A 1,153,433-nucleotide genomic window follows, 5' to 3' on the forward strand; every position below is an offset into this window, starting at 1 on the left:
GGCCGAAAAAAAAAAAGTAGAGATAGAAAAAAATGTTTATTGCTACATGAACAATATCATTATTTAAAACAAAAGACAGTCCTCTTGTTGGACCTGCTTTGATATATACTGAATCTACCCCTGCATAGCACAGCTACAGAGACAAGTTTTTAATGTGTCAAAGTGAATGTGCAGAACCAATACTATCTAAATTTAGTTGGTCTACACTTAAGTAGATAAACTTAACTTTCACAACCCAGTTTGGTATTTGAGCCATCTATAAGCCTAATAGTGTGCATTTTAACCCTTAACATAATTTTTTAGTTATTCATACAGATAATAAATGCCTTTTAACTGATGAAATTGAAAATAGCATTTTCAGGGCAGGAGAGATAGCATGGCAGTGAGGCGTTTGTCTTGCTAGCAGAAGGATGGTGGTTCGAAACCCGGCATCCCATATGGTCTCCCGAGCCTGTCAGGAGCGATTTCTGAGCGTAGTGTGACCCAAACAAACAAAAACAAACAAACAAAAAGAAAGAAAATAGCATTTTCATTCTACAAATTTACCTTATGATACAGGCATCTAAATTGACTTGTGGCTCTTATACTGGAATTAACAGATTGAAGACACTACTTCCATCAGTTTATTTCCTTTAAACTCTTCAGTTGCCCACCTCCATCTTTGCGCCTGATGCATGCTTAAGAAATGAATAAGAAACAAATGAAATAATGACATGTCTACAAATGCCAAATGCCAGTAACTGGCTAATTCTGAAGGAGCGCTGGCCAAACATACACACACACACACACACACACACACACACACACACACACAATATGTTAATCTGAAAAAGGCTGTTAACTTAGTATTTTCTTATCAGATTGAAGATTAAGTTATTTGTGTCAATTTTAGTATGTTTGTGTCAGTTTTAGTTATGATATCCAGTATTTTGGTCAATTACTAATCTAGATATTACTGTGAAAATATTTTGTAGAAAAGATCTGTAACTACTGGATTTTAAGTAGAACAGATTTGTTAGTCTCCACAACCTTAAAGCTTATAAACAAAGCCTATGAATTCCTATTAAATTTTTTTCTTTTTTATTTATTTATTTATTTGTTTTTAAACTTTATTTATTTATTGATTGATTCATTGATTGGTCTTTGAGCCACACCTGGCAGTGCTCAGGGGCCACTCCTGGCTCTGCACTCATTTATTGTCCCTGGTCGCTGGGGGAGGATATGGGATGCTGGGTATCAAACCAGTTCCCTCATGCAACGCAAATGCCCTACCACTGTGCTATTTCTCTGGCCCTAAATTAAAAAAAAAATTTTTGGCGGGGTTTGGGCCACACCCAGTGACAGTGATGCTCAGGGCTTAGTCCTGGCTATGCGTTCAAAAATTGCTCCAAGGGCCCGGAGAAATAGCACAGCGGTGTTTGCCTTGCAAGCAGCCGATCCAGGACCAAGGGTGGTTGGTTCGAATCCCCGTGTCCCATATGGTCCCCCGTGCCTGCCAGGAGCTATTTCTGAGCAGACAGCCAGGAGTAACCCCTGAGCACTGCCGGGTGTGACCCAAAACTATAAAAAAAAAAATTGCTCCTGACTTGGGGGACCATATGGGACACTGGGGGATTGAACCGAGGTCCATCTAAGGTTAGCAACTGCAACGCAAATGCCCTACTGCTTTTGGCATTGCTTTGGTCTTAAATTCTTAAAATTTTAATTTTAACATTATGATTTATAAAGTTGTTCATTACATAGTTAAGTATACAATGTTCCAGCCAATCCCATCACCAGTGTCACTTTTTATACCAATGTCTCCAGCTTCCCTTCCATCCTCCAGTATGCTTCCAAACCATATAGTGCCTCCTAAATTTGATTATTATGGTTTCATGCTTTCACTGTTGTTGGTTGTTAGTCATATAAAAAAAACATAGTTTACCTCTCTACCACCAATTTAACATAACCAGGGTCACCTCCCATACACATTTTCTCCCCTCAATTTCTCTCCTTTATCCTTATTTCTATAATCTCAGGGCAAGAGTAATCTAGGCATCTGCCCTTTGATACCTTGCTTTCCCTCATTCCATTGTTCTATGTCACAGATGAATGAGATCATCCTGTGTTTATCTTTGGAGTAACTAACCTCAGTAAGATAAACTCAAATTCCATCTGTGTTACAGTGAATTAAAATAGTTCCTCATTCATTGCAGGTGCATAGTATTCTATTGTGTGTGTGTTTATCCACACAAATATATATGTGTGGTGTATATATATATATATATATATATATATATATACCACATACATATACCATAGTTTCATTAGTTTCATTCATCTGTCCTGTGGTTCGAATCACAGGACTGGAATTATAAATTATATAATATATAAATTCTAATTCCATTCCACAGGAATGGAAACTAGATAAAAACAATGGCTATAGCTCTGCCTTCCATTTATATTATGTGTTACTTTCCTTACAATACAATTTAATTGCTAAGCTAGTGTTCCTTTCAGGTTTATGCTCTGTAATCATACTTTGATTGATGTTCAGAGATTTGAACTCAACTTTTCATATCTAGCATTTTAATACGTTTAATACTAAGAGTTTTATTCTTTGGTTGTCACACTTGCCAGTGCCCAAGGCTTACTCTTGTTTCGGCACTCAGGAATTCCTCCTGAAGGTGAGGTGCTCTGGGATGTCAGGAATCTAGCCCTGGTTGACTGTGTGTAAGCACCTCACTGCTGTACTGTTACTCTGACCTCTATTTTGTTTCTTAGATTTATATTCTTCAGCTTAAAAAAGAAGTACAAATGTCTAAATTGTTAGAATATGATCTTTATGCAATTATTATTTTAAAGATTGTGTTACTAATTAGTTGTTTTCATTGTATAAATGTATTTTTTAGCTGTGAAGTAGCTCAATCTTATATGTATTTCATTGAATTAATGTGCAGTTTATTTATAGGGTCCACTAACAGTGGTTGTGGGGTCAGGAACCATCTGCATTGCTGTACTGGCTGAAGTCCTGATACTTTCGTTCTGGGGTGCAGCAGTGTTTGTGAGTGAGTGGTGCCACCAGTAATGCTCCCTTGGGGTCACCCCAGTGATTTCTGGAGGCCATCAGGTACCTTAGGGAGCCAGGTGGTGCTTGGGATCAGATTTAGGCCCTTCCCATGTGCATATCGTGTGCTTTACTGCTTGAGTTATTTTCCCACACTTGTCATATTTTAAATTGGGGCAACATTGGTTTTTTAAGACTGTATATATTTAAGGGACACAATTTTACCTCTCTTTTAAAATAGTTTACCATAATCACAACCCACCAAAATATTTGATCTGCTAATTCCCTTGTTTTGCTACTCTACATTCCACAGGACTGATACTATTCAGTATGTTTTCTTCTGTCTTACTTTAAGGAGCTTGACTTTCTCTGTTCCATTCTATATTGGTACCAGAGGCAAAAAATGAATGTTTTCTCATAGTTGAGTTTTATTTTAGTGTGTGAATGGGGAGAGGGGGAAGAGAGAGATAAGGAAGAGAGAGATAGATAAGAGACAGAGACACAGAGAAAGAGAGGGAGCATATATTTTTCTTATTATCTGTCTATATTAGGTACTTGGATTGTTTCCATATCTTGACTATTGTTAACAACAGTACAGTTAAATAGATGTATCTCTTAAGATTTGTGTTTTATGTGCTCAGTTGATAGGTACCTAAAAGTGGAATTGTTGGATCATGTGTAGATGGATTTTTAAGAAATCCTAAGTTTTTCATAGAGGTTTACCTTCTGAACCATAGTTATGAGAGTACCTTTTCCTTACCCTTTTGCCAGCACTTGTTTCTGTTTTTACTTTTATAATTTTTATGAAGTAGGCTGTTCTTACAGGTATGAAATAATACTTCAATACTTTGACTTGATTTTGATTTTATTACCTTATTATTTTGATGTAAATTTTTCTGAGAGTAGATGATGATGAGCATTTTAGATGTTTTTATTTTCTATTGGTGTCTTTGAGTGTTTCTTGAAGTTTTTTCACCAAAGTGTCTTCCGCCATTGTTTTGATGAGGTTGTTTTCTTACTGTGTCTTATGAGTTTCTTGTACATCCTGGATTTTAGATTTTTTTCAAATGTGTGGTGTGTTAATATTTTCTCATTTGGTAGGATTTACTTGTGCATTTTAATGCATTTGTGGATAATGATAATTTCTTTTGCTATGGATCTATATTCCTCAAAGGCATGTTCTATAGTTTTCTTTTTTTGGTGATGTCTTGGTTTTAGAAATCTGGATAATTTTGTGAAATATAATGTGTGAAATAATTCTCCAGTAATTTGAAGGGATTTAGAAGAATAGATAATAATCATTTTTTGATGGCTTGGAAGAGTTCATTAGTGGCACCATTTGGTCCTGGGAAATGGTTCTGGAAAGATCATAGATTACTACTTTTGTTTCTTTTCCTATAATTGATGTACTATGCTTTTCTAGTATCAATACACAGTTAAAGAATTTTGCCAAGTCTCTGTTTCTTAAAGATTCTTTAACTAAATGTCATGAGGTTGTATTGTTGTCTTTTGATATCCTTTATAATTCTGTATTATTTTCTGAAGTGTCTTTCTTTTCATTTCTGATTCTATTTATAAGGGGTTTCTAACTTTTCCTGAATCTGTGTAAAGATTTCTACCTTTTTGTTTTAAAGATTTATCATATTTTATTTATGGTTTAAAAAAGTGAACTTAAGTTTTATTGATATTTTTTGGTGTGATTTGAATTCTACTTCAGTTATTTTTATATTGGCTTTTAATATTCCCCTCCCTCTGACTTTATTTACTTAATATTATTTTGCTTCTGGTTCTTGGTTCACATCTGGTAATGATCAGTGATTTCTCCTGGCTTTGTGCTCAGGGATCTCTCCTGGCAGTGTTCTGTGTACCATTTGGGATGCCAGGGATCAAACCCGAGTCAGCCACAGACAAGACAATTGCCCTACTTGCTATAATATTTCTCCAACCCCTCCTTCTGCTGAAATTAGCATTAATTTGTTCTTTTTCTACTTTCCTTAGATAGGAAGTTTACTTTCTTCATATCTAGTTTGTTTCCTGACACTGTATTGCTATGCAATACTCTTTTAAGTACTGCTTTCTAGTTTCTGTGGCTATGAGGATAGATTGTACGCATGTGTGTGCGCGTGTGCTACCAGGCAGTGCTTAGGGCTTACTACTAATTCTGCACTCAGGAATTACTCCTAATGGTGCTTCAGGGAAGCAGGGATCGAATTTGGATTAGGCATATGCAAGGCAAGTGCCCTATTTGCTGTACTGTCTCTCCAGTCTCTATGAGGTTTGATTGTTTATACACACAGACATACACACATGTATATATATATTAAGTTATATAATTATATGCTATCAGTATACTATAAGTATATATAATTATATGATATTAAATATATATTTATATCATGTTATATCGATATGTATTAAATATTATATGTATTATATAAATATATATATATATGAATTTCAGTTCCTTGATATAAACTTAACTTGTTTTGAAACACTTTTATTTACTCTTTTGCTGTGTTCCCAGGAGTTCTGATTGTTCTTGACTTCATCCTCATTTGTTTCTAGGATATTTTTTTTAGTTTCTCTTTCATTTTCATGTTAACATGATTTTCATGCTAACAGTTAACTCAATTGCATGTCTTTTTAGTTTCCAAATCTTTGAGTATTTCCAGCTTTCTTTTTCTGATTGCTTTCTAAGCTTATAGCTTTGTGATCAGAAAAGACAGAATTTTAGTTTTCATGAATTTATGGACACTTATCTTGGCTTTAGATCCATTCTGTAGAAATAGTGATCTATGGACACTTGAGAAGTGGGTATTTATGGTTTTGGGTGTAAAGAATTGTATAAATCGGTGTCTCTTAAGCCATATTTAGGTTGAAAGGTTACTAAGTATTGTCAGGACAGATTCCTTCTAGCTCCCTGGTTCTTGTGGACAGTGTATAAAACTAATGTGCCAACCACCTGAGATCTTGGGGCTTTGTCGTTTTATGTATTTCTGCAGTAGCTGAAGGAACCCCCAAATAGAGGCTTATTCTATTGATACGCATTAAATTTAGGAGCTAGTTTTTTTGTTGTTTGTTTTTTTGGATCACAATCGGCAGCGCTCCGGGGTTACTGTTGGCTCTGCGCTCAGAAATCGCTCCTGGAAGGCACAAGGGGACCTTTATGGGATGTCAGGCTTTAAACCACCATCTGTCCTGGATCGGCTGCGTGCAAGGCAAACGCCCTACCGCTGTGCTATCTCTCTGGCCCCTGGAGGAGCTAGTTTTTAGTTATAATTATGTACAGTGCAGTCTATTTTACTATCATTGTTGCATTTTTGATATGTAAATTGGTATATTGTGCCAAGATAATAGTGCTTAACAGTTATTTAGAATCAAGCATTGTGCCAAGCATTTTTACTCTTATCAGTCAGATTTGGTTGAAAAATTTGCTAATAAAGTTGGAGTATCTAATTTTTCTGAATACTTAAAACATGACCTTTGACAGAGTCAAAAAACTGCTTGTATGTTAGGTATTAGCTTGTAATACTTCTATTCAGTAATTTCTCATTTTACTAATTGTAAAATTTGTACTTGAACAGTTTATGTTGCATGTCAAAATTACACAATTTGAAAGGATTGGGATTATGGAACAGCAGGTAGGACATTTATTTGCCTTGCACCTGACCTACTTGAATTTGATTCCCAGCATTCCATATGGTTACAAGAGTCTTCCAGGAGTGATTTCTGAATACAGAGCCAGGAGTAACCCCTGAGAACTGCTGGGTATGGTCCCAAAACAACAAAACAAAAATAAATGCAACTAGAAGGGGAAAGTGAATTTCAATCCATGATGTTGTTACTTTTACATGCATTTGTTTTGCAATTTTACCTTCAAACAAACAAAAAGGTGTTCTAGCTTGGTGTTAAAGTTATAGACAGGAGACAGTTTTCACTTGTGAATTATGAAAAAAGAAAAATGAAAAAATGTGAGACTAGAAATTCATCTAGAGTTTAGGCATAGGGAAACCAATGATAGCAGGGAACATGGAACCTTACAAAGGGAGTTGGTGCTCTGAGTTTGCATCGTAATTATTGGGGAGAGATTAGAGAAAGAAGAGAGGTATTAGTGCCTAAGGATCAAAGAATTATGATTGCGTAGCTAAAATTTAGAGGGGACTGAGAGACCAGAGATTATACAGTGAACACTTAGGGTGCATGCCTGGTTTGATCCCCAGCACCAGCTGGTTCTGAGAGCATTGCTGGAAGCAACCTTCAAGTTCCCAAGCACCACTGGGGTGGCCCCAGGATCCCTGACTCCACAGGGCTGAGCAGCATGGACTCCTCCAGCCTTTCATTGGTTTGGTTGAAAGTCACTAGTAATGGGGTGGGAGTAGTAGCACAGTGGTAGGGTGTTTGCCTTGCACCTGGCTGACCCAGGAGGGATGTGAGTTCAGTCCCCTGGCATTCCATATGGTCTCCCAAATCAGGAATGCAGAGGCAGGAGAAACCCCTGAGCTCCACCGGGTGGGGCCCCAAAAGCCAAAAAGCCAAAAAAAAAGTCACTAGTAGGATCACCAAGCCTCTGGGAACTGTTTAGGAACTGCCTGCTTCCTTTGGAGGAACTATTATGCGAGTTAAGTGAGAATTTAATGATGAAGTTAGAAAATTGGCTACATTCTTTAGTACTTCAACAAAATCCCATTAGAGTTGATTAGTCACTGTATGGTTCTTGGTATAGTTTTAATCAAGGGCCAGTTAAAGACGGCACTGGAAACAGGATTAAGTGAATACATATAATGACCTATTTATGGTTGGAGAGAGTTATATTACACTTTCAGTTTTTGAAATCCGTAAAGAGGAAAAACCTTGAAGAATCACCAGGGTGATATAACTGGTAATGGTGTTTGATATTGAAGGCTACAGAACAAAATAAAAATAATCCCTAGTGTATAGAATATACAAATAGCTAGAGAGAAAATACAATTTAAGAAAATGTTCTGACTCACAAAGTAAAGTGAACATAAGAATAGTGTCACTTAGTGAGGGATTCTTGGCTTCCTCAGTCAAGTGTTTGATAGTCAGTTTGCTTCCTAGAATGTTTCTGATAGACACCATTTCCATCATATTTCTTTTCTGTTCTATTCTAGTCTATGCATTCTAGGAAATACATTTCTTAGAAACCAAAATGTCTAGACTCAGTTCAGCTGATTAAAGGATAAGCAAGTACAAATATAAATCATGGGAAAAAAAACTTAACTGCTCATGTAGATTTCTTTTTAAAAATGCACAATCTGTGATACTCTTCTCTTAATTGAATATAAAGATAGAAAGTGAACTACTCTATATAAATTTGTCAGTAAAAATTTTTTCGTACCCTGCTTATTATGTTGCTTTCTCATTGCTAAGCTTTGCCTTTTATTATTATAATTGTATTTTCACTTTTTTCTATTGTCACTCTTCTTTCATGTAGCAAAAGATGCTAATGTGTCAATTTATATATTAACTTCATCGTAGACATACCAGACATTTTTAATGGTTTATGAGTCATTTGCTATTAACACCATCCTAGAGTAGGTATTATTTTTTACCCCAGATGTTTCAAATGAGAAACAAATCTGAAAGTTATGTACTTGAGAGTGCTGATTCAGTTTCTCTATTTTGTTATAGTGAGTTTAATAAAGCACTCACTGTCAGTCACTAGGGAACTTAAACAGTGTGGACATGAAAGAACTCCTTTTGTAAAGCAGAGCTTTCTAGTAAGGGAGAAATGTATTGAACAGAAAGGATTCTACAATAGGGCCTATTCTCCTGCTTCAGAAAAAACAAACAAACCAACACAGCATAAGTGTTTTAAAAAGGTGAAATGTTTTTAGATGGGAAAGAATAAGTTGGGCGTGAGTTGCCGGTGTGGAAATCTAAGTCACATTCTCTTAGATTAAATTCTCTTTTTGACTTGCCTTGCAATGTGAGTCAGATTCTATCTCAACCTACACACAAGGCAGAGAGATAGTCCTTCCTTCACTGACATGTTTATCCCTTTTCCTCTTTCCAAATTGATATTTTGTATATTTCCTATGGTCTGGCTCATACTCCATTAATACTTAGTGATATAAAATATTCTAACATAATTCTTAAAGGCAAGTACTATAATTTCTGCATCTAACATAGCATTTTAAAACCATGAGTCAAAATTAATTGCAAATGTATGTATTTAGTCTTTATATAAATGCTAACATTGATAGACTATGCATATTGTAGTTGAAAAGAACTCCCGGGGCCGGGCGTTGGCGCTAAAGGTAAGGTGCCTGCCTTGCCTGCGCTAACCTTGGACGGACCGCGGTTCGATCCCCCGGTGTCCCATATGGTCCCCCAAGCCAGGAGCAACTTCTGAGCACATAGCCAGGAGTAACCCCTGAGCGTTACTGGGTGTGGCCCAAAAAACAAAAAAAAAAAAAAAAGAAAAAAGAAAAGAACTCCCAAGATGTTCTTTTTAGAGATGTGAAGATAATATATCAGGGTAGGTACTTGCCTTGCATGTGGCTGACCTGGGTTCAATCCCTGGCAGGAATGATCCCTGGGCTCAGAATAAACCCTTAGGAATAATCCCTGAAAATGTGTGTTATGTGTGATCCTAAAACAAACAAAATTATTTTATTTGACAGTGCCAGTACCCCAGACAGTATTCTAGTACCTTGGAAAAAAGTTTAAGACCTCAAAACCCTTTGTTAGGAATTACCTTAAATTGTGATAAAAGCCGAGTCTAATGAGTCATAAATAAATTAAATAACTTCAGAAGCATCAGAGTGCTGTGAAGATGGGGTTGGTACTTTTGATCTGTGATGAAAAGCATTTCCTTGTTTTGCTTCTTCCATGATATGTAAATCTAGCCTTACAAGACTCTTATGTATTGAGTTTGAAATAGTCAGTATTTGCATATAAAAGTGAGAAGAAAGTGGTGTGGACTAGAGTATTAAGAACAGAATTCTGTGACTATTTTAGATTACCAGAGAATCACATAACTGAATAATCTAATGCATTATATATTTAAGCCCAATAAGTAAGAAACCAAGAAAATGAGTTAATCAAACTGGAGATCATTATTGTTCTTGTGTTTGTTAGGATATATTACACTTTAATAAATTTTAAAATGAAGGGAGTATGTAATTATTAAAAAGTTGGAGGTTAGTTTAAAAATTATGTTTCTCAGCTACTTTACATCTATAATGCAAATATTAATGGTCTCATTATTAAGGCAGGTAAATGTGATAACGTATTTTTAATTACTAGATGCCCATGCATTCTTTCCCTGATTTTTTGGGGGAATCATATCAGCTATATTTGGGGAGTACCAGATCTGTTGCTGAAGCTTTCCCTTTGTTGTTCTAGGGGGTCTGCTCTGGGCTAGTTCCATCCAGCTCAGCTTTCAAGCATGCAATACATACACACCAGCCCTTTCGCTTTCTTTCCAGTCTGAAATATTTCTTTCTGTGGGGAGACACACCCAGTGACATTCAGGGGTTACTCCTGGCTATGCGCTCAGAAATTGTTCTGCCGTTAGGGGACCATATGGGGATGCCAGGGGATTGAACTGCAGTTCATCCTAGGTTAGTGTGTGCAAGGCAAATGCCCTACTCGCTTGAGCACCGCTCCGGCCCTCAGTCTGAAATATTCCTAATAATTATGTTTGGGTTGTAGAGAAAAAATGGATAACACATAGGATAGGACAATGTTATAATTAAGCCTTTTTCCATTTTAGCTCCTTAGACTCAATTTGCATTGTTATTCTCTTTGCTATAAGTAACTTCTATACTGATGCAAATATGGCAAATAAAACAGTTTTTAAACCTATGTTAAATTTATTTTTAATGGGGGCCAAAGAGATAGCATGGGAGGTAAGGCATTTGCCTTTCATGCAGGAGGTCAGCGGTTGGAATCTCCGGGCGTCCCATATGGTCCCCCGTGCCTGCCAGGAGCAATTTCTGAGCCTGGAGCCAGGATAACCCCCTGAGCACTGCTGGGTGTGACCCGAAAACCACACACACTCACACCACAAAAATATTTTTAATGTTTGTCTGAAGAACGTGTTCCTTGAGAGAATATGTGTGGAAAGAATTAAGACTTTAATTTTGAGTTTAAATCCATACTCTTTGCATTAGTGCAATTACTTTATATTGATACATGTTTCCTTTGTGACTGATTATTTCTAGCACTGTATTTGTCTTATTTATGTAAAAAAAGTGCAATATTTTCTATTATTCTATATATTAATATAGGATATATAATATATTAAAATATATATTAATTATATAATATATATTCTATATATCTATAGAATATATTCTCTATATAACAGCATAGGATTTAAGAGATAGTGTAAGGATTAAGGCATTTGCCTTGCACACAGCTGAACACATTCTGACGCACTTCCAGTAGAGACCCCTGAAGCCCAGATCGTGGAGTTAGCATAAAGCAGAGCCAGGTGTATGTAGTACCCTTCCCCTGAAAAAAAGATACTCTAATATAGGGGCCTGGAGAGACAGCACAGCGGCGTTTGCCTTGCAAGCAGCTGATCCAGGACCAAAGGTGGTTGGTTCGAATCCCGGTGTCCCAATATGGTCCCCCATGCCTGCCAGGAGCTATTTCTGAGCTGACAGCCAGGAGTAACCCCTGAGCACCGCCGGGTGTGGCCCCAAAAACAAAACAACAAAAAAAAAGATATTCTAATATAGAAAGAAAATTAAATAACTTTACTAGAGTTTCACCTTGATGACAAGGGAAGAAGGCTTAAATTGATATGACTTGTGGGCTAGGGAGTTTGTACAGGCCTTATGGCACTTGACATGCTTGTAATCCCCAGTAGCCTTTATAGCCCCCAATCCCTGCCAGGTGAGAAATTTCTGAGTACAAATCAGGAGTAAGTTCCTCAGCAGAGCTAGGGTGTGGCTGTGGAGATCTTGTGTATTGCTAGGGTGATCAGGATAGTCCATGTCTCTTCTGGAGCCTGCACATTGAAACAGCTTCTTCAAGGTGCCTGAGAATCATCGAAGATGGGCTCTGAACACTATGTTCCCGCGCTGAAACACTTTGTTCTCTTTTTTAGTCTTCATTCAATAAGCATTCTTTGCATTCAAAAGCCCCCCAGTGTCCGAGAAACAGTTAATAAGAACTCTCTTTGCATGGACCATATTATTTATTTTTGGTATACCTGTTTAGATTATAACTACGTTTATATTGTGGTGATTTGATATACAGATGTTATTACATGCTGAAGTAGATGGAAGCACTGGATAGTACTAGCTCAGAAACAGTTTTAAACCTGAAAGGGCTATTTTAACTTAGACCTATTGTTTTAGCTGAAAGGAAAAAATGCTGCATGTTGAGGTTTAATTGGGTTGAAACTTCTTGTGAAATGGGAGTCCTGGGGAAGTATATGGTCAAATTCAATTGTAGAAAGTTAGTAACTGCCAACAACCTGATGCCAGATGGTGGTACATGCCGATATACAGTATCCTGCTTCTCTGGAATTCCATTTGTGGTAGATTTTTACTCTACAGATAGTTTCCACAGGAATTCTTTATAGGCTCAGAATTTTTTACAGAATCATTTACAGTTAGAAAATTTTTTCAGCAAGGTCAGCTCAAAGTTAGGGCCAGAGAGATAGCACAGTGGTAAGGAGTTTGCCTTGCACGCAGCTGAGCCCAGGATAGACGGTGATTTGAATCCTGACATCCTGTATGGTCCCCCTTGCCTGCCAGGAGCGATTCTGAGCCACCAGGTGTAACCCCAAAACCACCACCACCACCCAAAAAGTTGGTGCTCAGGTTGGGTCTTTTGCTGGTAAATGAAGGGAACCGGATTCCTAGGGTGACATTAATGGCTGGCTTCTAGTTTTCCTAACCAGTTAGTTTATATACAGACCTGCTTTTTTTCATTGATGCTCGGGTGATAGATCTTGTTTTAAATATGATGTTCTGTGGTTTGAATGACTACTATGATGAAGAGTATGTATTGTTGCTGCAGGGTTCTGAGTAATGCATTTTTGATGCTACAGGGGTTCTTTAACTCAATGGAAAATATTAGGAACAATAAAGCCTTGCAAAATCAAAATAGTTTCCTCAACCTGGATGTTATTTATCTTGTGGCAAGACAAGATGTTATTTATCTTGTCTTCTTTCTATAGTATTTTCATTATTAAAAGTCAGTATTTAGCAACAGAATAAAGGAAAGCCAGTTAAAGCTGGAGATGTTGAGTTCCAAAACTTAAGAATAGAGACTAAGGGCCATGGTGATAATTGGAAGGTTGGCGTGCATGGCTAGAATGTGGGAGGCCTGATTTATGTTCCCTGGCAGGGGCAGACTCTGAATTTGACCCCCATAGCATGGTCTTACCTACTTTCTTATTACTTCAGGGTGTGGTCCTAATGGACCTTAGACATCACTGGAACTGGTTACTGGACTCCAGAGTCCTCAGAATGAGACCCTATATGAAAAGAATGCAGTGTTAAGATAAGAATTTATGATGTAAACTAAGATTTATGCAGATCTTAGTTTACACAGTAGAAAAATTAAATATATACATATGAGGAAAAATATGTTTGTGATACTAGAGTATAAAAATTTGCATATGTTTAGAACCTTTACTCAGTGGTCCTCAAACTATGGCCCACGGGCCACATATTGTAATTGTATCTGTTTTGTTTCTTCATTGCAAAATAAGATATATGCAGTGTACATAAGAATTCGTTCCTAAGTTTTGTTTTTTCTATAGTCAGACCCTCCAATGTTCTGAGAAACAGTGAACTGGCCCCCCTGTTTAAAAAGTTTGAGGACCCTTGCTAGTTTTAGAAAAAGCAACCCTAAGGAAAGATTTTCAAATTTGAACTTTTGAGTAATATAGTATTAGTGAACTGTGTATATTAAGTCTCATTAATTTAATCCAAGTAGATATGTTGCAATTTCAAGAATAGTTATCAAAATAATAATCAGTCTTCCTAAGTATAGTATAAACAGTTCTAAATTAAAAGTACCTCTTATGTTAGTATTATAACATACGCTACAACAATTACAAAACAAAGACAAAACAACACTTTCAGTTTTTCTTTATTATAAAGTAATTCTGTATCAGGTTTTAAAACTTATTTAAGGACTCGTACAACTTTAAATAATATAATTAGCTTATGTATTGTGTAATTTACCATTATTGAAGAATTTAGGTTGAAGATTTTTTGAATGGAGGCCATATAATATTTTAGGTAGTTTTTCTTATGGGTTTATAATTTTAGGTAGTGATAAATCTTGAAACATTTGTAGGAACATATGTTTAGTGAAACAATAATGTGCTCTAGTCTTTAGACATTACTTTCTATAACATTATCATATAATATATTTTATATAAAATATTTATTAGTATTTTATTATTTATGTTTATAATACAGGTCTTCAACCTGCATATGAAAACTGATATAATACAATTAACCATTATAATTTTATCTTTTTTCTATTTCTATATTAAAATATTTAAAAATCTCAAGAAATTGTAAATCTGGTAGGAATAAAGTAATTATCCAAGGTTGTTATTTAGAATATATAAGTAAATAGCTAAAAGTACTTTAAAATCACAGTCATCTGAAGTGTGAAAGTAAAATTGTGGAGAATTACTTCTGAATTCACTAAACTTAACATGACAACCTCCTCTTTCACACAAGTTGCACAATGAAACTAGTCAGAAAGTCAAAGTCAAATACTGGATAATCTCACTCTTATGTGGATTATAAGAGACAGATAAAAGAAATAAACTATCTTAATAGAAATAAACTAACTCCTAGACATGATCAATAGAACTCTGAATTGAGGAGGCTGATGGGTAAGAGGGTTACGTCAGGAGCCACTGGTGGAGGGACTAGGATAGTGTTCCACAAAGTAAAAATGATGACTTTAATGCTTTTCTTATTTTTTTTGGGGGGGGGGCACACCTGTGACGTTCAAGGTTACTCCTGGCTATGAGCTCAGAAATTGCTCCTGGCTTAGCTTAGGGGACTCTGGATTGAACCCAAGTCTGTCCTAGGTCAGCCATGTGCAAGGCAAACGAAAGTCCCACTACTGTGCTATCACTCCACCCCACTTTAATGCTTTTCTGAATGGTGACACATCATTTAACAATGTGAGAATTCAACTGCTAGTATGTACCATAGCACTTCTTCCTTGATTATGTTAGCACTTTCACGTGTGATTCTTTTCTGCTTAGCCACAGCTCCTTCCTCTGGGCCAGTTAGGAATTCCTAAGTGCGTTGGGCATTAGACTACGAGGTGGATCTAAGTTCTCAGACATCTTATTAATACTTGACATATATTTATCTTTGTTAAATAGAAATTGTGCCTATAGAACTGTGACAAAATCAAAATTTGTGATCAGAACATATTCATCATTCAAGTCTCAATATTGGTCTTTAATGTGTGAAACTTGTTACTCCTTCTGTCACGTTTTTTTGGGGGGGTGGAGGGGATATAACTGGTGATGTTCAGGGACCATACTGAAAACCAGAGAGAACTTGTGTACCTCTGTTGGTTAGATAGATGCAAGGGAAAGCCCTAATGCCTAGCCTTCTTAGAATATATTCTTAGGACATTGGTGATGGGAATGTTGCACTGGTGATGGGTGGTGTTCTTTACATGACTGAAACCCAAACACAATCATGTATGTAATCAAGGTGTTTAAATAAAAAAAAGAATATACAAATATTTCTCTCATCATTATTTAACTTCTTCATGTTAACCTCTGTATTTCTTTATTTATTCACTTTTGTGAGTTTATATTCCTAGATAACTGGGCTAATGTTTGTATTTGTTGATTTTCCTGTCATTTTATTTTTAGTTCTCAGCATAAGGTCTTTTATTTTAAATATCTATGCTGGTCTTCTCAATGGAAATTCATTTATTCTGGCTCTTTTTCCCATTTCCTCTATTCACTGTCCTTAGGTTTTTGTTGTTGTTGTTTTTGTTTGTTTGTTTGTTTGTTATTATGGTACCTTGCTTTACTAGGTCGTGTCAGGCATTAAGTTTTTCAAATTCCAATTTCATCACCATTATGGACCTTCCACCAATCTCCCACCACCATCATAGCCTGCTTCCATGCAGACACAAATTTACTTCATGTTGCTTGTTATAAACACAAAGGCGCATGGAATTGTCAAGATTTAGAGCAACACAGGTCAATTTGGAATGACTATTATATCTCTCCATAGTGTCAATAAAGTCATTGTTTAAGGATTTACTGGGTTGTGGTTGAGCCTCTGTGTTAGGCTCACTGAGTTTGGTAGGTTGACTGTGTAACTTTCTCAAAGAGATCTCTGACACTACTGAGCTGACACTATTATAAGATATTGAAGTGTCCTAGTGCTAGGGCCACAAGGACCAGGATTTGTAGATCTGAAACAAGTTTGGTGACTTGAACGTTTGATTAGGTTAAGTTGCTGAGCTGAGCTATTTCTGCTGGGGTGTGTGGCTTTGAGCTGTTGTAGTTCTTGCAGAAAGAGCAAATCTGGTTCCTCTCCCCCAGCCCTGTCTGAGAATGTCACAGAGATATCATACAGGACCAGATTGCCCTGGAATATCAGCAGACATTATTTTTTCATTTCCCCCTGTCCCTTAATTTTTGGTTTTGGCCATGTCTGTTAGTGCTCAGGGACAATATGGGGTTTCAAGTTGGAATCCAGGTCAGCAGTTTTCGAATAAGAACTTACATGCTGTAGTATGGCTCTGGCCCCAGAGTTGATCCTTTAACATTGTTTTTAAGGATTGACAGTTTTTATTTTGATTCGGATTATCCATGACTTCTAAACTCTCATATATTCCCTTTGAGAGTTTCTTTTGTTTGCTTGCCTTTCTTTTGGGGTTCACATCCTGTGTTGCTCAGGAGTTAGTCCAGGTTCTGTGATCAGGGATCCCATCTCTCAGTCAGGAGGCCATATTGAGTGTTGAGGGGTCAAATGTGGTGTAGTTACAAGCAAGGCAAAAGTCATTCACTGTATTATCTCTCTGCCCTGTCCCCTCCCATATATGTTTCCTTTAAAGGTTCTAGATTTTTTCATAGTCCCAGTCTTCTAGTTACTACACAATCATGTTTCACTTTACTGGAATGTGTTTATTTCCAGTTAAAAATGGCCAGACCTTCTCATTGCATATTTGGAATCTTGCAAAATGCCTTTTTTGTTTGTTTGTTTGTTTAACTAAGGGAATATATTTCTTTAGAAATTGTACTTGGGCATCCAAATATATTTACTGCTTGTATTATATTATGGATGCTTTAGTTTTTTTTTTTTTTTATTGATCGAGGTTCTGTGATTTGCAGTACTGCTTACGATGGTTTCTCGTTCATGTAATCTCAGCATATTATGGTTATGTTTTTATGTTTTTTGTTTTGTCTTTACAAATGGATTTATAGTTCTTTTTTTTTCTTTTGAGTTTCAGGTGGTGATAAGCGGGCGTATTTCTGGCTCTACTCTCAGGTATCACTCTTGGCAGTGGTCAAGGGATCATAGGGCATTGAAACTAAGCAAGATGAATGCAAAGCAAGTGTCCTACCTCCTATTTTATCACTGTGACCCCACAAATACATTTGCTATTAGTAGTTATGATTCTGTGCAAAGAATCCTGACCCGTCTATTATCCAACCTATTTATATTTGACTTAAAAAACCACTAACATTCTTTTAATATCTATATCATTTACCTATTTCTAAACTTAGGTTAGACATTAAAATATTGAAATATTTAGATTAAATAAACTTACTAGTTTTCACACAGTGTTTATTCTAACTGAAATTTCAAAAAATATTATTAAAAGTATACTCCTGCTGGTGCAGGGTGTGGCTCTATAGATAGAGCACATACTTGACATTTGTGAGATCCAGAGTTTGATTTCCAACACTGAGAAGCAAAACTAGAACATTCCTACTCCAAACTCACCCAATATTTTTTTATATCCACTCTGATCTCAGGAAAACAGCAAATATAGTGACCATTTCCCATTAATAAACTACATTTTTTTCTGACTATGTATCTTTTTTTCTCTCTTGTTTTGGTGTGGTTTTGGACCACACCCGGCAGTGCTCAGGGATTACTCCTGGCTCTAAACTCAGAAATCGCTCTTGGCAGGCTGAGGGTACTAAATGGGATGCCTGGGATTGAACCTGGGTCATTCCTAGGTCAGTCACCTGCAAAGTAAACACCCTATCCGCTGTGCTATCCCTATAACCCTATATCTTTTTTTTAGATACTCAAACCATATCCTTTTGAGTCTATTTTACATCTGGTAATCTGCCAGTGTTAATTTCTATTTTTTTTTATTTTCTTTATTCCTGAAGGTTTTTTCAGTTAGAAGCAGATTCAATTGCGTATGCCTATTGAAATCTTCATAATCTTTGTAGTCTATATGGATTAGTGCATTGTAAGAAGATTATCAGACTTCTCTCAGCAGCACAGTGAGAAAAAGGGACAATGACAATGTTGTAGATCAGTGTTGAAGTTGGACAATTATAGCATCTTGTATAAACCTGTTATAATCCAGCACCCACTATAAGATAAAAAAGCAATTTTTATTGAATACTTCTCTGTATACACTGTTTCCTAGAAGAAATAGCACAGAAAAAAATATGCAAAATGAATTTCCAATCCTTGAAATTCTTTAATCAGTTTGTAAAAGGGATATATTCCTTTTGATGTAGACAATAATGTATGATTTTCTAATCAATTGGATTATTTGAATAATTAAGAGAAACAGAACCAGGAAGTCAAGTAATTAGACATTATATATATTGGAAAGTTACTCAGTTGAAATTTATATTTGTGTAGGTGAAGAGGTCATCAGTATTTTCTTATGAAATCAACTGAATATAAGATAATTATATGTGAAATAACATTTATTTCTATGCAATGATTTAAAATGTGAATATAGCCTGCTTATATTAGTGCTAAAATAATTTATTGAAGATTAAAGAATTTTAGATAGTCTTCTTAGAGAAGTTGCAAATATAATTGTGTTTGAAGGGAACTAGGATAAAATGTGAAAGTCAAAATGTAAGAACAGAATTTGTTGCAAAGGTATATAAATAGAAGCTGACTGTCATTCTAATGTAGAAATCAGTAAACAGAATTTTTTATTGTTTTATGAATGTTTGTACAGAACATTGGCATATTAATATTTGATACTGTATTTTTGTAAATGTCATAGATAATATATGCTCACAAACAGCCAGCATTCTACTATAAAACAAGTAATTTACATAGAGAATTATAGTGTCTAATTTCTGCTCCCCTTTCAATAGAACTGTTAAATATTTTACTCAGTTAATTAATTTTCTGGTTTTTGGGCCATACCTATCGTTGCTCAGGGATTACTCTTGGCTTTGTCCTCAGGAATCGCTCAAAGGGATCATATGGGATCCTTGGAGACTGAACCTGAGTTGGCTGTGTTTAAGGCAATCACCCTACCCCTGGACTATCGCTTGGCCCACTGTTATATATTTTAATAATACATACAGTAAAGGCTATTGTTAGCATATCTTCAAAACTCATAACTGCAGTCGAAACAGCTTGTACTTTAATGTTCTCTATAGATGCTGGGCTTATACATATATTTATGATAGACTGCAGTTTGCTTCCAGAATTTCCATCAGCATTAGTGATGTTATTATTGAATCACTTTGCTAGTGGAGGACAAATAACATGTGCAGTAACATAGATGTTAATGCCAGTTTCAATAAGTTAGTTCACATCATGTATTTAAAAAATATTTAAGAATTAAAATTTGGGGGCCTTCGAGGTGGTGCTAGAGGTAAGGTGTCTGTCTGCCTTGCAAGCACTAGCCAAGGAAGGATCGCGGTTCGATCTCCCAGTTTCCCATATGGCCCCCCCAAGCCAGGGGCAATTTCTGAGTGCTTAACCAGGAGATAACCCCTGAGCATCAAACAGGTTTGGCCCGAAAAAACCAAAAAAAACGAAACAAAACAAACAAACAAAAAAAAAAGAATTAAAATTTGACCAAAAAAGGATGTGTATTTCATATAATATTATAGTTACAAATGATTACTTTGCATGAATTGTGAGGAATTTATTTTTGTTTTGTTTAAAAAATATTGACCTGCAATTAAGGCTTAAATAATTGATTCATTTAGACAGTTTGAGATAGTCCATCTCTATACTGTAATGACAAGTCAATATTTAGGTCACTCAGACAGACTGAGGTAAATCTTATGATTTACAAAGATATTCACAGTTGAGTTTTAGACTTATATTTTTCTAGGCACCAATCCCACCACTAGTGTTAACTTTCCCATTATCACTGGCATGAAAATGATGTCTCAGTGTTGTTTTGATTTGCATTTCTCTGATACCAAATAATGAGCACATCTCATATGCTTATTGGCTAATCATATCTCAGGGAGATATATATTCATCTCCTTTCCCATTTCATTTTTTTATTATACATATTTAATTGAATCACCATAAGATACACAGTTACAAAGTAGTTCATAATTATCATAGTGTCCAATAATCATCCCTTCAACCAGTACACATTTCCCACCACCAATGTTCCTAGTTTTCCTTCTGCCCCTCTCCCGCCCTCTCCCTTCCTCTTATGACATTTTCTTCTCTCTCTCTCTTTCTCTCTCTCTCTCATTCTCTCTCTCCTTTCTATCTCTCTGTCTCTCTCTCTCTGTGTCTCTCTCTCCTCTATCTCTCTGTCTCTGTCTCTCTCTGTCTCTCTGTCTCTCTCTTTCCTTTCAGACACTGGTTTTCAAGTTTGTTACTGAAGGGTATCACTGTATACAGGAACTTTAGACATTGCACAAGTCTATCACTTACTTGGACCAAGAGAAACAAAGAGTTTGGCATAAGAAGTGTTGTTTCTGACTTGGATGGAAAGAAGAAAAAATACTGATACCAAAACTTGGGCACATCTTACTGGAACAATTTCTCTTCCCAAGACTTTATGCCACTGTAGCATTAGCTACATGATTAGCAGTAACAGTAACAGTAGTTACAGTAGCAGGCATATGTATTAGAGTCCTTGAGAAATATGCTCTGTAGAGAGACTGATACAGCCCCAAATATCCCAAAATTTTAAAGTTACTTAGAGATTAAAAACTTGCTTATCATCAGAGAGATGCACATCAAAACAACTATGAGGTACCATCTCATGCCACAGAGATTGGCGCACGTCACAAAGAATGAGAACAAGCAGTGCTGGTGGGGATATGAAGAGAAAGGAACTCTTATTCACTGCTGGTGGGAATGCTGTCTGGTCCTACCTTTGTGGAAAGCAATATGGAGATTTCTCCAAAAGCTGGAAGTTGAGCTCCCATACGATCCAGCTATATACTACACCTAGGGATATATCCTAGGAACACAAAAAATACAAAACAAAAATCCCTTTCTCACACCTATATTCATTACAGCGTTGTTTACAATAGCCAGACTCTGGAAACATCCTAGATGTCCCTCATTAGATGAATGATTAAAGAAACTATGGTACATATACACAATGGAATATTATGTAGCCATCAGAAGAGATGAAGTCATGAAATTTTCCTATACATGGATGTATATGGAATCTATTATGCTGAGTGAAATAAGTCAGAGGGAGAAAGATAAACACAGAATGGTCTCACTCATCTATGGGTTTTGAGGAAAATGAAAAACATTTGTGTTATGATTCTCAGAGACAAATAGAGGAGAAAAAAAAACTTTCCTAAGTAGGTCTGGAGTGATAGATGTTAATTACAAAGACTATATTAAATATTGATGAGACATGTAGAGTAACTGGAACCCACTGCTTGTGGGCATGTTTACTGGTACAATACTTTTGGAACATTTAATTAGCTTCTTCATATGGCAGACACATGCCACATATGACTGTGACATTCTTATATCAGTGTTTAAACCCCTATCTTCGTATGAATTTATATTTAGATGAATGAAAGCATATATTCATAAAGACAGGTTTTTAATAAATACTGAATTTTGAGATCTAGATATTGGGAGCAATATATCTGAATATATCTTAACAAGTGAAAGTTTAGAAAAGGTGATTGATCTATGGAATTACTAAGCAATACACAAAAAATCTTGATATATACTACAACTCAGAGGGCCGAGTGATAGTTAGCACTTAGACACCTTTGCATGTTACTGACTCTAGTTTAATCCTTGGTACACCATAAAGTTTTCTGATCTGATCAGAAGTGATCCCTGAGTGCAGAATCAGGTGTACACCCTAACTACAGCCTGTGTAGCCCCCAAACTATAGTGCAATTTTAGGTCATACCTGCATATTTTAGGTAAGTGCTAAAATGTCAAAATAATGATGCTGAAGAACCAGACTGAAAAGTTCATTCTTATGATTCAGTTTAACATCCTAAAAACAAAACTAATGTAGTTATTAGCCAGAGGATAGAGTTCTACCCAGGATGGCTAGAAGGAGGGATTACATGAAGAGGGAGAAAACTCACAAGAGACAGCATATTCTTTCTCTCAACTCTATAGTAACACATAAAGGCCAGCATATCCAAGGGTGTTAAATATTACCAGACTAAAATTAACCCTCTGAGGAAAGGAGCTTGTTGTCAGAGCAACAAAGGGCACCAGATCCAAGCTTTTATTAGCGTTTGGGTTTACTGAATTCAGAAAGATTATAACAATTTTATTTTGGCCTTTGGGGGGGGGGCGGTCACACACTGTTGTGCTCAGGGCTTACTTCAAGCTCTGCATTCAGGACTGTATGTGGTGCTGGGGTTGTTGGAACAAGTGTCAACTGCATGCAAGGCAACTGCCTTAACCCCTCCTGTACAATGACTCTGTGACCTATAATTTGTAAATAAAGAAAGTGGATTTCTAGAAGTATTGAGGAGGCCATTTGGTTTAAAAAAAACTTCAAGAAACAAGGGCATGTCATAAATCTGTAGCTTTCTAGATTGGCTCTGTCACTTAATAACAGATTGACTTTCATAAAAGTATATGTATACTTAGCCCTTAGATAAAACATGCAACTAGTAATCTTACTCTGAAAGCAAATTGTGTTCAGATCTGACATAGGAATAAAATAATAAGTTCTAAGAACTAGTTTAATATGAGAAACATTGATTTTATTGATTTTTATTTAAACAGAGTTAATTAAATTTTGTTTATTTTAAAGTATTGCTAAAAATTCTTTATGCCTGCATTCATTGGTAATTAAACTGAGAATATTGTTATTTTAATATTGATCTGCCCATTCTCTATGTTTGGTATCAACTGGTATACTAGCTTAAAGAAAATTTCATCATATAAGGACACATCAGGAATAAAATGACCTTTTTGTAAGCATTATGATGAAATAGAAAACTTTGAAACACTTGTAGATTTCGATGAAAGGTTCAAAATTAATACATGCCATGTGATCCTGAATCAAATGTTACATATAAGCACATTTTAGAAAGCTGATTTTTACCTTATTTTTTTTTTTTTTTTGGTTTTTGGGCCACACCCGTTTGACGCTCAGGGGTTACTCCTGGCTATGTGCTCAGAAATCGCCCCTGGCTTGGGGAGACCATATGGGACGCCGGGGGGATCGAACCGCGGTCCGTTCCTTGGCTAGCGCTTGTAAGGCAGACACCTTACCTTTAGCGCCACCTTCCCGGCCCCTAATTTTTATTTTTAAATGTATTTATTCTTGGATATTCTCATGACTTCCAAACAATTTGGTTTTCTCTTTTTGTATACTATATTAAGTACATTCTAGAAATAATAACTGATCTCTTACTATGGGTATGAACTTATGATGGTTTAGGTGCTGTCAAAGAAACAACAGAACTTGGATCAGTTACAAACATAGCATACGCAAGTAGGAATTTACAGCCAATCAGCAGAGTGGGAGTTAGTGGGTGGAAAATTACTTAGAGAAACATCAGAGATCATTGTGTTTGGCTTACACCAGACCAACAGGATTCTTTTTATAAGCCAGACCTGTATGATTAGATAACTTTGGGTGAGTGTGTGGTGGATGGTGTAGGCTGAGGAACCTAATTTTGAGGTGATCAGATATGGGGAGCAAGTTTTCAGGTTTAAATTTACTTATCAAAATGTTCTTGCTGAAACTGGATTTTTAAAGGAAGTACATGAGAGATATTAAGAGCTTCTGGAATTTGTCTTAAGTTTGATCATGTGCAGACTGCCAGTCCAAAGTCTGTGATGATTTAATTTACATTCATAAAAGGAAAGGGGTGGGGAGGCTGGGAAAGAGATTGGAATGATAATGACATCTTGAAAATACCTTTAGGTGGAGACCTTTCAGAATTACTCATCTTCCCTACCAAGGAATTCTAGTGCAGCTGTTCAGACTAACACCTCTTTTTCTTTTTTTCTGTCTGTCTTTGTCTCTCTGTCTCTGTTCTTCTCTGTCTCTCTCCCTTTCTTTCTTTTCTTCCCTCTCTTCATATCGCCTTCTCTCCTCTCCCTTACCACACAAAGAGGCAGGTGAGAGTGTAGTGAATAATGCATTTTTTGCTTTACTACATCTGAAAAGGTACTCACCCATCTATATACATCTGGTTCAGATGAGTTTTTTCAATTTTTATTTCCATATTATATTTCTCAGAAGTACTCAGTCACATTTTAATTGTCTCCATGAAAGTAATTATGATGAATCCTGTTGTTTACTCACAGTGGGACAATATCAAAGGTCGTAATTTTGACATTATTAAAAAATAGTGCATTTGAAGGATGGTTTCAGAAACATTTGTTGGGCTCCTGGCAGACCTCCGTATGCGCCAGGGGCCTCTTGGCCCAGCCTAGGGTAGGGGGGCCCGGACCTGGGTCACCCGACCCCCCTCTCCCCCTTTTCTCTGGATCTCCAGGTGGGTTCCTGGGAGAACCTGATGGGACACCCTGGGTTTTCCCCACTCCCAGGCCAGCTCCAGAGATTGGCCTAGGGTGGGGCTTGAGCTCTTGTCCTTCCTCCCTTCCTGGAGCAGGATTTTCAGCTGACACGGGCTGGCTCCTGGAAGACCTCTGTATGTGCCAGGGGCCTCTTGGTCCGGCCTAGGGTAGGGGGGCCCGAACCTGGGTCACCCGACCCTCCTCTCCCCCTTTCCTCCAGATCTCCAGGTGGGTTCCTGGGAGGACCTGATGGGGCACCCTGGGTTTTCCCCACTCCCAGGCCGGCTCCGGAGATTGGCTTAGGGGATGGAGTTTGATCTGGGGGGTGGCAGATAGCTGCTCAGTTATACTCAGGCTGTCACTGGCAATTTCATACCAGTCTATATGTTGCAAACATATACTCCTCCCAACCATCAGTACCCCAGATTTACCCTTCTTAACTTCAGTAACACAGAGTTCTAATCTCAGACCAAAGACATACCATGGATCTAACAATCCCAGAACTATTTAGAAGGACATAAATTGAACACATATTGAACACATATATCTTTTGAATATTTTATGTGTATTTTCTTGAACAGCTGTAACTCTCTATATATTCTTCTACCATGATGTTTCTATCCACTTTTTCATCCTTTCTTTTCTTTGTAAGCTGTTTCAGTAAGGATTGTTGGTGGAACTGTCCCTCAGTTTAATGCCTATGATTGAACTATGTCATGGAAATTGCTGGTCTTGTTCCTATTGCCTCCAGATGGGGCCGATAACGCTTTCATGGCATTGATCCTTGGTTTGCATAGACACATTAAAATGGGAAAACACTATACCTACAGATAAGTTCTTATCTAATAAATCTCAGTACAATGTATCTTACACCCTGAACATTGATATAATGACCTGGCACAGGCCTCAGAAGAATGGGCATCCTCCATTCATGCCGGAACCAGGCAAGCTATCTACGAAACATCCAAGGTCTTTTATAGCAACAGCTGGAAGCAGTCCTCTACCAGTAAAGACACTACCAAGGGTCTGACATCGACCTCCTAAAAAGAGACTTCCATTTACACTGAGAAGACTTGACAACAACAGTGACCTGCTCGACAGGACATGGTTCTCTCTAGGGCCCGTTATGTGTGAGGTGAAATGAGAGGATGCTCTGCACCATCCTGACTGGCAATATGGGATATGCAGACCTCAGGATCTTTAACACAGAAGCATGATACCAACAACAGAGACTATGTGAGGAATGGAGGTGTATTGCCCTACAGACGATGACTTGGATTGACAAACTAGTTTGCCTGGAGCCTAGAGTCAGTCCTGTGCCAGGAAACTTCAGGGGTAGGGTTTCCTTGTATTTAGACCATAATTTTTCTTTCCGTGTCCCTTATATTTTGGTGGGCCTATGCAAACAAATGCCACTCTACCACCATTTTTTACTATGTTCCCTTGACTCCAATCCTTAAGAAAAACAACCCACTAAAACTTTTGAGGTTAACTTAAACTAGTAAGCATGTGCATGGAACTAGAGAAATGTACTTTGTCCTCAATGTTTAAGGAGTTACATAAGTCTAATGTCTTTAGATTATATTGTGTGCTGCTAAGAAATAGTATGTACTACAACTGGGGATTTGAGAGACAAACTAATTGTATTGTACATGGGTTCAGTTTTGTTTTTCTAATGTTCTTTGGCTGAAAGTTCAAGGCTGGGATATCATCGATGGGACTACCGAGAATTCTGTTTATGGGTGATTGTGCTTCCACTGTAACTTTACCCTGTCCTCTTTCTTTGCATCTTTGTTGTCATAATTAAAATAAAAAAAGAAACATTTGTCTAAGTCCTCCCTTCTTAGGGTAATTATTTATATGAAAAACTTATTTTAGATTTACCAGGGTAATTGCTATTAATATGAGATGATTCTTTAGACTTATCTAAAAGAGATAAAGTATCAAATAAGTAGAGGAGATCAATAATACTGTAAGATTATAAGAATGTGTTATTTGTACCTACTTTAAAACAGAGAATAGTACTTTGAGGAGCATCAGAAAACATCTGAATGGAAATATCTACCTAATGCTGTGTCTGTTAAGTAACCCCCACTAATATTGAAATAAGATTAGAGGAGACCTTAAGTAGACTGAAACCTTTTGTGAGGGAAGTAAGACATTTAGTCATGATTATTAAGTTTATATATGACTACAATATTTGGTTAAGAGGTCATTTATTGTATTAAAAAGTAGACAGCAGAACATAGTAAGGCCTTCAGTGGAAGTCACCATTGTACTTGCCAGCCCAATACTTTACTGACATTTTTCAGAATCCATGGAGTTACATGACAGAATATTTTGAAGTGATTCTGGTATCAACTAGAGAGATGCCTCCACATCTACACTTTCTTAATTTTTTCTTAAGATAATTTGCGCTTTCTTGTGCCTAGATACCTATATATTTTTTTTTTTTTGGTTTTTGGGCCACACCCAGTAACGCTCAGGGGTTACTCCTGGCTACGGCGCTCAGAAGTTGCTCCTGGTCTTGGGGGACCATATGGGGACACCGGGGGATCGAACCGCGGTCCGTCCAAGGCTAGCGCAGGCAAGGCAGGCACCTTACCTTTAGCGCCACCGCCCGGGCCCCGATACCTATATTTTTAAAGTATCCTTGAAGCCTTGGAAGTAGAGTATTGTTGGAATCTTCTGATAAATACTATTATTTATTATTATTATTATTTATTAGCCATATCTGGTGGTGCTGGTTTATTTACTTGGCATCCTATATGATCTCCCGAGTACCAGCAGAAATGATTCCTGTGTGCAGTCATAGTGCAAGGAAGGAAAATGAGCAGGAGACCAGGTGGAAAAACAATGTGGATGCCTTGAAGAATGATGTGCTATAATTGACTGATTGAAATGATGCACCCAGGGCCGGAGAGGTAGCATAAAGGTAGCGCATTTGCCTTGCAAAATCCTTGCAGAAGGATGATGGTTCGAATCCCGGCATCACATACGGGTCCCCCATAGCCTGCCAGGAGTAATTCCTGAGCGCGTGCCGGGTGGAAACCAAAAACCAAAAACCAAAAACAAAGAAAGAAATGATGCACCCAATCAGTTTTGGAACAGAACATTGTTGCGATTCCTGTGTTTATCAGAGGGTGTTTTTCTCTCAAGGGTAACATGGGAACATGAATTTACTTGCCTTTGGTGGGATGAGCAGAATCACCATCCACCTGGGTGGCTGCTCACAGAAAATTTCCTCACCATCTCCAGCACCTTCTTAGCTTCTGGCAAGGTTTGTGAATCAGCATGTCAAGGGAGAAACTGAATTGGAGAGCAGAAGCAGCATCTTTCAGCTTCCATAATTTACTTATGTTAGGTGTCCCCAGTGTTTGGTCAAGAGAAACATATTTTTCCCCCAAAGTCTTGCTTTTTCAGCAACACTTTCATTTAACAAATATATTGGGGGGGGGGCCCATATGTATTTTGATCGTATTTTAATTGTGTAACATTATGTTGTAAATCTCAGGCTGGTTATGACTTTAGTTTGCTAACACCTCTTCTGCCACATAGTTATTGAGTGGTGAGGAAGATTAAAAATTCTCCTCACCACTTTGAAGTTGTTATATTCTCAGTATGAAGTTGATTATATTCACCGTGCTATTCAGTATAGCTTTTGAACTTATTAATATGTCTCATTAGTTCCCTCATCCCTCGTCTCTTGGTAACTTCATTGATACTGTTTTTATGAGTTTCCTTTTTACAGATTTATGAATGTGTTTATAAATAAAGACAAAGACTGTCTTCTCTGACTTTCTATGTAAGCACAATGCTCTAAAGATCTACATGTATTATTGTAAATGGCAGGGTTTCATTCTCATGTCTCATAAGTTGGTGTGTGTGTGTTGTGTGTGGCAATTGATTGTTGTCATTAAATTTAAAGTACTTACATATGTCTTAAACAGTGTTTTTTAGGAAAGTAAGGTAAAGAAGAAATTCTGCTTTCATAAATCCTAGTTTTCTTCTAGGAGACAATTCTAATGTAGATGACATATTGCTTTTTGATGGGAGATGCTCATTATGTTTGCTGAGTTGAGTTGCAGCTGGCATTGCAACTTTTTTTGTTTGTTTGGTTGGTTGGTTGGTGGTGCCCAGGGGTTACTCCCGGCAGCCTTAGAATCAGAGCAAATGCTGTGAAACAGTTTAGTGTAAATTATATTTTTCTGGAGGCTCTGAGTGAAAGGTTGGCATAAATCATAAAACGAAAGTAGACGCCCAAAGTGGTTACACTGCTTCCTAAAAAGTTGGAGTTAAAGATGCTAAAAGTACACCTAGACTAATTACTACCTTTTGGAAACCCAAGTGCTGGTCATTGAACATTTATTTTGTTCTGTTGACCTGCTTCCATTGGCAGTACTTTTAGCTCCTGCTGGAACTGGGGAGGTGAGGGATTCCTCAAGGTACTGCTGAATGTGATGCAGGGGATCAAACTTGGGTCTCCTGTATGTGGACAAAATAGTGTTCTGTGGAATGAGCCATCTTTCTCTAGCCCTTTCTATTTTTGAAGACATGTAGAATTCTATTATTTTTGGTCTTCCCTATTGTAAGAGTCTGTAACTTGTGTTGATATTTACATATGGTCAGTACTTCAAATTTTACCTTTTTCATCGTCTGTTCTCATTCTGTGGATTTTTTTTTAATTATCTGTGTTTTGTTTATTTGAACAGCAGCTTTAAGCATGGGGGTTGCCTCACTTTTCCTCTTCTAGTACACTAGAAGCTTCCTGTATGTGGCAACCTAGATAGAACCTTTAAGAGAGCATCTACTCCTTCGTTTGCTTCATTTTATTTCCATTTTCCCTCTTTTTGCTCTGGTAATCTGATAAATTAATGCTTCTTACAGTTCTAATGACTGCTAATAGATTAATGCATCTTGATGACTGTTAATGGCTTAACCTGCTATACCTCTTGGGTGAAATATTTGCATTTTAAAAGTATATTTTAGAATCAGATCTTTATTTAATAAGATCTGTTGACAAATCACTATGGGAAATAAGATGTTAAGTCTTTTTATTTCTTTTCACATGTGAATGATTCTGAGAACAAGGATAAAATCTTAACATCTTAATATCTTAAAATTGATGTAAAACCATGTGTCCTTTTTTTGATTGGAAGTATTCATTTTTCTTTTTTTATTAGTGAGACCTAAAGTAATTATGACTCTTCTAGTTATGGCATCTTAATTCTGATGAAATAGTAAATTAGTTATATTTTACCTCCCTTCAAACTGTCTTCTTATCACATGTCCCTCACACATCAAAATTGACTTTATACAAACTAAGTTCATGTAAACAAACACTTATTGAGCAACAATACTACATAGTTGGCTGCTCTATTTGAAGGATATTTTTTGGTGTCTGTTTTAATAGCTTTCGACTTTAAGGATGTTAGAAATATGCACTGGAAATGATGTTTTATTTAAAACATCTATTTTCCATTGGAAAAAAAACATATTATTTATTAAACTTGTATTATTTTCCTTCAGCTCCTTTTGCTTTGGAGAAAAATGATAAATGAATATATGTATGTATGTATGTAGTGTTGCTGATGAATGTAGATGTCCTTTTAAAGATGAAAAGGCTTTTGTATTTTTAATTACTGATAATGGGATATATAAATTTAAACAAAGTATTTGGGAGTCATATTTCTTTTGGGGAGACATTAGCAACAATTTTGGAATAAAGAGCGAGTTATCTACAGCGGAAAAGAAAATACCCAGAAAATTGGCAAAAATTCAGCTTTTTGTATCTCAGTGGGAAGCTGTAGCTGAAAGAAAGCTCTCCAATTTTCTTACCATGCAAATTTAATGCCCTTTTAGATTGACTTACAGTTTTGAAGCAGTTAAGTAGTAGAATTTCTTGGCGAGAAGAATTTCCAACCATTCCTTGGATGTTCCTTTTACTCATTCTTTCTTTTTTTTTTTTTTTTTTTTTTTTTTGGTTTTTGGGCCACACCCGGTAACGCTCAGGGGTTACTCCTGCTATGCGCTCAGAAGTCGCTCCTGGCTTGGGGGACCCATATGGGACGCCGGGGGATCGAACCGCGGTCCGTCTCCTAGGCTAGCGCAGGTAAGGCAGGCACCTTACCTCCAGCGCCACCCGCCCGGCCCCTACTCATTCTTTCATTCTATTCTATTGATTATACTGCATCATTGTCTGCTTTTTATTTGAGTCAGTTATGAGGTATAGTTGCTATTGGATATGCCTTGGATATTTTTTTTCACTTTATTTATAAGTGTTATAGTGGAGTGAAAGACTTTCAAAAATAAAGAGAGGTCAGAGAGATAGCACAGCGGTAGGGCATTTGTCTTGCATGCTGAAGGAAGGACGGTGGTACAAATATCAGCATCCCATAGGGGTCCCTCGAGCCTGCAGGGGGCAATTTCTGAGCATAGAGCCAGGAGTAGCCCCTTAGCGCTGCCGGGTGTGGAACCCCCCCCACCCAAAAAAATACAGAGCTCATTTTATTGACAATGGGCAAGTTGTTTTTCAGTACTTCTTAAGAATGAGGCCGAGTTTTACCGGTAATTTAGCTGTTATCACCAATTTTGTATTTAGAAGCTTTTTCAAGGATAAAAAGGATTGCTCTTTTACAGAAGCTCTGCTAAGCATAAACTTGATAGGCTGCAGATAGTTAAAATTTGAAAACAAGTATTAAGATCTACTTGATATTGTAGTATGTATGGTATATAGTAAAATACACAAATGTGTGAATTTCTATGTTTTCTTTTTTTTTTATTAAAAGAAAATTGAACCATACTTAGCTGTGCTCAGGCTCTGTGCTCAGGGATGACTTGTGGCTTGCAAAATATACAATTATATATTATCTCTTAGTTCCTTTTTAGTATCTCAGCTGGGATCAGTCTTTTTCATATTAACAATCATTAAGGTGAAGTGTCCTGAGTAAAAAAATAGGACAAAAAGTGTTTTTGCACGGAGTGCAGAAACACCCTACCCCCCAAAAAACCAAACAAAATAAAAGGATGGACTTGATGCATTATTGACAACTAATGTCAAGAGAAGATTGCTGTAAACAAATTCAGTTTGAGAAGGAAAGGATTCCGAAGACAAATTGACTTTCTTTGTATTTTTGCCTAAGGCAAGCCTGAGGACGTTGGAATTGAATGGCTGGTTGGCAGCGACTGTTCAAAAATAAATTTTTTTTGGACCTTTAGACGTTTCGAATTCTCTTGCTGTGTTTTTATGTGAAACTAAATCCTCCACTGCTGACACAATAGGGGAAGGTATATACTAAGAAAGACCGAAAGTCGGTATTTTTGTGGAGAAAAGGCACAGTTGAGTGTATCGCACATATAGTGTTGTGAGGGCTATAATGAATCTTCATCCTAGACAGCTCTAAAAATTAGAATACGACAGCCAAGTCTTTAAATGGCTTGAAGCATTTGACTGCCTGAAACAAAGATCTCAGTGACCTCTGAATGCACCATTCATTTATAATTCCAAGTCTGAGATTATAAAATTCATAGGACACACCCAATAAACATGTGTGCACAAAAATACATAAGTATGGATGCGGGTCCTGAAGCCCCCCAGGGGGGGCCCGGCCAGCAGGAATTAGCTGGGAAGACTTCTCAGACAACCGCACTCCTATTTTGCTGGTAGAAGCACAACCACGACTGTAAGAAAATCTGAGAGAGGTTAATAATAAAAGACCCAAGGCAATGTCTCACTGCTCAAGGGCAACTTTATTTGGCTACAGCTCCTTCTTTATATAGTGAAGGAGAAGGGGGCAGTACAAAAGGTGATGTCAGTCATTCTTTTGGTGCGAAGGTCCATACAAGGCAAGAATACATATCAGGTTACAAGGAACAAAGAAAGTAAATCATTCTTCAAATAAGGAAATGGGCAGTGGGCTAGGGAGGCAGGATGATCTGCAAGTCATGATGAACGTGCTGTTTCCATGGAAATTTTCTAGTGACCTTCCAGCTGCATTCCTAATTGCTTGACTATCAGGAGGTGGTGCAAGATGTGCTTGCCTCAGTGATCTTGAACAGACAATGTAGCATATACACAATAATGAATGTCTTGCTAAACTCAGGGATATGGTTAAGGGAGTAAGGCCTCTTTTCTGGGAATGGTACTAGGGCTGTGTTTGCTCTCCTCCGGGCTAAAAGATTAATTATACTTTGCAGCTGCATTTTCCTTTCTCTTTGGCCCAAGAACTTACAGCAAGACTGCATGTAGCCTTTAGGTGAAAGGCTGGATTATGGCAGAAAGAATAGCAAAATGGCCTCAAACAAGTCAGTCCCCAACATCAGTACATACATGTATATGTAACAATGCATCCATAGACATTAATGCTTTATGCTCCATTTACTTGCTCTGTTACCCGATGCTAAATTTTGTTCTTTTGGTCATACTTTGTCCCTCCAGTTTGTCTTTCTGTACATTGGCATTATATTCAAAAATGTCCTTTTTTTATTTTATATACTGTTGGCAGGAGTTGAAAGGCCTATTTTTGAGCTAGCGTGAGTTTAAGAGAAAGAAATGCAAAGCATTCATTTTAGTCGGATCACCATTGATGTTCTTAGTTATCAGTAGAGGAGGAGGCTATTGATGTAGAATGAACGTTGTGGACTAATGAATGGTTTACTGAAAGAGTTTTTCTGACAGAAGTGTGGGATTACAGAGGATTAAACACTTAAACACTTCTTTATGTGTTATAATTGGTAAGAAGGTGTAGTGCGGGAGTTGTAGTAACAGGCACAATGTCTAGCATACATTGGTTGAACCTGGTTCGATCCCTGGCATCCCAACTGGATAGTAAAAATACATGTTACTCTACCAGGTTTGGTGCTCTATCATTGTAGAAATAGGAACAGGTTTTTAAGAAAGATTTATATTCTTTTAATGTTTTCTAACCCCTTGCTGTTATAGAATGAAAATTTATGCTGGTTCTAAACTGAAATTTCAGAAAATTTAAATCTTTCTGAATTTCAGCTCCAAGAGTTCAGCTTTTGTAGAAGACTTCAATACAGCATTCACAATTAACACTGGGAGAGATGCCTATTAACCATTAACTTTCAAAAGAATGGTTTCAAATCAGCCATGCAAGAAACTTTGGGATAAGATAATGATCAACCAACCAGTCCAAAAAGATCCCTTTCTTTGGAAAAAATGTTAGAAAATCAATGAAGATTCCTTTCAAGGGCTGTGCTTGGACAGGGCCAGATTTGGTAGTGCAGAGGCCTTGAACTGTGTGATTATTTTATTCTTCTCATCTAATATGGCTATATGTAGGTGACGACCAGATTATCGTTCACTTATGAGAACAAATTAGCAATCATTTGAACTAATTCCTTTTATCTAAATGTAAGTTTTCTGAGAGTATCTGACATACATTGAGAGATCATTCTGAGCCTTGGTAAGGAGCTCAGTGCTCTGTCTTCTGCAGTCAGTAAAGTGAAGCTTTACAAATACTGATTTTTAAATAGGCTTGTGATTTTCATCTCTTCATTTTCTTTCTTGAAGTATTTAAAGAGAATTGCAAGAAAGTTTCATAAAATATCATTTCCAAACCCATAACTGTTTGAATATTTTTTAAAATGTTAAAGAGATGAAATGACCTATATACTAGATTGAATTTCTACATAAGTTTCTTTTAAATTTTCTGAAAGTCCTACTTAATCATTTAATGACTCCTTCTTTTCTTCAAGTTATTAACCTTTATCTAAGAAGTCACAATATGCACAATGTTTTGTATCATAAGATACAAATTGTATGGGGGCCGGAGAAATAGCATAGATATAGGGCAGTTCGCCTTGCAGAAGGACGGTGGTTCGAATCCTGGCATCCCATATGGTCCCTCGAGACTAGCAGGAGCGATTTCTGAGCGTAGAGCCAAGAGTGAACCCTGAACACTGCTGGGTGTGACCCACCCAAAACAAAACAAAACAAAAACAAAACAAAAACAAAAAAAAACCCAACAAGATACAAATTGTTATCACAATTTTTTGTATCATAAGATACACTTTTTCACTATATTAATTGAGACTATATAGGCAAGCTTTAGGTTTCAAGAAACCTAGTGACTAGTGTTTATTGTTTTGTTTTTTTTTTTCTTGCTTTTTGGGCCACAGCTAGTGACGCTCAGGGTTTACTCCTGGCTATGTGCTTGGAAATCACTCCTGGCTTGGGGGACCATATGGGACGATGGGAATCAAATCAAGGTCTGTCCCTAGATTAGCTTGTGCAAAACAAATGCCCTACAGCTTGTGCCACCTCTCCGGACTCTACTGTTTTATTTTCTGTCAAAAATTTGACACTGCGTTCTGTCTAACTTAGAGTATTTATTCCCTGACCTGTAATATCTAAAATTTTCCTTCGCATTTTTCTGTACCCATCTATATTGAGGTGTTTTTATGTTTGTATTTGAGTCATACCCAGAGCTCAGGCTTACTCCTGATCCTGAGCTCAGAGTTCACCCTTTGTGGAGTGTGGGGGACCATATGAGATGCTAGGAATTGAGCCTGGGTTGGTCATGTGCAAGGCAAGTGTCCTGTCTGCTGTACTATTGCTCTGGCCTCCCTTGGTTGTTTGGTTTTCACACTTGCTTGAATGAATTATTTTTTGTTTTTAAAGACTATGACCGTTTGTTAGTATTTTACTTAGTATAGTAGTATACATTTTATAGTATACAAGACAAAATACACATTCAAATATTATTATAATTTCACCTTACACATTGTAATTATTTTGATATTCAATTTTTAGGAAATAAAGAACAACAATAGTATATCATTTTCTTCAGAATCATATAGGGATCATCAAGTTTTGGCACTTGTAAATTTGAGAACATAGTTTGCAATGATTTTTTACACGGCTCATGATAATAATTTGTTACATAAGTTGAAAATCTTGATTTTACCTGTACTTGCATATATTTATAATGTATCATGCCCTCATTATTGGTTAACAGTGAAGAAAAGCTCACTAAAATTAATTTTCCTGTATTAGTAGAAGAGTTAACTTCTACTTAATTCTACCCAATTAGTAGAAGAGGTTTTACTCAAAATCATTGTGCTTGACACTAGTGTGTCCTCGTTCACAACTGTGCTCATACACTCACATGCAAACCAAACAACACACACACAGACTCACAAAACACACACAAACTTCGTTTTTAATGGCTGCTCATCTAAACTGCTGTACTCAGCCCCTCAAAACTGAAGCTATTATGGTATTTGATGCATCTAATTTTTAATAGTCCAATGATTCTAATATCGTCTATGTCTAAAAGAGTTTCTGAAAGAGAACCTCACACCCTAGATTTAATTCCTTGTGATCATACTCCCTCTCTTATACTGAGGTCCTCTATAATCACAAAATATTGTGATTATATTATTATTCCTGGATTAAATATTACTGATTACAAAGGGGTTTTAAAATATTAATATCTTTATTTAAGCACCATAGTTAAAATCATGTTTGTTGTTGGGTTTCAGTCATAAAGAGAATGTGCAACATTCCCACCACCAGTGCCCCGCCATCCACCCCCCACCTTGTGCCTGTATTTGAGACAGGCATTCTACATCTCTCACTCATTATCATTGTCATGATAGTTGTTAGTGTCATTATATCTCTAACTAAACTTATTGCTCTTTGTGGTGAGCTTCCTATCATGGGCTAGTCCTTCCAGCCCTCATCTCTATTGCTTCTGGGTATTATTACAATAATGTTTTTTTTTTTTTTATTTTTCTTAAATCCCATAGATGAGTGAGACTATTCTGTGTCTATCTCTCTCCCTCTGACTTATTTCACTCAGTGTAATAGTTTCCATGTCCATCCACACCTAGGAAAATTTCATGACTTTATCTCTCCTGATAGCTGCATAGTATTCTATGGTGTATATGTGTATATGTACCACAGTTTCTTTAGCCATTCATCTGTTGAAGGGCATCTGGGTTTGTTTCCCAGATTCTTGGCTATTGTAAATAGCACTGCAATTAATGTAGATGTGCAGAAGGCATATTTTATTGTGTGTATGTGTGTGTTTGTGTGTTCCTAGGGTATATCTCTTGGATTAGTATAAGCTTGATCATATAGGAGCTTAAGTTTTCAGTTTTTTGAGGAATTCTCTATATTGTTTTCCAGAAAGGCTGGACTAGATGGCATTCCCCACCAGCGGTGAATGAGAGTTCCCTTTTCCTCATATTAGCCTAGGCAGTGCTTCTCTATAGTGGGGCAACGATCCCCAGGTGGGTGGTGAGGCTCTGTAAAAGGGGGCGTGTTTGACCTCGGCAAACACTGTCATAACGAGCTAAGCTCCGTGTTTATGTCTCTGTATGTCTCTGGAGCTGAGAGTTTGCTGCCGTCCTGCTTCAAACCGCACTTCGAAAAGCCTATGCATTTCAAAACATGCTCATTGTAGCCATTAATCCAGACATCACCTATATTTAAATAAATCAGCTCAAATTATTTTATATATTTTTGTTTTGCAGGTTAACAGTTTGTTTTAATAAAGATAACTATTTACAGTTGCTCGGGGGTGATGCGAAAAAATGTTTCTCTTCTTCCTAGGGGGACATGACAGAAATAATTGAAGCACCGGCCTAGAGGAATATTTGAGTATAGAAATATCTGAATGACTACTTGACATTTATAACACATTTACAAAGTAGTTCATTAACTAGAAAGTCATGTCTAGCTAGAAGTGAAGCTTACTTTGTTTGTAATCAAAAGATATTTTGGAGTCTTCAACACTTACAGCTACAAAGTTATGCTAGCTCCTTAGGAAACCTATTTACTTACTGTGTCTTGTAAGTATATTTATAAAACGTTAACTGATATGTTTTTTTTTTTTTTCCTAATTTTGGGGTCAGAGTCAGCAGTGCTCAGGATCAAAGCTTACTCCTGATTTTGCAATCAGAGATCACATCCTGGTTTTGTTGGGGGACCACTTGGGGTGGTGTGTATTGAACCCAGGTTGGGTGTGTGAAAGGTGGGCAACCTACCCACTGTACTATATCTCTTGTTCTTGATTTATAATGGTTTTTATAAACATTTAATGTAGTAGTCTCACTGTATTCAAGAGATTTGTGAACCAAGCCACAAAAAATGATGGGTACACTGGAAATGCTGTTGAAAGCTACTAACTCTGGAGGAGAGTGTGAGAGTTCCTGCCCTGTTGATAGCCATGTCCTGTTGCACCTATCACTCACAATTGCTAATTTGCTAATGGTCTTGCTTCACACACTCATCTATAGCTCTTTGCAGAGACACCAATCTGACCAAAATTCCAGTTTTGGGGCTCACATCATTAGATATTTTTTGGAGTGAGTGTGCACTCTCTCCCTCCCCCCACCCCCATCCCACCTTTTTGTGCTTCAGGAAAACCTGGCAGCTGAAAACATGCTCACTGAAAAACAAAGTATCTGGCCACAGTGTTTGGAATTCCTTGACTCCTAAATGGACTGCCCACCATATGGATGTGCTTTGAATAATTCAGGGAAGAAAGTATAGCCTGGAGTGCCCTGGAGTGGAGGTTATTTTAATATTTTGCCTTTGGGGCTTACTCAGGGCTTATTCCTAGCAGAAATCAGCTGCCAGGTATCAAATCTGGGTCAGCCCTAGTGTAACCCCACCACATATGGACGGTGAATTTCCAGGAGGCACTAAAGGTTTTTAATTTTTCTCTGTAAAAGGTATTTCAGGACAGAGTTCTCCACAACAGCTCCAGGAACCAAATCCCCTCCAAATGCTTCTCTGACACCAACCTTGTGCCAGTTCTAAATTGATAACCTGAAAACTAGGAAATGGGAACAACTTGATCTAAGAGCAAGTTGTCCTTTCCTCACCAGCCAACGATAAGACAAAATCAGAAGACATGTCCCCCTTTGATCTGTGCAAAAGATCGCTATCTACAGATGATAGATGACTGGTTGTTACAAGCAGGACTGGACAGTGCGTATCAAACAACAACAAAAGCCTCTAGCCTAGCTTTTGGTCTACGATCTGTTCACACCAAACAAGATACTCAACTTCCGGAGGTCTGACTGAGACAATAACCAACTGAATCGGTCCTCTGGAATATAACGAAAGTCTATCCCCAGGCACCATCCTAGGAGCAATATAATGACCAGACCACCAACTACAGAAGATAGATTAAAACAACACTGAAGAAGCAGAACTGCTAGAACCACAAAGACTTTATCAAAAGCTTCATTCCTTATGCAGAGAAAAGTTTGGAGTTTTCCCTTTAAGAAGTTCTCTTTGTTTAAAAGTTTTCCCCTTTTGAGTGCAACCTTATGCTTAAAATCCTTCATAAACTCTCAGTGACTTTGACTCTGGCTGTTACAAGCCAGAGTCACCTGCATAATAAAGGATGTAACCACCTCCCTTAGGTTTTATTGACATATAACTTCCCTTAGGTTTTTTTATGGTTGTCTCTCTGTTGTGATAAATGTTCTCCTAACTGAGTTAGGATGCCTGAGCTAAAATGTATTTCTAAGATAAAGACCACAGCTGTAAAATAAGGAATGATGATGCTGTACCTTTGCTGTATAAAAACTTGTGGAAATTGTGTTTCAGTGTCTTTGCTCTAAGGTTCATCCCTGGGCACTGGCCCTGAATACAGTCGGGCATCAGTAATAAATCATTTTTACAAATTTGCATGGCTCTATATCTCCTTGAAACGCTCGACGCCGCTCCAGAGAGGGGGACTGATCCCCGACTTCAACACTTGAGCTGTACAGACACCAAGGTCTCTAGATACAGAGGTCTGATTTTACCATACATGATGAAGCAGAAGTCTTCCATACACCAGAAAAGCACCAAGGGGAGAGTAAATGATCATGCAAGAAGTCTATAGTTAATCCCATGACACTATACTTCAGGGGTGGAGAAACCCTATATCTCCTAGGCCAAGGGAATTCCCTCTATAATATCCCCAATAGAGTTCCTGCTGCCCCTATGCAGGGGAAAAAAGAAAAGAAAAGAAAAAAAAAGAGCACAAAAAATCATTTTATCCCCATATACATATATATATATATATGTATATATATATACATATATATATTGATTGATTGATTTTTTGACTTCTTTATTTTGGTGTAGATATTGAAGTTGATGACTCTAATTTTATCTTATTTTTTTTACTTTATTTTATTTTATTTTATTTCATCTTTCTTTTTGCACTCCGGCATGGTTTCAGGACCAAGACTGTTGTGTGGTGCTTGTCTTTATTGCTGCAGTGCTCACTGGATATTTAATCTGATATTTCTTTCTGTATTGTTGTGGTGTTTCAATTCCCTTTTTCATGTCCTCTCCTCTCTCAAACTGAGATGGAAAGCCTCTAAGGACTCCACCCATTTTCAGCTTATTTGATTTTTTTTTTACCCTATTTTATTGCTTTTCTTTCCTTCAAACAAAACCACATAACTCGAACTATCTAGCTCCACCTCTCAAATAGAGTTGGGGAACCTGGGAGGGTACCAGGACCAAACAAACAGATATATGATCACTAATAGTAAGCTAGACAAAGAGGGGACCACCTACTCTAGCAGCCCTGGGGGGGGGTGATGGTGGGGGAAATGGGTTGCAAGAAGGGAACAGGGATGGGGGGAGGACAAATTTGGTGGTGGGTATTCCCCTGATTCAATGTTAATATGTACCTAAAATACTACTGTGAAAGATATGTAAGCCAATATAATAAAAATAAAAAAAATTAATTAACAACAACAACAACAAAAAAAGGTGTTTCAAAGTTTCTAACAGTGTTTAATATAGTGATTGCATAGCCTTCAGTTTTCAAGGGTTTGTGAAATGAAGTACATATCTAAGAAGAGTTTTATCACTACTTTAACAATTGAGGAATGCTTTAATTATATCTTTGTAATTGTGTAGTCAGTCTGTGACATGTTTGACCCTCATTAACTATTCAGCAGTTAAAAGCCCCAGGAATATTTACAATCTGTGGGAGTGTAGGCACTGATTTTTGTCCTATTGTGTTTTGGAAGCCACACCTACCTATGCTTTGGGGCTAAAGTCTTTTGTTTGTTTGCTTTGGGGCCACACCCTGCTCTGGGATCACTCCTGGCTAGGTAGGCTCTGGAAGGCTTCAGGGACATGAACTTTATGGGTGATCTAACTGATCTAGCACCTTACCTGCTATACTATTGCTCCTGCTCTGTGGCTATTGACTCTGCTGAATGAATTCTTGCTCTCTGCACAGCTCTATGAGCTGGAATCAAATGTTGTTTTTGTGCTGACCCTGTTTACCAACAAGGATCAACTTCCTTCTCCCACTGCATTTGGGACCAAGGGTGATTTCCCCAACTCATGGCCAAAGAAGAATGGGTCCCAGTCCAATGACCAGAGACTATTTAATTCCTTATAACAATACTTATATAGGATCAAATATCTGAATAGTAACAGGATATAGCCTAGGGGGTTGATGTAGTGCTGAGGGAAAAGCTCAGCAGGAACTATGAGGTTTAGGAGTGCCCAGGATCAAGGCAGTATTGATAGTGTAGTGTTAAATAATTAACGATGGAGCTTGATTGAGGTGGATGGATGGAGGGATTTTTCTCTGCCATCCCAGGCCATGTGGCTCCGCAATCCCCATTCAGCTGGCGGGTCCCAGGTTTAGGTAAACGGCGGAATCAGACTCATCCAGAGTCAGGCATCAGGAAGCATCAGCTTTATTCATGCCCTATCCACCACATGTGTGGCCTATATCATAACCTTTTAAGCATTTGCTATTCTTAGCTAGTCCTGCATCTTAACTCCTTTCAGCCATCTTCCGTTTGACCTCCATGCTGGCCAAAGACCAAAAGAGAAGAGACCTAATCCCCTGGGTCAAAGGCCTTATCTACCTTTTCCAAGACCCCTCCCAGGAATGGGCGGGGTCTTGAAGGTAAGGTCAAGTCACCTAGGAAGAAAGGAGGGATGAGGCTTCAGATAGGTAACACAGTTATCTGAGAGGGAGGAGGAATGAATGGCCAATTAGGAATCCTAATCATCGGGTGGGGGGATATCATTCTCAGTGCTCTGGGTCCCCATCTCAGGTGCCCTGGTGTCTCCAAAACTTTCAGCCTCAAGGAGAATCCCTGCAACAATCTCCCTGCTGGGCTCTCTGGAACAAATAGCTCTACAGGGGTTGTGTCTGCGCCAAAGGTTCAGGAACATTCACAGAGGGCATCCAACATTTTTGATTGAACCTAAATCTCCAGATTGCAAAGTTTGTGCTTAGCACTTTGAGGTGTTTCTGATCCATCAACGGATTTTAGATTAATTTTCCTGTTAATTCTCTCTCTCTCTGTTAATTCTCTCTCTCTCTGTTAATTCTCTCTCTCTCTCTCTCTCTCTCTCTCTCTCTCTCTCTCTCTCTCTCTCTCTCTCTCTCTCTCCACCCATAAGAAAGTTCTAATTTAATTAGAAAAGTATGGGGCGGGAGAGATAGCTTGGAGGTAGGGTGTTTGCCTTGCATGCAGAAGGAAGGTGGTTTGAATCCCGGCATCCCATATGGTCCCCCGAGCCTGCCAGGAGCGATTTCTGAGTGTAGAGCCAGGAGTAACCCCTGAGCACTGCCGAGTGTGACCCAAAAACCAAAAAACAGAAAAAAGAAAAAAGAAAAAGAAAAAAGAAAAAAGAAAAAGAAAGAAAGAAAAGTAATGTAATGTATAGTGTGATTTCAGTTTTTCTTCATTTTTGCCTTTATACTAAATTTCTCTGTAATTAGCTCCAAAGTGCTACTTAGCTGGGTGGAGAAGTTTCACTTAGAACTCTGGTCTGAATGGTAACTTCCACCCAACTTGCAGAATGACTCTGGGGCTCAAGTCTGAATTTTAGGGAGAATAAAAGTTGCTTTCTGGTGCCAGAGAGATAACACAGCTGTAAGGCGTTTGCCTTGTACACAGCTGACCCAGGACAAATTGTGGTTCGAATCTTGGCATTTCATATGGTCACCAGAGCCGGCCAGAAGTGATTTCTGAGTGCAGAGCCAGGAGTAATCCTTGTGCGCCGGATGTGACGCAAAAACTAAAACCAAAAACCAAAAAAAAAAAAAAAAAAGTGCTTGCTTACCTTCTTAGTTGCAGAAATGTAGAACAAGGGAATCACCACTCTGAATTGGCATTGAAAGGCCACCCAGATGCCTGCTGCCCTGCTCTTTTCTAGGTACAAACTTGATCTGCACTTCTCCCATTTGCCTCTTGACTCGATTTAAATGACAAGTGACAAAAACCCAATTCATGAAAATGAAGCCTGGACACAGTCAGATTTTATTTTTCTTCTTGCCTTTGAAATGTCTTATTCTGTTTTTTTTTCATTGATAACTTATTTACTTTCAATTGCCCCCACCTTTTAGGTTATTTATATTTATCTATTGTTGTTAAAGGTCATCTTACTCAGTTCCCTCTGAATAAAATCAATCAGCCATCCTCCTCCCTCCCTCCCTCCTTCCTTCCTTCCTCCCTCCCTCCCTCCAGCTCCCTCCTCCCTCCTTCCTTCCTTCCTTCCTTCTTCCTTCCTTCCTCTTCCTTCCTTCCTTCCTTCCTTCCTTCCTTCCTTCCTTCCCTCCCTCCTCCCTCCCTCCCTCCCTCCCTCCTTCCCTCCCTCCCTCCCTCCCTCCCTCCTCCCTCCCTCCCTCCTCCCTCCCTCCCCTCCCTCCCTCCCTCCTTCCTTCCTTCCTTCCTTCCTTCCTTCCTTCCTTCCTTCCTTCCTTCCTTCCCTTCCTTCCTTCCTTCCTTCCTTCCTTCCTTTTTTTTTTGCTCTTTGGGCCACACCCAGTTGATGCTCAGGGGTTTCTCCTGGCTATGTGCTCAGAAATCTCTCCTGGCTTGGGGGATCGAACCTCGAAACGGGGTTTGTCCTAGTTCAGCTCTTGCAAGGCAATTGCCTTACCAGTTAGACACCACTCCAGCCCCTTCCCTCCCTCCCTCCCTCCCTCCCCTCCCTCCCTCCCCCTCCCTCCTCCCTCCCTCCCTCCCTCCACCTTTTTCTCTCTTTCTGTTTCTGTTCTTTTCTTTTCTTTTCTTTTCTTTCCTTCTCCACTCCTCCTATCTCTCCTTCACTCTTTCCCTTTCCTTTCTCCTCCCTTCTCCTCCCCTGTCCTCCCTGTTTGTCCCTTCCCCTTTTCTCAACTACCCTCTCCTTTCCTTCTCTTTCCTCCTCTCCTCTCCACCTTTCCCTCTCTCCTCTTCCTCTCTTCTTTCTTCCTGCCTTTCCTTTTCTTCCTCTGTCTCCTCCCATTCCCTCCTCTCTTCTACTTCATCTTACTCCTCTCTTTTCTTAAGGTGTTTATGTATTACTTTACTCTGTTCTAATTATTGTTTTATATTGCTTTTAAATAGGTGCAGCGTTTCTCTATAATATCTTGCTGTTTTTCTGCCTTCTGTGTAATTCCTATAAAAAAATAGACTCCCTGACCTGCTAAGAAGGGTATCAATTCTTTGTTCTGGGCACTGTTTGCACTCAACTTTTGATAATCTAAGAAAGAGAAGTGTAGGTGAAAGGTCTTTTGTTAAAAAGGAAGAAATGGCACGCCGTTTCCCCTTCCTCCTTTAACCTGTCACCTACAAGCAAGTGGCATGTACTTCAGTCTCCTCTGTTTACATTATCTTAAAGGAAACTTGTTGCTTCAGAAAGCTTGTCTTTGGAGAAAGTCTGCACACAGTGAATGAAAAAATGTTCTTAAGAGTATACCTATAATCTAGGGTTTTAATAGTTGTCTTAATCAGCTTTGCTGATTGCTTATTTCTTGTGGAATTTAAGGTATGTTCCTATCAATTCTAATGAAGGTAAGTCAGATTTATGGCAAAACTCAGTTACTATTTGGCTTTGTTAGGCAGTTTTTTGGAAAGTATAGGATACTAAAAATATTAGTGAAAATGTTTCAGCTGTATTTCTTCTGTGCTGCAGCCATGACATCTATATGCTGGTATGGTGTAGTGTTACTATGATGAAAAAATCATGTTCAAGGATATTTAATACTGAAGGATGTAATGTTAATAGAATGCTTTTTGTGGCTGCCTTATACAGGTTAAATTTAGCAGAGAGGTAGTATTCAGATCTCATTGAAATTGTGGGGATCTTTAGGATGTGTGCTGAGAAGACTTCCTCTGGAAGTTGACATTCTCTGATATACTTGGAACTCATCACTAGTGTGAATGATCCGCATGATCTGATTCTTCATGAGATTCTTTCATGACATTCAGGGTCTGGGTCAGTTTTCTGCTTAGGTGGGTCTGGGTGGTAACAAATGGTTCAAGATGATGTCCATGCAAGTGTTGTAAATGTCTGGCAGCATATGTAGTGGATAGGGCAGGTGGCCCTGGGTAGGTAAGAGACTCCTAGAGTTTGATAATTACTATAGTACAGAATTTTAGTTGGCTTGGGTTGTGACCAAATGCTTATAAATGAAATTAGAGAGAATTTAGTTAGTCACTTAGTTTGAGTTTGACATAGGTAAGGAGGTACATCCAGGATTCTTAAGTGCCAAATGCCTGTGTACCAAGTTTAGAGGGTCTGGGGGTTTGTGAGTGCTTAGGTAAATCTAAAGGACCTAGGGAGAAATCCACAGTTTAGGATAGTGAGTGCCTGCAGGCACCTGAGTAGTGAGAGCTGTGTTGTTTCAAGTCAACAAGTAATCAGTGGCTGCCAGTCTGATGTGTGCTGCTGAACATATCTGATAATGACTGGGGAGCTTATGCTATTAGGGAGTTGTTTCCTGGCTTTAAAGGATTCACTCATTGATAATTGATAGTTGATAAGGACAGCATAGACATGGCCAATTCTTTTATGTTAGGTCTTTAAAAATCACAGTGATCATAAGAGAAGGAAGGTTAGTTCTGGAGAAATCAGTTGATTTTTTTTTTTATGAACTTTTTAGACCAGATATACTTTGAATGCTATTCATCCTTATCATTCCAATTAGAATCTATATAGGTGCCTTTGAATCTACATGGTTTCAGTTACTTACCTGATCTCTAGCTTCAGATATATAGTGCTCACTTCAGCAGAACATACACTAAAATTGGAACGATACAGAGAAGATTAGCATGGCCCCTGCGCAAGGATGACAGGCAAATTCGTGAAGCGTTTCATATTTAAAAAAAAAATAGTGAGTTTACGTTTATTTCCACTAGAAATTGTGCTTTGCTAGTCAGTGGACACACAAGTGTGGATTGTTTTTTAGGTTCTATTAATGACTTAGAAAAAATGTAATACAATTTAATTGTAGATATTGAAAACCATTGTTTTCTGAGCAAGAATTGTGATAGAACTTGTTTTAGTGTCATTTTTAGATGTATAACAATACATCATAAATACTCTTACTCAAGTGAATAGTTACTTGAGGAAACACTAAAATGTGACTGTACAAATTGCCTCAACAAATTAGCAATGAGAAACAGATTAGGAGGAATTATAATAATAATGGTTTGTTAAATGAAATAGTTCTAAATATTTTTCCTTGTCATTTTTTCTCTTGTGGTTTGGATAGCATGGAAACCAGATAATTAAAACTATTCGATTATAGCTCTTAAGTAAAAAAAAATAAAATTGGAATAAAACTGCTTTCGTTCTTAATATATTTTCCTTTGCCCTTTTTTATTGTATGCCATTTTGACATCACATACAAATATATCTTATATATTTGTATTTACTCTTGATTTAGTAAGAAAATATAAATGATTAGCAAGGTGTGGTTGAAAATATACATAACTCAAAATTTAATATGCTATGCCTTTTCTCTATTGTTCTTAGAAAGATATTCATTAAAAGGCTTTCGACAACACAACAAAACATTAATAGGCTTCATAGATTTCAGCATATATTAACATTATATCTAGATGAGAAGAAAAATCTGACATCCAATACAGCCAGCACCTTTTTTCAACCTTGTATCTTATCTGTTAACCAATCTAGAATATTTGTGGCAAAAAGAACATTGATGAATCACTTTAATTTACAAGACAACTATTTGATAAGACTATAAAAACTAACTAGTTTTGAATCTGATCATTAATGACATGTATAATTTCAAAAACTGAAACAGACTAAAATAAATTTACATGTATTTTTAGATGAAAATATAAATAAATACATGTTTTAGCAGTCACTGGGGTTCTTTCTTCTATTTCTTTTTAATGAAAAAAATGAGTACCTATATAAGTATATCTCAATTTAGTCACTTGTTAAAAGTGATTGCTATATAATTTACTTTTTCAATTATTAAGGATACTTTTAAAATTGATTGTGTATAATCATCAATTTATTTTTCGAGTGCATGTGTTACATTTTTTATTTGATATGTTAAAATTAAGAATCAGGGCCCAGAGAGATAGCACAGCGGCGTTTGCCTTGCAAAACCCATATGGTCTCCCGTACCTGACAGGAGCTATTTCTGAGCAGACAGCCAGGAGTAACCCCTGAGCACCGCCGGGTGTGCCCCAAAAACCAAAAAAAAAAAAAAAATTAAGAATCAATGTTTTAAAAATATGCATTAGGTGATAAAACAAGTACACAAAATCTCAAAGAATGCAATTTTAGTGAAAATATATATGTATGTAGACATATAGTTAATTTGGCATAAGGATAGGTTATGTGGAAAGAAATTAATTGTAAGATGTAGAAGTCATGTTTCCTTGATGTTAGATCACACTTTGTTTTACCCAAAACAAAGATCATAGTTAGATCTTTTGTATCTGTTTGCTTATAACTTGTTTTTTTTTTTTTGTTTTGTTTTTTGGTTTTTCTTTTCTTTATAACTTGTTTTTTTACCCCAAAACAGAGATTGTCTGACAGGTAAACCTGAGCTGGACTGGCTCAGGATAAAGCTATAGTTATCTTGTCTTTACTCAGTTCTTTATTCCCAAGTTGTGGTGGTCTCTGTACTCAATAATACAAGAGTTGAGGCAGGTAGCCAACTATTGATACAAGGTAGAAGATTTCCAGACTGCACAAAAACTTCATCCTGAGCCTGGTTTGGATTATATAGTGTAGTGACTCTGCTTCAGACCCGCTTATCTGGGTTGGAAATATGGCCTGTGGGTGATTTTACACTTTATGCTTTGAATGCATAAAGTTATATCTTTATTAAAATGTATTCAAGACTAACATTATATATAGGTACACTAGCTATTTTGTCCATAGCTACATGGTATTATGAAATAAAGAATAAAAATAATTATTCCAAGATATATCTACTTCCTTTTAGTGCGACAGTGTGTTAGACAGAACTGCGTAATTAACTCTTTGCATCTGGTAGCCCCCAAATGCGTCTGTTTTCACATTTTGATCTCTTGATTCTGATGATCAAGTCTTAAAACTTAGGACATTTGTTTCTTAAATAGTAGCAATAAGTGCCCTATATATTCTAACCTTTTCTGTATCTAAACATTGACAGAGAATGTGGGAATGATTTATAACCCTTGGCTATTTCAGTTTAGTTGTTAGAAAACAAAACGAGCACTTTCTTTCACTTTAGTTGATGGTAAAGCCAAATGAGTTTATTTGCGCTTGTTAGATATCCAGTTGGGCTGATCCTGGCTGCTTTTACTATGGATAATTTCTTAATTGAACAAAACATGGTTTTAATAAATTAAAGCCAGGTCAAAACAAAAAAAAATCTTCTATTACATTCTTTGCTTTTCTGTGTGCTAGTCTAAGAGTGATTCATATATTTTTAGAGTAGTAAAGCAAGCATGTCCAAATATCAGACAGTGAAATTCCCAGTGTAAGAAGGGCCAGTAGGTTTATGGAAATGATATCTGAGGTGAGAAACACACACACACACACACACACACACACACACACACACACGTATATATGAAGTAATCTTAGCAGAGGAAGTTGAAAGTGACTTCTTAAAGCTACCCAAATCAGAGATGCCCAGTACTTTGCATGTACTTTTTTAGCATATGCGTCACACTTCCTACCATGACCTTTGGCACTATGTCTGTCTTTTGTTTATATTATGGAAACAAAGGAAGCACACCTGAGTTTTCCTTTTTGCTGTTTATTCTCAACATGCTTCAGGTAATTGAAAATATTTACAAAGCACAGGACTATGACAACTCAAACTTGTTTGTTGCTCTTAACATGGACAATCTTTCCTAAGATGTCCTTAGATGTGGGTGCACATGTATAATTTAAACCACATCCATGGTAGATTGGTTCAAAATAATGTTTATGTATGAAACATTGTCCAAACACTTACACTTTGAGAATGAAAAAGATTAGTAATAATACTGGAAAGACATGTGTAAACTAGGAGTGTTTTACTGTTAATTGGACATGTAATAACCCTGTGTTATGAGAAGATTACATGATGAAGGCTCTATTTATTTGAGTATTAGTGGTCAAATGAATGAAAAGAGAGGACACATGTTTAAAGATATCAAGTCCAGCACAATGGCCCTTATTTGGGCAATATTAAATCAAATGTTTTTCCTTAAGATTGTCTTTTCAAACTAAGATGGGATTAGCATATTATAACTAAAAGGAAATCAGGCTTCTTATTAGCATATTCCATTAAAAGATTTAGAACTTAAAATATACTTTGATCCATTGTAATTTTTTGTGAACATGTAATTAATTTTCTTTCCGTTGTGCTTCATAGTTGTGTCACCATGTTTGAGCACTTCTCACTGTTGGTAGTAGGACTGATGTGTATAATTCAGAGGATGAATCATCTTAGGAGCATTGCTTCTATTCTTAAAGGCAAGTTTGAACTTGGGTGGACTTAGGAGTTGCTTGGAAAACTTGGCTTTGGTGCATTTTCTGCTGCTTATATGACACTCTGTTGTGCATTTTCTCTCTGACTTCCCTTATATTTTTCCTAAAGCAAACCTTTTTACTTAATTAGCAAATAAGCCAGGCTGGGAATCTGTCTTTTCACTTTGGGAATTGGTTGGCCGGTGGACTTGGTGGGGAGAAGTTCCCATTTCTGAGGAGTTAAGAAATGATGGTAAAAAGGGTGAAAGAGGAAGAAATAACAGATTGGAGATGAGAGAGTGAAGGGCTAGAAAAAGATTTGTAAAGTGGTAAGTAGGTGGGAGAGGGTTATATATAAAAGGGGAATCTGTTATTGACCTAATTGTAGGTTCATATGCATTTTGTCACATACATGCAATATCTTCAACTTTTTTTCCCCATTTTCCCCTAATGCTGACCTCTTATAATATTATAGCACGTTATTTAATACAAGATACTTTGGTTGATAAAATCTACTATGTTACTCAAATATATAACCTCTTTTATATTTTGGACACATTTGTGTATATATATGAATGTTGTATTTAATTCTGTATTCAGTGTATTCATATGTATCCATATATGTAGCCTTATGTGTTAAGGATCATATTAGTTTCTTTCTGCTTGCATTTGTTTGTTCTGAGGCCATACTTGGGCCTCAGGATTAACTTCTGGCTCTGCATTCAGCAATGACTTCTGTTGTTGCTCAAGGTCCATCTGGGGATTGAAACCTGCCCAGCCCTGTACAAGGCATGTATCCTATCTACTGTACTCTTGGTCAGTTTCATTCCAACAGGTCTTTCTTCATTTATGTTAGTCATAACTGCTCTCTTCTTTTACCCATTCCATTTCAATCCTATTTGTTTTTTACTACTGATTTCAGTACAGGGAAATACCAGATTCGTTAAAATAGCTTTGCAGTAATACTTATCAGTAGGGATAATACTCAACAGAGATAAAATACAAAATATAGCAATGAGACACATCACTTTCATTGAGTTGTTAACATTTATTTTAAATTAAATAAATTTTTTTTTAAACAGTGATTTACAAAGTTGTTCATAGTTGATTTTCAGGCATTCAGTGTTCCAGCAGCAATCCCACCACTAGTGTCCCAAGGTGGAATGCTTTCTAATCCCATTTAGATACATATACATTTCTAAAATTTTGTCCCTTAAAATCAGCCATACTAGCAGCCTGGGGGTTAAAAGAGGAGGATATGGGATGCATGCTGGGAACAGGGATGGAGGGAGGACAACATTGGTAGTGGGAATGCCCCTGATTCAATATCACTATGTACCTAAAATATTACTGTGAAAGATTTGTAATTCACTTTGATTTAAAAAATAAAGCCATATTACTGAAATAATATGGGAATTTTTTGGACCATACCCAGTGGCACTCAGAGGTTACTCCTGGCTCTGTGCTCAGAACTTGCCACTGGCAGGCTCAGGGGACCATATGGGATGTTGTTAATCGAACGTGGGTTGATCCTGGGTTGGCCATGTGCAAGGCAAACGTGTGTGCTATTGCTTTGGCCCTTGATTTGGGAATTTTTTTGTTTTGTTTTGTTTTGGGGCCACACCCGGCAATGCTCAGGGGTTACTCCTGGGTATGCACTCAGAAATTGCTCCTGGCTCGGGGGAACATATGGGATGCCGGGGATCAAACCACAGTCCATGCTAGGCTAGCTCTTGTGCCACTGCTCTGGCCCATGATACGGGAATTTTTAATAGGATTTCTCCTTGTGATTTAGACAGTCTTTCTTAATGTATGTTTTATATGATTTATACATTCTTTCTTAATGTATAATTTTACCATAATACTAAGAATGGGATAAGAGAATATGTTTGCTTTACTATTAGAGATTCAGGATACAGTGTGAATCTTTTATACTTAGACTATGGTAATAATTACATCCTCATTCTTAAAATATTGGGAAACTATACTAAATTGAAAGCCAATTTAGTGATGCTACAAATTACACACAATTTTGGGTCTCCAGCCTACTGATTGCTCTAATTCTGAATGTTAGTGGTTCGTGTAGTACTCATTAGAGTTTCATATGGACTGGTTATTTGAAGACAACTAGAGAGAAAAGAGTGAATTTAGAGACACTCTTATGTCTATATGTAAGAACATCTACTTACATGATTTTAGGTTAGTTTGCCACCTCAAACGGCACATGCTGTAGTGTGGAGAAAGGTTGAGTCCCTTGTACTGCTGGTGAGGTTGTAAACTGACACAGGCATTAGGGACAGTGTTAGCAAATTACAAATTTAACAGTAGTATTATAAAATGTTGCACCAGTCTCTTCTGAGTATTTGTATGAAGGAAATGAAATTACTATCTCAGAGATAATTGCAGAATTATTTACAGTCAACTTTCATCCTTACAGAGGATAGAAAAGGTATGTGCACCTATTTGTATATCTGAACATACATACTCTATGTGTATATGCACATTGGAGTTTTTATGTATACATGCATGCTTCCAGAAAAATAAGGATATATCCCTTTTTATGATAGCATGGATGGACCATGAGTGAATCAGACTAAATGAAATAAAGTACAGAAATAAACCCTGTCTGGTCTCCTTATATACAATTTAAAAGATTGAGCTCATAGAAAATACAATGAGTAGAATGGCGGTTGCTAGGCGCTGAAGCCTGGATATAATGGGGAGTTTGGTCAAAGGGTCTGAATTTTATTAAAAGGTTAAAAAATATAACAAAAAATCAAAATAAAAAAACTCTTGGGATATACTATATACAATACTACATGATTTTTGCACTTGCCTGCAAAATTTAGTATCATCCCAGCACTCCCAAAAATCTCCCTATTCTTTCCTTTCTCCTTCCTCCTTTCTTTTAGTGATCAGTGTACTTTCCATTGAATCTAGGCATTATTATTATCTTTGCAAAGTCAGTTATATTTCAAAAATGGGTGAAACCATCTTCTAATTGTCCTTTACTTTCTTACTTCTCTGATTGTAATCTCAAGTTCCATACATTTTGATTCAAGAGACATAATTTTATCTTTTGAATGCAGAGTAATAATGAGTATATACACCACAACTCATTTTTTTTAGGCCATATCTGGATATACTCAGGGTTTACTCTTAGGAGTGCTTGGATCTAACCTAAGGCAGGGTACATGCAAGGCAAGCACTGTGTCTTCTAAACTACCTTTTTGGTCCCCAGATACACAGCTTTTCTATGTAGTCATTTCAGTGGACATTTTGGTTCTTCCATATTTTGATTTTTGTTATGTAAGATATGTGATTATCATCTCCCAATTTCTTGATTGCTTTTTGATTCTTTGGTGACAGATTCATTGCTATGCAAAATTTTTAAATTTGATGTGGTGCCCATTCTTGATTCTCTCTTTTATTTAAGTTAAATCTCCCAATATGGAGGGAGAATATGAGTGGGAGAACATTCTTCATTGCTGAAGGATCAATGCGCTAAAAGACTTAATGGTATCATTTTACTGCACTATCTTCTTTGTCAAGGAATTATGGTGTTTAATTTTCCTGGAAGAAAATTGTGAGGAGTACTGACAGGGTCAGTTGTAAAATATTTAGAATTTTTTGCAACTTTTGAATGAACACCATCTCCTTTTGGCTGACTCTTAGCTGAGAGATGATTATTATAGAGTTATGAGCACCCAGAAGTTTCTTCCAGTGTGGGGCACTTCTGAGATGTGGCTGCCAGCTCCTTCTAGATTTTCCGTAGATTGTCCAGAACTTCATGATATTTCCACTGAAGTGTCTGCACTGTTTCTCCTGACCGGTTATTTAACCTTTAGTATATAATTTAACTCTACGGGTCTCTCCACATAAACCCATGTCTTTCTTCTTTACCATTAAACATTTGTATTTAGAAGTTTCAATCAACAGCTATATCTCCTGTGACCAGAGCAAAATGCACTTGCTACAACTCAGTAATGAATTGGGTCAGTTTAGAAGATTTATAGATACTCTTAGCTCTAAAATCTAATATTTTTATGCTTTGAAGTCTCATTGCTCTTCAGTAAAGCTTAATAAATCAATTATTTCACAATTCAAGGAAGGACTACTGTAGCATGAGATCTGTTTGGAAGTAGAAGAAAAGCTGTCTAAATCACAAAATTTGGAAAATAATTACTCATTTCCGTTTTATATTATGGTATCTCTTAATTAATTTAAAAAGTAACTCTTAGATCTTATATAATTAGAAAATAACAAATAGAAATAGCAATAATACAAAAAGTGCCTCTTAGGTCTTATATAATTAGAAAACAACAAATAGAAGATACACCATTTGCCTGTAAGTGGGCAACACAGGTTTGGTCCTTAATATCCTATATGGTAAAAAAAATTCTATATGGTTGTTGCATTAAATAATTAGCGATGGTGGTAGATGGTGAAGGATGGATGGAGGGATTTTTCTCTGCCATCCCAGGCCACGTGGCTCCGCAATCCCCATTCAGCTGGCGGGTCCCAGGTTTAGGTGAACGGCGGAATCAGACTCATCCAGAGACAGGCATCAGGAAGCATCAACTTTATTCTTGCCCTTTCCACCACATGTGTGGCCTATATAATAACCTTTCAGGCATTCAGCCATTCTTAGCTAGCCCTGCATCTTAACTCTTGTCAGCCATCTTCCCTTTGACCTCCATGCTGGCAAAAGCCCAAAAGTGCCCTAATCCCCACTGGTCCAGACCTTATCTACCTTTTCCAAGACACTTCCCAGGAAATGGGTGGGGTCTTGCAGGTAAGGTCAAGTTACCTAGGAAGAAAGGGGGGATGAGGTTTCATATGGTAATGTAAACACCACCAGAAGTAAGTTCTGAGTGCAGAGCTAGTAGAAAGCCTTGTGCACTGACAGGTGTGATCTAAAAACATACAAAAAAGCAATAAGTAGTAATAATAAGTTTTGAAATCTGGACATCATTAAATTATGCCTCTGAGACATACTCTAGAAGAAATTAATATGTACTGAAGTTACCATATTAATCTTACATTAAAAACGTTTTTTCTTAATTTATTGAAACTATTGTAATTTACAAAATACTTCATAGTTAGGTTAAAACTATCACACCACCAGTGTCAGCCTCCCTCAACCAATGTTTCCAGTGCATCCCATGTCAACATTCCTTGCTCTCCAGCCTGCCTGTTTAACAGGCTCATTCTAGATTTTGATTGTTAAAGTTTGGGTCTTATGATTTTAGTGTTGTTGACCTTGACATGGATATGTAGTTCTATCCTTTCTTAATACCATTAATGAACCTTTGGCCCCTTTCCCTCATCCTTTTATATTTATTTTTTCTCCTCCTCCACTCAATTTCTTTTCTTATCCTTACCTTCACTTCTGGAGTCAAGTGTGTTCTCTATAAGTCCCATTTAAACCGTTGCATTTCTTCATGCAATTTTTCTAAATACCACATATAAGTGATATCACTCTGTAATTTAATCCTCTTTTATTAGCTTACTTGATTTAACATAATATCCCAGTTCTATCCATGTTGCAGCAAATTGCATGATTGCTTCATTCCTTACAGCTATGTAGTCTTGAATTAAGTTCTTTAAGTTTTTCAATGTCCACTTATATAATGGGAAGATAAATGCATAGGCTGTAGATTTGAAATGAATAAAATTATAAAATATGGTCATTACACCAACTTATGATTTATAGTATTTAAATACTGAGTGAAAAGACAAAAATAGTATAAAATTCAACTTTTCTGTGGAAATGCATATTTCAACTTCTCTTATTTTCTTTGAGGTTGTTTTTTGTTTCTTTTTTCCTTTTTTTGATCATACCTGGTTGTGTGCAGGGCTTATTCCTGTCTCTGTGTTTAATGATCATTCTTGGTTGTGCTTGAGAACCATATGTTATGTCAGGGATCGAACACAGATGTACCACATGAAAGGAAAGTACCCTACATGCTGTCCTTTCTCTCTGAGGTTCCTTTTGAAACCCTTCAGTATATTATGTGAGAGCTAGTAAGAATACGTAGCTCCTAGGCTCATTTTTTTAAATTTTTCTTTTATTTAAGCACCTTTTTTTGAGCCCTTGTGAATGTCCAGATTTTTTGTTTAATTATTTATTAATTTCCTCACTGTTTGCCATGGCAGTAATACTAGATTTGCACACCAGATATGGGACACTTACTGAGGTTAAAGAATTTTATCCGTGTCAGCTTCCCTAGAACTAAGCAGTGTCTCGGGTTTTGCCTGGCTTTCACCTCAACTCTGCATGTCTGCGGTCTGTCATCCAAATTATCAAAGCCAGTGAGCTTGGACCCCTCTGTTCTGACCTTTGTTCTGCTCTGTCATGAAAAGGCAGATATCCCACCCAACAGAAAACTCAGCAGTGCTCAGGGGTTACTCCTAGCTCTACGCTCAGGGACACCATATGGATGCTGGGACTCGAATCATGGTCCTTCTGCATGCAAGGCAAACACACTACCTCCATGCTATCTCTCCGGCCCTTCAGCAGCTTATTTTGTTCTTCATTCCTGCTACCACCAAGACTGGTCTTGATCTAGGACTGTGGTTGCTCAAGGGCAGAAAGTGGTGTTCAGGGCTCATGGGACTTTTTTCACTTTTTTAAATTTATTTTATTTTTTTTTAAATATAAACACCATAGTTACAGGGTTGTTCATATTATAGTTGTTTTCCACAGATAAAGTTCATGATTGAGTTATAACTAACCTTCACCAGTGCACATTTCTTGCCACCAAAAAAATCAATAGTGAAACATTCAACAGTTCCCCCTCACCCTCTCTAATGCACTATTCCTTCTCACCCACTCTCCCCCAGCTTGCTTCTGGGGCAGGCATTTTACTTCTCCTTGTTGATTAAATATAAAATATAATATCTTAGGGTTGGTGGGTGAGGCCTTTCTCGGCTCAGCCAGGCTCCTGTAGCCCCTTTGGCCTGCGGGTCTGTTAGGTTGCAGAGTAATGGTGGAGAAATGATTTTACAGGCAGTCAGTTGAAGTTTCAGGAGTTATTCAGTTTTATTCCACGACTCTAGCCGCCATGTGCATTTTCCTCACGTGGCCTCTATGCTAAGCCCTTTTCCAGCAGCTTTTTCTCTGCTCCGTCCATGATTCCTTGTTGTGTCTCTCTCTCTCTTGCTATCTCTCTCCGCTTCCCCCAGCCAGCCTCTATTATTCTCTATCCCAAACCACAGCCCCTCCCAGGTGTGGGTGGGTCAGACCAACTATGTGATTAAACAGGAAGTTGGAGGGAGGTCTCTCTCTCTCTCTCTCTCTCTCTCTCTCTCTCTCTCTCTCTCTCTCTCTCTCTCTCTCTCTCTCTCTCTCCTTTTTTGACATTGTGGCTCTCTCTCTCTCTCTCTCTCTCTCCTTTTTTGACATTGTGGCTCTCTCTCTCTCTCTCCCTCTCCTTTTTTGACATTGTGGCGCTCTCTCTCTCTCTCTCTCTCTCTCTCTCTCTCTCTCTCTCTCTCTCTCTCTCTCCTTTTTTGACATTGTGGCTCTCTCTCTCTCTCTCTCTCTCTCTCTCTCTCTCTCTCTCTCTCTCTCTCTCCCTCTCCTTTTTTGACATTGTGGTTTGCATTAATGCATAAAGGGTGCCATGGATGTCCCTTTCATGATAGACCCTTTTCTATTCTAACTGCTCTTTGTGCCAAGCTTCTTACCATGGATTGGTCCTTCTAATCTTCATCTCTCTTGTCTCTGGATATCATCTTCAAACTGTCTTTTACTTTCCTTCTATCCCACAGTTGAGTGAGGTTATTCTATGTTTATTCCTCAACTTTGACTCATTTTCGCTTAGCATAATACTTTCCATCTCTATCCATTTACAAGCATATTTCATGACTTCATTTTTTCTAACAGCTGCATAGTATTCCATTGTGTAGATATACTACAGTTTCTTTAGCCACTCATCTGTTGTCGGGCAAGTGAATTGCTTCCATTTCTATTGTAAACAGGTTGTAAAGACTGCTTTTATGAACACAGGAGTGCAGAGGGCAAATTTGTGTTGTTTTGTGTTCCTAGGGCATATCCCTAGGAGTTGTGTGTATCATAAGGAAGCTCAGAATGGATCAAATACCTTGATATCAGATCTGAAACCATAAGGTACATAGTGGAAAACATAGGTAAAACATTCCACAGCATTGAGGCTAAAGGCATCTTCAAGGAGGAAACACCACTGTCCAAACAAGTGAAGCAGAGATAAACAAAAGGGACTATATTAAACTCAGAAGTCTCTTCACATCAAAGAAAACTGAAACTAGGATACAAAGGCTACTCACAGAAAGGGAGAAACTATTCCCCTAATAATACCCATTGGATAAAGGGCTGATATCTAAGATTTAGAAGGCACTGTTAGAACTTAACAAGAAACAAACATCTAACTATCAAAAAATGGGGAGAAGAAATGATCAGACATTTCCTCAAAGAAGAAATACAGGTGGCCAAGAGGCACATGAAAAAATGCTCCATATCACTAATCGTCAGAGAGATGCTAATCAAAACAACAAAGAGGTATCTTCTCACACCATAGAGAATGGCACACAAGAACAACTAGTACTTGAATGTGGAAAGAAAATGACTCTCATTCATTGCTGGTGGGAATGTTGTCTAGTGCAGAAAAAAATATGGATTAAAAAACTGGAAATTGAGCTTCCTTAAGGGACTTTTGCTGCTGCTTATAGTGCTGTTATCATTGACTGCATTGCTGCTGTCATTAATGCTGCTGCTAGTACTTCCAGCTTTGCTGTAGCACTGTCAATGCTATGGATGCCTTGGGCTTATAGTGTCCCCAGGCGATTTTGCAGGAAACAGCTTTAAGATTTACCTGGCTCATTACCTGTAGATTCTTTACCTCTTGGATTTAGGCTTAAATCTATGGAGTCTGGAATTAGGTGTTAGGAGTTATCTATTCTCTCCCCTAACATCTGGGTCAACTGACCTTGGATTAACATACACTTGGATTCTCTTAAATTTTTCTTCCCTAGAGATTTTTTTGGCCTCCGGGGCTCTTTCTTTGCTCTTGCAATGCCCAACTTCTCCTGGAAACAGGAACATAAACACTGCAACCGTAGGGTGAAAACAGTTTGATCTTGTGTAAATTCCACAACAGCTATAAATTGTAGTTTAAAAAAATATAAAAAGACCTTAGGTGTTATAACCCTGAATACATGATTCTCTATGCAAGAATGACTGTTATCAGTTATTAAATAAGTATGATGCAAGAATAAACATTTTTGCTATCTACAAAAGTGTGACTTCATGGTGATTTAAAATTGTTGAAGAAAATAAACTCTAGATCTCAAAAAGTTGAACTGTTCTTTAAAGGTATATCAACCTAGAATTTATATTATAATTCTTATAAGGGAAAGGGTGATTTTGATGGTGAGGTGGGTTTTTTTTTTTTTTTTTTTTTTTTGCTTTTGTTTCTAACCTTTAATTCACAAGCAAGAATATATGGTGACAAAAAGGAAAATAAAGAAATGCACGAGAACTTACTAAGACCTCATTAAGTACTTATGGGATTTTGTTTTTAAACGGAAGGAAAAGAATGTCACTTTCTGAATTCTTTATTAGAGCCTGAAAGGAAATTTTTGTTGGAAAAATTCTAATTGAAAAATCACATGTGGCAAAAGATCTGAGTTTTATGCCAAGTGCTTTGAAAATGTTGCCTAAAGTAGGCAGGAAAATATTGTATCAAGGTCCTGATCAAGATCTCTTTCATCAGACATTTTTATTTTTCCTTTAAGGATATTAAAGTAGTCAGTTTATTAGATTTTTTTTATTTTAGCCTAATGAACGTTTCATTTTTGCCATAAAATCTAATCCTAATTGAATTTTGGTTTGTGTGTTACTTAAATTAAAGAAATGGGGTAAATATTTACATATACATATTTCAGACAAGGTGGATGTCACTGTCAAATGTATATATACAGCATGTATATATACACCTGCTTGTAAAATTAAGTGAGATATAACTTTAGTTCACAATTCATATGAATTTGAAATCCATATGCACAAGGTTGTCTAACACATGTTAAGAGCCATTTGGAGTATGTATGTTATCATCTTTTATTTCTTGTACTTTTGCTTCTGTGACCACACCCAGTAATAGCCAGAACTGCTCAGTATTCTCTCTGCAGTGCTCCAGAATCCAGTCCTGCTGAGATCCAGCCTTGAGCTGCCTCCTACAGAACGTGTGCTTTTTAAGCCCTCCTTCTCTTTCCCAATTATTCCCCCTTAAATTTTTTTTTTCTTGGCATCTTCTGAAGTACTGCTGTCCCTGTGCATGCACGGCCTTTTTTCCCTGACCACTGCATCTCTTCAGCATTTTGGCTATTCTTCATTTTTAAATTCCACTTAAAAGAATTATGTTGCTATATATTTTCTGAATTATATGCCATTTTACAAACTGCCTATTGATGGAATAAATTCAGAAAGCAGAGCCAAGAGAAATAAAATGTAGTTGCCTAATATTTCCGGTTCTCTCTCTCTCTCTCTCTCTCTCTCTCTCTCTCTCTCTCTCTCTCTCTCTCTCTCTCTCTCCCTTTTTTTTTTTTTTTTTTTTGCAAAGATTTAGTGAAGATGCTGATATCAATGTTGTGGAGAAAGAAGTCTTAAGTGTGTAAGATAGTAAATGGCCTTTTTTTTTTTTTTTTTTTTTTGGTTTTTGGGTCACACCCAGCAGCACTCATGGGTTACTACTCCTGGTTCAACACTCAGAAATTGCTCTTGGCAGGCTTGGGGGACCATATGGGATACTGGGATTTGAACCACCGTCCTTCTGCATGTAAGACAAGTGCCTTACCTCCAGGCTATCTCTCCAGCCCCTAAATGGTTTTTTTTAATCTTTAGTGTTTATATGTCTTTGGTGTCCTCTAGAGGGTGCAAATAGTGCTTCATTTTTCTCAAAGAGCATTAGTAAGAAGTGTGTGTCAATAGAGATACTTTTCTCTGTTTTCCTTATACTTCAAACTTATTTAGACAGTTGTTTTCATAAATTTCATAAATTGATTTAATAAATTATGAAATTTTATTTGATAAATGAGCATAATGCTAGGAATCTTCAATTATCACCTAAAGAAAGTGTTAAGTAATGTAGTAAACAAAATAATTTTTATCTTTACTAAACAACATGAAAATTTATTTCACTGTTCCTATAAAATTAGAACAAAGAAAAATTACAATTTAGAAATGAATAACTTCTATCCGTGAACTCTTTAAGGAGTCTGGAGGTGCTGCTGAATGGTGTTTTAAGTGATTTTTCAAAAATAATCTGAATTTATTAACCTCTGAAAGGAGAACTTTTAGAATGGAAATAATGATAACACTTTAATTATGGTGATATTTTTGAAATCCTGCTGCTGTAATAAGAGGCATATAGGTTTCGAGAGCAGTGGCAGCTGTCAGACCCCAACATTTTTTCTAAGAATAAGTTCAATACAGTGTTTTTCAAGGAGAAGTTGTTCAGGTGTTATAACACTGAGAACATATTCAACAATTTTTCTTAATCAAAGTTGTGTGTCCGACCCTCTAGGCTTAGGGCAGTGGTCTGCAACCTGCAGCTCGCGAGCCACATTTGGCTCTTTACACTTTTAATTTGGCTTTTCTGTGTGTCTGGTGGCCCCTCCTCTGGTGGCCCCTCCAGGAGTCAGGATTCTGCTTGTAGCCACTGTCATGAAAGGCAAACGCCTTACCTCCATGCTATCTCTCCGTCCCCTAAACTAAAATTTTTTTTCATTGCAAAAGATGTAACAAAGGGAAAAAAACCACATCATATATTTGACAGTATATGTAAAATAAACCTCACAACTTAACAAGCTTGAAAAAATGGGGAGAGGAGATGAATCTACAGAGTTAGAGAAAATTAAATAGATTGAAAACATTGAAAAATCATAGTAATTTTTGCATATAATTGTACTACTTTCAAATGTGAAATTATTTAAAATGCATTGGTCTAATATTGTTTCCCTAAACAGAGCCACATTCATCATCATATAGATGTTAAGAATTTCCTTTATGGCTGAAATGATAGTACTGCAGGAGTACACTTGCCTTGACTTGCAGTAGACCCTGGTTGTATCCCACCACGAAATATGGTTCCCAGAGCTCACCAGGAATGATCCCTGAGCACAGAGCTAAGAGTAACCTCTGATCACCAGCAGATATGAACTCCAAACCAAACCAAAACAACAACATTTTTCTTCTGCTTAGACTATGTATATGTGTCATGTATGTTTATATTACTGTTACTTACATAGCTTCCCTCCTCTCCTTTCCATCTCCAGCCCAGGTTATGCTCTTTATTAATCTCTCAATGAGAAAATGAAAAACAATTTTAAAGGAAAGTAAAGCAATTCATAGGAATAAATCACTGATTACCCCAAGTCTTCTTTTATCTGTTATCTTTATCATTATGGATCTGAAGACAATGCATAGTAACCAGCTAGTTCAGAAGATATGTGTAGATAGATAAGTAGATATGATTTATAATTACTTTACAATCCTGAATTTAATTTAATCTTAGTGAAGCAAGATAGTTTTAATTGAGCAAGACTTACTTAGAAAGATGTAAGGGGAGAAAAAGAGAGGAATATTTTAGATAATAGACTTCTCCAGACTCTGTGTGTGTGTGTGTGTGTGTGTGTGTGTGTGTGTGTGTGTGTGTGTGTGTGTGTGTGTACATAAGCATATACATAGGTAGTGGAAATCTCATGCCCCAGTCCCCAGGGGATTGGGGAACTGGAGGCAACTCCATCCACATAAGGTTAAGGAGATAAAACAAGCTCAAGGACTTTTACCACTACCTATCTGCTAGCAGGTAAAGATACCAGCAGGCCAGCTGGCTAGCTGTGGGACTGAAACCGAAAGTAGTCTCTCTTACCCTAGGACTTGTTGGGAAGAGTAGGGCCAACTCACTAGGTGAAGAGGTTGGGGAGGGACAATCCAGAGGTACTTCCCACCAACAGGGGATAAGCACAAACAAACAAGAATTATTCTGAATAAAGCAAAACTGGTTACTCTAACATACACATACACATGTATATATGTACATATATATATATATATATGCTTTATGTATATATGTTTAAGGAGAACACAGGCATGAAAGAAAAAATGACAGTACTCACTTTTAATTTGAACAAAAGCAGGATTATGTAATGGAGACAACATTAGTTTATTCATTGAAAGATGTACAATTTGAGTCACTATGAGGTACCCCTAATTTACTTGCCTATTTGGCTGCATTTCACTCATTTTGATGAGATAAAAACTGATATTTTCAAAATGAAATTTAGAAAGGCACTAGGGATGACTGAGCAAAACATTCTGTACATACGGTGCTGTGCTCATATACTTGTGATTGAAGTCCACTCTTATGCTTCCAGCTTTGGAGGACTAAAAACCCTATGGTATTTTGGTTTTTTACTTCCTGAATCAGTATGATTGCATCTGTATACACATTAGTCTTGCATACATTTTTGATTGATATATTTTGTTAAGATATGTTAACTCCAGTTACACAAAAAGTATAATTTACCTGATTTATAAATTGTACCTAATGATAATTTTTATTTATGTATAACATAAACCATGCTATAAGCCATTTAATTTTTTCTTTTTTAAATGAATGATCATTAATGTTAACATGATATAAAGTGTAGTTCCTCTCTGAACTAGGTAAAGTAAGATGTGTGCGAATGTATTCGTATATTTATACATATATGTACATACATATCAACATATACATTTGTGAATAATTAGTTGTATTGTTCCTCATTATTGTTACTAATAATTTCTGTAATGTGGTTAGAATATGAATGAATTTTGGGGTTCACCCAAAGTTGTGCCTAGGGATTCCATGTATAGATATACTCAATTCTTCTCTGTATGCCTGACATTGCAGTGTTTGAGTTGGTGGTGGCTGCTGTGCTGCTTAGACTCATGTGCTGTGCTAAACACTGGGCCTGTGTATGCCAGGCATGCACTATCTTTCAGCTCAAAATTGCACACTGATTTATCTCTTTGGCTGCTGGAACATATTTTAAAGACTTAAATGGATATTACTACTAATATCGAATCAAACTTGAAATTTTTTCTAAAGTCACTGATTTTTAATCTACTCAATTCTCATTTCCTCATCTCCTGTATTAGAAGAGCCCTTATAGAACTTTTAAATACTATCAGTTAACAAACTTTGTGCTGTGTTTTGATGAAGTGTAGTTGAGCTTGAACTCTGACTTTTTAGTGATGACGCTTTAGTGGACCTGCATATTTCATAGAGGACTGTATGGTTCGTTACTCTACTTCAGAAGAAATGTTTTCAGATAAAAAAATTATTCTGTTTAATACAGTATACTCTTGATATTTTTTATTGGTTTTTGGGTCACACCTGGCAGCGCTCAGGGGTTATTCCTGGCACTACACTCAGAAATTGCCCCTGGCAAGGTCAGGGGACATACGGGGGATGCTGGGATTGAACTACCATCCTTCTGCATGCACAGGAAACACCTTACCGCTGTGTTGTCTCTTCAGCCCCCACTCCTGATTTCTTGATGTTGATATTAGTTTGCATTCTAGAATAAAGGTAAGAGGAAAATATTAACTGATCAAAATTGTATTAAAGCATTTCGTTTAAATAGATAAAGCGATTGTGTTGTAGCATTTATTCTTGTATGTAGAGCTATAGTCCCTTCCTTCCTTCCTTCCTTCCTTCCTTCCTTCCTTCCTTCCTTCCTTCCTTCCTTCCTTCCTTCCTTCCTTCCTTCCTTCCTTCCTCCCCCTCCCTCCCTCCTTTTCTCCCTCTTTCTCCCTCCCTCCTTCCCCAGTGCTTGCAGAGCTACCAACCTACCTCTTAATTTACTTTTGCTGTGTCCAAAAGGTTCTGGTACCTTATATTCTTTATCAGTTTCGTTTGTTTCCAGAAATATATTGAGTTCCTCTTTGATTTCTTCTCTAACCCACTGATAATTCAATAGTAAACTGATTAATTTTCAGGTGTTAAAATTATTTTCTGCAATTAGTTTTTATTTTCAATAATCATGGTTGATAAGATAGTTGATAGTTTCTTTTTGTTAGTTTTTAATTGAGTCACTATGATTCAATAAATTCTCTAGAAATCAGTAAAATCAGAAATACAAACTTGCTCATGATAGAATTTAATCATACTGTTCACTCATTCAATTCATTCAATCCAATACTCATCCTATCACCAGTATGCGTTTCTCGACCTAATGTCCCCAGTCTCTCTCTTCCTCTGCCCCAGCCAACTGCCTTGTCCTTCCTTCAACCTGCCTCTTTTGAAGACATCCCCCTCCTTTTTCTTTTCTTTTTAGACACTGTAGTCCAGAAATAAAAGAGGACACAAGGAAATGGAGACACATACTCTGCTAATGGATCAGGAGGTTTAACATCATAAAAATGTTAATACTCCCCAAAGCATTATAAAGATTTAATACAATCCCTCTAAGACTCCCATAACATTCTTCAAAGAAGTGGATCAAATACTCCTAAAATTCGTTTGGAATAATAAATACCCATGAACAGCTAGAACAACCATTCAGAAAAGGAATATGGGGCATCACTTTTCCCAAATTTAAATTGTATTACAAAGCTATAGTCATTAAAACATCATGGTATTAGAATAAAGAAAGACCCCAGATCAGTGGAATAGACTTGAATATGTAGAGAATATTCCCCAGACATACAATCAATTAATCTCTGATAAAGGGATGATTAATGCAAAATGGAGCAAGGAAGCCTCTTCAACAAGTGGTGTTGGGACAACTGGTCAGCCAATTGCAAAAAAGCGAACTCAGACCTCCATCTAACACCATGCACAGAGATCAAATCCAAATGGCTTAAAGACCTTGATAGCAGACCCCAAACCATAAGATATAAGAAGAACACATAGATAAAATACTCCCCAACATTGAGACTAACCTAATCTTCAAAGAGTAAACAGCTCTCTCCAAATAAGTGGATACAGAGATAAATGGATGGAACTATAATAAGCTGAGAAGCTTCTCACCTCAAAGGAAATAGTGCCTAAGATACAAAAGCCACTCACAGAATGAGAGAAACTATTCACCCAATACCCATCAGACAAAGGGCTAATATCTCAGATTATAAGGTACTGACAGAACTTAACAAGAAAAAAAGCATCTAACTATTAAAAAATGGGGAGAAGAAATGAACAATTTCTCAAAGAAGAAATACAAATGACCAAAAGGCACATGAAAAAATGCTCCACATCACTAATCATCAGGGAGATGCAAATCAAAACAACAATGAAGTACCATCTTATGCCACAGAGACTGGCACACATCACAAAGAATAAGAACAATCAGTGATGGTGGGGATGTGGGGGGAAAGGAACTCTCATTTACTGCTGGTAAGAATGACATGTAGTCCAATCTTTATGTTAAAACAATATGGAGATTCCTCAAAAACTGGAAATTGAGCTCCCATATGTTCCAGTTATACCACTCCTAGGGATATACTCTAGGAACACAAAAATGCAATACAAAAATACCTTCCTCACACCTATATTCATTGTAGCACTATTTACAATAGCCAGTCTCTGGAAACAACCAAGATGCCCTTCAACAGATGAATGGCTAAAGAAACTGTGGTATATATCCACAATGAAATATTATGCTCTGTCAGGAAAGATGAAGTCGTGAATTTTTCCTATACATGGATGGATATGGAAACTGTTATGCTGAGTGAAATAAGCCAGAGGGAGAGACACACGGAATAATTTCACTCTTCTATGGGTTTTAACAACAACAAAAAGACTTTATTATAATAATGCCCATAGATGAGGGTTGGAAGTACCTGTTCACGGTATGAATCACCACAAAGAGTGCTGAGTACAGTTAGAGAAATAACTACACTAAAAACTACCATGACAGTGTTAATGAGTGAGAGAAATAGAATGCCTGTCTTGAATCCATGCAGGGGATGGGGAGGAGGGAGATGGGAGGCACTGATGTTGGAAATGTTGCAGTGGTGATGTGGTGTATTATTTTTTAATTAGTGAAACCCAACTACATTTATGTTTGTGATCACGGCGTTTAAATATTATTAAAAATGAAAGAAATGACACTTTTTTTGGGTCTCTCATTGTTGAATAAAAGCCTTTTGGATTGGCTTGGATGATGGAGGATGGTGATGGCAGAATGAGAGGCCTTTCTCCTCCAGTCCAGGCCACGTGTGTCTGCAATCCTCTCCAGCCAGCAGGTCAGCAGCTTTCAGGATAGCGGCGTGTAGAAAATTCACAGGGAATCAGGGTTCTGGAGATATCTAATCTTTATTCAGCCCTGGCCAACATGTGTGGCCTATCATCTTGTACCTATTTAAGTATGCTATCCTCAGCTTGCCCTGTGAATTAGCTTCTTTCAGCCATCTCTCCTCCTCATCCTCTGATCCTCCATAATCCTCATCAATCCCTTCCTGGCCTTCCAGCCAAACCTTTTGTAACCCCTCAAAGACCTCACCCAGAAACGGGCAGATCTTTCTTGCAGGTAAGGTTACAGGAAGAATGAGGGTTGGGCAACATCTCATAACCTTTTTAAGGCTGAATTTATGTTTTTTGATACTAAAATGCCCACCTTGGTCTTTTTGAGAGGGTGGTTAGAAGAATTGTCTTTCCACCTTTTACTTTGAGCCCATGTATAATTCTAAATATTTTTCTCAAGTGTGTTTTTTGCTGGCAGCATTTTGTTGGGTTCAATTTCCTAATCCATCCTGCTACTTTGTGTCTCTCAACTGGTGCAGTTAGCCCATTGACTTTGAGAGAGATGAGTGTCAATGGAGTTTTGCGCTCTTCCGTAGGAGTTTGGTGTGGCTGTCCAATTAATCTTGTCTTAAAGTCTTGTAAAGATGGTTTTGAGTCTCTGAAGCTTCTGATCTGTTGATTTATCCATGAAGTTGGTTATCATTCCTTCAAATCCGAATGAGAGTCTGGCTGGGTGAAGAATTCTTTGTGCTTTGTTCATTTCATTGTATTTTGTTTTTATCTATCTCCCACCATTGTCTTCAGGCTCTGGGGGGTCCTTGGTAAATCTGATGTATATTTAAGGGCATGCTTTTGTATATGTTTTCCTTCTTTGACCCTGCTGTATCCAATATTTTATCTCCACGATTTTCATAATTTTGATCAGGATATATATTTTATTTTACCCCCCTCTCTTTTCCAGGATGTATATTTTAGAGTATTTTTATTTGTATCTCTTCTAGCTGTTATCTTTCAGGCCTCCAGGATGTGTGATGTATGCAATCTCCAACTCTGGGAATGTCTTAGCAGTGATATATTAGACCATTGCTGCGTCATTGTGTTGCCTTCCCAGTTCTTTGGAAACCCAATAATTCATATATTGCTTAAAGTTGTTGTTCCTAAAGCTTTTTCGTCATTGTTCATTTATTTTGAGGCATTATAACATATTCTGCTGTTTCCTGGAAATTTTTTGAACCTCGTCTTTGAGCTCACTGATTCTGTCTTCAACAGCTGATATTTTACTGGTGAGGTTTTTTAGTGAATTTTCCATTTCACCTACCAGATTTTTAGTTCTGCCATTTGTTTGTAGTTTTTTTTTTATTTCTACTCTCATACCTTCTTGTGTTTTATTAGATGTCCTTTCCATTCCTTCTTTGAGCTTGCTAAACATTCTAAACATTTCACTCTGAGATTATATGGGGCTTATAACTGATTGCATCTTCAGAATTATAGTCAACCCAGGGTGACTTTCAGTGCTGCTTTACCATGATACCTTTCTGTATTCTGGAACTATTATCTTTCCACTTCACTTCTCTTTCAGTGTGTTTCTCCCCCACCTCCTGAACACACCCTCCCCCTCTAGGAAGGGCTATATTCAAGGAATGAGATTACCTTGCAACAACATGAGCAGCCTTTGCTTTAAGTTCAGGGTCAAACTTCTGATCTGTGTTTAGCACCAGAACCTTAGTCAGCTCTGACAGATGGTGGGCTCTTTCCTCCTTCTCTGGTCTCTGGGGCTCTGTTACTGTTTTTGTTTATTGCACTTACGTAGCTTCTAGATTACTCTTCCACCTGATTTGTTTTACTCCAACTGGACTGTCAGCTTTGAGGAATTTGGACTTGTGTGACCTCATGCTCCAGGAACTCCAGGATCTATAGAACTGAGCCTATGAACTTACATGACAGTGGCTGTAGGATGTGGGTGTGGCTGCTGGGACTTCTGTTAGTCTGAGAGGGAGATATTCTACTCCATTCTCAGAAAATCCCAGTTTTGTTTTGCTGCTAATTATTGAGTAATTAAACACCCCAACCTCCTTGGCTAGTGACACTTAACATTAGCAGACACAAATGCATTATATTTATCTGGGATTCTTGGCAGATCATAGATTGCTGGTCAGAACACCCAAAATTTCTGGGGGTGTAGTCAAGGTTTCTAAATCCAGCCAAAATTTGAGAGACACTGTCTTTGCTGATCAGCAGGCTCTTACATCTCAAGGTCCAATGACAAGATCAGAACTCAGATGAGAGGAGAGACTGCTCTCAGAGTTGTTTAGAAAAACAGGAAATTCCAGTGTCTGTTTGCTGAATAAATAAATGCCTCAATTCCCAAACAACAAATATATCATGTTTTTATCTCAGATCTTAATGCCTTTAGATTTATGTCAAATCTTGAACAAAGGGAATGTTGGTCTTGTTAATAAGAGTTGCATTTTCCAACCTGCATATTTTCTCTTATTCTCAGAGCTGTAATTAGATATATAATCTTTGAGATGGTATGTCAATTTGCTTATTCAATTTCAATTTGCTTATTATGTATAATTCTTATGGGCTAGGGAACAAGCCTATAGTTTTCATCTTTTGTACCTACTACAGATCTTCCACTTTCTCAGATATTTGTTTACTGGATCATTTTCTTATAAATAAGCACATTACATTCTTTGAAGTGTCTTTTCCCATGTCACTGCCCTTGGGAATTCTTCACCCTATTGCCTCCTTTGAAACGGAGTAGGACTTACTTTTTGGCCTCAATTAAAGTCGTAGAAGGGAAGAGAGACATCTTGCGGACAAATGTGTGTAATGCAGTTAGGCTCCTTTGCCTGCAGTGGCTACCAGTAATAGGGTTGCTGTGATAATTGGTTGGTGTTCTAATCAGGATTAAGGAGTTTGGCAGACTTTAGAAAAGCTTCATTTATTACTACAGCGATAACTAGCTGTAGGATTTTAGTACAGCTCCATTGGTAATGGAAAAAATACAGATATGATGCTGAATTGCAAAATACCATTTAATGTTTCGCTTTTAAAAAGAAGTCCATAAACCAAGCCAGCCCCAAAGAGTTACATTTAATGTTACCAAATAGTGAGTTAGGAATAAAGTTCATTAGGTATCTTCATAATGATATAGTAAAGGATTGTTATTTTGGTGGCCAGAGGGGTAGTATAGTGTGTAGGGCGCCTCCCTTAAATACTGTTGATCAGCGTGCATCACCTCTGCATCGTCATGAGCACTGCCAGGAGTAATCCTTAAGATTCTATTTTTCACAAATTATTGAAACTATATGTATTACTTTAAGTGATTTATTTATTTATTTATTTATTTGTTTATTTATCTTTTTGGGGGACACACCAGGTGATGCTCAGGGGTTACTCCTGGCTATGCGCTCGGAAATTGCTCCTGGCTCGGGGGGACCATATGGGAAGCCGGGGATATCAAGCCAAGGTCCATTCTGAGTCAGCTGCGTGCAAGGCAAACACCTTACCTCTGTGCTATTGCTCCAGCCCTTTAAGCGATTTATTGTTACTAATTTTAAGACTAGAACTTGTGGCTAAAGAAATAATACAGCATATAGGATGTTTTCCTTGCAAGTGGCTGACACAGGTTTGATCTCATATGGTGCCCCAAACCTGCCATGAGTGATCCCTGGGCACAGAGCCAGGATTAAGTCCTGAACACTTCCAGGTATGGCCCCAAAACAAAAGAAATAGAACCCAACTGTTAAGACTTTATTGACCTTTGCATTACACGATAAATTGCTTGTAATAATGGTAATAATTTAACAATATATGCGTTTTATCTTGGTGATGTAAAAGCCTTTTAACAGAACTCTCCAATGCTTCCCATTTTTTATTGCCTGAAAGTATTCAAGGTTTAAATATCACCTTGTCACATAAAGCAGTTGTATTTCTCTGTACACCTGTTTTAGTTAACATAGTGAATGATGATGTGGTTCTATGCATTGGGAAATATGCTGGCAGATTCCTTTGATATAACTGAATGATTACTTTTTTATAAAAATTTTAGTTTTCCAATTTTTCTGACTTTTTAATAAGAAGTCAACTTACAGTTGATGCAGGACTTTTTTTTTTTTTTAAGTATACTAAAAGATCTTGCGTGTTTTGTGCCAAAGTTGAATTGTGATTAATGATTTTGGGAGTTTGTTTCTTGGTACTGATTTTTACCACCGTGAGAGTCATTTTAAAGAGCACTTTTAGTTAGAATAAGCAATGAATGAGTAAACCAACATCAATATTAAAAAACAAAATAACATACAAGATATTTTTTTTTCATTCCCTCACATCAACCCTCACTAATTTTTGTGAATGTTTCTGAACCCGCTTGCCTATTCCATGACTATCCAGGCCAGATTTTCATCATGAATTCTTGCTATAATTTCCTAACTAGCTGGCTGCTGCTGTAATAAAACCCCTATAAGAAAGTAATTGTTTTGCAAGCAAAGCCAAAGGGACCTAGTTCATTTCCCACTGTTAACTTGATCAAGCCAGCCAGTGTGCCAGGGTTTGAGACTCTGACATGATGATTCTCGGGCCAGGTGGTACTGATGGGTTATTTACCATGGGTGGTACTATGGAGAACCTGTCAGCACGGGGATCAAACCTCACACATGCTCAAATCTATCCATCATTCCCAAGGAGGTTGTTTATGACTTTGCTCATGAATAACTTGTTTGGCTGTAGGAATAAAGTCCAGCATATTTCCATGTTCTGAGTGACTGTCCATTATCTGGCTCCTCTCCCCATTTTATACAGCTATTATTCTGTCAAACAGGCCTTTCACAGATAGGTCCTACTTATTGTTGCCTCTTCCAGAAATAATATTCTTGTTTCTTGTTTTGTTTTGTCAGTATTCCAGGTGCTGTTCTTAGAGATCATTCTCCTGGTGGGAATAAGAGGACCTTATGGGGATTGGCGATACAGCCCATGTCAGCTGTATGTAAAGCAAACACCCTACTTGCTCTACAGTCTCTCCAACCCTTCCAGAAATATTCTTGCCATTGATATGTCATTCACCTCAAATATCTGACTTCCATGGCTATTCATCTTCATTTTTGGATCTCATTGTAATTATATTATGTGACATTGAGACTTGTATTGTTAATTTGACTCCGTTTGTATTATGTCCCACTTTCTAGATACTTCAGCTGAAAAAGGGATTTAGTGTTTCTTAATCCTTTTTATTATCTGTGCTAAAAGAGGTCAAATTTTGGAATTATTTTTTAATCCGCAATTTCTAGTTGAGATTTTTTTCATGCAAACTGCTAATGTGGAAATGTCTGAAATTTGTGAGTTCATTTTGCTCTCTCTGCCTTTCACAGTCTTCAATTATACAAGAAGTTAAGCCCCTCAATTATGTGCCACAAATTCTAGTACTTTTTCAGTTTTATCCATTGTGAAACTCACTTTATGATTTATAGTTCATGTGACCTGTAATGATTGGAAAGTCAATTAAAACTCCATTGGATATAATGGGGATACTAACTTGAGATGTCAGATTACTTTCTTATAAGAATATTTTTATTTAATATCCTGTGATATATTACTACCATATGTGTAATAGCAGGATCCCTGTGTATTCAGAAAGTGATATAAATTCAAAATTTATCCTTAGCATTTAAAGACCTGGATTCAAATACCAGGTCATTCTGTTTGACCTCAAACTATTTATATAGTTATAAGAATAATTTTAGTTATCTAGAAATGTTCTTAGTAAGACGAAGATGAGAATAAGCTAATTAAAAGTGAAATTTTGGGCTCAAAGAGAGTACAGTGTATGCGTTGCTTGCCTTGGACCTAGCTGACCTGCATTTGATTCCTTACACCCCATATGATCCTTTGAGCACTACTACTAGGTGTGGCCATTCTCCAGAGCTCCTAAAAGTTTTTTCTTCCTTCCACTGGCATGTGACTAAACTTCTTAAAACTCATAAAAGGAAAACAAGAAGAAACAGATCTGTTTTGCTAATGAATTCACATGAAAATGAATTTAGTATCAAATTCATACAAAAATTATATAATAGAAAAGATGTTCATACAGTAAGGGATTGGTTTGTTTCTTTGAAATAAAGGCTGTTTCTACATTGATTTGATTCAAGTTAATGTCAAGTTCTCTTATTAGGTAGATGATGTTCAGGAAAGGTTCATATGGTGATCTAGCCTTTGAACTTACTGAATTTCTAATTCAAACTTACTGAATTTCTAATGCATCTACAAAAGCAAGTTATTCTTCCAAATAAAAAAATTTATTCAATAGTGTTTTACTATGTCATAACTCCTTAAATGTTTCAAGATGAAAATATCTATTTAAGTGGTAACTCGAGTTAGATACATTATTCTAACTGAAGTCCTCTGAATACCAAATGTCAGTCAACGAAAGTCTTGGTAATAAAATACACATCGGTATACTTAGTAAGCCTATTTTTAATTGTATATTGTGCTTCTAGAATTATTATGTTAATTTTTGATTAAACACTGGGTGTTTTTGATTGAAAGCTCATGTTAATATCTACAATAATTTCAATTTGATTCTATATCATCAGAGTGTTTTAGTAGCAGAATACATTAACTAGAAGTTCTGTCTTTTCAAATTCTAAAAAATATGTCCCTGTTTCAATGCATAAATTACAAACCCGAGGGGCCGGGTAGGTGGCGCTGGAGGTAAGGTGTCTGCCTTGCAAGCCCTAGCCAAGGAAGGACCGCGGTTCGATCCCCCGGCGTCCCATATGGTCCCCCCAAGCCAGGGGCGATTTCTGAGCGCATAGCCAGGAGTAACCCCTGAGCGTCAAATGGGTGTGGCCCAAAAACCAAAAAAAAAAAAAAAAAAAAAAAAATTACAAACCCGAGTTTTAAAGATTAAAATTAATGTAAGAAAAATATTTGGTAAAGTCAAACAGTATAAGAATGAAATTTGCTATGATATTAAAAATTGTTTTAGACACTGATTTACTATTAGGGTGATAAGGCTTTGTGCATACATGTAATGCTTCAATGCCTCACATTCTATCGGTCTCCTTTCCTTCAGTTTCTCAGGGTATTTACTTCTCCCCCTCCCTTTGTTCCTTAAACTTGGGCTTTGTTGTTTTTGGCCATTTGTTTTTCTCTTCCTAAGCTTTTATGTCTCACAGTCCAGTGAGACACTCCAGTCTCTTTTCTGACTGACTTTACTCAGATCTCTAGATCTGACTATTTCGCAGCAAATTGCCTGAGTAGTTTGTTTCTAGCTGAAACTATTTTAATATATATATATATATATATATATATATATATATATATATATATATATATATATATATATGATTTTTTGGGGGGCCACATCAGGTGATGATCAGGGGTTACTCCTGGCTATGCGCTCAGAAATCGCTCCTGGCTTGGGGGACCATATGGGACACCGGGGGATCAAACCACGGTCAGTCCTAAGTTAGCGTGTGCAAGGCAAATGCCCTACCGCTTGCACCATCACTCCAGCCCCATATATATATGGGGCTGGAGTGATGGTGCAAGCGGTAGGGCATATATATATATATATATATATATATATATATATATTATATATATATATATATTTAATACAGTCATCTGCTCTTTACCATTTGGTTTGTTTCCAGATTTTGTTTATTGTAGACAGTGACTATAGTAGTGCAAATATCTTTTCTGGATAATTTTTGGGTCTCAGATAGATGGTAAGAAGTGGAATTACTGGGGCCGGTGAGGTAGCACTAGAGGTAAGGTGTCTGCCTTGCAAGCGCTAGCCAAGGAAGGACCGCGGTTCGATCCCCTTGGCGTCCCATATGGTGTCCCCAAGCCAGGGGCAATTTTTGAGAGCTTAGCCAGGAGTAACCTCTGAGCATCAAATGGGTGTGGCAAAAAAAAGTTTTTCATATACCATTTCACAATCAAATTTGGGGCCAGTGTGGTGGCGCTAGAGGTAAGGTGTCTGCCTTGCAAGCTCTAGCCAAGGAAGGACCGCGGTTTGATCCTCTGGAGTCCCATATTGTCCCCCCAAGCCAGGGGCAATTTCTGAGCGCTTAGCCAGGAGTAACCTCTGAGCATCAAACGAGTGTGGCCCCCCCAAAAAAAGAAGTGGAATTACTGGAGTAAATGAAAGCTTATATTTTTTTCATAATTTTTTCAGAAGTGTCTATATGTTTTCCCAGAAAATTAGAGGCAGCAGTGAATGAAGGTTTTGTTTCCCCCACATCCAGACCAATACTAATTTTTGTCGTTATTGTTATTTTTGATACGTGCCAGTCTCACTTATGAGATAGTCTTTTATTGTTATTTTCCTGATGGCGAGTCACCATTTTTACCCCCATATAGTATATGGGGGTAAATATATAAATACGCCAAATTTATGCATATCTTCTTTGAGGAAGTTTTTGTTCATCTCCTTTCTGCAGCATATTTTTGTGTGAGATGGTCTTACACTGATTTTGAGGGTGATAAGGTTTTATTAAGGAAGATCTCCTATACCCTCTGCTGGTAAATAAAAGGTACTTCATGTTGTTTATTCTAAACTTGGTCTCTTTCCATAAAGATTTTCAAATAGGAGGTAAGTCAGTCATTGTAATATTTAGTAAAGAAATAAACTTTCCTTCTTTGATTTTAGTGCCACAGTCAGCGGTGCTCAGGGGGAACTCCTGGGTCTGGGCTTGAGGAAGGCTGTTTTCCATATAATGCCCCTCTAATGCTTGGTTTCCTTTTGTGGGGGGGGGGGGGAGGATTGTGTCTGGGTCATACGTGGCTTTGCCCAGGGCTTCTCCTGATTCTGTGCTCAGGGATTACTCCTAGTGGTACCCAGGGCTAATATGGAATGATACTAGGAATAGATCCAGGGTCTGCCACATGTGGCAAGTTAAGTGCCTCACTCTTGTACTATCTCTCCCGTCCCATAAAGCTTGACTTCTTTTTTTTTTTTTCTTTTTGGTTTTTTGGGCCACACCCGTTTGACGCTCAGGGGTTACTCCTGGCTATGTGCTCAGAAATCACCCCTGGCTTGGGGGACCATATGGGACACCGGGGGATCGAACCACGGTCCATCCGCTTGCAAGGCAGACACCTAACCTGTAGCGCCACCTTCCCGGCCCCAAAGCTTGACTTCTTATTGGTTATTATTAACTGTGTTAAATTGTTAGAAAGGGAAAAGAGACAGAGATACATAGAGAGAGGAGAGAGACAAAAGCGGGAGAGAAGGAGAGAGAAAAGAGGAGAGAGAGCCGAGATAGAGAGAACATGTCTGCTCCAGAGGCAGGCAGGGGCGTTGGGAGGGAAAATGGGAATGTTCATGGTAAGAAATGTGTACTGGTGAAGGGTAATGCGTATTGTATGACTGAAACTAAATCATGAACATATTTTGTAACCACGATGCTTAAATAAAGAAATTCATAGAAACACTATCTACTTTTACAGTTAAAAGCATTAAAATGGAGATTCCAGTATTGAAGATAGTTCAGAGGATGAGTGCAGACTTTGCATGCAGTAGGCTTGGGTTTAATCTCTGCTAACATATAGTCCCCTAAGTACCACTGAGAACATCTCCTGATCATTGTTGACCCTAGATGTATTGCTGGATGTAACTTCAAAAACAAAACAAAACAAAAAACAAATAGCATGGAGGTGTGGAGTTTGCCTTGCATGCAGAAGGATGGTGGTTCGAATCCCGGCATCCCATATGGTCCCCGAGCCTGCTAGGAGAGATTTCTGAGCATAGAGTCAGGAGTAACCCCTGAGCACCACTGGGTGTGACCCAAAAACAAACAAACAAACAAAAAAAAACAAAAAAAAAGGAAGACATTCTTTGTTAAATTATTTTCATGTACTACTTGATAATAAACCATACTTTTTTTTTTCTGCTTCAGTTTTTGTTCTCTATGCCAGACATAATATAGTTCATAAATATCACATTCTTTCACTTCTCAGGATATCCTACCAAATTCAACACTGCCAGTTGATTTAGCTTTAATCTAAATATTTTCCTCAGCTCATTTCTGTAGTTTCTCTAAGTTACAGTTTGTTTAAAAATCTAAGTATTCTTTATCATTTAGTTTCCTCAGCTGCTGGTCTGATTATATTCAAAATTCCCAAATCAGTTTCTAACGGGAGAATCTGTTCCAGTTCTTATTATTTTAAGTAGATATTTTAGCCTGGTCTGTGATTCTACTAAGCCCAGGTCAGTGACATGGTGATATACTTAATGCTAGATAACAGAAGCATTGGGAGCATTTCATACAGAGACCAGTTATTCTGTGTATTTCATGTGCACTGCATGTAAATAAATAAGCAAACGGTTAAGTTGGATGAATTTACCAAATTATAGAATCAAAGTTAATAATGGTGAGTCTTCGATGCTGATTCTGTGTGTTTTTTAAATATACTTTAATATTGGAAATCTTGAAATTTTTTGCACCATAACCAAATTTTTATAAAAATTACAGGGTAGTATTTTTGCTTTTAATTTGATAATAAAAATCAGAATTTCAGTTCTTACATTGAATGACGATATTTGATTTTAAAATGTCTTATTTATAATTGACTCTTGACTTATCTTTTTTTTTTTTCCTCTCCCCTAACTCTTCTTAGGCTGCTAAGTTGGCTGCTACAGTGCATCTTTTGGCGTCCCAATGGGGGACTCAGGATCAAGACGATCTACCTTGGTCTCCAGGTTGCCAATATTCAGAAGAAGTATTAGTAGAAGACATGATTCCCTTCCTTCCTCACCCTCTTCTAGCAATACAGTTGGTGTACACAGCTCCTCTCCCTCTAGTACCAACTCAAGCTCGGGAAGTACTGGTAAACGTAGGAGCATATTCCGTACTCCATCCATTAGCTTCCATAAGAAGGGGAGCGAAATTAAGCAAGAACCTATCAACCAGAACCTTAGTATTTCCAATGGTGCTCAACCTGGTCATAGCTGTACACAAAAACTAAGTTCGGAAGAACATATAAAAACCAGGGGTAGACATTCTGTTGGTTTTAGTAGTTCACGGAATAAGAAGATCACAAGATCTTTGACAGAGGATTTTAAGAGGGAAAAGGAGCACTCTACGACTAAGAATGTCTTCATAAATTGCCTAAGTTCTGGCAAAAGTGAAGGTGATGATTCTGGATTCATAGAAGAGCAAGGTCACCGTTCTGTTAAACAGTCAACCAAGAAGTTGCTTACTAAATCTTTTTCATCTCACTCTAAATTTTCAAAGCCAGTCCCACAGAGTCAGCCTATTTCTTTGTCTCCACAATCTGGACTTTCCCTGGAAATTAACCAGAACCAAGAGAGAGAAACTGCACTAATAAGAGAGTCGCCATCTTGCTCAATGGATGTAACAGAACAGGTGGAAAGCTCTTTGCACTCTCCGTTGCTTTCTGCTGATTTCACTGTGGCTCAGACCCCTTCCGAGTTTTTAACTTTAACGGAAGATTCTATGTCTGAGGCATATGCACTTCCGAAGAGTGGAAGCCAGGCCTCCCACAGTGGCAGCCTCAATCACAACGATTCTACCTCTCATGGAACTTCCAGCCCTGCTGCTGCTTCAAAGACAACAGCCCTTGTAGGAGGTGTGCCCTCTGCAATGGTATCTCCTGTGAAATATAGATTAGAAGGTCGCTGTAGCCCTGAATTGCATTCCTTACCAGGAACCTCTGCTGCTAATCAGAAGGAAGTGTTATTGCAAATCACCGAACTACCTGATACAAATAGGAAGAACTCAGAGCATCACTTGTCAGGAGAAGTGCAAAGAGAAGAACATAGGGTGTTACAAAATAGTGAAGCCATGCTGGGTACTAGTACAAGCACCCCAAAAAAGCTTGGATTGTCTGACCAGCAAAAAGCAATATCTGACCGCATTAAAGGAATCTATCCTATTTCAGATTCCAGGATAATACCCTCTGTTGGTGATCATTATGCTTTTAACAGAACATCATATGGGTATGATCCAAATCCCGTCAAAGGTATGCTGACTTTTGTGTCATAAGTTATAAAAGTATGATTCTCAGTGTTTGTTTAATTTTTTACCCAATATATTGAATGAAGTTTAGAAAACACATAATAATTTTCATTTGCCTTAATATTTTTTTGCATTTAGTCACCATTTATATATCATTTAAAGAAATTTTTCTTGCTATTCTTTTTAAACTTCAATTATGCCAACTTAACTATATAGTTAGTATTTCTTAAATAGAATAATACTGATTTTATTTTACATTTCATACACTCAGTGTGTCCCTTGAATGTGCTGAATAGTTTGCATGCATTTTTCACAATATTAAGTTTTGTTTATATAAATTCTATAATTAAGGTTTAGGGGCCAGTGAACCATGAAGGAGACACTGTGCTTGCTCTGCAGTCCACTGACTCTGGTTTAAATCTCCATAAAAGCATAAGGAGCATTATCAAGAGTCACTCCTGAGCATAGAGCCAGGGAATGTTCCCTGAGCACTGACAGATGTAGCTTTCAAATCCAAAGTATACAAATCAAAATGTTTAAGATTAGGTTAAAGAACACTATAAACATATTAGCAAATATTAACCGGAGAATATTCAAATATTAAAATGTATGCAGTTTCAAAAAGAATAGAACCAAAAGGGTAGCGTTGTCATTAGGTTACTATAATCAAGTCTTGCTTGATTGATGACCTGCTCCACTATCTGTGGAGTGGCCAGCAATTGTCACTCACTAGAAAATGATTAACTACAGCCTTTACTGTGGCCATTATACACAGAAAAGTTATTTTACCATATTTGATTATGTGTCTTGTTTTGGGCTAATAATTATTTAGTTTATTACAATTATTTACAGCTTGACAAAAAGTGAATCAAACAAGTTGATAATCTAAATGTGAAAGCTTGGTTGATACCATTTGTTACTAATCTTTACTGGGTTATTCTACCTGGTGTTCTGTTTCCCAGGTTTGACCTTGTAGTGCAAGAGGGTTTTCCTTTTTAAAAATACTGATTGATAAAACTGCCCATATACATAGATACACATTTTATCCATTCTTTTGTTGACTCTTTCGTTGAGTTCTTCTTACACTAGCATTATTTGCATGTGACTTAAATGAACATGGGAGTGCAGATACTTTCCTGAGATAATGATTTGTTTCCTATGAGTATATTCTCAGAAATGGGATTAGGGGACTTTCTCTGTCAAGTTTGGTTGACCTAATTTATAGTGGCCGATTTTATAGTGTTTGTACTGGTTTACTTTCTTAAAGGTATACAAAGGTTTTCTTTCCTCCACACCTCACCAACACTCTTGTCTTTTATATTTTGTATAAAGGTTATCTTATTTTTTCATTTCCCTGATGATTAGTGACATGCTGTATGAAGAGGCATATATTTCTTGACATGTTTTATTTGTTTCTGCTTGTGGCTGGAGGCAGTGCTTGAAGAGCATTCTAGTACCAGGGACTGACCCTGGGTAGCCTTTGTGTAAGACATTCGCTCCAGTCTTTGTGTTCTCTCTTCACCTTGCTGAGTGCTTTTCTATCTTCTTGGGAAAAATGTCCACTTGGTCCTCCTTGCTGAGTGCTTTTCTATCTTCTTGGGAAAAATGTCCACTTGGTCCTTTGCCAATTAATATTTTGTTTCTTTTGCTATTTAAATTTTTTTAAGTTCCTTATATGTCTTGGCCATTAATATCAGTCCCTCATGTAATTTGCAAGTGTTTTCTTCAATTTTATAGGTTATTTTTTAATTACGTTGAGTTTTTAATTTATTGTCCAGGAACCATTTTTTTTTTGTTTTTGGGTAACACCCAGCAGTGCTCAGGGGTTACTCTTGGCTCTACTCTCAGAAATTGCTTCTGGCAGGCTCAGGGGACCATATGGGAAGTCAGGATTCAAACTATCGTCCTTCTGCATGCAAGGCAAACACCCTACCTTCATGCTATCTTTACGGCCCCATGTCCAGGAACCTTTTAATTTGACGTTTCAACACTTGTTTCTGTTGCCTTTCTGTTTGAGATCAGATCTCAAAAATTATCTTGGTACCTGTATTTCCCCTGAGCTTTGAAAGTTTCCAGTTTTATGTTTAAATTTTTATTCTGTTTATAGTCCATTTTAGTGCATGACCTATTGAGTAATACTATTAAGTCTTAATCTTTTGTGTGGTACTTTCCAGTTTTCACACTCTTTCAATTGATAGGCTGTCTTTTCTTCAGGGCATTGTTTCCTTTATGAAAATATATCATGGCTAATTATTTATGATTTTTCTATTCTGTTATTAATGTGTGCTAGGTTTTGATGCCCATTGCATATTGTTTTGGTTACTGTAGCTTTGTTATGTACTATGGTTTTTTTGTTTTGTTTTGTTTTGTTTTTGAGGGCCATATCTAGCGGTGATCAGAGCTTACACCTGGCTCTGTGCTGAGAAATAGTCCTGGCAGGCTCAGGCTCATATGGAATGCTGAGGATCAAACCTGGGTCTGTCCTGGGTTAGCCTTATGCAAGGCAAACACCCTGCTGTTGTGCTATTGCTCCAGCCTCCTACTATGTTTTTATTCTTTCTAGTTTTCCTTTTTTTTATTCTTTTTACTTATTTTTATTAAAACCACTGTGATTTACAAAGTCCTTCATAGTTGGGTTTCACACATGCAATGAACCATGATTTTTTTTATTTTTTTGGTTTTTGGATTTTGGGTCACACCCGGCAGTGCTCAGGGGTTACTCCTTGCTCTATGGCCAGAAATCGCACCTGGCAGGCACGGGGGACCATATGGGATACCAGGATTTGAACCACCGACCTTTTGCATGAAAGGCAAACGCCTTACCTTCATGCTATCTCTCCGACCCCAAACTATGATTTCTTAAGATTGCTTTGTTATTTGCTGACTTTGTGATTCTAGCCAAAGATTTTTGAATTTTCTTTTTTATTAAGGCCACAGTAGTTTCCCTAGAAATTGCTTTGAATTTTTCTAAAACTTTGAGTAGTACAGACATTTGACAACAAATTATTTCAGTTCAGTTCATGATATTGTAATACAATGTGTGTATTATTTAATTTATTTCATTGGCATCCTATTATCTTCAGTGTAGACATATTTTACTTCTTTGTTAATTTTGTTGCTAAGTGTCTTGATGAATGGCATTATGAATAGTATGATATTATGAATGTATGTGATTGTTTTTTGCAATTTTTGTTTTTTGCTTATTTGCTATTTATAGTTTTCATTTTCTTTCATCGGGGGATCCAGAGGGGATTCTCAGGGAATCTGGGTAGCTCCTCTTTTTGATGATACTTGGCCAATTAGTGCTGCAGGGACTGTCGAGGCCACCAGTACAACGGCATCAGGTGGTGCTCAGGAGATCTCGTGTGCTGGGGATTGAAGCTGGGTCAGGGGCATGCAATGCACAGGGGCATGTCTCTCTGGCCCATTGTGATCTGCATTTTTCAGGGCTTTGAACTGAGTCTAACTGGAAATAACATTAGAAAAGATTTTCAGATTATTAGAGTTTCAGCCATGCAATTTGGTGGAATCCATGTGAAGACTCTGGGGTACAGGATGTAAGGCAGGATTATGCCTCTGGTCTTCTAGGAGGAACAAGAATTCTAGAGCACCAAGGAAGAACAAAAAAGAGTGCAAAGTTGAGAATGAGATTAAGCAACTGCATAATATGTAGTTACACTGAGGTGATGCCAGGAAAAACTGAAATTAATTATCTATCAGTGGAGACAAGGTGGTGTAGAGCCACTGAGGCAAGAATCCCAGAAAGTCTTGCAGCAATGAAATTGATGAGGTTGTGCCGTGCGTTGTGCCAGATGTTAGAGGTAGGACAAATGAAGTGAGAGGTTTTTGTATCAGCTTCAGAAGAATCCAACATTAGGTAAACTCAGCAACCAGCATTGATCTAGGAAGTTTCTTGTGATAGATCATTTTGGAATGCCAGATGAATTGCCCATATGCTGTCGTCCACTGGAGCATTGATCAAAACTTCATTCCGTCATTTGTATTATTTTTTTCTCAATTTATGTTTTTACTAGTTCTTGCCAGTAGCTTCAGTCCATTTCGAGAAGGAAGATTCATAGAGAGGCGATTGCGATCTTCCTCAGAAGGAACTGCAGGGAGTAGCAGAATGGTTTTCAGACCCAAAGATGGAGGAAACATAGAAGAAATTAATAGTCTAAGAAAGCAGCGAGCAGGCTCTTCATCTTCCAAAATGAACAGCATGGTAAGTTTATACACACACGTATATGCATTATCTATGAAATAATTTATATTTCTTTTTGAAAATATTTTCACCATTTTATTTTTTATTTTTATTTTTATTTATTTCTTTGGTTTTTTGGGTCACACCTGGCAGTGCTCAGGGGCCACTCTTGGCTCTATGCTCAGAAATTGCCCCTGGCAGGCACAGGGGACCATATGGGATGCCAGGATTTGAATCACCGTCCTTCTGCATGAAAAGCAAACACCTTACCTCCATGCTATCTCTCCGGCTCCTTATTTTTAATTTTTTTATTGATATATTTATTTAAGAACCATAGCTACAAACATGTTTGTAGTTGGATTTCAGTCATTAAAAAGTATGCCCCACTTCACCAGTACAACCTTCCCACCACCAATGTCCCCCATTATCCTCTTCCCCCACCTCCTGCCTGTCTTCTAGACATATATTCTATTTTGCTTATTCACTACCATTATCTTGATAGTTGTTGGTGTAGTTATTTCTCTAACTGTACTCACCAGTCTTAATGGTAAGCTTCATATCATGGGCTGGTCCTTTCAAATTTCGTCTCTATTGTCTTTACCTCTTTAGTTGACTCATGGTATTTGAGCTTATGTGGCAATATTGTGAATGGGATTGTTTTTTAAGGTTCATTTCTTTTCTATCATTTGAGCATAAGAACGCCATTGATTTTTGTTGATATGTATTATGTTGATTGATTTACTTATGTTAAATCATCCTTGCATCCCTGGAATGAAACTTATTTGGTCATGGTGTATGACCTTCTTGATGAAGCATCAGATTCTATTTGCTAGGATTTTGTTGAGGATCTTTGCATCTGTGCTCATCTGGGATATTGATCTGTAGTTTTATTTCTTTGCAGCATCTCTGTCTGGTTTTGGTATCTGGTGATGTTAACTTCATAAAAACTATTTGTATTTTTAATTGTTTATTTAATTTAACCTGTTAAATTAAATTATTAAATCTAATTTAATAATTCATATTACTATTTAATTAATTTAATTATTTAATATTATAAATTATTATTAAATTTAAAATATTTAATTTAAAGTGTTTATTTAATTGTTTCTTCAATTTTGTGAAAGAGCCTGAATGGACTATTAGTTGGTATTCTTGAAAGGTTTGAAAGAATTTGTAGTGAATCCATCTGGGCCTTGGGCTTTTGTTTTTGGAAAGACTTTTGATTACCAATTTAATTTTCTCAATAGTGATAGGCTTGTTTAGATATGCTAGATCATCCTGGTTCACCCATGGAAGATTATAAGAGTCCAAGAATTCATCCATTTCTTTCAGATTCTCATTGTTTATGGCAGAGTTTCTCAGAGTAGTCACTGATTAATTACCCTTTGAATCTCTGCAGTATCTACAGAGTCTCATGCTTTTCATGTCTAACCTGGTTTATTAAGTTTTTATCTCAGTTTCTTTGTGAATTTTGCTAGTAATTTATCAATTTTGTTTACTTTTTCAAATAACTAACTTTTGCATTTATTGATCTTTCAGATTGTTTTTGATTTCCACCTTATTAATTTTTGCTCTAAGCTTTATTATTTCCTTCTGCCTATCTATTTGTGTTTTGTTGTTTATCACTTTCTAATTTATTTTAGAAAATATGGAACGCTTCACAAATTTGCGTGTCATCCTTGTGCAGGGGCCATGCTAATCTTCTCTGTATTGTTCCAATTTTAGTATATGTGCTGCCAAAACAAGCACATCACTTTCTAATTTTATAAGATGTGTCATTGAGTTGTTTATGTAGGCCTCTTCTTCCTTCCTGATGTATGCTTGTAAAGCTATAAATTTTCCTCTCATTACCGCTTTTGCTGTGCCTCACAAATTCCGATAGTTTGTATCTTCATTGTTTTATTTCCAGGAATCTTTTGATTTCCTCTTTGATTTCCTCTCTGACCCACTAGTTGTTCAGTAGTGAGCTGTTTAATTTCCTGGTGTTAAAGGTTTTCTTCTGTGTTCATTTGTACTTCACTTCTAATTTCAGTGCATTGTGATTTGAGATGGTAGTCTGTACAATTTCATTCTCGTGATTTTATGGAGGTTTGTTTTAGGACCAGCATGTAGTCTATACTGGAGAATGATTCATGTGCATTGGAGAAGAATGTGTATCCAATTTTCTAGGGGTGGAGAGCCCTATCAATATATACTAGGCCACCTTCTTCCATTTGGCCTTTTAGAGCTAGTATATTCTTGTTGGGTTTCAGCCTGGTTGACCTATCACATGTTGACAGGGCAATATTGAGGTTTCCCACTATTATTGTTTTGCTACTGATGTCTTCTTTCAGATTAGTCAACAATTTATTAAATATTTTGCTGGTCCCTCATTGGGCACATATGTGTGTAAGAATGTGATTTCTTCCTGTTGTACATATTCCTTTATTATGAAATATCCATCTTTGTCCCTTATAACTTTTTTAAGTCTAAAATTTGTGCCATCTTATATTGATATGGCCACTTTAGCTTTTTTTAAAGGCTCAGTTTGCCTGAATAATTGTCATCCAATCTTTGATTTTGGTCTTTTGATTTTGATGTTTGTTCTACTGTTTAGATGTGTTTCTTGTAGGCAACAAAATTTTGGGTTTAGCTTTTTGACCCATTATGCTGCTCTGTATCTCTTAAGTGGTTCATTTAGTCCATTGACATTGAGAGAGATAATTGTCATGGAATTTAGTGTAATCTTTATGTAGAATTTTGCTATCTTTGTTGGTCTGTCTTGTCTTAAAATAGACTTTTCAGATTTTTTTTAAGTCTGGTTTTGTGTTTTGTAGTTTCTGAGCTCTTGTTTTTCCATGAAGCTATGTACACTTTCTTCAAATTGAATGTGAATCTGCTGGGTGCAGTATTCTAGGCGAAGCATTTATTTCATTGTCACTATATCCCACCACTACCTTCTGGCTTTGAGGGATTCTTGTGACAGGACTTCTAAGGAGTTGACTTTGCCTTTTCAAGTTCACTGTCAAACGCGGTCTTTCTAGCCAGCCTTTGATTCCTAGCACTCTGGTATTTTTTTCTTAAATGACTGTGTTTCCTACTCACTTAATAATAAATAATATGTAAAGTACTCAAAACAAAAACCACTTACTGTAGTTTAGATATTGTAATTTTAAATGATAATTAGATCATTTACTTTTTGTGTGAAAAAAGCAATTGAGGACAGTTGTAAGGCAGCCTTAAGTGACACTTAAGACAGCACTGAAAGCTATCCAAACCATGGCAGTTCTAGGCCAGTGATGGCTAACCTTTTTGAGCCCGAGTGCCCAAACTGCAGTACAATGCCTGGTCCTCCCAATGACCAGTCTGGCCCCGTTGCCAGGTGAGCTGCAAAGCAGACACCAGCACATGCCTCCCGCCACACTGCATATCTTATATTGAGGACCTTCCTGTGTGCCAGCTGCAAAGCCTTCATGGGCCACACATGCCATAGGTTTGCATCTAGATTCTCCAGGGGTCCTCCAACTTTTTAAACAGGGGGCCAGTTCACTGTCCCTCAGATCATTGGAGGGTCTGACTCTAGTCAAAACAAAACTTATGAACGAATTCTTATGCACACTGCATATATCTTATTTTGCAATGAAGAAACAAAACAGATATAAATACAATATGTGGCCCGCGGGCCATAGTTGGAGGACCACTGTAGGCCATAGATAAAGCTTTATCTATTTTAAACTTGTATGAATCAGTAAGTACGTACACAACAGATGATAAGGAACTCACAATATACTAAAATATTGTCTTTCGATTTATATATACTTATATATAAATAAGAGGTTATTATTTTTTCTCTGAGTTAAAAATGGTCACTATTAGAAAAAGAAAAAAAAAAAGGCGAGGGGTGAAGGGTTTAGAAAAAGAAAAAAAAATGGGCACTATTACTCCCGACCAAAGTTAGTGTTATTGCCAATAATTTGTATATCTGAATTTTTATTTGAAGTGAAATGATTATTCTAACATCACAAACATCACTAATTATAGTTTCTTTTTTAGGATTAATTTTTATTTTATTTTATTTTTTTTTGGTTTTTGGTTTTTGGGCCACACCCGGCTATGCTCAGGGGTTACTCCTGGCTGTCTGCTCAGAAATAGCTCCTGGCAGGCATGGGGACCATGTGGGACACCGGGATTCGAACCAACCACCTTAGGTCCTGGGTTGGCTGCTCGCAAGGCAAACACCACTGTGTTATCTCTCCGGCCCCAGGATTTAAATTTTTTAATATTAACACAAAGTTAATTTTATTTCTGACTTTTAAAAATTTATCTGCTGACCAGTGGTTGGTCATATGCATATGGTCATTCCAGGTTCAATCCTTGGCATCCCATATATGTCCCAGAGAACCTTTTAGGAGTGACCCTAGAGCAGAGTTAAGAGTCATCCCAAATACCATTGGGGTGTGATCCTCATACCAAAAAACTTGTAAAAACAAAGGAAAAAGTGCCTGCAGAAATGTATGTCATTCAGCCACTGGATGGCACCAGTGGCCCATTTGGTGGAAAACTAATACATTGAAAAAGAAACTTGGATCTGGAGGGTATAGTGCTGCGTGAAGTTAGTCAGAGGAGAAATACAGAATGATTTCTCATATGCTGGATATAATTAAATATAGAAGGGGAACAACATTCCCAAGCACATAAACTGAGAGCTGATGTACAGAACTGAATTTACCATCATAAAAAATGTGGTGTGAGGGAGAACTGTGTGAATGGTGGGAGGACATGGACACTGTGGGGAAGGATAGTGTAGTGCTGGAGTGTTGCTGTGTGGAACTTTATCAATAACAGTTTTCTAAACCGTGGTGACTAAAATAAAATAAAAATAAAAAATATTTTGATCATTAGGTATTGTATTTTTCTTATGTAATAACAGTTATTTGAAAGAAATCAAAACAAAACAAAAATGTTTTTCCAAAGGGGGAAATGCTTAACTTTTTATATTAGTTATAAATATAAAACTATAATATTTATTTATATAATATTAATATAGTAGATATTATAGAATTATAAAATATACCTAATTTATATTATATAAATATATATTACTATCTAAATATTATATTTATAACTAATATACATTTACTTTTTGTACTGTCATAAATGTAAGATTTTAGCTTATATTAAAGGAAGGCAGAAGAGAACTTAATAGTAATAACTCTAATTGATATCCTCAGGAGAGATGAAGTCATGAAATTTTCCTATACATGGATGTACATGGAATCTATTATGCTGAGTAAAATAAGTCAGAGAGACAGAGAGAAAAATTCAGGAATGGTCTCACTCATCTATGGGTTTTAAGAAAAATAAAAGACATTTTTGCAATAATAACTTTCAGACACAAAAGTCAAAAGAGCTGGAAGTTACAGCTCACCTCATGAAGCTCACCACAAAGAGTGATGAGTTTAGTTAGAAAATTAACTACATTTTGAACTATCCTAATAATTAGAATGCATGAGGGAAATAGAAAGTCTGTCTAGAGTACCGGCGGGCGTTGGGTGGGGAGGAGGGAGATTTGGGACATTGGTGATGGGAATGTTGCACTGGTGACGGGTGGTGTTCTTTATATGACTGAAACCCAAACACAATCATGTATGCAATCAGGTGTTTAAATTATATATATATATATATATAGTACTAATTTCAATATACAAAATTACTATAATGTATAGAAATAGCAGCATAAAAGTGAGAAATTGATTCAACAAATGTTTATTTTTCCAAGAATCAAATCCAGGAGCTTGCTAATATGAGGTAAATGTTCTATCACTGAGTCATATTCCTTAACTCCACAAAATATTTGTAAATTTTTTTTAGATTATGTGGTTTACAGTATGCATGTTTATGGGTTATATACACATAATTCCCCCAAAATAATTTTAAATCTATTTTTTTCCAAAATATGTAAGATTTAATGATATAGGAATCTGAGATCAAAATATAAATTCTACTGCCATTACTTTTTGGCTTTTTTTTTTTTGACAGGTAGTTTCTCTTTCCAGTCCTTAGTTTTGAGAATGTGTTGATAATAATATTACCTAGTTTCCTGTGATCTTAATGCCAAATGTTTCCTGTGATCTTAATGCCAAATGTGATCATACTTTGTGAAGTAATAGGAGCAGCCCTTTGATCATTCAGCAAAAATATTAATATTAATTTCTCTTTAAAAGAATGACTGAACCATTTAGGAATTTATAAAAAATATAGGAGTAACTGAATTGCTTTGGAAGTAAAATGAAATGGCATATTTCACAGTTTTATGATTATATGTCTCTTGTTTCACATAGAACTAAACACATACCAAAAAATTCCCAGGATATCTTTTTCAGATAATTATTACTTAAATAAAACATTTTATGCATTTTAAATTAACTAATAATCTCTAACTTAACTGGAGTATGACATTAGGTTGTAAAATACAAAACAATTTCATAAAGCAATTTGAATGATTTCTTACAAATTCTAAAGTAACTACTGTAATAAACTTGACTAATTCAAATCTGACTGCACAAAATTCTTTTTCTGATTACAAACTTTTTCTTTCCATTTAGTTCTGTGGTTGGTGAGTGTTAGTTGTATAACTATTCTGCATGGTAGGAATATTGCCTCTAATATTGAGCACCAGAAAAGCAATTTAAAGGGTTTTCAGAAGTAATTCTTGACTCAAATTTTATTTATTTCTAGCTGCATATTTTATATATAAAATCAAAATACATCTTATAAAGCAATAAAAGATCCAATTTTATTTGTTTCATTTTTGCACCTTGTAGTGGCATATAAATAATGGTTTACTGACATTAATGGAGTATTAAATTTAATGAAATATGAATATGCTAGACTTCACATATATATTAAAAGTTTGGATAGAAGACTTTTGTATTTATGCACTTACTTATGCTCATAGAGACGTGATGTATGTGTTTCATTCCGAGGGAACTTAAGAGCTTGTATCTTTGATGAGTGTAGTTTCACAGCAATGCCTTAAATGAGTCTTTTGATGCTTCCCTCTTTATGTGTGGTAATTAATAGCCTCTTAATCTCAAATCCTATGTTTATTCAGCTCCTCTGTTTTCAGTGACATTATTTTGGAACTCTTCTTAGCCATAAAATGAACCTTAAAAATCATGCTTATGCTCTTTTCTTGAACAAGATGTAAATTGAACCATGAAAATCATGGTTACACTGGCCCACACAGCAGAAAGCTGGTCATCTCAGGAGGGGAGAGCAGGCCACGCTAAAGCCATGACTGCTGCTACCTCAAACACCCATGTACATTAGAGTAAAATGTGTATCCAGGTGTCTGGGGGTGGACTGTCCTATATATATCTACTAGGCTTCTTTCTTCCATTTCTCTTCTCAGGTCTAGTATATTCTTGTTAGGTTTCGGTCTGGTTGACCTATCCAGTGTTGACAATCCCCACAATTTTTGTGTTGTTAGTGATATTATTTTTCAGATTTGTCAACCATGGTATTAAATATTTTGATGGCCACTCATTCAGTGCATATATGTTTAGGAGATTGATTTATTCCTGTTGTACATACCCCTTGATTAATACAAAATGTCCATATTTGTCCCTTACAACTTTCCTGAGTATAAAGTTTGCATCATCTGATATTAGTATGGCCACTCCACCTTTTTTATCGGAGTTGTTTGCTTGGATAATTTTCCTCCAGCCTTTTATTTTTTTTTATTTATTTTTTATTTTTTTTATTTTTTTACATTTTTTTATTTATTTTTGATCATAGTGGCTTACATATTGTTGACAATGATATTTTAGGTACATATTTACATAAAATCAGGGGGAATTCCCATCACCAAATTGTCCTCCCTACACCTCCGTTTTTGTCCTACCACCCATATCCTCTTCCCTCACCCCCAGGGTAGCTAGGATGTGTGGTCTCCTCTGTATCTAGCCTACTGCATAGTAGTCTTGCACCTCTTTGGTCCTGGTGTCTCCCTTGTTTCCCCCTCTAATTGGGGGGGCAGGACTAGCTAGTTCAAGTTACGTGGTTTTGTTTAAAGGAGAGAAAAGTAATAAACTGGGGTAAAAGTCTAATACGCCGAAAATAAGTGGAATTCTTCCAGAGGTTTTCAACATCGGTTTGAGAGATGAAGGAGAGAAAAAAGGTGAAACATTCCACCAGTACAAAAAGAAGTGTCAAATATCCCGTGAGGGCTCCAACAATAAGCACAAGCACCAAAAACAAAACAAAACAAAACAAAACAAACAAAAAAAAACAAAAAAAATAAAAACCCACAAAAATAAACACAAAACAAGCAAACAAACAAACAAAAAAATGTCATGGTCTTGATATAGGAAACATGGCATAGCATACAAAGGAAGAATAGAAAGGAAGAGAAAGAATAAGTATAACTGGGGACAACTTCAATTATCACACCCAAACAGAGAAATTGACCAAAAATAGATGGGTAAATAAAAATAATAATAATAAATGAAAATAAAATAATATATATATATATAAAAAAATAATGATTTGTGCTTTTTTTTTTCCCTCCTGCCCAGGCACAGTAAATATTGGGGTCATTCGAAAAGGAATTCACTTGGCCTAAGAGATATGGGGTTTCTCCGCCCTTGGAGTGTATTGTCATGGGATCAACTATAGACTCTGTTCAGGATCACTTACTCTCCTGGTGGTGCTTTTGTGGTGTTTGTAAGACCTCTGCTCTGTCCTGGGTGATACTATCAGGCCTCTGTGACTAGGGATCTCAGTATCTGCACAGATCCTGCGGTGGGAGTTATGGCAGCCTTTTATTTTGAGTCTATGTTTGTTCTGTCTATTCAGGTGCGTTATTTATAGGCAGCAGAAGGTTGGATTGAGTTTTTTTGATCCATTTAGCTACTCTGTATCTCTTAAATGGATCATTTAGTCCATTGACATTGAGAGAAAGAATTGTCCTGGAAGTTAGTGCCATCTTTATATTAAAGTTTGGTGTGTCTGTTGGTCAGTCTTGTCTTAAAGTAGGCCGTTCAGTTTTTCGTTTAAGAATGGTTTTGAGTCTGTAAAGTCTCTGAGCTATTGTTTGTCTGTGAAACCATGAATTGTTCCTTCAAACCTGAAAGTGAGTTTTGCTGGGTGCAGTATTCTAGGCGAAGCATTTATTTCATTGAGTTTTGTCACTATGTCCCACCACTGCCTTCTGGCCTTGAGTGTTTCCATTGACAGGTCTGCAGTAAATCTCAAGGATGTTCCCTTGAATGTAATTTCTCTTTTCGATCTTGCTGCTTTCAGAATTCTGTCTCTATCTGTGGGATTTGTTATTGTGACTAGGATGTGTCTTGGGGTGTTTTTTCTGGGGTCTCTTTTAGTTGGTACTCTTCGGGCATGCAGGATTTGATCGCATATATTCTTTAGCTCTGGAAGTTTCTCTTTAATGATGTTCTTGACCATTGATTCTTCCTGAAAATTTTCTTCTTGGGTCTCTGGGACTCCAATGATTGTTAAGTTGTTTCTGTTGAGCTTATCATAGACTTCTATTTTCATCTATTCACATTCTTTGACCAATTTTTCCATTGTCTGTTCATTTGCTTTAAGTTTTTTTTTCCAATCTCTCCTGCTGTATGGATTTGTTATTTATCTCATATTCCACAGAACCAATTCTACTCTCAGCTTCTGTTACCCTGTTGGAGAGCTTATCCATTTTGTCATTCACTTCGTTTACTGAGTTTTTCAGGCCTGTTATTTGACCTGTTATTTTAGTTTGGAGTTTTGTGATTTCTGTCTTCATAATTTCTTGGTTCTTATTAGTATTCTGTTCAACTCAATCCATGGTTTATTTGAGTTCTTTGAGCATCTTCCATATTTCTAGTCTAAACTCCTTATCTGAGAGATTGATTAGTTGTTTGGTTGTTTTCTGGTCATCAGAATTGTTATCTTCATTCTTTATGTCTGATGCTAGCCTGCATTGTTTAGCTATTGTCACACTTGTATTGTGGGGTTTTCTACATGTTGTGGTGGTATTCATTGGCTAAATGATGTGTGCATCCATGCTCCTCTGGCTCTGCCCTTCCTGGGTGGGTTGACTTGCCTCCAAGTAAGGCGAGTCCTCCGTGGATGAAGCCTCACACTGAATCAAATCTTAGGACCGAGCACGCAGCAGAGAAAACAGTCCGGGAAGAAATGCTGGGTTTCAGTGATCCAGCACAGTTCTTAGTGTGATTTTTTTTTCTTGTTGCAGTGGCGTTCCTTTTTTAGAAGGTGTGCTCAGCCGCATAGCAAAGCAGAGTGGCCATGCTCTTTGTCAGCCTCTGGCAGAGTGAATTTTCTGGGCCCTTTTTGGCCCACTCCCAAGTGGTGCAGGAGACACACACAGGCAGCACTCACAGTTTCTCACAGTGGGGCCCCACTGGGCAGGCATAAATTCATAGATTTTCCCAGCCTGAGGTCAAAAACAGGGAACCTGCCTTCTGCAAAGTACTGCTTATAGCCGCTTTTTCACGATTGGAAGCACTTCCTTGGCATTCTGGCCCTTGAATGAGCCTCTGGGAGAGCGAATTTTCTGGGCCCTTTTCTGCCCACTCCAAGAGGTTCAGGGGACAGGATAGGAGACAACTGAAATTAGTAATTTTAAGACAACTATAATACTCTATAAGAAATCCAATGATGAAACACAATTTAGTACTTGTTTTGACCTACCCATTGTGCTATCACTTTGGTCCCAGGTCCAGACAGTTTTACTAGTAAATTCTATGTATATTACTCAAACACTTACAAAAAGAGAACTGGAGTTTCTCCTAACGGTTTCTGTAAAGCCACTATTACCCTAATACAAAAAAGTAGATAATAAGAAATAAATAAGAAAATTAACCAAAAAAAGGGGGGGGGTGTGGAGAAGGTGGCGCTAGAGGTAAGATGTCTGCCTTGTAAGCGCTAGCCAAGGAAGGTCCTCGGTTCGATCCCCAGCGTCCCATATGATTCCCCCAAGCCAGGGGCAATTTCTCATGTTTAGCCAGGAGTAGCCCCTGAGCATCAAATGGGTGTGACCCCCCAAAAAAAAACAAAAAGAAAATTATACTGATTTAACATAGATGTTCATTGATTCAGAGGTCCTCAACAAAATTCTAATCAATTAAATCAGACAATAGCATGATGCAGTTTGATCAAGTAGGATTCAACCTAGGGATGTAAGAATAGTGCAGCCTGCAAAGATTAGTAAATGTTATAACATCATTTCAACAAAAGGAAAGATAAGAAACATAGCATTATATTAATTGATGCAGAAAGTCTTGCCAAGATTCAGCATCCTTCAATTATAAGCCCTTAATAAATAGGAATAGAAGGACTATATTTCATGACTGTAGCAGCTGTTGATGATAAATGGCTAACATCATACTCTTCGTCCATTGTGTTGTGTAATATTAATGGACCCTGATATTAACCTGACAGTGCTCTGGTCATTTTTGTTAAAAATAGTGAAAAAGCTCTAAAAATTATCTATAACAACAAATTTTGTTCTTTGGATGGGTGCACTTCATTTACATCAAGGCCTTGAGAAATATGTCTATACTATATTGGCTTTCTGGAAACCTATCATACTTTGGAATATTTATATTTTATTACACTAAAAGATGGACTGCAAAGTGTTATTTTATATTGATATGTACATAATTCTATAATGTTATTCTGAATAGTTTATTTTAGGTGATTCTGACAGCATTTACGGCATAGTCCAATCTCTTATGTTAGCATTTTGACATTTTGCTTGCTTTAGAGAGAAACTATGAGTGACATAGTAAAAACATAAGCTAGCGGATTTCTTCAGTAGAAAAGAACCTTCATTAGAAGAAGCAGAATGTTTATTCTGCAGATATATATTTGAGGAAAAAAAGTTATTTGTTGATCTTTATCATGTTACATCACATTGTATTCTGTGGCAATTTATATTCTTTTTTCATTAATAATTTTAATTTTGACCAAAGTGTATTACAAATCTTTCACAGTAGTATTTTAGGTACATAGTGACATTGAATCAGGGGCATTTCCACCACTAATGTTGTCCTCCCTCCACCCCTGATTCCAGCATGCATCTCATATCACCCCTCCTTTGCCCCCCGGGCTGCTAGTATAAGTGGTCTCTTATGTATATATTCTTTTTTTAATTAATTGTGACACTGTGGTTTAGTTATTCATAATAAAGTTTTAGGCAAACAGTGTTTCAACACAAATCCCTTAACCATTATGCATTTACTTCTATCAATGATTCTAGTTTCCCTCCTATCCCTGCTATCTACCTCTATGGCTGGCACTTTATTTTTTTGACATGTGTTTTACAATACTGTTATGGATATGGTTTCATTTACCATCTTCCAGCACTTTCTCCTAAGCCCTCTATTCCTACCCCAGTACCAAGTTTCCTACTTAGGACCAATGATCTTCTTTATCTTGTCTGCTGCCTTTGGGCAATTTGTTATTCCCTTAACATGTTTCTTTGTTTCTTGCATATGAGATAGATCATTCTTGGTCTGTTCTTCTCTCTGACTACTTCATTTAGCATGATATAGTCCAGATTCATCTATGTAATAGCAAATTGCATGATTGATATTATTTTTAATTCTTAAAATCTTGACTATACAATAAAAGACTATATAAATCATTTTAATTAAACAAATGCTATATTAATTAAATATTTGCCTATATTCTGGATGTTATTTTTTCTTTATTAGCTTATCTTTTATATATAAACTATTAGTTGGGCCATTCACAGTTTCAGTAAATATTTATTGAAAAAATATTTATTGAGAATTTTTCTGGTGATATAAAGATGGAAAAGACAGAACTGGAGGATCTTAAGAGTTCATGGGGCCGGAGAGATAGCATGGAGGTAAGGCATTTGCCTTTCATGCAGAAGGTCATTGGTTCAAATCCCGGCATCCCATGTGGTCCCCCGTGCCTGCCAGGAGTGATTTCTGAGTGTGGAGCCAGGAGTAAACCCTGAGCACTGGCGTGTGTGACCCAAAATCCAAAACAAACAAACAAACAAACAAACAAAAACAACAAAAAAACAAAGCAAAGAGTTCATGTTAATGTATTTAAGGGCTATTGATTTAACCATTTTGTATGATCTTAAATTCAGAATGAATGGATAAGGTTTGATTTGAATTGTGACCCTTGATAATAAAATTGAAGTACTTAATAATGAGGAAATGAACTTTTTGCCCTTTAGAGTACCTTCTTGGTCATATGCACAGTCGATAGCATGAACATGTTTGAACATGGGCATGGCTTATTGTTTTCTATTACTAATTTCGACTTTAGAGGCCAGAACTGTTGCTATGAGTCAGGACTGATGGCAGTTGGATAATAAGGAAGAAATAGATTCAATTTCAAAACACTCCACTTCTGCCATCCACCACCAAGCATAGGTTATGAAGGTGCACTGCTGAGTGTGTTCCAGACACAAGCAAAAATAAAATTTGTGAAATTTATTGTATACCGTATTTACAATGTAAGTTCTTGGGCAAATATATCTGAGCTGGCACTTTTAAGAGCCTTTTCATGTTTTATCTAGTGCATAAGCTTTAATGCAGAGTTGTCTACTACCCTGCTTTAAGAAAAAAAAAAAGTCACGGAGCACTTTTCTAGGAATTTATTCCCTTTAAGGAAACATAAATGTTGATTTTCTGGGAAATTTTCAGATGCTCCAATTGCCCTTGAGGAAATAGTTTTATTCTTAGATGGGGTGTTATGATTATACCCAGTAGTGCTCAGTGCTTACCTTTGTCCTCTGTAAGCACTAGTTTTGTACTCAGGGATCACTCTTGGGTTTTGGGACCTTTCTTAGTCCCTTGGTCAGTATTGCCCATTTTGAAAAACTCCTTCATTCCTTTTAAATTTTCATATTTAGGGGGCCGGAGTGGTGGCACAATAATAGGTAGGACGTTTGCCTTGCACATGCTAACCTACAACTGTTCTCAGTTTTATTCCCTGGCATCCCATATGTTCCCCCCAGCCAGGAGCAATTTCTGAGTGCAAAGCCAGGAGTACTCCTGAGTGTCACCAGATGTGGCCCAAAAACCAAAAAAAAAAAAATCATATTCAGAATTGCCTTTTAAAAAGTAGAATTTGGAACCTGGAAGGAGAGTGCAGTGGGCAAGTTGCTTGCCTAGCATGGGGCCAATCGGGATTTGATCTTCAGCACCACACAGTCAGGAGTGATATCTGAGCACAGAGCCTGAGCATTGCCAGATGTGACCACTATGCCAAATGATGATGGTGATGATGATGATGTCAGTAATAAAGCAAACAAAAGAATAAGCCACAGAATTTGGAGGTTTGAAGAATAAGCTCAGTGAAGTCCTGTGTTTGATCCCCAACACCATATATTTAACAGGTACCACTGAACATCTAAGCACAGAGATGGACATAGCCTCTGACCATCTGTGCAGCCCCTATCAGACAAATGAAAGCAGAATTGGGAGTCACAGAGATCAAAGAGGGGTTAAGGCACCTACCTTCCTAGCCTCTTCTGAAAGAGGATTATTGCAATTCAAAGTTTCAGTGTATTGTTAGACAATAAAAAATACCTGTGTTCTTCTTAGAATGATTTTATTATTTTAATGCTTAAATAGAGCCTATTAAATCAGCACTAATAAATTAAAAGAACAGAACACTTTTTGATTTCAAAGATAAATACGTTGTGTAGTAGAATTATATGGGGCACCAAGCAATACATTCAGAAAATACGTAATTTCAAACAATTTAAATCAAAATAATTTAAATTTCAAATAACTCAAAATTGAGAAAAAACATTTATAAATATCTCACAAACCATCAAGTTTGCAATGGCAGGATCAAAAGGTGTGATTTACAAATGAATCATATATATATATATATATATATATATATATTTCACACTTTTGCTATGTGATGTTGTTTTGTTTAAATTAGTCTTTCCTAAATTAGAGGTGCTGTCACTTTTATCACTTTTATAATTTAATTCAGTGATCATTTCACTGTAATGATAATGGTAAGCTCTGAAATTTTTTGGTTTGTAAATCCTGTTCTTTGTTACATCTAACCTGAAACAAAAGTCAAAGTACTTCTGCAGGCCTTTTAGTTCTCTGTCTTAATTCCTTATTATATTACATTTTTGGCTATTTTACAAAGTTGTGATTTCAGTATTCTAATACTCAGATAGTTGTTGCTAATACTAACTGAATAATTATTGCACATGTTGCAAGAGAAAATAATGAATTTCCAGGACTCATGTGAACCCGGACCTTTATCTAGTGTCCAGGCACAATGGAATCCGGAAAAGGTCTGTGGTAACTTACTCCTCATGTTCTTTTATATATCTGCTGACTCCTGACACAGATTTTAGGATTAGGGAGAATGTTGGAATTTTACAATGAGCTCAGGTCCATGGAAAGAACCAGGCCAGCTAAAAACATTTCCATTTTTATTTCTCTAAGTATAGAGTCAGTCTGTAAGTATAGTACATTATATGCTCATAACTTCCTTGGAACTAGGAGTTTTCACCTTTTATCTCCAGGAAACTTCTTGACATTAGAAGATTACTGGTTGGCAATAAAGGAACTTTTTCCAGGGAGCCACTTCCTATATAACAACTGCATTCCCAATTCATTTTTTTTCTGTTCCTAAATTTTTATTATAACACTGTGATTTACCAAGTTGTTCATAATCCAGTTTTAGGCATTAACTATGCAAACATGGGCTCTACCCAGTGTGACCTCCCTTCACCAGAAGTCCCAATCAACCACCCACTGCCATAGCTTGCTTCCATGAAGGCACGGATACATTTACTAATATGCTTGTCAGAACACAGAGGAAATGAAATTATTAAAATTTATATCAATATTGGTCAGCTTAAAATGACTTATGTTCATGGTGCTACTAAAGTCAGTGTCTAAGGATTTACTGGAACGTGATAGTTGAGCCTTCTGTGAAACTCTAGGTTTCCTGAGGGTGGTAGATTACTATGTAAGTTGCTTGTCAGATTTTCTGTGATAATGCTGGGCTGACACTACTACACAATATAAAACTGAAGTTTTACAGTCCAGGATCAGGATTTATAGATCTAACACAAATTTGGTGCCTGGGAAGTTTGATAAGGTTAACTTGCTGAGCTAAGCCATTTCTGCTGAAGGGTGTTGGTGTGGCATTTGGGATGTGGTAGTGTATACAGAAAGTGGAATCTACCATCTTCAATCCCCCTTCCACATAGGTATCGTCAGCCAGTACTGGAGTACTGGACTACCTGGGAATATATATTGGTGGCCATTATTTTTTTGGACCACATTATTTCTTTTATGAACAGCTCTAAATAACTTAGCACTTTATGTCCAACTCTTTTCTTATGAAAATAAGTTGGTTTGCTGGTTTTCTAGCATTCAGTGCATTTCTCCTTCAAGCAAGGATAATGGAAATGCTCTCTGTCCTGTTCTTCCTTCTGCTGCTTTATGATAGGGAATTTAGTGAGAAATAGATGTCTTTATGTTTTTTTAAAAAATTCGAAGTTTTTAAATGGATCCATACAATTCATTCTCCTTAATCCTTATCCTTAACAAATTTTAAGAAGGGAAGTTACAGGTAGCCCTCCTTAAAGATGAAATTATATGAGCTGATTATTTGCATTGATTTTAGATTAGTAGTCCAATCTATTTTTCTTTTATGAATTCTTTTTGGTTATTAGCGATGCTTTCACAATCAAATGAACTTCTTTTGGTGCATACATGTCACATACGATTTCACAACTTTAGGAATTTTGGCATTTTGCCCTGAATAGTTATTTGATTGAGGCGTGCTGTAGATGAACCCTTAATTCCCATTAAAAATGTCATAGAAAAAAAAAAATGTCATAGAAAGTTTAGGTTTTAACAACTGAAAAAAAAAAAAAAACCCCTCCAGATATTACCAAACGTCCTCGACCAAATGTCACAGCTGAGAGACTGCTCTGGAAAATAGGCCAAGGGCCATTTGAATAGTAACAATGTTAACTGGCCATACAGCACAAGTTTAATGACCCCTGGGCAGGCAGTGAGAGACATGTCCTATTTTCTACAGGGCTGAACCTTGTGGTCTATGGACCTTATTCAACACATTGCCCAACCCTGATTACTCTACAGGCATTAGTCACTTCCACTAATTTTGATAGAGGAGATTCTCTTTGGAAATACCTGGCAGCACTCAGTACTTTCTCCTAGCTTTGTGCTCAGGGATCACTCCTGGCAGTACTCAGGGGACAGTATAGCTGCTGGGATCAAATCTGGATCTGCCCCATGCAAAGCGTGCACCTTATCCACTGTACTATCCATTCGGTTCCCATCACTTCAATTTATATATTATTTTCTCTTAGTCTTAATCTTAATTTCTCTTCATATCATACGATGGAGGGTTCAGTTTGTTTCTATTCCATCACATCTTTCTTTGCAAGCTTTTTCACACTCCTACTTGAAATTGGTATTTGGTCCTTTTACCTCTTGCCTATTTTTCCCCTTTTGTATTGACCATAGGTAAGTGAAATCATCTATGGATTTTAGATAAAGACTGAAAAAATGTCAGAAATCTAACAAACTCAATAGGCACCGAATGGCTGGATAGAAATAATGTAATGAATCAACTCCTTCTGTATTCATTAATGACTTCCCTGACATTCTCTCCCATTGATATTCTCTCTTACTCTGTGAGTGTGTGTCTGCACATCCACATGTGTGCACATGTTTGCTTTAGCATCCACATTAGATATTTCTGTGATTGTCAATCATATAAGGTCACATTGGAGAAACAACAGTATGTCACTGAAAATAGACCCTTCCTAAAGAATCTATGTTATCATTCAATAATAAATCCAGCCCAAACTGACATTCCTCAGCATTATGCCTCTTATCACCTTTCAGAATTGATAATTAAGTGGAGCAAAAGACAGACAGTGCCACAAGTTTTGCATATTTTCAATGCAGGCTATGTTTGACCTTTGAGGAAATTGCAATTACCAGAGAACCATATAGTGATCACTCCTGACCTTCTCAGTGACCTCTAAACTTGTGATTCCACTATCTGCTTCCAAGCTTAGAGGAGAAAGGTATCTGCAGTTTGTGCCGCAGGCACTTTTTCTTCTCCTACTCAAAACTCTGTGTGTGTGTGTGTGTGTGTGTGTGTGTGTGCGCGCGCGCGTGCGCGCCCAGCAAGGGCAGGGGAGAGAGTTTTGATCATACCTTTAAAAAAAGAAATCTATAAAATGTTTTCCTAAGAATATAAAATGTGAAAATTAAATTTTATAATGACTAATAAATGCCTAAGAAACTTAGTACTACTTCTTCTCAAATGTTATTAGTCCCTTCTAGTCTTTACAATCTTGGAGGGACATGTGCTTTTCTGTTCTAATTTTATGAAACTATCTGGAATAATAGCACATTACCTAAAAGTCAAACCAAACTTTCTACTAACACAAAAGCATGATTAAAATAAATAAACTTACAGAATAAGAATGTCATTATGGGCGTTATACATTAATTCTAACTTTTCACTGTTAGTCAAGTGTGGTATGATGAAAGGAATATGCTGTTTGGAAGGGAATATTTAATTAGTCTCATTTCTTTTATCTAATAGAACTACCCATTTGTAGAATCATAATGATAAACTTGAATAGTTTATTGGAAAAGTTTGGATTATGTGTTATAGAACAACATTTATTTATATTGATAACAAGTATCAAAACCAGAAATTGAAATAAATTAATATCGATTTTAAAACAATAGTTTAGAGGATCTAGGGATTTGCTGAAAGGGATGGAGTACATGCTCAATATTTAGCATTTCACAGGGTCACTCTACTTGTCCCTACCACTGATGGGCTTTAGGAACACTAGGGAGATATCCTCAGGGGTGTCCTGGGGCCTCCTGCTTGGGTGAGCATTCTCTTAAATATTCATTTAGAAGGAAAAACATTTAAAAAGTATTAACTGGTTGAAACATAAGGGTTAAAGTGACTGACCAGGGTTCGGTCTTTGGCACCACACAGGATCCCTCTTAGAATGAGTAGGGGTCCTCCTGAATGATAGCCAAGAATTTTCCATGAGTACAGCTCTTTGTAACCTTCACTGTTTCCACCCCAAGTTGATGCTTCATGAGAGTAATCAACCTGAGTTAACTTGGTTACTTTTCATAAACACATTCATTTTTCAAAAGCAACTTACATCAGTTAGAAAACATACAGACAGAGCAATAGCACAGTAGGGTGTTTGCCTTGCACTTGGCTGAACTTGGTTTAATCTCCAACATCCCATATGGTCCCTTAAACACCACCAGGAATAAATCCTGAGTGCAGAGCCAGGAGTAATCTCTGATTATTTCTGGGTGTGCCCTTCCCAAAGAAAACATTAATTGAGACCATCTCACTATCTATCCTGCCAACGACCTCTTGGGGTTCCTGGATGCAGACAGGTAGGCATGCAGCACCTTCAAGTGAATGTAGGGATATGATTCTGCAAATGGAGTGAGTTGGTGTTTGGCACATAGAAGTGACCTGGTAGGTTTGTATTTTTGCAGATGAGACTGCCTATGTGCTTTCAGCATCATCTCCCTGAGAGAAAAGAATTCAGGAAACCCAAGTGAAATGTTTTCTCCAAAAAAGAAAAGAGGAAATGAGGACACTCTAAGAGATGCTCAGTACATTCTGGTCCAGGAAGCATAGGCAGCACCAGATGTGCTATGTGGGTTTCTGTCCAGTTCCCCTTATTACCAGTGTCTGGTTTTATACAAGTCTTTCCTCTGTTAATGGAGTTCTGAGCAGAGAGCTCATGCTCCAGATGGTCAGCAGCATCCTTAACAGAACATGAAGCTTGTTTCTGAGCATTCTGCAAAAAAGCTTGGGCATTTGGGGGCTTGAGATGCTACACACAAGGCACTTTGGTTCTGCTCCATTTCCTTACTAGTGTCAGCATTCTGGACCCTGGGCAGTTCCCTTCTTCTCTGCCAACCTGCCACAGTACCTTCTATCAGCCTTGTGTGTTTGTGTCATAGAACTTCTTGTGGAAGTTCAGAGTTACTTTTCACTCTTTAAAAATTTCAAAGTTTACATATATCTGTGGAATGTATGTATATATATATATACATCTCTATATGTATATATGTATAAATGTATATACATATCTGTATATATGTATATATTCCATTGCCAGTATCAGCTGAGTTTTTTCTTTTTCTTCATCTTCTTACTCTTTATGTCAATCTTTCCACTCTGCAGCGATAAACTCAATTTGATATGCAGAGATCATTTTCATGCCTAACATAGCAATAAATGACTTAATTATATATATAATATGCCTTGAGATATAACATACACTTGCAAGTTTTGTTTAACTTGACTGGTTTAAACTTTAATCAGTTTATTCAACATAGCTATTTCTTGGTTATACAATTAGGGAAAATATCCCATTTGTTGTTCACAAAATTTGCATTCTTTGTTATCTAAAAATAAGTGAGGGTTTTCAGTGTATACATTTTTGCAGACGTACACATTGCTACATAATAGCTTGAGAAATTATGTAAAGGTATCACCTATTAAATATTAAGATTGTGCTAATCAGAACAATAGTATGCAGTGCTGAGAAATAAATGGTGACCATGACAGTGAGTTATAGAGTAACTTCCTAATTTTTCTCAAAAAAAATTATAGCTGCAGTGTATTTATTGGTAGTACTATCTTTCCTAGGGGGTAATTTAATATCGCAAAACTTTCGTTAGAGAAATTTTTATAATATACTCATGTGTATTATAAAAAAGAGCAAAAGTTCTTTATTTCTATTAGAAGAATGCATTAACTAGTATGCAATTGAGGTCTAATATGTAAAGAAAATGGACTTTATTGAGAGTGGGAGCAGGGTAACCAGCTGTCAGAGAATTCATATTCGCATGAGATGTTGATTGGGATGAGGAAGCATATCTCAGCATGCTTTTGCATTTAGTCTGTTTATATCCCAAAGAAATGCAGATACATTTACACAGACGATGATTTTAAATGAAAAGAAAGACCAGCCACCTATTTATGATCTGTGAATTCCAGTGATTCTTTTATTTTCTTTTTTAAATAGTGATAATAGTGAGTCAAAACTATTACTGAACCACATGGGTGCTAGAGAACACAGGCCTAAATATTTTACTTGATCCACTTGAAGTTCTTGAATTTGGGAAAAGAGAGCCAAGCAGAGATGCTGGATTTATATTTAGAGAAAGAGAAAGGAACTATCGATGCATGCTTCTCTAAGAACATTTGTTCATTTCCTGCCTGACAAAGAGGTGTTAGACTTTATGAAGTGATATTCTGATTTCTTGCAGGGAACTTACTGTTTAACAGCTGGAAGTCTATAACTAAAGAAGTTCAAAGATAACCGCTGTTCTAGTGCTTGTTTTGTATGTTTTGATTTAGTGCAGTGGAGCTGAAAATAAAAGATGAAATCTTCAACTTTCCATGATTCTTTCCTTGTTATTCTAAGGACACCATTAGACAATGGCAAGGAAGTCAAAGCAATGGACTCATTCAAACGATTTTTACAGTAATTGTTTTTTGCTCTTGTAAAACAACAACATTGAGTTAGGTGATTTCCTAATTTTGTGACTCAGCTAAAAATTCCTGTATTCATTTTAAAATAAAATCCATCTCACCATGAAATGGCAAATTATTCTGGTTCAGTAGACAAGACTATTTTCACTCAATCTATAGAAAGCTCCGTTAAAATATTAAATATTAAAAAACAATTACATACAACCAGCCCAAAGTGAAGAAAAACGGAGCATAATACTAGTAATAGATACAAGAACAGAAAAAAATAATAATCTTCTGTTGAACCCAATCTATCTCTGTGCCAGGAAGTGTCAGTGACTGTTTTCAGGGGATAAGTTGTGGTCGACAGAAAAAGAGGAGAGTGTTAAGCACTCCTGTGCTACTACTGAGTAATTATGGTCTTAATAAAAAGAGAATTTTTTGCTTTAAAACGGTAAATTTTCTGTGTGCGGTTCTTTTCTTACAAGGTCAGCTAAAGTAAAGATATGCCTGTTCTGGAATCTGACAAATTCCCTTATGAACTTTAAGTAATACATCAAACAAGTAAGAAGCCCCATACCAACATTGAAAAACAGAAGTGAGGTGATAGATTTAATTTAATTGTTAGTGCAGTAGCATTAATTAAGCATTAAGTATACCAACATTGAAAAACAGAAGTGAGGTGATATAATTAATCTTTAATTGCCAGTACAGTAGCATTAAGGATACATTATTATATAAGCACCAATTAAGAACAAAATATTTCATTTGCAAAGTACTTTGTGGTCTCTACTTAAATATCTATCAAGTAAAGGCGTTCAAAAATATGAAATGTTTTTTGAAATTTTATAGTATTTTTTGAAATTGTATAGTATTATATATCATTTATTATAATAATCTTTGTAGTCATCATTGATCTTTTCCTTTTATAGGCAGGCAACCACTTCCTATCGTGGTCCTAAAGACCAAATGTGCCATTGCTAGGCTAAAATTGCTTAATAGTTTTATTGTCAGACCTGACACTGTGAGACTAGAGTGTGAAGGGAAATCAGGAAAGAAGTTAAATGTCTATATCACACGCAGTGAATCCATTGCTGTCAGGACTTTATTATGTGATGCTTTATTGCTGTGATTTCCTCTGTCTGCATTACTAGTTCATCTTTGAACCAGTCACAGTGCAGGAACATACCTGCTTACATATCTTCCTCTGCTCGTTGGCAATTTCTGTAGCCCCTCTGCTAAGCTTCTGGGTCAGAATGCAAAGGCTGTTTGTCATTGGTGTCCTCTCTCATGTGTCAGAACCGAATATCTCATTGCGTAGCTTACCAAGAGCTTGGCCACAGTTGCAGAGGGGCCTGTGTAGGGTACCTCCCCCAGTACTCTCACAAGTTGACATAACTACCAACGCATTCATTGGAACTAGAATTCAAGAGAGAGAATCAAGTGTCTCCTTTTTTCCTTGCCCTCTTTCACTTTTTCTCTACCTCTCTTTGACTTCACCTCTCTTCTTTTTTTGTTTTTGGCCACACCCAGCAGCACTCAGATTAGTCCTGTCTCTGTGCTCAGAAATGGCTACTGAAAGGCTGGGGGACCATATACGATGCCTCGGATCTAACCTGGCTCAGCTACATGCAAAGCAAATACCCTACCCACTTGTGCTATCGCACCGGCCCCTTGACCTCCCTTCTTAATAAGAAATATAGCTCAAAATCTCACAATTGAGTTGGATAGTAATTATATCAGATATAAGAAAGCAGGTCCATTACTTATATTCCCAATGTGAATTTGGATCTTCAAATAAACAAAACCAACAAAATTCACTAGTCACTTTTTGGTTAGGATATCTTACTGTTATTGTACTAAGTAAATATATATCTTTTATTACAATTTCATATTTACAAAAAAGCTAAACTTGATTAAATATATCCCAAATAACTTTACATAGGTTCATTAATCGCTAATCTTCACCATGACCTAAATTCCTAAATTCTGCAATACATATTTTCTACAGGCAGAATATTTTGTCATATCCCATTATGAATATTGAAATATAAAACTTGACATAACTTTATATTACTTAACATCAAAGTAGGTTAAAATTATCCTTTTTTACAGTTTTATAACATCAATTCCTTGCAAGTTTTCCTAATTGCTTCAGGGTTTTCCGATTCATATTCATTTGTTCTTTTTTTTTAATTTTGGTGATGTGTGTGGTAATTCATCTGTTTGGGGGAAAGAAATGTGGTTGATGCTTTAATATTAGGTGCTCTTATATCTTCATCACTGTATATGGCTTGAGACCATTAGTCTTCAGGCATCAGTGGAGGGAAGGAACAGAACTGAACTCAGAGGTAAGCAAGAAAGCGGCAAAGTAGCATAGTGTGTCAGACATATAAGACATATCCATGCAAAATCAGAAGAGAGAGAATAAAAAGTAAAAAAGGTTATTGTTACTTAGAAGTTGTTTTAGGATCCAAGGATATGTCTGGATCTTTGATAGTGCGCTGACACCTCTGGGAATGTAGTTCAGTTGCATCTGCTCATGAGTCCATGAGCCTTCCCAGTTTGCTACACAATGTCTAGGCATATTTTTTCACAAGTTTAATAAACATGAATTTATACAACTGTATACAAATACATATTGGAAAATAATTGAATATTTAGTTAATTAAAGAAAGATTTGAAGAACTGAGTATTTATGATAAATTACAAGCAAGTTGTCTACAAAACCTATTAATGTTCTATAGGGTAATCATCCATTATTAAGCAAAAAACATTTGTATCTCTGCTAGATACAGATTTGAAGACTATCATATAATTTAACTAAATTAGAGCCTTTGATTAATACTATATATATAGCAAAATTAAGCAATAAAACAGTTTCTATAAATTCAATATGTCTTGGAAGAGCCTAGACAGTGCTTAAGTGTGAAGATGTTTTCTTGGTCTGTTTCTGAATTTTGGTTAATTGCTTTAACACCATCATTAACTCCTGGTGAAGGTAGGTGACCAACACCTTATATCAAGAGCAATTAATGAGTGTTAAATTCACACAATTCCTGTAAAGTAGAGGTGGTGGAATAGAGGGTAGAATGTTTTAATAACTAGGTATGGAGAGGTAGAGGAAGGAAGTAATCAAGGGAGTTTAATTTGATAAGATCTTATAGGAAGACAGGATATATTAATAATTTAAACATTTTTTTATTTAAACACCTTGATTACATACATGATTGTGTTTGGGTTTCAGTCATGTAAAGAACACCACCCATCACCAGTGCAACATTCCCATCACCAATGTCCCAAGTCTCCCTCCTCCCCACCCGACCCCCGCCTGTACTCTAAACAGGCTCTCCATCCTTAGTACAAGTATCTTAACCGCAATTTGTGAGCCTGAATAAAATGGGCGAGGAGAACAGTGGAGCATAATTAGAAACTCCAAACAAATTCCTTAAGTCTTAGTTTAGGAGAGGGATCCCCGGGTGACAATTTGACCTTAAAACCCTTCACTCGCAGTTTGGTGAAGAGTCAAAGTATACTCCAAAAGCAAATGGGAATTTTTATTGTCAGCAATCCTCCCATAGTCTCCATCAGGAACTTCATCAGTAGGACCATCAGGACAATCTACATTCTGCCCTGGTTCTGGGAGCTGAGTCAGTTGATCTTCAGGGGGTCCTTCTCAGGGTCCTCTTTTGAATGGTTGATTCCCCACCTCCAGAAACAAGGTGATAATTGAGTCTTCTTCAATCTTGCAACTTAAACAGCTGTTGGAGAGGAGAGGAGAAAAAGATAGAGTCCTAGAATCCTGAGAGACAGGCTGTTAGGGTTGTTGTCCTCCCTGCTCTGAGTCTGACAGAAATGCTTCCCATGCCTGGTGCTAATCCTTTTATCCTTACGATTCCCAGGGGAAGCCACAATCTTTTTTTATTTTTTTGGTTTTGGGGCCACACCCAGCGTTGCTCAGGGGTTACTCCTGGCTGTTTGCTCAGAAATAGCTCCTGGCAGGCACGGGGACCATATGGGACACCGGGATTTGAACCAACCACCTTTGGTCCTGGATCGGCTGCTTGCAAGGCAAACGCCGCTGTGCTATCTCTCCGGGCCCAAGCCACAATCTTTGATCCTTCTTTTCTTCCACCACCCAGCCTCTTTAAATGTTAGTTAGTGTTTTGTTCATTCTTTCCACTTGCCCCAGCTTCTGATATAGACAGATAAGTGTAATTTCCAATTGATATCAATAGCTTTATCTAGTTATCAGTGGCCCCTTTGCCTTTATTCCCCTGGCAGTTTTCCTGCTGACCTTCCTGTTTCACATTTTCCCTAGAGATTTCATCACCGTAGGAGTTATTAAGGCGAGTAACTTCTTGAGGCTAAAGCTAGAAGCAGGAAGTCTTGACATTTCTGGCTAGATATCTAGGGTATATATTGTGTTTATAAGGCCTTGGGATCTGTGTAATTATTGTTGGACTAGAAACTTATCCCTTACATGGAATTTAGCCTTGTTAGCCTTGAATGAAAACTTAACTTTAGATTGGCAAATGGAGTCCCTTCTGCTCCAGGTTTCACAGCTTATACAAATTCAGTAACTAACTTCATAGAGCTAAATACTAAAAAGACATTGTATTTTTATTATGTGATTGCAAAACAGTATATTACTTTGTGGCTGACATTTTAGGTGACTTCTATATTTGAATCTGATATCCTTGGTGTCTACATTAAAACTATTCTTTCAGCACTTAGTAATAGTTCCATTTTTATTTATTTATTTATTTATTTTCCCTTGTTTCTAATCATTGTAAAATTGTGAAGTTCAAAAGCTTTTCAAAAGCTTTTTTTAGAACTAATTATAGAATAATTTCTAGCTTATCAATGGAACCTACTAAGGAAATCATCAATAAAAACATTCCTCGTGGAAGGAAAATATTGACTTTTATCTATATATTTGCTTGGTTATGAATTATCACAGTTTATTAAATATTGAAATCAAACTGTCTAATGTGAACAATCCATTTTCTAACCAAGACACTTCTTTCATTACTCTTCTGACATTTCCTTCTTTCAGTATTCTTCTTTCCAATTCTTGTAGCATTCAGAACCTTTTCTGTTGTCTCCATCTCATACGTTTTTCTTTCATGGGTAGAGTGTTTAAAATCATGTCATTTCCACTGGCAAATATCATAAATCACATTCATTTGTGAAAATAGCACTTTTACTTTTGAAGATGCTCTTATAACTTAAAATTTAAAACTTATTTATTTAATTTTTTTTGGTTTTTGAGCCATACTCAGTGACACTCAGGTATTACTCCTGGCTATGCACTCAGAGATTGCTCCTGTCCTGGGGGACCATTTGGGATGCCAGGGAATCGAACTGTAGTCTGTAATAGGCTAGCGGCCAGCAAGACAGACACACCCCTTTGCTCTGTTCCAGCCCCTATTTTGTGTTTTTCTGAAAGAATTTTGACTGTCTGATTTTCAGATATAGCTTATTTCAAATCCACTTATTAATGAACATTTAGAAATTGACAGAGAATGATTATTTTGGCAATTGTCTAGAAAAAGTTAACTTCCAATTAGAGTTAAAGAACCAAAGAGACAATATTAGAATTATTGTTTAGTTTGGCTGTTTTGGTTAAACATTTCTCCTTATGATAATTGATATATGAATTTTGATTTCAGCCCTGTGGTCTTGCTTGTGTGATGTAAAACTGTAAAACAACTAACAATATGGTATTAGAAGAAAAATAGGGAAAATATCATTGGAATTGAAATGAAGCCACACATATACATGCATTTCCTCTATGGAAAAGGAAACACTTGACATTGAATGCCATTACTTTTAAATACCATATACATAGTGAACACAAACTGATTTAATGACAGGTATTCAAGCCAGTCTATACAGTTCATAAGTAAAGTCATAGTTAATAAAAACACGTTGTGACCTCAAAATATTGAAGATATTTGGAGACTCAGTTTCCATCATTATATTGAAAACAAAAGCAAGAGTGAACAGGTGGAAGTTATCATATTAAAAAGATTTTAAATGGGCTGGAAAGATACGATAGAAATTAAAGTGTAGACAGCTTAGTAAGTGGCTAAATATATTTGCATCTTATATATCACTATTAGACCAAAACAAATAAAAACCCCACAACTATAAGTAGACAAAGAAAACAGATATTCTTCGGACATGTGAAAACATATACTCGGTGTCACTTCTTATTTGGGAAATGCAAGTCAGAACCTCAGTGACATGTCATCTCACTACAATGAAACTGATCAACGTATAAGAAATGACAAGCATTGTTGATGATATGAGAAGAAGAGACCCCTGTACGCTGATCGTGGAAATGGTTTACAGCTTGAGGTTTTCTGTAGTTTGTCTTCTCTTTCATCTGGTTAGCTAGTGTTTAGTATTCCATCTCATTAGTTAACGTTTATTACTTTTTAGGCATTTAAATGCTAAAACTGTTTAAGGTTTGCTTCAAATAGGATTCCTGTCTTATGGTATTTCATTATAAGGAATCTGTTAGGTTTAAGCAACCAGCTATTTCATCTTTCTAAAATTGTGCTATAGAACTATATCTTTGCATTAGTAAATGCAATTCTAAGATATGATTGCAAATTATAGTGTTATTATTTATTGTTTAATTTATATTATTTTCCCTCTATCACTAGAGTAGATGTTACTAGTCTGTAATGGTGTAATTTTATCAACTTTGTAACCTCAACAAGACTATTGCTGAGCAATTATTGTATAATCAATAAATGTTTATTGATTGAATATTTCCTTAATGAAACTCCTTTTCTTATAAAATTAAATTAGAATATATTGCCTCAAAATATATGTAAGTTTTCAAAATGCTTTTTGCTTTAAACACTTTGTAGTTTATTTTTAGAAGTTTTTAGCCTTGACTCTTATTTATGACTCATTCAAATTTACTTGGATTCTCATTCATAATAATGTGCAAAAATTGAATGAATATTTTGAGACTCCACTGTGCTTATTTTCTTCATTGCTTATTAGTTATCAAGAATATAAACAAATAGATTTAATATGGTTTTAAAATATTTTTATTAAAAATCAACAATTTACCAAGTTGTTCATAATACAGTTGTTTCAGGCATTAAATAATGTTTAAACACCACGAATCCCAGCACGAATAGGATCTTCACTCTACCAGTGTCCCCAGTTTTTTGCTTGTTTGTTGTTGTTGTTGTTTTGGGCCACACCCCACAGTGCTCAAAGGTTACTTCTGGTTCTGGGCTCACAAATCCCTCCTGATGGGCATGGAGCATGGAAGACCAGATGGGATGCTGAAGATCGAACTTGGGACAGCCGCAAGCAAAGCAAATGCTCATCCTGCTGCACTATTGCTCTTGCCCCCAATAGGGGAAGTGACTTTTAAAATAGTAAAATGTACAATTTTTAGTAAATTATGCATCTTAATACGTAATTATGAGTTTTCAACTGAATCGATTCATTTTTAAAACCAAGTAAGGGGATTTTAAGGATGGTGATGCGATTTACTTTCTCAAAGTAAGGGGAGTTTAAATTGTTTCTTTTTTAAAATAGTAACTGGCTTATGTTAAAATAAAAAACTAGCGGTAGCTGTATATTGAATTGAGTTGTTTCTGTCAAATGGATTTCATCTGTAAATTGATGGTAATTTAAACACTTAGAAATCTGACATTTGTTCATAGGTTTATGGGTTTAGACTGCAGGGTCTCAAACTTGTGGCCCGCCGTACATTTTGTGGCCCTGCCCTAGAGGAATCTTTTTTGTTTTGTTTTGTTTTAGTTGTTTGGGTCACACCCCCCAATGTTCAAGGCTTACTACTGACTTTGCATTCAAGGATCACCCCAACTTTGCCTCCTGCGGCCTGCAGGTAAATTGAGTTTGAGACCCCTGGAGGAAATTATAGCAATTATAATGCTATGAGAAATACTGTTGAGTCATCCATGGTACATTGCATAATATGCAATTTTAAATTCACAAGTAATTCTGTGAATTTAATACAGAAATAAATGTATTTGGCACTTGGCAATTGCATGAACCTTAATGAGTTTTTTTTTTAAGAATGTGCTACCATTTCCCTAAGATTCATAGAAGCTTCGCATTATTATACATTCAGAATTTACTTTTTGTTAATTTGAAATTCTGTTGTTAGATTTAGTTTTCAATCGTTTCAGAGAGTTATTAAAAATACAGCATGGTGACATTTGTCAGAATGTGTGTTCAATTAATTCATCTTAGGACTAGATGCCAAACTGGAACACATAATTGAACCAGATGATCAGATTTGTTAGTAATAGTAAATATTTGAACGTTTTTACACTATTTGATACACATTTTGACTTTAAAAGTTGAATGGTCCTCAAGCCATAGGACTATCAGTAATTTTTTTTTAAAGTTTAAATGTTTTCATTTCTTTTCTTGAAGTTGCTCTTAGTCAACATGGATTAAATCCTCAGCACTACGTATGTTCATTCCCCTGATCTCCCACGAAAAGTGATCTCTAAGCACAGAGCCAGGAGTACAGCTAGGTGTGGCTCAAGAACCAAAAAACACCAAGAAAAATATATTTTATTCTTGACCCATATCCAATGTGCTTAGGGTTAACTCCTGGTAGATGTGGTGTTGTATTCAAACCCAGTCTTTAAGGTTGTCTTATCCACTCTACTTAATCAGTGACCTGGTAATGTGTATCCACTAGGGATAAATTATTTATATTTTAAATAAAATATGGACTCAAATGCCATTATTTTCATACAGAACTAATGGTTTCATATTTATTTTTATATTTATTTTTAAAATGACTACATTTAAAATATGAAATGGCTATAACTTTTTATATTAATTTTATTTATTTATTTATTTACTTATTTATTTATGGCCACACCCAGCTGCTCTTAGGGCTTTTCTGGATCTGTAGTTAGTAATTACTCCTAGTAGGCTTAGGGGAACATATGAGTTGCTGAGGATCAAAACCAGGTTGACCACATGCAAGGAAAATATCTTACCTGCTGTACTATTGCTTCAACACCTATTTTTTAATTTTATAATTAAATAATTTCTTTAATGAATAACCATGAGACAGAATTACAAAGTTGTTCATGATTGAGTTTCAGACAATGTCCAACAACCACCCCTACCTATAACTTAAATTTTTTAAAATGAAATCATTGTGATTTACAAAGTTATTCATAGTTGAATTTTAGACATGTTTCAGTACCAATACCATCATCTCAACCTCCTTCCCCAATGTTACCAAAGTCCATCCATGCCACCACCCTAACTCCAGTCTGCCATCATAATAGGTACCTTTTTAAGTTTAGTTGTTAAAGTTTGGATCTCACAATTTCATTGTGTTGACTCATTGTTTTGCCTTTTTAATTGTTTTTCCTTAACAATGCACCTGAATCTCTTTGGCCCCTGTCCCCAATTATTTTATATCTTTTTTCTCTCCTCCACTCAATTTCTTTCCTTCTCCTTCATACTCTGGGACCAGAACTCTTCTAGACAACCCTCATTTATAACCATTGCATTTCTTCATGAACTTATTCAAATAAGTGATATATATAAGTAATATCATCCTATATTTATACCTTATTATTTCATTTAACATAATATATAATAATATACAAATATATAAAATATATAAATATATAAAATATAATATAATAAAACTTCATCCAGTTTCATTCATGTTGCAGCAAATTACATGATTTCAAAATTTCTTATAGCTATGTATCATTAATTTTTTATATGTATTAAATATATTTGTATATATTGTATGTTTATATATATTATATATAAATTATTTATTGTATATGTGTACTTCATTATCCACTTGTCTGTTGTTGGGCATGTAGGTTGATTCTAATTCTTATCTATTCTACTGAGTGCTGCAATGATGTATTTGGTTGTATTTTTCTGTCCTACACAAAAATGGAATTGTGGGGTCATATGGCAGTTTAATTCTGAGTTTATTGAGAACTCTCCATGCTGTTTTGCATAGGGCTTGAACCAAACAGCATTCCCACCAGCAGTAGATGAGAGTTTCTTTTCACTACATCCCCACCAATATTAATTGTTCCCAGTATTTTTGATATGTGCCATCCTCACTGGTGATATCTTATAGTCAACTTGATTTGGATTTCCTACCTTAACTTTTTTAATGCAATTGGAAGGGAGGCTGGAGAAGGAGTACTGTGGGTTGGATAGTTGTATTTAGCTGAGCCTGTACCATCTCAGTACCCCTTAGTCCTGTCAGGAGTGATTTCTGACTATAGAGCTGAAGTAAGCCCTAAGCACTTCTGAGTGTGGCCCCAAAAACAAATGGAAAAAAAAATCCCACAAAAAATTACACAACAATATCTTTGGTCTGGTTTTTTAAATAAAAATTATGAATGCTATTTTGTAAAGTACTTCACTTTGCCATGAGATTTTAAAACTTTTTCTCAATAAAAAGTATATTTTATTATTTTGATTTATTTATTTTATCATTAAAATTGATAAAGTTTATATTAAACCCAGAATATTTCTACTATAATACATTAATAAATTTATTATTAGAAGGATAAATTATTAAACCTGTGACTCCATATATACAATGGAGATCTTTTTCTGCTAGCCTCTTTCTTTGATCTGTTTTGATACAATTATATTAAAAAATTTAGCATAAGCGGGGACGGGGGGAGGACAAATTTTATGATGGATATTCCCCTGATTCAATGCTAATATGTACCTAAAATACTACTGTGAAAGATGTTAGCCAATATGATCAAAATAAAAATTTAAAATAAAAAAGAGAATTAAATTAAAATTTATTGTCCAAAATTTTTTTAGCATAAGCTTTAAATAATTCTCAGGATCTTTTAATATTGTACTTTTATATTGTTCTTATAAGTTTGTTTATTAATGGAAATATTCAGACTTTGATAATACTTTATACCAATCCATTAATATCTATACTGTATTAATTTTATAATTAGTAGTTTAAAAAAGCTTTAACTTAGTAATGTGGTTGTTTATTAGACTGTGATGAGAATTTAGTTAATTTGAATTTTTATATAGAATTACACCGTTTGGGAAGTTTGGATATTTAGGTTTAGATCTGTTCATAAGTGTCACTATACGCACTTCCATCACCGAAGATCCAAAGTTCCATCACCTAAAGACCCCACTGTTCATTTCACCTCAAGATGTCTTTCCTTTCAGTGATAGCTATTTTATTGTATTATCTGGAAAACAATATTCTTTAACTGGGCATAATATGTTTGTCTGAGTCTGCTTAAATCATGAAATTTTAATAAGACTGATAAATCATAGATATAAATAATGACTATCTTTCATTTAAAATATGGAATGCTTAATTGATGCCCATAAGTAATGTGGTAAAATATATTTCTTAATGAGTAGATATAACGTGAAAACCTAAGGACTTGGTAAAATAGTAATTCCCTGGAATTGATCTACTTACCTGGTCACTTCTGAGAAAACCAGTTAAGTTTCAGTTCCAGTTCTAGAAATAATTATTGGAGGACTAAACAAAGTAAAACAGCAATTTAATTTTTCTCAGAGGATAGATGTTTAAATTTGAAGTTGCTGTGGGAGATGAAATAGGATCAATATAGTCATGTGTCTGTAGTCTCTTCCATTGAGTTGGGAATGGGTGATGAACTTGATTCAGAACCCTGATACCTTTGTGAAAATGCTACCAGAGCTTCAGCACCCAAGTTTTACTTTTATCCTTTTCTTTTCTCCCTGGAAGGCACTAGGCACTCAAGATACTGCAGTATGTAAAGGTCAGGCTTACAGCTGTCTTGTTGACTGAATAATTTACTCCTTAGAGGAAGGACAGGCTATTATTCAGCAAATGTGATCAGCCAGGAGCTTTAAGTAGTCTTATTTATTCTTTTAATTTTTCTCAATTTCTCAGTGGTTGTTATACCTCTCCCTCCTGTCATCTTTATGCATAATGACAGGTCTTGGGAACTACAAGGAAAGCCTTCTTGGATATCATTACCATAGTGCTACATACACAAAAGCTCAGATAGGTGGATCAAACCTGTAAAATAGAGGAATGATTATGGGAATGAGGCCAGCGTTGCCATGAGTGCTGATGTGCTCCTCTGGCTCAGTGCTCCTCCTCTCGATCAGTGCTCCTCTTGGTCAGGGGAAGTCCCTCAACCAAGGTCATCTTGGACTCTGTCCCCATTGTAGTCATTGCATTACAACACAATTTCCACTACAACAGGATTTAAACAAGGAAAGGTCTTCCTTCTGGTGGCTTTCCTCTGCTTCCCTAAGCCTATAGCTCCCCCGATCCGTTCCTTCAAAACTCTTATCTAGTTTTTTAGCACAGAAATGGGGTAAATTGACACTCATGGCATAAATAAGACCCCTTTTTCCTTCAACTTATCTCTCCTTATTGCCTGACTGATAATTTTTTACTTCTCATTTTCCTGGTATAGATCTACTTGCAAACATTGTCTGTTCCTTAAGTTCCCATCCTTTGTTCTCCAAATTAATCCTACCATTCTTTCTTTACACTGAGGGAATTGAAGAGTCTGGTAGCTGAGACCTCCATCTACCATACTGCCTTCTTCCTACAGAGACATCTATCTATGGAATGTTGAGCATTGCTTTCTTTCCTGTATTGCCAAAAGCGTTAGTCCAGAATCTTGTTTACAATGGAAAGAAGTACAGCTGTTATTGCTTCCCAGTTCTTCATTAGTGATTCCCTGAAATCTTTCACTTTCTCTCCACCTAGTCACTGTCAAAAGGTTTCAGCAGTCTGTAAAATCTTATCTTGTTGAAGATACTTACAGTTTCCTTGTTATCATCCCTCCATGGAATCAATTACTTCCTATTCTAAAAGTTCATTTTTTGATCTCCAAACTAACTCTTGCAATTAATTTTTTTTTATTGCCTTGATAATACTTTTTTTTGCTCTTCATTATTTTTTTCTCAGTGAATTGATTTTTGCCAGATATTTGTCTTGGATTTAATCTTTCTTTTCTATTTTCTTGAATTATATAATAACTTAACTTTTAGTTGCTGACAGTAAAACTTCAGCCTTCAGGCGAACTTCCTTAACTGGATGACCTAAAGGTGTGACTCCTTAATAAGTTCAAAAAAGAACATCTTCCTTATCTTGTAAACATTCTCTTTTAATTCTAGGGACACTTACAGTTCACTGATCACATCATTTATTATATTCCTTAATAGTCCTTTTAGTATATATTCTATTACTATAGCTTCTAAGTACTTCAACTTGCCTGTGTACATTTTTTATTATGGGATTTAAGCAACATAATAATTAATGTCTATTAACTATAATCATCTCCAAACTAGACCCTATACTTTAATTTTAATGTATTATATTCTCACAGTGTTATGAATATTTTTCTTTAAAATAAGTCTTATCACTTACCTGTTATTAAAAGGCACCCAAAATAATGTTTCAGTATTCTGTTGGAACTCTTATGGTTTTCAGTATCTCTGTCTCTATCTCTAATTTCCCCTTTACAACCAATATAAAAGTCATATCAAGCCAAAGTGTTTAAAGCCAACTTAATTTTGTCTTATATTTATTATGTAGTGTAGAATATTGTTGGGGGCATAGTTTGCGTTTAGGGCTTAAACACTATGTGTTTAGAGCGTACTTGTAGCTCTGTGCTCAGTGATATTCTGCTCATTTTTAGGGCATCCTGTGTCATTGCCAAAAATTCAAATGAATGTTTGCTCTATCCAAGCCAAGGACACAAGACAGTAATACAGGGGTTAGAAAACATAAGGTGGCCTCCATATATTTTTGAATTATTATATAATATTTTCATGTTTATGATTCATTTTAAATTTATTTTGGATTTATTTATTTTGCTTTTGGGACCACACTTGATAGTCTTCAGGATTACTCCTGACTGCAGGCAGGAATCACTCTGAACATGGCGTGAGTGATCTGACTGTATGGAGTGCCAGGGATTGAGTCCAGGCTGCATGCAAGAAAAGTGGCTAACCACTGCACTAATGCTCTGGTCCCTCAGATTTAATTCTTTGGCTTTTCTCCATGTACTATGAACCTCTATATTCTTGTCTACATCTTATGAAACTGATATGATTTAAAATGTAAAAGTCTATAAAAATCTGTAAAAATTTAATTTCCCCCCCATATAACCCGTATGCCCAGGACTTACTCCTGAACCCAGGTAGGCTGTGTGCAAGACAAGTGCCTTGACTTCTGTACTATATCTTCAGTCCTAATGTACTTTTGGATATACTCCTTAGTAGATTACAATGTAAATCATTAATGGTGGTTCTTAGAGAGCTTTGGTGCTAGAGAGGGAACCTATATTGGCTTTCTATAAGGCAAGTGTACTAGTTCTCCATCTCCTTCATTCAAAATCTTTGAGAATATCACATAGTTCATATGAGAAGCCATTAATATTTTATCAAAAATCATTATATTATGAGTTTAATGATCATTTTAAGGTTGTCTTTAAGTGCAAACTAACCTTTTCAGATATATAGAAAAGTGATGCTAAAGAGCCATTGAGACTGAAGCTTTTCGTTACTATATTACTGACAATTTTTTTTTGACCACATCCTGCAATGCTGAGGGGTTACTTTCAGGTCTGTGTTCAGGACTTAGTCCTGACTGGTGTTTGGGGGACCTAATGAAATGCTCAGGATTAATTCCACACTGGTCACATACAATGCAAGTACCCTAGCACTCTGCTATCGCTTCCACCTCCTGCTAAATTTTTGAATTGAAGAAACATAGGATATATTATACATATTTTTGTATACATGCATAATATGGTGAAAGTCTAAAAATGTATGAAAATATATTTGTGATATCAAATACTGAGAATTCATTGGAATTTTTGGTTGATGTATGACATTGTGTGTGAAAATGTTTAGTATGAAATTATTAAACAGTTCCTAGTAAGAATATTTGATTGACCTTGCTTATGAAAGTAACTTTCACTCACGTTGCCAAGTTTTTGCTACAGGCACTGGAAATTTCATCATGAAGAAGACTAATGCCCCTTGTCCTTTAGAATTGGACAGCAGGTTTAAATTCTGGCATTAGGCGAATAGTTTCCTGTAAGGCTACTGCCTATTTCTCTCATTCCTTTTTAACCACTCTTTCACAAAGAATTATCAATATACCTTCCCGGTTTTATCAGATCACCTGCTTAGTTAAACTATGTTAGTTGAAATCTTTGTTTTAGCAGTAAAGTATAACATTGCTTTGCTTTGTAAAAAGGAATTATGAATCATTATTGGAATGATGTGGAATTAAGTAAGTAGATATATCAAAGAATAGGATACATGCATGGTGGGATAACTAGAAGCAGTGCCTGCAGGGAGAAAGTGCTGACTGGAGAAAATCTATAGATAGGTCAGAATCAACTGGTATGGTGATATGTAGGTAGATAGCAGAGGAGAATGAACCGGTGAATTTTCTGGGAGTATGGGGAGAATTGTAGGCCAATTCTTGGACTCCTAGCAATGCTCTCAGAAATACTGAAAAGTGCCTTTTTATTTTCTTAAAGTTTTCTACATTACTTCATTTTATTTTTTTCTGCCTATTAACTTTGCTAAACAATTGAGGGGCCGGAGAGATAGCATGGAGGTAAGGCGTTTGCCTTTCATGCAGAAGGTCATTAGTTCGAATCCCAGAATCCCATATAGTCCCCTGAGCCTGCCAGGAGCGATATCTGAGTGTGGAGCCAGGAGTAGGAGTAACCCCTAAGCGCTGCTGGGTGTGACCCCAAAACCAAAAGCCAAAAAACAAAAAACAATTGAAAAGAAAATAATTTCAATATCTTGTTATTTTTAGACTATGTTATTGGAAAAAAATTATCTCTTTGCTAGATTGCAAAGATTACTTTTGTGGTAGAAATAGTCAAATGTGGAGCCAGAGTGGTAACACAGCGGTAGGGCATTTTCATTGCACGTGGTTGACCTAGGATCTCGGCATCCCATATGGTCCCCTAATCCAGGAGAGATTTCTGAGCACATGGCTAGGAGTAGAGCATCACTGGTTGTGCCCCTCCCAAAGAAAACAAACAAAAATGTTAACAAAAAAGATATTGTCAAGTATTAATTGTGTCATTTGGCAGAGTTGGTAACTACTTCATTATTTAACTCACCAATTATAAGTCATTTCAAATTTGATGTCATGCTTTATATGCTAAGCCTAAGAATTCTTTGATATTATATCATTTATTTTCATTTCTTTCAATAAAATGGAGGATGTGTAACACTTTAAAATATATTAAAGGTGGGGCTGGCGAGGTGGTGCTAGAAGTAAGGTGTCTGCCTTGCAAGCTCTAGCCAAGGAAGGACCATGGTTCGATCCCCTGGCGTCCCATATGGTCCCCCCAAGCTAGGGGCAATTTCTGAGCGCTTAGCCAGCATCAAATGGGTGTGGCCCTAAAAACAAAAAATATATATGTATTAAAGATACAATATGCATATAGTTATTCTGTTTTTTGACATTTGACTGTATAACTGAACTATTTTATAACTTCTAATATTAAATATTGAAAATTTTTCCATCTTAACATGTAGGTAGAATTTTTTTAAAAAAACTGATTATTCATTCAAATGAATTTTAAATATTAAAGTTTTCTTAATTGCAGTTGTGAAATTTTATAGTATGTTTAACTGCCTAATACAGAAGTTGTATCAGTTCAGTAGGTGATGTGTACCATCTACTATTTGTGTATCACATTGGCTTACCTTTATTTATTTATTTATTATGGGAAATTATTTACAGAAATGCTGTGAAAAGCTTGTAGCACTTCTGTAATAAATCTACAGATCAAGGATAGCAATGCCAATCTTATAGATATAATATAGAATTAAATGAGGTAATCACTAAAATGTGCAGGGAAAACCACACATCTTAACTAGCTACTATCTTTGCTTTTGTTAAATTTGAATATTATCAACTCACCTATTTATCCAACACAAACCATATAAACCCTTGTTCATTTTTTGGTGATGTTTGCACTGTAAATTTCAGAGATTTTTTAAAAATGAGGATTATGTGTAAGGAGATCATTAATTGTTTGTAAATCACAGAATCTCAATAAACATTTAAAATATTTCGAAAAATGAGACAATATCAGGCAGAAGTATAATGAACTTGCCTGACTAGATAAATGATTTGAAACAATCCTGCAACACACCATTCTGATCAATCAGATCTCATGGAAGATTCAAATTTGGTATAAAAATTTACTTTGTAATGGTCTAGTATACACAATGAGTCTTAGCCTTTTTTTTGTTTTCGTTTTGTTATGTTTTGTTTTGGGGGGGTGCTACACCCTGTGATAGTCAGGGGTTACTCTTGGCTATGGGCTCAGAAATCGCTCCTGGCGTGGCACAACATATGGGACTGAGGATTAAACAAAGGTTGGTCTTGGATTCGCTGTGTGCAAGGCAAATACCCTATTGCTGTACTATGTTCAAGCCTGTAGTCTTAGTCTTTTAATACCAAATGAATGGCAGGGGGATATTTTGCCTTTTAGTCGTCTAGAACACACTGCAACATTTTGATATTAAAACATTCAAAATGGTATTTTAATAATTATTATCTAGGGGCCGGAGAGATAGCATGGAGGTAGGGCGTTTGCCTTGAATGCAGAATCCCGGCATTTCATATGGTCCCCCGAGCCTGCCAGGAACAATATCTGAGCATAGAGCCAGGAGTAACCCCTGAATGCTGCTGGATGTGACCACCCCCAAAAAACAAACAAAAAATAATACCTTAAAAAGTTTAAAATTATTTGATGTATTTTAATTACAATTTTTTATATAGGTGTAGACCACCTTAAAGGATATGGCTTCATCTTACTATTGTTATCCACTTATTATTGCTATCCACTTGATGGCAGTATTGCATTTGGCAAAGTGGCAGTGTTGTCTGATAGTCCTAGTTTTCTGTGTAATAGTGTAAAAGTAAGTTTTTAAGTTAAAAAAACGTGTTTTCTGCTAATACAAAGTGTTGTTATAATTCAGAAATGTTTATGATAGAGTCAACTTACTAAGTACAAAGTGTTGTTATAATTCAGAAATGTTTATGATAGTCAACTTACTAGTGAAGAACTTAAGAAGGAATTTTTTTCTTGTATTTAAAGTCAAAGATTTTTTTAGCTTTTATCATTTTAAATAGTTATTTTCATTCATACAAATTTAATCTTTATTTATATAAAATGATAATTAGGGATGTCTTTAAAAAGGAGGAAAATAAGAAATGTAAAATATTTGAAATCATTGTATATTTCATAGAAATGAGCAGAACATACAGATTTGCTCTAGTTTTTTTTTTTTTGGGGGGGGGCACCCATTTGACTCTCAGGGGTTACTCCTGGCTATGCATTCAGATGTTGCCCCTGGCTTAGGGGGACCATATAGGATGCCGGGGTATCGAACCGTGGTCCGTACGAGGCTAGCACTTGCAAGGCAGATGCCTTACCTCTAGCGCCATCTCTTCGGCCCTAGATTTGCTCTAGTTTATGAATATTATTTAGAAAGTTAATCTGACATGGATCTGAAATACTTTAGAAACAGTACCTAATACAAAATAAGCTTTATGGGAATGTTGCACTGGTGAAGGGTGGTGTTCTTTGCATGACTGAAACCTAACTACAATCATATTTGTAATCAAGCTGTTTAAATAAAGATGTATATATATATATATATATATATAAACATAATAAAATTGTTTTCTGGGTGATTTACATTTGCAAAATTTAACATGCAGTTGGGGCTGGAGCAATATTCCAACAGGTAGGATACTTGCCTTGCATGCAGTTGGACTAGGTTTGATTCCTGGAACCCTATATGGTCCCCCAAAAACTGCTGAGAGTGATCCTTCAGCATGCAGCCAGAGATAAGCCCTGAGTATTGTTGGATGTCGTCCAAAAACCAAATAAAATAAAATAAAAATTAATACCCTGCAGTTCTATTTGTGACAACAAAACAAAACAAAATGACTTAATTATTTTACTTTCTTTAATGTTACATTTAACAATACATATCAAATTATTAATTATTAAGCTGCTAAATTTATGAATATAAAGTAAATTTTAGTAGGAAAATACTTGTTTTCTTTTTAGTAATGTATTTTACAATGAAGGCATGGAATCAGTTTGGAGGGAAAACTAATAAAAATGTTTTATTGCAGAAAAATGTAATAGTGCACTGTCATTGAAAGTAGGTGACTCTATTATTCTTATACTTGACTATATTAGTTGAGGGCTGTCCCTAACTAAAGTATGTTAGCAAAACCAGCAATGGAGTGCTTATTGATCTTGCTGCTTTCAGAATTCTGTCTCTATCTGTGGGATTCATCATTGTGACTAAGATGTGTCTTGGGGTGTCTTTTCTGGGGTCTCTTTTGGTTGGTACTCTTTGGGTATGCAGGATTTGATCGCATGTATTCTTTAGCTCTGGTAGTTTCTCTTTAATGGTGTTCTTGACCGTTGATTCTTCCTGGAGATTTTCTTCCTGGGTCTCTGGGATTCTTAAGTTGTTTCTGTTGAGTTTATCGTAGACTTCTATTTTTCATCTGTTCACATTCATTGAGTAATTTTTCCATTGTTTGATCATTTGCTTTGAGGCTTTTTTCCAATCTCTTCTGCTGTATGGAGTTGTTACTCATCTCATCTTCTCGTGTACCAATTCTATCTTCAGCTGCTGTTAATCTGTGGAAAAGCTCATCCAATTTTTTCTTCAATTAATCTACTGAGTTTTTCAGACCTGTTATATGACCTGAAATTTCAGTTTGAAGTTTTCTGATTTCTGTCTTCATATTCTCTTGATTCTTATTACTGTTCTTTTCTATTCTTTTTTTGAGTTCTGTGAATATCGTCCATATTGCAACTCTAAACTCCTTATCTGAGAGACTGACTAAGTTGGTTGGTCATGTTCAAGTCATCAGAATTGCCATTTTCATTCTTTATGTCTGGCGCTGTCCTGCGTTGTTTCCCCATTGTCACACTTGTATTGTGGGTTTTTCTACGTGTTGTGGTTGTATTCATTGGCTAAATGATGTGCGCGACTGCTCCGCTTCATGGCCGCAATCCTCTGGCTCCTTCCTTTCTGGGCGGAGAAACTCACCTCCAGGGAAGGCTAGCCATAGGCAGAAAAAAGCCACACACACAGGAAATCAGGCCCACAGATGCCGCACAGAAGACAGGCAGTCCAATCTTGCCAGGCTTCAGAGTTCAACCACCTCCTCAGATGTTCTTTTTTTTTCAAGGATAAAAACTTCTCAGTTTTTTCTTTCTCTATTGTATGAAAAGCATTCAAAAGCTTTACCTTAAATACACATAACATTTTAATCCTGGTTGCAATAATTCTGAAGATTTAAAAATCCCGCTGTTCTTAAATATAATTGTCATTTTATTACATATTTTATTTCTCTTTAGAACATTTAAAATCTCAGGAAATGGGATATTGAATTTAACCACAGACTATTTAAATCTGTTTATTAAAGTTAATATTAATTTAGATGGCTTAATATTTTTTTTATTTATTCCTTGGCTTTCTAGATCAGCTCCTAAGGTTGAACTTCTTAGTTTATACAAAACTTAATGAATTAATAGCTAAAAGCCACGGCACTGGACAAACCCAGACATTTTATAAATATTTTTATTCTGATTTTAAAACATCAAATAAGTATACAGCTGTGTATATTTTCTTAGGGTATGTGTTTGTCCTGTCTATTTTGGGATAAGATGATCAATGGTCTCAATAATCTCCTTGAATATCTTTGATCTAAGAAATTCGTAATTATAGAAAATTATCTCCATATTATTTTAACAATAAAATTTTAAAGTATACTTACATGCCTTCCAGTAGTTTTGTAAATCTTTATTTAGGTTATATTTAATTTAATTGTTAATAATGTAATAGCTAGTAATTAACTACATAAATATATTGTATAAATATTTGTGTCCTAACATAGCACATAATAGTTTTTCACATTTTACATAAACATTAAAGGAGATGATTGATCAGAATTTGAATGGGAATTCAACAGTATCAAAAACAATAACAATTCCCAGAAATCTACTTGTTAGATAAAGAAGAAACTAGTTATTTAAAATGTAAAAGAACATTGAAAAAATCATACTATTGCTTTATTATGGTGTTATGAGCAGTGGTCATTTGGAGTTAATGTGAGGCTTTAGAGAATATCTAGTTAAAATTGTTTTTATTATGAATGAACAGAATAGTTTTTAATAGCTTCATCAGATGAAATCAATGTTAATATTAGGTTTATATGGCAGGCCAAATGTTACCAAAATTTCCTTTTGCTAATTATTTAATGAGAACCATGTGAAAAATTAACCTTTGTTTATTATATGTATGTGATATAACTAATATGATTGTATAAAAATTAATTTAGAATAGTAATAGATAAAGCCTGTATCTCAAAAATAAAACACAAAAGTTACAATAATCAATATAATAATTTTTCTTCTGAAATTGGAATGTGGTAAACATGCTGCATCATTTGGAGGTTGGCTTCACCCATTTCCCAATTGGCTATCATCGATTACGTTTCTAAGAATGAAGGGGCTAGATTGTTTAACTTTTAGCGGGTACAAAGTTGAGTTTGTAAGATTCAGGATTATGGAGATCTATACTGGTGATGACTACACAGCTTGATACCATTCAACTACACATTTCAAATGGTTAAGGATGTTAATTTTATTTTCAGTATGTTACTTTCATTTAAAATATTAAAAATAAAGTATTAAAAATAAATAATAAATGAAGAAGAAATTATCACACTGATAATATGATTAAGAATCCACCCTTTGTTAATCATTACTAGTCATGAATCTAACCATCAATCTGCCTGTTTGGAAACCGCATGTATAGAGAATGAAGATGGCTGCTCTGATGACCCGAAAAATACCAAACAGCTGCCATATTTTCCAGCAGATGAGATGACTTTTTAACTCATGAAAAACAGGGTCATTAAAGTCTAGGTCATCTTATATGCTGGTATACAGCATGCTGAAACTTACTCTGCCTTCAGTGATGAGTGATTCGAACCCTCTTACTGCGATATCCCATCCAGCTGCCAGGTGTCATCACTCAGTTCTCTGCTTATCCTGATTCATCTTTCAGGGCACACAGAGGAACGGAGTTACTGAGCACTGCATCCCATCCAGCCTCTGGATGTCATTGCTGGTATGCAGCTTTCCTGTGCTCAGTCCTCTGTTTAGCTTTTATGGGACACAGAGGAGGCACTCTATCTTCCTTTAGCTGTCCTATTAATCACTGCACCCCAGCCAGCTGCTCTTGGAGGAGCCCCTTCTCCCTGCTCTCAATATAGATCACAATTAAAAATATCACAGTAACTCACTACAAATGACAAATGTAAAATGATTGTTGGCACCCAAAGTCTAGCTTTATTAAAAATATACTGTTAACCTTTGAGGATTCTACTTTTTTTCTCTTATATTTTTTATTTCCATTTGGAATGTGTTTAGAAAGAGGTAATCTTATATGGTGAATATAGCCCAAATTCTATATTTTAAGAGAAAAAGTAAGGGGTCGTCTTATATGCCAGAAAATAGGGTAGGTATCCTCTCAGATAAGGTGTTTAGAGAAGAAATATGGAGATGTTCATGGAGCTCATAAAAAGCATACATAGACTTGACTGAAACACAAATAAGAATCAAGAGGATTTGAAGATAGAAATCAAAAAACTTCATACTGAAATAATAGGTCTAAGAAACTCGGTAAATGAAATGAAAACCTCAATGGAAAGCCTCTCCAGTGGAGTAACAGCAGCTGTAGACAGAGTTAGTGAGCCAGAGGATGAGATACAGAACAATTTCATAAAGCAGAAGAGATTGATTGGAAAAGAACGTTAAAGCAAACGACCAGACAATGGATGAACAACTCAAAGAATGTAAACAGGTGAAAATAGAAGTCTTTGATGAACTCAACAGAAAAAACATAGGAATCATTGGAGTCCCAGAGACCCAGGAAGAGAATAATAGTAAGAAGAGTTGGAGAGGGGCCGGGCGGTGGCGCTGGAGGTAAGGTGCCTGCCTTACCTGCGCTAGCCTAGGAGACGGACCGCGGTTCGATCCCCCGGCGTCCCATATGGTCCCCCAAGCCAGGAGCGACTTCTGAGCGCATAGCCAGGAGTAACCCCTGAGCGTTACCGGGTGTGGCCCAAAAACCAAAAAAAAAAAAAAAAAAAAAAAGAGTTGGAGGAAGTGTGAGAAAAGGAAGAGGAGGAAGAAGAAAAGGAAGAAGGGGAAGAAGACAAAATGGATGAAGAGAAGGAAGAAGGAGAAGAGGAACAAGAAGAGGAAAAAGAAGACAAGAGAAGAGGATGAGGAGACTAGGTCTGAGGTTCAATTTTTAGAGCAGATGATTTATATGTGTCTATGCCTACATTTGATCCCATATGATCTAATATTCATGGTCTAATAAAGAAAAAAAACCCATAACTCACTGTCTTAGGGAAGATTTTCTATGAAGGGCTTAAAGGATGAGAAAATTATTTGGTAACAAATATTTGTAGCAAAAGGATTATAATTTATAAAACTTAATAATTTGGAAGTATCACACATTTGTAGAACTAAAATATTATGCAGTTTGGTTTGTATGTGAAATGTTTTCAGTGAAATAGTGGATGTATTGTTAAAGTGATAACTAATCTGTAAATCCATATCATTATATTATAATAAAACTCCATTATCTTATTTATTGAGTTATTTATTATGTGTTAAGGCTTCATGTACTTTTTAAATTTATAATATATTCATACAAAGTAAAACATTACATTGATAATCTCCTTTTTGCTGAGAGATAATTTTATGCAAGGTTAGAATTTTCCATGATTTGGGAGAAAACACATTATCTGCTTCAAACTGTCTTTTTTTGGTATATTCACATAGGGAATGGCCTTTGAAAAAATAATTCCTTTCTTTAAAACTAAAGTAGGTATGTTTATTAACCATTGTAGAGGATTTGAGCTTAAAACATATGTTCCTTTTTTGTAATGAAACCCACTGTGTGTAGAAATGACATCTGATTCAGTTTATACTTCACTGTGCAAATTCAGATTCATAGCTGTCATAAAAATTGTAGACATTGTGATAACTGTAATAAAGTCTTGTTTCCAATATAAGAGTATTGCGACAGTTCACAAAGTTGTGTCAGGATAAGTTGTTTGTTATTTAGATGCAATCTTTATCCTTCATTTATTGTGAGAGTTTATTAAGTTAGGATGAGATGATGACAGAGATTTAATTTCTGGAAGAGGCTGGATGAGTGTTGATGAACAGAATTTGGCGAAAGTCTAAAGAAATTTGTAGCAAATACCTTAACTAGCTTTTTTATGGATGACTAACACCAATAGTCTTCTAATTCATTGCTTTTTGATCAGAAGCAATTGGAAAGATGGATTCAGAGAGTCCCTTAAGTAGGTATGAAGAGATCTGAAACAGTGCTGGGATTATTGTAGACTCTTTTCTCTCTAGGATGGGAAGAGGATTTTTCTGAAGTCATCGCTCTTAGGACAATTAGAACTGTGAACCAAGAGAGATAGCTCAAAGTGATGTATCCATTGTTTGCATGCGTGGGAGACCTGGGCTAGATCTCAGGAACAGCATGGTCCTCTCAGCAGTGGCAGGAACAGCTCTCAAACTAGAGTTGAGGATATCCTTAGAAAAATTTGGATGCGGGGCCGGGAAGGTGGCGCTAGAGGTAAGGTGTCTGCCTTGCAAGCGCTAGTGTAGGACGGACCGAGGTTTGATCCCCGGGCGTCCCATATGGTCCCCCCAAGCCAGAGGCGATTTCTGAGCGCATAGTCAGGAGAAACCCCTGAGCATCAAATGGGTGTGGCCCAAAAACCAAAAACCAAAAAAAAAAAAAAAAAAGAAAAAAGAAAAAAGAAAAAAAAATTGGATGCATTTCCCCTAAATAAAACAAACTAAACCCAATTATAATATTTTTTTTTCTACGAGTGGTCAGAAGGAACAAAGGTTGCAACTCTTCCACTTAGAAAAAATAAAGGTATAGGAATTCATGAATTCTAGGTAGAAACCAAATGAATCATAACTTTAACTGACTTACTAGGGACATGAGCATCTTTGTAAATAATGCTTATGGAAAAAGAATGGTGGCATTTGGTTATTTTGTGGTCAATCCCTTTTGCCTCTGACAACCTTAGTTGTGTTCAGACATTGTAATAAAAGTTCTTCGAGAATTTTAGTGAGTTCTATATTCTATATATGTTTCTTTTAAATATTTTGGGACTCAGTTTTCTTCAGGGTTTAATCCTGGTTGTGTGCTCAGGTATCACTACTGGCTGCTGTGTACAAAGCAGATACCTCACACAGTTTACTATCTCTGTGCCCACTTGATATGTTTCTGTTATCATGGTATATCAGAGATGAAACATTGACTAGTACTCTAGTACTCATGTTCCTGTTTCTGTAGATAGGTTTATAATGGACTGAACATAGACCTTGCAGAATAAGCCAACCACCCTGCTATACCCATGATAAATGTGTCAATCTCTCTTCAATAGAAATTGAATCCTCACAGACAACTCAATATACATTGGACTTACTACTTAGAAATTAGATGCCCCCCCCCCAGTTTTGGTGCCACATCTGACAGTACTGGTGCAGGGGTAATTTCTAGCTTGGTGACCTGGGGATAAAGCAATATTAGGAATTGAAGTAGGCCATACCAGGCAAATATTCTATACTTGTCCCTGGCTTGAACATTGGTACTTAACAAATCACTGCTGAAATGTCATCATAAGATTTTGTTATTGATGTGAGTAATAAATTTTACTGTCTAAATCTTCAGCATTTCCCAGACAATTCTTCATAGATGCAGTCTTAATTGAGGGTTAAAAATGCTGTTGTTATTGAATGTTACTAAAGCTAATCTTCAGAAGGATGCATATCACATCAAATTTATCACTAATAAATTTTTTCAAAAAGTTATATTTGTTGTAAGGAATCTGAAATTCTACTATTCAACAATGCAAAAGTAGTAATATAGTTAGGTAAAAGTACTAGGTAAGATGTTTGCAATCCGGGTAGTGGAATCCTAATTTATTCTAATGGAAAATGACTATTCAGCAAGATAAACACACAAAAGAGCTGAGGGTTTGTTTTTGTTTTTGTTTTTTTGGCCACACCCGATGATGCTCAGGGATCACTCCTAGCTATGAGCTCAGAAATTGCTCCTGGCTTGGGGGCCATATAGGACTCAAGGGGATCAAACTGTGGTCCATCCTAGACTAGCACTTGCAAGGCAGATGCCTTAACACTTGCGCCACCTCTCTGGCCACCTTGCGCTGTGATTTTTTTCAAGGAAATTATTAGCCACACATTGAAAGTAAAAACATTATATTTGTTGAAGGAATATCACTTGAGATATAGAATCAAATTAAATCATTAGAAATTAATAAGGACTAAATATTGTTAAATTTTAATAATAAAACCAACTTGGTAATATGTTTTGTTAAGGTTTATGAAAATCAATTTGACTCAATATATGTATGACAATCAAGATGAATAATACATTTTTGGGCTGGAGAGAAAGTTCAGTGGTGTTTGCCTGTCATGAGGCAAACTGGTTTGACAACTGGCATTATATAAGTTTCCCTGAACCTATTAGAAGTTATCCCTGCATGCAGAATAGGAATAAGCCCTGCACACAGTTGGGTGTGGCCCCAAAAACCAAACAAATAAAAGCCTAGATGATTGTTTTTACCAAAATTTACAAAACTTCATTGAAATTAAATAAGAACATTAAAATAACTACGGATGGACAATTTCTACAGCAAATATTTGAAATTAAAATTTATATTTGTTAAACTTGTATAATTACTATGAATAGTACTATTTTCTTATTTAAAATCTTTTATTTCTGTTTGGTATTTTTTTTAAATTTTCCCTGTCAATAGTTTATATTATGCATGTCTATATTCATTTGGCAACTGTTTATAAATCATCAGTATTTATGGGGCTAGAGCAATAACACAGTGACTAGGGTATTTGCATTGGACCTGGCCAACCAAGGTTTGATCCTGGCATCCCATATGGCTATCCAAGGCTGCCAGGAAGAACTGCTGAGCACAGATTCAGGAATAAATCCTGAGCACAGCTAGTTGTGGCCCCATAACCAACCAAACAAACAAACAATACATCAATATTTTCATTGAATAATGCTTTAGATATTTGTAACATTGAATTCAAATTTGTAGAGACTTTTGGTATTAATGTAACTGACTTACATATAAAATAAACAATATAAATAATAAATAAACAGTTTATTTTTATCTGTGAAAAAATTAAAATGCATCTGTTTGGTAATGCATCTTAGTAATTATTGGAATTAATCAAAAGTAATATTTATAAAACTTTACTTGATTTTTTCTTAGTAAATGAGATCTTAATAAGTAGAAGTGATTATTATTTTTCATTTTCACAAAAGAGAATGTATGAAATAAATAATAAGACTGTGATATAATCAAGAAAACATTTGCTTTAAGATTGGAATGTTTATTAGGGATGTTTCCAAGTGACTGGACATAGGGAAATTGCAAAGGGACTGAACACAGGAAAATAGCAAATAGTTCTTAGCCAGGGAAATGGTCTGAGTTTAAATCATTTGTTATGGAAATTTTTGTACTAGTTCATAAATTCAGCTGTTTTTGTTTTGTGGGACAGTTTTCTAGACCAAATTTATCAGTGGTGGGGGATATATGTTGTCCAATCAGCATTGTTTTTTTGGTCATAAATTCACTGAGTCAGGCTGTCTGATCTTCATTTAGAAGTCTCTAGTAGCAATTAAGAGACAATGGAGTGATGCAAAGCTAGGTTGCTTGTCATATTAGAATTTCACTGAAGGTTGGAAAAAGAAGAATTTCAGAGAACGTTGGTGCCCTCTTCATAGATATACTCTGCATAAACTTAATAGGTAATAGTGTTCATAATACTCAATCTTTATTCAACTTAGCAATATCTGGGAATTACAGTTTAAGCATAATTATGACTGAAGTTTCACTAAAAACAGCCATATATCGGTATATATAAAGTATATAATAACATATTTGTTATATGACTTAGATCATGTAATTTGATTTTGATATATACTTATTTTTTAAATAATATTTTATTTAAACCCTGTCTACAAACGTGATTGTACTTGGGTTTCAGTCATAAAAAGAACACCCCGCTTCGCCATTGCAACCTTCTCACCACCAATTCGCCCATCTTCTCCCTCCCTCATCCCCCACCAATATTTGAGACAGGCCTTCTATATCCCTCACTCAATTACATTGTCATGATAGCTCTCAGCATAGTTCTTTTTTTTTTTTTTTTTTTTTTTTTTGGTTTTTAGGCCACACCCTGTGATGCTCAGGGGTTACTCCTGGCTATGCGCTCAGAAGTTGCTCCTGGCTTCTTGGGGGACCATATGGGACGCCGGGGGATCGAACCGTGGTCCGTCCTAGGCTAGCGCAGGCACCTTACCTCCAGCGCCACCGCCTGGCCCCTCAGCATAGTTCTTTCTCCAGTTGTACTCACCACTCCTTGTGGTGAGCTTCACATCCAGATGGTCCTTCTGGCCCTAAACTCTAGGAATTATTTCAGTGTCTTTAATTTCTCTTAAAAGCCATAGATGAGTGAGACTATATCCCTCTGACTTATTTCACTCAGCATAATGGATTCCTGCTAGGAGTGATTTCTGAGCACAGAGCCAGGAGTAACCACTGAGCGCTGCTGGGTGTGACCCCCAAAAACTAAAAACTAAAATAAAATAATTTCATGACTTCATCTCTCCTGACTGCTGAATAATATTCCATTGTGTATATGTACCAAAGTTTCTTTAACCATTCATATGTAGCAGGGCATCTTGATTGTTTCCAGAGTCTGGCTATTGTAAATAGTGCTGCAATGAATATAACTGTGAGGAAGATATTTTTGTATTGCATTTTTGTGTTCCTAGAGTATATCCCTAAGAGTGGTATAGCTGGGTCAAGTGGGAGCTCAATTTTCAGTTTTTTTGAGGAATCTTCATATTGTTTTCCATAAGGTCTGGGCTAGATGGCATTCCCACCAGCAGTGAATGAGTTTCTTTCCATATTCCCACCTTCACTGAATGTTCTTGTTTTTTTGTGATGTGTGCCAGTCTCTGTGGTATGAGATGGTATCATATTGTTGTTTTGATTTGCATTTCCCTATTCATTAGTGATGTGGAGCATTTTTTATGTGCCTTTTGGCCATTTGTATTTCTTCTTTGAGAAATTGTCTGTTCATTTCTTTTCCCCATGTGTTGATGGGGTTAGCTTTTTTTTTCTTCTTCAGTTCTGTCAGTACCTTGTATATCTTAGAATATTTGCCCCTTATCTGATGGGTATTATGTGAATATTTTCTCCCATTCTGTGGGTGGCTTTTGTATCCTTGACATTATTTCCTTTGAGGTGCAGAAGCTTCTCAACTTAATATAGTCCCATTTATGTATCTCTGCTTCGACTTGTTTGGAGAGTGTTGTTTCCTTCTTGAAGATGCCTTTAGTTTCATGGAATGTTTTTACCTATGTGTTGTTCTATATACCTTATGGTTTGGGGTCTGATATCAAGGTGTTTAAGCCATTTGGATTTGACCTTTGTGCATGGTGTTAGATGTATGTCTGAGTTCGCTTTTTCACACTTGTCTAACCAGTTGTGCCAACACCACTTGTTGAAGAGGCTTTCCTTGCTTCATTTTGTAGTTATTGCCCCTTTATCAAAAAATAGTTGATTGTATATCTGGGGAACAATCTCTGAATACTCTAGTCTATACCACTGATATGAAGGTCTGTCTTTATTCCAATACCATGCTGTTTTAATGACTATAGCATTGTAAAACAGTTTAAAGTTGGGAAAAGTGATGCCTCCAATATTCCTTTTCCCAAGGATTACTCTTAATTATTTGAGGGTGTTTATTGTTCCAGATGAACTTCAGGAATGTTTGGTCCACTTCTTTGAAGAATGTCATGTGTATCATTAGAGGGATTGCATTAAATCTGTATAATATCTTGGGTAGTATTGCCATTTTAATGATGTTAATCCTGCCAATCCATGAGCAGAGTATGTGTCTCCATTTCCTTGCTTCATCTTTTATTTCTTGAAGCAGGGTTTTGTAGTTTTCTATGTAAGTCTTTCACATCTTTAGTTAAGTTGACTCCAAGGTATTTGGGTTTGTGGGGCACTAATGTGAATGGGATTGTTTTTTAGATGTCCATTTCTTCTCTATTATTATTGGTGTACAAGAAGGCCATTGTTTTTTGCATGTTAATTTTGTAGCCTGCCACTTTGCTATGTGAATGTATTGTTTCTAGAAGCTTTTTGGCAGAGTCTTTAGGGCTTTTTAAATTTAGTATCATTTCATCTGCAAACAGTGAGAGCTTGACCCCTTCCTTTCCTAAATGCCGTTGATATCTTTTTCTTGCCTAATTGCTGTGGCAAGAACTTCTAGCACTATATTGACTAGGAGAAAGGATAGGCTTGTCTTGTACTATATTTTCCTCATAGTACTGCTTTTGTAGTGTCTCATAAATTCTGACAATTTGTGTCTTCATTGTCATTTGTTTCTGGAATATTTTGATTTCCTTTTTTATTTTATCTCTTGACCCACTGACTTTTCAGTAGCGAGCTGTTTAGTTTCCAGTTGTTAACATTTTTCTTCTGTGTTTCTTTGTAGTTCACTTTTAATTTCAGTGCATTGTGATCAGTGAACTTAGATTGTACCATTTCTATTCTTTTGACTTTATGGGGATATATTTTATGGGCCAGCATGTGATCAGTCCTGAAAAATGACCCATGTGCATTGGAGAAGAATGTGTATTCAGTTTTCTGGGGATGGAGTGCCCAGTATATATCTATTAATCTACTTTCTTTCATTTTTCATTTTCAGAACTAGTATATTCTTGTTGGGTTTTAACCTTATTGACCTATCAAGGGGTGTCAGGGCAGTGTTAAGATCTTTCACTATTATTGTGTTGTTATTGATGTCTTTTTTCAGGTTTGTCAACAGTTGTATTAAATATTTTTCTGGTTCATCATTGGGTGCATATATGTTTAGAAGTGTGATTTCTTCTTGTACATATCCTTTAATTATTATGAAATGACCATCTTTGACCTTATAAATTTTCTGAGTCTAAAGTTTGTTTTATCTTATATTAATATGGCCATTCCAGCTATTTTAAGGATATTGTTTGCTTGGATGATTTTCCTCCAGCCTTTGATTTTGAGTCTGTGCTTGTTCTGATTATTCAGGTGTGTTTTTGTAGTCAGCAAAACTTTGATTCTGCCTTTTTATCCATTTTGCTACTCTGTGTCTCTTAATAGGTGCGTTTAGTCCAGTGGTTGGCAACCTTTTTTTTTCAGCTGAGCCAAATCTCACCAAAACCATGCTTGATATTTATTTTGAGAGCCACACAGGGCGTGCACTGACAGAGGCTAGGAGCAGAGTCCTGACTTCTGGAGTGGCCGCCTGGCACACAGAAGAGCCAAATTAAAAGTGTAAAGAGCCACAGGTTGCCGACCACTGGTTTAGTCCATTGACGTTAAAAGACATAATTGTCATGGGATTTAGTGTCATCTTTGTGTAGAAGTTTCTTTTGTCTGTTGGTATTTCTTTCCTCAAAGTAGACTTTCAACTTTTTTAAGGGCTGGTTTTGAGTCAGTAAAGCGTTTCTGAGCTTTTTCTTATCTGTGAAGCCATGTTTACTTCCTTCATACCTGAAAGTGAGTCTGGCTGGGTGTTGTATTCTAGGCGAAGCATTCATTTTGTTGAGTTTTGTCACTATATCCCACTACATTCTTCTGGCCTTGAGGGTTTCTTGTGACAGGTCTGCTGTAAATTAAGATTTAAGAGGATGCACCTTTGAATGTAATTTTCTTTTTTGATCTTGCTGCTTTCAGTATTCTATCCCTATCTGTGGGATTATTCATTGTGACAAGGATGTGTTTTGGGGTGCTTTTCTTCGTGTTTCTTTTAGCTGCTACTCTTGGGGCATGTATGATTTGGTTGCAAGTAGTCTTTATCCTACTTGGGAATTTCTACCGGGAATTTCTCTGTAATGATTTTCTTGAGTGTTGATTCTTCTTGGGGGTTTTCTTCCTGAGTTTCTGGGACTCCAATGATTCTTATATTCTTTCTGTTGAATGTTAAGGACTTCTACTTTCATCTGTTCACAATCTTTGAGTAGTCTTTCCATTGTATGATCATTTGCTTTGAGGTGTTTTTTTTTTCCCAATCTCTTCTTCTGTATGGAGTTGTTATGCATCTCATCTTCCAGCTCACCAATTCTGTCCTCAGCTGCTGTTACTCTGTTGGAGAGGCTTTCAAGAGAGTTTTTGTTTTCATCTACCGAGATTTTTAGTCCCATTATATCAGATTGAAGTTTCCTGATTTCTATCTTTGTGTTCTGTTCAGCTCAATCTATGCTTCCTTTGATTTCTATGAGCATCCTCCATATTTCTTCTCTAAACTCCTTATCTGAGAGGCTAATTAGGTGATTGATATTTTTGGGTTATCAGAGCTGCCATCTTCATTCTCTATGCATGCTGTAGTCCTGCATTGTTTCCCTATTGCTACACTTGTAATGTGGTTTCTTACTATGTGTTGAGGTGAGGTTTATGTATAGAGCATTTCACTGCCATGTTCCACGCTCTCTGTCTCCACCCTTTGTGGACAGAGGCAAGCCTAAGTCTGCTGGGCAATTCAGAGTCCCATTGCTGGGACCTTTGGCTGTTGTTGGAGTTACTGGAATCCTGATTTTTATATTTAGAATGCAAAGTAAATCAAGAGATATTTTAGTGTAGCAGTGTAGCCAATTTGAATTTGTTTTCAGACCTGTTTTAGTTATTTTATGGGTACATAATAAATCTGAAGACATACTTGTTGCAATATAACAGAGAAATGTATTATCATGCCAATAAACCGTGAAACATTGAAAATCTTGTAATTTTTCTACTAGGAAAAGTAATCCTCTCATTTAATTGTTTAGTAGTTCTGGTCTTGTCACATATCTCAATGTTTAATTCATATAAAGTGAAAAATTAAATTTATAAGATTTGAATAATCTTATGAAAATCCTTTTACTGTTTTGTACAGTTATTATTGCCAGTATGAATCAATGGTGATGATAATTAAAAGAAAGTGATAGAGGTTTACCCTGAGATAAGAACAACAGATTATTTCACATCTATTATAGGACGAATAGTAATTATGAAATTATAAAACTTGAAGAGGAATTGGAAGAATATGAAATATTAAAGTTAGAATAATAACAATCTAGAGGGACCAGAGAGATAGTCCAGGGAAAAGACTCTTGCTTTGCATGTAACTCAATCCAGTTCAATTTCCTCACCAGATATGCCTCCCAAGAATGGGCCAAGAGTGATTCCTGAGCACAAAACAACAAAAAATAAGCAAAACCAACAAATAGCAAAGCATTTAGCAAAGACTGGACTTCATATTGCTATGAAAGATTGTTTGGTGATAAGTCTTAAAAGCTTAATAAGCTAAAAAGCTTATTACTAGTCCACACAAATCCAACCTATATAGCAGCTATCGAGGGGAGTTTTCTTCATGTAATGACATTTAAGCAATCTTTACCTTGTCTGTACTTCCATCCTCATAATGCACGCTTTGATGGGACATCTGGACATGGACTAGTTTTAAGACTAAATATGGTCCTATTATTCTGACTTAACTCTAAGGGTGTATTTCTTCTATCTGTAGGTTATCTGTAGAAAAAAGTTGAAATATCTGTAGTTTAATGTCCATATGTAAAGGTAAGTTGGGTGATTAAACAACTTGTTAGACATCTGAGTAAATCACATTCAGGAATTTGTCAAAACTTTTGTATTGGTGATTGAATTTGTCTTTCATATATATATATATATATATATATATATATATATATATATAGCAGGAATTTAGAAGATGAAATACATATGATAAAATAATATAACAAAATAGATAGGTAGATAGAGGATAGATAGATAGATAGATAGATAGATAGATAGATAGATAGATAGATAGATAGATTGGGAAGGGGAAAAAGATAGGAGCCATTTTCCTGATGTAGTAGACAGGGTGGGTAATAACAGAGCTAAAAATGGTCTGAGAAAAACCTTGGAAATAAAGACACAGCAACTAAGTTTTATAGAGAAAAGGGACATTTGTATATTCATATAAATGGCATGGCCTAAGAATAGGCAATATTCTTAGAATTGTAAAAAAGTGGTCAAGGAAAGTGTCAATAAAAAAGAAAGTAATTATTTTTCTAGAAGGCAGATGTCCATGCAGCACACAGGAGAAAATGATAAAAACAAAAAATTTATTCCTCTCCTTTTTTAAAAAGAAATAATATGTAAGGGCTATTGCATTTTCCAAAAATTACTGCTAATGACCTTTATGTTCAAGGCGCTTTATATGTAGTTACTGTTGTGATTTCTGTAACTTTGTTTTTTTTTATTAATCTTTGCCTATATATGTGGAAAATTGTAACAGCCTCAATTAAAGTTCTTTGTTACCAGATATATTAAAATATATCTATATAGCTTGTAACATTCATATAGTTTTATTTAAAAAGAACTTTAAAGAAAACTTGAAAACTTTCAAAGAGCTTGAAAACTTTCAAAGAACTTTAAAAGAAAAGTGTACTTTTGCTTTCTAAAATATTTCAACTCATTTCAGGATTTGTTATTCGATTTCAGCAAGTAAAGTAAAAATGTTTTTCTCCAGCCCTTTAACAATTGCAATTCAGAATCAGTCCCAATTTTCCTCATTTTCTAGGTGGAACTTCGAGTTCTGTGTTTGAAAGAGTGACCCTATGAATGATAGTCACCAGTAAGCAGGGACTTCATTTATGAACTCTAAAAATGTTTGTTCTTTCTAGGTGCTCTCAGATTCTGTCTGTAGGTGAGGTAAAAGGTGTTGTGGCGGTTGAAGAATTGTTCTAGCAAACACTTCTGAGAATAGGACTCAGCACCTGTGACAATAGGCAAAATATTTATTGATCAAATGAATATGGTAACTAAATTTGCATCATCTTACAACCAAATAATCTGTTATCAAAGTGTCTACGTAAGTCTTATATACCAATATAACTAGAACAATTATTAAATTTACAACAGTTATCTTTATGCATTGGAGTACGTTTTCTATAATCAAGTTCTTATTAATGTTTTTTATTTGAAGTGTCACACAACTGACCTTGTTTAGGGATTATTCCTGGCTCTGCACTCAGGAATCACTCCTGGCAGTGCTCAGGAGACCACTTGGGATGCTGGGGATGGAACTAGGGGTGTTCACATCCAAGGCATGTACAGTACTTTCACTCTGGTCCCCCAGTGTATTATTAAAATACTGAATTTAATTTAATGTTGTAGCCACTTGTATTTATTACATTAAATTAAATCAAATTTATTTGGGTTTTAGATAACATCTAATGATACCCAGTCTTACTCCTGGCTTTATGCTCAGAGATTATACCTTGCTGTGTTTGAGGAAACCAATGGGTGCCAGGGATCAACATCAGTTGGTTGCATGCAAAGCGTGTACTTTTGCTGTGGTCTGAGTAGCCACTTTTTAAAGGAAACAAACAAAACATTTGTTTTATTTTTGGTTTTTCGGGCCACACCCATTTGATGCTCAGGGGTTACTCCTGGCTAAGCGCTCAGAAATTGCCTCTGGCTTGGGGGGACCATATGGGATGCCGGGGGATCAAACTGCGGTCCTTCCTTGGCTAGCGCTTGCAAGGCAGACATCTTACTTCTAGCGCCACCTCACAGGCCCCCAAACAAAATATTTTTTAATGCTCCCCAAGGAAATCAATTTTCTGAATCTAAAATGTATTTGTAAGTTTGTTAAATGAGGGAATTACAGTAACCATTGTTTTATATTTTTGCTGATATGGAAATGTTCGTATTTCTTTTAATTTCAGATATATCTGAGAATATAATAACTATAGTAGTTTTAATATTTCTTATATTTCTACAATTTTGTAGTTGACTAAAATAGTGGTTTGTCTACCAGGGGTCCTCAAACTTTTTAAACAGGGGGCCAGTTCACTGTCCCTCAGACCATTGGAGGGTCTGACTATAGTAAAAACAAAACTTATGAATGAATTCTTATGCACACTGCATTTATATTATTTTGCAATGAAGAAATAAAACAGATACAAATACAATATGTGGCCCGCGGGCCATAGTTTGAGGACCACTGGTAGGCATTTACATTTATAAATGTAAAATCAACACTCAAAATTCTGACTATCAATTAAAAATTCTTTTTGTTCTTTTGTTTTTTGTTTTCTTTTTTGCTTTTGGGCCACACCCAAAAGTATAGCTCAGGGGTTACTCCTTGCTATCTGCTCAGAAATCACTCCTGGCTTGGGGGACCATATGGAATGCGGGGGGATCTAACTGTGATCCGTTCTAGGTTAGTGCCTACAAGGCAAATGCCCTACCTCTTGCGCCACCACTCCGGCCCTTATAATTTCTTTTTACAATTAAATACTACGTGGGCCATTAGTCCTTATTTTCAATTTAAGCTTGTCTTAGTTTCTTCATAAAATTATTTGCTTTAAAGAACTATTCCTTTGTATTATATACATTTTTCTATTATATTGTCTGTTATAATGTCTGACTTATTAAAATTTCATGAGTTATCATTATGAGCTTTACTATAGGGTTGTATATATTTTTATCTCCCAGGCAATGGAATATATTTCTGCTTAGCTACACTTCTACATGTCCTGTTAATTTATTAAATGTCTGAAACAAACACAAGTGTTTCCTTCGATGTGGGTTATGATCATTAGAGCTAATTAAATGCTGGGCTCCTTTCTGCTTCATAATTCTATCTGACCATCAGTGCTGATCATCAGTCTTTTCTATTCTGAGTACCGATGTGATTCCATACCTCCTCTTTATTTATACTTCTCTTTTTATTTTATTTATTTTTTTGTTTTTTGGGCCACACCCAGCGGTGCTCAGGGGTTACTCCTGGCTGTCAGTTCAGAAATAGCTCCTGGCAGGCACAGGGGACCATATGGGACACCGGGATTCAAACCAACCACCTTTGGTCCTGGATCGGCTGCTTGCAAGGCAAACGCCGCTGTGCTATCTCTCCGGGCCCGATACTTCTCTTTTTATGTAGCTAGAATTTGTGTATCTATAAACATTCAGAGTTACTAGAAAAGAGAATATATTAATCACTTATTAAATTAAAAGATAATCTATCCACATTTTTCTGTGTATCTATCATTATTCCCCCTCAATTGTCTTCATACTAACATTTGAACATTAGGAACTCTTACCCTCCAACAAATATAGGTGTTTTATTTTGCCACAATGTTATTGCTTTTGTTTTCTTGATGTTCATAATGTCAGAGATTAGGAAGCAAGAAGCTATTTAGAAGTTTGTTTTACTTAGTCTTTTATAACTGCCTTGTATAACTTTTATGTAAGACAATCTTTATATTTTGGTAACAAAGGGATCAGATTATTTTTAGTTTTGTTTCTTCGTTTGTTTCTTTTTTTTCCCCCTCATATCTAGAAACCTGGTTTTCTTTTTGGTTTTGCTTTGTTTCTGGGCCACATTGTCAGTACTTAAGTCTTACTCCTGAGGGATCAGTAGTAGGTTGATCACATGAAAGTCAAGTACTCAGAATACTAGACACTGTACAGAATTTCCTTTTAGTTCGTGGATATTAAACTGGTAGACAGGGAGACCACACACAGTTTCCTTTTAGTTGGTAGGTATTAGACTGGTAGACAGGGAGACCGCAATTGCCCCTTAATGTTGACTGAGAGTAAACATCCTGTTGCAGATACTGGTCCTGTTATGGGAGAGATCTGGTTTTATGAGTTCTCAGTGAGCATATGATGCTCCTGAGTCTGCTTCCCTTCTGTTTTGAGATCTCACTATTTTCCAAAGACTATACTTACAAAAAAGTTGCTCTGTAAGCACTATATAAAGCAAAACACTTTGGAAGGAGCTTTAAAAGAGTTCATTTGGACCAGTGGTAAATTAATCCCCGAATGCCCAAATATCAACTGTGACCTACAACATGAGAGTACAATGTAGTGTTTTCAAATTTAATTCTTTTTCTTTGTTCGTACTAGATCTTTAAATTATACATTAGTATATCAGTGGCAGTATTTTAAGTCATTTCCCTGTTATGACATTAAAATTATTTAAAACTATTGTTCATAGTGTGAATGAATATATTCAGTATCAAAATTCAAAGCAGAGTTGAACAATCCAGTTTAAAAGGATGATTAAGACATCATTCAATTGCTTTCTTGAGCTAGAGGCTAGCTCTAGCCAGCATGGGGTTTGGGGAGAACCCATGTGGAAGGCCTTCTCCCTAACTTGGGTGCACTGGGAGCCTTGATAGGCCCCCAGCCGTCCCCTCTTCTGTCCCCCGGTCTCCAGGCCTTTCTGGGGTGGCAGCCCAGGCGGCCAGAAATGGTGGGTCCTAACTTGGGGTGTGCTGAGATTTACTCGGTTGCACTGTTTGTCACTGGCAATTTCTGACCAGTATACATGTTGAAAACCCCCCCACGTGCACTGCATGTATTAAGGGTATTCCCTATCCTTATGTTATGTTTTGCGTATCCAGAATGTCCATTTTGTATTCTGCCCTTACCCACACCCCTACAAAGCTCATTTTTACTCCTTAACTCTCTCACCCCCCCCCCAAACATCACCAACCCACATTACTCTTTTTAACTTCAGTACTGCACAATCCTAATCACAGACCAAAGCCGTGCATTGTGTGTAACAACCTCCAACTATTTCAAATGACATAAAATGGACATGGATTTCTTTTGACTATTTTATGTGTTTTTTCTCTGACAGCTATAAGTCTTATTAAAGATTCTCTTATACAGTGACGATTCTAACCATTTTTTATCTTCTCTTTATGAGCATTCAATAAGGAATTTTGGTGAAAGAGTCCCCTAGTTTAATGCTTTTGAATGAACCATGTCATGGGGATTGTTGGACTTGTTCTTATGGCCCCCATATGCGCCAATAACGCTATGTGTCATTGTTCCTTTTTTGCATAGGCACATTAAAATGAGAAAATACTATACATACAAAGCAGATCTTATCTAATAGAGATTGGAACACACAAATCTTGTAGTGCAAAGGGACCTTACACCCTGAACATTGACATAACGACCTGGCACAGGCCTCAGAAGAATAGGCATCCTCCATTCACCCCTGAACCAGGGAAGCCATCCACGAAACATCCAAGTTTGTCTAAAACATCATCTGGAAGCAATCCTCTACCATGGAAGACCCTACCACTGCTCAGACATCAACCTGCTGAAAAGAGACATCTCTTAACACTGAGAAGACTTAACAAGTTCAACGACATGCTTGCAGGACAGGGCTCTCTGCATAGCCCTTTAATTGTGAGGTGAAACGAGAGGACGCTCTGCACCATTCTGACTGCAATGTAGGCTATGCAGATTCCAGGATCTTTAATAAAGAAACATGATACCAACAACAGAGACTGTGTGAAAAACAAGTGTGTTGGCACTACAGAGAATGTCTTGGATTGGACGATCAAGCTTGCTTGGAGCCTAGAGTTGGTCTTATGCCAGGAAACTTCAGGGGTAGGGTCTCTTTGTATTTAGGCCAAAGTTATTCCTTTCCATGCCCCTCATATTTTGGTGGGCCTATGCAAACAACAATTGCCACTCTAACACTGTTTTACTGTGCTCCTTTGACTCTAATCCTTAAAAAAAACCCACTTAAACTTTTGAGGTTAACTTAAACTAATATGCATGTACATGGAAATGTAAAAAAAAATACTGTGCCTCTAATGTTTAAGGAGTTACATAAGTTTTATGGCTTTAGATTGCCTTGTGTGCTGCTAAGAAATATTATAATGTGTTACAATCTGGGGACTTGAGGGACAAAGTAATTGTACGTGGATTCTGTTTTATTTATCTTAATGTTCTTTGGCTGAAAGTTGAAAGTTAAGATATCAGCAAGGGGACTTCTTCTGAGAATTATGTTATGGATGATTGTCCTTCCACTGTAACTTTACCTTGTCCTCTTTCTCTGCATCTCTGTTCTCATAATTAAAAATAAAAAAATTTTAAAAAGGTAAAAAAAGACATCATTCAATTAAAATAAACACATTTTATTCTAATATCTTTATGTCAACATATGTAATTCTATTTCATTGTTACATGAGCATTAGAAAGCTAACATGAACATTTTTTGGAGAAGCTAAGTGTATAATAATTTTTGGAACTTTTTTTGGATTGATATCAAAAGTCAGAAGATAGTCTGATTTCAATTAAAATCTTCAATTAAATTTTCAATTAAATTTCCAATTTAGTGTTCTGGCTTTATGACATACATGCTATTTCATTTGCCAGTATTTGCTCTTTTATCTATTGATTTTGCTTTTTCTTCAGGATGTTTTGAATAATATGGGATCTTGTGAACTGGACGAAGATGATCTAATGCTTGATCTTGAGTTTTTAGAGGATCAGAATTTATATCCTCCAGGTAAGTGTCTAATAAATGCCAATATCATTGTAACATTGAGCTTGATCAAGTAGATTTACTTATGTGATTTTAAAGTTTACATGAATTCTTTTTTAATTCTTTATAAAAATGAAATTCTAGTGATGTTGAAATATATTATGGATATAGATAATTTTTTAGATAATACCCTACTAGTGTTAGTGCATTACTATTAAATAGAAAAAAAAGAAAGTTAATTTCAAAAGAGGAAATACTAAATAAACACTTATAAAGAGTTGGAAAGAGAATGCCTGGAATAAGGAACTGGTCTTGAACTTGATTATTGAACCTGTTGATTGCCCCTATTGCACTGGGTCAATCCCTGCCATCATACATGGTCCCGCAAGCACTACCTGGAGTGATTCTTAAGGACATACCCAGGAATAAGCCCTAAGCACAGGTGGGTGAGACTTACCTCTCTCTCCCAAGTAGTTGAAAATAGTACTATCTTGTTTTTTATTTAGTCTATATATGAAATTATGTGAATATTGATTTATCTTTTTTAATACCAGTAAATTACCATTATAAACAAATTAGCATTATAGATTACCATTATAAAAATTAGCATTATAAATTACCATTCAGTAATTTTTATAGGGGTCAATATTGGTGTAATAATTTGAAATCAAAATGAATAATTAATAATACCAGTTATAGCATATAATAAAATTATTGAATGAATTAAAGAGCCTAAGATACCTGTAATGGTTTAATCTATATTAAAGTTTAAAAGCTATGTCTTTGCATGCTAAATTTACTCTTTGAAATAGATTTGAGAAGTTAATACTTTTATTAATCCGTAAATTTGATTATTACCAATTGTTACCAAGAACTGGATGATATTTTCCAAGTTGTCTTCTTAAATTATAGTTAGTTGATATCAAGAACAGTTTCCTAAGTGAAGTCTTATAAGTACAAACCTCTGTCTGACAAACTGTGCTGCTGGTTCAATGGGAATAATTGTGGACAGTGACATTCATGAAAATTTTACTAAGTCTCCAAATAAAATGTTCCCTGTCATATAATTTTCATGTTGAACAAAATTAATGTTGTCAAGCGTTTTTCTTAGACATAGGTAACTATCAGAAGTCGAACATAATGTGTACTGTTAATCACTAATGTTTCCTGTTGAGGGAATTTCATTTCTAATGTGAACTAAATACAAAATAAAACCTTATATTGCTGACTATGATAACTGCGTTTGGATATTATGAAAATACCACTTAAATATCAAATACTGCATATTGTTTGGTAATGAGATAGTTACGTGAATTGAAGTTTTATATCATCTACAGTTTATTTTTATTTTTGTCTCTTTTTTTTTTTTAGTTGTTGGGATATATCTGGTCATGCTTAGGGCTTACCTCTGGCTCTCTATTTAGTGATCTTTCCTGTCATGCTCAAGGTATTATACGGGTGCCAGGGATCAAAACTAACTGGGTCAGCTGTTTACAAGGCATGTATCCTCCCTCACTGTCCTTTAGTTTTAAACCCACCTTTAGCTTTTCTTGTACACAATAATCTAGAACAAGGCCACATCATTTCTCTTATCAGCTGTATAATTAGAACACTGATTGTTTCCAGTTATAGTGAAGAGTATTATTTTCACAGTGCGAAAACTAATGGGAAACAAAGTAGAATATTTAGTGTGTGAAGCAGAATTAAAATAAAAGAAAGCTCAAACACATTTTGGCTTTGTGGATCCTGAACATATTCATTAAAATTTAATTTCTCTAGGGAGCCAGAGTGATTGCACAGTGGTAGGGTGTTTGCTTTGCACACTGCCAACCCAAGATGGACCTAGGAGGACCTGGGTTCAATCCCTAGCATTCCATATGGTCCCCCATGCCTGTTAGGAGCTATTTCTGAATACAGAGCCAGAAGTAACTCCTAAGCACTGTTGGGTGTGGGACAACCCCCAGAATTTAATTTTTCCAATTTCTTTGATTCCAATGTTATTTTTAATTTTAATATATTTTATTAAATAAATTTAATAGATTTTATTTTTAATTTTAATAATTTTATTTAAAGAAAATGTATCACATAGTTGACATAACTGATCATAATACATTTGTTTCTAGAGGAGCAAAAGCAAAGTTAATTAAAAAAAAGAAAATAGAAAAACTAAAAAAATGGAAGTTAAAGGAAAGAAAAAAAGTCCAGTAGCAAGTATATTTGTGAAAATTATTGTAACACCAATGAACTTACTAAAGCAATAGCAGAAGGTTTAGTATGCTTCGTACATACTCTTTTACTCTCCCCTAGGTCCTTTTGTGGTGTCTGGAAGTTTTTCACTCCATCGTGAATGCTAAAATCAGGTCCCTGTAGTTAGTGATCTTAGTATTTGCATGCTGGAATGGATGGAAGGAGGGCAACATTGGTGGTGGGAACGCCCCTGATTCAATGTCACTATGTACCTAAAATTTACTGTGAATGATTTGTAATCCACTTTGGTCAAAATAAAAACAATTAATATTAAAAAAGAAGCATTTAAAAGAAAAAAATTTAAATTGTTTTCATACACTATTTGGAAACAACATTCTGAGTGTGCAGTTGTGACATTTGTTGTCATATGGTGGATTTTATCAACTTGAGTAATTAATCTTTTCTCATTTAGGCAGTTGGAATACCTGCTATTTTCTTGGTCTCCTTCAGATGGCAATCTTGTTCTGATAAATGATGATAGCGAACTTATTATTTGTAGTCAAGCCTTATCGTTTGCAAGGGATTTCAAATAAGTTATCTCATCAAATTATCACAGTAACACTCTGAAATAGGTGTTAATTCAACCTAAATATAGACAAGAAATCAAAAATACGCTATGTTTAGAGAATTTATGAAAGTTCACGAAACTGGGTTTTAACCTACTTCTTAACATTAGATGTCAGGTTCTTTTTACTATCTTTTTAGGGTTTCTTTGCTTTTAATTTTATGTAAAATTGTAATATATTTGGCTTTGTCTTTCTTGAGGCCTTCATAAACGTGATACCAGCTCAGAAGAGAATTAATTTCTTTCATTCAGTATATTTAATATGGTAAAAATTGTTTATAATGAGCCAAAAAGCATGAAAATAGGATTGTCATAAAATGGAGACTAGTATGAGGGTCATTGAATGTAGGAACAAACATTTGATCCATATCACTGGAAGATTTTTTTGCAGTAGAGTAATCTACAATAATTAACGATTTGTTTGAAAGACCTGCCTGAATTATCAAGGGAATATTTATACTGAATAACTTGTCAAAGAGAAAGCTATGTCGTTTTATTGCTTGTTGATTTGTTTATTTTGGGGGGGGGCATATCTGGCAGTGCTCAGGGATCATTACTAGCAATATTAAGGGGATCTGCTGGGATACTAGGGATCAAATCCAGGTCAGAGGTGTGCAAAGCCAGCACCCTACCCACAGAACTATTGCTCTGACATGGAAGCTATGTAATTAGCTTTAGAATATATCTATATGTCAGTGATGGCTAACCTTTTTGAGCCCGAGTGCCCAAACTGCCTCAAAATGCCCTGTCCTCCCAATGGCCAGTCCGGCCCTGTTACCAGGTGAGCTGCAAAGCAGACACCGGCACACTCGCCTACCGTCACATGCCGAGTATCTTAATATCAGACCCCTTCTCACATGCCAGCTGCAAGGCCTTAGTGTGCCATAGGTTTGCCATCAAGGCTATCTGTGCTATAATTCTTTTCACTGTTTTAAAATGTTGAGGGAAATAGTTAATTATTACATCTTTTATCCAGAAAGTATCATAAAAATTCTGTATTTTAAAATTGGAATATATGAAAAATAGATATTTATATTTCTCTCATGTTCTTTCCCTAAGTTCTTTCAATTGACTGACCAAATCTAAGGAGACATATGGAAAAGTTTACATATCTTACTTAACTATTTTACTTATGGTTTCCAAGTAGAATATCGGAATTATGATATCACTTCTAAGATATCAAAATCAATCTCACTATAAATATTTCAAAATTATAATAGTTTAAATTATTTCTTTTGAACAGTTCACTAATTGACCAATTGAATGATTTATTGATTTGATTGTGCTTTTTATTCCCATTTAAAAATTGGGATAAATGATTTTTTTCAAAATATGATATTCTTAACAGTTAAATTTTACTAGTTTGTTTAACAATGCTAATAATGTACAGAAAGTGACATAAAAGCTCTTTTTTTTTTTTTTTTTTGGTTTTTGGGTCACACCTAGCAGTGCTCAGGGGTTACTCCTGGTTCTATGCTCAGAGATCGCTCCTGACAGGCTCGGGGGACCATATGGGATGCCGGGATTTGAACCACAGTACTTCTGCATGCAAGGCAAACGCCTTACCGCCATGCTATCTCTCTAGCTCCACAATAAAAGTTCTTGATGTCAAGTGTCTTGTGCCTCTTTGCCCATGAATATTCAAAGGTTTTTTTAGAAACATCATGCAGTTAGTTTGTAGTAGAAATAAGCCTATTAATAAAAAAACAACTGTTTTGTAAACACATTTGCATTTATTTTCTTTTTTGTTAGAGTTGCCAAAAGTAAGTCATTTGTAATTGTGATTTAAAATGGCCTCTGGCAATTGTGCCTGTCAGATTTGACTATATTTCAAGAGTATTACTTATCTACAACAAAGGCTTTTAGAATGAGAAGTTCTCAAAAACTATTTTAATCAACTATAGCTGACAAATGTTTATACATTCTGACCTAGTAGAATATTAAATGACAACAATTTTAATGAAGTCATAGAATTTACTTCGAACCTGCCATTGAAGCTTTTTCTGTCATTATAAACTCTTCTGATGTGCAAAAGGGCAGTTAGTGGCTCAAGTTCACTAGAGGATAGAGTCAAAGGAAGATTTCATTCAGTAAGTATTGCTTCGCTAGAGCAATTAGAAAGAAAATGTATCTCAATATGAAATTTTATGGCCTCTTACAATTATATCCTGACATCTCCATAGAATTGCTTGAATAATACCAGCAACATCAGCTGTCACTATCAAAATGAACAAGTAATTAAGAAAGCAAATGTGGGCATTTCTTCTACGTGGAATACTTAGGAATTTAAAATTGTTCACCAATATGAAAAATAACTACTGACATGAAGCATAATTTCCCACACTTCCTGAGGCAGAATAAGAGATAAATAATAATGCATAGTCACACAACAAAACTAGTTGTAATTGTACACAGTAAGGACATTTGCATATATTATATACCTTTAATTTTAACATTTATTGGTTTCTTGTATATCAGATATAACTGAAATTGCTGCTTTTCTTTATTTTTTTGGTTATACACCTTAGTAAGCGACATTTCTAAAATTTTAGAGTGGAATTAGGAATTCAGTGGAGTTGATAATCATAAGAATACTATTAAAATAATGCTGGTCTGTGTTTACACATTATTTAAACTAGGATATTTAGATCAAAACCAAAAATGATCTGACAAATTGAAAATTTTATTGATGTTCTATATCTGCATCAAATACTGGATCCTCTTATTTCTTGATAATAACTCGGTTTATTATTGACATGGGTAGGGGGATATTTTTCCTCAGTTGAACTCTTGATAACTATGGTTAGCTGCTTTTTCATTTCCAAATTTGACTTCCTCTAATAATTATTCTGTATTGCTCTCAGCTATGTTCAGAAAGCAACTTGATCTTTGTTACTGACATTTTAATAATCACAAGTATTCTGATGATCAAATCTAGTTTTCATGAGACAGTCTTGTAAATTTCCCAAGCCTCAAATATCTTTTTTTTTCCTATAGATGAAGTTTGACTTGCCACATATTACAGAAAAGAAACTGTCAGTTCTAGAGTTATTAGCAAACAGGGCCTGTAGAGGCTTGGAGGCCCAGGGCTGCAGGCCTGCAGGCTACAGGTCCCCAAAGCTGTCAGGCCCAGGTGCTACAAAACTCTCAGGGTCCTGTGAGAACCAGCTGTCCGTTGGATCTTCATGTCCACCCAGGGACACCAACTTGTACCAATCGCCCTCCCTGGACCAGAGAAAAGAGGAGAGAAAGAGAAAAGAAGTACACTTTTTATTCCTCCTGGAATCTGAGGCCTGGGGAAGTGGGAGGGTCGGGTTCAAAAAAGAATGGACAAAAAATACATACAAAGTAGGTCCATTTCTCTGAAGCTTTATCTCTGGCCCCACTGTGAGCCGGCAGGCTGTCTCTGGGCACTATTCTGGGTCGCCCCCCCCCCCAAACAGTCCAACTTTCTCTTTTTATATTGTCATGACAAGGGGACATGTCCAGGGGCCAGTCCAGGTTCAACAGTCAGTTTGGAGGAGATATGCAAGGGGCGTGTCTAACTGCTACTGCCTTGTGGTGGTATTCAAAGAGCGTGTCCAAGTGCCTTAATGGCCCATGATACTGATTATTAAAGGGAAAGATCTAATTGATGAGGAAGAACAATGTACAATGGAAGGGTGTAACAATTTCTGCTGATAAACCCTTCCTAAAGGGTGACATGGTGTCTCAAGTGAAAGATGAATGGATGTGAATTAGGTGGTAGGGGTACATGTGTTAGCAAATTTGGGGCCACACCCCTTTGATGCTCAGGGGTTACTCCTGGCTAAGTGCTCAGAAATTGCCCCTGGCTTGGGGGGATCATATGGGACGCTGGGGATCTAACCTCGTCCCTTCCTTGGCTAGCACTTGCAAGGCAGACACCTTACCTCTAGCGCTACCTCTCCGGCCACTGCTTCATACAAGACTTTTTTTTTTTTTTTTTTTTTGGTTTTTGGGCCACACCCGGTGACGCTCAGGGGTTACTCCTGGCTATGCGCTCAGAAGTCGCTCCTGGCTTGGGGGACCATATGGGACGCCGGGGGATCGAACCGCGGTCCGTCTCCTAGGCTAGCGCAGGTAAGGCAGGCACCTTACCTCGAGCGCCACCGCCCGGCCCCCATACAAGACTTTAACCCCTGTATTGTCTGTCTTTCCAGCTGAACAAGGATATTTCTTTATCTACTCTCTAATCTTGAATGCATATACACATAATTAAATGTAGATCAGAAATTGCTGGGACCAGCGAGGTGGCGCTAGAGGTTGCAAGCGCTAGCCAAGGAAGGACCGCGGTTCGATCCCCCCCAAGCCAGGGGCAATTTCTGAGCGCTTAGCCAGGAGTAACCCCTGAGCATCAAATGTGTGTGGCCTGAAAAACCAAAAAAAAAAAAAAAAGAAAAAGAAAAGAAAATGTAGATCAGAAATTGCAAGTATATTTTAAATATGTTTAATTATATTCATTAATATATATTCATATGTGTTAATTTTGAGCATTCAGGCATGATAATTTATTATTCTATATAAAGCAAGCTATACTCTTTAATGATTAGAATGTTAACTAACCCTACTTTCCAGGTAGCTTTCATTATAGCCACCAAGAACAGAAGCTCATTTCTATAAGATGCATGCCCTTGGTGGTAGTCTATTTCACAGCATATCTGATGCCCTTAAGTTCTAAGTCAAGTATTTGAAAGTGCTCCATTACTTTTTTATTTTCTTTTTTTTTCTTTTTTTTTTTGTGGTTTTTGGGTCACACCCGGCAGTGCTCAGGGGTTTTTCCTGGCTCCGTGCTCAGAAATTGCTCCTGGCATGCACGGGGGACCATATGGGATGCCGGGATTCGAACCGATGACCTTCTGCATGAAAGGTAAATGCCTTACCTCCATGCTATCTCTCCGGCCCCACTTTTTTATTTTCTAACTTTGTATTTGCAGTACTCTTCTAAAGATAATTATATTTGCTAAGAATACAGAAGCTTTAGCTTATTACACAAACTGAAGAGCTGTTTTGTTAGGTAGAATTACACAGTGGCATTTGTTTTTATTTTGTTCTTTTTTGGTTATCATATTTTTCTGACCCATATCTTTCTCTTTGCAACAATAACAAAAAGGAAATGCTTCACTGGTAACATAGAATTACATAAAATACATGTTTGTTTTAATGTAATAGGACATAAGAAAATAAGATGAAAATTAGAATGACAAAATGATTTCTTAAAGTTCATATGATAATGAACTAAACTTACAGTCAAATAATATACCATTCTCAGTGTACTATTTTATATTTGTTTTTCGTTTTTGTTTTTTGGGCCACACATGAATGACCCTCGGGTTACTCCATGGCTATATATTCAGAAATCGCTCCTGGCTTGGGAGACCTTATGGGACTCTGGGCATTGAACCAAGGTTCATCCTGGGTCAGCCATGTGCAAGACAAATGCCCTACCACTCTGCTATCACACAGTGTACTCTTTTATGATGCATATCTCACTTTTATTTATTATGGGTGGCTTCTTTTTTTTTCTATATTTGATTTTGGGGACCTTCTTTGCTAATTCCTTGCATGTAAGCTTTCCTTATGATATTCCTAATTATTTTTATTTAATTTTTGATCAAAGTGGATTACATATCTTTCATAGTAATATTTTAGGTACATATTAGCATTGAATCAGGGGAATTCCCACCACCGAAGTTCACCCCCCCCCAATTCCCAGTATTCATCTGATACCCCCCTCCCTTATCCCCCAGGCTGCTAATATAAAGTGATCCCCTCTGTATCTAGCTTGTTATAGGTTGGGTATCGATCGATTCTGTTGTTGTTGGCTTTGGATTTGGTGATTAAGTCTGATCATTTTTATTACTATTAATGATCATACAGTTATTTGGACTTGGTACCCTCTGTTATTTTTCTCTTAATTTGAGGGCAGAGCAAGATGGTTCCAGTTATGTGATTCTGTTTTCCAAAAAAAAAAAAAAAAAAGAAGGAAAGAAAAAGAAATAGAATGGGGTAAAGATGCCACAGGCCAAAAGTGGGCAGAGTCCTTCTTGAGGATCTAAACATCAATTTTGAAAGAAGAAAGGGAAAGAGGCTGAGGATCACCACAACAGTACAAAAAGAAAAATCAAACAAGAAATCCAATGAGCACTACAGCACTAGCCCCATGCACCACACATTAATCACTCTTCTGGAAAAAAAAAAGTCAAAATGGAGCACAAAAGAAGAAAGGAAACAGCAACAACAATAATGAAACCAAAAAAGCAAAAGCAAAAAAACAAAACAAAAACAAAGACAAAACTAAAATTTGTGCTGGTTCCTTTTTTTTTTTTTTTTGCCTTTCCTTCTGCATAGGCATAGTAAATATTGGGCAAATAGAAAGGGAATTCCCTTGGCCTAAATGATACAGGGTTTCTCTGCCCTTGAAGCATGTTGTCATGGGATTAACTATAGACACCATGTATGTTCATTTACTCTCCCCTGGATCCTTCTGTGGTGTATGGGAGACATCTGCTCCGTTATGAATGATAAAATCAGACCTCAGTACCTGGAGATCTTGGTATCTGTACAGGCCAAGGAATGGAGTTTATGAAGAAGTCTTTTCTTTTTTTTTTATGGCTCTAGAAGTTCATCTCCTTCATTGTTGTTTTAATCTTATTTAATCTTATTTTTTTGTTTATTAGTACAGATAGTTAAATATTTGAAGTTAGCATTTAAACACTTAAGGAAATTGCATAGCCTTGGATGCTTATAAGAAATGACAATTATCCAGTTGTACATCCTTTATAAGCAGCCCCATATTTGTGAAATTTGATAGATGCTAAATATGATTTAAACGTTTCTCCCCTCATCAAAACTGTTAGGTAAGTACCTATCTTTACAGAAATTTGAAATGAATAACAAGAAGTCTACATTAGACATTAAATGGGTGGAGTACATGACTTTTCTGAATATTTTTAAAGAAACATTTACAGAAACTGAATTGTCCGTATGTGTGAAATAAATAATTTAATTTCTGTCACAAGTCTGCTTCATTCTATAGTTTCATTACTCTGATTGTGTGCATGTCTCTGTGTGTGTGTGTGTAGAAAAAAACAGAAATGGGAGAAAGAAAGGAAGAGTAAAGAGGATGAAGGAAGGAGAGGGAGAGAAGGATAGTACAACAGGTAAGGCACTTGGTTTGCACAGGGGTGGGATAGGTTCTATACTCTGTAACCCATATGGTCTCTGAAGCACACCAGGAGGGATTGATTCTTCAGAGCAGAACAAAAAGTATCCCTGGAGCATTGCTGGTGTGGCCCATAGCCCCTCTTTTACTCCTCTTTAAAAAGGACAGGATGTTTGGGTTAAATGAACAACTGTTTTAGTGACAAAAATATATTGAGAATTCATTAGAAAAGATTATTCTTATATTACATTGTATTTATTCTTAAATTAAGATATATAAATTAAATTATACACACGTATAAAGTTTTTTCATGTGATTTTATATTTATACAAGATATATGTTTTAAAGGTATGTACCCCATATCAGAAAAGTGATACAATTATAGTTATTTATTTTACTGCAAAGGGTTTTGAAACAATATATGTGAAGAGATTTGATATAGTATTAGTGACTTGGAAAATGTCAGAAAATTATATATAAATTTTGTCAAACTGTTCTTGGTAACTTGATGTGATGTTAAGGAAATTATTTCAGACTTTCTATTAAATAACACAAGCAAACAAAGCATGATAGCTTAAAAATGTAAAACAAAAATAATTTTGACAACAGAAACTAAGTCTTATCAAAAGTGATTATTTGTGTTGTCAGATTTTTTAGGCCTTCATGTTATTCATTTTTGTTATTATTTTTAGAAAATGTGTGATTTGAATGATTTTTGTCCCAGGTTTTGATGTTTCTTTATTTGAAACAAGTTTCACATCATTTCAATATGTATAATGTGTTTATTCAATTTTTCTTTAGTAAAACTTTTGTAAAATTCTGAAAATAACCACTGAGTAAGATAGGAGAATGAATCATCGAATGAAAACACAGCATTACCTGTGAATGCATAATAATTCTGATGGCCACTATATCTTAAACATCAAATAGGGTATTGCTGAGGAAAAAAAAAGTGAATGCAGTAAACTGTACGTGTATTGGCCTCAATACAGTTTATGAAAAATTAAAATACTGATGATAGTTAACATATAAGTGTTTTTTCTACATGATAAACTCCCAAAGAGTTTAGGGACTTTCTTCATTGTTTAAAGTAATGAGATTTGCTCTTTTTTTAATACACTAGTTCAACTTTATTTAAATGGTGAAGTTGAAATTTACATATTTGTATATAACATATGACTTTCTGTGTCAAATGCATTTTAACTAGAGGAAAACTAGTGCCAACTATACCAAAAACATAAAAATTAAAAGAGGTTAACTCTCTTACCTCTCATTTCCTTTACTATCTTTCCTGATCAGGCCTTACTTCTGGCTTTGTGCTGAGGGATTACTCCTCATTGTGCTGTATATGTATGGGGTGAAGGAGGTGCCAAAATTGAACAAACTATATTATAGCTATAGTATCTCTTTAGCCCTAAAATTTATTTTCAAGAAAATTTTTACTTTTAAAAGTTAGGAATCAGTATGTACTTTAACCTCCATTACAAACTCTTTTTTGAAATTCACCAGAAAGGAAATCAATCCACATTATCTTAGCTTTCTTAAAAGCATATGTAAATTAAAAAAAATCACATAGTTCATTCCAATTTTATTGACAGCTCTTACTGCTTCTCTGGGATTTGAATGATTAAATATTTTAGCAGCCACATTGGTTGATGTTTCAGTAATGTCACTACCTCAGAAGGATATAAAAATTCAACAACTGTGAAAACAAGACCATAGAATTGTTTTCACTATTTTTTCTTACAAGGAAGTATGTGATTCCTCTGCTTATGAATTCACACCCTACCTATTTCCTTTGAAGGATTTAATTAACTAAAAATGTAAAAATGTTTCTGTGATTAGTGAATCTGAATACACAGATAATCTAAATTTGACATCTTGACTTATAGAGGACTTTATTAGGAAAACACTTTCAGACGTGCATGACTAGTAACAGATTTAAAAATATTTTTACTACTACTGTGATCGTTTAAACAAATTTTACTGAGAGCAAAAATACAAGTGATCATTTTGAAACATTAGAAGTGGAAATAATATTTTTCATGCTTTATTAGATGTGTGAATTTAAATTCATGTTTTTTTGTTTGTTTGTTTTTGGTTTTGGGGTCACACCCAGCAGCACTCAGGGGTTACTTCTGGGCATAGGCTAAGAAATTGCTCCTGGCAGGCTCATGGAACCATATGGAATGCTGGGATTCAAACCATCGTCCTTCTTTATGTAAGGCAAACCACCCTATCTATCCATACTACCTCTCTGGCCCCTAAATTCATGTTTTAGAATACTCAAGTGTGGGGGCCAGAGAGATAGCATGGAGGTAAGGTGTTTGCCTTTCATGCTGAAGGTCAGTGGTTCAAATCCCGGCATCCCATATGGTCCCCTGAGCCTGTCAGGAGTGATTTCTGAGCATAGAGCCAGGAGTAAACCCCTGAGCGCTACCGGGTGTGACCCAACCCCCCCCCCCCAAATAAAAGAATATTCAAGTGTGTTACATTGATCTTCAGGTCTGTCTTTTATTCCAGTATTATGCTGTTTTATAGTACACTTTAAATTTGGAGAAAGTGGTGTTTCCCATCTTTTCCCCAAGGATTGTGTTACCTTTTCATGGACATTTATTGTTCAAATGAATTTCAAGAATATTTGATCCACTTCTTTGAAAACATCTCATGGGTATCCTTTTAGGGAGTGCTACTACAGTAATTTGAGAAGTTTTATTAGTCATTAGTCCTCCCACCATGAGCAGGCTATCTATCTACATTCTAGTGTATCCTCTATTTCAGTGGTCGGCACCTGTGGCTCGCGAGCCACATGTGGCTCTTTACACTTTTAATTTGGCTCTTCTGTGGGCTGGGCAGCCGATCCAGGAGTCAGGACTCTGTTCTAGCCTCTGTCAGTGCCCGCCCTGTGTACTGCCTCCACACAGCTCCAGTCGGGTCATATGGTGAGGGGGGGGGGTGCGTGACTTTCTGTGTGACAAAGCTCCAGTCAGGTCATATGGTATGAGGGTTCATGACTTTCTGTCTGGAGCCGTGGGGTTGAGGCAGCATCCTCTCTCTGCACTACAGACTGAAGGGCAACAGAGGAGAGAGCCGTGTGTGGGTCAGTGGCTGCATGTGGTGCCTGATGAGTCACTGTCCAGGCTGTGCCCCGCCCCATCCCCTCCCCTGTGGGACAATATTTGTATTGGGGCCCTGTGAAGTCAGAGCTTAACACATTTTTTTTTTAATCTAGGAGCCAGCAAAATAAGTTAGTAGCCAGGTTCTGAGGTCAATATATAACAGTACCAGTGAGGACTATTTGAGTGAATCCTGCTTAAAATATCCATGATGAGCCTCACTAATTTTATATAACTATTTACACACACATAAGATTCCATATATGCGTCATCCACAAATCCCTCCATAACAGTGCGTCATCCACCGATAAATACCAGTGCATCTCCCACAGATAAATAACATGCGTCATCCACCACATAACAGTGTGTCATCCATAACAGTGTGTTATTCAATATTACTTCTTTTATGTGATTAAGGATGCCGTTTTTGTGTTGGTGGCTTTATTTTAAAATGAAACTTTTTATAGGTGCCCTGTTTGACATAGCTACAAAGAAAAAACAATGAAAAATGGAAGACGAAAGTTGTGAATTTAAAGTGGAATGGACCGAGTCTTTCGCATTTCAGAACATAAATGGCTTTCCAACCTGTCTTATTGCTAAAGAAAAATTGGTGCATAACAAAAAAATATAATTTGGAGAGACAGTTTACAACAAAACACTTGTCCTTTAGTAATAAATATCCTGTTGGTGACGCAAAGAAGAAAGCAGTTGAGGAACTTCTAAGAGTCAAGAAAAATCAAGTTCTGTGTTTAATCACTGGGTGCAATCTTCTAACTATGCCAATTTTGCAAGTTTTGCGGTTAGTCAAGAGATTGCTAAGAGAGGCAAACCATATACAGATGGCGAATACATAAAACAATGTTTTATAAGTGCATCAGAAGAGTTATTCAGGGATTTTAAGAACAAAGAAGAAATTCTAAAAAAAAAAAGTTAAAGATTTGCCATTGTCTGCTAAAAGAGTGAAGGATAGAATAGCCAAAATGTCTTCCAATATAACCAGCCAACAAGTTGATGATCTTAAAATGGTTTCAGCTATATCAATAGCAGTTGATGAGTCTTGTGACTTAAATGATACGGCTCAAGGGGCCGGAGGGATAGCACAGCAAATCCTGGCATCCCAAATCGTCCCTGAGCCTGCTGGGGGCAATTTCTGAGTGTAGAGCCAGGAATAACCCCTGAGCATTGCCGGGTGTGACCCAAAAACCAAAAAAAAAAAAAGTGACTCTCAAAACAAATTTTAATTGTGGTTTTGGTGAGATTTGGCTCAGTTGAAAAAAAAAAGGTTGTCGACCACTGCTCTATTTCTTTAAGTGATGTCTTCTAGTTTTCTTTCTATAGGTCTTTCGCCTTTAGTTAAGTTGACTCTGAGGTACTGGATTTTCTGAGATTTGATTGTGAATGGCATTGTTTGTATGTCTCTTTTATTATTTGTAAATGGAATAATCATGGATTTTTACAGCGTATAAGACAACTGGGCGTATAAGACAACCCCCTAATTTTGCAGTTAAAACATAGGTTTAGGCCTATATTTGCTATATAAGACAGAACATTCCTGTGCTGCAACTGTATCTTCCACATTAAGCCAATCACAACAAGCAAAGGTCCAAAGGTTCTACTGTAATAGACTTCCTCTCTGACTCTGGCCAATCTGAGCAGGCTTTTTACAGTGTAGATTCGGGTCCAGAACACTGTATAATTTGCATGCATAAAAAGCCTGCTTGGATTGGCTGAGTTAGAGAGGTGGTCCGAGCAGCCTTGCAGTGATTGGTGCAGTTGGAGAATTTGTTTTGTAGAAATATTCAGACAAATTTTGTTTATTGGCATATTGAAACATTTTTTGGGATATACTTGGCATATAAGACGACCCCCGATTTTTGGTTGACTATTTTTGTTTCAAAAGTCATCTTATACGTCGGGAAATACGGTATTAATTTTGTAGCCTGTCACTGTACTGTAAAATTGGATTGTTTCTAGCAGCTTTGTAGAATTTAGGATTTTCTAAGTATACTATCATATTATCTCCCAAGTACTAACCAGGCCCGAACCTCCTTAGCTTTTGAAATCAAATGAAATCCGGCACTTTCAGGGTGGTATAGCCATAGACTAGTATTATATTATCTACAAACAGTGAGAGCTTGATTTCTTCCTTTCCTATCTGGATGCCTTTGACATCTTATTCTTGTCTGATTGTTATGACAATTACTTAAGTATTTTATGGAATAGAAGACACAAGAGGGAAAAACCTTTTCTAGTGTCAGATCTTAAAAGAAAAGCTTTTAGTTTTATCTCATTTGGTATAATGTTTACCAGTGGCTTGTGGTAAATGGCCTTGACTCTTTGAGAACAGTTTCTTACATTCTCATCTTGTTGAGAGTTTTTATCATGAATGGTGTTGGACCTTGTAAAATGCTTTCTCTGTGTCTATTGATGCATATCTATTGATATGATAATATGATTTTTAATCCGTCTTTTATTGATAAACCATACATCTTTCAGAATTCTAGTTTTGACAGTATACAAATTTAACCACTTAATCACATGTAAGTTTTTTTTAAGTGAAGTCAATTTAAGCTTTCTTATGATTTTCATTAATAGTAAAATGAGCATAATGTATGTACTACTAATATGATCATGCTAAGAGTAAAATTAGGTATAAATAATTCAAATGTTCAGTAAATATAATTTATTTATTTATTTATTTATTTATTTGGTTTTTGGGCCACACCCGGTAACGCTCAGGGGTTACTCCTGGCTATGTGCTCAGAAGTTGCTCCTGGCTTGGGGGACCATATGGGACACCGGGGGATTGAACCGCGGTCCGTCCAAGGCTAGTGTAGGCAAGGCAGGCACCTTACCTTTAGCGCCACCACCCGGCCCCAATTTTTTTTTTTTATTTTTAATGGTTGCAAGAAAGTATTTGTTTTTAAGTCTGCCTCAAAGTTTACTTTAATGTATACTTTTCTTTATATTATTTATATATTTGGGATGATCTTAGGAAACAAAATAAAAAATCTTCTGGACATGATACCTTCAATTATTTCTTGTAGTCTTGTAACTTTAACCTTTTTTTAATGTACATAACCCAGTTTTCTTCTAAAGCACCGTATTTATCGAGTATAACACGCATCCATGTATAATGCGCACCCCTGATTTTCGATTAAAAATCGGTACGAAATTCTGTTTCACACCAAGCATTGTAATTGACCAAAAAAAAAAAAGTTTAACACATGCGGCCATGATAAAAATCACTTATTGACAATGTAAGCTGGTATAAACACAATACTGAAATAAAATTACTGGTAACAATATTTATTTAAAATGCTTCAAAGCCAGATTCATCATCAGATACACTAAAGAGTTGTTTCCAATTCTTCTCGAGTTAATTTTTTATCAGTGTCCCAGTTGGCAGGAACATCTGCGTCTCCAGTTTCTTCGCTTTCTTCTGAGTCTGAATTCCACAGTTGGTGGTCTTCTGTGCCGTCCGTTTGATTGCTGATGCCTGTCGTCCAAAAACTCTTGATAATCATTTCATTTGATATGTTTTCCCATGATGTTTAAACCAAACCACGATGTCAGGAGAGATAGGCCAGGTTTCTTGAGCCCGGAAAAAGCACAGTGCGAACTCATAATTCGCCTGCAACCGCATTGGACCTGCCGCCACTGCCACCCCATCCCAGCCCTCATTTATAATGCACAACCAAACTTTTATTTCTTTTTTCGGTAGAAAATTTTGCGTATTACACTTGAATAAATAAGGCACATAAATCTCTCCTGCAGTAGTCCAGATGCACATATCTGACTTAAGAATTTCACTGAGGGGCCGGAGTGGTAGCACAAGCAATAAATAGGGTGTTTGCCTTGCCTAGGATGGACCAAGGTTCGATCACCCAGTGTCCCATATGGTCCCCAAGAAGTGGTTTCTGTGCGCATAGCCCTGAGCATCACTGGGTGTGGCCAAAAAAACAAAACAAAACAAAAAAAGAATTTCACTGATCCTTGTATAAGTGAGGGGAACCAAGTTTGCTAAAATAACTGTATTAAGTGAGAGAAGTTAAGTGAATTAACTTCGGACTGAAATGAGCGAAATGAGTGAGATTGCCTATTCTATCCTACTACAGGGTAAAAAAGAATTTCACTGATTCATCTATTAGATCCCTGAAAACAGTCTTTAGTCCTTAACCCCTGAAAACTTTCTTTCACTCGATCTTAGAAACTGATGAGTAATTTGGTAATTTGACCTTTTGTTTTATATGAAAACAGTACCACAAGTGCTTACCGAAAACAAAGCAGGCTGATTTACATTTCTGTACTTGACATAATTCTGGTAGTTAAAATGAAGTACAAATACACTGTCATATTTTCCTTTGCAAACTGAATTTTGAACCCTTGCCTGTTTCCCAGTATCATTAAACTTGCAAATGGGCAAGAATATATATTTACCATGGTCTTACTGTGATAAAAACAATTCTAAGTTGTGAAAATGAGCGGTGACTGTGTAAGAAGTAAAAGTAATAATGTTATCTGTTAATGAAATTATCATAGTGCTAAAGCACACATTTCAAATTTTATTCCTAAATTAATCATTGCCATTAACAAAAAGTTAAAAAAATTACACTTTAATGCAATTAGTATTTTTTATTTATAATGTATTTGCAAATGACTCTTCTCCAGTATATTTCTTCCTGATACTAGAGCAGATTGGACATCGGTTGATATGGCATCTCATTTCTTTTACTATAAAGCTCCCTAAAATCACCCCCATAGACTTCTATGTCTCTTACCTCTGGCTTTAGACGTCTCACTAAAAGAAAAGTGAAGTAGGTAGAGTGAATTATATCAAGATATACTTTATCCTTAAAGTCTTTATAGATTCATCTTAACTTGGATGGACTGAAGTTGAGTGTAATCTGTGATTAGAACAGTGCTTGTGAGGATAATCCTCAAAATACCATGTTCCATAGTAAATTAAAAACAAAACTATTTATTTTATTTTTCTGTGTAATTTCTTTTCTTTTTTCTTTCTGCAATACCAGGTTGATGCGTGGAAAGGACAGAGCAAGTTCCTATTCCAGTTCCTGGTGCCAAAAATCCATTTAATATTTTGTCGTCAGATAGACGACGTATCAGATATTAAACTGCTAAGAACAGATACTACACTTGATCTTAGCCAAAAGGCCGAGAAGCGATTTCTGTGTAATTTCAACTATTTCTGTTGTCCTAAAAAATGTTTGTGTTTGGGGGATCGAGTGATAGCATAGTGGTAGGGTGTTTCCTTGCACACTGCCAATTAGGGACAGACCCAAGTTCGATCTCTGCCACCCCATATGGTACCTGGAGCCTGCCAGCAGTGATTTCTGAGTGCAGAGCCAGGAGTAACCCTGAGCACTGCCAGGTTTCGCCCCAAAACAACAAAACTACCACAACAAAATGTTTGTTTTTGCTATTTCTATCTTTTTATAGTGAGATATTAACTCATAGTCCAAAGTATTTTTACCCAAAAGCACTGCTCTATTGTTAACTATTTTAAATTTATCAGTAAATATTTTTGTTCCATTTTATTTCAGTATTAAAGAGACTGAAAACATTCATTGTATCCTCATACTGAGAAAGATTTAATAATATATAAGTCTCTTAAAATAGTAGACATCTATCTTCTGATGCTTTAGTTTATTTCAGTAAGCTTTAACTTTACGAGACAATTTAGAATTAAGAGTTATCTTCCAACTAGAAAACCAGGATAATAGGCCGGAGATGATATAAACAAAAAGGACCTAGACATATAAAAAGTAGTAGAAATAATCTGTTCTGGTGGGGATATGGTGAAAAGGAAGTTTTGTTCACTGTTATAGGAATGTTGTCTGGTTCCACCTCTGTGGAAAACGGTGTAGTCTTCAGTAAACTTAGAATTGAGCTGCATGTGCCCCATTAATTTCACTTTTGGATTTCTACCACAGGACTTAAAGAAATCATTCAAAAGGAAAAAATGCACACCTCAACCCAGGTGTTTAATCATAGATGAGTGGATTATGAAAAGCTGCAGGTTGGCACAGTTGTGTGGAAATTGAGACATTCTCTTGTGGGTTGGGCCTTTGGGCATAAAGGGACAACATATATGCCGTTTTGCTTGTCCAGGTTTTTGGGAAAGGGAAGTTTGCTTGACATACTCAACTGCTCAGAGAAGTTTGCCATTTAAAATTTTGATAACTGAAACACAACCACAAACGTGTTTGTAATCACAGTGCTTAAATAAAGATCTTTAAAAAATTTAAAAAACTTAATGCCAACACAATTCTTTTTGAAAAGGTTTCATGTTCACTAGAGTATGTTCAAAGCTTAAAGTATGCCTGGCCCAGGTATGGAGTTAGTTTTAATTAAAAGAATTTATTGATATCCTATAGTGCTTTTGATAATAGTTTTCTCGTGCATAATTTCAACACCACATCTATTACCAGTGTGTACTCTTCATTCCTAAGGATCACAACACTTCACCCTCTAAATGCCTCCTTCTGTCATGTGGATCAACTCGTTCTTTATATTGTCTTTGGACTTTTGCTGTTACTTTGCTGTGTATTTTTAAATCCCAGATTAGAGATCTGTAGAGCATATTCTGTATCTATTCCTTTCCTTCTAACTGACTTCACTCAGCCTATTATCCGTGAATTCTATCCATATTGTTTTCAAGTTGAATGATTTTGTTCTTTCTTAGGTCTGCAATATTCTTAGGCCTGATTTATTCATCTATTTTGGCCATTTGGGTTGTGTCATATCTTGGCTATTAGACTGAGTGTGGCAATGAATATATGTATGCATATATCCTCTGAAACCAATATTTTTGTGTTTGGGGGATGGATGCCAAGAAGTGGTATCACTAGACGTATATGCTAGTATTATTCTTTTGTTTTGAATGCAGCTCAGGTGTAGTATTTATGGAAAGTAATATAGTTGTCTCAATAAAATTAATTGAAAATGGAGCTGTGAATTTCAAATACAGAACTAGGTTAGCAGAAGGTAGGAGAGGAGAGGTGATAAAAGGTAAGAGGAAGTCCAGTGAGTTGGTAATATGTCCTTTGAAACTATGAGCAATTGTATGAAATTATAATCCTAATCCTGGAGCTTTAATATTGCTGGTAGGATGTTTGCATGCTGCTGATCCAGCATGTATTGATTGATCCCTCACACCCAATGTAGTCCCCTAAGCATTATCAGAAATGATACCTGAGCGTAGAGCTGAGAGTAAACCCTGATATTGCAGCTATGGCCCTAAGAGAATCAAAAATATCATGATTCTATAACATCTACAATCATGTTGTAAAATTTTCTTAGCTTAATTAAAATAATATATGATAATTGAATATAAATGAGCTTGATTTAGATACTGCATGTCTAGAAAATGCATTAATATTATCAAAGCAATAATAAAAGATCTATAGTTATATTAGATTCATTGTATAAGATTATATATTACCTTTTTTTAAAATTTATTACTTTTTATATATATTATGAGTATAAATTCAAATTGATTAAAATGCTAGAGTGTGGACCCATGTCATTTTCTGTTTTTGTTTTTCTGGTTTTGGAATCACACTTGTGGTGCTAAGTGGTTATTTCTGGCTTTGTGCTCAGAACTTACTCTTGCAGGCTTGAGGGAACACATGGGTTCCGACCTGCTGTACTATCACTCTGGCCCCCGGACCCAAGTAATTTTTAATCAGTTGAATTTCATAGAATACATATATAATCACTACTGTTTCAACTTATGCCAGAGTGTAAATTTCTTGAAAAATTAATTTTAATTAAATTGTTTTGTTTATATAATTACCATTTTTTTCAATGTACTTATTTACATGTAAATAGAACCTTATTTTCTATAACTTTTTAAATACCATATTTTTCGGCGTATGAGACAACTTTTTAACCCATAAAAAAACTTCTTAAAAGTTGGGAGTCGTCTTATACGCAGGTATACAGCATCCTGAAACTTACTCCAGCTTCCGGGGACGAGTGTTCCAACTCCTCTTACCACTGCATCCCTTCCAGCTGCCAGACCTCATCACTCAGTCCTCTACTTATCCTGATTAATCTTTCAGGGCACACAGAGTAGCTGAGTGACCGAGTGCTGCATCCCATTGAGCCTCCGAGTGTTATCGGTGGTATGGGGTTTTCCTGTGCTCAAATCTTATATTTTAACGAAAAGTAGGGGGTTGGCTTATACACCTAATCATCTTATATGCCAGAAAATATGATAGTTTTTTTTTTAAATTTAATGAATGGGAAGAAAAGGAAAAAAAAAGAGCTAAATACCCAGGCCAAAGTCAATGACAGTAGAATCAAGAGAGCAAACTTTTAACAAGCTAAATACAAAATGGACCTGTTTCACGGGTAGACAAGGCAGGTAAGTATGGAAGTACGGGATGCATGCTGGGAACTCTGGTGAAAGGAAGTCAACAGTGGTGGTGGGACTGTCTCTAATTTACTGCCACTGTACATGCCTGAACAACAATTATGAAGGACTTGTAATTCACAATGGTCTCGATAAATAATTTTAAGGATCATAATGCTAATTTATTGGTGGTTTTATTTTTGATTTATGGTTGATATAAGTAGATAAATATTTCTTAACAACATTTCATTCTGAAACTTAATGAGAAAAAATGAATGTAAATTCCATGTTTGTATAACCCTCCCTCTTTTGAAGACTTTTTCTACTATATTCTACTACTGTATTCTATATACTTTATGTGTTTTCTTGTATTCTGGACTGTAGCATATCAGGCTGCTGAATTTCTAGATTGAATGCTAGTTAAGTGTTTCAGACCAGATATGTGCATAATTTCCCAGAATGTATTTAAACTATCGTTATATCTAATGTTTGGAAAATTCATGAATATAAATATCACTTGAGCAGATTCTTACTTGTCTGTACTTGCTATTTTTAAATTGCTCCAAGGATAGCTCTAGGGGTCTTTCTAAGTTTGAAATGAGAAGTATATATATAATTTTTTGTTGTTGTTGTTGGATTTTGGGCCACATCCAGTGATGCTCAGGGGTTACTCCTGGCTCTGCGTTCAGAAATCGCTCCTGGCTGGGGGGAAACACTGGGAGATCGAACTGAGGTCTGTCCTAGTTTAGCATGTGCAAGGCAAATTCCCTATCGCTTGTGCCACTACTCTGGCCCCTAGAAGTGTATTTTTATTTTTATTTTTATTTATTTTTATTTTTTTTGGTTTTTGGGCCACACCCGTTTGACGCTCAGAGGTTACTCCTGGCTATGCGCTCAGAAATTGCCCCTGGCTTGGGGGGACCATATGGGACACCGGGGGATCGAACCGCAGTCCATCCTACGCTAGCACTTGCAAGAGAGACACCTTACCTCTAGCGCCACCTTCCCGGCCCCTAGAAGTGTATTTTTAAATACTTATTTTTACCAGACTTTTCCCCATGTGTACTTATTTAGTTTCTGTTTTTCTGTCCTTCTGTTTCTATATCTATCTCCATGCCTCTCCTTATCTTCTGCTTACATTTTTCCCAGATAATTAAGATTTAGATATCCATTCAAGAGTTTTAACTACAGTTTCTTGTAATTGTCATTGATATCTTCATACATATAAAATGTGAACCAATTATTGAAGCACAGATGTAAAAATTTTTCTTTTTTTTTTTTTTTTTTTTTTTTTTGGTTTTTGGGCCACACCCGGCATTGCTCAGGGGTTATTCCTGGCTGTCTGCTCAGAAATAGCTCCTGGCAGGCACGGGGGACCATATGGGACACCGGGATTTGAACCAACCACCTTAGGTTCTGGATCGGCTGCTTGCAAGGCAAACACCGCTGTGCTATCTCTCCGGGCCCAGATGTAAAAATTTTTCACTGAATCATTTATGAAACACTTCTTTTACTTATAATGAAAATTTGTTTAGCAACAATGGAATTTTAAAATAAATTACTGGTCTTCTGTGTTTATACAGTATGTATCTATGATTGCTTAAGAAATTTTCTGAAAATAGAGTGACTAAAAATAGTGAACATTCTATATTTTCATAATTCTTGTGGGTTCTGAATATCAAGAAGCACAGCAGGGAGACTTTTCTGTGTATGGTATATAAGCCCTTTATTGAATTTTAAAACCTTTCACTCACTTTCAGTTTTTGTTGACTATTCCCACTTTAGGATCTTTATGACTAGCAGACCAGGAATTCCTCGTAAACTTGATTTCTTTATAACCTGTTGTGGATCACAGGTGCTAGTTTCCTAAGAGAAACCCAGATGAAAGGCAAAGGGATTTTTGTGACCTCGTCCTGAGAGTTTTACCACATTTCTTCCACCACATGTTTCTCCATTCACAAATGTTCACAAAGATTCAAAGGAAGAGAACTAAAACCCATCTACACAATTGGAATCTCAAACCATGCGGAAAGGGGATATATGTTGGGGTGGATATATTTTTAAAAGTAGCCTTGCAGTTTTTATTAGTTTTGCAACTGGAAATATGTGGGATATCTCAAGTAATGCATCTTCTTCAACATTATTACCAGGTTCTCAAGCATAGCCAGCATCGCCTTGATATTCTTTTTTTTTTTTTTTTTTTTTTTGCATTGATGTTCTGATCAGCTAATTTTACTGGTACTGGCCCTGAGCCTTGAGTTCTGCCAGGCATTCTATCAAGGTATTTAAAATGGGAATCCTGTAAATGTTAAGATAGAAAACATGCACCTTCTGATTGAGTGACTCAGACATGGGTTATGATGAGGCCATGCAAGCATTATATGTGGGACAATGCCTGTAGATGTATGTCACAAGGCTACATCTGGTATTCTAGTTTCCTCTAGTATAGTATTGATGCAAATGTGGAGGACACCTGATCTGTGACATTGTGATCAGTATCTATATTTTATAGATTAAGAAAATTTGGTCAAGTGTTTAATATCAGATATTAGAAATAGCTTTGTGTGGGACTGGAGAGATAACATGGAGGTATGGCATTTGCCTTTCATGCAGAAGGTTGGTGGTTCCAATCCAGCATCCCATATGGTCCCCTGAGCTTGCCAGGAGTGATTTCTGAGCGTATAGCCAGAAGTAACCCCTGAGCGCCACCAGGTGTGACTCAAAAACAAAACAAAACAAAACAAAACAAAAAAGAGCTTAGTGTGACTATTATTTTCTAAGGCTCTCATTATTTCTATGTGTATATTTGATGTATGTAGCTTGATCATTATGAATTTTTGCTGGAGTCTTTAGTAAGGTTTTCAGTGTATGCTTGTGCATTCCATGTCATAAGTGATGATTTATTTGTTTTCAATGTAAATCCCTTAAATAATGTTTTCTTTTATGGTTGCTATGGTGGGGACTTCCAAAACTTGTGAGTGGTGATAGTGGGCATACTTGATTTTTGCTTGATTTCAGGAGGAAAGCTCTCAGTTTTTCACTGCTAAATATAATATTGACTGTGGGTTTATTGTAGAAGGTTATTACTGTCTTGAAGTATGTTTTTCTATCCTTATTTTATTATATTTTATTATGAATAGATGTGGGATTTTTTCAAAAGACTTCTGTGTAATTGATATAACCTTATGATTTTTATCTTCTTTTTCATTGGTAGAGTATATACTCATTGATAGAGTATATATATATATATATATTCATTGTGTATATTGAACTTTTTGCATCCTTGGTTGCAAAATTGATCCTGTTGTATTTCATCCTTTTGATTTATGCTGAAGTGGGTTTGGTAGGATTTTGAGGATTTCTGCTTCCATGTTCATAGGGATATTAATCTATCATTCTCTTGTTTAAGTATCATCTCCTTTTTTTATTAAGGTAGAGTAGGCTACATAGAACCTATTATGGAGGATTTCTGTTTTCTCAATATTTTGGAAGAACTAGAATATAGGTATTAAGCATTTGAAGTATTGGTCAAACTCATAAATGCATTAATCTGGACTTGAGCTTTTATTGGGGGGAGGGCGAGACTAAGTCTCCATTACTTTACTTGGCATATCAAAATTTAGATTTTTGTTCAATTTTAGGAATGTGTATGATTCTGAGAATCTTTTGCTATTATTATTTCTTTCAGTTTTTGGGCCACACCGGGCAGCACTCAGGGATTATTCCTGCTCTGTGCTCAGAAATCGCTCCTGGGAGGCTCAGGGGACCATATGAGATGTCAGGAATAGAACCCGGGTCTGTCCGGAGTTGGCCACATGAAAAGCAAACGCCCTGTCACTGTGCTATCATGCCAGCTCCAATTTTACGTTTCTTTTTGATTTTTTAGTTTTGTGCATATCCTTTTATGATATATTTTATTTATGAGTTATCTTTATTTCCCCCTATCATTTAGGGGCATTTTCCAGCAAGGGAAAGGAGATATGAATTCTTTTACTGCAAGGAATTATACTCTAACAAACTAAGAAGTTTAGAATTGTATTCTTCCCATTGAGACTAGATAGGAACACAACTTTATCAATACACTGATGTTTGTGTTAAATAATACTGACAGAGAACTCGGGCCCACTTGGAATTCTAGCTACATATGAAATAATCATTTGGTATTGCTTTAAGCTGTTGAATTTGTGTTAACTTGTTATGGAGTGAGATTAACTAATTGACTGCCAATAATTAAAAAAGAGGAAGCGATAGCTGTTGAGATTGCTTGAAAGCCAGAGAGCATGTTTTGTCTGTTGTAGCCCTGGGCTTAGTTGTTGTCATTGTGTCATAAGACCTGGAAAAGGCCGTGAGCACTGTTCTAGGAGTGTCCCAATCATCACTAGTTGTGATCTAATTATATTAATAAATATGGTAATAAAAATAAAATGAATCAAGGTTATAAATAAAATAAAAATAACTAGGAAAGGGGCCAGGATGATAGCACAGTAGGTAGAGCATTTACTTTGCATGCAGCTGACAAGCATTTGGTTTCAGACATCCTATATGGCCCCCTGTGCAGGAGAAATTTCTGAATATAGTTAGGAGTAACCTCTGAGCACTGCTGACTGTGGCTCAAAACAAAACAAAACAAACAAAACAAACAAGCAAAAATTAAAGAAAAATGTTTGGATACAAGTAAGAAATAACAAGCTGCTACTGTGTTTGAAAGAATGAAAATTAGTACAATCAATTGAGTAAACTGAAAATATCCACTAAAAATGAACATGATATAGATGCACACTTATGGTGGCTTGAAATTTTTATACTATAAATCTATTTGTGTATTAAAAACAAAAAATGCTCAAGAAGTGTTGTAGACATTATTACAAATCTACCAGAAGCAAGTGCAGTCCCCATTATAAATAAACTATATAGTCAATGTTTGTGGTATAATTATGTAATGGAAATCTAAGAAGGAAAGATACCATGATGGTATATGCATGAACCTTTCAAATGTATGTTGAATGAGATGTTTCCCATAAGAAAATATAATCTAATTTATTTGTATGGTCTTAGATACAGGTAAAATAACATGGTTTTATAAACAACAAAAATACTTAAGTTTTAAAAAAGTATATTATGATTGCTCTTTTTAAAATCATGATACTGGGGCTGGAGAGATAGCACAGTGGTAGACCTTTGCTGTGCACACAGCTGACCCAGAATGGACAGTGGTTTGAACCCCGGCATCTCACATTGTACTCTGTGCCTGCCTGGAGCGATTTCTGAGCACAGAGTCAGGAGTAACTCCTGCACACCACTGGGTGCAAAACACCCCCCAAAAACAACATGATGCCAATTTAGTAGGTGTATTAATTTTGCAAAGATTAAATCTGCTGTTATAATTTTTATATTTCTAATCTATTAGTGAAAATATTTTGTTTGTTTGTTTTGCTTTTTGGTCTTTGGGTCAGACCCGGCAGCGCTCAGGGATTACTCCGGGCTCTGTGCACAGAATTAGCACCTGGCAGACTCGGGTGACCATATGGGATGCTGGGATTCAAACCACCGTCCTTATGCATGCAAGGCAAATGCCTTACCTCCATGCTATCTCTCTGAAAATGTTATTTTTAGTTAAGGAATATAAAGTGTTGATAACACATTTTACACTTTTAGTGTTAAAAAAATGGAAGAATCCATAAGTTCATAGAGCTAGTGTGTAGAATTGCTTGGGATAAAAATAATAAGGTCAAGTTAATGATAATTTACATCTTCGTAAAAGTATCTGATATATTTAAAAGAAAATAGAAAGGAAAAGTGAAAATATTTGAAAATTATTTTGACTTTTACAAATAATACTTTGTGTATTTTTAAATAACAGTTTGCCGTGAAGATTCATACCACTCTGTAGTCTCATGTGCTGCTGTAGTTCTCACTCCTATAGAACCAACAACAGAAATGAAGAACAGAGAAGAACTTCAATTTCCTGAACCTTCCAAACAGTAAGTTTTTGTGTGATTTAAATGCTTTTGTAAAACTGATCACATAATGGATCAAAGTAGACTTCTCATAAATTGTCATTTGTAATGAGTGTGTTAATACCAGAATGTCAAGAGAATAGAGGCTAACTTTGTACATTTAAAAATAGTACTCAGAGGTTAAATTACAATGGACTTGCCTTGCAGACAAATAATCTGGTTTTGATCGCAAGAACCCCATGTAGTCTATGCCTAAGCCCCATCAAGACTCATCTCAAATACAGAGCCCAAGTAACAATCGTTTGTCCACAGGCTAAAATAAAAAAAATAAGTGTGTGCAAGGCTAAAATCATAATAATAATAATAATAATAATAATAATAATAATAAGTAGAAGTAGTAGTAGTAGTAGTAGTAGTAATTAAAAATGTGGCCATAGCAATGGCAAAAGTGGTAGGGTATGTGCTAACCTAGGACAGACCGTAGTTCATCCCCTGGCCTCCCATATAGTTTCCCAGTGATTTCTGAGTGCATAGCTGGAAGTAACCCCTGAGGGTCACTGGGTGTGGCCCAAAAACCAAAAAAAAAAAAAATCAGGGGCCTCAACAATAGCACAGCAATAGGGTGTTTGTCTTGCTCACAGGTGACCCAGGACGGACCTGGGTTCTATTCCCGGCATTCCAGGAGCCAGGAGTGATTTTTTGAGTGCATAGCCAGGAGTAAACCCTGAGGATCCTTATATGGTAGAGTCCAAAAACCAAACTAAATAAATAAACAAAAGAATGATTATTATTATACTACCTCAGTGAATAACTTCTGTTTTCTGGTTTTATGTACTTGAAACTACATACTGTTTCATTTTTATATTTTTTGGTGGAGATTTAAGTTCTAGTTTTATGCTTAATCTAAAAAATTACTTTAAATAGTAAAAATAATTTATAACAGTGTGATTGTGGACACATCTTTTGATTGTTTATACTTCAATGACTTAAAATGTGAGGCTTTCAAAACAGACTTATTGATTTAATGTTGGTTTGCCTTTTACTAAACAATAAAATTTATTATTTAAAATACCTTCTTTTCAATTATCACAGCTTAATACTTTATATATTTGTGTTGACATATTTTGCCATTTAAATAGTTAAATTTGTTGAAACTCTATTGTATTTTGAATAAATCATAGATTTTTGAGACCAAGGATAATTGATTTTTAATAATGTAGGTTTTTCATCTCAAAATATTAGATTAGCAGGTGTTTTTTTCTACTTTTATGTTAAATGGAAAGGGAGATCCCACATGATGTTGCAGTGGAAAGTGTCATATGTTATTAAAGGTTTCACTTTGGAAACTAGGTGACATAGGATGTTGTAAAACATTTTTTGCCCTAACTTATGAAACCAGATAGGAGTTTTTTTTAATGTACCTAATATTTTCAACTGGCTTTCAGCGTATCATTTAATAGTCATTTTTTCTCTTGAGGTTTCTTCTCAGATCAACACAAGACAAACTTTCCTGGAACATAAAAGTGTCTAAAATTCTTTGTGAAGTTATTAAGATGATCCTTAAATGTCACATTCAATAATATGGAAATCAAATATAGAATTATGTGTATTTGGTTGTAAAAAGATATTCAGTGTTAATATTCTTATAATAGAAAAAAGAAAACTAAGCAATTTTTGTCATTTACTTTTATTATATATATAGAGTCTACAAGTGAATGCAGTTGACTTTTAGATTCTAAGTGGATTTTGTTGGGAACAGTCAAATGTATTGTACTGCAATGTGTCATGAGTTTATATAAATTGCATATTTAAAAATTTGATAGTAAATGCTTTCAGCTAACTCTCTGTGACAGAACTAATTGGATAGACATTGGATAGAGCACTTTCCTTGCATGCAGATGATTAATATGATCCCCAGTACCCCATATTATGATTTTTTGATCTCAACCAGTAGTGATTCTTGAGTGCAGAGCCAGGAGTAACACTTGAACTAGGCTGAGTGTGGACCAAATACAAGCAAACACATAGAAAGTTAAGATATAGCAGCCTCATTAATTTATTAAAATTTTACTTTTGCCAGTCATTAGTTATTGCACGATTATGTCTTCTTTATTAAGAGAAACGCTTTTAACTGACTATGTTTATTAACATGCTGTATATCTCATACTGTTACTCTTTATCCACTTTGGTTCTCTCTGTCTATTTTCTTAAGCAAACATGCTCCTTTAACTTCCTATGCATCCACATACATTTTGGTATTCATTGCTTTTCTAAGTTAGAGACCTCAGTTAACTGCCATTTAGATGAAAGTTGAGGACATTTTATGTAAATTCAATGCACTTTTCCATCCTCATATTTACCTGTATTAGGTGATTTATTGTCCTCGTAGGCTCATAAGGATGTTGTATATATTTATATTAGACCGGAAATAAGTGTTTATAAAATATTAGTTATATCACCCTTATATGGATTTAGTTATCATTGCTATTGATATTTAGGTAAAAGTTCATTTGAAGATTCTTTTGAAGGAATTATAATATTTATATGTGTTGATCAGCTTTTCTAAGTCTCATGTAAAAATTAATTTTTTTTTTTTGGTCTTTGGGCCACACACCTGGCAGTGCTCAGGGGTTACTCCTGGCTATCTGCTCAGAAATAGCCCCTGGCAGGCATGGGGGACCATAGGGAATGCTGGGATTCAAACCAACCACCTTAGGTCTTGGGTTGGCTGCTTTCAAGGCAAACACCACTGTGGTATCTCTCTGGCCCTTAAAAATTAATTTATAAATTCATCAAAAACTGGTAACTTGAGTAATTAATTTATTACTGGCACCGTGCTTAGGCTAAAATCTGGGTGTTTTCATGAAACTGTGTGTTTGTGTATATGACAGAATGATTGATTAGGGTTTTGGTGATGCATGATTTTACAGGTATGATGGTGACACTAATGCATGCACAGATGTGTCCTTTTACAGGGGCTGTACCATAGTCAAAAATTCTAGGAGAAATATTCTTGAGGAGAGGACTGAGAGGAGATTTGAGTAATTTTAAACAAGTGATAAAGCAAAATAAAAACTTATCAGCTGATGGATTAGCTTCTTTGTTTACTATTTTTTATGGTTGGGAGCAGAGAAAAAGAAAAGGAAGACTAGTGGGAATAATAGGAAGTCAAAAACATATCAAGGGGGTTGAGGAAGTGTTCTCAGGTCATGCCCAGGACAATTTATGCTTCCTGGGCCTGATGCTTTATTGATGCAACTAGGATTTCATAGATATCCAGAACTATAGATGTGGAATCAAATTAGAAGTTTTGCACATACACAACTTCCTTTGGAGCTATCTTCTTTTTCTCCAGAGCATGTTTTGAACAAGGAGAAAGGTGATATGATCATACTTTCCCTTTGCAACCTTATTTGTGGTTTCTTCCAGGGAACAGGTTGGAAGGGAGGGAGGCAGATTGGTATAATTAATTCATTAATGCTATTTTTTTCTAGCTCCATGTTCAGTTACCTCATATTGGATGTTTAAAATCAGCTAAAACTGTAAAAATGGGAAAATTATGGGGCTGGAGAGATAGTATAGCAGGTAGGTTACTAGGCTACTACCCTGGTATGTGGCCAACTTGAGTTAGATTCCCAGTATCATATATGGTCCTACAAGCCTGCTCTGAGTGATCGCTGAACTCAGAGAGAGCCAGGAGTAAGCCCTGAGTACTACGAGATATGACAGCAAAAGGAAAAACAAAAAACAATGAGCAAATTCGTACCTTCTTGCTGCCACACTGAAAAAAAATACTCATTGGGGCCTGAGCTCTAGCATAGCAGGTAGGGCATTTGCTTTGCACAATGCTGGCCAGAGTTCAGTCCTGGCATCCCATATGGTTTCCTAAGCATGCCAGGAGTGATTTCTGAGATCAGAGCCAGGAGTAACAAGGAACAGCACCGAGTGCACCCAAACAAATAAATAAAAACCCTGGTTATTCAGGACCAGGAAGATCTTAAAGGGTTTGGACACATTCCTGGCATTCATAAACAACCCCAGATGATCATCAGCACTGAGAGGTTTCCCAAGGATTATTAGGTATAACCCTGGAGGGCTTACGTTTTTCTGGCTTTTCTTGAGTGGCTCATGCACTATAGGTTTCCAACACCACCAATCTTTAGGTCCTTTCCTGGTACCAGAAGGGAATTTGTGCCCTTCTTTCCACCCAAAGCATCTATCATAGTGCTGGAAGGCTTATCATTTGTTGTATGTTGAATCCTTTCCTCCCCCCCAACCCCCAGGAATGCTTATTATGACACTATGGTTTAAAGAGCTATTCATGATAGTTGTTTTAGTGATACTGTGTTCCATCTTCCCTTTACCAGTATTCTCAGGTTCCCTTCCACCCCTTGCTTTCTCCTTGACAAGCATCTATCAAATTTAGTTCATAATACTTTGTCAAATATAACTTAAATAAATGGTAAATAGTGTCACCAGAAAATATATCAATTAAAGTCAATTTATGATGATTAATTGCAATATGTTTTTAACTTTTCTTAATCTGGTAGAGCACAACCAGATGCACTTTTCGTGAGTGTTACGTACATTGGCACATGCTGAGAACTTTCTCTTGTCCTTTAAAGGAGCTTTTTAATGCTTCTTGTAAAAACTGGTTTCAGAGCTTTGAATTCCCTAAACTATTGCCTATCAATGAAGTTCTGTATAATTTCTGAAAATAAGAGTAATAATTGGACAGAATTTTCTTGCTTAAGTGTTCAGTAGGTTTTTATTATTATTTAATTATATATTCTTATGAGTGGAGGGTTTCAATTGATGAATTTTCTGTGTACATTGCGGACTTTGCTTTGTATGTAAGTTTATTTTCTTACGTTCTTTTCAATATTTTGGCTCAATCTTTGGATTTTGCCATTTTAAATTCACTGAGTTCATCATGTTCCTTGAGTTTTCTATTTGGATGTTTTCACTGGGACCCTTATGCTTCTTGGTTCTTAGTGCTTTTGTTGATTTTTTTTATTATTATTACCAACCATGTTCTTCATTGCAGTAATTTCTGATTGTAGCATTTTGATTCTTATACTTCCTTGAGCTTTTTTGTGCACCTGCTCAATTGTTTTTTTGAACATCCTTATTATAACATAACTAAACGACAGCGAATCTGAGAATTTACTGGTGTTTATGTGTTCAGTGAGATTGTTTTCACTCATCGAGTTTTCCCCATTGATTTTTCTAGTATTCTTGCCATAGTAGTAGTAGTGAATCTTTGTAACTCGAATCCCCCAACTCAGATGATGCTGAGGGGTTAAATTGGCAGTTGCTCTCTCTCTCTCTCTCTCTCTCTCTCTCTCTCTCTCTCTCTCTCTTTCTCTCTCTCTCTCTCTCTCTCTCTCTCTCTCTTCTCTACCATGGTGGAGCAGCAACATAAAACCAAGATTTGACTTTTTAAGACAAAGGTAAGAAATAACACAGAAGAGAGGGCTAAATTTACCAGTGGCTGCTGCATTTTCCACTTTGTCTTATACACGATTTATTAAATTCTCCCAGTTTTTAGGGTAAAATTAAGGTGGGTTGGCTTATATTCGAGTGGGCTAGTACTCAAGTATAAATGTGCTTGTTTTTAGAATGAGCAAATTTATACTTCTCGTACATAGTTTCATCATCAAAATATTAGAACAAATTGTATTTTAGTGAGTCACTATATATGGTTACTATCATATAAAATAGTATTGCTTCAGCCCCTGCTCTGATTTTATAAATAAACAGAAACCTCTCAGTAAAAGATCAGATCCTTCAAATAACCTTAACTTGTTTTAAAATGACTGCAGAGAAACGAGATAGTGTCTACTTTTAGACTTGGTTGAGTAAACTTAATATAGTAATACTTATTCCTGTGGTGATAGAGATTCTGAAGGACAGTTTTGAAAAAAAAAAGATAGTTTACTTTGCAGAAAATATATATGATTGATTTATAAAAACGGAGAAAGGAAAATTTATTCTGAAAATTATTCTTTCAAAAATAGTAGCATTGGGGCATTGGAAGTTAGGTACATGCATTCTATATTTAGTTTTAACCAGATGATTCTAATGAAATTGAAAGCAATGACTTGGTTCATAAATTTCTTTCACCTCAATGTTTGCAAAAAGGTAGTAAACTCTAGATCTTAGAATTGATTTATACTTGTAATCTGCAATGCAATTGATTTCTGTATATTAAACGAATTCATGATCCTGTTCAATCTGACTTAAATGAATGATTTTCTAAGTTAAATAACACAATTTAATCAACTGTTACTAATTCAACTGATAAATTCCTTGTTACACGTTGAAATTAATATATAAGCCTTAAGAAAGTCAGACTTCCGTTAACATCACTATGAGTCATTATTCATTATCCAATCTAATTATCCATTATAATTATTTATTGGTCATCATGATAATTTTTCATGATTCATTATATGATCATTCATTCTATCTGGATTTCTTTCTTTTCTTTTTTTTTTGGGGGGGGCCACACCCGGCAGTGCTCAGGGGTTACTCCTGGCTGTCTGCTCAGAGATAGCTCCTGGCAGGCACGGGGGACCATATGGGACACCGGGATTCGAACCAACCACCTTTGGTCCGGGATCGGCTGCTTGCAAGGCAAACACCGCTGTGCTATCTCTCCGGGCCCCTTTCTGGATTTCTTAAAGATGTTGAAGGATCTGGGCGACAGTCTCAGTGACACTCAACTTGGAGTCCCCACCTGATGGCTTTGGTTTTTTGGCCAAGGATAGCCTACAATGTTGCTTCGCAGTGCTGGAAGTCACCATGGTTATACCTGAGAGTATGGAAGACTTTGTTGTTTTGGGAGATTGAATTTGAAGTATATGCCAGTTTTTTTTTTTAATTTTGACTTTTGGAGACCTTTTGTAATACTACAAATCACATGCTGTTTGTAAAATAAAAGCAGAACTGTTAACAAAATCAGCACCTCAGCCTTTACACTTCTCTTCCACCCTCCGGTCTCTATTTCTCTGTCATCAGTGATGCTCAGTGGTTACTCCTGGCTATGCATTCAGAAATTGCTCCTGGCTTGGGGGGACTATATGGGGTTCCAGGAATCGAACCGAGGTCAGTCCTGGGTCAGTTGCATGCAAGGCAAATGCCCTATCACTGCGCTATCGCTCCAGCCCCAGATTGTCAGTATTTTTAATCTTATTTTGAGAATCTGCTTATTAAACATTGTGTATACCACTGGTTTGAAATAAAAGTCGTAGGCATTACAGCCTTTTCATATCGATAAGTTAGTGTAATTATTCCATCAACAATTATCCCATTTAATAGCATTTTATTGAAGAAAGGCTCAATACACTTTAGATAATAGTGAGTCTAAATAACAACTATTTTGTAACAAAGGATTAATGATTCCTATTAAATGAAATATTTTTTATGCTCACATAAAAAGTAAAACTGATAAAAATTTTGTTTCACACATTTACCATTCTAATTTTGTTTTACAAATAGCATGTAATAGTGTTGCATATTTAGAGGTTAAAATCAAAGAGTAAAATTAGGCATACTTTTCTCCTAAATGTTCACTTTTAAGAAGTATTCTAAATTTTGTTTAATTCCTACGACTTTTAAGTCTTCTTGTAAGTGAAGAGCCAATGATTATATAGTATCTAAAAAACCCTAATTATTTCAAATAGTTTTATTAGTGTGTGATGAAATCTTAGCAATTAACTCAGCTTAATGATGAAATATGCCTCTTAGTTTTGCCCTTTGAGAACTTAAAAAGCTATATTATGGTTACTCATTATTATTTTGATATGCTGTGCCTAGTATGTGCCAGGTACACATCTCAAACCCAGGAATTTTATCCTATGTCCCTAAACTATTATCTCCTATTATTTAAAACTTTTACATTTAATAGCTAGTTTATATTATTATGAGTTAGAGAAATTGTACATAAGTGATGAAATACCAAACATGACTCTTAGGGATTGCATTGAATGTTTCACTATTCATCACTGTCTTATTTTTGACCAAGGCTATGGATTTATGTTAATATATACACATTATCAATATTTTGCCTTACTTTTTTTCTTCTGATCTATTTATTTAGACATTTCTGATGTTTTACTAATGTGTGCTGGGGACTAGAGGGATAGTACAACAGATCCTTACCTGCTTGCCCTGTCATGAGGCCCACCAGGGTTCGACTTCTAGCTTCCCATTACTGGTTCCCATTACTGGTCCTACCCTAATAAATATTCATACAGCACCCTAGAGTGTAAACTGGTGATGGAGTTATTGGATTATTCCCTACTTGTTATTTCTCTCCCACTCTAGGGTGTGGCCTGGTTCTTGTCAATAAAAGCATGGGTCTGAGGAAGGCAGAGGCTATACTTCAGTTTTACTTCACCAAGCTACATTCCTATTAGCAGCAGAAACCTTGTGTGGTTTGATTCCTTGCTTGAGGCTGGCTTTCCCAAATCAGTTATTGTACCTCTACACTGTGTGGATTATTTCCCGTGTCAACATTTACTTCCAGACCTGCGTCTCATCAGATCTCTGTTTTAGAACCTTGGGTTCCACTTGCGCCATTTGATCCCCTGAGTCACCAGGAGTAATTCCTGAGTGCAGAACCAGGACTAAGCTCAGATGTCTCAAAAGAAAAATAAAAAAAATGCTATTTCAATTTTTTTTGGTAAAATCTAAAATAGTTTAAATTTTTCAGCAGTACCTGTATCCCTTCCAAGCTGTTCAAATAAAAATTGGCCAAATATGACATCTGTCTATTTTTCTGAACCCAACACCCTGTCTGCACAAATACATAAATACCCCTTATATTTTGCATTTAGGTGGGATATGGCATTCCTGTTTTTCAGATCATATACGGTCTTAAAGCTCAGTTAATTCAATGGAGTAACTAGTTGACAATATTTTTTTCAGCAGACCCAAATAACTCATGTGGTAAGGGAAATATGCAGATGGATTATTAGTCAAACTTTGGTAATAACAATACAACAGCTCCCTTCTCAAGTAAATGGTAATCTAAGACTCCACCGTTAATATCCACGAAATGTAAAGAACAGTGAGGAAACTAAGAAGCTCAACTGCAGATACAAATAGAGAGAGAATCCTAGGCAAATATACAAGCTCATCAAAATGCTTAAGCCTGGATTATGAGAATCTAAAATTAACACTTAATACATCGGCAACAGAAATTAAGAACCATCGAACAAAATTAGGCAATTAACAGGTGAAAAATTCAACCAACTCAAAGAATTTTTTAGCAGAAAAAGAAATCCATACAAATGGAATTGAAGAAGCAAAAGAACACACTAACAAGTCATAGTATAAGAATCTCTTAGAAGAATCTGAAGACAAAGTCCAAGCCAGCACTGAAAAGAAACTTGAAAAATCAAAGATAAACTCAAGTATGAAAGACAACGTAAGGTTCTAATGAACAAAGTTAAGAGGGATAATCTTCAAATTATAGGAATACCAAAAAAATGGATGGAACATGTCCAGACACTCACATGACCATTTGGTGGAAATAAAAAATGATCAGGCTTGAACATCAAACCCAAAGTCAACAACAACAGAATCTATACCAATCTACAGCAAACTGTACAAGTGGGGACCAGTTACACTAGTACTATGAGGGGTAAAGGAGGGAGATATGCGATGCGTGATGGAGTGGAGGGAGGACAACACTGGTGGTGGGAATGCCCCTGATTCATTGCCACTATGTAACTTACTGTGAAAGTTTTGTAATTCACTTTGCCCACAATAAAAATTAATTGAAAAATTATAGGAATACTAGAAGGTCAGGAAAAAGAGAAAGGGGAAGAACAAGTGATGGGAGCGATAATAGTAGAGAACTTTCCCCACTTTCTAGAAGATGTGACAGCTGTAGAAATTCAACAGGCCAAAAGAGTGCAAAACAAAATAAACTAGAAAAGAAAATGTGACAGCTGTAGAAATTCAACAGGCCAAAAGAGTGCAAAACAAAATAAACTAGAAAAGAAAAACACCAAAACATATAGTAATAAAATGTGGTAATAAAACAGCGTAAGAGAGGGACATCTCAAATCAATAAAGGAGAAGAAAAACTTTAAACATAAAAGAAAGAACACAAGTACCCAGATGCAATGATTTTCTAAATGCATTGATCCAAGCAAGAAGAGTGTAATGACATGTTCAAATTACCAAATGAAAGCTTTCAACCTAGAGTCCATCTCATTTAGATGGGAGAGAAGGCTAAAAACATTCTCAAACAACAAATGGAAAGGTCACTTATATAAACCAAATAAACAATTGTAGAAGCAATAACCCGACACAGTAAAATAACACAATAGCCATTATGTCAATAATTTCCTTGCATGTCAGTAGACTAAACTCTTTCATGAAAAGGCACAGAGTGGCTGGCTGCATCAGGAACCAAAAACCAACCATTTACTGCTTCCAGGAAACACATATAAAATCTCAGGATAGAGAGTCAGATGGATGGGAAAAAATCATGCAAGCCACTGGAAATAGACAACAACAAAAAATTGGGACAGCATACTTCTAATCAGACTAAACTTCAGTAAATCAGTAAAAACAGAGACAAAGATGATTTCATTATAAGGAGTTAAGAATTAAGGCAAAAAGGAACAAGAAATACTAACTCTAATTATTATATATACACCAAGTCTTGAATCAACAAAATTTGTAAGCCATTGATAACAAGGCTTTTGAAACCTAGAGAAACAAAACCATCAGAATATGATAATAGTTGGGAGAGTTCAACACACAACTCTTATTAGTGGAGAGACCCAATAGAACTATGTCAGTCAGGTCACAAGAGCCCTAAATGAGAAATGATAATTTGGACTAATAGAAATATAGAGGGCCTTCCATCCTCAAAAAGCTGAATACATGTTATTTTTCCTCTGGTACACATGGAATACATATTGAATTTTTTTCTATACTTCAGCATATTTGAGAGACATTTATTATGATAGGAGGAGCAGTATTATATTACTGTTAAGCTTTTCTTGATTTATACTTAATAAATTAGTTTTACATATCAGATGTAATGGAAACAAATTTTCACTTTATGTATATATCCATGTATTTGAATTATGTGCCTAAATTTTTTGACTGTGAAATACTTTATTTTCGAGCATGTGTTTTCCATTCAATACTATAACTTATTTTTAAAACTATATTATTAATAATCTATTTATCCATTATTATTACATATTGATTTAAGATAATATGGAGAAAAGTTCCTTCCATTTCTATCTTGATCTTTCTAATCCCATCTTGATATTTTTTATCAAAAAACGATGTTGGAATTATCAAATGTTTTCTCTGCATCTATTAATATGATCATTTTTTTTGTTTTTGTTTTTGTTTTTGGGCCACACCCGGTGTAGCTCACAGGTTACTCCTGGCTGTCTGCTCAGAAATAGCTCCTGGCAGGCACGTGGGACCATATGGGACACCGGGATTCGAACCAACCACCTTTGATCCTGGATCGGCTGCTTGCAAGGCAAACGCCACTGTGCTATCTCTCCGGGCCCAATATGATCATATTTTAATTATTTTTGTTTCTATGGTGTAGTATGTTGATTGATATACCCATTTTAAACCATCCTTGCTTTCCTGGAATGAAACCTACTTGGTGGAAGTGTATGACCTTCTTGATGAGGTGTTTTATCCTATTTGCTAGAATTTTTTTGAGGATCTTTGAATCTATGTTTGTCAGAGATATTGGTCAGTAGTTTATTTTTTAATTTATTTATTTATTTATTTATTTATTTATTTATTTATTTATTTATTTATTTATTTATTTTGCAGCATCTCTGTCTAATTTTGGTATCAAGATGCTGTAATCTTCATAACAACTATTTGGAAATATTCCTGATTTTTCAGTTACATGAAAGAGCCTGTAAAGGATTGATAGTAGTTCCTTTAGATAGGTTTGAAAGAATTTATTAGTGAATTACCTTTATTATTATTATTAGTGATTTTTTTTAGTGATTTCTTCAGTTATGATGGGTCTGTTTATATATGTTAGATCATCTTGGTTTAACTGTGGAGGACTGTAAGAGTCCAAGAATTTATCCATTTCTTCCATGTTCTCATGTTTTGTGGCATAGAATTTCTCAAAGTAATCTCTGTATACCTGTAGTGATCTTACCCTTTTTTAATTCAGTTTATTAAATTTCTCTTTTTCGTGTGTTTTACTAGTGGTTTATCAATCTTGTTTGTTTTTTTTTCAAAGAAACAACTTTCCAGATTGTTTTATTGATTTTCACTTCATTAATTTCTACACTAAGATTTGTTATTTTCTTCTGCCTACTTATTTTTGGTTCCTTTTGTTGATCATTTTCTAATTTTATAAGCTGTTGACAAGCTTTTTATATAGCCCCTTCTTCCTTTCTAATATTGCTTATAAAGCAATAAATTTTCCTCTTAGTACTGCTTTGGCAGTGGTCCATAAATTCTGGTAATTTGTGTCTTCATTGACATTTATTTCCAGAAATGTTTTGATTTTCTCTTTGATTTCACCTTGATCCACTGGTTATACAGTAGTAAGCAGTTTAATTTCCAGGTGTTGACTTTTTCTTCTGTGTCCCTTTGTAGTTCACTTCTAATTTCAGTGCACTGTGACCTGAGAAGTTTGTCTTTATGGTTTCTATTCTCTTGATTTTATGGAGATATGAATTCATGAAAAAATTTCATTAAAGTGAAAATTGTGAAAATTTCAATATCTTTCAATGGGGACATTATATCATTTTTGGGAAGTTTACTAAGCTGTTTGTTGCTAGTTTAGCAATCTAATAGTTTTGTTATGTTAACCACAAAATTGACATACCTAGAGGTTTTGATGGTTAGGTATCTCTGCAGAGATTAATGGAAAAGTGTTGATGCTTTCAGAATGAATATAGGTATTTAATATAAATGTGTGTATGACAAGAGATATGTTAATGATACACTACTGTCACACATAAAAGAGTTAATTATTTCATCTAATAGCTAAACCAAAAAAGGTCAGCCTTTATATTACCTTAATTTAATATTTAGACAGATAAAGAACAATTATTCTATTATTTATAATATTCTTGGAGAAATTTAAGTATTGTTTCTGGTTTGAAAAAATAAAATGTCTTAATATAATGAGAATAATGATATATATTCTTTGTAAATAATTGTCTACAAATTTCCAACAAGAAAATAATACACAAGAGATAAAATGCATAAACAAAACATTACATAATTATTCTTCCACATACAACTTGTAAGCTTTGTTTCTCATTACTTTAACCATGTGCAAGACAGTTTCCCTCAAGCCAAGAACCACCTTTAATTTGAAATTTTAGCAACTGACTTTTTATAGAGGATTGACCTTTTCTTTTCTTTTTTAGGCTATTGATTTATTGATTGTACTGAACATTTTTACTATTCTTATTACTTCCAGTTCTATCTTAAAACATAGTCAGATTTTGGCAAGATACAAAAAAAGGGAAAGTTTTGGTAATTTATTACTGTAGAGAGGTGGGTTATCCTAATATTGATAGCATAATTATTTAAATTTTATGCTTTCTAGAAATATATTTTGTTGAGTCTATATCAACATTGAGGAAAAAAACAAATTTTTCTTGGAAATTGGCTTTCTTTCATCCCCCCAAAATTAAGTGAATTATTTTTGGCCCTCCTAGCTGTGCTCAGAGCTTATTCCTGACTCTGTGCTCAGTGATCACTCCTGATGATTTAAGGGACCATATCAGGTACCAAGAAATAAATCCAGATTGACATATGAAAGCCAAGGGCTCAACCCACTGTATTTTTTCTCTGCTCCAACAATCATGACTAAACTATAACGGAACATAGAGATAAATATTTTTAAAAATAAGGCAATTAGTACCCTTCTATTTGTAGTAATTTCAGATGTTTATGATTGATTATTTTATTCTCATTGTGTGATAGATTTTAAACATTTCTTCTTAAGACATGCTCTTTCATATGGAACCATACCAAGTGATATTTAAGTTTTTAATGGATAAATGTAGGCCAATACATATAAAATAAAATATATTTCAGGATATGCAGCAGAATACTTTTATAAATATTGTCCTATATTTTAAGTTTTATGTTTTATTCTTATAAATATTTAAGTTTAAACAATTATTAAATTATCTTTAGCATTTAGTAATTTAAAAATTATTTCCTAAAATGGAAATCATGATCAATGAAAGTATTAATAATCTAATAGAAGCGTGGAAAAAACATTTTTTCTAGGATGAAATATGTTTATAGGCCTATATGTTTGTTTGGGACAACATTTGTCAGTGCTTCAAGATTACTCCTGGCTCCCTGTCCAGGATTACTCTTGATGGTACTCATGGAAACATAGTGTTTGGAACCAAAATCAGTTCAGCTGTGTGAAAGAAAAGTACACTGTATTTCTCAGTTGGAACTATCACTGTGGCCCCTAGAATAAAAAACGGTTTTAATAAATTTTGTTATTTGGAAATTGACATTACTCACCAAGTTTCACTCTTTAATTTAAGATAATCAAACATTTTTGCTGTTTATCTTCCTTTATTTTTCTGGCCTTTGAAAATACATTTTATCTGGTAATCACCACATATGCAGGACTAATGAGAAGCTTTAAAACTGATTGTAGAATTTAAGAGTGGTTTCTCCATCTATCCCATATCTCACTTATTGTGAATTTTTCTTCTGCCTTAATTCTTTCATTGGAAGACTTGAATCCTATTATCAGTACAAAAATTTTTGGGATAAAAATTAGTGTGGGAGGGCAGAAAGGAAATTGGTGGTAGGAAATGTGTGTCTTGAACAACTTTGTAATTTTGTTTCTCTTGGTGACTCAAATTAAAAATTCATTAAAGCAAATAAAACAGAGAAAAAACAAAACAAATTGTATAGGAATGAAATGGTCAAGTTATATTGCTGCTGTTAACTACCTTAAAGTAGTGTTTATAACAGCATCCTACCACCAGAGTAAGAGTGGACTTGTGGCAATTCTCTGTAGAACTCAGAGAACTAAATTAAATATCAAGTCCATTGAAGAAGGAAATGGAGCAAGCCTGATGGTTATGAGGGAGGATGATGGGAGAGATCAGCATTCATCAGAGGAGAAAAGGAATTTGTATATAGTGTTGAAGCTGGAAACAAGGGCCCTAATCCTTGAACCAGAATCTAGAGGATTTTGAAATGAAGAGACCAGAGAGAGAAAAATGAACAAGTGATCAACAGGAGACAATAAGTGAGAAGAAAAGGCCTAACATGACTATGAGAAATGAAGTAGAAATACGTTTTTTAGCATATAGAGTAATGAAAGTGAATAATGAACTATGTTAAATTGTGCTGAAACATAACATGAAGTCATAGTCATTATTTTACTTAACTATTACAGTTTCAATGATGATGTAATTGCAGTATTCTTAGAGTGAGACAATGGACCAAGAATTGACATTAATGAGAATAGGTTTTTAGGAGTTTTAAGTGGGATTTAAATATATGTACATATAGATACACACATATAGACATTATATAAGTATATATGTTTATATACACTATATATAGTGCAATACCTTGAGAGAGAATTGGTATAATAATCTATTACGCAGAGTGGGCCATACTTTTGAGTTTTCAGGAGTATTCATACTTCTCTGTTCAAAAGTGACCCTGGTTGTACATGAGATATTCTTAAGTGGTGCTTTGTATTGAACCCGGACAACTGCATACCAAGGAGTGTCCTTTTTTCCTTTTATATTTCTCCTATCTAATGACAAACATCTTAAATATTAGTTTGTTATTTAAAGTAATGAGAATTACCTTTGAGGTGCAGAAGCTTCACAGCTTAATACAGTCCCATCTGTTTATCTCTGATTTCACTTGTTTGGAGAGTGAGGTTTCCTCCTTCAAGATGCCTTTAGTCTCAATGTCATGGAGAGTTTTACCTACATGTTGTTATATATAACTTATGGATTCAATTCTGATATCAAGATCTTGAATACATTTAGATTTGACCTTTATATATGGTGTGAGATGGGGGTCTGAGTTCGCTTTTTTGCAATTGGCTAACATGTTGTGTCAACACCACTTATTGAAGAGGCTTTCCTTGCTTCATTTTGGATTTCTTGCCCCTTTATCAAAGATTAGTTGATTGTATGTCTGGGGAACATTCTCTGAATACTCAAATCTACTCCACTGTTCTAAGTATCTGTCTTTATTCCAATACCATGCTGTTTTGATAACTATTGCTTTGTAGTACAGTTTAAAATTGGGGAAAGTAATTCCTCCTATATTCTTTTTCCCAAGTATTGCTTTAGCTATTATTCTTGGGTGTTTATTGTTCCAAATGAATTTTAGGAGTGTTTGATGCACTTCTTTGAAAAATGTGATTGGTATCTTTAGAGGGTTTGCATTAAGTCTGTACAATGCTTTGGGAAGTATTGCCATTTTAATGATATTAATCCTGCCAATCCATGAGCAGAGTATGTGTCTACATTTCCTCTCTTATTTTTAGTTTTCTTTGTATAGGTCCTTCACCTCTTTAGTTAAGTTGACTCCAAGATATTTAAGTTTGTGAGAAACTAATGTGAAAGGGATATTTTTTAAATGTCCATTTCTTCTCTATTGTTATTGTTGTATAAGAAGGCCATTGATTTTTGTGTGTTAATTTTGTAGATTGCCACTTTCCTATATGAATCTATTGTTTCTGGAAGCTTTTTGGCAGAGTCTTTAGGGTTTTCTAAATATAGTATGTCATCTGTAAACAGTGAAATCTTGACTTCTTCCTTTCTTATCTGGATGGCCTCAATATCTTTTTCTTGCCTAATCACTAGGGCAAGTACTTCCAATACTATTTTGAATAGGTGTTGTGAGAGAGGGCAGCCTTATCTTGTACCAGATTTTAGAGGAAACCTCAAAGGAAATAGTGCCTAAGATACAAAAGCCACCCACAGAATGAATGGGAAAAAATATTTACCCAATAACATCAGATAAGGGGCTAATATTGAAGATATACAAGGTACTATCAGAATTTAACAAGGAAAAAACATCTAACTCCATCAAACAATGGTGAGAGAAATGAACAGATACTTTGTCAAAAAAGAAATACAAATGGCCAAAAGACACATGAAGAAATGCTCCACATCACTAACCATCAGGGAGATTCAAATCAAAACAATAATGAGGTACCATCTTATGCCACAGAGACTGGCACACATCACAAAGAACAAGAGCAGTCTGTGCCTTAGGGGATGTGGAGAGAAAGGAACTCTTATTCACTGCTGGTGGGAATGCTGTCTAGTCCAGCCCTTATGGCATGCAATATAGAGAATTCTCAAATAACTAGAAATTGATCTCCATATGATCCAGCTATACCACTCTTAGGAATATACCCTAGGAACACAAAAATACAATACAAAAATTCCTTCCTCATACCTATATTTATTGCAGTGCTATTTACAATAGTCAGACTCTGAAAACAACCAAGATATCCTTCAACAGATTAATAGCTAAAGAAACTGTTGTTCATATACACAATGGGATATTCTGCAGCTGTCAGGAGAGATGAAGTCATGAAATTTTCCTATTCATGGATGCCCATCGAATCTATTATGCTGAGTGAAATATGTCAGAGGGAGAGCGATCGGTACAGAATAGTCTCACTGATCTATGGGTTTAAAAAAATTAAGGATATTATTGTAATATTGCCCAGAGACAATAGAGGTGAGGTCTAGAAGGACTGGGTCACAATAAGAAGCTCACCACAAAGAATGCTGAGTGCAGTTAGAGAAGTAACTACACTAACGACTACCATGACAATTTTGATGAGTGAGAGAATTAAAATGCCTATCTCGAGTATAGGCAGGGATTGAGAAAGAGGGAGGGAGGGAGGAGGTATTGGTGGTGGGAATGTTGAACTGGTGAAGGGGGTGTTCTCTTTATGACTTGAAACCAAATTAAAATCATGTTTGTAATCGTGGTTATTAAATAAAGATTTTATTAAAAAGAATAATGTAATGACAAGAAAAGAGATAAAGGATTGATTCCAAAAAAGAGTAAGATAGTGGAGCCAGAGCAATAGCACAGATGAGGGGTGTTTGCATCGAATGTGGTCAACACAGGCCAGACCCTGGTTCTATTTCTGCCATCCAATATGTCCCCTGAATCTGCCAGGAGTGACCTCTGAGCGCAGAGCCAGGAGGAAACCCTGAGTGCCACCCCACAGAGTAAGATAGTAATTGCTTAGACAATTTTTTGATTACATAGGGAGAAGATCTTATTCATGATTAAGTACATGTGGAAAGAGCCCAACAATTTATAGCAGATAAAGAGAAGAGCAACTATGTGCATATTAATGTTTATAAGCATAAATGCATTGCAGAAATTGTGAAACGGATTTTTGCTATTGCTGTTCACTCTGAATAAGAACATAAACTGAGGATGAGTTGAGCAAGAAAGTATTAAAGTTTAAGAAGAAATGAATGCAATACTAGCATATAGATTCTGAAAACTGTGGAATGAAAATTTTTCCTGGAAAATCTTTCCATGAAATTTGATCTTTGAATGGCCCCTACCACAAAATTCCCACACCTTCTGACTACTATTGCAAATTAAACTAAAGAATAAAAATATCCTCAGTGTCCTAGGTTGAGGATAAACTTGAAGGCTGTTCTTGCTATATTTTATGACAGGAGATGTAAGACTGATAGTGGAGGAGAGCAGAAGAATGATACTCAAGATCAAACAGTATCTAAAAGGCATTTTTGTATTTTGGGACAATAAGAGTAAAAGAAAATAACTTATCTGATCAGAGGTGTAGAGATTTAGAAATTAAAAACTAGGGGCTATGAGGTGGTACTAGAGGTAAGGTGTCTGCCTTGCAAGCGCTAGCCAAGGAAGGACCGCGGTTCGATCCCCTGGAGTCCCATATGGTCCCTCCAAGCCAGGAACGATTTCTGAGCGCTTAGCCAGGAGTAACCCCTGAGCATCAAACAGGTGTGGCCCCAAAACACAACAACAACAACAAAAAGAAATTAAAAACTAATAAAAAGTTAGATGGATAGAAATATTTACACATTGAAAGATTTTAGATAATCAACTCATATAGAATTTCAATTATAAAGAAAGGAGTTGGGTAACATATTGTGACCTTTTAAGTAATGAATTATTATGGGGTAGTACAGCAGGTAGGGTATTTATTTTGTGTGCGACCACCTTGATTTTGATCCTCGGAGACCTATATGGTAAATCATCTGAGCTTGCCAGGAGCAATTCCTTAGTGCAGAAATTAGGAGTAACCCCAGAGCATTGCTGGCAAACAAAAATAATAAAATAAAAGTAAAAAAAAATAATGGCTTTGTTTGCTTGTTTGTTTGTTTTGGTCTTTTGGTTTTTGGGTCACACCTGGCTGCCCTCAGGGGTTATTCCTGGCTCTATGCTCTGAAATCACTCCTGGCATATGGAGACCATAGGGGATGCTGGGATTCGAACCACTGACCAAATGCCAAATGCCTTACCTTCATGCCATCTCTCCGGCCCTAATAATGGGTGTTTATAATAGTTATTTTGAATTTGATTAAATCTGTAAAAGAATTGAGGTGCATTATCTTGTGCAATTTTTTTTTCAGTGATTAAGAACATTTTCATGTTTATCATTTTCTTTAGTTTTACTTTTTTTTTTTTTTCTAATGGTGGTGATGGGAAGCGGGAGACTCCCAGCATTCCTCAGGGCATATTCCTAGCTCTGTATTCAGAGATCACTCCTGGCATAGCTCTGGAGACGGTAGATGAAGGAGATCTGGAGATTTCTGTTCTGTGGTACCAGAGATCAAACCCAGTCTCCCAGTCAGGCTGAATGTAAGGGAAGCATCTTGCCCATCATACTATCTCCTTCCCCAGTTAAGAACATTGTCTAAAGATAAAGCATATTTTTTAGTTTTGTTTTCTTTTTTTTGTTCGGGGGCCACACCAGATGATGTTCAGGGCTTATTCCTGGCTATGAGCTCAGAAATTGCTCCTGCCTTGGGAGACCATATGGGACACTGAAGGATTGAACTGCAGTCCATCCTAGATTAGCACAGGCAAGGCAGAAGCCTTACTGCTTGCACCACTGCTCTGGCCCAGGACAAAACATATTTAAATTGTTTTAGGTGAAAGGCAGGAATGTAGTTCAGTGCTTTGTATGTATTAGTGCCTGGTTTCTATGTTGAGCATCACAGGAAAATGGAAGAAAGTAAAACTTTAGGTGGAATTAATCACATATTAAACAAGAATAACAATGAACTGCATATATAGGATTAGAATATAGATTCCCTTTTTCTTCATTGTTTCAAAATATCTTTTTTTCCACAAATAGTTGAATATTGTCAAAGCTTCCTTGCATATATTGATATGTTCATAAGATTTATGTATTTTCTTTTGTTGATTTATTTCCATATGTTGAATCACCATTATATCTCTGCAGTAATTCCCTGTTGGACACGATTAAGATTCCTGTTGTATTGTTGATTTTGTTAGCTAAGGTAAATTTGAGGGTTCTGTTTGATCATCACAGTATTGGCCTACACATTCATTTTTTGTGTCTGTCAGACCTTAGGGCTGCAATGTTTTTGGTGTTTGACAGGGCAATGATAATGAATGGATTTGGGGCTCAGTCATTGGTATTCAAATGCTACGTTTTAGCAGGGCTGGGTGATGACCTGTCAAAAGTGCCCAATCAGGTATGTGCTGAACTTCAATAGCGTACAAGGCAATGTAGAGTACAGGATTTGTGAGTGCCCAACATTATTGTACACCATGCCCTTAGACCTTGAAGGTAGAATCCAGACTTTGGACTTGTGCATGCTTTTTATTTTCCCTAAGAACATTTTTTTTGAGGCACTGAGGAAGGGGAAGGAGAGGGTGAGAGAGAAAATGAGAGAGATAATTAGTGATGGAGGATGCGTAACCTGCTCAAGAGAGAATGTTGGCTTCTCCAAAGGTGGAGAAAAGCCCTGGTACACAGCCCAGCATGAGAGCATGAAAGTCCACATCTCACTAGGAGAGATGATAGTGACATGCTCAGGCACCATGTACCTGGGCAGCACATGTACCTTATTTCAGTACCTTTAATATATTATGGTATGAAGTCAGTTTTAAACTCTTTATTTCTGAAAGTAAATCTAATTTTTACCAAATGCTTTTGAAGAACAATAATTTAAACCAATACACAGTAACGATGGTGGTTAGTGTTATTACTTTTTGATTTTATTAGAAATAAAACTTAAAAATTTATTTATTTATTTTTTGCTCTGAGATGCTGTCATGCACTTTATCAAACTGAAACAGATGTTGAGGAGTTTTCACTCTTGGACTGATGCTTTGGGACCAAAATATCATTTACATTTCATTAATATTTAATTTTCTCAGAGCCTCTCAGTTCTCAGTGCCAGATGGGTCCTCGAAAAATTAAAGTCAACTTAACTTACTCTGTTTAAGAAGTAAATTTTCTTTGAAGTTAAAGCTATCTATTGATTTGCTTAATGTTGGCAAAGTGATTATACTATTGTATTTGATATCTTACCCTTTACATATGAAAAGTTTGTGCCAACACTTATTATTTATGCAATTCAAAGTTCCACTTTTCTCTTAAAGAGACTAATATCATAAGTTAAGATGATATACGTGAGTATTGATTGATGATAATGGTTCTGGTCACAAAAAATCCTGTAATGAGCACTCTTGTAGTTTTATTTTACAGTATAATAAAAATGCACTTGTATGTATATGCAGATATTCTTGTGATAATATACCTATATTTATAGACATTCTACTATTTCTAGTAGAATTATTATAGTCATAATTACTTAAACATACCCTAAGTGGTCAGAATCTTTTTCCAAATGTAATATTCATTAATTAATCTTCACCAATTCTTATGGATTTCACATGGAATCATCAGGCTTTATATCAGAAAATTTTTATGGCATAGAAATTTTTGCCAACCAGAACTTATGGATAGTAATCTTATCAGGATGCTACTCATTTGATTCTCTTTTAAGCATTCTAGTTCAAGCATTTCCTATGCATATTAAGGAATAAAAACTTCATCAAATTTATCTCAATGTCATAGAACGAAAAGCCTTTCTTAAGAGTAGATCAAGCTTGTGATCCTCTATAAAATGTATTGTCTTTCTTCTTTAAAAAATGTTGGGGGATGAAGAATCAGAGATAGAATACAGAGTTTACAAGTTGTTTACCATGCATAAAGACCACTCAAGTTCAGAACCCATTAACACATCTGTTTCTCGAGCACTTGTTGGAATAATCCCTAAGCATTATCAGGTGTGGACCCCTCTCTCTGCAAAACGAAAACAAACTTAAAACAACCAAACAAATAACTCCCCCAAAATAAAAGCAGTCTGGACATAAAGACAAGAAACACATCTTGGCTATTAGTCTTTATTGTATGTATTTGTTGCAAATATCCTCTCCATTCAGTAAGTTTTTTATATTATAGCTTGAATTTGAAACTTGCTGCGTGAGAATTAAAATAGATATTGCTTTTTAAATAGGACAGATGCCATCTGAAGTCACCCCCTTTTTTTGGGGGGGGTTTAAGCCACACCCGATGATGCTCAAGGGTTACTCATAGCTATGCACACAGAAATCACTCCTGGCTTGGGGGACCGTATGGGACTCCGGGGGATTGAACCCAGGTCCACCGTGGGTCAGCACATGCATGGCAAACGCCCTACCCCTGCACCATTGCTCAGGCTCTATCTGATATTTCTTATCTGTGGTATACAGATGGTCAGAGTATAGATAGTACTGATCAATGACAAACCCGTGGCTTTAGAATTCAGGACCAATAATCAATCAATGAAGGGTAGAAAACAAGACCAGAATGATAGTGACTTGGGGACAGTAAGGGAGGATCCTGGACATTTGGTCGTGTTGGGGTTTAGTGAACTTGTATATCAGTATAATCAATATTTAACACTGGAGTTAAACCCAACTAAAATAAATAATATTAGGAACTTAAAAAATTAAAATCAATGGCCATTGCCATAAGCAGTAACAGAAGCATATAATCTAAAAGCAATCATGACAAACATGCTTAAGTTTCTCAAAATCCATTATCTCATCTTTGCATTGCAATGGGAATCATGTAAGACATTAAACCTGGTTTTAGTGTATCACTCACTGATGTCTAGTAAACATCAGAAAATTTGATAGTGAGCAAGGGATAGTATGCTTAGGTGTGGGCACTGCATATCTAATCTGATTTCTGTTTCAGTGTTTAAAAATTATATCTTAGGGACCAGAGCGATGGTGCAGTAGTAGGGCATTTGCCTTGCATGCGACTGATGCAGAACTGACCATGTTTTGATCCCCAGGTGTTGCATATGGTTCCCCAAGCCAGGAGCAATTTCTGAGCGCATAGCCAGGAGTAGCCCCTGAGTATCATTGGGTGTGGCCCAAAAATAAAAAAAAATTAAAAACTTAAAAAACATTACAAATACAAATAAAAATTTTGAGCCAAGCCTAGTGCTTTATATATTGAGCCCAGGATACTCCCCTACAACAATGGGGTTAATAACCCCATGAATATTCTCTGGAAAGCTCTCTAGGAATTTATTCTATTTACTGAATAGACTCAATGCAGGTGAAAAAGAAGTTGTTTCTTTTCTTATTCCTTCTTTGTGAAGAGCTTTTGTTCTTTTTTTTTTTAATAAGATCTTTATTTAAGCATAGTATTTTGCTTAAAGCTCCAAATCTATGACTTTCAATATCTATATATGCCAAATGTATACTTACATTTAATGATAGACAACCATCCTTAAGCAAAAAAGTTTTGTTAGTAATAGAAAATAACTAATAATAAAAATGAAAAGATTGTTCAAAGTATTAGTTGTGGATAGTATGTTTATGTAAACGGTAACATTTGTTAAAAGGCACAGTGTGAAACTGAACAATTAAACTTGCAAAACACACAATGTAAGAAAGGAACTTGATGTGTGGTTTGTAGATTCCTGTAGTTTTACCCTTTCTTTAACCAATATACAAGCCATCTGAACTCAATATTGAGAGGACACTTCTGAAAATGTATATCTCCACTGGTTATCACTTTTTTATGAATGCTTTATTTTAGCATGGAGAATGGCATGGCCACTGTAAAACCAACTTGTTGTGAAAAGTGGCAGATGAAAACTCACTTTGGTTTGCATTTAACTATAGAAGTTGTGCAGAATGTTTTTGTATGAAGTCTTTTATTTTGATTGGACTGAAAAGAAGCATTTACCTGCTTAAGCCCGGGGAAGTATTAGCAAAAATAGCAATTAAATTGCAATCACACCCTAGTCTAAAAGTTTTCTCCTGTACAGCTACTAAGCCTAACACATTCAATATTCCCTGTGGTTTTCTTTGTTTGACATGTTTTCTCATTTTACTTTTTCAGAAGTGTTGATGTCTGAAGTGAGATTCTGTTTGCTTTTTTTTGTTTGTTTGTTTGTTTTGTTTTTTGGTTTTTGGGTCACACCTGGCAGCGCTCAAGGACTACTCTTGGCTTTATGCTCAGAAATTGCCATGGGCAGACTCGGGGGACCATGTGAGATGCTGGGATTCAAACCACACTCCTTCTGCATGCAAGGCAAATGCCTTACCTGTATACTATCTCTCCAGTACCTTTCTAAACACTCTTAAAACAAAAAGCTAATTTGGTTTATATATTATCTAATGAAAGCTATAGATTTGGCTCCTATTTTCATATTTCTGACCTACTGAATCATATTTTAGCCATACTACTTGTAGAAAAATGAATTATGGTTACTCCTACTCCTATATTTTGAGCTATGATGACTGAATTTATCCCCTCAGTCTTCAAATTTCAAAAAAAAAATGTAGGAGTAATTCCAGTCTTTTTATTATCCTGGAGAGAATCTCAATATCAGACTCTTTTAATTAGAGGTTCTATACACTGAAATTATGGTCATACATTCATCACTTTGTCCCCAGGTCATTGAGAAATTTTGTTATGGTGCTTCTTGCCACTCTGTACAATCACAATGAGTATGTCATCTGTGCTGTTATTAGATTTGGCTCTCATCTGCTAAATGTAGTCTCATATTTAAAGCATAGGTATGTCTGTGTCTAGGCCTGAAGTTTCTCGTGCATAACCCATCATTCCCTCCAAAAGAGACATCCTATTCTCTAAAGGTATTTCTCATCTTCTGAATTGACCCATTCAGTGTTTTCCTGTCTATGAATACTTTTCCCTTTTATATATTTAGTAAGCTCATAAGCATTCCCCAATATTCAGCGTAAGTATCACCTCTCCTGTGGAGATTTTTCTTACAATCTTCTTGTCTTTTATGCTCTGTTGCGAGTATAGCTTTTAATTTGTGTTATAATTTTTTTTCTTTACCATTTTTTTCTGATTATGGGATTTTTGTTTTATACTTCCTGTATATAATAATATATGTTTCAAAATAAGCACCACTTAAATATCAATCAATGATTGAATTCTGTAGCTACCTAATTATTTCTTAATTGGATAGGTTGACTGCCTTTTGAACATATATTGACTTTTAATCCTCTACTGGTTTAGATTTACTTTTCATTCTGCTTCAAACTCTAGTACCAACTTATTTTAAGAAGTTTTTTAGACTTTGCACTACATTGGGACTATGATTTAATATGGTAAAATCTAATTATTACTGCTATTAAAAACCAGATACATTTCTGTCACTAACACAATTACTTATAATATTACAATGACAATTTTCACTGAATTTATTTATTAAGAAAATGAGAAATTTAGATAGAAGTCCTAAGTGGCAGAACCAAGATAGTGAATTTAAAAAATGCAAATATTGTTATCTATTTCACATCAATTTAAATATTTCCTAGTCTTTTCTGGACATAACTCTTCCAGAAAAATACTTGATGTGTTAGTTTTAATAGATTATTAATGTCAATAACATTGTGTTCAAAAGTATTCAGAGGGAAAAATTATGAAGAAACTATTTAGCTTAAATCAGAAAAATTATTATTAGTTCCTAAATAATGTAGTATGTTTGATATTATTTTCCGTAAATCAGACATTCTAACTTTCTAAAACCCTGTGATCAGCATCTTTGTAAATTCTGTTGAGTGAAAAATAGAAAAAGAAAAGCCTGAAAACTGAAAGCCCAATTTGTATGAATCACCTTTGTTAGGTTGAAAATTAGCTCCCTTTTCAGTAAATGAAGCGATTATGGCAAGGTTATAGCTGTTGCATGCAAGCAAACCTACCATATTTTCCGGCGTACAAGACTTTTGAAACAAAAAAAAGTCAACCGAAAATTGGGGGTCGTCTTACATGCCGAGTATATCCCGAAAAATGTTTCAATATGACGCTAAACGAAAATTGTCTGAATATGCCACAAAACGAATTTTCCAACTCGATCCTGCACCAATCACTGCAAGGCTGCTCGGACCGCCTCTCGAACTCAGCCAATTCAAGCAGGCTTTTGATGCATGCAAATTAGACAATGTTCTGTTCCAAATCTACACTGTTAAAAGCCTGCTCAGATTGGCCAGAGTCAGAGAGGATATCTATTACAGTATAACCTTTGAACCTTTGCTTGCTGTGATTGGCTCACTGTGGTACATACAGTTGTAGCACAGGAACGTTCTGTCTGATACAGCGAACAGAGGCCTAAACCTATGTTTTAAATGTAAAATTAGGGTGTCGTCTCATATGCCTGGTCATTTTATAAGCTGGAAAATACTGTCAGCACCACATAAGATCCCCTGAGACACTCTGGTGGTAAATCCTGAGCTCAGAGTCAGGAGTAAACCCTGAACTGGGTATAACCCAAAAAACAATGAGAAAACTAGTTAAAGCTTTTTCCCACTTCTTTTCTCATTTATTATTAACTATGTAGTACCTGTGAATTTGTTTTGTGTGATTTGAAATATTTTCCAAAAATAGATTTTCTTTTCTTTTAAATTTTTTATTTATTTCTTAGCTTTCTTAAGACCTAGTATATAAAATAAAAGGATAGAAATCTAGAAATATATTTATATCTTTATATATACACATATGTATGATTTTTGGTTAACACGGTGTTTCCTGGGTTTGAGCTTTTGGGATTAGTTTGGAAGGGCTCACAGATCATATGACGTATCACGTTGAATCAGTCAACAGCATGCAAAGCCAGTATGTCTGTGCTCTGTCTATTGGGTTCTGAAGGACATATTTTTCTACATACTTTTTTTCCTCTGGGCATAAACTGTCATTGTTTGTTAAATACCTTGTCTAGAAAACTTTAAAGATTTTTTTCAAGGTACATTTCTTCTGAGATTACAGTAAAATTCTCAATGGGTTTCAAACAGTACAACTTTCAGGATTTTCTTGAAGAAGTCTACTTTTGACATTGCTTAGCATGTTTCTTTTTTATTAAATTTGTGGCTTTGACCCTAATTATATGTTTTACAAGTCTATTCTACAAGCTATTAAGCATTTTAAATCTGTTTGAAAGAGGAGAAAGAAAAAGGAAATAGACCTTTCCTATGCATTTGAGTATCAATTACTTAAAGAATAATCATATGCTGAAGTAATATTTTATTAAAATAGGGCGTACTGGCTGATTTGCAGCTAATAATTTGTTGCCTCAAAATGTAGTTATTATGTATGATACTTGCCAAATGTATGCTTTTATCGTATAACATCACTGAAAATTCTAAGAAAAGGCAACCTGCACTCTCCTCAGAAAAGGACACACATAAAAGAACATGACTTTTTTTTTCATTTTAAACTTTTTCATCCCTGTATCTAGTTCAATTAAATTTTACTAGAAATTGGCTAAAGATTTTGCTCACATGTTTTCAATAGTTTGTATCTGATCAATCAGAATCACAGTATTTTGTATTCTATGAATACTGAAGTCAGAAATCGAAGGGCCTAAAAAGGCAAAATGTATTTTATTTTTTATTTTTTTTAAAACCCATAGATGAGCAAAACTATTCTTTATCTCTCTCTCTCCCTCTGATCCTCCCTCTGATTTATTTCACTTAACATAATAGTTTCTTTTTGTTTGTTTGTTTTTGGGGCTATGCCAGTTGACGCTCAGGGGTTACTCCTGGCTTTGTGCTCAGAAATCTCTCCTGGTTTGTGGGGACCATATGGTATGCCCAGTGATTGAACCTCAGGATGTCCTAGGTTAGTGCTTGCAAGGCAGACACCTTACCTCTAACGCCACTGCTCTGGCCCTGAAAAGGCAAAATGAAACTAACATTTAGAATATGATTCTGCAAGATTATGTACATATATTTATAATGTGAAAGAGACCAGGGAAGCCTAAGGCCTGGGAGATATCAGGGTCTGGGAAGAGCCCACCGCTTCAATAAAGACTCCATACCTTCAGAGATGCAAAAGCAATGCAGAGTTTATATCCTCTAGAGCTCTGGGGTTCCCCAACAGCAATCTGGCACAGCAAGTACTGGTTCAAAGGAGGAACTCTGAACTCAACAATCCCCAGATTCTTATAAAAATTCATATGGTAATGAGATTACATACGGTTTTATTCTTCAAACATTTCATAGGCCCACATAAGTATTTCAGTTCAAATTATTCAATAATGTTAACAGAAAAAGGCGTGATTCCCCCAGGTCCCCATTGGCATCATTCGCTTCAGTCCCCCTTTCTAGTGGTCTTTTGGAACTATGTCTGGTATAAGATAAGGCCTGTTTCTCCAGATGTTTCCCTGGAATGCCTTGGCCTAACAGGATGAAAGTCATGGGAGAGACCTGGTGTTCTATTTTATAGCTCTAAGCCAACAACAACAAAGTTAGAAACCATATTAATTTTTATTTAACTATTCTTTATACATCCCAAGTATGCACACTGCCATCTTTTATACCTCTTTGGACCATCTTGCAGTTTTCAGGCATCTGTGAGCTGTTTACTGCCCACCAGTCAGGCTTTTGTGAATTTAGAAATCAATTTAACAGAAGTAAAATCAACTTAGCGGAAGTTAACAGCATGGTTTTAACTAGTTATTGCAATAATTATTTAAACAGGAATAAAAAAAAGGCTTAAACAGAAAATAACAAGGAAGTATAGAAATTGTCTCTCAACAATAACAAATAAAACATTACTATAAGACCACTTGTCATTGTCCAGTCTCTCTAAATACTGAAGTTTAATGTCTTGAGATATTCACAAATTTCATATATTTACCTTTATGTTAATTTTTTAAATTATTATTTTCTTTGCCTTTTAGGATTTTACATTCTCTCTCCCTCTCTCTGTTCCTCACCATCCCATTCTCTCCCCCAGACTCAGGAGTATTTCATTCAACTTCTCAAATTTGCATTGCTTTACTTCTCTTTTTTCCAAAAATAATCATATGTCTACATAATTCTTTTCTACTCTTCATAGTTAAAGGAAATCAATTTTACATAGAGAGGTCAGTCTTTCTATCTTAATAACTCCAGAACTTCAATTTTTTTTCACAAAAGATCCGGGAGATAGATATAAAGTGTTGAATTAATATAAAATATAAAGTCCAAGCATTGGAGTGAGGTCTTTCTCCGCATGGCACAGCGCATGTAAGCCCCTTCAGCTGGCTGGTCTAAAGGTTCAGTATAATGGCATAGAAATAATCGCAAGCAGTCAGTTTCAGGCATCAGCCAGCTTTATTTTATGGCCATAAGTCATGTGCATTTCCTCACATGGCTTCTATTGCTAAAGTTTCCATGCAGCCTCTTTCAGCTGCTCTCCAAGCATCCTTGCTGCCTCTCCTCTTTCTCCTCCCCACAGCCAGCCCTATTATTCTTTATCCCAAACTGCAGCCCTTCTCTGGTGTGGGTGGGTCTGACAACAGGTGATATTAACATTTCAATAGAAACTTTAGGGCTTTGCTGTTGTTCTATGCAAGTCAATTTATGCTTTAGGAATTCCTTTGCTGTGTGCTACTTTGTTCTGGAAAAAGGCCTTATATTTTTGGTGTTGAGATTTCCTATGATCCAGAGAAAGCTGCCTTTCTGGCTTGACCATGACCCGTTACTTTGACCTTTATATTTGAATTTACAATATTTCCTCCCAAATTTAATTCATTTTCTCTCATTGGCTTACTGCTGTGTTTCCTAGAGTTAGCTCTCTACTAATGAGATGAGCTGTCAAAGACAGGAAAAGACCCAGTGTCACACCAATACTTTTCCTGCTACCTTCTAGATTTTGTTGCTGTCAGTGGTTTTTAGTAATTGGTCCTTTAAGTTTCAAAATTTATAATTGGGATTTCTAGTAAATATCCAGGGACGTTTTATTTTTCTACCCTGTTACTTGGGAAAGATTTGGAAATGCTAAAATGTTTCATTCCTGCCATCTGATAATTCTTTCAGAATAATTTATACCTTTTTTTGAGTAGAGAGATAGTCTAAGGTTAGTGATTCTACTGTTTTATTTATATTGTTTGTCAATATATTGCTTTTTAATGGCTGTTATTTACTTGTATTGTAGGAGCTTGTGATCAAGAAGACTAGAATAACCTGCTATTATATAAGATGCTTTAATAAAGAATATATCACTTATCTTTTAAAACACTCCACTTTCTACTTACTAAATCAAAGTCTGAGAAGAATTATGAGTGAAATGTTGCCGATTTAGTGTTGGGTTTTTGGAAATACTATACAGTTGATTTAGATATATGATTTAAATTATTATTTACCTTTTATAGTTGTCACTCATACTTTGAGGATAAAATTCCATAAAGGCTTTTTTTTCAAGATTTTTATTTTCCTCTTTGATTTAAGTTTTCACTATTAAAACAACCCACTAGTGGAAGGTTCACTTAGTATTTGTAGATTAAAAATAACAATGTTTTAACACATTCTCCAAAACGAATGTATGAATAATGCTTTTTAATAATAGTTTTTACTTATAAGCCAGTCAGGATAAAAATTCAAACCAGATTTTACTGCAAAGAAGAAACATTCACCTTTCTGTATTCTGTTACTTCCCTTTCTTTCTAGTTTGAGTTAATTCACCTCAGTACCATCAGACTTCTTTAAGGCATGTCTACATAGGTTAGCCTAAATTTGATCAGTTTTTAAATGTCATTTATGAAAAATATAATTTATGAAAATATCTCTTCTATAGAGTATTTTATCAAGTTTAATGTGTACTTCAGTTAATCTTTATTTGAAACATGCAATTATCTTACCTGCATTGAATGTTTTCACAATGCTTGCTACTTTAAATATTGTCTAAGCATGAGATACACCTACTTAGCTTGAGAGCTAGACATGAGAATGAGGATTTGAATTTTAAAAAAATACATCAGAATCATTCCAGCGAAGAATACATTTTAATAAGTACTAATTTAATGTTTTTAAGCTCATTGATTATATGAAGAAATGTCTTTTTAAACTTAAAATTAATATAGAATGGATAATTTTAAACATGTATTATTTCGTACTTAACAAATTAAGTATTCAATTTTTGGTTTTGCTCCCTCACTATTACTGAAGGGACTAAGACCTTCCATCGTTGTACTTACGCGGTTCAAGTTTTGTCTGCTCCCTGCCCCCCCATTGGTAATCTAAATTTTATGTTAATTACTAATTTATATACGTTAGTGGTAGCAAAGTTTATTTGTTGATAATCTTATGAACCGTTAATTCATAGTTACATTGAAGATGAATGATGTGCTATAGTACTCTGTCAAGAGATCATTTGTGAAGCCTGCCCTCCCTATCTCTGTATAGAATTGCTAAGAGATTGAGAACACAGGACAGACTTTTTTCTTTTTCATTTTAAATTTTTATTTTGATCATAGTGGCTTACATATCTTTCACATTAGTATTTTAGGTACATATTAACATTGAATCAGGGGAATACCCACCATCAAATTTGTCCTCCCCCTTCCCTGTTCCCTTTCTGCAACCCATATCCCCCACCATCAGTCCCACCCTGGGCTGCTAGAGTAGGTGGTCCCCTCTTTTGTCTAGCTTACTATCAGTGATCCTGGTGCCCTCCCTTCATTTTCCCTCTATTTGGGAGGCTAACCTAGATAAATCAAATTATGTGGTTTTGTTTGAGGGAAAGAAAGGCAATAGAATGGGGTAAAGATTAAGCCAAAAAAATTAAAAAATAATAAATAAATTAAACAAAATATGCTGAAAATGGGCGCAATGGTGTATGAAAAAGTTCCAGAGAAGTAAGAGTCCCATGATAAATACTGAAAGCTGATGTCCACTGCAGGAGTAGAATATTGTGATAATCATTGTAGAATGGTATGAGAAGACAGCTCACTATTTTCAATTTCAACCAATGGGAAAGATATTTTCAACCAATTGTATAGGATTGTTATACATGTTGCATTTGGTTGAAATTTGATGTTATTTTTATAAGAATTCTTGTAAACAAAGGTAATCACTTTTTCATAAATGTGAAAATGAAATCTCTCTTAAATAGCCTTGTATAGTATAGTTCATTATAACATAAGAAATAATAAATGGGGGCCAGAGCGGTAGCTGCAGGGCGTAATGTGTCTGCCTTGTGCGTGCTTAGCCTAGCACAGACCTCCATTCGATCCCCCATGTCCCGTATGGTCCCCCAAGCCAGGGGCGATTTCTGAGCATATAGTCATGAGTAACCCCTGAGCATTAACGTGTGTGCCCCAAAAAACAAAAAAGGAAATAATAAATGTGTAAAGTATATGTTTATTCTAATAATCTATTTTTATGCATTACTTCAAGTTGTCCCCTTATACTATCTGCAACATACCTTGTAGGATTACATTCTAACGTACTCCTGGATTATTCTTGTGGCACAACTTTGCATTCATTAACATTCTCATCCTCCTTCTGAAACCAACAGGTACTGGACTGTGTGACAACCCTTGACTTACATGTGTGTCTAGAAATTGTAGTTTTACTATGATTAGTCTAGAAGTGTGAACAAAGCTCTGAAGTAGAGATGACCTGATAATTGAAGATACGGATTTAATTGAAGACATGGCTTGATTCCCAGTCCTATTGTTGGTGCAGCTTTGAAATTTATTACCATTTAATGTTTTGCACAATAGTTTTGTTTTTATACAATGGGAAAAGAATTCTAGTAATATTATATAACTATTTGTGTCAAATGTGTGCCAGCTTCATTTTATTTACCTGTGTGTGTGTGAGTGGCAGGAGATCTTCGATGGTGTTCAGGGTCCCAGTGACAACTCCTAATATAATGGCAGCGAATGTAGAATTAGGCAGACCAGGAACTGCCCAGGGGCAACCCAGGTTGCACCTGGTAGCCTGTTACTCAGAGCTTTGTGTGGTTCAGAGTCCAACCAGGCACAGAGCTAAATGTCCAGTCCAGTGTATGAGTTCCTGGTTCTGTGTTATATTTAAAGAGGAGTGATGATAACAAAAATTGTGTGCTTAAAACCTTTTCCTCTACCCTTGGTATTCTTTAAAAGGATACAGTCAGATGGTGAACTCAGAGGCAATGAATGCCAGGGCATGTCACAGCATGATCCAGCTTCACTGTTCTCTGTGACATTAATCCTGTTTGTTTTTATATATATAAAATTTTTGGAATGACAAATCTTTGAACACTTTTTCCCAGATGACCCTTTCTCTGTGTAGAAATCCAGGTATTTTACTTTCTCTGGGACATTTGGTTAGTTTATAATTTTAATTAATAGCTTAATTTATTACATACTATATACATCATTTTGAATTACTATAGAATTATTAAATATAGTCATTTAAATGTAAACATTTAAGCAATATTGATAAATTTTATTGATTGATTTTTAATATCATTTTATTGCGATTCCTACTGCCTTCTGACATTTACTTTTATCAAATTAATTAAGTACTGTGTTAAATGATTGTTCATGATTGAATTTCAGTCATACAACGTACACCACCATATTTCCTACCATCAGTTTCCCAGTCCCTCCCATACTGATTTCTGCCTCTGGGGAAGACATTTTACTTATTTCTCTCCCTCCTTTCTCACTCTCTCTCTTCCTTTTTTGACACTGTGGTTTGCATCATTGTTAACGAAGGGGTACCATACATATCACTTTATCCCCGTTTAGCACACAGTTCTTGAACAGAGTACTCATATCCAACTGTCATTGTTGTAGTGAACCTTTTGCTACCCTAACTACACTCACCACTCTGTGGAAAGCTTCCTACCATGGGCTGAATCTCCTGGTGCTCATTTCTATTTTCTCTGGATATTATTGCCATACTATCTTTGGTTTGGACCACATCCAGCAGTATTCAGGGTTTACTCCTTACTCTGCACTATGGATCACTATTGGCAGGACTTGGGGGATCATTTGCCATGCTGGGTATCTAACTTTGGTTGGCCTTGTGCAAGGAAAGAGACTTGACCACTGTATTATCTTTCTGACATACCGTATTTTCCGGCATATAAGACGACTTTCGAAACAAAAAAATGTCAACCGAAAATTGGGGTCGTCTTATACGCCGAGTATATCTCGAAAAATGTTTCAATATGTCGCTAAACGAAAATTATCTGAATATTGCCACAAAACAAATTTTCTAACTGGATCCTGCATCACTGCAAGGTTGCTTGGACCGCCTCTCTAACTCAGCCAATCCAAGCAGGCTTTTATGCATGCAAATTAGACAATGTTCTGGACCCGAATCTACACTGTCAAAAGCCTGCTTAGATTGGCCAGTGTCGGAGAGGAAGTCTATTACAGTAGAACCTTTGAACCTTTGCTTGTTGTGATTGGCTCACTATGGTACATACAGTTGCAGCACAGGAACGTTCTGTCTGACAGCGAATATAGACCTAAACCTATATTTTAACTGCAAAATTAGGGGGTTGTCTTATACGCCCAGTTGTCTTATACGCCGGCAAATACAGTAAGTTTTAGTTTAAAGTCTTTTTATTTATTTTGCTTAGTTTTCTGCCCATCTTCAGTGAATCTTTGTAAATTTTTATTTGTGATTTTTCTGTCTTTACCTCTTGTAATGTATGTCTATTTTAGTTAGGTTTTTTTTTCTGATTCATTGTAAATTAATTTTTTCCTATATATCCATTTTTTCTATTTTATTTATTATTTTTTAATATAAATCTTTATAACTACAAGCACCATAACTACAAGCATGTTCATAGTTGGGTTTCAGTCAAACACAGAATACCCTACTTCACCAGTGCAACTGGTGAATTCCCACCACAATTGCCCCCCTTCCCCCACCCCTGCCTGTATTGCAACAGGCATTCTACTTCTCTCATTCTTTAAGATTCTCATGCTAGTTGTTATGTAGTTATTTCCCTAACACTATTTGTTCACCACTCTTTGTGGTGAGCTTCAAATTGAAAGCCAGTCCTTCAGGCCCTTCCAGCCCTGAACTCTATTGTCTCTGGAACTTATTACAGTAATGTCTTTAATTTTTCTTAACCCATCCATGAGTGATACTATTCTGTGTCTATCTCTCTCCCTCTGACTTATTTCACTCAGTACAATAGATTCCATGTACAGCTATGTATAGGAAAATTTCTTGACTTTATCTGTCCTGATGGCTGCATAATATCCATTGTATATATGTACCACAATTTTTTTTAGCCATTCATCTGTTGAACAGAATCTTGGTTGTTTCCAGAGTCTGGCTATTGTAAATATCACTGCAATGAATATAGGTGTGAGGAAGGGATTTTTGTATTGTGTTTTTGTGTTCCTAGAGTATATCTCTAGGAGTGAAATAGCTGGGTCAAAAGGGAGTACAATTTCCAGTTTTTTGAGGAATCTGCATATTGTTTTCCATAAAGGCTGGACTAGATGGCATTCCCTCTAGTAGTGAATAAGAGTTCCTTTCTCTCTACATCCCTGCCAGCACTGATTGTTCTTGTTCTTTGTGATGTGTACCAGTACCTGTGGTGTGAAATGGTACCTCATTATAGTTTTAATTTGCATCTCCTTGATGATTAGTGATGTGGAGCATTTTTTCATGTGTCTTTTGGCCATATGTATATCTTCTTTGAGAAATTGTTCATTTCTTCTCCCCACTTTTTGATGGGGTTATATGTTTTTTTCTTATTAAGTTCTGTCAGCACCTTGTATATTTTTTATATTAATCCCTAGTCTAATGGATATTGGGTGAATAGTTTCTCCTATTCTATGGGTGATTTTGTATCTTAGGTACTATTTCCTTTGAGGTGCAGAAGCTTCTCAGCTTAATATAGTCTCATCTGTTTATCTCTGCTTCCATTTGTTTGGAGAGTGCTGTTTCATTATTGTATTGTATTCCTTTAGTCTCTATCTCATATAATATTTTACCTTCATGTTGTTCTATATACCTTATGATTCCAGGCCTTATATCAAGGTCTTTATTTGGATTTTATCTTTGTGTGTGGTGTTAGATTGGGGTCTGAGTTTGCTTTTTTTGCAAGTGGCGAACCAGTTGTGGCACACCACTTGTTGAAGAGGCTTTCCTTGATCCATTTTAATTTCTTGCCCATTTATCAAAGATTAGTTGGATTGCATGTCTGGGGATCATTCTCTGAATACCTAAGTCTATTCCACTGTTCTGAGGATCTGTCTTTATTCAAATACTATGATGTTTTGATATTTATTGTTTTGTAGTACAGTTTAAAATTGGGGAAAGTAATCCTTCCCATATTCTTTCCCCCAAGTATTGCTTTAGCTATTCATGGGTGTTTATTGTTCCAAATGAATTTTAAGAAAAGATTGAAAACTGGTAGGCACCAGAATTATTAAAAAAATATTCCTGGACCAGAGAGATTGCACAGTGGTGGGGCTTTTGCCTTGCGTTCATCCGACCTGGGATGGACTTGAGTTCGATTCCCAGCATCCCATATGGTCCCTGGAGCCTGCTTAAGGAAGCAAATGAGAAAAAGGGAGATTTAAAAGAAATTCATCTGAATTTTTTAAATGACTTTAATAATGTTGATTAGTAACACAGGAAGCCAGAGAAAATATGTATAAAAGAGAGACATTGAAGAAAATCAAAATGAACATCAAGTCTCCTCTCTGCTACATACTATAATTATAACTTTGGGAGAGTCAGAGAGATAGCAGAGCAAATGTCTCTTGACTTGTACACAGCTGACCTGGCTTCAATCCCTGGCACCCCATATGGTCAACTCCTGCCAGGAATAAGCCTTGATCAATGATGGGTATACCCTCACCTGCAAAATAAAGTAAAATATATATAAAACTTTTTTTAATGTCCTTAATATTGTCTGTTCCTAGCTTCTTCTAGAAGTATACGTAAGAATCTGTAAAAACCTTAAGATTAAGATTCATATTGCTTTGCTTCGAAGTCTTCCTCAACTCCCTTAAATTGTCTGCTTTAAAGCAAGTTACTTACAAACTAGGAACAGAAGATTTGTGAAAGAAGGGGAATGAGGACACACCCAGTGAAGTTTAGGCATTGTTTGGAACTCTGTGTTTAGACATGACCTTTGCTTTGATTTTCCTCTTAGGGAACCATATGTTGTGCAGGGAATTATGAAAATAAACATTCACCTGTGAAATTGTGATGGCATTTGGATAATAATTCCTACATTATATAAATATATATATTTTTAAAATTGGCCCTTTACATTAGAGGTTCTAAGTCAATATTTTTGTTACCCTGTATAGTAAATTATTTTTCATAGCTGATCCATTATACCCTTTATTCCTGATCAGTATACCTGTTCATTTACCCCTTCATCCCATAGTACTAATTATAGAAAATTTGGGAGCTCAATATTTCTGTCTTGTTTTGCTATGCTTTGTGAAATTATAAAAGTTCCAAATAAAAGTATAGAAATCAGCTTTATTAGTAATATTCTCTAGTGTTTAGATTTTTATAAAATTACATTTTACAATCAAAATTCTCAAAACATTTATTTGTCATGAAAGAAAATAATAAGAAAAATTCAAGTCCTAAAACAGTGCAGCATTTTGGTTGTTTTTTTTTTTTTTTTTGGTTTGGTTTTCAGTTCAAACTGAAAGAAAAAGGAACAGTCATCAAAATGAACATGGTTTTATAGCTTCGGATTACTTTCCTTACCCAATGACTCCATTTAAGATGGCCTGTCAGATCCCATTAGTTTCACTGATATAATCTGTAGTTTAGATGAAAATGGAGCTTTCTCTCAGCAGTAGAAAAGTGAGATGTATACTTACTCTGGTGAGGCTTAAAGATGTCATTCATTTTCTCCTTGTTTTTCAGACAACAATTGGCATCAATAATAAGAAAGTTATCAAGCTAACCTACACATACCATAATAAAGTTGTTTTCATGCAAATAAGTCTTAGTCATTTAATGTTCTCAGTTGTCACAAACTGAATAACACAGATTAAATTCAGAATTGAACTTCAAGTTTACAATCTAGGTACAAGTGTTGACTCATTGCCTATTTTAGATAAATATATTGAGAAGATAATATCTGTAAAATTATGCATGGCATTGGTAATATTTGATAAAAACAGATAAATAACTTTTTATTAAAATTTTCTTACTACCTAAAATATGTTTTGATTATTAGAGTATAAAATGACACATGAAAATTGAGTTTATTATGCTGAAGTTAATTTGAATCGGCTTGCATCCAAGCCAACAGATGAAAGAGAACACACACACACACACACACACACACACACACACACACACACGCGCGCGCGCATTTCCAAAAAAAAAAAAAAAGCCCACATGAAAACAACAAGTACCTTTTTAAGCTGAACTTGGAAGTTATACTAAGCAAAATGCACATTGGTTGTTGCAAATGACTTTCTTTCAGGCTATAGTGGGATCTTTCAGGATGATTGTCATCTAAATGGGTGATTCATGATTAGTTTAACATTCCGTACAGGGAAGAGAAAAATTAAATTTTGTGACATGGGTTTGTCATTCTGTTTTCAGAATTAATTATTAATTAATTATTAAAACATTGATTCATGGTAACATTGGCATTTGAAGTCTTTATGTTTCTTTCATTAGTATGTTCTGATAATATGTGTATGTGTCAGCCTAAAGAATTACAATTATACAAGAAGTTCAAATCAAATTACTCTGTTGTATATTATTGTCATTTTTTCTTACTTAAGAAATTGCTGAATAGAAATTATAACCACAATCAAGAAGACTTCCATATAGCTGGAAGATAGATACTGCGTTAAAAACATACTGTGTTAGTGTGAAAATCTTAACTATGATTCTAAGTTTATAAAACTGTTTTCTTCTAAGTACAATTTGAAAATAACTTTGTAATAAGAGAATGAACTTCCTGATGGGGCTACAAAGCTTGAATTTGCAGAGTAGTCATAGTATGTTAAATGATAGCAATAAGTATCTTTAAATGAGGATTACACTTGAAAAAATTAGCAACCAACAAAAATAAGCATTTTAAAATCTTATGTATATGCAAATGGTAAAATATTTCTGTGACTTACAAGAATACTACTGTATTTGTCTATAACTGTACCTGGGCTACTCTTCACTATGTTTTAAGTGCAGCATCTCATATAATAGAAGCATTTACACTGGATACTAGCTTACTCTTACAGTGAGTCTATTTAGTTGATTATCTTTCTGTGGGTGGCTGAGGAATTGGTCACACATGTTTAGGAATAATGTTGATTCAGCAAGTCAGAGATCATGGAAGTGTCTGAGTTTTTTCCCCTAAACTAAAGCTGATGAGATGGTTTGTCACAGTTTCTTAGAAATTGGGAAACATCTGGGTCAGGAGACCAAAAAAAGAAAGTTTATTATTTCCAGCAAAGTTAGCATCCAGAATAACAATGCAGCATTACTTCCTGATCTCACATCCCAGAGAGCATTGTGATAAGCACCAGACAGAGCTTGTCCATGTTGCATAGTTGAGGCAATTTAAGTTTTGTATTTTTTACAAGCTTTTTGGCAAGCCTTCTTTATCACCCTGGGCAGTTAAATAAATCTCAAAATTATCTTCTAACATTAAAGTGTGGGAATTGCCAACACCACTTTAATTTCATGCATTCTTTATGTGTATTCATAGCCCCAGTGGAAGCTGACAGTCTTGAGGTTAGGTTTTAGTACAATGAAGTAATCTAGATGAATAACTGTTGGAAAAAGAGCATTCATCTGGATTTGGGCAAAGGTCCAGCTTATAGTTTACAATGGTTCTTTTTAGTACAGCCATGCTATGTACTGTCCGTCAGCAACTCTGTAAGTCAATATAGACAGAGGATTGCCAAAACTATTAAGGCTAAAGCTCTGTATGCAAAGATTTTAATGAAATTCAGATACCAAAATGCCACTGTCTATTCACTTGCCCAGTGTTTGTAGACAGTCAAACCAGATAGGCTTCACAGAAGCTCCCACATGATATTTTCCAATGCTAATACTATCAGTGGTCCTCAAACTATGGCCCACGGGCCACATATTGTATTTGTATCTGTTTTGTTTCTTCATTGCAAAATAAGATATATGCAGTGTGCATAAGAATTCGTTTATAAGTTTTGTTTTTACTATAATCATACCCTCCAATGATCTGAGAGACAGTGAACTGGCCCCCTGTTTAAAAAGTTTGAGGACCCCTGCAGTGTAGATGATCTTCTGTATAGCCAGTTTTAGGTCTAATTTGTTATTGTCATCACACCAGCTGTGTTCACAGCTTACTCCTTGCTCTGTGTTCAGGGATCACTCCTGGCAAAATTTGAGAGCCTGTGTGTGGAACCAGGGATTAAACTGGAGCTGCCCAGGTGCAAGGCAGACACTTTCTTTACCAACTACGCTGGGCTCTCTCTGTCCCCTCTAATTCTCAAGTGATCCTATGAGCCCTCATGTATGCAAGGACACTTCTCTCAAGCATGATATTTCAAGGGCTACAGGTGTAATTTTTTACTACATATCAGCAAAACTAAGTATATTTCACCAGGAAAGGTAGACCTCTATCATCCATTGTCCCTTGATACATTATTTCTGACTAACTTGATCTGGAAGAACTGAACTCTTCATGTCTTGGTGTATATGACATGACATGATATTGCATTGCGTATATGTGATATAAATTATACTTTTAGCTTCAAGACCTCTTTTTCTAATTTTGCTTTTCTAGTAGACTAAAGTCCTTTCTTCCATGTTTTCTTCATTAAATCTGCAGGAAATGATCTGGTAACTTCTCTATAACTTCTTCCATATGTAGCACAGGAGACCATCCTACCTTGGGACATCCTCTCAAAGCTTTAGCAAACTTGGACAAACTTCCAGAGGAAAGGAAAAGTTATAGAATGCCTATATGTGATATCAGTAGGTACTCTCATGACAGGATATTTTTTGTTTGTTTTTGGGCCACATCCGGTGGCACTAAGGGGTTACTTCTGGCTCTGCACTCAGAAATTGCCCCTGTGTCGACCATATGGAATGCGTGGAATCGAACTTGGGTCTATCCCAGGTCGCTGAATACAAAGCAAATGCCCTACTGATATGCTATCAATCACACTGGCCCCTTTAGTTGGCTTCTATATTTCTCCTAAAGTGTTCCTTGATGAATAGAGTTCTTCAAACAGACCTATGGTTTAGGATTTAATAAACTAATTTCTTCCATTCCTTACGATGCTGTAGTGAGTATCTCTGGTTTCACCACTGAGTAGATGGAAAGGAGGCGATAGATTCTCCACTTTGCTTTCAGAGTTCCCTACCTGCACTTTCGCATTAATATATTATTCACCATGAATCTTGCTATACAAGCTTCCTTTTCTCCTTTAGGCTATACCACTGGTCTAAATAGGAAAAAATCATAACTTACTTTTGTTTATGCAACTCAAATCTGATATCCCACAGTTAATGTTGCAATGTTTAAAATATTTCTCTACCAACTTCCTCAATAGAATAATTTTATTGTCAAGTGTATTTGAAAAGTGCTGTAAGCAAAACTTTTTTCCTATGGGGAATTCAAAAATACACATTATGCATAAAAGGCTGTGAACAAAATCCTGCAGCAAAGTCTAGACAGTAAATAACAGTAAGTAAGTGGAGAATAGCATACAACTAACATACCGGTACTTTTTTATGTTATGTGATTTGTTCCCCCTAGCATTGGCTCTGAGTTTCAAAAACTGTCTCTCATGTGAAACTCTATCCTAGGCTTCATTCCCAGGAGAATTGGCTGAACTAATTTGCCTCCTTAAAATCTTCACCTAAGAATGTAAAGCTCCCAAAAAGTCGAGCTCTTCTGTTACTTAATATTGCTTTCCTCCTAAGTTCTTATTCTTTTTTTATAGCCAGTGCTATGATTGAGTTATTAGAACATTTAGTCCTTACTCAAACTATGACTTCGCTATTAACTCTAGCAACATTCTAAATTCGAAGTGCTATATTGTCCCACACTTTTAAGTAAAAAACATTTTTATTAAATGCTTTTAGTTGAAAAAAAGAGCAAGGATAACCTTTAAGAAACCACTAGTAAAAATATCTGGAACTGCAAAAAAAAAAAAAAAGGTTTACGTTAGTGTTAACATATATGCTTTTAGATGCACTAGCATTCTGGGGGATAAAGGAGGGAGATAAGGGATATATGCTTGGGAACAGGGATGAAGTGAGGATAACACTGCTGGCGGAAAGGCCCTCATTTATTGTCACCGTGTACCTTAAATATCACTGTGTAAGATTTGCCATTGTGTACCTTAAATATCACTGTGTAAGATTTGCAGTTCTATATTCTAATAAATGTCTGTCATTTAAATATTAAAAAAATAAAAAAGAAAAAGAAAAGGACAAAAGAGCAAGGATGAAGCAGGGAAGGTATTAATATTCATTTCATTATATATAATTGATATCTCTTGGATATGGTTTTCATGGAACTCAGGTATCAGGGAATCTCGGATTATTATTGGCTAAATCACTTGTTTCATTTTTTTAGTGGGCTAAACCCAATGGAAGTCTATAAGATGCTGGGACTCAAATCCAGGCTTCCTTCCACATGAAGTATTGTGCTTCCATTAATTGTTCCATCTTCCTGACCATGTCTGATAATTTGTAGTATCCACTAGTTATGTCGTAAAAACTATGTTAATGTTATTTTTTTAAAACAAATGTCAAAGCAAGATAATATAATGGAAAAGAACTTTGATTCCTTATTTTCTTTAAAACTTCATCTTTAGATGAAGACTACTTTAGACTCCTAGAAGTAGTGGAGTGGGAAGAGGGCTGGAGAATACTTTGAGTAGTGCTATATGGTCAACTACACTGGAAGGTTCCAGGCTCAATCTAAGCAGTGCTTTGAGCCCACCAGTGTGATACTGCCTGGTTATCTTTATCACAATTGGTAATTCTCCAGCCTCCAGTAGAGACAGCCATGCTTTGCTGGAGATACAACTCTGACTTTTGTATGCATAAGGCAAATATAGTTAGGTAAATCAGATTTTTCTCCCAAGTACTCTATCATTTCTTAAGTATTCTTAATTAAAAAAGCATAACTAAAGCATATATTACTCATGTTTTAAAGGCCATAGGTTAATAAAATTGACTTAATACATTTATTAAAATGTATGTAATTAATTAAAACATGCATACATATTTCAGTCATAAATCTTCTAATTAAATATTTCTTAGGAATAGTGCTGTTCAATACTTTCATTAATTTTTCTTTTCTTTCTCCAACTAAAAATCATCTACTTGAGGAACTTAGAATTTCTGAAAAGATGTTGAGCTTATATTTATACATCTACATAGAAAACAAATATACATCTATACTATATACGAAACTTCATATTTTGGTATTTATTTATATACAATACATTTTACTTTTGCTGGAGCACATTGGAATATAACTTTCAAAAGACCTTGTGAAGTCTACTTTATGTATCTAGTGTTTCATATGTATATTGCCTTCTTAAAGCTGTCAGAATTTGAGACTGAGTAGAAGAGGATTTATAGAGAATTATTAACACATTTGATAAACATTTTATACTTGAAAGGTCAGAAAGATAAAACATATGTTTACAGATAAATTCATTAGATTAGTTTTAGAGAAATTAATTTTATGGTATTTATGGCTTATTAGGGTGCTTTTTTATCTAAACTTATTGTTAAGAAATGCCAATAGGAAACTTCATGCTGCACATGTTTTTTAGGAAAAGGGCAATTTAGCTATGTATCTGATAAATTTTGTATCAAGTGATGTGCTTTTGACGACATTTTTACTAGTAATTTATAATTGCAAATTTAGAAAAAATAGTTCCTTGTGATTTGTCTCCAGGATAGCAATATTTCAGAACTGTTGCGAAGATAAATGTATTTTGTGAACACTCTCTTACCTTTGCACCTGCCAGTACTTTAATAAAATAACATACATATGATTTGTATGAAAAATTTTTAAATGAAAATTTTCTTGTTTTATATTCTTGAGAAACTCTTAGGAACTTCCATTTTGTATTAGGGAAGAAATTTAGAAAGTAAGGACAGTTCAAAGAAAATACTCCAATTCTTTCTCCAAGATATATACCAGCTAAATATTATTAGTAACATCTTATAATATCTTTAAGCACCATGACTGCAAACATGGTTGTAGTTGGGTTTCAGTTATACTAAAGAACACCATCCTTTCACCAGTGCAACATTCCTACCACTAATGACCCATTCTCGCTCCTCCTTCACCCTGCCTGTATTCGAGATAGGTAATCTATTTTTTTTTCACTTACTATCATTGTCATGATAGTTGTTGTTATAGTTATTTTTCTAAATAGTGGGCCTTGGAAACTCAAATACCTTCGAGTCAACTTAACTAAAGAGATGAAGGACCTACACACACACACACACACACACACACACACACACACACACACACACACACACACACACACACACAACCTACAAAACACTACTTGAAGAAATAAAAAAGGAAACAAGGAAATGGAGATACACACCCTGTTCATGGATTGGGAGAATTAACATCATTAAAGTGGCAACACTTTCCAAAACATTGTGCGGATTTAATGCAGTTCCTCTAAGGCAGTGGTCCTTAAACTATGGCCTGCGGGCCACATATTGTATTTGTATCTGTTTTGTTTCTTCATTGCAAAATAAGATATATGCAGTATGCATAAGAATTCATTCATAAGTTTTGTTTTTACTACAGTCAGACCCTCCAATGATCTGAGGGACAGTGAACTGGCCCCCTGTTTAAAAAGTTGAGGACCCCTGCTCTGAGGATACCCATGGCATTTTTCAAACACTCCTGAAATTCAGTTGAAACAATAAACACCCACAAATACCTACAGCAACCCTTAGTATAAAGGAGATAGGAGACATCATTTTCCTAACTTTAAATTGTACTATAAAGCAATAATCATCAAAAAAGCATTGTCTTGAAATAAAGACTCTCAGATCAGTGAAATAGACCTGAGTATTCAGAGAATGTTCCCCAAACATACAATCAGTTAATCTATGAAAAAGGACCAATAAATGCAAAATGGAGCAAGGAAAGCCTCTTTAACAAGTGGTGTTGGGGCAACTGGTCAGCCACATGCAAAAAAGCAAACTCAGACTTCCATCAAATACCATGCACAAAGGTCAAGTCCAAATGGATTAAAGACCTTGATATCAGACTTGGAACCATTAGATATGTACAAGAACACATAGGTGTAATACTTCATGACATTGAGACTAAAGGCATCTTGAAGGAAGAAACAGCACTGTCCAAACAAGTGGAAGCCGAGATAGTCACATGGGACTGTATTAAGCTGAGAAGCTTCTGTACCTCAAAGAAAATAGTGCCTAGGATACAAAAGCCACCCACAGAATGGGAGAAACTATTAACCCAATACCCAGCAGATAAGGGGCTAATATCTAAGATATACACGGTACTGACAAAACTTATCAAGGAAAAAACCTCTAACCCCATCAAAAAATAGGGAGAAGATTTGAACAGACACTTTTTCAAAGAAGAAATACAAATGGTCAAAAGGCACATGAAAAAATAACCACATTACTAATCTTCATGGAGATGCAAATCAAAACGCAATGAGGTACTATCTCACGCTACATGACTGAAAAAACATCACAAATAACAAGAACAATCAGTGCTGACTGGGATGTGGGAAAAAAGGAACTCTCATTCACAGCTGGTGGAAATGCCATCTAGGTCAGCCTTTATGGAAAACAATATAGAGATTTCTCAAAAAACTGGTAATTGAATTCCCATAAAATCCAGCTACCACTCCTAGGGATATGCCCTAGGAAAACAAAAACACAATACAAAATTGCCTTCTGTACAGCTCTATTCATTGCCACGCTATTTACAATTGCCAGCATCTGGAAACAACCCAGGTGCATGATAAGAGATGAATGGCTAAAGAGACTGTGGTATATATACACAATTCAATACTATACAGCCATCAGGAAAAATGAAGTCATAAAATCTTCCTATATATGGAAACTATTATGCTGAGTGAAATGTCAGAGAGACAAAGATAAACACAGTCTCACTCATCTCTGGGAATTAAGAAAAATGAAAGAAATAATTGTAGTAATACCCAAAGACAATATAGATGAGGGCGGGAATGACTGACCTGCAATATCAGGAATATTTTTACTGAATTAATTTATAGAAACATTCCAAATTAAAGATGTCTCTAGAATGACAAACTAATAAATAAAGTTTTGATTTTCCTGTGACTTTACAAATTGACATTATTCAGAGGGAAGTTAATGGTTTGTGAAAGTTTCACCATATTCCATTTGATTTGCAATGTAGTGCCAAAAATAACTCAGCAAAAATATTATTAAAAAGATACCGTAGTTTTTTTCACATTGTTCTATAATAAATGAATATTCAAATAAATAAGCCTGTCTTTAGGAAAATATAACAATTTCAGGTAAATTATCTAAGAAGTAAATGCAAGGACACTCTGGGTTTCAGTTTGCATTACAGATTGTAAAGTGTGTCATGTAAGGAAACAATTTTACTGAGCAAAATTAGTAATTCTTGTCTTGAATTTTACTTATTTATGCATATATGTATTTTATCATTATCTTATAAATAGAATAATTGTATTCAGGGAAGATTTTTGTAATCATTAGGAAGATTTGAAGTATGGAGAGGCTGGGCATTTTAAGATTCCAAATAAAATGTTTCATTTTAGCAGGCGATTATGGCTCTACTATCAGTCATATTGCTAGTAGAACAAATTGGTCTCATATTACTCTGGTTTTTTGTTTATTACAATCTAGCTGTAGGTGCAATTTCATTCTAAGTAATACTCATTAAACAAAATGTTTTCGAACAATCTACTTAAATTTTTTTTATTTTAACAAATATTATTGAGGGGCCGGAGTGGTGGAGTGGAGCGGTAAGGCAGACTATGGTTCAATCTGCTAGTGTCCCATTTGGTCCCCCAAGCCAGGAGTGATTTCTGAGCTCATAGTCAGGAGTAACCCGAGTGTCACTGGGTGTGGCCCAAAAACCTAAAAACAAACAAAGAAAACTAATGTTATTAAATGTAGATTAAGAAAATACTCTTTAAGAGACAGTAGTATTGATATTTTTAAGATATTTTCACATTTAAATCTCAACAATTAGTTAATTTAAAATGTGTATACTAAAATTTATTTTCAGTAACACATAAAAAGCAAGTGCTACAAATTCTGTAGTGTTTTTTGTTATTTTACATCAAGTATACATTGACCTGCTCACAGTGAACTCTGGTTATTTCTTTCATTCCGGCATAGTTTGATGTTTTCTTCCAAATTATAAATATATAGTCTATGGCTATATGAATCAAAATTATCTGCCTTGTATTTAAAAACAGAGTAGGTGGGTGGGACCAATTTGCTTAGTAATGATATCAAGTTTATTAGGGACAAAATATGGATACAATGTAGGGAAATCACAAATTATGTAGCCATATTTTCACTGGTACCTTAATGAGTTCTGAAAAGTGAAGTGGAAGAATTTCCTTTCTTAGTTAATGTGAAAGAAAATTCAAATTTTTATTTTGTCGATTTAGGTGTAAGTAATCAGACAAGATATTGGAAGGAGCTTATGAAATGTATATTGCTGTCTCCTTCTTCTTGAAGAGCCCTTTGCTTACCTCTAAATGCAATGGGCAAAGAGGCCTGATAATGTGCCTCCATAAGTTAATTCACTGTGGGAAAGAAAAGTTAAGGAGTTTAGAAATGGAGCTGCTAGGAAGCGTGGCACAGGAGTTATGATCACCTATGTTTCATCATGCCTTTCTCTGAGATACTCCTTGACTGTTTGATATTGAGGATTCCAAATTTACTTGGGGCTAAACCCTCCCTCATACCCATCCTGTTGAGCAAAGAAATGACTCAGATCCTCCTAGAAAATTAGATTTCTACCTTCTGTTTATAAACCAGTAAAAAATGTGCCCGCCAATTGTAACTGGGGTGGATATTTCTACACTGCTGTAACTGAGAAGGTACTTTTCATGTTATAGAGCCAAAATTCCATTGGTGGAGTCCCCATGGGGGGATGCTCAGTGCCATGTTTAGTTTTGTGTGTCCAATGTTATGTGTAGTGTTCCATTCTTGAGTCATAAAAAAGGGCCCTCCAGGGGGAAATAGCGGTAGCACAGCGGGGAGGACTTTTACCTTGCAGGCAACCAACTGGAGTTTAATCCCGACATCCAGTATGGTAGCCCAAGCTTTTCAGAAACATTTTCTGAGTGCAGAGTAGCCAGGAGTAACCCCTGAATGCCACCAGATGTGCCTCCCCCCAAAAAAATAAGGGCAGAGCTATACTTCCCTAGAGAAAATGGTCTCTGAGGCCCAATTTAATATTAGGAATTATCCACAATTACTAGTAACAATTTTCAGAACCTGGGTTAAGGTACTTGCCTTGCACTCAACCATCCTCAGTTCTATTTCCAGAATCATGTATGTTGCCCTGAGTACCACCACAAGTGATCCCTATGCACAAAATCAAGAGAAATTTCCTGTTCCGCTCTCCCCCCAAAATTTGCTAGATAAGCAAAATAAAGTGGTTTCTGTTCATAACTCTTTATTTTTTGTTGTTGGTTTTTTTGTTTTGTTTTGTTTTGGGGCCACACCCAGTGACGCTCAGGGTTACTCCTGGCTCTATGCTCAGAAATCGCTCCTGGCTTGGGGGGCCATATGGGACGCTGGGGGGATCAAACCGGGGTCTGTCCTAGGTCAGCAGAGTGCAAGGCAACTGCCCTACCACTGTGCCACCAGTCTGGCCCCCATAACTCTTTTTGTTGCTATTTTTATTTTGTTTGTTTTGGGGCCACACCTGGTGGTGCCCAAGGATTATTTTGGGATGTGTGTTCCTGACAGTTCTTGTGGGACTATATAGGATGATGACAATTGAATCCAGGATGGCCTTGTGCAAGGCAAATGTCCTACCCTCTGTGCTATTGCTCCTGACCCCAGATCATAACACTTAATAGAGATATTAGTCATGAAACTAGTGTTCTAATAAAAGAACATTGTCAACAGAAATAACTAGTTTATTGACTGGTATCTGTTTTTTGAGCACTGGATATTTTCTATTTATATGATAATACTATTTTTTACATTTTAAAAATACAATAAATTGTACAAAATAATTTGACTGTAAGTTCTAGTCTCAGCTTTCCCACTATAGGTTCTGTAACCATAAGAAAGTTAATTTTTAAATCAGAGCAACTTATACAGTGTATTAGGAACTTACTTTACACATAGGCAACCTAGGTTCCAGAGATGGTCCCTTGAGTCCTGCCAGGAGTAATCCTGAGTGCAGAGCCAGAAATTAACCCTGAGCCTTACCAGGTGTTCACCACCAAATAAAACAAAATAAAGAAATTTAGTTCTTGTACCAAGTTTTAGTGTTACTATTTAGGTACTGTGATTACATAATACTGTAAATAAACTATACTGTATACTTAATGACATATATGTAATATATAAAATATAATTATATATTTCTTATAGGTTTTATTTTTACTATACCCAATTTTAATATTTTACACAGAAAATGAATAGAATACATTCAATATATTTGCATTTGTTTGTGGGCCACACGCAGCAGGATTCAAGGGTTACTCCTTGCTCTGTGCTCAGAAATTACTACTTGCAGGCTCAGGGAACCATATGAGATGCCAAGGATCAAACTAATGTCTGCCACATATAAGGCAAATGTCCTAAGTTCTGTGCTAATTGTAACAGCCCTGTTAATAAAATTGTTGTGAAGATTGTTCTTCCTATAATTCAAGTACTTTAGGACTTGTACTACCTAAATTAGGATCCCTGGCAGTCACTGATGACTAAATACAGATACATCACAATACTTTATAAAAAATATAGCATTTCTTTTAATACGTTTATTACATATATAAGTATAATTTTGAAAGAAAAATGGGTGTTTGTTTTCTTCAGTGGCTGACTGCCTCAGCATTATAAGTCATATCCAGAATCAAACAGGAGGAAGGAATGTAAAAGAGTTCTTCAAAGTACATTTAAATCTGCTCTGTTAGGGTTACAGTAACCTTCTAAGAACCCCTTCAAACAGAAATCCATTTTTGTTTTATTTGGCAAAAATGGAACCAGATAACCATCCTATTTACAACAAGTCTAGAAAATCAGGGCAAAGACTCATCATTTTTATTTTGGAACATTGTGATTCATTAGAGTGTCTGGACACTAAGAATAATTTTTGATAAAACATATATTGTGGGGTCAGAGTGATAGCACAGTGGTAAGATGTTTGACTTATACACTGCCACCTGAGATGAACCTGGATTGATCCTTGGCATATCATATTGACCCGCAAGCCTTCCAGGAGCTATTTCTGAGTGCAGAGCAAGAAATAACTCCTGAACACCACTGGGTGTGGCCCAATCCTTCATATATATATATATATATATATATATATATATATATATATATATATATATATATATATATATATATTAAAAGAAATTTATATATATACGCATTACTTGTCATATTTTCAGTGCTGCAAATTTTAAAAACATTTAGCACTTCACCCTTATGATTAGGATGTGGGGAAAGTATGAGCTTGTTCAATTTTTTCCAGAAGTAATTACTTTTGAAATTTTGTTCTGTTTTGTTTTGGGTCCACACTTGATGATGCACAGGGGTTACTCCTGACTCTGTGCTCAGAAATCACTCCTGGCTCGGGGGACCATATGGGACGCTGGGAATTGAGCACAGGTCCATCCTAGGTTGTCTGAGTGCAAGGCAAAGGCCCTACTGCTGTGCTCTAGCTCCAGCCCCTAGTTTTTTTATTTTAATTGTGAGTTATTTTTTTGTCTTTGTAAATGTCACTTTCCAAGTATAATTCCAATTGTTCTAGTTAAAAGAATAATAATTGAAACAAGGGTTTATTTTCTATTATGTAACAAACAATTACCATATTTTCCGGCGTATAAGACCACTTTTGAAGCGAAAAAAAAATCGGGGGTCGTCTTATACACCGAATATATCCTGAAAAATGTTTCAATATGCCTCTATACGAAATTGTCTGAATATTGCCACGAAACGAATTTTCCAACTCGATCCTGCACCAATCACTGCAAGGCTGCTCGGCGGCCTCTCTAACTCAGCCAATCCAAGCAGGCTTTTGACGTATGCAAATTATACAGTGTTCTGGACCCAAATCTACACTGTAAAAAGCCTGTTCAGATTGGCCAGAGTCAGAGAGGAAGTCTATGACAGTAGAACATTTGAACCTTTGCTTGTTGTGGTTGGCTCACTGTGGTACATACAGTTGCAGCAAAGGAACGTTCTGTCTGATACAGCAAATATAGGCCTAAACCTATGTTTTAACTGCAAAATTAGGGTTTGTCTTATACACCCAGTTGTCTTATACGCTGGCAAATTCGGTACTTCTATTTTATTGTGTTGTTGAGATGGTTTGAATTAACAAAGACCATTTTCTAGAGCTTATTATGCCAAGAAAAAATTTTGCCAGCTCTTTTGAGTAGAGTTGTACAATGAGTTCTTTTTTTTTTTCCTTTCTTTCTCTTTCTTTGTGGATATTATTTGGTGATATTTTTTTGATTTTTAGTAGTTCATACCAAATTTTTCTTCTCTTTTCCTTAACCTTTTTATCTCCAACAGAATAGTATAACTTAAATCATTCAGCCTCATAAATTGAGGGGGAAAAATGATGATACCATATGAACATGTAGTGAAAATAAAAAATGACCAGACTGGAACACCAAACCCAAAGTCAACAACAACAGAATAGATACCCAGTCTACAACAAGCTGTAAAATGGAGTTCAGTTACACTAATATTCTGGGGGAAGGGGGGTAAAGGAGAGAGATATGGGAGACATGCTAGGAACAGGAGTGGAGGGAGAACAACATTGGTGGTGTGAATACCCTTCATTCATTGTCACTATGTTCCGTAAATAATTCTGTGTTACACACTTCAGTCACAATAAAAATAAAAAAAAACTGAAAAAAAACTTAATAAAAATTGATTATGGATGAGAGAGATAATACAATGGATAATGTGCTTTTCTTACTTGTGGTGTTTGATCCTTAAAATCTATCCTTGGCACTAAATATGGTCCCTAGAGTGATCTCTGAAGCAGAACTAGAAATAAACTCTGGGGACCGAGAGTTGTGGCCTCTCAAACAAAACAAACAATATTAGTTATGCTTAATCTTAAATTTATATTGGACATATTTAATTAGATAAAGTAACATGATTTATAGAAAATATTATAAGATATTTGTTCTCTTTTCAATATTACTTTCACTATTTATTTGATACCTCATGAATCCCTACTTTAGAAACTTACTTTTTCCAATCTAACTTACTAAATCTCATTATATACCTATTCTCAATCTGATGTTTACAACTTTACCAAGTGGTACCAAGTTATAGGTGTTCAAAGATTAACTCTAGTGTCTAATTATAACATTTTATTGACTTTTTTGTTTTGCTTAGCAGGAGTTAGGCATTTTATATGGCCTATTAATGATAGCTTAGTTGCTATATATTAGTCATCTACATAACCCCAAGTAGCAATTTGTTGAATTTTTAACTTGTTTTTTTTTTTTGGGGGGGGTGGGGGACACCTGTTAACACTCAGGGTTTGATGTTGGCTATGTGCTCAGAAATCGCTCCTAGGGCCCGGAGAGATAGCACAGCAGCGTTTGCCTTGCAAGCAGCTGATCCAGGACCAAAGGTGGTTGGTTCGAATCCTGGTGTCCTATATAGTCCCCCGGGCCTGCCAGTAGCTATTTCTGAGCAGACAGCCGGGAGTAACCCCTGAGCAACGCCGAGTGTGGCCCAAAAACAAAAACAAAAAAACAAAAAAAAACAAAAAAAAACAAAACAAAAAAGAAATTGCTCCTAGATTGGAGGACCATATGGGATGCCAGGGGGATCGAATCATGGTCCATCCTAGTTAGCGTGTGCAAGGCAAATGCCCTACAGCTTGTGCCACCTCTCTGGACCCCTAATTTTTTAATTGAAAGTCTGTTTACTTGGAGATTATTTGTGTTATTCATCCTTCTCTCTATCTTCAGGGCATTTTCATATAGTTTTTAACTTTATAAAGCCTTTTATTGAGCAATAATTTTTGGTAATAGTCTAAATATGTAACTACTTTGTAAGAATATTTTTGTAGCATTATTTTTATTATATACCTTTATAAGATGGAAAATCTTAATCTATGTCTCTAAATGTTTCAAATTACTACCGGTTGTATGAATGGCTTAAGATACCTATATACAATGGAATACTATGCAGCAGTTAAGAAAAATATCGTCATGAAACTTGCCTATATATGGATGGACATGGAGTAAATGCTGAGTAAAATGACATGCTGAATAAAATGAGCTAGAAGGAATGGGATAGACATAGGCTCACCAATCTGCAAGATATAGGCAAAATAAAAGAAAGTATGGTATGGTATGTTATCCAGAGACAATAGAGATGTGCACCAGGTGGACCAGCTCAGGATATGTAGTTTGCCACAAAGAGCAGTGAGTGTAGTTAGAGCTCTAACCACAATGATAACTACTATGAAAATGATAGTGGGGGGGGGGGCAGAATGCCTATTGGGTTGGGGAGGAAAACTGGGGACATTGGTGGTGGGATCATTGCTTTGGTGAAGGGGGGTGTACATTTTATGACTGAAACTCAGTTATGACATTTCTGTAACCATGGTGTTCAAATAAAGACATTATTTATAAAAAAAAGTTATTTAGAAAATAGAGGGCTACTACAGTATATAAAGTGGTTGGCTTTCGAGGCCCACTCTGATTTGACCTTTGACACTGCATATGATCTTTTGAGCACCTCAGAGCCAGAAGTTAACCCTGAGTACAGCCAACTGTTTTCCAGTATCCTACCTCAAATTTTCTAAGAAAACTTAAATGTGACTTGCTTCAAACCACCTACAATGTGACTTTATGCATAACCAAAGATTGGCTAGTTTCCCAGTGTTACTGTTAATGTGTTCTCACTGGGCATTTGTTCCCATTTAAATTTTTATAATATTGATATAAAAAATAACAAAGTCTATTGAGAAACACAGCAATAGACTCTCACAAAGTAATCTCTTGGCGTATGTTAAGATTTAGCTTGGAAAAATCTAAAGCCCCATCTTATTACCTTCTAGTCTATTCTCTCTTCCCTCACTTCGCCCAATTAATTTTCATTCCACACAACTCATAGTGGCCGTATGACACTATGAATTCAAAACACTTTTCAAGCATCATCGAGGAAGAAGATAGCTTATTATAGATCCATTCATTGGTTTATAAGAGCCATGGTTCTGTAGGGTACCACAAATCTTTCTGATGTCCCACATGTTTTCTTTAATAGCTGTATCTTTAACTTAGGTTGAAAGATGTATAAAACTTCATATAGTTTAAATAGCTCCCTCTTGGTTGAACATATAAGATTGCGATTAAAGCTTGGTAGTCCAGTTGATACCAGTCATAACTTCTCCATGTAATTTATTTTTAATCTATATATTTAGAGATTACATAGTGTGAAAGAGCATTTGATTTCCCCCTGTGACTTATATGACCAAGTCTATCTTTTACAGAGGTGGTATCTTAGTAAAAATCTCTAGTTCTATGAATTTCCTTTCTGTTCTTATGCAGTTGTGTAATTGTTATAGTAAATTTTTTCCCATCCCAATTGGTAGGAGAGTGATTATAAGTAAGAACATTTCTGTTTTATAAAAAATACTTTCTTTATATCTGACTCAGTAGAGGACTTGATTTTTACTATTTTGCTTTACTATTTTAATACTGGAAGTTTATATTAAGTATGACATATAAAATCCTAGCTAGGAATTATAAATATACTTTTTTAATTTAGTAGAGGGCAACGATTATTCCTAGGAATGAATTTCATAATCAGAATTATGTTCTGGGAAGTCTGCCCTGCCTTTAAAGAAGCTCCTTTAACACTTCTTGCAAAACTTCTTTTAAGAGCTTTGCATTTCCTAAATGGCTGCCTCCCTGAAGTTCTGTTTCATTTCCACAGATTCTAATGATAGTCTTGCTTGATAGAGCATTTTTGGTGGGTTGTTTATTTTATTAATTGTCTGTACTATGTCTCTCCATTCTCTTCTGGCTTGTAGGGTTTCACTTGACATCGGCTGTGTATATCTTACAAAACTTTCAAGTTCTTTTTATTCTTGTTACTTTTAATATTCTGTTCCTCTCCTTGTTTGTTTGTTTTTTTGGTTATTCTGAGCACAGTATGTCTTGGAGTTTTTCTTAGTTGATTCTAGTTTTGCTGAGCCCATTAAAGGCTTATTGTATTTGCTTGCCTCTATTTCACAAGTCTGGAAAATCCTTACGTATAATTCATTTTTAACTAGTTTTAAATTTAAATTTTTAATTAATTGTTCTTCATCAAATTTGCTTTTTTTCCCTCAGGTACTTCAATTATTTTTTATTGTTCCCGTTGATCTCATCATGTAGACTTTTATTCATCTTCCCGCCATCTAATCTTGGAGTTTCTCTATATTTTTCTCATTTACACTCTTTCTGTTGCTTAGAGCTTCTAATGACATTTTTAGATAACCTACTATTTATTGTTGCTCATAGTTAACTCATTTCAGATACCATAAATTTTTTGTACTTTGCTGACTACCTTTGCCGTTTCTTTAACTCATTTAACATCATGTCATGTTTCTTTAACTCATTTAATATCATCATGTCAGCACTAAAAGAATTATTCTGAGAATAAATAAAAATGGTTGGTCTTGTCTGTAGGTTCTGGGTTACTGTTTACACTAATAGTACTTGGTGCATATTCGGTGTTCTCAATATTAGTTTTCTAAAGTTTGTTCTTTGATGGTAGTGAGTCTTTGTTACACAAATCCTGTAATACTTTAAAGATTATCTGGGGGTTGTTTTTTTTCTCTGCCTACACCACACAAAAAGAAGTACAAATGTGAATAGGGTGTAACTGGCTAAATACATACATTGCACCATAGTCTGTATAGCTTCAGGAACTGTGGTGTGGACCTGTGAGTATGGCAGAAGTGTGGGCGCTGTTGTAAATAGAGGGGAGGGTCTCTGCTTTCTATGCCAACGAGTGATCTCACTTATAAGAGTGGGTAGCAGGCTGAGGTTTCTATTGAGATATTTTTTATATCAAGAATTTTGGTCTTGACTGTTTCATTTACTTTCAAACTGTCGTTTGCCTCCTGCTTTTGGGTATTACTTTATTCACCACTATAGATTATACATTTTTGTTTACTTATTTCACTTCTGTTAATTCTGGCCAAAAAATAAAACAATGGTACAGGAAGAGTCCATAACCAAATGTTTTTCTCAGAATCAAGTGCTGAGATTCAACTCAGTACTAGGAATAGGCAGAGAACTTAGGGATAGAGGTCGACAGATCTAGATGGTCAGGTATAGCATCACTGCGATATGAAAGAAGAATATCCTGTCAACCATGAAACTGCAATAAAATTTGATTTGGAGGGAAAATAAAGGGGAAAAAAAGGAACCTTTCTGTCATCAAACACCATTGTCTCTTTCAGTCTAAATATCTTACAGCAGAGTGTAACATGTATTACAACTGAACCTGTGCACTATCACCACCGGTGCAGAGGTCAGTTCATTCTTGGCCTCACTTTTTCTGTTATGCGTTATATCAATTCTGACAAATTTATAATTGGCATGTGTCCATTATAATATACAGCATTTATTTTCCCTAATAATTTTGATTTTGGATATTCATCCTCATTCCCCATCTCTAGCAAACACTATCTTTTTACTTGTTGCCATGGTCCTTTTTCTATTTCTATTTACCAGAAATTTAAATATTATCATTTCTATTTATTAATATAAATTTATTGTTGACATGAACCAATTTTATTACATTTAATATTAATTTAAATATTTAAGTGTCCTTGTGTGAACTATTTCATGATTTATGCATTATTTAAAAGTTTGTTTAATCTCTAATCGTTTGGGTTTTTTTTTAGAGCTTTTTTGTCATTGATTTCTTGGATAATTCCCTTGTGTTCAGAGATTTTTGAATTATTTTAAACCTGTTTAATGTATTTTAAGGCACAGCATAGCATGTTGTCTCTTGGTGAGCCTGAGAAAATGTGTATTCTGCTGTTGTTAAATGAAGTAATCTATAGATGTCAACTATATTCATTTGATTGATAGTACTATTGAATTCTACCCCCTACTTTTTTATTTTACTTACTGTTGGATGACCTCAGTTTATAGAGGTTCTGAAATCTATTGCAGCTAGATATATATTTTTACTGCTAGTTCTTTCTAAAATGGTTTGTTTACATCATTTTTAGGAAGCCTGTTATTTATGTACATGTTAAAAGCACATTATGTCTTATTGAATAATAGACCCTTTTATTATAATGTACTGTTATCCTTTATCTTCTAAATCCTTTCTTTGGTCTGAAGTCCACTGTTTCAAATTGAGTAACTGTTGTCACTTTCTTTTCTTTTCTTTTTTCCTTACCTTTTCTTCTCTTTCCTTTTTTCTTTTCCTTTATTTTTCTTTTCTTTCTTTTCATTTTCTTTTTAATTGACACTATTAGCATTTTATATATTTCTCTTCTCCTTTACTTTTAATCAATATTTGTCTTTTATTTAAGCTGGTAATCCTAATAGGTTGTGTTATTTTTCTTTTTTGCATAAAAATTTTGTCTTTATTTCTGCAAATATTTCTTCTGTTCCTTTCTCCTTCATCTTGAACTGCTGTTATACATATACCTTGCCCTCTAGATATATAGCACAACTTCAGTTCTTTCCTTCCATTTCTTGAACATTTGTTTCATGTGTTTTGTCTCTTTCCACCAATTTTGTTTCCATGTTGGAATTTTCTATTATTAGCTCCGCAGTTTTAGAGTCCCTTTCAATATCTATACTGATCACAGCTTTATTGCTCTCTAACACAATGTTTGATTCTCAGTTGGTCATTTCTCTTCTCAGGTTGCTCATCTTCTCTCATATTATCTGCTTTATCATATTTTTGACATTACTGACATCTGAATCTGGTCCTGAAGTTTCTGTTGTTTCCTCAACTGAATGTTTTTTGTTTTCCAATTTGTTTTATTTTGGAGAGAGCTCATAACTGGAGGTGTGGAAAGCCAGGGTCTCCTCTCAGTAATTCTCAGACTGGCCAGAGGTTCAATACTAAGACCTAAGGCTAGAGTACTAGCCACACCCTACAAAGAAAAGAGATGATCTGGATCACCCAAGTAAAGCTGCAGTTGAGGATGATCAATGAATTGAACGAGGGTTGCTGCATGCAAGCCTATACCTCAACCGCTAGTAATACATTTCATTTTTATTATTTATTTGGGGAGGGTGGTTGTGGGATACCTTTTATTATTTTGTATGAAAGTCATGCATATAAAATGCACTTAGTAAAAAGAGTTGGGTTAACAGGCCTTTAGTAGCATGCTGGTAAAGTGTGGGCAGATAGGTTGAGAACTATCTATAGTTTGGGTCAAATCCTGGTCTTTTGTGTGAGACTGTGTCTCTCAGTTTTGTGTTCTTCACAAGTGCTTCTTAATGAATAGCATCTGCCATCACTCCCCCAAACTGGTCACACATATGCATGCACACATGCATGAATAGACACATGCATCTATCTTCTGCAAGTAGGATGATTGAATAGGGATGGTGAAGTTGAGTATTTGCTTTCCCATAGGTTCAGCCAAAACTACAATGATCTAGACCCCGAGAAAGCCATTTTCCAAGAACACGTTTGTCTTACTTAAAAAAATAAGTTTCTATGCCCCCCCCCACTGCCAAGAATAGGATGACCTTTTTTTCAGATGTCACAGTGAGTCTCTACAGAAGAAAGTCCCCAAAGAGGAAGCCCAGAACAGCTATAACTACATATCCAGAGTTTTCAGTCCCCCTTTCCCATAGGAAACAACCTTTTGCTGTTTGAGTTTCGGAATAATCTTTGCCTCCAAGCCCTGGTCGTTGCAGTAGCAGAGATGTATGTTTATGGCTCCTAAATTGTGCACCTCAGTTTTCCCAGTCTAGGTACGGAATTATATATTATGGCAACAACTTGTGCTGTGAGCTAATGGGACTATAAGTTGATTCATTTTAAACATTTCTTCAACTTTTTACTTGTATGAGCATGAAGTAATAACTTCCAGTTGACAGAAATGCCAAGAAAGCAAAGATCTACTTTGAATATTTTGTTTATTATATTTTCTTTTGATAAAAAATTCTTTCATGGGGCCATACCCTGCAGTTCCTAGGTAGGCATTACACTTAATTTTTCTTGGCTAGGCATTGTAGGCAGGATAGTCTAGTAGTGCTTTGTACCACGAATGCTGGATGATATCAGGACTCAACTCATGGTTCTTGGATCATATGTGGTGCAAGGAGCTTTATACATGCTGAAAGCATTCGAACTCTCTTCATGGCCTCTGTTTATTATCTTTTAATTATTAAATTGAAATGTTGTATATTTCTTGCAATTAAATATAATCTTTAAGTTTTTCTGGATGAAAAATAATCTAGGAGAAGAATATTTGGGATTTATTGTTTCTCGTAAGATTCCTTATAGAGTGTCCTGCTTTCCTAGAACTGGACAAGGTGGCCTGCTTTTTTCTGAAAATCCTCCTGCTCAGAAAGATCTATGAGCCACCACTAGTTCTCTGTGCTATCACTTCCTCTTTGGCATTTGCTTTATATTTTACACTGTTTAATCTCATAGTCTCCCATTATCTTTTTTTTTTAATGTTTTCAGGAAAGCACCTTTTCTGTCTATTGTTGTTGTCATTTTAGTGAAACTTAAGAAGTACCAGGAGAGCAGTGTGTTTAGTAAGCTCACCGTCTATAGCAAAAAGAGCCTGGGTTTCGATAAACTGGCATTTTAATCTTTTACTCCTTTGTGTGTTACCCAATTATTTTAAGATATATTTATTTAAATTATTGTGAACATCAATGATAATGTATATTAACTTATATCCTACTCTTTACATCTTTTTCTTTGCACCATTTTTAAAGGTGCATTATTATAATTTAAAAGATGATAAAAATAAAATTCTGCAGGCTGGAGAGCTAGTACAAGAGTTACGGTATTTGCCTTGCATGGAGCTGTTCTATTAGGCCTTAGCACCACCTATGGTTTCCTAAAAGCCCACCAGAGTGATTCTTAAGTTCAGGGCCATTAGTAAGTCTTTAACCCCTGGGTGAGTTATTACTAAATTTTGAGCTGAATATTATTTCATTATTTATTGCATTTTTATATAGGATCTTTACTAATATTCCTTACAAACTTGTCTGAAGAATTTTGCTAGATTAGTGACATTTGAGTTGGTAAAATACTGATAGAAATAGAACTACTACTTGTTTAGCCTAAAGTAAAATTAGATGATAATGGAAAAAAACACTTTAGAAGGTGTCAAACATTAAATGATGTTCAATAATTCGTCATATCAATTGGTGAACAGCAATATAAAATGAATAAAACAGATTGTAAAGGTATCCTATTGATTTGTCAGGCACACACATTCCAGGCGAAGATTTTCTCATTAATTCTTTTACTTGTTGACTACATGATCATATAATTTAAAGTTAGATTTGGCAATCATTTATTAGAAATAAGCATATTTAAAGAAAATGTTTTAGGCATTATGTTGATTGTAATGTTGAAATTTTAAGACATAAAGATTGAAGTAGAAAATCATTCATTTATCTGGTTAATTGTGAGAAAATTTACAAGTTTTTGCATCTTTGGTCAAATGACATAAAATCCCATGACTTAATTCTTGAAAAGTTCTTTTATATGTTAATAAGTATATTGTAAAGAATCTTTGTTAATAGCTTTTTCAGTTCTCAAATACACTGTTTATTTTACATGAACTGGATTTTCTTTTTAATTGTAGATAAATAGAAAATGTACATATTTTACTTTGCTTGATTCTATTTCACATGAATCCTTCTTACTATACCCTCTGTCATTCAGTGTTTTTTTTACTCAGGACTGAAGAAATACCATAGAAGTTCAGGTACACCAGCAGTCAACCCTGACACTCAGCCAGGAATAATTCTGAGCATCAACAGCTATGGCTGATTACCCTTCCCCCCAAGTAATCTTTAATATCTTTAGATAAAGATTGATAAATAATAACCATAAGTGTTTGTTTTATTTTTTTCAAGTATACTTTTCAGACAGTTGAAAACTTGAATTTTATATAATATAAAATGAACAAAGTCCATTGGGATACTTTTTCTTTATTTCACTGTGTATTCTTGAACTACATCTAGCAATACTCCTGATTTTGTGCTCAGGGATCACTCCAGACTGTTTGGGAGACCCGGTTTTATGTTGTGGATCCATCAAATCCAGGTCAACCATTTGATAGGCAAACACCTTTCAACAATACTATCTCTTCCATCCTTATACCGCTATTTTTTTTATTGATATAGCAGTTTATCATGGGGACAATGTCATGATTCTTCAAAGTGTAGGTTGCACTCCACATCTCCAATATCTAGCTATCTCTTAGCCACAGCTACTGGACGCTTTCCTGCTTCATTCATCCCTAATAACCACATTTTCAAGGTCTAAATCTACGTTCACGGCCTTGTTTTTATTTCTTTAATTGGTTTTACTCTCATATATGATGAATATAATTTGATACTTTTATTTCTCTTTATGATTTACTGAACTTTATATAAGCCCTTTGAGTATTCATGTTGTTGCAAAAAAAATCAAGATTCATTTTACTCCTTGAATCTCACTAGTTTTTCATTGTGAGATTGTTTGTGTGTATGAGTATATATATACTTTATTCATTCTTTTGTCACTGGGTTGGATTGTTCTATATTTGGCTATTGTAAACAGTACTACATTGAGTGTATTTTTCATATATGTTGTCTGATTAAGTTTTTTGGTCTTTGGATTGATTCCTTTGGGTTTCATATCTTCTTATACCTGGAAACACTTTATTTCTGACCTTTGGGTATAGGCCAAAAATATTCTCAAAAGAAACACTATTCTCAAAAGTGTGAGGTGATAGCTCATTGTTGTCTTTAATTTTTTTAATTTATATTTGCTAACATCTAGAATTGTGCTTTGTTGATGATGAGTAGATTTGTTCTTTCTGGCATCTTTGATGACATGCATATTCTTCTCTTTACCTCCTTTGGTTTCTTGTTTTATCATGTGAATTCCTTATACACCTTCGAGATTCGTATCTTCCCATGTTATCCAACTAATCATGAATCAGGAGATGAAAAACTGTTTTAAAGGCAAATATTAAGAACTGAGGTTAATAGAGTCAGCAAGTATTAAAAGAGATTTCCCTGAAAACACCAAATCACTTAATATTCTTCAAAGCCAACTAAAATGTCCAGGACTAGATAATAATACAGTTTCAGGAATATGGTTATCCAAACGATATATGACTTCACCAAAGTTCCAAGGCCTCCCACCCATAGACACCCCCCTTTGGCTAACTGTTCTGTAGTCAGTATTACATAGAATCACTATTATATTGACTTCTGCCTATGTTTTCTTTGATGTAGTTTATGGATTCTGTTTTAATACTAAGGTCTTTGATTCACTTTGGATTTATTTTTGTGTGTATGGGATGATTTAGGGAATCTGAATTCATCTTCTTGAATTTGGCTAGCCAGTGTTCCCATCATTTATTGAAGATTCTTTCTTGCCTTTTTTTTTTATAGATCTTTCTCAAAGATTCTCTGTTCACTTAATGAATGAACATTAGATAAATCAATGTGTTCTCAATTCTATTTTATGAGAGAGTTCGCCTGTATTTTAGTACCATTCAGTCTTGATTACTATAGCTCTGATATGTAATATAAACTTGGTTTAGAGGGCTCTAATCTACTGCAGCTTCAGGATTGCTTTGGAGATTCTGTGTTTTATTACTCCATATAAATTTTAACAGCATTTATCTACATCCTTGACAATGCATTGAGAATGAGAGACTGAAAAACTATATGCAATATAATTGGAGAGTCTAGAAGATAAGGATAAAATTTTGGAATCCTATAACTTTTTATATATTCAGGAAATTCACAACTAACATCTTGTTACATAAGGAAAATGGAAACTACTTTCTCTAAAATGAGATAAAAGATAAACCATTACTAACTACTGTCACTTAACATAATATTGGAAATCCTTGACACAGGGAGGATCCAATTTAAAAACAAATAAGTAAAACTATTATTATCTGCAGTTGTCATATTATATATAGAAAATGCCAGTAACTTTAACAAAAGACTCCTAGAAACACTGAAGGGGAAAGCTAGAAAATCATTGCACAGAAATCTGTCATATTTTGACATGCAACCAAGAGAATCTTTTTAAATCATATTCACCGCTGTACCCTCCATGTACCAAGGACTCAATATGAAGATGAAAAACTGTTTTAGTTTTTGTTTGTTTATTTTTACGTATTTGGAGCATACCTAGCAATGTTCAGGAGTTAAGCCTACTCCTGGCTCTACTGAGGAATTCCTTCTGGTTGTGCCATTTGGAAAACCAGGGATTGAACCCTTGTCAGTTGTGTGCAAGGCAAATGCCCTACACACAGCCCCTGGAGATGAAACTTATATAAAAAAATCTTAAATCATTATATAAAGAAGTAGAAGACTCAAGAAAATGGAAATATAACTCCAACTCATAAAAGGATTAAGATGGCTAAATTGGCATCTTACTCACATTAATTTTATTATATTTATTCCTATGCTCACTTTCCAGGCATTATTTATTTATTCATTTTTTGCATACAAATGATCTAGTAGGTGGTCTTATAACTAGTGACTAGGCTAGGCTTTAAATATCTATTCATTTTTGTGTATTTAAATTAGTCCTTTTAGATCACATCTCATTGATATTGCTTCCTTAAGCACAAAAAAGTCCAATAGCTCCTTAAACAGTTGAGTATTATCATTGAATTGTGTCAGAATTGTTTTTGGAATTTGTTTTTTTTTTTCTATCGCCAATAACTAGTTTTTTTTTTTAAATAAAATGCTATGTTCCGATTTAATTCTCTTTTGTTAATCATGGACAAAAACAAATGAGAGTGACCTTTCTTACAAACCTGAAAGTACTTTACTTAAATTACTGTAGTTATTCTTAGTCCATCAGCCACTGCCATAATTTAGCTCAATTCATGTGGTTGCAATACTAAAAGAACACAGACTACAATATTTATATATATATATCCACACTACTTAAATAGTACTGTATATGTTATAGGTACTCAGGATAAAACAAGCATTTAGTTTGACATGAATTTATATGCTTTCAGGATTCCTTCAATTAGCTGAGTTTCATTACATGGTTAAGTTAAAAGAATATAATTGCTTCTGTCTTAAAGCAGTATATACTTGTGTTGTGGTTTTATAGATTTTATTTTTAATCCATTTGTAAATATTCCATGGACTGAAGTCATATTAATGATAGTTTATATCTTATTCCATTGCAAATGCCTTATTTCATTTTAATAATTTAGCAAAAAACTATGATAAAAGACCTTTACTTATTTATTTGGGTTTTGAGTTTTTGGGCCACACCCGGTGACGCTCAGGGATTACTCCTGGCTCTGCTCAGAAATCATTCCTGGCTCAGGGAACCATATGGAACACTGAGGGTTAAACTGAGGTCCATCCTGGGTCAACCTCATACAAGGCTACCACTGTGCTATCATAAAAAAAATAGTTACAATAAATATAGGATAAAATTAGCATATTACTTAAAGTCCTCATATATTCAACATGTAGTATTTCTTTGAGATTAAAACTTTATTCTACATCAAGGTGTTGCTGCTTTGAGTTGTCATTTATTTATTTATTTATTTTATTTTTTTGGTTTTGGGGGCCACACCCGTTTGATGCTCAGGGGAAGATGTTGCTGCTTTATGCATTGCTGTATATACTCAAGGATAAGCTGACCCAAGTTTAAAGGGGAGACCCCTAATTTTACCCTAAAACTGGGAACACTTAGTAGCTCAAGTATAAGCTGAGGTGGAAAATGCAGCAGCCACTGTTAAATTTCAAAAATAAAAATATTTACCCCAAACAATTACAATAGTTGAGGAATCAGTAGGTTAAAAATTTTTCAATATTTATTGTTAAAGAAAAACTACTGCCTACCTCTACAGCTCAGTCTGACTTGTGGACTGAGCTGAGCACCACCCCTCGAGCAGATGGCAGAAGATGACTGTAGACTATGTATGCTTGATTCGGTGCATACACACTAACCTGTATGACCCGAGTATAAGACGAGTTGAGGGGTTTGGGCAAAAATTTTGTGCAGGAAAATCATCTTTTACTCAAGTATATAGGTAAATACTTTTTAAAATGTTATTTGCTTAATAAATTTATAATAAATCAACAAATATAATAAATTTCACTTATTTATTAAATGCAAATCTATTGTATATATAAATCATTTAGATATTGCATAATTTGTGATTTTTGGCAACCCAGGGTTTTATCCATGCAAGACAAATTTTGTGCTATGTAGGTACATCATCTCCACATCCAAAATGCTGTATCATATTTAAACTAGAAAAATCTTATCTGCATTGATTACTATTATAGTTCTGCTATCAATTGAACAGATAGTATTGCATTTCCTGTTGAAATTTAGTATTATATAATCCCTGACTTCATAAATATTTAATGAATTTGAACTCACATATTATTTCCATCTAATGGAAGACTTAAAATTTCTATTATAATGGGGATGTCAGACTTGAATCTTATTTATTTTTTTAATTCACTTTCGTATATTAATGGCTTCATTTAGAAGATTCAAAACTGTCTTTAAGACTAAAGGGTAAGGACATGGTCAGAACAAGTGAGTATGTGAAATACCCCACAGCAATTATGTATAAATTCATGACCTATCCTTTCTTGTTATGAATAAAATGTTGATCTGAGGATCTACAAATATATTTAATACTCTAGCTTTAATATTCAAAAATCTGGCATAGTTTAGCTATCCTGTCTTGTACTGATACCACTTATTTTTCTGTAACTGATAGCTTGTTATGATAAATCATTTGATAGTCTTTACTATGCTTCCCATTAATATTTTAATCAATTTTAAGGTTGTTGTATATTTTAATACTATTTTATTTAAACAGCTTGGTTACAGACATGATTGTGGTTGGGTTTCAGTCATATAAGAGGACACTCCCATCACCAGTGCAAAAAAATATTGAACGCTTCACGAATTCGCGTGTCATCCTGCGCCGGAGCCATGCTAATCTTCTCTGTATCATTCCAATTTTAGTATATGTGCTGCCGAAGTGAGCATGGTTGTTGTATATTTTTATTTTATTCATCATGTTTTATTTTATACATCGTGATGTACATTCATCATGATTTACAGTTTTATAGTACTGTAAATGATAGGATTTCCAGCCTACAACATTCCAACACTACACCCTGCACCATCCCAGTCTCCTTTCCTCCTTTCACCTTACTTTTCCTTTCTTACCTCCCTCCACATTTCATTGCCCTTTAAGCTCTATTCTGGAGACCAGGTTTTAGATTCAGTTGCTTAGTTACTTTATGTCATTTGTTGTTCCCTTTTAAGGTTTTTTATATCACATATATGAGTAAATTATGTATGTGAATTGCTCCTTCTGGCTGACTTCACTCAGCCTGATAACTTCCAGTTCCATTTAATTAGCTGTATATTGTTTGATTCCATCTTTTCTTATAGCCAGATAGCATCCCATTGTGCATATATTCTAGAGGTTCTTTTAAGATATCTATTATATTGTTATGAAAACTTAAAGCCTGAAGATGATATATATGGTTTGTCCTCTATAATTCCTAATACAGCTATTAATACATACTCAGATGTATGAAATACGTGGAAAAGTTCAGTTTGAAATTCAAAGGGCCTGGATTTAAATTTAAATCCCATGTGTCAACTTCAGTTACCTTTTTGAGAATAGCAGCCCAATAGTCAACTCTTAGGATTAAATGAGAATATTCACATGAAATGAATTTATAAATTTTATGCAGCTTTAATATGTGTTGTATAATTAAGTAAATGCATATTAATCAACATATAATAAAATACTAAAATTAGGTGACTGACTTAAATACCAGAAATGATTATAAGAAATGCCTGCTTTAAAAAATTCACTCAAATTAATTTTATTATATAAAAATGCCCAACAAAATTGATTCTGACATGATTAAATGTTGCAGCTAAAAGAACAAATATAAAAATAAAACCTATAATTATAATGTTATAGGGGCCGGGAAGGTGGCGCTAGAGGTAAGGTGTCTGCCTTGCAAGCGCTAGCATAGGACGGACTTCGGTTCGATCCCCCGGTGTCCCATATGGTCCCCCAAGCCAGGGGCGATTTCTGAGTGCATAGCCAGGAGTAACCCCTGAGTGTCAAATGGGTGTGGCCCAAAAACAAAACAAAACAAAACAAAAAAAATTATAATGTTATAAATTAAATCTATAAAATATTATATGAATTGGGCCAGAGTGGTGGTACAAGCAATAGGGCATTTACCTTGCACGCGATAACCTAGGACAGACTGTGATTCAATCACTCGGTGCCCCATATAGTCCCCCAAGCCAGGAGCGATTTCTGAGCTCATGGCCAGGAGTAAACCCTGAGCATCACTGGATGTGGCACAAAAAGCACAAAACAAAACAAAAAATAAAAGTAATTATGTGAATTATATAACATAATTTAATTCTGCTAAAGTTTTGTATTTTCGCATATTTTACTTAGTTGTATCCTTTTTCTTTGTTCTTATTTTTCTATTCTATGGTAAAATGTTAATTCATATTTTGAGTTATTTAGTAAAGTACAGAGAATGAAATGGAAAATAAAACTAATTTCCTATTTTAGTATTAAATCATAATAGTTAAAGTTAAATATAAACATTAAACAATAGATTCATAAAAGTTAAATGTATTACATTGTGCTAATTTCATGTAATATTAAATTATAAAATATGTAATATGAAATTATTTGTCATTTGAGAACATTAGTAGATAATTTCAAAGCTTATGTCATTGCATTGATTTAAACACAAAGGATAACAAGATATAGAGTGTATTTGAGGATTTAAATAAGAAGAATCGAGAATGAATGTATTGATAAGTGCAAGAATATACCCTGATAAAAATATTTTTGAAACCATATGCATTTCTTTACTCGTATCAAGCATCTTGACATTGGTAAACAATATATTAAGTTTTGTATATTAAATGACAGGAAAAAGATATGCATTCATCACTATGTAGTGATTATATGTTCTAGAATTGATGTAAGGAAAACATTACAGTTTTTAAATTTTACTGAGTAATTATGATATTCATCTATGCTATGTATTGGTAGTTTATTCCTTTTAATTGTTGAGTACTATTCCATTGTACAAATAAAAGTGATGACTAGAATTATATGGTTGAAACGTTTAATATTTAAGGAAGTATCAAGATACTTTTAAAGCGTGCCATTTTCATTCATTACCATTAGTATAACATTCCTTGGTCAACGTTTATCATTTCTTATTTTAATTTTTAAGTTTTGGGGGACTTAGGGACTATAATTGACGGGATTCAAGGGGTTACTTTCTGGTTCTTGTGCTCAGAAATCACTCCTAACACATTCGAGAAACCATATGGGATACCAGGGATTGAACCCAGGTTGGCTGCATGCAAGGCAAATGCCCTACCTGCTGTGTTATTGCTTAGTCCTCCATTTTTATTTATTAGCCTCTCTTTTTAATATTGCTTTATGTATTTAATTTGTATTACCATATTGTTAAACATTTTATTCTGAAGTAATTTATCATCCTTAAATCTTTTGTGTAGTGTCTGTCCAAATATTTTGCAAGTTATGTTGTACTTTTATTGAGATGCTATTTTCATAGTTTCCAACACTTTCCAAATCAGTTTCTGGGTACACTTGATTTATCAGGTATGTGCCTTACAAAGAGATCATGAGAATAATACAGCTTTCACCCAACCACTCTTAATCTATTGCATCCATGATCCAATTAGTTCTGTGATCCCTGCCAAGATCTTTGAGCAAAGAACTAGAAGTAAGCACCACCTGGCATGACCTCAAACCAAAGGAGAGTAATTAAAATAAAATTTGGGGCTATATTCTCATAATCTAAGTCGTATTTCTGGAGGAAATAAACTTTAAATTTGTGTAAAGTCCAGTTGGTGAGATGGATTGATATTGAGATTTGTTACCAACAAATATTTACCTGGTTCAGACCACAAATACTTTATTATGCATTTTTCAAAAGTTATTTTAGCTTTGTGGAATGTTTTATAGTTGAAGGATAAACCAATTGCATCTCTAGTTTTTAGAAGTATTTTAGATATAATTTGTGTATATAATTTGAATTTCTTTTTGCGTTTCTGGAAATAGGTTTTTTATTACTTGAATTTCTTTAAATCATTAAAATTTGTTTTCTTGTTGTAAATACAATATCTGAATAAAGGTTCTTTGTAAACTTAGATCAAAAGGTATTTTGTGATGTTTTTGATACAGTGCTCCATTAATTACAAGTGGATCAAACGAATTTTGTTCACTGAATTTGTTTGCCTGTTCTAGAGAATGATAAAACTTCTGACTATAGTTATAGACTTTTATTCGGCCTGTATTGTCTTATGTATTTTAAAATTCTGCTGTTAGCTCAAATTATCTAGACATTTTTCTCTCATCTTGTCCCATTTTTTCAATGTTAAATGAACTTAATTATAAGTATGTTTTTAGCCCTGAAATTTATTTTGACTTGTGTTAATGTTTTGCTTGGACTTTATAGGGCATTTGTCTTTTATTTTTATTTTTTTTATTTGAAGTTTATTTGGTTGTACAGACTATAGAAAGGTCCAAGAGCTTGACCCAACTGGATAATATTTGTCTCATAATTGAGGTGCCTCAGCTGCCTTATATTTCTATTCACATATCTGTATTATTAAGTTTACTTTTGGCATGTCTTCACCCCCACTTTCCCAGCCACAACTGCTTCTGTGGCAACACAGAAAGATTCTTTGCACTTGGTGTTCTCTGCCCCAGACTAACTTCGTCAACTCAAGCTTTGCCCCACAGAGACAGACCGGTTTTATGAGTCTGCCTGTTTTCCTATAGCATTCTCTCTCTCCAGGATAATGGTTCACTACACAAATCTATTTCCTGACCTGGAGCTGGAAGAGCCTTGTAGACATTGAACAAAGCTGCCCAGGATCTGTGATTTGATTAATTCAGCAAAGGCAGCAGCCTAGAAAATGAGCCCCAGATTATAAAAGCAGTAAGAGTTATGTCGAAAAATAGAGGCTGGCCTACTTATTCTGTGTGAGAAAAGGTTTGAATTTAAGAATGTGAAGTTGTTCAATCATTGGGGGGTATTGGTGTAGACATTGGTAAGGATCAAATTCACTGCACTGCTGTCTGAAAGCCCAGGAAGAGTAGCTGAGCTCATGTCTATTTCCACTGCTTGTTGTCTAAAAGGGCTTATTCTCCAGAGGATATTTGGGGGCCTTTGGCAAAGCTCTACAGTGTGTTGCCTGCCAATGCCCATGTACTTATCTTCAGCAGTGCCAGGGAATACCTGCTTATCTTAACATTTCACAACCCCAATTTCATTCAAGTGATTTTCATTGGCACCACTTCTGGTCATCCGGGAATTTGGGAATCATTGGCCTGCTATTACAGGAGAGAAGGAAGGTGATGTTGACTTAACAGCAAATAATTCATCCAAGTCTTTATTAATGTAAATGTTCATGAACTTTTTCCTCTTATAAACAGTGCTTCGGTGAACAGTTTTATGATTATTCCTTTTGGCACAAAGGAAAGGGTTTGTTTTCACTGGATTGGTTTTTGGAAATGAATGCCTTGAAGAATGTGCCTGCCTTATATTTTGATCAGTCGGGCAAATCACTGTCCAAAAGCAGTGGCTTTCCAGGGATTTATCCCAGGAGAGTATTGGGGGGGGGTAGCGGACGGGACTGCTTGAAGATGATTTTAGAAACAGAAAGTGAGGCCCAGTTCTCGTCTTAGATGCTGACTGGTGCCTTTGGATTCTGGCTCTGAGTGAAAAAGAATTTGGTTCATTGATTTTTTTTTAACACTAAATAAAACCAGCCATCTAACATCAACCGCTAAGCTCTTGAGGATTAAAGAAAGAACAACTGGCTGTCTACTTTATAGGTAGATAGATCCTACCCGCTTGTATATGAACATTGCAATTTGTTAGAGAAATCTTAAGAGCAATCATTTTATTCTCACCACCCTCCCTTATAGTTCATTGGCTGCTAACTGTTGAAGAGTATATCTTTAATAAGTGGCAGGAATGAGATGCAAGCCTTACTATTAACTGTTACAAAATCTCTTGTTCCTGTGCCTGAAAGATATTTCTGAGCAGTGTATGATTATTTTGAAAGTTTTATTTTCTTCAACTATTTTTGTATATGCTTTTAGACCTTAGAAGTTGAAAACACTTCAAGTAAACTGTAAATTTCTTCTGCATCTTTACTTCCCATGTGATTTTGGGGTAATTCAATTAAGGTCTATGAATTTTAGTTCTAACATCTATAAACTCAGCAGGCTGGTTGTCACCATTAGAGATATATAGGCAATAAACTTAGTACATTATTACAGCATTAATTATGTGTACCTCTGACCGTGTCAGAGGAAGGTCACGGATATAGAGCTCAAGATTCTGAGATGTGGAAGTATGCAATGCACAATTAATCATAATGGTGTTAATACATATCACTCAGCTTGTTATTTATAACTCTTCACATTCATTTATTAAACATAGAGCTATAGTTCTTCTCACCCAAATTGAAAAAGAAACAGAAAAATTTCTGATTGTGAGAACCACAGACCTATATGTATGTATACCCTGTAGTCTAAAATGAATTGACTTACTTCACTTTTTTTCTTTATAATTAGGAAACTCTCTGCTTCATATCTTTTTATTTCTTGCTTTACATAAATAAGAAATTAGGGACAACTTGAAAATCTTGACTAAAATATAGTACAATACAATAGTACAATACAAGTGCTGCCTTGCATTCTCCAAACCCCAGTTCAGTTCCAAGCACGACATATGGTTCCCTGAGTACAGCTAGGTGTGACAATAAAGTAAGAAAGAAATAAATACATTGGTGATGTGCTAGTGACCTTCATAATAGAAAAAAAATTATATTCTTTTCTGAACATGTAAATACACTTTTTTTCTGAATGTATTAGAGTCAATGTGTTTAAATATTAAACATGATGCAAATATTGGGTTATTTTCAAAAATTTGAGAGTGAAAATAACTGTGTAGGACAGGGGTCTCAAACTCGCGGCCCATGGGCCATTTGCAGCCCTCCGTACAATATTTTGTGGCTCGTGGCCGGCCTTCAAATATCGCAGTATTCACAATTATTTGCTTACCAAATAATCGCAATAAAAATCGCATTAGTAAGAAAAAAATCACATTAAACATTCGCATACCCCGAGCAGTTCCGTTCGGGGTATGCAAATGTTTAATGCGATTTTTTTGCGATTTTTTTCTTACTAATGCGATTTTTTATTGCGAATATTTGGTAAGTGAAATCCCTTATACGGCCCTGACTCACCCCGACTTTGCCTCCTGCGTCCCCCAGGTAAATTGAGTTTGAGACTCCTGGTGTATGACCAGGCATCTCAGTAGTATATATTTAGTTGTGTAACATGTAAGTTTATGTGAATGCAAATTTAATAGATCAGTTATATTGACACCTTTTTTCTTTTGATGCCTTTTCAATTTAGCACATGTAGACATATTTTTGTTTATAATTTGTCATTGCTAGATGTTTGTTTCTGAAAAGGAATTTAAATATAGAATGTGTTTTAGAATTTAATATAGATAGATAGTATATATATTTGGATCTCTGCAATAAGGTATGCCTCATATTCTCTTTATCAGAAATAATATGTGCCAGTTATTATTATTATTATTATTCTGCTTGCATCGAGTAAAGATATTATGTAATTTTTCACAGTGGCTATAAACAAGTTATTCTAACATGTTCTTGAACAACATTGTATTACTTTTATCTTTAAATTACTAGGCATTATTTTAGAGAAAATCAATATCATGGATATGCAGGAAAAACTGGATAAAATTCTAATTTAATGGTTCATTTCCTAAAATTATTATGTCTTTGAGAGGTAATAATGTTCAATGATCTATGAACTGTTCTGCTCTGAAATAACATAGGGGCATCTCAAACTATAGGGTTAATGTGACTCTTAGGAAAACTGGGTCATAATGTTTAAATATTAGTGCTGGCTGGCATTCAGGCCCACATAAAGCTTTTCCATTTACTTGCCAAATAGGTATCTTTCAAACAATTTGCTGTTGCAAATACATTTGAGACTGAAGATTATTTTAAAAATTCTTTATTTTGGAGAAATAAAGAATTTCAAATAATCATCATAGTCAATGCTAATACAGGTAAACAGGCCAGACTGAACTGTCTTGGAGGAAGAAAATTAGTTATTAGGCATTCTTTGGTTTTTGTTTGTTTGGTTTTTGTTTTGGGTACCACACCCGGTGACTCTCAGGGGTTACTCCTGGTTATGCTCTCAGAAATTGCTCCTGGCTTTAAGGGACCATATGGGATGCTTGGGATCAAACCAACGTCTGTCCTGGGCAGCTACGTGCAAGGCAAACACCCTACCTCTGTGTTATCGCTCTGGCCCCAATTATTAGGCATTCTTGAATATGATAAATACGTCAAGCTGTAAAGTAGGTTAGGACTTTTATGATGTTTATTTTGGTTTTTGGCCAAACCTAGGACGCTCTGGTTCCGCAGTGAGGAATCACTCCTGGTAGGCTTGGGAACCATATATGTTCCAGGGATTGAACCTGAGTTTGTGCAGGGCAAGCACCCTACTTGCTGTGCTTTCTTTTTAGGATGGTTTATTAGTTCTTGACAGTTCCGTCACATAGTTGCTCAAAGTGAATTGCCTTGAATCAAAACAAATGAATGTGACTTCACAATGAAGTCTGAGATCAAGGTGACAGCCAAAAGAGTTCATTCTATAAGCTCTAAGGAAGACACAATCATTGATCTTCCCTGACTTGTAGAAACTTGATGTCTGCCTTCATCTTTCATTCTTACTGTGACCTGTTTAGTGTCTGGTGTGTACTCAATACATGATTTATGTAAGTTGATAGTTGAGCTACCAAATACTAAACTTTTTGAGTTGTGTTGACCCAAGTAGCCTGTTTTGCATTCCAGGCATCATAAATTTGCATCATACTGGAAAATGGAATGGGTTCATTGTACTCATACAAGTCTCAAGTCTAGTTTATTTTTCATTAGTGAGCAAAAGCCGACATTTTTTTTAGAGCCATCGTACTGAAGTAAAGCATTTTCTTGAATCCCAAAGATTGCTTCAATCCTGGATATCACAGATGGTCCTCTAAGCCCTACCAAGAGTCACACATGAGCATAAAGTCAGAAATAAATAATCCCTAACATACCGGGTTGGCCCCAACCCTTTTCCTCAAAACATTTTTTTCTTTTTGTTTAATAACAATATTTTATTATTTTCAATGAATGAACTATGGAAGTACCTAATTTTTAATAAGGCAATACATGGTACAATGTTTTTTTTTCCAATGGGACAAAATTGTGCATACTGACTGAGAGGTAAGGCCCTCCCTGCTTTCATCTAGAGTTCCCAGCTCCCACTCCAGGGGAAGTATTGACAGGTATTGAATGTTTTTACTCTCCAGGTACATACATGATATTTTCATTTTTCTTTATTTTTGAGTCACAACTGGTGGTGCTCAGAGCTGACTTGGGGATCATAAGTCTTAGGACTTATAGGGGTACCTAGTAATGAACACAGGCCAGCCCTATGCAAAGTAAGCATCCTCCCTGGTGTTTTATAACGCCGGCCCCACTACTATCTTATTTTTCTATCACACTATCCCAAATGAGAAATTTTAGGAAAACTAAAGTGTGTTACTGAGAAAAATATGGCAAGGGTGGCTATCACAGATATACCTTTATTGTTGTACTCAACATCTTAAACCTCAAGAGGGCTTCCCCTAGTGGTGGTGCTCATCATCTCAAAGGGCATAGTAGGGCTGGATTATGCCACCCCCAAATCACTGCATAAAAAGCTACCTATGTATGGCAATATTTTTAAAGTTGCTCACTTAAATTATTTTAATGAAGTAATATTGGTTTACAAGAGTGTGCTTATAGATTTTAGGGGTGCAAAATTACCACATTAAATCCACCACATAACTGCCAATCTCTCTAGCACCTCTCCATCTGTAATCCACTGGGTGCTTGTCCATTCCACACTACCTCTCTGGTCACCTCAGTTCTGTGGACAAAGTGTAAAATAAGCCATTTTTTAAAATTCATGCTATACTGACATTACTGAGTGGTGTGTTGGTAACTATAGCAGCTTAGTGAAGGTTAATTTTTGTTTTGGAGCATATATTTGGGAAAAGAAGAAAAGAGTAAATGCTAATCATAGTAAATTCAATTTTAACTTACATAAAATGAAACTAATGATTGGATCTGGCTTATATTTCTTGTAAGGATTATATATGATACTATATGTATTATATATATAGTATTTACTATGTATAGTATATACTATACTATATGTAAAGAACTTGATAATACATGCTACATAGAAGGCAGTCTGTTAACATTAGAAATCATAAGGATGGGTACTGTAGTGATAGAACAACAGCAGGCAGGGCATATGCCTTGCACACAAACGATCTGGGTGAAGTCAGTAGTACCCCATATGGTTCCTCAGGCATCACAGGAGTAAACCCTGAGCACATATGGGGTGTCCACACAAAAGATGAAAATGACAATAATTTATTGCTGAGTATAATCTATTGCTCATATATTACCATTATCTATTACAAATATATCTCTTTGGGTGCTAAATAATTTGAAGGATTCCTATTTAAATAGCAAGAGCATCACTCATAAGATATCACCTGTAACAGATAATAATCTCTAGAAAAATTAAGATGTGATAGACATTCAGAAGAGTAGAGCATTTTTACTTACTACATTCTTAACAGCCAAGCTAAATATTTTTGTCTCATTAAAAAACATTTATTGGTATAAACAAATAAATACCTACTTAAAAGCAACACGCTTATATAGGCAACATAGCCAATTATTTAATATTTATCCTAGTTTGAAAAATTATTTAATACTCATTGAAAAATGCTTAATTTTCTAGTTTATATTATTTTATTTTATTGTCTAAAAATGACTTTAACTAAATATTTATTTAGTTAAATATATTGATTTAACTAAAGTGCTTTTATTTTAACTCCTTTCAACAACCAACTAATCCACCCTGCAAAGCTGAAGATTATAGCTATGAATGAAGTAAGCAATTTGTAATTGCTTAGGAAAAAAATTCTTGCCTTTTCTTACATCTCTTTCATAGGTCAGAAGCATGCATGAAACATATTCAAATGTCTCTCTCATTTTCTTTGTAGCCTTTTGAAATTCAGTTGAATCTGATTCACTTTAGCATGCACATGTCAACATATTAAATACAGAATATGTGTTAATATTTTACTTGTAGATATTTATTTGAACTCTAATTTAAAATTTATAAACCATCAAATTTGATTGTACTTTGTTTCAAAACACTTCATTTTCAAATAGTTCTGCTTAACTTTATAAATGTTAATACTGAAATGACAGTTTTCCACTTATCTAAAACTTAGAATCCTTGTTATTCATAATGTTTCTTTTTAGACTTTTATTCCAATTAAATCATTTTTAGTATGAGACTTTAAGATTTCTCATGTTATCTTTTAAAAAATATATAAACTCATGAACACAGTGCTGTTACTGGTATGGATTTATGGGTACGAGATTCCAGCATCACACTATCCTTCATAGTGCCCACTTCCCAACACTGTTGTCCCATTTCTCTCCACACCCTCACCTCTTACTCTCAGGCTCAGTTCTTTAAAGTAGTTCTCAGTTTCTGTTAACCTTTGGCATTTTCTATACCATTTCTATTTCCCTACTATGCTTTTTTATATTCATATATGAGAAAGCTCATTCTGTGTCTGTCCCTTTCTAGACTAACTTCAATCATTTTATAAAGCAAAAGTAAAGTTTGTCTCAATTTCTTTTAATTATCTTTTATTTCATAAGTCTCAGACACCTTTTGATTCCAAAGAGAAAGCAAATGTTCAGCTGTTTTATGGTCATTTCAAAACTAAAGATACAAAAAAAAATCAAAGTTTTTTTTTTTTTACTATCTGTTTAGCACTTGTGCCATTAAACAAATGAATAAAAAATTTTGCAAAGCCTTATTGTTTATTTTAAAAGAGCAAATAAATTTTAGTGAGACAGAGTAGCATATTTATCTAGACATGGTTAGCATATTTATCTAGATTGTTCTGAATTGTGGTTCTAATGTTTTGGGTATTGAGATCATTGTTACCATACTGCTCCAGGAAATTCAATTTTTTCATTAATTTTTCTATGAAATAACTATTTTTCTAAGTATTCCAGGTCTATTAAGATTTTTATATCATACAATCATGCAGAGATTACTAAAGGATTACTTTAAAAGGGGTTAAACAGTAGAAATGGCATAATGTTCAATTTTTAAAAGTACCATTTTATTTAGAAAAATTTTGCAGACATTTAAAGTGATAGTTTCTTTTTTTATTAAGGGAAGTTCTTGACTTTTTCTTTTTAAAGGGGTTTTATTGGAAGGCACTTATAAATAGGGGGCAAGAATAATAAAGAGAATAATGTGCAGAATATGGGGCTTTTCTAACAGCCCAAGAGTACACAGGTCAGCATGAAAATATAAAAGCATAAAAGCCCAGATCTCAAGAGGGGAGATGCCAATGACACATAATTAGGCATCAGTCATGTACATGGGTCAGCAACACACATGTGTGTACTGACACATGGGTCGAGGCAGCAAGCACATATACATGTGCCTGATACTTAACTTTTGGGTGTTTTTTGGGGGACACACCCAAGAGGCATTACTGAGAGATTACTCCTGGCTCTATGGTCAGAAATCACTTCTGGCAGGCTCGGGGAACCATATGAGATGCTTGAGATCAAACCCTGATCCATCCCGGGTAGGCAGCATGGCAAGGCTGTGCTATCTTCTGCTGTGCCATGACTCCAGTCCCGGTTCTTGACATTTTAATGAGTCTTAGAGTCCATTGTAAAATTACATGACCTCCATGCTATCTCTCCAGCCCCATAATTTAATATCTGAAAGATTTCTTCACATAAGTGAAGCTCTTTCCCTGTAGGTGGTGGACCCAGATTTGATCCTAGCACCCTGTATAATTCCTCAGGCAACACCAGTAGTGATTTCTGAGCACAGAGCAAGGAGTTAGCCTTGATCACTGATGGGTGTGGTCCTAGAAACTACCATATTTTTTATACCATAAGATGCACGTTTTTTCCCCCAAAAAAGATAGGGGAAAATGTTCGTGTGTCTTATGGAGTGAATGCTGTCTGGAGCTGAAGTCTAAGTGCAGGGGAGGAGAGCATATACTAACCACTTGACATCCGCAGTGTTAAGCCCCCTTTATAGCACAGACATATAACATATTACAATCAGGTTATTCTGTTAGAGTTTTTAAATATTTAGTACACCGTTTGCTTTAGAATTTTTTTCTTTTTTTTCCTCGTCTAAAAACTATGTGCATCTTATGTGGTCAGGTGCATCTTATAGAGTGAAAAAATAGTAGGAAAAACCTCATTATTTGTTATTAGTCATTTGAATACACATATTTATATGACAGTTTTATTTTGAATAATTAGATAAAATACCCTGTAATTGGAAGATTTATCACTCATAACATCCTTCAGTAGAATGTTCACAGTTAGACATTCTAACTGCTGTTGACAATTTCTACTACATAGTTCTGGAAAATGTTAAAGAAAATAGGTCAGAATTCTGCAGAAAGGCTCAGGGCCAGAGCGATATCACAGTAGGTAATGGGTAGGGCATTGGCCTTGCAAACAGCCCACCCGAGTTCTATCCCTGGCTTCCCATATGATCCCCCAACCTGACAGGAGTAACTCCTGAGCGCCACCAAGTATGGACCAATCTCCTCCTGAAAAAAATAAGTGGGGGGGGGGGGGGAGGCTGAAATGAAGCACTGCTTGATGTATTTAAACACACACAAAATAAAAATTGAGAGGATACAGCCAGTTCCAGAAACAAATTCATAAGAGACTAAACTGAGAAAGAATTTCATAAATAGAAAATAAATACTTCCTATTTTCTTCCATGGTGAATATATTGCGTATTATATACTGAAACTCATAAAAGTGACTCAAGGATGATTTCCCATGTGTCCTACATGATCCATAATGTATTGCAGAGACATATAATCAGTCACTTTTTCTTATAAAGATCTTTTCAGTAATGCTTGTAAATAAGCTTTGGGAGAAAGTGTTATTTTATGGTTTGAAACCTTAAGAATCTTCAGCTATAATATTTTTTTCATTGCAGCAAACCATGAACATACCTACTGCTGATGAAAAGAAATATAATAAATTGCCATGCTATCTTTTTTCTCTTTATATCTCACAGATGAATAAGATTATTCTATATCTATCTTTCTGCCTCATTTCACTCAGCTTATACTCTTATTCATCTATTATCATAATTCATGACTTCATTTTTTCTAACAGCTACATAGTATTCCATTATGTATATGTACTACAGTTTCTTTATCCACTCATCTGTTCTCGGGCACTTGGGTTGTTTCCAGATTCTGACTTGTAATTAGTTTTGTAATAAACAAAGACAACAGAATTGGGGGTCAGGAGAACCCATTTTTATAAACTGTCACAGAATAACCTGATTGTATTATGTTCTATGTCTGTGCTATAAAGGGGCGTAACACTGCAGATGTCAAGTGGTTAGTAAGCTGGCCACAAGTGCAGTTAGAATAGAGAAAGGGACCACTGAGACGATGAAAATGGGAACTGATCATGCTGCACAAGAACTGGGTACTCAACAGAGATAAAGTGATAGGCGCAGTGCCCCTTCATTAATAATAATGCAAACCACAGTGTCTAAAAGGAAAAAAAGGGGGTAGAGGAGAGAGATAGGGAAAAAGAGGGAGAGATGAGTAAAATGCAGCCAGGGGGGAGGAGGGGTGGGAAACTGGGGACATTGGTGGCAGGGAATGTTCTCAGGTGAAGGGTGGTATACAATAAAGACTGAAACTTAATCATGAACAATTTTGTAACTATGGTGTGTAAGAAAAAGGAGAAAAAAAATACTATATAGCATCGAGGAATGATAAAAACATGCAATTTGCTGGAACCTGAGTGGAATTGGAAAATAATTTGTTTAATAAAGTAAGCCAGAAGAAAAACAAAGGATAGTCTCTCTCATCTGTGGCATATAGAAAAATTGGAAGAGAAAACATATCGTAGTAAAGGGGTACCTAGATAACCCTTTACCTCAGAGCTTAGAGAGACGAACAGATGGAAATATATTTAGCTGAGAAGGTTTTGCACCTCAAAGGAAATCATGCCCAGAATATAAGAGCTACCCACTGAGTGGGAGAAAATATTCACCCAATACCCATCAGATAAGGGGCTAATATCCAAAATATACAAGGCACTGATGGAACTTTACAAGAAAAACAATCTAATCCCATCAAAAAAGGGGAGAAGAAATGAACAGACACTTTGATAAAGAAGAAATACAAATGGACAAACAGCACATAAAAAAATGTTTCACATCACTAATCATTGGGGAGATGCAAATAAAAACAACTATGAGGCACCATCTCACGCCACACCGATTGGTGCACATCACAGAGAATGAGAACAAGCAGTGCTGGTGGGGATCTGGAGAGAAAGGAACTCTTAATCACTGCTGGTGGGAATGCCATCTAGTCCAACCTTTTTGGAAAGTGATATGAAGATTCCTCCCCAAACTGGAAATTGAGCTCTTATACAATCCAGGTATACCACTCCTAGAGATATACCCTAGCAACACAAAAATACAATACAAAACTCCCTTTCTCACACCTATATTTATTGCCGCACTATTTACAATAGCCAGACTCTGGAAACATCCAAGATGTCCTTCAATAGAGGAATGGCTAAAGAGACAGTGGTACTTATACACAATGGAATATTATGCAGCCATTGGGAGAGATGAAGTCATTATTATTATTACTATTATTAGTAATAGAACTTGTTTTGTTATGCTTTGTAAGTGGATAGTTATCTTAAGAGGAAAGGAAACTTGGGAATCTTTCTGTTATCAGACAATTGAAGCTTGATACCAATGTATTCTTTTGATGCTTGCATAAATGAGAAACCAGCAGCAACAATTGTTGTTACTATTATCTGTTTTTTACTGTCAAGGATGTCTCCACATAGAAAAGCATTATGATTATATAAAGAGAGAAATTTATTGGAGCCAGAGATATGGTACAAGCCATCCAAGTTTCTGTCTTCATGTGTTAGCAGATTAGTCATCTGAAAAACAAAACATTTTTAGCTTTTTATCTAACCTTGTGATTTATATCCACATATCATATATGAATGTCTGAGTAGCCTTTCTTTGTGACAGGGCGATACTGATGAATACTAGAAAAAGGAACTAAACACAATTCAGCAACTGAGTTAAAGCAGGCGTTTCAGTTTAGCTGCGACACTGTCTTGATGTCATGTTTTTCAGAATCTAGCATTAGATTCTCCTACTAGCCTCAAGGATTATTTTTCAGTCTCTTGCAACAGATATTTAATCTCTTGTCAGTTCTATTATGTATAATTATGCTTTCGTGCTATCTGCACAAAGCCCAGTGGTTTATTTCAAAGAGGGAAAAAATGTAGATACTCCAATATGTTTCTTACCTGCCCATGGCAAGTTTTAACTGTTAACAGAATACCTCCTCTTTTAGAATTCACATTATTTTATCTTTCTTCATGTTGACAGAACTCTGTCAGTTTTGAGATGCTTATTGTAATATGGAACACAGTGAGATAAATAGACCCAGAATCTTTATTTAAGACAGATTTGTTTGTTTGTGGGCCACACCCACTGGCATTCAGGAGTTACTCCTGGCTCTGCACTCAGAAATCGCTCCTGGTAGGTTCGGAGGAGCCATCGGGATGCCAGGAATAGAACCCAGGTATGTCCTTCGTTGGCCAAGTGCAAAGCAAGTGCCCTGCCGCTGTGCTATTGCTCAGGCCCGGAGACTGTTTTTCTAATAACATTTTTGGGAAATGACTCCACTATGCTGTTTCACAAATCTAGTTTCTTAGGACATTCATGGCTTTATGAACCCAAATTTTTGAAATAAAAACTGCTTCATAGTAAATTACGTGTAAAAAAACGTACTTATAATTTATAAAGTTTAAACCCTAAGATGCTGACTCTCTCTGCACTCAGGGATTATTCCTGGTAAGGCTTGAAGGCGTCTTTGATGCTGGGAATCAGTCAAGGTTAGATACATGTAAGGCAAATGTCCTATCTCTATGACCAGGATTAATTTCTTGCTGTTTAAAAATACTTTTTCCTGAGTTGTGGTCTCTTTTTGTTCGTTTGGTTTTTGGGGCCACTCCCGGGGATGCTCAGGGATTACTCCTGGCTATGTGCCCAGAAATCGCTCCTGGCTTGGGGGACCTTATGGGACGCCAGGGGATTGAACCGCGGGTCCATCCTAGGCTAGCGCCAGCTAGGCAGACACCTTAGTGCTTCCACACCACTGCTCCGGCCCTGAGTTGTGTTTTTTGAACTAATACGTATCACATTTTATTCCCAAAGTTTGAAACATTTTAATTAGTGAAGAATACATACAGCAATGTTCTGAGCTAGAGAGGTAGTGCAATGGTTAAGGTCTTGCAAATAAGTAGCCTGTATTTCCATACCTGTTAAGACATTCTGTCCCCCAAATCCTTTCAGGAATGATCTCTGAGTATCATCACCAAATAAGCAAAAACAAAATTATAATGTTAAATAGTTGCTGGTGCCATAGAGAATCCTATCTGATTAGCAGGGAAGTTGATTTGTTATTTTGAAAGTTTTGAAAAGTTGGAACTCATGTTGCCATAACTTTGACACTTGTCTGTAATCAATTATCTTCGATATTTGCTTGGGCGTAAAAACAGAAACTCCAATTTTTATAGACTTTACCTCAGTTAGTGATCTTAACCATAGTATCAACTGCTATTATTATCATGTGCATTTTACTCTTTAAACACCTGAAAAATTTGTCCGTTGGGGCCTGAGAGATAGCACAACAGTAGGGTGTTTGCCTGCATGTCGCTGACCCAGGACAGACCTGGTTTCGATTTCCACATCCTATATGGTCCCCTGAGCCTGCCAAATCGATTTCTGAGCAAAGAGCCAGGAGTAACCCCATAGTGTCTCCGTGTGTGCCCCTCCAAAAAATTGTCCCTTATGCACCAGACTGTGCTCAGAAATATAATTATTTGTTTAGTATTTTCTCTGGTTTTTGGAACAAGAGAGAAATGTAAGTCATATTATTCCTGTGTGTTCTAGAAATTCCCATAAATTAATTTTTTAAACTTCTGGAATAGTGCTACAAAATGATTATAAAGCAAAACGTATTAGCTTGAAATTGCAATAGCAGTTGTTAAGGAGAGTTTTCTAGATAAAGGTTGCATTTAAGGGGAGATCTGAAAGGAATAAGCAAAATTTTTTCAGAAGACAGTGTGACATATATGAATATCCTTAGGAAAGATTCATTTTAGGACATGAGTGAAAGCATTATGATTGAATCTATATTAACAAGATCATTCTTAGATGAACTTGGTAATGTACTTAGTTGCTAGATTATGATTATGTTAAGATATTTGGCTTTTACCTTCCCTTTCTATATATAAAAATCAATAGAAAAATATCAGATGAAAACTATCTAACATAAAATGTTATTAAGAAATTCTTGGAGCCAGAGAGATAGCATGGAGGTGGGGCATTTGCCTTGCATGCAGGACGGTTCGGATCCCAGCATCCCATAAGGCCCCCTGAGCCTTCCAGGAGCGGTTTCTGAGCGGAGAGCCAGTAGTAACCCCTGAGTGCTACTGGATGTGATCCAAAACCAAAAGAAATTCTTTATTACTATGGGAATGTACTTATAACCGTTTCAGAAATACAGTTAAAAATCTTATGATAGGGGCCTGAGAAATAGCACAGTGGTGGGGCATATGCCTTGCATGTGCCTGACCTGGGAGGGACCAGGTTCAATTTCCAGCATCCCATATGGTCCCCCAGCCTGCCAGGGGCAATATCTGAATGCAGAGCCAGGAGTAACGTATGAACGCCACTGGGTGTGGCCCAAAAACCAATCAATCAACAAACAGTTTAAAAAATAAAAATCTTATGATAAAGGAATTCAGGATGCACATTTCCAATAAATGAGTATTTTTAGATAGACAGTATTTTTAGAGAATATATGAACACAGCCTATTCAACAATAGTCTCTTGTGGCTGGAGCAGTGGCTCGGCGGTAGGGCATTTGCCTTGCACGCAGCTGACCTGGGGGGATTACCATTCTGTCACCCAGTATTCCATATGTACCTCCCAAGCCAGGAGAGATTTCTAAGTGCATAGCCAGGAGTAACCCCTGAGCGTCACTGGTGTGGCCCAAAACAAAACAACAAAAACAATAGTCTTTTCTTTGTTTTTAATTTTTAGGTTCTAGCATGCCAGTTTCTTAATGTCAAATCAGACCTTTGTGCTAGTTTTGGAATTATGCAAACTAAGATGTATTTTAACATAACTTGCCTGATCCTTTGTGAACTGATATTCAAATAATAATAAGATTTCCATTGGGGCCGGAGCAAGGACGCAGCAGTAGAACTTATGCCTTGAAAGCTGCTGACCAGGGTTGAATCCCTGGGTGTCCATATGATCCCCCAAGTCAGGGGCCATTTCTGAGTGCATAGCCAGGAGTAACCCCTGAGCGTCAATGTGTGTGGCCCAAAAACCAAAAAAAAAAAAATTCCAAAGTTAAGTTTCTGATTTTGCTCTTTAGAAAAATATCACTTTTCTTCAAATATACTTATTAAACTTTGACAGATCTTTGTATGTAGGCTTTTTGTTACTCTGTACAGGTAGAGCTAACCTTTCCATTTTCTCTCATTGAAAATAATTGGGGGAAAGTGCTTGGGATAGAACATCCAAAACTTACTCAGCTCCTCAAATTTTCAGTGGGAATAGTGGGTACATTTGTTCTCTTAGAGAAAATGCACTACAAGGACAAAAAAAGTGATTTATAGAGGTCTTTTTATTTGTTTAAGTGAAGCATGGAGTCAGAAAAAGGGAAATAATCCAACTTCCCTAAGGTGGTGTTATTTAAATTTTTTAAATCATCTGATTATATGTAAAATTTCAGGAAGGGTGGTAGTCATGAGTTTTAGTAAGAGTAAAGGGGCTGGAGTTTCAAAGATTAGGCTCCTATCTGCTTTATCTCCCTTATAGTCTCTTCTCTCAAAGATGACATCATAGGTTTTGCTTGTGTGTGTGTGTGTGTGTGTGTGTGTGTGTTTCTTTTTCTTATTTTATTTTTCTGTGCTACACTCGGTGACTGTCAGGGGTTACTCTTGGCTATGCTCTCAGAAACCATTCCTGGCTAGGGGGACCATATGGGACACCTGGGGTAGAACCGTGGTCTGTTGGGTCAGCAAGCATGCAAGGCAAACACCCTACCACTGAGCCATCCCTCTCTGTTTCTTTTGTAGTCTGGTAACAATGATCACAATAATGTCCTACAGTTAATGTTGGGAATCTGTCTGCTTTCGTAATTCCTCAGGCCACAAAGTCAAGAAAGCTCAAAGTTCATTGTAAAAGTACACATTTGAATACATAGGATGGGATCCAAAACAGAAGGCCATTGATCTTTGTATTTTTCCCCTGATTTTATTGGGTCATGTCTATGATCATTCATTCTTGTAAATTTTTTCTTTCAAAAAGGTGGATGTTTCTTCAAACTCACTCAGTTACGTATGCATGAGCTTATGCAGTAATCAGATTCTGATTGCAGAGCAAGAGAGATATTCACAAAACCACATCATCACTGGGATAATATTCAATGCAATTCAATAGTCATTGAATGAATTTACACTCCCCTTTGGCTCATGATGGACAGGATTGTTGAACTGCTAAGGAGAGGAGACCAGTTTTCCCAGATCTGTGGGGAGAGCCTGAACTTTCATTGGCTTGTATTGCATAACCATGCTTTTGGGTAACTGATATCTGTCATCCCTGCTCATTCCTAATCTGCCTATCATAATGAATGATGGTTTTCCTGTGCAAAGTCACTGACTCCTCCCTCTACTATTCCTCTGTCCCTTCTGCTGCTCTTGACAGCTATAAAACCCACATGATGAGATCTTCCTCAAGATGGAAGTAAATTGTAAAGAATTGGTTCTCTTTCTCAAATGTATCCAAAGACAATTTTGTCTGCATATGGCGTGCAGTGAAAATATTGTCTATTTTAAGTGTTAGACACTTAAAATCACATCACAAATAAGAGGTCAGAAGCATTGTACAAGATAGCTGTGGATGCCTTTGCATCTGAGTCATATTTCTGTTGGGAAATTCAAATCACTAATTGGCTAATTTTAATTAGAAATCGTTCTTATCAGATCTATTTTCCCTGTCAAAAGTGAAATATTTTCAGATATGATCATTTTTCATTTGTGAAATAAAGTTTTGTATTAATGACTAATATGTTAATTGTATCTTAATAAGCCTCATAAAGTTAGCTACTGAATTCTGTGAATCTTTGTAGCTTTGGCCTCTTTGCTTCCAGGAAAGAGTGTGGCTACTTTAAGTAGTTGCAGGGAATGCCATGATTTCCTCTTGTGGGAATGGAGATAAAAATTTTTGCAGTATTAAAAAGAATAGTTCATGCCATTTTCTAGGTGTGTTGCTGAATAGTTTAACTACCTTAAAATTTCAGCTTTGTTCTCATTGTTATCTCCTCAATCTTTACAATCCTTTACCCCTGAGCACTGCTGGATGCGTCCAAATACCCCAATTTTTAAAAAAGATTATAAACTAGAACATAATATGATGCATTTTTCATGTATTCTTATGATAATAAGATTGATTACTTGTTAAACATGCTAATTGCATAGTTATGCATATTTCATTTCTTTTGCTAAATAATCTACTACGCAATTCACTGAAATAATTCACAGAATGATATTTTTACCAAATTTCTATTCAGAGTCTTTCAAAATCACTAACATGATCATTGATTGCTTTAGTAATTTTTTTGATTTTTTTGGATTTTGTTCTACACCCGGCGATGCTCAGGGGTTACTCCTGGCTATGTGCTCAGAAATCGCTCCTGGCTGGGGGGAACCATATGGAATGCCAGAAGATCGAACCATAGTCCTTCCTAGGCTAGTGCCTGCGATGCAGGCGCCTTACCGCGTGCATCACTGCTCCAGCCCCTTCTTTAGTAATTTAATTAATAATTAACAGTTATTTTGATTTTATCACTTTCTTACTCATTTTAAATTTTTGTTACTTTTCTGCATGTCTCAAAGAATTATTCCAAGGAAATTCTCTTTCTGTAATTTTTATTGACTTTCATTTTTAGAAGAGAAAGCCTTGTGCAAAGCTTTGTTGTTATGTGTAAATGAAATATTTGTTGGGGAAAAGAATCACATTCTAAAACAATGATTGCCAGTGGATATTTATCACTCAGCATGCAGTTCACTGATTTTAAAATAATGCTCAAAAGTTTCAGAAATTTCAAAACCTAAATGATGAAAAATTACAATGCAAACATTTTTTGCTTACTATTGACATTGATAGGCATCTTAGAAAGGACTTCTAGGGATTCTAATGGTTGTCTGTTTTTGTTTCCCTTTGCTAGGAGCCTGTTCCTGAAACTAACAAAAGACGCTGACCAAGAAGTCAGGGGATCCCTTGCCAGCCGAATGCCCAGCAGTCCTTCTACAGATGGCACATTGCCAGGGGTAGAGGAGAATGGAGGCATAGATTCTCTACCATTCAGGCTTATGCTACAGGACTGCACGGCTGTCAAGACTTTGTTATTGAAGATGAAGAGAGTTCTTCAAGAGGTAATATTTTAAAGAGGCATTGTTTTCAGTGCAAGCAGGAATGAACATGCTAGACCTGTGGTCAAGTGGTAGGTATTCTCCGGGATCTTAGCTTTTCCAATCCAAGTTAAAAATTGGGAATGTGACTTTTTAATGTGGTATCTTTACCTTTAAAATTAAAACATAGGCTGCCTACAAAGAAACAGAGAGATATAGTTGACTTTTCCTTTGTATGTATCTATGTTGATGCTATTTTTCTTTCAGTGCCCACTTACTGTTTACATTATTCATCTCTAAAGTCTAGTGTATTTTTTCCTTTGACAAGCTATTTCTAGGAGAGTTAAATAAAGTCTTATACAATTTTTATTTTTTTTTACTTCTTACATTAAATAAAAATCAATTGTTTCCTCACCATTGATTTTTTTGCACACTCTACAACAAGAAAACATTTCTCTTCCTCTAATATTTTGACTGTGTCTCTTAAATTCCAATAAGTAAAAGAGATGTAGAAAATTCAGCTGTGATGTATTCTAAACATGATCTTTGTAAGTAAATTTATTGTACACAAAATTCTCCTAGTGATTCAGACTGTTATATGTTTTGTTTGTTTTTATTTTGGGGAAATACCTGGCAGCACTGAGGGATTACTTCTGGCTCTGAGCTTAGAAATAGCTCCTGGAGCACTGGTTTTTTTTTTTTGAGCACTTTTTAATGTGCCTTTTGACCATTTGTATTTCTTCTTTGAGAAAGTGTCTTCATTTCTTTCCCAATTTTTTGATGGATTTAGATGTTTTTTTTTTCCTTGTTAAGTTCTGTCAGTATGTTGTACATCTTAGATATTAGCCCCTTAAATGATGAATATTTGGTAAATAGTTTCTCCAATTCCGTGCTTTTGTATTTTAGTCAGTTTCCTTTGAGGTGCAGAAGCTTCTCAGCTTAATAGAGTCCCATCTGTTTATCTCTGCTTCCATTTGTTTGGAAACTGATGTTTTCTTCTTGAAGATGTCTTTAGACTCAGTGTCATGGAGTGTTTTACGTATGTGTTGTTATATATACCTTATGGTTTCAGGTCTGATATCAAGGTCTTTAATCCATTTGGATTTGATCTTTGTGCATGGTGTAGGACTTAGTTCGCTTTTTTGCATGTGGCTGTCAAGTTATCCTAATACCACTTGTTGAAGAGGTTTTCCTTGTCCATTTTGCATTTTTTGCCTCTTTTTTTTTTTTTTTTTTTGGTTTTTGGGCCACAGCCGGTGATGCTCAGGGGTTACCCTGGCTATGCGCTCATAAATCGCCCCTGACTTGGAGGACCAATGGGATGCCTGGTGATCGACCCCCGGTCCATCCAAATCTAGCGCTGGCAAGGCAGACACCTTACCTCTTGTGCCAGCACTCTGGCCCCTCTTGCCCCTTTTTCAAAGATTAATTGATTGTATGTCTGTGGAACATTCTCTGAAAAATCAAGTCTATTTCATTGATCTGAAGGTTTGTCTTTATTCCAGTACTATGCTGTTTTAATGACTAATGCTTTGTAAAACAGGTTAAAGTAGTTGGTGAAAGTGATGCCCCCTCATATTCCTTTTCCCAAGAGTTGCTCTAGCTACTCGTGGGTGTTTATTGTTCCAAAAGAATTTCAGGAGTGTTTGATCAACTTCTTTGAAGAATGTCATAGATATCCATAGAGAAATTTCATTAAATCTCTTCAATGTAGTATTTCCAGTTTAATGATGCTATTCCTCCCAAACCATGAGCAGGGTATGTGTCTCCATTTCCTGTGTCCTCTTTAATTTCTTGAAGCAGTGTTTTGTTGGTTTTTGTTTTTGTTTTTGTTTTTTGTAGAGGTTCTTTACCTCTTTAGTTAAGTTGACTCCAAGGTATTTGAGTTTATGTGGCACTAATGTAAATGGGGTTGCTTTTTTAATGTCCATTATCTCTCTAACATTATTGGTGTATAAGAAGCCCATTGATTTTTTTCCTTTTGTTTTTGTTGTTGTTTTTAAGACCTCTCACCAGTGCAACATTCCCATTACCAATGTACCAAGTGTCCCTCCTCCCCCCCCCCCACATCGGCCTGTACTGTACACAGGCTTTCTACTTCCCTCATACAGTCACATTTTGTTATGATGGTTCTCAGTGTGATTATTTCTATGACTGCACCCATCACTCTCTGTGGTAAGCTTCATGTTGTGAGCTGGACCTTCCAGTCCTCTTTTATTTTGTCTCTGAGAATCATTACACAAATGTCTTTTATTGTTCTCAAAACTCATAGATGAATGAAACCATTGTCTCTGACTTATTTCACTCAGCATAATAGATTCCATATACATCCATGTATAGGAAAATTGCAAGACTTCATTTTTTCTGACGGCTGTATAATATTGCATTGTATATATCTACCACAGTTTCTTTAGCCATTCATCTCTTGAGGGGCAACTAGGCTGTTTCCAGAGTCTGGCTATTGTAAACAGCCTTGCAATGAATATAGGTGTGAGGAAGGGATTTTTGTATTGAATTTTTGTGTTCCTAGAGTATATCCCTAGGAGTCAAATCTCCATATCGAGAAACCCACTGATTTTTGCGTGTTAATTTTGTGGCCTGATAATTTACTCTATGAATTTATTGTTTCTAGAAGCCTTTTGGTAGTCTTTAGAGTTTTCTTTCTTTCTTTCTTTCTTTCTTTCTTTCTTTCTTTTCTTCTTTCTTTCTTTCTTTCTTTCTTCTTTCTTTCTTTCTTTTCTTTCTTTTCTTCTTTCTTTCTTTCTTTCTTCTTCTTTCTTTCTTTCTTTCTTTCTTTCTTTCTTTCTTTCTTTCTTTCTTTCTTTCTTTCTTCTTTCTTTCTTTCTTTTTCTTTCTTTCTTTTCTTCTTTCTTTCTTTCTTTCTTTCTTTCTTTCTTCTTTTCTTTCTTTCTTTTCTTCTTTTTCTTTCTTCTTTCTTCTTTCTTCTTCTTCTTTCTTTCTTTCTTTCTTTCTTTCTTTCTTTCTTCTCTCTCTCTCTCTCTTTCTTCTTTCTTTTCTTTCTTTCTTTCTTTCTTTCTTTCTTCTTCTTTCTTTCTTTCTCTTTCTTTCTTTCTTTCTTCTCTCTCTCTCTCTCTTCTCTTTCTTTCTTTCTTCCTTTTCTATCTTTCTTTCTCTCTTTCTTTCTATTTGTCTTTCTTTCTTTTTCTTTCTTTCATTTTTTTCTTTCTTTCTTTCTTTCTTTTTCTCTCTTTCGTTCTTTCTTTTTCTTTCTTTCTTTCTTTCTTTCTTTCTTTCTTCTTTCTTTTTTTTTTGGTTTTTGGGTCACACCCAGCAGCACTCAGGGTTACTCCTGGCTCCATGCTCAGAAGTCGCTCCTGGCAGGCTCAGGGGACCATATGGGATGTTGGGGTTTAACCCACCGACCCTCTGCATGCAAGGCAAATGCCTTACCTCCATGCTATCTCTCCGACCTTATCTTTAGAGTTTTCTAAATATACTATCATGTCTTCTGCAAACCATGAGAGCTTTAATTCTTCCTTTCCTATATGGATGCCCTTGATATCTTTTTTTGCCTAATGACTATGGCAAGAACTTCCAGCAGTATGTTAGATAGGAGTGATGAAAGAGGGCAGCCTTGTCTTGTACCAGAGTTTAGAGGAAAGCTTTATAGTTTATCTCCATTGAGAATATTATTTGCCATTGGCTTGTGGTAGATGGCCTTGACTATATTGAGAAAAGTTTCTTCCCTTCCCATCTTTTGCTGTTGGGGATTTGGAGAGAAAGGAACTCTCTTTCTCTACTGGTGGGAATGAGTCTTGTCCAGCCTTTATGGAAAACAATATGGAGATTCTTTAAAAAAAAAAAAAAAGGAAACTGGAGCTGAAGAGATAGCACAGCAAAAAGGCTTTTTCCTTGCAAGCAGCTGACCCAGGACCAATGGTGGTTTGAATCCTAGCATTCCATATGGTCCCCTGTGCCCGCCAGGAGAGATTTCTGAGCAAAGAGCCAGGAGTAACCCCTGGTGACACCAGGTTGGCACACACACACACAAAAAAAAAACACCCTGCAAATTCTTCAAATTGAGCTCCCATATGATCAAGCTATCCCACTCCTAGGGTTGTACCCTAGGAATACAAAAACCCAATACAAGAATACCTTCTGCATGCCTATATTCATTGCAGCACTATTTTCTTGATTGGAAACAAGATGAATGGCTAAAGAAATTGTGGTACATAGAAAAAAATAAAGTCATGATATTTTCTTATATATGCATGAATATGTATTCATTATTATTATTATTATTACTATTATTCTGAGTGAAATAAGTCAAAGGAAGAGAGATAGGCACAGAACAGTCTCACTCATCTATGGGTTTAAAGAAAAATTAAAGACACTATTGTAATAAATTTCCAAGAGACAACAGAGATGAGGGATGGAAGGACCTGCTCGGATATGGAAGCTCACCACAAAGAGTACACTAGAGTAATAACTATACCAACAACTATCATGACAATATTAATAAGAGTAGAATACCTTTCTTTTATACAGGCAGGCTGTAGGGAAGGAGGGTGATGGGGTCTTGGTGGTGGGAAATGTTGCACTGGTAAAGGGAGTGTTCTTTTTGTGACTGAAACCCATCTACAGTCATGTTTGTAATTATGGTGTTTAAATAAAGATATTATTTTAAAAAAATGAAATTACTCCTGGCAGGCTCAGGATTATATGGGATGCTGGGAAGAGAACCCTGATCCATCCTGGGAGGGCCAATCAAGGCAAATGCTCTACTGCGGTGGCTATAGCTCTGACCCCAGACTGTTTTATTTTATAGCTTTCAATGTTGCTTGATTGCCAAATATTAAGATCTTAAAGCTTTGAGAATTATCAGAATACAGATAAGTAAATATATATGTGTCCATTTACTAACATAAAGAGATAAGCCCTAAACATTGTTAATTTACACTTCTGACAGCTTTTTTTAATTGATACTCTAATTTGATGAAAACCAAAGTGTAACAATCTTCAAAATACTTTTGTATTCCAACAATAATCTTTTTTTATGTAGTTATGTTTTACTTTTTTTTTTTTTTACTAACAATATGACTACTAAGTGTAAAGAAGTTTTTTTTTAACATTTTTCTTTCTTGGTGACTTTTCACATTCTTTTGATCACATTTTTACTTCATCTCTATAAAAAAGAAACTATATAAAATTAACTGATGTTTTGTTTTAAAGTATTTTCAAGTGTTTTAAAAATAATGGATTAACAAAATAAATATAAGAACTTACTATAATTTCCCCCAATAATAGTACTTTATGTGTTCATTATTTTTCATTTGATGTTCTGTCTTTTTGTTGTTGTTGTTGTTGTTGTTGTTGTTTTGGGCCCACATCTGGCGACGCTCAAGGGTTACTCCTGGCTCTGTGCTCAGAAATTGCTCCTTGGTCAGGGTACCATATGAAATTCAAGGGATCAAACCCAGGTCTGTCCTGGGTCAAGCCACATGCAAGGTAATGCCCCACCCCCCGCTGTGCTATTGCCCTGGCCCCTAGATGTCCTATCTTATTAGAAAAGTGTATTTAACCATAAAGTATGAAAGTGAAATTTTAAATCTTCTTTGCAGTCATTTAAAAGACATTTTGAAACTATTTTATTGGATGTAAGATTGACCCATTTTTAAGCATTATAGTATTTCAACTCTTTTAAATATTTTTTGTTGTTGATAATACTGTGTTGCAGTGCTAGTTTAGATTGGTTAGAGTTTAGCAGTTATGTTATTTTTATTCTCCAACTTGTAACATTTCCACATTACCTTTTAAATGTGTTCAAGTAAATAAAATATAATTTGCTTTTTCCCTTAAATTACAGATTTATTAATTCTAATAACAGTTCAATATTATATATTTTGTTTTTTTACTGTAATTATTAAAGTATTTTAATTAAAATAGATGAGGACTAATATATATTTTCTATTTGTACTACCTGTCCTATACTACTAATTTAAACTCCTTTGGATTAAATGTTTAATCATTCCAATTATATATTTTATTAGATAATTAGTTATTCAAAGTTTAAAAACTTGTTTAGTAAATTTGTTTATCTGTTTTTTGCTCCAAGAATCCCAACTTTAAATGATTATGTATGACTTTCTTTTTTTTTTTTTTTTTTTTTTTTTTTTTTTTTTTTTTTTTTTTTTTTTTGGTTTTTGGGCCACCACCACCGTTTGACGCTTCAGGGGTTACTCCTGGCTATGTGCTCAGAAAATCGCCCCTGGCTTGGGGGGACCATATGGGACGCCGGGGGATCGAACCGCGGTTCTTCCTTGGCTAGCGCTTGCAAGGCAGACACCTTACCTCCAGCGCCACCTACCCGGCCCCTATGTATGACTTTCTACATAATATTTGGAACTTATAAACACTCTAATTTATTTAACAGTCATATTTTGACCATCTATTTTAAATCTATTGCTTTATTGTTCCTTCAGTAATATTGATTTATCCTGATAGTCATAATCTTTAACTTGACCCAATTCTAAAATTATGCTTCCAGATAAAAAAATAAAAACGAAATTTTGGGGGGCCAGCGCAATAGTGCATTTGCCTTGCACGCAGCTAAACCCGCCTCCAATCCTGGGTTACTCCTGGCTCTGTGCTCAGAAATCGCTCCTGGCTCAGGGTACCATATGGGATACTGGGGATCAAAGCCATGTCTGTCCTGCTCAGCCGCATGCAAGTCATATGCTCTACCGCTGTGCTTTTCTGCTCCCAAAATTTCTTTTTTATTTTTTTAAATATTTTTTTATTGAAACCAATGCGAATTACAAGTCTTTCACAGTTGTATTTCAGGCACATAGTGACAGAGAATTGAGGCCATTCCCACCACCAGTATTGACCTCCCTCCACCATAATTCCCAGCATATATTTCATACCTCCACCCTTAGCCCCCTGGACTCCCAGTGTAACAGGAGTATATCTTGTCGAGTATCTTGTAATAGTTTATAACTATATATAAATTTATATATATATATAACTATAATTATATAGTTTAGAACTATAGTTATAGTTGGGGTCTCTTGATTCTATTTTTATTAACTTTGGTTTGGGTATTTTGTTCTGACCATTTTTTATTCCCAATCAATGCTCCTGAGACTGCTTGGCCCCTGGATCCCACCTACATTTTTTTTCTCAGTTTGTAGGAGGACATAAATATTTGAGATAGAACAAAATGATTCATGTTCTTTGGTTCTGTAAAAAAAGGCGAGAACCCCTGTCTAGAAGCTATAAATAAATTATTAGGGGGTTGGAGAGATAGCATGGAGGTAGAACATTTGCCTTGAATGCACAAGGATGGTGGTTCGAATCCCAGCATTCTATATGGTCCCCTGAGTCTGCCAGGAGCGATTTCTGAGCATAGAGCCAGGAGGAACCTCTGAGCGTAGCCGGGTGTGATCCAAAAACCAAAAATAAAAAAAATTATTAAAAGAAGAAAAGGTGGGGTCGATGTGACTTGTTGTTGTTGTTGTTTTCCTTGCATAGGTGCAGTAAATATTGGGAAAATTAGAAAGGAAATTCCCTTGGCCTAAGAGATATAGGGTATTTCTTCCCTTGAAGCATACCAAATATAAGACCAAATACAGGCTCAAGGCATGTTAGATATCAAACCTCCATGTCTTTCTTTATGGTGCCAGGAAATGTTCTGCTCAGTCATGGTTATCAAAGTCAGTCTTCTGTAATTAGAGATCTTGGTTTTTGCATAGATCCTAGAGTGATGTCTTTCTTTATGATTCAAGGAAAAGTTCTGATCAGTGGAAGTTTTTATAGTCAGTCTTCTGTAATTAGCAATCTTGGTTTTTGTACATTTTTTAAATGTCCGTGATCCATTGGAATGCTAAAATTTTTCCATGATCTCTACTTCAAATATCAAGGTTATCCTTAAAAAGAAAAATTCTTTTTTTTTATTTTAAATATTAAATATTTAAGAATATTAGTTCACTAAAGAGCAATAATTTACAGATATTGATAGTTGGGTTTGGGGCTATTTTGACACCAATCCCACCTCCCATGTCAGCTTTTCTCCATTAGTGTTTCCGTGCTCAATCTTTACCATTTTGACAGGCACATTACAAAGTACAGTGGTCTCTGGTCACTGCTTAGACCTAATGTTTTCAGTAATTTGAGTCTGTGCTTTGGCTCTATAGCTATTTCACTCTCCCAGTGTAACTTCACACACACACACACACACACACACACACACACACACACAATTTCTTTTCTTCTCTTTCTCCTCTATACATTCAGGATTCTGGGGGTGATTTTGATATCAACTCTTTGCTGCACTACATTTTCTCATCCAGTTTTTCTATATGCCAAAAATAAGTGTGATCATCTTTTGTTTTTATTCCTTCATTTATTTTAATCCATTTCTAAGCAGTTCACTGCAATAAAAATCTTTCCACTTATTGAAATAGCCAGAAATGTTTAATTGTATTTGGCTCTGGCTGTTCCTTTGTTAATAAGAAAAACTTGAATCTTTGTGATAAAGTTAGTGTGGCTTGCAAAGTCTAGTGTTTGTGTTATATGGTAACTTCAAGAAAAAAAAATCCAGTTTCTTTTGTAATCCACCAGACCCAAGGCAGATAAATAATTTGTGGTTTGTTTTTCTTAGCTCTTTGTTAAGAAAAGTCTTTTATCCTTCAACATTTTATACTTCAAAACTTAATCATTTTATGTGTAACTCCCCAAAAAATCTAAATGTAGCTTCTGTTTTCATACATTTTTCTATGCAATATTCCATATGTAATTTTCTCTTCGAAAGAAAAAAACCCATTTTGGATTCTTTTGTAAGTAATTTCAAAATAGAAGATCTGGGTCTGGGTATGAGCATTTGTAAAGTCCTGAGTTATCATGCAGCCGGATAGTTTAGTTTTGGTTAATCCAGAGAAGAACAGGTGGAATTCTGCACTGTAAGAAATATTGAGTAGTCCTAGATTTGTCCAGGCTACTGGATTGTCTAATATTTGCTACCAGATACAAACTTCAATTGCAAATATGCAGAAGTTTATTAAGAGTAAAAACAGAATTAAGGGTGCTTTACAGGGCAGGGGTGAAATGATGCCTGCAACCGCACCTTAGATTTTAGAGGGTCTTTCCACAGTAAGCGATGCAGTGTGATTAATAATTAATAGTAAATGATGCTGTTTTTCTCTTCATTGTTAGTCTGGATAACAGTACCCTGAAATCCCTATAGGGAATGTTGAGAGACAAGCTTGATACTTGATAGGCATCCTTTTGGCTTGATTTTTTTTTTTTAGCTGGGCCCTTTAGAACTCAGACTCTACTGCTGGCTTCGATGCCTCGGGCTTGCTGATACTTTCTTTGCCATAAGGATTGCTTCTGTTCCCAGCTTTGAGATGTTGTAGATTCTCTCTCTGCCTTGGCCTACTGAGATTTGTAAACAATTGTAAACTGTCTCTACGGAGTATATTTCACAGTATACTATATTTTAGGACAGCAGAGTGATGGAGTTTTAAGGTGGTTTGAAGTGGAGTTTCTCCTGACAGCTGAGAGGGAAAAGATACCCTCTATTGTTATCCCTGAGTATGACTGGCACTACCATTGATGGTGTGATCTTAGATATTCTGAGCACTGTTGAGGGTGGCCTCCTAATAAATAAATATATTAACAGGCATGTAAAACTGGAAACTCCAGAAAAACACTTGAACAATATAGAAAAATGTTGAGACAAAAGGATCATCAAACATCAGACATGTACTTTTTGTTGTTGTTGTTGTATATTGTGTGTTTTTCAGGCACATCTGGCAATGCTCATGGCTTACCCTTGGCTCTGCCCTCAGGGATCACTCCTTATGGGGTTCAGAGCCATTTGAGGTGCCAATGATCAAACACATGCAAGGTAAGCACACTGCTTGATGCTGTTAGCTGCAAGCAAATCTGCTCTGCAAATCTCTCTGCCTCTATATTGCTTATTTTTATGATCCAGGCAGTTACTGAACTTTCACTACCTCTTCATTGAGAGTAGTTTCTCAGCTTACCATTACCTTAATTTGGGTAAACTCTCAGTTCACTAGTGCATTGATGATTGCCAAGTCATTAGTGTTCCTTTCCTGTGAAATTCAGTCATATTCTTAAATTAGCATCTATTTATTCATATTGTCACCAATATTCATGTAAATACTTCGTTGTACTTCTTCTCTAGTAATAACTGAAAAAAGAAATGGCAAGTCCAATTAAAACTCTGCATTTGTTTAAAGATGCAATGAACATTTAAATATACTGGCAGTGAATATATTCTTTATGAAGCAGGCCATTTAGTTTGAGTCTCCTGAGGTTGATCTCCCATAGCTCTTTACAAATGAGAAATATTAGAATGGTGGGGCCGGAGAGATAGCATGGAGGTAGGGCATCTGCCTTGCATGCAGAAGGATGGTGGTTCGAATCCCGGCATTGCACGTGGTCCCCCGAGCTTGATAGGAGCGATTTCTGAGCGTAGAGCCATGAGTAACCCCTGAGCACTGCCGGGTGTGACCCAAAAAACAAAAACAAAAAAGAAATATTAGAATGGTAATATTAGAATTAAAATTAAAATTAGAATGGTAATAGGAATGTGGTACCATTTCTAACTTTAGTCTTTAGTCTTTTTTGTCTTTTTTTTTCCCTTTTTTTTTTCCTGCTGCACCTTCTAATGCACCTGGCTCTGCACTCAGGAATCCCCTGGTAATAGTTAGGGACCCAGAGATCTAACCCAAGACAGCCATGTGCTGACAAATACCCTACCCACTGTATTATCAGTCCAGCTTTTGCTTCATAGTCTTAAGTGATTTGAAGTGAAGAGGCTATATTAAAGAGTTCTTGATATATTAGTGATCCAAGATGATGCTATTTGCCTCATGTTCTGTTTCTGTATACTTCAGCAGAGTAAATGTTATGTACAATCTTTTAATCATGAGTTTGACTCTAACAATAATGAAAGATTTAGTAAGTTTCATTTCACCCATTTAGGTAATATTGAAATCTTACTAGGTCAGAGAGATAGCTCAGCAAACTAGAGGATTTGTATGCATGGGTTTGTATGCATGGGTCAAAGGCTGATTTATATCCCAGCACCATATGGTCCCCACAGTACTCCAGAGGATCCTAAACTCTGAGCCTGAAATAGCCACTGAACATTTCCAGCAATTGCCCCAAATCCAAAATTAAATGAATTATATATCTACTCCCAAATTAATACTAAATAGAATTACAATATGATTTTTCTAAAACTTTCCCATCTTGTGATGATTCTTTCATCCCTAGCATGAACCCCACTTTATCAAGACTATGTTTGGATGTTAAAGCGATATTGGTTGAGTGTTCCCCTTCTCCTTACATTGGTTGAAAAGTTTAGTCATGGTGATAGTTCTTTTTCGACAGTTTAGAAATCTGGTGTAATCATATTGGTTTTGCGGCCAGAGCAGGTAAGGTACTTGATCTGCCTGCAGACAAAACTGGGTTTGATTCCTGCCAGGAGTAATACCTGAGTGCAGAGCCGGGAATAACTCCTGAACATTGATGGTTGCCAACAAAATGAAAATTAACAGACAAAAAAAAAAAATTATCTTACTCTTGAGCTTCTGTTTGTAGGAAAACTTCTGCTAACTTTTCTAGTTTCTGTACCTGTGATTGCTTCTTCCCAGTATTATTTTAGGTTTATAATATTCAAAAAACATGCATATCTTTAGCATTGTCTACTTTCTTTCATATCGATGATTATAGTTAATTTTGGGGGTGGTGTTTAGGGCGGGGCCACACCTGGTAATGCTCAGGGTTACTCCTGGCTATGCAGTCAGAAATTGTTCCTGTCTTGGGTGACCATATGGGACACCAGGGGATCGAACCGCGTTCCATCCTTGGCTAGTACTGGTGAGGCAAACACCTTACCGCTCTGTGCCATCACTCCGGCCCCATATAGTTTATTCTTAATGATGCTTTTTCTTAGATATTATATGCTGCTTTCTAAATAGAATTCCTAATTCTTCTAATCAGATTTTCTTCTTTACTTATGGTAAGTCTGCTAATGAAAAAAGTGTAAGTTTATTGATATTTATTTTAAAATCATCTTTGATATTGTCTTTATTTTTTAATTTTCTTTTGATTTTTTTGTTTGTTTGATTTGTCTTTTCTAGTTTATTTAGGCATAAAATTTGATAACATTTTAAACAATTTTATTTTAGGGTCTCAGAATAATAGTAGTAACTAGTAATAATTCCCTGTTAATCTGAATTTGGCTATGTTGTTCATTCTTTTTCAGTAATGTAGCATATTATTTACTTTTAGTTCCTTCTTTTCTAGTATCATTTTTTTCTCCTTAGATTTGCTTTATTGACCAATGGGTTTATCAGATTCATGCTCTTAATTTCTGCATTTTTAAGGCATTCTTATTTTCTCTTGGAGTTCTTCATATTTATTTCAAAATCATGCTGTTTCATTCAGAAAAGATACTTGACATCACTTCAACCTTCACATACTTATTAAGAATTATTCTAAATGATAATTAGGAACTTTCTGTAGAATCTGTTTATTAATTCTATTGGCAATCAATATCTTAAATCATGGATTGAAATGATCTGAAGGTCAGTGATCCATCGGAAATCTAGAATTTTAATAATTAATATTAGTCATTCTTAATAATATGCAATATTATAACAAAATATAATTCTTTTTTTTTGTTTTCAATTTTTAGTATTTGGGCTACACCCAGTGATGCTCAGGTTACAACTGGCTATGCAATCAAAAATTGTTCCTGTCTTGGGGACCATATGGGACACCAGGGAATCAAACCGTGGTTTGCTCGAGGTTAGCACATGCAAGGCAAATGCCCTGCCGCTTGCACCACTGTTTCTGCCTCAACATAATATAATTCTTAATAATAATTCTTAATGTGTAAGGAGACCAGAGCAATAACAGAGCAGTTGGGCATTTACTCTGCATGTGGCAAACCCAGATTTGTTCCCAGGCACACAATATTGTCCTTCACAATTGCCAGGAGTAATTTCTGAGTGCAGAGCCAGGAGTAATCCCTGAGCGGTCACAAGGTGTGGCTCAGATGCAATAACAGGATCAACAAAAAAGTATTTTTCTATCCTTGTGAATTTTTCATGTGCATTTAAAAAGACTGTATAGCCTATTAAAGAGGAATATTAGTTTATATATATATAAAGTATCTGGTATTAAGTGTATGCATTTTGTCTACTTTGTATATTTAAATAATCTCTTTTATGCATTACTGCCATATTCCTTATTATGTTTGCCTGATCTGGCTTTTGGTAATGTAATTAGTGTACTGAGATTCTTCTTATCGTCCTATCTAGTGGTTACCTTAACCCTTGGAGTTTGTCATAATTTTTTTTAACCTTTTTGGGATTTGGATATTTAGTTTCACACAGTGAAATCCGGGGTCACTCCTATCTCTGCACTCAGGAATTACTTCTGGTGACACTTGGACAACCATATGGGATACTTGGGATAGACCCTGACTCTAGGTGGCCAACTAGTAGTAAAAGGCCGGACAAGGAGTTGCATGCAGAAGAAAAAATTAAAGTCAGATAAAGAGCCTGTCTCCAAATGAGTAAAAGCAGAGATACACAGAGAGGATTATATTAAGCTGAGAAGCTTTTGCACCTCAAAGAAAATAGTGCCTAGGATACAAATGTCACCCACAGAATGGAAGAAAATATTCACCCAATAACCATCAGAGAAGGGTTTTAATACCTAAGATATACAAGGTACTGAGAGAACTTAACAAGAAAAAAAAGCATCCAATTCCATCAAAAAATGGAGAAAAGAAATAAAGAGACAATTCCTCTAAGAAGAAATACAAATGGTCTAAAGCATATAAAAAAGTGCTCCAGGTCACTAATCATCAGGGAGTTGCAAATCAAAAAACAATGAGGGACCATCTCACACAACAGAGACTGGCACATAATACAAAGAACAAGAACAGTCAGTGCTGGTGAGGATGTGGCAAAAAAGGAACTCTCATTCATTGCTGATGGGAATGCTGTCTAGTCCCGCCTTTATGGAAAACAATATGGAGATTCCCCAAAAGACTGTAAATTGAGCTTTTATATGATCCAGCTATGCCACTGCTAGGGATATACCCTAGGAACACAAAAAACAATACATGAATCCCTTCTTCACACCCATATTCATTGCATTGCTATTTACAATAGCAAGAATCTGGAGACAACTCAGATGCCCTTCAACAGATGAATGGCTAAAGAAACTGTGGTACATATACATGGAATATTATGCAGCCATCAGGAGAGATGAAGTCATTAAATTTTCCTATACATGGATGCACATGGAAACTGTTATGCTGAGTGAAATAAGCCAGAGGGGGGGGGGAGAGACACAGAATAATATCACTGATCTATGGGTTTTAAGAAAAATAGGGCCCGGAGAGATAGCACAGCAGCATTTGCCTTGCAAGCAGCCGATCCAGGACCAAAGGTGGTTGGTTCAAATCCCAGTGTCCCATATGGTCCCCCGTGCCTGCCAGGAGCTATTTCTGAGCAGACAGCCAGGAGTAACCCCTGAGTACCGCCGGATGTGGCCCCAAAAACCAAAAAAAAAAAAAAAAAAGAAAGAAAAATAGAAGACATTGTTGCTATAATGCCCAGAGATGAGGGCTGAAAGGGATGGCTCACAATATGAAGTTAGCCACAAAGAGTATGTATGACTAAAATCAAACTACAATCATGTTTGTAATCACAGTGCTTAAATAAAGATATTACAAAATAAAAGAAAGAGAACCTGGCATAGAGCAGTAAGACGTTTGCCTTGCCAGCACTAGCCTAGGACAGCCTGCATTTCTATCCCCTGGAGTCACATATGGTCCCCCAAGCTAAGAGCGATTTCTGGATGCATAGCCAGAAGTAACACCCCTAAGTGTCACCAAGTGTACCCCCCCCCCGCTAAAAAAAAAAAGAAGAGACTGGTCAGGAAAAGGCTAGAAAACAATCTTTTAGCTGGGGTTGGTAAAATTGTATGCATTGTTTCATTTCAAATCAGTTTCTAAGCAAACCCATCTAGGTAGTTAAATGAACACTTAATTGTACCTATGACTGAGAGAACTTAAAGGAATTCAATAATTTGCGTGAGAACAGACTTCAAGTAGATTAGATGTTGAACTTATCTGCACACAGAATTTACAATGTTGATCTCATTTAAAAAGGAAAAGGTATCTATAAGTAAAGTAGAAACTGTGTTTAGGAAAGGATAGAACTAGTGAGAGACAGCGTGAGAAAGTGAGGAGTTATGATGGAGAATTAGAGAGATAAACAGAAAGCAGATATGAAAGGAAGGTGTGTTGCGTTTGCAATATTTGAGAAGTCAGGAGTGGATACATTACTCTCCATACTTAAGTAATCTGCAAAGAAAGTCCGAAACTTAGAATTGCTTGAGAATCAGTGACAGAACTGGTCTTAGCAAATCTTAGATCTTTGAATTCTATAGCACATATGTTTCAACTCAACCTTTTATGTTCCTCATTACTTGCTGTGTCTCATAAGAGTCAGAAACAGTACTGTAGATGAAAACAAGTTGTGGCAGTATGTAGTACAGGAATTTCAGACTTGGACTTTTAATCATGAACACTTTCTTAACCTGCCTCATATTCTGCACCTACAGGAAGGATAGGATGACCACAATAAGCATTTTATTACATAGCTGTGAGAATTTCACAAATACATGAACCACTAGAAGCCTGAGTAGTTTTGACTTTTATAGATGACTACAATTTCTTCTTACTTACAAATATTTAACTTAGATAGAACAAGCAAAAGATAAAAACATGTTTTTCAGTCTGAGGACTGCAAAAATAAAAACAACAACAACAACAACACAATATTAACTTCTTAGAGGTCCATATTTCTGACTGTAAAATAGTGTCAAAAGAATGAATGGAAACAGTTTAGAACCTAAAGTGATTTTCTTGGATCTGAAGATGCCATTCAGTAAAGTAAGTGCACTTGCCTGATGGATTACTTAATTTTTTTAATAAAAAGTCACAATCTTTTCGAAGTAAGAAATAGATTTCTTGAGAAATAGATTTGCCATTAAAAACAAAGAGGGTCAAATGATTTCCTTGGCATAGTAGTCACAATAAATATCTTCTCATCTATAGCGAGACAGAAAAATTTATACAGTTCTGTCTGTTATTGGAAATCTGTCCCTGTTTTAGCTCTTTCCACAATCACCCTTCCATGGGGAATTTCCCAGGTACAACTCAATTTACTGCAAGATTATACAGTTTTTCCATAAGAAAATAAACTTTTCAAATGCTCCCTGTTGCCATTTAGAATTCAAACTACAAAATTGAAATTTTGAGATCTTTTGAATGCTCATTTTTTGCTATGTGAATTGATGTCATAGAATTAATTTCTATTATTTTACTAAGTAAGTTTCCAAAGTTATCAGTATTAAGCTGGCTCTCTTCTTTCTGTTGCTTGTTTGTTTGTTTAGAGGGCCACACCTGGTAAAGCTCGGGGTTACTCCTGACTCTGTGCTCAGAAATCGCTCCTGATGAGGAGGACTACATAGGACTTCAGGATCGAACCCAGGTCTTTCCTGAGTCAGTCATGCAAGGCAAATGCCCTACTGCTGTGCCATCGCTCCAGCTCTGAGGCTAACTCTCTTAAATTAGTTAAAAGGATGATGTGAGACAGTGTTTTACAATAAAATGATTAATATTTAAATAGATTAAATTGTTCCCAGATAATTATATTTCAGATATCAAATAAATTGCTCATTGTGATTTTGCTCAGTTTTTTTAATTTGAGACCAACTTTTCCTAAATATATCTATGAAATTCATGTCATTATTTCTAAGTTTTATTCATGTATTGGTTATTTAAAACATTGAGCACTGATACGCACATCGTGCTTTGCTTGTCATTTTATGGGATCTAATCGTATTCAGTGTAATTCCTGCCTTAAGACAATAATAGAACAGAGGAAATAAAAATATTATTATTATGCAAGTCATAGTGTAATAAGGGAAATACATCTGGGAAATACAAAACAGATTAACTGAAAAGAAGAATAAGATTGCCAGAAGTTTAGTGGTCAAAAAAAAATTTTTTTTGCAGATACATAACAAAAAAATTAAATTAAAATATAGGGCAACATGATGCTCTGTGACTCATTTTTATAGATAAACTCACATAGAAAATGTTGACACATAATGCGGTACTTTTAGTTGATAATTATGTTTCATTATCTCTAATAATTTTCTGGTTTTCTTATAAAAAATAAGTATGCTAGAAAAGGGAAAGGAGATGCTGGAGCAGTGGCATGTAAGTGATAAGGCCTTGCTTGTGGCTGAGCTAGTAGGCCCATGGTTTAATCCCCCCAGCATCCCATATGGTCCCCCAAGCCAGGAGCAATTTCTGAGTGTATATCCAGGAGTAACCCCTGAGCATCACAGCGTGTGGCCCAAACCCCACCCTTCAAAAGGAACAGAAAAAAAAGAAAAGAAAAGGGAGATAAAACAAGAAGTTTCTAGGCAAGATTGTGGTATACACTGGTGCTTAGTTTATACCAGAATTCACATGTCATTGATTCAAAGGTAGGTTATTGATAATGTTATAGGTGATACTCTTTCCTTGTAGACAAATGTAATTTCTCCAAAGGAGAAAGTAACATGAAACTATATACATGAGACTAGTTTTCAACACTCATAGTAACCAAATCTCATGAAAAAGATAGAGAGAATGCAATGAAAAGGTTGGTTTTTTTTTTTTCTAGGGCTTTTCAAATGTTGAATTAGAACCCAATAAAATTCTAGAAGAAATGAACACAATTGATTACATATGTCTGAAATATCTACTGATACTCCAGAATGTGAATTCTAAAATATATTAAGAAAATGAGGCATTTATATCTTAAGCTAAGTAATATGGTAGAAGCCTGGCATCAAGCAGCAAGCCTGGTCTCATAGAAGAATGAGGAAGATGAGATAAGTGTGTATCACGTGCTCTGGAGGGAACTGATTGACCTGCAGTAACTCCTTTCCTGACAGAATATTTATTTCCAGTAAAATTCCTAATTCTGAATATTTCCCCCAATTATATCCTGATAAAGTAGTGGTGAAAGTTTTTTGGGAGTCTGCAGGATCTCAGTTAACTATATATATAACTCAGAAAAATCCATATCTTGATGTGAAATATTTTGGGAAGATCACTTAAATATCTCTGGGCATCTTATCCTTAAGAATTAATATGTTGGGGCTGGAGCAGTGGTACAGCAGTAGGCCATTTGCCTTGCACATGGCTGACCTATGATGGACTTCAGTTTGATCCTAGAGTCCCACAGGGTCCCCCAACCCAGGAGAGATTTCTGCATAGCCAGGGGTAACCCCCAAGCATCACTGGCTGTGGCCCTAAAACCAAAAATTAAAAAAAAAGAAAGAAAAGAATGAATATGTTATTTAGATGTTCAGAGCAAGGGCATTTTTATTTTTTTAATTTATTTTTTTTAATAATTATTTAAGCAGTAGGAAGCCTGTCTCAATTACAGGCAGGGGAGAATGGAGATGGGGGTCATTGGTGATGGGAATGATGGGAATGTTGCACTAGTGAAGGGGGTGTTCTTTATATGACTGAAGCTCAACTGCATTCATATCTGTAATCCTGATGCTTAAATACATTTTAAAAATAATTAATTTATCAATGTGGTTACAAAATTGCTCACGATTGAGTTTCTGTCCCAGAATGTACACCACCCTTCACCTCTGCACATTCCCTGCCACCAAAGCCCCCAGTTTTTCTCCCACCCCACCCACTCACCCAAGCCACTGGGGCTGGTATGGTATTTTACTTCTCTCTCTCTCTCTCTCTCTCTCTCTCTCTCTCTCTCTCTCTCTCTCTCTCTCAGGTTTGCACTATTGTTTAAAAAGGGATACCATGCATATCACTTCAACACTGAGATGCTTTTTTTTGTTTTGTTTTTGCTTTGTTTTGTTTGGGGCCACACCTGGTGGGGCTCAGGGTTACTCAAAGCTCTGTACTAAGAAATCAGTTTAGGCAGGTTTGGAGTAAAATATGGATGCCACGGATTGAACCAGATTAGCAACATGCGAGGCAATCGCCTTCCCCTTGTGCCTTCACTCCAGCCCCATGCACCCTGTTCTCGTCCATAGTGATCAGTTACAACTATCACTGTCATACTGGACATTTCTCTACCCTAAGGTCACTCACTTCTCTTCTCGTTGTGGCAACTTCCTACCATGAACTGGTCATCCTATTCATTGTCTCTATTCTCTCTGGACATTATACCATATTATCTTTTATTTTTTTATATTTTACAAATGAGTGATATTATTCTATGTCTATCATTTCACTCAGCATAATTATCTCCACATTTATCCATGTGTAAGCAATTTTAATTTTTCCAAACAGCTGCATAATATTCCATTGCATACCACAGTTTCTTTAGCCACTCATCTGTTCTGGGGAACAAATGGGAACATCTATGTTGTTTCCAAATTCTGACTATTCATGATTAATAAATGCTTCAAGGAATATATAAATGAAGACTTCTTTGTGTGTGTGATGTCCATGAGATATAAGCTAAATTATCTTCAAGGATGAAATACTGGACTGGAGTGTTAGCATAGTGGTAGGGCATTTCCCTTGCATGTAGATGATTTGTACAGACCAAGGTTCAATCCCAGGCATCCCCAACAGTCTCCCGAGCATACCAGGTGCAATTTCTAAGTACAGTGCCAGGAGTAACCCCTGAACACTGCCAGGTGTGGGCCAAAAATAAAATAATGATAAACAAAAAGGATGAAAAACTGACCAAGCAATTGGAAGCAAAGATAAACAAAAGTGACTACATTAAATTGAGAATCTTGTTTACTTCATGAAAACAGTGACTAGGATACAAAGACTAACTATTGAATAGGAGAAAGTATTCACCCAACAATCATTAGAAACTGTGATTATTATCTAAGATATACTAGGACTGATAGGACTTAGCAAGAAAATACATGTAACCCAACCCAAGAATTGGAAGAAGAAATGAACAAACATCTTCTCAAAGAAGAAATACAGATTACCAAAAGGCACGTGAAAAATGTTCCAGATCTCTAATCACCAGGGAAATGCAAATCAAAACAACAATGAGATATCATCTCATTCCATAGGGAATGGCAAAGAACAAGAATAAACAGTGCTGGCATGAATGCTGGGAGAAAGGACTCTGATTCACTGCTGGTGGGAATGTCCAATGGTCCAGTTTTTTTGAAAAAAATATGGATTTCTCAGTAACCTAGGAACCCAAAACACAAGGACATATTTAACTGGACACTAACAGACATCTCAAATATTTAGGATAGAAATGTTGCAAGATTCAAACACTGACCCCGAAAAGGAAACTTCCTGTGGGATAAAAGTACCCTTCAGTAGGAAGGAAAGGGGCTAAGTATGTTGATGCTTTTAAGAAGATGACCATTGAGAATGATCTTCATACATCTAAAAACTAACAAAAGACCCATTTGCCTTGTAAAATATTTACATAAATGTGTACAGATAGATATATATATGTACACTTAAATATGAATGATACATGTTTACATATTTAATATATCTCTACATCTCTTTAGACGCATGTAAAAGAAAGAAAAGAGTACTTGTCAGGACACATGATGACCACAACCTGAATAAGGGGCAACTGTCATCCTTAGAATAAAAATGTTAAAATGCAGATTGAGACAGGCCTGAATATGAGGATGCCTAAAGGACAATAAAAAGTCTGGATCCTTTTTATTTTTTAGGTCACTCTTAGGAATCCATGAGGGCATCAACTTATTCTCTAAACAAAAATTATAATTGACATTTAAGAAGATAAAATTTTGTTAATTACAAATGATTTAATGCATCAAATCTATAACCTGGAGGTTGCCTTGAGATCAAGTTCCTGATGCGACCGTGTCATCTTGGGGTGTCTCATCTTTCACACAGATTATATGCATAGTATCCATCTTGTATTGTGATCTTGACACTGCTCTACAAAGCTCATTTCTAGTCCTTTACTGCCTCCGTCCCAACCATTATTTCCCCCCATTTACCTATTTTGCCTTCAATACTGTACAGGTCATTCAGAGACCAAAATCTTTGACTGAACTTAACACTCAGCCAACTATTTCAAAATGTCCCCTCTATATATTTGTTTGCTCTGTCCTTCTCTTTGTTATTTATTAAATAAGGAAGTCTGTAAAAGTGTCCCTCTATTTTAAGTTTATGTTAGAACCAAGTCAAGGGGATTGTTGGACTTGGACTAGCGTCCCCATAGGCACCAACCACGCCATGTGGCATTGTTCTCCAAGGGAGAACATTCTTCTGCAAGGGAGAGTGCATCTTTCTTGGTTTACACATATTGGACTATGAACAGATGCCTATGGATGTGAGTTATGGTTCCCCAGAAAACTTTCCCCTGACCCAGGTTGATTGAAAAGCAAAGCTTAATACTTTATGGAAAAGTGACATTGTTTAACATTATTAGAAATGTTTTTCAGTGGGTTGTTTCATAAGAGTAGCATATACTTAATAACTATAGATGTGTAAGGTCTCAGAAAGCACACTGCTAGGTTCACTATCTGTGTGATCCTGAATAAGTTATTTCCACTAATCCAATCACAGTTTCCTCATATTAAAACATTGATATGAACAGTGTTTCCGTTATGTGATTGATGAACATTGAATGTATTGTCTGAGAGAAGAGGGAGGCTTTCAAAATAGATTAACAAATATAAACATTACTTATACTCCATAGTAAATTTCTTTTTTCTCACTACTCAAACATAACTACCTTAGAAATCTGTAATACTAAGGATTTATTTTACTTCTAACTAAAACTTATATAAATAAATTTCTATTATAAAAAATACCCCAATTAGGGGCTAGAGTGATGGCACAGGTGGTAAGGTGCTAGCCTTGCACGCCCTAACCTAGGATGGACAAGATTATATCCCCAGGCATCCCATATGGTCCCCCAAGCCAGAGGTGATTTCTGAGCACATAGCCAGGAGTAACCCCTGAGCGTCACTGGGTGTGGCCCAAAACAAAACAAAAATACCCCAATTACTTATAGTAGGAAGATTATAGTTCAGAAATAATCTGTACTTTAGTTAATAAGAAGAAATAGAAGAATAGCATTTTATAGAATAATTTTATGAAATGAATGTTATTTTTCACTTGTTTATTGTCATATTACTAATAATACAAGAAAATACTGTATATTATCAACTGTGCAGTATATATTAATTATACAGGTAATCATAGCTGTGGTAATTTTATTTATTGACAAAATACTAGTTTGAAACCATATCAGGACTTTTTTTCTTAAATTACTATCTTTATTTAAACACCTTGATTACAAATATGATTGTAGTTGGGTTTCAGTCATGTAAAGAACACCCCCCTTCACCAGTGCAACATTCCCATCACCAATGTCCTAAATCTCCCTCTCCCAACCCCACTCCCACCTCTACTCTAGACAGGCTTTCAACTTCCCTCATTCATTCATTTTGTTATGAAAGTTCTCAATGTAGTTATTTCTCTAACTTCACTCATAACTCTTTGTGGTGAGCTTCATGTCGTGAGCTAGACCTTCAGACCTTCTTTATTTATTTTTATTCTGTATACCTCACTCTTGTTATTTTAGATTTTAGTGTATATCTTATAATTAAGAACAACTTTTTGCTGTTACTGATATATATTTTTATAACAAGGATGTATATAAAGACATGCTAATTAATATAATGACTTATTTCAGTATGTATATTTCTATTCTGCCCCATACAAATCTTCTCTTTTTGTAGGCTAAGTTGAGAAATAATAATGCATGTGTTTTACAGAAAAAGAAACAATAGTAATCTAGAAATATTATAAATAGCTTAGAAATTTTCTTTTTATATTGCAATCTTAAAAATTAAATAAAAGTTAAGCAATATTACATATTTAGTTTTTAAGTATTGCCTTCAGAAAGCAAAATATTCCTATATTTTTTATTTTCATGTTTCTAATAAAAGGCTTACATGTTCTGATTAAATACATAATAAAACATATACATTGCTTAGAACATTTTGTGATGCATGAGATACTTGGTTCTACCTGTTATTGCTCATTACCATAGAAATGCATTTTTGTTCTGTTGTCTTCCTCCATGAAATGTCATGTACCAACCACATAAACTCATATACATCCATAACAAATATTCTTTTTATTTTTTGGTTTTTGGGTCACACCAGGCAGCGCTCAGGGGTTACTCCTGGCTCTATGCTCAGAAAAATATTCCTATATTTGCCTACGATTATGAAACAAGATGAATTAAATCAAATTCTTTATTTCTCATGTTTATATGTTTACTGAAGTACCAGTGCTAAAATTATGAAATAAGACTGAAACAAACTTTCTTTTCTCCAATCTCTTTGATGTCGTAGTGCAGCTGTCAATTGACATGCAAGATAGTGCTCTGGTTTGATTTGGTAAATTTGGGGTAGACAAATAATTTTGGAAATTTTATATATTTATATGTGCACTCAAATTATTATATATAATGTAATGATGCATACTATAACATTATTTTCTTATATTTTTAGTAATACAAACTATTACTTAAATATGCATTATAATTCAGATTTTATATTACCTTATTTCATGTACAGAATATGATGCTTTTCAGAATGGATTTATAAAAAAATCCTTGCACTATAGGTTCTACTAATCTTAGTCCGACTGACTTTATATAAATTATGTTTATGCTAAAAATAACAGTAATAACTTACATCTTATCGTGAACTTATTTATATCCAATGAGTTAAAGAACATTTTTGTATGGATAGAATATAGCAGTTTGATTTTAACAAGATATGTAAATTGTGGGATGCCTTTTTAAATTACTTAACATTAAAAAAAAATTGTTTCTCCAGTCAGCATACAAAACTGAGCTTTCCACTTGGATGGTAAAATTGGAGTGGGAGGGGACCCTGAGATAACGATGAAGGGACCATCTTGGGTGGGTATAGTAATTGTACTGTAGACACTCTTGGGTTGGAACATTGCATGTCTGGAACTATTTTGCTGCATTATAAATCACAATGTCTACACAAATGAATAATTTTTTTCTCCAGTAAATCTGTATTCATCATGGTCATCTAAATCATTTGTCAGTTGGCAGATTATTATGAGATCTCATTGTTCTTATAAAACTAAGATTCATTTTTCACTTTGCTCCATATCATTCAACTAGAACTATGTTTCTTAAAATCAGACACTTTTATGTCTGGCTGCTATATGTCAGCCATCACAGAAACTCAGGTTTATCCTCAAAAGCCCATTATGGGCTACTTATTTTCTATTCACAGTCCTTCTAGACTAGATAAAGTCCCTCTAGATCTAGACCTGAAACCCCACCTAATCAAGAGGAATGGTTAGAAATTTCCTAAAAAATTTGTTAGCCAGAATTTGTTCTCTCATTGACAACCATGGTTCATTTTACCTTGAAGATATTTTATTGTTTATGTAAATTTTGGGAATTCAGTTAATACCCATTTGTTTCTCTACACTAAACCTTCTCTCGAATTAATCTTATTGATTGCATTTGAAAGTATTCTCAATTATTTTTAATATTTGGCTGCAGGGTTTTTTTAAATTTCCAGTTCTAGTAAATAATTACTGCCTAATGGCTAGTATATTTCTCCCAATTACTTCATAGTCCCTAAGTTTCCTTATTCCTTGGTTTTTAATATTATATAAAAAGCATATATTGACTTTTACTAATCATAGTCATTTTTATATTGCCATTTTAGGAGTCTTACTAGTTACAGAATAGTCTTATGGAACAGTTTGTGAAATAAATAAATCCTTTGTGCAATGAAATTAATTTTCAAATATATAAGCTTTAAATTACTTTGGAATCAGTATTTTGTTTGCCTAGAATTTGTAGTTTTCAATAATTTTTCTCTAATCAAAAATTTTTAGTTTTTTTTTTTTGGGGGGGGTCACACCCGGCAGCGCTCAGGGGTTACTCCTGGCTCCAGGCTCAGAAATTGCTCCTGGCAGGCATCGGGGACCATATGGGACGCCGGGACTCAAACCAGTGACCTTCTGCATGAAAAGCAAATGCCTTACCTCCATACTATCTCTCCGGCCCCATTTTTCTTAGTTTTTTTCAGTATCGAAATGAAACACCCTTGGGGCCAGAGCAGTGGTGCAAGTGCTAATACCTCTGCCTTGAGCACGCTAGCCTAGGATGGACTGTGCTTCAATCCCAGGTGTCCCATATGGTCCCCCAAGCCAGGAGCGATTTCTGAGTGCATGGCCAGGAATAACCCCTGAGCATTCCCTGGTGTGGCCTAAAAATAAATAAATAAATAAATAAATAAATAAACAAACAAACAAAATGAAACACTCATTTGAATTCAGAGGATACATAATATTGTAAAATAGAGTTTTGGTATTCCTAAAATTTAGTAAAAATATAATGTCACCAAAAAATAGTAACGTTTTTTCTTGATAGTCTTATGAGGCATTGCTTCTGACTCACAGCAAATGGCACACAGTGCTATCTTCTTTTAATCTGCTAATCTTCCATTTTTCTCATTTATCAGCAGTTTATAGCAATTATACACACTGTTTTCACATAGCCTCGATTCTGATATTTTTGTTTAGTTTGCAGCTAAGAAAGTGGTCCTGGTGCTCGCTTCAGCAGCACATCCACTAAAATTGGAACAATTGGGTGCAGTCATAGAAATAATTATACTGAGAACTGTCATAACAAAATGTGACTGAATGAGGGAAGTAGAAAGCCTGTCTAGAGTACAGGCCGGTGTGGGGTGGGGAGGAGGAACACTTGGGGTATTGGTGATGGGAATGTTGCACTGGCAAAGGGGTTTTATATATATAAAAAAATAAAGAAAAAAATACATTTAAGAAAAAAAATAAAATAAATTTGGAACGATATAGAGAAGATTATCATGGCCTCTGCACAAGGATGGCATGCAAATTCATGAAGCATTCCATATTTAAAAAAAAAGAAGAAACAAAGTAGCTCTGGGCTGCACTGAGTCAGTGATTATGTTCTGAATTAACAGCTTTATATCAATCTTTTAAAAGTACAATAAATCCATATTACTTTCAGTTTGTGTATAGCCAAGGATATATACCTGTGCTCTCGCACCTTTATTTTTTTCAAGTTGTCATCATATTCGTCAATAAAATATGTTGTATCTGGAGAAAAAATGCTTCAGATATGTTTGCTTAACTCTACTGATCTTTTGTTTCCAAAGCAAGATTATAAACTTCTATTTCTTTTGAGAAGCAAATGTTTAAGCTAGCATAGTATCTGACAGAGTGTAGTGACTTAAAAATATCCGACTCAATAATTTTGTTCCAACTGTTTAGCAGTCTTGTGTGTTTAAGTATTTTTTAGCTATTTGTTCCCTCTACTTTTCTTACACTTACTTTCTCTGTAGTTAATTATTTTGGGGAGTGGGAGTCACAACCAGTAGCACTCAGGGCTTACTCCTTGCCCTGCCTTCAGAGATCACTCCTGGTAAGACTCAAGAGACCATTGGGGCTCCAGGGATCAAAGCTGGAGGAGATTGAGCACAATGCAAGAGTCCTGCAATCATGTTGTTACTGTGGCTCTGCAGTTCTTTTCACCTTAAAAGCATTTGAATATTTTATTTTTATATATATTTTATTTAAACACCTTGATTACATACATGATTGTGTTTGGGTTTCAGTCATGTAAGGAACACCACCCATCACCAATGCAACATTCCCATCACCAATCCCAAATCTCCCTTCTCCCCACCCAACCCCCGCCAGTACTCTAGACAGGCTTTCTATTTCCCTCATACATTCTCATTAGGATAGTTCAAAATGTAGTTATTTCTCTAACTAAACTCATCCCTTTTTTGTGGTGAGCTTCATGAGGTGAGCTGTAACTTCAGCCCTTCTCTCTTTTGTGTCTGAAAATTATTATTGCAAGAATATCTTTCATTTTTCTTAAAACCCATAGATGAGTGAGACCATTCTGCGTCTCTCTCTCTCTGTCTCTGACTTATTTCACTCAGCATAATAGATTCCATGTACATCCATGTATAGGAAATTTCTCCTGACAGCTGCATTATATTCCATTGTGTATATGTATCACAGTTTATTTGGCCATTCTTCTGTTGAAGGGCATCTTGGTTGTTTCCAGAGTCCTGCTATGGTAAATAGTGCTGCAATGAATATAGGTGTAAGGAAGGGGTTTTTGTATTGTATTTTTGTGTTCCTAGGGTATATTCCTAGGAGTGGTATAGCTGGATCATATGGGAGCTCGATTTCCAGTTTTTTGAGGAATCTCCATATCGCTTTTCATAAAGATTGAACTAGACGGCATTCCCACCAGCAGTGGATAAGAGTTCCTTTCTCTCCACATCTCTGCCAACACTGCTTGTTCTCATTCTTTGTGATGTGTGCCAATCTCTGTTGCACATAGTTATTTTGATTTGCATCTCCCTGTTGATTAGTGATGTGGAGCATTTTTTCATGTGTCTTTTGGCCATTTGTATTTCTTCTTTGTCAAAGTGTCTGTCCATTTCTTCTCCCCATTTTTGATGGGATTAGATGTTATTTTCTTGTAAATTTCTGTCAGTGACTTGTATATTTTGGAGATTAGCCCCTTATCTGATGAGTATTGGGAGAATAGTTTCACTCAGTGGGTTGCTCTTGTATCCTGGCTCTTGTATCCTGCTCCAAGGAATAAGAGAGGGCACACGGAAATGGAAATACATACCCTGCTCATTGATTGGCAGGATTAACATCATTAAAATGGCAACACTCCCCAAAGCATTGTACAGATTTAATGCGACCCCTCTAAATATATCCATGACATTCTTCAAAGAAGTGGATCAGGCATTTTTGAAATTCATTTGAACAATAAACACCCTAGAATAGCTAAAGCAATCATTGGGAAAAAAGAATATGGGAGGAATTATTTTCCCCAACTTTAAACTTTACTACAAAGCAATAGTTATCAAAACAGCATGGTATTGGAATAAATCAGATCAGTGGAATAGGCTTGAATACTCAGAGAATGTTCCCCAGACATGCAATCACCTAATTTTTGATAAAGGAGCAAGAAATCCTAAATGGAGCAAAGAAAGCCTCTTCAACAAGTGGTGCTGGCACAACTGGCTAGCCACTTGCAAAAAATTGAACTTAGACCCCCAGTTAACCTCATGTACGAAGGTAAAATCCAAATGGATTAAAGACCTGGATATTAGACCCAAAACCATAAGATATATAGAACAACACATAGGCAAAACACTCCAGGACATTGAAACTACAGGCATCTTCAAGGAGGAAACTGCACTCTCCAAGCAAGTGAAAGCAGAGATTAACAGATGGGAATATATTAAGCTGAAAAGCTTCTGCTTCTAAAGAAAATTTGAATATTTTACTAAATTTTCTAGATATATGATAATATGATATTTGGGTTTTTGTGTACATATACATATTCATGGTGTGGGGGATTTTTCCTGGGGAGCTTTAGCCTACCTGGCTGGTGTCCTAAGTATGAGATATTGTTGAGCTAGTGACTCCAGAGATTTCCCAAAACACCCCATAGCCTCTAGAGCTACACCTAGTGATGTGTGAAGAATCCTGTGGTGTCTGAGATCTAACCAAGGTTAGCAGCATGCAAAGCCTGCAAAGTAGCCCTGCCACTCTTTTTGGCCTCAAGTTCTTAGTTTTAAGAAACAAGTTTCCTGTGCTTCTTAAATAAATAATATTTTTCTGTATATATTATTTCTTCTTTCCTTGTAACAGTGATAGTCTTTTTCTAATTTATTTAATAGAACATTGTTATTTACTAATAAGTTATTTGATGCCATGTTTTAATATGTTTTAATAAGGATCCATTATTGCCTCTGTTTCATGTTTATCATTTGTACATAATGTGCACATTTATTTAAAACACTTAATCCCTGTGACATACTTTTCACCAATTTCAAAACCGTGTCTTATTTTTCCAATTTTCAGACATACTTGACATATATCAATTAAGTTTAAAGTGTGAAAGCGATCATTGATTTGTCAGTATTTTCATGATTTTATATATCTATGTGTATTGGAAAATGATAGCCTCACTATTATTTAGTTTAGTTAATGCCACCATTTTTTCTAACCATAAAATCCTGATTCCATGGTTTCTTGAAAGACAGTCTCCAGAGATGCTAAGAACTTTATTGGCAACAACCTGGACTGGAAGATGATGGAATCATGTCATAAATGCAACCTTCTTATTTGCAGCTCACAAAAAATAGCTTTTATTGACAAATGTGAACTGGGAAGCCCTTTTTAGAAAGGGTGTGTTGAGGATAAGTGAGTGCCAGAATGACTAATAATCTTCCTCCTATAATTCTCATTATGTATACTCTATTTTATCTGCCAATGAAATCAAAGTCTTTGAGTAGATTAAAGGATTCAATCTATTCTTGGCTTACTCTAGAAAAAAGGTCATTAAAAAGACAGTCATACCTGCTAAGAAAAGCTCCTGCTCATTCAGTTCTTGAAGTCTTTGAGGCTGGTTTCAGTTGCTTAATTACACTTTTATGTAGGTATAACTCCCACTGAGAACTTTTATTTTTGTTTTAAAGTAATATCATAATAATGTGAGATTCATTTATACATGATTGAAAATCTTCATGTTCTTATGATCCTTAACAACACCACCATGGTCCTATTTTATATGACTTATCAACCCCTTGTCCCTTCCTTTCTGATTTGGTCTTACAAACTAAATTTTCATTGTTTAGTTCAGTTTGTTTTCTTTGCATATTATATATAAATGAAATCATAGTATATTTATCTATCTGGTACATTATATTGTAGTTAGAAATAATCTTTAGTTCCGTGATGTAATGTTTTTCACACTGAACTCTGAAATAATCATTCAAGTACTGTAATTTCTATACAGTTTATATTTTAATTTATGTTCCTTTATTACTTTTGCCAAATACATGTTTCTCAGTTTAGAATTTTAGAATAAATAAAAAGAAAATAAAAATAATGAGCTGAGCAGATTTATTTATTTTATTAATTATAGAAAGGAATAAAGGAAATCTTCTAGTTCCAGATTTACTGCAGTACCTTTAATTAAGGATTACTTACAGTTTATGAAAGTTTTGTGGCCAGGCTGATTCTGTCATTTAGAAACCAAAAGCACCTAAAAGCAATGATGATGAGTATTCTGGAGTTTGTTTAAGATTTTTTGTGTGTGTGGCAAATAGCTTTCTCCAGCACTGGACACAAGAGTTGCACTATCTGCAACAAGGTCTTGGCAATGTCTAGAAGACAAAGGGACATTTACATTTACAACTAGCTACCTTAGATGTAAATTTTTTTTACAGAAGTATGTAATACTATTCTTTTACTATACAATGTGAAATTCTTGAGAAGAAATTCTTCGTAACTGACAGGCAGATACCCAGGAGAATTATTATTTCATTCAGCAAGGACATTTCTTTTTGAGTTTCTGGAAAACTGAAAACAAAATAATTTTTAGTACTCTGATCTAGTTACTCAGATCATCCCCACGCAGCCTTGTTCACCTTGGTGACCATGACCTTGGCGATGTTGAGTTTTGTTTGGAAACCAAGAAAGCTTAATGGTCATTAACATTGTTTAATTGGAAGAGCATAAATTGTTAGTGCTTGTATTTCTGAAATGACAAAACAAACCCAAATATCAAAGGGGCAGAGAAATGCCAGACCTTTATTTAAATTTTCTCTGTAGCTAAGGGAGAAGCTGCAGGCCACATGTTAAGGACATCTGTGCACATCATTAGGGAACTAGGAGCTGGGGACAATCACACACTGCATCTGTTTCTACTCTTGGCTGTCTTTTTATAACCCTATATTTTCTGTGTGTACTTTGCTAAATAATTGGTGATTATGTGTATTATGGATTTTTCTTGCAAACCAACAAACCACATACCAACAAAACATTGTAATTTCATGAAAAAATGAATAATACACATAACCCAATGAGAGAAATATCCTCATAATTGGTTTTATTCTATACTTTTTCTCAGTGGTCACCTCAGTATTATACACTTTTGATCTCACAAAGTAAGTGTCATTATATATTAAGTATAATAAACCTACACTGGAATTCAAATTTGAAATAAAATTTAACTTGTCAGAAGACTAAAGCTTTCCTCAAAATTTCATTTATATAATATCAGTCATCTCTGCTGGATAATGCTTGATGACAGTTCTTTGTCTCCTGTGAGTTTGTTCTCGTGGCAGCCAAAATTTTTTTACTCACACTCTGAAATGTAGAATTTTTTTTGTTTTGTTTTGTTTTTGGGCCACACCCGGCGGTACTCAGGGGTTACTCCTGGCTGTTTGCTCAGAAATAGCTCCTGGCAGGCACGGGGGACCATATGGGACACCGGGATTCAAACCAACCACCTTTGGTCCTGGATCGGCTGCTTGCAAGGCAAACTCCGCTGTGCTATCTCTCCCGGCCTGAAATGTAGAACTTTTATGAGACTCATTTAACTTATTTTTTTGTGAAACTTTTAAGCACAATAAATTAAATGCATTTTTTATTTCCTTTTGTTTTGGGGTCACACCCAGAAGCACTCAGGAGTTGCTCCTGGCTCTATGATCAGAAATCGCTCCTGGCAGACTCGGGAGTCCATATGGGATGTCAGGATTCGAACCACCATCCTTCTGCATGCAAGGCAAACTCCTACCTCCTGCTATCTCTCTGGCCCCTACAGCTCTTTTTTAGTTATTTTTTTTTAAAGTTGTTTCCTGACTCTGCACGCAGGATTTACTACTAGCAAAGTTTGGGGGCCATTTAGGGTGCTGGGGATCAAATCTGGCAAATGCCCCACCCACTGTATCATCTCTCTGGTCCCAAGTCCAATGACAAAACATCATCAAAGAGAGTAAGCACAGTGTTTTTCTTTTTTTTTTTAAAAAAAAAATGGCTTGAAAGAAAAAAAATCCAAACTGAAATACATGCCTTACTAAATAGAGGAAGCAAAAATTACTGAGCACCTATTTTAATTAGGTACTTCTAAAGATGTGTTGATAATCTTAATTCTAATGTGCCTGCATGGAACTTTGACATTTTAGTGATTATATATTATCCTAGAATAAAAATTCTACTTGTATCATTAGCTTTTTCCTCATAGTCAGGAAATTATAAAACTTGCAAAATCAGTCAACGATTACATTAATGGAGAGGAGGTAATTGACTTAGCCTACAGTGTGATGGAAAATTTTCCTGCTTAATTTTTAAGAGCTCAGGAGAAAATAGGAACATTTCAGCTATATCTCTTTTGTATTCTTACTAGTTCTCACTACCATGGAATGTTTTGTACCATACGCTGTGAACAAAAAGATTAAGAGTTATTATAGACATATTAACTCTTAAGATACTAAAACATTCTTATAATGGGCACTGTAGTGGGAGTCCATGGCTTCCAAATGCATTCTGCACTTGCTTCTGTGGATAAAAGAATTAACATTATTATAGACATCAATAAAGAGCAGTTGACAGCTTGCTGCAGGTCTCTTTGAAGTATAAAAGAGAATATAAGCTTTGTGTTTCACCTCTTACACTCAGTTTCTTTCCTTCTCCTCTCTATACTCTGTAGCCAACGGTGTTGGATTAAAATATCATTTAGACCATTGGGCTTCTTTGTGCAGTTACTTTAAATACCACATATTAGTGATAGCATTCTGTTCTCAAAATAAAATCTGTTTTGATTGATTTTTTTCTACAGTTATTTAAAAATGAAATTTCTAAAAATTCCCACTCAAGATATTTAATTCTTGTGTGTGTGTGTGTGTGTGTGTGTGTGTGTGTGTGTGTGTGTGTGTGTGTGTGTGTGTGGTTTTTGGGTCACACCCGGCAGTGCTCAGGGGTTACTCCTGGCTCTACGCTCAGAAATTGCTCCTGGCAGGCACGGGAGACCATATGGAACGCCGGGTTTTGAACGGATGACCTTCTGCATGAAAGGCAAATGCTTTACTTCCATGCTATCTCTCCAGCCCCGATATTTAACTCTTAATATGAGTTCAAACCAAGAACCATTTATTCTAATGTACCACTGGAGGAAAAAGTAGGAAAGCCTATCGTACATGGGTTTCAACTTCACCAAAGTTTCAAAGTGACCACACAAAAAGTTCATCTAAAAGAAATGGAAACTGTTTCCACTATATTTCCCTTTGCAATTCTATAGATAAAATTTTCATGTTTCTGCATTTTTGTGATTTTTAAATAGATGCCTGAAGTTTAATATAATTTTTTCAGTAGTAAGTATATTTGTGAAAATTACTGTATCTCAAATACAGTCATTAATATAATAACTGAAGGTTTAACAAGCTCTTTTTTAAAAGATAAGAGTTAAAATATATTATAAAAGGTATGTGTGTGGCAGTTTATGTTGTTTGCATAGATACAAAAAAATATGGGAGAAATAGGGAGAAAAAACATTTGGCCTAAAAAACAGGGAGACCTTATCCATGAATTATCCTAGCATAAGACCAACTACAGGCTCCAGGCATACTAAGTTGTCCAACCCCAAATTATTTCTCTGGGTCCCAATAAAAGCTCTTCACAATCACAGTTTTTGCTGTTAGGTTTCTGTAGTTAGAAATTCTGGTTTCTGTACAGGTCCTATGCCAATGTCACGGTGACATAGAGCATCTTCTGATTTCATCTTACCATTAGGTGGCAATGCAGAGAGCCCTGCCCTGAAGGCAGGCTGTTGCAGTTACCAAGTCATCATAAAGTCTCATGAACCCACTCTAGAGTAACTCAATGCCAGGGTAGCAGTAAGGCCGTCCCTGATAGAAGTCAGATTCCTGTTGTTGATGGGGAAACCATGGGTATTTTCATGTATTGTATCCAAGCCTGTTGATGGGAAAACAACACAAACAACACCATGCACAGAAAATAAAGATGGCAGCTCTGATGACCCGAAAAGTACAAACTCCCAAGGTAGCTTCTCAGATAAGGAATTTAGATCAGAAATATAGAGACTATTTGAAGAACTCAAAGAAAGCATAAAGCAAAACAGATCACAAAGATATGTATTAAGAAACAACACACTGGAAAAAAAAAAGAAACAAACTAAAATAACAGGACTGAATAACTCGATAGATAAAATGAAAATCTCAATAGAAAGCACCTCCAAAGAAGAAAAGCAGGTGATAAAAGAATCTGCGAGCTGGAAGATGAGATGCAAAACAACTCCATACAGCAGGAGAGATTGGAAAAGAGCCATAAAAGAAAAAATGACAATGGAAAAATTACTCAAAGAATCTGAACAGATGAAAATAGAAGTCTTTGATAAATGCGACAGGAAAAAAAAAAACATAAGAATCGGTGGAGTCCCAGAGACCCAGGAAGATAATCCCCAAGAAGAATCAACAGTCAAAGACATAATTACAGAGAAAGAACCAGAGCTAAAGATGACACGCAAACAAATTCCGCATACCCAAGGAGTACCAGCTAAAAGAGACCCGAAGAAAAGCACCCCAGGAAACATCCTAGTCACAGTGACGAATTCCACAGACAAGGATAGAATACTGAAAGCAGCAAGATCTAAAATGGAAATTACATTCAAAGTACACACTTAAGATTTGTAGTAGACCTGTCTCACAAGAAACCCTCAAGTCCAAAGGCAGTGGTAAGATACAGTGATAAAACTCAATGAAATGAATGTTTCACCTAGAATACTGCACCCAGCCAGACTCACTTTCAGGTTTGAAGGAAGCATACATAGCTTCATAGATAAACAACAGCTCAGAAACTTTGCAGACTCAAAACCAGCCTTAAAAGAAAAACTGAAAGGTCTACTTTAAGAAAAGACAGACCAACAGATACACAAAACTTCTTCACCAATATAACACTATATCCCATGACAATTATATCTCTCAAGTCACTGGACTAAGTGCACCTGTTAATATTGCACACAGAGTGGCAAAATAAATCAAAAATTTGAATACAACATTTTACTATGAGAAACACATTGGAATATTCAGAACAAACATAGACTCAAAATCAAAGACTGGAAGAAAATCATCCAAGCAAGCAACTCCCTTATAAAAGCTGGATTGGCCATATTAATATCAGATGACACAAACTTTGGACTCAAAAAAAGTTATAAAGAACAAAGATGGCCATTTCATACTAATTAACGGATATGTACAACAAGAAGAAATCACACTTCTAAACATATATGCAACAATGAGGGACCAGCAAAGTATTTAATACAGTTGTTGACAAATCTGAAAAAAAGATATCAATAGCAACACAGTAACAGTGGGAGACCTCAGCACTGCCCTGTCATTCATTGATCGGTCAACCAGGCTGAAACCCATCAAAAATATAAAACCTCTGAAAAGGGAAATGGAAGAAAGTAGAATAATGTTACCCTTCCTCCAACCTCCTGTCTATCTTACATGGATGGGAGGGGTCTATGGTTGGTAACAAACGGATTGCCTCAGAAGGGGCAGAGAAGATGCAGCAGGGGGGGGGTGTTAAGACCTTTTAATAAAGCTTCATGTCTCCTGAAATTTGTTGGGATCATTTCTTTATCATCATCCTAATACCTCAAACCCACTTGCCTAACTTGCCTAAAGTGGCTGCAGGCACAATCCATCCATCCAATTCATTCACTTCATTTAGGACAATATAATTAATATTCAATACAATACACTAATAATATATATATATATATGAATGTATATCCAGTTTTCTGGGGATAGAGAGCCCTCCCCCGCTCTCTCCTCTCTCTCTCTACATATATATATATATATATATATATATATATATATATATATATATATATATATATATATACTTCCTTCAAACCTGAAAGTGAGTCTGGCTGGGTGCTGTATTCTAGGTGAAACATTCATTTCATTGAGTTTTATCACTGTATCTTAACACTGCCTTTGGACTTGAGGGTTTCTTTTGACAGGTCTACTACAAATATATATATATATATGTATATATATATGTATATATATACATATATATATATATATATAAAGAGGAGTATCACTATAGATACTGCAGAGATTCAAAGGGTAATCAGAAACTCCTTTGAAAAACTCTATGCCATGAAACCTGAGAACCTGGAAATAATGGATAAATTATTGTATTCTTATAAATGTCTATGGTTAAACCAGGATGATCTAGTCTATCTTAAACAGACCAAACACTACTGAAGAAATTAAAATGGTAATCAAAAGTCTTCCCCAAAACAAAATCACAGGCCCTGATGAATTTACTAATGAATTCTTTCAAACTTCAAGAGAAACTACTACCAGTCCTTTTTAGGCTCTTTCACTAAATTGAAGACTCTGGAACACTTCCTAGTAGTTTTTATGAAGCAAAGATCATCTTGATACTAAAACTCGACAAATATGCTACAAAAAAGAAAACTACAGACCAATATCCCTGATGAACACAGATTCAAAGATCCTCAACCAAATTCTAATAAATAGCATCCAATGCCTCATCCAGAAGGTCATACACCATGACCAAGTATTGTTTCATTCCAGGAATTGAAGCATGTTTTAACATATGTAAATCAACATAATATACCATAAAATCATGAGAAAAATAAAAGCCATATAATCATATGCTGAGGAAGCATTTGATAAGGTCCAAACCAATCTTGATAAAAACTCTCATTAAGATGGGAATGGAAGGAAGTTTTCTCAATATAGTCAAGACCATTTACCACAAGCAATGGCAAATGTCATTTTCCATAGATAAACTAAAAGCCCTTCCTCTAATATCTGGTACAAGCAACGACTGTATTCTCACCATAGTGCTGAAAATTCTTGCCATAGCGATTAGACAAGAAAAGATATTAATGAAATCCAGATAGGAAAGGAAGAAGTCCAGCTCTCACTGTTTGCAGATGACATGATACTACATTTAGAAAACCCTATAGACTCTACTAAAAAGTTTCTAAAAGCAATAGATTCATATAGCAAAGTGGCAGGCTACACAATTAAAAGACAACAATCAATGGCCTTCTTCTACACCGTTAATTATAGAGAATTGTTCATTAAAAAAAACAATACCATGGTCCAGAGTGATGGCACAGTGGTAGGGCAATTGCTTTGCACGTGATAACCTAGGATTGACTGTGGTTCGATACCCTGACACCCTATATATTCCCCAAGCGAGAATTGATTTCTGAGTGCATAGCCAGGAGTAACCCCTGAGTGTCACTAGGGGAGGCAAAATTAATTAATTAATTAAAATTAAAAATTCCCATTCACATTCCTGTCACACAAACTCAAATATCTTGGAGTCAACTTAACTAAAGGGTTGAAGGATCTATACAAAGAAAACTATAAAACTATGCTTCAATAAATAGAAGTGGGCACATGGGAATGAGATACACACCAACTCATGGACTGGGAGGATTAACGTTAAAATGGTTATACATCCAAAAGCATTGTACAGACTTAATGTAATCCCTCTAAAGAGAACCATGACATTCTTCAAATATGTGGATCAAACAATTCTGAAATTTATTTGGAACAATAAACACCTGCAAATAACTAGAACAAGCCTTGGGAGAAGAAATATGGAAGTCATTACTTTCCCCAACTTTGAATTGCATTACAAAACTATAGTACTTTAAACAGCATGGTATTGGAATGAAGACAGACCCTCAGGTTAGCGGAATAGACTTGAGTATTTAGAAAATGTTTCCCAGACATACAATCCATTAATTTTTTATAAAGTGGCAATAAATGCAAAATGGAGTAAGGAAATCCTCTTCAAGTAGTAGTGTTGGGATAACTGGTCAACTACTTGCAAAAAAAGTGAATTGACCTCCTTCTAATACCATGCACAAAGGTCAAATCCAAATGGATTAAAGACCTGGATATCAGCCAGACACCATAGGTATATAGAAGAACACATAGGTAAAACACTCCCTGACATTGAGACTAAAGGTATCTTACAAGAGAAAACAGCAGAGAAGCAGAGAAGCTTCTGTACTTCAAAGAAAATAATGTGTAGGATACAAAAACCACCAACACAATGTGAGAAACTATTCACCCAAACCCATCAGACAAGGGTCTAATATCTAAGATATATAAGGTACTGACAGAATTTAACAAGAAAAATATCAAACGCAATAAAAAACGAGTGAGAAGAAATTAACAGAAATTCCTCAAGGAATAAATACAAATGGCCAAAAGGCACATGAAAAAGTGCTTCAGATCACTAGCCGTCAGGGAAATGCAAATCAAAATGACAATGAGGTACCATTTCACGTCACACAGACTGGCACACATCACAAAGAACAAGAACCAGTGTTGGCGGGCATATGGGGAGAAAGGAACTCTCATTCACTGCTGGTGGGAATGCCTTCTAGTCCAGCCTTAATGGAAAAAAATAGGGAGATTTCTCAAAAAACTGGAAACTGAGCTCCCATATGATCTAGCTATATAACACTTCTAGGGATATACTCTATGAACACCAAAATACAATTCAAATATGCCTTATTCACAGCTATATTCTTTACCTCACTATCTACAATAGCCAGACTTTGGAAACAAGCAAGATGCCCTTTAACAGGTGGCTAAAGAAATTAGTACGTATACAAAATGGAATATTATGCAGCCATCAGTAGAGATAAGTCTTGAAATTTTCCTATACATGGATGTAAAGGGAATCTGTTATGCTGAGTGAAATAAGTCAGAGAGAGAGAGAGAGAGAAACACACAATAGTGTTTTTCTCTATGGGTTTTAAGTAAAATAAAAGACATTATTTTAATAATACCCAGAGACATTAGAGATGAGGGCTGGAAGGTCTGGCTCACGAAATAAAGCTCACCACAAAGAGTGGTGATTGCAGATAGAGAAATAATTACATTGACAACTATGGTGATAGTGTCAATGAGTGAGAGAAATAGAATGCCTGTCTCAAATACAGGCGGGGGGAAGAGGAATACTGGGGACATTGGTGATGGGAACGTTGCACTGATGAAGGGACTTGTTCTTTTTATGACTGAAATTCAACTACAGAAGAAGAAAACAATGAATAAAGAGCTACCTCAACTTTCTCTAAGAGAAATTCTAATCCTGACAAATCTATTTTTGCTATTGTGTAAATTTATTTTTTTTCTTTCATGTTTGAAAGAATGTTTTATAGGATATGCTGTTTTATGACTTTTGTTTGTTTGTTTGTTTTGAGGACACACTGGGGAATGTTGTAGGGTTTTTCTCATCTCTGGGACCTGGAATCACTCTTGGCAGGCTCAGGAACCATATGGGATGTCCGGGATCAAACCGGATTGACCTCGTGGTAGGCAAATGTTGTAACCATTGGACTGTTGCTCCTCCCACACTTTGACTTTTTTTTTTTTTTTTTTTTTACCATTGAGCATTTTTTCTCAAAGTATTCCATTTTTTTCTTTCCTTTTTTTGTTTGCTGAGTTTTTTTGACAAGCTAGTTCAGAATGCCTCTATACTATCTGCTTTGGTTTTCGGATTTAATTGTATTCTCTAGTTCTTTATGAACTCTTAAGATTTAATTTTGTGTCCTTGCTGTATATCTCTTTGCATTTAAAAGCCAGTGTTCTATCCATGTATTTCCTGCACAATTTCTTTTCATTTTTGGAAAGTTTTCTACTATTCTTTTATGAAGCTTTTTGTTTCCTTTTTTTTTTTTTCTCTTCTTCTGGAATACCCAATCTTAATAATTTTTATTACTTTCATATGTCTGGTTGACCATAAATGTGACAAACTCATCTATTGTCCCTTTATTTCACTCTTTTGCTGTAATATTTGCTCCATAATTTTTTGTTTGTATACATGCACATTGAAAACATTTTTATTTCAAATGAAAAGTATGTACTTAAAACTTAAGTTTTTTTTCTTAAATAGAAAATACCTCAGAGACTGTATTTAAATATGGTAAAAATAAGTTATGATTCTTTTTTGTTTTCGGTATAATTAGCTTGATTTTGGAGAAGATGATTATATGAATAATTTGAATAGTCATTTAAATAATTATATTAGTGTAAATAAATTGCTCTTATATTTTGTTTCACAAAATAAGAAATATTCTAAAATGTCAGGTACTGCAAATGTACGGATTTTAAAAATCAATATTTTCATTTAATTGTACATTGATTGCAGACACATACAGTTTTCATAAAGAATTAATAAGGTGGGCTGGAGAGATAGCACAGCAGTAAGGCCGTTTACTTGCAAGGAGAAGAACGCTGGTTCAAATCCCGGCATCCCATATTGTCCCCCAAGATTGCTGCGGGTGATTTCTGAGCATAGAGCCAGAAGAAATCCCTGAGAACTGCAGGGTATTACCCAAAATCAAACAAACAAAAATAATTAAAAAGGTACTTAATGATCTAATTCTCCAAAAATCAAGAAGAAAAAGAATAATACATATTAGAAAATTGGCCTGTAAGTCATCTAAAATTCAGTGGTCCTCAAACTATGGCCCGCGGGCCACATATTGTATTTGTATTTGTTTTGTTTTGCAAAATAAGATATATGCAGTGTGCATAAGAATTCATTCATAAGTTTTGTTTTTACTATAGTCAGACCCTCCAATGGTCTAAGGGACAGTGAACTGGCCCCCTGTTTAAAAAGTTTGAGGACCCCTGATCTAAATGATACAGTGAATCATTATTAACAGATTTTAATTTGAAAGAATTGAAAAGTAAATGCAGTATTTAAATTTAGCACATAGACCACTAAATTTTCTCATAATATTTAATTATAAACACTTAAATATGCATTGAAAGATAATAATGTGGTTACTTTCTGAAATAATTGTTTCTAAATAGGAATGTTTCATTATATAGTGATTTGAATATCACCCTCATATTTATTTTAACAATAAATATTGTCTCTTAGAAGTATAATATAACCACAAAAATTACTTTCTTGGTGATTATGTTGATGGTCCAAAAAGCTGGAGCACATGATTTGCCTATAAGTGACAGTCAGAGTTCTAGGAGCAAATTTAGCCATCCTGGTTGGCCCATATTTACACGATGCCCTAACAACAACTTCTTTAATTCAATTTTGTTTTCTTGTAGAGTGCAGATATGAGCCCAGCAAGTAGCACCACTTCACTTCCGGTGAGTCCTCTTACTGAGGAAGCCTTGCCTTTCAAGGTAAATATTGCTTTTTATGTTTAATGGTAGCTCATAATAATATTACTAGGGTAATAAATATGTTGAGCTAGTGAGGTGAACTACTTTATTTTAATCCATGTAACTCATATTTTAAATGCTGAAATGAATTTCTTCTATCATCTTTCAGTTAAATAAAAATAAAAGCTTAGTATTGATGTTGAAGTTTTGTCAAATTTGTTTTTGTTTGTGGTGCCAAAGACACACTGCAATAAAAGAGAATGAATCAGTCCTATATATTGAGGTTAGATTTTTATTAGCTGGCTAAGATTTCATTAATGAATCTTAATCGTAATAACTAAATCCTTACAAAATAATTTTTTTAATTATGAATTGAAATATTGAACCATCTTTTCAAACAGTGTCCTTAGATATTTTTATAAATATTCAAATAAATAGAATAATCAAAATTTTCACTTTGGATAACTAAAGAAACTACAAATAGGAAAGCCTTTTTGTTGTATTATTTAAAATTGGACCAATCATTTCATATTTGCCTTAGGGATGTCTATTTTAAATGAAGATTATTTAGTTACATATTGTTTATATCTTGTACCATAATCTGTATGGTTTCCATACTTTTAATATTTGACATATTATTAAAATTATAGAAGACTTTGCATGCCATTGTGACTGTTTAGTTTTCTAAGTATGAGAATTTTTGCTTAATGACAGAAAATAATATTTGTTAAAATCTCCTTAATATATCAATTCATTGTTAAAAGCTAAATAATATTGACTGCATTATCCAACAATCAGGAAAAAATAACTGCTTTTAAGTCTGTTATTATTCAATAGTTTTGTTTTACTATTGTATGACTCAGAAATTACAGAAATTATATTTAATTGAGGTATAGAAATCATGTTTTTTAACACCAATAATACTTTCACTTTTCACTGTGAGTATATGGTGGACTCCCCTATGCTTGTCTAATCTATATTGTACATAATTCTTCCCTGTATTGTACATAATCTCTGTTATATATTATCCCTCTTTCCCCCACCTGTGCACCACCTCACAAAACCCTTTCTTTCCTCTTATCCCCTCAACCCTGATCCATTATCTCTCCCTATTTAACCCCCCTTTATCCTCAGTTCTTAACTCCTGAGGAACTGGAAACTTCTCCCTGCTCTAGCAATCCGTTACTCAACTCCCAAAGCAAAAGGACACTCTCTCAGGCCCCCATCTCTCACCGGGGTAAGAAGATGCAGCAACAGCATCTGCTGACTCATTCTATATGGCCCTTTTTCTCTCACCTTCGCTACTGTGGACTGTTGCTTGCTACTGTTTTGGGCTCCAGAAGAACTCCCAGCACTGGGACACTACCTTATCCCTGACTGCTACAAATCATTTGTCTCCACAGACCACAGAGCAGGATGAAAATGTGGCCTGGATTTTATCCTCCCTCAGACTCTCTCAAAAGACTTAAATGGGATATCTATCTATATATTTTTTTTATTTTTCTGTAGACATAATTATAGCTCTTAGCTTTTATCTCTATTATGTAGAGGTAGCCTCTCCCATCCCCCCCCCCTTTTTTATCTGCTTAGTAGGAAATTCTAGTAGAAAAGTCTTACTTGGGATTTGAGCTCAGATCAAAACCACGGCTTACAGACTTAATAGCTTGTTGGGTTTGTTTGTTTGTTTGTTTGTTTGTTTTTGTATTTTTGGGTTTTTTTTTTGGTTTTGGGGCCACACCCGTTTGACGCTCAGGGGTTACTCCTGGCTATGCACTCAGAAATCGCCCCTGGCTTGGGGGGGGGACATCCTACGCTAGCGCTTGCAAGGCAGACCCCTTACCTTTAGCGCCATCTTCCCAGCCCCTATAGCTTGTTATTTTTAACCCCAGATGCACCAGTAAAATAATATGGCCTTGTTACTTTTTGAATAGGCACACTAAAATGGTGAAATTTTTTGTATAGAAAGAAGTTCTTACCTAATAGGAATAAGAACTTATAAATTAGTGCAGAGGCACCTCCCCTCCTGAACATTAGTCATCCGGACTTGACTTAGGCCTCAATCAATCTGATATTGACTGTCCACCCTAAACCCCAGATCCCAACATTAGAACTGGAACAGTTTCCTGCACTAGCAGGAATCAAACTGTCCCTGGGGGAGTCCTAATACCACTTTGTCACAAACTTGCTCATGTTTCATATGACACCAACAACTCGATCGAGATGGTGAGATGATATCAGAAGAAGCTCCATCCTAGAATCTGTACAAAAAACTCGATCTCTAATTACAGAAGACTGACCACAACAACCACGACTGAGCAGAACTTTTCCTGGGACCATAAAGAAAGACTTTACCCTAGGATTTGTGCTAAAACCAAGACTTCTAATTGTAGAAGACTGACCCACTATCACTTATAGTCTGCAATATCTTTTATATAGACATACTCACAGGAGTAAGATGATAGCTCCTATGGTTTGAGTTTTTAGTTTTCAGTTGCTGAGCATTAGTATATATATTTCATGTGTTAGCCAATCATCTTTTGGTATACATTTTTTAAATTAGGTTGATGGTTTTAGTTTTTAGTTTATTCCCTTTTTTGTGGTAGTGAGTTCTATATATTTTGAATATTGATTAAATAAATGGAGTCCTACAATTTCCGATACCATGTTAAAGAGATATTTTTCATAATTTCTTATAACTATGACAGAAGAGATAATGCAAAGAGGCTGTATTTTTGTTACCAATAACTCTTTTCTTTGATTTATTATTTGTTTTTTTCTTATCTTAGGTGCCTTTGTAATTTGCTGATACTAACTGTACAATAATTATCCCTCATTATGTTACCTTCTTTAATCTTATGACTCAGAACCATTAAAAAACAATTATTTGGCCAGGAGCTAGTTTCAACTGGATTACTTCATGCTTCAGATAATTTAGACTTTCTTATAAAAAACAACAAAATTTAAGACACTATAAGTGATGTAATATCTCTTTCTTAAGACTGAGTAGTGGAAAGTCCAAGCCTTGAAATATTTCACAAATATAATGTTTAGCTAAGATGTCCAGTCACTTTCTAAACAATTTTATTTTTCTCTCCTTGAAACATTTTCCAGTATACAGGTTGGCTTTATCTCTTTTTTTTTCTTACTATTCCTAGCACAGTTCATCCAAACTAGGTATGTCTTATTAATCTTGAGATTCCCTCAGCTCAAGTGAAATCAATGTTTATTCTTTACTAAGCATCAGGATCTCATCTTGTTTTCTGATAATTTGGTTCTTGTTAGAGACAACATATTCCTGTCAACTGCAAGAATTTTTAGATACAAAGTCACTTCAAGTTTTGGAAATCCTGAAGTTGTCTATCAACAATCTTAAAAACCATTACTTATCTTAATGCACATGGATATTGCCTTAATTTACAGAAAAGAAAATTGAATCTTAGAGCAGTTAAAAAATTTGGCCAGAGGTCACATCTATAGTAAATGGCTTAGATAAAATGCCAATTCCTACTTAAAAATTATCCATACTTTTAACTACTATGCTGAAAAGAAAATCTCTGTTGTTTTTTCTTTCAACTGGCTTTATATAATTGAATATGGACAAAGATTGGAGAAGGGAAGAAAAATAAAATATAAAAGCAGTTAAAAGAGATAAAGATTACAGGTTGGAAAAAAGAAAAGGCTATAATAAAGCATGAAATATCCATTTTTCAGATTTAGCATTTATTGAGATCATAATCCTAAAATCATGCTTATCTTTTATTAACATACCTAATCATTTTGAGCTGTCTTTGTAATCCTGGAGTGAATATCATTTCAAATATTTACTGGTTGATTTTATATGTTACAAGAATTTCTTGTACTTTCAAAAATAAAAAAAAACACAAAAAATCCTGCTTGAAATAATAAGGACAAAATGCCATTGGAGATCTGTGCATAGAAGAGTAGGTCATGGTCACTGGCAATAAGAAAGGGGAAAAATTATCGGTATATATGGAGTTGAGTGTACAAAATAATTTAACTTAACCTACTTATTTTCAGTGAAGTAATTCCTTCCCTTCTTTTTTCCTGATATTTCTTTTTTGTTTGTTTGTTTGTTTTGTTTGTTTGTTTGTTTGTTTGTTTGTTTGTTTTTTGGGGCCACACCCATTTGATGCTCAGGGGTTACTCCTGGCTAAGCGCTCAGAAACTGCCCCTGGCTTGGGGGGACCATATGGGACGCCGGGGGATCGAACCACTGTCCTTCCTTGGCTAGCGCTTGCAAGGCAGACACCTTACCCCTAGTGCCACCTCACCGGCCCCCTGATATTGCTTTTATTCATCTAGCTATTGTTTCCTTTTTTCCTACAAAGAATCAACTTCTAGCTTCACCGTGGATTTGGCTAGCTTTGTACAAGTCGGCTAGCTTTGTGATATATTTTCAAACAATTTCTACCTGTCAGCTTGTTTTTCCCACTTTCATAGAAACACTTTTATCCCAGAGCAAAGTATTAGTGGCTATGGCCTCCTGGTTCTGTATTCAGACTTTGTTTTCTTTGGGGGGGGGGGGAGTGGTCATAAGCATTGGTTGCTCATGGGGCTGTTTCTGTTTGTACTGTATGCAGAGACAACTGTCAAACCCAGGCTTTCTTATCTCTCCAACTACAGAATTCAGATTTCTTATGTCTCTTAGTTTTTTTCAATTTTCAAACTTCTGTAAACTCTTAAAGTTTTTGTTTATATCAAAGTGTATTATTTTTTTTCCATTTAAAAAAGCAAAATATGTGATGATATATATTCACTTTAAGACATTGACTTATTTTAATGATTAATTATATGGTACAGTCATGAATTCTATAGGAATATTGCTAATCTAAGTGTCAAGATTTATTTATAAAGACTAATGAATAATGAATTTAATTGAAACTTTCTTACCACAAAACCTATATTCACATTATGTTTACAGAAAGATAAGTAATTGAAAATTATCTCTTTTTTGAAAAATGTCTTAAGGCATTGTTTATTAAGAAAGCATAAGAACTTTCTGAACTTTATATATTGTGGTAAATATACTGTAACTAACTTTCTTTGCCTCTCTTTCATTTCATAAAGATTTGGTGAAAACCTTCAGTAGAATACTGCATAATTTGGTGCTTAAACTCAGGTGTATGTTCAATAATTATTTCTAGGAGATAATTATCAAATATCTATGTAAAGAAATTAGATAAATTTCTATAACATATTATTTAATAAGTAAAATTTAAAGTTTTAGTTTTTAAAACAGAATAAGACTATTAAGATACCTGAAATTGATTCTTCTGTGAATTTGTATTATATAATAAGGTTATCAGCTACATAACTTAGCATATTTTTATAAAGGAAAGCAGCTTAGTGTTTAGCAACTGACTCTAAAATAGCTTTTTACTTACTCATATTTAAATTACCTGATAACTTGAGTTAGCCATTATAATTTTGTCCTAAAATTATGTAACATGTTATGTTTACATCCTTCTCAAAGGCTCTTTGAGGAAAAAGAATGCAGAAGCATCAATATATCTACAAAGATTAATTGTATTCATTACAATTAAATGGTTGTTAAAGTTTTGAATTTTTCTTATTGATTATTAAATTGTGAGGTGATATTTTTATTTTTTTAAGCTGGATGTTGACATTTTTATGAATAGCCAATATTTAAAATGAACTCGTTTCTAAGTTATGATCTTTGGGGTTCTTTTATTAGTATACAGTTAATCTTAAGACATAGGTTTTTCCACATATCAAAACAGTTATTCATATCTATTCTTACATTTTAGACTTCAACATGTTCAAAGATGATATTTTAAAGTAAAAACTATAAAGCATGTGTTTGAAGTGATTGGAGAAGTAGTACAGGGGTGCATGGCTTGCATTCAACTGATCCTTGTTTAATTTTTGTCATGGCCTGTCTCATTGAGTGATGTTACCATGGAGACATTAAATGAGTGCTTCAGGATGATACTGAAGCTTCTTGGAACCACAGGGCCTGGGCCCCACAGTATTGTCAGGGTTAAGCACTTTACCACTGATTTAGCCAAATATCCACAGAAGTGGCCTCCTCGTGTCCGGGGCAGAATTCGGAGCCCCCCACCGACCTCACCAACCCAATGTGTTTTAAGACAAGAAAAGTTATTAACTGATTCAAGAATTGTAGCATATTAAGCAACAACTTTTAAGGTGGGGATATACCATTTGCTTGCTCAGAAGTTATCTCTATGGAATCCTAAATCTATCTCCATGGTCTTTAACCTTATTATATATCTAAACTGTAGCCATCATAGCAACCTATTTATTCAGCATTTCCAATAAGATTGATAGGCTTTATTATGTTTATGTATATATTTCATAAGAAACGTTCTGTGAGTGGCTTAAGCTTTTTAACCCTCTTGTTTACATGATAAAATTGAAATTAAAGTTTTTAAATAGTTCAAAAATATATCTACTTAAATGGAAGCTTTATTTCAGACTGATTTCAAAACCTATACCTTTAGCAAATATGCTAGCATAATAAAGCTTTAATTATACAGTTGCCTGACTAATTCTATATCATCTGAATTAACTCAATGCAGACAGGACCTACATAAAATAAGATACTTACAATTAAGGGTGTTTTACTGCAATTTTCATGCTCTCTTAATATAAACAATAATGACACTTTATAATAGTATTTAGTTTTTGTTAAAATTAATTTTTATATATGTCGAATCATATTAAATCCTATATGAAATTTAAGGAGTCCATTTTCCTGTGTCTTTACAGGAAAGGAGTCTTTCTAACCAGTCTAGAGTGTGGCTTAGTAAATTGTGGATTTAAAAAGTATTTTGTACTTCATATATGAGGTACATCTGAATTTATGTAGTGTTACCATTTTTCAGTATAAACTTTATTTGAAGTGAATTATTTTTTTTCTTCTAATTTTTTTGTCGGGGGGTCAGTTATTCACAACAGTGCCCAGAGGTTACTCATGGCTCTTGCCTCAGGAATCACTCTCAGCTGTGCTCTAGGACTATATGGAATACCAGGGATTAAACCCAGGTCAGCCACATGTAAGGTAAGAGCCTTACCCACTGTGCTGTCTCTCAAAACCCAAAGTGAATAATTATTCAGATTTGAGGAGCCATTTCTGGGAAGATAAAATTGTGCAAATTTAATCTCAAAAATCATATTAAACACAATGTAAATATATAAATAATGTTGTCCTATGTCTCAGTCTTTCATTCTTTTCTCATAAACTCATCCCTAATTATTTTTATGTCATACATGGATTGATACCTTCCCATAATGCCTTCCCATTTTCTCTTTATCCCAAAACTTTCATCCTATATCTTTTCCTTTTCTGAGTCTCCAGTTCTCCTTTACAATTATAGGCAATGGCTTGTTAACTCTTATTTCCCAGGTCAAAGAGAAGAAAACTTTAAATAGATTCTTATCTTTGTCTTTTCTCACTCCTCCTGTAACTGTTTTGTCACTCAGCAAGTGCATGTTATCTTGGAAAAGCATAAATTTTATTTATTATTTTTTATTTACATATACTACCACCAGGATCAGTGCTTACCGAGGACTTCACTTTTTGATCTGTGGGTACAGTATAATTTCATAACTGAATATAGGGATTGCAAAAGAAGTGGGCAACATTAAAATGTTTCTGAACATGCAATAAGAAAAAATAACTTCAGAATCATCCATATAATGAATTTGAATTGTTTTCAGTAGTATTCAACATGCTTGTAAGGGGTGGTGAATGGGAAAGTTTTTAAAAGTATGAAACCAACTCGATGGATCTTTGTCCTGTTGGCACACTTTTCTTTCCTATTTTTGATTGCTCACATTTCCAACATGGACGTCAATTTTCCTTAAAAAAGTTGAATTGTAAGGTACAACAGTTAAGGCACTTGCTTTACATATGACTGACTGACTAGTTAATTTGCCGGCACCATAAAAGGTCCCCCAGACACAGCAACTAGTGATCACTGATTATTCAAGAATAATCCCCGATCACAGCTGGGTATGGCCCATTTTCCCAAAAATGAAAAAGATGCTGCTATTTAATGTTTAGCTTTATTTTAAATATACTTACATCTACATGGCACAGTTATGTACTTAATTATATGCTTACATACCTATATGTCTCAAATATCTGTGACATTTTATGGGACTTGTGAGTAAATATTATAATTATTTATATTAATAGACAACATGATTTATTATTTTGAATTATCTGAAACAACTTTTGAGTGGCAATAAATTTTCTGATTTGGTATCATGCATAAAACAAATGACATCAAGTTGTCCAGAAAATAAATATATACATATAAATCAAATTACTGTCCAGAATAAAATGAGTATTTTAATTTGATGTCATATTTATTTCATGCTTACTTAAAACCTCTGTCATTTATTTTTCTTTTAACATATATATATACATTTTTTTTATTTTATTGTGATCAAAGTGAATTATAAACCTTTCACAGTAACATTTAAGGTATATAGGTAAAATGAATCAGGGCCATTTCAACCATCAGTGTTGTCCTCCCTTTACCCCTGGTCTTACTGCATCCCTTACTTTTCTCCTTTGCCCCCTAGACTACTAGTGTAATAGGTCCCCTTTGTGTATAGCTTGTTGGAGATTGGGTACTAATTTTGTTGTTGTTGTTGTTTTTGGGTTTGGTGTTTAAGTCTAATCAATGTCTTTTACCACTCAGTGTTTATATGACTGTTGCTCTTGCTACCATCCATTTTTTCTCCTCAATTTATGAGGCAAGAACAAGATGATTCAAGTTCTGTGGTTCTGTTGGAAAAAGAAAAAAGAAAGAAAAAAAGAAAGCTGGGAGGAGTTTGTCTAGATGCTATCAATATCAATTTAAAAGAAGAAAGGGAAAAAAAAAAGAAAAGCATAACAAAAAACAAACAAAATATACAGTTTTCTAACTTGAAAACTGTGGAAACATTTTGGTACCTCATTTTAGTTACAAAATAACATTTAGTTATAAAAAGAAATTATAAAAAAAAAGGCCGTTCACCTGAAACCTGTTGAAGTATTCTTGCACATAAAATATAGCTAACGGAGTAACCCAAAGAATCTGGGGTCACAGAGTTACTAGAATTTTTCTGGGACTCTGTTATTGTGCTGTTCTCTATTATTTTGCCGTTCTATTTCCTTTGTCTCCAGTTCTATGTTAAAAACCACCTCATTATAGTTTAGTGGGTTTTTTTTTTCACTGCCTTCCCAGCATAGTTTCATATGTAAGAAGGAAAAAGATGCACTTTTTGAGTTTTATATATTAGGATACACTCTAAACATTACTCAAGACTTCTGATCATATTCCATTGGTCAAACTTCACTGCACAGAAGATTGGAAAAAATAATTCTTTGACTAATTAATAAATTTTGCCTTAAATCACATCAAGGTTATCACTAATAAGGTTTGTTTGCTAATGTTAGACAAAAAAAAGTCTATTTCAAACATATTTTTCATTATTTACAGAATGGAGTCTACTGTGATTATGGTTATTGTCAGATTTATTCCTTTTTTTACACCACTAAACACATTACATTATTCTGTTCTCTACATAATCACCATGTACAGGTTTTTTGCACATTACTCCACAAATACTTCTTAAATTTAGATTTAAATGAGTTAAGTTTATTTGCTTGATTTTATTAGCACCTTATTTTGGCAGATGCTAAAATTTGGATAAGTGTCTGGTGTCTTGTGTTGTCAACACTCATGCTTATATTTTTAAAACAAGAAAATGAACATACTCCATTTAGTACATTTAGCCAAGTTGCCTGCCTAAATGTAAATAAAATTGAGATATCAACAGACATTGAAATAAAGCAATGCAAACACTCTCAGCTGTGATTTATATTTAAAAAAAAACTAAAACTATTGTGAAAGGACCATTTTTTATCTGAACAAAGTTTTTCTTTAATTTTAATAATACTGAAACCATCGTGATTTACAAAGTCTTTTATAGTTGTGTTTCAGACAAACAATAAATCATGGCCAATCTCATTATTAGTGTTGACCTCTGTCCACCAATGTTCCCCAGGTCCTCTTTCACTCAGTTTATTTCCTTCACCTCTCTATACTCTAGTGCAAAAGGTATTCAAGACAACTACCATTAGACAATTGTGTTTCTTTGTACAGTTATTCTAAATTTCACATATAAGTGATATTCTATATTTATCCTACTACTTCTGGCTTACTTTATTTAATATAATATCTTCCAGTTCCAAATCACATCCTCATGATGCTTTTGACTGTTACTGGACATCTAGCATTGATTCCAAGGGCCAGAGAGATAGCACAGCGGTAAGGTGTTTGCCTTGCAAGCAAGCTGATCCAGGATGGATGGTGGTCCTAATCCCGGCATCCCATATGGTCCCCTGTGCCTGTCAGGAGCTATTTTTGAGCAGAGCCAAGAGTAACCCCTGAGCGCCGCCAGGTGTGACCCCCCCCCAAAAATAGATTGATTCCAAGTCTTAGCTATTGTACTCGGTGCTGCTATGAATAGCAGTGTGCATCCATCCTTTTGGATGAATGTTTTTCTGTCCTGGGGATAGATAGTGTAAAGAGGGTTTGCTGGGTTATATATCAGCTCAATTTTGCATTTTCTGAGAACCCTTTATGCTGGTTTCCATAGGGTTTGTTTGGACCAAGCAGCATTCCCACCATCAATGAAGAAGAGTTCCTTTCTTTCTTTTTTGTGTGTTTGTTTGTTTTGGGGCCATATTCAGTGATACTCAGGAGTTACTCCTGGCTCTATGCTCAGAAATAGGTCCTGGTTTGGGGGACGCTGGGGATTGAACCGAGGTCAGTCCTGGATCAGCCACATGCAAGGCAAATGTCCTACCATTGTGCTATCTCTCTGGCCCTAGGAGTTCATTTCTCTTATTTGTTTTTCTTATCTTCTCCTTATAACATGGATTTGTTTTACTTATTATTTCAGTCATTTCATCTGGTATCAGAAAAGAATGTCTTCTCTTGTTCATTACTTGACTTAAAGCTTTCAGTTAAAACATGTTTCTTATTTGGTTTTAGAAAAGTAATAGCTGACCCTCAGGTTTCTTAGTTTGGTACTGTTCAGGTTGCCTAGATTGTAATCTCCAGCAATTTTAGTTTTGACAGGAAGACACAGGTGAAAATCACTTCCCTTACGGGCCTGGAGAGATAGCACCGTGGCGTTTGCCTTGCAAGCAGCCGATCCAGGACCTTTCTGAGCAGACAGCCAGGAGTAACCCCTGAGCACTGCCGGGTGTGGCCCAAAAACAAAACAAAAAAAAAATTACTTTCCTTAAAATTCATTTTTTCTAACAGTGAGTTTCCTGGATGCATTGCTACTTTCCTCAGGTTCCTCCTTGGGTACCTTCACTAAAGGCAGCCTTATGTAAAAGTGCTGCCTTGAGATACTAAAATACACCACTTAGATTAGCTCCTGGAGACTCAAGGGCACAGTTTTTTGTCTTTCATGCCGCAACATGATTTACATGGCCAGTGAGACCAACAAGTGTGTTTCAGAATATTATTAACATTTTGCATGATCCTTGAATTGAATTTTATTTCATATATTCAATCGAAGTAAATGACATAAGTTATTTATAGATTCCCTATGCTTAGAGTTTGGCAGATGTTCTAAAATTTTACACATTTCTCTGAAATTCTAGGAGAAAAGAGACATTTCACTCTTTTACTATTCTACCAGGTTGGATTTTCCTGGCATGTGCTTCCACCTTATTCTTCGTTGTCAAAGAATCACCTTTCTCCAAGGACAAAGTGTGTCCTTCTAAGTAAGTTAGAATAGTCAACGAGAATAGGTTTAGATTCTATTCCTATTTATATAATAAAATAATGAGAAGAATCTAAAAGAAACTGTCTTCAGAGCTGTAGAGATAATACAGTGGGTAGAGAACTTGCCTTGCATGTGTGTGACCAAACTGGGTTGGATCCCTGGCACTGCATATGGTTCCCTAGCCCCACAAAAAGTGACCCCTAAGCATAGATTCTGAGCACAGTCAGATGGAGCAACAAAACAAACAAGAAACAAGAAAAGAGAAATTGTAGTCACACTGGGAATGCCATTATGTTTACTTGTAACTGTACTATTGTCTATAAATATAATTATAACCAATTATGTTGTTTATATGACTAGCAGAAGAACCAAAACGTGTTTTTGCCATATAAAAATGACAATTATTAATAATGCTGTGTTTATGGAACATGCTAACACTATGGCTCCATTGCTTAGCTCTCTTACATCAGTCACTGAGCATCAGCTTATCATAGTACTGCTGAAGTGAGAGCTGCTCGACAGATAGTATTAGACCTTATTTTACAAGAAATAAAATCTAGAAAACAAGCAAAAAAAAAAAACCCAATCATAATTTTCTTGTATAGCTTGTTTTGTTTTGGGTTGTTTGTTTGTTTGTTGCGAGGCTGCAGCCAGCAGTGCTCAGAAATTACTCTTGTCTCTGCTTTGGAATTACTCTTGTTGAATTCAGGGTCCTATATCGGACTGGGGATCAACCCTAGATCAGATACATGAAAAGCAAATACCCTAACTGATGTACTGTAATTCTAGACCCCTATCAGACCTGAATAATGTATTCAAAGTGTCCTTTTTGTTGGGTTTTGGTTTTGATTTTTGGGCCACACCCGGTGACGCTCATGGGTTACTCCTGGCTCTGCGCTCAGAAATCGCTCCTGGCTTGGTGACCATATGGAACATGGGATCCTAGGATCTGTCGTCCTAGGTCTGCCGCTTGCCAGGCAAACGCCCTACCACTGCACCTCCGCTCCAGCTCCCAAAGTGTTCTTTTTTTAAGTATTCATTCTAACTCTGCAACTTAGTGATGATTGAGCCCTTTAATAATGGATAAAGCAAACTTCATTTAATGCATGACAAATTTTTGAAGCTTTATTTTTCTTAATTAGAAAATTAGTCAACAATTCCTAGTCTGACTTTCTAAAAAGTCACTTATACATAGAACTTGAATTCATGATTTTCTGTCTGTGCATTTCATGCTGCCACTGAACTGTTTCCCTCTGATTATTCTGATCATCTTAATCATCTGACATGTATTTTATGTTTTTGTATTTGAGCCACACCCAGAGGTATTCAGGACTCATTCCTACTTCTGTGCTGAGGGTTTGTTTACTTTTGGTTATGACAAATTATTTCATAAAGACAATATCAATTTTCTTAATTTTATGAGGTATGTTACTATTCTTAGTTATTCTTTGGTGACTTTATTGTTCTCTTATTTTATCAAATGAAAGTGATATCAATATAACATTCTAGCATGTCTGCACAATTTTTTGTGAACTGCCTATCAAAGTTTCCTCTCAGTAAGGAATATAATTTTTAGTAATCTTTAACATTTTACTTTAACATTCTCCTATGTTTTTGGTGGCCCTTGACTCAGTATTTAAAAACAATTAAAAAGCCTGTGGGGGAGCCAGAGAGATAGCATGGAATAAGGCATTTGCCTTTCATGCAGAAGGATGGTGGTTCAAATCCGGGTATCCCATATGGTCCCCTGTGCCTGCCAGGGGCGATTTTTGAGCATAGAGCCAGGAGTAACCTCTGAGTACTGCCAGGTATGACCCAAAAAAACAAAAAAACAAAACAAAACAAAACAAAACAAAAGGCCTTTGGGAAACCTGTTTTTAACAAATTGCCTCCTGCTATAATCTTAGGTCTCCTTAAAAGATTCTAAGTCACTGCTAAAATCTACTATATTTATTAACAATAAATTTATCTGCATAATTTAAGTGGAGCTAAAGAAATTTTTTACCTAAAGCGCATCCTAATATTGCTCTAAATATTTCTCATCAACTTGTGATATGAGTATATTTTCCCCAAGGGTCATGCCAGAACTTTGGCAACTAAGAGAGACAACTAAAGACCTATTTAGGTCTAATTTGTTAGAATAGAGCACCCTGAATTTGAAGGAGCACATCCCCTTTTCTCATTACTCCTATTCATATATGCCCTCCTTAAACCCTACTTTTAATTTTTGATATTTACACTTAGCCAGTCACTCTGCTTTAGCCAGGATTGCAAAATCAACTAAAGCTGTTTCACTCTATTCTAAAATGGCTGCCTAGTGGAAGTAAAGGGAAAAAAACCTATCATAATAAGGTATATCTTAAACTCATTTTTGTATAAAAGCTGAATTACAGCATATAATTTTTTTTGAAAATAAACAATTTTACTTTATATTTAAAACTGTACAAACATCATTTGGAACAATCACCCTTTAAACTTTTAAAACTTCTCTGTTATTCACAGTTCATTTGAAAAATTATTTCTTTAAGGACCTGAAAGATAATGAGTTCAGTACATGCTTTGCCATGCTGGAGCACCAGGTTTGATTCTCAGCATTTCATGATACCCTGAACACTGCTATTCAAACACATATATAACACTACTATTCAAACACACATATAAATAAAAAGAAAAACCTTTCTTCAAACCCTCTTTGAAATTCTGATTGTATGTATTTCTGCTTCTTCATTCAAATAAATAGGACCTTATATGGAAATATTTTAACCAATATTACAGCATATAATTTAGATCTAGATATTTGAGATTACCCTAAGAAAATATTAGAGGTGATCTCTTTAAAGTTGAGTCTGATTTTGCTAAAATAAGGAAAGGTCATTCAAATCAGAAAAACATAATATAGCAAAATATTGAGATAATTATGACCCATCTGAAGCTATTTAATCAGTGCTCATTTGCTATATGTGAATTGCCATAAGAAGTGATAAGTCAGTTAATGAGTGAGGCGAAGTAATTGAAAGAATTTGAGCATAAAAAGGACTGCATTTATTGGGGCTGGAGAGATAGCATGGAGGTAAGGCGTTTGCCTTTCATGCAGAAGGTCATCAGTTCAAATCCCCGCGTCCCATATGGTCCCCCGAGACTGCCAGGAGCAATTTCTGAGCATGGAGCCAGGAGTATCCCCTGAGCACTGTCGGGTGTGACCCAAAAACCACACACCAAAAAACTAAAAAAAAGCAAAAAGTAATGCATTTATTAAATTTTAATAAATTAACTATTTATAATATAAATTGTTGTACTTTGGGTTATAGTATGCCAGATATATAAACAAATGTCTCAGTCTCATTTTCAAATACTGCCTATATTGAACATACTTAATGACTAACTCAAGTGGATAATTTACTTGAACTTTGCTGAATGTTTCGTGAACATAAAGTGTTTTATGTAAAAATATTTACAACCAAAATAAATCCAGATTGTCAGTATTTAGTATTAAGTAATACTAAGTGGATAAAAGTAAAATATCTGCATATTCAAATAGTAATTGATCTAGCTTACTTGAATATTACCTTTATATAGCAAATTATAAATAAAACTATGAAACAAACATAATGAATAATCTTGCTATTAAGGGAAAATGCCAAATGTTGTTGGAATTTATATTTATATGCACTGCTTTTAATGAGTTTATATTTTCTGAATCTCTATGCTCATACAGAAAGTAACAAAAACTCACAAAACTCCTTATAGATGAGGAAGTATAAAAAAGAATTAGGTCCAAGAACACTTATGTTTTGTTTACTACCTGAGATGAGATAAGAGTTTGAAGGGAGCCTTAGCAATTCATCACTAACTTAACACTCACTTCAATTTAAGATGAATTACCTATCAAATGTGATTATTCTACAGGACAAGGGAAATTCCTTCTAGCTGACAAGGTAATTGCAAATAGTTCCCTCACAGATGCTGTGTATCATTCAAATTTAAGAAAATGTATATGATAATCATTATATCATGTTGTTAATATCATAGTATTTGCTCACCTGTCTTCTGGACTGATTTTGTACAAGGACAGTTCTATCTAGATTCCTTTTGATTTTGTGTGTAATTAAAATTTAATTGTACTCGAGGTAACATGTCATTGTTCTTGTGGGTACTAAGTACTTGACGTATCTATCAATTATCTCTCTCTCTCTTTTTATTTTTATACTAGTTTGTAATAGTTTATGTGAGTATTTCATTTGTTTTTGGTGTACTCAGCTACCTCACCTCAACTACCAGATTGCCCAAGACCCTTACCTATATTACTTCCAGTCCACCTACTCCCACCTAATTTTATGTTCCAGTGCCCAGAGTTTGTTAACAGTTGATATCGTCTATATCTTATATTTTCAACTATATAGTATAGATGAAGAAGGTCTTCCAGTGCTTGTCCTTCTCCCTCTGGTTTATTTAGCTTAGCATGATTTCCTTCAGTGCAATTTAGGTTTCAGTAAGCTTCATGATTTTATCTTTCAGTTCCGCTATATAGAAACAAAACTGTTTCTCATTTTCGTTTATATACCGCACATTTGTGATGCATTTGTCTGTCACTGCATAATTGGGCTGTTTTCATATCCTGACTCTCTTACTAAATGCTGCAACAAATACATGTATCCATGTATCTCTTTGCTCTTTGTGTGTGTATTACAGGTTAGAAACCAAGAAGTGGAATTGCTAGGTCTTAAAAAAAGATCTCTTTTTAGGTTTTTGAGAAATTTCCATACTGTTTTCCAGAGAGGTTGAACCAGACAACTTTCCCAACAATAGGGAATGACAGTTCCTTTTATATCTACATCTTCACTAACATGGCTTATTTCTAAGATTTTTGATGTATGTTATTCTTACTGGTATGAAATGATACTTTATTGTTTTGATATGCATTTGCTTGATAATAAGGGACAATAAACACTTTTCTGTATGCACATTCACCATCTTCATGTCCTCTTTTTGAAACTTAATTTCCTTTCCCCATTCATGGATGAAGTCTTTGGTTTCCTGTTGATGAATTGTGTGAATACTTTACATACTTCAGATAGTAATTCTTTATTGGGTATATTGCGTACACATATTTTTCCTGTTAGTTTAATTGTATTTTAGCCCCGATTTCTCCTGCCACATAGAAACTTGAATGTAGTCTCATTTTTAACATTTTAATTTTTATTAACAGCCTGAGAATAAATATATATTTGAGGATCAGATACTAGATTATTCTATGTTTTCTTTATTAATTATATACATTCTGGTCCAATCTTGAATCTTAAATGCACTTCAAATTAATTTGCAATCTGCATTCTTCTCTTGGCATAAAGTTACCCAGTTTTTCCACAACATTTGTTGAAGAGGCTTTCTTTGCACCTAGCTCCTTTATTAAAACTTAAATATTCATAGTTCTGAGAATTGAATTATAAATTCCCAATTCTAATCCATTGGTCTGATCATCTCTCTTCTTCCCAAAACATTTTTATTTTGTTATTAGAGCTTTATATTATAATTTGATTTCCTGAAATGTGATAGAATCTTGAAGGCATCACATTTCTTGAATTTAAATTATATTACAAAGTTATAGTAAAACAAATTGCTAATGGAACATTACCAATAAGGCTTTGGATTTGGGGGGAATTTTGTGATTTTGTACAAATTGTACTAATGGATGTTCTCTGTCCTTGAAAAAGTCATTGTTAAATTATGTGAATAATACTGGATATGTATTAAAGTCTGGGTAGGATGTTAAGTTTGATATTAATTATTCTAGTCCATTTTTTTTTTTTACTTTATGGCTTCCTCTTCTACTTCTTTCAGAACTTTGTATAATTTCTTAAATTAACTTCTAGGTATTTGGTGGTTTTGAACACCCTTATATGAGGTAGTTTTTAAATTGTTCATGATTGACTTTCTTTCATAGATTGTACAACACCCTCATCAGTGCACTTTTCTAGCCACTAATGTCCCCAGTTTCCCTTGCACCCCACTCTTGCCTGCCTCTGGGTTTGACATTTGACTTCTCCCCCTATTTTTCTCATTATTTGCACTATTGCTAATGGAGTGCCATGAATGTCACTTTATCCCCTCTTAGCATCCAGTTCTTGTTCGGAGTGATCAGTTTCTACTATGAATGTCATAGTGGACCCTCAGCCCTCGTTGCACTCACCGCTCTTTGTGACAAGGTTCCTGCCATAGACTGGTCTTCTGACCCTCATCTCTATTGTCTCAGAATATTCCACAAGTGCGTGAGATTATTCTAGTCTATCCCTTCTCCTCCGATTCATTTCACTCAGCATAATAATTTCCGTATACATCTGTTTACATACATATGTAAGCAAATTCATGACTTCATTTTTCTAAAAGCTTCATAGAATTCCATTTTGTAAATATATCACAATTTTTCAGCCACTCATCTGCTCTTGAGATTTGAGTTGTTTCCAAATTCTGGCTATTGTAAATAGTGCTCCGACAAACATAGAAATGCAGAGGGCTTTTCTACATGGTGTTTTTTGGTTCCTAGGGTATATCCCTAGGAGCGGTATTGCTAGATCAATTGGAAGCTCTGTTTCTAGTTTTTTGAGAACTATTCTATTGTCTTTTAAAAGGTCGAACTAGACTTCATTCCCCAAGCAGTAAACTGAGAGTCCCATTCTCCTCACATCTGCACCAGCACTGCTTGTTCTTGTTCTTTGTGATGTAATCCAGTCTCCGTGATACCAAGAATTGCTTTGAAAATTCTTAGACTCAAAAGAAATCCAATAAAGAAAAGCCCCAAGCAAATAGCAAAGTCAAAATTGCAAAAGATGAAGCTGAGTATATGATTTCAAGACCTTTTATGAATCTCCCAAAAGATAAAGCAAAACACTCAAAATCATTTAAGACATTAAGACAATACCCCATATATCATCTCCAACATTATTGCCTCTAGGAAGCTTAAGTACATTAGTGGTAGCCACAGTTGAGAGTCCTGGGTAGAGAAGGAAGATTTGTAGATGTGGATTTTGTTAATGATATCATTTGAAGTTATGGATTTTGTCACATGACATAATCATCAACAATATAAGAGACTCACAAAGTTCTTGAAAGAGCTATCTGTGCAGATAAACTGCCACTTTGAACAGGGGAACAGAGAGTTCAGAAGAAAACTGTGACCCTTAGGAGTCAAGTGGCAGTAAATGGGCTGGGAGAAATGACTGAAACAGCACTACATAATAGTTTTATCCTTTAAAAATAAAGTCTGGGGGCCGGGAAGGTGGCGCTAGAGATAAGGTGTCTGCCTTGCAAGCACTAGCGTAGGACGGACCACGGTTCGATCCCCCAGTGTCCCATATGGTCCCCCCAAGCCAGGAGCGATTTCTGAGCGCATAGTCAGGAGTAACCCCTGAGCGTCAAACGGGTGTGGCCCAAAAACAAAACAAACAAATAAAAAAAGGCTGTTTGGGGCTTGATAGCTAGTTCAGGAGTAAGTCATGTTTTAGACATGGCTACAGGAGCTGTGACACTGGGACAAATTCCTAGGACTACATATGGTCCCCTGCACACTGTCATGTGTGACTTCAAAATCAAAAGTTAAAAAATCAAGTTAAAAATATGAGAGAATTGGGGCTGGAGTGATAACACAGTGGTAGGAGGTTTGCCTTGCCAGTACCTGCCCAGGACAGACCTGGATTTGATCCCGGGCATCTCATACGGTCCCCCAAACCAGAAACGATTTCTGAGAGCACAGCCAAGAGTAATCCGTGAGTGTCACCAGGTGTGGCCCAACCCTGCCCTCAAAAAGAGAGAGATTTTCATTTTAATGCTGTTTTACTAATTTTAAAGTATTATTTTTATCACACAAATGTGTATATATTTTCCACACAATTTTATTAGTTTTACTGTAATTTGATAATCTTTCTAAGTAGTATTGAAGTATTAAAATATCTGTTTTTTTCTGAAATAATACTCAATTTTATCAACTCATTTATAACCCCTTACAACTTAACACTTGAATTATTAAAAACCAAAATTATTTATGAATCCTACTCCTTTTCTTCCCAACTAGATATATGGTGCTAAGAACCTTTTCAACAAAGATTTATAGAGCCATTGTATTTAGAAAATTTCAGGTAACAGGAAACATAAACAGTAATAAATGAACTTTCTCATAAAAAGTATGGAATTGTTAATGAAAACAACTTCTACTTATTTTTCAAGTCATTATGCATAATACAGTTGGGTTAATTTCACTTTTTCATTTTTTATAGTTTCTTAGTTCTGTTGTTAGCATGGAAATCTGATTTCATAGAGATTTCTAGAACATAATAAATATTTTTTGTTTTAACACAGATATGTGTGATTTTCTGCTACTATTTTATATTTTTATAACTTAAATTGTTATTAAATGTTCTTAGGGCCATTTTCATTGGCGATTTATCAGAGATCAACATGGTAATCTTAAGTTTTGACTACTTACAAACCAAGGATTTTGATCTCTATCTTAATCCAAGATGCTCTACGACTAAGATAAAAAAATTATATACTCATACCCATAAATTTTAGTTGTACATCGACTTCATACTGTGAGCATTTTATTAAAGTGGAAAGTTGCTACTGTCTTGGTCATTTTAAATAAGGAAACTATTTTTACAGAGTACATAAAAAATAGTAAACGGTAAAGACAAACCGGGTCAGTCTTAGTGAGTCTCCTACTGTTGTCATTATCGGATTTTGATTTATGGTACAGTGCTATTGGTGTTTCTCATAAACCTATTATTTAAAAAGAGTATTAGTGCTTTCATAAGAGTATATGAAAATATATTTTTATTTATTCCTTATTATCAAACTCAAGACCAGATTTTGGTAAGCGATGGTGAAAGATATACCAAATGTATTTTTATTTATTGAAGTCTGCTTTAAATATAAGCACTTTTTTCTCATAGAAAATGCATATACAACATGTAATACTTAGAGAAATGCATATATTTTAAACATTTGATAAACTACAGGGAGTTATAACCTTACGTTATGTACTCAATCAATTGCTGCATTGCTTTCATCCTTGAAAATGTTTCTATGCCTGGGCATAAGATATAGTAGTATTCAAACATTTGAGTTGTGTTATAGTCGATAAAATGAAACTTCAAATCATTCTCTAATCTTAGAACATCCTGGCAGAATTACTGTTACTTGTCTGTTGAAATTGATTTCCTCTTATAGAAAAATAGAGTTCTTATTGTGTTAAAAATGATTTTATCTATTAAATGTCTTTTCTTGTGGAGACATTTTTCTTTTATTACCCAAAGGAAAATGATTTATTTTTTTCTCTCAAGTTTTTTTTTTATTGGAGGCGGACATACCTGGTGACGCTCAAGGGTTACTCCTGGCTATGCTCTCAGAAATCTCTCTTGGCTGGGGACCATATGGAACGCAGGGGGATCGAACCGAGGTTCGTCCTGGGTTAGTCACGTGCAAGGCAAATGCACTACCACTGCGCCATCGCTCTGGCCCCTCAAGTTTTTATCTCCTCTGATAATCACTAATCAAAAGTATATATTGACTAAGAATAAAATGTATCTAAAGAGAATAATTATTTTTTCAAATGAACATAAATTGGTCAAACAGTAACAGTACTGCTTGCCCTTGTCTTAATGTATAGTATATGCTTTCCTTGAATTTCATGATGTGTTTTGCTTTTGGTGAAAGCAAGAGCATCCAAACTTGGATGCTTAAATCTATATTTTATAAGATAAGCAATCAGAATATTTAATATGTGACTTTATGAAAGTACCCCAAATACTTTGGGCATTTGGGGAATGGGAATATTTTTTTCTACTGTTACTGTGATAGTTAGGTTAGTTGATTATTTATCCTAAGATTTCTCAAGAACAGAAATATTCAGTTAAATTCCTTTTCACTCCATTTCCAGTTTTGTTTTGGTTTGGAACCACATCTATGTAGTGGCTGGGGCCACTCCCAACTCTATGCTTTGGTTTGCTCTTGCAGTGGTTGGAAGAATATCTGGTGCTTGAACTTTCACTGGAACTCAGGTCTTTTCCCTGCAAGACAAGCATTCCATTCTTTGAGCTAACACTCTTCACCCTTTCTGTACCTGTGAAAACAACTTTGAACTCTCTTCAATCAGTATTTTTTAAATATATATTATCTAACCTAAATAGATCCTGTATATATTAAATGGGAAAAATATTAGAATGTTTTGCACTTTGGTTTAGCATTGCTTATAATTAACTAACATTTTATAGTTAGACTAAATTAACTATAATACTTTGTGGTAAGACTACTTCCAGTAAAATCAAAATACATCACAGTGTAACTGTGCTAGAAATTTCAATCTCACACATGAAATTACAATAGTAGTATTATTGTGGTAGCAAAGAAAAAATAAGAATGATTTGCATTTATAGTTCATGATTTGAAGTAATTCTAACTGTTCCAATATTATGCTCAAACAAGTAAGGTTTAAATTGGGTAATTAGACTAAAAGGCAATGGCGTTCATTTCTTTGTCACTGAAGTAAGGCTTAACAAGATAAGGTAAAATGAAATTCAGTGAATTATGAATTTTCTACATGTTATAGGATTGAGTAGTACTAAGTTTCCTTTAGTTGTCTATTTAGTCAATAAAGACTCATTAATTCTTAGCTTCCACTCTCTCCTCTTTCTTTCTGCTAACCATCATAGAATTTACCAAATCGAGTTAGTTTTACTAACTAAACTAATTGTTTAGTTAACATAAACTAATTGTTTATGACAATTTTCAATAATTATTCATATTCCACATATTAAAATATTTCTTTGTAAATATGACTTGAGCCTTTTTTTTTTGTTTGTTTTCTAAGTTATAGACAAACTATCACTTTCTAGAGATGGTGATAAAAAAACAGCTGAGGGGCCCAGAGAGATAGCACAGTGGCGTTTGCCTTGCAAGCAGCCGATCCAGGACCAAAGGTGGTTGGTTCGAATCCCGGTGTCCCATATCACCACCCCCCCACCCCCACCCCCACCCCCACCCCCGTACCTGCCAGGAGCTATTTCTGAGCAGACAGCTGGGAGTAACCCCTGAGCACCGCTGGGTGTGGCCCAAAAACAACAACAACAACAAAAAAAAAAAAACAGCTGAAGAATTATTTTGTTGGACAAATGATTAACTAAACCTCTCATTATTCTGAGTCATAAAAATTTGCACTAATATTTTTTCTTTTTTTAATAATTTTTATTTTGACCGAAGTGGATTACAAATCTTTCACAGTTCTATTTTAGGTACATATTGACATTGAATCAGGGGAATTTCCACCACCAAAGTTGTCCTCCCTCCACCCCCTGTTCCCAGCATGCATTTCCTATCCCTCTCCCTTCCCCCTGGGGCTGCTAGTATAAGTGGTCCCCTCCATGTCTAGCTTGTTGTAGATTAGGTATGGATTCTGTTGTCGTTGGCTTAGGGTTTGGTGTTTAAGTCCGATCATTTTTATTACTACTTAGTGATTCTGAGTCATAAAAAGTTTGCACTGATATTTTTCAAATAAACCTGGGATCCTTTTTTTTTAATGTTTATCAGAGTTTTCTTTATTTTTATTAGTATCCTTTTTTAAACACCTTGGTTTCAAATATGATTGTTGTTGTGTTTCAGTCATGTAAAGAATACTCCCCTTCACCAGTGCAACATTCCCATCACCAATGTCTAACGTGGGATTCTTAAATCATTTGCCATAATATTAGTCTAACACTCTATATACTATTGTATCACTTTATTTTGAATTGCTATATTTTGCAGTTTGCTATGTCTATCTCTTTAATATGTTCCTTGTTGATTATAAGTGCCTTCAGTTATATTGCCTAATGAAAGGTGCCTTATATTAAGCCTGATTACTACCCAATGTTTTCCAGGCATGCTTAGTGATGGCCTTGTCATATAAAATGATTTTCTACTGAAATATCATGAATTAAAGTAGATTGTCATCCATGTACCATTTTCTAAAAATTATAGTTAGCTAATTAATCTCACCCATTCTTAATCCCAAAAGATCATTGATAAAGCTTTATGTAAAAACTATTTCTCAAATTTTAAAATCGGCAACTTTCAAGCCTCAAAATTTTTGTTTGTTTGTTTGGTTGGTTGGTTGGTTGGTTTTGGGGTCACACACAGCAGTGCTCAGGATTTACTCCTGTCTCTATGCTAAGAAATTGCTCCTGGCAGGCTCGGGAGAACATATGGGATGCCAGGATTCGAAACACTGTCCTTCTGCATGCAAGGTAAACATTTTACCTCCATGCTATCTCTCCGGCCCCTAGCCTCAAAGATTTTATGAATGTGCTTTTTAATCACAAATAGCTCATTAGTGATTTTAATGAATTTATAGCTTCGAAGCTCTGTCAGAACTAATTCTTGACTTTTTTTTTCTATTTGAGTTTTCCCATAATTGAGTCTAAAGAGGAAAAAATCATTTGTGATCTTTTACTATAATCCCTTGAACTAAGATGAAACAAACCCATTCCACATTTGCCTCTTGAGATTGCTTGAGCATGATGATTGAGTACATTGAGATAAATTGGTAATAAGCAAAGCCTGTTTCCCCTTTAAAGAGGCTCAAGCACTGCTCAAAATATCAAATCATAATACTTTTCTTTCATTAGCTTTTTCATATATGTGATGTACTTGATGCTACAACATTGAAGTGATTATTTCATAAAATCATCTTTAATCTGGAGATGATTGTACAAGAAACAATAAGACTGCATTGTGTAGCACATGAACAAATAATTTCTAACTACAAACATTAATAGTGAGATAATATATTTGGGAAAGGAAGAGAGAATTTATTTTATTTTCAGTATAATTTGATGTTTCAGAATGTAAGTTTCCCAACAACTGTTGTTGGGTGTTCAGTGAGAAAGGAATCCTCATTCACTGCTGCAGGAAATGTTACTTCTATCTCACTCTTTACAATGCATATGGAGATTTCTCAAAATATTTCAAAATGTGGGGCCAGGGATATAGCTCGGGGTTAAGGCACATGCATTGCATGCAGCCAACTTTATTTCATTTCCCAATATCATGCATGGATTGACCTTGAGCACTATGAGGAGTAATGCAAATGGACACTTTTTCATATCCCTGAATATCTTGTTCGAGGAAGTGTCTATTCAGTTCCTTCCCCTTTTTTGATGAGGTTCTCTTTTTTGCATTTGAACTTTATCAGTACTTTATTTACATATATATTAGTCCCCTTGCAGATGCATGGTATGCAAATAGATATCTTCTTCTGTTATATGTCTTGATTTTAAACACAACCTTAAATGGCAGAAGCTTTTTGCTTTGATGTTGTTCCATGTTATTTCTGTTTATTTGGGGAGGGGGTCATTAGAGCATTTTTAGGTTATCCTTTGTTATGGAGGCTTATTAATCCATCATATATTTTTCAAATAATTTTGAATGCCTATACTGTACCAGTCACTGGGAAAATAATGTTGAAGGAAACAAGCTTCTGGCACACTATTTATGTACTTACATAATTAAGCAACTATCATTGAGGCTAGTGTAGTGGCACAGAGGGTAGGGCATTTGCTTTGCATGTGGCTGACTTGGGTTTGATCCCTGGTTTAAATAAGAACTGTATTACCTATTGCCATCCACCTGTAAGCATGATGATGTTAGATGTATCTAAATCCCTGAGTATCTTTGTGTGTATAAAATACATACAATAAAACTGTGTTTACATAGTAGGACTTTTGAGCAAATTAAATTTGCAATGCTTTAAAACATCTAAGAATGTTAGACATATTTTCTGTGTCTTCCAAAGGGGGCATTGTATTTAAATATCTAGATCTTGGACCTAAGAGATCTAATACTGTTAATTCTAAGAGACTGAATACCTTATTTTAACATTAAATGCAGTATTTTCTCATTGTCTCATCACAAAATGCAAGTTCCAAACTCAGGGTTATTATAATGGGCTGGAGCTGTGGCACAAGCAGTAAGCCATCTGCCTTGTGTGTGCTAGCCTAGAACAGACCTCGGTTTGATCCCCTGGCATCCCTTATGATCCCCCAAGCCAGGAGCAATTTCTGAGTGCATAGTCAGGAGTAACCCATGAGCATCACTGAGTGTGGCCAAAAAACAAAAACAAAAACAAAAAAAGGGCTATGGGAGATAATTTGTCCAACACGTCTGACATACAATTAAAACCTAATAAAAGTCAGCTGCTTTCTTGAGTAAAGTTTATTAATTTTTCTTTATTTCATATTTTAGGGGATGGGAGGGAAAAGTCACTGTCTCAGGATGAATACATTAAAAGACTACATTCATGCAATTCTCTCTAAAATATAGCACTATTTTGCCGGATAACAGTATAATTCAAATTATATTAAATTGAACATTATACTGCTTAAAATTACTACCATAAGAAATAGAAAATTCAGGTCTAACAAAAGTTAATTTGTTGGATCCATATTTTATATACCACTGGCAATTGGGAGACTATAGTGAGAGAATTTATTCTCTGTACTTGTGTTCATCTGTCTCTAATATAAAGAAACATAATTTCAGCATTTGAAAGGTCCACTGAAGAAGAATAATTTGATGAAGAATGTGCATGAATGCCTCGATAGATGTAGCTTTTGTCTTATAGCTGCAAGTAAACCTGTAATTTAAGATGCAAAATTTATTTTAATCAAGTCCTCTATTAAATGCCTATATAAGAATGAAAACACTTTATTTTTTTTAATGTACCTATGCAAAAAGGAGCAATGCCACATGATACTATTGGTGTATATGGAGGTAAAAATAACAAGCCAAACTATCCCTATAACCTAGTTCTAACATGAACTCAGAACCTAAGAGAAACTTACTTACTAGACTTTACTATTAATCAGATCTCAAAAGAGGAATGAGGAAAAACTACCTCTACATAAGGAAATAGACAAAAATATTTATGCTTATTAAGGAAAAATATCTAAAGAAATATACAAAAGGGATATACATATCCCCTTTAAGTCTTTTCAATAGTCGTGGGGGGGATAAAATCTGGAGCACAGCTTCACCCTACCACATAGTCTTGTGGAGTCTGAAAAATGGCTGTCAGCAGTCACATTTCAGGAAATATCCTCAAGCTGGGGGTTTCTCAAAAACCGAAACTGGTAGCAAGCAACAGTCCACAACAAAAGGAAGTTGGAGAAAAGGGTCCACCAAGAACAAATCAGCAGCAATGGAGGAGGCAGCTTCTCAAAATATTAATACACCTCAAATAATTGTTTGAGGCAGTACTTTAGTATTTTTCTAGAATACTTTAGATGTTTCAGGCCAGTTCTAAAACAGCTCTAAAACAGAACAATTAAGCCAATATTCAAACGTGAATTTTGAAAGAATTCATTCAATCCTTTTTTGTTTTTGGTTTTGGTTTTGGTTTTGGTTTATGGTTTATGGGCCACACCCGGTGTTGCTCAGGGGTTACCCCAGGCTGTGCGCTCAAATATCGCACCTGGCTCAGGAGACCCTATGGGATGCCAGGGTCAGCTGCCTGCAGGGCAAACCCCCTACCACTGTGCTATCGCTCTGGCCCCTAGGATTCATTCAATCTTTTTTGGGGGTAGGGGATGTTGGGTCACACCCAGCAGCGTCCAGGGGTTAATCCTGGCTCTAGGCTCAGAAATCGTTCCTGGCAGGCTGAGGGAACCATATGTGATGCTGGGATTCAACCACCATCCTTCTGCATGTAAGGCAAACACTCTACCTCCATGCTATCTCTCCAGCCCCAGGACTCATTCAGTTCTTCAGAGTTAAACAGTTTATGTGTTGTAAAGGCAGAATTCCTTATCACTGAAACTCCAAGAACAAAATATTATCATATCTCTTTCTTTATGGATACTTTTCTGCCTAATGAAAGCTAGTGTCTTTTTCTGTTTACTGAATAATTTCTGTGCACTGGAATAAGAGATACTACATCTGGGTATACACTTCACAATGATAGAATAAGAATACTTGAAACAGGCAGTTGCAGGGAAAAAAAAAGAAAGCTTGAAACATTTTTTTATTTCAGTTCTTTTGGAATAAACCAAGTACATGATTGGTAAAGAAAATCTAGCAAGCTCTAGAAATAACCACATACAGAATAAGCAAATAACATATTATGAAAACTATATACAAAAGAGTTCTTGCTTTTCTAGGGAAAAAAATCCTCGGTGGACTGGATCATTTATTCTGTGTACTGGAGACCTAGATTTCATCTCCAGCACTGCATAGTCTGTGTAAAACTACTAGGTTAAGCCACCAAGCACTGAAAGCACTGAGTGAAATCAGCCTATAAGGAACATTTCAACTTAGCAAAAAAAAAAAGAAAAAATTTTTTTTGATTTTTTTTTGTTTTTGTTTTGGAGTCAAACAGCAGCGCTCAGGGGTTACTCCTGGCTCTACGCTCAGATATTGTTTCTGGCAGGCTCGGGGGACCATGTGAGATGCCAGTATTCGAACCACCGCCCTCCTGCATGCAAGGCATACTCCGTGCTATCTATTAGGCCCCGAATATTTTTTTAAGATAGATGATAACATTGCAAAATTAAGAAATAATGACATTAATACCCATTTACAAATTTATTTTCCTGCAAATAAAGAAAGTTAGAGAGACAGAGAAAAAAATATATAAAGACTGGCAAAAAGAAAAATAATCAGAAGAGAAAGATTAGGAAGTTTTGCATCATTGCCTATAACCTCTGCACTCTGCAATCACTTCTTATGGGAGTCAGAGATAATAGCGATTCCAGGAATCAAACCCAGGTTGGCTGCTTAGAAGAAAAGTAACCTTCCCCCCCCCCCCCCCACCATACTGTTTTCTGGCCCGTGTTAGTGATGAAATGAGTGAGTCTAAGAAACATTAAGCATATAATTAACATTTTGATATCAAAATTGGTCCCAAGTGAATAACAACTAAGAGATTAGGATGGCTTCCTGGTTATTATTTAAGGAAACAGGTAATATGAGAAATTAAAAATGAATGCTTGGGATGAAGAGGATGTTAAAATGAGAGTTGAATCAGAAAGAGTCTAAGATAGTACCAGCACTTGTAAAAGTTGAAGCTTAGAGAGTATAGTTTTGGATGAATTGTTTAATATGAAAAATATAATTATAGAATGATAGCAGTTATAAATATTGGATAGTTGAAACTAACTATAACCAACTATAACTAAGTGTATGAACAGACGGAAAATAAATACCACTAATTAAGCTTTCTTAAAGAAATATTACATGATTAGAGTGAAAGAATTTAGAAGTTGTTATGCAAGGGGGAAATGGTAGGCTATGTGTTTCTTTTAAAGTATAATTACTTTTATTCCATTAATTATTTACTTACTGGAATGTAAACATGGAATTTAAGACAAATTGATTTTTTTTTTAGGAAACAAATGTTGATATTTATTGGTGGAGAAAAGTGTGTTATGTGTGTGAATGCATATTTAATACAATAACCTCTTTGGAAATATGAGTTTTTTTATTTACAAATTTAGAACATATTATGAAAAATATATTTCACAGTAAAAGACATTTCAGTATCATTAGTCATATGCAATTATCTCCACTCTATGATGCTGTCTTTCCTTATCAAGAGCAGAGTGAAAATGCTAAGCCATTATTGCCATTTCTTTGATGTTTTTATAGGATATAATGAAAGATGAATGTTCGGTGCTAAAGCTGCAACTAAAAGAGAGGGATGAACTAATTTTCCAACTTCAGAAAGAGCTGGTAAGTGATTACAGTATTTGTCCCACAGATATATTTTTCCTTCAAGGTTATTTGCTGTAAACCTTGAAACAACTGTCTAACATTAATATTATTAATAATGCCTGTTTGAATTATTTAATGTGATCAATGATCAGAGTTTTAACTCTATAGTAATAAATCTTTCAATACAGTTTTTCAGACAGTATTGATATTTGATATATAAACAATAGAATGTCTTATATTGTGCATGGAATTTTATATAATTGCTATTAAAGGATCATTGAACCACAATTAGATATTTTAGTTGTATTTATCAAAAATCAGTAAGATTATGGCCACATTTTATTTTGTGAAGTACATTATTTAATCTCATTCTACTCTGATTTAAAATCTGATTATATAATGAAGGAAAAGCGTATTTGTCTTATTAACAAAAGCATGTTTTACTTTGATAAGCTAGAATAATAAAATGTATTAGCTAATGGAATTTTAGAGGAAGCCTTGAGCTTGTGACTCTGTGCTCAGGAGTGACCCACAGCAGAACTCAAGGCACAATTTCTGGGGCCAGGAATCAAACTAGGGTCAGCAAGAGCAGCTTCCTGAGTAACAATTGCTTCACTTCTCACACTTTTTTTTTAGACCCCTGAGATATTTTTGTCCGTTTTTTTTTTTTTTTTTTTTGGCCACATCCATTTGATGCTCAAGGATTACTCCTGGCTAAGTGCTCAGAAGTTGCCCCTGGCTTGGGGGGACTATATGGTATACGGGGGGATCGAACTGCAGTCGCGGTCTTTCCTTGGCTAGCGCTTGCAAGGCAGACACCTTACCTCTAGCACCACCTCACTGGCCCCAACCCCGTGCGATATTTATGTTAATATGGTATTATATTATTCCAAAAATGTGTAAAAATTATAGACATATAAATTGACCGTGGCTTTTCAATATTTTAAATGTGACATCAAAGCAAATATTATATTTTGTAATATTTAATTGGTAGCATGATTGACAATGGACACTATTTTTTTAAACCTGAAGGTATATAAAAAGTTTTTAATTGATCACATTTACTGTAGCTAGCTATAGTATTAAAATGATAGTTCTCTAAAGCAATGAAATAGAAAGGAAATGTAATCAAGAAATTTTTTAAAATAATAGTAAAAATAAAATTTGACATACTATCCAATAAAAATATTAACTCATTACCAAGATAATAGATAGATAATATTTTTAGCTCAGTGTTTTTTATTTTTTAGCAAATAACAAGTGATATAGTTTAAGTGATGATCCTATAGCAGTGGTCCTCAAACTATGGCCCGCGGGCCACATATTGTATTTGTATCTGTTTTGTTTCTTCATTGCAAAATAATATATATGCAGTGTGCATAGGAATTCGTTCATAAGTTTTGTTTTTACTATAGTCAGACCCCCCGATGGTCTGAGGGACAGTGAACTGGCCCCCTGTTTAAAAAGTTTGAGGGCCCCTGCTAGAGCTAGAGAGGTAGTATTGGATATAAGACACTATGTGCAAACAATTGACTCTAGTTTAACCCCCTTATCTCCAGGGTTACTCATGAGCACTGCTTCTGGTTTTGACCCAAAATTCAAAATGTAAAAAAAATAAAATGAAAATAAATTTAGGTATGTAGGTGCTTCACGTAACTTTTTCTATTAGCTTACCTAGGGGAGTGATATTTTTCTTTTTTTTCCTTAATTCTAACTGGTGTTTATTAATACCATTTAGTCCGTTCAAGAGTTCCTTAACATTTTAGAATTTTTTCTATCTAAAATCCCTGTAATATTCATATTTGAGAGTAACCCTTTATGATTTTCTATTTATTATTGAACTATTGTGTCATTAGCTGAGAATTCTAACACGTTAAGCAATTCCTTGATTCTCGACTAATGCATTTTCTATGGTCTAAAAATGATTCATTTTCAAATAATATTGAAATCTAGAACATAATGCAAATGTGCTGATTCTGTACATTATCATTCCCTTCCCTTGTATCATTTCCTCCTTTTTCATTTGTGTCCTACAACATTTTGTTGCACTTGAAGTGACCTTACCTTGATGCTTTGCTTCTCTTCCTTCCTAGAGTTTTCATTTATCTTAAATGTGCTATTTCTTTTTTGTTTGTTTGTTTGTTTGTTTGTTTCATATACATATTTATATTCATGCCCAGTACTTGGGTTAAAAGTTTGAACAACTAATCAAACTCAGTGGATCTTTTATTGGCAATTAACGACAAATTGGACATATAATTGTGGTTTTCTTTGGGGGAGGCACATCCAGTGACGCTCACGAGTTACTCCTGGCTATGTACTCAGAAAGCACTCCTGGCTCGGGGAACCATATAGGACACTGGGGGATCGAACCGAGGTCTGTCCTTGGTCAGCCGCATGCAAGACAACAGCCCTACCGCTGTGTCATCACTCTGACCCCAGTTTTGTGTGTGTGTGTGTGTGTTTGTGTGTGTATGTGTGTGTGTGTGTGTTTTATTTTCCCAAGTCTCTTCAGTTCCAGGTGTTAGAACACAGGCCTATCTAGGTACCTTCAATGCAGTTTCCCTAGCCAGAACTATTCTGGCTATGATTCTCCTAGAAGAACAGTACCACAGTTCCTTCAAGGGTTAATAAATTTTCTCAATACTGCTTTCTTCAGAACAGTTGATTTCCCACTAGTGATATTGTCATTTCCCTAGTGATATTGTAAGTCCATTGGTTTCAGATAAGCCCACAGGACAGTTTTGATCCTGCTCTTCTCTCAATGTCCATGAGAGCCAAAGCCTTCCTGTGTTTCCTCCAACACTTGCCTCCTGAACCAGGCCTGATTCATTTGCCCACTGTACACTCTGGTGAGCAAACCCAAAACGGTCATCAGTTTCTGCCTCCATATTCTACCATTTACATCATATCAAACTGATAACTTGTACTAGATTTGATCAACTACATTGAGTTTGAAGACTAAATAAGTAATAGAACTTGAATATTAAATGAGCAATAAAAAATAGAAGAAATAGAAAAGAAGATATTTCTTTTTTTTTTCCTATGGATTTGCCTTTCTTTAATTGGAGGAGAATGAGTCATTACAGTAGTATAAAAGAAAAGTTTTAATGGATTTCCTCATGTGATCTGTGTGAGTTTGGGATGTTTTAGTCTATTTAGGCTACTATCTACTATACAGCATAAACTGGGTAGCAATAGGCATGTATAGAGTAAGACTACAAGTCAAAGATGACATTCAAAGATTCAGTGTCTGGTGATAAACAGTTGTTTTTCAAGTCTTCACATTGGTGTTTTTTGAAGTTTTTGTACTTGGAGTTCAGGGCAAATGTCATGAAGAGCCAGAGCAAGAATTCATTAGCACCAGTTTTACTTGCTGTGACTTGTTCCCTGTTCCTATTATGAAACGCTAACTTTCCTGAGCTAATCTAAATCTAATTATTCACCAAGGTCCTCAGAGCCAGTCACCACCACACTGAGGATTCATTTAATATATGAATTTGAGGGAATGCAAATGTTTGGTTTATAACATAGAAATAAGAGTGTCAGTGAAATCTTAGGTATTCCAGCCTTCACCATGACCACTATGGATAACAGTTATATTACTGTTTTTTTTCTATATCACAATTCTTTGAGTCTAGTTAATCAAAATATATATATATATCTTAGAATAGACTCAATCTAACAAACATAAAATCTGGAAAGATGATTGCTAAGAACTACGATGACTAAACTAGAAAACTTTGTTAGGAGCTGTGATATGTGCTTCTCTGATGTTAGCCAGAGCCCATGTTAAATAAGAGAGTGTTCATTAACTGTAAGCCTCACCTTTGACAAGTAGAAATTTTAGAACAATGTTTGATAAAGAAATTCTAGAACAATGTTTGATAATTTCATCACATTAGGTCATATTAGACCTTGTACATATTAACTTCCTTGTGTCTAAAATAAATCCAGAAGGTTTGTTCTTTGGTGGTAAAGTGATAGCTTTGTGTTTTGGGTGGAGCAGATATTTTCATATAATGATTATTCATCTTATACATGGTTTTAGAAACTTGATCAATTTTTTAAACTACATGTTAAATGTATGCCAAACTGATATCATAAATTTTAAAATTATATTAAAATGTGTTTAAAGCATTTTAATTGGTTCAGAGCATTTTAATAAGTTGAAAGTGATGTGCAAGTGAAAAAAATATATAATGATTTTAGTTCTATGACTAAACTGAAATTTTATTGACCTCAATGGGATAAATTCATGGTATGAACATGTTTTGATCAGTAACTAACTGTTCACCTACAAAATATAATCTGTCAATAATATTTAATTTTGTATGGATAGTCACAGAAAAATTATCACTAATTTATAATTCTATATCTTTTATGACTTACCATAGCGAACTATTCCAATTGAATCTAGCTGATTTAAATTAAGAACATTAGGTACATATTTGTACAAAAATATATTATAGTGTGTATATAAACATAAGCTAATAATAGATAATAAATAACAATAAAGTATAGTATACATTTTATGTAATGTACATATATACATTTATATATTTTAATTATCAGTCAGACTCGGTGACCAAAATAAATAATATTTCTAGGCAAAATGTTCATCAGCACTGAGTCAACATACACTTGAACACATCACTCTTAGAAAAGTGCAGTAAAATAAATCAGGGTAATTATAACTAATTTCCATGTTTCTTTTTATGAACTTCCACTTTTCAGCATAACATTCAGATTTGCTAAAGGGCAGTGGAAACTCCGACTTTAACATCACATATATATGGGTAAGCAGGAAGCTGGTGCAGAAACTATGAGACATTTAAAACAATAAAAGAACTTTCAGACATTTAAATATATTAGTATCAAAAGCCAGTAATGGTTAAACTATTAATGATAGTTCCTCCTTGAAAGAAATTGGAATCTGAGGGCAGAGAAATAGTATAGTGGCTAGAAGATGTTTGCCTGCAGTCTGCCAACTCAGGTTTGATCCTTAATACATAGTATATGCACCCAAGCTCCAAGGAGTGTAATTCCTGAGCAGAGAACCAGTAGAAAAGCCTGAGCACAACTGCCTTCCCCAACTTTTTTTTTAAATGGGGACTAAATTCTGACATAATCATTCCAGGATATGATTGAATTATAAATTTTACACACCTTCAATTTCTAAAGTTTGAAGTTTATTTTATTATTGATTGTGTAAAAAAAAACCCAGAGCAATTTATTTTTTTCCTCTAATTTAAACACCATAGTTACAAAGTTGTCCATGTTTGAGTTTTAGTCATACAATGAACACCACCTTTCACCCATGAACATTTCATGTTACCAGTGTCCCCAATTTTCCTCTGCCTGTGTCTGGGTCAGACATTTTCTCTCTCTCTCTCTCTCTCTCTCTCTCTCTCTCTCTCTCTCTCTCTCTGTCTCTTTCTGTCTCTCTCTCTTTTCCTGACCCTTTTTTTCCTTTTAGACATTAAACAGTGCTGTTTAAATGAAAGGTTATTAGAAGAATTTTCAGTTTGATATCTTAAATACACATATATTAAAGTAGAATGTATGCTTATACAGTTCTTCTATGGTATCTCCACTTACATGTTATAATATTAATCTATTCAACTATAAACTTAAAATACTCTCTGAAAATTTAGTTACTGTTTAGATAAGAGAATGAAACTTGTCTTTAATTTTATCATTTAATGTAAACATCTGAAGTGTTTATTCTTGTTAGAGTGGGTAAAAGCCCTCAGGTTCTTGTTAAAATTAAGAGCAAGGCATTGGGGCCCAGAGAGATAGCACAGCGGTGTTTGCCTTGCAAGCAGCCGATACAGGACCTAAGGTGGTTGGTTCGAATCCCGGTGTCCCATATGGTTCCCCGTGCCTGCCAGGAGCTATTTCTGAGCAGACAGCCAGCAGTAACCCCTGAGCACCGCCGGGTGTGGCCCCAAAAAACCAAAACAATAAAAAGAGCAAGGCATTGAAGGGAAACTTCTCTGTGTCTGTCAGCCTGTGTTTCTCAGTCCCTGAAGGTCTCAGAGGCCTAGGGAGTGCACCCCCAAAGAACTGCATTTTGAAGCTGCCCAGTGAGTAAATACTGGCTGTGGTGGTCACCTTCCCATAAGCTGAGCTCTCTGGCCTGCAGAGGCTCCGCCCTGCTGTGCCTTTGTTCACTCTGAGGACTTCAAGGGAAACTTCTCCTGCACCTGTCTGCCTGTGCTTCTGAATCCCTGAAGGTCTACTCAGAGGCCTAGGGAGCACACCCCCAAAAAACTGTCAACTAGAGGCAGCAGAAGAGGCCCCGTACTCTTTCTAACCAATGAACCCCACCACAACACACAGGAAAAAACAACACTACAAGCGTGACAATGGGGAAACCTCGCAGGCAAACACCATGCACAGAGAATGAAGACGAAAGCTCAGATGACCTAATAAAATCCTACCACCTGATTAACCTTTCAGATAAGGAGTTTAGAATAGAAATATGGAAGATGTTCATAGAACTCAAAAAAAAGCATAGATTGATCTGAAGAGAACACAAAGACAGAAATCAGAAAACTCCAAACTGAAATAACAGATCTGAAAAACACGGTTGCTCAACTGAAAACCTCAATGGATAGCCTCGCCAACAGGGTATCAGCAGCTGAGGAGAGAATCAGAGTACTGGAAGATGTGATGCAGAAAAACTCAACACAGAAGGAATTGGAAAAGAACCTTAAGACATATGAACAGGCAATGGAAAAAGTACTTAAAGAATGTGAACAGATGAAAAATAGAAGTCTTTGATAAACTCAACAGAAACAACATAAGAATCATTGGAGTCCCAGAGACCCAGGTAGGAGATCTCCAGGAAGAATCTACTGTCGAAGACATCATCAAAGAGATACTCTCAGAGTTAAAGACTACATGCAATCAAATCTTGCATACCTGAAGAGTACCAGCTAAAAGAGACCAAAAGAAAAACACCCCAAGACATATCCTCGTTACAATGACAAATCCCACAGATAGAGATAGAATACTGAAAGCAGCAAGATCAAAAAGGGAAATTACATTCAAATGAGCATCCCTAAGACTTACTGCAGACATGTCACAAGAAAGTCTCAAGGCCAGAAGACAGTGGTGGAATATTGTGACAAGACTGAATGAAATGGGTGCCTCACTGAGAATACTGCACCCAGCCCAACTCACGTTCAGGTTTGAAGGAAAGATACATAGTTTCATGGATAAACAACAGCTCAGAAAATTCACAGATGAAAAACCAGCTTTAAAGGAAAAGGTATATAGAATAACAATAACACGTCAGTAAAACACTCCATGACATTGAGACTAAAGGCATCTTCAAGGAGAAAACTGCACTTTCCAAACAAGTGGAAGCAGAGATCAATAGATGGGAATACATTAAACAGAGAAGCTTCTGCACCTCAAAGAAATAGTGCCCAGGATACAAGAGTCACCCACCGAGTGGGAGAAACTATTCACCTAACACCCGTCAGATAAGGGGCTAATATGCAAAATATACAGGGCATTGACAGAACTTTACAAGAAAAAAAAATCTAATCCCATCAAAAAATGGGGAGAAGAAATGAACAGAGACGCTTTGATAAAAAAGAAATACAAATGGCCAAAAGGCACATGAAAAAATGCTCCTCATCACTAATCATCAGGGAGATGCAAATCAAAACAACTATGAGATACCACCTCACACCACAGAGATTGGCACACATCATAAAGAATGAAAACAATCGGTGCTGGCGGGGATGTGGAGAGAAAGGAATTCTTATCCACTGTTGGTGGGAATGCCGTCTAATCCAACCGCTATGGAAAGCTATATGGAGATTCCTCCAAAATCTGGAAATTGAGCTCCCATTCGACCCAGCTATTCCACTCCTAGGGATATACCCTAAGAACACAAGATCACAATACAAAAACCCCTTCCTCACTCCTATATTTATTGCAGCACTAATCACAATAGCTAGGCTCTGGAAACTATATGGGATGCTAGGATTCGAACCACCATCCTTCTGCATGCAAGGCAAATGCCTTACCATGCTATCGCTATCCATGCTATCCATGCTATTACTCTGGCCCCAATCTTGTATGTTCTTATTGAGTTTTAGCCTGGTTGATCAATGAAGAGTTAACAGACCAGTGTTGATGTCTCCAATTTCTCTTGTTATTGATTGTTAAGTCATCTATTTTTACATTTCTTAAAAATATGTTGGTTTTGACATATTTAGAAAGTTTAATATGAAAGGATTTAGCTAGATGAATTTTTTCTGACCAGTAGTAATAATTTTTGTTGTTACTATTTTAATAATAGTAAGTTTGCTTATAAATTAGTAAACTCTTTTAGTGATTTGTTTCTATATATTTTATATACTAGACATATCACTAAACAATGCAATGTAAGAACTAAGCTGAAAAAGCTAAATCACATAAACTAAATTATATATATATATATATATGTATTTTATGTCCTTATGTCTTCTTTGTGCATATGCAAAGGAATTTTGAAATTTGTTCTTTGAATATAAGTAAATATAAACAGTCACTCTTCTTCATTCTTTAAAATCCCATTTGCTTTATTTAACTAAAAGCTAAGCTCTCAGCTCACTCATTATCATTTGAATAGCAAAGCATGGGGTTGTATAAAGGTACTTGTAGCACTGAAGAGTTTTGAAAAACTGAAAGCAATTGAAGAGCTTTATATGTAATTGAACAGCATTATATGTAATCAGGTTACTCTGCATAATAATAAACAGAATAAAAATGTCTAAGAAATATATATTGCTTAAGAGCATTTTATTAAGAATATGGTGAGAAAAGTAATTTTGATGTGGTTTCAAAATATATTCAGAATTCAAGTTGAATAAAGTGGTATGCCCTTGAAACCTTAATAACAGAATAAGTTCTAGTTGATAAGAGGAACATTCTTTTTGCGTGAAAATCCTGAATTCATCTTAAAAGCAATTCCCTACTTGCTCTAAATTCTATTTAATTTATGCTATTATTTCAAGATAGAATTTCCAGGACCATGTGATTTATATAAATAAGAACAGACAGTTGGAACTACTTTCAAATGCTCTTTTTTTCTCATATTTAGGAAACATAAAAACAGACAAGAAACATATTAGGTATGCTTAAACATTATCAAGTGCAGTCTGAGTTCCCCCTCCTTATTTTAAGGAGAATTAATTGCATATATTTCATAAAAGGCTTATTTCAGCAGTAATTACTCTCCTCAGGTCTGTGAGACATATGTAAAGTGTAAATTTGACAATACTCTATGATACATAATAGGGATTAGCCTTCATTTTTTTCACAGTCTAGTACTCTGATGAAGAGCTGCCAAAAAGATACAATCTTTAATATTCTGCAGAACTTGTCTTGGCCGTCTTACACATTTAGGCCTTTATCACAAAGTGTTGTCATACTGAAGGACAGCATAGTTATAAGAAAATTGTAGTATGACTTAAATTCCAGCATGAAGTATTTTATCTTTAAGGTCTAGGTTGTAAAAGGTTTGTGAGCCATATTATGATTAGTCTGCATGTTGAAGTTAATTTATGCATAAAGCTTAATGTTTTTATTATTTTATAAAATAAGAATATAATTTTGTGGTTTTGCCATCAACCTTTTATATTTTTACTTATAAACCCAATCAAGACTCCAGTGCTAAAAAAAAATTACTAAATGAAGATATTCAGCAAATCAGTGGAATATGATAAAAATTTAGCATTAAAAATATATGATATGTAATTGAATTAGTAGTAATATGTAAGAAAAGAGCACATACAGTCATATAGGAGCCAACTTAAAGAAATTAAGATCTGAATTTATGATTAAAAATCATAAAACTTGTCTGGGTAGGAATGCTTGAAAATGTTGGAAATGTCCTGTTTATTTTGTCCTAATGCCCTAAAGGCTTAGAAGGCAGAAACCTTTATCATAAATTTTATTTTTTTGTAGTATCTCTAGTTCCCTGAAGTTTACAACTCACCTCTTGAGAAAACAATGCTTACCTGTTCTTTCTTTCTATGAAAACTTCTTGAGATGGAGGAGACAGCCCTCAGAGATAGAGCTACAGGCATAATTTGCATGAAAGAGGCCATTTGGTTTCCTGTCACTGCATGGTCCCCTGAGTACTTCAGTCAACAGTCTTTGAGCAACAAGCTAGTAGTAGGCCCTAAATATCATGGAAAGTAAACCTGAACAAAAATTAGTAAATAAATTTCATGAGTCATTAAACAAAGGTTTATGGGTGCTAAGAGATAGTACAATGAAGAAGGTGCTTGCCTATGACATCACTGATCCAAGTTCAATACCTGGCATCCCATATGATCCCCTGAATATGACCAGGTGTAATTCCTGAGTTCAGGGCCTTCTTTAACACCTTAAACTGTGGTAAAACTAAATATTTGCAGTTACTATACTTTCATATCTGTCTGTGTGTATAGTTAAAAAGAGAATATGTAGGTGCTATGCAATGTGCCTGCACACATCTATGTAATATAAATGTATATTATATATACATTATTATAATATTATATAATAATTATATATTATATTAAATAAATGTAATATATTACTGTAATATATAATATACAAACACATATATAATGAATGTGAATCTAGAACAGCATTTCTCAATCAGGAACCATATAGGGCCCCGGTTGATTTTAGGTGCAATGGCTGATGAAGGCAATGCACAAGGTCTGTGTGTGGAGAGTGAAGTGGGCAGCCCAATCAGTGGAACAGGAGTGGAGGGCATGGGCAGAAAACAATAGTGAAAGAACACCCAGGATGGAGAAAAACTGAGCAACATTGATTTACATGATAATCAATTGACTTTTAAGTTTGATGTTGGTGGGAGAAGTGGGTGTGAGCGAGGTAATAGCTTATCAGTACAGCGTGCCTACCAGCCTGCCTACTTACTAGCTCATCCCACAACTGACTCCCTCAGTAGGCCTGACCTGGTCTACTCAACCAGAGCTACCTGATCAGCCTTTACACTCATGTGCAGCCAGCCCCACAGGGCAGCTAAGACCTACTTAATCATTTGAGCCACAGTTGGGGTTGATCCCTACCACCAGGGTCTGGTGGAGCCATGACCTCAGCTGAGGGGAGGAGTTGCTTTTGGAGGAAAGGAAAAGCCATTCTGACATCTGCCTGGGTTTCCTAGGTTTGTAGTCTTTCTTGAAGAAGGTACCTATTGTGAAGTAAAATCGTTTTATTTCTAAATGCTAAGTGGAGAGAGACAGAAGTTGTTTGCTTGAGAATCATCCCAAATTGAGATGCCAGGATCAGGTACCTTTGCAAAGGTGGTTTAGATCGGGCTTCCCAAAACAGCCCCGCCCCTTTCTTGGGATAATCTCTGAGACACTGTTGCTAGGATGTCAGAAGGAAGAGATTTGAACTTTGGGTAGTCTTTCAGATTTTTATCACTACTGTTGGTTCTTGCCAAAGCTTCTCTGAAAGAGGTGTAATGTTCTCCAGGAAGTGCTGGCACCAGTTACTCTTCTGAGCCTCAGTCCCTGGATCTGCAAAGCTACTCCAACTTTTGTGTTCATGGAAGTTCCTTTAGGATTAAGGACAGAGTGTCTCTCTTTAGTTCAAATCTTGCTTTGCTACTTCATTACTTCTCAAGGACTCTCTGCCAGGTGACCTCTATTTGCTAACCTGCTTTGGTTTGAAATCGGTTTGACAGAGAAATTGACGGCAGCAGGTACTCCAATAAAAATACATAGATATGGGGCCAGAGAGATAGAATGACAGTAGGGCGTTTGCCTTGCATGCAGCCAACCCAGGACTGACCATGGTTCAAATCTTGGCACTCTATACGGTCCCCGAAGCCTACCAGGAGTGATTTCTGAATGCAGAACCAGGAGTAACCCCTAAGCACTGCAGGGTGTGACCCTCCACCCCCAAAAAATTACATAGATTTATCCTCTTAATAAAATAATCCTTATTTACTCTTAAAAGGGTGCTCTGATAAATGTTTTACTTTTTATTATTGGTTTTTAGTTCACTGGGGGATCAAACTGTGATCCGTCCTAGGTTAGCACTTGCAAGACAATACCGCCTACTGCTTGCAACACCTCTCTGGCCCCTCGAATTTTCTTTCTAATTTCCCCAACTTTTTCTGTGCCTATGCAAACACACACACACACACACACACACACACACACACACACACACAAACACACACAAATACATCTCTCCCTCTCCCTTTTTTTTCTTTTTTACTTTTACTTATATTCTAGATAGGGTCTCCCGCCTTTTTCATAGAACCATAGAACTTGAGTCATTTCGATTGTCTCATATTTCTATGTCTTCCTACAAATTGAGAAAAGGAAAAAAAAAGTTGAATGGGCCCCGGGGGCCAAGTGGTCTCAGGAGCATTGAGTGTGGTGGTGGAGTGGGGGGTCAAATCTAAATACCTATCCCAAAGTCAACAACAATAGAATCAAGAGACCCAAACTACAACAAGCTAAATGCAAAATGGACCTGTTACACTGGAAGTCCTGGAAGCTAGGGGTGGAGGTATAGATATGCTTGCGGGGAACTAGGATAGAGATGGCCCTAATTCACTGTCACTAAATGTCTGAAATACAACTGTGAAAGCCTTGTATTTCGCAATGGTCTCAATAAAAAAATTTTAAGGTATTTTATGTTAAATAGAGTGACAGATATGTATCCACCAGCAATATTTTTGTCAGTTATATGTTAAAATAAGTACTTATCAAAAGGATTATTTTCATAAAAGAAAATTTCATTTGTCTGGTATTTAAACTTTATATATGAAGTGTTTATGAATAAATAGGAAAAAACCTAACTTTAATTGTATGTATTCAGCTAGAGGTAACATTTGATAACATGACCAAAACCTCTTCTGAGCCACAAAAAAATGGACAGGCTACGTGAAAATGAAAGCTTTATTGTTTTCTTTGTTTGTTTTGGGGCTACACCTGGTGACACTCAGGGGTTACTCCTAGCTATGCACTCAGAAATTGCTCCTGGCTTGGGGGACCATATGGGACACCCTGGGATGAAAACAAGGTCTGTTCTACATTAGCCACGTGCAAGGCAAAGGCCCTCCTGCTGCAGCACCGCTCTAGCCTCGCTTTATTGTTTTCTAATATATAAAATATGTCTGGCTCTTAGAAAACTCTGGGACTTAAGCATATAAACTGCTCTGAGAGGATTTTTATTGTTCTTTCTTTTGGGGAGTATTCTAGATATTAAAGAATAATGAATTATAACACTTTTGAAATAATAGAGAGTATTGCTATCTGGAAGCATGTTATATGGATCATTAGGAAAATAATATCATTTCTCTTACTCCGTCCAAATATCGATAAAAATTGTCTACATTATCATTTTTCCCAGATGCATTTCTTAGCTATCACGTGTTACACTGATATGTAAGAAATCTATGGATTCTGACAAGATTAGCCTTTTCCAAAACATTACGTATTTCTCCTGTGAGAACAATATGGTGTCTACTCCTTGAACAAAATATTATGTAATAACTAAATGACACATTATAGTATACTTCCTTAGACAAAATGCTAATTTTTGTTAAAAAAATAACCTTTTGTGTATGCATGGGAAGATCAAAACTTCTAATAAAATCTGTATCTTGTCTTATATTATAAAAATATATACTTATACTATTCTAAGGAATAGTATAAGTATAATAGTATAAGGAAGCTGGAAGATAAACGTTATTGCAAATTTAGTAAAGGCAACAAATATTTGATTATTCAGTATTTTTTCAAATCATAGAATGATTTTCCTATGGTACTGTGCTCTTTGGACACATGTAAGCTTCCAATAGCCCTTAGAATTATCTCTTGGCATGGTTTTCCTACAAATTAAAATTTTTATGATAAGGTATTTATACATTGATTCATGACTTATATAAATTTAAATATGTAATGAATAAATGAGTATAGCATTTTTAGTAGCAAAATTAATCCCACCATTCCTCTAACACTATCCATTAATGTGTAGCATAGTGAAATCTAGAAGTGGTTATATATATATTTTTTTTTTTGAAAAGTGTTTCAAAAAGATTTCTCTCAATAGGACATAAAAAGAACTCAATAAACTATTTCTCTTCCAGATATATTCTAGGTGGGCTTTAATGATTAACAAACTAAATTAAGTAATTTTTTTCCTGACAGTCAACTGTTTAAAGCCATTAAAATATCTTGCATGATTCTCAGAGGCTAAGATAAATATTTGTATTTTAGTAACGGCATTTTAGAAAGAAATAATTGACAGTAAATATCCTATTAGTACTAGATATTATTGAAATTAAACATTTCAAGATAATCTCTTTTACCTAAAAGATTTCCTGGCTAATTACAATACAAAAAAAAAGTAAATTCTGTTTTGGAAATATTAGTTGATAGTCAGATAATTATGCAAAATATTATAAAACAAGAACTATTTCTTCAATATGATCAATCATATTTTAGCTGATTCTGTTATGCAGTCTATGTTAAAGCATCTTTTTCATTTGCATCCACAATCAATTTAGGAATTTTACCTTTTTCAAGACAAACATAACTGATTATTGCTCTTCCTATTTGAATTTCTAAATCGAGTGATTTTTTAACACACTTGCTTCTTCATGCTAAGACTTTTTTATGGTGAGAAGTATTTATTCCTGGGCATCTGAAGAGGAACTGCAAAACTGTAATCCCACTTATGTGTTACACTAGAATGACTGTGTTGTTACTAAGGATTTGCCCAAGAGCATATTTTATGTAAATCTGGTTACAAGGCATTTTCTCTTCTTTCTCCCTGCATCATTGATAACATCTATTGCTTTGTCAGTGGTGCCTGGAATTCACATCAAGGATGACAGTTTAGGAATACCAGGCTTCCCCAAAGAGACATATCCAACTAGAATGTATTTTCAATTTTTCCAAGTTTAAATGTTCATACCAGATTGTTCTAATTGCATGTCAGGCATCTGGGACAATTTTGCTGCAGTCTAGAGAATCATATGCCATTGTGAAATGTTTGCCTTATTACAGGAACACAAGGTCTGGGACATAATGGCACATGTTTTCTAATTTCCAAGTGATTCTACTTTACTAAATTAAGCCTAGAATGCAATATTACAGATTGTTTGAAAAGTGTTCTCCTATGAAGCTTAAGCATATGTGAAGATTTATTGGAAACATTCTCATTTGCTCACCTTTCACACATTTCGAGAAAGTTAACACTCTATTCCAACTGAGCATAATGTTTATCTTCTTCTCTATGTAAATTGAGAGCTCTTGTTGCTAGAATGATGGTTGGGTTAATGCAAAGCTGACCAGTAGAATTGTATAACTCTCTGCCATCCTCTGTATACCTCCTATTATTTTAGTATTTATGTACAGATATATGGTCAGAAAACAGGAGAGTAGAAAATTATATGAGGCTTATCTTTGCGTCTTTCATCTTGAGAAAGGAATGTTATTCAGAGGTCAGAAATTGCTTTAAAATGAGTAACTATCTACCTATTTTTCCAAACCTAAAATACCTATGTGTGACCTCATTTTTTATTTGGCCCTCTCTAACACATTCTTAGGGATTCCTCCCCCTCAAAAAAATATTAGTTCTTTTGGTCAATTAAAATTTAAATGAGGGCCTGGAGAGATAGCACAGGGGTGTTTGCCTTGCAAGCAATCTGATCCAGGACCAAAGGTGGTTGGTTCGAATCCCGGTGTCCCATATGGTCCCCCGTGCCTGCCAGGAGCTATTTCTGAGCAGACAGCCAGGAGTAACCCCTGAGCACTGCCAGGTGTGGCCCAAAAACAAAACAAAAAAAATTTTTAATGAAAAATTTTTACATTTCAACAATATCTTATATCTTATCAGATCTATATATATTTTAATAGGGATAAAATTATTGTCTCTAAAATATGTATATTTTGCATGTTAGCCCTACCTGTAGATTTTTGACAAACTGGACCAGTGTTTCAATGCTGGGTCCTGAGGATGTGGTGTTTTTCTATTTCTAGTCCTGAGTGCTTAGATTATCCAGGTCTTGCTGGCCATGATCAGGGGCTCCCTGGCCATGTCCAACAGTACTCAGCTGTAGTTCTTGGGACTATGTCGTTCTGGTAATGAATCCAAGTCCAGCAGCATAAAGCACATGCACCTCAATACCTGTGCAATCTTTCTGGCCTCTATTAAGATATTTGTAAAAACTTTTCTGAAGGCAATGTGATATTCAAGCTGTGAAATACATATGTAAAAGAAAAATGTTATTTGTTAGAGTTTTATCTTTAAAAAATATTTGTAAAACTTAAAAATGTGTGCTGTGGATAGTATGAGACATTTTTTATGATTAAAACAAAGGTCACATTATAAATTTTACATGTAACTCTTTTTAAAACTAGCTGTATGATTTAATTTAATAATAGTAAAATTTGTGAATAAAGAGCTATTTTCTACTATGAAATACTTTTTCAATTTGAATTAACTGAACTGTAAATTTTTCACCTTGACCCACCAGTGTTCTTCTATATTACTATTGTGAGAAACTTTATTATGAATAATATTTGTTTGAGAATCTAACATCTAAGTGAGAATATAGTGCATATTAGGGACTGAAAAGTTGCTTTGTATGAGTGTACTCCAGGTTCACTCCCATTACTGTATTGTCCCAAAGCCCTACTAGGTACGACCATCAACCTCGGAGAAATCCTAGATATGACCCACCCCACCTCCCAAAAAAAGGCATATTTCAGTAAGTAAGATTGTTGGAATAATGAATAACTGTCTTTGATTCTATTCAGGATAACTTCCTTGTCCTACCTTTTCTCCACCCCATGGTCTTTCACTTCTCAAAAAGACCCTGGGTCTCAGGGAGAAACAGCTTACAGTTTCAGTTTTCCACACCTAAAGTTATCTGCCTGCTGGCCATAGTGTTAGGAGTGGAAAGCTTATGGTGAAATTTTCCTAGATCACCCCCCTTTGTATTGGCGTTTGTTCCAAGATCCAGGTCACCCCAATCCTCTGGGATTAGGCCTAAAATGACACCCAGCTATTAATCCAAACCTAAGGCATTCTCCAAACTTCCTGTTTCCTTTAAACTTATCCCTTAGATATGTAAAAGCCCACCTGGATCTTACCCTGCCCTCTCCCATTCAGGTGAATTGGACTGGTTTAATAAAAAGAGTCTGGCTTATCATGTTCCAAGAGACCAAGAAGGAGAAGCAATTGACTCCATGACTCTCTCCTGACTGTCTTGGTTTATTTATTCTTAGCAGCTACCCTAGCTTCTTTAGATCCTTCCATCTGGAAGTGGAAATAGAGCATGTGGAGTGATTTTACAAAACGTGGGGATTTATTTTACATAATATCACGACACTAAATTTCTGTTAAGTATATGACACAATTTCAAGCATAAAAACATAACACACGGCAGAAAATAAAAAGAAAAAACAAAACATAACACACTTTCAAATACCAAATCACTAAATATATAGTCATCAAATATTTATAATATGCAAAGTTTTATAAACATGAGTCTAGTTTTCATACAGCTTTTTAACTATGATTTTTGAAAACAGCTGTAATCTAAATGTGAACTAATGTATAGTTCAACATGTCTTAGCTATCTACAAATGCTACCCCCAAAATACCATAGTCTGGATAGTGTATAATCTCAAGCACTTTGCTCATGACAGAGGCACAGCTTGCTTTTGGGAAATACTATCTTCCAGGCTGCTGATCCTGTTTCTCTATTATCTCTTACATAGAAACAAGATCAATAAAATGCTATTTGGCAAAAGAAGCTACAGGCTATATTTAAAGTTAGCTATTAAGATCTAGTCATTAATGAGCATTTCATAAATATTTGTCTGAATTAAGCAAATTAATTGAAACTAAAGCATTTAAAATGTGAACATAAACAGCAACCTCCCCCACTGGGTGGGTTCAGGCAGCTCAAGTTGACTAAGCTGGGCCTAGGCTTTTGCTCCCAGTGTCTCTGCTGGGCTAAGGACATCTCTGTCCATAGACTCAGGCAGATGTGGGCAGGATGGAAACAGGAGACAATGGTGGAGGGAAATTATGCAAACACCCTGTTTTAGCATCAAAAAGCACACATCCTGTGTTAATCCCCTCTCACATCACACTCGAATTGCTAACAGAGTCCACACCTTACTCTCCCCTCACATAATTATCCATTTCCCACCCATAAGAAACTGAGTTACACTCCTGAAGTGGCTGGTGGACGCTTCTTTTTTGAGTGCTCTACTCGAATGAGATTCGAGTGAATTCTACATCCAGCCAATATGACCTTTACTAGCCTCATTTACAGGTATTGGACGTTGTACGACTGAAACTTAATCATGAACAACTTTGTAACTATCTTTTGGCGATTCAATTAAAACTATTAAAGCAAGTTATATTGAAAGAAATTTAGAATGATGTGAGGGAGAGAATGAGAGGGATATTTGTTCAGAAGCGCATATGAATTTAGACAAACGCTGAAATGTTTCTGTCCAAAGGAAAGATGGATCTGCATGTATAGCAGTGGGAAGTAAAAAGTTTACATTTATCATTTATGGTCTTTTTATTTCTGTTTTTCCAGTCAAGTTTTCTTTATGAAAATGTGTTTTTAACACTGATACTAGGACTTTTATCACAGAACTTAACTTTTGCTTTTAGATTATATTACAGGACACACTGACACATAATTACTTTGAAAAGAACATCTAGGCTCATAGACCAATATTTTTATATTTTAGAATTGTATTATATTATTATATTTTTTATATTTTAGAATCTTAAAACTTACTTGGTTTTTAGTTTTTGATATCATAATGTATAATATACAAAGTGAAATAATCCATTGTTTTAGAAACTACAATAAAAATATTTCTCACAGTAGACAAAAGAGAATTAATTATCTTTCTTAGACAAGTATGAAAGGGGGGGACTATCTTTTATTAATATTAGTGGGACCAGAAAGACCACACAGTGGGTATAATACTGGCCTTGCACACAGAAATGCAGATTCAATTTCTAGTAACACAAATGGTCTCGAAAGTGCACAGGTAAGTCCTTAGCACAAGCAGTGGTGCCATATATATATATATATGCTTGTGGAAAAATAAAAGAATCCAAAGAGAAGCTGTCAAAAGAGAAACCACAATAATTTGAACAGGACAAGTTATGTAAAGAATTCTTAACTGCAGAAGTAATTTCAGATCATGCCATCTTGGCTAATAGGGGAGAAAAATCTATGGCATGTAGAAATAGCAGGTATAAAGCACATCTACTTTTCTTTTTTGTTGTTGTTGTTTTGGGACCATGCCCAGCGGTCTTTAGGACTTTCTCCTAGATCTGTGCTCAAGGATCACTCCTGGGTGTGCTGGAGGATCATAGAGAGTTTTAGTGATCAAACCTGGGTCAGACTCATACAAATCAAGCGCCCTACCTGCTAGTACAGCGACTCTTCTTAAGACGGAGGTAAAGGAACCACAGAGAGTCTTTTTATGCCCAAACTGGGAGCCAGAATTTGCTGTGGAGTGTACAGCCATTACGATCCGAACTAATATTGTTTATTATAAGTCCTCTGGAAGCCAATCCTGTGGAGTGCTAGGGAAAGCTGTTCTTCGGGACTGTCTTTATAGTAATATTCTTGAACAAGAATACTAAGCCAGTTGCTGGAAAACTATGACACTTGGTTGCTGATTGTCATGCCCTGTGAGAATTGGGCAATGAGGGAGTTATGGTTCAGTAAAAGTTGAAAGCTTGGGAAGCTGCATAGATACCAGGAACTAATCTTTGAGAAGCTGCTCACATAACGGGAAGAAACCAATGTGTTTTTTGCACATTAGCTGGCAATACAAAAATGACTTCTCAACCCCATTTTTGCAGAACAGAATTTTAAGGATACATTTGTAGCTGAGAATTGGCAATAGGCATCAAATTCTTGTCATGAACAAATGTCTTTCTCTTGACTATATGGAATTTGCAGAATAATTTATAAAAAAATATTGTGTCGAAAACAGAAGTTAATAGTGTTGCCCTTTTCTGTTCTTAGTTCATCTATAAATAATAGAGTTTACTGTCTCTGAGTTCTAGCAAATAGATTTTATTGCCTCAAGGCTAGTGATATGAGAGGGACCCTAAGCTGCTTTGAAGATTAAACATCCCTGTATTGTGATTAAAGATGGTCTAAGTCAGGATCTAGAGATAATATAAATAGTATAATATTAATTTAAAGTTCAGTGCTTTATCATTCACAGAATCAAAACATTATTATCTAGAGATAATATAAATAGTATAATATTAATTTAAAGTTCAGTGCTTTATCATACACAGAATCAAAACATTAGCAATAACAGAAAAAAGGCAAACTGACCTCCTCTCTGTTTACATCCCTACTCTAGTCATTTCTTTTTTCAAGATAATTTTAATAAATACAGATTAAAAAACTCTTAGAACGAGTGATTTTTCTATGACATGGTATCTTTCAACACTTTCAGTTTTTCTTATATATATTCTCAAAAATTAAAATTAATATCAAAAATGGTGGGAAAAGAAAGAAACTCAATCAAGCAATTTTTAAACTTTTTTTAAGTTTGTATTTAGTTAAGTAACCATGATTTACAACATTATGGGTAGTTGAGTTTAGTCATATAATTTTGTGTTTGTTGTTTGTTTTGAGGCTATCATGGGCAACGTTCTAGCATTACTCCTGGCTCTGCACTCAGGATCATTGCTGACAGGCTCAGAGTACTGAAGATGTGTCAAAAGTCTGCATTGTTCTATTGCTCCAGCCCCAGGCAAATAGTATTTTAACACCAGTCCCACTACCAGTGTCAACACCCATCACCAGTGCTGCCTGCCATACTCCTTCATCCCCCATCCCCACCCTACACCCAGCTCCCTTCCTGCCACCTTGACAAGCACATTACAACGTTTGGTGGTTAGCTTCATATCAATTTTTTGAGATCTCAGTTTTGTTGAGTTTGTAATTTATTATATCTATACCACTCTCCCATATCACCAATATAACTGAAGCCAGGACTTATTTCCCCCAATGGCTTCCCTTTTTCATCTTTTTTCTTCCTGTCTTGATTTCTTTCCTTCTCTAGCCTTTCCCTCCTTAAGCTTTGGAATCAATGGTAATTGAAGCATCACCCTCCCCCTTTGTTACATTTCGTCATCCAGTTTTTTTTATATACCACACATGAATGATACCATCCTCTGTTTGTTTTCCTGTTTTATCTTTTACTTCGCTTAACATATTTTGCAGTTCCAACAAGATGGCAGCAAATTGCATGATTTCATCATTTCTTACAACTGCATAGTATTTCATTGTACCATATCTTCATAATTCATTTATCTGTCGTAGACACCTAGGTTGATTACATATCTTAGCTGTTGTATTATTTTGTTATTCATTGCATCCATGCATAATGCATGCATGTGTTTTTGAATGAATTTTTTTAAGTTGAGGAAATAGATGGCACAAAATGAAATTGCTTGGTCATATGGCAGCTTAATTCTTAGTTTACTTATAATTTTCCATACCTTTTCCTACAGGAGTTGAATCACACAACATTCCCACCAGCAGTGGGTGTCCTTCTCCAAATATTTGAGTGATGTGTTTGTGTTGTGTGTTTTCTTTTTCTTTTTTTTTTTTTTTTTTTTTGGTTTTTGGGTCTCACCCGCAGTTGCTCAGGAGTTACTCCTGGCTCCAGGCTCAGAAGTTGCTCTTAGCAAGCACGGGGGACCATATGGGATGCCGGGATTCAAACCGATGACCTTCTGCATGAGAGGCAAATGCCTTATCTCCATGCTATCTCTCCGGCCCCGTGTTGTGTGTTTTCTAATGTGGGTCTGCATTTCTATGAATTTCTACTCTAATATAGTTCTCGTTATTACTCCTAGGTTCTCATAGCTTGTGATTTCATTGTCATTAGTTCCAAGGTATATTTTTATTTCTCTGATTTCCTCTTTGATTCATTACCATTTAGTAGTGTTTTGTTCAGCTTCTACAAATTGTAATTATTCTCCATTCTCTTTCTGTGATTACTTTCTATCTTCCATGACTTTATGGTCTGAGAAAGTATGTTGTACTTCTATATTTGTAAATTTATATATGTTTGAGTTATGCCCTGATATGTAAATGTCCTAGAAAGCGTTTTATGTGCACTAGTAAAGAATGAGCAGTTTTTGTTTTTGAGGGTGTGAAGAGCCCTGTATGTACCTAATACTCTTTTAGCTCCTTATTAGGGATCTTGTCTCTATATTGAAATCTGTCTAATGGTAAAAGTAGAGTGTTGAAATCTCCCACTACTGTTGTATATGTGTTAATGTGTTTTTGTACTTTTGCTAGCAGCAGCCTTAGGAACTTTGCTGGCCTCCTTTTGGTGTGTAAATGATGGTAATAAGTATTTCTTGATATTTTGTTCCTTCACCAATAAGTAGTGTCCATTATTGTCTCTAATTACCTTCTTTATTTTGATGCCATTTGGTCTGGTATGTATATGACCATCACAGCTCTTCTTTTCTCCTTTATCTTGTATGACTGTTTTTCATCCTTTCACTTTGAGTCTGTACTCATATTTCCTCCATCTTTCCTGTTACATCCACTATTTTATTGGGGAGTTTAGTCTATTAATATTCAAAGAGATTAATGAATGATAGAGGAGCCAGATTGGTGGCACAGGTGGTAGGGCATTTGCCTTGCAAGCACTAACCTAGGATGGACTGTGGTTCTTTCCCCAGCATCCCATATGGTCCCCCAAGCCAGGGTGATTTCTTATGCATAGCCAGGAGTAACCCCTGGGTGTTACCAGGTATGGTCCCAAATTAAAACAAAAACAAACACAAAAAATGATAGATAGCATTGTGTTGCTATTTTTGTGAATGTGTAAAATCTAGTTGATTTTTACATGTCTGTTTCCTTGCAGAATTAGTTTAGTTGCCACAAATGCTGCCAGATATTATTTGTCTGAAAAGGTTTCTCCTTAAATATAAATGATAGCTTTAAAGGACAGTGGATTCATTTAGTTTTTGTTTTGTTTGGGGCCACACCCATTGACTCTCAGGGGTTACTCATGGCTACACGCTCAGATATTGCTCCTGGCTTGGGGAACCAGATGAAACGCTGGGGGATTGAACAGCGGTCCGTCCTAGGCTAGAGCTTGCAAGGCAGACGCCTTACCTCTAGTGCCACTGCTCTGGGTTCTCACTTAGTTTTTTGATTGTGGATTTCACTTTTTCCTGATTTATAAGATATTTATTATATGTTACAATTCTCAATGTTGTTTCCCTCATATTTTTGTCTTTACCTCCTTTACTACTTTATGTAGCCTTTGTTCATTGATTTTACAAATGTGATTAATATGTGTCTTAGAGTTGCATTGTTTGAGTCTAGTTTATTTGGTGTCTTTGGACCTCTTGAATATGTACAGGTACATACATCCAGAGATCAGGAAAATTCTTTGTAACTATTTCTTCCAGTCATTCTCCTCCTTTCCCTTTTTCTTCTCCTTCTGGTATTCCTAGGATTAAAAGATGATTATGCTTGATATTATCTACCACAAATCTTACGTTCTTTACCATTCACATATTCTTTCCTTTTGTCACATCATTCTTGGTGTTGTCAAGTATTTTGTCCAGCATCACTGATACAGTCCTCCATATGTTGGATTATGTTGCTGTGATTTGATATTGTATTTGTTTAACTACTTCACTTCCATTTCATGAGCTTTTGGAGCTCTGCATTAGTTAAATTGTTATTTCAAGGGTTGCTTTATTTCCATGACCACTGCATGGAACATTGATTTTAGTTCCTCATCAGTGAGACTTAAAGCTTTATTTGAGCTCAGTGATTTGTTTGGACTATTACATCTGTCTGCCAGAGCATGTGAAAAAGCCTTTGTTTCTTCCTTATTCTTAAAGATTTGTGGGCTCTGTGATTTGAACTTTAAATTCTCAGTTGTCTGAGATCTGAACTGTTTCTTTATGTTTTAATAAACAGTTATTTCTTATAATCTATTAAATCACATCTGTAACCCTAAAATGATATTTCAGTGTTAATGCAGATGAGTTACCTACTAAGCCCTTTGCAAAGATGATAATTATGAAGGTATTTAAGAAAAGGTATCAAAACCAGCAACTCTTAGAGATAGTTGGACTAATGGGGTGAATATTTCCATGTCCACATAGTTTTAGGTTCAAGATAGTGGTGGGAGACAGTACAGGGATGGTCCAGGGAACCCAGGAAACAGTCATTATGACACAGGACTAACAGAACTGTAGGAGGGTCACAGGCTTTGATGCACTTAGAGAAAAGGAGTGTCAGATTTATGGATCTGTCAGGGCATGTTCTGGGTTTGAAAGATAGGCTATGATAGAGGGTGGTTCAAGAGATACAGGGAGCAAGTTACCCATGGCTCAGAAGCAACCTATATTTTATTTATTAATTAATACAATCAAGAAAATAATACAGAATATATGTGTTCATCAAATCATGATTTAAAATTCTATGTAATATTTAAACTAAGAATATGTTATTTCTTTTTGGGGGGTGGGACACACCCAGTGATGCTCAGCAGTTATTCCTGGCTATGCACACAGAAATCACTCCTGGCTCGTAGGACTATATGGGACACCAGTAATCAAACCTGTGTCCATCCTGGATCAGCCACGTGCAAGGCAAAGGCCTACCGCTGTGCTATCACTTGGGCCCTGTAAGTTATTTCTGATAAATGTTATTGACCCTTTTCACAGTTCCACTTAAAAATATAATACTTTTCACATATGAAAAATACCTTTGTATTAATATAAGTCAACTCCTATAAAGATCACATTTCCAGAAAGACTTTTGTAGTAAAATGAAAAAAATATGAGTAATGAACTTAAACTGAAAAACAATATTGTAAAGAAATAAGCTACATACTGTAAAAGTAAGAATAATAAATTCTCTCTAGTTTCTTTTGCTTTACTTTACATTTCACTAACAGCAATATTTATATGAAAGTGATTATTATGGTTGTTGAGGAAATAAAACTATTCAAATTGAATTAGGTAAATTTATTTAAGAAAATTTATTTGCTCATAGAATCGAAGGAAAAATATAGATATGACAATGAACCATAAAGAAAAATGGAATGCACTCCACTTATACTTCAATAGATCGTATACTGATCCATTTCTTTAATCCACAACTTACTCTCTGCTAAGAGAGTACAGAAGCTATTTGGTATATCTTCTGACCTTATTGAATCTTAAATATTCTGCAGTTGAACAAATATCTAGTGATCTGACATATATTCCAGTCAGTCTTCAGTAAGCTGAAGGTACCAAAAATATAAGTCAGATAGGATCCAAATTCTAACATAGTAGTCAGCTTACAGATAGGACATTTCTACAATACTTCATATATATTGGGTTTAGTTTTGAACTTAGGAAAAAAGAGTTTGTAATCACATGGCGAAAAGGAGCTGTAGATAGGGTACTTGCCTTGCACACTGCTGACCCAGATTCAATCCTCATCATCTGTATGATCCCTAACACCTCTAGGAGAGATTCTTGAGTGCAAACCCAATAGTTAGCCTTGAACATCATTGGGTGTAGCCCAAACACCCCCAGCCCCCCAAAATGAAGAAAAACTCCTATTGGGTTAATAGTTTAAATGGGTGTACAAGTTTGAATGGGATATTCTAGGGCTTGTTACAGGTAATATACACATTCAATGCTGGGTAAAGCTATTGCTTCACAAAATTCTTTGTTGGTTTATTTGTTTGCTTATTTGGGGCACACATCCTTTAGGGCCTGTGGACTTCTGACTCTGTGAGCCCTGTGCTCAAGTATTGGGTTAGGGAATCTAACCACGATCTCCTGATGCAGTGGACCATTTGAACAACCTGCCGGAAGAACCACTGAGCATAGAGGGATAGCATCTAAGCACCACTGGGTTTGGCCTAACCATCCCTCCCCCAAATCAAATCAAATAATGATGTAAATTAAGTCCTTATGCATAGAATACACAATTGCCTACAGAGCAATTGAGTGAGAACAGAAAAACAATTGCTTGAAATGTTCCCTTTTAAAATTTCAGTGATTCTCCCAGCAGTGCTCACTAGTATATAGTACAAGGAATTGAACCAGGACCTGCCATTAAGCAAGGCAAGTAGCTTACCCTTGTACTATCTGTCTGGCTCCTCATTACTTTTTAAGTATTAAATACCTACTTCCAATGGAATACAATTTTTAAGAATATTAAAATAATCCAGTTTAGGATTTTTTCTTAAATCTGGGTAATTATGGCAAGCTCTCTCTCTCACAAGGCCATTTCTTTTAATTTTCAGAACTTGGCAGAGGATTCAAACCTAGGGCTCAAGGATGTGGTTCTATCCCAACCAAGCAATACTAGGGAACCTCCTAAGCCACACTTAGTAGTGTCTAGGTGCTTTTAGACTATTCCTAGTGCTCAAGGACAATGTGATACCAGTGATTAACATAAGGGTAGTGTTCTTCTACAGGTACATCCTTAACCCCTATGTCATCTTCTCAGACCTCTTATGCTTTCCTTTCTGGCCAATATGAAGCATTTGTGATTTTGCATTTTTTTCTTTTCTGTTTGGAGGACCATACCAGGCAGTGTTCACAGCTACTACTGGCTCAAATTGCTCCTTGAAATTACTCAGCAAAATCATCAATATTAAGGAATGAATGGAGATCATCTGTGGGCAAAGCAGATGCTCATGAGTTCTCTTACTTGTTCTCGCTCTTTCTTATTCTCTCTCTCACTCTGGTATTGTATGTAATTTTTTAATTACTGATACTTCTTATTGGGCTATACTGTTGTCATTCCTACTATAATGAATGTTACTCTGTTTGCATTTCTTCATCCCAGATTCCAAACCACAGCTTTTCTTTGAGATGAAGGACAAAGCAGAGTTTGGATATCCCACTACTGTCTGCTCAATAAATAAATGTTTTTATGTTTACTTTGGGAGAGGAAGTCTAGTCTCTGGAACTGATATAAAATGCATTTGTTTCTTTTTTGTTTTTTGATTGTTTTAGTTTTTTTATTTTATTATTATAATAATAATTTTTGTTTTGACCTAAGTGGATTACAAATCTTTCACAGTAATATTTTAGGTACATATTGACATTGAATCGGGGAAATTCCCACCACTAAAGCTGTCCTCCCCCCAGCCCCATTCCCAGCATGAATCCCATATCCCCCAACCATACCCCCTGGGCTGCTAGTATAAGTCGTCCCCTCTGTGTCTAGCTTATTGTAGAATGGGTATCAATTCTGTTGTCATTGACTTTGCAATTGGTGTTTAAGTCCGATCATTTTTATTACTACTTAGTGATCATACAACTGTTTGGTCTTGGAACCCTCCATTATTTCCCTTTCAATTTGAGAGGCAGAACAAGATGGTTTAAAGTTATGTGGTTCTGTTTGAAGAAAATAAAATAAAATGGGGTAAAAAATCAAACAAGCAAAAGATGGGCGGAGTCCTTCTAGAGGCTATAAATATTAACTTGAGAGAAGAAAGGGGAAAAGGAAGAGAAACACAACAACATTAGAAAAAGAAAAATTAAACAAAAAATCCAAAAAGCACCACAGCAATAAAGACAGCCACCACACAATAACCATGGTCCTGAAATAAAAACAAAACAAAGAACAAAAAAATGAAAAAAAAAAAAAACCAACAACAATAACAAAAAAATTAAAATTAGTTTGTGCTGCTTTTTTTTCTTGCATAGGCACATTAAATATTGGAGAAATTAGTACAGGAATTTCCTAAGAGATACAGGGTTTCTCCTTCCTTGAAGTATACTGTCATGGAAATAACTACCGCCTTCGTACAAGTTAATTTACTATTCCAGGTAGATTTCTTGTACTGGGGATCTTTTGGAGCCATGTTCAGTATCAAACAACAGTCCATGCTTGGGAGAGTACCCTGCTGTTTTGATCACTATGGCTTTATAGTATAGTTTCAGGTTAAGTAAAGATATGCCTCCTAACTTCTTGTTTTCAGGATGCATTTGTTTATCCTGGATCTTTTGTGGTTCCAGATGAATTTTATAATTGATTGTTCTAAGTCTTTGAAAAATAATGTCTAAATATGGATAAAGGTTGCATTAAATCTATATAGAAGTTTAGGTAAGATAGTAATTTTGTCTATGTTGATCCTACCTATCCATGAGCATGGGATGTTCTTCCATTTCCTTAGATCCTCTTCAGTTTCTTTCTGGACTGTTTTGAAGTTTTCATGGTATAGGTCCTTCACTTCCCTTGTAGGGTTGATTCCTAGATACATGATTTTTTTCATACTATTTTAAGTGGGATTGTCTCCTTAAACTCTTTCTCCACTACTGCGTTGTTTGCATAGAACACTGCTGTCTTTTATGTATTGATCTGTATCTTTTGTGTATTGATTTGTAGTCGGCCACTTTGCTGTATTGGCTAATTGTTTCTAGGAATTTTACTGTGGACTCTTTAGGGTTTTCTATGTATATCATCATATCATCTGCAAAAAAGAGATAGTTTGAGTTCCTCTTTCTTAATTTGGATTCCTTTGATTCCCCTCTCATCTGATTTCTATTGCTAGAACTTCTAAGATTATATTGAATAAGAGTTGAGAGGACACCCTTGCTTAGTTCCTAACCTTAGTAGAAATGCTTTCAGTTTTTCGCAATTAAGGATAATGTTGGCTGTGGGCTTTTCATAGACAGCTGTATCTATCTTGAGGAAGGTTCCTTCCAGTCCTATTTTTCTGAGTGCTTTCAACCTGAATGGAAGTTGGATTTTGTCAAATGCCTTCTCTGCATTGATTCATATAATCATGTGGTTTTTGTCTTTCTTATTGTGGATGTGGTGTATGATGACTGATTTGCATATTTTGAACCATCCTTACATCCCTGGGATGAAACCCACTTGGCCATGGTGTATAATCTTTTTGATGTAGTGCTGGATTAGGTTTGCTAAGATTTTGTTGAGTATTTTTACATCTATGTTCATCAGTGAGATTGGTATGTAGTTTTCATATTTGCGGTGTCTTTGCCATCCATGGAAATGAGTGTGATATTAGCTTCATAAAAGGAATTAGAGAGGATTCCTGTCTTTTCAATGGTTTGGAAGAGCCTGTGGATCAATGGTAACAATTCTTCTCAGAATGTTTGATAGAGGTCTCCTGTAAAATCATCAGGAACTGGACTTTTGTTCTTGGGGAGTTTCTTAATTACTGCTTCAATTTCCTCCTAAGTGATTGGCCTGTTTAGGCATTCTAAATCCTCCTATTCCAGTGCTGGAAGATTGTTTATTTCCCCAAGAATATGTCGATTTCTTCTCGATTTAGCCTACCTGAGTATAGTTGTTCACAATAAATCCTCATGATGTGATGTATTTCTTGGGATTCTGTTGCAATCTCTCCCCTTTCATTTGTGATCCTACTTATTTGGGTGTTTTCCCTCTCTCTCTTTTTTTTTTTTGATGAGTCTTTCTAGTGATTTGTCTATCTTATTTATTCTTTCAAAAAACCAACTCCTGGTCTCATTGATTTTGTTTATTGTTTTCTCGGTTTCTGTGTTGTTTATTTCTGCTCTGGTTTTTATTATTTCTTGTCTTCTGGTTGTGTTTGGGTTTCTTTGCAGCTGTTGTTCCAGCTCTTTAAGGTGACCCTTTAAACTGCTAGTTTCGTCATTTTCCTTTTTCCTACATAAGCCTGTATTGCTATGAGTTTCCCCCTAATTGCTGCTTTTTCTGTGTCCCACAGATTTTGACAAGTTGTTTCTTCATTGTCGTTTGTCTCCAGGAATCTTTTTATTTCTTCCTTGATTTCCTCTTTGATCCAGTTGTTGTTGATCAGCATGTTGTTTAATCTCCAGGTGTTGGATTTTCTCCATTGTTTCTTCTTACCATCAATTTTGACTTCTGTTGCATAGTGATTTGATGGGGTGCTTCTAATGATCCTTATGTTTGTGATTTTATACAAGTTAGATTTATATTCTAAGGCACGGTCTATCTATTCTGGAGAAGGTTTCATGAGCATTTGAGAAGAATGTGTATTCTGCTTTCTGGGAGTAGAGGAACCTATATAAGTCTATTATCCCTAGTTCTTCTAGTTTCTCATTTAGGGCTCTTATTTCTTTGCCAAGCAGTTTTCTGTCTGGTGGATCTGTTCAGTGGTGTTAATGGAATATTGAGTTCTCCTGCTACCATCATATTGCATTTCATATGTTTCTCCTGGTTTGCGAGCAATTGCCTTACATATTTTGCTGGCTCTGCATTTGGTGCATAATATTAGTCAGTGTTAGTACTTCTTGATTTATTGTTCCCCTGATCAATAAGTAGTGACCCTCTTTGTCTCATCACCTTCTTGAGGTTGAATGCAATTTGGTCTGAAATAAGAACGGTTGTCCCTGCTTTTTATTTTCCATTGGCTTGAATGATTGATTTCAATCCTTTTATTCTAAGCCTGTGCCTATACCATACTTGTACGTGTGTTTCTTGCAGGCAGCAGAAATCCATTTTATGTTTTCTAATCTAGCTCTCTATTATGTGTCTTATAAGCGGAGTGTTTAGTCCATTGACATTTAATGAGATTATTGACACAGAGGGTTGTTGTGCAGTTTTATTGTGTATGGTGGTGGTTGTTACAATTGGGGATTTGGATTGTGTAATTCATCTCTGAGAAGGTCATTTAGCATCGGCCTTTCTTTTTTTTTTTTTTTTTTTGCACAAATAATGCAAGTTCATTTTTGTTTGAGAATGTTTTTAGTGTTCCCTCCCATACGAATGAGAGTTTTGCTGGGTAGTGGACTCTAGATTGGAAGTTTCTTTCATTCAGTCCTTTAACTATGGCATTCCACTGTCTTCTTACTTGAATTGTTTCAAATGGGAGATCTGGTTTGATTCCTGTGTTCCTTCCTTTTTACTTGAGGGTTTTTTCCTCCCTTATTGTTTTAAGGAATTCATCTTCCTCTTTGTTTTTTTTTGTTTTTTGTTTGTTTGTTTGTTTTTGCCATTTGAATCACTATATGTCTTGGTGTTGGTTTATTTGGCTCTATTTTATTAGGGACTCTTTTCACCTCCTGCATTTGCACTAAAGCCTCTTTCCAGAGAGTGGGAAAATTTACCGCTATTATTTCCCTGACCTCTTGTTCTTCCCTTTCCGTATTTCCTCTCCTTCTGGTATACCTCCGATCCGTAGATAGTTTCTTTTGTCTTTGTTCATTATATACAGGACTTTTTCTTCCAATGCTTTTACCTTTTATTTTCTTGTTGGCTTCTTTGTCGTTTTGGTTTCTAGTTTTTCTTCAACTTCTTCTATGCGATTTTCCAACTGCATGATTCTGCTATTATGACTTTCTAAGACATTTTTTATTTTCTTTAATTCTATTTGTACGGAATCTCTCATGTTCTGTAACAGTTCATCTTTATGTTAGTTGATTTGTTCATCTATGGATTTCTTGTATCCACTGGCTAGTGATTCTTTCATCTCTTATACCATGGCTTGCATTTCTTTTGCCATGGCTGCTTTTAGGTCCTCATCTGTTTGGTCTGTGCATTTTGGTGGACTTGGAAACTTGTTAAGATTACTCTCCAAATTCCTAGTTGTTAGTGTCTTCCTTAGTTTACCCATATTTCTTTGCACTTATTGTTTTGGCTTGGAGTGCAGTGCCTTCAGATTTCAGCCCTCTTTTGCCACCTGTGGCTTGCGTTCCTTCTCTGGGGTGCAGCTCTAGGTGGGTATGTTGTCTGAGGTTGCTAAGGTTTGTTCCCTCTGTCAACCTCCAGTCGAGCCTGGGCCAATCGGCCATCCGCTCTTCCTGCCAGACAGTGTAGTTTAGGTCCTAGCCTCAATGGTGGAGGGCTCAGTTGTGCCTAGATCACTTGCTCCTTTTTCTCCACCTGGGACCCAGCAGCATTCCAGTCCAGGTCCCCTTGGCTAACTCTCTCAGCCTACCCCTCTTCCTCCACCTGGGACCCAGCAGCAGTCCAGTCCGGATCCCTTCGGCTCACTCACTAGCCCTCCCCTCTTCCTCTGCCTGAGACCTGGCAGCCTACTAGTTCAGGCCCACTGGGCTCACCCTCTTGGCCCAGTCCTCTTCCTCCGCCTGGGACCCCAAAATGCATTTGTTTATTTGTTATTTATTCTAGAATAAACGATGAAATTAAATTAAAACAATAAAATTAAAAACAATGAAAAAGTCATAATGATGAGTTTGTACATTAAAATCTCACTTTAATCAACTATTTTCTGTTATAACCTACTTGTTTTTTCTGTCTTAGATAGTTCAGTCATTGTTTAAATTTTTCAAAGTAGTTTTTACTTAAAATTCTCTTTTTGTCAGTCTCTTTATCTAAAATTAATTTTAACTAATGTTTCGGGGCATGTGTGACATTTATTAGCATCTTGCTTTACACTGTGATTTCAATATCAGTTAGCTGTCTATTTACTAACTTTATTTAGATCCTGATTTGCTATTCAGTAATATATGGAGGATTAATATAAAGGAAAAGGCTGTTTTCTTTAGTGTTTATCTAAGTTTGTCAGTTTTGCTCACTGTTTTTATCTATTGATGTGAATGATAGCATTTTCCCTCTGAAAATAGAAGTTATCCATGTTATTTAATGTGAGTAAGGCTCAAAGAGATTTACTTCTGTGTGCTGTCAATGAGCATTGAGTGCAGAGTAAATCCTAAATTCCACTGAGCAGGATTCAAAAATTATACTTGACTCTTAGGTTTTCCATATAACTTATTTGGTCAGAACTGTCATTTGCCCAGTGAAAAAGACAAAGTAACTTTGCCTTTGAGTATTATCCTATACTAAATAGAATGATCTCACTCATTTATGGAATATAAGAAAAATAAAAGATACATGGTATTATATCTAGAGGCAATAAAGATAAGGGCCAGGAAGACCGGTCATGGTATGAAACTTGCCACAAAGAATGGTGAGTGCAGTTAGGTAAGTGAATGGTCTACTGTGACAATAATAGTTGGACTGATTACACTGTACAAGAAATGGGTGCTGAAAGGAGATAAAGTGATATACATTGTATTCCTGCATTAACAATATTGCAAACCACACTATTAAAAAGGGGAGAAAAAAAGGAAGAGAGTGAGATAAGTAAAATGTTTGCCCAAGAGGTAGACATGGGATGGGGAGGAAATTGGGGACATTGGTGGTGGGAAATGTGCACTGGTAAAGGGTGATGTACATTGTATGATTGAAACTAAGCCATGAACAATTTTTTAACCACAGGGCTTAGATAAAATGATTATCAAAATAAAGAAAAGAAACTAGGAATCAACTATACAAAATGACATCTGCAGAAATGCTAAAATATGTACTTTGATTGTTGATTTATCTAATTGATATATTTGCATACAACCTGATGAAACTCTTCTATCTCTAAGACAGGCAGATAGTAGACATATGGCCTATCAATAGAGTGATTCGTATTATCTCTCTTTATCATTCTATTGCACATTTTCCAGCTTTTTACACAGCTCTTATAATCATTTTGCATGAAAATACTTTAAGTCATATTAAGTCATTTTAATTAATCTTCAAGGGAGCAATTTACAAGCAACAAAATAACTTATCTTCTCATCTTCCTTCATTTCATTATCTCCCCTTCAAAAGTACACTTCTCAACTTTCTCATTCTTCCTCTCTTATCCTTCCAGTTAGCAATCAATGGCTAGTGATTTCCCACCTGAAAAAAATACCAATAAACAGAAAGTAGTTACTAATGTGAATAATTTGCTTTGAAAAGAAAATTCACTTGGGTATATATTATAAATGAGGTTTTGAAGTAATGAAACAAATTAAAAAGACAAATAATCATCAGTCTTATTTTACAAAGTCTTTATAATTACTTTCTAGAACAGGTGCCTGCATAGGAAAGAAAATTAATATAAAAAGCAACAAGATAGTAAGAGAATTAACCAGAATCTTCTTTTTATTACCCAGAATCTTCTAATATAATTTATAATACAAGTATTTGTAACCACCTACCTGTAAAATTTTTTTTTTCCTACTGAGACAGTTCACCAAGTAGACCTAAATTTTAGGCTGCCACTGAATCTTCAATATAAGAAATGTCCTAATGCATAGAAAACTACGACCCTAAGACGTACATAACTAATCAACTCATTTCACACAGGATGAATACCACTTCTCACCTAGAATATTTAATTACCTAATTCTCTACACCTATATACAAGTCCCTTTGCACTGTAATGATTCAGTACACTATACCCTATCCAGAAGTTTTTTGATGACTTTTCCAATATGTGAGTCTTAGAGGCAATTTAATGCAAAAATGCCTTAGTTTGTCTCTTGCCACACAACTCCCCACCCTGTGTGCACTGTTCTTACAAAGCATTCAAATAAGTTAAAATTAAGTATATGCTACTTTATCTGTAAAATCTTAACTTATTTTAATGTACCAAACTTCTTGACTGAATCTTCTTCCGGTAACAATAGGAATGAAAAAAAGATGCATTACAAATAGCCAGTCAAATTTATTTTCTTATTTTGAAAACTGAAGAAGTTTCTTTTGTATTGTATTGAACATTTTAATCATACATCATAGTTTTAATGCCTTAAAATCTTATTTATGTATTACATATGTAATATTAAGCAATATAATGTTCACGCTTTTTTAAATTATTTTTTGTCCTTATTTTAGACTAGTTGTTCTCAGAGATGGCTCCTGAGAGATCAGGGGACCATATATGATTGTCTTCATGGCCTTATGTGATCTTATTGATTTGTATATTGTTTCTCTTAAATTCATCTTAAAGTTGTCATGTCAGTTGTCCATTTTTTGAAACATTTTCATCTTCCGTTGTCTTGAGGTGTTCCTCACCTTTGAGCTCACCAATTCTGTGTTCAGCAGCCTTTATTCTGCTTGTGAGGCTGTGGAGTAAGTTTTCCTTTTTGCCTACCAAGTTTTTCAGCTCTGTCATTTTTGTTTGAAGTTTTTTTCATTTCTACTATCATATCTTCTTTAATTTTATCAGTTGTCCACTTTTGGTTTCCTTGATTTCTTTGAATATCCTCAGAACTTCCTCTGATAAGAGAGTTTAATACTTGTTGCATCTTCACGGCTACCATCTCATTAAAGTTTGGTTTTGTGTTGCTTTCCTATAGCATCTTTTGGAGGTGTTTCTTGTGTGTTGATGTGTGCTTGAGTGTCTACAGGTTAGATGCTCACAGTGTATTCTCACAGTGAGGTATAAAGAGTTTTTTTTTTTTAAAGGCACATGGGACAGAGAGATAGCATGGAGTTAAGGCATTTGCCTTGCATGCAGAAGGTTGGTGGTTCAAATCCCAGCATCCTATATAGTCCCCTGATCCTGCCAGGAGCGATTTCTGAACATAGAGCCAGGAGTAATCCCTGAGCGCTGCCGGGTGTGACCCAAAAACCAAAAAAAAGAAAAAAGGGCACAGCTGTGAAGCATAATTCTCAGATTTTCTAATCTGAAGGTCACAAATATGCAGAACCCCAGTGTCATTCTGCCTCACTTTCTTGAGACCATTACTCTCAGTGTGCCAAAAATGCATACAATGTAAGAATCTTACCTGCTATACTGTCATGTTTAAATTATTTAGCAAGAAAATTTTCTAGCTTCTCTTTTCTAGTAAAATTTGGGAGTGTTTTGAAACAAAGACCATAAGTAGGAAAGAGTTTATCTTCCAAATACAACTGTACAAATATGAGTTTCTGTCATGGGTCTGTCATTAAAGAGCAAATTAAAGTTTCTTGAATTGCACATGAAATGAATGATAATAATATCCACCACTTAGTGTGTTGCCTAGGTTAATTTGATCCATGTTGTTAGTTCTTAGTATCAGTTATTATCATTGATAAAAATTTTGATTAAGTGAACTTATTAAAATATATACCACTGAGATGTAAATCATTCTATACAGATTCTCCTCACTTAAAGACGACCTACCTGTTTAGTGACCGCTTGCACTTACAACCATCTCTTCACTGTTATTTTTTTTATTTTAAAAATGCTTTTTCCATCTTGTACACTCTACAGCACAGTACTGTGTTTTTTGGTGCTTTAATGTATCTACTTTACTAACTTTATGTTCTGTAATACATTTCAGTACTGTGAGTAAATTACACAACCTATGCAAATTAAAACAAGTGGAAGTTTTCAGTACGATCTTTCTCCTTATTTTACTTATCAGAATACTGTATTGTCAAGTACTATGCATATACTTTACTACTGTATACAGTACATGCAATTTCGCACTTAACGACCAATTCACTTAACGACCAAGTCTTTGAAGTGGAACTTGTTCGGTAAGCCAGGAGTATTTGTATCTCTGTAGGTTTTTTTTAAAGATGGAAAAAGAAGCAAACACTTGAATGAGAAGCAAACATGTAAAAATAAAAATTTTATCTTTATGTGTCTTGTATACATGGAAGAGATGGAGAAAGGCTAAATAATCTATCCATATGACTCAAATGTCATCTTAATTAAACACATAGCTTAAAGAGAGAGAAATGAGAAGACAATTCCAGGATAATATCAAGTAAGGACACTGTAAATAATGATATTTGTATTTACTTCTTCCTTCTCCATTAAAAAGAAATAGTTCCCCCCATGGACCCTTTAAAGGTTCACTTGTAAATTTGTTCCATAAAAGGCATCGTCAGAGGCAAAGTGTAAGATAGTGTAAGACTTGAGGTCATTGCTTTGCATGTAGCCAACCCTGGTGTGACCCCTTTTACCATGTATCTGGTTCTTTCACTCACACTGCCAGAAATGACTTCAGGAATAGCCCTAAAGCCCCTCCAAGCATGGTGCACTCCTAAAAAAAGGAATCTTCACCAACTTGTTATACCCTTCCTGTGAAACCTTTTGCCACAGACACATTTTGGAGTAATGCATGTATAATTTTGTTTACCTACTTTATAAATGTGCATTTTTGTGAATATCAATGAAGCTACATAACATCTATACATACATATAGTTGTAGATAAATTTGTTCGACTGGGCGAAGAACAAGAACATGATAATAATACAAAAATGGCTACAATACTATTGGAATACATTGATGAAATTAGAGAAACACACTTATTTTCTATTTAAAGCATACACTTATGTGATGCCTGACAAATAGTTGACTTTTTTATTGTTATTTGGGTTCATTTTTTCAGTAAAATATGCCTTAAATATTCATTTAAGAAATGAAATATGGGACTGAAGAGAGAGTACAGAGTTAATGTGCTTATATTGCATCTCAATGATCCTAGTTTGAGTCACCAGAAACTTACATGTTTCCCTAAGCACTGCCCAAGGCCATTCCTGATCACAGAGCCAGGAATAGCCACTAGAAATTATTGCTTTTCACCAAAAGAAAAAAAAAAGGCAAAATGTGAAATATGTGGCGAAGATAATATTAGGTGATGTATGAAGATTTTAGGTGTATAAAGTTTATAATAATACCATTTTAATTGGTCTTATTTTAAGAATATAGATTGAGGCCATTTATATGGTGTCAAGTTGTATATATTATATATGCCTTTATCTGTTGAATTATTTTAAAGATAAATTTTCAAAAAGAGTTCTCAGGTAGCTGCATAAAAATAATACTCTACATTTTGCAATATACTTTGCAAAAAAGAATATCCCTACTTATATTCTCTGTTTAATACCTACAATGTCTTTGAGCAATGACAGTCATGGTATCACATTTAGAGTCGCTAATACTTACTGAGCAGTTAAGAACCAATCATAATCCTAAAATTCATTTATGGAAAATGTAAATCTAGAACCATTCTATGAAGTAGAAACTATTAATATCACCATTTTGTAGAAGAGGAAATCAAGTCTAATCTACTTTAAAGTGGTTTAAGCATTATAACCGTATAATTTTGGAGTGGAATAACACCAATCTACCTAACAGAAAGAAAGTACTTATTTATTTTTTGTTAGAGAGTATAATATTTGTTTTAAAGTTTATAAGCAAATGAAAACATAAAATGAATTTAGTGAGGTAATAGAAAATAATAGAACAATAGACTGTATCTTTCTCATTCGAGAAATGTTTGTTGGACATGCTTAATGGAACTTGTCAATTCATTTGAAAAGGCTGAAATTTTATATTTAAAATGTAGTACATGTGTAAGTTAGAGAAATGCCTTTATTAAGAAAAATAAGATTACCATTTTAGATAGAGAATTCTTTGCTTTATGTTTTATTAATGGATGAGAAGTTTGATCAATATATGCCTATCTCTTTAGAAACTAAAGCAATTGTTATGGTCTTCACTGATCTTTCTTTCTTTCTTTTCTTTCTTTTTTTTTTTTTTTGGTCTTTGAGTCTTTTAATTTTTCCTACAAAACACAAGACTTTTTTTGGATAGGAAACTTGTCTCTATCTAAAAGCCAAGGTAAGTATGATATAGTTGAGCAAAAACCACACATAGCAGAGTCTTCAAGAGTTCCTGTGTTTCAAGAGTTCCTGTGTCACAGAACATTACAATTAAAATTTCACTGTAGTTTTATTATCTTTAGCATTATTATGCTCATGAAATAAAGTTTTCTGGATACTCTACTAATTTGATATCGCCACAACTTTCAGGCAAGAGTTCTTCATCAGTTTCTAATTCTGGGTGATATAAATATTTTTAACACCTTTAACTTGTAAGGAAGGGACGGAAAGACTGAGGTTCCTCCAAAGAAATATTGAATAGGATAGGATTGCCATTCCACGTACCCCGAAAGATAATACTGTTACTTTTTTCCCAGGTTCCTCTTTATAACTCTGCCTAGTTAAAAACCATTTTAGTTTTCATTTCGTTCCATTTTAGTGAAAAACTGAAGGTATTACTTAAAGGGAATAGTCAAGTATTTGCCTCACTTAATTGATTATTTCCAGGGACATGTAAATGTTTCAACTATTATTACATGCCATTTTCTTTTTTTTTAATTTCACAACTAATTTTATGGTTGCATAGTTATGTGAATTCTTATTAGCATATTCTTTTGAGGAGGAGTTAGGGCCACACCCTGTGACACTCGGGGGTTACTCCTGGCTATGTGCTCAGAAATCGCTCCTGGCTTGGGGAACCGTATGGGCCGCAGGGTGGATCGAAGAGCAGATCGTACTAGGTCATCACATTCAAAGCAAACGCCCTACCGCTTGCACAACCATTCTAGCCCCTAACATATTCTTTTGTTTGGTGGGGAGTCACACCCTGCAACACGTAGGCGTTACTCCTGGCTCTATGCTCAGAAATTGCTCTTGGCAGGCACAGGGGACCATATGGGATGCCAGGATTCGAACCATCATCCTTCAACATGGAAGGCAAATGCCCTACCTCCATGCTATCTCTCTGGGCCCACCCTATCATATTCTTTGTTCACTACTTTGTGTACCTTTTATTTACTTAAACTTATATTTCACATATAACTGGTCTAATATTATAGTAGTTTTAGATACCAGGGAAAATAAATTCCATAGTGATTTATTAGGGACTGAGAGGTAGTACATTGGGTAAGGCAAGTACATAGCCAGCCTCTATTCAATTTCGGACCATACAGAAGAACCCCTGAGCCCTGCCAAGACTGACTCTTGAGCACAAAGCCAGAAATAAGCCCCATTAGCTTTCAAGTTTTGGTACAACCATCCTCAAAAAATAAAAGTGTAGAGATTCATTATTTACATATATAGTGAAATGACCATCGTAATTTCCAGTAAATTTCTATGGCTTTCTTATAGTACATAAATCAATCGTCTGTTGAAAGATGTTAAATAATTTAAATAAATGATTTTAAATACATTTCATATAAAGTTATATAGAAAATAGTTTGTGGGCTGTAGTGATAGTACAGTGAATTCCATGTGTCAGACCCTGGTTCAACCTCCAAAATCCCAGAAGGTCCCCCCTAAGTCCACTAGGAATGAGCCCTGAGTGCAGAGCCAGAAACCCTGAGCACCATCGATCGCCTCAAAACAAAATAATTTATAAAATTAATTCCAGATTATAAACTCTTTGTGGCTAGATTTTCATGTAGATCTACATAAAATATAATAAATGTCTAAGATGTTAACAACTATGAATGAACATATACATTGTGAAATGTTTGCTGTGATTGTAATTTTCAATTTGTCTCAGTATTTTTGCACATTTCTTTAAGCTTACATCAAATCTGTCTCTGATTTTCACTTTTGATTTTTAATTCTCTATGTTAAACCAGAATCTTTAAAATGATGCTTGCTATGAACATACGTATCTTTGAGTATAAATGATTAACATTCTTGTGGTAGTACAATATTTCAAGTGATTTCATAGTTTTTGCATTACTTTGAGCTTTGACCAACATGTTGAATAAGCAACAATGTTAAGTGCTGATAATATCTAAGTTAACGGAAATTTATTTGCTAAAATGTAAACTTCAAAATGCAATTTTGAGAAGAGGCAAAGAAATTATTACAGTAAACATTTAAGAACAGTTAATATTTAATGAAAAATTTAGCAATGGGATGTTCTTACACTGATTCCATTTCTTCTCTAGTACGAGTAGTAGTAATAAATGACACTCAATTTTATTCATATTACCCTATTTCATATTTACCAAAAAGTCATATTTTATCACTGTTTTAATTTTGTTTATTAAACTGTAAAAAATTATATATAGTGCTAGTCCTGAATTTATACTTATAACTTAGTTTTAACTTTTCCATCTTTTATCTGTGCTCAAGGTAAAAGAGAATGCTGGTGTAGAGCAAACTGAATGATTCCTTCACATTTGGCTTCTCTTCCATCTTCTGCTTAAAAGTTAACTATGTACATAGTCAGAGGTATTGAATAATGTTTCCATCTATGTAAAAGTGCTGTTGGAGCATTTTTCATCCTACATTCACAGTTATCTCTAGGCACAGCTTTTGGCAATACTTTAAAAATTGCAAAAATGTTTTCTTAAGGTTTAATTGCATAATTCCTTTATCTCCAACCACAAATCATCCAAGGGTTTGTATCTAAAGTTTTGAAATAAGCATATAGAGCAAGTAGCTGAGTAGTTAAGTTTTAACTATTTAAAATGTACCTTTACTTCCTTATTCTTGTAAAATAATTTTATTTTTTCAGTGATAGAAATTGTTTTCCTTTCTATGAAGAACTCTCACTCTGGATTTTTTCCTTTGTAAAATTCTATAGTCTTTTGTCTTATAGAACAAGTCTTAGTCTATTAATCCATATGTATATGGCAAATAAGGCATTTGACTAGTTGCCTAATGAAAAGGACAGTTTTCCCATCCCCACCCAGATTTGAGAAAATCAGCTAACTTTACTGAGGATTTCTATCTTTATCTGAAAAAGTCATAAGAATCAAATGGTTTAGATTACTTCAGTGTTACTTGGTTGATGTTTTCGTTTTTAAATGAAATAATATTCCATTTTTAAAAATATCTCATTTTTAGTCTTTTTAGTCTTTTAGAAAAGCCAGTGAATAACAGAAAAGAAATTGTGTGCGAGAGAGACAGAGGAAAATTGAATTCCCTGACGACGTTCTTTTGTGTAGAGCAGTTTGTATGACCTAGGCCATTTAAACAGTTATGTTGTCTATCATGTTAACAAAGAAAGGGAACATGATAAAATAGTATCCTATTTATAGTTATTAAAAACCATTGTTTAGAAACTGGAGCAGTGGCACAAGCTATAGGCCATTTGCCTTGCACACGCTAACCTAGGATGGACCACAGTTCGATCCCCGGCATCCCATATGGTCCCCCAAACGAGGAGTGATTTCTGAGGGCAAAGCCAGGAGTAACCCCTGTGCATCACCAGGTGTGGCCTCAAAACAAAACAAACACACACACACACACACACAAAAAGCCTTTGTTTAGCTGTATGAAAGCCTTCATTTCATTCAGTGAGAAATTTGGTAAACAGATCTGTGCTTCTCTGTTAATGACATTCAGAAACCCTAGAATGAAGGAACTACATATAAGCAATGGAAAGCAAAACAAAGAAACTCTCTGACATTTGAGAACAACTTACTCCACATCTCATCTATATTTAGAAAATGATGCTAATGTCTATTTATCCTTGATATGCATTTTTGGATAAATGACAGTGGTCTTTTTAAACCTGATGTCCAAATGGCATAATACAATAAAATATGTAAGACTTCATAGGCATTTTGTAATACATTTGCATGTGACCATGGTGCAGTTACATGCAATATTAATTATTCTCTAAGGTGCTACATAGTTATAGATCATAAACTTTTAGCTTGAAATAAACTTCACAGTTGGTTGCTTTAATCTGATACATTATACCACAAATATTTCAGCAGCTTGAGTAAAGAAGAGGAAGGTCAATGAATATAAAGACTCGTCATTTGCAGATTCTCTTTGGCAATATTAAAAAAGTGTTTTAAAGGACATAGATGAGTGGAATGTAATCAAACAAAATTAAAGAACTGAGTTGACTACTTCTTTATATTACTTGATATTACTTCATTGTTATAATCCCTCCTGCTTCTTTTCCAATGTAAAATATTGTATCTACAAAAGAATGAAGAGAATATTAAAGAAAGAACAAAATGATTGACCTCATTATTACTGTCTACCCAGAAAGCTTTATATATATAAAAATATATATATTTTATTTAAACACCTTAATTACATACATGATTGTGTTTGGGTTTCAGTCATGTAAAGAACACCACCCATCACCAGTGCAACATTCCCATCCCCAATGTCCCAAATCTCCCTCCTCCCCACACAACCCCTGCCTGTACTCTAGACAGGCTTTCCATTTCCCTCATACATTCTCATTATTAGGACAGTTCAAAATGTAGTTATTTCTCTAATTAAACTCATCACTCTTTGTGGTGAGCTTCCTGAGGTGAGCTGTAACTTCCAGCTCTTTTCTCTTTTGTGTCTGAAAATTATTATTGCAAGAATGTCTTTCATTTTTCTTAAGACCCATAGATGAGTGAGACCATTCTGTGTTTCTCTCTCTCTCTCTCTCTCTCTCTCTCTCTCTCTCTCTCTCTCTGACTTATTTTACTCAGCATAACAGAAAGCTTTTTTTTTAACTCCTCTGTTATAAGACCAGAAAACCTGAAGTGGTATCTTCACTTTAAGTTTGCATCTGAGAGTCTTATGTTAAAAGATTGATCATAGTACATTAGGCTTAGAGTTAATTACAACATAAACTCAATTTTAAATTTGTTTTAGCTTTTATCCCATATCAATAGCACTAAATATTGTTAAAGCAAATTGTAAATTTGAATAATGTCATACTAAAGATCAGAAAATAGACTCCTAAATTATGTACCACTTGCACAAAAGGAATGAAAGCAATTAGTGGAATCAGTTAATGCTATATTTTAAGCTTTATAAAAATATGATTCATTTGCTTCCTTACTTGTTATGAAAAGGATATAATTTTAAAGACAAAATGAGAAGCATTTTTTAAAAAGTACTGAGAGTAAAAGGGAGCTGGAGTGATAATACAGTCGAGTGCTTTGCATGTGGCAACCTGGGTTTGATCCAGGATCCCCTGAGCATGACCAGGAGTAATTCTTCAGTGCAGAGCCTGGAGTAAACCCTGAACATCACTGGGTATGAGCCAAAACCTAAAAAACAAAAACAAAAACAAAAAAAACACCGAAAAGTATTGAGTAAAAGTGTTCTCAGTGACTTCTATATAATATTTAAAGCCCCAAAATTTGTTATAAAAATTCAAGTTTTTGGACTCTACAGGTTATAAATTTATATAAGGCATAATTATTCTTCTTACACAGTTTATTGGGGGGAAGTGGCTAAGGGAAGGATGAAAATCAAAGGCATCCATCCAATCTGGTAACTTCCTTCTCTGTTGCAAGGAGATATGACCTTCAACTCTAGGAACCATTCACATTTCTTTTCTGTGGTTCAATTTGCTGCACAGAGTGCTCAAGATTGACAGATTATGCTGTAGGCTTCAAGGGTGGAGTAAAAACCAAGGACACGTGGACCCACTTAGTAGAGCTGTTTGTAAATTTGTGTCCTGCAGCATTTGTAGTCTCGAAGTTTCCCTGTGTCAGGGAAGTTGAAATTAACTGGCTTTACTAGCTTTGTGAAATTTATAAATTGGGCTTCTAAATTGGCATAATGGGATAAATCCTGCCCGTATCCTATTCTTCAGATATTACTGAAAAGTCTGCTGTTTATTATACTCTGATCTAACCGTTGTATATTCCTTCTTTTTTTTTTTTCCATAGTCAATATTTTGAGCACTCCTTTCCTTTCAGGATAACTCAAGTATCATTTCCTCTTCAAGTTATCCTAAATCCTTTTGATCAAACCAATGCTTTCTTTATTTGTGTTAGACATAAAGCCTAAGTTTTACATAATTCCCTTTGTTTTCTCTTTAATAGCCTTAGTATAAACTCCTTTGATTCATGTATCATATTTTTTAATCATTTTTCTTCTCTTTTTTTTTGTGAGAGGGAGTTTGGGGGGTATTTGAGGTTTATTTTGTCTTTGTTTTGCTTTGTTTTGTTTTTGTTTTTGCGGGGGGAACTACACCAGGAGGCTTTCAGGGTTATTTATGCTCTCAGATATCACTCCTGGCAGGCTTGGGTAACCATATGGGATATGGGTGATTGAACCGGGTAGGTCGGTCAGCCGTGTGTAAGGCAAACGCCCTGCCCACTGTGCTATTGCTCTGGTGTAAGGCATAGGTTAGAGAGAGCGTGGTTTGTAAACTCAAAGACACGAGAATGCAAAATGCAGAGGCGGTTTCTTTGCTTAGCTAGCTAAGGGTCCAAGATTTCCACCTGCGAGCAGGCTTCCAGTCGAGGACCCAGTGACACTAATTCCACTCAGGTGGAATATATAGTGAATATATAATTCACTCAGGTGAATATATAGATATTCAGCACCAGTCTAGACCCACCCAGTTACTTCCCTATTGACACCTGCTACATTTCAAATACATCAGGGGTCTTCAAACTTTTTAAAGTGGGGACCGGATTATGGTTCCTTAGAGAGCTGGAGGGCCAGACTATAGGAGCTACAAATTACTACTCACACTGCACATATCTTATATAAATAAAATGAAAACCATTTATAAATAAACAGATCACGCACCAGTATTTCAAATGGAACTGTGAGCCTGCTTTTGGCTAAAGAGATGGTCAATGTCCGGTTCCATATTTGTCACTGCCAGCCATAACAAGTGATGCAAGTGGGCATCAGTTAATCTTGATCTGGTTGGAGATTTCAGATGTTTCATTCTTGAAAAAGTCTGTTCACAGACATAAGTGCTACCAAAGATGGTGACCATTTTGAGTGCATGGTTCCTGATATTTGGATATACACTGAGTGTATATGCTGACAGGTATCTTGGCAACCAAACAGCGCTCACTGCTGGCGGCCGGATCAGACTCCTCTGCGGGCTGCATGTGGCCCGCGGGCTGTAGTTTGAAGACCCCTGGAATACATCTTCCGTTTCGTTGGGTCCCACTTAATGTTAAAATTCAGACAGCCTTATTCTATGGTAGTAACCTTTTATCTAAACCTTTTATCTAAACCTTCCAGTCTACACCATCAAGCGACATCCAGGCCATCTGGTCCCTACCAATGGTCTCCCTTCGTCTCCAACTCTTATCTGAAGGTCACATTCCTACAGGCCTACAAGCTTACAAAGGGAATATATAGAAGCTAATAAGCAGTTTAGCAAAAAGCAGAAACTTTCATGGGGAAAGTAGAAATCTCAGAGTCCCACACTGAACTCCATGGTTAATGTACTATTAATTTCTTCTTCAAGTTTCCATTTCTTTCTGTTTATAACTTATATGTACTGAGGCAAATTATTTTGTCACTGTAATGATCTATTGATTGAGGCAACAACCAGTGATATTTAAGTTTTCTTCTATACTCAGAGACACCGGGGACCATATTGCATGCAGGAGATCAAACCCAGGTTAACTGCATGTAAGGCAAAACACCTTTTTTTTTTTTGGTGTTTTGGGTTACACCCATTTGATGCTCAGAGGTTACTCCTGGCTAAGTGCTCAGAAATTGCCCCTGGCTTGTGGGGACCATATGGGATGCCGGGGAATCGAATCATGGTCCTTCCTTGGCTAGCAAGGCAGACACCTTACCTCTAGTGCCACCTCACTGGCCCTGCAAAACACCTTTCTCACTGCATTTGAGACCTTCATCATTTTTAATCTGACTTTTTTTTTATTATGGAGGAAGCTGGTTTTTTTTTTATTTCTAAGCCAAATAGTGTTACTTTGAATGTCAAAAGCTCATTAGACATAGATTTCTCATGCCTTAAATGCGAAAAACTTGTTCTCTTTCAACTTATTAACATATTCAATTTGGAAAGAGTTGGTATCCTATTGTTCAGCCTTCATTATCGTTAAAGCAAATTGTAAACTCAAATAATGTCATACTAAAGATCAGAAAATAAATTTAAAAGGGCAGTAAGAAAGTCATTGACCTCTTCATATCATCTTTTTTATTGATTTTAAATTTGTTTATTTGTTTTGAGCCGCACCCAGTGATATTATGGATCACTCCTAGCCCTAAGCTCAGGAATTACTCCTGGCAGTGTTTGGGGACTACGTGGGATGCCAAAGATGGAACTCAGATCAACCTCATTCAAAGTGTTCTATCTGCTGTACTGTCTCCATCCACCTTATATCAGATCATCTTTTTTTTTTTTCAATTGCTCTACTTTGTATTTCTTGCCTTTTTTTTAACATAATTTTTATTTTGATCATAGTGGCTTACATATTGTTGACAATAATATTTAAGTACATATTTACATAAAATCAGGGGGGATTCCCATCACCGGTTTGTCTTCCCTACTCCTCCGTTTTTGTCCTACCTTCCATATCCTCTTCCCTCACCCCCAGGGCTGCTAGAATATGTGGTCCCCTCTGTACCTATCCTATTACTTCGTAGTCTTACACCTGTTTGGTCCTGATGCCTCCTTTATTTCCCCCTCTAATTGGGGGGCAGGACTAGCTAGTGCAAGTTATGTGGTTTTGTTTGAAGAGGAGAAAAATAATAAACTGGGGTAAAAGTCTAATACACCAGGAATAAGCAGAATTCTTCTAGAGGCTCTCGCCATCGGTTTGAGAGACGAAGGAGAAAAAGAAGGTGAAACAGTCCACCCCTACGAGATGAAGTGTCAAATATCTATTAAGAGTTCCAACAATAACGCTAAGCACCCCAAAAACAGAACAAAACAAACAAACAAACAAAAAATGTCGTGGTCTTGAGAAAGGCATCATGGCCGAGCCCATGCAGAGGGAAAAGAAGGGGCCTGAGAAGATCACATGGAGGCAAGGCGTCTGCCTTTCATGTAGGAGGTCATCGGCTCGAATCTCTGCGCCCCACATGGTCCTTCATGCCCGCCAGGGGCAATCTCTGAGCCCGGATCCAGGCATAATCCCTGAGCACTGCCGGGTGCCACCCAGAAATCTGAAAAGAAGAAAAAAAAAAAAGGAAAAAAAAGGAGAAAAAAAGATAAGTGGGGGGCAATAACTTCCATAACCACACTAAAACAAAGAAATCGACCAAAAATAGATAGATAGGTAAATAAAAATAATAATAGTAGTACATGAAGATAAAATGTAATATATGAAAAATAAACAATGTGTTTTTTTTTCCCTCCTGCCCAGGCACAGTAAATATTGGGGTCATTCAAAAAGGGATTCTCATGGCCTAAGAGATATGGGATTTCTCCGCCCTTGGAGTATATTGTCATGGGATCAACTATAGACTCTGTTCATGCTCCTTTATTCTCCCGGTGGTGCATTTGTGGAGTTTGGGAGGCTTTTGCTCCATCCTGGGTGTTATAGTGAGACCTCTGTATCTAGAGATCTCAGTATCTGCACAGTTACAGGCGTGGGACTTATGATGAAGTCAGTCTTTGTGGTTGTAGAAGTTCTGTTACCTCCATGTCACTTCATTCCATCTTCTGTGGTTGGTGGTCTTGGTCTTGGCACTAGCCCATCTTTTAAGAGAAGAGATGTTGAGGGTCAAACCAGAAGTGATCAAGGATTATTCCTAGATCTGTGCTCAAGAAACCCTACCTGACAGTAATTAGGATTGTGCAGTTCAGAGATAGAATCAGATTTGGCCACATGCCAAGCAAGTGTCTTACTCCTGTGCTATTCCCTACCCCTTCTATAAGACAGAATTACTTAACTAATCTATGGACTAATAGTTATGGAGTTTATTTTAGCAACCATAAATAACCTTGCTGAAGCCTCAGCCCCCACCCATTCTCCTAGGTAACTTGACCTTACCTACAAGACCCCGCCCATTTCCTGGAAGGGGTCTTGGAAAGGGTAGATAAGGTTTTGACCAGAGGGGATGGGGCGCTTTTTGGGCTTTTTGGGCTTTTGCCAGCATGGAGGTCAAAGGGAAGATGGCTGAAAGAAGTTAAGATAAAGGGCTAGCTAAGAATGGCTGAATGCTTAAAAGGTTATGATATAGGCCACACATGTGGTGTATAGGGCATGAATAAAGTTGATGCTTCCTGATGCCTGTCTCTGGATGAGTCTGATTCCGCCGTTCACCTAAACCTGGGACCCCGCCAGCTGAATGGGGATTGCGAAGCCACGTGGCCTGGGATGGCAGAGAAAAATCCCTCCATCCATCCACCTCTATCCAGCAACCATCGTTAATTATTTAACACTACACCTTGCCTTTGCTTAGTTTACTTGTTATCTGAAGGCATCACAGCTGAAGAAACTGGAGGATGTAACGTTAGTTATGTCTCTTGATGATGCACTGATATTTGTGTTTATTTTAGTTGTCTTTTCCCCCTTTGAGCTACATGCTTTATGCAAATGTTCAGGACTCACTCAAACTCTAATGTGTCCTCAGTGGAAAAGCTCTGGATGTATGGATCTAAATTTCAGCTAATGCCACTTACTAATCTCCAATTTTGAAAAATATATTAAGTCATTTGCAGTTCAGATTTTTATTTTTTTTTATTTTTTTATTTTATTTATTTTTTTTATTTTTTATTTAAACACCTTGATTACATACATGATTGTGTTTGGGTTTCAGTCATAAAAGGAACACCACCCATCACCAGTGCAACATTCCCATCACCCATGTCCCAAATCTCCCTCCTCCCCACCCGACCCCTGCCTGTACTCTAAACAGGCTCTGCATTTCCCTCATACATTCTCAATATTAGGACAGTTCAAAATGTAGTTATTTCTCAAACTAAACTCATCACTCTTTGTGGTGAGCTTCCTGAGATGAGCTGGAACTTCCAGCTCTTTTCTCTTTTGTGTCTGAAATTTATTATTGCAAGAATGTCTTTCATTTTTTTCTTAAAACCCATAGATGAGTGAGACCATTCTGCGTTTTTCTCTCTCTCTGACTTATTTCACTCAGCATAATAGATTCTGTGTACATCCATGTATAGGAAAATTTCATGACTTCATCTCTCCTGACAGCTGCATAATATTCCATTGTGTATATGTACCACAGTTTCTTTAGCCATTCGTCTGTTGAAGGGCATCTTGGTTGTTTCCAGAGTCTTGCTATGGTAAATAGTGCTGCAATGAATATAGGTGTAAGGAAGGGATTTTTGTATTGTATTTTTGTGTTCTTAGGGTATATTCCTAGGAGTGGTATAGCTGGATCGTATGGGAGATCGATTTCCAGTTTTTGGAGGAATCTCCATATTGTTTTCCATAAAGGTTGAACTAGACGGCATTCCCACCAGCAGTGGATAAGGGTTCCTTTCTCTCCACATCCCCGCCAGCACTGTTTGTTCTCATTCTTTGTGATGTGTGCCATTCTCTGTGGTGTGAGGTGCAGTTCAGATTTTTAATATGAGTTTTAGAATATTGCATCATTATTATGATTAATAAGTAAATAATAACCAGGAAGAATTTAGAATACTCCATAGGTTTCAGTTAGTACTGATTTTTGTAGAATAGCTATGAGGTTTTTGTTGTTTTGTTGCTTTTGGCTTAGGGGGTGGGGGGTTCATCCTACTGTGTCAGGTTTTACTTCTGGCTCTGCATTCAGGCATTACTCCTGGTAGGGTCAAGAAACCATATGGGACACCAGGAATTGACCTTAGGTTGTCTGCATGGAAAGCAATTGCTCTACTCACTGTTCTATACCTCTATCCTTGTGAATATATCTTACTTTCTCCTAGGCATAATGAAAATGGTCGTTTTAAATCTGTGTGTGTGTGTGTGTGTGTGTGTGAGTGAGTGTGTGTGTGTTCAAGACACCTCTAAAGAATTTGCTTTTGAAGCTGGTGGAGGTCTGCAGTGCCTGATCTGAAGTGGAGAGGAGAGACAGGTAACCCCAGAAGGAAAACTTAAATGTTCTCCCTCTTTCCCTCCTTTCCTCTGCCACACTGGGATAGCTGAATAAATCTAGAACTGATAAGGTCTGTGATCTGCCCCTTCATGGCAAGGACACCAAGTCTTGCCAGCCCCACTAGGTAGCCATCAAGCCATATATGATGTCCATTAATTCTACCCGGCACAGGACTTAAACCCCAGAGAGAGAGAATTTCTCAGAAAGCCTTGGGGTCAGATTAGCATCAGGAATTCCTCATTGCAGGAAAAGGAAAATTAGTCCCAGGCCTTACCCAGACCCTTTTAGGTTAGAAGTCACATTCTCTCACAGAAAAGAATTTCAGGAGATGAGCAGTAAAGTAAAAACAGGTTGTATTTGGAGGTGCTTAAGACAGGAAGAGAGAGGATTCCAAAGAGAGAGAAACAGGATCCAAAGAGAGCAAGTCATCTCCAAAGCCAGAGACTGCGCAGGACACATCCCACCCAGATTTAGAGTCAGAAAGTACACATCTCAGGCCCAGGGGTGAGGGAGGAGGATATGGGAGGTAGGACTGGAACGGAGGTGGAGGGAGGACAATTAGGTGATGGGAATTCCCCTGATTTTATGTTAATATGTACCTAAAATATTGTCAATGATATGTAGGCCACTATGATTAAAATAAAAATTATATTTAAATTAAAAAAAAGAGAGATGGTGTGTGTTTGGTGGCGGGGAGGGGTGCTTACAGACATCACAGGTGCCTGCTCCTTTGTTCCAATTTAACTTTTAGAGGGGCGGCCTACTCCCAACCTACTTGCTCCTTAGGGGGATTTCTACCTAGGTGTGCTGTTGTTAGGTGTTTGATTAGTATAGGGTAGCTGATGGTCTTTGATATTCCTTTGTTCCTACTCGAGCTTCTCTCCATAGGGGTTTCAGACCTCTCATGGTCTACCTTGGAGACTTACCAATGATAAAGAGACTCATCAATGCAAAGACTTGTCAATACAGACTCATGAATGACAAAGTAACACCACTGTATCCTGCCTCTTGATTTCATTATATCTCAAGAATTTATTGCCATCGGATTCCTTCTCTACCTGTCCACCTACTTCACTAACATCTACCTTCACTCAGAACCTGATTTTGCCATATGCAAAGATGTATCCCTAACCTCTTTCCTTCCAGCTTTTCTAGGCATAGCATTGCACATTTCTAAGATTGTGAGTAATCCATTTTTGTAAGTGGTAAATTATTATCATGTTTTTGTAATAAACTCTTCACTGTATAAATAATGACTAGTATGAAAATTCAGATCTTAAAATAGTAACTGTGTAGATGTTTATTCTGTGTTATATTTGGGGGACTCTATGTAATATTTCCAGGAGGCATATTGCAGTTATGTAGGAGCTCACTTTCTAGGTTTTGAGGAAAGTCCATATTGTTAGTGCTTACTCCTGGCTCAATGCTTGGAAGTCAGTCCTAGAAGACTTCGGGAGACAATATATGTTGCAAGGGATCATACCTGGATAACTATCAAGGCAAGAAAGAATGTGTCCCTGGGGCCTGAGAGATAGCATGGAGGTAAGGCATTTGTCTCGCATGCAGAATGTCGATGGTTTGAATCCCAGCATCCCATATGGTCCTCTGAGCCTGCCAGGAGCGATTTCTGAGTGTAGAGCCAGGAGTAACCTCTGAGTTCTGCAGGGTGTGACCCAAAAACCAAAAAAGAAAAAAAAGAAAAAAAGAAAAGAAAAGAAAAAAGGAATGTGATGTAAATAATAAATATCAGCTCTCATTTGTTTATACTATTTTTGACATTTCTAATTTCATCATTATGTTTCCTTATATCCCACATATGAGAGAGATCATTTTGTATGAGGTCTCTCTGATTATCCTCATTCAGCATAACACTCTTCAATCCTTCTATGTAGGAACAAATTGCATGATTCTGTCTTTTCTTATGGCCAAGTAAAAATTCCATTGGGTGGGTCTGGAGAGATAGCATGGAGGTAAGGCGTTTGCCTTTCATGCAGAAGGTCATCGGTTCGAATTCCAGTGTCCCATATGGTCCCCCGTGCCTTCCAGGAGCAATTTCTGAGCATGGAGCCAGGAGTAACCCCTGAGCACTGCCGGGTGTGACCAATATATATATATATCATTGTGTATATGTACCATAGTATTTTTTCTATCTAGTTATCTATTGGACACTTGAATTGTTTCTAGATTTGGCTATTGTGGATAGTGCTGCAAGAAACAAATACCTTTTCTCCATATTTTGGAACCCTTGGGTACTTTTCAGAAAGTGCAATTTCTGGATCAAATAGAAACTCAATTCCTAGGGGTTTATTTTGTTGTTGTTGTTGTTGTTGTTGTTGTCATTGCCATCATTGTTGTCTTAAGTAATGTTCATACTGTTCTCTACAAAAATTGGGTCAGTGGACATACCTACCCTCAGTGAGAGTCCAATTTTATCCCACACTCCAACATTGGTGGCTTTTGCTCTTTTTGATGTGTGCCACTCTCTGTAGTATGAAATGATACCTCAGTGTTGTTCCAATTTTCATATACCTGATGATCAATGATGTTGAGCATTTTTTTCATGTATTTTATGTTCAACTCAATTCTATTTGTTGAAAGATAACTTCTTTAAATGCTGGAAAGTAACCCTTTATCAGGTGAATTATGAACAAATAATTGCTCCCAGACTGTGGGGTGCCTTTGTATTTTGGTCACCATTTCCTTTGAGGTACAAAAGAGTCTTTGAGGTGCAAAAGAGTTAATGAAGTCCCTTTTCTTTATCTGTGTTTCTGTTTCCTTGGCCAATAAAATTAAATCTTTAAATATCTAGCATCAATGGTGTAAAGACTGCTACCTTTACTTTCTTCAGTGTAACTAATACCATTTTGATTTGATTTTGTGCTTGCTCTTAGAAAAGGGTTTGAGTTCTCTCTCTCTCTCTCTCTCTCTCTCTCTCTCTCTCTTTCTCTTTGCTTGTAAAGACTAAAACAACTTTTAAAGAGTTGTTTGACTTTACAATGATAAGAAATGCAAAAGTGTAGTTTGGGCAATGGAGAACAAATTGTTAAAAAGCCCAAATGAGAAGACAAATTAAGTCTAAATTGAGGTCATATAGCTGCAACCCTAGAGGGAACATAATTATACTAATGGTAAATAGCACCCTTATTTACAATTTTTTATTGCTGTCTGGAAAATATTTGGGTGCAAATCTATATTTTAGAAGCACCTGCATTGTATGAGTTTAGATTTAATTGTAATGTAATAAAAGTTTAAAATATATATTGTGAATATTTTGAAAGCACAGATTGGAAAAGATGTTTACAATCTTCCATTCCTTTGTTCTATTACTGAATTGTAGTACCTTTTATAGTTTTATATTAAATGTCCTATCTTGATGTACATATACTTTGAAAGGACAATAAGGAAAAGAATACTAAATAAGCAGGCAACATAAAGAAATTAAGAGCAATAATACTATTTTTTCTGATTTTTGAAAATATAATATTTGTTGTACCTTATTTTTGTTTATGGTTTACCACATGATTTCTTTTTGTTACAGTTAGAATCAGTTTTAGCTAATTAATTTGGTGAGTCAATTTCTTTATAACACTCTTCCATAAATTTCCACTTAAATTCAAATCAAGCTTTTAAAAGTGAACCTGAGAATGAATCCCAAGTGAAAAAAATGTGGTTTTGAGATGAAAGTGTCTTAGAGAGAGGGAAAACAGATGTTCTTAATTTTCTGCTCTGAACAGTATCCCTTGATATTATTAGGCAGCAAGTAACAATTTAAAACACAATACCAAATAATTTTTCAGGGTTAGGAAAATATTCTAAAATTCTTATTTTTGCCTGGTTGGAAATTTTATCTTAAGATATTAGAAACATTTTCAAAAACAAATTGTAATTGGTGACATATGTTTTGCTAAGATATGTAATTCTATGTTTGTGTATACAATTTTCATTTGTTTTGGGCCATGTCTGACTGCACTATTCCTGGCTCTGTGCTCAGGGATCATTCTGGAAATGTTCAGTGACCACATGCAGTAACAGTAGATCAGATCCAGCTCAGCTGTGTGCAAGACAAATGCCTTGCCTACTTTACTATCTCTCTGGTCCCTGAGAATAAAGTTTTTAAGTTTAAAAAAAACTTAATGGGGTTAGAGCGATAATAGGGCACTTGCCTTGCACTCAGCAGATTTGGATTCAATGCCCAGCATCCCATATTGTCTCCCAATTTCCACCAGAGTGCAGAGCCACAAGTAATCCCTGGACATTGCCAAGTGTGGTCAAAAAAAAAAAAAAAAAAAAAAAGAACCACTTTTCCCCACAGAATTAGCTCTTCTTTATTTGAACTTAATAGTTCAGTGCTTAGATAACATAAATAAAATGTATGGCTGCATTAGCTCAAAATAGGACTTTTCTATACAATTAATACAATTAAGTATTACTCATGAGACAGCACTGGAATTTTTTAAAAATCACTCATTTGGGGTCAAAGCAGTGGCACAGCAGTAGGGTGTTTGCCTTGCATGCAGTTGACCCAGGACTGACCTTGGTTCCATCCCCAGGCATCCCAATATGGTCCCCCAAGTCAGGAGCAATTTCTGAATATACTCAATTTTTCTTTGGTCACTAGCAAACCTAGAATTCTGAGTGTCAAGATTTCCTTAAGTACTCTTTATAGAGAACTGCTGCTCAATAGCAAAGCCACAAAAATGGTGCTTCTATTTAAAAACAAGATTAGGTTTTTTTTCCCTCTACAATATCCCCAATAGTTTCTGTACCTATGCAGGAGGATAAAGAAAAGAAAAAAAAAAGCACAAAACAATCATTTTTCCACATGTTTATTTATCGATTGATCGATTTTCTTGACGTCTTTATTTTGGTGTGGAGATAATGGTTGATGTCTCCAATATTATTTTATTTTATTTTGTCTTGTCTTTTTCTTTTTGCACTCGAGCATGATTTGATTTCAGAACCGAGACTATTGTGTGGTGCCTGTCTTTATTGCTGTAGTGCTCACCGGTTATTTAATTCGATATTTTTTTTTCTGTGGTATTGTGGTATTTCAAATACCTTTTTCACATCCTCTCTCAAACTGAGGTTGGAAGCCTCTAGAGGGACTCAGCCCATTTTCAGCGTATTTAACTTTTGACTTCTTTTTTATTTCCTCTTATTTTGTACTCCATTCTATTGCTTTTCTTGCCTTCAAACAAAACCACATACCTCGATTTTTCTAGCTCTGCCTCTTAAATAGAGGGGGAAACAAGGGAGGGTTCCAGGACCAAACAGATATGTGATCACTAATAGTAAGCCAGACAAAGAGGGGTCCACCTACTCTAGCAGCCCAGGGGGTGCTGATGGGGTATATGGGTTGTAGAAAGGGAACTGGAATGGGGGGAGGACATAGTTGGTGATGGGTATTCCCCTGACTCAATGTTAATATGTACCTAAAATACAACTGTGAAAGATATGTAAGCCATTATGGAAAAAAATGTGTTTTTAATCAGAAACTTTCTTTGACTTACATGTATCATTATATCAATTATATTATATGTTATGTTATGTCACTATATTATGTTATGTTAGTTTACCTCATTATGTTAATCAATTTTGTCTCTTGAATAAATTCTTACAATAAAAAAGATAAAAAAAGATTAGGTTTTTTATGGGAAGCATTATCAAGGTTATTCCTGTGAACCATTATCATTGGCAGAGGCATATATAGCATGAATGGGGAGCAGAAAATGGGAGTGTGGTCTCTTATTGAACTATAACTGCCAGATCTTTGTTCATATATGTATAATTCCTTTCCCATTACTTTAATATATGCATGCAAGTTCTATGTAAATATTCACTCCCAACAGTAAGCAGCCAACTGTCCTTGTTAGCTAGCTTCAAACTTGTTGCTACCTAAATCTCAAATCTCCATGAATCTGTGCCAAGGAGATTCATACCCACTCCCTTCCCTTGGAAAGGGGTGGTTTTGAGATGAGACTTTAGCTTTCTCCAGAGCTATCCTGGTGGATGAAGTCAGATGCTCTGAAGTACCAAAGTTTCACATTTGGACACATTTTATCCTTCTTTTAAGAAGTCCTCATTCTTCAATTCATTTTTTCCTGGGAACATTTCCTAGTAAGGTAGTTTCACAAGAATTCTGAGTACATTATGAATATTCCAAGAATAATGCCCTAAATTATTTTGTTTTGATGTCAAATTATGAGTTCTCTTACATCTAGCATCAGATCATGCACATTATCTCAGTAAAATATTGTAAGAACTAAATTGTCAAAAACAACGGAACCTGAGAAAGGGTTTACAGAACTGAATTTGCCAAGGGATGGGAACGACAGTGGGAGGGGACCTTGAGACAAAGGTTGGGGGAAGCTAACACATTGGTGGAGTTTTTGGTGTTGGAACATTGTTTGTCATCAGAATATTTAAGTGATGTAAATTCTTTTTCACATTAAAATTTTTCTGAAAAAAAGAACCTTTGGTATATATTAGTACATATAACTTACTCAATTTGCTTCCACCTTACAAGTATAATAAGAAAAAAAATAGCATAATGAGCTGATTTATTTTCTGTAATTAGCCTAGTTTTCCTTGAACCACCTTATAAGAAAACTTTTATGTTTATTGGAAAATATATTTTAACATTAACAATGTGCCTATTTGTTTACTCATATTTTGATGGATACTTTCAAATACTGCTCTAAAGTTTCACTTTTTTTTTTGGTTCTGTCCTTTGACAGGTAGTTGAAGAACTTAAAACTTTCATAGTAATGTGATATTAGAAAGTTCTGCACTGTGCTATTACACAGACTTTTTTTTGGAGTGACCTCACCTCTGACTCCTCTACCTTCTTCATTTCTCTCACATAACCTGTTTTATTAATAAGAATTGCGTAGCAAACTGAAATGAAATTTTTTTCATTATTATTAAATACACTGTCACTTTATATGATTATATTTGAATTTTTTTTCTATTAACCTCCTGTTCAGAATATGAGAATCAGTAACCAGGGAGGATATTGTGAGGCATAGACAAAAGAAAATTGAAACTGCCTTTTACTGTTGCCTGTAGCTTTTCTGCCCTCAAGTGTGACCACCCACTCTTAGTAATGCCACTGTTGCTGAAGATTGTAGATTCTTTCCCTTAGTTGATAAATATTGATCCATGCAATATGGATTGAATACTAATCATGTGAATATGCTTTTGTGGGGAGGGGTGTATATTTGTATCTGTTTTTCTTGTGTGTTATAAAGCAACTGTTTTCTGTTCAGTGGTTTACAAAGTTTCTATAACTTAGTCCTTTTTTTTAATACTGTTCACATTGAATGTGTTGTATTTTATGATCCTACATCTTTTCACTACATAAAGAGCTAAGCTCATTGTGGAACTGAGTCTTATATTTAAATCTCTATTTACAGTAAATAAAAGGATATGCTCTGAAATGTGACCTTAGAGAAATTCCTTTAGAAAGAACACTCAAGTAAAGTGTGTAACTGCCAAACAGCAAATGAGTCTGTAAAATTTTTGATTATATGCTTTTTAAAATCATTGAAAGCATACAAATATAAAGCAAAATAAATGCCATGTCATGAGACTCTTGAACTCTCACCTCAAATTTTACCTACGAATACAGCTTAATACTACTAAATGACATCTAAATAATCACCACATTATTATTTTAATGGATTAAATAACTGTATCCTATTTTGAAAACAATGCTGTATACTAAAGAGGCAAAGTGATATACATTCTCTATACTTATACTCGCCTTCAGTGAAAGCATCAGTATAGTTATGGACTTGTATTAGAAGTGGTAAGGCAAAAAAATGCTTAGGACAATTAATAGTTGTTTAAATTTTAGTTCATTCTCTTGACCCACCCCTTTGTCCTCTTTCCTCCTTATCTGCACCCCACAAAATGAGGCAATTTGCATTTTTCCAATACTAACCGACTCCATTTTTCTTATTCATTTTATTATATGTTTGTTCGAGGGGGTTGTGGAGTGGGGCAAAACAAATGGTGTTGAAGGCTTACTTTTGGTTCTGCACTCAGCAATCACTTCTGGGGACAATATGTGGTGCCAGGGATCAATCCTAGGTTGGCCTTGCATAAGGCAAGGGCCTTACTCTTGTGCTATGATCCCAATCCTTTCTCGTTTCTGTCTCTACCTCATATTTGTTTTATTTCTTCTTAACCTAATTCTCCAGCTCTTTTTGTTCCTTTGCTATGTTATCTATCTTACCTTTCCTTACCTTTCTTATGAGAAATGATAGAGGGATGTGGTCACTCTGGACCAGGACTTCAGTAACCACCGTACCTAAAAGGCAGGAAAAAAAAAAACACAATGAAGATAAAAGTTCCTACTGTAGAGGCACATCTGCAGGTGAGAGGGCAACTGGGACATCGTTGGAAGGAAATGGATATTGGTGAAAAGACTGGTGTTAGAACATTGTAAGTCTGAAACTACAACATGATAACTTTGCAATATACAATAATTGTGATAGTGTTCCCTTTTCTAACCTATCCCCCATCTGCACCCCAATGGCAAGCATTCTACTAAGGACCAATTCTCCTCTTCTTTGTTTCTATTTCCTCTGGGTATTACTTTTTTCTCCACTACATTTCTTTATGTCCCTCATATGAATGAGATCATTTTGGATAAATCATATAACTTCTCTATTTTTGTTCTTCCTGTGATTTAGATGTTTTACGAAAAATGGAGAACAACTGCAATATGGCAAGTGCGGTATAAAATTAAAGAGTTCAAAATAAATTAGCACTCAAATAAAATTAAAAGCCATAATCTATCATTTAAATTCATATTTATTAATTTACTTGATTTACAAATTATTAATAGTTGATTTAGGCATCCCAGCACCAATTCCACCGCCAGTGCCAACCTCCCCCCACCAATATTTCCAGGGTCCCTCCCATGCCCACTCTCTCAGCCTGTCATCTTGACAGGCACCTTTATAAATTTGGTTGTTATTCTTTTGGTCTCCTAATCACAGTGCTGTTGACTCTGGTTGGCTCTGTTCTTCCTTAACACCACTGATAGACCTGAATCCCATAACCCTTGCTCCCCATTATTTCTCATTTGTCTTTTTCTCCCACTCCTCCAATTTGTTTCTTTCCTTTTCCTTATACTCTGGGCCAAGGGTGATCAAGGCATATTCCCTTTAAGTAATTTTTTGAAATAAGTTGTTGCTCACTAAATATACTGCCTCTATTATTTCCTTTCCCTTAGAATACCAACCAAAAAGTGCATGCTATTTCATAGTAAACTTAATATATACAAGTTACTATAATATCCACATAGGGGTACAGATGTAGTTCCTGAAAATTGTCTTTTTAAGTTCTAAAGTTTTTCCTCAAATTATTTTATATGCTTTAGTAATATCAGACTGAACCCAAACGAGGTTGATCACTCTATAAATGAATGATAGTCCCATAGTTTGCCTTGCTCAGCTCTTTTAAAGAGAGCATAAATATGTAAAGCCATTTGCTTTGTAATTGTAGGAATCAAATTAGTTTGGCACGATAGTTGCAGAAAGCAGTAAAATGTTGAAAGTGTTTTATTTAAACAAAATTCTAGTACTTTTAAAGAAAATGGAATAAATGTAATAAACATACCTTGGGCTGTGAGTGAAGTAAAATAAAAAACAAAAACACACTTTACAAAACTGACCAGAATTCTTGAACAGAAATTAAGCTCCCTGTCTCACCCCTTTCCAGGAGTTTTTTGGGTGAGGTTAGTGAAAGGGTTTTATTGAATGAAATTAACTTAGAAAGACACAAGAGGAGAGAGAAAGAATCACTATTTGATTATCCCCCCATTCTTCTCCTCACTAAAATAAAATAAAATGAATGGTGTCAATGAGCATTAGAACGAGCAAAGGGGAGGAGGTCAAGAGAATTACTCTGATGCTCAGGGGACCATATGTAATTCCAGGGATTGAACCCTGGTCAGTCACATGTAAAGCAAATACCCTACCCACTGTATTGTTGCTGCAGCCTGCTCCCTAGGAATTTATATTATTGTGGGTCGTGGTAGAGCAAACAGCCAAAGAGCTGAAAGATCATGAAGAACCAGGTGATTAATACAAAAATGTTTTAAACTCACCTTGAATTTATAAAAAACAAATAGAGCATGATCAAACTTATTTTAGAATGATCCATCTGAGTGGTAATATGGCATTCTATTAGTAAGTGAAATAAAGCTAAGGGGGGAAATTACTGTTAAAATCTTAGTGTAGGGGCCAGAGCAGTGGCACAAGTGGTAAGGCATCTGCCTTGCCCGCGCTAGCTTAGGATGGACCACTGTTCAATCTCCCGGCTTCCCATATGGTTCCCCAAGCCAGGAGCGATTTCTCAGTGCATAGCCAGGGGTAAACCCTGAGGCACTTGTTCTAAAGAACAAGTATGAGAGCTTTGAGAAAAGAGGGCAGTTAATAGAGAGACAAGGACACATGCAAAGATTATTTAGCAATAGAATTTCTTGGATTCTGATGGATGGTCATGGGAATTAAAACATCTAGAAACCTCTTAAAGTCTCTGTGGAGAGATTCTCTGAAATAAAACCATTTTCTGGTCAAAGAAATTCATAGAGAAAAAAGAATGGTGTAGGATTACAAGTTCTCTTTATTGAATATATTGAAGTGGTGAAATGTCAAACAACATAAAATTGGACTTGCCTAGTCTGTGCTTGACTTTCTGGAGGGGGTAGAGATGGTTAAGTGCAAGATTTGACTGTGACAGCAAAAAAGAACTTATTCCTATATGTTTCCTTAAGTAGAGTTTCAAAGATTTTCACACAAAACTCCAGATTACAAGTGAAGAGTTCTAGTTACTTATTTAACAGCATAGAATGAGTAATTTTGGTCCTCCATGCTAGCTAACTCACTTTTGTTCTGAACTGTTCTTTTTGTGTGCACACTCCTTTTCGTGTATGCCATTCCCCCAAGGCCATATTTTTTTGGTTGCTGTTTCTGTCCCTCAAGGTCCACACTGCTTTTTTATTGATGTTCTGTGATGTCTCTGGGGTTGTGACCAGAGTTCCTGTCCTCTTAGTATTCCTTAGTTCTACGACCACAGCTATGCAACATATGTGAGGAAGCTGCTACCTTGCAGTCAACTGGGGCATAGAAGGGTCAAGATGAGTGAGGGCCCATCAGTTCATGGGGGCAAGAGAGGGGCCCAGTAGGACTTTCCTTTCATCTCATATGATTTCCCACCAAGACACCTCTCTGACCTCTTATATTTCTAATATTAATCATTTAATTCAAGTTAACATTGGCTATTAAGCCTGTATTAGTAGGCAATATTACACAATATTAGGCAATATTACACAAATTCTAGGGCCTGGCACAATAGTAAATGCTCAGGGAATGTTCCTTGCATTCAGTTATTCTGGAGCCTATGATCACCAACACCCATATGTTCCCAGAGACTGCTGGTAATAATTTCTGAACACAGAACCAGGAATAAGCCCTGAGCACTGCCATGTGTGACCTGATTTAATATATATATTAAATATATATGCTAATATATATTAATATATAAGCTATATATAATAGCCAAAGTTTAGCAATATTATAACCTGATATTCATACTATATGATTAATTCTTTCTTAATTTATCCTAAGAAGTATTTCGGGGCCGGGCGGTGGCGCTAAAGGTAAGGTGCCTGCCTTGCCTGCGCTAGCCTCGGACGGACCGCGGTTCAATCCCCCGGCGTCCCATATGGTCCCCCAAGCCAGGAGCGACTTCTGAGCGCATAGCCAGGAGTAACCCCTGAGCATCACCGGGTGTGGCCCAAAAACCAAAAAAAAAAAAAAAAAAAAGAAGTATTTCAAAATTTATTTTAAAAGGTAAGTTCAATGGAGTTTTACAAGTAACCTTAAAATAATGCAATATGTTTAGCAAAGTGCATCATATATAACAATTACAAATTGATATGTATTCAACACTGAATAAAAGTTAGACTTTGAACAATTGATTTTCTTTTTACTCAGAAAATTATCAACTGGATTTTATTCACTTTTTTTTATGGCACCAGTTATGCTACTTATTTTAAATTCTTTTTTTTGTTGTTGTTTTGTTTTTGTTTTTGGGCCACAACAGGTGACACTCGGAGGCTACTCCTGGCTTTGCCCTCATAAATCCCTCCTGGCTTGGGTGACCATTTGGGACTCTGGGGAATCGAAGTATTGTTCCTCCTAGTTCAGTACGTGCGAGGCAAACTTCCTACTGCTTGCACCACCGCTCCGGCCCCTACTTATTTTAAATTCTAAATGGACTTACTTATATAATTTATAATTGATTATTCTTTATAATAAACTTATAGAAAGATTGAAGGCAGGCCCAATGAGAGAATTTATAGGGTTAAGCATATGCTTTGCAGGTAGGAGGTCTGTATTTGGTCCCTGCAATGAATATCTTCTGAGCATCACCAGGAGCAACCTCAGAGCACTAGATCTGGGAGTATACTCAAGCACAAATCTCAGTCATAGACCGAGGAACATCACTTTTTTTCTTTATTTGAGAGGGGGGTAGAAGACTCCCCCCAAAATAAAGAAAAACAGATAATAGCATAGTTTATATAAATATGCTTTTTTTTCTAACAATGAAATAATAATAAAAATTGAAAATGATATTAGGAGGCGAAGCAAAAGAAATATAAGCTACTAAGGTCAAGTACTAAATAGATCTAAATTTGAGTTGTATTATTAGACGACCTCAGAGTAAGACCTCAAAATAACAACATGAGCAATTAGCCAAATATTATACATTTATATATATAAATGTAAAATATATAAAGTAGAAAAACATACATAGAACAAAAGTACATTCTATTTCTAATTACACAGAATTAACTTTAGCATAAGTAACTGCTATTTAATTGTTGATCCAAAATAATATTTAAGAGCTATAGTTATACTAATAGTTACTCACTAAATGTTTTTAATTCTGACTTTAAATATCTTTGCCTACTCTATTTAACTGATGATTTCACACCTCCAAAACAACTAAGGCATGACTGTAGTTACTTTAATCCCTTCATATTTTGTCTGTCATTTTTTCTCTACTATTCTTTAATACATACAGAGAAATATAGAGAAATATTTAGTTCTTTAGATATAACTTTAGTTTTGTCTTTTGCCTACGAGAGTGCTATACAAAACTTGATATATATTTGAACTTTTTCTATCGCTCTATTATGGATGCACTGTAATTTACAGCATTGGTAATTTTCTTTCCATGCATTCAGAATTCCTTGAGTTTGCCAATGAAGCTTTATCTTTGTGTTCAGTTTTTCTAGTGAATTTTATTCATGTTGTCTGTTGTTTTCTAGCAAGTTATCAACCTTAAAGCTGAGTTGACTCTGCAAGTCTTTGTTGATCTTCTTTTCCCTCCCTTACACTGTGCTGTTGTCATTAGCACATTGCAATTAATGAATCTCACCCTCCAAGACAAGTGTCACTTCATTTAATTAGAAGAATATATTTTGGAGATGACAGTTTTTTTTTATTAATATCTAAAGCCAGGGTGATAGTACAGCATGTAGGTCACTTGCCTTACATGTGGTCAACCCAGGTTTGATCTGCAGCACCCAACAAGGTACCCCAAGCCCGCTAGGAGAAATTCCTAAGCACAGTCATGGATAAGCCCTGAGCAAAGTTGGGTCAGGCCAAATATAAAAACAAAGCAAAAAATACAAAAGGGAAAGGACTCTCAATTATATAGTTTAATAACTTTCATAGCTGAAAACTTCAACATTCTCCTATCAGAAATAGGCAGATCTCACAGGCAGATATCAGTTAGGTCTCAACATCTCAGGGTTTGGTCCCAAAGTTGTTTCTGTTCCTCCACTTTCTTCTCGTCTTCCTCTGATGCTTCCTCTTTATTTTTCTGGGAAAATTTTGAGCTATTATTCCCTGAGAGCATTTATTTTCTACTGCACTACTATCAGTTCTGCTGGATCAGCTTCAGAAAACAAACATTAACTCACTCCTGAACATCAATTTTTTTCTGCTACTTGAGTCATGATCATGATCCGGGATGTCCTTAGTTTTTGGGTGCAGTCCTTGTTTTTACACTCTTTTGGCAGGGAATCAAGATGAGAAGCAAATATATAGATATATACAAAAGATAGATCCTGGAATGTAGGAGGTATCGGCCACATCACTTTAACCCTCTGTCCAGGTCACCTCAAAGATATCATAGCAATTGTACTGCTAGTGTGTGTTCTGGTCACAGGACTAATTTTCTGGGAGTATTGCAGGGTCAATGTTCCTATGAAGTCTCCTTCATTTCTTGCAGTTTGGTAAGGAACTGCACCCCAAACCAGACGCTGACCAAAACCACTTTCCTCTCCTTAGTTCCTGATTGGACAACAAAATTGAGTGATCTTTTTCAAATGATCTTTGTAATTCTTCTCATGCTCATTTGGACTTTCTCCATGTTATGATTCTGAGTTTTCTTCTTTCTTTTGCTTACAAGGAATCTATCAAATTTCTTTTCAAAAGGTGCAGGATCTGGCTGCCCTGATGCAGATCTTTTTACCTCAGGTATTATTATACCTTCCTGAACAGTTGACAGTTCTAGAAAATGTGATCTGCTCTCCATCAGCATATAATCATCATCAGAAGGCTCTTTGTTTGGTTCTTGGTCTAACTAGTATTTTCTATAGACTGGTGGTCTCTAAGTGCTTCTGGCAGGACATCAGTTGTACATTCTTGACTATCTTCACAAATTCTTCACTGTTAAGACTTGATTTTAGGGGGTGGTGAGGTGGCGCTAGAGGTAAGGTGTCTGCCTTGCAAGCGCTAGCCAAGGAAGGACCGCAGTTCGATCCCCCAGTGTCCCATATGATCCCCTCAAGCCAGGGGAGATTTCTGAGTGCTTAGCCAGAAGTAACCCCTGAGCATCAAATGGGTGTGGCCCGAAAAATCAAAAAAAAAAAAAAAAAAGACTTGATTTTACTTTTTTTTTCCCTGCTTATTTCTCAGCTGGGTATTCCTGTCAACATTTTCATTTTTCTTTGCTGGCTTGATGGTTTGCACACTTTCTTCTTTCTCCTGGGCCCTGCCTGGATCATACTTGGTAGTTTTAGTTTTCTTCTTCTATAATTTGACCATTAACAGATTTGGCTTGGCCTCTGTGAGTGTTAGAGCTATCAAATGGAGCTATTGAATATCAAACTAAACAATTTCTTTGTACGTGGAACAAAGATCTTCTTGGGTCCCTTCTTATCTACTTTATACTTTAATGTTGGAAACATTTAACTCAGAAAGTTATACTTCCTTTGTGCCTTCTGGAGTGAAGTAGGTTTAGAGGTGACTCACCAAGCCACTATCACCTCAACACAGCTTTCCTGCCACCCAGTAATTTGTGAGGCTGAGCACTTAGAAGAACTTTTATGTATTATGTTACACCAATATTATTTTACAATGTTCACTATTCTTTAAAATGATCACTTTTCTTAAAAACCTAGGAATCTCATTTCAGACCATCATGATGAAGTAGTCAAGATAACTTCTCTGGGTTAAATTATCAATTAAAACAAACAAAAATATCTACAGGAATAACTGTATATATTTGAGAATAAGCTGACCTCCCTAATTTTACCCTAAAAGCTGGGAAAACTTAGTGATTCAGTTATAAGCCAAGGTAGAAAATGCAGCAGCCATTGGTAAATTTTAAAAATAAAATTATATGGGCCCGAAGAGATAGCACAGTGGCGTTTGCCTTGCAAGCAGCTGATCCAGGACCAAAGGTGGTTGGTTTGAATCCTGGTGTCCCATATGGTCCCCTGTGGCTGCCAGGAGCTATTTCTGAGCAGACAGCCAGGAGTAACCCCTGAGCACTGCTGGGTATGGCCCAAAAAACAAAAATAAATAAATAAATAAATAAATAAATAAATAAATAAATAAAATTGTACCCAAAACAATTATAATAATTGAGGAATCAGTAGGTCAAATGTTTTTCAATATTTATTGCTAAATACAAACTGTAAGCTAGCAACAATAACTTTAAATAAAGTGCAGAAGACTGTAGCTTAACAGGTAATCAAGCTAAATCACAAAGGTTAAAATGCTTCATCATCATCATCATCTGTATGCCCAAACAGAGCTTCAGCTGTATCTAATGTAAGGGTATCAGCATAGACACTCTCATCATCACAGAGTTCTCAGATATCATCACTTCTGTTCGTCTCATACAAAGCACAGAATATTGTGGGTTAAATAGTTAGTGGTATCCAGTTCAGTTCAGCCGTCTACCCCTTCAGCTCAGCCAGGACTTGAGGACTGAGCTGAAGCACCGGCACCTCCAGCAGACGGCAGAAGACGACTGGAGACTAAATGCATATGATTCAATGCCTGAGCACCGAATCAAATAACCTGCATGACCTGAGTATAAGCCAAGTCCAGGTTTTTCGGCACAAATTTTGTGCCGGAAAAGTTCGGCTTATACTCAAATAAATAGGTGATATATATATATATATATATATATATATATATATATATATATATATATATACACATATATATTATATATATATATATATATATATATATATAATACTTAAGGTTGAATTAAGATTCTATGATTGTTGCTTTGGTCAACGCTACTAAAATTCCCCTAGAATGTCTCCATAACTATACTGAAGTACCAATTTAACAAATGTATTCAGAGTATTCTGTGTTGAGATTTAATTGAGGCAATAAATAACATCCTTCTTTGCCCTTCCAGATTCTTCTAATTGTGAAAATAGAGGTTTCATAGAGGTTAAATTCTGCAATCCAAACCTGGACTGGAATGTAGCCATATAGGCTTCTAATACATTCTTCTCTGAACTTAAGTAACCCCCTGGAGTTGCTGACACAAATGTACGTTGCAGTCCTCTCCACAGCCCAATAGTCTGTGTAGGCTTTGTCTAGCCAAACTGAGTTTTCATCCAACGACAGGCTATTCCAGTAAAACATAAAGCATGTTTACTTGTTCTAAGGTCACCTATGAGTTTATAAAGGAAGAGGAGTGAGAGTTAGGGGATAAAAAACAAAAGTGAACTGAGTTGAAATCCTTTGAGGCAAATATGGGCTCATAAAATGGAAATATGCCTCACAAATAGAATGTGTGTTATAGATCTGATTGTTGTTAATGAGAAAATGATTAAAATATAATACATAAAAAATTCTTCTGGGATCTGTGTTCTGTAGAAGATACTTTTACATGCATTCATCGTAGGAATTGCCTTCATTGTAGGAATCATTTCATTAATTTCTCACAATATAAGATTCAGAGAAGCATGAGAAAAAAACTACTTAAACTTTTCTTGGAAAAATCATAATGAATTTATTTAAAATATTTTTCACATTTGAGATTCTCTTTATTGTTTATGAAATCATCAAGCATGTTCTATCTTATTTGTTCTTCAATTGCCTTACTTCTCTCTGATATTTCATTTTTAATCCCCCCCCCCACACATATGCACACTTTCTCTTTTGTTTTTGTTGTTTTGCTTTGGGGCCACACGTGGAGACGCTCAGGGATTACTCCTGGCTATGCACTCAGAAATTGCTCCTGGCTTGGGGGATGCCAGGGGATCAAACTGCAGTCCGTCCTAAGCTAGCACACGCAAGGCAGAAGCCTTACACCCTATGCCACTGCTCCTGCCCACACACACTTTCTCTTAAGGCACTTAAATAGCTAGAAACTACTACTAGGACATTCTCTTGGGTCATGTATTAGTTTAAATTAGTTTCAATCTACCCCTATTAAATTTATATATTCTGCATATCAGAAATTTTGCTGGAATTGGCATGTCACCAGTATTAATTTACCTATACAAATGTTCAGTGTTGTTGTTCTTCATGCTGCTGCATGAAACCACTATACCTCTCATTCCCCAATTTTGCTACTTTATACTAAGAATATCTACAAGCCACAAACTATTTTAGCCTGTGAAAATTCAACTTGGCTCTAGTTGGGCTTGGGCCTGGCTGAAGGGAACTTAGTTACTAATATAAAGATAATCAAATATGGCCAACAACTTAATAAAAAAAAAAACCTGCCTCATTGAAATTAGTGTTATTTAGTAAAAGAGGTGAGAAGACTAAAAGAACTTAAAACTACTGAAGAGAATTGTACAACAATAACACTTAGCATAAAAAGCTTCACAGAGATTGGAAGTCACATATTAAGAGTTCCTCAAAAATGGAAAAATTATCATCAGTAATAAAGGATATGTGGATGGATTGCTTCGTGTAAGTGTGAGTGGTATGAGATGAAATCAGCACCGTAGATAAAGGCCAGGAGGAATAGGGACTGTGTTATGACAAAATGTTACTTTGGGAACTCAGGAGATAATATAGGGATTTTCACTCTGACCTCAGTAAACCACATCACAATCTGCCCCTGGAGAAGTGCAGGCTGAGACCTGAAAGCCTCCAAGCACCACCAGGATTGCCCGGTGGTCCTGGCAATGCTGAGCCGCAGCAGCAAAGTATTTTCTAGTAACCTAGAATTGAACCACTGACTCAGTGAACTAAGAATGGATGGGAATGACGCTACCCATATCAGTACTAGTTGTGTTGGTACCCCCAACAACAACATTAAAGTTTTATTATGTAGACCAGAAGTGTTTGAAATTAAAAACTAGCAACATTGATAAGTATTTATCTATTTATCTCAAAAACATCTTAACAAATTCAAAATACTATTATTTAGATATATTTTAGAAAGTATTTGTTTTTTCTTTTCTTTTCTTTTTTTTTTTTTTTGGTTTTTGGGCCACACCCGGTGATTGTCAATTAGTGCATTTAGTCCATTGACATTGAGGGAGATGATTGTCATGGGATTTAATGTCATTTTGTATATAAATTTAGTGTGTCTGTTGGTTTGTTTTTCTTAAAGTAGACCTTTCAGTTTCTCTTTTAAGGCTGGCTTTGCATCTATAACGTTTCTGAGCTGTTGCTTATCCATGAAGCTATGTATCCTTCCTTCAGACCTGAACATGAGTCAGGCTGGGTTCAGTAATCTAAGTGAAACATCCATTTCATTCAGTCTTGTCACAATATCCCACCACTGTCTTCCGGCCTTGAGAGTTTTTTGTGACATGTCTGCTGTAAATCTTAAGGATGCTCCTTTGAATGTAATTTCCCTTTTGGATCTTGCTGCTTTCAGTATTCTATCCCTATCTGTTGGGTTCATCATTGTGACTAGGATGTGTCTTGGGATGTTTTCCTTTGGGTCTCTTCTAATTGGTACTCTTTGGGCATGCAGGATAAGGTTGCATGCAGTCTTTATCTCTGGTAGTTTCTCTGTAATGATGTTCTTGACTATTCTTCCTGGGTATTTTATTCCTGGGTTTCTGGGAGTCCAATGATTCTTATGTTGTTTTTATTGAATTTATCAAACACTTCTATATTCATCTGTTCAAAATCTTTGAGTATTTTTTCCCATTGTCTGATCATTTGCTTTTATCATTTCCAATCTCTTCTGCTGTATGGAGTTATTATGCATCTCATCTTCCAGCTCACTATTTCTGTCTTCAGCTGTTGTTACTCTATTGAAGAGGTTTTCCATAGAGTTTTTCTTTTCCTCTACTGAATATTTCAGTCCCTTTATTTCAGTTTGGAGTTTTCTGATTTCTACATTTGTGGTCTGTTCAGATCTATCTATGCTTTCTTTGAGTTCTACGAACATCCTCCATATTTCTTCTCTAAACTCTTATCTGAGAGGTTAATTAGGTGGTTGGCTTTTTTTGCGGCATCAGAGTTGCCAACTTCATTCTCTGTGCATGCTGTTGTACTGCGTTGTTTCGGCATTGCCATACCTTGTGATTCTTACTCCGTGTTGTAATGGGGTTCATGTTCTATAAGGAGTGCGCGGCCACGGAGTGAATCTTTTATTTTCTACGTTTTATGGTAGAGTTCATTTACTAGAAATGTGCTCCTCTGGAGCCCTCAGTAGTGGCATCAGTGGTGGCGACCCGCACTCACCCCTCTTTAGGCATATCCAGGGCCCTTCAGTCTCAGCTTCTTCAGGGATCCTGGGCGGGGATTGGTCTCAAATCCGAGGTGCTCAGGCACCCTCAGAGAAGATATATAACTGAATCACTTGAATTTCCTTTGGACAGACACACTAGCTATACACATACTTTTGGGAAGAGAGGACAGAGGGATGTTAGGATGAGTGACTTTCATGCCTACAGCTTTGAAAGAGGAGCAGTGGCATGGGTAGTCTGGTGCAGGAGACTCAGATCAGCTCTTTGTATTTTTTATCATTTGGCAAGAATCTTACAAAGAATGCATGGACCCAACAGAGTTCTCTAACTAGTTTGCATCTGACCATATGCCTTGGGCATTATCCATTATCTCAGTCATTTGGTGAGCCTGAATTCAGTGCAGAATTTTAAGATCCTGATGAATTACAGGAATATTTAAAATATAGCATTAGGCCAGTAAAAAAAAAATGGGATTGTTCACAGTAACTGGCAAGGAGAAACTCAGGCTTTCTTTCTCAACTGGGATCAAAGTAGGATCAGCATCTTGCCTTCTATCTCTTATTTCCTACAAATCCACCTATTATTTGTTGGTGTTTTTTTGTTGGTGGTATTCATTTTTGGATCACATCTGGCAGTGCTCAGTTAGCAGCCTGTAATGCAAATGTCCTACTCTGTGCTATCATTCTGGCCCCTACCAATTCATTTTTCTCTGAAAAGCAACCCTAAAAGTTTATGATAAAGAAATTGCAAGCCATAAGTGAGAAGATCTTCCTTTTCCCCTGGCAGATTTCTAAAATAACTTGCCAAAGTGAGGAAATTTTGAGGCAGGTTACGGGGAAGGAAATGCAAGGGGTGGAATAAATGGAGAAAGCGATTTTTGTATAATTTGAATAATTGATAATGAAGTTTGTGGATACCTATTATCTCTTACTTAGAACATTTATTTGCAGACTATATTATTAAAATGTGCTATTTTATTAAATATACATTAGAAAAAGAGGGAAAAATTCTTTAAAACAAAGATGATCTTTTAGGCAAAAATAATAGCTTTGGAAACTGATTCATATTATTTACATTGAAAAGAGGTGGTGGGCCCGAAGAGATAGCACAGTGGCGTTTGCCTTGCAAGCAGCCGATTCAGGACCAAAGGTGGTTGGTTCGAAACCCGGTGTCCCATATGCCCTCCCCTCCCGTGCCTGCCAGGAGCTATTTCTGAGCAGACAGCCAGCAGTAACCCCTGAGCACCACTCGGTGTGGCTCAAAAACCAAAAAAAAAAAAAAAGAAAAAAGAAAAGAGGTGGTAATGCAGCACAGTTTACTGGATGGGTGTGACCCAGTGAGCTTAAAGTCATAGCGTAGCCTGGCACATAGCGGACACACCACATAATAAATTAGTTCAAGTTCTCCTTATTTTATGTGACCCACTTAGGAAGAATATGAAAATGCCTAACTAGATGATCAAATTGGTAAACCAGAATTAGTACATTTGCATTTGAGACATGAGATCTTAAATGTCTTTCAAGCATCATTTCCCTTTCATAGTCATAATGTTGAGTCCATATAAAAACTGGAAACTACCAATCCCTAAATGTAGAATTCGAGGAGAAAATTAAGAAGAAAACGAAAATAACACAATGTAGAGGGAATTGGTGTGATGTTCGAAAAATATTTAGATTTTAAATTAAAATTATCTGAACCTAGATCAGTAAATCCTATCAGTTGCAATTAGACTAATGGATATAAAGAATAAGCATTTGTTCTTGGACATAAGCAGATTATATTCTTTTAGCATTTATCTGAAATGGTGAATTAGTTATTCCTGTACTAAAAGAAAATATGCAAAGGTGGGGTAGTTATGATCTGAAAACTAGACTTATGTATTAAACTTGAGATGTGTAAAACACACCGAGAGAATCATGAATCAAATGTAGTAAGAGTATTAGTCTAGAAGCAGATGACTCACCAACAATGTGGGTTTATTTTTTGTTTGTTTTTCTCTTTTGCAGGAGAAACTTCATCATTTACAGAAGGCTTCTGCTTCAGGAATAGATAAATCCACTCAGACTGAACTAGGCTATGATGTAAGTAGCTATATAAACCATTTTTATCTTCTTTATGAAGATAACCAGATTTCCAAAACTTGTTTACTTCTGCTGATGCTGTGTCCATGCATTGATCTGATAGGATTTAGTGGTGCACCATTCATCTTTTGCTCTTAAATAATTCTCAAATACCTTCTGGAACTGAAAAAAGATAATTACAAGCACCTACTAGCATACCAATGTCTTATTAGTTTTTTTTAACCAATCTCTCTAATACAGTCTTTTGAATTAGTCAAATTGCAAACATGTGGAAGATCCAAATTAGAATACTAGGATAATTTATTTTTGAGACAGTACTAATTTATTTATTAACAGTTAATAAACTTATTACGTTTGCAGTCACCCAGAGTTCAAGCATATTATTTTCACATTTTGGAACACAAAAGGAAAGACCACTTTGCAGAGAAATTTACAATAGCATTTCAGTTCTTTGTCTTAAGTGCAGGCTTCAGAAAGTAATTTAACTGAAAGTTAGCAATTTTTAAATGTGAACTGTCCACATGATTATAAAACCTGTTTTCATACAAAATTGCTTCTAACGTTGTGATTTAGGATAACTTTGATTCAGAGCGTTAGAAGCAATTTTGTATTAGGATAACTTTGATTCAAGTTATCCTAAATGCAGCTGAAATTTTTTTTACTTTTCTTGCTTGATGACTTAAACTATCTTTTATAAAGAAAAATTAAGGAATTGGGGCTGGAGAGATAGCACAGTGGTGGGGCATTTGCCTTGCATGCAACTGACCTGGGAGGAACCCGGTTCAGTTCCCTGCATCCTATGTGGTCCTCCAACCTGCCAAGGACGATTTCTGAGTATGGAGCCAGGAGTAATCCCTGACCATCACTGGGTGTGACCCAGAAATCAATCAATGAATCAATCAATAAATAAAGTTTTAAAAAAATTAAGGAATTTGGACAAGATAGCACAGTATGTATTTACTTGACCAGTATATTGCTAACCTAAGTGCGCTTGTTCCTGGCACCCCAAATAGTTCGTGAACACAGCAACAGGAGTAATCCCTGAGAACTGCCAGGTGTGGCCCCAAAAATATTGTCAATAAATATTGTTTATTTTGTATGTAGTGACATATTTAAATTGTAAATGAGCAGTTTAACAATGAAAGTATTAAATCATAATTCTAACTAAATCTCAACCCAAAAGGAAAGAAATCATACAAGTTAATGCATTTAACTATAAGTTAATGCAAAATCCACTTATTTCAGAGCCCTCCATTTTTACATAGACTAGCTGAACTGAACAAAGTGTAAATTTTTTTATTTTAGTAGACACTTACACCTTTTTTAAAATTTACACATGACTTGCTCTTCAAGCCCATGAACAGGTATCTTTCTTGCTTACTTGTTTCTTTTCTTCTTGCCTGTTTCCACTTTGGAGAAGCTATGTTCACTCTTGAAGACACACTTCTCCCCTTCTTGCCTCTTCCCTCCTCTTACGTCTTTCTATATAAGTTTAAATAAGAGTAAGAACTGGGCCACGGCGTCTGAATGATACCACAGCAGGTAGGGTGTTTGCCTAGATGCAATGGATCTCGGTTCAATCCCAGCATTCAATATGGCATCCCCCAAGTATGCCAGGAGTGATTTCTGAACATAGAACCAAGACTAACTGCTGAGCGACACCAGATATGTACCCAACCTCCCACCCAAATAAATATATAAATAAAGGAACTTGGTCAGAGCAATTGTACAGCAGGTATGATGTTTGCCTTGCTTAGAACTGACCTGGGTTCAATTCCCAGCACCCCATATGGTTCCCTGAGCCCCCTAGAAGTGATCCTGGGGTACAGAACCATGAGTAAACTCTGAACAAAGCCAGGTGTAATCCAAAATCAAGAAAAAGAGTTCAATAAAAAAATATATTGCTTCGGGCCTGGAGAGATAGCACAGCGGCGTTTGCCTTGCAAGTAGCTGATCCAGGATCAAAGGTGGTTGGTTCGAATCCCGGTGTCTCATATGGTCCCCCGTGCCTGCCAGGAGCTATTTCTGAGCAGACAGCCAGGAGTCACCCCTGAGCACCGCCGGGTGTGGCCCAAAAACCAAAAAAAAAAAAAAAAAAAAAAAAAAGAATCTTGCTTCACAAAAATATGTAGCTATTATTAAGGCATTAAGGCATTACTTAGAGGTCAGAGAGATAGTTCAGTGGGTAAGGTGCTTGCTTAGCATACCACTAACTAGGGCTCAAATCCTGGTACCACTTATGGCCCCCAAATATCTGTAGTCATGAACCCTGAGCAGAGTTAGTATAGTCCCAAACTAAAAAATAAATTTTTTATTAAGGAATTATTTAAAGGAAAATACATTTTCACTAAAGCATTCCATTTGCTAAATTAAAAAGAAAATATTTGGATGCTAAACTACAAATATGTAGATAATTGGAAATGAATGTAAAATGTAGGAGATTTATATTCTTCTGGTGGCTTTAAGAAGGTACTCATCAAGAAATGAATGGTCCTGTGGGGACAAAATAAACTATGGCTATAACTATTGGCAACCTACAATTTGCCTACCTACGCCTTATCATTTTCTTTTATTTATAGCATTTCTTTTATCACTGCCATTTGGTTGGTTAAACATCTGTATAAAATTAAAATGAATCTATAAACATAGTTAATTGTCACTATATCATCATTATTCCTCAGTTCTTTTCATAGATCATGTGACAGCTTAAATGTTGATACAGGATTAAATGAAAGTTAGGGAATAATAGTTTTTGCTACTGAGTCTTTAAAGGCTTCCTGTATAGTTCCTATTTTATTTAGATAAACTAATCTGTTTTGAAGATTGACTATTTTGCATTTACAATATATTAATACTTCTGTATGTTGTTATTTTTGTATTTTTTACATTCATGTGTATGTGTACATATATGGGGGCATATATGTTGATATGATATCATAAAAATCAGTAAACTAATTACTAGTATAAACATGCAGAAACTTATGCCAGTAAGGAGGCATAAATATATGAGTAAGCATTAATGCATCTTGTGTAGAAAATATTCCCGAGGAGGAAAGTACTTTTAAATAAAGAAATTTTAAATTATTATTTGAAATATGATGAATTTTATAACTTAGAATAAATTACACGCTAATAGTACATTACTGTAGTTCCACACTTTGGTTGTATTTCTTTCTTTTTATTATTTTTGTTTTTATTTTGCCATACCCAGTGATGCTCAGAGGTTACTTCTGTCTCTGCACTCTGGAATGACTGCTAGAGATGCTCAGAGGATCATATGAGATGCTAGGGATCTAATCAAGTTGGCTTCATGCTAAGCAAACACCTTACCTACTGTACTGTCTTTGGCATCCTGGAATGTATTTCTTACACTTCCAGTATGTTTAGAAACAGACTCAAATTTTCCTATTTAATAGACATAATTTATTCTCTTATTTATAATATTTTGCTTACACTATTTCTGGAAATAGCATGAAACATTTAGTTTTTTATGAAACTATAACTTACTACACATATTTTCAATGTACAGTATTATCAGGAAAGGTAATAAAGTAATTTTAATAAAAAATTCAATACATTATTGGGTGATTGGGGAGGAGGGCATGCCTGACAATGTTTAGATTCTTCCCAGTGATTTTTGGATGACCATAAATGCTGAGGATGGAGCCTGGAGTGTCTGCATGTAAAATATGCACTCTACCTTGTGAAGTCATCTCCTGGCCCCATTTGTGAATGATTCTATGCTTTATTGCTAACTAAAGCTATCAGCATTAGCCAAAAAATTGTAATTCATCACAAATTATGTATGATATTTCAAAGATATGGATGTCAGAATATGAACTGCAAGCATCTATTTTTATAATTTCCTTGGAAAGAGCAATTGCTATAACATTTTGCTTGATAGGAAATGGAGTTCCCCAGAAGACATTTGTTCTAATGAAAACTATTAACAGAAATTTGCAAAATTCCCCTGCAGGGAGTAAGTTCAAAGGTTTGTTCAATGCACTTCTTCTATCTTGCAGATTTATCAGGAGACTTAAAACTATTGTTAGCCTAAAATATGCTGTGACTTTTAATGCACATGGCAAAATTATTTAAAAATAATTTTAGTGTCTCAGCAAGAGCCTATAAACAACACACTAGTTCTTGTGATAAGCTATTTTGTTAAATAAATGATGAAGGTGTAAATAACCAGTGCCAAGTTAACCTCTCTCACCAACCTCTGTCTGCACAAGCTTAGTTTATTGAAAGATCAAAGAATAATGTCTTGGGTGTCACTTGTATTAAATAGATGTGTGTTGCTGATGACAAAAGTTAATTAGGAGTAAGGAAGGTTCTTTGTATTATATCAACTATACAGATGCTTTAATATAGCATACATGCTATCCTTGAGTATTTTGTAACTTAAATGACTAGAAAGAGCATTTTGGTTATAATTGAGGGTGGCTTCCAAAATAGTACATGCTATGCACATTCTTTTCTTCAAACCCTATCTTTTGATCTTCTACAGAAGATTATTTTTTTTAAGTAGGGTTGACTGATCAGACACATAAATTTTTCTTTCAATTTGTGCCTGAACTTGACTCAGCACAAGTGACCAAATGGGTTGCATTTAGATGTAGATTAAAATTTTGAGTTTTGTTTTATGCACCGGGATAGGTTCAATATTTATATTTCATGAAAAGTGTTTATCAAACCTAGACTGGGTAAATGCAAAGAAAGCGCTTTACCTATATCCTCTGACCCTATTTTTGGGTTAAATACATATTATTTTAAAAAAACTTACATAATTATATAGTTAGATTTTCTTCTGTCTTCTCAACTTTTCTTAGACTTCAGAGATTCTCCTAGCATACTAAGTAGTATACTATCAGTCTGACAATATAAAAACAGCTCATTCCCAATAATATAAATAATTAATTGGGGTGTTTTTAGAGGGCAGCAACCTAAGATGCTTAGGGGTTACTTTTGAACTCAGAAATTATTCCTAGTAGTGCTTGGTACCAGGGATCAAACCTAGGTTGACCTAACAAACAAGAAAAGTAACCTACCTGCTGTGATACCACTCCAGCCTTGACAACAAATTAGCTTTAACAAAAATTGCTTTATTATCTATTAGAGTAGGACATTTTTTGTTAGACAAATATGTTGATCTATAGATTAAGCCAAAAATAGTTTGTTGAAAGCTTTCCTATCTAGAATCAATTAGAACTCTCATTTACTTTAGATTCTGATCATGCATGAGATACACCAAAATTAACAGGTACATAGATACTTATTTAAGTTATTTATGTTTTTATGAATCAGAAATATCAGTTTTAAGGCTGAATGACATATATCAGGTTTTCTTTTGAAAAAAAATTATATTACAATAAGAATAGCTTTTAGCACACATGTATTACCTGTCCTCAGAATCAAAGACCAAATTCAGTAGAAATGTTATTTGAGAGAAGGGGATGGTAGGTAAGCTGGGGTGTGGGCTTTCTTTAGATGGTAGCTCTGTGAGAGGATGTAAAACTAAGAAAGTATATAAATATCTAAAATCTTTTAAGTCTCTTTTAGTTTGGGTAGGCTTAAGGTTTGCAAGTGGTCAGACAGGGCAGGGAAGGGCAGAGGAACAATTCCTACAATTTTTGAGTGCGTATTCAGGTACACCCTCCTGACATTCCATTTGGGGAATTTCTTCCTTTGGGGCCATTGTTTTTATTTGAAATCTTACCCTACTAACCCAGGGCTCAGGAGACTAGGGGAGAGATATTGGCAGTGGTGATGGGATTGGTGCTGGAACATTGTGCTGAAATTCAACTATGAATAACTTTGTAAATCACAGTGACTTAATAAAAACATTTTAATCTAGAGCAATAAATTAAAAAGAACCTCCACCCTGCTATTTTTCCTGCTTTCCTCAGGCCAATGTCCAAGCTACAAGAGCAGTCGCTTACTAATACTTTCTTTTTTTTTTTTTTTCTCTTTTTGTTTTTTGGGGCCACACCCAGTGACACTCTGGTTACTCCTGGATCTGCACTCAGAAATCGCTCCTGGCTTGGGGGACCATTTGGGACGCCCAGGGATCGAACCGCAGTCTGTTCTAAGCTAGCGCAGGCAAGGCAGACACCATACTGCTCCACCCCACTGCTCCGGCCCCCCAAAACTACTTTCTATTCTATGACTTCCTACTACATGTTTCTACTAATGCTCATTTTAATCTGTTACACCGTGCATAAAATGGCAATAAACAAGAACAAGAAAACACACACAGCTTAACCATATTTGATTTATATTTTAGTCTCTCTCACACACACAGACCAAATTTACCAAAGTCCTCAAGTCTGCATTCATATTGAATAATCATCTACTTAATACTTGTGGCTTTAGTTTTTACTGTTGAATTCCATGAACACATTGTTATTTATTAATGTTCTTAACTCTTTCTTGTCTCCATTGTTTAATTTTTGTATGTGTTGAGTCCCACACCTAGCAGAACTCGGGACTTACTCCTCCTTTTGCACTCAGGGATCACTTCTGGCCATGCTTAGGGTGTTTGTTGGTAATAGAATCATCTTCAGCTGCACGCAAGGCAAGCACTTTAATTCCTTTATATCAGTTGCCCATTCTGTCTCTGATTTGTCCATGCAAACTGGGAGTAAACTATTGTCCCTCAATTTTTGTTCAACCCAAATAACCCATCACCTCTCAAAATTACCAGTTCTGTATTGTCATCAGTTCTACTACTGACACAACAAACATAGCCATTATAACATGGATTTTTTGTTGTTGTTGTTGTTTTGGGCCACACCCGGCGGTACTCAGGGGTTACTCCTGGCTGTCTGCTCAGAAATAGCTCCTGGCAGGCACGGGGGACCATATGGGATACCAGGATTCGAACCAACCACCTTTGGTCCTGGATCGGCTGCTTGCAAGGCAAATGCCGCTGTGCTATCTCTCCGGGCCCTATAACATGGATCTTATGTTGTCTTATGGCATGATTTCTTTTCTCAGTAAATTCTGCGCTTGATCTTATAGCTTATTTTTTGTACAATGGTGCTTCTTTTTTTTTTTCAAGGATAAAGATATTGAAGTCTTTAACATTTTAAATTGTGACAAATTAAAAGATTTTAAAACAGTATTGCAAATTGAAAAAATATTCAAGTAAGACAAAATACTTAGGGCCTTGGATGGTGAGTATAGTTTATAAAAGTCTTAGGAAAGTTATGTGAGACTTATATTTTAATTGCATACACAAAAGACTTGAATAAAGCATATTTTACTTTTTTGATATTACCAAAAAAAGTAATAAAATGTTGCCAGTTATCTTCCCTCTTTACCTTACATATGGTAACTAAGTGCATATAATTGAATATGATAGATACCAGACATAACTGATGTCAAATTTTAAAATAAATTTTGATAGTAATGTTGATGTAGAAATGTATAAATGAAAGATTTTATAGCGCTGTGCATTTTTATTTAATTGGTTAAACATTTTATTCATATTAAATATGGTTTCATTTTATTAATTTGATGTCATTCATTTATTTTTGTCTCTTTTCTTTTCAAGGCCCTGTGGAATTCTACATAAAATGAAGGTTTATTTAAATTTCTAGATAATATTTCAACCTAGGTTAAATTATGAGAAATATATCTCAAAATCTGTGGCATGTTTAATGCCAAAAGAAAACAATTTTACATAATTACCAGTGCTAGCTGTTCTAAGTTATTTAGAAATGTTTTCATTCTAAATATTTCACACTCTGTATTTGTAAACAATTCCATAATATATGATGGGTGAAGGTTCAACAAATATATCCTCATCTTATTTATGTGTTTTTAAAATACAAAAAGTATATTTAGATTTTATTACTTTATACAACTATTTGAAAATGTAATATTCCACTTGGCAGAACATTACTCTTTGTTCAGCATTCCCATTTCTAATTATTTGTCTCTCTGTTTAAAGTTTTCATTTATTTATTTATCTTTTTTGGTTTTTGGGCCACACCCGGTGATGCTCAGGGGTTACTCCTGACTCTGTGCTCAGAAGTCACTCCTGGCTTTGGGGACCATATGGGACATCAGGGGATTGAACCACGGTCCGTCCTAGGCTAGCGTTGGCAAGGCAGACACCTTACCTCTAGCGCCACCGCGCCGGCCCCTCTTTTAATTTTATTACATATCCTATGCACATTATATTAGCTGAAACCAATATTTTCTGCTTCCTCCCATCATATGAAAGACAATTCCTATTAAATAATTTAATTAGTTTTAAATATTTTTATTCTTTTATTATTTTTTTTTGAGGGGAGGCATATCTGGTTGTGTTCAGGACTTACTCCTGGCTCTGTGTTAAGGCGTTATTCTTGATGGCCTTGGGTGACCATGTGTTGTGCCAGAGATTTGACTCAGGGTCAACCATGTGGAAGGCAAACACTTTACCCTCTACTATCTCTCTGGCCTACGTTTACATCTTTTTTAAACATGAAGCCACAGTGTATTCAAACAAAATAAAGAATAAATAGTCTGCAGCAATGTAATTAAAAAATATTTTTTATTCATTCTAAAGAAGTAAAGTTTAACAAATATTGAGCATATATTGATGAAAGTTTCTGGACTGTGTCATACAAAAGCCTATATCCTGGACTTGATATTTCTAAGTAGTTTCTCTGTATTCCTGATTATTGTTCTCTGTGATAGCTCACTTGAATGATAACATGGTAACAACAAACTCTTAAATGTTGTCATTTATTTCAAGGATAAGTGATGGAACCCAAGAGACTAGTTGAGTGTTGAGAGCAGAATGTGACTCCATAGTAAAACATTATTACTAAGGAAAACAAAGAATGTTTTTAATCAAATTATATATATAGATATGTTTTACAATCAGTGAAATAATTATGGTTAATGGTGTCAAAATTTAAAAAAAACATTTATCATCTTTACTTGAAGTATTGTATAATAGAATATGAATAATCAAATGTTGGGTTTAAATTCTTGTATTAAAATAAAAATACCATATAAATATTTATTTACATTAAAATATTATGTGTCTTTTTATTTATTTACTCTTTGTTTTGGTATTTCATTTGGAGGCCACATCTGGTAGTGCTGAAAGCTGTTCCTAGCTCCATTCTCAAGAGACTATACAGTGCCAGGGACCAAATCAGCCTTCTCACACAAAGCGTGCGCTCAGCCCAACTTTGAGTGTGTCCTGGACTAAGTTCCTTAAATCACTTTTTCTTGGTCCAGACAGAAAAATTGTTTCTCTACCAGTTTTCTAGAATGTAATCTTTTATCTTACTTTTATTTTATTCTTCATTTGTCTTATGTATGTTTGAAACCTTTATAATTACATAATGTGAACTCCATTATTTAAAATTGAACACTACTGGAAAGATTTATATAATCTTAAATAGTCGATATTATTTTAAAGAACAAGAAAGAATTCAATTAGTGATATTTGGATGAGGATGCACCCTATATTAGCAACTAGATTAAGTCAATAAATAATGGTACTTTTCCCTCAAAAGCTGTGTAGCAGAAACTGTCAATACAGGTTTTTTTTTAAGCCAGCTACATAAAAGATATAATTTTATCATGACTTACTCTAACACCACACTGGCATTTAGAGCTATAAAATTTGGAAAACATATCTTTTGTTATATTTTTTCTTTAATGAAACTAATGTTGAATATACAGCAATGAACTTGGCAGGTTAATAATCTTAGCATATAGAGAAATGCATTGAGATTTTGTCACAATGTTTATTATATAATATTCCATTCAGTTATTAAAAGAACTCTATTTTATTACCTAAAATTGGGATTTGAAATATAAATTCATTAAAAATTAAAACTAGAGATTACTGTTCTCAATATTTCAATTATTACTTGGGGGGGCATAACCTGCCATGTTCAGGGATTACTTCTGGTTCTGAGCTTGGGGATAACTTCTGGCTCAAGGATCACTTTTGGCTCAGGGGATTGTATGGGCTACCTGGATTGATAACAGGTTAGTTACCCTACACACTGTACTATCTCTCCAGCCCTATATTATTAGGTTTGGGAGGTGGGCGGTTTTAAGAAATGTATTAAGAACCATTATGAGGGGCCAGAGAGATAATGCAGGGATTTGGACAACTAAATTTTAGTTAACTCAATTCTGGTCTGGACAACTAAATTCTAGTTAACTCAATTCTGGTCTGGACAACTAAATTCTAGTTAACTCGATTCTGGTCTGGACAACTAAATTCTAGTTAACTCAATTCTGGTCTGGACAACTAAATTCTAGTTAACTCAATTCTGGTCTGGACAACTAAATTCTAGTTAGCTTCCTGGCACCACATGGTTCATTATCCTACACTGAAATCTCTAGAATGTGGTATTCAGGCTTCTCCCAACTCCCCAGCCTGGCATCTCTGGTAGCTGTTCTATTCCCTCTTACCTCCATAGCAATCTCCCCCATGAGACCTACAAATCCCGAGCTCCTCCCAGACTAACAACCTGCTAGGCTGAGAATCACCAGGAGTGACCTCATATCACTGTATGCTATTACACCTATAACAAAATTAAATTCATTCTTCTATAGAAAAGAGGAGAGACATCAGAATGTATCTAGCATTTGGAAATAGTGCATCATAAATATTTGTTGATGAAAACTTCTTATAGTCACAATTCAAAATACGATATGAACAATTTTGATCAATGTCATTAAAAATATCACTCATCTAAGGGTTTTAAGAAAAATGAAAGACATTATTGCAATAATTTTCAGAAACACAGAAACTTCTTGTTTTCAGAAGTTACAGCTCACTTCATGAAGCTCACCACAAAGAATGATGAGTTTAGTTAGAGAAATAATTACATTGAGAACTATCCTTACAATGAGAATGTATGAGGGATATTTCCCTGTCTAGAGTACAGGCAGGGGTGGGGAGGGAAGGGGGGAGATTTGGGACATTGGTGATGTGAATGTTGCACTGGTGATCGAGGGTGTTCTTTACATGACTGAAACCCAACCACAGTCATGTTTGTAATCAAGGTGTTTAAATAATATATTATGTGTTTAAATAATATATTATTAAAAAAACAGATTAAAGATGGCCCTGAAAAATCTGAGAAGGCATTTGACATTTGTAAAAAACATAAAATGCAAAAATAAAGATTTCAATTATAAAAAATATGAATCAAAAAAGATGGACTCACTTTATCCAGTTTATAACTTTTGCTAAGTATCCAAACCATATGTTATATTCACATATTCCAGATTAGAAGGCAGGATTTAGTTCTGTTGTCTTGTTTTCAGAATGTTAATTTCTTACATGATTACAAAACTCAGTACAAAACATAGAGATTTTTTTTTGTTGTTTTTTTTGTTTTTGGGCCACACCCAGTAATGCTCAGGGGTTACTCCTGGCTATGTGCTCAGAAGTTGCTCCTGGCTTGGGGGACCATATGGGACACCGGGGGATCGAACCGCGGTCCATCCAAGGCTAGCGCAGGCAAGGCAGGCACCTTACCTTTAGCGCCACCGCCCGGCCCCCAACATAGAGATTTTTAACATATATTTTATCTATATGTTAATTCATTCTGAACTTGATTTTGTCATGCCCTGAAATGCACGCATATTTAAGGTTGTTTATAATTTTTAATTCAGACAATTTATTTTGTTTATGTTTATCACATAAGGGGTTATGAAATGTTAATTTTGGGGGGCCAGAGCAATGGCACAGTGTTAAGATATCGCCTTGTCAGTGCTGCTTAGGACGGACCGTGGTTCAATCCTCTGGCATCCCATATGATCCCCCATGCTAGGAGCTATTTCTGAGCGGATAGCCAGGAGTAAGCCCTAAGTATCACTGGGTGTGGCCCCCCCAAAAAACAAAAATAAAGAAAATGTTATTTTTCATTAACTAATGAAACATTATTTAGGTTAGTTTTAACAAAAATGAAAAGTAAACATTATGTAAAGATGATTGTAAAAATTTCCTCACTGATATTTGAAAAATCATAATTTTTTACAATTTTCTCCCCAAAAAGCCAAAAATAAAAAAACTAACCAATAAACCATGTCTTGGTTTTTCCTGGCAAGAGAAGTACCATAAATAATATTCTGGCACCTTGAAAATGTCATTTGTTTGCAAACATGACATTTTCATTTGATTTAAGTAACAATACATATAACAATGAACAGAATGACATATTGTCCATTGAAAATAACTTATATAATTTATATAAACATGCATTAATAACTTATAATATTCTAACCCTTCCCAGTGATGTTCGTTGAATTTACATGTATTTACCATTAATCAAGGTTGGATAATAACAGGATAGACTGAAAAGGTGAAAGAATAGAAAAGAGCAGATTATTTTTTGGTTTTTGGGCCACACCCAGTGACACTCAAGGGTTACTCCTGGTTCTGTGCTCAGACATCACTCCTGGTCTTGGGGGACCATATGTGACTCTGGGAATTGAACCCAAGAACATCCTGGGTCAGGCACATGCAATGCAAATGCCCTACCACTGCTCTATTGCTCTGGCCCCAATAAGCAGATTTTTAATGTTATTTTTTATCCCTACCTAAGCATCCTGAATATATCTATTTCATGCTCTATTTTGTGAAAGATAGTTTTTCTTTTCAGCTCTACTATTTTGCATTTTTAATACATATTCAAGAGGTGTGCTGATGCACATAAAGTAAGTCAGTGAATAAATGTGAAGTTAAAATGATTAAATTTTTTCTGGTGGGGCCGGCAAGGTGGCGCTAGAGGTAAGGTGTCTGCTTTGCAAGCAGTAGCCAAGGAAGAATGGTGGTTCAATCCCCGGGCATTCCATATGGTCCCCCCAAGCCAGGGGCAATTTCTGAGCGCTTAGCTAGGAATAACCCCTGAGCATCAAATGGGTGTGGCCCGAAAAAACAAAAAAAAAAATCTTGTGATTACTTTGAAGCATTCATTAAATTTTTAGTTCCTCAACATCATGGTCATATTAAAATCACATATTTAGCATTTATCCTTAACATTAAAAGGTTTGATTCAGTATTTTTATCTATTGTCATAGTATATATTATATTTAATTGTCTGTTTAAAATGAAAATTGTACTGTTTGACCTTCTTCATCCATTAAATACAAATCCAAATATCCACTTCTTGTAACTACTAACCTGTTCATCTAGAAGTGAGATTATATGATGTTCGTTTTTCCTGTTTGACAAAATGCTTGTTCTCAAAAATCTATGTTGCTTGAAATTGGCAAAGTTTCATTCTGTTATGCTGAATGATATTCTTTTATTAATTCAGTCATCAATGGTGAGAAAATATATCATTTCCATATCCTGACTACATATCTTGCAACAAATCCAGAATTCATTTCTGACTTCATGTTTTTGTTTTCCAGTATCTATATTTTTTATAAATGTTTATTTAAGCACAATGATTACAATCATGTTTGTAGTTGGGTTTCAGTTATAAATAGAACACCCCACCCATCACCAGTGCAACATTTTCACCACCAATGCCCCCTCCCTCCCCACCTCTGCCTGTATTCGTGACAAGCATTATACTTCCCTCATTTTTTTAACTTCGTCATGTTAGTTGTTATTGTAGTTATTTCCCTAACAGAGTTCACCATTCCTTGTGGTAAGCTTCAAATTGTGAGACAGTCCTTCCATCCCATCCAGCCCTTAACCCTACTGTCTCTGGACTTTATTACAGTAATGTCTTGAATTTTTCTTAAAACCCATAGATGAGTGATGTCTATTTCTGTGTCTATTTCTCTCCTTCTGACTTATTTCACTTAACATAATAAATTCCATGTACATCTATATATAGGAAAATTTCATGACTTCATCTCTCCTGAGAACAGCATAATATTCCATTGTGTATATGTACCACAGTTTCTTTAGCCATTCCTCTGTTGCAAGGCATCTTGGTTGTTTCCAGAGTCTGGCTATTATAAATAGCACTGCAAAGAATATAGGAGTAAGGAAGGGATTTTTGAGTTGTATTTTTGTGTTACTAGGGTATACCCCTAGAAGTGGAATAGCTGGATCATATGGAAGTTCAATTTCCAGTTTTTTAAGGAATATCTATATTATTTTTCATAAAGACTGGACTAGATGGCATTCCCGCCGGCAATGAATAAGCATTCCTTTCTCTCCACATCCCCACCAGCACTGATTGTTCTTGTTCTTTGTGATGTGTGCCAGTCACTGTGCTGTGAGATGATACCTCATTGTAGTTTTGATTTGCATCTTCCTGACGATTAGTGATGTAGAGCATTTTTATGTGTCTTTTGGCCATTTGTATTTCTTCATTGAGGAAGTGTCTGTTCATTTCTCCCCATTTTTTGATGTGTTACATATTTTTTCTTATTAAGTTCTGTCAGTACCTTGTATGTCTTAGATATTAGCCCCTTTTCTGATGAATAGTTTCTGGTGAATAGTTTCTCCCATTCTGTAGGTTGCTTTTGGAGCTTAGGCACTATTTACTTAGAGGTGCAGAAGCTTCTCAGCTTAATATAGTCCCATCTGATTATATCTGTTTCCACTTGTTCAGAGAGTGCTGTTTTCTCCGTGAAGATGCCTGTAGTCTAAATGTCATATAGTGTTTTAACTATGTGTTGTTCTATATACCTCATGGTTTCAGGCCTGGTATCAAGGTATCTAATCCACTTGGATTTGATCTTTGTGCATGGTGTTAGATGAGGGTCTGAGTTCGCCTTTTTGCAAGTGGCTAATCAGTTGTGCCAACACCACTTGTTGAAGAGGTTTTCCTTGCTCCATTTTGGATTTTTTGCCCCTTTATCAAAGATTAGTTGATTCAATGTCTGGAGAATATTCTCTGAATATTCAAGCCTATACCACTGATCTGAGGGCCTGTGTTTGTTCCAATACCATGCTGTTTTGATAACTATTGCTTTGTAATACAGTTTAAAATTGGGAAAGGTAATGCCTCCCATATTTCTTTACCCAAGGATTGCTTTAGCTATTCATGGGTGTTTATTGTTCTAAATGAATTTCAGGAGTGTTTGATCCACTTCTTTGAAAAATGCCACAGGTATTTTGAGAGGGATTGCATTACATCTTTACAATGACTTGCGTAGAATTGTAATGATATTAATTCTGCCAATCCATGAACAGTCTTGTGTCCTCTCTTATTTCTTGAAGTAGGGTTTGGTATTTTCTTTGTATAAGCCCTTCACCTCTTTAGTTAAGTTGACTCCAAGATATTTGAGTTTGTGGGGCACTAATGTGAATGGAATTGTTTTCTTAATGTCCCTTTCTTCTCTATCATTATTAGTGTACAAGAAGGCCATTGACTTTTGCATGTTAATTTTGTAGCCTGCCACTTTGCTATATTATTTCTAGAAGCTTTTTGGCAGAGTCTTTAGGGTTCTCTCTATATATTATCATGTCATCTGCAAACAGTAAGAGCTTGACTTCTTCCTTACCTATCTGGATGCCCTGGATATATTATTCTTGCCTAATCGCTATGGCCAGTACTTCCAGAAATATGTTGAATAGGCGTGGTGAGAGAAGGCAGCCTTGTCTTATACCAGATTTTAGGGGAAAGGTTTTTAGTTTATCTCCATTAATAATAATATTTGCTATTGGCTTATGGTAGATGGCCTTGGCTCTATTGAGAAGAGTTTCATACCCATCTTGATGAGGGTTTTTTTTTAATCAAGAATGGGTGTTAGATCTTATTGAATGCTTTAACTTCATCTATTACTATATGATTTTTGTTTTTCTTTTTGTTGATATGGTGTACTATGTTGATTGATTTATGGATGTTTAACCATCCTTGCTTTCTTGGGATGAAACCTACTTGATCGTAGTGAATGACCTTCTTGATGAGGCATTGGATCCTATTTGCCAGAATTTTGTTGAAGATCTCTGCATCTGTGTTCATCAGGAATATGGATATTGGTCTGTAATTTTTTTGGCAGCATCTCTGTCTGGTTTTGATATCAAAGTGATGTTAGCTTCATAGAAACTATTTGGAAATGTTCCTGTTTCTTGAATTTTATAAAAGAGCCTGAAAATGATTGGTAGAAGTTCCGTTTGAAAGGTTTGAAATAATTCATTAGTGAATCCATATGGACCTGGGCTTTTGTTTTTGAGAAGAATTTTGATCACCATTTTAATTTCCTCAATAGTGATGGGGCTGTTCAGATATGCTGCCTCATCCTTATATAACTGTGGGAGGTTATAAGAATCCAAGAATTTGTCCATTTCTGCCAGGTTCTCATGTTTTGTGGCATAGAATTTCTCAAAATAGTCTCTGTTACCCTTTGAATCTCTGCAGTATCTGTAGTGATTTCCCCTCTTTTCATTTCTAATCCAGTTTTATCAAGTTTCTCTCTCTCTTTCAATTTCTTTGAATTTTGCCAGAGTTTATCAATCTTGTTTTTTTTTTTCTTCAAAGAACCAACTTTTGCTTTTGTTGATCTTTTGGATAGTTTTCTGGATTTCCACTTCATTGATTTCTGCTCTAAGCTTTGTTGTTTTCTTCTGTCTCCCTCTATTTGGTTCCATTTGTTGATCATTTTCTAATGTTATAATCCATGTCATTAAGCTATTCAGGTATGCCCCTTCTTCCTTCTTGATGTATGCTTGCAATCCTTTTTGTACTGCTTTTTCTGTGTCCTATAAATTCTGATAATTTGTATCTTTATTGTCATTTGTTTCTACAAATGTTTTGATTTTCTCTTTGATTTCATCTCTGACCAACTGGTTGTTCAGTAGTAAACTGTTTAATTTCCATGTGTTAAAGTTTTTCTTATGTGTTCCCTTATAGTTTATGTCAAATTTCAGGGCTTTGTGATCAGCAAAGGTAGTCTGCACTATTTCTATCCTCTTGATTTTATGGAGATATGTTTTATTGGCTAGCATGTAGCCTATCCTGGAAAACAGACTCCAGCATTGGAGAAGAATGTGATCTAGGTTTCTGAGGATAAAGTGCCATATATATACATGTATTAGTCAGCTTTCTTCCATTTCTCTTTTCAGAGCTAGTATATTTTGTTGGGTTTCAGTCTACTTGATGTATCAAGGGCAGTGTTGACGTCTCTCACAATTATTGAGTTATTATTGATATCTTTAAGATTTGTCAACAGTTGTATTAAATACATTGCTGGTTCCTCAATGGGTACATATATGTTTATGAATGTGATTTTTTTTCTGTTGTATATATTTCTTGATTAGTACAAAATGTCCATCTTTGTCCCTTATAACTTTTCTGAGTCTAAAGTCTGTGTCATCTGATATTAGTATGGCCACTCCAGCTTTTTAAGGGTGTTTTTTGCTTGGATGATTTTCCTCCAGCCTTTGATTTTGAGTCTGTTAGTTCTAATTATTCAGGTGTGTTTCTTGTAAGTAGCAGAAATTTGGATTCATTTTTTTGATCCATTTAGGCACTCTGTGTCTCTTAACTGGTGCATTTAGTTCATTGACATTGAGAGAGATAATTTCTTTATTTCCTTTCAGCACCAAGTTCATGTCCAAAGTTTTTCTTTCCACCTATCATGATCATAATGGTCTACTCTCTGCCTTAGCCATAAGACCCCTCCATTCTTTATGGCAAGCTTCTCATGATGGGCCAGTTGTCCTAGACCTCAGCTCTATTGTGTTTAAAAATTATTGCCATACTGTTATTCTCTTTACTTTTTCAAAATTAATTCCTTTACTTAGCATTGTGTTCACAAAATTGTTCATTGTTGGGTTTCAGTCATAGAATCTGCAACACCCTTCAACACTGCACCCTTCTCAATACCATTGTCTCCTGTTTCCCTCCCACTCAGCCATACCCCAAACTGTCTCTAGGGCATGCAATTTGCTTCTCTTTCCTCTCTCTCTCTCTCTCTCTCTCTCTCTCTCTCTCTCTCTTTCTCTCTCTCTCTTTCTCTCTCTCTGTCTCTCTCTCTTCTCTCCTCTCTATCACTCTCTCTCTTCCTCTATTTTTGCCTCTCTCTTTGTCTCTTTCATTTTATTTCTGATACTGGTTTGCACTATTGTTAATGGGGGGTACATTGCATGTCACTTCTCCCCTTTTAGCATGAGTTTCTGTCCAGCGTGTTTAGTTCCATCTCTGTCATAGTAGACCCTTCTTTACTCTAACTGCACTCTGCCCTTTGTGGCAAGCTTTCTACCAAGAAATCAATCGCCTGATCCTTACCTTTATTGTCTGGATATTATTGCCACACTGTCTCTTGTTTTTCCTATATTGCACAGATGAGTGAGATTATTCTATTCTATCCATTTCCCTCTAACTCATTTCACTTAGAATAGTTATGGCTAAATAAATAGTAACATGAGACTCCCATAATTTTAATACTATTTCCTATAAGGAATACACTGAATTAGTTTTGAAATTTTTATAGAAGCCATATAAGTTCAACAAACAAAACCACCAACAAAATTCTGGAGCATTAACACAGTGGGTAGTGTGTTTGCCTTACACAGAGCCAATCTAGATTTGATTCCTGGCATCTCGTTTGGTCCCTGAAGCCTGCTAGGAGTAATATCTGAATGCAGAGCCAGGAATAACCCCTGAACACTGTAAAGGGTATGGCCCAAACACACACACACACACACACACACACACACACACACACACACACACAAAAGGAAACAAAGGAAAAGAAAAACAACATCAGAAAGCTTAGTAAATCTTCAGACAATGAAATAAGATTTCATTGTGAGATATTTTTTTCACAAATTATCTTTTAATGAATTTTTTTGATAATTCCATTATAATTTAGTTGTATCAAGCAATATTAAGTAAGTTATTTGTACCTGCCAAAGGGCAGGTTTGGGGGAGGTTGGTAAACTGATGACAAGTGTGGAAGGAATATTATATTGTTTAATGGGTTTGGTGTTGAAATATTGAATGCCAAATATAACTGTATCATAAACAGCTCCATAAATCACAGTTTCTAAAATAAAGAAATTGAATATAAAAATCAGAGAGTATAAAGTACAACTCAACTACATGGAGAATACCAGGAATTATGGATAAAATCACTATTTTTTAAAAAAAATTAGAATTATTATTAGCAAAAACTATATGAAAACATCATATGAAAAACTTAGTGTTTTTCAGCATTTAGAATTATTTGATTTATTCCAATTTATGAGGAATTGGAGACATGCTAGCTTATCAGTAGCATGATGAGTACCAGAAACAATTATACTTTTCTTTATTTTTAATATAGCTTATTAATTTTTAACTGAATTGACACATCTAGGTTCATTTATGAGCAACCTTACTGCAGAAATCTTGTTTGATGTTTTCAGTTCCATCTCATATTAAAAACTGACTTCAAAAATAAATCAATCATGAAATGTGATTGGATGGATGACAAAAAGACACCAATAAGTGAGAGAGAAAAGAAAATATTTAGGCTGAAAATATATTTCCTGATTGGTAAAGTAAATGCTGAAAATTCAGACTGCGGTTGCAGCTCTTGTTACTATAATTCAGTGCCATTACTCCAAATTATCAATGGTAATTCAAAGTCTTAAATCATATGTTTTGTTCTTATGCGATCTAGTAGATAAAATAAATCTTAACAATAAGTAAAATAAACACCACGCCATTCATTTATATTCATATATTTGAAAATAAATGTATTTAATATCTGTATAATGCTAGGTCCCCACTTATTTAGTGAAATACACATCAAGCAACTAAAATTCTCATTGTGACTTTGCATCTAGTTCAGTAACCTTCCTAACAACTATAAGAAGCAGGTCTTATCTTTATCCAGATGAAAATATAGAAACTGGGGCTGGAGCGATAGAACAGTGGGTAGGGCACTTGCCTTGCATGTGCTCGACCTGAGTTCGGTCACCACCAGCATTCCACATGGCCCCCCGAGCATGCCAGGAAGGCTTACTGAGCAAAGCTAGGAATAGCCTCTGAGCATCTTCGGGTATGGTTAAAAAAAGACACACACAAAAAAAGAAAACATAGAAACTTTGAAAAAATTAAATAGCTAGACTCAGGTCACAGTATTAACTGTTCCTCATATTAGTTTGGTCAGAGGCTAAGATCATTATCATCACTCTATACCCACCCACCAGGTACATTGTTAAGAGAAAAGTCTGTCTTAAAGGAGCAAAAAGACAATAAAGCTTTCATTTTCTTGTCAGGCAACGGATACAGAAATGACCATGAGTGGAAAGGAGCATGGTTAGTTTTAATGCTAGATCTTGTTTATAATTGCACTTTAACAAAAAAGTGAAAGGAAAATGGCAATTTGACGTTTTGATCATCGTATTACAGGTTAATGCTGTAGAAAATAAATGAGTGTGAATTCAATTTATATTTGCTTCACATTTCTAGCTATCGTTCTAAGTTCTTATAAACTTAATTTTATTTCTTATCTGAGACTAAACTTAATAGATTGATTTTTTTTATTATCACTACCTTTGCTGGGAAGGTAGTTTTGTTTACCCAAGTAAACAAAAAACCAAAACCGAGTTATTGTGAAACATCTAATACCAATACTAAGGATCAAATATAGAAACTTTAAATAAGCAAAAGCCACGTCGAATTAGTACACTAGCAATATAATTCAGAAAAGTAAGGTGGAAGTCACCTCTATTTTCTGCACAGGCTTTTATAAAAGTGTATTAAAAAAATGCCAGAAGGCATATTTATAGCTCTTTAACAGGCTTGCATGGTAATTAAAAACAGCAAGAGTTCTGCCTGCATGGCATGGTTATCTTGGGTAGGGAGATAACCGCTATGAGTTGACTCCAGGGTATTCTTGAAAGCAATATGATTGTATTGCAGATTCTGTGTTTGTTTATCCTACATGTAATTGAAACAGAGCTAGCATGCTACTCTGGCACTTTCCTCTGCTCCACACAATATTAGGGAGCCATATGTTACATTATCCAGTTTTACAGAAATGCTTAACACAATCTCAGAATCATAAACAAGTGTGATCTCTGTCATTCTGATTCTCTGTCATGAAATAATTGTTTCTTAGATAACTCCTTATGTATCCAGGAAAGGTACTTTTATAAGCAGACTTAAAGAAATATTTTAATTTAGATTGGTACAGAAGCAGGAGAAATAGTAACTTTCATCTGATAAATAAGTCTTGAGGATGATTTCTGGATGACTTTGACATCATGAATCCAAATGGCTCACCCTCTCAGGAAAAATGTTAATGTATCAATTTAGTAAAGCATAAAAGAAAATTAGTGTGTGCTCTAAAAATCACTAATTTAGTTTCCTGGGTTTGTTATTTGGGGGGGGGGGAGTGAAGAGGGATCTACATTACACCCTGTGGAGCTCAGGAGATTATCAAATTAGTGTTTGGGGGTCACAACCTGTGATCCTTACTAGGCCATGGGGTGTCAGAAGGTCAAGACCCAGCTTTCTGCATTACAAAGAATGTAATCCAGACCTTTGAGCCATCTCCCCAGCCCCTAAATATTAAGCTTTGGCTCAAGAATCCTTGTCCATAAGAGCGAATAAGCCTCAGAACTGTTACTACTTTTTGTTTTATAATAATTGAGTATTTTTCATCAAAGAAGTTCATCAATGAACTCCATTAAAAAAAGAAGTCAGGCAAAGAAATATAAAGAAAATATTGTAGAGGCCATGCCCATTTGTTCAATGTTTTATAACAAATATTTTTTTATTTCTTTTGAGAAATGTTTTAGTGTATAGCATATTATTACCACTATGTCCACCTTTCTCTTCCAAGGACCCATAAATTCTCTTTTTCAAAGGTGACCACCCCCAATTCAACCTGTCTCATTTTTCATTTAGAAATGGGCCGGAACAATAGCGCAGCAGTAGGGCATTTGCCTTGTATGTGGCTGACCAGGAAGGACCTCAGTTCAATCCCTGGCATTCCATATGGTCCTCCAAGCCATGAGCGATTTCTGAACACATAGCCAGCCGATTGGGCTAACGATTGGGCTAACCCAGGCCAATCTTCAGGGCTTATATCCATATGTGCTTGTTCCTTACTTTAAAATTATACTGTCTCAAGATTTCTCTGATGAGAAATACATTTGGAATATTCAACACCCTTGTAAAGGTTCCATAATGCACAATGTGCTTTCAAATAGAACAAGGGAACATTATTGTTATATTTATTTTATAGGGAAGATTTCTTGGGGTTGAAAGGTGAAGTAACTCAAGTTTATCTCAAAGACCATGCACTTGGCCATCACAGAACCTGCTTTTCAAATATCTTTTATTGTCAGATATAGATCTCCACCTTTGTCATTCATACCGGTGCTCTTTTAAAAAATAGAACTGATATCAATCTCTATACTATCAGCTCTATTTATCACATTAAAATATCTCTGTTTCCCAATGAGAGGAGGGCTGGAACTTGCAGCTCACTTCATGAAGCTCACCACAAAGAATGGTGAGTGCAGTTATAGAAATAACTACACTGAGAACTACCATAACCATGTGAATGAATGAGGGAACTGGAAAGCCTGTCTAGAATTCAGGTGGGGGTGGGGTGGGATGGAGGGAGATTTGAGACATTGGTGGTGGGAATGTGGCATTGGTGAAGGGGGTGTTCTTTACATGACTGAAACCTAATCACAATCATATTTGTAATCAAGATGTTTAAATATATAAAAATACTAAAAAAATAATTTCAATTTATATCATCATAAAAGAAAAAAATATCTCTGTTTCCAGTAGCTTTTACCCCAGGGTCTACATTTTCAATTGTTTTGTTGTTTGTTTTTTTGGGCCACACCCAATGGCACTCAGGGATTACTGCTGGCTCTTCACTCAGAAACCACCCCTGGCAGACTTGGGAGATGAGATGGGATGCCAGGATCAAACCTTAAGACAGCCAGGTGCAAGGCAAATGCCTACCCACTGTGCATTGCTCCAGACCCCCAATTGTTTTTTATTATATTCCAGGATTTTTCCAGATTCATATTGCTTCCTGCCACTACTAGCCCCCTTTCTAAGAGTTCACTTTTCTATAGCTACCACTTCCTTACCATTCTCTCCCTCTTTGTGCAAAGCCAACACAAAGAGACTACCCCATCTCCCCAGTACCTTATTACTTAAAATTTTCCAAATCCTCATATTCCAATGGGGAAATAAAGGCATTGTCTGAAGGAGAGCTGGAGAAAAGACTTGTTTAGAATAAATAAGGGATTTGTTAGCGTTTTACCAAGACCTCTGTGGAAATTCATCTACAACCCAAAGAAGGAAATTTCACACCTTCTCATTACCATGATTGATACCTTTCTTCTTAATTGGCAAATCTTAGAGGTCTGCTGTGGGCTATAAGAAAGTTTTCTTTTTAATTCCTTGAGAAGTTTGTGGCTTTTATGTAATTTCAAACAACATTCTTAGTTACTTATATTTTAAAAATTATCCTCTACCAATTCAAGTACCCGTCAAATGTTTCTTCCAAATTCTATATTGTTTCTTCTAGTTTGCCCCTCCTTATTACCTATCTTTAAACATATACATTTTAAAATACAAATGAACCAATAATGTCAAGGTTATTTGCTTTCTTATTCAGGTTTCTGTTATTTAGCTTATGAATTAGAATCTTGGTGGTACATACCTGTATTCAAATTCTGAAAATAAAGTGTAACAATATATAAAAACATAAAATAAAAGATCTAATGGGAAAAGGTATTCAACAAACTTTGGTTGAGGGTGGTAGTTGTGGTTTGATATATTTTGTGGAGATATAAAATTCTACCTTGAAAACTTAGAGTTTAATGCCGATAGTATCAATAAAATGTCTCAAATGAATTTTAAATATTAACATAACATTTTGTATCCTAGGAACTGTTAAGAATAGTGTCCACTAACATATTATACATGTTTAACTTTTAAAACTAATTCATCCATTTAAATTATAAGTTAAATGTTTACATGAGTATTAAATGTGTAGATTCATTACATTCTGCATAGCAATTGAAATCATTGAAAATATTAGAATGTGTATAATAGACTCCAGTATTATAAATAACAAGTTAATATAACTATTTAATATAGTTAAATAATTCGAGTACTATGAAAATTGATTATTCTAGATTAGTTGATTTTTTAAATTTATCTTTTATTTTTAATAATATCTTTATTTAAACACCATGATTACAAACATGACTGTAGATGGGTTTCAGTCATAAAAAGAACACCCCCCCTTCATCAGTGCAACATTCCCACCACCAATACTGTCCCCCATCTCCCTCTATTTAAATATAAAAGTGACTGAATATTCACAAAGATTAGAAAATGTAATTTCAGGAAAATACATTGAGTTCATCTTTCACTTAGTACCTTTTCTATGCTAATGAGAATTCCCATTTAGTTCTTATAATTCTTTGAGAATGTCTTTGTTCCCATTTGGGAAGTTGGGATTTACAGTAACCAGAAATTTGTCTAAAAACACAGACAGGAATTGGTGAAACCAAGAGTAAGACTCATCTTATTATATTACTTTACATTCTATACTGTTTTTTATTGCTTATCTATAATTCCACCTTTTTTTTTTTAACTTTTTCTGTTAGAAAAGTTTTAAAACCTGAAAGAGAAAATGAGCATAAGAAATAAAGGGAGAAATTATTGATATCTCCTTTGTTATAATGGTGAATGATTGCTCTTGCAGATTCATAACTCACAATTTATTTTTTAAATAGAAACTTATGACTTCTGGAGTCAGAGTGGTGGCGTAGTGGCCTATAGGATGTTTGCCTTGCACACAGCTGACCTAGAACTGCAGTTCAATCCCCTGGCATTCCATATGGTCCCCTGAGCCAGGAAGGATTTCTGACACCAGAGCCAGAAATCACCCCTGAGCATCACTGGGTGTGGCCCAAAAAACCAACCATCAAAAAAAAGCCGACCCAAATTTATGACTTCTGTGTTTATACAGAAACAAAAAATAGTATAAAGTAATTTTTGTGTAAGCACTTTGTTTTAATTTAAAACTTGTATATATGGCGTGTGTGAGCACACGTTTGTAGTTCTCAGGATTGAACTCACATGGAAGTTGTCTCTACTTTCCAGGACCTAGAAAGAAGATCATTGATCTAAATTCAGTTTGGTAGAGAGTAGATGAATATGTAAATATTTATTCTTCAGAAAATACCTACACATAGCTAACATTTTTAGCAAATATAATCACAATATGCCTGTGATAAATATGCAGCTTGATAATAGGCATTTACAATATTTAATGTTTAAGCAATTAGTATTACAAAAAATAGAAAAATATACATTGCAGCTGACTGAAAATTTAATGGTGCCAAAAGACAATATATCATGTCTTACTTTCATTTCATGAGTTAGTAGAGGTATAAGAACTAGATTTTGTTGCAGTCACTTTCTGCAGAGTATATGAAATTTTTAATATAGGACTATTTTAAAATTCATTTATTCACTTTTGGATAATGAAAAATTCTACTAGTCACTTAAGGCAGTTTATTAGCATTAATGTTAATACAGCCAGAGTGGCAATAAGAAAAAATTACAATATAAATTTAGGTAATTATATGCTGTTTTGTTTTAGAGAAAGGAAATTTGCCTTTTAAATCTGAAAACTATCTTCCTTTTGAAATAATAAATCATATTGAATTTTAACATATTGCTGTAAGTTGTTACTTAATATTTAGAGTACTACATTTTTTTGAAATTTGTAACCATATATATATATATAGTCTGATTGAAGGAAGTAATCTGTAGAACTTATATGACTTTAAAATTATGAATAAATTTTGTTTGCATACCTACTGATTAGCATATGATATAATATAATACAGGATTTAGAAATGGATACATTTCTTTGTGAAGTTTAATGCTATCCAAACAACCCGAGTGCCTAGAACAGAAGATTGAATAAACTGTGGTATGATAAGCAAAATAGAATATACTAGGATACAAGAAAAGATGAAATACAACAGATTGCTGCTATGCAGATGAAACTTAGATGTATCAGAGGGAGAGATATAACAACAGAATGATCTTTCTTGAATGTACAACAGAAAGAAACAAAGAGAATAACAAATGGTTGATGGTAACAAGAGCTTGAAATTGATCTAAAATACTGAGTCTGTCAAGGGAGGGGACCTGAGACTTCAGTGGGAACATAGAATACTTGAACTAATATTAACAGTATTCCAAAGCATGAAGTCAAAATTAAAATTGCAGAAATGAAAGGAAACATACTAAGGAAATTAAAAAAAAAAAAAAGCCAATGATACAGACACTAAGGAACAGCCTGGAGAACCAAATGAACTAAATGGAGGGAAATTTGAAGGATGTGTGACTTAGAGTGAGTAAAGGGGGGACTCTCATGCTCTGGTACTAGGAATGTTTATATACCTGAAATATACCATTAAAGAATTATGTACCTAAATTTTAAAAAGTGAATGAAAAATAAAGCTTCTCGAGAGTTCCTTTCCAAAATGTCTTTTCATTTAATTAAATTCACAATTAATATTATATCTGTCTACAGTCATTTAATTTCAGGATATGTAGGTGCAAATTTTTTAGCATAATGTGATTTCTTAAATAATACTTTAGTTTAAGTAAAAATCTCTCAAAGGTTTGAATTATTTGTGACCTCTAATTTAGACTTATACTGAGAAATCTAGAGGATGAGCTAGCCTCCAGCTCAAGAGAGGATCGAGAGGGAGCTGGAAGCCAGGATCTGCCCGCCCTACACACTGTGTCCTTCCCTCCCTAGAGATGAAGGAAGGGCGGGAAAGCTTGGGATCCCATTCAGGAGGGACCCCCGACACCCACCGTCATATTCGCTGCTCCTGCACACTGTCCCATGCATTATCGGAGACCTAAGGGACAGAAGTGTATTACAGAATTAGATTTTGTCATACATTCATCATGACTATCAAAGCCTGCAGTGAAGAGAAAGATTGATGACGAGCACAGACAATTTCAAGAAAAGTGGGAGATGCAGTATTTTATTTTGAGCACAGGGGCATCCCCACATTTCTTATTTGCTCAGAGAAAGTTGCAGTGCACAAGGAATACAACTTGAAATGTCATTATTCAACTAAACATGCTGAGAAATGTGCAAAATATCAAGGAAATTAGAGAGCCAAGAGGGTTGCCAGTCTTAAAGCATGTCTAATGAAGCAACAAGATTTCTTCAAGAAAGCAAACCAAAGAGAATGTTGCATCAGTCAAAGTTAGTTACATGGTTAGTGAGATGATTGCTAAGGCAGGAAAACCATTCACAGAAGGAGAGTTTGTTAGAAAATGCATGTTACAGGCTGCAAGTATTATCTGCCTGGAAAAGAAAGGTCAGTTTAGCAAAATCAGCCTGCCAACACTGTGGCAGAGCGCATTTCTAACATGTCAAGTGACATTTATCATCAACTGTGTGAGAAAGCCAAATGTTTTGATGCATGCTCAGTTGCTCTTGACGAGGGCACAGATATAACAGACACTGTGCAGCTCACAATTTATGTCTGTAGTGAAAGGAAGATGGGAGGCATTACTTTTCCCAACTTTAAACTGATTGCAAAGCAAATAGTTACAGAGCAGTGAAGTAGCCTTCAGTACTCAGAGAATGTTCCCCAGATAAACAATCATCTAATTTTTGGTAAAGGTGCAAGAAATTCTAACTGGAGCAAGGAAAGCCTCTTCAAAATGTGATGTTGGCACAACTGGTTAGCCACTTGCAAAAAAAAAAAAAGTGAACTCAGACCCCAGATAACACCATGTATGAATGTAAAATCCAAATGAGTTGAAGACCTTGATATCAGACCTGAAATCATAAGGTAGATAGAACAACATGTAGGTTAAACACTCCGTGTCATTGAGGCATCTTTAAGGAGGAAACAGCAATTTCCAAAGAAATGGAAGCAGAGATAAACAGGTGGTACTATATTAAGCTGAGAAGCTATGCACTCAAAGGAAACAATGCTCAGAATACAAGAGCCCCCCACTGAGTGGGAGAAACTATTCACCCATTACCTATCAGATAAGGGACTAATATTCAAAATATACAAGGCATTGACAGAACTTAACCAAAAAAAACTAAACCCATCAAAAATGGGGAAAAGAAATGAACAGACACTTCATCAAAGAAGAAATACAAATGGCCAAAAGACACATGAAAAAATGCTCCACATCACTAATCATCAGGGAGATGGAAATAAAAACAACTATGAGGTACCATCTCACACCACAGAGATTGGTGCACATCTCAAAAGAATGAGAATAAGCAGTGCTGGCAGGGATGTGGAAAGGACCTCTTATCCACTGCTGGTGAGAATGCCGTCTAGTCCAACCTTTATGGAAGGCGATATAGAGATCCCTCCAAAAACTGGAAATTGAGCTCCCATATGATCCAGCTATAGCACTCCTAAGGATATACCCTAGGAACACAAAAATACAATACAAAAATTCCTTCCTCACACCTATATTCATTGCAGTGCTATTTACCATAGCAAGACTCTGAAAACAACCAAGATGACCTTTAACAGGTGAATGGCTAAAGAAACTGTGGTACATATACACAATGGAATATTTTGCAGGCATCAGAAAGATGAAATTATAAAATTTTCCTACACATTGATGTACATGGAATCTATTGTGCTGAGTGAAATAAGTCAGAGGGAGAGAGATAGACACAGAATAATCTCACTCATCTATGGATTTTAGAAAAATAAAAAATACTTTTGCAATAATTCTAAGAGACAAAAGAGAGGAGGGCTGTAAAGTCTAGCTTCGACATGAAGCTCACCACAAAGAGTGATGAGTGCAGTTAGAGAAATAATTACATTGAGAACTATCATGAATGAGGGAAGTAGAAAGCCTGTCTAGAGTACTGGTGGCAGTGGGGTTAGGAGGAGGGAGATTTGGGACATTGGTGATGGGAATGTTTCACTGGTGAAGGGGGGGTGTTCTTTACACGATTGAAACACCACTACAATCATATTTGTAATTAAGGTGTTTAAGATATTAATAAAAATAAACAAAAATGACAGTGTCAAAAAGGGGATAAAAGGAAGAGAAATAAAAAAATTAGAGTGAAAATTAGAGAGAGATAGAGAGAGAAGTAAAATGTCCTCCAAGAGGCAGGCCAGAAGGAAGGTGGGATGAAAACTTGGGACATTCAGTGGCAGGAAACATACACTGGTGAAGGGTGAAATATATTGTATTATTTGAACTCAATCATGAAAACTTTTTAATCATAGTTCTTTAATAAAATAATAACTATTAAAAAAGGTGTGGGTTTGGCTAATTTTTGTTTTGTTTTGTTTTGCTTTACTTTATTTTTTATAGGCACAGCAAAATATAGGAAAAATAGAAAGAAAAAATCTTTGCCCTAAAAAAAGACCATCCCATGAAGCATCCTTCTATAATACCAACTACAGGCTCCAGGCATACTAAGTTGTTTAGCCCCAAAGTCTTTCTCTGTGGTCCCAGTAAAAGTTATTCTCAATTATGGTTGTCTTGGTCAGGTTTTTTATAGAGATTCTGATTTTTGTACAGATCCTATGTCAAAGTCCGGGTGACAGGAAGTGTCTTTTGGTTTCATATCACCATTAGGTGGAATGCAAAGAAACCTGCCCAGAAATCAGGTTCTTGATGTTACCAAATCACCATGGTGTCATATGAACCTACTCTAGAGCAAGTCTCTCACCTCTCTTGTTAAGTTGAAAACTAGATACTTGATAGTTTTGGATCCTATTTTAAATGAAACAAAATCTTTGATCACATACTCCTTGTTATATGTATAAAGGAATGCAACTGTCTTTTTTTTTTAGGGGGTCTACACCCAGTAACGCTCAAGGGTTACTCATGGCTATGTGCTCAGAAATCACTCTTCGTTTTGAGGGACCATATGGGACACTGATGATTAAACCCAGGCCCTGGGTCAGCCACATGCAAGGCAAATACTTTAATGCTGCACTATTTCTTCAGCCCCTGCAACTATCTTCTGTGTATTTACTTTGTAGCTGGCCACTTTACTGTATGGATTTATTGTTTTAGGAACTTTTCTGTGTACTCTTAAGAGTCTTCAATATATATCATCATGTTGCCTGCAAAGAGAGATAGTTTGACTTCCTCTTATATGATTTGTATTTCTTTGATTTTCTTCTTTTTTCTCATTGGTATTACTAGGACTTCAAATACTATGTTGAATAAAAGTAAAGATAGTGGGCATCTTACCTCGTAGAAGACCTTAGGAGAAATGGTTTCAGTTTTTCACCATTAAGATTAATGTTGGCTGTGCCTGTCTGCCTGTGTTTCTGAATCCCTGAAGGTCTCCTCAGAGGCCTAGGGAGTGCACCCCCAAAAAACTGCATTGTGAAGTGAGTAAATTTTTGCTGTGGGGGTCGTTGTCCAATAAGCTGAGCTCTCTGGCCTGTGGAGGGTCCGCCCTCCTGTGCCTTTGTTCACTCTGAGGACTTCACAGGAAACTTCTGTGCCTGTCTGCCTGTGTTTCTGAATACCTGGAGGTCTCATCAGAGGCCTAGGGAGCGAACCCCCAAAAAACTGAATTTTGAAGCTGCCCAGTGAGTACATTCTGGCTGTGGGGGTCGCCGTCCAATAAGCACCCCCAAAAGCTGTCAACTGGAGGCAGCAGAAGAGTTGGCCACTTTGAGGCCGTGCACTCTTTCTAATCAATGAACCCTAACACAACACGCAGGAAAAACCACATTACAAGCGTGACAATGGGGAAACCTTGCAGGCAAACACCATGCACACAGAATGAAGACAAAAGCTCGGATGACCTAATAAATTCCAACCACCTGATTAACCTCTCATATAAGGAACTTAAAATAACAATATGGAAGGTGGTTGAAGAACTCAAAGAAAGCATAGATCAATCTGAACAGAACACAAAGACAGAAATAAGAAAACTCCAAACTGAAATAACAGATCTGAAAAACATGGTAGCTCAACTGTAAACCTCATTGGATGGCCTCACCAGCAGGGTAATAGCATTTGAGGAGAGAATCAGAGTACTGGAAGATGTAATGCAGAAAAACTCAACACAACAGAAGAAATTGGAAAAGAACCTTAAGACAAACTATCAGGAAATGGAAAATTTCTCAAGGAATGTGAACAGATGAAAATAGAAGTCTTTGATCAATTCAACAGAAACAACATAAGAATCATTGGAGTCCCAGTGACCCAGGTAGGAGATCTCCAGGAAGAATCAACTGTCAAAGACATCATCAAGGAGATACTCCCAGAGTTAAAGACTACATGCAATCAAATCCTGCATGCCCGAAGATTACCAACTAAAAGAGACCCAAAGAAAAACAACCCAAGACACATCCTCGTTACAATGACAAATCCCACAGATACAGATAGAATACTGAAAGCAGCAAGGACAAAAAGGGAAATTACATTCAAAGGAGCTTCCCTAAGACTTACAGCAGATATGTCACAAGAAACTCTCAAGGCCAGAAGACAGTGGTGGGATATTGTGACAAGACTGAATGAAACGAATGCCTCACCGAGAATAATGCACCCAGCCCGACACACGTTCAGGTTTGAAGGAAGGATACATAGCTTCATGGATAAACAACAGCTCAGAAACTTCACAGATGAAAAACCAGCCTTAAAGGAAAAACTGACAGGTCTACTCTAAGACAAGAGAGACCAAAAGACACAACAAATATATCTGTAAAGATGACATTAAATCCTGTGACAATCATCTCCCTCAATGTCAATGGACTAAATTCACCAATTAAAAGACACAGAGCAGCAAAATTGGTCAAAAAGAGGAATTTAACCTTACGCTGCCTACAAGAAACACATCTGAATAGTCAGAACAAACATAGACTCAATATCAAAGGTTGGAGGAAAATCATCCAAGCCAACAACACCCTCAAAAAAGCTGGGGTGGCCATATTAATATCTGATGACACCAAATTTATACTCAGAAAAGTGGTAAGGGACAAAGATGGACACTATGTACTAATCAAAGGATTTGTGCAACAGGAAGAAATCAGACTATTAAATATATATATACCCAATGAGAGACCAGCAAATTATCTAATACAATTACTGACAAATCTGAAAGAACACATCAATAATAACACAATAATTGTGGGAGACCTCAACACGGCCCTATCAACACTTGATAGGTCAACCAGACTGAAACTCAAAAACAAAAAACAAACAAACAACATACTAGCCCTGAAAAGAGTAATGGAAGAAAGAGGACAAGTAGATATATATAGGACACTCCATCACTAAAAACCTGGATACACATTCTTCTCCTATGTACATGGGTCATTCTCCATGATAGACTACATGCTGACATATAAAACATACCTCCATAAAATCAAGAGGATAGAAATCTTGCAGGCTACATTTGCTGACCACAAGACTCTGAAATTATATGTGAACTACAAACCCACACAGAAGAAAAACTTTAACAATTGGAAATTAAACATCCTGCTATTGAACAACCAGTGGGTCCGAGATGAAATCAAAAAGGATTCAAAACTTTCCTGGAAACAAATGATAATGAAGACACAAGCTGCTAGAATCTATGGGACACAGCAAAAGTGGTCCTGAGAGGAAAATTTATAGCTCTACAAGCACACATCAGGAAGGGAGAAGGGGCATACCTGAATAACTTAATGACGCAGCTCAAAAAATTAGAAAATGACCAACAAAAGGAACCAAAAATAGGAAGACAGAAGGAAATAACAAAGCTGAAAGCAGAACTCAATGAGGTGGAAAACCAAAAAACAATTCGAAAGATCAATGAAAGCAGAAGTTTGTTTTTTAAAAAAATAAACAAGATTGATAAAAAAAAATTTGGCAAAATTTACAAAGAAAGAGAGAGAGAAACCTGATAACCCATATTAGAAATGAAAAGAGGGAGATCACAACAGATATTACAGAGATCCAAAGGGTAATCAGAGACTACTTTGAGAAACTTTATGCTACTAAACATGAGAACCTAGAAGAAATGGAAAATTTCTTAGAAATTTATAACCTTCCACATTTAAGTAAGGAGGATGTAGCATATCTAAACACCCCCATAACTACTTAGGCAATTGAAACTGTAATCAAACATCTGCCCAAAAAGAAAAGCCCAGGCCCAGTTGTATTTCCTAATAAATTTTTTCAAATCTTTCAAGAGGATCTACACCAATCCTAGCCAGGCTCTTCCATGAAATTGAAAAAATGGGAACACTCCCAAACAGCTTTTATAAAGCCAACATCACCTTGATACCAAAACCAGACAGAGATTCTGCCAAAAAAAATTACACACCAATATCTCTGATGAATGCAGATGCAAAGATCTTCAACATAATCCTGGCAAATAGGATCCAATCCATCGTCAAGAAGATCATACACTACAACCAAGTAGGTTTCATCCCAGGAATGCAAGGATCATTTAACATCCGTAAATCTATCAACATCATACACAACATCAACAAGAAGAAAAATAAAAATCACATGATCATATCAATAGACGCAGAGAAAGCATTTGATAAGGTCCAACACCCATTCTTGATCAAAACTATCAAAAAGATGGGAATGGAAGGAACCTTTCTCAATTTAGTTGAAGGCATCTACCACAAGCCAATGGCAAATATTATCCTCAATGGAGAAAAACTAAAAGCCTTTCCTCTAAATTCTTGTACAAGACAAGGCTGCCCGCTCTCACCACTTCTCTTCAACATAGTACTGGAAGTTCTTGCTATAGCTATCAGGCAAGAAAATGATTTCAAGGGAATCCAGATAGGAAAAGAAGAAGTCAAGCTCTCATTGTTTGATGATGACATGATACTCTACTTTGAAAACCCTAAAGACTCTACCAAAAAGCTTCTAGAAATAATAGACTTATATAGCAAGGTGGCAGGCTACAAAATAACTCACAGATATTAATGACCTTTTTATACACCAATAATGAAAGGGAAGAGATAGACGTCAAGAAGGCAATCCCATTCACATTAGTGCCTCACAAACTCAAATATCTTGGAGTCAACTTAACCAAAGACGTGAAGGACCTATACAAACAAAACTATAAAGCCCTGCTCCAAGAAATAAGACAGGACACATGGAAATGGAAACACATACCCTGCTCATGGATTGGCAGGATTAACATCATTAATAGGGCAATACTCCCCAAAGCACTGTACAGATTTAATGTGATCCCCTTAAAAATACCCATGACATTCTTCAAAGAAGTGGATCAAACACTTATGATGTTCATGTGGAACAATAATCACCCTCGAATAGCTAAAGCACTCCTAGGGAAAAGAAAAATGGGAGGAATAACTTTCCCCAACTTTAAACTTTACTACAAAGCAATAGTTATCAAAACAGCATGGTATTGGAATAAAGACAGACCCTCATATCAATGGAATAGGCTTGAGTTCTCAGACATTGTCCCCCAGACATACAATTACCTAATTTTTGACAAAGGAGCAAGAAATCCTAAGTGGAGCAGGGAAAACCTCTTCAATAAGTGTTGCTGGCAGAACTAATTAGCCACTTGCAAAAAAGTGAACAAAGACCCCTAGTTAACATCATGTACGAAGGTAAAATCCAAATGGATTAAAGACCTTGAAATCAGACCTGGTAACATAAGGTATATTGAACAACACATCGATAAAACACTCCATGACATTGAGACTAAAGGCGTCTTCAAAGAGGAAACTGCACTTTCTAAAGAAGTGGAAGCAGAGATCAACAGATGGTAATACATTAAACTGAAAAGCTTCTTCACCTCAAAAGAAATATTGCCCAGGATACAAGAATCACCCACCGTTGGAAGAAACTATGCAGCGAACATCCATCAGACAAGGGGCTAATATCCAAAATATACAGGGCACTGACAGAACTTTACAAGAAAAAAAACATTTAATCCCATCAAAAAATTGGGAGAAGAAATGAACAAACGCTTTGATAAAAAAAAGTAATACAAAAGGCACATGAGAAAATGCTCCTCGTCACTAATCATCAAGGAGATGCAAATCAAAACAAAGATGACATACCACCTCACACCACAGAGATTGGCGCACTTCACAAAGAATGAGAACAATCGGTGCTGGCGGGGATGTGGAGAGAAAGGAACTCTTATCCACTGCTGGTGGGAATGCTGTCTAGTCCAACTACTATGGAAAGCGATATGGAGATTCCTCCAAAATCTGGAAAGTGAGCTCCCATTCGACCTAGCTATTCCATTGCAAGGAATATACCCCAAGAACACAAGAATACAAAAACTCCTTCCTCACACCTATATTTATTGCAACACTATTCACAATAGCCAGGCTCTGGAAACAATCAAGATGCCCTTCAACAGACGAATCGCTTAAGAAACTGCGGTACATAAACACAATGGAATATTATGCAGCCGTCAGGAGAAATGAAGTCAGAAAATTTTCCTATACATGGATGTACATGGAATCTATCATGCTGAGTGAAATATATCAGAGGGAGAGGGAGAGACACAGAATAGTCTCACTAATCTATTGGTTTTAAGAAAAATAAAAGTCATTTTTGCAACAATCCTCAGAGACAATAAAAGGAGGGCTGGAACTTCCAGCTCACTTCATGAAGCTCACCACAAAGAGTGGTGTGTGAAGTTATAGAAATAACTACACAGAGAACTACCACAATCATGTGAATGAATGAGGGAACTGGAAAGCCTGTCTGGATTACAGGTGGGGGTGGGGTGGGATGGAGGGAGATTTGGGAGATTGGTGGTGTGAATGATGCACTGGTGAAGGGGGTGTTCTTTTTTTTTTTTTTTTTTTTGCTGAAGCAATTTTTTTATTTTGAATTATGAGAACAAAAGTTGCAAAGAAAGAGGACAAGGTAAAGTTACAGTGGAAGGACAATCAGCCATAACATAATTCTCAGAAGAAGTCCCCTTGCTGATATCTTAACTTTGAACTTTCAGCCAAAGAACTTTAAGATAAATAAAACAGAATCCATGTACAATTACTTTGTCCCTCAAGTCCCAAGATTGTAGCACATTATATTTCTTAACAGCACACAAGGCAATCTAAAGCCATAAAACTTACATAATGAAGGGGGTGTTCTTTACATGACTGAAACCTAATCACAATTATATATGTAATCAAGATGTTTAAATAAAGGAAAAAATAAGGGGAAAGAATAGAGGGTATCAAAACCAAACAGTTCTATGATCACTAAGTAGTAAGCTAGACACAGAGAGGACCACTTATACTAGCAGCTTTGGGAGTGAAGTTCGGGGATATGGAATGAAGATGGGAACGTGGTTTAAGGGAGGACAACTTTGGTGATGGGAATTCCCCTGACATATTTTTAATATATACATAAAATATTACTGTGAAAGATATGTAAGCCACTTTGGTCAAAAATAAAATAAAATAAAAATTACATTTTAAAAAGATTAACGTTGGCTGTAGGATTTTTATAGATAGCTGTTATTATCCTGAGGAAGGGTTCATTCACCCCTATTTTGCTGAGGGTTTTATCATGAATGGTGTTCTATTTTTTCCAAAAGCTTTTGTTGCATCAGTTGATATGATCATGTGTTTTTTATCCTTTTTTATAGATTTATATAGGTTGAATCAACCTTGCATCCTTGTGATGAAACCCACTTGGTCTTGCTATATAATATTTTTGATATGTTGTTGAATGTGGATTGCTAAAATTGTGTTAAATAATTTTACATCCATGTGCATTAGTGAAATTGGTTTATAGTTTTCTTTCTTTTTGTTTTGTTTTGTTTTGGGGTCACACCCGGCAGCACTCAGGAGTTACTCCTGGCTCCATGCACAGAAATTGCTCCTGGCAGGCTCGGGGGACCATATGGGATGCCGGGATTCAAACAAATGACCTTCTGCATGAAAGGAAAGTGCCTTACCTCCATGCTAACTCTCTGGCCCCTATAGTTTTCTGTCTTGTTGGTATCTTTGTTAACTTTGGGAATGAGCATGATATTGGCATTATAGAAGGTATAGAGATATTTTCCCATCTTTTCAATATTTTGAAAGAGTCTAAGTATCAATAGTAGTAACTCTTTACTGAATTATTGAAAAATATTACCTGTAAACTTGTCTGTCTGGATTTTTTGTGTTGTTTATTTGTTTTTTGTTTTTGTTTTTGGGACACACCTCATGGTGCTCAGTTGCTATTCCTGACTATGAGCTCAGAAATTGCTCCTGACCTGGGGGAACCAAAGGATCGAACCGCGGTCTGTTTTAGGTTAGCGTGTGCAAGGCAAACAACCTACCGCTTGCGCCACCTCTCTGGCCCCTGGACTTTTGTTCTTGGGGAGTCTCTTAATTGCTGTTTCAATTAACTTACTTGTGTTTGGCCTGTGTAAGCTTTCTACTTCCTCCTCATTAAGTATCAGGAGATGATATTTTTTTTTACTAACCTGTTCATTTTTGTAGGTTCTATAGCTACACTAAGTACAGTTATACATAATAAGCTTACATGATGTCTTGGATTTTTTTTGATTCTGTTGTAATCTCTCCCCTTTCATTTCTGATCTTATATTGCCAATAGTTTGTCTATCTTGGTTATTCTTTTTTTTTTTTTCATAGTTTTTGGGCCACACCTGGTGTCGCTCAGGGGTTACTTCTGGCTATGCACTCAGAAGTCGCTCTTGGCTTGGGGGACCATATGGGATGCTGGGGGATTGAACCATGGTCCATCCTAGGCTAGCGCTGGCAGGCAGACACCTTACCTCTAGAGCCACCATGCCAGCCCCTATTTTGTTTATTCTTTAAAAAAAAAAAAAACAGCTCCTGTTCTCATTAATTCTTTGTATTGTTTACTTTATTTCTATATTATAGATTTCTGTTCTAGTTTTTATTATTTCCTTTCTTCTGCTTGTGCTTGATTTCCTTTGTTGGTTTTCCAGATGTTTAAGGTTTCTCTTAATCTAAGTTTAATTACTGCTTTTGCTGTGTCCCGTAGAATTTGGAAATTTGTTTCTTCATCATCATTAGCCTAAAGAAATCTCTTTATTTGTTTTTTATTTTCTCTTTGATCCAGCTGTTGTTGAGCAGCATGTTGTTTAGTCTCCTGGTATTAGATTTTCTTCCCATCTTTTTACAGTCAGTCTTGATATCTGTTGCATTGGGGTCTGATAGGGTGGTTGTTATAATTCTTACATGTGTGACTTTATGTAGGTTAGACTTGTGTTCTAGAATGTGATACTGGAGAAAGTTTCATGTGCACTTGACAAGAATGTGTCTTCCACTTTTTGAGGATGGTATGGCCTGTATATATCCAGTAGTTTTAATTATTCTAGCTTCTCTAAATTTAGGGTTCATATGTCTTTACTACTGTTCTGCCTAGTGGATCTGTTTAGTGGTAATAGTACGGTGTTGCAATCTCCCACTACTATCACATTTATGACCATATGTTTCTCTGAGATTGTGAGTGAAAGTATTACATATTTTTCTGGGTCTATATTTGGTGCATAGATGTTGACCAGATCTAGTACTTTTTGGTCTATTTTACCCCTGATATATTAGTAGTTACTATCTTTGTCTCTAAGTACTTTGTTGAGGTTGAATGCAGTTTGGTATGATGTGAATATGACTGTCCCACCTATTTCATTTCCATATTGTAGGGTTTCAAAATATAAGCACATTTTGATTATCAAGAGGAAACGTTTTGAAACGTTTTGCTTCCTTATTATCAGAAATCAAAGCATTTTTCCTCAAGAAGGGAGTTCACTATCCAGAATTAACAAACGATCAGTGGATTCAAAAACTGCATTTCATGATGGATGTTACTTCACATCTAACTCAGCTTAATCATAAACTACAGGGAAAAGGAAACAATTTTTTCAATGTTAGAAGAAGTTATTCCGTTTGAAACAAATTATCTGTTTTTGCTCAAGATTTTAAAAGAGAAATTGATTCACCTTCCAAGTCTGTTGAAACATCACCAAGAAAATAATTCTGATATTGCATTACCTATTTTAAAACAGCACTTTTAAATATGAGGGAAGCTTTTCTCAAGAGGTTTCAGGATTTCAGAAACAGTAAAGCAGCGTTGGCCTTTGTTAAAAAAAAAAAAACACCTTTAGATGCCACTGTAAAGGAATTAAATTTTTTCTCTTTAATATTGACATCGGCAACTTTGAAATGCAATTTTAGAATTTATAGAAAAAAGAACTGTGGAGCTCAAAATTTGAATGTCTTTGTGCTAATTTAGAAAGATTGGAGAAACACAAAAGGGAACTTAGTTCACAGCACAAGTGGTCTGCTTTGAAAGACCTGGAGAAGGAAGATATGTTGATATTCCTGACTCATATAATCAACTGAAAAAGCTAGCGTTTGCTGTTCTTTTCTTGTTTGGGCCTAAATATCTATGCGAACAATCATTTTCAAGCATGGATCTTATCAAGAGTAAATTAAGAAATCATCTCATTGATGAGAACCTCTCAATGATAAGAATCGTGCCTAAAATTAAAAACAGCAACATACAAACCTGACTTACTCAAACTATTCAAGGAAATGCAAGGCCAATGTTCACATTAGTGTTTGTGACTTTGTCATGATATAATTTTCTCTACATTGTAAAGCAAATTTTATGGAATTTAATGTTATCAATAAATATCTTTCTAAAGTTTTTATTTTATTAGTTATGTTATTTGTATCCTCCTGACCTATGTGGATACTTGCAATCAGAATAGTCTCAATAAAAACTTATTGAAACTAAAAACAGTGTACCATCCTATGTATTTTCAGTTTTAAAAATGTGACTCTCGGGGCTGGAGAGATAGCATGGAGGTAAGGTGTTTGTCTCTCATGCAGAAGATTGGTGGTTCAAATCCTGGCATCTCATATGTTTCCCTGAGCCTGCCAGGAGCGATTTCTGAGCATAGAGCCAGGAGTAACCTCTGAACACTGCCAAAACAAAACAAAACAAAAACCCCAAAAAACCTTCAAAATATGTGGCTCTCAAAATAAATTTCAATCGTGGTTTTGTTGAGATTTGGCTTGGTTAAAAAATAAAGGTTGCCGACCACTGATCTATGTGATTCTCCTCCTGTGTAATTCTACTATGATGGTTTGCTAACATGTTTTATAGTTCCTTCAGTTCCATATATATGAATTCTCTCATCTTTTAAAAGAGTTCTTTAAATTGGTTGAACTGTTAATCTGTATATTTCTTAATTTTGCAGGCAAGTGACTCCTTGATTTCTATTGATATACCATTAAATGTTGATTTAAGGTTCTTATCTATAAGGTTCAGGCATTTGTTTGAACTTGGAGTTTTGCCAGGATTTCTCTCCATATCCTCTATTGTAGATTTCTTCCCTTAGCTTCCCCATTGAGCTTTGCATTTTGTGGTTTGGAATACTGGAGTATCAGGGTATTTAAGAAAGTGATCTATTAAATTGTTTGTATGAAAGCTGTCTTGAGGTATATTTTCTTTAGAGGTTATTTTTTCTAAACTAGTAAATTTGGCTAAGTATGATTAAAAATACTGCACACTAGTTCATTGGTTTGTTTAGCTTGGTTTTGAGCTGATCTGCCAGGAACTCTATGATATAATTGAAGTGACATGGGAAAAGAAGAGCTGATGGGAAAGAGGGGGTTTCACTTATGGCACTGGAACCTACACGGAGGCTGAGGGAAAGCTGGAAGGAAGATTTCATTCACACTTGATGTGGGGATTAATATGGGAGTTTCTCTGTTCCCATCCAGACAGATTTGTCTGTCCCTAGGGGGCAAATGTTATTTTTAAAATCTTTGTTATTGTTAAAATCTCTTTGACATTCTCCTTTTGTCTAAAAATATTTTCATAATTCAAATTATCAGAGCTGAATTGTATTTCTTTTCAGAACCTAAAAAGGTTTTTAATAATTTTATCTATTGCCTTATGAAATTCACTGTAAAAATTGGAATTAATATGTAACCCCTGAAGTTTCCTCTGCAACTGATATTTTGTGCTGTTAGGCATAGTTCGTCTATGCCTAACTTTTTCTTGAATTCTTTCCAAATGTGCTCTTTATAAAAAGAACACACACACAGAATTTTGTTATGGCAAGGTTTAATAATACAGAACTCCTAGTCAATTATGATTTTGATATATTCAAAAAAAAAAAAACTAACAACCTAAACAATTTAGGGAAAAAAAAGCCTACAAATTACAGAATTCCCTTTTCAACAAAAAAGAATTCTAAAGGAACAAAAATAGAGCATGGGCACTGGAGCTATTATTAGACAGTCTTTTCTCACATAATTAATCTTTAATATGTTAGGTAATAAAAATTAATAGCCAAGCATTTTCTCTAGAATATTTCCACCTTACTCTCCACTATTCTTTTTCTTTAGTGAGTTATCCATGATACCTATAGCAAAAAACATAATCAAATCATACACAGTTTATATGCTGCTTTAAATGCTTCTCTCCTTGGGAAATTAGAAGTAATTCAATTTTCTAATGTATCCACTTCTCTCTTTTTATTTTTTATCTGTAAGAATACTGAAGTAATCATAATTATAGTTCATAGTACATCTTACCTACTGGATGCAATACTTTGTTTATTATAAATCATCTAACTTTGGGTGAACTAATGAATAAATGAGTAAGTACTTGCTGACTTGACTTTAAGTTAAATGCGTGCTGGAGAAGATTACTATGGCTAGGCATCTTTAGAACTATTTTTGGTGTCTAAGCAAAAGTGCCTTTTAGTTTCAGCTCCATAACTTGAGAATAAGTTAAGTGCCAAATGCAGTGAATTACTTTACTTACATCATTCCATTTAATTCTTATCATCATCTAAATGAATCATTTAAAGCTATTGGGACATGTAAATTGAATTAATGATTTGTTTTGATTTTGATATTACACACTGAATGGTTCTCAGGCTCACTTTTGACTGTTTGCTCAGTTTGCTCTGTTTGCTCTGATAGTACTTGGGGACCAAATGCAGTGCCACAAATCAAACTGTGCTCTGAAGCTTTCACGTGCCTTAACCCATATACTATCTCTCTAGCCCCCATAAACCCAATCTGTTTAAATAAAGGAATTATAGAATTAGTAGATTCTTGATTATCTTGGACAATAATTTGATGCCTGGCTCTATATTTTTAAAGCAGATTCTTAGGAGTTAACTATAGGTAGCGTTAGGTTATGGAGAAAATGACTCATACTTTCACATATTCAAAATACAGGAATGTTTCATTCAGTGAAATTTCAGCAAGCATCTCTCTGGAAGAGTATTGTATTAATCTGAAACAATCACAGCAAATAGTGGAGTGGAATACAGTTAAGCCATTCGGGATTTTCCAGAATAGGATATCAAATAACTTGGAAGCACATAGATTAGACACACACACACATACACACACACACATACACACACACACACACACAAAGAATCAACAGTAGTATCAAATACTCTCCTTTCTTTCTTTCTTTCTTCTGTTTTCTTTTTCTTTCTTTCTTTCTTCTTTCTTTCTTTCTTTCTTTCTTTCTTTCTTTCTTTCTTTCTTTCTTTCTTTCTTTCTTTCTTTCTTTCTTTCTTTCTTTCTTTCTTTCTTTCTTTCTTTCTTTCTTTCTTTCTTTCTTTCTTTCTTTCTTTCTTTCTTCTTTCTTTCTTTCTTTCTTTCTTTCTTTCTTTCTTTCTTTCTTTCTTTCTTTCTTTCTTTCTTTCTTTCTTTCTTTCTTTCTTTCTTTCTTTCTTTCTTTCTTTCTTTCTTTCTTTCTTTCTTTCTTTCTTTCTTTCTTTCTTTCTTTCTTTCTTTCTTTCCTTTCTCTCATTTTATCTCTCACTTACCTGTTTTCTTTTCTTTTTTTAAATTTTCTTCTGCACAATCCTGTCCTGGAATTGAACCATGGACCTTTATTGCTGAGTTACATCCTTGAAGTGTCACTGATTATTCTTTTTTATTACAAGAACATGTAAGATTTACTTTCAATTTTAAGTTCATTAGTATAATTTTGTTCAATATCGTACATCATGCTGTATAGTAGATTTAGTTACAATTATTTAGCCAAAGTGGATGAGCAACATCACCTTCCATTGTTTCTATACCTTAGGTCCTACTAACCACCATTCTACTTTCTTTAAATTTTTTAAGTCTTTTCTATGAATATACAAGTTATATCCGACAGTATTTATCTTTTGCTGTAAAAATTATATAACCAAGCATAATATCTCAAAATCTACTCAAAATGTGACAAATGGCAGTGTTTCTTTCTCATGGTTAAATTATGTCTTTCTATATATATATTACATAAGTTCTTTATCCTTTCAGCTATCACTGTACATTTAAAGTGTTTCCTGATATTAAACATTGTAAATAATGCTTCCATAAATAAGATGTATGTTTAAGCTAGTGTTTTCTTAATAGTCTGAAAAGTAATATTAGTTGATTTATGCTTACACTATTTTAATTTTATGAATGTTACAACTATTTTGTCTTCTGAACCATACCTGGCAATATTCTGAGGATACTCCCTTTCCTATACAAGTGAATCATTCATGGAAGGGGATCATATTATGCTGAGAATATAACATGGGCCTTTTGCATGCATAATATGCCCTCATCCCACTGCTTGGATTTTGTCATGTATTCATTCATTCATCAACTTAAGAATCATGTTTAGAGCTGGGGTTATAGTACAACAGGAATGCTTTTGCCTTACATGTGGCTGACCATATTTGATCCCCAGAATCCCATATGGACCCATCATGCCTGTTAGGAATGATCTTTGAATGCAAAGCTAGGAAGAAGCTTTGAGCATAGCTGGGTTTAACCTCAAAATAAATAAAAATAAAAATTTGTTTTTACAGAACTCATATATTTTTATATTGTTTTTAGTAACTTTTCTTCTCCAATGATGTGAATATTTTCCCCCATATTCTTGACAATACTAGGTATTGGTTGTCCTTTTAATAGTTATGTGGTGCTACTCATTGTAGTTTTTCTTTGAATTTTTCTAATTAAAGATGTTAAGCATATTTTTTTATGAAATTACTGACTGTGGTATCCTTCAAATTTTCTAAAAACAACTATATTCTGAATCACATTAGCCTAGAAAATATTTATTCTTCTTTCAGAACTTTTTCATTGATCATAATTTTGCTATTTTTTCTGGTTAAAAATAAACAATAAGAGGCCAAGGAGAGGGCCCGGAGAGATAGCACAGCGGTGTTTGCCTTGCAAGCAGCCAATCCAGGACCAAAGGCGGTTGGTTTGAATCCCGGTGTTCCATATGGTCCCCCGTGCCTGCCAGGAGCTATTTCTGAGCAGACAGCCAGGAGTAACCCTTGAGCACTGCCGGGTGTGACCCAAAAAACAAACAAACAAAAAAAGAGGCCAAGAAGATATTATTACAAGGATAAGACACTAATCTTACATGGGACTGACCCAGATTGGATTCCCAGTGCTACATATGGAACCAGGGAGCATTGCAAGGAGAAATCCATGAGCACAGAAACTAGCGTAAACCCTGAGCACTACCTGGTATGACCAAACCCTCATTGCAATAGAAGAAACAATAGAATAATTTTAAAATAAATTCTTCTGCAATGTAGCAATTCCCTTGTTTCTCCAAGAGTTCAAATTTTGGCCAATATCTTAATTGGCCTATTATACTATGTATAATTATATAATTATACATATAATAAGTATACTTATTATACTATTATAATGTTTTTCATACTAAGATATGTGAAGTAATCAAGACTATTAAAATTTCTAAACAATTATGGAGCTGGAGAGATAGCACAGCAGTAAGGCGTTTGCCTTGTATGCAGAAGGACAGTGGTTCGAATTCAGCATCCCATATGGTTTCCCGTGCCTGCCAGGGGCGATTTCTGAGCATAGAGCCAGGAGTAACCCCTGAGCGCTGCCGGGTGTGGCCCAAAAACCAAAAAAAATAAATTATTAGCAATTAGGAAATATATTTAATTTTTATTGTTTCCATTAATTTATATACATTTGTGTATTTATTAAACATACAATAATAATTTCTAAAGTCAATTTTAATTATTTTAATTTTTTTTGGTTCACATCTGGCAGCTCTCAGGGGTTATTCCTGGTTCAATGCCCAGAAATCGCCCCTGGCAGGCACAGGGGACCATATGGGATGCCGGGATTTGAACCGCCATCCTTCTGCATGAAAGGCAAACGCCTTACCTCCATGCTATCTCTCCGGCCCCTAATTATTTTAATTTTTAAAATACTTAAATACCATGGATTACAAGAAAGTTCACAATACAATGGGTTTTTTTTTCATGAACAGAGCTATTCATAATTGAATTTCAATAAGCTAGTGTATAACACACTTCATCAGTGGACATTTTATGTCACCAGTACCTTCAGTTTCCCTCCCATTCTACCCCCTGCCTTCTCTGTTTCCGGCAGAGATTTTTCTTCTGTGGCAAACATTCTTCTCTCTCTCCCTCCTCTCTCTTTCTCTCTCACCTTTTTTTTCTTTTAGATATTGTGGTTTGCAATATTGTTATATTGAAGGGTTATTATGCATATTGCTTTATCATCTTTTAGGTCTTTCTCTGACCGAACCGTCCTCTTTTGTTGGTGGCAAGTTTCCTATCATAGACTGGTCCTCCTGGCTTTGTCTCTATTGTATCTCGATATTATTACCATACTGTTTTTCATATTCCACAAATAAGTCCAATAATTCTGTCTATCTCTGTTCTTCTGATTCATTTTGCTCAACAAAATTTTTTACTTTTTCACTGTATTTGGAAATATTTTTATATTTCATGAAATATTTCATATTCATGTTTCATCTCAAAGATCTCATCAGGGAGAGGCAAACATATTTTTTATTATCATGAAAATTTGTGTCAAGTTTTTTGTAAAAATTTGGTTTGTTTGTCTTGTCTTAAAGTACCCCCCTTCAGCTCCTCTTTTAAAATTGGTTTTGAGTCTGTAAAGATACTGAGATATTATTTATCCATGCAGATGTGCATCCTTTCAAATCTAAATGAGAATCTAGTTGGGTGAAGCATTCTTGTTGAAGTATTCGTGGTGAAGAATATCACTGAGTTTTTTTTTCACTATATCCCACCTTTTGGGGTCTCAAACGTTGTGTTAAATTTTTTGTAAATCTTAAAGATGCTCCTGTTACTGTGTAAATGTTACTGTATACATATTACTGTATCTTTAAGTTTTAATGATGCTCTAAAATGTCCCCCTGTAACTGTCAACTTACTGACAGGATATGAATAAGGAATCCTGATGGTTAGAAAGGGGGACCCAGGAAGAGACTGAGAGAGCCAGCCTATTAGGCATCAGTCAGATGCATCTTGCTCTGCACTGTCTCCTCTCTCATTATCTCTAATTTTCTCTTTTGTGTATCCTTCCTTCAAACCCGAATGAGACTCTAGCTAGGTGAAGCATTCTTGGTGAATCATTTTATTGAGATTTTTCACTTTATCCCACCTTTGGGGTCTAAAGGGTTGCTTATGATAAATCTTTTGTAAATCTTTTTTAAATCTTTTTTTTTTTTTTGTGGTTTTTGGGTCACACCCGGCAGTGCTCAGGGGTTATTCCTGGCTCCAGGCTCAGAAATTGCTCCTGGCAGGCACAGGGGACCATATGGGGGGCCGGGATTCGAACCGATGACCTCCTGCATGAAAGGCAAACGCCTTACCTCCATGCTATCTCTCCGGCCCCCATAAATCTTAAAGATGGCCCTTTGTATGTAGTTCCTTTTTGATTTTGCTGTTTCAGTATTCTATCTCTATGTTTTTTTTTTTTTTATCATTATGACTAGGATTTACATTAGGGTGCTTTTATTTCTTTTTTTTTTTTTTGGTTTTTGGGCCACACCGTTTGACGCTCAGGGGTTACTCCTGGCTATGCGCTCAGAAATCGCCCCTGGCTTGGGGGGACCATATGGGACGCCGGGGGATCGAACCATGGTCCGTCCTACGCTAGCGCTTGCAAGGCAGACACCTTACCTCTAGCGCCACCTTCCCGGCCCCCGGGTGCTTTTATTTCTATCTCTTTTAGTTGATACTCGTTAGCCATCGAGGACATAGGTGCATGCAAACTTGAGCTCCGGAAACTTCTCACCTAAGATTGTTTTGACTCTTACTTCTTCACATGGTTTTCTTCCTGGCTCTTTAGGACCCCAGTGATTCTTAAGTTGTTTCTGTTGAATTTATCCCAATGGACTATTTTTGACTGATCACTTATTTTGAGGATTTTTTCCCTATCTTCTCTTCATTTATTTTCAGGCTCATTCCAAATTCTTGGAGGTGTTATGCAGTTTATCTTTGAGCTCACTGATTCTATTCTAAGCAGCTGTTACTCTGCTGGTCTGTTTGTCTGTCTTAGTTTCTTGGGAATGTGTGCTAGAGCCAACTCTGGTGGCTGAAAGACTCCTTTTGTTCTGGTGCTTCTTTTTCCTTCAGTCACGGATAAAAATGACTCATCTGAGTCAAAAAGGACCCTACTGCCTGTCTGTCTGCCTCAGTTTCCTAGGACTGCCAACACATTCTTTTAGTTGTTAATTATACTGCTGAGAAAAAATTTGATAAGTTCAATCACAACAAAATCATTATTATTAGACTACAATTTATTTTCATATATTTCATATGGTTTTATATATCTATAATTTGAAATATTTATAACACCATATTTTTCACATATCTAGCTAATATTTTATTTAAATTTATGTGTCATAAAATTGATACATAATACCTTGGTCTTGATATTTTTATCATGTAATATAACATGTATTTTTTTTCTCATTTTCTGCCAGTTTAACTTGCTCTGTTGTTTTCCTGTGATACTGATAAGGCAATTGGATTATACTCAGATGAGCTAATTTTTATTGTACTATGCATCATATTTTAGCTTATAAATGTCAAGTAATAATTTAAAATTATATTACAATGTTATCAAAATTTTACTAGTTATATGTATATGTATATTTGTTTTAAGAAATGAAATGTATAAATAAAATATTCACATAATAGATTTGTTAGTCAATTTGTTTAGTTTCTTTCGGTGCAGTTATCATTTATATCCATTGCATGTTGGCATGTTCACTACAAATTTCAAGCTTTGATGGAAAGTAGAAAATTAGGAGTCATTGCAACAAATAAATATTGTAATGAGTTTTTCCTGCTAGATTTGGCACAAGTTAATATATTATTTGTTTTTGCCTTTTTCTTGAAAGGAACCTAATCAACTGCTATAGAAAGCTATAGATTCTCTAGCAGAGAAAATGAAATATAGGGTGTTAAGGTAAGCTAAGTGGAATATGTATTTTATATATTTGCAAAGGTTTCCATTTAGCAATTCATAATATTAAGACTCAACCATTTTGCCAAGGTTTGCCTAAAATACCCAAGTTTGCCACGTTTTAAACTTTTTTTAGGATGGAATATTTTGATTTCCTGAAATTCTGAGACTACAAAGTAATAACTATAACCCAAAGACATTTCCTTTCCTATTGTTTATTTTTGTATTTGGTTTGGGACCACTTCTGGCAGTGCTCAGGATATAGGATATAGGTTCTTCACTTCCCCTGTAAGGTTGAGTCTTTGGTATTTGATATTTTTTATACTATTTTAAATGAGACTGTCCCCTTAATCTCTTTCTCCTCTACTTCATTGTTTGTATAGAGGCACACTACTGTTTTTTTTTATATATTCACATTGTACCCTTCCACTTTTCTGTATTGGTTAATTATTTCTAGGAGTTTTACTGTGGATTCTTTAGGGTTTTCTATGTATTATCATCATATCATCTGCAAAAAGAGATTGGTTGAGTTCCTCTTTCCCTATTTGGATTCCTTTGATTCTCTTCTTTTGTCTGATTTTTATTGCTAGAACTTCTAAGATTATACTGAATAAGAGTGGAGAGAGAGAGGACAACCTTACCTAGTTCCTGACCTTAATGGAAATGTTTTCAGTTTTTCGCCATTAAGGATAATGTTGGCTGTGGGTTTTTCATAGAGAGCTGTAACTATCTTGAAGGAGTTTCCTTGCAGTCCTATTTTGCTGAGTGTTTTCAACATGAATAATTGTTAGATTTTGTCAAACACCTTCTCTGCATTGATTGATATAATCTTGTGGTTTTTGTCTTTCTTATTGTTGATGTGGTGTATGATGTTGATAGATTTGCATATGTTGAACCATCCTTGCAACCCTGAGATGATACCTACTTGGTCCTGGTGTATAATCTTTTTGATGTAGTGCTGGATTAGGTTTGCTAAGTTTTTGTTGTGTATTTTTGCATCTATGTTCATTAGTAAGATTGGTCTGTAGTTTTCTTTCTTGGCTCTGTCTTTGCCATCCATGGGAATGAGTGAGATATTAGCCTCATAAAAGGAATTGGGGAGGATTCCTGTCTTTTCAATGGTTTGGAAAAGCCTGTAAATCAATGGTAGTAATTCTTCTCAGAATGTTTGATAGAATGCACCTGTAAAACCATCTGGACCTAGACTTCTGTTTCTGGGGAGTTTCTTAATTACTGTTTCAATTTCCTCTGAAGTAATTGGCCTGTTTAGGCTTTCTAAGTCCTCTTTTTCCAGTCTTGGAAGATGGTATTTTTTTCAAGAATCTGTGGATTTCTTCTGGATTCTCTAGCCTAACTGAGAATAGTTGTTCATAATAAGTCCTCATGATGTGTTGCATTTCTTGGGATTCTGTTGCAATCTCTCCCTTTTTATTTGTGATCCTACTTATTTGGGCAATTTTACTCTTTTTTTTTTTTTTTTTTTTGGTGAGTCTTGCTAGTGGTTTGGCTATCTTGTTTATTCTTTCGAAAAACCAACCCCTGGTCTCATTGATTTTCTGTATTGTTTTCTTAGTTTCTATGTTGTTTATTTCTGCTCTGGTTTTCTTTTTATCATTTCTTGTCTTCTGGTTGTGTTTGAATTCCTTTTTTTTTTTTTTTTTTTGGTTTTTGGGCCACACCAGGTGACGCTCAGAGGTTACTCCTGGCTATGCGCTCAGAAGTCGCTCCTGGCTTGGGGGACCATATGGGATGCCGGGGGATAGAACCGTGGTCCGTCCAAGGCTAGTGCAGGTAAGGCAGGCACCTTACCTCCAGCGCCACCGCCCGGCCCCGTGTTTGAATTTCTTTACTGTTGTTGTTCCAGCTCCTTAAGGTTTCCCTTTAAATTGCTGATTTTGTCATTTTCCTCTTTTCTGACATAGGCCTGTATTGCTATAAATTTTCCCCTAATTACTGCTTTTGCTGTGTTCCACAGATTTTGACAAGATATCTCTTCATTATAGTTTGTCTCAAGGCATCTTTTTATTTCTTCCTTGAGTTTCTTTTTGATCCAGCTGCTGTTGAGCAGCATGTTGTTTAATCTCCAGGTGTTGTATTTTCTCCATTGCTTCTTCTTACAGTCAATTTTGACCTCTGTTGCATAGTGTTCTGATAGGGTGCTTCTAATGATCCTTGTGTTTGTGATTTTGTACAACTTAGAATTATATCCTAAGATATTGTATATTCTGGAGAAGGTTCCATGTGGACTTGAGAAGAATATGTATTCTCCTTTTGAGTGTAGAGGGTCATATATAAGTCTATTAGCCCTAGTTATTCTAATTTCTCATTTACGGTTCATAATGGGGTATTGAGATCTCCTACTACTATCACATTGCCTTTTATATTTTTTCCAGGTTTGTGAGCAACTGTCTTACATATTTTACTGGCACTGTATTTGGTGCATAAGTATTAATCAGGGTAGTACTTCTTGATCTAGTGTTTTCCTGATCAATAAGTAGTGATCCTCTTTGTATGTGATCACTTTTTGATATTGAATATAATTATGTCTGATATCAGAATGGCCATTCCTGTTTTTTTCTTCATTGGCATGAGTAATTGATTTCCATCCTTTTATTCTAAGCCTGTGCCTATCCTGTACTTGTAGGTGTGTTTCTTGAAGGCAGCAGAAATCTGATTTATATTTTCTAATCCAGCTCTCTATTATGTGTTTTTAATGGGAGTGTATATTTCACTGACATTTAAGTAGATTATTGACAGAGATAGCTGTTGTGCTGTTGTATTGTGTAGGGTGGTTGTTGTTATAATTGGGGGTTTGGATTGTGTAATTCAACTTGAGAAGGTCATTTAACATCGTTTTTTCCTTGCACAAATAATGCAAGTTCGTTTTTGTTTGAGAATGTTTTTAGTCTTCCCTCCCATATGAATGAGAGTTTTTCTGGGTAGTGGACTCTAGGTTAGAAATTTCTTTCATTCAGTCGTTTAAATATTCTTGCTTGAATTGTTTCAAATGGGAGATCTGGTTTGATTCTTATGTTCCTTCCTTTGTACTTGAGGTTTTTTTCTCCCTTATTGCTTTAAAGAGTTCATCTTTATCTTTGTTGTTTATTTTGTTTGTTTTGTTTTGTTTTGGTTTTTCTTCTTTATTTCTGCCATTTGAATTACTATATGTCTTGGTGTTGGTTTATTAGGGTCTATTTTATTTGGGACTCTTTTCACCTCCTGGATTTGTACTGGAACCTCTTTTCAGAGGATGGAAAAGTTTTTTGCTATTATTTCCCTAACCACTTGTTCTCCCTCTTTCCTTATTTCCTCCCCTTCTGATATACCTATGATCCATAGATTATTTATTTTGTCTTTGTTATTAAATACTGGACTTTTTCTTCCAATGCTTTACCTTTCATTTTCTTGTTGGCTTCTTTGTCATGTTTTGTTTGCAGTTTTTCTTCAAGTTCTTCTATCCAATACTCCAACTGTGTGATTCGGCTATTATTGCTTTCTAAAACATTTTTTATTTCCTTTAATTCTATTTGTATGGAATCTCTCATGTTCTGTAACAATTCCTCTTTAAGTTGATTGATTTGTTCATCTATGGATTCCTTGTATTCATTGGCTAGTTATTCTTTCATTTCTTTTACCATGGGTTGCATTTATTTTGCCACAGCTACTTTTAGATCCTCATCTGTTGGACCTGTGCATTTTGATGGACTCAGAACCTTGTTAATATTTCTCTCCATAGCCCTAGATATTATTGTCTTAATTTGTTTACCCATATTTCTTTGCATCTCTTGGTTTGGCTTAGAGTGCAGTGCATTCAGATTTCAGCCCTCTTTTGCCATCTGTGGCATGGGTTCCTTTTCTGGGGTGCAGCTCTAGGTGGGTATGTTGGCTGAGGTCGCTAAGATTTGACCCCTCCCATGTCCTCCAATTGAGCCTGGGTCAATCACCCTCCCCATTTTCCTGCCAGTTGGTGCAATTCAGCTTCTAGCCAAAATAGTGGAGGGCCTAATTGTGCCTAGATCGCTCACCTTTCTTCCACCACCTGAAAGCTAGTGCCTTCTTGGCCCTAGTCCCCTCAACTCACTTACTCGCCCTACCCCTCTCCCACCCCCTGGGAGCCAGCTTACTCACTTGCCCTGCATGTCTTCCTCCACCTGGGATCCAGTGATGTTCTGGTTTGGGTCCTTTTGGCTTACTTGGCCTGCTTATCTTCCTCCACCTGAGAGCCAGTGACTTTCTGGTCTGGGTCCCCTCGGCTAAATTACTCGCCCCACCTGTATTCCTCCACCCTGGAGCCAGCAACTTTCTGGTCCCAGTCTCCTCGGCTCACTCCTAGAAATTTACTTTGATTTTTATTATATTTTTTAATTAGGTAATTGTGAAAAAAAAATTACCAGGTGCTGAGATGAAGCCAGTTCTTTTTAACTCCAAAGCTCATCATTTTAACAAATATGCTATAAATATTTTTAAAGCTTTATATAATTTTTACACAAATTGTAAAACTACTGAATATGTTTTTCTTAAAACATTTTTGGACTAACTTATTAGTGCACTATATTATTACTAGAAATCAGGCAATCTTTCTTCATAAGATTATATTTGTTTCTCACTTTGAAGCTATCTTATATATTCTATTTTCTGGTTCCAACATTTATTCTAAATGCAGTTATTCCCAAGTAATGCATACTATTTACTAACAGTTTGTAGGCAGAGTAAGCAAAGGACACATTACTACATGCTTACCATCTTGTATTTTTTTTAATAATATAATTTTATTTTGATCATAGTGGCTTACATATTGTTGACAATAATATTTTAGGTACATATTTACATAAAATCAGGAGGGACTCCCATCCATCACCGAATTGTTCTCCCTACCTGTCCATTTTTGTCTTCCCTCCCATTTCTTCTTCCCTCACCCCCAGGGCGGCTAGAATATGTGGTTCCCTCTGTATCTAACCTACTACTTAGTAGTTTTGCACATGTTTGGTCTTGAGGCCTCACTTATTTCCCCCTCTAACTGGAGGCAAGACCAGCTATTTCAAGTTACGCGGTTTTGCCTGAAAAAGAAAAAAGTAATAAATTGGGGTAAGAGTCCAATACCCCGAAAGTGGGCGGAATCTTTCTAGTGGCTCTAATCATCGATTTGGGAGGTGAAGGAGAAAGAGAAGGTGAAACACTCCACCAGTACCAAAAGAAGTGTCAAATATCCAGTGAGGACTCCAGCTTTATCGATAAGCGCCACAAAAAAACAAACAAAAAACAAAACAAAACAAACAAAAAACCAACAAAAACAAGCACACAAACAAAAAACACATCATGGTCTTGAAATAAGAAACATGGCATAGCACATAACGAAAGAAAAGAGAGGAAGAGAAAAAATAAGTATAACTGGGGACAACAATTTCAATAATCAGACCCAAAGAGAGAAATCGACCAAAATAGATAGGTAAATAAAAAAATAATAATAATAAATGAAGGTAAAAAAAATATATATATATATATATAAATAACCAAGGTTTTGTGCTTTTTGTATTTTTGTTTTTACCCTCCTGCCCTGGCACAGTAAATATTGGGGTCATTCGACAAGGAATTCACTTGGCCTAAAAAATATGGGGTTTCTCCGTCCTTGGAGTATACTGTCATGGGATCAACTCTAGACTTTGCTCAGGATCATTTACTCTCCCGGTGGCGTATTTGTGGTTGGTAGACTTCTGCTCTGTCCAGAGTGATACAATCAGAGCTCTGTGTTTAGAGGTCTCAGTATCTGCACAGATCCTGAGATGGGATTTATGATGAAGTCAGTCTTTGTGATTCTAGAGGTTCTGTTACCTCAGTGTCATTTTAATCCATCTTCTGTGGTTGGTGATCTTGGGCTTTGCACTGAGCCTAGGATGGCACCTAGGTTAGCATCTTTCTTTGTGCTTCCAGAAGCCCCATTCCATTACAATTGTCTCTGCAGGACCTTTGGGACTGGGGATCATGCTTATTGTGCAGGTCATAGTTCAAACCCTAAACTAGGGCTTTTTTATTGGTCCCAATATGTGTACAGTCTGGTCGTGGTTCTATCAGCCAGTCATCTGTAAATCGCGATCTTGGCTTTTGGACCTACCAAAGGGTGCCAAGTCTTCTGGTTTTGTCTTGTCGTTAGCTGGTAAGGTAGGCTAATCTGCTCTAAGGTCAAGTTGTTCACATTTTCCTCGTTGTCAGGATATCATGTTAGAGCTGGCCCTTGTTGTTGACCCCGCAGTATTAAGGCTGTCCCGGATGGGATTTTTTTCCTGCAGTTGTTGTGAAGAGCTGTGCCGTTTCTATGTCTGGGATCCAGGGTTCAAGGGTGGATGAATGGTATCTAATCACCTGAGGTCTAAGTTGATTCCACATGACATATTTTCCAGGTAGGAAATATCCCTGTATTATTAACAACTGTGAGTTCCTATCTCTATTAGATAAGAGCTCTTTTTTATATGTAAGATTTCCCCTTTATTTAGTGTGCCTTTACAGGGAGAAATGGTGCTACATTATATTGTCGGTATATTTGGGGGTGGACAGAGGGGGTAACAGAAACCCAAAAACGATAAAAAATAAAAAATAAAAAAATAAAAAATGAAGTAAAATAAAATAAAATAAAATAAAAATAAAAAAATAAAAAAGAAAGGGAATGAAAATGTATATGCTCACAAATATATATGTAGGACAGGCATTTGAAAAAATAAATTAAAAAATAAATAAATAAAAGAAAAAGAAATAAACTGAGTTAGTGAAGCTTTTAAAGGACCAAAGTGGTGCAAAAAATACCTTACATTTGGGGGAAAGCCGGTAAAGATGTGGTGTATTACAGGTCTTATACCTATGTTGGAAGTACAGTTTTTCCCATTGCCTTTTGGGTTTTTCTTGTGGTGTGTGGGTTCGCAGGCATCTTTCTATCACACCCCCTGGCCTTCTTCAGTTTGGTAAAAATTTGTGGTAGGGAGGTCTTGGAAGAGTTCTTGTATTGGGGATACTTTTAGACCTAGGCCCGGTTTCAAGAAACAGTCCACGTTAGGGGGAGTTGGTAGGGAGGGCCGCGCAGCATGAGTCCGCAGGGGAGTTGGCTGTCTTTTCTTGCAGGAGACTAGGTGTGGGTTTGACTGGGTGTCCCCTCGCCTGGGTGCTGGGTACTGGTTCGTTGGGTAGGAGGTCGATCTTGATGCCTAATAGATTAAGGACTGAGGGTGAAGAGATTTAATATGGTGGGAGATCTGGATGGGATTGAGGGGTGAAGGGATAGTTAGATATCCGGAGGGGAGAAAGGGGAAGGTATATGAGAGGGGTATGAAGGGAGAGAAAAGAAAAAATACCTTAGAAAGAAAGGGAGACGAGAAAGGGAAAAAAAGTAAAGAGAAGAATAGAAAAGAGAAAAATGAAGAAAAGAAAAAGAAAGTAGTGAGAAGAGAGGAGAGAATAGCAAGGGAATGCTGAATTGGTTGATTGTGTTCGATGAATAGAGCCTGTAGTTTAAGTTTGTACGTCGCAGTTACTGCTTCAGTGGTCTGACTGGTCACGTGCTTCAATTCCTAAAAGAAGGTATAACCTAGAGATAAAGTGTATGTTAAAGATTTTTCTCGTGGCCATCTCGTAGTGCAAGCAAGGTATGGTATCTCGTGTAGTATCCCGAGTTCCATCTTAGTTTGTCCGCCCTTTGTATCCAAGGGTGCCTGTGGACAAAAAAGCTGAGAGGTTATTTAAAATATAGTAAGATAAAGGCATTAAAACATAGTGTTATGGTATGTTTCCATTGCAGTCAGTGATTTCCCGTGGTGTTCTATACTTGTGTTCCTGTATACGATCTCTAGGGGATTATTGTGGGCCTTTGTTGTAGAAGTCTGATTACATACCTGTTCTCTCTATGCTGTTGTCTCTGTTGTTGCTGTTTTCTTTGTGGTATGCTGTGTAGTCAAGAGTTTGCGTTGTTCCTTTTTCATGTATTTTGGACACTGCTCCCAAGTATATGTTGACTATTACAGTGCTCGGAGTTTCTACCCTGTTAAACCCTGTTATTTGATTGTTAGGTATTATTTGTGTATAAAATATATGTTCTAGGTGCTTCAGAATAGTGCCTCCATTCTGTGTTTATCTTTTGTCTTCTGACTTACTTCGTTTAACATAACATGATCTAGGTCCATCCACGTTGCTGCAAAGTCTGTGATTGTATCATTTCTGACTGCCATGTAATATTCCATTGTGTATATGTACCACATCTTAATGATCCATTCATCTGTTGTTGGACATCGAGGTTGGTTCCAAGATATGGCTATTATACTGAGTGTTGCGATAAATAGTGGGGTGCATATGTATTTTGGGATGAATATCCTTCCAACTTGGGGGTATATGCCTAGAAGGGCAATTACTGGGTCAAATGGCAGCTCAATTCTGAGTTCTTTGAGCACTCTCCAGACTTTTCTCCATAGGTGTTGGACTAGGGAGCATTCCCACCAGCAGTGGATGAGAGTTCCTTTCATACCGCATCCCCGCCAACAAAGGTTGTTTCCATTATTTTTGATGTGAGCCATCCTCACTGGTGTAAGGTGGTATCTCATTGTTGTCTTGATTTGGATCTCCCTGATGATGAGTGAAGGTGAGCATGTTTTCATGTGTTTGTTGGCCATCCTTCTGTCTTCCTCAGAGAAGTGTCTATTCATTTCATCTTCCCATTTTTTATGGCTTTATTTGGTTTTGGGGGGCTCAGCTTTCTGAGTGCTTTGTATGTTCTAGATATCAGCCCTTTATCTGATATGTCGAGTGAAAAGATTTTTTCCCATTCTGTTAACTGTCTTCTTGCATTAAGTAGGGTTTCTTTCGCCATGCAGAAGCTTTTTAGTTTGATGTAGTCCCATTAGTTTATATTTGCTGCTAACGTTCTTGCCATTGGTGCTCCATTCTCAAAGACCTTTTTGATATATAGGTCTTCGAGTGTTCTGCCTATTTTATTCTCGATAAACTTAATAGATTCGGGTCTGATTTCAAGGTCTTTGATCCATTTTGAGTTGACTTTTGTATAATGGGTGAGGTATGGGTCAATCTTTATTTTCGTACATGTGGTTTTCCAATTGTACCAACACCATTTGTTGAATAGACTTCCTTTGTTCCATTTCAGGTTCTTGCCTCTTTTATCAAATATTAGTTGGCTGTATATCTTGGGGTTTATGTCTGGGAATTCTGTTCTGACCCACTGGTCTGAGGTCTTGTCTCTGTTCCAGTACCATGCTATTTGATTACTATAGCTCTATAGTATAGTTTCAAGTTAGGTAAGGAGATGCCTCCCAGCTTTTTGTTTTTCAGTATGTGTTTGGCTATCCTGGGTCTTTTGTGGTTCCAGATAAATTTTGTGATTGATTGTCCTATTACATTAAAGAATGGTGTCTGGATTTGGATAGGGATTGCATTAAATCTATATAGAAGTTTGGGTAGGATAGCCATTTTGACTATGTTAATTCTACCTATCCATGAGCATGGGATGTTCTTCCATTTCTTTAAATCGTCTTCAATTTCTTTCTGAAGCGTTTTGAAGTTTCCCTGGTATAGGTCTTTCACTTCCCTTGTAAGGTTGATTCCTAGGTATCTGATATTTTTTGATACTATTTTAAATGGTATTGTATTTTTAATCTCTCTCTCCTCGACTTCGTTGTTTGTATATAGAAACGCTACTGTCTTTTGTGTATTGACTTTGTATCCAGCCACTTTGCTGTATTGGTTAATTGTTTCTAGGATTTTTACTGTGGACTCTTTAGGGTTTTTGATGTATATCATCATATCATCTGCAAATAGATATAGTTTGTGTTTCTCTTTCCCAATTTGGATTCCGTTGATTCCCTTCTCTTGTCGGATTGCTATTGCTAGGATTTCTAAGGTTATATTGAATAATAGTGGAGAGAGTGGACAGCCTTGCCTAGTTCCTGATCTTAGTGGGAATGCTTCTAGTTTCTTGCCATTAAGTATAATGTTGGCTGTAGGCTTTTCATAGATAGCTGTAACTATCTTGAGGAAGGTTCCTTCTAACCCTATTTTGCTGAGTGTCTTTAACATGAAAGGGTGTTGGATTTTGACAAACGCCTTCTCTGCATCGATTGATATGATCATGTGGTTTTTGTTTTTCTTGTTGTTGATGTGATGTATAATGTTGATTGATTTGCGTATGTTGAACCAACCTTGCATTCCTGGTATAAAACCCACTTGGTCATGATGTATGATCTTTTTGATGAAGTGCTGGATTCGGTTTGCTAAGATTTTGTTGAGTATCTTTGCATCTATGTTCATTAGTGAGATTGGTCTGTAGTTTTCTTTCTTGGTGGTGTCTTTGCCTTCTTTGGGAATGAGTGTGATATTTGCCTCATAGAAGGAGTTAGGGAGGATTCCTGTTTTTTCTATGGTTTGGAATAGCCTATGGAAAAGTGGTAGTAAGTCTTCTCGGAATGTTTGGTAGAATTCACCTATAAATCCATCTGGTCCTGGGCTTTTGTTCTTAGGGAGTTTTTTAATTACATCTTCAATTTCCTCTGAGGTGATTGATCTGTTTAGGCTTTCTAGGTCTTCCTTGTCCAGTCTCGGAAGAGGGTTTTTCTCCAAGAATCTGTCGATTTCTCCTGGGTTCTCTATCCTAGCTGAGTATAGTTGTTCATAATATGATATTATGATATGTTGTATTTCTTGTGGTTCTGTTGTAATATCTCCCCTTTCATTTGTGATCCTACTGATTTGGGTGTTTTCCCTCTTTTTTTTGGTGAGTTTTGCCAGTGGTTTGTCTATCTTGTTTATTTTTTCGAAAAACCAAATCCTGGTCTCACTGATTTTTTGTATTCTTTTCTTGGTTTCTATGTTGTTTATTTCTGCTCTGGTTTTTATTATTTCTTGCCTTCTGGTTGTGGTTGGTTTCTCTGTTGCTGTTGTTCCAATTCTTTGAGGTGATCTTTTAAACTGTTGGTTTTGTTATTTTCCTGTTTCTTGATATAGGCCTGTATTGCTATGAGTTTCCCCCTAATTACTGCTTTTGCTGTGTCCCACAAATTTTGACATGTTGTCTCTTCATTGTCATTTGTCTCAAGGAATCTTTTTATTTCTTCCTTGAGTTGTTCTTTGACCCAGCTGTTGTTGAGCAGCATGTTGTTTAATCTCCAGGTATTAGTTTTTCTACATTGCTTCTTCTTGATATCAATTTTGACCTCTGTTGCATAGTGATCTGAAAGGGTACTTCTAATGATCTTACCTTTGTGGTCTTATATAGATTGGCTTTGTATCCTAAGACATGGTCTATTCTGGAGAAGGTTCCATGTGGGCTTGAGAAAAATGTGTATTCTGCTTTTTGGGGATGGAGGGCTCTATATAAGTCTATTATCCCCAAATCTTCTAATTTTTCATTTAGAGCTCTTATTTCTTTGCTATTTTTCTGTTTGGTGGATCTGTCCAGTGGTGAAAGTGGAGTATTGAGGTCCCCTACTATTATCACATTTCCCTTCATGTGTTTCTCCAGGTTTACGAGCAGTTGCCTCACATATTTTGCTGACTCTAGATTAGTTGCATAGATATTGACCAGGGTTAGTGTTTCTTGATCTAATGTTCCCCTGATCAGTAAGTAGTGACCCTCTTTGTCTCTGATCACTTTCTTGAGGTTGAATACAATTTGGTCTGATATAAGAATGGCTGTCCCTGCTCTTTTTTGTTTTCCATTGGCCTGAATAATTACTTTCCATCCTTTTATTCTAAGCCTATGCTTATCCTGTAGCTGTAGGTGTGTTTCTTGCAGACAGCAGAAGTCCGGTTTATTTTTCCTAATCCAGTTCTCTACTATGCGTCTTTTAATTGGAGAGTTTAGGCCATTAACTTTTAGGGAGATTATTGAGAGAGAAGACTGTTGTGCAGTTGTGTTGTGTAGGGTGCCTTTTGTTTCAATCGGGGGTTTGGATTGTGTAATTCATCTCTGAGTAGGTCGTTTAGAATCGGTTTTGTTTGCACAAATAGCTCTAGTTCGGTCTTGTTTGAAAATGTTTTTAGTCTGTCCTCCCATATGAATGATAGTTTTGCTGGATATTGGACTCTAGGTTGGAAGTTTCTTTCATTCAGTCGTTTAAATATGTCATTCCACTGCCTTCTAGCTTGAATTATTTCGACTGGGAGATCTGGTTTGATTCTTATGTCCCTACCTTTGTACTTGAGGTTTTTTTTCTCTCTTATTGCCTTAAGAAGTTCCTCTTTCTCTTTGTTTTTTGCCATTTGGATTACTATATGTCTTGGTGTTGGTTTATTGGGGTCTATTTTATTAGGGACCCTCTTGATTTCCTGGATTTGCCCTAAAGTTTCATTCCAGAGGGTGGGGAAGTTCTCTGCTATTATCTCTCTGACTACTTGTTCTTCCCCTTTCCCTATTTCCTCCCCTTCTGATATACCCACGATTCTTAGATTGTTTCTTTTGTCCTTGTTCATTAGGTACTGGACTTTTCCTTCCAATGCTTTGCCTTTTATTTCTTTGTTGGTTTCTTGGTCGTTTTTTGTTTGCATTTTTCCTTCGAGTTCTTCAATGTGCTTCTCCAACTCTGTGTTTCTGCTAGTAAGGCTTGTTACTTTGTCTGTTAATTCCTTCACTTCTTTTTGTATGGACTCTATCATGCTCTTTAACATTTCTTCTTTAATTTGGCTGATTCGTTCCTCCATAGATATCTTATACTCGGTAGCTAAGGTCTCTCTCATTTCTTTTATTGATTCTTGCATTTCCTTCCTCATTGCTGCTTTTAGGTCGCCTTCCCACGAATCTGTGCATTTTGGCGGACTTGGAAATTTGTTAGGGTTTGTCTCTGTATCTTCAGAACTTAGGGTTATCTTTGATTTACCCATATTTCTTTGTGTTTATTGGTGCACTTTGGAGTACTGTTCCTTCCAATTTCAGCCTGTTTTGATCCCCTGTGGTGTGGGAATGGGTCCTCTCCCTGAGGGTGGATCTAGAGATACTGTTGGGTGGGTTTGCTGAGGTTTGGCTCCTCCTGTGCTCTTTCTGTGGCCTAACCCGACGGGGGATGGGGTGCGGCGGGTGTTCGCACAGTCAGCGTGTGTGGGCGGAGCTTCCCTACCTTCCCTGGGGCAAGGGAAACACAGCAGGAACGGGCGGCCGTTCGCGGTCCTTCCCGGGGCAAGAGAAACCCTGCAGGAGCGGGCGGCCTTTCATTTGCTCAGCGTGGGTGGGCGGAGCTTCCCTACCTTCCCTGGGGCAAGTGAAACCCAGCCGGACGGGAGGCTTTTCGCGCGGGGTCCTTCCCAGAGCAAGAGAAACCCAGCTGGGGCGGGCAGCCGTTCGCGCGCTCAGCGTGGGTGGGCCATCTTGTATTTTTATTCATAATTTTAATATACAAATCTCTTTGCATTTTGGGGTTTTTGGGGTCACAGACAGCTATACTCAGAGGTTATTCCTGGATCTGTGCTCAGAAATTACTTCTGGTAGGCACAGGGAACCATATGGGATGCTTGGATTTGAATGACTATCTAGCCTGGATTGGCTGCATGCAAGGCAAACACCCTACCAATGTGCTTTCTCTCTGACACATCTCTGCATTTTATAATCAAATGAATTTCCCAAACATCTCATGAATTAGATGAATATTTGTTATCTATATTTTATAGATGCATAAAATTAGAATAATTAAAGAAGTTCTTTAAGGGAAGACATTAAGTTGAAGTTAGCATTGGTCATTCCAGATTTCTACTTCTAAAAAGAAAAGAATGGTATCGTAACTTGGTTTTACTCTATGTGGTTAAATATGTTGTTTAAAATATTCAGAATATAATCTCATTCAGCACTACACATTGCCCAGAAGAATTTATACTAAATTTATTTTCAGCTCTTAGATATCTATGCAGTTCATGTCTACTGGCTTCTGTAGTAAATGCAAAACTAAAACTGAAGAAAGAACTTAGCCCACAATAATCATATCTTCCTGTAAAGAATCTGGTAATTATGTTTGAAAATTTTTATTATATAATTTAAATATTTTTATTTTGTAATATAGCTCTAATTTAGCATAAAGAAGTAAGTAGCTAATTAAACTGAGATTATTTTCTACTCAGCCATATCTAGAACATAACCAAAGTTATTACAAAATTGCTGTTATAATACTATTTATAAATATTAAGCCAATTCAAAATGTATGACAAAATTAAGAAAGATATATTATGTCAATATATTTTCATTCAAAGCTTATAATTAAAAGCCTATATTTTCTAATGCATCAGTGGTGATTTGGAGTTTCTATCACTACAGGGTATTTTGGGGGAGGGGCTACACCTGGTGACACTCAAGAGTTATTCCTGGCTATGCACTCAGAAATCACTCCTGGCTTGAGGGACCATATGGGATGCTGGGGTCGAACCACAGTCTGTCCTAGGCTACCTACCTTACTGCTTCACGCCTCTGCTCTGGCCCTCACTACAGGGTATTTTGACAATATTTTTGAGAGATACAATGTAAAAAGTAGTTTCCTATGATGGTTGCTCCTTTGATAGTATTTGCATAGATTGTAGTTGTTTATTTATTTTTTAATGCTTCTCATTCATTTGTATCTACTAACATCTTATTTTTAAAAAGAAGTAAAATAAGTGAATCAAAATAACTAGCAGTGTGATTACTACTTGAATGTAAAGGGGGAAAGTATATGTCTTACATCAACTAAACTAATTCATTTTTAATTAAAAATTATAATATCTTTATTTAAGCACCATAATTTCAAACATGTTTGTAGTTGAGTTTCAGTCATGAAAGGAACTTCCCCCTTTATCAATGTAAACTAATTTGTTCTGCCAGTAGAACTTCTCTTATTGATTTGCTGAAGTTTTCATCATGAAATTTCACATCAATCTTCCTTCTAGCTCTCATCCCAAGCAATTGGCAAAGAGTAATATTCTCTCCAGTTTGAAATTTTGACATTTTAAAATGAAATTGCACATTATATGGCATTGGCTTTTCCACTCATAATAGTACTATGAAGAGCAATACAAATAGGATTCATCATAGTTTTTATTCCTTTTTATTATAGAGTAGTATTCTTTGGTAATTATGAACCACTGTTGGTTTAACCATTCCTCCACTGAAAGCCTATTGGACAGTCTCTACTCATTAAATATTTTGCATTAATTTTTTGTAAACTTCACCTACAAGTTTTTGTTTGAATTTACTTTATTTCTCCGATATTTCCAAGGTTGCTTGCAGTCTCATAGTTATACTGAACCTCAAGTTCCTTTGAATATTGTCGCAAATTGCTATAGGTTTAGTCTTTTAAATATGGTACTATAAACTTGCTATCTTATAGTTGCTAAAGATATAAAGAGATGTCAAGACTGTTTCTATTAGTGATCTAGTGAGGAATTAAAACGTGTAGACACCAATACTTGCCTTGAGCATGTCCTTTTCTCTGTTTCAAAATCAGTCTTGAAAAAACTTCCTTTCCTCTTTCTCCCTCAACCCCTCCTACTTCTGCATCTTATGTTGGCTTTTTTGCTTCTCTCTTCAGTTTATAGGAATTTTGTGAATATTATTCACTTACTAAAATAGTTCTACTTAATCATTACACTTTGATATTACACAGGGTCCACACTCTGTGTTGTTCATGGGACCATATGTGGTACAGTGTGTAGGACTCTGGTCAGATGTATGCAAGGCAAGTGCATATATCTTAGGCTCCTTGGGTTAAGTAAAGTAAAAACAGGGCCTGGAAATTATGATGTAAGTATCCACTCTAGCCCAATTTCCTACCCAGAAGTAGATATTTCTCTGTCACATATTTCAGTTCTTGTGTTTTATCAGAAATTGCCAAACATTTCCAGAGTGACATTTTTACATTCTCTACACTAATGTAAGAGCGTTTATATTTTTCTGTATCATAAACATACTGGTATTTTTGTTTTCTGTTTCTTTTATTTATTTGGAAATGTTTTTAATGATATCAATTTGTGGTTTTCATTTAGTTTGTTTTATTTTTCTTTAAAAATTTTAGGTGCTGTGATTTACAATCCTATTAAAGATAGGGTCACATGCATAAAGTCTCTCCACCAGAGTAGCCACATCCCTTCACTAGTGCCTCTTAACACCTTATCTACCTCAGCAAAATCCCTCTCCCATGCTATGCTTCCTATGAAAAGAACAAGTTCTCAATTTCTGTTGGATTCTGTTGTCTTAATATAAACTAATGAGTCCTATTGTTGGTAGGGGAAATGGTGAGGCCTTTCTGTGCTCGACCCAGCTCCTGCAGCTTCTTTGATCTGGCGGGTCTGAAGGTTGCAGGATGAGGGTGTAGAGATTCACAAAGCAGTCAGATGAATTTTTAAGAGTCAGCCAGCTTTATTTCATTGTTCCTACTGCTATGTACACCTCCTCACCTGGCCTCTATACTAAGCCTTTTCCTAGCAGCTACTTCTCTACTTCTTCTGGCTCTTTCAGCCTCTGTCTCTCTTTCAGCTGCTTTTTCCAGGTTTCCTCACTGGCTTCCAGGCTGACTAACTGCCTTTGGTGATGTTCCTGCTGCTGCTTCTTTGATGATGCTCAATTGCTACTGCTGAATATGATGCTGAATCTCTGATGATGGTGCCTTTCATACACTTCTCTCTCTAACTCTCTTTCTTATCCCCTCTCTCTTCCCCATGCAAGACTCCTCTACCCGCCCATTCCAGGTGTGGGCAGTTCTGATCATTCATGTGGGGTAAATAAGAAGTTGGGGGAAGGAGATTCCTTCCCACAGGATTCCTTACTATTTTTTCTTTATATATTACACATGAGAGAAATCATTCTATATCTGAACCCTCCTTCTAGTTGACTTAACTTGATACTACCAATATTCATCCGTGTAGCAGCAAATCATATGATTACATATTTTCTTATAGCTGAGTAGCATTGTGATTATGTAGCATAGTAGTACTTCATTCATCTCTTCTGGTACACATTATTTTTAGATTTTGGCTATTGTGAACAGTGCTGCAATGAACACATGACAACATGTCTTAACAGAGTTTTTCGGCCTTTGAGACATATGCAAAATAATAAGATTTCTGGGTCACCCGGACCATCATATTTTCTTTAACATAGTAGCTTGTTAAGCCATCAAGATAAATAGCCATTCTGGAACTGCAAGTCTACATCCCATTTGTGGAGAAGTTGCAGAATTAAACACTGACCTGAACTAATTAGCCGATTCACTTATGTTTATCCATGACTGTGTCAAATAGAGAACCTTATGGTTATATCCTGTTTATTGTTACCTGTGGTGTAAGACGGTATATGCTTATCCATTCTTTATGGGATACCTTCATTATTATTGATATTGGATATTTTTTCAACATAAAAGCTTCTATTTTGTTTTTTAGTTTTTCTCATGGCAATCTGAACCATTACTAAAGAAGTACTGATTACTAATATTTCTCTGAGATATTTTTAAATTTTAATCTCTTTCTATGGACTTTAGCTCTGTAGCAATAGTGATTGGGGACCTCCAAGAGAGCAGCTAGCAATGGATCAGGGTTCATGTGGCGCCAGAGATCAAACCAGCTTTGACCACCTGCAAGAAATATGCATTGACTCCTATTCTTTCTTTCTAATACAATAAAATTTTTATATTTTCCAGTTGCCATTGCATATGTTGATACTATTAGACTCTACTTTGTCTCACTGAGGATTTGCTTTCAGACATATTTATAGCACAAACTTTAGAAAGTAGTCCCCAGGACAAAGGAAAATAATGTAAATAATGAAACCTGAATAGTATAAACTTTGAACCTATTGCTTTAGTCCTTATGTTTGCCTTAATAATTAAATACACTTTTCTTTTCCCTTTTTTTCTGTTGGGACTTGCTCAGTAATGCTCAGCAGTTACTCCTCACTTTGTTCTCAAGAATTACTCCTGTCAGGGGTTGGAGAGATAGCATAGTGGTAGGGCATTTGCCTTTCACAAAACTGATCCAGTACAGACCTCAGTTCAGCATCCCATGTGATCTTCCAAGCCAGGAATGCACAGCCAGCAATAACCCCTGAACGTCACTGGGTGTGGCCCAAAAGTAAAAAAAAAAAAAAAAAAAAAAAGAATAACTCCTGTTAGTGTTCAAATAGTCATATAGGATGCCAAAGGTCAAACCGGGGTAGGCAGCATGCAAGGCAAGCTAACTACTCTACTCACTGTACTATCTCTCTGCCCCTCCCCCCCGTTAGCTTTTTTTTTTTTTTTTTGTGGTTTTTGGGTCACACCCGGCAGTGCTCAGGGGTTTTTCCTGGCTCTGTGCTCAGAAATCGCTCCTGGCAGGCACGGGGGACCATATGGGACACCGGGATTTGAACTGATGACCTTCTGCATGAAAGGTAAATGCCTTACCTCCATGCTATCTCTCCGGCCCCGGTTAGCTTTTTTTTTATTGGATGTCATGAATTATAATAGTTTTAATATTGTTTGAGATTCATTATAAAATTTCATCATGTCTTTCACCAAAATGATTTCGTTTTGGTTTTGGCGTAATACCTGGTGATGTTCAGGTGTTGTTCTTGGTTCTGCACTGAGGAATCACTTCTGATAGGCTCAGGAGATGACATGGGACACTGGAAATTGAGCCCAGTCAGCTGCGTGCAAGGCAAGAGCCCTATCTACTGTACTATCATTCTGGCCTTCAGAATGTTTCTTTTTTTTTTTTCTTGTTTTTGGGTTACACCCGGCAGAGCTCAGGGGTTACTCCCAGCTCTATGCTCAGAAATCACTCTTGGGATGCCGCGATTCGAACCACTGTGCTTCTGCATGAAAGGCAAATGCCTTACCTCCATGCTATCTCTCTGGCCCCATAGAATGTTTCTTAATCTACACTTTTTATTTTATATTTTCTGTCAAACAAATTTTTCTTTTTTTTTTCTCTTTCTGGCAGTTCCAGGGGTTAAATGATGTAAGGTCTCAAATGAAGGATTTATAAATTTAAGGATGTATTTTATCACCAGGCCCCATCTCCAGTCCTTAACATAAAAACATTTTTGTTTTTGTTGTTGTTGTTTGGGTTTTTTTTTTTTTTTTTTTTTTGGCCACACCGGTGATGCTCAGGGATCACTCCTGGCTCTGCACTCAGAAATTGCTCCTGGCTTGGGGAACCATATGGGACCTGGGGATCGAACCCAAGTTCGCCCTGGGTCAGCATGCAAGGCAAACACCCTACTGCTGTGGTATCGCTCTGGCCCCAACACAAATTATTTTTGAGGAAAATTCGAATTTAGATTATGCTATCATCTAATAACCAATATTTATGGTTGCTAAGAAGACAGAAATAGAAATAAATCATTGGATATGTTTGAAAACTGCTAGCATATATATTAATATCCTGGTTTGATCATATTTTAAAGCAATTTGAAATTCTATAGAACTATACTCAGCCTCAGTAAATATCTCAAAAGTAGCACCAGTTATGATACTGGAAATAATTTACTTAATTAATCAACTAATTAGTTAATTAATTTAAATTGATTAAAAGTTAAGTTAAAATATAAAATGATATTTTGGCACTGAAATTTCATAGTTTCAATAATACATTGTTTCTCATGATAAATATGAAAACCTTCAATATATAGCTGAGTTAGCTCTTTTTATCTATTTCCAAAATTGATGCCAATTATATATTTTCAGATTTCTAAACTTCCTGGTGAAAAGAGTTTTAAATTCTGACTTTTTAACAATATTTTATTTCTTTCATAAAAATGGTAGACCAAGATGCTGTGAGAATTTTCACACAGATGATTCTCAAGGCAGTCATATATGCCAGGAATCGTTCATGATGGTAGAGAAATAGCAATTTGTGAAGATGATGATTTAAAAATATTCGCTTAACTATGTAACTTAGTACCTCCTAAAATGCTTATTTTCACTAATCTCTGGTTTTATAAAGAGTACATAATTTCATGGATGCATTTCTGTCAATTTTGCAGAATTCAATGCCTGTACAACTTTATGATGACATTGCAATTTTGACATACTGCAACCTAATAATAGCTATTTTAGCAAGATGGAAAACCTATAAACAATATTTAAATAATTTCACACTTTCATGAAATTTATGTGAATGTATAAATTAGTTTGATCAGTATAATCATTTTCCAAGTTTCTCTGTGTTTGAGAAATTAATGTTCTTTTAGACTGTAATCTTAAAAGATATCTGACTATTCTTTTAACTTAAAATATTTTCCTTACAGAATTACTATGATTTATAATACTATTACTAATAAAGTTTCAAAATATAGTGTTCTAACACCACACCCTCCACCAAAATTAGTGTCCATCCACTTACATCTTAGGGTCCCCTCCTAAACCCACCGTACTTCCTTTACCTATCAGCTTGGCTGAATCGGTTGTGTGGAACTCTCCCAAATGTTTCCATTGGTCAATTGTTGGAATATATTATTATGTTGAATATTGTTAACTGTTAGGCTTACAGGTGTTACAAGATGGTAAACTTCACATTTTAAAACTCAGTAGGACTTTCATATACTAAGAGCACGCTTAGGAAAGTGTCTCAAATGTTCCTAGGACTTAAAATTCAGGCACTTCACTTTTTCATGAATAAAACTGATATAACTTGTACTAACAATGCATGCATTTCTGTCAAGGATAATATTTCTAACTTTGTCACATGTTTACTTGGGTGGAAGGTGCAGTCATAAAAAGAGAATTTCAGATGTTGTTTAAGACATTTGTCATTTATTTGCACAGTTGTACATGAACCATCGCACTTTTATATTGTCTTTCAGTTTCTCCATTAGGAAGAGGTCTTGTAGAGATCAGCAAAAGCCACGAGTGGCTTTTAAGGTGGCTGTTCCTGGGATGTTCCTTTTCTGATCAGTTTGAATATTGTAATGAGTGTTAATGTATTTAGAGTTTGGAATTACTCAGAAAATATTTTCTTCATCCAGCTTTCAAGGACTAGGCAGTGGCAAAAGAGGTAAGATTTCCAGACACCAGACAACACTTTGCTCTAAGGAGTTGTACTCGTCACTATCAGATACAGAATTCTTGCCTTTTCATTCCTTCATCAAAGCCAAATTTGAATTCTTATAGAATAAACATAAATATAAATGGAAACATAAATAAGCATGAGTATTTATTTACACAGACCTTCAACTATTTGACTTGATATGTAAACTAACAAATATTACAAAGACATGCAATAAAATTTACTCCTGTGTTTCCAAATTTATGAAGTCCTATATAAACAGAAATATGAAGTAATACAGTCGACATGGAGACATCAAGTTTGAAGAGAATTAAAACCATAGTGGATCTCAGTAATTGTTCTTCGAAGACAAATTGTGAAGTTTTGAATTATTAGTTGGGGAGTTTGGGCCATATTTGGTGTGGCTGGCACTTTGCTCGTCCTCCAACTTTTTAAACAGGGGGCCAGTTCACTGTTCCTCAGACCATTGGAGGGTCTGACTATAGTAAAAACAAAACTTAGGAACGAATTCTTATGCACACTGCATATATCTTATTTTGCAATGAAGAAACAAACAGATACAGATACAATATGTGGACCGCGGGCCATAGTTTGAGGACAACTGATTCTAGGATAACTCCTAGAGGTGCTCAGCGACCCTCTGCAATGCCAGGGATTAAACCAGGGTCATCTGCACACAACTGACTTGGGTTTGATCCCTGACACCACATGTGGTCCCCAGAGCACTAGGAGTGATCCCTGAGCCTCTGCGGCAGGAGTAATCTCTGAGCACTAACTGCTGCAATGTGTACCCCTCAAGAAAAATTAGGGAATGTTGTAGTTGAAAGGAGATGAGTATCTACATTTTACCTCCAAAACTTGGTTCTAGCTCTCAATTCTTTCAAAATTTACTTTCATTTTTTTTCCTGACAAGGTTTTTATGTATGTCACTATAAATAAATCTTGGCAACTTAATTTTAATGCATGTAATTTTTACTGAATCACTCATTCTGCTCCACTGGCTGTTTCTAAATTTTTGACATAATATGCAGGAATTTCATGCAAAGCTATTCAGAATTCAAATACTTTATATTTATTATGTATGTTTTGTGGGGGGGCAATTTTCCTTTACAAAAACCTTAGTCATCTTATTGATTCTACAATGAAAGGACTTAAATTGGGTTGAGAGATAGCATGGACGTAAGGTGTTTGCCTTGCATGAAGAAGGATGGTGGTTTGAATCCCGGCATCCCATATGGTCCCCCGAGCCTGCCAGGAGCGATTTCTGAGCACAGAGACAGTGCTGCTGGGTGTGATCCAAAAACCAAAAAAAAAAAAAAAAAAAAAAAAAAAAAAAACACACCCAAAAAAACTAAAAGACTTAAACTAATTTTGTAAAAGATATTATTTTTTGTATTTGTCAGTTTTTCTTTGTTTTGGGGCCACACCTAAAGGTTTTAAGAAGTTACTCCTAGCACCTCACTCAGGAATCACTACTAACAGATTTAGGGGACCATATGGAATACAAGGAATTAAAGCCAGATCAGTTATGTGCAAGGCAAACTTTCTATCTGCTGTACTAACTCTCTGGCCCCAATGTGAGAGAATTTATTTAGTTTTATTTAATGACAATAAAAGTTGATGTCAAGTGTAGAAACAGACAAGATTATCTTTTTTGTGTTGGCCTTTATGGTCTCTTTGATGGTTCACTGGGCAAATAGGCAAATTGGTCCCTCCAGTTATATTTAGTCATGCTAATGGTCCCTCCTTTTCTTCTTTTGCATAAGCAGATTGCATCTGTTACTTACAAGTAGGCAATATAATCAATAATGATGAAACAATGATTTTATGTAACTCATTTAGATATCCTTTCTTAACCTTTCTTTCTATCACAGTCACTTCAAAGTCACTATTATAAGAAGGGTTATAGCATACTCTGTGAAAAGTCAGGGAAACTGTTCCTTGAAAAAAAAAACACAGTAAAAAACCAATTCTACAGACCTCCTCCTCCTTTTCTCATCGTCTTCTTCTTCTTCCTCCTCCTCCTCTTCCCTTTCTCCTCCACTTCCTCTTCCTCCTCCTCCTCTTCTTCCTTCTCCTCCTCATCTCCTCTTCCTCTTCTTCATCTTTATCACAATATTCTTTTTCCTTCTCTTCCTCTTCCTCTTCTTCCTCCTCCTCTTCCTCTTCCTCCTCCTCTTCTTCCTTCTCCTCATCTCCTCCTCCTTTTCTTCATCTTCATCACAATCTTCTTTTTCCTTCTCTTCCTTGTCCTTCTCCTCTTCCACTTCCTCCTCTCCCTCCTCCTCCTCTTCCTAATCCTCCTCCTCCTTTTTCTCTTTTTTTTTGGGGCCCATACCCAGCACTGCTCAGAAATTATTTTTGGCTCAGTTATTTCTCAGGGGTCACTCCTGGCAGGTTTCAGACAAACATAAGGCATGTTAGGAACAAAACCTGATTCAACTGTGTGCAGGTACAATGCCTTAACACTTGTTTTATCTCTCTAGAAGACCCTAGATCCCATACTGATTGTTTTAATACAGATGATATAAAAAATGACAGACTTTGAGAAATTGTTTTTTACCAATCTTAGGCTAATAGTGTAAATCACAAATGTTTAAAAGTGACCTTTTAGCTTTTTGCATATTGTAGAAGTTTGTGCCCTCTCTTGAAAATGTATTTCTTTCTCTCCACACATATCTCTACATTTTATTCAAATAAAAACCACTTTGTTGGTAGTACTAAAAGTGCATTAAAAGAATAAAATAAAATAACTGATCTTTAGATAATAGCTCTAGTAAAAACACTCAATTAATTTACACTTATAAAGTATGTATTTGAAGTGTAAATGTTCAAGGCATAGTTTGGGAGGGAGAAATAACACTCAAGAGTAAAAAAAATCCTACTTTCACTCACTTTTATCTAGAACCCATTTTGTTTTTCTTTCTTGTAAAAAATTTTTACTTTTTCTTTTAGCTTGATGAAACCTAGGTTGAATGAGACAGTTGATACTTACTGCCATCTATTTTCTTCTAGAACTGTTAAAGACTCGGGTGCCAGAGAGATAGCACAGAGGTAGGGCAAGCAGTCGATCCAGGATGGATGGTGGCTCAAATCCCAGCATCCAATATGGTCCCCCGTGCCTCCCAGGAACGATTTCTGAGTGCAGAGCCAGGAGCAATCATGAGCTCTGCTGGTGTGACACAAAAACAAAAACAAAAAGACACAGGAAAAACTGATGATCAGAATTGTTTTTCTGAACCACTAGTCACAAGCTCAACGTAATGAGTCATCTCAAGTGTTATAAGGCAGTATTCTCCAAGGTAAACTTCAAAGTTCACTGAGCTTTTAAAAATAAGTGACTAAATGTCTATGATTCACTGGTCTCAGTTTACATACACATAAAGAGAGAAATATCCAGATAAGGCATAGCTTCAAAAGTTAATTTAGAGATCTGAAAAATGTATTTTTAAAATACACATATATTGGGAAATTTAACATGCTTCTTGGATTATAAGAAAATATTTATTGATTATGAAAAAGTTAAAGTGAACATAGAAATGGAAAATAAGGAGTATTTATAAACTTTTGCAAAAAGTTGATAAATTAATTTTTATTGAATTCAATAATAGCTTTTATTTAATATAAAACGAATTTGCATATTTTATAAAACTACTACGGTGGATTGACATCTTTTAAAAATAATTTAAAATCACTTTATAATGTTATTTACTTAACATGCTGATTTACTAATGGTCAATGACAGAATTTTAGCATGCAATGTCAAAACTCCAGATCACAGTCAATCCTCAGCTGTTCTCCACCAATGCCCTCTGTTCTCTCATCAACATCCCCAGCCTACATACTTAGCAGGCACATTTCTCCCCTTTAGTTTTATATTTAGAAAGCAGAATTTTGAGATTAAATGCCATACGGAATAAGCCTTCCAAATAATTCTTTGTATCTTCTGAGAAGCAATGATATTTAATTTGTAAATGAAAAATCAAATGAGGAATTAAAGGAAGCTTTGTTATGTATTGACCCGATTATAAATATAGTCTGTGAATATTAAAATCCTTCATTGTTAACTCTTTTCCAAATTTGCACAAAGGAATTTTATTATTTTTCAATGCTTAATGGGTTAAGAGAATTAACCCTAGAAAGAAAAATGAGGCATCTGACTTTTTTCAATTATTATTATCCAAAATAACGTTAGTATATACGAATTAGGTAATTTTTTTTGTATGTTTTTGGGCCACAACCAGTGATACTCAGGGGTTACTCCTGGCTATGTGCTCAGAAATCACTCCTGGTTTGGGGGACCCTCAGGGATGTTGGGGGATCAAACTGAGGTCCATCCTAAATTAGCCACATACAAGGCAAAAGCCCTACTGCTTGCACCAGTGCTCCTGCCCCCAAATTAGGTGAATTCTAATTAGGTGAATTTCTTCTGACATTGGAGATACTTTGAAATTGTAGACAATTGAAAATATAATCATTAGTATTATTTTTCCTAAATCACCAATCATGTAAGAATGCTCATGTTAAGAAAACATGATTTAACATTTATTCATCTGTAATATTTTACAAAGTATTTGCTCATAGTTAACATATAATTAAAACTGAACAAAAATTGTGAAGCAAAAGTTCTATAAAATGTCTTTGTAGTGGGGCCAGAGTGGTGGCGCTAGAGGTAAGGTGTCTGCCTTGCAAGTGCTAGAGAAGGATGGACCAAGGTTCAATCCTCAACGTCCTATGTGGTCCCCCCAAGCCAGGCGCAATTTCTGAGTGCATAGCCATGAGTAACCCCTGAGCGTCAATGGGTGTGGCCAAAAGAAACAACCAAAAACAAAAACGAAAAATAAAACAAACAAACAAAAATGTCTTTGTAGTAATGATCTTATAACCAAGATTTACTGGACACAGTTGTTTTTTTAGCCCGTATTTGATTCATGACATCTATATTTTCTGTTGTGGCTAGCCTGGATATTTAAAATATAGAAAAAATAATTTGTAAACTTCATTTTTTTTGTCCTTAATTCATATACTTGGAATCCAACTCTTTGAAATACTACTTCCTTATTTCTGAAATTCTTGAGAGAAAATTCATTAATGATTAGAATAAAGAGTGACATCTTCCTTTTTCGTGTTATTGTTTCATTCATCAGCTTCTTCTTTGATACTTAAAGATGATATTGGGTGCTGAGGTTTCAAAGTCCCTGGTCCTCTGAAGGTGCTCTTTCTACTGCCACTGTCTTTTGGAGCCACTGTGATTGACAATAAAAGTGATAGATCTTTGTCACAGATTATTCTGTAGTAAACTGAATCTCTTTGAAATGTCTTTCCTCCTACAATAATTAGCACACCACACTAGAGAGCAGGCAGATTTGGAGACAGGATTACTACAATGAAAGCACCCTTTAAATGTGCTGAATAGAAGTCGTTCTCTCTGGTCTCTTGCTATCATGCTATTGGCTGCACTGGAACCCAAATCTCCTTCGAAGGCTTTCTGTTCCTAGAAGTTGATTGTTTGCATTAAATCTCTCTCTCTCTCTCTCTCTCTCTCTCTCTCTCTCTCCTCTCTCTCTCTCTCTCTCTCTTCTTCTCTCCTTCTCCCTCTCTCCCCCTCTCTCTTTCTCTGTGGGTTTTGATTTTAATGGTTTCACTACATAATCAATAAAAAATATTTTTATTGGAGTCACACATCATAGTGTTTGGGAATGAAAAGGGCAAGGAATTCAGTGGCAGGAACCCACACAAGCTATGCACAGACTGTAGTGTTTTAGTTATCTCCCTGTCCAGCCACATTTTCTTGTGAATTTATACATGTTTTTGTTTGTTTGTTTGTTTGGGCCACACCCAATGACACTCAGGTTATTTCTGGCTATACTCAGAAATCGCTCCTGGCTTGGTGGACCATATGGGACCCCAGGGGATTGAACCGCAGTCCGACTTAGGCTAACACCAGTAAGGCTTTACCACTTTGCACCACTGCTCCGGCCCCAGAATTTATACATTTTTATCTTTTTAGCGACCTTGAATAGGCTTCTTTGGAGTAGTGTTTTCTTTCTTCATCCCTCCCTCTCTTCCTCCTTCCCTCCACCCAACCTGTCCTTCCTTCCTCCCTTTCTCCCTCCCTTCTATCCTCCTTCCTTCTTTCCTTCCTCCCTCCTTTCTATCCTTTCTGTTTTTCTTTCTTTGTTTCTTCTTTCTTTTCATTCTTCTTTCTTTCCTTCCTTTCTTCTGTTTCCTTTTTCTTTTTTTCCTTTCTTTTCTTTTCTTTTCTTTTCTTTTCTTTTCCTTCCTTCCTTCCTTCCTTCCTTCCTTCCTTCCTTCCTTCCTTCCTTCCTCCTTCCTTCCTTCCTTCCTTCCTTTCTTCCTTTCTTCTTTCTTCTTTCTTTCTTCTTTCTTTCTTTCTTTCTTTCTTTCTTTCTTTCTTTCTTTCTTTCTTTCTTTTTCTTTCTTTCTTTCTTTCTTCTTCTTTCTTTCTTTCTTTCTTTCTTCTTTCTTTCTTTCTTTCTTTCTTTCCTTTCTTTCCTTCCTTCCTTCTTCCTTCCTTCCTTCTTCTTCCTTCCTTCCTTCCTTCCTCTTCTTTCTTTTTTCTTTCTTTCTTCTTTCTTTTTCTTCTTTTCTTTCTTTCTTTCTTTCTTTCTTCTTTCTTTCTTTCTTTCTTTCTTTCTTTTTTCTTTTTCTTTCTTTCTTTCTTCTTTCTTTCTTTCTTTCTTTCTTTCTTTCTTTCTTTTTTCTTTCTTTCTTTCTTTCTTTCTTTTTCTTTCTTCTTTCTTTCTTCTTCTTTCTTTCTTTCTTTCTTTCTTTCCTTTATCTCTTTTTCAATTTGTTTCTTTCTTTTTCTCTTTATCATTCTCTCTCCCTTCTCTTTTTTGTTTATATCTTTATTTGGCTTTCAATCAGAAGACACAGATGCATACCACACTGTACTGTGACATCACCAAAATATAATTGCTTAAGGCATTATATAAATTGGATTAACTAAGCAGTAACCTTCACATTTAAATGAGTCTGTGACTCTACCACACAAATTACAGGTTTCTGCTAGTTAGGTTTACCTTTCCCCTGGGATCTTTTAATTTTATTGGAGTCAATATCTAATTTCTTCCATATTCTTTAAATTAAATTTTTATTATAATAAGTTAATAGATTTACAGTACATTGAAATTTATGTCCTTGCTGTACATAGTTACCACTTTATCTCCTCACTGAAGTACCAGGGCGATTCACCATGCTCTTTTGTTACCTCCAGTACACTTACTCCACTGGAGACCCAATCTGGTGTTATCAATTTTCACTCTAGTTCTCAGAGTTTAGCAACAAATATCATTTATCTTTCGTTTTGCTTTCTTATGCACCACATATGTAATAACCTCCAGTTCCATCGAGGTTTGCTGGGATAGTTTTAATGTATCAAGTCTGTGGTAGGACATTCAGTGACCTGCTTGGCTTATAACTCTCATGTATATTTCTTTTGGAAGATCAAAAGCATTTTACAATTTAAGGTACTCACAATTTAGACAGAAAATGGAATTGTTATAAAAGCAAATATAGGGGCGGGGAGAACAAAATCAAATATATTCTTAGAGCATCATTTGCTACGTAGTATATCCGTGGCACTTTAACTTGTTTTCTTGACAGTACAATATAGTCATCTTAACTTTTGTAATTGGTCTGATTTTCTTTAATTTTTTAGGGTCTCACACACACACACACACACACACACACACACACACACACACACACACACATATATATATATATATACATATATATATACTATATTATTTGATCAGGTATCCTATAATGGGTTCTTCTTACTGAAAATGGAATGTGTGGAATGTTTTATCATAATGAATAAAAGTTTGAAAGGGGTTGAAAACAAAGGTAATGTTTAAAATATTTTTCAATTACCTGTACAGTTTTTGTTTTAATTGAACTGCCAACATTTGTGAATTCTTTTTCTCGCTCTCTTGGTAATAATTACTGTCTCTTTGCTTATCATTAGACTAAGCTGACTTGAAAATAAGTGATTAAAATGCATTTCCTGTCATTTCTTTTTCTTAAGAACATAATAATTTTTGTGCTTAAACATCTTTGATATTATTTGTATAGAATAGCAATTTGATTATTCTTCAATTAAACTCACCGTTACTATTTTAGCACTTTTTCTAGAAATACTTTGTGAGTCAATAGTTTAGTGTAAAGTTTAAAAAGCTATTAGCACATTTGTGAAATCTTGCTTCAAGAGGAGAGCCATGATTTTGCACACCATTAGCTGAGTGTTATTAATATAATGTTTGACTGATTAGGCAATAAGGAGGATAACTGGAGGCGTTCACTTTGCCTCCAAGTTGGACTGGAGCCTGTGAGCAAATTATAGATTTGAATTCAATTTAAAAATTTGTATTACTCTGTCATTTTTGAGGACAGTTATTATTGAGGTTTTATTTTACTTTAGTGCTAAGAAAAAAAGTGTTTTTTAAAATTTTTCAGTAGTAATCAAGCTTGCAGACTGCTAGTTAGAAGAGAAAATGCACAATTATTTAAATTTTAGATAAACAAAAAATATATTTTAGTAAAATAAGTCTCTTATCACTCTTAACACAAGGACACAATTTTATTAAAATGTCTGATATTTCTATTTAATTATTTGTACTCCAATTTTTTCCATTTCAAGGTTTTTTTTTTTTTTTTTTTTTTTTTTTTGGCCATACCGGGTGAGACTCAAGGCTTACTCCTGGCTATGCACTCAGAAATCACTCCTGGTTTGGCAGGGGAGTGGGGAACCACATGGGATGCCAGGGTATTGAACCACAGTCCGCCCTAGGCTAGTGCTGGCAAGTCAGATGCCTTACCACTCCAAGTCAGCACTCCGGGCCCCAGTTTTTTTTCTATTTAATAATATTTTTATTTAAGCACCTTGATTACAGGCATAATTGTAATTGGGTATCAGTTATACAAAGAACACCCCTTCACCAATGCTACAATCCCATCACCAATGCTCCCCATTTCCCATCTCCCCCACCCAGCCTGTATTTGAGAAAGGCCTGGTACTTCTCTCTCTCAATGACATTGTTATTGTACTCCGATTTTTGACTAACATAGACCCTAAACCAGAAGCCAAAGAAGATCATGTCAAAAGTAATGACAATGAGCCTCGTTGATGACTTAGTTAAGTTTTTCAATAAGAAAATAGTAATTATTTATATGCTATAGTAATAGGTCATGCACATATAAGTATCTTTTTGCACTAGATATTAAATAGTGTGTTAAATGTAGCTTATTTTTGGAGAATGCTCTTTAGTATTCAATCCTGTATGTGAAATATACTTTACTGCATCATTTATATTTTCTTAATATCTACATGTTCATATGTAGAGACTTATTTATCTACACACATACACACAAACAATATTATGTATATATATATATATTACATAGAGAGATAAAGAGTTAAAGATGCTTATCTTGCTCATAATCCACTTGTTAAATTAGAAGGTGGGTTACCTCGTCACTGGTCACTCCTCTTTTCTCTTCACTCCACTCATACCACATTTATTTAGCCATGGCTGGTGAATTGCTGGTGAATGCTACACTTATTTAGCTATTGTTGATGGATCAGGGTACATATAGCGTTTCAATAGAGGCATTTACCCCTTCACTCTCAGGTCAGGACAATTTAAAGCAGAGAAAATTTTCACAGAGGAGTACGGTTTAGATTATATAGAATCCTGGCAGGAGTTAATTATATATCTGTGAAAACCACATATTCAACAAGTTTGAAAAGGAGGAGAAACAATTGCATTGTCAGACATAACTTGATTGTAGTCCATGTAATTTTGTCAAATATATTTTGATCGCTACAATTTTACTCATTGTATTTCAGCATAAAGAGAAGTTAAAAGTGAGTAAAATGAATTAATATATGGGCAAATTTAGGTGTATAAACTTATTTTACTAACCACTATACTTATCATAGGCTATTATATTGGAATAAAACTGAAAACATTCTATTTCTATGTGGGTACATGTTCAATTTAATAATGATATTTTAGTTAAATAAGCATTATATATTTATTACTATAATTTTATTCTCCATGAATCAGACAAAAGAATATTGCCCTTATTCTTAGGACTGTTAAGTTCACTATATGGACACAGTGTGAAGTTTATAATACATAGTGGAAAGTAAGCTACATATACAAGTTCTATTGAAAATTATTGAATTTAATGGAGGAAAATATTACTAGATTAACATGCCTTTATACTGGTACAACAATGATATATCTTAATACCATTATACCAAGCTTTGCTACCAATACCCAAAAAAGCGTTTTATAAAAATAATCTGCACAGTTATAAGTAATGCTTGTGTACCCACATCTCAATAAACACAAATTAGAACAAAAGGTAGCATGAATATTAGCAGAACAATCTTATTGGGTCACATAATCCTCTTCAAAATTAATCTTCTGGTTTCTTTGGTGCTTGTTAACAGCTTCCTGATTATTCATGTGTCCATAAAAAAATTAATGCTTGAAGCCCTAAACCTGGTAAAGATAATGAGCATGGCTCCCCGTGGATCTGAAAAAATTAGATTGTTCATTTGAGACAGATGCAGCTATAACCAGAGGGAATGCTTTTGCAGTCATACCACAGTGTAGCAGAAACATTAGAAGCTTTAATACACAATAATACCACGTTCAAAACAATTATAAACTCCAACAAACAAAATATAAAGATCCAGTAGAATGACGTTATTCTTTACTAGAAGATGCAATTACGCAATCATTTGGTATTTCTGTAATTAATTTTAGTAGGTGAGCTGGGAGAACTCTTATGTCAATGCTTTAGAAATACATTCAAAACAATGTCAAAAAAAGCAATTTGCAGTGAGTTTTTAAAGTGCAAAACAAACGAATACATCTGAAGCTTTAAGAGATAGTTTTCCTATTTCTTCTAATTAATCATATTTGAGCTCTTGAAGATTCATTATTTTTTGCTTGTTATTATATTTAATTCACCTCACTAATTTAGAGACTTTTAAATAAAAGCCTATGTAAAAGTTCAGAAAACAATTCTTATGAAACTTTTTTACATCAAAATGCTGCTCCAAGAGACTTAATAATAATCACAAAAACAATACAATACCTTCTAGATCACAATAATGTGAAAAGGTCTGGATTTAATAAAAATTTTAGCAACTTGCATGTATTTGTTAAGCATAGATAGCACATCTATTTTGTTTGGTTTGGTTTTGTTTTTGTTTTTTTGGCCCACACCTGGCTGTGCTCAGAGGTTACTTCTGGCTTTTTGTTAAGAAATTGCTCCTGGCAGGCTCCAGGGACCATATGGGATGCCAGGAATCAAATCCAGGTAGGTCCCTGGCTCTGCTGCTTGCCACTGTACTATCGCTCTGGCCTGATAGCGCATCTTTTTTATCTAATCATCTGCTGATAGACATAGGTTGTTTTTTATTTTGGTTATGGCGAATAAAATTGCCATTCAAATGGGTGCACATTTAACATTGGATTACTGCTTTGTTCTTAGAGTAAATACCTAGAAATGGGACTACTGGATCATATAGGGTATATATTCCTTATTTTGAGGACACTCTACTGTTTTTCATAATGACTGTTCAGGTTATGGATATTCTCACAGGTGTAAGATAGCTCATTTTTTATTTAATTTACATTTTCCTACTAATAGAGAGATAACAGATATCACTTGCTATGTCTGGGGCCATCTATAAATTTACTTTCAGAAATATCTATTAATTCATCTGCCCATTTCAATTAGGTTATTTGCTATGGTTGATTTTTTATGAGTTCTTTATATATTCTATAGATTTACCTCCTGCCAGATGTATAATGGACACATCTATTCTGGAGGATGTGTTTTTATTTTGGTGGTATTTGCATAAATTTTCTCAGCTTTACGTAGGCTCATTTTTAAATTTTTATTATTTCCCCTTTGCTACTAAAGTTAATTATCCAAAGATATATATCTCTTTGTATAAGACTGGTATCATGAAATATCACTTGGTATGTTTTCTGCTAGATGGGGAGAGTTCCCCCAGATGGTGTTTAGGAAGTAGGTGATTCTGGTTAATTGTACTTAAGTTTAGTGCACAGGCAAGAGGTCTCATGGACATTGCCAGAATACCACATCTGTTTTACAAAGGCTTTCTGAGCTATTGCCATGGTCCTTAGTCTCAATCTCCTTCATGCCTTTAGGGACTGGTTAAGGTTTCAGACCTTAAGGGCCCTCCATTTCTCTACCTACAAAAATCACATTTAAATATTTACCTTAACAAAAATGTCTATTCAAAGGAAAATATCTTAAATGTCATCTTTTTCATGTTTTCTTCTAAAATATAAAATCAATTTAAAAATTTATTTTGGGGTTCTGAGAAATAATTTAGGGTTTAAGTGTTCATCTGCATGTGGTTGAACCTGATTCAATTCCCTATTGTGGTATAGTCTCCTTAGCTTCATCAGAAGTGAGTCCTGAGCACAAAGCCAGGAGTACTCCCTGCCTGACTCTCCTAGCAAAAATTTGTCTATGTCCCCCAAAACTTGTTTCAATGAAAAAATATTATAGTGTTGTCTAATTACTTGCAATGAGCTTTTGATATCATTTTATAGATCATACATTTTAGATTATCTTTTAAAAATTAAACATGTTAAGCAATTTTATGAGATAGATATTTGAGAATAACATTATTCTTAACTATTTTGCAATTTATGTATTGTATTATTAAAATAAATATCTAGAAATATTAATCTTCCATAATTTATTAATATATGTAATTGATATATATGACAGAATATATACATTTCCATAGATCATCATTTTTTGCATTTTTTATACATAATCAAGAATATTTTTAACAACTTATTTATGGTGGAACATGCGGTTTAATAAAGATTTTTGTTTCTTTGTTAATATACCAATAAAAGTATTTTGAATATTACTACTCTCATTTTGAGTACTGACTCTGTTAGAATGATGATTTATTAACTCAGTAATTTGAATAAAAAGGTTAAAATATCCTTACTAAAATACGAATATGTTATTTGTCTTGAAAATGAATGCAGAGTAACAAAATTATATTAGCAAGTTTGAAATAATCTCAAAATTCAATATTTCAAAAAATATATAAAATTTCTCCAGTTTCATCAGTCATCGTTTGATGTGACTACTTTTCAGCTTTTATAAAAATTGCTTATAACTAGCTTAAGTATGTATTTGGCAACTTTTCTTTTAAGACATTTATAAAAGATATCACCGGTAAAGCATCAAAATGCTTTTACATGCTTTAGGACCATCATGATTTTCAGAAAAGCCTGTTGAGATACCTAAAAACTTCCTCATTAGTCTGAGTAGTGACAGATTTACACAGAATATATAAAGCTGCTGAAATGCCAACAAAAATAGCAATTGCCTTTTTCTCTAGGATCAATTTCCTTGTCATAGTTCATGTAGTTGAACAATAATTCACTCAATACTTCTGCTGTGGTCCCTTAGTAAATTTTCTTTGCCAAACCTTTGTTAGCATGGTCAGTGTCCATTTAATGAGGCCTTCCTAGTACTTTGATGGCTTTGAAACTTCTTCCCCTTTTAAACATCTTTAAAAATGATGGTATATTAATAGAAAATATTCAGCTAACATGTTATTAAAACCTGCTTCGTTCCTGAAATGTAATTGAAGGGTATTTGTTGGAAATTATCAAGTATAAATAAGTAAAAGGTGGAAAATATTCACAAGACAATAAATATTGAGGTATTTCTATATATTTCTTTGGTGTTGGGGCACACCCCCAAATCAAAGAGGAGTCTGTGGTGCCAGGTTCACCAATATTGAGAATTTCAAAATTTATAATAAAATCAATTAGCTAGTCTGCTTTTCAGACTTAGTTCTGACATTTTTCTTTTGATCAACTTAGTATAACTTAAAGCATAAGCTAAATAGAATAAAATCCTAATTTGGGGGGGGGGAGTTTGGGTCACACATAGTGGTGCTCAGGGGTTACTTCTGGCTCTGGGCTTAGAAATCGCTCCTGACAGGCTTGGGGGACCATATGGGATACCAGAATTTGAAACACCATCAGTCCTGGGTCATCTGTATGCAAGGCAAATGCCCTACCGCTGTACTATCTCTCTGGCCCTCAATAGAATTCTTCTTAAAAGAAAAATAACTTGGGCCTGGAGAGATAGCACAGCGGTGTTTGCCTTGCAAGCAGCAGATCCAGGACCTTAGGTGGTTGGTTCAAATCCCGGTGTCCCATATGGTCCCCCGTGCCTGCCAGGAGCTATTTCTGAGCAGATAGCCAGGAGTAACCCCTGAGCACCGCCTGGTGTGGCCCAAAAAACAAAACAAAAATAATAATAATAATTTGACTTGTCCCTAAGTCTCTCGCTTGCCAGTCATTGGGCCTCCAACCTTGGAACAAGGAGACAGTAAACTATGGTTTTCCTTCTTTGCCCTCCGCCTGGTTTTCTCTGCTCCCTGACTGTTTTTTCATTTTAATGTGTGATGCAGCCAAGAAGGCCCCAGCAAACATAATCTCTTTAGGGCCCAGCACAAGCCAAGAAAGGCCCAGCAGCATAATCTATTCAGGACTCTGCACAAAGTAGGCTGACTCTGCAGATTTTCAACAAAATTCTGGCAATGAGGATTCAATGCCTCATCAAGAAGGCCAGACTCCACCAAGTAGGATTCAATCTAGGAATGCAAGGATGGTTTAACATACATAAATTTATCAACATAATACACTTTATCAACAAAAAGAAGAAGGAAAACCATATGATCAGGAGCTGGAGCAGTGGCACAGTTGGTAGGATGTTTGCCTTGCACTTGGCTGACCTAGAATGAACTGAGGTTAGATCCTCAGCATCCCATATGGTTCCCCAAATAAGAAGCGATTTCTGAGTGCATATCCAGGAGTAACCCTTGAGTATAAGCAGCTGTGGCCCCCAAACAAAAATACAAACAATAAAACAACAAAAAAAGAAAAACCTCATATGCTCATATCAATAGATACTAAGAAAACATTTGATAAGGTCCAATACCCATTCTTGTTATAAATCTCATCAATATGGGAATGGAAGGAACTTTTCTCAATATAGTCAAGGCCATCTACCACAAGCCAATGGCAAATATTATTCTAAATGGAGATACACGAAAAACCTTCCCTCTAAAATCTGGTACAAGACAAGGCTGCCCTCTTTCACCACTCCTATTCAACATAGTGCTAGAAGTTCTTGCTATAGCAGTTGGGCAAGAAAAAGTTATCAAGGACATCCAGATAGGAAAGGAAGAAATCCAGCTTTCACTGTTTTCACAGTGTTTTCACAGATGACATGGTGCTATATTTAGAATACCCAATAGACTCTACCAAAAAGCTTCTAGATTCACAGAGTAAAGTGGCAGGCTACAAAACTAACATGCAAAAATCAATGCCTTCTACAACAATAATGATAGAGAAGAAATGGACATTAAATAAACAGTCCTATTCACATTTAGTGCCACACAAACACAAATATCTTGGATTCAACTTAATTAGAGAGGTTTAAGGACTTATACAAAAAACCCCCACAAAACCCTGCTTTAAGAAATAACAGAGGATACATGGAAATGGAGACATATACCCTACTCATGAATTGGTAGGATTAACATTATTAAAATGGAAATAATACCCAAGCATTGAACAGATTTAATGTGATCTCTCTAAAGATACCCATGAAATTCAACAAAGTGGATCAGACACTCTTGGAATTCATTTGGAACAATAACCACCTGTGAATAGCAAGAAACCATTGTAAAAGGAAAATGGGAGGCATCACTTTCTCCAACTTTAAATTGTATAACAAAGCAATAGTCATTAAGGCAGCATGGAATTGGAATAAATACAGACACTCAGATCAGTGGAATAGGCTTGAGTATTCAGAGAATGTTCCTAGGCATACAATAAATTAATTTTTATAACGTGGGAAGAAATTTAAAATGGAGTAAGGCTCTTCAACAAGTGGTGTTGGCACAACTGGTCAGCTACTTGCAAAAAAGCAAACTCAGATCTCCATCTAACATCCTGCACAAAGGTCAAATCCGAATGGACTAAAGACTTGTATATCAGACTCAGAACTATAAGGTATATGGGACAACACATAGGTAAAACACTCTATGACACTGAGATTAAGGCATCTTTAAGGAGGAAACAGCATTCTTCAAACAAGTGGTAGCAGAGATGGGATTATATTAAAGCCATAAACAAATGGGATTATATTAAGTTCAAAAGCTTCTGCCCCACAAAGGAAATAGTACCTAGGATACAAAAGTCACCCACAGAACAGGAAAAACTATTCACCCAATACCCATCAGTTAAGGGGCTAACATTGAAAATATACAAGTTACTGATAGAACCTAACAAGATAAAAAAAATCTAACCCCATCAAAAATGGGGGAAAATGAGTGACAATTTCTCAAAGAAGAAATACAAATGGCCAAAAGGCAAATGATAAAAGCTCCACATCACTAATCATGAGGGAAAAGTAAATCAAAACAACAATGAGGTACCATATCATGCCACAGAGACTGGCACACATCACAAAGAACAAGAACAATCAGTGTTGGCGGGGATGTGGAGAGAAAGGAACTCTCATTCACATTATGGAGATTCCTCAAAAAAGTGTAAATTAAACTCCTATATGATCCAGCTACACCACTCCTGGGGATATAACCTAGGAACACAAAGATACAATACAAAAAATGTCTTCCTCATACCTCTATTAATTACAGCTCTAGTTACAATAGCCAGTCTCTGGAAACAACCAAGTTGTCCTTCAACAGATGATTGGCTAAAGAAACTGTGGTACATATGTGGTACATATACTGAATGCAGCTGTCAGAAGAGATGAAGTAATGACATTTTCCTATACTTGGATGGACATGGAATCTATTATACTGAATGAAATAACTCAGAGGGAAATTGATAGCCACAGAATAGTCCCAGTCATCTATGGGGTTTAAGAGAAATAAAAGATATTATTATAATAATAACCCAGAGACAGTAGAAATGAGGGCTGAAAGGACCAGCTCACAGTGAGTGTTGAGTGCAGTTATAGAAATAACTACACTGACAGCTATCATTACAATGTCAATGAGTGAGAGAAATAGAATGCCAGTCTCTAATACAGGTGGAGTGAGAGGAAAAAAGGAAGATTGAAAACATTGGTGATGGGAATGTTGCACTGGTGAAGGGGGTGTTCTTTTTATGACTGAAACCCAACTACAATCATGTTTGTAATGAAGGTGCTTAAATAAAGATAATATTAAAAATATAGAATAATTTTAGGGTTACAAAAATAAAATAAAAACCTGACATTAAAATGTATATGTCCATGGGGAAATACTCTGAAGCAATTTCTCTCAAATGTCATTGAATAAATTTCTAACAACTTGTTTTTTATACACTACCAAATTGTTCAATGTTATTTATTTTCTTGCATAAGACTCCAGTCTTGTACTCCAGCCTCATGATTAGCATGTCACTCTCCTATCTCAAGCTTCTTGGTATTAGTCTCAATACCACACACACACTATGTATTTTGGGTATTGGGTGGGGTCAATACAGCAATGATTAGGGGCTACTCCTGATTCAGTGCTCAGTAAATACTCCTGTTTCTACTCAGGGACCATATATATTATGACTGGATGAAACTGGAATTGACTGCATGCAAAGCAAGCATCTTAATCCCTGTAACATATCTTTAACTCATTAAACTCTTTTTTTTGGCGGGTGATCACACTTGGCAAGAGAATACCCAGTTTTCAGAAATTGCTCCTGGATGGAGAGACCATATGGGATGCCGGGGACCAGACCATCCTGGGTCAGCTGCATGCAAGGCAAACTCCTTACCACTGTACTACCACTCCTGACTCATTAAACTCTATCTCAATGTATTTCTTGGTTAATACATTAAATAAGATTGGTGATGCGTAAACATTTATAGGTTCCAACAACTTATGTATTTTAGTAGGAAAATATTTACCATTATTTATTGGCTGTATATTTTTTAATATATTCTCTCATAGATTACTTTCTTCTTGCAAAAAAATGTAAAATTGTTCTTTACAAAACCTAAATTTTCACATGCTGTTCATTATATTATTAGTAGTTGCTATAAAATGTTTCTCTTTCAATATTTGCATATGGAAAACATACTCAGCCATATTTATTTTATTTTTTAAAAATATCTTTAAGCACTATGAATAAAAATATGTTTATAGTTGGGTTTTAGTCATAAAAAGAACACCTCCCTTCACTAGTGCAACATTCCCACCCTCAATGCCCCCCATTTCCTTCGTTCCCTTCTCCTGCCGGCTTTTAAGACAGACAGGCATTCAACCTCTCTCACTTATTAACATTGTAATGGTAGTTTTTAGAGTAGTTATTTCAACACTCTTTGTATTGAACTTCATATTGTGAGCTGGTCCTTCCAGACCTCATCTTTTTTGTCTCTGGGGTTACTCCTGGCTATGTGCTCAGAAGTCGCTCCTGGCTTGGGGGACCATATTGGACACCGGGGGATCGAACCGCGGTCTGTCCAAGGCTAGCGCAGGCAAGGCAGGCACGTTACCTCTAGTGCCACTGCCTGGCCCCGTGGTACATTTTTTCATGTGGCTTTTGACAGCCATATTTTTTATTGTTTAATTTCCATGAGCATAGTTCTTAGGGTGAATAAACTTAAATCTGAGTAGTGTTTCTTGCTCATATGGCTAAATGATGACTTTGAGATATATTTTAGTTTATAGATGGCAGTGAATAATGGCACACACTTCATTAGATACTCATATATAAAGGTCTTTAATAAACTTAGTGTGTATGATATAAACAAGAAGGAATATGATGACTTCTGTTACCAGTTCAGAAACTTTCATATTTTCATTTGAAAATAACAAAAACCCACTCACAGTCATAGTTCAAACAGTTTATAGGAGAGGAAAATTTTGCTTCAAGACAAATTTAGCTCAATAACTTCAATTTGTATTTTGTTTGTTGCTGTTGTTGTTGTTCTTGTTGTTTTGATACAACCAGCAAAGCTCTTTGGTTACTCCTGGCTCTCTGTGATCACAGAATGAGAGAAGTATTTACCTATAACCCATCTGATAAGGGGATAGTATCTAAGATATGCAAGTACTAACAAAATGTATCAAGAAAAAAATTATATAACCCCATCCCCCTCAAAAAAAAAAAACAGGGGGGAGAAGAAATAAGGTTCCTCAAAGAAGAAATGCATATGGCCAAAAGGTACATAAAAAATGTTCCACATCACTATTCATCAGGGAGATGCAAATCAAAACAACAATGAGGTATCATCTCACGCCACAGAGATTAGCACACATCACAATAAACAAGAACCAGTGCTGGTGTGAATGAAGGGATAAAGGAACTCTCATTCATTATTGGTGGGAATGTCAACTAGTCCAGCCTTTTAGAAAACAATATGAATATTTTTCAAAAACCTGGCAATTTAGCTCCCATGTGATCCAGAAATACCACTTTTAGGGATATATCCTAGGAATGCAAAAACGCAATATAAAAATGCCTTCTGCACCCCTGTTCATCACAAAATTATTTCCAATAGCTAGAATTTGGAAACAATCCAGGTAACTGACAACAGGTGATTGGCTATAGAAACTGTGGTTTCAAACTATATCTACACAACAGAATACTATGCAGCTGTTAGAAAAAATGAAGTTATGAAATTTTTCTATACTTAATCGCAATTATATTCTCATTTTGTGCCTAATTTTTGAGCTTTATGTATTTCAATCAATTCATTTTGTTTTCTTTAGTTGAAAAAGATGTAAATGGGACAGACAGTATCTGAAATAATTCACAAGTAAGAAGGAGATGACTTTACTCAGGTCACTACTCATATAAAACATTTTAAGTTAACAGGGAATCACTAAAATGGGTCACACTACAAATGATAGATTTATTTGGGTTTTCAAACAATTATTGCATATGTCGCCACTTAAAAAAATGCTTGCCATTCTGCACAAGAACTAATTATTTGAAGGCTCTGAGTCACCTATGCCAAATGGTCTCACAGTTAGCACAGAAGAGAAGTGAAGCACAGAGCATCAAACCTTGGGGATTCACCTGGCTGCCTTTGCAACCAAGATTGTTCCAGTGGTTTATCAGACAACAATTAAAGAACCTGGAATTGAAGGTGATTTGGAACAGGGCAAACAGAGAAGTATGACTATCTTAATGAGGTCATTCACATCACAATAAGTAACAATCCAGAGCAGTGAGAAAGAACAGGAGAAAAAGGAACACTGTAAAAAACAACCCAGAGGTGACTGAATAACTATCCTTAAGATTTTACTGAGAAGTAGGACAAATGTTTGCACTGCATATATTATGATTGTTGTCCTGAGAAGTTCTGTTTCTTATCTCCAATTCCAGTTTCATTACAAATACACTAAGGATTACAGGTCAAATGATTTGTTGATTGCAATGCGACTGGTTTGTAAATTGTTATATAAGCTAACATATTTGTAAAAACATTTTCATTTTGAACATATCCCTTGCCTGTACAGTGCTAGGTATGCAATGAACACATAGAACAGAACTTATAGAGTGAATGAACTAGTCAGAAAATAAAACGAGGACTTGAAAGGCTGATCTAGCAGTGTGGGTGTACCCATTTGAGACCCTAGACCCTCCCATTTCTGGGAGGGGTCTTGGGAACCGGATAGTAGGTGTAACTTTACCTGCAAGCCCCTCCCATTCCTGGGAGGGGTTTGGAAAAAGGTAGATAAGGCTGGGACCAAGGGAATTCGGAGCTTTTGGCTCTTTGCCCTTTTGCCGTTTCTCTCTTGGCCCGGCTTGGTTTCCTGGCTTTTGGATCTTTGGGCCGCATGGAGCCCAAAGGGAAGATGGCTAACAGGAGATAAGATGCAGGGCTAGCAAAATATTGCTGAATGCTTGAAAGGTTGACATAGGCCACACACCTGTGGTGGCTAGGGCATGAATAAAGATGATTCTTCCTGATGGCTGCGTGTGAGTGAGTAATTTCACCTGGGCCTGGAACTCGCTGGCTGCATGGAGGTTGCAGAGCCATGTGGGCTGGATGGCATCCTCCACCATCCAGCCTCATCGTTAATTATTTAATGCAACATAGCAGCAAAGGGAATGAATTTCTATAAACATCACTAAATTAATGATGTTTTATAATCTTTAAGATAAATCATATTCTTGGTAACGCATGATGTGTTTCTCCACAGAATATCACAATTTTCCAGGTTTGTTTATGTACTCAAGATTGGACATGCGCTAAGTGCATCTATGTTTACATTATTAAAGAGGAAATTCTGATCATTTTATTTTTTTGCCATTAAAACTTTCCTACTCTTTCAAGTTAGTAAGATTACTATTTCATGAGGAACAGTCACAAATGTTTCCCTGCCTACATTTTTAAGTTTAATCAACTTGAGGGAGAAAATCACTAGGGTGAATACAGAATATTTGATTTTGAAAAGTCTCTTCCCAACTGGTAATTCACACCAAATATAATTATAGACTTCATCAATTAGCTTTTTCAGCAATAAATGGAAATCTGATTATTGAAAATTTTATATGTAAAGCTCTGACTTCTGAGAGATGCTATTGTAAGAGATGATAAAAATACACAGTGAATAGTTCTATTCTGTTCTTAATGTTTGTATATTTCTTTTTTTTTTTTTTTTTTTTTTTTTGGTCACACCTGGCAGTGCTCAGGGGTTATTCCTGGCTCCAGGCTCAGGAATTGCTCCTGGCAGGCACAGGGGACCATATGGGGCGCTGGGATTCGAACCGATGACCTCCTGCATGAAAGGCAAACGCCTTACCTCCATGCTATCTCTCCGGCCCCGTTTGTATATTTCTAAGAGACCCAATTCCTATTTTTTCATGATGTGAAATAAAAGTGGTCATTTTATTTTCAGGTAGGTCTTTGAGTTTGAGAAAATTGCATTATAATTACGAAAATTGTCCTGTCAGAGAAAATTGAAGCTACCGTGGCACTTTTTTCTTAAAATATCTTTATTCAAGCACCATGATTACACACTGGTTTGTAGTTTGGTTTTAGTTATAAAAAAGAACACACCGCCCTTCACCACTGTTACTTTGAGTGTTGTCTGAGACTACATGGTTTTCTATATATCCATGACGTACAAACAACACACACATTGAAGGGCCAGATACATCGTATAGGAATCATGGTTCTTGTCTTGAACTCATCCAAACCTCGTTAGTTCCCTGTACCACATGGTCTTTCAACATCCCTGGGAGCTGCCCTCTCAGGCCTCAAGCACACTAGGGTGTTCAGGTAACCTCTGGCATGAGCAGTGCTGAGCCGCACTACTGCCAGGCTCTCACATTGAACAGCTGGACCAAGAGGAAGATATGGGACTCCTGAGCACTGCTTAGGAGAACTGGAGAACCAATCCAAACTAAAAACTACATCAATAAGATTTCTAGCGGTAGATTTTGACATATTATAATTTATTTAATGTCTCATTGTCAATATAATTAAAATTATACAATCAAGAGTTGTACATTTTAGGGGCTGGAGTGGTTGTGCATGTGGTAGGGCATCTGCCTTGTGTGTGCTAATCTAGGACGGACCACTATTCGACACCCCGGCATTCCATATGGTCCTCCCAAGCCAGTAGCGATTTCTGAGTGCATAGTGAGGAGTAACCCGTGAGCGTCACCAGGTGTGCCCCCCCCAAAGAGTTGTACATTTTAATAATACATGTAAAACAGGGGAAAATTCAACAAATGGATTTTATGAAAGCTATGACACTTTCAAGGTAATAATTATTTAAATTTACATTAAAACTTAAATTAATGTACTCCTGCTGCTGGTTATTTGTTTAATAGTTTGGAGCAAGGGAGATAACATGATCACAAAGGTGATTTTCCCAGGACAAGGCTCATCCATTGTATTCTGAATGTGCTGACTGCTGCAATTTCCTCAAATGTGTGAAAATCAACTATAGAATTTGTGGTAGGAGGGATAGCATTCATGTTATCTCCTGAAAGAAAAAAGTTTGGAGAGTACTTAGAATAGCTGAGGGAGAGTTTTAAAGGAAAGCACTAAAAAAACCGAGTCATGTCTCTAATGAAGACATAAACCATAACTGATAATACAATTCTAGTGCTGAACTTGATTAGGTATCAAAACTTCAATATTAAAATCAATACATTTAAAATCAATTTTTTTTTTTTGGTTTTTGGGCCAGACTCGTTGATGGTCGGGGGTTACTTCTGGTTCTGTGTTCAGAAATTGCCCCTGGCTTGGGGAACCAAATGGAACAGCAGGGATCGAACTGTGGCCTGCTGCATGCAAGGCAAACGCTTTACTGCTGCGCCACTACCTCGGCCCTAAAATCAATTTTTCAAAAGAAATATAGCTCAGTATTTTAGAGCAAAATTGAATAGTCAATACTCAATTTTGTAATTTTCTTGAAAAGAAATGTGATCTCCAATGGCCGAAGCGATAGCACAGCAGTGGAGCATTTCCTTGCACACGGCCACCCAGTTTGAATCCGAGCATCTCAGATGGTCCCACAAGCCTGCCAAGAATGACTTCTGAGCAAAAAGCCAGAAGTAAATCCTGAGAGCCTCCAGGTGTGACCCTCCACCCCCAAAGAAATGTGTTCTCCAAGTTTTAGGTCTTTTGCTCTAGATTAGTAAGAAAGAGAATCAAATCTATTCTTTTTGAAAATATGAATTAATTTTGAATTGTAAATAATAAAATTTAGATGTAACTGACATGTTTTTTAAAAGAATAAATATAGAAGTTTGTTTCCAGAACACTATTTTGCTTTTGGTTTTCTTAAAAACAAAACTAGACATATCCCTTAATGCTATTAACCAAGGACAGTACAGGGATTTTCTTAAACCTATACCTCCAAAAATAATTTTTATTATTGCGACTAAAGATAGGGCTTTTCCAAAAGCTGCCTTGTGATTATAATCACATTTCCTACTACTGTGACCTGTTTATCTGCCTGTGCACATCTGCTCTAGGAATTATGCTTCGTTCTGTAAAGGCTTTGAAAATCTACCATCAAAGCTGCATGATTTGGGTCTGGGACCCATGTAGTCACCAGTTAATAAGATATCTTAAAATTCTTAAACTTTTCCAGGGCTCTGAGTCTATTTGTGTGCCCAGATAACACAAATAGTATTTAATTTGTAAGTGCTTTTAATAGATTTATTAAGTTCTATAAATAAATATTTGGTTTGTTTAATACTTGAGTGTTCTAAACACTGGACATAATTTTTTCCCCTGGAAAATAGGTTACATACCTGGTAGTGCTCAGGGATTAATCCTGGTCCTTCAGCCCTGTTGGTCAGCTGTGTGCAAATGCCCTATCCACTGAACGATTGTTCTGGCCCTGGACATAACATTTATTATTTTATTTTTTTTACTAAAGAACCATGGTTTAGAAAGTTATTGATAATTGAGTTTTAGAGATATAAATTGAGTTTTAGAGATTAGTTACACTGATCATGCAACTAATGAAAATAACATTTAATATAATAAACATTTAATAAGATTTAATAAAATAAAATAACATTTAATAAAGAGACATGTTGCTTATCATCATGAGCTTTGCTTTCTGAACAGAGATAATAGCTAGCTAGGAAGTAACATAATAATAAATAATATGTTAGTGAAAAAGAAATATTTAGGACCCAGAGCAATAATATAGTGGGTGACCAATATATGTATTTATATATATAGATATAAGTATACATTTTATTAAATGTTATTTCCCCAAAGTTTCTTTTTTTAACAAAATATCTTTATTTAAACTCATTGATTAAAAACATGATTATGGTTGGGTTTTAGTCATGTAAAGAACACCCCCCTTCACCAGTGCAACATTCCCATCCCCAAGGTCCCAAATCTCCCTCCCCCCCACATACTGTAGACAGGCTTTCTACTTCCCTCATTCATTCTCATTGTTAGGATAGTTTTCAATGTAGTTAGTTCTCTAACTACACTCATCACTCTTTGTGGTGAGCTTCATAAAGTGAGCTGCAACTTCCAGCCCTTCTCTTTTGTCTCTGAAAATTATTGCAAGAATGTCTTTCATTTTCTTAAAACCCATCGATGATTGAGACTATTCTGTTTCTATCTCTCTCCCTCTGACTTATTTCACTCAGCACAATAGATTCCATGTACATCCATGTCTAAGAAAATTTCATGATTTCATCTCTCCTGGCTGCTGCATAATATTCCATTGTATATATGCACTACAGTTGCTTTAGCCATTCATCTGTTGAAGGGCACCTTGGTTGTTTCAAGAGTATTGCTATGGTAAATAGTGCTGCAATGAATATACGTGTTAGGAAGGAATTTTTGTTTTGTATTTTTGTGTTCCTAGAATATATCCCTAGGAGTGGTATACCCAGATCTTATGGAATCTCAATTTCCAGTTTCATCCTTTTACTGATATGGTGGCACTCTACAAAATTAACAAGTAAAAATCAATGACCTCCTTATACACCAATAATGATAGAGGAGAAATGGACATTAAAAAACAATCCCATTTGTTGCAAGTCAGTCCCTGAAGAGGTTGACTGATGGAGAAATGGAGGATGAGGTCTTTCCCCTTCAGCTCGGATCACGCGTCTGCCAATGGTTCTGAGGTGAAATGGCAGGTAAACAGCTCGCAGACAGTCAGGCTTGTGGAAATATTAGCTTTATTCGGTGGACAAGACTGAAGTCCAAAGACTCAGCCTCAGTTCCAGCAAAAAAGCCCCAGCCTTCCACAGACCCTTGTTTTTATCCCCCAAAATCAGGTACCACCCAATGGTGGGATCAGATACCAACCAATGGTGGAAGCAGAATCAGGTACTACCCTAGGGTGTGGGCAGAATGCCAGGTCACACCCTAGGGTAGGGCACAATCACCAATCAGGTTAGGGTGAGTAACATAGTAATCCCCTAAAATATTTACATACACAACACCCATTCACATTAGTGCATTACAAACTCAAGTATCTTGGAGTTAACTAAAGAGGTGAAGAACCTATACAAAAAAACCTACAATGGCCTGCTTTAACAAATAAAAGAAAACACAAGGAATTGGAGGCATATATTATATTCATGGATTGGCAAGATTAATTTCATTAAAATGGCAATACTCGGGGCTGGCGAGGTGGCCCTAGAGGTAAGGTGTATGCCTTGCAAGCGCTAGCCAAGGAAGGACCGTGATTCCATCTCCCGGCATCTTATATGGTTCCCCCAATCCAGGGGCGATTTCTGAGCACTTAGCCAGGAGTAACCCCTGAGCAACAAATGGGTATGTCACCCCCAATGGCAATACTTCCCAAAGCATTGTACAGATTTAATGCACGATTAAATGTAATCTTCAAGTCATTATATCCATGCACATTCATTAAGAACATTGGGTAGATAATGAGTCTTCTCTGAAATAGTGCCTGTTTTTTGCTTTGGAAACTTTTGTGGGATGCTGGCTGGCTTTTAAAATAGTAAAACTGTATTTAAAGAATTTTAATAACCCCTAAGATGCCATATCATTCTTTAAAGAGGTGGATCAAAGTTTCCTGAAATTCATTTGGAACAATAAACACCCACTAATAGCTAAAACAATTCTTGGGAAAAGGAATATGGGAGGCATTACTTTTCCTAATTTTCATTTTTGGGGGTACACACATGGTGATGCTCATAGGTTACTCTTCGCTATGAGCTCAGAAATAACTCTTGGCTTGGGGACCATATAGAATACCAGGGATTGAACTGAGGTTCATCCTGTGTCAGCCGCATGCAAGGCAAATGCTCTACCACTGTGCTATTGCTCCATCCCTTTCCAATTTTAAATTGTATACCAAAGTAATAGTTATTAAACCAGCATAGTATTGGAATAAAGACAGATCCTCAAATCAGTTAAATAGACTTGAGTATTCAGAGATTGTTCCCCAGACAATCAACTAATGTTTGATTAAGGAGCAAGAAATCCAAAATGGAGCAAGGAAAGCCTTTTTTACATGTGTGTTGGCACGACTGATTAGCCAGTTGAAAAAAAGCCAACTCAGACCCCAGTCTAACACCATGCACAAAGGTCAAATCCAAATGGATTAAAGACCTTGAAATATACCATAAGGTATATAAAACAACACGTAGGTAAAATACTCCATGCCACTGCAATATGATGCAATCTTCAAGTCATTATATCCATGCACATTCATTGAGAACATTGGATAGATAATGAGTTTTCTCTGAAATAGTGCCTGTTTTTTTTTTTTTTTTTGCTTTAGACACTTTTGTGGGATGCTGGCTGGCTTTTAAAATAGTAAAGCTGTATTTAAAATTTTTTAATGCAGATTGTTTTAACTCTTTGGATTAATGGGTTTTCATTATTGAATAATAAGACTTTAAATTCACCAAGCCTTTATGAACTTCTTAAGCCTAGTAGGAAAATGTTATTGTGAACAAATACGTTAGAATTCATCAGCTCTTCAAGGGATCATATGTATATCTTCTATAATATGATTACTAAAAATGATAGAAAAATACTAGTAAAAGGAAGAGAATGAGAAATGCCATCTATTAAATTATAGCATATAGACATCATTGTACACAAAGCCTCCTAAAATACTGATTTGGAGAAAACTACTTTTTATAAAATATCAATGGTGTATAAATATATTTAGTATATTTTCTAGGTAATAAAATGGACAGCTCAATTTTTGGTTTCAAATTATTTTAGGGCTATATTTTTTATCATGATCAAGCATGTACGATACATGCCTATGTACCTCTAAACATTAGGAGTTAGGAGAGTTGAGAGTGTTTCCTTAGTCAGTTGATTTTAGCTAAAAATGAATGTTAAAAGACATGACCTATTTTCCATAAAATATATGCAAGCCACAATACTCAAAATAATATAAACATTTGAAAAGAAAATGAGGGAAGAATGGAACTCTCTCACATGTTTTGTGCTTTTGATATCCAAATTAAAGAAATGTGTGTGGACATGTATTGCTAATTAACTTCTAAACTTTCACCAGACCTTTAAATTTAGTACCTAATATCATATCCATGCAAAATTTTGGTGATATAAATATCTAAATAAATAGTATAAGAATATTCTTACTCAGATCTTTCTTTCATTGTAATCACTTGAAATTTGTCATTGTCTCTGTACTCAACATCTGTTAATGGAAGATACATGATCTTGATGAACTTTACAAGAAGCAAAATGTTAGCATGTATATTTAGGAATATATTTGGTCCAAAAGAATAGAAATACAATTATTTAATATTAAAATGATTAAAATATTAAATAAAATCACAAATTTTTATTGATTTAACTTTAATGGAAATAAATAAATTTATATTACTTTATCAGCACCAGTAATATAATTTACAAATCTAATTTTGTAAAGCATAAATTAGATAGAACTCAGATATATGGATGAATGGAAATGTCAACATTTCCTACATTTAAAAAATACTAGTATATATTTAGCCGTGCCTCAGGATTTATCTGGGAAATTGAGATAGTTAGAAAATATACCAACAAGAAGAGATAAACATCATATCATCATCATCTTCTTTTATAGCATAAAAGTATCTCTACAGTGGGTAATTCAGTGGACTATAATATTAAGCATAGTGATAAAATTAGACCATAAAGAGGTAAGATGTAAATATATTGCACAATTGACCTGAATTGGTTATGCAGTTATCTACCTGAAGAGAGTCCTCATTTTGATAAATACCTAGAAAAAGCCTTTGGTAGAAGAATACCTGATGTTTCCAAGGACCACTAAGAGAGACAGATTCTTTAATATAATGAAGAGTTTGGGATATGGACAGGGATGAGAGTATAGATGATAGACAGGCTAACAGATTATCATATTCCAGCTCCAAATTAATGGCTTTGAACTGATTTAGTGTTAGATGTTTATCATAAAAATGAAAGCATTTGTTTGGCAGACAAATGATTTAATTAGCTTTGTATGTCCAGAATATACCTTATTTTTGGTTCATTGCTGTACCATTGTTTTACAATACTATACGTTTAAGAATAAGTTCATGTTTCTTCACATATATTAATGCTGATACCACCAACTTTTAACATTCTACCCACCACATGCTTTCTCTCCTCTCTGTTCCTACAGACATAATTTTTCAAATATTTCACAATTCCACATCCTGCTTATTTGATGCTTATTCTGTCTATATATGTTCAAATAAATCTACTTAAATTAAATTGTATTGGTGTCACTAAGAGATCAATATTTAGTATTCCTTGTTTTATGAAATTGAGTTTCCTACTTAAGAATTAAATTAATAGATTTTGACAGAAATAATATTATGTATAGTTTCAGTTGATGATTGGTGTAGTTGATTAGTCTGATCTGTAAAGAAAAGATACTTTTATAAAAATAAATGCCCACAGCTAAAATCAAAAACCCTGGAAATATTCCATTTTTAGGACAAACTTAATTGTATCTATGCTCATAAAATGAGGATCCCAAGTCCCTAGAGCAAAAATAATTTAACATATGTTTTATGTTAAAATAAAACTTCTAGAAAACTGGAGGCATATATGTCCTGTACTTGTTTAATATTTTAGTTAGCCTACAGCAATGATAATTACAGACATACTCTATTTGTGCCCACACAGTAACATTAATTTTCTTTTAATCTTTATCTGCCCCAGGAAATATTTCAATTGAATTTCACATTTCTTTCCAAGAAATAAGAAACTCTAGAATCCAACCCCATTTACTTTTTCCACAGTTATTTCAAAGCCTAAATGTATTTAAAACTCAGAATTTATTATCTGGCATTAGGTTCTTCAATATGTAAAACTGATGTGATTTGGGTGAACTTTCATTAAATTTTGGATTAGACTTACTCATCATATGAATTATTTAATCATGTACCTGATGGTTTCATGTGTGATATCAAAGACTTATTCATTTTTATTTTACCTCTGTGCATCATGTTAAGGAGAAGTCTCAGTTAATTTTTTTTGCAGGTAGTTGACCAGCTTTCCAAGTACCCTTTGTTGAAGGGGGTACTTTCCTTGTTCCAATTTGTATTTATTGCTCATTTATCAAAAATTAATTGTTCCTAAACTTGTGGGTATATCTCTGGATATTCAAGTCTATTCCATTGATCTTAGGGTCCATATTTATTCCAATATCATGCTGTTTTAATGACTATTACTTTATAATACAATTTCAAGTTGGGGAAGGTGATTCCTCTCATTTTTAAATATAATTGTTTTATTTAAGCACCATGGTTATAAACAGGTTCATAATTGGGTTTTAGCCATAAAATGCACACCCCCTTCACCAGTGCAACTTTCCTGTCACCACTGTCCCTCATTTACCTTTCCTTCATCCTTTGCCTGTCTTTGAGACAGTCATTGTATTTCTCTCTCTATCATAGTCATGGTAGTTGTTAGCATAGTTATTTCTCTGACTGTACTTATGACTCTCTGTGACAAGCTTCATATCATGAAATGGTCCTTCTGGCCCTCACCTCATCTCTATTGTCTCTGAGTATTATTTTTTTGTCTTTTATTTTCCTTAAATCCCACCTGTGAGTGAAACTATGCTGTTTCTCTATCCCTCTGACTTATTTCACTCAACATAATAGTCTCAATTTCTACCCATATATAGGCAAGTTTTGTGACTTCATTTTTCTAACAACTGCATAGTATTACATTGGGCTTCCTTCCATTATTTTGCTGTTGTTTATTTGTTTGTTTGTTTTGCCAAGGATTGCTTTAGCTATTTATGGATATTTATTTCTCTGTATGAATTTCAGGAGTGTCAGATCCACTTCTTTGAAAAAATGTCATGGAAATCTTTACAGAAATTTCACTAAATCTATACAATGTTTTGGAAATATATATATATATATATATATATATATATAATTTTTGGGTCACACCAGGCAGCACTCAGGGGTTACTCCTGGCTCTACACTCAGAAATCGCTTCTGGTAGGCTCAGGGAACCATATGGGATGCCGGGATTCAAACCACGGTCCTTCTAGATGCAAGGCATCCTACCTGTGCTATCTCTCTGGCCTGAAATATTGATATTTTAATAATGTTAATTGTCCCAATTCATGAGCAGAGTATATATTTCCACTTATTCATGTGCTTCCTTTTATTGCTTGAAGCAGTTTTGTAATTTTTTTATAAAGCTTTTCAACCTCTTTAGATAAATTGATTCCAAGATACTTGATTTCCTGAGGCACAATTGTGAATGGGAATTTTGAAAAAATAACTTTTTGTTCTCTTTCATTATTTGTATATAGAAAAATCCACGAATTTTTGTGTATTAACTTTATAGCCTGCACATAACTATATAAGTCTATTGTTTCTAGAAGCCTTTTTGTTGAGTCTTTAGGATTTTCTAGATACAGTATGTCATTTGCAAACATCTCTTCAGCTTTCCTATTTGGATGCCCTTGATTTTTTTTTTTCCTAATTGCTATGGCAAGTAATTACAATACTATGTTGAATAGAAGTGGTAAGAGGGGGTTAACTTGCATTGTGTCAGATCTTAGTGGGATGACTTTTATTTTTCCTCATTGAGTATAATGATCATAATGGATCTGTGATATATGGCTTTGACAATATTGAGGAAAGTTCCTTCAACTCCTATATTGTTCAGAGTTTTTATCGCAAATGGAGGCTGGACCTTGTCAAATGCTTTCTCAGTGTATATTGATATAATAATATGGTTTTGTCTTTTATTTTATTTATATGGTATCTTACCTTGATTGACTTTCATATGTTAAATCGTCCTTGCTGCCGTGGAATGGATCCTACATTGTCATGGTTTATAAACTTAGAGATGAGTTATTGGATTCTATTTACAAGTATTTTGTTGAGGATATTGCACCTGTGTTCAACAAGGTTATGGGTCTTTCTTTTTCTTTCTTTCTTTCTTTCTTTCTTTCTTTCTTTCTTTCTTTCTTTCTTTCTTTCTTTCTTTCTTTCTTTCTTTCTTTCTTTCTTTCTTTCTTCCTTCTTCCTTCTTCCTTTCTTCCTTCCTTCCTTCCTTCTTTCCTTCCTTCCTTCCTTTCTTCCTTCCTTCCTTCCTTCCTTCCTTCCTTCCTTCCTTCCTTCCGTCCGTCCTTCCTTCCTTCCTTCCTTCCTTCCTTCCTTCCTTCCTTCCTTCCTTCTTTCTTTCTTTCTTTCTTTCTTTCTTTCTTTCTTTCTTTCCTTGGAGTCTTTGTCTGCTTTTCATATCAGTTTAATATTAACTTCATAGAAGTTATTTGAGAGTGTTTTTATTTCTTTAATTTCCTAGAAGATCTTGAGAGGATTGCAGTACTTTCTCTATAAAGGGTTGAAAGAATTTACTCATGAAATCATCTGGGCCTGGTCTTTTGTTTTGAGGAAGCCTTTTAATTACTTTTTCAATTTCTTCAATAGTGATAGGTCTGTTCAGACCTATTCTAGATCACCTTGGTTCAACCTTTGAAACCTTTAGGAGTGCAATATATAATCCATTTCTTCCAAATTCTCTTGTTTTGTGACAGAGATTTAAAAGTTATCTTTAATTATTCTTTGGATTTCTGTAGTATCTGTAGTGATAACCTCCTTTTCATTTCTATTTTTCAATCAATTAATTAATTAATTGATTTTCTGGTTTTTGGGCCACACTTGGTGATGCTCAGGGGTTACTCCTGGCTATGTGCACAGAAATCGCTCCTGGATCGCTGACCATATGGGATGCTGAGAAATCGAACTGTGATCTGTCTTAAGTCAGCGCATGCAAGGCAAACATCCTACCACTTGCACAACTGCTCTGGCACCTCTCCTTTTCATTTCTGATTCTTTTTTATTTTTGGGAGGTTGGGTCACAACTGGTGGTGCTCAGGGGTTACTCCTGACTTTGCACTCAGAAATCACTCATGGCAGGTTTGGGGGACCATAGAAGATGCAGGGGATGGAATCTGGGTCAGTCCTATGTCACTGCACTCAAAGCAAACAGCCTACTGTTGTGCTATCACTTTGGCCCTCATTTTTGATTCTTTATTAAAGTTTCTCTCTATCTCTTTCTTTGTGAGCCTTGCTAATGGTTTATCATTCCTGTTTATTATTATTTTTAAATAACCAACTTTGTTTTCATTGATCTTTTGAAGTTTTTTTGTTTGTTTGTTGATGGCTAGTTCATGAATTTCTGCTCTAGGCTTTATTATTTTCTTTGGCCTATATACCCTCATCTCATTTTGTTGCTCTTTTACTAATTTCTTAAGTTATGCCATTAAGTTATCTATGTAGGCTTTTCATCCTTTCTGATGAATGCTTGGAAATCCATAAATTTTCCTTTCATACTGCTTTTGCTGTGTTTCACAGATTCTGATGATTTGTGGCATTATTGTCATTTGTTTCTAGGAATCTTTTTCTTTCCTCTTGCTTTTGTCTCTGAGCCACTGGTTGTTCAGTAGTAAGCTGTTTAATTTCCACGCTTTAAAGTTATGTTTCCATGTACCGTATTTTCCGGTGTATAAGACAACCCCCTAATTTTGCAGTTAAAACATAGGGTTAAGCCTATATTCGCTGTATCAGACTGACCGTTCCTGTGCTGCAACTGTATGTACCACAATGAGCCAATCACAACAAGCAAAGGTTCAAAGGTAATAGACTTCCTCTCTGACTCTGGCCAATCTGAGCAGGCTTTTTACAGTGTAGATTCGGGTCCAAAACATTGTCTAATTTGCATGCATAAAAAGCCTGCTTGGATTGGCCGAGTTAGAGAGGCGGTCCGAGCAGCCTTGCAGTGATTGTTGCAGGATCGAGTTGGAAAATTCTTTTTGTGGTATTATTCAGACAATTTTCGTTTAGCAGCATATTGAAACATTTTTCAGGATATATTCGGTGTATAAGACGACACCTGATTTTTGGTTGATATTTTTTTGTTTCAAAAGTCGTCTTATACACCGGAAAATACGGTAAGTTAATTAAATAAACTTTGTATGAACAAAATTTATATATAGGCTCTTAAACTACTAGACCTAAGTTTTATGCTTGCATTTACTACCTCTTGTTTTAAAATTACATATTTTGAATTTTATAAATGTTAATTTATTAGAACAATAGATTAAATAACTTATTTTAATTTTTGTTTCTGTTCTGGAGGAAGTCATAACTATAAGACTTGCTCTAATGTTGTTGGGATATTCTCTGGGGACATGGTGCAGAAAGGGCGATACTGATGATGGGATTGGCCTGGATTTATTTATGTCTGAACCTATATATGTTGGACTCTGTAAATCACAATGATTTTAATAAAATTAAATAACATAAAATAAAAAACCTTATCCTAATGTTAAAAATCGGAAAGCCTAATAAACCTAATCTATAGGCTTTGAAAACATGAATGGAATATTGAATTTTTGTTGTGAAAGAGTTTTAGATTTCACTGTCTAGAGAGATAGTTCAATAGGAATAGCAGGGTTTATTATTGAGAATAAATATTCAATATTTGTCAAAAAGAAGTTAGTAGCTAAAAAAACCTGCAGAGAAAATGAACAAAAAGGAATGAGCTACATATAAAAGAAGTTTTCTAAAATGCATAGGTTTTACCATTAAGATTTTGTTTCAATTTTCATATACAATGGTAAAATTTTACAAGACCAGATGAAGAATATCACTGTAAAAGAACATAAATTCTAACAGAAGTCTTTTGCTTTCATACATATTTTAAACTTGCATCTGTCAGAGCAATGAATCCTCATTAAAATGGGATATTTAGTGAAGTACAAAAGTACTAATCTTAATAACAAGAAAAAGTAACCCTAAATAGTATTTCATTTTCACATTTAATTATTAAAACTTCCAGGAGAATCAGGTCTAATCATGAGTAAAAATCTACTAGAACCAGTTCCTCTAGAAATAGAACAAAATCATAAGGAAAAAATATTTTACACTCATTATTTGTGATAACCAACCAAATATTGTGGGACATTAGAAGAAATATAAAAATGTGGCTCATAAACAGAAAAATATTCTAGTTTAATTAAAAACAGACTTGGAAGGGCCTGAGTAGCAGCTGTAGGGCATTTGCCATGTATGTGGCTGACCCAGGAGGACACAGATTTGATCCCTAGCATCCCATATGGTCTCATGAACCAGGAGTTATTTCTGAGCACAGAGCCAGGATTAACTCCTGAGCACTGCTGGGTGTTGCCCCCAAACAAAAATAATAAATAAAAACAGACTTGGAAATGACATGTTACAATTTCTTGTCTAAGAAGTTAGAAATAAATATTGATGTTAAGAATTTAAGTAAAATAACAGGGGCCGGGAAGGTGGCGCTAGAAGTAAGGTGTCTGGCTTGCAAGTGCTAGCGTAGGATGGACCACGGTTCCATCCCCTGGCATCCCATATGGTCCCCCCAAGCCAGGGGTGATTTCTGAGCGCATAGCCAGGAGTAACCCCTGAGCGTTAAATGGGTGTGGCCCCAAAAACCCAAACCAAAACAAAAACAAACAAAAAAAAAGAAGTTAAGTAAAATAACAATATGATGTAAGGCATAAAATATAATAAAATCAAACTGAATCTTGGAGGTTAAAAAGTAAGATATCAAAAATCAAAATTTAAGGAAAGGCAAAAGAAATTACCCTTAAGTGGAAGATGTTCCCATGGTAAATATTTTAAAAGTATAATTAAATGACAAATGACACAATAGAAGCCAATTATTATTTATTTGGCGTCTCAGAATTAAACTGAGATAGATGTGGGAAACAGAAAAATTGGTATTTTGTTTGAAATTTTGACCCACTCCCAGAAATGTTCAGGGATTACTCCTGCCTCTGTACATCAGTGCACTCTTCACTGATATGCTGGAAGGACCAGATAGGACAGGGGTCTCAAACTTGTGGCCCACGGGCCATTTGCAGCCCTCCATACAACATTTTGTGACTCTCTGTACAACATTTTGTGGCCCAAGGCCGGCTTTCAAATATTGCAGTATTCGCAATTATTCGCTTACCGAATAATCGCAATAAAAATCACATTAGTAAGAAAAAAATCGCATTAAACATTTACATATCCCGAGCAGTTCCATTCGGGGTATGCAAATGTTTAATGCAATTTTTGCGATATTTTTCTTACTAATGCAATTTTTTTATTGTGAATATTTGGTAAGTGAGTAATCGTGAATACTTTGTGCCTAGCGCAGACATCATTTCCACTGCTCCTGCCCGCTGTCCCTTGCATTATCAGAGGCCTAAGGGAGAGAAGTATATTACAGAATTAGAATTTGTCATACCTTAATCATGATTTCATCAAAGCCTGCAATGAAGAGAAAGATTGGTGATGAGCACAGACAATTTCAGGAAAAGTGGGAGACGCAGTATTTCTTCGTTGGTCACAGGGGCATTCCCACATGTCTTATTTGCTCAGAGAAAGTTGTAGTGCACAAGGAATACAACTTGAAACGCCATTATTCAACTAAACATGCTGATGAATGTGCAAAATATTAAGGAAATGAGAGAGCCAACCGGGTTGCCAGTCTTAAAGCATGTCTAATGAGGCAACAAGATTTCTTCAAGAAAGCAAAGAGAATGTTGCATCAGTCAAAGCTAGTTACATGGTTAGTGAGATGATTGCTAAGGCAGGGAAACCATTCACAAAAGGAGAGTTTGTTAGAAAATGCATGTTACAGGCTGCAAGTATTATCTGTCCAGAAAAGAAAGGTCAGTTTAGCAAAATCAGCCTTTCTGCCAACACTGTGATTGATGGCACACAAGGCAAGCACCCTTTCCTCTATACTATCTCTCCAGCCTAAGAACAATTTTGTTTGATATTTTAGGGCCGCACCAAGTGGTGCTCAGGGTTTACTACTCCTGGCTCTGAAATCAGAGATCACTCCTGGGAGGCTCCAAGACCATATGAGATGATGGGAATCAAAACCAGGTCAATCATATGCAAGATAAGCATCCTCCCAGCTGTGCTATTGTTCCAGCCCAGAACAAATAAAAAAAGGCCTTTCCCCCTCAATATTCTATGAGAGACACCTATCTCAAATCAGTGCCATAAGGATCAAAAAGAAACATTCTTTATGTGTGTATAATGAACATTAATTTTTTTCATTATCTATTGTTTTAAAACATTTTCTAGATAGATTTTTTTAATTAAAAGTCACAAGTGAGATCTGGGACATTACTCAAAGGGTGTAGACACATGTCTATTGGACCCTGTTCTCCACTGGTTCGGCCCTCTTGGCTCAAGCATAGCCAGTCCCCTTCATACTACAGCCAAACATGTATCACTATGACAAATGTTATCTTCAGGACCCTATGTTTGAGCTGTGCCAAAAAGGTTCTCCCAAAATTAAGACACAAATGGCATTTTTTCAGTTTTGTCTTATATTTAGCATTAAAACATGTTTAATAATAGTAATCCAAATTATAGGTGAGAAATATAAAAAAAGCAGATATTGACTATTTAGAAAGTATGCAGTTTCTAGCTCTTTTCTAAATGGCAAATGTTATCTTATTTAGTCTTCCAGTAAGCACATGAGATAGCTACTATACTACTTTATTTAAAGTTATAAAAATTGTGGTTGTTATATGTAAATTCACAGAACAAAATAAGATGGTAAATGTGATATATTCTGATTAGTGAATTCTAAAACACTCCATTATAAACAGTTTCCTATATCTTAACAATTAATACTGTTAATTAAAATTTATTTTTCAATCTATATAGTTGAGATTTTTGCTTCATATATTTCATGTGAAATTTGGTCTCTTCAAGATACATTAATATAGATAAGTTTCTAAAACAGAAATCAAGATAGTGTTCATTTTTTTTAAGAATAATATGTTTTCCAGGTTGATTCTACGGCTTTTTCTAGAGCAAATTGAGAAAAGGTCTATTTAGAAAAGGACATTTGTTAACACGCTTTAATTCATACTTGTCTATATTATACAAGAATGAGGCAGGAATATCTATGCCTACCCAGTGGTTCCCTACTGTGAGAAAATGGAAGCATTGTCTGTGCATGTTTTTCTACTGTCCGGTCTCCTGAACCTCTTGGGAGTGGGTTGAAAAGGGCGCAGAAAAATAGCTCTCCCAGAGGCTCAATCATGGGCCAGAACGCCAAGGAACTGTGTCCAACCATGAAAACCGGCTATCTGCAGTATTCTGCAGAAAGACAAGTTCCCTGTTTGTGACGTCAGGCTGAGAACATCTGCGCCGGTCCAGTGATTCCCAACTGTGAGAAACTAAGTGTTGCCTGTGCATGTTTTTCCACTGTCCTGTCTCCTGAACCCCTTGGGAGTGGGCTGAAAAGGGCCCAGAAAAATAGCTCTCCCAGAGGCTCCAGAAGAGCACGGCTGCTCTGCTTTGCTTCGTGGCTGCACACTCTTTCTAACCAATGAACCCCACCACAACATGCAGAAAAAATATCACACTACAAACGTGACAATGGGGGAAACCTCGCAGGCAAACAGCATGCAAAGAGAATGAAGACGATAGCGTGGATGACTAAAAAATTTCAACCGTCTGATTAAACTCTTGGATAAGGAGTTTAGAATAGAAATATGGAAGATGTTTGTAGAACTCAAAGAAAGCACAGATCAATCTGAACAGAACACAAAGACAGAAATCAGAAAACTCCAAACTGAAATAACAGACCTAAAAAACATGGTAGCTCAACTGAAAACCTCAGTAGGTGGCCTCACCAGCAGGGTAACAGTAGCTGAGGACAGAATCCGCTTGCTGGAAGATTAGATACAGAAAACCTCAACACAGCAGAAGAAATTAGAAAAGAACCTTAAGACAAACAATCAGGAAATGGAAAATTACTCAAGGAATGTGAACAGATGAAGTCTTTGATAAACTCAACAGAAACAACATAAGAATCATTGGAGTCCCAGAGGCCCAGGTAGAAGATCTTCAGAAAGAATCAATTGTCAAAAACATCATCAAAGAGATACTCTCAGAGTTAAAGACTACATACAATCAAATCCTGCATGCCCGAAGAGTACCAGCTAAAAGAGGCCCAAAGAAAAACAACCCAAGACACATCCTCGTTTTGATGACAAATCCACAGATAGAGATAAGATACTGAAAGCAGCACGGTCAAAAAAGGAAATTACATTAAAAGGAGCAACCTTATGACTTACAGCAGATATGTCACAAGAAACTCTCAAGGCCAGAAGACAGTGGTGGAATATTGTGACAAGAATGAATGAAATAGGTGCCTTGCTGAGAATACTGCTACCAAGCACATTCAGGTTTGAAGGAAAGATACATAGTTTCATGGATAAGAAAAAAAGCTCAGAAATTTCACAGATGAAAAACCAGCCTTAAAGGAAAAACTGAAAGTCTACTTTAAGTGAAGAGAGACCAACAAACACAGCAAACTTATCTCCAAAGATGACATTATATCCTATGACAATCATCTCCCTCAATGTCAATGGACTAAATTCACCAATTAAAAGACACAGAGTGTCAAAATGGGTCAAAAAGAGGAATCCAACCTTATGCTGCCTACAAGAAACACATCTGAATAATCAGAACAAATATAGATTCAAAATCAAAGGCTGGAGGAAAATCATCCAAGCAAACAACACCCTTAAAAAAGCTGGGGTGGCCATATTAATATCTGATGACTCCAACTTTATACTCAGAAATGTTGTAAGGGACAAAAATGGACACTATGTACTAATTAAGGAATATGTGCAACAGGAAAAAATCAGACTATTAAACATATATGCACCCAATGAGAGACCAGCAAATTATCTAATACAATTACTGACAAATCTGAAAGAACACATCAATAATAACACAATAATTGTGGGAGACCTCAACACAGCCCTGTCAGCACTTGATAGGTCACCAGACTGAAACCCAACAAAAACATACTAGCCCTGAAAAAAGTAATGGAAGAAAGAGGACTAGTAGGTATATATAAGACACTCCACCCAAAAATCCTGAATACACATTCCTCTCCAATGTACATGGGTCATTCTCCAGAATAGACTACATGCTGACACATAAAATATAGCTTCATAAAATCAAGAGGATAGAAATATTGCAGGCTACCTTTGCTGACCACAAATCTCTGAAATTTGATATGAACTACAAAGCCACACAGAAAAAAACTTTAACAATTAGAAATTAAACACCCTGCTACTGAACAACCCGTGGCTGGAAGATGAAATCAAAGAGGAAATCAAAACTATCCTGGAAACAAATGATAATGAAGACACAAACTGCCAGAAACTATGGGACACAGCAAAAGCAGTTCTGAGAGGAAAATTTGTAGTTTTGCAAGCACACATCAGGAAGGAAGAAAGGGCCCACCTGAATAGCTTAATGACGCAGCTCATAGAATTAGGAAGTGCTCAAAAAAAGGACCCAAAAGTAGGGAGACAAGGAAATAACAAAGCTGAGAACAGAAATCAATGAAGTGGAAACCCAAAAACAATCCGAAAGATCAAGGAAAGCAGAAGTTGCTTCTTTGAAAAAATAAACAAGATAGATAGACCATTGGCAAAACTCACAAAGAAAGAGAGAGAGAAAACTGATAACCCGTATTAGAAAAGAAAAGGGGGAGATTACGACAGATATTGCAGAGATCCAAAGGGTAATCAGAGACTACTTTGAGAAACTTTATGCTACTAAACATGAGAACCTAAAAGAAATGGATAAATACTTGGACACTTAGAACCTTCCACAGTAAAGTAAGGAAGATGTAGCATATCTAAACACTACCATCACTACTGAGGAAATTGAAACTGTAATCAAACATCTGCCCAAAAAGAGCAGCCTAGGCCCAGATAGATTTACTAATGAATTCTCTCAAACCTTTTAAGAGGAGCTACTACCAATCCTAACCAGGTTCTTCCATGAAATTGAAAAAATGGGAACACTCCCAAACAGCATTTTTTTTTTTAGTCCTTTGGGTCACACTTGGCAGCACTCAGGGATTACTCCTGGCTCTATGCTCAGAAATCGCCCCTGGCAGGCACAGGGGACCATATGGGATGCCGGGATTTGAACCACCTTCCTTCTGCATGAAAGGCAAATGCCTTACCTCCATGCTATCTCTCCAGCCCAAACAGCTTTTATGGAGCCATCATTGCCTTGATACCAAAAGCAGACAAAGGTGCTGCCAAAAAAGAAAATTACAGACCAATATCCCTGATGAATGCAGATGCAAAGATCTTCAACAAAATTCTGCCAAACAGGATCCAATATAGCACAGTGGTGTTTGCTTGCAAGCAGCCGATCCAGGACCTAAGGTGGTTGGTTCAAATCCCGGTGTCCCATACGGTCCCCTGTGCCTGCCAGAAGCTATTTCTGAGCAGACAGCCAGGAGTAACCCCTGAGCACTGCCGGGTGTGGCCCAAAAACAAAAACAAAAACAAAAACAAAAGAAAAGAAAAGAAATTCAACACACAGAAATCAATAGCCTTTTTATACACCAATAATGATAGGGAAGAGATAGATGTCAAAAAGGCAATCCCATTCACATCACTGCCACACAAACTCAAATATCTTGGAGTCAACTTGACCAAAGATGTGAAGGGCCTATACAAAGAAAACTATAAAGCCCTGTTCCAAGAAATAAGAGAGGACACACAGAAATGGAACACATACCATGCTCATGGATTGGCAGGATTAACATCATTAAAATGGCAATACTCCCCAAAGCATTTTACAGATTTAGTGAGATCCCTCTTAAGATACCCATGACATTCTTCAAAGAAGTGGATCAAACACTTATGAAGTTCATCTGGAACAAGAAACAATCTCGAATAGCTAAAGCACTCCTAGGAAAAAGAAAAATGGGAGGCATTACTTTCCCCAACTTTAAACTGTACTACAAAGCAATAGTTATCAAAACAGCATGGTATTGGAATAAAGACAAACCCTCAGATCAGCGAAATAAGCTTGAGTTCTCAGACAATGTTCCCCAGATATACAATCTCCTAACCTTTGACAAAGGAACAAGAAATTATAAGTAGAGCAGGGAAAACCTCTTCAACAAGTGGTGCTGGCAGAACTGTTTAGCCACTTGCAAAAAAGTGAATATACACCCACAGCTAACATCATGTACAAAGGTAAAATTCGAGTGGATTAAAGACTTTGATATCAGACCTGATACCATAAGGTATATAGAATAACACATAGGTAAAACACTCCATGACATTGAGACTAAAGGCATCTTCAAGGAGGAAACTGTACTTCCCAAACAAGTGGAAGCAGAGATAAACACATGGGAATACATTAAGCTGAGAAGCTTCTGCACCTCAAAATAAATAGTGCCCAGGATACAAGAGCCACCCATCATGTGGGAGAACCTATTCACCCAATATCCATCAGATAAGGGGCTAATATCCAAAATATAGAAGGTACTGACAACTTTACAAGAAAAAAAATCTAATCCCATCAAAAAATGGGGAGAAGAAATGAACAAATGCTTTGATAACAAAGAAATACAAATGGCCAAAAGGCACATGAAAAAATGCTCCTCATCTCTGATCATCAGGGAGATGCAAATCAAAACAATGATGAGATACCATCTCAAACCACAGAGATTGGCACACTTCACAAAGAAAGAAAACAATCAGTGCTGATGTGGAGAGAAAGGAACTCTTATCCACTGCTGGTGGGAATGCTGTATAGTCCAACCTCTATGGAAAGCAATATGGAGATTCCTCCAAAAGCTGGAAATTGAGCTCCCATTCAACCCAGCTATTCTACTCGTAGGGATAGGAACACAAGAATACAATACAAAAACCCCTTCCTCACACCTATATTTATTGCAACACTATTCACAATAGCCAGGCTCTGGAAACAACCAAGATGCCCTTCAACAGATGAATGGCTAAAGAAACTGTGGTACATAAACACAATGGAATATTATGCAGTCGTCAGGAGAGATGAAGTCATAACATTTTCCTATACATAGATGTACATGGAATCTATCATGCTGACTGAAATAAGTCAGAGGAAGAGAAAGAGACGCAGAATAGTCTCACTCATCTATGGTTTTTAAGAAAAATAAAAGTCAGTTTTGCAACAATCCTTCGAGACTATGAGAGGAGGGCTGGAACTTCCAGCTCACTTCATGAATCTCACCACAAAGAGTGGCGAGTGCAGTTATAGATATAACTACACTGAGAACTACCATAATCATGTGAATGAATGAGGGAAATGGAAAGCCTGTCGAGAGTACAGGTGGGGGTGGGGTGGGATGAAGAGAGATTTGGGACATTGGCGGTGGGATTCTAGCACTGGTGAAGCGGGGTGTTCTTTACATGACAGAAACCTAATCACAATCATATTTGTAATCAAGATATTTAAATAAAGAACAAAAAAGAAAAAAAATGAGGCTTCATATAAAGTGAAAAATATAAACCTTGAAAACATTTTATGCATAAATTTTGTCACTAAATGTAAACATTTCACCCTCTATTTAATTTTTATTTTATCTTTATATTTAATTTTTATCTTGACTACATATTTAATAGGTATCTAATTATGCTGTGAATATACCATTTACTATTAACAGCAAATATAATATTTTTCTCTTAAATGTCAAACTATGAAGGAATAAATAACAAGTAACATGTATTCTATTTTTTTTTTATTTTTGGGCCATGCCCGGTGGTGCTCAGGGTTATTCCTAGCTTTGAGCTCAGAAATCATTTCTGGCTGGGGCACCATATGGGATTCAGGGATTGAACCCGGGTTTGTCCTGGGTCAGCCACGTGCAAGGCAAAGGCCCTACTGCTGTGCTCCCATTCTGGACCCAAGTAATATATATTCTTAAAGGTCAGTTTTGTGCCAGATGTTCTAGTGATAAAGCTATATAAATATAAATATATATAATATAAAGTTAAGATTATATGCTTTTCAGATTTTTGTCAGAAACGGAGAACTACCTTAGCTAAAATTAAAATTATTGTTGTAGTATGAATATTATTGAATTTGTTTTTTAAACTATGTAAAATGAGTCTTATGATAAGAATTACGATAAAGAGAAATCTCAACATTTGTTCTTGTTTTTTTCCATTTTTTAAAAAGGTGAAAGCAGATTGCATGTAGAGATTCAGCTATGACATTATCAAGATACTAATTTATGTTTGTCTTTGGTATATAACACTTTACTGCTATTTTTATAAAATGCTTTCAGGGCCTGGAGTAATAGTACAGAGGATAGGTGTTTGCTTTGGAAGTGTCTTAACCAGGTTTCATTCCCAGCTCCCAATATGTCCTCAGAGCCTCTCAGGAGCAATCCCTGAGCATAGATCCAAGCCTAAACTCTCTGTACTGCCTAGTAAACACCATCACAAAAAATTTGCTTTCAAAGTAGCTCAGATCTTAAAAAACAAATTTGATTTATTTTTCTTGAAAGACTTTACAATTTGTTCAGTTTTTTTCTGCTCCATTCTCTTGCTTCTCTTCTGGCCCACTCACAGTATCTGCAAACTAAATCATCTACAATCTATTAGTTTGTTTTCCTTTCATATATAAGCATACATATGGATTTGAGTTTGTTTGTGTTAAAATACAATTCTTGTTCAGCAAGGTCTTGGATAAATCACTGTTTAATACTTACTTTGGTCTCCCCAATATCTAATACCTGGTATTTGGTATCTGGTACCTGTTCTATTGTAAATGGATAATAAATGTGTAAAATGAAGGAAATGACTAAGAAAAGAGAAGTGTACTGGAAAGTACAAAAAGCAGATGCTATAATTGTTTTTAACCTTAATTTTCTTACTGCCTCTCAATATACCAAGTATCTGCAGGGAAGAAGATAAAGGGAATTGAACTTTTATTGACTTTAGACTCGAGACTCCTTTCTTCCCACCCAACTTTAATTATTTTGCCTTTATATACAAGTATCTCCTATGAAAGAAGATCGAGATAGATGATCTTTGGTTCTTTCTTGCACCATAAATACATATTGCAGAAGATTTTTCAAGAAAAAGATGACTTTGCTTTTCATTTAATCAAGCATAATATTTAGGGTAAGAGGGCTAAGATAAATTCTTCCCCTATTAGTATTGTCTTAGAAGATAATGTTTTTCAGGTGCTCATCAATCATATTTATGTTCAGTCTGCAAAATGCAGAGGTATGATAGTGTAGGTGTTTATTATAATAGTATGTACTGATAGACCAATTGCATCAACTCAATTTATTCTTGAACAAAATATAAACCAAACCATAAAAAATGGTGGGTCCACCCAGCCACAGCCAAGTTCCCACCCTGTTGAAACCACACCATCTGCAGCTACCACCATAAAAAAACTTTACCAATGGCCTTGTTTCACCATTCATCTAAGATTCTTTGCAGAGATACCAATCTGACTAAAAATTCAGCTATGCTGGTTTTTGGGTTGACTGCAGAAAACACAACTCACAACAGTCACAGTATCAGGACTAGTTTTTGGAATTCTTGGACCATGTGTGGCAGCATTTGTATCTGTGCTAAACTCTAAATTTTAAAATATTGTCATTTCATAGTAATACATCAATTCAGATGGCAATATGTATTTGAAGTCATCTAATGTTCAGAAACAAAAGAAGTAACAGAATCATCAACTAGTAACTGACAATGACTTAATGATCTCATTGTGAGATACAATAATTTTTAAAATGTTTTTATTGCAGTACTCTCTTTACTTTTTTCTTTCTCTTTTTTTTACTTCTTTTTAATTTTCTTTCTTTAAAAATAATTTTACTTCCACTTGAAAACACATATATTATGATCAACTAATGATTCATGGTCTGGAAACAAGTCATATGTTCAATGATATATAAGTGGATGGAGAAATTGTGGCATATATATACATTTAGATGTATATATAATGGAATTCTACTCAGTAACTACTGTAAAGTATGTTATGCTAATCATAATAAAAGTAAACAAAAAGGAAAGAATAAGTGATTTTACTTATATTCTTAACAGTTGCTTAAAGTGCAATGTTAACATCTTGAAAGATTTATTTAGATATTGATATTGGCATATATGTGTGATCTTTATATTCAGAATTTAGAAAGTAAATTATTTTAGGCCACAGTGATAGCACAGGAGGTAGGGTGCATGCATTGCAAGTGGCTGACCCAGGTTCAACCCTTGATATCCCATATGGGAATATTCCTGAGTACAGAGCGAGGAGTAACCACTAAACACTGCTGGGTGTGGCCCAAAAATAGCAAACAAATACAAAACAGTAACAAAAAATAATTCTTACTTCAAATATTTTGCAGTAATGCTAATTACTAATTGTATTTTTGTCTAGACTTATATATTATTTTATTGGTTTCAGTGTTTGAACCTGAAACGACTGGATGCAGTGCAAGGAGGGAGAGAGGTAAGATGACTAAGAGGGGAAGAGGGACATGGGACATGGGGTTACAGCAATTGTACAGTTGATTGTGATTGTGGTAGTGGTTGTCAATCTGTGTTGAGAATTTTGCATTTGTATGTTTACTCATTCTAAACCAAATCATTTAAATGTCCATGTGGACATATTTGTGCATGTTCTCCTGACCAATTTTTTTTTCTGATTAGGCCAATTTTTTTATTAAAATGAATTTGTACAGCAACCAGACCCTCTAGCCAGGCTGAAGGGCCTTTTAAGTAACATTATAATGCAATATTTAAGAGATTTACTGAGAAATTAGGTTCTAACAATGCAGTTTGTGACATCTGGGATACTCCACTTTAACCACCAGGGCCATGATATATGCTGCTAGTTTTGTTTGCATTATTTAATAGTGCTAAGAATTATAAAATAAGAATACTGAATTATAAAACTTTCTTCAGTTATTGTATATACCAAATGTTTTATAAAGCTGTGAAAATTTTGGGGCCGGAGCGGTGGTTGCAAGTAGTAAGGCATCTGACTTGCCCTTGATAGACTAGGAAGGACCGTGGTTTGATCCCCTGGAGTCCCATATGGTCCCACAAGCCAGGAACGATTTCTGAGCGCGTAGCCAGGACTAACACCTGAGCGTCACTGGGTGTGGCCCAAAAACAAAAAAAAACTAAAATAAAATAAAATAAAAGTTGTGAAAAATTTAACAATAGCAAACACAATAACATATCAATATATTACATATGCTATTTTTCTACTATAACCAAATGTAAATAGTGTCAATAAAAGTTATTTTCATGCTATATGTGTAAAAACTCTAGCTTTACTCTAATTAAAGTCTCTGGAATAGTGGTCGGTAGCACATAATACTTAATTCAGTAAAGCGATGTTTTCTTACCCAAAGGTGACTACTTAATTTTGGTCATCTTTACATAAAATTTGGGCAAATTTGATTTGTAGAAATAAATTTTATTCCCTTCATTGTTGTGACTTCATTTTATATGAAAATTAAGGTGGTTTTTTTTTCTATTTTGGCTAAGTGCTGTTAACTCCTCTTCTTGATTTTTAAATTTTCAACTTTGGGCTTTTAAAATCTAAATTTCTAGAAAACTCATTAAGCCTGTGTCCATTTATTTTTTATAGATAAGGTTTTTATTCTGTGGATAACTATAATAGCAGTTTAATGTTGGTAGAAGGTAAAATATAGATAAATTTTTAGATTTTTTTTATGCTGTAGGAAGGCTATCAAGACATGATTGTTGGTAATGATAAAGAGAGAGGAAATTTTCCATGTAAGAAAGACCTCAGATACATTGTGGTTTTACAAAAGCAACAACTTTTACTCAGACATGAATCAAAATTATTATACTTAGTGATAGACCTTAATTCATGACCTCTTAAGTGAAGGTTTATGACCAAGAGTATTGACACATTTTATTTTTTGTAAATTCAGTGACTTTAAGGAAAATAATTTGTAGTTACCTGATGTATTACTGTTGAAACCTAGTCCAATAATAAGTATGTATCTAAAAAGGATACTTAAATTTAAATACTCCTGTAATACCATAGTTAAAGATTAGCATAATTCTTGAATGGCTTTGTTAAAATTTTGTAAGTTTTTATAACTTGCACATTTCTAATGGTTCTTTAAATCATTTAAATTTTAATAGTTAGATTTTTCATTTGCTCTGTATTGTTTTATTATGATTGTACAAACGGGTAGGGAAAGTAAACCATTTGCTTTATTTAATTTTGTATAAAGTTGGGGCTTATTATGGTTTTGTAAAGGTCAACTTTTTAATGACTTACAACTTAATATATACATCTGCATTCATTTGGGCCCTCCTTAAAATTCTTTGAATAATTGTAAAAATGGTCAAATCATCAAAGTATAATTTTCTAATAATTTACTCATCAGAAAATCATTACTCTAATGATGTACTCATTTTCTAATTTGGGAATGGAAAGTAAACTTCACTTTTAAAATTAGACAAAAATATTTCACTTCTTTTGTGTAACTACTCAGGCATACTAGAACTCTCCATACCTGTACTCACAATATGAAGCCATAATAAATCCCATGGTAACTTTAGAGATATGTTATGAACATTTTTTGGTCCAGTCTCATTTGTTAGGTAATCTGTAAGCCACCAGTGGAGCTGCAATGTGAGTTTTCTTAGTGATTTGCTTCAGAAATGAAAGATTGAATTTTAACGTGTAGATTTAGAAACTCTTCGCTAAACATTCCTGAATTTTTTTTATTCTAATGCTATTGTGATTGATGAAGATTTAATAATAGCGATTACTTCTTAGGATGAATTAATTTGTGTTAGTTCAAATAACATGTCTTCCCAATAAATATTGATAGATGTTATATTAGGTCCCATTAACAAATATTTATAAGAAGGCTCAGGAAGTGTCACTTAAAAATGTCTACTTACTTACTTGAGGTAATGACAACAGAGTATGCATGGAAATCTGAATTAGGCAGTGATAGCCTATTCAGCTAAGCAATAAACACTATTAAAAATCTTATTTTTCAACAGCAAGGCCAGAATGTAACATTCATTACATGCTATATTTAGTTATAAATTAAGAACTTATTAAAATATCAATTTTCTAAAGAAAATAGAGATGGGTAACACAAAATCATTTGCTTTGTTGTAAATAATTGACATAGGTATGCTTTACATTTAGAAAAAGATATATTTGTATTACTGTGTATCCATACATGCATTTGTATGTAAAAATTTCTGGGATGATGATAATAATAGACACAATTATTAAATATTGGAATTAGTTGCTGGAGATATAGATATAATACAGCAGGTAAACCACTTGCCTTGCATGTGGCAGACCCGAATCAATTCATAGCACTCCATTTGGTCCCTCTAGTACTGCCAGGGCTAATTCTGAGTGTATTGCAAGGAGTTATCCCTGACTATCACTGCATGTGGCCAAAACCAAACAAAAATAGTGGAATTAGGGCTGGGTATGTGGACCAGTGCTTGCTCTATGTGAGTAACCTTATGTGTGTAAGCTCCTGAAATTCATTTTCAATACTGCCATTCATTCTAGTCCAAAGTGACGTTAGTGTAATGCTCTCAAAATACAAGAAGATTTGCTGAGTATTTCTATATGATTGTAAAGGGAATTCTTTCTTCTGGTAGGATCTTGGAACTTACAGCAAACATTTACCGGGTATGAGATACAGATATTTATAATTAAAATAATTATTTTTTGTAAGAAATTTATGTTAATTTATAAAAATATCTTGTTGTTTAGTAGATATGGTGCTCTATTTTCTTTTAGTATGATATTTTCAAAGCATGGCTTTGTTAACTTATTAGTCATATGTGTGTATTTTATTTAACATAAAGTATCCAAATACTAATTAGACAATCTTGTCATAACTCTAAGTCACATCTGTGTGTTTATGTAATACACTGAGACTTAAATATTATGTATAAACAATTGTTTGATTACAATGTATTTTGGTTTTCTCTGCTTTGTGCTTTTTGGGTCTCTTCATCAGGTTTGAGGAGACTCCCATCTTCAACCTGAAAAATTACATTCTATTACATAGAATATAATTTGAACAGAGTCAATTTTTTATGTAGCATGAAACTTATGTAAGCATAATATTTTGTGAACCTTATTTTACATATATATAATTAATTAAATAATAGTTAAGGTACTTAATTTATTCTCATAGTGAACTTATGTTTTTGATTATGTAGTTCATTTTTTGCTTATTCCTAGACAAATTGCACGTATATATGACTGTGATGGGAGTAGTTACAATCAGCATTGTATAAGCGTTATCACAGCAGAAATTGGCATCTGGACACTGTGGTTCAGTGACTCATACCAAAATGCATTGATTCCTTGGCTCTTCAGTTCTAAGGACCACCAGGGACTTCACTGTAGGGTTGAAGTGGTTTAAAAGACCACACCTACTGTACCCCCTCTTTCTTTATAGTCTGTAAAGAACACAGCCTGTGGTAAGAATTGGGAGGCCGGGCCCGGAGAGATAGCACAGCAGTGTTTGCCTTGCAAACAGCCCATCCAGGACCAAAGGTGGTTGGTTCGAATCCCGGTGTCCCATATGGTCCCCCGTGCCTGCCAGGAGCTATTTCTGAGCAGACAGCCAGGAGTAACCCCTGAGCACCGCCGGGTCTGACCCAAAAACCAAAAAAAAAAAAAAAAATTGGGAGGCCAATTCAAGGCATACTGACTGTATAAAAAGAGGAGGTACAGTAAATGCACCCCATATATACCTCAACACAGGCCCTTTGCCTGGTTTGTATTGTGAATTGGGGGGGACAAAAAAATAAAAGACCACACCTGACACTTTGGTGGAAACCATAGTACCAGTGACTGAACTAGGGTTCCAAGCATGCAAAGAATATACCTCTGCCCCATGTGCTCTCTCCCTATCCTAAATTACTTTTGTTTTGTTTTGTTTTGTTTTGTTTTGTTTTTGGTCACACCCGGGTACACTTAGGGGTTATTTCAGGCTCTACGCTCAGAAATCGCTCCTGGCAGGCTCGGGGGATCATATGGGATGCTGGGAATCGAACCCAGATCAGTCCTGGGTCGACAGCATGCAAGGCATACACCTTACTGCTGTGCTATCTCTTTGGCCCCTAAATTACTTGTTTTTATTCAGCATTAAAAGACATTTAAATTATTTAATTAAAATCATTGTGATTTACAAAGTTCTTCATCTTTGGGTTTCAGACATACAATGAATTAAGGCCAATCCCACCACTAATATTGACCTCTCTCCACTATGGTCCCAGAGACCTTTTGTCCCCCAGCCTCCAAGTATAACTGGCCTATTTATAGTTTAGATTGTTAAAATTTGGGTCTTTAATTTTCTTGTTGTTGGAAAGTCATTTTTTAATTTCAGCCTCAAAAGGGAAAAATTCAAAGAATAGCATATATGACATTCTACATTATGTATAGTAATTTAGTATACCTGGAATATTATCACAGGTATTAACGTGAAGTCATTGATTTCCCTATCCATTGATGGTAATTAGGATTATGAAGTAGATCATTTTAGGCCTAGGTTATTGCTTAAAGTAAGGAAACTCATTATTACTTTTATATTGTTCGGTGGAGCCTGCAGAGAATTATTTTTGCTTAAGGAATAAAGAAGATAATATATGTGATTTCTAAGAATAAGAATAAAATTGGAGAAAGCATATTGTTCCTGGAAATGACAGTTAGAAAAATGAATGGAAATGGAATTGTTTCTCTTAACATCACAAAATTTCTATAATTCTAAAATTATAGCAGACAACTCTACTTTTATAGCTTTGTGTTTCACATAATAAGTATTCACCAAGAAATATATCATTATCACTATCTTTTATATCTATATCTGGCAAAACTTTCTTCTAATTTGTTTACTTTATTGCCCAATATTCAAAATTACTGAATGTTTCTACTTCTCTTCAGATTCTGTCTTCTTATTTAGGCTGCTATAGAATTTTGCACAATAATTTATTTGTGAAATGAGTGCAGTTTTTGAAAAATATCAATATTACATCTTTTTTAAGATATAAAAGTTGCTAAAAGTAACTTTCTTTTAGAGATGTATATATTTCCGTGACAATAGCTTTTCTTCAAGATGTATTTGATATTTGGTTGTCCTTTTTATTTGATTGGGACCACCTACACATGCTTAATTTCCACTGATTAAAAATACTCTTTAAGTGACAACAACTGGAACTATATATCATGTCATATAATTTTTCTCTTCATTTTTGTTTTCTCTTTTGCGAGGGGTATGTTCTGTCTTGCTCTGCTCCTGATTTTGGGTGCAGAATTTACTCTTGGAGTTGTTTGGGCTCCCATATATGGTGACTGGGTTTAAACCTGGATGGTTACACAAAAGACAAATATTTTGTCTCCTCTACTATATCCCAAAAATGCAATTTTTACTTTTTGGGGGGAATGCTTAGCAGTACTCAGGTGCCACTGCTAGTTTTGTATTGAGCACCCATGATTGGTGGTGCTTGGAGAGCATGTGTGGTAACAGGCATTCAAAAAGGCTTGTTGTCACAGCCACATGCAAGGATAAACAAATATCATAATATTTGTATTATCTTTGATCATTTTTCTTTGGTTTTTTTTTGAGTGTCACACATAGCTATGCTCAGGATTTAATCCTTACTCTGTGTTCAAGAGATCAATCCTAGTGATCTTTGGGAAACCATACAGGGTTCCAGAGAATAAATTTGATTAGACAAGTCCAAGGCAAGCACCTTGCCTGCTGTACTACCTGTCTGGCCCTCTCTGACATGTTTGAATTTTTTTTAGGGTCAATACTTAAAAGTGCATGAGAAGGTAGTGTCACTCTCAGCTGAGCTTGACCTGTGTTTCTTCTCCTGATGTTTTTACTGGTGGGTACCATGTACTACTAGAAATAAATCTTAGCATAAATATATGTTGGACATATTAGGTATGTGCTCTGCCACTTAACATATCTGCCCAGCATTTCAAAAAGTTTTTGGTATCTTGCTGTGGGATTTTATTTTGTGCTTGTACTGATGAGCTTACACCAGAGAAGTTAATGATACCCCTGTCTGATTATTCCATTAGCTCTGAGATGAACATTGTCCCTGCCAGACTATCCTGTATTAGTTCTAAGATGAAAATTTCAAAAAAGGGCAACGGAATTAGTTTGGAATTTATCATAAATCATCAACTATATTTTATTTCTTATTCATATCATGCATAAGCAAAAACTATAGGTTAGAGACTACCCTTTGAGTGTAATGACAGTGCTTAAGAGAACACTAGCGAGGACCTATTGTTAAATAAAGTATTTATATTTTTGAATTTGGGGGGGGGATATCTTCAGACTGAGTTTTGAAGATCTCTTTTAAACTGCAGCCTCTGAACAATCAAGAGACTCCTGAAAGAAATCTATTGTTTTCAGTAGATTTATAACAAGCAACCCTTTAGGCCCAAAGGCAGTGTCAAGATATAGAGAAAAAGTATAACAAAATGAATGCTTTACCAAGAATACTTCATTTATGCAGCCAGAATCTCATTGAGGTTTGAAGGAAGAATATACTGCTTCACTGATAAACAATAGCTCAGGAAATTTACAGACTAAACACCAATTTTAAAAGAAGATATGAAGGGGGTAATTTAAGGCAATATAAATTCCACAAATAAGCCAAACTTCTACACAAAGATGGCACAAAATTCTTTGACAATAATCTATCTCAAAGCCAATGAACTAAATGTACCAATTAAGAGACAGAGAGTGGAAAATGGACCAGAAAATTAAATTCAACATTCTGCTGCATGCAAGAAACTCATTTGAATAGTCATAACAAAAACAGACTCAAAGACAAAGGTTAGAAGACATTCCCAAAAGAAAATATCTCCCTTCCAAAGGCTGAGATGGCCACACACACTAATACCAGACAACATAGACTTCAGGTTTAAAATGGTTATAAAAGACAGAAAGGGACAATTCTTAAAAATCAAGGTACATGTACATCAGGAAGAGATCACATTTCTAAGCATATATGTACCCAATGAAGGGCCAGAAAAATACTCAAAATAACTTCTAATAGACTTGAAGAAAGACATCAATATTAAAACAATAGAAGTTAGAGACTTCAACACCTCTCTTCTTACCTATTGATAGATCAAGCAGGCTAAAACTCAAGGAAGAGATACTGGTTTTGAAGGAAGAAATGTAAGAGAATAGCATAGTGTGTATATAGATGTATGCATATATACATACACATATATGGCTTTTCATTCCCCAAAATGTCAATACACATTTTTTCCAGTGTACATGAGACATTGACAAGATAGACCACATACTGGACCACAAAACATACCTTCATAAAAGTGAGAACAGAGCAATTGTATCAACTAAATTCTCAAACCACAAAACATGGAAAATATAAGTGAATTACAAGCAGAAATGAGAAATAACTTTAACACTTGCAAATTAAATAGCTCACTACTGAACAATGAGTGGGTCAGAGAGGAAATAAAAGAGAATATAAAAATATTAATAAAAACAAATGAGAATGAGGATATGAACCATCAGAATTTGTGGATAATAGCTAATGCAGTATTATGAGAAAACACAACCATATAAATACTTTACTTTGGGTTAATAATTTGTTGTGCTCAGTGATTAGCACGAGTTAACCTAGAATTGACCATAGTTTGATCCCCCCCATCCTATTTGTTCCCTCAAGCCAGGAGCTATCTTTGAGTGCATAGCCAAAAGTAACCTCTTCGCACCCCGGACGTGGCCCAGTAAAACAAAAAACAAACAAAACCAAAAACCAAAAATAAAATAAAATGAAATATAAGCAGTTTGTACAATTTTCTCTTGATTAAGTCTCAGTTTTCTTACTTAGATCCTAATCATTATTGCAAAGTTAGCTTCTCAATTCTTCCTCTCCTCTATATTTAATACTATTGAGTAGGAGATTTTTATTTCATTGATCAAAACTAACATACTCTAGACAAGGAGAGAAATGTTGGCAATAGAATAAATTAAATCATTTATACAATAACAAAAATGACCAATAGATTGATATAGTTATTCCTAGAAAATTGAAACATTCTCTATGCAGTTATTGCTCATTGGATATATAACTGAATTTCTAGCTGTGAGATTTCTTCCTGTTGCATATATCCCTTGATTATTACAAAGTGTCCATCTGTGTCCCTTACAAATTTTCTGAGTCTAAAGTTTGTGTCGTTTGATATTAATATGGCCACCCCAGCTTTTTTAAGGGTGTTGTTTGCTTGAATGATTTTCCTCCAGCATTTGATTTTGAGTCTATGTTTGTTCTGACTATTCTGGTGTGTTTCTTGTAGGCAGAACAACATTGGATTCATCTTTTTGATCCATTTAGCCACTCAATGTTTCTTAATTGGTGCATTTATTATATTGACATTGAGGGAAATGATTGTCATGGGATTTAATGTCATCTTTGTTTATAAATTTGGCATGCCTGTCGTCTCTCTTGTCTTAAAGTAGACCTTTTAGTTTTTCCTTTAAGGCTTGTTTTGCATCTGTAAAGTGTCTGAACTGTTGCTTATCCATGAAGCTATGTATCCTTCCTTGAAACCTGAATGTGCGTCTGGCTGGGTGCAGTATTCTAGGTGAAGCTTCCATTTCATTCAGTCTTGTCACAATATCCTACCACTGTTTTCTGGCCTTGAGAGTTTCTTGGACATGTCTGCTGTAAATCTTACGAATGCTCCTTTGAATGTAACTTCCCTTTTTGATCTTGCTGCTTTCAGTATTCTATCTCTATCTGTGGGATTCATTGTTGTGACTAGGATGTGACTTGGGGTGTTTTTTTTTCCGGGTCTCTTTTAGCTGGTACTCATGCAGGATTTGACTGCATACAGTCTTTAGCTCTGGGAGTTTCTCTGTGATGATGTCTTGGACTGCTGATTCTTCCTGGGGATCCCCTTCCTGGGCCTCTGGGACGCCAATGATTTATTCTTATGTTGTTTTTGTTGAGTTTATCAAAGACTTCTATTTTCATCTGTTCACATTCTTTAAGTACTTTTTCCATGATCTGATATTTTGCCTTAAGGTTCATTTCCAGTCTCTTCTGCTGTGTGGAGTTGTTCTGCATTTGATCTTCAGTTCACTGATTTTGACCTCAGCTGCTGTTACCCTGCTGGAGAGGCTTTCCATTGAGTTTTTCAGTTGAGCTACTGTGTTTTTCAGATCTGTTATTTCAGTTTGGAGTTTTCTAATTTCTGTCTTTGTGTTTTGTTCAGCTAGAGCTATGTTTTCTTTAATTTCCATGAGGATCTTCCATTTTTCTATTCTAAACTCTATCTGAGAGATGAATCAGATGGTTGGTATTTCTGGGACATCAGAGCTATCATCTTCATTCTCTGTGCATGGTGTTTGCCTGTGGGGTTTCCCCATTGTCACACCTGTAGTGTGTTTTTTTTCTCTGTGTGTTATGGTGGGGTTCATTATTTAGAAAGAGTGCTCGACCACGAGGTTAAGCGGACAGACCATGCTCTTCTGAAGCCTCTAAAAGAGTGATTTTGCTGGGCCCTTCTCGGTCCACTCAGGAGATGTTCAGGATACAGAAGAGTAGAAAAACACTCACAGACGACATCCCCCTCAGTCTCTCCCAATTGGTAATCTCACAATAGGGGCAGACTCCTCCCACCTGACTTCACAGACAACGGTTCTGCCTTTCTGCCAGGGTGCCGCTGATAGCCGGTTTTTACTCACTGACTCAGTCTTTCTTGGCTTTTCAGCCTGGGCACCTCTAGGAGAGCGATTTTGCTGGGCCCTTCTCAGCCCACTCAGGAGAGGTTCAGGATACAGAAGAGCAGAGAAACATGCACAGGTGACACCCCCTCAGTTTCTTCCCTATTACTGAATTTCTTAAAATAAATAGAAGCAGTTATATTTCTTGAACATTGATATGACCTTTATTCATACTTATAAGTTAAAAGAAGAGGTATAGTTGGTATTCTACCTCAGAATACTCAAATGGGCCAGGAAGCTAGGACAGGGAATGGTACAAACCTTCCATACAGATGACTCTGATTCAATTCTTGGCACTACATATGGGCTCATGGAACTACCAGAAGGGACCTCTCAGCACAGATTTAGGGAAATCTCTCAGCACTTCTGGATATTATTTTTCCCTCACAACAACTCCCCCACCCACCCACCTAACAAGAAACCTCATAATATATTTTATTTTCTATTTCTGCATGGCTTCAAAGATAATCTTATATGGAACTTGGAAACTTAACCTATAAAAATTTGCATTTGTGGGGGCCAGATTACAATGGTAGGTGCTTATCTTGCTCACAGCAGACCTGCGTTCAATCTCCAGAATCCGATATGGCCCCCGTGCACTGTCAGAAGTGATTCCTGAGAGCAGAGCCAAGAGCAATCCTTGTACTGCCAGGTGTGGCCCCAAAATAGAAATGGAAAAAAAAGTTTTTGTAGTTTACATACTTAAAATGTTATCTCTAAACAAGTATAACTGAATATTTAAAATACTCAAATTTTAGATTTGGAATAGGTAGATTAATTATATTAAGCCTGTTGGTTGTTTATTTGCTTGTTTGTTTTTTGGGGCCTCCCCTGGCACTGTTCAGGATTTGCTACTGACTGTGCCCAGGGATCATTTCTGGCAGTGCTCTGGAGATCATACGGGGTGCCAGAGATTGAATCCAACTACAAATCCAGATACAAACAAGGAAGTACTCTAACTGTTGCTTTATCGCTCCAGCTCAGCCCTGAACAGTTTAAATTTATCTACTTATTCTCAACAGATGTTTAATTGTCAAAATATTATTCTGAGCTTCGTTATAAAAAGTAATTTGCTATATATGCTAATAGTTTCTAATTCAAAAAATTAAAGTAATTTTATAAAATACATCGAATCCACTTTAAAATAATGGTGCATAATGTCTACAATCTATTAATTAACATAAGCTTAAGCAAAACAGCTTGCAACACCATTTTTTTAACGAGTTAAATTTGATATTGTGTTAGGTATAGTTTATTTTCTGAATATAAAGGTCACATAGAATATTGAAAGTAAGCATCGCCTAGTTTAAAAATTGTTAAGATTATAGAAAGGTCAGAAACATTAGAAAAAGAAAATGATAATTTATTTTGCCTGGAAAAATACATTACTAATCTAGTGACTTTTAGTAAAACAAAAAAAAATGATGCTAGTCAAATTGAAAATAATTCAAGACTGGCAACACAGAAATTAACATAAAAATAATATTTAAGAATTTGGCAGTGGAAGGAATTTAAAAGAAGAAGATACTCCCTGGAGAACTTAAATACTTCCATATCTATTTCTTTTTTTTTTTTTTTTTTTTTTTTTTTTTTGGTTTTTAGGTCTCACCCGGCTGTGCTCAGGGGTTACTCCTGGCTCCATGCTCAGAAATTGCTCCTGGCAAGCACGGGGGACCATATGGGACGCCAGGATTCGAACCGATGACCTTCTGCATGAAAGGCAAATGCCTTACCTCCATGCTATCTCTCCGGCCCCCCATATCTATTTCTTGAGAATGGACTGATTTATAGAGGTTTTGGTGTAGAACTCAGACACCAGAAGTCAAAGAAACCTACAAGTGATTTGGATGTTGACAACATAGCTTCAACCAGATCATAAAAATTTGTATGATAGTGTAAAATAATTTTATATGCCTTACATATAACTACATTTGTGGCAAAATTTTTATTTAATATTTTTCCAAATGAGAGATGACTATGTAATAAAAGGTAGTATAAAAATGGTTCTTTTAAAAATTAAGAACACATTTTGAAGGTCTAACACTTATTCTGCCCTTTCGTTCAACAGTTTGACGTTGAACAAGTAGGAAATCTATATATACCTAAATTTACTCATATTAAAATTAGTAACTGAATAGAGAAAATGAGATTGTATATAAAAATAATTATGTGTTTGGTGCCAATAGCAAGACTCAATAAAGGAGTTTTTTTATTTTATTTCTAAAAATATCTTTATTTAAGTTCCATGATTATAACCATGTCTGTAGTTGGGTTTCACTCATAAAAAAGAACACCTCCCTTCACCAGTGCAACCTTCTCACCACCAATCCTACACCCCCTGCCTTCCCCCAATCCTGGCCTGTATTTGAAACAAGCATTCTATTTCTCTCAGTATCATTATCATGATAGTTGTTAGCATAGTAATTTCTCTAATTGCACTCACCACTTTTTGTGGTAAGCTTCATATTGTGGGTTGTTCCTTCCAGCCCTCAGCTCTTCAATAGAGAAGTTTAAATGACTGTCATTGTTACTGGAATTTTGTTTGTGAATTAATAAAATGAAATAGGTATATTATTTAAAAATGCAAAGTCATTAACCCAGAAACATCTTAGAATGAAAGCTGTTGCCAAAGAAAATTTCCTGGGTGTTCTATATATGAACATACTATTTATGTGTAGTTACATTATGATGTTTAATCAAAAAAGTAAATATTTTGTTTCTTTCTCAAGAGTTTCCAAAATAGGTTAAGTTTATAGAGAATGCAAAGACTTCTCCAGTTTTTTTTAAATAAACTGTGTATAGTTTCTGATATATGTAAACATCCTATAAACATTTTTTATGAATAAGATAATAATGAGTTCTATTAGAACAGTATTCTTATCCTATCCCAAGGAGTCATCCATTCAATCCTTTTGTTTTTAAAGTACTTAACTGGTTTACTTTGTAACTAACCACTAGTAAAATTAATAGTTCTATTTACGTTTGTTTCTTTTAACTATGTCCTATTTAAAAATATAGATACTGACACTTGCTGACCATCTGACAAAATAAGTTATAAATTAATCATAGTGATAAATATTTCTAGAGCTTCTTTTAGAGGAAAAAATAAATATAGTTGAATTGGTTTTAATTGTTAAGTTTGGGAGTAATTCAGCAGTATAAATTACCCATTACCTTCTTTCAGGATTAAATTGTGTAAAGTTTTCAGGCACTCATCATGGTTATTTAACATGACCACCTTAATGGAAATTTCCTTTTGCATAAATGAGACTGGTTTAGGTGTAGAGTGGATGAGTTGATTATTCAAAGATAAACAATGCAGGAAGTTCAGTACATGGTGTTTGAAACAATAAGTATCATTAAAAAGTAAATATAAATTGACATACAAATATGAAGGCCCAGCACCATAGACTGAACATTGGCAGATAGAAAGTATTAATTATGGTGCAATAACACTCATGGCAAAATAGAGTTAATATAAGATGAGAAATAAGAAAAGGCTATAAAAATGGAGACTATATTTGTATCTTTTTAGCAAGGTCATACATTTGTAGTTGTTTTCTGAAAAAGTAGTATGAATAACTTCTTTTTCAATGAGACATTACCACAAGTTTAGAGTTAATACCCTAAATTCTCCCAGAAAATCAGTGGAGTAAAAAATGCATGTTATCTAAAGAGAAGAAAAGAAAGGAGGGAAAGAGAGGGAGAGAGAGAAAATAAAGACTAAAACCCTAAGATGAAAAGATATTTTGATGGCCAAAGTTAAAAAAGATAATAGAAAAACTACATTTTATATGACAGCAAATAAAATGTCCTTCTGACTTAGGAAAGACTATATTCATAGCATAAAGCAGAGTTTTAGGTTATAAATAAAGGCTCATAGAAAAATTATTTTGTAAGTATTTAGTGAAAGCACTTTATGACTTTGTTTTTAAATCTTATGTTCAGCTTAAATGTACTTAAAATCTTAGACTATTTATTCATCTACCTACCTACCTACCCACACCTGGCAGCTCTCAGGGTTTATTCCTGGCTCTGTTCTCAGAAGTTACTCCTGGCAGGTTTGGGGGACTATATGGGATGCAGGGGATCAAACCAAGGTGGGCCACATGTAAGGCAAAAGCCCTACTTATGTGTTATCTCTCTGACCCCAAAACTTTACACTGTGTATTAAGAACAGAGAAATTACTATCAACAACATGTTTACAAACCATTTTATGATACAAACATGTGCCAATTAATTGCCAAGGGAATCAAGTTTTACTGAGAACTTTTCATTAAATGATTGTCTTTAGGACACTAAATTCTAGTCACTGGACACTTTCTCTTTCCCTCCCTCCCAACCCTACTTATCTAAGAAATCTTACCCCTGGGGGGCTGTAATTAATGTTGGATAGATGTTAAAGTTTGTAAGTGTCCATCTCCTACCTAAGTTAGTTTATTCACTCATTAGACTTTCCACCTAAATATTTTTTAAGTTTTAAGTATATGTGCATAGAAATGAATTAATTTTGCTTTTACCTCTACAAACCAGATCATATTACTATTTTATATTTCTGTTAATGGCATTACTTAACTCATTTTAATAAACAGGACCAACCACCTTTTCCCTTTCTCCTTATCCTCAACACTCACTAGAAATCTTCAGTATATTCCAGACAAAACTCCCAGTTACGCTTTGTTCTGTTTATCCCATTTCAATGAAATGAGTTTGGATCTTCATCGTGAATTTGAATCTTTGCCTCTAAGACAATTTTTATAATAACAACTTGTACCTGGTTATTTGGCTACATTGGTGTCTAAATATAATTATAAGACATTCTAATCAGATATGATGCGCTTCCTATCAGGCAAGCAAAGATTAAACTACATGTCCATAGTACATCATTTTAAGAATAGTAAAACCCTTTATTAAAGTGTAACGTACTCTTTTAGAAAAGTAAAGTGTTATTTAAAAAATATTCCTTAAAACCAAATACAAATGGCATCTCACATAGGATAGAAGGTTTCCCATTCTCTAACTCATTAACATTTCTCTTACTGCTTTTATATAAATAACTGTTCAATAGTAATCATATAACCTTGCTCTATAAAGTGACGTATCTCTTGAATAGATGTGTACTTTGTTTATTTGAAATCTAGAATGTGATGGAAGAGCTTAAAACACAGGAGATATTTATTCCATCAACATAAACTGGTAGAATGGAATATGTCTCTGCCAGGTTTACACGGGGGCCCATCTTGAAGTTAGTAAGAACTAACCACTAGATGTCACTAGCACACTTCTAATAACAATGTTGGAGGCAAAGAATATATACGTTTACTGCACACCTACTGTGTGCAAACTTTTTAACATATTGTATAGAATAGGTATGATTATTAAAATTATACACTGGATGCTTAGAGAGTTATCAAGTGGCCCTACAATGAGAGTGCTTTAAAGGTAAGATGAAAGCCCCAGGTTACTGCTACCAAAATTCATGATTTCCCCAATTTGGCCTTCATTTTCTTGATTTCTTTTCAGATGGTTGAAACTCTGGTATCTGAAAGATAATAATACAATTTCTTCTAAAATCTGAAGTCATTATTAAAAAATAAGGTATTGTTGGGGAAGGCACTCTTCCTTTGCATGAAATGTCAAGGGCCAGTTAGGAGGTTGTTTGCTTTTTATTCAGCTGAACCAGGTTCAATCATTCTGTGCCTCAACAGGTGTAGTCATTGAGTGAAGGTCTAGTAGCAAGTCCTGAGATGAGCTGGGTGTGTTCTCCAAATACAAATGTCAGTGCCTTGCCCATTAAACCATCTCTCTAGCTTTAGATAAGTGTTATTTAATATGAAATATAGGCATTAAAAAGGAGTTTAGGTACAATTGAAAAGGTATATCATAAAGTGACATTTAGTAAGAAGAGATGGACCCACAAATATTATATAATCCCTATTTTCAAGAAGTTAAATTCTGATGATGTATCAGAAGCATGATGCTGTTCTTATGAGGTGTTTTGAATTTGAAACTGAGATGTTCATAGCATCTAGAGATGCTATAATTTTACTAGTATGACTTCATATATTCTTGGATCTTAACTTCTTTGAAGCATCCACCAGACTATGCTCATATTTAACCAAATCATATCTCTCCAGTTTTGTTGACTTCTATATTTAGCTGTATTGTGTGTGAAGAGTCCCAGCCCGGAACTGAAAGAAAAGGAAGAATATCTATTTGTAAGAGACATTTATAAGAATATCTAATGTAAGACTAGAAAAGAGGCTCATATCATAGTTTAAAGATCTGTTAATGTCAAGAATTATCCCCTATCATGTGCGGAATAGAAAGAAATATAGTATGGGAATAAAAAGTGATCAAAAACAACAGAAACTGACAACTAATTCATAGAACTGAGCTTCCCGAGGCCAGTGTGTGGGTTAAGAGTGAATCCTGAGACAATGGCAGAGAAAAGAAAACACTGGTAGATGGTGGGGTGTTTGAACATTGAATGCACGAAGCTCTTATGAGCAATAAAATCGTAAATAAAGGTGTTTCTAATTAAAAAAGATATATTAGTGTCTCGCTGAATATCTTATGAAGACTTATAAATTCAAATTCTAAAAGTAGGGGCTGTAGGAGTTTAACAATGAGCTACCTGGTGTTTTTTAACAGATAACTTAAAATCTTTTCCTTAAGAGAGACAGAATGAAGAGAGTTTTTGATATTAAAACTGGCAGTTTTCTTATTCATATATAAAAAGGGCAGATGTTTTCTTTGTTATATCACTCCCATGACACATTTATACTATTGTCAGAGACAAATATAATTACAGAAAGCTTTCTTAATAATCATGAAAACACTGATTAGGCTTCATTGGTCAAAAAATAAAAGAAAATGATTAGTGATTTAAGATTTAAGGTGTTTTTTTCTATCTTTTTTAGCTCTTTTGAAAAAATTTATTAATTATAACTCTACTGCTAATGTACATTATCACTTTTAATACCATTTCCATCAACATGTTTTGTGTGTAGATATGTATGGAATAAATATTAAGCATCAAACACCAAATCCCTAAAGACTCTCCTAAGTCACCTTTTAAACATTTGTATTCATTAATATTTACATAATTTATTGACCACTAAATATGTTATTTAGATGTAAAACTGAATAAACTAGGACCAGAGTGATAGTATAGTGGGGAGTAAATTTACCTTGCATGTGGTCCACCCAATTTGATACTGAACATCTATATCAGCCTTTAAGCACTGTCAAGAGTAATTTCTGAGACCAAGAGTGACCTCTAAGCATTATCTGGTGTAGGCCCCAAACAAAATAAAAACAAAAATAAAACAAACAAACTAACAGAAACCTAAAATCCATATTAAGTGGTGATTAATAGGTACAAAATAAATTTTCTATAATAAAAGCAAATTTTTGATTAAGTCAAATTTTAAGATGGAGATAAACACAGATACAGGCTAATAAGTCATTTGAACTATTTGTGTATAAGTAGAGAAATCATTAAATTCGACTTCACTATTATATAGTAGATCATTAATCCTAATTTTAATGTTTATAGGGATATATTTATGAAAATAATTTTCCTTAACTTCACCTGTTTTGGTTCTGCTTGGTACAAAAACCTGCAAGAAAAAGTCTTGCCTGGGATAAAAGCTCAGGTCAATCCAGGGAAAAAGGATTGTGCAGACTTTCATTCTTACCCCCAAATGCAAAAGCAATATAATATGGCATCTTTCCTTTTTGCAAAGGCACATTAAAAAAGGGGAAATTTTATGTATAGAAACAAGCTCTATCTACTAGGGATAAGAACTTATATATATATTATAATACAGGGGTGCCTCCTATCCTGAACATGTGCCATGTGGACTCAAATTAGACTCCATGTATCAGACAGTGACTGTTAATCCCGAATCCTAGATCCCAGACATAGAACTGACATAGTTCTCTGCAACAGCACCAGGAGCCAAACTCTCTCTGGAAATTTTTCTAATACTGCTCTGGTATCAACATGCGCCAGTTTTGATATGACTTCCTGACGATGAGGAAACAGCAACAACTTGATCTAAAAGCAGGTTGTCTTATTTCATCACCCAAAGCTAAGATGAAATCAGAAGACACGTTGTCCTTTGATCTGTACAAAAAACAAGATCGCTAACTACAGAAGACTGACTTTGACAACCATTACTGAGCAGAACTTATCCTGGGACCAATAAGAAAGACCCTAGCCTAGGCTTCAGCCTAGGATTTGTACAATAACCAAGATCTCTAATTCCAGAAATCTGACTTTGACAACTGTGACTGAGCAGAACTTCTGGAACCACAATGAAAGACTCTAGCATAGGCTTCGTCTTAGAATCTGTGCAAAAACCAAAACCACTAATTAGAGAAGACTGATTACAGCAACAGTGATGGAACAGAACATCAAGAACTGTAAAGAAAAAAAAAGGCTTTTTGCTTGTGCAAATACCATGATCTCTAGTTAGAGTCCTGATTTTATCATCCACAACTGAGTGGAGAGTTTCCTGGCACCATAAAAAGACCTTGGGTGTGAAAATGAATGTGTACAGAGCCTGTAGTTGTTCCCATAACTATCTGCTTCAAAAGCAACGAAACCCTATATCTCTTAGGCCAAAGAAATTCCCTTTCTAATTTTCCCAATACTTACTGTGCCCATGCAAGGGAAAAAAAAAATAGAAGCACAAAACCTAAAATATTGCCACACCATGCCTCCATTCCCTATTTTAGTCTTTGTTCTCATAGTTATTATTTAGTTGTTATTTTTGCTGCTATTGTGTTTTTTGTAGTAGATGTTTTTTTGGTTTATTTCATGTTTTTGCTTTGTTTTGTATGTTTTTTCTTATTTTTTTCCTTTCTTCTTTTGAATTGATAATTATAGCCTCTAAAGGGAGTCCTCCCAGTTTTTTCCTTTTTCTTTTCTTTTCTTTTCTTTTCTTTTCTTTTTTTTTTTCAAACAGAACCACATAACTTGAATCATCTTGTTCTGCCTCATAAATTAAGGGGGAAAAATGGATAGTACCAGAACCAAACAGTAGTATGAACACTGAGGAGATACCAAAAAAATGATCAAACTTAAACAACAAACCCAAGACAATGACAACAGAATTGATACTCAATCTACAACAAGCTATACACAGAGGGCGCCAATTACACTTTGTCTGGGGGACAAAGGAAGTAGAGCTAGGATGCATGCTGGGAACAGAGGTAGAGCGAGGACAACACTTGTGGTGGAAATGCCCCTGATTCATTGTCACTATGTACCTTAAATATTAATGTGAAAGACTATTAACTCACTTTGTTCACAATAAAAATTAAAACAAACAAATGATATCTGATATATAGGTAATTAATCCATCAATATTTACAAAAGTCACATCCTACTAGTTAAATTATAAATTATGTACTAGTTAAATTATAAAATATGTACTAAATTATAAAATATATTATAAATTAATATAGTTAAATTATAAATTATCATTATAAATTATAAAATATTAAAAATAAATTTATTGAACATGATTTTATTTCATTTTTATTTTATATTAAAATAATATCTTTAAGCACAATGAGTACAAGCATGTCAGTAATTGGGTTTCATTCATAAAATGTATATCCTCCTTCTGGCCATCTGTATTTATTTTTGAAAAAGTGTTTGTTCATTTCCTCTCCCCATTTTTTTTTTGGTGGGAGAGGGTCACATCTGGTGGTGCTCAGGGGAAATTCCTGGCTCTGTGCTCAGAAATTGCTCCTGATAGGCTCAGGAGACCATATGGGATGCTGGGAATCAAACAAGGGTGTGTCCTGTGTTGACCTCATGCAAGGCAAATGCTCTATTGCTGTGCTATGGCTTTCTCCTCATACTTTGATGGGATTAGAATTTTTGGACCACATCCAGTGACACTCAGGGATTACTCCTAGCTATCTATGCGCTCAGAAATTGCTCCTGGCTTGGGGAACCATATGGGATGCCAGGGATTGAACCAGGATCTGTCCTGGACTAGCTGCATGCAAGGCAAATGCCTTACCACTGCTCTATCACTCCAGCCTGGAGTTTGAATTTTTTTGTTAAGTCCTATCAATACCTTGTATATCTTAGATGTTAGCCCCTTATCTGATGGGTATTGGGTAAATAGTTTCTCCCATTCCATGGATAGCCTTTTTATCCTAGTCACTGTTTTCTTTGAAGTACAGAAGCATCTAAGTTTACTGTAGTCCCACTTGTTTATCTCTGCTTCCACTTGTCTGGACAGTGATGCTTCCTCCTTGAAGATACCTTTAGTCTCAATGTCATGGACTGTTTTACCTACATTTTTTTCTCTATACCTTATGGTTATGGGTATGATATTAAGGTTTTAATCCATTTGAATTTGATCTTTGTACATGGTATTAGATGGAAGTCTGACCAGTTGTTCCAACACCACTTGTTGAAGAAGCATTCCTTGCCCCATTTAGAATTTCTTGCCTCTTTATCAAATATTAATTGCTTGTATGTCTGGGGAACATTCTCTGAATACTCAGATCTATTTCACCGATCTGAGGGTCTTCATTTCCCATGCTGTTTTAATGATTATTGCTTTGTAGTAAAATTTAGGTTAGGGAAAGTCATGCCTCCTATCTTCTTTTTACTAAGGGTTGCTCTAAGTATTCGTGGGTGTTTATTGTTTCAAATAAATTTAGGGAGTGTTTGATCCACGTCTTTGAAGAATGTCATGGGTATCATTAGAGGAATTGCATTAACTCTATACAGCACTCTAGGGAAAATTGTCATTTTAATAATGTTAATCCTTCCAATCCATGAACAGGGTATGTGTCTTCATTTCCTTGTGCCCCCTTTTATTTCTTGATGCAGTATTTTGTAGTTTTCTTTGTATAGGTCCTTCACCTCTTGATTTAAGTTGACTCCAAGGTGTTTGAGTTTGTGTGTCACTAATATGAATAAATTGTTATGTTAATGTTCAGTTATTCTCTAACATTTTTGGTGTATAAGAAGGTCATTGATTTTGTTAGTTCATACAGATTTAACCGTGGAAGGTTATGAATCCAGGAATTTATTCATACCTTCCAGGTTCTCATGTTTTGTGGCATAGAATTTCTCAAAGTAATCTCTGATTACTCTTTGAATCTCTACAGTATCTGCTTTGATCTCGCCCTTTCCCCCTTTTTATTTTTAATCTGATTTATTATGTTTTTCTTTCTCCATTTCTTTGTGAGTTTTGTTAGTAAAAATCTTGTTTATTTTTTTTCAAAGAACCAGCTTTTGTTTTCATTGATCTTTTGGATTGTTTTATTGATTTCCACTTCATTGACTTCTGCTCTAAGCTTTGTTATTTTCTTCTGCTTATCTATTTATGGTTCCTTTGGTTGATAATTTTATAATTTATAAGCTGTTTCATTAAGCTTTTTATATAGGCTCTTTCTTCCTTTCTGCTATGTGCATGCAAGGCTATATTTTTCCTCTTAGTACTGCCTTTTCTGTGTCCGACAAATTCTGATAATTTGGGTCTTCATTGTCATTTGTTTCCAGGAATGTTTTGATTTTCTCTTTGATTTCATCCCTCAACCACTGTTTAAGTAGTGATTAAGTAGTGAGTTGTTTAATTTCCAGATGTTAAAGTTTTTCTTCTGTGTCCCCTTTGTGGTTCACTTCTAATTTCAGTGCTTTGTGATCTGAGAAGGCAGTTTGTAAAATTTCTATCCTCTTAAATTTATGAGTCAGCATGTGGACTATCCTGAAAAATGACCCATGTGTATTGGAGAAGAATGTGTATTCAGCTTTCTTGGCATGGAGTGCCCATATATATCTACTAGTCCACTTTCTTCCATTTCTCTTTTCAGAGTTTTTATATTCTTGTTGGGTTTTATCCTGGTTGACCTATCAAGGCGTGACAAAGCAGTGTTGAGGCCTCCCATTATTATTGTGTTGCTGTTAATATCTTCTTTGAGACTTGTCAAAAATTGTATTTAATATGTTGCTGGTCCCTCATTGAGTGCATATGTGTTTAGAAGTGTGATTTATACCTGTTAAACATATCCTTTAATTAGAAAAAAAATAGTCATCTTTGTTCCTTAACACTTTTCTGAGTCTGAAGTTTGTGTCATCTGATATTAAGGTTGTCACTCCAGCTTTTTCCAGGGATATGTTTGCTTGGATAACTTTCCTTCAGCCTTTGATTTTGAGTCATCTGCATAGATGTGATTTTTGTAGGCAGCAAAATTTTGAATTCAGCTTTTTTGATTCATTTTGCCACTTTGTGCCTATTAACAGATGCATTTCTACCATTGACATTGAGAGTGATAATTGTTATGAGATTTAATGTCATTTTGGTGTAGAAATTGAGTTCTATGAACAGCCTCGAAATATCTCCTCTATGCTCCTTATTTGAGAGGCAAATTATGTGGTTGGCATTTTTCTGGTCAACAGAGCTGTTATCTTTATTTAATATTTTTGATGTTGGCTTGCATTGTTTCATCACTGTCAAGCTTGCTGTGTTTTTTTTCCCTACATTTTAAGGTGTAGTTCATTTGCTAGAGTTATGTGTAGCCATGATATGAAGTGGAGTAGCCACTCTCCTCTGGCCTCAGCCTGCTCAGGTGTTGTTTCAAACCCGCAGCACTCAGGCACCCTTACTAATGGTTGTCGGTGGTGGCGACTCTAATTCATCCTGTTCAGGCGTGTCTAGGGCACCTCAGTCTCTCAGCTTCCTTCAGAGATTCTCCACTTTATCCCTTTTAGCATCCCAGTTTTATCCAGAGTGATAAGTTCCAACTTTCATTCTCATGACGGTCCCTTTTCAACCCAACAGGTAGAAACTACCTAACAGATAATTAACTGTTCCTACCATGGACTGGTCCTCTGACCTTCATCTTTATTGTTTTTGAATATTATTACCATACTATCTTTTATCTTCCTACTTTACCCACAAGTAACTGGGATTATTCTATCTCTATTTCTCTCCCCCTGATGCATTTCATTTGTCATAATCATTTCCACATCCATACATGTATAAGCAAATTTCATGACTTCATTTTCTAACAGCTGTGTAGAATTCCATTGTGTAGACTTAGAAAATTTCTTTAGCCACTGATCTGTTCTCATGCACTTGAGTTGTTTCTAGATTCTGGCTATTGTAAATACTGCTGTGCCAAACATAGGAGACTGGCAAACATTACAAAGAACAAGAACAATAAGTGCTGGCACAGATGAAGGGAGAAAGGGACTCTCATTAACCTCTGGTAGAAATGTAAACTGGTCTAACAATTTTGGAAAACAATATGGATATTTTTCAAAAAATAGAAATTGTGCTTTCATATGATTCAGCAATACATCATAGGACTAAAAAAATTCCATGCCAGGAGTGATTTTTGAGTGCTGAGTCAGCGGCAAGAACTGAGCACCTTCACATGTGGCCTGAAAAAACTCAAACCAAATTAACATAAATAAATAAAAAGAATCACTATAGGAAATAGTATAAGTTATGCAATATTAAAAATATACCCACAATCTGGAATCAAATACTTAAAACTCATGATTGTGAAATAGATACATAATTGACCATGGAGCCAGAGAGATAGCACAGTGGTAGGATGTTTGCCTTACATATGGCTGACCTTGGAGGGACCCAGTTCAATTTTTGGCATCCCATATGGTCATCCAACCTTCCAGGGAGTTCAGAGCCAGGAGTAACCCCTGTGTGCCCCTGGATGTGGCCCAGAAACAAATCATCCAATCAATCAATAAAGTTTAAAATTTTTTTCACCAAAAATATTTTTTGATATTCCATATATTGTTCGCTTATGTAAGTTCCCTTGTGATTTAAAACACCTAGTTTAAACAAAAATTTCTTACACAGGGATTTTAGCAATTCATATTTATGTGCCATGTAGATGTGTTCAATGTATGGTTCCAAGAGATATAACCAGAAGATGAATATGAATTAGAAAATGTATAATACATTTCATTTAATTGAGAATTATAAGATTATGGATGTAATACATTATGGATGTAATGGTAACATTTGCAATAGTATGTGGCTTTAGGAAAACTTTATTTATTTATTTATTTATTTACTTATTTATTGGATTTTTAGGGGGCACACCCAATGATGCTCAGGGGTTACTCCTGGCTATGTGTTCAGAAGTTGCTCCTGGCTTGGGGGACCATATGGGACGCCGGACGATGGAACTGCGGTCTGTCCTAGGCTAGCGCACACAAGCAAATGCCTTACACCCTGCACTACTGCTCTGGCCCCTATATGCCATCATTTTTAAAAATTATGTACTAATATGCGGTTAACAAAATCCTTAACACGAAGATGCATGATAATAATTTGCGATCAAAGATGCAGCAAAGACTTGAATTAGACAAGGTAAATCTTAAGAATGCATTTTTATTGCCACTCAAGACACAGATAGAGACACTAAAGCAAGAATGGCTGGAAAAATGCCTGGCAACAAAGGCCATTTTACCTCAATTTGGAAAGAGATTTTTGTAATTCACTCAAGCACTGCTTCTGCCGTCATCCCTGGATAACAGCAACCTGTACCATGTGTCATGTTTTACTAAGTACAATAGGAGGATTTGATTGGGCCCAAACCTACTTCACTTTCAAAAATGAATCTGCAAATAGCCTACAAAGCCCTATGATTTATCCGAAATTATTGAGGGCATCATATGGATACAATAAGCTCCTGTAATGTATGATAGAATTGCTAAATGCTGAAAATACGAGTTTAATAAATTTGTATGTATGAGATTGTGCTCCTATATCAAAGCAGATTCCTGTAACTGTACTGACCAAATGCCAACTAACCAGCATCTTCTCATTTGTCATGCTGCTGAAGGTGTGTTTCCTAGGAAATGCCATAAGCTTAAGTATTATCTTTCACACAGAGATCAATTTCTTTTGACAGCAAAGTATTGCAGGCACAAATTTGCATTTGCAGTGTGGTAATTTAAAAGATTCTCTAAATTGAAGCTTTTGAATGCCCTTGATACTTATTTTACTATCTCTGCTACTTTTCGTATTTTCTGTTCCTGATAAAAGGGAAAACTTTCCACATTTTCTTTTATTAAGCATTGTAATGCATAATATAAATAAAATATATGCATTATATAAAATTGCTTTAAAATCAATAAAAATATATCCTATGTTGGTGTTTGACAAAGTATGTGTATTTCCTGGTCATGTTTAATAAAAGAAATAAACACATTTATCATGTCTGTTAAGCAAACATTTTTGGATTTACTAGATGTAGTTTTATAAATGCAATGGAATATAGATATGCTCCAGATGTCAAAAATCACATTGCTCTTGGACAAATATAAGGTCACATTTACATAAAAGCTCAAATTTTCACTGCATTTGCACTTTTTGCAGACTCTTCGTCATTTAGAAAAATGCATGATAAAATATTTCTGGCAGAACTGAGAAGAGTCTGAAGTTTTGACAATGAGTCCAGTGTTGGGAGTTTTGTTGCTGCTATTCAGAATGATGCCTCATGCTTTTCCATGTCAGTAATTTGGCATCTGCTAAGGGAATGTGGCTGGACCTCATTTTGTTTTGAAGTCTGCCCATTCCCAAAGGTTTCTTTAGAATTCAGTTCCTCTATTTCTGCTTCTTTAACCTCCCTCCATTCAAAATTAATAAAATAAAAAAAAAACAAAGCAAGCCAAAGCCATTAAATTTCCTCAAAATCTTTAGTGGTTTCTTGATTTCACTAGAACATTATTTCTATTTTATTTATTTTTTTAAAAACTTTATTCATTTATTTTTTGTAATTGCTGATTTTTTTGTTTTGTTTTCTTAGTTTTTTTAGCAGAAACTTCTATAATAGCTACTCAATATAGATATTTCACTGTCCTATAATACAGCATGTATCTTCTACAAATTCTGGCATTATAGCAATTTATATTATTTTCAACATGATTATATATATGAATAATTTTTGTCAATGTAGTTTATCGAAGATTAAATAAATAAAAAGCTACCAAATTGTGGCATATTGAAAGGTATTCTATAAAATGATAAAGTTGAATTTCAAAAAAATTAACATCATAAAAGAATAGTATCACTCATCTATTTTTTAATATAATTTTTATTTTGATCATAGTGGCTTACATATTGTTGACAATAATATTTTAGTACATATTTACATAAAATCAGGGGGGATTCCCATCCCTAAATTGTCCTCCCTACACCTCCGTTTTTGTCCTACCTCCCATTTCCTCTTCCCTCACCCCCAGGGTGTCTAGAATATGTGGTCCCCTCTGTATCTAACCTACTACTTAGTAGTCTTGCATCAGTTTGGTCTTGATGCCTCCCTTATTTCCCCCTCTAAGTGGGGGCAGGGCTAGCTAGTTCAAGTTGCGTGGTTTTGCCCGAAAAAGAGAAAATAAATAAACTGGGGTAAGGGTCTAATACCCCGAAAATGGGCAGAATCCTTCTAGAGGTTCCCATCATTGATTTGGGAAATGAATGAGAAAAAGATGGTGAAACACTCCACCAGTACCAACAGAAGTGTCAAATATCCAGTGAGGACTCCAGCTATATCGATAAGCACCACAAAAAACAGATAAAAACAAACAAACAAAACAAAACAAACAAAAAACAAAAACAAACAAAAAAACACGCCGTGGTCTTGAAATAAGAAACATGGCATAGGGGCCGGGCGGTGGCGCTGGAGGTAAGGTGCCTGCCTTACCTGCGCTAGCCTAGGAGACGGACCACGGTTCGATCCCCCGGCGTCCCATATGGTCCCCCAAGCCAGGAGCGACTTCTGAGCGCATAGCCAGGAGTAACCCCTGAGCGTTACCGGGTGTGGCCCAAAAACCAAAAAAAAAAAAAAAAAAAAAGAAACATGGCATAGCACATAACGAAAGAAAAGAAAGGAAGAGAAAAAAAAAATAAGGATAATTGGGGACAACAATTTCAATAATCACATCCAAACAGAGAAATCGACCAAAATAGCTAGGTAATAAAAATAATAATAACAATAATAAATGAAGGTAATATGTATATATATAAAAATGTCCAAGGTTTTGTGTTTTTTGTATTTTTGTTTTTTTCCCTCCTGCCCTGGCACAGTAAATATTGGTGTCATTCGAAAAGGAATTCCCTTGCCCTGTGCGATATGGGGTTTCTCCGTCCTTGGAGTATACTGTCATGGGATCAGCTCTAGTCTTTGCTCAGGATCATTACTCTCCCGGTGGTGTTTTTTTTTTTTTTTTTTTTTTTTTTTTTTGGTGTGTGGTAGACTTCTGCTCTGTCCAGGGTGATACAATCAGAGCTCTGTGTTTAGAGGTCTCAGTCAGTATCTGTATAGATCCTGAGGTGGGACTTATGGTGAAGTCAGTCTTTGTGAATCTAGAGGTTCTGTTACCTCAGTGCCATTTTAATCCATCTTCTGTGGTTGGTGATCTTGGTCTTTGCACTGATCCTAGGATGGCATCTAGGATAGCGTCTTTCTTTGTGCTTCCAGAAGCCCCTTTCCGTTACAATTGTCTCTGTCGGACCTTTGGAACTGGGGATCATGCTTATTGTGAAGGTCTTAGTTCAAACCCTAGACTAGGGCTTTTTTATTGGTCCCAAGATGTATACAGTCTGGTCGTGGTTCTCGTATCCAGTCATCTGTAAAACACGATCTTGGCTTTTGGACCTACCAAAGGGTGCCAAGTCTTCTGCTTTTGTCTTGTCGTTAGCTGGTGAGGTAGGCTAAACTGCTCTAAGGTCAAGTTGTTCACATTTTCCTCGTTGTCAGGATATCATGTTAGAGCTGGCCCTTGTTGTTGACCCTGCAGTAATAAGGCTGTCCCAGATGGAGTTTGTTTCTTGCAGCTGTTGTGAAGAGCTGTGCCGTTTCTATGTCTGGGATCCAGGGTTCAAGGCTGGTTGAATGGTATCTAATCACCTGAGGTCTAAGTTGATTCCACATGACATATTTTCAAGGTAGGAGATAACCCTGTATTGTAAACAACTATGAGTTCCTATCTCTAGTAGATAAGAGCTCTTTTTTTTTTATATGTAAGATTTCCCCTTTATTTAGTGTGCCTTTGCAGAGGGAAGTGGTGCTCCATTATATTGTCGGTGTATTTGGGTTGGACAGAGTGGGTAACAGAAATAGGTCGCATACCCAAAAACGATTAAAATAAAAAAAAGGAAATAAAAATGTATGTGCCCACAAATGTATATGTAGGGCAAACATTTAAAAAAGTAAATAAATTAAAAAAAAAAGAAAAATAAAAAAATAAAATGAGTTAGCGAAGTTTTTAAAGGACCAAAGTGGTGCAAAAGACTACTTTACATTTGGGGGAGAACAGGTAAAGAGGTGGTGTATTACAGGTCTTATGCCTATGTTGAAAGTACGGTTTTTCTCGTTGTCTTTTGGATTTTTCTTGTGGTGTGTGGGTTCCCAGGCATCTTCCAATCACACCCCCTGACCTTCTTCAGATTGGTAAAAATTTGCGGCAGGGAAGTCTTGGAATAGTTCTTGCATTGGGGATACTATTGGGCCTAAGTCCGGTTTCAAGAAACAGTCCACGTTAGGGGGAGATGGTAGGGAGGGTCTCGCAGCATGAGTCCACAGGGGAGTTTGCTGTCTTTTCTTGCAGGAGACGAGGTGTGGGTTTGGCTGGGTGTCCCCTCGCCTAGGTGTTGGGTACTGGTTCGTTGGGTAGGAGGCTGATCTTGATGCCACACTCATCTATTTTTAAGAAAAATAAAGACATTATTGTAATAATGCCCAGAGACAATAGAGATGAGGTCTGGAAGGAACGGATCGCAATATGAAGCTCACCACTAAGAATGGTGAGTGCAGTAGGGAAATATCTACCAAGGGTCCTCAAACTTTTTAAACAGGGAGTCAGTTCGCTGTCCTTCAGACTGTTGGAGGGCCAGATTATAGTAAAAACAAAAATTATGAACAAATTTTTATGCACACTGCATATATCTTATTTAGAAGTGAAGAAACAAAATGGGAATAAATACAATATGTGGCCCGAGGGCCGTAGTTTGAAGACCCCTGATTCTACACCAACAACTATCATGACAAGCTTAATTAGAGAGAATTGAATGCCTGTCTCGAATACAGGCAGTGGTTGGGAAGAAGGGGTGGGGCATTGGTTGTGGGAATGTTGCACTTGTGAAGGGAGGCGTTCTGTTTATGACTGAAACTCAACTATAATCATGCTTCTAATCATGGTACTTAAATAAAAATTTTATAAAGAGAAATAAATAAAAAATAAAATAAAATACAAATGAAAAGGGAATCTACATACAATTATTAACCTTTATAAATTAGTAAAACAAGTTTTAGTTGGTTTCTCTATTGATAAAAATTATAAATGACATTTGAGTACAATCAAGAAAATTTGAAGGAATGATATATTTACATTATTTACTTCATTGTTGTTCAGAACCAAATTAAAATATGCCTTTAGAACAGTTTTCTCTAATATAAATGTATACATGTTTATATGCTAAAGTATTGTCTTTTCTGGTTTCCTCTAATATGCATGCATTTATACATATTTACATAATTCTTTCTTTTTGTAAAAAAACAACACAGTACATGCATGTTTAAAACTTTTCATGCTATATTAAATAATTAGATCTTTGGAAGTAAAATTAGATTCATAAAAATGTTTTTTTAATTTCAGTTTTGCTTTTTTGTTTGGTTTTGGCCACACTCAAAATTGCTCAGTACTTACTCCTGAATCTTTGTTCAGGGATTACTCTGGTTTGTGTTCAGGGAACCAAATAGGTTGCCAGAATTGAACTATTGTCAGTTGCTTGCAAGGTAACCACTGTATCCTTTGTACTAACTCTTCAACATCATTCTATAAAGTTGATATATAAATGCATATATTTATATTATTTATATTTATATATGTTAAATATGTATATACATATTTAAGCACCAAGATTATAAACGTGTTTGTAGTTGGATTTTAGTTATCAAAAAAAGCTGGGCCAGAGCAGTGGTTAAAGCATTAGGGCATCTGCTTTACCCATGCTAACCTAGGCTGGATCATGGTTTGATCCCCCAGCATCCCAAGCCAGGAGCAATTTTTGAGCGCATAGCTAGGAGTAACCCTAGAGCGTCAAAGGGTGTGGCCCAAAAACCAAAAAAAGAAAAAAAAAAGAAAAAATACTTCCCTTCACCAGTGCAACCTTCCCACCACCAATGCACTCCATCTTCCTCCTCCCCATCACCTTGCCTTTACTCAAGACAGGCATTCTATTTCTCTCACTCACTACCACTCACTCACTATTCACTACTGTCATAAATCATATATCAAATAATAAAGTGAAAGATTAATTTCTCAAACTTTTTCCATGTCGATAATCTAAGTAATTTTCACTAATATTAGCATATGTACCATATGTAACATAACTGATTATGTGACATAACATAACATAGCATATATAACATAACATTAGCATATGTAGCATAACTGATTATTCCTTTTCCTATAAGTCATTATTTTCTCTAAGTCATTTTTCTATAGGTCATTATTTCCAGTTCAATATAGAAGACTTTAATATCAACTAGTTATATACCAATTAAAGTTGTTTTGTTGCTGTTGTTTCTTGGCTACACCCGCTGGTGCTCAGGGATTAAGTGGTTATTCCTGGCTCTATGGTCAGAAATTACTCTGGACAGGCTTGGAGTCCATATGGAATTTCAGGAATCTAAACCAGGTCAGCTTGTGCAAGGCAAATGTCCTATCTGCTGTACTTTCCCTCCATCCTCCAGCCATGCAAAATGTCTAATGGGCCCTTGAAAGATAAATGGAAGAAAGAGGTCTATATTGGACCACTACACACACACACACACACACACACACACACACACACACACACACACACACATAACACTCCATTCCAAGAAACCTGGATATACATTCTTCTCCAGTCATGGGTCATTCTCCAGGATAGACCACATGCTGGCACATAAAACATACCTCCGTAAAATTAAGAGGAGAGAGAGAGAGAGAAATTTTGCAGGCTACCTTTGCTGACCACAAGGCTCTGAAATTAGATGTGAACTACAAAGGGACACAGAAGAAAAACTTTAATAATTGAAAATTAAACACCCTATTACTGAACAACCAGTGTGTCCAAGATGAAACTAAAGCAGAAATCAAAACTTTCCTGGAAACAAATGACAATGAAGACACAAACTATCAGAATCTATGAGACACAGCAAAAGCAGTACTCAGAGGAAAACATAGCTTTGCTAGTTCACATCAAGAAGGAAAAAGAGGCATACATGAATAGCTTAATGACACAGCTTATAAAATTAGAACATGATCAACAAAAGGAAAAAAAATAGGGAGAGAGAAGTAAATAACAAAGGTTAGAACAGAAATCAATGAAGTGGAAATCATAAAACAATCCAAAAGGTCTACAAAAGCAGAAGTTGGTTCTTTGAAAAAACAAAGAAGATTGATAGACCACTGGCAAAACTCACAGAGAGAAAACTTGATAACCCGTATTAAAAACAAAAAGGGGGAGATCACTACAAATATTTTAGATATTCAAAGGGTAATCAGAGTCTACTTTGAGAAACTCTATGCCACCAAACATGAGAACCTGGAAAAAATGGTATGAAATCTTGGACTCTTATAAGCTTTCATGGTTTGATAAGGAAAATGCAGCCTAAATAAACACCACCATCACTATTGAGGAAATTAATATGTAATCAAATGTCTTCCCCAAAACAATAGCCCAGACTCAGGTGAATTCTTTCAAACCATCCAAGAGGAAATTACTACCAATCCTGGCCAGGCTCTTTCATGAAATTAAAAAAACAACAGGAACACTTCCAAATAGCTTTTATGAAGCCAACATTACCTTGATACCAAAATAAGACAGAGATGCTGCCAAAAAAGAAAATTACATACCAATATCCCTGATGAATGCAGATGCAAATATCCTCAACAAAATCCTGGCAAATAAGATCCAGTGCCTTATCAAGAAGATTATTCACTATGATCAAGTAGGTTTCATCCCAGGAATGCAAGGATAGTTTAACATCCATAAATGATCAACATAATACACAACATTAATAAGAAATATAAAAATCACATCATATCATTAGATGCAGAGAAAGCAGTTGGTAAGGTCCAACACCCATTCTGAATCAAAACTCTCAGCAAGATGGGAATAGAAAGATATTAAGGGAATCCAGATAGGAAAAGAAGTCAAGCTCTCACTGTTTCCAGATGACTTGATCCTATACTTAGACAACCCTAAATACTCTACCAAAAAGGTTCTAGAAACAATAGTTTCATATAGCAAGGTGGCAGCATACAAGATTAACAACAAAAATGAATAGCCTTTTTATACACCAATAATGATAAGGAAGAAATGGATATTAAGAAAACAATCCCTTTCACATTAGTGCCACACAAACTAAAATATCTTGGAGTCAACTTGATTAAGAAGTGAAGGACTTATACAAAGAAAAGTATAAAACTTTGCTCCAAGAAATAAGAGAGGACACGTATAAATGGAAAAAAATCCCTGCTCATGGATTGGCTGGATTAACATCCTTAAAATGCAATACTTCCCAAAGCATTACAAAGATTTAATGCAATCCCTCTAAAGATACCCATGACATTCTTCAAAGAAGTGGATCAAACACTTCTGAAATTCATTTGGAACAATAAACAGCTATAAACAATAAATAGCTAAAGTACTTCTTGGGAAAAGGAATATGGGAGGCATTACTCTCCCCAACTTTAAACTATATTACAAACCAGTATTTATCAAAACAACACGGTATTGAAGTAAAGACAGAACCTCGTATAAGTGAAATAGGCTTGAGTACTCAGAAACTATTCCTCAGACATACAATCACCTAATTTTTGATAAAGGAGCAAGTAATTCTAAATGAAGCACCTCTTTAACAATGGTGTTGGCACAACTGTTTAGCCATTTGCAAAAAAGCATATTCAGACTCCCAGCTAACACCATCTATGAAGGAAAATCCAAATGGATTAAATACCTTGATATTAGATCTGAAACCATATGTTATGTAGAACAACAAGTTATGTAGATAAAACACTTCTTCACGTTGAAATTAAAGGCACCTTTAAGAAGGAAACAGCACTCTCCAAACAAGTGGAAGCAGAGATAAACAGATGGAACTATATTAAGCTGAGAAGCTTCTGCACCTTGAAGGAAATAGTGCCCAGGATACAAGAGCCACCCATCGATTGAAAGAAACTATTCATCCAGTCCCATCAGATAAGGGGCTAATATCCAAAATATACAGGGCACTGACAGAACTCTACAAGAAATAAACATCTAATCCCATCAAAAATATGGGGAGAAGAAATGAACAGATACTTTGACAAAGAAGAAATACAAATGCCACAGAGACTGGCACACATCACAAGAATGAGAACAAGCAGTGCTGGCGGGGATGTGGAGAGAATGGAACGCTTATTCACTGCTGGTGGGAATGCTGTCTAGTCCAACCTTTATGGAAAGAGACATGGAGATTCTCCAAAAACTGGAAATTGAGCTCCCATGTGATCCGGCTATAGCACTCCTAGGAATATACCCTAGGAACACAAAAATACAATACAATACAATACAAAAAAAAAAAAAAAACCCTTCACACCTATATTCATTGCAGTACTATTTACAATAGTCAGCCTCTGGAAGCAACCAAAAATACCCTTCAACAGATAAATGGCTTAAGAAACTGTGGTACATATACACAAAGGAAAAATTGCAGCTGTCAGGATAGATGAAGTCATAAAATTTTCCTATACATGGCTGTACATGGAATATATTATGCTGAGTGAAATAAGCCAGAGGGAGAAGATAGATGCAGAATAGCCTCACTCATCTATGGGTTATAAGAAAAATAAAAGACATTTTTGTAATAATTCTCAGAGACTTCATGAAAGGAGGGCTGGAAACACCAGCTCACCTCATAAAGCTCACTACAAAGAGTGATGAGTGTAGTTAGAGAAATAACTACTGAGCACTATCATAACAATGTGAATGAATGAGAGAAATAAGAAGACTGTCTAGAGTACTGTTGCAAGTCAGCCCCTGAAGAGGTTGACTGATAGAGCGATGGAGGATGAGGTCTTTCCCCTCCAGCTCGGAGCACGCGTCTGCCACCCTGTTCAGCCCAAGGTTCTGAGGTGAAATGGCGGGTAAACAGTTAGCAGACAGTCAGGCTTGTGGAAATATTAGCTTTATTCAGTAGACCATACTGAAGTCCAAAGACTCAGCATAAGTTCCAGCCAAAAAGCCTCTCGCCTTCCACAGACCCTTGTTTTTATCCCCCAGAATCAGGTACCACCCACTGGTGGGATCAGATACCACCCAATGGTGGAAGCAGAATCAGGTGGGGGCAGAATGCCAGGTCACACCCTAGGGTAGGGCACAATCACCGATCAGGTTAGGGTCAGTAACATAATAATCCCCTAAAATATTTACATACACAACACAGTACAGGCTTAGGTGGGGTGGGTATGAGAGAGATTTGGGACATTGGTGATGGGAATGTAAAGTGTTCTTTACATTACTAAAACTCAACTACAATCATATTTGTAATCAATGTGTTTAAATAAAGATATTAATAAAAAGAAAAGAATGATATTTTCTGTGGGCTTGTGGTAAGTGGCTTCAACTAGGTTGAGTATAGTTTTTTCAATGAATTTTATGGTTCTTAAATATAGTGAATATGTGCTGAATCTTATCAAATATTTTCTCTTCATTGATATATCTATATTTTTTCTTGTATTTATATAGTGTATTATGTGAACTGACTTGAGTATATCAAACCATCTTGGCATTTCCAAGATAAATCCTACTCAGTGTATAATCTTTTTGATGCATTGTTTGATTCGGCTTGCTAATATTTTCCTTAGAATCTTTGCCTCTATCTTCATCAGGGAAATAAAGAGGTTTATTTCTTTTTTTTAAAGACATAAAGAGTCACTTGGACTCTTTTCCGAAGGAAAAAAATACCCTGAAGCCACAATACCATTGCCTTTAAAACAAATATAGTACTTCATACATACAGGATCTTGCAGTTAGCTGTTGATCTGAAAAAAAAAAGAAATTTTTCACTTAATAATGTAAAATAAATTTGTGCAAATTAATAGCTAATGCAAATATTTAATTTAGCTGTTTAATGAGATTTTTGCTCCTGACCCTCAGTGCATAATGTCTGCACATCAGGGCTGTAAAACATTGACTTCATTTTCACGCAGGCCTGTAAGGTATCATCCGTGAGGTGATAGTCCAGTCCTCTTTGTCCTCTCTGTCTTCTGTTTTCTTCAATTTTTTTTCTCTTATTTGCTTTCTTAAATTATTTTTTAGTGTCCCCACTGTCAGGATTTCTCTTTTCCCTCACAGCAGTCTCCTCCCCAGTGCAGATGTGTACGCTTAGCATGTTTTCAGTGACATCACATGCTGTGATATGAGGGAGGAGGCTGGGCCAGGCCAGGGTCTCTGTGATTGCGTAGTGATGCCAAGTCTATGGCAACCTGCCACGAACCTTTGGGAGTGGGGGAGGTAAGGGATATTACTCCCTGAACTCTTCTATCTGCCCTGCTGTCAGAGCCATGACAAAGCTTCAGAAGAACCACATGTGGCTCTGGAACTGCATATTGCTGACACCTGGCCTACATAATACAGCTTTTCTCCGCCCAAGAAGCATACTATCATGGGAACAACTATAGGCTCCATACACACTTGTTTTCACACACCAAGGTTTTTTTTTTTTTTTTTTTGTGGTGCCAGGAAAATTTTTGCTCAGTTGTGGATGATAAAATCGGCCTCTTTAACTAGAGAGCTTGGTATTTGCATAGATTATAAGACAAAATCTAGGATAGATTCTTTTTTTAAAGTTCTATATGTTCTGTTCCATCAATTTTGTAATCTATCTTCTGTAATTAGTGGTCTTGGTTTTTGTACAGATTCTAGTACAAAGCCTAGGATAGAGTTTTTCATTGTGGTTCCAAAAGTTCTGCTCAGTCGCAGTTGTCAAAGTCAGATGTCTGGAATTAGAGATCTTTGGTATTGTACAAATCCTAAGCCAAAGACTAGGCTAGGGTCTTTTTTTATTGGTCTCAGGATAAATTCTGACCAGTCATGGTTGTCAAAGTCAGTCTTCTGTAGTTAGTGATATTGGTTTTTGTACATATGAAAGGATGTTGAATAAGACTAGAGATAGTGGACAGCCTTGCCTAGTTCCTGAACCTTTGTTGAAATGCTTTCAATTTTTTTCCATCAAGGATAATATTGGCTGTGGGCTTTATATAGACAACTATAACTATCTAGAGGAAGGCTCCTTCCAGTCCTATTTTGCTGAGTGTTTTCATCATGAACGGGTTTTGGGTTTTGTTTAACGCCTTCTCTGCACTGATTGATATAACCATGTGATTTTTGTCTTCCTTGTCATAGAAGTGGTGTATGATGTTGATGGATTTCCATATGTTAAAGTATCTTGTATCCCTGGGATGAAATTCACTTGGTGATGCTGTATAATCTTTTTGATGTTTTATTGGATTTGGTTTGCTAAGATATTGTTGAGGAGTTTTACATTCATTTCATTAGTGAGATTGGTCTGTAGATTTCTTTCTTTGTGGTGTCTTTACCATCTTTGGGAATGAGTGTGATATTAGCCTCATAAAAGAAGTTAGGAAGGATTCCTGTCTTTTCAAAGTTTTGGAAGAGTGTCAGGATAAGTGGTAGTAATTCTCATCAAACTGTTTGATAGAATTCACCTGTAAAACCATCTGGTCCTGGACTTTTGTTCTTGGGGAGTTTGTTAATTACTGTTTCAATTTCTTCAGATTTGAATGGCCTGTTTAGACTTTCTACATCCTTATTAAGTCTTGGAAGATGATATTTTTCCCAAAATCTGTCTGTTTCTTCTGGGTTCTTTAACTTAACTGAGTACAGTTGTTCATAATAAACCCTCATTGTCTTGGATTTCTTGGTGTTCTGTCGTAAACTCTCCCCTCTTACTTGTGATCTTATTTATTTGGGTGTTTTTCTTTGGGGGGGGGTCTTGCCAGTGGTTTGTCTATGTTGCTTATTCTTTAAAAAACAAACACCTGGTCTCATTGATCCTTTGTATTGTTTTCTTTGTTTCTATGTTGTTTATTTCTGCTCTGGTTTTTAGTATTGTCTTCTGGCTGTGTTTTGGTTCTTTGCTGCTGTTTTCCAGGTCTTTAAGGTGTCCCTTTAATCTGTTAGTATTGTCATTTTCCTCTTTCCTGATGTAGGTTTGTATTGCTATGAGTTCTTTTGCTAAATTTTGACAATTTTTTTCTTCATTATCATTTGTTTCAAGAAATATTTTTGTTTCTTTTTGCGCCACACCCAGTGACGTTCAGGGGTTCTTTCTGGCTATGCACTCAGAAATCGTTTCTGGGTTGGGGACCATATGGGTCGCTGGGGGGATTGAAGCGGAGTCCGTCCTAGGCTAGCACAGGTAAGGCAGATGTCTTACCACTTGCACCACCACTCTGTCTTTCCAGGAATCTTTTTATTTCTTCCTTGATTTCCTCTTTGATCCAGTTGTGGTTGAGCAGCATATTGTTTAATCTCCAGTTGTTGGCTTTTCTCCAGAGCTTTTCTTTACACTCAATCTTAATCTATTGTATAGTGGCCTGAGAGGGTGCTTCTAACAATCCTTCTATTTGTGACTTTGTGCAAGTTTTATTTCTATTCTAAGGCATGGTTTATTCTAGAGAAGGTTCTATGCGCACTTGAGTAGAATGTGTATTCTGCTTCCTTGTAGTGAATGGCCCTGTATAAGTTCATTAGTCCTAGTTCTTGTAGTTTCTCATTTGGGGTTCTTATGTCTTTGCTAGTTTTCTGCCTAGTGGATCTGTCTAATGGTGATAATGGTGGTTTGAAGTCTCCTACAGCTATCACATTTCCTTCCATATGTTTCTCCAGGTTTATGAGCAATGCCTTACATATATTGCTGGCCCTGTATTTGGCACATAAGTGTTGCCCAGAGTTAGTACTTCTTTATCAATTGTTCCCCTAATCAGCAAATAGTGACCCTCTTTTTCTCTGTTCATTTTCTTGAGTTTGAATGTAATTTGTTCTGATATAAGAATGGCTGACCCAGCTTTATTTTATTTTCCATTGGCTTGAATAATTGATTTACATCCTTTTATTCTAAGCCTGTGTCTATCTGGTTCTTTTAGATGTGTCTCTTGGAGGCAGTAGATACCTGGTTTTTGTTTTTGATTCAACCCTCTACTATGTGTCTTTTAATGAGGTAATTTAGTCTATTGACATTTAAAGAGTTTATTGACAGAGAATTGTTGTGAAATTGTATTTTGTATCATGGTTATTGTTACAATTGGGTGTTTGGATAGAGTAATTTATCTCTGTTTAGTTCATTTAGAGTTTGTTTGATTAGCACTAATAGTGTGAATTCTTTTTTGTCTGAAAATGTTTTTGTCCTCCTTCCCATATGAATGAGAGTTTTGCCAGATAGAAAACTCTAGGTTGGAAGTTTCATTTAATAGTTTTAATGTCATTTCACTGTTCTTGCTTGAATTGTTTCAAATGGGAGATCTGGTTTGATTCTTATGTTTCTTCCTTTGTACTTGAGGTTTTTATTCTCCCTTATTGCTTTAAGAAATTCATCTTTCTCTTTTATTTTGACATTTGATTAATATATGTCTTGGTGTTGGTTTATTAGGGTCTATTTTATTAGGGACTCATTTTGCATCTTGGATTTGTACCTGTGCCTCTTTATAGAGGGTGGAAATTTTTCTGCTATTATTTTCCTCACTACTTGTTCTTCTCCTTTCCCCACAACCTCCCCTTCTGGTATTCCTACAATTCGTAGATTATACTTTTTGTCTTTGTTCGTTAAATATCTAACATTTTCTCCAATGCTTTACTTCTTATTTTATTATTGGCTTCTTTGTAATTTTTGGTTTGTAAGTTTCTTTTATGTTCTTCTATGCAATTCTCCAACTGTGTAGTTCTGCTATTATGGGTTGCTCATATTTTTTTTGTTTTCCTTAATTCTATTTGTATGGATTCTCTCATATTCTGTAAAAGTTCTGTGAGTTTGTTGAATTGTTTATCTATGGATTTTTTAATCTAGTTGGCTAGTGATTTCTTGACTTCTATTGCTATGGCATTCATTGACACTTTTAGGTCCTTATCTATTGGGCTCCTCCATTTTGGTGGACTTGGAAACTTGCTAGGTTTTCTCTGTAGTGACTTCTCTAGTGTCTTCCTGAGTTTATCCATATTATTTTTTTGCGTTTGGTGGCTTAAAGTATTGCAAATTCAGGTTGTTTAATAAAGTGGTCTGCTGAACTTATTGTGTTCCAAGTGATTAGAGGTATATTTAATTTTTAGTTTATTTTTGCTAGATGAGTGAGCTTGTAAAAGTATGGCAGAGGCATCACAAGCTATTTTCTTATTTTGCTGCTGTGTTTTATGGGCTGTGGATTATCTGATGGAAGTAAGTGCCAGGTCTGGGCTGCCAAGATCTGTACAGTACACAGATTCAGTGGTCTGGAGAGTCTGTTGTGTGGGAGTGGGGAGAAATGACAGTGACCGCATGAGGGTTTGTTCCTGCCCTTGGGTCTCAGCACTCCTTTGAAACCTGTGGCGTGGGGCTGGGTTCCTTCTCTGGAGTGTGACCCTAGCCCCGATGATGGCAGCGGCACTGCTGAGGTCCGACCCTGCCCTCAGGTCTCCTCCCTCCCCTGTTCTGTGGGTAGGAGCAGGGTTCCCTCTCTATGCTGCCGCCCCCAAGTATGGATAATGGTAGTGACCTGTGTGATTTTATATTAATCATTAAATATCTCTGAACTCATATGTTCAGCTTCAAATAAAAATGTTCATTTTATATGATTTTTTAAAGATGAAACTTGGTAACATGTCAGAGCTTATTAACAGTACAGCTAGAGAATAAAAAAAAAAACCACAACTCAGTTCTTAGAGAGAAAGCCCAGTGTATTATGATTGCAAAGTGGCTAGATAATTATATCAATCAGTTTTCAAGTTAAAAAAGGATTAAATTGGCAGATTGTTCTATTAAAGAAATGAATTTTGAAAATGCAAATGACTTTGGTGACTATAAATAAAATGAAGTTCAAGGATGATCAGTGCAGTTAATTGATTTAGAAAAAATCAACAAAAACTACACAAAAATAAATAATAATCAGTTTACAAAAATTATAGAGGGCATTTACATTATTAATAAGTCAGTACTGAAAATAAGTTAGAAAACTGATTATCAGGATATGGAAATACATATTTCAGATGTTTGTAATTATCAGTCCTAATATAGCACTAGAAAAGTCTCTCTAACTTGAGATTGATTTTATAGTTACTTTGAAACTAGATTGGGATTTAATATATTGATTGATATATCTGCTGGCTAGTTACATATTGAGCTCCATTTTCCTTCTAATTTTCTATGGTGTTGAAATATAAAACTGAATCTGATGTGGGTCTGAGAGAGAGTACAGAAAGTAGAGTTCTTGCCTTTTATGAGGCCCACCTAGCTTTAACCTCTGGTACCACATAAGATTTCCTGAACCCCACTAGGAATGATCTCTGGGCACACAGCCAGTAATATCACATGAGCATAGCTGAATATAATTCAAAACAGAAACAAACAAATAAAGGAATCTGATGAACTCTCCTGCCCAAGGTTTCTTAAAACCTGTTTTTGTTTGTATGTTTTTGGGCTTCACCCAGCTGTGCTCAGGGGCTATTCATGGATCTGAACTATGAAATCACTTGAGCAAGATTAGGGCATTAGGGTATTGAACCCAGGTCAGCTGCATTCAAGGCAAACCCATTGTGCTATCACTCCTGGGCCCAGTTTCTTAATACCTGTTATATTCCTAACTCTATGTAATGTTAAAATATATATATAAATATTTCAGTTTTACTGACTATTATTAAGCTTACATTGAGATACTTTGAATTTACTTTGAATTTATAATTAAAGATAGTAAATAAGGTAACCCCTAAATTCTATTTTAATAGGATTAATTAAAAACCTCACTTAAAGTTGTGTTAATGCTAATGCTGATAAAATTGTGTGTACATCACTTTACTTTTTGTTTGTAAAGAAATAGAGAGGAGAATGAATGCAATTATACTAGGAAGGGTCCACTATGACAATCATAGTCAGAACTCTATGTGAATTCTCTTGTGTCATACTACCTGTTAAATAAAATACACCAAAAACTCCTTCTTGTCAAAACAGTTCTTGTATACCCTCAATTTTATGTGCTGCCATATTTTCTGAGATGCCTTTTGATTCATCACTCCATTTTTATGCATTTCAATTTATTTATTACAATCATATATTCTCATCGGTATATAAATTACAGATGCTGAAAAAATGAAGACTCTAGCTTGCTCTTCTAGTCTGTGTTGTCCTTTGCACATGTATCTCACTTGCATGCCTCTGTTTCTTTGCTGGCTTAATTCCATTTTGGAGACACCTGTGTTCTCCTTTCAACACATTTCCTTTTTTCTCTCCTATTACATTTTTAAAGCATTGTTCAATAAATACAACTTAGCTTCAAAAAAGAAAGGAGGAAAGAAAGAAGGAAAGAAAAAAGAAGGAAAAGAAGAATTAAGAAATGAAGACTACTCATCTCTAAATTTTCTTTTATATATTATGACTTAATTTACATTTTAACACACAGCAATCTACTCCTAGGAGCTCCCACTTGGATGTGGCGGAATTAACACAAGTTTCATGGCTGAAGTCAAGTATTTGCCTTTAATCTCAGTCTAATTTTAGTGAGCTCTTTTAAGGAAGAGTTTAATAACCTCCATTTCTTGCCTGCCATCCTTCCTATTTCTGCCAGGCAACAGTAAATTTGCCTGCCAACAACTAACAAATATTAGTTTGTTTTTGGACTAAACCTCTGCTCTGAAACACAAGTCTTTATGTCTGAACTAACTCAGTTGAACTTTACCCTCGAGCCTGGCTATTTTACAGTGTTTCTTTGCTTGGGAAGTTAATACCATCAGCTTCATAAACAACACAGCGTCGTACTGACACATGCATCATGTGCATCCTCAATATGTTGGACACCCTGCTTCTTTGTCTCTCAATAAACAAGACTTTACAAGAGGTCAGAACTCATTTCCACAGTCTATAGAGGGAAGGGGCTTATGTAAGAATAGCACAGGGAGGTAGCATAGGACTTTTTTGTCATGCTTGATTTATCAAAGAAGCTTTGAAAGGGGCTTAAAATTCTAGTACACAGGTCTTCATAGCATCCACCCACTGTAGCACCTACCTTATCAGTTCCCAATAAATTCCCCATTTGAATCTAGAAACTGTGTATTAATCCCTGGTCTGCATACACCTCATTAAGGTCTTCTGTGGCACCTAGACTTACAGGTTGTGCTAAGAGTCTAGGGATTGCTGTTTAGTATTCTCCCTAACAAACTTCCATTACTTAACACTAGGGAAATAAGTTCTCTCTTATCTTGCTAGAGTGGGAACTAGCAATCAAATAGATAATTACCTAAAGAGTATATAAGTTGGGCAGTATATTTGCCCCAGATTAAATTCCATGAGAAATTTAGTTGTTGGGTTTCTTCTATTTTTGAATGGGGAGGAGATTGGGCCTCATCCTCTGGTGCTCACTGATATAGTTAAGGAACCATGTTTCTTGGTGTCTGGGATTCAAGGGAAGTGACAAAGTGACATAACTTTTGAACAATGTCTCCTGTTCCATGCAGGGCTCCTTGATGGCCCATAGAACTAAATTTAATCCTCATTCTAATTCAGTTATATCTAACTTATAATTACTTGTCATTTTCCACTATTATTTTATTATTTAAACCACTATTATCTTTGGATAGTATTTGTAGTCTTTTCGACTGCCATGATTAGAAGAATAAAGAATATATTTTTAAAATGCAAAAATAAAATATTTTATCACTTAAAACCATACACTCACTTGATTTGGAAAAAAATCAAAATTTACAAGAAGTTAATTGCCATTATCTTTTTTATTTATTGCTTTAATATTCTTTTAAATTAAAGCTAGGAGAATATGATTATATAATTGTCATTCACTACTTACAGTAAACAAATAAAATATGTTATTAACAAAATATGCTTTGCTCCTAAATTCATCAGTATTTTTATTTAATATAAAAGAATATTTTTGAATTAGAAATATACATCTTTTGAGACAGCCAAACCATATTGAAAACTCAAGAATAAACACAGAAAATAATGAAATTTTCAAGTCAAATAGCCTTTCTCTAAAATATATTTACTTGAGTTTAATAATAAATATCTCTAATTTTTAATTTAAAGGTAGATTCAAGTTCTCACCAAGTCATTATCAATAAACATTATTATGGTATAAATACTCTCACATATTAGCTAGTATCTAATATTTTATGCTCGGTATGCTTTCTTATCAATTTATTTAATGATTATACAATACTAAAGTAGTTATAATTTTGAATAAAAAATTCAGATATGTATTTTACATGACCTGTGCAGAGCAATGGTAAAGGAATAAAAACTAAAAACATAAGATCATAGTCTAAATTTTGTGCTGCAGTTAAGTAAACTTATATCAGTTGATGACAGTGATGATGGCTGTTGCTAATTTTATCATCTTTGAATTTAATAGACTTCAGGTAATTTCTTTCGTTTAGCACTTTTTAATATGCCCTTTCTCTTTGTTGAAAATACCGTCCTTTATTCTCTAGATTTAGTCCTATGTTTAATTTAGAGACCTTATTATTTTTAATCCAAATCCAGTTATTTCATGTTGCTTATGTGAACCATACTGGGGCCATGAGATCCAATTTGCATGCTTTTCTCTTTAATAATTCAGTACAATTTTTTGTTTTAATTTTTCATTTTAATTGTTCATTTTCTTTAAATTGGTTTGTAATTTTGTGAATTTTAAGGGGCTTAGCCTAGTTCTGTTTTATGTGTGTAATTGCTATCACTCCTTCCAAGAGTGTCAGCTCAGCAAAAGAACACAACAATTCTCCCATCCCTTTCTTTCCCTCTAGTTTTCACTAATAGGTCTTTGTGCCTGTTTGTAATGTCTGAATATTATGGCTAGAGTTTCCAAAACTATGTTTAAAAGTAGTGGTGAGACTGAACATCCTTGTCTGGAATTAGATATTAAGTGTAAAAGTTTTCAGTTTTTTCCCACCTGAGTGTGTTTGTGGCTTATAATAAATGACATTTAACACACTGAAAAACATTTCTTTTATGCCTAATTTATTGAATTTTATTTTAATTATAAAAGATGTAAAAGTTTTGTGGGAATCTAATGATATCACTTGATTTTTAGCTCTCTTTTCGTTGATTTTAACTTATTTGAGTATGTTAATCTATCCTCATTACTCTGGAATGAAACCCTTAGTAATGATTCTTGATATCTTGTTGGATTTGAATATGTTTGTTGAAACTTTTTATATGAATTATTAGAGATATTGGTCTGACATTTTCTTTGTTCAACTGTCCTTTTCTGGTATGGAAATTTCGCATCATGGAATGCATTTGATAGCTCTCCACAACCTCATTTATTATGTATTATTCATCCATCCATCCATCCATCCATCCATCCATCCATCCATCCATTCATCTATCCATCCATCCATTTATTTATTTGGTTGTTTTTGGCCAACACCTGGCAGCACGCGGGCAACACCAAGCAAGCGTTTGAGGTTACTTCTGGCTCTCTGTTCAGTAATCACTCCTTTCAGACTCGGGGGGTCACATGGGATGCAGGGATCAAACTTAGGTTGGCTGTATGCAAGGCAAACACCCTACTTGCTTGTGCTATTGCTCCAATCCCCATCTTTTTTAATTTTTAAAAAGTTTGAGCAGCAGGGGCCTGAGTGATAGCATAGCAGTAGGGCATTTGCCTTGTACTCAGCTGATCCAGAACGGAAGGCGGTTCAAATTCCGACGTCCTATATGGTCCACTAAGTCAGGAGCGATTTCTGACTGAATAGCCAGAGGAAATCCTGTTCTACTTTAAAAGTGTTCATAGAACTAATTAATGAAACTATTATTTCTGGTTTTCTGTTTAGGGGGACATTTGATTACTTTTTAAATATCTAAATGTGTGATTGAAATAGTCGCACTCATTCTCCTGATTTAATCTTAGATGGTTGTATCAATTATTTTTATATCAATTATATCAATTATTTTTTCATTTCTAGATTGAGTTTTGCATACAATTTTTAAAGTATTATCTTATGATATTTTATAATTCTGCTTTATCAGTTGTAACTACATCATTGGAATTTCTATTTCGTTAAACATGGCTTTCCTTTTTTTCCATTAGTGAGTTTAGAGTTTTCTATATTTTTAAGTGTTTTAAAAGTACCTCTTAGATTTATTGTTCATTTGAGACCTCGTTTAGTTTCCATTTTCACTCTAAATTTTCTTCCTCTAAGTTTTCTTCCTCTGCTTACTTTTGGTTCTGTTAGTTTCTCTTCTAGTTAGTTCAGGTTAAGGTTAGGTGTTTATTTGAGACTTTTCTTATTTAGTTTATTGGTATCGACATATGTAACAATAATATTTTCTCTTACTACATTCACACTCCATCCCTTAGCAGCTGATACTCATCTTTTCATTGTTTGCCAGGTAATTAACTTTTTATTTTTGATTTTATCATAAACCTAATAATTACTCAGAAATATATTGTTTAATCTTCATCATTTAGTTTTTTTTGTTTGTTTGTTTTTGGGCCACACCCGGTAACGCTTAGGGGTTACTCCTGGCTATGTGCTCAGAAGTTGCTCCTGGCTTGGGGGACCATATAGGACACCGGGGGATCGAACTGTGGTCCGTCCAAGGCTAGCTCAGGCAAGGCAGGCACCTTACCTCTTGCGCCACCGCCCGGCCCATCATCATTTAGTTTTTATACTGTTGCTGATATTATTGTGAATTGAAAAGGTTCATTGTATGGTCTCAATATTTATTTTCTAGTCAGTTTTTTGGGTGTGGATCTAGACATGGCAGAGCTCAGGGTTTACTTTTGTTCTGGACTCAGAAATCACTCCTGGCTGCACTCAGGGACTATTTGTGGTGCCTAGTCAGCCACATTCAAGACAAATACCATACCCATTGTACTATTGCTCCAATAATTTGTATTATAAAATATGATATATTTTTGAGAATGTTTCATGCACACATAAGAACAAACTGTGGTACTATTTTATATGGCCGAAGGCCATTTATCATGTATAAGAATAGTAGTTCATAGGCTTTCTTTTGCATTGTTGCCTCTTTTTTTTTGTTTGTTTTTGGGCCACACGTAGTGAGGCTCAGGTTACTTCTATATATGTGCTCAGAAATTGCTCCTGGCTTGGGGGACCATATGGGACACTGGGACGCCAGGGGAATCTAACCACAGTCTGTCCTAGGCCAGCGCGAGCAAGGCAGATGATGCCTTACCGCTAGCGCCACTGCTCTGGCCCCCAAGCCAGCCTTTTACTCTTAGCTATGTTTGACTATCTAGGGTAAGACTCCTGTTATGAATTATGTAATAGATCAATCCAATCAATACCTACTGATTGTAGATTTCAAAAATTTACATTTTGAGTGAGTGATGATAGAGAAATTGTGACAGCTTTAAGTTTTTGCTTCTTTTATATTTTTGTTTTTATTCCTTTATATTTCCCTCTTCACATGTAAATGGTTTACTATGACGAATAGTTTACTATGTCATTTCTCTGCTAAAGTTTTTTGGGGGGTTACCATGTAGACTGTATCACAATTTTTATATCTAAAATATTTTAAATTTTCTCATAAAGACAAGGTGTAAAATGTGATCAAAATTATATAAATTCTAATGTTCATAGGTATATTTTATCACTACACATATTTTTTTGTTTATAAGTTGCTTACAGCTATTTTTGCATTATTGTGACTAGATCCTTAGAACCATCATTTTGTCTCACAAAAGCTAAGATACTAGCCTAAAACACTAAGAAAATATGCTTAATAACATTAAGTTCAATTAAGAAGAAAAAACACTTCATATTTTTCTCATGTTTTCATTAACCTTATATTATAAAATAATTATCTAATCATGTGATAACTTGTATTGGAATTTTTTAATAGTGATTTTTTTATTTGGTTTTTGGGTTACACCTGGTGGAGCTCAGGAGTTATTCCCAACATTGGCCTCAGAAGTTATTCCTGGCAGGCTCCATGGACCATATGGGATATCTGTGATCAAACCAGTATATGTGTGCAAGACAAATGCTCTACCTGCTATACTATCACTCTGACCCCTCAATAGTTATTTTTCAATAGTGAATTTCTTTCGATTCTTTCTTAGGATTGAATGTGCTATCTGTCCTTAATGATACTAGATTCTTTCTGTAGTTTGAAATTTGGTGTGAAGAAAATTTCAACTCTCTGAACATCAAATCTAAGTTGATTTAACTGGTGATCACATGCTTCATTTATATTTATATCCCTATCTATATGGTAATGTCAGAAACACCACTTAAAGAACTACTCCCACTTGGCTAGGTCTTGTCCAGCATTTGTAACTTTTATTACAAATGAAATGTCAGAACTGATGGCCTAACTACAGCACCCAATCTAGGAATTCTATCTACCTGTAATATGCACGTTCTTCTTTATAGTTAGTATAGTAAGAAGCAGGCAAGCAAGTGTTTTATTATGCAGCCTTCATTTCCAACTTTTTTCTTAAATTTAGCAGAGAAAAAAAAAAGCAAACGTAATCTCTAAAAATTATTAGATTGCAGCTTGTCTTCCCTTCTGGAAATTGAAAGATCTTATTTTACTTATTTCTGATTGTGTGCCAAGTTACAGAACAGTTCAGATAAATGTACTATATTCCACTTCTCAGAAAACTAAGTTTGGTATGTTTACAGGTGTTGAGGCCACTAGCTGTGAAATAAATGGAAGATTTGTATTAGAACAGGTGAAATTTAAATTATAGATAAGCACCCATACTGAAGGTTTCTTAATCCAAGCTTTAACCAAAAGAATAATTTTTACATTTCCAAAATACTTGACTAGTCAGCTGTTTATATTAGTGATGCTTTTTAAAATTGGAAATACGCTTCATTCCATAATATGCTTTTCTTTTCCAAAACATTTGTTCATCTGTTAAGGGTTTCCCCTACTCATTGAGTAACTTAAAAGTCAGGATTCCTTTGTTGTTCAGGGCTCAGAGCGATATATCAATCATTTTTGCTTTAAAACTATTTAAACAAGTTTAAGTAATTAAACAAAATGTAGTTATTTAATCAAATGTGATTTTGATTTTTAAAAATAAAACAAATGAATAAAATTTTATACCTAAAATATTTTCAAATAAAAAAATTCTAACTGAAATAATTTAAGTTTATTCATTTTTTCTTTCCCTAACTAGTAGATTCATTCCCATTATATTATTTGAGGAAGCTTTTCTTTATGATTCTAATTTTATATTTTACATCCATTTCACAATTTGTCATATGTTCAAATTTTTGGTTCAGTTTTACTAATATTTTACTTTGTTATATGGTGAGAAAATATAAAAAACTAAGCACTGAGCACTATCTGTTTTCCTCTCCTCATTTCCCTCCTACTCTTAATTTGCTTTCACTAATTTTACTAATATTCACTCTTCACACACAAACATTCAATTCTAACTTTGCCAAAGTCTCACTAAGTTCAGATCGTAACTTGAAGTTCAATAGTCAATCATTTATTTCTGACTCAGTGTTTTTTATATTCTGAAAATTATTAAATCTCACTCAAAGAATGAATAGGAGAGTCACAAGATAATTAGCAACTGAACATTTTGGGCAACAAAAGCACAATGATTTACTGTTAAACCATTTAAAATCTTATTCCAAGTAAAGCTTTGGGTTTTCTTCCTTCCTTCCTTCCTTCCTTCCTTCCTTCCTTCCTTCCTTCCTTCCTTCCTTCTTTCTTTTTCTTTCTTTCTTCCTTTCTTTCTTTCTTTCTTTCTTTCTCTTTCTTTCTTTCTTTCTTTTTCTTTCTTTCTTTATTTCTTTTCTTCTTTCTTTCTTTTCTTTCTTTCTCTTTCTTTCTTTCTTTCTTTCTTTCTTTCTTTCTTTCTTCTTTCTTCTTTCTTTTTCTTCCTTCCTTCCTTCCTTCCTCCCTCTCTCTCTCTCTTTCTTTCTTTCTTTCTTTCTTTCTTTCTTTCTTTCTTTCTTTCTTTCTTTCTTTCTTTCTTTCTTTCTTTCTTTCTTTCTTTCTTTCTTCTTTCTTCTCTTTTCTTTCTTTCTTTCTTTCTTTCTTTCGTTCTTTCTTTCTTTCTTTCTTTCTTCTTTCTTTCTTTCTTCTTTCTTTTTCTTCCTTCCTTCCTTCCTCCCTCCCTCCCTCCCTCCCTCTCTTTCTTTCTTTCTTTTCTTCTTTTCTTCCTTCCTTCCTTCCTTCCTTCCTTCTTTCTTTCTTTTCTTCTTTTCTTCCTTCCTTCCTTCCTTCCTTCCTCCCTACTTTCTTTCTTTCTTTCTTTCTTTCTTTCTTTCTTTCATTTTCTTTCTTTCTTTTTCTCTTTCTTTCTTTCTTTCTTTCTTTCTTTCTTTTTCTCTTTCTTTCTCTTTCTTTCTTTCTTTCTTTCTTTCTTCTTTCCTTCCTTCCTTCCTTCTTTCTTTCTTTCCTTCCTTCCTTCCTTCCTTCCTTCCTTCCTTCCTTCCTTCCTTCCTTCCTTCCTTCCTTCCTTCCTTCTTTCTTACTTTCTTTCTTTCTTACTTTCTTTCTTTCTTTCTCTTCTTCTTTTCTTTTTTCTTCTTTCTTTCTTTCTTTCTTCTTTCTTTCTTTTTTTTCTCTTTCTTTCTTTTCTTCTTTCTTTTCTTTCTTTCTTTCTTTCTTTCTTTTTTCTTTCTTTCCTTTCTTTCTTTCTTTCCTTCTCATCTTTTCTTTCTTCTTCTCTTCTTTTTTCTTCTTTCTTTCTTCTTTCTTCTTCTTCTTTCTTTCTTTCTCTTTTCTTCTTCTTCTTTCTTTCTTTTTCTTTTTCTTCCTTCCTTTCCTTCCTCCCTCCCTTCTCTTCTTTCCTTTTCTTTCTTTCTTTTCTTTCTTTTCTTTCTCTTTTTTCTTTCTTTCTTTCTTTCTTTCTTTCTTTCTTTCTTTCTTTCTTTCTTTCTTTCTCTTTCTTTCTTTCTTCTTTCTTTTTCTTCCTTCCGTCCTTCCTCCCTCCCTCCCTTTCTTTCTTTCTTTCTCTTTCTTTCTTTCTTTCTTTCTCTCTCTTTCTTTCTTTTCTTTCTTCTTTCTTTCTTTCTCTTTCTTCTTCTTTCTTTCTTTCTTTCTTTCTCTTCTTTCTTTCTTTTCTTTCTTTCTTTCTTTCTTTTCCTTTCTTTCTTTCTTTCTTTTCTTCTTCCTTCCTTCCTTCCTCCTTCCTCCCTTCCTTCCTTCTTTCTTTCTTTCTTTCTTTCTTTCTCTTTTCTTTTCTCTTTCTTTCTTCTCTTTCTTTCCTTCTACTCTCTTCTTTCTTTCCTTTCTTTCTTTCTTTCTTTCTTTCTTTCTTTCTTTCTTTCTTTCTTTTCTCTTCTTTCTTTCTTTCTTTCTTTCTTTCTTTCTTTCTTTCTTTCTTTCTTTCTTTCTTTCTTCTTTCCTTCCTTCCTTCCTTCCTTCCTTCTTTCCTTCCTTCCTTCCTTCCTTCCTTCCTTCCTTCCTTCCTTCCTTCTTTCCTTCCTTCCTTCCTTCCTTCCTTCCTTCCTCCTTCCTTCCTTCCTTCCTTCCTTCCTTCCTTCCTTCTTTCCTTCCTTCCTCCTTCCTTTCTTTCTTCTTTTTTCCTTTCTTCCTGCCTCCTTTCTTTCTTCTTTCTTTCCTTGTCTTTCTTTTTTTTCTTTTCTTTCTTTCTTTCTATCTTTCTTTTTCTTTCTTTCTTTCTCTTTCTTCTTTTGGATTTTTATCATCACCTCCTTCTCTGACTCTAGGCATTTATGCCACATAAGCTCCTATGGTATAGTTTAGATTTTTTTTACTATACTATGAAAAATATCCCTTCTTTATAATTTCCTGCTTAAAGGGCTTATTTTGAACTGGAAACATTTATGATGATACTGACATGATGAACTAGTTTTGAATTCATTATTTTTCCTATGCTTTCAGGGTTTCATCAATGTACACTTCTGCACTTTGTATTCTCTGCTACTTTCCTCTGATTAGAATGTGACTTCTTATGGCAGTCTGTAAAATCACAATCATTCTGTAGTACCTATATATCAGTGACATGCTAAGAACTATTGCTCCCAATTAAATAGAAAATTATCTCTATTCATTCTCTGTTCCACACTTACAGTTATGTAGCACTTCTGTATTCTTGTTATATATAAATATATATCTATGTGTTTAAGAAATATTTTTTAAATTTAAAAGAATAATGATATTTAAAATATAAATGGTGTTAGGCCATGAGTTGTATGTATATATATTTTTAACTTTTTATTTAAAGCATCATGATTTTAAAGATTCTTCATAGTTGAATTTTAGATATAAAATGTTTCAGCACCAGTCTCACACCAGTGTCAGCCTCCTTCCATCAATGTCCCAGAGACCATCTCATTGGTCTCATGATTTTAGTGCTGTTGATTAGTAGTTGAATATTTAGTTTTGCTCTTCATTAAACGTCACCACTCTACATCAGTCCCCTTGAACTCTGACTCCTCCCCTTGAACCCTGATTCTGTTATCTCATATCTGTTTTGCTCATTCTCCACTTTATTTTTTTCCTTTTATTCAACTATATACTGCGGGTAAATTGTTCTAAGGCAACCCAAATTTAATCCATTATACTCTCATGCAATTATTCTAAATATCACACACTTAAATGATTTCACAACCTGAATTTTATTCTTCCTCTTCTGACTTCATTTAAAATATAATTTCCAGTTTCATCTATGTTTGTAGCAAATTGCATGGTTGTATCTTTTCTTACAACCATGCAGTATTCCATTGTAGTATTCCTACTATGTAGATGTACCATATCTTCATGGTACACTCCTTTGTTATTTGATATCTAGGTTGATCAAAAGTCTTAGTTATTGTATTGAAAGCTGCGATGAATAGTGGTGTTTATATATCCTCTTGAATGAATGTTTTTCTGTTCTGCGAATAGATACCCCAAAGTGGAATTTTTGGTTATATGACAGCTACATTCTGAGTTTATTGAGAATCCCCATACTATTTTCCATAGGGATTGAACCAAACAATATTTTCACCACCATTGAATGTGTGTTCCTTTTTAACCACATCCCAGCCAACACAGGTTTTCCCAGTATCTTGAAATGTTCCATTTTCACTGGTGTAAGATGATATCTCATTGTTGCCTTGATTTGGATTTTCCTAATGATTAGTGATGACAAGCATTTCTTCATGTGCCTGTTGGCCATCTGTCGGTATTTTCAGATAGGTGTCTGCTCATTTCCTTTTTCCCACTTTTAATAAAGTTTTAGATTTTGGGGGCTTAATAGTTATATCTGTTGTTATTTAACCTATATTTTTCAAAATCTATTAGAGACTTTAACTAATAGTAATGAGTTAATAGTTTATGCTACCAAGAGTACAAACCTTTCCATTAGTTTAATTTGCATATTAGGAGCACATTACTTCCTTAATTCTTTTTTTTATTCCTCTGGTTTTACCTGGCTTTGTGCTTAGGAGTGTCACCTGGATAGGCTTGGAGGATAATAGGTGGTGCCAGGATTTGAAGCAATGTTGGTACATGCAAGACAGTGTCTTACAATAGTACTATTTTCCAACCCATCTTCTTAATCCTTAGAAGCTTACCAGAAAGTCAGTACTGAAAATAAATATTTTAAAAATTAAAATGATAATATATTTCAAGATTTAGTTTTTATATAAATATTTATTTATTTGTTTTATTTTTATTTGTTTTTTGGGCCACACCATTTTGATGCTCAGGGGTTACTCCAGGCTAAGTGCTCAGAAATTGCCCTTGGCTTGGGGGGACCATATGGGATGCCGGGGGATCAAATCGCGGTCTTTCCTTGGTCTAGTGCTTGCAAGGCAGATACCTTACCTCTAGCGCCACCCTCACCGGCCCCAAATATTTATTTTATTTTAATAAATTTTTATTTAAAGACCATATATTACACAGTTAAAAATACAAACTGTGCTATACTGGTGATTGAAAAAAATTCTAAGAGCATATGTGCTCTTTTTACAATTAACCAAATGTTCATTTCTAACTGATGTCAGAAAAATAATATCAGAAAGTCTAATTAGCTTCCTATAAGTAATTAGAAAATAATTAATTGTGACATCTTATAAACACCTAATTAAAATCAGATGTGAATGTAAAGCTTATTAAAATAATGTATCACTCATATTTCATCTTAGTACAATTTTACGACAACTTTGCAACCTAAACATGACACCTTGAGTTAATCTTAGCTCTTTTTCCATCTTAATATGATAGAAAAATCTTTAGAAATATAAAGAATGAAAAATAATTTTATGAAAAGACATGTATTTTGTTTCACATTTTTTTCTTCATAAAACAGCTTCACATAAAAAGAACTTTTTTTCTGAAAATTTAATTGGAAGTACTATGTAATATATTTTTTCCTTTTGGAAATAATGTTTATGGGCTATTCATGACTGTGATCTTGGGCTATTTGTAGTGCTAGGGAGACCAAACCCAGGTTTCTTGAGTTATTTATACAGTCCTGTGTTTAAATTATTATTATTATTTATTATTATTATTTGTTTGTTTTAAACATCGTGATGTACAGAGTTGCTTATAATACAGGTATATATTGCATTCAATGTCCCACTACCAATACCACAACCAGTGTAATATTCCTCTCATCATTGTCCTCAACCTCACCAAGCCTGCCCTTGGTAGGTCTGAATAATTTACTTATATTGTTTGTTACAGCTAAAACATAATGGGGTTATCTAAAAAGTTTGATTAAAAGAACTTTTGTATAAATTGTCAGAGCTCAAAATGGGGTCATTATGAAGGTTATCTGACGATTTACAACACTGTTTATTGATAGTTGACCTTCTTGTTGGTTTTGTTTGTTGAGATTTGTTTGTGTGACTTCGATGATAAATTCACATCTAACTTGGTGCATTCCTACTGAATGTCAGTCCTAAAACTGTGGAGGTATGATCTGCCACACAGTTCAAGACTTAGAGATCTGTGGAACAGGCCAAGGAGCTCATATAGAAGCAGCACGTGGATAGTAGGGATGGTTGCTGGGACTTTTGAAAGTACAGAGGTGCAATTGTGGAGGCTGTGGGGATAGGTGACCCACCCTGTCTCCAAAGCATTCTTGCATTGTCAGTCACAGAAATGATATATCAGGAGCTTTTGGCATTAAGTATCTGTAGAGATTAGTGGAGAAGTGTTGAAGCTGGCCTCAACGGCTGCTGAGGCTTTGGCAAGACAAAACAAGGCGAGGCTCTTGACCGTGTCGCACTCCAAGGAGCCCCCAACGTGGCCCGCTTTATGACCGCCTCTATATCTGTAAGTTTTCTTGGCTTGTGTTGACTCTCTGCACTAGCCAATAGGCAGATACAGTGGCAGCTCTCTGGATTTGAATGATTAGTATCATTTTGTATCCCTTTTACAGTCTACTGGACCATATAGCATTCACTGTATTTTGGGAGGTGTTCATAAGTGGATACAATTAGGGGTTTCTCCTGACTCTGCATTTAGGTATTACTCCTGGTAGTGCTTGAGAGACCATATGGAATGCCAGGGATTGAACCTGGGTTGGTTGTACTATAGCTCTAACCAAAACCTCTATTATATTCTTGCTTGACATTATCAAATCATGAGTGATATTTATTTTCCCAATTAAAAATGCCATATATCAACATCTATTTCAGTGAAGGAGGAAGTAATCATATTGCGTGCTAGCTAAAAGTGGGACTTTCTTTTAAAATATGAGTATAGTCAACTGGCCTCTACTCATTTTTTACTTGTCACTGTAAGGTGAACTTAGGTAAAAGCCTTAAACGTAGGTGCTCCCCCAACTTTTGGGAGTTAGCTTGAATAAACAAAGGACTCTGGCTTTGGGGGGAAGAAAGAGAGAAGAGAGAGAGAAGAGGGAGAGAGACAGAGAAACGGATTGAGAGAGAGACAGAGAGAGACAGAGAAAGATTGAGAGAGAGAGAAAAAGAGAGAGAGAGAGAGAGAAGAGAGTGAGAGAGAGAGAGAGAGAGAGAGAGAGAGAGAGAGAGAGAGAGAGAGAGAGAGAGTCTCCACCCCCTGCTTCATTAAACCCATCTGCCTGAGGGGCTAGAAACCAGTGCTTGGGGTGGTCTCACCAACTTGTGGATATTTTTATTTAACAGTTGCATGTATGTCTACTTTCAAAATAAAAAGTAGACGTTGTGTTTGAAGTTCTAAGACCTATCTTCATTTTTGAAAAGCCAAGGTTATATAAAGAACTTGAACCAAAAAGCCCACTTTCTGGTTTACGCTTGACTTTAAACTTTTCTTTTTTTTTTTTTTTTTTTTGTTTTTGGGTCACACCAGGCAGTGCTCAGGGGTTATTCCTGGCTCCAGGCTCAGAAATTGCTCCTGGCAGGCACAGGGACCATATGGGCGCCGGGATTCGAACCGATGACCTCCTGCATGAAAGGCAAACGCCTTACCTCCATGCTATCTCTCCGGCCCCGACTTTAAACTTTTCTACTTTAAGTTTATAACAAAGGAAAGTACATACCCCTATTATTATTAATCTTATTTTTGGATATTTTGTTTTAGCCTTTTTTAGTCTTTATTTTAGGGCCACACCCAGCAGTGATTTATTGCTTTCTCTTGTCTCTGTGCTCAGGGGTTAAAACAGACTGGGCTCTGGGGGTGTTGGGGATCTATCCCAGTTCAGTCTCATTCAAGTCACGTGCCTTATCTTCTCCGTAGTATTGCGTCTGTCCCTGGATATTTATTTTTATCAAGACAAATATAGCCAGTCGTTAAGTGTAGTACATATTTACAAGTACGTATTGAATCAGACAGTGTATACAAATCTAGTAAAAAAAATAGCAAATAAGATAAATACCAGTTAGTCAAAGAGTACTCAGAAAGAAAATAAAAACAGGTAGAAAAGCTTTTAGCTTGGGAAAAAGAAAACTTAGATTGCCAGATAAGCTCCTGTAAAGAGGAAGATTGTGAATGAACCTCATTCTTTGGGTTTTCAATTTTTCTGGGCATAATAGATCTGACTCAGAAGATCAATTTGAGACACATTTAACAAGTTTGTTGTTTGTTTTCCTTATATTTAGAAGAAGCTCACTATATTTTTTCTTAATACAATCTATAGATAATTATTGTAAAACTTATATATCTAGGGTCTGGGGAGTATTACAGTGGGTAGACTCTTGGTTTGTGCTGGTCTGACCTGGCTTTACTCCCCAACGTCTCATACTCATCCTGAGTCCCAACATGAGTGATCTCTGAAGGATAAGCATAATTGGTTGTGGCCTCACACAAATAAAATTATAAAAATATATTATTTTCACCCAAAATGATGTGATTTTTGAGTCATGAGAAGTCATAATATTGAGCAAGTTCCTAGGGCTTTTTGAGCAGTAATATTTATTTATTTTAAAATTTATGTTACATAACATTATAATGTAAGTTTTAATCATGCACATAGAAAATCAATATGCTTATAATGTATTAATCTACCATTAAAAATATAATTCTGGGGCCAGAGAGATAGCACAGTGATAGGGCATTTGCCTTGAACACGGACAACCCTGGATAGACCCTGGTTCCATCCCCGGCATCTCATATGGTCCCACGAGCTTGCCAGGAGAGTGATTCCTTCCTTCCTTCCTTCCTTCCTTCCTTCCTTCCTTCCTTCCTTCCTTCCTTCCTTCCTTCCTTCCTTCCTTCCTTCCTTCCTTCCTTCCTTCCTTCCTTCCTTCCTTCCTTCCTTCCTTCCTTCCTTCCTTCCTTTTCTTTTCTTTCTTTTCTTTTTTTCCCTTTTTTTGGTTTTTGGATCACCCGGCAGCACTCTGGGCTTACACCTGGCTCTACGCTCAGAAATCTCTCCTGGCAGGTTCGGGGGACCATATGCAATGCCGAAATTCAAACCACCATCCTTCTGCATGCGAGCAAATGGCCTACCTCCATGTTTTCTCTTCGGCCCCAACCAGGAGTGATTTCTCAGTGTAAGCTCATATAATACATATTTCTTTAGTTGATAGGGTACTTACGTTTCTAATTTTTGACTGTAAAATTTTTGGGCCACATCTGACAGCTCTCAGGGATTACTCCTGGCTAAACACTCAAAAATTGCTCCTGGCTCGGGGGACCATATGGATGCTAGGATGAAACCCGCATCAGTTCTGGGTCAGCTGCATGCAAGGCAAACACTCTACTGCTGTGCTACCAATTAAACCCCTCTTGACTGTACATTTTGCATATATATAATATATATATTGATACATATATTATATGGCAATACACATAGGAGCGCAGTACAATAGCTTATTTATATATCCAAGACAGAACTTAAAAATGAAACAGAAAATTTAAATATAAATACATATTAATCCATAGATATTGGAACTTATGTCAAGTGGGAAAATATACCTGAATGTTTAAGCTATTCATTTTGCTAAATGATCTCAAAGTCTAAATTATTGTTTATACAAATTGAATTAATTATTTGATATCGATAATTATTTAGCAGACAATATCACCAAACATCTGTTTGCTTAATTTTAAAAGGTTTTTCATGAGTAGTAGAGCTTCGTAAATTAATGCTGAAATTTAGCTGAATCACAGTGTAGGCAAAATAAACATGTCTATTGAATTAAACATCACAAAAATGTTTCTGAAATGAGATTTTAACCAATTGTCAGTTGAACATTTTTACTTACTCAAATTACAAACATATAAAGTACCCTGGAATTTCTATTTTTAGAGTGTTATTCTAATTATTTTAATACCCTAACCGTTAACATAATTTGATCTCATTGAAGGCACTTTTTTAAACTAGGGAATATAACATTCTCTATACTGTTTTTGTTTCTAAATTATGTGCCTTATATGAAAGTGTAGACTAGCGAGAAAAAATTAGAGTCAGCTATTCATATGACAATTGGATGTAAAAATATAACATTAATACTTACTTTATATTGTCACCATATAAGTAATTATTTTGGATAGGACAAGTTTAAAGCATTTTAATATTATTTTTATTATTTAAATTATTAAGCTGTTCTTTTTTGAAAGTAATTTTTATTGAGACCAATGTGAATTACAAGTCTTTCACAGTTATATTTATGATATAGTGCTAGTTAATTCGGGCAATTCCCACCACCAATGTTGACCTCCCTGTGTCTCTGTTCCCAGCATATATCCCATATTTCCACACTTATAAACTGTTCTTATGGAGAAATTTAGGGTTAATATTCACTGCTTGATTAATGCCCATTTCCTTAAAGAGATTCTCATTTTATTTATATCCAATAAAATAAAACGTTCTAGGAGGATCTAACACATTTTATAAGAAAAAGTGACTTATATTTTTCTCCTTTTATAACATCCAGTTACTATAAATGGCACTTTAGACATTTTTAAAACATTTTTAAAATGTCATATAAGGCTTTTTTTTTTCTTACTAATGTCAAGAGCCTTATTATTAGGAGATTTGGATTTAGATATATTGAATTTAGAAATTTAGGTTTTACTCTCTGACTTCACTAATGACTTAGATTCAAAATAATCTGGACCTACTTCTTTGAACAGTGTCATAGGTATCCTTAGAAGAATTACATTAAATCCGTACAATGCTTTGGGGAGTATTGACATTTTAATGATGTTGGTCCTCCAATTCATGAGCAGGGTATGTGTATCCATTTCCTTGTGTCCTCTTTTATTTATTGAATCAGTGTTTAGTCATTTTATTTGTATAGGATCTTCATCTGTTTAGTTAAGCAAAATGAAGTTATTTGAGTTTGTCTGACACTAATGTGAATGGGATTGTATTTTTTAATATAATTTTTATTTTAATCATAGTGGTTTACATACCGTTCACAGTCATATTTTAGGTACATATTAACATTAAATCTGGGGAATTTCCATTACCAAATTTGTCCTCCCTCCACACCCCCGTTACATCTTGTTTCCCATAACCCCCCCCTCACCCCCTGGGCTGCTAGAATGAGTGGTCCCCTCTGTGTCTAGCTTACTACTTAGTGATCATACAACTACCTGGTCTTGGTACCCTCCATCATTCCCCCCCTCTATCTGAGAGGCAGGATTGTTTTTGTTTTGTTTTGTTTTGTTTTTTAAATCGCATTAAATATTTGCTACCCTGAACAGAACTGCTCGGTGTATGCGAATGTTTAATGCGATTTTTTTCTTACTAATGCGATTTTTTTTTGTTTGTTTTTTGTTTTTGGGCCACACCCAGCGATGCTCAGGGGTTACTCCTGGCTGTCTGCTCAGAAATAGCTCCTGGCAGGCACGGGGGACCATATGGGACACCGGGATTCGAACCAACCATCTTAGGTCCTGGATTGGCTGCTTGCAAGGCAAACGCCGCTGTGCTATCTCTCCGGGCCCAGGATTGTTTTTTTTTTTTTATGTCCATTTCTCCTCTATCATTATTGGTGTATAAAAATGCCATCATTTTTTGCCTGTTAATTTTGTAGCCTGCCAAATTGCTATATGAATCTAATGTTTTTAGAAGCTTTTTGGTAGTCTTTAGAGCTTTCTAAATATAATATCCTTTCATCTGCAAAAAGTGAGAGCTTAACTTCTTCCCTTCCTATCTGGATGCACTTGATATCATTTTTGGCCTAATTGCTATGGAGGCAATCACTTTCCTCAACTTTAAATTGTATTACAAAGCAATAGTTATTAAACCAGCATGATACTGAAATAAAGACAGACCCTCAGATCAATGGAAAAGACTTGAGTATACAGAAATGTTTCCCACACATAAAACCAATCAATCTTTAATAAAGGGGCAAGAAATAAAAAATGAATCAAGGAAAGTCTCTTAAACAAGTGGTGTTGGGACAACTGATAAGCTACTTGTAAAAAAAAGCAAACTCATTTTATGACATTGAGACTAAAGGCATAATAATCAAGGAGAAAGCAGCACTCACCAAACAAGTAGCAGTAGAGATAAACAAATGGGACTATATTAAACTGAGAAATGTCTGCAGCTCAAAGGAAAGAGTGACTAGGATATAAAAGCCACACAAAGAATGGGAGAAAATATTCATCCAATACCTATCAGATAAGGGGCTAATATTGAAAATATACAAGGTACTGACAGCTTTTTGGGAGAGTCTTTAGGCTTTTCTAAGTAGAGTATCATGTCATCTGCAAACAGTGAGAGTTTGATTTCTTCCTTTCCTATCTGAATTCCCTTTATATTAACAACAAGAAAAAACATCTAACCCCAGGAAAGAATGGGGAAAAGAAATGAACAGACACTTTCTCAAAGAAAAAATACAAATAACTGAAAGGCACATGAAAAAAAGCTCCACATCACTAATCATCAGAGAGATGCAAATCAACCCAACAATGCGGTACAATCTAATGCCACAGAGACTGGCACACATCATAAAGAACAAGAACTATCAGTGCTGGCAGAGATATGGGGAGAAAGTAATTCTTATTCACTTCTGATGGTAATGCCATGTAATCAAACCTTTATAGAAAACAACATGGAGATTCTTCAAAAAAAAAAAAACCTCCTGGAAATTGAGCTCCCATATGACCCCATTTATCTCACTCCTAGGGATATAACTTAGGAAACAAAAACAAAATACAAAAATGCCTTCCTCACACCTATATTCATTGCAGTGCTATTTACAATAGCCAGAATCTGGAAACAAACAAGATCCCTTCAACTGATGAATGGCTAAAGAAACTGTGGTACATATACACAGTGAAATATTACGCAGCCACCAGGAGTGTTGAAGTCATGAACTTTTCCTATACATGGATAATATGGAAACTATTATGCTGAGTGAAATAAGTCAGATGTAGAGAGATAGACAAGTGTCGTCTCACTCATCTATGGGTTTTAAGAAAAAGAAAATATATTACTGTAATGATACCCAGAAACAAAAGAGATGAGGACTTACCACAACAAGTAGGGAGTACAATTAGAAAAATAACTATACTAACAACTATCATGATAGTGTTAATGAGTGAGAGAAGTACTGCTTGTTCTCATTCTTTGTGATGTATGCCGATCTCTCTGGTCTGAGATGGTACCCCATATTTGTTTTGAGTTGCATCTCCCTTATAATTGGTGATGTGGAGCATTTTTACCCTGTGTCTTTAGGCCATTTACATTTCTTCTTTTACAAAGTGTCTGTTCATTTCTTCTCCCCATTTTTTTTTTTTGATGGGGTTAGATGTTTTTTTTTTTCTTGTAAAGTTCTGTCAGTACCTTGTATATTTTGGATATTAGTCCTTTATCTGATGGGTATTGGGTGAATAATTTCTCCCACACAGTGGGTGGCTTTTGTATTCTGGGCAATATCTCCTTTGAGGTGCAGAAGCTTCTCAGCTTAATGTAGTCCCATCTGTTGATCTCTGCTTCCACTTGTTTGGAGAGTACTGTTTCCTCCTTAAAGATGCCTTTAGACTCAATGTCAAGGAGTGTTTTACCTACAGATTGTTCTATGTACCTTATGGTTTCATGCCTGATATCAAGGTCTTTAATCCATTTGGATTTTACCTTCTTACATGGTATTATCTGGGGGTCTAAGTTTGCTATTTTGCAAGTGGCTAACCAGTTATGCCAGCACGACTTGTTGAAGAGGCTTTCATTGCTCCATTTCGGATTTCTTGCTCCTTTATAATAAGTTAGGTGATTGTATATCTGGGGCACATTCTCTGAGAACTCAAGCCATTTCCACTGATCTGAGGGCCTGTCTTTATTCCAATACCATGCTGTTTTGTTAACTATTGCTTTGAAATACTGTTTAAAGTTAGGGAAAGTAATGCTTCACATATTCCTTTTCCTAAAAATCGCTATAGCAATTCATGGGTGTTTATTGTTTTAAATAAATCTCAGAATGGTTTTACCCACTGCTTTGAAGAATGTCATTGATATCTTTAGAGGTATTGCATTATATCTGTACAATGCTTTGGGGAGTATTGCCATTTTAATGATGTTAATCCTGCCAATCCATGATCAGGGTATGTGTTTCCATTTCCTGGTGTCCACTCTTATTTCTTGAAGCAGGGTTTTATAGTTTTCTTTGTATAGGTCCTTCATGACTTTAGTCAGGTTGACTCCAAGATATTTGAGTTTGTGTGGCACTAATGTGAATGGGGTTGTTTTCTTAAAGTCCATTTCTTCCCTATCATTATTGGTGTATAAAAAGGCCACAGATTTTTGCGTGTTAATTTTGTTGCCTGCCACCTTGCTATATGAATCTATTGTTTCTAGAAGCTTTTTGATAGAGCCTTTAGGCTTTTCTAAATAGAGTATCATGTCATCTGCGAACAGTGAGAGTTTGACTTCTTCCTTTACTATCTGGATTCCCTTTATATCTTTTTCCTGCCTAATCACTATACCATGTACTTCCAGTACTTTTTTGCATAGCAGTGGTGAGAGAAGACAGCCCTGTCTTGTACCAGAATTTAGAGAAAATGCTTTAAGTTTTTCTTCATTGAGAATGTTATTTGCCATTGGCTTGTGGTAGATGGTCTTTACTATATTGTGAAATGTTCCTTTCATGCCCAACTTGCTGACAGTTTTTTTTTTTATCAAGAATGGATGTTGGACCTTATCAAATTCTTTCTCTGCATCTATTGTTATTATCAAGTGATTTTTCTTTTTCTTTTTGTTGATGTTGTGTATTATGTTGATAGAGATATTGGTGTTAAACCATCCTTGCATTCCTGGGATGAAACCTACTTAATCATAGTGAATGATCTTCTTGATGAGGCATTGGATTGTATTTGCCAGGATTTTGTTGAGGATTTTTGCATCTGTATTCATCAGGGATATTGGTTTATAATATTCTCTTTTTGGCAGCATCTCTGTCTGTTTTTGGTATCAAGGTGATGTTGACTTCATTAAAATCTATTTGGAAGTGTTCCTGTTTTATCAATTTCATGAAAGAGCCTGGCCAGGATTGATAATAGTTTCTCTTGAAAGGTTTGAAAGAATTCATTAGTGAATTCATCTGGGCCTGGTCTGTTGTTTTTGGGCAGACATTTGATTACTGTTTTAATTTCCTCTACAGTGATTGAGGTGTTTAGATATGCTACATCTCCTTATTCAGCTGTGGAAGGTATAAGAGTCCAAGAATTTATCCATTTTTTCCAGGTTCTCATGTTTAGTGGCATAGAGTTTCTTAAGTAATTTCTGATTACCCTTTTAATCTCTGCAACATCTGTAATTTCTTCCCCTTTTTATTTCTGATACAGTTATCAAGTTTCTCTCTTTCTTTGGAGTATTCATCCAATGGTCTATCAATCTATATCTGAGAGACTAATCAGATGGTTGGTATTTTGGGGGTCATCACAAATATCATCTTCACTTCTCTGTGCATGGAGTTTGCCTGCGAGGTTTCCCCATTTTCACACCTGTATTGTGATTATTTTCAGCTTGTTATGGTGGATTTTATTAGTTAGAAAAAGTGCTCGGTCACAAAGCAAAATGGATCTACTATTCTTGAGCCTCTAGGAGACAGTTTGTGCAGGGCCACTTCATGGCCCTCTGAGGAGAGCTTCAGGAGAAGAAGAGAAAAGAAATATACAAAGCCTGCAGGACCTCCTCAGTCTCTCACAGTTGCCAATCTCACTAACAGGGCAGAACCCCTTCCATATTCCCAGACAAAGTAGCCATCTCTCTGCCTTGTTCCTCTGGTAGCCTGTTTTCACTGGCTTTCTTGGCCTTTGGGCCTGAGCACCTCCCAGGATGAGAGTTTTTGCTGGGCCCCTTCCTGGCCCTCTCAGGCAGAGCTTCAGGAGCAAAAGAATGTTTTCTTTTTCCTGACTATTCCGATATGTGCCCTTGCAAGCAGCAATATTTTTGGTTCAGATATTTTATTTTGGGCCACACCCCGTTTGATGCTCAGGGGTTACTTCTGGCTAAGCGCCTTAGAAATTGCCCCTGGCTTGGGGGCACCATATGGGATGCAGGGGATCGAAACCGTGGTCTTCCTTGGCTAGCTCTTGCAAGGCAGGCACCTTACCTCTAGCGCCACCTCTCTGGCCCCGTGATTCAGATTTTTAATCCATTTTGCACTCTATGACTCTTAACAGGTACATTTAGTCCATTGAAGTTGATCAACGGTAATTGTCATGGATTTAGTGTCAACTTTGTGTAGAAGTTTGGTGTGTCTGTTGGTCTGTCCTTTTCTTTACGTAGACCTTTCAGTTTTTATTTTTTTAAGGCTTGTTTTGTGTTTGTAAGCTTATGAACTGTTGTTCTATACATGAAGCTGTGTATACCTTTTTCATTACCTGAAAGTTAGTCTGCCTAAGTGGAGTCTTCTAGGCAAATTATTCATTTTGTTAAGTCTTGTCCCCTATATCCCCCACTACTGTTTTCTGGCCTTGAGGTTTTTCTTTGACAGGTTTGCCTCTAATTCTAAGGATGCTCTTTTGGATGTAATTTCCCTTTCTGATCTTGCTGCTTTCAGTATTCTTATTCCTATCTGTGTGATTCATCATTGTTACTAGGAAGTGTCCTGGGGTGCTTTTTTTCAGGTCTATTTTTTTCTTTGTATTTGGGCTACACCTGGTGACACTCAGGGTTATTCAGGCTATGAGCTCAGAAATTGCTCCTGGACTTAGGAAACCATATGGGACACTGGGGAATGAACAAGGTCTGCCCTGGTTCAGCTGTGTGCAAGGCAAATATCTTTCCACTGACTATTGCTCTAGCCTCTCTTCAGATCTCTTTAAGCTTGAACTCTTCAGGCATGCAGGGATTTGGTGATTGCATGTAGTTTTTAGTACAAGAGCTTTCTCTGTAATGATGTTCTTGATGTTGACTGTTGATTGTTCCTGGGAATTTCCTTCATAGGTCTTTGAGGCTCCAATTAATTTTATGTTGTTTCTGTTGAATTTATCAAACATTTCTATTTTCATCTGCATTCCTTGAGCATTTTTTTGATTGTGTGATCATTTGTTTTAGGTTTCTTTTCCAACTCTCTCCTGCTGTATTAAGTTGTTCTGCATCTTATCTTCCATCCCACTGATTCCTGTCCTTCAGCTGCTCTTACAATGTTGAGATGCTTTCCATTGAGGTTTTCATTTCATCTAGAGTTTTTCATCCTGTTATTTTCGTTTGAAGTTTTCTAATTTCTATCTTTGTGGACTGTTCAGGTCAATCTATGCTTTCTTTGAGTTCTATGAACATCCCCATATTTTTTTTTCTAAACTCCTTATCTGAGAGGCTCACATGTTTTTAGAGGACTTTTGGGTTATCAGAGCAGCCAATCTTTCTTCTCTGTGCATGGTGTTGGCCTGCACTTTTTATTCATTGTCATGTTTGTAGTGTGGTTTTTTAAACTGTTATGGTGGGACTCATTGGGCTAGAAGATGAATGTGTGTGGTCACGAAGTGAAGAGGAGAAGTTTCGATCCTCTGACTCCACCCTTTGTGTGGAAAGAAAGCTTACCTTGATGAAAAACCCTCAGGGAACGATGGGCAGAGAGAATCAAGTTCAGGCCACGGGAGAGGAGAGAATAATATCCAAATTGTCTGCAGTGTTTCAGGTCACACAGGAAAAATCTGCCTCCACCTTTTGTGGGTTAGGACAGTTCACCTCTGAATAAGAGCCCTAAGGGAATAATGGGAAGAATGAATCAAAGTCCAGGCTACGATAAAGAAGGTCCAGAATTCTCTGATTAAAATTTTTAATAATTTTTGCTTGTAGGTTTTAGCTAAACAATGTTAAGGCATTATGTATCTCTTAATAAATAATTAATTGTTATGAAATCATCAGTATGTTTATATTTCTTTTATTTAATAGAAACAAAATTACATGGGACAGAATTAGTCAGACTAATGTGACATGTGCTAAGAATATGTGGAGTGTATTATCCAGTAGATGTAGCACTTTACATTCGCGTATTAATTTCACGACCTTAGAAAAACATGTATTGATATACCACTCTTTGCTTTGGTAATATAAACATAAAGAGAAAAAATTCTAAAAAAGTAAAAAAACTAAAGAAAAGCACATCTGATCTACTTATCAGTTAATATTTTTGGGTTGGTTTTTCAAATTATTGTTTCACCAATTGTTTCCTGACTATTTTAAATAACCTATGCTAAGTAAAACATGAGATTAAAATGAATATTTGTTTAGTGGAGCTTTTTCTTGTATATTTATTTTCTGACGAACCTAGGGATTCCCAGAGCTTTGTTCTGAGGAATCACCTTAAAAAGTGCTATGTTGTAGGGTGGTCAATGGAGGTGGCAGGTATTAAACTTGAATCAACTTGCAAGTTGCCAGTGTCCAGCCCTAAAATAAAGATTTTATTGCATTTTTTGTTAGATTCTTAAGGAATTGAGTAAATGTCCATATTTCTGATAAAAACAGTAAGAAATGATATCAAAGAAAAGTCTTAAATACAAAAAGTAAGAAAACACTTTCATTGCTTTCAGTGTCCTAGTCCCAAAGGAAAAGGTACTGGTTGCAATTACCCCTGTCTTCAGAGCTGGGATTTAGCTACTGTGACTCTTTTTTCTCAGGCCCAGAAATTCTTACTACTGTGATTTTCGTTCCTTTTCCTTTCTTCTTTCTTTTCTTTCTTTTCTTTTCTTTTCTTTTCTTTTCTTTTCTTTTCTTTTCTTTTTCTTTTCTTTTCTTTTCTTTTCTTTTCTTTTCTTTTCTTTTCTTTTCTTCTCTTCTTTTTCTTTTCTTTTCTTTTATCTTATCTTACTCTTGTTTTTTACTTTTTTTTCTTCTTTTGAAGAGGTTGGAGAAGGACTGGAGGCATCACAAAGTTATTCTCAGTAGACCAAGGGTACCCTTGTGGAGGTTCTCAGGCTGTTTGAATGAGTGATCCTCTGGTGCAGAGGTTGTCTGGGCAATTAATTATTGCCTCAGGCTACCTTAGTTTACACCCTTAACATGTGGGGATCAATACTGGGTTTGCACATAGCGTATATGCCTTACATGTGAACTATCTTTCTATTTCCCTATTTTGTTTCCTTAATTTATGAACAAATAAGAAGGGACAAAGAAGAAAAATAGTTACTTAATAAATATTTTCCTTTAGAATTTTGGGCTGTTCTAGTGAGTGGTCAGGTATTGCTGGCTCAGTGCTCAGGGGTGACCCGATGCTGCTGGGGCACCATATGCCATGCTAAGAATTAAACAGAAGTTGGCAGGATGCAAGGGCAAGTGCCTTCCCCCAGTACTCTCTTTTCTGATCTCAATAACCCTTTTGCATTTTCATTTATTCAGAAAATCTAAATGAATCAAAGTAACTTCAGGGAAAAAGTAAAACCAATCATGTATTTTATGTGTTTAATATTTTAGAGGTCATGTAAATTGCAGAAATTAGAGGGGTTCATGAGTTGATTCAGGGTTTAGGATGCTTGTCTGACTTTTCTACTTGATTTTAGTCCCTGGCACCTTCTTTCCCCCAGTCTTCTAGTGTGATGCTGTAGCCCCCCCCCCACCCCCCCCCCCACCCCCCCCCCCCCGTTGCACAGGCCAGGAGCAGCCTTTCCTCACAAAAAAAACAGGTTTGCTATGGTGGCTTCAGGATGCCACTGCAGTGCTTGGGAGGTTTTTAAACAGTAACAATTGCAGAATTTTGAATATTTGAATGATTTATGTTTCTATATATATATACAAATTTGTTGTAAGATAAATTAGAACAGACAAATATGCAGGAAGAAATCACATCTAGTACCAAATAAACACTCAGTTATCTAAAAAGTTTTTGGTGTTCAAAAAATAAAAATGGTATGAGAATTCTGTCTTTAAATCCAGATCAGTACTGAACATTAATTAAATAGAATTAGTTGCTGACTTTTTAAATAGCATTCTGGTTTATAATTTAAAAATAAATTTAAATTATATTATTTATAATTTAGGACATTTATATTATTTAATCATCTTCCTCCCTTATTATAAATTTTAGTGCCCAGTTTTATTCTTGATTTATTAACTGTTTTTCCCACCTATTAACTGTTTTTAATATAAAAGAGAAACAATAATTTAATTCCTAATAAATAAGAGGGAGTTTTGATAAACCCTCAAAATACAGCAAGTTATTACTATTTTACATATCAATAGTTTGAATAGTTACCTAAATATATTTAACATCCTTCCAGTGCATAAAATATTATAATGTCATTGATAACTTCTATCAATTCAGTTGGATTTTTAATAATTTTAAAAGTTCCTCTTATTTTAGATATATTTTAAGGTCCTCCTCTGAGGGAAGCAATATGTTAATTTTTGTAGCTAACATATCCATCAGAAATGAATATTTCTGTGGTATTTTAATTATAGACTTTCAAATATAAATAAATCTTCAAATTTATAGTTCAAGTTACACACCACACACACACACACACACACACAACCATATTTGGCTTTCGGAGCCACAGCCAGTGACACTCAGGGATTACATTTGGCTATGTGCTCAAACATCACTCCTGGTTTGGGGGTCCTGCATGGGATGCCAGGGGATAGAACCATGATCTGTGCAAGGTAAATTCCCCACTGCTATACCATAGCTCCGCCCTCTACATTTATATTTTTGAATGGTAAAAGATGACAAATTAATTAAGAATTTGCAGAAAACAAACCAATTTCCCCGGAGAAGTATTGCAGAGAATCTTTTCAACAAATATTTTATGAGCTTATATATTAAGAAATTTGTTTGCTTCTCTAATATCAAGCAAAATATTCTCTAAGGTAGTATTGAAAGGAAAATGAAAGGGAGATTGTTTATAATCACAAAAATCATTTTATCCTAATTTAAGGTTTCTCTAATGTTTATCCTTATAATTTCCCAATAGATTTATCCAGTTTTAACAATAGCAGAGTCAAAGATTTAAATAATTTTTAGCCAAGCTTACAAAGGACAGTGATCATTGTTTATATAAAAATTGCATAAATACATCAGAAAAAACCTATGTAAGCAATAAGATTGTTTTGTTTTTTTTTTTTGTTTTAACATTTCAATTACACTGCTTAGCAAAACTTACTTTATTCTTAGTTTCCAAAAGCATTTTATCTAACAATGACATAGCAAGATTTTTAGCAATAACTATTATTGTTGTTATTAAAGTGTTCTGATTTTCTGATACAGCAATGTCCTAAATGGATTTTAAACTAAGGTATAAAAAGCACCCTATAATTTTGATTATTTTATTTTGCCAAATATTCTGAAAGCTAAAGGAAGATCTTGTTTAGAGAATAACGATACAACTGGCCAGGTCTAAGGATTGTATAATTTTGTTTGTTTGTTTGTTCTTGGGTCACACCCGGCAGCCACTCAGGGGTTACTCCTGGCTCTATGCTCAGAAATCGCTCCTGGCAAGCTTGGGGGACCCTATGGGATGCTGGGATTCAAACCACAGTCCTTCTGCATGCAAGGCAAATGCCTTACCTCCATGCCATCTCTCCGGCTCCTAAGGATTGTATATTTAAGGAAAAGCCTATGTTTGTGAAGTTGTTATTTTACATCTTTAATACTTATCAATCAATATTTTCTTTTTGTATACTGATATTCATTAAGTCCTCATCCATCTCATCTGGTGTTTGAGATGAATCAAAGACTTCACACATTCAAAGAATATATTCTACCCACTTGAGCTATACCTCCTCCTTGGTTATTAAGTTTGAATGTCTGTGTACTCAGACTCATAATAGAAAGTCCCATATGTAACTTAATATACTGCCTTGTACTGAGGTAGGTAGTATGCAAATATTCATTAAGCACAACATGAATTAATGTTATCAAATCTCGTATACTTAGTATGTCAAACATCACAATGCAAAATAGTAACTGAAACTGTGTGTTATCCAAGTAGTCACAGTATATTTATAACTTTCATAACAGTGAATGAAGCTTGAATGCATGACTTTTATGTGGTAAATTGAGAAAGGAGGTCTCTCATTTTTACTGTGTAAGAAATTACAGAAAATTGGCCAATGCAACAAAAATTTTAGGTAAAAATTCTGGGAATATCATCAGTTAGATTTTACTACTTCTAGGTCTACAAATTCCAAAACTATGTACATGATGATCAATTTGTGAGATCATTAGAGTAATCTAGATTACAATAAATTTAAAACAATCAATATAATTTAGAATATGGCTGATAAAAACTTTCTAAATAACGACATAATTTTAGCTGAATAGTCAAGTTAATTACAAAAATTATGAATAGAATTGACATATAACTGGTTATTTACTCTATGTGACATAGATAGAATTCCAAAGATGTGCCTCAGGACTTTGAAAATCAGGTTGAGAGCACAGAGATATATTTATTTTGATGCCACTGTGTTCATTATTAATTCGGACAGAAGACACTAATAAAAATACTTAGTAATAAGGTTATTAATTCTCCCTCCCTGTAGCATCTGGTCTCCAGTGGCCTGAAGTCATGTTTAACCTGAATTTAAGATTAGTTGAGAAAGTTACTTTAAATGACCTCATTTGAATTAATCATTGCTATAGAAATTCTTTTCAAATTCATCTAAAAATTGTTGAAATATCTTGGTATGCTTGGCCAATATTTCTGTGACTTTATACAAATATCACAAATGAATGCTTATTTTTGGTTAATTATATTTTTACATTTTATAGTATAATATTTTCATACCACGGCATTATTATTTAGACAAATATCACAGAAATGCAATTTTAGTTAATTATATTTTTATATTTCACTGTGTAATTTTTCATACCAAGGCATGTGTATTGTGTTCATGATATGATTTTATATGATATCATGTTATAATATAATATCCTATACATATCTGAATTTTTATGATATAAATATAGAATAGTTATCATTTGAATTTACATTTTATTAACCATTTACTACTATTTGAATTTAAAAATTATTTACATTTTAATTACTCTATAAGAAGCGTAAATATTTAGGCACGTCAGTTCTTGTGAGAATGACTTGCTTTCATATACTTTTTTTATATATTTGTGATAAAATTACCTATACATATAGGTATATATTTGTTATATATCTAACATATTTGTGATAAATTACCCTAAAATAAAAAATTCAGTTCAATATGGAATAGTCAAAATTACTATGTTCCAACTTATTTCTGAGCAGGTATCACTTAGAGAAAACTTATTTAACTATTTATCAATGTTACTGAGATCATATTAGTTATAAAGATTCAATTTATTTAAAACATAAGTTATGGGACAGTTCTCTGAAATGTAAAAACTTTTCAGGATCCTAAAATCCACTGAAATCAAAATCACTGAATAAAATATTAAATCTTTCATAGGAGTATTAAACACATTTCAGTGTCATCTCAGCAAAAGAAAATGAGTACTTGTGCCAAATTTTCTGTTTTTCACCTTATATCTCTTCTTATTATTACTACTCACTTACCTAATCTTATTTTCATAAAAAGTACACCTACTTTTTGTGCCTTTTTTTTTACCTTTTTTAATGTATATTTTATTTTTTCAGTTTTGGGGCCACACCCTAACAGTGGTCAAATCTTAATCTTGCCTCTGTCCCAAGGGTCACTCCCTATCATGTGTGGCTGGCCTTATGAGATGCTTAGAATTGAATGGGAGTTGGCCATGTGCAAGGAAAAGTACCATTACCCTGAATTATCTCTGCCTTTCTGTGTACCAAAGTTTTATAAAAATATTGAGTGATAGCACATTCTTAAATTATTCATTTAAAATAACTTTGTCTTCCTTATATTATAGGGGATAGGACTCATTCCTTAACACTTACAAAAGATTTAAAACAAGATTTTTTTTCTTATCTGTATATAAATATCATAAATACTTTATTTGCTTATTTGGGCTATACCTGGAGGCACTCAGGATTTAATCCTGTATCTGACTAAATTCAATGATCACTACTGGTGTGTTTAGGGAAACATATGGGATACATATGAGATCAAATCTGGGTCAGGTATGCAACTGACTTGGATTTTCTTTACCTGGATTGAAAGGACATCTATCCTGGCTTCTGGGGAGATTTAGAACTTAGAACTCTAATTTCTAAACTCAGCTTTTCAGGAAGACAATTCTTAGACTTGATACTATCAATTCTAAGGATCTCAATATTAAAATCTATTAGTTATTCCTAATCACTGTTGCTAATCAGCCTGAAAATTGAAATTGTTACTTTAAAAACTGAAAATATTAGACTATTTTTCTATTAACCCCTTGATTCATTATTTCTGAAAGATACTAGAGGGTGAAGATATTCCTCAGAAGATAAATATTATATTTTATTATATATTATAGTTTATAATTATAGTTTAGTTAAAATTGTGACATTAACATTATAGATTTATCTTATATTTATATTGGACAGAACTAATAATCACTATTACCAGGATATTCTGCCTTTTTCCTAATATTACAAGACACATTATTCTACAATCTTTAAGTGATGCATCAAGTTTTCTAGTTCATAAAAAATTATTAATAATAATCTCTTTTATGTCATCATTGTCACCTGAAAAACACAACACACATTGAAATTAGAACAAATGAGTGAGGAAGTACTCTGAAATGATATTCAGAATGAAGAAGCCTTATTTTATTTGTAAATCAAATACATCACTCTTAACTAAATACTTTATCTTATTTTTTAATATCTTTTTTTTCTTTATTTAAGCATCTTGATTACAATATGATTGTGATTAGGTTTCAGTCATGTAAAGAACACCCCCCCTTCCCCAGTGCAACATTCCCACCACCAATGTCCCAAATCTCCCTTGTTGGTCTGTTAGGATTTATTTTATTAGGGACTCTTTTGCCTCCTGGATTTGAAACAGATGTCTCTTTCTAGAGGGTGGGAAAATTCTCTGCTATTAATTCCCTCACTACTTGTTCTGCTTTCCCTCCCCTTCTGGTTTCCTACAATTTGTAGGTTATTTCTTTTATCTTTGTTCATTAGGTATCTAACATTTTCTTCCAATGTTTTGTCTCTTGCTTTCTTATTGATTTCTTTGTCATTGTTGTTCTGCAGTTTTTCTTCAAGTTCTATGTGTTCTTCTAACTGTGTGATTCTGCTATTATGGCTTGCTAGCATGTTTTTATTTCCCTTAGTTTCAATTGTATGGATTCTTTCATCTTCTGTAAAAGTTCTTCTTTGAGTTGGTTGAATCGTTTATCTTTAGTTCTTAATCTGGTAGGCTAGTGATTCCTTGATTTCCATTGCTAGAACATTCATGGGTGCTTTTTGGTTCTCTTTTATTGAGCTCAAGCATTCTGTTGGATTTGGAAACTTGAAAGGATTTCTCTCCATTTCCCCAGCTGCTAGTATCTTCCTTAATTTACTCATATTTATTTGCACTTGGTGGTTTTGAATGTTGAGTTTTCGGGCTGTTTAATAAAGTAACCTGTTGTACTGATTGTATTAGAGGTGCGTGAGGTAATTAATATTAGACTTAGATTTTATTTTTTTCAATCCAGGTGGCTTGTCTAAGTATGATTGGGATATTACAAACTGCTTCAGTGTTTTGCTATCCTGTTTTACGGGTTGTGGATTATCTGAGGAAATTGAGTGTTAGTTTTGAGCTGATTAAAACCTATATGGTATAAGTTAGACTATCTTAGACTGTCATGGTTCAACGGAGTGTCGCAAGGCATTCCAAATATGGCCAGAAGTTCGGTGGCCCGGGGTAGGTACGCATGGTTCACAACCTGGCAGATTGTGGCTGCATTCTCAAACCTGGCCAGAAGACCCGCAGCCCAGGAAAGGTGTGCTCCGCGGTTCGCTCTCTGGTGGAGTGGGGTTACTCTCTCTTATATTTTATTCCATTACTATTGAAATTTTTTTCTCATCTGTATTCTTTTTTTTTAAATATAATTTTTATTTTGATCATAGTGGCTTACATATTGTTGACAATAATATTTTAGGTACATATTTACATAAAATCAGGGGGGATTCCCATCACCAAGTTGTCCTCCCCTACATCTCCGTTTTTGTTCCTACCTCCCCATTCTCCTCTTCCCTCACCCCCAGGGTTGCTAGAATATGTGGTCCCCCTCTGTATCTAGCCTACTACTTAGTCGTCTTGCGCCTGTTTGGTCCTGGGGCCTCCCTTATTTCCCCCTCTAACTGGGGGGCAGGATTAGCTAGTTCAAGTTACGTGGTTTTGTTTGAAGAAAAGAAAAGTAATAAACTGGGGTAAAAGTCTAATACGCTGAAAATAAGCGGAATTCTTCTAAAGGCTCTCATCATCGGTTTGAGAGAAGAAGGAGAAAAAGAAGGTGAAACACTCCACCAGTACAAAAAGAAGTGTCAAATATCCAGTGAGGACTCCAACAATAACGATAAGCACCACAAAACAAAACAAAACAAAACAACAACAACAAAAAATACGCCATGGTCTTGATATAAGAAACATGGCATAGCACATAAAGAAAGACAGAAGGAAGAGGAAAAAATAAGTATAACTGGGGACAACAACTTCAATAATCACTATTGAAATTTTTTGTCAAAGTTTTTTTAATTTTCAAAAAATTGTAAATATATATGTGTGTATATATATTGCCAAAGACAATTAAATAGGAAAAATAAATAGAAACATATCAACAACCTTATCAGATGCAGATAGGAGTGCTAAGTTTTCTTTTCCCTTCTTTTTTTGTGTTCCTTTCCCCTAAGCAGTGCCCCGAATGCTCAGGTCTGTCCTGGAAATCCTTGTAACTGTGGTTGAATGCCAGAACGTGGTCTTGAACAAATCTTCAAGTGCCAGTGATTTCCTGGGTCACCTGACAGTGCTGAGATCTTCCAGAGCAACACTCAATGCTGCTCAGGATTCTCCAAGGCTTTACTTAACAATGCCTGGGGGACCATGTGATTGAACCCTGGTGCAATGTGCAAGCAGCACATTGACATTTACCTCTATCCTACATCTGCCAAACCTCTTGGGAGTCAAGTGTATGGAAATGCAGCTGCCATTATTATTGAGAGAGTTGATTATGATCACAACTCAGAGGTCAATTTAGAGACTTTGCAGATCTTCACGACAGGGGCAGATCTTGAAGTATCAATATATGTATATAATTGCTTATTTTTGTCACTAAAATATTTCTATTAAAAATTGAAATTGAAAATAATTTCTATTAAAAACTGAAATTGAAATTTCAGGAAGGTGGTATTTATTGGCTGTAAATTTTCAGTGATATATATATACATATATGGAATATATGTGACTGTGTTTGTGTGTGTGTTTATATATTTATAATGGGAGAATATTCATGAATGTGTTAAGATTCCTGGTAAACTGATCAGAATATTTTCTTTCTGAATAACCTTAAATAGTTGAAAATTGTTTCTTGGAACAATGGAAGTTGGTCGATGATTATATACCATGATTTTTATACTATAAAATTACAAATGTTAGGTTTTATATGATTATTAACAACAGGTTATTAACTATGTCAGCAAATTCACATTTTTTTTGTTTTATTTTTTGGGGGGGGGACACCCAGTGACGCTCGGGGTTTACTTCTGGCTATGCACTCAGAAATGGCTCCTGGGGGAACATATGTGATGTCAGGGGATTGAACCACAGTCCGAGTAGGTCAGCCGTATGCAAAGCAAACACCTTAGAGCTGCACCACTGCTCCAGTCCCAATTTCACAATTCTTGTTGACATGAAATGCCCTAATAAAGTTATTTTTCACAATTATGTGTTTGAATGTATACTTTTATTTCTTTTCATTTGTCAGTTTAGAGTTGCCCTTGTATATTACTCTAATCTTATTTTTGGTACACTATTTGTCTTATACTGCCAATCAATAGATATATGCCTGAAATAGATACTGACTTATATGGGTGTACTGCTTCTTAGGTGAACATTAGTTTGTGTCTTGTTACAAAGATTCAAAGTAAGTTGAAAAATAGTGACCAGGCAGACAGACAGACCAAGCTTACAGGAAGAACCTACTTAATATAGTCATTGGGCTAAATTTCTTTTAAAAAATGTATTTTATGTGTTTATATATGTTTATTTTATTATAGTTTAGATAATAGGACTACAAAAATGGTCAAGTTTCTGGTATTGATGTGCAAAAATACTGCACATCCCTGGCATAAAAGTTTTATTTTTAATCCTTTTTGGTCTGTCTAGCTTAACTGTGGTTAAAAATGACACTATCACTTAAAATAAGAATTGAATGCATTACTTCTACACCAATTTTATCCTTAGAGTTAGTGGCAGCATTTAAAGCTAGGAAATATACTCCCTACTCTTAGGGTGATAAGTCTGTGAAAGAATATTAATTTGGGGTTTGAAGAGTCCAGTCAATAGGGCACTTGTCATGCACATAGCTGACATGGGTTTAATCCCTGGCACCCAATGTAGACCCCAAATCCTGCCACCCTGAGTGCAGAGCTAATATTAAGCCCTGAACATAGTTGGATGTAACTCTAAAGCAAAGAAAAATGTAGGACCCATAACTGAGAGAATTAAGAGGTAGCACACTAGTAATCTTTGCCAAGACGTCAAGACCATCTCACTAAATATATTTAAATTTGATGAAAATATTTAAATGCATGTGATTATAAATCTAAAGTATACTAGATATGAGAGTTTAATAGCAATCACTGATAGACACTGATTAGTGTAAATAGATTTAATTGTACATAATTTTTGTAACCATGATAAAAAATACAATTGTTGGCTGGATTATTATTGCTTCCATTTGTAACATGATGCAATTTAAATATTTGTTACTTATAAAGCTTAGGAATAATCTCTCATATCAAGGGAAGGCTTAGAAAATGTATAGTTATGAAAGCCACAATTATAATAGAAGCCATTATGTAAGGCAGTGTGAAACAAAACGTGGAGAGTTAATTCTATCTAGCAAATAAAGATGTTTGAACTGACTTTGAACTCCACAAAAGCCTGCATAAATAAACAGATATGACAGATCTAATCAGAAAAGATATTTATTTTAATTATCATTATGAAAAGTCCTCAAGTCTCATGTAGATGTACTGTTGTGGCAATGTACTTTCTATATTTATACACCTATGGAAACATACATACACCTTATGAGATATGTGGCTTACATATAGCTATATTTATTTTGTAATTGTATATGTAAAATCTATTAGAAATATATCAATAACTATATGTAAAATATCGATTCTAGTCAACCTGAACTTTATTTCAATTATACCCTCCAACTTATTTCAAAGTAATATTTTGCTTTGCATACTAATATACAAATATATTAATAAAAATCAAGACATTATCCAGTTTATAGAATTAACACTTTCCACATTTTGAATGTAATTAACAATTCCCATTCTCTGAAATTGTCTCATTTTCTAAAACTATTTTATAGCTTATAAACAGCATTAATAAGGACTTTAATTTTGACAAATTAAAATTAAGAAAGACAGTAATGCCATTGCTATTCATATTTTATCTGAAAAGAACACTCTCAAATAAAATGTCATTTATGAATAATTTGTATAAAATAAAAGGCAAAATATTTATACATAAATAATGTTTCTTAATCTAAATTTAATTTGTTATATTTGACAACACAATAATCACTATTTAATGTTTAAAATTTTAATTCTCTGAGTTTAAGGTCACGTATTTTAATTGTGTGTCAAATATTTAATAAAAATAAATTTTATTTTTTTTTTTTTGGTTTTTGGGCCACACCCTGTGAGGCTCAGGGGTTACTCCTGGCTATGCGCTCAGAAGTTGCTCCTGGCTTCTTGGGGGACCATATGGGACGCCGGGGGGATCGAACCGCGGTCCGTCCTAGGTTAGCGCAGGCAAGGCAGGCACCTTACCTCCAGCGCCACCGCCCGGCCCCTAAAATAAATTTTAAAGGCAATCTCTTTGAATAGATTTGGGAAAACTTGGTATTAACTTTTACTTTAAAGTTACAATTAAAATCTTCTAATTCATTAAATTCAGAAACCTTCTGATTCATTAAAAAGCATATAGGCTGTTTTCATTTTTGAATAATTGCACTTGTTTCTGTATGATATATGTGGCCTTTTTTATGATTTATTTAAGGATTTTTAGAATTTCTTATAAATATTATTCTGAATTTCAAACATTTTGTACTTAATTTAGGATTACTAAAAGCAAGTTACATTTAATAAAAAGTAAATTATATTTTAGGTTAGTGATTTTAAAAACAACCAGTGGTAGGAGAGTTCATGATTTTTATAAAAATAGAGGGCATCATGCTCAGGGCTGGTGCACATGCCTAATTTTTGTAGAGCTTTATCACTCAATATGGAATAAAGAAAGCTTTATTGAGTGGTAAAAAAAACCAGAGGGCATCTATATTTGCTTGTAAATGTCACTGAAATGATTATTACTCAATAATAATAATTACTTTTTAAAAAACTTTTAGTAATAATCTTTTTGTTTGTGCTGATGGTTGAGCATAGGTCCTAATAGATGCAAGTACTGAGCTTTGCCAACTGACATTTAATTTTATTACAATCAATACTTAAATTTCCTTTCTTCTTTTCATCCTTCCTCCTGTCCTACCTTTCCTATCTCTCTTTCTTTCCTTCATTTTTTTCCTATCATTATTTTAATGTTTCTTTCATATTATTTATAGGTTCTGGAAAATACAGCAACATTTCTTAAAAGAGAATTGTAATGCATTTCACTCACAAATTTGACAAATATTTATTGAATGAAAACAGTTCTGTACTATCCCTGTGAAAATACTGGGAAGACAGCAGAGATCAAATTATACTTAAGCCCTAAGAATAAAGTCTTTGAGTAAAGAAGAGAAGCAACATATTAAAAGATGCGTGCTACAGAGTTAAGAAGAAAATAGAATAAAGAAGCTCAACGTATTGCGGTATTCAAATAAAGCATGTGTCAGCAGTTACATTTAAACTACAATAGAAAGAAATTGATAGTGAATCAGGATTATTTTGGGCAATAGAACAACATGTAAAAAACACATAAGAAAGAGCTATTGCTATACAGAAAAAGCTGAGTGATGTTTCAATAATTTTGTAAATTAATGATATTTCGAGGTCAATTTGTTGACAGAAAGCTATTTGTCTTTCTGTGTTTATTCTATAACTATAATCATCCAAAGAAGTCAATCATAATTTGTTTGTACTATTCATTATTTGTCAAATAAACCTTTATTTTTCTAAGAGATTTGAGGATCAGATCTCACAGCTATCTGGCACATGTTCTGTCATCTTCCACCTTTATGACACTTTAAGACAAATTGGCCTAATAACCAATGTTCACTGTTCTAGAGCCAGTGGATAATGGAGAATTCCAAAACTTAGAAAAAGGAAACAATAGGTTTATTTTGACATTATTCTTTTTTTAATTAATATTTTTATTTAAACACCTTGATTACACATTACTTCTGATAGCGGAATAACTCTTTGTATTTGAAAGATACAATTAATTGGCCACCTATGTCTGAAAAGGAGCAGAAAGAAGAAAATGTTCTGCAATGATATTTTGTAGAGTAAAACAAAACTAGTTTGAGACCAAAATTCACTCAGACTATTTTTCATTTTATGTTGGTGAGTGTAAAGAAAAACATTATATAGTTAATATATTTAGTATTGGTTTACTCACACTATATTTCTGATAAATTTGCTACATTAAGTAAGTTATTTACTAGTAATGTTAATTATAACCAAAAGTATGTCCTCATTCTCAAAAATTGGTCTTTATTATAAATTATTATCACTTTGTTGTTAAAATAATTACCAAATAAAATAATTATAATTTATTATCAATTGAACTTTATTTATAATATAGTCATATTTTATTATAAAATTTAATTTATTTTTTTGGGGGGGACACAGTGGCAGTGTTTGGAAATTAATCCAGTTTCTGTGCTAAGGAATTACTCCTAGTGATGCTCACGGTATCATAGATGGTGCAGGAATTAACGAGTTAACTGCAAGACAAGAGCCCTTATGCCCTGAATCTCTCTCCCACTCCCATATACCCATATTTGAAAAGATAATACCTACAATTATGAAAACTGAAAGTCTAAGAATATGAATATTGGTATCGGGATGTGGGCCAACCAAAATTCTATACTTTTCTCAATTTGAAAGAATTATTTCCTTTCTTGTAAATTAACTTTCCACTACCTGACGATTAACTTCTTAAATCCCAATTCTATTCATTCCACATCTCTAAAATTCTGAGCTTATTTCAGTACTAAATTATTTTGATAACAATATCTTCACAGTATATGTAATGGGGGGGGAGTGCAATACCTCAGTTTTTTCTAGATTCTTTTTTTAAACTATGTGGTTTATTGCCTACCTTTGAAAAATGTCATTGGATTTTGAGAAAGCTGGATAGAATCTGCATAATTCTTTGGGAAGTTCAATACTTTTTAATAATATTGATCTCTAATTCCTAAACATGAAATATATTTTCATTTCTTTGGTGACTTTATGTTTAAATAAAACTTGAAGTTTTGATATATAAGTGTTTTACTCCTATGTTGATTAGTTGATACTTTGAGACATAATTTAACGGAGGCTTAATTGTTTGGTTTCTTTCTTTTCTAATTTGTTGATTGTAAATAGAAATCAAAACATTTTTGTACGCTTCTGCTTCTTTGTAGCTTTTAATTTAGTCTCATGAGGTTTCCCTAATTATCTAATCGGAGTCTTTTGTTTTTCTATGTGTGTTATGTCATCTGCTAATAATAATGGTTCCAATTTGAATTTAATTAAGTTTTCTCTCTCTGTCTCTCTCTCTCATTCTCTCTCTCTCTTTTTGTCTTTCTTTTTTTTTTTTTTGGCCTAATTGTTGTGACTAGATCTCCATGATGGTGCTGAGTAAAAGTTTATTCATCCCTATCCTAATTTTATAAGTGGACAGGAGCCAATTTTATGACATACAAAGAAAATTTCACATGTTCTCTCTTTTAGTTGAAAATGGTGCTTTCTACTTTAATTGACCTTTCATGCATTCTTGTCTTAAAATGCTGAATTGTCGCTACTCACCTTTAAGTATCTATTATCTTTTATTTTATTCTTAAAAAATATTATTCTGAAACAAAGGATTCCATACTCTTCAAAGCAAAATTAGCAGACTCGAACAAAATGCCTCACAAAGAAATTATCTACCTTTAATTTTTTTGTGCAGCAGGAGTTACCTAAGACTAAATTAATTTTATATTCATAATATATCAACTAACTTGCACTTACTTTATGAATAACTATAGTGAAGAAATATCACTTAAAACAATATGTTTTATAAATGATTATTATTGGCAAATTCTCAATTATGAATCTCTGAATGTAATATATAAAGAAGCAATATTAGGAGGTCAGATTAGCACCTTTATTAATTAGCAGGAATGTTCTTCTTAACACTGACTCCTATAATTAGCCACATTTATCCACCTAGAAAGAAGCTAGCAAAGTCAAGTCAATGAAAATGTTCTCTTCTGTCAAGGACAGAATGAACTGATTCCCAAAAAGGAGTAAATTGCTGACTCAAACACAAATGAATTACTTTACCTAAATTGACCACTCATGTATTCAACCATTGTTTCTTGGAAAGAGGAAAGGTTGAAAGGCAATATTTCCATACATGATGTTCCTGTACTAAATGAGACTTCTGAAGTGGGGCTTCTTAACTCACCATAGTTCCAAACAAGTTTTAATAAATTATAATTTTGCTGAATTTATATTTGTTTGAGCATTAATTTGTGCTCTAAGTTGTTACTGAAGAATATGAGGTGATACAAAAATCCATGAAGATTATAACATCTTTGATATAGTTTATTTTTATGTTTCTAGAAAAGATTCCAATAAATAAATGAGAAAATGGAAAATTTCTATAGGCATTTAAGTAGATGAACAGAATATTATTGAAAAGTTAATTAAAGAATGAAAACTTTTTGCCAAAATTCATCTGACTCATTAACTCCCATTAGAAGGAAAAGAGGTGATGAGGCTATCTAAGTATAAATCAAGTTTCCAGAATCTGTGGGATGTGTTTACTAAATTCTGCAAATACAATATGATAATGACAGTCAGGTGTCTTTATATTAGAAATATTTTTTTCTGATTAAAAATATGTTCATAACTGAATTTGAGCCAAAAAGCTCACAATCCCCTTCACCAGTGCAACTTTCTTGCTTCCAATGTCCCCCATATCTCTTCTCCCCATCCCCTGCCTGTCTTTGAGACAGGAACTGTATTTCTCTCTCTATCATTGTAGTTGTTAGTGTAGTTGTTTCTCTTACTGCACTTACCACTCTTTATAATAAGCTTGATATCATGGGCTGGTCCTTCAGTCATCATCTTTATTTTCTGTGGGTGTTATTATTATTATTATTATTATTATTATTATTATTATTATTATTATATGGTCTTTTATTTTTCTTAAATCCCAAAGATGAGCAAGACTATTCTGTGATTAACTCTCTACCTCTGATTTATTTCACTCAACATAATAATCTCCATATCAATCCATGTATAGGCAAAATTCATGATTTTATTTTTCCTAACAGCTGCATAGTATTCCATTATGTAAATATACCACTGTTTCTTTAGACACTCATCTGTTTTCCGCAAATTGTTTCCAGATGTGGCTGTAATAATTATTATTATATTAAAATTAATAATATTATATAATTATTATTCACAGTGCTGCTATGAACATAAGAGTGCAGAGGACATTATTGTATTGCATATTTTTGGTCCGAGGGTATTACCCTAGAAGTAGTATTACTGGATCATATGGGAGCTCAATGTCCAATTTTATAAGGAATATCCATATTGTTTTCCAGAAAGGCTGAACAAGACAGCATTCCCATCAGCACTATATAAGAGCTCCCTTCTTCCCATATCCATGTCAGCAGTGGTTGTTCTTGTTTTTTGTAATGAGTGCCGGTTTCTGTGATGTGAAAATTCTCATTGTTGTTTTGATTTGCATCTCCCTGATGATTAGTGACGTAAAACATTTTTATATGCATTTTGACCATCTGCATTTCTTCTTTGAGAAAATATCTGCTCATTTCTTCTCCCCATATTTGAGGGACTTATATGTTTTTTTCTTGGTAAGTTCTTTGAGTACCTTGTATATCTTAGATATACTTTTATTGGATGGGTATTTGTAAATTGTTTCTTTCATACCTTGGATAATATTTTTACCCTAGTCATTTTCCTTTGAAGAGCTGAAGCTTTTCAGTTTGATGTAATCCCATTTGTTTATCTCTTCTTCCACTTGTTTGGAAAGTGGTGTTTCCCCATTGAAGATGCCTTTAGCATCAATGTCATGGAGGGTTTTGCCTATGTTTTCTTCTATATATATTATAGCTTCAAGTTTGATATCAAGGTCTTTAATTTATTTGGATTTGACCTTTGTTCATAGTGTTAGTTAGAGGTCTGTGTTAGGTTTTTCTTTCATATGGTTGACCTGTTATCCCAGCACCTCTTGTTGCAGAGGCTTTCCTTGCTCCATTTTGTGTTTTTTGCTCATTTGTCAAAGATTAATTGATCATATGTCTGGGAGTCATTCTCTGAATATTGAAGTCAATTCCAGTGATTGGAGGGTCTTTCTTTATTCCAGTACCATGCTGTTTAATGATTATTGCTTTGTAGTACAGTTTAAAGTTGAGGAAAGTGATGACTCCCATCTTCCTTTTCCTTCAAGGATCTTTAAATATTTGTGGACAGTTAATGTTCCAAATGAATTTCAGGAGTGTTTGATCCACTTCCTTGAAGACTATAATGGGTATCCTTAGAAGGACTGCACTAACTCTCTACAATGCATTGGGGACCATTGCCATTTTAATAATGTTAATTATCCCAATTCATAAACAATGTCTATTTCTCCATTTCCTGTGTCCTCTTTTATTTCTTGAACCACTGTTTTATAATCTTCCTTGTAACGTCCTTTACTTCTATAGGTAAATTGATTCTAAGATATTTGAATTTTTGTGGTGCTATTGTGAATGAGATTTGGATTTTTTAATTTTTATTTCTTCTCTATCACTATTTGTGTATAAAAAGGCCTTTGATATCTGTGCATTAGCTTTGTAGCCTGCCAATGCTATATGAATATATTATTCCTAGGAGCTTTGGTTGAGTTTTTAAGATTTTCTAAGTATAATATCATGTCATCTGCAAATAGTGAGAGTTTGACTTCTTTTCTATATAATGTCCTCCTTATATTTTTCTTGCCTAATTTTTATTAAATTTAAATAGAATATTTAGGTTTCAATAATGCTTTTAAATAAATTAGATATATTATATATAGATACATATTTTCAAAGTTTATATATATTATGTTTCTCTAAATAAAATGCAATACAAACACATTTTAATATATACTTCATAGTTATGTCCACTTTATTATATGTGTATATCTGTGTATCTATGTGAAATGATCAATATCAATAATATCATTGTATTTTTCTTTTTCCATTAACCCAGAATATTTGTGAGTAGCGATACATAGTTGACATTACCACCCAGTCCTAACTTCTGAATAACTTTCTCCATTAAAAAATCTTAGACTCCTTGGAAAAGTTGGCTGCAGAAATGGGCAAGGGAGTACAAAGTAATTCTTAATAATTTATTGTGGCAAAAGTAAGGAAATGTTCAGCGAAATATGGACAAATCAAATGAAACAAAAACTTACCTTTTAAATTACTTTATCAAATGTGGAGCATATTAAGTAAAAATAGTGCTTATACATAATGATTTTATTAAAAAAACACTGAATAAATATGCATACTATAGTGTATAATATAGTTTTGTAGAGGGTATTTGAGCAGAGATATAGTTCCACATATCTGTGTCAAATATTTAATAAATTTTTTATTGTTTTTTGGCCACATCAGGTGGCATTCAGGGGTTATTTCTGGCTCTGCTCTCAGAAATCATTCCTGGTAGGCACAGGGGACCATATGGAATACCTGGAATCAAACCCAGGTCTGTCTCAAGTAGGCTGTGTACAAGGCAAACACCCAACTGCTATGCTAGCACTCTGGCCCCAATAGTACTAATGAGAATAAAGAGTAGCATTTCCTTGAAGAAGATAATTTACATGAGGATAAAGGTGAAAGGGCTTTAGAACCTTTCCAGCAGTGAAAATATAGTGACTTTGTACAACAAATCTCATTAAACCTGTTATAACTACATTACTAAACTACGATGAAACTGAAAATGGCAAAATTGATCATGAACAAATAAAATATAATAGATAAATGCAATATAGTATGCTATGTAATGATAATATTCCTTCAAAGAATCACTATCTGGATATATGAAAAAATTAATATCAAGTAATTGAGAATATACAATATAACGCCAAGTATAAAAGAACTGAGCCATAAAAGTCACAAAAAAGAATGAGAAATTATGGTAACTTCCAGAATAAAGACATAAAACAATGTAATACAATTATGCTGCACAAATTTTTTTTATATGAAGTAAATTTGGACAGTGCCATTTGAATACATTTGAGGATTAGATTTCCATAGTGTGTGTCAATTAAATTATTACATTGATAATTGCACTAAGATTATGCTGAAGAAAGCCCATTTTTATTGACACGGACAACACAAATTATTCAGATGTGATGAGAAATTGTTTTGACCTTTTCTAAAAAGCATTTTATCACTGAGGTTCAGTATCTATATCCTTGTATCAATTGTTTAAAATAAATTTGAGAAATTAAACAAAACAGCAGATTGTAATGAGAAGTCATCGGTGATTTTATTCAGCGATTAATGGTCCTGTACGTTTTTGAAAAGCAAGAGCTGATATGTATACAAGTATTTGGTTTGACTATGGGGAAGAAGCCTGTGTTAAAGAAAGACCATTTGAGATATAATTGCTATAATACAGAACAATTGTAGCACCTGGAAATAGAACTATAATTAAGCAATGTTAATCATTTGCAGGTTTTTGAACTTTTTGAAATTGTAACTTCTATAACTTGCAGAAGTGTGCATATGGGTAACTTGAAGTAAGGATTTCAGATTGAGAGGTATGGGTTACCATGTTTGTCTTTAAAGAAATAGTTCCCATAAAACTGCAAAATTCTTCATGATTAAGTTTCAGGCACACAATGTGTCAATGCTGATCCATCACTTCACTTGTGCCCACAGACTTCCAACAATGCCCTCAGTCCAGCATTGTCTCCTACTCATAGGTCTGCTTCTTTTCTTTTATTTATTTTTTTTGGGGGGGGCACGCCCAGTGATGCTCAGGGCTATGCTTTCAGAAATCGCTCCTGTCTTGGAGGATCATATGGGAGCTGGGGGATCGCACCATGGCCGTCCTAAGTCAGCACATGCAATGCAAACGCCCTACTGCTTGTGCCACTGATACAGTCCCAAAAGTCTACTTCTGTGGGAGACACTTAAAAACTTTTTGCACAGTTGTTTCCAATGATGTTGCCTATAGTTTCATTCATAACATTTTAAGCATAACTTCTTCTTACCAATGTAATTCTTCCCTCCACCAAAGACATTGCTCCCTCCCTGTCCTATGCCCCTGATCTTTCAAATGGCTTGTTTATTTTGAACACTAGTCATAATGTTCTTTATTTCCATTTTCTCTTGGGTATTTGTTATTCCACCATTCTGTTTTTTTCTTTCTTTTTTGTTTGCTTGTTTTGGGGGCCACAGCCGGTGATGCTCAGGGGTTACGCTTGGCAATGCGCTCAGAAATTGCTCCTGGCTTGGGGGACTATATGGGATGCTAGGGATTGTACCATTGTTCGCCCAAGGCTAGCACAGGCAAGAAAGACACCTTACCTTTTGCGCCACCGCTCTGGCCCCAGTTTCTTTATATACTTCATATAAGAAAAATCATTCTATATTGGTCTCTCTCTCTCACTCAGCTTATACTCCCTAGGTCCCTTCATGTAGCATCACATGTTATTAATTTTCTCATTTTATTACTTTTAGTAAGTAATATATTGTGTATTTGTAGACAATGTTTCTTTATAAAGTCATCTACACTTGGATACTGTGTTGTTTCTGGATTTTAGCTATTGTTATTACTACTGATAAGAAAATAGAAGTGAAAATGTCACTTCTCAATTTTGTCTTGTGGGAATTGGGGATATACTCCAGAAGTGGATTTGCTGAATAAAAAGGAAGATCAGTATGCCCCTATTTTTCCCCAGACTGTGGATCAATCAATATTCCCTCCAGAAATAAATGAAAGTAACTTTCACTTCACAATTACATCAGCAATGATTGTTCTTTTTGATGTGTATCAGTTTCTGATCTCCCTGATAATTAGTAACGTTTTTAACATTTGCATTCTTCTTTGAGGCATTTTTTGTTTATCTCTGCTTTCTATTTTTTTTGGAATTGGATCTTTTTTTCTTGTAAAGTTCTCCCAGTGCCTAATATGGCATTGATATTAAATACTTACCTGATGCAAAAGCAAAATATTCTTCTATTCTGTGTGATGTCTTTATGTTTTGGTCATTTTCTTTGAAGTGTGAGAACATCTTAATTTAATGTAGTCCCATTTGTTTATCTGCTTCCATTTGCTTAGTCCAGAGGCCTGCAAACTTTAAGACATAAAGATCGACTTGAACTCGTTTCCAAAGGGAAAAAAACCTGGGATCCACAAAACCATTGCGACATTTAAAACAAATATAGTACTGCATACATTATTTCTTATCTAAATGCTATATACAAGTATCGTGCAGTAAGCTGTCGATCTGAAGAAATAAAGAACTTTTTCACTTAACAATGGAAAATATATTTGTGCAATATATTTGGGTCGCCACTGCTAATGCCATACTAATGGTGCCTGAGCACTGCAGCCACACACATCTCTAGGTAATGAAATCCACCATAAAACATAGAAAGAAACACACAGCAAGCTTGACAATCGGGAAACAATGCAAGCCAACATCAGAAATATTAAATGAAGGTGGCAGCTCTGATGACCTAAAAAATGCCAACCACCTCAATTAGCCTCTCAGATAAGGAACTTAGAGTAGAAATATGGAGGATGTTCATAGAACTCAAAAAAGCATAGATTGAGCTGAACAGACCACAAAGACAGAAATCCAAAAACTTCAGACTTAAATAACAGGACTGAAAAACTCAATAGATAAAATAAAGACCTCAATAGAAAGCCTGTCCAACAGAGTAACAGAAGCTGAGGACAAAATCAGTGAGCTAGAAGATGAGATACAAAACAACTCCATACAGCAGAAGAGATTGGGAAAAACCTTCAAAGCAAATGATAAGACAATGGAAAAATACTCAAGGAACGTGAGCAGATAAAAATTGAAGTCCTTGATAAATTCAACTGAAACAACATAAGAATTATTGGAGTTCCAGAGACTCAGGAAAAAAAATCCCCAGGAAGAATCAATAGTCAAGGATATCATTACTGAGCAAATTCCAGAGCTATAGACAGTATGCAACCAAATATTGCATGCCCTAAGAGTACCAGCTAAAATAGACCCAAAGAAAAGCACCCCAAGACGCATCCTAGTCATAATAACAAATCCCACAGATAGGGATAGAATACAGAAAGCAGCAAGATCAAAAATTACATTCAAAGGAGCATTATTAAAATTTACAGAAGACCTGTCACAGGAAATCCTCAAGGCCAGAAGGCATTGGTGGGATACAGTGACAAAACTCAATGAAATGAATGCTTCACCTAGAATACTACACCCAGCCAGACTCACTTTATGTTTGAAGGAAATATACATGGCTTCACGGATAAACAACAGCTTAGAAACTTTACATATTCAAAATCAGTCCTAAAAGGAAAGAGGAAAAGTCTACTCTAAGGAAAGAAACACCAGAGATACACCAAGCTTCTACACCAAGATGACACTAAATCCCATGACAATTATCTCTCTCAATATCGGTGGACTAAATGCACCTGTTAAGAGACACAGAGTGGCAAAATGGATCAAGAGCTGAATCCAACCTTCTGCTTCCCACAAGAAACACATCTGAACAATAAAAACAAGCATAGACTCAAAATCAAAGGCTGGAAGAAAATCATCCAAGCAAACAACAAACAAAAAACAACAAACAGAAAGCCGGAGTGGCCGTATTAGTATCAAGTGAAACAAACTTTAGACTCAGAAAAATCATAAGAGGCAAGATAGAAATAACACTCCTAAACATATATGCAACCAATGATGGACCTACACAATATTTAATACAATTCTCATCCAACCTGAAAGAAAATATCAATACCAGCACAATAATAATGGGAGATCTCAAGACTGCCCTTATACCTATTGAAAGATCAACCAGGTTGAACACAACAAGAATGTATTTGCTCTGAAAAGAGAAATGGAAGAAAGTGGACTAGTATATATATATATATATATATATATATATATATATATATACAGATATATGTATAGTAGATATATATATATATATATATATATATATATATATATGGCACTCCATTCCCAGAAAACTAGACACACATTTATCTCCAATGCACATGGGTCATTCTCCAGGATAGACCAAATGCTGCCCATAAAAAATACCTCCATAAAGTCAAGAGGATAGAAATTATATAAGCTACCTTCACTGACCATAAGGCACTGAAATTAGATATGAACTACAAAGAAACATAGAAAAAAAACTTTAACTGCTGGAAATTAAACAGCCTACTACTAAACAACCAGTGGATCCGAAATTAAATAAAAAAATTCAAAATATTTTTGAATACAAATGACAATGAAGACACAAATTGTCAGAATTTATGGGAAACATCACAAGCAGTAGTAAGAGGAAAATTTGTAGCCTTGCAAGCACACATTGGAAAGGAAGAAGAAACCTATATAAAAAGCTTAATGACACAGCTTTCAGAACTAGGAAATTACCAACAAAAGAAACCAAAAATAGGTAGGCAGAAGGAAATAACATAGGTTAGGGCAGAAATCTATGAAATGGAAATCCAAAATCAATTCGAAATATCAATAAAAGCAAAAATTGGTTCTGTAAAAAAAATAAACAAGATCAATAAACCTCTAGCAAAACTCACAAAGAAACAGAGAAAGATAAATCCAATACAATGGATTAGGAATCATTAGGGCAAGATCACTACAAATATTGCAGAGATTCAAAGTATAATCAAAGACTACTTTGAGAAACTCTATGTCATGAAACATGAAAACCAGGAGGAAATAGATAAATTCTTGGACTCTTATGATTTTCCAAGATTAAACCAGGATGATCTTGCATATCTAAAAAGACACATCACTACTGAGGAAATTAAAATGATCATCAAGAGTCTTCCTAAAAAACTAAGCTTAGGCCCAGATACAGCAACAATGAGAGAAGAAATGGATATCAAAAAACAAAACCCATTTACATTATTGCCACACAAACTCAAATATCTTGGAGACAACTTAACTAAAGAGTTGAAGGACTCATACAAAGAAAAATACAAAACCCTGCTTCAAGAAATAAAAGACAATACAGGGAAATGGAGGCATATACCCTCCTCTTGGATTGGGAGGATTAACATCATTAAAATGGCAATACCCCCCAAGGCAATGTACTGATTTAATGCAATCCCTCTAAGGATTCCCATAACATTCTTTAAAGAATTGCATTAAACACTCCTGAAATTCATCTGGAACAATAAACACCTAAGAATAGCTAAAGCAACCCTTGGAAAAAGTTATATAGGAGGCATAATTTTTCCCAACTTTAAACTGTGTTACAAAGCAATAGTCATTAAATAGCATGGTATTAGAATTAAGACAGACCCTCAGATAAGTGGAGTAGACTAGAGTATTCAGAGAATGCTCCCCAGACATAGAATCAATTAATTTTTGATAAAGGAACAAGAAGTGCAAAATGAACCAAGGAAAGCATCTTTCAGCAAATGTTATTGTCAAAACTGGTCATCCATTAGCAAAATAGTGGTCTCAGACCTCTAGCTAACACCATTCACCAAGGTCAAATGCAAATGGATTAAAGACCTTGATATCAGACCTGAAGCTATAAGATATATAGAACAACACATAGGTAAAAGACTCCAGGACATTTAAACTAAAGGCATTTTCAAAAAAGAAACAGCACTCTTTAAACAAGTTGAAGCAGAGATGCACAAATGGGACTATGTTAAGCTGAAAAGTTTCTTCACCTCAAAGGAAATAATGTCTAGGATACAAAAGCCACTCAAAAAATCAGAGAAGCTATTCATCCAATACCCACCAGATAATGGGCTATTATCTAAGATATACAAGGTTCTGACAGAACTTAAGGTAAAAACATCTAACCCATCAGAAAATGGGGAGAAGAAATGAACAGATACTTTGTCAAAGAAGAAATATAAATAGCCAAAAGGCACATTAAAAACTGCTCCATATCACTAATCATCAGGGAGATGCAAATCAAAACAATAATGAGATACCATCTCACACCACAGAGACTGGCACACATCACAAAGAACAAGAACAATCAGTGCTGGCAGGGATGTGGAGAAAAAGGAACTCTCATTAACTGCTGGTGGGAATGTCATCTAGTCCAGCCCTTATGGAAAACAGTATGGAGATTCCTCAAAAAATTGGAAATTGAGCTCCCACTTGATCCAGTAACACTACTTACTACTAGGGATATATCCTTAGAACACAAAAATCCAATACAGGGCCCGGAGAGATAGCACAGCGGTGTTTGCCTTGCAAGCAGCCGATCCAGGACCAAAGGTGGTTGGTTCAAATCCTGGTGTCCCATATGGTCCCCCGTGCCTGCCAGGAGCTATTTCTGAGCAGACAGCCAGGAGTTACCCCTGAGCAATGCCGGGTGTGGCCCAAAAACCAAAAAAAAAAAAAATCCTAATACAAATATTCCTTTATCACACCTATATTCATCGCAGCATTTTTTTTTACAATAGCCAGACTCTGGAAACAACCAAGATGCCCTTCAATAGATGAATGGCTAAAGAAACTGTGTTATATTTACACAATGAAATATTAAGTAGCTGTCAGGAGAGATGGAGTCATGAAATTTTCTTATACATAGATTTACATGGAATTATGCTGAGTGAAATTAGTGAGAGGGTGAGAGAGAGAGAGAGAGAGAGAGAGAGAGAGAGAGACAGAGAGAGAGAGAGAGAGAGAGAGACAGAATAGTCTCACTCATCTATGAGTTTTAAGAAATTTTAAAGACATTAAAATAATTCCCAGAGTTGAGGCCGGAATGACTGGCTCAATATATGAAGCTCACCACAAAGAGTAGTGAGTGCAGTTAGAGAAATAACTATGTTGAAGATCATCATAACAATGTCAGTGAGTGAGGGATGTAGAAATCCTGTCTAGAATATAGGCTGGGGTTGGGGATGAAATAGATGCAGGCATTGGTGATTGAATGCTTGCACAGGTAAAATGCGGTGGTCTCGTTAGGACTGAACCCCAACCACAATTATGTTTGTAATTCTGGTGTTTGAATAAAGAAAGTATTCAATTAAAATAGATTTTGATATACAATATTTTATAATATATAGTATACTTTAATCACATCACATCACACCATTTGTTAGACACATGTCTGTAAAATCTCAAACATTTAGAACTAGGCTTTTGTTCCATTTTCTTTATTTTACTAGTAACAATTGTCTCTGAAAATATACCTATGCCTTTCATGCTGATCTGATTATTAAAATATGAAGAATACAACAAATATAAAAATAATTTTTTGCCTAAATGATTATGTAAGTAATGAAACATTAAAACATCAAATTTTATGATCAGGTAACTAATAAAGGTAATTCTTTGGAAAATACTGTTTGTGAAGAGTAAAATCATTGGATATTTATAAGTTTTTGATATGTCAAAATGATAAATTAGAAATATATTAAATATATAAGGTGGCTTAAAAAGAATTGGCATTTGTAATTTTCTTTGCCAAGACACATACCGTTCAGCAGATAATTCAGCAGTTCACACTTGCACTAGCATCACTCTCATAACTTGTGTCTTTTTTCTATCACACTACAAGTAGTTTCTCTAAAGAATGTGCTGAAGAAAAACACACAGTGAATTAATGGCTGTGTAGGTGAGACTGTTCGCCTCCCATCAGGCTGAATATCTAGGAGTGGCCTTGATCAGAGACAAGATGAGAAGCTAATATGCCAAGAAGCTTCATTAATTCAAATCTGATTTACTCTAGGTTTTCACACACTTACCTATACTTAATAAACAGCCACATAAAAAGTATTTTAAATGCTAACTAGACAAGCTGTCATTCTTCATTATAAACTAAAATTTTATATTCTCTTAGGTATCATTTTGGACATTCTTCTGTTTCATTGATCCCTATGTCTAGCCATCCAGTAATTCTATAAAGTTTGAGTTATTATACATATTAATTTGTATGTTTTAGAAATATTGTACAATGGTTTATACAGCAGAGTATCATTGAGGTTTATCAAATAACTACTTAACATTTTTATAAATGCATTCATATATAATTGAAACGCTAGTTGTCAAAATAAAATCCATGAAAACCTAGGGTCTTGGGATTTTTTTTTTTGCTTGATTTTCTTTTTTTTTTTTTTTTTATTTTGACCACATATAGAGGTGTTCAGAAATCGCTCTGAGCTTTGTACTTAGAATCACCCCTGGAAGGGCTCAGGGGCTCTAATAGATTGCCAGGAATAGAACTCTGGTCAGAAACATGCAAGACAAGCATCCTACCCACTGTACTATTGCAGAGGTTCCTGTAATTTGTTAATCTTAATATACAATATGATTGATATTAAAAGTATGGCCAATATAAACTAGAACTTCCTGGCTCTTGAATACATTTAAGTGACGGTAAAGGTCCTAAGAGCAAAAGTTTGCATTAGTCGGGGCCTGAGAGATAGCATGGAGATAGGGCGTTTGCCTTGCATGCAGAATGGTTCAAATCCCGCCATCCCATATGGTCCCCTGAGTCTGCCAGGAGCGATTTCTGAGCGTAGAGCCAGGAATAACCCCTGAGCAATGCCAGGTGTGACACCTAAAAACAAGAACAAAAACAAAATTGAAAAAAAAGTTTGCATAAGTCTTAGTCTTAGTTAGAAATTAAAATATACATCAGAAGGGATATATAAAATTTTGGGGAATCACTATTTTTTCTAGTGAGACGGGAAATTGTCAGTCTTGAAAATGATAAGAAAAGGTAAATTAAGCTTTGTTAATTATGTTTCGTTTATATAAATATTAAAAAAATAATGACAGCATGCAAACACAGTTTTTTATTTTTCATCACTCACCAAGAGTTTTGAGGTCATCTGGGTAATATTAGAGGTTTTTAGTGGCTAAAGCCCTGGGTCCTTATGTATGCCAGTCTGCCATGTTATGTCCACCACACCTTATGGTTTTATTTTACTCAACTATTTCATAGATAATCTACATAGCCCTAAAAATAGGAGATAGGTTTCAGGTGGCAATCGTTCTACAATTAAAGGCAAGCAATAATAAAAATGTGCTCAAAGAATCAACACTGATTCTCTTTTTTTTTTTTTCATATTACTAAAACTTTTCTTTCTTAAGTAATCTGTTTTATTTTAAATTAATTATTTTTTTTGTTTTGAGTCACACTTGATGGTGCTCAGACCTTACTTCTGATTCTGAGTATAAAAACCACTTCTGGAAAAAAAAAAAAAGAACCATTTCTGGTAGACTTTGGGGACCATGTGATTTCTAGGGATCAAACCCTTTACAGGTCAGCTACGTGCAAGGCAAAACATTCTACCTGCTTTACTTTCTGGCCTACCACTCTGAAAGTGTTTTGGTTGTTTAGAAATGGGCACACTCTGTTGAGTTACATTGTCATTCAATTTTCAAACAGTAAAGTGGTATTAGGAGTCAAAATGCATGTAACTTGGGGCTGGAGAGATAGCACAGCGCAGGGCCAGGAGTAAGTAACCCCTGAATGACTCAGGGTGTGATCCAGAAACAAACAAATAAAAATGCATGCAACTTATTTTACTAGTTTATTTTTAGATTTATTGTGACATATCAAATGGCACTTTGCAATTCTGAGGCACTCCAGTGCTAGATCTCTGAAATTAAAGTCTCCTTCCTCCCCGTTTCTGTTTATGAACACTTGATGGTGTACAGGAGTTATTCCTGTCTCTGCTCTCAGGGATTACTTCTGGTAGAGTTCAGGGCACTCTAGGGGATGATAAGAGTCCAGAAATGGTTCTGCTGCATACCTTAGTCCCATATGGTCCCCCAAGCCAGAAACGACTTTTGAGTGCATAGCCAGGAGTAACCCTTGAGCATCAATGGGTGTGGCTCAAAAACAAACAAACAAACAAAAAGAAATAGACAAAGCACCCAACTACAATCATGTTTGTAATCATGGTGTTTATATAAAGGTATTATTAAAAAAATTCTTCATTTGGCTGAAGAGTTTAGTACATTGAATTTTTCTCGTTAATTTTCTAAGCACATAAGAACTATTGATAAAATCTCACGTGTTTTAAAGCAGGTACATAATAATATCAAATTACAACCTTTCTTAAAGGTTATGAACAATTTATAAATATAAATTGTCATTATCAATTAAGTGAAAAATTATTAAGGAAAGAGGTGCTAATAAATTATAGAAAGTTAATTTCACCCTCATTATTCTAAAGTTCTTTTTAAGTGAAATTCAAATATTTTGCACAGTCTCTGAAATAAGTATTGACTTTAATCAGGTATTTTAGCAAAAAATGTAAATATATGGTTAAAGATATTCAAGTTAATGCCAAACATTGTAAAAAAAAAAGAGATTACCAAGCCATGCATGATTTTATGCATCATATATGCTGTATGGCTATAAATTAACTATAAAAATAGAAAAATATGTAGCAGTTTTGTGCTTAGAAATAGAATGTACTAAAAGATCATTTATAAATTTAAATCTAGAATAATACATTTAAAAAATGGGGAAATCATCAAAATCTTATTGAATTAATATATTATGCTTTTAGTTATTGTAGGCAAATATTCTGAATCCAGTATGTTTTTTCAATGGGATAAATTTATACATTTCAGCACTTACACTTGTGTAAAGAAAGAAATAAAACCATGTGTTTGGGAGGTTATCTGCTTTTCAAGTATAGTTGTAATACCTCATAGTGAACAGACACAAAATCCTACTCTCAAATTTACCAGGAGAAAAAAGTGTATGTCTAAAGAATTGAAGAATACTAGCTACAGATGGAAAGAAAATCCAAATAAATAATAGCATCATTCAAATGCTTGGTTCCAAAACTTCATGAATAAACCAAAATTAACACCCTTTTCCTAAATTCTATATATGTTTTATCTGTCATTGAAATGCTCCAATTTTACTTAAACAAGGAAGTTTATTATATAACTTTAGAGTCTATTTTTTTGAAGGGGGCATACCCAGTGATGCTCAAGTCTTACTCCTAGCTCTGTGCTTATGATCACTCTTGGTGATCTCAGAGACCATATAGAGTACCCAGGACCAATCAGGGTCAGTCACATGCAACACAACTCCTTTGTTCACTGTATTGTCTTGTTGACTTCCATCTGCTGTTAATTACAGTCCAAAGGTCATAAGGAAACACGTTTTTTTAAATAAATAAATAAGTACCAGTATATACTAGACTTTACTAGTATATTCAGGGTTGTTTTTTAATAACTGAAGACACGACTAATGGCTCTAAGAATCTTAGATTTTTATTGTTGTCAATCAAACTATCTCATTACTTTATATTATGTTTATTTATTATGTATTTATATTATAAAATAAAATATTTTATTTTAATTTTTTTAAATCATTGTGATTTACAAAGTTCTTCATAGTTTGGTTTCATACATACAATGAATCAGGGCCAATCCCACCATCCATGTCCACCTCCATCCACCAATGTTCATCGAATGCATTCTATAGCACCATTTCCTCTCCCCCAGCCATTTAAAAAGTTAGAGTTGATGCTGTCAAAAGTAAAATGTCAAGTATAACACGATAAAGTACTTTTTAATAACTAAAAATTTTTTGATAACCGGTTCTATCCTGGGAGGAAAACATGAATCACAGCCACTTGAGAAATCGGTGTAAGTTTTGTGTGGGAATGTCTGTTTATCCATTTCTGTGTGTGTTATTAAATAGAGAACTTTGAGTTGTTTCCAAAGGTCATGCATACAATATGAAAACAAAGGCCGGAGCAACAGCACAGCAGCCAGGCGTTTGCCTTGCTCACTGCTGACCCTAGGACGGACCAGGGTTTGATCCCCGGCATCCCAGGAGCGACTCTGAGCACAGAGCCAGGAGTAACCCCTGAGCGCTGCCTGTTGTGGCCCCCAAACCAAAAAAAAACAAACAAAACCAAAACCAAAACCAAAAAACCCACAAAAAATGAAAAAAAAAGAAAAAGGAAAAAAAAAGAAAAAACTAAGACAAATTCAAATAAAAATCTTAACATTTTAAGAAAATAAATTAGCTAAAACAGCAATGTTTCATTTTTTTCATATTTATAACACTAGTCTGTTTATCCACCATGATATTGACAGACATTAAATGAAATGTTGGATATTTTTTGCAGATAAAAATATCATGCAACATTTTAACAAAAGAAACAATATTAAAATTTAAGTACACTTAATGTAGTAAAGAGATATAGCCCATGTTTAAACATTACTTGTATTTTTGTTTATTTTTATTTTGGGGCCACACCCAGCTCAGAGCTTCCTGTAACTGGCACTGTTCTCAGGGATCACTTCTATGCTATGCCTAAGACTGGCCCTAAGACTAATTGTTAATTCTATACCACTGAGTAAATAGAAGAAAGAAAACTTAAAATACACCAAAACTTCAAAAGGTTGCAACAAATAAAATTCACTCCAAAGTTTTCCATATTCTTAGACAAGAAATAAATGAAATCTTTTGTATCTGCAGTGTTCATCAGTGGTGAATACATGTGACTACTAAAAATTTTTTTTTTAATTTTTATTTTGATCATAATGGTTTACATAGTGTTGACAATAATATTTTAGGTACATATTTACATAAAATCAGGGGGGATTCCCATCACCAAATTGTCCTCCCTACACCTCCATTTCTGTCCTACCTCCCATTTCCTCTTCCCTCATCCCAGGTCGGCTTGAATATGTGGTCCCCTCTTTATCTAACCCACAACTTAGTAGTCTTGCACCTGTTTGGTCTTGATGCCTCCCTTAGTTCCCCCTCTAACTGGAGGCAGGACTAGCTAGTTCAAGTTGCGTGGTTTTGTTTGAAAAAGAGAAAAGTAATAAACTGGGGTAAGGATCTAATACCCCGAAACTGGGCGGAATCCTTCTAGAGGCTCTCATCATCGATTTGAGAGATGGAGAAAAAGAAGGTGAAACACTCCACCAGTACCAAAAGAAGTGTCAAATATCTAGTGAGGGCTTGAGCTGTATCGATAAGCACCACAAAAAAAAAAAAAAACAGGCAAACAAACAAACAACAAAAAGCAAAACAAGCAAAAACAAACAAACAAAAAAAACACACCATGGTCTAGAAATGAGAAACATGGCATAGCACATAACGAAAGAAAAGAAAGGAAGAGAAAATATAAGTATGGTTGGGGACAGTTTCAATAATCACTCCCAAACAGAGAAATCGACCAAAATAGATAGGTGAATAAAAATAATAACAACAATAATAAATGGAGGTAAAAAATATATAGATAATAACCAAGGTTTTGTGCTTTTTGTATTTTTATTTTTTCCCTCCTGCCCTGGCACAGTAAATATTGGGGTCATTCGAAAAGGAATTCACTTGGCCTAAGAGATATGGGGTTTCTCCGTCCTTGGAGCATACTGTCATGGGATCAACACTAGACTTTGCTCAGGAGCCTTTACTCTCCCGGTGGTGGTTTTTTTTTTTTTTTTTTTTTTTGGTGTGTGGAAGACTTCTGTTCTGTGTTTAGAGGTCTCAGTATCTGCACAGCTCCTGAGGTGGGACTTATGATGAAGTCAGTCTTTGTGGTTCTAGAGGTTCTGTTACCTCCGTATCATTTTAAACCATCTTCTGTGGTTGGTGATCTTGGTCTTTGCCCTGATCCTAGGGTGGCACCTAGGATAGCATCTTTCTTTGTGCTTCCAAAAGCCCTGTTCCGTTACAATTTTCTCTGCCGGACCTTTGGGACTGGGGATCCTGGTTATTGTGCAGGTCATAGTTCAAACCCTAAACTAGGGCTTTTTTTTTTTTTTTTTTGGTCCCAAGATGTATACCGTCTGGTCGTAGTTCTAGCAGCCAGTCAACTATAAATCACGATCTTGGCTTTTGGACCTACCAAAGGGTGCCGAGACTTCTGGTTGTGTCTTGTCGTTAGCTGGTAAGGTAGGTTAATCTGCTCTGAGGTCAGGATGTTCAGATTTTCCTCATTGTCAGGAAATCATGTTAGAGTTGGCCCTTGTTGTTGACCCCGCAGTATTAAGGCAGTCCTGGCTGGGATTTGTTTCTTGCCACTGTTGTGAGGAACTGTGCCGTTTCTATGTCTGGGATCCAGGGTTCAAGGCTGGATGAATGGTATCTGATCACCTGAGGTCTAAGTTGATTCCACATGACATATTTTCAAGGTAGGAGATATCCCTGTTTTGTAAACAACTATGAGTTCCCATCTCTAGTAGACAAGAGCTCTTTTTTTTTATATGTAAGATTTCCCCTTTATTTGGTGTGCCTTTGCAGGGGGAAGTGGTGCTACATTATAATGTCTGTGTATTTGTGGGTGGACAGAGGGGATAACAGAAACAGGTCACATACCCAAAAGCGAAGAAAAGAAAAAAAAAAGGAAATAAAAATGTATGCGCTCACAAATGTATATGTAGGACAAACATTTAAAAAATAAATTAATTAATTAAAAAAAATAAAAAAATTAAAAAAAAAAATTTTAAGGTGAGTTAGTGAGGTTTTTTAAGGGACCAAAGTGGTGCAAAAGACTACCTTACATTTGGGGGAGAGTAGGTAAAGAGGTGGTGTATTACCAGTCTTATGCCTATGTTGGAGGTACAGTTTTTCCCATTGTCTTTTGGGTGTTTCCTGTGGTGTGTGGGTTCCCAGGCATCTTCCTATCCCACCCCCTGACCTTCTTCAGATTGGTAAAAATTTGTGGCAGGGAGGTCTTGGAAGAGTTCTTGCGTTGGGGATACTTTTGGACCTAGATCCGGTTTCAAGAAACAGTCCACGTTAGGGGGAGTTGGTAGGGAAGGCCGCACAGCATGAGTCCGCAGGGAGTTGGCTGTCTTTTCTTGCAGGAGACGAGGTGTGGGTTTGACTGGGTGTCTCCTCGCCTGGGTGCTGGGTACTGTTTCGTTGGGTAGGAGGTCGGCCTTGATGCCTAATAGATTAAGGATTGAGGGTGAAGAGTTTTAATATGGTGGGAGATCTGGATGGAATTGAGGGGTGAAGGGATAGTTGGATTTCCAGAGGGGAGACAGGGGAAGGTATATGGGAGGGGTATGCAGTGAGAGGAAAGAGAAAATACCTTAGAAAGAAAAGGAGAAGAGAAAGGGGAAAAAGTAAAGAGAGGAATAGAATTAAAAAAAAAAAAGTAGTGAGAAGAGAGGGGAGAATAGCAAGGGAATGCTGGTTAGGTTGAATGTGTTCGAAGAATAGAGCCTGTAGTTTAAGTCTGTACATCACAGGCACTGCTTCGGTGGTCTGACTGGTCACTTGCTTCAATTCCTAAAAGAAGGAATAACCTAGAGATAAAGTATATGTTAGAGAGTTTTCTCGTGGCCCTCTCGTAGTGCATGCTATGTATGGTATCTCGTGTGGTATCCCGAGTTGCCATCTTAGTTTGTCCGCCCTTTGTATCCAAGGGCGCATGTGGACAGAAAAGCTGAGAGGTTATTTAAAATATAGTAAGATAAAGGCATTAAAACATAGTGCTATGGTATGCTGCCATTGCAGTCGTGATTTCCCTTGGTGTTCTATACTTGTGTTCCTGTATACGAACTCTAAGGGATTATTGTGGGCCTTTGTTTTGGAAGTCTGATTACTTACCTGTTCTCTTAATGCTGTTGTTTCTGTTGTTGCTGCTTTCTTTGTGGTATAATGTGTTGTCAAGTGTTTGTGTTGCTCCTTTTTCATGAATTTTGGACACTGCTCCCACGTATATGTTGAGTATTACAGTGTTCGAAGTTTCTACCCTGTTAAACCCTGTTATTTGATTGTTAGGTATTAGTTGTGTTTAAACTATATGTTCTAGGTGTTTCAGAATAGTGCCACCATTCTGTGTTTATCTTTTGTCTTCTGACTTACTTCGTTTAACATAACATGATCTAAGTCCATCCATGTTGCTGCAAAGTCTGAGATTGTATCGTTTCTGACTGCCATGTAATATTCCATTGTGTATATGTACCACATCTTAATGATCCATTCATCTGTTGTTGGACATCGAGGTTGGTTCCACGATTTGGCTATTATACTGAGTGCTGCAATAAATAGTGGGGTGCATACGTATTTTGGAATGAATGCCCTTCCATCTTGGGGGTATATGCCTAGGAGAGCAATTGCTGGGTCAAATGGCAGCTCAATTCTGAGTTCTTTGAGCACTCTCCAGACTTTTCTCCATAGATGTTGGACTAGGGGGCATTCCCACCAGCAGTGAATGAGAGTTCCTTTCATACCGCATCCCTGCCAACAAAGGTTGTTTCCATTATTTTTGATGTGAGCCATCCTCACTGGTGTAAGGTGGTATCTCATTGTTGTCTTGATTTGGATCTCCCTGATGATGAGTGAAGGTGAGCATGTTTTCATGTGTTTGTTGGCCATCCTTCTGTCTTCCTCAGAGAAGTGTCTATTCATTTCATCTCCCCATTTTTTTATGGCTTTATTTGGTTTTGAGGGTCTCAGCTTTCTGAGTGCTTTGTATGTTCTAGATATCAGGCCTTTATCTGATATGTCGAGTGAAAAGATTTTTTCCCATTCTGTTAGCTGTCTTCTTGCGTTAAGTAGGGTTTGTTTTGCCATGCAGAAGCTTTTTAGTTTGATGTAGTCCCATTTGTTTATATTACATGCTAAAGTTCTTGCCATTGGTGCTCCATTCTCAAAGACCTTTTTGATATATAGGTCTTCGAGTGTTCTGCCTATTTTATTCTCGATAAACTTTATAGATTCGGGTCTGATTTCAAGGTCTTTGATCCATTTTGAGTTGACTTTTGTATAAGGGGTGAGATATGGGTCGATTTTCACTTTCTTACATGTGGTTTTCCAGTTGTACCAACACCATTTGTTGAATAGGCTTTCTTTGTTCCATTTCAGATTCTTGCCTCTTTTATCAAATATTAGTTGGCTGTATATCTGGGGGTTTATGTCAGGGAATTCTGTTCTGACCCACTGGTCTGAGGTCCTGTCTCTGTTCCAGTACCATGCTGTTTTAATTACTATGGCTTTATAGTATAGTTTCAAGTTAGGTAAGGAGATGCCTCCCAGCTTCTTGTTTTTCAATATGTGTTTGGCTATCCTGGGTCTTTTGTGGTTCCAGATGAATTTTGTGATTGATTGTTCTATTTCTTTAAAGAATTGTGTCTGGATTTGGATAGGGATTGCATTAAATCTATATAAAAGTTTGGGTAAGATAGTCATTTTGACTATGTTAATTCTACCTATCCATGAGCATGGGATGTTCTTCCATTTCTTTAGATCGTCTTCAATTTCTTTCTGAAGTGTTTTGAAGTTTTCCTGGTATAGGTCTTTCACTTCTCTTGTAAGGTTGATTCCTAGATACTTGATATTTTTTGATACTATCTTGAATGGAATTGTATTTTTAATCTCTCTCTCCTCAACTTCATTGTTTGTATATAGAAACGCTACTGTCTTTTGTGTATTTACTTTGTATCCAGCCACTTTGCTGTATTGGTTGATTGTTTCTAGGAGTTTTACTGTGGACTCTTTAGGGTTTTTGATGTAGATCATCATATTGTCGGCAAATAGAGATAGCTTGTGTTCCTCTTTCCCTACTTGAATTCCTTTGATTCCCTTCTCTTGTCGGATTGCTATTGCTAGGACTTCTAAAGTTATATTGAATAAGAGTGGAGAGAGTGGACAGCCTTGTCTAGTTCCTGACCTTAGTGGGAATGCTTCTAGTTTCTCGCCGTTAAGTATAATGTTGGCTATAGGCTTTTCATATATAGCTGTAACTATCTTGAGGAAGGTTCCTTCTAATCCTATTTTGCTGAGTGTCTTTAGCATGAAAGGATGTTGGATTTTGTCAAACGCCTTCTCTGCGTCAATTGATATGATCATGTGGTTTTGGTCTTTCATGTTGTTGATGTGATGTATCATATTGATTGATTTGCGTATGTTGAACCAACCTTGCATTCCTGGTATGAATCCCACTTGGTCGTGATGAATGATCTTTTTGATGAAGTGTTGGATTCGGTTTGCTAAGATTTTGTTGAGAATTTTTGCATCTATGTTCATTAGTGAGATTGGTCTGTAGTTTTCTTTCTTAGTGGTGTCTTTGCCTTCTTTGGGAATGAGTGTGATATTAGCCTCATAAAAGGAGTTGGGGAGGATTCCTGTTTTTTCTATGGTTTGGAAAAGCCTATGGAAAGGTGGTAGTAAGTCTTCTTGAAATGTTTGATAGAATTCACCTGTAAATCCATCTGGGCATGGGCTTTTGTTCTTAGGGAGTTTTTTAATTACATCTTCAATTTCCTCTGAGGTGATTGGACTGTTTAGACTTTCTAGATCTTCCTTTTCCAGCTTTGGAAGAGGGTGTTTGTCCAAGAATCTGTCGATTTCTACTGGGTTCTCTAGCCTAGTTGAGTATAGTTGTTCATAATATGATCTCATGATATGTTGTATTTCATGGGGTTCTGTTGTAATCTCACCCCTTTCATTTGTGATCCTACTGATTTGGGTGTTTTCCCTCTTTTTTTTGGTGAGTTTTGCCAATGGTTTGTCTATCTTGTTTATTTTTTCGAAAAACCAACTCCTGGTCTCATTGATTTTTTGTATTGTTTTCTTAGTTTCGATGTTGTTTATTTCTGCTCTGGTTTTTATTATTTCTTGCCTTCTGGTTGTGGTTGGATTTCTCTGTTGCTGTTGCTCCAATTCTTTGAGGTGATCTTTTAAACTGTTGGTTTTGTTATTTTCCTGTTTCTTGACATAGGCCTGTATTGCTATGAGTTTCCCCCTAATTACTGCTTTTGCTGTGTCCCATAAATTTTGACATGTTGTCTCTTCATTGTCATTTGTCTCAAGGAATCTTTTTATTTCTTCCTTGAGTTGTTCTTTGATCCAGGTGTTGTTGAGCAGCATGTTATTTAATCTCCAGGTATTAGTTTTTCTCCATTGCTTCTTCTTGATATCAATTTTAACCTCTGTTGCATAGTGATCTGAAAGGGTACTTCTAATGATCCTTACCTTTGTGGTCTTATATAGGTTGGCTTTGTATCCCAAGACATGGTCTATTCTGGAGAAGGTTCCATGTGGGCTTGAGAAGAATGTGTATTCTGCTTTCTGGGGATGGAGGGCTCTATATAAGTCTATCAGCCCTAAATCTTCTAATTTTTCATTTAGAGCTCTTATTTCTTTGCTATTTTTCTGTTTGGTGGATCTGTCCAGTGGTGATAGTGGAGTATTCAGGTCCCCTACTATTATCACATTTCCCTTCATGTGTTTCTCCAGGTTTGCCAGTAGTTGCCTCACATATTTTGCTGACTCTAGATTAGGTGCGTATATATTGACCAGGGTTAGTGTTTCTTGATCTAATGTTCCCCTGATCAGTAAGTAGTGACCCTCTTTGTCTCTGATCACTTTCTTGAGGTTGAATACAATTTGATCTGATATAAGAATTGCTGTCCCTGCTCTTTTTTGTTTTCCATTGGCCTGGATGATTACTTTCCATCCTTTTATTTTAAGCCTGTGCTTATCCTGTAACTGTAGGTGTGTTTCTTGTAGACAGCAGAAGTCCGGTTTATTTTTCCTAACCCAGTTCTCTACTATGTGTCTTTTGATTGGAGAGTTTAGTCCGTTTACATTTAGGGAAATTATTGATAGAGAGGACTGTTGTGCAGTTGTATTGTGTGGGGTGGTTGTTGTTACAATCGGGGGTTTGGATTGTGTAATTCGTCTCTGAGTAAATCGCTTAGTATCGGCTTAGTTTGCACAAATAGTTCAAGTTCGTTCATATTTGAGAATGTTTTTAGTCTGCCCTCCCATATGAATGATAGTTTTGCTGGGTATTGGACCCTGGGTTGGAAATTTCTTTCATTCAGTCGTTTAAATATGTCATTCCACTGTCTTCTTGCTTGAATTATTTCAAATGGGAGATCTGGTTTGATTCTTATGTCCTTTCCTTTGTACTTGAGGTTTTTTTCTCCCTTATTGCTTTCAGGAGTTCCTCTTTCTCTTTGTTTTTTGCCATTTGGATTATTATGTGTCTTGGTGTGGGTTTATTAGGGTCTATTTTATTAGGGACTCTCTTGACTTCCTGGATTTGTCCTGAATTGTCTTTCCAGAGGGTGGGAAAGTTCTCTGTTATTATCTCCCTGACTACCTGTTCTTCCCCCTTCCCTATTTCCTCCCCTTCTGGTATACCTACAATTCTTAGATTGTTTCTTTTGTCTTTATTCATTAGATATTGGACTTTTCCTTCCAGTGCTTTGCCTTTTATTTCTTTGTTGGTTTCTTGATCATTTTTTGATTGCAGTTTTCCTTCGAGTTCTTCGATGTGCTTCTCCAACTCTGTGTTTCTGCTTGTAAGGCTTGTTACTTTGTCTTTTAAATCCTTCACTTCTTTTTGTATGGAATCTCTCATGTTCTTTGACATTTCTTCTTTAATTTGGCTGATTCTTTCATCCATGGCTTTCTTATACTCGGTTGCTAGGGTTTCTTTCATCTGTTTTAGTAATTCTTGCATTTCCTTCCTCATGACCGCTTTTAGGTCTTCTTCCCATGGATCTGTGCGTTTTGGTGGACTTGGAAATTTAATAGGGTTTGTCATGTTGTCTCCAGATATTAGGGATTTCCTTGATTTACGCATAATTCTTTGTATTTAATGGTGTGTTTTGGAGTGCTGTGGCTTCTAATTTCGGCCTGCTTTGGTCCCCTTCCTGAAGGTGATTCTAGAGGATGCTGTTGGGTGGGCTTGTTGAACCTGGCTCTTTCTCCTCCCCTTTGCTACCTAGAGTTCGGCCCTCCTGCAGTGGGTATTATTGCTTTTCTACTCCTTATTTCTGTCGGCGGTGCAGTTCCACTCCTGGCCACACTGGTTGCTGGCGCTATTGAGCCTAGCTCCCAATCCCCCCTCCTTTCTCTGGGAGTCAATGGAGCTCTGCCCCCTCCAAGTTTCCCTTGAAGGAGTTCCCTCAGTCCGACCCTTCAGGCTCTGCCCTCGCCCTTGGGGAGTCCCTGGTCCACTCCAGGGTCCAGGGGGGTGGACTGCTCTAGGTCACCTGCGAGTCCAGAAGGCTGGCCCTATCTCCCCCCGTCTATTTGGGTTGCTCAAGTTGCCGTTCCAGGTGCCCACCTGGGGGAAGGGACTTGCCCAAATCACTCTCGCAGGCGCTCGTGGTCCCTGGGATGTGCTGGGCTAGGCTCCCGCGTGAGGCAGCAGGGACTCACCCAGGCCTCCCAGGCTGGCGTCTGGGGTCTCCGGGGGATGTGGTGGGCTAGGCGCCCGCGTGAAGGAGCAGGGACCCGCACAGGCCTCCCGGGCCGGCGTCTGGGGTCTCCGGGGGATGTGGCGGGCTAGGCGCCCGTGTGAAAGGGCAAGGACCCGCGCAGGCCTCCCGGGCCGGCGTCTGGAGTCTCCGCGGGATGTGGCGGGCTAGTAGCCCTTGTAAAGGAGCAGGGACCCGCGCAGGCCTCCCGGGCCGGCGTCTGGGGTCTCCGGGGGATGTGGCGGGCTAGGCGCCCGTGTGAAAGGGCAAGGACCCGCGCAGGCCTCTCGGGTCGGCGTCTGGGGTCTCCGCGGGATGTGGCGGGCTAGGCTCCCGCGTGAGGCAGGAGGGACTCACCCAGGCCTCCCGGGCCGGCGTCTGGGGTCTCCGGGGGATGTGGCGGGCTAGGCGCCCGTGTAAAGGAGCAGGGACCCGGGCCGGCGTCTTTAAAAATTTTTTAAAATGACCAGTGCACTACTCTACTTGGACTTTAAGTTCAAAGACAGTATGTAATTCATATAATTTTCTCTTTAGACAACCAATTCACATTACAAAGAAAATCTGAAGCATCAAGTCTAAGTTGTGAAATTGCAATGCACAAAATAATATCTGCAAAATAATATCATAAGTTTGTAGCCTCTTTCTATCCTGGGAAAATTTGGGCCTTGGAGACTTTACTTTTTTAGGTTTTCTTATGGAGAAAATAATTTTTAAGTGCTTGTAGCTGCAACATCATATTCATCATGAGGACACAACACCTATCACTACCATTATTCAAGGTCACTTTCCACTGTACTTTGCATCTTATTGGTATTATTCTTTTAATAATAATTATAATGCACTAAAAAATAATGCTCTCAGAGAAATTGATCTTGGAGGCTCGACCAAGAGCCATATAGGATGTCAGGAATCAAACCCTGTCCGTCCTGGTTGGTTATGTGTAAGGCCTTACCACTGTGCTATTGCTCCTGCCCTTCTATTAATATCTGTATAATATTCAGGTACTAAGTATATCTGAAACATTTTATTTTATATTCATATTTTTCTGTATTTTTTTTTATTTTGGCCTACACCTGGCAGCACTCAGGAGTTACATCTAGATCTTCATTCAGAAATCATTCCTGACAGGATCAGAGGACCATATGGGATGAAAGGGACCAAACCCTGGTCAGTCATGTGCAAGGCAAACACCCTATACAACTGTGCTATAGATCCATCCCCACTCTGAAATATTTTAAAATGCAAGCCTAAGAAAGCCCCCAATACAAAACTGTAAATGTATTTTTAAGCAGTGAGTTTCTCTGATAGGAAGGACGATAAGTAAAATGCATAATTTTTCTTTTGAATTTTGGGCCACAACCAGAAGTCCTCCTAGCTCTTCACATGGATCACTCATGGTTGGTTTGGGACCATGTGAGTATCCAACCTGCTTGCATGCAAAGCAAACACCCTTTCCACTGAATTATTTTTCCAATCCTCTAAGTAGAAAAAAATTAGCAATACAATGAATAGCTATTAATTCATTAAATTAAGAATGGAAATGTGTGTAATAGTGATAAATGTTAAAAGGAATAACAGTTACATGTGATATCATCTACTAAATTTTGTCAAAGGGTTCTATACTTAAAACTATTTTTCTCAAATATGAATATGTTAAAATACACATGACATTTCCTTCTATGTTTGAAATTAATATAACCAAAGATGAAACTCAGATAAAATAGAACTGTGACAGAATTTAATTTTGAACAAATAAACACACAGAAGCATATATTGCATAACACATATTATTGAAAAATTATTCTAAGGCAGGTGAAAGATATCATGGAGAGGGAAAAGAAGCATGAGCAGATTTGAGTTTGGTAAAAAAAGAGTAAAAACAATTTGTAAATTTAAATACAAAAAAAGGCATAGAATTGGGTCCTTAAAATTAAGGTATATAAAGAAAAATGAACAAATTAGTTAAAACCATGAGAAATGTATCAAATCAGATAGGGAAAATGATCCCATTTAGGAAATGATAAATGATGGAAAAATAAAAAAGGATGAAAGGTTGTTGATTATTTGATAAGGAGTACAAAGTTATGACATAACTATTTAGATGCCAGGGCTATAGTAAACTCTTATTTAGAAAAAAAAGTTTGAAAATTGCTTATATATAGAAAAAAAGAGTTTTGAAAATCTGGAATTAAACAAGATATTTTTATCTTAGCGATTTAAATGAATTATTATACTCTGAAATGCAAACAAGAAGAATTTGACATGGTTTACTTATTTTCTGTAATTAAAGTAGATCTCTTACTAGGAGATTATTAATGTAAATGAGATTTATTAGCTCTTATCTGAGCTATGAAATTATCCTCTTGAGGGAATCATCAATAGTGGAAGATTATGAAGTATGGTGATAAAACATGGATGTGGTACAAATACTACTTCAAGCTCTGTGATTTAGACCAGTTTCATTTTTTTTTCTTTGATTTTTGGTGTAAGGTTTCTAGGATGAATTAAAGTAGATTTTAACCATACTTTGAACTTTTACTATACTTAAATATAGTAAAGCATATGGTCCAATAGTTTAGAACATTTGGTACTTTAGATTGGCCATCTCAGTTTGACTCACTTCAACAATTAACAATTCCTAGCTATTATGTGATCCTAAACAAATGAATTTCAGCTGTGAATATATATATATGTATATATGTATACGATTTATAAAATAGTTATACAATTATAATGTAGTTATTCCATGATTTTGAAGATTAGCTGACATAATCCATATAAATTTTGCACTTGTTTGTTCATTTGTTTGGTTTTAGTTCAGGCACCACACTTAAAGTGGTATGGGCCTACTCCTGCCTGCACTCAGAATTGCTACTGACTGAACTGGGAGACCATATGAGGTTAATCCCATGTCAAATGCATGCAAAGCAAGTGTCTTACTTACTATATTTTCTGTACAATCGTCACAAAGTTTTAAGAATGTTACCTTATGCAGTTGTATAAGCAACTTATTCTTTATAAATTTATGAAGCTTAACATCTAAATTATACTGATACCTATTAGTTTATCTTTGCATGACGCCTTCTATTTACTTCTGAACTATTTGTCTACAATTTATTTCTGTTACCTAAATCATATACTATCTAGATGCTTGGTGTGTTCAATGTTCCATAAATAATTTAATGCCATAAGCATTTGAAAATAGCTACAATGTTGAGCAACAGACAATTTACAATATTAAATGGGAAAAAACAGCAAGTAAAGGTATCAATAAGTAGAAAACAGACCTAAGGAAAAAAAGTATTTTTCTAAACTAGAATCTGTTTCATAACTCCTTGAGAAAATTTATTTTAAGAATGTCATGATTTGAATAACATCTTGTTTGTGTTGAAGTTAAAATGTCTGTTTTACAGTAACAACTGCAAACAAAAGAGATTTCATATCATAAACTATAACTTGTCAAAACTGTGATTTTTTTTTTAGTCTTTCTAACAGACAGTTTATTAGGAGGATAAAAATTTTATTTTGATTTCAACTCTTAACTCAGATACATAAGACTTTGTATTTTATAAAGGGATTAAGTAAAGATTAAAAAAATAAGCATATTTAGGTTTTATATTTACTTGAGTACTATATTTAGGATATAATTTCAGAAAACAATATCATTTTTGGGCAGAAGTTTTGTGGATATGTTTACTCTACCTTTATCAACACAGTTTCGCTGACCTTTAGGAAACTCCCTTGCTCCTTCACACTTCACTACAGAAACTCTCAGTTCAAGAAGGTCATAATCAGAAAAAAATTTTGAGATAATTATAAAAATCATAATTTAAATAAATCAATATTGATAAATTTTTACTTAGTTTTTAAAAGTGAGGCACAATATTTTGGTATTTTTTGGCGGGGAGAGGTCATACCCAGTGACACTCAGGGTTTACTCCTGTTATGTGCTCAGCAATTGCTTCTGGCTTGGGGGACCATATGGGACACCGGGGATTGCTCATGGGTCAGCCCTGGATCAGCTGCAGGCAAGGCAAACACCCTACTACTGTGCTAGGCCCTGAGGCATAATTTTAAAAGAATTGTTATGTGATACTCTTGAAAGTCTTGCAAGAACATTTTCCCTTAAGAAAAAATGTCTTTATCTTATAATTCAGATACCTGTTTTATTAATTAATAAAATCACATTTTCTAGTTGTCTTATGAAAGAAACCATATAGACACACTGCATATATTGTTCATACATAAGTTATTTTATTTAAAGGCCATGCAGTACATAGTTAATAATAATATATTTGTTTCTAGGTAAGCAGGAGTGAAATTATTAAAATATAAAAAAGGAAAAGTTAAGAAAGAGAAAGAAAGAAAAAGAATATTAAGAGTGTAGCAACAAGAAAATTTGTGGAAAATTATTGCATTTCACAGTGAGACTATTATGTCATTGTCAGAAGCACTTATTGCTAGTTTTCTGCTACTTCTTTTGTTATTGATGTTTGGTCCACCTCCAGCAGTGCTCAGCGGTTGCTCTTGGCACTGTGTTCAGAATCACTCCTGAGAGGCTCAGGAGACCATATGGGATTCTGGGTATCTAACCCAGGTCGGCCGCATGCAAAGCAAATGCCCTATCTGCTATGTTATTGGTGGCTTCACATACACATTAGCATTTAAATTGGTATGTTCCTACTGTGATGTATAGTTAGTAAAAATTTAAGCATTTAACTTCTACATAATGCGCTCAAAGCTTTTTGTTTGTTTTGTTTTGCTTTGGGTCACACCTGGCACCTGGCAGTGCTCAGGGGCCACTCCTGGCTCTATGCACTACTGACAGATTCGGGGGACCATATGGTATGCAGGGATTTGAACCACTGTCCTGCATGCTAGGCAAATGTCCTACCTCCATGCTATCTCTCCGGCCCCAAGTTTCTGCACTCAAAGTTTTTTACATAAATAATACAGACTGACTATCTGAACATTACAATCCTGGCTCTGTGCTCAGGATTAAGTATCTTACTCAACCTAAATAATTTTTTTTTTTTTGCTCAATAGATTTTCTATAAAATAATTTAATTTCAGTGTCAGTTCTTTTAAATACCATGTTATATTGTCTCTCAGGTAAGGATAATTTTTTCATTTTATATGTTTATGAAAATTATATAAGCTTAAGTATAATATTGTCTCATGACTAAAATAATATAAATTTGATAGGATAATGTGCATATAGGATTTTAAATATTATATACAGATTTTAATTAGGCCAATAGTTACTGTCTCAATTTCTTCAGACAATGTGGGCAAAAACAAAATTATTTTAGGGAAATATGCTCTTTTAAAAATATATTTCATGGGAACTATATTCTTAATGATCATATCCAGCCAAAAATTCATTGACTGTAGTTAAGCACCTGAATTCAAAATTTATAAAGCTAATAAGTTTAGAAGATAATCTTTAGCAGACAAAGCACTGAAATAAATAATTATACTGAATAAATTACAGAAAAAAGGAAGAAAGAAAGGAAGAAAAGAAGCAAGGAAAGGAGGAAGGAAAGAAGGAAGGAGAAAAGGGAGGAAAAGAAGGAAGGAAGAAATGTAGGAAGGAAGGAAGAAATGTAGGAAGGAAGGAAGGGAGGAAGGAGAGACAATTGCTTGAGACAATTGTTAGGTGGCCTTGTCACTGCACAGAACAGAGGACACAAAGTGAAAGTGACAGAGATAGGTTTATTAAGAGTCAGTGCTGAGAGCCTGTAAGTCAAAGGGACTTGGAACTGTGAGCATGGGATAGGCACACAATTTACACACTTTCAGCATGTGTAGTCAATACACATCTTCATATTCCTAACCCTTATAGAAGCAAAGCAAGTTTTTAGACTAAGTCATGCTTGTTTTGGGGGGAACTCTTGTTACTTGTTGTTAGGAAGGTCCCTATCACACTGTGTAATGGCACTGCTCTGATTCACAACAATGAGTTTTTCTATTTCAAATAATAAAAATGTATGCTCCTTCTTGAGCCCAAAATAATTTTTTATTGTAAGAATTTATTCAAGAGACAAAATTGATTAACATAATGCGGTAAACTAGCATAACATAATATAGTGACATAACATAACATATAATATAATTGATATAATAATAATACATGTAAGTCAAAGAAAGTTTCTGATTAAAAACATAATTTTTTCCATAATGGCTTACCTATCTTTCACAGTAGTATTTTAGGTACATATTAACATTGAGTCAGGGGAACACCCATCACCAACAATGTCCTCCCCTCATTCCAGTTCCCTTTCTACAACCCATATACCCCACCATCACCCCCCGGAGCCCAAAATAATTAAATTTATTCAGATTAAACAACTTTTTTTCTAGGAAGATAAAAGTAGGATTAGGTACATTTAACACATTGATGCCAGTTTGTATCACTGATGCCTGTGGAGGTTTTTCGGTAATAAATGTGACCTTTTCCCTCACAGAAAAGAATATCGGGGAAAACAAGCAGAGAAGTGAAAGCACGCTTTATTGGAAGGTTATAGTCTTGCGGGATTGTCAACTCTCTGTTTATCATAACGAGTTCAAGAATTTTCAGGAAGATTAAAAAATGTATGATGGGGAAGGGCTAGAGCAATGAGCACTGTGTGTAGGGCATTTGCCTTGCATATGGTCAACTATTTAAATTCCATTTTTTAAAATTGTATTGTGTTCCACAAACTTTTATTACATCCCAAGAATTCATTGCCCTTTCTCACTGTCTCTCTCTCTGTCTCTCTTTGTCTCTCTCTCTGTCTCTCTCTGTATAGTGGTGTGAGCTTTTCCTATCTCCCTGGCTGCTTCACCACCTTAAAACATCCATTCCAGCATGTGCCAGCAGTCTCACATTTGTGTGTTCCATCATCAACATTGTGTACCATTGATGGTGCACACTTAATTGTCATGAGAGATGGTATCAACAAAAATGGGTATTGTTAAAATTTTATAGTGGTGCCACCTTAATGGGTGTTATTGATGGAACAACTCAATAGTGAGAGACACAGATTGCAACACTGGTATCAGTACGCTAAGAATTAAAAAGAAGAAAAGAGAACTTACTTTTACTTAAATTTTCTTGTATTTTCTGAACATATAATTTTATTACATAGATATTATAATTGTGTGAGGCCAAGCAATGATCATGCAAGTGGAAAATTCAGTTATTGAAATTATTCAAAATTCACAAGTGTGTTTTAAGCCTGAAGGCAGTTTAAAAATAATTTGATGTAGTTTAGCGTGGCTTAGTAAAAGGTTAATTCCAATAAATGGTAGTCTTGTCATTGCTCATAGTCTTTCTATCTTTAAATGACCTTGCCTTCTTGTTTTATCATCAAAGTATCTTTGAAATTTATGATGTGAAGAAACATGATAAAAAAGCAACGCAAATCTCTAATGGATGAACTGAATTGTTATTTGCCTTTCTTCTCAAATTTCTAGAAATTCTAAATCAGTTCAATGCTCAATTTTTCTACTCTTCTTCCTTCCCTTTTTCTTTCTTTTTCTCTATCTTTCTTTCTTCTTTCTTTCTTCCTTCCTTTCTTCTTCTTTCTTTCTTTCTCTCTATTCTTTCTTTCTTTCTTTCTTTCTTTCTTTCTTTCTTTCTTTCTTTCTTTCTTTCTTTCTTTCTTTCTTTCTTTCTTTCTTTCTTTCTTTCTTTCTTTCTTTCTTTCTTTCTTTCTTTCTTTCTTTCTTTCTTTCTTTCTTTCTTTCTTCCTTCCTTCCTTCCTTCCTTCCTTCCTTCCTTCCTTCCTTCCTTCCTTCCTTCCTCCCTCCCTCCCTCCCTCCCTCCCTCCCTCCCTCCCTCCCTCCCTCCCTCCTCCCTTCCTTCCTTCCTTCCTTCCTTCCTTCCTTCCTTCCTTCCTTCCTTCCTTCCTTCCTTCCTTCCTTCCTTCCTTCCTTCCTTCCTTCCTTTCTTTCTTTCTTTCTTTCTTTCTTTCTTTCTTTCTTTCTTTCTTTCTTTCTTTCTTCTTTCTTTCTTTCTTTCTTTCTTTCTTTCTTTCTTTCTTTCTTTCTTTCTTTCTTTCTTTCTTTCTTTCTTTCTTTCTTTCTTTCCTTCCTTTACTTTCTCTTTTCTTTTTTGTTTCTGTATGTGTGAAGCAAGGTAGGTTTTTATATATTTTATTTAAACACCTTGATTACATACATGATTGTGTTTAGATTTCAGTCATGTAAAGAACAGCACCCATCAACAGTGCAACATTCCCATCACCAATGTCCCAAATCTCCCTCCTCCACATCCAACCCCCGCCTGTACTCTAGACAGGCTTCTATTTCCCTCATACATTCTCATTATTAGGATAGTTCAACATATAGTTATTTCTCTAACTAAACTCATCCCTGTTTGTGGAGAGCTTCTGTAACTTCTAGCTTTTTTCTCTTTTGTGTCTTAAAATTATTGCAAGAATGTCTTTCATTTTTCTTAAAACCCATTCATTTATAGGAAAATTTCATGACTTCATCTCTCCTGATAGCTGCATAATATTCCATTGTGTATATGTACCACAGTTTCTTTACCCATTTGTCTGTTGATGGGCATCTTAGTTATTTCCAGGGTCTTGCTATGGTAAATAGTACTGCAATGAATATAGGTGTAAGGAAGGGATTTTTGTATTGTATTTTTGTGTTCCTAGGGTATATCCCTAGAAGTGATACAGCTGGATCATATGGGAGCTCGATTTCCAGTTTTTGGAGGCATCACCATATCGCTTTCCATAAAGGCTGAACTAGGAGGCATTCCCACCAGCAGTGGATAAGAGTTCCTTTCTCTCCACATTCCTGCCAACACTGTTCTCATTCTTTGTGATGTGTGCCAATATCTGTGGCGTGAGGTGGTACCTCATAGTTGTTTTGATTTGCATCTCCCTGATGATTAGTGATGTGGAGCATTTAATCATGTGTTTTTTGGCAATTTCTATTTCCTCTTTATCAAACTATCTGTCCATTTCTTCTCCCCAATTTTTGATGAGATTAGATGTTTTTTTCTTGTAAAGTTCTGTCAGTGCCTTATATATTTTGGAGATTAGCCCCTTATCAGATGGGTATTGGGTGAATAGTTTCTCCCACTCAGTGGGGGGTTCTTGTATCCTGGGCACTATTTCTTTTAAGGTGCAGAAGCTTCTCAGTTTAATAATTCTCATTTGTTAATCTCTGGTTTCACTTGCGTGGAGAGTGCATTTTCCTCCTTGAAGATGCCTGTAGTCTCAATGTCCTGGAGTGTTTTGCCTATGTGTTGTTCTATATATCTTATGGTTTTGGGTCTGATATCGAGGTCTTTAATCCATTTGAATTTTACCTATATACCATATTTGTATATGATGTTAGCTGGGGGTCTAAGTTCAATTTTTGCAAGTGGCTAGCCTGTTGTGCCAACACCACTTGTTCAAGAGGCAATCTTTGCTCCATTTAGGAACTTTCTCCTTTATCAAAAATTAGGTGATTGTATGTCTGGGGAACATTCTTTGAGTATTTAAGCCTATTCCACTGATCTAAGGGCCTGTCTTTATTCCAATACCATGTGTTTTGATAACTTTTGCTTTGTAGTAAAGATTAAAGTTGCGGAAAGTAATTCCTCCCATATTCTTTTTCCCAATAATTGCTTTAGCTATTCTAGGGTGTTTATTTTTCCAAATGAATTTCAAAAGTGCCTGATCCACTTCTTTGAAGAATGTCATGGGTACCTTTAGAGGGATCAAATTAAATCTGCACAATGCTTTGGGAAGTATTGCCATTTTAATGATATTAATCCTGCCAATCTATGAGCAGGGTATGTTTCCATTTTTGCGTGTCTTCCTTATTTCTTGGAGTAGAGTTTTATAGTTTTCTTTGTATAGGTCCTTCACATTTTTAGTCAAGTTGATTTCAAGATATTTGAGTTTGTGTGACACTATTGTGAATGGGGTTTTCCTAATGTCCATTTCTTCCTTATATGTATTGGTGTATAGAAAGAGCATTAATTTTTGTGTGTTAATTTTGTAGCCTGCCACCTTGCTATATGAGTCTATTGTTTCTAGAAGCTTTTTGGTAGAGTCTTTAGAGTTTTCTAAGTAGAGTATCATGTCATCTGCAAACAGTGCGAGCTTGACTTCTTTCTTTCCTATCTGGATTCCCTTGATATTTTTTTCTTGCCTAATCACTATAGTGAGTATTTCCAGTGCTATATTGAATAGAATTAGTGAGAGAGGACAGCCCTGTCTTGTGCCAGAATTTAGAGGGAAGGCTTTTAGTTTTTCTCCACTGAGGATAATATTTGCCACTGGCTTGTGGTAGATGGCCTTAACTATATTGAGAAAGGTTCCTTTCATTCCCATCTTGTTGAGAGTTTTGATGAAGAATGGGTGTTTAACCTTATCAAATGCTTTCTCTGCAACTATTGATATGATCATGTGAGTTTTCTTTTTCTTCTTGTTGATGTTGTGTATGATGTTAATAGATTTATGGATGTTAAACCATCCTTGCATTCCTGGGATGAAACCTATTTGATCATAGTGGATGATCTTCTTAATGAGGCATTGAATCCTATTTGCCAGGATTTTGTTGAGGATCTTTGCATCTGCATTCATCAGCGATATTGGTCTGTAATTTCCTTTTTTGGCAGCATCTCTGTCTGGTTTATGTATCAAGGTGATGTTAGCTTCACAAAGCTATTTGGAAGTGTTTCCATTTTTTCAATTTAATGAAAGAATCTTGCCATGATTGGAAGTAGTTCCTCTTGGAAAGTTTGAAAGAATTCATTAGTGAATCCATCCTGGCCTGAGCTTTTCTTTTTAGGCAGGTGTTTGATTACAGTTTCAATTTCCTCCATAGTGATGGGGATGTTTATATATGCTACATCCTCTTCCTTCAATCGTGGAAGATTATAAGAGTCCAAGAATTTAAACATTTCTTTAGTGGCGTAGAGTTTCTCAAAGTAGTTTCTGATTACCCTTTGAATCTCTGCCATATCAGTAGTGATCTCTTCTTTTTTATTCCTAATACGAGTTATCAAATTTCTCTCTCTCTTTCTTTGTTAGTTTTGTCAGTGGTCTATCAATCTTGTTCATTTTTTCTAAGAACCAAGTTCTGCTTTCGTTGATCTTTTGGATTGTTTTTTGGGTTTCCACTTCGTTGATTTCTGCTCTCAGCTTTGTTATTTTCTTCTGTCTCCCTATTTTTGGTTCCTTTCGTTGAGCAATTTCTAACTCTATGATCTATGTCATTAAACTATTCAGGTAGGCCCCTTATTCCTTTCTGATGTGTGCTTGCAAAGCTATAAATTTTCCTTTCAGCACTGCTTTTGCTGTGTCCCATAAGTTCTGATAGTTTGTATCTTTATTATCATTTGTTTCCAGGAAAGTTTTGATTTCCTCTTTGATTTAATCTCGGACCCACAGGTTATTCAGTATGAGGCTGTTTAACTTCCAGGTGTTAAAGTTTTTCTTCTGTATCCCTTTGATATTCACACATAATTTCAGAGCCTTGTGGTCAGGAAAGGTAGCTTGCAAAATTTCTATCCTCTTGATATTATGGACGTCTGTTTTATGTGCCAGCAAGTAGTCTATCCTGGAGAATGTCCCATGTACATTGGAGTTTCAAGTCAAACAGCAGGAACCTTGTTCAGAAATTTAAAGCACTATTACTGATACTGTAATTTTAGGGGCATGTTCTCTGCTTCCAGGCCTCTGGGGAAAAAGGAAGATGTGGGGGAAAGGGTGCCCAGAGTTATTTCAAAAATTTCTGGTGATATTAACCTCAAAACCAGTGTACCTGAAACGTGGTCAGGTTGGTTTCTCAGGGAGTGATGAGACAGGACCCATAACCTAAAATGATTATAGGGGATGGAGACGGCAGGCATGGTGTCAGCAGGGTGGAGGCTTATCCTGCCCTATACTTCTGACATGGCCAGCTTTCTTCAGCATGGGGAGGTTTACTCATGATCTTTCACAGTTTGGTTTATGTCTCATTTGACAAAAGAATGAGTTTAAAGAGCTGCCTGGTTTGAACATAGAACTGCATTTGTGGGCGTGGTTCACATCTAAAGTAATTTTGGGGGCAGGAGTGGTGTCCCAGAAGTAGGGCTTTTGCCTTGTATGCAGCTGACCTAGAATGGACTGTGGTTCTATCCTCTGGCATCCCATTTGGTCCCCCAAGCCAGGAGCAATTTCTGAGCACATAGCTAGGAGTAACCCCTGAGCATCACTGGTTGTGGCCCAACCTCCTCTCACAAAGTAATTCTAAAGAATTTACACCAATAAAATAATTTTTAGATTACTAAAAAAAACCCTACAGTGTTCATAACTAAGTTCTTTTTTTTTTTTTTTTCACAAATCCTAGGACTAAATCTCAGATATAGTCTTTCTTTATGGTCCCAGGAAAAGTTCTGCTCAGTTATGGCTGTTGTAGTCAGTCTTCTATAATTAGTGATCTTGGTTTTTGCACAGATCCTAGGTGAATGGTACTCTGATTTTATCTCACCAAGAGGTAGGGCAATCTGACCTTAGATCAAGATTGTTGCTGTTTCCTCATCATCACACTGTTGTATGAACCTACTCTGGGTCAAGTTGGTGCCAGAGCAGCATTATGGCCTACCCGGGGGGAGGGGACTTTGATCCCTGGTACTGGTTCAGGGAACTGTACCAGTTCTAAGTTGGGGTTTGGGGTTTGGATGTTCCATGTCTGGTTACTTGAGGTCTAAGTCAAGTTCTCATGACAAAAGTTCAGAGTAGGTGTCTCTTTATTAAAAAATGTATGGGTTCTTATCCCTATTAGATTAGAACTTGTTTCATATATAAGATATCTCTATTTTAGTGTGCCTATGCAAAAATGAATGATGCCATATTATATTATTGGTGTTTTGGGGGTAAAAATGACAAGCTATACAATTATTGTGCCCTGGTTTTGACCTGAGCTCCTATCTCAAGAAAGACTTTTCTATTAGAATTTCTTACTAGGAACCAAAACCAAACCAAATCAAAACAAAACAACAACAAAATGTTGATTGGGGAGGCTACCTCTACTTATGGAAATAAATACCAAGAACTATAGCTATTAAGGAAGTGTGTCTACAGAAACATACAAAGGAAATATAGATATCCCAATTAAGGCTTTTGAGATAGTCTGACAGGCTGATAAGATCCAGTACACATTTTCATCCCAAATTGGGTCATTGTGAAGTCTGAGAAGTAGTTTGCAGCAGTCAGGAATCAGGTAGTGTTCTCTAGCTAGGAGCCCTTCTGGAGTGTACTCAGGAAGCAAGCCATAGTCCACATTGAGGGGAGGTAGGAGAAAATAGGCCACAGAGAATGAATCAGAATGAGCGATGGCTAGAGCTTAAGAAAATATCTTTAAGGTGTTTATTAAGATTGCAAAATATTAGGAATCTGCCAATTCATTACCCTGTTTTTGAGGTTTTCCACTGACGTTTTCAGTTCAGCTCCCATGTTTTTTCAGATCTGTTCTATCAGTTTGGAATTTTTTGATTTCTTTCTTTGTGTTCTGTTCAGATAGAGCTATGTTTTCTTTGATTTTCTTGAGGATCCTTCATATTTCTATTCTAAATTCCTTATCTGAGAGATTATTCAAATGATTTTTATTTTTTGGGTCATCTTCATTTTCTGTACATGGTGTTTGCCTGTGACGTGTCCCCATTGTCACTTTTTAGTGTAATTTTTCTACTTTCCAAGTAGTCTGGTATAGCTTATAATTTTGTGGCATTCTCAGAAAGGATGTGGGGTATATTTCACTTCCTGTATGAGCTACAGTTTTCTAATGCCATCCTTTACACCCTCTGACAGAAACATGGCAAATTCTCCGCTTTACTTTATCAAATTTCCAATTCATCAAATCTGTTTTAGATCTGCTAGTCCTGAACAGTGTGGTTGCCCACAACCACATGACACATTAATATCTTAACATATTTTAGTAGTATCATCCCAGTAGTATCACAGAAAATCTGATGGGAAAGTTACATAGAAATCAGAGACATCTTCAGCAGTACTCAGAAGCTATGAGGGTATTCATCATATGCTTGTAAATATTTTGACTAGTTCTAGTGGTTTTTAACCATAATTATAAAATAAATTGTATTAATAGTTTTTGACACAATAAATTAAAATTAAAATATGGGACCAGAGTGATAGCAAAGCCCATAGGGATTTTTCTCGCATGTGTCTGACCAGGATTTGATCCCCTGCATCTCCTATGGTCTCCTGAACCTACCAGGGGTAAATTTCTGAGTACAAAGCTCAAAGTGACCCTTAAGTGTCACCAAGTGTAGCTTCAAAACAAAAAAATAAACAACAAAAAAACCCAACAAAATAAAAAATATTGGGTTGAAAAATAGTATAGTAGGTAAGGGATTGCCTTGATGTGCCTGGCCAGGGCTCAATCTTCAGTAATAAGTGTTCCCTTGTTCTCATAAGGAGCAATTTCTTAACACTGAGCCCTAAACACAGCTGGGTATGGCCCCCAAATAAAGAACAAAAATTAAAAAATGCTAAATGCTGATAATCTCTGTTAACATCTTTTGTGCTGTAACCTCAGATTGCACTTACTTTTGAGTTATTTTGTCTATTTTGGGGTCACATCCAGAAGTTCTCAGGAATTAACTTCTGGTTCTTTGTTTATAGAATCACTCTTGCTTGTGCCTGGTGGGGATCAAACCCAGCTCATATATATGCAAGAAACTCTCTCCACTGGCTCTTTCTTTTGTGCACTGTGAAAAACACATTCAATTTGCTCAAGATGGAGTAGTTTGCTTTAGTATTAATTGCCCACGGAAGAACATGCAAGTTATCTGCCAAGATACCACTAGCTACAATATTTATTACTCACTTTTTAAAGAGAGAAATGTCTTACTTATTGAGCTATATTTCTGGGAAGAATGAATGCATTTTAATATTTCCACATTTAAATGAAATATTTCCTGGTTAATGATTTTGTTTTTGAAATCATTCACAGTACAAAGAGAAAGAAACAAGAGAAAGATCATTAGGGGATTCAGGTAAAATAGATTACTTTAAATTACATAAATTAAATTAATGTGCTTAAATTTTGTGCTTGCAAACTTTTAATTTGTATGGTTTAATTTCACTCCACAATTTTTGTGAATGTTATGAGTAACCAAAGCTGCTTTCTCAAGACATTAGGCAAAGGCAAATTATACCAAAACTGTAATAGAATAAATACCATTAAGGATTACACTTTTTTTGGCCACACCTAAAGTGTTTGGGAATCACTCTTGGTCATTTTTGGAACAATATGGGATGCTGGGATTGAACCATGGTTGGCTGTTTGCAATGCAAATACCCCACCGGCTGTGTTATTACTCTGACCCTTAAGATAACACTTTTTTTTTTAATGTGACTTACTATATCTGGAAAATCAACTTTCAATTAACTAATGAATATTCTTTTTTATTTAACTTTTATTGTGATCTAAGAGAATTACTAATCTTTCATAGTAATATTTAAGGTACATAGTGACAGTGTTGTCCTCTCTCCACCCTTGTTCCCAGCATGCATCCCATATTTCCTCTTTTGCCCTGCAGACTGCTAGTCTGTCAAACTACTGGACCCTTCTGTGTATAGCTTGTTGTATATTGGGTATCAATTCTGTTGTCTTTAACTTTGGGTTTGGTGTTTAGTCTGATCATTTTTTATTTCTATTCAATGTTCACACGACTATTTGGTCTTGGTCCTGGTACTATCCACCCCACCCCCACCCCCAATTTATGAGGCAGATCAAGATGGTTCAAGTTGTGTAGTTCTGTTTCACAAAAAAATAAAACAATGAAAAAGAAACCAGGATGAGTACATCTAGAAGTCATAAAATCAACTTAAAAGAAGAAAGGGAAAAAAGAAGAAAAACAACAAAAAACTCTCAAAAAACAAACAAAACAAAACAAAACAAACAAATCAAACAAAATCAAACATAAAAAACCCAGAGACTACAAAAAAGCATCACAGCAGCAAAGAAAGCAACCAAACAATAACCACGAGAATGAAAAAAAAAGGGGGGAGGAGGGCTGGTGTGACAAGGTTTTGTGTGCTTTTCTTTTTCTTTTGGCATAGGCACAGTAAGTATCAGGGAAATTAGAAAGGGAGTAATACTTTTTAAAGTGTAAAATAGCTATGGGACCAGAGCAAAAGTACAGTGAATAGGACATTTTTGTTGCTGTGTAGACATGGATTAAAACCCTGGTATTCCATATGGTCCCCTGAGCACCAGGAGGGATCCCTAAGTACAAATTCAAGAGTAAGCCTTGAGCACTGCCTTATGTGGGCCAAAACACAAACAATAAATTAATAAAATGAAAGATAGTATATGTAATTTTTGTATTTTATATGCAATTATTGTAGTTTTATTTTATTTTTGTCAATAGCATTTTCAGATCATACTATAAAACACATAAAACAAAATAATAATAATTCACATTTGTGAAGTACTTAATTTTATTTGATTCATCTCTCTTATTACATTATTAATAAAAATGTCAATCTTTTGACATGAAGTAAGTTAAGAATCTTTTACTTAAGGTGAGATTACTAAAATTCAGAGAGAACATGATTTTCTAAGGTTATACAAAAATTTCATTTTAGCTATATTTGAGTGAGCTTGATTTTTTAAAATAATTTATGTATTTGAACACCATGTTTAAAAAAATGTTCAGAGTTGCATTTTGGTCAGCATGTACACTCCTCTTTACCGTGCAACTTTCCTGCCACCAATGTCCCCCATTTTCCTCCTTTGTCAAACCCTGCTTGTCTTTTGGATAGGCATTCTATTTCTCTCTCTCTTACCATCATTGTCACGGTAGTTGCATATGCAGTTATTTCACTAACTGAACTCACCTCTCTTTGTAGTTAGCTTCATATCACTGGCTGGTCCTTCTGTCTTTCATCTCTATCGTCTCTGGGAATCATTAGCATATTATCTTATTTTTCTTATATCTCACAGTTGAGTCAGACTATTCTGTATCTACCGCTTTCCCTCTGACTCATTTCACTCAGCATAATAGTCTCCATGTCAAGTCAAGTATATGCAAATTTCATTTTTCCTAAGAACTTCATAGTATTCCATTATCTAGATATACCACAGTTTCTTTAGCCACTCCTCTGTTGTCAGGCACCTGGGTTGTTACTGTAAATAGCAGAGCAATGAACATAGGAATGCAGAGGGCATTTTTGTAATATGTTTTTGTGTTCCTAACATATATCCCTAGAAGTGTTATTGCTGGATAATATGGGAATTCAATTTCCAATTTTTTGAAGAATATCCATATTGTTTTCCAGAATGGCTGGACTAGATGGCATTCCCACCAGCAGTGAATGGTAGTTCTTTTCTCCCCATATCCACACCAGCCTTGGTTGTTCTTATTCTTTGTAATGTGTGTCAGTCTCTGTGGCATAACATACCTCACTGTTGATTTGACTTTTATATCCCTGATGATTAATACTGTGTAGCATTTTTTCATGTGTCTGTTGGCCATCTGTATTTCTCCTTTTATGAAATCTTTGAGGAAATTTCTGTTTATTTCTCCTTCCATTTTTGATGGGATTAGACTTATTCTTAAGTTCTCTGACCTTAATTTTAATTTGCTACTATATTTTAGAACCTTTGAATTATATGAAAAATAATTCCATTATGCTTTTTTATATAAATTACTTATTAAAAACCATTCAGATTTTAACTGCTAAACAAAAATAATTCATCTAAACTTACTTCTTGAGAATTTGAAGCCAGAAGATCCCAGTTCTACTTTTTTTCCCTAGAAAATACATTTTAACTTTTTATTTAAAGAAAATGCTTACTGATTAGTGGTCTGTGTACACATGATTTTTTATGACTTGGTTTATATTTCATTAGAGAAAAGAATGAGGGTAGGGGGTTGGCCCAATTTGAACATCCAGATATCCTTATTTATAATATTTTGATTCTTCCAAGAATAATAACTAACATTACAAAGTAGACTAACATTTGAAAATAAAATGAAAATGAATATTATATTTTCCACAAAAATGATTGAGCATTATAAAGTATGATAAATAAACAATATTTTCTTAAATATATTTAAATAACATTTATATAATTAAAGTATTTTAGATTGAAACACTTTTCAAAGGTATGATAGAAATTGATGTTATCTTAAAGATACATATTCAAGAGATTTGGTTAGCTTATTGGCATTGTTTGTTGAAAACAAATATACTAATTTCATGACTTTTAAACAAATATTTTTATATTTGTTTAAATATAAAGAGAAAAGTTAAAAGACATGGGAAAGGTTAATTACTTATTTTCAAAATAGTCACATGAGGTAGTTTTGTGACATTCATGTTCTACAGTTGGTAGATTCTGAATCCATATAAAGAAATAAAGACCTTAGTTTCTCTACGAAAGAAACTGTTCAACATTAAAAGTATTTGAGAAAGAAAAATATTAAAACTAGGAGAAATTATATTTGAGTGCATAAATATGTGGATTCTTTCTTGTACCTAATTGGTCAAAAATCACAATGGCACTAACTTCAAAATTAATTTCAGAGCAGTATTAATTTCTAGAGCTGTTGTGACTATATAGATGAGGACTATTACTTTAAATCCAATTCACTCTTCTTTTAATCAGCTTGGTTAAATTATACTCTCATTATTTTATAAAGCAATAGAGTTATGCATAAATCTAAAATATATATAGAGGTTCCAGGCATATTAATTTACAGAACGATAGAACATGAAGCATCTTGTTCTACCTCATATTTCTATGTTCTCCTACAAATGGAGGAAAAAAAGGGGATGGAACCCAGGAGTTAAGTGGTCTCAGGAACAATGAGTGGAAGTAAAATATGGTCAGACCTAAATACCTAAACCAAAGTCAATGACAATAGAATCAAGAGACCCAAAGTATAACAAGCTATACACAAAAGAGACCTGTTACACTAATAGTCCAGGGGGCTAAGGGTCGAGATATGGGATATATGCTGGAAACTATGGTGGAGGGAGGTCAACAGTCGTGGTGGAAATGACCCTAACTCACTGTCACTATTACCTGAAATACAACTGTGAATGACTTGTAATTCACATTGGTTTCAATAAAAAAGATTAATTGAAAATCTGTCACTCTTCCTTCCATATTTTGATGAAAATTCTCTTTAATTGGTGTAACTTGTTACTCATGTTTTTATTATATGGCAACATACTGGAACTCAGCTTAGTTTGCAAATTTCTTTTTGGAATTTTTTTCTTTATTTTAATAAATTTATTTAAAGAAAATGCATCACATAGTTGACATAACTGATCATAATGCATTTGTTTCAAGATGACCAAAAGGCAACATTTAAAAAAATAGAAAGAAAAACTAAAAAATTGGAAGAGAATGGAAAGAAGAAAAAGTTCAATAGCAAGTATATTTGTGAAAATTATTGTATCACCAATGATTCATTAAAGCAACAGCAGAAGGTTTCATAACTTCTTTTTTATTTTTTAAGTATAAGAGTTAAAGGAAAACAGTAAAAAAATGTGTGAGAGTGGCAATTTCTGTTGTTTGCATAGGCCAGCAAAATATGGGGAAAATAGAAAGGAAAAGCCCTGGCCTAAATACAAGGAGACCTTAACCCTGAAGTATTCTGGCATCAGACCAACTCTGAACTCCATGCATACTAGGTTGTTTTACATCTGAGTCATTCTCTCTGGTCCCAAGAAAAATTTTTCTCACAAATTGCTGTTGTTGGTGTCAGGTTTCTGTAGTTAGAGATCCTGGTTTCTGTGCATCATACTACAGGCTGATGTGGAGCGTAATCTAGTTTCACATCACCATTAGAGGACTATGTGGAGAGCCCAGCCCTGAAAACAGGTTTTTGCAGTTGCTAAGTCATCTGGGTGTTAAAAGGACCCTCTTTGGAGTAAGTCAATGCCAGGACAGCAGTAGGAGTTTTTCTGATAGAGGGTTACTTTCTGGTAATGTTATAGACAACCATGATTTTTTCTGTAGATGGAATCCATGGTTCAAGGGGTGAATAGGCAATGCCCATTCTTCTGAGGCCAAAGTCAAGTCATTACGACAATGTTTAGGGTACCCACTCCATTACAAAATTTGTATATTCCTTGTTTTAATATGTAATATTTTCTCATTTTAATGTGCTTATGAAACAAAGGAACAATGCCAAAAGGTATTATTTGTGCATATGTGGGCTGAGGGAACAAATCCAACAATCCCTGTCACTTGGTTCTAACATGAACTCTAAACAGAGAGACTTCTACTAGAATTCCTATTGAACAGATCACAAAAAATAAACAATGGGGGAAATACTCAGTATATAAGAGGATATTCATAAGGGTTATACCTACTAATGGAATACATCTAACATATTCAAAGGAGATATACATGGCTCTTTTAAGTCTTTAGAAATAGTTGGGAGGTGAGTATGTAAAATTTGGAACACCACTTTGATCTGTGATTTGGCCTTATGGAGTCTGAAAAACTGCTCCCAGCAGTCCCATATCAGGAAATGCCTTTGAGAGGGGACTTCTCAGAAACCAAGTCTGGTAGCAAGCAAAGATCCACAGTGAAGGGATGTGAAGGAAAGGAGGTCGTTGAGAGTAAATCAATAGCAACAGAGTATTGATTTCTTCTCGGCTGAGAGTCTATCTTTTCACTTTGGGTGCTGTCTGGCAGCTGGCTGAAGTAGGGATAATAATCTGCTTTGTGAGGAGCCAAGAACGGAGGGTAAAAAGGGTTAGATGTGGGATAATAGCAGGAGGGATGAGGAAGTGAAGGACTAGTAATGAGCTTGTAAGGTGGTAAGCAAACGTGGGAATGAAAGTATACAACATGGGTATTCTGTATATTCCAAATGTACATTAAGCAGATATAGGTATGACATACCTGTATGCTCATGTACATATATCAGACACTAAGAATCGACCAAGGGTTACAGTCGAAAAGCTGACACAAATAAAAAAGGACAAAATGCTTAAAAATAAAATAATACAAAGTCTGCAAGTTTGATATAAAGGTTTTCCATTTTCGAGGCCAGTCATGCTTGGTGAGGGTAGACTCTACTGAAGAAAGGCTTTATGGATTAGATTGTATATAGGGCCTTTCTAGAAAAAAAACATAGTATTTGAGTTTAGAAAGCTAAGTGAAATGGTAATGAGCACTTATGTGGAGTCAATACCATGAAATAGACATATGTCACAGAGGACATTGGAAAGACATTAGTATGGAAAACACTTATACTCATGCTTATATTGGCATCCATTGGGGATAAATCCAAGAGCTACAATATATATATATATATATTGTATATACAATATATATATATATTGTATATACAATATATATAGCTGGCTAGTCTGGTGTAATGGTTTTCCATTTTCTAGACCAAACATGGTTAGTAATGGTAAACTTTACTGAAGAAAGGCTTCATGGATTAGATTGTATATAGATCATTTTTAAAAAACAATCATGACTTTGAAGTCTAGAAAACTAAGTGATATGGTAGGAGGCCCTGTATGTGGAATTTATATCATGAAATGCTGCCCAATGGGTCTTCAAGACATCGTTTCCATTCCTAAAAGCATTCTAAGATGATAAGCCCTATGCTATCCTGTTAAACTATCTATACCAGGGGTGGCGAACAAGTTTGACACAAAGAGCCAAACTTTTAAACTGTGAGAGTCAGAGAGCCACACCACGCAGTGACCTGCCAAAACAGACAACCACTCACACAAAAGCATCTAATTTTAACAATAATATCTTAAACACATATTGCATTTTGTCATTTTGAGTGAGGGTCAAAATCCTGCAGTGATGGTGAGGGTGTGCTGTATCCTCCACACTAAGAACTAACGGCCAGATGTGACCCAATATGTGATACATGGGTCCCCCCTACCCCCCACTCGCTGGCCCGTGCAGTTGTTTCCGAGGGATGGGAGACGGGATGATGCGCTTGGAGATCTCTCCTCAGAGGTCCCTCCCTCAGAAGCAGCAGAACAAAATCCAAACTTGGCAAAGAACCACAGTATACAGAATCATGATAAGAGGCAAAGAGCTGCAATGCAGCTTGAGAGCCGCTGTGTTCACCACCCCTGATCTATCTATACCTTACCTCGGTGGGAGGGTCTAGTGCCCCACTCGGTTTTGAGAATGGAAACTGATGGGAATGAAAGTTGTCAGCGACTTCCCCAAGCCCACCCCTCTTGTGCTGAGTGGGGGTTGGGAAGGCCTGAGGTCCCCTTTAAAGTCTTCCCCCACCCACCTCACTGGCTCCCTGGAGTCTGGGAAGAAGCAGGGGGAAAGATGTTGGGGACAGCAGGAGCCCAGTAAACCCATTTAAGCGTGGTGAAAGGCATTCAGCCTCAAGCTTCTCAATTCCCCCTGCCAGAAAAAGCCTCAGGTCTCTTTGTGGATTTTTTTTTACCTGTTTCTCATATGCCACAATTCCAAGTAGCTTCATTATTCTAGTATCTCTTTTCTAAATAATCTAGTTTTCATGTTATCTGGGGGAAATTCAATTTAGAAGTAATAATTTCTCTGTATCCCATCTTCTTAAGAATTTTTAACAAGTATTGATTTTTCTTATTTATCTTTTTCCAAAGATAGAACTTTTATGAATATAAAATGACAGATAGTGGAGTAGAATTAAGTCTCAGAAGCTCTGAGTACTAAAAATTTGTTTTTTATGGTCCAATTTTTCACCATTTATATAGTTCAAAAGAAGATAATATAAATCAGATAATAAAAATTAAGCAACCCAATCTTCCATCAACAACAATGTTGATTTCGTTTTCTGAGTTATTAATATAGATAATGTTTGCCTCAGAGAATTATTGTGAAGATTATAAAAATTTCAGACAATGTCAATGATGTATAATAAAGTACTACGAATGATCAGTATTATGAATGCAGTTTTGTATGTACGACTATGGTCTGATATGGAACTATTTAGATTCAAATCTTAGTGTTTGGTGAATCTGAGACCTTAGAAAGATGATATACTTTTTTATTATCCTTCTATGAAAAAGGGGAGGATCCAGAGACATAACATGGAGGTAGGGCATTTGCCTTGCATGCAGAAGGATAGTGATTCGAATCCCGTCATCCCATATGGTCCCCCGAGCCTGCCAGGAGCGATATGCGAGTGTAGAACCAGGAGTAGTCCCTGAGCCCTGCCGGGTGTGACACCAACCCCCCCCCCAAAAAAAAGAAAAAGGGGAGATAAAGTATAACCCAATTTTCACAAATTCTCATTACTTTGTATATTATACCCTCTAACATAAAATATTTTGTATTAAACCTAAAAATGTCTGGCTTCCAAAGTATTATGGCATAATTTTATCTTTTGTTAATTTCCCCCTTCCTTTTTTTGCTACACCCTGTGGTTCTCTGGGTTTCTTCATGGCTTTATATTCAGGGAACACCCTGGAGGGCTCAGGAAATACTTTAAGAAGCGCCAGGTTATATCCGTGTAATGAAACACCTTTCCTGGCCCCATTAACTTAGTAACTAAGTGAGATATCCACTGATTACACATTATCAAAATATAGAGGAATGATGTATTCTATAGGCACACAATAATTACTGAATAAATGAATGTAAATATGATCTAACCACAAAATTCAGGAATAATTAAAACTTCATATTTATCTACCTATATATTTATGTTGTTACTGGCAAAATTAAATAAACATGTATTTTAATCTCTTCAAATATATTAAAGTCCAATTGAATTTATTTTTTGATGAAAGAACTTTCCCATTTATTATCATACTATTGTTTATAATGATTAAACAGAACAATACTATAAGAAACTGAAAATTTTAAAGCATTTCTTTTTTCTCTTTGTGTTTACAATAAAATAACACAACTTACATTTCATTTTATTCCACTTTCATTGACTAAGTATTTTATAGCACTCCAATGTAAAATGCTCTTCTAACAAGGATATAAACTTCTGTTTTGACTTTTTATATTTTTAATTTTTAATTGCTTTAAGCACCATGATTACAAAATTGTTCATTGTTGGGTTTCAGTCATGTGTATCCTTCCTACCACTGACATCTCTGGTTCCCTCCTACGCCCATCACTCACCTCTCTCTAAGGCAGGCAATCTCTCTCTTTCTCTCCTCTCTTTTTCTCTCCTTTTTGACACTGTGGTTTTCACTATTGTTAATGGAGGTGTGCATGTCTCCTTCTCCCCTTTCAACACTGAGATCTTGTCTACAGTGATCAGTTCCAACTATTATTGTCCTAGTAGACCCTTCTCTACTCTTGCTGCACTCACAGTCTTTGACTCTTTGTGGGAGCTTAGCTAGGCTGAACCTGCTGACCCTTTTCTCTATTGTCTCTGGGTATTATTACCATATTATCCCTTGTTTTTCTTATATCCCACAAATGTGTGTGATTATTCTCTGTTTATTTTTGACTCACTTAACTTAGCATTATGTTCTCATGTCATCCATATATAAGCAAATTTCATAAATTAATTTTTCCTAACAGCTGCATAGTATTCCATTGTGTAGATATACCACAGTTTCTTAAGCCATTCATCTGTTGTCAAGCTCCTGAGTTGCTTCCAGACTCTGGCTATTGCAAATAGAACTGTGATGAAAATAGGATAATAGTATTGTGTTTTTGTTTTCCTGGGGTATATCCCTGTAGTTGTATTGCTGGACTATATACAAACTCAATTTCTAGATTTTTTAGCAACGTTCATATTGTTTTCCAATATCAGCCTAGACCAGTCTGAATTCCCACCAGCAAAGAATGAAAGTCACTTTTTACTTGCATGCACACCAGGTAGTTGGTGTGGATGCAGAACAACACTAGTTGTTCTTTGTGTGTGTGTGTGTGTGTGTGTGTGTGTGTATGTGTGTTATGTTCTAGTCTCTGTGGTGTGAGATGATATCTCATAGTTTTGATGTGCATCTCCCTAATAATTAGTGATGCACAGCATATTTTCATGAGCCTTTTGAATATCTATATTGCTTCTTTGTGGAAATGTATGTTCATTTCTTCTCCCTATTGTTTTTTGATGGGGTTAGATGTTTTCTTTTTAATGTTTGATCAAGGCCTATCTAATCTGACTCAACATCATGGCTGTGTTCGTTAAGTTGCAATTTAGTAATTTAAGCTTGATATGCTTACTGAGTAAAAAATATATTGAGATATTTGATTTCTCAGTTCAATTTAACAATGAAACTTGAATCTCTACCCTCAAACTCACTTTCTGTATTAGATAACTATTAACAGTTTGATCTGCTTCAAGTCATTTAGCCACTCTGAACCTTTTGGCCTTAATTCTACATTACATATGTTGTATTGCCAATATCACAATGATTTTTGAAGAAGTAAATGAAGTGATATGTGAAAATGTATTTAAATATACATAAATGTATGACACTTGAGTATATCTTTAATCTAGAAATTTAGATCATTATTATTACTATCATTATTCATTTTTTTTGCTACACTCAGTGGTGCTCAGGGCTTACTCTTGACTCTGTGCCCAGAGATCACTTCTGGTGAAATTATGAACTCAGGAGAGTCTATTGGGTGCTTGAAATTAGACCCAGGTCAGTCACATGCAATTGTATGCTGTACTCCAATACAGAGAAAGAATGAAAATCAGTATCGTATTTTGTCCATTTAAGTATATTATATCAAGTTTACTTAAAGTTTTCCACTTGTTACTCCTTTTTACCCAAAATTTTTTAATATATATTTTATAAATAACATGTCATTTAAACATCTTGATTACAAACATGATTGTGGTTGGGTTTCAGTCATGTAAAGAAAACCTACCCCATCACCAGTGCAAAATTCCCATCACCAATGTTCCAAATCTCCCTTCTCCCCAACTCAACCCTGCCTGTACTCTAGACAGGCTTTCTATATCTCTCATACATTCTCATTGTTAGGGTAGTTCAAAATGTAGTTATTTCTCTAACTAAACTCATCCCTGTTTGTGGTGAGTTTCATGAGGTGAGCTGTAACTTCCAGCCCTCTTCTCTGTTGTCTCTGAAAACTATTGCAAGAATGACACATAGATGAGTGAGACCATACTGCATCTTTCTCTTTCTCTGACTTATTTCACTCAGCATAATAGATTCCATGTACATCAATGTATAGGAAAATTTTCACGACTTCATCTCTCCTGACGGCTGCATAATATTCCATTGTATATATGTACCACAGTTTCTTTAGCCATTCATCTGTTGAAGGACATCTTGGTTGTTTCCAGAGTCTTGCTATGGTAAATGCTGCAATGAAAATAGGTGTAAGGAAGGGATTTTTGTATTGTACTTTTGTATTCCTAGGGTATATATCCCTAGGAGTGGTATAGCTGGATTATATGGAGCTCAATTTCCTGTTTATGGAGTAATCTCCATATCACGTTCAAAAAGGTTGGACTAGAGGGCATATTCCCACCAGCAGTTCCTTTCTCTCCACATCCCCGCTCAAAACTTTTTGAGAAAGAAATTTTGCCACTCTTGATAAATTGATTTGCAATTCAAACATGAAAATAAGTGACAGATTTTTAATAATTTTAATACTTTTCTATTTTTTATTTTAGAAATAGTTTTTCTTGACCATCCACAGTTATATATGGGGTCATACCCATAGTATAATAGTCTAGACTCTAGTGAGAGGCTAATAGAGTATTTAATGTTACAATCCAGAGATTTTTCTTAAAAATAGTCACTGAGTATCTTAGAATTCTTAATTTACTCAAAATATAGAATGTAAATACACTTATGTTTGTTACCTGATACAAGTCAAAAGGAATTAATATTAATTATGCTATTTTTACTTATTTATTAGTATTTTTCTAGTTTGAATTTTAAGGGTATTCAAAGATTTTTTTCAAAAAAATAAAATTAACTTTATTTGAAGCCATATTCATATTATTGAAAAGTTGATCACAGTACATTTGTTTTCAAAACAATGGTAATGAAATTACTATTAATCAAAGAAGAAGAAATGAAAATTGTATTGTACTTTGTATTGTACCATAGAAATTCCGGGGGATTGAACCACGTAGTCCGTTCTAGTTTAGCACATGCAAGGCAAACACCCTACCACTTGTGCCACATCTCTGCCACCGTGTTTCATATTCTCTTGTTGTCTATGCTATGCCAGTAGTTCTCTTTAGAATGATGATTTCATTTAATGAATTTTCACACCCTAAAACCCAATTATTTCTTTATTTATAGCTTCCATTTCTACCTTAGTATCACTGTTATTTAGGTACTCACTTATTTGATTTTCTAAATTTTATTTTTTTCTCTATGATTAATTTCTCTGAGTTGTTTTTGATTTTTCTTTCTCAGTTTTTAATCTATATGTTTGGATTTCTAACTTATAACAAGTTCAAACACTATTTGATCAAGAGACAGACTCTTCTAGAATTTGGAGGATGAATTCTAGAGCATTGTTCTTTGTTGTGATTTTATATTGCCTTGTTCCATGACTTCTCAGATTGTCATGCTATTTTTGTCATCCTATTTTGATATTTCAGATTTCTCTTTAATTTACATCTATTTGAATATTATATAATTAATGGCAAAGGTTTGAACTATTCCCTATGGCAAAGTTTTGAACTATTGATATTTTCCATCAGATGAAGCTTTATTTGAATAGAATTGTTTTTTTTTTCTTTTTTAGTTTTTATTTTATGATTTTGCCTTTGTAAGATGACGTTGGAAGTATAGTTGCTTTGTCAGTGCTCTGAGAAAGGGTCATTCAGTGGTCTACTTATGTCATGGATGAGCTGGGAAAACAAAATTTCAAGTATTTAATTTTTTCTGTTTACCAATATTAAGATCTAAAACGATTGATTTATTTATAACTTAAATGTTACATAACAAATTAAACATATAAAAATATTTTAGAGGATACTGGGATTTATAAAGCAACAGGCCCATATTTTTGTAGTTTATTTTCTAGTGTATATATATGGTAGTGCCTTAATGATCTAACCATGCTTCTACATTTCTACTTTACAAGTCAGATGTTACTTGTTGTATGTCAAAATGACAATGAATTTAAGTGTTTGAAAGACAATATATAAAAAGAGAGTCAGAAAACCTGTGGAAGTTCAGTCTAAAAGAAACGTTCGATAAAATAAAACTAAACTAAAATGGAAAAAAATCATTTAATAATATATAAAACCTGAAAATAAATGATCCTTGCTCCAAATTCAGAGTTCTAGAGATAAAATATATTTTACCCTTTTCCTTAATATATATTTAATAGGAGAACGATTATTTTAAAAATATGTTCTATTTGAAATAATAAAAACAAATGATCAGTTTCACAAGAAAAATGAATATTTTCAATATAGACTTTATTTTATTTTTAAAAACACGGACAACTTTTAAAAGAGTAAACGAGAATAATTATACTTCTATGTACCAAGTCATAAATACATTCCCTGCTGACTTTTACCAAACTGCAAGGATGAAAGGTAATGATGAGTGACTAAGAGAGACTAGTAATTTTGCAAGTGCACATTTATATGACATTTATAGAATGTCTTCCTGAGATTACAAATTATATTTTATTAATAAAGATGTTCAGAGAAAGGGCTGCTTTTTATTGAGATCTTAAATGTTTCCTTTTTATCTTTTTAATATGCTAATAAAAATAGTTTCTTGCACAATACATATAATATGATTACAGTTGAATACTATTTGTAGTTTGAACTTTTTCTGAGTCTAGTATTTTAATGATAGAGACCATTTTCTTTATCATAAATATTTTTGTCTTATTTCTCTACTATCATCCAATAATTTTAAATGTCTTTTTTAATAGAACATTTTTTGAAAATAATTATTCCATTACTTCCTAATAAAGGTCATTTTTTTTTTTTTGGTTTTGAAAAGCACACTACAACATTTTTCTATAAAATCACACATGCAGGGCTGGAGCGTAGTGCTAGAGGTAAGGCATTTGCCTTGCAAGCGCTAGCCTAGGACGGACCATTGTTCTAAATCCCGCAGAATCCCATATGTTGCCCCCAAGTTAGGAGCGATTTCTGAGCGCATAGCCAGGAGTAACCCCTGAGCATCAACAGGTGTGACCGAAAAACAAAACAAAATAAAAACAAAATGAAACAAAAAAAAAAAAACCCCACACATGAATTAAAATATTTACACCCCTGATAAATTGTACTAGACAGTGTATTTTGATTTTTGGGGGGCTTATAAAGGTAATTCTTGGAGATACTTTGAGCTTGGTATCTGAGAGTGCTTCAGTGGGTCTCAGGTTCTCAGGGACTGAGAACAGTTCAGGGACTCTAACCTGTGCTTCTAATATGCCTTTAACTCTTAAGCCATCTCCCGGATCAGCATTACATGTTAACATATTACTATCATTAGATTTGGAAAGGATCAGAAATTGTTTTTAACTAATTTAAGCACAGTTCATATCAGTGACTATCAAAAGCAAAATCTGTATAGAAGGTCAAGTTCCTAATCCATAAGAAACTTTACTAAGATATTAGAGAATGTGTCTTATATTTAAATAAATGCAGATGGTCTATATATTTCAATTATACTAAAGTAACTTATGAGCAATATTTTGCTCATACTAAGAACTTTGCCTTACTAAGACTTTCAGTTATCAATGACTTCAAATCTTGCCCATATCAATTTTACTTGCCCAACTACTGAAACTGCTATTTTTGAGAAATTATTAATTTGGAAAACTTTAGTAAAAGTAAATAATATTCCATTGAAAATATTAATGAACGCATAAATATACAATTAAACTATTGCATCTAATTAACATAATCATCAGTTATGGCTTATTAATATGTATAGGAACCCCTTTAGTAGGACCCCTATCAATATAAGAATTTATGATGAATTGGGGGACTGAAAATATTATTTAACTATCACACATTTAATATTTTGATTGGATATAATATTTTTTTAATTTTGAAGCACACCAGCATTACCCAAGAATTACTCGTGGCTCTGTGCTCGGGAATCATTTCTGGTGTGCTCAGGGGACTATATGAAGTGGTAGGGATCAGTCTAGGATTGATAATATGCAATACCCACTGTATTGTCTTTACAGCTCAATAGCACATGTTTTAAATAATTTTTCTGATATTACTTTTAAAATAATATACTTTTGTTTTAAATAATTTTTCTGATATTACTTTTAAAATAAACAAAACACAAAACAAACAAACAAAAAACAAAAAATAAATCCACATTTATGAGATTATACCATATCACAGGAAGATACTATTTACCTACCTACCAAATTAAGTTCAATACATTCCCCTTGGCTCTTCTTGCTGCCAATGATCATCTCTCCTATTCACCTGATAAATTCTTTTCAAAGAATTGTTAGGTTAACCTTTTTTTTTTGCTTTTTTTTGATATTACTTTAAATGCTTAAATATGTTTTTAACTATGCCAGATAAGAATTTTTTAAGCATATAGGCAAGGGAAAGAATGAAGAAAATCAAATTAAATATTGCAAAAATCTTGAACTGCTAAATAAATGGGAAGAAATGAGTTAATCCAAGGAGCAATTATAAACAGTTTGTTTTGTAAGCAGCTTTAAATTGTAGGAATGCTTTAAATTAATTTAAACTGGAGTTTGAGAGAGAAGCAATATTTTGTGACTACACAAGTAAAAGCAGGCAATGGGTGTTTGCATACAACTCAGATTCAAAGGAAAGACCTTGATTCTTTGTTAAAATATGGATGAATACACACACTCCCTTATGTTTTAGGTTAAAATAAGGGGTCATTTATTTAAATGTCATGTTCTATAGCCTAAGAAAGATTATATTTTTGGCTACAAAATAGTTCAATGATACAACTTTCCTAACTATTTATGGACCATTTTTTTTCAAGTTCATATTTCTTCCATGCTTCTGAATATTTTACATTACACACTTTTCTCTAATTGGAATATTAAGTACTTTCATATACAACTTACTCAAATATAGCCCAAACTTAGGCAGGTAAGACATTCTTTTTAGAATTATTATCTCTGGCTCAGTTTGCTGTACTCCGTAAATATATTCATGTTATAGTTTTTAAATTTCATTTTTGGAAAGTACCAAAGTTTTTTGAAGAATATTTTGTATGTCAGGAATATATATTAGACTAATTAATGTAGTCCCAAGCCGGATTTTTTAATATTCTTTTTATAGCTGTTTTGTGTGTAAACAATTTTTATCATAAATTAATCCATTTATGTTAAAATAAAAAATCCTTTTAATATCTTTTCTTTCATATTAGCTTATTTTCCTTGATTTGATATCATGCTCCATATTAACATTTAAAATATTTTAATTTCTACTTGTAATTTAATACACAGTTAGAAAGAGGACTAAAATAATTAAGGAAGACTTGTAGATTTCATTAGGTTCTCATATTCATACACAGTGCATACTGACTTTCATTGTTACAAATGTCAACCTTTGTGATAAGAAACCAGTGGGACATGACTTACTCCATTTCAAATGTATATAATAAAAGAAAAGGGCTTAGGGCAATATTTAAACAATGGAAGAAACACAGGGCTCTTATGACTCCCTACTAGGAACTGATTGCCTTGGGTTGTGCCTTGGGAAATTCCCAGGAAATATGAAAAGTTATGATTCCTATTATAAGTTAAAGTGATAGAAAGCAGGCATTCTTCTACAGAAGAACTTGTGTTTTCCTTATGAATATATACTGCATTTCAATTCTCAGCATGCCATCAGAGTTCACACACTTTTCCTGTTTTTCTTGCTGAAGTACTAGCAAGAGATATAGTACTGAAAATTGCAGTACTGAAATTTTTCAGAAGCTCAATATAATATAAAATAATTTGATGGGAAGTTTACATAAGCAAACTTATTTCCTGTTTTTCTGTACCTAAATTAAATTCTCTCATAAAAATTATAGTTATTTAATAATAAGTAAGTCACAATTTATTCTGTGAATATTGGCTAAATATATTTGTTAAATATATTGCTGTATGTCTGACCTAGTAAAAAGTGATTAAAGTAGATAAACAGGAAGAGCATAAATTTGTCTTAATACATTTTCACTGCACTTATTTCTTCTTCAAAATAGAAATGTTTAAGTTCTAGTAGCATTATTTAGAGACTATAGGATGTTATTGTTGTCTTTCACATTTTAATTTTTACTTTCCTCCAGATTTTTGAGAAAATAAAAAAAAAACTTATCTCACAAATTCATCATTATTTTTTCATTCATGTTATTTTTCTTCCCTCTCTGATAGTTAAAAGATCTAGCACCAAATTCTGCATTGTCTGCTTACACTAATGCAAATCCTAACACAGAATTCTAGAAATGAATTCTAATGGTCTCAACTTACTTTTCCAGTTTTCACTGAACTTTTTCCAATATAAAACATATGGCATAACAATTATTCTTGAAATAAGGTCTGAAATGTTAATAGATGTCCAGCTAAATAATGACTTTTTGTTGTTGTTTGTTTTAATTTATTTGTTGGGCCACCACTGGCAGTGCTTAGGACTTATTCCTGTTTTGGCAGGGCTCAGGGAGATCATATGTGGTGCTATGGGAGATTCAGGGCCAATTGCTTGCAATTCAAATTCCTTACCTCTGTACTGTTTTTCCAGCCTCCAACTTTTTTTTTGATCATGTAAAGTTAAAAAATTGATTATAAAATATATAATCTAATTAGAAGCATTTTGCCTTGTCAGTTTGGTACATTATCTGGTTTTATTAATAAGCAATAGTTCTATCATTATATGTAATCAAAGTCTGCATTGAGCAGATTTATGACCCAAGGGAATATTTTAAGGAGATAATTTAATACGGTTAGTTGTTGATTGCAGCCAATAATTATATGAAAAAACCTATAAAAGACATTGTTTGTATATAACCCTAACCCTATACCCATACCAGCTCACTGGTATGCAAGAGTTCAGTTCCTATCACACAGTAAAAAAACAATACATACTCATTGACCATTTTATTGCTAGATTTCTAGATTATTTTAATAATTTTTATTGAGACAAATGTGGATTACAATCTTTTCTCAGTTATATTTAAGGTACATAGTGATAGTGAATTAGGGCAATTTCCCACTACGAGTTTTAACCTACCTTCATACCTGTTCCCAGCATGCACACCAAACTTCCCCATTTGACCCCTGGACTGCTAGTCTAACCAGTCCCCTTTGTAGATAATTTGTTGTAGATCTTGATTCTGTTGTCATTGATTTTGGGTTTGGTATTTAGGCTTGATCATTATTTATTTTCACTCAATGTTCATGTAACTGCTCCTGTTCCATCCACTTTCTTATTCCCCCCTTAATTTATGAGGCAAAACAAAATAATTCAAGTCTGTGGTTCTGTTGGAAAAAAAAAGAAGAAAATAAAAAGCTGGGAGGAATCCATATAGGAGATATCAATATCAATTATAAAGAAGCAAAAAATGTGGGAAAAGAAAAAAAGAAGAAGCAATGACTAAATACCCAACAGCCACAATAAACAGCTACTAAAAAGCAACACAAAAAAAGAAAAAAAAAGTAAAGGAGGGCTGGTGTGATGAGCTTTTGTGCCTTTTACTTTTTATTGTTTTTTGGCAAAGGCACAGTAAGTATTGGGGAAAATTGATATGGAATTCCCTTGGCCTAAGAGGTACAGGGTTTCTCCACCCTTGAAGCATACTGTCATGGGAACAACTACAAGCTCCAGATATGCTCATTATCGAATCCAAAAGTCTTTTAATGGTGCCAGGAAACATTCTGCTCAGTTGTGACTGACAAGAGTTCTGTATAATTAGAGAACTTGGTATTTGCACAGGTCATAAGACAAAGTCTAGGATAGAGTCGTTTTTTTATGGTCCAGAGTTGTAGTCAGTTTTCTGTAATTAGTGATCTTGGTTTTTGCACAGATTTTAGGATGAAGCCTAGGACATAGCCTTTCCTTATGGTTCCAGAAGTTCTGCCCAGTCATAGTTGTCAAATTCAGACCTCTGGAATTAGATATCTTGGTTTTTGTTCAGATCCTAGGCTGAAACCTAGACTAGGGTCATTCTTATTGGACCCAGAAAAAGTTCTCCCCAGTTGTGATTGTCAAAGTAAGTCTTCTTTAATTGGTGATCTTGATATTTGTGCATATCTAGAACAGAGTGTCTTCTGATTTCATTTTACCATTAGGTAAAAAATCAATGCCTTCTACTGAATTTTGCTTTCAAATTTGGATCCATATCCAATAGTACACAGAGTGAATCCTCATGTATGAATGAAGAAGAAGAATTGGGAGGGGGCCATTGCTGCTGTCAGGAGAATATGAAGGAAAGTGCCATAATCTCTCCACTGTATCTGTAATGTAGTACCCAGAATAAAGCTAACATTTTACATTCAAAATCGGTGATAACTAGCTCTTGAGTTGTCTCTCTAGTCTTTAAATGTCTCTTATATTTTATTTTTATTATTCTTTATTTTTCTTTTTCGGACCATACCCAGTGACACTCAGGGGTTACTCCTGGATGTGCTCTCAGAAATTGCTCCTGGCTCGGGGTACCATATGGGATGTTCATAAACTTTGCAGACTCAAAACCATCCTTAAAAGAAAAACTGAAAGGTCTACTTTAATACAAGAAAGACCAATATACACACCAAGCTTCTACATGAAGATGACACTAAATCCCAAGACAATTTTCTCTCTGAACATCAATGGAATAAATGCACCAGTTAATAGACAAGAGTAACAAAATGGAACAAAAAGCTGTATCCAACATTCTGCTACCTACAAAAATACATCTAAATAGTTAGAACAAACACAAACTCAAAATCAAAGGTTGGAGAAAAATCATCCAAGCAAACAACACCCTGGAGTGACCATATTGGTATCTAATGACATAAATATTAGACCCAGAAAAGTTATATAGGACAAAGATGGACATTTTGTACTAATCAAGGGATATGTACAACGGGAAGAAATCACACTTCTAAACATATACACACCCAATGAGGGGACAGAAAATATTTAATACAATTGTTAACAAATCTGAAAGAAGATATCAATGGCAACACAATAATAGTAGGAGACCTCACCACATCCATGGCATCCCTTGATAGGTCAACCAACTGAAACCCAACAAGAATATAATAGCTCTGAAAAGTTAAATGTAAGAAAATGGACTAGGAGATATAGATAAATATTTAAGTCCATCCCCAGAGAACTGAATATGCATTCTTCTCTAATGCACATGGATCATTCTCCAGGATAGACCACATACTGACCCATAAAACATATCTCCATAAAGTCCCCTAGTTTTGATCTGAACTTTTATCCCCAGCAAGACTTTTCTACTAGAATTTTGTACGAACCAAAACAAGCTAAAGAAAAAGAAAAGGATTGTCGAGGCTATCTGGAAATAAACACACCAAAAGATAAAAATATTAAGGGATTGATCATACAAAGAAAATATAGTTATACCGATTAAGTCTTTGGAGATAGTCTTGGATGGGGTGAGATCCAGGGCACATTTTTTGTCCCATACCATGGTCTTATTGAGTCTGAGAATTGGTTTGCAGCAGTAAGGGATCAGGTAGTGTTCTTGAGCTGAGGGTCCTTCTGGAGCTGAATCCAGTAGCATACCACAGTCTACATTGGGAGGGGTGAGAAGAAGGGTCATATAGGATGAGTCAACAGGAGTGATATTTGCAGCTTCTTGCCAGGGCATGAGATGTGGGACTGAGTGGGTGTTCTTTTACTTTGGGAGTGGGGTGGAAGCTTATTGGGGTAAGGGGATTGGTCTCGGTTCCTAATGAGTTAAGAACTGAGGGTTTAGAGAGATAAACAGAGAGAGATAACGAATCAAGATTGAGGGATGAGAGAATAGAAGGAGTTCTTAATGGGGAAGGGATAATATATGAGGGGTTATATATAATATAGGCATTTTTTTTCAATATAGATTAGGCAAACATTGAGGAGTCCAATGATACAAACACATGCCCATTTATAGACAGACATTAGGTATATATTCATAGGTTGTAATTGGGAGGCCTGATCCTTGTAGGATGAATTTGAGCAGTTAAGAAATAATTGAATCATGGGGCCAGAGCGATAGCACAGCGAGCAGTAGGGCATTTGTCTTGCATGTGGCAAACATAGGACTAACACCTGTATGAATCCCGGCATCCCATATGGTCCTCAGGAGCAACTTCTGGGTTCAGAAACAGGAGTAACTCCTGTGAACCACTGGGTGTGACCACAAAACAAACAAACAAAGGAAAATAATTGAATCAAGAAAAGATAAATAACTAAAAATAGATTAGGAAACAAAAACTAAAGAAGAAAAAATATAAATAAATTGGGCTGGTGCCTTGGAGTGGGACGTTTTTCGAATTTCTAGGCTCTTCCTCAATTACAGGGGTGTACTTTGCTAAATGAAGTTTTCAGTGTTAGATGTGGATAGAGCATTTTAGGATAAACATAATTTTCACATCTAGAGTACTAAGCAATATGGTAGTGAGCACTGTAAGAGGTATCCACCCTATGTAGTATCATCTGCCATGTCTTTTCCTTAAAGAGATTCTTTTCCTAAAAAGAAGATGACAGCATGAGCTTTATGATATAATAGTAACAGAGGTTGAGTTGAAAAATGAAGAAGAAAGAACAGGAAAAAGGAAACAAAGAAAGAAAAGGGATAATATTATTTTTCAAAAACATAATCAACAAGTGGGACCTATAATACGGTGTGCAGTTACTTGTTTCAGTGATCTCAATGGTCAGAAGCTTTAGGTCCTGGTAGAAGACATAAACATAAGTATTAGTAAATTGAAGTATTTTATCAAGATATTCTATATGAGCACTGTATATGGTATCTAATATGATAGAGCAATGAATCGCAAAATTAGGGTGTCCACCCTATATCTCCAAGAACTACTATGGACAAAGAAGCTGAAAAATTATTTTATACCTAATAAAATTAAGACATTAAACATACTGGTAGTAAGGACTGCAGCAAGAGTCCCCGGCTTCCAATCATATTCTGCACCTGGTTCTGTGGATAAACACATTAGAACTTATTTTTAAAAAAATTTATTGTGGCCAAAGTGAATTACAAATCTTTCACAGTAATTTTTAAGGTACATAGTGACAATCAAAGAGGGGCATTCTCACCACCAGTGATGCCCTCCCTCCACCCCTGTTCCCAGCATGCATCTCATATCTCCAGAATTCTAGTGTAACTGGTCCCCACTTGTACAGCTTGCTGTGAATTAGGTATAGATTCTCTTGTCATTGACTTTGGGTTTGATGTTCAGGTCTGATCATTTTTTATTTATTTATAATGTGAATGTCCAGACCTGGTACCACCCATTTGTTCCCTCTCAATTTATGAGGTTGAACATGATGTTTCAAGCAATGTGGTTATGTTAGAGATATAGAAAAAAGAAAAGGGAAAAGAAGAAAGAAAAAAACAACTAGGAGGAATCCTTCTAGGTGTTATAAATATCAATTTAGAAGAGGGAAGGGAAAAAAGAAGAAAAAGGTAACAAAATAAAAAAGCAATAACAAAAAACAACCTAGCAATAATAAGAAAAATACAAAAACAAAACAAACAAAAAAGATCAAACAAAAAACGAATGCCAGCAACTATGAAAAAGAAAACAAAAACCCCAACAATGACCAAAAAAGTAAAAAAATCATCATCATTTTCTTCTTCTTCTTCCTCTTCCTCCTCCTCCTCTTTCATCTTCCTCTCTTCCTCCTCCTCCTTCTTTTACTTCTTCCTTCTTTTGTTTTGTTTTGTTTTTGTTTGTTTGTATTTGGGGTCACACCCAGCAGCATTCAGGGTTTACTTCTTGCTCTATGCTCAGAAATTGCTCCTGGCAGGGTGGGGGACCATATGGGATGCTAGGATTCGAACTACTGTTCTTCTGCATGCAAGGCAAACGTCCTGCCTCTATGCTATCCCTCTGGCCCCCATCTTCTTTTGCAAAGACATAGTAAGTATTGGGGAAGTTAGAAAAGGAATTTCCTTGGCTTGTTAGATTTCAAGTTTCTCTGCTCTTGAAGTATACTGTCATAAGAATGACCACAGGCTCTGTGCACACTCTTTTTCACTCTCCAAGGTCTCTTTATGGTGCCAGGCATCTTTCCACTCAGTTGTGGATGATATAATCAGGCTTCCTTAATTCTATATCTTAGTATTTACATAGGTCATAGGACGAAGCCTAGGGATAGTCTTTCTTTGTAGTTCTAGAAATTCTGTTCCATTACAGTTGTAATCAGTCTTTTATAATTAGTGGTCTCGGATTTTGCACAGATCCTAGGACAAAGCCTGGAGTAGAGTTTTTAAATTATAATTCCAGAAGTTCTTTTCTGTTGCAGTTGCTATGATCAGACCTCTGGAATTGGAGACCTTGGTTTTGTACAGATCCTAGGCTGAAGTCTAGGCTAAGGTCTTTTTTTATTGGTTTCAGGGTAAGTACTGCCCAATCTTGGCTGTCAATGTCAGTCTTCAGTAGTTGGTAATCTTCGTTTTGCGTAAGTCAAAGGGCGGTGTATCTTCTGATTTCATCTTACTATTAGGACTTTCTGCTCTTAGATCAAGTTATTGCCTCTTTGTCAGGATGTGATATCAAAATTGGCATAAGTTGGTGCTAGAGAGGTATTAGGAATCTCCCCGGGGGAGATTGGTTCCTGGTGCTGTTGTGGGGAACTGTGTTGGTTCTATGTCTGAGGTCTAGGTAGCAGGACTGAATGGTCACTGCCAGGTCACTCGGAGTCTAAGTTGGGTCCACATGATACATGTTCAGGGTGGGAGGCGCCCTTGTATTATAAAATGTATGAGTTCTCTCTAGTAGATAATAATTTGTTTCTACATATAAAATTTCCCCTCCATTTTTAGTATGTATTTGTGAAAAGGAATGGTGCCATATTATATTGCTGGTGCATTTGGGGAAAGAATTCAGTCTACAAAATCTTTGTGCCCTGGTTTTGACCTGAGCTTTCATCCCAGGCAAGACTGTTTCTTATGATAAACATTAGAACATTATTATAGGCCTTTGTAGTGAGGGGTTGATTGAACATATGTTTGCTCTAAACAGTAGTTTTTATTGTTTCAGATTTCTTTATGGTATAAAAGAGAGTAAAGACTCTGTGTTTCTACTCTTCTGCTTGATTGGATCACTTCTCTTCTTTATACTCTGACACCTATGGTGTTTGAAGTTTCTACCATTTAGACCATTGCAAAAGAAGCATGACTAATACTAAAAGACAGCTAACAATATAAAAATATTCATATTCAACACTTCAAATAAGTACGTAATATCTAGGTTATATAAACTATTGACAAATATCAACAAGAATTAAAAATTTCTATTCAAAAATAAAGAGAGAAAATTAACAGACACTTTTTAGTGGAAGACAAGACAATTGCCAATAGGTGCATGAAAATATATTCAGCATAACTTAGCATTAGGTAAATTCAAATCAAGACAATAAGATATCATCTCATCCCAGTAAGAATGACACACATCACAAACAGGAACAATTTGGAAGGCAGGGATACAGTGAAAAAGGAATTCTCATCCACTGCTGGTGGGAATGTTGTCTGTCTCTATCACTATGGAAAACATGTGGAGATTTCTCATTAAACTGAGAATTGAGCTGCCAGATGACCCAGCAACTCTACTTTTAGTTATCTCTATCACTTAAAAAATAATTTAAAGGAAGTATGCACACCATTATTCATTGCTTCATTGGAGACCTAGTTTGATTTAATATCTTAGCTATTAAACTCATTTCAGTAATGAATAATGGTGTGTTTATATCCAATAGCAGATGAAAGGATCATGAAGGTGTGTACATACACATAAATAAATACTATGCAGCTGTAAGAAATAATAAAAATAATGTAATTTGCTGCAAGATATTGGAGCTGTAAGATGTCATATTAAATGAAGTAAAACAGAAGGGGAAAAACACAAAGTGGTCTTACTTGTGGTATATAAAGTATATTTATTAGGAAATGTGATGTAGTAAGGGACAGATGACTAGATCATCCTTGGCCCCAGAGTTTGGGGAGGAAAAGCATGGAAAAGAAAGAAAGATCAAGGCAGTGAGAAAAAGGATGATAATGCAAGTAATTGGTAAACAGAGGTTTAAACTATGATTATAATCGGGTTGTCAGAGAGTGGTATAATTATACATTTAACAGACCCAATAACACTGAAAACATAAGTCTAAACTGAAATCACAGAACTTTATTTTTTTGTCTAAAATTATTCATTTTATTTGAAAAATACAATAGTTTCAGAGGTCATCTTAATTCACTTAAGAAAGCATACATTTTTGCCACCAGGAATAATTCTAACATAAAATACATTAGTCAAGATTAGTTGTTTTTTAATAAAATCTTTATTTAAGCACCAAGAGTACAAGCATGATTGTAGTTGAGTTTCAGTCATAAACAGACGCCCCCATCACCAGTGCAAAATTTCCCACCACCAATGTCCCCCCACTTCTTCCCAACCCCCATCTCTGTTCGAGACAGGCATTCAATTTCTCTGACTCAATACCATTGTCATGATAGTTATTAGTGTAGTTATTTTCCTAACTGCACTCACCATTCTTTGTTGTGAGCTTCATATTGTGAGTCAGTCCTTCTGGCCCTCATCTCTATTGTCTCTGGGCATTATTACAATAATGTCCTTATTTTTTTTTTTCATAAAACCCACATATGAGTGAGACTGTTCTGTGTCTACTTCTCTCCCTCTAACTTATTTCACTCAGCATAAGATTCTATGTATATCCATCCATGTATAGGAGAATTTCATGACTTCATCTCTCCTGATGGCTGCATAATATTCCATTATGTATATGTATCACAGTTTCTTTAGCCATTTATTTGTTGAAGGGTATCTTGGCTGTTTCCAGAATCTTGCTATGGTAGTGCTGCAATGAATATAGGTGTAAGGAAGGGATTTTTGTATTGTACTTTTGTGTTCCTAGGGTATATCCCTAGGAGTGGTATAGCTGGATCAAATGGAAGCTCAATTTCCATTTTTTTGAGGAATCTCCATATTGCTTTCCGTAAAGGCTTGACTATATGGCATTCCCACCAGCATTGAATAAGAGTTCTTTTCTCTCTACATCCCAGCCAGCACTGATGGCTCTTGTTGATGTGTGCCAATCTCTGCTGTTTGATATGGTATCTCAATGTTGTTTTGATTTGCATCTTCCTGATGATTAGTGATGTGGAGCATTTTTTCATTTGTCTTTTGGCCATTTGTATTTCTTGTTTGAAACCACAGATCTTTAATGTGAAAGAATTTGACACTGGGTGTGGAATTAATGTTGAAAAATTTTGTTCATAAAACTCAACTCTCAATAACTTTGTAAACCACTGTTCTTTACTAAAATAAAAATGAAATGAATGATGATTCTCACATTCTAGAACAATTAAACCAATGTGTAAATGTCCTTTTAAATGAAGCTTTCTTTATTCTACTTTCTTGGATTCCTTTCCCTTTGAATAACACAGATCTGACTTGATTATATATCAACTACAAAACTAGAACACTACATAAATTAACTATCCTGATTTCTTGTCCTTGACCTTATTGTGAAAAAATAATAGTATTATTCTAATTTTGGATTTTTAGGGATGAATGACTGAAAGCAAAGTTATTGTTAATAGTCTATATGAGCATCTTTAGTGAGTTTCTAACATTAATATTAATTTCTTCTATTATTTTTAACCTCTTTTATTTTAATATTTTTCTTCTTTTATTTCTAATTAAGAAAATATTTACTTTTTATAATGCAATTTACATATTTTGAAATTAGAACAAACACACAAAATTGTTTTCCTGAAAAATTATGTTTCACAGTTAATTTAGAGGTGGTGTTCGTGCTTCAACGACCTTTGAGAAACATTGATCTTCAAGAATGGTACAGTCTTTCAAATACATAGGAAGCATTTTTCTGTTATGTGTTATGCTATAACTGCCATAACATTAGACTAAGCAAATGCCCTCACCCCACTGACTTCAACACTGCAAAAACAGGTAGATCAAGTCACATACTAGAACCATTAGAAGAATTAAAATCACTAGATTTTTCTACTTGGGAAAAGGAATATATATATGTATGTATTATATATTCTGATGTTAACCCATTCCTCATGAAAACTATAAAACTAGCTACTGTAATTCTTTGATTTGACTCATCTATCTCTATACAGGACAAACACTCAAACCCAACCTAGGACACTCTGGAACATAAATAAAGGATAGGCTGCTTACTATATAACTGTAGAGTTAGAAATAAATATATTTTAAGAAAAAGAAAAGTAGGAGCCAGAGCAGTGATGTGGAGTGGAAAGGCATTTTCCTTGCTGGCGCTAGCCTAGGATAGATGGCAATTCGATCTCCGGGTGTCCCATATGTTTCCCCAAGCCAGGAGTAATTTCTGAGTGCATAGCCAGGAGTAACTCTTGAATGTCACTGGCTGTGCCCCCCCCCCAAAAAAAAAAGAAAAGAAAAAGAAAAGATAAATATGACATTTGTGTGTGTGTGTCTCATTTAGTATCCTTCAATGCAAACATAACTAGAGTTTACAAGTTCTTTCTTTGGCTTTATTCTCTAGGAATCAGGTTAGACATTCACTACTTTCAAGTAGAGTTCACTAGTTCCATTGTAAGAAAAATGTAGAGATCTATTGAGTCTTCCTCAATTTACCTATCCTTAAAATGTGTCTAACTCCATAACTCATTATATGCTGAACCTAAAGTTAATTCATTTAAAAGTTTTCTCATAAGGAAAAATGTTAGTTTTTAAAAAGATAAAATAAATTGTACCTACTTCAGGAACTATTTTAAGAACTCAATGTGCTTGTCCGAAACTAAGTACTTTAGGCGCTTCAGAGTAAATATTTAAATGTTAGTCTTTTCCAAATAGTCTTGTCATTTTTAAGATATTATATTTATAATGTACTATTGATTTTTCAGTGATTAATATTTACTTAATATTTAAACATTTCCTGAGTACATTATAAGTTATTTTTTTACAGAGGTCATTAAAAAGAAAAAAATACTATTTGAATTACATTATTGGTGTATACAGAGCTTTGTCAACTATATAGATATACCAAATACTCAGGATTTGTTAGCCCTTACTTTGGTATCTATCGTACAAAATTAATATTTATTTGATAATGTTTTTTCATTTTTATTGTGCTGTTTTCCAAGATTAACTTTTATTGATTCAAAGATAAGAAAAAGTGTTATTACTTTTGTTTGTATAATGCAGAAGAAAGAAAAAATTAGTTTAAAGCCATTCAGCTTAAATCTGAGAAGTTATTTGCATCAGCTAAGGAATTGGTGCAAGGGAACCTACTTTTTAAGGAGGCCACTACATAGATATCATGTGCCCTACTTTTCTTACAACTCCTTTCTTGTGAATCTTAAATATTCCTATTTAAATTTTTTATATTACTTTTCCTCGGTTATCATTCATATTTTTTGAAATATATATTCATTAAATATAATAGCTTTAAAGCTAATAAAACAGCTTCTGAAATGTTCTTTATTTATTTTTACTTTCTTTAGTCATTTCTCAACCATTTTCTACAGTTACTAATGATCAGCTGCTCCAAAAAATGTGTTTTATTTACAGGGCACAGCCTATGGAAGTGCTCCTGTACCTTCTCGCAGGCCATTATGTGAGTTTCTTCAATTTAACTCTGTGTTGTAAACCTGATTCTGTGTTCCTGTGTTAATTCGTGTTAATTCATTAGGTCAATATGCAATCCTATATGTTGTGTATGACCTACAGTGTGTTTGTAGCAAGCAGGTTCCCTTTGCCTCTTCCTTATCTGTCATGATCCAGCTCATTTAAGCTAACTGCATTAAAATGTGGTCAAGTGCCATGAGGTTGAAACCTTAAAGGCTCAAAGTCTGGGGCAAGTATTATTTAAGTTTGTTTTCATCTAACATGAATCAATAGTATTTTCTCTGCCAATGAAATTAATAAGCATTCTTAAGACCTATTTTATATAGTTGCTTAAAAAGTTCTTCTGTTGTATATACTCTGTGTTTTTTTGGCAGAGCTAGTAAGATGTGATTCTTGGAAACAAAATTTCTTAAAGGAAACTTCGTTCTTGACAACTTAAAGTAAATTTGACTTTTGAAATATAATAATATATTTACATGCCATTAGGTGTAGAACATTTCTAAATATATTTATATAGAAATCTTAGATTTTACAATTTTGCTCAATGGTATAATAAATAAATGTACCTTGACTTAAAAATACTTGACTTGGGGCCGGCGAGGTGGCGCTAGAGGTAAGGTGTCTGCCTTGCAAGCGCTAGCCAAGGAAGGACCACGGACGGCGGTTCGATCCCCCAGTGTCCCATATGGTCCCCCCAAGCCAGGGGCAATTTCTGAGCGCTTTGCCAGGAGTAACCCCTGAGCATCAAATGGGTGTGACCGAAAAACCAAAAAAAGAAATACTTGACTTTCAGTTCTGAAGATTTCTGTGACAGTTCAACTTTTGTCAGTGAGATATCTTTGGTTCATTCACTTTAAACCTTCCAAGGTGCCATCAGACTTTGAGAACAAACAATTTTGATTGCCCATTTCATCAATATCTTTTTTTCCAACACCAGTATCCATTACACAATTATTTTTTGCCTCCATTATAGATGCTCTAGCAATACAGTAAGTGGTTCTGCCTGCTTGGTTTTCAAGTATATTTATTTTAATATTTTATCAAATTGATTCAAAGGTATTAGCAGAAGGAAAAACATTATTTGATGGCATTTACTGAAAATAATCTGAAAATCAATACTTTTTAAGTTCAGTATCAGGCAAGGTTGTACAGCTACCCAAATAATTATCAAAAATACATCCTTAACTATACTTTTTCATGAAAAAATTTAAAGGTGTGAATTCCTGACAATAATGTGACAGAAAGAATTGATAATGTCAATAGAATTTGTCATTTAGATATACTAAATATTTTCTAAAGTTAAGTAATACAGGTAGCAAATTGTTCTTGTTGCTACTTTGTTAATAACATATAACCCATAATGTAAATTTCTAAATTATACTGTTTGATTCCCTTTATTTATGAAATGGTACAAAATGATAAAAATGTAAAACTATATAGTAAAAATTAATAAAATAATTTTTATTTGAGTTAATTAATTTTTTTCGATTAATATAAAATAATTTAATGTCTTTTTAGAGTGAGGTTATAGTTGAATGCATATACTACATTGCATTTTAGGTAAATATAATTTGCTGTAAAGATAGAATAGACATTGTTACTAGAAACTGCAGGATTCATTTTAGCATAATGAAACCATGAGTGAAAACATTAAGAATATAGAAGTATGTGATTTTGGGGGAATACATTTATTTCTTATTTTCACCAAAGTTCATATAAAAAGGCAATAGTAGATGTTTGAAATTTCAGAGCATTAATTTTTGCTAAATAAAAATAGATTTAAGACAAGAATAAATAAATGGTTTATTTGAGTCCAAGGTTCTAAAATAAAATTCTGGTTCTTAATGTATAAGACATTCATAAGGACTTTATGTTACTAAGCCTATGCAGTTGAAATAGGCTTAATGTGTAGTAGTTCTGAGTTTTGTGGACTCTTTAAAATTTTGTTTTCCACAGGAACTTATTTTAAGCTAGAAATGTGGTATACAAATAAGTTTTTTCTTCAAGTTTTTACTTTTACGAAAGGTTTGTTTTTATTCCACTCACTTAAAAAAGTAGCTTACAATGGAAAAATTTTTTAAAATAATAATTTGAGTTTGTATGTCAAGGTTTAAAACTTCAAATTTTCTGGATATTTATTAATATGTTCTTCAGATTACACACTGTGAAAAATTTCCTTTGGCCTTTTTGATTTTTTGTTTGGGGTCATACCAGGAGGTGCTCAAGAATTTCTCTTCATTCTGAGCTAAGATATCACTCCTGCTGGGCCAGAACTCCTGGTCTGCTGCATACAAGTACCATAATGCTGTACTATTGCTCCAACCCCTTCCTAGAGCCTTTTAATTCAGTCCTCCATTCAATCCTTCAAGTTCTATATGGGGAAATGTTATGGAAGAAAGTGTCACAGAGGCATATACTTAGGGAAAAGTGTTGAAACTTGCCTCTGACTTCCTGATCACGAGGGATTTTTAAATGCTGTGTAACATTTAGATATCTGCTGCATATAAATACATTTCCTCTTCAAATTCTTTCAATTATACAGTATACACGAACGTATTTTAAATTAATAGTAGTCTATGTACATTTATAGAAATTTTATTGAAATTCCTAACAACTATGTTTTAGAAATGCTCTTTTAGCTAATACCAATACAAAAAATTTCTGAGTGGCTTTCAGGAGAGGAACCAATATGTTTGAGCATCACTGAATATCAGAAACCAAGTTAGTAATTTATTTAAGTGGATTCGTTTAAATTTCTTAACATTTAACAGTAGGCATTTACCTCATAAGTCTAACTCTTCTGGTGACCCCATGCCTGTACTCCATCATAACAAATTACCACAGGTTGATGGCTTTACACAGTAGAAATATATTTTTCTGTAGTTTTGAAGGTTGGGAGTTTAAAATCAAGATGATATCAAGGGGGGCTGGAGCGGTGTCCCAAGTGGACAGTGGTTCAATCCCCGGCGTCCCTATGGTCCAAGCCAAGAGTCTCTGAGCGCATAGTCAGGAGTAACCTCTGAATGTCACCGGGTGTGGTCCCCAAACAAACAAACAAACAAACAAACATGTTATCAAGGTTGGTTCTTCTGGAAGCTGAAAGAAGCATTTATTTGATATTTATTTTAAAGCTATTAGTTACACTCAATAATTCATAGATTTTGGTTATGTGCTCCTTGAATCTGTCTCTATTTTACAAAATTATTCTTTTTTTTTTTTTTTTTTTTGGTTTTTGGGTCACAAGCAGCAGTGCTCAGGGGTTACTCCTGGCTGTATACTCAGAAATCGCTCCTGGCAGACTTGGGAGACCATAATGGTTGCTGGGATTTGAACCACCATCCTTCTGCATGCAAGGCAAACACCATAACTCCATGCTCTCTCTCCGACTCCCACAACATTATTTTTCCTTTCTCTCTTTCTTATTACTTTCTCTCTCACACTGGATTTAACTCAGACAAAATTCAAAATATTGTTTTATTTCAAGATAATTAACCTAATTGTACAACCTAACATGACTTCTAATCAGATATCATAATATACTGGAAACATTATAATGTAAAAAGGCAGTCACTATTCAAATTCTGTATTTGTATTTTCTAATATTGGAGTAAAACTTCTTTATATCATTCTCTAGCAATTCTATTACAATAAATATGACCTGGTTCCATATTAACCACAATATGATCTTCTTACTGCCATTCAAAGTCTTAAACAATAGTGAAATGTAGTTGTTCTTTAATTTTTAAAATATGAATGCTATAATTATAGAAAGAAGATACCAGTTAAGCCACCTAATGAAATATCTTAATCTATATTGTCCAGTTGATTAAGTATATTTTTCTGTATTATCACATAAAGACTAGAAAAATAGGGGCTGGAGCAGTGGCGCAAGTGGTAAGACATCTGCCTTGCCTTCACTAGCCAGGACGGACTGTGTTTCAATTCCTGGGCATCCCATATGAGCCCCCAAGCCAGGAGCGATTTTTGAGCTCATAGCCAAATGTCACTGGGTGTTCCCCACACCAAAAAATAAAAATAAACCAATAAAACAAACAAAAAAATCACACACAAAAAAGATAGAAAAATTTACACTTTACAATAGGACGATAAAATTGAATTTTATTATCAAATTAGCAAGTTGAGAAATATGACAGGGCAATATTGAATGAATATATTAAACTAGAAATAATAAATCTATTTCACTTTAACACTTGTCTAATCAATTATACAATTCAACAATTATATAAACAAAATACTTATATAACTTACCTTTAGAATATCTTAATATGTTGTTAGGCATTTCAATTAGAGTGAACTTCCTGAGATACATTATAAAATATAAACATTATACACAATTATATCCTCATATTTTGTTCATTTTATTTTATTGTAGTTTAGTTTGTTTTTGGGTCACACCAGAAGGTGCTCAGGAGTTACTCCTGGCTCTGCACTCAGAAATCGCTCCAGGCAGGTTCAGGGGACTATATGGGATGCGGGGATTGGAACCACCATCCGTCCTATGTTGGCCTTATGCAAGGCAAACACCTTACTGCTATTGCTCCAGCCCATTTTGCTAATTTTAGGTGTAAAACTGTACTTTTCACTCATTTTATTCTCCATGTTACTCATTTCTAGTACCCACACCAATCTGCTTTCTGTGTCTTTAAGGATATTCAGTTGTTATATTTTACATATAAGTAAAACTATGTAGTACTTGTCTTTATCACTATTATTTAACTCAGTATAATAGTTTTGTGGGTATTATCTATAGGCTTCTAGTAAGTGTTTGCATTTTGCTATACCATTATAAGTTAACATGCACTTATATTGGTAATATTAAAATGAATGACTGAACGAGTGATGTTTTCTTAATATACTGCATTTTATAAGTTTAATACAACTATTATGCCACTGCATTCTTTGATTAAACTATCTTAAGCATTAACAATATTATTTGAGAGATTTATTTCCATTCATAAAGATATAACCATATATTGTTGGGTTTTAAAATAATAAGAAATGATGCGACTATAGCATTTAGAATGTAGTATATACCATTGAGAATTAGTACATAATACTTTGTATTGCCCTATGTGTCACTTTAATTAACATACTTATACTAAATTTATGTTCACCTCTACAAGAATTGTAATTCGTTTCTTTGCATAGATGGAAACGTAAAGCATGGGACATGTGTGATACCATTTTGCAGTAAAGATACTGCTGTATTAGTGTCCTGTATCTCAGTTTCCTTGGTGTGTGTGGTTTACTTGTGTGTGAGATTGTGTATATGTTTTTTCAAAAATAAGCAATTCTTGAACACCAGAAAGAAATCTGAGAATTCAACTCAATCTTTAGTTGACCTACCTGAGAGCATTAGATTCAGCATGCTAAGGGCTCAGCCCTCCCAATACTATTCATTCTTTTCTCTGTTGAGACAACCCGATTGCCACCTAGACAATGGACAAACCAGGAATACACAGAGATTCATTGACCTCACCTCCTTAGTCTTTAAGTTTTTATTATCTACCCAGATAATTATCTATTATCTGACAAGATGGCTATAAATCAGAGATTCCCAGTACATCACTACAAGTAGAATTTATCTACTAGAAAAGAATTAATCAAGCCTATTTACTTACCAGATAGCATCTTACAAAGAATTAAGCTAGAGTATGTAGATAAACACAAACTGAAAATCCAGCAAGGTTTGAGGAAAAGGTACAGTTAATTTCTATTGTACTCCAGGAAAGCTTTTCTTCCCAAATATCCATGTAGTGAAAGACTCCTGTTTAATTTTTTTGGGAGGTGAAATTTGTTGCTCAGGATTCATTCCTGGTTCTTTTTGAGGTGTGACCCCAAAAGGTGTTCAGGTGACCATTTGATATGCTGTTAACTGAACTGGGGTTGAATGCATGCAAAGCATGCAAAATCTCTCTGGAACCACTTTTGCTTTTATGTGGAAGTGGAAACTTAATTATATAGATATGATTGATGGAGCCCTTGATCATTGAGATAGATCTCAGTCTCTTTCACTTCCTTTCCAAGAAATTGTAAGTAGAATTATTTCTATTCTAAGTTGGTTTTGGTTTCCCTGGTAATAAAGTGTTTTTTTTTTTCTTCATCAATATTGTGAACCAAAACTTAAAACATCTAGGAAATTTTAAGTTTTGGGGAGAACTGTGAGTTGTGTACTGTGGCAAAAGATTAAATATACGTAAGAAATATATTGTTTGACTAAAATTACCAAAATGTATGTTTTTATATGACAACAATCATTAAAATAAAGCAATAGCAAAAATAATATTTCCAGGTCTTAGGGAGACAGCTCAAAGCATTGAAACAAATGCCAGATATGTGCTAGCTACTAGTTTCAACGTTAGCACTTCATGATGACCTGAAATAGTTGGTTCAAAGAAACGCTCTCTCTGGCCCCCAATAACTATGTTTGGAGCACAGTTTTGATGAGTATTACTTGGAAGTGGCTAGTTAAGCTACTCAAGTGGCTCAAAATGATTTTTATTCCACTAAAACTCCCCAAAGTAAATGTCAATTTTCTATAAATTTTGAGGAGTAAGAATAAGCCACATTTACCTGTGCCCAAGGCTTACTCCAGGTGGGAATTAAGGAGATGTTGTGGATAAAAAAAAAAAAAAACCACGTTGGCCTTGTGCAAGAAAAGTGTTTTACTCACTGTACTATTAATTTGGTCCCTTCTGTAAATTTTTTAACGTAAAATTTCTTTTCTTTACATATACACATACATGTCAAACTAGAAAATCAATATTTTATAATAATCCATAAAAATTGAACATTAACTTATTTTTTATAAAATTAAAGACTTTATCAATACTTGTGTTTATAATATTGCTAAAAGTTGTTGCTAAGTAAGATATTGGTTTTAAAATCATATTCACTTAAATAACATTTTTTTTGGTTTTTGGGCCACATGCGGCCATGCTCAGGGGTAACTCCTGGCTCTCTGCTCAGAAATTACTCCTGACTTGGGGGACCATATGGTATGCCGGGATTCGAACCACCATTGGTCCTGGGTCAGTGCTTGCAAGGCAAACACTCTACTGCTGTGCTATCTCTCTGGCCCCAAATAACATTTATTTTGACTACTTATTATTGTGATTTCTAATTTATAATTGAAGACATAATAACATTAAAGAGAAAGCCAGAGAGATAGTACAGTGGGTAAGGGGTTGCCTTGCATGAAGCCGACTGGGAGTTTGCTCTCTGGTACCTCATATCTCTCATAACTCATATAATATCTCTCATATCTCATATCTCTGATACCCTAAAACAGTAGTCCATTCAAGTAGTCTGGAATGATCCTTGAGCATTCCTGGAAATGGTCCAATCCCATTTCCTTCAAGGAGAAGTAAATTAAAAACAAAAAGGTGCCTTGTCATTGCTATAGTTTAGAATTTCATATGCACTAATGTTTTTGTTTAGTCCAGATTTATCCATTTTGTGAGGTAATGGGACATTTTTCTCTTTTGACTTCAGAATAGTTTCATGTCCTAGAAAGGCCATAACCTTTTAAAATATAAATCATGAGTCTCTCAGTATATCAGATTTCAATGCTACCAGTAGGTTTATATTAAAATTAGTACAAACAATATGTGGTACATAAGTGAACTATAATTTTGTTTTTGTTACTAGTGTAATAACTTTCTCATATAAAACTTTTATAAAAGCAGTTTATTAAAGAGTCTAGCTTTGTGTCTACTCATTATTTTCTATAAATTATAAGTCAGCAGAAAGCACCATATTTTAGTGCCAAAAATAAAGCAATATATGTTCAAGGTAATAAAAATAAAGTCACCATTGTTCTGTCATGGAAATAATATATGAACATATTAATTGTTATCATATACTGAGATATATGTTTTGGTAAACAATAACGATATGGTTTAGGTGTAATTATTAAAACACTAATTTTAACAGTAAATCCATATTTAGGATAATACTAGTTTTTAAGACTGGTTTTGGGGCGTCTGGGATGGGATTTCATTTTATTTATCACGAAAATGTTGATATTTTAAAATATATCTGAAAAATTTATGACAAGTGGAGACAAATAGGATAAAGTAATTATTAATATAAGAAATAATTATCCGGGGCCGGGTGGTGGCGCTAAAGGTAAGGTGCCTGCCTTGCCTGCGCTAGCTTTGGACGGACCGCGGTTCGATCCCCCGGTGTCCCATATGGTCCCCCAAGCCAGGAGCAACTTCTGAGCGCATAGCCAGGAGTAACCCCTGAGCGTTACTGGGTGTGGCCCAAAAGCCAAAAAAAATAAAAAATAAAAAAAGAAATAATTATCCGATATCTTAACTTTTTCAGGTTAAAGCAAAACATTTAAAGAAAGTATCACATATACTGAGAACTAAGAATGTTTTTCTTCCTTTCTTTGTACTAATACTTTGTTAATTGAAAATGCAAGACATTAACTTAAATTTTATTGTAATAAATTATTTTAATACGTTTACTAATATTTTATGCTAATTTAAATGACCTCACATGCTATCATATTTTGTAAGCTTTATTTTCACATTGAATATACACATTTCACATTTAATAATTGTCTAAAACATCTGACTTAAACAAACCTATATTGTTGGTTCAAGGATTGAGTAATATAGTTTAATTTACACATTTTCACACATCACTTACTTTTCTATAGTAGAGGGTAGCCAGGATTTAATTAGAACACAGAGTTCACACTTCAGGATATACTGTCTTTTAATTAGTAGCATACATTGTTCAGATGTTTACTTAGACACACCTTTAGCACTATGAACACATAAATCATGCAAACAGTCAAAGTGCTACTGGAAGGATATTGATTCTTTATAGTTTTCATTTATAAAAGTACATGAAGATGGGGCAGTAGGGCATTTTCCTTGCACGTATTGAACTAGGACAGACTTTGATTTGATCCCCTGGCATCACATCCAAGCCAGGAGCGATTTCTAAGCACATAGCCAGGAGTAACCCCCAAGTGTCACCAGGTGTAGCAAAAAAAAAAAAAAAAGTACACAAAGATATGGTAAGGAATGATGAAATCATGCAATACGCTGCAACATGAATGGGACTGGAAGATATTATGTTAAATGAAGTAAGCCAGAATAAGGAGGATAAATGCAGAGATATCCCTGATATGTAGTATTTAGAATATCTGCATGAATAAATGCAATGGTTAAACGGGAATTATTGCAAACACCCGTGGCCCCAGAGTATAGCAAGGAAAGGGAAAGAAACAATGGAACAGGTGAAACACAAATATGAAAGGAAGGGGTCAGAGGACAAGTGGTCTCAGGTTCATTTGGTGGAGAAAAAGAAAGGAACAAAACTAAATATCCAAGCCAAACTCAAACACAATGGAATAAAAAGACACAAACTTAGACTATAAATGAGCCTGTTAAATTGGCAGGCTGGGTGACAAAGAGTCATGGTTGGGATATTCTCTGGTAACATGGTGGAGATTTTGGTGGTAGGATTGGCTGTAATTCATTTTCTGTCTGAAACCCAACTATGAAGGGCCTTGTAAATCACAATGATTTTAATAAAATAAAATTTTTTAAAAAATATAATCCCCCAAAAGTACATCTTTGTAGATTATTAGGTTATAAAAATAAAAATACTTATAAGTATTTTCTATAAATAATAAAGTTGATAATACCATTGTAATATAAAATGTGTCTCAATACTACTTCTCAATTGCAGAAAGCAAGCAAATTTTTGTCATTCGTTTTTCTCAAGATAGTTCATTATTCATTGTTTCAGTTGGTAATTATGAAGAATACCTTAGTGCTTTATGAAATATCTGAAAATATATTCAGAAAAAATATAGAATTTTTTACTCTTCTTTATAAAATAGAATAACAGATTCAGTTCAGCATCAAGTGTCCATACATTGTTAAGCCTTGCTTCACTCTATCGGGTCAACAAATTAATATTTTGAAGTATATGGAGGGAAACAAAACAATAAAAATAATCCCAAGTAGGAATTTTGGTAAGAATTTTAGTGCTCTCTTTGTGTGAAATACATATTCAAGGTTCATTTTTAAATATGAATATATTTAAGAATATTACTAGAACATATGGGAAAATATATGAAACTTTTAACTTATTTATTTGAACAGTTTTCCACACTTTGAGAAGTTACATGGCTTTAGATTTTTATTCTGTATTGCTTTTCTTTAAAATAGGTTGGAAATGGAAAAGAGAGAATTGCTGTATATTGTGTTTTAAAATATTTTCTTTTATTTAATAGAGTTTATTTTTATATATTATTAGAAACTAAACAGGAAATTTTTCAGTTGTTTTCAAGGCCTCAAATTTTTTACTTTCCCTTTTGGCAATAAATATTATTTAAAGCTTCCATGTGAAGATAACTGCTTTTAATGAGTCTGAAGAGATAGTACGGTGGATAGGACATTTACCTTACATGCAATGGATGAAGGTTTTATCCCCAATGTCTCGTATAGGTCCCCAGGCTACCAGGAGTCATTTCTGAACACAGAAGCAGGAATAATCCCTGTGATCATACAGATGTGGCCTTCAAGCCAAAACAACACAACACAACAACAACAACAACAACTTCTAAACACCCAAATGCATCTGGTAACCTAAACAACTAGGGGCTGGAGTGGCACAGTGGTAGGGCATTTGCCTTGCATATGGCTGACCTAGGACCCACCATGGTTTGATCCCCTGGTGTCCCATATGGTCCCCAAAGCAAGGGGCGATTTCTGAGTGCAGAGCTAGGAGTTACCCCTGAGGGTCACCCGGTGTGGCCCAAAAACAGAAAAAGAAAAGAAAAAGTAACAAACAAAACTGCTCAAGTTTTAGGGAAAAAATAGAACATAGTATTATTTATGGACTTTGTTTCTTTTTCTTTATTTTTTCTCTTTTTTTGACCACTCATATCCACGCTCAGGTAACTCTCTTCAGATATACACTAAATTGGTATGTTCCTACAGAAATGGTCTAGGAATTCAAGCACTATTGATAAAACTGTTACTTTTGTGGGGTGCTTCTTGCTGCCAGGTCTTCCAGAAGTATGAGAAGGTGAGTTGTGGAAGAAGAGGTGAGATTGCCAACACTCACTCCAAAAATGTCCTGATAATGTCAGTCTAAATATAGTCACACCCGGAGTTTGGGTCAGATTGGTGTCTCTGCAGAGAGCCATTGATGAATGGTTAAGCTGGCCCATTGGTGATGCAGAGATTTTTTGGTGATGGGTACGGCAAACATGGATTCAGCAGTGTGGGAACTTAGATGGCCTTCTTTTTACCGAGATTGCCAGCTTTCAACTTCATAACTGAATTTTCAAGGCTTTTAAATGCTTCCAGAGTTATATCCCAAATGCTAATAAATTTGACTCTTTAAAAGGGATTAGACACCACTGACCTATTATAATATCTTTATCTTTTAACTAGCCTCTTAGAGTACAGAGAAATCTTATTGTTTCCTCTTGATCTAAAAACAATAAAATGCATATAATGGATAAGATGTGAGTTTTTTGATTTTCTAATTGACAAACACCTTCACTCTGTGATATTAATTCTTTTACTACAAACGTTTTGGAACTGGGTAGTAAGTTCCAAAGGTGAATTGCCTTTTGTAGATCTATACACATTTACAAATGTGTATGAACACAAAATTTTCCTCCAGCTGCTTAGATCTCTAGTGCACAGTTTTGTTTACCAGATGTAGGCTCTATTTATATTTGGGAAAACAATTTTATTTTCAGGTGATTGTAAAATTTTGTCCATTGAACATTTGAGTTGTTCCCATATTTTTGCTGTTATATGATTAGTATAAGGAACTTAGGAATAAATATAACTTCCAGGCTAGTCATGAATTCTTTATTCTTCAGTATTGAATCTCTCTGAAGTGACTAATTTTCTACAGTGATTTTTGTAAGAGAGACTCCTTTATCGGGAATACTTAGTATAGTTAATATAATTTTTTTTGCATTGATGCTAAAGGAGTTCTCACAGAAATGCAATATTTCAGATATTTCTTCTCCCCTGCTCCTAGGGCAGTGGAGCTGTGATGGCCTCTTTGGGTTGATGACCTGTGATGGTGTTGGCAACAGGAGCAACTAAACTCATCTATTTTATTAGCTAATTGCTTGAATTGAATTCTCAGAAAGTCTTTAGGTTGGTACATTTTGTTCCCTCTAATCACAAGACTCAGTGAATAGTCAGTGACTACTTCTATTTAAAAATGAGTCATCTATCATCTTTAAGGAGAATATTGGAGACTTCATATAAAACATATCATGCATGCATCTGGATATGATCTATTTCATTAATATAAAGGGGTACAGAGAGCACGCAATGCATGTTGGTTTGATAGCTTATAGATGTTTGCAGAAATTGTTATTAAAATGTAATAATGACTTTGTTTTTCTTTTCTACTCTAACATCTGTGATATTGACTTGACATGAAAGTTTCTAAAAAATACTGTTGCATGCTATAAAGTAATCTTATAAAAAATGTTTGTATTTCTTGTACCTTACATGGGGACAAAGTATTTCACAACTAGCAATGGAATCTGAAACCAAAGCCAAACACTCCTTTCATTCTTAAAAAATATATAGTATATGAGATTTATCTAGTAGTATGCCTGCTACAATTTTTTATAATATCTTTATTTAAGCGCCATGGTTACAAACATAATTGTAGTTGGGTTTCATTCATAAAAGAACACCCTCACCCCTTCACTAGTGCAATATTCACCACCAAGAGGGAGATGGGGGGGGTATTGCTACAGTGTTTTGATGAGTAAACCTTCATAGCTCTGGTTAATGCAAAAGAGCACAGTCCAAATTAGTGAGGTTTTTTGTTTGCTTGTTTGTTTTTTAGGCCACACCCGGTGATGCTCAGGGTTACTCCTTGCTATGAGCTCAAAAATTGCTCCTGGCTTGGTGGACCATATGGGACGCCGGGGGATCTGACGCAGTCAGTCCTAGGCTAGCACAGGCAAAGCAGATGCCTTACTGCTTGTGCTACTGCTCCGGCCCCAGGAGATACAATTACAAAAACTGATCTAAAATATTTTCTATGATCTCTTGATGTAAAATAGGTCAAAAATTATCTTATTGATAAACTTGAGATGTCCTTACTAGGACAGACAAAACTGAATGTCTGGAAAATTCTTTATGATTCTTTGATTTCAACTTCATTCAGACTTTTAAATAAAGCTCGATTTCAATCTTGTTATTATATTGGGGAATTTCATCAAATCCTTGTAGTCCACCCGACAACGCAGGTGCTATACCTTGGACATGTCAAATTTCATGGGTTAAGAGATGTCCTCAGTGACGCTATTTTTACCTCAGATAGTTTCTGAAGTTAAATACAGTTCAGACTGTTTAGAATGAAACGAAGTTTATTAAACCTACAAATTCCAGAAACAACTATATTTAAAACTTATCACTAAGGATACAAATTAGGATTAACTAGAAGTATTAGATCTGTGAAAAATGAATGTAATATGCCTCCTGTCTCCCTATAAAGCACATTTAAGTTTTAGTTCATATTTTATATTGTGGTTTCATTTCATTGATTAAATAACTGATCATGTAAATAAACTCAATCTTGGTTTCTCCTATTCTCAGGAAGTTAAATTGGTATCTCTTATCTCAAACTCCCAGACAGTAGATCAAATAATTAGTCTATTTAATAGGCTTAGCCTTCCTCCATTTTAGGACCTGCTGTGAATCTGTTACTTCATTGAGTAAGCCCAGGGGGTAGTCTAAGAAACTCACTCTCCCTTAACAAAGACTTTTATAGCTAAGGAAAGTGTTGAAGCTTCCTCACTGGAGCTAAGAATAAACACCAAATTTTTACCATACAACACAAGGGTTAAAACTCAATGTCTTTTACTCTCAATTTTGTTATGCATTCTGATGATCAGATGTGAGCTCCTTTCACTACAACTGCAGCCATATCTGATGCCAGATATCACTGTCTCAAGTACTGCATTCGTCCTATTCACATTTACGCAGCACTCTTTGCTCAGTGAACTTGACTATCTAGCAGGACATAACCTAAAGTCTATCCTTTCTAGCACTCATCTTTATTATCTGCTCCTCATTATAATCTTCACTTACATTCTCAGAAGTTTTTAGAAAAATGAAGATATTTGTACACACACAAAAATATTTTTATTACCAAGATGACATACCAGTCAAAACAAATTTTCCCCAAATTTTTATATGTGCCATTTTCACTAGTATAAGATGATATTTCATTGTCATCTTTTTTTAATTTCTGTAATAGAAAGTGGTAATGGCAATTTTTATGTGCTTGTTGACAGCATCTTGATATTCTTTAGAGAATTTGAAGAAACCATTCCTCTAATTTTTTTACGTGGTTTTTAGACTTTTTTTTTTTACTATTATTTGTTGTGAATACTTTATGTATCCTGAATATCAACCCTTTATATTATGTATGGTGCAAATATTTTCTCCAACTCAGCTATTTTTTAGTTTTTAGCCCATATGTACTAAAATTTAATCTACAAAAATATGAATTTCTATATGGGTAGAGAGACTGAAGTGTTTAACTTAAAACTAGTGGTTCAGTTTTGTAATTAATTTGGCATAGTAAAAATGGCAATAAAAATACTAAGGTCAGAGAGATAAATGGAAAAAAGGGAAGAAGGGAAGAGAGTATTTTAAAAGTCATTGATTGATATAATCATGGGTGTCATCCTTAAAACCATATATTAAGTATGTTACCCTCCCCAAGTTTTTGGCAAATACAATTATACTGACAATTAGAAACTCAACATATTAATAGTTTATGTGCCCAGTGAAATCATTGGCATTTTATGTTTTTTTTCTTTTCTTTTTTTTTTTGTTTTTAGCCACACCCGGCGGTGCTCAGGGGTTACTCCTGCTATCTGCTCAGAAATAGCTCCTGGCAGGCACGGGGGACCATATGGGACACCGGGATTTGAACCAACCACCTTTGGTCCTGGATGTGCTGCTTGCAAGGCAAACACCGCTGTGCTATCTCTCCAGGCCCATGTTTATTTTTTAAACATAGAAGACTATTCAGGAGTTTGTGTAACTGTTTATCAAAACACTAACTTAACCACAAGTGGGACTGGATATAGAGTATTAGAGTATTTGGTATACTAATTTTTCTTTGCGTGATTCTGACCCTGGTGAGTCTGATTCTGGAACATGACCAAGGGTGATTCCTGAGCACTGAATAGAAATAATCTCTGAGCACTGTTAAGAATGTATTCTTCCCTCCAATATTATGTACCAGTGATGAACTATTCTTGAATAGCAATTTTAGCCAATTACATAGTCTCAATAAATTCTACATAGATACTTTCACTATTCTTTATTGATGTTTTTGATTACGTATGTTGATCACCTATGTATATATATTCGTATATCAACCATTGTGGTCAAATTTTGTCTCCACTAATGAGTTTCCAGTTGTCAAATAAAATAAATTTATATCTTGATCATATTTTAAATTATTCCTGGGACTTTTTGGTATTATTTCTTTAGAGTTGACTCATCTGAGGCTTCTTTGATTACTCTCTCTTTTGCTTTGCATTCTTTATACAATTTTCTGAATTGTGTAAAACTTGTATTTGATTTAAATTAACTGCGTTCATTTTTATTTACTTTACACCTTATAGAAGCTATCAATATTATAGGGCTGATATATCCAAGATTTTAAAGATGTTTTCGATATGTCTATTATAATGATACATAAGGTAGCATGCCTTTATCTTTCTCTCTGATGTACATATTCAGTGTAACCTTGTTGCTCCAAAACACCGAATTGGCTTTATAAATTAGACCAGTCAAAAGTGATGTAGCATGCTATGTAGCACACAGTCTTTTCGTTAAGAAATATTGCAAGGGGCCAGAGAGATAGCATGGAGGTAAGGCGTTTGCTTGCCTGCAGAAAGTCGGTGGTTCGAATCCTGTCACCCCATATGGTCCCCGAGCCTGCCAGGAGCCATTCCTGAGCATAGAGCCAGGAGTAACTCCTGAGCGCTGCCGGGTGTGACCCAAAAACAAAAACAAAAGAAATATTGCAAATTCCACACTTGCCTTTGGGAACTATACATTGAATCTATCATAAAAAAGTGGTGTGAAGGATACAAATTAAAAATGGAAGAGATGAAAAGGACCTTCCAATCCATCTAGCTTAATGTAATTACATATTAAATAGATAGTATAACTGCATTAAAAATGAAATGAATATTCAAGAGCAGATGGTTGATGTATTATTATATTATAAAATGTGCATATCTATTCTTTTAACTATATATATAGTTGTCTATGAAACACTTCCATATATCATTTTAGAACATCAACATATTCAAAGATGAATTAGTTATGATTGGACTTTTTCCTTTTACTCCACAAATTATAACTTTTCTACTTTAGTCAATGACATTTTCCTAACTTCAGCTATCAAAGCAACTTATAGAGGAGGGCTGCATTTCCCCCCACTATTTTATCATGACTAAACTTATTCAATCTTACTTCCCTAACAGTTCCCTAATTCCTACTATATCCTCCCATCTTCATTGATTTATTTTCTAATAAATTCTATATAAACTAATTCATTTTTAGGTTGCACAATATAAATATTTCTAAAGTGATTTTTTGGGCTGGAGTGATAGTACAGCAGATAAGAAACTTACCGGGACACTGGCTGGCATGAATTTTATCCAGGAACCTTATATAGGTCCCTGAATCATACTGTAGTAATCCTACACCAAACCAGAAGTAAGACTTGGCCACTACTGGGTTTGACCAAGTACCAAAAATAAATAAATAAATAAATAAATAAATAAATAAATAAATATAAAAGATGACTTAATTGATAAACCATTATGTATTAGTCAGTGAATTATTGTTATTAAATGGTCTAATTTCTATATCAACACAAAAAAAATTAGCTGCCTCATAATTTCTCAGCATTGAATTTTTATTAAATTAAATATTCTGTTAAACATTGAATTTTCTTTTTTTTCTATCTTCCTTCTAATAGTTTTATTAATAGCTCTGTTTTGGGGCTTTCAGTATATATTATCATGTAATGTGCAAATAGATAATTTAAGTTACTTATTTTCCAATTTTCATTCCTTTTTATATAATAATAATTTTTACTTTGACCGAAGTGGATTACATATCTTTCACAGTAATATTTTCATAACATATTAACATTGAATCAGGGGAATTCCCATCACCAAAGTTGTCCTCCCACCACCCCCAGTCCAAGCTTGCATTCCATATCCCCCATCCTTGCCCCCTGGAATGCTAGTTTAAGTGGTCCCCACTGTGTCTAGCTTTTTATAGGTTGGGTATCGATTCTGATGTCATTGGCTTTGGCTTTGGTGTTTAAGTCCAATCATTTTTGTTACTACTTAGTGCTCATACAACAGTTTGGTCTTGGTACCCTCCATTATTTCCTCCTCAATTTGAGAGGCTGTACAAGATGGTTCGTTATGTGGTTCTGTTTGAAGAAAAGAAAAGCAATAAAATGGGGTAAAAATCAAACAAATCAAAAAAATGGGCGAAGTCCATAGAGGCTCTCAACTTCAGTTTGAGAGAAGAAAGGGAAAAAAGGAAGAGAAACACCACAACAATACAAAAAAGGAAAATCAAACAAAAATACAATGAGCACTACAGCAATAAAGACAAGCACCACATAATAACCAGGGTCCTGAAATAAAAACAAAACAGAGCACAGAAAAAAATGAGAACAATAACAAAACCAAAAAAAAGTCAATAAATAAAAAAAGATTATTTTGTGCTGCCTTTTTTTTTTTCCCCTGCGTAGGCACAGTAAATATTGGAGAAAGTAGAAAGGGAATTCCCTTGGCCTAAGAGATACAGGGTTTCTCTGCCATTGAGGTATACTGTCTTGGGAATAACTACAGACTCCTTGCTTGTTCATGTACTTTCCCCTAGATCCTTTTGTGGTGTATGGAAGACTTCTGCTTCATCATGGGTGATAAAAATTGAATTTTCTAATCAAAATCTGCCAATGGGTGTACATGTGTGAGATGTGTACCACACTCTCTGATTCCCCTTCTCCTTGTTTCATGACTCCTTTTAGTCTCAGTCATGGGTCCTCAAATTATTACACCCCCCCACACACACACAAAGGCCCAGAGTTCCCTTTGAGATACTGGTTTATCCGCAGAGAAAGAGACCTTCCAGTCCCTTCCATCCTGTGCAGCAGGTGCCATCTCCAAAGTCTTCTCATAGGTTACTTTCGTATCTACCATTGATCCTATTCTCTCTGCTGTCTCATGTCCCACACCCTCAGATTTGTCTGCAGAAAAAGGGACTCTCTAAGACCTCCCATCAACCCTCCTTCTGGACACACAAATACACTTAAATTTATATCTGTTATTTTCAGGCAATTGGACATAACACTTCTTTCTCTTAGAAAATATATATTACTCGGGGCTGGCGCAGTGGCGCACATAGTAGGGCATTTGCGTTGCACGTGCTAACCTAGGATGGATCACAGTTTGATCCTCTGGCATCCCATATGGTCCCCCAAGCCAGGAGTGATTCTTGAGTACATAGCCAAGAGTAACCCCTGAAAGTCACCAGGTGTGGCTCAAAAAGCAAAAAAAGAAAAAAGAAAATATATATAACACAATGCTCAGTTGAACAAGCCAATGATTTAGTTGGCAATATTTATTATCATAGTTGAAGAATCTAGTGTGTTTAGGAAAATAACCTCCAAATACATAAATATATTGATATACCTCTAACCACCTTTGATATAACCAATTCAATAGATCACATTCTTTTTTATATAATATCTTTATTTAAACATCTTACTACAAATATGATTGTGATTAGGTTTCAGTCATGTAAAGAACACCCTCCTGCACCAGTGCAACATTCCCACCACCAATGTCCCAAATCTCCCTTCATCCCACCGCACCCCCACCTGTACTCTAGACAGGCTTTCCAGTTCCCTCATTTATTCACATGGTTATGGTAGTTCTCAGTGTAGTCATTTCTATAAGTGCACTCACCACTCTTTGTGGTGAGCTTCATGAAGTGAGCTGGAAATTCCAGCCCTCCTCTCTTTTAGTCTCTGAGGATTGTTGCAAAAATGACTTTTATTTTTCTTAAAACTCATAGATGAGTGAGGCTATTCTGAGTCTATCTATCTCTCTCTCTCTGACTTATTTCACTCAGCATGATAGATTCCATGTACATCCATGTATAGGAAAATTTCATGACTTCAATAGATCACATTCTTAAAGCAGCTGAAACTCCAGCATTACAATCCATTAAATGCAAAGAACAATGGGGAAATAAGGAAGAAAACTGCAATTGATGATATGGTGAGAATCCCTGGCAAAATTCCAAAGCCAACAAAACACCTGAGCCTTATAGATGAGGACCTAAAACCAATACTTAATGTTTTAGCAACAGAAATTAAGGAGTAACTAGCCTGTGAAATTGAAGGAAAAAAGAAATCTATAAATTAGCAATTTATCCAAGTCAAAGAAGAACCGTTTCAGAAGATGCGAGACTCCATACAAATGAAACTGAAGAAACTAAAAACATTTTAGCAATGCCATAGCAGCAGAATTACATAGATGGAGAATCACAAGAAGAACTTAAAGCAAAAGTATAAGCCATAAATTACAAGGAAGTCAAAAAAAAAAAAAAAGAAAGAAAGAAGACACATAATAATGGAGGAAAATGTAAGGTACTCAATGAAGAAAGACAAAAAAAATCTCTGAGTTATAGGATTACCAGAAGGGGACATAAAAGGCAAAAAGAAGGACAAGTTGTGAGGGAGATAATACCAGAGAAATTTCCCACTCGTTGAAAATAGGCTGTATATAAATAAAGAGGCAAAAAGAGTGTCTAACTGAGCAACACCAAACAATATAGTGATCCAATTAGCAAAACAAACAAACAAACTAAAAACAACCAAAAGAAACAAACTAAGAGATATGGGCTACTTAAAACAGTAAGGGAGAAAAATAAAACCTTAAGCAAAAAGTAAAGAACATAAGAATCAAACCAGACCTCCCATTTTGGTATGACATTCAAACTAGTGAAAAAAGAAACTTTCAACCTAAAGTTCACTACTCAGAAAACTCTCTTTTATATGAGAGGGAGGGATAAAAAACATTCTCAGATGAAAAATAAATCGCAACATTTGCACTAACCAAAACAACTCTAAATAAACTACTCCAAGATCAATTATATAAATCAAATACACAATTGTAAAAGCAACAATCTTACACAATACCTCTGCACAACAGTCCTTTTTGTCAATTTCCTTAAATGTCACTGGACTAATCTCTCCATCAAAAGGCACCGAATAGCAGGCTAGATCAGGAAACAAAATCTGTTTATATGCTGCCTGCAGGGAACACAATTAAATTTCAGGATAGACATAGGCTCAGACTAAAATGATGGAAAACAATTATACAAGCTACTGGAACACAAACAAACAAAAAAAAGCTGGAACAGTTATACTTATATCAGACCAAATTGCATTCAACTTCAAAAAAGTTCTTAGACACAAAGAAGGACACTATTTTTTGATCAGAGGAAAAATAGAACAAGAAGTACTAACTCTAATCAATATTTACATATCAAATATAGAGTCAACAAAATATGTAAGACTTTTGCTCACAAACATAAAGAAGCAAATAGATGGAATCATGATAGTAGTGGGATATTTCAACACATCACTATTACCACTGGACAGATCCACTAGGTAGAACATTAGCAAAGACACAATAACCACAAATAAACATCTAGAAGAACTAGGACTAAAGGATCTATATAGGTTCTTTCAAACTCATAAAGCTGAATTTACATTTTTCTCAAGAACACATAGAACCTTTTCTAGGATAGATCACATTTTAGGACACAAGTCTATTTTACAAATATAAGAAGAATACCAAACATTTTATCAAACCACAATGCCACAGAGATCAAGATTAATTATATATATGATGTGGAGAAAATCTAATGAAGCATTCATTTCATTGAGTTATGTTACTATATTCTACTACTGCCTTCTGGCCTTAAGGGTTTCTTGTGACAGGTCTGCTCTAAATCTCAAGGATGCTCCTTTGAATGTAATTTCCATTTTTGATCTGCTGCTTTCAGTATTAGATACCTATCTGTGGGATTCATCCTTATGACTAGGCTATGTCTTGGGATGCTTTTCTTCAAGTCACTTTTAGCTGGTACTCTTCAGGCATACAGGATTTACTTGTATGTAGTCTTTAGCTCTGGAAGTTTCTCTGTAATGATGTCCTTGACTATTTATTCTTCTTAGGGATTTCCTTCCTGGGTTTCTTGGATTCCAATGATTCTTATGTTGTTTCTGTTGACTTTATCGAAGACTTCTATTATTATCTATTCACAATCTTTGAGCAGTTTTTCCATTGTCTAATTATTTGTTTTAAGGTTCTTTTTCAATTTCTTCTCTGTGTGGAGTTGTTAGGCATTTCATATTTCAGTTCACTAATTCTGTCCTCAGCTGCTGTTACACTGTTGTAGAGGCTTTCTAAGGAGTTTCTAAGGAGTTGTTCATTTCCTCTACCAAGTTTTTCAGTCCTATTATTTCAGTTTGGAGTTTTCTGATTTCTATCTTTGTGTTCCATTCAACTTGATCTATGCTTATTTTGAGTTCTATGAACACCCTCCATAATTCTATAGTAAAATCCTTATCTGAGGGTATTTTTGGGTCATCAGAGCTGGTATATATTTCTTGACTTTTTCATTATGCCACCTCTACTTTTTACATGAAGACAAATGTATTTTATAGGTTTCCCTCAATTTATTCTTTATAAAAACATCAGTAGAAAGTAAAGTTGTTTGACTACTCATACACAAATACAATACTTTGCTGTTTTGTTTAGAAACAAAGACTATCAAAGATTAATATTAGATAGGCTTATGTTGAATACAGAATTGTTCCATCTAATTTTATCTTTTAATCATAAAACTGAGTAGTTCATTTTGAAACTATCAGATAGGTACATCTTTCACTTCTGAGTTATGTCAAGTAAATCTAATGTGAAAATAATATAAGCAGGATTTATTTTTGTTAATTTTCCTGCCTCTAAGGTGGTATTCTATTTACTGTGTCATTTTAATATAAACATTATACATTAACTGATTTTATTCTTTTTTTAGTGTTTAGTTATACCAAAAATAAACAAATAAATAAATAAATAAATAAAGTCTTTAGCCAGCACTTTATCAAATTTTTTACAGGAAAATTATTTGCTATTGAAGTATCATAACTTTCTTAAATCTATTGCAACTGTGAATGTAATTCACATATATGTTTCCTAGGTTTTTCCCATAGAAGCTTCATACATTTACTATATTGTAATAAGAGATGATGGACATTGAATGTGCCAATAAGAACAGCTGTATGCTTCATTTTGTCTGTGCACAGTGCCTCTTTAAAAATACTTTTCATTATTTTCCATGGAATGAAATCTACCTCATTTAAATTCAAAATATTCATCTTATTTCAAAAGGAGAAAAGCATTATAAATGTATTAAATGTTCTTTATCCAAAGTCTTATGAGTAGTTAACCTCAGATGCTTTTCATATATTCCTTAAGCTTTCTCACACCTGTTCTCCAAATATGCTGCTTCAGTGAATGGTCATTTGAGTCCATTTTTCTGCAGAAAACATTTATTCTTTCTGATGACAATGCTTCTAATTAACTGTTCTTGTGTCCTATTTTGGGAATAGTTGAAATTTTCTCAAAGGACTGTTATGTGCTAATGCAAAAATTTTCCCCAAATTCTCTCATAAGCTTATCTCCATTTAAAGATTTGCTTTTTCTTATTAGCTTTAATGAGAGCTCAGATTTTTACATCCTCACACTCTGCTCTTCAGATTAAAAATTTAGATAATATTAAATAATTAAAAATTGCTTTATATAACTGTTTACCAAATGGAAGAAATATGCCAGGCCTTTTGTTTCCTAGGCAAACATGAAAAAAATTAGAGAGGCAAACAAATATATTTAGTTTCCTGCTGCTTATACAGGTCATTCCAAGTAGCAGAAAATAAACACTCTATGTTATAAAGGGTAGGACAGTTAGAAAAAAGTGGGATGGATATATGTGCCATTCTCATAGTGTAGTTGTATTGCTGAGAGAGTTATTTGAGCAAAACTTTGAAAGAGGTGAAAGTTAGTCCTGAAGAAATGTGGTGGGACATGTAAAGAACTGAAGGTAAAAGTATATAACATTGGAATAACTAATATCCTAGTTTTTTTTTTAAGGTATTGTAGAAAAAGCACAGTAGTACAAGATTTTGGAGAGCTAATCGGGTCAGGTTACAGACAGTCTTATTTTTTACATTGTGTAAAAAGTAGAAGTATGTGAACTTATTTTTTTATTTGAGGGGTGACCTAATTTGATTTATATTTTAAAAGAATCACTGTTATGCCAAAAACGGACTGTAGGAGAACAAAGGCAAAATGAGTAGATTTTACTGACCTATGTTTACTCTTCCCTAGGAAGTAACTGATGAAGGTGGAGCCAGAGGATTTCTTGATAGATGAGGAGGTGATTAAGAGACAGAAAAATCAATCATAACTTCAATTTGGTGATCTGATCAAAGGGATGGATAGAATCCGTTTTAGATAAGAGATAGGCTTACTTCTCTTCTCCCTTTCTTTTCTTTTTTGGGGGGGCACACTTGACAATGCTCAGTTCTCTGTACCATGGAATCACACCTGGTGGTGCTCATGGCACCTTATGGGATGTCAAAGAACAAAACTGGATATCCTGCATGCCAGGCAAGCATTCTACATGCTGCACTATAGCTCTCATCAACACCATTGTAAATCACAATGCTAAAATTATTTGTTCCTAAAACTGAAGAGAGACTTAATTGGGAAGGCAGAGATAAAGATTTCTTTAAGTCCAGTTTTTTTCCTTTGAAACTGTTGCTTACAATCTCATTCTTCCCCTCTTGCTCACTAGAAAGCAGTATTTACTTAAATGAACTATCAAAACACCACCTTCTATATACCAGGTGACAGCTTTTCACAATGACTTCTGCAGGGATGACTTTTCAATGACAAAGAAATAATCTGTTCTAATAACACCAGAAAGCACTCTTTTCCATTCTTACCTCTAGCTCACCTTTCCAGAACAATTAACTTCTATTGCTTATTCAGTTTTCTCTTGAAAGACAGTAAACAAACTCATCCCATATTTAAATCAAAGTCAATTTCCACTATTAGTACTCGGGAAAGGGAACCAACGGTCTTTGAAAGTAAATAGGATGAGCAAATCATAAATAAATGTGTTTGAAAATATAAAGAAAGAATATCTTAAAATTGTGATTTTTTTTACCTCAATTTCTTAAATGTAAAAAATTAGTTTTACTCTTCACTTCTTCCTATGTTCTTTTATAGGTCATTCCCTGAGAAGTCAATTAATTTGATCTGGGACAGTGAACCTGTTAATAGCAACGGGTGTACTTAATTTCTGTACCACAAATGTTTTTAATTTAAACAGTCTTTTTCACCAATGGTCCAAATAGGAAGCCTATAATAATAACAGTACAAAAATATAAAGATAGCACTTCAAACATTTTAAAAATATCTTATTCTAATTTTTCTTTTGGTGAACTAGGTATATATACTAATCATCATTAATAGAGTGTATGTAATTTTAAAGCACTTGAAATCTTGTATTTTGGTAGCTGTGATTTTTATTGACATTGCCTATCATTTATAAAAGAAATTTATTTGCCCTGTCACTCCTTGATAGGTCAACCAGGCTGAAACCCAACAAAAATATATACTAGCTCTGAAAAGAGAAATGGAAGAAAGTTGACTTGTAGATATATATAGGGCACTCTATCCCCAGAAACCTGGATACACATTTTTTTCTCCAATGCACATGGATCATTCTCAGTTTGAAATGGTCAAGTCTCAGCTTTCAAAATTCTTAGTTCATTAACAGGATACAACTCATTTAGTGGAAATTATAGCATCCAGCCTCTAGATTGTATGTAGGTATGAAAGACATTTAAAACAAATGAAATATAAGCTGTGAGCTGCATTAGAACTTTGTTTATTTCTTCATTTTTAAATATGGTATTATACCTTAAATTGTAGTTATAGATTCATTGTCATTTTGCTGTTTGAAAAATAACCAACTTGCTTCTAAAATTTTTCTTTAATCTATTTTGGTGTTAATATTTTGCTGTTAAGTAAGAAATTTCTTGAGATTTCATTTTGATTATGAAAATTATAAGAATATACTGATTTACTAAAACAACAGGGATATCTAAAAGAGCATAGTATGCATTATTATTTGTAGTTGAAGTAGAATTTTGACTCAGTTTATTTGCTGTTCATAAAGTAATATTTCTTTGTATCCTCTATTTTTGGGTGGAGCCACATCTGGTAGTGCTCAGCAGTTTCTACTGGCTCTATGCTTAGAAATCACTCCTGTAGGTGTTAGGGGGACCATATGGGATACAGAGATCAAAACCAGGTTGTCCACATGCAAGGAAAACACTATACCCACTGTACTATCACTCCAGTACCAATATCTTCATTTTTTGGTTTGGAAATAGATCTTGTTTGACAGTCATATAAAAAGTAGCTTTTCCCTTCATAAATTTTTGTTTGGTTCAGCTTTGGGACCACATTTGGAGGTACTCAGCTCAGAGATTACTTTTGACAGGACTATAGGACAATATATTGTTCTGGAGTTCAACTACTGTAGGTCAGTTGCAAGCAAGACAAATGCTTTACCAAATTTCTGTGGCTTCGTTCCTTTATAAAATTTGAAATCAAAGCATGATCATATTTACTTTTTCAAATGTATAATCTTCCTTCCTAAAGGGAATAGAATCTTTGAACACCAATGATCTCCCACTCTCTGCTTTAATATATCAGTGTTAAGTTCTCAACATGTTCTTTCCCTCTGCAGTGAAGTCAAGAAATTAGTTCACTCTTTATATCTTATATATTTCTATTGTAAATTTTATTTAATTGTATATATTTAATGATAATTTCAGGATTTAAGGATGTGGTGACAAAAATGTTCATAGTTGAGTTTCATTCATTGAATGTACTCTCCCTTCATCAGTGTAACTTTCCTGTAATCAATGTTCCCCATATCCCTCCTTCCCCACCTCCTGCCTATCTCCCAGACTGGCATTCTATTTCTCTCTGTCATTATCATTGCCTTGATAGTTGTTGATGCAAATATTTCACTAACTACACTCACCACTCATTGTGTTAAACTTCATATCATTACCTGGTTCTCTCCACCCTCCTCTCTGTAATCTCTGGGTTTTATTGTCATATTATCTTTTATTTTTCTTAAATCCAAGAGATGATGAGAAAAGTCTGTGTCTGTCTTTCTCCCTATAATTTAATTCTCTCAGCATTGTAGTCTCCATATCCATCCATGTATAGACAATTTTTATTTTTAACAGCTGCATATTATTCCATTGTGTAGATATCCCAGAGTTTCCTTAGCAATTTATCTATTGTCAGACATCAGGTTGTTCCAGATACTAGCTATTATTAAATAGTGATGCAATGAACATAGGAGTTCAAAGGAAATTTTTGTATTGTGTTTTTTGTTCCTAAGGTATATTCCTAGGAATGGTATTGCTGGATCATATGTGAGCTCAATTGCTACGTTTTTTTTGAGGAATATACATATTATTTTTAGAAAGGTTGGCATAGATGGCATTCCCATCAGCAGTGAATGAGTGTTTCTCTATTCATTCACATCTGCACTGGTTGTTCTTATTCTTTGCGATGTGTGCCAATCTCTAGGGCATGAGATGATACCTAATTGTTTTGATTTGCATCTTTCCTCCCTGATGTTCATATGGAACATTTATTCATGTGCCTTTTGGTCATTTGTATTTCTTCTTTGAGGAAATGTCTGTTCATTTCTTCTCCCCATTTTTTTTCGGTTTTGGGGTCACACCCTGCGGCACACAGGGGTTAATTCTGGCTCTGTGCTCAAAAATTGCTCCTGGCAGGCTCAGGGGATCATATGGGATGCCGGGATTTGAACCCTCACCTGTGCTGGGTCTGCTGCGTGCAAGGCAAATGCCCTACCACTGTGCTATCTCTCCAGCTGTTCTCCCCAATTTTCATGGGGTTAGATGATATTTTTTTCTTGTTAGGTCTGTCATTACCTTGTATATCTTGGATATTAACCCCTTATCTGATAGGTTTTAGGTGAATAGTTTCTTCATGCTAGCATTTGTATTCTAGTAACCGTTTCCTTTTGAAGAGAAAAAGCTTTCCATTTTATTGTTTATCTTTGCTTTCACAATCTTTGACAATGGTATTTTCTTTTTAAAGATGCTTTTAGTCTCAATGTCATAGAGTGTTTTGCCTTTGTTTTTTTTTTTCTATATACATTGTACTTTTAGCTCTGATATTAAGGTCTTTAATTTATTTTGACTTGACCTTTGTTAATGGGGTTAGATAGAATTCCTAGTTCACTTGTTTTTTGCTTTAGCTTACTAGTTGTCTCATACCACTTGTTAAAGAGGCTTTTCTTGCTTAATTTGCATTTTTGCCACTTTATCAATGATTGATTGTATGTCTGGTGTACATTCTCTGAATGCTCCTGTCTATTCCATTAATTAGGGGGTCTGTCTTTATTCCAATACCATGCAGTTTTAAATGACTATTACTTTATAGTACAAGTTAAAGTTGGAGAAAGTTATGCCTCCCATTTTCTTTTTCCTCATGGTTGCTTTAGCTGTTCATGGGAATTTATTGTTCCAAATGAATTTCAGGAGTGTTTTTTATTTTTTTATTTTTATTTATTTTATTTTTTATTTGAAGAAAGTCATGGGTAACCTATATAAACTAATATAACCTATGTAAAACCTATATGGTTTTATAGGGATTGCATTAAATCTGTACAATGCTTTGGGGAGTATAGCTATTTTTTGAATACAGTATTTATTATTTATTTTTTAATTTTTATTTTGATCATATTAGCTTACATATCTTACACAGTAGTATTTTAGGTACATATTAACATTGAATCAGGGGAATACCCATCACCAAATTTGTCCTCCCCCCATCCTCGTTTTCCCTGCCTGCAACCCATATTCCCCATCAGCAACCCCCCCAGGCTGCTGGAGTAGGTGGTCCCCTCTTTGTCTAGCTTACTATTAGTGATCATATATCTGTTTGGTCCTGGTTCCCTCCCTTGTTTCCCCCTCTATTTGAGAGGCAGAGCTAGATAATTCCAGATATGTGGTTTTGTTTGAAGGAAAGAAAAGCAATAGAATGGGGTAAAAAATAAGAAAAAATAAAAAAAGTAAAAAAAGTAAAATAAGCTAAAAATGGGCGGAGTCCTTCTAGAGGCTTTCAACCTGAGTTTGAGAGAGGACATGAAAAATGTAATTGAAACACCACAACAATACAGAAAAAAAATCTAATTAAATATCCAGTGAGCACTACAGCAATAAAGATGAACACCACACAATAGTCTCGGTTCTGAAATAAAATTATGCTGGATTGCAAAAAGAAAGAAAGATAAAATAAAATAAAATTGGAGACATCAACTTCAATGTCTACATTAAAATAAAGATGTCAAAAAATAGATCAATCAATAAATATATATGTGGAAAATGATTATTTTGTGCTTTATTTTTTTCCCTATAACTATTGGGGATATTATAGAGAGAATTTCCTTGGCCTAGAAGATATAGGGTTTCTCCACCCCTGAAGTATACTGTCATGGGATTAACTATAAACTCCTTGCATGATCATTTACTCTCCCCTCAGTGCTTTTGTGGTATATGTGTGTGAGCATATATATTTTTAGTTTTTGTCATGTGTCTGTTTTCTTCTCTCTTCACCCCCAAACCCACCGGCAATATAATGTAGCACCACTTCTTCCTGCAAAGGTATATTAAAAAAAAGGAAAAATTTACATGTAAAAACAAGCTCTTATCTACTAGGGATAAGAACTCATACTTTTGTACAACACAGGGTCATCTCCCACCCTGAACGTATGTCATGTGGAACCAACTTAAACCCCAGGGAATTAGGCACTGACCGTCCAGCCTTGACTCCTGGATCCCAGACATAGAAAAGACAGAGTTCTCCACAACAGTATCAGGAACCAAATCCCCTCCAGGACATCCATAATGCTGCTCTGACACCAACATGTACCAGTTCTAAATTGATAACCTGACAACAAGTATAGCTATTTTAATGATGTTAATCTTCCCAACCAATGAACAGTATATTTTTGTCCATTTACTCATTTCCTCTTTTATTTCTTGAAGCAGTGTTTTGTAGTTTTCTTTGTATAGGTCGTTCACAATTTAGTTCAGTTGACTCCAACGTATTTGAGTTTCTGTTGTACTGTTGTGAATAGAATTTTTTTTATGTCTTTTATTTCTCTACCATTATTTATGTATAAGAAGGTCATTGATTTATAAGTGTTAATTTTGTAACCTGCTACTTAGCTATATAAATCTATTGTTTCTAGAAGGTTTTAGGTAGGGTCTTTAGGATTTTCTTAATATAGTATGTCATCTGCAAAGAATGAGAGTTTGACTTCTTCCTTTTCTATCTGGATGTCATCGATATCTTTTTTTTCCCATAATTTCCATAATTGCTATGGCAAGTACTTCCAGTACTATGTTTAATATGTTTAATATGATTGGTGACAGGGACAGACTTATGTTGTGGGAAAGGCTCTTTATTTTTGTCCATTGAGTAGAATATTTACTGTGTGCTTGTAGTAATGGCCTTGACTATAGAAATGTTCCTTCCATTTCTCCTTGTTGACAGTTTTTATTATGATTGTGTGTTGTAACTTATCAAATGCTTTCTCTGTACCTATTGATTTGATCATATAGCTTTTTTTTCTCTTGTTGATGTGGGATATTATGTAGATTGACTTGTGTATATTAAAAATCCGAGGGAGGGACTTCAGAGCATAAAAACCGGCTAACCTTTGCAAAAGCTGGCTCCCTGTGTGTGACACCAGGCGGGGAAAATCCGTGAAAGTACACCGGCCCAGTGGGGCTCAGCTGTGAAAGACTGTGAGTGTGACCTGTCTATGTCTGTCTACTGTCCTCTTGCGTGAAACTCTTGCGAGTGGGGCAAAAAGAGCCTCCAGAAACCTCGCTCGCCCAGACGCCATTTTCAGGGAGGGACTTCAGAGCATAAAAACCGGCTAACCTTTGCAAAAGCTGGCTCCCTGTGTGTGACACCAGGCGGGGAAAATCCGCGAAAGTACACCGGCCCAGTGGGGCTCAGCTGTGAAAGACTGTGAGTGTGACCTGTCTATGTCTGTCTACTGTCCTCTTGCGTGAAACTCTTGCGAGTGGGGCAAAAAGAGGCTCAGAGGAGCACGGCCGCTCCGCTTCGCTACACAGCCGTGCACTCTTTCTAAGGAAAGAACTCCATTGCAACAAGAAGGAAAAAGCACACTAAGAACGGCGCTATATCACAGAAGCAAACATTTCTCTCTGGACTGTCTTCTCTGTTGCATGCTCGGGCCTAAGATTTGACCCAGTGTGAGGCTTCATCCACGGAGGACTCCCCTCCCTTAGAGGCAAGTCAGCCCATCCAGAAAGGGAGGAGCCAGAGGAGTGTGCTGCCTACATCATATAGACAATGAATACCACTACAACACGTAGAAAAACCCACAATACAAGTGTGACAATGGGGAAACAACGCAGGCCAGCATCAGACATAGAGAATGAAGATGACAATTCTGAGGACCAGATAATGACTGAACAACTAATCAACCTCTCAGATAAGGACTTTAGACTAGCAATATGGAAGGTGCTCAACAGACTCCAAGAAACCATGGATCGAGTTGAACAGAACACTAATAAGAACCAAGAAAATATGAAGGCAGAAATGACAAAACTCCAAACTGAAATAACATGTCAACTAACAGGACTGAAAAAGTCAGTAAACGAAGTGAATGACAAAATGGATAAGCTCTGGGACAGGGTATCAGAAGCTGAGAATAGACTTGGTGCTGTGGAAGATGAGATACATAACAATTCCATACAGCAGGAGAGATTGGACAAAAAACTTAAAGCAAATGAGCAGACAATGGAAAAATTAGTCAAAGAATGGGAACAGACGAAAATAGAAGTCTATGATAAGATCAACAGAAACAACTTAAGAATCATTGGAGTCCCAGAGACCCAGGAAGAAAATTTCCAGGAAGAATCAATGGTCAAGAACATCATTAAAGAGAAACTTCCAGAGCTAAAGAATATATGTGATCAAATCCTGCATGCCCGAAGAGTACCAACCAAAAGAGACCCCAGAAAAACCACCCCAAGACACATCCTAGTCACAATGACAAATCCCACAGATAGAGACAGAATTCTGAAAACAGCAAGATCAAAAGGGGAAATCATGTTCAAGCAAGCTTCCCTGAGATTTACAGCAGACCTGTCACCAGAAACGCTCAATGCCAGAAAGCAGTGGTGGGATATTGTGACAAGACTGAATGAAATGAATGCTTCACCCAGAATACTATACCCAGCAAAACTCACTTTCCGGTTTGATGGAAGAATACATGGTTTCACAGACAAAAAACAGCTCAGAAACTTCACAGACACAAAACCAGTCTTAAGAGAAAAACTGAAAGACCTAATCTAAGACAAGACTACCCAAAAGACACACCAAATTTTGAAATAAAGATGGCATTAAATCCCAGGACAATTCTTTCTCTCAACGTCAATGGACTAAATGCACCAGTTAAGAGACACAGAGTGGCTAAATGGATCAAAAAACTCAATCCAACCTTCTGCTGCCTACAAGAAATGCACCTGAATAGTCAGAACAAACATAGACTCAAAATAAAAGGCTGGAGAAAAGTTATCCAAGCAAACAACACCCATAAAAAAGCTGGACTGGCCATACTAATATCAGATAATGCAAACTTTATACTCAGGAAGGTTGTAAGGGACAAAGACGGACATTTTATATTAATCAAGGGGTACGTAGAGCAGGAAGAATTCACTCTCCTAAACATATATGCACCGAATGAGGGGCCAGCAAAATATTTAATACAACTGTTAACAAATCTGAAAAATAATATCAACAACAACACAATAATTGTGGGGGACCTTAACACGGCTTTGTCAACACTGGACAGGTCAACCAGACTGAAACCCAACAAGAATATACTAGACCTGAGGAGAGAAATGGAAGAAAGAGGCCTAGTGGATATATATAGGACACTCCATCCCCAGAAACCTGGATACACATTCTTCTCCAATGTACATGGGACATTCTCCAGGATAGACTACATGCTGGCACATAAAACATACCTCCATAAGATCAAGAGGATAGAAATTTTGCAGACTACCTTCGCTGACCACAAGGCTCTGAAATTATTTGTGAACTCCAAAGGGACTCAGAAGAAACACTTTAACACCTGGAAGTTAAACAGCCTCATGCTCAATAACCAGTGGGTCCGAGATGAAATCAAGGAGGAAATAAAAAGGTTCCTGGAAACAAATGACAATAAAGACACAAACTCTCAGAACTTATGGGACACAGCAAAAGCAGTACTGAGAGGAAAATTTATAGCTTTGCAAGCACACATCAGGAAGGAAGAAGGAGCTTACCTGAGTAGCTTAATGACACAGCTAATAGAACTAGAAAATGCTCAACAAAAGGACCCAAGAATAGGAAGACAGAAGGAAATAACAAAGCTGAGAGCAGAAATCAACGAAGTGGAAACTCAAAAAACAATCCGAAAGATCAACGAAAGCAGAAGTTGGTTCTTTGAAAAAAATAAACAAGATTGATAGACCACTGGCAAACCTAACAAAGAAAGAGAGAGAGAGAAACTTGATAACTCGTATCAGGAATGAAAAAGGAGAGATCACTACTGATATGACAGAGATTCAAAGGGTAATCAGAAACTACTTTGAAAAACTCTACGCCACTAAAAATGAGAACCTGGAAGAAATGGATAAATTCTTGGACTCTTATAATCTTCCACAGTTGAAGGAAGAGGATGTAGCATATCTAAACACCCCCATCACCATTGATGAAATTAAAACAGTAATCAAATGTCTGCCGAAAAACAAAAGCCCAGGTCCAGATGGATTCACTAATGAATTCTATCAAACTTTCCAAGAGGAACTACTGCCAATCTTGGCAAGACTCTTTCATGAAATTGAACAAACAGAAACACTTCCAAATAGCTTTTATGAAGCCAACATCACCTTGATACCTAAACCAGACAGAGACGCTACCAAAAAAGAAAATTACAGACCAATATCACTGATGAATGCAGATGCAAAGATCCTCAACAAAATCCTGGCAAATAGGATTCAATGCCTCGTTAAGAAGATCATCCACTACGATCAAGTAGGTTTCATCCCAGGAATGCAAGGCTGGTTTAACATCCGTAAATCTATCAACATAATACACAACATCAATAACAAGAAAAATAAAAACCACATGATCATATCAATAGATGCAGAGAAAGCATTTGATAAGGTCCAACACCCATTCTTGATCAAAACTCTCAGCAAGATGGGAATGGAGGGAACCTTTCTCAATATAGTGAAGGCCATCTACCACAAGCCAGTGGCAAATATTATCCTCAATGGAGAAAAACTAAAAGCCTTCCCTTTAAATTCTGGCACAAGACAAGGCTGTCCTCTCTCACCACTCCTATTCAACATAGCACTGGAAGTACTTGCTATAGCGATTAGGCAAGAAAAGGATATCAAGGGAATCCAGATAGGAAAGGAAGAAGTCAAGCTCTCACTGTTTGCAGATGACATGATACTCTACTTAGAAAACCCTAAAAACTCTATCAAAAAGCTTCTAGAAACAATAGACTCATATAGCAAGGTGGCAGGCTACAAAATTAACACACAAAAATCAATGGCCTTTCTATATACCAATAGTAATAAGGATGAAATGGACATTAAGAAAACAACCCCATTCACAATAGTGCCACACAAACTCAAATATCTTGGAATCAACTTGACTAAATATGTGAAGGACCTATACAAAGAAAACTATAAAACTCTGCTCCAAGAAATAAGAGAGGACACACGGAAATGGAAACGCATACCCTGCTCATGGATTGGCAGGATTAACATCATCAAAATGTCAATACTCCCCAAGGCATTATACAGATTTAATGCCATCCCTCTAAAGATACCCATGACATTCTTCAAAGAAGTGGATCAGACACTTTTGAAATTCATTTGGAACAATAAACACCCTCGAATAGCTAAAGCAATCATTGGGAAAAAGAATATGGGAGGAATTACTTTTCCCAACTTTAAACTGTACTACAAAGCAACAGTTATCAAAACAGCATGGTATTGGAATAAGGATAGGTCCTCAGATCAGTGGAATAGGTTTGAATACTCAGAAAATGTTCCCCAGAGATACAACCATCTAATTTTTGATAAAGGAGCAGGAAATCCTAAATGGAGCAGGGAAAGCCTCTTCAACAAGTGGTGTTGGCACAATTGGATAGCCACTTGCAAAAAATTAAACTTAGACCCCCAGCTAACATCATGTACAAAGGTAAAATCCAAATGGATTAAAGACCTCGATATCAGCCCCAAAACCATAAGATATATAGAACAGCACATAGGCAAAACACTCCAGGACATTACAGGCATCTTCAAGGAGGAAACTGCACTCTCCAAGCAAGTGAAAGCAGAGATTAACAGATGGGAATATATTAAGCTGAGAAGCTTCTGCACCTCAAAGGAAATAGTGCCCAGGATACAAGAGCCACCCACTGAGTGGGAGAAACTATTCACCCAATACCCATCAGATAAGGGGCTAATCTCCAAAATATACAAGGCACTGACAGAACTTTACAAGAAAAAAACATCTAACCCCATCAAAAAATGGGGAGAAGAAATGAACAGACACTTTGACAAAGAAGAAATACGCATGGCCAAAAGACACATGAAAAAATGTTCCACATCACTAATCATCAGGGAGATGCAAATCAAAACAACGATGAGATACCACCTCACACCCCAGAGAATGGCACACATCACAAAGAATGAGAATAAACAGTGTTGGCGGGGATGTGGAGACAAAGGAACTCTTATCCACTGCTGGTGGGAATGCTGTCTAGTTCAACCTTTATGGAAAGCGATATGGAGATTCCTCCAAAAACTGGAAATCGAGCTCCCATAAGATCCAGCTATACCACTCCTAGGAATATACCCTAGGAACACAAAAATACAATACAAAAACCCCTTCCTTACACCTATATTCATTGCAGCTCTATTTACCATAGCAAGACTCTGGAAACAACCAAGATGCCCTTCAACAGACGAATGGCTAAAGAAACTGTGGTACATATACACAATGGAATATTATGCAGCTGTCAGGAGAGATGAAGTCATGAAATTTTCCTATACATGGATGTACATGGAATCTATTATGCTGAGTGAAATAAGTCAGAGAGAGAGAGAAAAACGCAGAATGGTCTCACTCATCTATGGGTTTTAAGAAAAATGAAAGACACCCTGGTAATAATAATTTTCAGACACAAAAGAGAAAAGAGCTGGAAGTTCCAGCTCACCTCAGGAAGCTCACCACAAAGAGTGATGAGTTTAGTTAGAGAAATAACTACATTTTGAACTGTCCTAATATTGAGAATGTATGAGGGAAATGTAGAGCCTGTTTAGGGTACAGGCGGGGGTTGGGTGGGGAGGAGGGAGATTTGGGACTTGGGTGATGGGAATGTTGCACTGGTGATGGGTGGTGTTCCTTTTATGACTGAAACCCAAACACAATCATGTATGTAATCAAGGTGTTTAAATAAAAAAAAAATTATGCAAAAAAAAATCCTTAAATATTTGGAATGAATTTTACTTGGTCCTGGTGTATGACCTTCTTGATGAGACTTTGATCCTATATGCTATGGTTTTATTGTAGAACTTTATGTCTGTGTTCATCAGGGATAATTGAGTTCACTTTTTCTTTTTTTTTTTAGCAATCTATTTGCTTTAATATCAGGGTGATGTTAGTTTTTCACAACCAATTTGGGGATGTTTCTGTTTTTTTCAATTTACTGAAAGAGCCTGAAAAGGTTTGGCTGTAGGTCCTTTTGTGCTTAAGTAAAAATATTAAAAAAGAATAAAGGTTAGAAATAATTTGTTAATGAATCCATCTTGCCTGGCCTTTTATTTTTGGGAAAACTTTTGATTACCATTTTGATTTCCTCAATAGCAATAAATTCGTTAAGATATGCCAGATCATCTTTGTTGTGGTTCATCATCTTTGGTTGGTTAGAATTTACACATTTTTATTAATATCTTTATTTAAATACCTTGATTACAAATATGTTTGTAGTTGGGTTTCTGTCAAAAACTGAAACCAATACTAATAAATTCTATGAAATATATATCAAAAAATCTGGAATCAACTCAGATGCCCCAAAAATGATGCCTGGATAAAGAAACTGTGGTATATATACACAATGGAATACTAGAAGCCATCAGGAGAGATAAAGTCATAAAATTTTTCTATGTATGGATGACATGGAAGCTATTATACTAAGTGAAATAAGTCAGAGCGTGAGAAATAGACGCAGAATAGTCTCACTCATCTATGGAATTTAAGAAAAATAAAACACAGTATTGTAATTATACCCAAAAACAATAGAGATGAGGGCTGGAAGGACTGGTCCATGCAATGAAGCTTATTAAAAAGAATGGTGAGTTCAGTTAGAGAAATACACTGACAGCTATCATGACAACAGTAGTGAGTGAGAGAAATAGAATGCCTGTCTTGAATACAGGCAGGGGTTTGGGGAGGAGGGAGATGGTGGGCATTGGTGGTGGGAATGTTGCACTGACGATGGGAAATATTCTTTTATATAACTGAAACCCAATTACAAACATGTTTGTAATCATGATGCTTAAATAAAAATATTAATTTAAAAAAAAGAATTTACACATTTTTTTCAGGTTCTCATGTTTTGTAGTATAGAGTTTCTCAAAGTCATTTCTTATCACACTTTGAGTTTTTATAGTATTATAGTAACCTCTCCTTTTTATTTCTAATTCAGTTTATTAAGTTTCTCTCTCCCTTTCTTGTTAGTTTTGCAAGTAGTTTATTGATCTTGTTAATTTTTTTAAAGAAACCACTCTTGCTTTCATTGATCATTCAGATTGCTTTTGGATTTGCAATTATGTTTTTAATTATTTAATTTAACTACTAATTATTTAATTATAAAATTATTAATTATTAATTTGATTGTTTTAAATTAAATTTCTATTTTATGCTTTTTTTTGTTAGTTTTTGGACCACACACTGGGATGCTCAGGTTTTACTACTGGCTATGCACTCAGAAATCACTCCTGGCTTGGAGGACCATATGGGAGGCTGGGAGATCAAACTGTGGTTCATCCTAGGCTAGCATGGACAAGGCAAACTCCTTACCTTTTGCACCACCTCTCCAGTCCCTCTGTTTTATGCTTTATTATTTCCTTCTGTCTGCATATATTTAGTTCATTTTTTGATCACTTTTCAATATAATAAGTTGTTCCATTAAGTTATTTCTTAGGCTCCTTCCTTCCTACTGCTGTAAATTTATAATTTTTTCTCTAAGTATACCTTTAGTGTTTCCAAGAAATTCTGATAATTTGTGTCTTCATTCTCATTTGTTTCTAGGAATCTCTTGATTTTCTGTCTCTGACTCACTGGTTATTTAATTTCCAGATGTTAAAGTTTTTCCTCTGTGTCTGTTTGTAATTAACTTTTAATTTTAGTACATTATGATCTGAGAAGGTTGATCATACAATTTCTATACTCTTGATTTTGTGGAGGTAAGTTTTATGGTCTATGTTGGAGAATGACCCATGTGCATTGAAGAAGAATGTGAATCCAGTTTTGTTGGGAATATATCCAATCAGCCACTCTTTCATTTCTACTTTTATATTTAGTATATTCTTGTTAGGTTTTAGCATGGTTGACCTTTCAAGGTCAACAAGGTAAAGTTGAAGTCTCCCACTATCATTGTGTTGCTATTAATGTCTTCCTTCAAATTTGTCAGCAGTTATTTTAAAAATGTTGCTGGTCCCCCATAGATAATAATATGTTTCAGTGGTTTCTACCTATTGTATATATTCCTTGATTATTAAGAAATGTCCATCTCTTTCCAGTTTAACTTTTATAAGTCTAAAGTCTGTGTCATCTAATGGCCAATCTAGCCATTTTAAGAGCATAGTTTGCTTGAATAATTGTTCTCCATTTTATGACCTTGAGTTTATATTTGTATTGACTATTCAGATGTCTTTCACATAGCAGCAAAAGATTGGATTAGGCTTTTTGATCCATCTTGCCACTGTTTCTTTTAATAGTGCAATTAGACCATTGACATTGAGAGTAACTGTCATGGGATTTAGTGTCTTTTTTGTAGAAGTTTGGTATTTCTTTTGGTTTGTCTTCTCTTAAAGTACACTCTTTAGGGGCCAGAGCAGTGGCCCAAGAGGCAAGGTGTCTTGCCTTGCCCAAGCTAGCCTAGGAACGACCGCGGTTGATCCTCCATCATCCCATATGGTCCCTCAAGCCAGGGATGATTTCTGAGTGCATAGTCATAACCCCTAAGCATCACTGGGTGTGGCCCCAAAACCAAAATTAAAAAAAAATAGACTCTTTAGTTTGTCTTTTAAGGCTTGTTTTGTATCTGTAAAGTTTCTGAGCTGATGTTTATCCATAAAGCTGTGTATCTTTCCTTCAAACCTGAATGCAAATCTGGCTAGGTGAAGTATTCTTGGTGATAAAATAATTTCATTGAGTTTTGTTACCATATCCCACCATTTCTTCAGACATTGAGGATTTCTTGTGACAAATATTCTGTAAATCTTAGAGATGGTTCTTTAGATGTAATTTCCTTTCTTGCTGCTTTTATTTTTAGTATTATATTTCTATCTGTGGATTCGTTATTGTGAATAGGATATATCTGGGCTGCTTTACTTTGGATCTCTTTTGCCTAATCCTGTTAAGGCATGTAGGATTTGGTTGTATAAACTTATTAGCTCTGGGTCTTTCTCTGCAATGATGTCCTTGATGGCTAAAAATTTATGAGGATTTTTCTGTCTGGGTCTTGGAGACTCCAATGATTCTCATGTTGTTTCTTTAGAATTTATTAAAGACTTCCATTTTTGTCTACTCAAATTCTTTGAAGACTTTCCCATTGTCTAAGTGTTTGCTTTAAGACTCTTTTTCAATCCCTTCTGTTGTATGGGGTTGTTATGCATCTCATCTTCCAGTGCAATGATTCTGTCTTCAGCCACTGTTGGGGAGGATTTTCAATGATGTTTTCATTTTGCTACCAAGTTTTTCAGACCTGTTATTTAAGTCTGAAGTCTTCTCATATCTACTTTTATATCCTCTTGGTTCTTATTTTTGGCTTATTTCTTTCTTTCCATGCCCTCTTTAAGTTCAATGAATATCCTTTATATTTCTTTAATGTTTTTATCTTAGAGGCTAAATAGGTGGTTGGTACATTCGGGTTATCAGAGTACCAACTTCGTTCTCTAAACATGGCAGAGGCTTGCATTGTTTTCACTGTCACAGTTGCAATGTGGTATTTTCTATATCTCTTGCTGGGGTTGTTGACTAGAGGTATATGTGGCTGTGGAGCAATGAGAATTGTGGTCTGTCCCACTGGAGGCAGGGTTTATGGCAGCTGCATGTAGCTGCATTAAGGAAATCTGGCCCTGCCCCTCTGGTTCTATACTTTGGGCCAATATGCTCACCAAGAGGAGTGGGAGCCATGGCCAATGTGCACACAATTTTTTAATTTTACAAGTATTTATTTATATTTAATTGTCAGTCTATTCAAAATAAAATTATATTTAGATAAAAAATGCATTTCATTCACATATTATCCTTAATACTATTAAATAAAAAAGGAGAACTCCAAATAGGTAATGAATAGGGTTCGTTTTTTTTTTTAATCACAGCATCACTAACTGCAGTATATGTTCTGAATTTTTGATATAGAATATTTTCATTGATGTAAGTGGTAGCTTGCAGTTTTTTAATTTGCATTTTCTTGATAATTAGCAATAATATACATATTTTTACATCTCTTTTTTATTTGTCATTTTATGTCTTGGAAGAAGAGTCCAATTCCTCGTATTTGATTTTGGTAGAATTCTTGTCTGATTCAGCATGATGTAAATCAGTTTGGAAACTACTCATAAAAATTAATATGGCTCATAGAAAAAATGGGGAGAAAAAATTAATAGACACTTCTCCAAGGAAGACTGAAAGATGACCAATAGACACATAAAAACAGGTTCACCATCACTCATCATTAGGGAAATTCACATCAAGACAACAATGAGGTACCACCTTACACCAGTGAGAATGGCACACATCAAAAAACCGGGACCAATCTCTGTTGGTGGGGATGTGGTAAGAAAGAAACTCTCATCCACTGCTGCTGAGAATACTGCCTGGTCCAAACCCTATGGAAAACAATAAGTCTCCCACTACATGACCTATAAAAAAGTTCTAATGTATTTATCCACAGATCTAGGTGCAGAATATAATGGAAAGCCAGGAACCCCTGCTGCAGTGCTTTTTATCAACATGTGCTAATGCCTTAAATTTATTAGGTAATAAATAACTTTTCAGCTTCTTTGTCCAAAGAAGTTTGTGATGATATAGAGTGGAGACCCTAATCTTGCAATTTGACTCCAAATCCTACCCATTTCCTTTTTTTAAATATAATTTTTATTTTGGTCCTAGTGGTTTACATATTGTTGACAATAATATTACAGGTTCACATTTACATAAAATCAGGGGGGTTCCCATCACCGATTTGTCCTCCCTACACCTCCATGTTCGTCCTACCTCCCATATCCTCCTCCCTCTCCCCCGGGGCTGCAAGAAATTGTGGTCCCCTCTGTATCTAGCTTAATACTTAGTAGTCTTGGTCTTGGTGCCTCCCTTATTTCCCCCTCTAATTGGGAGGAAGGAATACATAGTTCAAGTTATGTGGTTTTATTTGAAGAAGAGAAAAGTAATAAACTGGGGTAAAAGTCTAATATGCCGAAAATGGGGGGAATATTTCTAGAGGCTCTCATTGTCGGTTTGAGATGAAGGAGAAAAGGAAGGTGAAACACCCCAACAGTACAAAAAGAAGCGTCAAATATCCAGTGAGCACTGCAGTGATAACGATAGGCACCACAAAAAACAGCCATGGTCTTGAGTTAAAAAATATGGCAGAGCTCCTAAAGAAAGAAAAGAAAAGAAGAAAACAAAACAAAACAATATAAATATAAATGGGGACAACAGCTTTAATATCCACACCAAAACAATGCAATCAACAAAAAGTAGATAGGTTAATAAAAATAATAAAAATAATAAATGAAGAAAAAATAATATATAAAAGATAAAATTGTTTTGTGCCTTTTGCCTTTTTTTCCCTCCTGCACTGGCACAGTAAATATTGGGGTCATTTATTAAGTTTTCTCTTAGGACCTAAAGCATATGACCATTGAGACACTGAAACAAACAACTGCACCACAGACTTTTTGGTTTTGCAAATTTCTATTATACCTTCCTCCTTTTTTTCTTCTCATTTTTCTTCTTCTATCCTCTCCTTTCTCTTTCTTCACTTCACACTACTTTACTATGATATCATAAAGCCCATGCTATTGGTTGCATTTTAGGAAAGGAACCTTGATGCACAAGACATGGGGGATTACACTACACAAGAAAAAAGATCTCTAAGGTCTGCGTATAAGTGGGTGTGAGTTTGTATACAGTGGACTCCTCTTTGTTTGCCCAACCTACACTGTAAACAGTCCATGCCTATACTGTTTATAGCCTCTCTTATATATTATCCACCCTACCCACTCACACCTCCTTATACCCTTTCGTTCCCCCAATCCTGATCTTTTATCCCTCTTTATTTAACCCTATTTACCCTCAGTTCTTAACTCATTAGGTACCAAGACTGACCATCAGCCCCCAATAAGCCACTACCTAGCTCCCAGAGCAAAGGACACCCTCTCAGTCCCAGATTTTAGGCGACACTTCTTCTCACCCCCCCCACAAATGTGGACTGTTCCATGCTACCTAATTCAGCCCCTGAAGGAACCCCAGCATAAGGACACTACCAGATCCCTTATTGCTGCAAACCATTTCTCAGACCCAACAAGACCACAGTGTGGGATGGAAAAGGGCCTGAATCTTACCCCCCCCAATAATATCTCAAAAGACTTAATGGGTATATCTTTATTTTCTTTGTATGTTAAATACCTCAAGATGTCTGTTAGTGTGTTTATTTCCAAATGTAAAAGTAGCCTCCACCATCCCCCCACTTTTCCCTCCTTTTATTTTACAAAATATTTTTAGGTTTCTATTTTTCAATTTTATTTTCTATCCCTCTCTCCCTCCCTCTCTCTGTATATATATATATATATATATATATATATATATATATATATATATATGTGTGTGTGTGTGTGTGTGTGTATACATCAGTGTATATATATACATCAATGTATATACATGTATATATGTATAATTTCACTTGCTTGAGTTCTGCTAGGCATAAAATTCTAGAAGAAAAATTCTAGCTTGGGTTAAATGCTCAGCTCCAAACCAAAGCACAGAGAGTGTGTAGCCTATCATTCTTACCCCACATGCACCAGCAATATAATATCGCACTGTTTAATTTGCATAGGCATACTAAAAAGGAGGAAATCTTATATAAAGAATCAAACTATTGTTTACTAGGGATAAGAACCCATAAATTTTATAATACAGGGTGCCTTCCACCCTGAACATTTGTCATGAGACTCGACATGTGATTTGACAGTGATCCTCCAACCCTGAACTCCGAACCCTAGAACCCAACCATAGAACCAACACAGTTCCCTGCAATAGCACCAAGAATCAAACACCCTCTGAGGAGCTTCTAATACCATGCTGGCACCAACTTGTGCTGGTTGATGCAACATCCTGTTGGCAACAAGGAAGAGCAGGTTGCTTGACCTCATCACCTAATGGTAAGGTGAAATCAGAAGACACTATGTCCTTGTCATGAACAAAAATTAAGATCACTAATTACAGATGGCCAACTGTGACAACTGCAACTGGGCAGAACTTCTTGGCTTCAACCTAGGATCTAAACAAACACCAAGATCTCTAATTCCGGATGTCTGACTTTGACAATCTGAGAACCTCCAGAGACCAATCCTTAACCAGGAGTAAAATAATGAATAAAAATTCTATCTATATGCAGGGAAATATAGGAGAGATGCAGCTATTAGTGATTGTTGCGGAGTAACAATATATAAGGAAAGACAGCAACAATTTTCAGTAAGATCAAATCTAAGCAGTAAAATTTTGTTTAAATAAAAACTCTTTCATCCACTTCCACTCCCAAAACTACACACAGCTTTCCAAACTTGGCAGTTAGCCATGTGGCTGGTATGTGAACCAATTTACTCATCTCCACTTTATTCCTTTAAGTTGCAGTAACAATATAAAGGACAATAGCCAACTATGTCTTCACAACAAAGATAAAGAGTTTTAAACTGAAATAAAATATTTATAGCCTATATAGTACTTCCCCAGACTTAAATATTTATTAAAATTTGAGTCATGATGATAATTAGTTCATTGATTAAACTTATATGAATTTATTTAAAAGTAAATTCTATTCATAATTTCTAGATAAAAGGGTAAGATTAAGTATACATAAAGACAATATTTTACCATGCTCAGTTAGACACAGTGGAATTTAATTCATATTTTTACAAAATATAAAGTGTCTGCTTATCTCTTTTCAAGTTGTCATGTGACTTTATATAGCATACAGATGAGATTTAGAAATAAATTTATCCCCTTCAGAAATATTGGTAATTAAAAATTCAATTGACCTGATTCATGAAATGATAGAAATGAAAGGAGTCTTTCAAGTCCTCCAGGCATCACCCCTATGTTACGTTTGAGAAAAATAACATCCAAAAGTGTTGAGTGATTTTAATTGAACGTATTCTTGTCATTTCTTCATAGCCCTATTAGATCAGTTAACTCCATGTTGATCCAAATATTACACGTCTGTTTTTTGTTGTAATTTTTTTGAATGCTAACCTAATCATCTGTGGAGTTCTAGATGAACTCTTGCATTTGAAGAAATCATGTGTTGTTAAGGTCCTGTAGTCTGCTCACTTAATGTCCATTTAGGCTTCTCTTCTTTAAATTTCTAGCCACCAAATTTTTCTCCTGTTTCTCTGTTTCAGCCTTCTTCAGGACACAAAAAGGTGAATATTTGATAAGTGGAGCATCATACTAGCTAGGAAAAGCCATGCCATCTATTGTCACAGAAAACCATGTCTTTATAAGAAACTGCACTTAAAGTCTTTGTGTTAAATGCTAACATACAGTTAATAAGTAATATATTAAAATTTAAAAAATAACCAAATACTCTTAGCGTTTAAGACAGAATGTTTATTATTTCACTAATAATCTAACCAATCATTTGATTTCACTGCTATTTAAGGGCCAATCTAATAAAGGAAACAGTGTTGGGTCAAGATAGAATTTTAATGACAGCAAACCAAATTACTCATGTTCTCAAAGCAAACATATTGTCTGCAAAAATTATAGGGAAATTTTGTATAGCTTAAGAATAGGAGAAATGAGGGCAGGAGCGATAGAGTACTGGTAGAGTGTTTGCCTTGCACTAAGCTGATTAAGGACAGACCTGGGGCAGACCAGGGTTCCATTCCTGGCATCCCTTATGGTCCCCAGAACCTGCCAAGAGCAATTTCTGAATTAAGAGCTAGGAGTAACCCCTGAACACTGCCAGGTGTGGCCCCAAAACAAGTAAAAAAGAATAGGGGGAAAAAAGGGTGGGTACCAAACTAAGGTGGTAGAATAAGCAATCAAACCTGGGCTGATCCTTGCAGACAAGCCTTCTCCAGAAAACATAAATAGAGTGTAAGATTTGGAGAAGAACTATTCTTTAGTTTGGGGCCAGGTGGTCTTTGGTTCAATTTCCATAAGTTATGCTAAAATGAACAAACAGGTACGCTGACTACTAATTATAAATCATTTGAATTAGTCTGTATTATTGAAACTCTTGGAAATAAATTTGTAATTTAGTGTTGTTTTCATCTCTTTAAAAGTTAGTCCCATACATATAAACACCTTAATGACTTTTCAACCAACTGGAATCAATAAAAATGAATGATAATAAGACATTAGATTCTCATTAACTTATTGGAGTCATATTAATTTCTAAAAATGATGTTTATTTGTTTTGTTTAATTTGAAATAATTTTTTGTGTGTTGAAACAAGTTGAGAGGACATTAAAAACTAATTTAAATTGTGATTAATTTTAATTTCTGATTCAGTATTCTTATTTTAATATAAATAATTAGAGCATAATTTCAAGATTATAAAAACAATATTTTCATAATATCAATCAAGGTATGATTTTAAACAAAGTAATTAGAGCACAATTTCAAAATTATAAAAATATTTTTATAATATAAATCAAGGTTTAATTTTTATTTATAAAAACCCAGAGACCATTATTTATATTAATGCTTTATTGTCATCACAATATGAATGATTAAAATTTTATGCATATTCTAAACTAATTCTAATTTTAGTTAAAATTAAAATGTTTTCCTTGGACTCAGAGACTATATAGTTAAAAAGGAAAATATATATCAGTAAAAATATAGTTGTAAATTATAAGTTAATTGAAAATAAATTAAGAACTAATGCTGTGAGAATAATGACACTGAAAAAATGGAAGAGTACAAATACTTATGAAATTCTCTAAATATGAGAATCTTAAGTGTTTTATTTTAATTATGATTAGATTTATAATACTACCCAGGGTATCTGAGACAAAAAATAACTGCCAGAATTTCTAATATTCACTAGTGTCATATTTAGTAGGCCTAATTATCCAGGTCACTTAATTTCTTTCTTTCTTTTCTTTCTTTGTTTCTTTCTTTCTTTCTTTCTTTGTTTCTTTCTTTCTGTCTATCTTTCTTTCTTTCTTTCTTTCTTTCTTTCTTTCTTTCTTTCTTTCTCTCTCTCTCTCTATCTCTCTCTCTCTTTCTTTCTTTCTTTCTTTCTTTCTTTCTTTCTTTCTTTCTTTCTTTCTTTCTTTCTTTCCTTCTTCGTTTCTTTCCTTCTTCCTTTCTTTCTTTCTTTCTTTCTTTCTTTCTTTCTTTCTTTCTTTCTTTCTTTCTTTCTTTTCTTTCTCTTCCTTCTTTCTTTCTTCTTTCTTTCTTTCTTTCTTTCTTTCTTTCTTTCTTTCTTTCCTTTCTTTCTTTCTTTCTTTCTTTCTTTCCTTCTTCTTTTCTCTTTCTTTCTTTCTTTCTTTCTTTCCTTTCTTTCTTTCTTTCTTTCTTTCTTTCTTTCTTTCTTTCTTTCTTTCTTTCATTCTTTTCTTTCTTTCCTTCTTTCCTTCCTTCCTTCTTTCTTTCTTTTCTTTCTTTCTTTCTTTCCTTTCTTTCTTTCTTTCTCTTTCCTTCTTTCTTTCTTTCTTTCTTTCTTTCTTTCTTTCTTTGTTTCTTTCCTTCTTTCCTTTCTTTCTTTCTTTCTTTCTTTCTTTCTTTCTTTCCTTCTTTGTTTCTTTCCTTCTTCTTTCTTTCTTTCTTTCTTTCTTTCTTTCTTTCTTTCTTTCTTTCTTTCTTTCTTTCTTTCTTTCTTTCTTTCTTTCTTTCTTTCTTTCTTTCTTTCTTTCTTTCTTCTTTCTTTCTTTCTTTCTTTCTTTCTTTCTTTCCTTCTCTCCTTCTTTCTTTCTTTCCTTCTCTCCTTTCTTCCTTTCTTCCTTCTTTCCTTTATTTCTCTTTCTTTACTTTTTCTTCCTTTCATTTTTAGGCTAATGTTACAATTTTACAATTTGATTTATAAGCAACTCACTACACTGAAAATTTGTAGTATTATTATAAAAATTCATATAATATGTTATATTAATACATATTTTATTTACATATTTATTTTATATATTAATAATATATTTTATTTATTTATTTATTATTACTTATATAATATATACACATATAGTTTATAGTTTGTTAATGAGAGGGCTGAAAGACCCTCTTTCTACAAATATAATAAAATTAAAATTAAATTAAATAAGGTGAAATCTCCTGTGGCCATTCACTCACCCTCTCTTTTTCAACTGATAACCATCATTATATTTATCAAGTCTAGACTTGTTGTTTCTTTTGTTGTTACTTTACCAGATTATATTATTTTTTTACTGATATAATCGGGAGTGTGTTTTTCTATTTTCTAATATTATGGTCATATTCACTTCTCTTTTTTGCTAAATAATCAAGTGGAAATAAAAAATCTCTTTTATGTAACAAAAATCTTGATAATTTACTTGTAAGTTCTTATTTCTTGAGAAAGAACACCCAATTAAAATGGCATTATAATACAAATTATTGTGTATAATAACTTATTAAATTCAATGATCCACATCGAGTCTTTAGTTCCAATAGTTCTAGAGATGAAAAAACTGAACTCACATAGGAGAATGTTTTTCCTGTTCTTGTGTTAGAATTTTATGCTAACGAGAGCCTAAACACCCATTCTTGTCACAATGACAATCTTTACCAAACATCTGCAGAAACATTTGGAATGCTATTGTTAAGAGAGGAATTGTACAAGTGTGCATGTTTTTGTAACATACCATTATGGTATGATAGAAAAGAAGATTTCTGATTACAGTATCTTGATCATCTGTTACTGTATAGCAGATAAAATGACTTGTTTGTCATAGAATTCTTCAGAATAGAAATGTGAGTTGAATTCAAAGTTGGAAATGTTATGTCACCTAAAAATTTATTCATCTGAAATCAACTTATTTGCTGATGAAATCATTATAAACTCGACTCCTCTAGCTAGGTCTAAAACATATTTTCCCTTTTTTACTCTAAGACAAAAAGCATGGTTGCCCATAATATTGAATTCTTATCCTTTCACTATCTATTTATATAGGCTAAAACCCAACAAACAGTGCTTAGGAGTTACTTTGTTTGTTTGTTTGTTTTTTGTTTTTGGGCCACACCCAGCAGCGCTCAGGGATTACTTCTGGCTCTGGGCTCAAAAGTCACTCCTGGCAGGCACTGGGGACCACATGGGATGCCGGGATTCTAACCACCGTCCTTCTGCATGCAAGGCAAATGCTCAACCTTCATGCCATCTCTCCAATCCCCACAACAGATATTTTTATTTTAAAACTCATGTCCACATTAGATCATACCTCTACTTTCTTGAATCATAATTTTCAGTTACAAGATAAAATAAAAACTCTTTTTCTTTATACAAATATGTAATTACATATTATATTTAAACATTGTGGAACATAAATATGTAAATCAACACCAAATAGAATCATTTTTATAATGAAAATGATTATATATACAAATATATAATTCTATCTATGTAAATATCTATCATTTACTTGTACAAATATATAATTATATATACCTTATTTAAACATTGTGGAACATATATATCTAAATCAATAACAAGCAGACTCATTTTCATAATGTAAATATAATACCACTTATTATTTCAACACTACAGTTATTGAAATATATGGTTTAAGATCACTGATGAACTTTTAGCTGCTGCTATAATGTTATAAGTAAGGAGACACAAATGACAAAAGAACAAGACAGAAATGCTCTCTCGTTGACTTACATTCGTGTGTTTATATTAATATAGACTTAGTGTTAGTTTTTAAAATTAATTGACTAGATGTCATCATTTTGTTTTCCAATAGCTTTTTTTAAGAGTAGAAGAAAACATAGGAGAAAATAATGTTCATACGCAAGTGCATATTCCTATGTATGTTAGGTTTTAGTAGAACAGTTTCTCTATATGTATATTAGACTCTATAATTAGAATCATATCTGTTACATGAGTTCCATCAATTTTAAATTTCACATATTGGGGAAGATATATTTATCTAGGTAGGTTAAAAACTAGCATGTTTAGAATATTAATGTCAACCATTTTTTAAAAATAAAACACTTCAAAGTCTCTATGTTTAATCTGCCTTGAGGGGATTCTTCCTGCAATTAAATAGATTTTTGTTTAAATTAAGATTGCTTGTATTCTGAGTAAAATTAATATTTGTTCCTGTAGTATTATTGAATGGAGAAATCACAATTCTGAATTGAGGATTTTAAGCCTGGAGCTTTAGTGTTCTATGTAGGTTATATGAGTTCTGAGCCAGTGGGAAATAGTCTTTGCCCTACGGGAGAGAAAAGGCAAAGAAAGCTGGCACGGTGTCTCAGTCAGAAACTGAAGTTAAGTGTACTTTCTGTTTCCCATTGTACCTCATGTTAACTTCTCTCTGATAGACAAAGCATAGAGAGTACTAAACACACCACATGTCATTAGTGGTTCAGCTATGCTTTTTCTTTTAGCTCTATGAAAGAGAGAAAACACATTGGAAGATATCTCTGAAGGAGGAAAGAGAGGACTCAAGGAAGCAGGACATTCTTGCTGGCCATATTCCCAAAGACATGGAGGAAAAATATCACTTAGTTCACTCTTTATATTAGGGAGAATGAAATAAGGTTTATCAAACTTTGTCTTCTGAAGTCTTTCTCTTGTAAAACTTTTCAATGAAGAGCAGAGTAGATATTCTCTAGGCATATAGAAGTGAATGAAACAAACACTAGGACTTTAGAGGGACTGAAGTTGTGGAGAAGGTTTGAAGAATTTTAGGTAAAGACACATTAGAGTCAACAGAACAAGTGTGATTGTAGATACTGTAGTATTTTCTTCAGCAAGATCAAGAAAAAAAGTGAAATTAAATTTATATTTAATTATGTTTACTAGGAGTTTGTTCAGAGTTAAAAGAAATAAAGATTATCCATGTGTGACCATCACTGTCAGCTAGACCACTAAGTATTAGGGAGCACACCTTAAATATGGCTGACATCACCTCTGGTACAACCATCTTTGGTGGTCTCCAGGTCATCTTAGGTGCCATCTTTGAGGGTCCAGACTACCGTCTGAGGCCTCTGAAGCTTAAGCACTACTAAGGTGGTGCAAAACACCCCTTTACTGCAGGCCTGAGGAGCACCATATCCTCTGTTTTTCCCATTAGGCCCTATCTAATTGGCTGAGAATAACTGTATGGACTTCCAGCCCTTCTGAGCACTTTTTGGAAAGCCTCCCTCATCCCCCACTGAAAAAATATAAAAAAAATTAAATTCAGCACTAAATTAAAAAGGTCGTTTTATGGCCATACTTATTTCCTATTTGTTGTGCTTTCAGTTTTCTGATAGTCTCATAGTCAGAGTTTTATTGCAAACAATAATACTATTATATATATATATATATATATATACTTTATTTTTGGGTCACACCCGGCGGTACTCAGGGGTTACTTCTGGCTGCCTGCTCAGAAATAGCTCCTGGCAGGCACGGGGGACCATATGGGACACCGGGATTCGAACCAACCACCTTTGGTCCTGGATCGGCTGCTTGCAAGGCAAACACCGCTGTGCTATCTCTCCGGGCCCATATTTATATATTTATATATATTTTATATATAGTATCTATATAGTAGTTAAATTTTTGTGGCTGTGGCAAAAAGAAAAGAATATATGTATATGTAAGAGCAAAGCACATTTGAAATTTAAATGTAATACTTTTGTGCTTTTTATATTCAATTACCTATTGTTGAGACAATCCACGTCTTTAAGCTACACTTCAGCACAGTGTTGCTATATCAAGAAGTTCATAGTCAAGAAGTTATGAGCTTGGTATTCATTTTCTATTCTGTCTTATTTTAACACATTACTTGAAGATAACAAATGCAAGAGTCACCTTTAAAATGTAAAATGTCCTTTATATACTAAGATTCAAAATTATTGCTACAAAAAATAAGTGGCACTAAGAACAAATATTTTTTGGGGGGTCACGTCTGGCGACGCTCAGGCGTTGCTCTTAGCTTTGTACTCAGAAATTACTTCTGGCAAGATCCAGGGACCATATGGGATGCTGGGAAACTGATCCTGGGTCAACTGTATACAAGGCAAATATCCTATCTGCTGTGCTATCAACTTAAGCCCAGAATTGATTGACATTTTAGATAAAATTATGTGGTCAAAAGCTTCAGATATAAAATGATATATACTTTTGGTTTTTGGACCACACCCAGAATGCTCAGGGGTTTCTCCTGGCTTTGTGCTCAGAAATCGCTCCCAGTAGGCTCAGGGGAAACATATGTGATGCCAAGGGATCGAAACTGGGTCTATCTTGTGGCAGCCTCTTGCAAGACAAATGCTCCTATCACTCTGGCCCCTAAAATGATTATATAAAAATATATATATATATACATATATATGTATATATATGTATATATACATACATGTATTTTGAATAAACTTTCAATAATAGTGGAATAAGTATCATGCCTCCTAATTAGATAAATCTGACTTAATGATTTCCAAGCATATTCCAATATTAATATGCCTTCTTACTAAAATAATATGTCTGGTGAAAAATTATAGAAACATAATATTAAATTTGCCTGACAAATTTTTTACCTCAGCCAAAATTGCTTTAATGGTACATGGTGTTTTTGGTGGTTTTAATAAAACATTTGAATACATCACTTTATTAAAAAAGAATGCATCCTCTTTTAAAGTTAAAATAAGAAAAATCTGAATAAAATCAACTTGAAATAAAAGATTTTATTTTGGTAAATTTTTTCATATAAATTGTCACATAATTACAGCTATTATCTTACAACGATGGTGCTCTAAAAATTCATTAGATGTTAGTTTTGTCACCAACTATGAATTATATTAAGTTTTCCCCATTTTTAGGAAAATCACATTTAAATTACTGAGGCCATTGTAATGATTTTAGAAAGGGAAATAAGCATAGGTTTCTAAAATGTTTAAACACATATTTAAAACTGAAATTATTCAAACAGGCTTTTAATTACATTGCTTATTTTTATGCATAAATCACCGTATAATTATCCATTTTACTACCAACATATTAGAACCAAGTAAACACGTGAGCATGTTTTCTCAAAGCTGGTTCCAAAGGTCACAAGCACATACCCATAACAAATCACTTTAATTTTCTTTTCATAAAATATTTGAGACTATTTTTGACATATTATTGATATTTATTAAACTTGAAAACTGTATTCTTTAAGTGTATAACTATTAGCATATGAGCTTTGCGTTCCTCCCCAAATTGGCTCTGCACTTTGTCTTTCTTGCTAAACTTTCATAAACAGCCTTGCAGACATTTGTGCTGCCTTTCATTGAATTATAAATTACCTCAGTGCTGAGTTGATAGTGTAAAAGACTTTTGTAATGATAACCAGGAAAAATTGAGGGAGTCCTATTTGTGAAGTCTCTTGAGATGGGTATCGTAGAGTGTAATGAAATAACATTTTTTCACAGATTTTTAAAAACTCATTAAGGTCCAAAGAGTTGTACATTGGTGTCTTCTTGTAATTTTGGAAAATTAAAGTGCAAGAACCCCTGTATGTTATATTATGGAACATAAATCAGAGCATTAAAAGCCATATAAATGAATTACGTAAGCATGTTTATATGTTATATATAAGTATATATAATAATTAAAAATAAAAGTGTGGAGATTTTTGATTGTTAATTTGTTTTGGCCATTGCTGGCAGTGCTAAGGGCTTATTCATGGTTTAGGCCAGGGAACCGTATGGAGTTCTAGATATTGAACCTAGGTCAGCTGTGTGACTTACCTGCTAAACTCTTATGCCCCAAAGTGTCTATTTTTAAATATTTTTTAAAGATTATTTGAAATATCAATATAATTATGAAATAAACTAAAACACTTAAAATCCAAACTTACACATAATACTTACATTCAGATTAGAAGTAGGAGATGTTTACACATTGGTTGTTAAAGTTTTACAGAGATGTGAAACCCTATACTGTTAAAATATTTATTTATTTATTCTTTTTGAGGCACACCCTGTGATACTCAGGGGTTACTCCTGGCTATGCGCTCAGAAATCACTCCTGGCTCGGGGGACCATATGGGACTCCGGGGATCGAACCTAGGTCTGTCCTTGGTCACCCACATGCAAGGCAAATACCCTACTGCTGACCTATTGCTCTGGCCCCATGTTAAAATATTCCTTAAAGATCAGAAAACTAAAATACTCAATTTTTTTTCTGTGTTGTCCACATGTAAAATAGTTCTCATTTTAACTAAAAATATTCTAAAATATAACATGTAAAAGCACAACTTCAAAAACATCTATATGTCTTTTGAAACAGGCAATTTCAGCAAAAATACTATGTGTATTTGAAGACAAATGTTTGTTTACTCTTCAGTTTTCTCTGCTTTCACTTTTATAGCATGTAAGTTGAGAACTATAAAATAATTTTTGAATGTTTAGTTTTACCAGTACTTTACAAGTGAGATAATACAATTTGCTTTTGGTATATAGATCATCATATAATTAAATAATATTATTTTGATAAAGTATCAAATGTGATTATATAATTATTCTTATATATAAATTCATTACTGCATCCATTGTATTTACTCTAAGCTTTACAATTATAAATAAAACATTGATATTCATATGGATTCCTTGACATAATGATGGGATGCTATAAAGAACTTTCCTTTCATGTCACTAACCCCACTTTGAATAACCAGTATCACATATGGTTTCTGACCAGAGTCAAGAGGAGACTTTAGTACTGATAGTAATGACCCTAAAAACCACCATCAACAAGGAAACAAGACTTGATGCATGAGGAAATTAAATATGAAAGATTTAAGTAGTCTAAAAAATGTCATGCAATTTATATCTATAGCTAGAAATAAAACTTATGTACTATCTAAATTGCCCTACTCATAAAAATTTGCTTATAATAGCATATGATACTGTCATTATTTTTGTTGATTTTAAGGAATAATGATCAGTTTATCTTAAAATTTATATCGATTTACTAATTAATTTTACATATAAGGTTAACATGTTTTTTTATTAGGTATTTGAGGTAGCTGACAAATTATGTACATTATTTGGGAGATAAAACATTTTCCACTGCCTCCCATACAAAGTCTAATATGACTTGAATTCAGAAAAAATTAACTATATATGATAAGGACATACTATGACCATTGACTTTTGATAAAGTGAGAAGATAAAAGGTAAATAAAAGAGAAAGATGTTAAAAAATAGTTTTTTAGCACAACCATACTGCACAGCCATACTGCCAGACATTTAATTTGTATATAATACATATTAAATTAAATTAATAAAACCTATTATTAGTTAATGTAAAATATTCCTATATACAGTCTTAAGTTATGCTTTGTTAGTTAAGAACATTAAGGTGATTGTTGTTGTTGTTGTTTGTGTTGATGTTGTTGTTGTTTTGGGTTATACCTTGTGTTGCTCAGGTATTACCAGTAGCCTAGTGGAACTCAAAGGATTCGATTTCCTGGTTCTCACAAGGTCCGTCCAATCTCCACCATATTTGGTCACTAAGTGCAAATCCATGAGTAATTTCTGAGCACCATCAGGTGTGACCCAAACCAAACTAAGGCAAAGAAGTGAAGTGTTTTTCCCCAGAAACTAGGATATAGTAATTTCTTAAAGAGTGATTATATTTTAGCTGACAAAAGCAATGGTCATCATCTGAAGTCTACAAAAGTATGTATCACTACTTTAATTTTGGAATCTTATTTTTTTATTATAAGTGAGTTTATTTAATTTTTTCTAAATTGAACAAATATGTTGTGGAAAGAAAATGTTGTATGTGCACAAACATACATTTTGTTAAAATATAATAATAAATTAATTCCATATTACACAGAATACTTCAATGTTAGAAACCTAATATTACCATTTCTGCTTCTTTTCAATAACCATATAAGAACAAATACCTTTAAATTGTGATAAACATTTCAGAAAAAAAAAAGAAAAAAGACAAAAGGACAAAAGCTCCCACTGTTGTGAGTCTATTTCTTAAATACCAAACACTTATTAATATTAAATAATTATGTGTTCCTATAACAGAGAAATTCCATCATAAAATGTCATTAATTTCAATTTTGCATTCTGTCTTTTACCATATTTTGCTAAGGTCTGAAGAATCATAGCTTAACTGTCCTAATCTGATCAAGGATATATAGTATTTTTTTTAAATATGGAACGCTTCACGAATTTGCGTGTCATCCTTGCACAGGGGCCATGCTAATCTTCTCTGTATCATTCCAATTTTAGTATATGTGCTGCCAAAGTGAGCACAAGAATATATAGTATATTAATATACTCCTATATCTTATATATAATGTACATAACCATAAGATCTATGCATCTTACAATTCTTATTTATGCTATTTAATTTTATACACAGGAATTTTGAATTTAGTTTATAATATTTATCACTATAGAAAGTCAGTGAAACATAACGTGAATAGTTTAAATTTCTATAAGTATTTTTATGGTTTTATAATGTTCAATTAATATGAAAATAATTTAGCTTTTATCTGATAGAACTAGTTAGCCTAGTTTCAAATGTTGGTCTCATGGGTATAATAGACATAACTGAAATTTCTGTTAAGCTTTTTCCTTTAGTAAAAATTTTAAATGACTTGTAGATTAGCGTGGTAAATGTGCTGCCTAGTTCTGAAAGAGTTGGACTAGGTTATACAATTTTATTCTTGCTTCTAAGCTATTTTATTCTCAATGTTTAAAATAGTTTCAAAAATAATTTTAATTCTTTGATTTTGTTTTCAGAGCATTGCTTTCCAGGATCTGGGGCTTTTATTTTATTTTAATATTTTTGTCATTATAATTGCTACAAAAAGGCACTGTCGAATGGAAAAAAATTACAGAGTAATTCTGTGGTTTTGCTTTTCTGAACTATGGCTTGAGAAAAGCAATATAGGCTGCTATGTTTGGAATAAAAAGAATGTTATTTAAAACACTATAATTATTGCTTCCAGAGTATAATAGCAATTAATTTAAAAAGTAATTTAATGTTCTCCATTTGAGAAAAATCAAATATATATCTATGTTTAGGTATATACATATACATATGCATATGTTAATTTATTGGATGGTAGTTGGAATAAAATGATAGGGCTTATGCATATATGTTCAATATATGTGAACTTATTTTAACTTATGTTATCATTAGATCATATAAAATAGAATTTTTAATCTTTATAGAAGTAATATTTTTACTACTTATGAAATTGGCTGCATTATTTTGTAGACATATGATATCCAATCTATTCTGTAATTATGGGGAAAATATATCTCTTTGTGTGTTGGATTCCAGACATGATCAAGTTTAGTATAGACATCCATAAGAATGGTGCAGAAATTAATCTTAGGAAAAAAATTTTAAAAAAAGAAATTAAGCTTAGAAACAGACTGCATGAGATGACATTGAGCCCAGCAAATATGTTGTTACCACAAAAGTGAAGGGATGTATTATAGTCATTTAGACATTTTACATCTATTTATTTGTCTTCTTAACTGAAAGGTGGCTTCCACTCTTCACCATTTTTGAAGAAGCTGTTCATATTTGTTGCTGAGTTTTGTGAGTCAGATGTATACAAATTTACAATGTGAAGATATTTCTTAAATTATTTATGAATTTACTAATTTTTTCATATTTAGTAAGTTCTTTTTTAAAGATAAGAGATAAAAAATTAAAAAAAAGGTGTGGTGTGTATTTGTGGCAGTTGTTGTTTACATAGGCATCACAAAATATCGGGGAAATAAAAAGAAAAGAAACCTTTGGCCTAAAAATAGGGAGGCCTTACCCATTAAATATCCTGGCAGAAGACCAACTGTAGACTCCAAGCATACTAAGTGTCTAACCCCAAAGTCTTTCTCTATGGTCACAGTAAAAACTCTTCACAATCACATTTGTTGCTGTCAGGTTTCTGTAGTTAAAGTTCCTGGTTTCTGTACAGATCTTTTGTTGAAGTAAGGGTAACACAGAGCACCTTTTAGTTTCATCTCACCATTACATGGCAATGCAGAGAACCCTGTCCTGAAAGCAGGTTGTTGCTGTTACAAAGACATCAGGATGTCATATGAGCCCAATCTGGAGTAAGTTGATGCCAGGGCAGCAGTAGGGCCTTCCCTGGTGCTGGTGTAGAAAACAATGCTGTTTCCATAGATGGGATGCAAGGTTCAGGGGTGAATGGTCAATGTCCAATCTTCTGAAGCCTAAGCCAGGTCACTATAACAAATGTTCAGGATGTAAGGCCCGACTAAAATCTAAAATTGTTGTTTTCCTATCTTTTCCATTCTTTTAAGGCTGGTTTTGAATCTGCAAACTTTATGAGCTATTGTTTATCCATAAAGCTGTTTATCCATCCTTCAATTGAGTCAAAGTCTGGCTGGGTAAAGTAATATTGAAGAAGCATTTATTTTGTTGAATTTTCTTAGTATATCCCACCACTGCCTTCAGGCCTGGATGTTGCTTGTAATAAATCTACTGTAAATCTTAAGGATGCCTCTTTCTATATAAATTTCCCCTTTGACCTTGTTTTCAGTATACTCTCTCTATCTGTGATTTTCATCATTGTGACCAGTATATGTCTTGTTATATTGTCTTTGGACTTATTTTAACTAGTACTCTTTGGGAATCCAGGATTTGATTGCATGCACTATTTAGTTCTTGGAACTTCTCAGAAATGATAACCTTAACTGTTGATACTTCAGTGGGACATTCATCCTGTGTCTCTGGCACTCCACTTATTCTTATGTGTGTTTTTTTTTTCTGGTGACTATATCTCAGAATTCTATTATCATCTGTTCACTTGATTTTGTGTTTCAGAGCACATGTTTGTGTATCAGAACAATGCTGGTACTTAAAGATTTCTCTTTAAAATAAAAAAAAAGATTATGTCATATAAATTCCCTTCTGAGGATACAAAATTTAAAATGCAGGAATTAATTACAGACAATGGAAAATAGCTGAAAACTCTTTTAAACAAAACAACTAACTATTGAAGAACCAGGATGAAAGGGGAAATAAGGGAAGAGATCAAAAGGTACCTGGAAACAAATGAGAAATTAGAACATCTGGAACAATTTATAGCCACTTTCTTTTTAGTGCAAGAGTTCCTGAAAATAAGAAACAATAATCTCTGAGATTATTTTTTATATTTTTTCTTTATCTTTATATACTTATTTGTTTTTTTCTGAGATTTTTCTTTTCTTTACATTTATTCCATATCATTCACTATTTAATTTAATTTTATTTACTCATTTTGTGTGTACTTTGGGGTCAGCATTTCTTGAGGCTTACTCTAGGTACTTCACTCAGGGATCACTCCTGCTGGACCTTTGGATTTCAAATGGAGGGCTGGAGGTTGAACCCAATTTAGCAGCATCTGAAGCAAAAACCCTGCCCTCTGTGCTATCTCTTCAGTCTTCACGTCTCCCATTTTAAAAATACATTTTGATGTTATCTTATTCTTTTTGTATGTTTTGTAGATGGTATATTATCACTTTTTTCTAGAAAAGAAAATGTAACTGCATACATGGGTTTCTATTTTTAACATTCACTGTCAATTACTTCCCTTTCAATATTCTCTGACTGCCATTTTTGTAACAACAAAATAGGTACTTCATGTGTTGGATGTCATTGAGTCCCATGTCCACCATCAAACACATTTATCCTAGTGTAGGACTTCATCTAGGACTCATTCTAAAATTATTGTTAATACTTAATAAAGAGCTCTGCCTATGGTAGGCATTGTAAAACAAGACCTGGAACTCTTGCAGGATTTCAGGAAAGTTTTAAAATAGCAAACATGCCTTGTTTTTACACTTGGTTTGTTATCCTTTATCACTATATACCATATGTTATATATAATACTATATTTTGCATATTACTATTATGTTACTTATGTCAGACATAAGTGTCACATATATACAGTATAATCTTGATTAATTTGCAAAAAATATAAAAATATAGTGTCTATGTTTTATATATATGGGATGTAAACTGGGAACTGGGGTGGAGGGAGGACAACTTTGGTGATGGGAATTCCCCTGATTCAATGTTAATATATACCTAAAATATTACTATGAAAGATATGTAATCCACTTTGGTCAAAATAAAAATCATTATAATATTAAAAAAATAACATTTTATAGACATATACATTTTAAGAATATAACTTTTAGATTTTATTGGATAATTTTTTTTCATTGCAGTCATTCCCTTCTATTCCCTCTTGAAGTCAGAAGAGATAACAAGAACTCCATTGACAGGCATGTGGTCAGACCCATAACTTACATTGAGGTTTTTTCTTGTTCAACAACAGCTAATATTAAATTCAGTGTTATCAAATATTTACTCACAGTAATATGCTCCATTTGGTCTGTTCTGTGAGATTTGGCTGATACTTAATAATAGTTCTATGCCCTTTAGCAAATATAACAGCAAGAAGACTACGATGCTCAAAACAACAGACTTGTTAAATTGTGTAGTATCTTTTTTATTTCCTGTTTGCTTTTACTAGTCTAATATTTCTTCTGGAATTTTGGCATATTTATACATTTTCCTCCTGCTTTAAAGCATGTCATAGCTGATTCTATTTTTTAGAGAAATGTAAGATTTTATATATACAATTTGTGATCAAGATTTCTTCGTTTCTTATAGAGGAACTTTATTGACCTTCCCTATTATTTTCAGGCTTACTCCCTTTACTCTGCACTGTTAATGATCAAGCATTTATAATGACATATTTTATTTGGTTGTCATATACATTTACATCAATCAGTTTTTATTGTTGAAAAATGATAATAACTATAAAGTTTTCCAATATTTTCTGCATCAAGTGTAAAATTCATTATCATTCTTTTAGGACTAATAAATTTACTACACTGGGGAGTCTATTGTGTCAATATAAGGCAAATATGGAATCAACTAATTCTAGAGAATGAAAGTTCTATTAATAAAGAAATGACACCTAAGGTCAGATGTGGTGGAAAAACTCCTTAATAGAGTTTTCATAAATCCTCTTTCTTAGGTTTTAAGGTTAAAAAGTTCCATATGATGGTATAGTGGTATATTAGCCTATTGTGCAGAAGACTGGAGCTGGAATTATTCCTCTACTATATGATATGTGTGCCTGTCAAAGACCTCTAGGCCCTTAACTACCCAGGGTGTATTTGGCATTCAGATTACCCAAGGCCCTTGCATTGAATCATAGGGTCTAATGCCTAAAAATCACTAGTAGAAAAATTCTTTACTGCATTTTATTAACTTACTTTGTTTCTGTCGGATTCTTTGAATTTATGGATCTGATATTCAAATGGAAGTTTTAGATTGTGGAGCACTGATAATGTTGTCCAAAAGTCTTTTTGACAGATTAAGAAGGTCTTATGTTGGGAATCTTCATAGACTTCTGTAACTGCTAAAACAAATGCCCTCCTCCTTGTTTCTCATTGTTCTTTGTGTTCTTTTGACAGGTGACTGGTGCTAGGCTGGGGGGGTCTCTGTCAGTACATAGACCTTTATCCTTTTTTGTTGTGTATTAGCTACTGGACTAAGTTGCAAGTATTTCTTGACTGACACTTTATGTTAGGCATTACCTGGACTATGGAGAGTTCAGTTGTAGACCATCTATCTTTAAGCATGTGGCTTGATTCCCAGCTCACCTCTTCATGCTGAATAAGAGCTGTTTCACTATACTTCATAATCTCTATTTTCTCCTGCGTGCAAAGTATGTAGTCATTCTGTTGATCTATGTTTTGGTTCTATTAGTAGTTTTTGAATATTGAATTACTGAAAGATCACTTCTAAACATAAAAGTCAAATAAGGTTACTTAATTCTGTGGCCATACAGATAAAAATGCTCTATATATGCCTCTTTAAAAGGGAAAATAAAAGTTCAGAGAAGGAGTTCATCTAGGTTGAGCACCTGCTTTTTATGAAATGGGCCTGGGCTCATTCTCCATCTTCAGATGCCTCGTAAATTGTCCCAGGTCATCACCAGATTATTATTGACCCTGAAATCAACAAAAAGATGGATTAAAGTGAGACAGAAAACAGTCATTTATAGGTTCTCAAGGAGCACTTTTTAAAATTTTTGAAATTATATCTTTATTTAAGCACCATGATTACACACATGATTGTAATTGGTTTCAGTCATAAAAAGAACACCAGAGCACTTTTTATCTGCAATTTAAAGTGTCATGTGTATGGCATATCACCTGTGAGCTCCTATCTTGAGTCACCTCCTTGACCAGATGGAGCTTAGTTGAAAGAAAAGCAACATGAGGTTTATTTTGTGCCCTCTGCTTTCCTTATTGTTAGGGCTGGGAATAGACTTGGGGTGTGGAGAGTGTTACAATGAGTATATACATATGGTACAGTGATCTGAACATAGAATTCAACAACTTGCCAGTTTATCCTTTAATAATGGTCCTAAGTTTGTATTTTTTGAATTACTGAGAAACATGTTCTTATTTACGAAGTATGTTTTAAGAAAATTATCTAAATCCACAATAATTCAGTTATAGAATTTTTGTTAAACATTTGCTATACATAATTTGCAAATGATCAACATTCAAGAAAACTATAGGAAAGATTGAACTTTTCATATGCTTCATATTCTAAAGGCACTAGAAATACCATTGATAAATATTTGGCAAATTTAAACTTACAATAAAACCTAAACATATCATTTCCTATATTATGTAACTGACTTGATATGTTGTTTTCACTGATATTCTCTGAGTTTGAGTCTTATAAAAACATACTCACAATTTAATAAATTCAATCTTCTGCAGATTAAAGAATGCATTTTTAACCCTATGATCATCACCTTAAGGCTTTACATTAAAATTTTACAGTTTCTTTAGATCCCAAATCTTTAAACCAAAGAAATTTAAAGAAAGAAAAAATTAGAAGAGACTAAGTTTAAGAAATGCTTAGAAATACTCAGAAATCCAGAATATAAGGAGTAACTGTCCTTTTCTTGCCCAGAAATTGCAGGCTTATTTGTATCCATTAAGTTTCCCAATTTTTTTTGGGGGGGGGGCACATCTGACAATGCTCAGGGGTTACTCCTGGCTCTGCTCAGAAATCACTTTTGGCAGGCTGGGGGGAACATATAGGATGGAGGGAATCAAACCAGGGTCCTTCCTGGGTCAGCTGCTTGCAAGGCAAAGGCCCTACTGCTGTACTATCACTCCGACCCAAGTTTCTTAAAATAATTTGTAAAATATGGGTGAATTTATTTAGAACTACTTTTGGCATATTTGGATATATATCTATGAATTTGTATAATTTTTTATCAACGAGCTATTAAAAGCAAAATGATAATTTTAAATATATTAAGGATTTTATGCTTATATAGAAAACAACTTTTTTTTTGTTTTATTTTTTGGGGAGGAAGAATACAGTGGTGCTCAGGTGTCACCCCTGGCTGTGCTCTGGAGACAATATGGAATGTTGGGATTCGAACCCAGGTCAGCCTCATTCAAGTAAACTCCTTTCCCATTGTGCTATCACACCAACCTCAGAAAAACACTTGTGTGCTCGCTTCGGCAGCACATATACTAGAAAAACACTTGCTTAACACTACTCAAAATTTGGGAAAGAAGACAACTGCCATGTAGGGAAAGCTTATTCTTCCTAAATTTCACAAAAACGCACAATTCAAGATTAATCATATTTAGGATAATCTAATGTCATAGTAAAACTGAAGAAAACTTTGATCTTAATTTAATTTTTATTCTGAGATTTACCTTTGTTATACATACATATATCCATATCAATATGTTATATGTTCTTTTTACAACTTTTGGGCCACATCCAGCTGTGGTTTGAGATATCTCCTGGAGGAGCTGTTGCATCATATTCATCACCAGAGATTGAAGACATGTCAGCATGCAAGGCATGCTGCCTGACCTACTGAACTATCTTTCTGAACCTTATAGTTATAAAATCCAGGTGTATTTTGATTTACATTTTCTATCTTAAAATATATATTTCAAGTATATTACTTGTCTTCTGAAAACAAATATTTTTACTTTTTTCCTAAATTACATTGCTCATTTACTATAAATTAAGTTATAACAATTTAAATTAAAACGTGCTTATTAAATAGGCAGGCTTGAGACTAAGAAGTTACCATGGAACTTTGATAGAGAAAGGTAACACTGGTATTGAGATTTGAATCGTAACTATTTTGTCTATTGTGTACACATTTGTAAATCATAGTGTCCAAATTAAAAGAATTATTTGACAGAAAATTATAAAAATTCTTAATATTTTTAACTTCCAAAGTAGGAGTATTAGTATAAAATTAAGTGTGTCGTAGCCACATGTGAAAATTAGGCTGAGTATTCCAGAAACCCCAGTAAGGGAGTGAAATTCCCAAGCCTCCAATCAGGATAGGACGAGAGATGCAAATCCAGTAGTAAATCCAATACAGGAACTACTCCACACACACTATTTGAAAAGAACAACAAGCCAGGAACCCACATTGCAAGCTGAACGCCATCAACTAGCAGGCTCCTTCACGTGGAATGGCTAGCCAATATGGCTGCTTCCCCTCAGGTCTTCATTGGATGCCTTAATTGAAAAACAAAGCCCACTTCCAAAAGCAGGGCAAATGAGAGTGAAAATCGGCTAACTCCAATAGCCACATAGACATTTACATTTACAGATTGTTCAAAATAGTACCATGGGATATAATTAAAAAAGATATGAGACAAGTGTTAAGTATTTGTCCATGCAAATATTTTGCATGGAGAGAATAATGTAGTCTTACAAATAGAATTATGTAAAATTGAACCTCTACATTTTAAAGAAGAGACAAACCACCTATATGACAGGAGAATTTCAATTTTAATATGTCTAATTTAGGATGTATAATAGTTCAAAAATAAGCTTATGTAAGGATTCATTCTGACTCTGTGCTCAAGAATCAGTCCTGGCATAGATCTTTGGTCCATTTATGGTGCCTGCTATCAGTCCAATACGTGCAGGGCAAGTGCCTGACTCTCTTGTTAGTCCTGCTCATTGAAGTTTTCTTTCCAGTGTGGAATGAATGTTGACGTTTACTGAACTATATAAACCAAGTGTTTGTTGAATAAAATATGATAATAAATACAAAGCTCTATACTCTAAACAAATAAAGGAGGATTATATCTGTGAAATGAGGAGTTGTTTTCTAAGTGATAATGCAAAAGAAGCAAACTAAAAACACATTTATATACTATTAGCTTTTATTTTAAGAGAGTAAAGAAAGCTTGATTATAATTCTATTCTACATTATAGATCCCATATTATGTATACATGTCTATACATTTAGTTGCACACATCTTTTCTCATGTGGATAAGAAAAGAGCACTCAATAATGCTCAATAATTGAAACATGGAGTAGAATAAAGGGAAGGAGTGAATCTATCTCAAGTATACAATTTTTTAGTTTTGAATGAAGGTTAATATTCTCTACATACATTAAGATGTGCATATGTATGTACACAAACACATCCATATATTTATTTGGTTTGCTACCACATCTGGCAGTGTTCAACATCTGGCAGTATTCAGGGCCTGTTCCTACTCTGTGTTCAGTGATCAACCTTGACAGTGCTTGGGGAATATGATGTTGTGTTGGTGATCAAATACAAATCAGGCATAAACACAAACCTTAATCCTATGCTACCTCTCCAGAACAATATTCCATATATTCAAAATAGATTTTAAAAAGAAAGAAAATAATTAAAATTAAAAAGATTTTAAAGAATATATAGACACATATTTATATGAGTAGCACAAGACTACTTATATTTAAGAGAAGCAAAGCTTATTTGAAATTATCAATGACTTTGAATTCTATTTTATGCTTTTTAAGCCTCAAAAAGTCAAAGAAATGTAGCTGCTGTTCTTTATTATTTCCTTCCCAAAATGTTTACCCCAGAGACTCATTATTTCTGGTGTTATAATGATCTTCCCTCTCCTCTCCCAAATTATGCTTCTAAAGCACTATCAAATTTGTCGAGACATTCAGTTAATGAAACTGATACTGTGAATTCAATATTCCAAAATAACATGTTACTTTATCTGGCTTGTTTTATTCTGATTTGGTTTTCTGTTTTTGGGCCACACCTAGTGACGCTCAAGGTTTACTCCTGGCTCTGTGCTCAGAAATCGCTCCTGGCTTGGGAGACGATATGGGACGTCAGTGATCAAACCGAGGTCCATCCTGGGCAGTCATGTGCAAGGCAAACGCCCTACAACTGCATTATCGCTTCGGCGCTTTCGCTGTTCTTTTTTTTTTTTTAAACCTACAACAATTACAAAAATTGAAAACTGAAAGAAAATCTTCCTCATAATTCACTACTCATAAATCCAATGTTTCACTTCAAAAAAACATACTCAGTACTCAGTGCACCTACCTTTTGATTTCTCATTTTCTCCTTTATATCCAATAATAGCTAAGCCTAGAGCTGGACTAATCCCATTTTACCATTTTATTCATTTATTTAGATTGCTTTTTAGCCACACCCATCAGTGCTCAAGGATAACTTCTGGAATGGCTCAGGTGTCCCGGTGGTGTCAAAGAATCAAACCTGGGCTATATGGTGTCAGGGATCAAACTTGGGTTGCCACATGCAAAAAAAGCACTTCACCTGAACTACAAATTTCTATTTCTCTCCATTTAATTTTGATCCCATAAGGACTAAGTCAGTTCCTAGTGATTATTCTTTTTTTTTTCAGTGCTATATAATTATTTCACTTATGTGCCATTTCTATCATCTTTTATAATTATTAATTTTTATTTCCTCTACTAGTTATAGATTTTGTTTAATGAAATGTGTAACTCTTCATAAAGGAATTTAGAAGCATGCATTATACAGATAGTCAATCCTAAATGGATAGCATAACTATATTCCTGAATTATGGTTTTAAAATCTTATTGGAAATAACTTATAAAAGAAAATAAAACCAAAGCATTTATTAATAATTAAATAAAATTAAGCAGAAAATGATATATTTAAATATAGTATTAACATGGGTAAATTATCAATGTTACAACTTTAAAATTGTAACATAGCTTACAGTAGAATTATTATTTATGCTTTAGGAGTAGACTACATGATCTTCCTTTAAAATATCATATTCCTTCAATATTTTATGTATACTAAATTTATTTGGTAAATTTTTGGAATGTGAACAATATCTAAGAAATTATTCCTACTCTCTATTTATTTAAATGATGGTTAAGACTGGTTATGTGCCTTAGTCTAGGGAGATGATACAACAGATAGGCTTTTGCCTTCCACTGTCAAATTAGGTTCAATACCTGGTATCTCTTTTGGTCCTCTGAGACTAAAAAGAGTAATTTTATTGTTGTTGTTTTAAGCTATGTGAGAATCTTAAATCTCCTGATTTAATGTGCAAATGTTTTCCCACATTCAGAAGAAGATGTCTTTTTTTATTTCAGTTTGAGTTTATTTGGCATGCATAATTTTTTGTTTGTTTGCTTTTGTTTGGAAGTCACACCAGGAATCATTCCTGGTGATTTTGGAGGACGACAAGCAGTGCTAGGAATTGAAAGAAGGTCAGCTCTGTGCTAAGAAAACACCTTAAACCCTATGGTATTGTTCTAGTTCCCCACAGGATCATTATTTTATATAGTTCTATTTATTTTGATATTCTTATTTTTGCTAAAGGAGTGAAATCACTGAAGACAGCTCTGAGGGTCATATCTTAGAGACTTCCATCTTTATTCTCCACTATGAATTAAAGGTGTTCATTGTCATTTATTATCAGAAATTAAAATAAAAACAACAATCAGTTACCATCCCACATTAGTGAGAATGGCATATATAAAAAGTACTGAACTACGGCGACTGATTAACTTTAGGCAAACTTATCACTTCAGTTTCACGACTAGAGAGGTCAACCAGATGAAAACCAATAAGGAAATAATGACTGTAGGTGAAAAGTTGGAATTGCTGAAATTAATAGATATTAGAGAGCTCTCCACCCACCAATGTTTGAGTATGCATTTTTCTCTGGATACTGGGATATTCTCCAGAGTAGAGCACAAATATTGATAAAAATAAGAGTCAATAAAGTAATAAAATGGAAATGGGATATAGGACACTTATACTTTATCTTTTAAGATAATAATGTATAAAGGGAAAAATAAAACATAAATCTAAGCTGGGAGACATGACAGTGGGAAGGAGTTTGCCTTGAATGCACTCACCCAAGTTCAGTTCCTAACACCCTATGGCCCTTAGTCCTGCATATAGTGATATATAAACACAATTATACCAGATATGACCCCAAAACCTTCTAAGGACCCCTATCCTTCTAAAGTCCCCATAAAATTAAAGTTGAACAAACAGAAAACTTTGAAGATTAGTAAATATTATCAAATAAATATTGACTTTTAGTATTTATTTCTGGGAAGGGTGTTTGGCCACACCTACTGGTTCTTAGGATTCACTCCTGGCTTTGTACTCAGGAATAACTCCAGAGCTGAGATGTTTGAGGGACCATATATGGTGCCAGGGATTGATCCTAAGTTGGTCATATGCAAAGCAAGTACCCTGTCCCCTATACTATCCCTTTGGTTCCTGTAGTTATTGATTTAAAGACAGGATCAAGAAAGAAATAAAAATTTTCCTAAAAACAAATGAAAATAAAAGTCATGTGATATTAGAACCTAGGAGGCACAGAAAGGACATTCTATAAGGCAAGTTCATTGTAATGCAGCTTATATAAGGAAAGAAAGAAAAGTAATAGAAGAAACACAAGAAAATATAAACGTATTCCAAATCTATGGAGTGGAAACATGATTATTGTTAAAATCACCTACCTATACACAGTATTTTACATATTCAAAGTACTTATTAAGATTTTAGGGCCCGGAGAGATAGCATAGCGGCGTTTGCCTTGCAAGCAGCCGATCCAGGACCAAAGGTGGTTGGTTCGAATCCCGGTGTCCCATAGGGTCCCCCGTGCCTGCCAGGAGCTATTTCTGAGCAGACAGCCAGGAGTAGTAACCCCTGAGCAGCGCCGGGTGTGGCCCAAACCCCCCCCAAAAGATTTTAATAGATATAGATATGGATATAGTAGTATTAGCAGAGTAGGTGACGCAACTCCAGGGAAGACTGGAAATGTCCTAGGAGGATAGTTGTTGTCTCAACTACCGTTGAATCAATAGTAAGTCAAGTTACTTACTATTTATTTTCTTTAAGAAGAGAGGGAGGGAGTGACCAGGGGTGACTAGCTGACCACTAGATGACTTTTGCTTTCTGAAAAGGGAGCCATTTTTTATGTCTGTTTAAGGACCTCTTTGTCACTCCATAAAGCATATATTGCCAACATCTGCATAAAATCTAAATAGTTTATGAATGGCCAGAACAATCCTGACAATAAACACCGAAAGCATGGTCTTAATGAGTTTATTTATGTGTCTATAGTTAACAAAACAATGAGTACTGGAAAAAAGGGAGGCGGATAAATGGAAAACAAGAAAGCGCAATATACTAGAGTAGCAGAATAGAAATAAAACCTCTTGTATATGAATAGTTAATTTATGCTCCAAAGCCAAGAGCACTCAATGGAGAAAAGAAAACTAGACGGAAGACAAACAGACCGTACACAATCTCTCCCACATACAGGATAGAAAGAAACATAGCGAGGAATAAAAACTGCCCAAGGGCAACTGAAACTGTTTAGTAGGATGCATTCTATAAGGGAATCAGAGGTGGGGATAGAATGGGGAGAGAACACTGTGATAGTAATGGAGGGAAATGGAGAGTGTGGTGTTAGAATATTTTCTGCACTAAACCCTAATAAAAGTATTATGAACTACAGACCTAAAACTTTTTTTATATATTTTTTTATTTAAACACCTTGATTACATACATGATTGTGTTTGGGTTTCAGTCATGTAAAGAACGCCACCCATCACCAGTGCAACATTCCCATCACCAATGTACCAAATCTCCCTCCTCCCCACCCAACCCTCCTGTACTCTAGACAGGCTTTTTATTTACCTCCTACATTCTCATTATTAGGACAGTTCAAAATGTAGTTATTTCTCTAACTAAACTCATCACTCTTTGTGGTGAGCTTCATGAGGTAACTGTAGCTTCCAGCCCTTCTCTCTTTTGTCAGACCTAAAACTTTTTTAAGTTCCTGTCATAGGGGCAAATTAGGGGTAGAGGGAGATGGAAGACATTAGTAGAGGAAAGTGAACTCTGGTGTTGGAATTTTTGTTAGAATATGGTATACCTCAAGCTTAGTCACTAATAACTTTGTAAAGCATATACATTTTTTTTGATTTTTGGGTCGCACCTGGCAGTGCTCAGGGGCTACTCCTGGCTCTATGCTCAGTAATTGCCCCTGGCAGGCTCGGGGGATCATTTGGGATGCTGGGATTCAATGCACAGTCCTTCTGCATGCAAGGCAAACACCTTACCGCTGTGTTATTTCTCTGGCCCGGTAAAGCATTTTTTTTTTTTTTTTGGTTTTTGGGTCACACCCGACGGTGCTCAGGGGTTACAGCTGGCTGTCTGCTCAGAAATAGCTCCTGGCAGGCACGGGGGACCATATGGGACACCGGGATTCAAACCAACCATCTTTGGTCCTGGATTGGCTGCTTGCAAGGCAAACGCTGCTGTGCTATCTCTCCGGGCCCGGTAAAGCATTTCTTTAAAGTACATAAAAGGTAAACTCCTCAACAAATACAGTTGATAAAATTGGCTAGTCACAGGCAGAAGAATGAAAATGGAGAATTATCTCATACATAAAGTGACATTTTATTTCATGATGATTTATATTGGTTATATCATCCAATTTAAGATAAGAATAAAGTAGAGTTTTTGCATGTATCAGTGATGTTTTAAGTAGTAATGCATAATTTTCTAAATTTATACTTTGAATCATGTTAAATCAATTGCATTCGGGGAGAAGAGAAAATATAGTGTGCAGTGCTCTTGGCTTGCATGTAGTTAAGCTGGATTCAATAACCAGAACACCATATGGTACCCAAAACCCAGCCAGAAGTAATCCCTGAGTACAAGCAAGATCTTTGATCAACTTCTTGTATGGTTCCATTAAAAACAATTATGGGGCTTGGGCCACACTGATGGCCCTCATGGGTTACTCCTGGCTCTGCACTCAGAAATAGTTCCTGGCAGGTTTGAGGGACCACATGGGATACTGGGAATTAAACTGAGGTTCGTCCTTGGTGAGCTGTGTGCAAGGCAAATGTCCTACCATTGTGCTATCGTTTTGGCCTTAGCCGTAAACTTTTTTTTTAATTGAAAATAAAACAATTGTGTCTTTGCATAGGAACAAGGATGTCTTTTGCTAGCAGTTCGATTTTTGGAAATCTATAAAAGATGAATTTATATATAGTCATGTGAATGGTATGGGAAAATGTGAATAAACTTTTATGATTTTTCCATAAGTCATTGTGGTACAAATATGAGTTTGTCACCTGCCTTGCTACATATTTAGAAACACACAGAAAAGAGATGTGGCTTTTAAATTTGACATTGCATCAGAATTAGTGGCAAGGGGAGTTGTTTTAATAAGTAGATTATGAATTTTTGGTTCAATCAGTTTGAGATGGGTGTAAGTTGTGTACACTTAAAATTTCTTTTCAGGGCCAAATAATAATACAATAGGTAGGGCAATTGCTTTGCACATAATTGATCCAAGTTTGATTCCCAGAATCTCATATGGTGCCCTGAGCACCACCAGGAGTGACCCTCAAGTTCAGAGACAGGAGTTATTTGAGCATAACCAGATGGCATCTCAAAATCAAATAAATAAACACAATTAAATTAAAAATATTAAAATTTATTTTCAATGTCAACAATGATATTTGAGATTATGTTTTTTTAAATTTATTTATTGATTGGTAGGTTCTGGGTCACACCTGGTGGCGCTCAGGGGTTACTTCTGGCTCTGCACTCAGAAATCGTCCCTTGCAGGCTGGGGGACCATATGGGATGCTGAGAATCGAATCTGGTCTTTCCCAGGTCGGCCGCATGCAAGGCAAATGCCCTACTGCTGTTCTATCTTTCTGGCTCTTTTTTGAGATTATGTTTTGCAAAATGTAATTTTAAGAATTTATGACTGAAACCCAACCACAATCATGTTTGTAACCAAGGTGTTTAAATAAAATATTATTTTAAAAGATAAAGATACTGGATTATTCAGTATCATTGTCTACCACTTCCTGTACTTCACAAAGATTGAAAAAATCTGTGTCAACACCTGCCTCTTTGTGACTCTTAGCCGCTCAGTTATGAGACAGCAAGAGATCTAAACTGGTTTGGGGCCAAGGAGTTAGTGCAGTGAGCACAGTGCGTGCTTTGCATACTGCCAATCTAGGTTCAATCCCCAGCACCACAGATAGTTCTCTAAGAATTGCCTAAGACCTGAGCACAGTTCAGTGTGGCCCTAAAACAAACAAAACAAAACAAAAGAATTTATGGTTTTCTACTAACATGTGTAAAAAGACCTTTTCTTTTTGTTTTTTGGGCCATACCCAGTGACACTCCGGGGTTGTTGCTGGCTATGCACTCAGAAATCGCTTCTGGCTTGCGGGGACCATATGGGCCTCTAAGAAATAGAACCGAAGTCCATCCTAGGTCAATGTGTCCGGGGCAAACGCTCTACAGCTATGCCACCGCTCCAATCCCATCTAAATATTTTTGAACAGAAACTTAATCTAATTTGTCTTACAATCTTGAACTTTTTACATTAAAAGTTGGGGCCGGAGAGATAGAATGGAGGGATAGCATGGAGGTCAGGCGTTTTCCTTTCATGCAAAAGGTTGGTGGTTCGAATCCCGGCATCCCATATGGTCCCCTGAGCCTGCCAGGAGCAATTTCTGAGCATAGAGCCAGGAGTAACCCCTGAGTAATGCCGAATGTGACCCCCCCAAAAAAAAGTTGATAGCTATAAGACTGATATTACGGATATTCCAAAAATACAAGGAATAATGTAAAGCGAAATATCAGGGTATTCCACTAGATATTTCTAATATCTTAATTCTTTAATTAAACCATCTACATGATGAGGCTACTGTAGATGAATTATTTTAAAAATTAAATTAATATTTCTGAATCAATAATAAACTTCAATATCTGTTAAAAATACATTCAAATGCTAAATGTTAGGGATGAGGAAATCTCACAACAATCTGTGTGTTTATCTGTATACATATTTAGAATAACAGCTACTTTTAAAAACTCAGATTTAGAAAACATACTCATATCAAAGAAAATTTAAGACAAACGGATATTTAATCATTATTTTTAAGAAGCTTTAAAGAAACTTGATTTGTGTTGGTTAAATTTTAAGTAAGTGTGCTCTTGTGAACACCTGAATGCTATTCAGCCTAATTGGGTTATAGCTCATGCTGATTGTGTTTTTCCCCTGCTGTACATAATTTCTTTTTTTCCTAATATTTTATTGTTTGATTTTGGTTGTGAAAGTGTATGAAAATTAAACTACTCAAATTTTTAAGAGCCCTAAAGGGAAGTTTGCTTTTGTGTTACTCAGTTCCGTGAACACCTGTGCTCTGTTGAATTTAATTGGGTTACATCTGGTGCTAGAGTCAACTAAATGAAGGTTTGCACACTGACTAGAAACTTGACATTGAGTGTCATTTAATTCCCTTTGATTTTTATTTCAATACATTTTTACAGTGCTTAGAATGAGCAGTTTTAAGACTGCTCTTAAATATACTTAAAAATCCTTGAATAGGATTCTTCTATCTGTGATAAGTATAATGACTAATCCTTTCAGTAATGAGCTAAAATATAGTGGACCTCCATATGCTCTCCTGAAATAGGGCATTTCTAACCTTGGAGACCATCTGGTATATTTTTTAAATAATTCAGGAATATTTAATTTAATAGATTATTGAACAGTGATCATGAAATACTAAGAAAGGTTTCAGAAAACATGATAATGGAAAATTTAGTAAACTACTAAATATAAAACAAAACACTGCTAGAAACTATAGGTAGGCCAAAAGTATTAAATTCTTTGATGTGACTATTGGATACCAGCATATTATAGCCAATAACAATATTTATTTGAAAGAATTGCTTAAATTGAGATACGAAATGAAATTCCTTTATTTTTTTGAGTTAACATTTAGACAATTACCTAAACATTATTTTAGTACTTTGAAAATTATATGTAAAATATAGGGGTAATTAAATGCTACTAAATCTTAGAACTATTAAATAAGTCCCAAGTACAGAAAATTATTTGTTTTTATTTAAAGGAGTTTAGATACCTTTTTTTTAATGTCTGTGTTTTTGGCCACACCCAGTAATGTGCAGGGCTTACTTCTGTCTTTGTCTTTAAGGATTATTCCTGCAGAGCTCAAGAGTTATAATGATATGCTAAGAGTACAGCTCAGGTCAGTCATTGCAATATAACTCAAGCAACAAAAGTTAGCTAGCTGTATTTCTGTTACTTTAAATCTATATTATGGAAATGACACCTAAAACTTATTAATATTGGAGTGCATTACCCTTTTAAATTAAACTCTGACAATTGATTATATATATATATATATATATATATATATTCTTCACCTCTATTATGACAAATCAAACCCATTGTAGCTATTAAGTGATTTTAATGCAATAATAAGTAAAAGAGAGATTATAAAGAATAGGTGTGAGTGGAGTCCCAATAGCTCTTCCCTGATAGCCTTTTGTTTGTTTTGGGGTCATACCCAAGGTGCTCAGGGGTTACCTCCTGGCTTGGCATCCAGGACTCCTGGTAGGCACAGAAGACCATGTATCGTGCCTATGCTGTCTATGATGCCTGGGTTGCTGAGGATAGAATCTAGATTGACTGCTTGAAACACAGTACTCCACACTATACTATTGCTCCAGCCCCTTCTCTGATAGTCTTGCCCTATGATTAGATCAGACATCATTTATTGTAAAACTAGAAAGTCTAAGTTATGCCTGCTTGTGTTTTGATCCAATTATGCCATTTAGTCTTCGTTGTACATTTATTTACTAAGCAGAGACTTTAGAGGCTGTCAAGCACTCTCAGACTAAACCTCTGTGATGGTCAATTATATGAAAAATTATTTCAGAATTACATCGACACAGGATTAAATACTGAGCAACTGGCCTAACTCCAGTCATTCTCTGATAGGAAGATGACGATATTAATAGAGGGCAAGAGCTGGGTGAATACAAATTCTGAAGTGTTATTTGCAGGTAAAACCATGGTGTGATTTTAACTACTTTCCAAATGATAGTCAATGGAGCATGCACAGCAACTATGACAGTAGCACTTATCATGAAATTTAGATGGATTTATGGATGAAGGTAAGCTAGAGGAGTCCTGATTTATATGGAGACAAGTAAAGGAGTCTATCTGATTAATTCTATACCAAGTTGTTGACTACATAGATTTCCTGGTATTTGAAATTAGTGAGCTCTACCAACATTCTTAGGAAGAGGAAAATAGCAGTTTTGTGGGTCACAGGATATTCATTCATTTTGTTTGTTTTGTTTTTGGGTCACACCAGGCGAATATCAGGGGTTACTCCTGGCTCTGTGCTCAGAAACCACTTCTGAGTGGCTCAAGGGACCATATGGGATGCCTGAAATAGAACCTGGGATTGTCCTGAGTTGGCTGCATGCAAGGCAAATGCCTTAACACTGTACTGTTGGTCTGGCCCCTGATTCATTTTTTGTCCAGAAAAACGTATGTAAGGCTTTGATGAATACCAAGGGAGTTGTGGCAGAAGGTGTTGGTGCAGAAAAAAATTTTCTGCTTGGTAGTTGTTATCTAAAGTAAGTAACTTGGTTTCACGAGATTTAAGAACTTATCTAAAATTCTTACTTTCTTAAATTTCAACTCAGTTTTACATGTCCTACAGTATTTCAAATGTCATCAATATTTATGGAATAAAGTTAGTTCTTCTGGTTTTGGAAATTCAGGATATAATACAAAGAAAATATATTTGCTTGGATCCTTACCCTGTCATTATGCCAATCTCTGCTTCTTTAGATTTCCACATACCATATATACTTAAGCCATATGTATTAATTCTGGGGACTGAAACCTGTCACTTAAAATAAATATGAATTGTTTTTAAAATCAACAGTTTTTAGAATATTGCTCAGGCATCTAACTTGGTTATGTTAAATTTATGCAGATGATCTGAATTTTTCACTTATTAAAGAGTAAAATTAATATTTGAAGTTAACTATGAATTGGGCAAACATAATTAAAAATATATTTGTTTTTTTTGTTGTTGTTTGTTTTTTTGGGGGGGTCACTCCCAGAGGCACTCAGGGATTACTCCTGGCTCTGCTCTCAGAACTCGCTCCTGGCTCGGGAGACCATGTCCTGGATCAGTTGCATGCAAGGCAAATACCCTACCACTGTGTTACCACACCAGTCCCTATAAAATATATTTGTTAAATAAAGAAATTCTTTAATCAGTTGTACACTTTTGCATTTTTCCTTGGTTAAATTTTAAAAATATCCTGTTGAGAAATTTTAAGCACAAGTTCTGTGCTTAAACTGTTAGAAATTTAGACTCCAGAACTGGTAAGCTATTAGTTTCATATTTATAAGAGTTTCTGGGAAAACATTTAAATGCAAATCTTAATTTAGTTAAATTTTATATATTTTAGCAACCAGTACTAGAATGTATATACCATCTCAGTAAGTGCTCAAAGTAGGAAAACATTTGGTTTATCAGTGCATTATTCATCTCTAAACAATAATGGTCTACACAGTTATATTTTTCTGTGATAACTTAATTCACACAGCTATATGTTATATGTCCTGAGGAGATAGAGTCACATGATAATCTTAAACTATTACTTAATGATTCCATTGTTTTGTTGACAAAACAAAAGTTTACAAATACTCATCGGGATATAAAAATATTACTTTATCTTGCTACCTAAACATTACATAGAACAGTCATAGTTCAAATGTTTTAAAAATAAAATAGAAGTAAAGAACAGTTTTACACTGTTATCCTAGACGCCATGTTCTAGAATGTGTTGGAAAAGATGATTTCTCTGTGATCATGCTTTAGGATTTGTAGTATGAATTTGCTGCTTTAAACTATCTTCTTGGATTAAGTTTTCTGGTGTTTTGTTTTTTTTTTAATATACCCAGCACTGTTCAGCATTTATTCCTGTCTCTATACCCAATGATCAATTCTCACAGGGTTCAGGGGATTAGATGATATGGTATGCTGAGCCTCAAACTCAGATGAAAAGGCAATTTCCCTACTGCTCATTATCCTTCTAGCCCAGTGGATAGATAGAATTTAGGTAAAATTAAGTTCATTTAGGTAAACTATATATAAATAAATAAACAGATTTTTTGAAGTCTGTAAAGTGTCCCTACTTTTCTCTTCATAATTAATATTTTATTTCCTGCTTTTTGCAATATTGCAATTTAAATTTTTTTCACTTATATCATGACAAGATTATAATCGGTTTCTCTTCTAATTGTTTAAGTTGTTATTTTGGTTTGTGGGCTATATCCATCAATGCTCAGGTTTTACTTTTGGCTTTATTCAAGTTTACTTTTTTGGAGCTCAAGGAATGGTATGTGGTGCCAGATATTCAATCTACATGCAAGGCCAGTAATTCGCCTCTGTACAAACGCCCTGCTTCGCTATTACTGTTACTATAGAACTTAAATGTGTAATTACTATCACTTATTATTCAACTTGTTGCATTTTAAGACTAAGTTTATATAGATCTAGATTACTCTCTGCCTCTCTGCTTCAAACCAAATAAATCTATTCTTGTACTTTCCTTAAACATCCTGTTCCATAAATCACCTTGTTCATCTCCTTGATTCTGAATCTCGATCTTTAAAAATTTGGGCATTAGAACTATTTTTTAAGAAATATCAGATTTTAATATATCCTTAAATATTTTAATGTTTTCAAGTCATGGACAGATTAGTGCTGACACTAAGGAATCTTCTGGGGTCCCTTGAAAGGTGGGTGCAGAGTGGCTGTGGGAGACAGAGGCCATAGACTCAATCTGGGTTCAAGCTCTGTTCAGTTATTCAAAGCAAACAGTGGAATATTTAGACTTATTTTCTTGACAGGTCATAATTTTCAGACAAAACTGATTTACCAACATAAAGCACAGGGGCAAATTGTTCAAGGCATCTTTCTGACGTAGAGCAGTTTCGCTTTTGAAGCTGCTTTTTGCTAATCTGAAGTTCCTAGCCAACAAGGTCAGTTTCCTAGTGACTAATATTGTTTTGGTCTTATTCTAGTTAATGGATTCTGAACTAGAACCTGAAATGTTAACCCTTAATATGAATGCATATAAGCTAACAGCAAAAATAGACTTGAGAAGGAATAATTATTCTGTAACACTAAATAACAAACAGTGAATACTTGAATCTATGCATAAGGTTCCTCATAAGGTGTATTTATAAAACTGAGTAATCTTTAAGAGAGTCTATAAAAAAGTGAATAATAATTATTAGTTAAAGAATATTTGAATCCACAGAAATGTTAAATCTGAGTAATCTTTAGAATGTCAGCTGAAGTTATGTCTCAATCCCCCTTTATCTTGAATGTCTCATGGACAGGCAACCAATGTTTTTAGGGCCTTAATGCCTATGAGTACAGGTTACTTTATTACATACATGATTGTGTTTCATTTTTCATGCTGCTCTCTTCAGCAGAATACAGGCTGCTTTGAAAAATTTTCCACAGTAATAGCTTTGAAAAGACCCTCCCTCAGGTAGTTAGGGCTTTTTTTTTTGGTTTTGGGGTCACATCCAGCAGTGCTCAGGGGTTACTCCTGGCTCCACGCTCAGAAATCGCTCCTGGCAGGCTCAAGGGACCATATGGGATGCCAGGATTCGAACCACCAACCTTCTGCATGAAAAGCAAATGCCTTACCTCCATGCTATCTCTCCGGCCCAGTTAGGGCCTTTTTAAACTTGTGCATTGCCAGGTCTCAGGATTTGTTAACACAGGGGATATAGCATTTTCATAATTTAATTATTTATGTACCATGGTTGCCAATTTAAATAATTTAAAATAAAATGGAATGCCGAGTTGACTTTTAAGCAGTTATATGTTGCATTGATTAGTTGCTCTCATTCTTACTTTGTTGTGCTCTACCAAGCTTTATAAGTTGGCATATTATACATGATTCTTCCCAGACAATAGTTTGAAGTAGTTACTTGTTCTTAAAATATCAATTCACTCATTTTATTTTCAATTGTATATAACGCAACTATTTACAGTTATAAACAGTAGCCAACAAATACTGATACTTGTTATAATACGGCCTGGATGTTTAATCTGTTAATTATTTTCTTATATGTAATTGTTTTAACAGAATATTTGCAAATTATGTCAATATTGATTGAGGAGTCATTTTGGATGATTCACAGTAGTATTTAAGAATGCTTTTTTCTTTCTGTGCAGGGATCACTCATGCCAATGTTAAGAAAACTAGATGTGAAGCCAGGAATCAAACCAGGGTTGCCTTAAACCCTGAACTCAACTCTTTGGTCCCTTGTGCCAATATTTTGTTTATATTTTATATTTCATAATGTATTTTTGTCATAACTAAGACTTTTTTTTTTAGCAAATGAGCCTTACAAAGCACCCTATAAACATATGGTAGAGTAGTAGAGTGTGTCATGGGAAAATGTTTTATTTACTTGTTTGTTTTTTGGTACACACCTGTGGCGCTCAAGGGTTACTTCTGGCTCTGGGGATCACATAAGATGCTGTGGATCTGACCTGGGTAGGCCACATACAAAGCAAAAGCCCTACCCTACCCTCTGTGCTATCACTCAAACATTTGAATATTTTGCATATGACTTGTTTGTGTATCTATTTTTACATTAATATATTTATGTAAATACCATGATTACAAACATATTGTGGCTGTGTTTCACTTATAAAAATGAACACCTCCCTTCACCAGTGCAACATTCATATCACCAATGCCCCCCATCTCCATCATCCCCCAGCCCCTGCCTATATTTAATACAGGCATTCTATTTCTCTCACTCACTACTATTGTCATGATATTTTTTACAAATAATGTATGCATTGAGATCATGCACATAACTTGTGTGTTTATTTTTTTCTGCAAATTATGAAACTACAGTGGCAATCTTTATATCTTCAACATTTTGTATTATTTTGTACAGAATTCTACCTTTAGTATGGGGTGATTTTTGTTTTAATTCATTTGACCTATGTAAATATAAATTGTGATACAGCACAAAATAAGATAAATTTCACAGTTTTGAAATGTTTTATTTATGTTGTTGCTCGCTACAGGATTATTAAAGAAAGGCAACCTTTGTTTATTTAAATATTCTCACAACATGACACTTTGAAGATGTCTTTCATCTTATACTTACCTGTCATACTTATTGTTGCAAAGCAAACATTCCTCACTGTAAATGTTATTTATTGATGCTTAAAAGGTTCAATGAATTATTCAGCCCCTTTACCCTTCCTGCTTTGCTGCACACCTATTGAGTTTTCAGAGTAGTTTCATATCAATAAATTTGTTCTTGCTTTGCAGCTCCAATTTCATGGTTGGCCTTTTCTACAAAGCATACAAGAAAAATAAATAACTAGAAGGGATAAAATATTTGTACAAATTACTTTAAATAACTCAATATCTGAATCATTAAAGCTTGCAAGGACTTCAAAAATTAAGATGTGGAAGCAAGACTTCAGAAAGAAGTGACTTGCAAATGCAATTGCAAAAGCTGTTATTGCCTTCCAATCTGTGGAGAGTGACATGCATTTATAGGCATGTTTTACCTAGGATTTGAAATACACCCTTGACAAACAAGTGTCAAAGAGTTCAAGGATTCACTACTACATTGGAACTCATATTAATAGAAAGGACAGATTTTCCATTTCTGTTCTCATATTTAAAATAAACCTCCCTACAATTAAATTATTCAATTATTGCTAGTTTCCATTGTACATATAAAATCTTGAAGGCTAATATTAACTGACAAAGAATAGAAAAGAAATTTACTTATAGCATTGTTGGTTCTGTCATGAAAATTGAAAATCTAACTTTTATATTCCCTGACTCAAAAAACATTTGAATGAATATCATGAAAAATATATTGAACATGTATTTTTTTATTGTTTGTCTGCAGAGTGTTGTGCAAACTGAAAGATTGTATTTAAAAATTTTTTTTCTCAGGTAGCAGGTACCCAACCATGCCCTTGATGAGAGAATTTCTTTAGAAAACTTGATTTCTTTAGCCTCACTGTTACTGCAAAATATTTCATTATGTCAGATAAAAAAGAGAAGAATAGATAAATAGCAGGACTGTAAAATTTTATTTTTACCTTCTTTGATTTATCTTTTTCCCCATATACTGTGAGCAATAAGTTACATATATATATATATATTATATATATATACACATACATACTAAAACTTTTCTAGGCATGTGTCAAATGAACATATTTTAAGATAATATTTAAAGACTAAATAAAATTCATAGCACAAAATTTATGTAGAAAATAATATACATTTTAAAGTTAAGGTTTTACTGATCTAAGTATATTTAGGTTATGTGGTCCCTTAATACTTAACAGGGCTATTAGTTAAGTGAAGTTATTTATTTTCAATTTGAAGATTTCCAAGAGTTATCAATTTTATATAATTCTGTGAATTGTACTCCAATACAGACTTCTTGTACTATCATTGGATTGTTTATTCCTTTTGTCCTCTTTAAGTTTTTTAGATAGTTTTATGAGTTGGATAAAAATATAGTGGGTTAGGCACCTGCCCTATACATAGCCAACCCTGTTTTCAAGTCCCAGCATCACATATGGTTTGTTTCATTTGATTGCAGAGATGGTAAATTAAGACATTTTTAAAATCTACATTTTGAGTTATTTCCTTCTTTAAAATATACTGCTCATTCTGAGTTTTTCCATTTAATTTAATGCATATAAATTATTAGTCCTGGCTCTATATTAACTAATGAAAGACATTGTACAGTTATAATTGTCTAGGTTTTTATTTTGTTATATTTTATTTTGGGTCATGCCTAATGGCTCTCACAGCTTTCTCCTGGTCTGTGCTCAGAGATAACATCAGGAGAATTAAGCCAGTGTTTGCCTATGCAAGGCTAGTGCCTTGGCTACTGTACAATTTTCTGACTCTAAAAACCTATCTGGAACTAAATCCTACAAGCATTTTTTCCTTGACAAATAAGGACTCTCATTTCCTTCCTATTCTTTTTTGCTACTTCATTTATGTGCAATGCATGTTAAAATATTTACATGGTATTTCTTTTATTCTACATAGTTATTTATGACCTGTATAATTTTTCATAATTTTGAAAATGAAAGTCTTCATTTATATTTCTATTTCCTTCATTATAAAATTAAAGCCACTGGTATTTCATTTACGTAAATATGCATTTTTATGGTTTTTTGGGCCACACCTTGTTGTTCTTCACTCCGCACTCAGAAAGGCTTCTGCCAGGCTAGTGGTACCATATGGGATGCCGGAAATTGAACCAGAATTGGCAGCACGCAAGGCAAATGCTTACATGCTGTGCTATATATCCGGCCCCGACAATACATATATTTTGAGATTGTGTATGTAGCCTGACATTTGATCTTCATGCTCTCTGGTTTATTGTATTAATTACACCTATTATATCAGTCGCACAAACCATAAGAAATTTCGCAGGTGGAATTAGCTGCTAATAAGCTTTGCCTTAAATAGGGACATGGATTTAACAGATTGGCTCCTTGTAATGTCTTTAGCTTTAAAAACCTGGCTCCTGACACAAAGTTGTCAGTGAGCTGAAAATCAGGACAGAAGGTAAGGAAATGCAGACATGAAAACAACTTGACCACTCTTTTAAAATTTGAACCGGTATAGCTTCCAAGTACTGAGGGCAAGCAAGAAGCTGAAAACCACTGGCTGAATTCAGAATGAAAAAGGAACCTTAGTTCCACAACGCCATCAAATCAAATATTTCTGACCACTACATGCTTGTAGTAATTTTTCCACAGTACCATCATTAATGAAAATGAGCCTATGGTGATATCGACTTGAGTTTTGTAGACCCCATTAGAATTTTGACATTCACAACTGTAGGAGAATAAGTTAGCTGTTTCAACTGCTGTTTAAGAGATGGTGACTTTAGAGAAATTAACACAATGAACCCTAGAAGCAACCACACAGGGTTTAGGTACTCCCAACCTGTACACTGGAAACTCTATATAATTCTTGGCTCTGCTACATTTCATTACAATCATCCTGTAATTTAAGAGGGATGGTTTTTAGAACATATGAATACAAAAAGCCCAGATGCTCAAAACTAATATTCATCTTTCCATGTATCTGAGTTCAGTATCTGTGCATTTAACCCATTAACTTGACTGGATCTGTGAAGATGAGAACTTCATGTGTACGGCCCATGGAACTTCCTGGTAAAAGTGGACAAAGTTTAAGGTCAATTATTGTTGAATAACTTTGTTCCTAACATTGCCTTTATCTTAGATATTATTTCTTCTTTTTCATATGTCCTTTCCTAATTTTCTAGACTCAGTTTAGTCATGTTACAAACCATTAAAAAGCACATGATTCTACATTTAACTCACCATTCCCTTATTAAACTTTTTTATGATACACCAAATTATGAACTGTATTGTTGTTGCAATATAGCCTAATTGTGTGATAAACTTAATCAGTTATAAAATATTGAATAATAATTTTGTGTGCACCATTTTGCTTCCCACATAAATTTTCCAGCAACATTCATAATGTTATTTTCCAGCTTAGCTTCAAAGGATAGCAGCACTTAAAAATTCATTAAATTTTTAAAAATTCAACATATTTTCCTCAAATTATGGTTAATTTATTTTTTAAAAATCTAGTATTTTGAATATATTCTCAACTTTTTTGAGGTAGGAAGAGGTTTTAACAGAGAAAGTTATTATTTTATTTTAAGTAATCCAGTAAACCACCAAAAAAGAAGCCAAGCATATAAAATGAAAACATACACAATCTTTTTAGAGCAACATTCTACTAGTTCAAGAGCTATAACAGTAAAGCATCTGGTATCAGCATTGTGTGGATAATATATATATAGTGTAGTTAGAAGGCAGTTGGAAGTAATACAATGTCAATTGCTTAAAGTGAAGTAGCTTCAAAGAAGAGAAGAATATACTTGTGATCATGGCTACAAAATTTTGAGTGTAAATTAGGATGACATTTTACTTGCACATTTATTATTGAAATGTGTTTCATTCTAATAGAAATAATAATAAATATATTCCTTTTTAACTCCATTGAGCAAAATGGTGAAGTATCATCACTTTTACTAAAAATGTACCAGATTAGGTCTAGCTGGCAATAGAAAATGAATGCAAGCATCATACGAACCCAATGCTTAAAATTTTGTTTAGCAAAACTGTGTGGAAGCAATCCATATATTTTTATCCAAAAGTAGCATCTTAAAGATAATACTAGCATATTGCTGTGAAGTCAAGGAAACTATTTTATGAGTAATGCTATATAAACTCTTTTGAATTGAAGATAGCCACTTGTACTTTCTTCAGAAGTTTCTCTATATTTACTTACTAAAATTTAAAACATTTTAGCAGATAAAAAATTGTTTGCCATCTGTTTCAAAAAGATGTTCTAAGAAAACAGAAGATGTATCCAGAATTCTAAGCAGCAACTAAGGAGTACCTATTTTGTGCTTGGTTTACTCACAGTAGACTCAGAGTATAGATCAGCAGAGACTAAAGCCAAGGGTACTAAGGTGATTTGATTCCCTTAATCATAGTGTAGGTATAGACTTGCATAACTCCTATGGATTAAATAATGACAAAGAACAAGATATTATACTGAAAATACTAAGTACTTCGATAAATCTTAACCATTTGTGATTCAAGATTGAAACTTTTCTTTATTTGACTTTTCCAGTTTTTAGGTACTATAATATTTTGCTAAAAAAAAAAAACTGAGTTAAATGGTTTGAAAGGAGAGAAAAGTCTGATAGAGCTTCAAAGACAGAGCACCTAAAGAAAAGGCTGTAGGGATAAAGAAAATATGGCTTGGTTTCTGGGAAGTTCTCTTACCATTTGTCTACTTCTACCTGATATAATCCTTGAAAATCTAGGTCAACAGACTTTTAGCTCTGAGAAACAATTTTGCTTAGTACACAAGATTATCCACGCCTTTTCAGCCATTTTACAACCACTCAAGAAATTTTATGTTTATCCACATTTCTAATTATTTATGTGGAGGAAGTTTCTTAAGTACTGACTGTTCTCAATAGAAACCTAATAGTAGTATTACCTCATATTTCATTGTATACAAGTATTTCTATATCTAAAGTCCCTAGGAAGTTTTCACAAAGTAATTGCTAAAGATCAGTAGTTTATATTGTGGCGATGTTTATTTTGAGGGTCTGATAAAATTTTGAATTAATAAGCAGGAAGACAAGTGTAGTTTCTAAGAAATAAAAATAGTCTCTTTCAGAACAACAGTGAATGATAATTATCCCTAAATTACTTTAATTATTTAGAGAAAATGTTTCTTATAGATTTACTCACCAAAAAAATTTACCATTGGGGTTGATAATGTTTTGCAATTAGTTTTATAAATGTATTTGCATTTTGGTTTAATATTTCTACTATGGCTCTTATTTATCATTATTGATTTTTTTCATATTAGCTAAGTCATATATCTAAATTAATTTCACTTAAAATGTGAGTTATTTGAAAATATTCATTGATATAAATGAATTTATATATAGCATTAATCACCCATTTATACATTATAAATTTAAGGTATTGTTAACATCACTACTTTATACACTTTAAAGCATAACAAAAATAGATTATAGATTTCAAGTGTCTTAAGAGAAAGAAATGACTTTTAAGCATGTTTGAGCTTATTAAATTTATAGTTTTTCACTATAGACTTAATGAAGATTAAACATTTTAAATTTTAATTTTTACTAGATTTTTAATCTAGAACACAAAGTATTTTTGATATTTCAAAGTTTTAGAAATTACCTGTTCTGTTTAATTGCTTAGAACTACACTTTGCTGTCAAAACATTTTAATTATTTTTCTGGAAATTACAGTCCGTTTGATATGTTTACTATGCATCTTACGGGCTTTTCTTTATACGTGAGTTTCTTTTTTGATTGTGCTGCTTTCAATATTCTGTGTTTATCTTTTGATTTTGTCATTTTGAATGAAACGTGTCTTGGAGTTTTATTAATCTGCTCTATTTTTTCTAGCATCTTCCAGGACTCTTGGATATGCTTATAATCTTCAACTTTGTGAAGTTCTTCTAGAGGCTTCTTTAGTTGTTGCTTCTTGATCACATTTGTCTTCTGGAACTCAAATAATTGTTATAATATTCCACTTGAAATCATCCCATAGTTCTCTTATATGCTGTTCACTTATTTTCCTATTATTTCTACATCCTAATGTTTCCTAGTAATTTGTAATTTTTCTTTTTCATTCTAGAGCTCCTTGATTTTTTGTTTGTTTGTTTGTTTGTTTGTTTGTTTTTGTTAGGCTTCTGTTATTCTGCTGTTCAGAGCTTCTATTGACTTTTTTTAAATCACCTATCTTGTTCTTCACTTTTGTCATTTCTAACTATGCTAGTTTTTAATGTTAACTTACAGACATTTTTATTGCTTTGCTGACTACCTGCACTATTGATTCTTTTAACCCATTGGATATCCTCACCGTAATGTTATGATGCTACTATGCTAACTCATGTTACTATGTTACTCATGATATACTGGAGTTGTTTGTATGTTTGGTAATATTATTGTCATTCCTTGAGTTTGGAGAGCTTCTCCATGCTTTCCTTTTTGGATTTATAGTGTCCTTGCTGCCTTGGGATGAGTCATTATAGTTAATACTTCTGAAAGTTGTAATTTTTTTGAATAAAAAATAATCCATTGATCCATCATGCAAGTCATGTGGGGAGGCTGCTGAGCTACATTTGGTAATGAGTCTCTGCTCTAAATCTGGAAAAAGTCTGTGATGTTATCCAAAGGCATGCTTCAGCTGAGGTTGTGGAACAGCCAGCATAATAAAAGGAATATGGAAGAGTCTAGTGCAAAAACTCAACAAAATGGATACCTCGCCAAAAATTCTTTTTCTGCTTAGGGGGCTAGAGCAATAACACAACAACTAGGATGTTTGTTTTGCATGCTATGACCCAGGTTTAATTCCTGGCATTCTTATGGTCCCATGAGCCTTCTAGGAGTAATTTCTGAATGCATAACCAGGAATATACCCCTGTGATATGTTCCCCCCAAAAAAGAAAACAAAACAAAAGCAACAACAACCAAAACACCTCTATCTATCTAGCCTATGATTCAGATTTGAAGAAACTCTATAGAGCTTCATAAACAGGCAATAGGTTGGGGGATTCATAGCTTTGAAACTAATTTTGCAAGAACATTCAAGAGAACTTCTCTAAATACCAGGACAAAGTTCCCAGCATTTAATATGCTGTGCATTAAATATGGCACTCATTAATTCTGCATATGATTAAAAAGGTTAAAGCTATATAGCAATAAATCATAATTATTTTACTTTTATATTCTGGTAATTTTATTTTCTGATTATTTATTCTCAGGTAACTTTATTTTCAGGTAATTTTACTTTCTAATAATTCTATTTACCATTATTTCAATTTTTGTCCAAGTAATATAAAATTAATTTGTTATATGCCTGAAAGAGTTCAGGCTGAGAGGTGGAAGGGAATCATAGGAATACTGGTGGAGAGAAGGAAACATTGGTCGTGGAATTGCTATTGGAGCATTCTATGCTTGAAATAACTTTATTAGGAACAACTTTGCAACGGGTGTCTCAATGAACATTTCTAAATAAAACATTATAGTATTATATTTTGTGTAAGGTTAGTTAATCCTATATAGTTGTGTGTAGTTAACCTATATATTAAATATATTTATAAATTATGTTTAAGTAATTCATGGCCTATTTTATTAGGGAATAATAATGACTAAATAAATGGGCCCAATTGATTTTATCTTAGGCTAAATTTTTGAGTCAAGATGAACAATGGATTGTGTTGTAAAAGCTTGAAACGTTTTACAGTAAAATTTGACAGAAAAATATTTTCTAATCAGTCTATTATTTTGATTCTATTTATAATTTGAAACAGAAAAATATATAACATCTTTAAGAAGTATTTTAAACTTGATTCCAATATTTTTGTTGATTTCTGGTCTGTGTGTTGTTTTATGCTAATATTTGAATTGTTAAAATTTAGAATAAAAATTGGATGTAAAAGAAGATTTAAAATTTACATTTCACAGTGACATTTGCAAGCTTTAGGTGCTCACTCTAAGTAAAATAAGTTAGGACATGTAAGAAAATTCTTCAATCATTTAATTCATACGTGGAATAGAAATAATCAAAAGATATAGGAAAACAACAAAAATAACCTGGATTCTTGGAAATATGTGGTGGTAATCAGTGAAAAAAGGCAAATGGAGTGTGAGGAAAGGACAGAGTTTGATATTAGATCTTTAATTTGTATGAAACATGTAAATCCTGTATATTTAAAATCATGTAAATCAAGACAAAGATCTTTATAATATTATAAATCCCAACAAGTATCAATACAATTTGATTTAAAAAAATAGAAGTTCAAGAGCCAGAGCGGTGGTGCTAGAGATGAGGCATCTGTCTTGCAAGCACTAGCCTAGGATGGACTATGGTTGGATCCCCTGGTGTCCCATATGGCCCCCAGAAGCCAGGAGCAATTTCTGAATGCATAGACAGAATAACTCCTGAGAGTCAATGGGTGTGGCTCAAAAAGAAAACAAAAAACAAAAGAAAAAATTAGAAGTCTGGATTGTGAAGAATACTACAAAGGTTAGAGAGTGTGGTTTGTATATGGGTGGTCCAGATTGATCCCTACTATTGAATGATTCTGAGATACCCACTGGGATTGAATCCTCAAGCACCTAACTAGCTGAAGTAAGTAAATAACATCACTTGTATAGCAGAAAAAAATTAAGTAAATCAATTAAAGTCTTTATTTTTAACAGAATGAATGAAAAATTTCATATAAATAATAATATAAATTCAGGCATATTGGTGATGAGGAAGTGTGGTATATCCATATATCTGAATTAAAGAGCCAACAAACAAACTTGAAAGCAGTAGATCCAAACTACATAAACTAAACTTAAAAATATGCCTGTCACAAAGGTAAGCTATGAGACAAGAGGGAAACAAGGGACATTAGTGGAGGGAAATTACAATGGTCATGGAAGTATATATTTATACAAAATATATAAACTTTCTATATAGTGCTTTGTTAAATATTAAAAATTCTATTCACCTTTAAAATAGTTATGCTGTAGAAGTTATCTATCATCTATCATCTATCTATCTACTATCTATCTATCTATCTATCATCTATCTATCTATTATCTATCGATTTTGAGCCACACTTGGCAACGCTCAGGGGTTATTCCTAGCTCTGCACTCAGAAATTGCTCCTGGCAGGCTCAGGAGACCATGTAGAATGCCAAAAATTAAACTTAGGTCAGCTGCTTACAAGGCAAATGCACTACCTGCTGTACTATAGCTCTGGCCCTGTGAAAGTTATTTTTTACATTTAATGAGCACCAATTAGAAGCCCAATACTTTTACACTTATGTAATGATTCATTTAAACCTATTGTAGTCCTATAAGTAAATATTATTCTCATAAACATTTTTTCTGCAATAGAAACTTGGGAAGTTTTATTAATAGTATTGGAAATTATGATGTAATAATGCTGGATCTCTGGTAACTGGTTGTTGTAGTCAGACTCAATCATCATCATAAGAAAAACATAAGCTTAAATTTTTATGGTATGCTCAGGAAGAATATGTTTACGTTGTGCTTGGGCGTCGCCAGAGAAGGAGAGTTATTTGATTTTAGGGCTTAAATCCAGGGTCCCATCTATGAAATATTGTTTTCTGTCTCCTCAAAAATATCAACCCCATAACTTTAATGTTTCATAATGATTATCTAATAATACACTATATAATAAATTATAATGGAAGCTGCCTACCTGTATTTTGAGCACATTGCTTTGTCAAAATATATAAAAGTGAATTAAACTTCACAATGACTCATCCCTGCATTGTGAAAAATAGATAATATTTTCTCAGTGTGTGATTCATCTAGTACATAGTGTCATAAAATGCATATTTTTCAGTATAAATCAAATCTGACTGGGATTTTGACCCTAGAAATATAAACATATGTTATATTAATAGTTAATTTCAATATGTAAAGTTACCCCATTTGATTAAAATTAATGCAACACTTAGTTTGGAAGATTAGGTTTGGTTCTCCTTGGACAGTAGCTCAAACTAGAAACAAACAAGCAAACAAACAAAAGGCTGCTGACTTTTATTTTGATGTGGAATGCCAAAGTCACACATTTACTGAATTTAATTTTTCCCCTGTAAAATATAAATGAACGTAAGATCACTTATAAAACAGCAATGTGGATCAGCTCAATTATCTCCTGGCTGTTCAGGAATTTTACTATTTTCCTTTTAAAACTATGATTATTTTGTTTACACTTAATATGTACTTTTGACCCAATTGCAAATGAGTGCTTGCCATAAAGTTTATTATGCAAGGAAATGTAATTGAAATAACTGACTTAGAGTTTTAAATAGTCTGACGAGATTTAATGATGTTGATGGAATGCTTTCACTATGCTTCATTGAATGTATTTGTGCACAAACACAAATGCTATGCTTAGTTAGGGATACCGATACCATTTTTATTTAATTTATAATCCTCCTTATTTCAGCTGCCCTGAAAGTGATTCACATCTAGAAAGTTGGAAACAAGGAAAACAATTTTAGTTCTATCATTTTTCTTCTATTTCTCTCTCTCTCTCATGCTCCTCACTATTTTCCACTTAGAACGTTGGCAATATGATTATTGAAGGGTTATCATGCATCTAACTACTTCCTTTCTGCACCCAGTTTTTGTCCAGAGTAATAAATCCCAGCAATTATTTTTATAGTGCTTTTTTGTCAGTACTAACTGCACTTCGCTGCTCTTTGTGGTAAGCTTCCTACCATGGACCGGTCCTCCTGTTTCTCATCTATATTGTCTTTGTATATTATTACCATACTTTATTTGTTTTATATTTTGACAATGAGTGTAATGAATTTATATATATATCATAATAAATCATTTACTCAACATAATGTTGAGTAACTCATGCGAAAAAGTTATCTTGAAAAAACACAAAATTTAGTGTTGTGAAGCTCAATGACTTTTTTTTAGGCTACAGTGAATTTTGCAGCACCAGAGCTTGAGTATGTTATAAGATGTAGTGATTACTTTAACTCCTCTCACTTTGGTCAGTGACTCTTATTTATATTTTTCCCTTGTTACCTTCAAAGTAAATGGACCCTGTCAATTATGCCAAACCTTTTCTCCCTTGCTTTTCCTTATCATGTTTGGAAGTTCGAATGTCTCCCACAGATGAAGCTGTAGTGTGTAGAATGAGTCACTCTTCTTCCATGTACCTGTCTGTAACAGTATTATTATAGTGAATGTTGCTGAAAAAAATCATATATGAAATTATAAATAATATATTTACTGAAAAATAATAAATATATGTATTTTTTCAATAGTCTTAGTCTACAGGTTAAGGAAATGTTGTCTTGACTAAGGCACTTGTCTTGCACAAAACTTTCTCAGGTTCGATGCCCAGCACTTGGATATCTCAGATGTTGCCCCTCAAAACACATAACAAAACAAAAACAAGTTTAGTCTGCTAAATGTTAAATATTTTTAATTATTATGTTTTCTATTACTGGGTTATATTTATTGAATGCTAATATTAGACAAAATTACACTGATTTAATTGTATTCTATCTTTTTAAATTAAATTGTACTAGTCATTTACATATAATTTTAGAGATTATTGAAATATAGTATTTATTTTCTTACATTTATGTATTCACCAACTTTATAGTCTTTTGGGAGCATGATTATGTCCTTTTAGTTTTGTTTTGTTTTTCGGTCACATCCAGTGATGCTCAGGGGTTAAACCTGGCTATGGGCTCAGAAATTGATGCTGGCTTGGGGGACCATATGGGACACCAGGGAATCAAACCACCATTTGTCCTAGGCTAGTGTGGGCAAGGCATATGCCTTACCGCTTGCGCCACCACTTTGATTATGTCCTTTAATTATTATTTAAAGGGAAAGTAGCACCTTGAGAATTAGGGGAGAAAGTTCATATGCACATTTCTTTGATCTGGCTTCCTCCCAAATTAATTGTGTTTCCCCCAATTTTCTACAAAATTGTGTGGAGGTCATTTGAATTCTTTCCAATTAGATTAAAGGTAGAATTGTGACTTCCCTTTGTGGTTTCAATTTTCAGTGCTAGGTTGAACAAATTTAAAATCAATTCTGAAACAAATTCATTAGCATTACATAATAAACCATATGTTCACCATAGAATAGATATTAAAAGTACATAAAGTTAAAAAACAGTTCTTATTATAAAAGATTAAGTGCAGATCTCATAATTGACCCTTTTTAAACCTGACTGGGAAAATTTCACCTACAAATCATGTTAATATTGAACAGAAAGGGGTAAGCTTGTTAGGGGGGAAATGCCACAAAATTATTACTGAAAATATTGCCTAAATTAGTAAGAGTCTGATCATGGTTAAATCAGTAAATGTGAAGGAAAAGAAAAACATTCCATTGGAAAGAAGGGACTTTAAAAGATAATGTTTGAGTATTATTGCTAATTAGAGCTTTTCACATACGTCATCAAAGCTCATATATATTTATGACTCAGAAATAACATTGTAATTTTTTCTTTGAAGTTGTTATTCCAAAAACAAATTTTAAAATATCACATTTTAGGCCTTGAAAGTTAGTAAAAAAATTCTGGAATGCATACTCTATTATTAATAATATTTATTGTTACCAAAGTGAATAACAAATCAATCACAGTAACTTTAAGGTATATAGTGACAATGAATCAGGGCCATTCCCACCACCAAGGTTGTCCTCCCTCCACCCCTTTATGCAGTATGTGTCCCATATCTCCCTCCTTTGCTCCCTGGAGTGCGAGTATAACTGTTGCACTCTGTGTATAGCTTGTTATAGATAAGGTATCCATTTTGTTGTTGTTGATTTTGGATTTGGTGTTTAAGTCTGATCATTTTTTATTTTCAATCAATGTTCATATGACTGTTTTTTCCTGGTTCCACTCATTTTTATTTCCCCCTCAACTCATGTGGCAGAACAAGATGATTCAAGTTGTGTGGTTCTGTTGATGAAAACAAAAAAATAAAAAAAAACCCATAAAAACAACAAACAACAATGAAATTTTAAAAATAAAAACAGAAACTACTAAAAAGCACCCAGCAACAAAAAAAATCAACAAATAATAAGCACATTAGTGAAAAGAAAAAGAAAGAAAAAAGGGAAGAAAAAAGACAGAGAAAGAAGAAAAATGGAAAAAAAAGAGAAAAAATAAAGGAAGGAGTGCTGTTGTGGCAAGGTTTTGTGCTTTATTTTTTGCTTTGTTTGTTTGTTTGTTTGTTTACATAGACACAGTTAGTATTGGAGAAATAAGACAGGGAATTTCCTTGGCCTAAGAGATTCAGTGTTTCTCCACCCTTGAAGCATACTGCCATGGGAACAACTACTGGCTCTGTACATGCTCATTATCACACTCCAAGGTCTTTTTTATGGTGCCAGGAAACAGTTATTGCCATTTCCTCGTTGTCAGGATGTTATATCAAAACTGCCAGAGCAAACTCCAGTTTGGTTTCTGGTGTTGATGTAGGGAAATATATCTTCTACATCTGGGATCTGGGATTCGGGTTGGATGATCACTGTCCAATCTAAGTTTGGTCCACATGACACATGTCCAGGGTCGGAGGCACCCCTATATTATAGAAAGTACAGATTCTTATCCCTAGAATTTAAGATCTTGTTTCTGTGCATAAAGTTTTCCCTTTTTTGTGTGCCTATAAAAAAATCCAATGCTGTAATATTATATTGTTGGTGCATTTGAGGGTAAGAATGACAGGCTACACAATCTCTGTGCCCAGGCTTTGACCTGAGCTTTTATCTCAGGTAAGACATTTTCTTCTAGGTTTTTGTACCACGCAGAACCAAAACAGGTGAAATTAAATAAATATACACACATATAATAAAATTATATATATTTAAAAAATATATAATAGAAGTAATAAATAAAAATGAATTTAAAAAAATAAAGAAAAAGTGATGGAGGAGACTATCTTTATGTTTGGGAATAAATACCCGAAGAGGCATTATTATAGAGATATTAAACATACAAAGGATATATAGGCATCCCGGATATTCTTGTGGAGGGTGAAATCCAGGGCACTTTTTCATTGCACACCATAGTCTTGTTGAGTTTGAGACATGATTTGCAGCATTAAGGGATTAGGTAGTGTCCATGGGCTGGGGGTCCTTCTGAAGCTGAATCTGGTGCCATGCAACAGTCCACATTTGGGGGTGGTGAGAAGAATGGGCACATAGCCTGAGTCAACAGGTGTTTTGGTTGTAGTTTCTTGCCTAGATACGAAATGCTTTGGGAGCTGGGTGGTGATTTATTGAGGCAGGAGGTCGGTCTTGGTGCCTACTGAGTTAAGAACTGAGGGTAAAGAGGGTTAAATAAAGAGGGATAATAGATCAGGATTGAGGAATGAGTAGATAGAAGTCTTTCTAAAGGGGGAGGAGGGATAATATATAAGAGCAACTATATACACTAGAGACATGGATTTTTTACAGTTTAGGTTTGGCAATAAGAAAGAAGACCACTGCATACAAACTCATGTCCACATATAGACAGATATTAAAAATCCACTAAGTTTTTGGAGACCTGGCCCTCATACATTGGTTCTGAGCTTTTAAGAAAAAAATTGCTATAAGAGAAAACAAATAATTAGCTAAAATATAGATTAGGAAAGAAAGGGAACACCAGATACAAGCAAGAAGAGAAAAGAAAGATAAGTAAATAAAGTAAAAATAACTTAAAACATAAAAAGAAAATGGGACCAGTGCATCAGAGTTGGAAGGTTTTCAACGTCTAGGAGTTTCATCAATAATTGGGGTGGGCTTTGCTGAGTGAAGATTTCAGGGTTTGATAGTGGCTGAAGCATTTTAGAATAAGCATAGCTTTCACTTCTAGAGTATTAAGGAATGTGGTAGTGATGTCTATAAGATGTGGCTACCTGATGTAGTATCATCTCCTGCATCTTATGCACTGAGGTTTCATTCCGATAGTGCAATAACAGTGTGCGCTTAGTTAACATAGATTGAATTTATGAAGAAGAGGAGGAAAAAATAGGAAGAAGAAAATAAAAAATAGAGAAAGAAAAAAGAAAAGAAGAAAAAACAAAAGAGACCACAATTTTCAGAAATTTATTCAATAAGTGGGGCCTGTAACATAAGTCTGTGGTGCGCCATTGACTCTTTCAGTGGTCTGAGTGATCATATTGTTTAGATTCTAATAGATGACAAAAAAAAAGAATATAAGTAACTTGGATATTTTATCAAGACGTTGTCATAATGAGCACTTATATGGCATCTAGTGTGATAGAGCACTAAGGCATAGAAATAGGGTGTCCATCATATGTTTCCAGGAACCACTTTGGACAAAGATAAAGGGTTATTTTATATCTGAAAAAAAAACCATTAAAATATGTTGTTTGTAATCACTGCAGCAGACATTCCTGGCTTCCAGTCATATTCTGCATCTGATTCTGTGGATAAATATGTTATGTTATTTTTATAGGCCTTTAAAATTTGAGGTTGATTGCATACCTGTTCACTCTAAACTGCTGTTTCCATCATTGCTGATTTCTTTATGGTATAATGGCTAGTAGAGGCTTTGTGTTTCCTGTCTTCCGCTTTAGTCGAATACTTCTCCTCGCTATATACTCACACCTAAAGTGCTTGACATTTCTGCCCTATTAGACTTTTGTTTTTGTTCATGGATTATTACAAGTATATACGGTACATTTTCCAAATGCCTCAGATAAGTGCTATTATTCGGTACTTATCCTTATTCTTTTGGCTTACTTCACTTAACATAATATTTTCTATGTCCATCCATATTGCTGCAGAAGCCCTGATTGTATTGTTTCTAAATGCTATGTAGTATTCATTGTGTATAAGTACCACATCTTCATGATTCACTCTTCTGTTGTCCGGCATTAAATAGTGGAGTGCATACATACTTTGAGATGAATATCCATCCATCATGGATATAGATACCCAGTAGTATGATTGCTGGGTCATATGGCAGTTCAATTCTGAGTTTACTGAGCAACCCCCATACTTTTTTCTAATGATGAGTGATGGTGATCATGTTTTCCTGTGTCTATTGGCCATCTTTCGGTCTTCCTCAGAGAAGTGTTTATTCATTTTTTCTCCCCATTTTTCTATGGCTTTATTAGGTTTTTATGGGGTTTCCTTTCTGAGTGCTTTGTATATCGTAGATATACAGTTTACTATTCCATTAGCTGTCTTCTATTTTTAACCAGGGTTTCTTTCACTCTGCAGAAACTTTTTAGTTTGATGTAGTCCCATTTATTTAGGTTTGATGCTAAAGTTCTTGACATTGTTATTCTATCCTCAAAGACATTTTTGATATATAGGTCTTGAAGTGTTCTTCATATTTTTTCTCAATGAACTTTATAGATTTGGGTCTAATTTCAAGGTCTTTAATTCATTTTGAGTTGACTTTTGTATAAGGTGTGAGGTATGGATCAATCTTTAATTTATTACAGGTTGTTATCCAGTTGTTCCAACACCATTTTTTGAAGAGTCTATCTTTGTTCCATTTCATATTCTTGGCTACTTTGTCAAATATTAGTAGGCCTTATATTTGGGGGTATGTCAGTTCATCTTCTACTCTGACCCATTGGTCTGAAAATCTGTCTTTATTCCAGTACCATTCTGTTTTGATCACTATGGCTTTATAGTATTGCCTCAGATTAGGTCACGAATGCCCCCCAGTTTCTTGCTTTTCAGTATGGATGTGACTAGCCTCGGTCTTTTGTGGTTCAGAGTAACTTTATAATTGATTGTTCCTTAAAAGTCCTTAAAATTGATGTCTGATTTTGAATAGGGATTGCATTGAATCTATATAGTAATTTAGGTAAAATAGTTGTTTTGATGATGTTGATTCTTCCTACCCATTATCAGGGGATGTTCTTTCATTTGCTTAGGTCCTCTTCAATTTCTTTCTGAACTGTTTTAAAATTCTTATGGCCTAGGTTTTTTACTTCTCTTGTCATGTTGATTCTTTGGTACTTAATATTTTTAGGTGCTACTTTAAATGGAATTGATTCTTTAATGTCTTTCTCCTCTACTTCTTTATTTGTATAGAGGAATACTACTGCCTTTTGTGTATTGACTTTGTAGTCAGCCACTTTGCTGTATTGGTTCATTGGTTCTAGGAGATTTACTGTGCAGTCTTTAGTTTTTCTATGTATATTATCATGTCATCTGCAAAAAAGAGATAGTTTGACTTCCTCTTTCCATATTTGGATTCATTTGATTCCCTTCTCTTGCCTACTTGTTATTACTAGAACTTCTAAAATATGTTGAATAAGAGTGGAGAGAGTGGACAGCCTTGCCTAATTTCTTGACATTACTGGAAATGCTTTCAATTTTTAACCATTAAGGATAAGGCTAGCTGTGATCTTTTTATAGATAGCTGTGACTATCTTGAGAAAGATTCATTCCAGCCCTATTTTGCTGAGTGTTTTCATCATGAATGGGTGTTGAATTTTATTGAATGCCTTCTCTGCATCAATTAATATGGTCATGTGGATTTTGACTTTCTTGTTCTTGATGTGGAGTATGATGTTGATTGATTTGCATATGTTCTATCATCCTTGCATCACTTGGATAAAACCCACTTGGCCATGGTGTATAATATTTTTGATATATTGTTGAATTCGGTTTGCAAAGATTTTGTTGAGGATTTTTGCATCCAAGTTCATTAGAGATATTGATCTGTAGTTTTTTTTTCTTGGTGGTGTGTGATATTAGCCTCATAAAAGGTGTTTGGGAGGATTCCTGTCTTTTTGATATTATTTTAAGAGCCTATGGATCAATGGTAGTAATTCTTCTCTGAATGTTTGGTAGAATCCACCTGTAAAACCATTTGTTCCTGGACTTTTGTAATTGGGGAGTTTCTTGATTGCTGTTTTAATTTCCTGGGCTGTGATTGGCCTGTTTATGCATTCTACATCCTCCTTATTAAGTTATGGAAGATGATATTTTTCCAGAAACCTGTAAATTTCTTATGGGTTCTCTGATTTAACTGAGTGCGGTTGATCCTAATAAGCATGTAGAATGTCTTAGATTTCTTGAGGCTCTGTTGTAATTTCTCCCCATTCATTTGTGATCCAATTTATTTGGTTATTCCTCCCCCCCCCTTTTGGTGAGTCTTGCCAGTGGTTTTTCTAGTTTATTTTAAAAAATATCCTGATCTCATTGATTTTTTTATTGTTCTAGACCTCTATTGCTATGAATTTCCCCATAATTACTGCTTTTGCTGTGTCCCACAAATTTTGACAATTTTTTCTACATCATCATTTATCTCAAGGAATTATTTTTATTTTTTCATTGATTTCCTCCTTGACCCAGCTGTTGTTGAGCAGCATGTTGTTTAGTCTCTAGCTGTTGGACTTTCTCCAGATCTTCTTTTCACAATCAGTCTAGATCTCTGTTTCAATGTGATCTGATAGGGTGATTCCTATAATTCTTATATTAGTGACTTGTGCAAGTTAGGTTTATATCCTAAGGCATGGTCTATTCTAGAGAAGGTTCCATGTGCACTTGAAAAGAATGTATATTCTGTTTTCTGGTGGTGGAGGGCCCTATATAAGTCCATTAATGCTAATTCTTCTAGTTTCTCATTTAGGGCTCTTATGTCTTTGCTTGTTTTCTGTCTGGTGGATCTGTCTAGTGGTGATAACGTAGTATTGAAATCTTCTGTCATATTTTCTTCTATATGTTTCTCTAGGTTTGTAAGCAAATGCCTTACATATAATGCTGACACTATATTTGGTGCATAAATGTTGATCAGAGTTAGTACTTCTTGGTCTAATGTTCCCCTGATCAGTAAGTAGTGACCATCTTTGTATTTGAGTAGTTTCTTGAGGTTAAATGCAAATTGGTATGATATAAGAATGACTGTGTCAGCCTTTTTTTCATTGGCTGTATTGATTTCCATTCTTATATTCTAAGTTATGTCTATCCTGTTCTTTCAGGTGTATTTCTTGAAGGCAACATATATCTGGTTTTTGTTTTCTGATCCAACCCTGTACTCTCTGTCTCTTAATGAGGGATTTTAGTCCATTCACATTTAGAAGATTTTTGACAGAGAGGGTTGTTGTGCTATTGTATTGTCTAGAGTGGTTGTTGTTACAATTGGGTGTTTGGATTGTGTAATTCATCTTTGAATAGTTCATTTAGAATCGTTTGCTTAGTGCAAATATTGCAAGTTCTTTTTTGACTGAAAATGTTTTTAGTCCTCCCTCCTATATGAATGACAGTTTTGCCAGGTAGTGGACTCTAGATTGGAGGTTTCTTTTATTCAGTAGTTTAAATATGTCATTACACTCTTTTCTTGCTTTAATTGTTTCAAATGGGAGATCTGGTTTGATTCTTATGTTCCTTCCTTTGTGTTTGCGGGTTTTTTTCTCCATTATTGCTTTAAGGAGTTCATTTTTCCCTTTGTTGTTTGCCATTTGGATTACTATATGTCTTGGTGTTGGTCTGTTATGATCTATTTCATTAGGGACTCTTCTTCCTCCTGGATTTTTACAGGTGTCTCTTTTCAGAGGGTAGAAAATTTTGTGCTATCATTTCCTTCTCTACTTGTTCTTCCCTTTCCCACTTTTCCTCCCCTTCTGGATTTCTACAACTTGTAGGTTATTTATTTTGTATTTTTTTAGTAGGTACCTGACATTTTCTTCTAATATTTTGTCTCTTGTTTCCTTGACATTGTTTATTTGTAGTCTTAAGCTCTCTGAGTGTTCCCTTGGACTGGGATAAGGGATGGGATGCAAACACATCTGGCCTGCTTCCAGTGCCTGGAGAGTTCTCTTGGTCTGGGGTAAGGACTGGAATAAATTTTTTACTTATAGTTTTAGAATGCCTAGATTCCTTCCCTGGCACTGCATGGAACACTGAATTTGGAGTAGTATCTGAATATTTCTTGATGTGAAATGAACTATCCTCCAATTTTACCAATTTGAGACATATTTATATAATTTTATTGATTTGAGTCAGATGATTTTTATTTATCATTTATATACTTTTATTTTATAATCATAAAAACATGCAATTTGTCTAGACTTGGAAATGATATAAGTATATATTGCTATATATTATTTATATATATATATTTATATATATATTGCTATATTATTTCAATAGACCCACTACTAGAGTGTCAAAGCCCTCCAACCACAATTCTGTCCCCCCTTCCTCCATGCCCATGTTCCCCACCTTTCACTCCACATTTTTACAATCTTAGTTCATTGTTCTATTGACAATATTTCTGGACTTATTTTTATAAAGTTTTGTTTATTTCCTCATTTGTTTCTTCACACTTCATATATGAATTAGATCACCTGATATTTGTCTTTTCTTCTCTCCAATTCACTTCACTTAGCACAACATATTCTAATTATACCCAGGTAGCAGTGAAAATCAACATTTTATATCTCTTTCCTAGAGTAAATTGTAAGACTATAAATCTATTCACAGCGGCCAGGGTGGTAACACAGTGGTAGGGTGTTTGCCTTGCACACAGCTGACCCAGGACAAACACAGATTCCATCTCTGGCATCCCATAGAGTCCCCCAAACCAGGAGTGATTTCTGAGTGCAGAGCCAGGAATAATCCCTGAGTGCTGCCAGGTGTGACCCCAAAAAACAAAACACAAAACATATTCACAGAAGATTGTTTCATTCTTATATGTAAATTGTAACAGAAATGTAAGATATTTTTAAATTATGTTCAAAATTATGTAAAAATAATCAGTATATTGGCATCATCTTCACAATTAAGGGAGAAAATGAAAAAAAAATTATAAAAACTCACCAATAGAAACAAAGCATAGGAAATGGAAGCAAATTCCTTACTGTTGGATTAAATTTCTGTGTCAGTGAACATATCTGTGTGGAGGTAGGGTGCATAAACAATTGCCTGACTTGTAAGGCATCACCAGGTGCCTAATAATAGGAAAGGTAAGATAATTTTGGATCTATGATGGGTATCAAATAAGAGGACCATTGAAGTAGTAATATGTTTGAACCTCTGATGAATCTCTGTTTGAATCTGTCTGCAATTTTGGTCTGAAGCAGGAAGAAAAGGTAAACACAGAAATGTATTTTTAGAGATTGTAGTAATATATCTGGTTATTTAGTCCAAGAAACATGCTATAAAATGTAGGGCCGGAGTGGTAGCACAGTGGTAGGGTGTTTGCCTTGCATGTGACTGACCCAGGTTAGACACCGGTTTGATCTCCAGCATCCCATATTGTCCTCCTAGGCAGTAGTGATTTCTGAGAGCAGATCCAGAAGTAAACCCTGAGCAATGCCAGGTATGGCTAAAAAAAGAGAAAAAAAAAATTTTTTTGAGTTGTTGTCATTGTTGCTGCTGGACTACATCTGGCTGTGCTCAGGTTTACTCCTGGCTTAAATCAGAGAATACTCCTGAAGATGTTTGGGAGATTATATGTAGCCTCAGGGATCTTACCAGGGTCTGCTGTGTGTGGTGCAACTGCCTGTACTATCTTTTTAGTTACCATCTGTACTATCTTTTTAGTTACTAAACTAACACTCTAGAAAGACAAATGACTTTTATTCTATATTTAAATTGATTATATTTAAAGCCAATGATTATTCCCTAACATATTCTACAGATAAATTTTATCCAGATATTAACGGTTGCGAAATTGTATCTTTTTTCTAATCGTAAATTTCCATTTTTTTATTTTGCATGTTCGTTATTCTTTACTATGATTCTATTGTTCACTTGTTTACTGATTGGACCATTTTAACCCAGCTGTACTGACATTTTTAGGGTGCTAAATAGCTTATCTCTTGCTGTTACTTAACATTTCTGTTGACTAGGGAAATGCCTGAAGAATAAAAATGACTCAGAAGTTCACCACTAAACATGTAGAACATTTGAAAGGTAGGTGTATAACCTTTATGTGAAGAAACTGAAGAGATAGGGTAGGCTTCCAGTAATAATAAAGCACATTGCAGGAACATATGACAATGCAATAGACCTCAGGGTAAGATTTTTAGAGGGTGTATAAGTACAACAATGCTGTCTTTTTAATTTGCAAGCAATTTACATATATTCATATGTAGTTAAAATGTTTTTGATATTTTATATTTATATTTCTTCTTGCTTTTGTGGTATAAGGGGGTGAATCCCTGTACCTTTACACATGCAAGACAAATTATTTGCTGTTCAGCTTTTGGCCCAGCCATTGTGAGTTAAATAAGAACTATTAAGAAACAAACCATTTATTTCAGACTATGTGTGCAGACAGTGTGCAGGGCATTTTGCTTGCAAAGCAGAACCAAATTTGATCCTCAGAATCTCATACGGTCCCTTGAGTACTGCCAGAAGTAATTGCCACTCACTGTCCTGAATAACTGTTGAGTACTTCCAGGTGTGGCCCTGAAACATACTCAATAAAAGAGACTAATCAATTGTTAAAAAGGGAATTGTTACCTGAAAATATATTTATGAAATAAAGGTTCTTATTATTCATATGTACTTTTCTTTTATCTGTTACTTAATTTTCTACTCAAACCTACATTTTCATGGGCCACCATCTTAAGAGAAGAAATAACAATTGAATGAGAAAATGAGGTGGTCTGTTTCTCAAATTATATTGTAATTTCTAAAAAGACTTTTTGGTATATTAAAATGTTGACTACTATAAAATTATTATAGTTACATGATATTTCAGAAACATTTTTCTTGTGGGCTATTGTGAGAATTAAATAAGCTAATCATAAATTGCATATTCATAAACTACACTTTATCAATGTAATTTTACTTTTTCTTCTTAAAAATGTGCACTAGTGTGGCAAGAGTGATAACACAGCAGGTAGAATATTTATCTTGTATGAAGCTGATCTGGGTTCCATACATGGCATCTTCTGCCAGGAGTGATTTCTGAGGGCAGAGCCAGGTGTAACCCCTGATTACCACTGGGTGTGACTCTCATAGGAAAAAAATTGTGTGGAAAATTTAGCATGGCATTAGGCATATATTTAACATTATGACTGGGAAGACTCAGAATGTTTCAAGATTATAGTGAACACAAGAAATGAGAATCAGGGCCCGGAGAGAGAGCACAGCGGCATTTGCCTTGCAAGCAGACGATCCAGGACCAAAGGTGGTTGGTTCAAATCCCGGTGTCCCATATGGTCCCCCGTGCCTGCCAGGAGCTATTTCTGAGCAGGAAGCCAGGAGTAACCCCTGAGAAACGCCGGGTGTGAGCCAAAAAAAAAAACAAACAAACAAAAGAAATGAGAATCAGGCAAAATAGAAGTGATAGATATTATGTGACTTTGTAAATTGCATAATTTACATCCCACTTTCTACGATGTTTCTATTTTTATACATATATTATCTACAAAAATATATAGTTTGTGTTTATCCTATGTTTTTTCCTACAATCATGGCTAACTAGCTTATTTTCTTTTAATAGAGAGGCTATAAAGATTCTTACACCTTTTTTTTCTTAGTTTACCATTTACAATTTTTAGTGATGATGAGAAATATTGGATTTAGGATTAGCAGAGACTAAATTCTTTTTGTTGTTGGTTTTTTGTTTGTTTGTTTGTTTGTTTGTTTTTGCTTTGGGGCCATACCCAGTGATGCTCAGGTATTACTCCTGGCTATAAATTCAGAAATAATTCCTGGGTTGGGGGACTATATGGGACTCTGGGGAATTGAACTACTGTCCTTCCTAGGTCAGCCATGTGAAAGGCAAACAGTCTACTACTGCTCCACTGTTCCAGACCCCAAGAGAGACTAACTTCTATAACAATCCTCTCTCACACATGTAAAACTAGGAGGCTTATAAGAAAAGTATCACATTTATATTTTTATTTAAGTATATTCAAGTATATTTGTGAAAATTATTTTATCTCCAGTAAAGTCATTAATACAATAGCAGATGGATTAGCAAGCTCTTTATTGTAAAGATAAAAAATACAATATAAAAGGTTTGTTGTGTGAGGCAGTTGATGTTGTTTGCATAGGCACCGCAAAATATGGGGTAAATAGAAAGGAAACCTTTGGTCTAAAAACAGGGAAACCTTACCCATGAAATACCTAGCATAAGTCCAATTCCAGGCTCTAGGCCAGGTGTCAGCAACCTTCGACTCTTTTGAAGCTTTGCCACGGCTCCGACAGTTGGGCCCAAAGAAAGCATGGGGGCAAAGAGTGGTCTCACTTACTTCCGCCACTCCTGAAGCTCTGTATGGCAGGTTGCCAGCGACTTGGCATCACTAGGCAACCCCAGCGTCCTTGTCTAGCCCAGCCTCCTCCTTCACATCATAATGTCTGATGTCACTGAGGGCACACTTAGAGTGCACGTATGTGCTGGGGAGGAGAAAACTGCTGTGAGGGAAAATAGAAGTGCTGACAAAGGAGACACTGAAAAATAATTTTAAAAAAGCAAATAAGAGAAAAAAGGGAGAAGGAAAAAGAATACAGAGAGGACAGAAAAGACCGGAGTAAGAGAAAGAGAGGGCTTTCAGTGTGACTGTTACTGGGAGTCAGGCCAGTACAGTGAGTGGAGAGCAAAGGTCTGATAGAGAAAAAATAGCAGCAAGTTAAAAAAAAATAACAGATACTAATTTTTGTTGGTAGTTAAGTATGGAAGAGAGTTCACTTCATGCAGTGACGCTGTTGGAAATTGTGGCTATTATATAAAAATATTTTTAAATAAATTAAATTATTTACATTTTATATTCATATATGTATGTGAGCAGGTCTTCTCCAACATTAACTATATTCAAAACAAACATCGATCTATCATGCCTCATAGATGATAGCTTACAAACCTGTGTGAATATGAGGGTAATGTCTTACAGCCCTGATGTACAGACACTGTGCTCTAAGGCTCAGGAGTAAAAATCTCATTAAACTGGTAAATTGAATATTTTAATTAGCTATTAATTTGCACAAATATATATATATATATGTTGGTTTTTGGGTCACACTTGGCAGCGCTCAGGATTTACTCCTGGCTCGATGCTCAGAAATTGCTCCTGGCAGGCTCAGGGAACCATGTGGGATGCTGGGATTTGAACCACTGACCTTCTACATGCAAGGCAAACACATTACCTCCATGCTATCTCTTTGGCCCCTATATTTTATATATTTCTTCAGATAGACAGCTAACTGAAAGATCCTGTATTAAGATAAAAATAGAGGCAGTACTATATTTATTTTAAATGTCACAATGGTTTTGCAGCTCCCAGATTTTTTTCCCCTTCAGAAACGAGTCCAAGTGGTTCTTTATGTCTAAAAGGTTGCAGATCCCTGCTCCAGTCATACTGTTTCCAACCCAAAATCTTTTTCCATGGTGCCAGTAAAAAACTCTTCATAATCACGTTGTTACTGTCAGATTTCTGTACTTAGAGATTCTGGTTTATGTAGTTAGAGATCCTATGATGATGCCAGGGTTATGTGGAGCATCTTGTGGTTTCATCTAAACATTAGGTGGCAATGCAGAGAACCAGGCTGTTGTTATCAAATCGCCAAGGTGGCATAAGAACCCACTTTGCAGTAAATCGATGCCAGGGCAGGAGGAGGGCCTACCCTCGTAGAAGTCTGATTTCTGGTGTTGGTGTAGAAAATTATGGTTGTTTCCATAGATGGGATCCAAGGTTCAGGTGTGATTGTCAATATCTTCTAAAGCCTAAGTCAAGTTTCTATGACAAGTTTTCAGGGTGTAACACCCCCACTGCAGTTTAAAATGTATGTGTTTCTATCTCTATTAGATAAGAACTTGTCGGCACAATAAGATTTTTCCCATTTTAGTGTGCCTATGCAAAAAAAGGGAACAATGCCACATTGTACTGTTAGTGTATATGGGGGCGCATAGATAACAAGACAAACAATCCCTTATAACCTGTTTCTAACATGAACTCAAAATACTAAAGAAATTTATCTACTAGAATTCCCTCTAAACCAGGGGTCTCAAACTCAATTTACCTGAGCCGCAGGAGGGAAAGTCGGAGTGAGGCAGGGCCACATAAGAAATTTCACTTACCGAATATTTGCAATGAAAAATAGCATTAGAAAGAAAAAAATTGCAAAAAATCGCATTAAACATTTGCATACCCCAAACGGATGTGAATGTTTCATGTGATTTTTTCTTACTAATGCGATTTTTATTGCGATTATTTGGTAAGCGAATAATCACAAATACTGCAATACTTGAAGGCCAGCCGCGGGCCACAAAATGTTGTACAGAAGGCTGCAAACAGCCCACGGGCCACGAGTTTGAGACCCTTGCTCTAAATAGATCCCCCAAATAGGAGAAATTGATGCTACATAAGAATTTAGACAATCAGGGTTATACCTATTAATGAAATACACCTAAAGAAATATTCAAAGGACATACACATATAGACCTTACGTCTTTTGAAATAGTCTTGGGGGGATGTAAAATTAGGTGCACATATATCTTCACCCTATGATTTGGTCTTGTGAAATCTAAAAAAATTGCTCTCAGCAGTCACATATCAGGATATGTACTCGAGCCAGGGGCTTCGCAGAAATTGAATTTGTTAGTCAGCAACAGTCCATAGTGAAGACAGGTGGGTAAAAGGGGGCCACTGAGAGCAAATCAGCAGCAGTGCCAGTGTCATCATCTTATCAGGCTGATAATCTGGTTTTTTATTACTTTGGGAGTTAGTTGGCAACTGGCTGGGGTGGAGGGAATGTTCAGCTTAATGAGGAGTTAAAAACTGATGGTAAAAAGGCTTAAATGGGGGAGATAACAGATGGGGGTTGAAAGCGTGAAGGGCTAGAAAAGAATTTGTAAGGTGAAGGTGATAAGCAAAGGGAAGAAGGAGTTATATAGATGTATATATATATATACATATATTTTTTATATATATATATTTTATATATTATATATACATTATATTATATATATAATATATATATAAATAATATATAATATATATATAAATGTATATTATATATATACATTATATATATATAAAAGAGGGAATAACAATATACAGCATAGACATTATGCATATTATAGACAGACATTGAGATAGCCAACACATACACTTATGGGCACACAGACACTGAGAATTGATCTAAAGAAAGGCTCCATGGGCTAGATTGTGTATAGAGCATTCTTAAAAACAGTCATAATTTTTAAGTCTAGAAAATTAAGTTATTATGGTAATAAACAATATAAAAGGAGTCTATTCGATGTAGTATTGTATAGCGAGTCTTGAGCATCCAGTTTTCTTTCCTAAAAATAGTATGAAATCATGTGCATTATGATATAATGGTAAACTACCTACAATTGAAAATAGATTATAATAACATATTCAATAAATGCGCTCTGTAGCAGAAGCTCATGGCAATCAATTGCATATTCCATTGCCATCTGTGGAAAAAAACATTAGATTTTTATCAGGCATAATCAGTTGAAAATTAATAGTTTAGAATTTTTGTCGTGACAATATCATATTGGGCCCTTTCTTCTGAATCTACTATTCATTGACATTTAAGTAAACTATTGACAGAAAAGGCTCTTGTGCCATTATATTGTTTAGGTTGTTGTTACAATTGGGTATTTGATTTGTGTAATTGCTCCTTGATTAGCTTATTTAGGGTCGGTTTGGTTAGCACAAATATTGCAAATTCTTTTTTTGTCTGAGAAGAATTTAGCCCTCCCTTCTATGTAAATTAGTTTTCTGGGTAGTGGACTATAGGTTGAAAGTTTATTTCATTCAGTAGTTTGAATATGTCATTCCACTCTTTTTATGATTGGATTGTTTCAAATGGAAAGTCTGGTTTGATTTTTATGTCGTTTTCATTATATTTGAAGCCTTTTCCTCCCTAACTGATTTAAAGTGTCGATCTCTCTCTCTTTTTGTTTTATGCCATTTGGATTACTAACTGTCTTGTTGCTGTTCTGTTATGCTCTATTTTTTTTTCCGGGGGGGGGGACACACCAGTGACTCTCAGGGGTTACTCCTGGCTATGCGCTCAGAAATACCTCCTGGCTTGGGGGACCATATGGGACGCCTGGGATCGAACCATGGTTTGTCCTAGACTAGCACAGCCAAGGCAGATAGCTGCCTTACCATTTTCACCACCGCTCCGGCCCCATGTTATGGTGTATTTTATTTGGCACTCTTTTTACCTCTTGGATTTGTAGAGAAACCCCTTTCCTGGGAGTAAGGAAGTTCTCTGCTATCATCTCCCTCACTACTTGTTCTTCTTCTTTCCCGTTTTCTTCTCCTTCTAAAATTCCTATAATTCTAAAATCATTTCTTCTGCCTTTGTTCATTAAGTACCTTACATTTTTCTTCCAGGATTCTGTCTCTCCTTTCTTTGTTGACGTCTTTATATCAACTGGCTTGTAATTTGTCTTCAAGTTCTTCTATGTGATTCTCCACCTGAGTAATTCTACTATTATGGCTTGCTAAAATGCATTTGAGTTCCTTCAGTTCCATTTGGATGGATTCTCTTATCTTCTGAAAGAGTTCTTCTTTGAGGTTGTTGAATTGTTCATCTATAGATTTCTTAATTTTGCAGGCTAGTGACTCCTAAACCAAAAAGTGTTGATTTTAGGTCCTCATCTATAAAATTTAGGCATTTGGGTGGAGTTGGAGATTTACCAGGATTTCTCCTCATATCCTCCATAGTAGATGTCTTCTTTAGCTTGCCCATTGAACTTTGTATTTAGTGGTTTGGAGTCCTTGATTTCTCAGACTGTTGAAAGAAGTGTTAGATAATTTGCCAGGTAGCCTATGATATAAATGGAAATGACTTTAATTTTGATGTTGGAAAAATGAGGATTAATGGGAAGGAAGGATGCTGGAAAAGACCAAAAAAATCAGCCCCATTTGTATTTGGTCTTAAGGATTAAGGTGTGATATTACCTATTCCCTCCCCAGCAACAACCTGGCTAGCCCCAAAGGCTACATGAACAGTGACAGTACTGGAAATCAGAAAGAAGCTGAGAGAAGGCTGGAGAGAAGTGGAGGGTCCTTTTGTTTGAGCTTGGTGAAGGGGACTAGGCAGGAGCCTCCCTACTCTTGCCCAAACATGCCCAACTCCTATATTGGTATTTTTGCATCCACTCAAAGTACAAACATTTTGAGCATATTTCGAACATAACAATGGCGATCACTTAAACAAAATTCTGGTGGCTAAAATGTGCTGTGGACATCTTGCAATTCATCTTGCAATCAGCAATTCTCATGGGTCATAACACTACACGATAGGAAAGCGGAAGCACGAGCGGCCGAATATGAAATATAAAATAAATAAAACCATACGGAGAATGTGGGATCAACACGTTTCTGGCGGGAGTGCGACAAGTTTAATTTTTTGAGCAGGAAAATTTATAGAGGTAAAATTAGCCACAGGCGAAGAATAATTGCAATCACAAAGCTTAGTACAACAATAACAATACCTAAGCTATGGTGTGACTTAAAAATTTTAAATTACAAGAGAGAAAGTCACAGCTCAAGGTAACTCCTGCAAGACACTTAAAATGCAAAATAAGGATTAGGAGGAAGTAGGAAATATCTAGAAACTTGATCCTTCTAGGCTGGACTCTGTATTTTCAGAGGTCAAATAAAGGGCGGTACCAAAATCCCCAAGAATGAGCTTTCCTATTTCTAAAGGAGAGTAAATAATCAAAATCTGCATTCGGGTTACGCCCTTGATTACCAGAAACTGCAGTTGCAAAGAGTATATTTGAAAAGGAGAGAAAAATTGTCTTTGCTTTTAGGGCTGACTATATCCAGAAAAAGAGGTTCTCAAATAAACTTTGTTGCTGGAATTTCTGGGCCAAATTATTTGATAGAGGTCAATATTTTGCCTGATATAAACAAAGGAGAGATAGTCAGATATTGGCTGAAAATGTAACGCCAGGCATCTCTTTGGAAATTCCTCAACCATCCACACAGGGGAAAAAGGTGTCCACAGAAGGCCTTTTGAGGAACCCCATGGATGTTAAATTAGTTCTACCCATCATGAAAATCTGAGGATACATCTGGTGGGCTGAGCTCCCCTAAAAGCTTAGGCATGCCCTGACAAAAATGCACAGATCTGCAATTAAAGTTGGAAAATATACTGTATTTAATGGAGAAAATACATTTGTTTTTACTTACCTAGCAGCTATACTCTCTGAACAAAATATGATCTGAATAAAAATGTCACACAGGAAAACCAATAAACTCCTCCAAGGGACCCACCTCGCTTCCTTGCTCAGCCATGTGGCCAGGCAAAGCCCTGGAGTACAGGAGGAAGGAGGTAGAGAGGTGCTGGGGTGACCCATATCCCGCACCCCTTCCTAGGCCTGGATACAGAGGCCTTTGGCATGGCAGAGAGCTGCCAAATGCCATGCTGGCAGGACCTCCAGGCTCGGCACCCAGGAAGGAAAGAGATCCTTCCGGAGCCAGAAGGCCAGAAGGTCAGAGCCCCCACCCCGGACCCTCCCTTTGGAGCCAGGAGGGAAATGGGGAAAGCCTAGGAAAACCAATAAACTCCTCCAAGGGACTCACCTCGCTGCCTTGCCCAGCCATGTGGCCAGGAAAAGCCCTGGAGTACCAGAGGAAGGAGGTAGAGAGGTGCTGGGGTGACCCTTGTCTGCACCCCTTGGAGGAGTTTATTGGACAGACGTGGGTTCAGTCCCCCACCACCCCACCCCATTCACCCCTGGTGTCCATATGGTATAGCCAGGAGTAACCCCTGAGTGTCACTGGGTGTGGCCCCTCAAGAAAACAAAAGCAAGCAAATAAAAATTTCATGTTTCAAAATGATTTACTTTAAAATTAGAATTTGTAGTTTCTCACTAATCTCCTAGAAATTAATGAGGTTACAATTTATTTATTTTGGTTTTTGGCCTATATCCTGCAGTTCTAGGCTTTACTCCTGGCTCTTTGCTCAGAAATCGCACCTTGCAGGCTCAGGAGACCATATGGGATGCCAGCAATCGAACCCAGGTCAGCCATGTGCAAGGCAAATGCCCTACTGCTGTGTTATCTTTCCAGCCCCTGAGGTTACAATTTAAAGATGAGAAAACTAAAACACAAAATACCTAGTGAGATGCCCAAGCTAATTTTAGTTAGAGATGATATCTGAATGCAAATAATTTGAATACTATTAATTTATTTTAGATTATGAGCTAAATATACATTAAGAAAAACAATTATAGTAGTGATGTAGCATATAATCTGCATTTCAATGGTATAGATAGATGGAAAGATAGATAGATAGATAGATAGATAGATAGATAGATAGATAGATAGATAGATAGATAGATGATAGATTGATAGATGGATGGATAGATAGATAGATAGATAGATAGATAGATAGATAGATAGATAGATAGATAGATAAAAATTTACTGAGGATCTATGATATGCAAAATAATTTTACGATGCAATTTGGGAATTTCCATTTCTGACAACTCTGTTTTGCCAAAATTTTCTTATTTTTATTTTCCCCCATTTAAAAAAAATCCTTATTTAAACACTATGGTTACAAAATTGTTCTTTGTTGGGTTTCAGTCATAGAATGTACATCTTTCACCAGTTCACTCTTTCTGCTACTGTTGTCTCCCATTTCCCTTCCACCCTTAACCCCACCTGTCTCTATGGCAGTGCTTTTCAATTATTTTCTGTCATGCCCCCCTAGGAAGAAGAAAACATTTTTGTGCCCCCCACGAGACTGTAATTATATCTTTATTTAAAAAAGACTTTAACCTGCAAAGCTAAGGCATATAAAATAATTTGAGCTGATTTTTTAATCAGAGGTGATGTCTGGATTGATGGCTATAAGGAGCATGTATTGCAACGCATAAGTTTTCAAAGCGGGGTTTGAAGCAGGACACAGCAACTCTCAGCTCCAGATACATACAGAGACATAAATAAGGGGCTTAGCTTGTTATGACAGTGTTTTCTGAGGTCAAACACGCCCTGTTTTACGGAGCTTTGCTCTCCCGCTGGGGGGTGCGCCCTACTATTTGAGAAGCACTGCTCTATAGTAAGCATTTCGTTTCTCTCTCCTCTCTCTCACTCTTTCTCTTTCATTCCTTTTCATGCTCTCTAAGGATTTGTTTTGTTTTGCTTTTTTGGCCATACCCGTTTGATGCTCAGGGGTTACTCCTGGCTAAGCGCTCAGAAATTGCCCCAGGCTTGGGGGGACCATATGGGACGCCAGGGGATCAAATGCGGTCCTTCCTTGGCTAGTGCTTGCAAGGCAGACACCTTACCTCTAGCGCCACCTCACCAGCCCCTCTCTAAGGATTTTTGTAGTTTGCTTTTAATCTCAAAAAATTTTTATCACCTGCTCAAGTACCATATTTATCAGATTAACAATTAGAATAGAAATATCATTGAATCAGAATTCATCAAGTTCATTGATGGTTCCCAAAGTCTAATAACACTACTGCTCAAATAATAACTTTTGATAGCTAATTTTGTTCTATTTTATTATTTTGAGAGGCTTGTTGGCCATACCCAGCAGTATGCAGGGGCTAATCCTGCTCTTTGCTTAGGAGTGATGTCAAGCAATGCTTGAAATGTAGTGCAATGCTGGGAACATAACAAGATTTGGCTACATGAAGGCAAGTGAACTGCACTCTGTACTATATTTTTAACCTCAGTTAAAAATATTTTGGGGGCCTGAGAGATAGCACAGCGGTGTTTGCCTTGCAAGCAGCTGGTCCAGGACCTAAGGCGGTTGGTTCGAATCCCGGTGTCCCATATGGTCCCCAATGCCTGCCAGGAGCTATTTATGAGCAGACAGCCAGGAGTAACCCCTGAGCATTGCCGAGTGTGGCCCAAAAACAAAAACAAAATTTTTTTTCTATTGAGGAATCCTTTATTTTATAACAGTGACTATTTTTAATAGCATGTAAACTTATCCTTCAACATCTTTATAAACTACATTTTAATCATTGTCAAAACTTTTATTTTTATTTACCACAATGCAGTTGATCCCCTGTACACATTTTCTCTAGAACTCCTTTTCCTTCTGCTCTGTCAAACACCAATTTGTTGTCTAAATATTTGATTTTTTTTATTTTGAATGAATTTATATAGTTAAATTGTTTTATTCATATAAGTATGATATACTTATTAAATTTTATAAATTAAAAACAATTACATCAAATAGGTTATGCTTATATAAATATTAAAATTTTAATCTTAAATAAAATATAATTTTGGATTATCACATGAAGGAATTATAGTATTTGACTGTAAATTTTGAATTATTTCAGTATCAGTACCTCTTGACCCACTTATATTTTTAAAATTGGCAAAAAATAGTTTTTATATAAATGAGAAGTTTCCTTTTTATTATATGCTATATTATATTCATCACTTTATGTGTCAGTGAATATAAGTTATTTTATTGTTTTGGGTATTATAAATAATATTTCAAGGAATAATAAATTTATATATATATTTGAATTATTGTTTTTATATTTTTTGAATAAGAGTTCCAAAGTGGAATAGCTGAATAATAATATTTATAGTAACTATATTTGAATAAACAAGTGATTAAGAACAAATTAATTAGATTTTTACAATAGATTTCAATTCTTTGAAAAGCTTTATTTGATTTTAGGCAAGATAAACTTTTGTTATAGGACAGCTTAATTAAAATGTAATATTTTAATGAAAAATTTTACTATCTTCATTATGAAATAAGATAATAATCAGAAATAGAATACTTTAAAATTTTCTTCAGTACTGGGGCTGGAGTGGTGGTGCAAGTGGTAAGGCATTTGCCTTGCTCTCACTAACCTAAGACAGATTGCAGTTCAATTCCCCAGTGTCCCATATAAGTCCCTAAGCCAGGAGCAATTTCTGAGCACATATCCAGGAGTAACCCCTGAGCATCACCAGGTGTGGCCCACAAACCAAAATAAAAAAAAAAAGAAAGAAAAGAAAATGAAGAAAATAAGTCTTTCAATAGCACATTACTTTAATAAATGTTATGACTAGAAAAAGCTAAATATTTTTCTTATGTAGTATCTATAAGATATTGCCTTGTAATAACTTTACAGATCACTTTGGCCCAATCACTTTTCACTCTCTTGTCCTTAATATCAATTAAAAAGCATGCTGAAATAGCTTGGTTCAAGGAGAAACATGCTACTCTAGGACAAGGAATTTGTGAAAAGTTTTCGGGGACTACATCCAGCTGTGCTCATTTGTGAATGTGCTCAGATGAACAAATGAGGTCCTGGAGGTTAAACTCAGATCAATTGCATGTAAGGCACGTGCCCTACCTACCGTATGCTGAGCATCACACTAAATGGAATAACCTATCATTGAATTTTTAGATAACATCTATACAGTTAGGTGAAAGGTACTTGTGAAAACCCTCTCGATTGTTATAACTGAAAACATTACTTATCCAAATGAATTTCACTGTGAACAGACAACTGAAATCATCAGATTTATATCTAAGAGATATTCAGGTTCACGGTTTCCCAGCTGCTATGGAGAGATCTGAAGATCTCTAGTTTATTCTCTTGGTTGTCATGAAGATCATATCTATACGCCATTACAAAATATCAGTAAGGCTCTCTCCTTGGTCAAGGTGAACTTGTTTCCTACAAAGAGCAAACAACCCTCTCACTAGAACTAACAAAGCTTCAGGATGCTTTCTTTCCCTTTGCAATAAATTCAGAAGTTAAAAAAAGAGTTTAGAGGTGAATTAAGTTTATTTAGAAGTACTTGCAGCATTTAAGAAGCCTGTCTATGTAGTATTTATAAATTTATTTATTCCTGGCCTTATGATATGTACTTTGTCAGGTTGCTTTAAAAACATAAAATGGATAGAGTGTCAGTACAGTGGGGAGAACATTTGTCTTGCACATTCCCAACCAGAATTTTATCTTGGGCACAACATACGACTTCTGCCCAGAGTGTTCTCAGCGCAGAGCCAGAATAAGCACTGTACACAGTCAGGTGTGACCCAAAAACTAAAAGTAAACTAAAATAAAACATATAAAGATGTAATCTAACTAGGTCCCCAACAATAATTACTAATTACTATGCATCATTTTAGAATCTTGATGCAATTGCTGGGCTTGAAAGTCATGATTATATATCCCCCCATTTTTAAGGACTCGGAGTCTTATCTCATTAAATTTCAACGCTTTTATACTTTATCAGTTGCTTTTGCTAACGAGTGAATTCACACTTTGGACTTCTTTAACGCATCTTTGAAAATTAGCTATTATGGTAGCATCTCTTTAAGTGTATGATATGGCAAGCTTCCAAGGTAGTTATAGAACATTTAAAACTGCCACTGAGATGTCTTGGCAGGATTGATTGTAAATGTATAAAGGGAAATTAAGATTCTAAAATATCTAAAATGTTCTTACTTGAACCTGTAATATTACTTATATAAAGCTTTTTTCTTTCTTCATTCCCATCAATCAATAGTAACTGACTGATTTTTTTAACCTAATAGAAATACATAATTCTTAATGGAAGTATAAGAATAGAAGCGTAATATAGAAGTAGAAAATTGTGCCACCTGAATTTTCTAAGACCTATTTGAATATGTGAGACATGAAATATTAATAAAATGGTCTCACCTATTATATATAACACATTTTAAAGTTGAGTGAAAATATTTTTCTACTTTTTTTTTTTGTCTTTTGGGTTACACCCAGCAGCTCTCAAGGGTTACTATTGGCTCAAACCTCAGAAATCACTCCTGGCAGGCCTGGGGGACGATATGGAATGCCGGGATTTGAACCACCATCCTTCTATATGCAAGGCAAACACCCTATCTCTATGCTATCTCTCTGGCCCTTTTTCTAATGTTTTAATTGAGCCACACTCAGAGTTCTCATGCTCTGCTACCAGGCCTTGTGTAGGAGTCACTACTGGTCATGGTTAGAGGGGACTATTTGTTGCTAGATCAGAACATGAAAAATGCAACTTGCTAAGTTTGCACTTGGTCTATTTTGCTGTCTTCTTGGTATGTGAAAATTGGTTTTATTTGTCATTACTAACACTGGGTATTATTACATTCAATATCAATACTCTTGACCTTTTTATGAATAGACTGTAAGATACTGTGGCATTTTGGAGAATTTCTGGTAAGAAAAACAGAGAGACATTAATGGTTCCACAATTTTAGGTTTAATTAGCCACTTGTATCCACAGCAGAATCTCAAAAGATGGTCAGAATTTAAAGAACAATCATCTGACAAGTATTGTTGTGTACATTATTTTCTGTAAAAAAATTTTTGTTTTCGTCATCCTTCCACATAGCAACTTATCACCATAATAATAGTAGTAGTTAACAGTAAATTAGTGATAATGCCTTTTTAAAATTTTATTTCAATGACAATTTGTGATCTATGAGCTTCCCAGTAAGTTATGTTCACTAATTCCAAATGTATTCACTATAAATTACTTATGATATTTTTATAGTCTTGTGTTTTGTGAACAGCAATATTATGTGATATTTAGGAGAGTTCAAACAATACAATATTTTACATTTTTCTACAGTATAACCATGTATTTTAAAAAAACTATAATTACTTTATTTAAAACTATCTATTACATAGTTTCTCATAGTACATTTTGCCCCAGACTAATCCCATCACCAATGTAAAATTTTGTCCACCATTATTCCTGAATTCCCACCCATATCCAAGCCACCCCCTTGGCAGAAAAAAATTATATTAATTTTTACAGGTAAGTGGTAATGTAATTATTTTTAAAAATTTACAGCAATAAGAATTTTTTTAATTTTATTTTGACCAAAGTGGATTACAAATCTTTCACAGTAATATTTTAGGTACATAGCGACATTGAATCAGGGTCATTTCCACCACCAATGTTGTATTCACTCCATTTCTGTTCCAAGCATGCATCCCATATCTCCTTCCTTTACCCCTTGGGCTGCTAGTATAAGTGCTCCACTCTGTGTCTAGCACGTTGTAGAGTGGGTATCGATTCTGTTGTCATTGGCTTTGGCCCCTTACCTGGGCCTTCAGCAGCTCCTGATAATCTCTCTGATGAAGGATTCATTGACTAAAATGAAAGCCTGAATATTTTGTTTGTTTATTTTAAATATGCTTCTTCCAACTTGTACACTCTACAGTACAGTACTGTGGTTTTTGGTGCTTTAATGTACCTACTTTACTAACTTTAAGTTTTGTAATACCTTATAGTACTGTTTGTAAATTACACAACCTATGTAAATTAAGACAAGTGGAAGTTTTCAGTTTGATCTTTCTCGTTATTTTACTTATTCATAATACTATATTGTCAAGTACTATGCATATATTGTACTACTGTATACAGTACATGCAGTGCATCACTTAATGACCAATTTGCTTAACGACCAAGTCCTTAAAACGGAACTTGGTCATTAACTGAGGAGTATCTGTACTAATTTTTCTCAGGATGTTTGTTAGAATTCACTGTAAAACCATCTGAACCTGAAGTTTTGTTCTTGGGAAGTTTTTTAATTACTGATTCAATTTCCTCAGATGTGATGGGTCCTTTAAGCTTTCTACATCCTCCTTATCCAGTCTTTTAAGATGATATTTTTCCAGAAATCTGTTGATTTCTTCTGGGTTTTCTAATCTGACTGAGTATAGTTTTTCATAAGTCCTCATGGTGTGTTGGATTTCTCGGCGTTCTGTTATAATCTCTTCCCTCTCATTTGTGATCCTTTTTATTTGGGTGTTTTCACTTTTTTTTTTTTTTGGTGAGTCTTGCCAGTGCTTTAAATCTCGTTTATTCTTTCAATAAACCAACTCCTGGTCTCATTGATTTTTTTGTATTGTTTTCTTAGTTTCTGTGTTGTTTATTTCTGCTCTGGCTTTTATTATTTCTTGTCTTCTGGTTGAATTTGGGTTTTGGGTTGCTATTTTTCCAGCTCCTTAAGGTGTCCTTTTAAATTATTGATTTTGTTCTCTTCTTTCCAGACAAGGCTTGTATTGCTATGAGTTTCCCCCTAATTACTGCTTTTGCTGTGCTCCATAAATTTTGACAACTTGTCTTTTCATTATCTTTTGTCTCAGGAAATCTTTTCATTTCTTTCTTGAGTTTCTCTTTGATCCAGCTGTTGTTGAGCAGCATGTTGTTTAATATCCAGGTGTTGAATTTTCTCCATAGCTTCTTTTTACAGTCAATTTTGATATCTGTTGCATAGTTTTCTGATAGGGTACTTCTAATAATCTTTACATTTGTGACTTTATGCAGGTTATATTTATATTCTAAGGCATGACCTATTCCGGAGAAGGTTCCATGTGCACTGGAGAAGAATGTGTATTCTGCTTTCTGTGAGTGGAGAGCCCTATATAAGGCACTAGCCCTAGTTCTTCTAATTTCTCGTTTAGGGCTCTCATTTCTTTGCTAGTTTTCTGTTTGGTGGATCTGTCCAGTGTTGATAGTGGAGTATGGAAATCTATTACAATGACATTTTCTTCCATATGTTTCTCCAGGTTTGTGAGCCTTACACATTTTGCTGGCTCTGTGTTTGGTGCATAAATATTGACCAGAGTTAGTACTTGTTGATCTAGTGTTCCACTGATCAGTAAGTATTGACCCTCTTTGTCTATGATCACTTTCTTGAGGCTGAATGAAATTTGGTCTGATATAAGAATAGTTGTCCCAGATACTTTTGTTTTCCATTGGCTTGAATAATTGATTTCCAACCTTTATTCTAAGCCTGTGCTATCCTATACTTGTAGGTGTGTTTCTTGCAAGCAGCAGAAATCTGGTTTTTGTTTTCTAATCCAAGTCTCTACAACTTGTCTTTTAATGGGGGAGTTTAGGCCATTGACATTTAAGGAGATTATTAATAGAGAAGGATGTTGTAAAATTGGATTGTGTAGGATGGTTGCTGTTGTTACAATCTGGGGATTTGGTTGTGTAATTTATCTCTGAGCATATCATTTAGAATCGGTATAGTTTGCACAAATAATGTAAATTATTTTATGTATAAATATGTTTTTAGTTTTCTCTCCCATATGAATGAGTTTTGCTGGGTAGTGGACTCTATATTAAAAGTTTCTTTCATTCAGTTGTTTAAATATGTCATTCTACTGACTTCTTGCTTGAATTGTTTCATATGTGAGATCTGATTTTATTCTTATGTTCCTTCCTTTGTACTCGAGGGCTTTTTCTCCCTTATTGCTTTAAGGAGTTTATCTTTATCTCTCTTTTGGTTGTTGGGTCACACCTGGCAGCGCTCAAAGGTTACTCTGGCTCTATGCTCAGAAATCGCCTCTGGCAGGCACAAGGGACCATATGAGATACCAGGATTCGAATCACAGCCCTTCTGCATGAAAGGCAAACACCTTACCTCCATGCTATCTCTCCAGCCCATCTCTCTCTTTTTTTTTTGCCATTTGCATTACTATATGTTTTGGTGTTGGTTTATTATGGTCTTTTATTAGGAACTCTTTTCACCTCCTGGATTTGCACTGGAGCCTCTTTACAGAGGGTGGGAAAGTTTTCTGTTATTCTTTCCCTAACCACTTGTTCTCCCCCTTTCCTTGTTCCTCCCCTTCTAGTAGTCCTACAATCTGTAGATTATTTCTTTTGTCTTTGTTCATTATACCTAACTTTTTCTTCTAATGCTTTACCTTTTATTTCCTTACTGGCTTCTTTGTCACTTCTGGTTTGTAGTTTTTCTTCACATTCTTCTATGTGATTTTCCAGCTGTGTAATTTTTGACTATGGCTTGCTAAGGCATTTTTATTTCCTTTAATTCCATTTGTATGGATTCTCTCATCTTCTGTAAAAGTTCTTCTATGAGTTGGTTGATTTGATTGTCTATGAATTTTTTGAACTCTCTAACTGATGATTCCATGATTTCTTTTGCCATGGCTTGCAATGCTGCTTTTAGGTCTTTATCTATTTGGCTCATACGTTTTGTTGGACTTGGACACTTGCTAGGATTTCTCTCCATATCCCCCGTTATTAGTGTCTTCCTTAGTTTACTCATATTCCTTTGCACTTGTAGTTTGGCTTGGAGTAACTGAGCTCCACAGGTTCGGTTGGCCTGGGTCAACCACCCCTCTTTTTTTCCTGGCAGATGGCATGGTTCATCCCCCAATTGCAGAAACTGAGCTCCACAGGTTGGCTGGGCCAACCACCCTTCCCACTCTACCTGGATGATGGCGTGGGTCAGTCCCCAGCTGCAGAGACCGAGCTCCACAGGTCAGCTGAGCCAACTGGCCCTCTCTCTCTACCTGGAAGATGGTGTGGTTCAGTCCCCAGCTGCAGAGCAGCAATAAGAAAATTTATGAAAAATTATGTGACCATTAAATCATGTTCAGAAGGTTTGCCAATCAATTTGTTGCTAGATTATTCTCTGTTATTTGTTTAATTTCTAAACATCAGATGGCTTTGTATCCACATTGACATCGAAATTGGTATGCTACTTCTGGAATGATAGTATTGAACAAGTTTGGAGTTGTCACAACTGTGCTGTCCAGATTTCCAAGCTCTCTGGCTGATATTATAGATTTTGCTAGTCATGGTTTCAGCTGCTAGGACTTCCAGAAGTACAAGAAGGTGGTAGGTGGGTGGATGAGATGCCAAACTCAGTCCATAAACGTCCTAAAGATATAATCCTAATATTGTAATACCTGAAGTTTTGGTCAGTTTGGTGTCTCTGCAGAGTTCCATTGGCAAAGCAGCAGTTGATGGATATAGCTGGTGTATTTTTGGCAGTGTGGGGATCTGACTCAACTTCTCCAGAATTTCCACTTTCAGCTGAGGACCAGACTCTTACTGGATTGGCATGCATCTCTTTTGAAAGTAGAGTGAATTTAATGGAGCTGGTTGAATGCAGATATGGTGACTGTGAGTGTGTGTGTGTGTGTGTGTGTGTGTGTGTGTGTGTGTGTGTGTGTGTGTGAGGGTGGGTGGGTGGACTCATGGATTCTTTTTTACTTGTTTGCTTTGGGCCTGAGCACTCTGTAGTGCTCAAGAGCTATTGTGCTCCACAGACCACATGTGGTGCCAGGAATTTTAGCCAGGATTTTAACACAGTCATTATGCAATATAAGTCCGTCTCCATGTATCTACATTTTAAGATTCACTTATTTCAAGTAGTTCTATGATTTATACTGTGAACCTTTACAGACTGTGAATTTACAGAGTATGAATTTAAAGCTATTGATTTGAATGTATTGACTATAAAGAGCTGTGTTTATTTTTAAATTATTGTGCAAATTCACCATTTTCACCAGTGAAATAATTTACTCAATATTGTTTTGTTCCTTAACATCATTATTTTAGTGACTTTGTGAAATTGAAACTTCACATGTTTCACATGAGTGAACTTGTAAATATTACATTTCATTTAAGTGCCTTACCTACCCACTCTACTATATAAGTAGAAACAGAAGTAAACCAGTTCATATCCTCAGGTATGAACTCTAAACAAACAAACAAATACCTCCATGACTTCTCTCTGAACACCTGCTAGAATGAATACATGAGACACAGAAATGCTAATGAGTAAAGACCCATGGTGGTAATTAATTAATGTAAATAACACAGTTATTGGAACAAATGGAGGGTCCTCAAATATCTAAAAATAGAACTATACCATTATCCAGCAAAAGTATATATAGAATTGTATAATCAATGAAAAGGTAAATAAAATCCCCAAAGGAGGCCATGTTTATGGAACCATTTAAAGAAGCCTATAAATACTGGAGCAAACTCAGTTTCTGTTAACAAATTAATGGATAAAGGGGATATGATAAATAATTATACTTGAAAAAAAAGGAGAAAATCGGGGCTGGAGTGGTGGCGCAAGTGGTAGGGCCTTTGCATGAGGCTGACCTAGGACAGACCTGAGTTTGATCCCCAGCATTCCAGGTGGTCTCCAAAGCCAGGAGCAATTTCTGAGCACATAGCCAGGAGTAACACTTGAACATCATAGGGTGTGGCCCCAAAACAAAACAAAATATAAATTCATTTTATAAAATACTAAGTTGACTACTTTGTCTCATTTCATTAAATTTATGTCACTGGATGAGTTGAGGGGGAAATATAAATAAATGTTAAACAAATCTGCCATTGAATTCTTCGGTAAATATCTTTGATTCAAGTATCACTTTATCACTAAAGCATATGTAAGAAACAATGCATTTTAACTATCTTACATGTTCAATAGAAGAAAACACGACTGATAAATTTTAAATAAAACTTTGAATTACAATATCTATGTTTAATTTGGTCATACATATGGCATACTTAACATCACTACTTTACATATGCATACACATTTATAACAAGTAACCTTTTGTTCAGTTAAATATTTAAAGTGGTTTTCTATTTAAAAAATCAGCAAAGACATAAACTGATGGGCCGGAGAGATAGCACAGCAGTAGGGTGTGTTTCTTGCAAGCGGTTGACCCAGAACCATGGTGGTTCGAATCCTGGCATCCCATACATGGTCCCCCGTGCCTGCCAGGAGCGATTTCTGAACAGAGAGCCAGGAGTATCCCCTGAATGCTGCTGAGTGTGCCGCCCCACCAAATAAATAAATAAATGAATAAATAAATAAATAAATAAGTAAATAAATAAACTGACACAATTCAGTTAATTCCTCAGCATTTAACAATTAGATACTTTAACTTATTTTTATAAACTATACAACTTCATTTTTTTCTCTTTTCTTACTATCTTGTCACATATTACAAATACAAATTCAACTTCTTTTAATGATTAAAAATATTAGAAGGCAGAGAGTTAGCAGAGCGGTGGGGTGTTTGCCTTCGACACAGTAAATCTAGGACAGATGGTGGTTCAGATCCCAACATTTTATGGTTTCCTGTGCCTTCCAGGAGCTATTTCTGATCATAGAGTCCAAAGTAACCTCTGACCCAGAAACCAAAATAAATAAATAAATAAATTAAATATTAACGTGTTAGTGCGACTAAAATTGAATGAAAGCTTTACTAAAGTGTAAAAACACATTGCTTAATGAAGATGTTTAGTATCTCTTGCTAAAAGTAATAAAGCTGAACTTCATTAGTATTAATCTTTTGTTTTATATTTAATGTACTGTGACAGAAAAGTTTACTTTCATATAATTTGTCTTTGAAGAACAATTCACAAATCCTAGCACAGTTTCAAAGGATTACTAAATGGAAGAAGGCTGCAGTTACATTCTTATTTTAATTAACATGCCTTTGGAGCTGAAGAGATAATAAGATGGGCAGGAGCTTGCCTTGTACACGGATAACCCATGTTCAGTTCCCAAAACCACATTGATCATCAGAGCTCTGCCAGTTTCTCTTTGATCACAAAACTAGAAATAATGTCTGAGCACAGCTGGGTAACTCACAGCAAAGAAAAAACAAAAACAAAAACAAAAAGCAAACCCCCCCCCCCAATAACATGAGTTTAGGAGCCATGCTCAGAGATTTTTCTTGGCTTTGTACGTAAGAATAAGTCCTGATACTTACCTAGTAGGGGAGTTACCATGAACATAAAAGTGGTTTCCCCAGGGCAAGGCTTATCTATTGCTCTACAGATGTGCTGACCCCTGTGAATTTCCCAAATGTGGAAAATCTACTGCTTAATTTGTGATAGTGAAGGACTGCATTTGTACTCTCCCCTGAAAAATAGAAAGAATTAGTCTTAAGAGTGAGCAGGGGACCACATGAGATGCTGCGAATTGAACCTAGGTTGGTCTCCAACAAAGCAAATCTAGAGTCAACTTTTAAAATATTAAATAATAGAGTAAGATAAATTTAAATTCTAAGGAATTTCTTGATATGCTGAAAATGTATTTTTTATCATTATTAATTTTAGAAGTATTTAACTGTAGATAAATATTCTACAAAAAGTACCTTATTTTTATTCCTTCTTAGATGTATGTATGTGTGTGAGAGTGAGAGAAACTGACAGACAAGAAGAGAGGCAGAGAAATTAGCCATCACAACTTACTTAATTTTTGTTTTACAATAAAAAGAAAATTTATTAATGCACCCTACTTTTTCATTTTAATACCACTTTAGCCAAGACATAATATGGTAAACAATCATTGTTACATGTTGTGTTTGAATACTTTTATGAACTATGAATACATCATAGTTTGTAAGGCTTCCATTAGAATATTTCTTAGACTATTGTACGTATCAAAAATTTTTTTTTTACTATTCTGTATGCTGAAAATCGAGTACATTTAGTAAGAAAGTCAGGTTTCTTCTAATGTGTATTCAGAGCTTGTGTTGCCTACAAATGCCCAATTGTCCATTTTCTTATGTACATGCATATTCTGGTGCTTCCGAGTGTTTTTATTTTTTATTAAAACTATATTGAATGCAAGCTAAAATATTTGTGAATATGACTATTTAACTATAATTGTATTTAAAGTTTTTATTTTCAAATAGTCTCACTTTTTGATATACTGCAGTAGGGTTTCATTGTAAGAGCTTTGAAAGAGATAAAGCATGAGGATTGCAAGTTACTCCCAGGTTTGAAGATATTAAAAGTATGTAACATTAAAAGTTACACAGAAGAATACAGACATTTGTCTTGCACTTGGCCATTTCTGTCAACATATGTGATTCTGTCCAGTGCTACCAGAAGTAATCCCTATGCACAGAGCGAGAAGTAAGTCCTGAGCACCAGTCTATGGTTCAAATACCCCCTACTCACCATTATAATAGATAATTTTAATGTGGACATCATTTATTTAGGTTTGATGCTATACCTCTTGCTATTGGCATTATATCATCACCTGTAAAACCTGGAATTTTGTTCTTGAGGAGTTTCTTTCTTTTTTCTTGTATTTGGGCCACACCCGGTGATGCTCAGGGGTTACTCCTAGCTATGCACTCAGAAATTGTCCCAAGATTGAGGGACCATATGGGATGCTGGGGATCGAACTGAGGTCCATCCTGGTTCAAGTACAAGCACTACTACTTCATTATCTCTCCTGCCCCAAGGGGAATTTTTTTTATTACTGATTCAATTTCCTTAGATGTGATTGGCCTGTTGAAGCTTTCTATATTCCCCTTATTAAGTCTCTGAAGATAATATTTGTCCAAAAATCTGTTTGTTTATTCTGGTTTCTCTATCTTAACTGAATATAGTTGTTCATAGTAAGTCCCCATGATGTCTTGGATTTCTTCAGGTTCTGTTGTAATTTCTCCCCTTTCATTTGTGATGCGATTTATGTGAGTGCTCTTCCTTTTTTTTTCTTTGCGATTCTTGCCAGTTTATCTATCTTGTTTATTCATTAGAAAAACTGGCTCCTGATCTCATTAATTCTTTGTATTATTTTCTTTGTTTTTACGTTGTTTATTTCTGCTCTGGTTTTTATTGTATCTTGTCTTCTACCTGAGTTTGGGATTTTTTGCTGATGTTTTTCCAACTCCCTAAGGTTTTCCTTTAAGCTGTTGATTTATTCACTTTCCTCTTTCCTAACAGGCCTGTATTGCTATGAGTTTCCCTCTAATTATTGATTTTTCTGTGTGCCACAGATTTAAACAATTTGTCTCTTCATTAGTATTTGTCTCAAAGATTATTTTTATTTCTTCCTTGATTTCCTCTTTGATCCAGCTGCTGTTGAGCAGTATGTTGTTTAATTTCCAGGTGTTGGCTTTTTCTCCACACCTTGTTTTTACAGTCAATCTTGATATCTGTTGCATTGTGATTTTTATATACTTCTTATAATTCTTATATTTCTGACTTTGAGCAAGTTAGATTTATACTAAGGCATGGTGTACTCTAGAAAGGTTTCATGTGCACTTGAGTAAAATGTAAATTCTGCTTTCTGAGGGCAGAGGGCCCTAAGTTCATTAACCCTAGTTCTTCTAGTATCTAATTTAGGGCTCTTATGTCTGCTAGTTTTCTGCCTAGTGAATCTGTTTAGTGGTGATAAAGAAGTGTTGACGCTTCCTACTACTATCATGTTTCCTTCTGTATGTTTTTCTACATTTGTGAACAAATGCCTTACATATTTTGCTGGCTCTACAGTTGGTGCATAAATGTTGATTAGATTTAGTACTTTTTGTCTAATGTTCCCTAATTAGTAAGTAGTGATCATCTTTGTCTCTGATCACTTTCTTGAGGTAGATTGCAATCTGTTTCAATATAAGAATGATTGTTCCAGAAATTCTTTGTTTTCTATTGGCTTGAACATTTTATCTCCATTCCTTTATTCTAAACCTATGTCTATCCCATTCTTTTAGGTGTGTTTCTTGCAGGCAGTAGATATCTGACTTTTGTTTTCTGATCCAACCTGCTACTCTGTGTCTTTTAATGAGGGAATTTAGTCTGTTCACATTTACAAAGATTATTGACAGAGAGGGTTGTTGTGCTCTTATATTCCGTAGTGTTGTTGTTAAAATTGGCTGTTTGAGTTGTGTAATTCATCTCTGCGTATTTTATTTAGAGTTGCTTTGGTTAGCGCAATAATAAGAGTTCTTTATTTGTCTGAGAATGTTTTCAGTCTTCCCTCCTATATGAATGAGTTTTTCTGGGTAGTAGACTCTAGGTTGGAAGTTTCTTTCATTCCATATTTTAAACCATGATGACTAATTACAGAAGACTGACTTTGACAATTGTTACTAAACAAACATTTTCTGGGACCAATAAGTAAACCCCTTGACTAAGCTTTGGTCTCGTATTTGTATAAAAATAAAGATCTCTAATTCCAGAAGTCTGACATCTGAAATTGAGCAGAACTTCTGGAACCATAGGTAAAGACTCTATCCTAGGCTTCTTTTCACTCAGTTGCATACTATACTTAACAAAGATAACTACAAATACAAAATGTACATCTTTCCAGCTCAGATAGAAAATCTTGACCAATTAAATTCGCAAGACTATTTGTTATCAAATATTGTGACTTTATTGTATATTTACTTTTCAGGGGTCTCAAACTCAATTTACCTGGGGACCGCAGGAGGCAAAGTCGGGGTGATCCTTGAGTGCAAAGTCAATAGTAAGCCTTGAACATTGGGGGTGTGACCCAAACAACTAAAACAAAACAAAGCAAAAAATGATTCCTCTAGGACAGGGCCACAAAATGTTGTATGGAGGGCTGCAAGTTTGAGCCCCCTGTATGGTATATTTACTGTATATCTGTATATCTGAATAAATAAAATATGATTAAATTATTGAAAGGTTAAGTTAAAACATTGCTTATAAATATGAAAATAAAAACAAAAATTGAACTTTTGAGTATAAAATATACACACAATAAGTTTGAATGTACAATATAAATGTATTTTTAAAATTAACAGAATTAAAGTTTTCATCATGATAGGTACAGTTATGCCAAAAAATGCAATTCAATGCAAGATTCTTTGTAGCATTACAAAATAAAATCTTGTGAGTCTTTTTAGGTGTGTGTCTGTCTACCTAATTTATTGAAATGTAATTTTTGTGTATTACTTGGGGTCCTCCCAAGAGTGTTTGGAATTCTGACCTATGATTCTTGGTCAGGGGTGGCAAACAAGTTCTACACAAAGAGCCAAAACTTTAAATTGTGAGAGTCAGAGAGCCACACCACGCAGTGACCTGCCAAAACAAAAACATTCACACAAAAGCATATAATTTTAACAATAATGTCTTAAACACATATTGCATGTTGCCATTTTGAATGAGGGTAAAAATCCCGCAGTGATGGTGAGGGTGTGCTGCGTCCTCCACACTCAGAACTAACGGCCAGATGGGACACAACATGTGACACACGATCCTCCGCTAGCTGGCCCCTGCAGTTGTTTCCAAGGGAAGGGAGACGGGAGGACACAGCCTGGGGACAGGACTACGCGCTTGGAGATCTCTCCTCAGAGGTCCCTCCTCAGAAGCAGCAGAACAAAATCCAAACTTGGCAAAGAGCCACAGTATACAAAATAATGAGAAGAGGCAAAGAGCCGCATTCATTTTGGCCGGGAGCCGCATTCATTTTGGCCGGGAGCCGCATGTGGCTCGAGAGTATCATGTTCGCCACTCCTGTTCTTGGTGAATGAAGCTGGCAGTAATATGGTACTGCTCAGGACCTGTGATACTGAACAGGTCACCATGTTGGTGTTATGGACCACATTTGGTAATAAATAAGGCACCATACGGTGCCAGGAATAGAGTCCAGGCTGAGTGCATTAACTACTACATTGTACTATCTCTAGGCGCTTGAATTTTTTTCCGAATTTATTTTTCAGAATTATTACAAGAATTTTCCCCAAAATTTTGTGGGTTTGAATTTTTTGCCATACCTAGTGGTATTCTTCTGCATTGCACTTCTGGCTTGTCCTGGAAAGTTCAGAAACCATAACAGGTGCCAGGAACTAAAATTGGGTCATCTACAAGGAGCAAGCCCCCTAAGTCTCTGACCTGTCTTGAAGTTTCTTATTAAGATAATAATAATCTAGGTTAAAGACTTTAGTTTTCTGAATTTTTATTAATTTATTTAATATACGATGTTATCATTTCAATTATATTACATGGACATACATAGTTTTATTCTTCTTTGAGTAAAGAACTTGGAAGTAATTTGTTCAGCATTGTATAGATTAAAATCTCTCTGTGGTATCTGTAATCAATTAGAGACACATTTGTTCTAATATTTTTATAATAAGCACAGTTGGCTTAATCAACAATGCCAAATTTATATAAAAGATTTTTAGTTTTATTTGTTCAAATTAGGAAATTACTAAAAATAATATATTATTTTAAATTTTATGTACTATTTTATGGCCACTATTTTATTATTTTATGGACACAATATTTCCATTCACTCTTAGATGGCTTACACACAGGAACTAATCAAATTGTATAATGTTAATTCAAAATATGAATCATTTCGCAATAGTTGCTTAGACATAGGACAAAAATATGAATGTATTGTGCTATGTATATGTGACCAATGAAATAATTTATGTTTTAATTCATGAAGAATGATTATTATTTGTAAAACAGAAAAATGTATTGTCCTAAAAGAGAATATGTAGTATATAAATTTGCCTGGGTTTTGTAATAGGAAAAATATTATTTCAATTAAATATAAAGAGAGCCTTTTATTTGTTATGATTTTCCTTTGTTGAGATTTATGTACTCTGAAGAAATATTAATTTAAGAAGAAAATATCAAGTATCATGAACACAAGTCTATCTCTGAGGGTAATTGTAGGCATATAAAAACTGATTATAAAAAAATTAAACAATTATTATTTTATTATAATGGAAATGATTTTTCTTTAATGGGTCTCAACCAGCGGTATGCAGGGATTACTCTTTGCTCTGAACTCAGGAATTACTCCTGGAACTTCTCAGGGGACCTTAGGGATGCTGAGGATAAAATCTGGGTCATTCATGTGCAAGTCAAGCATGTTACCCTCCAGCGCCAATGGTATAAATGATTTTATATATGGAAGCAAATATGGTCAATGTACATTGTGAATAAAAATATTTTTGTAATAAATTATAATACCACCATAGTGAGCACAGTGAGTAAGGAGTTTGCTTTGCCTGCAGTCTTCCCTAGTTTGATTTTTTTTTTTTTTGGTTTTTGGGCCAGACCCGTTTGACGCTCAGGGGTTACTCCTGGCTATGTGCTCAGAAATTGCCCCTGGCTTGGGGGGACCATCTGGGATGCTGGAGGATCTAACCACTGTCCGTCCTACGCTAGCACTTGCAAGGCAGACACCTTACCTCTAGCGCCACCTTCCCGGCCCCCCTAGTTTGATTCTTTGCTCCTCATATAATCTACAAAAACACTGCCAAGAGAGATTCTTGAATACCAGGAGTACCCAAAACATAAACAAACAAGCAAGCGAACAGAACAGTTATCATAGAAAAGCAGAGTTCAGAATTTATGTTTGATTATTTTACAAACTCTTTCTACTCTAGTAATTGCCACAAGAAAAAGATAAACAAATAACACAGATGATGAATAACTTTGTGACTCTACAGTTTAAATTTTTAATCAAATTTTAATTTTTCTTTAATATCACATTTTATTTAGAATCAATACATTACTTTTAGTTGTATTTTTTTTTTTTTTTGCCATATCCAATGATGATCAGGGCTTATCCTGGAATCACTTCTTGTAGAGCCTGGGACCACAATCAGTTCCAGGAATGGAACCTCAGTCTACTATACACAGGGCAAGCTCTTACCTGATATACTAGCTATCCAGCTTGTTTTAGTTACCATATTTTTGGACCATAAGAAGCACTTTTTCTCCCCCTAAAAGTGTGTCTCATGAAGTGAAAGCTGCCTGGAGCTGAAGCCTGATTGTAGGGAAGGAAAGCATCTAAAAGCAATGTGTGTTTTGTCAGGTGCATCTTATAGAACGAAAAATACAGTATGTACATTATTTACTTAAAATTACTGATTATATAAAAAAATAACTTGACTTTCTTTTTAGTTTTGTTTTGGTGTTTATTTTTTCTCCTATTGATTGCTTTATTAGGATTATGCTCTGTCAATATGTGATTTTGTAAATTATAATATTTCATATTTTATAGCTAAATAGCTTTCCTTTGTGATGACATACCACATATGTGGTATGTGATATGACATATCTTTTTTATCTGTTTTGTGGATTATCTCCAGTTCTTATAGTTTCATTAAAAGTGCGGCAGTAAACATGGATGCTTATGTTTTATTAACTTAGTTTCAAACCTATGCAAAGTGGTTTAACTGAATGTTAAAATTTGTATTTTAATTTTGAGTAATATTATTTCCCACAAGAGCTGCATAAATTTGCATTCTCATCAACTTTAGGTACTGTAGGTACAATGGATTCTATTTCTTAACAGTGTTTCTAATACCTGCCTGTTCTTTTCTTTTAAGAGTAGCCATTATTTTCACAGATAAGAGTTTCTATATCACTACTTACTTTGTGTTACTATAATAAGATACGATGGAAAGTTTTCATGTGTCTTTTGAGTATCTGTATTTCTTCTTTGGAGAATTTTCAAGTTATTGAGAAGCTTTCACTATTCTTTAATAGTTATCTTTTCAATCTTGATATTATGAGTTCTTTGGGCATTATGGATTATAAAACTCTTATTAGATATATAATGCACAATGATTCCCTGCTTTTAATGAAAAACATGTTTCTTTAGAGACAAGCTTGTTTTGCTTTGAGAAGCTTCTTAGTTTATGTGCTTTTAGACACTGTATTTTTCACTATTATTTTTATTTATTTTGAAATCAAATCCCAAAATTTAACTCTAATGCTGTTATCAAGGAACATTATTGCATATTATCGCTTATGATTTTCTTATAAATATAAGAATTTATTGGGAGGGAGCAATCTAGCAGTTTTCAAGGTTTATTCCTGACTCTTACATCAATTTTTATATTTGTTTAGCTATATAATGTTAGTGATTTATATTTATTTTATTGCATATTACTGTCCAGTTTATAACACTCTTATTTAAGCGATAGTCCTTAATATATTGTAAGCTCTTGGCTCTATTTATGACCTGATTTATGTGATTTTTACTTCTGCACCTATATTACCTATTGTTTTTATTCCATGACATGTGTTTTAATTAATAACAATTTGCAAAATACACATTGCAGTTTGGAGTATCCTGCATATTTTTCCCTCTGAGAGTGCTTCTGCTATATGAGTTTATTTGTATTTCATTTTATATTGCTTTGTTTCTATGAAGAATGACACTAATATATGAATACATATTTACTTGTTTCTCTATATTCTTAAGTAATATTCTCATTTTAGAGATGATAATTTTTCAGATCTGTGAGAGCAGAATCTGTTTTAATCTCTTTGTGTCTTTATTTACTTATAATAATGTATTAGAGTAGTCAATAAATAGGTTTTTCAAAGAGTGGCCTAAATTTATTTCATGATGCCTGTTATAAATATTTTTGTTTTGTTTTGTTTTGGGTTCACACCCGGTTCAAGGGTTACTCCTGGCTCTACTCTCAGAAATCGCTCCTGGCAGGCTCAGGGGATCGATCATATGGGATGCTGGGATTCGAACCACCATCCTTCTGCATGCAAGGCAAATGCCCTATCTCTGGTTCTGTTATAAATAGTTTTGAGTTCATTATAAGGAATATTGATTTATCTTGTAAATTAGTTGCATATAGAAACACAAAAAGGTTTTATATATTAATGCCATGTTATTAATTATTAATTATAATAATGTCATATTAATGTGCCACTTATGAATGCATTATTTTTAATAGGTGCTTTAGATATTTTCTATGCATATGTTATATTATGTGTAAATAGCAATATTTTTACTTTTTTCCTTCTGATTTGCTTCTCAGTTGTATAACTCTTGTTTAATTGTTCTTTCAAGGATTTCCAATTCTATACTGAATAGTGGTAATAAGAAAGATTACTTTTTTTCCCTTAAAATATCACAGAAGGTAAATTAGAACTATAACTCAGTGAGTAGAATGTTTGCCTTGCACATGGCCGACTAAAGTTTGATCCCAGGCATTCCATGTAGTCCCCTTAGCCTGCCAGGAGTGCTTTCTGAATGCAGAGCCAGGAATAAACCCTAACCACTGCTTCGTTTGCCCCCCAACAAACCAAAACCAAATATATTACAGGAAGGGACAGAGAAACATTTCAATTAGTAGGGTGCTTGCTTTGAAAGCAGCTAACTTGGGTTAAATTCCCAGCATCCATATGGTTTCCTGAGCACTGTCAACATTTTGCATAACCTTTCTCCTGAGTATAAGGACAAGGATTCAGGGCCTAAGCATCACTAGGTATGATTTTAAAATGAAACTAAAAATAAGTAAATAAAATATTACAGAAAACCCTTTAAAATAACAACTATTTAATATTTTATTAATGTGAAAACGTTTATTTTATCTCTTAAAATAATTTTTACATAGAACAAAATTTTATACAATATAAAATTTTATGTTATATAGTAAATATGTCATATCTATCAAACAATTTTCTAATTTTGTAATATTATTTGCTTGGAAATCTTTGATATCTTATGATATTCTTGTTTTGTTTTGTTTTGTTTTGGTGGTCACACCTGGCAGCTCTCAGGGGTTACTCTTGGCTCTGTGCTTAGAAAGCGCTCCTGGCAGGCTTGGGAGACCATATAGGATGCCAAGATTCGAACCACCATCCTTCTGCATGCAAGGCAAATGTCTTACCTCCATGCCATCTCTCCAGCCCCTTATAATATTCTTAAGTGTCTTCTTATCATAGAGAAACACTTAGTTACTATTTATTCAGAAATTAATTCTACTTATTTCTCTTTCTGAAATTTCATAATGCAAATGTTTTTATCTTTATATAGCTCTCACATTGTATTCAGTAGTAAAGTAACTTTTTCAATTTGATAATTTTTGGTGATTTATATTACTTTTAGTTTTGATTCAACTAACACTCGTTTAACCTTTTTTCATTCTGTTGTTGAACTCCTTTATTATAATTTTCTAGTTCAGCCAATATATTCAGTTCATTATGTTGTTTAGTTTTCTCAAACGTTGCCTTTGTAAGTTGTACAGAAATTGTACATCTCCCATGCCCCATTGATTTCTCAGTGATTATCCTTAACTTTGACGTCTTCTTTGGGTAACGGCATAATTCTGTTGCATTTGATGTTTTTTTCAGTCTGGAATCTGATCCATCAATGTGAGTGAGTTTCTATTTATTTATGTCTCTTCCTTAAAAAGGAAGTTGATGGGGACTAAAGTTTTAATCCTAGAGGTTTGTGCCCTTTAAGATAATTGAGTTTCACAGCTGTAAGTGCCTCTGGCAATGAGATTAGTTATGATTTGGGGTAACTTAAAATTGATGGTCACCAGCTTAAGTGCTCAAATTGTGCAGGCCTCATGATAATGACAAGAAAGTGAGTTTCCAGTCATAAATTGCTTTTATCTCCTAAGGATAAAATATCCTTAGGATATTTTAGGGCTTGTAGTTACTGGGGAACTGGTGCTAGGAATGGTCTCAGAGAAGGTCAAGGCCTCTGGCTCCATATGGTGGGTTATGAGGGCATTTAACTCGTTGTGTGTTGGCGTGGCATGTCTGGGCAATAAAGTACTTGCCTAGGCATCTGTGTATCAGACTAGAGTGGGTCTATTTAAGATAAGGCCACACCCACACATGTTATACACACTGCTGTGTGACAAGCTTAAATGGATGGAAAAGGATGTAGGTGTCTAAAATTTTTTAAATCACAAAGATCTAGCAGACCTGAAGCCTTCACTAGCAGAGATGGCATCAGGTGAGGAAATCATGTTGAAATCTCAGAAGATCTTAGAAGTAGAAGTTATTGCTTTAGTCCAAGATTGTGATGAAGCACACACTCTATGGTTGACCTAGAGCAAAGTCTGGTCATGGTTTGTTGAGGTACTGTAGCAGTAGAGGGAGCCTCATGCTTTCTGGCTAAGTTATCTAGACCTTGAAAAACTCCAAGTTTACTTTCTTTCAGTAGGGATATTAAGGATCTTTGTGAGGGTACAGAATTCAGATATGTATTGGAAGTTATTTAGTCAGTCTGTTTGCTGTAAACTCAAGATAAAATTGTTCAACTCAAGATAAAATTGTTTCTCAACCAACAACTAGCTTATACCTAACTCAAAGATGGAAGAAATTTGCCTTAGGGATTTATTCTCAAGATCTATAAAGTATGAAATCTAAAATGATCTTCACAAAGGTGGCTCTCAGAAAGGTTCTGTGGGATTGCCAAGATAGTGCCTACCTTGGAATCTAACTTGTATTTCCATCAAAAAAGATTATTGCCCCCCCCCCATTTTTATGTATAGGATTATAGAGGCAAGGTGTTTGGGTGTCCAGTGCAAACTTATGCTTTTCCACCCTATCATATTCTTCATCTAAGAAATATCCTTCTAATAGAGAAATGGTCACACGCTGGTGTGATTGATTTTAGAGCATTGAATGCCTGTTACTAATGCGTTATTAACAACTTTGTAAATCATTAGTGTTGGGGGAAAAAAGGAAATTAAATAAATCTCTTCCCAATGTATACATACAATGGGTTTCTCTCTTGGTCTTTAGTTTTTCTCCAGCTAAATTAGGTACTATTCTTGTTGAGAGCATTTTACTGGCTATTTCAGTCTGTTTATGTGAATATTAGTTCAAATTTCGGTGGATTTGCTGTGACCATAGTAAAAGGTTAATATAAATTATTCTAGTTGAGTCACTCTCTAGGAGTGATGCCTGAGCACAAAACCAGAAGTAAGTCCTGTTTGTGCCCCCCCAGAAAAAGGGGAAAATATCAAAAAAACCCAAATATCAAAATTGTATAAAGAGAAAACTTTTGACAGGATTTATATATGTTTAAGAAAAAAACTTAGACAAACTAAGGAAAAAACTTGTCTCTATGTAATGTCTTATATAATAAATTCACAGCTAACATCATATTTATTATGAAAATATTTTTTCTCTAAGATCAGCATGAGACAAATATGTCAACTATCAGTACTACTACTATTCAAGAGAACATTGGAAAGTCCAACTATATCAATTAACAAATAAAAAGAAATAAAATGAATTCAATTTGTAAAAGGAGTTCAATTATAATTGCAAAAATGTTAATATATATAAACTCCTAAAACTCTATAAGATTCCCAAAACTTTTAGTTACAATACATAAACATAGTAAAATTACAGACTTCACATTTAATATAAAAACTTATATTGCATTAAAATATGTACAATGAACTAGTAATTAAATAAATGAAAATTCCATAACAGTTGCACCAAAAGGAATTAAGGTACCTATGAAATAACTCTAAAAAGGTGACTGAAGTACTTATACATTTAAAACTATATAGAATGTGGGGCCGGCGAGGTGGTGCTAGAGGTAAGGTGTCTGTCTTGCAAGCTCTAGCCAAGGAAAGATCGCGACTGTGGTTCAATCCCCCGGCATCTCATATGGTCCCCCCAAGCCAGGGGCAATTTCTGAGCGTTTATCCAGGAGTAACCCCTGAGCATTAGACGGGTGTGGCCTGAAAAATCAAAAAAAAAAAAAAAGAAAAAAGAAAAAGAAAAAAAAACTATATAGAATATATATATATATATATATATATATAGATATAGATATAGATATATAGATATATAGATATATATATATTTTAAAGACACAGAGCTAATAAGAAAGACCCTACCCTAGACTTAAGCCTAGAACTTGTACAAAAATCAGGAACTCTAATTCCAGAATCCAACTTTGACAACTGAGACTGACCAGAACTTCTGGAATCATAATGAAGACTCTATTCTAGGCTTCGGCCTAAGATCTGAGCAAAAACCAAGACCACTTATTACAGAAAACTGATTACAACAACAATGATGGAACAGAACTTCTAGAACTGTAAAGAAAGACTCTATCCTAGACTTTGTCCTATGACCTGTGCAAAATACCAAGATCTCTAGCTACAGAGGCCTGATTTTATCATCCACAACTGAGGTAAAGTTTCCTGGCACCATAAAAAGAGCTTGTAAGTGGTAATGAGCATGTACGGAGCCAGTAGTTGTTCCCAGGGCAGTATGCTTCAAGGCTGAAGAAACGCTGAATCTCTTAGGCCAAGAAAATTCCCTTACTTACTTCCCCAATACTTACTGTACCTATGCAAAAAAAAAAAAAAAACGTGGGGGAAGAGCACAAAACCTTGCCACACTAGCACTCCTTCCTTTTTTTTTATTTTTATTTTTTTCTCTTTTTCCTTCTTTTTTTTTCTTTTATTTCTTCTTCACTCCTGTGGTGATTTGGTAATATCTTTTTGCAGTGCTTTTTATTTTTTTGGTAGTTACTGTCCTTTTTTTAATTTTTTTTTACTGTTGTTTGTTGATTTATTTTATTTTATTTTTATTTTTTTATGTTTTTTCTTCTTCCAGCAGAACCATACAACTTGAACCAGATTGTTCTGCCTCCTGAATTGAGGGGAAAATAAAAATGAACAGTACGAGGATCAAATAGCCATATGAACATTGAGTGGAAATAAAAAATGATCAGACTTAGACACCAAACCCAAAGTCAACAACAACAGAATTGATACTCTATCTACAACAAGTTATACACAGAGGGAAACAGTTACACTCACGCTCTGAGGTGGGGGGGGTTCAACAGATGGAGATATGGGACACATTCTGGGAAAAGGGGTGGAGGGAGGACAACCCTGGTGGTGGGAATGGCCCTGATTCCTTGTCACTATGTACCTTAAATATTACTGTGTAAGATTTGTTATTCACAATAAAATAAATTTAAAAATTAATAAAAAAGAAAAAATTGAATGAGAAAAACATTTTATGTTCATGTATTCAAAGGATTAACACTAGTAAAATGATTGTCTTACCCAAAGCATTACATATATTCAGTGACTTCCCTATCTATATTACAGTGGAATTTCCCAAAGATATATAACTAAAATTTGTATGAAAACACAAAAATTAAAACATGCATTAATAAAAAGTGAGAGGGTTTTTTGTCCCATTCTAATATTAGTAGTATATTCCACTAGAACTATAGAGATATACAGTGGTTAGGTGCTTTCTTTGCATACAACCAAAGTCTCTATTTCCATCACCCATATGATTTTGAGTCATGCAGGGATTAACCCTGAGTGTAGAGACAGGAGTAAGCCATGATCAGTGTTCGTGTGATTTACCAAATTTTAGCATTATAAGTTCATTAAAGCACTTTTTTTTTCAATCACCAAAATCTTGAATTGACTCGTGTCCAAGAACTGATGTCTGGATAAACACTACAATACATATACACAATAGAAAGCTATGTGGATGTTAGAAAAAGATGAAATCTTGTCATTTGCTGCCACTTGAATGTATCTGGAGGGTATTGTGCTATATGCTGTTACATAAAAGAGGAACAGGCACATAAAGATCTCGCGTATATGGTATATAAAGAAACAAAATAGGGGAGCAACAAATAACCAAAGTCAACAGAAACTCAAAATGATTTTAGTATGGAGTTTACAGAGGAAGAGAGAATGGGAGATAAGGATGAGGGGCAATTTTGGAGGAAAGTAAACATTCTATAGACGTGTGCATTATTTGATTGAGTTATACATAAAGTTCTATTATCAATGGTACTATAAACCATGTTTCCTAAAATTGATAAGAAGTAAAAAAAATAAAGAAGTAAGGAAAGAAGGAAATAAAGGAAAAAGAGAAAGAAAAAGAGAAAATATATTTAAACCCATTTTCTTTAAGGTTGCCATTTGGTTACACTGTTGGAGATATAACATTTGTTCCTTTTTCCAAAATTATTTGTATAGAGAAACTTATATTAGCCAATCATGTAATAAATTTTAAACATAAAAGCAAATTTTAAACAATTATACAAGCCTTAAATTTAGCAATATTACTAAATATTACTACTAGCAAATTTAGTTTTCTTTAAAGCATACATTTGTGTCTATAAAATATTTAGAAAAAATTTAAAAATTCATTGAGGTATTTTTATATAAATGTTATAGTGGTTTAATTTATACCTGGCAGTACTTGGGGTTTACTCCTTCCTCGCTCTGTGCTCAAAGAATAGTAATGGTGAGTCTCCAGGAATCATATGTGGTATCTATATTGAACCTGAGTTAGTGTGTCCAAGGCTGTCCCATTACTTGCTCTACTATCTCTCTGACTTAAAATTAAAATTTGGACATCTGTGTGGAGTGTAAAGAATCTACATGTATTTGATCTCTGGCATCATATGCAACCACTCTCTGTTCCCTCTAAAGAGGCTGCTTTAGATATTAATATAATTATTTTATAGAAATTAGATATAAAGTATTCAATCACATTATCACTTGTTTACAACATGTAAGGCAGTCATATCTAAAGTAGTGAAATCAGTCTGAAATTTCTGTTTCTTTCATCAATTTTGTAAGATTTCCATTATCATATTAATCTTATTTGATATTAAAAACAGATATGTTTAAAAATATTTCCCCAAATAGATTTTCTTTTTAATTTTTTGCAATATCCTTATTAAATCACCATGGCTACAAGCATGTTGGCTGGTAGGGTTCAGTCATAAAAATAACATCTTCCTTCATCAGTGCAGCCTTACTACTATCAATGCCCTCCATCTCCTTCCTCCCATAGAATCTGCCTGTCTTCAAGACAAGCATTCTAGGGGGCAGAAGAAATAGCAGAGCGGTAGGGTGTTTGTCTTGCATGCAGAAGAACTGTGGTCCGAATCCCGGCATCCCATGTGGTCCACGAGCCTGTCGGGGGCAATTCTGAGCTTAGAGCCAGGAGTAGCCCCTGAGCACTGCCGGGTGTCACCCAAAAACCAAAAAAAAAAAAAGACAAGCATTCTATTTCTCTCACTTACTACCATTTTCCTGATAGTTGTTGGTGTAATAATTATTTCTCTAACTGCACTCAGCACTCTTTGTGGTAGGTTTTATATCATGGGCTGGTCCTTCCAAAACTCATCTTTATCTTTTCTGGGTATTATTACCATACTGTCTTTTATTTTTCTTAAACACCATAGATTAGTGAGACTATTCTTGTCTAGCTCTCTCCCTCTGGCTTATTTCACTCAGCATAATAGTTTCCATGTCCATCAAGTATGAGAAAATTTTATGAGTTCATTTTTCCAGCTGGCTGCATAGTATTCCATTGTGCATATGTACCATAATTTATTTTCTCATTCATCTGTTGTCAGGCATCTGGGTTGTTTCCAGATTATGGCTATTATAAATAGAGCTGAAATCAATATAGGTGTGTAGCAGTTATTTTTATTGTGTTTTGTATTTCTAGGGCATAATTCCTAGGAGTGGTATAGCTGGATAATATGGGAGTTCAATTCCATGTTATTTGAGGAGTCTTCATATTGTTTCCCAGAGCCTGAAATAGAAGGCAATTCCACCAGCAGTGATTGAGAGTTCCATTCTCTTCACATCACTGCCAGCTTTGATTGTTATTGTTCTTTGTGATGTGAGCCAGTTGCTGTGGATTGAGATGGTACCTCATTTTTCTTTTGATTTGTTTCTCCCTGACTAGTGATGTGGAGCATTTTAAGTGTCTTTTTGCCATTTGTATTTCTTCTTTGAGGACTTGTCTATTCATTTCTTCTCCCCATTTTTTGATGGGGGCAGTGGTTACGTTTTATCAGTGCCTTGTATATATTAAATATTACTCATTCTGTGGGTGGCTTTTGTATACCAGACACTATTTCCTTTAAGGTGCTGAAGTTTCTCAGCTTAATATATTCTCATTTATTTATCTCAGATTCCACTTCTTTGGATAGTGTTGTTTCCTCAAAGATGCCTTTGGTCTCAACGTCATAAAGTATTTTACCTACATGTTTTTCTATATACCTTATGGTTCTGGGTCTAATAACAAGGTATTTAATCCATTTGAATTTGACCTTTGTACATAGTGTTAGATGGAGGTCCATGTTCACTTTATTTTTGCATGTGGCTGACCAGTTGTCACAGCACCATATGTTGAGGAAGCTTTCCTTACTTCATTTTGCTTTCTTTGTCCTTTTATCAAAGATTAATTGATTGTATGTCTGAGGAAGATTCTCTGCATACTCAGATCTATTTCACTGATCTGAAAGTCTGTCTTTTTTTTTCCATTATCGTGATATTTTAATGGCTATTTCTTTTAGTACAATTTAAAGTTAGGGAAAGTGGTGCCTCCCATCTTATTTTTCCCAAGGCTTGCTTTAGCTATTATTGTTTTATTTAGCTATTATTGTTTTAAATGCATTTTAAAAGTGTTTGATCCACTACTTTGAAGAATGTCATGGGCATCTTTAAAGGGATTGCATTAAATCTGTACAATATTTGGGGAGTATTGCCATTATAATACTATTAATCCTCCCAATCCATGAATAGGGTATGTGTCTCCATTTCCTTGTGTCCTCTTTTACTTCTTAATGCAGTGTTTTTACAATTTTTTTTGTATAGGTCCTTCACCTCTTAATTTAAGTTGATTCCAAGGTATTTGAGTTTTTGTGGCACTAATGTGAATGGGATTGTTTTTTTATGTCCATTTCTTCTCTATCATTTTTGGTGTATAAAAAGACCATTGATTTTTTGTGTATTAATTTTGTAGCCTGTCACTTTGCTATAAAAATCTACTGTTTCTAGAAGCATTTTGGTAGTCTTTTGGATTTTCTAAATATAGTTATCATGTCAGTTGCAAATAGTGATGACTTGATTTCTTTCTTTTTTATCTGAATGCCCTCTTTTTCTTGCCTAATCGATAAGGCAAAAACTTCCAATACTATGTTAATTTGGAGTGGTGACAGGAGTAACCCTCTTTTTCACCATATTTTATAGGAAAGGCTCTTATTTTGTCCCCTTTAAGTATAATATTTGCCACGGGCTTGAGGAAATTGATCTTGACTATATTGAGAAAAGTTCTTTACATTTCCATCTTTTTTTAATTATAAATTTTTATTTTGACCATATTGACTTACATATCTTTTACAGTATTATTTTAGGTACATATTTACATAGAATTAGGGGAATTTCCATCACCAAATTTGCCTTCCCTCCACCCCCATTCCCACCCTGCATCTCATGGCCCCCACTCTCACCCCCCGGGCTGCTAGAATAAGTAGTCCCTTCTGTATCTAGCTTTCTACTTAGTGCGTATATATCTGTTTGGTTCTGGTACTCTCCCTTACTTCCCCCTCTATTTGAGAGGCGGAACTAGATAGTTCAAGTTATGTGCTTCATTTGAAGAAAAGAAAAACAATAAAATGGGGTAAAAATCAAAAAAGCCGAAAATGAGCAGAGTCCTTCCAGAGGCTCAACCTCAGTTTGAGAGAGGAAAGAAAACAAGGAATTAAAACATCACAACAATACAAAAATAAGTATCAAATAAGATATCAAGTGAGCACTACAGCAATAAAGACAAGCGCCGCATAACAGCCATGGTCCTGAAATATAAACATGGCAGAGCACAAAAAGGAAAAAAAAATGGAGATCACAACTCATCAATTTTAATATCCACATCAAGACAAAGAAGTAAAAAAAAGTAAATAAATAACAAAGATTATTTTGTGCTCCCCCTCCCCCGCATAGGCACAGTAAATAATGGGGACATTAGAGAGGGAATTCCCTTGGCCTAAGAGATACCAGGTTTCTCCACTCTTGAAGTATACTGCCATGGGATTAACTATAGACCTCTTGCATATTCATTTACTCTCCCCTCAGTGTTTTTCTGGTGTATGGAAGACTTCTGCTCCTTCATTGGTGATAAACTCAGACCTCTGTAACTAGAGAACTTGATATCTCACAGTTCAAGGCCATTCCCATCTTGTTGAGAGTTTTTATCATGAATGGGTGTTGGACCTTATTGAATACAATCTCTGTATCTATTGATATGATCATATATTTCATATATATTTTAACTTTTATGAATTAGATTCTTCAAGAGAGAGTATAAAGGCTAAAGAAAATAAAAAAAGAAAATAATTTAAGTTCATCGACATTCCTTAAATAAAAATGGTAGATATAAATTAATTTTTTAAGATATAGAAATGTTTAGTTTGGTTTATTTGGGGGCTACACCACGCAGTATTTAGGGTTTACTGCTGGCTTTGCATTCAATAATTAATCCTGGTAATTAGGGTACCATATGGCATGCCAAGCAACCTGTGTCAGCTTCATGCAAGGCAAACACCCTTCTTACTGTACTATCACTTCTGGTAGCCTCTCTGGTTTTGGTATCAAAGAGATGTTAACTTCATAGAAACTATTTGGAAGTGTTCCTGTTTCTTCAATTTCATGAAACTGCCTGAAAAGGATTGGTATTAGTTCCTCTTGAAAGGTGTGAAAGAATTCATTAGGGAATCCATCATGGCAATAAAGGATATTATAATGATTACTAAAATATTCAAGGTTCTTTTTATTTTGTTTGCTAAATGTATAGTTAAATTGCATTTTTCTTTTAAATGATTTATTTTATTGAAGCACTGTATTGTCCTTGTGAAAACTATAAATATATAGCAATGAGAATAGTTTTGATTGACAAACATCTTATATGTAATGCTTATAAATATATAGGGACTTATAAATATAAATAAGTAAATGTATATTCAATTATAATGTGTTTATAAAATTTTGTATAAGTACCTCCATTTGAAGGGTGTTTTATTTATAAAAATAGAGAATTGAAATTTGCAGAGAAGTTTCTATATATTTTTCATCCCCATAATCTTAGCTACTTTAATTAACTATTTATATAGTCAGATCAACCTTAAATCCTCAGATATTCAGTCATAGCATAATATAAAATTACAATTATAAAGTTCAACTGTTAGTGAAAAGTGTCAGATTTCCTAGATGTCACAGATATTTTTCTTACTCACTGTATACATTTAGTTAAGTTCCTGAACCTGTGTCAGGCATTTTGTTTCTTCTATTTAGAATAAAAATACTTATTAAAATAGAATAATATATAAAATACTTTTCATTATTAAATAAAACTATAATTATTGATTATTTTTTATTTTATAACATTTATTAAATATTATGCCTTTATTAACAGTATTTATTAACAGTATGACATGTCTCATCTCTATACCACTTCAGCAACAAGAATACTCACTTCCTTCAACTGGTGTTCAACAAAGCCCCCTCCCCTCCTCAACTCTTAATTCAGTTTGATGGACCAGTTTTATGAACCAGCTTTCCAGTTTTGTTGTATTTGGCCTCTTATTGTGTATAATTTCTGTATAATTTAATAATATAATTGGAATACAACATATGAAAGAGATCTGTATGTTTCTTTTCCTTTTGACTGATTTTAATAACCCTCTAGTTCTATTACATTTGTAGAAGTTGCATAATTTTGTTTTTTTTTAAAGCTGAATATTATCCAACCATATACCAAAACTTCTTGATTGTTTCTATAGTTTTTCTATCAAATTAAGTGCTACAATGAACATATGTATTCATATATTGTTTTGAATCAATAAATTGTATTTGGGGAATAGATGACAATGACCCAATAGATGCCTGAAAGTAGCAATGGGTTGCTAAGAAAGCCTTTACAAGGTAAAGATTTACATCTCTTTCATATAAGTTTGTCTATTTTATTGTCCCATCTAATAAAAACTGTTTCTTAATCAGACTTAAGAAGTTAGTTATCTTTGAAATTCCAAAACAGAATAAAACCTATTTTCTCAGGTAAAAAGGGACCTTGATCAATATAAATATAGACCTAGCTTCTTGCTAATACTTTAATCTATATCAGAATTGACACCTAGTACCTGGCCAGAGAAGAAAAACTTGGAAATATTAAAATTTACCCTCTTGATACCAGTAGTAGTCTCTGGTCTCTTAATTGAAGGTCTGCAAATCACCTAAAGGCATTGGAATTGTTTTGAACATCAAACAGTGTATATTTATAAAGTTTCTTTTTTAACAAGATAGATAAGTCTTTGCAAAGAAATAAATGTGAGTTCTTTTTACATACCATAAAAAACTATGACTAAAAAAGTCTGCGTATTTACCCAGTGTATGTTGAATAAATCAGAACATTGTATCTCCCACACAAACTGCGTGTGGTTCCTGTCATTTATCATCTTCGGACTCTGTGCACTCACTTTCCTGAGGAGGCCGTGAGAATTCCCTGAAGCATGTGGACCAACATAACCGTGACAGAATTCATTATTACATCAAACCTCATTTTGTTTTTTAAATCATTTTAATTTAAAGAGCCATGCTTTACAAAGCTGATAATTAAGTTTTAGACATATTATATTTCAACACTAATGCCATAACCAATGCCAACTTTCACCACTACGCCCATACACCATAATCCCTAACTACTCACACTAACTCTCTAACCTCTCCCCAACACCTTGACAGACACATCACAAAGTTCGCTATTGCAAGTTAGATTTCATGTTTTCAGAGTTGTTAAGTCTGTGCTTTGAATATGTGGCATCTTAATCAAAGATAAAGTTAGATTAAATGAATAGCTAGGTTTTTAGTTGACTGAATTTTCATTTAAAAACTAGGTTATCCTCCTTCAACTTATCCCTATGACTAATATGTGAATAAGATAATCTTAGTATCTGATATTAAAGTTCATAGTATGGATTACTGATATTAATAATGCATCTCCAAGCAATACATAACTTGTAAGTAAAAGTTCTTAATAGGTGATATACTCTGTGTATCCAGCCATTATTACTGAGAAATATAGCAGTTGAAATGGAATATGCAAATGAAAATCGACCAAAGGTCAGAGTGAGAAAAGACAAGTGATTATTCTTTGTGGTACATTTCTCCCAGCACAGTATACCTAAAATAAAAGTTACAGAAAATCAGTAAAAGAAATGTTCAGTGCTTTTTCTTTTCCTTGTTTCTTTAGATAGAAAATAATTCAGTGAATTTTGTCACTAAAGTAAAAAGGGGGAGAATTATTTACACTGTATATTTTCCATTTGGGACAATCTCACTTATATTTCTGAACATTTTCTCCTTTAGCAAAGAAAATGATATGTAAGTTATAGAATTTATTCCAGACATTATAGTCTTTGTGCAATTTATGCTGTTTTATTATTTATTGGATCACCTTGGCAAAGTATGTTTTCCTGTGATTTTTTTTTCACATTAAAATATTTTGTATTCTCACAAAGAAACAAAGAAAGATGATGTAAGAATGTAAATTTTTTTTCACTTTGTTAGTTTCTATTTTTTAATATAATTTTTATTTTGATCATAGTGGCTTACATATTGTTGACAATAACATTTTAGGTACATATTTACATAAAATCAGGGGGGATTCCCATCACCAGATTGTGCTCCCTTCACCTCCGTTTTTGTCCTACCTCCCATTTCCTCTTCCCTCACCCCAGGGCGGCTAGAATATGTGGTCCCCTCTGTATCCAATCCACTACTTAGTAGTCTTGCACCAGTTTGGTCTAGATGCCTCTCTTATCTCCCCCTCTAACTGTAGGCAGGACTAGCTAGTTCAAGTTGCGTGGTTTCGCCTGAAAAAAAGAAGATAAATAGACTGGGGTAAGAGTCTAATACCCCAAAAATGGGTGGAATCCTTCTAGAGGCTCTCATCATCGATTTGGAAGATGAAGGAGAAAAAGAAGGTGAAACACTCCACCAGTACCAAAAAAACTGTCAAATATCCAGTGAGGACTCCAGCTATTTAAAATTCCAGCTCACTACGTGAAGCTCACCACAAAGAGTGATGAGTGCAGTTAGAGAAATAACTACATTGAGAACTATCCTAACCATGTGAATGAATGAGGGAAGTAGAAAGCCTGTCTAGAATACAGGCAGGGGTGGGGTGGCGAGGAGGGAGATTTGGGAATTTGGTAATGGGAATGTTGCTTTGGTGAAGAGGGGGAGTGTTCTTTACATGACCCAATCCCAACTACAATCATGTTTGTAATCAAGATGTTCAAATAAAGATATTAAAAAAAGAAAAGTATCAAATACAAAAAAGACTATTTACGTTTATATTCAAACATTTACCTTGAAAATTACTATCTACAGTCTTAAATTTTCAAAGCTGGAAGTATAAACAAGTCCGTGAATGGTTAAAGCATCTAAATTTCAAAAAAATAAATAAAATATGAATAATTGCATTATTATTTTGCATGTAAATTTTTCTGAATAGATAGGATAATGATAATTAGTAGCTTTATTTAGATAAATGAATATTTAAGGTCACTTTATTTTTTTGTTGTTGCATCAAATACAGAAAGAATATCTAATTATATACATCAATTTATATCATGCTGTCCCTCTATTTATTTTTCCTAAACATTGATTTAATAATTTTAATAGGTGAATTACATATAGAGGATTTGATGAGCAAGCTCCTTGTAAAATATCTCCATTGTATATGCTTAATATACATATCTATAATGCAGGTTCTTTTAAAATTAAGTTTTATGCTTAAACTGTATATGAAATGTTTAATATTTATAATTCATTGCTTCAAAATACAGTATTGGGAGTAGAAGGAAAATGGGAAACATTGGTGGCTGGAAAAAGTTACACCGGTGAAAGGTGGTTTTCATTCAGTGACTGAAATCCAACTATGAGCATTTTAATAACCATAATGCTTAAATATTAATTATATTAAAATACAATATTGTTTCATGTCCACATAACTACTACAATTGCACTGGATTATTTTATTACTAATTATACAAAATATCCATAAAATAATTTTTTTTTTTTTTTGGTTTTTGGGCCACACCCGGTAACGCTCAGGGGTTACTCCTGGCTATGCGCTCAGAAGTCGCTCCTGGCTTGGGGGACCATATGGGATACCGGGGGATCGAACCGCGGTCCGTCTCCTAGGCTAGCGCAGGTAAGGCAGGCACCTTACCTCCAGCGCCACCGCCCGGCCCCAACCATAAAATAATTTAATGTCTTAAAAATATGCAGACATGGTACCTTTTTGCCAAGAATAAGAAAAAAATGAGTTCCCATCACAAATATTCACATTTTTCTGTTTGTATTTATAGGTTGATGAAGAATTGTTGACATAACATATGTATTATTTTACCTGGTAAATAACTTTAAAGCTAACCATATTCTAACATTTTATCTTAGGTTTTTCGTTGGTTTGTTTTTTGTATTTACATGGCCTTGTCTTGTGGACTTTGAGGTTAAGCATTCTCTTGGGACCTTGTATTTTTTGGAGAAGGAAACTCCCTATTTGCTTCCTACCTTTAGGAATACAAACTCTTACACACAATAAGTAGGCCAGCCATAAGACTTGTTAGATTCAACCTGAGCCATTTCAAATGAAGTAAGGCACATTAAATAGTTAAATGAAGAACATGAGCATAGCATAAAAAACTAATGAATTAATCTTGGGAGGAAATGATGTGAGCTTATTTTTGTAGGATAAGATGTTAACATAAATTTCAGAGAATTTTTACAACTCTTAGTGAATTACTTCATGAATAATACACTGTCTTATATGTACTATAATGTATAGTGTTTATGTACCACAGATATCTTCTTTTGAGATCAAATTGAAAACAATGATTACTATCAGAAATTAAGTATCATGAACATTATGCTGACAAGAAAAATCTATCAGCAATAGAAGTCTCTAAAATTGTTAAACATGATTAATATGATTGACTCTGTATTTGGGCAAAACAATGAAGCATAGTGTCTATAAAACAATGACTAATAGAGATCATTATAACAGCCCTAGGAGCAGTGAAAAAGTCAGGTAATGGTATGTCAATGGAAAAAAATAATGAGAATATTTTTAAAACAGCATAAATAAGATTGATTTCCTATTATGGAAAAATGTATAAGCAGCATAAATTTTTATTTTTAAGAATTGATTAATATTTGTATTAAAGAAATTATTGAACTAAAATATGCTTGCTGTGAGATGATAAATATCTTCATAATTAAATATTAATATCTTTTTAATATAAGATACATAAAAGATAGTATACATAAAGGTCAATTGAAATAGAAGTCTAAGTTTGATATAAGAGAAATATTGATTTGGGAATGCAGAGTCGAGAAGATACTTGTTTACCACAATACAGAGTCAATTTATAAAATAATTGCTCATAAATCATAATAATTGCCCAAATACATTTTTCAGTCATTACCTCTCTAAATATCTAAATAATCTAACAATGATGAGTAAGAAAGACAGGAAATAAGAAATGTCAAAAGCTCTTTTGATATATTTTTTAAAATAGATAATAAGTTTTCTTAAAGGCAGTAAAAATTCAACAAACTTTTAAGTAACAATAATAAAAGATTTGTTTTTTAACAAGTTGTTAGTAGTAAGTATGTTATATCATCTTTTACATCTTTAATAAATATGCTGTGGAAATTTTGCATTAGCATAAGTTTATCTAATATATATGCATTTAATATGTATTTGTGTAATATGTACATGTATCTAATATATAAATACTATTAAAACGTTCCCTTTTAAAACATTGTCTTTATTTATGTGATACAAGCTTATTAATTCTATATTAATATTTTTATATGAACATGTTATTCTTGTAATAATTGCTAGTCTTCCAAATAAATAAATGAACACCAAATTTAAAATTTTAGATACCTCATAGTTTAAACTCTTGGTATGGCATGTATAAAATAAATCTTGTAATACTGAATATATATCTACATATGCACCAATTCTATTCTAAATTTCTTACAAGGAACATCTTTATTCATCATATTGAAAAACTAAACCTTCTGTAAATTTGATTCAGTGTATACAGTTAATATTAAGATATTTTAATATAGCATTGTGGCAGGCTACAAAATAAATACATAGAAATCAATGGTCTTTTTATACACTAATAATGATAGGGAAGAAACAGACATTAAGAAAACAACCCTATTCACGTTAGTGCCACACAAATTCAAATATCTTGAAGTCAACTTGACCAAAAATGTGAACAACCTATACAAAGAAAACTATAAAACCCTGTTCCAAGAAATAAGAGAGGACACATGGCATAGTTTCTCAAAGTAGTCTCTGATTACCCTTTGGATCTTTGCAATATCTATAGTGATCTTCCCATATTTATATTTAATATGGGTTATCACTTTTCTTTCTCTTTCCTTGTGAGTTTTGCCAATGTTCTATCAATTTTGTTTATTTTTCAAAAAATCAACTTCTAATTTTGTTGATCTTTCTGATTGATTTTCTTTTGGTTTCCACTGCATTGATTTCTGCTCTCAACTTTGTTATTTCCTTCTGTCTCCCTATTTTTGGTTCCTTTTGTGCTATAAATTTTCCTCTCAGGATCACTTTTACTGTCCCATAGATTCTGATAGTTTGTGTCTTCATTGTCATTTGTTTCCAGGAAAGTTTTGATTTTCTCTTTGATTTCATCTCAGACCCACTGGTTGTTCAGTAGCAGGGTGTTTAATTTCCAGTTGTTAAAGTTTTTCTTTTGTGTTTCTTTGTAGTTCACATCTAATTTCAGAACCTTGTGGTCAGTGAAGGTAGACTGCAAAATTTATATTCTCTTGATTTTATGGAGGTATGTTTTATGTGCCAGCATGAGGTCTATCCTAGAGAATGACCCATGTACATTGGAGAAGAATGTATATCCAGGTTTTGGGGGGACGGAGTGTCCCATATATATCTACTAGGCCTCTTTCTTCCATTTATATTTTCAGAGCTACTATATTTTTGTTGGGTTTCAGTCTGATTGACCTGTCAAGTATTGACAAGGCTGTGTTGTGGTCTCCCACAATTTTTGTGTATTTATTGTTATCTTTCAAATTTGTCAATAATTGTATTAATTTGCTGGTCACTCATTGGGTGTGTATATGTTTAGTAGTGCTATTTCTTAACATTGTACATATCCCTTGATTAGTATGAAGTATCCATTTTTGTCCCTTACAACTTTTCATAATCTAAAGTTTGTGTTGTCTGATATTAATATGGCCAACCCCGCTTTCTTAAGGGTATTGTTTGCTTGGATGTTTTTCCTCCAGCCTTTGATTTTGAGTCTACGTTTGTTCTGATTATTCATATGTGTTTCTTGTAGGCAACAAAAGGTTGGATTCATCTTTTTGATCCATTTATCCTCTCTGTGTCTCTTAACTGGTGCTTTTAGTCCTTTGAGATTGAGGGAGATAATTGTATGTCATGAGATTTGATGTCATCTTTGTTTATAAGTTTTGTGTATTTGTTGGTCTCTCTTGTCTTAAAGTAGACCTTTCAGTTTTTTCTTTAAGGCTGGTTTTGCATCTTGAAGTTTTCGAGTTGTTGCTTAACAGTGAAGCTATGTATCCTTCCTTCAAACCTGAATGTGAGTTTGGCTGGGTGCAGTATTCTAGGTAAGACATCCATTTCATTCAGTTCTGTCACAATCTCCCACCACTGTCTTCTGGCCTTGAGAGCTTCTTTTGACATGTCTGCTGTAAGTCTCATGGATGCTTCTTTGAATGTAATGCCCCTTTTTGATCTTGCTGCTTTCAGTATTCTATATCTGTGGATCCGTTATTTAACTAGGATGTGTCTTGGGATGTTTTTCTTTGTGTCTCTTTTAGCTGGTATGCTTCGGGCATGTAAGATTTGATTGCATGCAGTCTTTAGCTCTGGGAGTATCTCTGTGATGACATCTTTAACTGTTGTAAAGGGATAGTAGAATTTCTGAAGGGGAAAGGAGGGATAGTATATAGGAGGGGTTATGTATACTTAAGGCATGGATAGTTTACAATTTAGGTTTGGGAACTCTATGTACTCATGTCCATATGCATTAGTGATCTATTCTTAAGTTGTTGCTAGAGGTCTGACCTTAGTAGGGTGGGCCTGATCTCTTATGGAATGGTAGCTTAGGTATATCTTAGGGAAGAGAAGGAGAGAACAAAAGATGAAACAATGAACAAAAGAAAAATAATTAAATACAGTAAAATTAAATTGAAAAAATTAAGTAAATAAAATAAAGGATATTGGACCAGGGTATCAGAGTTGAGAAGTTTACCCAATTTCTAGGCAATTCATCAGTGATGGGGTTGGGCCTTGCTAAATGAAGATTGAAGTGTTCGATAATGGCTGGAGCATTCTAGGATACATATTGTTTCCGCACCTTGAGTACTAAGCAATGTGGTATTGAGGCCTAAATATGAAGTGGCTACTGTATGTAGTATTGTCCACTGCATATTAGTACCGAAGTTTCTTTCCTAAAGAGAAACTAATAGTGTAAGTTTTATTTGACATAGATTGAATTGATTATGATAAAGAAGAGGAAGAAGAAAGGGGAAAAGAAAAGAAATGAGAAAGAGAGAGGAAATATTAATTTTCCAAAATGTGTTAGATGAGTAGGTCCTGTAAAATAAGTCTGTGGTTCACAGTTGACTGTTTCAGTGGTCTGCTTCAGGTTCTAACAGAAGACATAAACCAAAAGAAAAGGGTATATTGTAGTGTTTTATCAAGACATTATCATAATGTAAACTGTATCTAGTATGACTGAGCACAGAGGTTAAAATTAGGGTGATCACCCTTTGTATTCAAGAACCACTGAGGACAAAGAAGCTGAAAGGTTATTTTATACCTCGTAAGATTATGGCATTAAAACATATTGTTAGGAATCACTGCAGCTGTAGTCTCTGGCTTCCAATCATATTCTGCACATGTATCAGTGGGTAAGTACCCTAAGACATTATTATAGGCCTTTGTAGTTAAAGAGTGATTACATATCTGTTCACATTAAACCGTTGTTTCCATTGTTGCTGGTTTCTCTATGGTATAATGGATAGTCTAGGCCAACGATGGAGAACCTATGGAACGTGTGCCAGCTGTGGCATACAAAGGCCTTGCAGCTGGCACCTGAGAAGGTCCACAATTAAGATATGTGGTGCTGGGGGAGGCGAGTGTGCCAGTGTCTTCTTTGCACCTCACCTGGCAACAGGGCCGAACTGGCCATTTGTGAGGCAGTTTGGGCACTCGGGCTCAAAAAGGTTAGTCATCACTGGTAGGCTTTGTGTTGCTCCTCTTCCACTTGATTTGAACACTTCTCCATAAATACTGACAACTACGATGCTTTGAGTTTCTAGCCTATTAGACCGTTGTATTTGTTCTTGGAGTATTATATGTATATGTATATGTATATGTATATGTATATATAGTGTATATTTTAAGTACTTCAGAGAAGTGCTATTATTCTGTATTTATCCTTCTTTCTCTGGCTTATTTCATTTAACAAAATATTTTGTAGATCCATCCTTGTTGCTACAAAATCCATGATTATATCATTTCTAAATGCTATATGGTATTCTATTGTGTATAAGTACCACATGTTTATGGTGCACTCATCTATTGTTGGACATTGAGGTTGGTGCCAAATCTTGGCTAATGCACTGAGTGTTGTGATAAATAGTGGAGTGCACACATACTTTGGGATGAATGTCTTTCTGAGTTGGGGATAGATACCCAGGCGAGCGATGGTTGGGACAAATGGCAGCTCAATTCTGAGTTTACTGAGCACCATCCATACTGTTTTCCATAGGAGTTGGACCAGGCAGCATTACCCCAAGGAGTGGAGGAGAGCTTCTTTTTACCACATTCCTATCAACAGAGATTGGTCCCATTAATTTTGATGTGTGCCATCCTCACTGGTGTAAGGTGGTACCTCATTGTTGTCTTGATTTGTATTTCCCAATGATGGGTGATGGTGAGCATATTTTCATTTGTCTATTGGCCATCTTTCAGTCTTTCTTGGAGAAGTGTCTATTAATTTCTTCTCCCCATTTTTATGGCTTTATTAGATTCTGTGGAGCTCACCTTTCTGAGTGCTTTGTACATTCTAGATATCAGCCCTTTATCTGATGTGTTGAGTGCAAAATTTTTTCCCATTCTGGTAACTGTCTTCTAGTTTTAACTAGTGTTTCTTTTGCCATGAAAAATATTTTAGTTTGATTTAGTCCCATTTTTTTAGGCTTAATGCTAAAGTTCTTGCCATTGGCATTTTATCCTCAAAGACTTTTTTGATATATAGGTCTTGAAGTGTTCTGCCTATTTTTTCTCAATAAACTTTATAGATTTGAGTCTGATTTCAAGGTCTTTAATGCAGTTTGAGTTGACTTTTGTGTAAAGTGGATCAATTTTTAATTTCTGACAGGTGTTTATTCAGTTGATCCAACACCATTTATTGAAGAGACTGACTTTGTTCCATTTTAAGTTCTAGGCTCTTTGTCAAATATTAGTTTGGGGTTTATCTTTATATATTCTATTCTAACCTACTGGTCTAAAACTCGGTCTTTGTTCCAGTACCATTCTGTTTTGATTACTATGGCTTTACAGTAAAACTTCAGGCTAGGTAAAGAGAGGCCACCCAGATTCTTGTTTTTCAGTATGTATTTGGCTAACCTGGGTCTTTTGTGGTTCCATATGAAATTTATAATTGATTGTTCTAAGTCCTTAAAAATGTCTGAATTTGGATAGGGATTGCAATGAATCTATATAGAAGTTTAGGTAAAACAGTAGTTTTGACAATGTTGATTCTACAGATTCTACATATCCATGATCATGAGAAGTTCTTTCCTTCCCTTAGGTTGTCTTCTATTTCATTCTGAAGTTGATTGATTTGAGTACGTTGGACCATCCTTGTATCCCTGGGGTGAAACCCACTTGAACATGGTGTACAATCTTTTTGATATATTGTTGAATTTGATTTGCTAAGATTTTGTTGAGTATTTTTGCATCTATGTTCATTAGTGAGTTTGGTCTTTAGTTTTCTTTCTTGGCCTTATCTTTGCAATCTTTGTGAAAGAGTGTAATATTAGCCTCATAAAAGGATATAGAAGATTCCTGTCTTTTCAATGTTTTGGAAGAGTCTGTGGATCAATGGTAGTAATTCTTACCAAAATGTTTGTTAGAATTCACCTATAAATCTGGTGATTTACAGCTGGACCTTAAGTTTTGCTCTTAGGGAGTTTCTTTATTATTGTTTCAATTTCCTTAGGTATGATTGTCTGTTTAGGCTTTCTCCATCCTCCACATCCTGTCTCAGACAATGATATTTTTCCAGAAATCTGTCATTTTCTTCTGGGTTCTCTAATCTAACTGAGTATAGTTGTTCATAAAAAGTCATCATGACATGTTGGATTTTGGGGGGGGGGGTGGTTTCTGTCGTAATCTCTCCACTTTCATTTTGATCCCTATTTATTTGGGTGCTATCCCTCATTTATTTATTTATTTATTTATTTATTTATTTATTTATTTATTTATTTTTGGTGAGTCTTGCCAGTGGTTTATCTATCTTGTTTATTCTTTAGAAAAACCAACTCCTGGTCTCATTAAGTTTATATTGTTTTTTTAGTTTCTGTGTTGTTTATTTCTGCTCTGGTATTTATTATTTCTTATCTTCTGGTTGTGTTTGGGTTCTTTGCTGCTGTTTTTCCAGATCCTTAAGGTGTCCCTTTAAACTGTTGATTTTGTCATTTTTCATTTCCTGACATAGTCCTGTATTGCTATGAATGTCCCCCTCTCACTGCTTTTGCTGTGTCCTACAGATTTTGACAATTTGTCTCTTTATTATCATTTGTCTCAAGGAATCTTTTTATTTCTTCCTTGAGTTTCTCTTTGATCCAGCTGTTGTTGAGCAATATGTTGTTTAATCTGCATGTGTTGGCTTTTTTTCCCACATCTTCGTTTTACAGTCAATCTTGATCTCTGTTGCATAGTGATCTGATACGGTACTTCTAATAATCCTTATATTTGTGACTTTGTGCAATAGATATGACTATTCTGGAGAAGGTTACATGTGCACTTGAGAAGAATGTGTATTCTGCTATTCAGGGATGGAGGGTCCTATACAAGTCCATTAGTCTTAGTTCTTCTAGTTTCTCATTTACGGCTCTTATTTCTTAGTTACTTTTCTGCCTGGTGGATCTGTCCAGTAGTTTTAGTGGAGTATTGAAATCTCCTAGTACTATCACATTTCTTTTTAAATCTTTCTCCAGGTTTGTGAGCAGATTCCTTACATAATTTCATGGCTCTGCATTTGGTACATAAATGTTGACCATAGTTAATACTTCTTGGTCTAATATTTACCTGATCAGTAAGTAGTGACCCTCTTGGTCTCTGATTACTTTCTTGAGGTTGAATGTAATTTGGTCCAATATAGGAATAGCTGTCCCGCTTTTTTCTATTGGCTTGAATACTTGATTTTCATTCTTTTATTCTAAGCATTTGTCTATCCTGTACTTGTTGGTGTGTTTCTTGCAGGTAGCAGAAATTTGGTCTTTGTTTTCTGATCCAACTCTCTATGTGTCTTTTAATGGGAGAGTTTAGTTCATTGACATTTAAGAAGATAAGATTCAGAGAGGACTGTTGCGCAATTGCATTGTGTAGAGTGGTTGTTGTTACAATTGGGTGTTTGGATTGTGTAATTCATCTCTGAGTAGACCATTTAGAATCAACTTTATTTTGAAAATAATGCGAGTTCTATTTATGTTTGAGAATGATTTTTAGTCCTCCCTCCCTTATGAATGATAGTTTTGCCCAGTAGTGGACTCTAGGTTGGAAGTTTCTTTTATTCAGTCATTTCAATATGTCATTCCACTGTCTTCTTTCTTGAATTGTTTGAAATGAGTTCTGGTTTAATTCTTATTTTCCTTCCTTTGTACTTGAGGTATTTTTTCTCCCTTATTGCTTTAAGAAGTTCATATTTCTCTTTGTGTGTGTGTGTGTTTTCCCATTTAGATTACTATATGTATCAGTGTTGGCTTATTAGGGTCTCTTTTCACCTCTTGAATTTGTTTGAGAATGTTTTTAGCCTACCCTCCCATATGAATGTGAGTTTTGCGGGGTATTGGACCCTAGGTTGGAAATTTCTTTCATTCAGTCGTTTAAATATGTCATTCCATTGTCTACTTCCTTGAATTGTTTTAAATGGTAGATCTGGTTTGATTCTTATGTCCCTTCCTTTGTACTTGAGGGTTTTTTCTCCCTTATTGCTTTCAGAAGCTCATCTTTCTCTGTTTCTTTTTTTTTTTTTTTTTTTTTTGTCATTTGGATTACTATATGTCTTGGTGTCGGTTTATTAGGGTCTATTTTATTAGGGACTCTTTTCACTTCCTAGATTTGCATGAAAGTCTCTTTCCAAAGGATGGGGAAGTTCTCTGTTATTATTTCCCTGACTACTTGTTCTTCCCCTTTCCCTATTTTCCTCCCTATGGAATACCTACAATTCTTAGATTATTTCTTTTTGTCTTTGTTCATTAAATACTGGATACTTTTTTTTCCAGTGTGTTACCTTTTATTTCCTTGTTGGCTTCTTGGTTGATTTTTGTTTGCAGTTTTTCTACAAGTTCTTCTATGCACTTTTCCAGCGGTGTAATTCTGCTTGTATGGCTCTTTACGTTGCTTTTTATTTATTTTAATTCCATTTGTATGGAATCTCTCATGTTCTGTAATTTTTTAAGTTGGTTGATTTGTTCATCCATGGATTTTTTATTTTCTGGTTTTTGGGTCACACCCGTTTGAGGCTCAGGAGTTACTCCTGGCTATGCTCTCAGAAATCACCCCTGGCTTGGGGGGACCATAGGGGATGCTGGGGGATCGAACTGCGGTCTGTCCTACGCTAGCGCTTGCAAGGCAGACACCATACCTCTAGCACCACCTTCCTGGCCCCCATCCATGGAAATTTTTATACTCAATGGCTAGTGTTTCTCTCATTTCTTTTACCATTGCCTCCAATTCTTTTCTCATGTCTGCTTTTAAGTCTTCATATTTGGGTCTGTGTGTTTTGGTGGATTTGGAAATTTGTTAGGATTTCTCTCCAAATCCCCCAATGTTAGAGTCTTCCTTAGTTTACCCATATTTCTTTTCATTTATTGGTTTGGCTTGGAGTGCGGTGTCTTCAAATTTCAGCCCGATTTTGTGTTGGGTGAGGTCACTGAAGTTCCTTCTCTCTAATGTCCTCCAGTGGATTCTGATCAATTACCCTATCCCTCTTCCTGCCAGCCAGTGCAGTTCTGCTCCTGGCCACAATAGATGAGGGTGCTGTTGAGCCTAGGTCTAGTGATTCCTTGATTTTTATTGCCATGGCTCTCATGCCACTTTTAGGTTTTCATCTATAGGACTCATGTATTTTGATGGACTTGGAAACTTGCTAGGATTATTCTCTATATCCTTGGTTGCTAGTGTCTTCCTTAGTTTACCCATATTTCTTTGCAATTGGTGGTTTGGCTAGAAGTGTTCTGCCTTTGAGCCTCAGCTCTCTTTTTTCACCTGTGTCATGAGGCTTGGTCCCTTCTTCGGAGTGTGGCCCTAGGTTGGTATGATGGCTGTGATCACTGAGGTTTGGCCCCACCTTCAAGTTCCCTCCCTTACTTTACCTGCCCACTGCAGTAATGGCAGAGAGCCACTGATTGAAATTCTGGTTCAGATTTTATTTCTCCTTTTACCTGTCAGAAGCGAGAAACATTCTTTCCTATTTGACAACTAGTGAATTCTCAATCTTTGCAGTATAAAATAAAATAAAAGTTTTCACATGACTACATAATCTCTGATACTCTTTGTTTTTGTTTTTTTTTGGGGGGTGCTACACCCTGTGATGCTTAGGAGTTACTCCTGGTTATGTGCTCAGAAATTGCATTTGGCTTGGGGGGCCATATGGGATGCTGAGGATCAAACCGAGGTCTGTCCTCATTTTGAGGACAAAGCAAGTGCCCTATCAATGTGCTACCACTCTGTTCCAATCTCTGACACTCTTAAAGGAATTTAGGAGAATGTTTTATCTAATCTTGTGAGTTATGTTAAATTTCCTTTGTACTTTATATGGGTACAAAGTGGAAAGATTTATTTAGGTATTTGAAATAAGGGTGGAAAAAGGGCAAAAAAAAGTGAATGAAAGTAGTTTTGGAAGACAAATACCTCTTTTTCTCAATTTGATGCTGAATCCTGACTGTGATGATAGTTCTAAGCCAAATAATCAAATATAAATATTGCAGTGGCTTTAGAATAAATTTTGAAGCACTTGAGTATGAAAGGTCCCTTTGGTTGATATAAAGCTGTGTATATATCATAGGAAAAGAAGAAAGCATATCAGGCCTCTTTCTAAATCCATTATTCCAACATTTTCCCAATAGTAATGGATAAAATTATTTCAAGTAATTTTTAAAGCTCATAAATAGAACACCTCCTTCACCAGTTCAGTGATTTAAAATTATGTTAAATGATTTTCATGTTTTTAGTTATTTCCTATTGTTTTATTGTGGAATTAAGAGCTAATGTATATTTAATATATAGGGAAGTTACATCTTTACTTACTAAGTATGCCTAAGACTTTTTGGAAATATGAATAACTATTATATGAATAATTTTACCCTGAGACACTTTCATATAAAAAGTGACTTCCTTAAAAATTTTCAGTAATTATATATTATCTTCTGGGTTAAAATCCAATGTAGTGAGGTGATATTCATTCATTGTAACCACACTTTATAGCCAATCACTTTTAAAACATTATTTAAATTTAGGAGTGTAAGTTTTGGAACTACAATGAGCTCAGGGTTACTCCTGTGATGCTTGTGTTGCTTGGGATACGGAGATCTAACTTTGGTTAACAACATGCAAGGGAAATGTCCTATCTTTTTGTTCACTAGCATTCTGCTTCCAAAAACAAACAAAGAAAACCAAAAGCACTCTTTAAAATTTAAATACATTCTAAACATTTATATCTAAAATCTAACTATGAATACTTTTGTAAATCACAATGTTTTAAATATGGGCTAAAATGATAGTGCAGTGGTAGGGCATTTGCTTTGCACGTGGCTGACCCAGGATGAACCTCAGTTCGATCCATCATCCCATATGGTCCCCCAAGCCAGGGGCAATTTCTGAGCACATAGCCAGGAGTAACCTCTGAGTGTCACCTGATGTGGCACTAAAACAAAAACAAAACAAAAAAATACCACAATTGTTTAAATATATATAATATATATATTTAAATATTTTATATATAAATATATTGATATGTAACATATATATTTAAACACATTTTCAATGTCCACTATCACTGCTTATTTATAGCTTTTTATAAATATCCTGGTGTATTAATAAATTCTTATTATATCTGTTATGTAATGACTCCTTTATTTGCCTCACGTTGAACCACTGACAGAATTTTTTTTCTGTCCTTATCATTCTCTAAGTAGTAAGTTGTAGAGATCTATCAGAATATTCATTCTTACCCTTTAGTATCATATGACTGTTAACCCCCAGAATGACATATGCTGGGTTTACAGTGCACAATTAATGTAAAATACCAACACTCTATATTCACTTATTTTAGTGAACTAAGAATATGCACATTGTTAGGCTATCTTTAGGTAACATGAATGAATATAAATGAAGTGACAGATAAATACATCTCATGTAATTAACTACAGGCTTCAATACTATTAGATATATCTTAAATCTTGACAGTTCACACAGGTAGTAGGTAACTATCACTAAAATAATTTATATTTGCAATAATAGAATGTTTTTCTCCATTATAAGGGTGAATATGAGTGCATTTATTTATAATAATGTAATATTTAAATATTAATATAAAGAATATATACTGATAAACGTATTTAATTATATTTATGATAAAAGTTAATGTTTATAATAGTGTGCTTTCTCTCCTTTTTTTTCCCCAGTGCATAAAGGCAGAAACAAAACCCAATGTACAGAAAGAGGGAATTAAGACCAAAAAATGAATTATAAAGTATAAAAAATTTTAAAAATCAACAATAACATATCTTCTACTGAGAAGTATCTGAACTGTATTGTTTTAGTCATCGATTTAGTATTTTGGAGGTTCCTAAAGCCTTAATCATGCAATGTTCATTATTGAGATTGCTCATATGCATCTATAAATTTTGAAATAAAGTACTAAATAAATGTAAGTACTAGACAAATATAAGTAAAATGTTTGTCATACTGCTGTTCATGGCTTATTCCTATCTCTAGCTCAAGTTTTATTCCAGGCAGTACTTGTGGCGTCATGTATAGTGCTGGAAATAGAACCAGGGTCAGCCTCATGCAAGGTCTGTACTACCTCTCCAGTCCAAATCATCTTGCTTTAATTCAATTTGCATTTAATAATATAAAAATTAACATTGAATTACTTACCATCTGAGATATTATCTCATACAATAGAATGTCTAGGCTAGGAATCGAGTTGTAGCTATTTCAGAATAGGCACATATATGCAACTCTAAAATGTCAAAAAGGTGATAGTTTCAAAATGAAAAATAATTAAAAATTAACCATTGTGAAAACAAACTGACATGGGAAATATATGCCTACTATGCATAAAAAAACCAATATTTTATTCAATAAAAACTAATATAAAACGTATTTTTCTAAAGTAAGCAATCATCATGACAGGTTTTGGGTCTGTAAAGTGTTCGCCTTTTTTTATAATCATTTGGTACATTGGGCATTGCATTAATATTCTAATCTCCAATTGATATTAATTTAAAATGTCACAGTTGTGTTCATTAATACTTTCCAGTATTTAACCTTTTATTTTTACCATCCTAACGTTCAACAGTAATTCAATAGGTAATTGAATAGATAGAGGAGAGTCAAACAAGTAGAAGTTGGATTTCATCTGTTTGCAAGGAAATATTCAACTCCTAGGTGTGTTTAACTCTGCTTTATGCTTAAGCCCTTTCACCTGTATTGACTCCTTAAAGGATTCATTTGTCCTTTGATTATAATTTTTCTTTCAATGGAAAAAAGGAACAAGATTGAAAGAACAGGAGAGTTGTTTTGGATTATTTATTTCCCTGGAAGTCAATCTTCAGAAATACAATAGAAGCGGCACTTTTTGTTGTTGTTGTTGTTGTTCAAACTGTTCTTAGTTTCTAGCCTATATCTCTATCAACAAAACCCTTTTACCATATTGTTTGGTCTTCTCACCATACCTTTTAACTTCCTTCTGACAGTTCTTACAATATCCTAATTTGAGTGTCCCTCTGTATTTTCCTAAATCTTAAGTAGAGTAGAAAAATAGGTAGTCATTTTATTTCTTAAAATTCATATGAGAATGGGAATTTATCTTTAAATTTCCATTTTGTCTACATGTGATGATATTCAGTATTGTAACATACTTATATTCCATTTCACTATTGCACACTTAGGTAAGTATAGCTCTAAAAAGAGCAATCAATAATCATTTGGTGCATATTAACCCTTGGACATTGCCTTAAAATTCTAGAGTTTGCTAGCTTTACAGCAGTTTTCTGAAATCACCTCTATAATTAAGGATGAGTATGTGTGATTTTTTCCTAGGTCATATAACTAATAGAGAAACTAATAATTCAACTCAGGGACATTAAAACCGCAATTTAAGCAACCATACTGTATTGTGTAGCATTGATAGAATTTACAAAATAAGTATAATGTCAGAATTGTTAACTAGGCAGAAATTAGTATTTAACAAAATAAAGTTAGCTGCTCTAGATATCAGTTAAATGCTAAAAGTCTCCATGTTGGTTAAATTGAGACAATAATGGGGCAAATGGAAGAGTAGAACTTTGAACAATTTAAAAAAAGGAAACGTGAAACTGTTTTATGTGGGACTATAGCATATATAAATAGAATAAATTTTAAATCTTAATAATTAAGGCAGAACTAGCATGCTGTGAGAGAAGCTAGCTGCAAGGTAAATAGGAGATCAGTCCATAAGGCAGAAGAGACAGGACAAGTATGCCTTTGCTTTGCCTTTTATTTTGTATTTGCTACTTGCAACACCTACTGTACCCACTGTAAGTCTCTCCATCTACAGCCTCTTCCTATTTTAAATGTCTCCAGTTTTCATTCCTTTGCTTTCCATGTCCAAAATCTCATAATTTCTGTCTATCACTATACCATTGTAGCTATTTTCTAGACTTTTAGAAATAAATAGATGGAAAGTGCATTTGAGGACTTGAAGATGTGGCACCATTACTCCCAGAACATGTCATGAAGTGAGCAAACCCCACCAGTCATGTGAAACCATGTGGCTGCTCTTTTTTTCTAGTTAACAAACCCAGCACAAGACAAATAAAGGCACAAAATTACAACACCATAAAAGTCACAATGAGTAAACAACACAGAATCCTTGGTAGGTGAAAAGAAAAAGTCACTGGAAGGCATTGATAGTAGAATAGCAGAACCAGTGACCTGGAAGATGAGCTGCATACAATTCCACACGACAGAAGATGGTAAAGAACTAAAATACATGAACATAAGATGGAAATAATCCTCAAACTAAGCAAAAAGACAGCAATAAAACTTGGATAAATTTAACAAAAACAACGTAAGAATCATTGTCACAGAGTCCCAGAAAAAAAAAGCCTCATGAAGAATCAATAGTTTAAGAATATCATTGTTGAGAAGTTTCCAGAGCTGAGAGTGCCTGCATATACAGAGTATCAGTTAAAAGAGACTAAAAGAAGCATAACAACAACAACAACAACAAAAAACAAAAAAAAAAAAACAAAACAACAAAAAAAACACAAAAACAAAACAAAAAAAGGGGCCGGCGAGGTGGCGCTAGAGGTAAGGTGTCTGCCTTACAAGCGCTAGCCAAGGAAAGGACCACGGTTCGATCCCCCGGTGTCCCATATGGTCCCCCCAAGCCAGGGGCAATTTCTGAGCGCGTAGCCAGGAGTAACCCCTGAGCATCTAACGGGTGTGGCCCGAAAAAACAAAACAAAACAAAACAAAACAAAAAACCAAAAAAATAACAAAAACAAAAAAAAAGAAGCATAACAAAGCGTATCCTAGTCACAATGATAAAAAAGTTATAAATAGAAATAGATTACTGAAAGCAGAAATATCAAAAGGGAAATTACATACAAGAAAGCATTCTAAAGATTTACAGCTGATTTATCATAAGCAACCCTTAGGGCCCAAATACAGTGCTGGGATATATTGAAAAACAATAATGAAATTAATCACCAAGAATACACATAGCCAGACTTTCATTCAGTTTTGAAGGATTGATGAATAATCAACAGCTCAGAAACAAAACAAAGTCAAAACCAACCTTAAAAGAAAAACCTAAGTGATTAAAGCAAGACATACCAACAGATGAAATTTCTACAAAAATATGACACAAATTTTTATTACAAGACTCTCTGAAGGTCAATAAGCTATATGGATTCTTTAAGAGACACAAAGTTGAAAAAAAATCAGAAATTGAATCCAACATTTTTTGCTTACAGAAAACACATCTGACTGATCAGAGTAAACACAGACTCAAAGAAAAAAGTTAGAGGACAATTCTTCAAGCAATGCCCCCAAAAGGCTCGGGTGAACATAATATGAGACTTCAGGTTTAAAAGGTTACAAGAGACAGAAATGATCACGTCTTAATAATCAAGTGATGTGTACATTTTGGAAGGTATTATACTCCTAAATATATATAGATATACCAAAAGAGACCAGAAAAAATACTCAAAATAATTGCTAATATATACATATGTAAGATATACATATATATAGGACTATGCATGCCAAGAATACATGTTCTCCTTCAATGCATGTGGCATATTCTCCAAAATAGACCACATGCTGGCCTTTAAAAATACCTCTACAAAATCAAGAAGATAGAATTGTATCAACTATCTTCTTCGAACATGATGCACTGAAAATAGAAGTGAATTGAAAACAGACGTGGATAGCTTTGACAATTCTAAATATGTTACTGCTTACTACTTACCAGCCGAAGGGTCAGAGATAAAATCCAAGAGGAAATCAAGATTCCATATAAAAAATAAGAATAAAACAAATAAGACTAAAGATAAATTATCAGAATAGGTGAGATACAACAAAAAATAGTATTAAAAGGAAATTTAATATATTCATCCAGAACTATGAAAGGGCCTATGTAAGAACTTAATGGCACTGTTTCAGAAATTAGAAAATGGACAACAAAATGAGACAAAAATAGGTATGTAAAATAAAACCCACAATTTGTGAGATCACCTAACAAACCATATCTTCAACCCTAGGCAGACTGGTCTAAGCAGGTAATGTAGCTATGGAGGATTAATACACCAAGCCAGTCAGTCAGGAGGGAGTCATGGAGTCAGAGGCTTCCCCCCTGTGGTGTCTCCGAATGTGCCAGAATGCTTTCTTTTTATTAAACCAGTCCTAAATAAATAGGAGGGGGAGGGTCGTGAGAGAGGCAAAATTATCCATCCATTGAGGTGGGTTTTTACATATTAAAGGACAGGTTTAAGAGAAAGAGGAAGATGGGGAATGCTTTTGTTTTGGGATAATAGCTGGTGTCATTGTACATAGGTAGGTAGAATGAAAAAATAAAGCAGGGCAGAAATTAATGAACTGGATATCCTAAAACAACCCAAAGATCAATGAAAACAAAAATTGGTTATTTGAAGAAGTAAACAAGATTGTTAAATCATTAGTAAGACTCGCAAAGAAAGGAAGTTAGATAAACTTAATAAACAGAATGGGAAATAAAAATAGTATATCACCACTAGTATTAAAAAAATCAAAGGGTAATCAGAGATTATTTTGAAAATCTTCATATAAAAACAAACAAGTAAAAATAAAGTGAAGAACCTGAAAAAAATAGATATATTCTTGGAAATGGATAACTAACCTCCCAAGGTTGAGCAAATTTTATCTCTAGTACCTGAACAGACCTATCACTATTGAGGAAACTGAAATGGTAATCAAAAAACCTCCCAAAATACAAAAACCCAGGACCAGACGGATTAACTAGTGAATTATTAAACCTTTATTTTATTTTATTTTATTTTATTTTTTCCCCCAATTCACAATACAGACTAGGCAAAGAGCCTGGTATGAGGTGTATATGGGGTGCATTTACTGTACCTCCTCTTCCTATACAGTCAGTGTAAAGAGCACAGCATGTGGTAAGAATTGGGAGGCCTTATCTTTCCTTTTTATTTTTTGATTTTTAATATATATATAATTATATAGTTATATATAATTATACATTATATAATTATATATAATAATTATATATAATATATAATTATATATATATAATCCTTCACCAGTGCAACATTCCCATGACCAATATCCCTAGTGTCCTTCCTCCCCACCCCACACCGGCCTGTACTCTAGACAGGCTTTCTACTTTCCTCATTCAGTCACATTTTGTTATGATAGTTCTCAGTGTAATTATTTCTGTGGCTCCACTAAACGATCCCTGTGGAGAGCTTCATGTCAGGAACTGGTCCCTCCAGTCCTCCTCTATTTTGTCTCTGAGAATCATTACACACATTTTTTTCATTTTTCTCAAAACCCATAGATGAGGGAGACCATTCTGTGTTTATCTCTCTCACTCTGACTTATTTCACTCAGCATAATAGATTCCATATACATCCTTGTATAGGAAAATCTCATGACTTCATCTCTTCTGATGGCTGTATAATATTCCATTGTTCATATATACCATAGTTCCTTTAATCATTCATCTATTGAGGGGCATATAGGCTGTTTCCAGAGTCTGGCTATTGTAAACAATGCTGCAATGAAATTAGGTGTGAGAAAGGGATTTTTGTATTGTATTTTTGTGTTCCTAGGATATATCCCTAGGAGTGGTATAGCTGGATCATATGGGAGCTCAACTTCCAGCTTTAGAGAAATCTCCATATCGCTTTCCACAAAGGTTGGACCAGACAGCATTCCCACCAGCAGTGAATAAGAGTTCCTTTCTCTCCACATCCCCGCCAGCACTGCTTGTTCTCATTCTTTGTGATGTGTGCCAATCTCTGCGGTGTAAGGTGGTACCTCATAGCTGTTTTGATTTGCATCTCCCTGATGATTAGTGATGTGGAGCATATTTCATGTGCCTTTTAGCCACTTGTATTTCTTTTTTGTCGAAGTGTCTGTTCATTTCTTCTCCCCATTTTTTTGATGGGGTTAGATGTTTTTTTCTTGTAAAGTTCTCTCAGTGCCTTGTATATTTTGGATATTTGTTGGGTATTGGGTGAATAGTTTCTCCCAGATATTTCAAATCTTTAAAGAGGACCTACTGCTAACCCTTTTAAGGCTCTTCCGGGAAATTAAAGAAACCGAAACACTTCCAAAGTATTTTTAATGAAGTTAACATAAGCCTGATATTAAAAGAAGACAGATACCACAAAAAAGAAAATGGAGAGGCCAGAGAGATAGCAGGGATGGAGGTAGGGCATTTGCCTTGCATAAAGAATGATGGTGGTTCGAATGCTGGCATCTCATATGGTCCCCTGAGCCAGCCAGGAGCAATTTCTGATTGTAGAGCCAAAAGTAAACCCTGAGCGCTGCCAGGTGTGACCAAAAAGAAACAAAAAATGAGAGAGAGAGAGAGAGAGAGAGAGAGAGAGAGAGAGAGAGAGAGAGAGAGAGAGAGAGAGAAAGAGAGAGAGAGAGAGAAAATGGAATGGAATGGAATGGAATGAAATACCATGATGGAATACTACTCAACTGTTATAAAAAATGAAGTCATGAAATTGCCTTATATGAAGATTAAAGTTTTTGTGCTTCTAACTGTACAAATGATTTAAAAAATTGTTTTTTGTTTGTTTTTCTTTTCTTTTAAAGAGAAGGCTCTAAGTTTTTCTCCATTGAGGATGATATTTGCATTTGCTTGTGGTTCATGGCCTTAACTAATTGTGAAATGTTCCTTTCATTTCTATCTTGCTGAGAATTTTGATCAAGAATTGGCGTTTGAACTTATCAAATGCTTTCTCTGCATCTATTGATATGATTATGTGATTTTTATTTTTCTTATTGTTTTTTTGTTTGTTTTTGTTTTTGTTTTGGGTCACACCCGGCAGTGCTCAGGGGTTACTCCTGCCTGTCTGCTCAGAAATAGCTCCTGGCAGGCACAGGGTATCATATGGGACACCGGGATTCGAACCAACCACCTTTGGTGCTGGATTGGCTGCTTGCAAGGCAAATACCGCTGTGTTATCTCTCCGGGCCCTTCTTATTGTTAATGTTGTGTATTATGTTGATAGATTTATGGGTGTTAAACCATCCTTGCATTCCTGGGATGAAATCTACTTGATTGTAGTGAATGATCTTCTTGATGAGGCATTGGATCCAATTTGCCAGGATATTGTTGAGGATCTTTGCATCTGTGTTCATCAGGGATATTGGTCTGTAATTTTATTTTTGGCTATTGAGGAATTTTCTATTCACCACATTTTATTGAGTTTTATCATGAATGAAGTTGTAACTTGTGAAAAGCTTTCTCTGCATTAGTTGGTATGATTACATGATTCTTATTTTCCCTTTTATTAATGTGGTGTATTATTCTAATTTATTTGCATATGCTGAACCATCCTTACATACCAGGTATGAATTCCACTTGAAGGAGTATATTTTTAAATATGAATTTGAATTAGTTTACTAAGATTTTGTTAAGGATTTTGCAGCAAAGATCATCAGGAAGACTTGTTTGAAATTATTTTTTCTGGAAATATCTGTAAATGTTTGAGGTATTAGCATAGATTTAAATTCATTCAATTTGTGTTAGGAAGGATTCATGTGCTTTCTATGTTTGGGGAGAGCTTAAGTAGTAAAGGCAGTAAATCTATGAGAATTTGATAGAACTCACCAGTGAAGAAATCCAAACCTTGTTCTTTAAGAGATTCTTAATTACTGTTTTTATTTCCTTACTTGTGATAGGCTTAATTAGGCTTTCAACTTCTTCTTCAATCACTTTGGGAAATAACATGCCTCTAAGAATATATCCATTTCCTATAGCTTCTCCAACTTAAGAGCATAAATTTGTTCATATTAACCTCTGATAATATTCTGAATTACTGAAGAGTCTATTGTAATTTCTCCCTTTTCATCTCTGATTTGATTTTTTAGGAAAATTTTTTCTCTTATGAATCTCACTAAAAATTTGTCTATTTTGTTTATTATTTTAAAGAATCAGCTACAGGGCTAGAGTGATAGCACAGCAGTAGGGCATTAGCCTTGTATGTGGTTGACCCAGTACAGACCTGGATTTGATATCCAGCATCTCATATCACATTTGCCATGAGTAATTTCTGAGTGCAGAGCCAGGAGTTACCCCTGAGAACATCAGGATATGGCCCCAAAACAAAAATAAACAAGCAAAAATCAAACAACCAACTCCTGGTTTCATTTTTTTTAATTGCTTTCTCGGTTTCTAAGTCATTGATTTCTGTTCTTAATTTTACTCTCTTTCCTTCTAGCTTTCTACTTTGTTTAATGTTCCTTTTCCATTTTTTAGAGGTGTATTTAGGTTGTGACCTATCCTTTTTCTTCTTTTTTATTGTAGATAGACCTGTAGTGTAATAAATTTTTACATAGTATATCTTTTGCATTTTCCCATAAATATTGGTAGGTTATATAATTATTTTCAAGGAAACTTTTGATGATATTTTTTATTTTCTCTTTGATTTCTTTCCAGATTAGCAGTATTTTGTTTATTTTCTATATGCTGGGAAGTTTTCTCAATCTTTTTCCTGTTGTTAATTTTTACTTTTATGGCATTGTGATCTGAAAAATTGCTTTGTACAACTCTTATATTTGTAAACTTATATATGTTTGAGTTATACCTTTAAATGTGATCTATCCTGGGGCATATTACATATTCACTAGAGAAGAAAGTGTACTTTTATTTTAGGGAATAAAGAGTCCTGTATATGCCAAACAAACTTTGTTTTTTGGCTCCTAATTTAGAGCTTTTCTATCTTTACATATTTGTCTAGTGATGAAAATAAAATTTTGAAGCATAAGTATGATTATATTTCTGTCATTTTCTTTATTTTCTTAGCAGAATCCAGGAAATTCCTGGGCCTTCGTTCATATATATAAGTTGGTGATAATATTTCTTGATCTATATTTCTCTAATCAATAGGTAATATCCATAACTACCTCAAATTAATGTTTATGTTGAATCCATTTACTTGGGATCTTTATTTACCTGGTAAGGTAGGTGTATTTTCTATAGGCAAAATATGGGTAAATTTTCTTGTGGATCCATCTGCCATAGGCCCGCTATGGGGCCCATTAGCATTAAAGAACTTCTTGGAGTACTCTTGAGGAGTATATATTCTGCACAGATGGCAGAATATAAAGAAAAGAGAGATCACACAATGTATGTGGGAGAAAAAGCATGTTATAATTTGTAATATATGGGACAGGTATATATCAGATAAATTTCCAGTCACAGGTATGTAAAGAATGTTCAGACTAACAAAGCACTGATGTTTTCTAGTACACAGGAACATTAGTAGTAATTTTGTTTGATTTACATAACAACTCCCCTGGTTACGGTGACATGCAGACCTGGTGAAAAAAATCTATATTAAGTAAGAATAATGAGTTAAATAGGAGAAGATTAATTTTAACATCTCAAAACAGATCCTGTCCAGCTATCTTTAGATGTAAATTTTGGGGTAGACAAGGAGCTAATTTTCATTGTCATGCTTCATACTTTTGCAGGAGGAGGTTTTTTGTGTATAAAGGCAGGTAAAAGAGAAATACTATATATAAAAATATGCGATTTTATACCTGGTGAAAGTTCTGATAGCTTATTGCTCTATCTGTTCAACCCTTTTTGAAGTAAATTCTGAAGTAAAAGTTAGTCAACAGATACTCAAAGTCCATTTAGAGATGCACCCTTCCCCCCCCAAAAACAAAACAGGAACTGGAAGGGGATTGTAAAGACATAGAGAAAACTTGTGAATTTCTTTTTTTCTTTCGTTTGTTTGTTTGTTTTTTTTTGGGGGGGACCATACCCATTGACACTCAGGAGTTACTCCTGGCTATGTGCTCAGAAATCGCTCCTGGCTTGGGGGGACCATATGGGATGCTTAGGGATAGAACCACGGTCTGTCCTAGGCTAGCACTTGCAAGACAGATGCCTTATCTCTAGCGTCACCTCTCCACCCCCCCTTTTTAAAAACGATTTATGGTCACAGTGATTTGAGCTACAGTCTGAGATCTGATCTGTTACTCTCTATAATCTGTTAACCTAACCATATCAGTCCTTATTATGTTAAGTCAGTATTATTATAGGGAAGGACTATAATACCATTTGCATCGAAGGTAATTATGATGGGTTTATAAATCAAGATATCAAAACCATAAACAGATTTAGTGAGAGTTAAAAGGTGAAGTTGTTGTATAGATGCATTAATATCTATTCTGTTGGTTTTGATTTCAAGAATCAGGCATATTACTGGGCTTCCTATTATGTGGTTGCCAGGTATAAGTAGCACAATGGTGCAAAGGCAAAGGAGGAGGCTGACATCAGACCCATTGATACACCAATATAACAAAGGAGACTGTCATCAGAATTGTAGGTCATTTGGGGGGTATCCTGGGTTTGAGAGTTGTCATTAACACCTGGGCTTCTTATGCAGGGGAGCCAAGGAGTTGAATTAATATTTATTAAAAATACATACAAGGCCGGTGAGATAGCATAGCAGTAGAGCATTTGCCTTGCATGTGGCCCACCTAGGTTTGATCCTCAGATTCCATAGGGTCTTCTGAGTCTGCCATGAGTGATTTCTGAGTGCAGAGCAAGGTGTAACCCTTGAGTGCCACTGCGTGTGACCCAAAACCAAGAAAAAATAAAGATTACTACAAAGAAGTAAATATTTAATTTCAAATTTGTAAAAGGAATATATCTTTTTATAATTTCTACACCTTTACAAAATGTACCTTCTTTTCTACTTAGTTTTCTTTGAAAATAATTAATTATGAGGGAAGTAGAAAGCCTGTCTCGAGTACAGGTGTAGGGGGGTGGGGAGGAGGGAGATCTGGGAAATTGGTTGTGGGAATGTTGCACTGGTGAAGGGGGGTGTTCTTTACATGACTGTAATCATACAACTATAATCATGTTTGTAATCACGGTGTTTAAATAAAGATAAAAGAAGTGGAGCCAAAAAAAAGAAAATAATTAATTAAAGAGCTATAATAAAAAAGTGAATATCAATGCAAAAATCCAGCCTTTTCTGTCTAAAATTGTGCTTTAGTCACAGTGCCAAATGTATTCTCTATTCACATTTATTTCTAAAATGATCACACATTAATAGTTTTTGGATGCAAAAATACTAATATTTTTATTATGTAATAGAGAATGTTGTAAATTTGACTTTTGGGGAGGTTTGGCCACCCCGTGATGCTCAGGGGTTACTCCTGGTTATGCGCTCAGAAATCACTATTAGCTGAGGGGACCATATGGAACACTGGGAAATCAAACCAAGGTCTGTCTTAGGCTAGTGCATGCAAGACAGACGCCTTACCCCTTGCACTACCGCTCCTGCCCCTAACTTAGAATTTTTATTACAAATTGAATACAATGAATAATATAAGATTTGATTTTATTTATCCAACTTCTGTCACATGAAGTCAATAAGAATTTCTAATTATACTAAAGAACCATATATATTACACAATGAATGCAATAAACTTCACTTCTGAAACAATGGCCAAAACCACATATATTTCTTTTTTAACAAATGACCTAAATTTTTATTGTTAGTAAAAATAAAAAGATAGCCAAAGAATAGACACTTGGAACAAAAAAACTCTATAAGGAAGGCTATGGACTTATTTGAGATGTTTAATTTTTATTTATAAAGTGTATGTGATGTCAGTTGGCCTAATTTGATTGTCTTTTATTACTTTAAGTTTACATTTTTTCATCTTATTTGAATCATATTAAAATATAATTTCATATGAAAGGTTCGTCTACTTTCAATATCATTTATCTCTATAGTATATGTAATGTTATGCAAGTAAAATTATTCAAACTATTTAAACAAATTTTCTCTATAATATTGAAGTTAAATGATCAAAAATTAAATTAACCAACTTAAATTACAGACAGAGGTTCAAACTACATAAATATTTTAGATTTGGGTTATTCCAAATAAACAATATGACTGCAATAATGTTGGTAAAAGAAAGTGCTAAACAAGTTAAATAATAAGATTTACTTCTGCACATGTCATGTGTGGTATTTGTAGTCATTTTAACAATCTAGTAAGAAGTAATTAAACCAACATATTAAAAAAAACTAATCTTAATTTTTATCTAATTTGGGTTGTTATTGGAACATTAAACATCTTAGCCTCTAAATATTTTATTTGAAATGTAATATTATGCATATTATCCAAATACTTTATATTAGAGATTCTAATTTTTCACAACTAATTGATGCTCAACCTTCCTTTTTGAAAAAAGTGGGAAGTATGGGGCCGGAGAGATAGCTGGAGGTAAGAAGTTTGCCTTTCATGCTGAAGGACAGTAGTTTGAGTCCCAGCATCCCCTGTGGTTCCCCATGCCTAAGAGCGTAGAGACAGAAGTAACCCCTTACTTAGAAGTAAATGGGAAGTAATCAACAGCCAAGTGGTCCAATAGTCAAGACAATTAGAATTACTGTAGGGTTACTTATAATTGATTATCAAAATAAAACAAATTAAAAAAATCTTTAAAAATACTTGACCAGGAAGCTGACATACAGTGCATTGTGCATGCCAACCAGGTGTGAACCTTGGTATCCTATAAGGTCCCCTAAGCACTGCCAGGAGTGATTATTGAGTCTAGAGCTGGTAGTAACCCCTGGGTTTGTCTGGGTATGTCCTATAAACAAAAAACACCTCATCTAAACAAAACTCCACGATGTAGATGAGCTGGAGATATTGTACAGAGTATAAGAGGACACTTGACTTGAATATGACTGACCAGGGTATGATCCTCAGTATCACAAAAACTCTAGGTGTGAAAAAGTCCCCTCAAATACTTGAATACATTTTAAGGTTGCTTTATTTAATATGTTTCTATGGGAATTTTGATGATCTTTGTGGAATATGTGATAATCAGTTTTTCTACTTTTAAGTGGAAAATATTTTCTAAATAAAGCACCAATTTTTTTATTTCTATATGAGGAGAAAAGCAATAATAATATATATGAATAATTTATTAATTGAGATGAATGCACCACGGATTTTTATGGAAAACTCAAGGTCCCTTTGAATGTAAAATTAAATAGTGTTGTAATTTTTTTCTAATAAAAATTCCAAAACAGCAAAGTCACAGCCATTGGTTAATTTTTTTATCACTAGTGTATGATGTACCTTATTGGAAATAATTCAGCATTTTAATAAACAATCTGACCCATTTTTACTCATAATATGTGGCAAAATGTTTTATCTACAACATTTTGTCTAATATTTTAAAATTATTTGGAGCAAAAAAAATGCTCCTAAATTTTTTTCTGCCTCTAAGTATACCACAAAACATATATTGGGTCAACATGTATAGAAGTAAAATCTAACATTGAGACTATTTGAGGTTTTGTTACAACCATTGGTTGCTTAGACTTATCAGGAGTCTCTCTCTCTCTGTTTCCCCAATTACAATTAAACTAGCTAATTGTGTCAGACCCCAGGATTTAATATTGAATATAATGGTAGTCTCAATTGACTACTTGTATCTATACACCTAGGGTTTAACAGTCTACCATGGCTCTGAAAAGGAAAGTCATTGTTTAATACTACATATACACACTATATATACACAAATATATACATATACACATGTTTGGAGATACTGATGAAAGCAAAGGAGAAGATTAGAGAGAGAGAGAAAGAGAGAGAGTGAAATGAGTAATGTGGTAGAGAGAAACAGCACTAGTTTCCCAAAGATGGAAAAGACCTTGTATATTTCTTAGCATGAAAGTAAAAAAGTACACATCTCAAGATGAGAGATGCTTGTCACATGTGGTCAGGCATGTATCCGGTGGAAAAAAATAAACTCAAAACTATATTATTTACTTTAAATATGTTCCTTATACTTATCAAAATTGTGCTGGAAGTCAATGTAGTGAATTTGAAAAGCTAAACAAATTTGAAGTTGTCCTTATCTTTATTTATTTATTTATTTATTTATTTGAAGGTGCCCTTTTCAGAGGATTCATTGTCTTGTCATGGTATAAATTGTTATGTTAAGAAAATATCAATAAGCCAGTTAGTTTATAATTTGTTGACTATTTAAATTTTGTGGAGCTAAGTATGTGCAATTCAAATGTCTTACTAGCTTTAAATGCCTCTTAGTGCATGGAATATTATCTCATGGCAACATTTTCTTTAGATCAGACTTTTCATTAACAATAACTAATGCAAATGTTAACTTATAATGTAAATTAATAATTATTTTCCAGATGTTGCTCTAGTAGTGCTCAAGAATCCAAAGTCTATGCCCAGAAATACTCAAATACGCAGCCAGTTGTGTCTGGGGTCTAGTGATAATGTAGTGCTGCCTATTAGCCATGAGAGAACCCTAGCAGTGTCCTTGGTGGTTCTGAGGGGAAGCTAATGAAGTTATAGAGACTAAACTGGTTCCATGTTTGTTGACTTTTTACCAGCTGTAATGAATAGTTAAATCCACATTAAGTGGATATAAAATAATTTATTATAAAAGCAGAAAAATATCAGCTTCACATCATATCATTTGTTTTCAGTAGGTTATGTAATGTTTCCTACATGAGACATGAGTGTCATGACACCCTCTATCCTAAACTTATAATATATACATATCACTTCTGTCAGCTTTTTTCTATGAAGACTCATTTTGTTCTTGTGTTGAAACCACATACAGTATGTGGTTTCATGATTCTCTTGAATTTTTTACAACCACAAAATAATTTAAAACTCTAATATATTTTACCCATATAAAAGCACTGTATTTAGTTTTGTAAATATACTCAAAGCTAAGTTATTAACTTTATATTCACAGATATACTATATGTGTAGTGAAACCAAGTTTCTTATCTGCAAGGTTACTCTCCTATTTAGAAAATAGTTTGCTTAATATATGTTTTATATATACATGTACACTGAATACACTTTAGTTTTATTTCTCCCTTCTGCTTTTATTTTGAGGCCAAACCCAGTGGTGCTCAGAGCTTCCTCCTGGCTCTGTACTTAGGAGTCATTTTTGGCAGTTCTGAGCAACTCTATGAAGTACTGAGGATTCATCAATAGGATTTACTATTCCTCTGACCCCATGGTCTCCATATATTTTGATTTTGTGTATTTACAATACTGTTGATGATAATTTCATAAATACATCATCCCAACATTACACACACAACTGGGGAACCACTTCCCTCTACCAAGGTCTCAAAGGTCCAACTCATTAAAATTGAGTTATCTCAGCACTGTGGAGCAACTCTCCAGTTTGATTGCTAGGCCATTTGATGCTTCCTTATGTGTCATCCCACATATGAGAGTGCAAGAGTGATTTTTCTGTAGCTAACTAATTCACTCTAGTTCCCTCTAATACCCTCTAGTTCCATTTATGTAGCAAAATTATTTGTGATATTTCTTATAGCTGGATGTGATTAATGTATGTATATAAATATATATAGCTCTCTATATTATAAATTCATGGTATATAGTAGTTGGACATTTGGGTTGTTTCCATAACAAGACTATTTGGACATGTTGCAGTGAACATATTGCATATTTCCTTTTGAATTAATGCTTTTCTGTCTTGGAGGTAGATGTCAAGAAGATGTATTTCTGAGTCATAGGGGTTTATTTTATTTTTAAAAATAAATCTTTATTTGTATTTCTTAGAGGTTAAATTAGATGATATTCCCACCAACATATGAAGGACCTTTTTTCAGGACATAATTGCCAAAACTAGCTGTTCCAAACTTTTTGATAATGTGCCATTATTACTGGTTTAAGATATCTCAGTGTAATTCTGTTTTGAGTTTCTATAAAAATAAGTAAAATTAATCACTTTTGATATAGCTATTAAACACCCATATTTCTCCTTTAGAGAAACTATATATTCATCTTTTATCCCTGTTTGTGGATGGGATTTTTTGGATAGTTTGTAGTTGGTGAGATTTCTATTTGCTTCCCATATCATATATTACATTGCATAAGTATGTTTGATTATGTATTATGAGTTTTTATTTTAGTTTTAGGGGTATTATTTCCTATAAGAAACCATTTAATTTGTTGTAGCTCCATATTGCATAAGTATGTTTTATTATGTATTATGAGTTTTTATTTTAGTTTTAGGGGTATTATTTCCTATCAGAAACCATTTAATTTGTTGTAGCTTCATTTGTTTATAATGGTTTTTGTGATTTTTGCTATTGTGATCAGTTATTCAGTTATCTGAAGACACCTTTGAGAACCGTTTCCTGGAGGGTCTGTTTCTATTTACATCAATGTGTTATACAAATTATTGTCTGATATCAAAAAGATGTTATGTCTACTAGGCCTCTTTATTCTATTTCTCTTTTCAGGGCTAGTATATTTTTGTTGGGTTTCAGTCTGGTTGATCTATCAAGTGTTGACAGGGCTATGTTGAGGTCTCCCAGAATTATTGTGTTATTAATGATATCTTTAATTTGTCAATAATTGTATTATATATTTTTCTGGTCTCTCATTGGATGTGTATATGTTTAGTAATGCTATTTCTTATTGTTGCACCTATATCCCTTGATTAAAACTGTCCATCTTTGTCCCTTACAACTTTTCTGAATCTAAGGATTGTGTCCTCTGATATTAACATGGCCATCCCAGCTTTTTTAAGAGTGTTCCTTGCTTGAATAATTTTCCTCCAGATTTTGATTTTGAGCCTATGTTTGTTCTGACTACTCAGATGTGTTTCTTATAGGCAGCAGGAGGTTGGATTCATATTTTTGATCCATTTAACCACTCTGCGCCTCTAATTGGTGCACTTAGTCCATTGACATTGAGGGAGGTGATTGTCATAGGATTTAATGTCATCTTTGTGTATAAGTTTAGTGTGTCTGTTGGTCTGACTTGTCTTGAAGTGGACCTTTTAGTTTTTCCTTTAAGGCTGGTTTGCATCTGTAAAGTTTCTGAGCTCTTGCTTATCTGTGAAGCTATGTATCCTTCCTTCAAACCTGAACATGAGTCGGGCTGGATGCAGTATTCTGAGTGAAGCATCCATTACATTCATTCTTGTCACAATATCCCACCACTGTCTTCTGGTCTTGAGAGTTTCTTGTGACATGTCTGATACAAATTGTAAGGATGCTCATTTGAATGTGATTTTTCTTTTTGAACTTGCTGTTTTCCGTATTCTATCTCATCTGTGGGATTTATCATTAGGACTAGGATGTGTCTTAAGGTGTTTTTCTTCAGGTCTCTTATAGCTGGTACTCTTTGGGCATGCAGCATTTGATTGCATGCAGTCCTTAGCTTTGGGAGCTTCTCTGTGATGATATCTTTGACTGTTGATTCTTCCTGTGGATCCCCTTTCTGGGCCTCTGAGACTCTAATGATTCTTATGTTGTTTCTGTTGAGTTTATCAAAGACTTCTATTTTCATCTGTTCACATTCTTTGAGTACTTTTTCCATTGTATGATTGTTTGACTTAAGGTTCTTTTCAAATCTCTTCTTCTGCATGGAGTTGTTCTGCATTTCATCTTCCAGTTCACTGATTCTGTACTTGGTTCCTGTTACCTTGTCGGAGAGGCTTTCCCTTGAGTATTTAAATTCAGCTCCCATGTTTTTCAGGTCTGTTATTTCAGCTTGGATATTTCTGATTATTATCTTTGTGTACTGTTCAGCTAGAGATATTTTTTCTTTGATTTTCATGATGATGAATGATAATCAAATGGTTGTTTTTTTGGGGTTATCAGAGCTATCATATTCATTCTCTGTGCATGCTGTTTGCCTGCGTGGGAAGTCACACTTCTAGTATGATATTTTTTTCTGCGTATTTGGTGGGGTTCATTAGTAAGAAAGAGTGCACGGCCATGAAGCAAAGCAGAGTGGCCATGCTCTTCTGGAGCCTTTTGGAGAGAGTTTTTGCTTGGCTTTTCTTGTCTCTCTAAGGAGAGGTTCAGGAGACCAAAGAGTAGAGAAACACACAAAGGCAACAATTCCCCCAGTCTCTCCCAGTTGATAAACTCAGAGCAGATGCAGATCCCTCCCAACTGTCTTCACAGAGAATGGATCTGCCTTTCTGCTGGGGCACCCATGGTAGCCAGTTATAACTCACTCGGTCTTTTTTTGGCCATTCAGATTGGTTGGGAGCCTCTAATAGAGTTTTTCCTGGTCCCTTCCTGGCCCTCTCATATGATCATATCAATAGATGCAGAGAAAGCATTTTATAAGGTCCAACACCTATTCTTGATCAAAACTCTCAGCAAGATGGGAATCGAAGGAACCTTTTCAATATAGTTAAGGCCATCTACCACAAGCCAGAGGCAAATATTGTCCTCAGTGGAGAAAAACTGAAAGCCTTTCCTCTAAATTCTGGCACAAGACAAGGCTGTGCTCTCTCACCACTCCTATTCAACATACCACTGAAAGTACTTGCTATAGTGATTAGGCAAGAAAAATATATCAAGGAAATCCAGATAGGAAAGGAAGAAGTCAAGCTCTCACTGTTTGCAGATGACATGATACTCTACTTAGAAAACCCTAAAGTTTCTATGAAAAAGCTTCTAGAAATAATAGACTCATATAGCAAGGTGTCAGGCTACAAAATTACACACAAAAATCAATGGCCTTTCTTTTTTTTTTTTTTACTTTTTTTTTTTAATATTTTTAAGACACACACACCAATTTTGGGGAGTTAGGCACATACATGCATTCAGTGAGTTTGAGTTTCTTTTTTTTTTTTTAACACCACCCATCACCAGTGCAACATTCCCATCACCAATGTCCCAAGTCTCCCTTCTCCCCACCCGACCCCCGCCTGTACTCTAAACAGGTTCTCAATTTCCCTCATACATTCTCATTATTAGGACAGTTCAAAATGTAGTTATTTATCCAACTAAACTCATCACTCTTTGTGATGAGCTTCCTGAGGTGAGCTGGAACTTCCAGCTCTTTTCTCTTTTGTGTCTGAAAGTTATTATTGCAAGAATGTCTTTCATTTTTCTTAAAACCCATAAATGTGTGAGACCATTCTGCGTTTCTCTCTCTCTCTGACTTATTTCACTCAGCATAATAGATTCCGTGTACATCCATGTATAGGAAAATTTCATGACTTTATCTCTCCTGACAGCTGCATAATATTCCATTGTGTATATGTACCACAGTTTCTTTAGCCATTCGTCTGTTGAAGGGCATCTTGGTTGTTTCCAGAGTCTTGCTATGGTAAATAGTGCTGCAATGAATATAGGTGTAAGGAAGGGGTTTTTTGTATTGTATTTTTGTGTTCCTAGGGTATATTCCTAGGAGTGGTATAGCTGGATCGTATGGGAGCTCGATTTCCAGTTTTTGGAGGAATCTCCATATCGCTTTCCATAAAGGTTGAACTAGACGGCATTCCCACCAGCAATGGATAAGAGTTCCTTTCTCCCCACATCCCCACCAACACTGTTTATTCTCATTCTTTGTGATGTGTGCCATTCTCTGTGGTGTGAGGTGGTATCTCATCGTTGTTTTGATTTGCATCTCCCTGATGATTAGTGATGTGGAGCACTTTTTCATGTGTCTTTTGGCCATGTGTATTTCTTCTTTGTCAAAGTGTCTGTTCATTTCTTCTCCCCATTTTTTGATGGGATTAGATGTTTTTTTCTTGTAAAGTTCTGTCAGTGCCTTATATATTTTGGAGATTAGCCCCTTATCTGATGGGTATTGGGTGAATAGTTTCTCCCACTCAGTGGGTGGCTCTTGTATCTTGGGCACTATTTCCTTTGAGGTGCAGAAGCTTCTCAGCTTAATATATTCCCATCTGTTAATTTCTGCTTTCACTTGCTTGGAGAGTGCAGTTTCTTCCTTGAAGATGCCTTTAGCCTCAATGTCCTGGAGTGTTTTACCTACGTATTGTTCTATATATCTTATGGTTTTGGGGCTGATATCGAGGTCTTTAATCCATTTGGATTTTACCTTCGTACATGATGTTAGCTGGGAGTCTAAGTTCAATTTTTTGCAAGTGGCTACCCAGTTTTGCCAACACCACTTGTTGAAGAGGCTTTCTTTGTTCCATTTAGGATTTTTTGCTCCTTTATCAAAAATTAGATGATTGTATGTCTGGGGAATATTCTCTGAGTATTCAAGCTTATTCCACTGATCTGAGGGCCTGTCTTTATTCCAATACCATGCTGTTTTGATAACTATTGCTTTGTAGTAAAGTTTAAAGTTGGGGAAAGTAATTCCTCCCATATTCTTTTTCCCAATGATTGCTTTAGCTATTCGAGGGTGTTTATTGTTCCAAATAAATTTCAAAAGTGCCTGGTCCACTTCTTTGAAGAATGTCATGGGTATCTTTAGGGGGATCGCATTGAATCTGTACAGTGCTTTGGGGAGTATTGCCATTTTAATAATGTTAATCCTGCCAATCCATGAGCAGGGTATATGCTTCCATTTCCGCGTGTCCTCTCTTATTTCTTGGAGCAGAGTTTTATAGTTTTCCTTGTATAGGTCCTTCACATTTTTAGTCAAGTTGATTCCAAGATATTTGAGTTTGTGTGACACTATAGTGAATGGAGTTGTTTTCTTAATGTCCATTTCTTCCTTTTTAGTATTGGTGTATAGGAAGGCCATTGATTTTTGTGTGTTAATTTTGTAGCCTGCCACCTTGCTATATGAGTCTATTGTCTCTAGAAGCTTTTTGATAGAGTCTTTGGGGTTTTCTATGTAGAGTATCATGTCATCTGCAAACAGTGAGAGCTTGACTTCTTCCTTTCCTATCTGGATTCCCTTGATATCCTTTTCTTGCCTAATCGCTATAGCGAGTACTTCCAGTGCTATGTTGAATAGGAGTGGTGAGAGAGGACAGCCTTGTCTTGTGCCAGAATTTAGAGGAAAGGCTTTCAGTTTTTCTCCATTGAGGACAATATTTGCCTCTGGCTTGTGGTAGATGGCCTTAACTATATTGAGAAAGGTTCCCTCCATTCCCATCTTGCTGAGAGTTTTGATCAAGAATGGGTGTTGGACCTTGTCAAATGCTTTCTCTGCGTCGATTGATATGATCATGTGATTTTTATTTTTCTTGCTGTTGATGTTGTGTATTATGTTGATAGATTTACGGATCTTAAACCAGCCTTGCATTCCTGGAATGAAACCTACTTGATCGTAGTGGATGATCTTCTTAATGAGGCACTGAATCCTATTTGCCAGGATTTTGTTGAAGATCTTTGCATCTGCATTCATCAGCGATATTGGTCTGTAATTTTCTTTTTTCGTAGCATCTCTGTCTGGTTTAGGTATCAAGGTAATGTTGGCTTCATAAAAGCTATTTGGAAGTTTTCCTGTTTTTTCAGTTTCATGAAAGAGTCTTGCCAGGATTGGTAGTAGTTCCTCTTGAAAGGTTTGAAAGAATTCATTAGTAAATCCATCTGGGCCTGGGCTTTTGTTTTTGGGCAGACATTTGATTACTTTCTTAATTTCCTCAATAGTAATGGGTGTGTTTAGATATGCTACATCCTCTTCATTCAATCGTGGAAGATTATAAGATTCCAAAAATTTATCCATTTCTTCCAGGTTTTCATTTTTAGTGGCATAGAGTTTCTCAAAGTAGTTTCTGATTACCCTTTGAATCTCTACCATATCAGTAGTGATCTCTCCTTTTTCATTCCTAATATGAGTTATCAAGTTTCTCTCTCTTTCTTTCTTTGTTAGTTTTGCCAGTGGTCTATCAATCTTGTTTATTCTTTCAAAGAACCAACTTCTGCTTTCATTGATCTTTTGGATGGTTTTTCTGGTTTCCACTTCATTGATTTCTGCTCTCAGCTTTGTTATTTCCTTCTGCCTCCCTATTTTTGGATCCTTTTGTTGAGCACTTTCTAATTCTATGAGCTGCGTCATTAAGCTATTCAGGTATGCCCCTTCTTCTTTCCTGATGTGTGCTTGCAAAGCTATAAATTTTCCTCTCAGTACTGCTTTTGCTGTGTCCCATAGGTTCTGATAAATTGTGTCTCCATTGTCATTTGTTTTCAGAAAGGTTTTGATTTCATCTTTGATTTCATCTCGGACCCACTGATTATTCAGTATGAGGCTATTTAACTTCCAGGTGTTAAAATTTTTCTTCTGTGTCAGTTTGTAGTTTATATATAATTTCAGGGCTTTGTGGTCAGCAAAGGCAGCCTGCAAAATTTCTATCCTCTTGATATTATGGAGATATGTTTTGTGTGCTAACATGTAGTCTATCCTAGAGAATGTCCCATGTACATTAGAAAAAAATGTGTATCCAGGCTTCTGGGGGTGGAGTGTCCTGTATATATCTACTAGGCCTCTTACTTCCATTTCTCTCCTCAGGTCTAGTATATTCTTGTTGGGTTTCAGTCTGGTTGACCTGTCTAGTGTTGACAATGCCGTGTTGAGGTCTCCCACAATTATTGTGTTGTTATTGATATTATTTTTCAGATTTGTCAACAGTTGTATTAAATATTTTGCTGGCCCCTCATTCGGTGCATATATGTTTAGGAGGGTGATTTCTTCCTGCTGTACATATCCCTTGATTAATACAAAATGTCCATCTTTGTCCCTTACTACTTTCCTAAGTATAAAGTTTGCATCATCTGATATTAATATGGCCACTCCTGCTTTTTTTTTGGGTGTTGTTTGCTTGGATGATTTTCCTCCAGCCTTTTATTTTGAGTCTATGTTTGTTCTGACTATTCAGGTGCGTTTCTTGTAGGCAGCAGAAGGTTGGATTGAGTTTTTTGATCCATTTAGCCACTCTGTGTCTCTTAACTGGTGCATTTAGTCCATTGACATTGAGAGAAAGAATTGTCCTGGGAGTTAGTGCCATCTTTATATTAAAGTTTGGTGTGTCTGTTGGTAAGCCTTGTCTTAAAGTATGCCATTCAGTTTTTCTTTTAAGAATGGTTTTGAGTCTGTGAAGTTTTTGAGCTGTTGTTTGTCTGTGAAACTATGTATTGTTCCTTCAAACCTAAAAGTGAGTTTTGCTGGGTGCAGTATTCTAGGCGAAGCATTTATTTCATTGAGTTTTGTCACTATGTCCCACCACTGCCTTCTGGCCTTGAGTGTTTCTGGTGACAGGTCTGCAGTAAATCTCAAGGATGTTCCCTTAAATGTAATTTCTCTTTTCGATCTTGCTGCTTTCAGAATTCTGTCTCTATCTATGGGATTCGTCATTGTGACTAGGATGTGTCTTGGGGTGTTGTTTCTGGGGTCTCTTTTAGTTGGCACTCTTCGGGCATGCAGGATTTGATCACATGTATTCATTATCTCTGGTAGTTTCTCTTTAATGATGTTCTTGACTGTTGATTCTTCCCGGAGATTTTCTTCCTGAGTCTCTGGGACTCCAATGATTCTTAAGTTGTTTCTGTTGAGCTTATCATAGACTTCTATTTTCATCTGTTCCCATTCTTTGAGTAATTTTTCCATTGTTTGATCATTTGCTTTGAGGCTTTTTTCCAATTTCTTCTGCTGTATGTAATTGTTATGTATCTCATCTTCCAGTGTACTGATTCTATCCTCAGCTGCTGTTAACCTGTGGGAAATCTCAAACATGTTTTTCTTCAATTCATCTACTGAGTTTCTCAGACCTGTTATTTGATCTGAAATTTCCGTTTGGAGTTTTCTCATTTCTATCTTCATATTCTCCTGATTCTTTTTAGTTTTCTCTTCTATACTTTGTTTGAGTTCTTTGAACATGTTCCATATTGCAACTCTAAACTCCTTATCTGAGAGACTGACTAGGTGGTTGATCATGTTCAAGTCATCAGAGTTGCCATCTTCATTCTCTATGTCTGGCACTGGCCCATGTTGTTTCCCCATTGTCACACTAGTACTGCGTGTTTTTCTACGTGTTGTGATTGTATTCATTGGCTAAATGCTGTGCACCGTCGCGAAGGGGAGCGGAGCAACCGTGCTCCTCTGGCTTCTCCCTTTCTGGGTGTGTCGACTCACCTCCACGGAAGGCTCACAGGAAGGCAGGCTGGCAGATGGGCCGCACCCAGGATGAAATCAGGCCAAAAATGCAGGACAGCAGAGTAGAGAGGCAGAAGGGTGCTGGCATCTGAGATCCAGCGAAGTTCAGTGGCTCCTCCCTTTCTGGGCCTGTCGACTCACCTCCACGGAAGGCTCACGGGAAGGCAGACTCCCCGGAAAGTTCACAGGAAGGCAGGCTGGCTGATGAGGCGCACCAAGGGTGAAATCAGGCCGAAAATGCAGGACAGCAGAGTAGAGAGGCAGAAGGGTGCTGGCATCTGAGATCCAGCGAAGTTCCAATGGCCTTTCTATATACCAATAGTAATAAGGAAGAAATGGGCATTAAGAAAACAACCCTATTCACAATAGTGCCACACAAAGTCAAATATCTTGGAATCAACTTGACTAAAAATGTGAAGGACCTATACAAAGAAAACTATAAAACTCTGCTCCAAGAAATAAGAGAGGACAAGTGGAAATGGAAGCACATACCCTGCTTATGGATTGGCAGGATTAACATCATCAAAATGGCAATACTCCCCAAGGCATTATACAGATTTAATGCTATCCCTCTAAAGATACCCATGACATTCTTCAAAGAAGTGGATCAGGCACTTTTGAAATTTATTTGGAACAATAAACACCCTAGAATAGCTAAAGCAATCATTGGGAAAAAGAATATGGGAGAAATTACTTTCCCCAACTATAAACTGTACTACAAAGCAATATTATCAAAACAGCATGGTATTGGAATAAAGACAGGCCCTCAGATCAGTGGAATAGGCTTGAAAACTCAGAGAATGTTCCCCAGATATACAAGCACCTAATTTTTGATAAAGAAGCAAGAAATCCTAAATGGAGCAAGGTAAGCCTCTTCAACAAGTTTTAGCACAACTGGTTGGCCACTTGCAAAAAAGTAAACTCAGACACCCAGCTAACAGCATGTACAGACATAAAATTCAAATGGATTAAAGACCTTGATGTCAGGCTTGAAACCATAAGGTATATAGAACAACACGTAGGTAAAACACTCCATGACATAGTGTCTGAATGCATTTTTAAGGAGGAAACAGCACTCTTCAAACAATTGTAATCAGAGATAAAAAAAGATGGGAATATATAAAGCCTAGAAGCTTCTGCAGCTCAAAGGAAATAGTGCCCAGGATAGAAGAGCCACCCACTGAGTGGAAGAAATTATTCACCCAATGCACATCAGATAAGGAGCTAATATACAAAATATATGAGTCACTGACAGAACTTTACAAGAAAAAATTCTAATACCATCAAAAATGGGGAGAAGAAATGAACAGACACTTAATACAAATTTTCAAAAGACACATAAAAAATGCTCCACATAATTAATCCTCATGGAGATGCAAATCAAAACAACTATGATGTACCATCTTATGCCACAGAGTTTGGCACACATCACGAAGCATGAGAACAAGCCGTGCTTCTGGAAATGTGGAGATAAAGGAACACTTATTCACTGCTGGGAATGCTGTCTAGTCCAACCTTTATGGAAAGCATTATGGAAATTACTCTAAAAATTGGAATTTGAGCTCCCATCTGATCCAGCTCTACCACTCCAAGAAATATACCCTAGGAACACAAAAATACAATACAAAATCCCTTATTCACACCTATATTCATTGTAGCACTATTTACAATAGCCAGACTCTGGAAACAACCAAGATGCCTTTCAACAGATGAATGGCTAAAGAAATTGTGGTACAAATACACAATGGAATATTATGCAGCCTTCAGGAGAGATGAAGTCATGAAATTTTCCTATACATGGATGTACATAAAATCTAATATGCTGAATTAAATAAGTGAGGAGAGATAGATAGATGCAGAATAGTCTCACTCATCCATAGGTTTTAAGAAAAACAAAAGACATTTTACAATAATTCTTAGAGACAAAAGAGAGGAGGGCTGAAAGGTCCAGCTCATGATTAGAAGCTCACCATAAAGAGTGATAAGTGCAATTAGATAAATAAATATATTGAGGACCATCATAACAATGTGAAAAGCCTACTTGCGTAAGGTGGGGGGGTTGGTGTGGGGAGGAAGAAGATTTGTGACATTGGAGGTGGGAATCTTGCACCTGTGAAGGAGGGTGTTCTTTACATGACTGAAACCCAAGTACAATGATATTTGTAATCAAGGTGTTTAAACAAAGGTATATAAAAAAGAAAAAAAAAAGAAATTCAAAGAGTTAGAGAATTAGTTCAGGAGTTAAGTAAATATACTTGATTGGAGAGTACAGTTAGTTATATAGAATGTTTACTATGAAAGTGATATGCATGACACTCCTTTATTACCAGTAGTCTAAACTACAATGACAAAAAAGAAAAGAAAGATAGTGAAGTAAAATGCCTTCCTCTGAGGTAGGTGGGTGGGAGGGAAGAGGGCATCAGGAAGGGTGAGAGGGAAATTGGAGAAATTGTTGGTGGAAAATTCAGAGTGGCAAAGCATGTTATATATTGCAAGACTGTAACTCAATCATGAACAACTTTATCTGTGGGGGGAAAATGCAGTATGAACAACCTTGTAGTCATGTTGTGTAATTAATAATAAAGATACTTAAAATAATTTAATTGATTTTGAATTAATATTTGAAATTGGTCTCAAATACTTTTCTAATTTCATGTTTTTGAATCATCCTTGAAGTTTTTCATAACCATATGTTGGAGTCTGTCTTTGATATACTTCAATTACATAGGAAATTTTAATACACTAACTATCCATGTCAATGGGTTTAATCTCAGAATTTTTAATCCTGTCCTATTTGTCTGTGAGGCTATATCTATTTCAGTATCTTTAATTTTTGATCTTTGTAATGAAATTTAAAATTAAGAAATTCAATTAGAATCACTTTCATTTTTCATTAAATCTATTTGGCCATTATATCAATTGATTAATATATTTTGTTATAAGAATTACACCTACTCACGACAAAATGCTAAATTTGGGCAGAATGAAATGCCTCAAGATAGTAAAGCCAATACAACAAACTTGCAACCATCCATGGTGAAAAACAAGATGTCTCCTCTGTGATCAGGATCATGGCAAGAAAATTCACATTCACCATGAATATTCAATATTGTTCTGGAAGTCAAAACACAGCAAGCAGAAAAAATATGTGTATATATATATATATATATATGTATATGTATATATATTCAAAGGGTCCAAACTGGAAGGTAAGAAGTTAAATAATCCCCAATTGTAGATGTAACAATAGACAAAGACTCCTCAACATTCTACCAAAGTGAATGAAAAGAAAGCAGTATTTATGTTATAGATACAGATAATAGCTATATCATATATTTACATTTTCAATTTCTTTAAATCTGCATATAATCACTTACAATTTTTCAAAAAGTTCATTTTGATGAGTATGTAACATAACATAGTTTTTATACAATGGAATATGAAATGAATATTAACTATTTTATAAAATTATTGTCAGTATCATATGATGATATTTTTACATATTTATATATTATGTATATTTATTTATATATTCATACATGATTGTATATAATTACATACTTTTAATTAATTTTATTTAAACTATTAAGTAGATAAAATTTTAGTCAAGATTTGGTTGAACTAGATGACCTGTACATAAGCAAAGTATTAGTTTAAATCAGGGGTCTCAAACTTGCGACCCATGGGCCGTTTGCGGCCCTCCATACAACATTTTGTGGCCCTGCCCTAGAGGAATCTTTTTTTGTTTTGTTTTGTTTTGTTTTAGTTGTTTGGGTCACACCCTCCAATGTTCAAGGTTTACTGCTGACTTTGCACTCAAGGATCACCCCGACTTTGCCTCCTGCAGCCGCCAGGAGTTTGAGAGTTTGAGTTTGAGACCCCTGGTTTAAATGACAATGGTAGTGCACTGATGAGTTTTTTAAATCATCTAGAAAATGGGTCTAACATTACTTCAACCACATTTTATTAAAGTTGTTTACTTTTTTAATATTAATAATTTTTATTTTGACCAAAGTGGATTGCAAATCATTCACAGTAGTATTTCAGGTACATAGTGACTTTTCCACCACCAATGTTATCCTCCCTCCATCCCTGTTCCCAACATGCATCCCATATTGACCCTCCTTTGCCCCCTGGGCTGCTAGTATAAGTGGTCCCTTCTGTGTCTAGCCTGTTGTAGATTGAGTATCATTTCTCTGTAGTTGGCTTTGGATTTGGTGTTCAAATATGATCATTTTTTATTTCTACTCAGTGTTCATACGACTGTTTGTTCTTGGGGCCCTCCATTATTTCCCCCTCAATTTGTGAGGCAGAACAAGATGTTTCAAGTTATGTGTTTCTGTTTGAAAGTAAGAAAAGAAAAGAAAAAATGGGGGGGGGGATTTCCTTCCTTTTCCCCTTTCTTTTCTTAAACTGAGATTTATAGTCTCTTGAAGTTGTTTACTTTTTATCCACTGAAATTTAAAATTTTCCTTTTAAAAACTTTTAAGTTCTTCAAAGGTTGAGATACTATTATTTTCTTGGTACATTTTCACAGAAATAAAATGTTTTTTAAATTGTTTATTTTTTCCATCTTTAAAAATACATTATTGTAATGATGCCCTTAAAATTTCTTAAAGTAGAACTTACATAAATTCATTTTTATAGGATATATGGAGTATCTTGTTTTCATATCATTATACTTTGGGTGTTGTGTTTGTTCCTATATAGCACAAAAGTTGCTAACTTTACATGTTCTCCCTCTTAGAAAGAGCAGCTTTTGTCCTATAAAAGCATTCCAAATGTAAATGTTACACAGAGGTGAGATAGAACCACAGAAGGGCTCTTATTCCTAGAATTCTAAGCTGAAACTGGGATAGAATGTAAGTTCTTAATATTAAGGATGAATGGATATTTATTAAATTTATCTGATGTGGACAGAGTATTAAGTAATGCCACAAATTATGTAACTGTAACTCTCAATTGTATTGTCTTTAATGTAGATAATTTCAGACCATATTATTTTTTTATAGAAAACCTAGATTTATTCGTTAAGCTCTTACAAAGACCAAATACGGTTATCACCTGAATTCCTTGGAGGACTTGACCCTATCTTCACTATACTGTTCCATAAAATGAACAGAAGCTAGAAATCAAAAGCCCTGAGGATAGGACAGACAAACACCCTGTGACCTACTCAAGGAAGTCTGGGCAGGCCTGGTGTTAAAGGACGTACAGCCAAGCTGCAAGCACAGTACAGTGAAGGGTAAGCAGAGTACTGAGGACCAGGCTACAGCCAGTCAATGGGCCGCTCCTGTGAAGACAACCCAAGACCAAGCTGCTGGAAGACCTCTTCCTAGTTCAAGGGTGAACCTTAAGTCTAAATGTGTATTATATTCCCTTCTTTCACTTTCCAACCCATCTACAGAACCTCTCTACACCCTACCTCCTATGCTTTCACCTCTTAGGTCTGCCACATTCCAGAAATGCAGAGTCAGGGAATCACAGGCCAACTCAGAGGGCACCTAGACAGAATGTTTTGAGTAAATCATAAACTACAAATACCCTCTTGATAAAGTTAATTCACCTTTGAAAATAATGGTCAAAGTTTCTTCTGATAATGACAGCATGTTGTCTCTGTATGTCTATTCTGAAAAAAAAAAAAACTGGTTCAGAAGAACATGGAGACGGAAAAAGACTTTCATCAATACCCAACCACAATGGAAAAGGCACCAGCACCAAGTTCTCTCCCATAGTTATGAGCAGAATCTCAAAGCACACGAATGAATCTCAGTGGTCCACATCTGCATCCTCAAACTGTCCAGTGACTGCGGGAGCAGCATCTACCTCAATCCCATCTTCATAATCCCATAAGCAATCTTCTGTCTGGACGCCACCCATGTTGTACTGAGTACTCGTGGACTGAGAAAGCATCCCTTCTAACCGTTCCAGAGTGGCTTGGCCTTCCACTGTTAGGTGAGACAATCCTTCTTCATAGGTATAAAAAGTAGGGATATCCTCTTGGCCTTGTTCACGTGCTTCCACATCATATTCTTCACCATCAGAATCATCTAAATCTTCATCCTCAGGGTCTGGATGCAACGCCTGGCACTCACACATTGCAGTGAACATCGCCTCCAAAGCTGTTTTATTACTAGGCACAAATCTAAATTCAGCAATAGGCTCCTACTCCTCATCATCACTGGCTTCCTCTTCTTTGTCAGAAACATATTCTTTGGATTCCTCTCCAAATTTGGCCTTCACCATGACATATAAATGCTCTCTTGGATACACAGTGAGGTCCCTGGATATCGCATGCGGACTAATGTTGGGGTATTCATGGTGGCGCCGGATGCCCCCGAGTCTCCAGACCAAATTATTTGATTCAGAGACTTCTTGGGAGATCAGCGTCAGGTTATATGCCTCCATCCACTTCTTTCCAATATACACAAAAATATCAAGCTCTCTTAAATTATGTATATATTAATACTCAGATATTTGCACTACACATAATTGATGATAGCAGTTGAGTTTTATTTTTTAATTTGTGGAATTATTTCTCAGCTATTTACTTATCTTCAGACAACCGAGCAGTGTGTAAATTCTTGGTGGCAGACATAAAATCATGGCTTTGGTTATAAAGTTAATATTGATAATAATACCTCAAGTATAATATATTGTTCCTAACATAAGGTATAATATCACACAAATATAAATAATCCAGAACTAGAGATATATACAACAGTTAAGGTGCTTGTTTTATATGCACCACTGAGTTTGGCTCATATACTAAATATAAATAATTCTAATAACTAGGTAAGGATCCAATTCTATATAATTTACAAAGTTCACATGCTTACTATAACTCAAATATTAAAATCTTAATAAGTAAAAATATGATTTTGGTGATTTAAGTCATATTATAGATACTTTTTATAACCAAGTTTTAAATTCTGATGTCTAATGTAAAGTGCATGCTACTTCTACATTACTAAACTGACTTCAGTAAATAATAATGCATTGAACTTCAACATTACAGACAATTTACATAGTTTATTACCCATAATTGAAGCATGGATATTTTTTAAAACAATAGGCTTTAGTAAGCAACAGTATTTTATTTTAAATAATAAAGAGATGTATTTAATGGTTTAATAAAGTCCTGCTTGGTTGACTATCTCTTTGTAAATATAATGATTTGGGGGAGTTAGTCCACAGCCAGTGATACTCAGGGGTTATTTCTGACTATGCACTCAAAAAATCTCTCCTGGCTTGGGGGAACATATGAGACACAAGGGGATAGAACCGTGGTCTGTTCTGGGTTAGTGAGTGCACGGCAAAAACCCCACTGCTTGTGCCACCGCTCCAGCCTGAAATATAATGATTTAAGGAAAACTAATTATTAATATAACATGGACTCCTTTATTATTGTATTTGAAAAATTGTTAAATACTTAAAGAAATCTTTAATTGAAATTCTGTATAATATTTTTCAGGAAAGATGGATTATGAAATTAACTGCAGTAATTGAAACATTTGTTTTTGTATATTCTTGTACCTTTAAAATCATAGATTTAAATTATCTAAATCATTATTAAAGTGTTAATTTAGAATATATTTCTATGGTCCCAGAGAGATAGCACAGCGGCGTTTGCCTTGCATGCAGCCGATCCAGGACCAAAGGTGGTTGGTTCGAATCCCGGTGCCCCATATGGTCCCCTGTGCCTGCCAGGAGCTATTTCTGAGCAGACAGCCAGGAGTGACCCCTGAGCACTGCCAGGTGTGGCCGAAAAACCAAAAACAAACAAACAAACAAAAGAATATATTTCTATGATATAATGTATATGGTATAATATTTCATTTCAATATGAAAATGCTGGGATTAATTCCGTTCAGCCACTATAACTGCACTTCCAAAACACTTTTGAAAAGAAAACTTAAGTATATAGATTGCTAAGTATTCTATGAGAAAGGAATACTAATGGATATCATTTCACTTCTACATAAAGATTATTTCATACTTCTTGTTATTCATTTTCTTCTTTGGATAAAGAACTGGCATTCATATGCCTACATTTACTAAATTATTGCAATGCACTTGTTTTCATTCTTGCTTCAAAACGTGATCAGTTTATATGCTGTGTCCTTCAGCTCCTTTATTTTCTCTCCAGCTCCTTAGCCGAAGCAGAAAACTGGGTACTACTCAATATAAAAAAATTAATTATTTTACTGTAGAACACTAAGGTATCAAAGATTATTTTAGTATGGCAAATATATTGTACACATGACTTCACTAAGATTATGAACTGACTAGTAGAGGAAAGAAAAGAAAGGACATAAAAATTCCTGTTCCATGTATTTGAGAAACAAATGTGATTCTTCTCTGTGAAGATGGCATAAGAATTTAGAAAATAATAAATGCAATAAATTATTAAAATATTACAACAGTTACGCTCTTGAATATATTACTCAAATAAAAAGTTTAATAAATTTACATGTTCCACAATCAAAAAATTTATTTCAGCAAAAGCTGTATCTATTATTTGAATTGCATTGTACTTTCATTGTAATATTCATTCGCCTATATCTTCATTTTTGTCCAGAGGAAGAAGCAATTAAATTAAATAGAATTGATTTTGCATTTAGCAACATTTATAATGTAACAAAAATGTTTAGAATTGAACTAGGTAGTTTGATCTTCTTTTAAGAATGAATATACTGATAAAAACTTAAATGGAATTTTATTACTTATTGACTGAAGTCTTCATGAATATGGTGCTCACACCCTCCTTGCGGGTATCATAAATGTATTTCTTCACTGCAGTCCTGAGTCTCCAGCTCATATAACACATGTGTGAAAACTTGATGCTCCACTAATAATCCTTTCAGTCCTTTCACTCAATCCCTCATTCCAAAGTCTTTGGTAGTGGAGGGAGGATGTAGTTCAGTGATACAGCATCTGCCTTACATGTGTGAGAATGTGGATTCTATCCTCAGCACAATACACACAGGCACACACCTACAAACACAAAAGCAAACACAAACAAGAAATTACTAAGAGTTTGATAATAATGATACTACATAGCTGAGAGGTTTTCTCTGGGCTCTTCTATTCCATTGGTCTGAGAGTTTTCCTTTACTTCATTACATGCAGTTTATATGCCTTTAGATATATGCATAATTTAAAACAAGAGAATATAATAGCCCACTTGTTTTCTAAGAATTGTTTTGGTTATTAAGAACATTTTATGTGTCTATTTTAATTGCATTTCTTCTGAGATTTTGAAAAATATAAATGGAATTTGATAATAATTGTATGATATTAGATAAATAGACAACAGAAATATAGGTATATAGATGATAGATAGATGATAGATAGATAGATAGATAGATAGATAGATAGATAGATAGATAGATAGATAGATAGATGATAGATAGATAGATAGACAGAAAGACAGACACAGACACATATATAAACTTTGGATAGTATCAGTTAAGGAATGTCTACTCCAAATCACAGTGTTGTTGGTGGGGCTAATTTTTAGGGTTTAAACATTCTGCTGTAGCCGCTGGTATGTATGTCTGCTCCCATTTATGGCATTGGAGACAACTGCCCAAACTGTCATATATGGGCAAGCACATATTGTCCTGCTGAATGATTCCAGTTTCCAGAATATTTCAGAATTAACTGGTATAGGAAGCTGTATTTAGTCTTGAGAAGCTGCAGAGGTGATATGACACCTCATGCTACACCATGTAACCTGTCAGGTGTGTCCAATACCATAAATTTTCTTTTTTTTTTTTTCTCTAAAACATCATTATCAGTCACCATGATTTGGAAGTTACAAAGACATCCATGATTGAATCAGGCATACAATGTTCCAACAGCAATCCCTTCACCAGTATCTACTTCCCTTCACCAGTGACAGTTTCCTTCCTACTTTCAGCACATTTGCTTGCCTCTTTTCTCTGCCAGAAAAGTGCACTGGCAGGCGTTTTTATTCTCCACCAATATCCTAGTTTTTCTTCATGAACTTATGTCCTATCCAACCACAGTGGCATGATTCTGACTAAAGATCATTTATTCTGATCTTTGCTTCTCTTGTCTTTATACAAACATTCTTTATATCCCACATATGTGAGAAATTATTCTGATTTACTGACTTACTTCATTCAACATTTTATGCTTCAGATCCATTCATATAGCAAAATGTGTATGACTTTACATTTTTGAAAAAAATATTCAATTGTGTATAATTGCCATAGTTTCTTTATCCAGTTATCTATTCTTGGACACTTTGTTCCCCAGATTTTATCTCTTATGCTGCAGTGAACAGAGGAATACAGAAGTCTTTTCTGCATTCTGTCAGTCTGGCCTCTTCTCAAGAATTTTCCCATTTTAGCTGCGTTGACCCCAATATTTGTTGAATTCAACATATTTCACGAATCTTTTAGAGTTAGTGAGTCTGAACTTCTGTAAAACCATCTGTATGCAGTACCCCAGTGGGAACATGCTGGATGGGACCAAGTCAACCTCTGTTCAAGGAAAGCCCTGTTTGTTCTCAGACCAGCCTTCGACTCTGCCTATACCGATGCCATACACTCCCTTTGGTCAGAGTAACCGTGGAGATAACTACTTTATCTTGCGCCAAATGCAATCCCAATGGTGGTGGATTGAATAAGTCAGAGTCAAATCTTTTCAATTAAGGGACCGGAGAGATACACAGTGGTAGGGCGTTTGCCTTGCATACAGCCATTTCAGGACGGATGTGGTTCGAATTCCAGCATCCCATATGGTACCCTGTGGCTGCCAGGAGAAATAACTGAGTGCAGAACCAGTAATAACCTCCTAGCACAGCTGGGTGTGACCCAGAAACAAACACAAAAGCAAAAAATCTTTATCTTTTCAGCTTAGTGAGTACTAGTCCATAGTTCATCTTCAGCAAAACCATTGTCCTCAGCACTCTTCTCCCTTTAAATCGGCACAGCCTCACAAGTCCTCACATGGTTAGTCTCTGCTTCTCGTCTCTCCTATCTATTCCGATCTTGTAGGGAATTTTGGACCACACGGCACTGAATTTCCCTGAAGCATTAGTTAAGTTTGCCAGAAGATTTTCTTCATAAGACCCCTTAGGGATTCTGCATTTGGTTCTGTCGCTTCAAAGATGTGATGACATTAGAGTGGTGATAATGCTCTTTCTAGTTGACTGTCTTGCTCTTGACATCTCTCAACCATTTATAAAGAAACAACCTGCAATTATCTAAATAATTTGGACAATAAATATTTATGTTATTTGCACGCAACATTATATAACATTATTTAATCAATATACTTGGCATAGTTCGCTAATATATTTTTATTCACAGTTGACAGAATAGCAATTTCACATCAGACATCTATTTTATATCAGACTTGTGCTAGGCAGTGAAAATACAACTACGCAATATAAAAAGTGACGCTTAAGTTTCTCTGATCTGGTTGGATATGGAGGAAATTGGCAGAAAATGACAATGTCGTGAGTTGATCACTGAATATCTTTAAAACCTATATAAGAGTACTTAGGAAGGACATAGTTAAAAAAGTAGTCTTGAAAGAAATATGTGTGATGCAATTTTAAGGATAAGTAGAATTTAGTCAAGTGATAAGAAAGAACAGAAATATGATAGGACATACTATGGTCAGAGAAATAAAGAGAGTAGTGTAACTGGAAAATAAAATATAAAAACAAGAATGGCAAAAGAAACCAGAAACATGATGAGGGACATTAAAACTAGTACATTTAAACTTTCATCTGAATTCAATGGGGGACATAAGCACTTTGCAAGGAGAGAAATTATTAAAAGAATTTTTTAAAAAAAACATTTAGTCTATTCTGTACTCTGATGGAGTGAATTAAGAGGGTGGGTAAATGACAGAACAATGAGTCACTATTTGTAGTTATTGGAGCTTAAATTTTGAGCAGTGGAAATGCTTAAGTACAAAGGAAGTCTTAGTTGAATAGACTTGTTACATAAGCAATAAGAATGTAATGGCTCTTAGCAGTTTCTGGAAACTGAAATACAGCACTGCCATCAGTCAAAGTCAGGAGTTTAGGACTAGAGCAGTGACCTTTTGGCCCTCTTTGATCCAGTAGTATTATAGCTAAGAAATACTATTTTAGAATCATGAATTTTAGGTCAACATAGACTTATATGCTAAGAATCACAACAAAATTTAGTGAGAGTTTATACTCTGGGAGGTAGCTATTTCCATATTAATTTGCTCTATGTGTCTGTATAAAAATTATCATTTTGTTTACAACCTAGTAATAATGACTTTGAATATATACACACTTATAATCAGAAATGTTATTGTAATCACATCTTAATCAAATGTTTCAAAAGAAAGTTTAAGAAGTTGAAATTTTAGAAAATGTAATATTCATGGCTATGAATTGATATATATTATTTAATAAGATTAGAAACCTAGTAGTTTGTAGAATGAAAATCAGTTTTCAAAAATAAATTTGATGAATTATTTAAATTAATGGTAAGCTAACCAAAACTAGTGTGATAAGTCAAACTGGCCAGAGCGATAATACAGCATGTAGGACATTTGCCTTGCATGCAGCTGTCTCCGTTTGACCCCTGTATCCAATATGATACACAAAGCCTGCCAGACTGAGGTTGGAGCCAGGAATAACCCTTGACCACCAACAGATGTGCCCCTAAAACAGTAAATTTTTGACATATAAAAACATGCTTAAATCTATATAAATCTGTTATTTACCTTAGAACTTTGTAAGTTTTAAAATCTTAGAAATTTCCAAATATTAGTTTACATTTTTGACTCATTGGTTCGTTAGCTTCTGGTTTAGCTTGCAAATCTTTGGTTAATTTGATTTTGGTAAATACACATCAGAGCCTGGGAAGGAAAGGAAAGTGCATGGTATAAAAGTACTCAGGAAAAAAAAATATGTTTACAAAAAAACTAGAATAAGAACCAAAATCTAAATCACACTAAAATTATTTTTTAAAAAAACCTCATAGATTTAATAGTTATCCTACAAGAAAGAAAAAAATATGCCTCAGAGTCAGAATTCATTCAAACATATTATAAATAAACCTATTTTTATGAATTACATATTTAGATTTATTGATTAATGTTATTGCATTTTGTCCTTCAAATTGTTTATGTTTGGGGGCCACACCTGGCAGTGCTCAGGATTTACTCCCTGATCTGCACTCAGGGTTTACTCCCTGATCTGGCAGACTTGCAAGGACCATATGGGGTGATAGAGCTTAAACCCAGGTTAGCCAACTGCTATGCAGTAACTATTTCTTTCATCTCCCCCACACCCCACTTTAATCCATTTTGAAACTTGTGATTTTTTCATTTATTGAAATTATTGTCAATAAAATGAGCAAGTTGATTGAACATTCAATAAATGAAAACATAAATGGTCATACTTAAGGATTTTTCAGAGGATACTGTAAATATATTTTAACATATTCTAATTTGAAACTATATTAGAACACTTGATTAGGGAATATTTGGGGATTTCATGCTATTTAAATGCATTAGACAGTAAATGGCATTTTACTATATCAATATTTTATGCTTTGCTTTACACATATTAATATGATAGATATTGTGAATAGAACTGCTGACTACAAATAAAATATTTGGATGTTATAAAATAATGTTTACAATGGTACTGATTGTAAAATTATGAGAGATAGTTTTTGGAAATATTTGGAGCCTTTGAGCCTAAAATGATTAGCTATCTCTCTCAGAGGTAGATATTGAATATTTCAATATAGGTGGATGTCCACAAAATACCTGGACTATTATGCATGGATAAAATAGAAATAAGAAATATATATATATATATATTATGCGGCTTGCTGTGCCATGATTATGGGTCTCATTCTTGGAATCAAATATTTTCTATTAGGATCTGTGAATGTATAATGGACTTACATGATAATAATCTGTATGTATAACTTTGTAAACAGATTGCAATCAAGCTCTTCACAGTTCTTTACATGCTCTTGTACTTTAAATTTGAATATTTTTAATTCAGCACAATTTTATTAAGTGTTGTAAGTATTCAGAGAACATCTACTGAAGAAATGTATCAGAATATTAGAAAAATACGTATTTTAAAATCACCAATAAGTTCAAATATATTTGTTTTAAAATGTTAATAGAAGATATCAAAAGTGTGTAACAAGAATAAAAAGAATGGAATGTAAGAAATATAAAGACATTATCAAATTGTCAGATATATATATATATATATGTGTAAAGCTGAGTTTATAAGGAAGGTATGAATAAGTAAGAAATAAAAATGGATAGATGTTTTTAAAAATTTTTCAAAGTGACAAAATTATTTTTCATGAATTTAAAAAGTAAAAGTAAAAATCTCAAGTTAAATACTTGCAAAAATACATATGTAGGGACAGCATAGTCTAATTACTAAATTTCTTTTCTATTCATCCTTAAGCAAATGCAAAGTTTTATCTTTTTTTTTTAACTATGGTTACAATCATATTGGTAGTTGGCAATGATATTTTCCATTATACCCTCCAGAGCTGTCATGGGGCATGTCTAATCTTTCTTCTGGCCAGTGTTTCTTTAAATCTTGAATATAGCCATAAAACAAAATAAAATAGAATTGGATACTGGTGTAGACATTTCCAGGCACCATATGAGCATACAGTTACTGTCTTAATGGTAATAATAAGTAGTATTAACCATGGATCAAATCAGAGAACAATGCCATTGACTTCTCATTTACATTTGGGAAGCCACATCTTGAGGAAGCCACAGATGGTGGACTTGCATTGTTTCTAGTGCATATATCTCAAGGTCCATATTTGCATGAAAATAACAATATGATTGCTAACCCAGTTTGGCCATTGACAGTAGGAGTTGTCTTATTAGTTAAATAGTTCAATCAGATCTATTTTTATTTTTTTAATTTCTAAAAATATCTTTATTTGAGCACCATGGTTACAAACATATTTATCATTGGATTTTAGTCATTAAATGTAAACCCCCATTTACCAGTGGAAGTGTACATTTTGCCATCAGTGTTCCTCATTTCTTTCCTCCCTTACACCCTGCCTGTCTTTGAGACAAGCATTCTATTTCTCTCAATGCTATCATTATCATGCTAGTTGTTAGTGTAGTTATTTCTATAACTGCTCATCACTCTTTACCATTACCTTCACATAAAGAATTGTGGATATTAGGATATATAGATATGAGTATTTGAGGAAGTGTGAATATGAGGCTTCTGGCCATCATCTCTATTGTCTCTGGGTATTATTACCATCCTGTCTTTTATTTTTCTTAACTCCCACAAATGAGTAAGACTAATATATATATATATATATATATATATATATATATTTATATATATATAAATATATATATATATATCCCTCTGAGTTATTTCAGTCAGAATGTTAGTGTCCATGTCCATCCATGTATAGGTAAATTTCATGACTTCATTTTTCATAACAGCTGCATAAGTATTCCATTGTGTGTATATAATGTAAATATTATATATATGTATATATATACATATACACACACACACACACACACACACACACGAGGTTCTTTAGCCACTCATCTGTTGTTGGGCACCTAGGCTGTTTCTAAATTCTGGCTGCAATGAACATAGGAGTTCAAAGGTCATTTTTGTATTGTGTTTTGTGTTCCTAGGGTAAATCCCTAGAAATGGTATTGCTGAACCATATGGAATCTCAATTTTTAGTTTTTTGAGGAATCTCCATATGGTTTTCGAAAAAGGCTGGACTAGATGGCATTCCCACCAGCAGTAAATGAAAGTTCCCAGCATCCACGCCAGCAGTGGTTCTTTATCTTTGTGATGTGTGCTAGTCTCTGTGGCATGAGCTGATTTTGTTGTTTTGATTTGCATCTCCCTGATGATTAGTGATGTGGAAAACACTTTTAAAGGAAATACTTTTAAACTAGAATCTTTATCTCTATATGTTAGGCTTAATGACTAAAATTTATGAAAGTGAGATTGTCTCATGAGACCCTAGAAAAGTCTAAAATTTATCTGGAGAAGGAAATAAATAGCTAGTCAGGTTCTTACAGTTTCACATTAACCAACTTACTTTTATTAGTCACCCAAATATGATATACATTTTTATGATAAATATTGCATTATAATTACTAAAATGTAGTTAATATACTCTGCAATGATATATTATATAACTCTGGGAATTAAGATTCATATTCTCTGTGAAATTTCACTTCCCCCCATTGTGTTAACAAAATTGACGATTCTACAGTTATAAGTAATTAGGCAGGCTATTAGAAACTTGAATGTAAAACACAGGTATATATGTGTTTTATAAGCTTAAAAATTATATTTGAATAAAAAATTATAGGGACAGTGTATTTTTATGTTTCCATATCTATCAACTTATCTGAACTTAAACTATATCTGTAATGCTTATGTCCAAAATGTTCCTTCTGCCTGGCTAAGCACCTTGACACATTTTTTCCTTTTTTTTTTTTGTAAAAAAATTAGACAAATTTATTGGAAAGAAAAGGAGAAAGGAGAAGGAACTCTCTATATAGGAAAAAATTTAGTAGAAGACTAAGTATTTTCTTTTTTTTCTGGCCTTTTTTCTACCATATATAAATATCTACTGATGGTTTGAATGCATATTAAAATAAGGAAGTAATATTTTCCTTGATATAATTCACTAGATATGATGATAATTCTAATATGAAAAACATGGGCAATAGGCAAAATTTAACTGCAATATATTATGGCAAGTCATGTTAACTGAAAAGAAAAGGAAAGGCATTTTTCTTTTTTTATTTCATAGAAATATTCTTTTATCAAAGAATTTGTAAGAATAAAAAAATGGTTTATGGAAGGCTAAGTTAGTAAATTTTGTTGTGCAATAGGGATATTTAGTGAACCAAGAGATGTGAGAGTAAGGAAATGAATCAAGCAGTAGAATACATATCTTTCAAATATAAGTCTCTCTCTGATCTTGGGTGCTACATAGACCTAGGGTGCATGACTAGATCTAGCTCAATGATCCTTGAACATCACAAAAAAATAAAAGAATCTGCTCTTATATTGGCCAGATATAATCATCACAACAATAAACTATAGTAAAAAATTGTAATTCACCTTCTCAAACTCTCAGGCTATTTTCTCCTTAGTGATAAATAACACAACAGAGAAGATGAGAAAGTGCAGCAAGTACAGGTAAAACAGTAACTGTGAACATAGGAAACTGAATTACAAATAGTAATCTTACTTTTTCTTTGTAACTTACAACACATTACAGTTTGAATGTTAGAGAAAAATTTTAATTGTAATATAGATGATTCTGCACCTGAGCTACAAAAAATAAAGTGAGTATACTTTTCATGAATGATAGAAGTAATGATCTTGGCCATATTTTCAAAATATCATTTTACATTGAAAATAATGTTATAAACTTATTATAACAGGAGACAATTATAATCTTGAGGATAGACATGATTTACTAATAGTATTGTAGAGGATGTGAAAAACAATTATTTCCTTTATAATGCTAAATTTTATTATTTTTTGTTTTGGGGCCACACCCAGTAACCCTCAGGGGTAACTCCTGGCTATGCTTTCAGAAATCTCTTCTGGCTTGGGGGACCACATGGGATGCCGGGGATCAAACCAAGGTCTGTCCTGGGTCAGCCACGTGCAAGGCAAACACCCTACTGCTGTGTTATTGCTCCAGCCCCTAAATGTTAATATTTAATATTTTATGGTTTATAATAGTTATATAATCATTTAACATATATATTAATTTTATATTTTGTTTATAATGTCATTTTTATTTTGTAGACCCTGCATGCAATCTAAACATTACATATTTTATATGCAATAATCCCTATCTGAATATGTGTTTGGTGTCATTTTATTTAGTAATTTTATTTAGTATCTCATTTAATACCTTAATATCATTAATATATTTCATATTTCTGAATCAGATATTTCATTATACGTTATGGGGATTGGCATAACTCTGGTGTCTTATGGTGCCAAAAGATGCTATGACTAGATAAATGGACCTGCTATTTATGTAGTATGATTATTATTGTGTGTATTATTATAATTATATGTATACTATAATTATATATATTTATTATAAATATATTGTATGTATATATGTACACAAGAAACAAACTAGACTACTTTCCATCAATTATTTGTATTGGCAATGAGGCACTTTCTTAAAAACCTAAGTTGTGAAATGAATGAACTATATGAAAATCAAACCAATACAATAGTCAAAAGTCCTGGACCTTATTCAAGGGTGGCAGGAATTATAAAAATTCTATTTTCTGGTGGGATGTGTTATTGTTTCTACTTGGAACAACAGTATTCTTAAAAATTGAGTTTCACAGGGGTGGGAGAGATAGCATAGCGGTAGGGCATTTGCCTTGCATGTGGCTGACCAGGGTCAAACCCAGCATCTCATATGGTCCTTCAAGCCTGCCTGGAGCAAAGCCAGGAGTAACTCCTGAGCTATGCTGGATGTGGCCCAAAAATAAACAAACACACAAAGAAACATAAATTGAGTTTCACATTTTGCCACTACGGGCTTTTCTTTTTCTTTACTTTGGGGCTACAGCCAGCGGTGTTTAGGGTTTACTCTTGGCTCTGTGCTCAGGAATCACTCATTGCTGGTGGGGTTGCTGTTCAAACCTGAATTAGTTGTTCTCAGGGTGGGCGACTTACATAATGTACTATCACTCTGTCCCTTAAAGAGTACTTACTTCTCTTTTAATTACTGTTTTCATATTGTTCATATGATCATAATTTTATGACAATCCACATTTTCACTTTGTTAATAAGATAAACCAAGTTTAAATACTTTAAATAATACATGTTAATTTTTAGAAAGCAAATGTTATTCTACTTTATTAATTACAATTTATTTCTCACAATTCTGAAAGTGAAAAGTCTTGAATCAAGTCACTAGTAGACTCAATGGCAAGTCAAAGACTGTAAGCCAGCATATTTTATTATGTAAAATTATTTTTTCACCAAATGAAAACTTAAAACAGAGAACCAGAACAAAAAACTCCTAAACAATTGAATGATTTAATAGAGAAATGTTACTCAAAAACAGCTAGCCACATGATTAATTTGAAGTTAATTGAAAAGGAAGAAACCAAAGGAAATTTAAGATGATAAGGCTTTCTGCTTTGTTCTCTTTAGTGTTTTTCTCCCTGGCATTGATATGCAAGAACCCATTGCTAATTTGTTCCCTTACCAGCATTTTAACTTTATATTAATTTACTTTTCATTGCTCTACCCTTGATATGACTTACTTAATTTTATTTGGAAGTTAACATTATTTCTTCAGTAGAAGGGTATTCAAATTGTTGGGGATATAGAATAAAACGTAAGGTGGAAATCATCGAAGATATTTGTTTTAATAGTGAGAAATAAGGTGTAATTACATACCACAAATGGATGGCATCCTGGGCTGGGTCTTTGTGCTTGAGATTGATAGTCATCAAACTGAAGGGGCTTCTAGTGAAGCAATTGAGATGATTACAAATTGAAGCACTAATGATATGAATAACTTGAATTATTAAGCTAGATCTGCAGTTGCTTAAAATATTTCAATAAGACAATATCATATTCTTTAGTTCTTTATTAAAATCAAAAGCATATTAGAGAATTGCAGTTTAAATTTATAAAAGATTTCTTAGTTTTGGTATTATTAATATTTGAATGAGAACATTCTTTGTTGAGAGGAACTAACATAATCTCTAGCAGCTATATTTTTCTGAACATTGTATATTTGTCTGAAATGAACATATGCCCAAGCTCCCTGAAAGTTTTCCCTGTTGAGAACCACTGATTTATGAAGTGAAAATTTTTATGTAAGTCATAACATGATTCATAATGTACATATATGATTTCCTGTTACAGTTATAAACAACATAGAAGTAAAACATGATATAAAAATGCAACTGAAGAAATATATTTTTTCTGAAAACATTTAATTAGGCTGGATAGACTGTTATGCTTTGCATGTGCTTAATCATGGCTTTATCTTTTGCAAATCAGATGGCCCCTGAGCATACTGAATGCTCCCTTTGCAAAGATCCAGGAGTAATTCCGAGCATCATTAGATGTTACCTATGTTGGATTAAGTCTCAACATAATTTGGATCACTCTGTATTTTATTGTTGCATTTGAAGAAAATATATTTGTGAAATTTGATAGCATGTTTTCTGCAGTGTTGGCATGCAGAAGGGAGAATATGAGTAGCTATCTTTCTCTGTAAAGAAAAGAAATATATTACTGTCCAATCTAGTATTTTTTTTTTTTGGTTTTTTTGGGCCACACCCGTTTGACGCTCAGGGGTTACTCCTGGCTATGTGCTCAGAAATCGCCCCTGGCTTGGGGGGACCATATGGGACGCCGGGGGATCGAACCGCAGTCCTTCCTTGGCTAGCGCTTGCAAGGCAGACACCTTACCTCCAGCGCCACCTACCCGGCCCCTATTTTAAGTGTTGTATTAAATAAATAACGATGGGGCTGGATGGAAGTGGATGCCATCCCAGGCCACGTGGCTTTGCATTTCCCATTCAGCCGGCGGGTCCCAAGTTAGACGAACGGTGGAATTAGACTCACAGGCAAGCAGGCATCAGGAAGCATCATCTTTATTCAGGCCCTAGCCACCACGTGTGTGTGGCCTACATCATAACCTTTCAAGCATTCAGCCATTCTAGGCTAGCCCTCATCTTAACCCTTTCAGCCATTTTCCCTTTGGCCTCCATCCTGGTCCAAGACCAGAAACAGAGACCCCAAAGCCAGCGAGCTCAGCAGGGCCGAAAAGGCCGAATCCCCTTGGTCCAAGGCTTATCTAACTTTTCCAAGACCCCTCCCAGGAATGGGCCGGGTCTTGCAGGTAAGGTCACACCTAATATCGGTTCCCAAGACCCCTCCCAGAAATGGGTGGGTCTTAGGTATCTACACCAAATTCAGGGTCTCACACCCACATTTCCCCCTTTTCTTAATATTTTTATGCACCAACGTAATAGAGTGAAAATTAATATACCAGCCCTTTTCAAAAACATAACATTTCTGCAAAATATACTATATACCTGTAACCTAAAATTTTATTGATGCTTTTTTACCAAGCACTATTCCGGAACTTTCATGTTCCTATACTTTTAAACTATATTGGGGGAACTTCCTGTTCCTATAAACCTTTCCTATACACAAGTACTACAGCATACATGCATAACATACATTTTAAAAACAGGCTAAGTACATTAAAATACACAGTAAAACATTTTGCAATTGAAAATATTAACTATGAAAGACAACAAAACACATTTAAATTATAAAGAAAATGACTTAAGACAAAGATGTAGGCGGTTAGAAATTAGATGTTTAAATGGGCTAAGCTGTATTACCTCCCTATTTTTTTTAAACCACTAACTCACTAAAACTTATCCCATCACCAACTATGAGTAAAATATATGAAGACCCGCTTAGTCCCTACACCTAAAATCATAAGTTCAGATGATTAATTTGTCCCATGCTGATCTCACCACGTGGCTTCTGTAAACTTTGTGCAGGCCTGTTTCGCTCACGCTGTTGTTGACCATGTGGTTCCAGGTTCCCCAGCCGGATCGTGCAATTTCACCTTTGTGAATTGGAGGGTGGATCCCAGGTTTTCCGCTTTTCCGGGCCAAGCTGAGCCCAGCCGAGCTGAGCCCAGCAGCTTCAGGGTTAATTAGGAGCTTTTCGCTGCTTTTCCCCTCCGGGCGGCACTTAGCAAGCAAGTTTTCAGCCACACCTCACAGGGCGCTTTTGGATGTTCAGAGTTCTAAAAGTTCAGTCTGAAGTTTTCAAAGTTGAAATCCAAATTCAAGCAGAAGGTTGTTCTCAGAAAAATCAGTCTTCTTTCAATACAGTGTTTTTTCTCCTCCGTTTCCAATTTAGACTTTTAATAAGTCTTTGAGGACGAGGTTTTTGTTTCTTGTAACAAAGTATTAGTCCTGGGCCTTGGCCTAGGCTGGAGGTGATGCAAGCTTTCACCTTCCTTGTTTTAATGGCCTTTGAGCCCCCAGATGGGGTTTCGGCCATGTTTGAAAATGGCTTTACATGGTAGCCCAAGGTTTTGGGCTCACCGCAACTGAAAAAAGCCCAAATGAAACTGAAAAGCATAAATCTCACCATCATTGCTGTTTTCTTGGGTCCAGGATTCAGGTCAGAGTTCATGCACACCTTGACTGAGTGACTGGTTTCAATTTTGTGGATTTAAGTTTCTATAGGAACTATTCGCGATTAAATTCTTATAATGTGTGCTTTATGCACTAATAATTTTTCATTTGCTTGATTAAAATCATGGTTGACATAGTTGTCATGGTTGACAACTATATAACTGTCACTTTAGCTGTTTACTGCATTTAGAATTTATCACTGTATTCATTTATTGTCTGATATAAAAATAAAAGATTTTTACATGTCTTTATTTTATTTTTATTTACATTATTTTATTTACATTATTTTCAAAGATTTATTTACATGTTTCTTAATCTTAGGACTCATAAAGACAACAAAAGAAATTTTTGAAACGACTAATTTTAATACTAAAATTACAGTATATTTGGGTCTCATATATGAAGGACAAATATATGTTTCAACTTTCTAATACATTTCTTATTTTTATTAAGTAATTAATTACTGTACAGTCAAGACTAAGACAATAGCAGTTATATTGAATTTTTTTTCCTTTTATTTTTGTGTGTTGTGACTTTCTTAAATATAAAAAACTACTTCCTTACCCAGGAGTTACCTAATGTTCCTAGGAGGATCTCAAAACTGAAAGAAAAATTGTACCAAGTATAAATTAAAGTAGTAGATAATTTAATTTATGGGGAAGATAGTTTAAGTCATGATCTAATAGAAAACTATAAAAGTTGTATGCTTTTAATTTTGAACTTTTAGTGAAGCTGAATATATTTAGTGAAAGGAATTTAGAGAAATGTAGTGAGTAAATGATAAATATTTAAAAGAGATTACAGGCTTCTCTAGATGGGAAAAAGCAGTTTAATTTATGAAGAAAAACACTAAAATAAAATAGGAAATGCAATTATTAAATTAAACATTTTGGAAAGTTATTTCTTTATAACTCTCCTGGTATTCTTAAGACAATATGGAATTCAGCATGATATATTGAACTAGAGAAAGAAGGTATAAAAGATAAACCCATAATGGTAAAAATCACTGAGACATACTGACATATTAGATAGTATAGATTGGGGCAGTGTAAGGTCTCAAGGAACATTGCGATTTTTTCATTTTCCCTAATTGTCTATTCAACAAATATTATTGAAATTGTTTAGTATAGCTGAACCTTGGGAGATATAATCATGTTTAGTTAAGAAGAGTATGATTAATTATATCTATATAAATTGATGAAGATAGATATTTAATGGAATTCTGAGTAAACACTTAAGGTTCATGTTTAATATTAACAAGGATTTTTTACTAAAAATAGCATAAAGTTCATATTTTACGTCATGTAAAAACGAGGATTTCCAGGGAGAGTGAAATGACACTGATTTCAGCCAGTTAGACCTGAATGTTTGTTTATTTGAAAAAATGCTTAGCAGACTAGATGGGACCGTACTGATCAGATAATCAGAATGCAGCCAGGAAAAGATGTAGCAACATATTTAAAATATGATAGTTTCAGTGCTATTCTAAACTAAAATTCATTGAAAATTAAGTAGTAAAATAAAAAATCAGAAAACTTTCAAAAGTAAAAATGTCATAGAATTCAAGAGAAGATGGGTAAGCACTTAATATTTCTTACTCAAAATATTAATAAGTGAAAATATATGCATTCATTTGCCTTAGCAATTCAAAAGTCTTAAGGAAGAAAAAAACATAAATTGAAAAAAGTTGAAAAAAAAGAATGATTATTGAAACATACAATGAGAACAATTATTTGAGAAGCTTCTTAGAGCTTAATTTTCTCCTAGATATATATGCTTATGAATATAATATGCTTATGAATGTAAATTTCTTATTAATATGAGATTATTTTGTGTTATTTTTAAATTGAGTATTGTGGTGTTTCATTAATAGTTTAGTTCTTGAAAGCAATATGATGTTTCTGAATATAGAAATATTTTGAGTTATTTTAATTTCTTATTGTATTTATATAAAACACATTTTGCCCTCAATAGTTAATGAATAAATAAAAGAATGCATGCTAAAGTCAGAAAGAGTAAAAAAAACAAGAAAGTGTAGCAGTGTGTGTGAGCATAAGCATGTTATGTGCTCTTTGGTGCACTGATGTATGAGTTTGCTCCTGTGAGGACACGCTAATATTTAGCTACTAACTAGGGATTTTACTATTTTTGACATTTTCGTATAATAATGAAGGTAAATGTTCAAAATATTCAAAACAATATACGCGATCTATTATATAGATGTTTTGAAGAGATATTTCCTTCCTATACTAATATCTCTCAATTTGCTTTGCTATTAAAGTGAAAAGTATCATTTTTACGACCAAAATAGAAACTCAACTTACTATTAAAATTTAACCTCTGATTTTCCAACATCGTCTATTGAAATGCAAGGGACATATCACCCGTGGTCAGAAGTTAATACTTTTATATGATTATAATCTGAGTATTGAAGATAAATCATCTCAAATAAGAATTTTATTTTTATGTTTTCTCTTTAAACTACAGTTTTTCTTACCATAGTACAACTTTATGTAACTTCAATAATTAATCATTAAATGCTAACCTTTTAAACTCCATTTCTCATAATTAAACACAAGTAGTCTAAAAATTTAAATTTATCAACTCTTTATCTCATAAACATAACGTAATGACTGCATAAATTTATGACTATAACTGGATTTAATAGCTGGAATATGTGATTAAGTATTCCATGTTTTTTTTTAATATAAAACTAATTCTTTTTGAGGAAGGAGGTTGGGCCACAGCTGGGATCAATCAAAGGTTATTCCTGGCTCTGTGCTCAGAAATCACTCAGGCTCAGTCTCAGGAACTATACAGAATGTCAGGGATCCAACCCAGGTCTGTCCTTTATCGGCTGCATGTAAGGCAAACACACTACCTCTGTGCTATTGCTTCAGCCCCGTCAAATGCAATTCTTATATTTATGTACTAAAATACATAGATTATAGTTTCTTCACAGAAATATTAAGTTATGCTAAGGAATATGGAATTAATTGTTTAGTGACACTAAGAGTTTTTATAAGATACTTATTAACTAAAACTTGTCCAGGAAAGCATGGAGGAAGTGCTTGAGGGAGACACCATCTTGGCGCTTCGGTTCCTCAGCTCTGGGGAGAGGGTGAGTGCGGAACCAGGGAACAGACAGGAACCAAACTTGCCCAGGAAGACAGGGAGGAAGCGTGCCGGGAGATGCCACCTTGGTGCCTCAGTTTCTGCAGTTCCCACAGTGAGTGTGGGATCTAGGGAACAGATAGAAAAAATACGACCTAGCCAGGACAGGCACAAGAAGGAACACTTGGATGACACAATCACTGTGCCTCTACCACCTCTGGGCTGTACATACTCACCTTGATCATAGCGTGTCTGTCCTACAAACCCCACTGGCACTTAAGACTACACCAGACAGTTGTAGGCAGAGAGGCCCAACTCTTTTCATCCTTTAAAAATATATACCGCAAAACCTAACTACTTAGACTCTAATACCTCTACCATACTTGGGTAAACAAGTGTGTCCCAAGAAAATAAACCCTAAAATAGATTAAAATAGATCTACCTCCAGCCACCTCCTATACAACCCAAACGGATCATTAAAAAAAAAAACCTGAAAACCCAGTACCCTAACCCACCCTATGAAAAGAACAATGGGTAAACTAAGGAAGACACCAGCAGCTGGGGATAGAGAGAGAAATCCTAATAGATTGCTTAGTCTTCCAAAACATTCAAAACATATGAACTCTATAGATAAGGACATAAAATCGACATTTAATGTCCTAGCAATGGAATTCAAAAAATAACTTAAAAATTAAGAAATACATAGATGAACAGTTCATCCAAATCAAAGAAGAACTCTATCACCAATGTCCCAAATCTCCCTCCTCCCCACCCAACCCCCCCATGTACTCTAGACAGGCTTTCTATTTCCCTCATACATTCTCATAATTAGGATAGTTATTTCTCTAACTAACTCTTCCCTGTTAGTGGTGAGCTTTATGAGGTGAGCTGTAACTTCCAGCCCTTCTCTCTTTTGTGTCTGAAAATTATTATTGCAAGAATGTCTTTCATTTTTCTTAAAACCCATAGATGAGTGAGACCATTCTGAGTTTTTTTTCTCTCTGACTTATTTCACTCAGCATAATAGATTCCATGTACATCCATGTATAGGATGCATAATATTCCATTGTGTATATGTACCACAGTTTCTTTAGCCATTCATCTGTTGAAGGGCAACTTGGTTGTTTCCAGAGTCTTGCTATGGTAAATAGTGCTGCAATGAATATAGGTGTAAGGAAGGGATTTTTATATTGTATTTTGTGTTCCTAGGGTATATTCCTAGGAGTGGTATAGCTGTATCACATGGGAGCTCAATTTCCAGTTTTTGGATGAATCTCCATATCGCTTTCCATAAAGGTTGGACTAGACGGCATTCCCACCAGCAGTAGATAATAGTTCCTTTCTCTCCACATTCCTGCCAACACTGCTTGTTCTCATTCTTTGTGATGTGTGCCAATCTCTCATAGTTGTTTTGATTTGCATCTCCCTGATGATTAGTGATGTGGAGCATTTTTCATGTGTTTTTTGGCCATTTGTATTTCTTTTTTATTAAAGTGTCTGTCCATTTCTTCTCCCCATTTTTTGATGGGATTAGATGTTTTTTCCTCTTTTATAGTGTGAAAAAGGCTATGTTTTATGTAACTTTTTTCTTAATATATCACTTTTTCTTAATATATCACTGAGCAGATTTATAAGGTAAAATTTTTCATGGAAGAATCATTTTAGCTAGGAATTTATAGAAGTAATTAATATAATTATATTAATAAGTAATAGAAATTGAGATGATTAAATAATAGTCTAGGTTCATAGTTGATTTTATATTATACAAACATACTGAGACATTACTTTGTTATAAAATCACAGCAATTGTGTTACATTATTTAAATTTGTCATGTAAGAAACTTGAAGAAATAGAATTTTTGGAAACCACATTTATATCAGAATATTTTACCTAATATTATGTCTTAGACATTAGGCATCTGGATTTCCAGACTAAAGATTCATTTTTCACATGGTTGCCATAGTAATCCACTATTTGCGCATTATATTATATTATTTCCTACTTGTTTTTGTTAGACATATAAGTTTAGCTTAAGCTCTCATTTATCCTTTTTTTTATTTAGAGATAATCACACTTTTCAGAGGCATCAGTTACTCAGAATTTTTTATTCCATTTATTCTGAGACCTTATCGTTTGTGCACTTTGCTATTATGTTTAATGAAATTCTCTTTAACATCATGTTATAACTAAAAATTATTCACACAAAGTGGGTTATGCACACATATATTTTTGGATTTTTTCCTAACTCTCCCAAATGGTGCTCAGGGAATCCAGGGGCCACACTCACTTGAATCTTGGCCAACTGGACCAACTGGACTGATAATGACTGAGCAAATCCAATTGGTTTGGGATTACTATGCTCTTAGGATCATATGGTCAACCTGCATTATGCTTAGAGCCTATAATTCTATATATCACTTCAAAGTACCATGTGATGCAAGAGATTGAACTGAGGTTGGATGAATGCAAAGTCTGTACCTTAATCCCATATTCTCTTCCCAATATTGATATATTCTGAAGACAGATTTTAGTGTTCTTAGGATTTAGTTCTTTCCAGAACACATAATACTTAGTTATAGACAGAAAATCAAGCAATTGCCTAGTAATTTTTGGAAAATATTGCATATTCGATTTTCTTATAAGAGAGGCAGATATTGTGGCCTTTTGCTAGCTTTATCAGCGTTTCTCTTGAATATCTTGTACAAATTCTCAAACCCTGACCAAATCAACACTTTACACTAGGATTTCAAATCCAACAAATAATTTATTGTGTAGTTGGTACACAAAAAATCAACTCTATATGATTTTCTCTTGAAAATTTTTGCAATATATAAAACATAGATAGTGTCTGTCAAAACTTCTCTGTGTTTCTATTCTTATCATTTTTGATTGATACTTAATTGTATTGGGAGGCTTCCTGCTTGCTAAGCAGTTACTAACTTCTGTACACAATTTCTGTGCTTCTCTGATTCCTTGGTTTATTTGTTTTTTATTTATCTTTGGGACAAATCCAGATATGCTCAGTTATTACTCCTGGCTCTAAATTCCTAGAGCACTCCTTGCTGAGCTTAGGGGAGCCATATGTGGTGCGAGGGGATGAAACCCAGGTGAGCTGTGTTCAAGGCAGGACTCCTATGTGCTGCATCTTTAAGATGCAAACAAGAAAAGCACTAACAACTTTCACAAAAACAAAAACATTTATTTATACCTGTTTAAAACCCCTATCCCTTGGTGTTCATAAAAGGAAAATCTGTTCAACCTAACAAAGGTGCTTTGTGTTTATTGTAAGTTTCATGGTTGTCACTGAGAATGAGATACATATCTTAGGTATAAATTTACTTCACTACAATAAATTAGGTAGTGAAAATGTAAAGGACCATTTGGTTTTGGTAATGCAGAATACTCAATAAGTTGGAAATCTAGCTTTGGTCATCTAAGTGGAAATAATGCCCTTTAGATTTATATCGATACACCTTATGTCTCATTGCTCTGTCAATAGGATTATGGCAAATATTTTCATTGTTTATTAGTACACTGATTAGTTTCTAAATAAGATCATAATTTAAAAAATAATTTAATATTTTTCATGGCATTTAGTAAATAATAATTGAGTGTCAATGTAAAATTAAGTGATAAAAGAATAGCAGTTAACTTTCTTGGCTTTTCTTACTCGAGCAATATTGCATTGAATTAGGACAGGATTTCTGTTTGTTTGTTTTGATTTGTGGACCACGCTAGGAATGCTCAGAAGTTACTCCTGATTCTGTATTCAGGGGTTACTCCTGGCAATAGTCAGGTGTTCTATATGGGATACCAGGGATTGAACTAATTCAGTCAAATACAAGGAAAGTACCTTACCCACCATACTATCACGTAATTTGGTGGGTAGTTTTAACCATAAGTCACAGTGCTCAGGGCATACACCTAAATATACATTTCAGGATACTCTTGGCAGGGTTCTGGGAACCAGATGTGGTGCTAGGGATTGAACCAAGTTAATTTTATGCAAGACAAGTATTCTACCTGCTGTACTATCATTCTGACACCAAGGATAGTATTTCTTAGTTGGGCCAAATTTGCTACTACAGAGAACATTTGAATTTGGATATATTTTTACTTGTCATAACTAGGCACAGGTACTGTTTCTTAGATGGTTAGGGGCAATACGTTTTCCATATTGCACACATAATCTTCCTGACCTGTTTATAATATCCCAATGATTAGCACTGATGTTAGAAACCCATGCTCTGAAGGATGAGTTCCGAGATCAAAATATTTGAGCCCCAGATAACATTTTGCTGTCTTGTAATCCTAAAACCTTGAATACTTAAATGAAAGCTTCTCAGGGACTGGAGAAATAGCACAGCGGGTGGGGCTTTTGGCTTGCACGCTGCTGATCCAAGACCGACCTGGTTCAATCCCAGGGATCCCATATGGTCACCTGAGCCTGCAAGGAGTGCATTGTGTGTGTAGAGCCAGAAGATACCCCTGAGTGTCACCTGTTGTGACCAAACATCAAAAAAATTTAAAAAAGAAGAAAGGAGCTTTTACCTTTTATCATAATGAATTTATTAAAACTTAATAATAACTTAAAGTATTAAAGCATGAAACATAATCTATATTGTCATGTTTCAAATTTTCAATGTCTTAGATGCTATTATAGATATAAAATATTTTATTTAAAACATATATCGTGTATAAAATATGAGAAGCGGGTCCAGAATGGTGGCACAAGTGGTAAGGCCTTGCCCTTGCTAGCCTAGGACAGACCGAAGTTTAATTCCCCAGCCTCCCATATGGTCCCCCAAGACACGAGCAATTTCTGAGCGCATAACCAGGAGTGTAAAATCAGGACTGCCCCCAGATCCCCCCAAATTTTATTTTTTTAATTATCATTTAAACCATTTTTCAAAATACCAAAGTAATTTTAAGTTTATATTTGCCCTTACTTGATCCTATACCTATTGTAATCTAGGTAACTTTAATCTGGGTATTGTATCAGACACTTTAAATATAGTAGTTCATACAATCTTATAATACTTAGAAATGTAGCTATTTTTGTATAAATAGGCATATATATTTCACTAACTGATGAGAAAATTGTAAATAGAGGGAGAATGATAAAATTTTCTGTCACATATATACAAAGTAGCTGACTATGGATAATTCTCATATTTGATTTATGAATAATTCGATTTTTATTGCCTGAAGATGTCAGGCATTTTATGAATATTACTTGCATCTATCATGAAAAGTAACAGGCTGCATTCCATACCTCTTAATAAACATGTATCAAATAAATAGATGTGTTTATATATGCTTAACATGAGCCCTAGATAAAATGTGAATATCACAAAGTGAATTATGGAAAGAAATAACTTAAAATAAGTAAGTCGGGCTGGAGTGATAGCACAGTGGTAAGGTGTTTGCTTTGCACACGGCCAGCCCTGGATAGATAGTGGTTCGATTCCCAGCTTCCTATTTGGTTTCCCGAGCCTGCCAGGGCAATTTCTGAGTGCAGAGCCAGGAGTAACCCCTGAGCGCTACTGGGTATGAATCCCCCCTAACAAAATAAGTGGATCAGATTTTTATACAAATAAAAATGGAGAAAATGGGGAATTAATAATTAAAACATGCAGCTTGAGATTAATAAGACTTTTTATTTTATTTTTATTTTTGCATTTTTAGTTTAATTACTAAGGTTCCATTGATTTACAGTACTATGATGCTTAGATGTTTACATGGTATGTTTTATCATACAATCCTATTACTAAATGTCTTTATATCACATTTCAGCAACACCAGCAACCTCACCCACCTTAGGAACAAATCATCATTCACTTCGATTACCTTCTTAATAAGCCAGATAGTCTTTATTTTTTTATCTTAATGTATTTTCCAGACTCAGGACAGCACATGATCTTTAAGAGGACTTCTGGTGCCAACTTTTTATCTTTTTAGCATAATTCATGAGTCGAGCCCAATTTCTATCACTAGGGTACAAGTTACTTGTGAGAAAAAAGATGCAATTTCCTCTGGAATGGAATTCATTTTGATGAACTATATCTAAATATCTAAATGAAGCACATGCTGCTGCTTCTTAGTATTCTGTTTTTTACCCTTAATCTATATCAATCAGTCTAACAACCAGTCTATCATCTCTCTGTCTGTCTGTCTGTCTGTCTATCTGTCTATCTAATCTATCAATGTGCTTTGGGTCACAGGATGGACCCAAAAAGAGTCAGGTTTTGACCTGTTTTATGTTCAGGGTTCACTCCTAGTGATCCAGGAAAACATATCCAGTGCTTAATCCACATACTATCTCTCTTCCTCTAGAAGTAAAAAAAAAAAATTATAGAAATATCAAAATTATTTTCAGTTCAACACTAATATATATAAACTTCTGTCATTAAGTACATGTAATATTACTAGCTGGAAGAAATTAAGCTAAAATGAATATATTGTATGATGATGAAGTTCATCTAAAACAATATATTGTATGATTCCAACAAATGGAAACCTGAACAAGATAAATCAAGAGATACAGAGAAAGGACCAGTGGCTGGCTTAGATGTGGGTAAGAAATGGAGATGTGAGATGAAGGCAGAGCTTTTTAAGAGCACTGAAAAATATCTATATGATATTGAAATGGTATGGACATGTTATATGTTTCCAAACATATGTTCTTTACATTATATAAATAATAAGATCTGAAATTGAGTGATTATAATGTATAGAAAAATCTAGATTTAACCTTGGTTAAAAATTGTATTATTTTCTAGGTAAAATAGATAAAACAATAAATTATAAAAGTGTGGAAACAATGATATATGGGAATCTCACCCCCTCCTGATTTTGTTCTAAGACTTAAACAAAATAAAAGTCATTCAACCACTGTTTGTAACAGTAGTACTGCTTGGCAAAATTTAATCTCATGACAAATTCTACTTCTTTTTTTAAAGATTGATGGATATATGGGTCTTGCATATAAGTATGAACAACATATTTTATGAAAAGTGTCTATGAATATACTTTCAAACATTTTTTTCTATTTTCTTACTATAGGCCATGTATCAAAATCAAATTGTGAGTCAAAGTCTCAACACAAAGGACAGAAGAGCAATGCTTACTCTCACAGAGGACCATTTTAGATATTCAGCTGCTGACCAGACAAGCTTCTTCAAAAACAAGACCTGCCAACTAACAAGTCTCTGTCTAAGTAATGTCTTGAAGGACAAGGAACTAGAGAAAGTTATCAAAGACTCTAGAGGAACTTCTGAAACTCTGACTTCAGAGGTCACCCAGAATTCATGTCCTACCTCGGTACAGAACTCCTTGAAGTTGACAGCAAAGAGAGAAGCGTTTTCCGCGTTTTCAGAGAAACCAAAGGACCAAATTACTGTTACTCACCACCACTCACCCTTTACTGGCAGATTTGGACAGCCTCCCAGAGGGCCAATTTCTTTACACATGTACAGCAGAAAAAATATTTTCTTCAACCACAGTTTACACACCAGTGAACTGCAGACTCTAGGCCAACAAGATGGATGATTTCATCACCATAGACCTGTTTCTATACAGGATGAAGATGGTTTGTGTTTTATGTGAATCCTCATATTTAAAGGGTCATATACTTCTTATTATTTTTCTATTTTTGGTCACAAAAATTGTGCACTTTTATTTAGAATGAGGTCTCAAGCATGTTAAGTGAATTAAGTCGAGTTGCCTTGTTATTTTGTTTTATATACATAGACAAAAATGCCTGCATATATATAAATAAATAGTGCCACCTTGCTGGTTTATATGGTTCATGATTTTTTTTATCTTCTATTTTTATCAGTTTCATCTGTACATTGGAACTGTGTTAGTTATCGAATAGCACTTTGTTCACTTAATGGTATTATTGTAAAAATAGATGTAAGGAGTACATAGATAAAGGAATTGAAAAGAATTTTAAGCCACATAGATAATAGAGGGAAAGAAGACTTAAAATTTTATATTTGTTTGTGTATTTATTTGGAGATTGCCTGAAAATAATCTAGAGATGAAATTCTTTTTCTTTTCTATATATTCAAGCTTGTCATGCCATACTATCAAAAGAGAAATGGTTTTGTCTTTTTTTCTCTAAACTTATACTTCAAAAACTATATTAGACTGAGTAATTGCTAGCCAAATAGAGTATGACAGCTGTGATCTTTGAAGAATACTACGTTAGTTTTTCTGGTATTGATACTGAAGTATTAGGATGTGTAAAGTGAGATGGTCAGTTTAATTTTTGTCAAAACCTGCTGGGGACATAATATATTTTCTTTTAAGTCACTGTTATGAGATTAACAGAATACTGTTAAAATTAGGCATATAGAATATTTTAAGAAAAACATTTTATTTTCTTTCTTTAAAAAATATTTAATTATAAATATATGCCCAACTTCACTTTCAATACAACAATGAATACCCATGAATGATAGGTAAAAGAATAAAATACTGATTTCTTGGTATCTCAGTATAATATTTCAATATATCTCAACATAATATATCTAACAATTTAACCATCAAAATTTAGAAGAAGCAGTAATGTATGTGTGATGTTCTCCATTTGATCTTAGGAGAAAATCACTAACAGACATATCTAAAAATCATTGGCTGAAAATAACTATCTTTCACAAACATGTTTAAGCATATCTGTACAAAAATATAATAAATATATAAAAATCATTTGCTTAATAACAAAACTGTATACTGTAATATAAAATTTTATAAGAACAGCAAAAACCAGGAACATGGTTTTTTAAATAAAGGTTTAAGATACTAACTGTTTCCATATTAGATCTAGTCCTTGAAAATTGAAATGTTCATACTTGCTGCATCATTTATATCCCTTGCATTTTTAAGAAATGGAATTTATCAGAAATTACAAATGAAATGAATAAAGGGAAATTGCAAAAGCAATATTTGCATGGCATCTGGCTATTTTCCTTTAATTAAAGATATGTAGGAAATTCAAAAGCATTTAGTTCTGTGCTTTGAGAAAAGCCATTAGATTACCCCCACCCTACTCCGCTTTAACTCTTAAAATGGTAAAATTTCAAACTTTGATTAGAATTGATGAAGAATGTAGTGAGTATAATGTACTTGCGATTTATGTTTTGCCAAAGGAAGCTACGTGTGCATCAAAATCAATGTTGGTCAAATGTTTTCTTTCTGTGTATTTTTGTAATTCTGCCAAAAGAGAACAATACAGACTTAATTTGCGTGGCTATTGAGACTGCTGTTCAAGATCTCCAGTGTACTTTATAAGCTGAAATATTTGGGCTGAGACACTTTTACATTAGGGAATAATTAAGAAATTATTAAAAACAGAAAATCATGATTTTTAATTGTGAAATGCAACTTGTATTGTCCTGAAGGTTGGTATTTGTTGCTAGAGTATTTGGGCTCTGTAAATAACTTAGCACTATAATGTAATCAAGGGTTTTTTTTTCCCAGGATATGGAAGAACAATGTATCACAAACAATGTTTTTGATTTGGACTTCAGAGTTTATAGTTTTGTTTCTCTGACAGGTTTTTGAAGTATACTTTGTAAGAAAATAATCTATTTAAGAAAATCTTTCAATTAATGGACATTTTAACAGACATTTTGAACAGTAGTATTTTCCTGAGAAATCTTTTTTAAAGCTAAACCATTAAAAAAAAACTGAATTAAACAATTCCATTTTAAAAGGAGGGATATTTTTTGAAAATATCATCTTTAAAACTGTTTTATATAAGTATTTTAAACATTGTTAAAATATTATTTGTAATACTGTGTATCTCAGGCCCGGAGAAGGTATCAACCCAGTCTCTGATGTTATCAATGATAAAACAAGGGTTCTTTGTAAACAGTTCTTGTGTGTATATAATAACAGTAACAATGGCCTATGGGCATTCTTTCAGCGAATTGATTCCTTTGTATGAAAATCTCTAGTTTTCTAAGACAGTTCATGTATAAAAATGATCTATACATTTCTCCGAGGCAGGACATATCCAAAGACATGACACCGAGGGGGGAAAAGTGCTTGTTTCTTTTTTGTTTGCTTGTTTTGATGAAAGCAGTAGTATTTTTCTTTCTCTTCATTTTGTGCATGTATTATGTGTAGATAAGGCTAAAAACTGCAAATTTTTTTGTTGAAAAGTTTCTCTTATGTATTTGTGATGTATCCTAAAGAACAGTCAAGAAGGAAAATATGTTTCCACCTGAAATAACATGTTCTCATTTTTGTAATTATTGAAGCATGCAACTGCATTTCTATGGGCACCATAATTTCTTTTTCTAATAATTTTATATGATACCCAAGTCACAGCATAATTATAAATTATCTAGCAAGCTCTATTTGATTCTTGAGAGCACCATTGTCTGTGCAATTGGTATCTGAAACTGACTGAAATGGATAGGTCTGAATTTGCTAGCATTAAATACACTCAGGGTAAGAACCTAGAGTCTTAAGGTAAAAACACATCATCCAGTTATATTTGATACTTATTGATTGATACACAAGTATAAAAGCAAACTGCTAGTCAATATTAGGTTGGAATTTCAACTTACCTATCAAATTTTTAAGTATTTTCATGATTTATCTTAGTCTATGACCTTTGTGGCCTAAGAAACAGATTTTCTACTTATCTTTTTATTGTCATTATTTTATGAATAACTAAATTGAAAAATTATTCCATCCAAAACGCATTTTACACTTTCTTATAAATATATGTGTCTTTATACACACATATATACACATATATACAAATAGAGATAAAACTTTCTCCAAAGTGAATTAAGAATTTTTATATAAGGCCAGAACAATAGTACGGTGGTTTGGATCCTTGCCTTGCATGTGGCTGAACCCGGTTCAATCCCCAGTACCACAAATGGTCCTCAAAGCCAACCAGGAGGAATTTCTAGGCACAGAGCCAAAAGTAAGCTCTGAGCACCATTGGGTGGGGGAGGTTCAACCACTCTTCAAATAAAGAAATGTTTTAATCACATGCTTAATTCCTATACATTTCAGATACATGATCACACCTAATAGTCTTCCCAGGTGCTTTCTTAGAAAATTATCATTTGAAAATTAGAATAGTGGATTTGGGTATTTTGATAGTGCTTTTCCACATTATAAATTTTTTCATTTTGTCAATAGATAGTATGGCAAAATGGCCCTTATCACTTCATTACAATGTATATAGATCAATGTAGAAATTAAAATGGAGGATAAATATGCTCTAGATTTCAAGCCAAGCATGAACCACAGCCCCCATGAGCAAAGATATTATTTTCACTTCTGATGTCTAATTTAGCCCTATTGCAATGTGTTATTGAATTAGACTCTACATAGAATTATTGCCAAACCATTTAAGGCATTGAATCTCACAAAAGATCTTAGTCAATTTATTCCACCTGGAACTATTAAAATATTTTTCTTCATATTTTTTCTGCCTCATGTCTAGTATTATGCCAGCTGTAGGCCATAGGAAAGTAAATAGAGTAGACGATAGTGCATAAAAAGTAATTTGATTTTAATTGTTTTATTATTTTAAAATGTTATTGTATTATAGTTTAGAAGCAAAAAAAACCCAACAAATTCAAAAGCCCTCTGCTTTAACAATATACTTGAGCATACCAAGTTTTATTTTTTGAGGTTTAATTATCTCTGTTATTTTACCAGTAGTGAGAGCCACAAAAATATTCATAAACTGTAATTAAAATGTGTGGTTCCACAATAACATCAAAACACAATTCTAAGCTGTTTACCTCTAAAAGAAGTAAGGAAGCCCGCCTTTTTCATACTGAATTTACCACCAAAATTGTTATACAACATAATATTAGTCACCGTGGGTTTCTTAAGCCGAAAAATTATATAGAATGTTGCATCAAAAAATACAGAAATTTGAGGGAAAAGCAATTTAACTCAGTTTTTAAATATATTTTTTTTTCTTGAAAATAATATTAATAAATAATTTCATCTATTTCAGTCAATTTTTCTAAGTAAACTACACAATAACAAACTATGTTTAATAAAGTAATTGAATGAATAGATAATTTCTGATATTTACTGAGGATATTGATGCTTGATAGGTTTTGTCACTTATACAGTTTTAGAAATAAATTTCTTACAAATATATTACACCTATTCCTTAGTAGGGATAACATTTTAAAACACCTTAAATACTTAGAAGCTGTTGAAATTAAAAGGAGAAATATAATTGATTTACAAAATTTAAAAGAAAATGCACTTTATTTGTTGTTGTTTTATTGTTTATTTATTCTAAGGCTGTGCTCAGGACACACTCTTGGCTTTGCATTCAGGGTTCAGTCCTGGTAAGTTTGGAGAACTTTATGGGATGCTATGGATTGAACCCTTGTTGACCATTTAATTCATCACCCTATCTGCTATATTCTGGCTCCTACATTTTGTTTTATTTTTTAATATACACACTTAAATATTGTTTAAATGAGATAAATGCAACAGTTATTTTTTCCCAATATTTTGTCTTTTGAAGTGAAAGGATTTGAATATCAATTTAGCTTAACCCTACCATTAGGGATGAAATGTTTTGATGTATCCTATTATATCTGAGATTGAGACTATCAACATTTATGGCAATGTTTATAATTCTCTAGAATTGAAAGTAAAAAAGAGAAAAACTTGATAATTACTCAAAAATATGTTAAGTTATTAATATGAATTATAATGTGTTTTATCAATTAATTAATTAAATTTATTAATCTATTAATATGAATGAGTGATATGCTTTCTTTTTTATTTTGCAAGTAAGAAAAATTATTCAGTTTTATTGGAAATTTTATCATTTGACTAATATTCTGAGAGAAGATGGTTACACCTAACCATGGCTATTAGAAAAATATACATATTTCTTTGCAAATAAATTTTACAACTAAACATATGCTGTGTGGTACCAAACTTGATTCACTATGACATTAATTTATTAAAAACTATTGTGGTAACCAGTTTATTTACATAAATTTTCACAATGACATTGGTACATTCTAAGTATCTTGAAGGTTGTGATGGTTGGGAAGTGAAATTAGTTATTAGCAGTTTAATTAACTGTTAACATGACTTCTATACCATGACTTTTTCTTTGTCTTTCTTCTGATATACCATAATAAAGTATGATATCTAAGGTTCAATGGGATATTATTATGCTATTATTTCATTTCTATACATCTGCAGCATTTACTCACATTGTGTTATACTCATACTGTCACTTTTCGTAAAGAATGATGATAATTCAAAATATATCTTTCAATGTTTTTAGTGTGTAATTTATGAAACAGTGACTCTGAATTGAATATAATGTTTAAGAACAAGAAAATACCATCTTTTAAATTCTCTACTGCACACCCAGTTTTCTCAAAGAGATGATTATTAATGGTTGGTGAAGTATTTAAAATAGTATGGTATATATTTATTTTGGAACCATGTCTTTCAATACACCAAAGTACAGGAGTCCAATCCAGGTGAATAAGTCGGAAACAGGAGTATCCATAAAACAAAACAGACAAAATGGAGAAAAGCTTGAGGCGGGGGTCCCAGTTTCATGGACTGAGAGCCCTGTCCTTCTCATAGGATACTTATTGTAAAGAAATACTCAACATGGGATGAAAAGCAAATTCCTATCTATTGCAAACCAAGCATAAGGGGGGATTTCTGAAGGATTACAGGGCATACTTTGGGGAGGTAGGTAAGGCTTTGAGGAGAAACTCAGCATGAACAATGTGGCTTAGGAGTCCCCTGGTATAAGGCAATATTCACACGTATTTTTTTTCCTGTTTGTTTTTTGGGCCACACCCGGTGACGCTCAGATGTTACTCCTTGCTATGCGCTCAGAAATCACTCCAGGCTTGGGGGACAATATGGGATGCTGGGAATTGAACTGCAGTTTATCCTAAGTCAGCTGTGTGCAACTTAAATGCTCTACCACTGCTCTACCACTCCAGCCCCTCCATAAGTATTTTAATCAAAGCTCCCTAAGATGGAGAATGGATAGTCCAAGATAAAGCCCAATTAGGAATAATTAACTAGAGGCAGGAGGTCCCTTTTTGTGCTGTCCATCCTCCTCCCTAGTCATGCAGCTCAGGAACAAGGTCACAGAAGGCATCCAATATCAAGAAAGAAAACAATACACTTAGAAAACTAATATAATACTTTAAAGCATGACCTACCATTTTAATTTTAGGTTATGCATAATCTTCTGTAGCCTTGTGGCTACATTGTATAAGCTATCTCTTTGCTGTGTGCTTTTTATATACTGTGATATTAAAAAGAACTTTATTTCAGAAGCCAGAGAGATAGAATATCAGGTAAAGCATTAATATGCCTTAAACTCAGATGACTTAAATTCAGTCCTCTGACAGCAACTCCAGAGACGGAGTAAGCCCTTTTCCTAAACATTTAATTTTAAAGTTATTGTAACATTTTCCTATTATTTGTTTAATATGATCGTATGCATTATATATTTTCCTCACCATTGAGGATATTTTTTGATTCTAAACATCTGTATTTTTCAAAGGCATTGCATTTATGTTCAAAACTAAATTATTAAATATATCAAAAACTAATCATTCTTTACGGGGTCAGAGAGATAGCATGGAGGTAAGACATTCGCCTTGCTTGCAAAAAAATGGTGGTTTGAATCCCGGCATCCCATATGGTCCCCTGAGCCTACTGGGGACGATTTCTGAGTGTAGAGCCAGGAGTAGCTCCTGAGCGCTGCTGGGTGTGACCCGAAAAACAAAAACAAAACAGAAAAAAACTAATAATTCTTTTGAATACTTCATGATGATTTAACCTCTATTATATTTTGTATATTGTCATTCATATTCAATCATCACTTCATGCAGCTGAAACGATTGTGAAGGGACTTCTCTTTAAATTTCTAATCATAAAAATAATTTACATTATTTCAAGAGAGTATTATGTATAAATCTTTATTAAATATCCTTATTTAGGGAGAGTGCTTTTTTTCTGTCTTTTGTTCGTTTGTTTGTTTAGGGGTCACACAGGGCAGCGCTTAGGGGTTCCTCTTGGTTCTGTATTCAGAGCCCTGGCAGGCTCAGGGGACCATCGGGGATGTCTGAATTCAAACTGTTGTCTGTTTAGGTACACCGCAGACAAGACAGGCGCCTAATCCTTTTTTAGACTGTCTCCATTCTGTAAATATCCGCATTTAAAATCTCATTATAAAGGACTCTTATATCGTTCTATTTTTGTGTCACACCTAGTAATGATCCGTGTTTACTACTGACTCTCAGAGATCACTCCTGGAGATATTTAGGGAATATATATGATAGGAGTGATTAAGCCTACTTTGATGGCAAGCACTAATCTACTCTACCATCATTCCTCTCCACATATCATCCTTTCATGTCTCATGTCTCTAGTATAATAGTGCTTTGGAATATGCTTAAATAATCTCAAGAGAACAAACTTTATGTATAAAATATATAGATGAGGCGGAGTTGAATATGATGGTTTAAGAAAGATTTAAAGGTCGAGTGGCATATCAAAACTGACTATGAAAAGAAATAACCTTTATAAAGAAATAATTTGAGATGATAACTTAGCTAATATGTTTTAATTCCATTTGTAGATCTCTCCATGAACTTCACAGTAGAAGAGGATGTTGCTTTATTAAATGATATAACTTAAGGTTAACTTTAGTTAGACACTACACGGAAGTTATTTGAAATTAGCATTGCATTTTATCTATTAATTACAATTTGCATTTGCATTTTTCTAGAATAAGATTCTGATGAACAGCCAAACTAGCTAAAAAATAATTGCTTCTTTCATGTAAAAGGAAGTTATTGACAACGCTAAAAAGCAAGTAATCTAACCAAGAAGGCCTCCATAATTGAAGTTTTTGTAGTATTCATACAAACAAATAACAAGCAGCAGCAATAAATAAACTAATCAAATTTTGAAAAGGTCAAAGTATTGAATAAACATTTATCCAGTGAAGACGTAAAAGTACGTGAAAAAGAAAGAGGTTTGACATAATTAATAGTCAGTGATATATTAATTACAACCAAAATAAGATTTTACTTTACATCTTTCACACTTGTGAGAAGGCAGCTAGCAAAATGCAAAAATACTGAGACTGAATGACAGCACAACAGTGAGAGTGCTGCCTTGCACTCTGCTACACATGTTTGTACTGAGCCCTATGATCCATCCCCTGGAGCTTGCCAGGAGTTATCCTGGAGCTCAGAGCCAGAGTATGCAATGAGCGGTCCCTAGTGTGGCTCAAATTTTAAAAAAAAATTACGGTAACTAATTTTGGTGTGGATGTGAGAGAAAAGAAATCTCTTCATTTGAATGTGACTAAGATAATACTACTAAAGACATGACAATTTCTTTTTAAAGAGTCACAAATAAGATAACTCCAGTGATAGTAGAGTAGACAGGGTGCTTGCCTTGTTTTTATGGTTCCCCAGCCTCACCAGGAATGATCCCTATGTGCAGAGAAAGGAGTAAATCCTGAACACAATCAGATATGGTCTAAAACAAACTTCCTGATTCCATTCATAAACTAAAACTAAAAAATTTTCTAAGAGTTTTGAGTGATAATACAGTGAACAAAATTGCTTACCTTGGATTCAGCCATGTCTGTTTCCATCATAGGAACCTACCAGTCTACCAGGAGTAATTCCTAAGCATAGTTGGAAGCAAGCCCTGAATACCTCTGAATGTGATCCCAAATCCCCTCAAAAATGTTTATAATAGACTATGGTATGATCTAGAAATTTTATTTCATGATGATCATATTAAAGAAAATAAAATCACTAACTCAAAGAGCTATGTACCACCATGTTTGTTGAAGTTTATTTAAAACAGACAAAATAAAAAAGCAAGTATGCAGTATGCATAAAGAAAATATAGTATATATACATTGTAATGGAATATTACAATTTTTATTACAATTTCAATATCACTCAAGCTTATAAAAATTTGCACTACAAGAATTCAGGTAAGGTCATTATGTTCAGTAAGTGAGAAAAATAAATATAAATATATGCGTACTCTTGAGTGTGAAAACTAAACAAAATCAAGCAATTACAATGTTTGTTACAATTACAATATAACTCATGATATATAAAAAGATTGAACTATAAGAATTCATGTAAGGTCATTATTTTCAGTAAGTCAGAAAAATAAATATAATATATTTGTACTCTTTTGTGTGAAATCTAAACAAAACCAAGCAAAAATAAACCACCAATATCAAATTTTGTAAATTTAGACAACAAGTTAATAGTTCATTGATAGAAGATGGTCAGGAAAATTGTGTGTAGATTGTATCAAAAGAAAAAAAATTTGTGTCAAAATTGTGTCCAAAGTAAAAGAAAAATATTAAAATAAGAAGAAAGTAGAGCTACCAAACTAATAAACATTTATTGATCACATTTAAATGTGCGGCAAAGTTTAACCAAGAATACTTGTATTATAAAAAATAATGAAACCATGAACATTTTAGGATGAGGAAAATGCACAGTGCTTATAGTGCACATGACCACAGTAGATTCTCAACCCTTTTATACATCTACTGAGGTCAACCAGTAGTGATCCCTGACAACATAGTCAGGGGTAAACCCAAACATCACCAACTCTGGCCTTAAAAAAACAAACAAACAAACATCAGAATATAAAATTTCTTACCCAACCAATATAGTATTTATTTCTCTACATATAGAGAAAAAGATTCAGAGAACAGGTAGTAGATGGTGATTATTTATTTACCCATAATGAAAAACCAATATCTGATTAACCCATAACATTACTATAAATCCCTGCCATAAAAGTAAAGATGTTTCATTTCTTACTAAAACAAAATAATCCACATGAATCTTTCATAATAACGGTCAAATATAGAAGCTTCTATTCACATCAAGTGGTTACAATTAGATGCGATTAATCAAATAAGCTGGACAATCATATTATTGACAAAACATAAAATTTAAACCATTTTAATATCTAAATTTGTTTTAACCCCAAAGATGTTTATACTTATTTTCTAAAATTAGATTATATAAATACATATCATGAAGAAATTTTTCACCTGAGAAGGACCATATGTTAAGATGAGAATGCAATTTGTTATTGAGATATTTGATGTGGTTACATTGAATATAAATATACAGGATATGGCTACAGAGGAGAAAGAATTCATACCAGAGGACTCAGAAGTAGGAAAAAACATCTTAAATATAATTATAATCAATATCATTATTTATTCCATATACTAACAATTTTTGAGAAATTAATGTGAAAGTATTTTTAAAGTAAACAATTCAAACCATTTTTTAAAGTTTCTTTTATCCCATTTGAAGAAATTTGTATCTCAGCTTTTCTTTTTTCTGGCCCCTTACTTGCCCCAGGCTATGCATCTTCTATGTTCTGTTACCCCTCAGATATCCAGTCCCTCTTGCTCTGTGTAAACATTGATGAAATGGAATAAACTATTACGGACACCTTCTTTTCCAGTCACCAATTGGGGGGATCATCCTCAGTCTGCAGATGCACTGTAGGGACATGAATTCAACCTTGCAAGCCAACAGTCAGAAAACTTATTGATTTTCAAAACTTCCTTAGTAGTACATCAAACTTACAAATGGTCTCCCATTAAGCTGTTCTCAATATGTGTATGAATGTCTAAAAGTATTGCTTAATAATCATACTTTCAACTTTATACTGAAATTTCTGATATTGAAATATCAACTTCATTCTTCTTGGCAGGTAAAGTAATATAATAAAGTTATAATAGTTTTAACAACAACTAGCAATTACAATGCAAGTACTATTCAAAATTTTACTTTAGTTCTTACTTTAATATTTACAACAAACCTTCAAGAAGCTATTTATAATAGACATAATCTTACCTTTGATTAGAATTATATAATATGCTATGTGCCAAAATCCATTTATTTCTATCTAACTATAAAGTCTATGTTGAAAGTTCATTTATTTCTTATGCTAAAGAGAAAAGGTATCACCAGAAAATAAGGTTGGATTTTAAATGCTGCTTCAAATATACTACATATGTATAATTTGAAAGTTTGTTTCTAAATTGTTTATTTTTATAATCATATTTATTTATTTTAAAATTATATTTTTTTATTTACCATTATATAAAAGACTAAGTTTTTTATGGTATAATGGATAGTCAAGAGTATGTGTTTTCCTTTTTCATTTGTTTTTGAACACTTCTCCTCAGTAAAAGCTGACAACTACCATGCTTGGAGTTTCTACTCTATTAGATTATTGTATTTGTTCTTAGAGTATTATATATATATATATATTATGTTATATATTCTAAATACCTCAGAAAAGTGCTATCATTCTGTAATTATCCTTCATCTTCTGGCTTACTTCATTTAACATAATATTTTGTAGATCCATCCTCGTTGCTGCAAAATTCATGGTTGTATCATTTCTAACTGCTATGTCGTATTCCATTGTGTATAAATATCACATCTTCATGATCCACTCATCTGTTTTTGGGCATCGAGGTTTGTCCCAAATCTTGGCTATGGTACTGAATGCAGTGATAAATAGTGGAGTGTACACATACTTGGGGATAGATACCCAGGAGAGCAATTTCTCAGTCATATGGCAGCTTAATTCTGAGTTTACTGAGCACTGTCCATACTGTTTTCCATAAAGGTTGGACCAGGCAATATTCCCACCACAAGTGGATGAGAGTTTCTTACCAGAAACAATGGAAACAACGGCTTAGTGACCAAGTATGTAAGCACGCTTTTACTACAAAGGCCTATAATAATATCTCAGGGAGCTTATATACAGATACTGGTGAAGAATATGATTGGAAGCCAGAGACTCCTATGGCAATATATTTTAGTGCCCTAAACTTACTAGGTATAAAATAATCTCTCAGCTTCTTTGTCCACAGGGGTTATTGGATAAAACGGGTGGACACCCTAATTTGACACCTCGGTGCTCAGTTATACAAGATACCGTATTCAGTTTGTATTATAAAAATGTCTTGATAAAACACCCTAATATACCTTTCTTCTCTGGTTAATGTCCTCTGTTAGGACCTGAAGCATATGACCATTCAGATCACTGAAACAGTCAATTGAGAACCACATACTTACTACTAAACTACAGGACCTACTCATCGAACACATTTGGGGAAATTAATATTTCCTTTCTCTTTCTCTCTCTTCTCCCTACTTCTTTCTTTCTCCCCTTTCTTTTTCTTCCTCTTCTTCATCCTCCTCATCAATTCAATCTCTGTCAAATAAAACCCACACTGATAGTTTTTCTTTAGGAAAGGAACTTCGATACATAAGAAGCAGCAGACACAATACTACGTCGGGTAGCCTTCTACATAGGTAGGTCTCATTAACATTGTTTAGTAATCAAGATGTGAAACCTATGTGTATCCTAACCTGCTTGAGCCATAATCTAACCCTGAAGCTTTCATTTAGCAAGGCCCAACCTCATCATTGATGAAATGCCTAAAAGTTGGGAAAAACCTCCCAACTCCAAAGCACCAACCCAAACACTTTTATTTGATTTACTAATTTTAATGTATTTTAATATATTTACCTATCTTTCTGTTCGCCTCTACCTTATCTTCTGCTCTTCCTTCCTCTCTTTCTTAAACTATACCTAAGCTAATTATTTATCTTAATTCAACCAGTCCTTAAGAGCCCTATATGATTAGACAGCGACCATCCAACCCAGAACCCTGATCTTAGACAGAACCAACAGTTCTCAGCAACAGCTCCAGGATGTCCCTCTGTGACATTCTTAATACTGTTCTGACACCAACAAGTGCCATTTTTTATATGACATCCTGAAAACTAGGAAACAGCAACAATTTGATCTAAAAGCAGGTGTCTTACCTCACCACCTAATTATAAGATGAAATCAGAAGACACGTCATCCTTTGATCTGTGCAAAAGCCAAGATCACTAACTACAGTAGACTGATTGTGACAACTATAACTGGGTAGAACCTACCCCAGGACTAATATAAAAACCCTAGTCTAGGCTTTGGCCTATAACCTGTACAACAACCAAGACCTCAAATTCCAGAGGCCTGACTGAGCAGAACTTCTGGAAACATAATGAAAGACTGCATCCTAGGCTTTGCCCTAGAATTGGTGCAAAAACCAATACCACCAACTACAGAAGACTGATTGAAACAGCAGTGATGGAACAGAACTCCTAGAACTGTAAAGAAAGACCCCATCCTAGGCTCCATCCTATGACCTGTGCTAATACCAAGACTTCTAGTTACAGAGGTCTAATTTATCATCCAGGACTGAGTGGAAAGTTTCTAGATATCACAGAAGGACCTATGGGAGAGAATAAGAGCATGTACAGAACCTGTAACAATTCCCATGACAATATACTTCAAGAACAGAGAAACCCTGTATTTCTTAAGCCAAAGAAATTCCCTTTCCAATCTCCCCAATATTTACTGTGCCAATAAAAAAAAAACACAAATAAATTTTTTGTTGTTGTTTGTTTTAGATTTGTTTTTGTGTGTGTGCTTTGTTTTTATCTCAGGGCCATGGTTATTGTTTGGTTGTTATCTTTCTTGCTGTGATGCTTTTCAGGGTTTTTTTGTTTGATTATTTTATATTCTTGTGTTTTCTTCCTTTTCCCTTTCTTCTCTTAAATTGATATTTATAGCCTCTAGATTCCTCAAACTTTTTAAACAGGGGGCCAGTTCACTGTCCTTCAGACTCTTGGAGGGCCAGATTATAGTAAAAAAAATTATGAACAAATTTCTATGCACACTGCATATATCTTATTTAGAAGTGAAGAAACAAAATGGGAATAAATATAATATGTAGCCTGCGGGCCGTAATTTGAGGACCATTGCGAATGACTTCTCCTGTTGTTGTTTTTTTGTTGTTGTTGTTGTTTTGCTTGTTTGCTTTTTCACTATTTTGTTCTTTTTATTTTTTCTTTCCTTCTAACAGAACCACATATCTTGAACCATCTTGTTCTGCTTCACAAATTGGAGGAGAAATAATAGAGGGTACCAAGACTAAACAGTAATATGAACATTGAGTAGAAATAAAATATGATCAGACTTAAACACCAAATCTAAAGCCAATGACAACAAAATCAATATCCAATCAATAACAAGCTAGACTCAGAGGGGACCACTGATACTAGTGACAAAGGAGGGGGTTATGGGATGCATGCTGGGAACAGGGGTAGAGGGAGGACAACACTGGTGATGGGAATGCCCCTGACTCAAAGTCACTATGTACCTAAAATGTTACTGTGGAAGATTTGTAATCCACTGTGGTCAAAATAATAATTATTTAAAAAATATTGTTTTAGTGGCAAGTTACACAACTTGATATAAATAAATACCTTAATAAGACATGACAAAAAGACCTAGGAGAAAGTAAAAGATCATATACGGAGCCTATAGTTATTCCCATGATAGTATGCTTCAAGGGCAGAGAAACCCTGTATCTCTTAGACTAAGGGAATTCCCTTTCTAATCTCCCCAGTATTTACTGTGCCTTTACAAAAGGAAGAGAAAAAAAAAGAAATGACAAATATATATATTTTTTATTTGGGGCTCATGATTATTGCTTGGTTGTTGTCCGTATTGTGGTGGTTTCTTTTGAATTTTTTCTTAATTTTTATTTTATTTTTTGTCTTTCTGTGATTTTTTCTTCCTAATCCCTTCTCTTAAATTGATATTTATAACCCTCTAGATGGACCCCTCCCAAATTTTTTTGTGTGATTTTTGCTTTTGGTTTCTTTTTCTTGTTTGTTTGTCTTTTTGTTTTGTCTTGTTTTTCTTTTTCTTTCCCTTCAGACAGAACCACATAACTTGAATCATCTTGTTCTGCCTCATAAATTGAGGCAACAAAATTAATGGTACGAAGACCAAACAGTTGTGTGAACATTGAGTAGAAAAGAAAATGATCAGTCTTAAGCACCAAATCCATAGCCAAAGACTACAGAATCGATACCCATTCTACAACAACTAGACACAGAGGGAACCACTTATACTAGCAGCCCGGAGGCAAAGGAGGGGGATATGGGATGCATGCTGGGAACAGGGTTGGAGGGAGGCTGGTGGTGGTAAAGCCCTGGGTACAATGCCACTGTGTGCCCAAAATATAACTGTGAAAGATTTGTAATTCACTTTGGTCACAATAAAAAATTATTAAAAAAGTAAAAGAGCACAATAAAATTAGCACCGACTGGGCTGCAAAAAATAAATACATATATGCCTCACTATACTGCCATCAAGTATTAGTAAAAACTAATAGTAAAAAGTGGTTTGGTTATCAATTTTCTAGATAGTTTTCACTATAAACAGAGTAACAAATAATTTTTATTTGAAATTATTAAGAATGTTTTTGAAAATAAAAGATATTTATGACAGTTGATTAAGATATATCACTTTGCTTATTATCCAGAGAACATAATAACATTAGTACAAAAAATTATGTATTTACCTTAGGCATGAAGAAACATTATATAGAGACTTACTATAATAATAATCTTATAATAATTTTACTAGTCTACAAATCTTAAATTTTCTCAAGTATAAAATATTGATAAGAATGCTTACCATAAAAGATTATTTTATAAGTTAAAATATTATTTTTAAGAAAACCATTTGATCTTTAAAATAATCTTTAAGGATCATATCATTAGTCTGTTTTTGTTTTATAATGTCTACATGTAATTTATGGAAAATTAGAATAGCACATGGATTTGAAAACATAGAAGACCTAACAACATCTTTGCATCTTGAAGCTCAGCACTAAGAATAAATGTACATACTTTTTTTTGTTATTCTGAAGTTAACTACTGGAAGTAATGAAATATTTCTAAAATTACTGAATAAAATAATTTTTAAAAAAGCTTTTTAATGCTTATTTACAGATTATTTATTTAGTACCAAATTGTAAATTTTTTAGAAATTACCCACTTAATTCTTACAACAGGAAAAAGCTAAAAAATGTATTAGGAATTTGGTCTCCAGCACCACCACAAACAGTTCTTTCTACCAGTGCACCATTACTGTTTGAAGTTCCCTGTGCCAAAACAAAAGAGCAGTATCTTGGTGCATTGCCATCTAGTGTCTGTATGTATCACAACAAAGTTTGTGAACCTGGGCTCCCTCATCTCTATGTCATATCTACTTGTGCAAAAAAGGTTCATTCTAGAAATCCAGAAAAAAAATTGTCATACTTGTCTTTATTGAGGAACTCCCATTTTGGGGAGATATATTATAATATATAGTTATATATTTTATAATAAATATAATATATAAATATATATTTTATTTTATTGAAACCATTGTGATTTACAAAATTCTTTATGTTGGGTTTCAGACATAAAATGAATTAGGACCAATCCTATCACGAGTGTTGACCTACTTCTACCAATGGCATCCCATACCATCCACCAGTCCCCTCAAAACTGCCAGTATAACAATCTCATTTTAAATTTGTATTGTTAAAGTCTGAGTCTTTGATTTCATTGCTGTTGACGTTGGCTTGGATATTTAGTTCACTCCTTTTTTAAATTTTATTTTATTGAGACTATTGTGATATACAAAGTTCTTTATAGTTGAATTTTAGATATAGAGTGAATCAGGACCATTCCCACAACAAGTGTTGACCTCCCTTCACCAATGGTCCAAGATTGCATTCTCTACCAACACCCTTTGTTCCTGGCCTGCCAGTATAACAAGTCCATTTAAGTTTAGATTAGCATTTAGGTAGTTTGATTCTGTTGTTGTTTAATTTGGTTCGAATATTTAGTTCTGTCCTTTTTTTTCTCAACCAATGCACCTGAGATCACTTTGTCCTTGGCCCCCAATTCTTCCTTTTTTCTTTCTTCTTAATTTTATAGAAAAAATCAGAAATGTGATATAAAACAAAATAATCAGAGTCCCAAATTTCTATGAAGAAAGCAGGAACTTCTATATAAATAAAAAAAATTAAAAAGAAGAAAAAAAATAAAGAATGTGTATGTAGCAGATTTTTCGCATAAGTACAGCAAATGTTGGAGAAAAAAGAAAGGAAAAATCTTCGGCTTAAAAACAGGAAGACTACCCATGAAGAATCCTGCCATAAGACAAACTACAGACTCCAGGCATTCTAAATTGTCTAATCCCAAAGTCCTTCTTTGTGGCCTAGTAAAAGTTTTTGTCAATCACAGTTGTCACAGTCAGGTTTCTGTAATTAGAGAGCTTGGTTTTTGCACACATTCTATGTCAAAATCAGGGCGTTGTGGAACATCTTCTGGTTTTATCTCACTGTTAGATGGCAATGCAGGGAACCCTGCCCTGAAGGCAAATTGTTGCTCTGTCAAGTTGTCATGCTGTCATATGAACCAACTCTGGAGCAATTGGGTGCCAGGGAAACGTTAGGGCTTTCCCTGACAGAAGTCCGATTCCTGCTGCAGATGCAAAAAATCCTGCCTATTCCTGGGATCCAAGGTTCAGGGATAAAAGGTTGATGTTCAGTCAACTGCAGCCTAAGTCACAATGAAAGATGTTCATGGTGAAAGGCACCACTGCAATATAAAATTTATTAGATTCTATCTATATTAGATGAGAACTTCTTTCTATACATAAGATTTTCCCATTTTAATATGCCTATGCAAAAAAGAAAAATGTCATTTGATACTACTGGTGCATATGGGGTAAAAGTAATAAGCTAAACAATCCCTGTAACCAGGTTCTAAAATGAACTCAGAGAAAATATTACTAGAATTTCCTACTAAACTGATTCAAAAAAGAAATGTGAAAACTACCTCTACATAAGGAAATACACAATAAGAACTATACCTATTAAGGAAATATATCTAAAGAAATATACGAAGGAAATATACATATCCTCTTTAAGTCCTTTGAAAATGTCTGAGGTGGGGGATGAATTCCGGAGCACAGCTTGAGTCTGTGATATGATTTTCTGGAATCTGAAAAACAGCTCCTATCAGTCACAGATCAGGAAATGACCTCAAGCTGTTTTTTTTCCTTAAAAAAAAAAAAAAACACAAATCCAGTAGTGAACAACAGTCCACAGCAAAGGGAGGTGGGAGAAAATGGACCACAGAAAGCAAATCAGCTAACTCTGTCTCAGTCCCAATCACCATATAGTTCTGCTGAACATTTACGGGTATATTTGGAGACATCAAAGCCACCAGATATATCCCTGGAGATCTCCCATCATCCAGATATGTCCTGGCTATTTAATCCTTGGCTCTTCAAGGCCCTACCAATACCAATTCATGGATATAGGTTGGATTAAACTTCAACAAGGAGGGTCAGTCCCTCTAATCACTAATTGGAAGCCTCCCCTGATGAAAACAAACAAACAAACATGAACTAGGTTTCTTATTTTGTTTGTTTGGGACCACACCAAGAAGTCCCAGAAATTATTCCTAGATTTATTCTCAGGGATCCTTTCTGGTGTATTTGGGACCAGATGTAATGCCAGGGATAGAACCTATGCAAGACAAGTATCCTACCTACTGTTTTGCTCCAGCACCAGAATTTTGCTTTATATTGTATTAAAGAACTAGCCCAGGACTTGGCATTACAGTTTACATCAGATTAATAATGCATAGAATAAAAGAGTGCACCTAGATGATGAGCTGAAAATTGGGGAAAACATTTCACATCATTATATAAGCTCTATTTCCATTCTGTTACTCAAGATATCCACTAAATTTCAGGAGTAAAACATTTATTCCTACCAGCACATTATTCTTATATTATATCATTTAACTGGATGCATGCCAATTATATTACACAGACAATATTTACTGTAGTTTTTAATTGAAATTGATCTAATAATGTTGATGGTAATTTAAAACATTTTCCATTATACATTATAATGTGAAAACTGTCATTAAGATGTTAATTAATTAATTAATTAATTAAAATATAGTAGCTGTGCTTATATGCATTTGTACACTTTATTTTTTACATTTGCATGATTGAGGCACATAAAATATATCTCTCAAAATAAGTACCTAATTATTATGCATCAGATTATATATCTATAATTTCATATTATAAACAAATTTCTGCGTGCTTGTTAATTTTATACTTTAATTTGATTATAAATTACTTTAGTGTCTGAGAAATACATTATTTTAAAAGGTAAATGTAAAAATGCACTATATGCAAAATATTTATGCATAATGTATTATTAGCTACAACTAAATAGTGCAACTGATACCGCACTAAATAAAATTAACATATTATTAACATAATATAGTTCAATAAAATTTAGCTTATTAAATCACAAAATAGTTTGCTATTTACTTCATGCAATGGTGTAATATGGCATAATTGTCTGACAATACATTTTACTTTGAGATAAAAGTTTTGTGTTAAGTGTTATGGAATATATTAGGCCCTAATTCTAAACTGATTTATTATTTGACTTAAATGTTATAACTTTTAATTAATAGTTTATTTAAGGTATTTTACAGTTATATAAAATTGAGGTAAATTACATATAAAACTGTTCTTTAAGGGGGCGGAGCGGTGGCATAAGCAGTAGGGCATTTGCCTCGTACATACTAATCTAGAACAGACTTTGGTTCGATCTCCCTGTATCCCATATGATCCCCCAGTCCAGGAGTGATTTCTGAGCACATAACCAGGAGTAACCACTGAGCATCACCAGGTGTGGCCCAAAAACAAAAGCAAAATACTGTTTTTTTAATTTCTCTAGTCATAGTCTTACAATGTATTTTAATCTCACAATTTGATGGATAAATATACATTATAATTAAAATATAAAAGTCCAGAGTTTACAATAGAAGTAATTATGTATGTGTGGTATACCTTTTTCAAAATTATTATAGTATGTAACAACTAATATGGTGCCACAGAGTAAAGTTTTACCTTCCTAAAATTATCTTAAGTTCACTTCTTTAGCCCTAATTGTTCGTTTTATTGTTTTTATGGTTTTCATTTTCTAGGATATTTTTAACTGAAAATGGATAGTTTACAGTTTTCCAGTGTATGAGTAATATAAATTGCATTGAAGTATAATTTTTCCATGTTACAAATTGTCAAAATTTGCTTATACATTCACCTTGTTTGCTTCCAGGTTTTCAGACTATTAACAAAATTGCTGTAAATATTCACATCTAGGTTTCTGAGTGAATTAAGTTTTTTATATGTATCTGTGATGCTCAGGTGCCTGAATCATAGGTCTTTTGATCAAAGTATGATTGAGTTTTCATAAATAACCTTCCAAATGACCTTTCTACATGAATGCAATTTTATATAGCCAACATCAATAATAAGAATTCCTATTGCTCAACGTCCTTCTTAGTATTTCAAGTTGCGAGTATTTTGGATAATTGTCATTATCATAGTGGTAGTTAGAAATCTTGCTGTTTACATTTGCAATCCCCAAATGACTAGTGCTTCTGAATATTGTTACAGATGTTCATCTTTGTAAAGGTATCTGTGCAAATATGTTCCAATTTTTATAAAAGTGAGTCATTTGTTCATCTGCTTTCTTTTGAATTTTAAAGCTTATTTCAGGTTTTGGATATAAGGAGTTATGTGTTATGTAGTTGCTAACTTATTTACCCCCATGACTATTTTAAATATTTTCATTTAAATTTATTGTTAAGGTGATGTGTTTACAATGGTGTTGACATTTATGGTCTTGGTGCACATATTCTGTCTACATGGTTATTTTTTGAGTATTAATATTTCACTATGTCTAAATTATTTGAAGAATGTACTAGCATTGTCCATTTGTATTATAATTAATTTTAGAGATTTAGAGAGCTAGTACAGTAGGCACTACCAGATGTAACCCAAACATGAGTCCCTCCTTTCCATATTTGATAACAATACTTGAAAATCTAGCCACCATTAAAAATAGGGCTGAAGAACTATAATTGTCATTGCTGTAGGGTATTTATGATTTTTATTTTACTATTGGTTATGGGATATGACATTTAAAATCTTATTAATGCCATAGGCATTCACCAGAAAGCTCTTTATTCTGAAGCATGACATCATTAATTTTAAATTTTTGTCCTTTATAGTTATTTCACTTTGCTTTAATTGTAGTCATGAATAAGTATTGAAGCCTTTAATGTTGCAGCTTAAATATAATAAAAGAAAATAAGGAAATTTATAGAACAGTGTATGAAATGTTTACGAAAACAAGACTTGATTCTGTCAACACATAAATATATTTACCAATAGTGGACATACGTTTCAATTTTTTACTTGTTAATATTTTGACCCTGATTTAGGATAACCCTAAATCTTATTCTTATAAATATTGGTAAAGTTATAGATTTCCTAAAGGTATATTTCTTGTAAACTGCTTTAAACATTATTTGATATGTTGAAAAATAAAAAAAATTGGAGATAAGTTATATCAAAATCAACTTTTTTAAAATCTCTCTTGAAATTTCCACTCATGGCAAAGACTCAAGTAATAGCTGAAATTTTTTAACACTATTCCTCTGTCATTCTTCATAATAGTGCTTAAAGAAATTACAGATATTTACTTTTTCAATACCCATTGTTTAAACATTTTGGTATAGAAAAATAATGACATGTGGCTTCTAGAAGTCATAAATACTTTTATAGTCTAAACTTATTTTAAAAAGGCCCATAACAATAGTAAAGCACATGAGAGCATTTGCCTTGCATGCTGTTGATATGAGTTTGATCCCTGATTACTCCACATATCACCTCAGGCCCTATCAGTAGTATTAAAAAAAACTTTTTAAGAAAAAAGCATCATTGGGGTCAGAGAGATAGCATGGGCATAGAGAGTTTGCCTTTCATGCAGAAGGTCATTGGTTTGAATCTCCGCATCCCATATAGTCCCCTGACCCTGCCAGGAGCGATTTCTGAGCCTGGAGTCAGGAGTAACTTCTGAGCGCTACTGGGTGTGACCCAAAAACCCAAAATAAAGCATCATGAAAGTATGCTTTTTTTATAATTTTTTATTTTTAATTATGAGAACAAAGATGCAAAGAAAGAGGACAAGGTAAAGTTACAGTGAAAGGACAATCATCTATAACATAATTCTCAGAAGTCCCCTTGCTGATATACTAACTTTGAATTTTCAGCCAAAGAACATTAAGATACATAAGACAGAATCCATGTACAATTACTTTGTCCCTCAAGTCCCCAGATTGTAGCACATTATAATATTTCTTAACAGCACACAAGGCAATCTAAAGCCATAAAACTTACGTAACTCCTTAAACATTACAGGCATAGTATTTTTTTACATTTCCATGTACATGCATATTAGCTTAAGTTAACCTCAAATTTTAAGTGGGTTCTTTTTAAGGATTAGAGTCAAAGGAGCACAGTAAAAATAGTGTTAGAGTGGCAATTGTTGTTTGCATAGGCCCACCAAAATATGAGGGACATGGAAAGGAATAACCTTGGCCTAAATACAAAGAGACCCGACCCCTGAAGTTTCCTGGCACAAGACCAACTCTAGGCTCCAGGCAAGCTAGATCGTCCATTCCAAGACATTGTCTGTAGTGCCAACACACTTTTATTTTTCACACAGTCTCTATTGTTGGTATCATGTTTTTGTATTAAAGATCCTGGAATCTGCATATCCTACATTGGAGTCAGGATGTGGAGCATCCTCTCGTTTCACCTCACAACAAAAACAACGACCTGCTTACAGGACAGGGATCCCTGCATTGTCCTTTGATTGTGAGGTGAAATGAAAGTATGCTTTTTAGTAGTTTATTTATAAAATAAAATTGATACAATATTTTCAATTCCTATTTTTATTATATAATATTAAACACAATATAGGTCAATCAAGCTATAAAATACCAGAATAAACATACATAAAGATGCTAAAATGGCTTCTCTGGGAAGTTCTGGAGAACTCTGTAATTTTCTTATGAACTTCATTATCAGATACACTTTTTCAGTTTTTGGTTTTTGAGTCACACCCAGGGACACTCAGGGATTACTCAAGGCTCTTCACTCAAGAATAATCTGATGGGCTCAGGAGGCCCATATGAGATGCAGGTGATTGAATTTGGATCACCCACATGCAAAGCAAACATCCTACCTGTTGTGCTATTGACCCAACCCAATTATCAGATTCTTTTAATGTAAAATATAAGTTGATATTTTATTCAGGGCATAAGGGAATTTTTTATTGCGATGTTTTTCTTTAAATTGCACTTCTCAGTGTGCATTTATTACCTAGCAACCAAATAATAAAAAATAAATGTTAGATTGGTAGGGCTTCTTATTTAGCTGTAGTATAAAATACTTTTTATGACCAACCCACAGAAATTTTCAACACATCAAAGGTTTTAAGAATTATTGTTCTAGCTTTATATGTTTAGAAATACATATCTTAGTTTTCAAGGATTCCTGATTGATATACTTTAAGTGTTGAAAAATTATGATAGCAATTGACAAAGATTAAAATTATATTTTCAACTATAGTGCTAGAGGCTAATGTAGTATAAACTTTTCTGTGACAGAATGACTACATTCTACTTGTCATCAACTGCCATCATTTCAGACCTAATCACAAACATGTTTGTAATCAAGGTGTTTAAATAAATGTATTATTAAAAAACTAATATAAATCCTACCAGTCCCATTAGGTAGCTGACAGCTGAACCCAATTCTCAGGAAACCAAGTAATCAGGCTGTAGCTCTTTGCAGTAAAGGAAAGTAATTCCTAGAAAAGAAGACACAGGCCTTTTGTGTTGTCATTTTCCCACAGAGAGATGAATTTCAGGAAAAGACCTGCAGTAAAGTATATCCAAGATTTGTTTTAAAATTATTTTCTTTTTTTTTAATAATTTTTATTGTGACCAAAGTGAATTTTGAATCTTTCACAGTAATATTTAAGGTACATATTGATAATGAATCAAGGCATTTCACCACCAGAGTTGGCCTCCTTCCACCCTTGTTCCCAGCACACATCCCATGAAATGGAGGGAGACCAAGGGACGGAGGGTAAAGGGAGGGAGAGAGTATATAAAAGAGAAAGACAGAGATAGAGAGACATAGACAGACAGAGATAGAGATAGAAAGACAGAGACAGGCCTGAATGACATTTTTAAAATAAATTATAAATTATTTAAATTTATTTACTTATTTATTATTTTATTTATTTATTTAAATTTATTTTATTTTATATTTATTTATATTATTTATATTTATATATTTATTTATAATTTATAATATATTTATATATATTATTTATTTATTATTTAAATTTAAATTATAAATTTAAAATAAAATATAATGAAATCACTGCGAGATACACAAACATAAAGTTATCTATCATACAATGTACAACACCTTTCACTAGTGCACCATTTCCTGCCACCAACTTCCCATTTTCCTCCTATCCTGATTCCTAACCTCCCCTTGCCTGCCTTGTGGCAAACAATCTCTCTCTCTCTCTCTCTCTCTCTCTCTCTCTCTCTCTCTCTCTCTCTCTCTCTCTCTCTCTCTCTCCCTCTCTCGCTCACTCCCCTTTATTTCTCTCTCATTTCTTCCCCTCTATTTCTCACTCTTTTTCTTTTAGACACTGTGGTTTGCAATATTATTACTGAAGTGGTATTAATGCATATCACTTTATCTCCCAGTTCTTGTCCAGAGTGATCACTTCCATCTACCATTTTCAAAATGGTTCCTTCTCTGCCCTAACTGCCCTCCCACACTATTTCTACCAAGCTTTCTGTTATAGACTGGTCCTCCTAATCCTCATATCTAAGACTGATTTTATATGGATATTCTTCAAATTGTCTTGGCTGGAGTTTCTTTGAAAGTGAACATTCTTTTTATAATATATTTAATATTATTTAATATAATATATTTTTGTTTCACACATTTATTCATTGAGGGGAATATGTACTAGAATTTTTTTTTTGTGGTTTTTGAGTTATATCCAGCAGTGCTCAGGGGTTATTCCTGGCTCCAGGCTCAGAAGTTGCTCCTGGCAGGCACGGGTGACCATATGGGACGCCGGGATTTGAACCGATGACCTCCTGCATGAAAGGCATATGCCTTACCTCCGTGCTATCTCTCCAGCCCTAGAATAATTTTTAATATATACATAAATTACTTGAGATTGTAACTACCATTTGAAAGGGTGAAATATTGCCCTATATATTCTTTTTTAAATTTAAACACCATAGTTACCAGGTTGTTCATAATACAGATAAAGGTAATAATGATGAGTTACAGTCTTACAATGTATAATAAACTTCATAAGTGAGCATTTCCCTACCACCAATGTCAAGTTTCTCTCTCACTCTCCCTGATTAACATTCCCTCCCATTTTCCATTTTTCTCTTTTTCTTTTATTATGTGAACAATGATGCAAAGAAAGAGGATAAGGTAAAATTACAGTGGAACGATAATCACCCAAAAACAGAGTTCTCAGAAGAAATCCCCCTTCTGACACCTTAAATTTGAACTTACAGTCAAAGAACATTAAGAAAAATAAAACAGATCCCACGTACAATTACTTTGTCCCTCAAGACCCCAGATTGTAGTACATTATAACATTTTAGTGGTATACAAAGTAATCTAAAGCCATAAAATGTATGTAACTCCTTAAACTTGAAGGCATAGTAGATTTTTACATTTCCATGCACATGCAGATTAGTTTAACTTAACCTCAAAAGTTTAAGTGATTTTTTTTTAAGGTTTAGAGTCAAAGGAGCACAGTACAAACGGTGTTAGAGTGGCAATTATAGTTTGCATAGGTCCACCAAAGTATGGGGGACATGGAAAGGAAAAGTCTTGGCCTAAGTACAAGTAGACCCTACCCCTGAAGTTTCCTGACATAAGACCAACTCTAGGCTTCAGGCAAACTAGTTTGTCCAATCCAGGTCATTGTCTGTTGTGCCAATACAGTTTTATTTTTAACACAGTCTCTGTTGTTGGTATCATGTTTCTCTATTGAAGATCCTGGAATCTGTATATCCTACATTGAAGTCAGGATGGTGCGGAGCATCATCTAATTTCAATTTACTATTAAAGGGCAATACAGAAAGCCCTGTCCAGTAAGCAGGTTGTTGTTGTTGTTGTTGTTGTTTAAGTCTTCTCAGTGTTAAGGGAAGTCTCTTTTGAGTAGATCGATGTCAGAGCAGCAGTAGGGTCTACCCTGGTAGAGGATTGCTTCCAGGTGATCCAGGTGATGTTATAGACAACTTTGGATGTTTCATAGATGGCTTCTCTGGTTCAGGGGTGAATGGATAATGCCCATTCTTCTGAGGCCTGTGCCAGGTCATTATGTCAATGTTCAGGGACTTATACAAAGAAAACGACAAAACCTGCTTCAAGAAATAAAAGGGTATTTGTGGCAATGGAGGCATATAACTTGCTCATGAATTGGGAAGATTAACAACATTAAAATGGCAATATTCCTGAATGCATTGTAATAATTTAATGTAATATCCCTAAGGATACCCACACCATTCCTCAAAGTGGATCAAACACTCTTGAAATTCATCTGGAACAATAAACATCCAAGAATAGCTAGAACAACACTTGGGAAAAGAAATATGGGAGGGATAACTTTTCCTAACTTTAGATTGTATTACAAAACAATAGTCATTAACACATTACAGTATTGGAATAAAGACAGACCCTCAGATCAGGTGAATAGACTAGAGAATTCAGAGAATGCTTCCCAAATATACAGTTAATTTTTAATACAGGGACAAGAAATGCAAAATGGAGCAAAAAAGCCTCTTCAAAAAGTGGTTTGGGACAACTGGTCAGACACTGGCAAAAAAAACAAACAAACTCTCAGACCTCCAGCTAATACAATGCACCAAGGTCAAATGAAAATGGAATAAAGACCTTGATATCAGACTTGAAACCATAGGTATACAGAACAACACGTAGGTAAAACAATCCAGAACATTGAAAATAAAGGCATCTTCAAGAAAGAGAAAATAAAATCTAAACAAGGCAAAGCAGAGAAACACAATTGGGACTATATTAAGCTGAGAAGCTTCTGCACCTCAAAGGAAATAATGCCTGGTATGTAAAAACCACCCACAGAATGGAAGAAGGTATTCACCCAATACCTGTCAAATAAGGGGCTAATATCTAAGATGTATAAGGTACTGACAAAACTTAACAAGAAAATAAAAAGCATCTAACCCCATCAAGAAATGGGGAGAAGAAATGAAAAATTTCTTAAGAAATACAAATGGCAAAAAAGCACATGAAAAAAATGCTCCACATCACTAATCATCAGGGAGATGCAACTCAAAACAACACTGAAGTACCATCTCACACCACAGAGACAGAGACACATCACAAAGAACAAGAACAATCAGACAGGGATGTGGAGAGAAAGGAACTTTCATTTACTGTTGGTGGGAATGTTGTCTATTACAGCCCATATGGAAAACAAACTAAAAAACCGGAAATTGAGCTCCCATTTGATTCAGCTATACCACTTCTAGAGATATGCCCTAGAGAAACAAAAATGAAATACAAAATTCCCTTCCTCACACCTATATTCATCACAGCACTATTAATAATAGCCAGACTCTGGATACAATAAAGATACCCTTCAACAGATGAATGGTAAAGAAACATAAACTAAGGTACATAAACACAATGAAATATTATGCAGCTGTCAGGAGAGATGAAGTCATAAATTTTTTCTATACATGGATGTACATGGAGTCTATTGTGCTGAGTAAAATAAGTCAGAAGAAGAGAGATACACAGAATAGTCTCACTCATCTATGGATTTAAAGAAAAATTAGAGACATTGAAATAAATTCCAGAGTTAAGAGCCAGAAGAACTGGCTAAATATATGAAGCTCACTCACCACAAAAAGTGGTGAGTGTAGTTAATGATATAACTACACTGAGAACTATCATAACAATGTCAGTGTGTGAGGGATGTAGAAAGCTTGTCTCAAGTAGAGGCAGGGGGAGGGAAGTGATGGGGGCATTGGTGATGGGAAGATTGCACAGGTGAAGGGGGAGTTCTTATTGTAACTGAAACCCAACTACAGTTGTTTCTAATTACAGTGCTTAAATAAAGAAATTATTTAATGGGCCAGAGAGATAGCATGCCTTTCATGCAGAAGGTCATTGGTTCAAATCCTGGCGTCCCCTATGGTCCCCAGAGCCTGCCAGGAGTGATTTCTGAGCATGGAGCCAGGAGTAACCCCTGCCAATGTTCAACTATAGATAACTAACTATAAGGATTTGTTTGGAGCCAGAGAGATAGTATACCAGTGTAGTATGGAATATTTTTATGCATGCAGTTCACATAAAATTTGTTTTGTTTTTGTGTTTTGGACACACCCAGTTGTGCTCAGGGGTTACTCCTGTCTTTGTGCTCAAAAATCGTTCCTGGCTAGGGGGGCCATTCGGGATGCCAAGGAGGATTGAACCTGCATTTGTCCACGTGCAAGACAAACGCCCACTCACTGTGCTAACACTCCAGCCCCAGCTCACATGAACTTTTATGCATATATGATTCTCTGAGTGTTGCCAGGAATGATTCCTGAGGACAGAGCCAGAAGTGAGATTTGAGCACTGCCAGGTGTGGTCTAAAAACAAAACCAAAAGAAAAGGAAAGGAAAAAAATTGTCACTTAATCAATTTGGGTAAACCTGCATTATTAAAACATTGAATTATCATTATCATGCATTTTCTCACTTAGATGTATGCAAAATAATTCAAAGTATGTGTTCATTACGACAGTCAATATTTATAAAATATTCATAATAAACATAATGTCCATTGCATTCTAATGACCATCAGCTGGAAAATTAGTTTACAAATGTGGTATAACATCATACACTTCTCATTTCACAATATGAAGGTTTATCAATTTATGTTACATCATGAATTTCTTAAAAACTATTGCACAATGTGAAGGAAGACAGCAAAAAGAAAAAAGTGACAGTATTCTGTTTATATAAAATGTCCAAGATATACAGAATTATAGTGACAGAAAATAGATTGAGACTCTTAATGAGAAGGGACTAGAGTAAAAGTTCAGAATAGTGTAAATAAAACTTCCCTTTTGGTAATCACTATTTTATTGTCAGAAGCTAAATAATTTATATTGTGTTGTTTGGTTTCTACATTTGTTTCTTTACATTCAACAAGTATCTAGTGAATGCTAGACTATTTGATTTTCTATTTCTTATTTTTTTGATTAACATAATTCTATTACAGCCTATCCATGTTGCTTCAATGAAAAAGTTTTATCTTTTAAAGGCTAAGTAGCATTTTTTGTGATATATATATATATTATCTTCTTTATCTAAATTTCATCACTTCACACTTAAGATGTTTACATATTTTGGCTGCTATTAGTTAGCATTACATTAAAGATAAAGGTACATGCAAGATAAAAATACAGATATTTTTGATATACCATTTTTAGATAAATTCCCATAAGCGGAAATAATGACTAATATTGCAGTTCTAGTTCTGATTTTTTAAGAGCTACCTGTTCTTTTTATAAAAAAGAATTCAAAAATTTACATTGCTATCTAAAAAGGGTAGAATAGACATTTGTATGTCAGTTTTGCTGAATATCTAATTAGATCTTGTCCTTTTAAAAAATTAAGTTATATATTTTATTGTTGAGTTTTATTAGTTAATTTTGTATTCTATAAGTGAGTTCTTTGAGTGTGTACAGATTACAAATCTCTTCAGTAATTTGCAATCACTTTGGGGGATTTGGATCTGGCCTAGTATCATAGAACCTAGAACATGGGCTCATGTTATTATTTTAAATTTATTTTTATTATTTTTATTTATTTATTTATTATTATTTTTATTATTTAAGTGTTTTTTTTCTATTTAAAATTTATTTGGGATTTATTATAAGTTAATGCTTGATTTTTCAGTAAAAGTTTCTCAAACCAAAAGAGATCGCAAGTGGAAAATTTTAAGGAGTTTTTGTACAGAAGATTAAACAAGATGGTGCTCATTCATCTGAACCATTGTCAACAACTAATAATATTGTCTTTCGGGGTTTATAGCAGAGAGCAAGTTGGAAAGATAATTATTTAAGAGTCAGTGCAGCATACTCACAGATATATGTCAAAGTTTATTTTTTTCTTTTTTCAATTTTCCATAGGGTCTTGATAGCACCGGCACAAATATTCTAGAGAGGAATAAATGGCAATATTGTAGATTTTGGTGACATCTTAACTTTTACACTTTCAGCTCAGAATGTCTAAAGGGTTCTAAAGACTGTTTAAAAGTCTCCTGATAATTGTTTCTGACAACTCAACCCAGTTACTCACAACTCAAAACCAATACATTCCTGAGTCTTGATAACATGACAGCGTGAAGAATCTCTTGATTTTTGAAAGATTCATTTTTCTTTATTTTATTTTAATTTGTCCTTCTGAACTCTGACTTCTAATTCTCTTTCTTCCCTATATATGCATCCCAAAAAAGTCTGCAGTATACTTGCAATAGCAACAAGCAACTTCCCTCCATTTCTACTTGCTTGCTCACTTTGGACCTTACTAATTAACAAAACAATACCACCTGCATATAGTTAATAGCTATTTGGGTAGGTCTTTATGGCTGCATCAAATTATTCTTAAGGGAAAAAAAAAAGCCCTATATCCAAAATTCTTGCAGTTACTTTATAGATCCTTGATATTTCTTCTCCTTCTAATGGCCTAAAAAATATAAAATGGAAGTCAGCCAGTTTCAGTTATGATGGTAAAGTAATTTTGCCCACATAACAGGAAGAAAAATATTAATTGTAGAAATGTATGTATTTACAACAGAAATGTTATTTGACCCTGTACTGCCTATAGTAAAATAAACCAAAACATATGTTTAGAGCCACTTTAATTTTGAGTCTTCAAAATATCAAAATAGTCTAGTCTGCAGCATGTTATTTTCTGAACAAGGCTATATAATAAAACATTTATTTATAAAATATACATAATATTTTTGACTATACATTCTGCCCAAAATATCATTTAATGGAATAGGGCTTTTATAAAACCTTGATATGCAGATCTGTCCTCCAATGAAAATGTATTAAAAATTATTTAAAACAAACATGAATATTTGAGTCAATTTGCATATAGCAATCACACTAAAATTTTGAATTAATATATTTAAGATTTAATATATAATTTTAAGAGGGTTTGTTAATTCTGATTGGAACAGAGTTTTTATCACAATAAAGCAAGAAGCACAATTACTATGTTAATAGATTGACTCTACAGATGCATTCATATTACATGTCTCTTCATTTGTGTAGGTTCATTTCATCTCAATTATATATGTTTATAGATATAATTTATACATACTTTGTATAGAAAGTTTACATAAACAACTAAATATGTACATCATTATTAAAGCTTTAGTATTTTGTATTTATCAACACTATTGTAAATTTATAGATGATATTAAAATTTTGATTTTTTAAAAATAATTTTTATTTGGACCATGGTGGATTAAAAATCTTTCACAGTAATATTTTAGGAACATAGTGACATTGAATCAGGGACATTCCCAACACCAATGTTGTCCCGCTCCACTCCTGTTCCCAGCATGTATCCCATATCCCCCTCATTTGCCCCCCTAGCTGCTAGTATAAGTGGTCTCCTTTGTGGCTAGCTTGTTGTAGATTGGGTATCGATTCTGTTGTCATTGGCTTTGGATTTGGTATTTAAGTCTGATCAGTTTTTATTTCTTTTCAAAGTTCATACGACTGTTTGGTCTTGGTACCATCCATTATTTTTCCTCCAATCTGTGAGGCAGAGCAAGATGGTTCAAGTTATGTGGTTCTGTTGGAAGGAAAGAAGAAAAGGGGGAGAAAATCAAACAAGCAAAAAAATGGGAGGAGTCCTTCTAGAGGCTATAAATATCAATTTAAGAGAAGAAAGGGAAAAAGGAAGAAAAACATAACAAGAATACCAAAAAAAATAAAAAATATCCCCGAAAAGCACCACAGCAATAAAGACAATAACCAAACAATAACCATGGTCCCAACATAAAAACAAAACAAAGCACTAAGAAAAACAAACAGTACGCTTCAAGGGAAGAGAAACCCTGAATCTCTTAGGCCAAGGGAATTCACTTTTTTTTTTTACTTTTTTTTTTATTGTGACTGAAGTTCATTACACAGAACTATTTACAGTACATAGTGACAATGAATGAAGGGCTTTCCCACCACCAATGTCCTCCCTCCACTCCTGTTCCCAGCTTGTCTTTTACATATCCCTCCTATACCCCCCAGAATCCTAGTGTAACTGGTCTCCACCTTACAGCTTGTTATAGGTTGGGTATCTATTCTGTTTGGTGTTCCAGTCTGGTCATTTTTTATTGTTTATATGACTGGTCCTGGTATCATTCTTTTCCCCCCTCAATTTATGATGCTGAATGATTCAAGTTATGCTATTCTGTTGGAGATAAAAAGGTTATGGAAAAGAGAAGAAAAAACTTGGTATCCACTACTAAAATAGAAAGAAAAAAAATCACCAAATAATATCCACAAAAGTGGAAAAGAAAGAAAAAAGTGAAAAAAAAAAAGAGAAGTGAAATAATATCAAAAAAACAAACAAAAAATAAAGCAAAACAAAACCAGAAAAAGTGGTGCGGTGGCAGGGCTTAGTGTTACCCCGTCATTTTTTTTTTTTGTATAGGCACAGTAAGTATTGGGGAAGGAAGAAAATTCTTGTGGCCTAAGAGATTCAGGGTTTCTCTACTCTTGAAGCATATTGTCATGGGAACAACCACTGGCTCCATACCTTCTCATTGCCATATCCCAGTTTTTTTTTGTTTTTGTTTTTGTTTTTGTTTTTTTTTGTTTTTTTTTTTTTTGGTGTCAGGAACCTTATGACAACTTGACCTAATACTAGGAGGTCCTATCACATCACCCACCACTAAGTGGAAAACAGAAGATGTATCGTCCTTTGAACTATGAAAAATAAGAACGCTAACTACAGAAAACTGACTTTGACAACCGTGACTGGGCAGAACGTACCTTCAGACCATTAAGGGAAACCCTACCCTAGGCTATAGCTCAGGTCTCCTACAAAACTCAAGATTTTTTTAGTGCAGAGGCCTAATTCTGACAACAGAGACTGAGCAGAACCTTTGGAACCATAATTTCCTAGACTTTGGCTTAGGGAATGAGCAAAAACATGATATAAAAAACTGAACACACCAACAATGTTGGAACAGTACCTCTAGAACCTTAAAGACTCTATCCTAGGCCTTGTCCTAGGACCTGCGCAAATACCAAGATTGCTTGCTACAGTGGCCTTATTTTCTCATCCACAACTGGGAATTCACTTTTTTACTTCCCCAATACTTACTGTGCTTATGCAAAACAAAGGGTGGGGCACAAAACCTTGCCACACCAGCACTTCTTTTTTTTTTTCTTTTTTTCCTTCTCCTATTTTTTCTTTTCCTTCTTTGCTACTCTTGTGGTTATTATTTTGTGGTTCTTTTGCTGCTGGGTGCTTTTTACATTTTTGGTAGATGCTATCTTTTTTTTTCTTTGTCCTCTTCCAGCAAACCACACAATGTGAAATTTCTTGTTTTGCCTCATGAATTGAGGGGGAAAATAAAAATGAATGTTACCAGGGCCAAACAGCCATATGAACATTAAGTGGGATTAAAAAATGATCAGACTTAAATAACAAACCTAAAGTCAACAACAGAATCGATACTCCATCTACATCAAGCTATTCACAGAGGAGAACAGTTTCACTAGCACTCCAGGAGACAAAGGGGAGATATGAGACACATGCTTGGAAAAGGGGTGGAGGGAGGAGGATAACTAACTCTGGTGGTGGGAATGGCCCTGATTCATTGTCACTCTGTACCTTAAATAATACAGTGAAAGATGTGTTATTCACTCTTTGGTCACAATAAATATTTATTATTAAAAAACAAACAAACAAAAACAAAACAAGAAACAACAATAAAACATTGATTAGTGTTTCTTTTTTTCCATAGGCACAGTAAATATTGGGGAGATTAGAAAGGGAAGTCCCTTGGCCTAAGAGATACAGGGTTTCTCCTCTCGAAGTATACTGTCATGGGAGTAACTACAGGCTCTGTACATGCACTTATTCTCTCGCCTAGGTCCTTTTGTGATGTCTGGAAACATTTGCTCAGTCGTGAGCAGTTTTGGACACACATCGGTTTCACCTTTCAAGTCCTAAACAATGTGTTAATAAAACCTACCTATGTGGGAGGCTACCCTATGTAGTATTGTCCACTGCATCTTATATATCAAAGTTCTTTCCTAAAGAGACACTATCAGTGTGGGTTTTATTTGACATAGATTGAATTGATGAGGAGGAGTAAGAAGAGGAAGAAGAAGAAAGGGGAAAAGGAAAGAAGTAGGGAGAAGAGAGAGAGAAAAAGAGAGAGAGGAAATGTTAATTTGCTCAAAAATGTTCAATGAGTAGGTCCTGTTAATGTAAGTTTGTAGTTCACTGTTGACTTTTTCAGTTGTCTGAATGGTCATATGCTTCAGGTCCTAATAGAGGACATAAACAAGAGAAAAGGGGTATATTGGGGTGTTTTATCAAGACATTTTCATAATGCAAACTGAATATGATATCTAGTATAACTGAGCACCGAGGTGTGAAAGTAGGGTGTCCACCCTTTGTATCCAAGCATCCCTTTGGACAGAGAAGCTGAGAGGTGACTTTGTACCTAGTAAGATTAAGGCACTAAAACATATTGTTAGGAAATGCTGCTGCAGAAGTCTGGCTTCCAATCATATTCTTCACCAATATCTCTATATAAGATCCCTAGGACAATATTATAGGACTTTATAGTAAAAGGCTGATTACTTACCTGTTCACTAAGCCGTTGTTTCAGTTGTTGCTGGTTTCTTTATGGTATAATGAATAATCAAGGCTTTGTGTTGTTCCTCTTCTATTTGTTTTGAACACTTCTCCCCAGTAAATTCTGACAACTACAGAGCTTGGAGTTTCCATTGTATTTGTCCATTGTATTTGTTCTTGGATTGTTACATGTATATACCTGTATATATATACAGGTATATATATACATGTGTATATATACATGTATATTTTCTAATACCTCAGAAAAGTGCTATAATTCTGTATTTATCCTTCATCTTCTGGCTTACTTCATTTAACATAATATTTTAGATCCATCCATGTTGTTGAAAAATCCATAACTGTATCATTTCTTTTCTTTTTCTTTTTTTATTGTAAGAATTTATTCAAGAGACAAAATTGATTAACATACTGAGGTAAACTAACATAACATAATTAGTGACATAATATAACATATAATATAATTGATATAATAATAATACATGTAAGTCAAAGAAAGTTTCTGATTAAAAACACAATTTATTTCCCTAATAGCTTACATATCTTTCACAGTAGTATTTTAGGTACATATTAACTTTGAATCAGGGGAATACCCATCACCAACTATGTCCTCCCTCCATTCCAGTTCCCTTTCTACAACTGTATCATTTCTAACTGCTATGTAGTATTCCATTGTGTATAAATACCACATCTTCATGATCCGCTCACTTCTTGTTGGGCATCGAGATTGGTTCCAAATCTTGGCTATTGTACTGAATGCTGAAATAAATAATGAAGTGCAAATATACTTTGGCATGAAAGTCCTTTTGTCTTACTATTCTTTTTTTTTTGTTTGTTTGTTTTTTGTTTTTTGTTTTTGGGCCACACCCGATGGTGCTCAGGGGTTACTCCTGGCTGTCTGCTCAGAAATCGCTCCTGGCAGGCACGGGGGACCATATGGGACACCAGGATTCGAACCAACCACCTTTGGTCCTGGATCAGCTGCTTGCAAGGCAAACGCCACTGTGCTATCTCTCCGGGCCCCTTGTTTTGTTTTTTTGGGCCACACCTGGCAGTGCTCAGGGGTTATTCCTGGCTATCTGCTCAGAAATAGCTCCTGGCAGGCACGGGGGACCATATGAGACACCGGGATTCAAACCAACCACCTTAGGTCCTAGATTGGCTGCTTGCAAGGCAAACACCGCTGTGCTATCTCTCCGGGCCCATTCTTACAATTCTTGTACAATGAAAACTATTATCAGTTCTTGTCAATTTTTTTGTGGATTTCTTTTGCTTCTCTCTTATTTTTTTATTATTTTTTGAGGGGGCCACATCCAGTGATGCTCAGAGATTACCCATGGCTATGTGCTCAGAAATTGCTCCTGACTTGGGGGACCATATGGGACACCGGGGGATTGAGCCTTGATCCATTCTAGGCTAGTGCAGGCAAGGCAGACGGCTTACCTCTAGTGCCACCACTCTGTTTTTTTTTTCTCTCTTTTTTATTGAATAAATCTTACTTTGACAGATGGATTAAGGGAGAGCAGAAGTATAATTTCAAAGAAGAACAAAGGCTTCTCCAAGTGAAAAAAATCAAAGGAACAAAGACACAAGCAAAAAAAAAAATATGGATATTTAAGGAAGAACACAAGTTTAAAAAGTTAGTCATATTTTTATAATTTAATATTTTATAATCACATGGATATAAAGCAGGATTTTATGTTTTAATTTTATATATATCTACATATGTAATGTATGTATATAACTATGGCTTCCACATTCAGAAATTTTACAAAGCAAAGAATACAAATAATAATGATCAACATTGGGGTTTTGTTTCTGATGAAAGTAATGAAACATTTACTCTTTCATGATTAACAATGAAGTTAGTTGAAAGTTTTTAAAGATTATTTATCCTGACAAAGACTAATTTAAAGAATTATCAAAAATCAGTATAAAACTTTGTAGAACATGTTTTCTAAATCACAGTATATTACTTTTATTTTTCTCTCTGCTCTGTTTATATAATGAATTACACTGATTTTTCATGCAAATAGCCCTATGGTGATTGAATCTCAGAAATAAAAAATTTTAAGTACATAATTTAGATGTTTTTATTGCATCACTACATTTAAGTATATAATTCAGTGTTTTTTTTTTTTGTTTTTTTTTTTTTTGTTTTTGGGCCACACCCGGCGGTGCTCAGAGGTTACTCCTGGCTGTCTGCTCAGAAATAGCTCCTGGCAGGCACGGGGGACCATATGGGACACCGGGATTCGAACCAACCACCTTTGGTCCTGGATCGGCCGTTTGCAAGGCAAACACGCTGTGCTATCTCTCCGGGCCCAATTCAGTGTTTTTTTAAGTGTATTAACTAAGTTGCATAATGATCCTTGACTACTTAATAAAGAATATTTAATTATCTGGTAGTAATAATACAAAAATTACCATGCAGGATGGAGAGTAATTGCTAATTACCTGCTCTTTGAAGCCAGTAATCTACTTTCTAAGTCTTTGGATTTGTTTATTTTGTAAATTTCATACAAATAAAATTCTTCAACCTATATTTTTATATCTGAATTTTTCTTTTGTTTAATATAAATTTAAGATTTGTCCATGATGTATGTTTTTCATTACTTTAATAAAAGTTTTATTTATTAATCACCTATTAATTGAATTCTATTTCATGATTACATTGTATTTGTTAATATCAGTTGATAAGTATGTATGATCTTTCTGCATTTTGACTATCATAAAGAACACTACTATTGAGCATTTATATAGACATTTTAAAGAAAATTATGTTTTTATTTCTATGTCTTGGGTATTTCCATATCTAGACATGAAATTGGTTTTATGGCCACTTGACAACTAGGATCAAGAGATTACTAAAATTTTTGGTTGGTGATGAGTGTGCAAGCATGAGTGTGACTGAGTGTGCAAGGCGAGTGTGTGCACCCACCCCTGTGCCCCTTCCCCACCTACACCTTGATATTATTTGATAAGGTCGAACCCTCACCCCCGCCCCCAGGTTCGACCTGAGATGAGAAAAACCTCCCTCCTGTGAAGCCCTGTGCAGTGAGGCCTTCATCGAGGTGGTGGCATCATCACCTGAGGCTCTAGATAGGTCCCGGCCCAGAGTCGGTCCAAGGGGTCAGTGCTTGGATGTGATGAATTGCTCAGGTAGACAAAACCCGGAGGTTCGCCTCCTGGGTCACTGATTTATCAAAGACAATTCTGATCTGAAAAAAAAATCTTTATTACAAACTATCATTTTTTCTATTCCACCAACAGTATATAGGAGATTCATTTCATAGTATATGCATATTGCATATATGTACATAGTACATATCTACATAGTACATATAATATATACCTTTAGTTGTGGCTTTCTAAAACATAATTTTTGCTAGTCATACATAATCAACTCCATATAATTTATAATTGTATCAAAAATAAAATAATCACAAATAATTTGTATTCATTTGATCTAAGTTGAATAAGCTGCTTTCTGAAAAGAAAGATGAGAAAAACTAGCCAGCAAAATGATGCAAACAAATCATACATGTACAAGACAATGTAAAAGATACGAAAATACCTATAAAATTGCAAGAGAATTCTAAACGTAGCTAATTTTTTAAGCTCTTGAAATTTCTGTAATGCTTTTAAAAACATAAGTACTTTATGTTTTATAAACTGATTTATATACATATTAGTAAATGAAATAAAAATACTTTATGTGCATCATGATAAATATGCATTATATTGCTTCTATTGTTAAGCATACATTTTATATGTATGAAATACACTTTTTCTATAGGCAATCATTATTCACATTAGCAAACAAATTCATTAATGTTTCATCATTTTATCATTTGTTTATATTATGGAATGAGCTCAGCTTCATAATCTATGTGTGAACCTGTCACAGTTATCAAAAATAAATTTCTAGTACTTCCAAATTGATCACTATACCAATTTCTCCCACTATTCTATTTTCAATCTGATAACTACCATACCTTTGTTTGGTCTAGGATTTAGTTGTATTTTTTCTCACTTCATTGATTTAGTAATTAAATACCTTTAAAGTACATATTAAAAATAAAGACCTTTTGTTTTTATCTTTTTTTTTTTTTTGGTTTTTGGGCCACACCCAGTAACGCTCAGGGGTTACTCCTGGCTATGTGCTCAGAAGTTGCTCCTGGCTTGGGGGACCATATGGGACACCGGGGGATCGAACCGCGGTCCGTCCAAGGCTAGCGCAGGTAAGGCAGGCACCTTACCTTTAGCGCCACCGCCCGGCCCCCTGTTTTTATCTTTTTATAATTATATTAAATTAGCCTCTAGAGTTTTATAAAAAATAACAAAAAATATTACACCATTATATTGTGTTTTCTGTTTTGTTTTAGAGAAGACATTTTTTTTTTTTTGCTGTCTTTTTTTCTGGTTGTCTGTTCTTTCAAAATGATTTAAGACAGAAATTGGCATATTACTTAAAAAATTACTTGGTCAAAAGTGATTTTAGATCACCGTGGTTGGGGAAGGTGGTGAGCAGAGGTGAACTACACACCTTCTCACAGGTAAACAGAGAGAGGAAACCTGAGCCAGGCTCGGACAGTGACTCTTCACCGTTACAGCAGTTGTGGAAGTTGGGACTCAGAGGTTAACTACACCTTCTGTCAGGTAAACGAAGAGTGGAAACCTGAGCCAGGCTCGGACCAGTGGCTCTTACCATTACAATGGTTGAGGTGGGCAGAGGGGACCTATGCCTTCTGGCAGGTAAACTGAGAGAAAAGACTTGAGGGTGGGGCCAAACCTATGCAACCACCGCCATCATACCTGCCTAGGGCTGTACTCCAGAGAAGGGACCAACCCCGAAGCCACAGGTGAAAAATGTGGGCTAAGGCCTGAAAGCAGAACACACCTAGTCAAACCACCGAATGAAAGAAATATGGGTAAACTTAGGAAGACATTAGCAACTGGGGATATAGAGAATAATCCTGGCAAGTTTACAAGTCCAACAAAACGCACGAGCCCAACAGATGAGGAACTAAAACTGGCAATGAGCCATGGCAATAGAAATCAAGGAAGCACTAGCCACCAATTCAAAAAATCCATAGATGAACAAATCAACCAACTCAAAAAATTTTTTACAGAATATGAGAGAATCCATACAAAAGAATGAAAGGAAATAAAAAACATTTTAGCAAGCCATAATAGCAGAATTACACAGTTGGAGGACTGCATAGAAGAACTTGAAGAAAACTTACAAACCAAAAATGACAAAGAAGCCAATAAGGAAATAAGAGTTTAAGCATTGGAAGACAATGTTAGGTATTTAACACACACACACACACACACACACACACACAAAAAAAAAAAAAAATCTATGGATTGTAGGAATACCAGAGGAGAGGAAATAAAGGGGAAGAACAAGTGGTGAGGGACATAATAGCAGAAAACTTTCCCACCCTCTGGAAAGAGCCTCCAGTGCAAATCCTAGTGGTAAAAATGGTTCCTAATAAAATAGACCCTAATAAACCAACACCAAGACATATAGTAATCCAAACGACAAAAACAAAAAGAAAGATGAACACTTGAAAGCAATAAGGGAGAAAAAACCCTCAAGTACAAAGAAAGGAACATAAGAAAAAACGAGATCTCCCATTTGAAACAATTCAAGCAAGAATGATTTATTTAAACAACCGAATGAAAAAAACTTCCAACTTAGATAGAGTCCACTACTGGGCAAAACTCTCATTCATATGGGAAGATGGACAAAATATTATTCTCAGACAAAAAGAACTCACACTATTTGTACAAATAAAACAGACTTTGATTGATTTACTCAGAGATATATTACAAAGTCCAAAAACTTAATAGTAACAATAACCCTCTACACAATGCAATTGAACAATAGCCCTCTCTGCCAATAATCTCCTTAAATGTCAATGGACTAAAATCTCCCATAGTAGAGAGTTATATTAGAAAATAAAAACGATTTCTTCTGCCTTCAAGAAACATAAATAAGGGTACAGAATAGACACAGGATTAAAATAAAAGAATGGAAATAAATTATTAAAGCCAATGAAAAAATGTGGAAACAGCCATTCCTATATTGGAACAAATTGCATTCAACCTCAAGAAAGTGATCAGAGATCAAGAAGTTAGCTACTTACTGATCAGGTGAAAATTATACCAAGAACTATTAACTATAGTCAACATTTATGCAGCAAATGCAGAGCCATCAAAATATGTAAGGCAACTGCTACCAAAAGTGCAAAAATATATGGAAGAAAATGTGATACTAGTAGGAGATTTCAATACTCCTCTATCACCACTGGACTGATCCACCAGGAAGAAAATTAGCAAAGTCAAAGAGCCCTAAATTAAAAGTTAGAAGAACTAGTACTAATGGACTTATATAGGGCCCTCCACCCCCAGAAAGCAGTGCACATGGAGCCTTCTTCAGAATAGACCGTGCTTTCAGATTTAAATCTAAATTGCACAAAATCACAAATATAAGGATTATTATAAGCACCCTATCAGATCATTATGCAACAGAGATCAAGATTGACAGTAAAAATAAGCAATGGAAAAAAATCCAACACCTGGAGATTAAACAACATGCTGCTCATCAACAGCTGGATCAAAGAGAAACTCGAGAAAGAAATAAAAACCTACCTTGAGACAAATGATAATGAAGAGACATGGAATGGGAAAATATTTTCACTCAACACGTCAGATAAAAGGTTGATATCTAGGATATATTAAGTACTCATAAAAGTGATTTCAACAAAATCTAATGAAGCCATAGCGAAATGGGAAGAAGTGAATAGACACTTCTCTGAAGAAGACCAAATGATGGCCAATAACCTCATAAAAACATGCTCACCATCACTTATCATTAGGAAAATCCAAATAAAGACAGCAATGAGATACCAGCTTCCACCAGTGAGGATAGCACATATCAAAATTAAAGGGACCAACTGGTCCAACCAGGCTGCGATATGAACCAGTAATTGTAGTCCTGGGTAACTATCTCCAAGACACAACGATATTCATCCCAAGACCATGTACGAACTCTCTCCACTATTGCAGCACTCACACAATTGCCAAGATTTGGAACCAAACTCGGTGCCCAATAACAGATGAGTGGGTCATGAAGGTGTGATATTTATACACAATGGAATACTACATAGCAGTTAGAAATGATAAAATAATACATTTTACAGCAACACAGATGGATCTACAAAATATTATGTTAAATAAAGTATGCTAGAATAATAAGAATAAATATAGAATATAGAAGTATATAAATTATAGATAAATATATAAATATAAAATATAGAATATAGAATATATAAATAAGAATAAATATAGCACTTACCTGAGCTATTTAGAATATATACCATATATACATATAAAACTCCATGAAAAACCACAATGATCTAAAGGGCAGAAACTCCAAACATTGGAGGTGTCAGCTTTATAGTGAGAAGTCTCAAATCAAGTGGAAGAGGGACAACACAAAGCCTGACTATCCATTGTACCATAAAGATACCAGCAACAATGGAAACAGTGATTTAGACGGAATAGGTAAGCAATCACCCTCTAACTACAAAGGCCTATAATAATATCCTAATGTATTTATCCACAGAAGCAGGTGTAGAATATGACTGGAAGCCAGGGAATCCCGCTGCAGTGATTACGAGCATTATGTTCTAATGCCTTAATTTTACTAGGCACAAAATAACCCTCCTTTTTTATTTTCGTTTTTATGTTTTCTTTTCTGCCTACTTCTTTCATTCTCAACATGTTGTGGTGGGGTTCATTGGTTAGAAAGAGTGTGCATGGCTGCGCTCTTCTGCTGCCTCTAGTTGACAGTTTTTTGGGGGTAGGCAGCTTCGGAATGCAGTTTTTTGGGGGTGCACTCCCTAGGCCTCTGAGGAGACCTTCAGGTATTCAAGAAACACAGACAGGCACAAGAGAGATTTCCCTTGAAGTCCGTAGAATGATCAAAAGCACAGCAGGGCAGAGCCTCCACAGGCCAGAGAGCTCTGCTTATTGGTTGGCTACCCCCACAGCCAGACTTTACTCACTCACTCACTAGGCAGCTTCATAATGCAATTTTTGGGGGGTGCGCTCCCTAGGCCTCTGAGGAGACCTTCAAGTATTCAAGAAACACAAACAGGCACAGGAGAGCTCTCTTTTTTATTATTTTAATTTTTTATCTACTTTCATTTTCTTTTTTTTCCCAGCCCTTCCCGCACTGCCCCTACTTTCATTTTCATGGTTATTAAATACTGGTTTTTGTTTTTAGTAGTTGGGTTCTTTTTATCTTTTGTCTTGGTTTTTGTTTTGTTTTGTTTTTCCCTTTTAAATCGATATTTATGAACTCAAAAATATCCTCCCAGTGTTTTTGTTGGTGTTGTTGTTTTCCAACAGAACCACATAACATGACTCATCTTATTCTGCCTCATGAATTGATGGAGAAAAAATGGAGGGTACCAATACCAAGCAGTTATATGAACATTGATTGAAAATAAAAAATGATCACACTCAAACACTGAACCCAAAGTTAATGTCAACAGAATCAATATCCAATCTACAGCAAGCCATACACATAGAGGAGCAGTTAACACAAGCAGACCAATAGGTGGGTCAAGAGAGGGAGATATTGGATGAATGATGGTAATAGGGGTGGAGGGAAGACAACGCTCGTGGTGGGAATGGGATTTATTGTCACCATATACCTGAAATATTTTCTTTTTCTTTCTTTCTTTCTTTCTTTCTTTCTTTCTTTCTTTCTTTCTTTCTTTCTTTCTTTCTTTCTTTCTTTCTTTCTTTCTTTCTTTCTTTCTTTCTTTCTTTCTTTCTTTCTTTCTTTCTTTCTTCTTTCTTTCTTTCTTCCTTCTTTCTTTCTTCCTTCTTCTTCCTTCCTTCCTTCCTTCCTTCCTTCCTTCCTTCCTTCCTTCCTTTCCTCCTCCTTCCTTCCTTCCTTCCTTCCTTCCTTCCTTCCTTCCTTCCTTCCTTCTTCCTTCCTTCCTTCTTCCTCTTTCTTTCTTTCTTCTTCTTTCTTCTTTCTTTCTTTCTTTCATTCTTTCTTACTTTCTTTCTTTCTTTCTTTCTTTCTTTCTTTCTTTCTTTCTTTCTTTCTTTCTTTCTTTCTTTTTTTATAACTTTGGTTACACTTAGAAATTCTCTAACATTACTCCTGGCTCCGTACTAAAGGATACTCTTGGAGGGGCTCAAGGGACTATATGTGGATCTGTGTTTTAAAGCTAGGTCAGCTACTGCCTGGAAAGCACCAATCTTCCTGTACTATCTCCTTTTCTTAGAACAGTTAGCTCTAATTCTAGAAGTTTGACTTTTCAAACACAAAAATTACATATTCACTGACATCCCTTGATCATATATGATTGAAAGAGAAAGAAACATTTTTTGTGGGGAGGCTACTTCCAGTGATGCCAATGGTTACTCCTGACTATGCACTCAGAAATTCTTCCTGGCTTGGGAACCATATGGCACACCGGGGATAAAATCACTGTCTGTTCTAGGACAAAGCAAACACCCTACTGCTGTGCCACCACTCTGGCCCCAGAAAGAAACTTTTGATATAATTTAAATACACATTTCTTGTCTGAGAACTCTGTTCTTAGAAGTTATGTATTTAATCTTTGTACACAGTAACTATTCACTCTGTCTTCAATATAGAATTTCAAATCACTCACTATAGTACTACCATTATCTAGTAAATATAATGACATATAGGGAATAGTCAGTATAATCCTTATGCCACCAAATTATTCATAAACCATATTTTTCACAATAGGCTAATATTCTTTTGGTTTTGTGTCCATTGATCTTTTCAATAATTTAAAGTTTATTATCTTTTATATTTATATTTTTTGTAACTTTCAAATTAGTACAAAAAGAAGGTTGAGGGGCCGGGCGGTGGTGCTAAAGGTAAGGTGCGCCTGCCTTGCTTGCGGTAGCCTTGGACGGACCACGGTTCGATCCCCCGGTGTCCCATATGGTCCCCCAAGCCAGGAGCAACTTCTGAGCGCATAGCCAGGAGTAACCCCTGAGCGTTACCGGGTGTGGCCCAAAAGCCAAAAAAAAAAAAGAAGGTTGAAATTTTTGATACCTTTAGTGTGTGGGTTGTAGAATTCTTTCACTATTCTTTTGCATTTACAGTCTCAGATACCTTATAGTGATGAGTAAAGTGGATTAAAAATTAGATGTAGGAGAGGTATTTAGACTCTAAATCAATTTGTCTTTAATTAACACAAATAATCTTTTTAAGGAGAAAGAGTTCATGACTAGTATATTTTTATACTGGGAAAGAGAAACTTTCAATAATCAACAGAAAACATTAGATTCCTGTGTTGAAAGATGGAAAATAGCACTGCAATAATTTTGTTTCATGTATTCATCAAAACCATTGAACTGAACAAACTGTAAAATTATAATGCATGAAAATTTAAAAAGCAACTCATAATGTGGAGATTACTGAGTGGAAGGCTGGCTGTAATATAAATACTACAATAATAACAAAATTAAAAATGAAACTTTGATAGAACACACTTTTAAGTATGAAGAAAATATGTATACCTCGTAGATAAACTAATTTTGCCATAAGATTTATGTATTCACCTATTGTACTTTAATTGTTGAAATTATTTTATTACACATTTAACATTTTAGAAATCTCCATGCATGCAAATTAGATTTTAAAAAATTTTAGCTGTCTCATCTTTGGAGTAGAAATTTACAGAAAATCTAACAGGGTGATAGTAACTACAGATATCAAGGTCATAATTAGTTCAAGATAAAAACAACATAATCAAAGTGTTAAATCAGAGAGACTTCTAATTCTCTAATCTGGAGTGAGAAAGTCCCTACTTCAAATTCACTACGGTGTAAGAAAGTCCAGTTGCTTACCTAAACTTCAATCAACTTGAAGATACCCCCAGGGGAAATCCTGACTGCTCAATGTACTATGATCCGTAGGACCAAATAGAAGAAGATGAAGTTTTCTTATTGAGAAAACCTCGGGTTTGAATTGACCTTATGTAATTTGTCAACTAGATTGTTTCTTGGACTGTTTGCCTTCAGGAGTAGACCTATTAATTACCAAGGCAATACCCATCCTAAATATCTTGCCTATTTTAACAACCTGTCTGCCTTGATTTTAACAACAGAATTAAAATGATGGTGCTGATCTCCCTGATTACAAAGGCAATAAAAGGCATTGAAAACTATTGCAGCTAGCCCCTACTTGGAGCATTTCCTTTCTCAATATATATACATGGATTCACTTATTTTTCTCTCCCATATCTTGTTTACTGTCTCTGGAAACCAAAGTCCCAAAGACCAGAACCCATTAGTGGTAATTCTAGGGTGCATACCAGCATAGATGGCTCCTGTAAATAGAGATCATTCACTTTTACATTTCTAATCAGACTGCTTTAACATTTGGTGAACTTTTTATAAAATAATGTTTTCCATCAATTGTGAGAACTTTAACTCACAGTTTATTTCCATTTTCTCTATTAATATTATAACAATTGACTTGGACTAAGGGATACACTTTGAGGATCTATTACTACTCTTTCTATTCAAGGGTAACTCTGAAATTCTACTGACATTTTCCATAGCTGGAGACATGGTTAAATAAAAGTAGAGTTCAGGGGGGAAGTATTTAGATAATATTATTTAGATAAATGGATCAGGAGTGTCAATCAAAATCTTCATACCACTAAATTTTAGAAATCCCTCCTGACTTACTTGAGTGCAATTGAATTGTATTATATCAGCCAAATATATTGAATGCTATAACTCTTATTCCCCAAGACCTTTATTATTACACTAAATGGGTATAAAGTTTTATAAAATAGAATTGACACATAACCTATCAACATTCATTTCTTTACGCAAAAAGTAAAATAACAATATATAAAAAATAATATAAGTACTTTCTAAAAATGTTATGAGAAAATGGTATGAAACATTGTATTTATATTGCAGGAGAGAATATAGTAAGTAGAGTGTTTGATTTGTATGTGTTCAACATAGACTTGACCCTTGGCATCACATATGACCAGCCAAGATGATCTTTGAGTTGTGATTCTTGAGCAAAAGAGCCAGATTTAAGCCTGAGCACTATAAAGTATGGCCCCCAAACAAAAAATTATTGTGTATATTTGTATATCAACTGAAACTCATAATCTGAATACATTTTCAATAATTCTTAAAGATTCTTCCATTTTATTTTTTTGAAATTTTTACTTTTCCTTATTAAAAAGAAACTAAACATTACAGAAAGCTTTTCCAAATAGATATTCTTTATCTTTCAAATGGTTTCTTGCTTAATTTTGAGTATTACTGTAGATGTAGTTTCTTCCATTCTAAATTTTAAAATTACAGTAAAAATTTTTATGCTTTAAGAGAACTAAGAAAAGTAATTATTAAATAATTTTGATACATAAATTAAGATGAGAGAGCAATTATTGTATGGCTTCACTCATAAGTGGAATATAAATTACCATATTAAATTTTTAGAAAACAACGAAACTAAGCCCTAGATTTAATTGTCCAAGGTTACCTGAGGATAAGAAAAGTTGTAGAAATCTTTTTTTTTTTTAGTGATAGGAGGCTCTAGAACTATGGTAGTTGAAGAAATATTTTGGGTGGAAACAAATAAACACATACATAAAAGCATGAATTTCATAATATTATGATGCAGCATTAAATGAAAAATCAGAAGAACAATAGATAGAGAGAAAAAAATGTTTGGTGACATCAGGGGCCAGAATGATAGCACAGCTGGTAGGGCATTTGCCTTGCACTTGGTCTACCTGGTTTCAATTTCCAGCATCTCATATAGTCCCTCAAGCTTGACAGGAGTAATTCCTGAGTGCAGGCCCAGGAGTAACCCCTGAGTTCCAAAGTGTGTGCCACATTGTCCCCCCAAAAAGATCGGTGAAATCAAATGCCAAATTAAAGCCTCCAAGGATACTATCAAAATATTTTATGGTCAGAGTGATAGTACAGTGGCTAGAGAATTTTCCTGGCATGTAACCAAACAAGAATTAATCTTCTGCATGCCCGTATGATCCAAGGAGCACTAACAGGAATGACACCTGAGTGCAGAGTTAGAAAAACTCTGAGCACTGCTGGGCTGGGCATATGCAAAAAAAATGTGGGACAAAACAAACAAGACTCAAGCAATTTTCACGAGCAATAATATGGAAAAAGAAAGGAACACTATTAGACTAACAAACATTTCTACAAGGGGATTTGAACTTAACAATGTTCCTATAATCTTCGGCTATTTAAAGACATCTAGTTGCAAATAACAGTAATATTTAAGATATCGAAAAATAAAGTTTCTCCCTGTCAGCAAATAAACCCACATGGAATGGAGGCATTATATTAAACCCTGAAGTTGCTTTCAGGGAAATCTATTCTTCAGCATAATTTGTTTCTTATATTAGACTATAGGGAAAATAATATCTAAATGACTTCAAAGTTTCTGCATAGATTATGAAATTATTCCTAGCAAACTTTTAAAATTAAGCTCATTTTAAAGTTAGAAATAATTTATTAGTGCAGAATATTTTATGTCCTCTGGTGGTTTTATAATAGGTATCTATATCATATTTAAAAAGATTTGATATCACTTTTAGTATAGATGTCAACTAGATATTGTTTATAATGAAGTTTTGTTTAATAATAAATTCTCTAAACATTATATAATAATTGGCATGACATGAGGCCAGAGCAGTGGTGCAGCAGTAGGGCGTTTAACTTGCACGTGGCTGAACTAGGACGGACTACATTTGGATCCCCCAGTGTCTTATATGGTCCCCCAAACCAGGAGCAATTTCTGAGCTGAGAGCCAGAAGTAACCCCTGTGCATCACCAGGTGTGCCCCCCCAAATGGCATGACAATAAAATAATCTACAATTTGTAACTATTATTGAATTAAAATACTATACAGAGCTCCATTCCCCTCTTGTTACTGTCTAAAAATTCAATGAAGTTTGTTTATCTTTACTTCGATTTTGAAAATTATTTGAAAAACTATTTTTGCAAACCCTTTCTTGAAAGACTTGTGCAATTATAATGAATTATGTTTACTAGTTTTTGACTATTGGGGATAGTAATTCAATTAATATAATAATACTGAAAAAAACACAATGCAAATTTATTTCTGTATTATGTTTTGGAGCCTTTAGGGGTGAATCAGGATGATTAGCAGGAGTGGATCTACTGAGTTATATGGAAGATGGAAGCCCAATTCCTAGTTTCTTGTTGAATGACAAGATCTACTTCTCAAAAGTCTGGACCTGTCAACATTCCCATCACCAGTGAATAAAGATCCCCTACCCACACCCAAAAAGAACAAATCTATTGTCATTTTTGAACACCACTATTGTTCTTTTTGATGACTAACAGTAGCTCTTGTGTGAGGTGATATTTCATTGTTCTTTTGATTTGCATTGCCCTAATGATTATTGATGTAGAGCTTTTTTATTTCAGAAGATTTATGGCCACATATATTATTTGTTTGAGAAAAATTCTGTTTATTTATTGTCCCCATTATTTGATAGGGTTGAATTTTTTGATTATTGTTGTAGAGTTTTACCAGGGCTTTATATTTTTTGGATATTACCCTTTATAAGATGAGAAATAGAAAAATAATTTTTTCAGTCTGAGGGCTATCTTTGTATTCTGGTCTTTGATTACTTTAAGTTCCGGAAATTTTTAACTTAATATAGTTCTTTATATTTTATCTTTGATTCCAATTGCATGTTCAATGGCATTTTATCTTGAAAGATGTCTTAGGCTTCAGTGTAGTAGAGATTTCTGCCTATGTTTACTCATGGATTCAGCTATGATATCAAGTTCTTTAATACATTTTGATCTGACTCCTGTGCATGCTATTAAATTTTGTGTCAACTTTTTGCATGGGGTGACCGATATTCTCAATATCACTTGCTAAAAAGGCTTTGCTTTCTATACTTAATGACTTTTTTATCCTTTATCAAAGGTTAACTGAAAATATACCTGAGAGTCCATTTCTGTATTTTCAATTTGTTTCATTGATATAGGATCTTCTCTTCCTTCAGTACCATAGTGTTGCAATTACTAACACTTTGTAGTATAGTGGGAACTTTGGAAAAGGGATGCCTGACATCTTATTTATCCAAGTATTGCTTTGGCTATGTTGAGGGACTTATTGTTCCATGTGAATTTCAGGAGTCTTTGACTCATTTGTTTAAAAAAAAATTCTGGATTTTCCTGTAGGAATTTCCTTGAAATTGTATAAAGACATGGTGGTATTGCTGTTTTGCCAACGTTAATTTTCCCAAATCGTGAACACATCATATGCTTTCATATCTTTGAGTCTTCTTTTATTCCTTTAAGTAGTGTTTTGAATTTTCTTTGTATGAGTATTTTACCTCTTAAGCTGATTTCCTAGGTACATTTTTTTCTGAGATACAATGAATCTGGTTTATTTTTTAACAATATTCTTATATTTATAATTGGCATTTAAGAAAGCAATGGACAGTAATTTTGTAGCTTATCACATTACTATATACATTTATTGTTTTAAGAAATATTTCGGGGCCGGAGAGATAGCATGGAGGTAAGGCATTTGCCTTTCATGCAGAAGGTCATCGGTTCGAATCCCGGCGTCCCATATGGTCTCCCGTGCCTGCCAGGAGCAATTTCTGAGCATGGAGCCAGGAATAACCCCTGAGCACTGCCGGGTGTGACCCAAAAACCACAAAAAAAAAAAAAAAAAAGAAATATTTCATAGAATCTTTAGAATTTTTTAAGTATTTTCTAATTATCAAGTCATCTGCATAAAGAGTAATTTTTTCTTTTCTACCTGGATGCCATTAATATCTTTTTCTTCCCTAATTGCTACAACAAGTTATTCCAATACTAAATTGAAAAGAAGAGACAAGAAGGGCCAACTTTGTCTTATACCTGATCTTAACAGGAAAATATTTTTTGTGGCCTTATATTAAATACTTTTGGCCAAGTTAAGGAAAGTTTCTTCAACTTCTCTTTTATTGAGTTTTACCATGAATGGGTGCTCTCTGATCTTAAGTTCTTTATATGTTTCAATTGGTATGATCAGATATTTTTTTTACTTTTTTGTGTTAATATAGTAGTACATTAGATTGATTTGCAGTTGTTAACAAAAGCCAATCAGGAAACAAGCCAAATGCCCAAGAACAGAGGACAAAATAAAAAATTATGGTACATGTATACAATGTAATACTAGTTGTTCATATGAAATGATGAAGCTTTTTTTTTTCTACTATGTGGGTGGATGTAGAGAGCATCACGTTGAATAATGTTAGTCAGAGGAGAGAGAAAGACATAGAATGATCTCTCTCAAGTGTGGAATATAAACAAACCTCCTAAGATAATATCAAATTCCCAATGGAAATAAAAGTAAAGTACAGGGGAACTAGTTGCCACTGGGGTAGTAATAAGAAGGATTAATTGAGGAGGGAACAGTACCACAACTATGAATGGAACAAAGTGCTTGCTACAGAGTCAAGGGGGAAGGCACAAAGAAAACTGGGGACATTGATGAAATAAAAATCGATATTGTTGAAGATTGGTATAACTGAAGCATAATATTAATAACCTTGTAACTATTTCTTGGTGGTTGAATAAAACATTATTATATATTTTGGATTACAATAAAATACAATAATTCATTTTATTTTCTCTATACCATTATGCTTTCCTAGATTTAAAAATAACATCATTGGTAGATTTTTCTTTTTTGTAAGTTTTTATTTAAAGCATTGTGATTTACAACAGAACTACTAGTAGCTGAGTTTTATATACACAATGTTTCAGCACAAATCCCATTATCAATGTCACTTTCTCTCCATTAATGTTTCCAGAGTTAATCCTATATCTCCCTCAGCTTCACCCTACAGCCCACTATCATATAGGCATTTTTTTCAGTTTGTTATTAGGAACTTATGATTTTAGTGTTGTTGACTTAAAGGTTTATAGGACTATATAGATTGCTATTTTTATAATGTATTAATAGATTCTGTATTTTGTAACAAGCTACATATGAAAATTTAAAATAAGTAGTATAAAAATCGAAGCTTTGTGAGTGAACACATATAAGAAGGCTGTCACTAGATTTTATTGTTACAAGTTGTTTTTTCCATGGACAATTTTCATATTCAGTGAACCATTTTTCTACCAATTCATAATTAAATTTTGTTTCCAAAAATTAATTGTAAGAAAATATTTGGTCCTCTTGTGTAATGGTTATCAAGTTAGCTCACTATGTAAAATATAAGTATGGCCTAATGCAAAGAATTCCATAAAATTAATTTATGTTACATTATCACTTCATGTTTTATTTTATTAGTATCCAAAGCACTAAATTTGATTATGATATGAGAAACAGTTGCTGTCAAATAATAGAAAACTGAAAAAGGAGATAATTAGTTTCTAATTTCAGTTCTGCATAGTTTTATATGTCTATATGTTGTAGTAGATTATTCCAACAACCCTATACAGAATATTGCAAACTAGAACAGTGCTTCCTAAACTTTAATGTTATTTTTAAGGTACCCAGGGAAGCTTGTTACAATGCTAGTTTTTATATAGAAGTATTTAATGGGACTGTAGATTTTTCATTTTTAATAAATTGTCAAGTGATAATGTCTGCTGGTGTAAGAATAATGTTTTTTGGAATAGGAACTTTAAAATGCCATTAGAATTTTTTGTTTGTTTATTGATTTTATATGACATGAAGATGCCTTAAAAATTTAAATAAAACCAGTAATTTTATTTAGTTTTAACTGAGAAAAACAGATTTCTGATTTCTTTTCACAATTTAAAACTTTAAAATAGCAATAGGTCTATTTACATGTTGTTATTAATACACTTGCACTTTTATATTTTACAGAATTTTGGATTTCTGAAAGAATTTATCATATCTGCTCTATAATAGCTGAAGACTTGTACTGAGGTTTAATCTTTGAAGCAAATTGTGTATACACTCACTAATTATATTTAGTAAACTCTTTGAACAGTAAAATACATTGAATAAGTCATTATTGATTAAACAAAAAAGAGATTAGTTTTGTTCATATGGATTTCTAATTCCTGTTATGAAACACTATCTGAAATTATAATACAACAAACAACATAAATATAATATTTATATTATGTATTTAAGAACTGGCAACCTAAGTGAAAATTGCTTGGCATGCAAGTTTGGAGGTGAACTTCTGTCGCAAACAAACTGCTAATGTATAGAACTCTGCTTATTTTAAAAGTGATATGTTGCCTACATTGTATTTTTTTAATTGTTTATCTTAATTTAAACACCATGACTAGAAAATAACTGTAGTTGGGTTTTAGTCACTAAAAGAACACCCCCCCCCTTTACCAGTGCAATATTTCCACCACCAATTCACCCATATCCTTCCACTCACACCCCCTGCTTGTATTCGACAGAGGCATTCTAATTCTTTCACTCATCAACATTGTCATTGTGATTGTTAGTTTTCTAACTACACTGAACCCCCTTTGAGGTGGGCTTTATATCGTGAGCTGGTCCTCTGGCCCTCATCTCTGGGAATTATTACAATAATGTTCTTTTCTCCTCTCCACTGTCTCCCGAAAGTCTCCTGACGAGGTCAAGAAAGACAGAGTGAAAACTGTCTGCCAGAGGTGCCCAGGCCAGAGAGATATGCTTTTTTTTGTCTGTGAAGATACGAGGTGTCTGACCCTGAGTAAGCATGGCAACTGAGAGAGAGACTGAGGGAGCCTGCCGCCTTTGCCTGTTTCTCTTAGCTGCTGTCTCCTAAATCTCTCCTGAGGCTGCCAAGAAAGACACAGTGAAAACTGTCTCCTAGAAGCTCTAGAAGAGTGCAGACATGAAGTGGAGTGGCTGCACACTCTTTTTAACTAATGAACCCCACCATAACATGTAAAAAGAAATCACACTACAAGTGTGAAAATGGGGAAACCTCTTAGGCAAACACAATGCTCAGAGAATGAAGATGATAGCTCTGTTGACCCAAAAATACAAACCATATGATTAATCTCTCAGATTGGGAATTTTGGATAGAATATGGAAGATTCTCATATCAAAGAAAACATAGCTCAAGCTGAACAGAACACAAAAATAGAAATCAGAAAACTCAAAACTGAAAAAACAAATCTGAAAAACATGGCAGCTGAACTAAAAACCTCAATAGAAAGCCTCTCCAACAGGGTAACAGCAGCCGAGGACATAATCGAAGAACTAGAAGATGAAATGCAGAACAACTTCATACAGCAGAACAGATTGGAAAATAACCTTAAGACAAATTATCAAAAAAATGAAAGAAGTACTCAAAGAATGTGAACAGGTGAAAATAGAAGTCTTTGATAAACTCAACAGAAACATAAGAATCATTGGGGTCCCTGTGAGCCAGAAAGGAGATCCCCAGGAAGAATAAACAGTCAAAGACATCATCACAGAGAAACTCCCACAGCTAAAGACTGCATGCAATCAAATTCTGCATGCCCAAAGAGTACCAGCTAAAAGAGACCCAAAGAAAAACACCCCAAAACACATCCTAGTCACAATGACAAATTCCACAGATAGAGATATAATACTGAAAGCAGCAAAGTCAAAAAGAGAAATCACATTCAAAGGAGCATCCTTAAGATTGACAGCAGACATGTCACAAGAAACTCTCAAGGCCAGAAGACAGTGGTGGGGTATTGTGAAAAGACTGAATGAAATGGATGCTTCATGTAGAATACTGCACTCAGCCTGACTCACATTCAGGTTTAAAGGGAGGATACATAGCTTCATGGACAAGCAACAGCTCAGAAATTTACAGATGCAAAACAAGCCTTAAAGGAAAAACCAAAGGTCTACTTTAAGACAAAACAGACCAACAGACACACTAAACCTATACACAAATATGACATTAAATCCAATGACAATCATCTCCCTCAATGTCAATGAACTAAAGGCACCACTTAAGAGACATAGAGTGGCTAAATGGATTAAAAAAAGCTGAATCCAACCTTCTTTTGCCTACAAAAATCACACCTAAATAGTTAGAGCACACATAGACTGAAAAATCAAAAGCTGAAGAAAAATCATCCAAGCAAACAACATACTTAAAAAAGCTGTTGTGGCTATATTAGTATCAGATGACACAAACTTTAGACTGAAACAAGTTGAAAGGGATAAAGGTGGACACTTCATACTAATCAAGGGATATGTGCAAGAGAAAGAAATTGCATTACTAAACATATATGCACTCAATGAGAGACCAGAAAAATATCTAATACAATTATTGACGAATTTGAAAGAGGACATCAATAATAACACAATAATTGTGGGAGACCTCAACATGCCCTATCGACACCTGATAGGTCAATCAGACAGAACCCCCCCCCACAATATACTGTATTTTCTGGCATATAAGACAACTTTTAAAATGATAAAAAGTCAACCGAAAATCAGGGGTCATCTTATATGCCAAGTATATCCCAAAAAACATTATGATATGCCGCTAAATACAATTCGTCTGGATATTGCCAAAAAATGAATTTCCCAACTTGATCTTGCACCAATCACTGCAAGGCTGCTCAGACCACCTCTCTAAATCAGCCAATCCAAGCAAGCTTTTTATGCATGCAAATTATACAATGTTCTGTGTCCAAATCTACACTATAAAAAGCCTGCTCAGATTGGCCAGAGTCAGAGAAGAAGTATAACCTTTGAACCTTTGCTTGTTGTGATTGGCTTACTGTTGTGCATTCTGTTGCAGCACAGAAACATAGGCCTAAACCTAAACCTAGTGAATATAGACCTAAACCTACATTTTAACTGTAAAATTAGGGGGTCATCTTATATGCCTGAAAATACAGTACTAGCCCTGAAAAGAGAAATGAAAGAAAGAGGACTAGTATATATAAAGGATATTCCAACCTCAGAAACTTAGATACACATTTTTCTCCAATGTACATGGGTCATTCTCCAGGATAGACTAAATGCTGGCACATAAAATAAAACTACATAAAATCAAGAGGATAGTAATTTTGCAGGCTATTTATGCTAACCACAAGGCTCTGAAATTAGATGTGAACTACAAAGGGACACAGAAGAAAAACTTTAACAACTGGAAATTAAACAGTCTATTACTTAAAAACTGGTGTGTCCGAGATGAACTCAAAGAAGAAATCAAAACACTCCTTAAAACAAAGTACAATGAAGACACAAAATATCAGTATCTATCGTACAAAGGAAAAGAAGAACTGAGCAGTAAATTTAAAGATTTGCAAGCGCACATCAAGAAGGAAGAGGGGCATACCTGAATAGCTTAACAACACAGTTTATAAAATTAGAAAATGATCAACAAAAATAACCTAAAAGAGGTAGACAGAAGGAAATAACAAAGCTTAGAGCAGAATTCAATGAAGTGAAAACACAAAAAACAATCCAAATGATCAACGAAACAAAAGTTGGTTCTTTGAAAAAATAAACAAGATTGATAGATCACTGGCAAAACTCACAATGGAAGAGAGAGAAAACATATTAACACGTATTAGAAACAAGATGGGGAGATCACCATAAATAGTAAAGAGATTCAAAGGGTGATCAGAGACTATTTTGAGAAACTCTATGCCTGGAATAAATGGATAAATTATATGACCCTTATACCATTCCACGGTTAAATGAGGTGGATGTAGCATATCTAAACATCCCCATCACTATTGAGGAAATTATAACTGTAATCAAAGTCTTTCCCCTCCAAAAAAAAGGCCAAGGACCAGATGGATTCACTAATGAATTAATTCAAACCTTTCAAGAGAAACTACTACCAATCCTGGCCAGGCTCTTTCATGAAATTAAAAAAACGGGAACACTTCCAAGTAGTTTTTATGAAGCCAACATCAACTTGATTCCAAAACCAGACATAAATGCTGCTAAGAAAGAAAATTACAGACCAATATTCCCAATGAATACAGATGCACAGATCCTTAACAAAATGCTGACAAATAGGATCCAATGCCTCATCAGGAAGGTCATACACTATGATCAAGTAGGTTTCATCCCAGGAATGCAAGGATGGTTTAATATTTGCAAACCTATCAAAATAATATACAATATCAACAGAAAAATAAAAACCACCTGATCATAAAAAAAGATGCAGAAAAGCCTTTGATATGTTGCAACACTCATTTTTGATATAAAAAAACTCAGCAAGATGGGAATGAAAGAAACCATTCTCAATATAGTTAAAGCCATCTACCTGCAAATAAAAACAATGATGAGATACCATCTCACACCACAGAGATTGACACACATCACAAAGAATGAGAACAATCAGTGCTGGCAGGGATGTGGAGAGAAAGGAACTCATCTACTGCTTGTGGGAATAAAAATTAGCACCTGTAAGAAAGAAGCATGAAAAATAACCTGTATTCACAGCCATTCAGACCCAGAAAAATCTTGGTTGCCTGTCCATGAGGCATTCAGAAAAATAGGGGGATGTAGCATAAAAATTGAGAAATAACTTCAGCTGACATTTTAAAGACTACTCAGATTTAACATTTTAGTGGATTCAAAATTCTCTAATAGCTATTGCTCAATTTTCTTAGAGCGTCTCTTAAAGATTACTCAGATACATAAAATCTACTTAGGAACATCTGCATTGATTTAAGTATTTTCTGTTTATTTTTACAAAATAATTACTCACTCTCAAATCTAGCTTTACTATAACCCTATGTGCATTTATATCAAAGGTTAACATTTTAAGCCCCAGTTCAGCAAGCATAAACTAGAATAAGGCTAAAACAATATTAGTCACTGGGAAACTGACCTTGCTGGCTAGGTACCTTAGATTAGCAAAAAGGAGCTTCAACAGCAAAATACCCTACATCAGAAATATAATTTGAACAATTTTCCCCTGTGACATTTTTGGTAAATCAACTTTGTCTGAAAATTATGACTTGTCAAGAAATTGAGTATAAATATTCTACCTTTTACTTTAAATAAATAAAATCAAGCTTGAACTCAACTTGAGCCTATGGCCTCTGTCTCTCAGAGTCACTCTGTGCACCCACCTTTCAAGAGACCTCAGAAGATTCCTTAGTGTTAGCACTAATCAGTTCATGACAGGGTTGATCATTATGAGTACCTAGTAAAATAGAGCTAGAGAAGAAAAAGGAGAAATCATAATAGACATTTCATAATAAACTACTAAAAAAGTCATTTTAAACTAGTATGAACAATTTGGCAAAAAATTCTAACTATGTTGGACAGAATTATACAATGTAATAAGACTAAATTGGAAAAATAATATAAAATCAAAAATAATTTTAAGCAGGTAATTAACATGCTATTATTTATTTTATTATAGAAGAAATAAAAATCTAAGAATAATTTCAAGCAGGTAATTAAGAGTATTCCTCAAATAGAAAAACCAAGGCCAGATAGTTTCACTCATGGCTTCTGTCAAATCTCCAAAGATGTTCATACCCTTTTCAAAATTATTACAAAAAGCTCAAATATATAATACGAAAGTCACTTATGAACCATTATTCTGACATCAAAATTGAACAGAGGCAGAACACATAAAAATATCTATAGTGTAATATGTAATGAACACATATACAATTGATATAACATAGAAATAACATCTTTAAATCTTAGCAAACTAGCTTAGCATTATAATTATTATACATCATGATCAATAGATTTACTATTGGATACCTACATATACATCAATTAATATAATGTACCAATAACCAAAAGGAAAGACATAAATAATATGATCGTATTAATTGACCCAGAAATAATCTGACAAAATTCTACATCTTAATGAACTTGATAAACTCTTAATAATGTGTCAAAATAAGTCAGTGTCAACATAAATATTAAAAGCTAGAAAGAAAATTATCTTACAATACCTTCTTATATCCTTATGCCTTATATCTTTTCTAAACACTTCATATTATTGCCTCCTTTAGCCCATTTCTGTTGTATCTACTAGTTTATTTTTATATTTCCTTTTTATAAATATTTTGTGTACCTTCATTTTCATATGGGTAAAGTTGGTCAATGTTTTGTTTCTTCTTATTTTCCTTGCCAAATCGCCTCAAGGTCTTTTTATTTTGCTATGATTGGAAATTGTATTTATTTTATTATAGTGTTGTAATAAATTATATATTTATATATGTATACCAATTCTTAGTAAGCAATGGTGAGCATTTTCCTATTACCAATTTACTGTAATATTTGTAATAAACATTATGAAATATATGTTGATATAAATGTTTTCATATTCTTTAAGTCAATGCCATAAATAGAATAGCAGGATTATATTGTGGTGCTTTAATCTGTCATTTTCTTGTTTATATTTTTTACAGAAATACCAAAACTCTTCACTTTAATGTAGCTCCAATTATTTATCTTTAATTTCATTATGTTCCTTCTTGGCACCCCATGTCTACAATGGTAATATCAAATATTTTATCTATACCATTTTGTATATACATTATGATTATTATTTGGGGATGCCCAGGGGATACTCCTGATTCCTTACTCAGAAATCACACCTGGCAGTCTTGGGAGACCATATGTGATGGATGCTGGAGTTCAAACTCGGATCCATCTTGAGTCGGCTGCTTGCAGGCAAATGCCCTACCACTGTGCTATTGCTCTGGACACTATTATCTTTTTTTTATGTACAAGTCTTTTTTTTTTTAATTCTTTTCTTTTCCAGGACGCTGGCTCAGCCTGGCGGGATTATATGTATGTCTTTAATACTTGTAAAATGTTATAAAGTAACCCATCATTTCCCTTTTTATTCTTTTTTATCTTTTTGTTTTTGGGTCACATGCGGCAGTGCTCAGGGGGTTACTCCTGGCTCTATGGTCAGAAATCGCTCCTGGCAGGCTCAGGGGACCATATGGGATGCCGGGATTCGAACCACCTTCCTTTGAAAGGCAAACACCCTACCTCCATGCATCTCTCCGGCCCCTTCTTTATTTTTTATAATATGTTTAGTCTCCATGATTATAAACATGTTTGTTGTTGGGTTTTAATTGTAATAAAGAACAATCCCCCTTTACCAATGCAGCCTTCTCACCACCAATGCTCTCAACATTCCTCCTTCCCTCTTTGTGTTTAAAAATAAACTCCCATTTTTGCTGCATAATTAAAATATGTAGACCTATTGTTTATTAATTAATTAAAGCTATTGATCCAAACAAACATTTCAAATAACATACAATATTAATGTGATTTTATAAATGTTGCGATTATTTTCTCAGGATTGCTTAAGCTAATTAAAATATTTCATCAGTTAATGTAAATTTAATAATCTTCCACTTTCTTTTTTTTTATGGTTTTTGGGCCACACCCATTTGACGCTCAGGGGTTACTCCTGGCTATGTGCTCAGAAATTGCCCCTGGCTTGGGGGGACCATATGGGATGCCGGGGGATCGAACCGCGGCTTGGCCAGCGCTTGTAAGGCAGACACCTTAACTCTAGCGCCACCTTCCCGGCCCCAATCTTCCACTTTCTTAGAGAACTCATATTGAAATTTGCTTTTGTATTGTATATTTTTATTGCTTCTACAAAATGGACATTTTGAATATGCTAATTCTTAAGCATGCACATAAAATAGGTTCATTTATTAGTGTCTTTTTCTGTCTCTTAATACTTTCTTTTGTTTCTAATTATGTAAATTTTTCACCTTATTTGCCAAATGTATTTCTACAATTTTACATGATTGTAAGTGGAATGATTTTCTTAATTTTTTTCCTCATGAATGGTGTATAGTAATGATGTGACATATTTTTTGTAGATTGGTTTGTAAACAGACATTTAGTTGTGCCTATTTATTATCTGTAATAGCTTTATACTGAAGTTCGTAGGGCTTTCTACATATGTTGATATGATATTTGTAAATAATGATTACTTCCAATGCATTTTTCTGTACTGATTTATATGAATGTATTTCTTTGTGCTATTTAATTGTTCTTGCTAGGACTGCTAATACTAAATTAAATGCAATTGATGAGACAAGAAAAAGTCTTGTAATTTAAAAGAAAATGCCATCAGATTTTTTTTTTTTTTTTGGTTTTTGGGCCACACCTGGCGGTGCTCAGGGGTCACTCCTGGCTGTCTGCTCAGAAATAGCTCCTGGCAGGCACGGAGGACCATATGGGACACCGGGATTTGAACCAACCACCTTTGGTCCTGGATCGACTGCTTGCAAGGCAAACGCCACTATGCTATCTCTCCGGGCCCTTGGCATCAGATTTTAATCGTTGCTTCTGTTACTAAAACTACATCTAGAGTATGTGGTCTTTAGTAATGGATATTTTAAAAATTATATCATTATTTGAACAGTTAAAAATTTGAGGATAGTTGAGTTTAAGTCATCAATGTCCCAACACTTACCCTTTCAACAGTGTTCCATTTCTCACTCAAAATTTTCCCAGTTTTCTCCCATCTGCCTCACTCCAATCTTCAGTCTGACTCTTTAGAAGACATTTTCCTTCTATTTCACTCAATCTCTTTCTATATATTTGATTTTATTCCTTTTTAGCACCATGCTTTGCAATAATATTACTAAAGGGGTATTATGCATATCACTTAACCTCCTTTTAATTGCCAGTTCTTTCCCAAAGTGATGATTCCCAGCTATTATTGTCAGAGGGGACCCTTCTTATCTTAAAAAAAAAATTTTTTTTTTTTGGTTTTTGGGCCACACCCAGCGGTGCTCAGGGGTTACTCCTGGCTGTCTGCTCAGAAATAGCTCCTGGCAGGCACGGGGGACCATATGGGACACCAGGATTCGAACCAACCACCGTTGGTCCTGGATTGGCTGCTTGCAAGGCAAACGCCGCTGTGCTATCTCTCTGGGCCCATCTTAAAATTTTTTTGACATTTTCATTTTGTTTAAGACCATAGTTACAATGTTGTTCCTGATTGAATTTTAGTATTACAATATGTACCACCTTTCACCCATAAACATTTCCTGTCATTAATGAGCCAAATTTTCCTTCCACTCTTTCCCTGCCTGCCTCTGTGACAAAGATTTCCTAGTTTATTTTTCTTTTAATTTTCTCATGTTTACTTAGATCTAAAAAATTTTAATATGCATAATTTTTATCTTTTAACAAATGTTTTTCTAGTTAGATCTTGCACAACCATTTAAATTAATCTTATAAAATTATATGGACACATTTTTTAAATGTTGAAAAAAGGCAATCTAAAATGCTATAACGAATAAATGAGTTATTTGAAAATAAACAAATATATGTATATTAACTTTTTAATTAGAATACCTAGAAGCCTTCTTATCTTGTAATCCCAAAAAGTGTCATTTGTAAATTTAACTTCTATTTTCTGTAGGTTTTATATATTGTGCCTAGTTGTTTAACAAGTCTCCTAGTATTTCGTGGATACCATACATGATAATTCTTTATGTTAAAAATTTAATTTTAACTAGTAAAAATTGTGCTGTATTTATTTTGTAGGAACAAGTAGCTGTTCTTTAATTTGCTCCAGTGTTCTTGTTTAGATATTTTGTATTCTTTGAGTTTTCTTTTAAAAAAATAAATGATCAAGACACTGTGATTTGCAGTTGTTCCAAGTTGAGGTGAGGTCATGCAACAACCCAGAACCAGTCCAATCTCCATGTCAGTGTCTCTCCACCAGTCACCTCACATTCCCTCCGTGTCCCTAGCTTAATAGTTTCACTGGCACATGTTTAAGTTTGATGGCTTTAATTTTTTCTGATTCTTAGAGTGTATGCTTTTGATATATAGATAACTCTTCCTCAATTGTATAACTATGGTCCCAGACTGCTGCCCCGGTTACTTTCTGTCCATCTCTTCCACTACCCCTTATATTTCTTTTCTTCCCTTTCCTCTTCTTACTATACTTTATGGTGGAAGATTATTTAGAGAACACCCATTTAATACCTTGCATTCCCTCGACCTATTTCTCTGTATACCACAGATATGTGAAATTATTCTGTGTTTGCTCTTTTTCTTATGACTTGCTTCACTTTTATAATACCCTCCAGTTCCACCCAGGTTGCAACTTTAGTGATTTAATTGTTTCTTGAAGATGCATAGTATTCCACTATACAAATTCATCACACCTTCATTATATAATCACCAGTCTTTAAATACCTACCTTGAATTCATGTCTTAGTCATTGTGCTGAGTGTTGTATTCAATCTTAAATACAGGTTTTTAGCCCAATTTAATTTTACTTGAATGAATAACATTAATATTAAGATTTAATTTTATTCTTTTATAATTTAATAACTGCATTATCATACAATTTATTAGACTCTGTCATTTATCAATTATGTACTCTGTATCTTTATCGAAGGTCACTGTGATAAATTGCATTTTCTTTTTTTATTTATTTTTAATTGAAATGATCTGTTTTACAATACATTTAACAAGATTTTTTCATAGCTTCAACACCACACTCATCAGTGTTTCCACTTCCTTTCTCCAAGGATTCTAAAGGACTTATTTTCAATCCCCCCTTATTATTTGTTTTTATAAGTCACCCAATGTGTGGTTCTTACATATAAATGACACAAAAATTACAAATATCATTTGAGATTACATTGAAAAATAAAATCAGTGATTTTTATACACTTTTTAGCTAAAATATGTTATAAGCAAAAACAATGTATCAGTTCATGATTTTGGATATCATAATGTTGGCATAATTGGTTCTATCTGGAGGTTCTGAGTGGTAATATTCTTTTTTATTTATTTATTTATTTTTGCTCAGGGGTTACTCCTGGCTGTCTGCTCAGAAATAGCTCCTGGCAGGCATGAGGGACCATATGGGACATCAGGATTCGAACCAACCACCTTTGGTCCTGGATTGGCTGCTTGCAAGGCAAACACTGCTGTGCTATCTCTCCGGGCTCAAAAATGTCAGCTCTTTTTTTTTTTTTTTTTTTTTTTTTTGGGCTGAGTGGTAATATTCTACATAACTTTCTCAATTTCTGGTTGTTGGTAAAATCATAAACATTTTTTTGGCCTTTCAAAGCAAAACTCTAATCTCACTCACTTTGCCACTGTTCTCACTCTCACTATGAATGTGCTTAGTCTTCTAATAATCTCATATTTGGAGAAATATGTACAGAATTTCTGAATTGTCTAATTTTTTCTCCAAATGCTCTAGCTCTACTCTGAAGTCCTCTGGAACATGAAATGTTTTTGTGGAGAGAGGCACTCTGTAGCCCGCAACACAGAATTCAAACAATATTATGAGAGTATTTTAAGAATGAAATTGTTAGGGCCAGAAGAGTGGTGCAAGCAGTAAGGCATGTCCTAACCTAGGACTAACCATGCTTTGATCCCCCAGTGTCCCATTTGGTCCCATATGGACCTGGGTAAATTCTCATCAACATTCTTTGAATCCTGCATCTATTGGCAATGTCTGCTTTCTGGTTATATTTGCATGTTCAGATTTCTAAACCAAATGTACCCATTCCATTCACTATGATTGGTCATCTTAAATTTTCATATCTAGCTTTTGTTTATAAACTGTCATATGGAGGTACTCTCTCCCTCACACTTTATCTCTGTCTCTCTGTCTCTCTCATTTCTTGGCTTTCTATTTTTCCAATACCTTAAATTATTCTACTCAAGCTTTGGTCATAAACTGGCTTTTGCCTCCAACAAGATATTTTCTTATTTGCATAAGATGAGAAAAATGTAGAATAATTTTTGAAATAAAATTTAGAATTTAGGGGACAGGGAGATAGCACAGTGGTACAGTGTTTGCCTTGCATGTGGCTGATTCAAACAGTGAGAAAGTAGCTTTTGAGTTTAAGAGAGCCAGGTCAGGGGGCCAGAGAGATAGCACAGTGATAAGGCATTTGCCTTGCATGCAGAAGGATGGTGGTTTGAATCCCGGCATCCCATATGGTCCGATTTCTGAGCGATTCCAGAGTATAGAGCCAGGAGTAACCCCTGAGAGCTGCCAGGTGTGACCCAAAAACCAAAACAAAAAACAAACAAAAAAAAAGAGAGAAAGAGAGAGCCAAGTCAAAACTGTTCTAAGGTTATACCAGCCTTTTAAGTTAGAATTCTAGATTTTAGCATTAAGGCTCAAGAAGAAAAATATAAAAACTGCTTTTATGTTAGAGGTGCTTATTTAAGACACTTAAGTTAGTTTCATAGACCTCCCATTTTTAGGATGACAATAAAGTATCATTATAATCAGCTGTTGCAGGCTAACTTTGGTTTGCCAGAACTTGTAGACTGGCTCTTGGGGTTTGGATGCATTAGAGGGCTTATTTTGAGTCCTCATTAAGGAGAGTGGATACATGATGGTGAAATATGAAATAAATGATGACAACACAACAATATATGGGGACACACATTCTGGCAAGTGTGTGACAACTTTAATCTCCATGCTAGAAGTATTTAAAGAGAAATACAGTCTTAGGCATGAAAAGAATTACTGTGTTGATAAAGAGCATGGGAGTTTAGAAAAACAAAAACATTGGCAATAGACCTGTTAATATACATATCAATCTAACTAGCCAGGAATCTCAGGTGAAAAGGATCTTATCTGAGAAGTCCTTAGTTAGAGGGGGAAAGTAGCATAACAAAATATGGAAACTATTTGGCTGCTATTTGGGAACTGAAACTAGAGTGACAGGCTCTGCGAGCTAGCAGTGAAAAAGTAGCTTTTGAGTTTAAAAGAGCCAGGTCAAAGTAATGTAAATTTTGTAGGTAGCTAGGAGCTTCAATGATTCAGAGCTAAGTTCCTGACTTGGCTTTTGATGTAAATAGGACTGATAGAAAAAAAATTTGTCTTAGTTTCATTTTGTTACTCTAGGCAAAAGAATTTGATTTAGGCCAAATAATACGAAAGAAATGTAATGTCATTTAATTTCAGAAATATCTCTTCAAGAATTTCTCAACTCTCCACACAGGGGCAAAGCAACCTCAGCAGGCCTGTAGAGGGAATCCTGTGGGGAATTTTCAGTTCTCCATACCAGGAAAATTCGAGGAATACGTCTTATGGGCCTACTGAATCTTCTCTTATATTTGGAGATATAGAAATTGTTGTCAATGGCATAGACAGACAGGGGCTTCATTTTTGGAAAGCAATATCAATATTTTTCAAGAAAAGTAGAAATTGAGCTCCTATATGAGCCATCATTACCATACCTATAAATATATCCTAGGATCCCCCAAAACACCATGCAGAAAAGCCCTCTGCATTCTTATATTAATATATTCTTATATATTAATATTTAATATTCAAAATAGTTAGAATGTAAAAATAATCCAAGTGCCCAAGAACAGATAAGTGGATATAGAAACTGTGGTATATCTACATAACTGAATACAATGCAAATTTTAAATAAAATGAAGTCATGAAATGGGCCAATACATGTTTGGATATGGAGAATATTATACTAAATAAAAAGTATCAGTGGGAGAAGGCTAGTCATAGAATATATCACTCATGAATGGGATATAAGACAAATAAAAGATGGTATGGCAATAGAGATGACCGCCAGAAGGACTAGTTCAAGGTAGGGAGCTTGCCACATGATTTAGGGTAGAGAGTGTCCTCTATGACAGTGATAGAGAAGTAAAATGCCTTCCTCAGATGCAGGCTAAAATGGGTGGGTGGGAGGAAAATTGGCAATATTTGGTGACTAGAAAATGGTGGCCAGAATTTTTAATATAAATTTATATTTCATAGTGTATAATAATATATATTTATATAAAATATACAAAAAGAAACTATGGTAGATATAATCATATATACAGCATATATATAATATTTATCTACATATATTATTGTTTCTTTCTTGCTTTCTTTCTTTTTTTTCTGAGAGGTGGAATCCTGGCTGTGCTCAGGACTTACTCTTTGCTCTACAGTCTGAGGCAATTTCTGTTGAACTTAGGGAATTATTCCAGGAATCAATCCTAACTTATTGACATACATGGCAACTGCTGTATTCTCTTTGCAGTCCAATGTAATATAATTTCTTTACACAGTCATCTCTTCTTAGGCACTTGACTTGTTTCTAGATCTTGGTATTATGAATAATTCTGTAATGAACACAGTCAAATAAATGTCTTATTAATACAGTGTCTCTGGCCACTAGTGAAGATGCCAGTCTCATTGATGTGATATAATATATCATTGTTGTTTGGATTTGCATTTTATTATTGCTCAGTGATGCATACTATTTTTCCATATACTAGTCAGAGAATGCCATACTTTTTGTTTATTCTGACATACTTTTGGTGGTGCTTAGGGGATTATATGGATTATAGGAGATCAAACCTGTGTAGGATGCATGCAAGGCAAATTCCTACATGCTAAACTACTTCTCTGGTAGAGTATATTTTTTAAGATTGTTTCATTCATATTCTCTATCTTTTTAAATACTTTTAAAAAATTTGTTAATCACATGCTAAAATATTAATTTAGAGCACCTATTGCATTTATCTTTTTGCCTGTATGCAACTTTTGCTGTGTAAGGTGACATTTCATTGTTGTTTTTTCCAAATTTCCTCGGTAATAAGCATTAGAAAGTTATTTTATATAGCTATTGTCCTTCTTTACATTTTTAAAAGGAAATTTCTTCTAATATCTTCTCTCCCATTTTTGCAATAGGGTGCTATTTTTGTTATTACTTACTTTAAAAAGTTATTTTTAATGTAAGTTATTTTATTTAAAGACCAATGGTCACATAGTTGACATAGTTGAGCATAATATATATATTTTCAGGTAAGTTTGAATGAAATTATTAAAAGGGAAAAATAAATCAAGAAAGAATCAAAGAAGAACGAATAAACTACAGCAAAAATAAAATTTATTAAATTTATTATATTTAGCAATGAGGACATTAAGTCATTGTCAAAAAGTTCAGTAAGCTTTTTGTGCTTATTGACTGTTTTGTTACGCCTTTTGTTCATGAACATTAGTTAGCTTCAGATATACTTTAGCATCTAAATTTGTGTGTTCTTATGGGGATGACAGTATTTAAAAATTGGTTGTTCACAGCTGCACATTCAGGAATTCCAAGCACTATTGGTAATACTGCAGCTTTTGGGGGTTTTTGTTTTCAAGCTGCCAGTCCTTATCAAAATAAAAGAGGTGAGAGAAAATAGCCACACTCACTCCACAAGAATTCTGATGATGCCAGTCTATATATTGGCATACCTGGAGCTTTGCTCTGATTGGTGTCTCTGTGGAGAGTCATAGATAAATGGGGAGGTAAGGTCATTGTGTGTATCAGTTGTGGTGATGAGTCAGCTGTGTGGCTTTGCCAGGGTGGGCCTAGACACGTCCTCTTTATTCTAGATCATCATTTTCGCTGTCCAGAAAGTATACGCATGATATTTTATAGTTTGGCATACACAATACAGCAAGACTCTGTAGTTGCTTGAATACAGACATGGTAACTTCAATTGTGGATGTGGTACTATAAAGTTATAGTATATATTATATTAATATTTTAATATTAAGCTTATTTCACTATACATATTAATTATTTATATATATTAGCTAATATATTAATACATATTAAATTAGTATTATTGAATGAGTGGAGACAAATGATTTTATTATTTTGGAAAAATATTTTATTTTAGGTATTTTTATTGTGTAGTAAATAAGCTTATTAATTGTATGTATACATTTTCATTCTTTTTTTTAATTATCTTTATTTAAACACCGTGATTACAAATATAATTGTACTTGTATGATTAAAGTCAGGTAAAGAACACCCTCCTTCACCAGTGCAGGATTCCCACCACCAATTTCCCAGATCTACGTACTCCCTATCCCACCCACACCTGTACTCGAGACAGGCTTTCTTTTTCCATCATTCATTCACATTGTTATGATAGTTTTCGGTGTAGTTATTTCTCTAACTGTACTTATCATTCTATGTGGTGAGCTTCATGTCATTAGCTGCACCTACATGGGAGGATGGGGGGAAGTAAGGGTTGGGACTGAGGCAGTAAAATATTAGAAATGAGCTTTGTAGGGCAGTATCAAGGTCCCAATACAAGATGGATATTATGGATATATAGAATATATGCACACAATACTATCAATATGAAAACAAAGAGAAAAAATTTCCACTGACTGTCCCAATATAAACCAGTGCTAGAACAACCTGCCCTTTCCCAGAGCGCATTCCCATTAATGTAGGGAGAGATAGGGGGAAAGCCTGTTGACCCCTATAGAGTCCACCTAGACCAGTGCCCAGGGAAAGACTGAAGTCCAGGGGAGAAAAACCCTATACCTGGAAAAAGCTGGTCTCCAGAATCAAGGACGAAATCGGAAGCCAGTTGTCTGCCAGCCCTCCTTCCCGTGCACTTCCCCCCTGGAGTACGGAGGGAGGGGGGAACCTGAGGACCACTAAGAGTCCATCTGATCCCACTTCTGGCCATCTGAGCTGGCACCCAGGGAAGGCCTGGAATCAGGGGAAAAGACAAGGACACTGAGGGCCTGCCAAGCCTCCCAGCACTCCCCAGCCTAGGGAGAAAAGCTCTGGTATTGGGCCTCCCCAAACCCCATACCTGGCAAGAGCTGGTCTCCAGAATCAAAGAGGAAACTAGAAGCCAGATGTCTGCCCGCCCTCTTCCCCATACACCTCCCCCCTGGAGTATGGAGGGAGGAGGGAACCTGAGGACCACTAAGAGTCTACCTGAACCCACTTCTGGCCATCTGAGCTGGCACCCAGGGAAGGCCTGGAGTCAGGGGAAAAAGACAAAGATGGCTGGGGGCCTGCCAAGCCTCCCAGCACTCCCCAGGCTAGGGAGAAAGGTTCTGATATGGGGCCTCCCCAAACCCCATACCTGGAAAGAGCTGGTCTCCCGAATCAAAGAGGAAACCAGAAGCCAGATGTCTGCCTGCCCTCCTCCCCATGCACCTCCCCCCTGGAGTACGGAGGGAGGCGGGAACCTGAGGACCACTAAGAGTCCACCTGAACCCACTTCTGGCCATCTGAGCTGGCACCCAGGGAAGGCCTGGAGTCAGGGGAAAAAGACAAGAATGGCTGGGGGCCTGCCAAGCCTTCCAGCACTCCTCAGGCTAGGAATAATGGTCCCAGTAAGCTCAGTTTTTCTAATCTGTTAGTTCAGTGTGAAAATTTCTAATTTCAGTTGACAAAACTTCTTGATGCTTAATTTTGCTCCAGTCAAGTTTATCAATGCTTTTTTTTTTTAGCTCCCTGAACATTTTCCATAATTCTACTCTAAACTTCTTGAGAGGATACCTATTTGTTTCCTACTTTTTAGATTATTAGAGGAGCCATCTTGATTTCTGTAAATATGGGGGTTTACTGCAAAATTACTCCATTGGCAAGGCTGTAGATTGCTTCTTAAAATGTACAGAAATGGAATTCAGGGGTTACAAGATAAGCATGGCTGCGAATTGGAGCAGCCGCGTTTTGGGTGTGGGTTCTGAAGAGATTATAGTCCTTGGATGTAGGCAGGCTCAGCAGAGAAAAGGTAGAGAGCAAGGCCGCTGTGGTTTAAAAGTCTCTGGGTACCCAATCACGGCAGGAATTGGCCCCACATGCGTTGAGTGGGGACATCTTACCGGGATGGGTCCTGTAGTGGTTATAGTCTCATTTTCATTCTTGTGTCTATTTGCTGTTGAGTTCTTGAAGATAAATTCAATGTCATAAAGGACTCTGCCTAGGTTTTCTTTAATATAATTTATAAATTTGAGTATGATATCATTAATCTATTTTAAATTGATGTTTGTGCAAGGTGTAAGATAGGAGTCAAGTTTTATTATTTTTACATGTGGCTATCCATGTTTCCAAACACTGTTTGTTGAAGAGGCTTTCCTTGCTCCATTCAAGACTCCTTGCTCTTTTGTCAATAATTAAGACCATATTTTAATATGATTTTTATTTTGATCATAGTGGTTTACATATTGTTGACAATAATATTTTAGGTACATATTTACATAAAATCAGGGGGATTCCCGTCACCGATTTGTCCTCCCTACACCTCCGTTTTTGTCCTATCTCCCATATCCTATTCCCTCACCCCCAGGACTGCTAGAATATGTGGTCCCCTCTGTACCTAGCTTACTACTTAGTAGTCTTGGTCTTGGTGCCTCCCTTATTTCCCCCTCTAACTGGGAGGCAGGACTAGATAGTTCAAGTTATGTGGTTTTGTTTGAAGAAGAGAAAAGTAGTAAACTGGGGTAAAAGTCTAATATGCTGAAAATAAGCGGAATCCTTCTAGAGGCTCTCATCATCAATTTGAAAGATGAAGAAGAAAAATAAGGTGAAACATGCCAACAGTACAAAAAGAGGTGTCAAATATCCAGTGAGCACTCCACAATAACGATAAGCACCACAAAAAGAAAGCCATGGTCTTGAGATAAAAAAACATGGCATAGCACATAAAGAAAGAAAAGAAAAGATCAAAAAAAAATAAATATAAATGGGGACAGCAACTTCAATAACCACATCAAAACAAAGAAATTGACAAAAAGTAGATAGGTAAATAAAAATAAAAAATAATAATAAAAAATGAAGATAAAAAATAATATATAAAAAATGTTTTGTGCTTTTTGCATTTTTCCCCTCCTGCACTGGCACAGTAAATATAGGGGTCATTCTTAAAGGAATTCACTTGGCCTAAGAGATATGGGGTTTCTCAGCCCCTGGAGTATATTGTCATGGGATTAACTATAGACTCTTCTCAGGTTCATTTATTCTCCCAGTGGTGCTTTCATGGTGTTTGGAAGACTTCTGCTCCATTCTGGGTGATAAAATCAGACCTCTGTATCTAGAGATCTCCCTATCTGCACAGATCCAGGAGTGGGACTTATGATGAAGTCTTTCTTTGTGGTTCAAAAAGTTCTGTTCCCTCAGTGTCATTTTAATCCATCTTTTGTGGTTGGTGGTCTTGGTCTTTGCACTGATCCTAGGATGGAACCTAGGATAGCAAATTAAGACCATATTTTGATAATATATTTTTCCCTCAATTTTATTTCAGTGTTCTAAGAAACTGTCTTTATTACAGTATTATATTGTCTTGATTACTATACCAATATTTAAAAATAGTTAATAGTACTGCAAATACAAATTAGAAAAAAAGATGCAGCCAAAATAAATAATTTCAGAGCTTAGATACTATATATAAAAAGAGATTCTTAAACAGAAACCAAACTAATAAAATGGAGAAAATAATAGAACATAGAGTGCTAATTTTTAAAGTTCAAAAGTATGAACTAATAAAGATAAAACTAATAATAATAATAATAATAATAATAATAAAACCAAAAATTTGTTTTTTTAAGAAAATAAACAAAATAAATAACCAGATGACTGTTAGCTAGACTCATAAAATAAAAAAGCCTACCAAATTTTATTAGAAATGAATGCAGAGGGGCTAGAAAGATAGCATGTAGGTAAGGCATTTGCCTTGCATGCAGAAGGTTCAAATCCCAGCATCCCATATTGTCCTCTGAGCCTGCCAGGAGTAATTTCTGAACGTAGGGCCAGGAGTAACCCCTGAGCACAACCAGGTGTGACCCAAAAAAACAAAAACAAACAAACAAACAAAAAAGAAATGAATGCAGAGGTTACAGCTATATTTCATATTCAATGAATTATCAGAGTTAGTATTAAAATGTTTATGCCATGAAAATGGAGAGCCTAGTGAAGTGGATAAATACTTCAATCTTCTAAGATTGAATCAGGAGGAAACAGAGCAAATAATCAAGCAATTTATTTCTAAGAATATGGAGATCATGACTAAAATTTTCCAAATTTCCCATATCCAGATTTACTAGCAAGTAGGCACAAACTTCAAAGAAACTCATTTTGAATTCTTCTGAGGCTCATACAGAATACCAAAGCATCCTTCCAAACAGATATTTAGGAAAATATCATTCTGAAACTAAATGAGTATAGAGATCTCACCAAAAATGAAATTATGAGCCAATTTTACTGTTGTACATAGAAACAAAGATACTCAACAAAATATTAGTGAATTAGAGAAATAGCAATAATACAGAGGGTAGGGCCTGTACCTTATATGTAGCCTTCTTGGCACCATAAATTGTCCCTGGAACCTCACCAGGCAGAAACCATGAGGCAGAGCTAATAATTAGCCTTGAATGCTCCTGAGTGTGTCCTAGAAACAAACAAACAAAAAGTATACAAACTATTAATAAATCAAATTGAACAATAGATTAAAATAATTATATGCTATCATCAAATGGGATTGATCCCTAGAATCATATCTGGTTCACAAATCACTGCCATGTGTGAATCTTATTTCACAGAGTCAGGAGAAGGCCAGAATACAGCTAAATATCCAAAGAAAAACCCTCGCCTCTCAAACCGATGATGAGAGCCTCTAGAAGAATTCCACTTATTTTCGGCGTATTAGACTTTTACTCCAGTTTATTACTTTTCACTTCTTCAAACAAAACCACGTAACTTGAACTAGCTAGTCCTGCCACCCAGTTAGAGGGGGAAATAGGGAGGCAAAAAAACCAAACAGGTGCAAGACTACTAAGTAGTAGGCTAGATACAGAGGGGATCACATATTCTAGCAACCCTGGGGGTGAGGGAAGAGGATATGGGAGGTAGGACAAAAACAGAGGTGTAAGGAGGACAGTTTGGTGATGGGAATCCCCCCTGATTTTATGTAAATATGTACCTAAAATATTATTGTCAACAATATGTAAGCCACTATGACAAAATAAAAATTATATTAAAAAATTTAAAAAAGAAAAAAAGTTACTACCTCAATAAAATATGGGTATAAATAACTTACCTTAAAAATAATTTACCGATTTTGAAGCCGGTGAGTGCCTGCATTCTGGGGCTGCAGGATCGCTCTGCCCTGCCCTGCCTTTGTTCACTCTGAGGACTTCAGGAAACTCCTATCTCTGTCTGCCTGAAACTGTGCTTCTGAATTTCCGAAGGTTTTCTCAGGGGCCTAGGAGCGCACCCCCAAAAAAACTGCATTTTGAAGCTGGTGAGTGCCTGCATTCTAGGGCTGCGGGATCACTCTGCCCTACCCTGCCTTTGTTCACTCTGAGGACTTCGGGGAAAACTATCTCTGTCTGCCTGAAACTATGCTTCTGAACTTCCGAAGGTTTCCTCAGGGGCCTAGGGAGCGCACCCCCAAAAAACTGCATTTTGAAGCTGGTGAGTGGCTGCATTCTGGGGCTGCGGGATCGCTCTGCCCTGCCCTGCCTTTGTTCACCCTGAGGACTTCAGGAAACTCCTATCTCTGTCTGCCTGAAACTGTGCTTCTGAATTTCCGAAGGTTTCCTCAGGGGCCTAGGAGCGCACCCCCAAAAAACTGCATTTTGAAGCCGGTGAGTGCCTACATTCTGGGGCTGTGGGATCACTCTGCCCTGCTGTGCCGTTGTTCACTCTGAGGACTTTCAACTAGAGGCAGCAGAAGAGCTCAGCCGCTTCACTTTCCTTTGCAGCCGCGAACTCTTCCTAATCAATGAACCCCACCACAACACGCAGGAAAAACCACACTACAAGCGTGACAATGGGGAAAACTCGCAGGCAAACACCATCCATAGAGAATGAAGATGAAAGCTCGGTTGATCTAGTAAATTCCAACCACCTGATTAACCTTTCAGATAAGGAGTTTAGAATAGAAATATGGAATATGTTTGTAGACCTCAAAAAGAGCATAGATCGATCTGAAGAGAACACAAAAACAGAAATCAGAAAACTCCAAACTGAAATAACAGATCTGAAAAATACGGTTGCTCAACTGAAAACCACAATGGATAGCCTCGCCAACAGAAAATCAGCAGCTGAGGAGAGAATCGGAGTACTGGAAGATGAGATGCAGAAAAGCTCAACACAACAGAAGAAATTGGAAAAAAACCTTAAGACAAACAAACAGGCAATGGAAAATGTACTCAAGGCATGCGAACAGATGAAAATAGAAGTCTTTGATAAACTCAACAGAAACAACATAAGAATCATTGGAGTCCCAGAAACCCAGGAAGGAGATCTCCAAGAAGAATCAACTGTCAAAGACATCATCAAAGAGATACTCCCAGAGTTAAAGACTACATGCAATCAAATCCTGCATGCCTAAGAATACCAGCTAAAAGAGACCCAAAGAAAAACACCCCAAGACATATCCTCGTTACAATGACAAATCCCATAGATAGGGATAGAATACTGAAAGCAGCAAGATCAAAAAGGGAAATTACGTTCAAAGGAGCATCCCTAAGACATACAGCAGACATGTCACAAGAAACTCTCAAGGCCAGAAGACAGTGGTTGGATATTGTGACAAGATTGAATGAAATGAATGCCTCCCCAAGAATACTGCACCCAACCTGACTCATGTTCAGGTTTGGAGAAAGAATACACAGCTTCACAGATAAACAACAGCTCAGAAACTTCACAGATGATAAACCAGCCTTAAAGGAAAAACTGACAGGTCTACTCTAAGACAAGAGAGACCAACAAACACAGCAAACTTATCTACAAAGATGACATTAAATCCTATGATAATCATCTCCCTCAATGTCAATGGACTAAGTTCACCAATTAAAAGGCACAGAGTGGCAAAATGGGTCAAAAAGATGAATCCAACCTTCTGCTGCCTACAAGAAACACATCTGAATAGTCAGAACAAACATAGACTCAAAATCAAAGGTTGGAAGAAAATTATCCAAGCAAACAACACCCTGAAAAAAGCTGGGGTGGCCATATTAATATTAGATGACACCAACTTTATACTCAGAAAAGTGGTAAGGGACAAAGATGGACACTATGTACTAATCAAGGGATATGTGCAACAGGAAGAAATCAGACTATTAAACATATATGCACCCAATGAGAGACCAGCAAATTATCTAATACAATTACTGACAAATCTGAAAGAAGAAATCAATAATAACACAATCATTGTGGGAGACTTCAACACAGCCTATCAACACTTGATAGGTCAACCAGACTGAAACCCAACAAAAACATACTAGCCCTGAAAAGAGTTATGGAAGAAAGAGGACTAGTAGATATATACAGGACACTCCATCCCAAGAAACCTGGATACACATTCTTTTCCAATGTACATGGGTCATTCTCCAGAATAGAATACATGCTGACACATAAAACATACCTCCATAAAATCAAGAGGATAGAAATCTTGCAGGCTACCTTTGCTGACCACAAGGCTCTGAAATTAGATGTGAACTACAAAGCCACACAAAAGAAAAACTTTAACAATTGGAAATTAAACACCCTGCTACTGAACAACCAGTGGGTCCGAGATGAAATCAAAAAGGAAATCAAAACTTTCCTGGAAACAAATGATAATGAAGACACAAACTGCCAGAATCTATGGGACACAGCAAAAGCGGTCCTGAGAGGAAAATTTATAGCTCTACAAGCACACATCAGGAAGGAAGAAGGAGCATACTTGAATAACTTAATGGCGCAGCTTAAACAATTAGAAAATGACCAACAAAAGGAACCAAAAATAGGGAGACAGAAGGAAATAATAAAGCTGAAAGCGGAACTCAATGAAGTGGAAAACCAAAAAGCAATCCGAAAGATCAATGAAAGCAGAAGCTGGTTCTTTGAAAAAATAAAGATTGATAGACCATTGGCAAAACTCACAAAGAAAGAGAGAGAGAAACCTGATAAACCCTATTAGAAATTAAAAGGGGGAGATCACAACAGAAATTGCAGAGATCCAAAGCATAATCAGAGGCTAATTTGAGAAACTTTATGCTACAAAACATGAGAACCTAGAAGAAATGGAAAAATTCTTGGACACTTATAACCTTCCACATTTAATTAAGGAGGATGTAGCATATCTAAACACCCCCATCACTACTGAGGAAATTGAAAGTTAATCAAACATCTACCAAAAAATAAAAGCCCAGGCCCAGATGGTTTTCCTAATGAATTTTTTCAAATCTTTCAAGAGGAACTACTACCAATCCTAGCCAGACTCTTCCATGAAATTGAAAAAAAGGGAACTCTCCCATACAGCTTTTATGAAGCCAACATTACCTTGATACCAAAACCAGACAGAGATGCTGCCAAAAAAGACAATTACAGACCAATATCCCTGATGAATGCTGATGCAAAGATCTTCGACAAAATCCTGGCAAATAGGATCCAATGCATCATCAAGAAGATCATACATTACGACCAAGTAGGCTTCATCCCAGGAATGCAAGGATGGTTTAACATCCGTAAATATATTAACGTCATACACAACATCAACAACAAAAAAAATAAAAATAAAATGATCATATCAATTGATGCAGAGAAAGCATTTGATAAGGTCCAACATCCATTCTTGATCAAAACTCTCAGCAAGATGGAAACGGAATGAACCTTTCTCAATATAGTTGAAGCCATCTACCACAAGCCAATGGCAAATATTATTCTCAATGGAGAAAAACTAAAAGCCTTTCCTCTAAATTCGGGTACAAGACAAGGCTGTCTGCTCTCACCACTCCTCTTCAACATAGTACTGGAAGTTCTTGCTATAGTGATCAGGCAAGAAAAAGATATCAAGCGAATTCAGATAGGAAAGGAAGAAGTCAAGCTCTCATTGTTTGCAGATGACATGATACTCTACTTAGAAAACCCTAAAGACTCTACCAAAAAGCTTCTAGAAACAATAGATTCATATAGCGAGGTGGCATGCTACAAAATCAACCTACAGAAATCAATGGCCTTTTTATACACCAATAATAATAGGGAAAAGATGGAAGTCAGGAAGGCAATCCCATTCACAATAGTGCCACACAAACTCCAATATCTTGGAGTCAACTTGACCAAAGACGTGAAGGACCTATACAAAGAAAACTATAAATCCCTGCTCCAAGAAATAAGAGAGGACACACGGAAATGGAAACACTTACCCTGCTCATGGCTTGGCAGGATTAACATCATTAAAATGGCAATACTCCCCAAAGCATTATACAGATTTAATGCGATCCCCTTAAAAATACCCATGACATTCTTCAAAGAAGTGGATCAAACACTTATGAAGTTCATCTGGAACAATAAACCTCCTCGAGTAGCTAAAGCACTCCTAGGGAAAAGGAAAATGGGAGGCATTACTTTCCCCAACTTTAAACTGTACTACAAAGCAATAGTTATTAAAACAGCATGGTATTGGAATAAAGACAGACCCTCAGATCAGTGGAATAGGCTTGAGTTCTCAGAGAACATTCCCCAGGCATACAATTACCTAATTTTTGACAAAGGAGCAAGAAATCCTAAGTGGAGCAGGGAAAATCTCTTCAACAAGTGGTGCTGGCAGAACTGGTTAGCGACTTGCAAAAAAGCAAAGATAGACCACCAGTTAACATCATGTACGAAGGTATAATCCAAATGGATTAAAGACCTTGATATCAGGGGCCGGAGAGATAGCATGGAGGTAGGGCGTTTGCCTTTCATGCAGAAGGTCATCGGTTCAAATCCCGGCGTCCCATATGGTCCCCTGTGCCTGCCAGGAGCAATTTCTGAGCATGGAGCCAGAAGTAACCCCTGAGCACTGCCGGGTGTGACCCAAAAGCCACAAAAAAAAAAAAAAAAAAAAAAGACCTTGATATCAGACCAGATACCATAAGGTATATAGAACAACACATCGGTAAAACACTCCATGACATTGAGACTAAAGGTATCTTCAAGGAGGAAACTGCACTTTCCAAACAAGTGGAAGCAGAGATTAACAGATGGGAATACATTAAACTGAGAAGCTTCTACACCTCAAAAGAAATAGTGCCCAGGATACAAGACTCACCCACTGAGTGGGAGAAACTATTCACCCAACATCCTTCAGATAAGGGGCTAATATCCAAAATATACAGGGCACTGACAGAACTTTACAAAAAAAAACATCTAATTCCGTCAAAAATGGGGAGAAGAAATGAACAGACACTTTGATAAAAAAAGAAATACACATGGCCAAAAGACACATGAAAAAATGCTCCTCGTCACTGATCATCAGAGAGATGCAAATCAAAACAACGATGAGATACCACCTCACACCACAGAGATTGGCGCATATCACAAAGAATGAGAACAATCAGTGCTGGCGGGGATGTGGAGAGAAAGGAACTCTTATCCACTGCTGGTTGGAATGCCGTCTAGTACAGCCTCTATGGAAAGTGATATGTAGGTTCCTTCTAAATCTGGAAATTGAGCTCCCATTCGACCCAGCTATTCCACTCCTATGGATATACCCTAGGAACACAAGAATACAATACAAAAACCCCTTCCTCACACCTATATTTATTGCAATACTATTCACAATAGCCAGGCTCTGGAAACAACCAAGATGCCCTTCAAGAGACGAATGGCTAAAGAAACACTGGTACATATACACAATGGAATATTATGCAGCCGTCAGGAGAGATGAAGTCATGAAATTTTCCTATACATGGATGTACATGGAATCTATCATGCTCAGTGAAATAAGTCAGAGGGAGAGAGAGAGACGCAGAATAGTCTCACTCATCTATGGGTTTTAAGAAAAATAAATGTCATTTTTGTAACAATCCTCAGAGATAATTAGAGGAGAGCTGGAACACCAGCTCACTCCATGAAGCTCACCACAAAGAGTGGTGAGCACAGTTATAGAAATAACTACACTGAGAACTACCATAATCAAGTGAATGAATGAGGGAACTGGAAAGCCTGTCTGGAGTACAGGTGGGGGTGGGGTGGGATGGAGGGAGATTTGGGACTTTGGTGGCGGGAATGTTGCACTGGTGAAGAGGGGTGTTCTTTATATGACTGAAACCGTATCACAATCATTTATGTAATCAAGATATTCAAATAAAAAGAAAAAAAATAAAAAAATAATTTACCAAAAAAATCAATGAGTAACATCACATTCAGTGGTGGAACTAAAGTTATGTCCACTAAGATCAGGCACAAGACAAGTTTGACTACTTGCACTATTATTCAATTTAGTATTTGAAGTCTTAGATTAGGTAATAAAGATCTACTTAATAAAGTAGATCTAGAATGGAAAAGAAGTGAAATCATCATTGTGCAGTGATAGGATACTATGCTTAAAAATATGCTTAGAAAACTATCTAATCAAGCATGTTCTAAAAAATAAACTTGACAATAAAGTGGCAAGCTAAAAATCATCACTTAGGAATCCATGGCATTTCTATTAGCAAAGAGTTAACTAGAAAAAAAAAGACTTGAAGTAATAGCACTGCAGGTGTTCTAGCATCATTCCTATTTATTTAATTCAGGATTGCATATGGTCACCTGAGACCACCTATAATGAATCCTGAACACAGAACCAGAAGTGAGCCCTAAGCATTCACGGTATGACCCAAAATATAATAAGGAAATAAAAGATATACATTTTTAAAAATCCATCCACAATTATGTCTCAAAAGAATAAAATTAAATATGTGGAACACAGCTTAATGAATGAGGTGAAAGATTATTCAAAGAGAATAAGTCACTTCTAAAATAAATAGGAAAAAAAAAACACAAGGAAATGTACGCATTTTTCCTGTCCATAAATCCAAAAGATTAATATTTTCAAACTGAAAATCCATACCAAAGCACTAAAAGTCACTATTAAAAAAACTCAAGCTTTTTAGGGACATAGACCAAATATTTTTATATGTAGGTAGAATAGGAAAAATGTAGGTAGAATAATAACTCACTGCTGACTTCCCCCATCTGAAATATATGGAAAAAATGATTGAAGGGTTTATTTCTCAACTTAAAAATGGTTATTAAAAATGTTTCTCCTACTCATTTAATGAATAGATATTTCTGGTTTTGTACCTGTTAGGGTCCAGAGTCAAAGAACAAGATTATGCAATTGAAGTAAAGCAAAGCAAAGCTTTATTTTCATCTACCCCCATGCTCCAAACTGACTGGCCAGGGCTACTTCTCACAGGAGGTGACTCTCTCCCCAGTCTACAATCAAGGGTTTTGAACAAAAGGCCACTTCTTCAGTTATCCTCTAAACTGATTGACTTATGTGGGGATTTTCCACAGTTCCTGCTATCTTAGCACTAATAGGATATCTGCTATGGACACGTGTGTCTCAAGACCTTGTTTGTTGTTTCTAAATGGCTTTGAGAGCCATGAGAGAGCTATGTGAGAGCCAAGAGAGAGTCGTGAGAGAGCAGTGAGATTTTTGCAATGAAAACATCCTAGAAGCAGGAAAAAGAGCCATTAATATTAAGTGACAAAACAGTCTCTTCTGTTCTAGGTTACACAGTACCATTTGTTAGATACCTATTTGAAAACATTTTTTCTCCACCAAAATACATTAAAAACTTTGCTTCTTCTTTGATTTTGTTACTATACTTTGAACAAAGTCAAAGTCTTCTCCTGTCTCTGTGCTCAGGTATCACTCCTGGTGATAGGAATCAAATCAAAGTAAGCCACATGCAAGAGAAATACCTTACATGCTATGTAACTCTTTAGTCCCTAAATTATAATTTTTATGTCATTTTTGAGTATTTCTTTTTTAGCTTACAATTGTTGTGTTATATTTAGAAGATAAAAAAATCAGTGTGTCTTTTTCTATTTTCTTAGAAAATGTATTTTATTTGTAATTAATTTTTAGGAGAAGCTTTTTTACACATCTGTGTGTTCCAGGGATATTATCTCTGACATTTTCAAAATCAATTTTATCTTTCTGAATTTATGCATGAATGAATATATCCCCCAATATTACTTTATTTTTTTATAATATCCCCGTATAACTGCTTGCTCTTTTATTACTCATTTTTACTGTATACATCTAAGGGCTGTTTCAGTTTGATTTTGCATATCTCTAGAATATATCTAAGAAATCACCATATCTTTTCTTGCTTCCAGTGATTTAAAGATTTAGAGTAAGCTTTTAGTTTATTTCTATTATGCATAAAAGAACATTTTAATTTCTTTTTGATAGAGTGTATTATCTGTTTCCTTATTCACATGGGTTGCTTATATATCTTGGCTTCATGAATAATATTGTGCAAAATACATATGCAATAATTTAATAATCATTGCTTTGTATATATGTTTTTAAATTAGTGTTACTTTTCTCTGTTTTGGGTTTGATTTTTATTTTTTGGTCTATAGGCCAAACTCTGTTGTGCTCAGGAACTATTTCTTGGTCTTTGCTCAGGCATCATTCCTGGTGGTGTTCAGAGGGTCATATGTGGTCCTTAAAAAAAAAAAAAACTGGATTGGCCATATCCATGTCAACTGCCCTACCCACTCTATAGTTTCTCCAATCTCTAATTAGTCTTTTTCAAATATTTGTGGAGGGTTGTTGGAACACATAAAAACCATGCAATGTTCAGATGATTTTAAATCAAATTTAGAAGTGGAATAGGTGAGTTAATAGGCTAGATTTATTTTAATATTTTGAGAAGTATATATCTTTTTATACCTTTTTGATACATTTATATCTATACCATAATGGCTAGGCCAACATACATTTTTACCAAAGAGACTGTATGATGGAAGGGTTTTTTTATTCCATACTCACACTAGTACTTGTTCTGGCCTTCTGTATCAGGCTTTCTTACAGGTAATATGAGGCCATATTGTCATTTTATTGACATTTTATGCAATTTCCAAAACTAAGTAATAAAAAGCCTTTTCTTAAAACCGTGTCTGATGCTCATTTGTATAATATATTGGTAAAGTAAATGTTCAACTATTCTCCTAAGTTTTGGTTGTGTCCTTTACTAATTTTGTTTCACAAATATCCTATCCATCATCAGATATATGGAATGAGGAATGTTTTATCATACATTATAATGCATTAACTCTCAAATTTAACAAAGTTTTTAAGTCCTGTCAGATTAATCAGCCAAATGAAGGAGAAAGAATAAAATTTGGAAAAGAAAAAAAATCTATAACTATTTAAAGATGGCATCTTATGACACATAACATACTCATTAAAGAACTATTATAATAAACCAATAGAGTATATATGCAGGCTACAAATTAATATTCATATATCTATTTGTTCCACTTTATATGCAAGGAAGAATTAGAGGAGAAATAAACATTTATTTAAGAAAGAAAGAAAGAAAGAAAGAAAGAAAGAAAGAAAGAAAGAAAGAAAGAAAGAAAGAAAGAGAGAGAGAGAGAGAGAGAGAAAGAAAGAAAGAAAGAAAGAAAGAAAGAAAGAAGAAAGAAAGAAAGAAAGAAAGAAAGAAAGAAAGAAAGAAGAAAGAAAGAAAGAAAGAAAGAAAGAAAGAAAGAAAGAAAGAAAGAAAGAAAGAGAAAGAAAGAAAGATAGAAAGAAAGAAAGAAAGAAAGAAAGAAAGAAAGAAGAAAGAAAAAAAGAAGGAAGGAAGGAAGAAAGAAAGAGAGAGAGAAAGTTTTCTTTGTATAGGTCCTTCACATCTTTAGTCAAGATATTTGAGTTTGTGTGACACTAATGTGAATAGGTTGTTTTCTTTTTCTTTTTGTTTTTGTTTTTGTTTTGTTTTGGTTTGGTTTTTGGGTCACACCTGGCAGCACTCATGGGTTACTCCTGGCTCTATGCTCAGAAATCACTCTTGGCAGGCTCAGGGGCCATATGGGATGCCGGGGGTGGGGGGGGGTGGGGGGGGTGGGGCTCGAACCAATGACCTTCTGCATGAAAGGCAAACACCTTACCTCCACGCTATCTCTCTGGCCCTGGGTTGTTTTCTTAATGTCCATTTCTTTCTTATCATTATTGGTGTATAAAAAAGGCCATTGCTTTTTGTGTGTTAATTTTGTAGCCTGCCACAATTCCATAGTAGCCTATTGTTTCTAGAAGCTTTTTGTAGTCTTTAGGGTTTTCTAAGTAGAGTATCATGTCATCAGCAAACAGTGAGAACTTGACTTCTTCCTTTTCTATCTGCATTAACTTGATATCTTTTTCTTGCCTAATCGCTATAGCAAGTACTTCCAGTACTACATGGAAGTGAGTGGTGAGAGTGGACAGCCTTGTCTTGTACCAGAATTTAGAGGGAAGTCTTTTAGTTTCTATCCATTGAGGATAATATTTGTCATTGGCTTGTGGTAGACTTAACTATATTGAGAAAGGTACCTTTTATTCCATTCTTTTTGAGAGTTTATTTTTATTAAAAATGGGTGTTGGACCTTATCAAATGCTTTCTCTGCGTTTACTGATATGATCATGTGATTTTATTCTTGTTGTTGATGTTGTGTATTATGTTGATAGATTTATAGATAGTAACAATCCTTTTATTCTAGTATGAAACATATTTGATCATAGTGAATGACTTTTTGATGAGGCATTGAATCCTACTTGCCAGGATTTTATTGAGACACTTTACATCTGTGTTCATCGGAAATATTGGTATGTAATTTTTTTTTTTTGGCAGCATCTCTGTCAAGTTTTGGTATAAGGGTGATGTTGGCTTCATAAAAACTATTTGGGGTGTTCCAGTTTTTTTAATTTCATAAAAGATCCTGACAAAACTATAAAACCCTGCTCCAAGAAATAAGAGAGGACACATGGAAATGGAAACACACACCCTGCTCATGGATTGGTAGGATTAACGTCATTAAAATGGCAATATTCCCCAAAGCATTGTACAGATTTAATGCAATCCCTCTAAAGATACCCATGACATTCTTCAAAGAAGTGGATCAAACACTTCTGAAATTAATATGGAACAATAAAAACCATAAATAGCTAAAGCAATCCTTGGGAAAAGGAATACGGGCAGCATTAATTTTGCCAACGTTAAACTGTACTAAAAAGCAATAGTTTTCACAATAGCATGGTATTGTAATAAAGACAGGCTCTCATCAGTAGAATAGACTTGAGTACTCAGAAAATGTTCCCCAGACATACAACCATGTAATTTTGATAAAGGGGCAAGAAATCCAAAATGGAGCAACAAAGCCTCTTCAACATGTCATGTTGGCACAATGGGTGCCACTTGCAAAAAAGCAAACTTAAACCCCCAGCTAACACCATGTACGAAGATAAAATCCGGGCCCGGAGAGATAGCACAATGGTGTTTGCCTTGCAAGCAGCTGATCCAGGACCAAAGGTGGTTGGTTTGAATCTCTGTGTCCCCTATGGTCCCCCGTGCCTGCCAGGAGCTATTTCTGAGCAGACAGCCAGGAGTAACCTCTGAGCATTGCCGGGTGTGGCCCAAAAACCAAAAAAAAAAAAAAAAAAAGAAGATAAAATCCAAATGGATTAAAGACCTTGATATCAAACCTGAAACCATAGGTATATAGAACAACATGTAGGTAAACACTCCATAAATTGAGAATAAAGACCTCTTTATGGAGAAAACAGCACTCTCCAAACAAGTGGAAGTAGAGATAAACAGATGAAAATATATTAAGCTGAGAAACTTTTGAACCTCAACGAAAATAGTGCCTAGGATACAAGAGCCACCCACTGAATGGGAGAAACTATACATTCAATACCTATCAGATAAAAGGCTATTATCCAAAATATTCAAAGCACTGACAGAACTTATCAAGGAAAAAACATCTAAACCCATCAAAAATGGGGAGAAGGAATGAACAGACACTTTATCAAAAAAGAAGTACAAATGGCCAAAAGGCACATGAAAAAATGCTCTACATCACTAATTATCAGGGAGATGCAAATCAAAACAACAATGAGGTACCATCTCAAGCCACAGAGATTGGGGCTCATCACAAAGAAAACAAGCAGTGCTGGCGGGAATGTGGGGGAAAGAAACGTTTATTTACTGCTGGTGGGAATGACATCTAGGCCAACCTTTATAAAAAATGATGTGGCGATTCCTCAAAACACTGGAAAATGAGCTCCCATTTGATCCAGCTATACCACTCCTAGGGATATACCCCAGGAACACAAAAATACAATACAAAAATCTCTTCCTTACACCTATATTCATTGCAGCACTATTTACCATAGCCAGACTCTGGAAAGAACCAAGATGCCCTTCAACAGATGAATGGTTAAAGAAACTGTGGTAAGATACACAATGGAATGTTATTCAGCTGTCAGGAGAGATGAAGTTATGAAATTTTCATATACATGGATGTTCATGGAATCTATTATGCTGAATAAAATAAGTCAAAGGGAGAGAGATAGGCACAGAATATTCCCACTCATCTATGGGTTTTAAGAAAAATAAAAGACATTTTTGCAATAATTCTCAGATACAAAAGAGATGAAGGCTGGAAGGTCCTGCTCATGATATGAAGCTCACCACAAAGAGTGGTGAGTCCAGTTAGAGAAATAAATATACTGAAAACTATTATAACAATGTGAATGAATAAGGGAATTAGAAAGCCTGTCTGGAGTACAGGTGGGGGTTGGAGTGGGGGGGGAGGGAGATTTGGGACATTGGTGATAGGAATGTTGCATTGGTGAAGGGGGGTGTTCTTTACAGTAAAATTAAATTAAATTTTTAATCAAGATGTTTAAATAAATATTTAAAAAATAAATACAAAAAAAGAAACAAAGAAGGAAGAAAGAAAAAGGAAGAAAGAAGAAGAAAGAAAGAAAGAAAGAAAGAAAGAGAAGAAAGAAGAAAGAAAGAAAGAAGAGAAGAAAGAAAGAAAGAAAGAAAGAAAGAAAGAAAGAAAGAAAAGAAGAAGAAGAAAGAAAGAAAGAAAGAAAGAAAAGAAAAAGAAGAAAGAAAGAAAGAAAGAAGAAAGAAAAAGAAAAGAAAAAAGGAAGGAAGAAAGAAAAAAGGAAGAAAGAAGAAAAGAAAGAAAGAAAAAAAAAAAAAGGAAGAAAGAAGAAAGAAAGAGAGAAAGAAAGAAAAGAAAGAAAGAAAGAAAGAAAGAAAGAGAAAGAAAGAAAGAAAGAAGAAAGAAAAAGAAAGAAGAAAGAAAGAAAGAGAAAGAGAGAGAGAAAAAAGAAAGGACAGAAGGAAGAAGGAAGAAAGAAAGAAAAAGGAAAAAAGAAATTTAAGAAAGTAAATGAAGGATTGAATAGAGGAAGAAAGAAATAACTGAAGAAAGTAACTCAGGTTGGCATCATTGCAAAGCAAATGCTCTACCCTTTGCTTTCATTCTTATATCACTAAGAAATACCATATTTTCTGTGTATAAGACGACTTTTACACCCAGTAGTCTTATAAGCCAGTATATAAGGTAAGTGTCATAAGAATGAATGCAAAAGGTAGAGCATTTGCTGTGCAATGGTGCCGACCTGAGTTTTAACCTTGGTATATCACATTTGGTCCTCACAGGCACCAAGAGTCACCCTGAGCACTGTGCCATGGAAAAGCACTAAGCACTGCTTAGTGTGGCTTAAAAACAAACAAGCATGCTGAAATAAAAGACAACTTTAATGTTTCACATATCTTGAGCATTACAAGTTTCCATAGGAAAAGGAGATATACAGAGATTGATTATACTTGATTTTATCAAGTTGTTGCTATAAAAGTCCCTGTACTTTCATATTCCTATCAATAAACTCATTCCATATTTATTGATTCTCTTGCATTTGTAACTTTGTATATAGTACCAAAAATGCAGTCCACTACTTTTTCCCGACATAACAGCCTCTACTTGCAGATAATATATTTAACTTAAAAAACACTAGAAATTCCACCAAAACTATTAGGAACTTAATATAGAGAAAATAAAAATAAGACTCTAAAATAGGTTGCATTTCTTCTATATGCAAACAACTAGAAGACACAAGATCAAAATATTTCAATAATTGATGATTCCATAAAAATTTAACAAATGGGCCTGGAATCTGCTTATCAACGGCTTTTCAGCTTCTCAGATTGATCTTGTGTCTTAAGCGTTTTCCTGCCTTTTGGCGGGTTTAAATTTCAGTACAGTATGTAAGGGTGAGACTTGATTCACTTCTCCAGAATAGGGAAATGGCATAAATGAAAAAAGAGTCCACATCTCTGGCCAATGTACTGCATGCAAATGCACCACTTTCTTCTGTGAGTTAAATTCTCAAACTGTCACTCAAAATCTATTTGTACTGTAAGTAACTTGGTTTTGATGGTATCACCAAGCCCTTTTCTAGCAGTGCTGCTAGGAGCAGTAACTGTAGAATAGTATTCTTCCCTGACCTACAACCATGCTCTGGGCCTGAAATTTGCATATCAAGGGCTTTTCAGCCTCTCAGAGAGATCTTGTGTCTTAAGTGTTTTCATGCCTTTTGGCAGGTTTAAATTCCAACCTTTATTCCAAAATCAGCCTCCCAGTTCCCCTCCCCCATCTCTGCCTGCAACAGAACAATAAAATCTAACTTGTCAGAGCAAATGCATAAACTTCCCCAAATTGGAATCACCCACTTCTCTGCCTACCACGTGAAATTCCTCTCTTATCCCTTACAACATGAATTCTTTTGCTTGGGGCTTTTGTCAAAACTCCGAATCATATGTATTTGAGCAATTTAGTCTCTTTTTTTTCCCCCATAATATTTATTCAGGAGTTATGAAAACGGATTTCTATGTTGGTCTATGATGGATTCTCAGGTTCTTACATTTTTCAAGAATTAAAGTATTGAATAACAAAGATGATCAGACTTCAAGTTGGAAATTGAAAATTTGATTGAAAAGTAGAAAAGGACTTTCCCAGCTGGGAGATGTAGTGTAGGAATAAGTGTTGTTCATTTTTCTGGTAAGAATTTTATAGGAAAATTGTGCTTTATGATTCATATCAAAGTATCAAAGACTTGTCATTTATTTCTCAGAATAATCTTGTTAATTTAAAGCCCATTTGTATTCAAATTAAAATCTTTTATTCTAATTTAGGTCAGTGGAAATTGTATGCTTATTTAAGAACTTTTATGTTATTTAAAACTTTTACATTACTTAATATAAAATATTTATTTAATTGTTATTTTATATTATTTAAAACTTCCATATTATCTATTTGCCTAAGCATTCCCCTTTCTCCTGTTAGTCTAAAGTCTTAGACAGAATCTTTTATCTTGGTATTAAATTGTTAACTTACCATTTGTTGAGAGAGCCCGTTTAAAATGAAATGGATAGCTATAATGAAACCACTAACAGCAGCTGGCAAGGGGAAATTCAGGATTACTCTTTAAAAATTTCCTAAATAAATTTATCTTACTTCCCTATTAGACTCTTTCTAAAATAATTTTCTGGAAGGAAATATGACAGAATAAAAACAAAACTGGACAGAGCTAGAGCTGATTTTCTATTTCTTGCAAAATTTATTTTTTGCAAAAAAATAATATTTTTATTATTAAAAAATAAAAACAAAGCCGTCAGAAGAGATGAAGTCATGAAATTTTCCTATACATGGATGTATATGGAATCTGTTATGCTGAGTGAAATCAGTCAGAGGGAGAGAGATAGACACAGATGGTCTCCCTCATCTATGGGTTTTGAGAAAAATAGAAGACATGTGTGCAATGATTCTCAGACACAAGAGAGAGGAGGACTGGAAGGTCCAGCTCACAATATGAACCTCACCACAGAGAGTGATGGGTGTAGTCTCAGAAATAATTACACTGAGAACCATCATACCAAAATGTGACTGAATGAGGGAAGTAGTAAGCCTGTCTAGAGCACAGGCCGGTGTGGAGTGGGAGAAGGGACATTTGGGACATTGGTGGTGGGAATGTTGCGCTGCTGAAGTGTTTATATATACATATATATATAATGCTAAACGATAAACTAAAAAAAAGAAAAAAGGAAACAACTGAACAGAGCTAGGGCTGATTTCTATTTCTTGCAAAAAACAATTTCAAGATCAAGTAAACTTAGTGAGTTGGATGACAATATGGAGTTTGTAAGATTATAGGTCCAAGTGGTATAGCTGTTTGTAGCAACTTTATTTATTTATTTGTAGCAACTCAGTATTTCCAGGCCCTTTCAGGGTGACTGAGTTGTATGAAGAAGGTGATTGTGTTAGCTCCAATTTTGAGATCTAGCCTACAATTGCCAACATGGAAATGAACAGCGCTGCAATAAGGCATGGGAATGTATTTATCAGCATGCTGAGGTTTTCCAAGGCAAGGACCACTTGCTGAGCTTGCAGGCTTCTTTAATAAGGTCACAGAGGCTTCAACCAGGGGTCTTCAAACTACAGCCCGCAGGCCACATATTGTATTTATTCCCATTTTGTTTCTTCACTTCTAAATAAGATATATGCAGTGTGCATAGAAATTTGTTCATAATTTTTGTTTTTACTATAATCTGGCCCTCCGACAGTCTGAAGGACAGTGAACTGGCTCCCTGTTTAAAAAGTTTGAGGACCCCTGCTTCAAACAATCACAGTAAACCTTTGAGTTGTTTGACTTGAGTTGTGTCCTTTTATGGCTAGATACCTAGAGTGGGATATTGTGGTTTACGGGGCTTTGGGATTGCTTCAGCTGAAGTAGTAGAGAATGGGCTAAGGCACCCACTGGGCACCCATAACCTTGTCCACCCACAAACCTCCAGTTGTTGCTAGTTTATCTGTTTTAGTACATGCCCTAGAAGTTCATGGAACAGGCTGTACTGGCCTAGTCTTTGTTCCTTAAAACTTGAGCCTGCCATGGCTGTACTAAGATTCAGAGCAACACTAGGTTACAATGAATTCTAAATCAAACTTTAGATTCTAACATTGGCCCTTTATTCTTGTATATCTGGTCAATCCTGACCACATTAATATGGTTGTTTCACCTCAGGCCAATTTCCCCATCCCTTGGCCTACACCATTGGGATGGTAACCAACTCTTTTCTTAACACTTACAGCTCAGTAGCAGGAATCTTGTGAAGCAAAAACCTCAAACAAATCGCATAGGAGAGTGACCCCTGGGGTGACAGTTTCACCCAGAAACCGTCCATCTACAGTCTCGGTAAAAGTCCAAATATAGTTCACAAGCAAATCGGGTCTTCATTCTATCCAGTCATCCTGCAGTCACTGCTATCCGAGGGAACATCAGCCTGATCTGCATTCTGCCCTGGTTCTGGGAGATGAGTCAGCTAAGATCTTTAGGGTGTTTTTTCTCATTCAGGCTGCCCCACCATGAGGAGAAATGAGATTCCTGTGTAATTTTTAATCCTGCACTTTAAATAGCTGTTAGAGTGGGTCTTTGAGGATTTTTTGCTTTTCATGCTCTAGGATCATAGAGAAATGCTTCTTACACCTGCTGTTAATTATCTTACCCTTAACACTATTTAAGAACTACAATCTTCACCAACTTCTGGGGTAGACAAGCATAGTTCCAATTGATGTCAATTGCCTTAGCTAGTTGAGTTCCTGTGGTCCTTCTTGCCCGTATTCCCGAAAAGTTTTCCTGCTGATCTTCCTGTTCTATATTTTACCTAGAGATCTCACCACCTTAGAAATTATTAAAGGGGATTAGGGGCAAAGGTTTGTCTTCTGTAACTTATTCAGGCTGGCAAAGGACTATAAACCCTACCTATAAGAATGGTTTAAAATCATGCTACCTTAATGAGGCAATTGACTGGTTTGTTTCTGGAATTTCAACATCTGAAAAAGATCAGATCATTTAGACAGGGGAATATTGCTTGAAACAATTAGGCCATGGAGCGAAAAAAGTCCTCTCTATTGTTGGGAGGACAGAGCTCCCTCTTTAATAATAGCACAGAAGTTAAACAACAGAAACTAAAGAATCATAGCATTATACCTGTTCCCTGAACATTTAGGCATCCGTGTGAGGTCACAGTGCCAGTATTCCTCAGGATAAGCTCTCTAATGTTATATAGGTTTTGCTATATATAGAATAGTTTTTCTCTTCACTTTCACCTTGAACCTTGTCAGATAGTTTTATAATCTTGTCTTGCTTCTTTGCAGAAATTCAGTAAGAATGGAAAAATATCCATTTGGGGCATCCATTATTTACAGAGAATTTCTGGGGATTGGTTAAGGGCAGAGCAGGTGTTTTACCAATAAAGGCACTAATACTTATATGTCATGTCAGGGTTCCCCAGGCTTGTCCTATGTGAAGATGAGGTCAGATCAACATGATGAGGTGAAGCTGGCCCTGGACCTCTCAACATATGAGGGATTCTTTCCAATCCCTCTCCAGGGTATGGAGAAATTCTGACCTCCTTAACTTTTCTCAATGCTGAGAACAGGGCCCAAGCTGTGGCTAGCTAGGACACATCTAGATATTTAGAGACTATCTCTGGTTTCTTGGGTCAGTCTGCCTCTATACTCTATAGGAGGTTAGCAGAGTACTTTTAACAGTACCAACTATTACTGGACTTGCTTTCATCATTTAACCTCAACCCCTTTTAATTCTGTTACCCTAAAAGACGGCTCTGGTGTTCAAAATTTCCTGTCTGCATGAGGAATAATCTTTACTACAGAGAGGAAGATTTCCTACCTATATATATGCAAACCAACACAGTGCCATTAAGCATATATATACTGAGGGGTTAGAGCAATAACATTGTGGTAGGGCATTTGCCTTACATGCAGATGACCTGGGACAGATCCAGGTTTAATTCTCTGCATCCCATATGGACCCTTGAGCCTGCCAGGAGAGATTTCTGAGCACAGAGCCAGGAGTAAACCCTGAGCACTGCCAGGTGTGACCCCAAAACTAAAACAAAAACAAAAAAAGTACTTAAGGTTTCAAGAAAAGAGAAAAATCAAATATTTCTCAAATTTAAAGAAAACATAGAACAACCTTGAAATATTAGATTAATGTCTAGGGGACTTTCCACAGTAAGATTTCCTATAATTTCTATAGATCCAATGGTCTAGGAGCACTGTAACATAAATTTAGAGCAGCTAAGTTCCTTTTCCATAGAATTATTTATCGAAAAACATTAGATAATCTTCTCTATTCATCCTCCAACTGGGTGGTTCTGCCATTCTCACTGTGACTAGCACTCAGTTAAGCACCAAGCTCAGAGCACTAAATGGGGCTATTTTGGGCTCCATATTCTGGCCTCTTTCCATGCTTTTTACTAATTAAAAATTTTTAATTTAGTTCCATAGATTTCTAATTTTTTTGGATATTGACAATAAAGTACCCTGACATTCAAATAGCATTTCTAATATTATAAAGACCCATTTATATGTTCACAATTTATAAAGCTATTTTACTTATGACCAACATTAAGCTTAATACCCGGTGACAAAATTAACATAAAATTGAGTTGTCTAAACAATATCACGCACTCAACAAAATTAACACTATTGTTTACCAAAGTTAACTACAATAAGTCGCAAAATTTTCTGTCTAATTTCCAATAAAATATCTTAAGTCAGAAAATTTTTCTCCAGTTGAAATTTCAAAAGACCCAAATGTTTCTTTTGTCAGTTATCAGCACTTTTGCTCATCAGTGTACTGACAATAACTTAAAATATTAAAGCTGCTTTTTATTTTAGCCTACCTGGCTTGGGTTTTAAAGCGTCCAAATTTTTCCTTTTCTGATAGTCCGTTATTTACAGATGTTCCTTTAATGCCGAAAGCTAAGGAATTCACGAGGGTTAGGTAAAAGATTGAGGGCTAGACCTTGGGTTTTCTTACTAAAAATTTTCTCCTTAGCTTTTTCTCTGGAGGATTTTAACTCCTTCAGGTCTGAGTTTATAAAGTCTCTTAATGCCCAATATTTTTTTTTTGGGCCACACCCATTTGACGCTCAGGGGTTACTCCTGGCTATGCGCTCAGAAATCGCCCCTGGCTTGGGGGGACCATATGGGATGCCGGGGTGGGGTGGGGGATAGAACCGTGGTCCTTTCTACGCTAGCGCTTGCAAGGCAGACACCTTACCCCTAGCGCCACCTTCCCGGCCCCAATGCCCAATATTTTAATAATTCTATTTTACTCCTAAAACATCTCTTTGATGGTCTCATCATAAAAATTGATCTTCTTTGGCTAACTCCCACAGTTGAAAGGAACTAGTCTGGCTCGCACACCTTTGCCCTTTGTCCGCGGACTGTCCCATCCAGCCCAGACTGCCTGGCTCCATGCTAGCCCTCCTACTGCCTATATTCCCAGGGACAGACTCACAGGGTTGAAGCTTGTTTAGGAAGAGAAGAGGGGGTATAGACCCATGCATGCTTTTCCCTTGGGGTTTGCAGTGTTGGTGGTAAACTGCAGCGATGGCACTTCCACCCCGTGGCTCTTCGGCCCACCACACACATGAAGATTACTTTATTTGATCTTCCTCTGCTCCTCTCTAAGAGTGGCAAGAATGTAGCTAGATTGATCAGAAAGTCCAGACTTTCTCCATGATGAATTTAATTCCTGACTGCCATTTGAGAAATGTCCGGATTTTACAGCCCCTCCTTGCTAAACCTAGTCTGTCTGTCTCTAGGAAAACAATTAGCACTAGAGTTGCAAATCAAGCCAAAACACACATTTTTTGCTGATATTAAACCATATTCCAGATGAACACAGACTGACAGATATTAAAAAAAAATCCTTAACAGACAAATACGAATTCAAATACCACTAAAAAGATACAGATTGGCGAATAAAACTAATCCAACCCACGAAAACCCAACGGGGTCCTGGAAATATCCATCAGGGATATTTGGGCAGTCAGGGAATCTTTCAAACTCCCAACCAGTGACCTTCCAGACGTCCACTGGCTTTTACTGGCTCAGAGAAAGGCTTTTTAACAAAACTACAGTTGGCTCTGAAAAATCCGTTGAGGATTTACAACCTGTCCTGGAATAACCTTAGGGACTTAGAATTGACCCAGAAATACTCATCATAGATCTACATATTTAACGTAAGCTTTTCTCCCTAATGTTCGATGCCTTCCTATTCTTGTAGATCTGAGTTCCAAACAAGACCCCATATGCTAGCTCTGAATTCAAGATCCATCGTACAAAGACCACCAGGAAAACAAATAACATTTTAATAAGTCTTGGGAGTTTATTTACCAGCATGCTGGGGTCGCTGCTTTAAGGCAATGACCCCTTACTGAGCTCTTCGGCTCCTTTAATAGAGTTATAGAGGTGTCAAACCATCACAGTGAAACTTTAAGCTGATTGTAGTCTAAGGTATTCCCTTTTATGACTAGATATCTAGGGTGGTATATTGTGGTTTATGGGGTCTGCATCAGATAATGTAGAGGAGAAGGTCAGGCAACCAATGGGCACACATGACCTTTCTCTGCCCTCAGGCATCCTGATTTTGCTATTTTATCTATCTGGGAAGCAGAAGAAGAGAGGCTCCTGTGTCCCTTGATCACCTGTGAACTTGCCACTTATAGGCTCCCAGATATTGCTTGTTTACCTGTTTTGGTACATGCCCACGAAGTTCATGAAACTGGCTGTTTTGGCCTAGCCATTGTTCCTTAAAACTTGAACCTGGATGGATGTACTTAGGTTCATAGCAAAGCTAAATTACAATTAATTCTAAATCAAAATTTAGATCCTAAAAATAGCCTGTCCTCTCAATACTACTCTCTCCTGTTACACATGTCTTCACATCAAATTAATAGTGGTCATCGATATATTTTGCTAGTAAAAGAAGAAACCTCTGTATTCTTCTTGCCAACTGCTATAAACAGTACCTTTTTTTATACTGTCCTCATCCTATATTTTTAACATTTCTTTGAATTCTTGTACTCTTTATGATAAATGAGAAATAAACATTTCCACAAATTATAGAATCTGGGCCAGACCTCAGCCTCACTAAGTCTAAGAGACAAAGGCCAAGTAGATCATCTGAATGACCTGAAACTAGCCAGAACAACATCCTTGCATTTCTTGTTAACAGTTTTGCTATTTAAGAATCAGAAAGACGAACTTTTCTCTTAAAATTCCTCCACATCAATCATACTTAACCTAGTCCAACTAAGTTCTTTCATGCATAAGAAAGGAATTGATTTGCCTCTTCTGATTCTGAATATGAGTATCTTCATTACTCAACATTTTTATCCTTATAATATTAAGGAACCTAGAATGTGGACAGAGACCTGCTGTATTGGTCTTTCATCACTAGTAATCAATATTTCATGCATCTATTTGATATTCTGTTTATATACTAAATAGGTTTAAAAAGAGTTTGACACCTTAAAATTTAAGAACAAATTTGTTGATTAGTTTAAAAGTTTTAAAAATCACTTTGAAAGTTATAATTAATCGCCAAAATGTGATACTTTAATCACAATTATATCTATTAACATTTTATAGGTTACATAAAAGAAGCATTTTTGGTTAACTACAACAGATTATTTATTCCTCTTCTAACAATAAGTGATTTCTCAATCTCCTGTGCAAATCTGATTTATAATTCTCCCTTCTATCTGATGAGTGTTTAGTGGCGGTATTTGGTTACCTCCCTGAGCACCCTATTAGCTTGTCTCATTGACCTCATCAGTAAAACTCTTTTCATCTTTTTATCTAGCTTAAGCATTCTTGCTTTATGTTTCAGGTCATTACTCTTGTCTTACCATCTTTAACTATCTTTAGTAATTTATTCCCTTGGGAATTTTATCTGCTCATAAATATAAAAAGAAAATGATATCTCATTGCCTGACAGTTGGCAAAAATTGAGACAACTCTTATAGAAAAAGCATACATGAGAGAATACAAAAAGCTAGTAAAGAAACAAAATTATCCCTGCTTTATGACCTGAGTCAAGTTCATTAACGTTTACCTGCATTGCTTCCTGAGGCTATTTAAATTTACAAAAATTATATTTAATTTATTATGTTAGCTCTGATTTTATCCATTTCTAAGTTGAATTATATTAACTTGTTTTATCCTTTAATGTTAAGAAAATGTAAAAGGAGCATCTCAAAGTATTTATTGCAAAATATTAAGGTATTATCTTATGACTGAATATTTCTTTATCTCTCTTCAATATTTAAATATACAACTATAATTATTAATTTTTGATAACTACATTATGAATGGATTTGAGTTGGAGGACAGTTCAGAGAACAACAAAAGACCCTTACAATTCAAACTTACTTCAGAGGGAGTAATATTGTTTCTACATAAATCTTTTATTTGTAAACTAAATGAATAGAAAAAATTGGGGCCAGAGTGGTGTCACAAGGGGTAAGGTGTCTAGCCTAGGACAGACCACAGTTTGATCAACAAGAGTCCCATATGTTCCCCCAAGCCAGGAACAATTTCTGAGCACATAGCCAGGAGTAATGCCTGAGCATCACTGGGTATGGCCCCCCCCCAAAAAAAAAGGAATAGGAAACTTTTATTAGGAATTGAATTAATATGATTTTCTGGAAAGAAGGACCCTGGGATAATTTATTTCTGGAGCCAAGGTAATGCCTAGATTTTGACCATACTTGGACATAGAGATAATGCCTTGGAGATTATAAACTATTGTGGCAGATATTGGTGTGTTCATATGAAACTGTGCAATTGCCTCAGCTCCTGCCCTTTACTGAGAGAATTCCGGCCAGCAGCTTTCTCTCAACCAGGACAGAAGGCAGAAGGCAACTACAAATAATTCGCAAGTGTTAAGCTCTTTTGTGAACACCTAAAAAATTAAGCTGTAGAAGTTAGTAAAAAGCTCAGGGTGACGTGTGTGCCAGTCGAGAGGTTTATTGAGGGGAGAGCAGGGTTTTTATGCCCTGCTCCAGTGGGAGGAGTAGTAACATAAGATTGAAACATAAACCAATCAGATTTGTACAAGTACAACAATTTTAACCAATGGGAGCATAAACACATTTTGATGGCGGGAAGGATAAAGAGGAACCTGGCAGGATGGGGGGAGGGGAAGCAAATTCTTAAACAAATAGCTAATTGATATTTATGCAAATACAATTATTTGTTTAGCCTATTTTCCATTTAGATCTATCTTTTGTGCAAGCAATAAGGATCACAGTATAAACTTTACAGAAACATATCTATAACTATATGCTTGAGAGCAGACACAAAAACAGGTTCCATGGAAGGGTTAAGGAATCTGGTTAAGCCAGATTCTGTGTGCTGAACTAAATTTATTTGCAGAGTTTTCTGTTGGCTCGGGGCTATGCAAACTTTGTGGCTTGAATCAGGCAGGCGGTGGAAAATTCATTCGGTGTTCCTTTGATTAAGTGGGGTGCTCGGTTGCCCACAAAACTCTATATAATAAGCTGGAAATTGTCCTCTTCTTTATTCTAGACTCTCTCCTGGCTCTAACTATGTGCCATTACTCTTGGTCTTTATTATTCTTTTTTCTTAAGGGACCACATCTAGCACTCTCTATGGCTTGATTCTAGCTCTACATTCAGGAATCACTTTTGGTAGGCTCTTGTGACCCTGTGGGGTTTCTGGGGTTGAACTCATGTTTGGCTGTGGAAATGTAAGCATGCTACCAGCTGATCTATCAGGCTAGCTCATCCCTCTGATCAATCGACTATAGAGTCACTCTAGTACTTCATTTTTAATTGTGATGATTTTTCAATGTCATTATTATTTTTTGTTATTTATTTTCTAGTTGCATTTGGTAGCTTGTCTCTGGTCATTCCTTCTTTTATTCACTTCACTGTAAATTTGACATTTCCTTTTGTGTCACTATCTCATTTTCTTATGAAATTCCATGGGAATTTTTCTTGAGGTTTTCATGAGATTCACTCAACTTGTTTTAAAGGGTAACAAGATAGTTTGAATTCATTATAATGATCTTCACTTCTACACCCATACTTTTTATAATACAGGATGTCTCCCACCCTAAACATGCGTCATGTGGACCCAACTGAGACTCCAAGTGATTGGACAGTGACCTCCAACCCAGAACCCCAGATCTCAGATGTGGAACTGACATAAGTCCCAGCAACAGCACTGGGAACCAAACTTCTCCTGGGGAAACTCCAAATACCGTCCTGGCACCATGTTGCATCAGTTTTAACATGATATTCTGCATGAGGAAATGGCAGCAACTTGAGGTAAGAGAGGGCTGCTCTATATCATTGCCTATATGTATGATGCAATCAGGAGGCATATCATCCTTTTCCCTAAGCTAAAACCAAAATCACTATCTAAGAAGATTTAACAAACATGGACTGGACAGAACCTATCAAGGGTTCCTAGCCTAGACCTTGGCCTAGGATTCATACAAAAACCAAGATCTATAACCTCAGATGTCTGACTTTGACAACTGCGAGTGAGCAGAACTTCTGGAACCATGCTGAAAAACTATATACTAGGCTCTGTCCTAGGATCTGAGCAAAAAGCAAGATCACTAATTACAAAAGACTGATTGCAACAACAGCATTGAAACAGAACTCCTAGAACCATAAAAAACAAAAACAAACAAACAGCAACAAAAATAAACTCTCCCCTAGCGCCTTTGCCCTATGACCTATGCAAATAACAATATCTCCAGCTACATAGGTGGGATATCATTAGCCACATCTGAGCGGAAAGTTTCCTGGCAACATAAAAAGACCTTGAGGTGTGTAAATGAGCACATATGGAGCCACTCGTTCCCATGGCAATATGCTTCAGGGGCAGAGAATCTTTGTATCTTGTAGGCCAACGAAATTCTCATTCTAATTTCCCCAATATTTACCATGCCTATTCAAGAAAAAGAAGGAAAAAAAAAAGAAGAAACAACACTTTTTTAAGAAGTTCCTGATCTGTTTTTTTTTCCCTTGTTTTGTTACCTTTTATTCTTTTTTCCATTTCTTCTTCAAAATGGATATTTATAACACCTAGTTTTGCTTTTTCTGTTTGTCTTTTTTTGTTTTTCTTCTCTCATATTTTTTCTTATATCTCCAATAGAACAACATTAGTAGAATCACCTTAATCAGCCTCATAATTTGAGGGGAAAATGAATGGCACCAAGACCATATGTCATATGTTCATTTGGTGAAAATAAAAACTGATCAGACATGAATACCAAATCCAAAGTCAATGACAACAGATTCGATACCCAATGTACAACAAGCTGTACAAGGGGGGAACAGTTGCACTAGCATTACGGGGATAAAGGAGGGAGATGTGAGATGCATGTTGAGAACAGGGGTGGAGGGAGGACAACACTAGTGGTAGGAATGTCTCTCATTCATTGTCATTATGTGCCTCAAATATTACTGTGAAAGAATTGTAATTCACTTTGACCACAATAAAATTAAAAAACAATAATCTACATTTCTAGTTTTAGTATTCCTTTTCTTAGAATCCTTTTCTGTGGCAAAGTAACAAAGTTTTAAGTTTATTATGAAAAAAATGTCTTAAATAAAATACAGTTTCAGATTAAAATTATATAATGTTATCAGAGTAGCCCCAGCAATGAAACAATGCTTATTTATGTTTTATGAAAACATTTAATCAGGGGCCAGTACTATAGTACAATGATTAGGATCTTTGCCTTATAGTGACCAACACAAGTTAAATCCCTAGCATCGTGCTCTCTTCAGCAGCACATATACTAAAATTGGAATGATACAGAGAAGATTAGCATGGCCCCTGCTCAAGGATGACATGCAAATAAATCCCTAGCATCATATATAGCTTTCCAAGCATGGCCAGGAAATGTATGAATGCAGAGCCAGGAATAACTCCTTGAGCATTGCCAGTGTGACTCAAAACCAAAAAAGAAAAAGAAAAGAAACATAATTAGACACATCAATGTGCCACTACTCCCTGGCCACCATGTCTTGGAAGCATGCTTGCCAGTTACAGAACACAGGACACACCTAGAAGATCCCATAATGCATGTACAAGCCTCTTTTGTCATCTAGGTATAACCAGGACTCTGGTTCTACTCTTTACCACAGCCTATAGGCCACTTCCCACTTAGTCCTAGATGCCCTGCACAAGGAAGCCACAGCATCACTCCTAGCCTCTAGAACCTAAAACATTGTAAAAACACTAGCTTCAGTTTGATAACTTCAACCCTCTACCCACTAACTCCATCTGTTTTACATTTTGACATTTAGCCTTAAAAAACTATCCACAACTTCCCTCTAGCCACTTGGATTACTGGTTATTCTTCTGTATGAACACTGAAATAACTTGTTAGGGTACTGATGTTATAGTAACAGTTTATAGATAATAACATTGTGCTAAACTATGAAGAAAAAGTTCAGATCTGAGACAATTGGACATTTGAATCTCAAATGAAAGAAACCACAAATTTCTAAAAAAATAAAAAATAAAGAAACACATTTTTTTTCAGACAGGGTCACCAGTCCTGACAAGTTATAAAGCTCAAACAAAACTTCAATCCGCATACTATGATAGGCACTTAAAACAATGACCATAAAATTGCCGATGACTATAAGACAATCATTGCAAAAACCATTTAGCCAACTGAAAAACAAACTTGATCCCCTGATGTCAAAGATCCACATTACCTAGGGGATTTGATATGAGTAAAAACTACATTTAACCAATCATAACAACAGAATTCAACATACAGAAGAATGCAGGTCCTCAACAGGAATAAAGTGACAAAAATAGAGATAAATGAATGCAAGAAATGTAAAATTTGTGATAACTAGCAGTAATATAAATAATATATTAACCATAGGAATACCAGAAAAAAAAGAGAAAGGAAAAGGATAAGTATAGTTGGCAGAAAAATTAATCACTGAAAATATCCCTTATCTTTGCCAAGAGGACCCTGTTCAGATTCCAGAGTGTACAGCAAAATAAATTCAAACAGAAAAACAAGATTCAATGTCATCAAAAGGGCAAAATCAAAAGACAAAGACAAACTACTTAAAGCAACAAGAGAAAAAAACATATTACGTATAATTTAAAAAAATTATTAACATACACACATATTTTCCCTCAAATATAACAAAAGCAAAATAAGTATCACTGCAGACCATCTAAATAATATTATACAACCAGGAAAGAGTGTAATGACATATTAAAAGTATTGAATAAAAGACATTTCCAACCTAGGGTCCAGAATCTTGAGAAACAATTTTTTGGCTTAAAACATTTTCAGACACCCAAGATCTGTCAGCTTTGTAAGGACAAAACCAATGCTTCAAGAATTCCTAAAAGGCTACCTATGAAACAACAGCTTTAAAATTCTCTAATGACATTATGTTATTACAACACTATTTTATCTTAGTAACTATAAGAATTCCAAATTGTTCTAAATGACAATAATAAAAATAAGTAAAGTGAAAAATAAGCAAGGAAAAAAAAGAAGTAAGTTTTAGTGTTTTTTGTTTGTTTGTTTTTGTTTTGGGGCCACACCCAGTGACCTCAGGAATTACTCCTGGCTTAGAGAACCATATGGTACACTGCTGGATTGAACCGAGGTTCGTCCAGGATCAGCCACATACAAAGCAAATGCACTACCACTGCATTATCACTCTGGCCCCATATTTTAGTAATTTTATTAAAGATTTTTTAAAAATCCAAATAAACTTTAGCTAAAGTTTTTTCCCCTTTGACCTAGACCCAATTTTATTAATTGATTGGCTAGTATCTAGAACTTATTAATAGATTTTGCAATGCAAAATTAGAGGCAGCTCTGGGTTTCAAAAATGTAAATTGAGTACTTGATTAAGTTTTAGATGCCTAGAGAAGAGCCTGGAAACTGGTATATATAACAAATGCTTAGAAAATGCTACACTGTATTAAGACAAGGTTTATTGTAGCAACCTTTGTTTAAGTAGATTAATGAGGTAGGGTATCTAATTTTTGAAGCTAAACTAGGTATTGATAATGATGTTTTGTCATGAACATTATTTAAGAATATATTGAAATCTTTTTAAGATAATATTCTGTGTTGAGAACTCCATTGTTTCTTTCTTTTTAATTTATTTAAACACCTTAATTACATACATGATTGTGTTTGGGTTTCAGTCATGTAAAGAACACCACCCATCACCAGTGCAACATTCCCATCACCAATGTCCCAAGTCTCCCTTCTCCCCACCCGACCCCCGCCTGTACTCTAGACAGGCTCTCCATTTTCCTCATACATTCTCGTTATTAGGACAGTTCAAAATGTAAGTTATTTCCCTAACTAAAAACTCATCACTCTTTATGGTGAGCTTCCTGAGGTGAGCTGGAACTTCCTAGCTTCTTTTCTCTTTTGTGTCTGAAAATTACTTATTACAAGGGTGTCTTTCATTTTTCTTAAAACCCATAGATGAGTGAGACCATTCTGCGTTTTTCTCTCTCTCTCTGACTTATTTCACTCAGCATAATAGATTCCGTGTACCTCCATGTATAGGAAAATTTCATGACTTCATCTCCTCCTGGACACAGCTGCAGTAATATTCCATTGTGTATATGTACCAGTGTTTCTTTAGCCATTCGTCTGTTGAAGGGCATCTTGGTTGTTTCCAGAGTCGTGCTATGGTAAATAGTGCTGCAATGAATATAGGTGTAAGGAAGGGGTTTTTTGTATTGTATTTTTTGTGTTCCTAGGGTACATTCCTAGGAGTGGTATAGCTGGGTCGAATGGGAGCTCAATTTCCAGTTTTTGGAGGAATCTCCATATCACTTTCCATAAAGGTTGAACTAGACGGCATTCCCACCAGCAGTGGATAAGAGTTCCTTTCTCTCCACATCCCCGCCAACACTGTTTTATTCTCATTCTTTGTGATGGTGTGCCATTCTCTGTTGGGTGTGAGGTGGTATCTCATCGTTGTTTTGATTTGCATCTCCCTGATGATTGTGATGTGGAAACATTTTTTCATTGTGTCTATTGGCCATGTGTATTTCTTCTTTGTCAAAAGTGTCTGTTCATTTCTTCCTCCCCCATTTTTTGATGGGGGTTAGATGTTTTTTTCTTGTAGAGTTCTGTCAGTGCCTTGTATATTTTGGAGATTAGCCCATTATCTGATGGGTATTGGGTGATAGTAGTTTTCTCCCATTCAGTGGGTGGCTCTTGGTATCCTGGCACTATTTCCTTTGAGGTGCAGAAGCTTCCTCAGCTTAATAGATCCCATCTGTTAATCTCTGCTTTCACTTGTCTTGGAGAGTGCAGTTTACTTCCTTGAGTGATGCCTGTAAAGTACTGGAGTGTTTTGCCTATGTGCTGTTCTACTAGTATCTTATGCGTTTTGGGGCTGATATATGAGGTCTGTTAATCCATTTGGATTATAAACCTTGCGTACATGACGTTAGCCTGGGTGGTCTAAGTTCAATTTTTTGCAAGAGGCTATCCAATTGTGGCCAACACCTCTTGTTGAAGAGGCTTTCCCTAGCTACAATTTAGGAATTTCCTGCCTCCTTTATCAAAAATTAGGGTGGTCTGTAGTGTGTTCTGGGGAACATTTTCTGAGTATCTCAAGCCTATTACACTGAATCTGAGGACCTGCTCGCTTATTCCAATACCATGCCTGTTTTGATAAACCTATTGCTTTGTAGTACAGTTTATAAGTTGGGTGAGAAGTAATTCTCCCATATTTCTTTTTCCCATTGATTACTTTAGCTATCTATTTTGAGGGTGTTTATTGTGTCCAAATGATTTCAAAAGTGTCTGATCCCACTTCTTTGAAGAATGTCATGGGTATCTTTAGAGGGATCGCATTAAATCTGTATAATGCCTTGGGGAGTATTGCCATTTTGATGATGTTAATCCTGCCAATCCATAGCAGGGTATGCGTTTTCCATTTCCGTGTGTGTCCTCTCTTATTTCTTGGAGCAGAGTTTTATAGTTTTACTTGTATAGGTCCTTCACATATTTAGTCAAGTTGATTCCAACATATTTGAGTTTGTGTGGCACTATTGTGAATGGGGTTGTTTTCTTAATGTCCATTTCATCCTTATTACTATTGGTGTATAGAAAGGCCATTGATTTTTGTGTGTTAATTTTCTAGCCTGCCACCTTGCTATATGAATCTATTGTTTCTATAAGCTTTTTGATAGAGTGTTTAGGGTTTTCTAAGTAGAGTATCATGTCATCTGCAAACAGTGAGAGCTTGACTTCTTCCTTTCCTATCTGGATTCATTTGATATCCTTTTCTTGCCTAATCGCTATAGCAAGTATTTCCAGTGCAATGTTGAATAGGAGTGGTGAGAGGAGGACAGCCTTGTCTTGTGCCAGAATTTAGAGGGAAGGCTTTTTAGTTTTTTCTCCATTGAAGATAATATTTGCCACTGGCTTGTGGTAGATGGCCTTCACTATATTGAGAAAGGTTCCCTCCATTCCCATCTTGCTGAGAGTTTTGATCAAGAATGGGTGTTGGACCTTATCAAATGCTTTCTCTGCATCTATTGATATGATCCTGTGGTTTTTATTTTTCTTGTTATTGATGTTGTGTATTATGTTGATAGATTTACGGATGTTAAACCAGCCTTGCATTCCTGGGATGAAACCTACTTGATCGTAGTGGATGATTTTTTAACGAGGCATTGAATCCTATTTGCCAGGATTTTGTTGAGGATCTTTGCATCTGCATTCATCAGTGATATTGGTCTGTAATTTTCTTTTTTGGTAGCATCTCTCTCTGATTTAGGTATCAAGGTGATGTTGGCTTCATAAAAGCTATTTGGAAGTGTTTTTGTTTGTTCAATTTCATGAAAGAGTCTTGCCAAGATTGGCAGTAGTTCCTCTTGGAAAGTTTGATAGAATTCATTAGTGAATCCATCTGGACCTGGGCTTTTGTTTTTTTCGGCAGACATTTGATTACTGTTTTAATTTCATCAGTGGTGATGGGGGTGTTTAGATATGCTACATCCTCTTCCTTCAACCGTGGAAGATTATAAGAGTCCAAGAATTTATCCATTTCTTCCAGGTTCTCATTTTTAGTGGCGTAGAGTTTTTCAAAGTAGTTTCTGATTACCCTTTGAATCTCTGTCATATCAGTAGTGATCTCTCTTTTTTATTCCTGATACGAGTTATCAAGTTTCTCTCTCTCTCTTTCTTTGTTAGGTTTGCCAGTGGTCTATCAATCTTGTTTATTTTTTCAAAGAACCAACTTCTGCTTTCGTTGATCTTTCGGATTGTTTTTTGAGTTTCCACTTCGTTGATTTCTGCTCTCAGCTTTGTTATTTCCTTCTGTCTTCCTATTCTTGGGTCCTTTTGTTGAGCATTTTCTAGTTCTATTAGCTGTGTCATTAAGCTACTCAGGTAAGCTCCTTCTTCCTTCCTGATGTGTGCTTGCAAAGCTATAAATTTTCCTCTCAGTACTGCTTTTGCTGTGTCCCATAAGTTCTGATAGTTTGTGTCTTTATTGTCATTTGTTTCCAGGAACCTTTTGATTTCCTCCTTGATTTCATCTCGGACCCACTGGTTATTGAGCATGAGGCTGTTTAACTTCCAGGTGTTAAAGTGTTTCTTCTGAGTCCCTTTGGAGTTCACAAATAATTTCAGAGCCTTGTGGTCAGCGAAGATAGTCTGCAAAATTTCTATCCTCTTGATCTTATGGAGGTATGTTTTATGTGCAGCATGTAGTCTATCCTGGAGAATGTCCCATGTACATTGGAGAAGATTGTGTATCCAGATTTCTGGGGATGGAGTGTCCTATATATATCCACTAGGCCTCTTTCTTCCATTTCTCTCCTCAGGTCTTGTATATTCTTGTTGGGTTTCAGTCTGGTTGACCTATCCAGTGTTGACAAAGCCGTGTTAAGGTCCCCCACAATTATTGTGTTGTTGTTGATATTATTTTTTAGATTTGTCAACAGTTGTATTAAATATTTTGCTGGACCCTCATTCGGTGCATATATGTTTAGGAGAGTGAATTCTTCCTGCTCTACGTACCCCTTGATTAATATAAAATGTCCATCTTTGTCCCTTACAACCTTCCTGAGTATAAAGTTTGCATTATCTGATATTAGTATGGCCATTCCAGCTTTTTTATGGGTGTTGTTTGCTTGGATAATTTTTCTCCAGCCTTTTATTTTGAGTCTATATTTGTTCTGACTATTCAGGTGCGTTTCTTGTAGGCAGCAGAAGGTTGGATTGAGTTTTTTGATGCATTTAGCCACTCTGTGTCTCTTAACTGGTGCATTTAGTCCATTGACATTGAGAGAAAGAATTGTCCTGGGATTTAACGCCATCTTTATTTCAAAATTTGGTGTGTCTTTTGGGTAGTCTTGTCTTAGATTAGGTCTTTCAGTTTTTCTCTTAAGACTGGTTTTGTGTCTGTAAAGTTTCTGAGCTGTTTTTTGTCTGTGAAGCCATGTATTCTTCAGTCAAACCGGAAAGTGAGTTTTGCTGGGTATAGTATTCTGGGTGAAGCATTCATTTCATTCAGTCTTGTCACAATATCCCACCACTGCTTTCTGGCATTGAATGTTTCTGGTGACAGGTCTGCTGTAAATCTCAAGGAAGCTTGCTTGAACGTGATTTCTTCTTCTGATCTTGCTGTTTTCAGAATTCTGTTTCTATCTGTGGGATTTGTCATTGTGACTAGGATGTGTCCTGGGGTGGTTTTTCTGGGATCTCTTTTGGTTGGTACTCTTCGGGCATGCAGGATTTGATCACATATATTCTTTAGCTCTGGAAGTTTCTCTTTAATGATGTTCTTGACCTTTGATTCTTCCTGGAAATTTTCTTCCTGGGTCTCTGGGACTCCAATGATTCTTAAGTTGTTTCTGTTGATCTTATCATAGACTTCTATTTTCATCTGTTCCCATTCTTTGACTAATTTTTCCATTGTCTGCTCATTTGCTTTAAGTTTTTTGTCCTATCTCACCTGCTGTATGGAATTGTTATGTATCTCATCTTCCACAGCACCAAGTCTAATCTCAGCTTCTGATACCCTATCCCAGAGCTTATCCATTTTGTCATTCACTTCGTTTACTGTCTTTTTCAGTCCTGTTATTTGACATGTTATTTCAGTTTGAAGTTTTGTGATTTCTGTCTTCATATTTTCTTGGTTCTCATTAGTGTTCTGTTCAACTTGATCCATGGTTTCTTGGAGTCCGTTGAGCATCTTCCATATTGCTAGTCTAAAGTCCTTATCTGAGAGGTTGATTAGTTGGTTGGTCATTATCTGGTCCTCAGAATTGTCATCTTCATTCTCTATGTCTGATGCTGGCCTGCGTTGTTTCCCCATTGTCACACTTGTATTGTGGGTTTTTCTATGTGATGTGGTTGTATTCATTGTCTATATGATGCAGGCAGCACACTCCTCTGGCTCCTCTATTTCTGGATGGGCTGACTTGCCTCTAAGGGAGGGGAGTCCTCTGTGGATGAAGCCTCACACTGGGTCAAATCTTAGGCTCGAGCATGCAACAGAGAAGACTGTCCAGAGAGAAATGTTTGCTTCTGTGATATAGCGCCGTTCTTAGTGTGATTTTTCCTTCTTGTTGCAATGGTGTTCTTTCCTTAGAAAGAGTGCACGGCCGCGTAGCGAAGCGGAGCAGCCGTGCTCCGCTGGAGCCTCTTTTTGCCCCACTCGCAAGAGTTTCATGCAAGAGGACAGTAGACAGACATAGACAGGTCACACTCACAGTTTTTCACAGTTGGGCCCCACTGGGCTGGTGTACTTTCGCGGATTTTCCCCGCCTGGTGTCACACACAGGGAGCCGGCTTTTGCAAAGCCTTGCCGGTTTTCCCATTGTTTCTTATTTCATACTGGTTTTGTGCATTATTAAAAGTGTCATTTTCTGGGGTCGGAGCAGTGGCACAAGTGATACGTCATCTGCCTTGTGCACGCTAGCCTAGGATGAACTTTGGTTTGATCCCCCAGCATCCCATGTGGTCCCCCAAGCCAGGAGCAATTTCTGAGTGCATAGCCAGGAGTAACCCCTGAGCATCACCGGAGTGGCAGAAAACTAAAAAAAAAAAGTCATTTTCTAAAATAAATGCTGTGAAGAATTCATCAAATTCAATCAACGTTGTGAGGGAAGTTTCACTGAATAGATGACAGGCATAAATAATTCCTATTGAGTTATCCCTTTATAAATATATGCCTGTTGAACCCGAGAATCTGTGTGGAGATAAAATGTGTACTGATTACCACACCTATAGTGGACACTGCTGTCTACTCTCTCTTGGTATTGCATACAAAGATACAACAACATAAATATTGGATAAAATAAGACAGGTAAATAACTAGAAAAAAATATTAGGTAAATATAGAGTAAGATCAGTTAAATCTTGTGACTCAGCCCTCCATTGCTTAAGGGATTTTAGAGAAAACAATAGCCAAACTCTTGAGAACATAAATACACACACACACACACACACACACACATATATATATACATGCACTCATATATTATAGAGACTTCACAATAAATTACCCACTAAGCAGAATAGATAATACCCAATTTGTAATGAAGTTGGTCCTATCTGATGCAAAAAAATTCTAAACATTTTATGGCAACTCATTTTTTCTGATAGTAAGGGAGTATTCTAGGCGGGCATTTATTCGAATCAGAAAGTAAAAGTTGGAAGGAGAGTACATTCCTCATATAATATAAGGCACTCAGTTATTTATATCTTGAAATTTAAGTTCAAATATTTCCCAGCACTACTGGGAAAGGCAAGGTTCAACATATGTAAAAAGAACAGAACAGAAAAACCTCAGAGCAAATTTATAAAATTAATATAGAACAGAAAAGTAGACTTGAACAAATACTAAACAAGTCTTTTCTAAAGAAAAACAATATTCTTACAAAGGACTCCTTAAACATTTTAAACCTACACTACTATATCATATGATCGTGCTATAGATCATACTGTTTTTAGGAGCTAGCAAAAGTTCATAAACTAAATCACCTCCTTGCAAGCATGAGATCAGGAATCGGATTAATACTGTTACTGCCTTGCTTGGTACAATTCTAAAAAATCTGCTTTATTGATCGTCAATTATGTTGTCTGATTTCCTCCAGCAACATAATTAATTTTTGTCTCTTTGCAAATATGTGAGTACATATCTGTAACCCAAGGTGAACCATTTTACTGGCACAACAACAACAGCAGCAAAAAGATGTGTGACTATTGAGACCTGGAGTGAAAACACTGGTGAGAGTATTTGCAAGTGTAGCTAAGGGAGTGAATGCTCATCAAGCCACACAACCAAGTATATGTGTAAACTCTGTCATTGCATAGCAACTACAATGGAAGAAAGGAGAAATAAAAAATAAAAATATTGTTGGTGAGAGGTATACACTCTACTGTGGTATTGGAACATTATATATATGAAAATCAATTATTAATTTATTGTATTATATTTATTCTATATCACATGGATTCACACAAGTGAAAAAAGAACTGAACATTTAAAATTTTATCCTGTGATTATACTTTTAGTGAACAGTAATTATAAGAAATAAAAGGAAAAGGTATAGATGTAATAATGAGCACTCACAACTATGAATAAAATTCTTAATGCAAAACAAAGAATGAATACTATATTATAATAAATAGATTTTATATATACATACATAATAATATGCATATACATACTAATATAAAATACATAAAAAGTTTATAGGCCTAAATAGTAACTTGGAAAATTGATTAAATATAGAAGAATAAATAAATCACTATTTTTAAATAATATTTATTGTGACCAAAGTGAATCACAGATCTTTCACAGTAATATTTAAGGCACATAATGACAATGAATGAGGGTAATTTTCACCACCAGTGTTGTCCTCCCTCCACCCCTGTTCTCAGCATGCATCCCACATCTCCCTCCTTTTCCCCCATAATGCTAGTGCAACTGTTTCCCCCTTGTACAGCTCTTTGTAGATTGGATATATTTTTGTTGTTGTTGACTTTAGATTTGGTATTCATGTCTGATCAGTTTTTATTTCCACCAAATGAACATATGACTGTCTGGTCTTGGTACCATTCATTTTCCCCCCTCAAATTATGAGGCTGACTAAAGTGATTCCAGTAATATTGTTCTATTGGAGATATAAGAAAAGATATGGGAGAAAAAAAAGAAAAAAAGGCAAACAACAAAAGCAAAACTAGGTTTTACAAATATCCATTTTGAAGAAAAAAGGAGAAAAAGAAGGAAAAGTTAGCAAAACAAAACAAGAAAAAATAAACAGACCAGCTACTTCTTTAAAAAGGGTTGTGTTTTTTCTTTTGTTTTCTTTTTCTTGTATAGACATGGTAAATATTGGGGAAATTAGAACGGGAATTTTCTTTGCCCAGGAGATATAGGGAATCTCTACCCCTGAAGCATACTGCCATGGGAGCAATGACAGGCTCCATACGTACTCATTTACACACCTCAAGGTCTTTTTATGTTGCCAGAAAACTTTCTGCTCAGATGTCGGTGACAACATCCTGCCTATGTAGCTGGATATATTGTTATTTGTGTAGGTCATAGGGCAAAGGCTAGGAGAAAGTTTTTTTTTTTAATGGTTCTAGGAGTTCTGTTCCATTGCTGTTGTTGCAATCAGTCTTCTGTAATTAGTGATCTTGGTTTTTGCTCAGATTCTAGGATAGAGCCTAGTATATAATCTTTCAGCATGGTTCCAAAAGTTCTGTTCAGTCACAGTTGTCAATGTCAGACTTCTGGGATTAGAGATCTTGATTTTTGTATGAATCCTAGGCCGAGGTCTAGGATCTCTCTTCTTTGCCTTCAGGACTGCTCATATAACTGGTCTCCTCTGTGTATAGCTTGTTATAGATTGGGTATTGATTCTGTTGTAATTAACTTTGGGTTTGATGTATAAGTCTTATAATTTTTTATTTCTGCTCGATGTTCATATGACTGTTTGGGTTTGATGCCATCCATTTTTAACCCCCTTAATTTATGAGGCTGAACAAGATGATTCACGTTATGTGGTTTGTTGGGAAAATATAAAAAAAAATTGGGAGAAGTCTGTCTAAAGTAGAGGTTATAAATATCAATTTAAAAGAAGAAAGGTGGCGCTGCTGGGTGTGACCTAAAGACAAAACAAAACAAAAAACAAACAAAAAAAAACAAACAAAAATAAAAGATGAAAGGGAAAAAAGAAAAAATAACATAAACATTTGTCAAAGTCAGACCTCTGGTATTAGGGATCTTAGTTATTGTACAAATCCTAGGACAAAGGCTAAGCTAGAATCTTTTTTTGTTTTTGTTTTGGTTTTGGTTTTTTTTGGTATTTGGGTCACACCCGGGAGCGCTCAGGGGTTACTCCTGACTCTCTGCTCAGAAATCACTTCTGGCAGGCTCAGGGAACCATATGGGATTTGAACCACCATCCTTCTGTAAGCTAGAATCTTTTTTTTTTAGTCCCAGTATAAGTTCTGCCTAGTCATGGTTGTCAAAGTCAGTCTTCTGTAGTTAGTGATCTTGGTTTTTGCACAGATCAAAGGACAACTTGTCTTCTGATTTTATGTTACCATTAGGTGATAATATAGGAAGACCTGCTCTTAGATCTAGTTGTTGCAGTTTCCTCATTGTCTGGATGTCATATCAAAACTGATGCAAGTTGGTGTCAGAATGGCATTAGCAATTATCCAGGGGGGAGTTTGATTCCTGGAGCTCTTGCAGAGAACTGTATTGGTTCTATGTCTAGAATCTAGGGTTTAGGGATGGACAGTTGCTGCTAATCACATGGAGTCTAAGTTGAATCCGCATGGCACATGTTCAGAGTGGGAGGCACCATTGTATTATAAAATGTATTGGTTCTTATACCTAGTAGATAGGAGTTTGCTTCTATACAGAACATTTCCCCCTTTTTAGTATGCCTTTGCAAAAGGGAATGATGCCATATAATATTGCTAGTGCATTTGGGTGTAAGAATAACAGTATACACAATCTCTTTGCCCTTGTTTCGACCTGAGATTTTATCCCAGGCAATACTGTTTCTTTTAGTTTTTCATACCAAGCAGAACAAAAACAGGTGAAAAAGAAAATATATCTAAAAATAGAAGAAATCGATCAAAATAAATTTAAAAAGTAATTAAAGAAAAAGTGATGGAAGAGGCTACCTTACATTTGAGATTAAAAAAATCTATTATTATAAAGGTATTAAACATATAAAGAAAATATAGGCTTTCTTATTCAGTCTTTTGAGATATTCTTGTAGAGGGTGAAATCCAGGGCACATTTGACCCTCATAGGACGGGTCTGATCTCTTAAGAAATAATTGAATTAAGAAAAGATAAATAATTAGCTAAGATATAGATTAGAAGTGAAAGAAAGGGAAAACAAAGGATTAGAGAGAAGAGAAAAGAAAAATCATTGAATACTGTAAAAATAAGTTTAAAAATTAGGCCTGCGTGTCAGAATTGGAAAGTATTCCAATATCTAGGCACTTCAGCAATGATGTAGGTGGGATTTGCTAAGTGAAGATTTCCGGGCTACATAGTGGCTGGAACATATTTAGGATAAGCATAGTTTTCACATCTAGAGTACTAAGTAATTTGATAGTGAGGAATATAAGTGGGGGCTACTCTATGTTCACTGCATCTTATGTATTGAGGTTTCTTTTCTAAAGAAAAACTGACAGGGTGGGCTTTATTTAACATAGATTGAATTGATAAAGAAGAAAAAGAAAAGAGAAAAGAAAAGAAGTAGAAAAAAAAGGAGAGAGAAAGAAAAAAGAGGAAATGGTAATTTGCAAAAACGTATTCAATGAGTGGGACCTATAACATAAGTCTGTGGTGCACCATTGACTGTTTCAGTTGTCTGAATGATCATAGGCTTTAGGTCCTAATAGCAAACATCAACAAAAGAAAATGGATAAGTTGGAGTATTTTATTAAGACATTGTCATAATGAGCACTGTATATGCTATCTAGAATGATTGAGCACTGAGGCATAATATTAGTGTGTCCACTCTGTTTCCAAGAAGCACTGTGGACAAAGAAGCTGAAGGGTTATTTTATAACTGATAAAATTAAGGTATTAAAACATATTGTAGAGAATCACTGCAGCTGGAGTCGCTAGCTTCCAATCATATTCTGCACCTGGTTCTGTGGTAATAATTAATTAATTAATTTTAATTAAAATCAATTACTTAATTAACTGAGTAATTAGGTAATCAATTAAGTAATAATTAATAAATAATGTCTTGATTAATAATTAAGACATTATTATAGGCCTTTGCAGTTAGAGGTTGATTGCACACCTTTCACTCTAAATCGTTTCCATTGTTGCTGATTTCTTTAAGTTATATATAATGGATAGTTAAGGCTTTGAGTTGCATCTCTTCCACTTGATTTAAACACTTCACTATACTCTGACACTACAGTTTTTGGAGTTATTTCAGACCATTGTGTTTCTTCTTATGTATATATGGTATATATTCTAAATACCTCAGATAAGTGCTATCATTCTGTATTTATTCTTCTTCTGGCTTACTTCATTTAAAATAAAATTTTCTAGATCCATTCATGTTGCAGCAAAATCCATGATTGTATCATTTAAATGCTATATAGTATCTCTTTGTGTAGAAGTACTACATTTTCATGATCCACTCACTTGTTATGGGCATCGAGATTGGTTGCAAATCTTGATTATTGTGCTGAATGTTGAGACAATTAGTGGAGTGCAAATATCAAACTTTAGGATGTATGTCCTTCTGTCTTTGGAATAGATACCCAGGAGTATAATTGCTGGGTCATATAACAACGCAATTCTGAATTTACTGAGCACCCTTTGTACTTTTTTCCATAAGGGTTGGCCCAGGCAGCATTTGCACCAGTAGTGGATGAGAATTCTTTTCTTACCACATCCCCACCAACAGAGATTGGTCCCATTATTTTTGATGTATGCCATCCTCACTGGTGTAAGGTGGTATCTCTTTGTTGTCTTTATTTGGATTTTCCTAATAGTGAGTGATGATGAACATGTTCTTATGTGACTATTGGTTATTTGTTGACATTCCTTTGTGAAGTGTCTATTTCTTTTCACCATTTTTATGGCTGTATTAGATTTTTTGGAGCTCACTTTTCTGAGTGCTTTGTATCATGCCTTTAATGTGTTGAGTGCAATTTTTTTCCCATTCCATATTCACTGTCTTCTAGTTTTAATCAGGTTGTTTTTTCAACATCCGGAAACATTTTAGTTTGATGTAGTCCCATTCATTTAGGTTTAATGCTAAAGCTCTTGCCATGTGGCAATATTTCTGTCTGGTTTAGGTATCAAGATTATGTTGGCTTCATAAAAGCTATTTGAAAGTGTTCCCGTTTTTTCAGTTTCATGAAAGAGCCTGGCCAGGATTGGTAGTAGTTCCTCTAGAAAGGTTTGACAAAATTCATTAGTGAATCATTCTGGGATTTTGTTTTGGGCGGACATTTGATTACTATTTTAATTTCCTCCATAGTGATGGGGGTGTTTAGATATGCTACATCCTCCTTATTCAACAAGGATGGTTATAAGAGTCCAAGAATTTATCTATTTCTTCTGGGTTCTCATGTTAGTGGCATAGAGTTTCTCTGATTACCCTTTAAATCTCTGTAATATTTGTAGTGATCTCCCCTTTTCATTTCTGATACGGTTTATCAAGTTTTTCTTTCTGTGAGTTTTGCCAGTGGTCTATCAATCTTGTTTATTTTTTCAAAGAACCAACTTCTGCTTTCGTTGATCTTTCAGATATTTTGGGGTTTCCACTTCACTGATTTCTGCTCTAAGCTTTGCTATTTCCTTCGTCTCCCTATTTTTGGTTTCTTTTGTTTATCATTTTCTAATTTTATAAGCTACATTATTTTTTTTTTGTTTTTGGGGTCACACCCATTTGATACTCAGGGGTTACTCCTGGTTAGGCACTCAGAAATTGCCCCTGGCTTTGCGGGATCATATGGGATGCCAGGGGATCAAACCATGGTCCTTCCTTGGCTAGCGCTTGCAAAGCAGACACCTTACCTCTAGCGCCACCTCACTGGCCCCAATATAAGCTACATTATTAAGCTATTCATGAATGCTACTTCTTCCTTCCTGATGTGTGCTTTTAGAGCTATAAATGTTCCTCTTAGTACCGCTTTTGCTGTGTCCCATAGCATCTGATAGTTTTTGCCTTATTTATCATTCTTTCTAGGATAGTTTTGATTTCCTCTTTGATTTTCTCTTGGACTCACTGGTTGTTCAGTAGTAGGCTATTTAATTTTCAGTTGTAAAGTTTTTCTTTTGTGTCCTTTTTTAGTTCACATCTAATATCAGAGCCTTGTGGTCAGTGAACATAGCCTACAAAATTTCTAGCCTCTTGATTTTATTGAGGTACATTTTATGTACCAGCACGTGGTCTATCCTGGAGAATGACTGATGTACATTGGAGAAGAATGTGTATTTAGGATTCTGTGGGTGGAGTGTCCTGTATATATCTACTAGGCCTCTTTCTTCCATTTCTCTTTTCAGGGCTAGAATATTTTTGTTGGGTTTCAATATGGTTGACCTATCAAGTGTTAACAGTCATGTTGAAGTCTCCCACAATTATTGTGTTTTTATTGAAATCGTCTTTCAAATTTGTCAATAATTGTATTAGATATTTTGTTGGTCTCTCATTAGATGCATATATATATTTATTAGTGAGATTTATTCATGTTGCACATATCCCTTTATTAGTACCAAGTGTCATCCTCATCCCTTACAACTTTTTTGAGTCTAAATTTGTTTTGTCTGATATTAATATGACCACCCCAGGTTTTTTAAGGGTGTTGTTTGCTTGGATGACTTTATTCCAGCATTTGAGTTTGAGTCTGTGCTTTTTCTGATTATTCAGGTGTGTTACTTGTAGGCAACAGAAGGTTGGTTTTATTTTTTTGATCCATTTAGCCACTCTGTGTCTTTTAATTCATGCATTTAGTCCATTGACATTGAGGGAGATGATTGTAATGAGATTTAATGTCATCTTTGTGTATAAATTTATCTTGTTGGTGGTCTGTCTTGTCTTAAAGTAGACCTTTAAGTTTTTCCTTTAGGGCTGGTTTTGCATCTGTGAAGTTTCTGAGCTATTGCTTATTCGTGATACTATGTATTCTTCCTTCGAACCTGAATGTGAGTCAGGCTGGGTGCAGTATTCTAGGTGAAGCATCTATTTCATAAGTGTTGTCAAATTATCCCACCATTGTCTTCTGGCCTTGATAGTTCCTTGTGACATGTATACTGTAAATCTTAAGGATGTTCCTTTAAATGTAATTTTACTTTTTGATCTTGCTTCTTTCATTATTCTATCTCTTATCTGTGGGAATCATCATTGTGACTTGGATGTGTCCTGGAATGTTTTTCTTTGAGTCTCTTTTAGCTGGTACTCTTTGAGCATGCAGGATTTTATTGCACACAGTCTTTAGCTCTGGGAGTTTCTCTGTGAAGATTTCTTTGACTATTGATTCTTTTTTTTTTTTTGTAATTTAATTTAATTTAATTTTACTTATTTTTTTTTGCATATTTTTTTTATTTAAACACCTTGATTACATACATGATTGTGTTTGGGTTTCAGTCATAAAAGGAACACCACCCATCACCAGTGCAACATTCCCATCACCCAAGTCCCAAATCTCCCTCCTCCCCACCCAACCCCTGCCTGTACCCTAAACAGGCTCTACATTTCCCTCGTACATTCTCAATATTAGGACAGTTCAAAATGTAGTTATTTCTCTAACTAAACTCATCACTCTTTGTGGTGAGCTTCCTGAGGTGAGCTGGAACTTCCAACTCTTTTCTCTTTTGTGTCTGAAAATTATTATTACAAGGGTGTCTTTCATTTTTCTTAAAACCCATAGATGAGTGAGACCATTCTGCGTTTTTCTCTCTCTCTCTGACTTATTTCACTCAGCATAATAGATTCCATGTACATCCATGTATAGGAAAATTTCATGGCTTCATCTCTCCTGACAGCTGCATAATATTCCATTGTGTATATGTACCACAGTTTCTTTAGCCATTCGTCTTTTGAAGGGCATCTTGGTTGTTTCCAGAGTCTTGCTATGGTAAATAGAGCTGCAATGAATATAGGTGTAAGGAAGGGGTTTTTGTATTGTATTTTTGTGTTCCTAGGGTATATTCCTAGGAGTGGTATAGCTGGGTCGTATGGGAGCTCGATTTCCAGTTTTTGGAGGAATCTCCATATCGCTTTCCATAAAGGTTGAACTAGACAGCATTACCACCAGCAGTGGATAAGAGTTCCTTTCTCTCCACATCCCCGCCAACACTGTTTATTCTCATTCTTTGTGATGTGTGCCATTCTCTGGGGTGTGAGGTGGTATCTCATCGTTGTTTTGATTTGCATCTCCCTGATGATTAGTGATGTGGAACATTTTTTCATGTGTCTTTTGGCCATGTGTATTTCTTCTTTGTCAAAGTGTCTGTTCATTTCTTCTCCCCATTTTTTGATGGGGTTAGATGTTTTTTTCTTGTAGAGTTCTGTCAGTGCCTTGTATATTTTGGAGATTAGCCCCTTATCTGATGGGTATTGGGTGAATAGTTTCTCCCATTCAGTGGGTGGCTCTTGTATCCTGGGCACTATTTCCTTTGAGGTGCAGAAGCTTCTCAGCTTAATATATTCCCATCTGTTAATCTCTGCTTTCACTTGCTTGGAGAGTGCAGTTTCCTCCTTGAAGATGCCTGTAATGTCCTGGAGTGTTTTGCCTATGTGCTGTTCTATATATCTTATGGTTTTGGGGCTGATATCGAGGTCTTTAATCCATTTGGATTTTACCTTTGTACATGATGTTAGCTGGGGGTCTAAGATACCCATGACATTCTTCAAAGAAGTGGATCAGACACTTTTGAAATTCATTTGGAACAATAAACACCCTCGAATAGCTAAAGCAATCATTGGGAAAAAGAATATGGGAGTAATTACTTTTCCCAACTTTAAACTATACTACAAAGCAACAGTTATCAAAACAGCATGGTATTGGAATAAGGATAGGTCCTCAGATCAGTGGAATAGGCTTGAATACTCAGAAAATGTTCCCCAGAGATACAACCATCTAATTTTTGATAAAGGAGCAGGAAATCCTAAATGGAGCAGGGAAAGCCTCTTCAACAAGTGGTGTTGGCACAATTGGATAGCCACTTGCAAAAAATTAAACTTGACTATTGATTCTTACTGGAAATCTCCTTTTTGGGCCTCTTTTACTCCAATGATTCTTATGTTGCAGAAGGATGGTGGTTAAAATCCCAGCATCTCAAATTGTCTCCTGAGCCTGCCAGGAGCTATTGCTGAGTATAGAATCAGGAGGAACTCCTGAGAGCTGCCGTGTGTGCCCAAAAACCTAAATAAATAAATAAATAAATAAATAAATAAATAAATAAATAAATAAATAAATAAATAAATAAATAAAAAGAAGTATCTATTCATATCTCTAGTACATTTAAAATTATGTTACTGATGTTGGAGGGAAAGGACAGAGAGTATGCACTTACTTTACAAATAGCAAACACAGGATCAATTTTCCATGCCTCATACAGTCCTCTGAGGCCCTCTTGAAGTGATATCTGAACTAAACATGAAAAAATACCCTAGGAATTGCAGAAAACAACAGAACTTCCACCCAGAAAAAAATAAAATAAAATAAGCCCTAGATAGCTTGCAATATGTTTTTTTTGTTCTGAGTTTTTCATCTTCTGTAAATATATATTACATTTTTTTTTATTACTGTGGTAGTATGTATTGCTGTGTGAAAACTTTGTGATGTGACATGATTCCATGTTTCTACATTTGTTTTAGTTTCCCTTAACAATAGAATTGCTTTTCACATGTATGTAATATGTTGAAATCCTGGTGTAGTTCACTTTTGTTTGATCCTCTATATTTTTTTAATTTCAAGTTTAATATTAAATGTTTAAGATGATTTGAGCTATTTGTATTAAAATGTTGAAATTCATCCAATATGCTATGTGCAAATGATATAGAAGGCATTAACGTTTATTTCTAATAAGGTCGTGTATATATTTATAGACCAGGTATATGCCTTCTGTTTTTTAAGAAAATATACATTATATCTCACACTTATAAAATATAATGAAAATAAAAGTTTTATAAATTCCCACAAAGTATCAATGATAGCTGTATATTTACTAGGCATTTAGTTAATTTTTCATGTTTTGGATATTTTAATTCTAAACTCATTGATATTGGAGTTTTATATAAAACGAGGTAAAACTTCAAATTTTAAGTACTTCAAATAAGTTATTTTATTAATTATAACAAATATTATATATTTTATTATGAAATGAAAGGGTTGCATTTGATTAAATATTATATATACATTTTTTCTATTTTGTAAATACAGTGTTTACAAAGTTGTTCTTGATTGAATTTCAGTCTTACAACCACCATTCACAAGTGCATGTTTTCTACCATTAGTATTTCCAGTTTTTCTTCCTCCCTCTTCCCTGTCTGCCTCTGAGAAAGGCCTTTTACTTTCTCTCTCTCTCACTCACTCTTCTCACTCTTTTTCTCCTAACTTCTTTTCCCTTTGACACAGTAGTTTGCACTATTGTTAAAGTAGGGTTACCATAAATATCACTATTACTCAGCACCCAGTTCTTGTCAGAGACATCAGTTCCAAGACTCAGTCATAGCAGTAACTTCTCAATTCTAACTACTCAGCTCTATTTGTGCTCAGGTATTAATAGTACAACAGTACTAACAGTACAAATAGTACTCAAGTACTATTTGTGGCAAGCTTCCTACCATAGATTGGTACTCCTGGCTGTCATTTCTGTTGTTTCTGAATATTATTACCATATTATTTTTTTATATTCCATGAGTGAGAAAATTTTATGTCTATCCTCATTCTGACTCATTTCACTCAGCATAATATCTCCAAATCCATCAATGTATAAGCAAATTTAATTATTTCATTTATACTAACAATATTCCCTTGTGTGAATGTACCTTATTCATTCTATTGTTCTCGGATACTTGGGATATTTTTCAAATCCTGGGTATTGAAATAGCACTGTGAAAATCATAGGAGTGAAGAGGGCTTTTATGCATTGTGTTTTTAGGTTCCTAGTGTATATCCCTAGGAGTGATATTTCTGGATCATATAGAACCTCAATTTCTATATTTTGAGAATTATCCATATATATAATTTGTTTGTTTGGTTTGGGGCCACACCCAATAACGCTCAGGGGTTATTCCTAGCTATGCACTCAAAAATCGCTCCTGGCTAGGGGACCCTATGGGAGGCCAGGAATTGAACCGAGATCTGTCCTGGATCAGCAGCATGCAAAGCAATTGCCCTAATGCTGTGCTATAGTTCCAGCCACTATCCATATTTTTTTTCCAAATTGACGAGATCAGTCTGCATTCACACCAGAAGAAAATGAATGTCTCTCCTTCCCCCATTTCCTCACCAGTACTAGTTGTTCTTTTTCTTCGTGATGTGTGTCTTAGTGTTGTGAGATGGTATCTCATTGTTTTGATTTATGTCTCTCTGATTATTAGAGATTTGGAACAGTTTTTACATGTAAATTTTTGGCTATCTGTATTTTTGTTTGAAGACATTTCTTTTCACTCTTCGCCCAAATTTGGGGCAGTTAGATTTTTTTTCTAACTTCATCTAACTGTAGTTAAATGTTTTTTTCTATTTTTTGCTAAATTCTTTTTTTAGATCTTTATTTAAGCACCATGATTATAAGCATAATGTACATGAGTCATTTTCCAGGATAGACCACATGGTAGCCCATAAAACATACCACCATAAAATCAAGAGGATAGAAATTTTGCAGGCTACATTTGCTGACCATAAAGCTCTGAACTTAGATGTGAACTACAAAGAGATACAAAAGAAATACATTAAGAACTGGAAATTAAACTGCCTGCTTCTGAACAACTAGTGGATCCGAGATGAAATCAAAGAGAAAATCACAACTTTTTTGGAAATAAATGACAATGAAGACACAAACTATCAGAATCTATGGGACACAACAAAAGCGACCTGAGAGGAAAATTTATATCTTTGCAAGCACACATCAGAAAGGAAGAAGGGCCTACCTGAACAAATTTATAACACAGCTTATAAAATTAGAAAATGATCAACAAAAGGAATCAAAAATAAGGAGACAGAAGGGAATAACAAAGCTGAGAGCAGAAATCAATGAAGCAGAAAACCCCCCAAAAATCTGAAAGATCAAAAAAGTAGTTGTTTTTTTTGAAAAAAGAAATAAATATTGATAGACCATTGGCAAAACTCACAAAGAGAGAGAAACTTGATAACCTGTATTAATAATGAAAAGAGGGAGATCACTACAGATATTGCAGAGATTTTCAATAGGTAATCAGTTTGAGAAACTCTATGCCACTAGACATGAGAACCTGGAAGAAATGAATAAATTCTTGGACACTTATAACCTTCCACAGTTGAGTAAGGAGGATAAGCATATCTAAACACCTCCATCACCATTGAGGAAATTATAATGGTAATTGAATGTCTGCCCAAAAAGAAAAGTCCAGGCCCAGATGGATTTACTAATGAATTCTTTTCAAACCTTTCAATCCTAACTAGACAGACTCTTTCATGAAATTGAAAAAACAGATTTTATGAAGCCAATATCACCTTGATACCCAAACCAGACAGAGATGCTGCCAAAAGATAAAATTACAGACCAATATTCCTGAGGAACACAGACAACGATCCTCAACAAAATCCTGGCAAATACAATCCAATGTTTCATCAAGAAGATCATTCATATGATCATGTAGGTTTCATATCATGAACGCAAGGATGGTTTAACATCCGTAAATCTATCAACATAATACAAAACATAAACAAGAAAAGTAAAAATCATATGATCATATCAAAAGATGCAGAGAAAGCATTTGATAAGTTTCAACACCCATTCTTTTTTTTTTTTTTTTTTGGTTTTTCGGTTCACACCCATTTGATGCTCAGGGGTTGCTCCTGGCTACACGTTCAGAAATTGCCCCTGGCTTGGGGGGACCATATGGGATGCAAAGAACCATGGTCCTTTCCTTGGCTAGCACTGGCAAGGCAGACACCTTACCTCTTGCGCCACCTCGCAGGCCCCTCAACACCCATTCTTGATAAAAAAAAAAACACTCATCAAGATGGGAATGAAAACCCATTTGCCAGAAGCCAATGGCAATATCCTCAATGGAGAAAAACTAAAAGCCTCCCCTATAAATTCTAGTACAATATATGGCTGTCCTCTCTCACCACTCCACTTCAACATAATACAGGAAGTACTTAATATAGTGATGAAGCAAGAAAAAGATATCAAGGGCATCCAGATAGGAAAGGAAGAATTCAAGCTCTCACTGTTTGCAGATGACATGATATTCTAATTAGAAAACCCTAAAGACTCTACCAAAAAGCTTCTAGAAACAATAGATTTCTATATCAATGTGGCAGGCTACAAAATTAGCACACAGAAATCAATGGCCTTTTTATACACCAATAATAATAAGGAAGGAATGGGCATTAAGAAAACAACCTCATTCACATTAGTGCCACCCAAAGTCAAATATATTGGAGTCAACTTGACCAAAGACATGAAGGACCTATACAAAGAAAACTATAAAACTCTGTTCCAAAAATAAGAGAGGACACACAGAAATGGAAACACATACCCTGCTCATGGATTGGCAGGAGAAACATTATTAAAATGGCAATACTCCCCAAAGCATTATACAAATTTAATGCAGTCCCTCTAAATATACCCATAACATTCTTCAAAAATTGGATCAAACATTTTGAAATTTATTTGGAAGAATAAACACCCTCGACTAGCTAAAGAAATCCTTAGAAAAAGGATTAGGAAAAGGCATTACTTTCCACAACTTCCAACTGTATTATAAATTAATAGTTATCAAAACAACTATGAGGTACCATCTCACACCACAGAGATTGGCGCACAGCACAAAGAATGAGAACAAGCAGTGCTGGTGGGGATGCGGAGAGAAGGAACTCTTATCCACTGTTGGTGGGAAGGCTGACTAGTCCAACCTTTATGGAAAGCGATATGGAGCTTCCTCCAAAAACTGTAAATTGAGCTCCCATATGATCCAGCTATACCAGTCCTAGGGGTATACCCTAGGAACACACAGACACACACACACACAAACAATACAAAAATCCCTTCCTTACAACTATATTCATTGCAGCACTATTTACAATGGCTAGATTCCGGAAACAACCAAGATGTCTTTCAACAGATGAATGACTAACAAAACTGTGGTACATATACATAATGTAATATTATGCAGCCATCAGGAGAAATGAAGTCATGAAATTTTCCTACTCATGGATGTACATGGAACCTATTATGCTGAATAAAATAAGTCAAAGAGAGAGAGATAGACACAGAATAGTCTCACTCATCTATGAGTTTTAAGAAAAATGAAAGACATTCTTGCAATAATTTTCAGAGACAAAAGAGAGGAGGGTGGGAAGTTCCAGCTCACTACATGAATCTCACCACAAAAAGTCATTAGTGCAGTTAGAGAAAGAACTACATTGAAAACTATCATAACAATGTGAATGAATGAGGGATGTAGAAAGTCTGTCTAGAGTACAAATGGGGTAGGTTGGGGAGGAAGGAGATTTGGGACATTTGTGATGGGAATGTTGCACTTTATATATATATATCTCCAGACCTAGAGGTGCTATGGCGAATTCTGGGTATGCACCCAAAATGTTCCGTTTAAATTTGAGCTTTTTGGGCTGGTCACGTTTCCTGAGAGACAGCAGGACCATAACTGGCAGTACTCAGAGCTGAACACAGTTGCTAAGCAGGACTTGCATTAAATTAGATCTTCTCCTGACTTGGGGGACCATATAGGATGTCGGGAATCAAACTACTGTCAGTACTGGGTTGGCTGCATGCAAGGCAAACACCTTACCACTGTGCTATTGATCTGGTCCCCAAAAACCTCTTACCTGTGATGTGGATACATTTGTTTATTCTAGGTCTTTGCTTCTTTTGACAAAAAAGATAAGCTCCAAATAAGTTTAAGCTTGAAATTTCTATTTTTAATTCTATGAATTTTGTGGTTTAAATTACAAAAGTATGGTTTGGGAAAATAAAATGGGCAGAAGGCCAGTGGTATAAAGTAAGAGATCTTAAAAAGCCCACACATATTCAAATAATATATAATAAAAACCTCTTCAAAAGTAATATAGAAAAAATCTCCATACATACGCATATAAAATAAAAGGAAGCAGATAATTATCTTAATGCCATACAGAAAAATTAACTCTAACTATGGGACTGGAGCGATAGCACAGTGGAAAGGGCATTTGCCTTCCACAGGGCTAACCTGGGTTTGATCCCCAGAATCCCATATGGTTGCCCAAGCCTGCCAGGAGTGATTTAGTGATTTTTGAGTTCAGATTTCAATAACAACCCTTGAGCACCACCAAGTATGGTTCAAACACCAAAAAAAAAAAAAAAAAAAAATACTTAACTCAGTCTATTTAGAATAAATAATTGGAAAGTGTTCTGGATAAAGAGACATTTTCAGTTATTAAGGTAGAAAACTTTGTTTTTATTTTATTTATCTATTATTATTTTTTTTCAGTATAGGGGCCATACCCAGTGGTGCTTAGAAGTAGTAGGATAGGTACATAGGGGACCACATATTCTAACAGCCCTGGGAGTGAGGGAAGAGGACACGGGAGATAGGACAAAAACGGAGGTGTAGGGAGGACAATTTGGTGATGGGAATCCCCCCTGATGTTATGTAAATATTTAACTAAAATATTATTGTCAACAACATGTAAACCACTATGATCAAAATAAAAGTTATATTAAAAAAAGCCCCCCCCCAAAAAGAAGATACTCCTGACTCAGTGCTCAGGTGAAAATGCAATATTAGGAACTAAACCTAGGCTTCACAAATACCAAGCACGAGTTCAATCTGTTAGTCTCTCTATCCAGCCACCTAATATTTTTGAAACTTATTTGTTGAGTAGGAAATATTGTAATTTCAAGGGAAATACGAAGTTGAAAACAAATCTTACACCTGGAGCTTTGTCTCAACAAATTGCCAAAAGTCTCCCTGCAACAGTTAAAAGGGAGATGATCATTGTACTATGATGTCAGTGTTGATTGAAATGCCTTGAACTGTCAGTTCAGGGCTACTTCGTTTAGAGGCAAAAGCCACTATCACTTTGAATCTTGTCATGTGAACTGTAATGTACACTTGCTATACTTATGTTCTTTCAGTTAAAACAATTGCTTTCCTGTCAAGTGTTTTCAAAAAGATTCATTGCTTACTTACTGTGAAGACTGAAGCTTGACCTTGGACTATCAGTTTCTAGACAGTTATGTTTATAAGAATCACAAAATAAATATTTCTGCCATATCTATGCTCCAGTGCTGAAGAGACAAAACTCCTGCTTTACATTTTCTAGTAAAAAAATACAAAGAATTTTTATTTGAGTTAGCAGTATTTAAAGAAGAAACTGGTCCTTATTTTATAAAACATCTTTATTCATTATAAAATTCCAAATAGAAAATGTTATCAAGAGTACATTTTATTAAAAGTTTTATGAGGATATTTTCAAAGAAATCAATGGCATTACCCACAGTTCAGTTGAGGAAAATATTTGGCTATTACTCAGGTATCCAGTTAGTTAATTATTATTAATGACAGTTTTATTTATAAATTTTCTATATATTTAACTGAGGACAATTTATAGAATAGTTTATCTTCAGCTATATGTTTACATTCATTTTCAAGTTTTTCTGCTATATATATTTACTTACATTGCAGAGCTTTATGATTTTCTTTAGTTAAAAATGAATAATTTATTTCATATTATTTTTCTTTATAATGAAAAACCAAATATCACTATAAATTAAAAAATAAAAATATAGGATTAAAAAAGACAGCGAATGAGGTCAGGTTTAGTATAATGGATAAAGTACTTACTGTACACGCAGCCAACCTGTGTTCAAACCCCAGCATTCTGTATGGTCCCATGAGCCTGCATGGGAGATTCATGCGCAAAGAGCAGAGTGGGACCTGACTACAGCTAGTGTGTAGGTATCCCACCTCCAAAAATAAGAAAGAAGAAAATTCTTCATATATCTAAATAACTAATCAATATTTCATATCATTCCTCCTCAGAGGGAAACATTACACTGACTTTTCATTTTCTTTGAATAACATTTGCTGCGGGCTTCCCACAGATTTACTAATGCAAGTCTGAGATCATTTAAAATTTATTATAAAAACACAGAAAAGACTTCTATAAATTTTATCATTTGATAACTATATATCTATCATGATAGATATATTTTCCCCATTGAATAATTAATCATATGTGGAAGAATCAAAACTATGACTTTTATAATGGAATTTTGTACTAACTTGTTAGACCAAGTTATTCAGGCCAAATAAGTGAGATATTATTCTGGATGTTTCAGTAAAGGTCTGTATTCTAGGAGAGTAAGTCTACATCTGTAGACATTGAGTAAAGAAAATTAATATTTGGTCTAATGTAGGTGAAACTCATTCATTGGTTAAAGGACTTATAAAATAAAGTCTTACATATTCTCAAAAATAAAAAGTAAATTGTGCTAGACAAATTATCATGGACTTGGGTTTTTTTTCTTTCCTAAGTTTTAATTTCACTGGCACATTTTGTATAATTTAAAGCTACCCCTTCAAAATAAAGTGATCCAGTTTCATTTTTTTTTAATTTTTATTTATACCACAGTTACTTACAAAGTTATTCATAGCTAGATTTTAGGCAATATTTTATGCAATATCTCAGGAATAATCCCACCACCAGAATCAACCTACCTCTACCATGTTCCCAGAGGCACCCACCCATGCAAGCCTGCCATATAACAGGCCCATATTTCAATTTTGCTCTCTAAAGTTTGGGTCTAATGAATTTTTTTGTTTTTAACTCTGGCTTGGATTTTTAGTTCTTTCCTTTCTTAATACCACCATTGTACTGGAGATCTATTAGCCCCTGTGTCCCTTAAATTCATATTTGTCTTTCTACACTTCTATTTCATTTTCTTCCTTCTCCTCACTATACACTAGGGCCTAGAGTCTTCTCAAGGACCCCCACTTAAAACTTTGCATTTAATTATGCAGTAAATCTAAATACCACATATAAATGATAATATACTATATTTATCCTCCTTCTTTGGGCTTACTTCATCTAACATAATAACCTGCAGTTTCATCCATTTTGCAGTGAATTTCACAATTACATCTACCCTTACAGTGTAGTATTCTATTGTATTTATGTACCACATCTTCATTATCTACTCACTTGTTATTGGACATCTAGTTTAAATCCAAATCTTAGCTATTTATCAATTGACACTATGAATAGCTATGTGCATATATCCTTTCAATGAATGTTTTTCAGTCTTGGAGATAGATACCCCAAAGAGGGATTTCTGGACCATATGGCAGTTTAATTCTGGGTTTACTGAGAAACCTCCATAGTATTTACTATAGGGTTGAAACAGGCAGCATTTTCATGTGCAGTGATGACAGTTCCTATTTTACATTTCTGCCAACACAAATTGTTCCCAATATTTTAGAGGTGTCATCCTTAATTATCTAATATGATATCTCATTGTTGTCTTGATTGGGATTTACCTAAGGTAAGTGATTATGAGTATTTTTTTCATGTGCTTTTTTGATATGTTGATCTGCCAAAAGACATTCATTTCCTTTCCCCATTTGAATGTGGTTTTTAGGTTTTATACAGTTAACCTTTGTGAGTACTTTGTATAATCTAGATATCAACCCTTTACCTGATGTGTTGAGTGAAAATATTTTTCCATTCAGCTTTTAGTTTTAGCTGTGCTTCTTTTGCCATACAGAAATCTATTAATTTGAGATAGTCCCATTTATTCAGATTTAATTATATAGCCCAAGCCATTGGCATCATATCATCGAAGACTCCTTTGAAGTGTTCTGCCTAAATTTTGCTCAGTGTACAATATGGATTCATGTCTGATGCTGAGGTCTTTGATCTATATTGAAAATTATTTTGCATAAATGTGAGATATGGATCCAGTTTTGATTTTTTACAAGTGATTATATGACAATTTTTGTGAAGAAGCTGTATTACTCCATTTCATTTTCTTGAATAATTTGTAAATTATCAATCTACTATGTACTTGGGGTTTTCTCACTGGATATTATTTCCTGAACCATAAATATGAAAGTATGTCTATTCCACTTCCATGATGTTTTGATCATTGTGGCTTTGTAGTACAGCTTTAAGTTAGGTAATGAGATACCTTCCAACTTCTTGTTTTTCAATATGGTTTAGCTATGCTGGGTCTTTATTGTTTCATGCAAATTTTATAAAAAACATCTAAATCCTTGAAGAATTTTGACTTAATTTGGACAGGTATTATTTTAATCTGTATAGGAGTTTTGGGAAGAGAGTAATTTTGCGTGTCATCCTTGCGCAGGGGCAATGCTAATCTCTGTATCGTTCTAATTTTAGTATATGTGCTGCCGAAGTGATCATGGAAGAGAGCAATTTTGATAAAATTGATTTTTATCTATGAGCATGTTTTGTTTCTTTATTTCTTTAGGTATACCTCAATTTCTTTCTTAAATATCTAAATAGCTGTGGTATATGATTCTCAATCTTTGTTAAATTGATTCCTAGGGATTTAATTATTCTTCACATTATTTTAAATGAAATAAACTCCTTGACCTCTTTCTCCTCTGACTATGCACTCAGAAATTGCCTCTGGCTTGGGGGGACCATCTAGGAAGATGGGGGATTAAACTACTGTCTGTCCTAGGTTAGGGCGTGCAAGGCAAATGCCCTATCTCTTTCTCCATTGCTCTGGCCCCAATCTCCTTAATTCTTTCACAAAACATCTCCTGGTTTCATTGATTCCATGTATCGTTTTTCTTGGTTTCACTATCATTGATTTCTGCTCTATTTTTATAGTTTTCTTCTACTTGTGTTTGGGCTTCTTTGTTGTCATTTTTTAGATATTTAAAGTGTGACTTTAAGGATATCGATGTTATCTTTTTCTTTTTCCTTATGTAGACCTATATTTCTATGAGTTGTCCCTAACACTACTTTGTTCCATAGATTGCTTTGTCTATATTGCTTGGTCCCATAGATTTGGTTACTTGTTTATTAATCATCATTATTATAAAAAATATTTTACTTTTTTCTTTGAATTCCTTTTTGATCCAACTATTCTTAAGCAGCATCTTGTTTGACTACAGGTATTAAATTTTTCTCCACATCTTTTTACAATCAATCTCTATTGTGATATTATAGCCTGATTAGATGAAGACTATTGATTCTTTTGTTTTGAAATTTGAAAATTACACTCTACCTTAAATCTTATCTAACCAAGAAAAGAAGGTATATATTAATCTGTTTGATGATATAATACCCTATAAAATTTATTATTTCCATCTCTTCTAGGTTATTATTTATGGCTGTTTGTTCTTACTGATATTTTAACTATTGGATATATCCAGTACTGAGTGTAGAATTTTGAAATTTTCTTCTACAGTCCATGTGTTCCTCTAGGTTTGTGAACAAAGGCCTTACATATTTTGCTGATTTAATATTTAGTGTGTTTATGTTGATTAGAGCTAGTATTTCTTGTTGTATTGTTCCTCTGAACAATATGTAGTGACAATCATTGTATTTAATTAATCTTTTGAGATTAAATGCAATTTTTTTTCTGATATAAGCATGACTGTTACAGTTTTTGTTTCAATTTTCCAGTGGCTTATATAATTGTTTTTCCATTCTTTACCAGTGATGATGTCTACCCTACAATTTAAGTGTGTGTGTGTGTGTTTTAAATAGCAAATGTTTGTGTTTTGTTTCCTAAATTATACCTCTATCTACTCTGTGCCTTTCAAAGGGAAAGTTTACTTCATTGACATTCATGGGAAATATTGACAGAGATGTTGTTGGGTGTCAATATACTGTGTAAGGTTGATACATCTACAATTTTTTATTTTGTTTATATAAGTGACTTTTCAGTAGTTCATTTAGAATTAGTTTGGTTATCACAATTACTGTAAATTTTTTTTTGTCTGAGAATATTTTTATCCCTCCCTTCCATATAAATGATATATTTGCTGGGTTGAAATTTGAATATGCCATTCCACTCTTTTCTTGCCTGGACCGTTTGTATTGGATATCTGATATGATTTTTGTTCAGTCTTTTATATTTAATGACTTTTTCTTTATTGCTTATAGATATAGATATCTATTTTCTCTTGTATTTTTTCCATTTTGATTACTATATTTCTTGGTTTTGTTTTTGTTTATTTTGTTTTGCAATTTATGGCCCTCTTCAATTTGTGCAACTGCCTCTTTACAAAGAGTGAGGGAGTTTTCGGCTATTATCTCTTCCACTATTTATTATCCCATATTTCTTTTTTCTCACCTTTTATTTCTATAATTCAGAGATGATTTCTTTTATCTTTGTTCACTAAATACCTTAATTTTCTTCCATCTTTTTTTGGGTCTCTTTTCTTTTTTTGACTTCTTTATGTTGGCTTGTGATTTGTCTCTTCAAGTTCTTCTATATACTTCTTCATCTGTGTAATTTTCTTACCAATGCTTGCTAATGCATTCTTTAGTTCCTTCAATTTCATTTGTGGTGATACTTTAATCTTTTTGGGGGGGGAGTGGTTTGGGTCACATCTAGCAGTGCTCAGGGGTTACTCCTGGCTTCACACTCAGAAATCTCTCCTGGCAGGCTCAGGTGACCATATGGGAGGCTGGGATTTGAACCGATGACCTTCTGCATGAAAGGCAAACACCTTACCTCCATGCTATCTCTCTGACCCCTACTTTTATCTTTCTAAAAGAGTTCTTCTTTGAAGTGGTTGAATTGCTCAGCTACAGATTGCTTAATTTCACTGTTTTGTACCTACTTAATTTTTATTGCTAAAGCAGTAAGCATTGATTTTAGTACTTTATCCTATAGGTTCAAGTATTTTGATAGGCTTGGAGATTTTCCTATGTTTTTCATCATATCCACAAATGCAGTTGACCTCCACAGTTTCACTTTTGTTCTTGAATTTTGTGGTTTGATCTGATTGAGTTTTGGGATTCTTGTTACTTAAGTAAATGATATAATAAATTGGTTATACAAAAAGTATATTAATATATCTGCTTTCAGGTTATTTTCAAAACCACACAGGGCTATTTGATTATGCTAAAAAATCTACTGACTAATTGTTTGGGTAGACTTATTTATAAGGCTGTATATATTCTGAGAGAAGGAAGTGTTAGGTACCACCTGTCTGATAATAGAAGATATAAATTGTAACATCCTTGTACTAGCACCCACATATTTTTTTGCAATGAATGGCTATATGGATGTCATGATGGGAAACATTTTGGGCCTATAGCTTGAGAAAGGGGAACTGTGCAGATTACATTGGGGGGAATGGAGAAAACATATTTAGTTTTAGGATAACTGGTCCTACCCCATGGGTGATTGCTGCAGACGTGTTAGCGTCCCTAAGCAAAACCTTAGTGGGTTAAACAATTTCTCACTGGGAATAAGCGGGCACACAAGGCGGATGTATATGAAATATGAAAATGAAATAAATGAGACCACACAAAATGAATTGTATGGGGACCCACGTCCAAGGGACAAGAGACAAATTTACTTTTCAGCTGATGACATTTATAAGCACAAACTCTGGTATGCAAGGTGTCCTCAGGGTGAACAAAGAGCAGGAGAGCAGTACTATGGGGAAACAGGCCTAGAATCTACATATCAAAATGACTATTCTACAGGTGAGAAAGACCCTTGATACAGGGCTGTGAAACAAGAGCTAGAGATGTTTTTGGTTTAGCAAAAAGCAGGTTTTTCAAGAAACCAGGAGGAGAGAGACAGAGATACTTATGATGTTTATGTAGTTGCCGGAAAATAGATTTTAGGGGGGATGGAAATAATTGTTTACCATCATAGAGCTAGACTCAGAAAAACAAGCTGCTGGCACCAGGTTATACTAGAAATACGAGTCACAAATAAACTAGCTAGCAGGGAACTTTTGGCGGGCTTTGGTATTGCCATTTCTTTGTCTGTAGGAAAGCTGAGGCTGGATTTCTATAGTGTCCAAATAAAGAGAAAATGTAATGTTACAGCCATGTTGGATTTACCGCCAATAATCCATGCAAAGGGTCGAAGGATTGACTTCGCTGAGCGGGCCTTTTGGCAAATAATTCTTTGGGAGGAAGGCACTGCCCCAGAAGGCAAAAGGCCATGTCTGGTGTGTGCCCCCCTAAGTGGGGGGTAACAGGTGATCTACCTGTGGGTGATCCAGGGCCGAGGGCTATCAAGAAAAGCAACTTTTTGGGCCTAGAGATGGCATAATTCATTTTGGAAATCTGGATGATCCAGATTCTTAAACCATCCCCTTCTATATTTTAGAAGATGCAATACAAGATTTACCAAAATACCAATGAAAATTTCTAAGTATATAGAACAAGTATAACTAAACTTTATGTGTAATCACAAGTCACTGAAAAATCAAAGAAATTCTTGGGGAAAAAAGATGGAAAGCAATAAATTTTCCTATATTCTATTATACTTGTATTAAAACTATAATTATAAAAACAGTGTGACATTATAAACAAGACAGAGACTGATACTAATAGAATAGGATTTGAGATCCCTTATAAAATTCTTCAAGTACATTGAAGAACATTTATAACAAAGGAACCAAAAGTCTAAAATAAAAAAATAAATAAATTTCAATAAGACATATATAAAAATTAGACTGAAATAAGTCTTCAACAAACAGTGTTATAAAAACTTGTTGTTCACCTGCTAAAAAATGAAACTGGACCATAATTTCATACCTCATGCAAAATTTAGTAAAAATTTTTTATCACTGGAATTTATGTAATAACTGAAGAAAACTTTGACAAGGCATTTTATAATAATTACTTTGGGGCATCTTTAGTAAGGGAAATTTAAAAATTTATCAAATGAGGTTATATCAAACTAAGAAGCTTCTGCAATGAATATAACTATACCACAAAATGGAAGGATTAATAAATGCAATGTTTTAACCTATGTTTGACAAAGGACTAATGTGCAAGGTATATAAATAATTCATAAAACTCAAAATCAAAAGCATTGTTTAAAATATTGAAGCACTGTTAAAAATAGAGAGATTGGGCTGGAGAGATAGTACAGTGGCATTTGCCTTGCAAGCAGCTGACCCAGGTCCTAAGGTGGTTGGTTCGAATCCCGGTGTCCCATATGGTCCCCTGTGCCTGCCAGGAGCTATTTCTGAGCAAATAGCCAGGAGTAACGCCTAAGCATAGCCAGGTGTGGCCCAAGAAAAACAAAAATAAATAAATAAATAAATAGAGAGATTACTGAAGGACACTTTTCTAAAGAATACATTAAAATGGTCAATTGAAAAAAGTGACATATGAGAAATGCACTTATTGGGGGCAGAGTGAGAGGGCAGTGAACAGTGAACTTACCTTTTATGATATTAGTTGGTGTTTGATCCTATGTAACATATATGGTTCTTCACATGCCCTGCCAGGATTGATCACTGGGTGTAGAACCAGGAGCAACTCCTGAGAATCCCTGGTTGTAAAAAAGAAATGCAAAGAAAAGAAAGGAAAGAAATGGAAAGGAAAGGAAAGGGTTAGGGAAAGGGAAAGGAAAGGGAAAGGAAAAGAAAAGAAAAGAAAAGAAAAGAAAAATCAAGAAAAGAAAGGGAAAGGAAAGGAAAAAGAAAAATAATAGGAAAAAATAAAAAGAGAACAAGAAAGTAAAAGGATGAAAGAAAGAAAATAGAAAAACAGTAGGAAGAATGTAAGAAAGGGAAAAGATAAGAAGAAAGAAATGAACAAAGATGAAAGAGTTAAAGCAAGAAAGAAGAAAGATGGAAAAAAGAAAGAACAAAAGAAGAAAGAAAGGAAGAAAGAAAGAAATAAAGAGAAAAAGAAAGAAAGATAAATAATATAACAAATGAAAGAAAAAGGAAAAGGAAGGAAGGAAATAAGGAAGAAAGGAAGAAAGGAAGCAAGAAAGAAAGAGCAAGCAAGGAAGGAAATGTATTATTACTGATAGATAAACTCAAATAAAGGCATCAATGTGCTCTCAGTTATATCAGTGATACTGGCCTGTAAACAAAATGTTTGGAGGCAAATTATGTATGTGATGTGAATACCAAGATACTCTAATTTACTGTTGGTATGATTGTGAAATATTCAGCATCTATAGAGAAAAGTATAACAATTTATTAATTTTTTAGTAGAGTATAAAATTAAGAATAGAAATACCATATGAACATTGTTTAGTTGTCCATGCAAGTGGGCATTGTGCAGGACTGGTATCATAGGACAAAAGCAGCAATGCAACCTCAATTCCTCATTTTGAGCTGCCAACCCCATTGGATGAGTATCTCTGAAGTGATTCTGCATTATTCCTCACATCTTCTTGGGAGTCCAGAAAGTAAAGTTCATATGGTTCAGCAGTTTTATTCCTAAAAATATATCCTAAAGACAAATAAACAAACAAAAAATAAACAAGCACTAAGTTAAAAATATAAGTACACCAAGGTTTATTGGGGGTGCTTCAGAAACAACCCATGAGTAGTGAGTGAAAGAGCAAGTACAAATAAACATGATGAAACACTATTTAGCTGAAAGAAAAGATGAAATTGTGCCTTTTGCTACAACATAAATATAACTAGAAGTGGTCATGTTAAATAAAATAAGAATGAAAGATAAATGCCAACTAATTTTTCTTTGGCATCTAAATAAATGAAGCAAGGAATTGGACAATATTCTATGAAAACAAAGCCCTAGACTTCTACATATATTGACAGCAAGGGTGTAGAAAGTGTGAAATGGAAGAGACCAAAGTTAGTAGAAGAGACTTGCTGGCTCATAAATGGTCAGTGGTATGATGTAATTATTTCCCTTACTAAAGAAACGTTTCATTCATTAGTAAATATTTTATAGTTTTTGAGATTTTTCTTAAAGATTAAATTATAATTTTCTAAGTAAAACAATCACATTCTCTGATATTAGTTATAATATTTATTTTCCAAATGAACCTCAACTATATAAATTTATATAAGTATTTAATTATAGTTATTTTTCTCCTTGGAACATATTTTCAATTTTAAAAATATTAATGTAATGAACCCCAAAAGACATATGCATATATGCATAACATATTTTATTTCAAGAAAGAAATATTTAGAAAGGTATTTGAAAACATGATTGTACATATAGAGAAAGTATAAATGTATGTGTAAATTAATTAAGCCATATATCTACAATTTTTTCCTTGTGGTAAATGAATATGTCAGTATTATCAGAAAATAACATATTTGTATCAATACCAGCATAGAACTTTATGATAAAACTCACACTGTGACTGATGGTGTCTAACACATTTAGTAACTACAATATATTTTAAAGCACATTTATTTGCTATATCAAAGACATTAAATTGTCATTATTCAAGTATATTTTCCTTTTTTAAATGTGCCTTACTTTGATGATTATTCTAAGTAGTTTGCAATTAGCTGTCTTGTTAAACATTTTTAATTAACTGTCAAAAATCTTGCTGAAATAATAAATTGGTAGCTCAAGTCATAAGAAATTAATATATTCATTGCCCCTGTAATTCTCATGTCTTAACAAATGCTCCTTAACATTTTATTGAAATTAAACAGGAATGAAAAATAGCCAACTTTAAGACTAATTGAAATCATTATAACCTCTGTGTAAATATGCATAGATTGACTAAGTAAAACATTTTATAAATTTGACCAATTACCATACCAATGATTCTTAATATTTATATTTGAAATAGCAAGTCACCACTAGTCATTATAATTGAAATCCGTTTTCTGAGTATTTGAGATAGTATAGAATAGACTCACACATGATTTTATGCAGGATATATAAAAGCATAGTAGAGGCATAATTAATGCCCAACGGCAATGGAAGCTGGTCCTTAGCAGGAGGCTTACTTTTACAGGAAGAGAGGGTGAAGGGACCAATCAGGAAGAGATCAATATAACAATGAGAGAGGGATGTGGTGATAGAACAAGAATAGGTGCTGAAAGGAGGTAAATGGCATCCATAATAGCCTATCCTTAACAGTACAGTAAATCATAGCCTAAAAGCAGGGAACAAAACAACAAAAAAAGTAATGTATGCCATAGAGACAAGCCTGAGGGTTGGAAGGAAAAGAGGAATATTGGTAGAAGTAGACATAAATGAAGAAATTGGTGCTGAAACATTAGACATTTGAAACTCAAACTTAAGTAACTTTGCAACTGTATTTCAAGATGATCCAATTAGCATATGTAAATTTTATTAGGTAGTTTTTTTTATTAATTAATTTATTTTTAGTTTTTGGGCCACACCTGGTGATGCTCAGGGCTTACTCCTGGCTAGGTGATCTTTTAAATCTTGAGGCTGGGTTTTGTAATTTTCTTTGTATAGGTCCTTTACCTATACAAAGCTGACTCCAAGGTATTTGAGTTTGCATGATTGCATAAATCCCATTCACATATTATATATTAGAGTACATTACATTATATTTTATTGAGTTATACTATATTGTATTATATTATTTACATAATAATATATAGTATTATACTGTTATGTTGTATTGTATTGTATTATATTGTATTTTATTGTGTTATATAATATGTAACATGTATTGTTTCACTAACTGAATTATAGCTTGTGTTATATGTACATAGAATTTTTGTAATTATGTTAGTCCTGGTTCATATATATTAATAATAATCTTTAATCCTTAACATCAAAACCTATCATATTAACTGAGAACTAATGTATTTATATTAAATTAAACATTTCTTTTTTTAATATAATTTTTATTTTGATCATAGTGGCTTACATATTGTTGACAATAATATTTTAGGTACATATTTACATAAAATCAGGGGGGATTCCCATTACTAAATTGTCCTCCCTACACCTCCGTTTTTGTCCTACTTCCCATATCCTCTTCCCTCACTCCCAGGGCTGCTAGAATATGTGGTCCCCTCTGTATCTAGCCTACTACTTAGTAGTCTTGCACCTGTTTGGTCTTCGTTCCTCCCTTATTTCCCCCTCTAACTGGGAGGCAGGACTAGCTAGTTCAAGTTGCATGGTTTTGTTTGGAGAAGAGAAAAATAATAAACTGGGGTAAGAGTCTAATATGCCGAAAATGGGCAGAATCCTTCTAGCGGCTCTCATCATCGATTTGAGAGACGAAGGAGAAAAAGAAGGTGAAACACTCCACCAGTACAAAAAGAAGTGTCAATAAGAAACATGGCATAGTACATAAAGAAAGAAAAGAAAGGAAGAGAAAAAAATAAGTATAACTGGGACAACACTTTCAATATTCACACCCAAACAGAGAAATTGACCAAAAATAGATAGGTAAATAAAATAATAATAATAATGATAATAATAAATGAAGATAAAAAATAATATATAAAAATAACCAAGGTTTTGTGCTTTTCTTATACATATTTATTGTATTTTTTTCTAAAAATATTCCCCTAAAATTTATCATTTCAATTTATTTTTCACAATTTTTATTGATTTAATTGATAACAGAATACTAGTTATTTAGTCTATTAATTTATACTGGCGCTCAGTGGCTAGCTTGGGTCTATGAACATAAGTAACCTAATTCCAGGGTTTGGAAAGTGTTAGTAGGATGCAAGATAAGTGACCTAATAAATAATACTTATCCAAAATTGTGGTGTTATATATAAATATATAGTCTATATGTAAGTCTTACTGCCTGCATAAATTTAAACTTTAATAAAACATTTCTTTTATTATTTAGAAGATAGTACTGGGTTCGTGATAGCACTGGGTTCATGATATGCATTGCATATACCTGATCCATATTTGACCCTTGACAACTCATGGCTCTTCTGAGTATCACAGGATATAAATATGGAGATCCTAAATATATACTCATGTCTCTTGTGTTCCTTGGAAATAATGGATCCAAACAGCACATGTCCTTAGTTTTATCATGACTAAATGGCCCTGTAGCTCATGTATCGCTGAGTATATTCTCTGAGCTCATGTAGCATCATTTGAAGATGAATAAACATAGATGAATAACTATTAAATAAACACTTAACACTTTGATTTTCTATGTTGACTTCATATATATATATATATATACAAACATATATCCTTCATTATCTATTTTTAGTAAGAAAGAAGCACAAAATAATGAAGCAACAGACTTATTTCACTCAGCATAATAGAATAAGTCAGTGAGAGAGAAAAAAAATGCATAATGGTCTCACTCATCTATGGGTTTTAAGAAAAATGAAAGACATTCTTGCAATAATAATTTTCAGACACAAAAGAGAAAAGGGCTGGAAGTTCCAGCTCACCTCAGGAAGCTCACCACAAAGAGTGATGAGTTTAGTTAGAGAAATAACTACATTTTGAACTGTCCTAATAATGAGAATGTATGAGGAAATGGAAAGCCTGTCTAGAGTACAGATGGGGATCGGTGGGGAGGAGGGAGATTTGGGACATTGGTGATGGGAACGTTGCACTGGTGATGGGTGGTGTTCTTTACATGACTGAAACCCAAACACAATCACGTATGTAATCAAGGTGTTTAAATAAAAAAAATGCATTACATGTATAAAAAATAAAATAAATGGCATAAAAATAGTTAAAACCATAAAAAAATAATGAAGCAACAGACTTAAGAAGAATCAAGTAATTTAATAGTTCTCTGAGTGATAAAATTTCAGATTAAACAACGTGATTTAATCCTACTAAGTACACTGAGAATTTGTATACCACAGGTCTTAGAATGAATGGTGAATAAGATTTGTCTATGATTATCCAAGGAAAAGAATATATGCTGAGTTTGAAGTCCCCCGCCCTGACAAAAACAAAAACAAAAACAGTACTAAAAAGAAGAGCGCTACAAAACCTGAGATTGGCAGAAACTTTCTGTTAATTTCCTGAATGCTGGTAGGTATACTTGTTCTAAAAATATATCTGAAATTAGGATAAAATAAAAAAAAAACCTACTTCATAATTAGGTAGGTGATAGAGAAATTTTTACTTAAGTTAGTAATTAATCTAAGACTGACACTGTGCCTAATAAACTTAAAATATACTTTTAAACATTTCTGGAGCTAAGCCAGGAATGTTCATAACATTTACAGATATTTTAAGTGCATCTAAAAACAAAGTCCAGGATTATTTGTATATATTTGAAGTCATCCACCATTCAGCAAGGTGAAATAAAGATTGGCATCTAATAAAATATATACAAATATATAAAAATAAAATAGATAGGGGGCCGGAGAGATAGCATGGAGGTAAGATGTTTGCCTTGCATGAAGAAGGTCGGCAGTTCAAATCCTGGCATCCCATATGGTCCCCTGAGCCTGCCAGGAGTAACCCCTGAGCACTGCCGGGTGTGACCCAAAACCAAAATATAATAATAATAAAATAGATAAAAACAGGTTACATGATATAAGTGATACAATAATAAATGAAAATTAAAAATAGTTATTAAATTGTTCATGCTCCAATTTTAGAATAAATACTAAATTGTTCTGCTTTATAAATAAACTGTCCTATTCAGAATTAACAATAAATTAGTGTCTGTAGAAAAAGATTATTTCAGACTTTATGAAAGAAACTCTCCAAAAGTGAGAAAGAAAATATACTGACCATTTCTCCCAGTTCTTTTTATTTCTTTTCTTTATTTTTTCAAACAGAACCATAACTTAAATCATCTTGTTCTACTTCATAAATGGAAAGGAAAAAAATTATGGTAGCAGGACCAAACAGTCGTATGAACATTGAGTAGAAATAAAAATGATCAGACTTAAACACCAAACCCAAAGTCAATGACAATAGAATCAATACCCAATCTACAACAAACTATACACAGAGGGGACCAGTTACACTAGAAGTCCATTGGGCAAAGGAGGGAGAAATGGGAATCATGCTGGGAACAGGGGTGGAGGGAGGACAACACTGGTGGTGAGAATGTCCTTGATTAATTTTCACTATGTACCTTAAAAATTACTGTGAAAGATTTGTAATTCACTTTGGCCACAATAAAAATTATTAAAAATATGATCTTTGCAAAAACCTCAAATATTCAACTTTATTCAAATTTTGAATCACATAATCAAAATAGACATAGATAATAAAATATAGATAATAATATAAATAATATATTTTAATTTTGAATCACATAATGAAAATAAATATAGGTAATAAAATAATGTTTGTATAAGAAAGCCAATAATTTATACATATGAAGCAATCTATTGAGAAAATGCTGCATTTATACATTTTATAAGTTCAAGGAAGACGAGGAAATAAGTTCTCAAAACCAAGACTTAATAAATACTTGTAAGAGAATGAAGACAAAACTAAAAATGTTTAAAGTTTCTTTAAACATCTCTCCCAAATTTTTATATACTGTTAGTCCCATCAAACTTTGAACCTAAATAGATCACTAAATAAATTTTAAAATTTAAATGTTTTAGAAATTGCTTTGATTACTTAGCTTTTATATATTTTCATTCCAAGTAAAATTTTATTTCATTCCAAGTAAAATTAAAGCAGTAATGTATTTTTTCTACCTCTTTTCCTGCTCTCAAAAATTATGATCCCCAAGTAAGTAGGACTGACTTTGTAGTTTTATGATATGAAAAATTAAACAAAACAGTTGTATTACATTGTCAACAGAGCTCAAATATTTTTTCATTATGTTCTGGTTCTTCTCTCTTCGGAGCTGTAACTATAAATATCTCTAAAGTATATGTATCATCTATTCTTAGTTCTTGGAAAAACAACTCTTCTACTGTGTATTCAATGCCAGTTCTTTGACTTCAACTGGAAAATATGAAATCCTAAACACTCAGTTTAGTTCATGGTGACATTGCAATTATCTCCACTTCACTAACTCATTTTAATATCTGTTATTAAAGGTTGACTCCAATTTGACCCTTCTATGAACTTATTTCCTGAATAGCTTACTTGTTACACCTCATTGTTTTGTACCATCGTCTCAGCATCTCTTGCTTAATAATCTCACTGTTCATTAGACCAGTCTTCCATTCTAGTACTCTGCATGTCTTCTGTTGTAGACCTTTAGCTAATAGTTTATGAGAAGCTTTGAATTTTATCTTCACGCTTTGTTCAGCACCATATTTTCCATATATTCCACATATAAGCAGTTCTATCTATCTATCTATCTATCTATCTATCTATCTATCTATCTATCTATCTATCTATCTATCTATCTATCTATCTATCTATCTATCTATCATCTATCTATCTATCTATCTATCTATCTATCTATCTATCTATCTATCTATCTATCTATCTATCTAATTGACCTCACTAATTTACCAGAGTCTAAAGTCTTAATATTACTTTTTTCTTATCTTTTTTTTTGTTTTGTTTTGTTTTTTGGGTCACACCCAGCTGTGCTCAGGGATTACTCCTGGCTGTCTGCTCAGAAATAGCTCCTGGCAGGCAAGGGGGATCATATGGGACACCGGAATTCAAACCAACCACCTTTGGTCCTGGATTGGCTGCTTGCAAGGCAAACGCCGCTGTGCTATCTCTCCGGGCCCTTTTTTTTATCTTTTATATCCTAAAACAAATTATACTTATATAAAACCTTTTACTGTCAACACCGTTTGCTCTGAGTCTATAGGGCCTATATTATAAAATTCCCATATTATTTTCAAGGAGAAAAATATTATCTCCTTATCAGAGAAACAAAGATACAGATATATCAAAACTATATTTTCCAACTTAATTACATGGAACATTATAATATATATCCATTATTTAAATTTTCTTATTCTACTTCTAATGCTAGTAGCCAAATACAGTAACTCTATTTTCTCTTATCCTGTCATGCATTATAAAATCATCTTCATGAATAATTTTTTAAAAAATTTTCATGAAGCAAAATTTAAATGGTTAGTTGTGTAATTTATGTGTAAATAACATAAATATGAATAAAAATAATAACCAAAATCTCCCTAGAAAATGACAATTCTGGTTTTTATTTGTTGTTGTTTTGTTTTGTTTTGTTTTTGGGTCACACCCGGCAGTGCTCAGGGGTTACTCCTGGCTCCATGCTCAGAAATCACTCCTGGCAGCCTCGTGGGACCATATGGAATGCCGGGATTTGAACCAATGACCTTCTGCATAAAAGGCAAATGCCTTACCTCCATGCTCCGATCCCGACAAGAATTTTTTTTATCTCAACAATTTCTCTGAATGTCAGTGAATTAAACTTCTCATCAAAAGGCATAGAGTGACTTTTCTGCTAGAGGAAACATACTTGAAGTTATTCACAGGAAAATTTATACTGAGAATGATAGATCACAATGAATATTACAAGCTAATAATATGGGGAAATGCAAAGACAGCTATATTTATATCAAATCAAATGAATTTAATTCAAAGAAAATAATGAGTGAGGTATGGTAATTATGTACTGGTGAAGAAATCAATACATCAGGAGGTTCTGATATTAATTTAAAATATATGCCTACATAGCTTATATATTGTCATTATGCAGCTTATATAAAACCAATATTACACTAGTGATAAAAAAACATATAGAGATCTTATTAAAATTGAATTTCTAGGGACAAATAGATAATGCAAATTGTTAAGACACTAACTTTGCATGCATCTGACAATAATTTTATCTCTGGCAATTCTTATGATTTTTCCAGTCTATGAGGAGTGTACAAAGCTAGAAGAAAGCCCTAAAGAAAGCCAACTTTGGCACAAAGTTAAAAATAAATAAAGAAAAGAAAAGAACCCAATTTCTTCGATTTATATTAATGCAAAAAGTACTGAATAAATTCTATTGAATAAATCTAAGAACATATAAAAATTAGTCACTGAAATTTCAGGCATGTAAAATGGTTTGGGATATGCAACTAGATTAATATAGTACACCATATAAACAAAAAAGTTAAAAAATATGGTATGCACAAAGCATTCACAAAATTAGCATCAATAGCCTGTAGGCATATAAAAATGTTCATTATTACTTATTATAAGCAAAATACAAACCAAAATGACAATGAGATACGATCTCATACCAATGAGAATGGCATATATCAAAAAGCTGATAAAGTCTGTATTTGTGGAAAATGGTTAAAGGGAGGTTTTATTCAGACCTGGTGGAAACATTGGCTTGTTCAACCCCTATGAAAATATATTGTGGTTATCTAAAACATGATAATTTTCAAATGGCCAAACAATACCACTCCTTGGCAGCTAACCCCTGACATACATTCTGTCAAGAAACATGCATAACTGCAGCTCTTAGCACAAAATCTGAGATAGTGGAATCTAACAATATGTCCAATAACAGATGAGTTAATAAGATATGATATACATGCAAAATGGAGTACTGCACAGACACAGGAATGATGAGCTCATGCAATCCATAGTAACTACTATCCAATGGAAGGTACAATGTTAGATGAAGTAAATCAGATGTCAAATACTGGACATTTTCTTTTATTTATATGTAGAATGATATGAAAGGAAATGGAAGCTATCTAGATAGGTAAACACTTTGTCTTAGAATTATCAGAAATGAAAAAGCTAGGGGAGGTGAAATATGGTGGCAGAAAGTAAGAAAAAGCAGTCTAGAGGTAACACAATAACAATTACCAGTTGACCTAGACAAACTAGTAAAATAGAGTGCAGCTATCTTTATATATTTAAATCACTGGGCCCAACACTACTCTAAAGATGGGACCCAAACTACAACATTTAAATTAAAAGTCTCTCTGTTTAAGAAGGTAAGCTAGAGGGAGGCTGAAGGACCTACAGGACATGGAGTAAAGATGCTGACAATGATGGTGGGACTGTATTTGGAACATTGTGTTTCTGAATATGTATTATTGACAACTTTGTTAATCATATTACAAATTTTTAAATGCTAACACTGTAAGTGAATATATATTTTATCATTGAAATAATTAGAAACATTTTATTTTGAGTAAAAACTATAGGCTACATTGCATCTGTACCAAAAATTTGTAACATCACAGTGATGCTTGTTTTTAACATGGTTTTCATTTACACCTATTTATCAATCAAGATATATTAAAATTATTCCATATTGAATAATTATAACCTGAGATAAATATAACTTGCTTTTTGTCAATGTTATAGATAATAAGTACCTATCTTCCTATAGCTCTAACATAATTAAACTTGCAACATAAAAATTTATAATAAAGACATTTTATTTATTTTAGTATTCTTATATATAATTTACAGTATAATCAATGACATTTTATGCTCTGTCTTACACTAGTACATTTACAGATGTTTGTTTACTTTTTTTGCTAATTTTTAATTTTGAGGTCACATCCAGCAATTCTTAGGGGTTATTACAGGTCTACACTGAAATTACTCTTGGCAGTGCTTGAGAAACCATATGGGATGTCAGCGAGTAAACCTGGGCTGGACATATAAAAGGTCCATTATGGCTAAATATCACTTTAAGTGTAAATGTTTCCAACAAAAAAATTTCTAAATGAAACAATATTTAGTAAACTAATTATTTGAACTGTAATGATATAGGGAATCGGAATCTCTTTATGTTTACATGATTTTTTAACAGAAAACCCAAATATCTCTATTCTAATAATTTTAATGCCATTATTTATTTCTAATATAATAGTGTGTAGCTTAATGCTATTTGAAGAAGCTCAAATTCTTCTTGTAGAATGCATTAAAAACAAGAAGAAATGGCTTTTCTGTATGTGGAAATGTCCTGACAATGAGCAAAGAGTAAAAGAAAATAAGTGCAAAATGCTGTTTGTAGAGTTCAAAAAGCAGTTTGATATTTTGTAGCCCATTTTTATTCTTGAAGTAGCTTCCCTGGAGAGATTCAAATAAAAAGGTTTAAAATATACCTTGTTGAAAGGCTGAATATGTCAAGAGTATGGATCACTGAAGCAAGATCTTCATCTTATAGTTTAATTTTCTCCAGCCAGAGTATTTTACAAACGAATGGAAACATTCATAGTTACTGCTGATGTCTCAGCCTCTCAGAACTTCATTGAGTTTCCAGGGTGTTCAAAATATGTTACCACTTTGAATGAACATGAATTGGGAAGCCTCTCTATTTAACAGTGTGCATCGCTTATTTCTGAGTTTCTCCTTTTGGCTATATCCTAAGTTTTACATTCTACAGCATAAATAAATGTAAGCAAATTATGTTAGGACATTTTACTTCTCATTTTATACAGCATAAAAATCAAGTTTTACTTTGTAATATGATTTTCATCAATGCTATTAAATTATCAAAGAAGTCATTTTTCTTTCTTAAATTTCATGTCTTTAATTCTTTAGTAGTCTCTTGAACAGAAAAGCAGACACTGAAATATGCAATATATAACATTTAAAATTATCCAAAACATTCAAAATACATTTTATGCAAAATTTATTGTATGACAATTCAAATATACCAAAATTGGCCTCACAAAGACTCTATGATATGCTGTCAACAGCTAAAATTAGACTACTGCGGTAAGATTTTTATTCAGAAATGTCTCTTAAGGTGAACAGAGAAAGCTATGAACCAGCAATGGTTCTACTAATTCTATGAAAATGGAAGGCTTAAGATATGTTATATTATGATTTATTCTTAGTGTACAAGGTTTTGACAAGATAATCCAAATTTTTTTTTATATTTTATTGAGGGCATTGTGAATTACAAGTCTTTCACAGCTGTATTTCAGGTGTTTAGTGACAGTGAATTAGGAGGGCCTTTCACACTACCAGTTTTGACCTCCCTCCACCCTAGTTCCCACATGCATCCCAAACTGCCATTCTAGCCCCCTGAACTACTAGTAAAACAGGTTCATTTAATGTTTGGCTTGTTTGGGTCTCTTAATTCTGTTGTCGTTGACTTTGGCTTGAGTATTTAGATGAATACAGCTGTTTAGACTGAACAGGTGTTCAATCAACTGCTCACCATAGAGACCTATAATAATGTTCTAATACATTTATCCACAGAAACAGGTGCAGTATGTGTTCAGAAGCCAAGGATTCTCATTGCAGAGTTCACAGTCAGGGTGTTTCAATTCATTAATTATGTAATGTTTATAATAACTCTTTAACTTTTTCTTGTCCACAGGGGTTTTTGAAGATATAGGTTTGTTGCCAGTTTTACATTTTAGTATTTCATCACACTAGACTCCAAATACAGTCAACATAGTAAGAATACCTTGACGAAATACTCCAAATTATCCATCTTCCATTTGAATATGCCTACTATCACATCCTAATGCTTATGTCTACAGAGACCATAAAAATAGGCAACTGTACAACTTAGACTTTTGTTACAGGCTCTGTCAATTGACTATAATTTTTACAATTTGATCTTGTTTTTGTTTTTTAAGCCAGGCTAGCTTACTATTACAACACAAGGTCTACATCGTCTATTTGCTCCAGGAAAGGAATCTGGATGCTTGAGACATGGTATATGATACTCCTTGGGGTATACTCCTCTTACAGAGCCCACTAATATATTGCTAAGTACACTTGATTGGAAAATTATGATTGTTCTAAGAATGCTCAATGCACAAGTTAACCCCGCAAGCTTTTATCTAGCAAAGTCTATCCCCACCGTCGATAAATTGCCTAGATACTGGAAAACTGCCCCCCCTATACACACGTGCTGGCCTCATTTTTCTTTCTATGAAGAGCTCTGACCCATTCCACAAGGGTCAGTCCTTCAACTGTAACCTATGAATAGATCTTCACTCTGTGTGTGTGTGTGTACGTGGTAGACATTTTATGCTTGTCTAATCTGTATTGTACATAATCCCTGCCTATATTGTATATAGTTCCTATTATATGATATCCCTCCTCCCCACCCATTGTCTACCACCTTACAAATCATTTTTCTATTTTCTCACCCTTTCAACCCTGCTACTTGATCTCACCCTAGTTAACCCTCTTCTTCCATAGTTCTTAACTCCACAGTTAAGTTCCACAGGGAACGGAAACTTCATCCTACTCCAGCAAGCCAATTTCCAAATTAAAAGGACACCCTTCCAAACTATGTCTCGCACCAGGAGAACCTGTAGACACGGCTCCTGCAGACTCATTCCTAGCAGCTCTTTTTCTCCCATCTCCCCCCCCCCCCCACTGTAGACTGTTGCTTGCTATGAAATTCGGCTCCTGAGAGACCCTCAGCTCGAGGACACTACCTGATGCCCGACATCTGCGAACAATCTCTCAGACTCCACAAGAAAACAGGACAGGATGAAACTGTGCTCTGGATTCTACAGCCCCTAATTATCTCAAAATATTTAAAAGGGATAATACAAATTTATAAAGGACTTGGAAAGAGTAATAGTGGACATGTAGTGACACAAAATTTAGAGAATTATGAAACTATTTTCTCAATTACTAGTGTTCTTGATTTTCCTACGCATATTTGCACTACATGGCTTAGGAAATGTATAATGTTGCATAAACATCTACAAACTACATCTACAAACCCTAACCCCAAATCAACAAAATTTCTCTTTTTCTTTCCCCCTTAACTTTTTCAGGCCACTTCAGTGATGCTCTAGTGAAACTCCAGGTTCAGTGCTTGTAGTTAATTAATCACAGCAGTGCTCAGTAGTAGAGGGAATTAAATCAAGTCTTTTTTATATAATCAATGCATATATTACAGCCCTTTGAACATTCCATATTTCTTAGTTTATATCAAAAACATAGTTAGGTGGTCAGATATTTCTGGAGCTTGAGGTTTTCTAATATGTTATCTACCATAAAATGTTAGTAAAGATGTGGAAAAAAGGGAAAGAATTGTCAGAGAAATAATAAAGTTGGTGCGATTCTTATTTCGCATGCTGTTAACCAAGATTTGACTTATGGAACGACATATTTCCCACAGTGCCGCAAGTGTTGAACAGAATCAGGAACGATCCCTGAATATTGCCAGTTTTAGCATAATATCCCACCCCCCAAAATAGAGACTAGAAAACAATTATCAGATAATATATATCAGAGCAAATATATATACACATTTATAAGTATACTTATACTATATATGAAGCATAATTTCTTAATTGAGTCTCTTTATTAAGTCATCTGCTCATGGGTGTAGCTTGTTTTAAGACTTGTGATTTTTATTTATTTATTTTTTAAATATTTTTATTAATAATTTTTATTTTGACCAAAGTGGATTACAAATTATTCACAGTAGTATTTTAGGTACATAGTGACATTGAATCAAAGGCATTTCCACCACCAATGTTGTCCTCCCTCCACCCCTGTTCCCAGCATGCATCTCATATCACCCTTCCTTTGCCCCGGGGCTGCTAGTATAAGTGGTCCCTTCTTATCATTTTTTTTCTTGTTTTAATTTAAATATCCTGATTACATAAATGATTGTGATTAGGTTTCAGTCATGTAAAGAACACCCCCCTTCACCAGTGCAACATTCCCACCACCAATGTCCCAAATCTCCCTCCATCCCACCCCACCCCAACCTGTACTCCAGACAGGCTTTCCAGTTCCCTCATTCATTCACATGATTATGGTAGTTCTCAGTGTAGTTATTTATTTTTTATTTTTCATTTTATTTTTTTTTATTTTTATTTTTTATTTAAACACCTTGATTACATACATGATTGTGTTTGGGTTTCAGTCATGTAAAGAACACCACCCATCACCAGTGCAACATTCCCATCACCAATGTCCCAAGTCTCCCTCCTCCCCACCTGACCCCCGCCTGTACTCTAAACAGGCTCTCCATTTCCCTCATACATTCTCATTATTAGGACAGTTCAAAATGTAGTTATTTCTCTCACTAAACTCATCACTCTTTGTGGTGAGCTTCCTGTGGTGAGCTGGAACTTCCAGCTCTTTTCTCTTTTGTGTCTGAAAATTATTATTGCAAGAATGTCTTTCATTTTTCTTAAAACCCATAGATGAGTGAGACCATTCTGCGTTTTTTTCTCTCTCTCTGACTTATTTCAATCAGCATAATAGATTCCGTGTACATCCATGTATAGGAAAATTTCATGACTTCATCTCTCCTGACAGCTGCATAATATTCCATTGTGTATATGTACCACAGTTTCTTTAGCCATTCGTCTGTTGAAGGGCATCTGTGTTGTTTCCAGAGTCTTGCTATGGTAAATAGTGCTGCAATGAATATAGGTGTAAGGAAGGGGTTTTTGTATTGTATTTTTGTGTTCCTAGGGCATATTCCTAGGAGTGGTAGAGCTGGGTCGTATGGGAGCTCGATTTCAAGTTTTTGGAGGAATCTCCATATCGCTTTCCATAAAGGTTGAACTAGACGGCATTCCCACGAGCAGTGGATAAGAGTTCCTTTCTCTCCACATCCCCGCCAACACTGTTTATTCTCATTCTTTGTGATGTGTGCCATTCTCTGGGGTGTGAGGTGGTATCTCATTGTTGTTTTGATTTGCATCTCGCTGATGATTAGTGATGTAGAGCACTTTTTCATGTGTCTTTTCTCCATTTGTATTTCTTCTTTGTCAAAGTGTCTGTTCATTTCTTCTCCCCATTTTTTGATGGGGTTAGATGTTTTTTTCTTGTAAAGTTCTGTCAGTGCCTTGTATATTATGGAGATTAGCCCCTTATCTGATGGGTATTGGGTGAATAGTTTCTCCCACTCAGTGGGTGGCTCTTGTATCCTGGGCACTATTTATTTTGAGGTGCAGAAGCTTCTCAGCTTAATATATTCCCATCTGTTAATCTCTGTTTCACTTGCTTGGAGAGTGCAGTTTCCTCCTTGAAGATGCCTGTAATGTCCTGTAGTGTCTTGCCTATGTGCTGTTCTATATATCTTATGGTTTTGGGGCAGATATCAAGGTCTTTAATCCATTTGGACTTTACCTTTGTACATGATGTTAGCTGGGGTGTCTAAGTTCAATTTTTTGCAAGCGGCTATCCAAATGTGCCAACACCACTTGTTGAAGAGGCTTTCCCTGCTCCATTTAGGGTTTCCTGCTCCTTTATCAAAAATTGGGTGATTGTATGTCTGGGGAACATTTTCTGAGTTCAAGTCTATTCCACTGATCTGAGGGCCTGTCCTTATTCCAATACGATGCTGTTTTGATAACTATTGCTTTGTAATACAGTTTAAAGTTGGGGAAAGTAATTCCTCCCAAATTCTTTTTCCCAATGATTGATTTAGCTATTTTAGGGTGTTTATTGTTCCAAATGAATTTCAAAAGTGCCTGATCTACTTCTTTGAAGAATGTCATAGGTATCTTTAGAGGGATAGCATTAAATATGTATAATGCCTTGGGGAGTATTGCCATTTTGATGATGTTAATCCTGCCAATCCATGAGCAGGGTATGCATTTCCATATCCGTGTGTCCTCTCTTATTTCTTGGAGGAGAGTTTTATAGTTTTCTTTGTATAGGTCCTTCACATTTTTACTCAAGTTGATTCCAAGATATTTGAGTTTGTGTGGCACTATTGTGAATGGGGTTGTTTTCTTAATGTCCATTTCTTTCTTATTACTATTGGTGTATAGAAAGGCCATTGATTTTTGTGTGTTAATTTTGTAGCCTGCCACCTTGCTATATGAATCTATTGTTTCTAGAAGCTTTTTGATAGAGTGTTTAGGGTTTTCTAAGTAGAGTATCATGTCATCTGCAAACAGTGAGAGCTTGACTTCTTCCTTTCCTATCTGGATTCCCTTGATATCTTTTTCTTGCCTAATCGCTATAGCAAGTATTTCCAGTGCTATGTTGAATAGGAGTGGTGAGAGAGGACAGCCTTGTCTTGTGCCAGAATTTAGAGGGAAGGCTTTTATTTTTTCTCCATTGAGGATAATATTTGCCACTGGCTTGTGGTAGATGGCCTTCACTATATTGAGAAAGGTTCCCTCCATTCCCATCTTGCTGAGAGTTTTGATCAAGAATGGGTGTTGGACCTTATCAAATGCTTTCTCTGCATCTATTGATATGATCATGTGGTTTTTATTTTTCTTGTTATTGATGTTGTGTATGATGTTGATAGATTTACGGATGTTAAACCAGCCTTGCATTCCTGGGATGAAAACTACTTGATCGTAGTGGATGATCTTCTTAATGAGGCATTGAATCCTATTTGCCAGGATTTTGTTGAGGATCTTTGCATCTGCATTCATCAGCGATATTGGTCGTAATTTTCTTTTTTTGTAGCATCTCTGTCTGGTTTAGGTATCAAGATGATGTTGGCTTCATAAAAGCTATTTGGAAGTGTTTCCATTTGTTCAATTTCATGAAAAAGTCTTGCCAGTATTGTTAGCAGTTCCTCTTGGAAAATTTGAAAGAATTCATTAGTGAATCCATCTGGACCTGGGCTTTTGTTTTTCGGCAGACTTTGGATTACCGTTTTAATTTCATCAATGATGATGGGGGTGTTTAGATATGCTACATCCGCTTCCTTCAACCGTGGAAGTTTATAAGAGTCCAAGAATTTATCCATTTCTTCCAGGTTCTCATTTTTAGTGGCGTAGAGTTTCTCAAAGTAGTTTCTGATTACCCTTTGAATCTCTGTCACATCAGTAGTGATCTCTCCTTTTTCATTCCTAATACGAGTTACTAAGTTTCTCTCTCTCTTTTTCTTTGTTAGGCTTGCCAGTGGTCTATCAATCTTGTTTATTTTTTCAAAGAACCAACTTCTGCTTTCGTTGATCTTTCGGATAGTTTTTTTTGGGTTTCCACTTCATTGATTTCTGCTCTCAGCTTTGTTATTTCCTTCTTTCTTCCTATTTTTGGGTCCTTTTGTTTAGCATTTTCTAGTTCTATTAGCTGTGTCATTAAGCTATTCAGGTAAGCTCCTTCTTCATTCCTGATGTGTGCTTGCAAAGCTATAAATTTTCCTCTCAGTACTGCTTTTGCTGTGTCCCATAAGTTCTGATAGTTTGTGTCTTTATTGTCATTTGTTTCCCGGAACCTTTTGATTTCCTCCTTGATTTCATCTCGGACCCAATGGTTATTGAGTATGAGGCTGTTTAACTTCCAGGTGTTAAGGTTTTTCTTCTGAGTCCCTTTGGAATTCACAAATAATTTCAGAGCCTTTGGTCATCGAAGGTAGTCTGCAAAATTTCTATCCTCTTGATATTATGGAGATATGTTTTATGTGCCAGCATGTAGTCTATCCTGGAGAATGTCCCATGTACATTGGAGAAGAATGTGTATCCAGGTTTCTTGGGATGGAGTGTCTTTATATATCCACTAGGCCTCTTTCTTCCATTTCTCTCCTCAGGTCTAGTATATTCTTGTTGGGTTTCAGTCTGGTTGACCTATCCAGTGTTGACAAAGCCGTGTTAAGGTCCCCCACAATTATTGTGTTGTTATTGATATTATTTTTCAGATTTGTGAACAGTTGTAATAAATATTTTGCTGGCCCCTCATTCGGTGCATATATGTTTAGGAGAGTTATATCTTCCTGCTCTACATACCACTTGATTAATATAAAATGTCCATCTTTGTCCCTTACAACCTTCCTGAGTATAAAGTTTGCATTATCTGATATTATTATGGCCACTCCAGCTTTTTTTATGGGTGTTGTTTGCTTGGATAATTTTTCTCCAGCCTTTTTTGTTGAGTCTATGTTTGTTCTGACTATTCAGGTGCGTTTCTTGTAGGCAGCAGAAGGTTGGATTGAGTTTTTTGATTCATTTCGCCACTCTGTGTCTCTTCACTGGTGCATTTAGTCCATTGAAGTTGAGAGAAAGAATTGTCCTGGGATTTAATGCCATCTTTATATCGAAATTTGGTGTGTCTTTTGGTTAGTCTTGTCTTAAATTAGGTCTTTCAGTTTTTCTCTTAAGACTGGTTTTGTGTCTGTAAAGTTTCCGTGCTGCTTTTTGTCTGTGAAACCATGTATTCTTCCATCAAACCGGAAAGTTAGTTTTGCTGGGTATAGTATTCTGGTTGAAGCATTCATTTCATTCAGTCTTGTCACAATATCCCACCACTGCTTTCTGGCATTGAGTGTTTCTGGTGACAGGTCTGCTGTAGATCTCAAGGATGCTTGCTTGAACGTAATTTCCCCTTTGATCTTGCTGTTTTCAGAATTCTGTCTCTATCTGTGGGATTTGTCATTGTGACTAGGATGTGTCTTGGGGTGGTTTTTCTGGGGTCTCTTTTGGTTGGTACTCTTCGAGCATGCAGGATTTTATCACATATATTATTTAGCTCTGGAAGTTTCTCTTTAATGATGTTCTTGACCATTGATTCTTCCTGGAAATTTTCTTTCTGGGTTCTCTGGGACTCCAATGATTCTTAAGTTGTTTCTGTTGATCTTATCATAGACTTCTATTTTCATCTGTTCCCATTCTTTGACTAATTTTTTTATTGTCTGCTCATTTGCTTTAAGTTTTTTTTCCAATCTCTCATGCTGTGTGGAATTGTTATGTATCTCATCTTCCACAGCACCAAGTCTATTCTCAGCTTCTGATACCCTGTCCCAAAGCTTATCCATTTTGTCATTCACTTCATTTACTGAGTTTTTCAGGCCTGTTAATTGACATGTTATTTCAGTTTGGAGTTTTGTGATTTTTATCTTCATATTTTCTTGGTTCTTATTAGTGTTCTGTTCAACTCTATCCATGGTTTCTTTGAGTTCTTTGAGCATCTTCCATATTGCTAGTCTAAAGTCCTTATCTGAGAGGTTGATTAGTTCATTGGTCATTATGTGGTCATCAGAATTGCCATCTTCATTCTCTATGTCTGATGCTGGCCTGCGTTGTTTCCCCATTGTCACACTTGTATTGTGGGCTTTTCTACGTGTTGTGGTGGTATTCATTGGCTATATGATGCAGGCAGCACACTCCTCTGGCTCCGCCCTTTCTGGATGGGTTGACATGCCTCTAAGGGAGGGGAGTCCTCTGTGGATGAAGCCTCACACTGGATCAAATCTTAGGCCTGAGCATGCAAAAGAGAAGACAGTCCAGAGAGAAATGCTTGCTTCTGTGATATAGCACAGTTCTTAGTGAAATTTTATCTTCTTGTTGCGATGGTGTTCTTTTCTTAGAAAGTGCGCACGGCCGCGTAGTGAAGCGAAGCCAAAGTGCTCTGCTGGAGCCTCTTTTCACCCCACTCCCAAGAGTTTCATGCAAGAGGACAGTAGACAGACATTTACAGGTAGAACTCACAGTTTTTCACAGTTGGGCCCCACTGGGCAGGCGTAGATTCATGGATTTTCCCCGCCTGATGTCCCAAACAGGGGACGCGGCTTCTGCAAAAGTCTGCCGGTTTTTATGTTCTGGAGTCCCACCCTGAAAATGGTCTCTGGGAGAGCAAGTTTTCTGGAGCCTCTTTTGCCCCACTCCCAAGAGTCTCACGCAAGAGGACAGTAGACACACATTTACAGGTAGAACTCACAGTTTTTCACAGTTGGGCCCCACTGGGCAGGCGTAGATTCGTGGATTTTCCCCGCCTGATGTCCCAAACAGGGGATGCGGCTTCTGCAAAAGCCTGCCGGTTTTTATGTTCTGGAGTCCCGCCCTGAAAATGGCCTCTGAGAGAGCAAGTTTTCTGGAGCTTCTTTTGCCCCACTCCCAAGAGTCTCACGCAAGAGGACAGTAGACAGACATTTATAGGTAGAACTCACAGTTTTTCACAGTTGGGCCCCACTGGGCAGGCGTAGATTCGTGGATTTTCCCCACCTGATGTCCCAAGTTTATTTTTTTCTAAATAAACATTGTGGGTCCTTGGGGTAGAGGTTAAGAACTAAAATCACTGTGTCAAGTTAAATTCCAAGTTTTCGTTTGTTTGTTTGTTTTGGGGGGTACATCCAGTGACACTCAGGGGTTATTCCTGGCTACTCGCTCAGAAATTTCTCCTGGCATGGGGGACCATATGGGCTGCTGGGGATTGAACCAAGTCTGTCTTGGGTCAGCCACGTTCAAGGCAAATGCCATACCACTGTGCTATCGCTCCAACCCAAATTTCTAGTTTTTTTTTTAAGGAGTTCATACTGTTTTTCAAAACAGCTGAATTAGTCAATATTTTCTTTAGCATGAATGAGGGTCCAGTTGTTCTGCATCCACACTAATGCTATTTGCTGTTATTATTTTTGATGTGTGCCAATCTCTGTAATGTGAGGTGATATTTCATCATGGTTAAATTTTAATTTTCTTTCTGTACTGTAGAGAAATTTTATATATGTTTTGGTATGTACATAGTCTATGAAATAATTTATTTTGATTTCACTCATTTCTTTTTTATTTTTGGGTCACACGCGGCTATGCTCAGGGTTTAGTCCTGACTCTATGCTCAGAAATCACTCCTGGCAGATACAGGGGACCATATGGGATGCTGGAATTCAAACCACCATTCTCCTGCATGCAAGGCAAATACCCTACCTCCATGCTGTCTCTCCGGCCTCAATATTTTTGTTATTTTGTTTACTGTATTCTCTCTTTGCTATCATTGCTTGTTTATCAACTCTATGTCCAGTGATGGTGGGAAAATGTTATCTCCCAATCTACAGGCTGTCTCTTTTATCTTATTCATCATTTGTTTTTTTATGAAGATTTTTGGTTTGTTTCATGGCATGCTGTTTATTTTTATTTCAGTTTGCTTTGCCAATACAGGAATTATTCCTGAGCTAGAAGGAAGCTCTGAACACCACTAAGTGCTCCTTGCAAAGAAACTTAAACCAAACCAAAACTAAATATAACATGAGTTTTATGGGACAATATCAAGAGAAACAGTGGTAACATTATAGAAGTTTTAGAAAGACAAAAATGTATAAAATGTTTTAGGAAATAATTTTATTTTTAAATAATATTTTATTTAAACACCTTGATTACAGACATGATTGTGGTTGGATTTTTGTCAATATAATAACACCCCCCATCACCAGTGCAGCATTTCCATCACCAATGTCCCAATTCTCCCTCCTCCACATGCCAACCCCTGCCTGTACTCTACACAGGCTTTCTATTTCCCTCATACATTCTCATTGTTAGAATAGTTCTCAATGTAGTTATTTCTCTAACTAAGCTCATCACTCTTTGTGGCGAGCTTCATGGGGTGACCTGGAACTTCCAGTTCTCCTCTCTTTTGTCTTTAAATTTTATTGCAAAAATGTTTTTAATTTTTCTTAAAGTCCATTTTTTAAATAACTGCAATGATAATAAAGAAATTAGACAAACTGGTCCTAGAAAATCAGTTTCAAATAAAATAAACACAAAAGCACACTACAATGAGATATTACCATTAAAATAGCAAATACCATAAGGAAAGAAAATATCCTTAAAGCAGCAAGAAAAAGGCAAGGTTACATAAATAAACCCTTATTATCATAGGATTTCTTATCATAGGATTTCTTAGAAAAACTATGTAAGCTTGAAAGGAGTGGATAAGGAAATGCAAAGTGCTAAATTGATAAGCCCTCCAATCAAATATCCTACATTAACTAGGTTATCAGATCTGAATGTAGAATAAAGAGATTTTCAGACATGCAGCAGATAAAAATGCATTGTCACTAAATAATTAATATTTTTGAAAAGGAAAATAAATTATACTTAAAAATATTAAGAAACCTAAAAATTTAATAATATTTGGAAAGAATAGAAACACGTTATTATCCTTAAAGATTCCTAATCCTAACCATATTGGTAAGTTTAGACAGTTTTAAATGTCAGACATTGCATTTTTTTGACATTGCATTTAAATTCAAAATATAATATTAGCTTCTTTTAAAGTAAATTTGATTTCTGTTAAGATATTAGATATGGGGGCCAAAGAGGAAGCATAGGGGTTAGTTGCTTGTCTTTCAGACATCCAATCCTGTTTTGATCCAAAAAAGCTGGACTATATGGTCTTCTGAGCACCATCATGATTGACCTTTGAATCTGCCTAAACAGGACTGACCTCTATGTTCAGGACCAGTCACACACATTGCCAGGATTATTCATGAGTATGTCTAAGTGTATAATCTGAAAGATTTCTTGAATATTCATTTTTTGTTTCTACATTGTTCCATATGTTCTAGAATCAGTGGTGTGAATTGAATTGTCATTTTATACTTGCATTTCCATTATAATAAATAATGGAGCCAGAGAGATAGCATGGAGGTGGGGCTTTTGCCTTTCATGCAGAAGGTCATTGGTTCAAATCCCGGCATCTCATATGGTCCCCTGTGCCTGCCAGGAGCGATTTCTGAGTGTGGAGCCATGAGTAACCCTCAGCACTGCCGGGTGTGACCCAAAAACCAAAACATAAAATTAAAAAAAGTTAAAATAAATAAATAAATAATGGGAAGGACTTTAACTTACATATTGATGATCTGTATATCTTTGAAAAATATTCAGCCTAATTCTTCAATTTTTGATATGGTTGTTTATTTTGTTTGTTTTTATTTTGATGAAGTTGACACAAGTGTTTCTATATATTTTGGATAATAGTCAGATATCTGGAGAGTGTATATTTTCTCCCAGTGTTTATAGTATCTTTTTATTCTGTTTCTTTTTCTTTTCTATTTGTTTGCAGTGCAGACTTCTAATTTGATGTAATCACATTTTATTTATTTATTTTTATAATCACATTTTAAATTTTGGTTCTTTTTACATGGCCAATAGCATTGAGTCATTGAAAATGTCTCTATGTAAGTATCCTCTAGAGTTCTGCTTTTTTTCCTCAATGCAATGTCTTTCCCCTTTCTTCGATATATTTTAAATTAATTTTTGAGTATGGTGTGAGGCAAGAATGCAGGTTCATTTATTTTTATGTGGCTGATAAGTTTTCCTTTATTTGAAGGGAATTTTCTCTTTTCTTTCTATATTCCTAAATTTGTTTGTTTTTTGGGTTTTGTTTGTTTGTTTTGGGGCCACACCCAGTGATGCTCAGAGGTTATTCATAGCTATAATCTCAGAAATTGTTCCTGGCTTGGAAGACCATATGGGACACCAGGCGATGGAACTGAGGTAGTCCTAGGTTTGCGCATGCAAGCCAAACACCCTAACACTTGTGTTACCAACCTGGCTTCTTTCCTGAATATTTTTTCAGAAGTTTTAATTTTCACTCTGACACCATAATTTACCAAGTTCTTTATTATACAAGTCGTTCCAGGTACTAGATGTTCAAACACCCATCCCTGTTCCTAGATCTTTTGTAGATGATTAGCTGCCCAAACACCTGAGAGTCTGCATCTGGATTCTTATCTAATTTTTATTACAGTGGTGTGAGATTTGTCTTTTTTCAACCAAAACTAAACTATCTTGATTAATATACCTCAAGAATCTAGTTCAAAGTTAGGGACACCCCTATAACCAAACTTTAGCATCTTCTATTTTACAAGAACTTTTTTCTATTTGCAGTTGTATTATATCCAATATATATACATTGGTCATGGGTATTGTATAAGAACTGCACTGAATCTATAATTGTTTATTATTGCTGTTAGAGGGTCACTAGAAAAATGTTACTCCTTTGGAGGTGAAGGGAGGACAAAATTGGTAATGGGAATTCCCTTGATTCAAAGTTAATGTGTACCTAAAGTATTACTAGGAAAGGTATGTAAGCCAATATAGTCAAAATAAAAATTATATTAAAAACGATAGGAATTGCATTGAATCTACATAGAAGTTTAGGTAAGTTAGTCATTTTGATGAGGTTGATTCTACCTACCCATGAGCATGGGATGTTCTTCCATTTCCTTAGGTCCTCTTCAATTCCTTTCTGAAATGTTTTGAAGTTTTCATGGTATAGGTCCTTCACTTCTCTTGTAAGGTTGATTCCTAGGTACTTGATATTTTTTGGATACTATTTTATGTGGGATTGTCTTCTTAGTCTCTTTCTCCTCTACTTTGCTATTTGTATAGCAGAATGTTACTGTTTTTTGTAGCCAGCCACTTTGCTGTATTAATTAATTGGTTTCTAGAAGTTCTACTGTGGACTCTTTAGGGTTTTTGATGTATTTCATCATATCATCTGCAAAAAGAGACAGTTTGGGTTCTTCTTTTCCTATTTGGATTCCTTTGATTTTCTTCTCTTGCTTGATTGCTATTGCTAGGACTTCTAAAATATATTGAATAATAAAAGAGAGAGTGGACGACTTTTCTAGTTCCTGACCTTAGTGGAAATGCTTTTAGTATTTTACCATTAAGGATAATGTTGACTGTGGGCTTTTTATAGATAGCTGTAACTATATTGATGAAAGTTCCTTCTAGTTCTATGAGTGTTTTCATTGTGAATGGGTGTTGGATTTTATCAAAATTCTGTTCTGCATAGATTGATAGAATCATGTGATTTTTTAAAATTTCTTGTTGTTGAAATGGTGTATGATGTTAATTTATTTGCAATGCTGAACCATCCAGCATTCCTGGGATGAAACCCACTTGGTCATGGTGTATAATCTTTTTGATGTAGTGCTGGATTCAGTTTGCTAAGATTTTGCTGAGGATTTTTGCGCCTCTGTTTATTAGTGAGATTGGTCTGTAGTTTACTTTCTTGGCAATGTCTTTGCTATCTTTGGGAATGAGTTTGATATTAGCCTCATAAAAGAAATTAGAAAGGATTTCTCTCTTTTTAATGTTTTGGGAAAGCCTGTGGATCAGTGGTAGTAGTTCTTGGAATTTTTGATAGACTTCACTTGTAAAACCATCTTGACATGAACTTTTGTTCTTGGGGAGTTTAATTTCTGATCCAATTGCCTCAAATGTGATTGTCATGTTTAGGCTTTCTATATCCTCCTTATCCAGTCTCGGAAAATGACTTTTTTTCCAAAAATATGTCTGTTTCTTCTGGGTTCTCTAACGTGACTGAGTATAGTTGTTCATCATAGTCAGCATGAAGTGTTGGATTTCTTGGGTTTCTGCTGTAATCTCTCCCATTTCATTTGTGATCCTATTTATTTGGGTGTTTTCCCTCTTCTTTTTTTTTTTTTTGTTTTTTTTTGTTTTTTTTTTTTTTTTTGGTGCGTCTTGCCAGTGGTTTGTTTATTTTGGCCTCACTGTTTTTGTGTATTTTTTTCTTACTTTCTATGTTGTTTATTTCTGCTCTGGTTTTTATTATTTCTTGTCTTCTGGTTGTGTTTGGGTATCTTTGCTGCTGCTTTTCTAGATCCTTAAGGTTTCCCTTTAAGCTGATTTTGTCATTTTCCTCTTTCCTGACATAGGTTGTATATAATTGCTGCTTTTGCTAGGTCCCACAGATTTTGACAATTTGTCTCTTCATTATCATTTGTCTCATTTTTATTTCTTTCTTGATTTTCTCTTTGATCCAGCTGTTGTTGAGCAAATGTTGTTGAATCTCCAGGTGTTGGATTTTCTTCATAGCTTCTTTTTACAGTCAGTCTTGAACTCTGTTGCATGGTGATCTGATAGGGTGCTTCTACTAATCTTATATTTGTGACTTTGTGCAAGTTAGATTTATATCCTAAGGCATGGTCTATTCTAAAGAGGGTTCCACGTGCACTTGAGAATATTGTGTATTCTGCTTTCTGGGGGTGGAGAGTCCTAAATAAATTAGTTCTTCTAATTTCTCACTTAGGGCTGTTATTTCTTTGCTAGTTTTCTGTCTTGTGGATCTGTCCAGTGGTGATATTAGAGTATTAAAATCTCCTACTATCACATTTCCGTCCATAGGTTTCTCCAAGTTTGAAAGTAAATGCCTTATATATTTTTCTGGTTCTTCATTTGGTGCATAACTGTTGACCAAAGTTAGTACTTCTTGGTCTAGTATTTCACTGACTAGTAAGTTGTGACCCTCTTTGTCTCTGATCACTTTCTTGAGGTTGAATGCAATTTGGTCTGATATATGAATAGCTGTTCCCACTTTTTTGTTTTCCATTGGCTTCAATACTTGATTTATATCCTTTTATTCTAAGCCTGTGTCTATCCTGAACTTTTTGGTGTTTTTCTTGCAGGCAGCCGAAATCTGGATTTTGTTTTCTGATCCAACTCACTAGTATGTGACTTTTAATGGGAGGGTTTAGTACATTGACATTTAAGGAGATTATTGACAGAGAGGGCTGTTGTGCAGTTGTATTGTGTTGTTGTTAAAATTGTAGTTTGGATTGTGTAATTCATATTTGAGTAGAGCAATTGGATTTTTTTTTGCACAAATAATGCGAATTTTTTTTTGTCTGAGAATGATTGTAAACTTAGCTCCCATGTGAATACTAGTTTTCCTGGGTAGTGGACTTTAGGTTGGAAGTTCCTTCTATTCAGTCATTTGAATATGTCACTCTACTGTCTTCTTGCTTGAATTGTTTCAAATGGGAGATCTGGTTTGATTCTTATATTCCTTCCTTTGTATTTGAAATTTTTTCCTCCCTTATTGCTTTAAGAAGTTCGTCTTTTCTTTGTTTTTTTTTTGTTTGTTTTTGTTTTTGCCATTTGGATTAATATATATCTTGGTGTTGGTTTATTAGGTTATATTTTATTAGAGACTTTTTTCACTTCTTGGATTTGCATGAGAGCCTCTTTCCAGAGGGTGGGAAAGTTTTATACTATTATTTTCCACACCACTTCCCCTCTCCCTATTTCCTCCCCTTCTGGTATTCCTACAATCCATACATTATTTCATTTGTCTTTATTCATTAAATACCTAATATTTTCTTCCAATGTTTTACTTCTTATTTCCTTATTGGCTTCTTTGTCAATTTTGGTTTGTAGTTTTTTTTCAAGTTCTTTTATGAGATTACTACAACTGTGTAATTCTGCTATTATGGCTTGCTAAGACATTTTTTATTTCCTTTAATTCCATTTTTATGGAATCTCTCATCTATTGTAAAAGTTCTTAAACTTTGAGTTGGTTGATTTGTTTATCTATGGATTTCTTGAACTCACTGGCTAGTTTTCCCTTGATTTCTATTGCTATGGCTTTTGTTGCTGCTTTTAGGTCCCCATCTATTGGGCCCATGCACTTTGGTGACTTGAAACTTGCTAGGATTACTCCCTATATCCCCCTTTGCTAGTATCTTCCTTAGTTTACCCATTTCTTTGCATTTGGTGGTTTGGCTTGGAGTGTTCTGCCTTTGGTTCTCAGCCCTCCTTTGTCACCTGAGGTGTAGGGCTAGGTCCCTACTCTGGTGTGTGGCCCTAGGAGGATATGATGGCTGTGGCCACTGGGATATTTTCCCGTCCTCAAGTCTCCTCCCTCACTTTACCTGCTGAAAGTAGTAGTTCCTCTCCACCTTGCCCAACTGAGGCAAGGTTTCTCCTCACCCTTTACCTGTCAGAAATTGCGGTTCACCTCTGTGCCCACCTTTCCCAGCAGTGGTAATAGTAGAGCGCCTCTGGTACAGGCCTGGGTCAGATTTCTCCTTTCCTTTTCCCTTTCAGACGGAGTGGTTCATCTCTGCACACGCCTTCCCAGCAACATTAATGGCAGAGCACTGCCAGTTCGGAGGCTTTTATTCTTTTTTTTTTTTTTTTTTTTTTTTTAGGTCATTGGTTCATTTCTCAGTTTCTGTCATTCTGCTTACTGAAAACTTCCTGGTAGATATTGCAGATTATGAGTGGGTATTTGCTTTTGTGAATTCCTGTATAGCAGTCTAAAATAAATTCGTCAGTTCCACCTAAAGCCTGTTTATGTTTTCTACAACTGCTGACGATCCTCCACAGAATAGATTTGGTGCTGGTTCCTTTTCCATAAAATTCCCAGAGACTCCAAACTCTTTGCTCAGTCCTTGGTTTTAGGCTCACAGCCTTTCTTTATTATTTTTTTTTCTTTTTTGGCCCCACCTGGTGATGCTCAGGGGTTACTCATGGCTATGCACTCAGAAATGGCTCCTGGCTTGGGGAACCGTATGGGATGCAGAGATATTGAACTTTGGTCCGTCCTAGGCTAGTGCATGCAAGCACTTGCATACTACTTGTGTCATTGCTCCTGTCCCCTCAGCCTTCCTCTATATACAGCTTTGCTGGTTTATCTGTTTCCTGATTCTAATCATTCTGCATATGGGTAAATGTCTGCATTTACTATCTATCTTTTGTCCAGTAGCCGTTGTCTGAAGTGTCTGTACCTACAAAATAGCATCACTCTTACTGTTTGAGTCTGTTAAGCAATGAACTAGCTTTCCACTCAGGCATGGTACAGATGAATCTAAAAGGTCATGTTTGCCCTTACAAACCATAAATTTTCTTGTACCACTGTGTTTGGCCCGAGAAGTCTGCACCTTGTCTCGGATTTTTCTCCCTTTTCACAACTCTGCAGTCTTATGATCTGATAGCTTTCCCTACAATTATTCTTGCTTGTGTGCAATTTCAGAGAAATTGGTACATTATTGTCAAGGTCTATTTCTGTAGGTCACTTGCAAAATTCCTTAGTCAATTCGGTTAGGTTGTACTTTAGACTTATTGAAATTCACAGCTATCATTTTAATCATCTTGGCCCTTTCTTCACTGCCTCCTATGTCTTATATTAATTCTTCAATTTCATGATTGCCTGCTTCATGAACTTATTTTATAGGCCAAATGTAAAATATACAGTTACATTTTTAAAAGATTATAATATAGGGACTGAAGCAATAGTACAGTGGGCGGCATTTTTATTTGTACATGACAAGTTTGAGTTAGAGCCCCAGTGCCCTCTATGGTTTCCTGAACCCAGCCAGGAATGAACCCTAAGCACAGAACTAGAAGCAAAGTCCTAAACACCAAAAAAGTTTATAATCTCAACATAAAGATGATATTTATATCAGAAAATAAATAATAAACCTTAATATAATTATGAATGTGAGGACAAAACAGATATTAATATGGCTATTTTAAAAAACACCATTAATGAATCATTTACTTCTAATTATCCAATCATTTTCTTTCTATTATTTACTATTCTTAAAGTTTTTTATCAAGTTTTTTCTAATTAATCTTAAATTAATTTAGCATAAATAATATATAAATACATATAATTAACATTTATAAATACTTAATTTTAACAGATATAATTATATTACATATAATTTTAACATATATGTAAAGATGCAATTTCTTTATTTTTTACATTAATTTAGTTTGCTTCTTAGAGGTTGATTTTTGTTCTTTAAAATATAGAGAAAGCAGCCAGAACAGTGATGCAAGGAGTAAGGTGTCTGCCTTGCCCAGGCTAGTCTAGGACGGATCGTGGTTCGACCCCCCAGTGTCCCATATGATCTCTCAAGCCAAGAGTGATTTCTGAGCACATAGCCAGGAGTAAGCCCTGAGCATCACCAGATATGCCCCCCCAAAAAAAAAACAACAAATAGAGAGAGAAAATAAAATATAGAGAATTTTGTTTCTATATCTTTTTCTTAAACATTAAAATAATTTTCTTTCATTAATTAATAAAAAATTAGTTATAGGGCCCGGAGAGATAGTGGTGTTTGCCTTGCAAGCAGCCGATCCAGGACCAAAGGTGGTTGGTTCGAATTGCGGTGTCCCATATGATCCCCTGTGCCTGCCAGGAGCTATTTCTGAGCAGACAGCCAGGAGTAACCCCTGAGCAATGTCAGGTGTGGCCCCAAAACAAAAACAAAACAAAAATTTAGTTATAAATAGTATTGATTTACAAATCTTAAACTTAAAATTACAAATACTATTCAGTTTTAATAAATTTAATTTTATCATTAATTGAATGTGGATATTACATATATTAAATTAGTAATCCATATTTTATGATAATAAAATCTGTATTATATTAGTGCTAGTATACTAATAAAACCTATTTTTATGCCTGCTAATTTATAATGAAACATAAATTTTTTTATATTTCACTTTTCTTTTATAATTTGTTTGTTTGTTTGAAACCATTGTGATTTACAAAGACATTCAGAGTTGGGTTTCAGATAGACAATGAATGAATCAGGGCCAATCCTACCACCAGTGTCAACCTCTGTCCACCATGTTCCCAGAGTGAATCCCAACTATCACTTTTGGCCCACATGCCTGCCAGTAATATAGGCTCATTTAAATGGTTAGACTTTGGAAAGTCTCATGTTTTCACTGTTTTTAACATTAGCTTGGATATTTACTGTCTTTATTTCCTCCAATTGAGATCACTTGGCTTTTGCCTTGAACTGTGATAAACTTATGTAATACATAGTGGAAGAAATCATTTGTACTCATTATAGCTTTCTTTCATTTATAAGTAATATATAAATATATGTTTTGGAAGCTAAATGGTGGCGTGTTGATGTAGGGGGCGGTCAGTCTCATTTTCTAGCTGAAGGTAAAGGATAAAATAGAGAGCAATAATGTATCAGGATTGAAAGCATGAGAGGACAGAAGATCTGAACATGGTGGGGGGGAAGACAAATATATGATAGAGGCTATATATATATATATATATATATATACATATATATATACATATATATACATATATATATACATATATATACATATATATATATGCATGGCTTGTTTACAGTATAAATTAAGCAAACATAGTAGAGTTCCCTGTATAAAAATTCAAACTCACTTGTAGACCAACATTAGAGAACTATTCATAGTTTGTATGGAGGCCTGGCCCTTATGGGATGGGTCAGACCGCTTAAGAAATAATTAAATTTTGATAAAATATATAAATAAATAAAATAGCTTAGGAATAAAAAAAAGAGAGGAAAAAATAAAAATAGAAAAAAATAAATAGATTGGGTCTGTACCTCAGAGGGGAATGATTTTTGCAATTTCTTGGTGCTTCATCAATGGCAGGTGTGAACTTTGCTAAATGAAGCTTTCAGAATTATATTGTGCATAAAGAATTTTTGGATAAGCATAATTTTCACGACTAGAGTATTAATCAATATGGTAAGGCGCACTTTACGAGGAGTCTACCCTATGTAGTATCATCCACCATGTCTTGTGTATTGAGGTTTCTTTCCTGGAAAGGGGCTGACAGTGTAGGCTTTATGATATTATAGTCCCATAGCTTGAAGTGAAAAAGAAAAAAGGTGAAAAGGAAAGAGAGGAGAAGAACAAGAACAGAAGAACAAGAACAAAAACAGGAATAACAGGAAGAAGTACAAGAAGAAAAAGATGAACAAGAAGAACAAGTACAAGAATAATAAGAACAATAACAAGAACAACAAGAACAAAGACAAAGAAGAAGGTGATGATGATGATGATGAAGTAATAAAAGGAATAATTTGAAAAACACACTTGATGAGTGGGTTCTATAACATGAGTCTATGGTGTGCAGTTCTGTATTTTAGTACTACATCCAAAATGTCCTGTTTTGGAGGTTCAAGAAGAGAGTACAAAGTCCTGTACTACATGTTTAACTTGTGCAAGTTGTAGAATTGATCTCAGAATTATGTGTAGAGATCCCCAAACAATAAGTCAGCATTAAGCAATGGATGTTTTTTGTTTTTAACTTCAGTTTTTATTTTGAAAAAGCATTACTACCTCTTCAAAAGAAAGAGCAAGCTCATATTACTTTTAGAAGATCATAATTAAACATTGAGAATTTTAAAAATATTTAAATCAAATTTCATCTTGAACATAAATATACACATTATAACAAAATGATGTACTGTTTTGTTTTTTTTTTTAAAAATTTGCTAAGTATCTTCACACTCTCCATTTTATTTTTAGGATATGGTAACAATTACCTTTTTCCAAAGGCTAAATTTATTTTTAGGGGGCACACCATGTGGTGGACAGGGGTTACTCCTGGCTCTGTGCGCAGAAATTACTCCTGGCAGGCTTAGAGGACCATACAGGATACCAGGAATTGAACCGGGTTGGCCACTTGCAAGGCAAATGCCCTACACTTTATGCTACCACTACAGTCCAAATTTTCATTTGATTGCCTACAATGAAAGCTCAAGGACTATTCACTTGTGTTCAGCAAAGATTGCAGTGCTAATTTCAGACAAATCTAAATTAGTATCATGTGGTGTACTTATGTTATTTCTGCATGGCAATAAATTAATGATATAAGATATATATAGACATATACATATATTATACTTATTCTATATGGATGTATATATTTACATATAAGAATGAGTCCAGAGCAGTAGCCAAGCAGTAAGGCATCTGCCTTGCACATACTAGCCCAAGACAGACTGCAGTTCAATCCCCCGGTGTCCCATATGGTCCTCCAAGCCACGAGTGATTTTTGAGTGCATAGCCAGGAGTAACCCCTTTGCATCACCGGGTGTGGCCTCAAAACCAAAATAAATAAATAAATAAGAATACATACATGCACTTCTAGTTTTATTTTATATGTTCATATTAAAATCATTGCATTTAAAATTTATTCAGGGTCAGAGAGATAACATAATACAGTCTCTAACAAGTTTGCTCAACCTCTTAAGGTATGATCCCTGAGCACCTGAGCACAGAACAAGAACTGGGCCTTAAACGCAAGACAGCTGTGTATTTACACACAAGCACACATTCAATTATCTGTCAAGTTATCGATCACTATCACTATCTAATATCACTAATACCACTATTATCAATCATTCATCAGTTTAATATTAACATATTGTTTCCATATTGACTTATCTTTTAATACTCATACTAAACATTATAATACAAATACATTGTTTAGAATCATACAATAGCCCAAGAATAACTTTTCTTGGTTTTGGTAATATATTCCGTAGGGGCTCTATTAGATAGAGCCACTGGAGCCAATTTAAATCCATACAGCCTTATTCTCGGGCTTATTCTCATGGAATAAATAAACCTATGTATCATTATTTAAATCTGACATTAAAAAAATAGGTACCAGGGGAAAATATAGGAATATTAGATAAACAAAAGTAAATCACTTCCCCAACCAATTTCCTTGTCACAAAGTTTTAGTAAATGTCTTATTCTTTCTTATTTATTTATAAGTTATTACATTTTAACCTTAGGAAAATAATATCTCAGTAGATTACATTTACCAGTATATTCAAGCACATTAAGTATTATATAAATTGTTTATCTGCAGAATATGCTGAAATATTCACAACAGAATTTAATGCAATGAATTTGTACAATGCAATTGTACTCTTTGTTCCTTCCTTCCTTTTCTTTCTTTCTTTCTTTCTTTCTTTCTTTCTTTCTTTCTTTCTTTCTTTCTTTCTTTCTTTCTTTCTTTCTTTCTTTCTTTCTTTCTTTCTTTCTTTCTTTCTTTCTTTCTTTCTTTCTTTCTTTCTTTCTTTCTTTCTTTCTTTCTCTCTCTCTCTCTCTTTCTTTCTTTCTTTCTCTCTCTCTTTCTTTCTTCTTTCTTTCTTTCTTTCTTTCTTTCTTTCTTTCTTTCTTTCTTTCTTTCTTTCTTTCTTTCTTTCTTTCTTTCTTTCTTTCTTTCTTTCTTTCTTTGCATTATCTCTGTCTGATTTTGGTATCAGAGTGATGTTAGCTTCATCAAAAACTGTCATTCTATTGTTACTTTAGGTGTTTTTCTGTCTGACTTCAGACTATCTTAATGGACACAATTTGTTCATTCTTGTCTATACATACTTTGCTGTCATTTTTATATTCAATTTTGATGTATACATTTCTTTGCATATATAACAGTTATTCAAAGATTAATACATACTAAAATGCAGTTATCCAGAATTTTTAAACATGCCACTCTTATATTAGTTTGGAAGTGTTACTCCAATATTACTTTTTTTCTCTTTTAATTTTGTTCATAACCCAATACTGGCCATGCATATTTGTTATGGGTGTATATATTTATGTGTGTATATATTTGTATATTATAAAGTCATTCATTGTATGTACTCAATAAGGAAATTTAAACTCCTCCCACACAGTGTGTATTCAGTTTAGAACTCTGTGTATTAATGAAATAACTGAGGGCTGGCAGGTTGAATAAAAATATATAAAATAATTTTAGGAACAGTGATAAATGTAATTAAATTGTTTCAACTCTATAATAGTGACTTGCTACCAGCTGGTATACTGCAATTCTGTCAAGCTCAAAGTGCATAAACTCATAAAGTTTTAAATTAAAGGTCACCATCTGGAATGAGACCCACTCATACTTAGTTCCAAAACACTGGTTTATAGGAAATTATTACATTCTAAAGATTTTCACCAATTCACAAACTTATTTATCTTATTTACCAAAATAAAAAGCTTTCCTGGAGGTTTATAAGACTCCATATTACTATTATATTGATTCTATAATCCCCAAATCATTATCAGACTAAAAGTAACAAAACAATGTACAAATAAAATTGTTATAGTTATTTTTAAAGTGGAAGAAAATAACAATATTCTAATATAATATTGATTCTATATTATTTACTATTATTCTAATCTGTTAATAGAAAACTTAATTTAATCAAATTAAAAGCACAGGTTGATGTTACTGAATAACCTATCATATACAATGAGATTTAGTTATTCAATTACATATATATTTATGCAGACTGTAATATAATTAAAAGTCATTGTATTGCCTAGAAGAGTTTTGTAAGTCCAGAAAGTAATATCTCTTTGTAAATAATCTTAGAACTCAGCAATAAGCACATAAGGACCTGAACTTTTTGTTTGGGATGACTTTTTTTCCCTACTGTTTCATTTTCTACTCCTTTTCTACTTCTCACTCATACTGGAATGCTGTGATTCTTCTCAGTTAACTCATATATTATACTTCTAGTGTATCTGTTGCAACTTGTCTCTTTTTATTTCTGATCCAATTAATTATTAGTTATATTTTCCTTTGTGAGTATAGATACAGGCTTGCCAATCTTATTAATCCTTTGAAAAACAACTGATTCTTTTTTTTTTAATTTTTCTATTATTTTCTTGGTTTCTAGATTATTTAATTTATATTATTTATTTATTCTCTAATTGTCATGGTCTTCCTTCTACTTACCTTGATTTTGCTTGTAATTCTTTTTTTCTAGTTTTTTGAGGTGTGAGGTTATTTATTTATGCTCCTTTCTTCTATTCTCTTAGTGGGAGTGATAATCAGCAGTATTCAAAGCTTATGCCTGCTTCTGAGCTCAAGGATTACTTCTAGAGGGGTTAGGGAGACAATATGAAAGTACTGGGGATGGTCTTGCATCCAAGTTAAGTACCAACTCACTGTACTGTCTTTCCAGTTGCTTATTTATGCTTATTTGTTGATGTAAGCTTACAGCTTACATCATGTTTTTTTATTTAAAAGAAAAAATGTGGGGCCGAAGAGATAGCATGGAGGCAGAGCATTTGCCCTGAGCCTGCCAGGAGCAATTTTTGAGTGTAGAGCCAGGAGTAACCCCTGAATATTGCTGGGTGAGACACAACCCCTCTCCCAAAAATGTTCTTTTGTTTTCCTTTTTTGACTGATAACTGTCTTGTCAACAAGGTCAGTGATTTTAATTTTGCCTCTCTATATCTCCTGTTGAGTCCTGCTAAAGTTTTTTTAGCTCTGCTGCTATACCCTTTACCTACTTTATTTCTGTTTTAATAAATTTTTCCCAACCTGTATCATATTCTCAGAGCTTATTGGTTGTCTCTTCCACTGATTTTTTTTTCATTTCAATTAAGTGAAAATGAACAAAACTGCTGTTTTAAAAATCTTAATTAGGAAATAAAAAGGTTCTATGGAAGGTCTTTAGGGGGGATTTGATTTAGTTCATTAATAATTTAATTCCTTTATTTTCCCATTATGCTTTGAATATGTGTTGGGCTACATGCTGATAAAACTTTCACTTTCACGAAGTTTAGCTGATGTCTGTATATCTGCATTGTACGTTCCTGGGTGGCAGCTGAAAATTTGCTGTCACAAGTGCCCTGCAGGTGCTCAGCTCTTTAATCTTGCTGGACTGGGCTCAGATCCAGTTGCTTGTGATACAGTGGGAGTGGAAGGATGAAGTACCGAGTGAATATAGTGGGACATTTCCAATCTAACTTATAGTTTCCAATTAGATAATGTAAGGTCTGGGGCTGGGAGATAAGAGCAGATTAGAAGGAAAGCCTACAGTCAGTCTTACACTCCCTTGGTTTTCTCTTGGTACATTCTCTTAGTAAACTCTCTCAGAATCTTGCATACGTTCTGATGGCCTACAGAATCAGATTTTTTGGTGATGTCAGATAGATGGCTAAATTGAGGACTAAGAGTGAGAAACTCAGGGTTAGATTCAGGCCCAGTTGCAATGGCCCAGTAGTGCTAAACATAGCAGCATCACTATGAAATATTTTGGCCATGGCTGGAGACTAAGAAAAGCCATAACGTCAGTAAACTATTGGGTTTTTACCCAAAAGAGGTCCAGCAAGACTGGACCAGGCATTGTGAGACAAAATGAGTAACATTTTATACTGGTAAAGTAGAGGCCTGGACATTTGGAGAGGGGTCCAGACCCATCTATGTAACAGGTACAATAAACTCTAGCTTCTTAACCTTCTTTGTTTTTTGTTTGGTTTGGTTTGTTTGGTTCAGGGGGAACCACACCCAGTGATGCTCTGTGCTCAGAAATTGCTCTTGGCTTGGGGACCACATGGGAGGTTAGGGGGTCAAACCACTGTCCATCCTAAACTAGCGCTGGCAAGGTAATGAAGGTGTACCTATCTGAGACCCTGGATTTAGGTGTAACTACCTGAGACCCACCCATTTCTGGGAGGGGCCTTGGGAACCAGATATTTTGTGTGACCTTACCTGCAAGACCCCGCCCATTCCTGGGAGGGGTCTTGGAATAGGTAGATAAACCTTTGAGCGAGGGGATTAGGGTCTCTGCCCTGCTGGGCTCTCGGGCTTTTGGGTCTCTGCGTTCTGGTCTTTGACCAGCATGGAGCCCAAAGGGAAGTTGGCTGAAAGGAGTTAAGATGCAGGGCTAGCTAAGAATGGCTATGCTTGAAAGGTTATGAGAGAGGCCACACACATGTGGTGAATAGGGCATGAATAAAGCTTATGCTTCCTGATGCCTGTCTCTGGATGAGTCTGATTCCACCGTTCACCTGGGCCTGGGACCCGCCAGCTGGATGGGGGTTGCGGAGCCACGTGCCTGGAATGCCATCCACATCCATCCAGCCCTATCATTAATTATTTGATTCAACAGGTAGATGCCTTAACACGTGCACTACTGTTCCAGCCCTACCTTTCTTGTTTTGTATGCAAATCTTTTATAGACTTCTCATAAACCCACCAGTAGAGGAAAAATTCTTTTTTTTTTTTTTTTTTTGCATTAAGACTTGAATCTGGCAACTGATATATATTAAAATCCTGATTTCTGGGAATTTACTGTGGATTGTGATCACATATTCCATAAAGCATCTGTTGTGTGAGCTAATCTTTGCTATTGGTGAATTTACATTTGACAATATTCATGGTAAATGTATAGTTAAATTTCTCCAGACCTGGGTAGCAAGTTATAATTGGGATGTTACAAATATTTAAGTAGCTTTATGGCACTAAGAATGGACCCGTGCTGTTTCCACAGATTCTTAAGTCTTTATTCACACAACTAAGAAATATAGCCACAGGGAACCATTTTCTGCTATTCTATGACAGATTTATGTTAAGTTTAATCAGGTTTTATGGTCTGCTTGCTATACTGTTTTTCTACCAGCTTAAGGTGTCTTTTGATCAGTTTCAAAAGACAAGGGTAAAAGTGACTGAAAAACACAACATGCCTGAGGCCAAGAATAGTAATAGTGAGAAGTATCCAGTCAACACTGATGAGGTTTAATATGAGATACCCAACGTATTATATTCTCTATTGGGAAACCTATTGCTCCAAATATTTGACTCATATCATTATATCAGGAGAGATGGACTTTAAAGTAAGGTCTTTTTATATTGAATCAGAAATTAGAGATCAGACATAGTATTTATGATATAACATTAAAATACAATGGATTCTATTAGCTCTTGGTCCCATATAGAAACTTATCTGAACCTCTGTTGAATCTAACCGTTTTGGTTATGACCCTGAACACTGACTATCCAGGTCTGAATCAGAGGCACTCTGCAAAATAATCACACCACACTTAGAGAAAGAAAAGAATTAAAAAATTCCCACATTACCCTAACTCCAATCCGAAGACCACCCTCTAAGCAGCTCATGACCAAGCTCCAAGAACAGAAGGCAGTCCTCATCTTTTGTCCTCGCCTTTTCCCAGTTACCTGTTGAAGTTGTGATTTGTTTTCTGTTCTCATTCATTTGAGTGATCTGTGTTAGTTCTGAGGGATGATTTACCATCTTACCTTGAATTTGTGTCTGAAGTTTTTCATTTGTGGGAATCCAGCTTCTGACAAGGTGAAGTGGGATCCAGAATTTCTTGCTTGAGTTGTCATCTGTTGAAACATAAACATAACCTCTTCCTCAAATGAGATTATCAGAAATCCATTCATTATCCATTTTTACCCATATAGGTGAATCAATTATATTTTGTACCTGAGCATCCTCTTTAAAGTATCTCTCTGCAGCTATATAGGTTTCTCCTTGAGGTAAATTTAAGCAGTGTTTTTCTTTATTTTTTTTGTAAATTACAAATATTTCACAGTAATATTTAAGGTACATAGTGACAATAAATCAAGGGCATTCCCACCACCAGTGATGTCATTCCTCCACCCCAACTGTATTTTTTTTAACTGAAACCCATCTACAGACACGTTATAATCATGGTGTTTAAACAAAGGCACTATTATAAGAAAATAAATTTAAAATGAACTTCAATCCCTTTTCTTCTTTTTTTCCCCTCTTTTCTTCTTCTTCTTCTTCTTCTTCTTCTTCTTCTTCTTCTTCTTCTTCTTCTTCTTCTTCTTCTTCTTCTTCTTCTTCTTCTTCTTCTTCTTCTTCTTCTTCTTCTTCTTCTTTTCTGAGATCAGATGAGATCAGGCACTTTCAGGGTATTGTGGCTGTAGACTCTTGTTCCTCTATCTCCTCTTCTTTCTCTTATTCTTTGTCCTCCTTCTCTTCTTTCTTTTCTTCCTCCTCTTCTACTTCTTTCTCTTCTTTTTCTTTCTCCAACTCTTCTTCATTTCTTCTTCCTCTTCTTTCCCTTCTTCCTCTTTTCTTCTTTTTTCTTCTCTTTTTTTCCTTCTTCCCTTTGTCTTCTTTTTCCTCTTCTTTTTCTTCTTCCTCATACTTTTCTTCCTTCTTTTATTCTTCTTCCTCTTCCTCCTTTTCTTTTTATTCTTTTCTTACTATTCTTTGCCCTCTTCTTTCTCTTTTTCCTTCTCTTCTTTTTCAAAATTAAGAAGTTAGGTGAAAATAATGTTAAAGAAAGAATGTCAGTGGGTGACATGCCACTTTTTCTATATTTTAATAGTTGAGTTTTGATAGTCCTGTGAGCTCTTTCAACTACGGCTTCTCTGGTCATATTATATGTATACCTGTGTTGTGTTTGATTTGCCATTTCTTGCAAAATGATAGAAAAGTTTTGCTTACATAGGCATGGCTTTTGTCTGTTTTAATGATTTGGGGAACCCCCATAACAGAAAAGCATTGTAGCAAGAAGGTAAAAAGTACTTTAGCTCTTTCAGAAGATGTTGGAACTCCCCATATACAATCTACCACCACATGAAGACAGATTTTTTTTTTAAGAAAAATGTCAACATGTGTGATATCTATTTGCCACAATTCATTAGTCTGTAATCCTCGGTGGTTGGCCCCAGCCACATGTGTTCTTTTATTCAGGCGTGCACAGAGGGTACATGTTTCAACTATTTTTCTGGCCTGCCTCCACGAAATATGATAATTGACATGCATCTGATGAGCATTTGTATGTAATATTTCATGTTCTTCTTTAGGAGACATAAATATTGGCATAGCCAGGAGATCAGCAGTTTCATTCCCTCTAGTCATTGGCCCTGGAAGGCAGACTGGGTTCTAATGTGAGTAACATAGGCCCAGAACGTTTTTGTAAAAGTTCTTGTAATTGCTGTAGCAAATCTTGAACAATCTGATTATGAGCATTTAAAGAAACTGTTACTATGCCTGGGAATAAACCTACCACATAAGCTGAATTACTTAATATGTTACATGGCTCTGAAACACATGATAGTAAGTGATTTAAAGTAGCCAGCTCCACTTGCTGAGCAGACTTAAAATTAGTTTGAAATACTCTGGTCAGTGAAGAACCAGTTATACCTCTTTTTCCTGATGCTGACCCATTGATGTAAAACACGGGTGCATCAGGTATAGGAGAGGAGAGAATAATTAATGATATCACAAAGTTAGTTCTTTTAAAGAAATCCCAGACTTTTCCAGCAGGATAGCGAGAAGAAATTTCCCCTGATAAATCATATAAGGCCCGTTGAAGGGGTTCACTGAGAGATATATTATTTTCTATTTACTTTTTTTAGGAATAGGCAATACTGTAATATCTGGATTATAACCTAAAGACTGTTCTGAGTCTAGCCTTGATTATAAGAACAACTGTTAACTCCAAATAAGGCACACATGTGTGAGGTTGTTTGTTATCAAAATAAACCCATTCTAGATGCCCTTACATTTGAACAATAGCAGCCATAGAAGAAAGAGGGGTAGCAAAATTAAAAACCGTACTTTCTCTCTGGGTATAAACCTGGTAAGATAGGACACTTTTAGTCAGTCCATAAAATTTTTTAATTCCTGTGCTGCCTTTTGAGTTAAACACTTGGGGTTATTTAAGTCTAGGTCACCTTCCAAAATACCAAACAAGTTACTAAGTTCTGAGTTTGGGATCCCCAGAGATAGATGGACCCAATTTATATCACCTAAAAGCTTTTGAAAATCATTAAGGGTCCTTAGATTTTTTTGATAAATGGAAATCATTTTGGGGGACACTGAAGTATGCTCCAGTAAAAATCTCAAATATTGGAAGGCAGCAGAGTTTGTATTTTTTTCTGTAGCTATAGTTAGCCCAGCACTCTTTAAGCAATTAATAACAAAGTCATATACACCTTGCAATTCTTTATGACGATGGAGAAACAATTTATCAGAACCTATGGGACACAGCAAAAGCAGTACTGAGAGGAAAATTTATAGCTTTGCAAGCACACATCAGGAAAGAAGAAGGGGCATACCTGAATAGCTTAATGACGCAGCTCATAGAATTAGAAAGTGCTCAACAAAAGGATCCAAAAATAGGGAGGCAGAAGGAAATAACAAAGCTGAGAGCAGAAATCAATGAAGTGGAAACCAGAAAAACCATCCAAAAGATCAACGAAAGCAGAAGTTGGTTCTTTGAAAAAATAAACAAGATTGATAGACCACTGGCAAAACTAACAAAGAAAGAAAGAGAGAGAAACTTGATAACTCGTATTAGGAATGAAAAAGGAGAGATCACTACTGATATGGTAGAGATTCAAAGGGTAATCAGAAACTACTTTGAGAAACTCTATGCCACTAAAAATGAAAACCTGGCAGAAATGGATAAATTTTTGGAATCTTATAATCTTCCACGATTGAATGAAGAGGATGTAGCATATCTAAACACACCCATTACTATTGAGGAAATTAAGAAAGTAATCAAATGTCTGCCCAAAAACAAAAGCCCAGGCCCAGATGGATTTACTAATGAATTCTTTCAAACCTTTCAAGAGGAACTACTACCAATCCTGGCAAGACTCTTTCATGAAATTGAAAAAACAGGAAAACTTCCAAATAGCTTTTATGAAGTCAACATTACCTTGATACCTAAACCAGACAGAGATGCTACGAAAAAAGAAAATTACAGACCAATATCGCTGATGAATGCAGATGCAAAGATCTTCAACAAAATCCTGGCAAATAGGATTCAATGCCTCATTAAGAAGATCATCCACTACGATCAAGTAGGTTTCATTCCAGGAATGCAAGGCTGGTTTAACATCCGTAAATCTATCAACATAATACACAACATCAACAGCAAGAAAAATAAAAATCACATGATCATATCAATCGACACAGAGAAAGCATTTGACAAGGTCCAACACCCATTCTTGATCAAAACTCTCAGCAAGATGGGAATGGAGGGAACCTTTCTCAATATAGTTAAGGCCATCTACCACAAGCCAGAGGCAAATATTGTCCTCAATGGAGAAAAACTGACAGCCTTTCCTCTAAATTCTGGCACAAGACAAGGCTGTCCTCTCTCACCACTCCTATTCAACATAGCACTGGAAGTACTCGCTATAGCGATTAGGCAAGAAAAGGATATCAAGGGAATCCAGATAGGAAAGGAAGAAGTCAAGCTCTCACTGTTTTCAGATGACATGATACTCTACTTAGAAAACCCCAAAGACTCTATCAAAAAGCTTCTAGAAACAATAGACTCATATAGCAAGGTGGCAGGCTACAAAATTAACACACAAAAATCAATGGCCTTCCTATACACCAATACTAATAAGGAAGAAATGGACATTACGAAAACAACTCCATTCACTATAGTGTCACACAAACTCAAATATCTTGGAATCAACTTGACTAAAAATGTGAAGGACCTATACAAGGAAAACTATAAAACTCTGCTCCAAGAAATAAGAGAGGACACGCGGAAATGGAAGCATATACCCTGCTCATGGATTGGCAGGATTAACATCATTAAAATGGCAATACTCCCCAAAGCACTGTACAGATTTAATGCGATCCCCCTAAAGATACCCATGACATTCTTCAAAGAAGTGGACCAGGCACTTTTGAAATTTATTTGGAACAATAAACACCCTCGAATAGCTAAAGCAATCATTGGGAAAAAGAATATGGGAGGAATTACTTTCCCCAACTTTAAACTTTACTACAAAGCAATAGTTATCAAAACAGCATGGTATTGGAATAAAGACAGGCCCTCAGATCAGTGGAATAAGCTTGAATACTCAGAGAATGTTCCCCAGACATACAATCATCTAATTTTTGATAAAGGAGCAAAAAATCCTAAATGGAACAAAGAAAGCCTCTTCAACAAGTGGTGTTGGCAAAACTGGGTAGCCACTTGCAAAAAATTGAACTTAGACCCCCAGCTAACATCATGTACGAAGGTAAAATCCAAATGGATTAAAGACCTCGATATCAGCCCCAAAACCATAAGATATATAGAACAATACGTAGGTAAAACACTCCAGGACATTGAGGCTAAAGGCATCTTCAAGGAAGAAACTGCACTCTCCAAGCAAGTGAAAGCAGAAATTAACAGATGGGAATATATTAAGCTGAGAAGCTTCTGCACCTCAAAGGAAATAGTGCCCAAGATACAAGAGCCACCCACTGAGTGGGAGAAACTATTCACCCAATACCCATCAGATAAGGGGCTAATCTCCAAAATATATAAGGCACTGACAGAACTTTACAAGAAAAAAACATCTAATCCCATCAAAAAATGGGGAGAAGAAATGAACAGACACTTTGACAAAGAAGAAATACAGATGGCCAAAAGACACATGAAAAAGTGCTCCACATCACTAATCATCAGGGAGATGCAAATCAAAACAACGATGAGATACCACCTCACACCCCAGAGAATGGCACACATCACAAAGAATGAGAATAAACAGTGTTGGCGGGGATGTGGGGAGAAAGGAACTCTTATCCACTGCTGGTGGGAATGCCGTCTAGTTCAACCTTTATGGAAAGCGATATGGAGATTCCTCCAAAAACTGGAAATCGAGCTCCCATACGATCCAGCTATACCACTCCTAGGAATATACCCTAGGAACACAAAAATACAATACAAAAACCCCTTCCTTACACCTATATTCATTGCAGCTCTATTTACCATAGCAAGACTCTGGAAACAACCAAGATACCCTTCAACAGACGAATGGCTAAAGAAACTGTGGTACATATACACAATGGAATATTATGCAGCTGTCAGGAGAGATGAAGTCATGAAATTTTCCTATACATGGATGTACATGGAATCTATTATGCTGAGTGAAATAAGTCAGAGAGAGAGAGAAAAACGCAGAATGGTCTCACTCATCTATGGGTTTTAAGAAAAATGAAAGACACCCTTGTAATAATAATTTTCAGACACAAAAGAGAAAAGAGCTGGAAGTTCCAGCTCACCTCAGGAAGCTCACCACAAAGAGTGATGAGTTTAGTTAGAGAAATAACTACATTTTGAACTGTCCTAATATTGAGAATGTATGAGGGAAATGTAGAGCCTGTTTAGGGTACAGGTGGGGGTTGGGTGGGGAGGAGGGAGATTTGGGACTTGGGTGATGGGAATGTTGCACTGGTGATGGGTGGTGTTCCTTTTATGACTGAAACCCAAACACAATCATGTATGTAATCAAGGTGTTTAAATAAAAAAAATTAAAAAAAAAATAAGAACATTGAGATGGACAGATGATCAATCTTCCGGACATGGAATGTCTAATCCACAGCTTCTGGCAGTGGCAGGCTTTAATATTTTTAAACTGCAGAGTTCCCTTGGTTTGGACTGGGAAGCTTAATTATTATTGATAAAGTCCTCTGAGCTTGTGGAGCCAGAAGCTGCCCCTTTACCAGGTTTCCAGAGACAGGTTGAGTTAGTTCTAGTCTCAAAGGGGGCATCTCCCTTAGTTGGTTCAAAAAGAGGTTGTGCTCTGCATTGGTTTTTAAAATGTCCTATTTTGCCACACTTAAAGCATTTTGCCTGCCATGTGAGTTAGATTTCCAACCCTTTCCCCATCTCCCAAATTGGCGTTGAGGTGCTGACCGGCAGTCTCTCATCCAGTGAGCTCTCTTCCCACACCTTGGACATAGTCCAGGTACTTAATTGTGTGAATGCCAGTTGTCTGATTCCCTAGAGTCTGCATTTGAATAAATATGCCATCAAGGGTACTGTGGCATGAGATGTATTCAAGCCATTATCCTGATTTCCTGGGCTCTGCACCTGTATAGTATATGGTGTTAAAAGTGCAGCTGCAGGGGATGAGGGAAGGTAAGCAAAAGTTAAAGGTATAGTGGCAGAATGTCCAGAAGGATAATTATTAAAACCAGTGGGGGATATGGTGTGAGATTATTATAATAACTGACATTTCTGCAAGCATAATCAGATATCCCATTACATCCTCATTTTCTCTTATAGGTTGTAATATTGCCTGACACTGTCCATTAGCATTATCAACTGCTACAGTTTTTATTAGATTTTGTCTGGATTCTATATCTTCCACCTGCCTCTCAACTGCATTTTGCAATCTGCCTCAAACATGTGCATATGACTCTGTAGCTTCCTGAACAATCTTTTTTTTTTTGGCCACACCCGTTTGATGCTCAGGGATTACTCTTGGCTAAAGGCTCAGAAATTGCCCCTGGCTTGGGATGACCATATGGGACACCGGGATATCAGACACCAGGGGATCAAACTGTGGTCCTTCCTTGGCTAGCGCTTGCAAGGCAGACACCTTACCTCTAGTGCCACCTCACCGGCCCCATTACTGAACAATCTTGGCATAAGTACTGATATACTCAGCTTCAGAGTCAACCTTTTTTCCAAGCCTCTAAAGAGATCCCTAATAATTCTTAAAACAGTACACAGTAATCTAGTCTGCTTATCCACAACTAATTTCCTTCTACAGGTATGACATAATTCAATTGGATTTCTGCAACCATCTTTCCAGAATGATCTAGTTTTTTGAGTCTGTCCTTAGACAGCATACGGAAATACATTTTCCATTGTGAATATTGAGATGGGTTGAGACACATAGTCTCCACACATTGATAACCTCTTTGGGTCCACTTTGCATCATTACTTCAGATACCAAGGTGTTTAATACAATAAGGAGCAAGAGTGAGTGCATGCTTTCTTAAACTGACTTAGATTGTGTATACTTAAACCTTTATACTAGGTTAAGGCCATTTTATCCTCTTGGTTTGGAAAATTTATTTCTGAGTCTATCTCATTACCAATTCCTTGCAGAACTGGCCCCTGAGGTCACATATTCTTCCAATAGTATGTTTCAGAATCTGTATTAATTCCGACCTCTCTAAGAACTAATCATTTAGGTGGATTTTTTCCTGGTGAGGAAAACTACTTCCAAATCGGTATTTATTCCAATCTCTCTTATGGTAAGCCATTGGGGGAACATAATGGGTTTGTCCTACTTCTCCTGGAGGTCTGTGGAGCAGGCAGAGGATCTGTAGCACACTCCCTATAAGTTTGTGGTAAAGGGAGTGTGGCTGATGGTTTACATATCTTCCCTCTTCAGTACTGACTGGGTTACGTTCGTTTCTTGCATACAATCAGCAATTTCAGGCAAAACTTTTGGATACCTCTCTATATTTTCCGTAGGTCCTGCCTGACCCATGCCTAGCTGTTGGAACTAAGGGTTTTATGGCCCTTCGCCAGTAGGTGGCTGTGTAGGACCACTTTAATCATTTCTATTTTGACCACATATTATAAGGGTAAAACCTTTGGATTAAGTCTTTTATGACTTTCAGAAAAAAAACGAAAGCACCTCAGACATTTTCTGAGATAAATCAGAGTATTTTAAAAGAGCCTCTGTCATTTTCTGTGCTAAATCTAAGTTTTCTACCTGCATTTTCTTTATCTCAGAATTCTTTTTTTCTTTTTATTATTTTTAATATTTTATAAATATATTTTTATTTAAGCATCATGTTTATAGTTGGGTTACAGTCACAAACAAAACACCCCCTCTTAAATTTAACATAACAAAGAAAACCAACATACACATTCCAATCAAACAAAACACAATATCCATATTTACCATGTTCCTAGTCCTATCTGCAAACCAACAAGAGACCAACTCACAAATCCAAAATGGTGGAACCCATCCATAATGGCCTGAAATCAGCTCACCAAGATTCAGCCAAGTCCATGTTATGGATGCCATTTTATTGAATATAATTCTTCCAGTTATGACCTTGAACACTGGCTAGCCGGGTCTGAACCAGGGGTGCTCTGCAAAATAATCACACACACACTTAGAGAAGAAAAGACTTTAAAAATTCCCAAATTACCCTAAACCCAATCCACAGACCATCCTCTAAATAGCCTAATGGCCAAGTCCCTGGAACAAAAGGCAGCCCTCCTCTTTTGTCCTCGCCTTTTATCTAAGAAAAACTGTCACACCTAAAAGGTGGGACCATCCAGTTTCACTACCAATGCTGCATTCATAGAACAACATCTAATGAAAAACCATGTCAGAGTTGATTAATATAGAGACAGACAAATTCTATAATTCCACAAACCTTAAAAAATATTAAACACTGATAATACAATTTGAACTAATTTGTAACCACCGTTCTTAAAAAAATATACTTAAAAAAAGACATTTTTTCTATTACCACTGCCAGACTTGTTCAAAGAAACTTACTTATTATGTTTATTTCTATTGATAGACCAGGGACAGTCAGTGAAACTTGAAGAGGCTTTGTGAAGGGCTGTGTTCAGCCTTCAGTGAAATGCCATCAAGCTTGAAGGTACTGGAGGCAACCTGAACTATAACTCAGTGCTCTACAGAGGTGACAGAATATGTGAGATTTACTTGTGGTAGTACTCTATAGCATGAGCTCTTTAGAAGGAACAATGATTAAGTGTGTGGGATTTTTGTACTACTGTCAATGAAGTGGTACAATATATACAAAAGTGTCTTAGCGGTAAGATTTTGATTTGCTTATATTTAAAATTTTCAGTAAAGAACAACTAAGTCTAAGAGCAAGTTATCCTTCCTCACCAGCCAACGATAAGACAAAATCTGAAGACATGTCACCCTTTGAACTGTGCAAAAACCAAGATTGCTATATACAGATCACTGGTTGTTACAACCAGGACTAGACAGTATGCATCCCGGGACCAACAACAACAACAACAACAAAAAGCTCTAACCTAGCTTTTGGTCTACAATCTGTTCAACAAACAAGATCTCCAATTCCAGAGGTCTGACTGAGACAACCGCAAGTGAACGTGTCTTCCAGAAAACATAATGAAAGACTCTGTCCCAGGCTCTATCCTAGGAGCAACATAATGACCAAGAACACCAACTAGAGAAGATGAGTTAAAACGACACTGAAGAAGCAGAACCGCTAGAACCACAAAGAAAGCCTTCATCATAAGCTCCATTCCTTGAGCTGCACAGTCACCAGATCTCTAGATACAGAGGACTGATTTTACCATCCATGACGAAGCAGAAGTCTTCCATACACCATAAAAGCACCGAGGGGAGAGTAAATGATCATGCAAGGAGTCTACAGTTAATCCCATGACAGTATACTTCAGGCATGGAGAAACCCTGTATCTCCTAGGCCAAGGGAATTCCCTCTATATTATTCCCAATAGTTACTGTGCCTATGCAGGGGGGAAAAGAAAAAAAGAAAGGAAAAAAAAGCACAAATAATAATTTTTCCGCATATATTTTTATTATTTGATTGATTTTTTTGACGTCCTTATTTTGGTATAGATATTGAAGTTAATGTCTCCTTTTTATTTTATATTATTTTATCTTCTCTTTCTCTTTCTTTTTGCACTCTGGCATGATTTGAATTCAGAACCGCGACTATTGAGTGGCGCTTCTCTTTATTGCTGTAGGGCTCACTGATATTTAATTTGACATTTATTTTTGTATGTTATGGTGTTTCAGTTACCTTTTCATGTCCTCTCTCAAACTGAGGCTGATAGCCACTAGAAGGACTCCTCCAATTTTCAGCATATATTTTTTGCTTAATCTTCAACCCATTCTATTGCTTTTCTTTCCCTCAAACAAAACCACATAACTCGATTTATTTAGCTTAGCCTCTCAGATAGAGGGAGAAACAAGGGAGGGCACCAGGACCATACAGATGTATGATCACTGATAGTAAGCTAGACAAAGAGGGGACCCCTACTCTAGCAGCCTGGGGGCTGATGGTGGGGGATATGGGTTGCAGAAAGGGAACAGGGAAGAGGGGAGAACAAATTTGGTGGTGGGTATTCCCCTGATTCAATGTTAATATGTACCTAAAATACTAATGTGAAAGATATGTAAGCCACTATGATCAAAATAGAAATTAAAAAAAAAGAATAATTAAAATATATAAAGACAAAGAATAATATCAAAAAGTGATACATAACAAATTTTTCATTTGTTATTTATGAAAAATAACAAATATGTTATTTCCTATAAGTGCAAACTAACATACAATGATTACTTCACTACAAAATATACTTTTATCTTCTGGAAAAAATCATAATTAAATGCCATTTCATCATATTAGGCTATATTTTTGAAACCAATATTGTTTACTTATATAGCTACTAAAACTTTTCTCTGAACTTAAGTTACTGGAATGTAAAATAAGATTTTTGTGTTGGTTCTCAGCAAAATATGCAGTGTTCAATTATTTTCAAGACCTTTGAAAATCCTTGTAAAAACACTTTCTGCTATTAAAATTGCTGTCTTGCTTATAACTGATAAACTTTATATACACTTAAAAAAGAATATAAATTATGCAATAGAGCAAGTTGTTGTTTCCCAAAATTATTGCAATGAATGAAATTATTTCATTAGCTTACAGATAAAAATAGAAATGTCTTTCACATAAGAATAATTGGAATTGGGAGCTAGAGCAGTGGTACAGGCAATAGGGCATCTGCCTTGCATGCACTATCCTAAGACAGACCACAGTTTGATTCCTTGGCATCACATATTGTTCCCTAGGCCAGGGTCGATTTCTGAGTGCACAACTAGGAGTAATCCCTTATCAAAAATTAGGTGATTGTATGACTGAGGAACATTCTCTGAGTACTCAAGCCTACTCCACTGATTTTATGGTCTGTCTTTATTCCAATACCATGCTGTTTTGATAACTATTGCTTTGTAGTACAGTTTGAAGTTGGGGAAAGTAATGCCTCCCATACTCCTTTTCCTTAGGAGTGCTTTAGCTATTCGAGGGTGTTTATTGTTCCAAATGAATTTCAGAAGTGTTTGATTCACTTCTTTGAAGACTGTCATGGGAATCTTTAATGTCACCGGGTGTGGTCTAAAAACCAAAAATGAACCAAAACCCAAAAACAAACAAAAAGAATGATTGGAATTGAATCTCTTACATTTCAAAATGTCAACGTGAATTGTTCACTGCTCGTAAATGAACAAAGCTGTCAATTCATCTCAAATAAATGTTCAAGAGAGGAAAATCAAATTCATTGGAGTATGTAAAATATTCTAAATATTAAAGCATTTGCCTTTAAAAAGCTGTCTTTAAAGCTGACCCTAGGCTCACTCTTGCCTTTATATGTTCCTTTGAACACCACCAGAAAGAACCCCTGAGCACAGAACCAGGAGTATGTCCTGAGTACTACCAAGTGCACCACCAAAATAAATATAAACAAAATATATCCGAAATAAAAGAAAACATGACACATTTCCCTGGACTCTCCCACTCCAAAGAGAATAAAAGAACAAAAAATAAAGCAAAAGTGAAGTCCATAATTTAAGAACTGACAGCAAAAGTTATACAAAATATCTGATGACACCAAACTCACATCATGATAACATCTTAACTAACCAATGATCAAAAAAAAAAATTTCCAAAAAGGCAATGAATGCAAGTACTCTTTTTACTATAAAACAACAGTATTTTAAGTTTGTGTCTAAATGGTAATTTATTAATAAGATTTTTCAATTTACTGGTTCTTATATTCCTAGTGGTTCAATATATTTAAAAACATTAACAGTATTGAAGGTTATATTGTTAAAACTACTGTTTAACTTTAACGCTGTATTGACCCCAATTATTTAAACAAACATTGCTTTATAGCTTATTTCTGTTGCTGTTTAAAGAATATATTTTGGATGATATTTCACACAAATAATTAATTTTATTTGTTGTTAGAAAGCATAGTATTGTAAAATTTCCACATAGTTGCAGCATTAAAGATAATTTTATGTTGTAGTATATCTATTTGTATAATTAAAAATATTAATAAATGGTATGGGTATTGGAAATTAATATCTGGATTTAGACTCCTATTTTTCTCTTGAATATTATGTTTTACTGAGATATTTCTATAAGAAATTTATCAAAATTCTCTAGAAAGCAATTACAGAATTCAATAAGCATAGTTGTTGGGAGAAATTGAATCTTCTACAAATATATTTCAGGAAACTACTATTTTTCTTAGCATATGACACACACCTACAATAAGCAAAATTAATACCGTATTTTCCAGTGTATAAGACAACTTTTGAAACAAAAAGAAGCCAGCTGAAAAATGGGAGTCATCTTATATGACGAGTATATTCGAAAAATATTTCAATATGCCGCTAAACAAAATTTGTCTGAATATTGCCACAAAACAAATTTTCCAACTCGGTTGTGATTGGCACACTGTGGTACATACAGTTGCAGCACAGGAACATTCTGTCTGATACAGTGAATTTAGGCCTAAAGCTATGTTTTTTGGACTCCTAATTGTAGTGCTTATTATGTCTTAACAAATATTTTAAATGATCCATTTTCTTTTTTTAAATTTTTTTTCTTATTTAAACATCATGATTACATATATGATTGTGATTAGGTTTCGGTCATGTAAAGAACATTCCCTTCACCAGTGCAACATTCCCACCACCAATATCCCAAATATCCCTCCATCCCACCCCACCCCCATCTGTACTCCAGGCAGGCTTTCCAGGTCCCTTATTAATTCACATGATTATGGTAGTTCTCTGTGTAGTTTTTCTATATCTGCACTCACCACTCTTTGTGGTGAGCTTCATGAAGTGAGCTGGAATTTCCAGCCCTCCTCTCATTGTCTCTAAGAATTGTTGCAAAAATGATTATTTTTCTTAAAACCCATAGATGAGTGAGACAATTCTGCATATCTCTCTCTCTCTCTTTCGCTCTCTCTCTCTCTCCCTCTGACTTATTTCACTCAGCATGATAGATTCCATATACATCCATGTATAGGAAAATTTTATGACTTCATTTCTCCTGATGGCTGCATAATATTCCATTGTGTCTATGGACCTAATTTCTTTAGCCATTTGCCTGTTGAAGGGCATCTTGGTTGTTTCCAGAGCCTGGATATTGTGAATAGTGCTGCAATAAATATAGGTGTGAGGAAGGGGTTTTTGTATCTTATTCTTGTGTTCTTAGGGTATATCCCTAGGAGTGGAATAGGTGGGTTGAATGGTAGCTCAATTTCCAGATTTTGGAGGAATCTCCATATTGCTTTCCATAGAAGTTGGACTAGATGGCATTCTCACCAGCAGTGGATAAGAGTTCCTTTATCTCCACATCCCTGCCAGCACTGATTGTTCCATTCTTTGTGATGTGCGCCAATCTCTGTAGTGTGAGGTGGTATCTCATCATTGTTTTGATTTGCATCTCCCTGATATTAGTGATGAGGAGCATTTTTTCATGTGCCTTTTGGCCATTTGTATTTCTTTTTTATCAAAGTGTCTGTTCATTTATTCTCCCCATTTTTTGATAAGATTAGATGTTTTTTTCTTGTAAAGTTCTGTCAGTGCCCTGTATATTTTGGATATTAGCCCCTTATCTGATGGGTGTTGAGTGAATAGTTTCTCCCACTCGGTGAGTGACTCTTGTATCCTGGGCACTATTTCTTTTGAGGTGCAGAAGCTTCTCAGTTGAATGTTTTCCCATCTGTTGATCTCTGCTTCCACTTGTTTGGAAAATGCAGTTTCCTCCTTGAAGATGTCTTTAGTCTTAATGTCATGGGGTGTTTTACCGATGTATTGTTCTATATACCTTATGGTATCAGATCTGATATCAAGGTCTTTAATCCATTTGGATTTTACCTTCATACATGATGTTAACTGGGGGTCTATGTTCGCTTTTATGCAAGTGGCTAATCAGTTCTGCCAGCACCACTTGTTGAAGAGATTTTTCTGCTCCACTAAAGATTTCTTGCTCCTTTGTCAAAAATTAGGTAATTGTATATCTGGGGAACTGTCTGTCTTTATTGCAATACCATGCTGTTTTGATAACTATTGCTTTGTAGTACAGTTTAAAGTTGGGGAAAGTAATGCCTCCCATTTTCCTTTTCTCTAGAAGTGCTTTAGCTATTCGTGGGTGTTTATTATTCCAGATGAACTTCATACGTTTTTGATCCACTTCTTTTTGAAGAATGTCATGGGTATTTTTAAGGGGATATAATGATTTGGGGAGTGTTGCCATTTTAATGATGTTAATCCTGCCAATCCATGAGCAGAGTTTGTGTTTCCATTTCTTTTTGTCCTCTCTTATTTTTTGGAGCAGAGCTTTATAGTTTTCTTTGTATAGGTCCTTCACGTTTTTGGTCAAGTTGACTCCAGGATATTTGAGTTTGTGTGGCACTATTGTAAATGAGATTGCCTTCATGACTTCCTTCTCTTCCTTATCGTTATTGGTGTATAAAAAGACCATTGATTTCTGTGTGTTAATTTTGCAGCTTGCCACCTTGCTATATTAGTTTATTGTTTCTAGAAGCTTTTTGGTAGAGTCGTTAGGGTTTTCTAAGTAGAGTATCATGTCACCTGCAAACAATGAGAGCTTGACTTCTTCCTTTCCTAACTGGATTCCCTTGATATATTTTTCTTGCCTGATCGCTATAGCAAGAACTTCCAGTACTATGTTGAAGAGGAGTGGTGAGAGCAGACAGCCTTGTCTTGTATCAGAACTTAGAGGAAAGGCTTTTAGTTTTTTTCCATTGAGCATAATATTTGCCATTGGCTTGTGGTAGATGACTTCAATTAGATTGAGAAAGGTTCCTTCTATTCCCATCTTGCATAGAGTTTTGATCAAGAATGGGTTTTGGACCTTATAAAATGCTTTCTCTGCATCTATTGATATGATCATATGATTTTTATTTTTCTTGTTGTTGATATTGTGTATGATGTTGATAGATTTAAAGATGTTAAACCATCCTTGCATTCCTCGGATGAAACCTACTTGGTCATAGTATATGATCTTCTTGATGATGTATTGGATCCTATTTGCCAGGATTTTGTTGAAGATCTTTGCATCAGCATTCATCAGGGATATTGGTCTGTAATTTTCTTTTTTGGCAGCGTCTCTGTCTGGTTTTGGTATCAAGGTGATGTTGGCTTCATAAGAGCTGTTTGGGAGTGTTCCTGCTTTTTCAGTTTCATGGAAGAGCTTGGCTAGAATTTGGTAGTGCTCCTCTTGAAAGATTTGAAAATATTTATTAGGAAATTCAGCTTGGCATGGGCTTTTCTTTTTTGGGCATATGTTTGATTACAGTTTCAATTTCCTCTGCAGTCATGGGGGTATTTAGATATGCTACATTCTCCTTACTTAAATGTGGAAGGTTATAAGTTTCTAAGAATTTTTCCATTTCTTCTAGTTTCTCATGTTTTATAGCATAAAATTTCTCAAAGTAGTCTCTGATTATCCTTTGGATCTCTGCAATATCTGTCGTGATCTCCCCTTTTCATTTCTAATATGGGTTATCATATTAGATAACCTATTCTCTCTATTTCTTTTTGAGTTTTGCCAATGGTGTATTAATCTTGTTTATGTTTTCAAAGAACTAACTTCTGCTTTCATTGATATTTCAGATTTGTTTTTTGTTTTTGGTTTTTTTTTTTTTTTTTTTTGGTTTTCCACTTCATTGAGTTCTGTTTTCAGCTTTGTTATTTCTTTCTGTCTCCCTATTTTTGGTTCCTTTTGTTGATCATTTTCTAATTTTTGTGCTGTGTCTTTAAGTTATTCAGGTATGCCCCTTCTTCTTTCCTGATGTGACTGTAGTGCTATAAATTTTCCTCTCAGGACCGCTTTTGCTGTGTCCCATAGATTCTGGCAGTTTGTGTATTCATTATCATTTGTTTCCATGAAAGTTTTGATTTCCTTTTTGATTTCATCCTGGACCCACTAGTTGTGCAGTAGTGGGGTGTCTAATTTCCAATTGTTAAAGTTCTTCTTCTGTGTGGCTTTGTAGTTTCTATCTAATTTCTGAGCCTTGTGGTCAGCAAAGGTAGCCTGCAAAATATCTATCCCCTTGATTTTATGGAGGTATGTTTTATGTGTCAGCATGTAGTCTATCCTGGAGAATGACCCATGTACATTGGAGAGGAATGTGTATCCAGGTTTTTTGGGATGGAGTGTCCTATATATATATCTACTAGTCCTATTTCTTCCATAACTTTTCAGGGCTAGTATTTTTTTGTTGGGTTTTAGTCTGGTTGACCTATCAAGTGTTGATAGGGCCGTGTTGAGGTATCCCACAATGATTGTGTTGTTGATGTCTTCTTTCAGATTTGTCAGTAATTGTATTAGGTAATTTGCCGTCTCTCATTGTGTGCATTTTTGTTTCATAGTCTGATTTCTTTCTGTTGAACATATCCTTTGATTAGCACATAGTGTCCATCTTTGTCCCTTACCACTTTTCTGAGTATGAAGTTGGTGTCATCAGATATTAGTTTGGCCACCCCAGCTTTTTTGAGGGTGTTGTTTGCTTGGATGATTTTCCTCCAACTTTTGATTTTGAGTTTATGCTTGTTCTGACTATTCAGATGTGTTTTTTGCAGGCAGCAGAAGGTTGGATTCACCTTTTTGACCCATTTTGCCACTCTGTCTTTTAATTGGTGAATTTAGTTCACTGACATTGAGGGAGATAATTGTCATAGGATTTAATGTCATCTTTGTAGTTAACTTTGCTGTTTTTGTTGGTCTCTCTTGTCTTAGAGTAGACCTGTCAGTATTTTCTTTAAGGCTGGTTTATCATCTGTGAAGTTTCTGAGCTTTTGTTTATCCATGAAGCTATGTATTCTTCCTTCAAACCTAAACGTGAGCTGGGCTGTGTGCAGTATTCTTGGTGAGGCATTCATTTCATTCATTCTTGTCACAATATCCCACCACTATCTTCTGGTCTTGAGAGTTTCTTGTGACATGTCTGTGGTAAGTCTTAGGGATGCTCCTTTGAATGTAATTTCCCTTTTTGATCTTGCTGCTTTCAGTATTCTATCTCTATCTGTGGTATTTGTCATTATAACGAGGATGTGTCTTGGGGTGTTTTTCTTTGGGTCTCTTTTAGCTGCTACTCTTCAGGCATGTACGATTTGATTGCATGAAATCTTTAACTCTGGGAGTATCTCTTTGATGATGTCTTTGACAATTGATTCTTCCTGGAGATCTCCTACCTGGATCTCTGGGACTCCAATGATTTTTATGTTGTTTCTTTTGAGTTTATCAAAGACTTCTTTTGTCTTTTTTTTTTTTTTTTTTTTTTTTTTTTTGGTTTTTGGGCCACACCCTGTGACGCTCAGGGTTACTCCTGGCTATGCACTCAGAAGTTGCTCCTGGCTTCTTGGGGGACCATATGGGACGCCGGGGGATCGAACCGCGGTCCGTCCTAGGCTAGCGCAGGCAAGGCAGGCACCTTACCTCCAGCGCCACCGCCCGGCCCAAGACTTCTATTTTCATCTGTTTGAATTCCTTGAGTACTTTTTCCATTTCCTGTTCGTTTGTCTTAAGGTTCTTTTCCAATTTCTTCTGTTGTGTTGTTTTCTGCATCACATGTTCTAGTACTCTGATTCTCTCCTTAGGTGCTTATACCCTGCTGGCGATGCCATCCATTGAGTTTTTTAGTTGAGCTACTGTGTTTTTCAGATCTGTTATTTCAGTTTGGAGTTTTCTGATTTCTATCTTTTTGTTCTGTTCAAATCAATCTATGCTTTATTTGAGTTGTTCAAACATCTTCAATATTGCTATTTTAAGTTCCTTATCTGAGAGGTTAATCATGTGGTTGGAAGTGATTAGGTCATCCGAGCTTTTGTCTTCATTCTCTGTGCATGGTGTTTGCCGGTGAGGTTTCCCCATTGTCATGCTTGTAGTGTGGTTTTTCCTGCGTGTTGTGGTGGGGTTCATTGGTTAGAAAGAGGCTCAGCTGCAAAGCAAAGCGGCCATGTTCTTCTGCTGCCTCTAGTTGACAGTTTTTTGGGTGTGCGCTCCAAGCCTCTGAGGAGACTTTCAGGGATTCAGAGACACAGGCAGACAGGCACAGGCGGGAGAAGTTTCCCTTGAAGTCCTCAAAGTTAACTAACGCACAGCAGGGCGAAGCCTCCACGGGCCAGAGAGCTCAGCTTATTGGACGGTCACCCCCACCGCCAGAATTTACTCACTGGGCAGCTTCAAAATGCAGTTTTTTTGGTGCGCTCCCTAGGCCTCTGAGGTGACCTTCAGGGATTCAGAAACACAGGCAGACAGCAAACCTATGTTTTAACTGCAAAATTAGGGGGTCGTCTTATATTCCCAGTCATCTTATATACCGGCAAATATGGTAAGTAATTTGGAAGCATAAATTACATATCAAATATAATATTTGTAGGTTGTTTCATAGTCCAATTGTCAGAAACTACAATAACACAAAAATATTAGGCACCCTTCTTCCAAGTAGAAAGTCACACCAAATAATTGAATCTGACCTTCCACTTTGCTCAACTCTCCTAAAAGAAAGTGTATACTATTTTAATTCTCTTTTAAATTTGTCTTCTGAGACATCACATATATCTGTATTTTCCTTTCTATTTCTAAGAAAAATCTATGAGTATATTCTCTTTCTTAACTTATATAGATCACTCGTGCATTTATCTCAGGCATTATAAATCACTATATCGAGATATTTATATAAGTGCATCACATCTATGATTCTGTGCCCACTTAAAACATAGTGCTATGCTCCTGTTTTTATTATTTCTTTTCTACTAATTGTGTTTGGGTTCATTTGTTGTTGGTTTTTCAGATATTTAAGATATACCTTTTTAATTTTTAATGCATTTTTATTTGAAAACTTATTTCAAAGTTGTTCAAAATTGATTTTTAGTCTTACAATGTACATCTCCTTCACCCATGAATGTCTCTCAACAACAATATCCCCAAATTGTCTTCCACATCCCCCTGCCTGTTTCTGGGATAGGCACCCTATCATATCCCTCTCTGTGTCCCTATCATATCTCTCCCTTTTTTTCCTTTTTAGAGATTCTTGTTTGAACTATTGTTAACTAAAGGATACCATACATATCACTGTCTCTTGCAGAATAAGGTACTACCCTAGGGTGGGGGCAGAATGCCAGGTCACACCCTAGAGTAGGGCAAAATCACCAATCAGTTTAGGGTGAGTAACATAGTAATCTCCTGAAATATTTACATACACAACACCTAGTTATTGTCCCGAGTTCAATTATCATTGTCATAATGGTCCATTCTTTGCCATAATTGTGTTACTTCATTATGTATGGACTGATCTTACTGGTCCTCCTCTCTTTATTATTTTCCTTATATTCCATAAACAAGTGACAATATTCTATGTCTATCCCTCTCCAACTGACTCATTTCACTCAGCATAATACTCCTCAGTCCCATACATATATAAGCAAATGTCATAATTTCATCTTTCCTTATAGCTACATGGTATTCCATTGTGTCATTGTACCATACTTTTTTTTTTAGCAGCTCATCTGTTCTGGGTCACTTGGGTTGTTTCCATATAGTAGCTATTGTAAATAGTGCTACAATAAAAAAATGGGAGTGCAGAGGACATTTTCATTCTAATTTTTTGTTCTTAGGGTATATCCTTAGTAGTTGTATTGCAGGATCATACGAGAGCACAATTTCTAGTTTTTTGAGGAATATCCATATTGTTTTCCAAAAAGGCTAGGCCATTATGCTTTCCCACTAGCAGCAAATGATAGTTCATTTCTCCCCCATTCATACCAACACGGGTTGCTTTTGCTCTTATGTAGTGTGAGATGATATGTCATTGTTGTTTTGACTTGCATCTTCCTCAAGATTAGTGATATGTATCACCTATTTAAATGCCCTTGGCCACCTGTTTCTTCTTTGAGAAAATGTTCATATGTTCTCTCCCTTTTGTGGATTGGGTAAAATGCTTTTTTTCTTTGCAAAACTGTATCTTGTGTATATTAGATATTAAACCATTATCAGTCAGGCATTGAATGAAAAACTTCTATTCTGTGACTAGTCTTTGTGATCTACTAACCATTTCTTTTGAGGTGCATCAGCTTTTCAGTAATGTACTCCCATCTGTTTATCTTTGCTTTCATTGTTTTGGCCAGTAGTGTTTCATCCTTGAAGATGCCTGAAACTTCAATGTCATAGACTGTTCTACATACATTTATGTAGTTTATGTATGTAGTTTATGATTGTAGTTTCTGATTTCAGACCAAATATAAAGATCTTTAATCCATTTTGATTTGACTTTTGTATATGGTATTATATCGAAATCGGAGTTCACTTTTTTTTTGCATTCAGCTGACAATTTTTCTCAGCACCAATTATTAAACAGGATTTTCTTGCTTCACATTATATTTTTTGCTACTTTATCAAAGATTAGTTGATGATCTACGTGTGTATTAGTCTCAGAATATTCAAGTCTATTCTATTAATCTCAGGGCATGCCTCTATTCTAGCCCCATGCTGTTTAAATTACTACTGCTTTATATTAGAGTTTAAGGTGGAGAAAAAAGATTCCTCCCATCTTTTTTCCCAAGGATTGCTTTAGCTATTTGTGAATGTTTACTGTTCCATATAAATTTTAAGAGTGTTTGATTCACTACCTTGAAAAAATATTATAGCTATTTTTATAGGGATCACATTAATTCTGTACAGTGCTTTGGGATATACTGCCATTTTAATGATGTTGGTTCTTCCAATCTGTGAGCAAGGTATATGTTTCCATATCCTTGTGTCCTCTTTTATATTTTGAATCAATATTTTTTAGTTCTCTTTAAATATATCATTCCTCTTTAGTTAAATGGACTCCAAGGTAATTTACTTACAGGGCAACAATTGTGAATATATTGTACTTTTAATACATATTTTTCTTTCATCAATTGTGTACAGAAAATCCATGAATTTTTGATTAGTAATTTTGCAGCCTGAAACTTTTACTGTACAAGTCTATTGTTTTAGGGGCTTTTTTGGTAGACTCTTTAGGATTTTTTAGAAACAGTATCCTGTCATCAGCAAACAGCAAGAGATTCACCTCTTCCTTTCCTATCTGGATGTCCTTGATATATTCCTTGCCGGATTGCTATAGCAAGATCTTATAGTACTGTAAAGATTAGAAGTGGTGAGAGAGACAATCTTGTCTTTTCCAGATCTTAGAGGAAAGGCTTTTAGTTTATCTTCATTGAGTATAATGTTTGCCATGGACTTGTTGTAAATGGCTTTGGCTATATTAAGGAAAGTTCCACAAATTCCCATCTTATTGAGAGATTTTTTCCTGTATCATGAATGGGTGTTGGACTTTGTCAAATGGTTTCTCCACATTTATTGATATGACTATATGATTTTATCTTTATTTTATTGATGTGGTATATTATATTAACTGAATGTGTATATTAAACCACTCTTGTTGAAGTAGAGAATTAGTATGCCTGTCTCGAATACAGTCATGTGGTGGGAGAGGTGGAAGATGGGGGGCATTGGTAATGGGAATGTTGTACTGGTGAAGGGGGATGTTCTCTTTTTTTTTTTTTATTTTGTTTTATGGGCCACACCCGGTAACGCTCAGGGGTTACTCCTGGCTATGCGCTCAGAAGTTGCTCCTGGCTTGGGGGACCATATGGGACACTGGGGGATCGAACCGCGGTCCGTCCAAGGCTAGCGCAGGCAAGGCAGGCACCTTACCTTTAGCGCCACAGCCCGGCCCCAAGGATGTTCTTTTTTATGACAGAAACCAAGCTGCAAACATGTTTTTAATCATGGTGCTTAAATAAAGATATTATTTTATAAAATACAAAATAATAAACCACTCATATCTCTGATATGAATCCTATTTGGTCATGGTGTATAGTCTTACTGATGTGCTGTTGAATTCCCTTTGCTAGTATTTTATTGAGGATTTTTGCAGCTGTGTTCACCAAAGACAATGGGCTGTAACTTGTGTGTGTGTGTGTGTGTGTGTGTGTGTGTGTGTGTGTGTGTGTGAGTGTGTATGTGTGTTGTCCCTGCCTGCTTTTGATGTAGAAACTATGTGGAGGTGTTTATGTTCCTTAAACTTTCTGGAATAGCCAAAAAATATTGGCAGTAGATTCTCTTTAAATCTTTGAAAGAGTTCATTAGTGAATTTTTCTAGGTCTAAGCTTTTGTTTTTAGGAAGACTTTGGGTTACCATTTCAATTTTCTAGACCATGATAGGTTTATTCAAGTATTCTAAATCATCCTGGTTCAGCCTTGGGAGGTTGTAAGAGTTAAAAAAATATCTATTTTTCCAAGTTCTCTTATTTTGTGGTGTAAAGATTTTCAAAGTACCTTTAAAATGATTTTTCCCTTTTCTTCATTTCTTCTGTAGGCCTGTAACCCTATGAATTTCTCCCTAATAATTACTACTTTTGCTGTGTCACATATATTTTGGTGATTTATTTTTTCATTATCATTAGTCTAATGAATCTCTTTATTTGGTCCTTGTTTTTTTTTATCCAGCTGTTAGTATGCAGAATGTCCTTCAGACTCCAGGTGTTAACAGTTTCTCCACATCTTTTGACAATCAATCTCTATTTTTGTTGATAGAAATTGATTTGGGTGATAAGGTTCTTGGTATGAATCTTATTTTTGTAAATTTTTAAAGTTAGACTTGTGTTTAGAAATCTTATCCATCTATGTGCACTACAGGAGAACATATAATCAGTATTTATTTTTGAGGATGGAAAGCTTTGTATAATTTCCATAGTCCAGCTATTCTGGTTTCTTATGTAGGGCTTTTATGTCCTTCAAGATGTTTTGCCTAGTTGATTTGTCCAGTGGTGAGAGTGGCACGTTGAGATCTCTCACTACTATATCATTTCTGTTGACGTGTTTCTTTAGGTTTGCTAGCAAAATTACATATATTTCTGAGCCAAATGATGGTGAGTAAAGATTGATTACAATGAATTCTTCTTGGTCTATTGTTCCCCTGATCAGTTAGTTTCTATCCTTGTCTCTAATTACTCTCTTGAGGTTGAATGCTATTATATGATTTGGTCTGATATAAGTATTGCTGTTCCAGCTATTTTGTTTTTCTTTTTTCTTTTTTGGGGGGGGCCACACCCAGCGGTGCTCAGGGGTTACTCCTGGCTGTCTGCTCAGAAATAGCCCCTGGCAGGCACGGGGGACCATATGGGACACCGGGATTCGAACCGACCACCTTTGGTCCTGGATCGGCTGCTTGCAAGGCAAACGCCGCTGTGCTATTTCTCCAGGCCCATGTTTTTCAATGTTTTGATAATTGCTTCCGCCCTTTACTCTGAGTCTGTATCTATCCTAAAATTTTACTTTATATATATTTATATTTATATGTAATCTCTTTATTTAAACACCATGGTTACAAAAATGTTTGTAATTGGTTCAGTCATAAAGAGAACAACCTCCTTTACCAGTGCAACATATTTACCACAATTTACTTCCTTCCCCCACTCCCTGCCTGTATTCGAGTCATTCATTCTACTTCTTTCACTCGTTTCCTATAAGTAGCAAATAGATGAGGTTTTTGTTTTTGTTTTTAAATACAACATCTACTATATGCCTTTAAAAATGCAAGGAAAGTACTATCAGAAAGGGCTGTTATGCCTTTATATTGTTCAGAGGTCTTGCTGTTACAATTGGTTATTCAGATTATTTAAGTGACTTTTGTATAGTTATTTAATGCCAGTTTGTTTATTGCAAATGTTGCAAGTTTTCTTGTCTGAGAATGATTTTTTCCTCCCTTCTAGATAAATGAGAGGTCTTTTGGGTCGTGGACTCTAGTCTCAAAATATATTTCATTTAGTAATTGAATATGTCATTCAATTCTTTCTTGCCTAGATCGTGTTATATGGGAGATCTAGTGTAATTCTTCTCTTTTTTCTTTATGTTTAAAGGTGTTTTTTTCTCCCTTACTGCTTTAAGAAGTCCATGTCTCCCTTTGGTTTTGTCATTTTATTTACTATATGTTTTGGTGTTGTTCTGTTTTGGTTTAATTTGCTTGGTACTCTTTTCTTCTCTTGGTTTTGTGCAGCTACAGAGTCTTAAATAAAATTATGCCAATAGCAAGGGCTATAAAATCAAATCTGAATAAATGTGACTACAACAAACTAATAGGCATCTGTATAGCAAAGTAAATATGGGTTAAAATTAAAAGACAGCTGAGCAATAAAAATATTTTGACATCAGATGAAAATGTAATATCTAGGATATGCAGAGTATACACAAAGGTTGACCCAAAAAAACCTCCCAAAAAACTTTAAAAATGGGGCAAGAAAATGAACAAATGCTTCTATGAAGAAGGCCAACAGATGACCAATAGGCACATGATAAAATGATGATCATTGCTTATACTGAGAAATCCAAATCAAAACAACCAGGGAATATCATATTACACCTTTATGATGGAAAATATAAAAATTATTGGAAATAATGTGTTGGTGAAAAGAAACTAACCTCGACTACTGGTAAGAATGCTGTCTGCTACAACTCCTGCTGAAAACAATATAGCATTTTTTCAGTATACTCAAAATTGAGCTTCCATATTATACTCAGCCTTCTCACTTTTGGGTACCTTTCTCCAGGAGAGTAAAACCATTTATCCATAAAAGAACTATACACACCACTATTCATCACAGCACTCAATAAAATAGCTAAGAGTTGGAATCAACCTACATGTCCAATAAAAGATGAGTGGATCATGAATATTACTTATATAAATAGAATACTTCATAATTACAAGGAACAATACAATCATGTAGTTCACTGCACCATGGTTGAAACTGAAGATATTATGTTAAATGAAGTAAGCCAGAAGAAGGATAAATATAAGATGATATCACATATATGTGGTATTATAATAACTGAATGAATAAATGCAATGGTATAAATAGATTTGTTAAGAACACTCTTCCCCAGAGGTTAGTGAGAAGGAAAAAATGGATGAAGAGAAAGCAGATGTGAAATAATAGGGATCAGGAGACGAGCAGACTAGAGAGCATTGGTGAGATTATGAAAGTACATAACTTAATATCCAAGCTACAGAGTCAACAAAAGTGAAAATATAAGACCCAAACTTTAATGACCAAAATTAAAATCAGGCCTTTTATGATGGCAAGCTGGAGTAGGAGATCATGACATGGGATACAATCTGGGAATATGGGTTGAAGAAGGTTGACACTGGTGGAATTGGTGCTAAAATATTGTATGACTAAAACCTAACTATGGATAACTTTTTAAATCACAAGGCTTTAATTAAATATTAAAATACATATTGGTATGAAAATATTTAATTTAAATGCTCTTGTGTATCTCATAACAAAAGTAAACCTAAAGAGCAAACATAATATGCATCCTTTATTATTATTCTTTTAGTACTTCAAAGAGAAGAAAATAAAAATTATTTATAACTATCATTCAGATATATTTCAAAATTGAGAAATTGGCTTTTTAATCAACTTTTTGGATTGTTTTCTATTAACATTATATTTAGACAACCAACAGACTGATTTATGAGAGCAATTTTATAAAGTAATATGGCATTGCTCATATTTAAGCTAATCTGTGACAGATAATTCTATAAAACAGTCAAAGAAATGTCTATAATAAATTTTACATCATCATTTTAAAATTTTAAAGAGAAAAGCAACAGACTACTACAGTAGCAGTCAAAATAAGACAATATTTTTATTTTTTATTTATCAATACAGTAGCACTTATGAGTTTATTGGACAACTTGCCATTTGAAAAAGGGTAGACATTTCATGAAGCAAAATACATCTGTCTCTTCCTGAAGAGAAAGCAATTTGCATGTTAACTTGTTTAAAATGTTAAAGATAGAGATTGCTGGAAAAGAGTAGGCAAGGGAATTATGCTTCAGATGTTTCTCAACAACAACCATTAAATTAAATATATAATACTAACAGAGTAGAAATATAAATAAACATAGAATTAAGACTTACAACGATGTGTGTGTGTGTGTTTCAGGTAAGGAAAGAAGCATAATAAAATACCAAAGCTCTGACTATGAAATATAAAGTTAACTGCAGAGGTTCACAAGGAAAAGTTTGAATAATGTTTTTAAGGTCTCTCTTTCTCCTTAAGACCTAGTCTAGACTAGTCTACAAATACCTATTTATATACACAGCAGTCTACAAGTGTCCATGTACCTATTACATTGCTGCCACCAATTTATTCCAAAATTCCTATAACAGTTTTATATCTAATCCTACAATGTATGGAATCTACCTGGAACCCATCTTATGGTTTGCCACACAGAATAGACAAAACTTATTTAGAATGACATCTCTCTACTCTTAAGCATGAAATTTGAATTCAATGAATTTTTTTCTTTTATAAACCAACTTATCATTTGGAGTACCAAGTCATGCAAAATTCCACAAACTCTGCTTATTTTAATTCCAGAACCTAAACTTAGAATTTTCTTTATCCATAAATTCTTTTTTTGTTTGTTTGTTTGTTTTTGGGCCACACCCGTTTTGACGCTCAGGGGTTACTCCTGGCTATGCGCTCAGAAATCGCCCCTGGCTTGGGGGGACCATATGGGACACTGGGGGATCGAACCGCGGTCCGTCCTACGCTAGCACTTGCAAGTGCTTACCTATAGCGCCACCTTCCCGGCCCCTATCCATAGATTCTTAAACATTGAAATGAGGATGCCAGAACAGATTAGTCTATTTTTAGTTCTCATCCTCTCTGTTCACCTTTGAAACAGAAAAATCCTCTGGCCCTAATCTCTGGTAATTATTTTAATGCCTTTAATTTTTCTTAAAACCATTGATGAAAGAAACTGCTCTATGTTTCTCTCCCTCTGACTTATTTCACTCAGCATAATAGATTCCATGTAAATCCATGCATAAGAAAATTTCATCTCTCCTGACAGCTGCATAATATTTCATTGTGTATATGTACCATAGCTTCTTTAGCTATTTATCTTTTGAAGAGCATCTTAGAGTTGTTTTTAGAGTCTGGCTATTGTAAACAGTGCTGCAATGAATACAGGTGTGAGGAAGAGATTTTTGTATTTCATTTTTGTGTTCCTAGGTTATATCCCTAGGAGTGGTATACCTGGGTAAAATGGGACCTCAATTTCCAGTTTTTTGAGGAAACTTCATATTGTTTTCCATAGGGTTGGAGTAGATAGCATTCCCACCAGCAGTGAATGAGAGTTCCTTTCTCCCCACATCCCCGCCAACACTGCTTGTTCTCATTTTTTGTGTTGTGTGCCTATCTCTGTGTCGTGAGATGATACCTCATAGTAGTTTTGATTTGCAGCTCCTGATAATTGTGACGTGGAGCATTTTTTATGTGCCTTTTGGCCATTTTTATTTCTTCTTTGAGAAAGTGTCTATTCATTTCTTCTCCCCATTTTTGATGAGGTTATATGTTTTTTTCTTGTTAAGTTCTGTCATTACCTTGTATATCTTAGATATTAGCCCATTATCTGATGGGTATTGGGTGAATAGCTTCTCCCATTCTGTAGGTGGCTTTTGTAGCCAGGGCACTATTTCCTTTAAGGTGCAGAAGTTTCTCAGATTAATATAGTCCCATTTGTGTATCTCTGCTTCAACTTGTTTGGAGAGTGATGTTTCTTCCTTAAAGATGTATTTAGTTTCAATGTCCTGGAGGGTTTTACCTACTTGTTGTTCTATATACCTTCTGGTTTCAGGTCTGATATCAAGGTCTTTAATCCACGTACATTTTGACTTTGCTATGAAGCTTACCACAAAGATTGGTGAGTAAAAAAAAAAAGATTGGTGAGTAAAAAAATAAAGATTGGTGAGTAAGTTAGAGAAATAATACGCTGAGTACTATCATAACAATGTCAGTGAATGAGGGACATAGAAAGCCTATCTCGAATACAGGATGTGGGGATGAAAGAAATTTAGGTCTGGTGATGCACAGTACAAAGGGTGTTTGTGTTATGACTGGAACCCAACTACAATTATTTTTGTAATAACGATGTTTAAATAAAGAAATTATTTAAAAAATAAAATATAACAGAAAAATCTACAATGTGTTAGCATAATTTTAAGAAATTAATATTTTAAATGTTAGGTTTAAAAACTTCAAATATGTTTTAATGCTGCAATATTTCTAACTGATGATGACTGATTCTGTAAAGAAAAGAAACCCATAGAGTATAAACCATCTTTTGTTGTATACCTCTAGGAAAACCAACTTTAGGATATTTTTGAATTCTTAATTATTTATAAATTATTTATTACTTATCGTTTATTATTTATTTATAATATTATTAATTATTATAATTATATATGCTGATCTACAAATAATCATACATAATTATAATTATAATTAATGTAGTGTCAATGTATAACTAATTATATAATAAAATATAATTATATAACAATTAATTATATAATATAATTATAAGATATAAATGAGATAAACCATCTTTCGTTATATAGCTGTAGGAAAACCAAGTTTTGGATATTGTTGAATTCTTTATTTATTAATTATTTATCATTATTATTTATATTATTTATTAATTGTAATAAATTACTTAGTTGTGTTGTATATGAATTATTAATTAGTTATGTTGATCTAAGAATGATTTAGGAACTCCTAAATTTTCTATTGCAGGTGGGCATTTTACCCTGAGCATTTGTTAAGTGACTTGACTTAGGCTTTAATTGATTACCCCCAAACCTGGGATCCCATCTTTGGAACCGGCACAGTATTATGAACAAGTAACAGGAATTGAACTTCTACCAGAAAGCCCTAATGCTGTCCTGGCAATGACTTGCTCCAGGTGAGTCCATATGACTTGCAATCTGCAACAACTTGCTTTCATGGTGGGCTTCTCTGGTTCACCACCTAATGGTGAGATGAAAACGAAGATGCTCCATGACACAAAGAGTTTGACATAGGATTCTTGAAAAGAAAAGCAACAAAGATTTCTACAGAAGTCTGATTGTGGCAACTGTGATTGAGCATATTTTTATCTGGAACCATAAAGAAAGACATTGGGGGTTAGATAACTTAGAATGCCTGTAGCTTTCAGTTGGTCTTATGGCAGGATGCTTCATGGGTAGGAGCATCCTTGTTTTAGGCCAAAGGTTTTTTATTTCTATTTTCCCCAACATTTACTGCATCTATGCAAAAAAACAAAAACAAAAACAAAAACCTGCCACACTCCTTTTTTAATCTTATAAATAAAGGCTTCAGGGGAAGTGGGGGAAAAAAAAGGCTTCTGACCTTTTCCTAGAACATTGGGACAAAAATTACTTTGTTTTACCTCATGGTTCCATTTTCTTCCTATAAAATTAAGAAAGGAGGAGAAAGGATAGGGGACAGGGGCCAAGTGGTCTCAAATCTATTGGTAGAATTTAAAAAGGGCAGAAATAAATATCCAAGTCAATGTCAACAACAATAGAATCAAGAGACGTAAACTATACAATCTATACTTAAAATGGGCCTATTATACCAGTAGGCAAGAGGGGAAAAGTTCTTCATATAGGATGCACTCTGAGAACATTGGTGGAGGGAGGTCAACACTGGGGATGGGATTGGTCCTGATGCATGCTATATCTGAAACCCACCTATGAAGGACTTTGCAAATTATAATGGTTTCAATAAAATAATTTTTTTAAAAATGTACTCATTAGGACTCAGTGATAGCCAGCTGATAGGGAATTTTCCTTGCAGGTGACTGAGCCAGGTTAGATTCCCAGTTTTCCATATGGTCACCTCAGCTCACCCAATGGAGTGCAGAAGAGTCTTGAGTTCAGAAGATAATTTTTGGCATGTTCCTGAGTTCCAGAGAGCAAAGAAATAAATAAAATATTTTCAGTGCTCACATATTCACTGATACCAGAAAATTTATGCAAAAATTTTAGTTAATCTTAAAGTACATCTAAGCTTTCAAAACTACCTTACATTAACTTCAAAGCAACAATCCTCTTAATATTCACAGAACATATGTAAGTAATAATTAGAAAAGAGGTTAAAAATTCAATAAAAGATTAATGAAAAACTCTTTGAAGTACAAAAGAATGATATAAAGAATACATTTGTAAGTTTTAGCAGCAGAGTGGAAGTAGTCAGAAATAGAAAACAGTACCCCGAAGACAAGGTATATAGCACAATCAATAAAGAAGTAATAGGAAGGGATTTTTGTTTTTTGTTTTTTGGGGCCACACCCATTTGACGCTCAGGTGTTACTCCTGGCTATTCGCTCAGAAGTTGCTCCTGGCTTGGGGGACCATATGGGATGCCAGGAGATCGAACAGTGGTCCGTCCAAGGCTAATGCAGGCAAGGCCAGCACCTTACATCTAGCCTACCACCCGGCCCGGAAGGGATTTTTTTAAGTGAAGATGTTTAATGGTCAAAAGTATAGGACGGACCGCAGTTCGATCCCTCGGTGTCCCATATGGTCCCCCCAAGTCAGGAGTGATTTCTGAGTGCATAATCAGGAGTAGCCCTTGAGCGTCAAATGGATGTGGCCCAAAAACCGAAAAAAGTAGATTTAAAATTTTAGAAATTCAAGTAAAGGAATGAGGAAAAGGGGGGAATGATTAGTGGAAATGAGAACATTTAACATTTAATGTTTCCTCAGTTGATGGGAAAAGTATGTAGTTATTTAGGATTCAAAAAAAAATGCAAGACAAACTAGTTAGACAGAACAGTACAATGTGTCATACATTCAAAATGTAAGAGTGAGCAAGCTTGAGAGAAGAGATGATTTAAAGTAGGAAGAAAAGCAAACTTCAATTATAAGGGCTACAGTGTAAGTCATATAAGATCTATCAAGTAAAATTCTACCCAAAGGAAGAGAATTAAATTACAAATACAAAGTACTAACAATTATTCAACCAATATGTAGACCCACCTATAACAAAAGGCTGCACACAGATTGGGTGGGTTGAAAAACAAATGTAAAATTGCATAAAAGCATAATTCCTCATAGAAATGGCAAGATTAGCTTATATAAATACTCTTTAAATGTTAGCACACTAAAATATCTTATCAAGAAGGACTGAGATGATAGATCAATCAGGAAACAAAACAACATTTTAAAAAATATTCTAGTTAACAAAATAAACAAGTTTAAAGTCACAGATTGAAAAACATCCTGTATATTTTTAAAATAATCAGTAATACCCATATGTTTCTTTTATGTTTGCATTTAAGCTAAAAGTATGAATGGGATAGAGTTGATACCATATATGAGATAGTAGGAGAATAGTTTAAGATACCTTAACCTTCAATTGCTATGCACCAAAAAAGGGACAAGAAATCTTATTTAGAAATTGTTAAAAGCCTAATAAGATATACTTATGGGAAATAATAGTATTGGAACATTTTCATAACTATACAGATCAACTATGCTGAATATCAGTAAGTATATAAAGTGTGTATCCTTGAAAGTGAGAAATGGAAAAAAAGGGACTAATAGACACATAGCTGTCCCTTTCTACCCTGAAAGCTGAATATATATTCCATTCTAATTAACAAATGGAAAATCTCCAGGAGAGATGCACTCATAAAGATAATATATTTTGAGTATCAGTTAAAGATAAAATCAAAAATTTATAATGTATAAGTATATATTTCAATTATCAATGGAAAGAAAGTAAAATATATTATAAAAGAAATCTAGTAAAAACTCACATTTGAAACTCAAAAAAATTTAGTTAAATAGCTATTGAATAGAAGAGGGAATCAAAGTAAAAGATTCTTCCAAATAGACCTTAACAAATACACAAACTAACATAATCTATATGATAGAACAAAAGCAGTTCTAAGTGTAAGGTTTAGAGCTATAAAATCTTTAAAAATGAAGAAGACACACTATGGTAGAAGGTGAACTCAGCGACACATGGGATCAGAGGTGTGAGGTAGCTGGGTAGATTTGCTTGAATACATGAACTTTGACACAACTGCACACAGGTATTTTATATTCAGGGACACTATCTCAAGAGGGTAACAAGGATGCAAAATAATCTCTTATCCACATCAACTCCTCTGAGACCTTGCTAAAATTGAGAATGACTGACAGTGACATAGAAAAGAAGCACTTTGAGATTTCCAAAGAAACGATGTTTTAGAAGCACAAAACCACACAATGCCTTATGGATGAAGATTGAATCCTGAGACACAATCAGTACTAATACCCTATATTATCTCTCAAATGGATTTTAGAATGGATACACTTAGAATGTTCAAAGAAACAATGAAATGGACCACTAATTAAAAAAAAAAACTTGAGATGAGAGCAGAAATGAGAAAAATACAAATAGAAATGTCACAACTGAAAACCCCAAAGTACAAAAATCAATGAAAGTAAGAGTTGGTTCTTTGAAAATATAAACAAAGGAGGCTGGAGCAGTGGTGCAGTGGTAGGGCATTTGCCTTGTAAGCAGCTGAACTAGGATGGACTGAGGTTTGATTCCCCAGCATCCCACATGATCCCCAAGCCAGGAGCAATTTCTGAGCTCATAGCCAGGAGTAAGCCCTGAGCATCACTGGTGGTGGCCCAAAAACCATAAAAAAAAAGAAAAAAGAAAATAAACAAGAGGGGCTGAAGCAATAGCACAGCAGTACTAGTACATGGCTGCCCATGAAGGACATTGTTTGAGCCCTGGTGTTCCATATAGTCCCTCAAAACCAAGAGGAATTTCTGAGCAAATAGCCGGGAGTAATCCCTGAGCATCACCGGATGTGTCCCCAAACCAATATATATATATATATATATATATACACATATACATATATATACGTATATATACATATATGTATGTATATATATACAAAATAGATAAATCATTATAAAACACAAAGAGGGAGAAAAACATAATAAATAAAATCAGAAATAAAAAGGGATTTTCACAACAGTTGCTACAAAAATTCAGAGAGTTTGAAATAGACAAAGTCTTGGACTCCTATATTCTCTCTATTTTTAAACAAGATGATTTAGAATACCTAAACAGAAAAATTACTATGAGTGGTAATCAAAAATATTCCCCAATCCAAAGCCTGCCCAGGTGAATTCACCACTGAAGTCTTTCAGACCTTTAAATATGATCTACTGCCAATCCTTTCCAAGCCCTTCCAGAAAATTGAAAAGACAAAAAAACTGAATAACAGTTTCTATAAATCTAACACCACCCTGATACCAGATGCAGATAGACATCACAAACACAAAAAAGGAGAATTACTGAATTGAGGACTTAAAAGCAGCAATGAAGGCCATGACAATAGAAATCAAGTAATCATTAGCCAGTGAGTTCAAGAAATTCATATGTGAACAAATCAACCAAATCAAAGAAGAACTTTTACAGAAGATGAAAGAATCCATAAAAATGGAATTAATGGTGCTCACTTCGGCAGCACATATACTAAAATTGGAACAATACAGAGAAGATTAGCATGGCCCTTGTGCAAGGATGACACGCAAATTCGTGAAGCGTTCCATATTTTTTCAAAAAAAATGGAATTAATGAAAATAAAAAAATGTATTAGCAAGCCATAACAGTTGGAGTATCTCATAAAAGACTTGAAAAAAAAAAGCTACAAACCAAAATTGAAAAAGAAGCCAATAAGGAAATAAGAGGTAAAACATTGGAAGAAAATGTTACATATTTAATGAACAAAAACAAAAAATAATGTATGTATTGTAAGAATACCAGGAGGGGAGAAAATAGGGTAAGGAGAAGTACTAGTGGTGAGGGAAATAATAGCAGAAAACTTTCCTACCCTCTAGAAAGAGACTCTGGTGCAAATCCAAGAGGTGAAAAAAGTCCCTAAAAAATAAAACCTAATAAACCAATAACAAGACATATAGTAATCCAAATGAAAAAAAAAAGACAAAGAGAAAGATGAACTTAAAATAATAAGGGAGGAAAAATGTCAAATACAAAGGAAGGAACGTAAGAACCAAACCAGATTTCCCACTTGAAACAACTCAAGCAAGAAGACAGTATAATGACATATTCAAACGATTGAATGAAAGAAACTTCCACCTAGAGTCCACTACCCGGCAAAACTCTCATTCACATGGAGGGAAGACTAAAATCATTCTCATACCAAAATAAATTTGCATTGTTTGTACAATAAAAAAGATACTAAATTCTCTACTCAGAGATGAATTACACAATCCAAACAACAATTGTAACAACAACCACCCTACAAGTTGCAACTGCAAAACAGCCCTCTCTGTCAATAATCTCCTTAAATTTCAGTGGACTAAACTCTCCCATTAAAAGTCACATACTAGAGAGTTGTATCAGAAAACAAAATCCAGATTTTGGTTGCCTGCAAGAAACACCTAAAAGTACATGATATACACCTTCTTAGAATAAAAGGGTGAAATTAAGTATTGAAGCCAATGGAAACAAAAAAAAGTGATAACAACATTTATATATCAGACAAAATTGTGCTCAACCTCAAGAAATTTATCAGAGACAAAGAGGGTCACTACTTACTAATCAGGGGAACACTAGACAAAGAAGTACTAACTTTGTTCAACATTTACACACCAAATGAAGAACCAGCAAAATTTATAAGGCATTTGCTTCAAACTCAGAGAAACTTATGGGAGGAAATGTGATAGCAGTAGGAGTTTTCAATACTCTAATATCACCACTGGACAGATCCACAAGACAGAAAACTAGAAATAAGAGCCTTAAATGACAAATTAGAAGAACTAGGACTAAAGGATTTATTTAGGACCCTCCACCCCCAGAATGCAGAATACACATTCTTTTCAAGTACACATGGAACCTTCTCCAGAATAGATCATGCCTTAGGATATAAATCTAACTTGCACAAAGTCACAAATATAAGTTTTATTAGAAGCACCCTATCAGATCACCATGCAACAGAGATCAAGATTAACTGTAAAAAGAAGCTATGGAGAAAATCCAACACCTGGAGATTAAACAGCACGGAGCTCAACAACAGCTGGATCAAAAAGGAAATCAAGGAAGAAATAAAGAGACTCCTTGAGACAAATAATAATGAAGAGACAAATAGTCAAAATCTGTGGAACATAGCCAAAGCAGTAATTAGGGGAAACCTCATAGCTATACAGGCCTATGTCAGGAAAGAGGAAAATGATAAAATCAACAGTTTAAAGAAAAATCTTAAGAATCTGGAAAAACAGCAGCAAAGATACCCAAATACAACCAGAAGACAAGAAGAATTAAAAACCAGAGGATAAATAAACAACATAGAAAGTAAGAAAACAATACAAAAAACAATAAGGCCAGGGGTTGGTTTTTCGAAAGAATAAACAAGATAGACAAACCACTGCAAAGACTCACCAAAAAAAGAGGGAAAACACTCAAATAGGATCCCAAAAGAATGTGAAAAGATTACAAAACAACCCCAACAAATCCAACACATAATGAGTACTTATTATGAACAACTCTACTCAGGTTAGAGAACCCAGAAGAACAGACAGATTTTTGGAATATCACTTTTGAGACTGAATAAAAAGGATACAGAAAGTCTAAACAGGCCAATCACATCTGAGGTAATTGAATCAGTAGTTAAAAAATTCACCAAGAACAAGAGTCTAGGTCCAGATGGTTTTCTTCTATCAAACATTCCAAAAATTACTACCACTGATCCACAGACTCTTCCAAAACATTAAAAAGAAAGGAATCTTTTCCAGTCCCTTTTATAAGGCTAATATCACCTTCATTTCAAAATATAACAAAGACACCAACAAGAAATGAAACTACAGAACAATATCGCTAATAAACATAAAAGACATAAAAATGCAAAAATTCTCAACAAAATCTTAGTGACTGAATCCAGCACTACAATAAAAAGACCATACAGCATCGTTTTATCTCAGGGATGCAAGGATGTTTCAACATACACAAATCAATGAACATCATACACCACATCAGCAGGAAAAACAAAAATCACATGATTATATTAATTGATGCAGAGAAGGCATCCAACACCCATTTATGATGAAAAAAATTCATCAAAATTGGACTGGAAGGAACCTTCCTCAAGATAGATATAACTATTTACAAACCCCCCACAGCCAACCTTCTCCTTACTGGTGAAAAACTGAAAGCATATCACTAAGGTCAGGAACTAGGCAAGGCTGTCAATTCTCTTCACTCTTATTCAATATAGTTTTAGAAGTCCTAGAAATAAAATTAGGCAAAAAAGAGCATCAAAGGAACCCAAATAGGGAAAAAGAAACTCAAACTATCTCTTTTTTTTTTTTGCAGATAATATGATGATTATACATCAAAAACCTGAAGAGTTCACAGTAAAACTCCTAGAAGCAATTAACCAATACAGTAAAGTGGCCAACTACAAAGTCAATACACAAAAGACAGTGGTGTTCCTATAAGTGAATAATGAAATAGCGGAGAAAGAGATTAAGGAGACAATCCCATTCAAAACAGCACCCAAAAATATCAAGTACCTAGGACTCAAACTTACAAGAGAAGTGAAGAACCTATACAATAAAAACTTCAAAACACTTCAGAAAGTAAATAAAGAGAACCCAAAGGAAATGGAAGAACATTCCATGCACTTGGATAGGTAGAATCAACATTGTCAAAATGACTATCTCGCCTAAACATCTATATAGATTCAATGCAATTCCTATCCAAATTCAGACATCATTTTACAGACCTAGAACAAATAATTATAAAATTCATCTGGAACCACAAAAAACCCAGGTTAGCCAAATACATACTGAAAATCAAGAAGCTGGGTAGCATCTTTCTACCTAACCTGAAGCTTTACTATAATGCCATAGTGATCAAAACAGCATGGTAATGGAATAAAGAAAGTCTCAGACCAGTGGATTAAAACAGAATATCCATAGATAACCCCCAAATATACAGTCAACTAATATTTGACAAAAGAGCCAAGAACTTTTTTTTTTTTTTTTTTTTTTTTTTTTTTTTTTTTTTTTTTTTTTTTTGGTTTTTGGGCCACACCCGGTGACGCTCAGGGGTTACTCCTGGCTATGCGCTCAGAAGTCGCTCCTGGCTTGGGGGACCATATGGGACGCCGGGGGATCGAACCGCGGTCCGTCTCCTAGGCTAGCGCAGGTAAGGCTTACCTTACCTCCAGCGCCACCGCCCGGCCCCGAGCCAAGAACTTTTTAATGAAACAAAGACAGTCTCTTCAATAAATGTTTTTGGAACAACTGCATAACCACCTGTAAGAAATTAAAGATTGATCCACACCTCACACCTTAAACAAAATTTAACTCAAAATGGATTAAAGACCTTGAAATCAGACTCTCATCTATAAAGTTTAATGAAGAAAAAATAGGTTGAATACTCCAAGACCTAGATATCAGAAAAGTCTTTGAGGATAGAATGCCAATGGCAAGAACTTTAGCATTAAACCTAAATAAATGAGACTATATCAAATTAAAAATTTTCTGCATGGTGAAAGAAACCCTACTTAATACTTGAAGACAGTTAATGGAATGGGAAAAAATTGCACTTAACTCGTCAGATAAAGGGCTGATATCTAGCATATACAAAGGACTCAGAAAAGTGATCTCCAATAAATCTAATAAAGCCATAAAAAAATGGGGAGAAGAAATGACTAGACACTTCTCTGAGGAAGAACAAAAGATGGTCGACCGATAAATGAAAACACACTTACCTTCACTCATCATTAGGGAAATCCAAATCAAGACAACAATGAGGTACCACCTTCCTCCAGTGAGGATGTCTCACATAAAAAATAACGGGAACAATCTCCAGTGGCGTGGATGTGGTAAGGAAGGAACTCTCATCCACTGCTGGTGGGAATGCTGCCTGGTCTAACTTCTATGGAAAACAGTGTGGAGAGTGCTCAGTAAACTCAGAATTAAGCTGCCATATGACCCAGCAATTGCTCTCCTGGTTATCTATCCCCAAATTGGAAATAATTCATCCCAAAGTATGTGTGCACTCCAGTAATTATTGTAACAGTCAGTACAATAGTCGAGATTTACAATCAACACTCCTGCTAACTCATGCTCTGTGGCCCTCCTTCTCATCCCCCATCCCCAACTGTAGACTGTTACTTGATACCAGATTCAGCTCCAGAAGGACCCCCAGTGCAAGAACTCTACCTGAGCCCTTTCTGCTGCAAATAATTTATCAAATTCAACAAGACCAGGGTGTGTGATGAAAATGTGCCCTGCATTCCACCATTTACAAAAATACCTCAAAGACAATTTGGAAGCCTATATTTCCTTTATATGTTTAATACCTCTATCATACTACCTCTTAACCTGTTTATTCCCAAATGTAAGGTACTTTCCTGCATCTCTTTTTTTCTTAATTACTTTTTAAAATTCATTTTTATTTTTCCTTTATATATGTATATATATGTACATATATGTATCTATATACACATATATACATAAAACAAAAACAAGGCAACATATATATACATATATATGTTGCCTTGTTTTTGTTTTCTTCTCTTCCTTAACTTCGCCTGTTTGGTTCTCTTGGTACAAAAACCTACAAGAAAAAGTCTTGCCTGGGATAAAATCTCAGATCAAAAGCAGGGCACAGAGATGTTGGATCCTGACCATCTCACCCCAAAATGCACCCCCAAATGCACCAGCAATGCACCAGCACCATTTCTTTTGCAAAGCTATATTAAAAAAAGTGACAATTTTACATATAAAAACAAGCTCTCATCTACTAATGATAAAAACTCATACATTATGCAATACAAGGGTGCCTCCCTTCTTGAACATATGTCATGTAGCCCCAACATAGACTCCATATGATTAGACGTGACTGTCCAACCCCAAACCCTAGATCTCAGATATAGAACCAACAAAGTTCTCTGCAACAGCTCCAGGAATAAAACTCCCTCTGGGACATTCTTGATACTTTTCTGACACCAAGATGCACTAATTTTGATATGACATCCTGAAAAAGAGGAAATGGCAACAACTTGTTGTTTTATCTCATCACCTAATGATAAGATGAAATCGGAAGCCTCCTTATCCTTTGATCTGTGCAAAAGCCAAGATCGCTAACTATAGAAGACTAACTATGACAACCATGACTGGGCAGAACTTATCCTGGGACCAGTAAGAAAGACCCCAGACTAGGGGCCTACGATCTATATAACAATCAAGATCTCTAATTTCTGATGTCTGATTGAGACAACTGCAGCTGAGCAGAACTCCTGAAAACATAATGAAAGACTCGATCTTAGGCTTCCTCCTAGGATCAGTGCAAAAACCAAGACCACCAACTACAGAAGACTGATTAAAACAACAGAGATGTAACAGAACTTCTAGAACCATAAATAAAGACTTCATCCTCCCATATTCATTTTCCCAAGTATTGCTTTAACAATTTGTGGGTGTTTATTGTTCCAAGTGAATTTTAGAAGTGTTTGATTCACTTTTTTGAAAAATATCATGGGTATCTTTAGAGGGATCGCACTAAACCTGTACAAAGCTTTGGGGAGTATTATCATTTTAATGACATTAATTCTGCCAATCAAAGAGCAGTGTATGAATTTTCATTTCCGTGTGTCTTCTCTTATTTTTTGTAGCAGGGTTTTATAGTTTTCTTTGTATAGTTCCTTCACATCTTTAGTAAAGTAGACTCTGAGGTATTTGAGTTTATGTGACACTAATGTGAATGGTGTTGTTTTCTTAATGTTCATTTATTCCCTATCATTATTGCTGTATAAAAAGATTATTGATTTCTGTGTGTTAATTTTATAGCCTGCTACGTTGCTATATGCATATATTGTTTCTAAAACATTTTTGATAGAGTCTTTAGAATTTTCTAAGTATAGTATCATGTCATCTGTGAACAGTGAGAGCTTGACTTCCTTTCCTATCTAAATTCCCTTGATATTGTTCTTGCCTAATATTATAGCAAGTACTTCCAATACTATGTTGAATAGGATTGGTGAAAGGGGCAACCTTGAATTGTATCAGAGTTTAGGGGGAAGGTTTTCAGTTTCCCTCCATTGAGGATAATATTTGCCATTGGCTTGTGATAGATGGACTTGACTAGATTGAGAAAGTTTCCTTTCATTTCCACCTCGCTGAGAGTTTTTATCAAGAATGGGTGTTGAACCATATCAAATGCTTTCTCTGCTTCTATTGATATGATCATGTAATTTTTATTTTTCTTCTTGTTTATATTGCATATTATATTGATGGATTTATGAATGTTAAACCATCCTTGCATTCCTGGTATGAAACTTACTTGATCATAATGAATGATCTTATTGATAGGCATTGAATTCTATTTGCCAGAATTTTGAGGATCTTTGCATCTGTATTCATCAAGAATATTGGTCTGTAATTTTCTTTTTTAACTGTATCTCTGTCTGGTTTTGGTATCAAGGTGCTATTGGCTTCATAGAAGCTGTCTGGATATGTTCCCATTTTTTTTAACTTCATTACCAATTTTATTTTCTCTTACTTTCCCCAACTATAAACTGTATTATAAAACAATAGTTATCAAAACAGCATGGTTTTGGAATAAAGACAGATCCTCAGATTAGTGGAACAGGCTTGAGTACTCAGAGAATGATCCCCAGATTTTTGATAAAGGTGCAAGAAATCCTAAATGGAACAGGGAAGGCCTCTTCAAGAAGTGGTGGTGGCACAACTGGCTAGCCACTTGTAAAAAGCGAACTTAGACCTTCAGTTAACATCATGTACAAAGGTAAAATCCAAATGGATTAAAGATCTAGATATCAGGCTTGAAACCATAAAGTATATAGAACAACATGTAGGTTAAATGCTTCATGACATTGAGACTAAAGGTATATTTAAAGAGGAAACAGTACTCTCCAAACAATTGAAAGCAGAAATAAATAGATGGGACTATATTAAGCTGAGAGTCTTCTGTACCTCAAAGGAAATAGTGTCCAGCATACAAGAGCCACCCACGATCGGGAGAAACTATTCACCCAATACCCATCAGATAAGGAGTTAATATCCAAAATATACAAGGCACTGACACAACTTTACAAGAAAAAAATCATCTAACCCCATCAAAAATGGGGAGAAGAAATGAACAGACAATTTGACAAAAAAGAAATACAAGTGGCTAAAAGGCACATGAAAAAGTGCTCCACATCACTAATCATCAGGGATATGCAAATCAAAACAACTGTGAGGTACTATCTCACACTACGGAGATTGACGCACATCAGAAATAATGAGAACAAGCAGTGCTGGTGGGGATGTGGAGAGAAAGGAAATCTTAGTCACTGCTGGTGCGAATGTGGTCTAGTCCAACCTTTGTGGAAAGCAATATGGAGATTTTTCCAAAAGCTGGAAGTTGAGCTCCCATACAATCCAGCTATACCATTCCTAGGGATATGTCCTAGGAACACAAAAATACAATACAAAAATCTCTTTCTCACACCTATATTCATTGCAGCATTGTTTACAATAGCCAGACTGTGGAAACAGCCTAGATGCCTCTCAATAGATGAATGGCTAAAGAAACTATGGTACATAGATACTATGGAATATTTTGCAGCCATCAGAAGAGATGGTCATGAAATTTTCCTGTATATAAACGTATATGGAATCTATTATGCTGAGTGAAATAAGTCAGAGGGAGAGAGATAAACAGAATGGTCTCACTCATCTATGGTTTTTGAGAAAAATGAAATACATTTGTGAAGCTCAACACAGGGATTGTTTAGTGCAGTCACAGAAACGATTACACTGAAAACTATCATAACAAAATGTGACTGAATGAGGGAAGTAGAAAGCCTGTCTAGAGTACATGCTGGTGTTGGGTGGGGAGGAAGAAAATTTGGGCTATTAGTGATGGGAATGTTGCACTGGTGAAGGGTATATATATATATAGGAATCCTTCTAAAGGCTATAAATAACAATTTAAGAGAAGAAAGGGAAAAAAGAAGAAAAACATAACAATACAAATATATATATATAAAGATAAGGCCTCCCAATGCTTACCACAGGCTGTGTTCTTTACACTGACTATATAGAAAGAGGAGATACAGTAGATGCACCCCATATACACCTCAACCCAGGCCCTTTGCATGGTCTGTATTGTGAATGGGTGGACAAAAAAAGAGAGAGAGAAATAAATATAAAGACTTCATCTTAGGCTCCATCCTATGCCCTGTGCAAATACCAAGATCTCTAGTTACAGAGGCCTGATTTTATTATCCATGACTAAGTCAAATGCTTTCAGACACCACTAAAGGACCTAGAGGAGAGTAAAAATGCATGTACAGAGCCTATGGTTATTTTCATGACAGTTTGCTTCAAGGGCTGAGAAACCCTGTATCTCTTAGGCCAAGGGAATTCCTTTTATAATCTCCCCAATATTTATTGGGCCTATGAAAAAAAAGCCCCCAAACATTTTTGTTATTGTTGTTGTTGTTGTTTGTTCTTTTTCTTTTTGCTTTATTTTTTATTTTTTTTATTTTTATTTTTATTTCGGGATCATGATGATTTTTTAGATGTTGTCTTTTTTGTTTTGGTGCTTTTCGGGAATTTTGTTTGATACTTTTTTGGTCTTTGTAGGTTTTTTTTTTTTTTGTATTGTTATGTTTTTCTTTTTTCCCTTTCTTCTCTCTTTTTTTTTTGTTTTTGTTTTTGAGTCACACCCGGCAGTGTTCAGGGGTTACTCCTGGCTGTCTGCTCAGAAATAGCTCCTGGCAGGCATGGGGGACCATATGGGACACAGGGATTTGAACCAACCAACTTTGGTCCTGGATCGCTGCTTGTAAGGCAAAAGCCACTGAGCTATCTCTCCGGGACCCTCCCTTTCTTCTCTTAAATTGATATTTATAGCCTTTAGAAGGATTCTTCCTATTATTCGACTGTTTAATTTTTACCCCCCCCCCTTTTTTTCTTTTTTCTTCAACCAGAATCACAACTTGAATCATCTTGTTCAGCCTCATAAATTGAGGGGGAAATAATGGATGGTACCAAGACCAAACAGTTGTATGAACATTGAGTAGAAATAAAAGATGATCAGATTTAAACACCAAATTCAAAGTCAACGACAACAGAATCGATACCCAATCTCTAACAAGCTAGACATAGAGAAGACCACTTATACTAGCAAACCAGGGGTCAAAAGAGGAGAATATGGGATGAATGCTGGAAACAGGGGTGGAGGGAGGCCAACATTGGTGGTGGGAATGCCCTTGATTCAATGTCACTATGTACCTAAAATATTACTGTGAAAAACTTGCAATCAACGTTGGTCAAAATAAAAATTATTTTAAAAAGTAATTATATCAGTAGTTAAAAAAATCTATTACCTTTTTTGAGCCTTTGTTTTATTCCAATACCATATTGCTTTAATGACTATTGTTTTATAGTACAGTCTAAAGTTGGGTAAAGTTATTTTTTCATCTTCTTTTTCCCAAAAATTGAGTTTTCTGTGAATGTTTACTGCTCTTTAGGAATTTAAGGAACATCTGATTTACTACTTTGAAAAAATTATGGGTACTTTCATAAATATTGTGTTAAATATGTACAATATTTTGGGAAATATTGTTAGTTAATAATGTTTGTTTTTGTTTTTTTCTGGTTTTTGGTTCACACCCGACCGCGCTCAGGGGTTACACCTGGCTCTATGCCCAGACGTCACTACTAGCAGGCTCATAGGAGGACCATATGGGATGCTGGGATTTGAACCTCTGACCTTCTACATGCAAGGCAAATGCTTTACCTCTGTGCTATCTCTCCGGCCCCATTACTTAATAATGTTAAACTTCCTGATCCATGAGCAGAATATAATTTTCCATTTCCATGCATCCTCTTTTATTTCTTAAAGTAGTGCTTTGTAAATTTTTCTGTTTAGGTTTTTCAGCTCTTTAGTTAAATTTACTCCAAGGTACTTGACTTTCTCAGGCACAATTTTTAATGGATTGTTCTTTCAATTTATTCAATTTAACTATTTGTGTATAGAAAATCTATGGATTTTTATATAATTATTTTTAAATGCCACTTTAATATGCAGTCTATTGTGTACAAAAGCTTTTTTGTAGACTAGTTAGAGAGTATCATGTTATCTACAAATAGCAAGTCTCCATTTATTTCTTTTGTAGGTAGATTTCATCCTAGGCTCCTTCCTCTGATCTGTTCAATACCAAGATATCTAGTTACAGAGGCCTGATTTTATTATCCATGACTGAGCAGAAAGCTTCCAGACACCACAAAAGGACCTACTTTTCACCTAATTTCCATGCCAAGTATGCTTTCTAGTACTATATTACATTAAAGTGTGAGAGGGCACAAAATTGCCTGTGCCAAAACTTAGAATAAAGGATTTTAGCTTTTCTCCAATTGAGTATAATGACTGCAATAGGTTTGTGGTAAATAGCTTTTACAATATTGATAAAAAAAATTTAACTCCCATCTTTTTGAGAGTTTTTACCATGACACTAGTCAAATGCTTTCTAAGTATCTACTGTTAGGATGATATAATTTTTGTTTATCTTTTTATTCAATTATATGTCCTTGGAGTGAATTCTACTTGGCCACAGTGTATAAACTTTTTATGACTTGTTGGAGTTTATTTGTATTATTTTGTTTAAAATCTTTGCACCTGTGTTCTTTAAGGATACCAGCCTAAAAATCTTTGTGTGTGGTGTCTCTGTCTGCTTTTGATATCAGGGTAATTTTGCTTCACAGAAGCAAAATTGGCAGAGCAACTCTTTCTTCAATTTCCTAAAAAAGTTTGAAAAGAATTATGATGTTTCTGATTTCAGAATTCTATTTTTCTCTCTGTGGTATTCATTATCATGACTTAGATGTGCTTTAGGGTACTATTATTTGGGTCTCTTTTATCTGGCACTCATCACGATTCCAGTATCTGCATGCAGAAATTCTTCAGCTCTGGGAATTTCTCAGCAATAATTTCTTTAAGTGTTGTTTAATCATAGGAGTTTTATTTCTATCTCTCCAGGACCCCTATGGTTATTATTGTTAAAACAATTTATCCCAAAGGTCTTTTTTAACTTATTTTTAAAAAATTTTAATCTTCTGTTTATTCAATTTAAGGCTCTTTTCCATATTCTTCCATTCTATGCAGTTGTTCTGCAGCTCTCCTTCCAGCTCACTTATCCTGTTCTTACTCTGTTGGTGAGGCTTTCCATTGAGTTTTTCATTTAAACTACCAAGTTTCTTGACATAAATGTTTGAAATTTTCTTATTTATATTCACATATCTTCTGTATCTTGTTTGCTGTCTGTTCTACGTTTTTTGAGTTCTTCAAACATCCTCGATATTCCTCTCTAATGTTCATATCATGGAGGCTATATAGCTGGCTGATGATAGTTGTTTCCTCATAAATATTGTTCATAAATATTGTGGGATTTTGTGTTGCCTTCCCATTGTGACTTTTGCAGTGTGGTTATGAATTTTTAATTTAATTTGTGGTGGAGCTATGTTGCTAGAAGTAATAGAGCAAGGCAGAGAGGTGATGCTCCTCTTTAGAAGACTAATCTGAGTTCACAATGGTCCTTTTTATGCCAAAATTTCCCCATTATCACCACAGCTGCTGGTTTCTGCTCTTACCTGTCTCAAAACCATGCGTTTGTTTGGATGCAAGAACATTAGTTGAAAATGCAGGCTGGGCCCCAGACTCTACCTGAGTTGCCATGGAAGCGGGACTGTCAGTAGCCAGTCATCTCATAACAATGATGCTTCTGCCATATAACAGCCACCTTCCTCCCGGCTTCACTGTGCTTCCTCAATGGTTCAGCTGCGATCAAATAAGTATCTGCATCCTGGGAAGTTGACCTGGTGATGGACCTACATGCCTTTCCATAGCTCTAGCCCGCCAGGACAAACTTGATATTCATTGTATCACTGCTGCTTTCTCCATAATCTCCTTAAAAGCTTTCTTCTCCAGGATTCAGCACCCCATTGCAGTGCTCAGGGATGATTTTCTCTCTTAGAGCTCGAGCTGCTCTTCGTACCTCTGGGTTCCCCTGCATTGTTGCTGTGGCAGCTGCTACAGTTGCTGCTATGTTTTTTTTTTATATTTTTTCTCTCCAAATATTTGAAATTATATGCAGAAATAGCTAATAAACATTGATGCAACATTCATAAAAAAATCTTAGAAATATAAAATCTTATTTATATTAAAATATTGTACAGAATAATTAAGTGTACAAAACATGGGTTTCTTTGTTTGTTTGTTTGTTTGTTTATGGGGGGCATTCACCCGGTGGTGCTCAGAGGTTATTCCTGGCTCTGCACAAAGAAATTGCTCCTAGAAGGCTGAGGGGACCATATGTGATGCTGGATTTAAACCACCATCTGTCCTGGGTTGCTGCATGCAAGGAAAAATACCTACCGCTGTGCTATCAGAAACATGATATTTTTTTTAAATCTGAGGATGGTAGAACATATGCAAACCAATTAACAGAATACACAATATTAGCAGAAAGAAGTATAATTATTTGATCATAATATTACATTTAAAGAAACTTTTGACAAGATTCAACATCCACTCTTGATAAAAATCATAGCTAAAGATAAAATGACTATTTACAACAAATCTAGAACTGAAAAAAATCTAAAGATCCACATTCAATAAATAAATAAAACTGAAAATGTATCTCACATCATTCAGATATCAATTCTAAGTGTTTTATCAATCTTTAGATTAGACTAGAATACATAAAAGTTACTGATAAAAACAGGCAAAATATTTCTGGATAAGGACCTGTGAGAAGTTACCAGTAATTTGATTCCACTGGTTTTTCAAAATGAGAATGCATTAGACATTTTTCAGAGAAAATTTAAAAGTTTTGCAATACAAGATATATTCAGAATATAATTAAAACATATCTAATTTAACTGAAGAAAATATTCGCACACATTACATCAAATAAGGTATGAATATCCAAAGCACCAACTCAACTACAAAATTCCAATGATCTATTAAAATTTATGGAGAGCATATAATGAGTAATTTCTCTGGAAATACATAAATTGTATATGCATAAATATACATATTTAAAAATGTTCAATGTCACTTACTATCAGGGAAAATAAAAACATAATAACACAATAGTGATCGTGACATATATTAAAATGATTAGAAACAACCAGAAGTGATGGAGATGATGTGAAGACAGACTTTCCTTACTCACTTTTGGTGGGAATATTGTCTAGATCTATCTCAACAGAAAACAATTTGTATATTTCTAAGGATAATAATAATGGAACTCTTCACATAACCTAGTATTCTACTACTCCTTTCAAAGAACATACACATAAATTATTTTTTGAAAAAGATGTGAGTACAACTTTTGGAAACTCAAATGTCCAAATATAGATCAATATGTAAAGACATTATGTTATAGATTCACAATGGGTTATTGTAAGAAATTCAACTTTATGGGGAAGGAGAATTAATAAATCAGGTAGTCATTTTCTTTCATACTATGTATATGTGTTTAATCCTGAGCAGTGCTGCCCCTAAAACAATAAAAAAATGCAGCATAAGAAAATACATTGCAATTTGCTTCAGTATGGATGGAAAACCACTGAATGATCTTATATCTCGGTGCAAATGAGAGAAAAAAAAATAGACAGTGTTGAACAATAATAAATCCTTGACCTTAAGTTTAAAATTAAATATAAGGTCACGGTGTGAGAAGAGGGGAATGGATTAACATCTGACCAGAGGGTTATAAAGACAGTGGTTGGGGGGTCACAGATTCTTTTGTGACAGTGGAGAGCAGTTAGTAAGTACATTGATAACACAGATTATAACCTTTCTCTCCTTAGCTACCATAAAAAATTAAGGAATTTCTATATAGGCTATTGAGACAAATACTTCTGAAGCTAACTTTATATAATTAGTGTTTGTAATCATTATAACTCAGGCAACAACATAAATTTCCTGTTACGATCAGAAAAAGTCAAATTGTTGGTAAATTAAACTGGCTGTCTGGGAAGGTTCTTCTGGTCATATGAGGTAAGAGCATGTGGACCTATGATGATGAGCAGAAGTGAATGAAGACTTCACTACTAAATGTCCCATGGCCACAACCATGTTATATATAACTCCTCACAAGTTTTAAGCTTTTCCTTAATTAAATACCAAGTAAAAAAATCCCTTGATGTTAAGTGAAGAGCAATATAAATTTAGTATACTGTATCTATTATGAGACTAAACATTTAAATTGTTTAACCATAGATAATTAGATTTTTTGGTCTTTATACACAAGTTATCTGATAATTATAGAAAACAAGAAAATGAATAGTACCACTGTATACTAAGTACTTATGAAGTAGTAAGAATTGCATTAGTCACTTTTAAAAGGTAATCTCTAGTTTATACCTAGTAAGACATACTATAAAAATGTCCCTTAAACAAATGCTTTCAATGGCAGGCTCATTTGGCTCCGTTAATAAGGTTGATATTGCCATGCCCAATTATAGTTGCTGTAACTCTTGTAACCTTAGATAAGTATTGAATGAATTGCTTTTGTAGCTGACAGTTGTGATCTAAGAAAGTGATATCTTCAAATGTTACTCAACTCAATATTTATGTACCATCTTTTGAAGCTAGTTCTCATTAACAAGTTTTTGATGATTTTTAGTATATCTGGCAGCAATTTTATCTATCATGCTCAAGTCAATAATTAGAGTTACTTTTTGTAAAAGAAAAAAACAATAATAAAGTCTTATATCCTGGGGCTATACTTAGTTTTTAAAAATTAATTGTCCATATGTATATATATATTAAGTTTTGAAGGAAGAGTTAAACACAGAAGACATATATTAAAATTATCAGTTTTCCTAGAGAATCCTCTCAATAGCCACTCAGAATGGGAATATGTGCTTGGGTATTTAGCCAGCAGGAGCTAACAAGTACTCATTTACAGCTGAGACATTTACAATATATTTTTTAGATATGTTTCAAATATATTCAGATTTTTAAGAGCTCAGGCTTCACTTTACAGCCGTACTTTAGCGAAATGGTGATCAACCTAGTAAAAACTGACATCAAAGACAATCTTATTTTATTTAAATTTTTTTTTCTTTGAGGCCGGCGAGGTGGTGCTAGAGGTGTCTGCCTTGCGAGAGCTAGCCAAGGAAAGATTGCGACGACGGTTCGATCCCTTGGCGTCCCATGTGGTCCCCCCAAGCCAGGGGCAATTTCTGAGGGCTTAGCCGGGAGTAACCCCTCAACATCAAACAAGTGTGGCCCGAAAACCCAAAACCAAAATTTTTTTTTTTCTTTCATCCATGTTAAAATTAAAGTTAACATCAGAAAGACTGGGGATGAGGCAAGCAAATGGTAAACGAAGCAATGAAGGTTTGTTTTCTAACCTGTTTTATAAACTAGTAGAATTCTTGAGAAAAAAAAAATCGTATCATGACAAAAAAGGAAAACATGTTTCTATCAACCTTACAAACATGTACAAAATTTTTTGTCTCTTGGTGTGTGAATGTGAATGTTTGTGTGTTTAGATAACTGAAAAATGTCAGTTTACGAAGAAGATGTGAAAATAATTTATTATCAAGTATTTTAGCATTTTCCTCCTGATCTGCAAAACAAACAAAAAAAATTGTTTACAAAGATCTCCAGAAGTGCTCTCTGAACTGATCTCTAATCTAGGAATAGGTCCTAAGCATATGCTGGAAGGCCCAGTCTCCATTGCACCCTGGCAAAAGAACAGAATTTCTTATGGAATATTTATTACTCCATGGGCATGTTTGATAAATCTAAATAAAAGCATTTAAACAAGCAGCAAGCAAACATAGGATGTTTCAGGACACTTAGAGATTTATTGAGGAAACTCAATTTCATTTACAAATTTGTTTGTTTTTATTAGTTTGTTTCTTTTGGGGCCACCTGGTGATGCTCAGGGGTTATGCATAGCTTTGCACTCAGAAGTCGCTTCTGGCACAAGAGGTAAGGCATCTGCATTGCCCGTGCTAGCCTAGGATGACCCACGGTTCCATCCCCAAGTGTCCCATAGGATTCCCAAGCCAGGAACAATTTTTTTTGTAGCTAATTATTGTTTAAAATAGTAAAAATAGTTTATTTTTCAAATTAATATCTTTACTTATTTTTAATTTTAAATGTATAACTATTGATATTGTGAATTAAATAGACAATATTTTTAATTATAGTTAAGCAACTTGATTACAAACATGATTGTAGTTCAGTTTCAGTCAAATAAAAATACTATTTGTAAATATCTTGAGGCAAATTTGCAAAGATACTGTCCAACTATAATAAGTACTTTCAAGTACTTATAAGCATACTATAATATAATATAACATAACATAATGTATTATATATAGTTATATATATAACTATAAGTATTCTCAAGTCATTTGTGAGTAAGTTATCTTCATAGTACATCATTACTTTTTTTAGTGAGATGCTTCTGAATACAGCCATTATTTTTAATTTTCTTTATTTAAAGACCATGACTACAAATACGATTGTAGTAGAATGATTTCAGTCATGTAAAGAGCACCTCCTTCACCAGTGCAACATTCCCACCACCAATGTACCAAATCTCCCTCCTCCTCACCCCATCCACTCCTGTACTCGAGACAGGCTTTCTACTTCCCTCATTCATTCACAATGTTAGGATATTATCAATGTAGTTATTTCTAGTTATATCCCTAGGGATATACCAGAGAAACACAAACATACAATACAAAAACTTCTTCCTCACACCTATATTCATTGCAGTGCTATTTACAATAGTCAGATTCTGGAAACAACTAAGATGCCCTTCAACAGATGAGTGGCTGAAGATACTGTGGTACATATATACAATGAAATATTATGCAGCCGTCAGGAGAGCTGAAGTAATGAAATATTTTTATTTAAACACCTTGATTACAAACATGATTGTGTTTGGGTTTCAGTCATTAAAGAAAACCCCCTTTCACCAGTGCAACATTCCCATCACCAATGACCCAAATATCTCTCCTCCCCACCTCACCCTCACCTGAAATCTAAACAGGTTTTCTACATTCCTCATTCATTAACAATGTTACAATAGTTATCAATGTAGTTATTTCTCTAAGTGCATTCATCATTCCTTGTGGTGAGCTTCATGAGGTGAGCTGGAACTTCCAGCCCTCCTCTCTTTTGTCTCTGAAATTTATTGCAAGAATATTTTTCATTTTTCTTAAAATCCATAGATGAGTGAGACTATTATGTGTCTATATCTTCCTCTGACTTATTTCAGTCAGCATAATAGATTCCACGTACATCTATGTATAGGAAAATTTCATGATTTCATCTCTCCTGACAGCTGCATAATATTCCATTGTGCATATGTACCACAGTTTCTTTAGCCATTCATCTGTTGAAGGGCATCTTAGTTGTTTCCAGAGTCTGATTATTGTAAATAATGCTGCAATGAATATAGGTGTAAGGAAGGGATTTTTGTATTGTATTTTTGTGTTATAGGGTATTCCCTAGGAGTAGTATAGCTAGATCGTATGGGAGCTCAATTTCCAGATTTTGGAGAAATCTCCATATTGCTTTCCATAGAGGTTGGACTAGATGGCATTTCCACCAGCAGTGAGTAAAAAGTTCCTTTCTCTCCATATCCCTGCCAGCACTGCTTGTTCTCATTCTTTCTGATGTGTGCCAATCTCTGTGGTGTGAGATGGTACCTTATAGTTGTTTTGATTTGCCATCTCCATTATCATTAGTGATGTGGAGCATTTTTTTCATGTGTTTTTTGGCCATTTTGTATTTCATTTTTGTCAAATTGTCCATTTCTTCTCCCCATTTTTTGATGAGATTAGAATTTTTCTTGTAAAATTCTGTCAGTGTCTGGTATATTTTGGATATTAGCCCCTTATCTGCTGGGTATTGGGTGACTAGTTTCTCCCACTCAGTGGGTGGCTCTTGTATGCTGGGCACTGTTTCCTTTGAGGTGCAGAAGCTTCTCAGCTTAATATATTCCCATCTGTTAATCTCTGCTTTCACTTGTTTTGAGAGTGCTGTTTCCTCCTTGAAGATGTCTTTGCTCTCAGTGTCACAGAGTGTTTGACCTACATGTTGTTCTATATACCTTATGTTATCAGGTCTGATATCCAGGTCTTTAATTCATTTGGATTTACCTTCATACATGATATTACCTGGGGGTCTAACTTCACTTTCTTGCAAGTGGTTAGCCAGTTTTGCCAACACCATTTGTTGAAGAGGCTTTTCTTGCTCCATTTAGGTGATTGTATGTCTGAGGAAAATTCTCTGAGTACTGAAGCCTATTCCACTTATCTGATGGTCTGTGTTTATTCAAATACCATGCTATTGAAAATTATTGCTTTGTAAAACAGTTTGAAATTGCGGAAAGTAATGCCTCCTATATTCTTTTTCCCAAGGATTTCTTTAGCTATTCGAGGGTGTTTGTTGTTCCAAATGAATTTCAAAAGTGTTTGATCCACTACTTTGAAGAATGTCATGGTTATTTTTAGAGAGATTGCATTAAATCTGTATAATGCTTTGGGTAATATTGCCATTTTAATGTTAATCCTGCCAATCCATGAACAAGTATGTGTTTCCATTTCCGTGTGTCCTCTCTTATTTCTTTAAGCAGTGTTTTTATAGTTTACTTTGTATAAATTCTTCATGTCTTTGGCCAAGTTTACTCCAAGATATTTGAGTGTGTGTGGCACTAATATGAATGGGTTTTTTTTTTTCTTAATGTCCATTTCTTCCCTATCATTATTGGTGTAAAAAAGGCCATTGATTTCTGTGTGTTAATTTTGTAGCCTGCCACATTGCTATAGGAATCTATTGTTTCTAGCAGTTTTTTGCTAGAGTCTTTAGGGTGTTCTAAGTAGAGTTTCATGTCATATGTGAACAGTGAGAGCTAGACTTCTTCCTTTCCTATCTGGATGCCATTGATGTATTTTTCTTGCCTAATTGCTACAGCAAGTACTTCGAATACTATGTTGAAGAGGAGTGGATAGAGCGGACAGCCTTGTCTTGTACCAGAATTTAGAGGGTTAGTTTTTCTCCATTGAGGATAGTATTTGCCACTGGCTTGTGATAGATGGCCTTGACTATATTGAGAAAGTTTCCTTTCATTCCCATCTTGCTTATAGTTTTGATCAAGAATGGGTGTTGGACCTTATCAAATGCTTTCTCTGCTTCTATTGATATGATCATGTAATTTTTATTTTTCTTGTTGTTGATGTTGTGTATTATGTGATGAAATCTACTTGATGGTAGTGAATGATTTTCTTGATGAGGCATTGAATTCTATTTGCCAGGATTTTGTTGAGAATCATTTCATCTGTGTCCATCAGGGATATTGGTGTGTAATTTTCTGAGTGCATAGCCAGGAGTAACTCCTGAGCATCACCTGGTGTCCAAACAACCAAATAAAAAATCACTCCTGGCTTGGGGGCCCATATGAAATTTTTGGGATCCAGCCTCGGTCAATCGTAGGTCAATTGCGTGCAAGGCAAGGCCTTTATGATACATCACATCCCTGCCTCTGATACACAGCTTTGTATAGGAATAAAAAATAAAAACAATGGAAAATGATCATTTAAGCATATTAATATGTATATGGCACATCTTAAAATGAATTTACCCAAAATGCTTAAAATGAAAGGGACTATTTAAGCATATTAACATCTTAGAAAGAATTCAAATAAAGGCAATTTTAGTAGTAATTTACCTTCTCTAAAGAACAGGGTTAGGGATATACACTGGATATCAACACACTGAAGTTAAAACATCTAGCAGATGATGTTCCAGAAATTGTGACCAAGTCAAATCCTAGAGAAGTATACCTGGCTGAATAATTTTTTTTTTTTGTTTGTTTTTTGGGGTCACACCCAGTGACTCTCAGGGCTTGCTCAGATGTCATTCCTGGCAGGCTCGGGTGACCATATGGGATGCTGGGATTCAAACTAATATCTGTCCTGTGTTGGCCATGTGCAATGCAAATGCCTTATCATCGTGCTATTGCTCTGGCCTCGGGTTGAATGAACTTAATTTGACAAGAAAGTGAAGCTCATAGATGCAAATAGGTTTCTAATGTGAACATTTTTAATGCTGTAGAAGATATTATAAAAGGATTTTACTGTAGCTGCACACAGATTATCTATACTTTGGAATATTGAAAGTTTAAAATGTATGATTGTCTCCTCCCCATTAAAGTCCCCTTAGACAAATTTAAATTTCTTTCATATAAAATATTATTCCTACATATTAGAGATAGTGGTAATTGAATGTTAAGTTAGTGCAAAAATGCTGTCTTCTTTGTTTCAAAGAGAACTTAATTTTACAGTAGACCTGAGGCTCTGGTTTCCTAGGAGATATAGTTGAATACTTTTCTGTCTAGGGCCACCTTCTTACTGTTCCCATTCTACTGAATATTTTTCTTTTTCTCTCAAGTTTTTTCTAAGATCTTTAAATTAGTCATGTACATTCAAGCCAGGTTGTCATTTTGAACGAAGTTATTTATGAATAAATAATAAATTGAAGTTTATCTAAAGTCTATCATTTCTTCTGCAGAAACCTTGAAGTCAGATGTCTGACTATATTCAGTTGTGTTTAGTAGCATATAATAAACATCAGCCAACGATTGGAATTATCATCTCTACATAATACTGTCATAAAATATTATCTTTTATAAAAATTACTAAAGGAGCTGGAAATAGGCTCAGTGACAGGACTTTTATCTCACATATCGGAGTACCTGGAATTTAACCCTGTCACTATAAAATAGATTCTGAAGGGGGAAAAAGACAGAGTAGAAGTAACAGGGCTGTGGTAAAAGATCCTGGAGACATTAATAGAAATAATGGTGCAAGAACATTGTGCATGTAATCCATAAAAATCAACACTATTGCGACTGATAAATATCAGTGAAAATATTTTACTTAATAAAGTAAAATAGTCGAAATGTCGAGCCTTTATATATATATATATATATATATATATATATATATATATATATATATATATATATATATATTAAAGCAAAACTAGCGTCAAAATGTTGCTTAGGTTTGATTACATAGATTCCTCAAATTCATATTTATGTATCTCTATAACAGTTTTACAAATGAACTTTTATATATAACTATGAAGGGAAATGCTTTTGTTTATACCAAGATGCATGCCTTCTGAACATTCATGTATTTCAACTTTAAATTATACTTTTATAAACTCATAGTCTTTTAAATATAACTTGTAAATTTTGTCAAAAACGTTCATAGTTTTAATGTAGACGGAAGATGTCTCCCAAGACCTGAATGACTACTGAAGGAGGAACTCGGGGTTGTTTAGTTTGTCTCTTTGTATCTGTATACTCAGGTCAGCTTGATGCAGCAGGTTCAATGCTGTTAAAAATTTGTACCAAAAAGAAAAATACAAAACAAACTAATAAAAAATTACCTGGAAACATTGAATGTGAACTAAACACATGTTAAACAGTGTGGGAAGTCATAGTGTTCTGTTATTTCTTTTTTTTCTTTTGTTTTTGTTTTTGTTTTTAGGGCCACATCCATTTGATGCTCAGGGGTTACTCCTGGCTAAGCGCTCAGAAGTTGCCCCTGGCTTGGAACCGCGGTCCTTCCTTGGCTAGCGCTTGCAAGGCCTTAACGCTAGCGTCACCTCACCGGCCCCAATTTCTTTTTATAACTTTGGCAATTTTGATTTCTAGACTTCATGATATTTTGCATATATATTTATTAGTTTAACAAACTTATTCATTAACATGAAATAAATATTTCAAAGTGTTTATTATTTGAAGATTTTTAAAATAAGTTTTAAATAAAATTTAAGTAAACTTCTTCTTTAATAAATATCTCATTCCTACCTACTGAATATGTATCCCATTCACCTTTCTCTGAATTTTACACTTGAGGGTGGACATATGACAATTTTTAATGTTTGAAGGACTGTAATAAATTTTTCATAATACTTGCACCAAGTTGCATTTCCCCAAATAACTCAATAGTATTTCGTTTGCCCTACATATTTACTATAATTCTTACTGCATTCTTTTCTATAATTATCATTTTAACAACTGTGAGGTGACATAATTTTTTAAAAATTATGTTTATTTAAGTCCATGAAAACAAATGTGTCTGTAGTTGGTTTCAGTCACAAAAACAATACAAAACAAAACAAACATTCACCAGTATAGCATTCCAACCACCAATGCCCCGCTCTTTCTCCTCCCCTAACTCCTGCCTGTCTTCAAGACAGGCATTCTATTTCTCACTCACTACCATTGTCATGATAGTTGTCAGTGTAGTTATTTCTCTAACTGAACTCACCACTCCTTGTGGTAAGATTTATACAGTGGGCTTATCCTTTCAGCCCTCAAATCTATTGTCTCTGGGTATTATTACAAAAATGTCTTTTATTTTTTAAATACCATAGATGAGTGAGACTATTCTGTGTCTATCTCCCTCCGACTTATTTCACTAGGCACATTAGTTTCCGAGTCTATCCATGTATAGGAAAATTTCATGACTTCATTTTTCCTTATGACTGCACAGTATTCCATTGTGTATATGTACCACAGTTTCTTTAGGCATTCATCTGTTGAAGGGCATCTGGGTTGTTTCCAGATTCTGGCTATTATAAAAAGTGCTGCCATGAATATAGGCGTGCAGAAGGCATTTTTGTATTCTGTTCTTGCATTCCTAGGTTATATCCCTTTAGCTGATAGATAATGGAAGCTCAATTTTCAGATTTTTTTTTAGGAATCTCCATATTGTTTTCCATAAAGGCTGGACTAGAAGGCATTACCACCAGCAGTGAATGAGAGTTCCATTCTCCACTCATCCCTGCCAGTACTTATTGATCTTATACCTTGTGTACTTTATGATGTGTGTCAGTCTCTGTGGCATAAGATGGTACTACATTGTTTTGATATATATCTCCCTTATGGCTCGTGATGTGAAGCATTTTTTCTGTGTCTTTTGGACATTTATATTTTGTCTTTGAGAAATTTTTTTCTTCTTTCCATTTTTTGATGTGTTTAGATGATTTTACTTGCTAAGTTCTCAATTTCTGTATATATTAGATATTAGCACCTGATATAATGGATATTAGGTAAATAGTTTCTCCCTTTCTGTGGGAGGCCTTAGTATTCTAGACACTCTTTTGAGTTGCAGACTTCTCATTTTAATAGAGTCCTTCTGTTTATCTCTGCTTCCACTTGTTTGGACAGGGCTTTGTCCTCTCTGAAGACACCTTTGGTCTCACTGTCATGGAGTATTTTACTGACATGTTCTTCTATATACCTTGTGGTTCTGCATCTGATATCAAGGTATTTAATTTATTTGTATTTTACTTTTGTGCACGGTGTTAGATAGAAATCCAAGTTCATTTTTCATGTGGCTGACCAGTTCTAGCACCACATGTTGAAGAGGTTTTCTTGCTGCTTTTTGCACGTCTTGCCCTCTTATCAAATATTAATTGATTGTATGTCTGGGGAATATTCTATAAATACTCAAGTCTATTCTATTGATCTGAGGGTCTGTCTTTTAACCAATGTCATGCTGTTTTAATGACCGGTGCTTTGTATTGCAATTTAAGTTTAGAAAAAGTGATACCTTCCATTTTCTTTTTCCTCAAGGTTGATTGACCTATTCATGGATGTCTATTGTTCAAAAAGAATTTTAGGGGTATTTGATGCATTTCTTTGAAGAATATATTGGGTATAATTAGAGAAATTTTATTAAATTTCTACAAAGTTTTGGGGATTATTGCTACTTTAATGATATTAATCCTCCCAATAAATGAACAGGGTATGTGTCTCCATTTTCTTGTGTCCTCTTTTATTTCTTGAAGCAGTGTTTAGTCTTTTCTTAGTATATATCCCTTACCTCTTTAGCCAAGTTGACTCCAATATATTTGAGTTTGTATGACACTAATGTGAATTGGGATTTTTTTAATGTTCATTTCTTCTCTATTATTTATGTATAAGAAGAGTCATCGATTTTTGTTAATTTTGTAGCCTGCCATTTGCTATATGAATCTACTGTTTCTACAAGCTTTTTGGTAAAGTGTTCAGGGTTTGGTATATATAGTATCATTTCATCTGTAAACAGTGAGAGCTTGACATTTTCCTTTCCTATCTGGATGCTCTTAATATATTATTCCTACCAAAATGCTGAGTCAAGTACTTCTGGTACTATGTTGCATAGGAGTGGTGAGAGGAGGCAACCTTTTCTTGTTCCAAATTTTAGAGAAAATGCTTTTAGTTTGTCTCTATTTAGAATAATATTTTCCATTGGCTTGTGGTAGATGGCCATCATTATACTGAGAAAAGTTCCTTGCATTCCCATCTTCTTGATAATTTTATCATGAATAGGTTCTGGAACTTATTGAATGCTTTCTCTGCACCCTTTGGTAGGATTTTCATATGACTTTGCATATTAATTTGGTTTTTATTATTCCTTTTGATGATTTATGTTGATAATTTACATGTGTTAAACAATCTTTGCATTGCGTTAATGAAACCTACTTGGCCAATGATATAGGACCTTTTTGAGGTGTTGGATTCTATTTGTGAGGATTTTGTTGAGGTTCTTTGCATCTGCGTTCATGAGGAATATTGTTCTCTAGTTTTCTTTTTATGCAGAATCTCTGTCTAGTTTTGCTGTCATGGTGATGGTAGCGTCATAATTATTATTTGGGAGTATTTCTGATTTTTCAATTTCCTGAAAGAGCCTGAAAAGGATTGGTAGTTTTTCTCCTCGAAAGGTTTGAAAAAAAAATGTTAGTGAATCCATCTGGACCTACACTTTTATTTTGGGAAGATATTTGATTACCAATTTAATTTCCTCAAAAGTGTTGAGTCTATTTAGATATGCTATGCCATCTTTATTCAACTATGGAAGATTATCAAAGTCCAAGAATCTATCTAAATTTTCCAGGTTCCCATATTTTGTGGCATTGAATTTCTTCAAGCAGTCTCTGATTATGCTTTTAATCTCTATTATCTGTAGTAATCTCCCCCTTTTCATTTCTAATCCTCTTTATTAAGTTTCTCTGTCTTCCTTTCTTTGTGAGTTTTGTTAATGTTTTATCAATCTTGTTGACTTTTTTTTTCAAAGAACCAACTTTTGCTTTAGTTGATTTTTTGGATTGTTTTTGTGATTTTGACTTCATTGATTTTTGCTTTAAGCTTTGTTATTTCTTTCTGCCTAACTATTTTTTGGTTCATATCCTTGATCATTTTCTAATTTTATGAGCTGTATCATTAAGCTCTTTATATAGACCTCTTTATTCCTGATGTATGCTTGCAAAGCTATAAATTTTCATATTAGTATTGCTTTTGTAAAGCTATAAATTTTCCCCTTAATACAGCTTTTGTTCTGATAATTTGTGTCTTCATTACATTTGTTTTCAAGAATGTTTTGATTTCCTTTTTGATTTTATCTATGACACAAAATTTTTTCTATAGTGAGATGTTTAATTTTCAGGTGTATATATATATATATATATATATTTACTACTCCACTTTTTCCCATTTCTCTTTCAGAACTAGTATATTTTGTTGGGTTTCATCATGGTTGACCTATCAAGGAGAGACAGGGTGGTGTTGAGGTTTCCCCTATTATTGTGTTGCTATTGATGCCTTTTTATGGTTTGTAAACAATTGTATTAAATTTTTGTTGGTCCTTTATTGGGTGCATATATGTTTAGAAGTTTGATTTTTTTCCTGTTGTATGTATACCTTGATTATTACAGCATGTCCATATTTGTTCTTTATAAATTTTATAAGTCTAAAGTTTGTGTTATCTGATATTAATATGGCCACTCCAGCTTTTTGAAGGGAGTTTTTTTGTTTGCTTTTGTTCTTTTTTTTTTTTTTTTTGCTCAGATGTTTGTCCTACAACCTTTGATATTGACTCTATGTTCATTCAACTCTTAAGATGTGTTGCTTGTAGGCTATGAAATTTTGGATTCAGCTTTTATTTTCTTTTGTAAAGGTTTAATAATTTCTTAAACTTCATAATACACATTCTGGTTTTGTGAGTGAAACTGTAAAAAAGAGGGGGATAGGAAAGCATTTGTCCCTTTCCACCTGTTTGTTGGCAGAACTGTCTGGAACTTACTGCCCTGTGAAACAGGTGTCCATTTTGTTTTTGTTTTTTTAATTATTATTGTGATCAAATCTTTCACAGTAACATTTAAGGCACATAGTTATAATGAATGAGGGGTATCCCCACCAACAGTGTTATACTCCCTCTACCCCTTTTCCAAGAATGCATTCCCGTTCTTCCTACTTTACCCTCCTCCACTTAATGCTAGTGCAACTTTCCTCCCTTGTACAACTTGTTGTAGATTGGGTATTGTTTCTGTTGTCATTGACTTTGTATTTGGTATTCAAGTCTGATCATTTTTTAATTTCCACCAAATGGACATACAACTGTCTGGTCTTGGTACCATCCATTTTTCTCCCTCCAATTATGAGACTGATAAGGTCATTCCAGTAATCATATTTTTCTAATATCTCCAATAAAGCCACATTACTGGATGCAGCTTTTTGATCCATTTTGCCACGCTATGTTTTTTAACTCATGCATTTAGTCCATTGACATTGAGAGAGATAACTGTCATGGGATTTAGTGTCATCTTTATGTATTTCTTCTTTGTCAAAGTGTCTGTTCATTTCTTCTCCCCACTTTTTGATGGGATTAGATGTTTTTTCATGTAAATTTCTGTCAGTGCCTTGTATATTTTGGAGATTAGCCCTTTGTCTGATGGGTATTGGGTGAATAGATTCTCCCACTCAGTGGGTGGCTCTTGTATCCTGGGCACTATTTCCTTTGAGGTGCAGAAGCTTCTCAACTTAATATATTCCCATCTGTTAATCTCTGTTTTCACTTGCTTGGAGAGTGCAGTTTCCTCCTTGAAGATGCCTGAAGTCTCAATGTCCTGGAGAGTTTTGCCTATGTGTTGTTCTATATATCTTATGGTTTGGGGTCGGATATCGAGGTCTTTAATCCATTTGGATTTTACCTTTGTACATGATGTTAGCTGGGGGTCTAAGTTCAATTTTTTGCAAGTGGCTAGCCAGTTGTGCCAACACCACTTGTTGAAGAGGCTTTCCTTGCTCCATTTAGGATTTCCTGCTCCTTTATCAAAAATTAGGTGATTGTATGTCTGAGGAACATTTTCTGAGTATTCAAGCCTATTCCACTGATCTGAGGGTCTCTCCTTATTCCAATACCATGCTGTTTTGATAACTATTGCTTTGTAGTAAAGTTTAAAGTTGGGGAAAGTAATTCCTCCCATATTCGTTTTCCCAATGATTGCTTTAGCTATTCTAGGGTGTTTATTGTTCCAAACAAATTTCAAAAGTGCCTGATATACCTCTTTGAAGAATGTCATAGGTATCTTTAGAGGGATAGCGTTGAATCTGTATAACGCCTTGGGGAGTATTGCCATTTGATTATGTTAATCCTGCCAATCCATGAGCAGGGTATGTGTTTCCATTTCCACGTGTCCTCTCTTATTTCTTGGAGCAGAGTTTTATAGTTTTCTTTGTATAGGTCTTTCATATTTTTAGTCAAGTTGATTCCAAGATATTTGAGTTTGTGTGGCACTATTGTGAATGGGGTTGTTTTCTTAATGTCTATTTCTTCCTTATTACTATTGGTGTATAGAAAGGCCATTGATTTTTGTGGTGTTAATTTTGTAGCCTGCCACCTTGCTATATGAGTCTATTGTTTCTAGAAGCTTTTTGGTAGAGTCTTTAGGGTTTTCTAAGTAGAGCATCATGTCATCTGCAAACAGTGAGAGCTTGACTTCTTCCTTTCCTATCTGGATTCCCTTGATATCTTTTACTTGCCTAATCGCTATAGCAAGTACTTCCAGTGCTATGTTGAATAGGAGTGGTGAGAGAGGACAGCCTTGTCTTGTGCCAGAATTTAGAGGGAAGGCTTTTAGTTTTTCTCCATTGAGGATAATATTTGCCACTGGCTTGTGGTAGATGGCCTTAACTATATTGAGAAAGGTTCTTTCCATTCCCATCTTGCTGAGAGTTTTGATCAAGAATGGGTGTTGGACCTTGTCAAATGCTTTCTCTGCATCTATTGATATAATCATGTGGTTTTTATTTTTCTTGTTGTTGATGTTGTGTATTATGTTGATAGACTTACGGATGTTAAACCATCCTTGCATTCCTGGGATGAAACCTACTTGATTGTAGTGGATGATCTTCTTTTTTTTTTTTTTTTTTTTTTTGTGGTTTTTGGGTCACACCCGGCAGTGCTCAGGGGTTACTCCTGGCTCCATGCTCAGAAATTGCTCCTGGAAGGCACAGGGGACCATATGGGATGCCGGGATTTGAACCGATGACCTTCTGCATGAAAGGCAAACACCTTACCTCCATGCTATCTCTCCGGCCCATGGATGATCTTCTTAATGAGGTATTGAATCCTATTTGCCAGGATTTTGTTGAGGATCTTTGCATCTGCATTCATCAGCGATATTGGTCTGTAATTTTCTTTTTTCGTAGCATCTCTGTCTGGTTTAGGTATCAAGGTGATGTTGGCTTCATAAAAGCTATTTGGGAGTGTTTCCACTTGTTCAATTTCATGAAAGAGTCTTGCCAGGATTGGTAGTAGTTCCTCTTGGAAAGTTTGATAGAATTCATTAGTGGAAACCATCTGGGCCTGGGCTTTTGTTTTTGGGCAGACTTTTGATTACCATTTTTATTTCATCAATGGTGATGGGGGTGTTTAGATATGCTACATCCTCTTCTTTCAACCGTGGAAGATTATAAGAGTCCAAGAATTTATCCATTTCTTCCAGGTTCTCATTTTTATTGGCATAGAGTTTTTCAAAGTAGTTTCTGATTACCCTTTGGATCTCTGTCATATCAGTAGTGATCTCTCCTTTTTCATTCCTAATACGAGTTATCAAGTTTCTCTCTCTCTCTCTTTCTTTGTTAGGTTTGCCAGTGGTCTATCAATCTTGTTTATTTTTTCGAAGAACCAACTTCTGCTTTCGTTGATCTTTCGGATTGTTTTTTGGGTTTCCACTTCGTTGATTTCTGCTCTCAGCTTTGTTATTTCCTTCTGTCTTCCTATTTTTTGGGTCCTTTTGTTGATTACTTTCTAGTTCTATTAGCTGTGTCATTTAGCTACTCAGGTAAGCTCTTTCTTCCTTCCTGATGTGTGCTTGCAAAGCTATAAATTTTCCTCTCAGTACTGCTTTTGCTGTGTCCCATAAGTTCTGATAGTTTGTGTCTTTATTGTCATTTGTTTCCAGGAACCTTTTGATTTCCTTCTTGATTTCATCTCGGACCCACTGGTTATTGTGTATGAGGCTGTTTAACTTCCAGGAGTTAAAGTTTTTCTTCTGAGTCCCTTTGGAATTCACAAATAATTTCAGAGCCTTGTGGTCAGCGAAGGTAGTCTGCAAAATTTCTATCCTCTTGATATTATGGAGGTATGTTTTATGTGCCAGCATGTAGTCTATCCTGGAGAATGTCCCATGTACATTGGAGAAGAATGTGTATCCAGGTTTCTGTGGATGGAGTGTCCTATATATATCCACTAGGCCTCTTTCTTCCATTTCTCTCCTCAGGTCTAGTATATTCTTGTTGGGTTTCAGTCTGGTTGACCTATCCAGTGTTGACAAAGCAGTGTTGAGGTCCCCCACAATTATTGTGTTGTTATTGATATTGTTTTTCAGATTTGTCAACAGTTGTTTTAAATATTTTGCTGGCCCCTCATTTGGTGCATATATGTTTAGGATAGTTATTTTTTCCAGCTCTACATACCCCTTGATTAATATAAAATATCCATCTTTGTCCCTTACAACCTTCCTGAGTATAAAGTTTGCATTATCTGATATTAGTATGGCCACTCCAGCTTTTTTATGGGTGTTGTTTGCTTGGATAACTTTTCTCCAGCCTTTTATTTTGAGTCTATGTTTGTTCTGACTATTCAGGTGCGTTTCTGTAGGCAGCAGAAGGTTGGATTGAGTTTTTTGATCCATTTAGCCACTCTGTGTCTCTTAACTGGTGCATTTAGTCCATTGGAAGTTGAGAGAAAGAATTGTCCTGGTATTTAATGCCATCTTTATATTTGAAATTTGGTGTGTCTTTTGGTCAGTCTTGTCTTAGATTAGGTCTTTCAGTTTTTCTCTTAAGACTGGTTTTGAGTCTGTAAAGTTTCTGAGCTGTTTTTTCTCTGTGAAACCATGTATTCTTCCGTCAAACCGGAAAGTGAGTTTTGCTGGGTACAGTATTCTAGGTGAAGCATTCATTTCATTCAGTCTTGTCACAATATCCCACCACTGCTTTCTGGCATTTAGTGTTTCTGGTGACAGGTCTGCTGTAAATCTCAAGGATGCTTGCTTGAATGTAATTTCCCCTTTTGACCTTGCTGTTTTCAGAATTCTCTCTCTGTGGGATTTGTCATTGTGACTAGGATGTGTCTTGGGGTGGTTTTTCTGGGGTCTCTTTTGGTTGTACTCTTCGAGCATGCAGGATTTTATCACATATATTCTTTAGCTCTGGGAGTTTCTCTTTAATGATGTTCTTGACCGTTGGTTCTTCCTGGAAATTTTCTTCCTGGGTCTCTGGGACTCCAATGATTCTTAAGTTGTTTCTGTTGATCTTATCATAGACCTCTATTTTCATCTGTTCCCATTCTTTGGATAATTTTTCCATTGTCTGTTCATTTGTTTTAAGTTTTTTTTCCAATCTCTCCTGTTGTATGGAATTGTTATGTATCTCATCTTCCACAGCACCAAGTCTATTCTCAGCTTCTGATACCCTGTCCCAGAGCTTATCCATTTTGTCATTCACTTTGTTTACTGATTTTTTCAGGCCTGTTATTTGACATGTTATTTCAGTTTGGAGTTTTGTGATTTCTGTCTTCATATTTTCTTGATTCTTATTAGTGTTCTGTTCTATTCTATTCATGGTTTCTTTGAGTTCTTTGAGTATATTCCATATTGCTACTCTAAAGTCCTTATCTGAGAGATTGATTAGTTGGTTGGTCGTTAACTGGTCATCAGAATTGTCATCTTCATTCTCTATGTCTGATGCTGGCCTGCGTTGTTTCCCCATTGTCACACTTGTATTGTGGGTTTTTCTACGTGTTGTGGTGGTATTCATTGGTTTTATGATGCAGGAAACACACTTCTCTGGCTCCGCCCTTTCTGGATGGGCCGACTTGCATCCAAGGTAGGGGAATCCTCCGTGGATGAAGCATCAGACAGGATCAAATCTTAGGCCCAAGCACGCAGCAGAGAAGACAGTCTAGAGAGAAATTCTTGCTTCTGTGATCCAGCACAGTTCTTAGTGTGGTTTATTTCTTCTTGTGATGGTGTTCTTTTTTTTAGAAAGAGCGCACGGCTGCGTAGCGAAGTGGAGCTAAGTGCCTTTTGGAGCCTCTTTTCAGCCCACTCTCAGGAGGTTCATGCAACAGGATAGCAGAGAGACACACACAGGCAGCACTCACAGTTTTTCACAGTCGGGCCCCACAGGTCAGGCGTAGTTTTCACTCGCTCACTGGGCAGCTTCAGAATGCTGTATTTTTGGGGTTCACTTCCCAGGACTCTGAGGAGAGTCACTGGCTCGCTGGGTAGCTTCCGAATGTAGTTTCTTTGGGGTTCGCTTCCCAGGGCTCTGAGGAGAGCTTCCAGAGTTCAGGAAATACAGAGAAGGGTAGAACAGGGCTCCCTTCCGGTGCTCAGTTTCCTCAGAAGAAGCACAGCCGGGTGGAGACTCTGCAGGTAGAGCAATCAGCACTCTGCCTGGAAACCCCCACATCCAGCCATTTCTTACTCACTCACTGGCTCGCTGGGTAGCTTCCGAATGTAGTTTCTTTGGGGTTCGCTTCCCAGGGCTCTGAGGAGAGCTTCCAGAGTTCAGGAAAGACAGAGAAGAGTAGGACAGGGCTCCCTTCAGGTGCTCAGTTTCTGGTTCGCTGGGTAGCTTCCAAATGTAGTTTCTTTGGGGTTCGCTTCCCAGGGCTCTGAGGAGAGCTTCCAGAGTTCAGGAAAGACAGAGAAGGGTAGGACAGGGCTCCCTTCTGGTGCTCAGTTTCCTCAGAAGAAGCACAGCCCGGTGGAGACTCTGCTGGTAGAGCAATCAGCACTCTGCCTGGAAACCCCCACATGCAGCCATTTCTCACTCACTCACTGGCTCGCTGGGTAGCTTCCGAATGTAGTTTCTTTGGGGTTCACTTCCCAGGGCTCTGAGGAGAGCTTCCAGAGTTCAGGAAAGACAGAGAAGGGTAGGACAGGGCTCCCTTCCGGTGCTCAGTTCCTCAGAAGAAGCACAGCCCGGTGGAGACTCTGCAGGTAGAGCAATCAGCACTCTGCCTGAAAACCCCCACATCCAGCCATCCCATCTTTTTCCAAAGATTTGCATTGCCTATTTTGCTCATTTATTGTTCCAAATGAGTTTTAGAATTATTTGATCCACTTCTTTGAACAATGTCATAGATATCCTTATAGGTATTGCATAAATTATATATAATATTTTGGGGCATATTGGCATTTTAATTTTTTTAATCCTCCCAATCTATGAATAGGGTAAATATCTTGAAGTAGTGTTTTGTAGTTTTCTTGGTATAAGTCCTTTACATCTTTAATGAAATTGAATCAAAGTTATTTGAGTTTATGTAGTACTATTGTTAATTGGGTTGTTGTTAATTTAATGTATTTCTTTTCTATCATTATTTCTGTAAAGAAGGCCATTGCTTTTTGCATGTTAATTTTTAGTAGCATGCCACTTTTCTATATTAATCTATTGTTTCTAGAAGCTTTTCAATAGAGGCTTTAGAATTTTTAAATATAGTATTATGTCTTCTGCAAACAGAGTGAACTTGACTTCTTCCTTTCTTATCATGAAGCCATAAATATATAACTGCATCAAAAAATTGGAAAAGAAATGAACAGATATTTCCTCAAAGAAAAATACAGATAGCCAAATAGCACATGAAATATGCTCCACAACACTAATTATTAGGGAGGTGTAAATAAAAACAACAATAGGGTATCATCTCGCACACATCACAAAAGACATAAATCAAGAACAAGCATTGCTGGCATAAATGCAGAGTAATAAGAACTCTCATTTAATACTTGTAGGAATGACATTTAGTCCACTCTTTATACAGAACAGTATTAATATTCCTTAAAAAACTGGCAATTGTGGAGCCAGAAAGAGAGCACAGACATAGGGTGCTTACCTTGCATGCCACCGATCAGAACAAACAGTTTCGAATTCCAGCATCCCATTTGATCCACCAAGGCAGGAGTGATTTCTGAGCTCATAGCCAGGAGTAACCCCTGAGTGACACCGTGTGTGTCCTAAAGACAAAACCAAACAAACAAACAAAAAACCCTGGCAATTGAGCTCCGACATGATCTAGCAATATCACTCTTAGGGAAACAAAACACAATATAAATACCCCTAAGTTCATTGCAGTCCTATTTATAATAACCAAGTTCTGGAAACAGCACAGATGCCCAAACACAGATGAGTGTCTAAGGAAACAGTGATGCATCTATATAATGGAATACAATGCAGCTGTTAGAAAATAATGAAGTAATGAAATTTGTCTATACATAGATGACATGGAAACTATTATGCTGAATGAAAATAGGCAGAGGGAGAGAATAGACACAGAATATTCTCTCTCCTCTCTCCTCTGTGTGATTTAAGAAAATTAGGGAAATAAGTATAGTAAGAGTACCCAGAGACAATAGAGATGGAAGCCTCAAGGACCAGCGCATGATATGAGGCTTACCACAAAATTAGAGAAATAACTGCATTAAGAACTACCGTGACAATGATAGTGAGAAAGAGAAAAATAGAATGCTTGTCTTGAAGACAAGCAGAGCATGGGGAACATTGTTGTTGGCAAATTTACAGTGGTGAAGGGCAATATACATTTGATGACTATAAATAAACTATAAACATTTTTGTAATCACAGTGCTTAAATAAAGAAATTATTATTAATAATAAATAAAAATGGAGTCAGAGTGGTGGCTAGGAGTAGTAAGGTGTCTTGGCTTGCTAGCACTAGCCTAGGATGGACCATGGTTCAATTCCCTGGTGTCCCATATGGTCCCCCAAGCCAGGAGTGATTTCTGAGTGCATAGCCAGGAGTAACTCCTGAGCATCAATGGGTGTGGCCCAGAAAACCAATAATTATAATAATAATATATAAATAAAAATAAATTTAGCTCATTAATAAATGGATGACAATGAAGCCTTTAATTCAAGGTTTATTCGAATAATACCTAAATTCTGGTATAAGGAAAGTGGCAACAAAGCCTGAAATGACATGCTTATGTTTATTATATGAATATTTTGTTTAATTTTATAAAAAGTAATTTCTAAAATATTTGACCTATCCTAAAATTATGTTCTAGAAAAATGAAAGTGAGGAAACTATGAAAGAATAAGGTTGTGTGCCTTAAGAAAAAAATTATTCCTGATATTTTTTGACCATGATTATCTGCTAGTCCTTGAAAAGTGCATACAAAGTAATTTTTTCTATTTAGCCACATAAATCAATGCAGTACAAAATAACTGCCATAATAGTGCTGATATCAGAGGATAAGATAACATGTAATTTGTAAAATACTTCCATTTTATATTAATAGAAATGCATAATGTGTAGTGTTTGACCTAAGCTATAATAAAATTGGTGAAATAGTGAAGTGCCTTGTAATATAGTATTACTTACTATGATTTCTTTGCCAGATTATTAATATTATAGATAGCTTCATTCTAAATAGAAATCTCTCTTGGTGTTTTCTGTTATAAAGAACAATGAAAATCAAGTGTAAATAACCTGAGAATGACATAGGATAGACTGAACACAAAACAACTCAAGATATAATCCTTCTGAGAATAGATGAGTGCAAGCTAAAGAAGAAATCATCGGGAAAGTGACATTTATAGAATGGAGAAAGGGATCAAAAAGAGAAAGTAACTTCATGAAAATATCAGGATGTACTAGAAATTTTTAATAAAAAATATATGACATTAAGGTACTTTTGTTAAATATTCCAGAAGATGCTAAAGTCATTAGCTTTGGAGAAAAAAGAAGACAATCCCCCAGATTGTATTTATAGAGTTAGAAATAAAATATGGTTAAGTTTCCTAGGAGATAGTACTTTCAGGCCATATTTGACTTTGTAAAGTTATTTGAATATTAGGAAAATGTAACTAAGTATGGTCTGCATTTTCTAAATCAGCCAACTTTAATCGTGATTCATGAATTTCAAATAAAGAGAGATTTTTTAACTAATGACTACCCATCTCTACATTATAGATATTGGGTCCACCTTAATGTAGATTTTGTAAAGATAATTAGGTTAAGTAGGTCATTTTCATGGTGTATTAGACTACCATGCTGCAAAGGTATAAATGAACTATCAAAAGTAAGTCAAGGAAAGTTTTACCATTTTGGAACAGAATAACATACTGATTGCAGTCTTAGGCCAAAGTAAAAAAAGAAAGTTAATATTTCTCCAGATAAAGAATTAGAAGGAACAAACTATTAGAACCTTATAGAACATAGCAAATATAGCAGGATACTAAAATAAACTGAGAAAAATATAAAATAACAATATACTGCTTGAGAAACAATAAAAAATTAATACAAAATTGAATTCATATAATAAATATTAGAAGGGCTGGAGTAGTAGCACTGTGGTAGGGTATTTGTCTTGCACATGGCTGAACTAGGACAGGCCCAGGTTTGATTCCCCTGCATCCCATGAAACAGAATAAGCTGGAAAACCTGAACAGCAGAATTTCAAGTACAAAATTTGAAATAGGAATAATAAATCTCCCAAGAATAAAATCTCAGGTCCTTATATGTTTATTAGTAATTACTATAAAATCTTCAAATTTTGCTATCTTCCAATTTTATATTATATACCAAGAGATCATTTAAATCTCCCAAGAATAAAATCTCAGGTTCTTATATGTTTATTAGTAATTACTATAAAATCTTCAAATTTTGCTTTCTATCTTCCAATTTTATATTATATACCAAGAGATCATTTATAGCAGTATCTTTAAAGGTACCCTTACCCAAAAGCAAAAGTATAGAGATTTTACCACAAAATTCTTCAAAAAGATGAAACAATTCTTAAAAAGCAAGTGAGATATTGAATTCCCTGGCTATAGATTGTGTTGTAATGCTTGTGCTTCAAGCCCATATTCAATCTTGTATATGTATCTCTCTTGCTTGCCTTGATGTTTCTACTTGCATATATTTGTTCCAGAGAAATCTAACCTATTTTCTCTATTGAACATATACATTTCTCTCCTCTCACATCTTTCTAAATAAGTTACAATAAAAACTAAAGATATAGACATAAAAGCTGTAAATAAATTATGAATAAATGCAGACATTCAAGCAAGTTGAAAACAACCAAGAGCTGACAAATAAGCTCACATACATGGACAGTTAATTTAGAACAAGTGAGTGAAAACCATTGATATAAATCTAGAAAAGCATCAGTAAACACTACTGGGGAAAATGTTTAGTGATAAGCAAAATGATGTATTTGGATTCCTATCTGATGCTACACTCAAATGTTATTTCAAAGTGACTTAAAGCCCTTGAGATTCTATCACAATTTTTAAAATAGACAAAAAACCATAGAACTCTTTATGGGTTGAGTTCAAAAACATTTTCTATAAGTTGACCCTATTAGTAAAGAAAAATATAAAAGAAAATAAAAATAGGATTACATCATATTAAAGTATTTTAATGGTAATGTAATCTCAAGCTAAAATTAAGGGGAAAGTTCATTTTCGCTTATAATTATAGATATGGAAACCAAAATAATAGTGCAATATCACTTTACACAAATAATAAAAGTAATATAAAAATTGTAGGAGCAAGGATTCCAACACTACCTTCTGCTGCCTTTCTCTATGCTTTAGACCAAGATAGTCTCCTGTTCTTATATCCTCTCCTCCAAAAACCATGTTGATGCTAGTGTATCTGCTCCAAGACATTCCAATTTATATCTTCTATTCCAGGCAAGAGAGCCCCATTACTTCTTTCTTTCAGAAAATATGCCTCAAAATTAAATCCAGCAAACTAAGTAGTAGTCAGCAAATTTATTACATGCTTATATAACCCTACATGGTTAGAAAATATGAAAGCAGAGTAGCCACCTTTTGTATGCTGAACTCAATGGATCACTTCCTTAAGTAATGGCAAAACTGAAACACCACCATTTAACCCACAAAATGCAAAGAACAATGACGAAACCTTGGAGGTCAATGCCATTGTGGACTGGGAGAGAAACTTAGGCAAATCTCAAAGGCCATGAAAAAGCCAGAGCCAGCTCAATGAGGACTTAAAATCAATACTAAATGCTTTAACACCAGAATTTAAGGAGAAACTAGCGACAAATTGAGCAACCAATAGTTGAGCAAGTCAGCCAACTCAAAGAACTCTTTCAGCAGTTGAGAAAATTCATACAAATGGAATTAAGAGGAAAAAAATTATTAGTAAGCCATTGTCGCAGAATTACAAAGAGAAATAACTGTATAGACAAGCTTAAAGACAAATGACAAGCCAACATTGAAAAACAGTTATTATTTCCTTCCTTTCTTCCTTCCTTCCTTCCTTTCTTCCTTCCTTGTTTCCTTCCTTCCTTCCTTTCTTTCTTCCTTCCTTCCTTCCTTCCTTCCTTCCTTCCTTCCTTCCTTCCTTCCTTCCTTCCTTCCTTCCTTCTCTTTCTTTCTTTCTTTCTTTCTTTCTTTCTTTCTTTCTTTCTTTCTTTCTTTCTTTCTTTCTTTCTTTCTTTCTTTCTTTCTTCCTTCCTTCCTTTCTTTCTTTCTTTCTTTCTTTCTTTCTTTCCTTCCTTCCTTCCTTCCTTCCTTCCTTCCTTCCTTCCTTCCTTCCTTCCTTCCTTCATTCCTTTCTTTCTTTCTTTCTTTCTTTCTTTCTTTCTTTCTTTCTTTCTTTCTTTCTTTCTTTCTTTCTTTCTTTCTTTCTTTCTTTCTTTCTTTCTTTCTTTCTTTCTTTCTTTCTTTCTTTCTTTCTTCTTCTTTTTTTTTGTGGTTTTTGGGTTACACCCGGCAGTGCTCAGAGGTTATTCCTGGCTCCAGGCTCAGAAATTGCTCCTGGCAGGCAGGGGGGACCATATGGGACGCTGGGATTTGAACCGATGACCTCCTGCATGAAAGGCAAATGCCTTACCTCCATGCTATCTCTCTGGCCCCTATTATTTTCTTGAATGAGATAAAAACTAAGCCATGAAAGTACACTGAGTACTTGGTCATGAGTACACTGGCCCATTCAGTGAAAGCTGCCCATCTTGGGAGGAGAAGGTGTGGGCAAGCCCCCACACCTCCAAAGCCATTTCTGTTGCATCTATCACCTAGAAACACTAGGTTGTTTTAGCTTAAAAAAAAAGCAGGGCTTTTTGAAGCAAATGTGGGCACATTTCTCTCACAGTTTATTCTTGCAGGAGGTGTGTAGCTTGAGTACACATCCCTAAAAATCACAATATTACTAATAATCTTAGAATCTCTGGACTTCATTTGTTTAATGCTGTTATCCCTATAGGAACCATATTAATAGAATAAATAGCTAATGACAAAGTTTACTAAAACTTCTGTCAATGTACTAATGACTGCATTGAAAATAAAATAATTTTCACAAATATGCTTAGTATCCACTTTTTCTCTTTTCTTTCTTCCTTCCTTTCTTCCTTTCTTTTTTTCTCTTTCTTACTTTCTTCTTTCTTCTTTCTTCTATTTTCTGTTTTCTTCCTTTTATATTTTTATTCCTATTTTTTAAATAACTTTGTTTTCACTTATATGGAAACGATTTTTCCAGGTAGAGCATTTATATTTTATTATTAAATATAATTTTTATTTTAATCATAGTGGCTTACATATCATTGACAATAATATTTTAGGTACATATTAACATAAAATCAGGGGAATTCCCATCACCTCCGTTCCTGTCCTTCTTTCCATATCCTCTTCCCTTACCCCCGGGGTGGCTAGAATAACTGGTCCCCTCTGTGCCTAGCTTACTACTTAGTGGCCTTACACATATTTGATCTTGGTGCCTCCCTTCTCCCCTCCCCCAATTGGGAGGTGGGACTAGATAGTTCAAGTTATGCAGTTTTGTTTGAAGAAGAGAAAAAGTAATAACCTGGAGAAGAAAAAAGAAAAAAAGAATCAGATAATCCAGATATGGGCGGAGTCCTTCTAGATGCTTTCATCCTTGTTTTGAGAGATGAAGAGGGAAAGGATGTGAAACACCACAAAAGTACATAAAGAACTGTCAAATAAAATATGCAGTGAGCATTCCAAAAAAAAAAGAAACAAAAAAACAAAAGGGTAAGCAACATATAAAAGCCATGGTATTGAGATAAAAAAATGTGGCAGAGCACATAAGAAAAGAAAAGAAGAAAATAAATAAATATAAATGGAGACATCCACTTCAATAGCCAAACCACAACAATTAAATCAACAAAAAATATATAAGTAAATAAAAAAAATTGTTGTGCTTTTTTTCCCCTTCCTGCAGATGCACAGTAAATATTGGGGTCATTCTAAAAGGAATTTTCTTTGCCTAAGAGATACAGGGTTTCTCCACACTTGAAGTATATTGTCATGGGATTAACTATAGATTCCTTTCAGGTTTATTTACTCTCCCCTTGGTGCTTTTGTGGTGTATGGAAGACTTCTGCTCTGTCCTGGGTGATAACATCAGACCTCTGTATCTAGAGGTTTCGGTATCTGCACGAGTCAAGGAGTTGAACTTATGATTATGTCTTTCTTTGTGGATCTAGAAGTTCTGTTCCCTCAGTGTCATTTTAATTCATCTTCTGTGGTTAGCAATCCTGGTCTTTGCGCTGATCCTAGGAAGGAGCCTGGGATAGCGTCTTCCGTTATGTTTCCATTGCAATAGTCTCAGACAGACCTCTGGAACTAGGAATCATAGTTGTTATGCAGGTCATAGATCACACCCTAGACTAGGGTTTTTTTTTATTGGTCCCAGGATACATACAGTCTGGCCATGGTTCTGTCAGCCAGTCATCTGTAAATCGTGATCTTGGCATTTGGACAAACCAAAGGGTGACAAGTCTTCTAATTTTGTTTTATCATTAGCTGTTGAGGTAGGATAACTTGTTCTTAGGTCAAGTTGTGCCCATTTACCTCGTTGTCAGGGTATCATATTAAGGCTGGCACTTGTTGGTGTCCGAGCACTATTAAGGATGTCCCAGTTGGGATTTGTTTCCTGTGGCTGTCATGAAGAAGTGTGTCGTTTCTATGTCTGTGGTCCAGGGTTCAAGTCTGGACAGTTGGTGTCTAATCACCTGGGGTCTAAGTTGGGTCCATGTGACATATTTTCAAGGTGAGAGGTACCCCTGTATTGTAAACAAGTATGAGTTCTTATCCCTAATAAATAAGAGCTCGTTTTTATACGTAAGATTTCCCCTTTGTGTAGTGTGCGTTTGCAGGGAGAAATGGTGCTACATTATATTGCTGGTGCATTTCAGGGTGGAGAGAGAAGAAAACAAAAACATGCCACACACCCAAAAAAGATAAAAATAGAAATAAAAAATATGTGCTCACATATATATATATGACAAGAAAAAAGATTTTTAAGAAATGAGACTGAACTTCGCTGTTTGCAAGTAGCATTAGACACTGGTGACACAGATAAGACTACAGAATCATGCTGCTCCCATAGTCTTTGTAGTGGCAATGAACATGACTCTAACTCACCATGAGAAGGCTTGACTGAAAACTGCAAGAATGCTTTGTAGTAAAAAATAACTTGTTCAAATCTAAAGTACCTCTTCTGGGTTTCCAATTTATTCTAAGATTTGAACACAGTCTATTAGCTTAACTCCCAAATTTATATTTTCAGATGGTGGTTTTGAGGTTCTTAAAAGAACATGCCATGATTTTCGGCCTGATTTCACCCTTGGTGCGGCTCATCAGCCAGCCTGCTTTCCTGTGAGCTTTCCGGGGAGTCTGCCTTCCCGTGAGCCTTTCGTGGAGGTGAGCCGACATGCCCAGAAAGGGAGGAGCCACCGAACTCTGCTGGATCTCAGATGCCAGCGCCCTTCTGCCTCTCTACTCTGCTGTCCTGCATTTTCGGCCTGATTTCACCCTTGGTGCGGCTCATCAGCCAGCCTGCCTTCCTGTGAACTTTCTGGGGAGTCTGCCTTCCCGTGAGCCTTCCGTGGAGGTGAGTCGACACGCCCAGAAATGGAGGAGCCACTGAACTTCACTGGATCTTAGATGCCAGCACCCTTCTGCCTCTCTACTCTGCTGTCCTGCATTTTTGGCCTGATTTCATCCTGGGTGCGGCCCATCTGCCAGCCTGCCTTCCTGTGAGCCTTCCGTGGAGGTGAGTCCACACGCCCAGAAAGGGAGAAGCCAGAGGAGCACGGTTGCTCCGCTCCCCTTCGCGACGGTGCACAGCATTTAGCCAATGAATACAATCACAACACGTAGAAAAACACGCAGTACTAGTGTGACAATGGGGAAACAACACGGGCCAGTGCCAGACATAGAGAATGAAGATGGCAACTCTGATGACTTGAACATGATCAACCACCTAGTCAGTCTCTCAGATAAGGAGTTTAGAGTTGCAATATGGAACATGTTCAAAGAACTCAAACAAAGTATAGAAGAGAAAACTAAAAAGAATCATGAGAATATGAAGATAGAAATGAGAAAACTCCAAACGGAAATTTCAGATCAAATAACAGGTCTGAGAAACTCAGTAGATGAATTGAAGAAAAACATGTTTGAGATTTCCCACAGGTTAACAGCAGCTGAGGACAGAATCAGTACACTGGAAGATGAGATACATAACAATTACATACAGCAGAAGAAATTGGAAAAAAGCCTCAAAGCAAATGATCAAACAATGGAAAAATTACTCAAAGAATGGGAACAGATGAAAATAGAAGTCTATGATAAGCTCAACAGAAACAACTTAAGAATCATTGGAGTCCCAGAGACTCAGGAAGAATATCTCTGGGAAGAATCAACAGTCAAGAACATCATTAAAGAGAAACTACCAGAGATAATGAATACATGTGATCAAATCCTGCATGCCCGAAGAGTGCCAACTAAAAGAGACCCCAGAAAAAACACCCCAAGACACATCCTAGTCACAATGACGAATCCCATAGATAGAGACAGAATTCTGAAAGCAGCAAGATCGAAAAGAGAAATTACATTTAAGGGAACATCCTTGAGATTTACTGCAGACCTGTCACCAGAAACACTCAAGGCCAGAAGGCAGTGGTGGGACATAGTGACAAAACTCAATGAAATAAATGCTTCGCCTAGAATACTGCACCCAGCAAAACTCACTTTTAGGTTTGAAGGAACAATACATAGTTTCACAGACAAACAACAGCTCAAAAACTTCACAGACTCAAAACCATTCTTAAAAGAAAAACTGAACGGCATACTTTAAGACAAGGCTTACCAACAGACACACCAAACTTTAATATAAAGATGGCACTAACTCCCAGGACAATTCTTTCTCTCAATGTCAATGGACTAAATGCACCAGTTAAGAGACACAGAGTGGCTAAATGGATCAAAAAACTCAATCCAACCTTCTGCTGCCTACAAGAAACGCACCTGAATAGTCAGAACAAACATAGACTCAAAATAAAAGGCTGGAGGAAAATCATCCAAGCAAACAACACCCAAAAAAAAGCAGGAGTGGCCATATTAATATCAGATGATGCAAACTTTATACTTAGGAAAGTAGTAAGGGACAAAGATGGACATTTTGTATTAATCAAGGGATATGTACAGCAGGAAGAAATCACCCTCCTAAACATATATGCACCGAATGAGGGGCCAGCAAAATATTTAATACAACTGTTGACAAATCTGAAAAATAATATCAATAACAACACAATAATTGTGGGAGACCTCAACACGGCATTGTCAACACTAGACAGGTCAACCAGACTGAAACCCAACAAGAATATACTAGACCTGAGGAGAGAAATGGAAGTAAGAGGCCTAGTAGATATATACAGGACACGCCACCCACAGAAGCCTGGATACACATTTTTCTCTAATGTACATGGGACATTCTCTAGGATAGACTATATGTTAGCACACTAAACATATCTCCATAATATCAAGAGGATAGAAATTTTGCAGGCTGCCTTTGCTGACCAGAAAGCCCTGAAATTATATATAAACTACAAAGGGACACAGAAGAAAAATTTTAACACCTGGAAGTTAAATAGCCTCATACTGAATAATCAGTGGGTCCGAGATGAAATCAAAGAGGAAATCAAAACCTTCCTGAAAACAAATGACAATGGAGACACAATTTATCATAACCTATGGGACACAGCAAAAGCAGTACTGAGAGGAAAATTTATAGCTTTGCAAGCACACATCAGGAAAGAAGAAGGGGCATACCTGAATAGCTTAATGACGCAGCTCATAGAATTAGAAAGTGCTCAATAAAAGGATCCAAAAATAGGGAGGCAGAAGGAAATAACAAAGCTGAGAGCAGAAATCAATGAAGTGGAAACCAGAAAAACCATCCAAAAGATCAACGAAAGCAGAAGTTGGTTCTTTGAAAAAATAAACAAGATTGATAGACCACTGGCAAAACTAACAAAGAAAGAGAGAGAAACTTGATAACACGTATTAGGAATGAAAAAGGAGAGATTACTACTGATATGGTAGAGATTCAAAGGGTAATCAGAAACTACTTTGAGAAACTCTATGCCACTAAAAATGAAAACCTGGAAGAAATGGATAAATTTTTGGAATCTTATAATCTTCCACGATTGAATGAACAGGATGTAGCATATCTAAACACACCCATTACTATTGAGGAAATTAAGAAAGTAATCAAATGTCTGCCCAAAAACAAAAGCCCAGGCCCAGATGGATTTACTAATGAATTCTTTCAAACCTTTCAAGAGGAACTACTACCAATCCTGGCAAGACTCTTTCATGAAATTGAAAAAACAGGAAAACTTCCAAATAGCTTTTATGAAGCCAACATTACCTTGATACCTAAACCAGACAGAGATGCTGCGAAAAAAGAAAATTACAGACCAATATCGCTGATGAATGCAGATGCAAAGATCTTCAACAAAATCCTGGCAAATAGGATTCAATGCCTCATTAAGAAGATCATCCACTACGATCAAGTAGGTTTCATTCCAGGAATGCAAGGCTGGTTTAACATCCGTAAATCTATCAACATAATACACAACATCAACAGCAAGAAAAATAAAAATCACATGATCATATCAATCGACGCAGAGAAAGCATTTGACAAGGTCCAACACCCATTCTTGATCAAAACTCTCAGCAAGATGGGAATGGAGGGAACCTTTCTCAATATAGTTAAGGCCATCTACCACAAGCCAGAGGCAAATATTGTCCTCAATGGAGAAAAACTGAAAGCCTTTCCTCTAAATTCTGGCACAAGACAAGGCTGTCCTCTCTCACCACTCCTATTCAACATAGTACTGGAAGTACTCGCTATAGCGATTAGGCAAGAAAAGGATATCAAGGTAATCCAGATAGGAAAGAAAGAAGTCAAGCTCTCACTGTTTGCAGATGACATGATACTCTACTTAGAAAACCCCAAAGAATCTATCAAAAAGCTTCTAGAAACAATAGACTCATATAGCAAGGTGGCAGGCTACAAAATTAACACACAAAAATCAATGGCCTTCCTATACACCAATACTAATAAGGAAGAAATGGACATTAAGAAAACAACTCCATTCACTATAGTGTCACACAAACTCAAATATCTTGGAATCAACTTGACTAAAAATGTGAAGGACCTATACAAGGAAAACTATAAAACTCTGCTCCAAGAAATAAGAGAGGACACGCGGAAATGGAAGCATATACCCTGCTCATGGATTGGCAGGATTAACATCATTAAAATGGCAATACTCCCCAAAGCACTGTACAGATTTAATGCGATCCCCCTAAAGATACCCATGACATTCTTCAAAGAAGTGGACCAGGCACTTTTGAAATTTATTTCGAACAATAAACACCCTCGAATAGCTAAAGCAATCATTGGGGAAAAGAATATGGGAGGAATTACTTTCCCCAACTTTAAACTTTACTACAAAGCAATAGTTATCAAAACAGCATGGTATTGGAAGAAAGACAGGCCCTCAGATCAGTGGAATAACCTTGAATACTCAGAGAATGTTCCCCAGACATACAATCATCTAATTTTTGATAAAGGAGCAAAAAATCCTAAATGGAACAAAGAAAGCCTCTTCAACAAGTGGTGTTGGCAAAACTGGGTAGCCACTTGCAAAAAATTGAACTTAGACCCCCAGCTAACATCATGTACGAAGGTAAAATCCAAATGGATTAAAGACCTCTATATCAGCCCCAAAACCATAAGATATATAGAACAATACGTAGGTAAAACACTCCAGGACATTGAGGCTAAAGGCATCTTCAAGGAAGAAACTGCACTCTCCAAGCAAGTGAAAGCAGAAATTAACAGATGGGAATATATTAAGCTGAGAAGCTTCTGCACCTCAAAGGAAATAGTGCCCAAGATACAAGAGCCACCCACTGAGTGGGAGAAACTATTCACCCAATACCCATCAGATAAGGGGCTAATCTCCAAAATATACAAGGCACTGACAGAACTTTACAAGAAAAAAACATCTAATCCCATCAAAAAATGGGGAGAAGAAATGAACAGACACTTTGACAAAGAAGAAATACAGATGGCCAAAAGACACATGAAAAAGTGCTCCACATCACTAATCATCAGGGAGATGCAAATCAAAACAACGATGAGATACCACCTCACACCACAGAGAATGGCACACATCACAAAGAATGAGAATAAACAGTGTTGGCGGGGATGTGGGGAGAAAGGAACTCTTATCCACTGCTGGTGGGAATGTCGTCTAGTTCAACCTTTATGGAAAGCGATATGGAGATTCCTCCAAAAACTGGAAATCGAGCTCCCATACGATCCAGCTATACCACTCCTAGGAATATACCCTAGGAACACAAAAATACAATACAAAAACCCCTTCCTTACACGTATATTCATTTCAGCACTATTTACCATAGCAAGACTCTGGAAACAACCAAGATGCCCTTCAACAGACGAATGGCTAAAGAAACTGTGGTACATATACACAATGGAATATTATGCAGCTGTCAGGAGAGATGAAGTCATGAAATTTTCCTATACATGGATGTACACGGAATCTATTAAGCTGAGTGAAATAAGTCAGAGAGAGAGAGAAAAACGCAGAATGGTCTCACACATTTATGGGTTTTAAGAAAAATGAAAGACATTCTTGCAATAATAACTTTCAGACACAAAAGAGAAAAGAGCTAGAAGTTCCAGCTCACCTCAGGAAGCTCATCACAAGGAGTGATGAGTTTATTTGGATAAATAACTACATTTTGAACTGTCCTAATAATGAGAATGTATGAGGGAAATTGAGAACCTGTTTAGAGTACAGGCGGGGGTCGGGTGGGGAGGAGGGAGACTTGGGACATTGGTGATGGGAATGTTGCACTGGTGATGGGTGGTGTTAAGAAAAAAAAGAAAAAAAATAAAATTAGAAAATAAAAAAAAGAAATGAAGTAAAAAATTAATTAAAGGAACAAGGTGATGCAGGAAAGTATCTTGCATTTGGAGAAAAGCAGGTAAAGAGGTAGTATAATACAGGTATTATACTTATGATGGTAGTATAGGTTTTCCCATTGTTTTTTGAGATGTTCTTGTGGTGTGTGGGTTTCCGGGCACTTTCTCATCTCCCAATGTGACCTTCTTGAGATTGGCAAAAGATTTGCAGCAGGGAGGAATTCATGCATTGGGGGATACTTGTAGAGCTAAGTCCAGTTTCAAGTAACAGTCCACGTTAGGAAGGGTTGGGAAGGAAGACCACGCAGCATGAGTCAGCAGGGGAGTTGGTTGCCTTTTCTTGTAGGGGGCGAAGTGTGGGTTTGACTGGTTGTCCCTTTGCTTGGGTGCTGGGTACTGTTTCGCTGGGGTAGGAGGTCATTCTTGATGCCTAATGGAATAGGAACAGAGGGTGAAGAGTTATAATGTGGGGAATCTGGATGGGATTGCGGGGTGAAGGGATAGTCAAATTTTCAAAGGGGTGAAAGGGGAAAGTATATGGAAGGGGCAGGAAAGAAAAGAGTAAATAAATTAAAAAGAAAAGGAGAGAAAAAAAAAGAAAAAGAAAAAAAGTAGTGAGAAGAGTAGAGAAAAGAGAGAGAGAATGCTAGTTTGTTTGAGTGTGTTCGATGAGTAGGGCCTGTAGTATAAGTCTATAGGTCACAGTTGCTGCTTTGGTGGTTTGGGTGGTCACGTGCTTCAAGTCCTAAATGAAGGTATGACCTAGGGGTAAAGGGAATGTTAAAGATTTTTATCGGGACATTCTCGTAGTGCAAGCTGGGTATGGTATCTTGTGTGGTTGAGGCCCAAGTTGCAATCTTAATTTGTCCACCCCTTTTATCCAAGAATGCCTGTAGACAGAAAAGCTGAGAGGTTATTTTAAGTATAGAAAGATTAATGCATTAAAACATATTTTTATGGCATGCTTCCGTTGGAGTCAGTGGTTTCCTATGGTATCCTTTACCTGTAATCCTGTATAAGATCCCTAAATGCTTATTATGGGCTTTTGTAGTAGAAGGCTGATTACTTACCTGGTCTTTCTATGCTGCTGTTTCTGCTGTTGCTGTTTTTTTTGTGGTATAATGTGTAGTCAAGAGTTTGTGTTTTTCCTCTTTTATGTGATTTGGGCACTGCTCTCCAGTATATGTTGACTGTTACAGTGTTTGGGGTTTCTACCCTGTTAAACCCTGTTATTTGATTGTTGAGTATTAGTTGTATATAAGGTGTATGTTCTAGGTGCTTTAGAATAGTGCTATCATTCTGTGTTTATCTTTCATCTTCTGGCTTACTTCATTTAACATAATATGTTCTAGTCCATCCACATTGCTGCAAAGTCTGTGATTCTATCGTATCTGACTGCCATGTAGTATTCCATTGTGTATAGATACCACATCTTTTTTTTTTTTTTTTTTTGGTTTTTGGGCCACACCCTGTGAAGCTCAGTGGTTACTCCTGGCTATGCGCTCAGAAGTTGCTCCTGGCTTCTTGGGGGACCATATGGGACGCCGGGGGATCGAACCGCGGTCCGTCCTAGGCTAGCGCAGGCAAGACAGGCACCTTACCTCCAGCGCCACCGCCCGGCCCCTAGATACCACATCTTAATGATCCATTCATCTGTTGTTGGACATCGAGGTTGGTTCTAAGACTTGGCTATTATACTGAGTGCTGCAATAAATAGTGGGGTGCACACATACTTTGGAATGAATGTCCTTCCAACTTGGGTGTAGATTCCTAGGAGAGCAATTGCTGGGTCAAATGGTAGCTCAATTCTGAGTTCTTTGAGCACTCTTCAGACTGTTCTCCATAAGTGTTGGACTAGGGGGCATTCCTGTCAGCAGCGGATGAGAATGTCTTTCATGCCACATCCCCGCCAACATAGATTGTTCCTATTATTTTTGATATGAGCCATCCTCACTGGTGTAAGTTGGTACCTCATTGTTGTCTTTATTTGGATTTCCCTAATGATGAGTGAAAGTGAGAATGTTTTCATGTCTTTGTTGGCCATCTTTTGGTCTTCCTCAGAGAAGTGTCTATTCATTTTATCTTCCCACTTTTTATGGCTTTATTTGGTTTTGGGGGATTCAGCTTTCTGAGTGTTTTGTATATTCTGAATATCAGCCCTTTATCTGATATGATGGGTGAAAAGATTTTTTCCCAGTCAGTTAACTGTCTTCTTGTGTTAAGTAGGTTTCTTTTGCCATGCAGAAGCTTTTTAGTTTGATGTAGTCCCATTTGTTTGTTTGATGCTAAAGTTCTTGCCATTGGTGCTCCATCCTCGAAGACACTTTTGATATGTAGGTCTTTGAGTGTTCTACCTATTTTCTTCTCTATAAACTTTATAAATTCGGGTCTAATTTCGAGGTCTTTGATTCATTTTGAGTTGATTTTTGTATAAGGACTGAGGTATGGGTCAATTTTCAATTTCTTGCATGTGGTTTTCCAGTTGTACCAACACCATTTGTTGAAAAGACTTTCTTTGTCCCATGTCAAGTTCTTGGCTCTTTTGTCAAATATCAGTTGACTGTATATCTGGTGGCTTATGTCTGGAAATTCTGTTCTAACCCCCTGGTCTGAGGCTCTGTTTTTGTATGAGTACCATGCTGTTTTGATCACTATGGCTTTATAGTATAGCTTCAGGATAGGTAAGGAGATGCCACCCAGCTTCCTGTTTTTTAGTATGTTTGGCTATCCTGGGTCTTTTGTGGTTCCAGATAAATTTTATGATTGATTGTTCTAAGTCTTTAAATAATGATGTCTGAATTTGGATGGGAATTGCGTTAAATCTATATAGGAGTTTGGGTAGGATGGTCATTTTGATTATGTTGATTCTACCTACCCATGAGCATGAGATGTTCTTCCATTTCCCAAGATCCTCTTCAATTTCTTTGTGAAGTGTTTTCAAGTTTGCCAGGTGTAAGTCCTTCACTTCCCTTGTAAGGTTGATTCCTAGGCACTTGATATTTTATGATACTATTTTAATTGGAGTTGTATTCTTAATCTCTCTCTCTCTTCTACTTGTTATTTGTATAGAGAAATGCTACTGTCTTTGCGTATTGACTTTGTAACCAGCCACTTTGCTGTATTGGTTTATTTTTTCTAGGAGTTTTACTGTGGACTCTTTAGGGTTTTCCATGTATATCATCAAGTCATCTGCAAAAAGAGATAGTTTTAATTCCGCTTTCCCTATTTGAATTCCTTTGATTCCCTTCTCTTGTCTGATTGCTTTTGCTAGGACTTCAAAGACTATGTTAAATAAGAGTGGAGAGAGTGGACATCCTTGCCTAGTTCCTGACCTTAGTGGAAATGCTTTCAGTTTTTCACCATTAAGGATAATGTTAGCTGTGGGCTTTTCATAGATAGTTGTAACTATCTTGAGAAAGGTTCCCTCCAGACCTTTTTGCTTAGTGTTTTCAACATGAATGGGTGTTGAATTTTGTCAAATGCCTTCTCTGCATCGATTGATATGATCATGTGGTTTTTGTCTTTTTTATTATTGATGTGGTGTATGATGTTGATTGATTTGCATATGTTGAACCAGCCTTGCATCCCTTGGATGAAACCCACTTGGTCATGGTGTATAATCTTTTTGATGTATACTGGATTTGGTTTGCTAAGATTTTGTTGAGTATTTTTGCGTCTATGTTCATTAGTGAGATTGGTCTGTAGTTTTCTTTCTTGGTGGTATCTTTGCCCTCTTTGGGAATCAGAGTGATATTGGCCTCATAAAAAAATTGGGGAAGATTCCTGACTTTTCAATGATTTGGAAGAGCCTGTGCATCAGTGGAAGTAATTCTTCTTGGAATGTTTGATAGAATTCACCTGTAAAACCATCTGGGCCTGGACTTTTGTTCTTGGGGAGTTTCTTAATTACTGTTTCAATTTCCTCCGATGTGATTGGCCTATTTAGGCTTTCTAAATCCTCCTTTTCTTGGAAGCTTGGAAGTCTTGGAAGCTGGTATTTTTTCAATAATCTATCACTTTCTTCTGGGTTCTCTAGCCTAACTGAGTATAGTTGTTCATAATATGTCCTCATAATGTGTTGGATTTCTTTGGGTTCTGTTGTAATCTCTCCCCTTTCATTTGTGATCCTGCTTATTTGGGTGTTTTCCCTCCTTTTTCGGTGAGTCTTGCCTGTTGCTTGTGTATCTTGTTTATGCTTTCAAAAAACCAACTCCTGGTCTCATTGGTTTTCTGTATTGTTTTCTTAGTTTCTATGTTGTTTATTTCTGCTCTGGTTTTTATTATTTAGTGTCTTCTGGTTTTGTTTGGGTTTCTTTGTTGCTGTTGTTCCATCTCTTTAAGATGTTCCTTTAAGCTGCTAATTTTGTCGTTTTCGTCTTTCCTGACATAGGATTGTATTGCTATGAGTTTCCCCCTGATTACTGCTTTTGCTGTGTCCCACAAGTTTTGATAAATTGTTTCTTCATTGTCGTTTGTCTCAAGAAATCTTTTTATTTTTTCCTTGAGTATCTCTTTGATCCAGCTGTTTTTGCGCAGCATGTTGTTTAATCTCCAGGTGTTGGATTTTCTCCATTGTTTCTTTTTACAGTCAATTTTGACTTCTGTTGCATAGTGATCTGACAGGGTACTTCTAATGATCCTTACATTTGTTGTCTTATGTGGGTTGGCTTTGTATCCTAAGACATGATCTATTCTGGAGAAGGTTCCATGTGGACTTGAGAAGAATGTGTATTCTGCTTTCTGTGGTTGGAGGGCCCTATATAAGTCTATTAGTCCTAGTTCTTCTAATTTTTCATTTAGGGCTCTTATTTCTTTGTTAGTTTTCTGTCTGGTGGATCTGTCAGTGGTGATAGTGAAGTATTAAGGACTCCCACTACTATCACGTTTCCCTTCATGTGTTTCTCCAGTTTTGTAAGCAGTTGCCATACATATTTTGCTGGCTCTGCATTAGGTGCGTAGATGTTAACCAGCGTTAACACTTCTTGGTCTAGTGTTACCCTGATCAGTAAGTAATGACCCTCTTTGTTTCTGATCACTTTTTTGAGGTTAAACGCAATTTGGTCTGATATATGAATGGCCGTCCCTGCTTTTTTAATTTCCATTGGCCTATTGATTTTCATCCTTTTATTCTAAACCTGTGCATATCTTGTACTTGTAGGTGTGTTTCTTGTAGGCAGCAAAAATCTGGTTTATGTTTTCTAATCCAGTTCTCTATTATGTGTCTTTTAATGGGGGAGTTTAGTCCATTAACATTTAAAGAGATTATTGACAGGGCTGTTGTGCAGTTGTGTTGTTTAGGGTGGTTGTTACAATAGGAGGTTTGGATTGTATAATTTGTCTCTGAATAGGTCATTTAGGGTTGGTTTTGTTTGCACAAATAGTGCAAGTTTATTTTTGTTTGAGAATGATTTTAATCTTCCCTTCAATATGAATGAGAGTTTTTGCTGGATAGTGGACTCTAGGTTGAAGATTTCATTCATTCAGTTGTTTAAATATGTCATTCCACTGTCTTCTTGCTTGAAGTATTTTATATGGGAGATCTGGCTTGATTCTAATGTTCCTTCCTTTGTATGTGAGGGTTTTTTCTCCCTTATTGCTTTAAGTAGGTCGCCTTTCTCTTTGTTTCTTACCATTTGAATTACTATGTGTCTTGGAGTTGGTTTGTTAGGGTCTATTTTGTTGGGGACTCTTTTAATTTCCTGGATTTGCTCAGATGTGTCTTTCCAGAGGGTGGGAAAATTTTCTGCTATTATCTCCCTGACTAACTGTTCTTCACCTTTCCCTGTTTCCTCCCCTTCTGGTATACCTATAATTCTTAGATTGTTTCTTTTGTCTTTGTTCATTAAATACTGGACTTTTACTTCCAGTGCTTTTCCTTCTATTTCTTTGTTGGCTTCTTTGTTGTCTTTTGATTGCAGTTTATCTTTGAGTTATTCTATGTGATCTCAAGCTGTGTGATTCTGCTCTTCTGGCTTTCTATGGTTTTACAAATTTATTTTAATTCTGTTTGTATGAAGTCTTTCATATTTTGTAGTAGTTCTTGTTTAAATTGTTCATCTATTGATTTATTGTAATCTCTGGCCAGTGTGTCTTTAATTTCTTATAGCATGGCTTGGAATTCTATTCTCATGGCTGCTTTTAGGTCTTCCTCTCTTGGGTCTGTGCATTTTGTTGGACTTGGGAACTTGTTCTGATGTCTCTCCATCTCCCCTATTGTTAATGTTTTCCTTGGTTTACCCATCTTTCTTTGCATTTATTGGCTTGGCTTGGAGTGCAGTGCCTTCAGGTTTCAGCCCTCTTTTGCCACCTGTGGTGTGGGGCTGGGTCTCTTCAAGGCATGTGGCTCTTACGTGAGTATGTTGGGTGATGTTGCTGAGTTTTGGACCTTCCCTAGTCCTCAGTCCAGCCTGACCAATCACCACTCCTTTCAAGCCAAACAGAGCAGGTTCACTCTCTGGCCTATCCCTGTTTCCTTGAATGGCCTCACCCACCCTAGTTGGCGACCTCCTGCACGCACTCTGGCCTGTTCCAGGAGCTCAAGATTCCCTAGAATGGCCACTTTCCACCCACCCTAGTCAACGACCTCCTGCATGCACTCTGGCCTGTTCCAGGAGCTCAAGGTTCCCTAGAATGGCTGCTTTCCCTCTGCCCTAGTCAGCAACCTCCTGCACCCACTCTGGCCTGTTCCAGGAGCGCCAGGTTCTCTTGAATGGCCGCTTTCCACCCGCCCTAGTCGTTGACCTCCTGCACCCACTCTGGCCTGTTCCAGGAGCTCAAGGTTCTCTAGAATGGCCGCTTTCCACCCGCCCTAGTCAGCTACCTCCTGCACACACTCTGGCCTGTTCCGGGAGCTCAAGGTTCCCTCTATGAAAACGATTTTATTGTAATAAATTATGTCAATTTTGTGACGCATTTTAAAATAATTTTTTAAAGAAGTCAAAAAAGAAAAAAGACTAAATAATGAAAAAATAAGGTAATTAATAAACAAAGACAAGATAATAAGCTCTAAATTATAATAATAACAGAAGGGAAGAACTAGGGGAAAGGAGAACAAGGAGAGAACTTTCTCACTCTCTGTAAAGAGGCAGCTGCAAAAAATTCTAGAGTCAAAAGAATAGAAAACAAAATAGATTTAAACAGAGTAACACCAAGACATATAGTAATAAAAATGGCAAACGCTAGAGAGATGAACTTCCTAAAGCAGTATGGGGAAGAAAACTTTAACTGTATAGGAAAGGACATAATAATCACCTGATTTCCCATAAGAAATGCTCCAGGAAAGAAGATAGGGTAATTGAATTATCAAATTACTAAAGGAAATAAATTTTCAACCTAGAGTCCTCTACCTAAATAACTTCTCATTTATACCATTTATAGCAGAGGGAGGACTAATGAAAATGTTCTCAGACCCAAAGGAAAAAAAATAGAGAAGAAAACAACACAAAAATCACTAACACCAAAAGCTGGATTTTTGAAAGAAAAATCAAGAAAGACAAATTGTTGTCAAGATTCTCAAAAAAAAGAAGATAAATAAATCTAACAGAAATTAAAAGTGAAAAATTACAACAAAACTCCTAGAAATCGGAAGCGCACTGGAGACGCCATCTCAGTGCCTCAGTCCTTGCAGCTCTGGGGACACAGTGAGTATGAGCACCAGGGAATAGACGGGAACCAGTCTTGCCAGGGGTGGCTGGGAGGAAGCTTGCTGCAGGCACCATTTGGTGCCTCTGTCCCTGAAGCTCTGGGGAGCGATTGAGTGCTGAACCAGGGAACAGACAGAAAAAGTCCTACCTAGCCAGGACAGACACAAGAAGGAACACTTGACGACTCAATCACTGTACCTCTGCCAGTGCAGGGCTGTACATAACACACCCTGGTCATAAAGTGTCTGCCTTACAAACCTCTCTGACACTTAAGACTACACCAGACAGTCCTAGGCAGAGCAGCCCAACTCTTTTCTCCCTTTGAAAATATATACCCCCACAACCTAATTTACTAGCTTCTAACTTCTCTATCATACTTGGGTGAACACTTGCACCCCAAAAAAATGAACCTTAAAATAGACCTACCTCCAAATACTTCCTATACAACTCAAAAAGACCATTAAAAAAACAAGACTGAAAACCCAGTAACCTAACCCACCTATGGGTAAACTAAGGAAGACACCAGTAGCTGGGGATATAGAGAGAAATTCTAATAGTTTCCAAAGTCTGCATAAAATGTACCAACCTTATAGTTAAGGATATAAAATCAGCATGTAATGTCCTACCAATGGAATTTAAAGAATTAAGAAATACATAGACAAATACATCTTTGCAAATTACCATTTCCTCTCTGTCTCTCTCTCACCCATACTTCTTTCCTTCTCCCCTTTTTACTTTTTATTCTACATCAACTCAATCTAGGTTAAATAAAACCCACTCTGGCAGTTTCTCTTTAAGAAAGGAAACATGATACCTAAGATGCAAGGGGCAATACTACATAGGGTAGCCACCTCTTATAGTCCTCACTACCATGTTGCTTATACTCTAGACTCAAAAATTATGTATATCACTGGATAAGTGGAATAAGCTTGAATACTCAGAGAATGTTCCCCAGACATACAATCATCTAATTTTTGATAAAGGAGCAAAAAATCCTAAATGGAACAAAGAAAGCCTCTTCAACAAGTGGTGTTGGCAAAACTGGGTAGCCACTTGCAAAAAATTGAACTTAGACCCCCAGCTAACATCATGTACGAAGGTAAAATCCAAATGGATTAAAGACCTCTATATCAGCCCCAAAACCATAAGATATATAGAACAATACGTAGGTAAAACACTCCAGGACATTGAGGCTAAAGGCATCTTCAAGGAAGAAGCTGCACTCTCCAAGCAAGTGAAAGCAGAAATTAACAGATGGGAATATATTAAGCTGAGAAGCTTCTGCACCTCAAAGGAAATAGTGCCCAAGATACAAGAGCCACCCACTGAGTGGGAGAAACTATTCACCCAATACCCATCAGATAAGGGGCTAATCTCCAAAATATACAAGGCACTGACAGAACTTTACAAGAAAAAAACATCTAATCCCATCAAAAAATGGGGAGAAGAAATGAACAGACACTTTGACAAAGAAGAAATACAGATGGCCAAAAGACACATGAAAAAGTGCTCCACATCACTAATCATCAGGGAGATGCAAATCAAAACAACGATGAGATACCACCTCACACCACAGAGAATGGCACACATCACAAAGAATGAGAATAAACAGTGTTGGCGGGGATGTGGGGAGAAAGGAACTCTTATCCACTGCTGGTGGGAATGCCGTCTAGTTCAACCTTTATGGAAAGCGATATGGAGATTCCTCCAAAAACTGGAAATCGAGCTCCCATACGATCCAGCTATACCACTCCTAGGAATATACCCTAGGAACACAAAAATACAATACAAAAACCCCTTCATTACACCTATATTCATTGCAGCACTATTTACCATAGCAAGACTCTGGAAACAACCAAGATGCCCTTCAACAGACGAATGGCTAAAGAAACTGTGGTACATATACACAATGGAATATTATGCGGCTGTCAGGAGAGATGAAGTCATGAAATTTTCCTATACATGGATGTACACGGAATCTATTATGCTGAGTGAAATAAGTCAGAGAGAGAGAGAAAAACGCAGAATGGTCTCACACATTTATGGGTTTTAAGAAAAATGAAAGACATTCTTGCAATAATAACTTTCAGACACAAAAGAGAAAAGAGCTGGAAGTTCCAGCTCACCTCAGGAAGCTCATCACAAAGAGTGATGAGTTTAGTTGGATAAATAACTACATTTTGAACTGTCCTAATAATGAGAATGTATGAGGGAAATTGAGAACCTGTTTAGAGTACAGGCGGGGTTTGGGTGGGGAGGAGGGAGACTTGGGACATTGGTGATGGGAATGTTGCACTGGTGATGGGTGGTGTTAAAAAAAAAAAAGAAAAAGTATAAAAGATGCACTACAATTTAGGATTAACTGGAAAAAAAATATGTATATCCTAAAATGCTCCAGCCACTATCTAACCCTGAAACCTTCATTTAGCAAAGCCTACCCTCATCCGTGATGATGTGCCTAGAAATAGATTAACCTTCCAGCTTCGACACAAAACCAAATTTTTATATTTTAACTTTATTTCTGCTGAATTTACTCACGTTTCTCTCTTATTTTTGTTCCTTTTTTCCTCTCAAAATCTATATCTAAACTAATTATTTATATTGAATTTATTCAATTATTTCTTAAGAACTCAGACTCATCCTACGAGGGTTAGGCCTCTAACAAAAACTTAAGAAAAGATCACTAATATCTGTATTTATGTGGTCTTGAGTTTATAGATAGCGGATTCCCCTCTGAGTGCCAAACCTAAATTGTAAACTTTCTATACCTAAAGTGTATATAGCCCCTTCTATACACCCCCCCTTCAGAAATTTCTATCCTTTCACCCCCTCGATCATGATCCAATATTCCTCCTTATTTAATTCTCTTCACCCTCAGTTCTTAACTCATTAGATACCGAGACCGACCTCCTGCCCCAATAAGCCATTACCTAGCTTCCAAAGAAAAAGGACACCCTCTCAGCCCCACATCTCATTCTCCAGCAAAATCTGCAACCAACATTCCT

The 1,153,433-nt window shown here is 35.2% G+C and overlaps 2 protein-coding genes, 13 non-coding genes and 2 pseudogenes across 15 annotated transcripts; 10 read left to right on the forward strand and 7 right to left on the reverse strand.

Moving 5' to 3' along the window:
* Positions 1-45,950: 45,950 nt before the first annotated feature.
* Positions 45,951-46,057, forward strand: LOC126033014 (U6 spliceosomal RNA). Its single transcript, XR_007504172.1, has one exon. It is a non-coding gene; the product is annotated as a U6 spliceosomal RNA (small nuclear RNA).
* Positions 46,058-77,563: 31,506 nt separating this feature from the next.
* Positions 77,564-887,491, forward strand: CCSER1 (coiled-coil serine rich protein 1). Its single transcript, XM_049790093.1, has 10 exons — positions 77,564-78,924; positions 82,955-83,142; positions 145,208-145,301; positions 172,629-172,749; positions 261,084-261,291; positions 302,413-302,490; positions 331,939-332,022; positions 404,385-404,459; positions 519,981-520,025; positions 887,006-887,491. Exons 1-10 carry the CDS (start codon positions 77,601-77,603, stop codon positions 887,489-887,491), a joined length of 2,703 nt encoding a protein of 900 aa, XP_049646050.1. The 5' UTR covers positions 77,564-77,600.
* Positions 84,764-84,870, reverse strand: LOC126032899 (U6 spliceosomal RNA). Its single transcript, XR_007504059.1, has one exon. It is a non-coding gene; the product is annotated as a U6 spliceosomal RNA (small nuclear RNA).
* Positions 163,386-163,575, reverse strand: LOC126032842 (U2 spliceosomal RNA). Its single transcript, XR_007504018.1, has one exon. It is a non-coding gene; the product is annotated as a U2 spliceosomal RNA (small nuclear RNA).
* On the reverse strand, positions 239,373-239,478 carry LOC126033107 (U6 spliceosomal RNA). The gene has a single exon (XR_007504261.1). It is a non-coding gene; the product is annotated as a U6 spliceosomal RNA (small nuclear RNA).
* Positions 287,214-287,314, forward strand: LOC126033151 (uncharacterized; annotated as a pseudogene).
* On the forward strand, positions 496,532-496,693 carry LOC126032823 (U1 spliceosomal RNA). Its single transcript, XR_007504004.1, has one exon. It is a non-coding gene; the product is annotated as a U1 spliceosomal RNA (small nuclear RNA).
* On the forward strand, positions 524,259-524,362 carry LOC126032770 (uncharacterized; annotated as a pseudogene).
* LOC126032968 (U6 spliceosomal RNA) lies at positions 726,035-726,141 on the reverse strand. Its single transcript, XR_007504126.1, has one exon. It is a non-coding gene; the product is annotated as a U6 spliceosomal RNA (small nuclear RNA).
* Positions 793,736-793,898, forward strand: LOC126032802 (U1 spliceosomal RNA). Its single transcript, XR_007503997.1, has one exon. It is a non-coding gene; the product is annotated as a U1 spliceosomal RNA (small nuclear RNA).
* Positions 835,469-835,601, reverse strand: LOC126032721 (small nucleolar RNA SNORA51). The gene has a single exon (XR_007503941.1). It is a non-coding gene; the product is annotated as a small nucleolar RNA SNORA51 (small nucleolar RNA).
* On the reverse strand, positions 859,561-860,874 carry LOC126032420 (methylosome subunit pICln-like). Its single transcript, XM_049790092.1, has one exon. It carries the CDS (start codon positions 860,671-860,673, stop codon positions 860,332-860,334), a length of 342 nt encoding a protein of 113 aa, XP_049646049.1. The 5' UTR covers positions 860,674-860,874; the 3' UTR covers positions 859,561-860,331.
* A 38,153-nt stretch (positions 887,492-925,644) lies between the features above and the next one.
* Positions 925,645-926,058, forward strand: LOC126032798 (small Cajal body-specific RNA 2). The gene has a single exon (XR_007503992.1). It is a non-coding gene; the product is annotated as a small Cajal body-specific RNA 2 (non-coding RNA).
* A 62,044-nt stretch (positions 926,059-988,102) lies between these two features.
* Positions 988,103-988,209, forward strand: LOC126033111 (U6 spliceosomal RNA). The gene has a single exon (XR_007504265.1). It is a non-coding gene; the product is annotated as a U6 spliceosomal RNA (small nuclear RNA).
* Positions 988,210-1,016,854: 28,645 nt separating this feature from the next.
* Positions 1,016,855-1,016,958, reverse strand: LOC126033191 (U6 spliceosomal RNA). Its single transcript, XR_007504329.1, has one exon. It is a non-coding gene; the product is annotated as a U6 spliceosomal RNA (small nuclear RNA).
* A 78,586-nt stretch (positions 1,016,959-1,095,544) lies between these two features.
* On the forward strand, positions 1,095,545-1,095,651 carry LOC126032934 (U6 spliceosomal RNA). Its single transcript, XR_007504092.1, has one exon. It is a non-coding gene; the product is annotated as a U6 spliceosomal RNA (small nuclear RNA).
* Positions 1,095,652-1,104,124: 8,473 nt separating this feature from the next.
* On the forward strand, positions 1,104,125-1,104,257 carry LOC126032669 (small nucleolar RNA SNORA51). Its single transcript, XR_007503893.1, has one exon. It is a non-coding gene; the product is annotated as a small nucleolar RNA SNORA51 (small nucleolar RNA).
* Positions 1,104,258-1,153,433: the final 49,176 nt, after the last annotated feature.

Source organism: Suncus etruscus, chromosome 16 (assembly GCF_024139225.1).
Source record: "Suncus etruscus isolate mSunEtr1 chromosome 16, mSunEtr1.pri.cur, whole genome shotgun sequence".
Taxonomy (NCBI): Eukaryota; Metazoa; Chordata; class Mammalia; order Eulipotyphla; family Soricidae; genus Suncus; species Suncus etruscus.

Excerpts from the sequence above, each read along its gene's own strand:
- CCSER1 (XM_049790093.1), top strand. The coding sequence starts at position 77,601 with ATGGGGGACTCAGGATCAAGACGATCTACCTTGGTCTCCAGGTTGCCA. Across the intron at positions 145,302-172,628 it reads TCAGAATTTATATCCTCCAG|TTTGCCGTGAAGATTCATAC; the intron begins GTAAGTGTCTAA and ends TTTAAATAACAG. Across the intron at positions 404,460-519,980 it reads AGACTGAACTAGGCTATGAT|TGTTTGAACCTGAAACGACT; the intron begins GTAAGTAGCTAT and ends TATTGGTTTCAG.
- LOC126032420 (XM_049790092.1), bottom strand. The coding sequence starts at position 860,673 with ATGTTCACTGCAATGTGTGAGTGCCAGGCGTTGCATCCAGACCCTGAG.